Source organism: Nylanderia fulva, unplaced genomic scaffold (genome assembly GCF_048542155.1).
Source record: "Nylanderia fulva isolate GAGA-0341 unplaced genomic scaffold, ASM4854215v1 Scaffold1, whole genome shotgun sequence".
Lineage (NCBI taxonomy): Eukaryota > Metazoa > Arthropoda > Insecta > Hymenoptera > Formicidae > Nylanderia > Nylanderia fulva.
Genome location: NW_028189192.1, coordinates 3149297 through 4302729, shown reverse-complemented (window position 1 = coordinate 4302729; position 1153433 = coordinate 3149297). Strand labels below are relative to the sequence as shown.

General features: G+C 34.7%; 76 protein-coding genes, 6 long non-coding RNA genes, 3 other non-coding genes and 1 pseudogene across 161 annotated transcripts in view; 48 read left to right on the top strand and 38 right to left on the bottom strand.

The window, feature by feature from the left end:
- Fas1 (fasciclin 1 Fas1 domain-containing) overlaps nt 1–206987 on the bottom strand; it is a 224566-nt gene extending 17579 nt beyond the window's left edge. For 3 of the 4 annotated variants that reach the window (XM_029299477.2, XM_085480093.1, XM_085480086.1), the window contains exons 1-8: nt 206513–206987; nt 71472–71607; nt 40477–40667; nt 30752–30882; nt 30074–30170; nt 25910–26075; nt 25479–25639; nt 10863–10871 (exon numbers count right to left, since the gene is read on the bottom strand). In XM_029299477.2, the coding sequence (XP_029155310.1) occupies nt 10863–10871; nt 25479–25639; nt 25910–26075; nt 30074–30170; nt 30752–30882; nt 40477–40667; nt 71472–71607; nt 206513–206620 (999 nt within the window). In that variant the 5' untranslated portion in view covers nt 206621–206987. The remainder of the gene's footprint in view (nt 1–10862; nt 10872–25478; nt 25640–25909; nt 26076–30073; nt 30171–30751; nt 30883–40476; nt 40668–71471; nt 71608–206512) is intronic. The other variant, XM_029299478.2, reaches the window with a different exon arrangement.
- Nucleotides 27962–268574, top strand: LOC114928490 (PHD finger protein 14). Of its 4 annotated transcripts, XM_085480074.1 has the most exons (17): nt 27962–29162; nt 87997–88223; nt 176539–176619; nt 260694–261032; nt 262689–262853; nt 263114–263359; nt 263453–263664; nt 263724–263878; nt 263967–264241; nt 264366–264821; nt 264881–265175; nt 265261–265480; nt 265562–265737; nt 265816–265954; nt 266038–266297; nt 266419–266527; nt 268164–268574. In XM_085480074.1, the coding sequence occupies exons 4-17, from the start codon at nt 260990–260992 to the stop codon at nt 268167–268169; spliced, it is 2757 nt and encodes a 918-aa protein (XP_085336200.1). In that variant the 5' UTR covers nt 27962–29162; nt 87997–88223; nt 176539–176619; nt 260694–260989; the 3' UTR covers nt 268170–268574. The 4 variants fall into 4 exon arrangements, with proteins under 4 accessions (XP_085336200.1, XP_029155548.1, XP_029155547.1 ...); XM_029299715.2 differs by lacking the exons at nt 27962–29162; nt 87997–88223; nt 176539–176619; nt 268164–268574 and adding an exon at nt 267177–267879 and having other exon boundaries at nt 263117–263359; XM_029299714.2 differs by lacking the exons at nt 27962–29162; nt 87997–88223; nt 176539–176619; nt 268164–268574 and adding an exon at nt 267177–267879.
- On the top strand, nt 44685–52572 carry Orc3 (origin recognition complex subunit 3). Its single transcript, XM_029299482.2, has 14 exons — nt 44685–44874; nt 47568–47699; nt 47784–47904; nt 48262–48419; nt 48493–48653; nt 48825–48933; nt 49010–49174; nt 49254–49448; nt 49807–49923; nt 50018–50305; nt 50656–50889; nt 51440–51559; nt 52020–52087; nt 52341–52572. Exons 1-14 carry the CDS (start codon nt 44851–44853, stop codon nt 52432–52434), a joined length of 1986 nt encoding a protein of 661 aa, XP_029155315.2. The 5' UTR covers nt 44685–44850; the 3' UTR covers nt 52435–52572.
- Nucleotides 267148–269901, bottom strand: LOC114928491 (methionyl-tRNA formyltransferase, mitochondrial-like). Of its 4 annotated transcripts, XM_029299720.2 has the most exons (8): nt 269838–269901; nt 269544–269684; nt 269246–269443; nt 269034–269156; nt 268571–268749; nt 268252–268446; nt 267868–268035; nt 267148–267489 (listed from the first exon to the last, which is right to left on the bottom strand). In XM_029299720.2, exons 1-8 carry the CDS (start codon nt 269873–269875, stop codon nt 267404–267406), a joined length of 1128 nt encoding a protein of 375 aa, XP_029155553.1. In that variant the 5' UTR covers nt 269876–269901; the 3' UTR covers nt 267148–267403. The 4 variants fall into 4 exon arrangements, with proteins under 4 accessions (XP_029155553.1, XP_029155551.1, XP_029155552.1 ...); XM_029299718.2 differs by having other exon boundaries at nt 269544–269883; XM_029299719.2 differs by having other exon boundaries at nt 267439–267489; nt 267820–268035; nt 269544–269882.
- Nucleotides 269902–269912: 11 nt separating this feature from the next.
- Nucleotides 269913–281217, top strand: LOC114928493 (uncharacterized). 11 transcript variants are annotated; one of them, XM_085480122.1, is made up of 11 exons: nt 270030–270140; nt 270656–270839; nt 270988–271058; nt 271177–271310; nt 271440–271551; nt 271758–271837; nt 271914–272212; nt 272299–272424; nt 279928–279952; nt 280065–280184; nt 280376–280469. In XM_085480122.1, the coding sequence occupies exons 2-11, from the start codon at nt 270774–270776 to the stop codon at nt 280396–280398; spliced, it is 1056 nt and encodes a 351-aa protein (XP_085336248.1). In that variant the 5' UTR covers nt 270030–270140; nt 270656–270773; the 3' UTR covers nt 280399–280469. The 11 variants fall into 11 exon arrangements, with proteins under 11 accessions (XP_085336254.1, XP_085336248.1, XP_085336247.1 ...); XM_085480121.1 differs by lacking the exons at nt 279928–279952; nt 280065–280184; nt 280376–280469 and adding exons at nt 272567–272591; nt 272704–272823; nt 273015–273097; XM_029299721.2 differs by lacking the exons at nt 279928–279952; nt 280065–280184; nt 280376–280469 and adding exons at nt 272704–272823; nt 273015–273856 and having other exon boundaries at nt 272299–272591.
- On the bottom strand, nt 275350–277321 carry LOC114928496 (methionyl-tRNA formyltransferase, mitochondrial-like; annotated as a pseudogene). The gene is made up of 5 exons (XR_014924138.1): nt 277275–277321; nt 276981–277121; nt 276685–276880; nt 276473–276595; nt 275350–276192 (listed from the first exon to the last, which is right to left on the bottom strand). The product of XR_014924138.1 is annotated as a methionyl-tRNA formyltransferase, mitochondrial-like (transcript).
- A 481-nt stretch (nt 281218–281698) lies between the features above and the next one.
- Nucleotides 281699–288490, bottom strand: egl (Egl_like_exo domain-containing protein). Of its 2 annotated transcripts, none has more exons than XM_029299698.2 (8): nt 288419–288490; nt 287834–287941; nt 287574–287757; nt 285983–287495; nt 285813–285893; nt 285481–285725; nt 284994–285379; nt 281699–284830 (listed from the first exon to the last, which is right to left on the bottom strand). In XM_029299698.2, the coding sequence occupies exons 4-8, from the start codon at nt 287393–287395 to the stop codon at nt 284472–284474; spliced, it is 2484 nt and encodes an 827-aa protein (XP_029155531.1). In that variant the 5' UTR covers nt 287396–287495; nt 287574–287757; nt 287834–287941; nt 288419–288490; the 3' UTR covers nt 281699–284471. The 2 variants fall into 2 exon arrangements, with proteins under 2 accessions (XP_029155531.1, XP_085336163.1); XM_085480037.1 differs by lacking the exon at nt 288419–288490 and adding an exon at nt 288147–288412.
- Nucleotides 288241–297647, top strand: TrpRS-m (Tryptophanyl-tRNA synthetase, mitochondrial). Its single transcript, XM_029299704.2, has 11 exons — nt 288241–288881; nt 289888–289971; nt 290206–290442; nt 290704–290892; nt 291109–291517; nt 291657–291927; nt 296162–296329; nt 296403–296665; nt 296737–296858; nt 296946–297216; nt 297373–297647. The coding sequence occupies exons 2-11, from the start codon at nt 289893–289895 to the stop codon at nt 297599–297601; spliced, it is 2238 nt and encodes a 745-aa protein (XP_029155537.1). The 5' UTR covers nt 288241–288881; nt 289888–289892; the 3' UTR covers nt 297602–297647.
- On the bottom strand, nt 292448–295310 carry LOC114928477 (uncharacterized protein C18orf63-like). Its single transcript, XM_029299701.2, is given in 9 exon segments — nt 292448–292669; nt 292753–293151; nt 293509–293736; nt 293885–293975; nt 294094–294208; nt 294343–294520; nt 294621–294706; nt 294709–294773; nt 294916–295310. Coding segments are annotated over 9 exon segments (1365 nt in total). The 5' UTR covers nt 295050–295310; the 3' UTR covers nt 292448–292600.
- On the bottom strand, nt 297588–299617 carry LOC114928479 (NAD(P)H oxidoreductase RTN4IP1, mitochondrial). The gene is made up of 6 exons (XM_029299702.2): nt 299263–299617; nt 298720–298952; nt 298418–298627; nt 298243–298355; nt 297889–298156; nt 297588–297806 (listed from the first exon to the last, which is right to left on the bottom strand). The coding sequence occupies exons 1-6, from the start codon at nt 299507–299509 to the stop codon at nt 297699–297701; spliced, it is 1179 nt and encodes a 392-aa protein (XP_029155535.2). The 5' UTR covers nt 299510–299617; the 3' UTR covers nt 297588–297698.
- A 76-nt stretch (nt 299618–299693) lies between these two features.
- LOC114928476 (BRCA1-associated RING domain protein 1) lies at nt 299694–302552 on the bottom strand. Of its 2 annotated transcripts, none has more exons than XM_085480042.1 (8): nt 302353–302552; nt 301825–302010; nt 301462–301633; nt 301245–301325; nt 300956–301152; nt 300659–300871; nt 300477–300586; nt 299694–300403 (listed from the first exon to the last, which is right to left on the bottom strand). In XM_085480042.1, the coding sequence occupies exons 1-8, from the start codon at nt 302421–302423 to the stop codon at nt 299913–299915; spliced, it is 1521 nt and encodes a 506-aa protein (XP_085336168.1). In that variant the 5' UTR covers nt 302424–302552; the 3' UTR covers nt 299694–299912. The 2 variants fall into 2 exon arrangements, with proteins under 2 accessions (XP_085336168.1, XP_029155532.2); XM_029299699.2 differs by having other exon boundaries at nt 301477–301633.
- A 434-nt stretch (nt 302553–302986) lies between these two features.
- Nucleotides 302987–304813, top strand: LOC114928474 (uncharacterized). Its single transcript, XR_003819068.2, has 7 exons — nt 302987–303047; nt 303127–303193; nt 303797–303869; nt 303959–304107; nt 304197–304344; nt 304432–304572; nt 304672–304813. It is a non-coding gene; the product is annotated as an uncharacterized LOC114928474 (long non-coding RNA).
- A 656-nt stretch (nt 304814–305469) lies between these two features.
- On the top strand, nt 305470–306159 carry LOC114928395 (uncharacterized). The gene is made up of 3 exons (XR_003819060.2): nt 305470–305527; nt 305619–305766; nt 305912–306159. It is a non-coding gene; the product is annotated as an uncharacterized LOC114928395 (long non-coding RNA).
- Nucleotides 306160–306929: 770 nt separating this feature from the next.
- sif (guanine nucleotide exchange factor still life) lies at nt 306930–350375 on the top strand. Of its 10 annotated transcripts, XM_085480026.1 has the most exons (31): nt 307899–308184; nt 311920–312626; nt 314392–314576; nt 314804–314922; nt 315159–315366; nt 315782–316029; nt 316527–317085; nt 318195–318548; nt 319082–319138; nt 319225–319399; nt 321509–321730; nt 322285–322512; nt 323732–323861; nt 332195–332340; nt 332792–333059; nt 333625–333768; nt 334092–334274; nt 335128–335403; nt 335496–335666; nt 336064–336250; nt 337404–337670; nt 338186–338463; nt 338583–338777; nt 339140–339248; nt 339844–340023; nt 340125–340243; nt 340587–340763; nt 340855–341042; nt 341659–342041; nt 342254–342475; nt 342774–350375. In XM_085480026.1, exons 2-31 carry the CDS (start codon nt 312487–312489, stop codon nt 342950–342952), a joined length of 6297 nt encoding a protein of 2098 aa, XP_085336152.1. In that variant the 5' UTR covers nt 307899–308184; nt 311920–312486; the 3' UTR covers nt 342953–350375. The 10 variants fall into 10 exon arrangements, with proteins under 10 accessions (XP_029155377.1, XP_029155379.1, XP_029155378.1 ...); XM_029299544.2 differs by lacking the exons at nt 307899–308184; nt 321509–321730 and adding an exon at nt 306930–307186; XM_029299546.2 differs by lacking the exons at nt 307899–308184; nt 321509–321730 and adding an exon at nt 306930–307186 and having other exon boundaries at nt 311920–312653; nt 315210–315366.
- Nucleotides 350376–351915: 1540 nt separating this feature from the next.
- Nucleotides 351916–360360, top strand: LOC114928482 (NPC intracellular cholesterol transporter 1 homolog 1b). The gene is made up of 23 exons (XM_085479980.1): nt 351916–352730; nt 352863–353077; nt 353494–353624; nt 353713–353842; nt 353940–354132; nt 354256–354339; nt 354609–354826; nt 354997–355095; nt 355162–355364; nt 355675–355875; nt 355990–356194; nt 356277–356393; nt 356676–356856; nt 356936–357063; nt 357310–357564; nt 357767–357930; nt 358159–358274; nt 358452–358594; nt 358770–358969; nt 359149–359377; nt 359604–359717; nt 359835–359997; nt 360094–360360. Exons 1-23 carry the CDS (start codon nt 352514–352516, stop codon nt 360102–360104), a joined length of 3717 nt encoding a protein of 1238 aa, XP_085336106.1. The 5' UTR covers nt 351916–352513; the 3' UTR covers nt 360105–360360.
- Nucleotides 360361–360814: 454 nt separating this feature from the next.
- Nucleotides 360815–363749, bottom strand: LOC114928484 (polyubiquitin-C). The gene is made up of 2 exons (XM_029299708.2): nt 363601–363749; nt 360815–362882 (listed from the first exon to the last, which is right to left on the bottom strand). The coding sequence occupies exon 2, from the start codon at nt 362873–362875 to the stop codon at nt 361040–361042; it is 1836 nt and encodes a 611-aa protein (XP_029155541.1). The 5' UTR covers nt 362876–362882; nt 363601–363749; the 3' UTR covers nt 360815–361039.
- A 228-nt stretch (nt 363750–363977) lies between these two features.
- On the top strand, nt 363978–371660 carry hop (tyrosine-protein kinase hopscotch). The gene is made up of 15 exons (XM_029299707.2): nt 363978–364246; nt 364359–364526; nt 364615–364729; nt 365300–365598; nt 365757–366122; nt 366288–366497; nt 366590–366861; nt 366973–367276; nt 367382–367538; nt 367621–367742; nt 367813–367963; nt 368200–368521; nt 368694–369046; nt 369359–369699; nt 369877–371660. The coding sequence occupies exons 3-15, from the start codon at nt 364628–364630 to the stop codon at nt 370223–370225; spliced, it is 3348 nt and encodes a 1115-aa protein (XP_029155540.1). The 5' UTR covers nt 363978–364246; nt 364359–364526; nt 364615–364627; the 3' UTR covers nt 370226–371660.
- Nucleotides 371661–373050: 1390 nt separating this feature from the next.
- On the top strand, nt 373051–377605 carry LOC114928486 (uncharacterized). Its single transcript, XM_029299710.2, has 10 exons — nt 373051–373208; nt 373877–374017; nt 374286–374405; nt 374925–375042; nt 375450–375711; nt 376020–376136; nt 376571–376661; nt 376753–376889; nt 377321–377453; nt 377526–377605. Exons 1-10 carry the CDS (start codon nt 373083–373085, stop codon nt 377571–377573), a joined length of 1293 nt encoding a protein of 430 aa, XP_029155543.2. The 5' UTR covers nt 373051–373082; the 3' UTR covers nt 377574–377605.
- Nucleotides 377606–379135: 1530 nt separating this feature from the next.
- On the top strand, nt 379136–383305 carry LOC114928487 (uncharacterized). Its single transcript, XM_029299711.2, has 9 exons — nt 379136–379398; nt 379716–379838; nt 380115–380232; nt 380982–381240; nt 381411–381533; nt 382037–382127; nt 382200–382348; nt 382723–382855; nt 382929–383305. The coding sequence occupies exons 1-9, from the start codon at nt 379255–379257 to the stop codon at nt 382974–382976; spliced, it is 1188 nt and encodes a 395-aa protein (XP_029155544.2). The 5' UTR covers nt 379136–379254; the 3' UTR covers nt 382977–383305.
- Nucleotides 382753–387985, top strand: LOC114928488 (uncharacterized). The gene is made up of 10 exons (XM_029299713.2): nt 382753–382817; nt 383846–384016; nt 384323–384442; nt 384727–384844; nt 385882–386140; nt 386374–386496; nt 386941–387031; nt 387104–387246; nt 387683–387815; nt 387889–387985. The coding sequence occupies exons 2-10, from the start codon at nt 383873–383875 to the stop codon at nt 387934–387936; spliced, it is 1179 nt and encodes a 392-aa protein (XP_029155546.1). The 5' UTR covers nt 382753–382817; nt 383846–383872; the 3' UTR covers nt 387937–387985.
- Nucleotides 387986–424138: 36153 nt separating this feature from the next.
- HGTX (HGTX homeodomain transcription factor) lies at nt 424139–465605 on the top strand. The gene is made up of 4 exons (XM_029299709.2): nt 424139–425864; nt 434765–434875; nt 444996–445207; nt 463017–465605. Exons 1-4 carry the CDS (start codon nt 425081–425083, stop codon nt 463245–463247), a joined length of 1338 nt encoding a protein of 445 aa, XP_029155542.1. The 5' UTR covers nt 424139–425080; the 3' UTR covers nt 463248–465605.
- Nucleotides 465606–472783: 7178 nt separating this feature from the next.
- LOC114928326 (ubiquitin carboxyl-terminal hydrolase 8) lies at nt 472784–481410 on the bottom strand. Of its 3 annotated transcripts, none has more exons than XM_085479964.1 (12): nt 481122–481410; nt 480706–481011; nt 480250–480599; nt 479267–480161; nt 478973–479142; nt 478669–478807; nt 478397–478552; nt 475485–475721; nt 475215–475319; nt 474929–475135; nt 474409–474755; nt 472784–474171 (listed from the first exon to the last, which is right to left on the bottom strand). In XM_085479964.1, the coding sequence occupies exons 2-12, from the start codon at nt 480970–480972 to the stop codon at nt 474057–474059; spliced, it is 2988 nt and encodes a 995-aa protein (XP_085336090.1). In that variant the 5' UTR covers nt 480973–481011; nt 481122–481410; the 3' UTR covers nt 472784–474056. The 3 variants fall into 3 exon arrangements, with proteins under 3 accessions (XP_085336090.1, XP_029155270.2, XP_085336095.1); XM_029299437.2 differs by having other exon boundaries at nt 481103–481408; XM_085479969.1 differs by lacking the exon at nt 478397–478552 and having other exon boundaries at nt 481103–481409.
- A 186-nt stretch (nt 481411–481596) lies between these two features.
- On the top strand, nt 481597–486593 carry LOC114928327 (SCY1-like protein 2). 2 transcript variants are annotated; one of them, XM_029299439.2, is made up of 8 exons: nt 481597–481772; nt 481961–482408; nt 482519–482757; nt 482964–483302; nt 483452–483754; nt 483922–484303; nt 484449–484824; nt 484942–486593. In XM_029299439.2, exons 2-8 carry the CDS (start codon nt 481985–481987, stop codon nt 485498–485500), a joined length of 2622 nt encoding a protein of 873 aa, XP_029155272.1. In that variant the 5' UTR covers nt 481597–481772; nt 481961–481984; the 3' UTR covers nt 485501–486593. The 2 variants fall into 2 exon arrangements, with proteins under 2 accessions (XP_029155272.1, XP_029155271.1); XM_029299438.2 differs by having other exon boundaries at nt 481956–482408.
- A 1983-nt stretch (nt 486594–488576) lies between these two features.
- Nucleotides 488577–497913, bottom strand: LOC146725301 (uncharacterized). The gene is made up of 4 exons (XR_014924090.1): nt 495298–497913; nt 492798–495137; nt 489465–489888; nt 488577–489367 (listed from the first exon to the last, which is right to left on the bottom strand). It is a non-coding gene; the product is annotated as an uncharacterized LOC146725301 (long non-coding RNA).
- gogo (thrombospondin-1 like protein golden goal) lies at nt 488760–500243 on the top strand. 2 transcript variants are annotated; one of them, XM_085479958.1, is made up of 16 exons: nt 488760–489875; nt 492373–492519; nt 492828–493071; nt 493416–493620; nt 493903–494124; nt 494272–494421; nt 494603–494951; nt 495415–495545; nt 495613–495858; nt 496052–496307; nt 496507–496722; nt 496889–497057; nt 497285–497458; nt 497774–497915; nt 498069–498267; nt 498361–500243. In XM_085479958.1, exons 2-16 carry the CDS (start codon nt 492459–492461, stop codon nt 499428–499430), a joined length of 3834 nt encoding a protein of 1277 aa, XP_085336084.1. In that variant the 5' UTR covers nt 488760–489875; nt 492373–492458; the 3' UTR covers nt 499431–500243. The 2 variants fall into 2 exon arrangements, with proteins under 2 accessions (XP_085336084.1, XP_085336083.1); XM_085479957.1 differs by having other exon boundaries at nt 498069–500243.
- Nucleotides 500244–500805: 562 nt separating this feature from the next.
- Nucleotides 500806–503720, top strand: LOC146725300 (neuronal acetylcholine receptor subunit alpha-9-like). Its single transcript, XM_085490357.1, has 8 exons — nt 500806–500897; nt 501177–501370; nt 501683–501727; nt 501805–501914; nt 502072–502285; nt 502634–502811; nt 502883–503035; nt 503337–503720. The coding sequence occupies exons 1-8, from the start codon at nt 500849–500851 to the stop codon at nt 503687–503689; spliced, it is 1296 nt and encodes a 431-aa protein (XP_085346483.1). The 5' UTR covers nt 500806–500848; the 3' UTR covers nt 503690–503720.
- Nucleotides 503721–504281: 561 nt separating this feature from the next.
- LOC146725299 (neuronal acetylcholine receptor subunit alpha-3-like) lies at nt 504282–507154 on the top strand. The gene is made up of 8 exons (XM_085490307.1): nt 504282–504379; nt 504638–504813; nt 505149–505193; nt 505256–505365; nt 505547–505760; nt 506009–506186; nt 506263–506415; nt 506712–507154. Exons 1-8 carry the CDS (start codon nt 504325–504327, stop codon nt 507047–507049), a joined length of 1269 nt encoding a protein of 422 aa, XP_085346433.1. The 5' UTR covers nt 504282–504324; the 3' UTR covers nt 507050–507154.
- Nucleotides 507155–508074: 920 nt separating this feature from the next.
- On the top strand, nt 508075–511229 carry LOC114928412 (neuronal acetylcholine receptor subunit alpha-2-like). Its single transcript, XM_029299582.2, has 8 exons — nt 508075–508228; nt 508496–508668; nt 509017–509061; nt 509130–509239; nt 509425–509638; nt 509847–510024; nt 510101–510253; nt 510551–511229. The coding sequence occupies exons 1-8, from the start codon at nt 508174–508176 to the stop codon at nt 510886–510888; spliced, it is 1266 nt and encodes a 421-aa protein (XP_029155415.1). The 5' UTR covers nt 508075–508173; the 3' UTR covers nt 510889–511229.
- A 599-nt stretch (nt 511230–511828) lies between these two features.
- Nucleotides 511829–515159, top strand: LOC114928411 (neuronal acetylcholine receptor subunit alpha-2-like). Of its 3 annotated transcripts, none has more exons than XM_029299580.2 (8): nt 511829–512027; nt 512295–512497; nt 512851–512895; nt 512964–513073; nt 513261–513471; nt 513716–513893; nt 513970–514122; nt 514485–515159. In XM_029299580.2, exons 1-8 carry the CDS (start codon nt 511973–511975, stop codon nt 514820–514822), a joined length of 1293 nt encoding a protein of 430 aa, XP_029155413.1. In that variant the 5' UTR covers nt 511829–511972; the 3' UTR covers nt 514823–515159. The 3 variants fall into 3 exon arrangements, with proteins under 3 accessions (XP_029155413.1, XP_029155412.1, XP_029155414.1); XM_029299579.2 differs by having other exon boundaries at nt 511922–512027; nt 513258–513471; nt 514485–515158; XM_029299581.2 differs by having other exon boundaries at nt 511923–512027; nt 512322–512497; nt 513258–513471; nt 514485–515157.
- A 464-nt stretch (nt 515160–515623) lies between these two features.
- Nucleotides 515624–519511, top strand: LOC146725298 (5-hydroxytryptamine receptor 3A-like). The gene is made up of 7 exons (XM_085479929.1): nt 515624–515917; nt 516421–516465; nt 516669–516778; nt 517160–517370; nt 517549–517723; nt 517925–518077; nt 518372–519511. The coding sequence occupies exons 1-7, from the start codon at nt 515696–515698 to the stop codon at nt 518728–518730; spliced, it is 1275 nt and encodes a 424-aa protein (XP_085336055.1). The 5' UTR covers nt 515624–515695; the 3' UTR covers nt 518731–519511.
- Nucleotides 517982–523887, bottom strand: LOC114928413 (neuralized-like protein 2). Of its 3 annotated transcripts, XR_014924084.1 has the most exons (4): nt 522945–523887; nt 522477–522809; nt 521926–522400; nt 517982–518545 (listed from the first exon to the last, which is right to left on the bottom strand). XR_014924084.1 is itself a non-coding variant. In XM_029299583.2 (3 exons), the coding sequence occupies exons 1-3, from the start codon at nt 523315–523317 to the stop codon at nt 522279–522281; spliced, it is 828 nt and encodes a 275-aa protein (XP_029155416.1). In that variant the 5' UTR covers nt 523318–523887; the 3' UTR covers nt 521861–522278. The 3 variants fall into 3 exon arrangements, 2 of the variants coding, with proteins under 2 accessions (XP_029155416.1, XP_029155417.1); XM_029299583.2 differs by lacking the exon at nt 517982–518545 and having other exon boundaries at nt 521861–522400; XM_029299584.2 differs by lacking the exon at nt 517982–518545 and having other exon boundaries at nt 521861–522397.
- A 423-nt stretch (nt 523888–524310) lies between these two features.
- LOC114928410 (axonemal central pair apparatus protein HYDIN-like) lies at nt 524311–547679 on the bottom strand. Its single transcript, XM_085479918.1, is given in 50 exon segments — nt 524311–524566; nt 524818–525001; nt 525100–525245; nt 525304–525531; nt 525709–525942; nt 526090–526200; nt 526276–526488; nt 526644–526934; nt 527502–527637; nt 527958–528529; nt 528602–528806; nt 528869–529038; nt 529130–529363; nt 529438–529633; nt 529710–529869; nt 529938–530242; nt 530327–530554; nt 530878–531106; nt 531192–531459; nt 536219–536512; nt 536805–537049; nt 537362–537649; nt 538061–538382; nt 538558–538815; nt 538893–539196; nt 539378–539632; nt 539794–539930; nt 540162–540288; nt 540407–540627; nt 540937–541179; nt 541344–541454; nt 541566–541692; nt 541762–541862; nt 541990–542414; nt 542509–542601; nt 542677–542865; nt 542922–543036; nt 543141–543251; nt 543565–543752; nt 543821–544014; nt 544394–544801; nt 544931–545102; nt 545169–545339; nt 545443–545730; nt 545914–546110; nt 546317–546534; nt 546593–546740; nt 546816–546955; nt 547136–547386; nt 547556–547679. Coding segments are annotated over 50 exon segments (10737 nt in total). The 3' UTR covers nt 524311–524404.
- On the top strand, nt 532936–534215 carry LOC114928414 (uncharacterized). The gene is made up of 3 exons (XR_003819062.2): nt 532936–533033; nt 533347–533812; nt 534187–534215. It is a non-coding gene; the product is annotated as an uncharacterized LOC114928414 (long non-coding RNA).
- Nucleotides 547680–552520: 4841 nt separating the features above from the next.
- On the bottom strand, nt 552521–558112 carry LOC114928459 (axonemal central pair apparatus protein HYDIN-like). The gene is made up of 16 exons (XM_085490231.1): nt 558002–558112; nt 557693–557911; nt 557374–557572; nt 557116–557254; nt 556719–556846; nt 556414–556615; nt 556149–556335; nt 555663–555787; nt 555484–555577; nt 555024–555247; nt 554614–554681; nt 554168–554382; nt 553487–553726; nt 553243–553370; nt 552867–553053; nt 552521–552763 (listed from the first exon to the last, which is right to left on the bottom strand). Exons 1-16 carry the CDS (start codon nt 558110–558112, stop codon nt 552521–552523), a joined length of 2709 nt encoding a protein of 902 aa, XP_085346357.1.
- A 1969-nt stretch (nt 558113–560081) lies between these two features.
- On the bottom strand, nt 560082–563609 carry LOC146725297 (uncharacterized). Its single transcript, XM_085480908.1, has 3 exons — nt 563599–563609; nt 563074–563528; nt 560082–562759 (listed from the first exon to the last, which is right to left on the bottom strand). The coding sequence occupies exons 1-3, from the start codon at nt 563607–563609 to the stop codon at nt 560082–560084; spliced, it is 3144 nt and encodes a 1047-aa protein (XP_085337034.1).
- A 4159-nt stretch (nt 563610–567768) lies between these two features.
- LOC114928460 (beta-hexosaminidase subunit beta) lies at nt 567769–572373 on the bottom strand. Its single transcript, XM_029299679.2, has 7 exons — nt 572078–572373; nt 571300–571525; nt 570022–570143; nt 569376–569748; nt 568889–569181; nt 568502–568764; nt 567769–568102 (listed from the first exon to the last, which is right to left on the bottom strand). The coding sequence occupies exons 1-7, from the start codon at nt 572255–572257 to the stop codon at nt 567925–567927; spliced, it is 1635 nt and encodes a 544-aa protein (XP_029155512.2). The 5' UTR covers nt 572258–572373; the 3' UTR covers nt 567769–567924.
- A 3954-nt stretch (nt 572374–576327) lies between these two features.
- brp (ELKS/RAB6-interacting/CAST family member bruchpilot) lies at nt 576328–651228 on the top strand. 6 transcript variants are annotated; one of them, XM_085479894.1, is made up of 23 exons: nt 576356–579028; nt 596351–596500; nt 600497–600593; nt 602135–602190; nt 621867–621878; nt 624855–625022; nt 626893–627060; nt 630232–630495; nt 631480–631866; nt 633069–633371; nt 633530–633682; nt 633781–633969; nt 634188–634327; nt 634569–636792; nt 638712–638966; nt 639335–639522; nt 639792–639846; nt 641167–642085; nt 642148–642773; nt 642993–643153; nt 643277–643424; nt 643510–643694; nt 643945–651228. In XM_085479894.1, the coding sequence occupies exons 1-23, from the start codon at nt 578234–578236 to the stop codon at nt 644021–644023; spliced, it is 7722 nt and encodes a 2573-aa protein (XP_085336020.1). In that variant the 5' UTR covers nt 576356–578233; the 3' UTR covers nt 644024–651228. The 6 variants fall into 6 exon arrangements, with proteins under 6 accessions (XP_085336032.1, XP_085336020.1, XP_085336016.1 ...); XM_085479890.1 differs by lacking the exon at nt 621867–621878 and adding an exon at nt 618775–618849; XM_085479898.1 differs by lacking the exon at nt 621867–621878.
- Nucleotides 651229–652866: 1638 nt separating this feature from the next.
- On the top strand, nt 652867–662441 carry LOC114928462 (adenylate cyclase type 10). The gene is made up of 29 exons (XM_085479875.1): nt 652867–652966; nt 653074–653349; nt 653553–653676; nt 653878–654038; nt 654115–654252; nt 654466–654685; nt 654781–655084; nt 655342–655469; nt 655541–655699; nt 655801–655906; nt 656111–656527; nt 656655–656746; nt 656859–657011; nt 657311–657398; nt 657471–657609; nt 657815–657955; nt 658148–658297; nt 658388–658469; nt 658652–658926; nt 659105–659242; nt 659379–659494; nt 659573–659893; nt 660088–660227; nt 660820–661109; nt 661273–661471; nt 661592–661731; nt 661809–661920; nt 662091–662229; nt 662298–662441. The coding sequence occupies exons 1-29, from the start codon at nt 652882–652884 to the stop codon at nt 662439–662441; spliced, it is 4977 nt and encodes a 1658-aa protein (XP_085336001.1). The 5' UTR covers nt 652867–652881.
- A 799-nt stretch (nt 662442–663240) lies between these two features.
- On the top strand, nt 663241–671307 carry LOC114928506 (aminopeptidase N-like). Its single transcript, XM_029299746.1, has 12 exons — nt 663241–663350; nt 664477–664989; nt 665550–666116; nt 667006–667189; nt 667601–667754; nt 668022–668100; nt 668240–668640; nt 669456–669736; nt 669998–670194; nt 670362–670676; nt 670771–670840; nt 671063–671307. The coding sequence occupies exons 1-12, from the start codon at nt 663340–663342 to the stop codon at nt 671174–671176; spliced, it is 2886 nt and encodes a 961-aa protein (XP_029155579.1). The 5' UTR covers nt 663241–663339; the 3' UTR covers nt 671177–671307.
- A 269-nt stretch (nt 671308–671576) lies between these two features.
- On the top strand, nt 671577–680782 carry LOC114928507 (aminopeptidase N-like). Its single transcript, XM_029299747.2, has 12 exons — nt 671577–671908; nt 673034–673530; nt 674103–674591; nt 675477–675660; nt 676143–676308; nt 676566–676647; nt 677570–677928; nt 678448–678722; nt 679289–679479; nt 679622–679936; nt 680032–680101; nt 680338–680782. Exons 1-12 carry the CDS (start codon nt 671906–671908, stop codon nt 680455–680457), a joined length of 2751 nt encoding a protein of 916 aa, XP_029155580.1. The 5' UTR covers nt 671577–671905; the 3' UTR covers nt 680458–680782.
- A 435-nt stretch (nt 680783–681217) lies between these two features.
- On the top strand, nt 681218–689887 carry LOC114928508 (aminopeptidase N-like). Its single transcript, XM_029299748.2, has 12 exons — nt 681218–681306; nt 682429–682922; nt 683502–683981; nt 684892–685075; nt 685565–685724; nt 685978–686059; nt 687062–687417; nt 687979–688253; nt 688488–688678; nt 688821–689117; nt 689210–689279; nt 689510–689887. Exons 1-12 carry the CDS (start codon nt 681304–681306, stop codon nt 689609–689611), a joined length of 2694 nt encoding a protein of 897 aa, XP_029155581.2. The 5' UTR covers nt 681218–681303; the 3' UTR covers nt 689612–689887.
- Nucleotides 689888–690257: 370 nt separating this feature from the next.
- Nucleotides 690258–698493, top strand: LOC114928510 (aminopeptidase N-like). Its single transcript, XM_029299750.2, has 12 exons — nt 690258–690375; nt 691444–691937; nt 692740–693204; nt 693764–693947; nt 694358–694517; nt 694767–694848; nt 695564–695922; nt 696602–696876; nt 697093–697283; nt 697426–697740; nt 697836–697905; nt 698182–698493. Exons 2-12 carry the CDS (start codon nt 691465–691467, stop codon nt 698299–698301), a joined length of 2694 nt encoding a protein of 897 aa, XP_029155583.2. The 5' UTR covers nt 690258–690375; nt 691444–691464; the 3' UTR covers nt 698302–698493.
- Nucleotides 698494–698783: 290 nt separating this feature from the next.
- Nucleotides 698784–707834, top strand: LOC114928509 (aminopeptidase N-like). The gene is given in 12 exon segments (XM_029299749.2): nt 698784–699058; nt 700253–700746; nt 701527–701985; nt 702696–702879; nt 703340–703499; nt 704251–704332; nt 705167–705525; nt 706083–706372; nt 706602–706792; nt 706937–707245; nt 707334–707403; nt 707506–707834. Coding segments are annotated over 12 exon segments (2715 nt in total). The 5' UTR covers nt 698784–699055; the 3' UTR covers nt 707620–707834.
- Nucleotides 707835–709715: 1881 nt separating this feature from the next.
- On the top strand, nt 709716–711517 carry LOC114928511 (PEST proteolytic signal-containing nuclear protein). Its single transcript, XM_029299751.2, has 3 exons — nt 709716–709897; nt 710494–710693; nt 710806–711517. Exons 1-3 carry the CDS (start codon nt 709861–709863, stop codon nt 711046–711048), a joined length of 480 nt encoding a protein of 159 aa, XP_029155584.1. The 5' UTR covers nt 709716–709860; the 3' UTR covers nt 711049–711517.
- Nucleotides 711513–712645, bottom strand: RpS26 (ribosomal protein S26). Its single transcript, XM_029299753.2, has 3 exons — nt 712517–712645; nt 711862–712170; nt 711513–711594 (listed from the first exon to the last, which is right to left on the bottom strand). The coding sequence occupies exons 1-3, from the start codon at nt 712517–712519 to the stop codon at nt 711562–711564; spliced, it is 345 nt and encodes a 114-aa protein (XP_029155586.1). The 5' UTR covers nt 712520–712645; the 3' UTR covers nt 711513–711561.
- Nucleotides 712646–713837: 1192 nt separating this feature from the next.
- ave (sterile alpha motif domain-containing protein aveugle) lies at nt 713838–714772 on the bottom strand. Its single transcript, XM_029299737.2, has 3 exons — nt 714552–714772; nt 714347–714460; nt 713838–714164 (listed from the first exon to the last, which is right to left on the bottom strand). The coding sequence occupies exons 1-3, from the start codon at nt 714588–714590 to the stop codon at nt 713988–713990; spliced, it is 330 nt and encodes a 109-aa protein (XP_029155570.1). The 5' UTR covers nt 714591–714772; the 3' UTR covers nt 713838–713987.
- A 174-nt stretch (nt 714773–714946) lies between these two features.
- LOC114928497 (E3 SUMO-protein ligase RanBP2) lies at nt 714947–727663 on the top strand. Its single transcript, XM_029299735.2, has 13 exons — nt 714947–715163; nt 716110–716335; nt 716434–716610; nt 716688–717000; nt 717183–717487; nt 717567–717664; nt 717771–717891; nt 718194–724412; nt 724591–724839; nt 725125–725481; nt 725675–725991; nt 726394–726519; nt 726629–727663. Exons 1-13 carry the CDS (start codon nt 715092–715094, stop codon nt 726689–726691), a joined length of 8643 nt encoding a protein of 2880 aa, XP_029155568.2. The 5' UTR covers nt 714947–715091; the 3' UTR covers nt 726692–727663.
- Nucleotides 727664–728612: 949 nt separating this feature from the next.
- yip2 (yippee interacting protein 2) lies at nt 728613–731806 on the top strand. The gene is made up of 8 exons (XM_085479852.1): nt 728613–728851; nt 729261–729427; nt 729523–729654; nt 729976–730240; nt 730420–730595; nt 730886–731086; nt 731231–731385; nt 731458–731806. Exons 1-8 carry the CDS (start codon nt 728833–728835, stop codon nt 731540–731542), a joined length of 1200 nt encoding a protein of 399 aa, XP_085335978.1. The 5' UTR covers nt 728613–728832; the 3' UTR covers nt 731543–731806.
- Nucleotides 731582–734675, bottom strand: LOC114928498 (4-vinylanisole receptor). The gene is made up of 6 exons (XM_029299736.2): nt 734247–734675; nt 732660–733183; nt 732481–732580; nt 732305–732412; nt 732091–732246; nt 731582–731933 (listed from the first exon to the last, which is right to left on the bottom strand). Exons 1-6 carry the CDS (start codon nt 734505–734507, stop codon nt 731880–731882), a joined length of 1203 nt encoding a protein of 400 aa, XP_029155569.2. The 5' UTR covers nt 734508–734675; the 3' UTR covers nt 731582–731879.
- Nucleotides 733564–733635, bottom strand: TRNAG-UCC (transfer RNA glycine (anticodon UCC)). Its single transcript has one exon. It is a non-coding gene; the product is annotated as a tRNA-Gly (tRNA).
- Nucleotides 734676–736278: 1603 nt separating the features above from the next.
- On the top strand, nt 736279–745223 carry su(r) (dihydropyrimidine dehydrogenase su(r)). The gene is given in 19 exon segments (XM_029299399.2): nt 736279–736344; nt 736415–736496; nt 736690–736753; nt 737120–737230; nt 738157–738489; nt 739301–739609; nt 740189–740515; nt 740665–740875; nt 741055–741239; nt 741541–741756; nt 741833–741890; nt 741893–741996; nt 742176–742328; nt 742400–742520; nt 742840–743102; nt 743500–743676; nt 743909–744136; nt 744233–744390; nt 744497–745223. Coding segments are annotated over 18 exon segments (3093 nt in total). The 5' UTR covers nt 736279–736344; nt 736415–736494; the 3' UTR covers nt 744570–745223.
- Nucleotides 742117–746161, bottom strand: LOC114928307 (uncharacterized). 4 transcript variants are annotated; one of them, XR_003819049.2, is made up of 4 exons: nt 745550–746161; nt 745152–745285; nt 744830–744953; nt 742117–744739 (listed from the first exon to the last, which is right to left on the bottom strand). It is a non-coding gene; the product is annotated as an uncharacterized LOC114928307 (long non-coding RNA). The 4 variants fall into 4 exon arrangements; XR_003819050.2 differs by having other exon boundaries at nt 745152–745623; nt 745805–746161; XR_003819051.2 differs by having other exon boundaries at nt 742118–744739; nt 745805–746161.
- A 2053-nt stretch (nt 746162–748214) lies between these two features.
- LOC114928306 (phospholipase A2-like) lies at nt 748215–753473 on the bottom strand. Its single transcript, XM_029299406.2, has 5 exons — nt 752434–753473; nt 751462–751746; nt 749356–749515; nt 748801–748941; nt 748215–748603 (listed from the first exon to the last, which is right to left on the bottom strand). The coding sequence occupies exons 2-5, from the start codon at nt 751727–751729 to the stop codon at nt 748534–748536; spliced, it is 639 nt and encodes a 212-aa protein (XP_029155239.1). The 5' UTR covers nt 751730–751746; nt 752434–753473; the 3' UTR covers nt 748215–748533.
- Nucleotides 753474–753521: 48 nt separating this feature from the next.
- Nucleotides 753522–756748, bottom strand: LOC114928305 (phospholipase A2-like). 2 transcript variants are annotated; one of them, XM_029299404.2, is made up of 5 exons: nt 756573–756748; nt 756055–756192; nt 754811–754970; nt 754352–754492; nt 753522–754149 (listed from the first exon to the last, which is right to left on the bottom strand). In XM_029299404.2, the coding sequence occupies exons 1-5, from the start codon at nt 756712–756714 to the stop codon at nt 753921–753923; spliced, it is 810 nt and encodes a 269-aa protein (XP_029155237.1). In that variant the 5' UTR covers nt 756715–756748; the 3' UTR covers nt 753522–753920. The 2 variants fall into 2 exon arrangements, with proteins under 2 accessions (XP_029155237.1, XP_085335942.1); XM_085479816.1 differs by lacking the exon at nt 756055–756192.
- Nucleotides 756749–757650: 902 nt separating this feature from the next.
- DEF8 (differentially expressed in FDCP 8 homolog) lies at nt 757651–761929 on the bottom strand. Of its 2 annotated transcripts, XM_029299459.2 has the most exons (8): nt 761711–761929; nt 760994–761208; nt 760489–760780; nt 760127–760297; nt 759894–759947; nt 759368–759609; nt 758775–759010; nt 757651–758457 (listed from the first exon to the last, which is right to left on the bottom strand). In XM_029299459.2, exons 2-8 carry the CDS (start codon nt 761201–761203, stop codon nt 758235–758237), a joined length of 1428 nt encoding a protein of 475 aa, XP_029155292.2. In that variant the 5' UTR covers nt 761204–761208; nt 761711–761929; the 3' UTR covers nt 757651–758234. The 2 variants fall into 2 exon arrangements, with proteins under 2 accessions (XP_029155292.2, XP_029155293.2); XM_029299460.2 differs by lacking the exon at nt 759894–759947.
- A 1032-nt stretch (nt 761930–762961) lies between these two features.
- On the bottom strand, nt 762962–773805 carry LOC114928299 (P2R1A-PPP2R2A-interacting phosphatase regulator 1). 2 transcript variants are annotated; one of them, XM_029299384.2, is made up of 6 exons: nt 773159–773805; nt 767736–768388; nt 766395–766458; nt 765718–766106; nt 765385–765528; nt 762962–765074 (listed from the first exon to the last, which is right to left on the bottom strand). In XM_029299384.2, the coding sequence occupies exons 2-6, from the start codon at nt 767846–767848 to the stop codon at nt 764849–764851; spliced, it is 936 nt and encodes a 311-aa protein (XP_029155217.2). In that variant the 5' UTR covers nt 767849–768388; nt 773159–773805; the 3' UTR covers nt 762962–764848. The 2 variants fall into 2 exon arrangements, with proteins under 2 accessions (XP_029155217.2, XP_085335936.1); XM_085479810.1 differs by lacking the exon at nt 773159–773805 and adding an exon at nt 769167–770615.
- Nucleotides 769351–772465, top strand: LOC114928297 (uncharacterized). 3 transcript variants are annotated; one of them, XM_085479798.1, is made up of 6 exons: nt 769351–769442; nt 770010–770297; nt 770392–770500; nt 770729–771070; nt 771155–771473; nt 771555–772465. In XM_085479798.1, the coding sequence occupies exons 2-6, from the start codon at nt 770029–770031 to the stop codon at nt 772088–772090; spliced, it is 1575 nt and encodes a 524-aa protein (XP_085335924.1). In that variant the 5' UTR covers nt 769351–769442; nt 770010–770028; the 3' UTR covers nt 772091–772465. The 3 variants fall into 3 exon arrangements, with proteins under 3 accessions (XP_085335924.1, XP_029155214.1, XP_085335927.1); XM_029299381.2 differs by lacking the exon at nt 769351–769442 and adding an exon at nt 769459–769919; XM_085479801.1 differs by lacking the exon at nt 769351–769442 and adding an exon at nt 769459–769925.
- On the top strand, nt 773207–777440 carry Lamp1 (lysosome-associated membrane glycoprotein 1). Of its 2 annotated transcripts, none has more exons than XM_029299383.2 (5): nt 773207–773376; nt 774549–774928; nt 775104–775323; nt 775395–775586; nt 775692–777440. In XM_029299383.2, the coding sequence occupies exons 1-5, from the start codon at nt 773322–773324 to the stop codon at nt 775829–775831; spliced, it is 987 nt and encodes a 328-aa protein (XP_029155216.1). In that variant the 5' UTR covers nt 773207–773321; the 3' UTR covers nt 775832–777440. The 2 variants fall into 2 exon arrangements, with proteins under 2 accessions (XP_029155216.1, XP_029155215.1); XM_029299382.2 differs by having other exon boundaries at nt 773208–773376; nt 774546–774928.
- A 700-nt stretch (nt 777441–778140) lies between these two features.
- On the top strand, nt 778141–779686 carry Arfrp1 (ADP-ribosylation factor related protein 1). The gene is made up of 5 exons (XM_029299536.2): nt 778141–778357; nt 778430–778600; nt 778772–778853; nt 779123–779294; nt 779477–779686. The coding sequence occupies exons 1-5, from the start codon at nt 778265–778267 to the stop codon at nt 779574–779576; spliced, it is 618 nt and encodes a 205-aa protein (XP_029155369.1). The 5' UTR covers nt 778141–778264; the 3' UTR covers nt 779577–779686.
- Nucleotides 779687–779751: 65 nt separating this feature from the next.
- Nucleotides 779752–791605, top strand: AP-1gamma (adaptor protein complex 1, gamma subunit). The gene is given in 16 exon segments (XM_029299607.2): nt 779752–780130; nt 783246–783307; nt 783671–783863; nt 783959–784105; nt 784191–784506; nt 785271–785288; nt 786055–786465; nt 786555–786785; nt 786875–787096; nt 787267–787394; nt 787484–787727; nt 788138–788414; nt 788491–788651; nt 788738–788771; nt 788774–788829; nt 788903–791605. Coding segments are annotated over 16 exon segments (2661 nt in total). The 5' UTR covers nt 779752–780071; the 3' UTR covers nt 789005–791605.
- Nucleotides 791606–791819: 214 nt separating this feature from the next.
- CSN5 (COP9 signalosome subunit 5) lies at nt 791820–793795 on the bottom strand. 3 transcript variants are annotated; one of them, XM_029299619.2, is made up of 5 exons: nt 793605–793795; nt 793082–793244; nt 792780–793014; nt 792512–792706; nt 791820–792355 (listed from the first exon to the last, which is right to left on the bottom strand). In XM_029299619.2, the coding sequence occupies exons 2-5, from the start codon at nt 793228–793230 to the stop codon at nt 791900–791902; spliced, it is 1035 nt and encodes a 344-aa protein (XP_029155452.1). In that variant the 5' UTR covers nt 793231–793244; nt 793605–793795; the 3' UTR covers nt 791820–791899. The 3 variants fall into 3 exon arrangements, with proteins under 3 accessions (XP_029155452.1, XP_029155453.1, XP_029155454.1); XM_029299620.1 differs by having other exon boundaries at nt 793547–793612; XM_029299621.2 differs by lacking the exon at nt 793605–793795 and adding an exon at nt 793400–793441.
- Nucleotides 793796–794522: 727 nt separating this feature from the next.
- LOC114928431 (leukocyte surface antigen CD53) lies at nt 794523–800315 on the top strand. Of its 2 annotated transcripts, XM_029299622.2 has the most exons (6): nt 794523–794742; nt 796479–796667; nt 796772–796936; nt 797555–797773; nt 797844–797977; nt 800166–800315. In XM_029299622.2, the coding sequence occupies exons 1-6, from the start codon at nt 794680–794682 to the stop codon at nt 800200–800202; spliced, it is 807 nt and encodes a 268-aa protein (XP_029155455.1). In that variant the 5' UTR covers nt 794523–794679; the 3' UTR covers nt 800203–800315. The 2 variants fall into 2 exon arrangements, with proteins under 2 accessions (XP_029155455.1, XP_085335903.1); XM_085479777.1 differs by lacking the exon at nt 800166–800315 and having other exon boundaries at nt 794525–794742; nt 797844–798144.
- An 88-nt stretch (nt 800316–800403) lies between these two features.
- On the top strand, nt 800404–812927 carry Tspan6 (tetraspanin 6). Its single transcript, XM_029299623.2, has 5 exons — nt 800404–800592; nt 810074–810274; nt 810883–811056; nt 811266–811475; nt 811714–812927. The coding sequence occupies exons 1-5, from the start codon at nt 800533–800535 to the stop codon at nt 811786–811788; spliced, it is 720 nt and encodes a 239-aa protein (XP_029155456.2). The 5' UTR covers nt 800404–800532; the 3' UTR covers nt 811789–812927.
- Nucleotides 812928–815086: 2159 nt separating this feature from the next.
- Nucleotides 815087–1038471, bottom strand: LOC114928309 (uncharacterized). Of its 6 annotated transcripts, none has more exons than XM_029299409.2 (16): nt 1038095–1038471; nt 1033546–1033981; nt 945294–945374; nt 942723–942945; nt 879389–879499; nt 838974–839107; nt 831807–831897; nt 826730–826978; nt 825269–825533; nt 824048–824504; nt 823410–823677; nt 822608–822977; nt 822035–822327; nt 821465–821698; nt 821188–821338; nt 815087–818762 (listed from the first exon to the last, which is right to left on the bottom strand). In XM_029299409.2, the coding sequence occupies exons 2-16, from the start codon at nt 1033584–1033586 to the stop codon at nt 818491–818493; spliced, it is 3240 nt and encodes a 1079-aa protein (XP_029155242.1). In that variant the 5' UTR covers nt 1033587–1033981; nt 1038095–1038471; the 3' UTR covers nt 815087–818490. The 6 variants fall into 6 exon arrangements, with proteins under 6 accessions (XP_029155242.1, XP_085335881.1, XP_029155243.1 ...); XM_085479755.1 differs by having other exon boundaries at nt 826757–826978; XM_029299410.2 differs by lacking the exon at nt 1038095–1038471 and adding an exon at nt 1037743–1038000.
- On the top strand, nt 973920–976491 carry LOC114928311 (juvenile hormone epoxide hydrolase-like). Its single transcript, XM_029299414.1, has 6 exons — nt 973920–974241; nt 974351–974543; nt 975251–975590; nt 975679–975914; nt 976054–976294; nt 976394–976491. Exons 1-5 carry the CDS (start codon nt 974050–974052, stop codon nt 976290–976292), a joined length of 1200 nt encoding a protein of 399 aa, XP_029155247.1. The 5' UTR covers nt 973920–974049; the 3' UTR covers nt 976293–976294; nt 976394–976491.
- A 108-nt stretch (nt 1038472–1038579) lies between the features above and the next one.
- On the top strand, nt 1038580–1070865 carry LOC114928450 (uncharacterized). Of its 4 annotated transcripts, none has more exons than XR_014924049.1 (5): nt 1038580–1038814; nt 1039476–1039604; nt 1060670–1060787; nt 1067767–1067936; nt 1068299–1070865. It is a non-coding gene; the product is annotated as an uncharacterized LOC114928450 (long non-coding RNA). The 4 variants fall into 4 exon arrangements; XR_014924048.1 differs by having other exon boundaries at nt 1068268–1070865; XR_014924045.1 differs by lacking the exon at nt 1068299–1070865 and adding an exon at nt 1068067–1068109.
- On the bottom strand, nt 1045571–1045643 carry TRNAV-UAC (transfer RNA valine (anticodon UAC)). Its single transcript has one exon. It is a non-coding gene; the product is annotated as a tRNA-Val (tRNA).
- On the top strand, nt 1047511–1047582 carry TRNAD-GUC (transfer RNA aspartic acid (anticodon GUC)). The gene has a single exon. It is a non-coding gene; the product is annotated as a tRNA-Asp (tRNA).
- On the bottom strand, nt 1049179–1053143 carry LOC114928449 (CD63 antigen-like). Its single transcript, XM_029299662.2, has 5 exons — nt 1052605–1053143; nt 1051903–1052091; nt 1050822–1050986; nt 1050088–1050306; nt 1049179–1049777 (listed from the first exon to the last, which is right to left on the bottom strand). The coding sequence occupies exons 1-5, from the start codon at nt 1052665–1052667 to the stop codon at nt 1049712–1049714; spliced, it is 702 nt and encodes a 233-aa protein (XP_029155495.1). The 5' UTR covers nt 1052668–1053143; the 3' UTR covers nt 1049179–1049711.
- On the bottom strand, nt 1054396–1068349 carry LOC114928451 (uncharacterized). Of its 5 annotated transcripts, XM_029299667.2 has the most exons (7): nt 1068332–1068349; nt 1067790–1067917; nt 1067454–1067586; nt 1058674–1058738; nt 1057893–1058102; nt 1057398–1057648; nt 1054396–1055399 (listed from the first exon to the last, which is right to left on the bottom strand). In XM_029299667.2, the coding sequence occupies exons 4-7, from the start codon at nt 1058728–1058730 to the stop codon at nt 1055297–1055299; spliced, it is 621 nt and encodes a 206-aa protein (XP_029155500.1). In that variant the 5' UTR covers nt 1058731–1058738; nt 1067454–1067586; nt 1067790–1067917; nt 1068332–1068349; the 3' UTR covers nt 1054396–1055296. The 5 variants fall into 5 exon arrangements, with proteins under 5 accessions (XP_029155500.1, XP_029155499.1, XP_085335847.1 ...); XM_029299666.2 differs by having other exon boundaries at nt 1067454–1067917; XM_085479721.1 differs by lacking the exons at nt 1067454–1067586; nt 1067790–1067917; nt 1068332–1068349 and adding an exon at nt 1062312–1062393.
- Nucleotides 1070866–1070871: 6 nt separating the features above from the next.
- On the top strand, nt 1070872–1075787 carry LOC146725296 (superoxide dismutase [Cu-Zn]-like). Its single transcript, XM_029299664.2, has 3 exons — nt 1070872–1072062; nt 1074273–1074497; nt 1075119–1075787. Exons 1-3 carry the CDS (start codon nt 1071895–1071897, stop codon nt 1075371–1075373), a joined length of 648 nt encoding a protein of 215 aa, XP_029155497.1. The 5' UTR covers nt 1070872–1071894; the 3' UTR covers nt 1075374–1075787.
- Nucleotides 1075788–1076112: 325 nt separating this feature from the next.
- Nucleotides 1076113–1077731, bottom strand: LOC146725295 (uncharacterized). The gene is made up of 2 exons (XM_085479738.1): nt 1077557–1077731; nt 1076113–1076781 (listed from the first exon to the last, which is right to left on the bottom strand). Exons 1-2 carry the CDS (start codon nt 1077678–1077680, stop codon nt 1076576–1076578), a joined length of 330 nt encoding a protein of 109 aa, XP_085335864.1. The 5' UTR covers nt 1077681–1077731; the 3' UTR covers nt 1076113–1076575.
- A 151-nt stretch (nt 1077732–1077882) lies between these two features.
- SmD1 (small ribonucleoprotein particle protein SmD1) lies at nt 1077883–1079465 on the bottom strand. The gene is made up of 4 exons (XM_029299555.2): nt 1079368–1079465; nt 1079113–1079189; nt 1078759–1078956; nt 1077883–1078610 (listed from the first exon to the last, which is right to left on the bottom strand). The coding sequence occupies exons 1-4, from the start codon at nt 1079379–1079381 to the stop codon at nt 1078528–1078530; spliced, it is 372 nt and encodes a 123-aa protein (XP_029155388.1). The 5' UTR covers nt 1079382–1079465; the 3' UTR covers nt 1077883–1078527.
- A 192-nt stretch (nt 1079466–1079657) lies between these two features.
- On the bottom strand, nt 1079658–1081402 carry beg (malonyl-CoA-acyl carrier protein transacylase beg). Of its 2 annotated transcripts, XM_085479705.1 has the most exons (3): nt 1080425–1081402; nt 1079785–1080240; nt 1079658–1079719 (listed from the first exon to the last, which is right to left on the bottom strand). In XM_085479705.1, exons 1-2 carry the CDS (start codon nt 1081255–1081257, stop codon nt 1079799–1079801), a joined length of 1275 nt encoding a protein of 424 aa, XP_085335831.1. In that variant the 5' UTR covers nt 1081258–1081402; the 3' UTR covers nt 1079658–1079719; nt 1079785–1079798. The 2 variants fall into 2 exon arrangements, with proteins under 2 accessions (XP_085335831.1, XP_029155387.2); XM_029299554.2 differs by having other exon boundaries at nt 1079658–1080240.
- A 1456-nt stretch (nt 1081403–1082858) lies between these two features.
- On the top strand, nt 1082859–1085035 carry fln (flightin). 2 transcript variants are annotated; one of them, XM_029299671.2, is made up of 3 exons: nt 1082859–1083022; nt 1083887–1084126; nt 1084424–1085035. In XM_029299671.2, the coding sequence occupies exons 2-3, from the start codon at nt 1083924–1083926 to the stop codon at nt 1084665–1084667; spliced, it is 447 nt and encodes a 148-aa protein (XP_029155504.1). In that variant the 5' UTR covers nt 1082859–1083022; nt 1083887–1083923; the 3' UTR covers nt 1084668–1085035. The 2 variants fall into 2 exon arrangements, with proteins under 2 accessions (XP_029155504.1, XP_029155503.1); XM_029299670.2 differs by having other exon boundaries at nt 1082859–1083072; nt 1084424–1085034.
- Nucleotides 1085012–1096376, bottom strand: LOC114928456 (uncharacterized). 2 transcript variants are annotated; one of them, XM_029299675.2, is made up of 4 exons: nt 1096255–1096376; nt 1091244–1091451; nt 1085907–1086103; nt 1085012–1085767 (listed from the first exon to the last, which is right to left on the bottom strand). In XM_029299675.2, exons 2-4 carry the CDS (start codon nt 1091422–1091424, stop codon nt 1085375–1085377), a joined length of 771 nt encoding a protein of 256 aa, XP_029155508.1. In that variant the 5' UTR covers nt 1091425–1091451; nt 1096255–1096376; the 3' UTR covers nt 1085012–1085374. The 2 variants fall into 2 exon arrangements, with proteins under 2 accessions (XP_029155508.1, XP_029155507.1); XM_029299674.2 differs by lacking the exons at nt 1085012–1085767; nt 1085907–1086103 and adding an exon at nt 1086511–1088518 and having other exon boundaries at nt 1096255–1096362.
- Nucleotides 1096377–1096403: 27 nt separating this feature from the next.
- On the top strand, nt 1096404–1101314 carry LOC114928457 (meckelin). Of its 2 annotated transcripts, none has more exons than XM_029299676.2 (13): nt 1096404–1096707; nt 1096779–1096940; nt 1097127–1097428; nt 1097574–1097768; nt 1097851–1098102; nt 1098174–1098328; nt 1098388–1098553; nt 1098661–1098945; nt 1099267–1099734; nt 1099817–1100085; nt 1100166–1100346; nt 1100473–1100683; nt 1100754–1101314. In XM_029299676.2, exons 1-13 carry the CDS (start codon nt 1096476–1096478, stop codon nt 1100975–1100977), a joined length of 3102 nt encoding a protein of 1033 aa, XP_029155509.2. In that variant the 5' UTR covers nt 1096404–1096475; the 3' UTR covers nt 1100978–1101314. The 2 variants fall into 2 exon arrangements, with proteins under 2 accessions (XP_029155509.2, XP_085335823.1); XM_085479697.1 differs by having other exon boundaries at nt 1098150–1098328.
- ND-B12 (NADH dehydrogenase [ubiquinone] 1 beta subcomplex subunit 3) lies at nt 1100724–1101898 on the bottom strand. Its single transcript, XM_085479691.1, has 2 exons — nt 1101813–1101898; nt 1100724–1101427 (listed from the first exon to the last, which is right to left on the bottom strand). The coding sequence occupies exon 2, from the start codon at nt 1101425–1101427 to the stop codon at nt 1101128–1101130; it is 300 nt and encodes a 99-aa protein (XP_085335817.1). The 5' UTR covers nt 1101813–1101898; the 3' UTR covers nt 1100724–1101127.
- Nucleotides 1101899–1102081: 183 nt separating this feature from the next.
- nop5 (nop5 ribonucleoprotein) lies at nt 1102082–1104944 on the top strand. Its single transcript, XM_029299672.2, has 3 exons — nt 1102082–1102293; nt 1102754–1102830; nt 1102921–1104944. Exons 1-3 carry the CDS (start codon nt 1102249–1102251, stop codon nt 1104884–1104886), a joined length of 2088 nt encoding a protein of 695 aa, XP_029155505.1. The 5' UTR covers nt 1102082–1102248; the 3' UTR covers nt 1104887–1104944.
- fzr (fizzy and cell division cycle 20 related) lies at nt 1104492–1109713 on the bottom strand. The gene has a single exon (XM_029299458.2). The coding sequence runs from the start codon at nt 1109438–1109440 to the stop codon at nt 1107959–1107961; it is 1482 nt and encodes a 493-aa protein (XP_029155291.1). The 5' UTR covers nt 1109441–1109713; the 3' UTR covers nt 1104492–1107958.
- Nucleotides 1109714–1110314: 601 nt separating this feature from the next.
- Nucleotides 1110315–1112324, top strand: LOC114928387 (protein FAM177A1). The gene is made up of 3 exons (XM_029299533.2): nt 1110315–1110700; nt 1111235–1111360; nt 1111445–1112324. The coding sequence occupies exons 1-3, from the start codon at nt 1110326–1110328 to the stop codon at nt 1111715–1111717; spliced, it is 774 nt and encodes a 257-aa protein (XP_029155366.1). The 5' UTR covers nt 1110315–1110325; the 3' UTR covers nt 1111718–1112324.
- LOC114928380 (uncharacterized) lies at nt 1112319–1117176 on the bottom strand. 2 transcript variants are annotated; one of them, XM_029299527.2, is made up of 12 exons: nt 1116730–1117176; nt 1116486–1116580; nt 1116259–1116413; nt 1115995–1116125; nt 1115790–1115925; nt 1115336–1115717; nt 1114680–1115215; nt 1113965–1114337; nt 1113529–1113857; nt 1113201–1113435; nt 1112753–1113111; nt 1112319–1112664 (listed from the first exon to the last, which is right to left on the bottom strand). In XM_029299527.2, the coding sequence occupies exons 1-12, from the start codon at nt 1116806–1116808 to the stop codon at nt 1112634–1112636; spliced, it is 2841 nt and encodes a 946-aa protein (XP_029155360.1). In that variant the 5' UTR covers nt 1116809–1117176; the 3' UTR covers nt 1112319–1112633. The 2 variants fall into 2 exon arrangements, with proteins under 2 accessions (XP_029155360.1, XP_085335759.1); XM_085479633.1 differs by lacking the exon at nt 1112319–1112664 and having other exon boundaries at nt 1112749–1113111.
- Nucleotides 1117177–1117380: 204 nt separating this feature from the next.
- Nucleotides 1117381–1120504, top strand: LOC114928381 (ubiquitin-like protein 7). Its single transcript, XM_029299529.2, has 4 exons — nt 1117381–1117762; nt 1118030–1118235; nt 1118370–1118506; nt 1118654–1120504. The coding sequence occupies exons 1-4, from the start codon at nt 1117615–1117617 to the stop codon at nt 1119273–1119275; spliced, it is 1113 nt and encodes a 370-aa protein (XP_029155362.1). The 5' UTR covers nt 1117381–1117614; the 3' UTR covers nt 1119276–1120504.
- A 406-nt stretch (nt 1120505–1120910) lies between these two features.
- Ncc69 (sodium chloride cotransporter 69) lies at nt 1120911–1144198 on the top strand. 2 transcript variants are annotated; one of them, XM_085479625.1, is made up of 18 exons: nt 1120911–1121277; nt 1129372–1129858; nt 1137401–1137560; nt 1137636–1137731; nt 1138533–1138724; nt 1138839–1139015; nt 1139143–1139282; nt 1139553–1139849; nt 1140062–1140287; nt 1140366–1140487; nt 1140588–1140723; nt 1140834–1141045; nt 1141144–1141385; nt 1141533–1141678; nt 1141758–1142082; nt 1142156–1142310; nt 1142391–1142499; nt 1142577–1144198. In XM_085479625.1, exons 2-18 carry the CDS (start codon nt 1129589–1129591, stop codon nt 1142710–1142712), a joined length of 3141 nt encoding a protein of 1046 aa, XP_085335751.1. In that variant the 5' UTR covers nt 1120911–1121277; nt 1129372–1129588; the 3' UTR covers nt 1142713–1144198. The 2 variants fall into 2 exon arrangements, with proteins under 2 accessions (XP_085335751.1, XP_029155525.1); XM_029299692.2 differs by having other exon boundaries at nt 1120911–1121407.
- Nucleotides 1143519–1147737, bottom strand: LOC114928473 (N(G),N(G)-dimethylarginine dimethylaminohydrolase 1). Of its 2 annotated transcripts, XM_085479654.1 has the most exons (6): nt 1147369–1147737; nt 1147024–1147126; nt 1146832–1146929; nt 1145996–1146052; nt 1145113–1145208; nt 1143519–1144929 (listed from the first exon to the last, which is right to left on the bottom strand). In XM_085479654.1, the coding sequence occupies exons 1-6, from the start codon at nt 1147624–1147626 to the stop codon at nt 1144675–1144677; spliced, it is 867 nt and encodes a 288-aa protein (XP_085335780.1). In that variant the 5' UTR covers nt 1147627–1147737; the 3' UTR covers nt 1143519–1144674. The 2 variants fall into 2 exon arrangements, with proteins under 2 accessions (XP_085335780.1, XP_029155530.1); XM_029299697.2 differs by lacking the exon at nt 1145996–1146052.
- Nucleotides 1147738–1148144: 407 nt separating this feature from the next.
- Nucleotides 1148145–1152938, bottom strand: unc-45 (unc-45 myosin chaperone). Of its 2 annotated transcripts, none has more exons than XM_029299695.2 (6): nt 1152780–1152938; nt 1152472–1152698; nt 1151706–1152137; nt 1151095–1151424; nt 1150448–1150888; nt 1148145–1150153 (listed from the first exon to the last, which is right to left on the bottom strand). In XM_029299695.2, the coding sequence occupies exons 3-6, from the start codon at nt 1152123–1152125 to the stop codon at nt 1148525–1148527; spliced, it is 2820 nt and encodes a 939-aa protein (XP_029155528.1). In that variant the 5' UTR covers nt 1152126–1152137; nt 1152472–1152698; nt 1152780–1152938; the 3' UTR covers nt 1148145–1148524. The 2 variants fall into 2 exon arrangements, with proteins under 2 accessions (XP_029155528.1, XP_029155529.1); XM_029299696.2 differs by having other exon boundaries at nt 1152472–1152695.
- Between the last annotated feature and the right edge of the window lie 495 nt (nt 1152939–1153433).

Sequence of the window (1153433 nt, the reverse complement as noted above, 5' to 3'; positions counted from 1 at the left end):
CTTTTGACAAGCCTCGACTGGAAACTAACTTTTCCATTATATGGCAAACGAGAGATATTTTAAAAATCTTGTAAATTTAAACATGCGTATAATTTTCGGGGAAAATAGTTAAAAGATAAAAAAAATACCGTCTATTTAAAGATCTCGTTGAGAACAAGCATGAAAAATCCAATGTTTTTCTCATAAAAAAACATATAGTTTACGAGATATCATAGAAAAGAACACATAAAGATCTAAAAAACTTTGAGAGATGGATGAAAACAATACGAAAGAATGAACAGTTTTCCGTTTCCTCGTACAACTCCCAGTCGGATCGAATTATACCACGGGAAAAAACGAAAAGATAATTAACGGGACGTCAGTTAGCCATTCACAACGTAGCTTCGATGTGGCTCTCGGTGTTCATAGACGGGCTTAATGCGAGAGAATGATCAGAAGAGCAGAAAAGAGAAGGACTTTCGACGCAAAATAGAGATGGAATCGTTCGAGAAACCAATAGAATACTCGAAATCCGATTATCCGGGAAATTACTTTTGGATATTTTTGATCTACATATATAGAAATGGTGGAAGAGAGGAGTAATCTTGTCGGATTTTTCTGTACCACCTTGTGAGACAGCAGATATAAAATTCTAATTTGACGTAAAAGCACAAAAATGCTTATTGTAATATATTTTGACATTAAGGAAGCAAGAATACAGCAAAAAGAAAATTTAAGATTGCCACGAAAAAATGGTCGCCTTTCTTTGTCTCGACGTGTTTTGTAATAACCGCAAAATTACACGATTCTCGACGCGCTGGTCAGGTAATATCAGTAAAGGAACGGGGAGTTTATATATTTCCGGAATCAACATCGGCCTTCGTGCGAGGAAAAATCCGCGGAAGTCATTTCTCCTCCTTCCCGCCGAATGCCATCGGGCATTTCCCTCGTGGCACAAATCCCTCTCTTTTCCGTCTCTCCTACCTCCACCCATTTATTTCGCTTTCCTCCCCATTCTCCCTTTCGCGTTCTTTTTTGCTCCTCTTCCTCGTTAATCTCTCTTTTGCAGGTTCGTGAGGCCGATGGGAAGGCCGAGACGTAACGAAAAGGGGGATCAAGTAGACATCTGAAGGTGTTGCGGGAAAGAAATATTGACACGGGAGTAGAAAAGAAAGATGAAGAAAATACGAGGGAGAAGACGGACAGAGTCGGAAGACAGTGGCGGAAGTCGATCGGCGATCGTTAGCCGAGCTATCTGTCCAAACGAACGAAAAAAAAAAAGGACGAAGAGTTTTATAACGATACATCGCTACTGCTAGGGTTTCCTCTATATCGGGATAAATGAATAAAAATATAAGAGGGCGAGAGACGCGCAGCGTCACGAGGCTCGCCCTGCGCGACGGAAGATTAAGAGGGAAGGAAGAGAAGTTCTCTTCCGCAACTTGAAATCGTATCGATCGGCGAAGGTTCGTTCCTCTGTTTTTCTCAACCTCTCGCCCGGCTACGTTCTTTTGTATTCAGAGCATCGAGCCGTGAAGTTGTATACGTGTCGGCAAAGTTTCCGTTTCTGCAGCAGAAATACATCTTGAAACACGAAACTGTCTCGAGAACCACGTAGTCGAGATTTTCGGTGATCCTTTAAGATATCTTGGTGGATCTTTAATTATTCTAAGGATTTTATTTAGTTAATTGAGGTTTCGCGGATCAACAGATTAAGAATAGAGATTCCGAGTCTTTTGGGATTTTATTATCGGGATCTTACATTTCTTATTTACCTATTTCTCTTTTTATGCCTTTGTCCTACCGGTATACTTTCTTCACTTTGATTAGACTAGATGCTCTATCTTGTTCTCTCATTATCGTTTCTTTTCCCTTTTATTTTTCACCCTCCTGCTTTTAACGCGGCAATATTAAATTTATTTTACAGAAACTTATATGACGTACTAGAGCAGAATTCAGCGGAACGAGATTCCTCGATCGTATTTTCATGTAAATGGCCAGACGTCGTCGTGGAGACGATCCTGGATTTTACTACTTGTGTACAAAAATCTAAATATTCAAGGATCAGACGATCCGCGCGAGCATCCCCGAATGTTATAGAATCCAAGGCATCTTCGATCTCGATCGTCTAAAACCACGGATCGGGAGATTCGGCGATCCCAGGATCCGAGGATTCGAGATTTCGAGGATCTTTGCCTTAGTAGAGTCTGAACATCCAGGGATTTTAAACGACCCGCGAGTCCAAAGATCCACAAGGAGTTGTTTCAAGATTCCAAGTAGGAATCCCAGCATCCGTGGATCCATGGATTCGCGGATACACGTGGCTCTCCGGCGACGAGATTGGCGTCTGAAAAGTGTCGTGTGTATTTTTTTTTCGTAGTCTTATGACGAGTTCATTTAATAAGTACTTACGATGCCCTATACGACATGCAGAGTCCAATAGAGACATGCAAAGCACCACAGAATAACATCATTGAATCAATATAAGAATAGTAAACACATGTACACAATTGATCAAGAAAAAAATAGGAATTAAAAGAAAACGAAAAAGAAGGCGATCGCGCTCTCGACTTTAACAATATACAGACAGACAGACAGACAGACAGACAGAGAGAGAGAGAAAGAGATCAGGCGCGAGACTCCTTTTTTATTCCGGAGCTCCGCGTGTCCTCTCTGAAAGAAAAATCGATTCCCCGTCTTTTGCTCGTTTCTCCCGAGGACGTGAAACAGTTCGAGGCGCACGTTCTCCGTCAGCAAGAAAGATTGATCGCGCCATCGCGATTTTTTACCGCTATCACGTCGATATATATCCGATGGCGAATTAATATCGCTTGTAAATTGATCGAGTAAGACCGAGTTATATTTTTCTCGTTGACCCGCTACGCAGAGTTAATTAGTCACCGATTACAAGGGTTAATCAGTCATTTGCAACCGCGATTAATTAAGCCGGTCGTACGGTTGAATCGATGGCGACGCGCGATTTTTCGATGGAGGGTCCTCCGGCGTATTGTAAATTACAGACCGAGATTATCAGGAGGTAATTAATAGAGAACCGTGGAAATTTACTGCGCTCAATGCACCGGGACGGGTAATTACGATAAACGTCATTTCGCATGAAAACGACGATATCGCCGACTATGCCGCCGCAAGCCCGCGATACTCATCGTGAATAATGGCAAGACGACGACGACGACGACGACGACGACGATGTCGTTCGCCGAGATTCGCGCCCGCGGAAAATTTCGATGGCGCCCGCTTAATTACGATCTACGAGTCCCCGAGGATTTCTATCAAGAAACGTTCTCTCTCGAATGATTCGCGGTTGCGTTATTCCCCTCGGGTTGGACGCGCGAGAGGAACAAAAGAGCTCGGATTAAAACAAATATTTTCGCAAACCGCGATCCCCCAAATCCGGACGAGATATCCGGGAAATCCGCGAGTTCAAATATATACTGGATTGAAAAAAATTCCACACGTGTTCGTGTGTGAGGGAAAGTCTGTATTTTTAATTTTATAAAAGTTAAACTATGCATTAATTATAATCGTGGGCTCGTCCCAAGAGAGACGTGTATATCAGCGGCGGGAGTTATTTTCCCGAGGAATTTTCACACGGCAACGTCTAGACCTTTCTTTAGCAAGAATTTAATTTGAAAAAAAGCGCTTAAATACCGCGAGGCTCTTTAATTTTCATTCTTTTCGAATGGCTCGCAGCAATTAAGGTCTCGATTATGTGTTTGCTGAAGAAACAAATTAACTAGAGATTATTTAATACATTATTTGACATATTGTATTATTCTCCCACGACTGATACGTGTCTTTCCCGGAGCGTCCCGGGAACGACTATATAGATTAGGCGAGATGATGAGATGATTCAGAAAAGAGTGATGAATGGTAACAGCGTTCATGATATCGAATGCACTGATATAGAGATATGTCACGTGAGATCGCGGTTATGCCGTTATGTGAATGTCGCGAGGTCCGTATCATGATCTGTGAGAATCATGGGAGAAACGCGGTGCTTCTCCAGCTTATACATATATACCTTTATACACATGTTGAAGAAAGTTTTGCCCCACTTCACTTATAAATCTTCGGTATCGCATACGACGAAGTAACCGCGCGACGTTGTCTATAAATATAACGACGTGAGATTCTTCGTTTTTTTTTACCCTAAGCTCTATATCTTCGGCTTTCGAGAGCTCTCTTTTCTTCTCCTCTATGATCTTCTTCGCGACAAAGGTCGCTTAAAAATCATTTTCCAAAAATCTTGGACTTGTATCAATCATCTACCGTCACGGATCTGAATGCGTAATCTTTCTCGTTATATTCTTCGCTTCTCGGGATAATAAATCCTTCGTAACGACGTAGGAAGGTGGTGCAAAACTTGGTTGACATGTGTATACAAGTCGTGTATATATATCGGTGCTCTCTCGATTATTCGACAGCATATCATGCGACATTCATAGGACTAATCAATTCTAGCAGTGCAACGTGCAGTGCAACGTACTCTGTCGCTAAATACTGATTCGATCCTTTTTTACAAGGAAGATTTCAGCCGCGGCGGCTGGGTCCGTAATCAAAAACGTTCCGTCGTAAAGAGAGAGCGCGCGCGTTGCAGTCGTCGTAATCGTAAAATGGTCCTTACATGAGCGTCTATCGCGTAATCGCGCGCGCGCCGCATAATACACTTCGGAAATGAAATTTTTACAGCGCATCCGTAGCACTAAGTTCCCTCGAGCGAGCAAGAGTGTTGCGCGAAAAGTGCTCTCGGCGAAAAACAACGAGATCATCTTCGTCGCGGAGGAAAGTTTCTGCACTTTGCCGCGACTGAAAGTCGACGCTATTTACAAAGCGTGGCGATACCGAAGAAAAAAAAGTGAATGAAAATCTCTTACAGCGAGAAGATGGAACGATTGTATTAAAAAGCGTGGATATTCAGCTTTAATCGTATACACGCCAATAGTTACACAATTATGTACATTAATATACAGGATGTCCGGTAACTAACGGACCAACGATTACAAGTGGATTCTTTGGTCAATTTGGGAACGATTTTTCCTCAGCAAAAATATCGAAAAAGGTCATCATTTTTTACAACTTTCCAATATTTGTCATTATGTATCTTTATAACTAAGCCTCAAATTAAAATTTTATTATAGTAAACTCTACCTGAAATTAACTGAAGAATGTAATTACGTTAGACTTTTAACTCCAAAACGTTTAGTTTTCAAAAAAACCCATTTTTTTTCAATCGCTTATAACTCGAAAATTATTGACTTCTCAACATTTTTGCTAAGAAAAAATAGTCTCCAAATTGGCCAGAGAATCCATCCTTAATCATTGGTCCGTTAGTTACCGGACACCCTGTATACATCAATTGAATTCGCGTGTTATTAATCTTCCTTGCAAAATGAGAGAAAACGGTGCATTCTCTTATTCATAGGCGGCAGCTAACGTAATTCGTATACGAGCGCTGTTCCCAAGTCATCAATCAGTCGGAACACGGAAGAATGACGAGACGTACATGTCATACGTCTTGTCTCGCTTCCAAACGTTCATCCCCTTTAAACTTCCCTCTAACTAAATTCCCGATAAATCGAAAGGGGCCCATAATAAATGATTACCGTACAAATCTCAAAATTATGTCGAATGCAAAAAAAGGGAAATAAATGAAGGCAACGGAATGTATCCGGCGAAAGAGGCCCCCGAATTCAATCTTCATCAGGAAAAGCCATTACAACGACGGGGGAACAAAATTCCGCTCGTAAATCCTTTATCGTCGCCGCAACGCCGAACGGGGAGAGAGCAGATCCTCCCTAAATCCCACTCGATCTCGCGCGTTAGAAATCTAAACTCGATATATCACGGTAGCCTTCCTCCCTCCTTCCAACCCCCTGTACATTATTAGACCCACGTTGGGGGTCAGCGCGGCTTGTGGCAGGGTTACATCGATTTACGAGATCCAATCGCACGCGTGCGCGCCCATCGATCGACGGTCTGATAAGAACGTAAGGAGTAAGTTCGTCGTATAACGCCGAGCGTTGAAAATTTACAGTCGAGAGCGACGTAGAAGAGAAGAGAGACGCGAACGTCCCCTTAAGTTTATAAGAATCTCGTAAAAGTTACACCCCCGCGGTATCTTTTACTACTTTCGTCCAAATGATTGCCTTACGATTTGACAGTCGATTATATTTGCGATGAGATGTTCTCTCTCTCTCTTTCTCGAGCACGGATTTCTTCTCGAGATTTTCCATCGCGTCGAAGATACGTCGAAAAATGCGAGATAATTTCTGTTTTCACCAGAACAAACCTGGAATTGTATTCTTCGATTAAGAGTTAAGCAATTCTGCATAGGACTCTTTTATCGTTAAGAGGGACAACGACTGAAGATTAGTTTTTCTCGCGTTCATATAAAATCTGGATGATTAAACGACAAAAGTGTAAAGTCATGTTCCAGGATAATAGCATGAGGTTAAATAAAAAGAGATTCAACGACTTAAGCGTCATTTAATATTAAAAGTGACTAATGTGTCACGAGTGTTTTTCCTAGGAGAAAAATAGCTTTTCGAAGCCCGCGAGTATATTTACATCAGCGTTTTCGTTTTCCGGATTATTAACACGTCATTAGTATCGATGTTCATTATTCCGAGCGCGACATGCAGCTACGGTAAAAACGAGAACGAGCTCTAGATTGACTATGTGATTGATCGTGAATAAAGTTATTAATGATGCGGCCGATTTCCGAGCGTTTATGTCACCGAAATGCGATACGTTATTCTATTTAACAAGCATCTCGATTTAATGGCGCGTGTTTACACCACCATTCATATAAATTTCAATTTCGGTCGAAATCTCAAAATTAGAATAAAAATAACGCGTAAAATTCATTTTGCAACCAATAAATTAGATATTGATCGAATAAACTCAATTGTCTAAAATAATAATAATAAATCTGACTTTTTCGACTGCGTGATCTTCAGTTGTGTCATCTTTGTGCGAACAAGCAGTATCGAAAATGCGAGTATAATTTCGCGAGTTAATGTCCGCGACTTTTAAAAAAGTCCAAGCAGATATCACCGCGATTCCGCTTCCGTCACGAAGATACTACGAAGAACGTTCCGGAACTTCTCGCGAACTTTCTTACATTTGACCGGACGCCTTTCTTCCGAGATAAAGCCACTGTCGACACGCGGCTGCAAGAAGGCACCTCGCTCTTGCATTCCCTCTCTCGATGAGGTACGATTCTCTCGAGGAGAGACCTGAAATTTACGACGCTTGTTTGGCGCGCGCCTTGTCTTCGCCATGGAAAACTCGCGAGAAGAAAAAGAGAGAGAGAGAGAGAGAGAGAGAGCTTTTCGCGGACTTTTTTTCGCAACGGCATATTTCATTTCCCCAAGACTTTCCGCTTCTTTCGCGCGGCGCGTCGGAAACCCGAGCTTCCTTTCCTTAGGATTGTAAATGGCGAACGACCGCGTGTTGAGTAATGAATCTGGAAGGATCCTTGTTTCGGGTGGCAGACAATCACTCAACTCCCCGGGAACGGAGAAACTCAGAAATCTCGAAATACGAGAATACGAATGCCGAAGCTTTCAAGAAGATCCGAGAATCTTGGATTCTGCGAATTCTTTTAGTCTGTGAGCATTTGACACAAAGCAAAGTTTGCGTGAGTCGAAAATCAAGAGTTCCTTTCGCAATGTCCACTTGATATCATTTCTCGACTATATATATGCGCGACAGTGAACTAGGATTCTATCGACAGAAATTGCTGACATGCAAAAATGTCATATATATATCTGTGTATATATCTGTGTACATGTGTATATCTCCGTGCGTGCGTAAATATATGTGTGTATCTATGTATGTGTGTGTGTTTATGTGTCCCGACTATGTCCTCATTAACATCCGTTATACATATCAGTCTATCAGGCATGCGTTTCTATGAGGAAATTAAACCAGAACTTCTCTCTGTGATGCTCGTAGCGTGCGTGCATTTCGAGTGCGATCGAGTGCAGGGCGCGATTTGCTCCCTTTGGATCTTCGGTTAGGAAACGGTTAGAGGTGGCTTGGTATATTCCGAAATGATTATCCGCGAGAATATGACGATCGATAATACACGGTATTCGTTAAAAAAGAGGCTGCTTTCGGTTAACTTGATACGTATCGAGTAAATACATTTTTCTAAGGGAAATAAAATATTTACTTTATACAAGATATATATATTACATAAGTTGTGCGCTTTTTTGCTGAATAAATTGAAGACTGAACGTGCAATCGATATCTCGTGATAAAAATTTAATTTCTTCAATATCATATATAATAAATAATTAATAATATAGATATGAGAAAATCGTGTTAAAACAATTGCAATTAATTAGAGTTTAAAATTTTATTGCTGCATTCTTTATTTTCAATTAAATTGTCGCACATTTCATTAATAATGCCTTAATGTTGCAGCGATGTCATTATTTTTAGATTGGTTTTCGGTATTTCTGGTTTTGGTAAAGCGCACAATTATGGAATATACTGTGTAACAAACTCAAATATAAATGTGTTTTGCCGCAATTACAAGTTGAGATACGCGCATCAAAATTGCTGCCATTCCTCCAGCTCCTCCTCGTTAGCCTTATATTTTATTGTTTTTAATTGTAAAACTTACGATGACCCGCATTTGAACGTTAACCAAAATTATTGGCCCATCAAATTATATATAAAAAGCGATTGAGCAATATCTTCGCGTAATTTCAGCTTGGCAAGCTGCAAAGTTGGCAAAATTCAATTTTTGGCTAGGCAACAAGATTGGATATTCGTTTCCGTTAAAAACGAACATAAGAAATATAAGAAAAACTTACAATAATAAATTATATTTATAAAGACAAATTGTATTTCTAAGAAATTCTTGAACTTTATCGTGGCAAGATACAATAAAGATATTTCTTGCTTTATTATCGACTATTTTTTAAAAATCTTTATAATTTTATTGCTTTTTATTCTGAATGAACGAAAGGAAAAACATTTCGAAGAACTCAATAAAAATATATAGAAAATATATAAACATATTGGAATTGGAATTGTGAATATTGTAATTGGAATAATTGGATAATAAATAGAGTTGTGTAAATACTTACTCAAGAACATCAAATTTTCCATTAGCTATTTAATTAATGTTATCTCTATAAATCATTTCAAGAATTTTAATTGTAATAAAATTCTTGTTTTTCTGCAAATATTTCAATATTTTTATCAAGTTTAAATTTTTAAAGAATCCAATAAAAAAAATTGAAAGGCTCACAGATATCGATCTACATCTATAATCGACATCTCAATATTACCAAAGATGTGAAAATCTCCGCCAAAGCTGTCAGGCATCCGCCCTGTGAGTAAATTCACCTATACAAGTGCTTACGCTTCTAAGCGCTCATCAGATGGACGCATAGAAGTCGAGGGTTCAACGACCCGATTTTCAGATAGGATTCGTCAATCGGCCGGTGCAAAGCTGCACCACAAAAAAAGAGGAGGAAGAAGGAAGGGGTTTGCTTCGATTTGCATCATAAATAGCGGCGGGGGTGGTACAGTCCCGGGGAAAAGGCTTCAAAAATCGCGCTGAGCGGCATAGTGTGTGCAAAAAAAAAGAGAAAAAAAGCACGTTTTTCACTGAGCGCGTCAAGCGTGAGGAGGACGAGGATAAGCGGGTTGGGGAGAAAGAGAGATAGGAGAGCTTGTGGAAGAGTGCTGAAAAAGAGAGGCAATAGGACGCATAAAAAACACCAAGTACAAAATGCAAAGTCAGCGGCCGCTCTACGCTCGCGAATGCGCACGAGTGCGTGCGCGCGCGTATATATATATGCGTACTGCTCTTCATTATTTTTTCATTTTTTTTTTGTTTCTTCCTTTCGTCGCTCCTTGCAGCATGCGCGCGCGCACGCTACTCTCGCTCTTTGCTCGCTCGTGCTGCTTCTCTACCGTGTGTGCATGGACGGATGCGGAAAAGGCGCACGTTAAGCTCTCACGGTGGTTCATAGTTTGCATAGCTCGGCGACGTCGTGTAATGCGCGCCGGTGTCCGCATTTATGGGCGACGTTGCTCGCAAACCCGGGATCGATGGAACGTGAAGGTGCGCTCTTCCTCTTTAGGATGTGCGCGCGCGCGCGCACAGACGGCAAAAAATTTGACCGGCTTCATCTTCCACCGGGAAGATGAGTAAGGGCTTTCGTACGGAACGATCCGAGATAACAGGCAGCCAAGGATCCGAGAGAGGAAGAGCAACGTTCTCCGCTTTTTCGAGGCGATTCTACCTATTTCGTTACATCGATCCCGGAAATGTCTTCGCCAATAAGATTGCACATCGGCACGCAGTGAAAGGTAACGACGATGAGCGAGGAGATATGGCGGCGCACGAGAAGAGGCACATGAAGAAACAAAACTATTAAAAAGACTGTGAATGTGCTTATGAAGAAAGATAGAGAAATGTTGAAAGAAACAAACAACACAAAAAGTGATAGAAAAAGAGCCAAAAATAAGAATTCGAAATGTTTGTGTGAATGATGTATGTATGATGTATATATGTATATATGTCACCATAAAAAGATAATTTTTTAATTTATTGTTTACAATGCAGAACTCGAAACATTTATTTTTTTCTTCTATCGTTATATTTTTATCAAAAATATCATGGCATTTTTTTCCGAGTCAACTGTTGACCAAAGAGAACTTTCAAAATTAAATATAAAAAATGTAGATAAAGTCTATAATAATAGACCAAATCTGTCGTCTAATTATTAATTATGATGACATAGTGAAGTAACGATGATCTGAATGATGTATCAGAATGTAGTAGAGAGATAGAGATTAAGGCGAAAGTAGAGAAAAAGCTGGTGGCGAATTACCTTGAAGGACTGCACAGAGAAACCGGAAACCAGGGTCGATCCATAACATAAGAAGCGAACAGAAAACAGAGAAAGGTAAACTTGTCATTAGGTCGTTCGCTGTAAGAGACACGGTAAGCGTTTCGCATGTAATTCCCTGCCAAGAGGGTGGGCTGGGTGGTGAGTTGACAGGGGTGGATAGAGTCTTATCTGTGTCTTTCTGTAGATCGATGGATCCAACGTGTGCTATCGAGTGCTGGAAGAACTTTTGCTACAGGATGACACAAACGTCGCAAAAATCAACTCGAAGAAAAGTAACGAGCTGTAACGAATTGTTGAATAAAATGTTGCAATTAAATAACTAATGTTCTAGATGTAAAATTTTCTGACTTTTAATGATCATCCTGTAAATTAGGGCATGGAAGTTCTATATACAAAAGTATTTGGTTTTATAACCGAGAGAAACTTTCGCGGAGCAAAGTGCGTTTAATCTTTCGACGCTGCTAAAAAAAGAAAAAAAGAGGTACTAAATTTTACATGTATATGTATAGCACACAGATTAGAAACTTACTCAAAGTTATACTTCAACTATCGTAATACAATTATAAAGTATTTACGAATCGAGTGCAACGTCCGTTCTCGATTTGAACAATCGAATTTTATTATTAACGTTCTGGCAATATAACTTATTATTGAACGCCGTAGCCAATTAACTCCCGACGCACGTCGTTGTTTGCATGCAAATATTTATTGCACAATTTCCCTCGGTTATACTCAGCCGCAAGTATTGGCGTAATTTCGAGTAGACGTGCCGAAATCGTCAGACGTTATCGTATTGTCCGATGATGATTATATATCATAGTCGAATACGATAAACACGCGATAAACTCATCGCTAATTAGCGATTGTCCGGGCTTAATTACGTCAATACGATATGTTGTCGCATATTTTCACAGGCTTTGCGATTTGATTTCTGGCTCGATAAAAGCGCGCAATGCAGAAAATGTGCTCGTAATCCCAAGGATTATTGTCCTTCAGAGGATACTGATAGATATTTAGATAGATTTATTTATTTAATTAATTAATTCACGCAATTTAATTATCTATATATCGCGCATAATGTACATATGCGTGAAATTAATTAAATTAATGTGTGAATTAATTAATTAAATAAATACATCTATCAATATCATCTGAGGAATATAATCCTTGAGATTATCTAAATCGTAGATATAGGTATTTTATATACAATACTATATATAAGTCTATCTAATCGCGATTCTAGCTCGAGTATCACATAGTGACAGACGTAATCGCGTAGCCGGTGAAATGTGAGATATGAGTATAAGGTGCAGTATTGATGGTAATATACTGTAAAAATGCGATCTCCGTGGATGAGTACCCATCGTAAGGCATATCTTCAGATGTTTTACGATCCCCCCATAAAATCGTACCTCATATACGCAATTTGTACAGTCTGTTGCAGTGTTAATATAAAAATATAGACGAATTTTATATGCATATTTATCGACTGCAAGAACGTGATCTTGGTTTTCGATTGGAGTTAAGCGCATACATGATTGCTCCGAAACTCCTCGATTAAAAATTCTTTTTCCTAATAAACTCCACAATAACCATCACGCTTAATGAATTTATTTTCGTTGATATGTAAAACGCATTCGGGGAAAACGAGTCGGAGTCAGCTGACGTCGACGCGCGTGAAATTGCACGTCGATTTCTAATTTCTGGCGAAGACAGAATTCACGCCGACCGTCAACGTATGCGCGCAAAATTCCGCTCGAGTGTGCGCGCGGCTGTCTATTTTCGTCGCGGTGAACCGATAATTAATTACGACACGAGGACCGGGGAAAACGCGAAAATGTCAACCGGGGCCGCGCCTCGATTGTCACAGCCGCGCGTAGACGCGTTCTCGGCGGCGCGCATCTCGTGTGTCAGATGCACCGTACACTGCATATAATATGCACACACGGGACGTTCCGATTTAACTTTTCAGGGGAATTACGCGCGAAACGCGCCACACAGCGAGACGGTGTTATTCCGTTTGAAATGCTACTCAGCTCCCCGGATGCATCCCCGATCCCTGCACACGTGGTTTCAAATCCATAGCTCTAATAATGCGGCCCGGAGTAAGATTTTCGAGTGCACGCTCTCCGATATTAAAACGTTCGAAATATCTGACGGTTCGCGAAATATACGAATCGAGAGAGAGATTTATTGTTTATTATTTTAATTAAATTATTTCTTCTTGATAAATCATTTTTTTAAATATATTTTAATATGCAAATTTTGATACCTGCAATAATTGAGGATTTTTTTAGCGGAGTAACTTTGCCGGATAAAATTCTCGCCTCGTCAAGTTTTTCATCTTGCATCATTTGCATATTTGGGACGCCTATTTTCTATGCCAACCAGCGGCCAATTAGCGCGTACATTACGCAAACATCGATTTTACCCCTGCCCGTATCGATCGTTCGACATCGTTTGGCTTTTAATCCTCTCGTCGTGAAATGGCGTGGAACACACATAGGTACGATACATTCAGTAGATGTAATTCGATTTCATGCGCGGTCGGATTAAACAATAATACGCTAAAGGATCGCCCTCTCTGTATCGGCGCGTGTTGTGTCGAACGCACGACAACTTTTATGTTATATATTTTTAACCGATCTCTCGTCGACGACGGTCACGTCAAAAGTAAAATCGATGGTCCTTGTTGATCGCGTCAAAATACCATTCTGAATTTTCCGACAAATATTTTGCCATTTTTTCGAAAAAAAAAAAAATGTAAAACATTTTGACGCCAAATCAATATTTTCTTTGTTCACGCGTTGTAACATGATTTTTGTTCACTTTGTGTCAAGAGATTTTTTTTGTTGCTTTTTTACGATATATATTTAGTTATCTAAAAGTTTGCATAGCACGATAAAATTTCTATCGTATCAGTTATTTGATTATGCATTATATTTGCAAGCATTAGTTGATATTAACGTGTGGAATGCAATCAAATTCCGGCAATCTTCGTTGTCGAGTGAGCAGGTATGACGAATGAACGAGTAATAGTTATTGCACAAAAAAAAAATACGCGGTACTTAATCGTGCGCGATTGGCATGTGCGTTTTAAACTTCGATCTAGTCGAATCAAATAATAACTGTGCGGCTCCGGAATCGTTTATGTTCACACCTGGCTGTCATCAAACCCAATCAATTTTCCATTACTTTCTCTTTCATCAATAACGCTTTGTGGTCCATTTCGGCGATCACCGCTCCAGTCGCGAAAATCTGCCCCATCACGCGCCGAGATGTATCGTCCGAATTTTTTAACATTTCCGCGATCAGAATGTGTGTCGCACCGCATTTTAGAAATGCATTAACTTCTTTCCATCGTATTTTAACAGGATATATGATTCATGATGTTTTAATTTTGTTTTAATGTTTATTCGCGAAAAAAAGGTATTATAGCTACTATATATCTGCGGTTTTGCCACAAAAAATTACCTTCATTTCACGAAGATGTATAAAAAACGATTCTGCGACATAAAAATGAAATGACGCGTACATTCGCGTGCGTTTTATGATCTCGAATATATTATATATGTTGCGGATAATTAATTTGAATTGTATTGGCAGAATTCGTTGCTTTCATATTTTCGTTTTATTTCTACTCGCAAGAGGAAAAAATAAGTAAGTACTCGCAATCTTTCGCCACGGAAAATTATGTACGCTTCGCGGAGATTAGGAAAACAATTCCGTCATTTCCCGGAAGAATCGTTTTGCCGAGCGGAATAATTTTCGCGACGTTATCGCGCGTGCGTTATTCGATCCCGGATGGAGGATACGAAATTGCACGGGGGATTACACTAAGGCGAGTACACGTTCGTTCAGCGAATTTTCCGCACGATCGTGCTGAGGCTGCGACTCTACCCTGGCGAATTTCGTACGCGACAAGTGACTCGGAGCTGCCGTGCGTTTTCCCGACTATGTTATGTACATCCTCCGTATCTTCCTCCGCATGTCGAATCGTTATTATTCACGGTCCAGACGTCGCGTCGGAACCGTTTTCTTGGCGAATTTTGCGGACCGAGAGACCCGACAGCTGTGCGACCCACTTTCGGCAGCGGTCGCTGACAGCTCGGCGAGTTGGCAGGTCGGTGAAAAGAGAAGGGGTTGGGGGTGCGTCGCCAGAATGGAACACTTAACGGAATGTAATGCCGCAGGCATTACAAATCGATAACGCCACCGCTTATAGTCCCGATATAGACTTCGATTGCCTCAACGGAATATTACGCGGATGCAATTTGCATAGGCAATTATATTTCTGGGGTAACAATAATGATTCTATTTCGATGGTCGTCGAGAAGCGAGAGAGAGATTCGGAAACTTTGTGAATTTGTGGGGAACGCGACGAGACTCTCTGATATGTACCTACATTTCTCGAATTCTCATCGTTTTTTAACATTCTTCGAGATGACGATTTTTCAACCCTTAAAAGTTCGCGACTTTACAATATTACTGATCCCTCTCGTGACATTTGCGAATCGTTACATCGGCTTTAACGCAATTATATTTCCGCGGTAACGTTTTACGCGGGAAAGAGGGATAACCACTTTCGCTTTTACAAAACTTTTTTTGCCGTGCCAACTCCGCGCGAATTCGATGTAATTGTGTCCTTAAATCTGATTCTCTCTCGTCAGCGTTCGAGCTATATACGATAATCCGTCGCGTAGCTTTTGCTCGACGTTTACGCTCGTTCGCTACAAACTAAACTGATCTCATGCACTAACCGTGCGCGCAACCATGGGAGCGCAATAATTCAATGAGCAAGTACGGTACCTGAGCCCTGCCGTGAGCGAGCAAGTAGGCCGTTTTGAAGTGAATCGCTGTACCGGAAGCCCATACTGAAACCGCCCGCACACGCTTCGCCGCGATGGTGAAATCTTTAACCGCCGAATTAACGCTGCGAGGGACGTGCGATCGCACGTGGAAATTTCCACAACTTATGCTGAGGAGGCGAACTGAGGAAGCGGACGAGGAAAAAATCAGGGAACGCTGACATCTTGAATATTCAAGCTTGACAAGATTATCCACACGTCTCGGATGAGGTTTCAATTTCGGAAGTTTTATTGAACGATCTACGTCATTCAGGCTTTGAAAATTCAATATTTAACAAAGTTCGATTTTATAAGTTTCTTGCAAATCCTCCGCAACTTTATTTGTGCAAATTTTTATAGAGTTTCTTCAAGTTCTACGAAGAGAGAAAGAGAGAGAGAAAGAGAGAGAGAGGGAGAATTCTTTCCATTCATTTGATCATTTTACCATCTGTAAAATATTGGATGGAGTCTCGATTGATGCTCGACGGATTCTCACGCTACGGTGTATAACATTTTCTGGATATTCGGATATCCTGGATGCGGCGAAGATGCAGCCTGCGACACGATAGATACCGATGTATAGTATACATTGAATATGGCACTTTCGCGAGGGAGATCGATATCCATCAGCGGTCTCGTTCTATTTCAATTTTTCGATGAGAAAATTCTTGGTTCGCGAATAGATATCGCGAATGGAAGATTTGCGGCGCGGAAGTGACGCAAAAGGCGATCAGGAGGAGAGAGACTGGGCCGCCAGTCTCGAAGCCTCGGGAATCGAAGTCCGGGATTCGAATGCCCGGATTCGACGAATTGTTCTGCATAATTTCCGATCAGCGTTTCCCTCCTCTCCGAGAATTACGGTTACTAAGCTCTTACACTCTCCGTGGAATTTCGCCGACTGCCTCTCCCGCGAAAACGCCACGGCGTCGCATTCTCTTAAAGGAGAATTCCGTTCCACGCGAATCCTTAAAGACCCATCTCCCCCGAGCGACAGCGCCGCTTCGCGCTGGTAATCTCAAAGTGCATAGCGAGCTTTTCGCCAGCGTTTACAACGCGATTCCCTTTGTTCAGCTGCACAAGAGAAATGAAATTATTTGCGACGTCGAAGTTGCGATCTTAACATCCCGAAGAACGCTTCGACGCGTCGAGAAGAGTATCTTTCGCGAATAAAATCGTTTTCGCGTGCAATTATTGCGAGTATTCAAAATCTACGACAACATCGACACGACAAGCGAACGATAACGACAGTCGTTGATTTAACGAAATTTAATAATTTCATGACAATTGAAACGTGACAGTATCGTGCATCTATTATTTTGTTCTGCAAAGAATTCGACAGGTACAGCGAGATTGTAATTCTTAAAAATAAAAGATTATTTTTTTAAGAGAGTTTAGATAGTCATAAGCGAAACAAATATGAAGATTTAGTGGCCGTACTTTTTTCCCACGTATTTCATAAGCCAGGAAAAGAGAGAGAGAGTTACTTGCTTAGCTGAAATGGTTAAAGTTGAATCTTCGCGTTATAGCAAACGCTCGTGGGAAGGTTTGCGGTGACCGCAAACGCGTCCGGCAACGTAAAACTTTCCGACACCTAGGAAGCGCGTTTTTCTCCTTTCGAGTGCAGTTCCTTTTTCGGGAAAACGCGAGGGAGAGCTTAAAGATTTAATGCCGCGCCGGGGAAAAGTTGTCGGTCGTGTAGCACGCGCTCATAAACGATCAACTTCGCTATGGTACTGCTTCTCGCGTTGTTTTTTTTTCCCTGAGATTTCCGCTGATTTTCTTCTTCCGCGGAACGCGAGGGAAACTTTGCGAGGCACAACAGATCGACGGCTCTCTTACTTTCGTATTTTCACGGTACATCGTGAACGATCGGCGGAGACATTTCTGTTATTACGGTAGTTAGACGTTCGGCGAAAATAACATTAGAGAAACATGTGTGTCTTGTTTACGAATTAAAAAAATATTAGAGTTGTAAATGTTGTGAAAAATACACGTTTGTTTTCGATAAATATGCATTTTTTCGTACACTGAAAAAAATGATTACATTAATACATATTTAGTTCAATACTGCCAAATGAATTATTTATTTGAAATAAATAAATATTTATTTGTTCTGAAAAGGATTTTCTTATATCACAAATAAATGTTTTTCATATCAAATCAATATTATTAGTTTCAAATAAATGATTTATTTGGCAGTATTGAAATTAAATGTATCTTAATATTTTTCTGATTCCTCTCTGATTATTTTTTAATGTTAAATATTTTATTGTCGCATTTAATTTATCTTAATTTTCTTGAAAGTTGAATTTTATTATATTTAATGATAAATTTAAGCGTCACTGCATTGCAAAATAATTAATAAATTTATAAAACGTGTCTTAAAAATGCCTTACGATTGGTATACTGCGGTTGGTTAATTGTTTTTATCATTGCTCGATCTCGGTAATTCGACATACAAGGTGATCGATATACTTCATTGTGCCATAATTACTGATATTAAATTAGTTTCATTACTTCCAGACTGTAAGTTCCGAACAATTCCTTTTACGCTCTTCGGGCAACTCAGTGAACTCTTCTCACGAGGTTTATTATTTAGAGGAAATACTAAAAGGTAAAATTCATAAAAACAAGCTAAAAATAATCTCTTAATTAAAGGTTATCGAGCACGCGCACCTCTTCTTTGATTTTCCGCTCGAAAAAATCTCGAGATTTTCTTCGCGCGCACAGTAAAAGAAAAGACAGACCTGTCGGTCACACACACATGTATATTTATAACACTTTTATGCCATATTTATAACACTTATAAATAATCTTCTCGCGTGAGGAAAAATAAAATGATCTCTTCTTATATCACAGCACACAGACTTCTCGATCACCTCGTATCGTGTATTTACAAATCATACGCCCGAAAGGACGCACAAGTTCGAGGGCGAACAATGCAAGAAGAGGGTTTGTTGTGGCTTGTAGAACGAGAGTTGAAAGGGGAGAGGAAGGACTACTCGCAACATTCGGCAAAGTACGAGGAGCGAATAGACTCAGAGGTTCTATATGAGCATAAGATGCTTGCCGAAGTAGCAAGGTGAGCAAGTTCGCTGTGTAGATACAGGCGAGAGAAGGGGTCGCAACGAGATTCAAAGCGCGAGATAATGCCAGAGTGGAGTAACTCGAATTCTCAATGTGTATATATATATATATATATATATATATATGTTTGTATGTATCTATTATATACAGATGTACTGTTGTACGTGACAACCGGTGTGTCATTATTATTATGAGCGGAAGCGCGGAACGGAAGGACGAACGATTGGCTCCGTTTCGTGCGAGCAAAACACGAAATGGATGGAGATAAACGAGATAAACGAGATAACAGCGTGTATTTCGTTATTTGTATATCTGTTAAAGTTTTGTAAATCAAACGTGCGCGATAACATCCGCGCACTTATCGTAAAACTAATATAACAATAAAAGAAATGATTTATGCTCGATTATCCCCGCTTTCTTCGTTATCAAAATTGTATCGATGAAATTTCATCGACTATAAAATGTCATCGATTATATTTTGAATTAACGACAATTCAAAGCCTCGATCGTCGTTCGTTCCTACTTCCGGCGATGGATGATGTAATGGCGAGGACATCGAATCGAAAGATCCGCATCGAGTTCTGATTCCATTCAATTCCAGAACAGATCGGAATCGCGTCAAAGAAAGTTTCGGAAAGAAGCTGTTCTGGATCGCTTCCAGCGGCCGGAAAACTCAAAAAACCGAATAGGTTCTTTCCGAAACGCCTTTTTAAGAAGACGTATGCACACGGAGCTTTGATTCGGTGTCCCAGTAACGAGCGCAATTATGTTTAATTATGGTCTGGTGTGAGACGTGTTGTCCCTCTGTCACAGAGAAAGGTCAAATCAAAAGGCAAGAGAGCACAGTCAAAGATCAAAGACATAAAGGACGGGTTCCCGGAAATGGGGAAAAAGGGGCAAGAATCTGCGAGAGGAGACGGCAAGAGATCTGCGGTGTGAGACACACGAGGCGCGTGGTGCAGTGATGGCAGAACATGAAATTCTGTGCTCTCCTACACACCGATCTCGGGTACTTTGTCTTTGCTGTCTTTCATTTATCGAGTTTTCCCGCCTGTCTCGCTCTCAGTGTCTATGCGAGTGAACCTGGAAGTAAGTGATTAGTAGCTCGCGTAACTATCGCCGATCGTCGATGACAATCCGAGTCCTTTAATTACTCCGCGATCGTCTAATTTCATCGACAAACAAACGGTGTTTGCGATCCGTGAAATCTCCAAGATTCGAAGAATCTTTGAAAGATGTTTTTTAAAAAAAAAGTACGTTTCATTTTATCCGTGTTTAAAAAGCATTGCAATATCTAAAAAATGTTGTTTTTCGATCACGTTTCATATATCTCGATCACGTCGGCGATTATCGACGATTGGGATGTTTCTCGAGCACAAATACACAACATACATAGGCTCGTTGAATCAAAGGTCGAGCACGACTAATATGATTTGACGTAATCTGTCGGGACACATTTCCTGCTAGGAAAAGTTCCATCGCCTTTGATCCAAATTACAAGCCGAGAGGGTCTGGTGCAGACAGTAGGCGAGACGTGCCGAGGATCATTGCTGAAAAACAGTCGATATCGCATGTGACGACAGCTGTCACGTGAACATTCCATTCCTCTGTCCTGTGTAAAACGTTCGTATATATATATACGAGTATATATATAAATATATATATATATTATACATATGTGACACACATACAGAGCGTATATAGGGTGATGTGCACGACCATGCCGGTTGTCAGGCAATTGCCGTTATCGATAAGAATAAGAGATAAAAAAAAATCAAAAAAAATTTCAAACTAATTATGCATACAGCGATGCGACATAAAAGTATATGTTTACAACGTTCAACCGCGTACTTTTTAATTATATATCGCTGCGCAAACAGGCGCGTTAACTGTGACGTAACACAGACCGTACGGCAGGCAGTATAATCTGAATTTTTAAATTTCTCCATTATCCGACGTGCATCAACAAAGCCGTAATTATGCCGTGAATGCGCGCTCAGTCGCGCGCATCACCCTATACACGCGCACATAGATAATGTGGCACGTATTGCAAGAGGCGAGGCCGCGGGACGGATGCGCTTATCGTACGTAGAACGGGAGCCGTGTGTTCCGATCGTTCATGTAGGCATTCGTGTGTGACAGTATATATCGTGGAGTGAAATAATGTTTCAGCGACATTTTTCTCGAATTTCCGCCGAGAAGTGGAACAGCTGTCCGATGGTGAATGAGAAGCGTCTCGAGGGAGAATCGACAGACGAGTCCATGCGTTTCAATTCATAGAAACTACATCGAGAGTCTTTGGGGCGATGTTGTCTAAAAATATGTTTGACAGTCGCGCAGGCCATTATCGAAAATTGCACAAATATTAAACTTGAATTTTGCTCACAATTATATATATGTCGTTAACCAATATTTATATCTCTAGAATTTTTATGACTCAACATCTTTAAGAAGTCGAATGTTTAAGAGATTAAGTCAATATTAAAAAATTAAAATTTAAAAAGGAAATTGACATTTCAATTAGACTAATTAATTAAATTATAATTAAAAATAATATAATAAATTAAAATTGAAAACCTAAATAGATTATTTAAGAATTCAAAGAAATGCAATAATAGAAATGTGAATATAAATGGCCAATTTTTAATTAACATCGCTCCATAATATCGCGATCGATATCGAGACGCATAGTTAATGAATAAAAATGAAATAAATATAGATCCTCGTTTTGACGAGGAAAGACAGTCTTGTGAAGAGTAATTTTGTGACCTAGTTGTAGTTGTAGTACTTGTGCTTGACGGGTGCCACCTGCACGAGTAATGAAATTGTTATTGACTTAAATAAAGTAGTTTGAACTAAAGTGGCTCGTTGTTCCTGTTATCCGAGCGATGATGCTGTTATTGAACTAGAGAGTAACTGCACTTAAGTATATCAAGTATAAATTATTTGCTACACGTGTGATGCAAGAATACAGGCGAATGTATTTCCTGTGAATGGCGGTGTTTTGGCTCGTGTTGCTGTTCAATGTAAAAAATTATTAGCAGAATACACGACGGAATTGGAGAAATCATCTCTCCGTCGAGAAATAGCTGAGTACATCGGCCTCGTCAAAAGACGCATCATCACGCGCGTCAAACAAGTAGTAATCTGTTTCATTGGTCATCCTTCGCGCTTCTGGTTGCATTTCGTGAGTACATTAAATATTCCATCTTCGTACAAACGATAACAACAAATTTGTTTAATTTTTAAAATACGAAGACAAATTCATTAGAATCTTGTGTCTACCAAGCACATCAAACAAGTAGTAATCTGTCTCATTGGTCAGCCTTCGCACTTCTGGCTGCATTTCGTGCATACATTAAATATTCCATCATCATGCAAACATAATAATAAAAAATTTGTTTAATTATTAAAGTATAAAGACGAATTATTAGACTCTTGTGTCTAACAATCCAGTTTTTGAATTGAAAAAAATCTTTGAGATTTTAATCTATCAGTGAGAAGCTAAGACTCGCCTTTTAAGCTCTAAGGTTTAATAAAAATTCAGTTAAGCGCGTTTCATTGCGTAAAGTTTCTCGGGGTTGCCGAACGCGCGCATGTACCTATACCCGAAGGTGTTACATTATCGCGAGTTATTTCGAGTACGCGCACGTGCTCCGCGTGCAACCCCTGACGCTAAAACGGCTTGCGAACTCGCCGAGATTAGAATCATTACGATACACGGGATCGGCGCTGCAGCCCCCGGCCGGATAGAATCTTTACGATTGCCGTAAAGCCCGTTCTCTTTCTCATTTCCGCCGGCTTCGCGAGTGCACACACACGTACACGCAACGCAACGAAATGCAACGCTTATCTCGGCGCGACGTTCTTCCTAACGGTACAAATTGTTAGTCGCGAAAGCTTTTCCACACGTTCTTAAATGGTTGGTATCGCGGTGATCGTTCAATAACGTTCCCGCGAAGTTCTCCCCCGACTATCATAACGTTAACAATAATAAGCATTCTCATTTGCCAGAACGATAAGCGAAGCAGAACGTATGGAAGATTCAAAGTGAATCCTTCGCGACTCTATCTCGGTTGAATTTGATAGGATTTCTAATTTTAGCCACAATTATAAAATAAATTATTATATAGAAATTTGGAATATATCGTCTCTCGACAAATTCGCGTATCTCCCTAAGCTTCATTATATATGTCGCGCATGCTAAATACGTGAAGGGTCCTCGCGAATTTACCACGAAGCGCGCCCTTGACGGCTGCAATTGCCTCATTTAGTCTGACTCTCAGTTTGCACAGCGGTCAAAACGTACGCGTCTGCATTCGACGATGCAAGCAGCAGCGATTACCTATCCGCGCGACGACGACGACGACGACGTGTCACCATCTTCCCCAAGTTATACACAATGCCAAGGGTTCCTTTGAGGTCGACGTGTTACAGGGGGTTCCGCGAAACACGTCACGTCGAGATATACGTATCGGGACACTGCGAATACTAATGCCTCTCTAATGCATCGCGCGGTCTGAATTCATAATAGACGCCAGGCGTCGCGTCGCGTCGACGAGATGAAGCACCCGCGCGCGTCAAGTTTCCGCGATTTATCGCGAACGTGTGTACACCGCGAAAACGCATCGAGCTCTTTGTTTTTGAAGGATAGAGAGAAATGAAGGATTGTTATTTCGATTCCGATTCATCCGTGGAATATCAAAACCAGAAAATACGCGATAAAAACAATTATTCTCTCCATTTAGTCTTAGATTACATAACGGATTCGAACGGTATCCTTTTGCGCGTGTGTCGAGAAAATAAATCTTTCCTCTACCAACGTACGCTATGTTTTCTCACGGTTCGAGTTTGAACATAGTCATACAATCTGACAGTCAAAGTTTTGGGTTGGATAAATTTCTGAAATAACAATTCTCTCTTCATCGTAATACTCGCGTTTGGTGAATTTCGCGTGTTCCATTATGCTTCGTACCTCTCATTATTATAGCGATGCTTTCTCTACGCGTTGATACGTCGCGAGTTGCTCAAAGGGTTAAGCAAGGCACAGACGAGAGAAAGAGAGAGAGAGAGAGAGAGAGAGAGAGAGAGAGAGAGAGAGAGAGAGAGAGGAAAATTCATCTTCGCGAGCATGAAATCGAGACGGAAGATCACTCAACTCGACCCAACTGTGAAAGGGCTTTTCGTACGTACATAGATATCAAACGCGAGACTCGCGGAAAAACCTGGATCCGATGAATGGCGAGCTGTCGTCGCGCCTTTACAGTCGGCGACTGAATGAAACTACGAGAGGAGCGGGTAGGAAACAAAGGTTCGCATTCAATTTCGTAGAGAGCCCCGGTAAGGAGGTTTAAACGAAGTTATAAATTTCGACTTTTTCTTGCGCGTTCGGCTCGTATAAACCGGACCGGTCACAATGCTTTTATACGCGAGAGTAGACGACTTTCCAGGTCGATTGCCGTCGCTTTTTCACCGCACGTACGTGTCGTTTGCATTAGCCGGGGTTATACGGGATGATTGAAGACTCGTGGAAGGCTCAATGAATTTTAGCAAGCGGATTTTACAGGTTTAACGTATTACAGCGTTTTTCAATTTCATTCAATAATATCTCTCTTTAGATCTCTCTCCAATCTCTCTCTCTTTCTTTTTCTTTCAACACATCCGTAAATCTCCTAGTAATTTTTTTTCAATCACGTATACATCCGTTTATTCGGATTTTTAGAATTTATAACAATCCGAATTTTTTATCTTTTTTCATCGAGAAACATGAAGATAACACATCGTATAAAAATTTCGGTTGAATAATGCGCTTACGCATTTCGAAAAAATAAATATCCTGCTGTTCGAAATGCAAATATACGTGTGTTTGCATCGCAAAATATGAAGATAGCATTGCGTTTTTTTTCTAAATGCAAATCTGTTTACATCTGCATCGCAAAAGTGCTAAAATAATATTTTTACCTGTTTATCAGATTATGTTTGAAAATAGAACATGTTAATATTTGATATAGTTACACGACAACATTATTAATTTTAAACGAGAATAAATTTATAAGTATGTATAAGATGGATTATTTCATGATTTCAATTTTAAACGTTATAAAGAAAGTAATACCACAACACCACACTATCTCATGATTTTTTCAAACTACATGTATATAAAAATTTAAATTGTATTACAGTTCCTCGTAACATTTAACAATTTGTCCTAACGAAATGCAACCATATTTCCAAGGTAATCATTTTAATGAATGCGGACAAAATGACGTCGATGACGAGGTTGTGCCGGTCTAAAACAATGCGTTGTGACGCATTGTGCATATTATAAATCATTATATTTGCTCTTTATTAAACATGACCAACTGATTATTTTCATTATTCTCAACATGCAATAATTGAGTTCCGAATAATATTATCGTTTAGCGCGCGCTGATCACCGCAAAATTGATCTTATCGCAAAATAATTCCGCAAACAAATCGACGGGATTTAATGCGATTTAATTTCCAATTGAAGAACGCTAGTCTCGAGCTTGTGAAAGTTGAGCGAACCGAAATGTATTTCGGAAAACTGTATCGGTGCAACCGACCGTACCGATGCGGTTTTCAAACAACGTACGTTCGTAAATCCGATTAATGATCCGATAATGATCGGGGCACTGACCTCGAGGAAATCCTTTACGGTGGTGTCGACCACCATAAGCGGTCGTTGTATCAGATGAACGACACCGTTGCGCACCGGGATGTTCGCCTTCACTATCTCTGCCAGCACCACTCCGGACGGATGACTTGAATCGCCGATTACCGTGTCTGATCGAACGTAGACTGAAAATTGGACTATCAATTAGACATCGAAACACGTATGAACTATCGTTCGACGTTAAAACGCAGATACATCCCTTTAGCGGTATGTTTTATTATACATGAAACCATCTTATGCGCGACGACGCTCTTAGTATAAATAATAAATCTATCTTTTAACGATAACATCGCCAATTCGAATAAATTATGTAGTTGCATATATAAATAGCTCCTTAAACTGCTAATGAATCAAAATTATTTGAAATAATTGACTATTCGAGCGAACTATATTACCTTTATTGTTCGCCTTCAGGAAGCTGACGGTGACTCTCAGATTGTCGGAAAACACGAGAGTTTTATACTCAATAGTTTCAGACGTCGGTGAAGTAAACAGGACTTCGTTGGGTAAAACGTGCCCGTCGATCACCACCTTATCAATCTTCTGCGGCCTCGGTTCCGGCTGTAAGAGAAAAGCGCAGATTGTCTCTGAGAGAGAATCAATATAGAATAAAAAAATATATATATATATATATAAATTTTATAAAGAATATATAAATTGTAAAATTATCATTTGTATCATCTTGACAATTGTGCCAGTTTTTTATTTGTACTTTTTATTATACATTTTATTATCTCACATACGTTAAATTATTTTGATACGTAAAGAGAATTTTCTCTTAGAATTTATCTTGAAAATCATAGTAATCGTGGGTCAGTACGGAATTGGAAGAATTTTATAAGAATTTCTGATTAATATTTACTACAATAAAAAATATTGATATCTTATTATGGTAGATATTCATATTTTTCATAATAGAGATTTATATTTTATAATTGTGAAATATAAATATTAATTAAAGAAACTCATAAAAATTCTTCCATGCCATATTGTTCAACGATTACTATAATTTTCAGGATAAATTCTAAGAGAAAATTCTTGCGTTTCAAAATAATTTAAACGTATATGAGATAGTAGAAATTAAAAAAAAAAGAACTTTTCTCTCTCTTTCTTTTTGCGGATCTCTGTATCGTACACACCTCCTTGTTACCGGATACACGGCATCCTTTCATCTGACATTTCGACCGGCGAGCGCGTTGTCAAGGCAACTCGATTCTTGCGCGGACCAACTTTAAATGCCGACTTCGAAGGAAAAGTCGTCGGAAGAAAGGTGTGATGAAACGCGGAAGGTGTTTGGGAGGGGATTTCGATATCGGCCGCGGAATTCTTGGCGGAAAAGCGACAACCTCGTTGAAAAAGGAACTTTTCGAGATCGAGTCGTATACAACGTTGTTACATATACTTTTTCGCACACCCTTTCGACTCTATTTTCCTTGCTCCCTGTTTTCCTTTTTCCTCTACCTTTGTTTTTTCTTCTTCTCTTTTTCGACCCCGAGGTCCGACATATCGTATGTATAGGCGCGAAACTTTCGGTAATTTCTGACGGGATGGCTCGTTTAACTCTGCCTCGTTTTTACGCTCCAAGTTGGATTACACGCGCGAACGTTCATTGTACGTGCGAGGTTGATGTTAAAAATTGGAGAGAAAGCGGAATTCCGCGCCAAAGTGTAGCGATGCGAGCATAATAAAATCCGGAAAGCGGAGGAAGGGCGATGGAAGAGAATGCGCGCGGATTTATACAACGAAATTCATAATTTTTAATTATTTTTTATTTCCACCAGGGATTAATGGACGTTTCTTGAAACTATGTGAAAAAAAGCAAATTAAAAATTTTAACGCGTAAAATTTGCAACACGATGCAAATAGTGATGCACCGGAGATACATCGTCGGAAAACAAATATTCTTCATGGCGATAATTTAATGATCAAATAATTATTTCAATCGATATTTAGTAATAAAAATGTAAAAATGATAAAAGTATGTCTATAGCATTTTTGACGCGGGTTGTTATGTAAATTTTACAGCAAAAATGCAGTTAAAAGTTCTTCATATATATCTAATATACATAGATTAAACAATAGCAAAACGATTGAAATAGATACGATATGAAAATATATCGTATCGATTAAACGATAGATCTGTGCAGATGGAAAATATTTGCTTAGAAAACACTTACCCGCCTCGAGAGAGTTACGCGCCTTATAGACTTATGTACATAAATAAATTGATGTAGATAGAGAGTCGATAAGAATTAAGATAAGAAAAAAGAGAAACAATCGCGACGCTCATGATTGACCAATCGGGATGAAAAATTTCCGCGTCCCGATTGGTCGATCTCGAACGGAGCACTTGCAACGCCAAATTTGGAACGCACTATGAGTAACAAGTGTGTATGTACACGCGAGTCTATGTACTCGCGGTCACGTGATTAGTTCGTGCTGGGCATCGTCGACGTACGGTCGCGAGTCGCGATCGCTCCGTGTTTTCGCGCTTTTTTTATCCGTGTCGACGAGTAGGATCGGAGAATCCGGAAGTAGATTCCGAGAATCTAACGCCGGGCGATCACTTCCGGTGCCGACAGTAATCGGCCGATCGCAATTAATACGTCTGTCGGCACCGGTCTAATAATCCTTCGTTCGCGTTTCGCCGGCTCCGGCGTTCGTCGAGATATCCGTCCGCATCGCCGATTATACGCTCGTCCGGATGCCATCGCGAGTGACATTCGGTTTTCGGGATGTCCGGGGCTCCGAGAGACTCGTCACGACCGATCAGCTCGCTTTTTCGATTATGATATTCGCATATCTCCGCTCAATCTCAAGTAGTCATTCTTCGCGTCGGCCATATTGCTGATTCTCCGCATCTTCGCGTCTCTCGCGCGGTGCATGTCGGGAGTGCTCGGGAGTGTCGAAGGATCGGCTGACAGTTCGCTTCCGCGTCTCTCCGTCACGAATATTATTCGAACACCGAGGAGCACCGTGACGAATTACTCGGACAAGGTGACTACGCTCTCGATTACGATACTCGCATAACTTCGTAATATCCAGAGCTCTTCGGAATTTCGTGTCGACCGAGCATGCGTCGTGCATCTCGACAATACCGAAGAATCTGACAGATTCAATCGATCGCGATCGAGGTGCTCTTGTGACAGTACGTAAACAAAGTCGCGTCTCGTTGGAGAAACAATCGTGCACGCGTCTTTTCGCGAGTGTGAGTGAGTGTGATCAAGAAACGTTCCGCTTTAATGTGCGACTTTAATCGGTCGCGAACGAACACGTTTCTTAAAGAGTGAGGACGATGTCATTGCGTAGCGCAAGAGAGGTTAGACGCGAATACGCGTGTCTCCTGTCAGATTTCCGCGAGTGTTATATAAGGACGATCGCGTTTTACTGTGTGTGATATTCAGTCAATTCCGTTTTCTCGATATCAATCACGTTCCATCGAATTCGTGACTGTCGGAAAAATTTTGTTTATGAATACGCACGTTTATCGCGAGTGCAATCGAAAAGCATGAACGCATCGCGAGTGAATTGAGAGGCGTCGATAAACATGGAGGGATTGTTTTAATGGATTAATCGAGAGCCCCGAATGGATTAATAATGGATTACATAATGGATTAAAAGCTGTTTCTTCGCAACGTTCCGGTGACGGTGAGCGTTTATATCTGTTTTAGAATCATTAAATTTTAAACTTTTTTATCTTGAGAAATTGCCCAGTGCGAAAAAAATCACGTAAGTGACGAATAAAATTTTTTTAATTGAATTTCAATTTAATTAAATTTTGTTTTGGCTTTAAAATAAACGAACATTCGATATACGGGGCAATTTTCAAGATCATTTTATCTGCGTAGAAAAACAATGCTAATTATACGTCGGCGTAATTTCGCAATAATTTTATGGATTTCTACGTAACGAGGGCATAAAAGATATTGCGTGCTCTGTACACTTCGTCAACGTTGAGATAAATTTACGCGTGACGTCAGACTGTCGTACTTGTAACGCGACGTTTGAAACGTCTGAAGTGCCACATCTGTACGTATCTGTACGGAATAATTTACAGTCCCTGGTAAAATGTCACGTCGCGTAACGCTACTGTAACACACGGATGTTCCGTGTGGGATGGCCTGAATATGCGCGTAAATCCCGCAATGTCTCGGATATAATATATAAGGATATATCGATATATACTACGCACAAGTTATTCAATCTTAAAGATATACTTATGTGTGTCGATCAAATTATAAATTAAATTTGTTCTCGTCTTTTACGTAAAAAAAAATCTCCAAGTTAGTCATGAATTATTCAATGTCAATATTCTTGCGAATCTTCTTTTTTTTTTTTTTAACATTATAAAAATCTTGTGTGGATGTACATATATTTTTTATATAATTTAAACACGCAACATAAACTTTAAATAAGTCTTTTCCGCGTCTTTTCCGCTTACTTTGAATGTAGGCGTAATGAATGCGGTTGCCCTCGAATCTTTTCAAAGTCGATCGCGGAGAAAGATATTGAAATCATCCCCCGAATGATCAATTTACGAAGGTCGCTAAGCCGCTTACCTTGAAACCTTCGTCAACGGGGATGAAAAAGGTAAAACGACCCTCGGCTTTGAAGATAGACTGCTTCTTTTCGATGTTGATCCGCTGTCGGAAGGTACTAGAAAATAAAAAAAAAGGTTAATTATAACGATAGTAGTGCACGAGACACGCCGATGCTATAATAAGACAAATGAGAAAAGTTCGCGTATTTATTTACGTTATTTAAATGATCCTCAGCGCCAAGTTTTTGTATTTATATTCAAATCAGGGACTGCGTTAATTGATGAACCGGAGTAATAATACTTTAAAGACGGCTCATGGAACTCTGTTTGAGAGGATAATAATAATTAACGTAAGATATTTAAATTAGAAGCAACGGATATTTTTTATGGCGTATCTTCATTAATCAAATGCAAAATCGAATATTCGCCTTAACCAAAAAGTTTGAAACGCTTCGATCTGAATAATTTAATAAGTCACGGATCTAAAAATCGATAAATCTATATAATAAAAAATATCTCTCCATGACATTTTTGGCACGCGATATATATTTAAAGATGAATGAAAGTTTTGAGATTCAAAAACGTTATTCTTTTACAACCATGGGTAGACACTTTCTCTCTCTCTCTCTCTCTCTCTCTCTCTCTCTCTCTCTCTCTCTTTCAAAAATGATCGTTCGCATTATATAAATCTACTCACCGTATGCGATGGTCGCCCAAATTAAGATTCTCGCTCTGGTTCAGGAATATAAACGCGTTCGGATTGTAGATAGGCGACTCCGCCGAATTGGATCGCACTGGCTCCAGCACTTCATTTATGATATGCAAAACCTGAAATATAAAAAAAGGAGATTATTAATAATAAAAATGTTATCATTTTTGGGAAATACAGTTCTTTTGGAAAACACACTGAACAAAATTGTTAACTTGACTATAAACCGTTCAACTAAATTACTATTTCGTTAATTGAACATATATTAGTATTTCAGTCAAATATATCTTTCATTAGAATTAATATGTTATGTTTAATTTAAATATTTCTGTATGTTCAGTTAACAAATAAATATTTAGTTGAATGATTTAGTTATGTTAACAAAATTTTTTCAGTGCGCGTATACGTATTGCAATATTTTAGAATTTATTTTTAATGATTCAAGTAATTAATACTAAATATTAAAATAATTTGATTACTTCATATTCTGGACTTATTTAAAATTAATATGTACTTTAGATAGTAATAGGAGAAATTTAATACTCGATTTTATGCTTAATAAATATTTAATACTCGATTTAATGCTTAATAAAATCAATAGTACGAGAATAACGAAAGAATACATTAATTTAAATGAAATTTACAGAATAATGATTTTTTGAATAATGAAAATTTTTAGAGATGCTAGATATTGTAAAAATATAATAAAATAATTTCACAGATATTCAAGATTTTATTAATGAAGATTTTTTAAATATAATTATAGCAGGTGTAGGAACATTGACTCGCAAAATCTCGGGATTAAGATTTCGAGTTTCCCTCAAATTTTGGGAGTCTCTAACTTGCGCGCAAGGACTACGTTAATCTTGCCAAGTCGAACGGATCCATAAATCCGGTCGCGACGGAGAAGACGAAGTGAGACAAACCGACGTCAAGCTCGTGACGCGAACTCTGTAGAAATGAGGACACGAAGAAAGACACGAAGATAAACCCTCCGAAGTGTAGAGGAAGCGGAAGCAGGCCAAAGAGAAAGAGAGAGAGAGAGAGAGAGGCAGAAAGAGAAAGACCGAGAGTGCACGTAGCGAGTATTTATCCTGCGGCGACGAGCGCGGGTTATATCGGGTCTGTCAGAAACATCTGACGCGCGCGCGCTTTAATAGTAAACTCATGAAAGAGAGAAAAACATATTTATATTTGTGTATATAGGTGCGCGTGTGCGAATGTATATGTGCCTAGAGAGGTAATGCGCCATGAAATACTCTTCAGCAAGACGGGCTTTTCTTTAGCTGCAATCTCGGACAGGAGCGTTTCTTCGGTTTCATTTATCGTGATAAATTCCATTGTTCAATTAGAAACTTATATAAAAGTCTCATCCGATTTTCTCTCTAAATTGCTTTTGTGGAATTAAAAAATAAAATATAAAATTTTTTTATAAAATGTCACGACCGGTCTCACATTGGAAACGTGAAATTGGGAGGGCAGTTCTTTTTCACGCATTTTGTATAAGCTATTTCACGGGTGTCGAGTCGTGGGGAAGATGTAGAAACTGTTACCCCCTTTGCGCATCTCCGTCGGGAACGTCGGGAAACGCCATCGTTTACTGTCCCGAAAGGGAAAAAGTTCGTGACTAAAACGTTGCCGCCGCTATTTATTCGCTCTCCCCCGCGATCTCGTCCTGACTCTCTTATCTCGCGAGGGATATCCCGTTTCTATAGCTGTTTGCCTTCCACCGTCCGAGAAAGAAAAGGAGAATGTAGGACGGAACAAGGGCGTTGGGAAACATAAGCGCCGAACTTGCAGCCCCCTCGAGAGATTTCTCCCGCGAAATATCGTTCAAGATATATATATATTTTGCGGTCTTTCGTATTAATAGAAACATGCATTCACATGATTCTATTTATTATATTCTATTTAATATAATATCCATATAATATCTCTCTCTTCTTCGTTTTGATATATTACAGCGTGCAGTATTCTACTACCTTTAATAAATATGATTAAGTTTGAGTTGCAGAGACGAAGTAATTTATTGAAATGTTGAGAAACTACGTTGATAAGCGACGTTAATAATAATAATTGAGTTAACGTAACAATTGCATTAGCAGCACCATTTTCTGTTTCCGTAACTCGTAATCGTTAAAATGTTACAGCAACTGCTCGACATTGTTAGAGTTGTGAAAAAAAAATTATATATTTCATAATCGTAAAAATGCTTTTAAAATAAATGTTTAATAATTTCCAAGGGAAAATGAAACATATAGATTTGATGCGATGAGCGTTTGTAGAGCGTATCTAATTAAATATCCGCGCGATCCATCGTGGCCGCGCCGACAGTTTTAATACGAAACATCCATCACAGTGTCTGTAAAGATGAGGGAGGGAAAAAAGCTGGTCGTACGGAAAAGTTGGCGCCTATGAGCTCTCTCTGTGAGGGGACAGAGAGAAAGAGAACGCGCGCGGGCAATGTGGAAGAGACCGTATGATAAAAGGAGAAAAAGAAAGACGGAACGTGTCCCATTTATCCAGCGTAGTCGCAGAAAAAGACAGCGACAACGACGACGGACGACAACGACGGGGTGAGGGAGAGGGAGGGAGGTGGTGATGGTGGTGGTTGGTTAGAAATGAATCGTTTTACTCACCGAGAATGAGAGAGAAAAGCGAAGTTTGTGTTCCTTACGGGATAAGACGAGCCAGGACGGCCATTTATCTTGCTCCTCTCGCGGTCGCGAGTCATCCAGGGAGAGGAGATCGAACGCGTTCGCGGCAGGACGAATCCTTAATTTTTCACGATTTCTAACGATTATTCTATATATACGTTGGATTTTCCACGTAAAGGTGCCTTTTCATACGCAGCATGCTGCAGCAGCGAATTATTAGAGCATATATTTCTTTGTTCTCTTATTATTTCAAAGTTAAAAGTACAATTTTTGCTTCTATATTTTCATACTAATCTATTTTATTCTTAAAATCCATTATTTAACTAATATAATAATAATAATAATAATTAGAATCAACTAGTTGCGTGTTCTGCTTTCCTGCCTTTGCTGTTCGTTCAATCGCACTTCACCAATAGCAACAAACTGCTGTGACAGTATGGTATGCTGTACATGAAATGGCACCTTGACAACTAAATAGATCTCGAAAATCGTGATAAAGTCTGTTCCGCGAAATAGGGATCGGAAAATAGAATTCCTCGCGACGCAACGTCGCGTCTCCACGAACCATCGTTCGATCATATTAATTTCATTTTCTCGAGCTTCTCGAGCCGAGCTTCGCTCTCTTTGTTGCCTCTCAATTTCGCTCGAGCGGCAAGACCACGGCGACGCGGTTGGCCTACCGCGAGTGTATCGTAAAGTTAACGCTAATTAAACTTTACCGATAGTTGCGTCGGACCGTTCGCGACCTCTCCGCGGAGAGAACGGGCTCCTTCTTAATCAGCCCGTATTCGCGGTCGGGTATGGTACACGAGGGTACGAGTTATCATCTCGATGCACAGCAGCCGCGTGCGCTCGCGTTTATTCCTCTCCCAGACGCTCCGCCGCAAGATAATCACGATTTGCGCGCGGTTAACGATGAATCCCACCGTATCCACCTTTACGATAAACTTAACTCGCGCGAATATGGTCTTTGAAGCGAAGCTTAAAATTGACACGACTCTCGACGTATCTATAATATAATGAAAAATATTGCCACATGACATATTATGATATTATGGAATATTTTGTTTTTATATTGTTATAATTTTTTTATCGTGGATGATTATATATCTCCCTTTGTTCCTTTCTTTCGAGTCGAGTATTAATTTAACATTCGACGTTCGTGTTTGAAATTTCGGATAAAAAATCCCTTAATGAAATACTTACGTTTTGTATAAATTTGGAAAATAATGGTAACGATGAATCCCACCGTACCCACTTTTACGATAAACTTAACTCGCGCGAATATGGTCTTTGAAGCGAAGCTTAAAATTGACACGACTCTCGACGTGTCTATAATATAATGAAAATATTGCCACATGACATATTATGATATTATGGAATATTTTGTTTTTATATTGTTATAATTTTTTTATCGTGGATGATTATATATCTCTCTTTGTTCCTTTCTTTCGAGTCGAGTATTAATTTAACATCCGACGTGTTTGAAATTTCGGATAAAAAATCCCTTAATGAAATACTTACGTTTTGTATAAATTTGGAAAATAATGGAGCCCTCGCCTCTCTAGTTAAAACGTTCCTGTGTGCTCTTCAATTAGTGCTCGGAAAGGTACAGGAGGAAAACGAAGAACGGCAGGAACAGCAGAGCAGTTAAGTTTGCAGTTGACGTACGTTAATAATTTTATACGCGCGGCGAGTCGCGGCTATTAAGTAATCAAATGCATTCTTTCCGCATGAATATTCAAGCCAAGGAGAGAGCGCGAAGGTAATTCCATGCAAAGTGGAGAATTCCAAATCCGAATTAGCTTCGTGCGATGCGAGTCATCGCCAGTATAGAAATCGCGCTAATTTTCATCCTCGGCCCCCGGTTTCTTGAGAAAGAGATAAAGTTTTGTACTTCTGTACGTTCAATTATCAACGAGATTTATGACAAGGAGACTGTTAAAAGATGAACGGGAAGAATCGCGACAATTTTCCGACTTGCAAATGTCATTCTTAACAGAAATTAGAAATTAAGACAATTGATATGTTTTTTGTATAGATTGAAGAGAGTATGAATATCGCAACGAATCAATGATGGAAAGAAATCGTGGACGAGAATTGGATTACTTTTTTATATATCACTCTGAGATTCATTGAATCGACTAGAAAGCGAATAAAGAGAGACATATAGTTGATTCTCGTACGATACTGGCACGGTTTTTATCTTATATCTTTTTTCCGTAATTTTTAGTTTATTTTTTCATCGATTTTCTCTTTACTTTTCACAAAAATGAATAACCGCATGAATGACCACTTTATTCATTTTGTGTCTTTATAATATATTTTTTAGTTCTTTCTTTTTTTAAATAGAATTTTTTTCCTTTATTCTATTCACTACAAAAGTTTTTATAACATTGTTAACAGTTATTAATTCTTATTTTTATTCTCACCGTGAATTATTTCAAATAGTTGCGTTTACATTAATATCTCGCATTTACTTCACTTTAATAGAATTATTTGAGAAGAACATTAAACTAGAAGCAAGAGATTTAAATTTTCCCGTAAAAGAAATTTTGCAGTTATACTCGTATCTTTTTGTTTCAAAGTAATTCACGATTTTTTTGTTCGTTATTTCGAAACAAATCTTTCATATATTTCAAAACATATATTCAAGGTCAATTACGTTCAAGGTTGCCTCCGTTATTTTAACACATTTTTTCTATCTCTGCTGGACTATACGAACGTTCGTTCTATCTTTCGACGGCAACATGAACTTTCCAGCCAAGTGACTACCATCTTTATTTCGCGTAAATTCCGATACGAAACGCGGCTTCGAAACCCAGCTCTCTCGCGCGCTTTACTCCGACCCGCCATTCGCGAAAAACTTCATCCCTTTCTCGCAACTATTCCTCCGAGCGCGCCTCTCGCGGTGGCTGATTTTCAATTCTCCTCTTCACGGACAAACCGCTTGCACCACCGACTTCCTGGTGCACTCAAGCATCACCGGCGTTCCCGCCCTCCTTTTCTCTCCCTCCTTCTCTCACCGGCAACCCTTCCCGTCATTCCACCCCGGCATTTTTCCCCTCCATTAACCGTAACTCTTTAGGCGATTCTGCCGGCGTCGGTGTAGTTATTCGGACTGGAATTTCTTTAGATTGTTAGAAAACAGGAGGCGGCTGCGTTCCAGGAACGTATAATGAAATCAAAATCCCCGCCGTCTTTTGAGATTAAAAACATCACCTCGCTCTCCATCCCTCTCTCTCTCTCTTTCTCTGTCTTACGCTTTCTCGCTCTTCGTATACGACGAACTTTGCTAAAATTCAAGTTAAACTCGTTGCAATCTGTGAGTCTTCTATTTTGTCAGATTGCGGACAGATTATCAAATAAGTTTACGAATTAAATAAGACGACGTTATAGGATGAAACAATTTTTCTCAGGGGGAAAGGATTTAATAACGAGATTTGGATGAGAGATTGTGGGATGAGTGATTTTTCTGTGCTTGTAGGTCAAATAAAATATCATTTGAGCGACAGGAAATAATATATATTGTATCTTCCGGAAACAAGGTCGGTGCAAGGGGGTGACAACAAATCTGCGAATATATTCTCAAATTGGATTGAAACCTCTTGAATTCCTCGTTCTTACGTAGTAGACTGATGTAATAAAACCGACCATAACTCTGGGGACGTAGAGCCTCCTCCTCGCGTTTTCCCCTTTTATTTCAACTTCCCTCACGATCTGCCAGGAAATCGAAACTCGGAAAAAGATCTCTAAGATGTCATAAAATTCATATCTTAGAAAAATTGCGCGATAGAGCAAAGAAATATCGTCAGTTAAATTTTATGAATATAGTTGCTATGAATTAAATTTTTCCAAGATCTTAATGTAAAAACCATAATAAATGGAGGAGGCTAATAATCGGATGAGAGATACGAAACAGAAATAAAAAAAAACGAAATAAATCGAGAATAATAATCCGAATTAAAAAGCGCCGATCACGTTCTAACGATGAAGTATTAAGTCCGATGCATAAGAGACGAAATGAACCATATATTATTTACGTGCGACTTAAAATGTGTGCATCGTCTCTCGTACTATATTTCTAATCCGGCTTCTCGTAAATACGATGCGTCCATAATCATAAAGTGTCGGAACGGACAGTTACGAGAGCGCCATTCGCTGAATTGCAACGCGATCGGTGAACTATCGGTTTCTCTCGGCAGGGAGGGATGGAATGTTTGCGTGAGAATACGCCGTGAGTTTGTCGAGCTCAAATTGGGAAGACACTCGACACACATACATACATACATGTACATACATATTATGTCAATATCGAACGACGACGCACGCCAGTGAAGAGCGCATCGCGATATGTAAGGGATAGAATTTCGCTATTGGGGCGGAATATTCTCTCTTTCTCTATCGAGCAAGACCCTTTATTCCCTATCTGAGACGCCGCGAATAATGGAATACGTATGTCTATTGGATGTACGTAAGAGGGACAATGCGCATAAATCCATTTTCAAGTTGATAGATATGCAATGTGCTCACGAGACGCGGCACCGACTGAAAACGGATCGCTGACCTGTTCTATTGTTGAGAGGCAGCTTCTATTATAGTTACATATGCGGGAAAATATATTTGCAACACTTTTGATTCAAGAATCCGATATACGGGATCAGAATAGCGCGCGCGGTACTTATTTGAAATGAGATATTAATTAGAAGTTTGGGATAAAGATATAATAATAACTGTGAAAATAACAAGTTATAATGATAATAGCAATTTTAAACTTTCATAAAATTGGATATTTTCTTATAACTGTGGAGAGGAGAAGGTACGATAATAATTATGAAAGATACAAATATCAATAATTAGCGATATATAACTCGGAGAGAATAAATTATTCTTAAATTATTAAGAAAAATTATGGAGAATTTAAATAAATGATTAATTATTTTTTTCAACGACGAATCTATAGATATTTTTATTTGTATTTTACGTATACTTTATAATTTTTGTAACAGAACTGTTACTTGTCACATTTTAATATTCTAATCTATTGGCAATATTTTACTTTCGTCTAGCTTTTCCTATCAATCATGCATTATTGAATCAATACTGTGGCAATTAATAATTACGGATGATTAATGTAAGTTATTCTAGCCGTGGGCCCCCATTCGGTAGCTAATTGGCGCACTCGTGATTATTAATGATAATGTTACAATCAATCATTATCACCAATTTTCGCGTAATGTACAACATGGAAATTTTAATTTTTGCGTTAAACTCGCGAGACAATAATTCGGTTGTGCTTCATAGGCACCCTTGCCATGATATTTGTGCGTAATAAATGCATTAACATATAAAATAATTTTAACTATATATCTACATTAAATCTAATATGACTATAATTATCTCTTCGAAAATAAAATGAATATTGCATATTTATTATTTATTGTATATATTTATTCTATCATATTTTTATTTCCTCAAAATAATAATAAATTGCAAATATATTTAATTTTTTAATTTAATTTAATGCGAACAACGGTTTCTGCGAAAATATGGAGAAAAATCTTAATTCAAACTCATTAAATATTAAAAAATGAAGCGAAAGACGCGATTTATGGGTCGATATTTTCATGCTCTGGTAACGAGCAGGAAGTAGCTGAGGCAATGGAACTTCCGGGTTAAGTGGATGAGAAAAGTTTCCCTAATATTACCGGGAAGTAAGAGAGAGAGAGATTGATCTGCAGGCGAGCTCATCGAAGGGATTAGTCGTAGCCCTGGCTAGTCCCGTGCGATTTTCATCAGGTGATGGTACTTTAACTATAGATTAAAGGATTCGTCTGGCAACCTGAAATGAGATCCACCTTCCCTATGAGACCGAAAATCCAAATCAGCTGAGAGGGGAACGCGCTGAAAGGGAGATACGCTATCGACGACGAATTTACGGGTATTTGGAAAAGATTCTATCTTGATAGAGTTCCCGTGAATGAAACTACTCGGGAGCATTTCCGCAAAATGCTACACGGTACAACAAATTGCTTCGAATGTCTTTTCAAGATACGAATTTACTTTGAAAAATTTTGTAAAAATCCGTGAAACATATAGCATACATAAATTTAGCATTTTTAATGAACCTACACTGATAAAAAATTTGTTAACTTGACCTTTCAACTAAATTACTATTTCATTAATTGAACATATATATTAGTATTTAAGTCAAATATACGTGTTTTATTAAATTTAATATGTTATATTTAATTTAAATATTTTTATATGTTTAATTAATGAAATATTTAGTTGAAAAATTTAGTTGAGTTAATAAAGTTGTTTTCAGTGTATATTTTTTTTAGAATAAATGATGCATTTATGTTTAATCGCATGCAATCATAATTCTCGGCTAGCTTGCAATTCGGTGCGCTATAATTATTACAAATCGCATACGTTAACATCGAATTCAATTTGCAAAGAGCCGTAGAAACTCCATCGATAACCGACGAGCTGATGACTCTCGCGAGAACGCGAATGCCAGGAAGCGCCGTTCGACATTATCGAAGCCCACGATATCCATCAACCTAATGGTCTCGCGGCTAAGGCGAACGTGTAAAGCTCATTAAAAGCTCGTTAGAAAGCCGGTGCACCGGCATGGTTCAAGTAACGTGGACGTTGCTGCCGGGAATCGGTCAGAAAAATGGTTGCTGAATACTGAGGGGAATAAAAGTTCGCAAAGATAAACTGGCGATTCATATACGACTAAAAATCTCTACTTTCTCTCGTCAAACAAGTATACGTTTGCATGTTTTATGCAACAGTGCTAAACTTCCTTAAACATTTTTGTCTCTAATTTTTTGTAAGATTTATTCCATCGCATAAAATGTTCGTGCATATGCTTTTGGGGGAACATTTATATTTTTTTTAATCTACATAAAAATAAAAATGGCGTGTTTAGGAATAATTATTATTTTTTTTTATAAATGCTAAACTATATGAGCGCGAATAATAGTAAAATATAAAAGATGAAAATAAAAATACAGTATAATTCTCTATTGTAAACTTTTTACTTACCTGAGTCATGGTGTCGCCGTTGACTTTCAGTTTAGATTGGAAGTTGCTCTGATTCAGGATAATCTTTGCGTTATTAATGTATACGTCTACGCCGTGCTTTCCTGGTGCCCTAGTGATCCATAGAGGTGGATTGCCCTCCAGTTCGGAGGATATCGAATCCCTTAGCTCTTCGATCGTTAAAGGCCGATTCGCTGCAACCGATAAAGAAAATATCTTGTTAATACTTTATAAAAAGAATATCTTGAATGTTAAAATGTTTCTTTTCATCGATACGAAGATGAATGCGATTCAAAAGAGCTATACTTTAATTCTCGTCAAACAGAAACGCGCAGATTGCGATTTAGTTCTTCGAGAACCGCCAAGTTTTTAAGTTTTCAGGAAGATTTTTATTCTCGGTAAAAAAGAATAATGTGCGGGAAAAGATAGAGAAAGGGAGGGAAAGAGAAAAGCTGAAAATAACGTAAATGGTGAATGGGACAGAAACTGGAGATAGAGCAAACTTCAAAAAGTCCACGATGCAGCTACAATGCTCGTCGCTTTATTATCCCGTTACTGAGAGAACGTCCTCGTAATCTTGCGTTTTTTCCTTTTATGCGAGCATATAGTAAGAAGTGGAGAACAGAAACGTCCTTGCTATTATTATTTGATACTGCGTGAAAGATGCAATTTTATGATAAAAATTTATAGAATTAAATATTATACTAAAATTTATAAACAGCAAAATATATATTTTTTAGATTGAATCCTTGAACTTTTAAATATTTAAAGTTTCGTATTCTTCCATTTATATTTTCACAATTTAATTTGTAAATCTTTTATTACACTAATTCTAAATACAATTTCCTTTAGACGTTGTCTCTAATATTGAAAAGTAGTTTCTCGAATATACATTAAGTTTCATAGAAGAGATAGGCTTTTCGAGATAAGTAAAACCGATAAAATTAGATATCTACAGTTAGATAATTTTATTTGGATTTTAATATAATTATAAGTGCCAGGTAGATAAATCATTTCTGTATTAAAATTTTTTTCTTCTCTGAATAACCAAATCAAAATTAAAATCTCGATGTAATTTCTAATTTTTTTTCTCTAATCTTGGCACGAAAATCAGAGCGTCTTCGCACGTCCCTTTGGAGTGCGATCTATCGAATACCGCGGCAAAAGCGGCATTGTAGTTTCTAAGAACAGCCCTGCTCACGACACAAGCGACTCTGTGAGTACCATGCAAGCTCGGAAATTCCAATCTCCGCGAGGAAGAAAGCGGGCTGTCCGTAGTACCGACAACAATGACGCTCATTACGAACCCTAGGAATTGAGTCGCGTTTCGTAAACCACCGGTCGTTTTACCCGTAAAAGTTTCCGGGACAAGAAGAAGCAGTTGGCGCCGTAGGATCTCGTTTTCTCGGAAGCGCGACGATGATTCGGGGATGTCCTTGCGGGAAATAATTTTCCTCGTCCGCGGCTTCCCCGTGGAATTGCATTGCGGCAGAATACATCGCGTTTATCCGCGAACTGGAAATATTTTTCGCGTCCATTCGAATCGGAAAAAGGCAATTGCGATTAAACTTTCTCTTTTATTCCTTTGAATTCTCATATCCGCTTAACTTTTACCATTTTTTCGATATTTTTTTATACTCGAACAAACAATCGCGCATTGTTCTCACGTATATACGGAAAGATAAAAAAAAAAAAACTTTTTTTTAACGCGCGCAAGTATACTTTGGCGGTGATTCGCACGCAGAGAACTTTGACAATTCGCTGACGCATGCGTACGCATGCAACGCTAAAGCTTACGGTAATTGTAAAATTTATGTGATTCGCCCCGCGATATACATATATATATATATATATAACGTACTCTTTCTAGACTCGATTACGATATCGGGAAAAGTCACAGTGCGGAGGATAACATTTATGATGGCAGTTCGGAACGTAAAACTTTAAAGCAGTTGTCTTTTATACGCCGCTCACCGAATATTCTCCGTGATATACACAACAATTGCGGGATATATATAGAGGCGTTGGGCCGATCGATTGAAAATGAAATTTTATTTCGCAAAAAAGTATAGTTCACGATAACACGTATACTACTACTTGGATAAAATTTAACACAATGATCATAAAAAAAATTTATATATACTTGAACGATTTTTTTCGCGCTACACCTTATTAAGATAAATTTCTTTCGATACGCTACTCTTTTGGCGTAAAGTGACTTCTGGCTTATCCTGTACGTACAAGCTTGGAGAAGCTTACCGCTCGAAGAACCCATCAAGCCACGCCATATACTACACGCTTTTATATTTCCGTGACGCGTCGTCAATCACCCCAGAATGGTTGCATGTATGATCTTTCTTCCGCTAGGTGAAAAGCTTCAGAATGGGATACGCGAAGAGCGTATATATAAAAAGTATCAGAGTTTCAATATATTACGAAATACCGCGCATATGAATTTGGATTTTTGGATCGTATAAATTGAATTCATTCTGTAATTACTTCAAATGTATCAACTTGTTTTGGAAGGAAATCCAATATTTTTAAAATATTTCAAAAGATAATTTTATTTTATTATTATAGATATTATATTGGAAAATATTTCTTCTATTTAATAATTAATTACAATTTTTGAAAATTTTTATTATTTTATATAAAATATTCAATCATTATTCATATATACTTGTCGAATAATTTGATTCCCTGCAATGGAAATTTTTAAAAAAATTATCTCGGATGCATGTATTCCATACGGAAGCAGAATTTTTTTCGGATCGTCGAAATATTCGGTTGTAAGTCGTCGTGGAAATGCGAAGCACGTTCGAAAGTTGGTTAGGCGGCGACGAGCAGCGATCGCATTATCGATCAAACCCGGTTTATCGCGAATCGACGAATGGAGCTTTACTCGCGCGCCGGCTGGATTTTTATAGCGCGTCTCTCTCTGCCGGAGCACATTTTTCTTGTTGCGCCCAGAGAGAGAGAGTGCTTTATGCGAGGTGATCGAGTCGCGGGAATGATCGTATGCCTCTCAGAGGGTAATATCTCCAAGCTCGGGGGCTCGTGAGCGTTTTGTCCCGAGCAGCCAAGCCTTTCCGCTCTTTCAACGAGGCGACTGAATGATTAAGCTGCCGATCGATTCGCATTTATTTTCTTCTCCGAAAGCCCCTACCCGTCTGTCGCGGCGATGCGGGACACAGGTGCTACGGCCGACCACAAAACGAGAACAACCCGCGCAAAGCTGCTTGCGCATCGATTTATATACCTCGTCTCTCCCTCGGTCCTCTTTTATCCGCAGCTTCCACCTCTCGAGAGGGCGACGTCTCTACTCGTCTCTTCTGTCCGTTCCACGACGTATCCGAAATCCGACTTTCAAACATGCACGACGATTTCGTCTGATGAGGACGAACTGCGGGTTGCTTTATTCGGACTGTGATAAATGGTTTCGTGCAATAGTTATATATTGTATAGCTAGATATAGTTTCGTTATACTCTTTCGTATACGCAGGACAAAAATTGGTCTTAAGTATAGACTGAAAAAAATTTGTTAACTCGCGACTAAACCTTTCAACTAAATTATTATTTTGTTTATTGAACGTATATTAGTATTTAAGTCAAATACACGTTATTATATTTAATTAACATTATTTTTATATGTTCAATTGACAGAATATTCTTTGATTGAAAGGTTTAGTCAAGTTAATAAATATAACAAAAATAAAAACTGAATATATATAACGCTGAGACAACGAACATCTATATATAAATAAGTAAGAGCATATGTTTACAAGAGATTTAAAAAAAAAGATTAATATTATTTATTTAAATTTGGTACAACCAAATTAATATTTGGTTATTGAGATCTTTATTTAACAAATTTAAAAAATTTTAAAATTATGAAATTTCTCAAATTTTTAATTTTGCAAGTTTAGTATTATTAAATATTGTGTGTGTGTGTGTGAGATATAAATTCTTCGAATTTTGAAATTTTTAAATTCCAAATGCATTTTTTATGCATTTCTATGCATTTATGATATTCTATTTATATCACGATATTGCTTTTTATACTATGATTTAATTCATTGCGAGTCACGTGATAAAAATTTACGAACAACTTGGCTCGTCATTATATGAGTCCAGCGTTGGATGCTGAATGCTCTACGTCAAAGCCTCTAGCAGATGCTATCATATGGCGCCAACTGGCGGCATAAGGCCTCTTTTAAAGCCAGTTGACGCATTCGGTATTCGGTTACAGTCGTTCACGCGTGGTCGTGCCGGGTTGTGCCGTGTGTTTCTTTGTGAAATAATTCGTTCCTCTTATCTGCGTCAGTCGAGACGTATATTTAAGACAGACACATATTCGGCACCAGCGTCGAACGCAAAATGGAGAACGTTTCCGTGTCCAAGGTAAATGATACGACGCATGCAACCTGTTGCTATTGCCTACTTAACCTCAAAAAGTTAAAGCGCGAAACTGATGCTATGAACGATGATGTATCAGTGAAAAATATTAATGTCTTTTGTATGTGTAACACTATTTTTATCTATATTTCAAAGATTATTTTTCTATCAACCTTTTTCAATTGGAATTGATTGTTCTAATAGACTTTAATTTTAACAAAAAATTATGTACATTAATACATGTAATATTTGTATGTGTTACATTGCAGTGATAATTTGTGGTCGATTTATATTAGCTGTATATGTTATATGCATATTAGCTTATACCTTCATATATAGTTTTATTTATTTCTGCAATTTGTGATCTTTATGTTAATCTATCATCTTCAAAACATATCTATATCCGAGATTAACTGTTAAAGTGAGTCAATACTGAAAAAAAATATTGTATAAATAATATATTTTACAAATAATAAATTTACAAAATTATTCATTTTTATGGCTGCTCCCTTTTCGGAATTTTTATCCTGTTTTTTTTTAATTCTTTTATTTATATGATATTCATTCGTGAAAACATGATTAATTACGTATGCACATGCACTAATCAAAATACAATTTTATAAAGTATTCCACATATTTTTCATGCATACGACATACATAACTTTATTGACTTTTTTGTGATAGAATGCGAGAATCACGATTATACAATTAAAAGTTTAATAAGCAATAAATATAATAAATAACTCATTTAAGAAAGTAGCATTATTAAGATTTTAGAGAAAACTTCATATTTCTATAAAATATTTATATGTAATTTAATATAAGTATAATTTTTTTGTTAAAGAGCGCACAATATACAATATAATGAAATTTACAATTTTATTATCTCTTATTGCAAAATTAAAATAATCACGGAAATTAATTAGTCGTATAAACTATCAATTTTTGTTAGCACGGAATAATCGTTTGACATCTCGTAGTACATACTTGTTATAATCGTGTCTCGAGTGATAATACGAAGTGATGACATACAAAGTATCTTGTGATGCTTCCTGTTTCTCCTTCGAGTCTCGTCACACGAATAATAATATTATCATATGTAAACAACAGAGCGCTATACGCCGAATTTTTAACGCGTTTAATGTGAATGAATTAATATGTACAGTCATTATATTAATTGCTAAATATGTTAATATTTATCAATGATGTTTACTATATAAATTCGGCGCTTGATTTGTGCAATGCATATTCGATTGAACTCAATCGCACGAATTGGCAAAATAACATATTTTTGATATCGTATTTTTTGCGAATATCTATTTTCAATTTTAATTTGTACATCTATTTACTTATGTTATAATTAGAAATGGTACACAATTGCCGTAAAATGCGTACATATTATTCGTTATACAGAAAATGTATTATATGAATTCGAACATAGGATTTTTCAATGTTGAGCAGATCGTAGCTTCGTATAATTGTGATTTTTACGTTCTTTCGTTGTAACATGAAATAAAATTGTATACAATTAACATCGGAGTGCTATATGTCGCATGATCATAATTAACCATGTTTTCGCGAATAAATATCGCATGAATGCCATGAAAGAGGATTAAACAAGAGAGAGGGAGAAACAGAAAGCTCGTGGAGGACATTGGACGGAATAACAATTGAAATATCATGGAATAAGCAATTTAAAATTTTGTTAATTTATTATTATAAATAAAATTATAAGTAGAATTTAATTGCTTATTTCGCGATAATGATTCACTTGAACAATTAATTTGCACGCGGAAAACATTTTAATATCAAAATTTTAATATCAGAAAAGAAATTATTTTTTAAATATATTTTATATATATATATATATATACAGCTAATTAGTATCGCGCTGTTTATTTTAATCTTAAACTATGATTAAATTTGAGTCACACAATAATATATCTTTTAAACAAATAATTCAAGAAACATTTTAATATCAAAAGAGAGTTAATTAATTGCATTGACATTTATGGAATGATAGATGCTAAAATATTTCTGAATATTATTTTAAACTTACTTTGCAAACAAATTCATAAATTCTATTTCAATAATTAATTATTTCGGAAATTTGATATCAAGTTGATATAACCTTTTGCTTTTGATTATTTAATATTGTATAATTATAATATTCTGTGTTACTGCAACTATAAAAATTTTTTGTATTTTTGAAATCCATTTGTAGTAATTTTGAATTAATTAACAATTAATTTTATATTTATTCTTTCTTTAAAATTCATTATATATAAGTTTTTTTTAATGAAGATGCTAACATAATGTTAAATTAGCAATCTTTAATATTAATTTCCTACTAATTGGTAGAAGCAATAAATTAGAGCAATAAATTATTAGCGACAAATAATTAGGAATAAATTAATATTTAATTATGCTATATATTCAAATTGATTTCTCTCTGTGTGAATGCGAGCTTAACAAAGGTCCATTTGCAAATTGCAAGAAAAAATTAATTATATTAAAATTTTTATCTTTTTAAATATATATACAATGTGATGTGTATAATAATAATTATAATTAATTTTTTAGTAAAATTTAATCACATGAAATTTGAAAATAACAAAGACAATAATATCGTTATTTCAATGCTAATGCAAAATAAATGTAGCATAGGTAATTAGAGTGCAGATATATTGTATTTTTAGGGCGTATTTGCATACAAAGGAAGTTATAAAATTGGCAAGAAGAAAAAAAAAGTCACATGTCCGGAATATCTTAACGAACCTTGGTATATTGCATATAGCAAAATTTGGAAATATATTGAACAGGCTGCAGAGGTATAGTATCATGCATTAAGCTCTATCCATAAATCTCAATTTAACAGAAGCCAGAGTACCTAACAGAATACGTTAATATTTCAGAATGTCAGATCCAAAATGTTTCAACAGGTTATGTCCAATTTGGAGACTTTTGTATCAAAAATAAAATCGAGCCCATTAAATACAACGTGCTATGAAATAGCTACAGCTATTTTGTTAACAGGTGAAAACAGATGTTCAACCTGCTGCAATTTTTATAAAAGATTATACTTTTATAAAAGATTATACTTTTATAAAAGATTATACTTTTATAAAAGATTATATTTTTATAAAAGATTATACTTTTATATAAAAGATTATACTTTTATATAAAAGATTATACTTTTATAAAAAATTGTACTTTTATAAAAGATTACTTACTTTTACTTTTTCTCTAACACAACATCTAGAAATCTAAATGCTTGACAATCTTTTGTCAAATAATTTTTTTTTTATTTTGAATTAATTTCGAATGATTGAGGGACTATATTTTTTAACGAATTAAGATAAATATTAACAAATAAAAATTATAACATTATAGGCGTTAATGTTCCCGATCACACGACACTTTTCGATACGACGGTATCTAAGCTTAGTAAGATAACACCACACATAGCAGTGTTATGGAGCAAAGACTGTAACAGTATGAAAAATATCATCGAAGATACTGTTTATCAATTTATTGAAAAATCTAAATCGGTTAGTTCGTGATAATATAGTCGAGTAAGAATTTTTTTTATTGCAATTTTTAAATCATAATTATCATTTATAGGATGATTCTCTTCAAATACGTAAAAGTCAATGCACTCTACGTGCCTTAAAAGAATGGTTTGCCGAATATCACAAGGATTCAGAAGATCCTTTGATTATAATTTTACCAGATTTTGAAAGTTTTTCCACTAATATTTTACACGATTTTATCTTGGTCTTAAGGTATTTTTTTTTTTTTACTAATAATGTTTTAATCAACTCATAAAACCATAAATGCAAATCTTGCATGATCAATAACTTATTTAAACTTATACATGATCAAGAATTAAGTATATTGAATTATGTATATTGTATATTATCGAAAAATATTATTTAACAAAAAAAATTTCGCAGTTCATACAGAAGTTCATTAAAGTTCGTACTTATATTTGGTGTTGCAACAACATTACATATTGTACATAGATCATTGACGTATGACGTCACGTCGAAATTAGTAGTGCAGGCAAGTTAAGCGAAAATGTTTGTACAAATCGCTAATAATATTTTCACACTTTAAATTATTTGCTACTCTCTTTTAGGTATTCCATACACAAACACAAAACAAAACGTTATCCGATGTATTAGAGAGCACTGTCTTCTCCTCAAAGATTCCATTTAAATTGATCGGTCGTGCATTTCAATTACTGACTGATATTTTTCTGTTCTATGATTTTTCGGTCGATAATTTTTTACAAAACTTTAAGGTAATAAAAACTGAAACAATCATGATTGACGAATCACGATGAACATCGACAATTGACTTATGAATTGTCATTTTTTTAGATATGTATGATACAGCACTTTTACGACAACAATATAAGCTCTCTTTGTTGTAAACCGAAATACATAAAAGAAAGAATATCTGAACTCACAGATGAAAATATCGCAGATATTAAAAATTTACCATCTATTGCAAAATATTTAAAGACATCTAGCAAAGTAACGAATGGCGATAAGCTCAGCAATAAAGAATTTAAGGTTCGTATTGTTAGAACGAGAGTTACGAAGAAGCTATCAAAAATTATAGATACATCAATAACACACGTAGATACACACAAAAAAGAATATTTTTCATGTAATACATTTTAAGTATATATACTTCCGAAATTTTAATTTAATATCTCATTGTTAAGTTGTTTAATATATATAATAATAGAAGATATAAAAATTTTTTTAATGAGGATAACTTTTTTAATGATATTTTTCGAAATCTGCGCCTGAATAGAATTGTTATTGGCATAATTGTTACTATAATATTTTTGTAGTAATATGTATTTTTGATTACTATGGTACATACGCTTTCGAGATATCGCACTTTAAACTCAGTTTTTTGTAGGAACTGTTGGAACAGTTGTTGAATGATTTTCACAATTTTATGAATCAATTTTTAATCATTTTGAGATGTTTGCACTGCTTAGTTGCTGCATTACCAGGTTCGCCAATGGGCAAACAGGTAATAAATCCCTTTTTAATTTAAGTTGAAATATATTCGAAAAAACGATCTCTGATGAAATCAGAGCCGTAAAACAATATAAAAATTGTTTTAGTTACGGGAAGTTTACACCAAAGCAGTTTACACGAGTAATCTCACAGAATTGTGCGAATATAAAGAATGTCTGAAATTATTGAGATTTTTGTCGAAGGAGGAACTCCTTTCGAAACTCGAATCTATTATAGAGATCATGGAAGATTCCAAAGATTCGATGATTAAGCAAATTAAAATCAATCTCGAGACTCACGTTAACACGATTCGAGAAGCTAGCTTAAACATCACGAAAACTTCTTCCGAAATGATCAGTGTGGAGGAAAAGCTTAGTCGTATGCAACTAAAGGAAGTATGTGCAAATTTTAGTAATTTAATTTAATTTTCGTGCTCGAAATGTTTTCAGCGTAAAAATCGTTATACTATTTTATATTACAAATTATTATAAAACATATATTCATACATATTTCATTTTTAAATAGCATTAAAAAGTAACTATATAAATACATTATTTGTATAATATTTTATACATAGATTTTTTACCATTTTATGTAAAGTGACGAAGTACATTCTTTCTCTTTTTGTGTCGCAATTGAATACAAATAATTGCGATTGCATATTTTAGAGCTGAAAATTATCGAGAAGAATGAAAGAAGAGAATACGGTGATTAGTGATTTCCATTAAATTCTACCTTTTTTTAGAAATTGCTGAAAATGAGTCAGCAGGAGTCGCGTTCTGCTTACAAACAGGCGCAATACGATCTAATCGATTATCTGGATCGGGAAGTCTTTGCCGTTCACCTGGTCGAGCCGAAGCGCGTGACGGCTCACGAGATATTCTGTTACAGCGACGGAAACCAGGCGAAGCGTCATATCCGCGGCTCTTTGAGGGCCGCCATACACACGGGATTGAACGATCCGCAGATGTACCTGGATGTGAGTGGACAAGTTTCGCACGAATGGTTCGCACACGCGATTTCGTTAGTTCAGGCTCCTCGCGTCATCGCACATGTCGGAAACGTTGTACTCGAAAAACGTCGTTTACGGCAAATTTGTACATAGTTGCGAAATTGAGTTTTTAAATAATATAAACGAACATGTATATGTATATATGCACAAAGCTTCGCGTTGTCTGTCCCATGCATTTAATGTTTACGCATTAATGTCAAATATATGAATTTATGTATTTTCAATTTTTGAATCTAGATTCGTGATTTTAAACGGTTAAAAAAGTGTTCTCTTTTATATTCCAATATTTCCGGCTTTTAGCTCTCTTTTTTTCGATTTTTTAAAATGAATATACCAAAATTTGTTATTATTATTATAATCCGTTTTTAAGTACGGTTGATCTTTAGACGAATCAATCTTGCTGCGCGCCTGTCGCGATATTTAATCTTCGCATGAGCGATTCATCGACGACCGTTGAAAAGAAATCGCGCTTATCCGATTTTCACGCGATGCAGTTAATTGGAAATGCATATTTCAGTGCGACTGCTGCAAATTGGAGAACGACGACGACATTCCGCGCACGCTCCCCGACTTGAGTATAATTTATAAGCTACACTTGGAGTCCAGGAAGCTGATCAATATGTACGACTGGCTACAGGTAACAATCCCGGCCCGTGCTCATGTTTACAGGTTAATCCCTGTTACACTTACGGTCACGAACCCGGCCGACCGTCTCGTGATTTTAATCGCTACCGCCGCCGCGAGTGATTCACGCAAGCACGTCATTGTAAGCAAGGCGCATACAAGGGGGTGCCGAGAGCTTTATCGCCGGCCGGTTGTTAGCCGGTAAAATGCTTCTCGTGAAAATTGCGCCGGCGAAAACGTGATCTAAGCTGAACGATTCAACAACGCCGATCGCGAGAGAATTACTGCGGACGTTTAACATACGAGAAATTAAGGCTTTTCTTCAATAAAATCTTTCTCAATATTTTATATTACATTTTTCTAGAAGACATTCTCGGAATTTTAAATTATTCCACATTTTGATCGCATGTTTTTAATTTTATAATATTATTAAGACAATGAAAGACACGTGCAATTGATACATTTCGTTATAGGCGTTCCTGACAATCGTGGATCCGCAAACCCAGGCTACGGAGCAGCGCGACGTGAATCCGCGACTGCAGTATCCTTTACAAAAAGTTTTCGCGCTAAGCAACCCTCCGCGTTTCAACGTGATCGGTTCTCGTTGAGATTCGTTGAGGTTTGAGATTATTACCTACGTTACCTTTGAAATTCATATCACGCCTCCTAACGCGCGGATCCGACTCCGTAGACGTAACTTTAGCGAAGTAGATGCCTCCTAGTTTGAATAATTCGCACGTATTATCTCGCATTTCATCACGTAGTAACTTATCCTTAACGGGGAGGATTCACAGAGCTCGGTTTACTCAAGCGGTTGCTGCCTTACAGTTCCTCGGTTTCATCAAGACTTCACGAAGGAAGACGGATCATGTAAAACGTCTTACGTAATAACAATATTGCGTGTTTGATTGTTTGCCTTGTTCGTTCACACAACTTTATATGTACGCGTGGTAACATGTATTTTTAAAAAGTTTTTATTTTGTATTATTTGTACGAGAATGAATAAAACAGTATTATTGAAATAAACTTTTTAATCATTTGTATCTCTCGCTTTAAATATTTATTCTATTAAATATTTTATACCTTATATTTTAAAATTCGAAGATGTTTATATTGAATGATTTTGAATGCCTGAGGATTAATTTTAATTATGAAAACATGAGGGGGAAATAAAAAAAACTGGACTCGATATATATATATATATATATATAATTTAATAATTATATTAATTATAATAATTATAAATGATTATATAATTGCATTTAATGTGCTTATAACTTTACAAATTAAGAAAACTAAGGACATACAGATTCATAGATCCGATCTAGCATTCCAGATTACACACATTTTTACAATGTAATATTTTTTTATCGTTTCCATGATATCTATACGTGTATCCTATGCGTATTTATCTCGATCTCTGTTTCTTCATAACGGAAATTATTATGCCGACTCCACAGTGGAATAATTTAATGACTTGTGCGTGCATTGACGATCGCGCGTTCTCTATATTTACATAAATTTTTACGACACTCGTCGTGATCCCCCCTGAAAATACTTAAAATCCCAAAGCAGACCGACATGCAATTCCTCTTGCGCTCCTTTCCCCCTGGCTCTCAAAAAATCCGCAATATCGATTGCGCCGTCTTTGTGGCGGTGCCGCGTGCCGCGCGTTCCACAGAGTTGCGAAAAAAATTCGACCGAGAGCGCGCGGCAATCATTTCCGCATTTTAACGTGGACGAATATCGATTAATTGGATTTTGTCGACGGTCTTTTTTCTTCTCGCCAAACGACACGGTTGAAAGTTAACATTCCAAGCGACGATTTTTAATCCTTTCGTTCGCGATGATGGATGAAATTTATTTCGTGCCAAAATTTAACGGCAAAGCCTTGTTAACGATTTTTCCAATAAGAAAAAGCGACCGGTATGTTGTGCGGAAATAATTAAACAAATTTTACGAATACTTTTGCAGTTTAAAAGCTTGCGCAGTTATGTAATATTATCGGTCTATCTCTCTAACCCGCATCAAAGTTTCCTATTTTCTATTATACTCGCGACGACATTATCGGCCCTCGTTATACGTCACGTCCTCGCGAACAATTCTCCTGTTACAATCTATTGTCACGAGTATCGTGACGTAGCACATTCGTGGCATAGATTCACCGAGATAACGTTCGGACAAAACCAGACGTAGATCGCCTCCACATATCTCTCTCTCTCTCTCTCGTGGCCAATCGTAGAACAATTCGGGACTCAAAGGAGAGTGACGATGTACGAGAAAGGATTCGGCAAAGGTTACCACCGTCTGTGCATCGATATAGGGGATGCTCTTGGCGCTTGGGTACGTTAACCCTCGGCTCGCCTTTGACTCTTGCCGAGGAAGGACAAGGGATGTGGGGAGGTGCGGAAAGGGGTGAGCTTGGATAGCATCCTTCGTTGTGCTGACAGGAGAGCTCAAGGATATAGGGTAACTTCGGTGTCAAAGGACTGCAAAATTTCCTGGAAGGATCTTTCGCGCCGCGCACACATGGTCCTGTCTATCATATTTAATTTTTTAAATGTAAAAATATCCAGTAATATAATATCAGGATTATTTAGTTTTTAAAAAATAATTTTTTTGAGTATTTAATTGTTCCAAATAGAAAATTTATGTGATTCGCGTATTACAAAGCCGCAGGATGCGACACTTGATTTTTAAAATATGAAAAATTCGAAAAACTGAAATATCTATTTATAATAAATATATATGAAATATTGTAATCTGTTTATATAATAAATCTATTATATATATATATTTATAATATATCTATATTTATAATAAATATATATATGAAATATTCTAAAATGTAAGAGCTCCAAGGAGTTGGAAAATTCTACTGTTAAAAGTTAAAGAGCTATAGAATTTTTGAAGATCTTATGATATGTACCTATTGAAAAGAGTTACAATAATTCCGATATCAAAGGAAACGAGAGTCCTGCCGCGAGTCGGAGTATTCCGAGGACGTCGTTCTATTGGCCTCCGCGGAGGACTTGGCTAGTATGCAGATGAATGGAGATACGACGCAGCTGGGCTTGCATATCCACTTTGCCTTTGCACGTAGGACGCGACGCGATCGGGTGGTGATATCGATTCGACGCGTTCCCGAAGGTCCCGGATTGACGGCTATCTTACTTCAAATGGACCGACGCGGCGGGACGGTATGACGGGATATAAGATGCATGAAGATCGTGCATTGATAAATAATATGGTTCTCTATACTCTATAAGATTATATACATAAAAGACAAAATCATTTTTTGCTTCTTTACTGCAAATATTTTTTTTTTTTTTCAAAATTTAGTCTTAAAATGAAAATGTTTCAAAACTTGCCAAAAAATGTTCTGCTTAAGAATGAAATTTATTAAAGCCATTCTGTATATTTACCACGTAATCTACGTACGAGAAGTGAATTACAAGTGTCTTACAACGAGATAAATTTTCCAAGAGAAAAGTTTGTTTCAATAACGCCGAATCTGTTTTCTCTTTATCTTTCTCGCGTCCTGTACTGATCCCCCTTATCCGCGTCCCTTTTCTTCCGACTTATCGATCCTCGCGCTTCCACATGCCCCGAAGAAAATCCATTTGCAAGAAAAATCTATGAGGGAGGTCCACTTCTCCAACTCGAGCAAAGTGCAGATACGCGGCGAGAATCAGTTTTCCGGGTCGGAGCTGCCTAACCTCTCGTAACCTTCGTGCTCAATCGACGGCGCGACCTCGATATCCTTTCGGCATCCTCTTTAACTTGTCGCTATCGTTATATCGGATCTGTTCGGTAACGACCGACGGAGAAACGAAGTCTATTTTTTATCCCGCGGTTGTGCGCGCACGCGCCCGCGAACCGACTTGTGTATATTTCTCGAATACGATTGCAGCGATTTCTCTCGCTGAAGCATACAACTCTTCCAACGGGACAAAACGAACAAAACTTTATTCTGTTTCGCGCTCCAAAAAGCCCTTTCTCCGTCATCCTTGAAAAATTGTTTAGCTTCCTCTTCGTCATTCTAAAGATAAATCAAAATAAGTTGACAACTATATTTACATTTATGTACAATTTAATTATCTTATCTTTGAGATAAAGCATGGACCTTAAATATTCCGCTAAACTTCATTATCTCTAATTTTTTATTCGATTTGGAAAATTAAAAAAATGTTTATTCTTGATTTTTTCTACCATTTTTTTTATAACTTTCTAAGAATTTATATTTATGTACAATTTAATTCCTTATCTTTGAGATGAAGAAGAGACATTAAATATTCTATTAAATTTCAGTATCTCTTTTTTACTCGACTTGAGAGAATTTAAAAAAAATATTTATTTTTATTTCTGACTTGTTTTAACAATTTTTTTCGTTTTATAATTTTCTAATGTCATCAAATTTTCGAGACTGATGAGATCGCATATACATATATGTACGCAACAGATACGCATGTGGATGCGAACGATGTTTCGACGTGATGTAATTTAAAATCAACGTGACATTCGGTATCGATAGATGATACGCATAGGGTGATGAGGAATTCGCGATGTCGCCATCGCGTCCGGCGCGGTTTTCACAAGTAGTTACAATTATCAATTATAATAGCGCGCCGACTAATTAGTAAACAGTAGTAATAACAACGCGCGTTTATCGATCAGCCTGGGGAACCGACTGCATCGGTCGCTAATAATCATCGGTTTTGGCCGTTCGCTCGTTTGCCAGATGACCGCGGATTCTCTTATTCGTAAGATACGTCAAATGTATTTTTAATTCGCTTTGGCTGCTATAAATGCAGAAATTATAAATATCAAACCATCTAAGATTTACCTGAGCAAGAATATATATATTTATATCAACTTAATGTAATATAAAGAGGTAGACTATATCAGGAACAGAATATATCATTAATATCTCGAGCTAAAAAAAGTATGACGATAAAAACATGTTTCGAGAAAAAAAATAGAATGTTAAGAAAGAATTTTGTTATCACGACATTTTTAAGTGCCCTATTTATTTGTGCACTCTCTATTTGCGGATTCGAATATTTTGACATACATCCGACTAGTATACGATATATGCTTTTTAATTAAACGGATAAAATCTTTTTTGCTATCCATTAATTTTCTCATATTCGCGTTTTCTGATATAATCTTTCCAAAGAATTATATAGAGTTGTATTCCGTTAAATTTTCTGAAAGATATGAGAATTAATATACGTCTCTTGCGGAGAGCAATCTGTGCGTCACAGTGCTTTTATCTCCAAATACGGCGACACACACGCACGACACATTCGAAGAATCTCCTGAGAGAGCCGCGAATACCGTAGAAAACTACCCTCGGGTATCTCGAAATTTCTCGGCGCAGATGACTACATTTCCCATGGGAGACGGGTCTTCCTTCTCGGACTTATTTTCGTGCAAGATGAAAGGAAGCGCTTGCAGTGGTCATAGAGCGTCGCGAGGAAAGGGAAAGAGAGTTCTTAGAGCTCTCCGCAAACCGTTCTCCGACACGGAAATCAATCTCGACAGCTTCTCGTATCAATCTCGCATCGCACCTGAAGCGCCCAATCACGACCGCGCGGGGTGTCCGTCGTTCGTCCATTTGGGAAAAAAGTTCACCTCGAGAATCCTCGTGAGGCACGAGAGAGAATAGTCGAAGACGGCGAGAAGTAAGAGGGACGATGTCTTCGTCGACGCGATCGCTCGTCCGGATGAGCGGTTGGATATATTGGTTCCCGATAGATCGAACAAATTTTTTACCTCGGGAGAACCGTCGTTTAGGAACACGTACATTTCACGAAATATCGATTTTATATAACATTTGTGAGATATTTGCACATCTAAAATACTAAATTCCTCTCTATGGAGAATGATAAAAAATCTATGAATACAAAGTAATGAATGCAAATTAGCATCTAAAGGGAGAGCTCAAGTCCAATGCGTTGAAGCAGCTTTGCTCGATAATTATCGATCACAGTCGTAGAGAGTAAAAGAGATTGGATGTGACTTCTGATAGAGCCTCATAACCGCTACGTGATAAGAGGATTGGAAGCTCATTTTGCACGAACTTCGATATTCTCATCGAGGCAATCACATGATAGAATTTATGAATAGCCCATCAAAGATAACCGCGAAATTCATTTGCAACGTACGCTCAACATTTGATAGCGTAATAGGAAATTTATTCAAATCTACGAATGTGTTAAATTGCATAAATAAATTATATCAGCTTGAGAAATATATGCAATTTATAAATATTATGAACATTTAATTAAAGTAACAAATTAATTTTTTAATTTAAAAAATAGTATTCATAAATGTGATAATAAAAAATTTAAGATTTTATTTTATATGTCATAATTGCATTATATAATATACTGCTTTATTAAAACCTCACATGTCATATATGCAATTAAATATAAAACTGTGGGGTAAAACAGGTCGATAATATTAATGGCAATATATTATGAATTTGTTCTACTTGGAAGTCAATTTACTCTCTTTCTTTTTTTCTCTCTTCTCTCTCTCTCTCTCTCTCTCTCTCTAATCCATCATATAAAATTAATAAGTTCCGATGCAGCAACACATATGCAAATGAATGGAGCAACGTAATTAAAAATCGATCCTGTCATCAGAACTCGCGGGTCCAAATAGATTCGTAACATTACTAACCACGCCAATTAATGTCAACCGCTCGTAAATTGTGTCGCGTTTTATCGCGACTCTTTGCAACGCTCAATTAAATTTTCGCGGACGTGCGAATAAATTGTTGGCAACGTAAAAATATATATCCGCCGAAATGTATGCCGTTATTTGCAACGTACATATATTTTTGCGCTCGTCTGTTCGTCCCTCACGCAATTCATATTTAAATATCAAAAATATCTGTGTTGAAACTTTCATATTGTGCGCGTATACGGAGATGTATGTATATATGTGTTGAATCCTTTATTTATACGCATTTTTGTTGGCAAAAATATAGTCGTAGTTTACGCGCGATAAGCGCGATATTTCTTTAATAATCGCAATTTATTTTGACATAGTACGCATATTTGCACAAAAGGGTTAAAATCCGCGGTACTCTTCGCGCGAGGAATAAACATATCAGTCACGACGATTACACGTTATCTCGAAAGGGTTGGAGGGGGACTGTTTTCACGGACGTAAATTCTGATAGAAACCCCTGTGCCTCTGAACCTGATCCGACACCCCTCGGCTTGTCGTCGCACCCTTCGCAAACGCGTTATTGCGATTGAGTGCAGCCAACTACACTCGCTCTGAACATCGATCCTCGAACGTGTCAGAAGCCTTGACATTAATGCACGTTGTCGCGCGTAATTATGAGTCGGAAACGAATAATTCTGCGACCGGGTAATGTAGCGCGAGTCGTGAGAAAAACGCAATTTGTAGGCTCATCCGTCGCAGAGGAGGATCGGACGAGCGAGCGAAAATTATCGGCGTGTTATCGGTTAAAACTAGGGAAACTGTATATTTCGGGATAATTATTTTTCGGCGGAATTTCAAAGCGATATAAATAGCGACGTTCCGAAACAATTTCGCATTATTGCGCAAGAGCTTGATGTTATCGTGCGAGTCGAATAATTTCCCATTTAATTTTGGACAGATTTGTGCACGTGTCAAGGCAAGAGCGTTTATCATAGTCGCGCTCTCGTACACGCTGATGTGATCCCGTGAATTCTGTCATACGATAACTCTCGCGAAGCAGTAATGTACAGAAATGTTTGAGCTTCAATATATGTAAAATACAGAGATAATCCTTACTATATATACATTATAATGCAGATATTATCATCGTCCATTTGCATCGTTATTTTCGCAGTGTCGCTGTGTTCGCGACGTATGGAATATTGCGGTATAAAACACGCTTGTTCGAATTCGCGTATAATAATCGTAAATGATAATCAGTGGACCGTATCCACGATAGAAATTATAACTGTCAATACTATAATTATGTAGCTAAACTCAATTAGATGCTTGTTTTTTCTAAATCTAAGTGATGCTGTATAAATAGCATTTTATATATATATATTGTGACGTGACATTTTGTACTGTCCGTCACAAGGGCCGAAGGCCCGGCCGGGAAGGCGGGAAATTCGGGAACCTTTGCTCTCTCGCCAATCTTTGAGAGAGAGAGCACCCGAACAATCATTTTGCGTTTTCTACCGCGTCGGAGGATGCGCTTCGCGCATCCGTTTCGCGAATTACTTTTTGTATGATTTTTGTTTGAGCGATTTTTGGCGTTTTCGGCGAGCAATTTTGCATAGGGTACGTGTCTCAACCGAGGAAACCAATAGAGAGAAAGAGTGAGAGGACGGAGAGGCTGAAGGGGACGATTGAGGACCGAGCAGGAGCCACCAAGTCCGGATCACGCCCGGTAAATATTATTTTCGCACCAAAATTCTGGCTTGCCCATCCCGTTAAGAACCTGGGTACCGCCGTAAAATGTTCCTTCTTCCGCAGAGATTCCGGCCCGAGACGGGGATGGCCACTCTCTCGCGAGAGGCGAGAGAGCCCCGGGAACGAAAGGCGCGGGAGACATCCTGCCTCGAGCCCCGCAGATCCGGATACACCAAAATCCCACCATCGATCAAACAATCGATCTGGCGGATTTTTGGGAGGAATCGCAAAGAGGTGCCCTCGTAGGAGTCTTCCCGACGGCCCATAAAGAGGAATACCGGAACCCAAAGCGGAAACATAGAGGAACGGCGAGGGAAAATTTACATCAAGAAAATTCGCAGGGCCCCGCGGGGTACCCGGCGGCCCTGCCAGGATAAGGAGCGCCACGGGTGGAAAATGCCAAATTTAGTATCGGCGTGATCCCGGCAGGCCTCTTGCTCGTGACTGTTCGGCGAGACGTGCGAGAGAGGAGAGGTTCCTGCGCGGATGCCGAAGCACTCGAGGACCCGGCGATACCGGTGAGACGAACGGCCCTATCTCATATTGTAAAGCCGCTAACTTCTTTCTTTTTGTGAGTACCGTATTCGGGAGAGAAGCGTGTCACGGCCGCGGCCGGTTATTAGAGTCACCGGTAATTTCGTGATTTTGAGAGTTTAATTTAGAGTCTCGTTCCGCGTAGAATTTATCCCGGCGCCCGGCCGACCGCGTGCTCTCTCCCGCGCGTATATTAAAAGAGGCTCTCTCTCGCCCGCGGATATGCCGACAGTCGCCGCGAATTTTGTCACGCTAGTGTAGAAATTAACGTATCGTCTTGTACGTACTGTATCGTTCTCGTCTGGTAGAGTTTCTAGATCGGAGAATAGAAAACTATTTAGAGTCACGCATCCGAAATAGCGTATTCTCTCTCGCGCATATTCTTATCCGTGCCGTCTTCGGATTATTTGTGAAATATTGCGAGGGACGACCGGCGGAACGATCTCGAAGAACGTCGCGCGGGACCTACTCGAGTTTACGGGAATTTTGTATTGCCTAAAACCATCGGAATTAATTACGCCGCACGGACCTTAGTAAGTCTCGTGCGTTAATAATTATTCGACACGTAGGCGTGCGAATGTATTTCCGGGTCCCGCGTGTCGTCCGATATCACCGCGTCGGGTCGTCTCAAAGGCGCGGAACAATAACAACGCGCCGCGTCTCGGCCGTGCATGCGCCGTATTGTATTTTTTCGAATAAAATTTCGGCCTCGTTTATCTGTATTGCGGCGTTATTCAAGCGGAGATCTCTCCGTAGTATATCGAACGAATCGTAAGTTTCTTTCGGAACCTATCATCGTACTCAAGTTTCTACTATTATTTTTTTGTCTATCTTTGTTCATCATTGTCTAAATATATTTAATGTTGGTTATATTTGAGCGATTTCAAATAGCCTCTCTCGAATTCCGTTCTCTCTCCCGTCCGAACTCCCCCCTCTACCCCCTGACGACCTGAGCGAGTCGATTGTCGCCGTCGCGGAAATTTTTGGGATGATCTACTAATTATAAAAGTCATTTGTCGAGTTGTAAAATTTTAGAGTGGCGCGGATCCCGCGCCTGGCGCCCAAACAAACATATTTTTGTGTTTACGCGAATTTCCCGCTTTCCGCGCCGAAGGTGTGCCGTCGGCCACTTACATCGGCCCTATTTCCCGGATCCTTTTCGATCCGACGGACAATGAAAAATATAACGGTTACAATATATATGTATATAATTTGCTAATTTTATTATTTATAGAGATTTAATTAAAAAATTTAATAAAAATTAAATATTAAAATAATAAAATTTAAGCATTATACTAATTTAAGCATTCAAATACTTGATGAATAATTACACACATTGTATAATCAGTAATAATATAGGAAAATTTTTTATATATAATATTATACACATTTAGATGATGTGTGTGCGATATAACAGTCTTTCTCTCTGTCTTCCTCTTTCTGAAAAATCGACCACATCTTGTCTCTAATCACGAGTGGAATATAAGTTCCTCCCGCTGCGCGCAAGTAATTCGCAATTGGCTCTGCTAATTCTCCGCGCGCGGGCCTTTTCGGCTAATTTCAATTAGGGATAATTGATTGCTTTACACCCGTCGTTCGTACTCGGTCCGTCCTCTTTGTGTGCGCTCGACAGAGGACCATTCCGCGACGGAGACAGTCGTCCAAATCGAAAGATGAAGCGAGAGATTCGCGTGAGGGAGAAAGAGAGAGGAGGCGATGGGTGGGTACGATATCTCCTTCAACAATTGAGGGTCCAAGCAGAACGTAGGAAGGCTGGAGAGAGAGAGGGAGAGGGATTTAATCGCATGCGGTCCATTCCTATTCAACCATTCGATCTAACTACCATCGCAGTCAGCCACCGTGAAGGATATCGCTCCTCTAATTGTTGGTCATCGATCACTCGATGATCGAGCAGGAGCGGAAATACGGAAGAATAAGATGTTGGGAATTAATTCACAGAACTCTTTTGTCACGATTTCTCGAAGATTTAACATCTTCAAGTATAAATACTAGTACTGTGTAAAGAGAGAATGTTTAAATACATATATATTGAAATACCGAACCCATAGTCGAATGTCATCGAGCGACGAGTTTCTATATCCGGCTGCGACACCCCTTCTCGTTAAAGCCCGCGGCGGTCTCTTGCGATTGCGATGAAGAAAATGTTTGCGCGAAACAAGGAATTAAGGGGGGCGTCGCAGCTTTATGCGAAAACTCCCTCTTCTCGCGCGTGCAGGTCGCCCTTAGGCAAGAAGAGGGAAGATTGCTTCGACTTGGCGCAGCTGAGCAAAATTTTATCCCAATAAGAGATGAATGTATAAAGAGAGATTTTATAATATCTTTATATATTTAAATTTCTCTTGTAATCTTGTCCTTTTTAAATCTTTTGAATATTTTTTCATTCTTGTGACAATCATAGATTTTTCTTTATAAGTCTCTGTTAACACTTTCTCCCTCATGAGAAATATTCGAATATATCTCATAATTAAGTATTAATTTATTGGTAATGTGTTGCTTTAATTTTGGATTTATTGTGCGTGAAATAAGCTTAAAGAATCAAATAGATTTAATCATATTAATGCTATGCACAATTCAAGAGTAGACAATGATTTAAACGTGATCTATTTGTGTAACCAGTTTATTATTTAATTTATCGAGAATTTTCGTATAAATATTAGGGCATCTTTTATTGTATAAACATCTTTTAAACGATTTATAAGATTAAATAATGTAGAAATTCAATTATTGCAAAATTCACATTTTTACTGCTATCTATGATATATTCGGAAATACATTATTTAAAGATTAAGCGTTTTATCAAGATAAAGTAATTATTATCGCAAAAATTAATGCAATTGAATTTTGTCTTTTAAATAAATATTTAATATAAGTAATTACGCAATTTCCGAAAAAAATGTTTTAGATTGAGCTTGGATAAAAAATATATATCTAATAATATAGTATAAATAAAAAAATTATAATTCTTATATAATAAAGTAACTTAAAGAGAAAAGGAAATACATAAATTTTAATGCGCTGAGAAACATTTTAATAAACATGTATATACATTAAAAACACATATTTATTAAATATTTTAAGTATTCTGACGCGATTAATCTCACATTTTATGTATATTGTACTGAAGAGACACTAAAAATCATCACACAGAGCTCTGATTCACTCAACATTAAAAAATCACGCGAACGTATAATGTTATCTTTGTTAATTATGAATAATACATGCACACATTTTACGACAATTTGCTAATTATACTTTTAGTCATGCGGTTGGTAATCGTTAATTGCAATCGCAAAGTTATCACGTTTCATATCTCCGAATACTTGCCACGATCGTGCTTCGAGAGATAATATGACACAGAAGAGACGCACGTCTTGCTCGTTCGAGTCTTGCGTGCAGAATGACAAGATCACTGTACGTCAACAGTAATAACGTTTTTAAATTATGTTATTTTAATCTTTCAAATTCATAAATATAACAATGAAAATATATCACAGATATCAATCTGATTTTCTAATGAGGTGCAGCAAAGCAATTTTCTGTATTATTTTTTCTTATAAATTGTTCTTGAAAGCCATATATGTATAATAAGGGATTTTCTAAACTTGCAAAATAAAAAATTATAGTAAAAAATTAAGTAATAAAAGCACTTGAATTTTTTTTATTTCAAGCAGCATCAACTTTTAAGACAAATCTAAAGCTGTGCAATCATAATAGATTAACAAGGAATTTAATTATGCAATATATACCCAAATATAAATTCTTGTAGCGAGAGAGAGAGAGAGAAAACAAAAGGATTTTTTCTACTTTATCTTATACGTATTATCTCGCTTTGGATATTTTCATTTTATTTATCCTTCACTTCTCGGTAATCCTCTTCTTCGTTCTATTCCACTTTTCTCGTTCGAAGTGCGGCAGTAGAGGTTTTATTTATACGGTGCCATTCGTTATTGCTGCTTCGCGCCATTGGGACACTCGGAAGAGGGTTGATGGCCTTCATTAGGTCTTCTTCGCATTTAATCCAACTTGAATGCCAACGTCGTGGAATGGGAGCGGGGCTGTATTTCATTCTCGCAGGATGCCCCTCGGGGTATTTTGTAGCCATCTAAGCCACGCGGACCAATTCGAGTCACTGACGAATAAGCGTCGTTCTCGTATGCGGTTTCGTTTCGTATACCTGATTAATTAAAGCCTGGGCGATGCCTCCGCGGCATTTCGACTGCTTTCGTATATATATATATATATATATATATAAGAGTCCAAGTACTTGAGCGCAAGCTTAAAAAGCGACGGCTATAAGTTATCAGCGTGAACGTCCGCGCCGTATCAGCGCCGGCGATAATAAATGCGCGGGCAGATTTCTCGCGAAAATGTAGCCAATTTATTCTCGTCGCGGCGTACGAATGCGACGCCGACCTCTGTACGCGGGCGCGATGGTATCGTCGTGGTGCGCGGGAAAAAAAGAAGTTTCAGCATAATTACGTCGTTCCGAGCGCGAGTCATCGCGGAGAAGGTGTAATGAGACGCCAACTGTTTCCTCCCGCGGTCACGAATGCACCGGACTCGTTACATAAATTATTCGTTTTTATTAAGATAATTGTTCGAGTTTTTAAAGCCTCGCTATTTCTACCCTCGGTCTCATGCGATGCGCAGCTCTCTTTTTCTCCTTCTCTATCGAAAAATAATATACTAAAGACGCGGACTTATTTCATGTCCGCGAAGAAACGTATCTGCGAAGGATCAAGGCGCACATTATCATCGAAATTATATTAAGTACAGTAGAAGAGATAATTACGTTTCTATATACAGATCGTATAAAGTTAATTGTACGTATCGCGATAAATTATTTAAAAAAAAAAAAAAAGATATTTTTCTTCGCGTGCAAGATCGCTGTGGAATTCGCGGTGCATATCGGAGTCGGTTAGTTTTTATTATAACATAAAATACGTGGCAGAGCCATGTCTGTAACAACCGACATTAGATACGAAAGCAATTAGAAAGGAGTTTATGAGTGGTGCGCAGAGAGTCCCCCGCCAGGCGCATTCCTTAAAAAGATTTTAATTACAACCTATAAACGCGACGAGCGGTCGCATTTAAGTCTCGTTTCATTATCGCGCCGAGTCTTGAATTCGCAATTCTTCAGCCATCTTGGCATTTATATGACATAATTAAGATTTTTTCTGACGTGGCGCGGTCGACAACCGGAAAGTGTTGAGAGCATAACTGTACTTATTTCTTCGTCCTTTTTTTTTTTCGCGCTTCGTTTTCCGTCATCTTTTCTCGCGACGTTGTGACGAATTCTCGTTTTCCTCGACGAGGAAAGCGCGTCCTCGTTTTACTTGGCGCGAAAACGCAAATGCTCGCATTTGAAAAATTATTACGCGAGATGATTCATCCGGTGGCCTTATCTTAATTGGTTTAAACTCAGCGGCGAGACCGCTGCCGCCGCCACGAAGAGCAGATTGGAATTTCTGGTGCCGCATGCACGATTATGCCGGTAGCGTACACGCGATAAAACGTTGCGGAATTAAACGAGATTAAAATCTGTAGGGATTACCGCCACATCAAAGCGGTCTTCTCTTTTTGCGACTCGTGTATATTCAAATCTGTCGGAATTTTAATCCTTCGCTTTCTTTAACGAGAATATGCGCAAAAAGCCATAATATACTGGTGAATGTGAATATTACAAAAAATCTAATAAAATAATTATGTATACGAGGAGTCTTTATCGCGTAAAAATATATCCCCGAGTCGTGCAACACGTTTCAGTCAGATAAAAAAAAAATGCAAGATTAGAAACGTCAAGTCCCATTATAAGTCTGAAAATAAATTTCGATCGGAGAAAAATATATTTCATCAATTTGCATGCTCGACGATCGTGTAATCCGCGAAGCGCGGATTTATATCAAATAAATCCTCTTCTCGGTCATAATAAACTCACCGTCTCGCCGCTAATTCTCAGAACCGACACTGCACCGTGATTCAATAACAGGTCAATAATAAACTCGATCAACCGAGAGGAAATGGGAGATCTCACCGTTCCCTCTCCCGTGCACTCGGGTGAGTTCTCCGACAAGACAAACGAAGTCGCCCCTTTCCTGTTGGCCTGTGGCTACGAGAAAGTGTCACAGACGCCCGAACGGCTTGGTCCCCGGCACGTAGAGAGCACAGTGTAACCAACTTCCGTTGGCTCGTAAGGCACGAACTCAAAGTCGTCGCATACCACACGTACGCACACATGCATATGTGCACACATATGTATATATCTATATCTATATATATATATATATACTCTGTTCAAGATCTCCCTCTTGTCCCGAACGTCTCCTATATACCTGGACTATACAGTGTCTTTAAGTTTCGCACAAAGACCGGAGGAGCAGTTAAGTTACGTAGAAGCCAGAGTTCGCACCATTCTCCTTTGTCATGCCCCTCTTTCCTCTCCCCTGACCACCAAGGTTGCAGTCACCCATCTTCCTCTCTTTGGGTGGGTCTTCTTTGCTCGCCCTTGGCGCGCCTTCTTCTTCATCCCCGAGGCGACCGGAGTCTTTAACTTTCAGCGACTAAATTTACCGGCAGTCGAAATACCAAGCTCTATTGTCCCTGTCGCACGTCACGAGCGAAATGAAAGAGCGTCTAGTCTAGCTCCAAATGTTTGGAATTGTCGTTTAGATTCGTCGTATATCCGCGATTGTTCGCGAAACCGTAGATTCTTAATGGTGAGCGTCGAGGATTTCCATTTGAAGATCTACAACGGGATTCGTATTCTATTCAGAAATATTTATTACGAGATACGCGAGCTTATTGCGAAACGCATGCGGAAATAGAGAAAGTCTTGTAGATATATGTATATCGTAAGATGATCGAAAAATTGTTACGCGTTTCTTATTTAGGATCAGATTTCAATTTATTTTTGCGGGGCATTGAAATTCTTTTGAAAAAATTATGTTGCGTAAATATAATCGCGTTTCGATTTACGTGGAAACGGGTTTTGTTGATCTCGTGCGATTTTAATTCGACCGATGCGTGTTTTGCAAAAGCATTATCTTGCCGCAAATGTGACTTTTCGAAATGAAAGGCGCGCGACCGGTTGACCCGCACTCCTTAAATCTTTACTCGACCATCTATGTATTTAAAGTAGGATAATACGCTGGCGCGCGACTGTCGTAAGCTTTCGCCCTACACCTGTGTCGCTACCCTCGTAAAAGTGTTCCTGCATCCAAATTTTATTGCGACTACAACTCGGATGCTTTCTTCGGTCGCTTTAGAAAATGGTAAAACGCGAATTTTATTCTTATTCTGTTCGCGCAACTCGAGACGTACGAGGCATTTGTGAGCGCATTTAAAAGTCGGATTTCAAACGCGACGAAAATGATTTTTCCTCGAGCAAAAAAAATTGCTTTCGCCTCGATCGAGTAATAAGATACCGATTAAAAATGTCTAGCATTCGAGGAAAAGTCGAGGGTAGTCGGGCGAGAGGTAAAATGATAAATTAAACTGACTGCAGTAACGCTCGGCCGCAAAACAAGGCGGGTTAAGCTGCGGAATTATGAAAGTTCCAAGACTAATTGTGAAACTTTTCACGATGTACAAAATTGCAGTAGATTCGCGCGCGTGCGTACGATAGAACGAGAGGGTCAGTCCTCTCGTTACCGCTCGAGGCGAAGTGCCGTCGAGATAGGCGCCGACTTGAGAAGATAAAGAGAGCTTTTCCTTATCGCGCGCGCGACAGAGGAGGAGAGAAAGGGGACCCGACATTCTCTCGAGGGATAAAAGGGGACGGAGTTTCGACCTCTTGTGAGTTCTCCATTCCGTTTGGATTCCGCGCGAACGAAAAAACTTGAATCGCCGCACGCTTGTTCAAAGTTACGGACGGTTAAATTGCGATTTGCTAGAATTCCGCCAAAGTTTATTATCCGCGAGTCTAAATATATACGGGAGTTTAAGGGGATGAGGTTTAAAACGTCGAGAACTCGAGAATGCAACCCTAAAGAATTACGGGCGTATAAATATTTCATGCACCGGGTCGGAGAAAGGGATAATCAGTCTTAATTCAAAGTAAAATATTATTTTTACTTAAAATGAGGCTTGTTATTACGAAAATGCCGGAGCGAGTAATATGTTACAAAGTAACTTATTTTCTACTCGTTATCTCGAGTAAATAATTTTCAGCTTACTCTTTGAGCTACGAATCGATGCAGTCAGCAGCGTCATGCGAGCATAACTATCCTCGCCAAGCCAGGCGTCTTTTATTTACCCCGCATCACGACGACGGAAGGGCGGGAAAAGGATGACGGGGCAAAGGGAAAGAGGATAATGTAATTCTTGACAATCTCTTTCACAAGACGCGTCTCGTAAAAAGTCTTTTGCACGCGGTAATTTCGTTCGAGCTGTTTGCTCTCCAATACGTCGCTCTGGAGTAGACAAAAAAAAAAGAAAGACAAGGCGAAGCGTTCGACGAGGAATAGAAGTAGCGGCCCGTCGACGAACGTCACCGACGACGACACTCCTTCCTTCGTTCTTCCTTTCGTCGTCGTCGTCGTCGTCGTCGTCATCGTCGTCGTCGTAGTTTCATGGGAAAAAATGCCTTGGGCCGAATAACATTGATCGCGTCAACGAAAAGTCGACGACCTTACGACCTTTGATTATTTAATCTGAACGTTTCCCGGGGTGGTCTCCAAGGTAATTCGTCCGGGTAACTCACGACATTATCCCCCGTGGAGGAAAAACGGACTTAAAGAATAAGTACGCGCGTAGAAGTGTATCGTTGACAGCCCGGGAGAGTTTGTTTGGATACTTTTATTGTAGCGAATGTGAGTTTCGAGAGAGAAAAATTTCTCTCGGATCAACCACACAATGGGTATAGGTATACACACACACACACACATATATATATATATAGGTATCTAAGTTTTTTCTTGAAAATAATTCAAAGAAAATTTTCCACACGCAGAGCATGAAATACAAAAATATATTATACGGTTAAATAATTTTTATATCCCTTTCGTATAATAAAAAAAAGTAGATTAACGCCCTTATTTTTGTCACTAACAATTTATATTTTACGCTTCTCCTACCGGGTGTCCCAAAATTATTGATGACAAGTTCGCGTTGCAAGATTCGCCTAAATAATATACTGACCCATCTCCTCCGAGAGGGTTACGCTTGCGCGCGGCTTAGCCGTTGAAATCGGATTAATTATTTCCCGGCGCGGCCGGTTGAGCGGCCAAAGGCGCGGCCCTTTCTTATCGTCGGGTTTAACGCAAGCACGGAAGGGCACGCGTTGGGGAGCGGAGACCGCTCTCTACGTGTTTGCCTACGAGTCTCCGTCGAGATCGATGGCGCCACGCCACGCCGATGCGGCTATATCCGTGTAAGCGTTTTCGCTAGGTTGTCCGCCCGCGCAGCAGTGCAAACATCGCGCGACGAAATTACACACCGCGCGCGACATCGCAAACACACGGACGACGGACGCGAAGACGAGACGAGACGTAGCGAAGCGAACGAGGGTGCGCCTAACGAGGCCCGTCGTCCCGTTTACCATAGCCCGCCAAGGATAATAAGGATTTTGATTGAGCGGCTTGTTTGTGTCGCGTGTTCCTTATTGATCAAAGACGATACGGCGACCTCTCGGGTGACCTAACGATGAATTTGTGACACGATCGAAAACGACTTGATGTATATATAACATTTCCTCTTTCGCTCGGATGAAATTTGTATTAAGCATTTTTGAACAACAAGATTGACATGATTTTTTCTTTTATTGATTTCTCATGTCGTCTTATATTACTTGGCGAAATTCGTACTTACTGAATACTTTTGAGAATCGACGGGATCACGCGCAAATATTAAAAAAAAACGAATTCTATTTGTTTGCCCGATCTTCGGAATGAGAACAATTTCGCGCGAATGCGATTGCCCTGTTGTTGCGTTCTCGCAAACTCGTTTCGATTTCCGCTCGACGCACAATAAAGTGCAACAGGATCCATTAACGCGGACGGATCGGCTGACACGTCGACTCGCTGACGCTGCGCGATATTAGTCAGCTCTACGCTCAATCGCAACAATGCTGTCCTCCCTCCCTCCTTTCCATCAGGATCTACATCGATGAATGCCGAAATGGACGGTCGAATGGCCGTAAACGCGAATACGTCCATAACGGACGTATATACCAGCCACCGGATCGCGTTGCTTCTCGTTATATACGTTGCCATCGAAGAAGCCCTGAATTACGAAAGCGCGTAAACGTCCGGGGGGCACATATACATACATCGAATGCATCTTCCGATCCGCCGCGGCTTTGCAGCTCGACGGATGCATTACGGATGCAAACGCTCGAGCGCACCGCTCGAGATCAAAGCGCGAAATACCGAAACTCGGCTCGGTGAGGCTAATGCACTTCGGCGCGGCCGAAACACGAAAGCCGGACGAAGAAAGGAAATAATGCAGATGCAGGGGTAGAGGCAGAGGCAGAGACGGCAAACCGAGGAAAATTGAGTTCCCGATCGTGTCGAGAATTTTTCTCGCGTTGTCGTGGTCTATTCCGGAAAATACGCCACGCAAGAGCGGAGACAACGAAATTTCCTTGATTGTTTGCGGGTTTTACGGACGCGTGAAGATATTTAAATATTGCATCGCACGCGCGAACAAATATGTTCCGTTCTTTGCTTTATCAATTTAGCTTTTTGTTTGGATTATAGAATTTATGAAATTCGCTAATATATATCTCCAACTTTTTTTTCACTGAAACATGTGCGGATTTTATTTTTTATATTTAATATATTATTATCTGTTAGTACAAAATCTGTTAGTACAAAAAATATTTATTTCTGTGATTCTGTAAATTATCTTTACCATTTAAACGATAGGTACATTATATACGGATTCACATTTTTCGGGGAGAAATTAATGAAAATTAAACATTACAATGTACTCACACATATGATACAGAACCAGATTCTTCAAGCTCCCGTTGTATTTCTGGAACGCTCGATTAGTCGGCGCAAATACAGTCACATGGCGATATGTGAGAGTCGTATTGGCCACTTGACTGGCTTCCAGAAGCTGATAAAACTGCAACAGAAAATTGCGGTACGGTTTTAAAACGAGTTTGACCCGGCCATCTCTTTGCTGATCGCGCCACTAATTAACGACGCGCGCAAAAAAAAAAAAAAAGAAAAAAAGAAATTACGCTTACGGCATTATGCGCTCTCGGAACAAAATCAAACACTCGCGTGCTCGGAAGAGGACCAGCTCATATAGGAGGTCGTTAAATTAATCATCGTTCTCGTGAAGTAGAAAACGAGGTCGAAGAACGAAGAAGCGATCGATTCCGAAACGTTTCTTCTTCGTCGGGACATAAAAAAAAAAAAGAATCTATCCATCCGTCCATTCGACCCCCTACGATGGAAGCAATGCCTCGAGCAATTCGCATCAACGGGGATTGAAGTTCTCGCAGTTTGCATCTCGAATTCGGGCAAACACGGGTTCGATGAAAGCGCGCTAGCACGCTAAAGCATTTAATCCGATGTGTCGGTTGAAATTTTCCGTGGACTTTCATCCTCCGGCGGCGGCGGCGACGGCACAAAGGAACCTCGTTAGTTATCAATGCTTAATTAGCCGGATACAAAGTCCGATCTACTGGCGGGTATTACCAGTCTACCACTCGCTACTGTGGAGAGAGAACCCCTTTTCCGTCGCGTCGCTTGGGATTTGGGGGAGAGGGCGAAAAAAACATATAACAGCGGAAACTGAAAGATATTTAGACCCTTTAGAACGCGTTGTATATATATATGTTTTCGGTACTCAATTTTAAGAATTTCGCGTTCTCGCCTTTTTAAACGTATAATTACGACTGATTGCTGTATAATCTCACTGCCTTCGCAATTTTTATCGTAATTATTATATATAATGATATTATATAGGTTTACTATATATATGTCGTAACGTTGTCCAATAATAAGAGAGCGTAAAATATTTTAATGAGAAACATTTTAATTCGACGCTCGCGACATTTGTGCATTCGAACTGTTGTTACGTTTATGCATTCGAACGGAGACTCTGAAACGCGGAAAAATTCATTCGGATTCTTTCGTAATAGAGACGCGGAAAGTATGTATACATACATACAGTATACATATCTGATAAAACCCGCGCCGAGCTGCTACTGCGGCTCGCTTTGTCGATTTTATGACGCGTGTGGCATACGAACAAGTTTTACCGCACAAAAGCGTCACCGAGGCTTCCGATTCTCGTAAAACTCGGCACGACTATCGTAAAAACGCGATTATTTCGTCTCATTGCTCGAAACTCCGCTACTGAGGGAGAACTATGTCGGCGTACTCGGCTATAATAAACTGCTAAAGTTTCCGTACGCAGGAGGTGTACCTTGCCGGTGATTTTTCCGCAGCGACAGAAGTACAAGCTCGCTCTAATACACACAGACAGTTTCTTCAACTTCTTCGACTTTGTCAAAGTTAATAGAGTAATTTCGCATTTTATATTTTCCCGTCTTCCTATGTTTTACATCTAGCTTTATAAATGCATTTTTTTTATCGTCATTAAATTCGTCTATATTTTTACAGATAACATATAATAAGGTTTTTTTTTTTAACGTTAACTCTGTTCTACAGATCGCAAATCACTCTTGACAAGGCACTCGGAATTACGTTTCGATATCGCAAAATCAAAACGTTCATTCACGAGTTATTAAAGCTCGTAAGTTTCGCGGACGACACTGTCGCGGAGGCGGGAAACTTTGTTACCGTGACCATATATGCTAATTAGTACACGGCGGGATAATTGGCAGGGAGATTCGGGAAGCAAGGTCTATTAGTTGCATTGGTCGGTCGGTGGTGCCGGCAGGAAATTTCTGATTAATTAGTGGAAACTGTATGCGCGAGGACGTGGTTCATTCAGGGCGCTTCTGTATTTCGCAGATAATCGATGTCGCGTCTTGTTGCGCGCGATATAAATTTCATTTTAAAATCGGAAACGCGATCAAAGCACGTAATATGCGATGCATTTGGGATTTGCTATTTAGGGAAGAGCGTCAGAATTATCTCGTAACAATAATACGGACGAAATTTCCGAAAAATCTTTTTTTTTTTTTTTTCCGTTTTTCGAATAATTTGGAGGGGCCCCATCGTTCTATTCTCGTTAAAGATAACGGCGCGACGACGCGGGCCCAATTTGTGAAAAATAATGGTGAAACAGCGTTGCGACCTTCTTTATCTTTCTCGTCCCTTATCCTCGGGGCGCTCTCTTATCCCCTTTGCCTCCCTTTAACGAAGCTCTTGAGTAATGGAGACGTGTCGTGACTCCCGGCAATTAATGCGAGTTGGTTCGTCGAGGCGAGCCCGAGAGAGCGACGGGATTGGTCGGGAGTAATAGACAAAAGGAGAGAGGAGCGTGGCAAAAAGGGTTCCGCGGATAGAAAAAGATTTCCAGCTCGGTAATCGAGACGTCGTGTTTTCGCGTGTCGATTGTCTTGGTAGACACAAGAGTTTTATCAAGCCTTGTATAATATCAGAGAGACCTCGGATCGCGAAAAACTCGACGGTTTTTAAACTCACTTTAGGTTTTTTAGACCCGGCACCTTGGAACCTGTCACAAGGAAATCGAAGGAGGATTGAAGAGAATAATCTGAACGCGATTTTAAGTCACGTCTTTTAAAACGTCACCAACTTACAGAAACTTTTTGACATTTATAATTTGGAATATTTTTTGATTTCTTCAAATAAAATGAAAGATTTTCGTATCAAGATGAGAAAACCATTTAAATTCGCACACCCGACTGCATCTGTCAAATTTGTTAATGCGAAAGGACCATTAGGACATAAAAACGTTTATCGAACGCGTCACACGCATAACGGTATATATGTATATATTACGTATTATTCATACAAATATTTGCATTGGTAAATCCGATATTTTTTATCCGTCAAATAAAAATAGCGATAGGTTAAACGGAGGAGAAACTATTCCGGAATTTTGTATGAAGTGCAGTCGCGACGAGTCGGAAATTAGATTAAATCATACGTCAGGATATATTTTCTATTTTCTCTCTCTCTCTCTCTCTCTCTTTCAGTAACGTTATTTTATCGCATTACGTGCTTTCAAAATATCGCGCGATCTGAGAAAATAATTTTGCAGCGAAATTTGTCGTCTCGAAATAAACCCGCTACATGTATTGTCCTTGTTTTATTTTACGAGATTGTTTGCATTTAATAGATTCAAGAATCATTTTTTGAGGAATAAAAAATCTTTCTTCGTACACTTGTTCGGACACTTCAAAACTAGAGACGATTTGTGAAAATTCAGCTATTGGCGAAGATTTATGTTCTCGTGTTAAAATTACGTGTACAATAAATAAATGCGACATGAATCTTAATTTTATGTTCCACGTCTTAATTCATGTTCACGTTTTAGTCCTCGAGGCATTTTATCTCACGGCATACATCAGCGTTGTTATGCTCCCGATTACATATTCCTTTAAAATCGTGCTTATGTTATTTTTGTTACAGAGAAATAATTAACAGAAAGTTAATTGTTTGTATTTTCATTATTACGCTGCATTTATCATCATGCGCACGCAAATATAATATACAAAGGGAAATAATTATTATTTCAATTTCATATATATACCTACAAATGTATATCTGATATCTTTGCGTACATTATAAAAAGTATTCGGAAATTTGATAGCCAATCGGTCCGATGAAATTAATTTACTACATAATATTATGGCTTTTGGATTATTTGCGCAATTTCCAGATTCCATAATATTTTTACGAGGCTCATTCTTATTTTTCACACTTCGTTATTTTTTACAGCCGCAATTCTCGTTTTGGAAATATTGCTTTTCCTATCCAAAAGTCTAAGTCGTAATTGCACTCTATATCTTCATGTCACAAAGTAGTTGTAATAATCACATTTAATTTTAATCATTACGTAAAATAAAAAGCAAGAAAAAGAGACGAAGAACGCGAGGATTTCACGTTTTTACAAGCCCGCGAGCTTGAATAGGAGATGAACTAAAGAGTAGTACGTCCACTGTAAAATGAAAGTAACGAAATTTAATTAAGGTGAGCTTGCGCGCATTAAAAAGTTTTTCCTGCGCTCCAAACTGCAACTTGAACTTTTCACGGTTGTGCTAATAAAGCGACATTTGATTCGTGTGCTTCTATCTTTCGTTTGCGAAGGCTTGACGGAAGATATCCTAAAAAAACATATGTGTTGGTTCCTTCACTTCGCGCGAGTAAAAATAGAAATTGTTGTCCAAAAATGATGCATAAGTCGTTAATCAAATACACTTGATGAACGAGGACCGTTGCATCACCGTTTGAAATCCATTACATTATGTATTAAGATGTATCGGACATCGGGGAGCGTCCTTAAACTTTTCGCATTTTTTACGATCGCGTGGGTTGTTTTGTTTTTGTCGCTCTTCCCTCCCTTGCTTTTATTCTCATATATATATATATATATATCGTCCCTCGACAAATACGAATATTTATGCGAATGGGTGAACTTTTGTTCAGAATCGGGGGAGGAGATGTGCCTCGTCGTTTATGAGTCAACGATATCGTCACTCAGGCGAGAGCTTTGCGAATTACATTCACGCGTCAAAGAGCTGCGATTAATCTGCATATTATTATGCCAGCTCATCCGTACGAGCGCGCTTTAGTGCTTTATATGAGTTCACCGAGTTAGAACACTTGGAATATATTCTCGTGTAAGTCAGTATAATCTAGGTACGATATAAAAGTAGATCCAAATTTTGCTCCTAAGCATAGGAGCGTGTGTATGAAATTTTATATTCTAAAATATTTTATTAAAATTTGCGGAATCTCTTAAGCATACACACTTCTGTGAAAATTTATATTCTAAAATATTTTAAATTTCGCGGAACCTCCTAAGTAAGCGTACACTTCTCTCTGTGTGAAATTTTATATTCTAAAATATATTTTAATTTTTGACACGAAATTTCTTACGGGATTAAAGAACGAAATATATTTAAATTTGCATCCGCGCATTTCCCCAAGAGTTTCAACAGAGCAGCAGTGATTCATCGATGTTGATGACGCGCGTTCGTTGTATTTTATATTTACTTGTTACGCGACAAAGTGATTCATCCAACGTGAATGGATTCGATCGGATGCGCACGACGATCACATGCAAATTAATATGTCGCGCGACATCTCTTTTTTCCCCCTTTAAAATATTCAATCTAAAACTATTCAACACGCGTAAATTCAATAACGAAGCAGACTTGTGTCGATATATACGTTATTCGGGGGATGATCGCGTTTGCCAACATCATTTCGATGCATCGACGCGACAAAGAGCAGCAATATCATCTCGATGTTCGAGAGAGCGTCATCTCGATGGCAATCAAGACTAACGTGGAGAAGCCAAGAACAACACCTTAGCAGCCATGTTGCAGTCTCCCTTTGACATAACTGGTGCTATTACTACGTGCAAATTACTTCTCGATTCGATTCGATATCGGAGCCATAAAGCGCTCCTGGCTTTCGCCCGATAACGTCTTTGCTATACATACATTGTACATGTGTATGCGCATGTTATACATTCCTAGATACATAATATCGGGTGTTTTGGATCATCGCTAATATTATATCGATGTATTATTAACGTTACATGTTCTTTAATTTAATTTCGACTCGATCTCTCTGACAAAATTCAAGATTCTCGACGAGTGAAATCCTTCTAGTAAATCTCTAATTTCTAGTAAATTATTAGCTCGTAATTTACTTATCATAAAATACTCGAGAGATTAAAAATTAAAGGGTCATGAATAAGAGACTCCGAGACTCTAAATCGATGAAACCGTATATGGACAAAAGCGTTGTCGCTGGTTTCGGGAACGCCCTGCGTATGTTATGTAATACGCTCTGCATATCGAAAACACATAGATGCATTATGGTTGACGCATTATGCAGCTTGGCTCGTTGAGGCAATTCTATTGTAAATTTACCGCGTGCGCATTGAGACGCGCGTCGGGAAGAAGTTGGGCGCCGCAGACGGCGAAAAGGATACCGCGAAGGATCGTAGGAGGGGCTTGTCGCTTGCTTCAGAAAAGCGTGAGTCGGTAAAAGCCCTTATATTGAATACGTGGGTCACATCTCAATATCTCGATGCACTTACTCGCGCCACCGATATTTCGCCTCCGGGAGTTGTCTGAGAAAGGGAGAGAAAGCGAGAGGGTGAGAGCGTGACGTGTTCTGCCAGAGATAAATAACGATGTTTAAAGATTCACGTGGCTCTTAAGATTAATCAGATCAATCATAGTCGTATTTGAAGCCACAATATTTATTCATTCAGCGAATTTAATTATTTGTTTTCTTACATAATTTGACGTAATTATAGTAGCCAGAGAGCCGATAATAAATAGAAGGTAATAACGCGTCGTAAAATGTTTGAATATTTGAATATATTTGCTCTGTTTAGAATATTCCGCTCGGCGGAGCTTTAAATACGGTATTAATTCGAGATACACACGTCCGAGCGGAGCGAGCAATTTCGATCGATTAAATTATTTCGGGTTCGCCGAAATTTCCGGTAATATATAACGGACTATCTGTCACACATTGTGCAGTCCCCGGTATGAAAGAATTTATGGATCTATGGTTTGCGATAACGCGAACGGCCGTTACGTTAAAATATTAAACGTCATCTATTAAACTTTCATAGTTCGCATGATTCTGCGATCGTCGTGTACTTTATCGGCCGTAATTTCTCGCGAACGGCCGGGAAATTTACTTTCACGTGCCACACGTGACTCATCGCCGTGGCATCGTGTCGTCCCCTTATAAACAATTCGGAGGAATGAATTTCGGGCACAACGAGAGTACGAGGGTGAGATTGCCGACTGGCGCCATCGAAACGACCCCTTAAATCCGACCCCATCGTGGGGGATAGCGACTTCCTTTGGATGTTCGTGCGATGGCCATACGCTGCCTGTAACGCCGGAATCGTTCTCGTTATCGATACTCGTCGCTTATCTTATCAGAGTCTGTCGTTTCGCTCATATAATATCTCTCGCCTCGATTCTTAAAAAGAGACAAAACGAGCGAATCTTATTAAAAGAATGAAGTAAAAAAATTAATTCGATTGAAAGAACAAACATTTGCCGACAAGAATAATCCCGGAGAATCGCATAGCCGCACGTGGATGTGATTGGAAGTGTGTAAAAAAATAGGTTTCATTTTTCGATTCATAAATATTTCATATCTCAATGATGAACATTCATCACGGGCCCATCCCCCTGCTGTTAATGTTATTTATGTTACATGAACGGAACGGATGGTTACTTAGCGATATGAAAATTCTCGGATTACCATCGTCGTTGAGTCATCCGAGCCCTACCGTCTCTCTTGCGACTCCGCCGTCTTTGACGATCGATCATCCGTCCCTCGCGCTCGCGAGACGTCTTTCGAGGATCGTAGAGTTGCTTAGAACACGAACGATGCATGAAGATGTCCGTCTATTCATTTTCTCATGACTCGGCAAATCGAATTTTCGATTACGAGCACTCGTTATTTAATATTTAAATTTTCTTGAGCAGCTAACGATGCGTGTCTCTTTGAATAAGGATTTTTATATACTGAAAAATGATTAGATATGACGGTATAAAATATATGAAAAATTCCGAAATTATAAAAAAAAAAGATTGAAAAATATATATTCAGTAATTCGGACAAAATAAGCAATGGGATAAGGATTACCTACTATTATTTCCGTAATTTAATTTCCGCGAGATTGACTAAATCCTTTAAGAAGATTAATTTTCCCATTTAATCGCGAGTATAAATTATCGAAAAATTTATTCGAAATCGTCGAATAACACGATAATTGCCTATGCACCCCCAATATTATACGGCAATATATATCCTCGATGTAGAATTATTGAATGGAACCTCTGGAGAATTTCAACGGATTCGCGAACTATGTCCTTAAGGGGTTTAATCCGGCAATGTGGTAATTAATGGCACGACCGCATCGGAACGGAAGCGCGTACGCAACTCACTGAATAATTGAACGCGCGTCCCGCGACGAATTAAAAATAAGGAAGTGGTTGTTAATCGAGCCGGACATTACCCAGTTGTGTGTTATGCGTTTCCTCGCCGCGCGCGCGTTCGCACGCCGCGGTCCCAGACCTCATTAACAATTAGAATCCGCGGTGATTATGCTCGCGCTAATTGGTAATCAATATTCAATATAACCATTAAAGGCCGGCCCGGCTGAACTGAATATCGATAGCTCCGACCGCCGAATCTGCAGTCGGTTAGTTGCGAGAGAGAGAGAGCGATACGACGGAAGAAGGGAACCGGAATCGTGGGAAGTAACGAAACCACATCCGGTGGCCGAATACTACTACTACGTGACTTGGCGAGGAATTCCATTGGCAAGTTTTCGTGCGGCTTCTCGAGTTAATTTATTGATGCGAACATGTTGAAACTTGTTGAGGGAAACCATTTTTATTTCGTAAAATATGTGTCGTGTATATACATATACATATATATATATATATGCGGATGCAATATATATTAAAATGAATGCCGCGTATAAATGTTCGAATCGTCAGCATTTTATACGACACGTGCAAGATTCTCGAGTTCGCGTAAAATTTCGCGACAGGATTTATGAACTTAATTACGAATTAAAACATTCGTTCGTCGCACTCGGGTCGCTCTTCATGCGGGCTTCTTCCCGGCAACTTTGATTGAGTGAGTTTCCTACAAAGTTGATCTATAACCCGTCTACTTTTTGGACGTTTACGGAACGAGCAGAAGAGGCTCTCGCGAGAGAGAAAGAGATGAGGGGAGAAAGAAAGGAGAGGAGCAGAATATCATCTACCTCGCCTCGTCTCGTGGTCAGGCCTCGATCAATTAAAACTTCAGCGAGTTTGATTTATCGAACGACTTTGATTGCGGCTCCGTTAAAAGAGGGTGTGTGCGCGCGCCACCATAGCAATTCCTTCTTCCGAACTTCTCTGAAACTTCTTAAAATGATCTAGTTGCTGTCTTCTCTCTTCGCTCAATTATATCACGCGCTACTTTTCGTTATTACATCGAAATGTATGCGCAGAAAATGTGTGCGAGTGTAATAATATTAAGTATAAAGTTATAAATGTACACGGAATTTTCTCTTAGGATTTATCCAGAAAATCATGGTAATCATGGAACAATTGGAAGAATTTTATAAGAGTTTCTCTGATTAATATTTACCCTAATAAAAATATTAATAATATCTACCACAATAAGATAAAACATGTTCGATTTATTACGTACATTAATATTAATATTTATAATACTATATTGTCCCACGATTCCATGAATTTTCAGAGTAAATTCTAAGAGAAAAGTTTTGAAAACTTGCGGAGCATCCAAATTGCTATTCGTCGCTTCTCGCGTCTTCCCGGATCGATGAGAGACGTCGATTCGCGCTCTCGAATCAACGAGAGGTCCTTGAATTCCATTCGAATCTCCGGCAAACTAGTTTTGGTCAAAGTAGGTGGTAATTTCACAGTAGCAGCGGCACCGCCACACATCCGATTTACTCTGGTCGAGCGAGCGGTATCCGGGCGCGATCTGCTATTCCCGCGAGGAACTTCGCTCCTCGTTTATCTTCATTATCGTCGTATCTGTCCTCGGTTACGGCAGAAACGCGAGAACCTCTCGCGTCCGCTAAACGCGCCTCCGTTCAACCGGTGTGCCGCACGCGTATATAAACATATGAATATTTATGGAACATTTATCGGTGAGAGAGAGAGAACCGCGAGACCGCGGACGGGTTATCGATTTCGTTTTTTTCGCGATCGCGTTTCGGTTTGATTTCGGTATCACCCGGGATCTCCTAGGCGATACCGAGCTGTACTATCGACGTCGGCGGCGGCTCGCCACATTTCGTACAACGTTTTTCCATTTATCCGCGACGCCGGTGTTTACCATAGCACGACATGCACTACGCACCGGAACTCTATTTTTCCGCCATTTCTCCTTTGACCGGCGATGAGGCGCGTAAACGAACCACCCTCTTCCTCTTCCGCCGCGAGTTTGCGCCTCGCTTTGTTTTTCGCCCGGTCTTTTTCTCTTTCCCTATATACCTACCCTCTCTTTTTTCTCTCTTCGCTTCGCTTTCACTTGCCGAGTTTGTTCTGCCTCTCTCGATACTTTTTTGGAGTACGAGATGTATTTGTTTTTAAATCGAATTATAAAATAAAATTGTTTTTTTTTTTTTACATTTATTCAAATGAAAGAAATTTGAGGACTCTACAATCCGTTATTTTATCTAAAAATTCATAAAGTTTCAACTGCAAAAAAGTATTCCTATGGAGCCTGTCACTTGGAGAATGTGAGACATTTTTAAAATTTTATTTTCTCAATATTTGTAGCGAAAAAAATGTTTCAATACGATTTTTTGAAAGAAAATTGGAAGATGCGTTTCAATTTACACCATTTTGCGTTTGATAGTCGTGATCGACGGGGTGGGGGATAATAAAAAGTGCGGAACTTGGAATTTTCGGCATATTTACGACGGAATTGATTTAGGGAGTCCCTTTTCGAGCTCGGCGCGGTCCATTTAAAAGCCGGACAAATAAACGGAGAAGTTGGTGCACGTAACGACGTCACGAATTCATGAACGGGTCGTGCAATGGGGGAACGCGTTATGGTTCGGAATCTCTCAACAGGATGAAACTCGATTTACTTCGAAACCGACAGGAAGGAATCCTTAGGAACGGTAAACAAGGGACCGAAGCTTGGCATGACAGTTTGCGCTGCGGACAATATTAATCTTCATCATTCTATGGTTTTTGTGATGAATTTATTTACCGCATCGATATATATAATTTTATATAATTTTATACTTATATTAAAATTGAAGATACGAAAATCTCCAAAGCTGGAGATATGAAATATTAAACGAGAATTACAGCAAAGCGTCAAAACGATCGATTTTCGACAATTTTATACAGCTATTATTTAGGTGGAAAAAAAAATTGAATTATTTGAGAGAATTTTTCGCTGTGACAATAGAATATAATACTATTGTAACTATTTAATCCTCTCTGTTATTATATAAACAACATGTAGAGGAAACAGCACATGAGGGGACAAGAGGATAACAAAATAAACTGCGATAAAGCGACGCGCAGAACGCGCAATTTGGCGGTATGTAATTAAACAAAAGCGTCGCTTCAAAAGGCACCCACCAGGGAGACGATTAGGATTTCAATACAACCGCATTTTGCGCAATTCGAGGCGCGTCTGCAAAAAGCGCATTTGCAATCCAAAGAGAGCGGTGTCCGGATTCACATGCGAAATAATTTCGTAAATTGGTACAAGATAATTAGATTAAACGATACGTTCGCGATCCATTAGCTAATTAAATCGCGGAATTACGTTTATGGTAATTAACAATCGCGTAATACAATGCACGGTCGTTTGTCCGCACGACAGAATCGCGCGGCGATAAGGATGACGGTATCGTCATCGATCGCGGAATAATAAACAATTAGCGCGACTCGCGCCGGGCTGATTAATCCCTCTCATCCGTTTCGAGTTTAGATGCGCGTCACCGAGCTGATTTATAGTCGCGTTTTCTGTACACGGAATGGAGAAATAATCCCTTCGCTCTGACCCAATCTTCCGTCTCTCTCCCGCGTTAGACTTTAACGGCGAAAGGGCAAGGGATCTTTCGCTGAAAGGTTTCGCTTTATCCTTTTCAGACGCGCCGTTGCGCAACACTGAGAGACTCTTGTAACAATGCTTTCGCCCTTCTTTCGCCGGAGGAAAACCCTTTTCGTCCGGTCGACACGCACGGACTATTTCCTGCTTCTCCAGAGATGACGCTCTCCGGATGATTTGATAATTCTGTGAAAAGAACAGCACGACGCGACGCGTATAAAAACATGTTTTTTTTTTAATCCGATGCGGAACAGTTATATCTCTTTGAAAGAAAAGCGACGCGATTATGGATTAGCGAAATTAATGGAAACGGAGAAATTTTATATATTTCTCTCTCGCAATTTTCATACGATAAAAATGTATTTTAAAAATACGATTATCAAATACAATCTCGACAGAAACAAAGAAATTCTTTTTTCGTTCGCTCTCTATCTGTTAAAAGTTCCAGTAGTAGTAACCAAAAGCGACATTGTTTTTCTTTTTTAAGGAAGAAGACTATATATTTGCCTTTTTAGAGCAGAATATTTGACTATTACAATGTCTCGATTCGGTCACAATAAGATAAAATCTGAACGAAAGCGTCTCTTTCCGTCGAATTTCGGACACGAAAGGATGATCATCGGCAACGTAGCGTATTACGAAATCTGCTTCCCTTCTCGCTCGCGCGCGAAAGTGCAACGCATCGGAACGGACAAAGCGCACTTTGCCCGATTCGTTTCGCGTCTTCTTTGTACGCGAGCTATCGGCAACGAAGCGTGTCGGAGTGGCTGTTTGTAGCGTCAAAACGTCGGGTGAAATCGACGTTCGGGGGATGTGTTTTTGGACGTCGAGCCGGATCTACTACAGCGGCTTCGCACGAAAATGGTAGTCGCTGGAAAACAACGTCTTCAAGTTCGACACGATTTCGAATTCGCCGTACAACGATTTAAACCTCGGACACGATGATTCTCGCCGTGTTTCACAGATCGACGTTAATGTCGAAATAATGTGTCAAAGTTCTGTGTAAAATTCTTTTACATTTCTCTTGATACCGTTAAGCTCAATTTGGAAACGCTGCACTTTCCATCAGATATAGGATACACATAAAATAACAGAATATTGTAATTTTTTTAAATAAATATATTAAGTGATTTAAGAGAGAAAAACTGTAATGGTGTGAAATGGTATACAAATTATATACTTATATCGGTACTAAATTAATTTAAAAATACATCAGTGTTAAAAAGAATTAGGATACTGATTTAAAAAATGTTTCTGTCACATATATGCAACTCGATTACTTTGTAATCGTGTATTTTTGAAGTGTAATATTCTCCCTTGCGCGATTTGCGTTTACTATATTTAATGGACGTTTCAGTCATTCATTCATCATATCGGTCATAACTTTATCTCGGAATCAACCGGCCCTTTGACATTGCATGACAGGCGGCTATGTAGCCCAGGGGTTGTCAGAGAGTGACCGTGAAGTCCTAAAATTATTAACGAGTTGACGCGAACCCCATTCCGTTCCGAGAATAAATCTGTTGATTTCTGGACGGTATTAGGGTCGGACAGTAAACAAATATAGCACTTATCGATAATTCGTAAAAATCTGCAGACCCCTTCTGGGCCCTCATCAGGGGGAGGTGGTAACTGATTTGAGCATCCCTTATACCCGGCGGCGATTAAACAACTGTCGAAATCCCCGAGCTTCGTTCGAGCCGCATCTGCGCGCCCTTTACATTTCTCGATCGACCTCGTTCGATAAAACCGAGGATAAAACTGTCCTCTCTCTCTTTGCGCCTTGCTGATCGTCGAAAAGAAAAGTCGACACGATAGATTATGATCCGATAACTGCGAGGAAACAGCTTCCGGCAACGGCTGACTCCTCATTTTAACGTCAGACTCAGTTGGTGACTTGAGGCTATTTTACCGATCTAACTTTCAAAGAGAGCGAAAAGATCTCTTTAAAAGTAAGAAAATCGTCAGCAAAATTTCGAAAAGTAATGTAATAATAGTAAAAGAGACGATGTACAAACGTATGATAATCCGATCTTATGAATTGCACACATCGATTTTTCTCGATAAATATTTTTTCTTATAATATTAATATTCGACAAATTGTCGGGATCCCAGGAATAATAAGTTGCAAGGAAAATTTTAACTCTCTGAGTGTTCTAAATATTTTTATATTTTTTAAAATAATAAAAGTCAAATAATTTTGTAAATATTCATCGTCAAAGATTTATTTGAAAAAACTATTGAGTTTTATTTGCATCCTAATAACACATATCAAACGTGGATCAAATAAAATTTTTTACATTTTTTGACAAAAATGCTTCAAAAAAATTATAACTCGGCGTGCAATGTTTTTTATTCATATATATTCAAAACATTTATTTATTATATATATTTTCCTCTTTTTATATACGTGCTTAATAGTATATGAACTAATTCGTATACAACACTGTAAAGTCGTATGAAAAATTTCACAGAAAAATTTATTTTAAAAACCTATTGAGTTTTATTTGCATCCTAATAACACATATCAAATCAAATTTTTCACATTTTGTACGTTATGTTGAGAAAAAAATGCTTCAAAAAAATTATAACTCGGCGCGCAGTATTTCTATACTCTCATATAGGTATATTCCAAATATATATTTTATTTTATGTTTTTTCTCTCTGTTTTTATACGTTAATATTAATTATATTTTTATACGTTAATATTAATTTGTAATAATATTGTTAAGTATGTAAAGAGTATGGAAAATATCACAAAAATAGATGCTTTGAGAAAAATGAACATAACCATCGGAATTAAGCATCGGATAACATATACGTACATACAATATGCATTTAAAATTAACTTGATCCGCGTCATGAAACCGCATGCGAAAAGCGTTCGCGATGCGCGTCGGCACGAAAAAATTTTCTCTCGGAAAAAATGTATAAAATATGTATCACGAGAGAAAGAGATAGAGGAATTTCCTATACACCGCGTTTCAGTGGACATTCATCTGGGCGCGTAACGGCGCTTTGTCGCGCGAAGCGGAATACCCCTTGATAAGGTACTTTGCCGGCGTGTGTTCTCCTTTCGGAAGCCGGCGGCAATTGCCGGCGGCAGGCGCCGGATTTCAAAGGCGAAAAAGCTCGCGCACGCTCGAGATCGAAACCCCCTTTTCCCGTGGAGCATCCGTGTGTGTGTGTCTCCAACTCCGCAAAAACAAACGACGAGACGCGAAAACGAACAACTGCGCCGTTGCATCGCCATCGGTGGTCCCTCCTTTGAAACGCGATATAAAACGCGGAACTACTCTCTCTCCCCCTATATACGTTCTCTTTTCTCGAATCCATATATTTAACTAACGGTCGACGGACTCGCGCCGTAAAGAATAAAAAAAAAAAAAAAAAAAGGGTAGACTTTGCAATCCTGTTCTTGGACGCCGGCAAGCGCAGCGGTATCTCTACCGTGTGTCCTTTCATAATTTTTCTCGGCGCGTGAATCTTCCATACGGGGCCTCCGTCGGCAGACTCTGTGAATTTTCGGTAGTATGCGGAAGAATAAAGAGAGAAAAAGGGAGAAAGATTTAAAGAAGCTCGTATATAAAATTAGCGAATGACGTGTCGCGCGAATATGCAGGAAAGCGAAAAAAATAATAGAATATTCTACTCGAGTAATAATACACAGTTATTTAAAAAGACGATAGCGTAGAATAATTATAATATTTTAATTACGAGAAAGCGCACAAAGCTGAAATAACTACGAATATATGGTGGGAAATATTTTACGGATATTTCATGTACCTAATCTAAAATGAGTAACAGAGAACGACCAGAGAGATAGTTTCCCACCGCATGTTTATGCACGCGAAACTATATTTTCTAATGATAGAGGGGATTAATGTCCTGTCTATTAATTAGTAACTAAGTGTTACGCGGCATATCCATTAGTGATGTAATCATGTTAACTAAAATCGGGGAATCAGGGACCGAGGCGCCGATAGCGTTTAACGTGCGCGGCCGAGATGAATTATCGGACGTCTCTGGTAATTATCAGATAAATATTACACGAGAATGTATCCATTAGCGGCGATCGCGCGCTCTCGCCGGTTAGATGAACCCAGATTTCATAAACCGAACGAACTGGTGCGTGCGCCGATAATACGCACTATAAATAGAGAGACGGAAATCCGTAGCGAATTATCGAATATCGCGAGAGCGATTTACATGTGTTACATATATCCCCGTTCCGTCAGCGCAGATCACGATCATCTGGTGCATTACATTACCTCGTGTGTTACACATCGCGCGCCCGGAAATTCGTAACACGCGAGATCTGTTTTGTTGCCGTCCCTTCTTGCAGGGTGCGTGCCACTACAGTTACCCCAATTACGGTTCTCCGCGATGCTCGTTACCGGACCGCCTGCCCTGCTTGTTTCCGCTGATAGATCCCTGTTGTATTTTCCACGTGATTTTGCCGCGTGTAGAGCGCCGAGGCACGAACCGGTCGCGACCGTCTGTGTCCGAGCTCTACTTTTCGCCGACACACTTGGAGAGAGAGCGAGAGAGAGAGAGAGAGAGAAAATTCGCGCAAACTCGACCCGCGAATCTTGTTTAGAACCGCACACGCGGTGCAATCTAGATTTCGCGCGGCCTGCACGATATCCAGCAATTCCCCTCGTTCTGCGGGCTTTACAACACAATAAGATGATTACGTGATCGACACATTCGGCCCTTTCATCGCATTCTCTCTGTGTCCCTTTCGCAGATTTTATTCTACGTTGAACAAGAAGACCGCGAGTGGATGCGCCGACATCGGCGGGAATGCTGGCGAAAGGACAGGAGACGCGGAAACGTAATAAAGCCGATATAGTCTAAGGACGGCGAGGACAGATTGGGAAGTAACTGAACGACCGAAAGCGAAGTCGAAAGAGAAATGGACAAGGGTGTGGACGACAGCGCGTGGGAGGACAGAGGCGGCAAATTGAAGCTCGGGTAAGTGGAAAGCCAATTTGAAGTTTCTTGTTGTGGAAATAAGATCATGGAAAATTATTGGGTGTCGTAACGGGGTCTCCGCGACACGTTCCCATAACACGTGAGGTTCTCTCGCGGACGGATAGAATCTTCCTCTCGCGGGGGAAAATTGGAAACCGCTTTGTCGGCGTATTACGGGAATCCGGTCGAGATGCAGGCGGAGAGAGAGAGAGAGAGAGAGAGAGATTTTCAGCATCGATGTGTCAACAGCAGCGCGACGCCGATACGTTTTCGACTTTCACGCGAGTCGACGAGGCGGAAAGTCCATAACGGATCGTCGCAAATTCGAAAGATAATTTATGCGCAAAGTCGCGTAAACGTGGATTTGTATATATCATTTCCCAAGTAGATTATCCCATTTTGCATCAGAGACATGCGGGTAATATTCGGTAGAAAGAGGATGAGATTTTTGAGTATCGCGTGTATAACGCGTATTATGGAATCTGACCGCGCAAAATGCAGCGCGATTCGGCTCTATCCGCACGTTTTTAATTAAAACGCCAGGTTTAATGAAGAATTTCGATAGATGCATGCGAACGATTATATTCCGTCCATTTTCCGTGTCCGCGGACAAATGATCGGCTTGCGCATTTACACAGCGCGGGATATGCGTTTTGCAATCGTCGTGTGGCGGGGCTTTTAATTTATTTCTCCCCCTCCTATTCACCCCTCAACCCACCCTTTCGCCACCCCGTTAGTGCGCCGCGACGAAATTAAATTTAGGCGTTTGTTTATACGCTCGCAGCGTACTGTGCGCGCGACGAGATTATCGGCTAGCAACGTTGGTCCTATCGAAAATGTCCGACCGCGAAAATGAAAGCGGACGTGTCGCGCTTTCAGACATTTTGCAAATTTGCGGCCGCGCGCGCGTTCAATTAAATTAACAAATTGCATTCGGCCGCGCCCGACGATTATCCACCCCTTCGTGTCGCAACGTTTGCGGAAGTGGCCCCCTACGAAAATAATAATCGAAGGGGGAATACCTTTTCTTCCTCTCTTTCGCGATCTCCTTCGACGATCAATTTGTGCCACCCCGGCGACATTAACAATGTCAACATCTTGATTCACACTCTCGAAGAATAATATTGTCCCGCAATTACTTTCCGTCCCGGACGGAAAATAGCTGAATCGTACAGCCGGTTTCTAAGTGTTTGTACACGCGGGGCAATAAATTTCTGTTCTCGCGAGGAGCAGGAAGGAATGCGAGGAACAGCAAAAATACTCTTAAAAATCATTTCAGTTATATTCTCGCGATAGACAAAAGCGATGTAACGATGTGCAAATATTATTACGAATATTCGTGTGTATTATTCTGAAAATCCGCAAACTTGCGCCTCGCTATCTGTCGGCGTTACGTAACATTGTTAGAGACCTCGAAGAGAAGAGAGAGTTATATATATCATCTTCCCGGAATTCGCCAAGAGGTCTGCCCTCTTAATCGTTCCGAAGACAAGAAGCCACTCGACGACGACGACGGTCCATCGACGATCGTATATATATATATCGAATTAGGTCATATCTTATATATGCGCGCCCTTGTGTTTGTACTTGGGCAAAAGCACACAACCCGCCCTGTATATACCTGTATGCCAACGTGAAAGTCCATCGTTTCGGTCCTACGTTCGTTACCGACCCGAGCGCCATAGTTGAACTTAACTTCGCTCACGGGATGTTTGCCGGTTAATTCTCCGAGTCGTATTACATGTACAGCGGAGCTAACGTGGAAAACTGGAACTGGGATCCTCGTATGTGCTTGTCTATTTCTTGTTGTGTACCGTTGGCTTGTTCTTTTCAACATTTTATTCTAATATTCTGTGAAATGATATTCGTATACGTTGGAATAATTTTCAATATATATGTATACACGTACAGGTAAAACTAAAAGGATTTTCGACAGATTCATTAACTATATAATAAGTTTGACAACTTTATACGTATATGTCGCAATTATCATAGTGAGCTCTCTCGGATCGCATGACGGGTTTTTAGTTAACGTCGTTGCAACAGTAGAATGGCTTCCGTGTAGACTGCCGGGAGGGCCATAATAGACTGTAATTGCCCCTAATGAAATATAATCATTGTTTCCACGCTGCTAGCAGCATTCTATATTAAAGCGATCCCGAAACTTTGTTTTTGAGTTATTTATGAGATTAACGTGTAATGAAATATAGTCTCGTTTATGGCAAATATGCCCGTCGACGCTAAGGGATATATACAGCGGAAGTTTATACTCGTATAAATTCCAGCCCCGACCGAATTAATTACTACTTCGAATCGAAAGTATCGCGAGGCCATTGAGTGCGGAAAATCGCGCGCGCGATAAATAACGCGCGGATCGATACGTGAGAATTTATCAGTTTTCCATCTTTTTTTCTTTCTTTTTTTTTTTTTTTCATTCGTTCGATTCCACACACGAACGGCGGCCTCTCATCGGGGAAAACGCCTGACAAATTTATCTGCCACTACTGCCGCTCTAAAGGACAGCCGTACGTGTACCACGTACAGCATCTATCGATCCTGCCGAGTACGCGAGGACACGTTTCTGCTTTCGGGTATAGTATCGAACGGAAGTAACGCGCTCGCGTAATCGCGAACCGTGAACGGCCCGGATTCGAAAAATCGACCGGCTATATATAAATGTTAATTCGCGGGAGTGAATAAGGTACGGATAAAATAGTGTAGGTAAAGTCGGAAACAAAAATTAAAATCTTAATCTTCCACATTTTTTTCTCGTCGTCTAACATATCGCCGGATATATCTCAAGATCGAGGCGGATAAGACTGGGAATGTAAGATCGGCTTAATCCCCGAATTATGCGATTCTTAATCGAATCATCCGTTCTACGAGCACGTATGATTAATCTTCTCGAAGATTCATATCTGTTTAATTATCCTTTACAACCGCACCGTCTACGTAATTATTACGGCAAGAGTTCGCGTTTATTTAATTATCAGTCAGCGTGTCAATCAATTTTGCTGCCCGACACGCGTTCGACACGATTTTCAACGATGCTGTGTCGTTCGTGTCTAGGATCGCGAATATGTCAAGGACGAGAGGAATTCCATTTATCTTGATAAATCTTGCACGAATTTACGTAGTATCGTTCTGTCAATTTTCGTTTCTTTCGAGAGAAAGAAAGAGAGAAGTCGAAAAGACACACGACTGGAGGGTACGAGTCTATTATTATTCACAATAACAGTCGCGAGTTGGCAGATCTCGGGGAGACTTTTCGGTTTTTATATAAGATGAGAGCTCTCTTCTCGCGAGAAACCGCGAGAAATCGAGAAACGTTGGATCGTGATTTTCGCGATTAATACGACCGGAATGTAAACGCAAGTGAGGAATTTCACTCGCCCGAGTGTCCTTTGATCATTTGGTAACTACGGTTAACTCGGAATAATGAAACCGGCGCTTTACGCTCACTTCGGTTCGCCTTAATTAGTGCTGTAATTAAATGGAAGTTTAAGCAGCGCGAATGGAGTTCGCCCCCGTGGAAATCTTCGACGTATACTCAACCCCGGATTGCTTCTTACACACGCGGCTTCAGTAGATATTCCCCGATTCTCTTGTATTAAATGCCGCGTAGTTTCGAATACCTACCGATTGCAATATCTTGCTTACACAATCACGTAGATATTTTTATTTTCATTCATTCTTTTCCGAATATCTTACTATTTGCTCGCGGTCTCTCGATTCCATCAATTTTGACACTTCTTCCTCTTGCAAAAATTTATCTAAATAAAAAATGTAATTCATTATTCTGTCGAGTTGCTTGTAAGATTTTAATAATCGTTTGAAATAATCACCTAGTGCAAAGTTGAGAACGGAGAGAGATTTAAATGTTAATTCGAGAGATCTCGCAAGTCGAAAGTTTAACTTTCCAAAATAGATTCTCGTCGATTCCTTCCAACGTTTCTACCTTGCATCGTGCTAAAATGTAGATAAGAGATCGTGAATATGTATATATATCACGCATGGGTAAATACGAATAATATCTGCGGGTATACATATAGGGATATATATACGATGAGCCCTGCAATGGGTGCGCATATCCAGCCTTTGTTATTCTCTCGTTTCTCTCGCTCATAAAGTCAACATTATATACGCGCTGTAATGTTGATTGCCCGCATATACACTCCTCGCATTGAAACATATACCACCCGGTGCACTTCTCTCGCCCACGCGTTGACGAGGAGAGATAGCCTCTGGAAACGAACAAATGCTCCCCCACGTTTCCTTGTGTTCACATCCTCGGTTTTGCTCGTGGTCCAAGTTCTTCCCAGATCGAACGCAGAGGCCAACGTGTCGGTTGGCGCGATAACTGGACAGTGTCGCGAATGGAAGTAGCTCGTTAATGGCGAAAGTTCCGACGAGCGGATCGATATCGTCCGAGAAAACAACCAGAACGTGACGGAGGTGAACGTGACGCGAGGGTGGAAGACGTCGAAGAGGGTCGCAACCCGAGCAGCGTCTCCCCGTAATGCCTTTTTGATATTCTACGAGTGGCTACGTGCGATCGTTGGTTCATCGATCGATAAACGTCATCGGATGCGCGAGAAAGCGTAGCGTCCCGGAAAAAACGCGCGGAAGTCGATCGAAAGTTTTACAGTATTATTTATAATTCGATGCGAGCATTCTCTTCTATAGAATTTGCAAATAAAGAGACGCGAGAAAATAAGAAAGTGAATAATATATTTATATTCCCGAATATCGTAGCGCTCCGTCTGCGAAACTAGATTTTGCGAAACACATATAATTATAATTATAGGATCCACCTTATTACATATAGAAATGATAAGAGAGTACTCATTTTAATATTTAATCCGACGGGGGCGAAATGATTTTCATTTTCCGCGTGCTCCATTTTTACGTCTCTCCCTCGGATAATTTCATTATCGGTCGCAGTAATGAAAGAGTCGAATGAGAAAACGTAGAAACGCGAGAGCTGGTCGGAGGTATAAATTTCAAGCTCGGGGTACTTTCCTCGTTGTGTTCTTATCCGACTCCCCGCGGAAGAGCCGTAACGGTAGAAAGAACGTGAAGAAAAGTTTTCTGATGCGCGTGTAGATTGCTCGCGTATTAGGTTGCCCATACGTCGCGGGTGAAAGGGAGAGAAAGAAGCATGCTCGGAGGAGCATCGTCGAGCGAGTGGAACATCGTGACGAGGAGAGCCTCGTGCACGTAACGCCCTTTTGATATTCTCCTTACGAGCGTCTACGTGATCGCTCGTGATCGAAGGCTGACGCGAAACTGCGCGCGCTACCATCCTCCGAGCCATTACATCTCTCACTACTCGTGAGGGAGAGAGGAAAAGATCTCCCGGGAGGCTCCGCTACTGTGTGCTGCTGCTCGATTTCCACCATCGTCTCGCGAAACGATCCTGGTCTCCGCCACCCGCGGTTCCCCACGACTCTCCGGAACGACGACGATCCTGAAACTATCCCCAATGTGCGTTCTCCTTCTCTCTCTCGCTCTCTTTCTCTTACCGAGCAAATGGCCCCGCCAAAGTACCCCCGGTCTTGCTGAGAATTACCGCCTCGGGAGAGAACAGTTACGGTCTCGGGCTTCGATCCGTTGATAATTCCACTAATCGTGAATGAGCGCGCGGACCCTGTGGAAACTGCCGCGTAAAATTGCAACGGAGAATCGCACCGCGAAGACGCGCGTATAACCCGGAGCCTCCGGATCTAGATCCCGTGATACGGATCCCTTCCTCTACCTCGTAAAATCCTTATATACTCGGATCTCGGGGATCCTTCAATCTTTATATGCTGGGATAACCGACGTTCCAGAGGTCTCAGCTCCTTGTCTCTCCTTCCTCGAAGAAGTCTCGAAATCCTAGGATTTCTCGCTCCTCGAAGCGCCTCTTTCATGTAAATCGGCGAGAGTAAACGACGCGCGTGCGTGGGATTTTCGAGGGGCCGGTTTTTTTATCTTGCGTAATTTTATTTTTCGATTAAAAAAAAGATGAAAAAAATTGATGCCACGTGCGTCAATCGCAACTCTCAAGAGGAGCGCTTTTCAGACGTGACTTCGCGCTGCAACATACAGCCTGCGTGCAACTGCTAATTGTAGCCCGGCCGAATACCTATTATTCCGGTAAGTGGTGCGCCAGGGAACTTTCAGCATTAACAATCCACCGATGCGAAGCGGCGGGATCGCAGTTACTGCATTTCAATGCATCGGTTTCGACGTCACGGTTTCCGCAATCGAAAAACTTTGCCATTAGCAAAATCGATCCGCAGCCGCTTCGACTGTAGCCAGGTTACCCCACAATTGTTAGAGGACCAATTGTAAGTAACAATACTACGGAGGAATCGTGAACTATAAACGCGTATATCCAGGGGGATTTAGCAAATACGAGAACTAATCCAGTAGTGCGGACGATATCTAATCTTTGTGAGAAGGTAGCTCCACATTTTTTTAATTTCTTCATAATTAATAGAACTTAATAAGAGTCTTTAAATAAAAATGTTTTTGTAATTTTTGTATCGCAAAGTCGGCATCTCACATCTTCGAATCTCTTTTTCTATAATATATATCAAACACTTTATGGGAGACCCAAAACTTCTATTATTTATATCGAAATTTTGAAAGTAAGATGCTTATCACAGAAATTGATATGTATAGAAAATGCAGAATATTAAAATTAAAAGACTAAAAAATTATATATACTTTCGAGGGAAATCAATATTTCTCGTTATGTAATTTAACATAAGTATCCGGGAAACTTTGTGTATTGAGAATAATATTTAAATAGGATGTAAATGGGGACGCTCTTAAATCAGCAAATACAAGTTTACAAATAGCCGTACGATCTTAAATAACGGCGGCAAATTTTCAATTTTCCGGGAAAAATGCGCGAAATGATCGCATTTCACGAGCGTTTGACTAGCCAGGCGCGTGGACGGCGGGTTATATTTCATCGGTGCGTACTGCAAACGTGATTGGAGATGAATAAAAAATGGCAGGCATTCGCGCGAGCGTGAATGACAGTGCTAGCTCGGCACTGTATATTTTTGCAAAAAAATGCGCGATGTTATGTATTCCGGATAATCGCTATCGTTTTTATCGAATTAGTTGCGCAAGTTCGTATTTCATGCAACGCGCGTCCAAGCGCGCTTTTTCCACCATTTTTTTACCGCCAATTTTTTTTACGGACTTTTAACATTTGTTTATTTGAAACTGCCGTGATACATTGCGTCCCGGCACGTGACAATATTGAGAGATTATCTACTACGTATTTATCATTCAATGAAGAACTCGACATCATTTTTGTAATTCAATTGTCTTATCGGTCAACTTTTTTAAGTTTAATTGAAAAAAAATTACGCGTCTTTTATCTTGCTATATTAATCAAGTTTTTAATCAAGTGTTTAAACTCCCACACATAATTTCTCGACGTTAACATATGAATGTATATTTTTCAGCTAATAAATTTAATATTGCGAGATTTATTAGAAGACAAAAATATATGTGCAATCATATATAATTCTGTGACAAAAATGTTAATTAAAATCTGGAGCAAACTCATCGTTTGAACATAGTGCATGCTCGGTGCACTTGCGTGGCAAACATTCCTCATATTTCGTCTAGGACACAGTCTTAAATAATGATGCGATGTTTCAGACATTCGCAACGTTGTATCTTAGACGTTGAAAAATCTTGCGAAATAATCTCGCAGCACGCTTGGAACTATCGGGAAGCATCAAGGAGTAGTAGATCGTATTTCATCACACGCAACAAACGTATTTAACGTGACAAATTGCCGCTATCGTATAACCCCCGTTGATCAATGTTTTTTCATGCGCGACGAACCATACGTAATGAATTAGGTGCACTACTCGTATTTTATTACCAAAGTGGTCGAATAAATCGAATAGGATAAATAAAAGATCACGCGAGAGTGAAAAAAACTGGACGATTAATGAAAAAAGGCGCTTTTATACAAATTTTTAAATTTACTCCGAAATATGTCGTTTTTTGACGAAGTGAATAAAAAAAGCGAACGTACATATTTACATTTACGTCGAAAGGGTATTGTACCGTGATCAATAAAAATATGCCAATTAATAAAGAGTACTGCGTTAACAGTTATGATATATTCTGCGATAAACAACCATTTAGCACGAGTATATAGACGAGTACAGTGGACACGATCAACAGAGTGTAATATGCAAATATATTTAACCTCGGTCAATGGACGGCCGCTTTGCAGAACGATCGGTTACCTCATAGTCACGCGTACGTAATAGTTGTAATAAACTCTATGCTCTTTGTCAGCAAATAATTTCTTACACTTATTAAAATGCATTTTTAAACATATACATATATATAGTTTTCTAATGTAGAAAAATTTTTTAAAAGTATCACCGTATATACCTTTAGAATTTTTAAAAAACTTTCTTAAGAGTCTAGATTCTGAAAAAAAGTTCCTGTGGATTTGAAAATCTCTGTATAAATTTTGAAGACAGAAAAATTCGAAGCATATGGTATCGTTTTCCAAGAACGAGAGATCGTTCGACTCACCCGCGCGATACGAAAATTGTATGTGCAACTTCCGCCTCTGGCGTCGTTCAGTAACATCGTTGGCAAGTGCACACCGGCGCCAAATGCGAGCTTCGATAAATCGCGCGACCCGTTTACCGCAAAAAAGACCGGGGCAAATTTCGCGAGGAAAGACGCGGCCGTTCCGCGTCGCCAGCTTGTAAACTCGTTTACGTATACGCACGCGAGCATTGTTGTTTTTATCGCGTGGCTCGTATCACGGATGAATTGCGACACGCTCGTAATCGTATATCGTGTCCAACAATAGCGTTTTCCCCTTCCGGGATTAGGAAAATTATAAAGTCCCATCGTCGTTGAACTAGCGCGGGATATCTGCCTCATTCCGAAGTGGCCAACGGAAACAATTATCTTTCGTCATATACTTTTGATTTTAACTTAACTTATTCGTTAACATTATTTACTGTAATCTTGTTTTCGATACTTTCATTTCGATGAAGCAATTTTATTGTTATATAGATTTTTACAATTATCGCAAATGCAATTCGTCGTGCATTCTTAAGAGGATATCCGCGGTGATCCGATTATTATTTATTCCGTTGCATAATTATCTTTTTTTTTTCGAAATTAAATTTGTAAAATCGCTCAGATATATTCTCGCACGGACGAATTATTTTTATTTCGACGTGAAACGTATCTCTTTTATGATACAGAGTCGCGCAAAATATTCAACGGCGCTCGATTCGCTGCTCTTTGTTTCTACGAAGCAGAGGAACCAAAATTTCCGACGTAATGATTAATTGTGCTCGAAGTCAGAGTGTAATCGCATTAATCTTGAATCTCGGCGAATTTCGGAATCGCGCAGATGGGCTGGATCGAACATTCGCCCACCTGTAGAGTCGTTTTTGCGCGATAGTCGCGAGTTTCTTACGCGTTTCATCGCGACTCACGTACGAATTTGCAGCGACGGTAACGGATGTTTTTACGATGACACTTTGCACCAACCGCTGTGATCAGACTCGCATTATGCGCCGGACTGCTTAAAATGGATCGTCACCGGTGAATCCACCGGCTTGCGAACTTTAAATGCATGACGTCGTTTGCATGATGAGCAGCGAAAGAAAGGTACGTTCTTTCGTCCTATAAAACGAAACTGTTCCGTATAATGTGTCAATTTGTTCCCGTAAATAAATGTCAAAGAGATCACAGAGAGGAGCGAATTATATTAAGAAGCGAGAGATTCAAAGAAATATCGCAAAAATAAATATTCGAAATTCAAGATCTTCTCATTGAAGAAACCGGCAAGAAAGTTTTCTCCCAAAGGTAGAGAATCGCAAAACACGCACATATATGCATATATATTCACATACTGCGCGTGCGCTCTTGGCAAACACACGCCGGGTTTTCGTAATCCGCTTCCGCGAGCGTTTATCACGGCGACACGGGGGTTTTCGTGGGGATTAATACGATTTCGTAGTAATTGGAAGCGCAAGCGTGCCGGACGGAATTACATTCCTGCCTCTGCCTAGAGAGAGAGAGAGAGAGAGACCGCGTTCGCGATATGAAAACACACGGGCCAACCCAAAGGCGCGAAACCGTGAGAGTTCACGGGATCTCGTATAAATAGTATCGCGAATGCAGCGCGTTAATTATCGGAGAGGATAAGCCACTGTGTTTCGCATGGAGAATGGAGTTTGCCGTCGTCGCCGAGTATAAATCGAGCGTCGGCGAATCCGAGAGGGAGAGAATCAAAGATCTTTACCCCCGATAGCTCGCGGATGGTGAACAATCGGCGAATAATTATACACTGTATGCATGTCGTCTGCACAAAAGATTTGCACACGCGAGTAATCTGAATCGAAGAAAATATTGTTAAAATCTTGACTTTTTTTTTAAAGGACAATATGTAACGACACCGTGAATGTAATCATATTTGGCAGTGATCTGTGAGGCAATTTTCTTCGATGTCTCGAGGGAGATTTTTATCGCCTTATCTGACAATTATCTAGATGTATATTGCACGATATAGCGCTTTATATTCTCCTTTATATCTTCCTGAAAGATTGACGTTCGTATTACGCAAAATACCATGTCGATGAATCTTCTTAAAAGTGTAAAGACGAGAGATGGTAAAAGCGGAGGGGGATGAAGGAGGGCAAAAATTGAATCACTTACCGTCCGCTATTAGTCACCGCTAACTCAACCATCGCGCGGCGGTTTAATATACCGGACGAAGGATGGGCGAGGTGATGGAAAAGAGGGAGGAGGTGGCAAACAAATTAATATCTCGTCCGCGACGCTATATACCTGTCTTGTCTTTTCCACAACGGTATGATCGCAATCTCCCGATATTCTCTCCACTTTTCGCCGTCTCCCTTCGTCCTGTATCGTCCTCGTTGCTTCGAATAATTTGCTTAAGACACCTGTCAACTTTCCTCGCCAATCCCGAAACACGTCTCCCTTTGACACATTTTATTTTTCGTGTTATCCAACGAACCGAGAAAACGAGCTTTTGACATAGAAACGCATAGAATATCTTAGACACAATTTTCTTAACTTGACGTTGTTTTCATCGATTCGAGGAATTACGCGTTTAAGGGTCAAACGTCGAAAGGGCATTTTTCCCCGCTTAAATTCATTCGTCGTAGCTTATAGTAGAAATCGTCGGGCCCATTAATACCAAAGGACGACAATCACGGTTCACTTCCTACCGTATGAAACGTCGTTCTACCCGTCCGAGCGCTCGATCGCTTGTCTCGCTCTCATCAATTATTCCGGCCGATGAATTTTACGCTCGTTAAACCGACACCCCACGGACGGTGTTCGAGCGCCATTAAAAAGTTCACACTGTCGACGGCGTCCCGTGGAGCGATCACTTATCGACACTTATGTCGACATCGTTCCCCACTCTGTTCGAGAAGCGCAGCTCGTTTCTCGGATTTAAGGCGACGCGACGTTTCGCAAACGCGAAACGAAGTTAACCGAAAGAGTAGTGTTGAACGATCGCGGAACTTTGTCGTAGAAATTAAAATTAAAAGACGAGTGTCCAAAAAGCTGAAATTCCTAAGGAACTGCGCAAGGACTCCCGAGAAGCGTGTTTGAAAGTTTCCCTCCAAAAGGGGAAGTAATGTTAAAGAGGACTCGACGATTCAAGCGTCCCGAAATTCGAGGCTTTCAAGCCTTCCAAGACTCGAAGCTTTCGACGCTGTATAAAGTTTGACGCAACTAACGGATTCGAGAACCTAAGGTAAGCATCGATGAGGGTAAAGAGAGAGAGGGAGAGAGAGAGAGAGAGAGAGGGAGAATCGATTTAAATATTTTTGTCGAGAATTTTTGGATTCTTGTATTAGTTGGAGAAGAGAGTGCAATTAAAACTTACGAAAACTGAGGGAGTCTTTACCGAGGAAGAACGACGATCGCTTAATAACTTCGCTAGCGAAGGGAAGTTGGTCTCGCGGACTATATGCAAGAACTAGCGCATTTTCTCTCGTAGAGCTCGTGCAACAAACGCCGACTTTTAATTCACTTCGCAATTTGTCTTTAATTAACTCTAAGTTTGTAATGCATATTAATCGGTCGGTTTTCAGCAGCTAGGTCACGTCGTCGCATCGCGAGCTTGCATCATATGTTCGATAAAATTCCGAAGAATAAATAATTTTCCTCATCACCTGATTCGAATATGCGTGTTTAGAGAAATTTTTAACGAAAAATTAATCGTTTATTAATCATTTCTATGACGCGCGTAGAATTCTGCATATGCAAATATTCTCTCAATACTAGTGTATCGTGTTGAGAGCATTTCAGAAGCCGAACTGATCGATTTTACTTTTTAACTTCCATCCTCCTTCGATTCGGCCAGCAAAGCTTTGTCGAATCTATGAATTCATAAAGAAACGCGCGAAATTATTGTTTCGCGATTTCACTCGGTTGACATCTGCCGTCCAATTGCGATGGACAACGCTGTCGAATCTCGTGATGCATTCGAGCGAGAATAAACTCGTCGCGTTCGGAAAAAGAGAATCTGTAACGGATTGTTTGCAAGAGCGAGACGATAAATTTGGTGAAGTTGGATCGACGGGGTCGTACAAGCGCGACAGATTCTCGTCCCGATTGCGCGATCAGGGATTCCGATGGGACTGTCCACGAAATCTATGACGCTTGGCGCCCTCAGAAAGCATCGTGAGGGACAGAGAGAGAGAGAGAGAAAAGGTTCGCGCCACCCTCGAGGACACGAATTACGATGGGAGAAGGGGGATGATTTCTCCGATGTGCGATTAAAGCGACGGACGAGCGACGCGTTCCGTGACGAGACTACGCCTCGTCTATTCTCGAGCGATCGATATTGCCATGGCATATCCACTTCGTGTGAATTAGTTACCGTCTTTTATTTACGGAATTGTCGCTGATGGAGCGAAACAATTACGATGACCGAGGGCCGTGTCTCTGTACCCTCTCGTGTTTCTTTATCGAGACGGGACGTTATTAGGAAATAACGACGTAAGAAATTTTACGCGCTACATCTTTCAGACTATAAATCATTTGCGACGGTCTCGGGATCATTAAGGAAGACAAGTTAGACGGCGCTCGATGCTTATGTTCAAATTCCATAGCAATTGTTCCTAACAATTCACGTCAAGCCAAGGCGAGAGAGAATCGAACAAAGAAGAAGGAGGAGAGAAAGGAGAGAGAGAGAGAGAGGAAGGATGTAAAAGAACACGACGCGAGGATGTGGGAAGGATAGAACTTAGAAAGAAAACGAGGGAGAGAGAGAGAGAGAGAGAGAAACGGATGTGCAAGGGCCGTCGAGGATAGTCTTCCTTGGAAAGCCGGGGTTTCCCGTAATTTCCCGAGGGTAAAGCTGTAGGAACGTGCTGGCCTCGTCCTCGACGAACGTCTTCGTCGCCGGAGACGACGAGGCCGCTAATCTCTCGGGTTGCAGCGCGAGAAATCCTGGCCGAGAAAGGGGAAATGGGGAAACCACATCACGATGGACAGCGGAAGCGGAAAGTTTCTCTCGAAATGCCGATAATTTCCGCATTTGAACTACAATATTGAATTCTTATTCCCGCAACTCTCGAAATGCTCACAGATCAATTTTTGAATTAATTTTCGACAGACTGACAGATAGATAAATGTTAATATATATATTATAAAGTCTTAATTAGTGTATGCATTTATCAATTATAAATTTTCTACAGATGTTCAGATAGTCTTAATTAATATGTACATATTATACATATTAATTAAGAGACCATCTGTCAATCTGTAGAAATGTCATATCTTTAGATTTGTATAAAAGATGAACTCTCTCTCTCTTCCTTTCTTATATTTCCAGATTCTTGTAAAATAAGAATTGCTTTTTTTTTCATTTGCATCAAGATGAAATATCGAACAACGGATCGAACGAAGGCATATATTTTCGATTGCTTCCTCGCGACGGGACTTTCATTCTGCGCGAATAATCGACGCTCGAATCTCCAAAACGCGGCTTCATTTCCCGCGCGCCTAATTTAACCCTCAACTGCGCGCTCCTCGACTTTCCGTCCGATTTCTCCCGAATGGCAGAGAGTCGGGGCTGCTCGCGACAGTTCGCCGGAGGAGAATAACCGCAGGCTGCGACCGTGTTAAGGCGGGATATGCCCGAGTCATCTGCCGCGAGTAAATTTCGCGACGTCTCTCACGCTTAGTCGGAGCCGACATGGATAGCCGAAAGGACGAAGGAGGATAGGGCACACGGCAAAGTCACGGATCCTGCCTTTTGCGGTTGATCGAGTTGTACGGCGAGACTGGGCGAGAGATATTGGACCGTGGCCAACGCAATTTTCGACTTCCTATTCTTTTCGCCGCTTTGACTCGGTGTAAACAGCGAAATACGATCGTGAAGAACATACGTGACGCCGTACAACATGATCGAGATTGTACACAGATGGCTGTCGTTCGCGCTATAGAGAAACGAGAACGCTGCTGGTGATCGTGGAATATATCGAGTTTCGAGAATTCGAAAGATTTAAGAGTCGCGCGGTTTAGGAAGCCCAGCGTCTAAGAATTCAAGAGCTAGAAAAGAGAGAATGACCAACGCGCGTATTTCGATATATATATATATGGAACGTGGGGTACATACATTATTATTAAAGGATAAAAGGGCGTCGAGAGATTTCTGGCGTTTAAAGACCAAAAATATGAAGATTCAAAAATTCCAAAGCTGAAACATTTTTTGGACGTCTCTTGCAGATTCTTTAGAGATCTTAAAATTCAAAGTGTCGAGTCGAGATTTTGCCGCACAAGCGTTTATAGATATAGAAGAATCCTATACGACGCTCGTTTACATTTACACGTACGTGAGGTTTATCCCGTCCGAATAAATCGGGCGATTTTGGTAGGTAATCTCGGGTCAGATTTTGAAATGGATTCCGTGATATCGGTTAACATCGTTTCTGGCTGTGTGAATTTAACGGGGAGATCGCAGGAATTGCCTGGTCGGCTAAGCCCGTCGAGATTGCTTCCTGTTTCCTCGCGCGACACGTACTTATTTCTGAAAAAAAAAAGAAGAAGCGTCGCGATAAACCTCGCCACGTGACCTCTCCGGAGTAAAAGCGAGACGGTAAAAAGGCAGCAATTCGCGAGCGAGCGAGCGAGAGCAGTTCTTCAGGAATGCTCGTATTCTGGAATATTTAAATCCCGAGATCCCTGTTCCTGGATCTTTACATTCTTGAATCATGGATTCCTCGTAGCTTCGCGGATCCTTGCGCAGTTTCGCTCGGCGAGTCACAGGTAATAAGACTCGTTTCTTGTCGAAGGAGAGAGCCGGAGAAACGACGACAAATGCGTGTCTTGTTATTAAATTAAATTTATCCGGCGCTATAAAGTTATTCCAGCAAATCCTGATACATCGGTTTGTCATAATGAAGACAATCGCGTTTCGCAAATGTCGTGCAAAATGGCGACATTGTGTCGGCGGGAAGCTCCCTCGTTGCCGCGATGGTCTTAAGTTCAATTGCGAGGGAATGGTCGTGCCGGCAAACTATATTAAAGGGATTACGAAGGAAAATGGGAAGAGTCACGAGCAATACTACCAGGACCGCGGCGTGCATGTACAAATCAAATATAAATATAGTTTTCTCAATGCGCGTTATTTTATCGTAACGTCATAATGGTCCAAGGATTCGTAGTAAGGAGCGAAAAAATTCTGCAATTTATAAAATTTAATAAAGTATTTAATTAAAATCGTATATCTGTCTTTCTGAAACCATTTTAAAAATTATTAGTATATTAAAAATGCTCGGCTTTAAATATAAAAAGATTGTAAGTTATAAATGTATATTAATTCTGTCTCGTTCGGTCGTGATTAAATATGTTAGACTGAAATTATTTTTATAATGCTTTAACATATATAAAGCACGTCATGCAATGACCATGCCGTCGCCGTCGCGGCGTATGAATTTCTATTCGTGCATTACCCATGCGAGTTTAAGTGCTGTTTGAATCGCGCCCGGTAAAAAGTTACCCGTTCACAGGAGGAAATCGAGCGACACGTCTGGAAAAGCGCCAAATGCAGGCATTGTTTTACGAGCGGGAATTCCCGGAGATATTTCGCTCTGTGACATCACCTCTGGAGTCTGGGATCGTTGGGAAAACTTTCGATCCATTATATCTTTCGAACCCTCTTTGGTTCTGCAACCATTTACGTTAAGCGCGCGAATACTGTTTAAATAGACCGAAAAAATCCGCAAAAAATTGCAGAATAATCTAAAAGTCGTAAAACGTCCGAAAAAGAAAAGAAACTTTATTATATCTTCATTACAATTACAATTGTAAATTATTAACGGTATGCGTGCACGATTTTTTCACCCTCTCCTCTTTTCTCTTTTTGCAATTTTTTTCATCGCAAAATATCTCAGATTTTCCCATTGTCGGATGTTTGAAATACACCGACCATGTTTTTCTATCGTTAGGAAACTGCAATTATTTTTGCGCGCTGCGCGCCTTTCCGCGGTCAAACGAGCGCACGGAATAAATTGAGCATATTGAGCGTGCTCTCGTATATCGCGCGCGCTTTGCGTCATTAACGGGCATATAAAGCGGAATCGCCGGAACCGTAAGTGTGCCACTATGCCAGAGATACGGTCGATATATCGCACCGTGACGGAGAGAGGAAGGAGATATGCGGCAGGGGAGTTTCATCGGGATCTCTCTCATCGTCGCGGCTTTATGGACGTCGTCGAACGACGACGCTGCGAGGATGCATCTCGGGTTTCGGATGATTCGACGGCGTCGCGAGACGCTCGCGAGGAAATTCGGAGGATTTTTCCGCGGCGTATCGATGCCAAATGGCATCGCGGAGGGTCGTTATATGGATGCATCGGATAGATTCCTTTTTTTTTTTTTTGTTTCGGTTCGTGGCAAATGGATACCGCGCGCATTCGCCATCCGCATCGTCATGCTCGTTATTTTTGCGAAACAACACTTCGTTATCGTGCTCGGATGCATGCATCCGCAACATGTATCCCCAGGCTGTGTATCTAGGGACCTATCAGACATCGATGTGCTCTATATTTGTAAATGTATTTTTTTTTTAGTCTCGCGATGTAGCTGTCCTGTTCGATTACTTCATTAAAATTTTTATTATTATTTCGCGTACAGCGTCCGAGTCGCAAAAAATCCAAAACTCGACAAATTTGATCGAAATTAAAAATCTGATTCCAGAATATATCGTTTCGCGGATCCAAGCAGTACGCACGAATTATATATTTCTCATCTCTTCCTTCCTCTCGTAAAAGCAAGCTTGAAAAGGAAGCAGCTAACGTAGGCACTTTCTTCCGACCGCGGCCATCACGTAAATATCCGTATCCATTTACATCGTACCATTCCGACGATTTACGTCGCCGTTTTCTCCCATCCGGCGCAACAATTATCGCCGGTCTAAATTACACGGCGAGCCAAGATCGATCGTACTATCCTCGAGGTCGGCGATCCGCCATTCCAAAACGTGCACGAAAAGCGAGGAGCATCGACTACCATCGTAATGTTACTTTATAAAGTATCCACGGATGCGGTTCGCGCTTAGATCTCGTTGACCTCGTTCGATCTTAGGCCACAGATTAATCTGAGGGGGAACGTCGGCGAGGCCGATATATACATACCGAGCTAACAAAACTAGGCCGACGTGTAGTCGAAACAGCAGAGCTTTGGCGCAACATCGCTTTGACTCGCAATTACGACGCCGCTTTCCGTTTCTATCATCGATATACGACCGAGTAATTGCCAGGTTACGTCGACCGCAACGAACACCCGTCGGAAACTGAAACATTGAGAGCCGTATCGCTGCCGCACGCGATCAGATGGGCTCGAGCGCGAGCTTTACTTTAGGGGAATAACTCGTTCGCGGTATAATCGCGTTAGCCTTGAATTTTTGGATATCTAGGTTTCGAGCACTTTTAAATTACACATCCTTGAACTTTTCATCCCGTTGCTCCAACTTTTCTCAAATCGTTATAATTGAAGATTTCAATGAGATAAATACAGGGGTCTACTTAATTTAGAGATTATTTATATTGTACGTGGAAACATTTTATGCAATGCCATTGTCGTGATTCTGATATGAACTACGCAAAGTTGTAAGAATATGAATATTCTACAATGACGAAATTATGTCCAATAAATTAATTTAATAAGATCTTCGAGAAACTTAGAAGCTAATAATCATATGTTGGAATTCCATCAAAATGTTACTCTCTTAAAAGGAGCGAAAAATTGTTCAATTAGTCTCGGGATTTCGTAGAGGTTGGTCGGCTAATTAACGCGAAGATGATTACGCTAATTGCACACAGCTGCAAAATCGGCTTGGCGTTTCGACGATTTCATGTGATCATGTGTGAGACCGAGTTGAACAACAGTTGACAGAAAAGCCCGGTGCTTTACCGCAGTGTTGACTATAGGCGAGCTCGGCGACGAAGAGGAGGCGGTAACTAGGTTGCCGCAGAGTGACGTCACAATTGCTCCAACCTAACCCACTTCGAGCACGATGCCGTGACCCATCTCGTATTACACAAATATCACCCCGAAATTATGTTTCTCTCTCTCCCTCTTTTATATATATATTTGACCCGTTTCTCGCTAGAAGTCTGATGCAGCTGACCTTGCAGTATCTCGTAACGCGCACGTCATAAAGAACAGCGCATTCCATTCCCGTGAAGGGTAGAACGAGTAACCAAGGACACCGAGTCCAGGGCTTCGCGAACACATGCACCCAAGCAGTCCTAGAATCCGAGAATTCGAGACTACAAGTACACTAAGATCATAAGTTTCGGGACTTTAAGTTGACCCGAAACTCTCTCTCTCTCTCTCTCTTGATACCCAAAGGGAAATGTAATTAAAGACTTCCGTAGAACGCGAAGCCATTATAGATATTGTAAATAGAAAGCACGTAAGAACCACGATAAGAGAGATAATTAAAATTCTCTTTTGTACAATCGAGAGATCGTATCAGAAGCGCGTTGAAGCCTGCGATACGCTTCCCGTAAATGACCAGGTGACATTTACGTGCTCGTTACGTAACAAAAAGGAAGAAACAAAAGATCAGTCGATACAGGGGACGTTATGTAAACTTTATCATTACCGACATCGCGACATCGCGCGGCTGTATTCAGTCGGTGAGGTAAACGCGCAATTACATCAGATAATACGACGTGTAACGAGATGACTTGCATCGGCGGCCTCGGGGCCGATCCATTGTTCCGGGCTCTTCTCCTCAATGTAGGTCGGCGCAAAAGCTCGCGTGCTAACTCGCAGTTCACGAGGCCGACCGGCCGCCGACCCTTCGCGCGCGACTACATATCCCTTAAGTTAACGACCGGCTTCCGCGAGCCTCGCCTATCGTCTCGGTGTCTTAACCAAACCGTTTTCGTCGCGCGGGCCGAGTTCTTCGCCGGGACGATGTACGGTGCGGATCGGCGAAATCACCGGCGTCGAGAAAATCCATATAAGGGCGCTTAGTAATTTCCGTGACACGCGATCGGCGCGGCTCGAATTAGTTGACCCTCTCGACGATGCAAGCGCGCGCTTTGCTGAACTTGTGTTTCCGAGGATCGTTGTTTATTGCCTAATTAATTATGTTTGCCAGAAAAAAAATCAGAAAAATGCGTAATGGAATATTAATATAAAATCTACAGAAAAATCATAATATACATAATATTGAAGATGTATACTTTTTTTCATAGAATTTTATCAAGCTATAAATAATAATGAATTTTCATATGTAAAATTTTACATATATATTTTTTGATATTCTTATGAAATTGAACTCGACCTTCTCTTACGATATATTTTTGAGAATAAAAATGTCAAAGCTACGAAAATAAGTGCATTTACCTCAAACGTGTATATTTATTGCAATTTTTATATCGAGGATTGTTACACCAAATTTGTCGCACGATCGGTAACACCCGGATAACACACACACACACAAGACATATATATCCGCAGCGAGCAGTAAAATAAATACGCGGAAATCCACCGGCACAGCGCTTCGCGGAGAAGCGAGAGGATTTGTCGCCGGGGATTAAGTGAAATTTATAAAGTTCTCGTTGCACTAAATACCGTTATTAAGTCGCCCTCCACGACCTCGCTTCGAGTTCAGACTCGCCTTTCATGTCAACCCCTGCGCACCGTTTCACCCTTTCAACGCGGCCGCCTTTCGAACGCCAGTAAACTGCGGATAAAGCGAAAGCAACTTGTTCTCCACCTCCTCTCTTCGCCTCTCATCCATTTGGCACTCGCTATCTTGATTCATCGGACCGCCGAAAGCGAGATATCCGTTCCAAAGTTGATTGGGACTCGTTCCAAGGTGGTAAGCGCGAACCTTTTCAGCGATCACGGAATTTATTTTGACAAGTAAAGTAACGTAAAGTTCCTTTTGCACTGTACAAGTTTCAAACGACTGATTAACGATAGAAATAGACAACGTTTAATTGCGATATACAGATGCGTATTTTATATCTTGATCTAAGTAATTGTCATCGTTGATACAAGTCAACAGACATTTGAAATAAATAGCATAGCGTTTTAATTAATTCGTCCACCTACATGATGTGTCACGTTGTTACTGATTCAGTGATAAGCGAACCGCTCGTCCCCGACTTGTATCAACTTTTTCCACTCATTGCTAATTATGCTTTTAAGTCTCGAAAAAAATTATCCCACACGCTCTCTAAGTCTAGACTAGAAAAAATTATACGAACTCGCAGCTTTTTAACGAGCGCCCTTATCGTACATCGGCAAAGGGCGCGTGCATCAGACACCATACGAACGACACCGAGAACGCGCGCGTTTCTCGTTGACCGTATTAATTACACGCGCGATACATATCGCGCGAGGTGTTGAGCCCCTGGTCGAACGACATTCCACCCTTCGCTCGCTGTTCCCGTCGTTTTAGGTCGCGTTAACACGCGAGATAACGGCGCGCGTCGCATTCGTCGGAGGAAGGAGGTAGTAGTAGAAGCTCGCTCGTAACGAAGTCACGCGCACGGCGTGTCAATTCGGCGCATTTGGCGCGGTCGATGGCGGAGAGTCTCGCCGGCCGCACCGAATAGCAGCGATGCATGTGGCGAACAGCGCGGCGCGCACGGGCCATTACATGTCCGTAATACAGTCGCAGGCCCGCGCGCTCGCCGTAATGCGAGATATCCTGCGAAATTGTACGCGACTATATTCCACGTCCGGTCGCGGCGTGTAGCCCGGCCATTAAGCCACCAGACACGCTCCGCGATCGTCCATAGATCATCGATCGCGACCCACCCTCGAGCCACTCCAATCGTGTCGTCCTCGCTCCTCGCGCAACGTAACAAAGATAGATATGGAACGTCTCTTCTCTATTCTGCTGCTTCATTTTTGCTGTACGTATTTTTTTTTCAACGCATGCAATTTATACGGTTTTCGTGATAGAGATGCGACAAGTACTTTTCGAAAGTTTGATATATTATAACTGAGAATTGTATATTTTATAAGGTAGAAATTATTAGGGAATTATTATTTTATGGACTAAGAATTATATTATTTGGAGAATCATAATTTATGCAGGATTTTATGACATTTAATTTGCAAAATTGAGGATTCGAAATAATTCGAAACTCTTAAGAAGTATTGAAATTTAAAATATCAAGCATTGAATAATTTAGCTAATTTAGTAAATGCAAATATATCTTGCATGTTCCATTTATTCTTAGCTTCTATTATTTTTGCCTTATATCTAAAGAGAAGAAATTTTCCCATAACAGGTATATACTAACAATAAAATATCTATCTAGCTATTCAATTATTTATTGTGTGATTCGGTTAATATCGCTACGTAGATATCGCATCGAGGAAAACCGAGTTCGAGTTCTAAAATCCGAGAACTCTTGAGAAATCAAGCGTCCGCGGATTTCGAATTTTTAAAGATGTTCGAGGTTAGACGGATCAGATGCGGAGATTCAAAAATCATAAAATACGAGAGTCGTTTGGAGAGTCAACGATCAATAAGATCAATGGTCTTTATAGTCGAGGATTCGAGAAGCCAGGAATCCATTGATATACAGCTATAGGTGTGTAATCCCTCCAAGGATTGGTGGAATCTGAGAAGCTTTGCCAAGTTATTGCAAAGCCTGTGTACAAGCGCGTAAGAGAAGACTATCTTTTAATATTCCAAACTAATTAAACATCGTTGAGAAAGACTTTGCGTATCCCTCATTCAAGGATCATAGATCGCGTAGATCATTTACATGTCGAGACATCCTGCTACGGAGTCGAAATCGAAAAAGAGAAGCACTTGAAGCGTCACGCGGTGACTCGGATTGTCGCCTCGCACTTCCTGTTTTCCGTTTGAACCGACGACAAGAGAGGGTAGCTCTACTTTCTACTTCGTTACTCGGTACAATCAAGCGCGAGAGCGAACGCTCGATGGTGCACCGTGGATAATCTACCCTTGCCGACCACATTTTCCCTTCCCTCCTGCCTGGACCCTCGCGCGTCTTCGCGTCCATTCCGCCGGCAAATTTCCGTTCCAATTTACCGCAACGTCGTCGTCTCTCCGGCGACGATGCCCCGTAAGAAAGCCACGGCAGAAATGGATACTTGAATCTTTTGAGCTTTCTCAGCGCCCCGAGACTTTTGCTCTCTAAGAACGATATTTGAATGGCCGCGTGAATAATTTCGTTTCCTATTATCGAAAAACCAAGTATTTTATTCATATACTTTTCAGCATTTAAAAATTTAACGAATCAATTCCGCTCGAGCGGAGCGCGAATACTGAGGATATTGGAATATATAATTTGATTTCATCTTTTAATCTCCCGATCAGAAATGATAGAGTAAGAGTGTAAACCGATTATCATCCAATCGTTAAGAATATATGTTCCAATAGTTTAATGTTTAATTAAAGAGTCATTATCTTTAATAATGAAATTAAAACATTATTATCTTTAATAGTTAAATTACAGAACTGTGAATCAAGCTTTATTAAATTCTCCAATTTGAAGAAAAGTAGCAAATTAAAATTCATGTGGAGAATAATTTAACTTTTTAGAATAAGATTCTGAACGAAATTTTTTTTTCTAAAATAAAAGATACAAACAATTATTACTTTTTAGTATAAGTTTAGTTATAAACTCCTCTAATATATATGTATTTAAATGTATATCTAAAATGATTTCATCTTCATCGTTTGTCGAGAAAACGAAATATTAGTACAAGGAATTGTTTCGGTCAGACACTTTTTTCTTCTTAATTATTTCATAATTTTTGTAATAAAACGAGTCGAAAGGAATAAAAACATTCATAAGTTAGTTTGACCGTTGGCTGCTGGCAATGCAATTTATTCGTAGTTGCATCATCTCATTCGTTTCGCTTTCAATTAGCTCGCTTCCTATCGCTCCGGCTCTCTTTTTTTTTACTTCGGTATCCCAAGGGATGACTAAATAATAAACGGATGGCAACGTTCGCGTCGCTGCAGAATGCTCTGAGAAGGAATTATAAATGGATGAGACGGTGCTTCCTAAGTCTATCTTTTCTGATGCTCACGAAGGTGTGGAGCGCTTTAAGCAGCGCTGTAAAATGAGATATTATAGCTTGCAACTTCGGATCTATCATCGCCGCTGTAATAATAATAATCTTTTATGCACGACCGCCCGCTCTCGAGAGATCTATTATTGATGAGAATCGCTGCTAAATGAATAACCATATATATAATGCATAATACAGGTTCCATAGAGAGTGTGTCGCATATAATTTCTATTAATAATATAATGTACTTTACTATAATGAAATTTGGTTTCATCATAGTCGATAAATATCGCGAAATCTAAATTTTATAAATATCTATTCGTAAATATATTTAAAGATTAAATATACTTTACTGTGTCGATATACTCTATTCACTAACTTGAAATCGAATAATTTTATTTTTATTTATCCATCGCGAAACGCGGCTACAAAGTTGTAATTAAACAAATACATACTCTAAATGAGAGAGTATTTGTATGCCGTTAATTAATTTAAAAGCGTATACAGCGTATTTGTAATGCATCGATATAATATTAGCTTTTGTAACGTAATATAATCAATATTTACATGTTTGGATTTCACATAGTTTATACATAGATTCGTGGTTCTGCGCGATTTTTCAACTATTTCCTACGTACATACATTCATTTCAGAATAAATGACACGTGCAATTTTAAAGTATTTATACTGATTTGACGCTATTAACTTTTTAAGATAGATCGAATTTTAATGCGAGCTGTGACGTTTCAATCTCATTATCGAGCATATCATTTCATGGTATTTTATTACAAGTATTATATTCTATGATATATATGATGTATTTTATAAAGAAAAATATTCAAGCGATCTTTTAAGAATGGCTATCTTTGCATAAGATTCGTGTTAATACGCCGATTTTCTATGCGTATATAAATAGACATATAATGCGGAGCAGATCATCTCGCGGTCCCGCGATGCGAAAACGCAGATCTGAGCTGATATGAGGAGGCATTAAATATATTCGTATGCCGCGAAGACTAAGGCAACAAATTCGTCGCGACATGCATTATTCATAGGCCCGACATTCCGTTGAATCCCATGGGATCTTTGCGTGGATCTTGCCCTATGAAATTTTCGCGCTGACGTGTGAGTCAAAGAGAATATCTCCTTAATGAAAAATAACGCTCCGCTATCGCACCAGGTGGTTAATATCATTCATACGCGGCAGTAATTATTTCACACGAGTCCCGTTAAATAAAATTTTTAAGAAAGCACTCTCTCTCTCTCTCTCTCTCTCCAGTAAAGTAAGTTTCTTTTTCTTGCGCGCTCGCCTTTTTCGCAGAATTTAAAAATTTACGTGCGTGTATAAAACGTAATATCTTGAAACGAGATATCGATATAACTCTTTCTCTCCCTCTCAGAGATAACATGGTGCACATAAATTACTTTCCAGACATATACTGAATCGTGTCTTTCCGCCATTTATAACATAGCGCTTAGATAAGATTTTGATAAGAGAATAATTTCATGTCGCTCAAGTAAGGAGCAGATATGATGAAACATGCGCGCGGGTAAATCAATCGATATATAATATGTATATATTTGTCCATTTTTATCTTTAGAATTTTAATCAGAATAATTATTATTCTTTCTCTCTCTCTCTTTTCTCAAACTATCTAACAACGTGAATTACATCTGCGTTCCGAGGAGAATCCACGGCCCCCATGACCCGCAGCTAGGCTCCTGACTCACTCCTCCAGGATGGGACAATTAACTCGACTGAATTGTCCGTTAAAAGGTCTCGACACTGACGGCTCAAGGCGATCTCCCTTTTAACGAACACAAAGCTCGTCTTTTCGTGTCGGCGCGAACGCGCGTCTTTACAGAGACGTCGCTGTCGTTTTAAAGCGTCGTCAGAATCGCTCGAATATCGAAATGGTGCGGAATAGTCGCGGAAAGTTAAATAACGGCGCCCCGATCGTGTCGAGTCTTTCCGAGCTTGATTTCGAACAGTGACGAGAGAAAATTGATGAAAATTTAACGCGCTTCACGCTCAATTGGATCGTTAAATAGATCCGATTAATAAGTCAACTCTCAACTTAGCTCCCGATGAAAAATGCAATTAAACAATTTTCTCGCGTTTTTCGAAACTTTACGCTAAATAAAACGATCGTATCGTAGCTCACTTTTTATGCAAGAAATCGATAATGCAATAGCTTTCATATCTCTGAGAAACTGATGATGATAAGGCTTGTAGTATATGGTAATGCTGCGAAACAAACGCGATAATTTGTATCAATCTTACAAATTATTCCGACGAGTAGTCTAGTCCATAGGGTGAGAAAATGCCATTATTTTTTGCCGGCGTCTGCTAACGAGGAAATATCCGAGTATTTCGAATTAAATGCAAAATTAATGCGACGACTTTGCTCTAATTGCGAGAAGCAGCGATTTCGAGCACGCCTCCCGGAAGGAGCGAGCATCTACTAATTATCTCCGCGACAGTTATCCGACAAGAAAATAAGCAAGCCGCGCTCGTTCTCTGTCTCTCTCTCTCGACCAGTTACGTTAATGCGTTTCTTCGCGGGGATTTTTGCCAGCCGCTCGCAACAAATACCCTCGAAGACGAGTAATTTCCGTCGCTGTCCCGAGAGCCCGGCGCCGCATCCGAGCAGACACGATGACGCGCATCCGCGCAGCGAGACTGCGAGAGAGAGCTCCGCAGACGTCGCAGAAGGACCGATCCGTTGGGGAAGCGACGGAGGCGCCGGATCCCCTCGAACTCCATATATCTTGTTGATGGATGTTGTTAGGGTCCGGCGATTGTGCAGCGTTTCTCCCTCTCTCTCTATCGCGCTCGCGCGCGCATGGCATCGCATGCCTTCCTTTCTCGTCTTAATCTCGTAACGTCGCCCTTAGTAGCTGAGTTTGCATTTCTGTCGCCCGTAATTGCTCCTGAGACGACCATCTCGAGACGGGACGGAGCTTTCGGGATGAAACGTCGATGTTAGATATCAAGGGCCGGATTAGAGCGGCATTCGCAGAAGCTCTCTCTATGTCCCTCTTAATCCATACATGCGGTATATTTGATTCATGTCGCGTCTACCGGGATCTTTAGATCTTGCGAGCTTAATAATTAACGGAATTTTGGATCCCAATATCCTCGGAACTTTGATGTTAAATATTAAAATATCCTACGCGGGGAACCAGATTCGTCTTCCACAAGCGAAAGTTTGCGATAAATAATAATGCGGTCAATAAAATATTTCATATTTAAGATACGCAATTTTATTTAGCTCCAATTTTGATATTCACGAAATTTCGTCGATTGCCGATTCCTTTTCCGATACTTGACGATTCCAAGAGCCTCTTGCCGCAATCCAAAGTTACGATTGTCTGTGTAATCCTAGCCTACTTTAGGAGCTTTTCGGACTGGAATATTCGTGGAAGTTGCTGGACAAGCAATCCTATATCTTCATTCCTCGTCCGCGCGATCAATCCGAAGATCGATGACCGCAAAGACCGAGCAAAGCTTCGTAGATAGAACCGGGAATTTCATGATTTTCGAGGGTATAGCGGCCCCCGTATCTCTATCCCTTACAGGCTTCGCCAAAAAGTAACATCGTAAAGATCGAGATAATCCGGAGCACTACGTTTCTTCGGGTAACCCGCGCGGCTCCCACGATATCCCGCCCACACAATCCCGGGACGTCCGCAACCGGTAAATATCCCGCGCTGTCGTTCGGTATAAGAGCGGGAAAAAAAAAGAGTCGGAGCTTATATACGTTGGTTCGCTCTTATACGCCGCCTTCGAGTTTTTCCTCGCTATCTCGCGCGCCAACGATCCATCTATATCAAACTCGCGAACGAGCATATCCCGGAAGAATCCGATGCAATACACATTCGCGGAAAGAAATTTAAACATTTTTTTAATTTTTTAATTTCAAAAACCGAGTGCACAAGTGCTTGCACTTTACGATCTAATTATTTGCTGCAATAGACTTTGCGAATATGAAAATTGAGACTGATATAAAAAGAGCAAATTAATATTTTGAAATATTAAGTAATATTTCTGACAGCTACCATAGATTTATCGATTTTCGGAAATATCATATTTGTTTAAATACTGAACCGAGACAATTGGGTTTGATGGAATTTTTAACTCAACAGCTGATTAAATCATCAGCTGCTACGACCTCTTTCGCTCCGTTTTTACTTTCGATCGATTGCCTTTCGCTGCTCGTTTTCATCTCATTCTTGGTAGCAACAATGATCCCGCGTCTCGGAAAGAGGCTTTCACGCCGGATATCGTCGAGAATGGCGGTGTGATTTACGAGGTCGGCGAGGTGCAATAAGTTCCCGCGTCGATAAATCGAGGCCGAAACGGAAGGCGATAACTTGTTTTGGCGCTTCTCTTTCGCCGAAATTCCGAGATTCAGCGAGCGTTGCGATTTCGCCCGGTAATATTGCGAACGGAAGAAAAATCGAGCCGACTCTCTCAAGTGTCGATTCGAATGACACGCAGCGTGATTTTCATCCTACGCTTCTAAATGCGATCAAAAGGATAGTTGAAGAAAAAAAAAGAAATCCATCTCGCTGAAAAAATACCCCTTTTTCTACATTGCGACTAATTTAATAAAAGTTGGCGGAGAGTTTGCGGGACCATTAAATTCCTTCGGACCGCCAAATTAATTCCCTAGACTCTCGTCTGACTCGCGTCGCGAATTAAGCTTCTCTTCAGCTCGCCGGGAACGTACGGGCTGAACAAACGGTCGGCCAATTATGAATTCTCTCTTTCGGCGCGACACGCCGCTCTACTCGCGGCACACTATTTTAGTGAAGCTCTCGACCCTTTTCCCGACCGCTATCCAGTTAACTTGACCCTGTGCGTGGCCGCCCTTCGCCGACAGAACAGCTAATTAGCATGGAAAATTTGCATCTGCGACAAGAAGCCATCTGGTCGCCCGAAGCTACGAGTACATTTCTTCCGATAGAGAGTTATTAGGCATATAGATTCGGATTACAAGGAAGATATGTTTCATTCCGATTGTAAGCGACGGAAGTAACTAACGTAATCGATCGTAGAGGCGAAGCGTAAAATCCAAACGAACAGTAAAGTCATCGGAACAACCGTACCGCACCATCCGTATAGAGTCTTATATAGATTTATAACTGGATATACCGATATATAAATCTCTCTCTCTCTTCACGGATCGGTTCTACGCGAACGCGTAGTGAGATCGGAAATTTTTTTCCTTCATACGATTGTAAATTTTACGCCGGCTCGTCAATGGATTTTATTCCCCCATAAATCCCCTGGATCCGCGAAATATATATCCACCATTTTCGAATTCACGACGTTTCCCGTTAGATGTACGATTCATCCCGCGAGGTCCGCGGACAATAAGATCGCCGTCGGAGGCTAGCGTTTCTCTCCGAAACGGTTCATTCGCGCTGGCTGTCGTCGCGAAACGACGTGACGCGACGCTTTTGCACGCTCGAATAATCCGGGACGGACGATCGGATGACGGCTGCGCGTGACGAGGATTTAATATTCATAATTCGCGAAACGTAAACCGCCGGCGGATAATTTTGTCGCCGCAGAGTCCGTGGACCCCTGCGTATTATGCCGCTCGTTCTGTAATCTTCTTCTTAGCGGGCGCTCGTGAACGCGCCCATATGCCGCGCTTCGCCTCGGGTAATGTTTAACAAAACGGTCCCATCGCCCGCGGGTGAAATGCAAATTTATCGCCACCTGGCGAAAAGGAAAATAAAAAAAAGTACCACGGGCGAACGAGAAAAAAAAAGAACGGTCCTCCCGCTGCGCGTTTGCCCGGAGGTCGACAGCCGGGGAGAATTGGGTGGGAAAAAAAGAGAGAGGAAGATGAGCGAGAATAGTGCGAAGGTGATGTGGAAGACTAAACTGGAAAACGGCGCGGAAAATGAAAATTTGGAAAGAATTAAAAGAGCTCGCGTCTGTTATGAATCTATCTTCTCACTTCACGTTTGAAATGAAAATCGCAAATATATAATGAAAAGTATAACAAGTACGGTGACTGTGGACATCGTCGCGTTGAATTCAAATTATCGCACGATTTCGCCGCTCTATCGAGAACTCGACACGGATTGAAAAAAAATCGATACCCTCGTGAATTTATGCGCCATTAAAAATTCGGTTCGCGCCGTCAATAGCAAGTTGCGAAGGGAAAATATTAGCCCAAGGCTTTCGGAACTCCCGCGCGCTGCCGCCCCGTTGAATGTTGGGGAAGTTAATGCCTGAATATTAATTATGGCGGTCCAGCTGGCTGCGCGTTGGCCAATGTTTTGTTTCCGTCTCGTTGTTTTGTTCGGTCGCGCGCGGCGCTTCGGAGCGCGCCGTATGGCCGTTTTCCCTACGTTCCAACCGGTAAAGCGTTAAACTCGTCCATTGTTCGGTTCACGAGAGGCACGTATATACATATATATATATATATATATACACACGCGGAAATGCGGCTTCTCCCAATCCACACGGGGCCGATCTTATGCTTTATCTCGCGTTCCTCCGATAGTAACGGCGGTTCAGCATGGCATCGACTTGTCGACCTTACCGGGAGAACAAGAACGCCCATCGAGATAATATTACACGCGTCTCATAATTTCTGCGTCCCCTTTTTCCCGAGGGAAGAGCAGAGCCGGCGATAATTTACGATGCGCTAGAGAAAACCCAGGCGCTTCGCGGAAGAAAGGAATGTTCACTTTCGAGACTTTGCGAAAGAGAGGGAAAAGGGATGTGTATACGCAAACTCACGTAGAGAGATCGAATCTCTGGAAAGAGGATCGCGTCATCAACGCGATGTAATCGTCCGGAGAAAATGATATATTGTTAAGAGATTCGTATGCATTCGTTAACCTTTGATCAGCCTTGGCCTTCTGTATCGCCGCGGCGCGCCAATTATTTATCCCCGGTTATCTTTATACGAGGCAACAACATAATCGCCACCGTAATATTACGGCCGACGAGAGTGCGTTCGGGACGTAAAGAAGAAACGGGGGAAAAAGGGTTTATTGGCCATTTGTGCGCGTCGTCGTCCGCGATCCCGTTTACGGCGACGATCGCGGATCTCATCTCGCGCTGTGCACGAGAAGACGAGAAATTTCCCCGGGATTTCCACGGGATAATGCGCCCGGCGGAAAAGATAATGCACCTGGGAATACGCGAGACCTGGAAGGGCATGATTACCCGTTTGCCTTTCCTTCCTACCGGGTGTCGCGGAGTTACTCCGGGACAGGATTTACGAGGCAGCTCGTAAAGCAACCGATGAAATTTGAATTTTTGGTCGGTCGTGTCGCATATAAGAGTGCCTCGGGGTTGTGTATTAATAACTTTCGCCGGACGAGCGTTGAAATTAATATTAATAATCGTGCGAGGTCAAATACCTGCGGAATGCTCTTTCGGAGAGACGAAGATAAGAGTCTATCTTCGCTTGCGATATTGCGAAGAGCCTCTGTAAACAACTCGTTAATTGATTTTAATTTTTCGCAAGTTGAGAGTTTTAATAATCTCTATTTAGTGTTGATTTATGTGAGAGATGCGAGAAAAGGGGGATAAAAGAAAAGCAACAACATTTTTCGCAAAGCCGCGTGTCCCGGTTTATTATACGCTTGGCAATTAAAAAGTCGCAAAGATTGAATCGCGAGTCAGAGAATCGCGCGTTATCGATGGCGAACGGAGATGACGAATTAAAAATTGGTGTTCGGCCGGTGATTAAGCGTACCGGCTGAGTGGTCGAAATATCCGGAGAAATCGAAGGGCAAACTTTATGCAAATGCTGGCACAATTTCGACGTAATCGGCGCTCAGCGCGGCTAAATTGACGCATTTGTCGAATCAACGCGAAGCGGAAGCGAACGCATTTCCGTTGCCCTGCGAAATCGTCGCCGCGCAAATGACCGCCTTTCGCGAAAGCTTTTTGCGCTCCAGTCCGTAAAAGTGGGTAGAAAATTGCGCTTTGTGTGCCCCGCGCTATTAGCACTGACTTCTCATTACTTCTTTTCGCGCGGAGAGACTCGCGACTGACGCTTCGCCGCGGGATGTTGCATTTTAAACCTTTCTAGTCATCGTCGCACATCGTCGAAATTACGTTAAAAGTTTATTGTCACCCTCGCTGTCCGATGTGCGATCGTGAGACTTATATCGTACGAGTGGCGCAAATAAGATGAATAATGGAATGAATAGAAATTTCAATAAATAAATAAATGTTGCAAATATTAATAAATAACTTTATACGTATACGTAATTTTGCATCGAACCTTTTTTTGTATATATTTGCTCAGTGCTGCGTGATTTGCAGACAAGTTCAATGAAATTGCTCATTAATGAAATTAAATAAAAATTAAAAACAATTAAATCAGAATTGAAACCAATTAAATGGAAATTACATTTATTCGACATCGTTTTCGAACTGCGCGCTTTTATATCTGTCCCTTCACTTATTCGTATGTACTTTTTATGCAAGCATGCAAAAATATAAAATAATTAATATCACATGCAAATTTGCGATATGTATGCGGGACGAGCGTAAAGTAATGTTATTGCAAATAAATTGATGACGTGATGCAGTTTAAAACGCAATAAAGTCAAACAGCGGACCGTTGACCGAATAGTGTGGAATCCGTTTCGATTCGTTTCCGATGTGTTCACGCGTTTGTTAACCCCGCCTGTTTATTCCAATTTATTAACGCGTTTATTAGCTCGTAGGGAGCAGTCGAGAAAAACCTGAAAGCGCGTTTCGCTGTTCGAAGATGGTCGCGTAAATGAAAAGTTATATGTAAAAGTAATTCCGTCGATCCTCTTACGAAGAAATAATTTTCTAATGGCAAAATTAACTCGTCGGAAAAATGTATTGATATTATAAATGATAAAATTTTATAAAAGGAAAATAGAAATTAAAAATCTGAAAATTAATTAACGATAATTAATTAACGAAATAAATTTTGACGTCGATGATTAATAATATATCAATTGAAAATCACGTTACTTAAATTTTTATATTCTCTGCCATCTCGTATTATCGAATGCATTGCATATTATTGAAATATCGCTTATTCGTTATTTCGAGGTGCAGAGAGATTGTTCGATTTTTCTCCCTTCCCTATTTTGCACCAGCGGGAGGGACTGTCGTCCAAAGAAACGCGATTGTTACACTCATTTGCATGACAGAAGGGTAAACAGGGGTAACGAGATTTGCGGGGTGGCGACGTCCGTATATACAAAACAACCGCGGTCGGGATGTCGACCAAACACCAAGCGCTAATATGACCTCGTGTGTATGTCGTCGCATACAAGGGATAGGGATAAGAGTTGACGAATGGGTTTCTTTTTGAGTGACAAGGAACGAAAAAATTATGCCGCGCCAGTTACTATATACTCACGGTTACCGATGTCATGTATGCGAGATGATTGGAATTTATTCGTCAAAATGTGATATTTAAATTTCTAAAATTGTCGAAGAGATTTTATAGGAAAATATCGGCATTTTTCGCTCATAAAATCATTTCATACTATCAAAAAATTACCTCATTCCCTCTGCCTTTTCAGATAATTTAATAAGGTAATAATGAAAAATTGAATATATGTATATACATATATATATATATCGTAGATTCCACCTGTTGTAACCTTCGAAAAGACTACTTTGAAAAAAGCAATCTTTCAAAGCAAAGATGAAAAGATATCCGCATGATCGAGCATCTACTACATGAATCGTGTTATTAACAAAGCGTTCAAGAGGGTTGGGGCATGAAAACATGTCGCTCCGATGACCCGCTGATGAATGAAGCCGATGGATTTCAATATTTATGCGCTGAATTCATTAAAGCAACGACGGTTGACGGGGTGTTGCCCAAACACAACTCGGTAGTGTATACTTACACGGGGAGATTAAGGGTTAAGGGACAGGAGGGGTTGTTCTTGATAGAAAAACTAGTTCCCGTTTCGACGACCCGCTATCGTCGTTCGTGTTTCCATCAGCTAATACCGGTGGTTACCAGACTACCATTTCGGCAAAACACTTAGGGAAAGAGCCGAGGGTCGAACATTTGGGTTAAAGCCTTCTCTATAATTTCAGAGCTACACTATTCCGATAACAAAATGTGACTCTCGAAAAAGAATTCGAATTAATCAAAATCATTCAAAATTTGTAAATTTTATAAATTCTAGAAAATTTCATAAGGTTTAAAAAGTAATATGGAAAAAATAGAGATAATAAAGTATAAGAGATAATAAAGAAGCGTAAGAGATAATAAAGCATAAAAAAAACTTGTAACAAAGTATTCAAAGATATTAAATCTCGTGAAACTCATGCAAAGTTTTTAACCCATAATTACTTGAAAAAAGCTTCTGAACAATTTCGAATAAATTATATATAAATTACATCCTCCTCTCTCTCTCTCCTTATTTCTATCTTATATTTATTTACATTACTGACCCACTGAAAGACTGAGATTTAGAAAAGCGTGCGCCTAGCACACACGAGATCGCTATCCTTCTACCCTGATTCCGGACGTGCCTATTGTGAGATCAGACAAAGCGGGGCAGGAAAGGGGTGTCGTGGATTAAATTTCATCCCTACGTACTTAAATGCGAGCCTTTGTGCACGCGGCGAACCGCAACGCGGAATCGAAATGTTGCGCTCACGTTCGATTGGCTGCGGTCCCGAGGGGTGACGGTGCGTCCCTTTTCTACCCTCGCGGGGTGTATATCCCGCAGCACCGCCTCTTTTTTGCAAAGATCGAGATAGGGGCGCGACAGCCACGAGATGAAATCGTCGCGATTACGCGCGCCGCATCCGGTTTCGGCGGCCATGTTTTGAATCGCGAACGCGGCGTATCGATCGATGAGACTTTTATACGTGTAACATTTGCCGGGACCATCCAATAACGCATTCAATCCGGACGCGCGAGATGTATGTTTTATACATACATATATATATATGTATACATAACGTAAAATTTATGATTTATATAGCATAAGAGTTATATAATACCGCATAGCCTTTATGTGGATTTCAAATAAATGCATATATTTTTTTCCTCATTTTCTGATTTTAAATTTAAATACTTCGCAGCTTCTATTTGCTCGACTCGAAACCTTTCGTCAAGTACTTCGATTGCGTTTCACTTGCCGAACACAGGTGCTTCTCGAGATAGAATAAAAACACGGCGAAACCACCCAATGGCAGTTAGTCAGCCAAGTTGTGTAGGAAAGCTCTTTTTTTTGTTGCAAACTTGCAATGTCTTAACGAAAGGAACATGAAGATCGAGAGGCCTGGCATCGAGAACGAAGAAGCGGTCGTCACGGTGAAAGCTGCTTTTCTTTTCTGAGGAAAATTTTTTCTTCCTTATATTTAAAGATATTTATTCGCGTCTCTGTGCATGCCTTGTATTCGTCGATTTTATGCAACATAGACGTGTTTTCGCATTTTTGATGACAAGAAATATTTCATTATAGTCTTAATGTAATAAAAATCTCATTCAATCTATTTATCTCGAAATTGAAGAGATAAAAGAGAAATATTCCTTTCTTCTATAACAATAAGATATTATATAATAATTTAATTTTCAGAAAATTTTTATCAAATATTTTATAATAATTTCAACTATTCAATATGATACAAAATGGGTATTTGCGCATTAAAATTTTATATTAACTGGTAGATGCAAAGTTAAATTAAATGTCATAATTTTCCGAGATAAAAATTTACGTGCACGGAATTAAAAAAAAAAAAAGGAGAGAGATAATTGTAATATTTTAAATTAAACTTTCATAGGATCGAATCGATTCTTACGAAAAAAAAAAGAAGAGGACGCTTTCAGGATGGAAATGACGAAGGGGTTAAAACGGAGTCGTTGACTGGAAAAGAGGGGTGAAAGTTTTCATGGGTGTAACGGAATTTAGCGAACGATGAGGTAAAAGCGAGACGCGTCCCGCTCGAATGCGTTATTATCATCGCACGCATATGCACGCTAATGCGTAATCACGCGTAAGAGCGTGCGTGACGTAGCGTAAAACGAGGGAGAGGGAGAGAGGATGAGCTCCTGTTTAAGCAATTCCCGAGCATAACGCGGCGACGTTCCCGGGCATTCGGCTAGCTATATGAACTTTATATTTTCCGTTTACTTTCGCCGAAGGGTGTGTCCCGAGTTCGCAGATTTTTCCCATTTTCCCTCGACGTCGAAATTGTTTACCGCTATACTTCGTTCGATAACGAATAACAACTCGTCGTTTCGCCATACCTTTCTCGATCGCGAGTAAATAGCTCTTTTAATGTTATTTCAATTACACTGTCTCGCCAAGGAAAGTTCGCATGACAATATTTTATATCAGGATATATTTATTATATCTGAATATCGACGTTTTATTTATTCGTCGTTACTTCGTTAGTAAATTTCCAGAGTTTCTCCATCGACCTGAAATGTTTAATAAGATGATTAACTTAGCACAATCTCCTATTGATCGTCTTTATTGTTTTTTTTTTTTTTTTTTTTATATATTGATGCAACAGGATATTAGATATATTATGAGAAAAAAATTAATTTTTAATTTACATATTTCCAATGTGTAAAGTATTGAGAGATACAGTCAATATTATACTCTCTGGCGCCTCTTTATTTTCTACACTCGCACGTCAGATATAGTAAGATCGTAACTTATCCTTCCATCAACGTCCGGCACTTGTCACAGTCCGCAAGAAAAATCTCGCTTTTCTCTTCTACTCGGCACGACAAATCAAAGACGTCGGTGCTTTATCGCTCCGAGACCATTTTTATTATCCTCCCTAAGACATCGTCGTTCGATAATTTCCGCGCAAGGACGGAATCTGGCTGTTACACGCCGTCCCCTTCGGATCGGGCTCATTGTTCGAAACAAAGAAAAGAATAATGGCGCCTGTCAGTTTTTTCCTTTTTATTTTTAATTCACCAGACAGTGTCGATTTTTGTTCGCTCCCGGGAAATAAAGGTAGAATGAACAGACATGTTTACATGTTACCGATGATGAAAATTCTTCCCGATATCACAAAGTTACTAATCTCGTGATATTAACGACTAGGAAATATGTTAGCGGTCATTTTATGCAGATTCTCGCGTCTTTTAAATTACGGAGTAATTATGAAAGACGAAGTCGTATGACGAAAAGCGAAAAACGCGATTCACGGAAACGACGTTCTTTTAATTCATCCATCGAGAAATGTATCGTGAATTGCTTCGATGGACAAGATGGACAAGAATGATTCATCGTCGTCCGATACGTTGGGCGCAAAAAAGCAGCTTCCGATGAAACGCAGTAGCTATTCGTCGGCTGTCACCGAACGTCACGTGAGATGCGAATTGATTGGGACGCGGAGCGATTCGTTGCAGCATTCGTTGCGGATATGATTCATTCGGGATTAAAAATTGCGGTGCCGTTTATCGCGAGGAAGTTGGCCGTTTCCCTTAGATTACGTCGGTGAGTCATTCGTTTGCGGTTTTAAATGCATTCACTATTTAGCCTCGCCGTTTCGCCGCATTCGATGCAATATGCATGCATCGAGATGCGAGCTTTAATTTTAAACGCATACGGAAGAATATATTCGAGCTATGTATATCGCGTCATTGACACAATGACTCCGAAATTGAATAATTCATATACCTCTAAAGCTTCCGAAAATATCCGAAATTCCGGTTGCAATTCGAAGCGTGAATTCGTATAGATAGGGAAATTTAACGATTCAAAGATCCAAGGATTTCCAAGTGTTTCACAAATTTGCGGTTTCAAGGACCTAACGACTTGGGAATTCAGAGGCCCCCGCAGTTGCAATTCGAAGATCTTTCCCTTTGTTCGATGGTGCTTCGCCTTCATTTACATTGCAATTATCATTTTCTCGCGGCAACGTGCTACGGCGACATCGACGTCGTTTGTCTGGATCTTGGAGGAAACTCCGAGAGATCGGCGCGTACATATAAGGAGAAAATTTATTAGCTATTACCGGAAGATCTTTGAACGGAAGGAGGGGTTGATCGATAGTGTGGGGTGCTTGACGACCTTGGAAATCCGGCACGTCGGATTGATGGATGCACCGATGGATATGCGCTCGCACGGTCTTGTGTTCTCTATTGCTGCCACTCGTGTCTGTAGAAATTTACGGGCGACTGTCGGCGAAAACGGAATATATTCGGACGTATATTCATAATCACCGAAAACTCTTTTTGTGCAAAACGAACGAGAATAAAATCCGAGAAATATCCGATTTGTCGTTGAACTTGTCAAATATAACACAAGAACGCTCTAATGTAGTTTAAATTTAATTCGTTTTTCTGTCTCTATTAATTTGAGATGCAAACTTCTACACTAAACTATAAATATCGTATAATTCTTTGAAACACTATTAGCACCTGTCGCTTAAAATTATTTATTTCGGTGTCGCCCAGTTTTTATTAGATTATTACGACTTTCAATCTGTGGTGCAATTATTCCAAATGTTTGTTACAATTAATATCATTTACTCGCGCGTGATCTGATTATCAACGTTATCGCTTCACGGTCGTAATTGAACGGACTCAAACGACGCTCGTCTCGCGAAGTCTTTCCGCGTCTTCCGCTCCTTCCGGGTCGTTCAATCGTCTCGTAATTTCATAATCGATATTTCAATTAGCGCGCGCGCGCGCGCGCGTCGAGGCGGCGCGTTAAAAGGAAGTAACGAGCCGCTGGTTGTAAATGCACATGATGCGTCCTAGACACGGAAGGTCTTTATATAGTCGGCGAGGACCGTCGTGTCGAGGCAAGGCAGGTACGCCGGTACCTGTACCTACTTTAGCCGATCTCCGCGTAATTAATGTCCTCGCTTGTCGGAGCTAATGACGTTTAACACGTGTCTGATGGGAGTAAATGTCGATCGGTTCGATATACGTCGGCGTAATAAGCATATGACGCGCCTACCGGCGACGCGCTCTGGATTAATTAAACCGGATCAAGAATGTTCGTTGATGCCATCACGCGCAAATAATTTGCGAAAATGTTGCGATATATGCATTTTAGCTCGTAATAATATTAATCAATTTTGATCAAACTAGTTTGGCTCCAAAAGCGTAGAAATACATTCGCGACGGAGATTTTCTAATTTTCTCTTACCAACAATACGTGCTTGCGCGCGTGCGCGTAAAATTTAATCAGTCTCCTGAGATTTTCTTTCCCCTATCACACGTATTTTACACATGTACATATATGTATTTCACGTGCTGGTAACGGAAGAGAAGGATGTTGGAACGGAGAATTAATTAAAGATCCGCGAGTAATCCCGTGGATTAAGTAGATACGCGCGGCTGTTCTCTTCCAGAAAAAAAGCGCTCATTAGTATTATTTTTTACACTCCTCCGGGCTGTTCGAAGAAAAAAGATTCACCGATTCGTCGCTTTTTGACGCAACAGACGATCGCGCATCTCTAAGATAAGAGATGAGAACCATCTTCCTCGTTATATATAGCGTAGCGTATTCAGCCTATATAAATTTTCTCTCGTTCTCTCAAGGTACCATTTCATGTGCAGCATGCTTCCCAGCAGTTTGTTGCTATTGGTGCAGTTCAATTGAACGAACAGCAAAGGGAGCAAAGCAGAAGATCACGCAACTAGTTTGATTCTAATTCTTATTATTTAGTTAAATAATGGATTTTAAGATAATAAAATAGATCGTAATTTTAATCACCGATTTGCTGCTGCAGCATGCTGCGTATGAAAGGGTACCTTTATATATACATAGACAGACGCTATCTGTGGTTAAACGTCACGGCAGGGACGATCGATAAATCATGGTCTGCCTCTCGAAAACTCGACGGCATCAGGACGTATCGATGAGACTATGGCGTCACGTTGCCGAGGTAATGCCCTTTGGCATTACATTGCGTTCCCGAGTTAATGAAGGCACGTATGCATACGTACGCATACAAAGGTAGACCTCGCGTTTGTGCCATCGGCGACCTTATGTGCGACATTGCTCCCACGATCGTCACACGGGTGCGTTTGATTCGTCCAATATCGCGTTAGCAGCGTGATAAGCGGCTTAAACCGCGGGGCTGAATCATCTATCGCTGCTATCGCGTACCGATCGGAACGAGAGGTCGTCGCTTATTATTGTTGCTAATCGAATCATCACGAGATCGGCTAAAGAGGGCCCGAAGGCCCTTTTGACAGCACGCGATCAATTAGCGAGCTTGAACGACGACGCGACGCGGTGGCATTTCACCGTATGGAAATTGCATCTGGGATATGCAAAGCAATCGATTGTTGCCGGCGCCTTTCGATGGAACAGAGATTCCATCGCGCTGTTAATTTGCCGTTCTCGCGACATCCTGAATTTCGAGTCCTCGATTACCTTCCTTCGAAAACACGCGCGTTCATCCATATAAATCGAGATCAGCTGACTCGCTTCTCGTGGATTATTATCAAAATATAATATCTTTGCAATCGAACTCCAATTTCTGCGAGAAATATTTGTCATTTTATTGCGAATATGGGTTTTTTTCATCATCAACCGCCGCGCGAGCGAGAGAATAATTTCCTTTCGCGTTTCTCGTAATCCGAGCGCGAAAGACAACCTATCCGCGGAGCTAATTTACAAGAGCCTCCACGCTAGCTAGCGGACACGGGCGTTATTAACATTCGTCCACGAATCCTTTATTCCGCGAAACACTGGTCCCCGCGATGATACCGAGGATCATGCAGGCGCATCTAATCGGCCAAGCAGAGCCATAGCGAGAACGAGACCAGGGGGAAAACGAGATAAAACGTGGGCTTTTGTGCTTCCTTTGAGTTAACAATTATCCGAGCATGAAGGGGGCGTCGTCCCATGCCAAAAAGACGGCTTCCACAGAGAGACAGAGTCGCGTGTCTCTCTGTGCTGGCCCGCAAGGAACAAGAGTGGACCCGGTTGAATAGACGGCTATGAGAGGAAGAGAGGGAAGGAGAGTACGAGAGATGGAAGGAGGAGGAGAGATCGTCCCTTTCATCAAATTCTACGTCGAGACCCTCTCTTCCTGCTTCTCTCCTTCTCTCGCGACGCAAACTTCTTCCTGTCCTCGTCTCCGCGCACAATGGAAGTCGTGAGTCTCGGATGGCAATATACGCTTCATTAGTTCCTCGATCATCGCTCTGCTACCGTCTTTCTCTCCCGCGTTCTCTGTCTCCTTCCCAAGGGGGTACGCCCAATTCTTTCGGTTAAATGGAACCAGATTCGTCGAATTTGATTAGCTCACTTATGTAATTATGGTAATTTCGATAGATTCAAACGGCTCGAATACAAAATTTCATGGTTATTATTTTTAATCACAATCAACCCCATTCACTCATAATCAATTTCAGTCTGCTCCATTTCCCGTTTGAAAATGTACTTTGTCACATACATGACATATGTATGTTCCACAAAATTGAAAGATTTTTATTAATTATAAATGTAACGAGGACAATTTTAATCACGTCGTGAATTCAACACGCTAAATATGAGACTCGAAAATGCGGGGATTGTCACACGTAATAAGTAAAAAAGATATGTACTTCTATATTTTTAAAATATTGTAAATTTAAGAGACGAAGAGAAAATTCACATATCGGCGAAAATATATATACCCTACGTTTGCGATTCAAATGTTACGCACGGATCTATTCAGTTTCCAGAAAATTGTGTAAAATTGTGCGAACGTGCACACATGTATAATACATCGATTGTCTTTAAGGATTTTGGGCGTCGTGAAGTTTCGATTTTTCCATCGCTATTTTTTCTACATTTCTCTCTCTCTCTCTCTCTTAGCCGTTTTTCGTTGCGATTTCCGCGCGCGTGTTCGCTATTTTTCAACAGCAGTTTAAACTAGCATCGCGAAAACGGCAATTCGATTTACCCAGGACACGCGCGTCTTAATGGCTTTACGAGGAGACGTTTTGCGCATCGGTTTGACAAATCGCCTGTTTATTTCTGCTTACTTATAATCACAAATGCGCAATTGACCGCGTTTCTGACATGAGAAAACCTCGATAAATTTCAAGAATGAAATATTTCAAAGCAGTCTCTTTTTGCCCTCGTCCTTTATTCGGCAACGGTACGATTTAAAGCAGCTTAAATTTAATTCTCGCGTCCGAGCGGAACGCTCCATATATACGCTTGTACACTCGCGGAAGCGGCGATAACAGAGCGAGACTACGGAGGATTCAGCTCCGTCGGATATATCTCACGCAAATAAATCCGAACTCTCATATCCAGACGTGGCGGCGGTCGCGTTCCGCGTGGGTCCGACCTTAAATTTTCTTAACGCGCCGCACGTATATTACAGAGTTCCGATAGCGGGTGCGAGAGCTCGATGGAGGGTGACTTTTGTGCACGCCATACGGAAAGATTCCCAGCGGTATGCTCCGACGGTGGCTGTAGATAGCGCATATCTACAATTTATCCTCGGGTATCCGCCAGCCCGAAATATTCCAAGCCGAAAATCGTCACGAATGTACATCGAAATCCCTTTCCGATTTCGGATATCTAAGAATTCGGAAAAGGGAGAATCTCCAAGTTTCACCCCGAAGATACGAGACAGAAATTCGAACGAAGCTAAATTCAGAGGATTTTGAATTATTTAATGTAAAATAATTATTGAAAAATATATATAATGAGATAGATTGAATATGTTCCCTTTGAAACCGCGGAGGTATTGTTGAATTGAAATGTACATTTGTGAAATCTCTTCAAGAATTTAAGACGCTTCAAATGTAAGAATGTAAGAGTCGAGAATGTGCAACCGCAAAACGCATCTCTTTCGCCGATTTTGCCGAAGATCGGCCAAGCTCTCCGAAACGGCGGCCAATCCTGGAAAAGAGAGATATTGAATCGATAAAAGCCATCCTCCGCGCGGAATTTTACGGTCCGATCTTCCTGTTGGAAGACACGATTTACGATCACCGCCTTTTTCCGTCGCTCACGCCGGCTTTTTCCCGAGTATTTTCTCCATTAAACGTCTATACATTCGGCACAATTTCTCGCCGCAAAATTAATACGTGCATTATTTAAGCGTCGAGCGTGCAATTTCGATACCGCGATTAAATGAATGCGTCTTCGATCACGCCGATCGGCTCAAGAACTCGAGACGCGACGCGAGCGAGTCGTTATTTGCCGAGCCGAGGTATATCTCGATGAACACGCAGCTCGCGTAATTTTAACGTAAGGGGATTAACGGCGATGCTGTGGACAAACTGATTATCCATACTTCCCGATAAGGGAGCTGGCTTAATGCACGGAGAACGTCGGATTACACCGGCGCGGCTCGTTGCCCCGGGAAAAGACAACGTTGATGCGCCGACGATAGCCATGTGAGAACCTAATTGAAGTGGGCGCGGACGATAACAACTCATCCGTACGAGGCTCAGCCACGCAAACTCCTCGTTCGTGCGGATCCGCTGGCCTTAAGAAGAGATTAATTTGATATACGGACGTTAACGTCCGACGATTTGCACACAGACCCCATAAACCGAGGAACTAAATAATCCCTATCTAAGAATGTAAGGAAACGTTTTTCTCGCGAAAAAACAAAATCATTCACGAAGCGAATCTAAGCAAATCAGCAAAATTAGAATACAGGCAAAAAGAACATTTAAAAATTTCGACAATTTCGAGTTTATGTAAGTTACAAATCGTAAATAGAAAATATCTAATATACAATTGTGCATAAATGGGGAGGGTTGTAAATATAATCACGTGTCATCAAGTTCGAAGGTATAGCGGAAGGATAGGATGTAGAAACGGAAGAGGCTTCGTCGGCAGATGTATTTCACACGATAACGACTTTAGTCACGGTGTCACTCTTGGTAACCCCCGTGACATCTGGTAGGCCGTTCGCATAATGGAACCCCCTGAAAATCCACGACGCGGTGTTGCAGGAAGAGGGACTTTGTGGGACGTCGTCGACGGGGAAATCGTCGTCGCGGCCGACCCGGGGCGGATCATGCGAAACCGAGATGAGCGTGTAATTTTTGTTGCACCCGGTATTGTCCGTTTTACGTGAATGGCGGAGGCCCCGGGGATATCGATGTCTTTCGAGTGAGGAGCTGCACGGTGGGTCCCCGGTCGCCCAAAGGGGCATTCATCAAACCGTAATTCCTTTTCGCTTTTGTCGCGTGGCAAGCGGTCCGTACGCGATGAAAAGTCGAATCGCGGATATTTTTTTCCATCCGTCCGTCCGTCAGGGAAGGCAGGCGAAAATAGTGTATTTTTCCGGCCACGCCCGTCGAGGGGAGATACGTTTTTAGAAATAAAAAAAAATGCGAATAGAAAATCACTCGTGATTGATTTATTGCGTATGATGATGTAAAAAAATTTTATCGCGAATTAATATATACTAAATGAGAACATATATAAATTTGAAAATATATAACTTAATTTAAACGCGCGCGACTATAATTGCAGCGACGTGCTATTTTGTTATTTTATATTCCCTTTGATCATTTTTTCTCGCGATTTTTTTTTTTTTTTTTTTTTTTTTTTTTTTTTAAGTTAAGCGCTAAAATGAAGAAGACGGAATAACTTCGTCGGTTTCTTCCGGCAAGAAAGTCCGAAGTCGTCCTTCCACAGGGAATCGTATCCCACTTCAATCTCGGTACTTATGGGAGTCGTTAAGAGGAGGATTCAATGGGAAAGTCCCTCGGTTCGCGCGTTCATTACGGCCACAAGAGGCCAGCCCTTGAGGATTACGTCGCCACTTTGGCTTTTTCGCGGAAGACGTTGCAGTCAAACGCGGGTCGAGGGAACCGAACGGGAACAATAAACATTTTCTAAAGTGACTGCAAAGCGAGCGACAGTTTCGCTAGAAAGTCCGCTTGTTTTTACAGTATCCGAGCATATTGCGAGATGCTTATTATTAAGTTAGAAATCAACTCAATTAGAGATTAACTGAGGAGATATTGTGTGAAATAAAAATAGATCGACATATCTTTTCGTTGGACATATTTTTAAGGAACAATTTATCGCGTTCTTAAAATTGAATATTAATTCGGAATGACATATCGCGTGTTAACATTACATAAATTACGTAATGTTGAGAAAAAACGTATAATGCATCGTTGTAGAAATACTTGTCATCCAACGAGTCTTGAGTATCTTTTTTCGATTCGTTTCAAATACCTTTATATGACGGAATGGCATGTCATTTGTCGCTCTTATGGGCGCGCATTATTAGGTCTATTTCTATAGAAGGAAGATGAGAAAGTCATTTTTCAGTGAGACACTGTCCTTATCGTTTTTTCCCTAAACGAGTGTCGCGCACATTTTTCATTATTTCATCGAATTAAGATCAAGAAAAGCGATTTTAAATTAGTTAGTTACTTAGCACAAAGAGATAGAAATTATACGATAGAAATCTGGAACTTGGCAAATTATTAGAATCTATTCTCAACGAAAATTCATGAAGATTTAAATACTTCAGGTAGCCGGTAATACTTTATGCACACGACAGCACTATTTCAGTTCCTCTGACATTTAATGTATAACGTAAATGTGTATTTGGGGAGAATATAGTTACCCTAAAATAAAACTTGAATTAAAATGGACATTGAATTGAATTTAAAAGCATTATTTCAAGAATGGCATAAGATCTCTCGCGCAGATCTCAACGACAGATCGAGAGATCAGTGAACAAATCGCCGGACCTCCGCGGAAGAGGTAGAGGAGGAAATGATCGAATGATAAACGATAATGATGCGTCTTTGAAAAATTGTCCTTTCCATTTCTTGCGGAAAAGCCAATGGTGCGTTCGCGAGGGTGACAGATGGCAAGTCGTTCGTCCACATGCACACACATACCATACATATACATATATGCGCATGCATACACACGAGCAGACCAGTCCGGAGGAGCGGCGAGTGCGAGCCAAGGAGCCAAAGAAACGGGTTGCGAGAACAGCTCTTTGACTTGGTTCGGTGCAAATATAAATCAGTTTCGTGCTCACTTCCCACCGTTATACGACGTCTCGTTCTTACATGATGCGACCGTAAGGTATCGAACGCGCGCCATCGACTTGTCGAAAGATACGTCGCATTTCTATCGTCGCATCACGTCGCGACGTCGATTTTCTATTTCCTTTATGTGTTCCTGCGACTCGGAAAATTATCATTTTACGAACGATGAAATATGATACGTACGTTTGGCTTGAATTCCACCTTTCTCGAGCGTTCTTTTTTCCACTTCTTCATTGCTTTAAATCTATAGTAGACGCAATGCAGATATATATGTATACATATATGTACATGTATCATCGTGAAAGATCATAATAATACACTTACGATTAGACAATTTTCATTAAAGGCTGCGTCGACTATATGGTGAAGTGTACTTTGCCGAAAGATATATAGCGTAGAAAACGGAATATTTTCGCCCGAAGTAGCTCGAAGAAACCGCGAACTCCCATTTGATTCGCTTTCACATATACTTGAAATAATTCATTCGTCATTCTGGCTTGATAACGGGACGGAAGTCAATGTATTCAAGAGAGGAGCTCTCTCTCTCTCTCTCTCTTTCCCACATCAACTCGAATCCAGCTTGTTTCCGGATTCTTCTGACAATGTCGCGCGCTCGGGGAAATAATATGGAGCTCGGAGAGAAGAGAAGACACACCTGCCTGCACGGCTCGAATTCAAAGCTCGCCCACATTGCGGCGGTTCTTCAGAATGCATGCACGTACCGCGGATGAGGACGTAGAGCTGCATCGGAAGAGTGCATCACGCGGAGAGATTCGGATCTCTCTCATCCTCTCGCGGCGCGCGACACTTTTACCGGGAACACACAATTAAATGCGGTTTCCTCTCATTTCTCTCTCTCTCTCTTTCTTCGTTGATTGGATTTCGCGAGGTTCCACTTTAGAGAATACATTCTCAACATTAATGGATATTTCTTAATTGAATCGCGATGTGAGAATTATACCTGGGCGGAAACGTAATTAGCATTGTCACCGTTCTCCTTCCGGAGTTCATTATTAGACAGAAAGCAGACTCGATTACTAAATGAACGACGAAGCGGACGGGTCTGACTAACTAATTCTATATTTTCCATGCGGATAAATTTGCCGATGCGCTTTGCAGCTTTCGCCCCGGGCGATATTTCGAGCGGCGCAAGAACGCGGCCGCGGTAAAGGGTTCATTTAGCATGCGGCTTTTCTCGATTAAGTGGCGGAGGAGATGCGTATCGAAGACGCGCGGAATGCGACGGTACATCTAACCGGCGCGGTGGCGACAAAACGAGCTCAAGCTGAAATTCGCAAGGATATTCGTACAACGTACTATGTGTAGCGTATAATGTTTGCGCCGGATATATTCGCGCGCGGGCATCTAGCCGCATACGTGAAATGCCTGGCGTGTCGAAAGCCTGGCACGAGAGAGTAGGAGGTAGAGAAGGGCTCTGCAAACGATCCATGTAAACGTTGCCGGTAAATGGAACTGATTGCTTCTCCCGGGGCCCGACGTGTACTGCGGCGGGACCACACGTATACACGCGTCACACACGGAACTTACGTATTCACGTGTACGTATGAGTGTAACGTGTGGTGGTGACACATGCGACACGTACTATGTCCGCGCGAGGGGATTTCGTGCAAGGAGATTAGTCAGAAGGACGGTCGGATTCTTCTTCGATTGGTCGAAGTGGGATTCGGTTCCCACTCTGCTCCTGCTCATTTCGCAACAGCTAAATATTTGCTACGCGAATCATTTCGGAGCTACGCTTCCTTCGTTCTCCGATATAATCGGGATATTTATTTCATCACAAATTGTCGAGTTTCCGAGTAATTTTATATTCCTCTTTTGTCATTCAGAAATTCGGATAATTATATCTCATTGATTATGCATGAATTATATTTCAGATTTCTTTAAATATTAAATATACTCTTTTGTCTCCTAAAAAAATGTATTCTGGCATTATTAATTTTGAAGATTTCTATCGAATTCTACGAGAGAATAAAGATTTTCAATAGTTTACCATTTCAATTGAATCAAGGTGAATCGTGACACATCTAAAGGCGCGTTTTTATTCTATTAAGACGACGGACACGAATTCTCCACCTATTTGGTAACCGGTAAGCCGATGTCAACGTACTCGACATGATGATAAATCGTTGCGCGACGCCACCGGCGGCAAATGTTTTTCCTCTGCGCGGCTGCATTATCGGGAAACAATTTAAGAGCAGCAACATTTACGTAGAGAGCAATAAGTGCATATAATGCGGTTTAATGGTTCAACGTGGAATGTGTCGTACATCCATTTTTCTCGTTTAATAAGATTTTTCTAGATAAAATGAAAGTATGAAGAACATTATTTTTTTTTAACAAACAACAGCGCACGACAGGTTTAATGTCAGTTTCCTCTAAATTAAATAACGGTAATTTTATTTAAAAAGTTTTTAAGTGCGATCAAAAATTACATTTGTTATTCAACTCTCTTTCTTCTCTTTATCTATTCGATATCGAAAGAATCCGTCGATTTTGACAATCAATTCTTTATAATCTGCATAAAATATCGAAAAATCCATATCATTAAATTGAAAATTCTAGGACAGTCTATGCATGGATGATGCGGCAGCAATCATTATACATAATGCGTAATTTGATATTCTGAAATATTATCGGTAGCTTTATCTAAGCAACTTCGTTTCGGCTGACAGGTCAGAGATGAAAGAAGAATGGGATATCGGCGAATAGTATACGATGCTTTGTAATACAAGACTATTGTCATCGTTGCCAGCGAACAAATCGACGATAATTGGGCCGCCGCGATCGAACCCAGTGATAAATTTCCTATTACCTGAGGTTTTCAATATTCCTGTAAGGAGGGAAACGCCGGCCTCACGATACGAGAACGCGATACAAAATAATCAACAGCGACAATGACGCGTTTGAAAAATTGCCCTGTCGTGCCGTTTTTCCGGAAATCCGGGACATCGCGAGATGACAGATGGCGAGTCGTGGACGCACGAGGGAAGGGATGAGTTCGCCAGGACTCTCGTTAAGCGAAAGGAAGTACTTTAGCCCGAGGTAAAGTAAACTTAACAATCCGTTATCAATCCCGAGATATTACGATCTTGATAATGGAGCTTGATATTCAAGGAGCCTGCTTCTCTCTCCCTTTCCTCCTTTTATCCGAGAATCTCTAGGTATAAGATACATATATCTCGTATAAAGGTACAAGAATGTCGGTCTGTTACGGCCGCGGGATTCGGAAATCATAATCCGCGCTGATCCAAAGAGATTCGAAGACCCAAGTTCCGCGCGCAATATTCACCGCAAGTTTCTCCCGTGAGCCTCATTCAATTTTCCGCAGAGAGTTTACGTAGCTGTTCCCATTATGCGGCTAGCATATTGATAGGCCGCGCGGACGGTACATGCGAGCCACGTACTGCCGTCGTACTATATCGGCGTCGATGTTAAATAACAACGTCGACGCCCCCGACTGTCTCGCGAGGCGTTTAATTACAGTAACGGCAAGTACGGTTAGTTTGCGAGCAAAAGCCATCGTCGAGTCGTGCATACGCGACGAGATGACGGCGCGACGAGCTGATCGTGTTCACGAGAGAATGACTACCCTCTCGTCCGATCTCCATATAATGATAATTGATTCCCTCGAAACCATCGAGCCGCGAAATTGCACCCAATACGCACGTCTACGTCGAATTCGGTGCTCTCTATTAATTAATTCATTTAAAGTTCATTTTTACACTTCATCAAAGATGCATTTTTTCTACTTTAACGTTTTCATAATTTCATTTATTTATTTATTTTTAGTTGGTTTTCGTGGAAACGAGTTGCACCGAAAATAGAGCTGACTTTGCTGCTCTCAATCTACCGACGTAAAATATAAACGTCATTTATTTCTTGAAATGACCGCACTTACCGCAACGCGACAGCGGTCGCGTTATACCTAAATTTAATCATAGCGGTTGAGGATATTAACAAAGTATATCTAGCGAATAATATTTATTAAATAATATATTCGTCCCCGTCAAATATTTTGGCGACTGCTGTACGACGCGTCTGCCTTGCCGCGATAAACAATGCATACGATTAAGTTTTCCATTTGCGCGGCGCCGCAATTCGAGTGGATAAAAAATTCAACGTCCGCGATTTTCAGGGTTCTTGCGCGCTTCAATTACCATGTCTATCTTTCTCCCGTATTAATCTATGCAAATGAAAGCACCATTTGTATTATCATTTTGTGCGTACGTGCGTACGTCGCTCGAGTAGTTTAACACTGTAAATTAGATAGAGATTTTCGCCAGACCTGAAACACAGGTATCTCGGTTTCTGCAATAATTTAAAAAAAAAAATGATACGATTCCCAATTCGCGAATAATATTATTCTATTATGCTTCCTATAAGATCGTTATTTAAAGAAAAATAAGTTAATTAGAGACTCGTGCATCAACCATTCTTGTTCGTTGGGCTGGCTGACACACGTCGAGAATCTCGTCTCTTAGGGTTCCTCGCGCGGTATCGATCGTGCCAGATGACGCGAAGGAACGATTTAATCGCATCAGCGACGCGTCGTCGGCTCAACATAGAAGCATCATATGTGGTCACGAGAGAGGGAGAGAGAGAGAGAGAGAGAGAGAGAGAAAGAGCGAGGGAGACGCGCATTCTCTCATTCGCGTTCCACGTCGCGCCGGCTTGCGGATGTGCATTCATCGCGTGCATTATTGCCTATATGCAGGATACGTACGTACGGGTAGGGCGACACGGCGTGACTATGAATAGGGAGCAAGTTTAAGGCTACGACGTGCGCACGCAATGGCGACGGCTGGCTGCGGGTCTCCTTGACAGATTTACGCGCGAGCGCGTCCGCGATATTTCGTCGAGAACGCGTTTCGCTCCCGTATTTCGGCTTCGCGAGGATGCGAGTGGAATTCGCTCGTTTTCGCGAGCCGACTTCAATCGGCGCAGTGACGTTGATCGAACCGCGGCATGCTTGAACGCGCACGTCGAGTTTCGTTAATAGCTCGGTAAGGGATAAGAAGGCGAGACTGTGAATGAAACTCGGAAAATGTTCTCTACATATATATATATATGGGAAAACCTTTGATTTGTGCTCACTTTGTGTGTTATTTTTGAAATTGTTTATTTTTTGTCGCGAGATGTTTTTTTATTACGAGCTGAAATGAAATGACAGCTTTGCCGATAAATTTAGCCCGTGCATCAACTTTCCCTTTAGCTTTTCCCATGTGTCTCCTCGCTATTAAAGTGCAAGCTTAGTACCGTGAAATGCATTTGACGTGTCAAAACAAACCGAGCGCTGTATATCCATGCAACACGTGTACGCACCCGATTCACCGTCGAATCTAGAGGAGTAAAAACCGCACGTAGTGCGGCAAAAAAGTGTGTGATGTAGCGCGTATCCCCTTTTCCCTACGCATTTATCGTAACACACCGAATAAACGAGCCGTGGTCTGTTCGTAATTTACAACAAACAAATGTATCTCGCTAGAGTGCATCTCGCGTCGCGTTGATCCTATTTGCGTATCGTTTTCCGTCGCGTCCACGCCGACGTGGTCGGCGTTTAGTAGCCCCTTTTTTTTGTTCCACCCTCTCTGTCTCTCCACCTCGCTTTCTCTCTCGCGCGCGTCTCTCGGCCGAGCGATATCGTTCGAGGCAAAAATTTTGCATCGAAAACGAAAGCCGGTCGCGCGACCAGATATATCTACCGCGAGATTGCGAGAACCAGCAGCGCATCGATGCGCTTCTGTGTGTGATTGCGCGACGAAACGTGATAAAAAAGAGCAGCCATCATTTTTGCACGAACAACTCTGTCCACCGCAGCTTCCATCTTCTTTCTCGTTTACGTTTCTTCTCCCCCAGATTGATCTTACTTACTAATATCGCAGAACGCCAGCTGCTTTATTTCCAACTCGATTGTAATCGGATAAAAATTTGAGAAAGAAAATATAAGCAGATAAGAACGACGATATATCACTGACAGAGATGATCTGCTTCGAGAAAGATGCATTATAAGTTTCCCGCTGCATAAAATCGATTTAGAATAAAAATCATCTATTAATGCATAATTCATACCTATATATTATAGCGTACCATATGTCTATGTGTGATATCATTTTAAGTGAGTTTTAGTTACCTAAAAATATTATAAATTTCACATCTCTGTTGCCTTCTAAATGATTAAAATCAAGTTTTCTAGTATTTTATATCGTAAAATAAAATACTAGAAAAATCGCCGATATATAAAAGATTATTAAAGAAATATCCTAAAATTCAAAAGTTTAAAAATCCCTGCACGATTGCAGCTTTTTTCTGAATGGTGTCATAAAAAGGACTGGACGAGAAACTTCGCGGAAAAAGAGGATAGGAGAGAAAGAGAATAAGGCAAAATTAAGCACTGCGGTTGAGGTCATTCCGAGGTTAAGAGCGTCCAGAATGTCGAGGGTGTTCTAAAGGTTTCAGAAATTCGAAAGTGTCGAAGTTGGTCCCTCCGCAGCGACTCGGTAATGGCGACCCCTCGAGGCTACTCTGAGGGTTGTTGGAAAGTTTAACCAGTTTCCGCGTGGGTCTCGTGGTCAAACTCGTAACCTTGTAAAGTGAGATTTAAATCTGCCGCGCCGGCATTTTTCCAAAAGTTAACGCCGTTCCGATATTTATCGCTATGGCGGAAACAAACTTTGACCGTATAGAATCAAACGCGCGTCTATATATCGATTTTACTCTTCGCTCTTTCAAAAAAAATTTTTTTTTATTTGCGTTTTTAGTTCCTTTTTTCCTTCATTTTATACGTTCCATACGCTTCAAAGATTCTCGACACGATTCACGCATATATGCGCTCTTTTTTCGAATTTTTTTCAAAATGTGGAGGATGATAACGCGTGCGTTATTTGAAAAACCATTGTGTAATCTCGCTTGTCCGAGCTCTTGTGTCTCTCTATTAGAGCGAATAATGGCGGTTTTATTGTACAAACCGAGGGCTTAAGTGCCGGGACTGATTTGGTCGCGGAGAAAAACCACGGTATTGTGCATCCAGAGCGATTTCTCCCTCGATCACGTGCGCGGTGGCGCGGAGACGATACAATGGTGTGCGGTTTAAAACATCGCGCGTTTTAACGACATGGCTCTCTGTCGGACACTTCGGACTATCTACGTCTATTTGCCGTTGCTCGGGTATTTTCTCTCTCGCGCGAAGCAATGAGTGGGCGCGTATAACCGACGAAGGGAAAATTTTATTCTCTCCTTCCCTCGGGATTTCATTAAGCGCCGAGAGTATGAGAGTTACATCGCCGTTGATTAGTCGAGCGCAATACGGGCGAGCGATTTTACATTATCCGACACTGGGAGGTTTGATTTAAATAAAAATTCGTGCGAGGGAAAAATCAGTGGTCTTTTTTCCCCTCTGTCTGATGGGACACATTTTTTTTCAGTATCAAAATTATAAAGTAACTAGATATTCTTTTCAAATCAAAACTTGATAAATAATTATACGAGAAATACCTGGAAAGATAAGTTCCATCCATTGCACGCAGATGTAACTGCAGTTTGTTCGCAATAGTATATAGCGCGATACAAATTTATCCTTCAAGATACATACCTGAAACAGAAAATAACGTATAATTGTATATAATTTATTTCTACGACAGTAAATACGTGTAATTTTGTTAAAAAGAAAAATAACACGTTTCAAGATAAGTTAAAAGCGAATAAATCATTCGCGAAGACTATTGTATCACGGTCGATAAAGCACTTTGCGACGTCGGAGCACTCATGCGATCTCAATTGCACGTATCCTAAACATAGTATAATACATTTTTGCGATGCACATCTCCGCCGCTATTGTGCGGCTGTCCGAATGACTTACACCACCCCGGTTTTGAACAGCCATGTGTTATCCTGTCAAAAGCAATGAACCGGCTGCGGAATTCCGTCGACTACTACTAGCGGCGCTCTCCTTCGCGAAACAATGACGTTTCGCTATAAATAGCAGCTTCGTACATGGCTCCGCGCAATTGCGAATCGGCGTTAACAGTGTCTACGCGTTTGCATTACCGCTGTAAAGTAAACGCGCGAAGTCTCCCTTTTACGGCAACGATACGTCCCGTTTTATTTTCTCGCTCGCCGGTTAAAGGTGGAATCCCCTCGGGCGCGCGAGCGGCTCGACTAAAAAGACTGTAAATTCTTAATGCACGCTCAAATTGGCTCAGGTGCAACCGCGCGACTACAAACACCACGATACGTCGTAACGATGTCTACAACATTTTCCTATTTTTTTACACGCGCGTTGTTTTTACACCCCCCAGCAGCAACGTGCGCGTTTTACCAAAGGGAGGAAAGAGAGGACGGAAATTTAAGGATGTAATATTCTCTCCGTAAATATTTCCGTGCCGGTTCGATTAGAACACCGTACGCAATATATGCAAATTACGCGGGAGAAGGAAAACAAAAATAGAATAAAAGAAAGCCTCGAGGAAATCGAGATCAAAGATTCAATAGGTTGTCCTTCTTATTTATGCGCGCTTATTTATTTTACTTATTTAAAGGTTAAATGTCTTTATGCTACATTTAAGCTCGCTACCCTCGATCGATACGCGTTCAATGTGCGTTTGTGTAACGAAGTTGCGTGACATTTCCAACGTCTTCGTAATTCCGTAAATCGATACGCAGCATTGTGCACGACACGCCGGGTGCACGTTCGATAAAAATAAGTTGACATTTCGCCGCTAGTCCGTCGATCTTCGACAAAAGCGGAAAGAAAGCAATTCCCAGGACGGAGCAAAGTTGCGACTCGTTTCCCGAGGCTGCTGCTGCCGGGTTCTTCCGACCAAATGCGCGGAAAACTTGGTATTCTTGCGGGACATCCCGAAACGAGATTTGCGGGCGCGTTTCTACGTCGGCGACGAGGTGAATTCGTCGAAGTCTGCGAATAAACGCGCGACATCCGCCGCAAAAATATTTTTAGTGGCCGCGTACGATGGCCGGATGGATACCCTCTTTTTACGCGCACGAGATCTCGAGGCACAACACGTGCGTGGCAGCGATGACGGCAGGAAAAGGATCCTTGAGAATGGTAATTCGCATGTGTACCGCATAGAATCTAATCGCTGCGCGTGATGAATGAATTTGCACATCGTACAAGTGTTCTTATCATTTTCTCGCGAGACGTTAATATATTTGTTTTACTTTGATCATTTTTTTCAAACTTTCTAACGTCATCAAGCGCGAGTCTGGCGTTTTAAGATCTCTGCAAATACTGTTCATTATTTAAAATTCGCGTTGCAAAGATAATTGAAAAGGGAATATAATGGAGAACAAAAGTACTTATTATTATAAGCATACTATATTTTTTTTAAAGGCGGACGTTGATCCATTCCTAAAAGCTTTTATAAGTTTTTATGAGTTTTTATTAGTGCGCGGCTCTATTCAAAAATGAACGGAATTTAATATTGTCATAAATTAATGGAATTTAATATTATTTGAAATAACACGAACTATATACACACATGAAATTCAATATTCGAGCTACTTGATAAAGAAAACGCTTAAATAAGCCGCTCCTATATGTCCACATACACGCATCCGCTCAATTTCTATTTAACATATAACTGAAAATAATTTCCGCTCTTAATCCACGTATATATCATGTTAATGAAATTAACTATTTATCTGTCAGTCTCCATTTAATTCTATGACGATATCATGTGGAATTATGCCATATCGTCGAGGCGAGTGCAACTTTTCCCCACATCAGGGCACACTCACTCTCTCGTTCCATTCGCTTTAACTGATACACCGCTCATTCGAAACTGGCGATGAGCCAGATGGACGATATTAATGTACATCGCGCACGTACTTCGCGTCGGCAAACACTATTTTAACGGCGATCACATTGCCTACACTGATATCAGCTTTCTGTTTGCCGGCGGTTGATGCTTTTTTTCGCTTCCTTTTACGCTCCCTTTCACCATCGAGGCGGCAGCGGCCTAATCCCGACGTGCGTTGTTATAACTCGACAACGATTAATGGAATTGAAAATGGAAGGGAACGAGCGAACTATAGTTTGAGGAATATCCGCGACTATTAAAGCCGCGTCGTCTACCGAAGATTGAATCTCGATCGAAAAAAAAATGTATGCCAGCGAATTTTCCGCTCCTATACGCGCGAAATTATTATATGGTCGCGAAGACATTTTTTGACTACCTTCTGCGTTATTTTCACGTAAATTATTACACAGCGTTTTCTCAAAAATCTTTATCGATGACTTTTGTCAAGCTCGTATATAATACGAGACAATTTCACGCGAAGCTGGAAAGTCTTTTCGACGATATAAATTTGTAAAAACCGGAAAGGGTAGAAAATGGCGCTGGTTACGTTGGCGATCTACGAACGAAACGTCATGACTATACACATTTAAGTCCACTGCGACTGTATTTCATTCGGTAGCCGAGGATAACAAATGGCACGGCGGAGACCGCTACAATAGCGGCTGAATATCGCAGCATTTTTCTCGATAATTTCGCAGCTCTCGTTCTCGTTCGTCAACGAACGGGGAACGTAGGGTGAATTTATTCGATAGTCGCGTCGATGGACATTCGCCTTCCTGGCCCTCGATATATCGCGCACACTTCTCCGCGCAATTCGCTTTAGATTTAAACGACAATGAGCTCAGCACAATAGCGATGATTGCCAAAATTAGCTGGTGCACGAGATACATCGCTTTCTCCCTTTCTCCCTCTCTTTCTCTCTCGCAGACGAAAGCGAGACTGCAAACTGTCAGAGATGAGACTAGCGTTCAGTTTAGCCGAAGAGAAAGAGACGAAAGCAGCAACGCGCGAGGGAGAGAGAAAGAGAGAGAGAGCAAATTGTAAGCTCGCACGGATCGCGAAGACAATTGCGACTTCCTCTCTGCGACATATAGGCGCTGCATCAGTAACGTCAACGTCGCGCTCGTTAATTCACTTTAATTCCCGATGCGTCTCCGACCCGTTCTCGTTAGCGCAAAACAAATCTTTCGCTTGGAAAATCGAGTGACCAGATTCATTCGTCTCTGTGTATATCGCCGCAGACCTGCGAAATGTTGAAATAAATTTTCTCGTGTGTGTGTGTGGGTGTCGTGATAAATTGCAGATCCAAAGAAACGGACGCGACGACGGAAACGGTAGTTGTAATTGAAGATGTGGGCGAGAGAGTATCAAAGGATTTCTACAAATTTTAATCCAATTTACGACGATACGAGATTTAAATACGGCTAAAATTCCGTAGATATAGCGAACCGAGCCGCCAAGGGAATAATACGAAAGTCCACTCTCTGCGCTGCTCGTCCCAAGCCCAGGTTAATACAATTAATTTAATCCAAGCGCAATGTTTCACGTTCGCGCCCTTTTGAATTCCAAGTAGCTTATTCCAACAGGTAGGAATTCAAGCAGGTATTCATTTACAAACCGGCGGTTTTATTTCAGCTGCGCTCTCGCGTTCCCTCCCAGAGGGAGGGGAAAACCCTGGAATATATTAAGGCTCGTCCTCTCTTAGCGTTACACGCAAAAGAAGCCCATATACCCGCGCAATTTCCAAGCGACTTCTTTCTAACGGCTCCGAGCGTAAAAAAAGAAACTTTTCTCCGCCGCTCGTGTTGCGTTGTTACGGAAGTTTGTCCTTACGTAATTGCATTCTACGCTGCCATCGTTCCGTCTCGCTTCGAAGTCGCGATCCATACGAAGACTAAAGACAACGGTAACAAGACGCCTTCTCTCGCGCGAATTTTTGTTGCAAATAATTGTGAGACATAATGTCGGAAATTCAGCGTATAAATTACACCATTTTGTAATTGCACTTCAAATTCATACTACAATTCACCGCAGCGAGTCGATTTAAAATTCTGAAATCTTTGATCTTGTTTATTTCCTTAGCCCTTTAATTTTCTGGATTCGATTTAAACTGAAAAATTGTGTGACCTCATTCGCTGTATGCGACGGCGCAGAGAGAGAGGGAGAGAGATCTTCTCGGTTAATAATTTCACCGCCACACCCTTATAAATATCCATAAAATGCTGCCGGAGCCTACCATTTTTATGGCACGGATGGAGTCGTATAACGACGGATATGGGTTACGGCCGTTTCTCTCTCGCGCTACATCGGATATTCCAAGCTTCGTACGCGACTGTATCATTTTTATTCGGCGCGTGGGATCTAAACCACGGCAAACACGCGCCACTACCCCGGAATGTTAAATCTTTCGCTCTCAGAAACGTGGCATAAACGAACCGCTCTTAAAACGACCGGTTGCATTAAAAGGCGACGAGAGACTCGATAAGCATGTGTTATATATATGCGTGGCCGATTAAGTGCGAGACATCTTAATTCTCTTGCTCGAGAATCCTTGGAAATAAAAAATTCTGATAGAAGTCTCTGCAAACGCGCGCGGAAGATTCTCTCCAGCATTTGAAAATTTACATAGCGATATATGCGCGGTTAATTAAACGAAAAAGGTAAATACAAAGAATTAAGGAAGGAAATTATAAAACGGAGCACGCGAGTAAACTAACACGCGTTTAACTACGTACATTGGAAAAGTTTTTTATTCTCGTTTCACTTCCATCTGAAAACTTGCTCGACGCGCGATTAATTTCGTCGTCGAGATACCGGTTGCTCGCTCGCCACGCGATAACGTGAGAAGGCGACATAAGAATCGTAGGCACGATGCACTCCCTCCGTATTGTTCCGCGAACATCGGCTATAAATATTCCGACTGTAGACACGCTAGAGCGTGTTGCCTTCGCGATCACGGGAGTCGCGTCGCGCAAAGTCTCATAAGAAATCGTGAAAAACGGGGACGCCGTATATTTTTCCAGCGATATCCAGCGATTAGGATCAAAAATTAAAAGTACTCGTACGTGTCGCGACGGCCTAATGGAAGGTAGAGGTTGTTAATTATTAACCCCCGGTCATTAATCAGTCCTCTCCGTTTATGAAAGCTCATTTGTCCGTTCCTTGTGTAACGCGCGCGAGCGCGGAAATAAAAACACAAAGGGTTTTTCTGATGGTCGCACGGAAGGAAGGAAGGAAGGAAGGAGGAGTGCAGGGACGATCAAAGGAAAAGATCAACGTGTACTTTTCATAACGAAGTGTACGTACAGATAGTAGTATATCTTTCGCGATGAGATACTGCATTGCGGTAGAAGGAATGGAAAAACGAGTTCGAGAAAAAAGTCTCCGGACCGCCGAGAGAGCTGGAGATACGATGATTATTGTTTCGCATAAATTGAAACCGTTTGAGACGACTCGCGGGAAAATTTGATTTTAAAGGGGAGATAATACCGCGTCTCTCTTGGCCTCGTTTCTCGCGCGAATACTTCTTGTCTGATCTTTGAGTATTAATCAGAAGGGGATGTTCAAAAGAAAGAAATAAGAAAACTGGCGATAACTTTTGACATCATCGTGCAATCTTATAATTAGACTCTTCAACCTTTAAAGTTTCTAAATTACAGAGTTTTTCACAGATACTCTCAATCTATAGATTTGTGAACCTATATATTTGTTTATAATTACTAAAAGTGTTAAATTATTTATTCGTAAAAAATTCTATATTTTAACTTATGAAAAAATCTCACGTCCTTCATCTTTTAATTCGAATTTCTAGACAGATGACCTTGTTTATCCGACGAGCGAGATAAACAAGTTCAATGCTAACGCAGGCTCTATCGTCTTTAAAAAAAAAACGATAGAACGGAATGTGTCTAAGAATGAACACATCACTGCTGGCGAAAGCAAATTTTCCTCGTAGCATACAAAGTAGCCCGTTGGATGTCAGTTAAGCGAAGGAAGTCGTAAGGAAGTGGTGGCTTCTTTTCCCTGTCTTTTCACCCCGCTCGAACAGCCAAGTCGTTCTTCTTGGCTGCAACCCCGGCAAGACGCGCCTGCAAAACTCTCCCGTTTTCCACCCGCAGCCATCAGCAACCGGGACGTTCGCCAAGGCGAGAAGGTCCACGCCGAATACGAATGACCCGGACAAATTAGGTCTCTCGCAAAGTAGTCTCGTCCACGTACGAACATGCTCGTTCTGCGACACGAACGCGTTCCGGATGTTCGTCTACGCTACGTCCGAGTTAATTAAAAAGCAACTGTGCGACGCAAAAGACGTGACATTTATAGATTTTCATTATAGACTTGCATTTATTTTTATTATAGAAAAATAAGCTATAAATAACAATGTAATCTATTATAAAATTTCATTATTAATGGATCTTATCCGAGTACAATTAACCCGCTAATATTTGACAAGTCAAGAGGGCATAGCTCCAAGTGCACACATCATCAATCGTATCGATGATCCGGAGAGGTTTCTGAAGCGCGTCTCGGCCGTTAAACGTCGGCACATTGTTGCGTAAATGTCAACGATGAGCGATCGATGAATCCGACATGCCCGATCAAGACGTGGCGCTGATGTACGGGCCGAGTGTTTTCCCCCGGAACATGTCGGTGAGTGGCTTTGGGATTTGACGTGAGAGACAACCTCGTTCCTCTAAGTAGGCGTGAGTGCACTCAGGGGGGTGAAAGTACGCGGAAGCGAGGAGAAACAGCGGCGCCGAGAGAGAAATAGGGAGGAAGGATAGCGCCGTGTCAGCGGCAAAGACAGTCACACGATGCAACCGGAAAAGATTCAGAGACGCTTCTTGTCGAACGAAACCTCGGTGGCAGCTGAGCAGCGAGCTCGAGGCGAATTTTTAAATAGCCATTTATTTATCTCGAACGTTTACGAAAACGTTCTGAAATGTTATGTTTCCGGATCGAATAAATTCGCCTTCGGTGCAATAATATTAGCAAATTATTATTTTCGAACGTAACATCTTTTTATGTTAATACGTAATTATATAATTATATAATTTAAATATGTTTAATTACATAATTTTATATGATTATATAATTAAAACAAAATATAATTGTATTTTTTTGTGTTAATTATATATATTTTGTCTGATACATAATTTATCTTTTTTCTCTAATTACGCCAATTTATATTACTACCATTGTTTAATTTCAAAGTATAATTGTTATACATAAAAATAGAATTTTTAAATATTTAGTTTTCTTTAAAATTCAGAGTATTTTATTTTTTGGACGTTGTGTTTTTTCATCGCGAGATACATAACCACTTCGACAAGATTCTCGGATACCAAAAATTATTTAAAATTCTTATTATCGTATGCTAAGCTAACATTTGCTAGACTTTAAGACGCCCTCGAAGTCATGAATATTCACGCGAGCACATTTCCAACGTTCATGGAAAAAAAAAGGCGAGAAAGATAGGAAGTATGAGAAAGTCAAAGAGCTCGTGTCAGCGAAATAAGTGAGTAGGACCCTACCGAGAGGAACGCCTCTTGGAAAAACACCCCTCGGAGCAGCGAGAAGACCGGACAGCTCAGCGTCACGAACTGGTATTATCTTGTTCCGATAAGTTCGCGAAGGCACGAGTTTTCCCCCGGCAAGTCGACGTACTTGATTAACAACGCTGCTCGAAAGTTAACAAGTATACTTTTGCTCGACGCGTGAACGAAAGGACTGGGCGCAATCTCGCCCAGTCCTTAAAGTCGATGTGTTTCAAGAGCTCTTATAAGAAAATCCGAGTGGTTTCCGAAATTTTAACAATCTATTATTTTGAAAACCAACATCGCGTACAAGATAAAAGATATTATGCGAAGCGGGAATATATCATTTTCAGGACAGTTGAATACTCGGATTTTTATAACCCGGGATTTCTAGCGAAACCCTAAACTTATATAAACGCGATACCCAAGATGCCTCCATTACATCAGAGACGCGCATTTTTCTGATTTACGAGTGCGAGCTGCACGAAGAGAGAAACGAGTTTTTAGACTTATACAGCTCACTATCTGGCTAACACGGGTCGCTTCGACTTCCCCGGTTTCTTACATTCTCCGCGAGTTCTCCCCTGCAGCCATCGTTCCCTTTTCTCCCCTTTGTACCAGCGTCGCGTGAATATCTCCGGGAACCATAGTCGCCGTTGAAATGCTTCTCGCCTCGGACATCGTCCTTCCATCGGCATGTCTGTATAATCTGGGGAATGCTATTTTCCCTCGCGCGGACATCTCGACGTCGCACACGTGCACACGAGGGAGGGAGGATCCCTCCTGCCGGTCGTTTCCGGAGCTTTATCGAAAAATCCGTCGAGAAAGGGAGAGCTCTCGTGGACATCGTTGGAGGGTCGGAAAAAGATCCGGCAAGATGGCGCATTCGAGGGGAGGAAAGGAGAGGCCGTCTACCGATTTCTTCGCCGGAAAAGAGAAGCTCCTCTATCTCGCCGAGCAAGATGACCATTAGACGAGGGTGGGCTTGGCAAGCGTCTTTTTATTGCAACACACATCCAGAGAAAGTTCGACGTTGTTATTTGATGTTACGTCTGTGGATGTTTTCGTACCGAATCCGGTGAAGCGAAGAACGCGATACAACTTGCGCGGAAACGAAAAAAGTTCTTTTATCAAAATTGTAACACCTATTTTTATGTTCCACGTTCTCTGAATTCCGGTTATTTACAGGACATTCGCGTCCTTGAGTATTCTCTCTCTCGAAGGGGATCTTTTCAACGATTTCGTAAACAATCGCCATTCGTTCGATAGAAAGAAGGGCCGTAGGGTCTTTGACCGCGAGGCACGTGCCTCGGAAATCCCATCCCTCGGTGCCCTTTGACACGCGAAATAAATCTTCCCAAGAGGGTGGATTTGTCGGGCTAGCGTATATCAATACAGAGCCGCGGAATACAAATAAGACGGGCGATGAGATGCGCGTATATCGAATCTCGAACAAGCCAGGAAGAACCGGGTAGGAGCATTGCAGGGTAAAGGGACACCTAAGGGTTCATTGTGCTTTCCGCTATCTCTCCTTCCCTTTCGATACTTTCTGATTCGATAGCGCAGAAAACGACGTCGTGGGGATAATAAATTAGACGATCTCTCGCGATGCGTCACCCGCCGTGTGATATCCGAAAAGCAGAATTGAAGAAGAAATTTATTGTTACCCGGGCGAAATTACACCGTAAAATTTTACATAAAGTCGCGTACGTGCGATGGCGCTATCGAATCCGCGGCGAACCGCACTTATCTGCTCCGCCGAATCGCTCGTTTCATCCGGGATACGACCGAAATTCGGAATTGTCCGGAAATATTCTCCGCAAAACGCGGAAACCGCGCGGCGATATCGAGCACTTCGAATGGGGTAAATGATTTTGTGATTGATCCCTCCGAGAATTTATACTCGTCACGAAAGTTTTCTCTCCCCATTGCGTAATAAAACGCTAATTATTCCCTTTGATTATCGAAGAACGGAGGCTGTAACGAGCACGGAATTCATTAGAAAGAGCGCAGAAATTTTAAAGAGAAGAAGGAATAAAATCTATTTCAAGTACCAGTTGAATCATAATTAATGCAATTTAAAAATTCAAAATTTGCAGCATTTTTATCTATTTAAAAATTTTAAAAGAATGTGATTAATCTTATCGAGAAATTTGTATCCGGATATTTGCGTTATGTATATTTAAAACATGCGAGAAACATTCTGTTGGTTTTCGCGGAGAAAATTGAAGAAGGTTGAAGCTGGAATTCGCCATTTGGAAAACTTTGAAATGCAAAGTTAGATCAAAGTGTCATTAAAAATCCATAGCAATATTTATGAAGTTTTCCAAACAGGAAAACGTGGACGGGATTTTCCATTTTACTTTTCTTTACGTATTAATATGCCAACAAAAGTGGTTTTGCAATAATATTTCTCAGGTGGATCGATTTTAAACACGGATAACTTAAAACTGACAGCCGTCATCGAATAGCAGGGATCAATCGTACTTTCATTTTTCACGTATTAGGTCACGGTTAATTGAAAAAAAATCTTTGGTCGATCGGTTGCGTGTACACGATCGTCCATGAACGTTGTCCAATTCGCGGATTTGACGTTATTTCAATTAAAACGATCGAGTGGCACGCAACAGGACGAAACGATCGCGCGTAATTGAAAACGAACTGCATCAATTTCAGCATCAATTGCTCCGGGATACAACGCCGCACATGAGTGTTCATCAACTCTCATCATATTAGTGACGAATGCATTGCTCCATCGAGACTCGATTGTGATCAATCGTTAGATATGTCTCTATTCAAATTAGTCGACATATTCAAATATGCATAACCTTCTTGAATGAAAAAATCTCCGATATTTTTGAATTCATCATTACGCTTATATTGATATAATTCAATTTATTCTTCGATTTTTAAAGCGCTTGAATATGTAATAAAAATTGAAAGTAAATAAATGTCAATATTATAGTTTTAATTAATCAAGAATATTATGACGATCGGAAATTGAAAGCTTTTTTTTTAACGAGAATTTTTTTTATTCTCTTTTTTCTTTTGTGATTAAAAAACGTATTTATTAAAAATATTTCAAATAATGTCATTCTATTCCCCAAACGATGCAACACTCGGTTTAGCACTCGATTAGCACCCAGATGCAATCGACATATCGATTTATAATATGTCGAGATATCCCCGGCCAAACTTCGACACGGCAAAGCAAATCCGAGATAACGAGGTCTCATCGTGGTATTTGTTCGGCGAGTGTCCAGCACCTGAGAACATTTTGGTTTCTGTAACTACATTCTAAGGTCGTGAGTGCTGTGACCTTTCTTGCCATCGGGTTACCCTACATGATATTGCACTCTAGGTGCGATCTCCTCCGGCGTCTCGACGTCCACTAGTATCGAAGATACCTTGGAAAACGATCGCACAACAACTTCTCGTCGAAAGTCCGCTGCACCTGCTCCGTAATCTATTTTGCAGCAGCGTTTTTCAAGGTTTTCATCGTTCTACAATTGCGGTCGCACAAATTACGAATTTATCTCGGTCTCTTGTCGTCAAAATTGTCAAACTATCTTATCAAGTATTTTATAATTAACGAACGTTTAAATTTTGTCTACGATCTTATATATGTATATATTGACGTTTCTTAATAAAATATCAACTTGCTTTTGCATGTTATTGAAATTTTTTTTCATTATTTATATATATTATATAGGATATTGTTCTCTTGTATAATTTTTCTTATTCTCGACCAATTTCTTAAAGTCTCTAATGTTCGATAAAATTGTAGTTATTATTGCAGTCGTCTCTGTGTTTGGTGCCAAAAATTATGAGTATGGTTACTTGCTTTTAGAGTATTTAACGCAGAAAAAAATTTATTTGTTAATAAACAAGGCCCGGAAGAGTTCCGTTTAACAATATATTTATATATATGCGCACAAATTTCTGCGTAGCCGCCTAAATACTCGTTTAACAATTTATTACAATCGTCCCTGTGTTTGGTGCCAAAAATTATGAGTATGGTTACTTACTTTTAGATTATTTACGACAGAAAAAAATTTATTTGTTAATAAACAAGGCCCGGAAGAGTTCCGTTTAACAATATATTTATATATATGCGCACACATTTCTGCGTAGACGTCTAAATATGACGTTTCTTAATAAAATATCAACTTGCTTTTGCACGTTATTGAAATTCTTTTTCACTGTTTATATATATCATGTATATACATATATCGAAATGCAAATTTAAAGATTAAAGTGCTAATTTAGGGACAATAAAAATTAATCGCGACATTGATCGAAACACCGACAGGCGACGAATTCGTTACACGTATTCTTTTCCGATCGTTTTGCAAAACGTTCGCGAGGCCATCGATCGACGTCCAATAAGGAAGCCCGTCGTTTATCGTGCACGGCCGGGTCCAATAGCTAGAGGAACAGGAGCTTCAACGGTTTCTAGATTATTCTACTACACGATCGATTCTCTCTGCGTCGCGAGCTGCGGCCATAATGGAAACGTTTGTCGCAACGTCGCTACTTGTTCTTTACTTCAGTCGTGCAAACCGTTTACCGGCATTTACCATAGCGAACGAGAGCGACCGCGTTTACGATCGTGTTTCCCGGAGCTTTTAGAAACTCGCCCGCGCACGTCGATCTCCTCATTGTTCGAGAACGGCTGACTCACCGAGATTCAATTTCACCAAGTAGTCAATCTACACGCAAATACACTTTCCGGAAATAAAATTCTACTGACGATATATCCGCGGCTACAGGAATATTAAAAAAAAAAAAATATATATATATATATATATGAAAAATTATGCGTTATATATCTTAATATTTTTTTACATCACCTTCAACATTTCGCTATTAATGAGTTAATAAATTGAGTTAAAACTGTTCTTGAAATCTCGACAAATTACATTAATCAGTCGAAATTGATTATTACGCTCATTAGTGTTGCTGAAAATGTATATATGCGTATAAAAAAAAAGATATATAATTGCCTCTCGTTTGGAAGACGGCACAGTTGCGAAACGGAAACGTCGCTCCTGAAGTTCCTGATATAGACAATCTCTATAGAGATGTGATTGTCGAGCGTAAAGAATGAGCGCCGATAAAACCAGATTGGATAACCGCATTTATCAGACACCGCGTAGCGACGACGTAAGGATCCCAGAGGCGGGGAGGCCAGAAAATACGGAGGAGATCAGCAGATTCCTACCGCGATCATCATTCTCCGTGCGGACGTTTTCTCGCTCCGGGGAAACTGTCCGCGGGAGATCGGGAAAGCTTTCGCCGCAAAAACAGGGGACGATCAATTATCCCTCCGAAGTTTTCCGGTCGCGGGTAACCTCGCGCTCGCGCGCTGAGTGGATTAAGCGATCGCCCGTTGGATCGCTGGCGGCTTAAGAGGGAAGAGAAGAAGTGGAAGAAGCTCGCGCGCGGCCAGGGTGGATCCATTCTCCCGCTTCCGGGATCGTCTCGCGAGAACGAGCACGGGCCCGAAACTTCGATTCGAGGGAAGCGTGGGGGCTTAATCGAGTGAAGTTAATTCTGAGAAAGTACGGCGTCTCCGTCCACAGGATCTTCATGAGCGAGAAAGACTGAAAGTGTAATAAACTGGAAGGATATTATACGCCCTCACCCGTCAAATCCCTTGTTTATGTCCATGATTCTGGGAATTTTCGAAAATTCCTGGCATACGCCAGGCTTCAGCTCTTTTTTTTATTTCCGCGAATAAGTACTTGCTAGATTCTGGAATCATATTCTTCAATCGTCGAATTCGTACAATTTTGACATTTTAAATACCTTTATAAATTAAAATGATTTTAAATGCTTCTTGTGAAAAGAGATGTATATTATTAAATTAATTAACAGTAATTTTTCATTGTTATTAACGCGCCGCAGCATTGAGAATTAATTTCTGCTTAAAACAATTGTTGCTGAAAAGGCATTCACGTCAGAAATGCCGAACGCGAGAGGACAGTCTACGAGAGAAGCGAGGAGAGCAAAGAAACGGGTTTTCACAATCGCGAGCATAAAAGAGCGTCCTCGAGCATTTATTCCCGGACAAGGTACGTTAGAGTAATACATTTTCCCTGTCCATAGAAATGGCTGTCAACTCAGCACATCCACCGTTTCATTGTTCGCGGATTGAGACCCTTTGCGAATACGGCGGGTGTCGATGTAGCCAAGATGAACGATCCGTTTTTCAAAAAAAGGATCCGCAACAGGGCGCCGCGTTTACAGAGAGGGCTAGCTACCCTCCTGCTCCAGAACGTGGTTGATCTATATGACCCGTAGTTAACAGAATGTATCGCCGTTGATCCCACTTGGCGACCCTAACCGCTGTCGCATAATAGAATAATATGTGCGACAAAAATTAATCTTTATAAAAATGTGCATATTGCGAGATGTGTGAATATTCTGTTACTTTATATTCTTTCGCTCCCACTTTTCATTTCTCACACGCATTAAAATAAAATAAAAAAACCATCAATATATCGATATCTATATACATTCAGTCTAACGAATTTTTATATACGCATACTGTTTTTACATCGAACCTCGGTTCGCAGATTTCAATTTTTACGAGAGAGATATTACCACCCACAGAACATACCATAGATGTAATTTGTTTACGCCATAAAGCCCGGGAGCAATATCGAATCGATCGAGGCGCAAAAATGCAGCGTCGTTAAAGTACCTGTCCCATCCTCGAACTCAGGGCGCGGCGCGACGTGACGCGAATTCGTATGCGGCAATGAGAAAAAGGCCTCGCTGTACAGTCCGATTTCCCGGCGGCGCGGCACAAAAGCCAGGGGGATGCCGCAGAACGGGTCGCTGCGCAACCCCATCCTTCCTACCCCGATATATCCCCGACCGCACCATGGTAAACCGAGCGCTCGTATCTGATCGGGCCGCTTGCGCACCGTCATCCCTCTCCGTCCGCGAAACACGCGTCAGTGGCTGACCATGTAACTCGCGCGCGGCATGGTTTTGCGGCGAGTTAGCGCGGCGCGCTCGGCGCGAGCGACCTCGCGAAATAACGCGTGATTTATTCGATCCGCCGTGATATATCGGCGCCGTCGTTTCGCGGCCCCTCGAGCTTCCTCGCGTGCGACGGACGGCATTGTGCTCGCTCGTAGATAAAAGAAGGGAGGGATGTGACGTGCCTCCATTATGATGTTCCACCGTGATATTTCCGCGGGCCTCTTTAAAATAGATATAATCCGCGATATATATCAAATATTTACAGATGGAGATTATTCTCTTTGAAATGTTCGACCAAAGTTCTACGTGATGTATATGTCACAATTTTAGGCAAAGATTCTTCCTTTACCATACAAAATTATTTGTATAAAATTTTGAATAAAATTTCTATTGTATATAGTGCAGGGTGATTTTTCATTCGGTAAACTTTTCCGATACGCATTGTACATCTCATCTCTGCGACAACACGGTGCCTTTCTCTCGTAAAACTATCCGCAGACGCGAATCTCAAGTACGCGATTCACACGGAACGGATTACAGGCGGACTACGCGCGTTTACGGACGAATCACCGCGTAGGCGTCGTTCGCACGGGTTCGTCTCTCGTGAATAAGACATTTATGATAATGTCGACGTCGTGCGGAGCTTGCGGAAAATTTAGCAACAGCCGTGAGGAGAGAGAATTCCTCGCGTGACTCACTCTCTCGTTCTCTACCGTCCCAGAATTTCTATTTCCCCGAAATTCTCAGTCTCTCTCTCTCTCTCTCTGTCTCTCCCTTTGCGATTCTCTCGCGTTTACAAGTTTCCTTCACGGAGAGAAGGGAGGAATAGGAAATGAGGTTTATTTAGGTCACCTCTATATACTCTCTGTCCTACGATCTCGGGAAATGACTTCCACACTCCTTTGTCCTAAACGTCCTAAACGTGTGCGGTCCTTTCCAACACTTTCCAACAGTTGTTTTCCTTTCGCACGATGCCGATCATAAGATTGCAAAATATCTAAAGCAACCACTCTAGAAAAATAGAGTACTCTATATACTCTAGACATATATACTTCAGCGTGCGGCAGAGATTGATTCCAGGACGTTAAAAAGATCCACAGATGTAAAAATGCAAATTGAATGTCGAGGTAAACGAAATCCGTCGTTTCCAGACTGCTCCTATTTTATCCCGCGTCGCCAGCTGATTTTCCGGTTACAGGTGGTTTACGAAAGTCCCCGGCAATTCGGGAACTTTAAAATCGAGTTGTACTCCGGAAGAATTCTCGCGGCAAGCAGCGCCCTGCTTATTTAAATTCCTCCCACTCGACCGCGGCACGCAATTATAGACGGTAACTTAATCTAATTCGAAATCACTTGCCTTTGCAAATTTACCCGTCGCAAACTTTCGCGGAATCGATATGCTTGCGCGAACTCGCGTGATCAGTCGCTTTCCCTCCCTTGCGGCTGTTACGAGGACGGAGATTAAATAAAGTCACGTAAAAAGTGTGTTGGCTCAAAACGTTTCACGTGTCGTCGCGTCGACAATACGTTGAAGTACCTCATTTGACGACGTTAAATTTTTGCGGCGCCGACGCGCCGCACATGTATGTATAGTGTAGACACATAACTTGGAGCGTCGACGGCGTGGTGGTATATAAATTTTAATGGGCAACAACAACGCGTATAGCCCACCGCGGAATGAAATCGTCACGAGAGATATGTATGTGCGTTTCGCGCGTTTAAAGCTCGTATTTTGGCCGGTTATACGGCCTGCGAAAATATTTTTATTTTCAAGTAGCGCGCACGAAACATTTCTAATGGGTAAAACGATAATTAATAGTCGAAGCGAAAATTATGAAATCACACGGCGGCAACGGCGGTCGATCGAAAATAATTAACCGCGATTAATTTCGCACCGGCGGCGCCGAGGCGCGCCGTTTCTCGCTCCGTTTGGAAAATAATGAAATTACGGGCGCGACAAGCGAGCGCGTCTCGTTCTCGGCAGCGATAAATCTTTCGGTCGCAGGAAAAGAAAGTAAAAGTTATATGGAAGACGAGGCGGAACGCGCGTCGGAGGGAGGCTTGATTTACGCGGCGTTTGAAAATGCTCGTTGGCCCTCCGCTTTTAAGACCTCGCGATAATTCCGCGGCGTGAAAGATCGATACGGACTGTCGTTTAGAGCTTGCAATTGTCTTCTCGTGAAATTCGTCTGATAAAAAAATTTCAAATAAATTTAAAGATTTTTCAATTCCTAGATATTTGCGCTTAGGATGTTAAAATTCTCAAATTGGGGTTTTAGAGAAATTATTTTTGTAACTAAGAATTTATTTTGATGTACGAATGAGATAATGACTAGTAGTTTAAAAAAAATCCAAAGAAAGAGATTACTAATATATTTTTTAAAGGATCCGCCTTACGTGCAAAACTAAATCTTACTACGTTTTCCATTTAGAGATGGTAGATATAAGGGAAATGTTTTCTCGCACGCGGATAAAAAGGAGATGCACTTGGGAAAATAAATTTTATCCGAGAAATCTATTGTTTCTTACGTACTTATTCATTTTGTCTTCTTTTATAATCTCATCTCTCTGATATTTTTATAATAGTCGATTGAAATAATTGTCAGAATTATTACACATGTTATTTTATATAACATGTGCACGTTTTACTTTAATATCTGCTAATTATATCTCAAATTAAAATTCTAGAACTCATTTAAAAAAAAGGGAAAAAGAGAGAAAATTAAAACGAAAACTAAGATTTTGTAATTTAATTGAATCCTATATCGCTATTTGCTTTTAATTGCTTATAATTGGAAATTATTTTTTTAACATTTTAATTAATAAAAGATCGATTTTAAGTTGATTAAAGAACGAGTCATTAGAATTAAAATAAAAGAAGTTAAGTAAAGAGTTTTTATGCATTATAAAAATTGCAAAGTTAGAAAAATAAATTGCATCTTGTGAAAAATATTTTAACCGTATAAAGTACTTTTTCATCTCTGTGTTATCACTCGAAAAAAACAAGCTAAATATTTTTAAATACGTAGAAAATATACGAAAGAAAAAACGATAATTTAGCAAATTTAATGATGCACATGAACATAAAATGCGCGCGAGATACTTTTGCAGAGACACGTTTTATCGGGTTCCTTTTTACGCTTGTGCACTTTGTTAATAAAGACGCGGATTAAGGGGATACGACATCGAGTGGTTCGGGGATTATATATCCCGTCGTGTGTCGCATCACGTAAGCGTATTTTTGCAACTAATCGGCTTGATGCACGGTTCGTAGAATGCAGTCGAGCGACTAATAAGGGCGACGCATAAAGACGACTTTTACGAGCGACCGCCATTATTTTGCCTCTCCTTGATACAAAAGCAAAGATCTGTGTACTCGCGACTCTGTCTTTCTATGCGTCCTCTGTCTCTCGGGAATCCTGTGAATTAAACATTTTCTTTCCTATATTAATAACTACATTCGCCATTTTGCAGTGTGATTTATACGTCGGTTATCAAGAATATGTAAAATTTAATGATAGATAAAATTCTACGAAATATTTAAACACTGCCGCGAACTTGGGCGCATTTATTTTACTCTATTCTAATATTTATTATTCCAAAGATATTTAATTTCGCAAATATAAGGATTTATATTCTGAAATCTGAAAGTTATATGTTTGTGAATTTTTATTATCCATCTACATAATAATGAAAAAAAACACGAAGAAAAAAGATATAGAAACACGCGGAGGATAATAAGAAAAGAGATTCTCGAGAAAGGGTTGAGGAGAGAGAAAAAAGTATACAAGTATATATTTATGAATACGCCGCGAATACTGCTCTTGACAGCCATTGAATTTCGCGACTTGCAGAGAACTCCATACGCAGAGACGCGAGTGCACATCATTATACGGTGATTACGAAATCCAATCCTTATAGAAAATTCATCTTTACAATCTTGGTGAATAACAGCGCGACAGGAAATTTCAATGTGAGAAAATAAAAAGCTTTCCATTTCCTAGACAAAGAGAATCTAAATTCGTGATATCTAAAAACACTTGTCTATACGCTAAAGTAAATACCGATCAACATTTCGCGGAGATGCCAATGCGCGTATCCGAACGTTTCCGAATTGAGTGACACTCGTCTCGCATTTGTTCCTATTTTCGCACGCACGTACATATCGAGAAGGTATGCGAGAAGAGGGTAAGAGGGATCTAGCAAGAGAGAGGTATTTCAGACGAGCCGGAAACTGCCATCGATTCCCTTCCCTCGCACGTCGACGATTTTCCGGTTTCTCGACGAGTTACCCCTTTGACACTTTGGACAAGCTGTGCGTACGTCTGGGTACAGTGGTCAGGATGATGTGAAATTTCCTTTATGGAGATCAACTTTCGTTTGACAGATTCAATGAAGTGTGCATTTGTGTGCCAACGTTGGGCACCCGAGCACTTTCGTTCACACGCTCCGAATGGAGACACAGTGTCAATATATGATTTATTAACAAAGATTATAAGATTGATACATAGGTCAAAAATACGCGTTTTCATATATTCGTTGGATACCCTAATATTAATCAATTGTCGTTATTAGACTGAATATCGATTTCTCCCGTTCGAAAAATAATTTTTAATAGACATACAAAATTATAAATGTCTCTTTAAAAGGACGCATGTGGAAATACCTTATATATGGCAGATTATTTTGAAGTAATTTACAAATGGTTTTTGTTCTCTCCAAATTCTCTAACGGATTGTTAATAAGTTCTATTAATAAATGGTTAATTGTTTAAATTATTAAGCAGATAAATATACGTATATGCAAACATGACTTTTAACACACACATATAGAATTAAATAATCTCCAAATTTTTCATGTTTTAAATTTATCTTTCGTGGCCGATTTTGAGTAAATTATACGAATCCTTTTGCCACTCTCTCGAAATTCTGTACTTTTAATGTATCGTTAATCTCTAGAATTATTAAACAAGTACATGCATCTATTCTCTCTCACTGATAAAAAGGTTCTTGCGCAAAATGGAGCTGCATGTAATTAAATAAAATCGTTTTTAAATTGCAGCTTATGCGAAAACCTGCTCTTCAAAATCCGCGCAGATTAATATTGATGATAGCTACGTGCCTCAGACAGAATGTAATTTCCACGTCTTTAACGCGAATCCTGTCACAAAAGTATTAAGGCTGCTAAAGAAATTAAAGTGCCGTGGAATCCGAATTGCGCCAAAAAAAAACGCTCGTCACAATTTCTTCCGAGATTGCGAAATCTGTAAATCGAGAAACTTTCGACGCGTCATTAAATCTTACACGAAGGCTTCGCTTCGGTATGCACTTAATAATTCGAACTTTGTAATGCTCTTGACAAGGTTCTTGATACAACGCCATGAAATAATAATTTATACCGCCGAATTGTTTGCTAATTCAATTACGCGAGAACACCCGCCATTTTAAAATTCTAGGTACTAAAAGATTTTAAAAAATATTCAAAATTGTAGGAGTACATTAATTACAATAGTTGCAATTAGAAACTAAGAACGTGGAAAAGTTTAAAGATCAAAAATCGAATAATTTCAGAGAATTAAAAATGATACCTATTAACAAGCCCAAACGTTTTGAATATATGTATATTATTTCGTAAGGATGTGCAGTTTAAGTGCCGCGAATTTCTTAAACGAATTTAAATGCCTAAAATAACTAAGTGTACATTCGGAGCGCACGTTAAACTTGAGTCTAGTGTCCGATTAATGTCACATCACATGTGTGAGACTATCTGCATATATCTACATCCGCACATACACGTATATATGTATATCTACATCGGCCTGCCTATATTCCGTGTGCACCAAGTATGCACAATCGAAAATCCGCTTAACGAAACGCATTAGTTTTGGACGTTTCTCGCCGAGGCTGATCGTAGCGTTCTAATTTGGAGCACACTCGGTTCCACTCGGTATTACCACGGGGAAGGAGAAAACGGCCACGCGGTGACTGTAACGGAGCCGGGTGTGTTCGCGTTATGTCTGCCAGCGGGTGCCAGCTGGCGCGCCGTGGAAAAGTAAATAAATGAACGCGTAAAATTTGACTAAATTTCGAAGTTTGCCGGCGCGAGCGCGCGACTGGTCCGGGTGTCGAAACGGCGAAGCCGGCTTAAATACGCGTTCCGTTGCGCTGCGCTGGCGGGAAACCTGCAACTGCAATAATCAGCTACGGACGTTGCATGAAATATGCGTCGTCGACTTTCTGCATAAAATATAATCCGTTATCCAAAAATTGTTAACCAACGCGACGCAGCGTAACATTAAGGGGATACGGTCTCTTTTTGATGTTGCGCAGGGTGCATCGCATAATTGAATCGCGTCCTCCTATACTCGCAGCGTACACAAAGCATTAACAATCGGAAGAAAGAACGAAAGACCTTCCGTATTCGCATTCGATTTCCGATGTGGCGTGCCGCTACGGCTTGTTCCGAAGCTTCGCCAAAGGCTTCGTGCACCCATGGGCTCCTTTGATACTCTCTTTGTGTACCCTTTAAAGGGTACACGCCAACATGGCGAGTCGGCGGAAAGCTCCAAGCGGAAGCCGCGACGAGCTTTTTCCGATCCCGTTCGTATAAAGGATCTCGTGTTTACGCGCACCTGGAGTTCAGAAACGACTGCAATGCACAATGCCCGCAACAATGGAGACTGACGCTAGCAACCCCTTCGCTGCACCCCCAACTCCTCCCTCCGGCCTCGTCGCGCCAACGGGATTCACCGCGAATGTACAGTTTTATGCAAATGATACAAACGCGCTCGGCGTTATGATGGCGAAATAATTTGCTCGAAGAAAAGCCGATGCTTTCTTTAGCAAGCACTGTGGAAATCTGATATACATGTGTATGTATTCGTACAAATATATATATGTATTATAATGCTGTGTGTGTATTGCGCGACTTTTTAAGTTTATCTGTTTTTCAAACTCCAGTCTTCTTTATAATAGTCTTAATCGCGTTGAATATTAACAATATTTTTTTCGAGGACGAAAAAAATGTCAGACTCCGAAGCACTTTTAGATTTTTTTCAGATATTAGATTTAAATATCCGCTCCATTCGAATTTTCTCGCAGTTCAGGATCCTTTAGAGTCCTTTGGTGCTGCACTACAGTCGAGCGACCACGAGGACGGAGATTTTTATTGAAACGAAATATACGATGCAAACGCGGACAAAGTAATAAAATGAAAATATCGTCTGCTCGGCGCGCGCAATTAAACGCGGAATTAGTCCGCGGGCGAGGTGAAAAAAATATACCGGGTGGCCGGTGTGAAAAAGAAAGAGAGAGAGGTGGGAAACACGCGCGCACGTAAAGTTCTCGCATCGTTGCAACGTTCGCGCTATCCGCGGGGACACTGCAAATCCGGTTAAGCTCGCTTCTGATTTCAGCGTGTGTATCCCGTGTGTTGCGCTCCCTTGTGATTTCTCTTTGCTGTCCCCGCGTCTCTTTGTTCGCTATGCATTTTTCTTCCTTCTTTCTTTCGATCTGTGCCTTCTCGTTTCCCTCTATTCACCATCGGTCGCAAAAATATACTCTCTCTCGTAAATGGGTCCGTATATACACGAATGATCTCGAAATCCAAAGAGAGAATGTTTCTATGATTACATTACAGCGTACGTTTTTTTTTTTTTTTACCGACTTTTACTAAATATTCAATCTAATATATGTACACGTGTGTATATCATGCGTATCTGTGGGTGTCTGTGTATGTCGCAAATTTTTTATAAATTCAATCTTTTCACAAAAATTTCATATACTTTACAAAAAGACCAAAACCTGTTTGTGCACAAGCTGACTTGATGAAAAACTTGCAATATTTATACAGCGAAATAAATATCAATTCATGCAACGCGCATATATATACGTGTAATTTTATTCCCCTTATACATTTGCTTTCTCTGACAAATAGATTCTCCCAAATAGACTCATAATAATAAAAGTGTCTATTACTTTTCGTTATTCTCACGAAGCAAGTATTCAGCAGAATTCCGCTGATCGAAGACAGTTCGAACAGTTTCGCTCCTTAACGACGGACGAGAGTGTTCCTCAATGTTGCAAGTTCTTTTTCATTGCTTACCAAGAAGCGCCACTCGCCGAGGGCGAAAAAGGCGAAAACGGACCGCGGAATGCCATTAGCGGGCGGTCGCAATACCGCCGCAAGTAATATTGGAAATATCGATAGACAGACTTTGTTCCGTGCTGTCCGGCGGCGCGATAACTCTCGCAGAAAATGCCGAGGTAACGGCGAAGACTTAATTAAAAAATACTTGCAGTCTCTGCCTGTAATTACGCAGCGCGGACTTGTCGCGCGCGCGCAAGGAAGAGAAGCGGAAGGAAAGACGCTCGCGAGAGATCTTGTCAAGTCTGCCGTCTCTCTTTGCCGACATCGAGTTTTCCCTCTTGCTCGTTTTCCTCCCTCTCGTCCCGGGTTTCTCCTCTTCCGGATTTTCCCATCGACCGGCAGCCCCTTGTCGTCCGAGCGCCGTAAACAGACACGGCGGAAAAGTAATTAACGTATGTGCGTTTGAAACACGAATGCGGGTGAAAATGAAAAACCGCACGTTACTCGACACCGGGATAGAAAAGGGACGTGGTAGGATGGTAGGTCGAGAACGGAGGGACTAGTAGCGCGGTCTCGTCAGCGGTGCACCAGTTTATGCATTTTTTAACTCCAGACCGCCCTGTTAATTCCCGAAGAGACTCGTGTCGGTTAAAATAGGTTTTCATATCATCGCGCGTTCTCTCTGATATTAATGCGGTTAAAAAAGGGCGTCGAGAGAGAGAGAGCTCAACAAAGCGGCGAAAATCCGAAGAGACTCTACGAGATTATCGTTGGATTCAAAATTACGTGGTAAAATTCCGCGCGAGAGCCAGCTTTCTTCGTATTTTCCGAGCGAACGTTCCTCGTAAGAGGATTCTGACATCTGTCAACGATCACAGTCATTAGACACTTGTAAAGTTGACGCCAAGCTGCAACTTCTCACAGACGATTACAATTGTTCCCGGCAGACAGCTACGACAACGACGACGACGACGACGACGACGAAGGAAGGACGATGAGAAAACAAGAGCACGACCATTCGTGGTAGACGAGCATCCGTCACGAGCAGCGTGTTCGCCCGCGAGGGTGCACTAGAGCGCCAAAGTTCACCGCCTCGAATCGTCGTCGAGGAAGTTATGATTAACGTTAATTCGCGAGAACGAGCGCACCCAAGTCCGATCCCGTGCGGGTCTCTTTCCCCTCCGGGCACTCGTTTGTTCCATAGATATTTCATGCGTCTCCTCTCGCCCCTCGTATATCATATCCCCGTAACACATGGCGTCGTCCCCAGAGAGAGGGTAGACCCCCAGTTATGCCTGCGGAGGTGAAGCGCCAGAAGCGGAAGAGGAGTATCTTCATTCCAAAAGCGAGGGCGACAGAAGGCAAGGTGGGCTTGTGCACGTTCTACACGGCTGGCTGGTTGGCTGGAAGAAGGAAGGGACAGGTTGATGCCTTAATTTATCACCGTGACCCTCTTCTAGAGACGTCGCCGCGAGGAGAGACGTCCATCCAGTCCGTTCCATCTCGCCGTTTGCTTGTCCGCCAGAATGGCTCTTAATCAGTCCCGATACTGCCGTCTGTGTCGGTAAACGGTGGTCTATTGTAAAGCGGATTCCGTGCTCTCCAAGTTGCGCCGGGACGAACATTCGCCCGTTGAAGGACATCGCGCAATGCGAGTCTCTCTTACCATCGAGGACGTTGAAGGATACTTTTATCCGTCGCCTGTTTCACTACGGTCTCGATTGCGCTTAATCAATTTTTTATCCAATTAAGTATATCGAATTAACGTTTTTAATCGAGGAGGAAGAGAGGGAGAGCGAGAGATGCATGAATATGAAATTTTCAGAAATAAAATAACACGAGGTTCGCTAAAGTTGATTCGCGAAGCGTTGAAACATTAAATATATTATGTATATAATATTGTTATTAAATATAATAGTTAATGTTTAATATTGTAATACCTGTGTGAATTTTTCATTATTTCGTGCACGCGTGAATACTCGAGAACCCGAACGTATAAATTAAATTACCGAATTTATTCGCGGCGCGGATCAAGTTTGCGTACATAAATTAAATATTCCCTCTCGGCGGAGATGCAATGGAAAACAAAAATGAACTGGACGCAGGAATAATGATGAGTAACTCGAGTTAGCCCGTAATAAGCGGTAAAGATAATGTTTGCTCGCCACGCCAGGTTTCCCTTTCCAAGGGAATAACATTTTCTAGGCGCAGTCTGTCGCTAATTGCCGATGCATCTGTCCTCGCTGGCTTTATACTCGCGGGAGGTAAAATTCGTTTTTACCCATCGCGCTCTCGTTGCAATTAAACAAACCAGCTGCGTTGCGTCAACATTGCGAATTTACGACTCCTCGTCGATCGATCCTAGATCCTCCGGCAGGAGATCCTATTTGATGCTGAAGCACACCGGGGGTCTTCCGTCGATCGAGAGCACTCGTTCGATTACGCCGGCCAATCGACCGTGAACAGTTCCTCGATTGCGTTTCAGGTAACGAGAAAAACAGTCGGCCGTTCCTTCCCCGAACACATGTTAAGCGATCGGTTCTGCTAGAACGAGGGAAGAAGAAACCGTACAATTACGAGTAACCCGGACGGACGAGCGGCTAACGAGATTCGACGACTAAGAACTAAGCATTGTTTCTCGGACCGCAAACCCCGTTTGCCTAACTACACGGGAAAGTTACGTTTTCGCGTTCGTATAACACGGTAGACTAGACCGAGGTCTCTCAAATTATATAGAAAGATTCCTAAAGGTACATAAAGGTTGGCCCTCCTCTAGAGAAAATCAGAGAAATTTCAAGAGCCGAGATCTCACGCACGAAGAAATCAATTTTCGAGAAATCGAAAAAGTTGCGATTTTAAAGCACGGTGATGCCAATAACGGGAATCGAATATCGGCGGTATTTCAGGCGCGACTCTGCGACGCGATAAATAAAGATCGAGCACAGAATTACGCATACAAGCGCGAGCGGCTTGCATGCCATATTACGCGTCGTCGCGTCGCTGCGCTTGCGGCAATTCCGATCACGGGGAAACTTTCGCCGTAAAACATCATCAAGGCCATACACACGCGCCGGGAAATCAACTGGAAGGCGCCGCCGCACCGGAAGTGCTCCAGGTATTTCCACATTCATCGCACGAGGCGGATAACGCGAACTTCGTAATCGGCGAAAGAGGTAATCCGCACGATTGGTAACAAATCCACGAGAACCCTTTCTCCGTTTCGCGCGTGAACTCCTTCAAAGTATCTAATCGTCTGAGGATCCGCAAATCCAAGGATAAGAATATAGATATAGATTTAAAAAAAAGGGAGAAAAAAATATTGGATAAATATTATATAAAGCGGAAAAAATTATTAGTTAGCATGCCTAATTTTTAGCTACGGTATTTTTAAGCTACAATTTAATAGGGAATTCCCCGTTATATTATAGTTGAAAATAATAATAAATAATTTTTATTGGAATATTACATAAACTTTCGAACACGGAAAATAATATTAGTTATCATGCCTATATAAATTTTATCTACGATAACTAATATTTTTAAACAATAATTTAATAGGAAATTCCTCGTTATATTATTATATAGTTAATATTTTGTTCTAAGAAATAAAATCAAAGAGCGGTTATTAAATTCTAAATAATTTTAAATCGCATAAAATTCAACGATGCAAAGACTCAATTATCCACTGCACCTATAATCTGTGAAAAATCCGAAAAGAACTAAAGAGAGAGAGAAGGATCCAGCATGCGAATTGAAGAATGCAAGGGCTTCGCGCAGTCTGCGGCGGAGATTCTGGTATTCTCGCCAGCCAATACACGACTACGAGAACCGCGGCCCCGAAATGCGGACGAAGTTGTTGGCGAACGAGGTAATCCGCGCGACTGGTAACAAATCCGCGCATCTCTCTCTTCTCCATCTTCTCGTTACGCTCGAGAACACACGACGAGTTTCCCCGTGTTACTTTACTTGTGCGATACGATAGTGTTTGCTCGGTTACATTTACATACCGAAATAACACACAGTAAACATAGCCAATTTTCGGCATTATTAACTCTTAATCCAAGAGAAACACGAAACTACTCCAGTTAAGTCTATCAAGTATTTCTATATATGTATATCAATGATTAATGCCGATAGTGAATCCACTATAAAATTATTAAGCTTGCCAATAGTTATAATCGCTCGGTATATTTTCAACGTAAACCGCATACGAATTAATTTTTCATCGATGTTTGAGTCTATTATACCATGGTGGATCGTCGCGGAATATATTATGCATTAAATGGAACAACAGTTGTGCATAACAAAGCGCAAAGTTATCGATCTGGAATAGCTATAGTTATGATCGATTATTAGTAGGATATTTCAACCGTTTTGTTTAATTACGCGTGTCGAGAGAGAATATAAAAAATTTCGCATTTTTACCTCTTCTACTCATATTCAAAATCCCGAGTGCTTTTTGCCGCATTAGAGGAATATTTTCGATACGCGAAACACATATTTAACAATCTACGTAGTTTGTAAATTTCACAGTAATTCCCAATGTAAATTAGCTGAATAATAATTAAGAGCTCTTGGGATGCAAAATTCTCCTCGGGGGAGAAAAGTGTAATGCAAATTGCTCGCGTCCTCTTTGAAACCGTCGTTTCGGACTTTCGGAGTCACTTCGCGAGGCAGCACTTCGCCAATCCGACAAGACGAACGTTCCGTCTTCCCGACAGAATTCCCCCGAGCACCATCGCCGACACCTATCCGGCGGACAAATTTCGCATAAAATTACCGGGGACGAAGATTCAGGGCCGTTTCAGTCACCGCGAGGTAATATTTTTAGCGTGCGCGAGCGGCAGACACGCCGTCGAAACCGCCGGAAAACCCCGTTCGTGGAAGGCGGTAACGTAATCCCGGGCAATTTGTCATTCCCCGTGTACGCTGCTTCTTATTTTTGCCCGGGTGGTGGACACGACGGCGTGCATCAGCCAGCAACCCTCGCGGGAGAGTAAATTATGCGTGAGGGTGGTTTTAGGAGAGGACGCGTTTCGTGACGGAGACCGCGTAAGACGAGACCACAACGACAAACAAATAAAAAGCCACCGAGAATTTTTCGACTAACGATCGATAGATATTCTCGCTAAATATATAGCGGAATTGTAATTATTCTTTCACCGAAAAAATTATTTTCAAATGCATATTTTATAGTCCTCTTAATAAGTAGATATTCTTAATGATCAATAAGGATATTTCCCTCTTTATATGATGATTTTTGGAATATCCTCTTGGATTAAGAATATATTCTTTAATTTTCGTTTTGCAACTTTAGTTCCGCAATAAATAAATATATAAAAACTTAAAATAAATTAATGAAATAATTAATATTAAAAATAGTCTAAGCAAAACCATGTATTTAACTATGTCGATATATAAAAAAGATTTAATTTTCTACTGGAATAACACGGTTTAAAATTTCTGTAATTTGTCTTATTAATATCATTTAATTTAATTCTCGATCCTTCTCAATCGCAAGTCAAACTAGATTCCAAGACAATTCTTTCAATATTCACACACTCCTGAAAGATTCTGAATTCTAAAAGTCTAGATATCTATCTCCTCTAGGAAAGAATATCCGGGAAATAGTTTCCTTCGCCTGTCTTTCCGCGTCTCTTTTACACGAGAAACGACTTGGCTACTTCTCGCCGTGTCATTCTTCGCGATTATCGTTCGGGAGGAGCTCCGAACATCTCGATGTCGATGTCGACGCGCCAATGTCTTCATTATAAAGACGCCGCCTCGCCTGGCAGTGATTCCCGTCGGCAGAGGAAATATCCGAGAAACTGAGGCACGATGTCGTTCGCGTGACATTGTCGTGCGCGACGATATGATAGATTGCATCTTCGAGATGCATAGATGGATAGATAATCAAGATGGAGAGAGAGAGAGAGGAGAGAATAGCGTATATACATTCATACCGTGTAATGATCCTGCCTCTGGCAGCGATTCGCTCTCGCAATGCGCCTGCGGGATCAACGGGATACGTTCATACAGGATCGTCGTACCATTCCAACTGGAAGCGATAAAGTTAGTCGCCTGGAGCGCGTGTAGCCCGATCGCTAAACTAATCCCTTACGATCTGCACGCCGGACGTGCGATCGATCCTCGTCACGTTGGATTCTGTATCGATCACGATGCGCTAAGCTGGCAACGCTCGGTCTGGCAGTCGCGATCGCCATGTGATGGACTGGCGTGCAGATAATGCGTACTTCTGGTCCTATACACATATCCGAGCCTGTACAGACATCTTCTCGTGGAGATCCCTGGCTGTGTCTACGAAATCTACACGACGGGCGACGATTACTCTAATCAAGATTTATTTCTCCAGTCTCAATTAGGAAAATTTAATCGCGACGGTGACTCTGGGTGAAACTTTTTCCTCGAGAAAAATCGACGTCTCAAGTTCATTAAAGAACACGACGTCGCGATCTCCTATAATCTCCGCGTAAAAACCGAGTGTATACACTGTTTTACTTTTATACGCGATATACCTCTCGTAAATTACATTTTGCAGATCGCGGCGCTTCCGTATGCATAGACTGACATTTTTACGCGCGTCATTTATTACGACTTTCAGATATGAAAAAAAAGAGGAGATTTCCGTCAAACTTGCGGTGCATCATCGAGTAAAGAGAGAAAGTCGAACGGGGAAGAAGGTAGCGCGGACATATTCGCGGGAGCAGGCAGATGGTAGATCGTAAACAACGTTCAGCGATCACCACCGAGCAGAGAGGACGGGAGAGAGAAGAACTCGTTTCAACCCTTCGTCACAACTCTAGGCGCGCGTGCATCCGCTCCTCCTACGGTCGGCATAAATCACCGTGCAAAGTTATATTAACGGTATTTCACGCCGCGCACGCTCTTCTATATCCACGGAGTCGGGAAAAGTAAGTGGGCATGTTGGGCTAGGTCGAAGATGCTTACCGCGGCATGAGATAGGGAGTTTGCCCTGGGTGGGTTTCGCACGAAGATTGCGTTCTCGCCTTACGGAATCACCCGCGATATAAAGCCGCCGCCAACAACCCCCGACGTATAATTCACTTTTCACAGGGTGAGAAGAAGAAAGAGAGCGAGATAAGAGAAGAAAAATAAGGTCCGCTCTGTCGCGGATGTAAATAAGGATCGATAATCCAAAGGGAATTCGAGAGGCTGCTGCGTGTTACGGCTCAGGTGATTAAAACGCTAAGAATCTTTAATCGTCTCAGCTGTTAAACGTCCCAGGTGACATCTCGGTGGAAGAAAAATGGGATGCAAGTTGCTCCAAGATAAAGTTGCCGCTACTTGTACGCGTCTTTCTCTAGGCACTTTGTAGAACGACACTTCCGTAACCGTTTTACGAGAGGGAATATTTTAAGTGACATCAAAGAGCTCATCCCCAGGAGATCAAAACTTTTCCATTGATCCGTTCAAGTTCCGCAAATTGTGCTATAAATGTAAAACGAATGTCGTGTAAAGTGAAAAATTCCGGCGATCGCGGGTCTCGGGACTAAATTTTCGGCTATTTTCGTGTAAAATGGATATCAAAATTCACCGGCTCATTGTCTGAATGATTCCGCGAAACAATTGAAATGAGTTGTATTTTTCTTTAGCACTTTTCATGAAAATTTCATATTTGCCATGTAAATTATATAATGTTTCATAATAAATTAAATGTCAAAATATCACATTTCGAATATAAATAAAGATCTGGAAGTATTTAATATTGCAAAGCGTATATACATACATATAAAATGTTTTAGTAATTTAATTCATGAAATATGTACACTGCAACTTCCACTGGTTAATCGGTTGGATTAATTTCGTTAAAATAATTTAATTAAAAGAGCTGGCGTAAATTGTTATCGATTACTTTCACGCTGAAATGACAATTTAAAACAAATCAGCCTAGTTGCGTCAGATAAACAGACAAAAATTCGTAATAGATCACCGCGATTAATCACTCGGCCGAATTTTCCGCCGACGAAAGAAACTTCCGATAACTTGGCGCGCAAAAGCCACATGATTTTCTGTCTGTCGCGGATACAGCAGGTGGCTAGTAACAACTTCATGAAATACAAAGTTGGTTGCAGTTTCGCGCGGTATTTGCATCGGACTATCTAACGTCGGGACAAAACATTTCTGCCCGGTTTGTTTTAGATGTTAAACCAACTTTCGTTCCCTCTCCGTCGTTTCGCTCCCTTCGAGCGAGAGAGTCCAACTTTGCGTGCTCCGTTACAATTTCAGGATCACAACGAATAATTTGGCGTCACACGGCGAATTATGCCGCGTACGTGGGCGCCAAAAGTAACTCACTTTAATCGTATAATCCGCGGGACTCGTCCCTCGTTCTAATTTCAAAGTTGCGTCCCGGTTTACGCGTACCGGGAATGACTCGAGTATATAGTTTGCCAGCCCGCGGCAAGATTATCCTGTTTACGATAAATTAATATTAATTGAGGGACCGTTATCCGGTCTGGTAGAGCGTACAATAATAAACACACCGGAACTGTAAGCGTCGTAGCGGGAATTTCGCATAAATCGATTACCACTACCGCTCGACTTACTCCTTAATCGACTCCTCGAGATCTCCCGGCGAGATCTTTGAAGAAAATTGCATAGCCGGGGCGCGGTTTCGTTTTAGATTGCACGCGCACCGCGGATTATCGTTTAATCGGATACACGACATTGGAGGAAAATCAAGAGTTATAAATTACGTGATCTACGTTACTTTATGGTTTTTTCAATCGCCCGCACGCGGAGCCACGCGATTATTATGATTATGACTCCCCCGCGAGACATTCTCGTACGACCTGCTGGCGTCACTTGTTATTTTTAGATAATATCAACGAGACACGCGTGCGTGCGTGCGTGCGTACAAGCTAGCTGCTAGGGTGCACACCTGCTAAGTACACAAGGGACAGAAAGGGAGGTAACGGTCCGACTGTGCACGCCCGTCGTGTAAAAGCATAAGCCAAAGCCACATAAATGTCTCGTCGGTCGAATGTAAACTAAGTCGTTAACTTGAGTCTACGAGCGTTATCCCCCAAATAGGGAGGAAACAAATAATAACTAGTCGTGAATCGCATGTTTTTCATTTTTCTGTCGATTATACACGGTGACAATTTTCTCTTAGAATTCACCCCTGAAAATCGTGAGAATCGTAGGACAATGATAGGGCAAAAATATTAATACGTACATAGTAAAATTAACCGTACGTTTTTTATATCTTATATCGTGGTAGATATTAATATTTTTATTGTGGTAAAAATCTGAATCACAGAGAAACTCTTATCAAATTTTTCCAATACCGTATTGTCCCACGATTACCATGATTGTTCAGGGAAAAATCAAAGAAAACAATTCTCTCTGTGTATACATTCGCAAACCTCTCGATTGTATCGATTATTTTTGAATCCGGCACTTTGTAAAAAAACTCGAGCTAACTTTGCTTAGTTTTCAAATAGTTCTCAGCGTTTCTGCGAATTTCGTTACGGACGAAGACCCGATAAACTTAATCCCCCTCTCTATTATGCGAATAAAGTTCGCGCTCGGAAAGTGGAAAGAATGGCGAGAGAGAATCTAACACGTTGATCCGGCTACGGGAATGGCAATTACAGGCTTCATTTCGCAGCAGCTCCAATTATCGTCACCATTCTTTGTTCGATGAACCGTCAACTCCGGACGATGGACACGCCGGGTTCGGACGAGCCGGAGTGGATGCTGCACATCTCGCCTCGCTCCCTCGATCGCTTAATTAAATTTGCCCGAAGACTTGCCGTTCTCGTTAGGATGAAAAATTCTGTCTCGCGTCTGCGGAGCGTCAGGTCCCGTTGTCTCGGCGCCGCGCTCGCTAATGTGATAATTAAAGTGATTTTATCGCCGTGTCTCACTCGCGAAGGACGAAGGTAACTTGGAATAGGGAGAACGAAAGTAGACGGACCGCGCGCCATCGTTGAAAGGGCAACATTCGATTAAGCCAATTATCTCCATTAACGTGTGCGCTTTGAGCAGGGTTGATCATTTCTCAACTAGGGATATAATATGTCTTTAATGCAGAATACGTGTTTAGCTTTTAAAAATTTTTAATCTTTGATATTATACTTGGATCTTTTGATTTTTTTTTAATTATAAAATTGGCAGAGATGCGGCATGTTTGAATTCTAGAATAATTGAAATCTATAAATTGAAATAAGTAAAATCGTTCTTTTCGTTATCTTAGAATTTTGCAATATAATTTGACGATTCTGATTGTATCTCTCGTTCTCTCATATTTTTTCCGCTATATTTTAATGAATTCTACCAGAAGTATTTTCTCGATAAAATCTATAATAAAGAACGTATATCGATCCACCCATCTCTCACTTTTTGTAAAATTTCCATCAAAGTTTCCCGTGCCACGCCGTCGACTCGAGGAGAGACAGCGACGGCTGTTATTGCGTTTGAACCGCGCCAGCTTGATTGATAGATTGATCGGTAAACGGAAACGACTCTACTGAATTTTATGCCGTATCCAGGACCAAAAAGACGGTCGTCCGTTCCACCGTTGAACTCGCAGCGGGAACGAACAATGCATTTATTGAGGCGTTCACTTATGAAAAATGAAGAATCGAAGATTAGACGGATCGAACAATTTTTTTCAATTATTCATTTTATTCAAAACTTGGAGAATGAGAATTCGACCGTGCACGCAATTTTAAATATCAAAATCTATTTACTTTTAATACACATCTTAAATATATATATATATATATTTGTTAAATATTTATTTTTCTCCCATTTCCGGATATTTTCTTTTGCGTGTACATAGAGTGCGAGGCGAGCTTAAGGAGCGCGAAAGGATGATGAAGTGGAACGGAAAAGCAATCAAGCTTCATCCGACGAATCATCCGGGCGCGCATATAGACGGAGAACAGTAATAATAATCACCGGTTGCATCGACGACGTCCGATAACAAATCCCGAAGAGGGAGTCGGGGCGATGGCGGAGAGACAATCGAGGATAATAAAAATAAAATTGACGCTGCCTCGGCGAGAATCGGGCGATTTTTCCCGCTTTTTCCCCGAATCCGTCGTTCACGGCATCCTCTCTAGTCGCGCGTTCTTTTTTCTCCCGTTCTATTTTTCCGACGCGTCGCGTCGGTTGCTCATCCGTCAACGGATCGAAGAGTAGGTGCGTTGACACGCTGACGGAAACGGTAAAGCTTCCGGCGTTATTTTTGACTTTTCACCCGTTCTCATCCCCGTTTTTCCTCGCCTCCTCCCTCCCTCGCGTCGTAAATCAGCGTCGCGCGCTGGTGCGCGCGATTCTTCCAAAATTCATTCGAATTCTCGCCGGCGCCGGGGCTGTAAAACTCCGAAGATAGAACGGAGGCATCGCGCCCCTCTATTTTTACGCGACGACAACATTTCTCTCGCGTCGCCGAATAACGAATTTCCGCGTGCGTTTATTCCGCGCGAGTTAATGAAATTTCCGATGCAAAAAGCATTCGCGGACGTTATATACGACCCCCGCGAAACAGTCGCGGTTATTTGATATGCGATTATTACAAGTTTCCGTCGGTCTGTTACACCCTCGATTGAATTAATTCGATCCTCTCATGCAATTACATGTCGCGGGTGTTCGATTAAACCGCGAGAGCCACGCACGAATAAACCGTAAACGCGTAATTAATCACCCCTCGTATTCGTTGCGATTCCACGGTCGAGTGATCTCTTACAAAGGGTGTCGCGAGTTAATCATTGTTATTCAAGAGGAAGCGTCGCCGATACCCTCGCCATCCGTCCCTCGCACCGATGAAGATCCACCCAAAACCTGCTCGCGATGCTTTGAATTTAAAACACGCAACACACTATGACACGTTTCTGTAATTCAATTTAGATGACCGCGAGACGAGAAAAATTGCACAAATGTATCTATAAATATCCAATATAATGAATTTCATATTTTACGATGCAGAAATCCTTGAATTTGAAAATTACTCTATTCACAATTATTTAAAGAAACGCAATAATAAATTCCTAATTACACTTGTTAACAATCAGGACTCGCTGATTTCTTATTTTTCCTCGTCAACCGCTCGCGCTCGTGTTTTCTCTCCAAAGAGCAAACCTTTCCGGCGCGATAAATATAAAAGAAGCCTCACGACGCGTTCTGCCAGACTTAATAATTCAAATGGAGGAACCGAGGCGTCTGGCAAAATCGCAACGATACAATGTTCCTTTTCATCCGGAACCTCTCCGATGATTCTCTCTCTCTCTCTTACTTCTCTCCTTTATGTTTTCAGGTACTTGCAAGATTTTTACGCGTATCTCATGGAAAGGAGTGAAGGATGAAAAGGGGGTTGCTGCGACTCACGGGCAAAGAGGTATGAAATTGAACCACCGCACTTGCAACTTGCGCTCTTTGAGTCGGAGCTAATTAGCTGGACTCTCTCCCTCCAACAAGGTCAACGGCAAGAACGATGTACCGGGGGGTTAGGTTGGGTACTTTTGAGGTTAATTCAAGTCTGCGCGCCGCTAAGCAGCGACTGTGACCCGCGCGGATGTAATTTCTGCTTTATTTTCTGGAGAATGGAAGCGACGCTCTGCATGTCGTCACGCAAGCTTCTGACGGCGAATAAGTGTTTTGTAGCCCGGACGTGTTTACTGTCGAGAAAATGCTTCGTTTAAATCCTTTTTCGCGAGGAATGCAGCGTCACAAAGAGATTCACAAATTGTCAAGCGTTTTTTTTTTTTTTTTTGTTTTTTTTATAGAAGAAATTGTTCCGTAAAACAAATCCAGAAAAATGTTTAGTGTGCAATTGGGTAACTAGATCATAACGTTAAGTAAGCTTATGACAAGATTGATATATAAGAAATTAAAAATAAATTGTTTCAATAAAACTATAACGTTCCTATTTTCCGAAAAGATCGTATATATTATACCAAAGAGAGAAAATATTTATCGCGGGAGATTCAATTGAAATATAAAACGGGTTTTAAATTTTTCTGGTATTGAAAAGTCTAAGAATAGGCAAGAATTAAAGAGTTCAGCTTCTTGTGAATTTTTCAACGCTAGAATCTTTAACCGCGCAATATCTGAATGGAGCACATTTGCGTCATCGCGTCGTCGGGATCTTTTAGATCCTCGGAATAGTCTGTCCGTAAATGAAGCTCGGCAGCGTCCTTGCTGGTATATTCCAGAGTGAAACCGCACGTGCCCGCGGCAGTGCCCCGTAACAAGCATTTCCCTAGGGTCTATCCGGAGCTTACCCTCCGCAGCATCCGCACGAGGGAAACCGATTGCTCACGGCGAATCCCAATATTTATGCGGGCAATGAGGCGCGCCGCCATAAATAATTTATGCCCCGCCACTTTTCGAATTCAGCGCGCGCGTCCGAGTGAGAAATATCGTAACGGCGGAGAAATAGAGAGAGAGAGAGAGAGAGAGAGAGAGAGAGAGAGAGAGAGAGAGAGAGAGAGAAATATATACAATGGAACACTATTTTAGAAAGCTCGTTCGTCTTCGTCCCGTCACGAACGTCTGCGTCTCCCTTCTCAGAATCGACAGCCTTTGGATCTTCAATAGACCTATAAAAGTATTACGAGCTTTGGACGGTTTAATCTCTTGATTGTACTATCTAAGCCATAAAATTTTCAGATTCCCAAATCTTCGATCGAGCGCTCCGACATTCTCGGATTATATTTGAATCATCTTATACATCCTTCAAACACGTACAACGCAGTAATTTTAAATAATTTTAATATATCTTGAAAATATATTTTACGTTTGACGAAATTCTGAAATGAATACCAAATTGCAAAAGTTATATTTAGTTTTCCGTAAAGAAAACCGCACGATCGTTTTAAGCGGTACGTGCGAAGCGTGGGACGTAAAACACGATACGGATCATTGCGAAAAGTACCAACTCCACTTTTGTCGGTGACATTGTTGGAGGGATCATTACCTCTAAATTGCTTGTATCAACTATGATCACTTGCGACCGCGCGTATAACGCACAGAACGTGTAACTGGGTTACAGAGCGCTGACAGCTGATTTGATTGGGCAATTACTCGAGTTTGCCCGTTACGAAGTAACAGCTCGGACCGGATGATTTACGGAAATGACGGTTGAAAGCGTTTTGAAAAAGAAACGTTACGAAATAATAACCCGTCTCGTTCATCTCCGCGCGTTCACGTTTAAACAGAAAAATTATTCTCCCGACATTGCTTTACTAATTACCGCATTTACGGTACGTTGTTTTCTTAATTGATCGCTTCAAAACGGAGAGAAGAAACAAATATCGCATTATATTTGTCTACGTTCGCATAAATCATAACTGAGGCTACGATAAAACTGCACAAAATTGTAGCTAATAATGATACATAAAAATTTATACGCGGAATTTACGTGAAATATTCTTCGAGATTGAGATTCGACGGCGGTTCTTTTTTTTAATCTTCAAACATGTTTTGAAGTTCAAAACATTGAGTAATAACGATAAAGAGTGAAGAGGTAGCTGTACGATCGATTTTAAGTGCGATAATAACAGTAACAACGTCAATAATACGATTTATCACTATTATCGCATGACAAACTAATCGCTTGCGTCAAGCAATACCGATGCGAACCACTTTATTTGCGATTCGCATATTACGCTCACATTATTGCAGGTTAACAGTGGAGAGGAACATTCAACATCTAGTAACCCTATTATACATGTATCTGATGAACAAGCAAATCAATAAAGCACGTGATTTGCATCGAGTGCCGATACTGTTGCTGTTCAATTTTTTCGAACTTTAAATATTCAATTAATATAAATAAAATATATAAAATATTTCATGAATATTCCATGAATACGAGGAAAACTGAATGTTTTTAACAATTTAAATTTCGGCTTTTGTATCTTTAATATAAAATTTAATTTTTAGAATCCTTATAAAACTCTCATATAAAATTCATGAGATTTATGAGGATTCTAAAAATCAAGTTTTATAAAGATACAAAATCTGAAAACATTCGATTATCTCTAAAGCGTGAATTGCGCGAAGGTACCTGAAAATTCGCGAGAGAACCGCGATTCCTAAAATTCCCCATTTCCGTATTTGTGTATTAAATTCGGAAAATCCGGGATATACGTACAGCCCTTATCCCTCGGGTCCCCGGATTACCGGTGCTTCTGTTTGAAGTTCCGCATCTTAAATATGCTTCGCACGTCGTGAGATACTCGCGCCGATATATCGTAGCGGTAAGACGACGGTGCTCGAGTTTGAGAGAGAGTCCATGATTCATCGAGCGGCGAGGCGGTCCATCGGTTATGCCAATGCTGCTGCAGTCCTTCATCCGCGGCTTACCCTTTCCACCCCTTGGTCGTCTAAACCGTTCTCCCTCGTCGTGCTCGGACAAAACGTGCCACCCTCCGCGACATATTGCGTATGATCCCGACCGAACGGCCGGCAAGACAAATGGCCGGGATGCTAAGACATCTTCGAGCCACTCCGGATTATTTCGAGATGAAGACAGCGCCCGGGGTTTCCTGAATCTAAGGAAGCAGTGCACCGCGCGGAGGAAGAGAAATATCAAGTTAACTCTGGGGGAAGAATCGCGAACTTGAAGTACTATTTGCCAGGTGAAACTTGTATTTTAAAGCTGCTACGCTGTGTGACAGCGGACAAACTTCACGCGGAAATGTCTTTCCGTGTAGAGTTGCTCAAGACATAATAATAAATATGAAAGACATCATATAACTTTGTATATTCACACGAAGAAATCGCGTCCTCTCTCCGCGCATTATACTTAAGCAAATTCTAAGACGGATACTTGATTTAATCTTTTTTTTTTTTTAATTCTAAAGTTTAAAAATTCTTAGATTTATACTGGTATATCTGAAATTTTTCTTAATTTTTCGCAATTCGTCGATAATCTTCAAATTTGTAGGTCGCGTTGGAGGGGAAAGAAGGAACTGCAACGGAATTGCCGCGAGCTCTGCCGCAGAGGATATAACGGGTGAGCTTAAAATGGCTCAAGGTCAGTCGGTATCGATTCCGAAGACCTCACAGGGTCGGTCGGTACCGACTTGCGTCATAGTACCGTCCTATAGAGGCACTCGGCCTCGACACGAAAACGAATGAAATCCTTAAAGGATAGCGCCGAGATGCGACTGCATCTCGTCCTTCTCCCTCTATTCAACTATGACCGACGATGCATAGCGCAGGTGCCGCACCGAGACGACCCACTTTTCGAAGCGAATCACGTCGGTGCACATGTAAGTTCTATTCTGTTACCCGCCAGAGACGAGGGTGAGGTGTATCGCTTATAAAGGAAAATGTGTACGAGTCTCCTTTACGCTAGACGGAGTTTCGAGTTTAATGACGATGGGAATTTGTTGGTCGACGACGGATCGAGAGTACCGTGAATAGGAATCGCATAACTATCGCGTCGATTCGCTCTCTGAATACATTCCGGCTTTATGTTTATATCGCGCACGCGTGCAAGTTAAATTTGTATTCGAGTTGAAATTCCCTCGGCTTCTTTGAGAACGCGCGAAATCTAAGGATCCTGCAATCGGCGAGAGAGAGAGAGAGAGAGAGCGAGAGACTTTCATTTAACTTTGAGAGAATCTCCTTTTCATAATAGGCACATAAATAACATCGTTATACTCAAATCTTATTTAAATGACAACGTCTTCGCAACTCGACCTTTCTTAATCCTTGCATTCTCGAGTCTTTTGAGATATCAAATGCAATCTTCTTTCCGATATTAGACAATTCTATAGATAATAGCTAACGACGTAGAAAAGTGACGTAATACTTTTCACGCGGGAGAACCGAAACGAATTTGAGTACGACGATCATACGCACGATCCCGAAGAGGGGAAGCACTTTAAGTTCTTTCCGTAGGGCGTAACTCGATATTGCATTAATGCGATATACGGAGGATTTTAATGGCGGACGAAGGCCAAGTCGGTTGCAATATTTCGTCGTTCCGGTGTCATATGGTGAGGCGCTCAGGGGTATTACGTTTCCGCCCAGGGTTAGTGGTGGATTAAAGGGGATACGTTATTAAGAAATGGCCGCGGTATCTCGTTTCAGAGAAGACTGTCTTTACGCGATAAAGTAGGTTCAAATCTGGCAATTTCTTTTCAAAACTTATATATTCTCGCGTCTTTGACGACTGTTTAGAAATCGTGGTCCTTTGAAGTCGCAGCTCTCTCTCTCTCTCTCCCTTTCTCGAATTTATAAGAAACTTTGAGATTAAAAGCGCGATTTATTTCTCAAAGCGTCGGAGAAAATAGTTTCGTAAATTTATCGGACAGCTCTCGCGAGCGGTAAACTTTTTCACTGAAAAATAGTTTCAAGGTCTCGGAAGATGTTTGCGAAAGATTTCGAAAGATAAGATTCCCGGAGTGCACAAATTCACGCGCGGGATAATCATCGCGCGTTATAAATCTTCTCCGCGTAGTCCAGGCATAAAAGCGAACGTCAACGCGGGCTGGACGCCACCAATCGAGCGCGCAAACTCAATAATTCATAGTGTGCGTCCCATACCTCGTATCAAAACGCGATGCATCGGCAAGTCAGCCGCATGACTACTTCATCAGGTAATAAGCATATAGCCGCAGTCCGGTCGATGCTCTACTAAACCAGAACCAGAAACAGTGAACTCGAATGGAGAAGTCGATACGAAGCGAACGAACGTTGAAAACGGAGCGCAGGATACCGCATAAAGGATGAAAGGACGATCCTCTCCTCTCCGAAACTCCGAGACACGTTGCTCGTATAAGCCTCGGCCGTATTGTGTCTTTGGCGCTAGCAATGTTATTGGCACCGGCATTAGAGTATCGAGCCAACTTTGACGACCTGTATCAGTGTCGGTCGCTTCTCTCTCTCTCTCTCTTTCTTGAGTCAGAGCCAGCTATTTACGCGACAAATTAATTTACTTGTTCGCGAAGCGCGAGACAGACATCGAGCTGTGTTCGTAGTTGCTTGTAATTTCCAGCCAATTAAGTCAGCTTTGAATTTACGAATATTAAACAGACGCTCATCTTCCGTTCTAAATAATCTTTCAGACATTTTTAATTACAATATTTTATTAAAATTAATTGTCTCGATGAATTTTACTCGATCGTATAAAATTGTATACGAGTATATCTATAAAAGTAACTCGCGTGCGAAAGTTGTATTTTTCTTCGAGATATACGCGTACATACATATACGGTTGATATTTAAATTTCTTATACGACCCGACGTGATAAATCGCAATGTAATTACCTCATTTGTACAGTCAAGTTCTTACGTGAAACGTGTCGCGCTGGAAAGGCTCCCATCCTTTTTGCGATTACAAAAGATACAAAGCCTCCTCTCTACTGCATAAATAAATAATAGCTAAAAAATGCAACGACACGCGAGGTCGACAGAATGAAAGAGAGAGAGAGAGAAAAAAAGAGAAAAAAGGGAAAAAAGAGAGAAAAGTGCAATGATTTCAAGATTCTATGTTTTCTTCATTCTTCAAAAAACAAGACGATACGTCTCGAGGCTAAATTTAAACGGATGAGTGAGATATAATTAGAGCAGAACGATTGATCGACGACGCCCATTCCGTGGAACCGGACAATGATATATCTCGAACAGGCGCGATCATTGATCTAATTAATGCCGTACGTGCAACGGCGCGATCGAACAGCAGGGCGAACTTAATCAGCGAATGTCTGCACGATGATGCGAATCCGACGCTAATTGAGACAACGATCGCCGACAATCGCACGTTGCTGAGAAAACGCGGGAGTCTTACGAGATAAATAATGAAGTGAAGGAGCGCGGAAAGGAGAGAACGAAAGAAAGTTTGTTACCACCTCCGAGATACACCCTCGTGCAAGGAACGCACAGTTAGTCCACGCGGAAGTTTTATTATACGCGGAAGAATAATGTCGACAGCTAACGCCGACGAGGCGGTAATAAGATATATTTTTCAACACGCGCGATCTTCGTGCAGGTTTCGGCGGCGCCGAGTGCTAGCGATTTTATTTATGTCCGTTAGCCCTAGCAGACACGTACACCCTGCGAGGGCAAGTCTTATATAGCGTAGTTACGTATGACCGTTCGTAAATCATAAATATAGGAATCGGTAGACGTAGAGTGTGTACGTACTTTTGCAATTCACGAACCCGCAGAGTGACAAATCTACGAATGTACGCCACTTTAACATCAGGAAAAATTTATATTTCCAAAAATTTATTCGTTCAAGTCTAAATATTTTTGATCATTTATCACTCTATTAAAACTGATAATAAAAATATTAGTTACTTATATAAAAATATATATTATAAATTTAAAGATTAAAGGACACGTTTGCTTAAATTTGGAAAGATTATTTATTATTCATCAAACGAGAAAAATTCGGAATTTTTCAAAATATTTTGACATCTTTCGAAAACAATTCATCGAGATTGATCTAAAAATTATTTCGCCGAAAGGCGCAATTATAGGTATTTTCAAATTAATCCGGAGATTTATTTGAAAGAGCTTTTAGTAGCAGAAGCACGTTTACATACCAGGCGAGTCTAGTAAATCTAGAGACCAGCTAGCTAGACAGGCGGCCGAAAGCAAAGCTGTTAGTAAAGCAAACTTCACCGGCTTGAATTAAATTAATGCGCGGCATGGCGTTGCACACGCTGGTAGTATACTACAGTAACGAGCGAGCCCAAAACGCCGCGATTATGTGTAAAACTTGGGATCAAGATGTAACACTACGCTAAGGGATCATACTCCTTCATTTTTTAAACATGAATAATTGCTTGAATAACTACGCTTGAATATACTGCTTACTCGCGAAACAACGCGAGTGTTTATAATATTCCTCACGGTATAATCTGCGAGATTGTAAATTTATCATCGACAGAAATAAACTCATCGTTAAGAATTAAGCTTCTAATTTATTTTATACAGAGTAATTAATCGACTCTTCTCGAATCTTTTAGTTTTTCTCGTCTTTTCACAATAGTGTCGCCATATATCGCCAATCGCTCGCTCGGTTCACCCCTTTAATATCTTCCGGATATTAAATACCCCTGTTCGAGCTGGATAATACATCGCCGAAATTCTTCGGCGAGGCGAAATTCCTTGCTCGCCCAGTCGGAGAGAAAGGACCGAAGCTGACGAAAGAATTATCCGAATTATTCCTCTTTTCGATCCTGTTTCCCAGCATGTTCGCGCTCCGTGATTATAATTGCACAATAATGGAAAGAAAATTTATTATTGACAGATTGGAGTAAAAATAATGATCGACAGACATCGGAGCAAAAATAATTATTTTTATGAAACTGTGGATTCAATGATTAATGATCTTTCTCATTGGATTTAGTAAAATAGCACTCTCTCGCTCTCTGTAATAGGATACACGATGTATCGTCTATACAAAGTTACGTCGAATGCTTTACGTTTAACGTTGCAGTTGCTTCCAAGAGTAGCTAACGCGACTTTTACAACTTTAGCACGGGACTGTAAGTGGCGTATGTCGACGATACACCGTTAGAGTGGATCACCTACTTAACCTCTTGCGCTATCACGAAAACATGATTCTCATATTTTTAGAATAGAATGCGAGAGAAGACGTTCAAAGACGTGTTTCGAATTTTATAATTGTGCAAACATTACGTAATGCATACATAAAACTTCTCACATATGTGATATAAGCCTTAAAAGAGATAAGAGAGAAGTCGTACAATTTCGCAACACGTTACGCAAAAAAATCGACTTCGCGAAGATGCACTTATCATGACGCAACTAATGCATAATAACATTGGCTTTGAAACTAAAACAAAATCATATATAAATTGTAAATTTTTAATATATTGAAAACAAAGAATTTTCAAAGTTACGTATCTGTATAAATTTTCGGTCCTTGTCTCTATGAAAATAATTTTTTTAACGAAGGGTCAACGCGCTCCGCATTGACGAGAGCAATTAATGAAAGTCGGAATGCGAATTTGATTCGTTGAAAGCTCACAGGGGATGGGATGTTACGGAGAAAAAAATTCCCGCTCACGGGGTCGTTCTATCCTTTTGCGCTCGGTTCCAGTAGGAACCCTCGAGTCACGTTCCCCGTTCCTGGGGGCGGAAATCTTCTAGAGCTACTAGACACGTACGACATATAACCAACGTTTCACCGGTCCCAACTTCGAGGACCGTATACGAGCGAACAGATCACGCGAGGGTTGGACCATAAGTCGGAGAAGGACCCTCGACGCGGTCGTCGAGAGAGGGAAGTCTCTCTCTCTCTTTTTCTCCTTTCTCCGGGTCGTAAAAACATTCAGAGACCCTTCCACTGTGACTTTGCGTGCCTCGTAACCTCGTAACCCTTCCGTCATTACGACACATCGGGGATGTCTAAACTCTTCCGGGCTCACGTTTGCGCCTTTGCAAGTTGCAGCAGGGCGTCCTTTTTTCTCCGCACGTTTCACGAAATTTGATAGTTGAGTGTCATTCGCGTTTGTTTAGCGTGCCCGTTTTCGATTCTTTTATTCATCAATGATATAATTGCGCAAAAGTTTTCTACGCTACAACGAGATCTCTTATAAAATGGAAGCGCAGAGTTTCCGATGTATATTCTCGATACAAACAATTTAAATTTCTCGAGGATGCAATACGTAGACTTTGAACTTATTTCTTCCGTTTTCTCCTCTGGTTGGATGCGCAATGCAATTTACGCGGAAAACGCATGGCATGCTGACATGTACATGACGAATGCACTGCTCTTTGCACCAAATAAGCGATCGTTGCTGCACGTTTCGTTACGCCGAGAATATTCATTCAGCGAAGCATTTCGCGGTAAAGTATTTTCAAAGTGTTTTCAAGAAAAACAATTACGTTCTAGACGCTCCACTACTTTTCTCTTGCAGACGCAAAAGCGTCTCGTAATCGTTCGCCCTCTCTCGAGAATCTTAAATTACCAATCGAGTGTTTACATCGAAAATGTCTTTCGAAAAATTGTATTGCACGGATTTATAGAGATATATTTTTACATTTTTTAAAAATTAATGTACAAGAGATTTCTGGAACGGAAAATTATGAGAAATTCATGAATTTCCGTATCCACGAAAGCATCGACCGATCCTAGGATATCATGAATCATTTTTTATGCAGTAGTTCGTTGCACGCCATGCACGGATCTTTGCACGCAGATTGTAGGCACGCAATGGGGGATGGATGCCGCATTTTTCTCACAAAATTATGGAACGCTTAATCTCGCATACGGAGGAGAAATGGAAGAGAGCACGTAAAATCCTATTAAACGATCTCGACCTTTGTCTTCATCCGGCGCGTTTGATGTGGCTGACGTTCCGAAATGGCCGAGAGATGTGGAACGAATGTATAGGAATAACAGCGACGCGATGCCGCGAAAACAGAAAAGGGATGATGGGCAAAAGCGAAAAATGAGAGGTGCAAGAGCAAAAGAAACTTGAAAATAGAACCAACTGAAACGCGCCGCCAGTCGGGGACTGAATTCCCTCTTGGAACATAGGATCTCATCATTACCGGAAGCCCTGGACCGGAAATCTCGCTAGCGGCTCGAAAGGGATTTCCAATCCTTCTATCTCGCTCGCTCTCGGTGCATTTCGGTCATTCAATTTACACTTTCCTCCGGTTTGCTCAGTTAAGGCTAGCGTAACCGTGTCATAGATCGTTTTTTAGGGAAAATGTAAATATGAGAATAATCAAATAAAAATGTTATGAGACAAAGATAGATTATAATTTTTACGAGTAAATTAAATAGGGACACATCGATGGTGATTCGAGAATTACTGAATTTTAATGTGCTTTTTCGAAATAGTAATTGCGTATAGATTCTTACATACTATTAAAGATATGCGATATAAAAATTCTCCATAAATATATTTTTAGGTATCATTTTCGACGCATCGATATTCTCACCACGAAAAGCAAAATAGGTTGAACGTCTCTCACAATCTAAACATCTCGAACATGGGACATTTTAAATCCGACTCTGAACATATACGACACACACACACACATGCACGCGTATCATAAACCTTCGGTGAGATTAACGCTTTTTCTGGCCGCTACTTCGACCGGTCGCGATTCGATTCGATAGCCGATAAGGAATATGTGTTTGCCCAGTACACATCACCGGTTTGCGGATGCTTTATGGTATTTGCATTGATTTCCATCGACGACAGAGCCACGGTAAATATTATCGGAGGCAGCTATACACCCAGGAGCGAACTGTGAATTTAGAGACGAGCGCGGTTTATTTTCGCGGTATACACGCAGACGTACGAGCTCGAGGACGGAATAATAAACCGCCTCCACCCCCGTCTGCTTCTGGAGCGACAGGCGGAATGTACACGCGGCGAGGAGATCTGCTATTTATGTATAAAAAGAAATATAATCATAGCGCGCTGTTATATTTCAACCATACGGTCTCTACTACCGCCGAGCACTTTTTTATCCTCCGGGCAATTAACGCTTTAACCGGCGCGCTGTTATATACAGTAAACCAGTAGCGAAGATTTGTACATCTCCATTTTTTTATTCTTTCTGTAAATTATATTATGTTTACTCGTGCGCAAACAAATTTTTGTTTCTCGATTTTAACACGGATAACTTAATTTTTCACGGGGCGAACCGTTGATCTGCAATTTATTACAGAAAGCTAACTAACAGTGAAGCAATTTCAACTTAACGAATTGTGTATATTATATGAGAATAATTTACGTAATTCTTTAATATCCATTTAAGAAAATCTAAACTAACGCTTGACTTTTATTCAATACTTTTAAAAATGTCGCAATTTTTAAAATTGTCGCGTACTCAACCACGAGAAAAAAAATTGAATCTTGATTAATATTTTGAATAAATGCAAAAGAAAACGCCGCGACACCTTCTCGAGATGATATTACACGAGGCTAGGCCCTCTCTCGAAGAAAGGAATCATGAGTATTCAATTTCTGCTTTATCTGGAATCAGCTGGCAGACGGCCACGGCGAGAACAAGCGGGGATTCTTTTGTACCAGATGATTCTACGGAAAGATATTTATCGGGCGTCTCGGTCTACATCTACCTGAACCCGAACCGCACTTGACTCTAACCATCGGGGAATTGACCCGCACCCGAACGCGCTTCCTCTTTCACTGTATTCGCTACCCAAAGCCAACTGTCACGGCGTAATATAACCCACATAAGGTCTGGAGCCTGAGGTGCATAGGCGTGTGCAGTACGAATACGAAGAAGGTAGTGCGTTTATAAAATGCGTAGCATGTAAATTAAAGAACGCGAGGGAGAAGATATATTTCGAAGATATATTAAAATTCCGACAGGTGTATACATAGATATATATATATATATATTTTACGTAAACATGCAATCAAATATTTCACGGGGAATTGAGATACGCACATAAAATCATATTTCTGCTCCACTGAGCGTCACATTACGTCGTATTACGATTGCGACGATGTAAGGCAAGCCCGAGAGGAAAGTCCCGATGGAACCCGAGGGAGACTGGGAAGTAAGCATGTCGAACGTGCGCTTTCTTTTAGAATGAGTGTAAATTTTGCCTTGCATCGTCCATATAGCTGTTCGTAATTTTCAAACCGATGCGACCGCAAGGACGATCAGTTTACCACGATAGTCGATTCAGAGAGGTTTCTATTCTCTAGGTAGATCTTTTGATAGAATTATGGAAATCGACCACGAGAATATTTAGATTTATTTTTACGAATCTTGAAAATTGAAATTTTTTTTATACAAATTGACGTCTTAATAAAGAAATTGTTGAAATTGCAATGTTTTTCATAACGATATTTATCCGAACGCGCAAGGTTTTAATTTAACAAAAATAAGTTTTTATTATTTGTATTAGATATACAATTATTATCGCATACAAATATACTTATTCGATTTAGAGAAATCATGAGACAGATTTACAAGAATGCATAATCAAAGTGTTCGCAATTTTAGAGATGGTGCAACCGAGAGAGCCACTTTATCTCTACTCACTTAAGTCCGTTTAACGGAATCAGCCACGTCGGCGATTGGCCAGTTTGGCTTGTTAAACGATCGGCGTAATGGACAATCGGGAATCCAGTCTAATCCCAGAATGTCGAAGCTCGTTCGGTTCTGCTTACGGAAGCTGGCTTACTTAATTGCTGGCTTTTCTCCCTCAGTGGACTCTTTGTATCGTCCCACTGATAATTTCCTTCGAATACAGTTTATCGTCGTAAACGCGCGTTTAATTGTCCCAGTATTGTATATATATATATATAAGTTAGAATAGAGAGAGTGATCGCGCCCCCGTTCGTTACAGCTCTCGATTCGCGATTAATCCGAATAGTCGCGCCTCTTTGTTTAGAATATAACGCGAGCTGTAAAATATTTCATTGTGGTATATGACACTCTCCGCGTGCGATATTTTCGTGCACGTTGGCCGTGACAAATAAAGCACTTTAGGCCGCTCTTAACGTGGTGGAAAAATGAAAAAGTCTCTCGATCGTGTCCGCGCAAGTACACTTAATAACTTCATCGCGCGGATCCGCGCGAGTTATCAATATTACTCCACCGCACGATCGGTCGTAATTACGCATACACATACGTGTGTATATATGTAAACGTGCGTGTTTCTACCGTTACACGCAATTACCGAAAAATAATATTGCAGTAAAGAGATCCGCGCTAATTTTTATTTGATCTCTTTATGACTACACATTCTGCAAAGAGAGCACGATAAATTTCACCCACGCCGCAGCTCGCACGCGTCGTTTTTCATTAAGCGCGGTCGTTGCCCTCCTCAGTTTTGGACTCGAGGTTAATGACTGGAGGGGTTAATGAGTTTACATTAATGAGTGCGATGCGCGCGAACCACACGTATGCTTCATTTGCTACGATGCGTGTTTCCACATCTCGCGTTCTCGATGCATTCTAACCATCATTATTGCTCGGTCTTGTTAATATTCCATTGAAAGTTCATAGTTATTTTTAAATGCGAGCATTAATTCACGTTGATTCAAATATCGGAAAAATATTTCCCCTTTCTATTTTTATCAAAATGTAAATTTCTCACCTCGTATACCATTCCTGCATTTTTAATCGAATATCGGTTAATTATACAAGTGGAACGATTTAAATTTTGATGGGTCTAAATATACATGCAAATACACATAAACTGTTTTATTTTGCGAATTTAAAATCCTAATTTTAAACCCCAAATTTAAATTTCTTTCTTTACTTGTTTCTCTACTTGATCCCTCGTGTAACTTCTCTGCTTCGAACTTCGTTTCGTGGATTCTCGGGATAGGGAAAACGGAACGCGAGTCGAATTAATTCAGTGGATCACGACAAGTCAATGTCGCGTATGCTAATATGATGCCGAGAAGGTACGTGAATTATAGATCGCATTTCTTTTTTTTTTTTTTTTTTCGAGGGCAAAACACGAGCCCCGCGGCACCGAAATCGAACCGTATGGCGCAAACGCACGCGAATTGTGCACGCACGGGTTTTTCTTTTACGGCAGGATGTTGCGTATCGATCAACCCCTATAGTCTCCATGGTGTCTCACATGACAATATGTCGCGTGACAGTGATCAAGGGTTACGGAGGAGGGCGCGGGAGGAGAAAAACAAATATATCGGATCCATAAATTGCGGCTCATTCCGGCGTCGGCCATTATTTACAATCCTCCATATCGAATTACTTTTCAGAACATTATTTATGGCGAGCCAAACTTATACGAGCTTTTTTCGAGCTTTGCTTTTGTTCGAGTGCACATCGAGCGCGGGACGCGTGATCGATGCCAAGTACGGCATTGTCGAGAAATTGTTGTATGAGAAAAATTTGCGAGAAAACTTCGCATTTCTCATCGTAACGACTAAACTACCCTAGATAACGTAAGTAGAATGTGTGCGTGGTGAATCGGAAATTCTCGAAATTTTACATCTTTTCTGTTCAAAATTTTGGGAAAAAAATGGTATATATCTTCTGTAAATTAAAATCTTCAGTTTATAAATAATCGAATGTTAAAAAATCAAAAATTGAATTTCAAATCGACTATTTATATTTCATTGTTAAAAGAACGCAAATCTTATCGGGTGCGTCCACTGAAATGATTAACGACGGTTATCGTCGCGATATTGGCATCGTTGAGACGAGACACGTCGCTGTGAATTAATATCCCGTATTGTAATACGTCGGAGAATTAATGTCGCGGCGCGACTCTCGGTGGAGAAAAAGAATACCGCGGAAACGAGCATCAGGAGCAGAAGCGTGCCACCATTTACTATGGAAATGTATTCCGCGGCTGTACAGAGTAGATTTGTCCAGTAATTTTACAAGAGTCGCGTTTCTCGATAAGCAAACAAAATTATTTTTGCCTTTAACATTAATCAAACGTGCATCCGCCCGCGAAGTCAACCGCAGTTACTCCTCGCCTCTTGTACATATTTATATTAAGAAGATACATATTTTGGAAGCTGCAAACATCATGCCAACTGCAGGTAAAATAAGCCACTTAAGAATAAACAGATAAAAGGAATATAGTTACAGTCACTGTGGAAATTAAATGAACTTGTTATATCGAGCTTTAGGATTAAATAATTTATGCCTTCCGCAATTAATTTCAAGAGGACTTCAGTTTTAATCGGAAAATCTCAGTTATTGCAAAAATATTTAATGTGAAAAAGAAACGGTGCGTATAAATTAAAAATAAAGAAATTACGCTCGGAAATAAAATTTTCACTAACGCAAGAGTAAAATCAAGAGAAGAAGCACAACAACTTATGCAACAGTAATAATAATCGTATATATAACTTCCATAGCACAGAAAGTGTTTCTCTAATAAAACTCAACAATTTTCTGCACATGAATGCAGTTACGTCTATTTCCTATCAACTTTGCTCATCGAAAACCCCTAACTGCGTCTGTTTATTCCGCCACCGCACTTTTACTGCCTCCAGCTTTGATTGTAACTAACTTTTTTTGTACACTTTAATATTCGATACTTTGTGGTTTTTTGTACGCAAAACCTGCACTATCGCTCATACTATCGCTATAAAGCGAGGCGTTTCTCATAAAAAAAGAGGAATGCGTAACTTTGGGCGTGATATCTGATACCGGACGGCACGAGATTGGATTTAATGTGTATTTTTTTTTTTTTTTCGCATTCCAGCAAGAAAAAATAGGACCTTCCGATATTCGAGATCCCGACATCGAACAGGTTTTTCCTCGACGTACAGCTGTTCCCCGTGTGCCATCAAAATTTTACCGTATCGATCATCAGTGAGGTTGCAAAATTTCCCCGAGGTCTCATTTTTTTTTATTCTATCTTTTTTTTTAATCACCGCCATACGCTTCGTGCTACGAAAAATTTGATATTGCACAACGGGTCGATGAACGGGTGCGCGTATTCGCCTTTGCTAGTTAGAGCATCCGATTGCCCGTCGAAATCGTCACTGCTTTAATTAAAACAATAACGCGCATTGTTCTCTCTCACACGAACTATAACAATAAGCTTTTCGCAATGCTTCGAATGAAACGAAAACGTCTTATTTCTCCTCGCGCATATCGTCGTAATTTGATATGTATGAATCTAGAATATATTTTATTTCAAGATTTTAATATCATCTTACAATAAAAATAATGCACAGGCATAATTAGACTTTGGATTAAAAAAATATTACCTATTTCAATTATTCGTTTATTTCACAGAACGTGTTTTGCTCAATGAACTAATGTCTTATTTAATCGTACTCAAGAATTTAAAGACGGATAAATTGAAAATTGTAGGTAAACGAGGTATAAATGAGGTGTAAATGTAATTCTTCGGCAATTAATGTGCATTAATGTACAAAATAGTTGAGAAGAGAGAAGGTTCATAAAGCCGCGGATTATCCTCTTCATTTCTCTACGTTACATGTACATAAGGAGAGAAAGACTTCGTGCTCTTCCTCATATAACCATTTTGAACAAGGTCTTTAATTAACTCCGCTGTGTCTGACTCAATTGCCTTCCGCAAAGAAGAAAGAAATGGCGTATGCTTCTGCGAGCGCACATATTTGACTCCAGTACAATGGATGATATAAAATTATTTAATACCAATTGCTATCAATGCGATTATTTATCGATCGCGCGAAAATACGAAGAGAAAAGAGAGAGAGAGAGAGAGAGGGAGGGCAAATTCATTGAATTGCTTGTTTTATATATTATGCGGTTATGTTATAATATTGTAATATAATAAACTGCATATGCATTATATTACATACATGATAATATTATAATATATATAATTTACCTCCTCTGATCTTTGTATCAATTTCATAAAGTCTCACATGTTTCTATATTGATTATGTATTTGTTTGATTAATGTTATAACCGCATGTAAAGCTCTGCGTCAATTTGAATATCAATGAAATTGAGAATTATATTACACTTTAAATAGTGTTTTAACTATATAAGACTCGCAAATCTATGCATATTATTAGATTAATTGCCAAACGCAATTTAAAAAATATCGCGTGACTTTTCAGTCACCTCGTAAAACTCCCCGGTTATACCGAAAGAATTATAGACGCTTTAATAGCGACGACTATACAAAGACTCTGCCATCCGTTTTTCTTATCCGCAGGGAGTTTAGGAGAGAAAGTCTCGTAACGAGTTCCGCAGCGGCGGCCGATGCGTTTAATTAACGCGAAACTCGCGTGAAATAGATTCAACTTCGCGGCTCGTTTGCAGCCCATTCTTCCTAGATTAATCGAATCTGACATCGATATTTCGTGGCGTTTTAAATTGATATATCATTTCATATTTTACAAGAAACGATTATTATATATATATACAAGAAATTTTTGCGGAAAATTGAATAAGTGTGTTATATGGAAATGTAATAATATAAAAGAGAGATGTGTGTGACCTTAAAAGCGCGCTCGATTTTTATAACACTCTATATATAGATAGATCTATCAATGCGGGTAAATGGACTTCAAACGAGACATGCGATAGCTTATTCATGGCATACTTTGTCTAGACTAAATAATTTAGAAATTATTGCTTCCTATATTGCACGTAGTACATCCTATTCTCGTCTTTCATCGCGTGCGATCCAACAAATGTCCTGATAGCGAAATAAGCTTGTAATTTAAACTGTATAAGCCATGCTTTTGATTATCGTAGTCGCAAACGTGGTTTTATTAATCCATAACCATAAATTCTTCTCCAATTTCTCTCGTGTTTGTGCTATACAATTTTCTTTATCCTTTTTTAAGTATTTCTTAAAATAATAAATTTATGTGCGACAAGTTATTTAATTATATAAAAATGATGCGTGTACAGTAAACAAAATATTTTTCCTTTATGTTTAGACGAATTTGTTTATTGTCTGTACCACTTTAAAGTTTTAATGCATAAATTCCCTGCGCGTCACTTTCTCGAAAATCACGTCGATATTTTTTGTTCGCGCGTAAATTTTTTCTCGCGAACGAAAAATTGCGCGTCGTAAGTTTAATTGGCGGGAACGAACTGTGAACTATACATAGGGGCATCGTTGTACACGACGTCGTGCAGAGAGTTACCGAGGTGTGGGTGAGGATGAGACATGATTACCTCCTCAATTACCGCTCAATGCTGTCCTATCCACATAATTCATAACGTTACATAGACCATGGGTGAAATTCACTCGTACTCGTACTCTCGACGACCGCAGAGTCGAAATTCCAGCGATGTCGAACTCGGAATTTATGCGATTCTGCGAAGGGAAATCAGCGGTGGACAACCATTCGCGTCGCGTAAATTATTTCTATTACGTGCTTCATCAGGATTTCCCCTTCCAACGCGCGTAAAAAAATTAATTCGATTTGTCTCTTGTTTTTCGCAGGCATGTTATTTAGTACAAAATTATTTAGTGCAGAATAATTGAAATTTAAAGTCGTTCAAAAATTTAAAGTGTTATTCAGGAATTCTCTGAAACGTTTAAATTTCAGAAACTTTGATGATTTTAATAGTAACAATTAGCTGCAATTTTAAAATTCGAGAATGCAAATATTAAGAAATAAAGCAATCCCATCCCTATAGGAGTTTTAAAAATACAAATTTAGTATTTTTAACTCAAAGTTTTGCATAAAGCATAATTTCTTCTGTGTACAGACTGTACGTTCTTATATATAACTCAAAGATAAATGCTAATTTGTAGTCACCTACAACCGCGAGTACACTTTTTTTCTTCGCACATTCGCATGCCGACCTTACGTTCTCTCAAGATGACTCCATTCCGGGACATTCGTCGTCGGAGGATTGCTTAAGTGCTGTAATTAGTCGAGCGTACGAAATGCACCATTAAGCAACGTGGCGCGAAAAGTCGACCGTAAAATCTTCTACCGCGACCAGCGATTTTCGCAAACCGTCTCGCAAACTGTCGCATCTTTAATAGCACCATCGTCGACGACCGCTTTCCGAATTTTCGCTGAAAAGTCCGAACAAGATGTTGCGACGCTTTAATTCTTGGTCATCACAAATCATTTCAGCTTTTATTAGCATAATAAACAGCGACGTAATAAAGACGAATAATTATCAAAGCACGGACATAATGGGCAATATTATTTCGGATAATGCGCTCTTCGCCAATAAATAGAAATTTCACGTAATTGACATGTTATGTTTCGCGTACATTATTTCACGAATATTATTTCAAACGTGATATGTTTACATCGATATTCAAATAGAAGCTAGGCTGTATCACTTGTTTCATTTTATATCGCGGTCATATATATATGTACATTAATTACGCGTATACACGCATTTGGAATAATCTCGGGAAAAATATGCAAATCACTGTAATTATGCTCGCTCTTAAATAAAGTCCTAGGGAAATTAGCGCGTTCAAAGGGATAATTAAAATTCAGCGCCGCGTGTAAGATCGGAACGCACAGCTGTTTGCGCGCAGCTGGCGTTTAAACGGTGACTTTTCCTACGCGAGTAATTGTGTAAAGCCCTAGAATTAGAATGATCACATCAGCGTGACCGCATCTCCGATGAAATCTACGTGGCGAGACCTTCGACGGGTGACGCGGAATTAGCACGTACATAACTTCTTCGTACAAAAGCGCGAATACATTTTCGAGAGAAAGAGCAACGAATGTTGGTTTTATCGATTACCCCATCTGACTCTCAGAATTGTAGCCGAAATTCCAAGTACGATGCTAAAATCTTGAAACTTATTCGAACTCTAATAGGATTGTTTTCAGAGATTTGCAAAATTATTTGGATTTTTAATAACATTAAATTTATATTTTTGCACACACTCATAGATACATATAGATGGTTTCTTTGGGATTCTTTAAATCTTTGAACATTTTTAATTTTAGAGCCTTTGGAATCATTGGAACCGCTAAATTGTCGGAGCTTCAATCGTAAAACGGATCCTTGAAGTTTTGGTCTTTGACCCTTTGCATTCCTCGATCTTAGATTATTCTCTATGCTCTCAAGATTCTCTCTTGGTGCCTTTCAAGCAACACTCTGTCAGATGGAACAGCATTCTTACGATATAACGAGAGGAATTCTCCGGGGACCTTAATTTAAAAAGAGACGAGACAGATTCTCCCTCTCTCTCTCTCTCTCTTTCTTCATACTTTCTAAGGTCAAATGCAGCTCTGCTCAAATCGCACGTTTCGTTTCTCCTGCCACCTCTTTTATTGTGTATACCCACGTAATTCATATACCGCTCTCGTCTCTCTCTTTCTCGGAATTGGTAACGAGAGGTCGAAAACTAAGGCAAATATTTTTTCGAGGAAGCAGGCTTCGTGATTCGCGGTCTCTAAATTCGCTCCTCACTCGCTTGTACGCCTTCCGGGCAAAGAAAGGAATCGGATACGATGACTCCGGTGCATCTCTCGCGAAGGTGAACGAACACTGTATGACTCGTTGCAGAGCGTGTGGTCTTTCTCCCTATCTTCTCCTCTCTCGTTCTTTTCGACGTTCTTTCTCTCTCTCTCTCTCTCTCTCTCGAACCCCGACCGGATATTTTTAACAAGCGGTTCGTGCCGAGACAAAACAATGCGCATTCTGTTCTGTGTACATACGCAGCACCTATAACATATTGCGGGGAAAACGCGCTTTCCCAGGGGGGATAGCCATGGCAGGGAGAAAACATTTTTGTTTTTCCGCAAAATACCACCGTGGTAGAATCATCTTATAACGCGTTCAAGTAATCCTGAATGCGTCAACAAATCGCGTTTCCTCGAACTGTCTTCAAAGGTTCATAACCGCGCGAAATTCCTCTCATATTCACTCCTCCGAGCAACCGGAAATTTTGTCGATTCCGAATCGCACGGGGAATATGAAAACGACGACGGCTACGTCGGTATTTCCGCGCGCGAAATAAAACAGTCGCGACGAAAGTCGCGTCGCGTCGTCCGGAGAGAGCCGGCATAAAAGCTAGGCACCCTGGAGCCGATCTATCGCTCCGCTGAGTCGGGATTCCGATGCATCCGGGATGCAGCTGCGAGAGAGACGCGGGATTTGGGAATGGTGGGAGAGGTAGAAGAAGAGAAGAGAACGAGAGGATAGAGAGAGAGAGAGAGAAAAGAAAAAGGGCCGTAAACGCGGCCGCGCTTCGAATAGGGATTGGAGCGATAGCAGGCGGGCCGCGCCGTTTCTCGAAAACCGGAACAATACGTCGTGTAGATGCCTCCGGGGCCGGCGAGGAGAAAAAGCTACGGGCGGTGTGTGTTACTCGTAAAATATGGAACCCCATAAAGATCGGAGCCGTGTGCCGCGTCGGCGAAAAGGCGCCGGGCGACGATCGTGACTCGGGGATTTCCCTTCGCTTTCCGCGCTTCTTTCTTTCTCCTTTTCTTTCTTACATCGGATTTCGCGTATTTTCTCCCTCTCGTTGTTATATATATTTTCCGCGAAGAGATCCTTGATCTTTGAGATAAATATTTTATTCATAAATCCGATTTAATACATATATGGTATAAGTGCAACCGGGGTTTAACACGCGATCCTCGAGAATTATGAATTTATTATTTATGATACACTATCGATAAGGGCGTATAAAGGTAGACACGACGAAGTGTTATCGCAAATCATTTGAAATATATATTACATTTGCAGTTGTGCTTTGAGTGCTAAACCGACACGACAAGCACGCGTGATATTTGAGAAATAGCGCGAAATCCGGTCGGAATTCGAGAATCGAAAGCATCGGTCGAATCTAAATCCTTTCGCAATTCTCGAAACCGATCGACTCTCATTTCGTCTCAATTTCCAGCGAGAATCGAGCTTAAGCCGCCGAAATTCCTGGGATATCCAGCCAATTTTCGCCGATTGCCGCGGGCTAAAGGACACGCCGAACGGAGAATCGCGCTCGGCGAAGCATAGAGAGCGGTCAGACGCATTGGCAGTTTAAGATAGTTAGGCTGCCACGTTGAAAGTAGCGGTAGTTTGAGATAGTTAGCGACCACGATGAATTTCCTCGCCGCGCCAATGACTATATAGACGTATATGGGAACGACAGTCCTCCAGGGAGGAACAATCGGACGTGCCTGACATAATCTGCGACTTATTACGCGGATCGCGAGATTTGCGCGCGAAACTAAAAAAGTAAGAAAAAATCAATGCACATTTAATTTTACAATCGGCAATTTCAGCGACACGATTAATCGCTGGGAAATGTGAAAATTTTGCAACGCGAAAGAAAATGCAAGGAAACGATCAACGGTACCGTGACTAACGGTCCTCTCGCATCTGCGATTGGGCTGAATGGCTTACTAAAGCCATCGATCTAATCGCACGAGCAGCTTTCAACATAATCCGTGCGCCAGCAGCGGGAACCTGCATAATTGAATGCGATACATCACACGGGACGACCAACGTGATGCGCGGGGCAGTGGTGCCGAAACATCGCTGCGGATATAGTTGGTTATAATCTATCGCCCGCATTGAGATCAGCGTGTCATGCGAGCTGTTTTCGCGATTATCTAGGGATACGCTTAGTTGCCTGGAAGGCGACAAGAAACCGTGCGCCGCGTGTAATTGAATTCGATACAACTCGGCCTACTGTATACCATTCCGGGTTTGTCTTCCTCGCGACGTACAGCAACCGCGGATTAATTTTGCTCGTTAATGAGAATTGATCGCTGCTCGCGTATACATTCGCCGCGGTTACCCATGGACTTTTCCGATATCAAAGAGAGAGAGAGAGACACGTACGGCCCGAAATTTCTACGTATGCCAGACCGTACAAGTGTACATGATTTATATACGTATTGAGAAATATAATACATTATTTATATGTCATATGTCATAACGTGTAATTAAATGTCATTGCATATCAATCATATTAATTCAATATTTTAATAATTAATGAATTGTTATATTACATGTCGAAAGTAATTCGCGTAGCCACAATATAAGCAGAATACGTACATATACGTATATGTGTGTATTATATATATATATATATATATTTTTTTTTTTTTTTTTTTTTTTAAACATAATCACATATAATTATAGAAATTTAAATTGAATTTTTCAGAATTCTTTACGTAATACTCTCGAGCGTCGTTTCGCGCATGTTTGTTCAATCTCACGACTGCGAGCCATACGTGCGGCAGTCTATCAGTATCTGTGTGTCATGCGAACTCTGTTTTCGAGGTTATCTGAAGTCATGCTAGTCGCGAGTACAGATTTGCATCAAGCGTAATTGGATCCTATACACCGCGGTCTGCTAAGGCTAACAATCTACCAGTGTTGGTATCCGCAAACACGATCCGACCGAGCTATCACCGCGACCTTCGGCGCATTTAGATCGATACGTATTACTGTCTTCCCCCTTTTACCCCGTCTATTCCGTCGTCCCGGAGACCTAGATACAACCATATTCGTGAGAAAGACCCGGTCTTGTCTTAATTGCTAGCAGAGGGAAATATTCAACTCCGAAAGATTTGATAATATTTCGTTCAGTGTATATATAGATTCGAAAAAATCTTTTATTGAAAAAAAATATATTCATCTTCAACTAGGTAATATCATTGATAATTAGAGGGAACATTGATTGTCCGGCAGCAATAATTTGCCCACAGACCTTGGCTAATAATAATTGAAATTCAGAGAACTCGTCTATCATTAAAAGAAGAATCGGAAACGCAAATTACGCGAAAAATGAGCTCTTGCCTCTATTACTCTAAAGCTTCGCGGCCTTCCTCGCGAGAGCAAGCAGCCGTAACCGTAGTATTTGTCAAGTAACAACCATCAGCGAAGATTACCCGTAAATATTTTCACTAGAGGAGGCAGCTCTGAAACGCAGCCGTTACCCGATTTCTATTAGCTCCCGGTTTTTCGGTTCATCGGTTCGTTCAAATTGGAAATGGTCGGTGATAACCAGCTCTCTTAATTCTCGGGTCTTCTCTGGTTAGGGGAGAAACGAAACCGATTATTTGTAACCTTCAATCGACCGTAGTTTAGGGTACACGTAGTCGATGATTTCTAGAACGACGTAGCGATCCGATTACGTAATTCGCGAAGATTCAGGTATTCATGAAAGAACGAGGGCAACCCATTATTTTCCTCCGTTCTTTCATCACCGCGGCGCGATACGTCTTTTTCCATTTTCTCTCAGCTTACATAACTCTCTCAAGGGATTTCTCTTCTATATTTGCGAACTTTTGACTGGGGAGATACTTTCCAGGCAATTTCATATCGCAAGACTTTGTAAATCCTTACATATTTCGACCGCGGCATGCTAATAGCGAGATTACAGAGAACTAAAGTTATATTATTGCCGCTATATTATATTATCGTTTTAACGGTGAAAAAACAAGACAAAACCGAATGCCGATGTTTCATATTATTCCTCTCGAATTTTACCATCAATCGTTCCTAGCCGCTACGACATACTTCCGTTTTCATAAAATTTTTTAAAAATTTGTTTTAACGTATATATACGAATGTTACGTGTTGAATTTCGTGGATACAGAGTGTTTTTGTATTACGAAGCCGCACTCGACTTGCGAATCGTAAATTTTTATTTCGACATCCACGGTGACCTACACATTTTGCTCGTAAAAACTTGCCCGCGGGACGATTGGCCCACTAAATAAAGTCCGCGAAAATGGGCTTCTATACCTTCATGTTTGGAAATAGTTTGCCGAATCGATCGGGGCTAAAACTAACCCCCGGCGCGAACCGTCCGGGCGATTTTTGTCGCAGCAACAAGTTGCCGGGCGGAATCGCTCGCCCCGTTGAGTCGGGGAGAGAGAGAGAGAGAAGCAAGAAACGCATTATTGTAATGTCGTCGACGGGACGAGCGCCAGCTTTCATTCGATACTGACATCGGAAAGTCTATATGCGTGAGCTAATGTCCCATGTGAACATTTTTTCGCAATGCTATATGCATAGCAAATCTAGTGATACATCATCGGTTAATTTGCAAATCACTAATAGTAATCACAAGTAGATTTCAAATATCCAAAATTTACTCTCTGAACAATTTATATATGTAGATAGGTATATATAATGTACATGGAATTATTGAATTAAAATTAATTTAATATTTAATTAAAATTAATTATTTTAAAATTAAAAAAAGGTAAATATTGTAGGCCAACTAAACGAGCAATTAAATAAGATCTAAAGATTTATTAATAATTAAATAATTAAATTTTCATTCTGTTAGAGAAACAATATACAGCGTAAACGTTTCGACTGCACTACAGTCTTTTTCAATACATAAAAATCAAATATTAAAATACAATACGTCTTACTCATCCATTGGTCATCAGCGAAGAATCGTTTAACTTTGTATTTTAATATTTAACTAACTTTGTATTTTAATATTTAACTTTGTATTTTAATATTTAATTTTTATGTATTGCTCGTTTAGTTGGCCTACAATATTTACCTTTTTTTAATTTTGTTAATTTATACGAGCTTTTCATTAATTAATTTTAATTATTTTAAATTATTAAAAATTAATTATAATTATTAATTATTTAATTTATTGCTAAAGATATAAGTACTGATGTGGAAATCTCTTATTGATCCATTTTGCCTTACTGTATAAAAAAGGCACAGTAGATTAGTAAAAGAAAATTTTTCTTGTAATCAATATATACAATTGTATATTACATATAATACTTAATGATAATTTAAGAAATTAAATTTTTCAGAGATAAAATCTCAAAGACACAACTCGGAAGAGTGATTTCAGATTTTGAATTGTTTATTGTAATATTAATTAAAGTATCTCACAATAAATGAAATTATCAAAATGGATAGTATATATTTGAAGTTTAACTTTCATGAAGGGGATTCCTTTGACAGATGTCAAATATGCGGGTATTACAGGCAATACAACGACGATAAATACGATTGACCAAACGGAATGCGAGCCGTGATCAGGATTATTGACAACGCTTACGCGCCGGTTCGATAGCAATCTCGGAGCCTTCGTAGACCTTTCGAGGCCATGTTATTCAATGTCAAAGACAAACGGGAGCGGACGTCGTTACCCGGCGCCACCGCGCCGGCACTCTCACGCTCGATTTCTTCCGCGTGGCAAACCGCGGCCTTGCTCGCGCGCCTTTCACTCTTTTTTTTCGTACGATATTTACGCTAAGTCCCGTTGAGCTCCATTCATGTCGACGAGACGCGATGACGGCGGCAGCAGGTGTTGCTGGCGCGGCAGATATAAATACGGATCGCTCGCTCTCTCTCGTAGGTAGATAGATATTACCACCCAGAGGCTCTTAACCTATGGATTATAACCCCGTGTGGGTCGACACGATCTTTTAATAGAGTGGAATTTCCTCCTACACACACCCGCGTAGTGATTCAGCACGTCGCGTCGATCGTTTGACGTAATGAAAAATGCTGATCCGAGCGACTCGCCTCGTGAAGTTAATCGTCCGCACTTCCGAGCTAATCTAGTGCTAATCAAAAAGGATCACCGATCGAAGATGTTTAATGAGATATAAAAAATATAAATAGATCCCAATACAAAATTTGCCCAATAATATATTAAAATGTCAGAAAGTCCAGAAAGTTCAGAAAGTCCAGCGATACATAAAAAATAACTTGTGCTTGAAATGTGCTAGAGTTTTCATATATTGGGGTTTAATTTCAAAAGTGTGAATGGCGATTCTTCTCTCGATCTCTCGAAATAAATGAGAATGTCTATCTCTCTGCGAGTCTCTCTGTCGCGTGACTTAATCGAGTAGAATATGCCAATGGGATTGAATCATGGTCACGTAGCTGATGTCTGAACTTTGTCTGCGACTCGACTCGGAAAAAAGAAGCTATAAGAGCTGGAGCTCTCTTTCTCTGTCTCTCTTTCTGTGTTGGTAGACAAAGGAGCAACTCGAGGTCTGTCTAACTGAAATCACGTCATTGACCGGAGAAAGAGAGAACTGCTGCGGGTGCACGCACGAGGTACGCACGCGTATGCGTATCTACATTGAACATCCCACGCGTGAGAGTGTCTTCATGACATCGCGCCATGGACCGCACGGTTTCCTTGCCTAAGCAAGGGGGCGAAATAATGAGAAAGAGCCGCCACATGTGGACGGAAGACGCGATATACCGCGTGCAACCTAATTCTTCTTTTGAGAGAGATCTTATAGGCTTGTTTTCTGTTCCTGCGCACTAACGAACTAATGCACACTGCAATAAGTTAGAATGAGACAAGTATTTATTATCTCATCTAATTTACTGCACCAATGTGCACTAGTTTATTAGTGCAGGAACAGAAAACAAACTCTATGTATTGTCAAACTTTTTCAATAGACTATACTTCATTGAATGAGTCACTTAATGAAAGAAGAGTAGTGTGTTATAAACCTAATTTTTTAATTTAAATTAATGTAATTTCGACGAAACTATGCATGTGACTCACCCTATAATAGACGTCCATATGAAAAATAATAGTTCGTTAAAGTGTGTCCTTAATGATTATCAACATGGTGATTCACAAAAATGTATCCCCCATTATTACGCGGAAGTCGTTTGATTGTATCTGAAGGTTCCTATTACTATCGAGTTACGAGTGACTGTAACGAGGATACTGAATCGTTTTTTATTTTGGCGCAAATTGTTAAATTTTAACAGCTCTTCGCACCATGACGTTTACGACTAAAATTACGCGAGAGTATTGGATTATAGTATTAATTAATGGTCCTGTAAAAAAAAAAGTATGCAGCAACGTTGCTCTGACATCTGTTTGCTCCGGAAAATTGAAAACTTCCCCCCTTTTACATCCCAGGTCCATTATCTGAGATCTATATTAAGTATCCGAACTTGACAGATTAGTTATATCGATTAATTGTTTTTACGACACGAATCGCGTCGTTAATTTTTACACGGCTTTATGATCGATAATGTGATAATTAAGATCCAAAAATATCGGTCGCGAGAGAAGCTTTGCGCATTCTCGTGGCCCCGTAAAACTTTATCAATTTATCAAGAAGAGGTTCGATGCGATGAAATGGTAATGTAACTTTGGAATCGCGAATAAGCGTAGAAAAAAATATAGACTAATGAGAGTTAGGCGGCGTTTCGTAACTTTCCGTTCGCGCAATTTAATTACGGCCACGTGGAAGAAGTTAATGAAGTAAATAACCGCCGGTTTCATACATTATTCAACCGAGTTAGAAACATCTCGCACACCCGATTTACGAACTTTTCTCTGCCCTTTCCCTCCCTCGTCCACCCTTTTCCCTATTCTGGAAAAGTTCCCACGACTGCATACATCATCGAGTCGGACGATCAGTTTACCACCTGGGTGAGATGCAACTCACCCTCTATGCATGCACGCAAACCGCTCCGAAATTTTTGAACCGTTCCTAGGATAAAAAAGACACCAAAAGCTTCCCCCGACATCCTTAAACTTTCCGTTGTCCGAGAGTTATTCCGTTTACGGAACTATCCAAGATGAGATCAAACTCGACTTCTTATCCGTCATATTTCTTCATCTTACTAGACTTTTCAACATTCTGAATTTCTCCGATAAATGATCTTTTGCTTCTTGGATCATTCGCGTTTGAATTTTATTTTCAACTTATCCGTCACGATTGCAATACTCGGCTATTCAAAAGTTTCCGAAATCCAAGATAAATAAAAGAGAGATTAACGCGATAAAATAATAGAATGAATAAAACAAGTTTATCTATCTACTTTGATATGGAAAAAAATTCAATTTATAGTCATCGCTGATCTCACATTGGATATGGAAGGATTAAACAACGTTGAAATGAACAAGTATCGTATGAACGGGTGTGGATTCACTGATTGTGAATGCCGAATCGTGGATTTCATGCAGAAAAAATTGGACGACATGACGTATGACAGAAGTGTCACTCCGAAACATAATCGATTTTCTGTGGCTCTTTAAAAAAAAACTGTGCAAGCGACAGTTTACTAATAACAAAATTGGTGTAAAATTGCAAAAATATTCAACGAAGTTGTATTTAAACGAAGCGGAAAGAGAAATATAATGAAGTAATCAAATCTTAATAAATTGATTTCTGCTTCTTCGTTTTAAAAATAAAATAATATATGAGAGAGACACATTATATATCTCTTTAAACTTTACTAATTATAGTTATTTGTATTTTTTTCATTATTAAATTGGAAGTTAATATACATAGAATATTGAGAAATTAGATCAACATCTGAAATTTCGACATTTCCTATGACTTTGACAGTGACATACAATAATTCATTCATACCACGCCTTTGATCTCGCTAAAAATGATCGATGTGAGTGTACTAACCGCGGTTGCATAGTTAGCATAATCCAATGACTCACACTAATTTTTCTCGCTTTTGTCACGTTTTTTTGTCCGCATTAGTTGGATAATATTTTTTGACATTTATTTTAAAAACGCAATTCTATGAAATTCAACAGTGAAATAGTATACAATACACGATTAAAAGGCGAAAAAAATTCGCAAAAGGAAAGAATGCTGAATGAAAAAAAAAATGACAAAAATGCTCAACAATAGAGAAGAATCTTTCAGTCCTCTCATGACGTCCGCCACGAAGCCACGTTGCACAATCATCGATGCAGCGACGAGCTGCATTGAAATTTCCCGTCGTACGATAGTAGCACGAATTGAATACACGTTCGTTCATTTAAATACAATTCTCGCGCGCGCGACCTTCCTACCTATGTGAAAGTCCAAGGACATTCTCGCGTGACGTCATCGCATATCGACTCGCAGCTCCAGCGAGATTCTACACATAATTCGGAGTATTTTTACGCGACACGAGACGCTTACCTGAGACAGATCGGAGTCGTCGCGTATCTTTGCATCCATGGTCATCTGGTTCGCATAGATTCTCGGCGTCGCGACGACGAGCGCCGCGGCGAACAGGAACGTCAGCATCGTCCTTGCGGCGATTATATCAGACACACGAGAGAAAATTCACCAATTCACTCGCGGAGTATAAACGTTCACCACGCGAACGATCTATCGCGTATTATCGATCACCGATGGATCATCGACGAGAGTCAACGCGACACTGACACCGCGTCCGCGAGAAACGTCAACGGAACCGGAAGTTCTCCAACGGACGGACACCGTAGTCGGACAAAAGGATAATTATATGCGCAATTAACGTGATTTGCCCGATCGACGAGCGAGCGCGAGACCGCGCGATTGTTTGTTTCTCTCTCTCTCTCTCTTTCTCTCCTCGATTTATTTCGATCTGTCGCTGCACTCTTTCCGCTCGACGTGTCAACGATACGAAGGATAGCGCGGTACTGCGCCCTCTCCATGCCTCAACCCCTCTTATCCCCCACCAGCCTCGTCGGAACGAGTCTTCGGCGTGGTAGCCGAGTTTCCCCCTCCAGTGACGTACCCCACCTACGCGTGCGACCGCCGTGAACACGTGACGTCACTTACCTTTTCTCTACGCAGCGATCACGCGTCGCGATACTTTAATTCCAATATCGATACATCTGCTCCGATTTTCGTGCGGCGATAAAGGTCTAAACGGAAATTGAATATCAGACAAGCTGTGCTTAATATAAGGGATGCGTTTGATGTGCGTGACGATATTACGTGTCGAAAACCGATATGGTTTTTCTTTAACGGGACATCCAAACACAGCGACTAGTTTATCAACACCGATTAAAAAACAAACAGATACATCGTTTATCAAACATGCAAATAACAGCAGACTGTAAACAAACAACAACCTTCTATTCTGCAGTCAATTACAAATTGAGTTTATTTTACCAAGACTTTAAGTTGAGATGTAAACAATTCAGAATTGAAGATGTTGAAATCTTTAAACTGCAGAGATAATTATAGCATCTAATTGAATTCCGATACAAGAAATTGCATTTCAGTTTTCAACATAAACTATCGTATCCGTATACTGATTATCGAATTTTAATTTTATACGTGTAGAGAATGATATTTTAAAATCGATGCTAAAATTGAGAAGCTATTGTGCAAAAGATAAAACTCTCGATTATTTTAAGGATTTAATTTATAATCTATTGCTTGAACCGCGATGATGGTGTAGTCGAATAAAAAATGTCTTGCAATCGTTGATGGGAATCAACAAAGATAATGTGGCTACATTCTTCAATCTAAACGAGTTAAGTAGGTGAATTAAATTATCTTTTTCAGAGTAAGCTGAGTTGTAAGCCCTATAACTTACCATTTAAACGGATACAAGATAGGATAGCTAGCTGGATTGTACTTTACGTTCTCGGTGCAAAATTCTCACTTTTCACACTTTCAGCTAAATTTTATATGCATAAATGATATAAATAAATTTTGTGCTAGAAATAACAAATCTGCTTAATGTAAAAAAAGGATCAAGAATTCGGGATTAAATTTTCCTATTTGCGTGCTCCCTTTTTGAAGATGGACTATCGCGGCGGAGGATTATTAATTTGCAATTTAACAGCCGTAGAACTATATATTAATCATTATATATCCTCTTATATTGCGAAAGGAGCAAGAGAAAGAGAGATAGAGATAGGAGAGAGAGAGAGAGGCAGCACGATCGAATTGGGAGCGATATAATTGCCAACTCCAACAGAAGTTCATGGGGTATTTACTAAGTGAAGTGGACTTGGACCAATTCTCGAAACCACTTGAGGCACGACGCGGATTAAGGAAAGATCCTGATCACGAATATAAACGCATAGGTCCGGGTGGAAGTTCCGTATTGTGTGTCCCGTTCTCTGCTTGTACAAACGTTAAGTTCGTCCCAATCCACCCTAGTAATTAGAGTACTCTAGATACGTCTCTTTCACTCCCTCCTCTTCCCTTTCCAGTTAGACTAACTTAGGAACACACGCAGCTCGACACGGTGTTACCCTCGTCGCGAAATAACACATTTTCGCGAGAGACGATGTCACTCACTGATAGAGTTCGACAAATTTCATCGACGCTGCAGAATTAATCGGCTGGAAATATGTTTTCCTGCCCGGAGTTTGGCAAATGTTTGACAACGAATAACAGTTTGTATGCACGAAAGGGGGATGAATATTTAGTTATTAATACGCAAACGCACGCCTCCGCGCACTCGACCCACGCGACAACAATATACACGTAACGAAAGTGTCGCGGAAAACAAATCGTATTACACTTTCGGTCAAACCCGATCCTATATATATCGGTTCTCCGCGACAAAATTTATTCTACAAAAATCCAAGGGACATGGAAATTTTCGAAATTTTCGAGCGCAAACCGGGAATTATACGACGTTGCGATTTATACCTATGCGGATTGTGTAATTCAAAGATCGCGCGATTTTGAAACACCGATCAAAGCACCGAGAAAGCTCGTGGTATACGAGATCTCGAGCCCCAAGGGCGTCGACCCTCAATTACGAATCTCACACCCTGGCGTTTCTCGTAGCCGGCTATCGTCGGGGAAAGCTCGCTCGTCTCTTAAAGATGAAACAAACTCGACCATGAAAAGAAAAGTTAAGTGCTCGTGACATTCCCCACGACGCGGCTCCTCACGTTCGCCATTTTTCTCGGCGAACCATAATCCTCCACGAGCGGCGTAATTTTTAATTACTTCCCGGCGACTCCCTCCTGCACACATTTTCTTGCCCGCCGATTTTCCTCCCCATCTCTTTTTGTCCTTCGTGATAATGGAATTAGTTGATTAATAAAAAACGGAGTTTATTTCTCTAGATTATTATTTTCCACTTTGCAGCGTCGATCGATTCGTGTAAATGCAAAAATTAATTTAGTATTCGAGAATTTTTAAGTTTATTAAATAAACTTTTTTTTCTCTACAATATAGAATATTGAAGACTTTCAGGGTGTCTAGCGGTCAGGGAAATCTAGAAAACCGGGCATTGTCACGCAGGGAATTTTATCAATCTGGAATTGTCAGGGAAAAGTGAGGAAATTTTACTATTTATCTGGATTTTTTCACATTATTCTACATTTGTCTCAATAATTGTGTTATTTTATTTCAATGTGTTTGATAGAGACAAAGCTAAAAAATTTTATATAAATAAAAAAGTGATCATTTAAATAGTTTATAGACATGTTTGTTTCGATTATCGTACATAATGCAGATTGTATAATTGATTGAAATTTTTGTTTAAACTACCAAACCTTTTCATTCTTGACAAAAATATCAACGAATTTCATGATTTAACATTTAATTGATTTATCATATAGATATACGTAAATTATATATTTAGAAAAATAATACTAAAGTCAGGAAATTTCTTTCATCGAGTCTGCTGGACACCCTGTAATTGTAAAAGACTTTTAAGACTTAAACAATCGAAAATTTTAAATTTATAAAAATCCATTTATATATCGGAGAATACATTGGAATAGCAAATTGTTATGCTTCAAGAGCCACATCCAGTCCAATTCATCTTTCTCCATAAAACGCATAATTATATCCGCGGTAATAAAATCATTGATGCGCGCGCGAATAATTCGGCTTTAAATCGCACCAAATCGTCTAATAGCCGCCCTCGTGTCATTCCCACGTCCGATCTCGGTCATGCGCTATATATTCGCGACCGTGTTCGCGAATACAGGACGCGCCGAGCGTTTTATCGCCGCGCTGCAACCGGCTGTTATTCTTTTTCCGAGTTGGACCCCGCCGCTTTTGTTTTCGCCAACTGGAGCGGTTCGCGCGATTAACTGACCGTCGTCCAACGATCCCAGTCTCGTTGAACGAAAAAAAATGGACGGATCTCTCGCGTTTGCTTCTCTTTCTGTACCTCTCTCTCTTCCCTTCTCTGGACACGAGCGAATTTACGGAGGCGCGTAACCGCAGCGCGTAAAACGCCATTCGATATAGCAGAAAATTGCGACGAATATTTTAACACGACGCTCGCGAGAGTATCACGAGATGCGATTTTACGACCCTCGGGAAAAATAGATGCGCGTACATAATGAGTGCTTTCCTCTCATTATAAATTTCATGGATAATAATGGTGCAGAATGTATCACAAGAATATAATGTTCTCTTTCTATCTCCACCTTTCCGGTTAGAAACAATGCATGTTTAAACGTGCGATTTTTTGATGTCCTATCGATAATTATATTTTCAAATCCTCGGATTTTTGGAATTTTTTGCCGATTTTGGTGATACAGATTCGCGGATTTAGATATTCAATTACGGGGTTATTTATCTTATCCACGCGATGATGCATAACGCGGGAGGTTTCAACTATATACTGCGACGTAGCCTAAAACCACCGTCGCATTCAGGAGAAGCTCGACGTGGCCGATGTGGCACAAAACTATCCCTGACACGCTCGTGTCTCTCTCCCCGCGACACATTAATGGCCAAAACCGTAAACCGCTTCTGGAGCGAGGGCGCGCCGGAAGACCCAGGATCCGCAAGACACGACTAGTCCAAGTTTGCCCGTTCACCACTTCCGCCGACGAGAGAGCCGCGTACGCGCGCGTTAGCAGAGAATACGAGCAGATGCGGCAGAGGATGGTGCGGCACATACGTTGAGGAACGTATTTGTAAACATACATCCCTATCCTACTGGGGGCTCGAGCAGCCGTGTCGCAGTAAATCCCGGTACATTAATATTAATGCGTCTTCGGCATGTACTGGGCCGCTGCTCGCCCTCCTCTTCTTCTCTTCCCTTCGACGTCGGTCCTGCACGTCGTAGAAAGCACGGGGAGTTTGGCTGAGTTTACAACGTGAAGTGCATACAGAAGCTAGAGCTCTTTACAATATCCAGGCACCCTCTCGCTTCCCTCCAGTTTCTCTCTTTCTTCCCTTTTTCTTTCGCTCTTCCGAAATTAGCGGACAGGATACATTTACTATGAGAGTAGATGCGTGCATTTTACAGAATTTCAGGCTCTCTGGATCCTCTGATCTTCGGTCCGACTGCTACGCGCGCTGCATAACGCGGATGAATATTTTAATAGAGGTCTACATTTGTGAGATCTTTGAATCCTAGCATCTTCTCGTGATACGTGGATTTTTAAATACGGAACACGGATGAAGTATACTTAAGTATACTTCAGTCTTTCGAAATAACCATTTTTCACTTATTAACACCACTACATGACGCGAGAGATCTGTATATTTCAGTTAAATAATAAATATTACAGTCTTATATAATATACGATCGCAATGTTATATGACGCGACCGCCGATTGATCATCGCAAGGGATAGATCGCCGCCTTTTCCACGGCTCTGCGGTTGGCCATAACGATCTCTCGTTAGCGCAGCTAATTACTTTGGTAGTGTGCAGTGGACTGTGAAAGGTCGTTAGTTAGTAGCGTGGGTTAGTAAAACGATGGGAATTTCTCTCTCTCTCTCTCTCTCTCTCTCTTTATATATTTGACAATGTCTTATAAAAGTCGCGCGATGATATTCCAAGATTTGAATGTTTCACACAATTATTCTTCATACTTGGATATTTAAAATTCCTCAATATTCGAATATGAAAATTGTAGCTTGAATATTATCAATAAAGTTTTATAGAGTCGAAATTTGTAGATTTGAAAAAAATTGAAATTTTAAAAATACTATATTATTGTTTTAAATTTGAACGTCAGAGAGCTCTTTAAAGATCTAATATCTAAATTTGTTAAATCTGTAAATCGTCTAATCTTACGTGAAACATTTCAGAATCCTTGTGAAGGCAGTACATAACTCTCCTTTGCGTAGTATATTTAACCTTCTTGCAGTTACTGAAAGGAGCACTGAATGCAAGCTGGATATCGGGGAAGGTTTTTGTGAAGTGGTAGGAGGGACGCGGAGAAGAGAGGAAAGAGAGCAAGCTAGTAGAGGGTTCTGCTCCGGATCCTGCATGCTCGTAAATAGTCCCGATAACGTGCCTCTTATGCGGGATACCCGATATTCAGCGGCGCTGTTTATTGAATTTGGTCGCGGTTGGCGTCGCGGTTTCCGCTTCCGATTTTTCTACGGGCAACGAAGAATTTTTTGCAAATTTTTTACTCGGATATATAGAGTTAGAGGATTCCGCCGAATCCTCGTATGTGTGTATCTTATTTATCCAACGAAAAAAAAATCATCCCTTTATACAATATTACTCCTTTCTCCATGGATTCACGGTTCACCGATCTCCGTTTAATTCTGTTCGGACGCAGGATCAAGGGATAAATTTCTAAAAGCGGAATACAAAATGATTCTGTAACTAAAGCGAATTTCTGCAATCAGAGCGTGAAATAAGATTACCGAACGCGATGCAGCGAATTAACGAGCATTTGTATCGCAGCATCACATCCGTGTTTCTGAATTTTATCTCGTGTTTGTTTGCACCGCGAACTGCCGTTATGCTATGGGGGTGAAAGAAGGAGATGCACGCGCGTGCGAGAGAGAAAGAGACATTACGTCGGAGATACAGAGCGAGAGAGAGAAAGACGATTAATAGCAGCTCTCGCGCAATTTGAATTTGATGGTTTCGTGTTTGTTTCAAAGCAAGAGGATCGAGTATCCTCGAGCGCCGGTAACACATTTCAACCGAATAAATTGCCCGTGGAAAGTGCTTTTGATTATACTAATATCATTCGCCGAAACGGGGTATCTTTAAACAAGATATTTGCACGATCCGCTTCAAGTGGAAAATTATTAGCTGCGGAACCCTCGGTAAAATTGAAACTTTATTCATTGCGCGATATCAAAAACAATGCGTGTGCATGAATATTCCGTGCACTTCGAATATATTACGTCTCGTTTTGCAACGCGTGTTTATATATACATATATTCTGATGGGAAACTACAATATATATATATATATATATATATATATATATATTCATTCTACATTTTCTTACCTCTAGATTTCGATGTGTCTTATATGTCTCGAGCGCACTTGCAACACCGCGTATATATTTCAGTAGAAACCGCATATACATAAAGGTCTTATCTTAATTAATTAGTGTATGCAAATATACACTATATGATAAATCTAACAAATTGTTAGCCACTTTACGACGTAACTTTTAGCGCTAAAAAAAAAGTACCGTACTTCCATTTTCATTTTCCGAGATAAAATGCAATACACATACTTTTTAGATGAAAGCTATTTCCACAGTCGGAATGGGTCTTTTGCACGTTTTTTAATTCTTGTACAAGTAGCATAACCAGTTACGGGAGGAGAAGAATATCCATGATTACTAAATCTTATACTATATACTGCGCGAGATAACTCAATTTAGCGTAATGTCAAGATACACCTGTGCTCTTTCGCGCGTGTCTTCCAATTACATTTATTCCAGTTGCGGTGTAATTTTGCGCTTCTCGTGCACGCGAACGTGCACACTCGCTAATTTGTACCGAGATAATGTCAGCATGTACTACTCTACGTTCCGCACCCTCCCGCCATTGATGGTGCGTGCATTCGCGGCGCTATTATTAATACAAAGTAGACAGCGATGCGTATACACAACGTGGCTCGCGCTCGTATATGCGCTTTGAAACGCAGGTAGGATCGTTTCGACGCGAAATAACGCGTCGCTGTGTCCCTGTCGTCGCGAAATTACGCGCGGCATTAACGAACAATTTCATCAGCGTCACTTTATTTCAATAATCGCATAATGCCGCGAGATAGCGGATGACAATTGCCGTGATTGTTACTAAAAACTGAGAGGAATTTATTGCTTAATATCACACGTTCGGCTTTGAAGAATTTTATGTTAAGCGATCGATAAGTCTTTGGAAGATTTACATTTTTAGGAAAATTAAATTTTGTTAAAATTTTTATGGAAAATGTGTTAAAATTCAAGGCTCGCATCGCTTCTCGAAATCTCCACTGCGATTTCAAATTCTGAATGACTAAAAACCAAGTATAAAAAGTTTAAATGCCTATCAAAATTAAGATAATTTTATTGAATCTTGCTTATTACTTATGAAACATTTTTTTAGAGACACTCGACGTAAAAAGACTTAATTATACTTTGATCCTCGGCATTTAGTATGACTCATTTAGATATCTTGTTCGAGCATTTGTCCCGTTCCCAATATCGCCGACCGGAAATATTGTCCCTCTTATTAAGATGACGTCAGGATTGGAAATGGGCTAGAACTCTTTCGGTTGACGGATGTGCAAATCGCGTGCGGCGCCTGCGTAAATCGCACTCTCGGGATGCAGGAGGGGCATAAGCGAGCGGAAATCGCGTGTCATGGCCAAACGCTCCGCTTTATTCGAGCGTGGTTGGCTCTTCGTGAATTTTGATTTTTTTTCTCGATACGTTAGCATTGCTTTATTAATCCCTTGATTATCGCGATGCCTGGCAAATGCGCTGCAAATTCACTCTCTGTGTGTTAGGAACAATTAACGCGAAATTGTATGAGAATCTGACATTTCACTCCGAATCTTTTAATTCTTTTTATAATTAAACACGTTTGCGCGCCCTTGTGTGTGTGTGTGTGTCGATAAACGGATAATAGAAATTTTTCGTGTTACTCTACGATTTGATTTAGGTCTAGTTTAAATGCGATAGACGTTACAAAAATCCACGTTTGCGCCCCGAATCTTCACAATATTTCAAATCGCTGGAAAATTACTATCACGTTCGAAAAATTAAAAGGGGTTGGTTGTCGCGGCAAATCAGTTTATCGAGAGCTTTTACTGGCGCTTTTATCGTAAGCGGCATATGAAAATTGAACTAGCCGTAAATTTTGTGCGCGAACAAATGGGCGCATCGTATAGTCAGAATATATATCATACATTTATAAATTATATGCATTCTATCATCTTTTGTAATAATCTTTATAATCATTTTAATATACTCGTCTGTTGAATCTTGCAGATCCGAAATTTCGCGCAAAAATTCGCTATATATTCAACCGCGATTTAATTTAAATAGCGAAATCCGATTATAAAATTTCAAATTTATTATTAAAGTCATTAATTTTCTATATTGAGAGACCTTTAACGCGTAATATTTTCAGATCAAACGAATATCGTTTTGTAATCATTTTCGGATTAAGCTTGAGAATTACATCCGTAAATAAATCCTTATTTCTATAACGTTTCCGCATGTATATCGAGTAATGTTATTCGTCGATAACCTAACGCTTTGTAAATAATCCCTGAACGGTGCTTCGATGCATCGGGTGATCCGCGAGTGATTGATGCAATGCTAAATGAACCTACTCTTAAATAATTGAGACGCTTCATTTGAATAATTGATTGATGGTAATTGCAAGAACATTGCCCGTGCTACAACGCCGGCGGCCGACACTGACGTGTCCGCCAGTTTAATAATTTATTGTCGTTAATAATTGGCGAATAATTAGCGTGCCGCGCTGACGTAATGTTTATTCATGGGGCATCGTGTCGGGGTAAAATTTAACGGGCAGAAACGAATGGGCACCTCTCTTTTTGATGGACGACTCGTTCGTGACGACGCGGAATATCGATGGCAATTCGCAGATATCGATTTCCTTGCGCACTTAGAAATAACCCCGTGACAAGATCTATTGCATTTATAACTCTCCTTTAAGATTGTTACGACAATCGAAAAGCTACAAGTAGCGGTTTAAAACGATTGAAAGTATCTATGTAAACATTTTTTACCATTTTATTTTCTTTTTCTTTAAAAAAAATCTGTAAGTCGATCCGATATGATTGTCACAAAAGGAATTGCTTTCTGTCGCGAGATATCTATGATAAAAAGCACAAAAATTGTTTACCATTTTATTTTCTAAACTCTTATTCTTAAGAAAAACCTGAAAATCGAACCGATACGATTATCACAAAAGGAATTGCTTTCTGTCGCGAGATATCTATGATAAAAAGCACGAAGCGTGTTTCGGGCTTCATGAGGATACCTTCTGTAGTTCGATCACACATCAAGGGATGGACGATCGTCTGTATTTCCCTCTCGCAATACCGTAACATTTCTCTCGCCGTCACGATATCCAGAACGAAGATGGACCGCGGCACGTGAAATATGGTAATTCGCCTGATATAATGCACTCCATCTCCCCGGCGTCCGTCTATGCGCGATGCATCGCGCCCGCGCTCGCAGCAATATGATCAAACCGGCACTGAAATTTGAAGAGGGTATCCGTGTTTCGAGAGACATTTCGTTGTGTCGTGCTGGTTTGTCGCCCGCGGCACACTACCTACTACCGTGTTTTTCACAGCTGTCAGTCATCTCTCAAGGGATATAAAGAAGAACCAAAAATATAAAATATTATATTTATAAGAGCCAAGAGGTAAAAGGTCCCAGAAGATAATTCCTAGAAATTCGCGGACTTGCTGATACAAAGCTTTAATAAATTAATTATTAAAATATTGCATTATTGTATATTAACGAAATTATATTTACAGTTATGAATGGTACACAGAGGAATCTTTAATTATGTATAATAGAAGCTGGAAATTCATGTAAGAATTCGTAGACTGAAAAATTTAATAACACGTGAAATATTTTGCAAATCCTTGCGTATATCATCAAATCCTGGTCCTTTTAAATTTTCCAGATCCATACCTTATTCATACGCTACCTTCGCGATCTTGTTTCACCTAATCATCGTTCACTCGATAAAATGATTTGAAAAATTTCCTGGTATGTGATTGCACATTCAAGCGGAAGGGTCGCGCGCGCTTGCAGTTTCATTATCGACACATCGGCGCGCCAAAGAGGATCTCGATCGGCCTGGTATCAGGGTAAGTCCCGGGTTCCGAGAGAGAGAAGGGCGCTAACGATAGCCGTCCGACGTGATTGGAATTGAGAAAGTTCCGGTCAACCGCGTCGTCTCGAAAGTCGAAATACCGTCTACGAACTCGGAAATCGATTCCTGCTTGGAATATATATCGTCGACGTGTCACCCCCGTAACGAGAAGCTTTCGACGGAATAATGAAGTTTTCTCCGGGAAAAAATTGGGTCGGTCGCGCGAGCGAGCCCTTCCTTTCCTTTTTTCCCGTCCGAAAAACCGTGTTCTCGATCGATATACTCTTATATCCGATTGCATCGAGGAAAATATCCCGCACACGTCGAAACAAATTCTCGCACCGACTCTCGTATCTAGATAGAGTGCCAGAGTGAACTCGTGGCTCCCTCCCATTCGCCGATAGTTGCTCCACTTCCGGTAACCGCGTGCGAATGAACGGAATTTCGCGACCGACTCCGTTTACGAGAGAAAGATATTTATTACACTAATAAAGGTATATCATAATGACGCGCGGGTGCGCGCGTGTAACGTTCACCGTTTATTTACGCCATGATATTATCGCACGCGCGAAAACTTTAGTTTAGCGTGGGCGCGGCTACGAGAACGTCAGGTGTTCCGTCGGGATTGTTTGAGATTGCCGCGCAGCTAGTTCAATTTGAATGGAAGAAGTTACGCGCTGATGTAATCAAAATTTATATGCTGTCCGCAGCATTGTGGGGCACCATGTTCTCACATATATTATATTTCCTACATTCAACTTCTGGACCTTTAGAATCTCGAACCCTTAACATCGTAAAGTTTCTCGAACTTTATGCGTCGAAAACTTACGCGCGGTTAAATTAAAAGTCAAATTGTTACACACACACACACATATATATATATATTATACACACATTTCATAGAGCATGCTCTGTTTGTTTGTTCCGTCTTCATTTGATGTTTTCATGCAAATATAAAGAAATGAAAAACAAAATAAAACACGCGTCCGATATTTTTTTCCAATTTAAACTGACTATGTCGTATTTGTCTTTCCCAACCCATGTTGCGGATCGAAAAAAGAAGTCGAGGTGGAGTTGACATATTCCGAGATAAATCCAGCAAATGCGTGTATACGCGGCGTAAAACGTGCGTCAGGTAGATAAGGCAGTCACCCTCGGTCAGCTTGTACTTTTTTAGCAACATCGTCGCCGTGTCCAAGAACGCGCACGCGACAGCGCTGCGTATTTTTCTCTCTGGTAAGCGAAAAGTTGCTCTCTCTCTCTCTCTCCTGCCTCCCTCTCCAGACAGATGAAATTGCATTCTCTTCGATAGAGTAACAGCCGCCGCAGTCAGCAGGAATGAGAAACGCGTTTCAACGACCGGCCAACACGCCGCGGAATAAATTCGAGCGGGCTCTGGTCGAGTCTGGCACGCTCGAATTTCGACCCCACGCCGATACCCGTTGCTCGCCACCGTAAGCATCTAGTTTAATTACAAAGCTATTTGGATATTGGTACGAGTGGCCGGAGAGAATTTTGGTACATGAGCCGGAAAATGGTTAAACACGTTTGGCAGCTGATACAGCCAGTTGACTGCATCTGTCATTTTTGCGAGAAACCTCACTTGAAGCGTCGTTTGCGTTTTATTTTCTTTTTTTTTTTTAATATACCACTGACAGTTTTCGCGATATTAAATTCTAGGGTTCGAGGGATCTTTCATATTTTTTCAATCTCAAAGATTTCTACAAATTCGGAACCGACTTTATACCGCACGTTCGGAAAAAAGGCGGTCAAAAGGACGTTCGAAAAACGCTGTCACACTTCTTTCTCGTTCGTTCTTTTCAAATTCCGGGAATTCCGGCAGAATTCTCGAGCGAATTCCCGTCTTTCGACGAGGCGAACGGCGCAGCTGGGGCTGATTATGTACTTTTCATAGGGATAATAAAACAGTATAACAGCATTTTTTTTCATGGTTAATTACAAGTGAATATACTCGAAAATATAAAGGCTGTCCTGCGCGACAGAATTACGATCACTCGCGTAATGAACCATAGTGTTGGCAATTTTGTAGGAACGATACTTGGATACCGAAGTGTTGGAATTAATGTCGTGTGAGAGGCATCGTCGTCATATGAGGAGAAACGACGCGCGAAATGAATTTTCGAGGAGGAACAACAGGCCGAGCTTGTTTTTTTACTCGTATCACTTTCTGCCGTCACGTTTTACGAAGATATTCAAAGAGAAATACATACTACATTATTTCCCCCAATTCGTTCGCCACCATTATCATCATTATCATTTCGAAATTTGCGTTCGTCCCTTATCGTTTCTCAAATAATCAGTCTACGCATTATTCATTATTTATTTATTTTCTATTTATTTTTATTTGCATTCGCAAATACATTTTCGAAATAATAACGAGATATATCATGGGAATATACATCATTTATAAATCCCTATTTAATTTTCATTGGAATTATCTCGCTTATTGCAATATGGATACAATATTTAATATTCATTATCGAGAGCGGTTATTATTTTATAATATAATAAAAGCGCTTTGGTTGAAAATAATCTCCCTGGCCCGGGTACGTGATGAGGGATTTGAATCAACGTAGGGCCGAACTTGTAGAGTATCATGACGTGCACAGTTCGCCACTTATGTGTCAAGCACGCCCATCAACGTTGCACATCGGCCGACAAAGCACTGTTGTACGCACAGTAACGTCGGTTGTAAAACAAATCCTCAACGGGACTAGGCAGGCTGAGGCAGATAGGGGGTGGTTTACGCATTATGCGTCTCGTGGCGCATTGTATGCGCCGCTGTGCAACAACAAATACGGTACAACGGACTCCAGGCATTCGCGTCGAAACCCGCCGCTTCCTCTTGGGAGCTCCAATTACGCGGCTATTACTTCGATAATTAATAACCGATATCCCTTGATATCCAACCCCGTCCAACCGACATCCGAATAGCCGGGATTTCCGTGAAACAGGATAGCGATTATATACCCCGCGAGCGATCGGTGTCGAATTGAACATGGAAAGACAACGTAGGAAGAAAAAAAAAGTACAAAATATTCTTTAAATATAAAGATAGGAGAGAAAATTTTCGAAGAGATTTTTTTTACGTCAAAATTTTTAAAATCTGAAATTTAGATTTTTTTAACCACGTGTTGCGATAAGAGATACGCCATTATTCAACAACTAAATTACGTTTAGATCTTCTAATTGAGATAAAATAACATTAATTAAAACACACGCGGACTGTTTGATCTTTATCGAAAATAAATGTCGATGTTCATCGGATTTCAATCAACCGGTTTAAGTCTTGCGGACTATTATACGACAAGGGTCGACAAGTGATGTCTGCGTTGCTACGTGGAGAGCAATAAGACACCGATTGTAAAATGAGCTGGGGAAAACGATTGTAGGAGAGATCCAATAGAAAGAGCACCGCGACATCGACGAGTCGCGAGAACCTAATAAAGCCAATATCGGCTTGGCGGATGCCAGATTGGAAAATAACCGTTTGGCGACACGCCGTAAAAGAACAATGGCTTGCTGCAGGCGGAAGGGTGATTTAACAAAAAAAGGAGCAGAATTGAAGGGATCTGTGGGGATATACCGTGGAGATCATCGCAAAACGCTCTCGAAGCTTTCGCTTCTGGATATCCGTATTGATCATCCGTGCGTATAGCGTAGTGAGATTTAAAAAAAGAGAATAATAGAACAACGTTAGCTTGCATGAATAAATAGGAATTCGTACGCGAGCTTTCCGTATTTTAAGCGCTGACTGCTTTCGTAATTGTACAGATACGCGTTGTCTAAAATCAAAATATGCAACAGCTATCGAAGGATAAGTGAAATTCGTTAATTTAATAGTCATTTAAATGAGATTAGTTAAACTAGAAAATATCTCAATTTACGCGAAACATATATACTATTTCTGTACACAGTCTTTATTAAAATTCGCGATAAAATTCAAGACAGAATTTTGTTTGCCGTATATCTGAATGTACATATTTTGATATGCATTTTTTTTAATATGTATATTTACATTTTTTTTAATTGTATTTTGTATATATTGCGCGATACAAAAAATAATAAATAGAATTCTGTCTTCAATTTTATTGCCAGTGATCGAACGTTTAAAAATGAGTTGGAAAAAATAACAAGTCGACAATTAGAGCATTATAGCAATTCCTAAATTCCTGCGAGCTCGAAGCACAAATAACGGCGGTAAATATTCCCAATTTCTTTTTGCACGACACGGGGAGTTCGTTTGATCCATTCGACCGACATCTGCGCGTGATTCCGCTTTTCACGAGAGAGAGAGAGAAGATTTCGCATTACCCGCAACACGTTCCGCGACCATGGACAACCGGATCAAAGAGGGCAGGGAAACATCAGCCGGCATTGCATTCAAAGTAAAGCCCCATAACTTCGTTACTGCGAACGGCGACATACGCGGACAGGATCGTGTGATATGCACGAGAGTGTGCTGAAAGTATACCGCTCGCGTTCACAAAGCCACCCCTGCGCAAAGTTCCGAGTCTTTGGTCCGGCTCGACGATTGCTCGCGCAGTAACAAGATTGCAATCGGTTTTAAATTCTTGCAAACTTTGCACACTATGGATTTCTACTCTTTCCGACTTGATATTTCAAGAAAGTTATATTGTTTCTCCGAATTTTTTTTTTGTTTTCAGACGTTTCATGATCGAGTATTAAAATCTCGATTGAAGTTTCAAATCCTTCAACTACCGAGTTCTATCGTCGGATTCTCAAGTCATTCGGCGCGAATTCTCTCGACTGCGAATGGAATGTGTTGTTGAGAAGCAATATTTTCCGCAATTAATCGGCAGCCACAAGTTAAGAGCGCTTGCATTCCGCCACGGTAAGTCAAGAAGAAGCGAGTGACTTTCATTTATACAATATGATGATATTTCGTTTGTGGTGGTATAGTTTCCATTCCGCGAATCGCAAAATACCGCTGACGTCACCGAGTATTGTTTGCCGAAATTCTCGCCACGGTGCATAATTTCCCGTGTTTGTTCAGGACAAACGTATCCTTTTGCTCGATAGTAGCGCGATGCCCTCCTTTTCAGATATTACGAAATGATATTATAGTTAGTCTCGAGCATTTGCACCGTCTATCTCGCGAGAGCTCAATTGGAATATTTTTAATCAACAATCGCCCACGCAAATGTACAAGTGAGAGATCTTTATTTAAATTCACCAAGTTATTAATGTAAGAATCGTAACGCTAAACATTCACGAGATTTCGTGAAAAAATCGAAGTAAAAAATGTTCTACTAATTATTTCTCATATATCGAAATATTTGCATATTAAAACTTTATTTTTGTTTCTTAAAGAATTTTAATTTAATATAACTTCAATAACAATAATGGCGCAACGCGTATATTATTAAAACATCGTAAGCTAACTATTTTAAATGGATTTTAATTAATCAATTAAATCGGTCAGAGAATACGTTTTCCTATTTTCAAGTAAAGGTATAAATGGTCTTACGAACTCGCAATAGTCGAGTAATTGCGGAAAGCCTTTCCGACATCGTGCTGATTCCGCTTCAAGAGCGCAACCGATTAATATTTTTAATAGCCCTGTCGGAGATTGGCGGTTTGTAAACCGTAATTGGTTTCAATTTCGCCGTCACTTGATTCTGTGGAATCGCGGCAGGTTATCGGATCCCCTCCGACAGGATACTATTAATCTTCCTTGTTAATAAAACGTGCTTTTATCCCTGCCGCACGTTGCTAGGAATGCATGACGCATGAAATTGTGATTTCACGAGGTCCTCTCAAAAAGTCAAAGGTATTGATAGTCGTGATTACATCAACAGATCAACAGATGTAACCATGGCTATCGATATACCTTTGACTTTTTGAGAGGACCTCGTGAAATAACGATTTTATTTCGTGCGGTGAAGATGAAAGCGCGTTTTATTAACCAGGAAAATTAATGATGCTCTTGAAACGGAAACGCGCGATACCGAAAAGCCACACTTTCCGCAATTACTCGATTATTGCGGGTTCGTAAGACCATTTAGATCTTTACTCGAAAATACCAAAGTTTCATGATGTTTTTATTATATTCTTGAAATACAATTATTAGATACCGAGTTACACCAATACTATGTTATTAAAATGTCTCAAACACCTAACGCAGGTTATGAATTTTATAAGTTTATCATGAAAATGTAAATGATGTTTTCCGAAGATCATTTACATTCAGAAAATAATAAAAATGGACTAAACTGAAGAGAGAGAATAATGAATATTTCGCGACTCAATAATTCTCGGATTTTATTCTATTGATTTCTCAGAAACTTCTTCGCTAATCAGAATTTTAGTAAATAGAAAGTGAAAACAACATTAATGATATATACAATGCAAGAGCAATAAATACTTCAATGAATTAGTAGTCTTTTTTTAATGATATCAATTTTCTAAATTCGAATCTTTGGTTAAGACATTTTTCTTAATCTATGGATTTTAAGCATTGCAATTCGAGATATTTTCTCGAGAATAATTATAAGCAAAAGCAAAAGACACAATAAATAGATATAATGGTCTAAATTGAATTTTAGAATAATCGAGCAACTATTCGACGTACTTACGCGATTATAGAAAATACACGATTAACAAAATGCGAAATGTCCAATTTTGCTCATCTATATTCTATATCTGCTTTTTAAACATATAAAATTTTGTAACTATTTTCCCTTTTTTTCTCGATATAATATACAATGTCAGTTCACATATATATAATCTATCTCTTTTTAATTACAAATTTCTTTTGCGGATTTTATATTTAATGAGTCTAATACAGTCTTGCTATTTAAAAAATTGATAAATATTTTAACTGTTTTAAATATATAAACATCTCTAGCTGTCTTAAATATATAAGCATCTCAGCATAATATATAGATTATATATCTATGTATATACTTAAATTCGCAAATCTTGAAACTAAATATCAATTAAAACAATTTATCACTCACCGATACGATGCGTAGTGGCAGAGTGTTGTACGCCAACATTAATCTGTAAAATATAGAGAAAAAATAATTATTATATATGTAATTAAAATTAAAATTAAAAAACAGTTACAGATATCTCTCGAAAAGGAACTTTTTTAGATAACCTTTTAAATAAAGTGTAATAAAAATATACATATATATATATATATATTTTTTATATAAATAATCTAAATAAATATAAATTTCGAACAAAAAAATATAGAAATATTCTATTGAATATTTTAGGGATTTCAAAATAAAACGTTTAAAATATTGTATATATTATATTACACATAACAAATGTAAATGTATTATTATCATGCAGAATATAAACGAGCAATTAATTTTCACAAGTAATAAATAAATTACATAAATTGCTTACCCCAGCGTTGCTCTGCCGACGCCTGATGCCTCCACAGGCCTCCTCCTCTCTGGTTTGCTTGCCGATCCTTCATGGCACTCACACGACACTCGCGAGAACACAGTTAATTACGATGGCGCGCACTAATCAACACGATACAACGATTACACGACACTTTATTCGCATTCCCGACGTACATATACCGATACGACGTGCACTTTATTGTTTTGCCGATCTTTCATGACACTCACACGACACTCGCGAGAACACAATTAATTACGATCGCATGCACTAATCAACACGATATAAAACGATTACGCGACACTTCCGACATACATATATCGATACAACGCGCACTTTATATTAATTATACACATAACAACATGTTTGGTCACATTCCAATCTGATTGCACGAATGACAGCAATGTGACCGGCATCGAAGTGTCACTGTAATGAACAAAATACATATAATTAGTAAAATTTAAGTTGTTCGCTTCTTTGCATTTAAGTAACTAGTATTTGTCGCAATTATATTACATGTGTCTCTTGAAAAATGCGATTGTACTGAAAAAAAATTGTTAAATTAACAAATATTTAGTTCAATACTGTCAAATGAATCATTTATTTAAAACAAATAAATATTTATTTTGTTTTGAAAAGGATTTTCTTATATCAAATAAATATTTTTTATATCAAATCAATATTATTAGTTTCAAATAAATGATTTATTTGACAGTATTGAAATAAATATTATAAGAATTAACTAAATTTTTGTTTCAGTGTGATCATTCTCTATGATTATTATAGCCATTATCGATCCATGTGATTAACTTTCACGATAAACGATGCTTTGTTTTTTTACAAGACTTAAGAAATGAAAAATAAATTAGAGATTCAAGAAATAGAATATTCTGCATGCATTTATATGTTGTAATGTGTTACAAACATCTATTTGATAAAATGAGACCGAATTAACAGCATATATAGCGCTCGTTTTGTGTCGAATATTATATGACGTTTAATTCGTTGCCATTAATTATTAAATGATAATGGATTTTTGTGACTTTAATACCTCGATTCTGTGATTATTTCACGTTCTGAATCCGAAAATGATTGTTCAATTACATTTAAATCGGCCAAAAAGTTAAAATGTAAAGCGAAATAAATTTAAATTCCACCAAATTTAAGATAATAATTATCCGGCAAATACCGCAATGAAATAATAATTTATAAATAATGAAACAATAATTTATAAAGTAATATTTTTCACTTTAATTCCTACTTCAAATGTGAATCTGTTGCGAGAAATATTTGCTTTGAAATCAATAATCATCAACCTACTTATGAGTTGATTGCACGAGATACAGAGATATATGTTAATAGCGACGTATTCTTATATCTTGTGTAACGATATGTAAATGCAACGTGAGAACGTCTAAACGCCCTACATGAAAGAGAGAGAGTGAGAAGACAGATTAGAAGGGGTAAACAGATCGATATAGCCAGACGACACAAAGTAGAAAAGATTATTATTATTCCGTCAACGAGAGTTCGTATATTAAAAAAGACATTTTAAGTTCATTATTAAATCTTTTATCTTGGCAGCTTTTGATAGCGATTCCATTCAATCCTCTCGTAAAACTAATTTTTCTTACATAATTAATCACGCAATTAATCACGTTGATAATTTGTAATTATTTGTAACATATGATTGCGCGTAATGTCTTTTAATATTATATGTATCTCTTAAAAATACAGTCGCGACAAATATTAAAATATACAAACGCGTAATCATTCTTTATGATTATTGCAATTAGTGATTATTATCGATTTGCGCGATTAATTTTCATGATAACAACGCATAAAAGTATTGCGATGGCAATATTCATCGAAGCAGATATTTTACACAACATATTTATTTGAAATAAAAATCGAAACAATTGAAGATGGAAATAATAAAATATTTTTATTGCTATATTTATATATGTATACAAAAGATAATTACTTTTTCAAATGCAATGGGATTTAAAATATATTTTGTTTTGTGTTGACTTAAACATAATTTGCCTATAATTTTTGGACTGATAGTCGTATAAATAGTCGAATCATAAAATGAGAATTCAAAATTATTTTTATATTTATATTTAAGTATTTAAAATAATTTCATAAAGAATATAAATATATATATGGATAAGACTGTAGAACATTTTTGTAGTATTTCATTAGAAGTAATTCGAATGAAAGGTCGATCGTATCAATTGTTTATTAATAATTTGAAAGGACCATAAAATATTTCGCATGTAAATTTATTTTGTAGTGTGTTAAATATTGTGTAACAGCAACGAGTTAACTACAGCGTTTGACGCTTGTCTTTTGCGGCATATAACGCTATTGTTGACACGCGGTCGGTTTGTTGTCACTCGCGTGGCGAGAGTCGAGTGAGCAGGCAGCAGCGCGAGCCGCTTCGTGTGTTATTGTTGAATGAAACGTGATTCCGACAAGATAGTGAGATACTAAATGCATGATTATTCTTATGATAAGCGATCATCAACTCGTACGAATAATTAATTACTACTGTTGTCGCGGATTAACTCGATTCGCGATAGTATTCTAATATTATGTATATTATTTTTGAACAGACTGAATTAGGTATGTAACTTTGTATAGACATTAATATTATATAATAATATACATATTGAAGAAAAACAAAATTTGATAACTTGACTAAACCTTTTAACTAAATATTATTTTGTTAATTAAACATGTAAAAATATTTAAATTAAATATAACATATAATAATAGAGATTTGTAATGAAATCTAACAAAACTATTATATTATATATTATTTGATTTAAATACTAATATGTTCAATTAATAAAATAGTAATTTAATTGAAAGATTTAGTCAAGTTAACAAATTTTTTCAGTGTATAATAAAATGCGCATTTTGTGTAACTGACATTGAAAGTGTTACGCAATCGTTGTATCCATTTAATTAATTCGTGCGTGATTAATTGCACTTTCGCGAGTGAGTATTCTATCATGAAGATGTAACGAAAGATAAAGAGAAGAGGAGGAAGAGAAAAAGACAAAAACATCAAACGGCAACAAACTTTGTTGAAAAAAGCAATCATTTATGAGTAATTTATAATTTATTAATTGTAAAATTATTAATTGTGAATTGCTTTGTCTCTGCGTAGTAAATTATTCTATAGATGATTATGTAATATATATTACGTATATACAAAATATTCTAGATATTATTATTTTAAAATATTTAATAAAGTACTGCTTATGCTTATAATTAATAATTTATATAAATACATATATGTGTGTATATTGTATATGATATATTTCAACATTGTTTACGATTTATAACTAGGTATAATCTATCTGTCCCATATAAGAATTCATATTATATTTTATTATATTTTATAAAGATATAAAGAAAATTCTCACGCAGAAATTATATAACTTTTCTAAATATCAGTTTTTAAAAGATAAGTAAAAAACTGTTGCATTACACTCAATAATTTTTTAAGATATTAATTATTAATTATTTTAAACATTGCTTTTTTTCATCTGGATATATGTATTTATACTTTATACATCGTTATGCAATGCTAAATATTTACTTTAAATTCGAGATTTGTAATAACATTAAATGCAGCAAAATATTTATATTATTTTATTTTTATATATTACTTGATTTTAAAAAGCAGTTGATATTGTGTGAAGAAATTATATAATGATAATTAAAAGTAGCATAACATAACGAATATCTTTAAGCAAAATCAACAGTAAAAGAAATACTACAAACAATATACGTAAACACATATTTCAAATTAAATAAATTCGGCAAAGAAATAAGCATAAAATATAAAAGTAAAGTTTATATAATGCTATAAAATGTTCTACAGTTTTTCTCGCAAATATATCAATATTTTCTACTAAATTATTTAAAACAAATATTTAAATAAGTATAAATACTAAAAATTTATTTGCGCTTAATTTAACGAATGTTGAATATGAATGCGGAATTTACTAGACCGAGACAAATAATTCCTTCTCGATAAGGGTTAACCTTCTATCGATTTAGCTTCAAGCATTGATCCGATAGCATCTGAGCTTGTAATGTTATGACCTACCAAGCTCGCAATTAATATCAGTCTTCTGACTGCTGGAATCCTTCGTAATGCACAACCAAAATGCATCTGCCTTCGAAGGGGCATATTGCAATATTAGTTGCGTCAAGTTCGCGGCGTCAGGAATCCTGATAGCATTCACGTGTGTGTAGATTGATTAAACGCATGCACGCACGCATTTAACGACGCGAATCGCACATATATATTCACAAGGGATCGCGTGTTACGCATATCTGAGAAACATGAATAGTTTATAGGTACGCGTTATGCACGCACGATCAGATCCGAAAATCGTGGCTAATATAGAGACGATAATATTAAACTCCAATAATGAGTCTCGTAATTTCGGTGAATGACGAAGTAAAAAGTAAATATAATATAACACTTTGCAAATTATTAGAATTTGGTATCTATAAAACTATTGAACCCCTTCAAATCTCTTTAAATCTCTTCAATTTCTATTTTTCTAATAATATAACAATTTTACGTATGAAGCGATAATGTAATAAAAAACCCATTTAAATCATTAAATATTTACGCATTGTACTTTAGATTGATACTTGATATTTTTTAGTCTTTAATTTTGTCTTGAGCCTCTACCGCTTTTTGTCGCCAAATTCTGAACATTTTTTCAAAGTCTTTTTAACGATTTGCCCAACGAAGTTTAGCCTTGACGTGACGGTATTTTAATGTGGCCCACCTCCTTCTTTCTCACGGCATTCCGGTGGATAGCGCGGAGAATATATACATATATATATGAAAAATGCTTTGACATACGCACACATATACACCCGCGCACGTATGCGCCAGATACATTCTTCGTCCTTCAGAAACAAGTTGCAGACACGCTTAAGCGAGCGCATGCTGTTCCAGCAGCCGGTACCCGAAACTATTTCCCACATTATGTTCGCGGTAGTCACGGAAGGATGACTAAGGAAGCGCAAGGCTGGTGCAAGTAACGAAGAGGGCGAGCGCGAGAGAAGGTGTGCAGGAAGTTGCCGCGAGCAAACAGACTTCCTTCCAAAATCCAGTCGTAATTCAGTTGCTCATTGCACGAGCGCTCGAGATGCGTTCCAAATTTTTTTTTTTTTTTTTTTTTTTTTTTTTTCCCGTGGAGAACGGAGAGATTCCGCGCGCGACGGTGTATAAAATAAAAATCTCCCTTTCGTTTATTTCCTCCCTTCTTTTTTCTGTTTGTTTGCGTAATAGCGCAGGCAAATTGAAACGGCGAACTTAAGTGTGCATCACCACGCGTTAATTCATGCGCGCGGTATAACGAGGAGGTAGGCGAAAAAAGTGAGCGTGTTGACAATAATGGAGCACGTTTAAATGGGGAAAAGGGAGCGATTACGGCAGCGCGGGACATACTTCCTCGTCCTGGGGCACTTTGTAACTGGAATGGATGCGGGCGGGCCGAGAACACGACGTCGCTTAAAGTTGAAACAAAGTTCCCCGACGGTGGAAGGAACTGACTCTCTCCGGAACGTACGGGGTGACCCATAATTCCCGGGCATTGTTCTAGGTATCTTACGGCAGCATTGCGTTCCGACTCTTCGTACCGTTTCTTGTCAAGTAATGTCAACAATAGGTACGTAACTTGGACGTGTTTACGAAACAAAATATCCACGCTTATGTTCCGCCGTGAAAAATTAAATATTCAACAGTCTAGGTGCGCGTGAAATCGAACGACGACAAAAGCGAAATGTTCAAGGATTTACGCGAATAAGCATTTACGAATCCAGTCTTATATATATATAATCCGAGTCACACGTACAAAGAGGTAGAAAGGCGTTGCAAAACCTTCGCGTGCGGCGAAAGCAAACCATATTCGGGATGCCGATAACTGCAGTTTTCCTGTGCAAAATCATTGAATACGCTGCGGCGAGAGCATACGGAATAGGGAATGCCGAATAATAAAACGAGGATGCGCAAGAAATTTTATATCTCGTAGCGCGATGGGGAAGCGATGGCGAACGTGGTGGAAAATTACAGGAAGCGTAACTCGACTAACTTTTCGGGATTTTCCACAGAGTTTGGCCGCCGAAATAAAATCGAGCGACAATCGCTTATTCCGCCGGGAACGACAGAAAATTTCGTTTTGAACTTTTGTTTAAGCAACGCCCAGCTCTCGAAACGATGGGAGGGGATTATAATAACTTCCGATTATGTTTGCACTCTGCTTTTCCAGTCTCGTTGCAAATTTTTTCTCTTTTGAGACATTAAGCTCTGAAATTTCCTTTAGTCGAAGGAAATTAAAATGCTCGCAGCGTCCTGATATTATCGTCTTTATATTATTTCAAATAATGTGGCAAAGTATGTGTGCGGATTTAAATATGCGCTGTAATAAAAGCTTTCTTGGGTTTATTAAAAATGATTTAGAGCTATCTCGAAGGAAGTGGAAAACGCGCCGAGAAACTTTCTATTGTAAGACAGATCGTTTAACTGTTCGCATGCTAACTCCGCTACTCTGCTATTATATGTCTGACATATATATATATATATATTTCGCGCCATATATATCTGTGATACTCGAGTAACGGAGTCGGGTAAAATTTTGGGGAAAGCGACGTAGCGTGCTTCGAAGGTGAAACAACAACATTTCTTCGGGATGTTTCGCGGCGCTTATTATAGGATACGTATACGTCGGGCAAGATGTGCAACACGTGCAATAACAATAAAAAAACACGCACGCAATGCGTTCTCACCGCATTCGTTTCGAATGCAGATCAGCGGAAAGTGATGCCGTGCACACCTTTATTTCCGCTGCGGCTCGTTCATCGTCCCTCTCGCTCGCCATTTCGGCGCCAAAACCAACACTACGGCAATACGCGCGTGGCATCGCCTTTAAAGGCGACATTTTAAATGGAAATGCAAGTGAGTGCGGCGCGAACGAGAGCGCGAGCGACGCGAGAGCTTCGAAAAAGCACGATCCGCGTCCCGGAAAGGTTCAACCTTTCTCTGAGTCTACAAGTCTCCGGCATTCGATTTATTCACGCTTAAGAGTATCTCTTTGAGAATATTCTCGGTGCACTGACAATTTAATCATATCTTCCAGAAATGTAATTCGAGAAACGAAGATCCCAAAAAGTATCAGCTTACATATGCCGACACGTTTTTTATCATTTATTATCGTGTAACGATTTTCTAGATCCGAAGATTAATGAAAAATTCAAGGAACTTGAATCCTCGAGGCTTGATATAAATTAATAATGATGCAAAAAGATTTTGAAATGAAAAAACTCGGAAAAGAAAATGGACGTCTCGTTTCTTTTTAATCGAATTAATCGCGATAATTAATTTGTCTGATTCTATTTTATTTTCGATGTAAGAAAAGAGCGTTCAGCGAAACGATGACGCTCTCGGTTGATGACCGCGACACGATAGAATAAAAATCGATGACGCAACTTCAAGCTACGCCTTGCAACCTGTATATTTATACACATGTATGTACACGTTTGTACATATATATGTATCGTGCATTTACGCCATTGGTAGCTTAGTCCGGCTGTCGGCATTACCTTGGCTGGCGCGACGTTTTCCAGTAAAGGGAAATCGCAGCTCCATTTGTGCAGTCCGCTTTCAGCGGCAAACTGGATCGGCAAAACCGCCGTGTGTTCGAACGAACGCCGCGGAATGGATTTCAGGTCACGCTCGGCATTCCGTTCGATAAGAATTCGCAGATGCGAATATTTAAAGACCGCGAACTTTCGCAGTGGTACTACACCAAGCGGCAAGGACGAAGAACTCCCACGAACCGGGGAATCTGGGGCAAAGTCGAGGCGGAATCGAAATCAGGTTTAGAGTTAACCCTTCTCCTTGCGGCATTCTGCGCTGCACGGAACCCGACTGCATTCGGTTACGAAATTGCACCCGATCTATTTTTCCGCGAGAGAATAACTCTCCTCTCGCAATGTAATTTCTACCCCAGATGTTTGCTCCCAATGTGTATACGCGAAATAACATTATTACAAATTGAAATAAAATTTATATCATACGCGGAAATATTATATCCCGAAAGAAAAAAATTAACGAACAAAGATTTGCAATTTTAGATAAAGTTAACAAACAATTGCGCGTAATACGAAACACGTGTATAGGTGATTAACGGCAATGGAATTAAAATTGTAGGTGTGTGGCCGGGAATTTCAATCAAAAATTTATCCGCTTTACCACCGACATTCTGTTACATCCGCGATGAGCGATATACTGTCATGGTATACATGACTATATCCGAATAAGAGAAACTGATAAAACACGACTATTAATAATCTCAAATCCGATCTCTCAATAAGGTTTTGCAATTTCCCGTACCGATGATCAAAGCAAAGGAAAGAACCTATTGTCGTGGTTGTCAGAATATCAAATAATATCCTGCGGGAGTGTCGACATAACACAAGTATATGCTCGAGATTTTTAAAAATATAAGCATAGTAAGGAATGCAAAGTAGCTAAAAATTACGAAATAAAATATTCACGGATATTCATGTGCAAAAAATTGAAAAGTCGTTGTAAAGTCTAATTTAAAATTTAGAAATGTCAAGATTAAAATTCCAAAGTTTCGTAAAACAGAATCTTAGTCGAATATTTTTAAATTTGTAACAACTCGAAATATCAATTACCAATTTTAATTTTGAAAAATTGTAAATTACAAAAAATTTCAAAAGACTTAAAATCCAAGAGAAACAAAATTCAAAAAATTGACGAATTAAAAATGTATATATACTAACAATAAGTGTAGAATTATTTACAAGAAGCGTGCGCGAGAAATATTCGATATTAACAAAAAAAAACGTTATAATGGCAAAACTTTTACATGACATGCAAGTTAGTCCATGTTGATTAAATATTTCTAAGGTCGACGAAAATTGCGATGAAGAAGGGTGTCACGGATCGTTGAAGAAATTATCTATAATTCAGCGAGCATTCCCATAAATAATGTATTCGAATTCTATGTCGTGGGAGTTAATAAATCCCCATAGTTCAAAACGAACACCAAAATCTCTTTAAGACTAACATAAATTTTTAGGACCGACATTAAAAGATATGGATTAATATCCATAATTTATGGTTGTATTTTTCATCACATAAATTTCATTTCGCAAAATTTATTCTTAAGAAGATTACTTGATATATACTTGATATAATCTATTCGTTAAAAAATTGTTGGTCTTTTTTTTAATCGAAAATCAGCTATTTATTTGACGAAAGAGAAAATCATTTTCGAGTAAGTTTATTACTAGGAGTACACGAAATCTGCGAATGCGGATAACGATGCAGATACGCTCGATGACGCAGCAATTGAAACGGATTTACGTGTCTCTAAACAGCTGTAACTCCTTCGCGAAGCGAGTTCGTAGCTCTTGAAAGGAAAAGCGTCCGGGTGAAAGTGGTTAATATCGGATCTTATGCGCGACTTTCGCGACTGCCATCTAGATCGATCGACTCGTCGAGACAAGGGTTATAAATAAAGCCAAAATCAGATGAAATCCCATTTCGGGGTCGTATCATATTGGCCACCTTCCAATAGCAGTAACGCACGTACAATCCAGCTCGACGAGGCAAATCCAATCCATTTGGCTTGACCCAGAATTCTCCGCTCACATCCATCCGCGAATTCATATTCTGTCTGCCTTGCATGTGCAAGTACGACGCGTACGAGAGCGAAACAAATTATTGGCAAACGCGAATTAACAATTTACATTGGGGAAATATGTCTAGACTCGCACGATAAAATTTATTAATCGTGTGAAATATGTCTTCGTATAAAGATATTAATATATTTATATGAATTAATAATTATTAAAATATTTTATTCATTTCCAGAGATATTGAAAAATGTTCTTCTCTTCTAATCGCAATTAAATTCAAAAAAGATTTATAAGTTTTCTTATTTAAAGCTGATCCTGTAATTTTTAATATTGTTACTATTTATTTTGGATTCTTATTTTTCATAAATTATTAATTTATTCTCATTTGTGTTTAATGAAGATATTAGATATATTAAAGAAAATGTACTATATAAAAACATAACGAAAGTTGCGACTATGCTTATCGATTGAAGTAGGTAAGCTAAGCAAGCGGATCCTATAATGTTGTGTCTAAATAATAAGTGTTCGGAGGGAAGACAAAGGCAGCGCATAATAAAACGAGAAGCTTGAACGGCGACTACTTTAAGTTTAAAAGCGGGATACTACGGGAGCTTTCAAGAGTCATTTTCAGCGCATAATTCGACGCTTTTACTCGATAAAATCTCAGACGGTAACAATCCGCCTGCCGCGTCGCGTCATGTACTTTCACGACGCCACAAAACTTGGACTGCAACGGCGCGATATCGCGAATGATTAAAATATCCTCGACAATCGACCCCGTGCTTTTGTACTTTAAGCATTAATATTAAGCGAATGAGAGAGGTATGCTTTATCGAACCGAGTGCATTACGATGATGGTGCTCGCTGTCGGGATAATTGATTTTATTCACGTTCTCGAGACGAGGAGTTTATCGGACGCTTTACGAGAGCACGCTTAACGATCTGATATAATTTGAGTGCGTGAAATTGTCATAAAATATATATATATATATATATACTGTTTATGCGACAAATCCTTAAGCCAGTTGCTCTCTCAACAATATTGAATCGCGGAGCACTGGCGGCACAGCGGATTAATTATACGACGTAATGCGATTAAAACATTGTTTTGTAAAACAAACATTAATCAAAGAGAGATAACAATAACAGGCGAGACGGAACGAAACAGTTTTAATTGCTCGTAGATCGTACTAAGTAACGTTATGCGCCAACTTTTCCCAGTAAACTCGTTTAAAAAGGGATTAAGCCGAAATGTTCGGGTATGTTTATGTCCACCAACGAAGTACGTTAACAGAGCGAGTGAGTCTAATCAGAATGACATTATACACTATAAAATTCCACTTTACAAATCTGAGTTTCGCGAATGTGACGAATGTACTTCTGAAATTTTTACACATACATATGCACGCGCGAAACTCGGTCAAATACTGTCCAACAAACGTTAATATAAATTTGGTCTATTTTCAAACACACAACAAACTGGAGCTCTAACCATGGCTAAAATTAAAGACTTTTAATAATTTAATATTTTAATTATGAGAAGTTGAAAGGATATTCAATTTATTGGCAAATTTCGCGAGAACGATAACAGGTCAACTCTTTTCTGCGGTCAATTTCGGGATAACGATCGACAGGCGATTGGTAAATATCGATAATGAACAAAATACTCGACTGCGCGGTTGACTTAGCATAATAATGAAATACCGGAAAGGAGGGCTGGCGCCGACGTTGAATTAATTCGTTCACAATGGAATCGCGACGATAGGCGGACCGACTGTTAGCATAGGCCCTGAAATAATAATTCTCGTCGGCTGTTTGCTAACGAGGTTACCGTGGCCGAGATTATTCCTCGAGGAGAGGTGCTTGGACCGGGCCTGAGAGAGCAAGGCTGAGGAGAGACAATAGGATGAATGGCACTACGGTGAAAGGAAGCGTAGGATCAAGTAGGATGCAAAGGCAACCGCTAGATAGGTCCTAGAACGCCGCAAATGAAATTGTGGGGAGCGCAAATTGCCGCGTTCGTAGCGTATGCAAAAGCGCGAAGATTCCCCCGGATATGTCTCCGAAAAATCCATAGGGACTTCGCTTCGAAATAATTCACAAGACCTTTCCACTGATTAGACATTCGAATTATAATATAAATCTCTATCTACTGTGTGTTACCGAATCTCCAATTATATATCCCCTTGTTACCCCGGTCCTACACCATAGCACCGGTAAAACGAGCGTGCTCGGAATCACAAAACACTCTCGGCGCCTGACTACCGAGAGATAAATAATTATTATTATAGCGCACACACGCGGTTGTAATACGAATCTCGCTATATCCTCCAACGCGATGGTGAGTTAGGGAGGCCGCAGTTCGTAGTCATGCGTTAGGTAATGTTACGTATGTACGTTCGTGTATATTCCGACTGTGAATTATTTCCGCCCGGCTGTTCCCCTTCGTGACGGCGCGCGAGCGAATGGTACAGATTTATCCGGGTCCGACTGGCACTACGTCGCCCAGTATAGTGTCGCCCAGACTCGAGTCGGACACTATACCTGCCTTATACCGTAACGCCAGGACGGAGGTAATAAAGAGTGTCATCGTTTAGCAAAGCCCCTGGAAAGGTCGGCGATAAAGCTGCGCTGACTCTGTAAATGTAACTCAAGGCAGACGGGCGTTAAACCGCGGTTAGAAGTGCCACGGCGATAAAAGCGCCCTGCTATATTCCGCTGCAGGATTATACCGGAATACAAAACGTGGCGGACGTATAGCGGGCATGCTACATCAAACGCAACGACGGATTATTCACGGCTCTTTGTCGATTTTTTTGCTTCTGTACTGCATACGCGCACGCGACAGTTTTCGATACGCGCGCGCGCGAGTCCGAATTGATATTGCGCTTTAAAATCAGGGAAAGAGAGATTTTTTTACTCGAAAATTATTTTTATGAGATCCTCTATATTGTGCCTGTGACGCACGGTAAATATAATATATTTTATTAAACTAAATGTACCTTTTTTTTATGCGCTAATAAACTTGGGAATTTAATTGAAGATTTATGTGGAGATTCGTGAATATATATAATATGGTTATGATTTTTATTAATTTGAGAAATTTTTTTATTATGTTCTCAAATACGAAAAATTAAGGTCATTTATAAATTTCCACTTCTGGCGAATAAAGCATGGCGAACATATAATAAAAGAAAAGAACGAACATATTAAAATATTACGAATGAGCGAAGACACAATCGAACTTCTCTTCGAGATGCATACATCACGATTGAATTATCAAAGACGTGTTAAATTACGTTTCATAAATTGACTCAATTCACACGATCGCACGCGCAACGGAATTTCCCTCTCTCGTTCTCGATTTTACATGGAATGATAACTCCCGATTACCACGCGGAAAGAATTTATTGCACTTCACTCGCGCCATCATTTTTGACACCTCGTTAATTTCAACGAGAGACAATCAAAGGATAGAACTAACAGCCGATCTTCTTCCACGCTTAAACAATTCTGTTTATTCATAACTGTAATGCTATCGATTGCAAAATTTTTTGTAAATGCATTAGGAATTTACGACGATTTCGGTCGTCAATTTATTCGAGAAGAAAGCTGCTTGCGGAAAACAAATAGATATCCTCTCACGGATATCTCTTGACAAGAATACTCATACTTCTTTGAATTGCTTCGCAAATTATCTGATATTCGCGACTATTTGCACGAACTTTTGTAATGAAAAGTTTGCGCATTAAGTATCACCGATGTATGCATGTAGATTCTCTAATGCGCACTTATGCTTATTTATGCTCGGGGCTAAATCACCTGAACTATTATAACGGGTTAGGCGTTCGTGTTCGCCAACACGGACCAAGTTTAAACTCGTCCCTATCACACGGTGGAAAATCCATCCCACCGATGGATAGAAATTTTAGATTATCTAAGTCTGGAATGATTGATGTCAAACTGTCTCGGACTCCATTGATACATTGTCAGACCGTTCATTGACGCGGAGCAGGTATATCTTGGCATTTTTCAATAATCGATGTCTGCTACCGCGGACACGTAGTTATTTTGAGACGTGAAATATGGATATACGCGGAATATATGGACATCTAGATTGACACGCGGGATAGATATAATCGGATAATTGAGAGAGTACATAGTCATACATAGATAATCAATGCGCATAGTTAGCGATGTAAATAACTAGACGCGCAGATTATTAGGGAGGAAACGTTAATGATTAAGCATAGAGGATCAGTACTTAAGCGTATATACGTAGATAATATTCGATTACAGGGTATACATATGTAATGTGTATGTGTAATGTCATATTTTTATATGGATTTTAATAATGCAATGCATAGTGATTGTCACAGAATTGAACCGTCGTTAGTATTTGAAACATTTAAATATTATATAAAAATATTCGATGTTACGTTGACCCGAGTCCAAATTTTGCTCCTATTTTCAATCTCTATTTTTTCATGTTTATGGATTCTGGAGAATTTTGATAGAGTTTATTTATTTAAGAATTGTATTGAATTGTTGCCTTGTATTTCAAATAGTAAACGAACAATTTTCCACGTAAAGATTTAAAGGAGAAGTTTTTTTCAGTAAAACTTTATTTTAAATAATTTAAAAATTAAGTAATCTGCTTAAAGTATCAAAATAGATATTAAATTGAACATTGAAATGGAAAATAGGAAAAAAAATTTTAACTTGCGGAGATAAACTACACACATTTGTGTGAAAATTAGAATTTGTACTTTACTAAATAAATTTGCATCTGCCATAATAATAAAAGTGTTTAGCAAACTATATTTATAATAAATTGAATCTAAAATTATATTACGTTGAATTTTTAAAAATAATAAATAAACAATATATAAAAGATAAATATAAAAAATATATAAAAAATCTTTAAAAAAACAATTAGAGGATAAATAATCTAAAGATATTTATCTCGTCGTCTATACATCAATATTAATAATAATCAATTCTCTCAGATAAATGCGAAAGTCAACAAGAATAAATTAAGAATAAATCAAAAATATGTATTTACAACAATTGTTTAAATATCATTCGTAAATTATTTAAGTAGAATGTTTATCATATTATGTGATAAAAACATGCGCGCTTCTTCAAAATTTGGACTGAAATTTAAATTTATGATTCTGAATTTAAAAGGCGATAAAAATATCAGACAACGTTCTAGCAGATAGTGATTTAGCAGTATTTTTATATTTTCATCACCTTACCAATGTTTTTGTTCCATTACGAATCCGACTATAAATTCTAGAATATGTTACTATCCTCTAATATGTGCGAGCGAAGTGAAAGAAAAAATTCAATATCTTTTAAACCGAATAAACATAATTTTTTCAACTAAAATTCGACTAAAATTAGATGATAAATTTAATATTAAAAATTAAAAAGTTTAGCGAAAGGAATCTCTTCTGTATAATATGACTTTAATTAAATAATATTTAATAATGAATTTTTTCATTAACAAATTATTACTGATAAAATTTTTACTGAGAAAAATTGCATTTGGATAAAATAATTATTCTATTATTATATTATGCTAACGTAATTTTTGTGTACTAATTTGCGAAGGAATCGCCGTCTCTTTAGTCTTCGAGAATTTGGTCACAAAAATTCAAAGACTGTGATCATCGGCTGTGGCCCATCGTAAAAGAAAAAAAAACAATACAAGCAACCTTTCATCTCACGAGCATCGATCAGACAGCACTAATTAAGGTAACCCTCGATAAAAAAATGCCTGAATGCCAGCGGCTAGAATAGTACAAAAAATGCAACTCTCTCTCTCTCTCTCTCTCTGGGTGTGCGATCGCTCCAACGAATCAAAAATAAAATAGGAAGAACAAAAAACACACTCTTGCTTTCTCTCTCTTTCTCTTGCGCAAAAAGTTCACCATAGGAAAAATAGGATAAACGCCCTCGCATTTTGGGCGTCGGTCTGCCTCGAGGCAAAGTAAAATCCTGTAAATCGGACATTTTTATTTGCTAAAATTTCAGTCAATTTGCAATTCAATTTCAGTATGTCTCTGTTGATGATTCGTCCTTTTCAGGTTTTATCCTAAAAGATTGTATTTTTCTCAGTAGTAAAGATTTATCTCTTAGTAGTAAAAATATCCAATAATCGTAAAATGAAATTTTCAATCTGTAAAATTTCGGATTTAAGAATGTTTAAGTATACATATTATAGATCTACTTATAGATAAAATAAAGTTGAAATTTTCATTGATAATTCTTAAAGAATAGATTTGTTATGAGCACATTTGTTTGATTCATTATGCGCAAATACATTCTTATATTCGAGAGTTTTGAATTGCAGTCGATGTTTCGATTGCATTAGAATTTGGATAGGCTAGTAAATTGGAGTTTTATTGGTCAAAGAGTAAGAGATGCAACGAGCACGTCAGGAAATGTGCCTGGAAGTCTCAACGGGATAATAGATGCAAATATAATCTGGCGGGCTTTCATGGTGCATTTAATGTTTCACAAGCATATAAAATGGATACTGTATGCCGGTGCAGTTACATCAGTGTTACTGCAAAGTTGTGTGCCGCATGCAAGCAAAGTATTGAAAATGGAAAGTGAAATTTGTATATAGATATCGAAAGTGTCGCAAAATTTTCTTTCTAATTTTTGTTTAGATTTTTCAATATTGCTTTGCAAAAATCTAAACCTCTTCAATCTTTATTCTTTAATATGTTAATAATTCTATAAACATTTCTAATTAAAATATCTATAAGCTCGATATAACGTTACGTTATCTAATTTAAATGATTAAAATTGCAATATAATTATTGATACAATTTATAATATTTGATTAATTGTTATCATGAAGAAATTCTCTCGCAGTTTTGCATGATAACACATAGATTCTCGAACATGTTCTCAGAATCTTTAAGAATATCTTCTAATTTTGAAATATACTCGTTCACAACGAATTCATTTAATATCTTTCAAAACGCAATAAATGCACATGTATGAAACAATTTTATTTCTTACAATTTCCTTCGTTGCAATACCACGACTTTTCACATTGCGTGCGTTCTTCTTCGCGAATATCAAACGTATACATGCACGAGTATATAAATATATACTGGTCCATTGCGTACCGAGATTAAATTTCCTGAAAGCGAGACGGACTGAGGAATAGTCGAGGTAAAATACAGCCGCAAGAAAACCGGATGCAAAGTTAATCCCACGACAGCGAATAGCACGACTCGAGCATTTCTTCGTGCAAATCAACAAGAGACGGGGAAACGACAAAAGTACTCGACACAAGTTATTTACAGTTGTTTCCAAACTGTCAAATACATTAATGCATCAGAACTTTCCGACGTATTATTTTGTACGCAATTAATTCAACAGACGCATAAACGACTCGAAATAATATACATTTTCAGATTTCTTTAAGAAATGCACATTTTGTATTTGAGATTAAAATTTTAATTCGTGATGTAATCGATAAAATTTTCTTTTAATCAATTAAAATTAGAATCATAAATTATCGGATATTTTCTTAAATTCTATCGCGCAGAATAATCGGATTTTTCAATTGAAATGGCTTTAAAACGGGCATTCAAACAAGATGCAATAAAGCAAATACTATACAAGTTACAACATCATATCGATGATTATCGATTCCGATCAGTTATTTTTATCCAGGGCAGTAAACGGTACAGCAAGAAAACTTCGGCATTCCGTTACTGTACAATATTACAGCGCCGAACAATAAAACGCATCATGTATTATTTGGTGGAAGCTACGACTATGAATCTTTCATGATATCGCCGAGAACGAGCGGAAAGAGTGCTTGGAGGTATACGGCAGCAAAGGATAAAAAGGAATTTCAGAACGCACCTTAACAAACATACATTTGCATATTGATTTATTCATTTAAAATGACTTTCTCGATGTTCTGATATAGCAACCAGAAGTCTTCTTGCAAGCGATCCTAAAACTTTGAAACTCGGGGCAATAATAAGTTAAATCGCACGAAAGAAAAATTGCGCGATGTTTTTACACTTTTTTTTTATTTTCGAATCTATTATATTTTAAATAAATTATTTATATAATTTTTTAAAGAAAGATTTAATAATCACAACAAAGAATATTACATGATCTCTATACTAAATTGTTCAAAACAATTCTATATATTAAATCGTTGGTTTTGTTAACTAAAGTACTTAAAAACGAATTTATAAGCAGATTCTATTAAGATTGCATCAAGATACAAGAAACTAAGAGAACAGAAACTAAGAGAATACGAGTATACGAGTATCGAAAAATCGGAAAAGAAAGGAAAGCAATCTCAATAAGGGAGGGACAGATTAAAGGATTTATTAGGCTATTAGAATCGTACGACGTCGAAACGAGAGCACGAGCAGGGGGAACGCTACAGCCAATCTACAAGGCGGACGAGAATTACATGAATATAAGATACGCCGAGTCCGACGCGCCTTGTCGAGAGGCGCGCAGTAGAGATAGCACGGCACTGGTCAGACACGAGAGAGGATTTCAGCGCGGAAATGGTGGAACGAGGGTCGACGTGCCACCGCCACCAAAAGTCAGAGCCGGGGATTAGTACGTACACACAAGCACAGCCCACATGGTCGGAAGATAATGGATTATCAGTCGGCGAAATTAGTAAGTGGCTTTGTCGTAATTGCGCGAAAGCCGTCTGCGTCGCTTGGTTCGCGTTCGTTTGTCAGCGAGTCGATATCTTTTAATACCGCAAGCAAGAACCCCCGTGGAAATGGGAGCGACAATCTCTCGGGCATTAGGACCAGACCAAGTAATATCAGGGCACATTTCGCGTCGAGATGAAAAATCACCCTTTTCCCGGTCGCGAGAGTATTACGTCGTATATAACGAGGATGAAACGGCACGAGACAACCCGCGTTGCGCTCTCGCGCGAGTTAACACGTGTTTGTACTAATCCCCCGCATAGTTATGATTATACTGCACCGCTCGAAACTACACGATGTCGGGGGCACACGAAGTAATTTCGAATTCGTGTATACGCGCGCTCTTAATTGAGCAAATATAACACCGCGATGTTTAACGAAGGGATCCGCGTGGGGACACGAAGGATACGTTGCGGATCCACCTACGAATTTCGTCTTTGTGTGCTCGTGCAAAATACGACCGCGTTTATTTTGTTCGCGTCAGTTCTGGGACCTGCGAACTGACAAAACTTGTCAAAAGTTTCGACAAATTCTGCCATTTGGTTATTTCTTTCTTCTTTTTTACTATATATGCATCTCGAGAACGCCAAGTTCCTTCAAGGCGATGATAAAGATATCGGAGATATCTACGAAATATTTAATACAGCCTCGAGTGCGGGCGGTGAATGACAAGGAACTGCGACAGTCTTTCCTCCCCATAATCCGGCATGCTATCGGAAAATCCAGTACTAACCTCCGACGAGCTTATCTCTCTCGTTAGCACGCGAAGCTGTTGGAATAATTTTTCTTCCTTCGAGGAGAGAAGATCCAGCGATGCAAATTCGTTATTCGCGCGATATCTGAGGCAATTAAAGTAAAAGCGATTCGAGTTAATGATGTTAACCCGATTATGTCAGCGCGAAGTTAGTACAGCACGCTACTCGTGCCGACTCCTTAACATTACGACGATCAGCTTTAATTCCCTCGAGACAAAAGCTGTTAATTGAATCTGAAAGTTTTTTCACAACCAGTTTTTTTGAATGCTTAAGCAGAGTGCTCTCGAGAGGATTTTCTCGTCTATTTATTCGCCTTTTCGTCACGTTCAGCTATATTGACATTTTATAGAGAGTGGCAAAGTTTAGAAAATCTGGAGGGAAAAAATTAAGCTCTCTTAAATTCCTGAAAATATATTATATTTAAAAAAATATTATTTGTACTGTACTTGTAATTAATTTTTCGAAAATGTATCTATTAAATAGTATTAAATTTATTTTGTCAACAGTCTGATTTTCTTCTCTAAAAATTATATCAAGCACTTATAATGGCGGCAAAGCCGGGAAAAACAAACACTTGGGATATGGTGGATAAATCTGCAATGTCCTCGAGGACACACATAAAGTTGCTCCCGCAGTATTGCATTGTTTTCCTTGCTTTCACTGTTCTCTTTTGCACTGTCCTTTTTCCCGAATATGTGCATACATAATACATACATATATATTTAGTGACTTCTTTGCGTTCTTTGTGTGCTAAACAAGTGTTTCATATAAAAAAAAATCAGCGAGATCGAACGGTGTCTCGATTCAATCTCATCTCGAGGATAATTCGCGAAAATAGAGAATATCGCCCCAACGGATAGCTTGCCATCAATAACGGGCTATACTTTACCGAACATTATCATTAAGATAAAAATGCTGACGATAAACGAGATGGGATGCCGGGAAGGCTGCCGAGCGATAACCTTTGACTCGTGTGTTAGTATAGCGGTAGCCTGAAGGTTACAAGAATGGTAGAGAGAGGCAAAATCAATAACGCAGCTAATAATAAGCACGGAATCCCTTAAAGTGATGACGTTACATCCAATTTGTACCCCATTCTCCTAGCGAAACATAGAGGCTTCGGCTTTGTGGATTTTAAAGGCGATCGTCCGAAAAGTCCTGAAGTAAGAGCTCGGGATGGTCGGCCAGCGAGACGAGTTGTTCTTTTTTTATTTTCAACCCAGCACTCTTTTTAGTTTTATTCTCGGCACTTTTGCTTTCTCCTCTGCGCGAAAATTTATTAGCACAATCGCGACGCGAAAAACTCTTTAAAAAATAACTCTCCGTGCGATCACAAGAATCCAGGTTACAGCGTGATCCTGCTGAAACCCGGGTCTTTAATCGACTACCGACGAGCGATCGCGCCAATATACGCTTAACAGCTTTCTGGCGCTTAACTGCCGCCCTAAACAAATGGCTGCAACCGCGAGCGAGCGATAGTTTTCGCCCTTCGCATAGTTCCACCTTCGCATACCGGTGGTGCACCGAAAATTTACGCTTCCCGAAATCCCTCAGAATTTCGTGATCGCCCGTCTTGACGCGCGCTCCGACACAAAAGTTCCGCTTCTCTCCCTCTTGACTACTTTTCACCGCGCGCGGAATATCCTTGGAGAGAAATTAGAGATTGCAATTCCTCGGGAATAAGGAATTCTCGAAACGGTGTATAGTGAGATTCGCGTCTGAGAAAAGACCGAGAAGCACAACCGTAAAAATTGACATTTCTGACGAAATTCACGATATTTTTTATATTATAACAGAGATTTCGTATTTTTCAAAATTATTTATATTATTTCAATATTGGCAACTTAATTCTTTTTCGAGCTTGAAATTTTTGAAGCTTTAAATGTTTTGATTGTAGAATTTTTGCGCAAAATGTAAATTATTTAAATTTTTGCATCTTTCATACAATGCAATTTTTTATGTTTTTTTTTAATTGATAAATTTTTTTTCTAGATACATTTTGAAAAATAAAAGAAACGTTTTTTCAGATCTCGTATAAAGAAATTTATATCGGTGCATAGAAAAATAAAAATAGATAGCCGAAAATACCGAGAGCTTTCGATAAAAGTTTTCCAACTGAGACAAAACTTCCAGTCATCGTGTAGATGTAAAAAATTTTAAAGCGAGGGGAAGAAGTGGCTTATTTGCTTCGTATTTTCCGGTAGATGAAAGAGAACTAAATTAGTAAGCGCGGCTACCAAGAAAATCTGACATGATTATCGAGACGAATATCGCGCGACGTAATTGTGAATCAATATTTGGATTAATTTGCGCTTGTACGAAATTCTACGCAGTGTCAAAGACACTGGAACTAGTTTATTTCGTCTCTCTAATGAACTAATCGTTCATATAAAATTGAAGGAGAAATTCGCGTTCGCACCGCCAGCAACAACTTTTCGCCGGCAATTCCTTAACCAATATTAAATCCCTTAATAAATCAAGTTATAAATTTCAATCAAGAATTTCTCGGAAACTTCCGTCTCCCTTGTCCGGAAGCTTCTTTCATCAGTCAAAGAATTTAACGTCGATTAACTACGCTACTACTAGTAATTAGCGTCAATATATCGACAGAGATGAATCCCGAGAGCACAAGGAAAATCTCAACACGAACTTTGACAGAGACCGAACGGAAACTTCGGATTTTTTGATCTCGGTTTAGATCTTAAAAATTGCAAGGAACTCTACAGAGGGGGAAATATCCCTGGAGTACTACGATTTCTTTCTTCTTTCTACCTTTCTCCTCGATCTTTTGCAGAAAAAAGAAATAACGAACACATGGATGAACGAACAGATAGAAGAACGAATGAACAGATAAAAATAGTTTCCTCCACTGCTGATGTATAATGTAGAAGAATCAAAAGAAAATATAAAACCGATCAGATAATCGTCAAAAAACGAAACAAAATAATTATGTGCCATTCCTTTGACACAAAGTAATTTCTCTTAATTAATTCATTATATGTTATATCTTACGCAGAGTATCATCTTTTGATTAATATTTTTAATACAAAGACAATTTATTATATCATTGAATATCTAAGATATTCATTTTATGAGGAAGTAAACATTAATATTACAAACCACAATTTAAAATAAAATCATCTTTTTAAAATTTATTATTTATTATTTATTATTTATCGAGTTCCTAACATTGAAATACTGTTTTTCACGCTTATCCGTATGATATTTGTCATTCTCACTTTAATAGATTGTCATCTAGAAGTATTCTTTTGCTAAAAAATTTAAACTGTCATAAGTTGAACTATAATATATATAAATTATTCTTACATAATTCAACTTAGAAATCTCTGTTTTTTTTCTTCTCTTTCTTCTGATTCGCGGAGTCGATGACGCGGCTATTCGAGAGCGCGTCGGCCCTTTAAATCAAAAGTTCTTCATCGACATTCCGATCGAGTGGACACGAAAGCGCGGAAAGAGCTGCTCGATTATTCTCATTTCGTTCTGCCGCCATCACTTTAATGGCGTTGTTTCGTATCGGACGTAGGCCTTTGTGTGGAATATCGAATAGCTTTGAGTCGGTTCGGGCTAAAAAGTTTCTCATCGACATAACGCTCCGAAATATCGATGATAGTTTTTTTTCAGTATCGTCGATAGGATATATTCTTGCAATAGGATATTATAAACGTTTTCTCTCTTTTAAAAGAGATTATTATTTCATTCATAGTATTACATATATAAATTTAATATTCTATTTTAAGGATTTTGAGATAATTCATAAAATTTTGCTCTTCTATAACGGATCGACACGAGTTCTAGAATTCCTATAATATGTTTTAAAAAGAATTCTATACCTAATATAAAAATAAAGTAAACAATAAAAGTTTGAACATACATATGTTAAAAAAATGTAAAATATGGTGAAAATGTAATACACATTTTTCCGATATATGAAAATTGGCATTTTTTATTTTAATTAGGTTTAAACTATAAAATTTTGCATAAAATATTTGAAATGTTATATATAAAATAATTAAAATAATTAATTAAAATAATTAATTAAAATAACTAATTAAAATAAATTAAAATAAAAAATGCCAATTTTCATATATCGAAAAAATGTGTATTTTAATTAGGTTTAAACTATAAAATTTTGCATAAAATATTTGAAATGTTATATATAAAATAATTAAAATAATTAATTAAAATAACTAATTAAAATAAAAAATGCCAATTTTCATATATCGGAAAAATGTGTATAACATTTTCATCATATTTTACATTTTTTTAACATATGTATGTTCAAACTTTTATTGTTTACTTTATTTTTATATTAGGTATAAAATTCTTTTATACATATATATATATATGTATATATAAAATACATTTTTATAAAATACTTGGGAACAGTTGAGAAATGTCAAATTTTTTAGCACAAATTTTTAACCCTCAGAGACTTGACAAATTTTCATCTAAGAACTGAATCATTAGAATGTTTTATTATTTTTATTTTTATCGAGTTGTGAGAGAATTCTTTTTAAAACAAGAATTTTAAAACTTTTTGTAGAAAAGCCAGACTTCTACCACAATTATATATATATATATATATATATATATATATATATTAAATCTTGAAAACGAGATATTTTAGATATTTTAGAAAGATCAATGTTATACGCTACGTGAATATATATTCTCAATAATTAATTTTCTCTTTTATTAAATTTATAAATATTATCTTTCTTTTCTTACAACATTTTTTTATTATCAACTAATTTATTAATTGTAATAAAAAACACATGTAAAAGTGTATAGAAAAGTACAGGAATATTTTTCTACTAATCACATCTCGTTCATTTTTATTGTGCAACAATTGTTTTTTTTTAAATATTAAGAAGAGAGCAATTGTATTTATTAAATATATTGTATTTATTGAATATATACACGTAGCGTTGGCTATGTAACGTGATTTCCGTTGAAAGTGCTACTCCTGTATTGGGCACGTTGAAAATTGCTCAAAAGCCTGTGTTTTGTGGTTTGAAAAGTTATCCATCACCTCGCACACTAAAAACTATAAATTCTGTTTCGATGGGCGGCCATTGAAACTGTAGCGCATTCGAGCGATGTCGCCCGTAGCGTCATGTTTGCATGCGCAACATCGCTTCTAACCGGCCAAAAAACACATTGCCTCTGTCTATTTGAAATATTTTAATCGGACGATGGCGAAGACAAAGGGCCTACGCGTCAAAAAATCATTTTTCAATTCGCTCATCTCAAAGCGAATGTTCGATCGTTGCGAGAAATACCGACCATCGTTTTTTTTCGTGGCATTGTATCAGCTTTTGTGAACTATTTGGAACAAACCGTGGATTCGTGAACAAATTTTAGGAAACACTATCAAATTCTCGTAACAGTATTGTTCAATAATTAAAGAGTTTTAATACCGAAGATAAAAAGCCTGCTATCCGTTTTACAGGATGTGGAATATAAATTAGTAATTAAATATTAATGTAGAGCATATATTATAAAGTATTTGATCAGATGGTCAGTATTTTTTAATCTGTGCATATTGAATAAATACATTTTAAACTCCGCGATTCTTAATTTTTTCTTCACATATACTTTTTTATCGATTGCAAATTTTTATCGTTTATTTGATAAAAATGCATAGTGAATCAACAAAAAATTTATAATTTGAAGAATTTTTAGAGAGAGAAAGAGAGAGAGAATTATTGATTATTATTAATATGATGAAATATGTGTGCGGAGAATGGAATCAGTGGAAGGAATCTGACGAAATTCTTAAGCTCGTAATAAACTCTTATAGTTTCCATGTAAAACTAATGAATATTCTCCGCCGAGAGATCCAAGGCATTGTGCTGCCTATAAACCATCCTCGAAAGTTATCAACGTTGTTTTCAACAAGAATGCACAATAACCAATATAAATTACCTCTCGAAAGTGAGAGCACGCAATAATAGTGATTTGTCGACATCAGTAGTACGACCGTACGATTTTGTCAGACATTTTTTGTGTGATCGATAACGTCACGTATATGAAATACAAACATGTTTTTTAAATAAATAAGTGAAATTTGTATTGAAATTCTTTGTATTTTTCTTTAATTTGTACTTTAATTTATGCTTGTATGTGTAATATGCTTTAATTATGTATATTAAAGGCATCTATCAAAAAGTCCAATCTAAGTAAATTTGATCTAATTCAACCTAGTATATTCAGTTTGAGGCAACGAATTTATCTACAATCTACAACTACGATCCATAAATTTGTTACCTCAACATTAAATGAAAATAAAATGCTTATTTTACTCACTGACACCGATGCATAACAGCTGAGTAGTTGATGTCAAGCTATACGTTGTCTGTAACATACAAATATAAAATTTAAATTAGCAGCATTCAAATGAATTACTTCAAAAAATTATTATTGAATGCACTGAATTTTATATTTAGAGCATGACAATAAATAAATTATGTATATATAATTTTATAATATTTTATTTAAAAAAATGTTTAATAAGTAAAAACTTTATAGGATTTATATAAATATTTATTTAATATATCTCTTAAAAATTTATATACATCCTCTAAGTTTCTCTTGTTTAATTGTCCAAATAAATGAACTAAATTAAATATGATTTATAATAATTAATATACAAATGACGATATTCACCTTAGGATTGTTCCGCCGGTGCCAGATGCCTTTCCTAGGCCTCCTTTTTTTCTCAGGATCGTCAAACGTTTACTAACAATAAGACGAGATACTTTTAACGACACTCCCGCACTCGTACGCGCAATATATTTTTAACGGCACTCTCGCACTCGTACGCGCGATACTTTTAACAGCACTCCCGCACTTGTGCGCGTGATACTTATTTTAATGGCACTCCCAAATTTTACGTTGTCTGAAACATACAAATATACAACATAAATTATAGCAGCATTCAAATTATTATTTCAAAAAATTATTATTGGATGCAAACTTTATAAGCTTTGGTACTCAGGAAGATCTAATAAGTAAGATATCTAGGTGAAAGATTTTTTTGTAGATATGAATATAAATTATAAATTCATACGATAATTCAAGGATATGAAGAAAGCTTTTAAAATGCATTACATACATTTAATTTAATACAAAAAAAATGCAATCGTGATATCTGCGTTGATAATACCGAAGTCTGATTTTCGCTTCCATCGGCCACAATCTGACACGTATGACCCCGCGGCGAGTCCACTTTGCAATTAACGAACTTATAATTAGCGCACGACGCTGACAACTTTCCTCAGTTCGGATTACGGTCCTTCCTGTCAGCGACAAACGCGTGTTAGCGTGTTACTTTGTTGGCAGTGTCAGATAATAATTGTGCTCCCGCGTGCATACTTATATAATATTGTACTTGGTCAAGCTTCTGGTTCCCATCGTCACGTTAACGAAAGCTGGACGGATCGATATTGCATATTTTCGTTTGTAAAGCGTGCCGTATTCTTTTATTAAAATGTAATAAACGTTGTAACTGGAAAGCGATGCGAGATTCATATTTATCGAATGACCAATATTTTGTGGCGACTGGCGTCATTTAGTAAAATGAAATATCAATGTAAGAATTACGAGCTATATATTCAGAATATCAAACGGAATAACGTAATTATTCGTTTAAAATAAAACATGAACGAGCAGAGAGAGAGTGAGAGAGAGAGAAAGAGAGAAAATTGAAATTGAATTTCAGCTTAATTCATTTCGTTTCATATTCGTTTTATGTATGTCGAGATACACGTGTCATTTAAAGCTTCAAATGAAATTTTTTTACTGAAGATTTTTCAATAAATAAAAAAATAATAGATGAAACACACTTTTATATATATATCTTATAATACGCATAGTAAATTATACATATAATATATATAAAAAAATCAACACATCGTAAATAACTATAAGTACTTTGAATAAAGTGCATGAATCTAAAAACGTGAATTATTTAAAAAGCAGTTAAATCTCAACAACTTATTTTTCATTTTTTTCATTTTCAAAGGAATCAATAAATAGTGACATGAATGCGGGTTACGGTAAATTAGGTGGACTTTCAAGAAAATATCGAGATGAAATTTGCTTGAAAAAATTCTCGAGAAGTTTATTTGCGGATTTTTTTTACAAGTGTTCTCTAGTGTACGAGAGTAATCCCAATAAAAGACGTTTGCCTCTTATAAAAATAAATAGAATATTGCATGCGATTTGACGAAGAAATTGACAATTATAGAAAATATATAATATCAATAGCAATATAGAAAGCAATTTTTTCAGAATAAAAAATTAAAAGCAATAATGCATGTATGTACAAGAGCTAAAAATTTAAGTCTAAAGAGAGAATAAATGTCCAATTAAATATTGGTTAAGTGTCCAGTTAAATATCAGCCGAGAAAATATAACGCTACGCGAAAAATATCAAAAATTTGTACGAGCTATAAAATTCTACAAGTATATACGTATTTTTCTGGTATATCCAATATTTTGTTACACAGTTACGACTATAACATTTTGTAATCGTTATCGTAACGCTGCACGCCGAAAATAGTCATTTTTTTTTCATTTTATGAGTTATACTCATAATCGTACATCGATTAGAAATATTGAAACAACTGTACTCGTACACACATATTCCATAGGTTGCCGTGTGAAATAATTTTTAACATTTTTAGAAAATAAAATAACTTTAGGATTATCATATTCTCTCGTTATTTCTTTGTTCCTAAAATCGAATATCAAGTATACAGAAATATAAAAACATTATATCTAAAATTCAATATAATGTATAAGACACTTCAAACAAATTAAAACGTATAAAAATCTAAACTGATCAAAAAAAATATATAGATAAATTTCTCTGAAATATTTTTGAGTGAAACCTGGAGGAATCTGATATATCTGATACATTTCAATTGATTTCAAAGTTAACGGAATCCGTAATTTTAGAATATATTTTCGGATTTTTCAATTATTTAAGAATCTAAGTATACAAACTTCTCCCTCGCCGAGTTCCTAGAAACACCCGCCGCCGTCGAAACAAATTACGAAATAATTTCGCTGCCGAAGTTCAGCTAGCGGATAGGTCCATTTGCTGCAGCGGCGCCGCGCGTTTCGATCTCGAACGATGGCGCAGCTTGGCCATTCTTTCTCGTTTCGTCGACGACGGCAAAGTCAGTGCGTTCGTTAAGACGGCCGGCAGGAATGCCGTCGCTGATTACGAAGTCTAATTATAATTTCCGGAGGTCTCGGGCAATTAGCATCCAGCAGCTGCAACGGGCAACGTAGCACGGTTGCGCATCTTATTACATCGCCTTTTGTTGTGAGAGCGAGCGACTCGAACGTAAAGAACGTCGAGGATGTCTGTGTTTTTCTATATGTTTCTAGGCCTTTGCGTTCGTGACAATTCATGATTGATAATTTATTAACGAAGTTGCGGCAAAAACGCGGGAAAGCGAGCAAATGGAGAAAATACGACTGTTCATTAAGCGTAATTATTCCGACAAAAATTGTATATACAATTATTGTCGCTTTTATGCGCGACAAAACATCGACTTTTCGTAGATAATGCTTTTATTATGGTTTTAGTCATGTTGTGTAATTTATGTCGACATAATTGATTGTTCATATTAATTTAAGATTTTATGAAGATATACAGAGTAAAACAAGTATTTAAATCATTTTCCAGTTTCGAGACAATAAGCGATTGCATAATATTATGAAAGCTTTGCATTCAAATTATTTTAATAATTTTTAATAAATAAGATTATTTATTCTTTTTCCATGTGAATATTTTTAGATCTTCAAAAATTTTTAATTTCTAAATTCTAATTTTTTATAATCAATAGATTTGTGAAAAAGTTTTTATTCTTAGATCTGTACTCACAGTTAGATCATTTATGTATTTTCGTAAATTTTTAAAATTAAAAATTTTTAGATTTTTACTTAATAGATTTTAAAAATTAAATTCTGCGAATAGCACTGAAAGTTTAAAAAGAATATAATCTTTTTAGCTCTTTGAAACTTTTTATCTTAATATTATCTCGAATCTTTGCATTTTAATAATTTTATGTAAATCAGCAGATATTTTTATGTCATAAAATCTAATTATATATGCAAACCGAATAGATTTAGAATTAGAGAGATAGATTTAGAGTTAAATAATAGAACGCTGTTTAAAATCGGTATCGATTTTTCTCTTGAACATTTATATGCACATTTTGACTATATTCCGAGCAAGCATTGATCTCGCAAAGGGTTCCATTAGCAGACCATTAAGCTCGCGTCATATGTTGTACGATCGCTGGCTGCTTTCGCGGAAATTACATCATGGGTACACAAACGTGAGGCGTCCCTATGGTTCCTGCAACGTTCGATGCTTCTAATCGAGCGTCGAAATGGTACGTGAAAACCGACAAAACTGCGGCCAACGCGCGGAAGGTGCTCCATGAAACATTCATAACTTCCGGCGCTGGTTGTGGTCACCATCCTGCGGCAAGACGCGCGCATGTATGCGTGATATGTTTGATCGTGTCGGTGAATGTTGTACGAGAAACTGTCACCGGTTCCGGGCTAACATCAATTTCAATCTAGAGCTTCACTCGACTCCCTCGCAATGAAATCGAATGTACGATTTTACGAGATCATTCGGACACGTCGAGATCGTAAGACCAAATTGAACTTAAAGATATGTCGCAATGTTATTTTATATATTATATATATATATATATATATATATATATATATATATATTATATATACACTGAAAAGAAATTTGTTAATTTGATCAATTTTTTTCAACTAAATATTTTGTTAATTGAACATATAAAAATATTTAAATTAAATATAGCATATTAAATATCTAACAAAATGTATATTTGATTTAAATATTAATATATGTTCAATTAACAAAATAGTAATTTAGTTGAAAGATTTAGTCAAATTAATATATTCTTTTACAGTGTATATATATATATATATATCACGTGCGTACATATTTTATCATAGATGACATGATTTACATAATTGTAAACTATTGAACTCGAAGACATGATATAAAATTGTCTGAGAAATCGAGATTCAATGCTCTGAGAGTAATTTTTACTATGAAAAATTAAATAATTTAAATGATGAAGTACGAAGAGATTAAATTAATTTGCATTTCGAAGATTGATAGTGATATTTTATAAATAAAAATGCAAGGATATAATAGAATTAATGAAATGAGATATTTGAGTATTTTGATTAGCTCTAATATCATTTTACCAGAAAGAATCAAATAATTTATTCTGAAATTGAAATATCAGTTTAATCGTTTATGTCTGAGATTTATCGCGAAAAACTACTTTCGGATCATTTTGACAATTGATTTCTGTTAGACCCGGTTATATCTCGCTTAAAATCCCCTGTTGCAGCGAAGTTCCCTTTTGCCTTCTTGGTAATTTAATGAAGGGTCGATTATTTCCAAACGATTCGTCGCCCCAACACTTCGGACAGATGGTGTAGCGATAAAATTACATTTCATCTTGTTGGAAATCTGATAAGGGAACGATCATACATATTTTTAAGCTGACTCTAAATCTGAATATATCCTTCCCTCTTCATATGCACTTCGCGATAACAAAATTACACTTCGCTTTCTCGCAAAAGCGGGGAAACTCTCAACGAAGGTTCAATTATTTCCAAACGATTCGTCAGTGGTTGCGAATATCGACGGAGTAGTTCGCAAACCGGTGAGATACCAACGAGATATCGGCGAGTCCGAGAAACTCGATAATCAATTTGCATTCAATAATCCACGATCGCGCGTTAAGACGGATGTATTCGACGGAGTCTGGCATCTCGGGGACTCAGAACTACCGGCCCGGAAATCGGCATGCGGATTAGATGCTTTGTCGTCGCCACGACGTTGGCCTCGATCTGTACCGGTTCAGGATTCCCGGTTTGCTTATGAATGGTTCATGCCGAGTTAACGTGCACCCACGTACATACGTATCTATACTCTCCGCGCATTCAACCGCGCATGAATGTTTTACCCGGCTGCGGAAATTACGGGGAACGCCCTATACGAACGATCGAGTATGAGGGAGAAGCTTGGGAGTCCTAATAATAAGGATCTTATAGTATTTAAAGACTTAATGAAAGAGGGAAAATGCGAGGATAAAATATTTTACCCAAAATTTCAATAATTCAATTAATTTGCTGATCTCGATTGATTAGAGGAGATAATGGACTCTAAATTTCTTGGAGTGAAAACTGAATAATCTCATTCCAAAAGAGTGCAATTTTACTCCAAAAGAGTGGAATCTCACTCTTTTGGAATAAAATTCCACTCTTTTGGAATGAGATTGTTCAGTTTTCACTCGAAGAAATTTAGAGAGGAAGTAATACCGAAATATATATATATATATATATATATATATATATATATATTATATTGACATTTTAATTACACGATACTACTATTAAAGATATTTTGCTTGTATAGACAAGATATACAGAAGTATATCAAAATATATTTATGTGTTTCGATATCTATATAAGCAAAATATATTTCACATAATAGCATTACACAATTAAGATTATTTTACGTACACATGCAAGAGATTAAATAAACATAGTAAATTTGAATATAAAAGACAAATAAATAAATAAGAATACCAAAACTAAATAAAAAAATTATTATCATTTATTATTATTATTATTATATATCTTTGTTGCACATTATATTATTGGATACATTATTGGATTTTTGTAGATGCTTTTTATTTAAATTTTCTTCCTTTAAATTATAGAATATTTTCATAAATAGTTAAATGATTAAGTAACATTGTGGAGTAGGAATAATCATGCAAATCTGAAATTATTAATATAATTATGTTAAAATGTAAATAATTTCAAAATTGATTTTTATTTTTAATAATTTCCAAAAACACTGTGATGTTTCATATATGTATATGTATACATACATATATTTACAATAATATATACATATAATCGTTAATGATCGTACTTTTATTTATTTATTTATATTTTATACTCAAATTATTATTATTAAGATAAATTTAGGTTTATTCAAATTATTATGTTTATTTTATCTGTTGAACATGTACGTGAAATAATTTTCATTGTATAATGCTATTATCAAAGATATTTGTTTTATATATATATATATATATATATATATATATATGTATTATAATTTGCAATTAATTGCAATATTTACAGAGAAGCACTTCAATGCATAAAATATTGATTAAAAAATTAGTAATAAAAAATATATATTTCAAAAAGTAATTTCAAAATGTTCATAATGTATAATTATCTTAATTTGGCATTTTAGATGTTTTATTTCTCTTTTCGCGCAACTTTAAAGATATATTATGTAACAGAAGAAAATGCTTTAAGAAAGTAAAGTTTTTAATTAAGTATTCGAGTTTTTTTTTTTAATATAAGAGTAATAATTAGTTCTTTTATAATAGTTTTTAGATAAAATTTTTTATAAAAAATATATTTAAAAAAATAAATAATTATAAATATATCATTTAAATTTGTCATAATATTATTTGCCATAATTATTGTCATAATAATAAGAATGTATAACAATAAGAATAAATCGTCTAATTAATTACCACATAATTGCACTTATTCAGTGCAAAAAATTAAATTCTTTACATCGATTATAGTTGAAACCTTCGAGATTATTCATCGAAGCGGAATTGAGTGGGAAAAATAACACTGCCTGAGGGAAAAAACGAGAGAAAGAAAGAGATGTATAAAAATTTCCAATATTCATATTTCCCATACATACCATTTTATACGATTATTTAATAATTTGTACATCTTATATATATATATGAAAAACTCATGATATTGCGAATACAATATGTAATATAGTCGATTAAATTCATAATATAAAGGGCTATCTTCCTTTTGCTGTAACATTACACATATTTAGACACTCGATTATTAATGAATATAATAATAAATGCAATAATAAAGATTATTCATGTTGCTCTTCGATATTTTTATATAATAATTCATATATAAACAAACATATCTTTCATAAGATATTTTTACATCTTTCCAACCCAATTCAACTTTGCATTATGCACGTGTACAAATATAAAAGAGCCATGCATGTTCACCTACCTGGAAAATGTAAGTCGTTGTAACTCGGCGTAAATGGGTGTCCCAGGACCATGTTGTCTCCATTTGGGCCGTCCTTGGCTACGGGAAATAAGACATTTGATCGTCGCCACACGTTCTTTCACACAATTCTCGTCGAGAAATTTTACACTAGTTTCATCTTTCGTAAACGCGTGAATGCAAATAGCACCTCGGCAGCTTTCAGCAATCTTCGATTTTTCCCGAATATGTTACACAACCGCCTGTTAGAAAAATTACAAATATCAATTAGTATCGTAATTAAAAATATCAATAGTATAGCAATGACATATACCTTTGCGTATATCTCTTAAAATAGAATATAAAAGAAGGGATATTTCTTTCTCTCTCCATCTCGAATACAAATCGAAACTATATGCACTGCTTTGCATATGCATGCAGGGAAAGATATGATGCATACTTGCCCGGTTTAATCGAGGGATGCAGTCTCGCGCTACGTGACATAAATCGACATTCGCGATCTCGCAGAGTCCCGTTTGCTCGTTCGTCTTTAATTTAACAACAAATAAAACGCAGCGGGAGGAAGTATACCTACACTTTTGTAATTTTAATCGCGATACTTTCCGCGCGTCCTGAATCCCTCCGCGATCGTTCGGATTCTAATATGGCAGCGCTTCGATGCGGCGAAAGTCAAACTTCAGGATGTTAGTTAACTTCGCGACGCACTCGCAATGTATTGTATCGCTGCTTGCGATATATCGATAATTGATCGTGAAAATGCTCTTTTATATATTATTACATATCCTTTTGCCTCTCTATATATTATATAGTATTTAGACTAAGAAATCTATATTTATTTATTGAATATTATAAAGGACATGGAAATATTTATGCATATGAAATATTAATATTCAATGTACATAGCTGCTCGCAATATATTGATAAAGTTGATTATATAAAAATGTGTATATATATATATATATATATACACACACACACATTTTTATATAATATATATATAGAAAAAAAAATAGAATAAGAAATCTATTTTTTTATCAATTATTATGTAAGAGACATAGAAATATTTACATGCATACAAATTTTCATCGAATATGTCGAATCGACTATACACAATATGCACTTGAATGTATTTATATAGGACAAGATACGTACCCGCGTATTTAGCCGAGGAATGCAATCTCTCGCTACGTGACATGAATCGCATTTGCAAGTCAATCGCGATCGCCTTCCCGTTCGTCTTCAATTTAACGGCGAATAAAACGCGGCGATAGGAAATGTACCTACAATTTTAATCGCGATACTTTTTGCACATCCTGAACCTCGCGCGATCGTTTGGATTTCTGATGGTGGCACTTCGATGATGTCATTCAAAACTTTAGGGTGCTAACTTGCACCGCTCGCACTCGCAATGTATCGTATCGATACATGCTCGCGATATATCGATAATCGATCGTAACAATGCTCTTATATTATTATATATTCTTTTGTCTCTCTATGTATACTATATAGTATGCTATTTAGAATAAAAAATCTATCTATTTCTTTCTTAAATATTATAAAGGACATAGAAATATTTATGCTTATGAAATATTAATATAGCCTATCGAATATATCGAATCGATTATGCACTTAAATTTTTATATTTTAATTCAGGATATTATTATATATTTGTCGGATGCGAATACATTTTGAGAACGAAATGTAATATCTTTATTGTTCTCGAGTAAGCAAATACGATGCTATTAATACAGATTTCGATCGGATTACATGTTTAAACGTATTATATATGTGTGATGCATCAGTAAAAAAATGCTAACCTGCTTACCTCTTACTTTTGCAAATCGTATATATCAACATTTCGAAGCCGAACCGCAATTATTTGCAAACAAGGCGTTTCTTGTTTCAATCTCAACTCATTGTCAGTGAAAAATACGAGAATTGACCGGCAAATGTTCTCGCATTTAATTACTTCAAAAAATTCTGTACCTTGCACTCCTCGCGATCGAACTTGAATATGGCACTTCACGACGCTCGGTTACCTTCGGTCGCCCTTCGACTAGCGAGAAAAATACCTTGCGCGCGCGATTTGAAAACGCCATTTTGACAATTGTCATATATTAATAATACAAAAGTTATTTTATTGAATATTTACGACAGAGAGGAATCTCTTAATTATCATGTTTAGACACATAATTATGTAGTATACTACTATCGAGTTATTTTGTTTTTCTAAATGTTTTTATTTCTTTATTTACATATTTAATTATAAAAAGGAATTGAAAAATTAATATTTCTGCCATTCAATTTGAACACGAAGTGCATGTAACCTCTAACGAATTAATTGATAAATTTTTGCAAAACAAAAATTAGACAAAACTATAAATTTTTAATAAAAATGATCTTCAGTTTAAATACATATCGAAAATTTAAATGTTTGCGTCGAGGAAACGATCTGTATTTCTGCAATGATAAATAAGACGTGTTATTGTTTTATAAAATACACTCGTATATATCATAATACATTGTTAACATAATATTTTACTATGCGTCAGTAGGTTAGAAGTTGAACTTCCCGCGGAAGGACATCGCGAATACTTCATGGTACATCAGCGCCGCATCGCAGATGTACGGACGCCGTGTAGACAGGACGACACCGGACGGTAAAATAATTCGCCTCTTCGTCGAAATCGTTCGAAATCCTCGCGACTTTTCGTCCGCTCGACGCGTTAAAAGCCTGCGGATTGCATTCCTGACGCGTTCGCCCGTAATTTCGTCCCAGGAGAAGCCACTACCGGACCTTTATTTCTCGACCGGATCCTACTTCGCGCGATAGGATTCGCGGCGACGAAGAATGTCGCAGGAGGACGATGTCGGATTTTTGTACAAAACAATGAGTGAGTTTTGACATAATCTATAAACGACTCGGTCTAATTAATTAATTAGCGATGAGAGAATTAACGAGGCGTTTGTTCGTTTCATGAAGGACTTGATGAGCCTACTAATTTATATTTTTTGAATACAAACAATGTTTGTCGATTGTAGATGATAGAACGACTCTCAACGAGAGAGATTTATTTCTATTTTTAGCGGCATTTAATTAAAGTGTCGATCGCAAATTGTTTTAACTAATTTGTCAAGTAACAAATGATATAATTTAATAATAGAAAAGTCATTTTATTCATATGAAATTTAGGCGTTTACATGGAATATTAAATATGTAAAAATACAATATTTTGTATAATTTTCTCTATATATATAAATACACAAAATGATATACAAGCATATAATAAATATTAATATAATTATAGAACAAGTAATTTACAATGCATTAATGCATGTATTAATTAAATAATAATATTGTTTATATATAATAATATCTCTAATTCAATAAACTTCTACAGTAATTTCATGATATCTAGATGACAATTATGATAGTAGCATTGAAAAATATACAATAATAATATATACATATAAATACAATATAATATAGTATTAAGAAAGTAGAAAATATATACATTAGATACATCAAATACATTAAAAATATATACATTAGATAATGATATTACATTGAATACAAAACTTTCACGTATAATTTTTTTGGAAAATTACATTTAAAAATGCAAAATACATTTATCTGTAAAAAAAATGGTGTGAATATTTTAGATTTAATGTAATATAATTATTTTTCTAGTATACATATCTTTTTCTACTTTTTTATATCATTATTTTGCTGTTATATTGTTAGAACTATCATACTATCATAACAATTACTACAGAAGTTAGTGCATCAGACATAAACAATATATTAATTGTCATTTGACTAATGCATGTATTAATGCAGTGTGAATTACTTATCCTAGAATTATAATAATAATGTGTCATATTTCTGTAGTTCATTGTTTATTGTGCTTGTAATTTTAGTGTCTGTCATTATCATTATTGTGTGTATGATCAAATCTATTATATTAATTGTATATCAGCAATTGCATATGATAACAATAATCTAGTTTGCTCCTTTTGTGAATACACGATAATAATTACAACCAACTATACTTTATTATTATTGCAGCATCGTTTACTGACACATAAAATTAACCTAACATATTACCGGTAACCGCCTGCGTACATACATACATACATACGTGTGTATATATATGTATGTGTGTTTGCAAGTGACGTGCTTGATGTGTACAATGGGTGGCTTTTAAAATTGTTTGTAATGTTCCAGTGCGGTAGAGATTTTGTACGGGGACAGTAATTAAATTCGTGCTGCGGAAAAAAATATTCGGATTTTAATCAGAGAGATATCGAAAGCATTATGACTAGCACATGTATGTTCAGAATTAAGTACAAACATAACCTATTATTGCTTGTACATTTTTTCCACAAAAATTTTAACGCAATATTTGTCAGCAATAAATACTATTGCATTCGCAAACATTGTTGTTTTCACGAAAATATATATAACAGTGACAAACGTATTTTTTCTCTATGGTAAAAATAATATCTGGATGATGTGTCTAAGAAAAATCAAATTGTGTTCTTTGCAGTTGAGAGAGATCCCAAAAAGAGGAGGGTAAAACCGGTAGAATCGGCGCAGCAGTCTTTGCTCGACTTTGATTTAGGTGAAAGCTCAGATGACAGCGATTTTAGAATTGAGGATCATTGTGAGGAGTCCGATGATGATTCGGTAGATTCCAATGATGTTGGCAAAGGTGAATTGTATTAGCATTTATATTGCATTTATATTGTGCAGTTGAAATTGTCTTATGGCAAGAAAAGAAGAAAAAATAAGATTAAAGAGTCTTACTATATATATATGTGTATATATTGTACGTTGCAAAATTTTTAAATTGTAAAATGCATACTTTGCGAGAGTAAGTTTTGTGAGAGATTTAAGAAATTTATTTGCATATTTTTATAAGTTTTACATATAGTTTTGTAAATAATAATTTTAAATACACGTTTTTCATAGTAGAAGAGGAAGATGCATCTGAGGAATCAGATGATTCATTAGATGATCCATTGTTGGAAGGAAAAGACAATGCTGGCTTGACTGTAGGAGATGTTATTGAACAAGCTCGCCAGCAAGCTCTAAAGGGTGCACCTCTTGATGAGAAGCTAAATAAAATGCTAATTTGTTGTGGTTGCTTAGGAGACAGAAGTGATGACATAAATGAGATCGTTGAATGTGATGGTTGCGGAGTTAGTGTTCATGAAGGTATCTATTTAAAATATATTTAAAATATATTTAAAAATTATGTTTAAAACTATTTCTGTACTATGTACATTACAAACGAATATTAAATTTCAGGTTGTTATGGTGTATCCGATGTAGAAAGTTTCTCAAGTACTGACTCGCTATGCCAATCAGCACCATGGTTCTGTGAAGCCTGCAGTGCGGGCATCGAAGATCCGTCATGTGAGCTTTGTCCTAACAAAGGTGGAATTTTTAAAGAGACAGATGTCGGGAAATGGGTTCATTTAGTGTGTGCTCTTTATGTACCTGGCGTTGCTTTTGGTGAAGTAAGTTAATCTCATACTATGTAATATTTTCGAATAATTTCGTGAATTATGTATCTTAGGTTGATCGTTTATCGAGTGTAACGCTGTTCGAGATGGCGTACAGCAAATGGGGTGCAAAGACATGCTCTTTGTGCGAGGATTCACGTTATGCACGCACGGGTGTATGCATCGAATGTGACGCCGGAATGTGTCATACGTATTTTCACGTAACATGGTAATATTTTGATCAAGAAACACACATTTCAATTTACATTTTCAAAGTTTATATTATAAATTTAAAATTCAAAATATTATTTTCGCAGCGCGCAGAGAGAAGGCTTATTATCCGAGGCACACAGTGAAGAAGTCGATCAAGCTGATCCATTCTATGCGCATTGCAAATTGCATTCTGATAAATCTCTCGTTCGTAGACGTAGACGTAATTGGTTAGCTTTGCAATTACGTGCGCAATATCGACAACAAGTGTTGAAGCAGCCCAATCATTTAGACACAGATGAACAACGTAGAATTCAGAGAAAATTGGCTAAACACAGACATAAATATCTAGCTCACAAGGCGTCGCGTCCACCACCATGGGGTAAATCAATTTTTTTATCCAAACATTACATTTAAAATATGTATATATATATATATATATATATATATATATATATATATATATATATATTTCTAATATATATTTTTAATAACATTAATTACAGTACCGACACAAAAGATGCCACGCTTATTAACTACGTCTGCTTCCGCTTGTCGTCAATTGGCAAAGAAAGCCGAATTGATGGGCGTAGATACAGCTGCATTGGAAGCACAGGAATCTCAACTAGTTGCATTAGTCGACGTTAGAAAGAAGTGGCATATCGCTCCCGCCTTCAGCGTAGAATTTATCGGCTATTATTTAGATCGCAACTTGCGGGTGACGTCTATGAAGAGGCGGTTACAGGAACTCCTTGACATTAACTCGCAATTATTGAACGAACAACAGAGACTGGACAGAAAATACGACGAAGTAATGAAGGATAATGAAGAGCAGATCAAAGTGAACTTGACATTGAAGGGAAAGATCGACTTGTATCATCAAGTACTTAAGAGCGCTGGTTACGCAAAACCCTTACCGTCGATCGCCGATTTAGCGAAGCCAAGGATAACACCTACGCTTGGTAAGTTGCATCGTTTAAATTTTTAAACGTAATAAATACATGATGCATATTGTTTACAGGTACAGGATTAGGCGTACCTACGGCAGCTGCTTTGAAAATGGGTGTCGGATTTCCTCTGCCCGTGGGTAAAGGTGCCGAAGGTGTACGCGAGGGTAGAGTGTTGAGCAGCCAGGCGGCTCAAGAACAAAATCACAAAAGCGAACATACGTCTTTTCGACATCAATGTGGTATCTGTAGACGAGCGAGCGATCAACATCTTCTCGCACACTGCGATACATGTCATTTACACTATCATTTGTCCTGTTTGAGCCCGCCTCTATCACGAATGCCTAAGAAAACAAGACAGATGGGATGGTACGCAATGAAAATATGAATAAATTTTGAAGTTTAACATTTCAATTATTACATTCAAATTTTTCGATGATATTGCAACCGGCAGGCAATGCTCGGAATGCGATAAAGAATCATCGGGATCGGAAGTGGAACGCGTAGACACGTCAGCGCCGCGCAAATTAAGACACTGTAAAGATGACGCCAATTCGACACCTACACCGCCGCAGGAAATCCAGGCAACCGCGACAGCAGGCGCACCTGTTACGCTTAAGAATTCTAGCAATATAACAAACATTATTACTCCTGATACACATGCCACACCAAAAGTACTTAGTTATAAATAGAAACATTTTAGTTTAGCTATTTAACCATTAGTATATAATACATGAATAAATCTATCTTTATAGCTAACTATTAAACCAATGGGGCCGCAACCTTCAACTATAGAACAGACGGCTGAATCAATGTACAATCAACAATCTATTAATAATATCACTATGAGAGAAGGTTCACCAGAATACATGGTAGCTTCAGCAGATGGTACGGAATCTGTCTCTCAAAAAAGTGGAAAAAAGAGGAGGAGGTATGCATAAAACAGCCTAAATAAACAATTTATTATTTACATTTTACAAATATGATATTTATATAAATATTTTATTAGAGAAAAGCATAAGAGATATTCTCCAGATCCAATAACTGGGGTTAAACAGAGAAAAAGGAAGCATAAAAGGAAAAGTTTAGATATAGAAAATCCAGAAGTTCAGAGTCAACCAGAATTTCACAGAAGAATTACGATAAAAGTATTCCTTTGTTTTTTTCGTTTTACTACATTAACTTTTATATCGATTTAAACATTAAACAACAAATATTGAATCAAACGCAGATAAAGTCAATTCCACGACCGGAAGGAGATGCAGCTTCAGAATCGAGTCCACAAATGTTCGTGGCCACTTCCACGAGTACCGAAATCACATTACCACCACCATCACCTGTGCCACCACCGGCTGTAAATGTCCCTCCCGTAAACGTGTCTGTGAATAGCAGTGGTCGATTGTCAACAGGAACGAAGAAAGGAAAAGATACGGATCTTATGACGCAATGTAACGTCTGTGATACTCCTGGCACCAACCAAAATCTCGTTATGTAAGGTTTGAAATTAACAACTATAATAGTTTAAATCTTTAAATGCATGGAGTTGTACTTCGGAATTACGAGATGTTATTGCAATGACTCTTTGCTACATGTTTAATCTTATTCGTTCTAGGTGTGACGAATGTAAAAAGTGCTATCACTTTACATGCTTAGATCCTCCTGTAAAGAAGTCTCCGAAGAGGAGAGGCTATTCTTGGCACTGTGCCGACTGCGACCCTAGTGTAAGTTCATAAATTTTTACTGTTCGTAAACAATATTTTTAAAAATACTAGAGATTGATGTACTTTTTATTTTGTCTTTCTCTCTCATATATATATATATATATATATATATATATATATATATATATATATGTATGTATGTAAATGTATACACATATGTATACACATTAAATCAATACATATAATACATAGAAGCCTTTAATAAATAGTTGTATAGCGTAAAAAATATTTTTTAGATAATTTTTTTTGACATATATTCTTTTTTATACATACAGTTTACAGAGACAATAAATATTAAATATGTAGATAAAATACAAAGTACTTTAATCTGAAATGTATACGAATAATTGATTGATTTGGCTTCAAGTGTGAATCAAATCTGAAATTATAGGCATCATCTCATGACAATGCAAAAATTAATATTACAAGGAAGTGGGAATAAATTTTTTTTGTCTGATGCAAACTAAATTATATTTATTTTATTTTTGACGTTATTTTGCAGCAGACTAAAAAATGATATATTGAAGTATTCTGAACTCTATTTTGTGTCTTCCGCTTAAAATATTGTCAATGGGGATATATATCATTCTGGCACATTAAATGTAATAAAAGAAAGAGACTTATAGTAAAAATATTTCTTTTATTTCAGGCCTCTGAAACTGAGACTTAATATCAACAATTTTCTATCTGCAACTACAATTCTACGTTTAAATAAATAAGGCATTCAATTGTTTTTTTTTCCTTTTTTTTCCTTTTTCCTTTTTTTATAAGATACATGAGAACAAAGAAGAAAAAATTTTGCCATAATTTAAAGAAAACGTAGATTTACAAAAAAATTATTATTACAAACTTATTTGAAAATGATTTATTTGAATCTTAGTGTAGTTCGCGCCACTTATTTCTCCTGTTGTTTCTTTCACCAATTTTTTCATAATGCTTTGTAGTTTTATATTGTAGCAATCCTGCGAGAAGAGATATTAAATAAATTTCTATAGCAAAATATAAAAGAAGTATACAAAAAATATTTTCGCATGGAAAGCATCATATTGTTTTACATTAAAAATTATAAAGTTCTTAAATGAACAAAAGTAGCAAGTTCATTAAACTATTCGGTGTTTAAGAAAACATTGAGATATAAACAACTTTATTCTCATGATAAAATCACTGCGTCAATATTACACTTTGTACATTCTAAGTTATATAAACCTTGCTATTGTAGTAAATAAAATTTTAATTATCATTATCTGTTTCCAATGAAATGAAATTATCGTAGAGTTACAAAAGAATCTTACAGTGTCTAACAAAAGACAAAAATGACGCTGTAAATTATATTACATTACTTTGGAAAAATATCTTTTCTTTCATTTTGCCCTGCATAAATCCATTTCTAAAGTCCATCGCATTCATAGGTGAATAACCTGTCATTGATACTTTTTTTATCGAGATCCAGCTCGGGCCTTTACACGTCACAATTAATGCACTGCTTTTCCGATCAAATCTTACCAAACCTGAAAAGATTGTTCACATTAATCACATGCCTTTCATTCGAAAATAGTATGCAACACAATGTGTGCGTGTGTGCGTGTATACATATATATATAATTATATTTTCAGATAAATAATTTTCTTTCCCTAGGAATAAACTGAAGGTTTAACGTTTCACAATTCTTGGAATTGATTTAGTACTGTACTGAATCATACAGGAATGACGATTGATTGATTACCTGGTACATCATTCTCCGCATTTATTACACTAATCGGTTTCGACGTCTGCTGAACATCGAATAATTTTATTGTCTTATCACCAAACTTTGTGGTTAATGGGTACAATCCTAGGAGACCGCGATGCAGATCATACACATTTTTCGCCGTCATCTCATCCCACTTCACCAAAGAAATTTTTGATGTAATTTTAGGTGCTACAATATGTAATCATTTTGTGTGAGAAATACTAATAGCAAAAACTTTAATTAATTAAAACACTGATTGTATTTTATTACTTAGCACAGCAGTAAAAAGACAAGTAAAAGACAGTAAAGTTACCATACGTTATGCCTATTTTTTCCTGTGGTCTCGAAGATGATAATATTTGTGGCAATTTTCCTATTACATCGACTAAAATATTTGCACCTATTTTTGCTAGTTTGATATGTAATTCTGGTAGAGTTTCATCTGCATGAATATCTAATTTTTCTTGTGCTACTATTTCCCCGACATCAAACCTGTAAGAACATGAAAATAATGTAGATATATCATATAATTGCAATTTGAGTTATATAAAAAAGTTAGACCCAAATATGTAATATTATTTTTTTTTTTTAACAATAAAACTTGATTGTAGATAGCTTTCTACATTTGTTTTATCAATTAAAATATAAAATATTTATGAAATTTTGATATTATAAAAAACATTAATATATAATTTCATATATTACATTCTTTTTGACACTCTTCTTTAAATGAAGAAAAGACATAAAAAAAAATAAATTTAAGAAAAAAGTTATACTTTTCTGGCATTATTTTCATGACTGTAATTCCTGTCTGTGTGTCTCCATTAATTAAGGAATAAATTATTGGAGCTGCTCCTCTCCAACGTGGTAGTAGACTAGCATGGATATTTAACATACCACTAAAATAAAAAATAGTTGTATTAAGGTATATATTGTGTTACAGTACAATCTGTCTGTGTATATGTTTAAGATTGATAAAATAACTTACAGTGGAAAGGAATTTATAATATTCAATGGTATTAAATGACCAAAGGAAACAACTATCCCAATATGGAAATCTTGTGGATTGTTTTCAAGAGGCCATCGTTTAATATTTATTCCTTTTTCCTCTGCGTATTGTATAACAGCATTCTTTTTTCCTTTATATGCGGATACAACTTCTAATCGGCTTAGTTTCTTGGTTCTGCTAAATAAAAATATTTATAATGTTTTAAATTCATTAATTTTTTTTTCTTTAAAATAATTGCTCATAAAATCCAGGAATAAATTATCGATAAAGTACTAACTATTCGTTATACAAACTTCGTAAGCTTTCCAGAGCGAAATTATCCGTCCCGAAAAATAATACATTCCACGGACCACTGGTTTGAATTGAATGCAACTTTCTCTTGCGATGCCAAGAGGTTATCTCACTCGATTTTCCATTACTTTTGAATATTGTGAGAAAATACGAATATTTCTTTATTATACATGATGAGAAATTTATATTTAACATATCGTTGTATTTATTTTTACATAGAAGATTCATAAATACTGACATTCATAATTATTGAAATATTTAATATAATATTCAACGATGCCTGCAAGATGCTGCAGGATCACCATCAGTCATAGACATAAAATATATATATATAAGGGATACCAACAATTTTGAAGTGTGTCGAGCAATTCGACTTGGAATTTTTCGACTTGTCCACCAATCATAAACCTAACCACCGAATTATTATTAAATTCTTTGCCGAAATTATAGTAGCTAATTTCGTCTACATATTTTATATGTCTATAGTCTATGCCATGGTCAATTTATTTGATTTACGTTTTTGCAGACACATATTTTCACCTAAAATGACATCTTGGCTAATATTACATTTGTAGAACACAAGGTAAAAGTTTTAAAATCTCACGATAGAAATTTCGAAAAATCCTATCTCCGATAAATAATTAGTACATTCGATTTTTATCGTACATTTTATTACAACTCTTCTCACATATATACAACTATAGAGAATTTTCATGATATCAGTTAAATGCAAAAATTCTTTTATAACAATAATGTTAAGCAAGTAAAATTTATTTCTCTGTAATAAATATTTCGTAATATTTTGCGAGACTTTTATGTGAAATGTTTAATAACACAATAAAGTAAAAAGAAAAAATTAGAATAATTTAAAAAGATTGTATATATAGAGCATATAGATGTTTCATGATGTGTAAATATAAATATATATGTTTACGTATCTCTTTCTCCTCAATTTTTTTCTATTATATTTATAATGGTATCAGGAAAATATTAACTCGAGTATCAAAAGTGTTTTGCACGTAATCAATAATCAGTTTGTTGCTCTAAAATAAGAAATGTCTCTGCATAAGTGCTAAGTTATTTTTTATTTGCTTCTAGTACATATTGTGTAAGAATTAGCAAGAATATATTGATTGTGTAATCACATATACTTTTAATTTTTTTTAAACATTGAAATTTAAAAGTTATAAGTAATAAGAAGTTATCTGATAAAGTCATGGCGGAACAAATAAAAAATATAGACAAATATTATACTGACCTTCAATATGATATCGATAAAACAGTAAGTATATGAATATACATAAAAATGTACTCATGAAGTAAATTATGTTTATATTAATTGATATTTTAAAAACACATATGATGAATAAATATATATATATATATATATATATATATATATATATATATATATATATATATATTTCTAGACAGCAAAAGAAATAATTAAAGCATGTGTAATAATGCTGCAACTCAAGAATATTGAGAATTTGTCAGAGAGGTAAATAAGTAAATATTTAATATTAGATGCAGATGTGATATGACAAAAATGTAAAATAATGTAAAATATAAAATATTTTTATAATTATTTTTAATATCTTCTTTTTGTATTTATATAGATTCTTTGAAACAGCATCTTTGATAAAAAAACATTTTAAAGCTTTTGTAGCTTTTTGTGAACATGTAGACGTAGTCACTGCTCTTATCGAATATCTAAATTATTATGGAGCCAAGATATTGTTTGAGTTAAATGGTGTGTGTAATATCATCTCTTTGTAATTGTAAAATATAATGTATATTGATTACATGGACAATTGTTTTATTGACATTTTTGTGTTATATTTCTCAATCTTTTTAAGTAGGTTTATTTTTTATCTTATAGAATTATCCACAGGATATAAGAGCAAATTTATACATATGACATTAACGAGTACAGTTTTTACTATGTGTAAGGGAGAAAAAGTTATTATTTCTTTTTTGGATTATGCAGTTTTGTAATTATTATAAAAGTTTAATTATATATTTAGTATAAGTTAATCAATTATATTTATTAAATTTGATAATTAAGATAATTTTATAATTAATTATATTTTATTTCTTATATTAAAATATTATGAATTACACACACACACACACACATATATATATATATATATATATATATATATATATATATATATATATAATGTTTATATTCTAGAAACGATTTAAAGAAGTCATTCGGAACAACATTCAAAGAAAGTGATAGATTTTATCATATGTCTACGCTTATGGATTGTTGTAAGAAAAATATAATGCTAATGTAAAAATGTATTTTTTTTTGACTTTATATAATCAAAATCTCTTAAATTCACAGATCATGTCAGTAAAATGATAATTTTAGAAGATTCAGATCTATATGCAGTTATTAATTGTTTGATGAGAATGGGTGACTCTTATTTAAATATAATTTGTATTCAAAATTCGATAATACAAGAGTTTTTAATATTTAGAAAAAAATATCTTAATTACTCTATAAAGGGTGTCCTTCATATTTTTGAATCACAACAAGAATTACTTACAATTATTAGTACATTTCCTAACTACGAAATGAGCATGATATCCATTTGGTCAGAGGATATTGTAGCTGCAAAGAATTTAGCCTCGAGCTTCAATGTATATTTTTTAAATTATGTAACACAGCATTGCCAAGTAAATTTATCTTAAAACATTAAAATGATATCCTTTTTTGTTATATTCAGGATGATATCGTATTCATAAATACATATATGGATTTTACTGGTGGCTTCCTCCTTGTCCCTTTTGCAAAACTTATGGATAATTTCACAATTCATACAACTATGAGGAATAGTATAAACAAAACAAATGTACATGAAAACAATATATTACTAAGTACTAATAATATATCAAGGTATTCGTCCGAATACAAAAATTATTCTAAAATTATTCATTTATTTTATGATGGCATGTGGCAAAACCCGGTACAAAACTCGTATTTTAAACATGAAGAACAACTATTTGCAAATGCAACAAAGTATGAATATGCTTATTTTTTTTCTTATTTTCGATTACAATAATTTCGTGATCTAAAAGTTTTAATAAAACTTATACATTAAATTTGTAATTGACTTTTTTTGTTAATGTAGTGAAGATATTAGGAGATGTATTAAGTCAGCAAAGAAAGGATTCAAAATTTGGGATGCTAATTCTATTGTTTTTAGAAAAAAAATATTATCTAATTTTGCTCTTGCACTATCGTACAATTGGTATGTTAAGTTATTATATATATATATATATATATAAATTTATTTACATATTTTTATTTAATGTGTTTCTTTTATATGTACATAGTATACATACATATATATATATATATATATATATATATATATATATATTTGCATTAGTTCAGTTTTGATAACTTTTCATTATAATTTTTTTCCTATTTGTTTTTTAGTGAACCTACTTTATCAAGTTTAATAGAAGGATGTACGAAATTCATAACTTTCTATGAAAATTCCAACGGATATTGCACTCAAAACTTAGAATTAATAAATTCTAGTAAAGCAATAGGCATTATTATTCTTAGAGAGAAAAATGAAACTATTTTGCTTCTTCGATTGACACAATGTTTGCTTGCTGGCAATTCTGTTATTGTGATATGTAATGAAAAGTTCAGTAACATAAAGTCATATTTGAATATATTCTCAATGTGTGATATACCTCCAGGTGTTCTTAATATGCTATCAAGTGAATGCATAGAAAATTTAGAATCAAGATTATGTGGAATAGAATATTCAGACTATGCAAAACGATATTTTTCAGAAGAATCTATATTCGAAAAATATAAAAATTATACAAATCTTTACCTTGAGAAGCAAATTGCACACGTTCTTAAATGATTTGATATATATAGCATAAATTATTTTTTATTAAAGCTTAAACGCATACATAACATCTTACCCAAGAGTGTATATAGATTCACATATTTTATTTATATATTATAATCTCAGAGAAACAATTTCTGTCATTTATTATTGAATTCTTTGAAATATAAAGCTAATGATTAGATAATTGTAATACAATATATTCTATAAAAACCAAAATATACTATAAAAATTTAATGTTTTATATTTTCAATCTTATGTATATAAAACAAGTAATGTTTAATTGCAATGTTATTATTAAAATATTTGATAGTGACTTACCGTTTATGTTCTAAAATAATATGTAATATTTTTATATGTATTTTTAATGTATATTTCAGCACATAAATTGAAAAAAAAATTATTAAATATATATCTTTTTAATTTTTTCACGAGTTGTATTTAGCAATTATGAATCATAAGATCCAAGCATAAATAGAACACAATTTAAGATTGAATATTGAAATAACAGTGAATCTCCATCAATATATGTATATATATACTATATACATATACACAGAACTTTTATTGTCCTAAAAAAATCGAAATATGTAAATCTTTAATTGTGCTATACAAATTTTCATTGATCAATATTGGGTATTAAATATCAATGTGTCAAAATTTAGATATTTTATCGTTTTTTCTTAAAGCGATATATATAATTGAAAATGTAAAAGTTGCCTTTCTTGATCCACATACGTATTTTTAAAATATTTCTTAAAAGTATTTTTTTCTATTTAGATTTCTTAAAATATAGCATCTAATATGATAAAAAAGAGACAAAGAGAACTTATCTCTTTTTCAATCTATTTGTAAATGTATAAATTAAAGTGTTATAAAATAAAAGTAATATATTTATTTTTTATAATATTCTTTATTACGTACATTTGTTTTAGATTTTACTTTGCATCAATATGCAACAAATTAATCATTGTTAATAATAATGTGAATCAGCATTTTTTCATATAAATATTTTTGTGATGTGTTCATTGCTTTTAATATATTATTATACAACTTGATATAAATGCGTTTATAAAATAATTTAGATGATATCCTTTCATCCTTAAAATTTAAAATATTGCCCATAACATTAAACCACCTAGATAATTAGAAAAGAAAATGTATAGTAATAAATATAGAATGGCATTAAAACATTTTCTTTTTTGAAAATCTCAGGCAATGAACAAAATGACAAATTAGTTAATAAACAAAATGACAAATTAGTTAATAAATTTGTGAACTATATTATCACCAAACAAATACTGCATAATTTTTCTGTCAATTCTTTGCACTCATCTGATTTAAATTGGATTGATGCACAAAAATATTCTTTTACAAATTGCTTAATTTTAACGAGCAACGCGAATAATAATTTAAGTTAACAATAATTAATTCAAAATTAATTTAATTCAATAATTCCATAAAATATGTGCATTATTTCAAAGTCGATATACGAATGCAAAGGACAAAAGTATGGATGATTGCCGATATACAGAGACTTTGTGTTTTAATATATAATAATTAATTTATAAATATTTTGTATCATATATTTATAGAAATTTGTTGTTATATATTTTGTATTATATTTAGATTACTAAAAATGATAAGTGAAAGATGAGTAAAATTAAATTTAAATATAAAAGTATTTTACATATATCATTTTTTACATCCTCATGTATAAAAAATTCTGTCGAGTTTTTCATTATAAATGTAATTTATATGTGTAGCACAATATTGTATATTTATATGCATTGTGTTATACCATTTTCATAAAGTTCTCATATATCGAATATCATTCACACTGTGAAAATTATCTATAAGTAATATAAAATAATATTATAACGCGTAAATAGAGCTGCCAGAATAATAATTTGAATACCACATATAATATTTTTATACATGCGCAATAAACTAAATTGCACTTTCTAGTAACAATGCATTTATGCATCCCATAAAAAGAAGTCCTTACATAATTATTATCTCCTCTTATTATTTTGCTTCTTCAATTATAAAAATATAACAATTAAAACATTTACGTCAAAGTATTAAAGAACGCCCAATGTACTTGTCTCACATTCTTAAAAATATTAAGTTTATGAAAGATATTGCTGAGATATATATAGTGTCAATGTTTTGATTATATAGAAAAAAATTTATATATAGATTGTCCAGATACATATTGTAACAATTTTAAACATATTTTATGAATAGCATACAAGACAGTTGAATAATTTGATACTAGTTGAGCCTCAGAGTTCCTCCGTTGTTAGTAAATACAATAAGAATGATTCATCAATGATTTAATTATGTACTGCCCTTTTTAGCTATATTTCCATAGTATATTTTTAATATTAAAAAAAGATTATATATGATGATATGTATATATTATATAAACATATATTATTTTTCCATGTGTAAAGTATTGCACTAAAAACACTTTCAATTTGCGATAATGAATTATATAGATCTTTTGTAATCGTCATTTTCTCAGATATTGGCAGTTCACGTATTAATTCTATATTACAAGAGTATGAACTTATGCCTATTTTTTCCTGTGGTCTCGCAAATGATAATATTTGTGGCAATTTTCCTATTACACCGACTAAAATATTTGCACCTATTTTTGCTAGTTTGGTATGTAATTCTGGTAGAGTTTCATCTGCATGAATATCTAATTTTTCTTATGCTACTATTTCCCCGACATCAAACCTGTAAGAACATGAAAATAATGTAGATATATCATATAATTGCAATTTGAGTTATATAAAAAAGTTAGTCCCAAATATGTAATATTATTTTTTTTTAACAATAAAACTTGATTGTAGATAGCTTTCTACATTTGTTTTATCAATTAAAATATAAAATATTTATGAAATTTTGATATTATTAAAAACATTAATATATAATTTCATATATTACATTCTTTCTGACACTCTTCTTTAAATGAAGAAAAGACATAAAAAAAATAAATTTAAGAAAAAAGTTATACTTTTCTGGCATTATTTTCATGACTGTAATTCCTGTCTGTGTGTCTCCATTAATTAAGGAATAAATTATTGGAGCTGCTCCTCTCCAACGTGGTAGTAGACTAGCATGGATATTTAACATACCACTAAAATAAAAAATAGTTGTATTAAGGTATATATTGTGTTACAGTACAATCTGTCTGTGTATATGTTTAAGATTGATAAAATAACTTACAGTGGAAAGGAATTTATAATATTCAATGGTATTAAATGACCAAAGGAAACAACTATCCCAATATGGAAATCTTGTGGATTGTTTTCAAGAGGCCATCGTTTAATATTTATTCCTTTTTCCTCTGCGTATTGTATAACAGCATTCTTTTTTCCTTTATATGCGGACAACTTCTAATCGGCTTAGTTTCTTGGTTCTGCTAAATAAAAATATTTATAATGTTTTAAATTCATTAATTTTTTTTTCTTTAAAATAATTGCTCATAAAATCCAGGAATAAATTATCGATAAAGTACTAACTATTCGTTATACAAACTTCGTAAGCTTTCCAGAGCGAAATTATCCGTCCCGAAAAATAATACATTCCACGGACCACTGGTTTGAATTGAATGCAACTTTCTCTTGCGATGCCAAGAGGTTATCTCACTCGATTTTCCATTACTTTTGAATATTGTGAGAAAATACGAATATTTCTTTATTATACATGATGAGAAATTTATATTTAACATATCGTTGTATTTATTTTTACATAGAAGATTCATAAATACTGACATTCATAATTATTGAAATATTTAATATAATATTCAACGATGCCTGCAAGATGCTGCAGGATCACCATCAGTCATAGACATAAAATATATATATATAAGGGATACCAACAATTTTGAAGTGTGTCGAGCAATTCGACTTGGAATTTTTCGACTTGTCCACCAATCATAAACCTAACCACCGAATTATTATTAAATTCTTTGCCGAAATTATAGTAGCTAATTTCGTCTACATATTTTATATGTCTATGCCATGGTCAATTTATTTGATTTACGTTTTTGCAGACACATATTTTCACCTAAAATGACATCTTGGCTAATATTACATTTGTAGAACACAAGGTAAAAGTTTTAAAATCTCACGATAGAAATTTCGAAAAATCCTATCTCCGATAAATAATTAGTACATTCGATTTTTATCGTACATTTTATTACAACTCTTCTCACATATATACAACTATAGAGAATTTTCATGATATCAGTTAAATGCAAAAATTCTTTTATAACAATAATGTTAAGCAAGTAAAATTTATTTCTCTGTAATAAATATTTCGTAATATTTTGCGAGACTTTTATGTGAAATGTTTAATAACACAATAAAGTAAAAAGAAAAAATTAGAATAATTTAAAAAGATTGTATATATAGAGCATATAGATGTTTCATGATGTGTAAATATAAATATATATGTTTACGTATCTCTTTCTCCTCAATTTTTTTCTATTATATTTATAATGGTATCAGGAAAATATTAACTCGAGTATCAAAAGTGTTTTGCACGTAATCAATAATCAGTTTGTTGCTCTAAAATAAGAAATGTCTCTGCATAAGTGCTAAGTTATTTTTTATTTGCTTCTAGTACATATTGTGTAAGAATTAGCAAGAATATATTGATTGTGTAATCACATATACTTTTAATTTTTTTTAAACATTGAAATTTAAAAGTTATAAGTGATAAGAAGTTATCTGATAAAGTCATGGCGGAACAAATAAAAAATATAGACAAATATTATACTGACCTTCAATATGATATCGATAAAACAGTAAGTATATGAATATACATAAAAATGTACTCATGAAGTAAATTATGTTTATATTAATTGATATTTTAAAAACACATATGATGAATAAATATATATATATATATATATATATATATATATATATATATATATATATATATATATATATATATATATTTCTAGACAGCAAAAGAAATAATTAAAGCATGTGTAATAATGCTGCAACTCAAGAATATTGAGAATTTGTCAGAGAGGTAAATAAGTAAATATTTAACATTAGATGCAGATGTGATATGACAAAAATGTAAAATAATGTAAAATATAAAATATTTTTATAATTATTTTTAATATCTTCTTTTTGTATTTATATAGATTCTTTGAAACGGCGTCTTTGATAAAAAAACATTTTAAAGCTTTTGTAGCTTTTTGTGAACATGTAGACGTAGTCACTGCTCTTATCGAATATTTAAATTATTATGGAGCCAAGATATTGTTTGAGTTAAATGGTGTGTGTAATATCATCTCTTTGTAATTGTAAAATATAATGTATATTGATTACATGGACAATTGTTTTATTGACATTTTTGTGTTATATTTCTCAATCTTTTTAAGTAGGTTTATTTTTTATTTTATAGAATTATCCACAGGATATAAGAGCAAATTTATACATATGACATTAACGAGTACATTTTTTACTATGTGTAAAGGAGAAAAAGATATTATTTCTTTTTTGGATTATGCAGTTTTGTAATTATTATAAAAGTTTAATTATATATTTAGTATAAGTTAATCAATTATATTTATTAAATTTGATAATTAAGATAAATTTATAATTAATTATATTTTATTTTTTATATTAAAATATTATGAATTACACACACACACACACACACACACAAACACACACATATATATATATATATATATATATATAATGTTTATATTCTAGAAACGATTTAAAGAATTCATTCGGAACAACATTCAAAGAAAGTGATAGATATTATTATATGGTTATGATTATGAATTTTTGTAATAAAAATATAATGATAATTTTAGAAGATTCAGATCTATATGCAGTTATTAATTGTTTGATGAGAATGGGTGACTCTTATTTAAATACAATTTATATTCAAAATTCGATAATACAAGAGTTTTTAATATTTAGAAAGAAATATCTTAATTACTCTATAAAGTATACCATTTATATTTTTCAATCACAACAAGAATTACTTACAATTAGTAGTACATTTGCTAACTACGCAATGAACACGATATCAATTTGGTCAGAGGATATTGTAACTGCAAAGAATTTAGCCTCGAGCTTCAATGTATATTTTTTAAATTATGTAACACAGCATTGCCAAGTAAATTTATCTTAAATCATTAAAATGATATCCTTTTTTGTTATATTCAGAATGCTATCGTATTCATAAATACATATATGGATTTTACTGGTGGCCTCCTCTTTGTCCCTATTGCAAAATTTTTGGATAATTTCACAATTCATACAACTGTGAATAGTATGGACAAAACAGATGTACATGAAAACAATATATTACTAAGTACTAATAATATATCAAGGTATTCGTCCGAATACAAAAATTATTCTAAAATTATTCATTTATTTTATGATGGCATGTGGCAAAACCCGGTACAAAACTCGTATTTTAAACATGAAGAACAACTATTTGCAAATGCAACAAAGTATGAATATGCTTATTTTTTTTCTTATTTTCGATTACAATAATTTCGTGATCTAAAAGTTTTAATAAAACTTATACATTAAATTTGTAATTGACTTTTTTTGTTAATGTAGTGAAGATATTAGGAGATGTATTAAGTCAGCAAGGAAAGGATTCAAAATTTGGGATGCTAATTCTATTGTTTTTAGAAAAAAAATATTATCTAATTTTGCTCTTGCACTATCATACAATTGGTATGTTAAGTTATTATATATATATATATATAAATTTATTTACATATTTTTATTTAATGTGTTTCTTTTATATGTACATAGTATACATACATATATATATATATATATATATATATATATATATATATATATTTGCATTAGTTCAGTTTTGATAACTTTTCATTATAATTTTTTTCCTATTTGTTTTTTAGTGAACCTACTTTATCAAGTTTAATAGAAGGATGTACGAAATTCATAACTTTCTATGAAAATTCCAACGGATATTGCACTCAAAACTTAGAATTAATAAATTCTAGTAAAGCAATAGGCATTATTATTCTTAGAGAGAAAAATGAAACTATTTTGCTTCTTCGATTGACACAATGTTTGCTTGCTGGCAATTCTGTTATTGTGATATGTAATGAAAAGTTCAGTAACATAAAGTCATATTTGAATATATTCTCAATGTGTGATATACCTCCAGGTGTTCTTAATATGCTATCAAGTGAATGCATAGAAAATTTAGAATCAAGATTATGTGGAATAGAATATTCAGACTATGCAAAACAATATTTTTCAGAAGAACCTATATTCGAAAAATATAAAAATTATACAAATCTTTACCTTGAGAAGCAAATTGCACACGTTCTTAAATGATTTGATATATATAGCATAAATTATTTTTTATTAAAGCGTAAACGCATACATAACATCTTACCCAAGAGTGTATATAGATTCACATATTTTATTTATATATTATAATCTCAGAGAAACAATTTCTGTCATTTATTATTGAATTCTTTGAAATATAAAGCTAATGATTAGATAATTGTAATACAATATATTCTATAAAAACCAAAATATACTATAAAAATTTAATGTTTTATATTTTCAATCTTATGTATATAAAACAAGTAATGTTTAATTGCAATGTTATTATTAAAATATTTGATAGTGACTTACCGTTTATGTTCTAAAATAATATGTAATATTTTTATATGTATTTTTAATGTATATTTCAGCACATAAATTGAAAAAAAAATTATTAAATATATATCTTTTTAATTTTTTCACGAGTTGTATTTAGCAATTATGAATCATAAGATCCAAGCATAAATAGAACACAATTTAAGATTGAATATTGAAATAACAGTGAATCTCCATCAATATATGTATATATATACTATATACATATACACAGAACTTTTATTGTCCTAAAAAAATCGAAATATGTAAATCTTTAATTGTGCTATACAAATTTTCATTGATCAATATTGGGTATTAAATATCAATGTGTCAAAATTTAGATATTTTATCGTTTTTTCTTAAAGCGATATATATAATTGAAAATGTAAAAGTTGCCTTTCTTGATCCACATACGTATTTTTAAAATGTTTCTTAAAAGTATTTTTTTCTATTTAGATTTCTTAAAATATAGCATCTAATATGATAAAAAAGAGACAAAGAGAACTTATCTCTTTTTCAATCTATTTATAAACGTATAAATTAAAGTGTTATAAAATAAAAGTAATATATTTATTTTTTATAATATTCTTTATTACGTACATTTGTTTTAGATTTTACTTTGCATCGATATGCAACAAATTAATCATTGTTAATAATTATGTGAATCAGCATTTTTTCATATAAATATTTTTGTGATGTGTTCATTGCTTTTAATATATTATTATACAACTTGATATAAATGCGTTTATAAAATAATTTAGATGATATCCTTTCATCCTTAAAATATTGCCCATAACATTAAACCACCTAGATAATTAGAAAAGAAAATGTATAGTAATAAATATAGAATGGCATTAAAACATTTTCTTTTCTGAAAATCTCAGGCAATGAACAAAATGACAAATTAGTTAATAAACAAAATGACAAATTAGTTAATAAATTTGTGAACTATATTATCACCAAACAAATACTGCATAATTTTTCTGTCAATTCTTTGCACTCATCTGATTTAAATTGGATTGATGCACAAAAATATTCTTTTACAAATTGCTTAATTTTAACGAGCAACGCGAATAATAATTTAAGTTAACAATAATTAATTCAAAATTAATTTAATTCAATAATTCCATAAAATATGTGCATTATTTCAAAGTCGATATACGAATGCAAAGGACAAAAGTATGGATGATTGCCGATATACAGAGACTTTGTGTTTTAATATATAATAATTAATTTATAAATATTTTGTATCATATATTTATAGAAATTTGTTGTTATATATTTTGTATTATATTTAGATTACTAAAAATGATAAGTGAAAGATGAGTAAAATTAAATTTAAATATAAAAGTATTTTACATATATCATTTTTTACATCCTCATGTATAAAAAATTCTGTCGAGTTTTTCATTATAAATGTAATTTATATGTGTAGCACAATATTGTATATTTATATGCATTGTGTTATACCATTTTCATAAAGTTCTCATATATCGAATATCATTCACACTGTGAAAATTATCTATAAGTAATATAAAATAATATTATAACGCGTAAATAGAGCTGCCAGAATAATAATTTGAATACCACATATAATATTTTTATACATGCGCAATAAACTAAATTGCACTTTCTAGTAACAATGCATTTATGCATCCCATAAAAAGAAGTCCTTACATAATTATTATCTCCTCTTATTATTTTGCTTCTTCAATTATAAAAATATAACAATTAAAACATTTACGTCAAAGTATTAAAGAACGCCCAATGTACTTGTCTCACATTCTTAAAAATATTAAGTTTATGAAAGATATTGCTGAGATATATATAGTGTCAATGTTTTGATTATATAGAAAAAAATTTATATATAGATTGTCCAGATACATATTGTAACAATTTTAAACATATTTTATGAATAGCATACAAGACAGTTGAATAATTTGATACTAGTTGAGCCTCAGAGTTCCTCCGTTGTTAGTAAATACAATAAGAATGATTCATCAATGATTTAATTATGTACTTCCCCTTTTGGCTATATTTCCATAGTATATTTTTAATATTAAAAAAAAGATTATATGATTGATATGTATATATTATATAAACATATATTATTTTTCCATGTGTAAAGTATTGCACTAAAAACACTTTCAATTTGCGATAATGAATTATATAGATCTTTTGTAATCGTCATTTTCTCAGATATTGGCAGTTCACGTATTAATTCTATATTACAAGAGTATGAAAGCAAATCTTTATGATACGCGCGCTATGAATGCATCGATTTTATTTAATATATATAATTATATATTATTTAATTTATAATGTTATTAAATTATAATCTCGGAAGTGCAAGCATAATTATTTACTAAGCACATAATTATATAGAAATATGAAATGCATCTATTTATTAATCAATTTATTGTATATGTTCTATATTAAATTGGCACTTGTGTATACAGCTATACATATATATATATATATATATATATATATATATATATATATATATATATATGAAAATAAATTGCATCCGTAATCGATGTAAGGAAGAAGAGATCTACATAAATTTATCTCGCGTACACAAGATTAAATTATGCGCGGAAAAAGCATTTATTTCTTAAATAAGTCGTTAATGCTCTATTACTGCCGGTAATTTGTCTCTTTTCACAAGTGACATAAAGTAGGCCGTATAAAATTTTTGAAAAATCAGCGATTTTAATGCAGTACTTCACATAAAAAATTTAAGCATGATATGCATCTCGTTAATTTCTCGCAACGCTGTTAAAAGCATCATCAATCACCTTTATATAAACAGTACGACAATTCTCCTGTCAAAATATACATTTTACCTTAAAAAAAAGCATTTTTTATTCATCTTTTAATCATTTAATTTAATTTTACATCAAACATAAAACGCCACAATTTGTAATTTTAAAAATTACATGCGGCTATTAAAGCCTTGTCTGTATTTATAATTTGTCATTAAACACGATTCGATCTTTCTTAAAGGCTTGTAAAAGAAAGATAAATCTTTAGGCGGATAATAAACGATATCCTCGTATAAAATTAATAACCCTTTTTTCAGAAATCTGATCATTCTATTATCAGATTTGAAAAAGCGTATATAACAAGGCTTATTTCGTTTAAGACACTTTTTTAAAGGAGCAGAGATGCCAGAAAGCATGTTTTATAAATTTTGCTATAATTCTGCCCTATATGAATCTTATTACATTACATAAAATAGATAAATTTTAACTATTTTTTTCTTGTGCAGTCATTTCTTTTCATAAAAAAAACCTATAAATGGCAACTTTTCTACTACTTTCATAGCAGCTGTAATATCTACTTTTTTGGCGAATTCTGTAACCTTAATCTCTCTTTTTCCTCCTCACTGACAAAAACTCTAGTAATTACTATATCACCTGTGCTAAGCGTTTGACAAGCCACAGTAATTCCAGCAGCTTGGCGATCTGTCCGCGGATTGTCACTTTGACACATGCAGCCGCACTTGCTACATGATGCATCAGCATTGTTGGGAGAAAGCTGATCTGTCGCACAGCTGGTAACAGCTGATAATATAGCTTCCAATTTTTCTATTTTTTCCAGCTTATCCATCCGCCCATCTGAGAGTATTTCGTCCATCATTTGCATCGACTCAGTTAAGCTTGGAGTATCGGCATTTCGTGGAGACAATATACCACCTAGAGAAATTCATTTCCAAACTCATTACACAAAATCAATACATCTCACTAATGAAGTAAATCCTTGTTGGAAATTAATTTAAATAATAATTTAATAATTAATATAAATAATTTTTATTTTAATTCAAAACGGAAAAATATAATTTTGATATAATAATTTTACCAGAATGAGAATTTTCCGATGTGCAACTTTCCAAACTCTGATATTCAGGATCGTCTGTCTTATCCTCATCATCGTCATCGCTACTGTCAACTTTATCCTGACCCATATTCTCTAATTTTTCCAGTTTTCTCGCAACTTTATAACTCCCTTTGAGCTTTTCTTTTTCATCTTCTGTAAGATCTAGATAGCGAAGAAGTCGAATCTCGCGGTTACTTAGTACGATATTTTTACTTGTCGCTTCTTCCATTCTCTTTTTCAAATCTGCCACCTCAGTCTCCACTTTTCGCTGCTTCTTACGAGCTTTTACATCTCCTGGTCTTATATGCATTTGAATTTGTTCTTCGCATAACTCTACAAAAAGACCTTGTACTTCCGGCCTTATAAGTCTGTCAATAATATACAGAAATTGTGATTAAAAACATGCATGAAATTTACTGTTATTAGCTCAAAATGTAATTATTCAGAATAGTAACAAATAAAACTATACCTAGACATGGCATTGTAAACTTGAGGTACAAGGCTTAAAACATCGCTGCTCGCATAAATCAGCATGTCTCGCGTCATAGGTCGCCGAGACCAATAGCGTTGATCTTTACGATAAATATTTTTCAATTGTTCCTTAAGCGGATTACACGGAGCACCATAATGATCGCACAAGGTGTTCAGATTAACATTTTTAACTTTGTACACAGGCTTTCCCGTTTCTTGGAACTGAAGCACTGCATGCGCTGCCTAATACAAGATATTACGATTTCATTTTTACAGTTGTAATATATTAATGTTATTTTGAAAAAAAAAACCATGAAATATTAACATTACCTGTGTATCAAAAACATTTGTCAATGTAATCTTAAACTGATTGTACAAATTGACACTATCATTTCTACAATCGTGGATGACCTGCAACAATAAGTATAATTTTATGTAATTGAATTAATTATAAAATATGTATATATATGTTTCTATTATTATTTTAATAATATCGCTACCTTAATAACATGAGGATGTTCTAACAATTTCTGGAGACCTCCAGCTTGAACGAGACTTGGACACGTGAATAAATCGAACACATATGCTTGACCGCTCATTGTACCAATTTGTACAAGTGTTAATTGTCCCTTAACACCCAAATTTATGCCTTCGCAATCAAAAGATACGACGACTTTACCATCGGGAGGAAGCTTCCGAGGATTTATTATATCCTCTATGATTTGAAGACTTTCCCGTGGTGTTGCTATTACCCTAGTCTGTTGTAACACTTTCAGTTTCCATGCATCACCCATCTGGGCGGTTTGTAAACTGCGATCCCGTTCCGTATTATCTGCCAGAGTTCTCATAACGATTGTATTAAACCTCTGCTTGAGACTCTGCTGTTGCAGGCTAACAGGCGGCGAGTTATTATTATTGCTTTCGACAGGTGATGTGCATGTATTTTGTGCATGCGAATTAGATTGAAGCATCGCATTATTACAGACATTCTCCGATTGATTCGAAGATGGTTGAGAGAATTGAATCTTGCTTGGTGAAACGATCGGCGCCGCGTTATTCGTATGAGTCACGTTGTTGCGTTGATTGCCACTCGTGATCTTCGCTTTCGCGGTCGCAGGCTCTGTCATGGAAGATTTTGGTCGACCTATCAATGTCACCAGATTGGTTTGTACGTGAAAAGCATCTGGGAACATTTTTATAAAAGTAAACAAGTCCTGTGGCGTTTTAAATATACTTGTCCAATTCTCGTGCGAAAAATTCTCATTCACCATATTAAACAGCTGATCTATAAGAATTGAGCCCTTCTGCTCAACGCATATACAGAAAAAGTCTAACAGCTTAGCTGTAACATCCGGATCTATTGGAATATCTGGTTCCAATTCATGAAAGGGTTCTGCTTTCATGCCTTCGTATTGTTTCAATATTACGTTATCTTCACTGATTACAAACGCATCGGGATACCTCAAAAGAAAATCGCGAAATTCCTTGTAATGTTGACCAGATATGTGCCTGACCTCTGGCGAAGCTTGCGATCGATGACCCAGCAAACTTTTGATAGGAACCTCAGTGCCCACTCCATATTGCAATAGCTTATTCGTAAAGTATTCTACGGCCTCACGGGCATAGTCACGTTTACCGGATTTACTTCCGCTCTCCTCCTCCACGACCGGTTGAAACGTATTAACGGTTACATAATCGCCGTCGATCAAAAATAGTGCCGGATATTGTGCTAGAAATTTCTTAAGGCCACTTTGCGATCCTCCTGCTATCTGACGCATTTCCTTCGTGAATCCTTTTGCTCCGAATTGACAACTTAGGTCATGTAATGTACGTGGACCACCCTTGTCCATTAGTCGTTCAAAGAAGAAGAGAAGAGTCATGTTTCTGACCATTTCGTACTCTGAGCTATCCATCTTTAAATATATATGTATATATATGTATGTATAGTCACACTTCTTTTGAAAAATTTCTATTTATCAGATGTAATTTTTCTTCAAAATGTCAAGATAATTTCTGTAATAGAATGTGGTAATATTAGATTTGTCAATATTTTATTGCTTATAAAGTTTAAATTTGTTGTATTGTACTCACCGTCATAGTAAAGTTGAAACACCGAATATAAAGGCACATCACTAAACTATCATTTTGTATTTATGCCTTTGTAAAAAATATATCCAAAATTTCTTGACTGTTGACAGATATATTTATTGAGCTTGGATCATTTCTAATTGAACTAAATTGCATGGCCAGCATAATTGGAAAGGAAAGAGTAAATCTGAAACAAATTAAACATTTTTCAAGATATTTACACAGGATATATAAAAAACAATTTTTTCAGATTAAATATATACCTTAGTCCACATGGATAAAATTGCATTAGAATAATTTGCTCTCAGTCATTGTTAATTGTTATCTGCATGTTTTTCAGAAACAACACATTATAAGATCTTCTCCTCCTCCTGTGGATTAAAATATTAATGCAATCAATCTAGTCTCAAGGATTTCTGATGCAATCTAACTCGTAAACATCCGATGCAAATTAATGTCAAAAGCTGCATCCGTACGAATTAATTTCGATATAAAACGCAAATAAGTGTCATAATCAATGTGTTATAATCAAGACATATGCTTTTGCACGTCTCTATATGAAACATAATTTTATACCAGAACGCAGCCTGCCGAGACAGATAATCTTAAGAATAAATCTCTCAATTTATTGGAAGAACGCGTGTGGTTGTCAAAAAAAAAGTGACTATCTCTCGACGATCTAATTTTTATAGGTCAAGCGATCCTAGCTACGAGCAAGACGAGGACGAGAAGCGAACAGCGAGCAATTCCCCGGAGGTTACTCGACATCTTCGTGGATTTCCACGATCGTCTTCCCGCAACCGCGTCCTCGTCGCCCTTCGCAGGTCGGATTCTCGTCGACGAGGTACCTTGGCAGCGGTGTACGACAGTTAACCCCAATGCGGTGCCAATACGTAACATTTATCTGAAGGATCACATATTCAGGGATGCGTTCGGAAGTCCTACTTGTAGGGCGGAGCAGCATTTAGTTGACCAATCGGAGCGAGGAGATTTTTGCTCCTTTTGTCCCGATTGGTCGCGCCACTTAGCCTGTCGACTATTTTCGAACGCACCCCAGCGTATCAGATGAATCTCTCTCGCTTGGGACAAACACCGTCAGAGGGTGCGACGACCTCCGACGTGACCGGATCCTGTCAGTATGGCTTCCAGCTATACACCATACATATATATTTACGTCCGTATATAGGAGCGGAAATCTTGGGTCATGCATTCTCCTTATTCGGATTTATTTTTTTCTACAATTCGCGAGAGACTGAAAAGATTATATGATTCAATGAGAATGTTGTATCTCTGATCATTTGTTATATAATCGTAAGTTATTTTTATAAATGAAAATAAGGAGCATTTCATTATACATGTAAATATATACATACCATATATATATCATGGTGTAGTATTACACCATGATATGTATATATATAATTTTCTCATCTAATTATCTGTCTGTATGTCTCTAATTAATGCATCTGCGAAAACGCTTCTTCCTGAAAATAAAAAATTATAGAAAATGTATATATAAATATCTAATATTTTTTATGAAATTTTATATTTTTATTATTAATAAAAATATAAAATTTCATAAAATATCAACTCTCTTAAATTAATTATTATATTTAATTATTAAAATTTCTATTGTTTATATATATGTTTGAAAGACAATTAATCATATGTTTTTCAGGAGAAATATAAAAAATATTTATTTTTCACCAACTTTATTAACAACATTTTATATGCACATAAGATGATCTCTATCTCTCTCAGAGATATCATTTTCGTATTTTATTTAATTATTACAAAATTTATTCAAACGTTGAGAATTTGTTGCACATGTTTAAAGATTTTAAATAATTAATTATTTTATAGTTTATATGTAAAACTCTATCTGTATAAAAAAAGGAAACATTTGCTAATGGGTCACATTTTGCAAAAGGAATAAATATACACATACATGTATAAATATATACAATATAATACATAAGTATTATATAATATATTTATTTTTATACACATTAAATTATGTATATATATATATATTTCTGTGTCTGTATTTGTTATGTATGTGTAATCTATATAAATATCTGGGATAATATATATTATTGTTTTGAAAGTCAAAGTTGTTTCCTTCAGATATAAGATTTATAATATAATCCGATTGATATGAGCAGATATAAACAGACAATTTTAGAAAGAGAGTGTGAATACAATATATGAAGTAATAATAAAATCGAATAACGTCAGAAAAATTATTAATTTATTTTATTTATTAATTTAGTTAATGTAAATAAATGTTATAAATTTTATGTTATATTCAAAATAGAGATAATGTGGATGATAAAATCGCACGTTAATAGTGTCAAAAAAGCTGTGGAAACACAAGTGATTGCGTCGATGCAGAGACAAGGTAATGATTTTTTTTATAAATATACATATATATGGGTTGATTAGTGATGTTTAATCATTAAGTCTAATGATCTACACAATATATATGAGTCTTTTATTTCGCAAAAGGATTATATATTTATTTTCGCATATATAAATGCACTGATATACACGCATTTTGTTAAAATTTATAAAACGCACACTATATGTATAAATGTTATTATAATAATAGGTAATATAAAATAATTTTTTAAAGGATACACCTTGAATGCTGTGAATAATTATGATGAGAATTTGTTACATACAAGCGCAGCGAATGATTGTTTTCGAATTGTGAAAGAAATTTTGAGTCAGAAGGAAAATTGTCGCGTTATAGACAGGAAGAATAAATTTGGTTGGACACCGCTGATGCAAGCAATCCGTAATAGAAATATCGATACTGTAACATTGCTTTTAGAGAAGGGCACCAAAATTGACCAAGTGACTTATCTCGGTAAACAAGCAAATCATAATCGTTCACAACAAATCGCAATTAAATTTTCAGTATTAAAAGAATTATTTTACAGAATACTTATATAAAAATTTTTAAACGTCATAAAATTTTATTATTTCGAAAAAAAATCATAAACCGCATAATTTTAATAATTTAAAAATTAGAAGCTGCATAATTTTACGTTTGAAAACAAATGGGACGAAATTTATTCTTTATTCATTTATTTTACTGTTAATTATTATATTTGTTTAATTATCGTAGGTATGTCGGTCCTCGGATTAGCTGCTGCGATCAACAAGAAGATGTTCGAAACAGTGTACAACGCTTGTCCGAACGCTTTGGCGAACGCGACTAATGATGACATTACTCCGTTATGTGTTGTTGCCATGAAAAACGACAAGGAACTCTTCTTCAGGCTATTGGAATTGGGCATGCCGCTTTCGACTGATAGTGAGACAATTTTTCTTCAAATTACAAAATAAATGCGCAATATATTATGATTTATATAATAAAAACTATAATATGAATAACGAAATATTGTTCACTTTTGTATTGCAAAAGTTGTAGCAAAAAAGACTTGTATTCTTCTTTTTCCTATTATTTATTTGTTTCAAGTATAAAAACGTGAAAATTGCAACTAAAAAAATAAATTTGTATTAAACACAGATGAATACACTCGCCTTATGATGAAACGTTCTACGATTCCGGAGATCGCCGCTTTGGTGAGCGAAGATTCTGTCACGAATGATTATTGGAACGATACATCAGATAATATTGAAGTTATAGAGCAGAATATCGACGGCACAACGAGAGATTGTAAACTAATGAAAAATAACGAAAATGAAAAACGGAAAACCAAGTTGCACTTACCTATCTTTACAGAATCCGACAAGCAAGATTTAATATCACCAAACTTAACGTACGACATATTCATGCTATCTCCAAATACTGTTTGCTTTGAGAAGGATGAGCTTACGAAATCGAATGTAATATTCAAGGATAAAGACGGAAGTAAAAATATAACAGAAACAGATTGTGTGACAATAAGGGAGTTTGAATCACCTTTTATTGAAAGGTAAATCAAGTGTAATGAATTAAGCAATTATTTATTAAATTAGAACTCTTTTTTAGAGAGAGCCATTATATTAAATTAGCTATTTTGTAAAATATTATAAATATATAAAAAATATTTTTTGAAAAACAAATTCTTGCAGATTTAAATCACGATCTACGGATGACACGAAGAATTTATCTTGCGATCTGAATGCTACTCTTGGATTCATACCCGAATTCAGCCCTCTCAAATCACCTAACGTTCCCTCTTATGTTAATGAGGAGAACGCGTTTGGAGAGAATACTCCGACACCACCACGCTGCAAAACACCACCAAAAGGAATGCTTTTGAATTGGTCGCAGACGAAAATGATCATACTATTGAGACGCTTCGGACTAAACCAACATATTCCTATATTTCTTGAACAAGAAGTAAGTATTATTTCTATCAAAATGCATCAAAGTTGTCAGAGAAAATGGATAAATAATATTTATTTATTATTCTTGATTTTTGCAAAAAATTAACTATAATAGTAATTAATTATTCAGTTGCATTTAATTCCTCGTTTAACTGTTAAATTAACTCTGATGTTACTGCTATAATTTCTAAATAGTGTACACAATTCGTTATGTTATTTTATTCTAGGTAGACATTGATCTATTTTTAACACTTACGGATAATGATTTGATAGAGATTGGTATCGAGTATGAAAGAGACAGACGTGCTTTGCTGGAGGCAATAGAAGAATGTAAAACTCGTAAAACATATTAAAATTTAATCATGTTTATTTATAAATTAATGTGAATACAGTTTGTAACTATTTGAACGAGGAAAATTTTAAGCATGTTTTTTCTTGTTTCTGAGTTCTAAGATAATTAATTTATAATTTGTAATTTGAATTTTTAATATTTATAACTAATTTATTATTTATTTATATTTTTTTAATGGAAGTTTATTCTTTTTTTCTACTAATTCTTCTATTATAGAAATATCTTTCTTTTATTTGCATATAATATTAACTATGTTTTAAATTTAAATAGAGAAAAGAATAATAAAAAAAGTAAATAATTATATATTATTTAAAAAAACAAATAAAAACTTTTTTTAAAAATTTCGTAACAGCTTTTCTTTTAAACTTAATTTTTCGGGTTTTTCTTCTTTATTTGTCAGCTCCTTGAACATAAAAAAATATTATCTTTATCAAAAATTGTTTCGTTATTATATGAAAAATTATTACATACAGATAATATATTTACCATGAAGAATTTGTTTTCAGATTTTTGTTCCTCAGTTTTAAAATAACACGATTCGTTCTCATCTTTCCGTACAATTGGTTTGCTGATATTATCTACGTCGCATAATATCGTTGAAATGCTGTCTTCAGTTTTTACCCGATTTAATTTATTTGATAAACATGTCTTGATACCCAAATCAAAATCATTAATTTCAGTCGCACACGTAAGTGAGTCATCAGTTTTTGATAATGATAATCGCGATCGTTTTGCAGGTATATCACAGGTATCAGGCACTCGAAGTGAAGGCATCACACTTCTAAGTCTTCTCGATTGTGTGCCATATCCTGTATCATAGGCTGGAAGTCTAACTCTTGGTAATACTGGTGAACAAGGTGTTAGAACCGCTGTTTGAAACGTATTCTGCGAAATACAAGTTATATTATTATATTATTATTAAGTGATTACAAATATGTTACTACACAATAACTAAATTTATTGATTCAATCTCTCTCATTTTAGAATAATAGATATATTTTAGAATTTTTTAGAAATATTTAAAAATTTTAATTTATTTATAATTAATATATTTTAGAAAAAATAAATACTTGGATATTTGTTATATGTATCACATATAAGCAATAACAGCAATTAAAATGTTATATATAAGAAAAAATATATTAATTAGAACTAGAAAAAATTAATGTGAGAGTTAAGTAAGAATTTAATTGAGAAAATTCGATAAAAATGGAAATATATATAGGTAGCTTGTTTCCTCACTTTCGGACATATGTTTAATTGTTGTTCGCATATTTTGGTCACTTTCCTTCTTAAATCTGCTATAAATTTGTAAATTCTGGATTGTGGATCCGTCATAGATGGCAGAATTTCTAAAGGTCCTGAGGTTAAACACATTTCAGGATATAGAAAAATGTTCGATTTAAAGTAAAAGAATTCGATATTATAAAATAATATTCCATCCTCGTAATCTGGTAATATGTAGCCATGCTAAAATAAGAAGATAAATTATTTCTTATAGCTTGCAAAGTTATTTGATTTAACTTAATAATATCTAAATATAATTTAACTTCTGAAGAATCGATTATTTTCGACACATTACTGAATCTTTGTTTTAAGCAGTGAGAAATTTAATTACCATATTTTTCCAATATGCGCGTAGGTCCTCATAATCCTTGAACAAAGACTTGATTGTCTTTGATACGCGTAGCACGTTTGCCACTTTCATGCTATTTAAAAAATTATTAAATATTAAATTATATTTGAACAATTAATTGACTGATATAAAATTTTGAGATTTTACAATAGTGATTTAATATTTATATATTATACTGCAATATCCTTTACCTTGGTAAAACGCGTACGGGTGGTTGGAAATTATTTTGTATAGAGTGTTTTCTATTTAGTTTTACAAACGGTATTCTTAAATTTACAGCTTCCATAAAAAGCTGAGCGTTGTTATCTACAAAATATTTTTATGCTATATTTTGGCTTATAAGTTTAACAAATCATTCCTTATATCGTATAGAAAATTCTATGTAGAATATTAGAATAATTTAAAAGTTCTTGATTATAAAATTAAAGAAAATTTTATACCGCGAATCTCCTTGATATTTAACATTATTGCATCGACATTTCCGGTCGAATTAAGAAAATCTTGCCCTTCGACAAGATATGACCCGACTTTATTCCATTGTGGTGCAATTTTGTATTCCAGGGTGTAAAGTAGACAAGTCTTATAAACGTAAGTCGGTATAGGCTCTAACAGATCTATCTGTATGTTGAACAAATAATATCAATTATTTCTTGTGAAAAAAATGTATATTTTTTAGAAAAATAGGGTGCTCTCTTCTGCAAATTGTGCGAATGCATACCATCTGTATATTCAATGTGTCGCAATGATTCTGGAAATCGCAACTTTCGAAAAATTCTCTTGTAACAATAACGTAGATAGAACCACAGATTCGAGTATTTTTCTATTATTTATCGGAGCAGCCATTGCTTGAGGAGTTTTTTGAAGAAATTCTCTAAAATCCAACACATCGCGCGAAAGACATAGAAAAAAATGATTTTGCTTTTAATTGAGAAAATGTAGTGGAAGAATTGCTAATTAATATTATTTTGTAATATTTTAAAGAACGATAATATATTTTAATAATCGATATTTACCGACACTTGAGTATCTTTGCGCAATGTTTAGAATAAATCAATTTCCTTTCGAAATTGATAATTTTGCAAATCGCACAGCATAGGCTGCTTTTTTCGGATATAGTAATGTTAAATATTTTCACGGTAGAAACCATGATTATATTTTAATAACACTTTTATATTTGATACAATTGTACGATAGAAAATGTGATCGTTCCACGATGGAATAATATGAAGTTTGTTTAAAATGAGTGCGGGGGAGGAACCCATATAATACTTGTATTTTTATTACACTTTTTCAAAATAAGTATAACCAATTTGATAAAATATCAAGAAGTTGATTAAATTTTTATTAATTACATATATAAATATTATTTTTAAATAGACAAAATTTAATTCTTTTGAAATAATTAGAGTTAATTTCAATTTGAAATATATATATATATATATATATATATAATATACAATTAAATTCTCACTTATTCTCGTTTTAATTGGCGGCTTTAACAAATTTAGATAATTCAAAAAAACATTTATACATTTCTTATTAAAATATATAATAACTTTTTTTATGTTAATCTGTTTTTATATTTTAATCTCGCACATTTCGTTGGTTAAAGAATGTAAAAATTTTATTGCTTTCTGTAATTGTAATAGTAGAATTAGCAAATAATTTTCTATTAATATATTTATTATATGTATATATATATATATATATAATTTATTATGCATTTCGATATATATGTTGGTGATACTGAAAATCATTCAAACATTTCCATACATCTTCATTCATTTGAGTAGTATTTATTTGACCAATCAGAACCAAGAAGTCTTGGTTTTTAAATGCGCACGTGGTCTCGTGTGTCAAAAAGTTGAACTATCGCGATTGAAATGATCTAACCGCACTTTCAAGATTGCTTGACACTTATTCAATATTACAGAAATATGTTGAAAATATTGAGAAATGTTGTTCGTTTGGAAACAACTCGAATGGCGAAGCCCGAAAGAATAAGAGAATATAGCCATCAGGTTCAATCATGTTTCATCTTAATTATGATTTTTCTTTCTGAAGGAGAATTGTTTTTAAGGGATTTATTAAATTTTCTGAGGATTTTAATGAATATTTGTAATTAATTATCATAGTTAAAGCATATTGCATGAATTATTATCACATTTTAGATAAAGTTTTATTTATTGTATTGTTATAAAATTATTTAAAGAAAAATTGATTATAGGTTATTTTTACTATGTATACTTTATTTTGTAGACAACACAGACTAAATACCCAAAAAGGATATTCTCTGGAATTCAGCCAACTGGAAACATACATTTAGGCAATTATTTTGGTGCTATTCAAAGATGGGTAGAATTGCAGAATGCAGGCGAAGAAGTTTTGTGCAGCATAGTGGATTTGCATTCTATAACTTTACCACAAGTAAAGAAAATTAACAAATTCAGCATGTTAATATTATTGTCGAGATTATTCATGGATAATATGTAATTTGTAGGATCCAAAAAAATTGAGGGAAAATACTCTGGTGATGACTGCGACATTAGTGGCTTGCGGTATAGACTTTGAGAAAAGCATCCTGTTTCAACAATCCAAAGTGCCTATGCACACAGAACTGTGTTGGGTTTTAAGTACTATCACGACTATGCCGCGATTAGCGCACTTACCACAATTCAAGGAGAAAAGTGAATCTTTAAAGAACGTCCCTTTAGGCTTATACATTTATCCTGTTCTACAGGCTGCTGATATATTATTATACAAGTAAACATCTCTATATTAAATATGTAATGGTTACACATGATGCAGGTTGTATATGAAGATCCTTTATTTAGAGCAACACACGTTCCAGTTGGACAGGACCAAGCTCAACATATACAGTTGGCACAAGATTTAGCACAGATATTTAATAGAAAATTTGGACAAACTTTCCCAATACCACATACCCTTATCAGTGGTAAGCCTCTAAGATAGTAAGTTTTGAAATTCAAGCAAGTTGTTTCTGATTTAGTGAAATTTTTCTAATGAATTTTTATATTTTTAGATGGTCCAAGCCAACGGATCAAATCTTTACGTGATCCTATGAAGAAAATGTCGAAGTCACATCCAGATTTTAAGTCCAGATTAGACATCTTGGATGAACCAGATGTTTTGTTGGAAAAAATAAAGAAAGCTATGACTGATTTCACATCTGAAGTGACTTATGAGCCAGAAAAACGACCAGGAGTGGCTAATTTGATTAATATACATTCTCTTTTTACTGGGAAAACACCAGATGAAATATGTAAGGAAGTCACAGAGTTAAATACAGGACAGTGAGTATATATAGATAAAACTATATTATATAATTTTTATAATTAAAAAAAAATTGTACTCACACGCGCGTGTGTAACAAACTTTCTGGAGTTCACTAGTTAATAAGCAAATTTTGAAGTTTCTTGTTGATGTAAATTCTTATCTCTATTTCATAGATATAAATTGGTGTTAGCGGATGTAGTAATTGAGAAATTATCTCCAATTCGTGAGGATATATTGAGATTAATCAAAGATCCTACTTATTTGGACGAAATTTTGAAGAAAGGTACAGAAAGGGCGACAGAACTCGCAACAAACTGTTGGGAGGAAGTTACGAACAAAGTTTTTGGTATTGATACAATACAAGAAGTGAAAAATATAACAAGTACTGTAAAGATTATGTAGGAAATAGCTATTTGTGATAAATAAACTATACAATTTTTACAAAATAGATATTTATGATATAAATATTGCATCTATTTAATTAAATGATAGTATGTTGCTATCTCATGTCAATGACGAGTTTACCTCTTAAATGGCCTTGCTTCATTTTTTCATATGCCAGTGGCAAATCTTGAAAAGGGTACACTTGTTGAACAACAGGAACAATCTGCAATATGTAAAATATAAAATATCAAAATTATGGAACATTATTAATAGAATACATTAAAAATTTTTTAGATAATACATACTTCTTTATTTTCTACAAGTTTTTGAAGAACATTAATTCCAGATTGGGAGGGTATAAAAAATCCCCATTTTACACAGCTTTTATTTTCTGCCTTTGGAATATTATATTTTAAAAAATCTTGCACATTCTTTGCCATTCCTATGACTAGCCCATGTTGATCAGTATTTTTTAACAGTGGCGAATTTAAACCTATGTAAGTACTGTGCGGATATCCTTTCATTCTGACGTGCTCCGGCCCTCGATTGGCGCAATCTAAGATTATGTCATACCTGCTTGCAAATGTAACATATGTATATATACAATAATTATATACATACGAATACAATACATTTCGGTTTAATATGAAATTACTTACGGTCCTTCCGAAATAATTTTTGAATCGGCATCATCTTGCTTATAATCAATAACGATATCAGCACCTAAATTTTGTAGCAAATCCATGGCATCACTGCTGCACGTGCTAATTACCTAAATAAATTAAAATTTATATATTACAAATTTTAATGCAATATGCATGATGAAATATTTACATGCATGTTCCAAGCTTTCAGCAATTGTACAGCCAAGGTTCCGACTCCACCCGAACCTCCCATAACTAGAACACGTCTATTTAACCTTGTGACCATCGCCGTTTTATAAGATAGCCCTCCTGTAATCCACAGTGCAGACCATGCAGTCAGTCCAGCAAATAAAATACTTGCAGCCTCTGTATGAGATAAATTTCGAGGACATGGATTTACCTTACAAGAAAAGAAATATATTATTCAATATGTAATTTTTTTGCGTGTGAAATGTATAATACTTATAATATTTTAAAAATAAAATATCTTACTAGATTACTGTTAACCACGACATAATTTGCATGACAGCCTTGTTGTTCCATTGGAACTACTCCCCAAACTTCTTCACCTAACTCGAGCCGGCTTCCCACATCATGTCCCTTTGATACTATTACCCCTGTAAAGTCTCTGCCTAATGTCAATGGCAAGTCTAATTCATTGTATGTTCCGCCAGTGCAATTCTTGGCTTTACGCATTAAATTTAAAAGAGTTGTACCATAACCACCTATAATAAAATATACATGCTTTTATTATAACGAATTTTTTTATTGTAGCTTTTAGTTATATAAGATTAAATAAGCCATTTATTGCAAAAAACCTTTTGAATTAAAAATACATTGGAAACTTTATTAAAGCATAATAGCATTAATTTTTGACTATTTTTATATAATATATTTATTTAGATATACTTTCAATAACAAATATAAAATGTGACAAATATAGAATGTGTTATTTCATAATTTGATATGTGTTGTGATTTAAATTTTTACATGTTATTTACAGAATAAAGAACACATACAGAATAGAATACTTACTTGTCATCGCAACATCAATGGGATTCACACTAGCAGCTTCAACCTTTACCAAAACATCTGTTGGTTGCATAATTACCGGTATTCTGACATTTGATAGTCTTAAATCTTCCAATCCATTATACGAATGTATCTGCCAAGCTTGCATCTTATTAGATTTTTCTTCCAGATCCATTGAGAGTTTCGTTAAAGAGCGAAACTGCATCGATTGTGTGATGCATTTTAATCTCAGAATTGTTTTCTGTAACATATTCTTATTAAATCACTCCTTAAATAATGAATATGTACATATTAGAAGATATTTGAGATTAAAGTGAAATGTAAACAAATTTCTTGGTTAGGATTGCATAGGTTATATTTATTCCTTTTTGGCGCAGTGTCAATGGCGCCTTCTAATTTAAATTAATGTAATATGGATATTAAAAAATAATAAAATCTTTAAATAAGAATTTTATTTTGTTCATTAAAATATTTTATGAATAATTTTGTACATTTTGTATTTTATACACTTATTCAATTTTGAATTATATAAGTATTTCCTCTATGTTATATAAAATAATTTTTTAAAATTAATATACTGTTACAATAATCAAACCCAATAGATATACAAAATGTAGAGAATATTGTAAAATAATATGTACATTATTAAATACTTAGGATAATCCCAAGTGAGTCGGATTAACCAGAGTAAATTTCTCTATGCATTCAATTAACCATATAAGTGGCAGACTCTTAATATGCGGCATGTTGTATTTAATACGCGGTTCACCTTTACCTGGCATATATATAATATAATGTGTACATTTGTACAAAGGATGAGAAGAATCACTCGCAGTGTGAAAAGGTATCATTTGCGTCATATCCTTCAGATCTTCTGGATTTGGTTCTCTAGAGAATATTGTTCCTTCTCCTGCTTTTACAAGCCGTATCAAATCATCTTTCTTTAATTTTAAATCACCAATCTGATAAGTTGTATCTGCTTGTAAAGCAAAATAAAAGGAACAGTTGTTGAATAAGCGTGGATTTTGATTTTCCGCGCATCTTCTTGCTTTTTTTGAAACATCAGGAATTGACACACCATTAACTTCAAACAATTCAAAATCCAAATTAGATATGTCGTCTATATCCTCTGCCAATTTAATCCCTTTAAATAAATTATACAAATTTTAAATTATGTTAAAGAATGACTACAAGCACATAATTATGTTTTATCTTACATTCACTATTAAGAAGCCAATTGCCATGGACAATTGTGAACAAGACATCAAGTGTCAATTTGGTAACATTCCGTTCATTTACCTCCACTATAACATGTGTGACAGATGATCTGAAATATAAAACTGAAATATAGATTTGCTTACACATGTTGATATTTTTCGGTTAATAAGAAAAATTGTACCTATATGTGGTTAAAATCTTGAGTTTATGTTTTGCAGCTATGAGACTAAGTAGTTTCTGATTTTCAGGTTTTAAGTTTGATGGATAAATCACCAATTTACCACATTTTGCATATAATGACGAATCTAGTGTTTGATTAATACTTGTGTCCAATATCTGTTCAGATTGTACATTTATCAAAAGCTGTCGCATCTGGTCTGATTTACAGTAGTCTCTATAATCAAATTAAAATCATGAAAGAAAAATAAAAACTGTTTCTCAATATTATCTTATAATACCATAATGTGCATATACATACATAGGTTTTTTGCCATATCGATCACATAGATTTTTGTCAGCATGATAATCCAATAACAACTTAGCTTCTTCAATTCTATCATTCTCAACAGCTTCATGTAATGGAGTTTTCTGGTCATAACCTGATATATTAGGCAATGCTCCACAGCTTAATAGTAATTTACTTATTTCAATACACCCATAATTGATCATTTCTTGCTAAAATATTTATACAGAAAGACCGAATAATTAAATCTTAAAAATAGCATAAAAATATAATTAAAAAAAATTAATGTAGATGTATTTTTTACCAGTGGTGTCCAACCTGCATTATCTTTTGTATTAGGATTTGCACCAGCTAGCAACAACTGTTTAACTTGTTCAGCATTTCCCTATAAGTAAATTGACTTGTAATTTATATAATATTTAATATAGTAATAATTTAATCCAGATAAAAAATAATCATAGTATTATTTCAAACTAGAGATAGAAAGGGAAAGGAAGAGATTATACTAGTGATACATATACCTTTGATGTATATACCTTTAAACATGTAGTATGCAATTGTGTTTCTCCTTTTGCATTTGGTTTATTTATATTTTTTTTATTCTTAATATAAAATTGTTTTCTTGGTGTGCTAAGTATTTCAGATACTGAAGGGGCCACTGATATATCTCCAATATTGTTCCATACATTTTCCCTGCGATACATTTATATTATTTATCATTAACAATTTTATATGTATACATAATTATGTAATAGTTAATACATATTGATACAATATGTATTAATACAATAATATGTATTAATATGTACATATTGATAAAATAATAATTATTTCATAGTAACATTTCATATATTCATATTTAAATAAAATCTAATCACACAAACCTTTTAATAATTTTTGCAATAGTATCGCAACCCTGAATGAGATTTGATATGAAGCAGTCAGGATTGATTTCTCGTGGTTGCACAGGTATTTCACATTTAACACATATTGTTGCAAACTTGACACAATTATGACAGAAAAAATGTCCACAATTTGTGAGTCTTACAGGAGATATTGGTTTGCATCCACTGTAAAGATATCGATATGTTAAATCAATATAAATCTTTTTATATATATACATATATATAGCAGTAAACATATATAAAATGTTTATAGAAGTAATACTTGCTGAATAAATCACGAATTTCTAAAAATAGTGTGCAAAAAAATTATGAATATAATGTGATTGTTACTTCAAAGTACTTTAACCAAACTCTGATTAATTGAATCAATCATTTTTAATTAATCATTAGTGACATCTTGAAATATTTTGTTAATTTAAATAAAATTATTGATTATTATTAAGCAATTATAATTGTAGATTGATCAAAATAATTCTTAATAAATAGAAATTTATAATGTATAATTACCATTTCCCACAAATTAAAATGCTTGCAAAATCCTGCAATGCTTTAATGGTATTTATCCATGAATAATCCATTTTCGTAAAATTATTTAATCAATTTTCCAAATTGTGTAAAATATAAATTATTATAGTTATGTATATAAACAATTCTTTATTACTCCGCCAATTCGAATGTGTTATATATAGAAATGTAAACGATTGCACTAAAGGTCTATTTTCAAATTTTCATCGCCTCAGAGAAATTGATCCACCAATCAATTCAACGTTACTAGACGTGTGATTGGTGGATTTTTTGTACATGTGTATAAACCCAAAGTTTTCAGCACAAGACTGGCGCGAGAGATACAGAGACCTCTATCAAAATAGTTGTGAACGAGGTATTTTTCAATTTGCAATTTTTGTTTTACGATCAAGGAAGAATTATATTATTAATTGCAATATTCGTAATTAATAATACATCGCCTACGAAGTATTATTAGTATATAAGCGATACTTTTCTTTTAAAAAAGCGAGTCAAAGTAAACTCTTTTTCTGTAATTTCGATTTGCCGCAAAACCATACAATATATCGTTTGAATATAATCGATCGATCAATCAGAACACAAACGGCAAAGATTTCAAACGCCAAGTTGGCGTGCACATTTTATTAACGCGTCTCTTCGTTTTGAGCCGTATATTTTTGCATCTTTTGCCAAATAAGGTAAGTGTACACGTTTAAGCTATAAAAAAAAGAGAGTGGAAAATACGAGAAATGTAATTAAATGTGGAACAATTTGCAGGTGTCGATTATGTTTACTATTTTCTTTCGCGGAATCGCGGAGTGATAAAAGAAGGTTGTGTTAAAAGGTACAGGTACAGTGTACGATTAATATATTTGCTTTTCAAGACTTTTTATTTATATATATTTACACAGCTCTGCACTAAGTAATATTCAGTTATTATAAAACGTCATGAATATGATGCATTTTCTTCAAATTTGCCGATTTTTTTATGAAATTACATTTCATAAATAAAACGACACACACTCACACAACACACACACATACACACACACACACACAGCGGTTCCTGAAACCAGTAATGGGGGAGAAGGGGAGCGAGAATTTCTACAAAATTATTTGATTAATCTTTTCACAAATAATCGCGTTACAATTATTTTTTTTAATTTAAAAAGGGGAGTTTAACCTCAATCCTCCTTCCTCAAGTTTGCCAACACACACATACATATATATATTATTATATATAAAATAAAATCTAAAGATTAGTAAATACAATTAAAATGTAGTTACGATAAAAATTACACTGTATAGAACTTAAATTTAAAATTCAAGAAATTGAAATTATTATTCTAGAAATTTTCCTCGATTATTTTTCTAAAATCTAAAATAATTATAAAGTTTTGGATTTTTTTACTTAGATAATTATAATAACGTATTTTATATTTTTCAGTGCGATTTTAAAACATTCTTAAATCTGCAAGTAGAAGAGGACTGATACAAAAGAACGAAGAAAATATAAATAAGTAAGAATATTTATTTTAGAGAGAGAATGATACGTCTTATTTTTTTTATCTTAAATAACTATAATAATTATTTATTTTATATTTTTTAGTGCGATTTTTTCACCTCAAATGGTGTAAAACATTCTTAAATCTGCAAGTAGAAGAGGACTGTTTTTAATCAGACATGACCACAAACGTAGTTTGATTGTTACGTTCGCTTCTTATGACTCATGTAAAAGAATGTAGAAAGTATAAATAAGTAAGTATATTTATTTTAGAGAGAATACTACGTTTCTTATTTTTTATATCTTACATAATTATAATAATTCTGTATTTTATATTTTTCAGCGCAATTTTTTGACTTTGGCTGGCGTAAAACATTCTGAAATCAGCAAGTAGAAGAGGACTGTTTTTAATCAGACATAGCCACATACGTAGTTCGATTGTTACGTTCGCTTATTATGACTGTATAAAAGAACGAAGAAAATAAAAATAAGTAAGTATATTTATTTTAGAGAATGCTACGTTTCTTATTTTTTATATTTCACATAATTATAATAATTCTATATTTTATATTTTTCAGCGCAATTTTTTGACTTTGGGTGGCGTAAAACAATCTGCAAGTAGAAGAAGACTGTTTTTAATCAGACATGACCACAAACGTAGTTTGATTGTTACGTCGCTTCTTATGACTGATGTAAAAGAATGAAGAAAATATAAATAAGTAAGTATATTTATTTTAGAGAGAGAGAGAGAGAATACTACGTTTCTTATTTTTTATATCTTACATATTTATAATAATTCTGTATTTTATATTTTTCAGCGCGATTTTTTGACTTCCGATGGCGTAAAACATTCTGAAATCAGCAAGTAGAAGAGAACCGTTTTTAATCAGACATGGCTACAAATGTAGTTTGATTGTTACGTTCGCTTATTATGACTGTATAAAAGAACGAAGAAAATATAAATAAGTAAGTATATTTATTTTAGAGAATACTACGTTTCTTATTTTTTATATCTTACATAATTATAATAATTTTGTATTTTATATTTTTTAGCGCGATTTTTTGACTTCCGATGGCGTAAAACATTCTGAAATCAGCAAGTAGAAGAGAACTGTTTTTAATCAGACATGGCTGCAAATGTAGTTTGATTGTTACGTTCGCTTCTTATGACTGATGTAAAAGAATGAAAAAAATATAAATAAGTAAGTATATTTATTTTAGAGAATGCTTCGTTTCTTATTTTTTATATCTTACATAATTATAATAATTTTGTATTTTATATTTTTCAGCGCGATTTTTTGACTTTCGATGGCGTAAAACATTCTGAAATCAGCAAGTAGAAGAGAACTGTTTTTAATCAGACATGGCTACAAATGTAGTTTAATTGTTACGTTCGCTTATTATGACTGATGTAAAAGAATGAAGAAAATAAATAAGTAAGTATATTTATTTTAGAGAGAGAATGCTACGTTTCTTATTTTTTATATCTTACATAATTATAATAATTTTGTATTTTATATATTTCAGCGCGATTTTTTGACTTCCGATGGCGTAAAACATTTTGAAATCAGCAAGTAGAAGAAGACTGTTTTTAATCAGACATGACTACAAATGTAGTTCGATTGTTACGTTCGCTTATTATGACTGATATAAAAGAATGAAGAAAATAAATAAGTAAGTATATTTATTTTAGAGAGAGAATGCTACGTTTCTTATTTTTTATATCTTACATAATTATAATAATTTTGTATTTTATATATTTCAGCGCGATTTTTTGACTTCCGATGGCGTAAAACATTTTGAAATCAGCAAGTAGAAGAAGACTGTTTTTAATCAGACATGACTACAAATGTAGTTCGATTGTTACGTTTGCTTATTATGACTGATATAAAAGACTGAAGAAAATTAAATAAGTAAGTATATTTATGTTAGGGAATGATATGTCTTGTTTTTATATAAATTTTTAGGTACAATTTTTATATAAGTTGTTTTTTTTTTGTATTAAGTTTCTACTTCTTTATATCTTTATTTATTGTATTTGTGAAAATGTACTTGCAGAATCATATTCATCGTGTATTATGGAGCACCGCAAATTGGATTATTGTATGAGACATCGAGACACGATAAAATTGCAAAGATTGAGAATTCTCTTCGGATAGAACGAGCACGGATTCTCTCTTAATAAACGCGCCTGCTCGACATCGATCACTGATCATTATACGGTTTCAATGCAACGGCGTTGGCAATGATGACGAGAACGTCGATCACTCTGCACGTGTTCACGGTAAGTAAAAAGCTGGATTAATCGGAAGGATTCTTATGCATTTGCGAGATAGGAGAATGTATCGAGTTTATAGAAAGAACGAGGAAAGAGATGGAAATAGAATAAGTCTTTAGACAAAAATCACCCTCTTATCAAAATTTACGATTGTTTCGGAGTAGAAAGAATAGAGACGGTTGCAAATTTGGAAGAAAAACAGAACAAGCTAGATTGACAGTACAAAAAATGTGAATAGAATTCTATTTAAGACAGGTTATTAGAATACGCATAGCAGGGTTGAGGCAAGAACTTTCGTAAAATAAATTCGCGCGATACAAAGTCTACGTCTAGCAATGAAACTCAATCCAATCAACGAAATATTTTCCCATCACGGGCCTAAACTCTTGTTGCCGATCAAAACCTTTAACATGCCGATAATATACCCAGGGCCTTCGAAGCTCGTAATTTCGCTCCTGAGTTGGGTAAGGGATGATGGCGCGAGCGAAAGGAGAAAAAAAAGTAAGAGAGAAAGCGACAAGAATCGCCACGGGGAAACGAAGAGAAAGGATCGTCGAAAGGGGTTAGCGGAGAACGAAGAGAACGGGAAAACGGGAGCGGTATACGGAAAGTCGCGTATATAAGGGGGCGCACCTGTACGACGAGGGTGGTTCGAGGGTTGGAGAGGACGCGTCGCGGGCGCAGCGCGCGAGAGAGGATATTGACATTTTCGGACGTGGGGCGCGCATCGCGGCGAAGACAGGAGGAAGGGGTGGTGGGGGAGGGGGCACGAGGTGCGCGCGCGACGGGGCAGTCGCCTCTCCCTGTCGGATCCTGCAGTATCCATGGCTACGTCGTCCGCGAGGATTTCCCGCGAAAGACCGGAAGCGTGATCGTCACGGCGAGGCGACGACTGTCGCCCAGCTACGCAGGGGCGGATAAAAAGAAAAAACGAAAGAGGGAGGATAGAAGGCGACGACGAAGCGGTGGCAATAGCAGCGACAACAGCGACGTCAATAAGCGACGAGGGTGCCGTCGAGAGCGGCACCCGGATAGCCTCTCGGCGTTTCACTCTGGTGGGTCTCTCGCGAGAATCTTCACCCTCTTCATTCTCCGTCCATCTCTCCTTCCGAGAACTAGGGTGGATATATCGGTGTCTCTCTCTCTCTCTCTCTCTTTCGTGTCTTCCCCTTCCCGCAAGTTAACTCGGAGGCCACGTAACTCCAGCCCTGCCACCCCCGTACTCCGTCGTCGTCGTCGCCGCCGCCGCCCACGACCTCCTCTCCGACTGTCGCGCGCGATGCTCTTCCAGCATCCCATCGTCTGTTCTCCGTCTATCTTTTTCCGTGGTGTCGTCGCGGTACCCGGGGCAAACTTACACGATCCGAGAGTGCGCGATCTCGCGAAAACCACCCGATATATATTTTACCCAAAGTGCCAGGAAGCTGGAGGAGAGAGCGTCGTCGTGTCGGTGAGGGTGAGTCATCATCACGCGGATGGTCGGAACAAAGATCCGATAAATAATTAGATAGACGAGAGACACGATTGAAGAGACCAGTGGAGACGAGGAAGGACCTGGACGAAAGGACGACAAGATCGGGGTGGCCAGAAAACACAGAAGAGACGTCTGTCTTCTCGTCGACGAGGAGGTGGTGGGTGGCGCGGGGCGTTGATCGTACACACACCGGTGTCGTTTAGTAATAGCGGTGGTAGTGGTGCCTCTGGTGGTAGTAGTAGTAGTGGTGGTGGTGGTGGTGGTGGTGGTGGTGGTGGTAGTAGTGGTGCATCCCGCAGTGTGTTTACCCAGGGTGAGGTGCCTCTCGCGCGCGCGACTAGGCGGAGTCGCACCTCTCCGTCCTCACTCCCGCTTCCGCTTTTCGCGTCTCCCCGTGACCGAGCGAAGGAGCGGCGATGAGGAACGACGTGTATCTCTAATCCGTGACCCGCTCTCATCTTCTCTATCCTTCTCTGCGTATATCTACGTTACTTCACTTCTCGTATCTAACGTTTGACGTTACGTTGTGAAGCAGAAGAGGCGTTGCCGCGGCGGCCCCGAGCAGCCGCCACCCTCAAGGTGGAGAACCGGATATTACTGGGATATATATCTATATATATCTATATATATATCTATATATATATCTTAATCTTTCCTCGCTGGCCTTTCTCTCGTTCCGGAAGAATCTTCACTTAAGAACCTGTCTCAGGTATCAACTCTGCGAGTCGATAATGATCACGAGACTTATAGGATAAGAGGCGTTGGCTCATCTCGGACGCGCTTCTACGTCCGAGTTTTTGGAGAAACAAGTGTCACGCGTCCTCCGGATGATCTTTCTGACTGGCTTGTGCGAAATTTGGTTCGATTCGGTGATGAAAACATTGTCGTTACTTTGCAAACATGGATGCGAAAGTAAACCATACGGATATGTACCACGTCTGACAGAAGATGCCTGATCTCTCGGTGTCTTCGATTCTCCGCTCAGTGTTTCAGATTCGTATTTTGTCTCTCGTCAAATTTTATCCGCAGAAGAGTCCTTAGATCGCGAATATGTTCGTGGATAAATTCGCGAGTCGATAAAACTCGCGAAGCGACATGAAGGCGTTGGCTCTCCTTTCGATACTCTTCGTGTGTTTTGGAGCAAGTGTATGAATTTTCCATGATTCTCTTGCGGTTCTGTGCGGAGTTTCGTCACCAGGTTTGGTGACAGAAATATTCAATTTAAAAAATGTTATTTTTTTATACAACGGAAAAATACGAGTGTACAATATTTGTGTATTTTACATGCAATGATTTTGGATGAATATATTTCGTTAAATTAATGAGAAATTTTCACAGGACGTAACAAAATATTACTAAAGTCGATTTATAGCATCTTACAGAAAATAAGGACTTCCATTTTTAAATTCGTATCGAGACTATTAACATAGATTGTGAAAAATATATTTTTTCTGAGAGAAAGGAAATTACGTAAATGCATTTATATATAGTGTTTTATTTTGTTTATTGTTGATATAGCTGTAATTAGTTGTGGTTCAGAGAAAAATTTTACTCTTTTTTTTTTACGTATATATATTACTTTGATAAATCGATAATGTATTGATACTTTTTTCATCAATTGAAAAAAGTGTATGCAATTTTTTGTAATCTCCAAGAAATTTCTGATTCAATTGACAACATTTTATATTAGTGAATTAGACGTTATATTCATTTGTTTATATTATTGATATTGAATTAAAGTATCAAAATTTTAACAAAGTAAAAGAGAAGGAAAAAGTTTATTCTAATTAATTGTGTTTGATTAATAAAAAATTTCAAAGACTAATCTTAAATTCACATAAAAAAATAATTAAATATTTTTACATAATATATTTATATAACATATGTTTTTTCTTCGTAGTATATTTCTGAAACTCTTAAAATTATCTTATATCCATTTATCTGTTTGACTACGTAATAAATATTTTTTCCTACAAACATATAAATAATTATAAATATTTAACGAATAGTTTAATTCATTGTTTCAAAATCCAAACGCTTTGAACCACAGCATTTGATTCATTCAATGAATTTAACTTACGAATTCTACTATCGCAAATAGAGCACATTTATCAGTGAAGCACGGCCAGGCAGAGTAAAAACGAGCAATCTTCGATTCACCTGGACATTTCCACATTCCACGATATTGTTCGACACTGCGAGAATTTAGTTTCACGCACAGGGCAACCTTGCACCCATCATTCATGTTTAGCCACGAACGACGAGTAAGCGTGTCGCCGCCGAAATCGATATAGTGTTTAGAAAGCTCTCTCTCTCTTCACACCCACGCCGGTCGTACGCCTACCTTTCGTGTCCCGGCTTTCGTGTCGGGATGACGAGCGGACCCCCGGGCACGACTAAGGCTTCCTACCTACGTCTCTTCATTCGACTCTACGCCCACGTCGGCCGTAATTATCGCGGGCTATCGGGCGAACCGACTGCTGGCGATTCACAAACTCCCGTTCTCCCGATATATATCGCCGTCTGCTCGTGCGTGTCGACTATATCGGTGACAACGACAACGTTGTTGGGATTTTCGCAGACGGCAGACCGCAATTTTCCGCCGTCTCCGTCGACCATAATTAATCCTTTGAGCCCCAGGTAGTCACGAGTGCACGCACCGTTTGACATTTATCCACTCGCGCGGACCCTTGTCCAATTAAGCATATATATATAGGCATATATACGTGAATCCGTGTCTTTTGCCCAGACGAAGGCCCGATGATGTAAAAAGCTTAGATAACAACGGCTGCCGCCGGTCTGAAAATAATTTTCCTCCTTTGACTCAGTTCCCGCGATCGAACTTAGAAATGACGTTAGAGAGTTTATCGAATCTCCTTGGTTCCAAAGGTGGATGACCAATTGATTAATTAATTAATTGGAAAATTATTCTTTTTTTAAAAAAGAAAGATTCCTACGTGTAGTTAATCATTTATTTTACAGTAAAATATTGATTTCTGGTGAATGTATACGCTACAGTTATTTAAAAAATTATTATATCGTAACAATGACGCACTCGTGATAATTTTAAAATTAAGATTAATGTTACAACGTGGCTGGACGTTTACGCTGAACATATTTTTAGAACCACCGGGAGTAATTGTTCGTGTGCCAATTTTATTATACATGCAACTATGGAGAACGAGTACAGGGTTGAAAATATAGAAGCCAACTGTGTGTTGGTGTTTCTCGCAGGAATAGTCCGAGCCAGAAAGCCCCCGGAACATCATCCTCTATCTTCTCGTGATGGATGTTGCGAGATGAACGTTACGAGGACCTAGGATAGTCGCGAGCATTGTCCAGAGCATCTTCGGGAGAAATGATGTATTACGCGGCTGACAGGGATGGTTCAGTAACCCTCCGGTGGCGCTACCCCTTTTATTATCCGCGACATATCTGTACAATATCTCACGCTATTGACCTCTTCTCCTGGCTTCAGCCAAACATTAGAATGAAGCACTCGCAACGACGATGCTCGCAGTAATCGATTGCACGTTGCGAAAGAGTCCATCGAGAGAAATGTGAATGAAGCCCTGACGTGCGAGAAAAGATCGTTGTTCAACGAGAGAGTTGCTAGATTTATTTTAACTGTTTAATTGGGAAATAAAGTTGCGACGAGGTTGCAAGAGCGATAGCTTATATCTTTCCGCTTGAAAGTTCGCTCGAGAGCATTGGATTTACTTTATCAGAATTTAATTGAACCCCTGGCCGCATCCCCGAAGCGTTTTAAGCTAATTGATATTCATAGGATTATAAATTAGTTTGCTGAAAAATTGATATTAATCAATACGTTGATAAACTCGTTGACTAAACCTGCAATTTATTTAAATCCCATTGATGAGTTTGTTTCTTCGAGTGATTGCGACGTTTATATGATCAGCCTCGTCGTAAATCTCCTTAGTTTTTTATATACATATTATATATTTATGTAATTTTATGTTAATTTAAAAATTAATTTAATATATTATTATTTCATGTTATAAAATACATACATATATATACACATATGTATATATATATATGTATGTATATGTTATTGATATATTGCATAACATTATGCACTCGTGTAAATTTTCTGATAATTCGCATCTCATTTTATGACATTGTTTTAATTAAAATATGCGTTTTAATTGCATTGAAGATAACTATGTTTACAAAAGATATATAATTCATATGTATACATATTCCTACGTGAAGTAAATAAGATTTGTATATTATGCGAATGTTTGAAATATATATGTTTCTCATAGCTAATCGACTCACGTATGTTCGCAGCGATCATGCTAGAGACAAGCTGATGACTTTCGCGACGTCTGCAATGATGTGACAATAAAGATACCTCCTCCTACTCTCTGCTAACTGGGGATCCTCCCTATTACACACAGTGCTTCCCAATAACACACACGATCCGAGGATCACGCGCAAAGAAAAAAAAAGCAACGCCAAATCGTCAGCCGTGGTCGGCGTCGTTGAAAATCGGTGCCAAAAGTCGACACAGACAAGCCATAAGAGCCAACCCCGCGAAAGTGTGTCAAAGAGGAATTGAAGAGGGTGGAACGGAGAGAGATATAAAGCGAACAGAAAAACAGAGAAAAAACGAGACAAAAAGAAAAAGATATATAGACGTAGTAGTACGGGGGATCAGACGGATATCCCGAGGACCTGAGGGGGAAAAAGAAAAGATACGTGAGGCCAGGAACGTGTTAAGGCGTGTCGTGCCAGAAACACAAACAAGCATCACGAGTACAGAGGGTGGTGTGGTGACGCAGAGTGGTGGTGGTGGTGGTGGCGGGGCAAGGCAAGGCAGGTGGCAGGATCTAAGCCGGAATAAGAGCAGTTAGAATGGGCAACAAGCTTTCCTGCAGTTGCGCACCCCTGATCAGATCAAAGACGTATCGTTACGAGGACAGCCCATGGCAGCAAGGTGCCAGGGGCGGGATGGGCGGCGGAGGACGCAGGGGTGACACTGGCCACTTGCTCAGGTGCGGAAGCTTAAGAGAGAGGAAGAGGTGCGCATACCATACCATTCAACCATTCAATCACTCTCCATTCAACCATGTTGCCACTCTTTCTCTTCGATGATTACCATTCGTACACACTTGACTGACATGCATTATGCTGACTCTCTCTTTCTCTCTCTCTCGCTCTCTCTCTCTTTTCCTTTTTCTTTCTCTTCCTTTATTTGCTTCTATTTTTCATGCGCCGCATGGATAACAGCAGCATTGCTCGGGAATCAGAATCTTTGCAGCAATTTTGCATGATAATTACGCATGAATTATATAATAGATGATAAATGCAATTTCATAATATAATAATTATATTATTGTAAGAAATTATTAGAGAGAAATCTCTTTTCTTTGCGCGTACATGTATAAGAAAAGTTCTTACGATTTAAATTATTCAAACGCTTTATTGATTTATGCAATCTTGAATTTTGACATGTTAAATATTCTGACAGGTTTATTACATATAATATTAAGAAGGAAAATAATAATGGATAAATTGACTTATTTTTACTTGGAAGTGAAATTTTTTATGAGATTTTTAATGTATCTTAATTTTCCACCTAAATGTAATCGTTACATATTTCATCGCGATCTTATTATTGATCTTATTTTAGCAAATACTCTGAAATGTTTACTACAAAATGCAGTACATCCAGATCCGGACTTATATATTATTTTGTAGCGTCTGACGGTGAGAGGCTACATACTTCTGCAGTTATATGCCGGTAGCTATATGTATATCGGGGATGTCGCTTTTTATTCACGTCTCCCAGACTGTCTTGCATTTCTCTTATTCATTCGTTTTCTTCACTTTTATCTCTCTCGCTGTCTCTTTTTCTCGCTATCTTATTTGCTCGCGCTTACTTCTTTAACCCTGACCGTCCTTTCGCTTTTCTCTTCCACTTTTTGTGTGGCTGATCAAACTAGTAGCTCGTACATCAACGGGCAATAGCTTCTCCTTGGTTAGATATGATACGCTTAGTTAATTTTGAGTAATAGTAGTTAGTGTAATTTTGATGTATATTTCTTTATTTAATTAAATAGAAATTAAGTGCTGCTTTCCATGTGTTTGACTATAATAGGAGTACTAATTTTTTTTATTATACGATTTGCGTTAATAAATTAAATTTCATTTAAATTAAGTGGAATGGAACATTTATTTTATTTTTCTGTAATCTCTACTACTCTACTTTACACTTCATCTATACATATTTATGCTTCGCATGATTAGTATTTTTAACACAGAGTGTCATTATTTTTTGTCCACATTTAATCTAGTTCAATGAATAAAATTCGATTATATATCGTCCAATTTTTTATCCATATTTTAAAGTTTTAAAATCAAAATAATAAATATCTATATGGATCATAATTTTAATGCAGAAAGATTTTACGCGATATTTATTCGGATATTGTAATCTAAATGTAGATATTGTATGCATATAACGTACATGCAATTGTGATTTTCCTCGCACGATTCCATTTCAAAATACAGTGCGATATTATGATCAATATAATGTAATGATATTTTTTATGTACTTTTAATATTATATCTATAACGAAAACAATAATAACCACAAATACTTTCAATGATAGATCTTTACTTTTTCTCTTCTCTCGTTTCGTGCCACAACTATTCTATTTTATCACACGTTCTTTCCTTAGAAATTTTCCTTAACGGTGTGTCGATGTTCAATAATCATGTTGTCGCAACACACGATGTAATGACGAGAGTTTTTAGGCTGTGGGCCGAAGTGTTCCATGTAAACTCGAGCGGAGCTGGCACTGTCAAGTGGCAGCAGGTGTCCGAAGATCTGGTCCCGGTGAACATCACTTGCATCCAGGATTCGCCGGAATGCGTCTTCCATATCACCGCATACAACAGCCAGGTCGATAAGATCCTAGATGTGCGGTTGGTCCAACCAGGTAAATCATGATTCAAGAAAATATTCAAATTAAACTAATTTTCAAATTAAGCTAATTTTTTGTAAGAGAACAAAGAACGATACTTCCATAATGATATAGAAAAAATATAATTTTTACAAATTAATTTTACTTTCGGGATAAAATGCGGCGATAAAAGTAGCGCGATTTCGGCGAGTTTAATGAAAGTTAAATTTTGCAACAATTAATATCGTGTAATTATGTTTCAGGTACGCGCATCGGCCAAGCATCAGAATGCTTCGTTTACTGGAAGGACACAGTCACAAATGATACATGGGGGCTGAACTTTACGTCTCCCATAGACGCAAAGCAATTCAGAGAATGCTGCGTAAGTTTAGTGATACTACACCCGCGACACGCATGTCGTTACATTATACGTACATCGTGCCACAACCCTGTTCGCTATCACTCTCACGAGGTCTCTCCGCCTATTTCCTTTCTCCCATTGGGTAGCACGCGAGAAAGTTGAGCGGAGATGGTTTAGGGGCAACACACAACAAGTCCGATACAAGTCCAATTCGACTTCTTAGGTCATTTGCAGTCACTAGTTAATTTTCCATACAGTCACCGTCGTTCAAGATTTCAAGGAAAGCGTCCTCTTCTTACTCGTTGAAGCTCGAGCCACCGAACAAGCAGAAGATCAAAACACGCCGAAAGCCACTGTCGACCCCGGCCTCACCCAGCCGATCCAGAGAACCTCAGTGTACCTGTATGACGCCGGAACAGTTTGCCAGGCTACGTAGCCAGGATCCCAGATATCGAAGCCCGTGCGGTATGTATGATTTCTAGAGAATATATCTTTATATATTCATATATACATATTTCTAGTCTATATTTTCTTTGTTATTTTTTAAATTTATATATACACATTTATTTTCCAATTTTTTCGTAATGTGTTTAATTTTGATAAGAGCAAAATAGAAGATCGAGAGAGTATACCTATATCTTCGAATTTTAATTTCTTCAGTCTTTTAATTATTGTAGAAACAATAATACATCAAATTTTTGAATCAATATATATATATATATATATATATATTTAATTTAGATAATCTCATTTCGTATAAATATGTAAATTTTTTTATATAGGTACACAAGATATACATATGTACAATATTTCGCGCAATTTGATTTAGACGCAAACTAATAAATATCTGTCTAAAATAAATCTGTCTACTTTATTTCAGGACCGTCTACGCTTCCACGGACCATGGCGCGATCTACGGAGATGGAAATGACGCCGGGACGAGATAAGATAACAGCGGCCACATCCAGCGCATCTCTCTACGACAACGTCAACAATCCTAGCGCGACACCCGGAAAAACACCAAAAGCTGGCGACTCGGCCAAACAGAAGGATAAACAGAATGAAACGTGTCAGACAACCCCGAAGACTGCCAATATTGGAATTGGAACTGTTACGGTTGGATCGCAGGCAAGTACAATTATAGCAATATAATAATGCATTTTTTTCTGAATCAATGCTTAAAATTATACAGATTTGTGATATTCATAGAATATCACAATAAACAATTATTGTTATTCTTTGTTTCAGATATAGTTCATTCATTCTTCATTTGCCAATTTAATTTAATGAGGCATAGATTCTTACTACACGAATATATTTTACGTTTTATTGCATTTTTTCAATGGTAAAATGTATTATTCTTTTTATTCCATATTTAGCATTTTAAGAAAGTATTAATTTTTTAGAAAAACAATTTTTGATTATTTATATATATATATATATATATATATATTTTTTTTTTTTAGTAATAATATATATTACTTTATATCACATACAATACATATATTAATATTATAAAAGATTAAATAACATTTCACAGAAACTATAATTTAGTGAATATCTATTACAAAAATTGAACAAAATATTATTTTGAATTTATTAATTTATTAATTCCATTTCAATAGATCGACAGTCCTGACGAGAAAAGTTCCACGATATCGCCGAAGAAGCAGAAGCAGAGTCAGGACTCGTCAACGCAACAGAACGGTACCGAGATGCTGAAGTCAGAGGGCACCCAGGCTGGTGGTACCCTACAGAGTAAATTGCATCTACGCAAAGAGCAACTGCACCATACCAAGTCGGCCGACTATACCGAGTTGGAGATGCAGAACGGTAATCTCTTCAATATCGTCAATAACAATCATGGTCACAGATCGAAGAGCAAGAGCACCGATGACATGCGGATCGAGAACGCGCAAAACGGCGGCATCAGTCTTGACTCGAACACCTTGAAGCGCATGCTGAAGCCAATGCCAAGCATTGACAGTCCGGTAACGTCGCCGGAAATGACGAGGAAACGTCACAGCAGCCATCACAGTTATCACTACCATCCGAGCAATAACAATCAGAAGTACATGATGCAGGAGGTTGACAACGAGAATTACGCGCACCCCTATCGCGCGCCCTACAACAATAAGTTTCAGGGATCCCGAAGCGTCCATGATATGAGCCGGCAATATACTGGTATGATTTTTTCCCATTTATTAATTCATTGTATACTAATTAATCTTTATTCACAATTTTTTAGACACAACATTTTTTTACTATTCCATAATATCGCCCTGCCATTTTAAATTCTCGCCACACATTTGCAATTGATAAATGCCTACTTTGCAATGTTATGTAATTATTTAAATTTATAAGAAATCTGCTAATCTAAATTAATATTTAAATATTAAAATTTGATGTATATATTACAATAATGTGTACATTATAATGATGTATATTATTAATATACATACAGTAGAATATATTTAATTCTTAATGGGATAATGTTATCATTGTTTATATAATTTATTGTTAATATATATATGTAGAATATTCAAATTGTTTAAAACAAAATTTTTTTTAAATCTAAAATTGAAGGTAAAATATGTATTCAAAATGCAAACATTTTAACAATGATAACATTAGAAAACGACTAGAGGATCGATCATATAATTTTCTTATAAAAAAGTAATTTTTCTGCGTTTTTTCTACACGATACATAATATCATAATGATTTTTATTTACCGCACAAAACAATTAGATTTAAATACAATTTAAAAAATTCTAAAAAAAATGACAAAGTTTATACTGGAAATGGCATGATCGATCCTATAGGATATTGCTCTTGTTTGTCCCTATTTAATTCCGGCGAACGCATAACATCATAAGAAGTTTCCTAAAATTAACCAGCGACTGATCTCTGACGTCTATTCGATGTATATCTCTAACCTTTAGCTACACCCTCGGCATAACTTAACATGCGCACAGAGCGACAACGTGGTTGTCGGTGAGCTCCACCCTGATGAAAGTCACGGGGTCATCCACCACCACTTGCGGCACCTCTAACATTTTGTTTTGCTTTTAACCTTCTTACATAACATGCGCACTAAGGGTCGACAACGTGGTCGTTCAGTTCTACGGCAGCCTCATTCAGGCTCATTCTCGGATGGACCACTTCTCGAGTTACGCGTTCGCCGAGTTTGACTAAACTAATAAACGTCTCCTTCGTCCGTTCATCAGCGGACCACCGCACGACTCATCACATATTCCATTCTGCACTCTCGGTTGCACCTCTCTGCTCGCAGGCGGCAGAGGCAGGACGTACTTAGATTCGGAACGTAATCGGTGCACAGGTGACATGTCGCCGCCCTCGGACAATGTCATCTTCGACAACCAGTGCTACGCGACCACGCCGAGCTCGTCGAACGGCAACTCCGACATGGAGCAGCCGAATCACTGCAACTCCCGTCGTTGCAACGGCGGCCAGACATATCAGCAGCAGAACATGCAGTCGGTGTCGACTCCGGGCAGCCCGACCAGCCGGCTGCTCCTCGAGTACGAGATGCATCTCAGGAACACTCTGGCCAAGGGTATGGACGCGGAGAGTTACAGCCTGCGTACGTTCGAAGCTCTGCTCACGCAGAGCATGGAGAACTTGGGTGAGACGCCGTTTAAATTTTGATTCGAAAAAGACTAGATTTTGATTATAAATCGTCTTTTAGCAGCTACATAAAATCTATAAATTAATTAGTATCTGTAAAAAAATTATATAAAGAATGTATAGATTTTTATATATTTTAATTGGAAATATTATCTTTGACTTTTTATTCATGAGATGAAATGTTATTCTATTCAATAGTTACATTGCTGGCTAATGGATAGAGTTTTACTTATAAGAGTTTTATTTGCAAAATTGAATAAATGAAAGAACCTTTGGTAAAATTTGTCGAATGTTTTGCTATCGTTGCATTAAATTTCACGTGAATAAATTATACGTTATTTCAGTATAATCGAGAAATACAGTTCTCTTTTTGTCGTATAATTTTTATCTCACTGACCCTTGTTCTTTTCAAGTGAACAGATTAATTGAACTTTAACTTTAACCTTTCCAATGTATTAAAGTAATAAAATCATTGAAAGTAATTAATTTTATATTAATTTTATTGAAAGGACAATTTTTTACATTTTCCAGAATTTGCGGAAAACATACCGTTGAACGTTCAGCGTACACCTCACGTTTCACGAAGACGTAAGTTGAACATACATATATTGAAAAAACTTTGATGGAATTTTCTATTTTCAATTTTCTATTCACAATCAAATTCGCAATTGCAGGTTCCAGTTCCAATAAGTCATCGACTTTGCCGCTATCGTATCGCTATTGCAATGAAAGACAGAACAGCAAGGATAGCCGAGATGGCTATTATAGCGACCGTAATGAGATAGTGAGAGAGAAGCGAGAACGAGATCCTGATCGAGATCGCGGCTATCTCAGCGACTACAATTCTAGGTAAATTACTGCTCAAATTTTCATTAACACTAGAATTTCGTAAAAGATTTTTCTAGGCATCAATTAAATTTATTGCGTTTTTTATATTTAAAAATGCATAAATGAATTATGCAAAACATATTACACACGTCTCATTCATACGAACATATTTTTATAATCAGACAAGAGAATAATATATAGGTTTTCTCAATTTTAAAAATACTTTACATAAAATTTTGAACATAAAAATTGTAGGTAATTTTTGAATTCTAAAGAATATAATAATTTAACCTAAATTTTTATAGTATAAAATTTTATAAAATCTTATTTTTTTACTCGATAATTCAATAATATTTTTTACAATAAATATGAGATGATGAATGAGATGATGAAATATTAGATTAAATACGATTCTATACATAAAATCATTTCTATACCAAATAAAAGAAAATAAAAAAATTTCAAAGACATATATTCAATTAGTCTAATGATATTTCTTGAATATCTTTTAAATTGTTATGCGCGTTAATTATGGAATTGATTCACCGACGCTTTTTATCTGCTCCATTGAAACACCTGCCGTGCAAATAGTGCAACGTTAATTAACGCGATCGCGCGCGCGATAATAGCCAGCGACCCTTCGCACCCCAAAGGGTGTTGCATCAAAAAAAGACACGAAACTCGTCGTTGGGAGACTTTGACATTTAAAGAGTCGTGCCCTACGATCATCGTACACATACGAGCAACCGCGGTCTCTGTGACGTACTCTCTCTTTCTCGTCGTCCATTAAGGGCGACCTGGATAATATCACCGGATGTGGTTATCGTCTATCGATAGCCTTCGCGCGGGCGGTATAAAAAAAAAAGAGAAAGGAAGAAAAAATATCACACCGTGCGCCGTGAAACTATATCGATAGGTGACGCGCGTCGACGGGCGTCGCGTGGTGTCTATCGAAGTCTATCTCGAAGGTACGCCTCTCGATACAGCGCTCGGCGCATGCATCATCATCCCCCGGCCGCCGGCGCGTTGTGCATTACGGGTCAGCGAAGGCGGCGACTGACAGCGGCGAGCCGCATCGTAGTAAATATAGAAATCTCGCGAGTGGGCTTCGACTCTCAGCTGGACGGAGAGAGCGAAGAGAAGAAGGGTGTCTTTCTCGTAGTCATGTAAATAAGAAAGAAACGACAAAAACGCACGACAAGATTTCGCGTGTGTTCCTGGAGGTGCATCCTGAAAGTGCAAAGCGCATCCCTGAAAGATCAGATACCTCGTGATAAAAACGAGGGTTGCACGGAGGATTGCGTATATTTTCTTCATTATACCTGCATCGTTTGAATATTATTCTCCTAGTGCGAGATGATGAATTATCGGTATCCGAACGATTACGATATAAAGTTGCGCTGTGTGCAGTTACTATGTGTCGCATAAACTTCTGATAAATGGTAAATGTGAAGTATAAAAAGACGTTAATAAATCATCGATCAACCTTTAATCGCTGCGATACTTGCGTGGTGATAGATGAATGTGAAAAGTGAAGAAAGCAAATTGAAAAAAATTATCAACATTGTAGAAATATCATTTAAATATTAAATTGCTCAGCTGTGTCCTTCGATAAATAATACCTATATCTCGTTGTCGATAATTATAGAATCAAATTCAAGGAGATATTAGCCTCGTTGTTGCTAATTATAGATACAAATAATTTTGTAAACGATAAAAAAAAACGATGATGAGATATTCATCTCGTCGTTAAAGGCTCGAATGGGGATAATTTTCAATCTGAATTAACGAGGATAATCAGCGCAGCTGTGGGTTGCGTGAAAACATAAATTAATAATTATTTCGCTTGGCACATGCAAGCGCATTGATATCTTTGAGTGCGATGAAAATAATTATTCAGTCGTGCCGCACGTGATTGTCCGTCGCGCGAAAATTGGAACGAGGAAATAATTATTTTGTCATTGCTGTGCGAGTGCAAACAGCGACCGTTTCCATGGACCGACGATAATCATCCCTTCGTTATCGAGTGCAAACGTCAAAGTGATTATCCAGCTGATCATCTCACCATTGTGATCGCAGTACAAATACTGATCTAACGCACGATCCGAAACTGATAATCGCAACAATGAGTTATCGATACAGTATTCAGCGCAGATACCGATCGCTCGAGAGGCGACGAGAACCGAAGAAAATGCCGAAGCTGCCGAAGCTGCCGGAAAAAATTTTCTATCGTGTTCTGGATGATGAATCCGGAACTCAGTCTCGGAATAAGAAACATGTAAAGTTCCAATCGTTCGGAGAGGAGGACGATGCGAAGAAAGTCTCCGCGGATCTTTCGCCTATACCTGCACGGTATTGCACATCCGTGTATACAGAATATGCATTTAAACTTCTTCAACTCGTATTTTTTACAAAATAACAATCTATTTTTTCGATAACTTATTGATTTTTTTCGAGAATATACTCTATTGAAATATATATATCTCGTACGACAAATATTAGTTCAACGTATTTTAAAAATTTCAATCTTGAATTATTATAATTAAAATTATTAATTATTAATTAAAATAATTATCTTAAGCAGAATTATTAATTAAATAAATTACTTGCAACATTTCTTTTATAATCCCGTAAAAAATATCTTGCTTTATTGACATTATTTAATTATACAATTTGATATACAAATAATTATTTTTATTTAAGGTTATTATTTTAATGATAATAATTTTATTTATATAATGGAAATTTTATTAGAATATAAGTATTTTAGTGAAATAATTTTATTGAAAATAATTATTTTATTTATTTTAAATGACTCATATTAATTATATAATTGTTCCTCAGACTATAAAAATTTGAAATTATAGTATATAACACTGATCTGTAAAAAACCCGTAATGTTGCAGATGCGCCAGCTGCATTGGGGAATCCGCACGTGCACAATGGTTTCGACATTCTGACGGATGGCAATCCGGTAGCTCAACTCTCGGCTCCGGCGCTTCGAGTTCGATAAATCCAGGGTATTCGGGATACAAGAGAGAATCACCCTGGGATTCTCTCCCATCTTTGAGACACGAGGGCAGCCTCAACGACAGTGGTTATAAATCCAACCGAACTGATTCTCTTGAACACAGGTAAAGAAAGTAGATTCCTCTTACATCGGGATCAAGTTATCAAATCAATGAGTCTTATGTTCGAAAAATTCCACAACATAAATCACTTAATAAACTACAGAATTTTTAATAAATTTGGAATTTTTGCTAGGTATATATCATTTAAAAAAGAGATAAAATGTTGTCACAAGTTTTCGTATTACAAATAAGTAAAAAGATATCTAGGAAGAGAGAGCATTAGCAAGTTTTGAAAAAGTAAATGTTAAAATAAATATATTTTTGCAATTTTTATGTTTAACATCGTAAATCTTTTTAATTATATGTATAATTTTATATAATCAGCGAGAAAATTAAAAGATCAAAATTAAGATTAATTTCGTTACAAAAGAAAAATTATCTTGAGACTGAATTTATATCCATTTTTTAATAAAAAAATTATTTTTTATACAATATTTTATTGTATAATATACATTTTTATTTTAAAGTAAAATACAAAAATACTTTGATATTTTTAAGACAGTAAAAATATAATTATTCAAAGCTAAAAAAAATACGAACTTCTTTTTCGGCACAATGCGTACTTATTCCTTTTTAATTTCCAGTTCACTAGGTTTTCTACAATCTATCTTTTGTCGCCCTATATATTGTTGGCATTGTCTTCCATATTTCTATTGTCTTGGCGCTCTCTTACTTTTACTGTACATCTCGACTATATATATACTCTCTGTATTATTATAATATATGCCCGAAAATAGTTTTAATATTACAAGATAGTTCTTTTTCCATTACTAATTGTTGTCTTTTTTAAGAAGAATACTGCCATAAAAAATAACTTTTATATTACATTGCAAATATTAATTTCTAACTAAAAGTTTTAATAAATAATTTTAGATTTATTTATTGTTACAATTAATTTTGATATAACTCCATCGTAACTATTATATACATACGTATATGTTTAGTATTATATAAATAGAAATGTGTTGTAAAATATCTTAAAAATAAATTCCATGCATAATATAAAGAATTAAAATTTCACTTTACTTTCTAATAAAATCGTACATATCTACGCAAAATAAAATTAACACTCGATACAAAAGTAATTTATTTAGAAATTAATTTTATAATAGTTTCTTTAATTAAAGGAGAGATCGTAAAAGAGATTCCAATTGAAAGATATCTACTTCGTACATTTGTGTACTATGCTGTGAGATTGAATTGAATGTGTTGCGTATTCCAGAGGTACTTTCGACAGACAGGACAGCGTCAGATCCGATTATATGTCCGACCGGGATGGCAGATACGGAATCGTTCAACAAGCCTCGTTGGAGAGCACCGACTCAAGGCTCTGCTACTTGACGTCTTCGGAGGTAAGTTATCCAAGCACTCGTTGACCTTATCAGTCTGATACATCCAAGTACCACTCAATGATGCCTTTGTGCCGCAGTTTGCATTCATACTATGTATATGCACGGCTATAATACACGCAAAGGCTTCGATTTCTTGCACCAATCTTGCATGCTATAGTATCAAATAATTCTGGGTCGGAAATAACTGCGAAACTATATCGCAGATTTTATCAATTCATTTGATATATGCTCGTTGCGAAATTAATGCTTCATTCTGCACTTAAGAATCACACACTGTGTTAAATATTAAATTTAATTACACGCGCACTCTAGTAATTAAACGCGAGACTATATATGTGTCGACTGTGGAATGCAATGGTGAATATTGATCTAATTGGAAAAGTAGATATTCATTTTCAATAAGTAGGACAATTATATGTGTACATACACGTGTACATATAGTATATACATACATAGTATGTATTACATGCATATATATTTTTTTTAAATAAAATTACATAACACAATTTTTAAACTTGAAGAAGAATAAAACAAGTTAAATAAAAGATAAAATAGGATAAAATAAAATAAAATATATAAAATTATAACAAATATATATGTTTTTCTCACTTTTCAAAATATTGACAAAATTTTTAAAAGTGCATTAATATTTTAGATATATTATAATTTCTTTTAAATTTTATTACAACTATTTTAGAATCATAAATTAAATATAAATGACAATATCAATTTTTTCTTATGATGAAAAAAGGCGCTTTTATTATTGTTTAATTTTTCTCCCTTTTTTTCTCTTTTTCTTCTGCACAACACAAAACATAAAAAGGCGCATTGGCGATGTGGCGCATTACTTTTAAAGCTCTTTGAAGAGATTCTTTTTTGCTTGCACTTACCATACATTTGTGATTTAAAACGGTAAGGTACCCAGCTGCTATATTCGCAAAAACTCGAATCGAGAGCGATAACGGTAATTGTTCTCTTGATGGTTTTGAAGTTTTTTCTATTCTACATTAAAAAGGATAGATAAAAATGCATTTTGCATAAAACAATTTACATCTCGTTTATTTTGCTTTGATTCATAACTCGCTATTGTATTGTACTTTGAGAAGAAACTTCTTGTGAAACGCTTTGCAAACATATTAAAAATGATATAATATTAATATAACTTTTTTAAATAAATTAATAATAATATTGTTTTTTTTTGTAACTTTTATATATCAATTTATTTTTTCAATTATTTTTTCATTATTTAAAAACAATTTATAATTATATTCACATAATTAAATCTGATTATAAAAGTAATCAGATGATCAATCATCTTTCGTTATAGTACTTTAATATATAAAATGAGAAACTTTATATATATACACCTATATATTTGTATATGTATATTAATTGCATAAAATTTCATAAAACTGATATTTTTAATTCATATGTATACCAACGTGACAATATACACAAGTGTTCTTATAATCTTATTTTTAATAATTATGAAAACTTGCGCAACTCTCGGACCTCTACCCTCGGTTGCACAAATCGCGCTCTCACCGGCCACGCCTATCATGTAACGACGATGTTACAAAAGAGGTCAGCGCGAATCGAGGAAACGGAAATGCACGTACGCCGTGTCGATAATCGCGGGTCAAACTTCGAACGTTTTAGCGAAAATAAGGTCGTTTCTGCACTTGTTTTTATTTTTCCCGCAATTGTGTCGAATCAATATAAAAATTCGAATTTTCGACGTATACAAGGGGATGTATATGATCCCCTATATATAATACAATATGTGTGTACGAAGGCCGCTTTACGTGCCCGACAAACATCGATAACCTACTGACCCTGTGTCTTGCGCTCGCTAGCCGCTCGAATCCTTCGCTATTCAACCCTATTCGTAGTGTAAGCACCCCGTTGTCTCTCGGTTATTTTGCACCGCAAATAGAAGTGTGTATAGGTGTAGATGCGGAGATAAAGGTGGGAAACGAGTCGAGGTCATGAGAATCTGAACGCATTCCATTGCGTACGTTATGTATATGTATGTACGAATCCACCCCTTCGCAAAGTCATATACATATGTACGCGTACGAGAACCAACCGCAGAGCAACGAAGATATTCTATTATCGCAAGCTTACGCAAGCGTTGGCTTTTATTCCCGCGTTCCGCGGTCGACCGATTGTCAAACAGCAGTTTTCATTATGCGCTTTTCATTTATCATTATCATTTTTCACATGTCAAACGCGAGAGAAAGTTGGAAATATAAAAGTTCCGTAATATATATTTGATATAATTATATCAATGTTTACAAAAAAAAGATGTATAATTAGATACATTTATAGACCGACTTCTAATTAAACTCGTTAAAATTATATAAAACTTGACGCTGTATCGAGATATTCTTTTTTTATCTATAGCCGTGCTATGCATATTTAAAAAAAATTTAATTTCGTGCATCTATTTGCGACGGGGATTCCTGAGCATTACATTTTCATGCGGGAAAGTTTTGAGAAATTCTTCGCTGCGAAATTATATATGCCTCTCCGTCTCGAAATATACATACGGTCTCGTATAAAGGTCGGAGTTTTTATGACGCGTCGTGAGCGAAGATACGCGCTTAAGGGTTAATAGGTCGCGCCGAGATTAGCGGGCCGAGCTCCTTGCTCGACATGCGAGAGTAAATAAGAGAATCGAACACCCCTGCACCTGTCGTTGCACAAGTCGAGCTGCGCCAACAGGTGCATATGCGCAGACGCACATCATCTTCCGCGACTTTCTTCCGCTTCCCTTGCTCCTTCGCTCTTCTGGCGATCACGGATGCAATCGGAAAGACGATTAATCGGTGCATATACGCGATAATATATATATATTTAATTCAACTGTCCGCGTGAGGGTAAGACGGACATATTATCCCGGTGCAGAAGGCATTTATTGTTCGCCGCGATATTATTTCATACAACGACCGATTGTTCTTATCGTCTCTTTCGTCGCGCAAGGAAACTATGCCATAAAATTCAATAAAACTTGGCGTCGCTCGCATGCGCGCCAACCCGTTATATATAATCTGGGATTATTTTTTTAATCCTCCCCTCTCCTCCCTTCACTCGAGTCCCTTTGCGGTAGCGAAAAAGAAAACGAAATATGTATGTACATACGTAACGCAAAGCGCAGAATAAAAGAGCTGCGGATAAAACAGCTGTAGATCGATTCATCGATAGAAGAGTAATATATGTTAAATCTGTTGGTCTCATTATAGTCATGAAAAAAGTTAAGAAAGTTCATTATTCCCTCAAAAAATCTTACACAATTCTAAACTACTTAGATTTTTTTTGCCGAAGAAAATTGCGAAGCGAAAAGAAAATACAAAACAGCAAGCGAGCGATGAAAATTTAAAAAGCTTCTTCCAACTTGAAAATTGTTCGCCGTCATCCCTGATGTCGGAAAAGCAAAGCAAAAAAAAAAAAAAACGGGGAAATAGGCGTTTTGCGAATAATAAGCAGTACTCGAACAGTCGGCGCAGAGATTTACGATTCGATTTTTCCGAAACTCAATTCCCTCGAAAATCGGATATTCATCTCCGCAGGACGGCGGGCGTAACAATCATCGCGAAACGCTCAGCTGTCAGCTGTTAGCTGCTACCAATTGACAATCATGCAGCGCGTCGTGTTCCCTCCCAGCAGCGGGTGCATACACACATACATACCAACCCCTTTCCCTACTACCCCACGTTGCGGGAATTACTACCGGCTATATCCCAGCGCCATCCACCCTCTCTCTTCGTGGCACATCCCTCCTTCTCTCGTTCCTGCAATCCCCCTTCGACCACCACAAGCACCGTGGTATTGATTCCCCTCGCGGTAGCAGCACCTCTTCCCTGTTCTCCAGCGGCAGTCCGGAGCGAAGCGCGTTCGCGGCTGCGGACTTGGTGACACACTCGCTCGTAAGAGAAGGAGAGAGAGAGAGAGAGAGAGAGGGAAAAAGGAGAAAGAAAAAAAACAATAAAGAAGAAGCATCTTATTCGCGACGTTCGTTTTCCGCGTCTTCAAGGAGAATATAGAGAAATTCCGCGAGGATGACGAGAACCCTCGGCGACCCCGACGAGTGCAGCCGGGACCATCGATCGACGGACGCTCGTTAGACGCTTGCTAGAGCCTCGACCTCGTGGAGAACCGACGGCACGACGCAGCTTCTTCTTCTCCCTGTCTCGCAGCATCCGAAACGCATCACCGAGCCGGGCGCGCTCGAAGGGTGAAAAAGAGGGAGAGAAAACGGCGCCGTCGACGCGCCGATGCGCGGGCGCCGGAAGTCGTCGGGCCGCGCGCGACACATCCCCGGACGACACGTCGCCAACGTCTGTCGGAGGACGACTCGCCGGAGGACGCGGTCTTGATAAACGATCCATCCGATTCTCGTCGACGCTCTTCGAGCAGCCTGGTGCAACCTGTCGCGCGCGAGACTAGAAATGTTGTTGAAGCAATACATGTTGATGTTGATGTATGCGTGAACCGGAAGTGCGGAGGTGTACCCGATAAATTCGACTGTCTCTCTCCCTCCGATTTCTTGAAATTGCGCAATAATTGCGCGTAGATATAGCGAAAGGGTTGTTCCCGCGGGATATGTCATCGGGATTGACGAGGAATTCTTGAGTCGCGACGCGGCTCGCAAATTAGATTACGAGGCATCGATCTCGCAGTTGACGAGATTCGATCTCGCACGTGCGTGCGGCGCGTGCATCTCGACGATGGCAACATCAGTCACTGAGTACCTGGACTCTCTCCTTTTCTTACGATCAGTCCGAGATTGATTTCCGCCGCGCGGGATGATTTCCGGAGACTCGGGAATAGGTCAGTCGCGATTGGCAAATGACTGACTCCAGTTTACTCCGGATACGTTAAAGGGGAGGACACTTTATTGAAATATCGCGCGAAGAATTAATATTGTATACTTGTGAACAAGAGAGAGGAAATAGAAAATCAAAAAGTGTGAATAAATATATCGAGAGGGAAGAAGCCGAAGAAGATCAGCTAGATATCCAAGTAATATATTCTGGATGGATGTTGGAGATTAGATAAGGAGCGGGGCAAAAGAGGGTAACGCTTTACAGCGCATTTTTCCACGAGAGAGGAGAAAATCGATGCTTTGAGAGGACATCTATAGCAATGTGTGGGAAAGAAGGAAAATCAGCTGGAGAGGAGCGAGAAATCAACGTGTAGAGAAGATATCTATATGTATATTTAAACAGAGCAAGAGAGTATTTTTCTATGGCGAGTTCGTTTCTATATTATACGATATAGAGAGAGATAACAAAAATATCTTATATATTATCAATTCCCCTCTTCTCCCTCTTCGCCAAAAAGGCGGGAGTTAAAGTGGCGTCGTCTACGATCATCCAGTATCGTCGAGTTCTGCCAGTTGTGCGCTTCTCGGATGAGCAAGAATTCTTGGCAAATTCTCTTAGAATATTCTATAGAATATTAATAGAAAATTCTTCTGCGTATAAGTACCTGCGGACACTTGCGGCGATTCCTCTCGTCGCTCTCATGCTTCTACGTGCGTCATAACTTTGGAGATTCTTGAGATAATTAGATTGTAGTCTCGTAAAGTTAACGTTAAGGAACTTGACGCATTTCCCTCTTAAGAAGGGGCTGCAGTTGATTTTAATAGTGCAAAAGACGTTTGCCTTAAAATAGAGGACTTTATTGATAACTCGAGGAAATCGATTTCCCTCGAGTTCGAAATAGGCTCGTCGTAAATTTGATGAACCCGAATACATACACGTGATGAAACAGCTGTTCTGTCGTCGTCCAATTTTTGCCCCTCATGGTAATTCGATGATGCGTCGTGTCGTGAGGCGCGTTCAACGTTTATAGGATCATTAATATTTCATCCTACGTATTCGTAATCGAGACGCGCTCGATAAATTGAGAACCGAACAGCTGGTTGTGTACATACAATCGTGACATCGAGGATTTCAATTTCGAGGATCTCGCGGTTAAGAACCGTAAGAAGTACAAAGCATTTCCGAAGCGATACCATCGAGCTTATTATATCGCGACAATCGATCGTAAAAAAAAAAATAAAAAAAAACATCTCACCAAGCCACGTGGGTGAGCCTTCTGCCGTCCGCGAGACAATAAAATAATGCCATCGGAAAAGGAAGGAAACACCGTGGTCAACACAATGGCAGTTTCGCCCCGTCATCGGGAAGCCGAGGATCCCGTCCAACAGTCCTCTCTTCCCTAGAAATCGTCCGATCTCGGGCGATTTCAAAGTCTCTTCCTCGACTCAAAAGTCACCGTTGGCGGACGAATAATGGTAGAGCCGAGATGGTCGATCAAGTGTACGAATAGTACCCTGGACCTGCTGGATCCGAGCGACGATAGTTACACGGACCTGAAGACGCAGCATCGGCGACGTTGCTGGAAGTACTTTTGCTGGTGTCGCAGACACACGATAAGCGTGATATGCATTAACGAGACGCGCAAATTGTATTGGTTCAACTGCCGGAACGTCCAGGAGAAGGTCACGTACGGCTCGGGCGAGGGCTATTATCACAAGCTACTGCGTTTGGTGAACGGCGCTTTGAGCACCTGGGCGCAACGTTACATCGACGGCCTAAGCGTGGCGCGTCGCGAAATTATGTTGAGGATCAACGGTAGCGCGGACAACAACATGAGGCTGCTCAAGGAGGGCTGTTACTGCCACTACCATCCGCACATGACGGCGGACGCGTGCAACGCCGATTTTCTCAGAAGAGTCGTAAGTTTCTGGGCCGGCGAGAGCCTCAGGGGAATACGCGAGAGGCTCCGCGGCATGACGAATATTACAAAAAAGGTAGAGGACATGAATCGCGAATCTTACATTTTTTCTCTATTTTCTTGTGAACGAATGTTTCTCTCTTGATATATTCGGATTTATATATATATATATATATATTATGTATTTTGTTCCCGATCATATATATTTCCCTGCCTATATATGAGACGATCGCACCTTGAGAGGATATATGCCACCCTCATGCGAGATTCCGCTCGTATTACTTGGCATGCGCTTCGGAGAGAAGGAAGAATCAAATCTCTGCGCCGAGTTCCGTTTCCGTTGGACTTTCGTTCGTCAATTCCCTAAATTACTCGCATTCATTCTCGTACTCAGAATTGCATCTCATTTTCTCATCGACATCATTATAAATCGATCGTATCGAGACTGAAAAATCACATTATGAATATCACATTTGTTTGCAAGAGAAAAATTTATAGCATCGCGTTTCAAATGAAAAATAAGAGCAAAATAACGAGGGGATAGACAACGAAAACAGTGGAATTGCTAGACAAAGCACTTTCGCATTTGTGACATGATTATCCTTTGTTGCGAAGATGTAGAGATTTTCAATTGCGATATAATACAATATTTTGGCATGTATGACCGCGTTGACATTAATTCTTGAAAGCAAAGTAATCTTCTTGTGCAATTAAAAGGGCTTCTAAGCTTAGCTAAGCTGGCCTTGCTAAAGTTGCATAGGAATTAGTTGCCATTTTTTAAGTAGCATGTGCCGAGTAAAGTCGTAACTAAAATTTCTTTGCATCTTTGTATCTTTACTGCCAATTATTAGTAATGCGAATGTCTCCCTTTTATTTAATATTTTTTTTATTTAATATATAATCAGTTTGCAATAATATTAATTAATTGTGTGATATTATAGTGTACCCACATTTGACAAATTATAGAAAAATTTAACATAATCATTACTATAAATTAAAATATTATATTATATTAAATATTAATCTCACAATTATTGCATTGTAAATTATTACATTATACATAAACTCTGCACTAATTACAATTCCCAATGCAATATATTCTTAATTATAGTATATTACATTTCCCAAATGCAGAACAGTACTTCTTTTGAAAATTAATTGGCGGAATATTTACAAATATATATATTGTAAATAGCAATAACGCAATAACCCATATATGCACTTTTAGATAGATGAGGCACCAAATCAATTAATTATGTACATATAAAGCATCTTGTCATTGTCAGTAATAGATTAGATTTATCGTTGCATTTATATCATTCTTCTTTATCAGCATCATTTTATTTTACGATATGATCGCACGATACATTTTCTTCTATGCACATTTTCTATACATGATACATTCTTTTCAGTTTACATATATGCGTGACTCCACGTACAATTATTGACAAATATAAAAAAAATCGTAAAGAACAAATATTAGATATACTGTCAAATCTTTAACGTGGGATCGCCCGTATCTGTCTTGTCGCAGTGACAAACGCTCGTTCGTCGCGGCTAAAGATAAAGCCTGATATATTTTTCAGATGTCAGACGATGATAGGATGTCACTCACCACCGCCGTCAGCGACGATGACGACGGCGAGAGTGTCATAAATTCGCCCTATCGTGGAAAGCAGACTGGCACAGCTGCGGCTTCGTTCAATTGCACCGGTGCAGTTCGAAAAGCAGGGTACGTCGTTTGTTCTACAAAGATAATGAGCCTTGAGGGCCTCTCTCTATATAAATATCTCTCGGATAATATTGAGATAAATCTGGAGGGTATGAGCAAAGAACAAGATTTTTTAAATAAAGAATATCTTTTTCTTATATTTTAGAAGATATTATAGTTTGTAAAATTTATTTACTTTACAAATTGACAAGAGAAGAATTTTATTTTTTAAATATTAATCATTATTATATACTTTGAAAGTGAAGAGATGCGAGATTCTTAAGATAAATATGATATATAGATAGATAAGATAAAAAACATGACATAGAATAAACACTATAAAATTATAGGAATAATACAATAATGACACATTTCTGATATATGAAAATTATTCATATATTTTATGCAGCAACGATATAATTTAAATATTAAGAGAAAAAGTGAAATAATAACGATGTATCGAATATTTTAGATTTCTCAGTGTGAAGAAATGGCTGCTGCGCAAAAAGCATCAGATCGAGCTAGCCAGGAAGAGAGGCTGGAAGGGTTATTGGGTCTGTCTGAAGGGCACCACGCTCCTCTTCTACCCCTGCGATTCTCAGGAAAGCAGGGCCATGGAAGCGGCACCTAAACATCTGATCATCGTCGATGGTGCGATTATGCAGCCGATTCCCGAACATCCGAAGAGGGATTATATATTTTGCCTCAGCACCGCTTTCGGGGATGCCTATCTATTCCAGGTAAAAAAATGTGGCAATTTTAATTTTGATCAAAATTAATATAAAAATGTATACAAAAAAAATTATATATTTAATGTGCGAGAAAAGATCTCTGTAAGATAAACCGCGCTTTATAACTGGCTAATGCTTTTTCGAATAAATAACTCCTTCATAAGTATTGCATATCCTTGCAAATAACACGCCAATTAAACTCGAAGAAAGTTATTAAAGTTATCGACAAGTGAAGGGAACAATTCGAGATAAAGTTGAATTCGAATAATTCCAGTTCAGTTTGATCTTCACACTTTGGTAGTTCGAGAATGCACGAACCATGCGAATCGCTAACTAGATGTATTTAATTAATTCCGTTTCACGGAACTCCCGCGTTTCGCGATCACACAACGACAAACTTTTAATAGCCTGCAGCCCCTACTTAAAAGCTTCGCCGCGACTTTAAAGAAGTGTGAGCGACATTATGTACATCGCTTCGCGGTGATATCGATTTGCTTTCAAAGTTTCCCGCTTAGATATCGAAGGTCTCAATTCTCGTTCATATTAGAAAGAAATGTCCGTTTTGTGTTTTTAGGCGCCGTGCCAAGTGGAGCTGGAAAATTGGGTGAATAGTATTCATTCGGCGTGCGCCGCCGCGTTCGCGCGTCATCGCGGCAAGACTGGCACGTTGCATCTTCTGCAGGAGGAGATCTTCCGTCTGGAGAAAGCGATCGAGTCGGTACGTAACGAGAATGTCATTGAATCGATCAATATATAACATTTCATTGAGCCTGATTTATTTTAAGTATCAAAGAGTAAAAGAGAGTGAAGATTTATTCTAAACATCATGTAGAAAGAAATAGCTAAGTGGAGCAAAGTTTATATTGGTTTCAACATTTATTAAGGTTTACTTCGCAAAGAGAAGGAATTCGTCAGAAAAAAGTTTTGCAATCAAATGTTAATTTTGCAAAAATTATTACAAAATTTTAATTACTATGAATTCTCATGTTAAAGAAGAAAGTAACGTTAATTGATATCGACATGTGTATTGACTGTTTGCAGGACCACAAGATGAAACATATGGCGGATCTCCAGCAATCAGTGGTTTCCGACGTCGACACCAAGCAGCAAATCAACAATCAAATAGTACAATGGGAAGAGAATCTGGAACGGCTCCATTGCGAGCAGTTCCGTTTGCGGTGCTATATGGCTAGTTTGCAGAGTGGCGAACTGCCTAATCCGAAGGTAAGTATCGTACGCGAGTACAATGTAGAATATTAACATGTTACATAGACTAAAGATTAACATTGTACAATAGAAAGACATTGCATAATTGTGCGAATATAATTGCTTCGACAGAAAAATTATTTCTCTAATGTATTTTATCAATATTTTTTATCGATAATATATTTTTTATCTTGTTGCGAGCGATATAAGTTGACTGATTCACGCGCGCAAGTATTGTTTTATCTGAAGAATAAATTCGAGAAGCCGTATTGCGCCTTTTTATCGTATTATGTCGATTACAATCGCGCAATTGAACAAAACATCGTGATTTGGTCGTAGCTTTCATAGGAGAGACTCGGATCCTTTCGATTTCTCGCGGATAAACAACATCAACGTGCTGTAATCTCGCTACATTGTCCACACCGTCGCTTCAATTGTCTGAAAAGCGAGGAGGTCGCAATCCGCGCGCAGTCAGGATTCGTTAACTATCCGTCTACATCGTGTCTAATTTGCGCCATTCGTCCTGTAATGGATGGTATCGATCGTTGCGCGAGAAACAAGACTATACCATAGTCAGTCAATATATACGATAAATTAACATTCTCGCTGCAATCAAACTGTTTGAACAACAGCAAATTTATTTTCGATCTGTTTTATAAATAAAACTATTTTTTTTTCGAGAGAGAATATTTCTGTAAATTTAAAAAGTCAACCAGGTCGATGAATTTGAACCATCCTGTATATATAATTATTTAGAAAGGCTTGTATAAGATTGAAGATTTGATTTCTCGAGAGAATACCTTGGGGACAAATGACCGAGCTCATCAGCTGACGATACTAAATAAGCCCTATGCCCTCATTTTTTCCTCAGAGTCTACTGACGCACGTATCTCGCGCCACGAAGCAGACGTTGAACAAGCTGGGCGTCTTCACAGTATCGTCCTTCCACGCGTTCATCTGCGCGCGTAGTCCATCCTTGCTGAATAATTTATTGGCGGGTCGCGGAGCGACAAAGAGAAGACCGCCGCTGCTGTCGAGGTCGAACAGCGGCTCCAGCAGACGCTCGCTGCAGATCTCGTCCAGGGACGAGGAGAAGAGTGTCAAGGTGTCCGTGCCGGAAAATCAGGTACGATCGTCAGGACATCGGGTGAGTTGATCGAAATTCTACCGTAACGAGACACTTAGAATGAGATAAGGGTAAGAAGAACGCGACCCGGTGTTTCCCGTTCGCTGTTTCAGCTCGTCTCGGTGTTCCTGCGCGACGCCATGACCGTGGAAGAGTTTCTGGCAAGCGCGTGCACCAGGAAAAACCTCAATCCGATGGAGCACTTTGTGCGCGTCAAGAAGCGCCGAGATATGGAGGACCACAACTATTTTGTGCCACATAGGACTGATTTGATAGAAACCTATGTAAGTCGAAAAGCGATAAATTTATATTTATTCATCTTTAATTTAAAAATATTGTATCTAAAAAATTGTACTTATAAAATGTAATGAAATATGAATGGTTTATGATGACGCCATTAATATAATTATCATTTTTCTCTAGTTTCTTTAATTGCGCAAATTTTTAAGGACACAATTTGATGCAATTGGATAAATAATTTATTTAAAAAAAAACTAGGGATTAACTCATTTCCTGAGTCTAATTATAGAATAAATTAATTAAAAAAAATGTTTATCTTAAACGAATAAAATTATCATTTTCTATTTCTTTATAATCAATTGCTTTATAAAGTAATTAAAATCGTTGAATACAGCAAAAATTAATATTGATAACGTAATCTTTTTTTTTTGCCACATACAGTTGCATACGCATGAAATCGTGGAAGTCTGTGCCAAGATTTTATATCAAGTGGAATTGCAAAGAAATACTTTAGAGCAAATGTGGGGCTTCTCCGTCGAGGCCGAGCTCATAGAAAACTCCGACAGACAGGATGAGCTCTGCTGCTACGTTAGTAGAGTGGAAGACAAGAGCGTCGCCATGCAAAATGGTAAGCACCCCTTATCTAGGACATGTATAACTAAAATAAACGTCCCTCAAGCGCAACAATTAAAAGTTTCGATCGTTACAAGGTTTTTTTTTATTTCTGGTCATTTACTAGCTATTCTATATACTTTTATCAATCTATTATTTAAACGCTATTGATTCTCTGTACGATTAATTGATCTTATAATTTCACAAAGTAACGTATTAAATTGATCGAAAAGTTCATTCAATTTTCTCTTTACTAGAACTACATCGGAAAGAAACAAATCAATTCCGCTGGCTAGTTCGATAGAACAAGTTTATTACATTTATCCCAAAATTTTGTCAAAGAAACGAAAAAGTACAGTATTGCGTCATACGCAAGTTCCACAAGCTACACAATATTCCCACTTGCTTTTCTATTCTCGGTTTCATCTCTTGCGAATCTTAGAGAACAACTCACTTAGAGAAGTCTGACTATATTAAATTTTTAGACCGTGTCGGCGCCAGGATGCGCAAGGACGCCATTGAAAAGTCATCGATTTTCCGCGCCTCGTCCCTTGTTCGTTGAGCAAAGTCTCATGCTTACGTGGTTAAATGAAGCGCGCATAAAGCGCGTAAAAAAAGAAATATGTATCTAAGTAAAAATATATATTATACGTGTACCGGGGGTGGGATGGTCTTAGGGCCGCAGGCGCAAACGAATCAGCATGACATTTAGCGCCGCCTTTCCGCATGTCTAAATTTACCTGACGGCTTACTGGTAAAGCACGGCCGAAGGGAGCGACTTATTATAGTTGCGAAAGATACCGAGCCGAGCGGATGATCGTCTTCGCAAGTGGATCGCAAAGCAAACGCGATGAATGTCAGTCCAAGTGATCGAAAATCACTCTTAAGAATCGTAAAACACTAGTCGCGGTCGTGTTAAATCCTTCATTAATCGCGATAAATTATAGTGATCAAAAATATATAAGCAGCATGTCTATATTGTATAATACCAAATTTTTCATATTCCGCTAAAATAATTGATAAATTTGACGACAAAAATCGTATCAATTTATGACGTCTTCTTCGTTGACAATAAACACCTAATTCTATGCACTTGAAAAAATTCCCTTTCAACGTAAATCTTTCTTCGAATCCTCATGCCATCCTTGGCGACGCCGCTCTGCTTTCAGGAATCATTAAGGGTGATGAGATTATGGTAATCAACGGCGCCATTGTGAGCGACCTGGATATGATGTACTTGGAGAGCGTCCTACAAGAGGAGGTGGGTCTTTGTATGATGATGCGATCCTCCAGGACGGAGCCACCAGATCTCACGGGTATTATGCGAGTCACTGATGATATAATCGAGAGTCTGGTCTGCCCGCCGCCACCTACTGATCCGCCAGTCATCAGCGAGGAAATGATTTCCGGTCTCATTGTGCCGGCACCCGGATGGAGTGAGTTTTTTTGCACTTTCGAAAACTCGTTACGTTAAGAACTGTAGTCTATTTATGGTGAACTTTTTAAATAAATGAGACGTGGATAGAGCGTGAAAGTAGATCGCAAGAAGACCGTGAAACGGGATCTTAATCAAGTCGAATTTACTTTCTAATTTATAACTAGCGCAATCTATATATCATGTCTTAATATAAATGTTTAATCCCATTACCTCTAATTGAGATTAAATATCATTAGATATTATTGTAAAATCGATCTTTCAATGCAGCTTAAATTAAGTTCGCTATTAAATTATATAGCAATTAAGTTTTTACGGAAATCTTCTCGCTAATATATTATTTTTTTATAATACAGACCATTTTTTATGTATTTCATTTATAAAATAATGAATTATTATATCTGTCGTAAATAGTAATACAACTTTTGTGCGAGATTATTATAATTAATATAAATAATAAATTGTAAATTTACAGTTGCAATTATAATGTAATGCATATCTTACTTTGCCACGTAGGCAAGGAAAATATTATGCAGGACTGCTCGGCCGCTCACATGGAGAACAGCAAACAGACCTCGCGTACCAATTCATTCGAGATTGAAAATCTTTTGAAGACTGCTGAACAGGTGACAGGGATCTGCCGTTCTCCGGGAGAGACTAGGAAATCGAGTCCCACCGGAAGCGTCGTCAGTTCCCATTCGCAAGCTCTTACACCCAGCCGGCAGCTTAGCGACGCTGAGAAGCTGAAGAAAGTGATTCTAGAACTGATTGAGACTGAACGGACTTACGTAAAGGTAATGAAAGTTAATTTTTCATACAATTATAATGTTATAGAGACAATTTTTGATAGACGCAAGAATAGATGTATATATAATAGATTTAATCGATTTTCTTCTGATTTTTGTGTTCGCAGAATTTAAATAATTTGCTGGAGAACTATTTGGAACCCCTTAAACGCGAGACCTTCCTGTCGAACGCGGAGATCAACGCGCTGTTTGGTAATATTCAGGAAATCGTCACGTTTCAACGACAGTTCCTGCAGAATCTCGATCACGCCATCGAGATGGAGGCCGATTTTAATAGCTTCGACCATCCGAGTCAATTTAAGGTACGCCTTTCGATCTAACTTGACCTCTTATTAATAACTAATCGGAATTAAATAAGCTATTAAGCAAAATGGTCTTGGATTAGAAAAAATAAAACTGACAATTCTCTTTCTTTATATTTTTGAAGCGATATAACATTTAGATATCATTATTCTTGTAGTACAATAAGTATACATATATGTTAGAAGAAAGTTATTTATTAAATACTGTCAGAATTCTTATATCTTTCAAAATATCGATTGTTGCTTTTTTAATAGCTCGAATATATCGCCAGTAATATCGAAAACTGATAATGTATATGCTCGAACAAGAAGGGACATTCCGGGCTGAATTTAAATACGTGAATTTTTTACGGCTGTTACAGGGAGTCCTGTTTTCCATTGGAAGTGCCTTCTTATATTACGTAAATCACTTCAAGCTATACAGCTCGTTTTGCGCCAGTCACTCAAAGGCTCAGAAAGTTTTACATCCAAGTAAGTTTTCACTTAAAGTACACATCTCTTTCTCGTAAGAGATGACCTTCGACGATGTCTTCCTCCACGTCAACACGCCTGATCCTTCGCGATCGATAATTCACACGCCAGGAATAACTGTGTCCAACCTCACTCTCGACACTGTCTATAAATATATGTCGTTCCCGGAAAGTTTTCGATTTATTATTCATGTCAACCTTCTGCGAATGAGTGACATTTTTGCGGTCATAAAGTAGAAGCTGCGTAAAAGATTACTGGATCAAATCCCACATTCGTATCTATTATTCATCGAAATTTTATTTCGTCGTTTGAATCTTTAATGCTGCTAATTAAATATTATATATGTTCGTTGATTTATTGGTTTTAAATATAGTCATTTAGTGTGACGCGGAGAAATAAATATTTTGAATTGGATATATTATTCACAATATTCGTTACGATGTGTATAATTCGTGTACAACACGTCCAGAAATGTAGATTCTAACTCGACGAGTAAATTTTTTCTTTAATTTAAATTACGTTTCATATAATTACGATAAAACTCGAAGCACGAAGCAATCTGCCGATAATTATCAGGGATAATTGACAATTTCAGACGAGGGAAATCAAGCTTTACAAGAGTTCCTGCAAGCGAGAAATCCTCGGCAGCAACACTCGTCGACTTTAGAATCGTACTTGATAAAACCTATACAAAGAATACTCAAATATCCGCTGCTGTTACAGCAGCTTAGAAATCTCACTGATGAACGAAGCGAAGAACACCAACATTTGATCGGTAATTATTGCGCTATGTAATGTGACTAATGTAAGAAACAAGTTTCAAGCGTTCATCAAGAGTTTAATCGCGAACGATTACAAATTGCATATAAATTGCAGAGGCGCTCAAAGGCATGGAAAAGGTGGCAGAGCACATAAACGAGATGCAGAGAATTCACGAAGAGTACGGAGCTATTTTCGACCATCTGTTCAGACAACACCAAAAATCCTGCAAACAGGTAAATTAATTTTTACGCCTCTCTAGAAACAAAATTTATATATCAATTGATATAACAAATATTATGTACAATAATTTATTTATCTAGACATAAAATTTAAATCACTTTATGTATGTACAAATAATTATAATGAATAATGTTTTACGTAAAAAAACTTGAGATTTTTTTATATATATTATAATATTTTTTTAATTATAATAATTATTTTCTCTAGATTCTTAATAAAATTATTTCCTACATTTTATGCCAAACTCTAACTTATATTTTTTTATTTATTTGTTAAATGATTTGATATCAGAACAGCGTTCGAATATTTCGAATTGACGCATTAAATTTTTGGCAGCCGATCGACTTAAGTCCAGGCGATCTTTTATACTACGGCGGCGTCGAGTGGCTCAATATTTCCGATTTTCTTGGCAAGATAAAGAAGGGTCTCGAATTACACGCAATGTGTTTCGTATTTAAATCAGCCGTCGTGTTCTTGTGCAAAGAAAGATTGAGACAAAAGAAGAAACTCATGGTGAGCGCGTTCATACGATTTAATTAATTATCCATATTAATTCTTGCAACTTGTTCGTAATATTGAAGACTCTGTGTCATGCGTTTTTCAGGGAGTTTCGACTAAAGCTAACTCCAGCGAGGTGGAAATCATTCGTTATCAGGTACTGATTCCGGTGACGGAAGTCCAGGTCAGGGCCAGTTCTGCCAAGGACATGGAGTCCCACTTCTTATGGGAATTGATTCATCTAAGAAGTCAATTACAGAGGAGATCAGAGAAAGTATACGTGCTCTCCAACAGGTATTTTTCGATTTTACTACTTAAATTAATTAATCGTAAATTATAAATTAAAATAGATATTTAAATAAATCAATAAATTCTTTGCACTACGTATATCATAGATTAAATTTCGATAACATATTTTTCTCATGCATTTATTTTTTGATAAAATATTTGTTTGAACTAGATATGTAATGAAATACGTTCACTTCCATATTTGATAGATAATTATTGATCGAACGTAATTGCAATTGATTATGTAGTGCACACAATTTTACTGATATTACTGATTAAACACAAATTGACAATATTGTCAGATTGAAAATAAATTGAAGACAAATGAGATTAAGATTCATCTAATGTGATTAAATTTTCTTCACTATTGCGAATCAATACTTTGCTATTTTTTCACAATTCCCAATAAAAAAATTCTTTACATCTCTATCTCTCTCTCTTTTTATTTAGAGTTAGCTTACAAGATCTTATCTTCTCTATCAAATATATGTATAACAACAATCTAAAATTCTGATTACTCATATACTTGTATATTTTTAATCAAGGTTATTTGTTCAAAACAACATCTTTCTTCAAATGATTAAATGATTAAATGCGACTATGCTTAAACGTGTGCTTGCAGTACGACGGAATTCCGAAACGCGTTCTTGAAGACAATCCGACAGATCATCCGAGAGTCGGTGAGGAATATGAGCATACCCTCGACGAAGGGCCACCATCCTCATCCGATATCGCTGACCCCGCGTATGTCGACCGGTCACGTGGAAAAATTTGACAAGCAGCAGGCTAGGGAACAAGCTCAAAACGGAAATGGCATACCCACGGGCACGCTCTCGAAGAAGGCGATGAAGCAGCAACTGCTGGCCAGTTCGCACAAGCGAAAGTACAGTCATTCCAAACAGCCGGTGGAGCATGAGAGCTCGGAGGATAAGGACCAGGAAGACGCGCCGGTCGTCCAGCAGCAGACCTTTCGTTCCAGGAGCAAAACCATAAGTGACACTTCCGGTAAGATGAAAAATCCCTTTTCTCTCTAATTTTAGTTTCGGAAAAATTTTCTTTTGATAATCTTATATATACGCATGCATAAGTTAATTTTTATAGATTTGTTACAAGTAAAATTAATATTAAGGAAACTGATAAAAATGCGAGATAATACGGGTCGAAGATGTGATTGTTGATAGAATGTTGAATACGGTGTTATCTTTTGTGATGCTTAGGCGAGATGAAAGTCGAAATGGATTCGGGTACAAAGTCGGAAGGCGAGGAAGATTCGCAAGCTTTTTTAGGCGAAAAGAAGACCAATCTCGGTCGCACACCTAATCATCTGACGCTCAGCACCACGTCGACTATCTCGGCGGGGAGCACTGGCAGCCAGGCTAGATTGATCCAGTCCTCCCATCAGCCCGAGAATTACCAGCCCATTACCGTCAAGGAACTTGGTGAGTGTATTGGTTATCGATATTTTTTTTTATCTCTCTAACGAGAGACAGACCTGTCCAGATAATCGTATCGCAAAGTTATTCGATTGTTCAATAATTAAGAATTGTTTGTGAACAGCTCTAGCGATCAAAGTAACAATAAGAAATAATGATGTTTGAATTGCACGTGTACGGGATAGTTTCTCGAATGATTTGTTCCAATAAGATTTTTATAATAAAATAAATTTCTCCATTTTCTTCCAAAGACACGTCGCGCGGAAATGAATTAATCTATAATTATCTATATTGGCGATGGCAGGTTCGCCGATCTGGAAACCACGGGAGCTACCCTCCCTGGGGGAGGCGACCACGTTGCCGCGCAAGGGTAAGTCGGCAGGCGAGTTCGCGGATATGAGCTCGAGCCATAGCGCCTCCCGAAAATCTCTGATAGAAATCAACAATTGTGCTCAACAACCTAACTTTAATAATCACGTTTAAGTTGATATAATATCGAGGCTGACTCGTTAACGAGGTAATATCGTTATAAGTTCTACCACATCATCATTAAACACAACCGACACCCAACCATCACCACCACCATTACCAAGCGTAATACACAGAGATAATTGTCCAATTATTACGATTGTCACGATATCGAGACGCGTCCGCCGTTCACGTGGAAATTCATGGAAAAGACTGCACTTTCTCCCTCCGCTCTCTTCCTCGTTTTGTCTTCCAGCAGGATTTCGTATGTGCTTGCTTGAGTGTGTGTGAACGTGTGTTTTTATGAGAGACAGCGAGATGCTCGATCGGACTTCTACTTTGTTCTGGGAAATCTAGATAGAAATTTTTTAATATTTTTCTTTTCGTGAACAATATTTTTTATATGCTCAATACATTCAAGCACAATTAATAAAAAATTAATATAACTGTATACAACTATATTATTAATTATAATAAGATAGAACATTATTAAAATGGTTTGTGATTTTGATTATAAAATTTATGAGCTCAAAGATATAGAAACCCGAGCAGATCGCTAATCTTAAGTAATTCGATGGCGAATATTTTATCACTAATGAATCGTTATATCGATCGTGAAAGATTTGTCAAAGTGATCTGAGTTTCGAAATACTCGATTAATAGATGGTACAAATTCGTTTGTTTTAAATGTAGGTTCCAATTTTTCCTTATTTAATTAATTTTAATATAGAAGAAAGTGCAGTCGGTACCTTTTAATTTTGATTATTAACTGTTTACTCTATTTGAGATATTTTAATATAACAGCTACATGTATAATATATTCTTTTCTATAAACTTACTATACTAGAATTATTGTTTAACTTATTGTTTGTTAGTTATTATAGTGTAATTTTTTCAATAGCTCTTATTCTTTAGAGTCTAGCTTGTTTTTTTAAATACATATTTATAATGCAGCAAATATTACAAAAAATGTCAGCTATAATATTCAGTTCCATAATCAACTTTTAAAATAAATATATTCATAAAATGAAATAAAACAAAGTTTTAATATATTCACACATTTACATTCTCAAAGCTTAATATAAAATATTAAGAATATTAAGAATATTCTAAAGAGAGCAACCACGCAAAATGAAACAATCAAGATTGTTGGTGCAGTGTGCTTGCAAGAATCTTGGAAGAGTGGGTCAGATTGTTGGCAAAGTGCATATATATATTTTTCTTTTGAAATACATCCTGCGATTTCTTTAACGCGATGTCACAATTTTCATCAGTTTACAAGACAATCTGGTCGCCTTTTCGAGTAATCGCCAGCGATCGAGGCTCCGTCCTTCGATCTTCTCGATCCCTTCCGCGTGGACGGCGACATGATAATCGGCGGGGAGATAATTATCGACTCTGTATATAATGTAATAATGATATTATATCGTCAACTATAATTACCGTCGATCGCGATCGAGCGCTCGCGCGTAGCGCGCTCGTTACGTTGTTTCTCATCGTTCTCTACCATGTGACCCCTCTTCCCCATTTTTTTATTATTATATAATACTGTCGTGATGCGCGTCACGCACCATGCATTGACGATCGCCGGATGACGTGAGGACAGCTGATAGGGCGAGAGAGAGATTTAAAATCCGTATTAAGAAAAAACAAGTAATCGAAGAAGCGATTCGTGCGCGTAGCGAGTAAGTCTTAGCGGTTAAAGAAAATCAATTAAGATGAAACACAGAAATTATATGTATACATATATTATACAAGCGAAATATTATGTGAGCGAGAGAGAGGGTGGGTTTGTGAATTGCATTGTAACGTCGTCCAAGGTTTCCCTTAAAAAAAAAAAAAAAGAAAAAACAAAACGAAAAAAAATGTTCCGCCGCGTGTTAACCTGTTTTCAGGGTCGAGCATCCTCGCCAATATAGCAGACTTTATTTTTAACGTTACTTAAGATACAAAAGAGAGCATTTGAACGAGAGAGAATGTCTGAAAGAGAGGGAGAGAGTGAAAAATGGTCAGAGTGCTCGAGACCGAAGCTGCGAGGTCAAGTGCGTCGGCGTAACAACGAGATGCATTTCAAGACCCAAGTAAGAGGGATGAATAACGCGAGCGGGAATGCGAGAGAGAGGGAGAGAGAGAGAGAGAGAAAGAGAGAGAGAGAGAGAGAGAGAGAGAGAGAGAGAGAGAAAAAAAGAGAGGCGCACACTCGACTTTAAACGTATATATTAACATTGATTAGGGACGGCGAACGATGCATCGACGGTGTCGGTGACTGGAACCCTTCACGATAAACCCGACACATGTATCGCGTTGTTAATGGGTATTAACGATAAATTAAGAATGGTATCGAGGGATTAATACGTGTAAATTAGACGACAGAAAGTATCCACATAGACGTATACCTACAACCAAAAATATATATAAATAAAAAAATATATATATACACATACACATGTACACGCGCGTAAGAAATATAGACACGCAACGACTGGTGATGCGAAAGTGACGAGACATTTATTCGAGAACGAAATATTCTAGGAATATACATTTTGGAGGACAATTTCCCGAGGGAAAGTGTCTGGGAAATATTCTCGGAGAATCGAAATATTTTTCCGAGGACGTATTTCAAACAGATACTCTTTCACTTCGCATCATCACGAAGGCATATTCGAGGAAAGTGGATGTTGCACGACATAACCGATCTCACGACTCGATCTTCTATCTCGAACGGGGAATGTTAATGAGTCTCTGTGACAAATATATATGTTTCCTAAATAGGACAATAAACAGATCTGACGATGCTTCGGGCATCACCTCGATACGTCGATCCTCTCGCGAAGGATACACTTCCGCTCGAGGAATCTCCAAACTTTGGTATCTTCCTTTTGATTCGTACGGTTCCAGTTAGAAAAAGTAAGCGTTAATCATTGCAAACCAACTGGCGGACCCGGAATCATCAATTACGAGCTTAGATCTTCCTCGAAGTTAGTCTCGTTAGGATCGAAGATGCCTCAAGCTACGTAGATCCTGTTTGAAGTGACAAAATTTCGTATCAATTCCTTTATTCGATGTTGCTCGCGATAATCATCGAAATGACATCTGAAACGACAAATTGTGGAAGCTCGATGAATAATAATAAGGAATAAATTAATATAGTACCGAAAGAGTCCTAGAATTATAGTCCGGAGATCGTTAACGTTTTCGTTCGACCCTTCGAGCCGATGATCGTCGTTCGATGATGGACAAATAAGGATTTAATTGCCGATTAATGGGATTTGATAGTGTACCGATATACCTGACACACGCACACATTCCACTTGTTGTCGTCCGAAACGTCGATCCGCGACTCGAACGGATGCGTTTAAAGCGAGAAAAAAAAACGTCTGATAGTATAATATTTTAATATGTATTATAATAGCGTAACATATACCTACAATATTATAGTATTATAATAATATAAAATATTATACGCGACGCGAGATTTATATAACATTAGAAAAGATTATAGACGAGTGAGATATATCGTGCTGCAAATGCGCGTAACATCTAAAAAAAAAAAAGGAAAGAAAGAGACCATTTTGATCATCTGAAATCGATCGACTCTTTCATATATTAACGTGTGTAATAACGTAAAGAGACGAAGAATTTTCCACGTTAATGCTCGACGAGAAACGTCGACGATCGCGTTGGCACAAAAGTGTCCTGTTGATCTGACATTCGTGAGAAGATCGCGTCAATTATTAATATATTTCCAAAGAAAATTTATACGCGTACTAATTATATAATGAAATGCTATGCCGAGATATTATTGTACAGTGTTTGTATAGGTGACGAATAAGAACGGGTAAGAGATTCGATCTTTTCTTTCTTCCTCGTGAGATGAATTGTACGAATCGCGTGAATTTTATCCATAACGAATTTACGAATGTTTTACGCTGTAATATTGCTTCCATCTCTCGATATACGCATTACACGTATTTAATCGCGCGTGCTTTAACACAAATTTCTTACGATCTTCGCGATGTATAAAATTGCGAAACTGCATTAAGTGGTAAAATTCATCGACACTTGACTCTTGTCTGCCAATCGATTTTTAATTTTATAACATTTAAAAAATTTTTTTACGTTTTACATTATTTGTAATGACATACATGTATGTACGTTTATCTCAATTGTATATGTTTTATAAACCGCATATTTTTTATAATACACATTTTATAATTATCTCCAAGTTATCAGTAAAATACAAAAAGTCAAAGCTATGTTACTAATTATAAGAGAAAGAACTACAGGCAGTCAAGAATATGAAAATCGATTTCGTCTTATTTTTTTATACTGAAAAGTCGATCGATCTTTCCAGATTTAACTTGAAACACGAGTTTGATGAATCGTCCAAGAATGATCTCTTCCTTTTTTTCCGCTTGAACTCGAATATGCGAAAGACCTGCCATCCTACGCAAGAATCTCTTTCAAAAGACGGAAATGTCAACGAGAATTGAACTGTAAATTTGCAACATTTAAAGACGTAAATTTATCTCAGATAAAAAAATTTCAAAAGCCAGAAAGAAATCTCCTTTTCTCTTATTTATTGAGAATACGTGTCGGAAATGCATGACAAACCTGGTGCCAAAATTGTCGTATAGCAATAATTAGTAGGATTAATATCAGACTGACTTTTAATTAAGGTGTTCAAGCGTGAGAGTTGGAAAGTCGAAAAATGAAATCTTAACGAAAGAATTATCGCTGAAATATCACGATTGATAATCATGTGAATTAAAAATAACCGATATATAATTGTTGATCAGAAAATGATGTCCAATACCAATAAAAGCACGATTGACGCACATAAAAATTTCCGAGTCCCTGCGCTGAAATACTAATGACTCATTGATGAATATATTTATAAGAATAAAAATTTAATGCGATTAAAAGAAAATACTAAAATTATTATTTTGAATAATTTGAGCAATTCAATACTACTTTTACACTTTGATTTTCATAAATTGCAAATTTCACAATTTTGTTTATTATATAGAACAAGTTCTTTAAAACCTGAACCTTTTATTTGAATGGAAAAAAATTGTAATTATATTTTTAATACGGTACAAAGTAAAATTATACCGCAAAATGTTTCTTACTATTACACAAAAATTACGTTTTGTACGATTTAATCATGAAGAAAAATTGAAGTAGGTGGTTTTTTTAACAATTTTAAATTTGGGCTTTATTTTAATTGTCACCGCTTGGAAACTCGTTGACATGAAGTTGAAATGAAAAAAGAGGATGGCGGGAACAAACAGATACATACACATAGATATACACATAGACACAGTCACGCGTACATATATACAAAGACACAAAATATATCTAATAAGACATCGGTTAAGATCTGACAGCGAAAAAAAAATAATAAGATACCTACTTACTAATTACTATAGGCGAGAACACACACGTGCAGATTTAAGAATTTACGGAGGACCTTCTGTTGCTCGAATTATTGCATTGTCTACTAAATATAAATTTTATTATATAAATTCTGTCGAGGCGCGCCTCCGAGCGAGAGTAGATGTTTCTTTTTCTCCTCGACCCCCGTACCTTCCTGGAAGGATTTACGAGGAAATTCGAGAGAGACAGACACAGACAGAGGAAAGTGCGTAATTGAGGAATGCGTTTTTGCGCGAATATCAGAGTGATCGAGTTGTTATCACAATATTAAATGAAACAAGTCGCTTCTCATGCATATATATATAATTCTATAAAGATATAATTCGATAAAGCTCTGTATTATATAAAGTGTTTTATAGAATCATCTCACATGCTCTCTCATTCACAGATTCTGCGATAAATGCGATGAATATATCGGTTTATCTCACCATCTCTGTTAAACTGCTGATAAATCGACGATCAGATAATATAAATGTTTGAAAAACAATGTAGGAAGTATTCTTGTCTCGTGTATTATTAACTATTGAAATGCAAGCGTATGCTTTTATCGCATATCTTTAATCCACGTATAAGTATATATCCATAAAAATGTCTTCGTCACTTTATCGGCCAGGTGTCAGCTGGAGTTTAATCTGGTTTAGCAGATAGTGCGTTTCGTATTTTTTTGTTATCTCTTTGCTTAAGAAATCTTAAAGAATTAAAAAAACATGATATATTAGAATCAAAGTTCATTTAACGAGTTATTTGTAGAAAAACACTTCAAATATTTAGCATGAAATAATTTTCAATATTTATTCAACGAATTACATTCAAAAAATCGAACAAAAAAATCACATTATATATTCATCGTATTCTTGATGCAATCTTCAAGCAATATAAGAAAAATAACAATGCCATGTTTCACAAGAAGTGATAAAATAATTATCAAAAAAATTACAAAGGACTCACATTTTAATTTAATATCAGATATCTATTGGAGCGAATTTGCGTTGTCAGAAATGATGTTGTCAGAAAATCGTGATTACACGAATACTATATTAATAAAAACGGATCTGAAAACGCTCATTAAACTGTCAAACTATTTCTAACGATGGACCTCCATTTACGCACCTTCCTCGACGATGAGTCGGATCAGAGAACAAAATATCGAACAGGGTCGAGACACTCTAGCTCGGAGACGTATCCCAATAGTTGGCCTAGAACCAAGTGTCATATTTTTCGCCCTTCCCCGGTTACGCAGTGGATCGTCGAACGATTGATCGTCTATTGTATGATTATTGACATTCTTCCAGAAATTTTATTGATAAATATATATATAAACTTTATCGCTACCGTTGAACATAATAATATTTGGGGATATATGATTAGGGCGATACATTCGGTATTTATTGGAGACATCGAGAATACTAGATCGAAAGAGAAAAAAAAAGGAAGAGTGAGTAAGGGGATGAAAGGGAGACTGAGAAAAAGAAATATGGGATTGATAGTTATATATATAAATATATATATATATATATATAAGAGAGGGGGGATTAGAGGGGTACACACACAAGTCGAGGGAAAAAACGGGGGCGGATAATAACGAAATGAAAAAAAAAAACGAAGATAGCGTATAACTATTGTAACGAGTCTTTCCAGGGGAAAAGAGAGAAAATAGGGCAGAGATATAAAATAAGAAAAGAGAGAGAATGAGAGAAGAATCTCTTCCTTGTATTGTAAAATCGTATAACGAATTGCGAGAACCAAGGATGAGATTAAATATTGTACGTATGCGAGCGGAAATATATGGTAAGCAAAGAGAGTATAAAAAAAAAGAAAAACCCTTTACGTTTTCTCACTTATTACGTAAACGGTATACGTTATTACGTAAATGGATATATTATGATTACGATGATTGCTATATTTGTTGTTATCGTTCCTCGGTTGTATGCGGAGACGTTTAAGAGTGATCCATTTGTACAATCATTGAGTCATTAAAATATGATTATTCATTATGGAAGCTGTCGTGTCTCGCTTTCTTTATTCTTTGCCCCATTGTTCCCTATCATCTGATTATCTTCGTTATCGATCACACATACACAGATTGACGTTTTGAAATTTTCTGCTTGTGTATAACATAGAATTATTACGCTGATATTATCTACTCAATTTATTATCGATGTACTTAATTGGTATAACTTAAATGCATGAGCGAATTATCGATTATTATTATAAGAAAATTTAATTCGTTTAGCGTTGCATGAAATTATATTGTTGAAGTTATTGTTGTTTATCCTATACGTATTTTCATTAAAAATTTACTTCACAGACGTTATCAAATTTTTATTGAGAATAATCGCGTTTTATACAATTAAAAATATGAAAAAATGTTCAGGAAACGATACAACTATTAGAGGTTTTTGACGTAAATTTTTAATATTTTGCGTCTTGTTTTCTCGAAGCAAACATTAATCGATACGTACAATAAAAATAGAAATAAAAAAAATGTATCATATTATTTTTAGTATTATGCTGTAACTGCTTGTTGGGAGCTTAACATTTTGTGCCTCCTTTCTCTTCTTCTAAATATCTATAATAAAAAAATGAATTTCTAAATTTTAAAAAATTTGCTACAACTAAATGTATTTTTTCTAGATTTTTTCTTTAATTTTTTATTTTATCGTTTTGATTGACAAGCTTTTATAAAGCTTGCGTCCAATATGCAGGCACAGCTCTAAAGTTGCAACACCGTAATATAAGTTACGAAATACCGATAGCTCGCAGGTGTTCGATAATCTCTGATTAAATAGTGATTAGTAAGAAGTGCATATGAGTAAACTAAATGATTTCAGCTGTGCAAATAAAAGATTTAACTCTTATTAAATAAATCTTGTGTACAGATATTTAAAAAATTCAATTTTTTTTTCTCTACGAGAAAGAAAAGATTAAATCTCACAGATCTCAATCTCAAATTTGAAACGTTATGTTAATTATTTTAATTAAAATCAAAATATATAAATAAAAAATGAACAAAAGTTTAAATGTCGCAAGTGTAATCATATTTTATATACAGAGTACTTCAGAATTAAACGTCTCTAAATAATGTCTCTATAAGTATGAATTTAAGAAATAAGAAATAATAAATCAAGAAAGATGTCAATATTTCTCTTAAACAAGGCATATCTCTAGAGGAATTTTCTGATTTATTTTAAGACCTCAATTTTCATATATTTTAAATACGAACATTTAATTCTGAAACATATTGTATATTCCTGTGAAATATGTAAAATAAAAAGAATGTTAGAAAAAGACGGTACAATGTGTTTCGCATTTTATTTCAATGAATTTTCTCAATGTCTACCTCTCCAATTCGATTTTGATTAAATGTGTGTGTGTGCTTAAAAGGGTTTTAATTTTTTATATCTATCATTTAAACTATGCTTCGCCATCGATAAGACAACTCTTTGAATTCTCATCTGTGCGATAAGCCACCGGACGTCAGGTGGCTTGATAAATACGATTTGATATGTCATTTGATTCGGTTTACCGATTATTTAAGACAGTCGTTTATTTGATCTGCGAAGCGAAATCATTTTATTTCGTCGCCGCATCGACGATCTATCAATACTTAACTTTAAGTATCTTGACATTAATATATATAACCGATACTTCGAGAGACTGATAAATAAATAAATTGACAAAGTGTGAAGCAGAACCTTTTTATAAAACAAAGTGAACAAGGGATATACTATTGCAGTGATTAATATAAAACTACATCATTTTGTAATGTGGCATACATTATTGTGATATATTTTTGCCGAAATGCGTTTGAGTGATGTTCGGATTAGAATCGAGCAAAATTACAATGAAGAAATTGCACTATTCGTACTGAAACGATTAATGTGATTAAGTTTAAAAGATTTACAGTGTGTAGATAAAAAAAAGAGAAACACGAGATGAAAATTCATTCAAAAAAGTGCATTGTCGAGAGATAGTATTTATTAAGTGTCTATCGTGTATGATAGACGTGTATGATACAATAAATAGTATTCCCTGAAAACTGCGAGTCCAATTCTCGTTGTTTTGTCACCGAATTTGTATCAAATATCCTTTTCAGACTTAATCTCTCGATTGATAAACTCGAATTATATCCGCAAAATGGAACGATCAGAAGTATTCAGTCTTCTGTTCGCGCTATGTTGCGTTTTGATCTCGGCGGAAAAGCAATATTATTGTTCCTGGTATGGTCAATGTGGAATATCAGGTATACATCCACGAAGTTGTGTGGCAAAAGACATCTTCCCCCAACCGATTAATGACACAAATGCCGAAGCTATTCTGCAAAGAAGGTGTCCGCATTTATTCGAGGACAATGGTTTGTATCTTAATTGATCGATTATGAAATTTGTTCGTTTGGAGACGATTGAAAATTGCTGCGACAATTTCGCGGTTCCTCGTGATGAAAAATTAATCCTCACGCGTAATTGAAATGTGGCAATTCCAACAGAATCGCCAGAAACATGTTGCACGGCCGCGCAAATCGTTACGATGGATGAAAGTACGACTATGGCCGAAGGTATTTACGGCAGGTGTGCGACCTGCATGAGAAATATATTACGATTGATCTGTGATTTCACCTGCGGTTCTGACCAGGGTCGATTTGTAAACGTTACCAAGAGCGCCACAAATGAGAATGGCGAGGAATATGTCGTCGAAAGTGAGGTAATTCTTAAAAGTGCATTTTGGCTCTGATAATAAGTCTTATAACTCCTACAAAAATTGAAATTTTAATGTTAAAAATTAATAAATAAATATTTATTTATAGACACGCACATATAATTGTAATTAACTGCTATGTATACTTGTTTAAATGCTTTTGCAAGAACAAAACGATTCCTTTTTAAAATATATATTATAAAAATCTTTTTTCACTTTGTTTGTGCTTTCTTTCTTTTTTCTTTCTCTTTTTGCTATATTAAAAAAATGTTGTAAAATTTGTTAGACCCATTTGATCAATTTTGAATGAGACTACACCTTCAACTATATTAGCTTAGATTTATATTTGCGATAAAAAATAAAAGTAAATTAATTAAAAATTATGGCAAAAGAAAATTCAAATTTCTTTAAACGTTTTGCAGATTCACGTGGCGGAAGAAGCTATTAATGGCACATATGATTCCTGTAAAAATGTTGTCAATCCTACCAGTGGATATTTGGCGATGGACGTGGGCTGTGGCTCACACGGGGCCAGCAAATGTACTCCAAAATTGTAAGTAAAGAGAATGCGCGTGTATAATTATATGAGAGATAGAGTGGATCGTGAATATAAGATAATTTGACGTACAATTTGTAAAAAGATGGTACGAGTACATGGGCAAAGGGAACCCTTTCACACCTTTTGATATTATCTATGTTTATGATAAAGTCGACGAATGGGGCGACGAGCCATGGAACGTGCAAGCAAAAAACTGCAACGAAACTTATGACGTAAGTTGGAGAGAGGATGAGCTCTTTAAATAACTGCCATTAAAATATAAGTGTTTTCCTTTTTTTATTCTTATTCACCATCTTTACGTTTTATCAGAACTCATCCGTAGCCTGCAGCTGCGTCGACTGTCCCATCGCGTGTCCTTTCAACAAATTGGAAATTAATCCGAATGATACTTTTATGATTTGGGAATTTAACGGCTATGGTATTATAGCCGCTATAGTTGTCGTTGTGCTTACAATTCTAGCGAGTATCACGTACGGTTTACTGAGTATATTTCGTAAAAAAGGTATAAACATTTTTTCTTTTTTGAAATTTTCTCAAGAAATTGATTTTTTATTAAAGTTATAAAAATTTTTACAAATTCTATTCAAGTTGTTCATTTATTGCAATATATTTACATTTTTTTCAGAGATGCCAGTGAGAAGGACTCATCGAAACTGTAGCCAGAAATATCAAAAATTCTTCGAAATCATCTTCGAAGCGTGGGGAAAAGGTAATTACATGTTTTTTATATTTCAAGAAATATTGTATAACTTACTAAATAAAACATTAAATAATCTTTTTTATAGTGCAATTTTTAAGAAAATTAGATTACATTGCACAATCGGATACCTACAATTGTATTCAAATCAGAATTATCATTTTTAATAACGCTAAGGATAAAAATAATTCTTTTTTGAGATACTATATTACATATAATTATGTTAAAATAATATGCAGAAAATATTTATAAATAAAGTATTTCAACAATTTTATCGATAGCATTTGCCAAGTATCCTATTACCACCTTATTGACGATCACGTGCGTGATTGTTGGTTTGAGTTTTGGAATCAACTATCTGTCAGTGACAGTAAATCCTATAGAAATATGGGCGGCACCAAACAGTAGATCAAGGATAGAAAAAGATTATTTTGACACTCGATTCCAACCATTTTATCGAACTGAGCAGATTTTTATAAAATCCGTCGGTCTCGACACGGTAAGATATTTATTATGACAATTAATGCAATATCAAGGTATATAAATATATACACAAAATAGTTCTAATCTTTGCATCTGAATAGATAGTACTAAAAATATTTAAAATATAAATATTCAATAGTGATCCTTACAATAATAAATTTCTAATATAAAAATTGTTTCCTTTAGATAAAGCGCGATACTCCAAGCGGAGTAATAGAATTCGGACCTGTGTTTAATAGAGAGTTCCTGCTGGCCGTATTTGATCTGCAGCAGCAAATTTTTCAGGTATGTTAATATAATTTTTTTTATCAAATAGTGATATATAATTCTTGTTAATTGATGTTCACACAGTTGGGCCAAAAAGATGATGAAGGACTGGAAAAGATTTGCTATGCTCCTGTGCAAAGTGAATTCACTGGACCAGTTACTCTTGATCTTTGCACGGTGCAAAACGTGTGGGGATACTTTCAAAACAGCATCGAAAATTTTAACAAGACGGAGATCAACGAAGGATATGAATCTAATTATCTAGATCACTTGTATAAATGTATGCAGTGAGTAATAATGAATATATGTATTATACATGTTTCCACTAGTTCAAAATTATTTAATAAATCATACAGCAATAATTTTTATAAATAATAATTTTATAAATAATAATAAATAATAATTTTAATAAAATGCTTTATAAAATCAAAATATATAGATAATAATTTAATAGTTAAAGAAACTTACGGTAAAAGTTTTAATTAGCAAATTATTGGATCTTTCTCCTAAAAAAATATTTTGCATAATAAAGACTTAAAAAATTTTTATTCTAGTTTCATTAATATAACTTTTTAATATATTAAATCAATTTTTCAGAAATCCTTTCAATCCAGATTGTTTAGCCCCGTATAAAGGACCTATAATACCTGCCATAGCAATCGGAGGTTTTCTGAGAGAGGGCGAATTTCAATATGATTCCGCGGATTATAGTAAAGCGACAGGATTAATTGTAACATTTCTGGTGAGAAATTCGCTCAAGGAGGAGGATCTTGCGCCAGTTATGAAATGGGAACAACGGTGCGTTAAATTCAAGAGAGTAGAAAAATTAAAATCGGATAGCATGAAAAATAATTATCAATGCTTTATAGATGCGCACAATTTATTTTAAGCAATTATTTATTAAAATTTTAGCTTACTTGATTTTATGGCAAAATGGGATCAAAATGATCGGCCAAACTTCATGGACGTCGCATGGTCGACCGAAAAATCGATACAAGATGAACTAGATAGAACTTCGAGAGCGGAAGTGATAACGATGGTCATCAGCTACTTGGTCATGTTCGTTTATGTCGCTCTCGCCTTAGGGAAGATCAAACTTTCAGTCGTCGGCTGCTTCGTAAGTTTCATTTCGTCGTCATCGATATCGCGAAATTATGAAAAACATCAATAAGCAACTCAATTATAATTTCCCACTTCAGAGAGAAAGCAGAATCCTGTTGAGCATCGGTGGAATCATTATAGTTATAGCATCGGTCGCTTGTTCCCTCGGGGTTTTCGGCTATGCTGGTGTACCAACCACTCTTCTCACTATCGAGGTAATTAATTTAGAACTCTATATACATTCACATTAAACATTTGGACCATTATATAAAGTCTGAATAATTTTGCAAATATGCTAAAATTAAACAAAATTATGATAACAAAAAACTTGAATAAATAAAGTAATTGCACACAATTAAAATAAAAAATAACTAATTGTAAGTGCAACAAATCGTCTTCAATATTTACATTAAAAAAATACAAATGTATAAGTTGATATGTAGAATGTTTCTTACATAAGAATAATAATAGCAATCTAATAGCCAATTATTATTCAGGTAATCCCTTTCTTAGTGTTGGCTGTCGGGGTTGATAACATTTTTATCTTGGTGCAAAACTATCAGAGAACTCTTCGATATGCCGATCAACCAATTGTAGAGCACATTGGTAAAGTTTTAGGTACGGTAGGACCGTCAATGTTGCTCACCAGCATATCCGAATGTTTCTGTTTTCTCATCGGTATGTACATTAGATATAGAAATGTATTTAACAATATCTAAAAAATGTATGTTTTTATAATTACAAACAAAAATTTCAGGAGCGTTTTCTTCGATGCCGGCTGTTAACACCTTCGCGATGTATGCCTCATTATCAATCTTAATTAATTTCCTCCTTCAGATAACGGCTTTCATAGCTTTATTAACTCTCGATTCGCGAAGAAATGAGGTAATTAATACAAATTTAATATGAATATTTAGATAAAGATTTCGAAATTCTCTGTAAAAGAATATAACGGTTAATATATGTATAGTGCATACAACTGCAAGTTATTATTTTAATTATCATAATTATAATTTATATCAATTTCATAATTTCTAACTATCTTATGTTACGATTTATATTGCAACTTCAATAAAATTTTAACTCTCTCGTGCTACTGTTAAAATAATTAATATAATGACTTGCATTCAGAACAATCGACTGGACGTTCTCTGCTGCATTGCTACTAAGGGAAATTCAAAAAGCGAGAATTACAAGGGTTTGGTCCACACGATCTTCGAGCGTGCTTACACGCCGCTTCTTATGAAGACGCCGGTGCGAATAATTATTATAGCGATTTTCACTGCCGCTCTCACTACTCATGTCGTAGTTATACCGCAAATCGAAATTGGATTAGATCAGAAGCTTTCGATGCCTGAAGACTCTTACGTTCTGAAATACTTTAAGGTAAAAAAAATGCATCTATATCTCATAATTATTGAAATAGAAGAATTTGCGCATTTAAAAATAAATAACAAGATGAAAGAATGAGGAAACTTTAAAGATTTTTTATAAAAGGATTATAAGTCACATTTGTTTTAATATAATAAAAAATAGCAACATTATATATTATATAGCTTCAAATGTAACTCATATTTTATTTGCATAGTACATGGACGATCTTTTATCGATGGGTCCACCAGTATATTTCGTATTGACAGAAGGTTTAAATTATAGCAAGAGAGAAGTGCAGGATATCATATGTGGCGGTCAAGGATGCAATACGGATTCTTTGTACACGCAGATATATTCGGCTGCCAAAGAGTCCTCGATGTTTGTATCTCTCAAAATTCATACAATTTTAAAAGTTTTATTATATGTAAATGCAATGCTCTTTTTATCTCTTTCTTTATATTTTAATGCGAAATATTAATTTCATCATTTTGCTTTTACATTTTTCTGTTAAATATTGCTAGTAGATTTTTGGAATTCGTAATATCTTTTTAAATTATTTCAAATGCAGGATTACAGAAAGAAAATCTTAACTATAAATAATTGCAGATCATATCTGTCTAAAGCAGCCTCATCTTGGATAGATGATTATCTCGATTGGTCGACGATTGATGGTTGTTGTAGATATTTCGCTAACAATCAATCATTTTGTCCACATAATAATAGTAAGTACAGTATCAATATAGGTAAAATTATTATTAGTATTATATTATGTAATAGATAAGTATTAATTTTTGAAAAACCTAAAAATCTCTTTTAAACTTTTATTTATCTATTATATTATATAATGTGAGATAAATATTAAAATAAATATTATTCTGAAAATAAAATTATTTATACAGAACAGTGCGAGACATGCAAGATTGATATTGACAAGAATACCTCTCGTCCAGATGAAATAAATTTCAGAAAATATATTCCTTATTTCATAGAGGATATTCCAGATGAAAACTGTGCTAAAGCCGGAAGAGCTGTGTATTTGGATGTGAGTAAATATAAAAAACGATTACATTTCAATGAAATATGGTTAATTTTTATTTTTATTGTATTTATTATAAAATAAATTCTTGTCAATTTCTTTACGAAAAATCGTGAAATTCAGCGCAAAAATTAAAAATTTCAAAAAAGAAATAAGGATTATTAAAAGACTCTTCACATAGGCAATAAATTTTTACTATGACGAATTTAATCTGACTGACGTGGGCGATTCGTATTTTATGGGTTATCATACGCCCTTAAAAAAATTATCCGATTGGTATGAAGCATTGCGTGCTGCAAGAATAATATCTGAAAAAATCACAAATATGATTAACGAATCCGATGTAGTGTCCGAGAAAAATATCCAGGTATTTCCATACAGGTGAGTAGTATTATTCCATAGATGAACTGTAGGAAGAAACTCGAGATTTTTAAAACAAATATCTATACTTTTGAGAGAAAAATATATATTAGTGAGTTATGATCGCACAAAATAACTTCTGTAATATTAAAAAAAATTTTTTTAAATTACATATTAATAAAACTTTTCGTGTGTTTTAGTGTTTTCTACGTGTTCTATGAACAATATTTAACTATTTGGCAGGAAACGCTGTCGTCAATAGGTTTGTCCCTTGCCGTGATTTTCGCAGCAACGCTCCTTCTTACAGGATCATTATTTTCTGCTGTCATTGTTCTTTTTACCGTGTTGATGACACTAATCAATTTAGGAGGTCTAATGTACTGGTGGGACATCACTTTGAACGCGGTTTCTCTCGTAAATTTAGTCATGGTTCGTATTAAATTGTAATTTGTTTATTTTTTCTTATTTGTTAATGAGAAAATCTTAAGTTATAATTATATAATTAATTATCATTATAAATATTTAATAATATAATTTAATATATATATATATATATATATATATGTATGTATAATATATAATTATATATTTTTTATTTATTAAATTAGATATTTTTTATATATTACTGTTAAATGTTTAAAAAATATGTTTACAGGCAGCTGGTATCTCTGTAGAATTTTGCAGCCATATAGTGCACTCCTACATCACTTCTACAGCCATGACAAAAATCGGTAAAGCATCGGAAGCACTTTCTGTCACAGGAAGTTCTGTAAGTGTCGTGAGAAATAAAAATTTGATATATTTTAATACCAAACTTAGAAGAAAATTCAAATTATTTTAGAGAAATAAAATATATCAAACTTATTTGCGTAATCTTATCTTATAGGTATTCTCAGGAATCACTTTGACCAAATTCGTGGGAATCGCGGTGTTGGCATTCGCGAAATCGCAGATTTTCCGAGTGTTTTATTTTAGAATGTATCTAGGAATCGTCTTATTTGGCGCAGCGCACGGTTTAATATTTTTACCAGTATTCTTAAGTTTTATAGGTCAGTGATATAAATTATATAAAATTAATTATTTGAAATTATTAATTTTTTTTTGCATGTGGCACTATAATATAATTATTATTATTATTATTATAGGACCCAGGTAGAACAAAGAGATGCATAAAAGTTCATCCCAAATAACTCATCACGTTTGTTTAAACATTCATCAATAGGATAAATTGCACGTTAATTATATCAATAATATAATGATTCTATGAAGAACTTATTTCCAAATAAATATTTTTGTATTTTTTAATAATACGATATTATTAGCTTCGATACACGGCTCTCTGCGTTAATTTGTGATAATCATACTGCATATAGTCGTGATCATTGCGAATTAAAATACAAATTTTCATCAAATATTATATACTTTTATTATTTTCCCATTATGTATGTGAAATATAGATTTCCATAAATTATTCTTGGCTAAGAAAAATTTATTACTTACACATTTATGTATGTATATTTTATAAATTATTTATTGCCAATCTTTTTTGGTATTCGAAACACTGAAAGATATTAATATTGATATTTATTGAAGAATTAGAACAATTTATAGTAATATTTGTAATTCAAAAATGACAGTGAAATATGTATCTACTTATTTTTCATTATATTATAAATATCAAGAAATGATATATAAAAGTAAAATATAAAATATATGTAGATATATATATATATATATATATATATATGTATATGAACTGCTTACCTTAAAACGTACTTAGCATTTTATTTTTAAAATTAAAATTATGATAATATCGCCTGAGAAATATATTTGTAAAGAGGTCAGCAAAAAATTATTCCAGATGGATCAATTCTGAATATAATTTAATGCTTAAATTGCATAAGAATGTATCTATTTTAATGGATTACAATTTAATTACATTCTTATCACATTTTCGAATAATTTTTGGAAGATATCATAAAAAGCATAGATATAGATTTGAAAACTTAGGTAAAAAAAAAATATATATATACTACTATGATACTACTACTATGCAATTTGCAACTACTAACGTTTCTCTGGATCTGCGACTCAAAAACGTGCCCCTCCGCGAAGTCGCAAAACTAAATGAAGTGTAGATTCCTTTTGAATATTATAGTCGGAAAGAGTTCTGCCATCTTCCAATTGCTTACCGGCAAAAATCAGACGTTGCTGATCAGGTGGAATGCCTTCTTTGTCCTGGATTTTTGCTTTTACATTCTCAATGGTGTCTGAAGCTTCGACTTCAAGAGTGATGGTTTTACCTGTAAGAGTTTTTACGAAGATCTGCATTCCTCCACGAAGACGCAGGACCAGATGAAGCGTGGATTCCTTCTGGATATTATAATCAGAAAGGGTTCTGCCATCTTCCAGCTGTTTTCCCGCAAAAATTAAACGTTGTTGATCGGGAGGAATACCCTCTTTATCCTGGATTTTGGCTTTCACGTTTTCTATTGTGTCAGAAGCCTCGACTTCGAGTGTGATAGTTTTGCCTGTGAGTGTCTTCACAAAAATCTGCATTCCTCCTCGAAGACGTAGAACCAGATGAAGCGTGGATTCTTTTTGAATGTTGTAATCAGAAAGAGTTCTACCATCTTCCAGTTGTTTTCCGGCAAAAATTAAACGTTGTTGATCGGGAGGAATACCCTCTTTATCCTGAATTTTGGCTTTCACGTTTTCTATTGTGTCAGAAGCCTCGACTTCGAGTGTGATAGTTTTGCCTGTGAGTGTCTTCACAAAAATCTGCATTCCTCCTCGAAGACGCAGAACCAGATGGAGCGTGGATTCCTTCTGAATATTGTAATCGGAAAGTGTCCGTCCGTCTTCTAATTGTTTTCCAGCAAAAATTAAACGCTGTTGATCCGGGGGAATTCCCTCTTTGTCTTGAATTTTGGCTTTCACATTTTCTATGGTATCTGAAGCTTCAACTTCAAGGGTGATGGTTTTGCCAGTGAGAGTCTTCACAAAAATCTGCATTCCTCCTCGAAGACGCAGAACCAGATGAAGCGTGGATTCTTTCTGAATATTGTAATCGGAAAGTGTCCGTCCGTCTTCTAATTGTTTTCCGGCAAAAATTAAACGTTGTTGATCGGGAGGAATACCCTCTTTATCTTGAATTTTGGCTTTCACGTTTTCTATTGTGTCAGAAGCCTCGACTTCGAGTGTGATAGTTTTGCCAGTGAGAGTCTTCACAAAAATCTGCATTCCTCCTCGAAGACGCAGAACCAAATGAAGCGTGGATTCTTTCTGAATGTTGTAATCGGAAAGAGTTCTGCCATCTTCAAGTTGTTTGCCAGCGAAAATCAGACGCTGTTGATCCGGTGGAATTCCTTCTTTGTCTTGGATTTTGGCCTTCACGTTTTCTATGGTATCTGAAGCTTCAACTTCAAGGGTGATGGTTTTGCCAGTGAGAGTCTTCACAAAGATTTGCATTCCTCCTCGAAGACGCAGAACCAAATGAAGCGTGGATTCTTTCTGAATGTTGTAATCGGAAAGAGTTCTGCCATCTTCAAGTTGTTTGCCAGCGAAAATCAGACGCTGCTGATCCGGTGGAATTCCTTCTTTGTCTTGGATTTTGGCCTTCACGTTTTCTATGGTATCTGAAGCTTCAACTTCAAGGGTGATGGTTTTGCCAGTGAGAGTCTTCACAAAGATTTGCATTCCTCCTCGAAGACGCAGCACTAAATGAAGTGTGGATTCTTTTTGAATATTATAATCAGAAAGAGTTCTGCCATCTTCTAATTGTTTTCCAGCAAAGATCAGCCGCTGCTGATCAGGAGGAATGCCTTCTTTATCTTGTATCTTCGCCTTGACATTCTCTATTGTATCAGAAGCTTCTACCTCAAGAGTGATGGTTTTCCCAGTGAGAGTTTTCACAAAGATTTGCATGATGAATCTAGATTAAAAGAAATTTAATTAATGACAAGTTAATATTTTTAGGTTTATTAATTTCAACAAACTTATTAATATTAATCTAAACTTAAGACGAGATTATATATATTGCTATTTAGTAAAAATTACAATTGCATATTAAAATAATTACTTATGTTAAAGCTATTTAAAAATATATTAGTTTAGAGAAATTTAATTATATTACTGCTAATTTATTAGGAATGTTATATTTTCTAATGTTGATATTGTTGAAAAAAAAGAAAAAATATATTTGCAAATCGTACAATTCGAAAATTATTGACTTCAGCAAGAATAATCGTTTTACGTTTTTTTGCTTAATATAATATTTGTTTGTTGTACCTCTCAAGAGTAATGACTTTTGTACAAACTACGTCTAATAACAAGATTCGATAACCGTTAAAAAAACAAAAAAATCTGGAATCTTCTAGAGCCTGTTCTGGACTTTCATGTATAATTTGCTATAAAATAAAATATAACGCTACAAATCGCGTTGCTCTACGATGTTTATAATAAAAAAATAATTCGTGGGCTCGCAATTACAAACCTATATATAATATATAAACTGGCAATCGATCGATGCGGTACAAAAGAAATCGTAATTCAAGAAAATGGAGGACGATGCCTTGACGAGAAATTCCAAATCGGTTCAACAGCGAGATTTTCGAGATTTTCGGCAAAAAAGATGTTCGCCGAGTTCTTACCTGATATCGAGATGATTAGCAGCTACGGATTCGTAATCAAGATCACTCCCTTTGTTGAAAGAAGCGCAGACAAACGATCGAGACAAACGACTTTCTCAAAGTTCACAGTACTGTTGCAGATGGATATAGAAGAATGATCTCTCCTGAGTTGCGTTCTAAAACCATATGATCGCAATAGAGGGACGCTATACTTTGGCCAATTACGACAAAAGGAGCGAAAGTTTCTTGATTCTGATTGGTCAATCAAAAGGTACCATACCCAATGAGTAAATTTTCGATCGCACCCTCGCGGACCACGTGCGCACGCGTCAATGACGTATGACGTAGCGTCATACGTCATTGGCCAATCGTGGAAGCTACAGCTGATTCTTTCTTCTTCATCAGCTCGAGCGAGTCGACACTCGGATAGGGAATTTCTCAGGTTTTAACAATTGTTTTGTACAAATAAAATGAATTCGATTAATTAATGCATTAATGCATCGAATGCTGAGATTATGACGGAAGATAGAAATTCATAAAAGAAATGTTAATGTAAATAAATTACTTCATTCGATTAACCTGTGCTGGACATACAAATAAAAATATTATTTCTAAACTCCATAAATTATGCATAATATTTACAATCGAAATCCTCCGATCTTAAGAGGTAAAATGTTGAAATCTCGTTATATTTTTTTTCCTTCTAAATATGATTACATGCAAAAGAATCTTGTGCGACATTATGAGACGAGATGAATAATTCAACTGGACATATTTAGTTGCAGCACAAAATTCCGATCATACTGGTCATTCTGGTCGATACAAATGATTGTGTCCAATTATATTGCGGCCAAGTGAACATTTTCTGTGGGTGAAACGTGATATCTTGTGTGGAAGCCCTGATGATTTCATTCATTCGCTTTGATTCGCTTGCAATTTACGTCGTGGTATGTGATATCGTCGTATATTAACAAAACAAAAGTCGGAACACGAGTTATCATGTATCCAAAAATGCATCTGTAATTCTTTCGACAGCATATTAATTAACATGAAGGACGAGCGATCAGCAGTGATTTATGTGGCCACTGATGACAAACAAATAAATATTACGTTTTTCGTCGGTGCGACCATTGAAGATTTATGTATCCAGGTATATATACATATATATATATATATATATAAGATAAAGCTAAATTTTATCTTTATTCTATTATCTATTCTTATGATAAAAAGGAATTTGTCTAATTTAACTGGTTTACATGTCCAAAAAACTTGATCGTTTTGTATTACATAAATTGTTTTGTAAACATGATATTTTTTTGTAAACAATATGTAGCAAATATAATCTTTAAATCATACAAAGCCAAATAATCTGAAGTAAAAATAGATATTTATCAGAAATCAAATTATTCTATGTGTTAAAGATATATTATTAAATATATGCAATATTGTGTTTTCATATTCTAATTTACATTATATCTACACTAATTTTTTAAAAATAAATTTAACTAATTGTATATTTTATCAGTTAGATAAATTTTAAATTCTCTTTTTTATCATTTTGCAAGATGCTGTTTAATTAATTTATTTATATGTAATTTATTTTATTTATTGATATCTGTAAAAATTAATTTTTTATTATACACTTTTCTTTCTTTCTCTCTCTCACAGAATACAAACCTAAGATTTCTTTATAAACAAAAAATTCTTTAATTTTTAGATATGCAAGCGCTTTAAAATAGGTCCAGTGGCAAGACATCTATTTGCATTGCGCAGTTATTCTTCTAAACTATGGTTTCCATATGGGCATAAACTCGAAGACAGAGATAAGAACAGATTCGATTTTCGCTTACGATTTAAACCATGCAGCATGCAGAAACTGAAACAGATAGACGAACATGCTTACAATTATTATTTTCAGCAAGTTCGTATAGATATAATGAATAATAAAGTACCTGATATAGTGTACGAGAAGCATAAAGATAAATTGATTGGCTTAGGAGTTAGTGATATGTACAGGTAAATACAAGTCATTTGATTAAAAAGAATACAATTAACTTTCATATTTCAAGCTTTAGTTCATAACTAATTTTTTGTAAATTTGTTTTAGCTTTTATTTTATATAGTTGTTGAGTTAAATATGAAATATGATACATGACCTTTTTTCTGTGTTGCAGAGTAATGCTTGAGAAACAACTACCACGGGAAATTATAGAATCAGAATATAAAAAATATATTCCCAAAGAATGCATTAAAAGGCATGCCTTTTTTGTTAAGAAACCTATATATAATGCACTGGCAGAAATATCTGGGGAGCACCTCGATGCTTCGTATGTTAAGGAGCAATATTTGCAGCAATTTGAAAGCATGGCGCCAAACTATTTGTATGAAGAATATAAAGCATTAATGGATAAAGGTGTTCCTAATCCACCAGCTAAAGTTTTACTTAGGATTAACAGAGAGGAAATAAAATACTGTGAGACTGACACTGATGATTGGAAAACACTTTGTACTATAGGAGATCTTTGTTTTATTTCTATAAGGTACAATAAAAGATTTTTAATGACTTTTCTTTTTTATATATAATCTTAAAACGAAAATCAATTCTATGTATTTAATAATATATTTTTTATAATTATTTATAGCCTGTATAGATTGAATATATCAGAAACAATAAATTTTTTATCCATTAAACTTTCATCTTTCAGAGAGGATAATACTGTGGAAATTTCAAGAAAGAATGGCATACCATCATACTTAAAATTCATGGGGCATACAAATGGAATGTTGATGTCATTTGTATCCGCGTTGGACGGATATTACCGATTGTCCATTAAGTGGACTTTCAATCTTTGTAGAGATGTTACCACGCCTACTCTGGATAGATTACACGATTTAAAGTGCCATGGACCAGTCGGGTAAGATAGTTTCCACAAAATAGTGTAGAGAGTTATAATTCTGCATATGATGTGTATTATATTACAAAAAAACCTTTCCAAAAATATTTCAGAAAACAATTCTCATATGCGAAACTCAAAGAAAAACGTACTAACAAACCGGGAACTTATATACTGCGGGAGAGCGAAACCGAGTTTGATGTTTACTACATTGATGTTTGCAACAGAGATGAGAAAGTAATATCGCAAAGAGTGGAACAGATTCCTTCGGGAGAATTTTCGATATTTTCACAGAAATATCCTTCTTTGATGGATTTAATTTCTTCATTCCAAGATCGCGACAATCCAATGTATCTCGAAGAATGTTTGCGACCTTCAGAATATGGTATACACAATAGACGTGAATGAACATTATAGAGTTATAGAGAGAAAAAGTTACAATTTTAATTATGTCTATATGCGATATATAAATTTGTATTTTATTTTTTTTATTTAGACATATCACCATTATTAATTTGCGCATCGGAAAACATTGCGAGCGAGCAAGCTGCGGATGAGGAGATTATCGCTCTATTGGAAGGTGGACCGCGATGCGTATCGCAGAATCAATTGTGCAAAAGCGGTAAAGATTTGAGTCGTATGTCGGTGATGAGTGTACAACGAGCGACATGGCGAATCGCTGAAGGCAAGAAACTTGAAATCATGATGAAGACACTCAAACCTGATTATACCAGTTATACCAAAGATTTTCTAGAACTAGCTGATAAGTGGGGCAAATTACGATCGGGAGCTTTGATCAGGTAACATAAAAAAAGAAACACACATATATTATATTATATAATATATATATATATATATATATATATAAAACAAGGATGAATGTAATATTCTTATTTCGTTTTCAGACTATATGGCATAACTGTGGCTCCGTCAATCGGGATGTTACTCGAATTGGTGAAGTTAGGTCCACTAGACTTGTATTTGCGCACCAATTCTTCAACTATAAAAATTGTCGATATGGTCGAAGCCACCGCCTGTTTGACAACAGCTCTATGGCATTTGGTAAGAGAGAGTATCTTTGAAACATATGTATATACTATTTAATATAATACTTTGAACAAGACTTAGAATAATTATGATATAGGAGGAGAATCACGTAGTTCATGGAAAGATAAGATGCTCAGGAGTATTCGTACATGCGCATACAAATAGTAATTTTAGTGTTAAATTAGGAGATCCTGGTCTTTTCACTTACACCGATAACGAGTAAGTTGAAAAATAAGTCTTGTTTGATCGAGTGATTTATTGTTTAATATAATTCTTTTATTTTATACAGCATACCTTGGATACCACCAGAATGTTACGCAGATTTAAGAAGTGCAAAATATAGCTTTCAAGCAGATATATGGGCATTGGCCACAACCATTTGGGAGATATTCTCCAGAGGGATTTCCATACCTATATATCATACTGATATTGTCAAGAAGGTATATTTATTATAAATAACAATTTAATTATTATAGTATTATTTTACACTAATAAAAATATGTAATCTATTTAAATAAAAAATTGCTTTTATAGATTACAGTTAAAATTTTTTTATATACTTTGATTTAGTACAAATTGTTTATATTAATTGCAAATTTGATTTATGCAGTTCATTTTTTGTACAAATAAATCATTGTAATATGAATATGTGACTAAACAGTGTTTTTTTTAACAGTTTTATGGAGGTTTTAATCATTTACCGCAACCTATGGACTGCCCATATGAAGTCTATCATCTGATGTGTCAATGTTGGAATGAAAAAAGTACCAGAAAACAACCTCAGGCCATTATGCGAGATATCAATCAGATTATGTATCAAGTATATAATTCCCGTCGGAATCATGCTTACGCTACAGCATTCCCTAAATTCTTTAACACTGATGAAAACGACAGCAACGACGATTTAGAGGAGAGAACATCGAATAGCGAATCACAAGTGCTAGATTCCTGCAGTTTGAACACCGATCACACTAACTTAACTTGGGATGATAACGACAGTGAGTTCTCATATTTAAATAATGACCAAAGTAGAATATTATCCTGTGTATTAAATATTTTCTCTATGTTATGTCTTCATATGTGTAACCATTGGGTTGTCATTCATAAATCACATTAAAATTTAATAATGTCGACTTTATAAAAACAAGAAATTAAATTTTGTTTTTACAGCCGTCATAAGCTCTCAGGAGAATTCCGTTGTTACCAATGACGAATGTTTTCGTTATCTAAATGCCGTGATCAGAGCCATGAACGACGCGCACATGTCGAGCATTAATGGCACTTCTCATCGCGGAGGTAACAACGAAATTTATTTAGGTCAGATGAAGGATATTTTCGAGAATGAAACGAATTCGACATGGACAATATACATGCAGGAACGCATAGGCCAAGGTTTCTATGGCGATGTGTACAGAGGAACCCGCATTAAAGGCAACGAAATAGAGCAGATAGCCATTAAAAAGCTGAAGATTGGAACGCAATCGGTACAGAATGATTTCGAAAGAGAAATTCAGATCATGAAGGTAAATCGTCTTCTTAAGAATCAATCATTTTTTCAAGAATTGCATTATGCAAATGCTCTGTCTTAGATTTTCAAAATTTCTTTATATACTATGTTGTAATACTAAAGTTGCAAAACTGCATTCTACATATATATTTCTTGTTAATAACAATGCATAGCGAATTTAAGAAAATAAATATTTGTACTAATATATAAATATTCCCTTAATATTGTGATTTTTAATATTAATACATATTGTATACATATTGTATAATATAATAATAGAATCAATTAGGAAAAATAACGAAATTGTTTTTTCTATTTTACTTTACAGACTCTCAAGCATCGAAATATTGTGAAAATTTTGGGCAATATATCAGAGCCAAAGTGCCTGATCATGGAATTTGTCGAGCACGGTTCATTGGCAACCTACTTGCAAAGTAATCGTAAGACTCTAAGATCTCCTAAGAAACTGCTACACTTCGCACTGGATATCGCCACTGGTATGGATTATCTTGGTTCCAAGAATGTCGTTCACAGGGATGTAGCAACGAGAAACGTCCTGGTAGTAAGCGAGACTCATGTAAAAATCAGTGATTTCGGTCTCGCGCAAATGACAAAAGGCAAGGGCGATTATTACATGCTTCAAACTGTCCGCGATCTTCCAATGAAGTGGTAAGTATAGTAAAACAGAAGACCTCAATCTTCACTACGTTAATACCTTTCCTTGATCGTCAAGTAAAGAAATAATTTTTCGTCGCTAATAAAACTTTTATTGACTCTAAAATCTAATTGTTCTTTCAAGCGTTAAATTCTGTAATAATTCTCATAGAAAATGGATGATTTTCTTAGGTATGCACCGGAGAGTTTAAAAGAGTTTAAATTCTCATCGCGCTCGGATGTATGGTCGTTCGGCGTGACGATGTACGAGATCTTCAGCCTCGGCGAGGATCCGAAACTGCCGGAGATTGAACTGAATTATAAGAACATCACGGAGAAATATAATATCCAGGAAAGAAATATGGTAACATTGGTGGCAGCGTTTGAAAAGGGCATTCGCCTTCCTTGTCCGGAATTGTGCCCGCCAGAAGTTTACCAGCGGCTGATGCATTCGTGTTGGAATATGAAGAGTCATGAAAGACCGACGTTTGCAACTCTGTGCAAAGATATTAATGAGTTGTTACAAAAATATATTAATTAAAACGTTTTCATTCACGCGGCTTCACGTGAATCGCGCTCGCTATTGTTTTAAAGATACGTAGATACGTCTCCTAATATCTATCCACAATTCTTATTTCAATGAGATATTCTTTGATGAGTCTAAAATTGATTTATCTGTTATATTTTTATTACTTTATAATTTATAGATGTATAAATAATTCTCCCACTTCTCATTCGAAGGTTTTTTAAAGGAAAATACTTTAAAGGAATCAAAGAATCTTTGCTATGAAAAAATTAAGAATATTTTCGATGCATTTCTATATAGGAATGCATCTAGTCGACGGTTTTATCATTATATTTCTTATGTATTTTCTGTGAAATATATATACAGCGGACTATTTTATTTTAATATGTAAAGTTTTTTTTACTATTTCTTTCTCACATTGTTCGTGCGTTTTATCTTTTTTTGTAATAATAGAAAAATAGTCATAGCAAAATAATAAAGCGAGAAAAGTTTTGTGTATAAGTGTATGATATGTTAAAATAATTGACTAAACAATTTTTGTAAAAAAAATTTATCTCGTATTATTAATTGAAGAGTATCAAATACTACCGTGATCTTCTCCACTCAATTCCTTTGATGCTAACGAAAATGCCTATTTCGTTAAATATTTTTCTTAATACATAATTTTTTCAATAATGTTACAAAAAAAATAATTGGATATAATCAAGTGTATTCTATAAATAAGAAAAGGGATAAGAAGATTAAAACAAAGATAAAGCTCTTTAACGATCAGTTTCCTTGTATCCTTCAAAGTAAGTAGAGCATCTTGAGAGACATTATTACAAGTTGAATATACATGTATTTCTTATAAGCTAATGATTTATGATTATAGAGAGAGAGAGGAGGGGGGGGGTAGATAATGATGATATACAAGGGAATTTAAAAACTAGTATAATTAAGTATATTTACTATTTCATGAAAATTGTAAATGAATAAATTCATAAGAAACAAACAGATCAAACAAAAAATGTCAAACACATGGCGATAATAATTGTGTTTATCTATTTGTTCCTTTTTATCATGGATTAATAATATTTTAATCTTTTTCTAACTATCGAGTATTGTTATGTCTGAAATTACTATGGAGTTTGTAATATTTGTGATACAGACGATTACACTCTTATTAGATATCATATATCATATGTACGCACGTATCCAATAATATATTGCATTTCTTATTTTTTACGTTAAATATTTTCAATTCAATATATATATATTTCATCTCAGTATATTAATATTAAGATTATAAAAAAATTTCATAAAAAATTATTTTTATATACGTGTGTACGTGTGTATGTGTGTATGTACATATATGTATATGAGGGGATATTATCCCAAAGCGCTTGATAAATAAAGCTTCTATTCTATATGTATGTACATAATAATTGTAATTAAATTTGATTAATAATTACATTATTATTTTGTCATTATTTTTTGCTATCATGCAACGTTATGACTAATTTTTGAGTCATAAAATAAAAAAAAATAAAAAAGTGATAAAATAAAAATAAAAGATTTTACACTCCTTAAATGAGTTAAAGTAATAAAAATATATTAATCAATAATATATCAAGTGCTTAATTAATAATTAATTTAAATAACCGAAAAAATATTTTATATATTTTATTCACCTAAAATATGTCGCGGCAGTAATAAATTTGCACGATATTTAGCGCTTATTTTTTATAGTATACTCATATGTAATAAGCACATTTCATACATTAAGAAGATTAATGTATTAATCGGTTTTAATGTGTCGTGAACAATTAGTCATCTTCGTGATTTTTCGATTTTGTTTCAATAAGCGGTTCGATTTCTAATTCCATAATCATTCACGGTACACTAGATTAATAAAATCGATCATAAATTATGAGGTCTAATTATGATGGTATTCATAAAACTCACTTTAATTAAATATATTAAAGTAGCGATTTGTGCCAGCCAAGACTACAAAACAGAGAGAAAATAAGAAAAACTTTTTTTAGTTTTTCCTAATTTGCCACGTACATTTTTTTATTCTTGGAGAAAACTATTCCCCTAAAAGGTACACATAAAACTGATATAGTAGTACCACAAAAATCCGATTTCTACCACAATATTCTGATATGGAATATTAAAATAATTCGCGGTTTTACCAAAGCATTTTATTGTCTCGGAAATATACAGACTGTCTTCAGGAAACATTAACTCTTACTTTAATGGAAGATTTGTTAAATCGAAATTCATAAGTTAACTTGTCTTATGTAAAAATTTCTCCGATGTGTCTCTTCATTTAATTGTTTAAAGAAAAGTACTTGTTAGGATATTTCTATTTTGAAGTATATTTGAGGAAGCTACTTCGAAAGAGTACCTATCTTCGAAAGAATCTACCGTTATAAGAATTTCGTTCCCCCAACGCACTTTTTATTATAAGAGGAATTTGTCTGGCGACTTCTTGTCGTCGTATATTGTATAAAATATATAACTTTACTATTTTCATTTATTTTCGATATTTTCACTTCTCCCCTTTGCTGATTGTTTCTCTTATTTTGTTATAGTCGAAGATTATTCGCGACAATAAGATAATCGCGCACGCAATAAAACTAACTATAGGCAATTTTCGTTTGTAGACTACCGATGCTTTATTTCTCATGTTATTAGCTGAATATTACACACGCACCCTCCAGATCGATATTCTAGACGCCTTTCGCTTTCATGTCAAACGCGTGCATTTTTCATAATTATAATACGCCCGATAATGCCGTGAAAATGGAGAGAAGAAATAAAAGATGAGAATAATCGCGTGCACTCTAAAAAAAATAGTAAAGTGTCTATAGCAACAAAATAACGATCGATGACAAATTCGTCCTCAACAGTCAGTTCTTCTGAGTCCTTCGAAGTAAATGGAACATCCTGTGAAGCCTCATTACAAGAACCGATTTTTTCTACCACACAGACTATGGCTTCATCAAAACAAATGGTACTCTTGCTTATTGTCACATAAAGACACTGTGTTATTACTGTCATTTTATGCTGTCATTTGTGTTCAGGTAGTCACGGATTTTAATATTTTTTTATGTTGAATGTTATAATTAAAGTAAAAGAAAGAATTAAGATTTATAAATAATAATACACATAGAATTGAAATTTTATAATTCAATATGAGTGTTTCATTGAAATAATATCAGACCATAAAAGAAATTTGATCACACATATCTCGACAATTATTTATGCTTATTTTTGCCCTTATAAAAAATTTAATAACATGTTTTCTCTCTATCATATATATGTGTGTGTATTTGCATATTTGTCAAAACAATACTCATTGTCAATCTAATCTTAATTACACTGTTACTCTTATTATCATGTAATACCATATACAATAATTTTTATAAACATATTATAAGTATCGATAAATTTTTAGGAAATTTTAATTTTATTTATATTAAATTAATTAAATGTATCGAAAAAACTATAGAATTTTTTTAAATTTATTGCATGAATGTTCTAAACAAATGTCGTCGAGAATGGAAAAAAGCAAAACTATATACATATAACTAACAATAAGTAAAATATTAAAAAAAAACAGTATTATTACAAAATAATGATTGAATACAAATTCTCATTCAATAATCCTTTCTTCAATAGATGGAATATGTTGAAAATTACTTCAAACTGAACCAATTGTTGTTATTGGTCAGCGGAATATGGCCTTATCAAAGCAAGTGGAGTGCTTATTTAATGAGAGTCATTTATATTGCCCTTATAATAATGGTTGTAATTTTTCAGGTATAATCGCACACATAGATATATTCTTTCTTATTAAATATTATAAATTATAATATATAATAAATTTTAAATAAAAAAATTTTAAATAACAGTATATAAAAGAATTAAAATTATATAACTAACAATAAGTATTGCTCTAATTTATTATAAAATAGAATTTGATTATGCAAAAAAAATTAGCCGTTAGAATACATTTCGATAAATATCTTTTGAGAAACAATTATATCTACTCCTTTGCTTTTATTAAAAATTAATGATATATTTCTAGTTAATTAACTTTTTCGTAACTGATGTCAGTAGAGATTTTCTAGTAATTACGGTACAAGCATTTATACTTACAATAGGAGTTTTGGGTCACGTATGGTCATATATCAAATACATGGACAAAGTAAGCTTGATCATTTTTATTTATATTCTTAATATTTTATATTCAATATGACGTAATAATGTTTATATCTTAATGCATAAAAATATAATTTCCGTAAAACATTTTTTAAAGAAAATAATTTTGAAAAATTTTAAATGTGCATGTATGCATTTGTGTATTTGCGGGCACGTGCATGTTTTATTGAAACAAAGAATTAAACTGATTCTAATTACGCTATTATCATATCACTATCTTTTTTAGCATCCAATATTATAAACAATATCCCTAAATGAGGTGAATAAAATGGAAAATAAAATACATGTGATAAAATAAAAAAAAATCTTATATATTTATTCATATTATCAATATATTTTAAAAAGTATCAACAATAAAATTTAAATTTTTTTAAATGTTTAATTTTTATTATTACATTAATGCTGAGGCTCACAATGTCTAAATAAATCAAATATATTTTTTTTATCCACCTTTCTTTATTATATATTATAAGATATTCATTTATTGCGCTTTAATGTCTTTTAGTTTAAAGAATTATTTGAGCATATGTGGAAAGATTGGGCTTTGCAAAAAACAGACGAAGAGATCAAGGTTATGCACGAACAAGCTAAAACCGTGAGAAAATTTACGTTCTATTACATATGTAAGAAAAATATTAAATTATTTTATTATTAAAAAAAGTTTCTATTTGTAAATTTAAGACTGTATATTACATGAGACTATGATAATAATTTTCTTTCTTTATATCTTATCAACACTGAATTATAATCTCATTAAACCGAACATTCTCAAGACATGTAATTACAAGATTACAATAAAAAAATGATGTTTATAACTACTAAAAATTAATGATATATTTTGGATATTACTTATGCTCCGCATTTTGCACTTATTTGAATCTTATATTACTTATATTATTTATTTTATTAAAAGTTCTCATGAAGAAATTAATGTAATCTCAAAAAAATCACTATTCAAAATTTATACTTTGTATGGCTGTTATACATATAATGATTATATTAAAAGATTTACAGTTATCGAATTTTTCAGTTCTGGCATATGGATTTCTGAGTATGTATATCATATATATAAGTATGCCAGAAATTCTCGATGTTATATCGCCCATAAATGAGTCTCGTCCGCGAAAGCAACCCTTTGATTACACTTATTTTATCGATGAGGAGAAATATTTTTATGTAATTCGGTTCTGCATGTTCAGCCTGTGTTATATCATACCGTCAATTTATCTTATTAGTTGTACTATGTTTATGGCTTTTACGCAGCACGTTTGTGCAATGTACAAGATATTAGGGTAAGAAATTAATCACTATCTCGAAAAAAAATAGATAATTTACATAATTTACATTGCTCATAAAGTGAAACTTACAATTTGTTTATTAATTTTTAATGGTACATGTACAATTTTAAAGGACATGTACATAATTTATCGTTTTTTTTATTTTCTATATAAATGTCAAAATATTTTTTATTTTATATTCTTATTATTTATTTTTGCTTCTTATTTGTGACTTTTTTCATAAATAGTAATTAATTTTTTTTCTTTTTCTTTGCTTAGTGTCAACAAATTTGGTTTTGATAAGAGTAATGTTATTTTGATAGGTATCACGCGGAGCATTTATTTTACGGAAGCCCATCAGAAAATGATTTAAAACATGGAGTAAGAATGAGATGTAAGGACATAGCAATTTTTGTACGACTACATTACAGCATCCTACAGTTCGTATTACTTAATGTACACTTTATTTGAGCCTTGCCTTAAAGTTATCTGATTTTTCATGAATGCAATACTAAAGAATATTGTGATTTGCAAATTAAATTAAAAAGTAAGAATGACTCTTTATTTTTTATCGACTTTTTATACAATCAAAAAAATTCGTTACTAGTATTAAATTAGATAATACAAATCATACTTTAAGAAATATTTTTTGATTAATTAATTAAATTTAGAAATAATTGTTTATAACTTATTATTCAATGTAATACAAAAATTATAATGATTCGTCTATTGATTTTATAATTACAAAAATGAAAAGTTAGCAATATTTTTACATATAAAAAGTATTTTTGTCATAATTTTAATATATTATAATGCAATTTTATATATATATATATATATATATATATATATATATATATAATTTTTTTACAAGATTTGTTGATACACTCGAAACTTGTTACACAATATCATTTCTACTGGACCTCGTAATATGTATATGTGGATTAAGCATTACGTTAACGCAGGTATGCTGATAACAAAAATGTATAGATAATAATATTTTTAACAATTATCTCGAAGTATGTTATCTCAAAGTGCTAAAATGAGATCTTTCAGATACCAAATATGATCGGCGATATGGAAGTAGCTATTAGATCTATGAGTTTAACTATTATTACGTTGGGTTATCTATATGTATATAATTACATGGGACAAAAAATCACGGACATGAGCTTAAGTATAAATGAGAAATTGTAGGTATAACTTATTTCTTTAATGATTATATATTTAATTATTTTTGAAAGTATTTTTGGCTATATTTTCGGTAATATTTAGTGTGTTGAAAATGAAATTTATCTGTTTAAGATAAAAAGAAAAAATTTATATTAATGTGAAATCTATTAAAAGAATGGGAAAATATATGTGTAAAGTGAATGTATTATTAAATACGATATTTGTACAAATACAAAAATATCTAATAAAAATATACACCTATATATATATATATATAATTGTAATACTTCTCTAATAAAATATTATAAAAAGAACTTTTTTAAATTTATTTGTAATTGGGATCCAATTTTTATTTAATTAATCTACCTTAAATTAAATGTCTTCGTTATTTCATTAATTGGTAATTTACTTAGTTTCTAATGATTTAAAAATAAAAAAATTGATATTGCAGATACAACTCTGCATGGTACACTGCAGTCATTTCGGAACAGAACTCATTATTGATAATAATGAAACGATGCCTTCATCCGTTTTTTCTGACTGCCTGCAAGTTTTATATAATGTCTGTACAGAGTTTTGGAATGGTAAGAAAATAATATATATTCGCTACATGCAAATCATAAAAATAAAGAATAAAAATGTGTTTTTATGTGAAGGTAATTCAAACGGCGGTCTCCTATTGCATGTTTCTCAAACAAATGTAAAAATATTTTTACTAATTACAAATAATGTAAAAAATACGCAAAAATGTCAAATGTCAAATATGTATTTATCGTTTTATTATATCAAAGATTCTTTTTAAAAAAATATATTATATAATATGTAAAGTGCTATTTCTTTCTAGATAAGTATGTGTACATTAAATGAATATAAAGTAAAATTTTGCAATATACTTTAATAAATAAAAAATATATTAATCTTTTTTAGAAAAATTTAAAATATTGGAATATAAAATGGCAAGAAAAAAATAAAGACAGTAAAAAGAATGCAATGCTCAGACAATTAAAATATATTATGTGGTCTCTATTGGCCTACTAATAATAAAAAATTTACACACACACGTAAAGTTAATGTAACTATAACATTAAAAACCAAATTTCTCTACACTGCTTATTGTTAGATATTCGAGAACTGATCATGATATAGAGGAGATACCATGGAATCTCTTTATAAATTTTGCTTGAACCATTTATTTTCTCAGAAATACAAAAAAAATTCATCGAGTTTTCACTTTTTTTATTTTATTGATTTTATCTATAAATAGAATCTATCTATAGATATCATAATATTTTTAGAGATATTATTTTAAAAAGGTCCAAATTAACAGTCATTCGAAATAAAACTTACAAAACACTTATACTATACCCTTATAGTCATCAATTTCGTTCTACATTGTGTAAATACACTGTTTTCAACTTCCTTCACCATCCCTCGTTCCCTATAACAGTCGAGACATAACTGCAACGCCACCATTGCAGCAAAATAATCGCGTGCGTGAAAAACTAACAGTGCGGAAAAAACTAACTGAAGATAATTTTCGGTTGCACACCAACACCAGATGTTTCCCTTTTCATGTTATTATCCGAATATTACACGCGATCTAACGAGCGATTTTTTTGGTGCCTCTTAAAAGTTCTCACTTTCGTGTTACAAAAATAATATAATATGTCTGATAATTCGAGAAATATAGAGAGAAAGAAAGAGACTTTGATTTCTTCATTTTTTCAATACTTGCACTATTCCTTACTTTTGAAAAAAATCTACATGTCTAGGAAATACACATATGTAAAATTCTATCTATTGATATAAACACATTTAAAATTACCAAAATCCGAATTTCGTTGTGTCCTATGAAATTCTATCTTTGCTGTTCAAAACCTGATCATGAAATGGATATACATGAAATAGTCGGCTATTCTATCGTCATTTTTTATGTACCCTTATGTGTGAAATATCTGCTATATTTCAAATATTTATCCTCCCTCACTATTTTATTTTTTGCTCTACAATAACTGCAAAATAATCGCGATATTACCCCAGTACAAATAATCGGGTGCGTGATAAACAAACAGTACGGAAAAAAACCAATTAAAGGTAATTTTCGGTCGCAGACTACACACCCCAGATGTTTCTTTTCCCATGTTATTATCCGAATATTGCACGCTACCGATCGATTTTTTCGACGCCTCTGCAGAGTCCTCACTTCCGCGTTAAACGCATGTATTTTTCTTAAACGTAATTCGCATCAATAATGTCACAAAGATAATAGACAAAATTGCATAATAGAGCTACTCGAAATTCTAAAAAAAGGGAGGGAGTTACTATAGGCAAAGAATAACATGTTCTCGCCTTCAACAGTCAGTTCGTCTACACCCTTCAAAGTAAATGGAACATCCCGAGGAGCGCTACTATAAGTTGAACCGATTTCTTTTATCGGCTACTGGATTATGGCCTTATCAGAGCGAGTGGAGTGCTCGTTTATTCAGGACGGTTATCACTATTTTGATGACATCATGTGTAGCTGCTCAGGTAATCGTAATATTGAAATATATATACAAACATACAAACACACAGACACATACATGTATTATTAATACTAATATTATATTAGTTATTATATATATATATATATATATATATATATATATATATATACACATGTATTCTTGTATACAATTAGCATTAGTATAAATAGAATTTAAAAAATAAGTATTTTATCATTTGTAAAAAAATTGTGTAATAAAGAATTTGATAAAGAATTTCTCATATGAGGAATTTAGTCAAATACATTACGATAAATAGCTCTAGATAATTGTGTTTAATTAGAATTAGTAATGTTTTTTTAGATATCGAGCTTATTTACGTATCCCCATATCGATTTAAACTTTATAAGCGAATTATTACCAATGATTGTGCCTACAGCAGGCAATCTGTTCCAGATATATACCCGTGTTATTTATATAGACAAAGTAAGTTTTGTCCGTCATTACATACTTAGTAAATTTTATAAGCAATAAAATATAAGCAAAATAAAGTAAATATAAAATAATACGTAGTAATAAGTACACAAATTCTGCCAATCTTTCAAAATTTAAATTTGATTGTTACGGTTATACTAATAGCGAGTAATGGAATAAAAGATCAGATATATATGCATTAATATTTATATATTATTTTTTTTCTTCTTATTATTTTATTCTTATAACATATGATTATTTATTTCTTAACGTTTTATGTCTCTTTAGTTTAAAGAATTATTTGAGCTTATGTGGAACGATTGGGCCCTTGAAAAAACAGACGATGAGATCAAAATCATGCATCAATATGCTGAAACTGCGAAATCAATCTCGATTTATTATTTTGGTAAACAACATACGAAACGTTTTATATATATAAGAAAAACGCAAACCTTTCTGACTGTGAGATTCAAATTGTATTTCTGAGATGATTATGCAACATCCATTTTATCAGCATCTTATTAATCATCGCATATATCATTTTCAATAACTGACTATTTCTCTTAGTAATACACAATCATAAATTTATTTATATATACAAAACATTCATATATAGTTTCATCATCAAATAAAATGAATATAAAGTTCTCTAGACACATAAGCATGATTATTTTATTGAGTAAATTTAAGTATCACTTTGCTCTCAATATTATTTGACTTTTTTTTTGATATTTATTTCATCATCAATGATATTCATCTTTTTTATATATTCTAAAAAAAGTTAAGACATTCGTACTATATTTCAAATCTCATATATATTTTTATATCTTTCATTTTCATATCTCATATATATTTTTAATCTTTCATCAAATTAAAGTCTTTTCAGATTTAATAAATATTGAATATAATAGAATTAAATGGAAAATAAAGTTTATATATATTTTCAAAATTAATATGTATTCAACATTTATGTTTATATCCACTTAAATCTTGTACATACTTTTTAAGCATAATAGAATCTTTGGATGGAGACCATACTGTGAAAAAAAATATGATCGCACATTCCTTACTGCGCTGTACTTATAATAAAATTTATATTTTCTCAAAATGGCTAATAACATAAAATTTACACTAAAAAACATTTACGATTTTCAGTTATATTTTACTCGATTGTGATCGGATACATTGTGTGGTTGTTCATGCCGGTAATTTCTGCCCATATACAACCTACGAACGAATCGCTCTTACAATCGGTTATTCATGTGGAATTTTATATTGATACAGAACAGCATATTTACTTCATTCTATTCTACCTATCTACCGTATTTATTCTTATGCCATTAATTTTTATTGCCAGTTCCACTTTATTCCTGGTTTTTGCGCAACATGTTTGCAGCATGTGCGAGTTGTTAGGGTAAGAAATTACTCTTCGCATTTAACTTTTAACCATTTACTTTATCTGCAAAATACATAAATATCATCAATATTTTCTTTCTTACACTTTCTCATTTATTATTTTGTTATTTTGTATTCTTTTCCCGAATAGTATATACAATAAAAGTAAAGTTGCTGATAATTTGACAGGAATCGCGCAGAGCGTTTATTTTATGTTATCGAGAATAAGGCGGAACGCGATTTAATTGATGGGACGAAAAAAAGTTGCAAAAATATAGTTCTTCTTATACAACAACATTACAACGTTATAAAGTTTGTACTTTTATTTGTTTTAATACGTTTTATATAGGTTATATATAATGTTATATCTAATGTATCAGCACAATCCGATTTTTTATAATCTGCATAATAAGGCAAAATTGCTATTTAAAAACAAAAAGTCATTATGAACTGAATGATGTAGCTTTTACTTACTCTCTTGTTGCTTTTATATTATTTTATATTATTTTTTTAATTTCTAAACTATTATTAATAATACAGAGAAAGATCCTGTTTTAAAGTTATAATTTCTAATCATTCCTTTATATACTCCAAAATTACATTTTGAAGCTTTGTATATGATAATATAGATACGAAAAATATTATTCTTTCGTCGATTGAAACAATTTTAAAATTAAGATGCTTATAAAATTAAGCATCTTCAGCAAATTTTAAATCATATAAATGTTTATATCTACATATATATTTATATCTATATACAAAAACACTATTTGCATCATTGTTTTAATATGTATATGACTTTTTCACATTACAAGATTCGTTGACATGATCGAAACAAGTCACACAATACCATTTCTAATAGATCTATCAGGAGTAGTGAGTTCGATAAGTCTTTGCTTACTTAAGGTATGTTGTTAGAGAGCGCGCAAATATGTAAAACTTTATGTGTTATCAAAGTGTTAAAATGTATTCTTTCAGATACTAAGTTATGATATAAATTTTGAGAGTATAGACAGTGAATTTGTCCTATCTTTTGCTTTCATAATTGTGGTTGCGATTTATCTGATTATACCTAATTATGGGGGTCAAAAAATCACAGATAAAAGCTCGATTTTATGTGAGAAAGTGTAAGTAACAATATAATTCACAATGATATATTCAAAAGGTATATGTAAAATGTACATATAAATTACATATAATGTAAACTACATTTAATGTACTTAACTATATATAATGTAAAAGAAATAGAAAAAAGATAAGAAAAATTGAAAAAAATAATTAAATATTATTAAAAAGAATAAATATTTAAGATAAATATGTAACTAATTGCAAATGTTTATTTTAAAAATTATGAGAGCTTTTAACAAAAAAATCCATAAAATTTATCATACTAATAATATTAATTTTATTTATGATGAAATAAGATATTTCCTTTAGTTTGTTATTCGATAACTTTTTTATTTGATTGTTTTCATATGATGCAAGAATTATGATCCTGCAGATACAATTCCGCCTGGTACAATGCAGATGTTTCACAGCAGAAATCATTAATGCTAATAATGGGTCGACGATTTCATCCGCTCGTCCTAACAGCCTGTAAGTTTTATCCGATGTCTTTGTCGAGTATCAAAATGGTAAGAAAATAATATATAGTCTATACGTGCAAAATGCAATAATAAAGAAATAATAAATATGTGTCTTCTAAAGATATTTCAAATGGCGATATCCTATTGCATGTTTATGAGAAAAGTTTGAAGTTATTCGCTAACTATACATAGATGTTGGAACATGGTGAGAAAACATGCGAAAGTAATGTGTCAAATATGCACTGTACTTTTAAAATCAAAAATATTTTTATAGAAAATTAGTGTTTTATGCTGATTTATAGATAAAAACGCATGTGTACACGTGTAAATTTAAATGTAGTATGTATAACTGTAGTAATAACTGAAATAAATCAGTAATACACCTTGCCCAAGCATTGTGAATTTTTATTTGATAAACAGAAGATTGGAATATATAAAGCAACATTAAAATTAAATATAAAAAGGCACAAAAAATTAATTACTGAATAATAACTAAATTGTTATGTATACTGTTTCGATTTTATAATAATAAATATTTTATATATATATATATATATATATATATATATATATATATATATATATAATTACACAATATTGTTGAATGTTAGAGAGAAAAAAAAGAAAAAGTGTATGTGTGAGAGAGAGCCCTTGTCTATTTTATTTTGTTTAAACACTTTCTACTATTTTTTATTTTTGAAAAATCCACATGCTAGGAGATACACATATATGTAATGTATCTAATGTGTCTGTAATATTAAACGCGTAGAATTACTAAAATCTGAATATTATTGTGCTCTACGCAACGCTATTCTAGATTCAAAAACTGATTACAGAATGGAAAAAATAGCCAACTATTCTATGCTTCTGAAAAGTTCTCACTTCCGCGTTAAACGCTCGCATTTTTCTTAAACATAATTCACATCAATAATGTCATGAAGATAAAAAAGTAGATAATAGAGATATTGGAGACGCTAAAAACAGGACGAGATAACTATAGGCGAACAATTAACAATCGAATAATATGTTTCTCTTCAGTCTATTCTTTTACATCCTTCGAAGTAAATGGAACATCCCGAAGAGCGCTACTACAAGTTGAACCGATTTTATCTGTCAGTTACTGGATTATGGCCTTATCAGAGCACATGGAGAGCTCGTTTCTCAAGAACCATTATCACTATTATCATGCTATCATGTTTATTTACTCAGGTAGTCGCAATGTTGATATATATATATATATATATATATATATATAATATATTGTATATAATATACATAAAATACTGTATAAGTATAAAACTATTATACATTATAAAAAATATGTATATATTTTTTATACAATAAACAGTATAAACAGAATTAAAACTTAATAAATAAGTATTTTATCATTTTATGTAAAAATTGTAAAAAAATTGTAATAAAGAATTTGATAAAGAATTTCTCATATGAGAATTGAAAACGTTTCGATAAATAACTTTCGAGAATTGTATCTTATTAAAAAATTATTTTTTCTAGATATCCAGTATATTTACATCCGATGTTGATTTGGATTTTTTAAGCGATTCATTAATAATGATTATGCCTACAGTAGGTAATCTGACGCATTTGTATTCACGTCTTGTTAACATAGACAAAGTAAGTTCCGTCAATCATTAGTAAATTTTATAATCAATAAAATAAAAGTAAAACAAGATACCTGTAAACATATTAAAAAAATCGTATATAATAAATAAATTTGTAAATCTTTCAATATTTAAGTTTAATTATTACGGTTATAGTAATATAGACTCTCTGATGGAATAAAAGATCAGATATATGTATTAATAACTAATTAATTTCTTTATTACTTTTATCCTTTAACATCTTTATTCGTATAACAAATATGATTATTTACTTCTTAATGTTTTATGTCTCTTAAGTTTAAAGAATTATATGAGCTTATGTGGGACGATTGGGCCCTTGAAAAAACAGACGATGAGATCAAGATCATGCATCAATACGCTGAAACTGCAAGAGTAGCAACAATTTATTGTTCGGGTAAGAAAAAAATATAAGACGCTTTATATATTAAAAAAGAGTGCCCGCGTTTCTAACTGTGAGATTCAGATTGGGTATTTTTGTGTATGAGATAAATGTGCAACCTCTTTCAGCATTGAACATTACATTAATTATCATATATATCACTTTCAACAAATGATCATTTCTTTTAGTAATTCGGAGTCATGAACGTATTTATATTATCCATTCATTTTATACATATATAGTTTTACTAAATAAATATAAAATTCTCTATACATAGACATGATTATTTTATTTCGTACGGTATCACTTTACTCCTAATTTTTTGGTTTTTATTTTGATATTTATTTTATTGTCAATAATATAGATTTACCTTTTTTATATACTGAAGAAATTGACACATTTGTACTATATTTTATGTTTTACATGCGTATTTATAATCTTATCAAACTCTTTTCAAATCTTATAAATCTTAAATATAAAATATATATATACAATATATATATATATATATATATGCGTGTGCGTGTGTGTATACATACACACACACAGGGTATTTAACATGAGGTGTCACATCGAAAATGTACGAGTAGATCTTGTTATTTGGAAACAATTTTTTCTTTACAATAATATTGAGGCATCAATAAATAATTTTCGAGTTATAAGCGATTAAAAATAAAATTTTTCGTAAACTAAGCCTTGTGGAAATAAAATATTAACAAAACCACACGCACATTTTACAATTAATTTCAAGTAGAGTTTACTTCGATAAAATTTTAATTTAAGGTTTAGTTATAAAGATGATGACATGATGACAAAAATTGGGAATATGCAAAAAATGATGACTTTCCATGACATTTTTGCTGAGGAAAAATTGTCTCCAAATAACAATATATGTATACTTGTATATTTTCGGTGTGACACTTTATGTCACGAGACCCTGCTCAAAATTAATTCACATTTTAAATTATATTGCATATTTAATTTAAGATTTTTCAAAAATAATAATTATTAACATAAAATTTAGATTAGAAAACATTTACGATTATTTTCAGTTACAATATATACGATTATAATAGGATATATTGTATGGTTGTTCATACCGGTAGTTTTTGGCATAATACGGCCTGTAAACGAATCTCTCTTACAATCAGCTATTCATGTGGAATTTTATATCGATGTAGAACAGTATATTTACATTGTTCTGTTCTACCTATCTATCGTAATTATTCTGATACCATTAGTTTTTCTTGCCAGTATGAGTTTATACCTGACCGTTACGCATCACGTTTGTGGTATGTGCGAGTTATTAGGGTAAGAATTACTCTTCTCGTAATTAACTTTTAATTATTATACAAAAATACTAGAAAATGGAACGTACAGTTGCTTGTTGTTTTATTAATTCTTAAATGCATGAATTTCATATGTGATGTATGAGACAGTATTTATTTTATCTGCAGATTAAATATCAGAACAATTTCCTTTGTTATATTTTTAATTACTTATTATTATGTTATTTTGTATTCGTTTTGCAAATAATTTGACAGGAATCGCGCTGAGCACTTATTTTATGTGATCAAAGATGAGACGGAACGTGATTTAATTCGCGGGACGAAAATAAGTTGCAAAAATATAGTCTTTTTTGTACAGCAACATTCCAACATTATTCGGTTCGTACTTTTTTGTTTTATATATATTTTCATATACATTTTTATATACATTTTATACACGTTATCTAAAATGCATTAGCATGACGACTTTTTATAAGTAATCTGCGTAATAAGGCAGAATTGTTATTTAAAAGTAAAAATTATTATAATAACTAAACAATGTTACGTTCACTTATTTCTGTTGCTTTCATATAATTTATCATTTCTTTATATATTTTCAAAAATTACATTACATTAAGCTTTGTATATAATAATGCATATATACCGAGAAAAACATTATTATTCTTCCGTCGTGTAGAACAACTTGAAATGCAAGATAATTATAAAAGCACTTCTAAACACACATATAAATGTTTATATCTACTTATATATTTATATCTATATACAAGAAGCACTGTTAGTATCGTTATTTTAATATGTATATGACTTTTTTCACATTACAAGATTCGTAAACTTAATCGAAACAAGTCACACATTACCATTTTTAATGGATCTAATAGGAATGGTGACGTCGATAAGTTTTTCATTACTGAAGGTATATTGTTAGAGAGAGCAGAAATATGTAAAGCTTTACGTGCTATTAAAATGCTAAAATGTATTCTTTCAGCTAAGTTTTGGTACGAGAATTGAGAATAGAAGTGCAATTTTTGTATCTATTACTTTAATAATTATAGATATGATTTATTTGATCCTACCAAATTATATGGGTCAAAAAATTACAGATATGAGCTCGATTTTATGTGAGAAAGTGTAAGTAACATCTTCAAAATGATATATTTAAAACTATATTTAAAATGTATATATGCACATATATATAACATATACAGACATATATACGTCTCATATAAAAGAAATAGAGCAAAAGAGAAAGAAATTAAAAAAATAACTAAAAAAAATATGTATATTAAATTTTCTCAGAAACATTTTACGTGATGTTTCAAATTTTCCGGAAGTATTTAAGATAATATATATTGTATATATAAACTAATGAAAAAAAAACTATATTTAAAGCTACAAGAATTTTTGACAAAAAACCGATATTATGTTCTATATATAAATTCCATATAATGGGTCATATTAAAATATTAATTTTATTTATGATTAAATACAATACTCCTTTACTTTGTTATTTAAGAATTTTTTAATTTGACTGTCTTTACACAATGCAAAAATTATGGTCCTACAGATACAATTCCGCCTGGTACAATGCAGATGTTTCACAGCAGAAATCATTATTGCTAATAATGTGTCGACGATTTTATCCGCTTGTCCTGACTGCCTGTAAGTTTTATCCGATGTCTTTGCCGAGTTTCAAAATGGTAAGAAAATGATATATCATAGTCGATACGCACAAAGTGCAATAATAAAGATACAAAAATGTGTCTTTTAAAGATATTTCAAATGGCGGTTACCTATTTCATGTTTATGAGAAAAATTTGAAGTTATAACTACAGATGTTGGAATAAGGCGAGAAAAGACGTAAGAATAATGTTTCAAATATGCACTAATCTTTTAATATCAAGTATATTTTTATAGAAACAATCATTATTGCTTTATAATGATTTATAGATAAAAACATGTGTATTTGTTCATATACACATGTAAATTTGAATGTAGTATGTATAATAATACAAATAAATCTATAATACACCTTGGCCAAGCATTGAATTTTTTTGATAAGAATCGTGAACTTCATTATCATTTCCTCAGGCAATCGCAATTATTAGTGTATGTATATTTGATTAATATTCATATAATTTATTTCTAAATATTAAAAAAAAAGGATTAAACAATAGTTAAAAATATTTGAATATAATTAAAACTTACAATTTGTAATTAAATATTTATAACATTTTATTATAATATTTATTATAACACTATTTCATCGAATTTATGTTAAAGAATTTGATCATGTTAGTAATTTAGTCAAACATGTCTTAATAATTATATTTCCGGATAAATAATATTTTATATTTTCTTTCTTGTTTTTATCAATAGCTAATAAAATGCTTAGATATTAAGTGTTTTTACATTTGAAATTATCAATATCAATAGCTAATAAAATGCTTAGATATTAAGTGTTTTTAGATCTAAAATTACTATGAAATTTGTAGCCGATATGATATCAATGACTTTACCTACATTAGGTGTCTTATCTTATGTTAGATGTATATATGTATCAAACTCATATAGACAAAGTAAGCTCGGTCGATCTATTATTAATTAAGTGCTTAATACTTAAAATTTAACAGGACTTATTTTCAATTCTAGTACATAAATGTTTATAAAAAGAATTTTTTACGATTATTAAGTTACTTATTTAATGGTATATTTTTATCACACACATATAGGAATACTTATGCATAATATTTATGTATATTATTATAATATATTATTAAAATAATAAAAATAATTAAAATATATAAATATATGTCATAATAAAATAAAGTTGCAAAATATTTTAGAATGCAAATCCGATGCGGATGTGATAACATATCGATTAGTAGCCCAATAAACGAAACACAGATTAATCTGGATTTTTTTCTAAATATATTTTTAAGAAAAAATTTCAAGACTTTTTGCTATCTTTGTGATAATATATAACATATTGCTTATACCGAAAGTTTTTGACATCATCTTGCTTTTAAACGAGTTCACCCCTTTCTAAATTATTCATTAATGAACGATACAATTATTTGATTACTGATGTGCATCGAATTTTTCGTCATATCGTTAATATATGCCTATTCTACTCTGTTTATGGTTTTTACATAATATGTTTGCCAAATGTGCAAATTATTGAAGTAAGAAGTTTTTCAAATTTGACTACTGTTTGCGAAAAAAAAATATATATATACATATATTAGTAATTTGTAAATTACTAATATAAATTATCAAAAGTAGAACGTACACCTAATTTAAAAATACCTGAATATACGTATAAATATCATCAAATGGTAATAAAGATATCACTTTCTTTTATATTTATAAGAAAATAATTTTCACAAAAATATAATTTTCATCTTGTATCTTATTAATTTTATTTTTCTTATTATTTACTCCTCGCTTAAAATAATTTCCTAATCAAAAAATTAAATATTGATAAATTATCTAATTATAATTAATACAATATGCATTTATTCTTAAAAAACACATTTCTTATCTTGCGTCATGATCACGCTTTTTCATATTTCATACAAGATTTATTGATGTAATCAATAGTTATTACATTATGCTTAATGAATTTCACAGGATTTACGTTCGTGGCAAGATTTACAAGTATGTTAATAAAGATATGTCGATAATGAAAGCAATGAGTATAATTTTCTTTAATTAAAGTATTGAAACAAGTCTTTCAAATATTAACCATTGTCAAAATCAAAAAAGCTAAGAAATATATTTTTCACTGTTATCCGTTTATGTTTGATTATATTGGATAAAAAGTTACGAATATATAAAAACTCAAATATATGTGAAAAAGTTATGTAATATATTATATTTTTAATAATAAATATATATATTCGATGTCTATAGAGTTCTGATAAAAACGTAGATTAAAAAATATAAAAGAACATATGTAGCGATCTTGTTTTCAATGCTATTTTAAAACTTCTTTGTGTAAAAAAAAAAAAATCATTAGTTGCAAGATATAAATAAGTATATGCAGATACGATATTATAAATAAATAAATTTGTAATAATATATTGATAGAGTATGTAACGTCATTTTTCGAGTAATAATAATTGAAGTATTTGAGACAGCATTAGTAAAATGTAAAAAAAAATCACGGAAATGCGTACTGCAAAAGTATTCGTGCTAGTAATATAATGACCAATTTGTTTATTATTAAAATAAATAATTTAAAAACTTGTGTATATAACATTATACAATACACCCAACAATGAAAATAATGATTTTCAACAGCCACGTATATATTTAAATAATATAACATGAATAATTAATTTTAATCGCTAGTCAATTAATAAATCAGGATATATACATATATTGTTCGACCAATACTAGCTATAATTATTTTATTGAAAAGGACCAAAACCTGATGGTCAAAAAATATACAGGGTGTCCGGTAACTAACGGACCAATGATTAAGGGCGGATTCTCTGGCCAATTTGGAGACGATTTTTTCTTAGCAAAAATGTTGAGAATTTTCGAGTTAAAAGCGATTGAAAAAAATGGGTTTTTTGAAAACTAAACGTTTTGGAGTTAAAAGTCTAACGTAATTACATTCTTCAGTTAATTTCAGGTAGAGTTTACTAAAATAAAATTTTAATTTGAAGCTTAGTTATAAAGATACATAATGACAAATATTGGAAAGTTGTAAAAAATGATGACCTCTTTCGACATTTTCGCTGAGGAAAAATCGTTCCCAAATTGACCAAAGAACCCACTTGTAATCGTTGGTCCGTTAGTTACCGGACACCCTGTATACATATATTGTTCGACCAATACTAGCTATAATTATTTTATTGAAAAGGACCAAAACCCGATGGTCGAAAAATATATACCATACCCTAATATAACATTGTAAGAGAAAAATATTTTGCCTGCGTTGCTAAAATTAAAAAAACTCTTAAGAATGCATCGTTTACAATTTATGTAAAGCTTCGATAGTTCACGATCCGCCAAAATTTCAGCGAAAGATCAATCGCGAGGTGGAGTCACGGCAAGGCGAGGCGACGTCTGCGGAGGCCGATTTAATAACATTAATGAAGGAATAGCTCGCGAAAAGGGATGAAGACGAAGGGTGAAAAGGGCAGAGGAGAAGCTCTCTCTCGTCTCCCCTCGATTTTCCTCGCCGCTCCTCCGCCATTCTTTATCCTTAGAGGAAATAAAACCAGAGTTGTAAGAGCCGGATGATTAATATCCAGCCGACAGTTTGTGAAGCGGGCAGCCAATAAACGGGATAAAAATACTCGTGAAAAATAGCGCGCTCATTAGGGGTACAGTGACATCTGCGACTGCCTGCTTCGCGCTCGGAGGAGCTCGAGAAGGCGGGTCGACAGAAGAGAACGGTAGGGTGAAAGGAAAAGAAAGGGAAAAGAAGACGAGGTATTCGAGAAGCGAGGGCACCACGGAGAGGGACAGATTTATTAAAGTAATGGCAGATTATTTTAATATTCCGATATGCCCTCTCGCGCAATTCAATAATCCGCGCGCCTAAGCAACCCTTCCCGTTGAGGGATCATTATTTCGAAGACTGGACTGTCACTTCCTTCCCTTGATGTGTATCAAGAACGAATAGATTCGTTAAGACGGTTTTTTCAACGGCAAAATCTCCCTTGTTCTCGATACGTATTCGTAGCATTAAGTGTGCGATGTGTGAATATGAGCCAATATGTATATATCGATTAGTTCTGCCAAGAAGCTCGGCAAAGAATGTGCACCGTTTATTTGAATTGGAAGTAGCTGGAGCTAAATTTTTGCCGAGAGTACAGCGGATATAACGCAGCTGTTGGCTTATGAAAGTTGTAAGTGTTGCTGCTAAAGCAGTGATATCTGAGTAATCGATTCGACCACACACACACATACAACATGGCTGTTATTTTACTTTTCCTTATTAACATGCTCCGTTATTAACATCTATATTTTTCTTTGTTGCGTGAGAAATAAAAACAGCGTGAGAAGATACATTTTATACGAGTGCCATAGGATAATAAAGACTGGACGATAAAAAATACATTAGAGAGCATAAGATAAATGGGGATAATTAACAGCGGGATAAATGAGTTGCAGTCTAATGATAAAATCGATAGTCATCGCGAAGTCGTTAAGAAATCACGACTATTAATCAAACATTCATCCTAGAATTATTAAAAAAGAATGACTGTGAAATATCATATCGAGAGACACGATGATACTGTATACTCATTCCATTACACAATTACACTGATTAATTCCCAGTGTATAAATTTCATCGCTACAGTTTAATTCTAATTTCGGCAATGGCGTAAAAATATATGACGGGAAAAATTTATCGCCGTGCACAATATATGATGTTTGAGAAGAAACGAATAGTAATTCTTCGGAATAAGTTAAGTCGCAGATGCACATCGGGATAATTTCCTTCTTGGCATTAGTCCGCGCACGGTATCGTTTTATTTCGGAGTATCATTGCGCGAATCGAGAAGAAAGGAGCTTATCTTTTCATTCTTCCTCCCTCGGATCGTTTCGGTTTATTTGGCAAAACTGAGAGTCTACTTTACCGAAGAAAAGACAAACCGTTGCCAAACAACATATATCCGCGGAAAACTGCATTTATTAATTATGAGATACCAATCGCGCGACTCGTTGCAAACAAAAATTACGTCACAAAAATTAGCTTTCGTATTACTTTTAAGAGAAACGATATGTTGCAATTACCCATCCCAGAGAAAAAGAGAGAGAGAGAGAGAGAGCTTAACGTATTCCACAACATATAACTACAGCTACCAGCTGCCATTATGGGCATCGAAACTCCGATCGCAGCCATCGGAGCACTGATATACGCCCGCCATCAAAATCACGTGCAACAAAGTGTGCGCGATTGTATTTTTCTCTCGCAGCTTTTTTGTCCCCCCTCTCTTTTTATTTTCAATCACGGCACGCCCGATCGATCGGTCGTTCGATCGCGACATTGGAATCGGGCGGCATAATCTTGACGTATATTTTTTTTTTCCGGACAGAGCGCGGCCGCCATGGCGGATGCTGCTGGCCCGGCTTGGCGAGATATTCGTTTTAGGTGAGGGCAATTTTTAAAAATTAAACGTCCCACTTTATCGTTACGCGCGGCGATTAATAATAACGGGGAGCGCGCGCGATCGGGCGCGAGCGAGCGAGCGAGCGTATCTTCTATAACCTTTCCGGGATATAAATCTGCGAAATTCTGGAATTATCAGGCGCGGCGGGGCATGAAAGGCTATTTCCGTCGCGCGGAATCGCGGGCAATATTTTACCGCCCGGGATTGGGGTTGAACGCGGGACACATCGACGTTTGATATTTTTATGCAGTGGCGCCACCGCGACGAGATTTACGAGGCAGATATGCGATCACAAAATGTCCGACACTAAATCAAACATGTTGCATCGGAAAACATCCGAAATTATTATTGGGACTTTTATTGGATCAACGGGAATGAAATAAACGTGTGACGCAACTTTATATTCCGTATCTCCTCTCTCTCTCTCTCGCGCGCTCTTTCACCCCCTAGCCACCCTCTATATCCAAACCGAGCGTGCCCCGTTCTATCCGCTCTCTTGCGGAATAAAAGGCTAACTTTATGATTGATTCGCCTTTTTTACGAGCCTTTTTTCGTCGTACATCAGTGCCGAAGGCGATGGATGGATTCTATGCCCGATCTCTGTCGATATCGTTCTGTCTCGGTTCTTCGAGTTAAATGCGCGATTTCGTGCGAGAGCTAGGAATTTCCTCTCGATTTACTCATTATTCCGTAATAAAAATTTAACGCCCAATGAAACGAGGATTACTTGAAATTAAAATAACAGGTATTTCGTACGAATTTTTACGTACGAGAAAAGAGCATAATTCCTCATCTTTTATTTCGCGAGAATAATTTGTATCTATTAAAAAAGATTATATATCTTGCAGTATCTTGAAGCAATCCGTTTATTTCAAGAAATATAAAAACGTAAGTTTCTTGTTCTCTCTTCACGTAAACCAATAAATATACGTGTCGTGGACAACTAAAAATTTCATATGCTACTTTAACTAAAATTACTTATTTACATAATTACATTTTTTTGTCGAAGAATGCGAGAGATCCGACGAAAGGGCTTTAGAAAGCTCGCATCCGGTTACGAAAAGATTGCAAAAAAAAAAAAAAAAAAATAATAATAATAAAAGAGAAAACGGGGCGCACATCCCCCAAGATCGCCGCAGCTTGCTGTTATTAATCGCGCTAATCGATTTGACGTTCGCTGATAATGCAGCGTCGGCGGGAGATGCAGTCTCGTATATGTCGTGTCTATCTTTTATTGATGCGGCCGGTCGGCGCTGGCGCCGGCGTCCGACGCCCCGTAATTGAAGGGACGCCCTTTAACTGAATTTCAAACGATCGCATTGTTAGCGTTGCGTTTGCGATTGCGCGAGAGCGTCGCGACGTCTTCCGCCGATGTTCGCGAAATCGCTGCGCGCATCCCCCCATTTCGACGCAATTTCATTCTTCTGAAGTAAAAAGCAAGAGACTTACTTCTGTATTATTGCATCCTGATATTAGACTATCTGCTAATAAAAAAAGGTGTATTAATAAAAAAATTATTATACAAAAATAATGATAATAAGAAAAAGCAAAGATTTCGTAACAAATCTTGAAAGTTGAACGAATAACTATGGCGCGTCGTTATATTCTGAACAACTTGATATAAAACTTCTCTATTATTGCATTCTAATATTAGATTGTCTGCTAATAAAAAAGGTGTATTAATAAAAAAATTATAAAAATAATGATAATAAGAAAAAGCAAAGATTTCGTAACAAATCTTGAAAGTTGAACGAATAACTATGGCGCGTCGTTATATTCGGAACAACTTGATATGAAAAATAATATAGAAAACTTCTCTATTATTGCATTCTGATATTAGATTGTCTGCTAATAAAAAAGGTGTATTAATAAAAAAATTATAAAAATAATGATAATAAGAAAAAGCAAAGATTTCGTAACAAATCTTGAAAGTTGAACGAATAACTATGGCGCGTTGTTATATTCGGAACAACTTGATATGAAAAATAATATAGAAAACTTCTCTATTGTTGCATTCTGATATTAGATTGTCTGCTAATAAAAAAGGTGTATTAATAAAAAAATTATAAAAATAATGATAATAAGAAAAAGCAAAGATTTCGTAACAAATCTTGAAAGTTGAACGAATAACTATGGCGCGTCGTTATATTCTGAACAACTCGATATAAAACTTCTCTATTATTGCATCCTGATATTAAATTATCTGCTAATAAAAAAGGTATATTAATAAAAAAATTACAAAAATAATGATAATAAGAAAAAGCAAAGATTTCGTAACAAATCTTGAAAATTGAACAAATAATTATGGCGCGTCGTTATATTCGGAACAACTTGATATGAAAAATAATATAGAAAACTTCTCTATTATTGCATTCTGATATAAGATTGTCTGCTAATAAAAAAGGTGTATTAATAAAAAAATTATAAAAATAATGACAATAAGAAAAAGCAAAGATTTTGTAACAAATCTTGAAAATTGAACGAATAATTATGGCGCGTCGTTATATTCTGAACAACTCGATATAAAACTTCTCTATTATTGCATCCTGATATTAAATTATCTGCTAATAAAAAAGGTGTATTAATAAAAAAATTATAAAAATAATGACAATAAGAAAAAGCAAAGATTTCGTAACAAATCTCGAAAATTGAACGAATAATTATGGCGCGTCGTTATATTCGGAACAACTTGATATGAAAAATAATATAGAAAACTTCTCTATTATTGCATTCTGATATTAGATTGTCTGCTAATAAAAAGGTGTATTAATAAAAAAATTATAAAAATAATGACAATAAGAAAAAGCAAAGATTTCGTAACAAATCTCGAAAATTGAACGAATAATTATGGCGCGTCGTTATATTCTGAACAACTCGATATAAAACTTCTCTATTATTATATCCTGATATTAGATTATCTGCTAATAAAAAGATGTATCGATAAAAAAAATAATAAAAAATACTAACAATAAGAAAAAGCGAATATTTCGTAACAAATTTCGAAAATTGAAAAATTGTAAAAAGTGTAGAACAATTTTTTTAATTAAAAAAAATAATCCCCGACTTTGAAAAGCAAAAATTTATAAATATATTCCAAACTTTGGATTTTCTCTTAATCCAGCGATTCTCTACAAAATAAAGCTCGACATCGAGTTGAACGATGACGCTAAAGTGGTGCACGACGCATAAAACTGTACAAATATATAACGGTATATTTATAGTTATGCTTAAAATCGCGCGATACAGAAACGAAAATAGCCACTCAGTTGCGCCGAAAGAATTGGGAGAGAGGAGGAGGAGGAAGGAGAATCCTGCGGGATGAGATGATATATCGCGTTTATTGTCCATTAGGAGAGCCCAAGGTGGCCATCCACGTCACGAACTTACTTTACGATATCACTCTCCTGCTTTCTCGGACCGCCGACTCGCTTTCCTTCTCTCCGCTCATTCTTGGCACTCACTCTTATTCCCCTTTGCTTCTTTATCTTTACTATCATGGCTTCCTGTATCTTTTTTCCCTGCGTCATCGCCGAGATGCGAAAGTGCGCGCGTGTGCTTTATCCCGCGCCTTATGGCAGCTACGAAGACATTCTTTGGCGATTAATCCGTCACTTTAGCTTCCCTTCCCAACCCCTGCCACCAAAGATCATTCTTAGCGTGTGAAATTGCCCTTTCCTACAATTGTGGTACAATCTTTAAAAGTTAGGGGCGAAGAAAATATTTCTTCTACAAGAATTTATAATTTTTAATTATATTATGAGACATCTCTCTCGCTTCGAATATTTCTGCTCAACAATAATCGATAATCTCTGGTGACGTGTTCTGAAATAATATTTATGTCCAATTTTTCTCAATTATTTATAATTTTAATTTATATTATGAGACATCACTCTCGCTTCGAATATTTCTGCTCAACAATAATCGATAATCTCTAGCGATGTGTTCTGAAATAATATTGACGTATAATTTTGTTCGATTGAAAAATGCAAATCTACATTTCCGCAGAGGAAACTTTTGAAAGCTAAAATATGCAGGCTAATTTTTCTCGCAGCAACCTATTTAACACACTTAGGCAATTGTATGACTCACTTTTCCATTTTAATGTAAGAGGCACTCTTATCCTCTTATCCGTTCTTCTCACTCCCAAGTTTTGCACCATTTTGAACGGATCTCGACGACTAATGCCTCTCATTAAAAGTTTCTCTCGCTGCACCTTGAGATGCGCTCCGTACTCGGAATATCATATAATCCATTGACCCGAGAAGTATCGTAATCGTGAAAAATATATCGCCCTGAAGGGTCGCATAAATCCTGGCCGATAGCTTTTCCCGAAGAGAGAGCAAGAGAGAGAGAGAGAGGGAGGCCCGTAAGAGACGACGGCTGGAGAGGAGGGCTGGTTAATTGGCATGACAGATAGAGGGTGCGAGAGAAGTTGTCGCTTAGTAACATTACGTCGCGATGAAAGTGATTTCCAACCCTCCCTCTCGTGCTGTCGCTACTTCTCTGCGCCACCCGCTGTTCCGCGTATTGGCGAAACGTTTCAGAGTGGATTGCACGAGCGCTCGATTCCTTGTATTATTAGAGGAGAACAGTTCCGGGGGGTGGGAAGGAAAGGGGGTGGCTTTTCATTCCATATACTATCGCGCCGTATACACGAAATATCCTGTCCACCTCGATAAGACAATACTTTCGTCATTCGAGCTTCATATAGACAGAGAAAAGTTCTCGAAAGAGACTAACTTTTGCTTTGTAACAATATGCCAGATTTTTTCGCGATAAAAGACAAATGTTCAGATTCAGATTGGTACGTATCATTATTGTGACGTATACTCTTGTATAATTAAACTCGTTATTATATTTTGGAAGAAAAATATTACGCAAGCTGCTATAAAGATGAAAAATGTTTTGCAGATTCTTCTTGAGAATCATGAAATTTTTTTTGATCAATTGAAAATTTCCAGACATAAAAATCAAACTAACTTCTGTATTTTCAAGTTAGCGTAAGACATTATTATAATGAAACGTTTAAAAAAAAATTCTTTCTCATTATTATATTAAACGACTCATTATATCTTCATATAATCCAAGTCCCTGTTCAAAATAACATATTCGACCGAACGCAATACTACGTTTAGAATTATGACACTAAATCACGGAACGTGAATAGAATAACGTCAAAAATCTCATTGAAGAAAGGAAGGGCGTGAAATCTCGCCATATGAGCATCCGCGCGTTATTCTCCTCTCTCTGTTCTCCATCGCATAAGACGCGTGTTTACATAGTATCAAGCACCCGGCATAAGTGGGCGGTACAAAGAACACTTCGTGGGTCCATATATCCCCCCTTGATCCACCCCCTCTCGAAACACGTCTCTTTCATCCCTCCTTCTATACATCATCCGACGACTCATCCGCTGACTTGTTATTAAATTAATCCTTCGTTTAGTCAAATTGATGCATCGATATCACAGAGCGCTCATAACTCACGACACCCTCTCTCGGGGGGTTGCGCGCGTACACGCGCATGTATACACGCGTGCGCGCGCGTGCGTGAGTGAGCGCGCGGTTCCGCAGCCCAGGATTCGCGGCTGCGAAGGGGTCGCAACTCCCTTCCTCGAGTTCCCATTTGCGCCGCGCGCGCTCACGCACCGACTCTACTATTTATTAATATCGTTACTTAACATTTCAACCGCTCGTGCATCACGTCGTGATGTCATTAAGATAAATGCCGCCCGCGGCCTGGCGTCACTCGATTGTTGTTCATTATAATTAATAATTCAGGGACCGACCGACGCGCTTTTATTATTAAACGCCACTTCGCGTCGTATACATCGATGGCATGGCGTAACGAGATGAGGGTGCAATTTCGCGAATCGAGATGAAGGCCAGATAATTCAAGACTCGATATAGAACAATTATATCATTTTACAAAGAAAATTTCGAGGTTCTTTATTTTTATTAATTTCATATTTTTTAAAAATACAAGTGTGTTAAGTGTCTCTCAATAATAGATTGAGAAGACGGCATCGTAACGAGATGAGGGTGCAATTTTGCGAATCGAGATAAAGGCTAGATAATTTAAGACTTGATATAGAACAATTATATCATTTTTATTAATTTCATATTTTTAAAAAATGCAAGTGTGTTAAGTGTCTCTCAATAATAGATTGAGAAGACGGCGTCGTAATGAGATGAGGGAGCAATTTCGCGAATCGAGATGAAGGCCAGATAATTCAAGACTCGATATAGAACAATTATATCATTTTACAAAGAAAATTTCGAGGTTCTTTACTTTCATTAATTTCATATTTAAAAAAAAAAAAAGTGTGTTAAATGTCTCTCAATAATAGATTGAGAAGACGGTATCGTAACGAGATGAGGGTGCAATTTCGCGAATCGAGATAATTCAAGACTTGATATAGAACAATTATATCATTTTACAAAGAAAATTTCGAGGTTTTTTACTTTCATTAATTTCATATTTTGTAAAAATGCAAGTGTGTTAAGTGTCTCTCAATAATAGAAGACGAGCTAATTTTACGCAATACAGAAGATTGGAATTATTTACTACATAGACTTCTATTATTTGTGAGATTTTCTTTATTTTCATATTATCTCTTTTGTTACAATGAAAGACCATTTTCATTTTTTTTTCTTCGAGGCACTCTTTTGTCATATTAAGAACGGGTTTACGGGTGGCATTTTGAGATTCAAATGATATTCGTACTTAAAGTAAGCCAGGATCTAAAATCAAATTTAAATCAGCGGCGAAGTCTGAATCTTAAACGACTCCAGGGGTAAAGGGAAGAGGGTTTGTGGCCGAACTAGGATCAAATGATTTGATTCGAAAACACAGGATTAAGGAGAGTACAAGTCAGCAGTAGGGTGAGTCAGGGGATAGAGCGACTGATCGTGTCGGTCATCATGGGACGGTGAATTAACACGCGCGTACATCAGTAGATATCAGTATTTATCAGCATACACTCTCGCGGGGATTCTCGAGAAATAAATCGCTCAAGCACAAGTAGAATAAAGAAGAAAATAATAATAGAGTAGCGCTGATTGCAATCTAATTCTTTCTCAAAATAATTATATTGTTATGATTTATATACAAAATTGAGATATCATTGATTAATTATTATTATCTTCAATAAGAGAAATAGCTAGAAATTTTTATCTTAATCACGTGTGATTAACAAAATTACAGGTAATTTTATAAAGTAAAATTGAAGTAATTTGACTCCTCGCTGATATATATTCTCTACTTACAAATTGATAAGTCTTATTATAATTTTATAACAGCCTGGCCTTTTTAGCCAAATTCTTTTCACTCTTTAAAAATTCGCGTTCGTTTAATACTTGAAAAAGGAGCGAAACGTGTTTTCGTTATAAAGAGATATCATTGTGATTAACTGTTATTATCATTTATAAAATCAATAAGAAAAGTAGCTAAAAATTACAGGTAATTTGACTCCTCACTGATATATATTCTCTGCTTCCAAATTGATAAGATGTCTTATAATTTTATAATAGCCTGCATCTTTCCGTCTCCATTTCCCAAGTTCTTTTCACTCTCTAAAAATCCGCGTTCGTTTAATACTTGAAAAAGGAGTGAAACGTGTTTTCGTTATAAAGAGATATCATTGTGATTAACTGTTATTATCATTTATAAAATCAATAAGAAAAGTAGCTAAAAATTACAGGTAATTTGACTCCTCACTGATATATATTCTCTGCTTCCAAATTGATAAGATGTCTTATAATTTTATAATAGCCTGCATCTTTCCGTCTCCATTTCCCAAGTTCTTTTCACTCTCTAAAAATCCGCGTTCGTTTAATACTTGAAAAAGAAGTGAAGCGTGTTTTCGCTATAAAGTGCAAAACTAGTGCATCGCGGTAGCGGGTGGCTCGCAAAAAAGGCCAAAAAAAAAAAGCAGGAAAAAGAACACAAGAGGGGGAGGAAAAGAGAGCAGGTTTAGACAATAGAAACGGCCGAACAGAATCGAGTGCGGAAAGCGAAGAGAGCGAGGCCGAGAGAAGCAAGGCGGGCCATAAACAAGTGCTTACCGCAATCTAATGCGTCTGTAATTGCTCGAGCACCGGTATCTCCCCCAGCGGCCTCACTTGCTCCCGCGATTTAATTACTATGTAAATGTCGCATTCCCTAACCTGTCCGTTTTCCTGCCTGCCTGCCTGCCTTGCCTTGTGCCTCCTCTCTTGGTCCCGGATCCTCTCCGGTGTCGTCCTCCGCCCGCTGTCGCCCGATGTCCTTAATTACTTTATACGTTATTATAGCCCACCAACTACTACGCCGACCGTACTCACTCCATCCGGCACCCAGGCAGGCATTCCACTCCATTTCGTTCAGCCATATTGCCGCAGGGTTAAAGCGGACTGCCGTTCTGTTCGCTGATTATCTCGAGCGAATCGCTCGGAGCTTTGGAAAATTATATCTGGGCCTGATTCCCGAAGTTACCGAAACTATTCGCTTTAACCAAACTTTTTCAATTTATAACACAATTGTTAAACATCTTGCCATAACAATTTTTTGCTATTATTACGTATATAAGCGGTATGGTTCCAGATAATTTTAAATGTCATTAACGAATAACACAATTGTTAATCGGACATCTTACCATAACAATTTTTTGCTATTATTACGTATATAAGCGGTATGGTTTCAGATAATTTTAAATGTCATTAACGAGTAAAAAAATGCATCTTCTCGCATCTAGTGTAATATAATGAAAAAAGATATTGCTGTGAAAAAAGTTGAATACCTATACGTATATAAAGAGCGTTGAAATGACTCGTAAGTTCTCAACAGATTGAAATAAAACGGATCGCCGCTAACACATGCGGATAGATAATATTGCTATTGGCGATTTGGAAGCCAGCCATTGCGCAAACGCGCAATAAACTGCGCTGGTATCGCTACCAAATGGAGAACGATTTCATCCCGTTTTAGCCTCTCTTTGTCTCTCGCGGTCTCTTTCGCCCCCGTTCTATCGTCGGACTTTTAACAGTATAAATGGTCCCGCTGTCCACAGGCTTCCGATAATGTGGCGGCCGAGAGGGTCGTGGGAGGATGGTTTTGGTCAGTTTGTCAGCCACCGATGTACCTAAGAGGGTCCTTTTCCTCCTGCGTCGATTTGTCTTCCACCGCAATGGATAAACTTCACGCAATCTGCCACCGGTATTTCTCAAAAGTAGACGCGATTTGACGCACGAGCACGTGTGCCCCGTCGGATTTTGCCCATTCGCCGTTTGACGAGATCATTTATTTCCGAAATTAATCGGACACCCCTTCGTGGACGAGCGATGTGTCTCGAAAATACCTCGCTATTTTCTCGCGAAGAGAGAGAGAGAGAGAGAGGCATAAATAAATACGTAATCAATAATATTGCTTAAAAAAAGAAGTATTTTTTTAATTTTTTGACGAAATTTGTCATAACGTATATAATATCGCACGCAACGTGATTTAAAAAAAAAAGGTATATATGTACTACTCTTGATTTTGAAAGAGATTGCGATAATATAATTAGGTATAATTACATCTTTTTATAGAAGAAACTTTAATCGCAATTTTATTAAAGGACACCACGTTTAAATCCTACATTAAGTTAGTTTAGCGGAAGAACATGATCCTACAATTAAATAAAGGTTTTGCTTATAAACTTTATAATTAAAAGATGAATAAATTGTATCTAGAATAAAATAAAATAATTGTTATATATTAGATCAAAATGTCGTGTTTCCATTTAATGGGGGGATAAAGAAAAATTTGATATAAATTGCAATATAATTTTATACAAGAATAAGAATCTCAGAAAAATAAAACTGTTTTTCTCCTCAACAAAATTTCCGATTATATATTTTCGACCCAAATCTTTTATTAAATTACATCAATTGCCATTATATATAATAACCTCTATTATCCTTTCCGCATATCTTTAACATTTTTTCTAAGATTACTTATAATGCAAGATTGACAGTACAAGAATAATCCAGGTTACTTTCTGTAAATCCACAGCAAATATATATGCGTGTAAGAAATTTAGGGGAGTCTCGCCCTCATCTCGGAAATGCATGCGTAAATCGGGGTTGAGAACGTGCGGTTTTCACCCGTAGTGTTCCCTTTATGAAACAAATATGACTTTTAAACGGAACGAACATCCAGACACTCGCAGAGTGTACTAACAACGGGGAAAGATTAAAGTTGCGGGTCGTCTCGATGTTTTCGAGCGGCTTCGAGTGCTTTTAGTAGACATTTCTTGGTGATTAAAAGGGGTGTCGCGTTAGGGCAACCGGCCAAGCGTTTCCCGGCCAAATGAATCGGATTTCTTTTCGCCTTTATCAGGAATTCTGATTGTATTCCAACTTCGTTTCGCGCGACAAAAACTAAATCTTAAATTTAAAGATATTGCTACTATTACAAGTACACTGTGCCGAATATGTGAATACACGAATATACATGTATCTAATGCACAGAAAATATAATAACACTAGGCTTTTATGAAATTAATTAACGATATCATTGTTTTACACAAAGTGCACATAAATCAAATTATGTAAAGTTCTTGATAATAATTCAAAAATTATTAAAATAATATTTTATATGCTCAAACGCGGAATTAATAAAAGAATCCATTATGTATTACAAAAAACTTCGATTACTAATCACTTCAAAATAATAAAACTAATAAAAATCGAATCAAGAGTCTTGATTAGATAACGTTTAAAATATTCTTTGAAATATGTTAAATAATAATACAGATTGTGCACTTAAATTTTAAAAAATGCAACATCTCATAGTATAACAATAATAATTTTTATAATTTGATATTCCAATAAGAAGAAATATTTAGCTCTAATTGCAAATTTTGATACACACACACATATGTATAAAATAAAAATCAGACTTTTTTTAGCTACTGATAAATTGAGATTCGATGATATTATTATACTCTTCCTATTTCTCACGCAATAAATGATACCGTACGCTATTTCTTCACCCTAATTATCCGAGCGATCGAACATCTCCAATAACATCCCGCAACATCCCTTGAAATTACGATCTTGACTGATGATACGAAAAGGTAGAATGAATTCAGCTGAGAAATCACGCTGATTGTCGCGACGAGACTCGCTAGAAACTTTGATAAGCACAAAGGATCCCACGGTCTTTTTCAGTTCGATATACAAAAAAAAATTAAACAATGTGATAATCAAGTTCGTGTCTAATGAAAATTAATACAATAGGAAAAGGCTTTTACGCGAGCAAATATGGATGACTAAGAAAAATTACTATATTTAAATATAAAATTTACAAATTTCGTGCAAGACGTTTCGTCACTTACTTGTGACTTCTCAATCGCAAAATTCAATACAATTACGTACAATAACGGTCTAAAGATTTCATCTTAAAGCTATAGTTGTCTTGTTAGCAATATAATAGTATATTATGTATCAAGTGCGGAAAGTTGACAATTGGTCACGAGTGCGGGGGATGGACGCACGAGTCGAAGGCGAACACGGTGCGGGAATAGCCGTGTTCAAAGTCATTGTCCACGGTTGAAGTCGTGGGCAATGACTTTGAATGCGGCTCAGCCGTAGGCAATGGCTTTGAATGCGGCTTATTCACTCACCGCCGCTAGATGCCGGCGTGGGAAATCGGCCGCTTTCCGCACAGAAAACACGCACACAAAGTGCCACTTTGCCTGCACGTGTAATACAAAATATACTAATATGTCCACGTTCTTCGTATTAATTTCGGTGCTCGGAAATAATTAATGTTCGATATATTTTTATTTTTCGCCTCGATCTCCATTATCGTGTGTTATTCTTTATCGACTTTTAGGCTGAATAAAAAAAAAAAAAAAAAAAAAAAAAAACCTCCCTCCTTTCCTTTATCCCTGCCTTTCGCCCCCGCGAAAGATTGAGCGATCGCGCTCCTATAACTGCCAATAATTCCTCCCCTCTTCCTTCCTCTCACCCTCTCATCCGCCTCTTGCCGGCCGACACGAAATCCCGGGTTTTACTTTGAATACCGCATTGATTAACTTATCTAATCTAATTTAAATGCGAACGAGGGGACGACGACGACAACGACAACGACGACGCCTCCGCTCGGTTCCACTCGAAGAGAAGGAGGAGAAACGCTCCCACGTTGGGGGATGAAAAACGCAGGTCGGATTCACGTAGTGCCGTTTGCGTCGGAGAGGGACAGTGGAAACGTCAGGAGCGTCGGCAAGTGTTTCCCTCTCGGGGACAACAAGAGAGGGCTGGAGACCGCTAAGGGAGAAAGACGGAGACGCCGTCGGGGGATAAAGACAGAAAGAAAGGGAGAATGAGAAATCGAGGACGGAGCGAGGGGTAGAAGGAGGGAGGAAGAGGGGAAAAAGAGGGTAGACGGCGTGTAGCGGTCTTCGCCTTCGCTCGCGAGAGAACGAACAGAGTAGAAACAAGAGGCGAGACGATCCGGGATATGGGCGGGTTGTGTATGTATGTATGATGTCTTCACGTACGTCTTCCTGTGTGTGCGAAGGGTAGGTAGGTAATACGCGCGGGAGGGACGCGTAGGAGAAGAGGGTGAGAGTATGTGTGTATGTTTGTGTGTAAGGCGAGCCGGGGCATACAAACCGCCGTGTAACGCACCAAATTGAGTGCTGAATCCCGGATTAAATCGGCGAGAGCGAAACAAGGGTACCGAGGGAGAGGGAGAAATTCCTGGCGAGGGATATGCGTCCGGAGCGAAGATGGGGGGAAAATCTGCAATCGGGAGCTCGGTAGTTTAAGTCCGCTCCCACACACACACACACACTCTCTCTCTCTTTCTCTCTCATTCGCGGGGATGCAACTTGTAGATCTCACTAATTCTCTCCGATAGATCTCTCTCTCTCTGCCTACCCCGTCTCCATCCGTCCGTCTGTCACGACGAAAGGGTAGGGGGTGCGTCTCTTGCGTAAGTGGATGCGTTTTGCGACGCGAAAGCTAATGTATCGCGGAAATTGGGGGTTTTGTGCCGTGAATTGTGCGATGAAAGATTGTTAGTGGAATGATCCGTCGTACATTTTTCACACAAGGAATGTAATTTCACATTATGAAATTAATATCGCAGTCATTATCATTCAATTAGTCGATAATAATTAATTTATATTATATAATACCGATTAAGATTTAATCGAATTTCAGTGATTCTCGAAACCAGGGTGTCCAGCAGACTCGATGAAAAAAATTCCCGGATTTTTTCAGATTTTCCAAGAACGGACATTCATTTTTTCCCTGACTTTTTTATATTATTTTTTCCAAATATATAATTTACATATATCTATATGATAAATCAATTAAATGTTGAATCATGAAATCCTTGAGATAATTTTGTCAACAATGAAAAGGTTCGGAAGTTAAAACAAAAATTTCAATCAATTATACGATCTGCATTATGTACGATAATCGAGAAACAAACATGTCACTATAAACTATTTAAATAATCACCTTTTTTATTTACATTATATCACATTTTTTAGTTTTGTCTCTATTAAACACATCGAAATAAAATGACACGACGATGAAAATATAAATTAACGAATCGATTTTTAACAACACAGAAAATTAGCGTGCTGGGAGTCAAGAAAAAGTTTATATTTATTTAATCAAAAATTTCAAATTATTGAGACAAATGTAGAATAATGTGAAAAAAATCCAGATAAATAGTCAAATTTCCTGACTTTTCCCTTACTATTCCAGATCTATAAAATTCCCTGACAATACCCGGTTTTTCAGATTTTCCTGACCGCTAGACACCCTGAAAACATTTCATTAATGCAAGATAAAGTTTCCGATTTAAAACTTATAATATTAAAATAAAATATATAAAAAAATATATATATAAAGATCCAAGTCCGATGATTTTTTCTAACAATAAATCTTGAAAAATCTGTGATTGAAAATTTGATTTGTATGGCGCGACCCTGAATCTAGGACATCCTTTGTATCCTACATCGCAAAAAGCGAGATTCTCCAGTTAACGCCATGTCACGTGTATATTTCAGGATATTAGAGAGATACAGGGGAGGAGCGAAGGCATATCGAAATATGAGGAGTTTTAAATAAGTTTCCGCCGGCATTACCGCGTTGAGCAGCCGCGGCTTGTAAAGTTTCTCGTTAAAAAAGGCGAAATGGGTAGGTAAATTCCATTATAAACTTTAAGGCATGAATTTTCATTTAATCCCATCCGCTCTCTCGCGCGCTCGCTCGATCGAGCCGAACAACCATTCGATTTCCGATCTTTACGAAACTTTACGACATGTTAATTATTTCCTACGACATCGTGTAAACATTATCGCGTTCTCCCGAATACGCAGTTGCGAAACTAGCAATCATAAATATTCAAGAACTATAATATTAGCTTGTAAAAATCAAGTTGTGATACAATTTACAAAAAAATGTTATTTTTATATGAAAATTTTGCTAAGGTCTTTAATTATTAATTATAAATTATAACTCTCTCATACAACATTTATAATTATTTAGATCTTATATATATATATATATATATATATTATCTAAGAGTAGCTTGTTAAATATGAATCTCTAAAAAACTGACAAATTTGGAGATTAAAAATATTTAGTAAAAAAACAGAAAATTAATCATCTCTAAGGAATATTCAAATCAGGGAAATCTTTCTTGGATCATTATTACAAAGAGCAACGTGAGAATCGGAGTGTTGAAGAAACAAACGGGGGTCTTTAAGCATGTCATAGTCCTGATCGCAATGCTCTCTCGAGCAGGGACATCAATGCGAAACCACCGACGATGATCCGAAAGCACAGCGAAGGAACTCTGCAGACTATTCAACATACAAATAGAATGTACTGCATGGGTGCGATTGCGCTCGTGTACGTGCATATACAGGGTGTTCCCTTCCTTAGATATTTATTAAATTTTTACAATTAGGTACTTTTTTTAAATTTCGAACAATTTCTAAACGACCAGCGATTTGGCTTGAATGACAAATAATTAATAAGAAAATTATATTAATTTTAAATAAATTTTGGTAGAATTTTTGAAATTTAAGATTCATGAAAATAACAATTCTTCCAAATCAAATTCTCCCCCGTAAAAAATATTAACAATTTACACATTCGTCATAGAAACAAATATTAAAATTTAAAAGCGAATTATACGGAACACCGTGTATATGTTCCCTTCCTTAGATATTTATTAAATTTTTACAATTACGTACTTTTTTAAAATTTCGAGCAATTTCTAAACGACCAGCGATTTGGACGACAAATAATTAATAAAAGAATTATATTAATTTTAAGTAAACTTTGGTAGAATTTTTTTAAATTTAAAATTCACGAAAATAACAATTCTTCCAAATCAAATTCTCCCTCGTAAAAAATATTAACAATTTGCACATTCGTCGAAGAAACAAGTCTTAAAATTTAAAAGCGAATTATACGGAACACCGTGTATATGTTCCCTTCCTTAGATATTTATTAAATTTTTACAATTAGGTACTTTTTTAAATTTCGAACAATTTCTAAACAACCAGCGATTTGGCTTGAATGACAAATAATTAATAAGAAAATTATATTAATTTTAAGTAAGCTTTGATAGAATTTTTTAAATTTAAGATTCATGAAAATAACAATTCTTCCAAATTAAATTCTCCCTCGTAAAAAATATTAACGATTTACAAATTCGTCGAAGAAACAAGTCTTAAAGTTTAAAAGCGAATTATACGAAACACCGTGTATATGTTCCCTTCCTTAGATATGTATTAAATTTTTACAATTACTTTTTTTTTAAATTTCGAGCAATTTCTAAACGACCAGCGATTTGACTTGAATGACAAATAATTAATAAGAAAATTATATTAATTTTAAGTAAGCTTTGATAGAATTTTTTAAATTTGAGATTCATGAAAATAACAATTCTTCCAAATCAAATTCTCCCTCGTAAAAAATATTAACAATTTGCACATTCGTCGAAGAAACAAGTCTTAAAATTTAAAAGCGAATTATACGGAACACCGTGTATATGTTTCCTTCCTTAGATATTTATTAAATTTTTACAATTAGGTACTTTTTTTAAATTTCGAACAATTTGTAAACGACCAGCAATTTGGACGACAAATAATTAATAAAAGAATTATATTAATTTTAAGTAAACTTTGATAGAATTTTTTAAATTTAAGATTCATGAAAATAACAATTCTTCCAAATAAAAAAATATTAACGATTAGCAAATTCGCCGAAGAAACAAATCCTAAAGTTTAAAAGCAAATTATACGGAACACCGTGTATATCCACCGTGTACATTTATACGAGGGATGAAAAGAGGCAGGGAGCGACTGTTACACCGTAGTAGTACAGCTCGCTGCGAGTGACTTTGCAACGCGATTCAGTAGAGAAGGGTAGTGGAGAGGAGAAAGAGGACGACGAAGAAAGAGACGGCAGAGCGCATAATGGCCGGAGAGAGATCAAGAACTATAATAGACCGACGAATAGCGATACGTGGCTGGGGCGCATAGCAGCGACTGACTCCGACCGAATAAGACTGCTTATTTGTATTATGGCATTATAGAGGGCAACCCTATATCCGGAGGACCCCCGGTTTTTGGGGCCCGCGGGCCCAGAAGATCGGCGATATATGCTCGCAGTGAGTTCCTCGACCGAAAGTCACGAACCAGACTAGGGGAGACCGAGAGACGCCCATGCAGTTGACCTGCGCCGCCTAATTTGACGCTTCTCTCTCGGCCATTGTGCGCCGCGCCGTGGCTGAAAACGTACAGCTCCGGAATCGTTTGTCCGGATGCCTCTCCCGAAAAAAGGCGCACGGACATAAATGCCAGTCAATGCGGGAGTCGTTTCCTCTTCTCTCTCGCTCGCCCTTTCTTTCTCTCTTTTCGCTCTCGTGGTGGATCCGCGCAAACCAGATTATTCGACACTTCGTTCTCTCCTTGGCCGAGAGCGCGCGCTATAAATCATACGGGGTATTCCCCGGCTTCTGGTATATATATACGATTTGTCGAGATCGTAATGAACCTGCGGCCGACTACGCTTTGTCCAGGGTCCCGCCCAGAGGGCCCTGTCGTTGGATCCCACGAGTGTACATCATATTTTCTAGTGGTTTCTATCGCGGAGGGTTACTTTTCCTTCATTTAGGGTTAACAAGAATATATATGAAATATAGAGATTGTTATAATTTATTCATATTTTAAATGTGATTTTAAAAATCTAGAAGATGTATTAAAAGTAGCATTGTTATTGGTAATTAAGATAGATTTCAAGTTAGTTAAATAAAGAGGAGAATGACTAAATCCAAAGTAGATGTTTCTAATTATTGTAAAAATAAATAATATACAGAATGTATCCACAAATAAGTGCGAAAAATTAACAAGAAAATATATGTGAAATATAGATATAGATTGTTATGATTTATCCATATTTTAAATGTGATTTTAAAAATCTAGAAGATGTATTAAAAATAGCATTGTTATTGGTAATTAAGATAGATTTCAAGTTAGTTAAATAAAGAGGAGAATGACTAAATCTAAAGTAGATGTTTCTAATTATTGTATAAATAAATAATATACAGGATGTATCCAAATAAGTGCGAAAAATTAACAAGAAAATATATGTGAAATATAGATATAGATTGTTATGATTTATCCATATTTTAAATGTAATTTTAAAATCTAGAAGATGTATTAAAATAGCATTGTTATTGGTAATTAAGATAGATTTCAAGTTAGTTAAATAAAGAGGAGAATGACTAAATCTAAAGTAGTTTCTAATTATTGTATAAATAAATAATATACAGGATGTATCCAAATAAGTGCGAAAAATTAACAAGAAAATATGTGAAATATAGATATAGATTGTTATGATTTATCCATATTTTAAATGTAATTTTAAGAAAACTAGATGTATTAAAAATAGCATTGTTATTGGTAATTAAGATAGATTCCAAGTTAATTAAATAAAGAAGAGAATGACTAAATCCAAAGTAGATGTTTCTAATTATTGTAAAAATAAATAATATACAGAATGTATCCACAAATAAGTGCGAAAAATTTTAGATGATTCTTTATAGAAAATTAAGAAGGGTTAGGAAGGTAATTAAATTAGGAAGGTAAAATTGTTTTTATTTTTTTTAAAAATATTAATAAATATCCTTTTTATAAGTGGAAAATAGTTTCACTTTTTAAATTTGTCCGAAATTTAAGATATATTTATATAAGAAACTCCCCTTAATTTTTGACAAAGAATCATCTCTTAAAATTTTTCGCACTTATTTAGATACACTCTGTAAATGCAAAAATACATCATTTCTCAGTTTCCTTTTTCTCTCACAAAATACAATTTTCACACACAATATACAGAGGAATATATAATATGCGAGCTATTGATCCCTCCACGTTTTTGTGAAGGCAAGAACGATTCCAGATTAATCAAATTAGTCCATATGTGAAAGGTGACTCGCTAGATCAGGAACACCCTGTGCAGGAGAGGAAATCGCACGAGCACCGATCGGAGGCGTGTCCTGCGGGCTACCAGAAGGACGAAGGACAGCGAGACCGGCGGGAGATCGACGTGATCGAGGTCTCGCTAATACGAAGAGATTAGTTGCATCTGTTAGCTGTGCGACGCATTGTATACTAGCTCGCGAGGAATCTACGGTAGAACTCTCAACATAGTCGGGGGTGAGTATTTTCTCTCTCTCTCTCTCTTTCGGTCCCTCCTTTTCTCTCTCTCTCTCTCTCCGATCACAATAATGATGTCGGTTTTCTACGCGGCCACCGCGCCGCACCGCACCGCGGCCATCCATCACCGACTGGTTATTATTTAAGCCGCAACGTGACGTCATAAATACGTCGTTAGGAGCGCGAGTCGCTGCGCCGGGAACAATGTTGCTCGCGATGACATTGATGCATTAGGGCCCCGTCTTTATTCCGCGGTGCGTACGACGCCGCATCCGCCGGGATGCCTGAGGAATTAAGGAATTAATAAACTGGATAAATAATATAATAACGGCGAGATGGCGCGCGTAACGAATCCACGTCCCTTAGCCAGGGGAATACCGATGAATGATTGCTCATCCATAATAATTGGATCTTCGTGGAAAAAAAAGTATGTATATTATTACATACATTATTCTTTTTATAAGCGATCAACCGCACATCGATGAGTTTGATACTTCAACAGCACGCAACCAAAGAGTATTCAGAAAAATCGAATACATTTTTTTCTAATTAATTTCGAATTAATTTAAAATTAAAAATATAATAGCATAAGATGATTCTTCATCACTTTCATTATCTTTAAATAATTATATATTTTACAATCGAGCAAGCAAATATTTCATATATATCCCTATATATAAATTGATGATAATCTTTTAACGACTAAGAAACTCCTTTTTCCATCGTAATGACGTATCGATACACAAACGAATGAAATTTGTGCGAGAAGGTAACAGGAGAATTTGTTTAGGATAATTTGGTCGAGGCGGATGTCCCCGGCACCCTTGTCAGAAATCCGCGATATAAACAGCAGCGTGAGAGAGAAGGGCGAAGGCAGAGTGGAGAATTCAAATGTTCTCCCATGTCGGAAGGGATGCCGCGGCGGGTGCGAGATTTGCTGCTGGATGGGTAGATAGCGATCGTACAGCTCGATTTAACGGCGTGAATTTTGTTTTTAAGTGTCGCAACCCCCGCGCAACCCCCTTTATTGTACGTCCCCTCGATCCGTAGACAACGCTCGGTAATAACAATAAAACATGGCGATACAATAGCGTCAGGATTATCAGTTAACTCCAATTACTACTTCTATCTAACTGTATTATTATTAATTTGTCATGCAGTATATTGTCCTACGTATATCAGCATGATGTTAAAACATAAAAATAATTTATGCGCAGTTTTATGTCGACACGTGGCATATATTTAGAATTTGCTTTCCTCAAATTATTATTTTTAATACTAATAATTTCTTTAAAAAATCTTTATTTTATAATAATTTTTTTAATTTTATCAATCCATATTAATTGTCTCATCTCCATGTAAAATAGTGAATATAATTCTAATAATTTTGTTTATATTTTACTTATACGTCTACTAAATCTGTTCTATCGCAATTAACTAAAAATAATCTATGCTCTCGTGTCTAATTTGATCGATAAAAGATAAAAAAAAAAAATAAAAATAATTTATACACAAATTTTTATTTTTATTTTTAATACTAATTCATTTTCATGCGATATTTTTTTCTCTCTTAAAGAAAATGATTTCTTTAAAAAATCTTTATTTTATAATAAATTTTTTAATTTTATAAATCCATATTAATTATCTCATCCATGTAAATAATAGTGAATATAATTCTGAAACAATTTTGAATATAATCTTACGTCTCTTAAATCTATTCTATCAAAACTAACTAAAAGTAATCTATGCTCTCATGTTTAATTTAATCGATGAAAGATTCAGTTGCGTAATTGATGCTTGTATTTTGTAACTCTTTCAAAATGTTCTTCCTGTAGATAATCGCGAAGGTAATTGTGGCTGTGAAAAAAGTGATTGATTCAAATAACCGAATAGAATAACGAGCTTTTAATTGTTTGAAGGCGAGACGCGCATCATGTTTCTTGAACGAACCAATTATTCTTGTGTTCATAGCAAGCCGGAAGTGTACAGTGCACGCATGATTAATTATCTCGCTTTCATCGGTCGCACATTGTATTATCTGTGCACTTGTGCTGCACTTTGCAGCAATAATCTGTGTAATTCTTTATACGTTTCTCTTCACAAAGAAATAAACTGTCGCTCCGAGACTTTTCCTTCGTATTTGTCTAGTTAGTATTAATGTAATGTTAATCGCATTTTCGAGTTAAAAGAGTCGCTACTGCGCTTCACTTTTCCATTATTATAGCACAATTGTGCCAATCACGTATCGGCGACGAGAAATTTTCTCGGATCAAAGGTAGATTCTCCCTACGGCATGGCACCATATTCTACGGCAGTCTCCTGTTAAACCATTTCATTGACCAAATTTAACGCTAATACTGTCCAAATACGACAGCCGCTTTTGTTGGGAGCCCCCTGAAAGGATCCGGTGCCCCGAACGAGAACGAGAGGGCGAGAGAGAGAGAGAAGGTGGGGATACAGCTGCTGCTCAGCGGAGCTGGTAAGGGCCGACAAACAGGCTTAAGTCAGTGTCCTTCCTCGGTCTATCAGTCATCGTGAGCGCACGGAGAAAGCATCCGAGCGTTATATAGGTCCATTCATAGGGTATCTGATGGCCGGTGGCGACACGCACGCTGCTGGAAGTCTCGCTTTTACACCTAACTTTTGGCTGCAGCATCGTGTGTGTTGCGCGAAGTCACGAAAACGGGTTGCGATCGCACGAAAATCGGAATGTTTTATAGATCGGATTAGAAATCTAAACTTATACGTGATAAATCTATCTCCAATTACGATTTTTCTGCTTAAATTGCAGTTGATATTTTATCTCACTTTCAATTCAATTAATTTTTTTTTCAATCCTTGTATGAGACTGACATTAATTCACACCTGACGCGGAATTAGCAATTTTATTTGTATTGGAAATTTTATTACAGTATTCTATATCATGGTAAGATTACGAATTAATTAAATAAAAGTCAAATAAAAATATATTGTTAATATATTATCCAAGTTTACGCGATAGCAAAAGAAAGAAGGAATAAAGTTCCCTTATTCGCGTCTTTTTATCATATTAAATATCTTGACATTAATTCACACCTGACGCGAATTATCAATTTTATTTGTATTGGAAATTTTATTATAGTATTCTATATCATGGTAAAATTACGAATTAAATAAAGAAAAGTCAAATTAAAATATATTGTTAATATATTATCCAAGTTTACGCGATAGCAAAAGAAAGAAGGAATAAAGTTCCCTTATTCGCGTCCTTTTACCATATTAAATATCTTGACATTAATTCATACCTGACGCGTAATTATCAATTTTATTTGTATTGGAAATTTTATTATAGTATTCTATATCATGGTAAAATTACGAATTAATTAAAGAAACGTCAAATTAAAATATATTGTTAATATATTATCCAAGTTTACGCGATAGCAAAAGAAAGAAGGAATAAAGTTCCCTTATTCGCGTCTTTTTATCATATTAAATATCTTGACATTAATTCACACCTGACGCGAATTATCAATTTTATTTGTATTGTAAATTTTATTACAGTATTCTATGTCATGGTAAAATTACGAATTAATTAAATAAAAGTCAAATGAAAATATATTGGTAATATATTATATATATCCAAGTTACGTGATAGCAAAAGAAAGAAGGAGTAAAGATCCTTTATTCGCGTTCTTTTACTATATCAAATACCTTGTATGAAAAAAGACGGAAAAGTGTGTTAATATAATTGATTCGCCTCGGTTATCTGTTAATGCCAAAATAATGCGAATATCGATGCATCGCCGATAAATCGATCCGCACACGGTGAATATGCGCGTTCAAGCTTCAACAGATTTGACGGGTACGTACGATTAATACACGAGACCGCATTATATCCCGATTTTAATATCTTGAAACGTGGGGAAATTTAAATAATTCTGACGAATGTAGTTATGGTTCGATCGTAAAAAGGACGTCCCGGTGATCCCGTTCGGTCTTTCAACGTCATATGTGTGTTTTGTGTGTGTCGCGATGTATACAATACGACCTGTTCGCGTAATATATGCGTTTCGATCTTTTATGGTTGGATCGTATAAGCGTTTTACAGCCGTGGATATATAAAGTGGCCTTAGAAAAGAAGCACTGATCAGCAAAAGGCCATTAATGGCGCTACGATGTTGTGGAGCGTCGATTACCCCGAGCTCGGAATCGAACGTTCGATTACCGGAATGCACTTTTTACAATTGCTGTTTTGCAATTTGATATTTTGTGCGCCATTATACGTTGCATCGGAGATTGCGCTTTTTGGCGTAGGTGATTTAAAATCAAATTTATGATTTAGAAAAAGATAATTGCTATCTGAGACACGCGTTTCTCGCTTAAAATGATAGAAAAATATGCATTTATCGTAAATTACATCTGCTGATAAGAAATTAAATACGGATAAAAAGAATATCTCATTCTTCTTTATATAAAATGTGAATTTCAGACTTTATGTCGTCAATAAAAAAGAATGCGTGTCACAATATTCTCGTGACATTTGTAATCATTTTCAATAGAGATGTTATACTAAAAGTATATATTTTATATAGTATCTTGGCGATAATTATATAAAGTTATTACAAATGGAACAAATATAGAATTTGTTTTTTAGTAATTATTTATAGAATTGACTCGATTCAACGACCGAATCAATATCAATAAATAGCGGATTGCACTTAAAATTCAACAGTGATTAGCCTGTATAATAATCTGTATGTTAATTGTATGCATTAATTGTTTACTCGTTGAAGCGAATATATAAATAGTTACAAATGCAAATAGTTATCTACATTAACTCTATCAATTAAACTAATTACATAGTATATTTGTGTATATTCGCGCGTTATATATCTGTATGCGAAATTTGCATATAGAGAAACTTTGAAACCTCTTTCTCGAATTTATATATCCGCGCTGGCCGATATACCTCTTTATTTTGCTAAATTTAATTAAATCCTAATGCAATATATAAAACGATCTTTGGTATATCGATGTTAGCTTATCTCGCGCGACCGACGTCCCGTTATTTATGAAATGAAAACATGATACCAACCATCTCAATTCGAATTTCATTAAAATATTATTCAGCGCGGATCATTCGCGCGCGATAATACGTTTTTAAAAGAGGATGTACGGTTGTTAGAGACCTTTGCGGAGGATACCACCGTATTCAAAGCGACGATGAGCCCCCGGCTCATTAATCGGCGAAATGACCGCGAATATTATCGCGAAATGATGAAGCGTCACTAATAAACGTTTCAGTATTCCTGAAGACGCATTGATTTCGCTGAATCACACTCGTCCCATCGCATTACGATTCACACTAGCGTCATCTCCGGTCTTCCCGTCATCAGAATCGGCCGCCGCTGGACCAGCATTTATAAATGTCGGCGCAACAATGTGACGAAATGTAAAACTACATGCGAGAGAGAGAGAGAGAGCAACCGAACGAGAAACATCTCGGCTTCCTGCTATCGCATCCTTCGCCTAATCCTTTGAAGTCGAGAGGGCTACCCGGCTAAATCCGGGATAGGACTTCGTTCTCTATCGCACCGTTGTGTCGGAGACTTTCACATGGAATAGCCGTTTCGAGACACGTTTTGTCCGCGTGTAAAATATGAACGGGGAGGGTAGTCGAATTATTTTCTGACGAATAGTGTATGTTGAGAAGACGGATCATTCGCTGTCTATTCTCGTAACACTATAACCGCGTTCGCTAGAAAAGTCTATGAATTTTAATATCGTAAAAGGATGACACATTTTATATATCAATACTTCTATTTAAAACTATGTAAAATATCTGTTAGGACTTTGACAAATATATATGTAGTGTATCTGAAATTGTATCTCAGAAATAAAATAATGTGAAATCACAATGTGATTTTCCTAAAACTATATAAAAAAGTTCATCTGTTAAAACTTTGAAAAAAATATATATAATTAATATATGAATAAGTAGTATACCTCAAGAAAAAATATATATGCAGTGTATCTGAAATTGTATCTCAGAAATAAAATAATGTGAAATCACATTTTATATATTCTATACTTCTGTCTAAACTATATAAAATAGTCGATCTGTTAGTAGGACTTTGAAAAAATATAATTGATATGAATAATTAGTATAGAGAGAAAGAAAACATATATATATGCAGTGTATATATGAAATTGTATCTCAGAAATAAAATAATGTTTAATTTCAATTGGTATAATGTTCGAGCTAAATACACGTATATGCATTTCCGGACCGTTGTGGTTCAAATTATGTGTCCGCCACACTTCGTACCAGCCGGTGCATATTAATTTCGCGAAATTTCTTGACGTTGGATGGATCTTCTCATTTTCGAATTAGCACAACTATCTCATACAATAATATATGTTTGTCCTTTCCGGCATTACCACATGTTTTCGTGAAGTTTGCCTTATTGTTTACCGTCTACACGGAGATGAATTATGAGGCTTACGCGGAATGATTCCCCTAAGGATTAAGATAGCTCATTAACAATATTGTAAATACGACTCGAGATTAAAATCATTGAACAAATGTCATTTGTATTATCTAAGAATATTTCTATTACCCAAATCATACATTTATAAATAGAAACGATAATTTCGTATTCATGTAATTAATTGCTTACATAGACCTATATAACAGAGTAAAAAATTTTAATTAAATTGAAAAAAAAGTGTCTCATAAAAGAGAAGCCAATATCGTGAAAAAACTCGCGCCCCTCGGTCCTCGAAAAATCATATTCGTCGCGAGATCGACGTCTTTACGACGCAGTCGATCGATATAATGTCGGGGTAGAAATAAAACAATATTGGCCATATGCAGCCAAACTGTAAAGGCGATCCCGGTCGGCGCAAAAAGCCCGGGCTATTACGAGGGAGAATGAATAAGGGAATAACTGCCACACGGGCCCGCCATGATATGGATTATCCACGGCCGAACGATCGACTCTACACGCCTAATATAATGCAATCATCGGCGTGTGACGAGTGTTGCAAAGCGCACAATGGCGCCCGGAGCCCGGTGTCCGCGCGAAATGACTTCTTCACTGACAGCCAGCTATATAGCCATCTTCACCTGCCCCTCGCTTCGTTGCGTCATTAATAAGAGCCGATGTTCCGTAAAATTAGGTCACACTTACCGAGATGTCGAGACGCCGCGTATCCTCGATGCTCCATTTTCCGCCCTCGAGGTTCCGCACGGAAGGAAGCGCCTGTCGAAGAATAAAACGTGTATTCTAGTGTATACATATACATATACGTCACATATTGTATGATATAAGTACATGTTGCGTGAAAGAATTTATGTATTATCTTATCGAGGGAACGGAAGTTCTGTCGCAAGGTAAATTAATACGTAGATATAAAGAAAGATATTTAGTATCGAACAGATCAATTTTACGAAAATAAATACTTACTTCAATATTTTACGTTTCAATTCTTTTGGAATTTAAAAAAACATTGAATCAAATATTTAACAAAACATCGAGATAATGTTTCTTTTAATCTAATTTACAATTAGATTATTTGTCGACTGTCTAATTTTATCATGCTTGCTCTATATCTGTTAAAGTGTTTATAATAATCTATCATTTATCTGAACTATAAATATAGATGACTGAAAAATAAAAATAAAATCAAAATAAAGACTCTCCCATATTCCTCGTGTACGTACACAGCCGCAATAATGAATGGAAAATCAACCGCCCTTTCGCGCCTCTCAAACTTCCATTCGAAAACAATTTGCGAGATAATAATCGCGAATCGATTGTCAGGAGAAAAAAATCACGTGTGACGGCGATCTCGCCGGTCTTCTCCGGTCGCCCTTTTTCCGGACACTTGTTTCGAAGTTCGAAGACGGAAACGTATTATCCGGCCGAGCCGGGCACACCGACCAAAGTTTCGTGTCCTCCGTGAGTTAGGCGGTAAAACGACATTCGCAAACTTCCGATGCGTCTCGGATTCGAATCCATACGGCGTGATCATGCGACGAGCGGTCGTGCCGTGAATACGAATTAGAGCCCCGACGACGGTGGAGTGTTCTCCACGTGTTCCTTTCGCGTGTGGATGAAGATTTTCAGTAGACGCTGGGCTCGGATGTGCGAACCGACTGCTAATTCCGCGTTTACGGCCTAACAAGGAAGAGCAAGGTACGTAAGAAGCGAGTACTATAATCCATCCGGCGAGATATTTTTCCGATCAGAGATGAGGAAAATTTCGCGCTTCAAGATACTCAACAAATAGATAATCGGATATATTTTAATATTTTTTTATAAGCGTTATTTTTTAATATTTTAAGTGTTTATTATTATATTGAGAAATAACAATAAAAATAAATACTCAACAAATAGATAATCGGATATATTTTAATATTTTATTATAAGCGTTATTTTAATATTTTAAGCGTTTATTATTATATTGAGAAATAACAATGAAAATAAATAAAATTGATATAGGAAAAAGAATATATATAATATTAATTAAACTCTCGCAATCTGTCGAGAAATTCGAATTTCGTATTTTTTGCGCAAATATTCGCTTCTCTTGTTGGCTTTTAATAGAAGTTAATCTTCCGACAAATTAACTCATCGTCACGCGATAAAGCAGCCACGACAGCTGATGCACGCGTAAAGCCCTAAACGATCGCAAAGAATCCTCTGCAAGCTGTAAATACACGATTAATCGGCGTCGCTGAATTACCGATTTTCAACGTTATTGTCAGTTAATCACTACGATGAAGCTCAGACACGCATCGGAGCGTGTAATTTGCGCGATTTTATGGGACACTTTGGTCTCTGCATAATAATTCCACCCTAAAACGTAGGGATAACGAAAGAGAGTGAGGAGGGGGGGTCCACTAGAAGGGAGGGAGGAGGGGGCATTTTAGGGAAGAGGCGGCCATCGACGGGGAGGATTAAGGGATGGGACTCCGAGAATACAAGCAGTCGAATTTGTATAGCGACTGTCAGGGAGAGGAAACCGAATAATGGCCGTAGTTTTTAACGACAAATTTATGTCCCGTGCACGCGTTGTATCTCGAAGCGATTACGCGAGGTGTCAAAGGTGTTCAAAGATTGTTTGGCCGAAACCGCCTTCAAAATTATTTGCGTGTATCTGCAAATACAAAGAGATGAAAAAAAAAGAAAAATTCAAGTATTATAATAATAATAATGCACAAGAATATATCTTCTAGTAATTCCAAAAATCTCAAAGAATTTTATTTGTATATTTATTTTGTCGCAAGTATAATAATTTTAATTTCCCGTATGCAGTTTCATATTTTCATTATTAAAGCAAAAAGTATATATTTTATAGATATAAGCTTCCCCCGTAGCGAACGTAATAATCTGCGGTACAACTGGAACTTAATACTTCACGAACGCAGGTGACATATGGTATGTTTTATTGCGCTTATCGGAGCTAACAAATTATTCGATGTAATTCCATGAAAATGCTGTTTAAATAAAAACACTTTTATTGCCACTCAATTCGCATTGGATATCGATACGAACATTTCGAAAGAAAGACTCTCAGCTTATAATAAAAATTACTCTACACACAGATATAATAATCGATAAGAAAAAAATCTCAGCGCAATATTTATTATCATTTGTCAAAATTAAATAAAAGAACTATAAGAGAATATATTCAAGGAAAATTGTAGTATCATAATTTATCACGAGTCAGTAAATTTTATTGAAATATAAGGAGGCAATTTGTGTAAAAGAAAAAAGAAAACAAAAAGATGAAATAAGTAAATGAAATAAAGTAAGATAAGAGATAATACAGAAATAAGAATATAGCGCAAGCACAATCCTCAATCCGGAGGAGAAGAAACATTCCATTTCAACGTCGAGGAATCTTTATTACGCGTCGTTACGCATCTGCTGAATGTAGGTGCATTCGTTGGGAAAATAATTTTCCTCGTCGTCAAAGCGATCCGTTATACGGCGCGTAACGAGAGATCGTCCCGATTGAAACCGAATTTCTCGCTGGCAACGAATTGGCGCAAACGGAATACGAACGGTTTCGCCGGACCGAATGATTGTTCCTCGCGAAAATAATACGCGCCGTAAAACATTCGGCGATGGGAATCAATACCTGCTGCTCTTCGAGTTTTACATAATTTTCGAGGAGAGCGTCCGAAGCGCGTCCGGAAGACGGAAAAAGGGGGACGATGAGAGAATTTCTCTTCCGTCTGCGTCCCTTTACGAAAAAGAGCCGCTTTTCTCCATGAAAAGGAGACTGATCCTTCGGGGTCAAATAAAATAGATTTAAATCCCGCTCGGTCGTCTCTCCCGTTTCGAGTCGTTGTCCCTTGCCAAGCGTAAGAATCGACATAATAATTAAGTAGAGAGAGTACGACCGAAATAGAAATTTCGCGAGAAAATTATCGCCTGGCTGCGTATAGTCTATTTTGGATAATTTTTTCATTGGGAGAATTCTATAAGAGTTTCTCCGATTAATATTTACATCGCAATAAATAAATATCAATATGTTTATAATAAAATTAATCGAACATATTTTATATCTCATTATGAATATTAATATTTTTTATCGTGGTGCAAATATATTAATCAGAGAGAAACTCTTATAAAACTCTTCCAATACCATTCTATGATTACCATGATTTTCAGAATAAATTCTAAGAAAAAATTCTCTCTGTGTAAAAAATGAGAAGTATAAAAGTCGTTATTAATAATAATAGCTTGTCAATTATGAATAAAAATTAGATTTAAGAAATATCTTTTCATGATTAATAGGCGACATAATAATTGCAGCAAGAAATGAATTGTAAGAGAGTTTTTAATGTGTATAAGTATTAATGCGCGTGGTATAACTGATGATTAATACGGTGCAACAAATATATTCGCAACTGCGCTGCTCGGCGGCTATTATTGCGTCATGCTGCTTTAATAATATCCATTATTGTTTCATTATTAATAATACGCACGTATTTGAACGTGGTAATGATGATACCCTGTAAGCTTATTTCGTGCCTTCATCATAATCGGGCCGTATTAGCATAATTACTCTTAAACGATCGATCTCGACACGTGCGCGTTTAATGATGCAGATATCGCGCTCGCACATATAAACCGTCAACATATAAAATGTCACGTCTAGAAAAGAGTTTCCAATTTCTCGCAAACCACGCTTCGTCGAGAGTGAAACTTGGTAGCAAAGTCATTATCATCTGATCTTAAGATATGTACGATAATATTCACAAATTATGTATTACAGCTATGTAACTTAAATGTTGAGTTTGATTTCATATCTGCAAAAATTGGTTCTTTCCAAGAACTTGCTGCGAGTTTAAAAATATTTAGCCAGCATATGCAGGGTGAAAGAAATTTGCGAGAATATGTTGAAGTATTAAACGATCGCACGTCGAATGAAGAAACTTTTTTTCGTTCAGCGATGAAGGGAACAGAAGCGAGTGCACAATCCGCCTACGCGGCGCTTAATGACCGAGGGCGCAAAGTGCAGTCGACCACTGTAAATTATCCGTCTGATCGAAGGCGAGTCTAAAACGCGGATCCAATAGACGAGGGTGAGTGCGAGCGACGAACATTACATTGGTCGGTTGCCAGAGACGGAGAGAGAGTTCATCCGACATTAGTTACGTCATCCGCGCGCCGCGGCGCGACGATGGTTCATCGGGATGAAGTAACCGAATTCTCGTTGACACGTGCATCGGCATATATACGTATAGCGAGTGAGGAGCAGGCCAAATGGACCATCGGTAGCAGCAAATAACTCGATTTGCTCGGGGTGTCTACGCGTACTTGACTGGCTGAAAGGCCGGGGCGATGGTAGGTAGTACTAGGTAGGAGTCAAGCGGGTGGGAAAGATAGAGCGAGATGGGGTAGGTAGTAGTGAGGAAGGAACGCGGCGCGACGGAAGGAAGGAAGGAAGGAAGGAAGCGAGTTATCGAGACAGTAGTGTCACCGTAGTCGTGCCAGAGGTGCCCAGTCGTCGAGCAAACTAGAGAGCCAGTCTCAGAGCCAAGAGGCTCAGTCAGCCAACCAGCCAGCCAGCCAGCCATCCAGCCATTCAACCAGGCGAGCAGCGAACATACGAGCGAGTGTGCGAGCGAGCGAGCGAGCGAACCAGCAAGTTCTTGTTTTATTCAGTCAGGATCATAAATTACGAATTTAAACACACAATGAAAGACGCTTAACAAGAAGCTAACGCGAGATTGAGAGGCCCCGCCCGAAACACCTCTCCTTCCGGTAAAACGCCAGCGGGTCGACCAATCCGATGTCGGTACCGCCTCCAAACACTTAAACGACCCATGGATAGCACGCCAATCCACTCGCATCGAGGGCCGACCAGCCTCTCCCCCTGACGGGATTTCCGGAACGCGCGCGCGAGAGGACGAGGGCAAGGACGAAGGCACAGCGCACGGGAGAGAGACTCCGATCTCCCGCCGGAGAGAGAAGAGTGCGCGCGCTCGATGCACCCTGGTCGCACACCATTTGGTCGACGTGGCGAGTCACTCGGCGAGGCTCACGGACGACGATTTCCGGATCGCGAGCCTGCTCGATCGTCCGAGAACGATCAATCCAGTTCGCGACTAATTGTCCCCAGTCCAAATAACCCGTCATCCGTTCTCCATGTCATCGCGCGCGGAACCGGCAAATCGGTGACCGCTCTCCCATACAGTGTGCTCGCGGTGTGACTACTTTTTCGCTCATCGATCGCGACAACTCGCGGACAACGTCGTGCATCGGCCATAGCCTGTCGCGCGCAGACGACGCGCCGTGCGCTCGCGGAGGATCATGGGGATCAGTGATTGACCCGAAGGGGAGAAAAGGAGCTTTTCCTTCAAGGAACCAAGTGACAATCGCGATCGCGGTAAGTGCCATCGGTATACGTGTCATCCGTTGTTCGAATCAAAAGTGAGTCAAATCGTCGAGAGAGTCTTCGGTGCAGCATCACTAAGGGGATACATATATACATATACCCCTTTAAGGGTATCCCTCTTCGCGGCTCGGAAAGACGGCCGCACGCCTCATCCGGCTCTTAAGCACCAGTTAAGATTTTTCGCTCACTCCCGAACTATGCGTGGTGCGAGATGGTATGTTCTCTGACCAGCGGCAAGGCCTGCGCCGACAGCGGAGACGCTTGCCCGGACCCGCCATCGCGCTCCACGCCGGAGGGTGGCGGACTCGAGATCACCGAGAACATGTCGTCGTCGCTTAGTGACGCGCACCGACGCAACAACAATCATCACCTGGACCAGGGTGATCGCAGCTCGTCCGCGGGCTCCTCGCTCGGCTCGTGCTCGCCGCCGCCCGCCTCGAGCCACTCGCCGCCACCGCCAAGGCCGCCCTGGCTCCACGACTTTCCCGCGGCCGCGCCCCACGTTCTGCAGTTCCTCAATCTGAGCGCCGCCGGCGGCGGCATGCTCGGTAGCCAACCCTTGGCAGCGCTGCACTCGATGGCGGAGAGGAGTCATCAGCAGCAGCAGCAGCAGCAACAGCAGCAGCAACAGCAGCAACAGCATCAGCAGCACCAGCAGCAGCAGCAACAGCAATCGCATCAGCAGCAACATCACACGTCGCATCAGCAACAGCAAGGAGGCATCCAGCTGTCGCGTATCACGGTACCGCCGCTCTCCACCATCACCCAGGGTCAATCGTCGCCCACCGGTAGCGGCAAACACAGCCCGGCGACCTCCATCACCTCCGTCGGCAGTAATCCTCACGGCATCGACACGATACTCTCGAGACCGACGGCGACGGTCCACCCCCAGGCATCGGTCCCGGCGTCGCACGTGACCCTGCCGCCGGCACCACATCCCCAGCACATGGCCGCGCCGCGGTACGCCATGCACGCCGGCTTCACGGCGTCCTCGGGTGCGTATATCTATTTATTTTACCCCGTCGTCTTCCCCGAGAGTTCGGTAAACTTTGGATAACGCGCGGTCCCGCGGTTAACCGACTTGAGTCGGATAAGATAAATACTCGATTATATTTGAGTAATGTTTCGATATGTATTTAAATGCGCTGTCGACAAATTGTTCGGGATTCTGTATGATGTTTCTGAGAAATATCGCTCTTCTGGGAACTATATAAATAATATTGAAAATTTAACTCGTCGGTGAGGAACAATGTGAGAGAAAAAGAAATATAGGTATATATTTAAGATTATTCGTATTTAATATTGTAGGTTTTTCTGGTTGTTTTATAATTAGATTTCGGGGAGAATAAGTCTTTACGTCAAGCTTTTTTACGGAATTATCGAAATAACATTGTTTGATATAAAACTCAATGTTATTCGAGAATCTCATAAAAATTGTGTAGCATTTATTGTAATAGTATCTAATAATTAATAATATTACTATTTATTCAAAGTACTATAGAACATATATTGGGAATCTTATGCGAGCGATTTTGATAACAAACACATTAATGATTTATAGCGCTTTTGTCGCGATAAACCTTGCGCGGTATCATATTTTTCTCTAAAAGACAAAAACTTAATTCAAACAATTTAAATTTTCTCGCGACAGCTTGATTTTGACAAACGGGAAGCGTATAAAAATAACTCACGAACACACAATTCTTGGATAAAATTTTTGTCGCGATAAACCTTGCGCGATATCATATTTTTCTAAAAGACAAAAACTTAATTCAAACAATTTAAATTTTCTCACGACAGCTTGATTTTGACAAACGGGGAGAGCGTGTAAAAATAACTAACGAACACACAATTCTTGGATAGAAATATTGTTTAAAATAACATTCGCAAACGGAAGATATAGCATCGGAAGATTAATGTCAAGCGTTATTGATGCTCGTAGATATTAGTAACATCTGTAACGGTAACGAATTCGCCATTCGCGCGTTTACGCAATAGAAAATCGGTGGGAAACCGATTGTGTTCTCCACGCAAATCGTCGCGTGCTGGCGATAGCGCGCGTGTATTAATGCGGGACGGATTGAACGCATTAATCGTAGAATTACCAAGGGATGGCCGATCGAACAACCGCGGGCCAGACGAAAGCGCGCGACTAGGAGTTACGAATCTATTACGAAACTATCTCTGCATTCGATACGATCGCGGTCGGCGTATAATTCACGGATTTACATAGTCGAAGTCTGATTTTCCGCTTCGATTCGCGCGAATCACTATCGCCTGTTTTAGCCCGTTTCAGTCTAACGAACACGAGATATATCATTCAGTCGCAATTCTCCGGATTCAATAATAAAGCGAGAGATTCAAAATACGAATTTTACGTATTTATACGAATTTTGTAAAAATATATAATAGTAACTGATTTGTAAAAGTAAAAGTCACAAAGATTAATGAAAATCTTGTTATACTAAAACTACTGCCATGCTAAAACGATCCAAACATTACATCAATTTCAAAGATACGATTTCTTAAAATTTGTCATAAAAGAGATAAAGATGCATCATTAAGTTTATATAATGAAGGATCTCATGTTTTGCGAAATATGTATTGCATTTGATGCATAAATGTACGCTTTCGATTCATACTTTTAGAATGTCATTTCCTCATATTTTATTGTTGGTAATCTGTGTCATCAAGGCTTCGTTTGTGATGTTGCAAATGATGCATAATAACTTTTCCATTGGATGACGTACCACAAAAGCAAAAGACATTTGTCATCCCCTTGAAATCTTGTGAAAAGATGTCACGTTCAAGAGTGTCTTCGCGTCTCTACACATATGCAGCAAACTAAATACATAAAAGTATGATGCAGAGTGCATTACCGATTCCCGACAGTAAATGATTTGTCATTAATAATAAGCGCTTGGATCGACAAAAATATATAATGAACATAATTCGAGTTTTTATATCAATCGGAATTGATTAAACATTGTAAAACACGATTATTTAGAATCAACGTCAGTTTAACAAGTTAATATAATTATCTTTCGCGATGAAAATTTAGATAAATATCTCTGTCGTAGAACAAAAAATTATGAATATTTTGGAAATCGTAATTCAAATCTTTTGATTAAACAAATTTTTTTACATGTTATTTTGTAGCTCTCGGCTATCGGAAGTATGTGCGTATTCATACATCAATTTTAGAATTATCAGAGGGTCGATGTTACAATGAAGGGAAGATAGGGTCGTATTATGAAGTTGCTCACAAATAACGTGTCGTACAATATCGCGGTAATATCGGCAGACGTGGGTTTAATTCATAAACGTTGGTATCATGGTCTATAATCTATGATCCGATAAAATAACTTTATCACTCCTTTAAACGAACCCGAATATTGCCAATCAAAAAATATATCGACATTAGAATGTAACAATTAATGCAATAAATACCAAAAAACTCTTGGAATATGATAATATAGATATAATATAATTTAAATAATTTTTCAAATATTCAAATATATAAAAATATCTTCTATCTATAAAATTTTATCTAATATAATTGTGACAAAACGAGTAGCAGCAGCAGCAATTTTCGCATTCTGAAGTAATTATCACAGAATTGTTGGTATATTTATATCATTTTGTTTAATATTAAATTTTATTAAATAGCGAGGCCTCTTTGAAACGAAAACAGCAATTAAAGACTAGTAAAAATGCGAATAAGAAGACGGCATGATTGAAATATTGACCGAAAGCGCGGTGGAATGGCGGCTCTAAAATTTATGCTTACCGAATTACCTGCTCCCCCCGGTACATTAACGAGCGACGCAAACGAGGGGCGTTACTTAACATTCATGACATTAAATTTCTAAATGATTCGCTCCCGACAGAGCGCGGTTATGCTTCGCAATAACGAATCGCTAAGCAGCGTGCGCTAATATATTCGCGATTTATTAGTTTCGCATGTCGAAATGTGTTAATCGTGGCATCGCGAATTCAATATTATCATGCGATAATATGATATCTGGTGTAATATAGTGACTATCGAAGATAACGTGACAAGTTCCGATACTTGAAAAATTTGAAGCAACTTGAGAGCAATAATTTGTAATAAATTTTATTTCACATATTATTGTTATATTGCATATAAAAATATTAACTTCCTAATTATACTAATAATTTGATTAAGTGTCATGGAATTTAGAAAGAACACATTGTTATTTATTTATCAAAGTTTATAATATTCCGAAATCTCTTGGCTAGTTGATCTTTATATTTTTTGACAATTTTTTTTTCACGTTTATCGAATAAAATAATTGTATAAATTTTGAATATACCAACAAACTATTTGTAGAGCATTATTTTCCATTGTTATCGTTCAATTTTCTTTATCCTTTTTTTAAAAGCAAGAATTATTATATATTTTAAATCAAATCGTACGCAAAGAGAAGAAAAATAAAAAACAAATAGATAAGTCAATGATATACGTGTAATAGTATACCACAGATGATTGTATTTACAATAGAACGCAAATTATGTGATGGCCAAATAGGGCGACCATATACGAGCACAAGTTAGGATATTGCGGGTTAACCAACTGACGACTATGCTCGTACGTGGCTTGCTGGCGAATTCGGATTTGTGCGAGAGAACGCATGAGAGACCTGGTCCACTTGCGGTTGGACGTTGTACAAAAAGATTGCATTACGATAAACTACGGCAGTGAACGTCGAGTGGAGCAATTCGACGATGATAAAAAAATAACGATAAATGATGCGTGTTCGTATTTTAATGTCGCGCACGAAAAGATGTCCGAAAAAAAATAAAGATAATAGTAAATCGACGCTATAGCGGCTTGCGACCGCACTAAAACAGCTCGTCGTAAATATCATTTATTTCTTCATTTTTGCAAAAAGTAAAAAAAAAACGATAAAAAATAAAAAAACACGTATCGGGATGCGACGCAACGTGTGCGCAAAGCAATTCAATTTTGAAAACGTCGCCGCAAAAATATCGCGGTTACGTTCTTGTACCGTTCTTCGTGACGAATTACATCTCGCGGATTTTTGCGACGTCGATGAAACCGCGTGGAGTTATTACCGTCGTTCCTTCGCGATCCACTTTTAAAATTGCTACTCTGCAAGTTATAGGGGGAAATTTATCCGACTTTCTTTTAAAAATAAATAATAGATTTAATCTCTCATAAATTAGAATCAAATATTTTATGTTAAAGTCAGATCGTTCTGTACAAATGCATGTTTTAATAAAGCAATGTTCACACATTCGAATCGAATATTATGAGGCGGTATGTTTATCCTGAAAGCAGATATTCACATCATCCTAAAAAAAACTACTCAACGCGCCCCTCATGTGCCTTCTCACGTGTGTCTTCCATTTTTTATCGCCTGTAATAGAAACCTCGGAAATATTGTACGACATCTGCTCTGGTTTCTATATCGTAAATTTCAGCGTTTTCATCCCCCTTTTTAAGCACAAATCTCGCGAAATTTTAGCGTCTTTCTTGCATTTTTTTTTATAAAATAATATATATAGGACAAGAAAATTTATGGAAGTCTAAAAATTTATGCACTTGATTGAATTGTCTTTGCTAATTACGTCTTAACGCAATTAGCAAAGCACCTCTTAAAGTCCCGTCGCTCGCAATAAATGTACTTATTTGGCGAATAAATTTGGAGCAAGAGAATCGATGGGGAAGAGAAAAGTTTCTCGAACACATTTATTTGTATAAAAAACCGCGTTCGATCAAATGAGCTCAAAATCTTGAAATATGGAAATTGCAGAAAAGATTATACGTTGAAAAATTGACACTGCTCCGATTTAATAATCGAATTGCATTTTACGCAGCTCTTTTCTACACGGTTCTACATATATATAATATATAAATACTAACATCTTTCAGAATATTTTATACAAGAGTATGTCGAAACGAATGTATTAAATATTTTGAAGTGATATAAATATATATATATATATATATTTGAATCGGAACAGAATTTTAGCATGGCGAAATAAAATAGTCATATATCGTTACTGTATGTAATCGTGTCAAATGCATTTGCGCGATATTTCCCTGTGTGTTTCCAATTGACGCGTTGCATATACGTGGGCGTTTTGGTATACGTATGTGTATATACATATGTGTATCTCTCTCGCAAATGGTGAACGTCGAAACTACCGCCGTAATTCGCGTAATCGTATACGGTTTCAATAACGGTTTAATGGGTAACCGACTTCATTGTCGTATTAGACAGATTACGTCGATTACAAATACGGCAGTAGTGCAGCTCGTATTTACGACGCGGCGATGTGGTGCGCGCGAATTTCGCTCTGTTAGAATTATAGATGGCCACCAAATACATACATATGCGTGTATTTCATGACTAAATATAGTGTATGTATATTCCCGTATAAATTTCCCTCGTTAAAACATCTCGTTGCGTTTTATTTACATCGATATGAAATGCAAGCGCAGCGACGTCACTTGCGTCCTTCTTCCATTAATTAGAATAAAGTGCTTAAAGAATCAGTTTTTTCATCCAAAAAATATTATTATTTTATCAAAATTATATTATAAATATATTCCATCATTATTTCTTTGTATGTTAATTCGGCCTAAAAATTTTTTATATCGTGCTTCTGGTTATGCTTTTTTCCTTTCTTATGTATATGGTAATTTATACATATATATATATATAAATAAAATAATTTAATAAAACTATTCGTCAAAAAGAAAGATATTATTCGTGTGCAGAAATCTAGTAGAAAAATAATATAGGTAGATTGTAATCAATCTCGTATCGCGAAACTCGCGCGAGGATATCTCTCTCTTCTTTTTTCACGTTATCACACTGTCGTCATCGCGATTATGCGATTCGCAACGCGCGCCGCTAATTGACATCTGATACCGATCGATCTCCCGCGTGCGCACACACTTTACACCGGTGGTCATTAATTAAATTCTCGCTGGACGCGCGCGAGACTGCCAGTCGTTGCTGTATAAATGACAAAAAGCCCATCAAAATGTGCGGTATTAAATGATAAATATTTTCGTCCATCGACCGTGAACGTCACGTGCCTTATTCATCGCGATAGTTCGTCAAATATTTATGACTTACGACACATCACATTCGCGCGCCGTGTTTTCCCGATTAGTAATAATCCAACGAATTACGCGACGTATCATATATTGTATACATACATGCAGCTTGCAATTTAGAGTTGATTTTTTCTTTTTGACAGAAGTGATGGATACTGATGGATTTTCTGAGCAAATGTATAAAGATCCCTATAAATTAAATTTCCGAGTTGTAAACAGATACAAAAGAGGCTTTCTTTGAATTTGCTTTCTCAAGCAGATCTTCCCTTTTTGGAAATTGTAATTTATAGTTTAATTAGGATATTTAATTCCCTGAAGCTCCAAAAGCTACGAGAAATAATGGTCGGTTTATCTGAAATAAATCTCGAGAAAATTGATTGCTCGCTTCATCAAAATGTCCGCAATTAAGATTAAAAGATTGAGGGTTCTGACATCATGTATACACATTTTTAAACGCTTTTAATCGCCCGATTCACACGGCGTTCTCGAGCGACGCGTTGTAAAAGCGCGTGCCGGGGGTCCGTTTAAGAATCGAGAGAGAAACTTACCTTTCCTCTACTTTCCCTCGCCACGTGGAACCGCGAACAAAGAGCACGATCGCGGGTATTTTGGTTGATGAGCGTGCGCGAGTTTAGTTGTTTATGATCCTATAAATTCCGTCTGATTTCGGCGTAAAGGGCAAAAGAAGCGGCGATCGTATCGGAGGTGTATTTATTCCGTTCTTTTCATCCTCGTCGATGGGATAAAATGGAAATGACGCTTTATTGTCCGGACAAGTAAGCATAGATAGGCGAGAGAAACACGCACCCGAAACGAATTAAGCGCCCACATAACCGGGAGTCAAATCAGCCTTTGCGATTATAACCAATTTCTAAATGTCGTTGATCGCTGAATGATTATTTTCTATGATAAACGACGTCGTATCGTGGATGTCTTAGGGGAAAGGAACGTTGCGAGAAAGACGTTGAGAATACATCGGCTGTTATTTGGTGATGATCAATTAAACGGAAGTGGGTACAGATAATCCTTCGAAATTGCAATATAAAGGTATCTCGTTAGGTTTTTAATAGGTACTCAAAATTATGGGAGTAATATTGTCCTAAATAAAAAATTTACTAAGAAATTCGTGAAGGAGCAATTCATTGTCCAATAACTCACAATTTCAGCAATTTCAATTGTCTTTTAGTATATAGTTGTGAATTAATTAATTTAAATAATTTCTTGAGAAAAAAATAATTGCCTTTTAAAAGCATATAATGTGAAAAATTCTCCATACACATTTATTATTTTTTTTATGAAAGATGATAAGTGAATAATAAATCTTGGAAACGCGAATAATAATAATTCCGACGTGTCTTTTCGTTTCACGTATTTCGATCGATCAGAGGATTGAACGCGCCACCGATCATCAATCTAATCTCCCTTAATCCACAAAAAGTTTGTCCGGATCTCGACGACCGATATTTACCGATTTGATTTCCTAGCCGCCTCACATAGAGCCCCGGCTTAAGTCGACTAATTTCTCGCGCTCGAGAGGTCGGATCATTAAGGTCTCCGTATAGCGAGAACTGCCGGGGAGAAACCTCTCTCGAGGCTGCGAATGGATTTGGCATCGTGTATGGGTGTGTACGAGTGTGTAGTCGCCGATAATCTGGACTAAAACATTAGATTCGATATAGATACCAATCTTGATCGACCTAAAATAGCGCGAGCTAAATTTCTCTTTCGTCTGATATTCCAATAATTTCTTCATCTAGATTTTATTTATGCGTGTAAGCCCCTCAGCACTTTTATCACGAATTATATTATTTAAATAATACAATATAAATGATCAGATTATTTTTATAATTAAACTATAAATAAAGATCAAAATCTTCTTTCTGTGCGGCTCTTATAATTAATAAGAACCAGAAGTAAAATTATAACTATTTATAATATTATAACGCGAGGTCATTTGTAATTTTTTCCAATTTAGCATATAATTATTTCGAAAAAAGAGTGAAATCTGTTGCGAGATGGCGTGGCTTATAAAATTGCGGCATTTAAATTCCGTTTGCACATTCGGGCGGATGCGAGTTGTATGAAAATTGCGAGTGATAAAAATGATATGAAATAAATCGCATAGATGTAGAGAAAAAACTAAAGCTTAATAAAGCGCTTTACGCGGAAAAATGGGTATACGGGCTTCGCCGGCGATCGATCCGAGAAAGCTGTTTTATTCCGTCAGTAAACGCATGCTCACATTCTACAACATCTCGCCGTTGCATTTTACGGCGTTGCTTCTTTTAGGTTATTGCTTCAATATATGTGTCGCTATCTAAATTATCATAAATCCAATATCATTATCTGTATTGACGACCGAACCAAAGCATATGTCTGCTGTACTCTTTTCTAATCCCGCAATATCAGTTATACATCAATCTCGTTATTAATATATCCCAATTATCTGCGTTATTGCACTCCTAAAAAGTCAAATTTAAAAATTGTATCTCTATATTTTTTCTTTGAAGATTAGAATTTAATATGTTAGCTATTATTAATTCAAATTTAATGTATTGTTAACATGCAATGTAGTATTTGTTTGCAACTTATATATTATTAAAAAAGATACTGTTATATATATATATATATATATATATATATAAATTTTTAATATCCATAATGTAAAAATGCAAGTTTGCTAGTTTGTGCAATCGGATTTTGGAATAATCGCAATCTTAAGCCAAACTCTCATGCGCATATACATATATCCAAGTATTTATTTATATATTTCCCTAGGTATTGGGCAATTTCAACAAAGAACGGAACCACGGCACCCCGCTGTCTATTGGCCGGGTCTTCAGGGACTAGTCAGCGACCCTCTTGCATGGCGAGCAAGATTACACACATGTAAGTTCAGTGTACCTCTTACATATTAATATTACATAGAATTTTCATTATTCATATATGTATATTTACGAGACTGAATATATAAATCCTACTCTGAGAAAATTGAATATTAAATGCAATTAACGTGAAAATAATGATCAATGTTAGTTAGTCGGTGTGATATGTTTGTTATTTCAAATAAAATGTCAAATTGTCAAAATTATCAATCTCCGTTTGCTCCATTTTCCACGCTACTTCGTCTTTAACTGTTTCTTTAATTCTCTTTTCGTCATCCTTATCCTATTATTCGAGTATTATTTCGGGGCAAAGAGATATGTTGTTATTACTTCTAAATACGCATATTATCCTACATCTCGATCGCCTGCGGATGTTTCGTTACCTTTCTCCGAGTATCGTTGCGGCGAGGTTGACAGCTGTGCGTGTTTGCTTTCGCGGCAGGAAAATCACAGGGCCGAAGCGAAGAAACACGTGCTGCCAAACGTGTCTCCGTTTGAAACGGCGTGTCCGGAAAGTCGTTTGAAGAGATTCCCCGGCTTAGATCGCCTACGGGGAGGAATTTAAAAAATGCGTAGAACCGTCGAAGAGAGCGCGGGAAAGGAAGTCGTGGGGCGAGCAGCGCTCACAAAGAATGGGGGACTCTCGATCTAAATGCGACACGTATGTGACATATGAACTAAGAACTTGACCGTTTCACAAAGTGCAATTCTATCAATGCCTTTTATCTATATTGATTCGAAAAAAATCAGATTTATCAGTTATATCCCCTTTCAATGTTTTATATAACTATTATACAGCAACAAATGTATTCAAAAAGGCCAACTTATCGAGCAATATTTAAGATGTTGTATCCAATTAAAATTTATTTTAAATAATATTTAATTGGATACAACATCTTAAATATTGCTCGATAAGTTGGCCTTTTTTGAATACATTTGTTGTTTTATACAATACACGAGCGAATAGAAATTTTAATTGATATTATATACAGGTCTCTTTATTATAAATATAAAACATGCTCGTAAATATCATAGAAAAATTATGTTGAAATTGTGGAAATATTTTATATAAATTTATAAAGTGGAAGTAAGTCCTCAGTGTAAAATCAATACATTTTTTTATTATTTTTCCGACCAAACTGACCATCAATTTGATTTCAAGTTGCACAACGTTTCGATAATCGGTTTCAGTCCTTATCAAGTGCTATATATAATTTCTATATCTTCTAACATAAGATGTTAACGGTTGTTATTTCAGTCAGTAAATCGTTAACATCTTATCTTGTAAACAATCGTTAACATCTTATCTTGTATATAGAAATCATAAGTAGTGACTATAAATAACTATATATCGTTACCATCTCATCTTATACATAGAAATCATAGCACTTAAATTGATAAGAACCAGAACCGATGGTCAACACGTTATACAACTTGTAATCAAATTGACGGTCAGTTTAATTGGAAAAATAATAAAAAATTAATTAATTAATTAATTAAATATTGAAATTTAAAATCGATTTGAATTAGATAGTGAGTCTCATTGATATAACGAAATATACATGCATATTTAATGAAATAAATATATAAAAAATAATAAATAAATAAGATAGATGAAGCTCGATACAAAATTTTTAATAATTGCTTAACTGATCCATACTCTCGTTTCGATTTTAAATTGATCTTATTCATAATTAAAATCATATAACATATATAAGATACATATTAACTTGATTTTGAACAAAATAAAATAATAATACACAACACATTAATATAAAATGATTGTGTTTTTCTCAATCAAAAATTGCAAAAAAAATATTAATATGCCGAATAATCAAGATTCCCATTCCTGTTCTGCGTGATCGTCTTACGCGAATCAAAATCTAAATACAAAAATTAAAAAAATTCTCATCAGCCACCTAACGCATTTGAATTATCATTAACGTGTAGACATCGGCGACGCCGATCCGTAGCAGGTCGATCCCGATCGTTATCAAGTGCCGACACGCACCCTTCGCGCTCCCTCGGGCACGTGGACGGTTCACGCTCAATTAGCCAGCGGAATCCAACCCCTACTCCGACATACATACCGGAGAACATCCCCGACGATGCTACGGCCGATCGCTCGCCGTGTATACACCCCCGCCCTTACGAGAAGACGATTAAGGGCACCACCGCGGAGAGAAAAAAAAAAAATCACAAAGTGAAGTCGAACACGTGACGTCCCGTCTCGGTTCCCTTCCAGCGACGGAGACGAATGACGGCGGAAAAGGACAGCGCGCGCATATACGTCAATTTTCCCTAAGCCTCCCTTTTTCTCGCGCGAGATGGCACATGTGCCGTACCGCGACGTAAGGAGGACGGCAAAACGCCGGCCTGTACAACGCGGGCGTGGACACACCATGTTGGGGCGCGCACGTGTGTGTTTCGGATGTTCACTGTTACACAGCGGTCACGAGAGATAGATAGAGAGAGTGTGTGTGTCGTATGTATCGTGAAGGGCGAATAAGAGGGTGGTAGTCCGCGCTGCGGCGTCGGGATATCATCATATTCAATATCAACCCTGCCTTCGCCCCTCTGCTACGTTCTCCACACTCGCGCGAATAACTCCGGCAATATTTTAACTGCGAGAGGGAGGCATTCGTGTCTGCCAGCCTGCCTTTTCTATCGTCCGGTACATGCGGTGGCGGATTCGAATCCTCCTGCCGTAGGGAGAGAGAGAGAGAGAGAGGTCCGACACCAGTCAACGCGCTCTGTACGTAAGAGTTACGTCGGCTACCCGGTATATTTTATATTCTGGGGCAAAACGTTGATCGGCTCATAGCCCTCACGAGGCATCGCCGAACGACCGCCACGGGAACCGTCGTCTATTTATGCCTCCACACCGTATGTACCGGGGTACAACTAGAGATAAACCAGCCTGGACTAACCTGAACCAGGTTCCACCCCCGTACTGGTTCCCTTATTTCCCTCTCGTACTCCGATGGCAGAGGATAGCGATGACAATAATCATGGTGTTCATTTTCGAGACTCGCGTCGATAACAATGTCTTTTGCGAGAGTTAAGGTATTAGAAAAGTCTAAAAACAATTTAAATTCTTGACTAGAAATCTCTTTGTTTAAAATCAAATTAAATTCACAAATTATATTTATATATATATATTCACATTCTTTATTAGATATGAAGAAAAAAATGTCTTTGAATCTGCTATATTTTCGTCTATAATTAGTCTTCTATAAAAAAAAGTATGCTCCTCTTTTTAATAACTTATAGTATTAATTAATAAATACACGAGTTATATGCATATTTAATAATTTGAATTAATATTATTCCATAATCCATATAAGAGATTCCGTATAAAAAAAGATTCTGTCATAACACTCTGATCTCGCTTCCATATAACATCCTATGCATAAAACACGAACTTCTCCGAAAAATGATGGGCATCTATCCATCCGCACGTTCTTCCCCTCATTCCTATTCTCATAACGAGAACGTCGGATATAACGTGCACCTTGTTTCTGTTTACACATCGACGACATACACTGTTATTTCTACCGCTCTCCTTCCTGTATTTTCCTTCTCACTTCGCTGCTTTTTTTCCGAGCCATCGCCGAGCCCGCTCTTTTCCGCGTTTCTCCTTTTCTCCCTCGTATTTATACCGACTCTCCTGTCTCTTCCCGTTTTCCTCATCGGGTTGGGCTTTATGGACACGAAACTCGCCTGGGTAAGCGTCACGTAAGCGAACTCGGTAATGAAAACGTCGCTGACGCGACGAGATTCCGGCGGTTTACGCCGGCCGATGTATATATTGTTATTACTCACAATGTACCCACACAGAGAGCAAATCACCCTAACAGGGAGGAAAAGACGACCGCGATCTACCGGCTTCACCAATAATATCTCGCGAGTGTGTTTCATGGGATATAGGCCTGGCACAAAAAATCAAGAATGACCCTTCGATGAGACGAAAATTTATACTAGAAATACCCTTACTAGAAATCGAGTTTTATACATACGTACATATATTAGATAATTTTATTCAGGCATGTCCAGCAAACTCGATGAAAAAAATTAGGTACCTGACTTTTTCAGATTTTCCGAGACCGCAGAAATTAATTTTTTCCCTGCTGACTTTTTAATATTATTTTTCCAGATATATAATTTGCATACATCTGTATGATAAATCAATTAAATGTTAAATCGTGAAATCCTTGAAATAATTTTGTCAACAATGAAAAGGTTCGGAAGTTAAAACAAAAATTTAAATCAATTATACAATCTGCATTATGTACGATAATCACCTTTTTAAATAATCATCTTTTTCATTTATATTATACCAAATTTTTTAGTTTTGTCTCTATCGAACACATTGAAATAAAATGACACGACGATGAAAATATAAATTAACGAACACGCTGTAGATAAATCGATTTTTAACAACACAGAAAATTAGCGTGCTGGCAGTCAAGGAAAAGTTTATATTTATTTAATAAAAAAAATTCCATTATTGAGACAAATGTAGAATAATGTGAAAAAAATAAGATAAATAATAAAATTTCCTAACTTTTCCCTGACAATTCCAGATTTATAAAATTCCCTGACAACGCCCGGTTTTCCAGATTTTCCTGATCGCTAGACACCTTGTTTATTTTATATACAAAATTGTATACACGTATTTTTGAAAAAGAATTGAATACATATTTGATTAACATTTTATTATTATATATTATTCCCTCAATATTTTTTGTTATTTACTTGAGTAAGGTTAATATAAAGATTTAATTATAAACTCTTGGTAATGATCTTCGGTTCGCATCGGTGCCCCTATAATGGATTTCGCGCTACTAATGCAGCGCAATGCCTTCATTAGTTCGAATTAACTAAGCATCCATTTACTTTTGGTGACAACATACTTTGTACACTCGATAAATTCTTCTCGGACGCCAGTCAACTCAATGCGCGACGTTATTACTCACGTAGTCGATGGACCGAGCAGCCCCTTCACGATCATGCTTTTTAGAAGTCGAGTGATATTCGATTCAATTACGTCAAAGTGACGAATCATCGCCCTGCGTCATATCCTTGACTTATTTTAACAAAAATACCCTTCTCAAAAAATATCATTGTTATTAATAAAATATAAAGATTGTATGTTTTTGTTACAAGTCATATATATATAAAATCAATTTGAGAGAATTTAATTTTTATTACAAGTGAATTCATTGATTCATAAATTAATTATTATATATTCATAAATTAAATCACACATTTTTAAAGCTAACATTAATATTATTATATTGCTAGTTTTTATTTGCTACTTTAAAACGCTCATACGCAAAAAAGAGAAGTCTAATAACGTAGAAAAAAATAATAAAAAGATTTTGTATCTCAAATCACCTCTCTCTCTCTCTCTCTCTCTCATTTACTCTATGTCCGAATCGCGACGCATCTTTACCACGAATGATTTGTTTCGCCCCGAACTCTCGGGTGGATAAAACGGTCCATGACACCGCGCGAGTGGGGGGTCGCTCACCCCGTATAAATCGAGCAATCGAACGCGTCGAGCCTCGCACCCGGACTTCCGTTCACCGATAACGAATATTACGAATGGCCGCGCGCGGTGTCTCGTTTTTGATCGTTCCTCTCTCTCTTTTTTTTTTTTTTTTTTCCCGAAACGTCCCGATACGGTCACCTGCCGCTGATTTACATCGACACGGTGCGGGCAAACGCATCAATTTGCCGTGCCGATACTTCGTCTAATCGGACATCGGAGCGTTATCCGCGGCGGTGGTGCCAGGAACGAGTGTGTGCGTGTATATAGATATAGAGATATCGATATATACGCATTATCCGGAACGATTTCGCTCGCATACACTGCTTGACACGCGCGTGTCACTTGTTCACTCTAAATCGGCTGATTAAATTATGGTCCTGGTCCTCCCTTCCGGTCTCTCCCGACACGCTATATAAAGATTAATCCGGAATCCGTTGTTCGTGCGGAGGTTGTAGCGGAGAATGATACGCCGACAAATATTGCCACGTGCGCAGGAAATAAATAGTTGTTTGATCGATTAATGTCTAAATGAATAGACGTGCGGACACCTCTCTAAACATTTTATTTTCGCGTTTGAGAGAAAATATAATATCTGGAAGAATTTTTATTTATTTTCGCTGCAAAGTAAAATCGCGATTTTCGAGATTGTGAAAACCCTAACGCTTTATTTTATTCATTCCATTTGCTCGCCGATTCTTTGCCGAAAAAGCTAGTCTGCGAAACATTGACGGAATTCAATTGGAATTGGTATATCAATGTGAATGTGTTAAAACTTTATACCACCAGGTCCAAATTCCCATGCGAAAAAAATATTTTGTGGAAAAAGTCAGGCAATAAATCGTCCGAACGACCGAACATAATTGGATATATCCGGCTTGTTTAAAAAAATTCAAGGAAGTATTTTAATTAAAAAGCTTTTGCATATGGAAAGGGGTGCAATATTTCCTTTACATATTGCTTGATTATTATTCTATATGCAAAACGTATTATAGCGAGCCGCATCCGTCTTTTTATACATATATCTCTTAAAAAAATTGGTACGCTGTAAAATATAAAAATCATATCAAAATATTGCAATTGCACGTTTATTTTATCTCGCAATATGTTCGTATATAAATCGTATTTCATCTTGCCTCTAATCAAACCCTTTTTATAGAAGCTAAAATCTGGATTTTACGTAACGATTAATCAAAGGAGTGTTCCGCGTGCGATTATTTTTCATAAGCTCCCTGACGAATTACGCGATCTCCGATGACACTGATAACGCTTCATCTCGAGAGACAAATCTCAAAGTGTCCAGCAGACTCAATGAAAAAAACTCCCTGACTTTTTCAGATTTTCCAAAACCAGAAATTAATTTTTTCCCTGATTTTTTTAGTATTATTTTTTCCAAATATATAATTTGCATATATTTATATGATAAATCAATTAAATGTTAAATCATGAAATTCTTGAGATATTTTTGTCAACAATGAAAAGGTTCGGAAGTTGAAACAAAAATTTCAATCAATTATACAATCTGCATTATGTACGATAATCGAAACAAACATGTCACTATAAACTATTTAAATAATCACCTTTTCTATTATATCAAATTTTTTAGTTTTATCTCTATTAAACACATTGAACTAAAATAACACGACGATGAAAATATAAATTAACGAATCGATTTTTAACAACACAGAAAATTAGCGTGCTAGGAGTCAAGGAAAAGTTTATATATTCATTTAATAAAAAATGTCAAATTATTGAGACAAATGTAGAGAATAATACGAAAAAATCCAGATAAATCGTAAAATTCCCTGACTTCTTCCCTGACAATTCGAGATTTATAAAATTCCCTGGCGATTTTTAACAACACAGAAAATTAGCGTGCTGGCAGTCAAGGAAAAGTTTATATTTATTTAATAAAAAAATTCCATTATTGAGACAAATGTAGAATAATGTGAAAAAATTAAGATAAATAATAAAATTTTCTAACTTTTCCCTGACAATTCGAGATTTATAAAATTCCCTGGCGATTTTTAACAACACAGAAAATTAGCGTGCTGGCAGTCAAGGAAAAATTTATATTTATTTAATAAAAAAATTCCATTATTGAGACAAATGTAGAATAATACGAAAAAATCCAGATAAATAGTAAAATTCCCTGACTTCTTCCCTGACAATTCGAGATTTATAAAATTCCCTGGCGATTTTTAACAACACAGAAAATTAGCGTGCTGGCAGTCAAGGAAAAGTTTATATTTATCTAATAAAAAATTTCCATTATTGAGACAAATGTAGAATAATGTGAAAAAATTAAGATAAATAATAAAATTTTCTAACTTTTCCCTGACAATTCGAGATTTATAAAATTCCCTGGCGATTTTTAACAACACAGAAAATTAGCGTGCTGGCAGTCAAGGAAAAGTTTATATTTATTTAATAAAAAAATTCCATTATTGAGACAAATGTAGAATAATGTGAAAAAATTAAGATAAATAATAAAATTTCCCAACTTTTCCCTGACAATTCCAGATTTATCAAATTCCCCGGCAATGCCCGGTTTTCCAGATTTCCCTGACCGTTAGACACCCTGAATCTGAAATTGCACCCCAAAAGAAATTCCGCGGCGCGTACAAATTTGGATAAAAACGCGGACTTATCGGGTTTTGCGGAAAGGTGGTCGCGGAAATATGCGCGACGGCTTAGTAGGACGAATAGGGGGATACCCAACGGCGGGAAATACGTTTACCCCCCTTTCTCCCTCGTCGTCGTCGAAGACCCCGGGGTTGGAGTGCGGTAAGCAGCTCATTAGAACCCTCCCCGCCGACCGGCCATTATTGCCTCGTTCCGTATTCCGTTACAAATTGCTTTATTAAATTAAAGTCCCACAACCCACACTGTACCGCGTCACGACGACCCTGCCGCGTCGACCCTTCGAGAGTCCCTTTCGCCCCCTTGTATATACGCGCCCACATGCCACATCGAACCGTGTGCGACCCCCTTCTTCTTGTTTCCGCAGAAGTCGTCCTCCCATCCGCCCTCTTTGATTGTTTCTCTCGAAAATTTTCTCGGACCTCTTTTTTCCGATCTAATTAAAAGACTCGAACCGCGCTACCGAGTGAGATTAAAAATCATCAGCCCGCGCGAATAGGATAAAGTTATTTAATTTGGAGCAGACTTTTATTGCTAGAAAAACTAGTGATTGATAATTATTAATTGAAGATTTTAAATTATGAGTTTCAGAGACGTAATTTTGAACTAGCTGGAGAGTAATGTAATCTAAGATATCTAGTCATAGATGTAAAAAAGAAATCCATGTTGCTGAAATATAAGCAAATGTGAAAAATCTCACTGGTATAATTGTAAATAATTGGAAAAACTATCAAGTTCGAGTTGAACGCCCAACAAGAGATATCGATATATATTATTAAATATAGAGTTTTAATAAGATTCGCAAAGAGTGATTTACGTCAGACAAATTATAAGTAACTGCAAGAAGATATTTTATAGAAAAATTAGTGTTATAATCGCACGTCCAGTGAAAGAGAGAAACATGAAATGGCTAGGGCAATAATTACCAGCGTTATAAAGACCGTAATTAATTTCAGAAACGGCGAATTAATTTCGAACTGCGGTTAAAATGAAATACTTCTTACAGTTATAACACGGAGAAGCTAATTATGCCTCAAGATATATCGCAGGCATATTTTTCCTACGTAGAACAAATAAAGGTGAACGTGTATATGGAACAAGTGCACGCGTTGCACTTGCCTGAATAAATTTTAGTATAAAATTAGCACACATTAATAATATAATAAAATAATATTTGTCGAGAAGAGAAAGAGAGAGAGAGAGATATTAATACCGATATACATTAGTTTTATACATATGCTCGTTTCATATACCTGTACCCTGACTTATAGAGATAATCCAGAGAAGAGATTGATATTAGTGTAACAAAGTATTAAAATGCGGCACTATTTCCCTATGACTTGTCACGACAGAAAGTCACAGATGGGGCTTGCAATTTCCCCTTTTCATTCTGCGAGTCAGAAAAGAGATCACGAGGGGGTCCTATAGAATGTATGTCCATACGATGGCACATGCGATCGGATGCACGCGGTTGCTGAAAATGCAATGAAAATTCGCAGTCGACTCGTCGCGAATGCAATATCGAAAATTCCGTTGTGAATTTTTTAAGCGAAGGCTAAATTTCAATATATCGAGTCACCGATTCTCTCGTTTTAACGGCCAACACGATCGGTAGCGTAAAAAAATTTGGCCTTTACCATTCTAATGTATATACATTCTAACATATGTACATTATATATAATACATTCTAATAATACCGAATATATTCGATATTCAAAAACTTGGATAAAAGATGGAATAAATTTAATTTGCATGTTTAAGGAACGCGCGGATACCAGATTATCTAATTCACTCTCTCGCTCTGCGTGCTGAACATCGAAGATTAAGTTAAAACGGCGTTTCAGCTAAGGCTAATTGCTCCATTCTAGCGAAGCGAAACGGATATATATATTCAGGAATCACTCATCGAGTGACGCAAATGTTGCAGTGTCGCAACAGCTGGGCTGTCAACAAGCGATGACGGGCGCGGGTGGCGGTGCCGGGGAACACGATGGCGGCAAGAAGAAGCACACGAGGCCTACGTTCAGTGGACAGCAGATCTTCGCTCTGGAGAAGACCTTCGAGCAGACCAAGTACCTAGCCGGCCCGGAGCGGGCTAAATTAGCGTACGCCCTCGGAATGTCGGAATCCCAAGTCAAGGTAATATTCTCATCTCGTTTATTCGATGTAATCTAAATAATATACAGGGTGTCCGGTAACGGATCAATGATTAAGGGCGGATTCTCTGGCCAATTTGGAGACGATTTTTCCTTAGCAAAAATGTTGAGAATTTTAGTTGAGAGTTATAAGCGATTGAAAAAAATGGGTTTTTTGAAAACTAAACGTTTTGGAGTTAAAAGTCTAACGTAATTACATTCTTCGGTTAATTTCAGGTAGAGTTTACTGGAATAAAATTTTAATTTGAGGCTTAGTTATAAAGATACATAATGACAAATATTGGAAAGTTGTAAAAAATGATGACCCTTTTCGACATTTTCGCCGAGGAAAAATCGTTCCCAAATTGACCAAAGAATCCATTTGTAATCGTTACTCCGTTAGTTACCGGACACCCTGTATATACTTCGATTGATAATAATCTGCATAATAATAATCAGTTTTTTTTTAATCTAAAAAAGAGATATTATACAGGGTGTCCAGCAGGATCAATGAAAAAAATTCCCTCACTTTTTCAGATTTTCCAAGACCAACAATTAATTTTTTTCCCTGATTTTTTAGTATTATTTTTTTCCAAATATATAATTTGCATATATCTATATGATAAGTCAAGTTGATGTTCAATCATGAAATTTTTGAGATATTTTTGTCGACGATGAGAAGGTTCGGAAGTTCAAACAAAAATTTTAATCAATTATACATACAATCTGCATTATGTATATATAAACTATTTAAATAATCGGGTTTTTCATTTACATTATATTAAATTTTTTAATTTCGTCTCTATTAAACACATTGAAATAAAATAATACAACGATGAAAATATAAATTAACGAATCGACTTTTAACAACACAGAAAACTGACAATTCCAGATTTCTAAAATTCCTCGATGATACCAGATTTTCCAGATTCCCCTGACCGCTAGACACCCTGATATTACGCGTTCTTCAAAAAGGGATGATAACTCCTAACATCTATCCTCGAAAATTGAGATGATGCCTCTCTTCAAGTTTAGAATTACGCGGGAAAAAGTTTAATACGGCGCTTTGCGTGATTTATATTTGAAATATTCCGACAATTCGAAGGAATATTCAAAACCATATCGCTTCGAGAGGAAAAAAGAAAGACGAAGAGACAATTTGTCTTCGGGTTGCCGACATCGAGAGATCGATCAAGGCATCGCCTCGCGGTGCGAAAACGCAAATCCGCGCGGCCGAAAAAATCTCCCTCCCGAAAAAAGAAATCCGCCATGAAATCGGCCGTCGACGGCCCCGGGAAAAGAGAAGGAGAGCCACCCCACGACGCGATACCCGCAAAAAGTGCTTCGCTCGCGTGGATACGCGATTTTAAAAAGCGTCCCGCCCGGCTTACTCCATCAACGCCCGCGAAGCGGAGAGGGTGAAAAAGGGAGGGCACCTCTAACGAGGTAGCCGGTAAAAAAGTTCGAAGGATAAAAGAAGGTGACAAAACAGCCGGAGACGTGTCAAGCTTTGCGGCACCTGCGTCATCCTCGGACGTCGTCGCGCGGCGGTGCACCCTCTTGTGGGTGAGGCCGCGGTGACGGTGAACGAAAGGATGGAGAGATTCCTCTCTCTCTCTCCTTCTTTCGCGCACCCCTCTTTTCCTCCTTCCAAACGTCCCCTTTCCCGCAAGCTCCTCCGCTTATTCTCCTCCGCCTGCCACCTTCGGCTTCGAAGTCTACCTCTCGCCATCTTCGACCCTCCGAGAGAGAGAGAGAGAGAGCTAGCTTCCCATTCCGAAACCCTCAACCCCTGCCGCAGGATTCTCCCATTCTCTCTCTCTCTCTCTTTCCATCTATCTATCCCTCACAGACTCCGGGCGTCGATGTAGCGCTGTCATTGGCTCGTTCTACGCCGCCATATTTACATTTTTATTGAAAGCTACAAGTCTGTGTCGGTGAGTGATGGCGAAGGGGGAGCGAGAGTGCGAGCATGGCGCCCCCTGAAGCCGAAGGGGGTGAGAGAGGGGAGGAAGTGGATGAGGGACGCGATAGGGAGGGGAGGAGGTTGCCGGGCGGGGGGGGAAAAGCGTCGCGGGGGTGAGGAGGGTTAGCATTCAATTACCTCGGATTTCCTCGGGAAGAGGCGATTCACCTCCGCGTATATGCCATCTTCGAGGGCGAGATTGCTCCCGGCGCGTTTTTCGAAATATTATACGACGATATATACTCTTTCGCGTGTGACCGGCCGATTCGGGAAAAAAAACTCGACGCACGCAGGGTGGGTTTGTTTATATCGGCACCCCCAATGAATCCCCCGTTATCTCGCGGTATGCGATTTGTTATCAACTTTCACGTGCGAGGGAACTGAAGTAGGTGTCGCTATAGGACAAAAATCCGAAAAATATATTGTATCTCAACTATACCGAAATAAATATACAAGGTTAAAATAAAATTCCCGGGAATATAAATTTGTGAAAAAAAAATTGATGCAAAAAAAAAGATGCGTTTCGAATAATCCTGTAACTGATTTGTAATCAAGGAAATTGTATAATTGTGTAACGCGGCTATGTATAATGCAGCATGCACAGAGCGATGTTTTATTCGCGAGTGATATCTTGTAATTGGATACACGAGAGGATGTACAGGAACGACGCGGTCGATGCGAGTTGAATAACAACGATAGATCGATATCGTTCCCTCGCGGTTTCGGGTAATACCGGATCATTACATACTGGACCTATCACTTTTTTCAATATTGGAAAGGGATTTGCGCGGTACGAAGGGATTTGGCAGCGCTGCCCCGATGAAGATTTATATCGGCCCGTCATATATTTCACAATTCCAGATTTATAACTTTTTCATTATCGAAACGTATATCTTATCGATGTGAGCGCGTAGGCTTCGTTCTCTCTTTTTTTTTTTTTTTTTTTTTTTTTGTTCGCCTAATAGCGACGCGACGGATTTCGGTAACTGTAATCTCCGGAATACATTCTGCCATCCGCCGATGGTGCTCGGTATACGGGGTTATATCCGTCAGGCTGTACAAATTGCCCGCACGTTAATATATTCGATCAACCGAACGTCGCTGCTCGAATGTGACTTCTATATCCTTTCGAGGATGGAGGAGCTTCTCTCTCTCTCTCTCTTTCCCTGATGTAATGCGCGCCGTTGCTTCGCATAAATTCTCGCAATGAGATATTTTCCGGCAATATATATCCGTAATCTAATAAGAGCTAATATAAATGACATAAATGTTTCATATGTAGAATTTTGTATGCAATTTTATTGCGTACAAGGTATATAACAAACATTTTTTATTCGCGTAAATTATATACGATTAGTCATCTATAGATAATCATTCTATCGTGTTGTGTAATATTATTTAAAACCTAAATCTTATCTCTCGGTTAATAAATCAATGAAAACAACTATTCGACAGAATAATTTGCATTCTCAAAATATATTTATTTTTTACTCAAATAAAATATATATTTTTATCGCGCTTAGTTCATAAAACATTGAAATGTTATCTCGATATTAATTTGCTTCAAGACATTTATGCGCTGAAATTAATCTTTCATAATCCCGCACGTTAAGTGCGTACTTCTCATATTTGTTACGCGTTTCATGAGTTTCATTCACAGAAAAAACAGTATCCTTGAAAGAATGCAAATATGCCTTGATTCAAGTATATTTTATCCTTATAATAGCGCCAAATATTCTTGGTTGAAGCTGAAATTTACTTATAAGTATTGCAAAGACAAGTGAGCATCGAATATAAGCGATACTTTCAAATATATAATTCTTAATTCAAATGTGACTAACAATAAGTTTGTTTTTACTATATAATGATTTTTAAAACAAGAATATATTTTAAGGATAAAATATACTTTACACAAACTTATTTATTATTAAGACAAATGAAAATTTGTGATTGCAAAGAGCATTCTGTGCTTAAATCAATCAAATAGCGTTCAAGAATAAAACTATACTTGAATCAAGGATTCCTTTTTTTCTGTGATCGTGTTGTGTAATATTATTTAAAACCTAAATCTTATCTCTCGGTTAATAAATCAACAAAAACAACGTTCGACAAAATAATTCGCTTTCTCAAAATATATTTATTTTTTACTCAAATAAAATATATATTTTTATCGCGCCTTAGTTCATAAAACATTGAAATGTTATCTCGATATTAATTTGCTTCAAGAAATTTATGCGCTAAAATTAATCTTTCATAATCCCGCACGTTAAGTGCGTACTTCTCATATTTGTTACGCGTTTCATGAGTTTCATTATTTGTACACGAGAGAAACAAGCCCGGCTACCATTAACTGCTGTCGCGCGACTTTGTTGTCAACGAAATTGGCAATGATATCTGTCGCGCGATTTAATCGGATACCACGTAAACATTCAGCGAAAGCAAGTCGAGTGCAATGCGACGAGACGAGGAGCTCTTAGCATGAATGACCCACTCAATTCGTGCGTGTGTCCCCCCCTATTAGAATCTAATACGGCAAAGTGAACGCGGAGCATTTGCGAGTTAAAGACCGTAGCGCCCCTGTTTCGCTCTATCTTACATCTCTCTTTTATATCGCAGCGTATATATCCCGGCGAGAAGAATGAGAGATAGATGGTGGGCTCCGAGGGTGGTAAAGAGCGCGAGAGCGAGCGATATCGTGAGGCTTTTCGAGAATGTTGAGAGAGAGAGAGGGTTGTGTGTAGTGATGGCATCGACCGTGAATCAAGGGGATTAGATACTTTCTTGTACAGATGATGCCGAGGGTGTGGCAGTCGCGATTCATTGCAGTGACAGAAAGTCAGCGACTGTTGTGGCTGCTGTCCGCAGTATCTTTCTTTATCGAGACGATTTACGGTGAATGGGAATGTTGAGATGCTGGAATTTTACCGAGCTGGTTAATACCTTTATCGTTGTGCAATTGTTTGGATCCTATCCACTATTATGAATTATGTTGCGGATTTGAATTTGAAGATTTCGTTGAAAGAAAAAGTCGATGTAAATCGCTAAAAAATATGCTCAAGCATTTATGTCGGCTTTATGTCATCAAATATACATGTATTCAAGTGTGTTTATGAACGATGAAAATATGAATGAAGCGTAATATCCTAGTTTAGAGCAAAACATCTATGAATCAAAAGAAACAAATTTAAATAAATCCTAAAAGATATGAAACTAAAATATCTTTGGAAATATCTATTTTTACAAAACTAATGTTCATATAAATCTCTATTTTGATTAAAAAATCATCCGCTCCGAAAAATTCCTGTAATCATTACATAATCATTATTACAAAACTATTAAAAGAGGAACAATCAATCTTATCATCGAAGAACATTTATATCGTCCCTACCAATTTCCCCTTCTCGTCGCTATATACTTTTAAGCAAAACATCGTACACCATTCCGAGTTAATTGAAAACAGCAGCATCCCCAACACATTAAACACGATATCAAACTACACGTCGCAAATGGGCCCTTCGCTTATGACAAGGGGGATTGCGCCTCCTTGAAAAAGGGGCGGCTAGGGTCACCATATATAGCGCACGCAGAACTGCAACGGCCTCACAACGTGCATCCCCGTATACGCCTCGCGCGAGAGGGTAGTTGTAGCGATGCTGATGGCAAAGTGGCGCGGTGGTTCCCCATCCAAACAGAACGCGCGGCTACCGAAGGGGACCGGCGAGGCGGGTTTGGACCGAGTTGTTTACGGCGGAGTAATCTGCTCGTCGACGGATACCAATATCGATGACGTCAATTAGTACGAGGCGGAAGACCTCTCTCTCTCTCTCTCTCTCGCTCTCGCTCCCTTCCGTCCCACATCTCCTCCGCAATGTATCATCATGGCGGTATATGTACGCGAAGCGGTGCGCGGCGTGGCGTGATAAATCACGGCAGCAGGCGGCGTTCCCTTCATTCACCTCCCACCTACCATCAGTGCGCCGTGCCGTACCCCGTACCATACCACATCTCGCGTACCCTCGAAATTGGCCCACATGTACTTGACTCCATAATGCCCGCGCGATTCCACCGGCTCGGCTCTTTCTCTCTCCTTCTCGATACCGACTTTATTTTTCGGCCAAACCTGCCAGCCACCTTCCTGTGGCTGCTGTTGCTCTCTCTCTCTCTCTCTCCTCTCTTATTTCTCTGTTCATCTCACCTTACTTCATCCATCTCCCTTTTCCTCTCGCTTCTTCTCCGTTCCTTCCGACCCTGCTCGGAGGAACGATCTCGTCGTGATCGCCGGCTCGGAATTATATCGGGGTGTATACACGGGCGCCCGAGACGCCATTATGTTTTATGGGCCGCGTAATTGTATGGGCCGACCTCGGGAAATTATTAAGAGCCTTTTTGCCGGGGGTCCAATATTTCGATACCGATGCCAGGAAAGTGGAATAACTCGCTCGCGAAACACCAAGTGTTCGCACTACGTTCGCTCGATTATCGCGAAATCGAGAAATCGTCTCGATGATCCGAATGATTTGATAAACCGGACGTGCGTCGCTGTTGCGATTATGCACGCGGTAATTGCTTTCCGATGGCGTCATATCGCTCGCATACGATGAAAGCTATTTTCGAAATGCACACTGTGTGTCTCGATGCTTTCGTACTTGTAGCTTTTCGAAATAAAATGCGGTGGTAAATGCGTCGCTCGTGATAAAAATATGAAATACCGGAAAAATGTAGGGGTTTTATTTTAATATATTTATATATATATATAAAACCAATTAAATTCAATTTATATGAGAAATAACAGATAGAAAAATAAGAATGTTTAAGACCAATTTCTAATTCTAATTTTTATTCCAAGAAAAAAAATTAATTAAAAAAGATATAATAAAATTGCAGCATTAACTCAATAACTCGATATTTTAATATCAAATAAATTACGGGATAGCTAAGCAGTAATAAGACTTTAATAATTAATACATTAAAAGACTTTCATTTAGATTTTAATAAATTAAAAAATATATTGAGTAGACGTATATTCATATCTGCATTTCAATGTGTTTTACAATTTTATGCGTAAAATGCATTACGCATAATTCACATTATGTATATCTCTTTATAATTTTAAAAGCAAAATTATTAACATACGTAAGAAACATATATGAAGTGTTTATTTACTATATGAGGAAGATCGTTTCGCTATATTCGGAGATTAACGTGTTCATCATCGAGTCAGTTGACTGCTCGTGTTCAAACGTCTAAAGATATTCCACATAATGCGTTTCTTGTCGAAATTAGCAACGCCGTGCGTTGACATATATCGCTCCTTTGCATACACGTGTCACGCACACACACACACACACACACACACATATATATATATATATATATATATATATATATATATATACGTTTCCGGAAATTCGGATTAGAGTTGTACATTCCGTATTTGCAAAAAGTTAATTCGAAGTCAGTCAAGAGTACAACTATTGAGAAGAGAAAGAGAGAGGAATCTCTCGTTTCTTGTGAAACAATTTTATATTTTATTAATAAAATATTTATTTATTAAAATATTTAATAAATAAATATTTTACTAATAAAATATTTCTTCGAGTTCGATGAATGGAAATTTTGCTCCTCGAAATCATCGAAAAAAGTCCCCCGACCAGACTTGATCAATGTATCATCATACATATATACTATATATTAATATTCCCCCGTTATATTTCTTTTCACGATGACGGTGAAGGAGGATTATTAGATTCTTTTAAACTGCTACAATTTTTCCCCCTGTAGGGCGCAGAAGCATTTTTTCGAGGATTTTATAAGAAGGATCGAGCAAGCGTTTACAACCGCAAACAGACGATAACGATAAATTTTCGAATCGCATTTACATCATCTCCGCAGATCGATGATGACGACCACTGAATACTTATAGCTTATTGTTAGAGAGGATTTTCAACGAAGCGAATCATAGCGACGATTTCAAATGATAAAATATGAATACTTTTTTTTTATCATTTTTCGACTCGTGAAACATGACTTTACAAATGAGACAAGTAAAGAAATAAAATGTAAGATTTTTTCATTCAAATTTATTTTTTGTATAGAAGAAAAATTTTGTTAACGATATATCTATCGCAATATGCAAACTAAATGACAATAAACAATGACGGTAAAATGATAGTAAGATCCTGGTAAAAAATCATCTCTTTTATACATTTGAACCGGCAGAGTTTTTTTAACCAAAAGATATTTCAAACGCGAAGACACGCCACGTGGAAATTAAATAGGGAGCATTTTAATAAACGCAGGAGCATCTCGATGGGGACGATAACATAAACGAGAGAAACAATTCTATGCGCTATTAAGACGTACAGCGAGCGGGAGAGTATATCTTGAAGAATTAAGAGCAGCTGTTCTAACGAGAAAATTCTTTTGCGAAAATCCATGAAAAAAAAGCATACGCGAGTAAATCTGATATCAAAAGTCAATTTTACAAACTAATTATAAATAATATTTATATATTTCTTTAGAGTTTTCAATGTAGCATAACAAGAATGAAATGCAAAAGTGCAAAAAGTTTGTTCGATGCGTCTGTTGAGACATAAATAATATCACGACCTGCTTATTTCATTTCAACGCGCCATTAGATCTCATAATGTTACTCCATAACCGCGTCGCGAATATCAAGATCAAATCGCCTCGACGAGAGTTTTCCGAGAGCAGAAGATTTCCATCAATGTTCTCTTTGCCGAGAAAGAGAGAGAGAGAGAGAGAGAAAGAAAGAGTCGTAAAAATTCGTCGGGATCGCGACGGCCGCCGTGAAATTTGATTCCGAAATAAAAATAGAATATTGGGGATAACGCGAATCGGTGAAGCCATTTGATCTCCGAGCGAGGCCAAATGGGTGGTCGGGGGTTGTAGGGGGTGTCGCGGGAGGAAGGGGGGTAGGGAGGGAAGGGAGGAACGAGAGGGAGAGGAAACATATCGATATGGGGAAGCGCTACGGCAACGGAATACAGAGGAGCGCATTATCGCCGGCAAGCCAACTACCCTTCGTCGTCCGAACATCCCCCACCCTTTCTCCTCCCCCCAACCCTCTCCTCTTGCGCGGCCATACCCGCGAAGAGATCGCATTACTTATTACTCGAAGAAACATTCTGCTCCCGGCACTCTGTAATATTGCGAACCGTGGATTACTCCGAACCGATTGACGACGCGAAATCGCGGCCGCGATTCGCGATTCGCGACACCCGTGTGGCTCAAATCACTCGGGGGGTGCGTGAGAGAATCCTTTCCGATCCTGTAGAATGCATGAATATATATATATATCATTACTTGTGTAATCTTGTTGAATTGTAGTAGAATATATAATATATAATAATTATATACTTGTAAATTTTTGTTGTTTAAATATTAAAACATATAATGTAGATAAATCAAGGATATTTCTAGTAATGCTAAAGAATGTGAATTATAAAGATATTATGAGAAAAGGATTATAGAGAGAGAGAGTAATATATATTATGATAAACTATTATAATGTTATATTTTATTTATAATATTAAATGAAAAATGGCAACGTAAAATATTATAAGCAAAGATAATATAATAAAAAAGATATAGTTCTTTTTTCGTGTCAATCGTAAATATACATGTATAATTTCATAATTATCATCCGTTTAATTAGTCACTCTACATTTTTGACAAATCGACAGAAACTCGTGCTTACTATCGTCGACCTGCTTTACGACAAAGCTAATGTAACATGTGACACAAATATCGAGCCTGCGGCGGTTAACACTCTCGGTTTGATGGCATTTAGGAGTTCTCGTTACTCCACCCCGGTCGGTGGGTTACAAATAGGCTGTCGCGTCACGCCATATGGCGTAAATGCAAATTTTATACTAAAAGAAGCCCGAGCAGTCAATGCGTTAAAGGGCATCGGTCGAGGCTCAATAGTTTTGTTTGCATCACGGATACTATCATACCACGTGCATCAACATGACAAAAGGCAAAAGCCACGTTTTTCCGTCGCGGGACCCAATGTCGTCGCAAAAAAAGTTATTAAAACTTCTGTTTCTCGTTATCTTATATATGAGATATTTAGTTAGTTTAGTAAACAAAATTAATAAATGTCATTGCGCACATTTCACGTGAAATGGTATCCTGCTAGCATAAAATGTCTTGATTGTAATCTGATTAATAAGTTTGTAAACACAAACAAATACTAAGACTATAGCGTATTCGTTTTATTAAATGTCATTTCTATCTGCAAATATATTTATGGTTCTTTTTCACAGCAACATGATTATATCAAATCAATAATAACGCATTGATTTCCCTAATTAATAAGACAGAATATCACATTTCATATATTACAATTATCGAAATATAAAATCAATCACAAAAATCACTCACATACGAAAAATGTGTGAGAAAGAGTTATAAGGATAAAATTCAGTTAAACGCGTCTGGGGCTGGTGATGCTTAACGATGCGTGCGGAGTCATGTGTGACATTTACTCGAAAGTTTTCCACGTCATTGGTCGGCTCGCTTATTATTCAAAAGAGCCGTCGATAAATTTTTAAGCTCCGGTGCACCTTTTTTACGCGCCAAATGCGAATATGAATTTTAGAAAAAAGTTTACGGGAATGACGTTTCCTCATCGACGTGAAAACGACAGGGACATTGGTCGATCTTGCGTATCTCTGGATGATACAATCGATCGCCCATTAATAAAGTATAAAATGAAGAGTTTAAGGTTTTCTTGGCTTTAATTAGGGTACGTGAAGCTGGTGTCTCATCTCAATATCTATAGATATAGTTATCCGTTGCCTTTAATTTAATCAATATTTTTTTGTTTTTAAAAGACAGAACTCTTTTTCAAACATGTAGAACTATAATTTTTTTTAAGTTCTGATAATTGAACTGATAAGAAAAATGACGTAGGATAAAGTGAGATGCTGTTTAAAGTATCAAGAACTTTAGAAACTATTGAAAATAAAGCTGGAACTTTTAATTATTTATAAGTATCCACGAAATGAGATACCATAATTTATACAACGCTATAGAAATATTATAAAATAAACAATTTCTAACTCACCGATACGTACGCAATATTGAAGTTGTAGCACACAGCTAGTACATTGATCTGAAAACAAAATATTAAAATTATGAATATATTTTATTATTTGTGTGTGTGTGTATACGAGTCTTTTGAAAGCTTGGAAACAATCGAATATCTTATAATGCAGTTCAGAAAAAATTTTTTATTTTGCATACCTCACAGTTGCCCCGCTGTTGCCCGATGCCTCCCCGGGCCTCCTCCTCCTCTTTTGGTCCTTCGTAGCACTCACGACATTCGCGAAAATACGAATAATTACGATCGCGCGACACTTTACACGGCACTCCCGATATGCGAAACTTTATACGGCACTCCCGATGGGCGACGCTTTACACGGCACTCCCGACGCGATGCGTGAATCGATGCGTGAATCGCATGCACATTTCGCGTACATTGCGTACAATGAGAAAAAACGATGCGGCATTTATAATCACACGAAGGGACGTCCGTTTAGTACTGGAGGATCTTGCAGTTAAACTCGCCCGCAGCTAATCAGTAAGACTTACCTGTAATAACAAATTAAATACACACATATATAGAGATATTTAAATATAACAAAAATTATTTGTTTCTTAAAAAATGTTATTATATATTTATTTTGCATACCTTGCAGTTGCTCCGTCGTCGCCCGATACCTCTCCAGGCCTCCTCCTCCTCTCTTGGTCCTTTGTATATAGCACTCGCGATATTCGCGAAAATACGAATAATTACGATCGCCCAACACTTTATACGGCACTCCCGATACGCGAAACTTTACACGGCACTCCCGACACGCGACACTTTATGCGGCACTCCCGACACGACGCGTGAATCCCACGCGTATTTCGCGTACATTACACAATGAGAGAAAATGATGCGACTAATCGCACGAAGTGACGTTCATTCGAGAATCTCGCAAGCTCGCGCGCAGCTTATCAGCAATGCTATCTGTAACAAATAAAATACATATATATTAGAGAAAACAGAGCAGGTCAGGTTGGATTATATTGATTATTGGCATAGATTTTGCATCGAATTTCTCGCAAAATATGCGTTTAGAATAATTACGACTACATATAAATGTTGGAATTATAATATGCGATCGATGAATATTAGAGTACAAAAGTTAGAAACGATTATGCTTACTAATTAATCTCAACGGGACGCAACTCAAATTACCTGGTACTCGCGGTGTTTCGATAATGGCTGAAGCTATTCGCTATTCTACAAACATCGGCAACTTCATTCTAATGGCGCGCGCGATACTATACTTGACTTAATATTAATAACTATTTAAAACTCAAAGAAAATTCGTTCGAAAAAATACAGCTTTAAAATAATTCTCGAAAATCGACTGGCGTCTCATCACAATATCTATAAATATCCTTTTGTTGTTTTTATTTCAACTTAATTAATATTAATATTTTTTTGCTTTTAGAAGGCAGAACAACTCTTTTTAGAATTCATGTAGAACTATAAATATTTTTAATCTTGGTAATTACTGATAAAAAAAATGCCGTAGGACAAAGTAAGATGCTGCGTAAAATCTCAGTTTATTCCAAGGCATTTTCGTTGCTTGGCCAGAACTATTTAAACTATCAATTCTAGAATTATTAAAAATAAAACCAAAATTCTTAATCAGTTTCTACGAGATCAGACGCCAGCTTTACACACACGTTTAATTAAGTTAAAGCCAAGATTGCACAAAAACTGCATGTAATTAACATAAATATTTTTAGACTGCCTATTAAATAAAAAATAATTAGCACAATTATATGTAGACTATATAATAAAATTATTGAAAACGTTACAAATACCTAAAAAAGATTAGTGCATTTATTTTTAGATCATTAGCAAAACTATTGTGATAACTAGTAAATAAGCGTGGCAAGCCATTAACAATATGCATTTATTCTGAATGTAGAAGAAATAGAGAATATACGTAATTTTTCTTCTCTTTTCTTCTCTCTCTTGATTTTTAACTGCTAAGATGCATTTCTCTTATTCGTTCGTTCGTTCCGCTCGTCGTTCTTTTAATACCGTAACTCAATCGATTGGAAGTATTTCTGGCAACGTTTCCGATTAATTGACTTTTTGGCAATCAGCGAGAATCCTCGAGAACGCGAAAGTGCTCCATTTAAGCACGATTCGCTTCCCGCGAAAAATCAATTAAATTTTCATTTATTGGTAATGTCGTTTTTCGTTCTGACACAATCTACTCAATTATAATTCACTAACTTTAATAATTGTTTGATATATAATTTAATATTAATTATATTATAATTATATATTTATAAAAATAAATAAATCTATATCATATTACTAAATAATTTTAACATTGACAAAACTTTGTAAATAGTTTTTAATTGTATAATTAGCTCTCAAGTATTTTAACAGCTTATTTAATATATAATTTTTTTTGTGAATTTATTAGAATTTGTTACTTTTGTTCAGAATCTTATTTGCATAATTAATATATAATTCATGTTTTATAAATAACGACGGAAGACAAATTTAATGTCTTTTTTGTTGATGATATTTCGCAATGAATATCCGCGAATGTGAATCGAGAAAAAGAGGCATTTTGTAACTGCAATTCGCAATTTTCTTTTCTTGCCACACATTTACATCAAAATCCGTTCCTAATCATAATTCTTTCCCAGCTCTACCTTTCTCTCTTTATCTCTCTCTCTCTCTCGCAACCTCCTAATTTATCTCTCGTTCCTCCCTCGTTTCCCTTTCCATATAATGTCCCAATTTTGCTCATTTCGGAGTCTCTCTTTCTCTCTGAGTTTTCCCTAATTTTTACCTACACCTATGTTTTGCACCATCTTACGCTCCTTGTTTCTTTTTCAATCCATTTTCTTTAAGCGTCTGCTTTAAATGTTCTATTTTTCTCCTGCTACATTTTATTCGCCAGTTTTTATCGATTATTTCTATTGTCATTCTTTATCATCATTATAAGACTAAATTTCCAAATTGATAAACGTATGAAAATTATGTTCCTTTGAAATTAAACATTTAAAGAATATTTTAATCGACAGATTAATTATGCTTATCGAAATACATTTATTACTAGAGAAATTCTCGATATAAGATATAAACTGTCTAATAAAATAATTTTAAGGAGATTGTTATAATATAAAATATAAAGAATGTCGAATAAATATCACATATCTCATTCTCCAAATTACCAGAAAATATAATATTAAGAAAAATTATTAGCGTAATTAAAATATAAAAATAACATAGGCTACAAATATGGTAAAATTCCTTAAATAATTGAATCAGATATACATGGTTTTCTATTTACGCTAATTATTTACACTTATCTAAACCATTCAGTTTTAAGATGATCTTGCCATAGAGTTTCGACTCGAACGAGAATTTTGGCCGCGCGAATTTCACCCCGCCGAGGGCGAGAAGTGAGTCACAGCACCGTAATCTTTCGCATAATAAATTGTCCCGGCGGCGATATCAACGACGAGATCAGATGCTATCGGTATTATCTGTTATAGACGGAGGGAGATGAGGTGGAGGGTAGGTGGACGACCGCGGAAATCAGTGCCGCCCTATAAGAGCTTTACGCGAGTTACAAATGCGGTTTTGTATCTAGCTCTACGCGGGACACAATGTAATGGGCTTAGATAATCCTGATTTAATAAATCGAACAGTTGTGAGAGGACGACGCGCAGCGTCGACGACGAGGGAACAAGGTGGGGGGTGGAAGGGGGATGAAAAAAGGGGAAAATCAGGCGACCACCGATTCTCCCCGTTTCGCAATGTGCGCGTGACTAATGCGTTCAAAAACAAGATGGATGAGTCCCGACCGAGACTTCCTTTGCATTTACATTTTCGCACTGTATCAGTCGTGACGATTTAAAGAATAATGATCGGAAAGGCTTTGCGGTTGCATCCCCAAATCGGTTTTTCATCGTTTTGTCGAGAAAGGTCGAATCGCGATTGCGAATCGCCGACTTCTCATCCTTTCAACGCTAAATCGCCCAGAAATCTTTATATCTTTATGTATGTCACTACTGTAATTTTTCAAACGATGCGATAATAGAAATGTTAGAGCATTGAGTTATCCAATTAAAATATATTTATATAATATGATATGTTTAAAAAACATTTTTTTAAATAACGATAAAATTAATGAAGTCGCCAGTGATGAGTAAAACCATACAAATTTATTGAAATTGCGACCTAACTGGCCAGTACAATTTAATTAGAAACGCTACGTTTCGACCCTTAGGTCCTTTTCAAGTGTAACTTTCAGTGAGTAATTTTACTGCTGTCGAATCAACATCTTGAAAGTTACACTTGAAAAGGACCCGTACCTAAGGGTCGAAACGTAGTGTTTCTAATTAAATTGTACTGGCCAGTTAGGTCGAAATTTCAATAAACTTGTATTTTTTTAAATATAATATGTATTTTGGGATGGAAACAAAATGAAATAGAAACTGACTACTACTATTTTTTCTATCATTTTATAAATATTGCGTAATTCTAATAAAATGTATATTTTACCAAGCAATTAATCACAGAAAAAGCAGTATTCTTGAAAAAATGCAAATATGCCTTGATTCAAGTATATTTTATCCTTATAATAGCGCCAAATATAAATAATTTTGGATAAAGAATAATTTATCCTTAAAACAAAGTGCAAAATATTCTTGGTTGAAGCTGAAATTTACTTATAAATATTGTAAGGACAAGTGACAAGTGAGTATCGGATATAAGCGGTACTTTCAAATATATATAATAATTGTTAGTTCAAATGTGACCAAGTTTGTTTTTACCATATGCGATTTTTAAAACAAGAATATATCTTAAGGATAAAATATACTTCACACAAACTTATTTTATTATTAAGGCAAATGAAAATTTGTGATTACAAAGAGCATTCTATGCTTAAATCAATCAAATAGCGTTCAAGAATAAAAATATACTTGAATCAAGGATTCCTTTTTTTCTATGTATTTCGAAAAAAAAAGGATATAATAGTATTCCTTATTTACAACATTCGCGCGTTTCTGGAAAAGCAAAATGTCGCATTTGAATTTAAGAAGGATGTAGTAACTATAAAAATGCTTTATCGTCTTTAAAGTTTGTTTAGTAAAGTAAACAGGGTCGATACTAATAGGGAGAAACTAGGTCGGTTCGCGCGCACGCGATCCCGAGGGAGAGTTCGATAAACTTAGCATCAATTTTGATTGTCCTCAGTTTCGCTCCGATCCATTGAACGATATCTCAGAAATTGGGAATCCTCGCGGACGGGAGGAGCTTGTTTATCACAATTGCATATAGCCACATCTATCCCCCCATCAAAAAAAAAAAAATATTTGTATATATATATTTTGAAGAATACAATACTTTATAAACATTATATGAATTAGTGCGTCTCAAAAATATTCTCTTCCTTCAATAATAATTAATATATATAAATCTATACTTATCGATGATATCTCTATATGTCACATCAAAAAGAAAAATCCTTTAAAAAATAATAGAAGAATTCGTTACGAACGAAGAAAGATTCTTTAGAATTTATAGGCTTCCATTTAGTTTGAATAAAATAATCGAAGTCTTTCGTTTATCAAGCGACTAAATTTAGCGCTGCCTAATTTTTTTCTCTCGCTTTCCTCTATCCTCTATCTCTTCCCTTTTTCTCCCTTTCTCTCTCTTCCTTCCTTGATGAAGACATGAAATACAAATTGGACTTTCGTTGCCGGGCCGAACTGCTTTTTTACGTCCAACGCTTGCCTGCAGTCAATCCCTGCAGATTGTCCATTCGCCTGCCTCTCCGTTATCTTAATTCCTCGAGTATTTTAATTTTCATCCGAACAGCCATTAACTTTTACGGCTGGCCGTTTACTTTTTAATTCGTTTACCGCTTCGCGCTCGCGCTCGCTCGCCGAGACGCTTATATCTTTAATTTAAGCTCTCGACTTGGCGGCCATTGAACAAGCCTGCGGATTGGGGTTGGATACGGAAAAGCGGCGGTGGCGGCGGCAACGAGGGGAGGAGGGTGACTGGGAGGGAGAAGGAGAAGGAGGAGTTTAGCGGGGCCACATGGGCTGGCATGGATCGGGGGTGGTTTGTGGGTGCAATCGCGCTACGGTGAAGCTCCCCCGTGCTCCCCTGACACCCGTTACGTTAATTAAATACATTGTTGTGGGGACACAGACTCCTACTATGTATCTCGAGCTTTATAGGTGCGGAGGGGCACCTTAAGTTAGCGCCGTTACCCCCTTTGAGTCCCCGTGGGAGGCTGGTCGCCGATGAATTTTCTCCGGGACCCGTTAATTCAAATGTTATAGACGCCCGCTAGAGTCGAGGCTCGCGTATTAATTGAGAGACCGCGAGCGAGCGATATTAGTTTCGATCATTCGCTGCTCAATCCGCGTGAAGATTTTTTATTTCGAAGGTTATTTCGGCTCGCTCCTCGGAAATCGAACTAATCGTATTTGCAAATTTAGCGCTTATTATTATTTTCGAATTATGAGAAAATCAACTAATTCTATCTTGTTACCTTACGTTCATAATTTCAGAAACATGGAATTTTTTATTGAAAAATCTTGCGCTCCGCTTCATTCCACTCTCATCGCTTTGCAAGCAATAAAGAAACAAGAATATTCAATTAATACAATACCACATTAAAAATCATAATTGAGTTAAATGTCAAACGCGATCTCTTAACCGTGCATCGAAGAATATAAAAATCCGCTGACGCTCCGTTCCGATTTTCAGGTGTGGTTCCAGAACCGGCGGACAAAGTGGCGGAAGAAGCACGCGGCGGAGATGGCGACGGCGAAACGGCGGCAGGAGGAGGTCGAGGGCGTCGTCGCCGAGGGTGAGGACGGCTGCAGCGACGCGGAAACCGATGGTGGTAGCGGCGGCGGCTCCGGCGGCGGCGGCTCCGGCGGCGAAACCGCCGCGAAGAGGCTGCGAAGGGAGCTGGAACAGCAGTACAGGCATTGAGAACCGCCGAGGGACGGCGGGGGTGACACGCGGGGATGCGAAAAAAGGGAAAAGAGGGATGCAGGAGGAGAAGGATAAGGCGTGGCCCAGAGGGCGGCGCGTACCGGAGGATTCCTCGCGGCTTGTTCGGAGAACAACGCGCGTGTGTCGGCTCGCGGATGATCGCGGAACGACTGAGAGAGAGAGAGAGAGAGGAAAAAAGAGGGAGAGACATATACGCGTGCGTGAATGTGTGCGTCCGCGTGTCCTTCTTCGTGATTTAGCCGGACGCTTAACGCGGCATCGCAAGTGATGTACGGGACATGTCCGGGAAGCACGCGAGAGACGATCTTAAAAAATTCAATAGACCAGCGGAGATCGCGGAGAGAATAATTGAGACGCCGCGTGGAGTCGATTCTTGTTGAATTATAAGCGCGGAAGATAATTAAAAAAGATTTATCAAGAAATAAAGAGAGAAGGGGTGTATATCTTCTCTCCGATTAAATTCGAGATCGGATTTTATACTTGGATTTTTCGATTAAAAGTTTTCAATTATCATCCCCCCTAGTCTTTCCTAAAGATTGATTTTTCGTAAAATTATTGAGGAGTTCGCGGCCGGGAGAAGCGCGCGAATTTTGCGGGATGCCTGATGTATCTAATCTTCGCGTTTCGCAATTCTGCCGTTGTAGTCCAGGATAGTCATGACTTCTCGAAGCGAATATTAGATCTTTATGGCGATACCGTCATCATTTCGACCGATTCGAACGGATACTTCGATCGGCTTCGAAATATTGCGAATGCGCGACCATTTTGTCAACGGCGAATTTTGCGAGTGCTCAAGAACTGGCGGCTCGATTTTGACTAAACGTTAACCAAAGAATAATTATTTATATTGGAATTGAGCGCTATATAAATTAATGTGTAAAGCAAAATATATTCCACATTTGTTTATTCTCTCTCGAATTAATTAAGAAAAGTCGTGAATGAATGAGGAAAGAAATTTCTCAAAAGGAGGCCGAATAAAAAAATTGATTATTTTGCCATCCGGTGATCATTTGAATCCGAAACTATACATATATATATCATTAAAATGGATTTGAGCGATTGATATGACAGTTTTTAAGTATCAATGATAAAGTCTATGAATTTGTCGCTGTTTCACAATCAAATATCGCTGGTCCCGAAATTCTGAAGAGTCGCTCGGTCTGAAACTAAAGTACGAATAAAGGACGATCGCGCGGTTGTCGACCCGAGAAACTCTAATTAATCGCGAGCAGTTACGACACCAATTTATTATCATAAACTGGGCTTGCTTTCGTGACTACGGTAATACTTCACGATTACCTTGCCCCGAGAGATAAATACGAATCTAGCGTGTATTAAATGAGTCTTTTAACATAATCGGAATTGATTCATTAGACAGATATATTGCATTTTAAATGCCGACATTTATGTATCTAAAATTATTTTTTCCGACGAGATTATCACGAGAAATAGCATACAATAACAAATTAACGTCATTTTTATAAGTTATCGATAAAAATCTGAGAGTCACGTTGAAATTAACTCGACATACGTGTATAACCGCGTGATAATTTCGTTGCTCTAATTACACGTCGTGTTTGACAGGAAAATAGCGACACGTCCAAATATATACCGTTAACACCCTACGGGGGAGGCAGACGCGTGTTATCGTTCCCAAAATCTCTCGATCGCGTGTACATATTTAGTCGCTGCGAGAGCATACGGAGGAATCGATAGGAAGGGTTTGCCGAGCTGCTTACGCGATGGCAGATTAGTCGCTGGGGCTTTGTTATCCATCCGACAAACAACGCACGGCAAATATGGCAAACAACGCACGGCGACGTAACGTCAGCCCCCGTCAAGGAGGTGTTTTAATGGATAACCATAAATCCAAGGACCCGGCAATCCGTGCGCCATTCTAACCAGTCGACTATCATTCGGGAAAATGGCGCGGGAAGACTGTTCTCTCGGTTAAATAAGTCATTTTATGTATAAATATGTGTTGGATTCAAAGAAATTATTTCCTGCGCTGCGTTTCATTGGTCCGTATATCGAGAAGCATCGTTTCAATATTAAGGATTCACGAAAATGACAAGACAGATCGGTGCCACTTAACATTCGATTTCTCACCCATATGTGCTACTTGAAATATGACATTATCTATTTGAGAAAATAAAGGAAAATATATTTCTTCCATTAATTTCTTGCAATTTTCTGATCGTGTGTTCAACAGTATTGAAAAATTATAATTCAGAAGTAATAATTTAATAAATGATGATTTTTTTCAATTAATTATGCGTGTAACTTATAAAATATTATAAAATAAGTCGACGCGATATGACTTTTGCTCTCTTTTTTGTTATCGATATATAAAGATATTGTAAATTGTTTCTGTTAAAAAAAATATTTTCTAGAGATATTCATTTTTCCATAAAAATTTAAAAATTATGCAAAGTCATTAAAGACATTTTCTCGCTTAAAAAATTGAAAATTGTTAGAAAATGATTTCAATAATTTTTTTATATAATTTTATTTCTTTTACGTACGGATATTTATTTATGTTATCAAAAATGTTGCAAGAAATAAAGGCAATTATAATTATTGTTTTATAGCTTTGTTTCTCTGCAGATTTTGATAAAGTCAGAAATCTACAACAAAGAGATATTCGAGAAATAATAAAAAAAAAAAAATTTATGAAATCGAACAGATCCCCGAATAAATACATGACGAGAAATTCTACAAAAAATGGACTTTGTATATTATGTAGATAAACGATAAACGTGAATGTGATATCTAACGTATTTAATACGGCGTTCGGTTTAGGCGCATAAGTGAAATAAGTAGATATCGTCTATTGTAGACTAAAATATAAAAAAACCGCTGAGAAAAATATAGAAGAATATAGCATATACACACAAATAAATCGCACGTGGCGTGCGTCTAAACTCATAACTCTGGCTCTGTTTTTCTAGCTGCACTTTCTTACATTTTCTGCATTTAAAATGAGATAGGTGTATATTCTGGCTTTAAAGAGAAAGAAAAAGAAAAAAAAACAAAATACAGAAAGTGCAACTAAAAAGGACAAACCTTTTGTATTCTTGCCGCAGATTAGTGCTAAATATGGTTGCCTGATCCCAAGTTTTATTTACCTAGTATAAAGAGATATTATTTTAACAGAATATTCTAAGCTTTACTTTACTTTAATGCGTGCTGTGAAGTCTTCATTATGTGATTTAATAACTTTATTTAAAAAGAAAGTATAAGGAGATATCTAGATAATATATCAATAAATATAAAGACATTTTAATTAATCGCGAATATATTTATCCAAGTGTAATATTTTTATCGATTTTTATTAAAGTAATTAAAATTACATGTCTGTATAATGTGATTATTAAATATTAAAAAATTCTACTTCATATAAACTTTTATATACGTGCAAACAAATTTTGTAAAATAATTTAAAAAGTTCCATATCCTAAAATATGTAAAAAATGATTGTGAAAAATATCATTACTAAAACGCAAAGTTATATACATTAGTCTGCCATCTTTAGCCAAACGTGCGACGAGAATACGAACCATAAAACTTGATAAGCGTTATCGCTATATTCAGAAAGATTTAGCAAACTGGCAGAACTCTGAATTCAAAAGGCTGATCAAGATATGTTTATAAATACAGAAAAAAGAACAATGAGAAACGCTAATTTACGCGCTGCGATCGAACGATCGTTTCTTAAAGCGCATCCTAAGTCTCTTGTAACGTCTATCGAGTATCCGAAAACACACATTGCTGTACAGTAAACCTAGGTAAATTGTTATTTGAAGAGGTAGAGACAATCTGTATAAAATATTGTATAAATTATACATACGTGTTATCTATCGCTTGTGTATTATATCTCCAATTTAATAAATGGAACACGTATTATGGTAATTGTAGAATTATATTGTATATCTCATAATGCATTCACTTCATTTACCCTCTCCCATCCGTTTTTCAATTATTGCATGTATAATTTCTAATTTTGCGTATTGAAACCATTTTAACTATTTTCACTATTTTAACATGATAAGTACGTTTGTATTTAATCAAAATTTTTTGTAGTTTTGAAGAAAAATAATTACTTAATGCATGCTCATTTCGTTTAATTTTAAGTAACAAAATTAGAGTAAAACATTATTGAAATATAAATATAGATTTTTTAACGCTAACGATAATAAATATAATGTTCATAATTAAGTGGTTTATGTGTTTTTATTTTACTATAAATTTTAGGATTAAATTTTAGGATTAAAATGTTTTCTTTTTAAGAGTTATAAATTCTAAAATATAGATAATAGAAATATATTCAGTATATTCATTTGTTGAATTAATGTCGTACGATAATGTAAATAAAGTAAAAAAACTTGGGAAGAGGCAAAAAATATGAAATCACTCACCAGTGATGATTCACTGAAATATGTAAATCACTCGCCAGTGATGTTTTCATGTTCTTAAGTAAACTGTCCAATCCGTGCATTTTTTTCTCATTCATCACATCTGTAAATGAAAAAATATATTAGTATTTATTTTAAATTATTATTTATATCAGTACATGATACAAATTAATTGCATTAACAGAAATTTGTCTTCAATATGATCATAATTGCGACAAAATTCTAGAATAATAATAATAGCAATAATAAATTTTTTTTAAATATATATGTTACATCAATTCTTTTTTTTATTATTCTTACATATAATTTTCACTTTTAAACGTGAAGTTAATTGGTACCTCTGCACTCTGATTAAAGCAGTTATTCTGCAATCTACATATATATACACACAATGTAATTTATGCTATATGAAGCCGCATACAATGTCTGGCGAAATTATTTGCGACTTAGCTCCGGCGATTGCTGTTCGTGAATATACGGAGGAAGAGCATTAATGCATAATTAATCGCTCATTATAAAGACGTAAACGATTTGAATAACAAAAATGTAATTTTCTAAAATTTAAAAAAAAATTTTTGCAGACAAAAAATTAATCACATATTCATGTTTTAATTTTGCCAGAAAATTAATTTTCTTTTTTCCGAAATAATCGGCTGGCTTGATGTAATTAATACATTTAGTAAAAAAGATAAATATTAAAATAAATTAATACTAAACATGTAGATATCGTCTCTTGTGAATTGTTGTATATAATTTTAATTTAAATAAACAAATATACGAGACTCGATGAAATGTATTAATTATTACTATATCTATTAAAGTACACACATATAGGCATGTACGTAGATACGAACACACACACACACACACACACATACATTAATCATACAGTACATACGATTAGAAATAAATCCCGCATGTTATTCTTTTTCGAATTATAATAATATATTCGCGTATCTGTTAAATGCAATATTTATTATTATACAATCAAGATAGCTGCTTTAGCCGTTCGGAATTTTCACTTTGATGTTCTCTTGCGAAAACTCGCAAAAAGTTCATATGCAGAGATTTCAAAATTTAAAAGAATAGTCTATTGTATGAAATAAGACCTAACATGAACGATATTAAGTATTTACCAAAAATACGACGTAAATCGTGATTAAGCGACGTAATTCGTAGTGAAACACGCATCGGAGCAGCAACAATCACACTAACACAACGGAACTTTCGATTTTGATCGCGACGAGGAGCGACTTGTGCGCCATCTGTAGGCAGCGGACGTTACTAATTATGGCGGACGAAACCTTGACCATAACTACTGGTCCTTTCCTAGTAGAGTAGCTCGATGATTTCTGCTCTAAATTACTACAATTCATATTCATAAGTTATTTTTATATATGCGTATAATTTAATAATTCAATAAATTATTCATTCTATGTGTATCATGATAAATATAATAGTCAAGCAAATTAAATGTCAAATTAATATATAAGAAAATTAAGAAAAAAAAGAAAACTAAACATGCACACACACATAAATCCTTACAATACATACTTTGTTTATTTATAAATATAACAAGTATTTCTCATAATGTTATAATTATATGTATAAAATATAAAACGTCATAAGCAAAAATGATATCAATTTTTTCGAAGTAAAAATGCAAAAAAATACGCACATATTAAAATCCAGTAATAGAAACGAATCTTGTGTGAAATAATATATACTGTATACCTATTAAATATGTAATATTTATTAGAGCAAAGAGGCTTGTGTGTTTAATTAAAAAAATTCAAAATTATAATGCTCAAGACCTAACCTTCGATACAAAAATTCGCAATGAGGGTAATGTCGAGCTGTCGACGTTCAAGAAAAATATAGGTATGTTTTATTATGTATGAAGTAAGTTTATATCATGAATATATATTTACCAAAAATGCGTATAATTCGGTGTGATTAACTGCAACAATATACACCGTCGAAACACCGACAACAGCACGAACTAATTGTAAATGTTTCGATTTGTTTAGTGTAGATCGTTCACACACACATGCACAATGCGCGTTTACAAGAGTCACTTTAAACGTCATCTGACGGCATGACGTCACGGTAAACAAAACTTTGACCATAACTACTGGTTCTTTCCTAGTAGAGTAGCTCGATGATTTCTGATCTAAATTGCTACAGTTCATATTCATAAAACATTTCTATGTATGCGTAATTTAATAATTCAATAAATTATTCATTCTATGTATAGCATGACAAATATAATAGTCGAGAAAAATGTTAAATTAATATATATGTTAATAAGAAAAGTAAGGAAAACTGAACATATATATATACACACGCTCACATAAATCCTTGCAATACATACTTTGTCTATTTATATAATGATTACTTCTCATAATTATATAAATCATTATGATATATATAAAGCGTCATAAAGTAAAAATGCAAGAAAGTACACACATATTAATACAGTAACAGAAATGAATCCTGTGTGAAATAATATATATATCGTATATCTATTAAATATGCAATATTCATTAGAGCAAAAAGGCTTGCATGTTTAATTCAAAAACTTCAAAATTATAATGCTCAAGACTTTCGATACAAAAACTTTGCGAGGTTAATGTCGAGCTTTGAAAGTTCAAGAGAAAAGTGAACGCTTTATTGCGTGTATGGAATATAAGTTTCTATCATGAATAGATTGTTAATAAATATTTACCATGCGTATAATTCGGTGTAAATTAACTGCAACAATACGCACACGTCGAAGCACCGACAACAGCACTGAATATTTCGATTTATTTAGCGTAGATCCTTCTCACACACATGACACATGCACAATACGCGCTCGCAAAAGTCACTTTCAGCGCCATCTGACGGCATGACGTCACGGCGGCCGAAACTTTGACCATAACTACTTGTCATTTTTCAGTAGAGTAGCTCAACCATTTTCATTCCGTATCAACTGTCCATATTCATAAAATATTTCTAATTATGTATATACATATATATGATTGAATAATGCAATAAACTATGTATGCATATTATTAATATTTATAATTATAATACAAATAAAAGAAGAATGGCCTAATTTAACAGGTTTTCGAAATATTTTAATTTATATTCCAGCATATGCATTTTCATTGTATGCAAATTTGAATTCTATAATTCACGCTTTTTATAATATTTATTCGGCATTTATAAAATATTATTCATCTTATCAAATACACATTCTTTTTTTCTTCTGAAATGTTTAAAACTATATATATTATTGCATTCCTTTAATGTAAATATATATACCCAGATAGCCACACTAATTATTATGACATCAAAATGCATCATTTAAATATATATTGCAATACATTTAAAATATATTGCATATTATATTTATATTAGAACCTTCAGACAACATATATATCATTTCATTAATTAAATCATTAATGAACTTTTCATTATAATTAAAATACAAAGACCTGGCAATTCTTTTTAATTGTAAAAAAAAAAAAAGAAAATCCTTACAAAGAGAGAGAGAACGCAAGATACTTACATTGTTTTCAATTTCTCTTAGAGATCTATGTACATATACATAATTTCCATATATCGTCGCGTGTAACCCGGGGACGAAATAACTTTTTCCTCTTTCGCGGGAAAGGGGACAAAAGAAAAACGAGCCGAAAGAAACACTCGTAAACAGACGGTGACACGCGCGACCAGCTCATACTTGCAGCCTCCGTACTATCGATTTCGGATAAGCAAGGTGATTAATGTTACGAGAGTTTTTGCGACTCGTAAAGTACTCGGCGTACGCGTAAAAGCGCGCGCGATCCTGACGTCGCTCTCCTCCGGGGAATTTTTTTTTTTTTTTTACCCCCTGTTCCTAGAATCGTCGAGAGGGAAGAGATATACCCGCGGCATATCGGCACTGTAAATTTATCGCGGTGTTAAGCCGTTAATATTCGCTCGCCTTCCGACGACCGGGGCCTTAAATCAATGGGAAATATCCCTAATTGGAATATGGAAAAAGTTGTGGGGAAGAAGAGGGGCTCACAAACGTGTGCGCGCGCGACGAGGGTGTGAGAGGGTGCAGTCGAGAGAGTCGCATTAAAGGATAAAAGAATATAAATTGTCTTAACGAGGGTGGCGGCCGAGAAAAATAGCGAGAAGTTTCCGATTAAGGCTCGAACGTGTATTGAGCTACAGATTGCGCGAGAATTATTAACGACGCGTTGAAGTTCGGCAGTTTTATGAGGGGTAGTGTTTTTGGCCTCCTCCCATCCCCGATGTTAATTCTAACGACCGGTTGTATTTCGCGCTCCTTCGCGCTGGCACGAATAAACGAATGTAATATGCGAACGTTTATATATAAAGTTTACAAATAAAATATACAATAATTATAACGACAGAATAAATTATATTGCACAATTAAACTTAAGAAATATTTTATCATCAATTCTTACGGTATATATTTAAATAAATAATCTATCAAGAACTTTGTATTATTAACAAGTTTTTAAAATTCGACTTTTGTTCTAAATGTATGCACAGATCTTAAGAAAAATATTAAAATAGTTAAATAAAAAAATAAAACACTATTCTTTTTCTTTATGCAAAAAACGTAAGTGTTTAGAAATATTATATAATCCAGAGTTCAAAATTAGACACAATGTTTATGTATAAATATAATACAAATGCACATAAGAGTCGTATATGATTATACATGCAAGAAAATATTAATCTAACAAAGTAATAAATTTTCTGTTAATATGTCAATAGAATAGTCCAGAAAAAACTGTTCAATATGGCAAAGATACTTGAAATACTATTTGTCATATTTATTAAAGTGTCGATTATTCATTAAATGTATATTTGCGAAATTAATTTTATTATATTATAGATATATATAAAAAAAATTGCACCAATTTTCATTTTATGTACATATTTGCAGAAATTCATTAAAAACTTCAATTTGCATGCGATATAAATTAACATTAACAAATTTTTTAAACGATCAAAGTATAAGCAAATGGATATAAGTTGTATATATTTCATTATAGTTGTTCAAAATGGGGAGCAAATGAAACAAAAATATATATTATACATAATTGTAATGATGTTATTGACATTGTCCGACAACATTATGGTCTTAAATGTATATTATGCATCGCATAGATAAAGTATAATTATATGGCAACGCGAATTGCGTGATGAACTAACGAGTTTGCGCTAAATTCTCTGAATAAAGCCTTTGCGAGTGCGCTATTTAACGGCTAGATTTATAGAATTTTGCGCGAAGCTCACAATATATATTCCATTGAATCAATGTTCCAAATATCCAAATGTTACGTTTGATTAATCATCAAACTTAATTTCTTTGGACTACTCTAAGCCATTCATAGATGAGTTTACAATGACTCGTACATAACGGGATATTATTTAATTATTTACTTTTTAAGTAAAATTCTTTCTCGCCCTTTCTGTTATGTATAAGCCATTAAGAAACTTGTAATCAAGTTTCTAAACTTAATCTCTAACTTTCAATAAAGCGTTTCAAGTACAAAATGGTTGCGTTGCAACAATACTGGCAGCGCAGCAAAGAAGGCAGTTAATGTTTGCTAATGCTGCTCGGTCTAAGCTGCATACAAAATATGCGTTTTATCAACGATTAACGTTGTTTGATGATCATAAAGATAATTCATATAAAATACAAGTAAATATATAATCAATTTTAAGTCAAAGAAATTTCTCGCGAAAATTTTGTCTACACCACTCGATAAGGCAAAAAACTATGTGGCCCCTTCGTTTCAACACAAAAGTAAAAAGAGAACAACTAGCAAATAAACAAAGTACACCCGGCTATAGTATATGAAATAATCTTACTAATGAATATAATCTATTTCAATGATATTTCAATTAAACATTCTGATTTATATATATAATTATATATACGAAGCTGTACACACACATACATACACACACGTATTAAAATATTCTCGAACGCAATTATATTTTACTTTTTTTCTAAGGCGACAGACTGCAATGGAAATACAGAAAGGAATTGCAACTGTTCTATGCATATATTTACATATTTTCAATGAATGCCAGCACCAATAAAGCTTTGAATACCATCACAGCCCCTATACGTTTTTCTTCTGTTTATGCACAGAATTTATCATACAAAATATACCGTATCTACAGAGTGTCGAAGACCACATTGCTGTGTGTTATCTTTCTCATAATAGTAAGACTTGAAAATTTAGCGCAATATTATAAGATTATATTAAGAGAAAGATTACACAGCACTATATTAAGACTTTCGTCATAACCGAATATTAATCGTGTCCACGGTCACATCTTCATTCTACTACATAATCGTGTTCGGAAACGAAGTGTAGAACAATAAATAGGCACTCGTGTTTTGAGACTTTACTTGGCTCGGTGACACTTCCGTGACAGTTTGATCATCATACTTATACCACCTGCAAATACATACATTAAATGCATAAATAAATTTATATATTGACAATTGTCGTTATAATTAATTATAGGATTAATGTTCAAAATGTCTAAAAATATAAAATATTATCGAAAAATATTTACTCTCTTTATAAGAAATAATCTCTCTAATAACAGTAGTTGTAAAAAGATAAAAAAAAATGATGTTAACGCTTTATTTTTAATAACTTTTATGAATTTTTCAAATTTGCTATACGTACTTATTCTGAGTAGCATTTTTGCAAAACGCTGTGTAATGACCGCCATCCATCGTTCCATAGTGATTAGACATCGCGTAGAGAGTATAATTGTAATTGCGAATATTATTCGCCTTCATATTCTCTGTAACAAGATAAGGCTTTAAGTTGAATCCCGTGAGGGGAAAATCAACGGCGGTGTTGCCCTTTTCCAACCATCCACCTCTCTCGGCGAAACGGTTCAAGTGAATTACAACGATGGGCGCGAGTTTGACCAAATCAAACTTCTTTGTCACGTCACGAAGTGTCTGGCACTTGGGACATTTCCATCCGCTCACCTTTTGCCCCGTTACAAACTTCTCCATGCAATCCTAAAGAAGAATGAAACGTTTTTATATACAAAATATATAATTCTCAATACAAAACGCAATATATCCTTTCGTTCTGATAAATAATTTAATGGATCGAATTATTTATATAAATACGAAGCAAAAAGATTATATACATATTTCATTCAAGTCATCGTATTTTATATAATACTCACATTTAATGTACACCGATTAGACTGAGATAGAAACATGGTTAAAGTAGTAAATGTCTCGTAGGTAGTACTTGCTTCCTTGCAAAATGAACATGTGATAGTCGATCTTAATTGTCCAAAAAATAAATCCGATATTATGGATCTTTGAGAATTCATCGCCTTATCCCATTCTTTCTCCGCGTTGGTCATTTCGATCGGCATTTTCGCATCCTATGAACGAAAAACAGATTCTGATAGCTTTCTGTGTAATTACTTTCCATTAAATCATTTTAAATCGCAAACTGCTTACCTTTTTAAGATCATTATGCATCCAGTCTAAAAGGAACATGAGAAACTCATGAGAATCTTGTTGTTCGTAACTTTCATACTGCAATTTGTATTGCCCGACTGCGACCTAGTAATGATATAATTGAAAAAAATTACATTGGCATATACAAAAGTCAACGTAGAAGACAAAAATTTGATTCGAATGCATAAATAAAAAATGAAGGATAGAATTGATGATTATTTAATGTTTAAAAGTAAGACAAAATTAGAATTCAATTTTTAAAATAAGTACCTTTAAATCATGAGGGGATATACTTTTGTACTGGCCTCTCCATAGTGCTTTAATAACTTGGGCCACTTCCTCCACGACTTGGCCTTGTGTCATATTATCATTACTTGTATTAAGATCGTCGGCATACGAGTTATCGGTGAAGTATTTCGCCAAATTCGTCGTGTTACTCAGACATTGAATGATACTGTTCATGTAACAAGAATTGCCCAAGTTCTTCAGACCGGTTATACCCGGATGCTGTAAATAGAAGACAGTCACTTTTTATGCTGATAAAACACATTATCAATCATATCACTGTATCATAAATACACACACGCACACCATACACCTTCCGTATTATAAAAAGAGATAATGTATTAAGAAAATGGAAAATTTTCCATTGGAAGATACATTTTAATTTGATCTTGTTCGTTTTTATACATTTATTTTAAATTTAAATGTCTATTCCAGACACATGCTTAAACTAAAACTTTGAAATAAACTTTGATCATCTTTTTACAACATTTAGGATTATTCGAAAATATTTTTAAAATTTTTACAAAATTTTCAAATACAATAAAAGAATAAATACCCGCAAATGACTAATCCTTCTCAAAGACAGAAATTCGCAGTTGTAGAACTGCACGATCTACTTTCGAGCGTAATGTAATAAAGCGAGTAGTTATTGATTTATTTACATCAACATGATGGATGGTCCATCACACCTCATAATGCAATTATTTTGACATATTTATAAATAGATGATTTGCCATTTATTACTTTTTAATATAAATAATACTACTTAATTATTTTTTAATAAATGACATTTAATACTTGTGTAAGTATAAGATTCTTATAAGTTCAAAATTCATTAAATTAATTAGTTTTACGATATAAATAATTGTATAATCAAATAACTATTCTACTAATTCATTCACAGATACAATAATTTAAAAAAAAAGCACAGATGTACACCTTAAATGTCACATTATATATGTATGATTATTTTTTTAATCACATATCTCTCTGTCAGATGAATTATTTTAATAATAATGTAAAAGCACAAAGTACAAAAATACATTTTGCATTTCCATTTATGGATTACCTTCTTAAAATAATAAAGCAATTGCAGTGGAGTAAATTTCCTTTGAAGATTCACCATTGTCTAACATTTCCTATCACATTCCAACGAAAGATTACTTGATCACGAGATAATAAGCACTATACCCATACATATGCTTGACTGTATTATCATGCATTAAATTATATTTAAACATTATATCGTTAAATTAAGAGTTAACGAACAATTAAATTAGCCAGTGCATTTATAAGATATTTTCATATATATTCATATATTCAATAATTTTTTTCGGATAATTTATTTTTATTATACTCAAATTTTATTTTAATAATTACAATAATTATAAAAAATGATTCTATAACATAAAAAGTATCACGAAAGACAACGCCTTTGACAGACGATCCCGAATCTGGCTAATGTTACTCAGATACTAGCACGTGCATACAGCACTAATCATCGAAAGTTCGTCTACAGATTAGATTGGGAAACCTCAGCAGTGTTGAAATATGTGCGCATACACGTGTCCATTCATCGTGTTATGAGGCACGTGATTGTGAACCACGTGTTCCACGAATCGGAAAGTTTCGATTTCGTTTTATCGCGAAATGTATATATACACAAGAGAATTTTCGAAAATTATGGCAGTCTGGGACAATATAGTATTGGAAGAATTTTACGAGAATTTCTCCGATTAATATTTATCACAATAAAAAATATTAATATCTACTACAATAAATTATTGATTAATGTTACTAAAATATATAGTAAAATTGCAATAATTTTAAAATATATTAAAATCTATGTTAAAAACTTATGATTCTATATAAGTGTTTTAAGTAGAATAGATGCCAAAAAATGATAAATTTATATAAAATATTTAATTATTCTGTATTCTAAAATTTATATAAAATATAAATCTGGTTTAATTGCTCATCATAATTTTAACATGCACCATTCTTGACTTATTACCAAACATGATAAAAGTAGTGAATTTTACGGTGAAATCTAACGAAAAATTCTCTCTATATGTAATTCTATATTGTAATTTTAATACCAATATGTGTATGTATCTGTGTGTATATTAAATACTATCGATCCTTCTCTTCTTCTCTTTTCCTCTACTCTTACTATTATTCATCTTATGATTTTGACTATTATTTATCATTTTTCTCTCGCACTATTTTACTACCTTACAGTTGTTTTTACATAAAATAACACTTGAAATAGAATATTATTTCATTAAACTATTATAAATCTGATATTTTATATTTTTGATGAAAGCAGCTTTTTGCAGTGTATATATTTCCAAAAATTATATATTTTAAACTATATTATCAATTTAATTTTCAATTGTTTAATTAAATTGATGGAGTAGTGATTAAAAGAATTTTGAAATCTTCGGACTACATTTTTATAACGACATTAATTATCATTATTTACAGAAGATTTAAAATTAAGAAAAAATTAAAACTAAATCTTACATTTCCAAATTAACGGTAAATGTAAAATTTTTTTTACATAAAAAATTCTGTATAATTATAATATAATTATGCACAAAAACTTAAAAAGATATTACTGTTACTGATTAATGGAAAATTGTATTCTTGGATCGTGTACTACTATTATGCCAATAAATTTCATTCAGTATCATACACGCAATATTATGCCAAGCACCATATGAAATGCAAAAGTGAAAACCCATCACCATGATCAGTTTTAATTCTTGAAAGTCAAATATTTATTCCCAATGTTTGCAATCAATGAAAGCAAAAGCTGCAATAGTGTCTGTAAGACCGTATTAGAGCAATTTTGCCGGAAAGCACCGTATATTCTTGTCCGGATAAGTACTTACAACACTGCCATGAATAGGAGTCATTCGTTCCTCCCGATTTCCCCAACTAAGAGGAGACACTTTGACGTTTTCATTCCCAATAGATCCATTCAGTTTGCGAGGCGATATATGTGGCTTAGAAGTTCTATCTACCTGAGGTGCTTTACGATCTCCCAACTAATGGAATTTAACGCAGAAATGTTCGTGTGTAGTTATGCGATTGCTATTTTAAATAAATAAACAAAAGAGAAACAAACTGAACTTTTAAGATTGTATCGCAAAATTTTTCGTACCTGCAGTAAATTTGGACTTGAATAAGATCGCTCCAAGCCGGTGTTAATGGACGAACCATCCGTTTTTAAAGGCTCCTTGTAAATTTCATTATCATTTTGCCTCATTGTTATCTCTCTGTGCTCCCTTTCCAAAAATTCTCTACAATCATGCAATACAACACAAATTTAATAAAATCAAAAACAAACTTGCTATTTGTAAAAAAATCTATGTTAATAAATTAAAGAAAGAAGAAATATATATTACTTATTAAAGATACCATATATATTACTTATTAAAGATAATGTTAATTTAATATACACTTACTCATGTAGTTTTTTTTGTTTGCTCTCAATTTCTTTCATTTTGTTTTTTGAAAGAGAGAGATTGAGTTCAAAATTCTTCTTTTCGTTGTCGTCAGTAGAATTAAATTTAATTGTATCTGCTTCCTTTGTATAATCATTATACTCATTTTCGATCTTGAGATACAATTTGTGCTGCAATATAAATATTAATAAAAATGTGATATATTTTTAAAAATTACAGTTTACTCAACATTTATGGCTCTTATATACTGTGCAAAAAAAACTGAAAATATTGAACTATTACATAAATAAGTACCATGTCCTCCACTTTAACTTTTAGAGATTTTATCTCGTTGCGTAAATATTTTTCATCACTTGCGCTGTGTTTGTCATCACGCTGCGAATAGAGCTCCCATTCCTGACTTAATAGCTCGTTAGCCAGCTTCAACTTTGATTTGGCCAATTCATTTAATTCTTTCAAGAATTTCAATACTTCTTTACATCTTGGATCGTACGTCTTCAAAGCGGCTGGTTTGCTACTGCGATCAATTACCGGCTTTGCATTTATTTCATTCTGCGACGTTGTGTTCGATAATATCTTGTGCTGAGGAACTATTATATCTGGACTCTGTAATCGTTGCGCGTTCGCATTATCACCCCGAGATGGCCGTTTGTCATCGATTGTTATCGTTACTTGACTAGTGAAACTCTTGGACTTTGTCGAAGGAGTGACATTGTTAGTGCTCGACCTGGCATGCTTGGATAGTGCCGACTTATTGTCACCTTTTTCCATTTCTTCATCGATGTCAATGTTGGAAGCTTTTGTATTATTTAATTTGCTCTTCGTGATTTCAACTTCGTTTTCGTTCACCCATTCCGGATATTCGATAGTCTCTAAAATCTCATTCTCGATGTTTTTAGATTCAATTATTTGATTATCTATATTGGGATTTGTTGTAAATGCTGGGTATGTTTGCAACCATTCTTGGTACCCTCCATTTAGAATTTTTATTTTCTTATACCTTGTACCAGGATCCCAATTTTTTAAAATATCCTTAAATACATTTAGATGAGTAGTGGATGTCAAAGACTCTTGCGTAGTATTCCAATCTAGCAAGATTACAATATCCACATGACTTGCTGATCGATGATTATATAAATCATACGAATGCTTATCTTGTAAGTATTTCAAAAAATGGTGAGCCAACATTCTGAAAACAAATTCATCGCAAGAAGTATTAGATATTAAATATCAAAGAAAACAAAATTCTAAAATATATAGAAGAAAGATTTATTTACCCTGGTTTAATTTCAGATTGTGGAATGTTAATGCAATTATCAGATAGTATTCTAGATTTATCATAATTGATCTTTTGTCTAATATCAATAATCAAATATCTATTTTTCTTTTGTATCAAATTATACAATTGATTGCATAATATGAATTCATCGCTATCACCAGGTACAGGATCGTCAGTCGGTGTTTCTGGTAATTCCAAGCCAATGTCATTGTTTGCATAAATTACTTCTACTCTATCTGTTTCTATTTCCATCTGTTCCACTGTATCATTATGCTTCTTAGAACTATGTTCATAACGTATTTCTAATTTTTGTCTCAAGTCTGCAAGTATGTTTTTGACTTCATTTATCTAGAATATAAACATTCATATAATCTTTTGCTGTCTATATGGCATATATAGTATACAACTCTGCAACACATAAATATACCCACACACATTATACACAGCTTCCTACCTGATCAACAGTCATGTTCGTGGAATAGATTGATTTGCCAGCTTTATAATCCCGAGTTTTTTTGATCCATTCGACCGAATTCAACCATCTTTTCAGTAAAATGTATGCAGTCTCATCATCTCCCTCATTCCTCGCTGTTTCGGATGTTTGTCGCATAGTGTGTAGCCTCGAATATACATGATGCGGCTCCTTTCCCGTAAAATTTATCTTTGTCCGTTTTACGAGCTCGTCCATACAACTGTATCTCAAATTCGCTGCGTCAGACATTTTCCTCGACAATCCTCGGCGCGAGATTTTTGATGCAAACTATATTGACAGACGAAGGAAAGATAGATGTTATAATTGCTTAATTTATTTAGGATCGCGTAAAGGTCATAGCAATAATTCATGGACGCACTGAAAGTGCTCGAGGATACCCGAAGACGCTGGACTGACGAAGTCAGCTGTCAAACTCCCGTGGTATATCGCCGTCACGTTACCGAGGAAACCGCGACGTCACGGCGTAACAGTCCGAATTTTCCTTCCTACCAAGTGCCATGTAAATTTACACTGTTCCAAATAAAAGCAACTTGCACGGGGTGCGATTCAAAATACATAATTCTCCGTGAATTGTAGATGTCAGTCAGCACCGAAACCGAGGTTAACTCGTCATCAGTCGCCGAGAACGGGCAACTGTTCTCCAAGAATGGCAACTCTTCTTCGTTTGACAGCTGTCAAACGAATGTTCGGTAACCAATAGAAGAGCTCGTTTTCCGGTAATTTTTCTAGAAATATTTTGGGAACTAGGCACGAACGTTTTCTATTGGATCAGATGCAGGGAGAATCTGCATTGGAGGGCTGACGATGTAAAGCGCCTTTAGAGATGATTTTCTGCAACGTCGAATTTTTCGGACATTCAAGTTTTCTTATCTCGTTTCTTCTTCTATGCCTTCTTCAGGCAGAAAATATTCTGAAACAAATAGATAATTTATATTAAATTTCCATTGTACAAATCTTGCATTTATCTTACAAACGTGCGCTTGACAGCATTGAAGTTTAATATTTTCTATCTGTTATGTTGTTGGCAGGTAAAATAAATTCCTCGAATTTCATGCTTCGTGTGATGATTCATTCATGGTGACAGCAGTTAAAAATTTGTTAAAATAAAACGATATTTATTTGCAAAAATCTGAAAAGCACACAGATAATTAACTTGATTTAAGCCCAAGAAGCTCATCATACTGATACTTATTGCATGTTTTTTCATGGAGATAAGTAACAAGTTGTGACAAGTGACAGGATGGATGTTCTCAACAAACTTCGAAACACAGTCAGCAATACTATCAGCAACACCGTCCAAAATACGGCATATGGCTTGTCACAGTTGTCCAGCGTTTTACCTGGCAATCCTGTCACCAGGGAATTTGAAGCAACAGCTCATGTGGCAAGCGCTGGACCAGGATTATTATGGAAGATTTACAGTGGCTACAAAAAGTCCACCAAGCAGGAAGCCGCGATTTTCGTCTTTGAGAAACGGATGCTGGAGAAATGGCCCGCCAAAGCGGATCGAGAACTTATATTGGAGACCCTGAAACGAGGTGTAACGCAGTTGACGAAACTTAGGCATCCGCAAGTTTTGACCGTACAACATCCTCTGGAAGAGTCTAGAGATAGTCTCGCATTTGCAACTGAACCAGTGTTTGCTAGTCTGGCTAATGTATTAGGTGGACAAATCTTTTTTTGTGTTATTATTAAATTAATTAAATTATATTGCACTGAAAATTGATATACTTTGTTTAATAGATATAATATTAATATATAAAATATATTTTAGGTAATTATGAGAATATACCTCAACCAACACCTGCAAATTTGAGAGACTACAAGTTGCATGATATAGAAATACGCTATGGATTGTTGCAATTGGGAGAAGGTCTGGCATTTTTACATGGGGATGTAAAACTGTTGCATAAGAATCTGTGTCCAGAATCAATTGTTATTAATAACCATGGAGCTTGGAAGATATTTGGTTTCGATTTCTGTGCCTTAAATCAAAATCCAGATAGCAAACAGGTATAAAAATCATCAATACGATAACTCCTATTTATATCAGTGTACCTTAATATAACTAAAAGCTAATTATGCTCAATAAGAAAAACATAGATGATTATTAAATTTTTATATTCTATAAACTAAAATTGCACAGGATGCAATTATTATTTATAAGTAATTGAATTTAATCATTTTGTGTTTACATGAATTGCACTTTTTTATTACAGCCATCATGGTTATATTCTGAATATGATCCGACACTCCCAGCTGTTGTGCAATCTCAGTTAAATTATCAGGCACCTGAATGCATATTAGCAAGCAGTAATGGACCTGCAAGCGATATTTTTGCCTTAGGCATGCTGATATATACGATACATTCCTCGCAACATCAGCCGCTTTATGAATCTAACAATGATCTGGGAAAATGTCGACGTGTCCTAGAAAATTTTAAAGGATCCAGTATTTCGGGAAAATTGCTTCCAATTCCCGAGACTCTGAGAGATACCGTAAAACTCATGTTGAGTCACAATCCAGAATTGAGATTAGATGCTCATCAGTTCATCAAGGTAACTTCTTAAAGTAATATTCTTTGAGAAAGTTTTTGTGATTTATTTTTTTGCAAAAATCGAAAATTTTTAATTTTTTTAAGTAATTGAGAAAAGAAATACTTTAAATATAATTTATGATATGCATGATATTATTTTTATTATTACAGATCGATTATTTTATGGACATTGGTGTTAAGACGTTAAATTACTTGGACAAATTATTCCAATGGGATAATCTTCAAAAATCGCAATTTTATAAAGGTCTTCCACAGCTGTTGAAACAATTACCACATAGAGTTGCTCTTCATAGAGTATTACCTGCGCTTTATAAAGAATTGGTTAATCCACCTATGATACCATTTGTATTACCAAGTATACTGCAGGTAATGGAAGTTTCTGAGGTAGAGGAGTTTCGAGAACATATTCTTCCTAATTTGAAACCTGTTCTTGCTTTGGAAGATCCACCACAAGTAAGTACATATTTTCACATTGTGCAAAAAGAAACGTGAAATAATAAAATTTAATAGATATAAATTTAATTTAGTAGATAAAAAAAATAAGACACTAAGGATAATATACCAGAAATATTTATATAATTTTTATATAATGATAACGTGTATTAATATATTTTTTATAGATCAGTTTAGTTCTCATGCAGCAAATAAATTTATTATTGAAACTGTGCCCCACGGACGTTATTAAAAGCGATATAGTGCCTCTGTTATTACGTGCATTGGAATCTGAATGGGAACAGCTCCAAGAACTCTGTTTGTCAGCATTACCGAACATAGTGACGATGATCGAGGGACCAGTTATTAAAAACGCTATACTGCCTCGAATGAAAAAGATTTGTTTATCGCCGGGGAAGAAGACTACTCTCGGAGTACGCGTTAATTGCTTGTTATGTGTTGCAAAAATGTTGCCAAACTTTGATCGCTGGCTGGTGTTCGATCAGATATTACCGTTCCTACAGGAAGTTCCTCATTCTGGCGAACCAGCCATTTTAATGGCTATTATAGGTAATATCTATATATGTATTTTATGCATATATAAAAGCAATTCTTTTTTTATCGTAAATAGAAATTTTTAAATTACATTTCTTTGTAGACATTTAGTTCAATTTTATTCTCAATTTATTAACAAAATATCTTCCTCTATTATCAGGTATTTACAGAATGCTACTTACTCATAGTAAGTTAGGCATGGGCAAAGAAATATTGGCAACAAAAGTACTACCGTTCCTGCTGCCTCTTTGCATAGAGCAAAATCTTAGCATGTCACAGTACGAGACACTTTCGTCTTTGGTCGTCGATATGATAAGTCGAGTAACTAGCGAACATCGAGATGCATTACGACAATTGGATGCAGTACGTCGCGAGACACAACAATTTGATCAGGCGCTTTCTCAAGTAACGTCGCCCACTTTCATGCAAAACAATAGCCTGAGCGACCTTAATTTGACGCCCGAAGTTCCAGCCACGAACACTAATCCTAAACCTGTAAATATTGAAAATGGATTAACCATGGAGGATAAGCTCAGGTTCGTCTCAGCAAGATTTCCAAAATTCTGTATATTTTACACATTTATTAATTATAATAAATAATAATTTATTAATTATAATATATTGCAATATTAAATATATTAATATCTTTCTAGATTAATTCAGCAACAAGAAGCACATCAAAGATTGCAATCTCAATCTATATTGACTCCTAAAACTGTGTCGCAACCTGCAAAACCACAACCAAAAGATTTAACCGCCACTTTGCTGAAAAATAATCTAGACGAATTAAATCTATCCATGTCGAGATCGACTATGTCGCAGCCGGATTATTCTAAAAATACTATGTACAAGTATAATGACATTAGTTTAACGCAATCGCAATTATTAACTACGCCTCCGACGCAAATATTTTTAACGTCTCCGACGCAAACAATGTCGAATAATGTTTTAACGAATAGGCCGATGAATTGGAATTCTAATGGCATGAACGTACCTATAAATTGGAACTCGCAACAATCCACGTCAATGTGGAACTCTATTACTCCTCAGAATAATATGAACTCTACTCTTCAGAATAATTTTACAACACAATCAGAAATTAGGCCGAACTTTCCCGGAACATTACAGCCATTTACGTCGCCAACTAATACGCAAACCAATACAAATGTATCTAATTCATCCGCACAAGATATCATGGATTTGCTCAGTTAATCAGTAATATAAATCCATTTACAATTAATAATGAAATTAAGAAAATAGTGACATTGTTAAAGAATAAGTATGATAATATTAAATTGCGATTGTAATATATTATATTCTTTTTATCTAGTGGAATTTTTGGCAACTCTATTGAAGATGAATGTTACCGTTATTTAATAAGGAATTGTGTAAAGAAATAGAGCATTCTTTTATGTCAGCACAAGCAATCAAGGATTGTAGTAGTATTATATATACATATATAGAAATAATACTACAATTTTTGATTGCTTGTGAGATATATATATATAAGGTGTTATAAAAGTACCGGAACAGCAGAGTAACTCAAAAATTATGAGTCCTAGAAAAAATGTTAAGTACTGGGTTTTTATGATTTTTTCCTGGCTATCTAAACGTCAGATAGCTAGGAAAAAATTATAAAAAGTACTTAGCATTTTTTCTAGGACTCATTTTTCGAGTTATTCTGCTGTTCCGTTACTTTTATAACACCCTGTATATATATATATAGAAGTGATGACATTTTTATTACATACTTACAATTAGAATGTAGAGAATGTTTTGTATGAAGTAATATTCAATTATATATAAATCTTAAGAAATGTTAAAAAAATTGATTATCGAAAAAACACGTTTATTTAGTAGTAAAATTATATTTGTGTAATTTTTTCGAAATTGATACTTGTCTTTTAATATTTTTTTCTAATATTTAAGATACATAATGAGAATTTAATGCAATGCACAGTTTTGTATAAAAGTTTATTTTATATATTTATTTCTTACATTCCAACAATATTATAAAAAAGTAAAAAGTTTATATATGAAAACCTCTTAACTTTTCCCTTGATCAGTTTTATTGTATATTTCACGTTTTAATATTTATAAATTATTGAAATAATGTTGTATTGTATTTCTAAAAACATTCTCGTACATATAGTCGATAATTGCTGCAATTGTATCTCAAAGAATAATCCATATATATTAATTCATACTCTATCAAACTAGTAGTTACAAATTACTACAAATGTAGAGTAGTAGTAATTTTGAATGTGATAATAAAATGGAAATCACGCAGTCTTTTATACAGAAATGCATAATATTTTTATCGTGATTTAATTCGCCATATTTCCTCACGCTTTGATGTATATATATAGCTTGATCGCAGAATAAGAAAAATTTTAATGCAAGAAATATTAATGTAGGTATTGCTAATTAAATGTAAATCAGGATCATAGATCGTAATTTCCGTTTCATATTTTGCAATTTGCAATGCCTTGGTTGTGCTTATATTAATTATAATCTGATTTCATTAACACAATTATTTGCTAGCATATATTTTATTTCTATAACATAGCGATATATATAAAAAATTATAAAGATACAAAGATTAGAATATATTTCTGTATTATTATATAAATTAATAAAATGTTATTTGATTAATATACAATATATACAAGAGTAAGTAATTGGAACAGTGCATTAATTTTATTTAAAATTTTGCACATAATATATATTTGAGTTTTAATATTAAATTTCTTTAAGTGTATTCATATATATGCAATTGTTATATATAAATAATATCTTGAAGCAAATGTGTAATATTACAACTTTATCGAGTTGTAATATTACACATTTGCTTCAAGATATTATTTATATATAACAATTGCATATATATGAATACACTTAAAGAAATTTAATATTAAAACTCAAATATATATTATGTGCAAAATTTTAAATAAAATTAATGCACTGTATATCATTTATATATATATATAAATGATACACATTTGCACAATATTATATTATCTAATCTGTTGTTTATTTTCGCTGTTGTACGATTGTTAACATTGCTGTTTGAATTTAATAAAACCGCTTCAAATGTTATACATGTTCTCAATCACATTTTATCTGCTATTAACAATTATATAAAGAATGCATTTCCGTTTCGCGCAATTTTACGATCTTTGTTCAAGTTTTGTATAAAAATTAGCTTTTTCAGATTTGCATATAATTTATATCATATATTTTTAATTGAAAACTATTTGTATTTTCATATACACATATATATACAACAAATCTTTGAGTTTTTCTTTCATCAGCTAATATTTTTTTTATTCACGCAATTGATTCAGACAAACAATCCAAAGAGCAAGATTTGCATCGAGAGGGGATATTCGCCCCATTGTTGTAGTTATCGTTTGTCATAAAAAGAACCACCAATTCCTTTGTTCTCGGAACACCGCGCAATTAGGTTTCGCAGACGCCGATAGCAGTCTGCGTGTGCAACGGCGGAGAAATGCTGGAAGTATCGATTATTCAAGCTGTACACTATCGTTGCCGTTGTGGCGCGAGACGAAAAGAATGCCACCCTTCGTTCCCTATCGAATAGACAGATAGTAAATAGAAAAAAATTCGACGTAAAAGACGAAAAGAAAAGAAAGCTTCGAATGAGGACTTCGCTCGTTAATTGGCTGAGTGCGTTTGCCTCTGCAGCAACCCTCCATTCTCTTTGGACTTGCATCACGAAGGGCTGCGCGAAAATAAGTGGCTCGCACCCCGGGAAGTTAAGTACTCAAACCCTCGCTTGTTTGAGAACACATTATTCGCGATAATTATCGCTGTGTCTCGTTATCTCACGATTTATCGGAGAATTAAAAAAATACATCCTGAACGCGAAAATCTTTTACGCGTTCTATAAATTCTTTTTTCTTATTTCTTCGCTATGTATTTATTTCATTTTTGCATATGTATTTAATGTAGTTATCTATCTTTTATGTAATTAAAATATTATCTACAAAAAAGGATAAAAATAAGTTAATGTCTTTGCAATACAAGTTTGTAGAACTCTAATTGCTTTTTGAAACTTGATGAATAAAAATGAAGATATGTGTAATATGTCGATCTGTATTATATAATACGAAATTTAATTAATTTAATATTATCAATAGTATAATTCAAAGAAAACACTATATAAATATATCAAATACATATATAAGATTAATAATCTAGAATTAAAAAAATTTTTAATATTTTTAATATTAATAAGAAATAAAAATCTATCAAAACATCTCTCATACATATTCAGCTTAAAAAAAAATTTCTTTCCTACTCTCAAACGTAAATATTACATCAGTCTCGTCCGACGAAGTCACCAACATCACATCCCTTCGCTTTCTACGCGCCAATATTGCTCCAAGTCACCCTCCCACCCCCGACTCTGGCGCCTTCGCAATCACGTCTTCATCCTTCGTTCCTACGAAAGCAAGATCATCATCCTGACAGAATTCAGCTCTCGCCTTTCCGACTCCGAGCACACGCGACGTGGCGCGCCTCGCATAGATCGGCCATTCATTCATAGAAGCCAACCTTCTGTCATAATGCTCACCCTCGAGGCGCACCCCGAACGATAAAAGGGGGTGCGGGCGGCGGTGGCGGCAATTCGACCCCGTCTCTCTGCGATAAAGGGAAAGAGAGGGGTGGCCGGCGACCCCGGCTTTAGTCGCGATGTGCGCGTCGCCCTGGCGCAGTTGCTCCCTGTTTCGCGTTTCCGCGGGATCGACGAGCGAGAATCTCATTGAATTCCCTTAATTTTTCTAAACAATCTGACTTGATGAAAGAGCGACGATGATACTCGAACGCTTCGGTTATGAAGAAAGTTGTGAGAAAATAAATATTACACATTGATCTGGTGTCTTAGATTTCGGGTGACACAATCTTCGCGGTGTTATCATCAGTGTATATTGTGTTGACAGCGATTCTCTCAAGGGAACGATTGAAGAATATGGCAAAGAATATATATTTTTCTCCTTGTTAAGTCGAAACGTCGCAGCTATGGATTTCTCAGGAGAGACCAAGAATCCAAATCTGTAACAAAATATAATACTGTTAGAAAAAGAAAAATTGAAACTATAATTATATTTTTTATTTATTAAAAAAAAAAGAAGAGAAGAAATAAAAGTACACTATCACAGTTTCTTGGAGTCTCGTAAACACCGTCGGCGTATCCCCCTCACGGCGGGAGGATAATTTCGTGTCCGTGGAGGGTTGACCCTCGGAACGCGCGAGGGATGCGCGCGAGGGTGCTTGTACGGCGTGGATAGGCGAATCGGTAATTTCGCGTGTGGCGGCCGAGCTCTCGATATCGATTCCAGAAGGTCGCCGCCGCCGAAGTAGTCGCGCACCCTCGGTCCGTCCTTCGACGGCAAGAAACGTTTGTCGACGCATCGGTTACCCGCGGAATCGATGAGAGGCAAGATCGATCGATCAGGTCGGAGCCGACGATCGAGCTCATCTACTGTGCTTTGACCCCATGCGACCAACTGCGCTGGGGAAGATGAGGAATGTATCCGGATAAAGCCACTACGTGAGCAAGGTATGTTGACACTCTGAAAACATAAATGTGTTAAAAGAATTATTTAAAGATGTTCTATTAAAAAAATTTATTATATATATGTTAAAGATGTTTAAAAGTATCTTTCACTTTTATGTTACTGAGAAGTATGTTAGATGTTTGATAATGATTAGATACTAATCGAATGGATAAGTTTGATATAATTTATTTAAAAATAATTAAGACTCAGATGATTGAATGAGATCTTTTAAATAAAAATTGTAAACATATTAATATAAATAACAATAGAGTATTCAAAAATAATTGTCACAATTATTTTCGAATACTCTTTCTCTTGTTAGTTGATTTTAAAATTTGTTTGAAAAAGAATTAATTCTTACTCAAGATATTTGATATAATTAATAAAAATAATTTGCATATAAATATCATTAAAATATTGATACACTTTATTGGAGCAAATTGTAGATATTTTGTGCATGTTTTGCGACTGTCATTTTTAAAGTACTCGATGTTACCCCCTACTTTTCACCCTTAGTAGAGGAAGATGTTTATCTTGATATATCAATGTTAATCACCACTACGCATGTCTGCAACGATAAGAAGTGCATGTCTGTCTGCGTGCAGTCTGTATTCCCTTTCGTAAGCGGCATCGAACTCATTACTCCAATTGCATAATCGTTCTAAATAACCCCTTTTACATCATTCTGACACGTACGTGGGCTGTTTACATTAAGCATCATTTATCATCTTAACATTAATCATTGTAAATTCTTAATATTAACATTAAACAAAATACTCTAAGACAAAGAACTTTTATTTTATACAAAATATATACCTTCTTTAATTAAGTAAATAATGAAATAAATAATTTGCGAATAATTAAATGTAAATAATGCATTTAATTTTGCAAATAATACAAAATTAATAAAGCTTTACAATATTATTTTGTAAAAAATTTTATGATATTAATTTTTTTAGTATATCTCTTATATATGTGTAAACGCTTTTTTTCTACTTCTTCAATTATCATATTTTAAGTGGTAAAAGATTTACTCACCGATCGCGGTTTTTCATAAATTAAGAGAAATGCAGGCAGAAATCCCAGAGATTTTAACGAGCACATTTATGGAAGGGTCCGCCATTCCATCCATTTTTATGTCACGGTGAAAAGAATCCTCAAGGGGTTCGAGACACCCCGCAGAGACCAGTCAGATCTTTCACAGATATGCGCAAATATTTTTTGGATACAGACATCGAACAATTTTTTAAACAAATATCAACATATAGTTTAAAATAAATAAAAAATTTTAAATAATTGTATGTGTGTGTTTGTGTTTGTACCGAATAAAATAAATATTTTTTAAATAAGAACAGAATAAATATAGGTTTCTATAAACAAGTATTTATATAAAATATTAAAAGCTACAAGAAAAATTATCATCTACATTTTTTTATAGTTATCTCATTTTATACATTAAAGAGTTGTGTAACAAAAATGCAAAATTCTATGTTAGATATATTATTCGTCAAATTTAATTGTAAATATTATTTGTATCATTGATCAGTTTCGTGAACATTTATTTTAGATATGAAAAATCGTATCCTTTAATCCAGCCAACACGCGATGTATGCGTACGTGCGTTTTCTGAAACCGTGCACAGTATAATAGGGACGTAGCCGATCGATACGAACGCGAAAGGACGATGCCCGATTTCGATTTCCCTCCGAGAAGCGACTACGGGGTTGCTGTAAGGGTGCAACACGTGCAATTATACAGGGCTGCAGATTTTCAGAAGCAAAGCGTGGGGGTGCAAAACGCACGCACGTAGGTCGACTTTGATCGTTCGCCCAAAGCGAAATTATCCTGCTACCAGCACTAACTTATTTGCATCTGAAAGACATTGCTAAATTAACGGTGTACACATCTTACATTAACATATTAATTGCTTGTAAAAATAAGATGTTTACCGCGATTAGAGTTAAATATTTATAAAATTATAACTTTCTTTAACTTTTTAACTTAATTAATTATTCAATTTTTATCCCTAGTATCTAAGAAAATTTATAAATATCTTTTTTAATCAAAAAATCTTTTTTCTATTTATTTTATTTATATAACAATGTATAGTGGATAGAAATAACAAAGCATATTAAAAATAAAATTGAAAATATCATTTAATTATAAAATGTTATTTTTTAATTTTAAGTATAAATTATAGCCAAAATGTGGCATTGTTTTTAGAACACGTAATGCTTCAATCGCATGTGTGCACGATATAGTAGATTATCGTTAGAGTTAAAAATATTTCAGGTTTTATAGAAACATCTATTATTCTGGCGTAATGTAATCTGGGTTGCGTTGGCTTATTTTCTTTGCATAATCCAACGTGTTCTACTTTACTTAAGATTAATTTTGTAACAAAATTATATTTCTTCAATTGAACTGTAATAATGATCTATATACCTATTCTGAATAGCTTTGGCGAAATTCTCAACGTCATTCTTTCATTATCCTTAGCAGGATAGGGACGCAAAATTATTATCTTGTCAGGGGCACCGAAATATCTCGGTTAAACCCTGGCAATCATCAATGAAGAGCCGGACATGAATTGGACATCCGAACGGACATCACTGGGATTATTAATCATTCTTCTTTTAAAATGCGGTAATAATCATTAAATTTACATTTTGACAGATTACATATATATATAAAATATAATGTCTGAAGATCTAATTAAGACTATTAGACAAAACAATTTTTAAAAAATAACATATGAGAATTATTTATTATAGTTAAAATGTCAATATTAATAAAAACACAATTTACTAATGTGTTTTTATTAAGCTAAATTTTAGACAGCGTACTGCGCCTACATTTTTTAAATTAAATTAATGTATTAATTATTGACTAATAACAGTTCTATTAATAAAAAAAGTACTCACGTCTTTAGACTCATTGTTTACTGGTTTCAGGTATCACAAGATCGATAGTAGACGCGAGGGAGCCGATATTGTTAAAAGTTGTCGCTCCTTCGTCCCACACAGCCTTGTCCGGCGATGTGACAGTCTTTATCCTAGATTCGGCGGAAGTGGAATCTTCTACGACATCCGTCAATACCGTGGCCACCAGCACAAATGGCACGAAGAAAGATGAGGAAGGTAAAATCGATCTGGAGAAGAACGAAGTTAATGAAAGTCACGAGCCGCTCGTGCTTAGGTATGTAAAAAAAGTCATAAAAGAATAAGTCGCACGAACATGTACAGGGTCCTGAAATATTCCATCAATTACATACACATTTAAATAAGTGCGATAACAAGCATTAAAATAAAAAAAGTGACGACGATAAAATAAAGTTGTCACATTTGCAATTACACGTCTGGAGTCGCGAAATAATTTTTACAGCTATTTTCTAACGTGTTTTCTTTTCAAGATATAAATAAATAATTAAACAGTTTTTGTGTCTATAAAATCTCACAAATATCACAATATTTAATTACAATTAAAACGATAATATTAAAGATTGCATTTACCCAAATTGTTTTCTTGCGTTTTGTTTCCAGAGTATTATATGTCGATGGCCTCACGTCGGAATTGATCGGTGATTTTTCTCTCGATACCTTGCCGCATAAGGGTGAGAATATTTCTGTGATAATACCTTGTGGTGTCTTCTCGCGCGGCGGAATTTATACACTACGACTTCAGTACAAGTTCTCAACCGTGGCTGCCAGACACAACACTGCCATTGCTGGGCTGCCCGAAATTGAGGTGAGCACTGATATCAAAGAGCTTAACATATATTTTAATTTGTTAAAAAGTAAAGTATATTTTTTTTTAATTTATATATAAAAATCAAAATCAAATTTTTACTCTTATACATTTTTTTTCTCGAAGACGATTGTTGGACATTACATCCAACACAGCATGCATTCGAAAGACGTTCAGAAGATATCTCAAAGATATCTTTAGGCTATAAGATATATGCATGCTGTATGAGATGCGTCACTTTAATGATGCCCGGAGAATTTATTTAATTGAAATGAAATCTAGATGAGCAGTGCCTTAGATGTAAAGTGGCCAATCCCTTCTCTGCTCCTGGAATCCCAACACTTCGGTACATATCCTAGTCAGCCGGTAATAGCAACGATAAAGTACAATGGAATCTCATGTGTGCCTGCCAACGGCATTCCCGTAGCTGCTTATAGTTTGCAACTCATATACTGTGGTACCACCGACGCCGCCTGCGATCCACAAAACAACAGTCGCACGCAAGTAAGTGCTACATATGTAAAACTGATAAACCATGTATGTAAATTATGTATGCGAGAAAAAATTCGTACGCAAAAATCGTGTGGTTAAACGATAAATATCCTTGTAATCTACTCTCTCACGTTCATTTCTTTTTTAAAATTTCTCTAGGTGCTCTATTACGAGGAGATAAACGGCTTCACTTCGCCAAAGGTCATCGAACTGAAGTGCGATTTTTTCGGCCTGGCTGGAAATTACGCGCTTAGATTAAAGGCTTCGGACGTTAACCCTTCCGCGCCGACGACCAGCGCTTACATCAAGGTAATTTGAGCTTCTCGCTCTAAGTAATTAAAACAGAATTCATATATTGCGGGACACTAATTAAAAAAGTAATTACTACAAGACATAACAAACGATTAATGTGTAATAAATCGCGCTTGTTGCCGTGTAAATAAATTAATTGGGAAAAACATCTACAAATTCTTTTCTCTTCTACTCGCAGGTTGAATGGTCCGACGAGTTCAGCTTCAACGTTCACGCAAGATCGATATACCCGTGCGAGGGATCGGCAGGCATATCGGTCCTCTTCCAATACCCGGCGTGTCGTCTTCAGGGTGATCGCGTGCGCGTTTATGGCCGCCTCAGGGCGGATGTAAGCTCCCTGGCGCCGCCGTCCGCGTTGCATTACATCGCGGAATTGAAGGCGGCGCCGGGCAAGCACTCGTTGAACTTCGACTGCGATATCTTCACCGAGAAATTCATCGAGTACTGCTTCGTTTACGTGAGCCAGGCGATCACCGGCGCGATGGCGGAAGTAAAGCTCGCGTGCATACCCACCTTCCCGCTTCTAGGTAAGCGACATGCAAATGCGCCCGTTTAAAAGCCTCCACCCACGACAGATTTATTGCCTCGCAGTTGCCGTCGAGATCGCGAGACACGTAAATTTGATTCCCTTAACGAGTCTTGCAATCGTTCGTCGTTTGATCTGGGTCACAAAAGACGATAGGATAAATACGATCATTTCCGGTGGAGTAAATCTGAAATTACAAATTAATTTAATTATATGTGATTATATATAAAATATCAAACTTATCAGGAATTTTTGAATTATGGATAACAGAAAGAATATTAAATTATTTAATGTAAAGTAATTATAAATTTCTCTCTAAAAAGCAATATTGAAGATTAAAAATTCACCCTATCTCAAAGTCAATCTTCATGTCAAGAGGACAAAAGCATCCGGTCTTTAGAGACATTATCCCTATATGTACATACATATGCTCTCCTTCCTTCTCATATTAATTATTAACGCAGAAAACGATGCGGCCGGTTGGGGTCCTTGGAGCGCCTGGAGTCCTTGCAGCAGCTCTTGTGTGGGTGGAACGCGTAATCGATATCGATTCTGCGATACTCCACCCCCGAAATACGGGGCGAAATTTTGTCAGGTAGATTTGATATAATCGACGAACGACAATCACAAGCAAGTTAATAACACGCTCGTTCTGGAAACAGGGAAAAGCGGTCGAGACAGAATCGTGCGGCGGCACCGGCAGGATCGATTTTCGAGAGGCGTGGAACACTGAGGGATGGGAGTGCCGACACGGAACGACATTAGCGGCCATGAGACCGGAAGTCACAGCTCAGATCGGCCTTCAGTGTCGATGCGGTTGCATTATAAATTTCCACGATCAAATCTTGAGCAAGATCCTTGCGGCGAATACACAAGCCTGTCCAGGTCGATCCTTCTGGCTGCTGCAGGTAAATTTTTTTTCTTCGAGCACATAATTATGACTGTATTATTAATGTATTATTTTTATATATATTTGGAACTTGACAGAATAATTTTTTATATACTTACTCTCGCAAAAGATGAAACAAATATACATATAAGATAATCTCTTTTTTTTATTTTTGAGACAAGATAGTTATCGGTCGATTTCAATTTGCGTAGGCAAAATCGGATTATGTGATTCGACTGCACTTGGACCAAACGCAGTTTCCCTGTCCAGGGCAATATTTTCGCGCCCGCGATGGTGATTCGCGAAGCGCGGAACTCTTGACGGATATCGCGTTTGACAAGAGCGCGCCCTCAACGGGGACGATATTTTCCTCAGGTCAAAACTTGCTGTTGGAGTTCTTCAGCGACGAGTCGGTCGCTTCGGGGGACTCCTGCGTGGGTGGTTTTCTGGGACACGCGAGCATGTTTCGTAAGCGTTACTTAACATAAATCACATAAAATAAAACCAACTTTTATAATAGTATATAATCTTGTTTCTAGAACAAATTATATCGAATCAATTAATAGAATCATTCATTATTTGTTAAATCATTTAATTTATATTATCATGAAATTGTAATTGTAATTATTCTATACGCTTATGATGAATTTATACAAATTATTTTCAGAAAAATTATATGAAAAGAATAAGACGTCGATCTCTTCGGAAACGAGTTCTACTCCTGCTGTTGAACGATGGATCTTTTGGGGACCTGCGCATTTGGCGACAGCATCCTTTTTGATACTCATATTCTTTATATCTATTTTTCTAGCATTGCAATTTGCGCTGAAATATAGAAAATATCATATCGCGGAAGATTTGGATACTCTGAGCGAGCACTCCGGTAAATATCTTTCGCAATAAGAAAGCAGATAGTTGATAAAGTATTGCATATTGAAAATTTTTAAATTAAAAACAAACGATTAAAATTAAATTGAATTAATTACAATGACAAATATGTTATACGCATAAATATTAAAATAACTAAACATATGCGAATTATTCGATAGGATGTAGCGATACGATGGGACGAACCAAATCGATGTCTTCTACGACATTAATCTCGGAAGTCGCATCTCTAGTGGGATTGCCAAGAAAATGTACACCAAGACTTTCAAAACGCAAGCTGGCTCCCTGTGCGGTGGAGGATGGTTACGATAGTTCAGAAACTTTGGCAGAGTAAGTAATAAGTTTGTGTGATTAATATCCCTAGAAACTTAACTATTTGAAAAGAAGTTAAAAAAAGTTCATCAAGTTTTTAATGCCTTTTAATACTTTTTATTATTAATCTGAGGCCAATTATAATAATTAATATTTTCTTATATACGTTATTTATTTTCTAAATTACCGATTCGTTGAATATGTATTGCGCGTTTTACGGTATGTTCACATCTTTCGTGTTATAGATACGAGGATGAAACTAGCTTGAGCTCTACTACTTTGAAATTTAAAGATAACGAAGAAAGCTCTATGGAGAGAAGCATAATACCAAATAAACTCCATGTTAATGAAACACCACCGACAGTATCAGCCATTATGGCAGTTGGTCAGCCAGAAGTAAAATATGCCCAACCAGTCAAGTAAATATAATTAATTTATCATATTTTTATGTATGTATATGTTATTCTACATATATTTTTACGAAACACACAGCTGGACAAAGAATCGTAAAATATTTAATTAAATTGACAAATCTTATAAGCTACAATTTATGTGCAATAAAGATAATTCTTATATAAAATAATATTATATACTAAATAATATATAAATGTAAATATGCAAATTTTTGATATAGATAAAATAAAATATTGTAAGTAATGTATCTCAGCTATGGTATTTTGGAATAACTAATTACAGAGATATAATTAATAGTTTACGTTACTCACACATTGCAGATTACGCACTCTGGGATCTAACAGCCCTACAGCGGAGAAGCTGATGTCGGACGAAACAAGATATCAAAGCACAGCGAGCATCATCGACAGTCCTCATATTGCAAGACTTCATCGTTATACGTCCAATTCTTTGCAATCTAAGGTAGAAAAAAATTCGATTATATACATATGTATTTTATCTAAACCGGCACAAATACAATTAAGAAAAAGATGTAAAGTTACATTTTTTATACAATTTTATAATTGTTATATTTCAATAATTAAAGAATTCTGTATTCTGCAAAATTGTCAAAAGGATTCGTCGACGAGCAGTCCACTGTCAAGCGTTTCTACGTTGCGCAGCGGTAAGGAGACAAAGAATCGTCGAAATCGTGAGCGACTACTCCAAGGACCGGGTTCGGAGTTCAGCCTGACTAATCCGGAGACGGATATGGAACTGGACTATTACGATTACAACGTAGCGAACGCCGGCGCTGCGCCGGGCTCGTACTTAGGTATGGATCCAGCTTTTCTCCTATGGATTCCCCCGTTGTCGATGTCTGAGGATTCTGAAGGTCCGTCTGCGGATCGACCGGATTGTTTTCAAGGCAGGACGACGAGTCCGGCATTGTTCCGACTGCCGGAGGAGATCATCGAGGGCGCGACCCTGACCCCGGCCGAGTATCGGCGTATGCGACAACAGCTCGCGTCTGGTGTCGAGGAGACAAGACTGAGCAGCTTCGAGCAGAAACGTCAAGACTCGACGTCCTCGTCATCGTCATCGAAGAACGATTCGTCGGTTGGTAGCGTCCTGTCCGAGGATAGCATCAGCAGCGAGGGCAGAGCCGCCAGGCTGAACGAACGCTTGCTGCCGATTCACCGGATCCTGGAGGACTCCAGGACCCGGGTGAGCGAGGAATCCTTGTGCGGTCAGCTCGCGACCGACAGGACGCAATGCGTCATTCCCAATCGCCTTCACGTCACTAAATTCGATCTTTCCCAGGAGCAGGATGCTCCATCGAGAAGTAGTCGGCGGGATAGTTGTGTAAATATCGCCGATAACGTGGCAAAGTCGGAAGATAAAGCGGAGAAATCAAAGCAAACCTTGAAGAGACATGCTGAAGATGCGATACCTCATCATCACGCTACTTCGAGGTCGTACGTAAATCAAAAGACGAAGGATGTTTCCCAAGAGGACAAGAGGAATCGTTATTTCAAGAACGAGAACACGTCCAGTAAGTCATCCGGTAAATCGAGTTCGAAGACACAAGGCTTCGTGGATGGCAGAGAGAAGGATCTTCAGGATGCCAAAGACGATTCCAGATCGGATGTCCTTTTGACGAATCTGAATGTAACCAGCGGCCAGTGCAAGTACCGAGATTTCATGCAATTCACGCAACCTCGAGAGGCCAATAAATTGTTGGATTCCACCAACATTCCGATGATCGAGTTCTCGGGGCCGCGATTAAATTCGCCGGCGGCAGCTCGAAAACTGACGACGGACAATCTCAACATCAGCCTGTCCAAGAAGGAGATTCAGAGTCCGGATTACGGGGTCGAGAGTGATATAAAGGTGGAATCGCGAGACTCCTTTTACGATCTGATACGGGAGAACGAGGACGGCATCAAGTTCGCTGACGACGATGACGAGTATATCGACAACCGAACGAACCTGTGAAATCTATGTTGTATTTATTACGTATGATTGCGCAATAAAGATTACTGCTATTTTACGGCTGAGAATATATTATATCGGCATGATGACGCGTTTCGGAAAATCTGACAAGACGTTTTGATACGTTAAATGCTATATTCGATTGTACGAAAATGTCTTTTAACTTTTCTATTAATGTGTTATAATAATGCCTACAAATGTTCTATGTACTTTTTATTCGTAAAATAATTCTAGACGATAATGATCTAATTTAGAATGATTAAATTTCCTTTAAAAATAAATGACGATTAACGTGTCAAATCGTCTCTCATGATTATATGTAATATTTCTTTAAAACGCGGAAGGACGGAAAAAAATGTAATTGCTCTAATCGCTATTTTTGTAAATGTGTAGATTATGTCTCGCACGAAATATGTAAATATATTTTCCGTCCATCGCATTAAAGTATAGTCATTTTGAATATTTATAACAATCTGCCTTGCGCGCGATTACTCTTGCCTCTATTACTTTGCTATTCTTGTTTATATGTATATTTTTCTTATAAAGTTAATTAAATGAACTTTCTATGTTCCCGATTAAAATATTGTACAAATCACTAAGAAATGTTATCAGTTAAAAATTAGATATCATATTTTTACAACCTGCTAATTTATATTTTACCCGGAATAATATTTCGAGATTTGCACAAAAATCGACGCACTAACAATAAGAATTAAACGCACCGTATATTCATTGTTAATTTCTGTGATATGTTAATGTTTTGTGAAATTACCGCGTGTACACGATATAGAAATAAATATTTCTCGTCTGTAACAATTCCACAGTCTTTTACTAAATTATTTAATTATAATGACGCGAAAAAAGATGTCTCGATATTAAAGGTAAGTAAAGTTGTCAATAGAGAGTATCATATATAAAAGTTAAACTTTTTTAATTTGTAACTTTACCTACTAGCTTGATATTTTATTCAGTAATAAATAAAAAGCAAAAATTTTTGGAGATATCCTATTTAAAATATTTTCGATTATTTTGTTTCAATGTGTATTTATATCGCGTTAATTCTATTTTTCCTTTATTTTATTTAATTTAATTTTAATCTTCTATTATTCTAATTTTATTCTCTCATTTTTATTTAATCGTCGAAAACATTAATTGTTATAAGTTTTCACAATTGTTATCAATTAAAAAAATTCTATAAAAGAATGACTCAAGATTAGTAAAAAATCTTAAAAGATTGATTTAATTAATATTTTGTAATTACGATTGTATTTACTGCGTTGGATAGAGTTTTCAAATCGGTCGATTATCTAGGGGGCGTCCATACGTAATCAATGACGTCAAATATCACAAATTGTCTGACATTCGGGTACAATAATGATGAGAATTAGTCGAATCAGAACCATTGATACATACCGTTCAAAATGAGAATACTGCAGGTGTTTGGATTTTTCGTCATTTTCTGGCAATCCAGTATGTAAAATAATTGATTATTTGTATTGAAATAAATATGAATTGTAATATCTATTTTTTTAAATTCAGTAATTCCAGATATGTCGTATATATCTGAAAACAATATTAACATTATAATTCTGCATAACAATACAATTATATATTATAATAAAAAATAATATGTAAATTAAAATAATTTAATATTAATCAAGCATCGTAATATATGTTTGATTTATCAATTAAATTCAATTAAATGTAATTAAATTTTAGTATAAATTTTTCTTAAAATTTTTTTTATAGACGCTCTGTTTGGAATTATTTATCCCAATTTTGATCTTATACGAAAATGCAAAAATGTATACAATACGAAACTACCCCTATTGCGTCTTAAGGAGCAGCTCTTTTGTGATTATGATACTTCGACCCATCCATATAGTTTTAAGAACAATGTTACCGTCGTCACTTTGAGGCTGATGCCAAAGCTAATGGAATTAGTAAGTATGCATATATAATTATATAAAAATTTCGAATTATATCACTTGGTTATAATTAATTGTGAAACAAAAAAGTTTGCATTATTTTCTTAAAATAATTCACAAAAGTAATAAATTAAATTTTCTAAGATTTATATTAATTTTTATATAAATTTATTTCTGGATATAATATGTGTTTTAATGAAATAAAAATTTCTTGTTGCTATTAATTTTTACATATACCCATCTTATTCTTTTTTTTCCGTTCTATATATACTTAATAAAAATAATATACCAGCGCGTTTAAAAAGAATTAAATTATTTTGTTTACAGCAAAATGACCACGCTATATTGTCACTCCATAGTTGGATAACACTTGTAAGTGAATTCTTATAGAAGGCATTATTATGTCTCATCCCCTTGCTTGAATTAAGCTTCAATTATTTTATTAATAGACTTGGTCTGACCCGCATCTTACTTGGACACCGAGCGATTATGATGGGATCAATTATATTCATGTAAAGAATTCGCAGATCTGGATGCCCGATTTATGTGTCTATAATTCGTAAGTTGACGGTTTTTTATAACTGACAAAAATTGATCTTATATTCTTTTCATTTTAAGATAAAGTGCTTCTTGTGTATTGTTATGATCCTATCAATTATCATTTCTTCACATAATTATGTAATATAAATGATAGTTATTTTTCTCGATTCTTTTAGTGGCGATATGTTAGATAATCAACTTGAGTTACCTACGACAGAATGTTTGCTCTTCAGCGAGGGATCCATCAGTTGCGTGCCAGCTGTGAAATTTGTGGTCAAATGCGATCCTGATTACACCTATTTTCCTTATGATAAATATCAATGTCGCATTACGTTCGGTTCATGGAAGCATACAGGGCTGGAAGTCGATTATCAGATAAGTAAAGATGGAGTATGTGTTTGCAAAGTCAAATTAATTAATGCTTCTGTAATTATTTGATCTACAAATATTTAAAAAACACATTAATCATCAATTTTCCTTAGTCTAATATATTCGCTCTGCACATAAATGACATTATTATCGATCAAATTTATCCACTATAGAATCAAGTTAATGCATCTAAAATTAGCAAGCATAAAATATTTCTCAACGTTTAATTAGCAATTATAATACATGATTGCTTATATGTATAATATAAAAAAAAATTATAATTTTATTTCGAGGTATTAGAATATTTATTAATGACATTTATTATGTTGATTAAATATTCTTGCTGTAAACTCAAAATTTTTTTGGTAGATTAATATGGACGACTATGAGAATAACACGATATGGGATCTCAAATTTATAAACGCAGTGAAAGAGAGAAAAACGCTTAAATGCTGTCCGAATGACACTTTTTCAAGTATCGATTACAACTTCTTATTGACACGGTACAAAGGCAGAAAACACATAACTGTTGTTGTACCTGCCATTGGTGAGCAATTATTAACGAGAGCAAAACTAAACAGGATCAACTTAAATATTGATGAAATATTGATCTTCTAGTTTTGATATTTCTTACTCTCACGGTGCTTTGCTTGGATCCAAAATCGATGGAGCGATTTGCGTTAGCAAGCGTAAATTTTACTTGTCACCTGCTCTGTCTTTACTTTATTCACTGGCAATTACAGTACAACGGTGTTAATACACCTAAAATATGTGAGTAATAAGATAAAGGATACCTATAAATATAAGAAAAATATAAAATATAATATTGTATGAAAAAAATGTTTTATAAGTTTCGAAATATTCTAATTTATATTGATAAAATAAAACTGCAAAACATTTTTGATTTTACAAAATAAAAAAGTATATAATTTAAAATCAAAATAATATTTAAGAGTTTATAACAATTGCAAATAAAAAAAATACTAATTAGTGTTTTTAACATCAAACTTATAAAATATACATTTAACATTTATATAAATATATGTATAATAAATTATTTTGTTACCTGTAGTTATATTCTATGGTCAGTCCGTCGCTTTGGCTACCTTTGCCATTATCCTAACAATTTTGTTACGCAAATTGGAAGACATGAACACGGAAATGCCAAATTGGATTTCATCTATTACAATGATCATCTTGAGCAACAGAATTGGTCGTTTTCTGATTTTGAAAGACAGCGAGATCAAGATTGCAGATGAAAATACAGAAGCTGAAGCAAACGTGAATGTTCCAAAATCTGAAACAAAACTGAAAGGATCATCTTGGAATCATTTTGCCACTATTATCGATTGGTTGTCTTTTATCTGCGTGATCCTTACTTACATCATCATGCTAATTATGTTTGTACCTGGTTCCGAAATCTGAAATAAAGCACCTCGGAAATATTTTACCGCTATTGTCGAATGGTTGTCATTTTTTTCCGTTATTATTACTTTTTCCGTTATTATTAGTCAAATTATACTGGAACAGAAATATTATCAGACAACACCACAAATCAGACATTACACTAACACAATAATAAAAAATAAACAGGACAAAATTATTATACTAAAAAATATAAAATTTAACTAACAAATTCTTGGAAATATTATCCAATTATTCCAAGTATTCAATTGGATATAGTTTTTAATAGATAGTAATTAGTTGTGGAAGTTTAGTTAATTTAATTTTATTTTATTAAGAGACTAACTTTTAAATATAATAGTTAATATTTTTAAAAAATATCAGAAATATATATTTCGATAAACATTTATGACATATCAATTTTAAGCATTTTATGAACAAAAATAATAAAAATTTACAAATTTAGTCGTACTTTGATCTCGATAAGGTTGCCTTAATATAGTATATTATTATAAAAATCTCAAATTAGCGTCGATACTTTAGGGGCGTCAAATATATCAACAGTATAGAATTTCATGAGGCGTCTGATAAAACTGTTCTGTTACTATAATAAAGAGAATTAGTCGAATAAGTGCCGTTGACTCATACAGATCAAGATGAGAATACTACAAATATTCGGATTTTTCATTATTCTATGGCAGGATCGAGCTGGTATGACAATCACATGTCTTCATTAAATAATAATAATTATATATTATTTCATATTTTTTCTATATTTAATAATATAGAAGAATTGTATATCAATCTTATTCTATCATATTAAATAACTTTAAATAATTATTATAACGTTTATAAAAATTATTCTAAATAAAAATAACATATAATTAAAATAATATAGTAATGATTAGATATTACATTAATTACAAATATTGAAATACTTAGATTGTATCTATATGAATACTTTTACAGCCATGAAATTGGCAGAGGACGTTGTGACACGAGGATGTAAAAATCTGGAAGATACAACTCCATTATTGCGTCTTAAAAAATATCTTTTTTGTACGTATGATAGTACTGTTCGTCCAAATCATCACAAAACGGTTACTAATGTCACTCTTAGATTGATGCCAAAGATGATGGAATACGTAAGTGTATTAACGCAAAAGAAAAAATTATAAGGACAATATTGCATATACAATAAACAGAAAGAGATATACAGTTGTATAAAAATATTTTGAAAAAAATGTGTTATTCTCTATACATATAAAATTTCAAGAAAATGACATTTTTGGGAACAATGTTTGTATTGTCGCATTTTAACTTAGCCCTATATATTTATTTTTCTATCATAACAAATTTAATTAGAAATGCAGTTATTATTCACATAAATTGCGTGCACACTTTTCTAAATATTTTTTACTATTATAAAATAATGGAAAGGTATGAAAATGGTAAAGAAAATAATTAATTTAACTTACAGACCGGGGACAGTGGAATACTAACACTCCATAGTTGGATGTCATTTGTGAGTTCTAGAATATATTGTTCTTTATGGCTTGCTATAATTAATAGATATTTAATTAACAGTCCTGGACAGATACGCATCTTACTTGGACACCAAGTAATTTTGACGGTATCACTTATATTCACGTGAAGTCCTATGAACTCTGGATGCCCGATCTATGTGTTTACAACTCGTAAGTTGGCGATTTATTAATATTATAGCACGTTATTTTAATATCAAGAAGACTTATAACATTTTTCCGATTTTAAAATAAATTGTTTATTATAAATAAATCTTCAACTTTTAACTTTATATTGCGTCATGCACTTTAATTGCATGAAGTATATTATAATTATCTTCATAATTTGTTTTAGTGGTGATATGTCGAATGATCTACTTGAGATGCCTACAACAGATTGTTTGGTATTTAATACGGGTTCCGTAATTTGCGTGCCGGCTGTGAAATACATATCCAAATGTGACGGCGATTACACTTATTGGCCTTACGATCAACAAAAGTGTCGTATTGTATTTGGCTCATGGTCATATGCGGGAGAAGAAGTCGATTTCCATTTGGACGGAAATGGAGTTTGTTAATTATCTTATTTATCAATTATTTATAATTCTCTTTTTCTCTTTATATTTTTCATTCTTTAATTTCTTAAACATAACTTTCGATAAAATTTTAAGTTTTAGAAATAATAGTTATTTTACCATTATATATTTTACTATTTGATTATCTTTTTTATAAAGCCTTTTTAATATATTTATATAAAATACATTTATATTTTTTTAGTTTATTTAATAATAATTGCGTTTGGGTAAATTTATTTTAGATTAACATGGACAGCTATGAAAATAATACATTGTACGATTTGAAGTTTGTGGATGCAGTGAAACACGTTAACAAGTATAGATGTTGTCCAAACGACACTTTCCCGAGGATTGATTATACATTTATGTTAATTCGACATTACGGTATAAATCATAAAACTGTCATCACACCGGCAATCGGTAGGCAATTTCTTGAAAAAGCATAAGTACAAAATAAAACCTAAACAATAATATAAACTACAACTGTTTTTTTCAGCTTTAATATTACTCACTTTAACGGTGCTTTGGTTGGACTCGAGATCAGTCGAACGAACCGCGGTTGCAAGTGTAAATTTGATTTGCCATCTACTCTGCCTGTACGATTTGCATTGGCAAATGCCATATAATGGTATTAATCCTCCTAATATAAGTAAGTATGAGAATTATGAAAAATTAATAATTATAGAACTAAAAAACATTTTTTTTATTTAAAATTAGTTTCAAAATATTTGAATTTTATAACTTTAACATTATGTTACTTTTTTATTTTAGTAGCTCTAGAGATATATTAAATATTGTTTAAATATATATGTAATATATGAGATTTTTTATAAGAAAGAATAAAAAATTAAAATACATCAAAACTTTAATTAGAATTAAAAATTAAATGTCTCAAACATGTATAGATTAAATCAAATAATTAATTATTCGTTTTACATTTGACAGTGCTGTTTTATCGCGATTCCTTGGCATTGGCTACCTTTGCATTAATTTTGACCACTTTGTTGCGCAAACTGCAAAATATGAGTACAGACATGCCAAATTGGATCTCATCCATGACAATGTTCGTCATAAACAATAGAGCTGGTCGTTTTCTAATACTAAATGACGAAGAGTCCAAGATAGCAGGCGATAGCATAGTAATTGAAGACAGCTCGGACTTACCAAAATCAGGAATTAAGGAATCCTGGAGATATTTTGCCGCTATTGTGGAATGGTTGTCATTCTTTTGCGTTATGCTCATTTATGTCATTATCTTAATTACTCTTGTACCTATAGGTTAATGAATGATCGATAAAATCTCTTTATAAAAGTTTTTAAAATAATGTTTCGCATGCTTTTGTGACTGATTCAAATAAATAATTTATGTGCGTTATTTTCAATTGAAACATATGATATTCATTGTTGTTTATTTATATATATAGAATCTTAGTAATATATATATATATATATATATATATATATATTAAATTCATATCGCAGAACATAATGAAGAACAACGTAATTGAATTATAGTGGATCAAAATATTATCACAGACAAAACATCACCACAGATAACAAATCAAACATTACACTAACACAATAATAAAAAATAAACAGGATCAAATCATTATACTAAAACATATAAAATATAAAAGTTCTTAGATATATTATTTAATTACTTTTCCTCTCTTAACAATTACTAATTTAAAAATAATTTATTATATTTTTTAATAAAAATGTTATATAAATAATAAAAAATATTAATAAATTAATTAAATTATTTAGATCTGTTATTTGTGTTTAATATTCTGCTAAATTTTATATCTTTTCCAAAATAACAAAGTTATACTTTCATATAGATTTTGAAAACTTGTGTATAACAATGAATATATTAATAAATAAATAAATAAATATATATATATATATATACATTTATTTATAGTTAAATCCATTGAATAACCATAAACTCGAAAAATAAGATGTGTTTAATCTAAAAATAAACGATACCTTTAGTACAGCAGCATAAAAACTGAAATTCTTATTTTATAATTAAATTTTTATAATTTAATCTTTAATTTTATTTTACTTACTTTATTAAGAAATTAACTTTTAAATATTTTCAAAAGAAGTTAATATTTTCAAAAAAATATCAAAATTATTCATTCCAATACAAATTTTATGACACATCAATTTTAAGTATTTTATCAACAAAGATAATAGAAGACATATTAAATCATACTATGATCTCTATACAGTTGATCTCTAATATAGTTCATTATGAAATGTTCAAATTAGAGTCGATACTTTAGGGGCGTCAAATATGTATATCAACAGTATAGAATTTCATGATGCGTCCAATGAAGTGTTCTGCTATTATAATGAAGGTAATTAGTCGAATAAGAGCCGTTGACTTATACCGATCAAGATGAGAATTCTACGGATATTCGGATTTTTTATTATTCTATGGCAAGATCGAGCCGGTATGTATGACATACACATGTCTTCATTAAATAATAATAATTGCATATTATTTTATATTGTTTCTAGATCTAATAATATAGGAGAACTATGCAATAATCTTATTCTCTCATATTATATAATTTTAAATTATATTTATAACGTTTGTAAAAATTATTATTTTAAATAAAAATAATATATATATAAAATAATTTGGCAATAATTAAATAGTATATTAATTAAAATATTGTATTAATACTTATATTGCCTCTATATGGATATTTTTACAGCCATGAAATTGGAAGATGTTGTGACACGGGGATGTAAAAATCTGGTAGATACAACTCCATTATTGCATCTTAAAAAATATCTTTTTTGTACGTATGATAGTACCGTTCGTCCAAATCATCACAAAACGGTTACTAACGTCACTTTTAAGCTGATGCCGAAGATGATGGAATACGTAAGTCGATTATCGTAAAAGAAATCATTATAAAAAATATTTTATATTTAAACAGAATTAAAGATATATAATTGTATAAAATTATTTTGAAAAATATTAAATGTGTTTAATGTATCATTCTCTATACATATAAAATTTCAGAAAAGTGCTTTTGGAAACAATGTTCGTATATAGTCATATTTTAACAATCTTGCCCCATACATTTATTTTTCTATTAAAACAAATTTAACTAAAAATACTGTTATTATTGATATAAATCTTGTGTACAATATTTTAAATATTTTTTATTATTATAAAATAATGGAAAGGAATAAAAATGGTAAAGAAAATAATCAATTTAACTTACAGACCGGGGACAGTGGAATACTAACACTCCACAGTTGGATGTCATTTGTGAGTTGTAGAATATATTTTTCTTTATGTCTTGTTCTTCTTTTAATTAATAGATATTTAATTAATAGTCCTGGACAGACACGCATCTCACTTGGACACCAAATAATTTTGACGGTGTCACTTATATTCACGTGAAGTCTGATGAACTCTGGGTGCCTGATCTATCTGTTTACAACTCGTAAGTTGACGGTATATTATTATTATAGCAATACCTAGCACGTTATTTTAATATTAAGAAGATATAACATTTTTCCGATTTTAAAATAAATTGTTTATTATAAATAAATCTTTAACATTTATATTTATATTAGTACTTTAATTGCATGATACCGATATAATAATTATCTTCATAATTTGTTTTAGAGGTGATATGTCGAATGGTCTATTTGAGATACCTACAACCGATTGTCTGGTATTTAATACGGGCTCCGTAATTTGCGTGCCGGCTGTAAAATACATATCCAAATGTGACGGCGATTACACTTACTGGCCTTACGATCAACAATTGTGTCGTATTCAACTTGGTTCATGGTCATATGCGGGAGAAGAAGTCGATTTCCATTTTGACGGAAACGGAGTTTGTTAATTATCTTATTTATTATCAATTTATAATTCTCTTTATCTCTTATGTATATTTTTCTTTCTTTAATTTCGTAAATATTATTTTCGATAAAATTTTAAGTTGTAGAAATAATAGTTATTTTACACTATTGATTATCTTTTTTATAAGTACATTTGTATTTCATTATTTTATTTGAAAAATAATTGCGTTTGGGTAATTTTAGATTAACATGGATAGCTATGAAAATAATACATTGTATGATTTGAAGTTTGTGTATGCGGTGAAAAGCGTTGAAAAATACGAATGTTGCCCAAACGAAACTTACCCGCAGATTTATTATACATTTTTGTTAATCCGACATTACGGTATAAATCATAAAACTGTCATCACACCGGCAATCGGTAGGCAATTTCTTGAAAAAGCATAAGTACAAAATACAACTTATACTATAATGTAAACTATAAATATTTTTTTCAGCTTTAATATTACTCACTTTAACGGTGCTTTGGTTGGACTCGAGATCAGTCGAACGAACCGCGGTTGCAAGTGTAAATTTGATTTGCCATCTACTCTGCCTGTACGATTTGCATTGGCAATTGCCGCATAATGGTATTAATCCTCCTAATATAAGTAAGTATGAGAATTATGAAAAATTAATAATTATAGAACTAAAAAACATTTTTTTTAATTTGAAATTAGTTTTAAAATATTTGAATTTTATAACTTTAACATTATGTTACTTTTTTATTTTAGTAGCTCTAGAGATATATTAAATATTGTTTAACTATATATGTAATATATAAGATTTTTTATAAGAAAGAATAAAAAATTAAAATACATCAAAACTTTAATTAGAGTTAAAAATTAAACGTCTCAAACATGTATAGATTAAATCAAATAATTAATTATTCGTTTTACATTTGACAGTGCTGTTTTATCGCGATTCCTTGGCATTGGCTACCTTTGCATTAATTTTGACCACTTTATTGCGCAAACTGCAAAATATGAGTACAGACATGCCAAATTGGATCTCATCCATGACAATGTTTGTCATAAACAATAGGGCTGGTCGTTTTCTAATACTAAATGACGAAGAGTCCAAGATAGCAGGCGATAGCATAGTAATTGAAGACAGCTCGGACTTACCAAAATCAGGAATTAAGGAATCCTGGAGATATTTTGCCGCTATTGTAGAATGGCTGTCGTTCTTTTGCGTTATTCTCATTTATGTCGTTATCTTAATTACTCTTGTACCTATAGGTTAATGAATGATCGATAAAATCTCTTTATAAAAATTTTTTAAATAATGTTTCGCATGCTTTTGTGACTGATTCAAATAAATAATATGTGCGTAATTTTCAAGTGAAATATAATATTTATTATTGTTTATATATATATATATATATATATATATATATGTATATAGAATCTTAATAATATTAAATTCGTACCTCAGAACATAATGGAGAACAACATAGTCGAACTATATTAGAACAGAAATATTATCACAGTCAAACAACATCACAGAACAAATCAGACATTACACTAACACAATAATGAAAAATAAACAGGATCAAATCATTAAACTAAAACATATAAAATATAACTAAAAAGTTCTTAGATATATTATTCAATTACTTTTCCTTTCTTAACATTTATTAATTTAAAAATAATTTATATTTTTTAATAAAAATGTTATATAAATAATAAAAAATATTAATAAGTAACAAAAATTATTTAGATTTGTTATTTGTACTTAATATTCTGCTAATTTTTATATTTTTTGCAAAATAACAAAGCTACTTTCATATAGATTTTAAAAACCTGTGTATAACAATAAATGCATTAATATATATATATATGTATATTTATAATTAAATCCATTGATTAACCATAAACCGGAAAAATAAGATGTGTTTGCTCTAAAAATAAACGATATCTTTAGTACAATAGCATAAAAACTGAAATTCTTATTTTATAATTAAATTTTTATAATTTAATCTTTAATTTTATTTTACTTACTTTATTAAAAAACTAACTTTTAAATATTTTCAAAAGTTAATATTTTCAAAAAAATATCAAAACTATACATTTTGATACAAATTTTCTGACATCAATTTTAAGGATTTTATCCACAAAGATAATAGAAAACATATTAAGTCATGCTTTGATCTCTATACGGTTGATCTTTAATATAGTTTATTATAAAATGTTCAAATTAGAGTCGATACTTTAGGGGCGTCAAATATATCAACAGTATAGAATTTCATGACGCGTCCAATAAAATTGTTCTGTTATTATAATGAAGATAATTAGTCGAATAAGAGCCGTTGACTTATACCGATCAAGATGAGAATACTACAGATATTCGGATTTTTCATTATTCTATGGCAGTATCGGGCCGGTATGTATTATGACAATCGTATGTCTTCATTAAATAATATAAATTGTATATTATTTTATCTTGTTTCCAGATCTAATAATATAAGAGAATTGTGTCATAATCTTATTTTCTCATATTAAATAATTTTAAACTATAATTATAATGTTTGTAAAAATTATTATTCTAAATAAAAATAATATATATATATATATATATATATATATATATATATAATAATTTGGTAATGCTTAGATATTATATTAGTTAAAAAATTGAATTAATATTTAGATTGCCTCTATATGGATACTTTTATAGCCACGAAATTGGAAGAGGATGTTATGACACGGGGATGTAAAAATCTGGAAGATACAACTCCATTACTGCGTCTAAAAAAATATCTTTTCTGTACGTATGATAATACCGTTCGTCCAAATCATCAGAAAGCTAGTATTAACGTCACTCTTAAGCTGATGCCGAAGATGATGGAATACGTAAGTCGATTATCGTAAAAGAAATCATTATAAAAAATATTTTGTATTTAAACAGAATTAAAGATATATAATTGTATAAATTTATTTTGAAAAATGTTAAATGTGTTTAATGTATCATTCTTTATACATATAAAATTTCAGGAAGTGTTTTTGGGAACAATGTTCGTATATTGTCATGCATATTTTAACAATCTTGCCCTATATATTTATTTTTTTATCATAACAAATATTTAATTAAAAATACTGTTATTATTGATATAAATTTTGTGTAAAATGTTTTAAATATTTTTTATTATTATAAAGCAATGGAAAGTTGTGGAAATAATAAAGAAAATAATCAATTAAACTTACAGATCGGGCACAAGGAAATACTAACACTCCACAGTTGGATGTCATTTGTGAGTTGTAGAATATATTTTTCTTTATGTCTTGTTCTTCTTTTAATTAATAGATATTTAATTAACAGTCCTGGACAGACACGCATCTCACTTGGACACCAAATAATTTTGACGGTGTCACTTATATTCACGTGAAGTCTGATGAACTCTGGGTGCCTGATCTATGTGTTCACAACTCGTAAGTTGGCAGTATATTATTATTATAGCAATACATAGCACGTTATTCTAATATTAAGAAGATCTAACATTTTACCAATTTAAAATAAATTGTCTATTATAAATAAATCTTCAACTTTTATATTTATATTAGTACTTTAATTGCATGACATTAATATAATAATTATCTTTATAATTTCTTTTAGTAGTGATATGTCGAATGATGTACTTAAGATGCCTACAACAGATTGTCTGGTATTTAATACGGGCTCCGTAATTTGCGTGCCGGCTGTGAAATACATGTCCAAATGTGACAGCGATTACACTTATTGGCCTTACGATCAACAAACGTGTCATGTTGTACTTGGCTCATGGTCATATTGGAAAGAAGAAGTCGATTTCCATTTTGACGGAAACGGAGTTTGTAAATTATCTTATTTATTATTAATTTATAATTCTTTTTTTTTATGTATATTTTTCTTTCTTTATAATTTCGTAAATATTATTTTCGATCAATTTTTAAGTTGTAAAAAGAACAATTATTTTACCATTATTTTAAAATTTGATTATCTTTTCTATAAAGACTTTTTATTGTATTTATAAGTACATTTGTATTTCATTATTTTATTCGAAAAATAATTGCGTTTGGGTAAATTTATTTTAGATTAACATGGACAGCTATAAAAATAATACATTGTACGATTTGAAGTTTGTGGATGCAGTGAAACACATTAAAAAGTACGAATGTTGTCCAAACAACACTTTTCCAAAGATGGATTATTCATTTATGTTAATTCGACATTACGGTATAAAGCACAAAACTATCATCACACCGGCAATCGGTAGGCAACTTCTTGAAAAAGCAAAAGTACAAAATAAAACTTAAACTGTAATATAAACTATAAATATTTTTTTCAGCTTTGATATTACTCACTTTGACTGTGCTTTGGTTGGATTCGAGATCAGTCGAACGGACCGCGGTTGCAAGCGTAAATTTGATTTGCCATCTATTCTGCCTGTACGATTTGCATTGGCAAATGCCATATAATGGTATTAATCCTCCTAATATAAGTAAGTATGAGAATTATAAAGAATGAATAATTATAGAACTAAAGAACATTTGAAATTAGTTTCAAAATATTTCAATTTTGTAACTTTAACATTATGTTTTATGTTATTTTTTATGTTGTTTTTTATTTTAATAGCTCTAGATATATATATATATATATATATATATATATATAAATATTGTTTAAGTATATATGTAGTATATGAAATTTTTATTAGAAGGAATAAATAATAATATTAGAATAAATACCAGAGAGTATAAAATAATTCAAATACATTAACCCTAATTAGAATTAAAACTCAAACGTGTCTCAAACATGTATAATTTAAATCAAATAATAAATTACTTATTTTACATTCAACAGTGCTGTTTTATCGCGATTCCTTGGCATTGGCTACCTTTGCATTAATCTTAACGACTTTGTTGCGCAAACTGCAAAATATGAGTACAGATATGCCAAATTGGATTTCATCCTCGACAATGTTTGTCATAAACAATAGGGCTGGTCGTTTTCTAATACTAAAGGACGAGAAGTCCAAGATAACAGGCGATAGCATAGTAATTGAAGACAGCTCGGATTTATCAAAATCTGGAAGAAAGGAATCTTGGAGATATTTTGCCGCTATTGTCGAATGGTTGTCGTTCTTCTGCGTTTTTCTCATTTATGTCATTATCTTAATTACTCTTTTACCTACAGGTTAACGAATAATAACATCTCTTTATAAAAGTTTTTAAAATAATCTTTCGCATGTTGTTGTGATTGATTCAAATAAATCATGTATTATTTTTGATTGAAGTATTCGACATTTATCACACACATTTCTTTTATATAAAATTATTAATAACACAATTTTATATGTGAACAACTTCTGTAACTTAAAAAAATGCAACATTTAACATTTTGCACCTGTAATAAAGAAAGCGTATCTGTGGAAAGATTTGCTAAATGTGTATAGTGAATAATATACATATATGTATATAAATATACATAAATGCTACATAATAAAAAAATCGATAAAATAAATAAATTTGTATAAAATAAACTATAAACCTCGTATTTCTGTTATTGTTTTCGACTTGCTTAAAAATTATCTACGATCCATATAAATATAATATATAATATTGTTACTTTGTTAGCTTTTAATTTAACCTAATTTAATTTAATCTAAAAATTTACTAATTATATATATATATATATATATATATATATATATGTGTGTGTGTGTGTGTGTGTGTATGTAATATATAAAGTTTTAGATTTAAATTAGAAAAATACAATCAAATATAATTTAAAGCATCGTAAAAAAAAAAATCATGAAAATTATTTTATATTTTATATTTTTTTATTTTCATCGATAAAATATATATTACTTATGGATGAGAACTGTTCTAATAATAAGTTATGAAAGCGATAAGAGTTTGATGTTGAAGGGGCGGTCTTCGAAATCTGTAGTTTTACATTTCGTTGGGCGTTATGGTTATCATCAAATTTATTATTCTCACATTCTATTCTCACATATTTCGTTAAACGATTCAGTCGTTTTAAATTCGTTCATCGATAGTCATATATCCAAGATGAGCAGAAGCGGTCTTTTTTTTATCTTATTATTTATCTTTGATGTCTTATATAATAATGTGACAGCAAGTATGAGTTGCAACGATGTCGAGAGCAAATCTACTATATTACGACTGAAAAGGAATCTCCTCTGCGAGTACGATTCCGATGTAAGACCGGTCCAGAACAACAATAACAAGACGCGAGTAACATTCAGTATGGTACCACATTTTCTTCGCTTTGTAAGTAATCGTGAAAATTGTTTTTTTATGGTAAATAACAAATTCTCTAAAAAAGCCAATATTTAATCAATCAAAATTAATCCTTTCTTTTCTTGTATACTTTTTATCTTATACTTTTAATTTGTTTGTGCAAAATATTTTGTAATTTAAATTATGACGATGGAGAAAAGGTTCTAATATATTCAAATAAAAGATTAAAAGGAATAGACTATAGACTAATAAGAGCCGGTAAGTCGGAAATAAGAACGCAAATTTTTTTAAATACTTATCTATATATAATAATAAATAAAATAAATAAGTATTAAACACCAAAAAATTTTTTTTACGTTTTTATTTCCGACGCATCGGTTCTTATTATTAGCCCATTCCTTTCAATCTTTTCTTTAAATTATAAAAGTTTTCTTTGCAACTTTAAGCTGTAGATTACAAATATGCAATCTACAAAACAAAAAAAAATCACATAAAAAATTACATTAATTAAAGCTATAAATTGTTTGTTGTAGAATAACGAAGAAGAACTTTTCGAACTACATACGTGGATATCTATGGTAAGTTTATTTAAATTATTTGTAAATATTATATCATATAAATAAGTTTAAATGATAGAAAAATTATGTATATATTGATTTAGTTGTTAGATTGACGAATTATATTTCTATAGATGCTTTCCATTTTTTTGAATATAATTTGGTAATATAAATTTCTAAAATATAAATACCTTCTATTTGTATATATTATCTTATTGAAATAGACATGGAATGATTCACATTTGACTTGGGATCCTGAACAATATGATAATATCAATTGGATTTCTGTACCAGGCCATCAAATTTGGGTGCCGGATATTTCAATATATAACGAGTAAGCAATATATTCTTGTATTTGAAAACGTGCTAATGTAAATTTATTAATTGTTATCGATATAATTCTTTACAACTTAAATTTTTTATCAACAAATTAGAAACTTTTATCAAGAAACATTGATTTGAAATTGTATTTATATAATTAAAACTCAAATTAAAAGTCATTTTTTCCCTTCATCTCGATTAAATATATGTTTTAATCAAAAGTGATAAGAACCATATATATTTGTGAAATTAAAATAATCTAGGATTAATATATACAAAATATTTTAATTCTTTCCTGATATTTTTTTTTTATCCCAGCAAAGCAATATTGTTTGATTTAGAGATATTTATTCAAGATATATCGAGATATTTATCGAGTTATTTGAATATTTAGACGAATTGAAGAGAGCTCTATGGGTTATAATCAGGCGAAAGCTTGGGTCACACATCAGGGAAAGATTCAATGGTTAACGGCAGCAAAATATGCTACATATTGTTTCGCGGATAATACATGGTGGCCATACAATACTATGAACTGTACCATACAAATTGGATCGTGGTCACATTCCGGTGACGAAATCGAACTCGTTTCTGCGCTGAATATGGTATACAAATTATTTATCTATTTATTTCCTATCAATACACCGATATACTTACATACCTCTCAATAAGTGATATATCTATGCCTGATATATATATATATATATAAAATAATCTTTGATTAATACTTTTTTATATTTTGTCTATTTTTTATAAATCTATGAATTAAATCGGTATTTATAGTTAATGGAAATACAATCCAAAGATGTTGAGTGGGATTTATTGAAAATGTACATAACAAAATGGGAAGGCCAATATAAGAGTAATGCGGGTTCCACAGCTGAAATGCTTTCTTATCATTTTATTCTAAGAAGACATTGGGGCATCATACGCATTGCATATATATCGCCTACTATAGGTAAGCATCACGTAAATTATGTTATCTTTTATTAATATTAATGTCAATGCCACTTTTATAATATAAATCAATATAAATCTGTGTAATTATCTTTTTTCAAATAATTTCAATTTTATGTTAATGAATAAATACAGTAAATAAAATTTTCAATATGCTCGTTTCATCGATCTCGATATACAAACTTTTTCATGATGTTTATAGTGTTAATGGTTATGACTCTGATGGTATTGTGGCTAGAACCGAAATCTTTTGAGCGGATGGTGATTGCTAATCTCAATTTCATTTGTCATTTATTATGTATACATGACATACATTGGGAAGTACCGAAGAGCGGTTTTAACGTTCCTAAACTAAGTAAGTGATGTAGACACAAAACAGTTATTTATATTTATAATATCGTTAATCTTCATTTTCAATAGTAAATAATGTTTTGACAATTAATCTCTTGAAATAAAATTCTGTTAACATAAACTATTCAAAATTAAGAGTCATTGTGTGGAGAATATTCCGATATTACTTTTAAATTAATTCGTAAAATTCCTCAAATTTCAATTGCATAGTTTTAATAATTAATTAATTTTAAATTTATTTGAGATTTTTTATTGTAAAAAAAATATATTTTCTATGATAAATATATTTTTATTTCAGTCGTCTTTTACGAAAGCTCTTTCGCGATAGCATCGTTTGCTTTAATACTTACTAGTATTCTGCGACACTTGCAAGAATTGACCACCGAGCCACCCACATGGATTTCAAGCAATACAACGTCCATATTGCGCAGTAGAATTGGACAGATTCTTCTGGTCAGCATCTTGGATCCAGCTGTAACAGCAAAGATAGAAATTGATGCGGATGATAATACCGATCTTGTACAGTCAAATAATAAAAAATCGCCATGGAGATACGTCATAATACTCATAGGCTGGTTTGCATTTTTAAGTGTACTTCTCGCCTATATTGTGTTGCTAAGCACGTGTTTTCCTTCATATTATACTGTAATATTATAAATCCTTAATGTAGATATTTAAATAGCATAAGTGTTTATTAAAGATATATTTTAACATTATAAAATAATTATCTCTCATAATAAACAAATATAATAAAAGTATACTGGATAAATTCATAGCTATGCAGTTCGAAAGACGATAAGATAAGAGAAACACTGACTAGTTTTCTCTTATAAATATATTTATATTGTAAAATCAAATTTGCTTTAAAAATTTGTTGTTTGTTTTCATACAATTATAAAATTAAAAAAATAAATTAACATTAAATGATTAAAATTCTTACAAAAAAGAATATGATTTAAATTATAGAAAAATTCCCATAAAATAGATCTTGTTTTTAAAATCGAGTACAATACAAACTCGAAAAAAAATACGTACAAAATAATGTTATATTTTCAATCAAGCGATCATAAAATTATGAAAAAATTAATTAACGCTACATATATACACTAAACTATATAAACTTTCTATTCTCCCACCTCTCTTTCTCTTACTTATATTTTGAAATTTTTGGTTTCGCCGATTCGTGACACTAATTTCATTGTCAGTTCGGTCCTATTTACCAGCAAATAAATAAAGAGAAAACGTTAGTCAGCTTGATATTTTCAAAATTTAAGATTATATTTATAAACATTATTTTGTAAGTATTATTTTATTATTATAAGCATTATTATATTATATTATAATATATGAAATATATTATGAAATATATTTTATAATTATTTAAGTTTTTAAAATAAGGAAAAATTGAAATACACTATGAGATTCTGTGCAACGTCAATGTGTTATTTCATTTTTCATTGTTGAAAAACTTAAAAAAAATATATATATATATATATCCTTAAATGTTGATATTAAGTACATTTAGACAAAACGTTTAAAACGTTCGATTTTTTGTTGTAATAAGGTGAAAATCGCGAAAATAATTTTGATTTTTATCTTATAATTGCACCCCTTCTTTCATCACACATATTACATAGAATATTTTAATTATTCGCTTTATTTCATCAGGTTCCAATAATGTCCGAGAGCATAGAGGAAAAGATTAAAAAGGATCTAGACTTTAGTCATAGACTCCACGAAGCAGTACAAAAAATTTTACTTAATTATGAACCTTATGAAAAAGTTGCAAAAGAATATAGTCTTGACAAAGAATCATTAAATTTTAAAATAAGTATATTTCTAAGGAAAAAGAAATATTTGGAAGAAAAACCTAGGTTTGAAAAAGCAATAGCTGATCTTGTCTCTAACAAAAAAATTCTACAGAATGCTGCAAAAGAGTATAAAATTAACGAGAAAGAACTATCAGTAGAATATACTAAATATAAAAGCTTAAAAGATAAGACTGAATACAAATATGACAAATTATCAGAAACGGGCGGAATTTTTACATTTACGGAGGAATTTTCGTTATTGGAACGATTACATTGCTTGAAAAAAGAATGGGAATGCTCTTGTCAGATTTGCGCATTAAAACAATTACAAAGTTTTATTTATGATTTAGCCCTACAACATCATAAACAATATATTTCAATATGGATTAAAAACAAAAATGCGGGCTCAAACTGGCTGTATAAATTTATAATCAAATACATCGAAGAAATTTCTGAGCTCGAGTCTTTTAATAACTGCAAAATACAATGCCAATCTTCGTCGATGATAAAACCAAGTACTTTGTACGATCATATGCAACGAGACACGTAACTATCGGATCTTTTCAATGTAAGTATCATTTTATGTTACTTATATTATATAAAAGAGTTTTTAGAATAAAGAGAAATTCAAATACATTTGTGAGATACTGAGCAATGTTAATATTTTTATATATAAACTTGTTTTTAAAACCTTTGTTTCAAGAAAGAAATTTTCCTTGAATGTCGATAAACGAAGATGTAAATAGAACGTTCGAAACATTGTTGATGAAAATCGCGAGAATAATAATCTTAGGATTTTTATTTTACAATGTCTCCTTTTCATATCATATAGCATTTTTTAATTATTTACTTTATTTTCTTTAGGTTCCTCTAAAATCTAAACTAACTAGAAGAAAACGTAATAAAAGAAAAAAGCATTGAGTGCGATTGGCTCGACAAGAAAGCAAAAGAAATTTTAGATGAAAACAAAAATTTAACTATCGTATAACAAACTTCATCTTTCAAATTTGGACTTACAATAGATAATTGTTTACTATGTATGATAAAAGTTTCAACGTGATAAAATTACGAAATTCCTGGGAAGAATCTTTTCAAACACATCAATTTTACACATTAAAACATATAATATAAACATTATAATCTAGCTAATAATACTATAGAACATGTTTAATAACTCTTAAAACTCGTAACCAAGTATATACAATTTATATTACGTGATTTATACAACGCGAGTTCAAAGATTTGACACTTTTAAATATATAAATTGTTGAGAATTTTTTAATCTCAATATTCATATCTCATTATGTTATTTAACATAATCAGTTCTTGTAAAAAATAACGAAAAATTGATACAATTATAAATTTTCATATCTGACTACTATTATCGCGTACCTCATTTAAGAACTCGCTTGCGTATTTAAATTTGCTATAAAAATTAATATAAATTATTTTAATTGATCATTATAAACTTCGATATATATATATATATATATATATTTTTTTTTTTTAAATAATCTCTTTAGTATGCACAATAATTTATCGAATACTACAGATATTTTATGATATTTCTAGGAAAAAATAACAAGTTTTGCTCATCATGTTAACTATCTTGCCATTTATATGTATAATAATTCATCTCTCGCGTCTTATGAGAATATACGGACTTGTATACATATATACATACTCGTATCAAAGTTATATTTGAAAAAATAGAAAGATACACGAATAACTCTTTGGAAATAGATATTTGTGGAAAGATGTAATTTGTGTTAAACGTCAACTATTAATATAAGAAATTGTTTACATCACACACAACTGAAAAAAAATTATTTAATTATTCAAATAAAGATTTACTTCAATACTATTTTATACATCATTTTTTTGAAACTAATATTGATTTTCTGTGAAAAATTATCGTTATTGTAAATCTATTCAAAACACGTTTAAGGAAAAGATAGGTGTGTCCAAAAAATATGTTTAAATTTTATGTATAGCATTATATTATACCCAATAAACATGGTTACGTCCAAATGATACTTACAATTAAACTTTCAATGCAATTTTGCTGATATCCTCGATGCAGCAATAAACATTTCATTACACATTATGTACACACAATAATTTAATATTACAATTTTAAAGAGAGAAAAATTTAGAAATTAAAAGAGTAATTTGCATTAAATGATAAATAAACGGCTACTTTCAATATAAACAAAACATGTACTTAAGATTTAGAACATGTATATATACACACACATATATATATATGTATAAACATATACATATTAAACATTAGAGATATGTTATGTGATATCATTGAGAAAAAGAATTTAACAGAAAATGTTTCGTAAATATGTATAAAAACGTATGTATAAATGGAATGTGAGCTGATTTTTACTGCGATTGATATAACAGATAGTCCTTTAATAGTCTGGGTAATGGAAGCAGATTAACCGCGTTCCTCTTGGTATATTGCAGTATAGCATCACGGCACGCGCTCTGTAACGTTGATACTACTAAAACAATATTATATTATAAAAACAATATAGAAAGTGTTAAAATAAAAAGATAAGACATAATATAAATACTCACCCCCATACAGTTGAACTATTCGTACTTGTTTCGTGGTGCCATAGACATCCACCACTGCACGCAAAGGTCCTGCTTTGTAGGGAATATCCTTTCCACATACACCTTGATCTTCACCATTAATGATGAAATGCATCTCTGCCTTATCAGGACAACCAGCTTGTGGTACGTACATGATACCAATTCGACTACCAACGTCTGTGGGCAAGATGCACTGTGAGGAACCATCTATGTTTGGTTTCAGAGCATTGAATGGAATAACGCCACGTGACGTTTGCACATTGACTCCATCTGTGACCAATTTCTTTTCTCTGGCTGGTATCCCTGGTGGTATACCTTTGATAATGAACAAAGACACAATATTTATTAATGTATATGCTATATACTCAATAATTCTAATAGAAAAAATAAATTAAATGCATGCTTGTACAACAAGAATAAATTAATAATTTTAAATTAAGAGATATTAACCAGTAAGGGTAGTATATGTAGATGAGAGACCACCATCAAAGTTATCCCAGATAGTCTGATTTCTAGTTATAGCAAGAATCCATGTGTTGCCTAATCTAACTAGATTAGGCATCGCATACTGTGGTAGATTGTTGTTGACTGAAGCAGGATCAATTAGTGTAAGTCCTAATCGCATATGTCCACTCCATCCTCTCTCTGTCTTTTCAATTTCCACGAGAAAGATTTCTCCTGGTTGCAATGGCTTCTCACTGAAAGCCACTGAATTGGCAAAACTCGTAGTACGTATTGCCACTGTGCTATCCTCACACAGGAGAATATTCTCACCGTGAATAGGATGGAATCTGGTTACTATTTTCCTGAACTCTTCACTCATGATGGCGCAATGCAAAGATTACGATATGCTTATCCGAAAAAAATTGCAAAAAGTGGCAGTGCAGGATGCATGAAGTGCATGCCTAATCTTATTCGGTCAATTAATACAGAGAGTTTCTTCGAATTTCATTTAACAAAACTCACAGGTTTTACTTTCATGATTGTGTTCAACAATTATTAATTCATTCGAAAAGAGTTTAATTTACATCTGAGAAACAAATATTTTTCATAAAGATGAGTGGAGGCTTGATAGTTGACAGTTGAGGGTGACAGATTATATGAAATCAGCGGCCGCTGTAAAAACCTTGTTAACGATCAAATTTTCAGAGTCATCGCCTTGCCTGATTCGAAAGGCGTAGTTTCGTAGAATTCACATGTTGATACAACAGCTCGTCACGAGAATAATTCTGGATTATAATCTTGGGTTTACGGAACAACAATTCGTTATCAAACAAAGATTGCAAATCACCATGACCAAAAGTTTTTTTTTGTGTGAATGTAGTCGTTCAGCGGAGCATCATATGTCGACGCATGCGCGATGTGTGACTGCTACAGCTGATTGTGACTGTCAACAATCATGATGCACGGATATCTAGATATGACGCTTCCGTCAGAGCGTCAACTATAAAAGCATATGATGGCTAAGTTGTAGTTTAGATTAGCGTTTGATTGATTTAATTAGTTAAATCAAAACAAAGCAATTTCTATTTTTACTTTAAGGAGTAAATTTTAGAACGCATTCCATATGTCGCATTATACATATATATTAATGAAATTCAAAAATATATATATGTATACGCGCAAATAATTTCTGTACTTTCTAAAGTCAATACTTCAATTAAAATTAAATTCATTCAGTTAGCATGCCTTTTTTTATAAAAAAAGGAAAGGATTGACGATCTATGTTGAAACATATATAGGATATCAAATGTATATCATTTGTTAAAATAATATATAATTAGAACATTTACAATCACTATAATCAATCATAAAATTTTATATTTCGAATGATTCGATGTACGTGTCAAGCTACAGTATTATTAATATCATTAAGTATTAGATACTAATATATGTTGCTTATTTATGTGTTAGTCATATACACTTTTTAAATAATAAGTCCAATTGATGTGAGAAATCTTGGGATCTGTACAGTATATCGAGAGTTTTCCAGTTATTGGATAGCTGTCATTTTCTACTTTTCTCTTATTTTCATTTGATACATCTTTCAGACGAACGACGATATTGATTGTCTTGAAATATTAATTTATAAAAATCCGATTATATATGTATTAATATCATAATAATTATTATCTTAAGAATGTTTCCAAATAATATAAATATATAATAAATAATATATAAATATTTTTTTCTCATCAATATATCTCAAATAAATAATAATTTTCTTATATACCCTCAAACGTCCATATTCGATGAACGATTTCCATTTTTAAAAATAGGTAAATTTAAAATATTTGAAAAATATATACATCTGTAGATTTACCTGTTTTTGTTTAATCTCTTCCAATGATGTTGTCGTCGCGAAAGCTTCAGGATTGTCCAAAATAAGCTCGAAAAATTTAGTTTCTCTAAATATATTTTTAAATGGTATAAGAATCGGTGCTTTGAGAGTAACTGCATACGGTCCTTGTGGTTTCGGCAATGAATATGTACCGACAAGAGGAAATCTGTGCATAATTAAAATAAAATTATAACTACAAGCACGCATTTGATAATAATATATCAATAAGATAAATTAAATAATTTTAACTGTAAATTATCATACATAAATTCCCCGGCGATTTCAGACGTGACTGTCAAAATAGCAGAAACGTTATCGATGTCATAAGGTTCGTAGACTACATCGAATGAGGCACTTTTTAACGCTGGCACTTCGATGTTCTTCGAAGTCGTGAAACATTCATTATTCACCTAGAATGAGAAAATTTTTATATTTTGATAGAAACGTTTTTTTATATTTTATATTTACCTTGATTGCAAATGTTGCACTCTTTTCGGCGTGATTGCGTACGGTCAAAGAGAAGGTGACAGAAGCACCGAGCATCGCAACAACACGCGTCGTTTTTTCCGCAGGAGCCGGTGTCGCTCGCAATCGCAATTCATAAGGAAACAATCCGAGTTCTTCGCTATTAACATCCAAGTTTATCGCAGACTCCTCGCTGGGATGTATAGGATAATATTCGATACCGATTGTTTCCTGTTGCATTTATATCGATTATTAGTAGTTACATTCTTTATTGATTATCTAAACTTCTTTTATTTAATTACAAATTGTATATATAATTTTTTTCATTAATATTGTTTAATGTAACATTAAAAAATGACAATTATTTTAATTAACAATCTTAATAAAATATAATAAAAAATAACTAACGCTGGATAAAGGTGCCACAAGTTTTGGTACATCATAAATAGTGATATAAGGATGCTGACACTTTGCCGTATACATTACATGTCGTTCTTTGAATGGATTATCGAGTCTTAAAGCGTGGCACACCGAAGATCGCACCGAAGTAATCAATTTAATCGATTCGATTCTTTCAGGTTTTGTAATATTGTATTGAAGTTCATAAAACTGATATTCGCCGTCTTCATTAATGAACGTTATCTGAATAAAATACATTTCAAAAAACTTAAAAAATTCTATTCTATATATTGAACATTTTTTTTATAATAAGATTTGTATTTCTTTTTTTTAATGATTTTTTTCTTTCTTTATTTAATGATTTAATTTTTTCTTTAATTAATGGTTTACCTTGAAATTACATTCCAATTCTTTGTAAGAGTGAAATTCTGCACGATAGTCTCGCTGAGTATTTGACGGCACGTCTATCTTATTGTTACCAACAAAACTGTATGCTTTATCCTAAAGAAGTAAAAAAAAGATATTAAAATTTGTATAATTATCACAATTTAAATCGCTCAAAATAAATTTTTAAACCTTGACGGAAGCTTTGTTCTCTAAATCTTCAATTTTACATTCGAATCGTTGCCATTTACTCATCCAGTTGTAGACAGATAATAATTCTGTAAACTTTGTCTTTGCAGGGAACTGACGTGTAATCCTTTGCAGAACCTGCGGAGCTAGGCTCAATCCTTGAAGAGAATACACCAAAGGTGCTTTGTCATTCGGCAGCTTCAAAAGCAACGTACCCTAAGACAGTATATGAATATGATATAGATGTATCGTTTGTTTGTTGACTTGTGTTGTTCACAGAATTATGTAAAATAATCTATATTTCTTCTATAAAATCATTCATTAAAATTATTCTACATACGAGAGAAATTCATCAAGTATCTTTTAATTACTTTGTGAGGATGGTTCTCGCTGTTCATAACCAGAGGGGCGTAGGTGATGGTACAGATTGCAATCTTTTTTGCAGGAACGTGTAAGATCTCGTCGACAAAGAAGTAGTCACCGAAAATTTCTGGCTTTAGTTTCCAAGAAGTCGTCGTGTCGTTCTCGACGTTTAGAGATTGCATTAGTTTTTCACGAACACGGCACGAAAAGAACAAAGTGTCAATTGGGTCAGGTAGCTTGCAGCAACCTCCGGTAATTTTTACGCTGAGAACTCCATATTTTTCAATTTCAAGCTTTGCCTGCAAACAATATAAAATGCTCTTTTTATTAATTATTATAAAAATATCTTGTACAAGAAAACTTTACTGGTTTTGGCATTTTTTACTATTGTATGTACAATATTTTGCATGTTTTTAATGTGTAAAAAAAATATATATATACATAGATATATAAAATACACATATATATATAATAAAAAAATATATGTACGTTTTCTAAAAAAGATATTTAAATAATATAAAATATAATATATCTCTGAAATAAATACAAGATTTTTTTTTAAACTAATAATCACATTTTTATATTTCTTAAAAAAAATATTAAAAAATACAAATTTTAAATTGATTTTGAAATATAATGAAATTTCGAGAATTATATGTCAAGTACATATAGAAAAAATGTTCGAAACCTGAAAGAAAAAATTGTTTTACAAAGTTATACAAAAAAAAACAAATATTGTGGTGTGTAAAATAAACTATATGGTTTTCTGATATCGTATATTATACGAAAAGTACAAGATTTGCTAATGAAATATTTTGTATGTACAAATACAAAAGGCTAGAAGTTATATGTATATATGCACTCACATTGCCCTCGATCAAACTGTCATGCTGAGTAGGTCGGAAACTGACAATGAAGTTGACGTTCATGCCGGGGGAGCAATAGCCAGTCGCAGGAGCAATGCTAAAATCTCGTGGCAATTTCGACGTGTTCCACTTGAATCTGAATTATTAGATTATAATATTATGAGACATTAATAAATTCAAATAATATTATGCGTTATATTAATTATAAATCTATGAAAATTACAATTATAATATATACGAATAAAAACTATATAAAAAGTAAAGATAATTAATTTGCTAAAATAAATATACAAAAACTTTAAAACATATTTAAAAAAAAAAAGAAAAGAATAACATTAAAAAATAGTCCCCTAATTTCTAAAAATGAATATAAAAGATCTTATATATATTAATAATATAATATTTAATTATTTTTGTTATTATTAATTAACAATAGTTTACTATAATAACACCAACCTAGCACCAATGTCTCCTGTATTCAATAGCACTACCTTTGCCTCACTGAAACAACCTTGAACGATTATACCGAAAGGAATACAAGTTCTATTCAGTCGGAATTCCGCTCCTATGCAACTTCCGCGCACGATAAATAATGGCTGAATTGTGGAATTGGTTTGAAAAGCTACTTTAGCGAAGAAAGGACGCATTCTTCGCATAGATTTATACTTCACAACAACATTTACGATCTTTGTCGATTGAAGTACGATCGATTCTGCTGGTTCGATCTCAAGAACTTCGGACAGATGGGGTTCGATCGTTTGAAGAGTCACGTCACACGTATCTGAACGTTTTGTTTCAGTAATTGATGCTCGAGTGTGATCCATTTTGTTCTCTTCATTGATCTTCTTTGGACACACTTGAATTCGTTCACAAAATTGCTCATATCCCGGTAAATTCTTTATGAGACCGAACTTCAATTCGAGCGGAGCACGACCATTGTTGATCACCGGCACCTTTCTGATGATCGCTTTATTGATCGATAAATTGCCAAGATCTATCAATTTGTCGCGCGGATTTACTAAATGAACCTATCACAATATAATAATAGAATTAAATTAATTTCTAATAGACATATGTTAATTATAAACATGACAATGTACTTTATATGTAATTCCTTCGCCAGTTATAATAATATTTTTCTCGACCGTCGAATTGATTATAAAATGTAAATTATCGCGATAATGCAGCTGTTGTAGAGGACGAAACTTTATTGGAATAATGATACTTGATCGAGAAGCTATTGACTCTGAAAGAGCGTCAAGATTCACGGAGATGTGTGGTTTCTCTTCAAATTTGCACTCTAATCTGTGTGAGAAATTGCTTTGTTCATTAATCTTAATTTTTTATATTCAATTACAATAACTTACATGTATGGAACATCGTCTGGATTTGTGATACGTAAATCGACGTAATACGCAGGTGCTGTGATGTCTCGTATGTAGCAAGATCCAAAGTCATAATGATTAAAACTGAATTCCAAAACTGTTTTATTTGCAGTCGCTCGTAAGATTAGCCGATATGTAGGTCCTCTAGAAATCTGAATATAAAAATAAATTTGTAACATCTCTTTTCACAAAAAAATACATTGTATTAAATATTTAAATGTATGTAATTTAAATGAATGATACCTTCAAGAAAATGGGGTAATTTTTTATCATCGTTTTTCGTAATGCCGTAATAATTAGGCAACAATTAGACGATGATTCGCTAACCACGCGACCCTGCTTATGTTGCATAGTAATTGTATACATATTTCTGCTGATTATTTCTGGTGTCATGCCGAGATCCCAAGAATAATGAAGTGCCATCTTGCTTGAATTTATTATTTCAAATGTAATAGTGAAGGGCACTTTTAACATTATCTAAATGTAAAAATATATATATCACTTTTAAAATTACTCTTTTTAAATTTTCAGTAAAATAATTTAATACATACTTTTCCGCAGTCGATGATATTTTCTTCGTCTTGATTTAATTGTACAATTTGGTCACTTTGATTTACATATGTAACCGAAACGATAATATCATATGTAATTGTTGTAACAAATACAGTCAACAGTGTCTTCAACTTTTTCACGATGCATTTTATGCAAAATTGAAATTCGCCTATAAATGTAGGCTGGTATTCGATCCTGTATTGTAAAAAGTACAATTTAAACATTATACGAAAAATTCTTATTATTCAAAATCATTGTTTTTCTTACTTACCAAAGAATCTGTTTGTCTTTTGAATTTAAAATGCCGTTCATTGGCATTATTTTCAAGCTCTGAACACGCCCTTCAGAATACAAAGAGTCCCGTACGATATGAAAGGAAAGCTGAAATTCCTCGTTGTTGATTATGCTCATCGATTCTCGTACATTAACACCTACATAAAAAAGACGCGCAAATATAAAATTATATATATTTCTAAATTTTTCTATTTTTATCTTTTACCTAATACGGTTGGTTTCATTTTCAGATAAACAACCGAGCAGCAAACTGATGGTTCTCTGACCATCGCGACGAACAGGAAGAGACATTCCAAGTTATATTTCTCGATGGAGAATAACCAGAAGGATTCGAAAATACCAATGTCCTCTGCGAGGAACGTAAAGGCGAAATCAACTTGCTTCCCTCGCTCAGCGATTCCTTCCGGAAGTACGCAATGGAATTTCGGTATCTCGTTTTCAACGTGACGAGTTCGATCTTTCCAGGCGAAGTGATAATCGTCCGATGTTGGATTTATCATCCGAAATTTTCTAAAATTCGTGTAATAACAAATGTAATATTTATGCGCGATATACAATTGATTTTATATATATTTGTTTAAATTTAATGCTCACTTTACATGAGTGTCACCGATTCCGACCACGTTCAGCTCGATTATTCTCGTACCTTGCGGAAGAGATCCATCGACGGAATAGTGATTGATTGGTCCTGGCAGTTTTGCGTCACGTCTATCACCAGATAGATAGTTGCTTTCCGGTATGTCGAAATGGCAATACGGTAACAAACTTCTTCCCGCAATAGGAATAATCAGTTCTGACAACTCCGGATCGAGATTCTCCATTCTATTCACACAAATAAACAGAAGTGCAAATAGTCAAGAATTTATACACACAATACAATAATTTTGATGACTAAACGAATATATTATGATTCACCAAACTATTTTCGGATTGATATTTTATAAAGAGGAATATACGAAAATCAATTATCTACTCTCTTTTTTTAAATTTACGTTAAATAAATTATTTATATTATAAATTAAATCATTAATTTCATATAAAATATTTAACATATTAGTATAATCTAGATAAAAACACGAAATAATTAAATTAAACAATGTATTAATCGAATGAATAGCGATTGTGTGAGTCTGTGATTCTCGTACTTGCAAGTAAGATGAGCTTTGTAATCAAACACATCTAGGGGAGAGAATCGCAAAGTACATTCCATAGATTCACCCGGTGGTAAAGTTCCCTTTTCAGGATAAATTCCAAATGGCAAGTCATCACTTTCTAACCAGCTGTCACTACTTCTCTCAGTCAACCCGGCGCTGCTGCTAAAAAGATCGGATGGACCGCAGTGACAAACACTTGATTTTACCTCGATAATATTCTCTAAAAATATTTTTATATCTGGATTAATATAATTTTTCTACTTGAAAATCTCAATAAATTAGAATCGATAGAATTAAATTAAAACCTTGAGATAATAAGGCCCGTTGATGATTTGATTTTACGTTTTCGATGATTTCTGTCCTCGCATAATTTGGATTATGTCGCTGACGATGTTCGTGAAATGGATATACAGATGAGTTAGCTCTAGATTGAATATTTCCTCGTGACCTTGGCGTAGATCGTGAATAATGTGTAGTCAATCTCACCGGATACTGCTCGTCCATGTTTATTTGCCAAATGTATTCCACATCGACAGTGCCAGTATTCGATAAAGTGAATACATATTCGCGCGTCTATTAATGGAAAATTATTAATTACATTTTGTTGTACATTATTAAATTTTGTAAAAATTGAGAAAATAATTAATCTATAAACAAGCGAGTAATTTTATACGTTAACATATAATATATAATATTATCTTATGCATATATAAATTAACTAATATAACTAAAGCAATCAACTTCTCCCCGACTCTCGAGAAGCCATATTTTCGCGGAATATTGCAAGAAAAGAACTTTGAATAATTATAATTATTCGACAGGCCCGTCCCATAATCATTGCTTAACCATATATTTAATGTTCCTAATGTCTATTTATATGCAAAACACTTACTTGCGACAAATAAATAACGTGAAAATTGTTCTCCAATACCTCCTCTCTTCGTTTGGCGCCAAACAAGCGTAACTTCGGGCACCTTGTCTCCGCATCTCGAAAAGCCGTAATGGTCTGATTGTGGATCGAATATTGCAGAGAATTATTTAATATACGCATTTAATAATCATTGTTTGACAGTTCAATCTATCCAATGTATATTTATATGCGAAACTTACTTGTGACAGGTATATAAATAATGTGAAAATTACGGAGCATTTTGGCACGTTTGAGTATCTTAGAATCGCAACGACATTATGTTTAAATGTCTCAATTATATATTGGTCATTGCTCATTAAAATTAAACAAAGATAGAGATGATATTTGTGAGCGTTGCGAACGGTAAGTAAAATGCAGTCTATATTATGCACAGTGACAAAAATATATATACATATACATATACATATACATACATATATACATACATACATATATACATACATGCATACATACATATATACATACATACATACATACATGCATATACATGCATACATATACATACATACATATGGTACATACAATAGACTGCATATTTTACTTACTATTCGCAAGTGTCATCTCTGTCTTTGTTTAATTTTTTAATGAGCAATGATAAACGATGCATGATTGGAATACTTAAGAACGCTGCTCGAAGCGATATAAAGGCGTAATCACATTAGGGGTTGCGAGCTCGGTTGCAGTTAGAATTGACCAATCAGTCGGCACAGTCGACAACCTGCTGTACTCTGATTGGTCTATTTCAACCGCAACCAAGCTGTAGTGTGATTACGCCTTAAGAGCGTCTCCGTAGACTCGCGGATAACCGAAGCAGGCCGAGCGGAGCCGAAGATACTCGAACGTGCCGAACGCTCCGTGTCGAAGGGCAGCCAGAGTTGCTCCGCAATTTTCACCTTATTTACCGGTCACAAGTAAGTTTCGCATATAAATACACATTCGATAGATTAAACGAACTGTCAAGCAGTGATTATTGAACGCGTATATTCAATAATGAGTGATTTCTCCGCAATATTCGACCCATAATCAGACCATTCGTTGCGGCTTTTCAGGTGCGGAGACAAAGTGCGCGAAGTTGCGCTTTGGCGCCAAAAGTGGAGGTATTGGGGGAAAGCCGAAGCGAGCCGAGCGAGACCGAGCGCAGTCGAAGGTGCCGAACTCCAACGTCGAAGCACGCTCGAGGACGCTCCGCGATTTTTACGTTATTTATCCGCCGCAAGTAAGTGTTTTGACATAAATAGACACTAGGAACATTAAATACACGGTCAAGCAATGATTCTAGGACGCGCCTGTCGGATAATTAGTTCTTTCCTTGCAATATTCGAGCCGCGAAAAGATAGCTTCTCGAGAGTCGGGGAGAAGTTGATTGCGCAGGCGCGTCGTTCATTTTCCCTCGCAAATATGCAATTAATATATATCGTCTCATTTATCGTTTTGATTACATTATAATAACGATACTTTTATGATATTCTATTCGTGGCGGATAAATGCATCTATAATATTATACTACATCATGCCTTTTGCTATTTCAGGGAGGACAAAGATGAGTCTCGCGTAAATTAGCATCGAAATAGTACAGCACGCAGAGTAATTTAAACGTGGTATCTCTCGTTGAATTTAATGCTTGTCGGGAGTGCGTATCGCGCATCGTGAATCTTGAATGTCAGGAATGCCGTTGGAATTTCATTAAACTGCGTGACGGCATTTATCTCGCGATATTCGCCAAACGCGTCGTAGAATGTCGTGAAAATGTCGCGATTGTGTAATGTCGAATTTTCTCTCGCGAAGGTGTAGTGCCGTATATAACGGGAAATCCGTTATCGGATTTGGATTGCCGAGTAAAGTATCGCGCGATAATCGTGTCGTGTTAATTGTTGTGCGCGGTAATTAGTTGTACTTTTATTCGAACATGTATGAAGGTTCATCGTGGATTCGAAACTGCACAGTCCCGACAAGATGACATCTACAAAGGGATATTAAGGCTGACAATCACGGTTGGTGAGTCAATTAATTTAATAGCAATTTATTTACTCTAATATATTAACTTTATATAAAATTAATTTATTATTCTTCAAAATGAAAAATTATTTAATTAATGAAAAGTGAATTATATGCGAATAAAATGGGATATATATTTATAAGAAAACTATTTAGCTATTTAAATTTATTTATCTATTTATCTATTTATCTATTTATAAAATCGCGTAAAGATTTAATTTAACTCAATCAATTATTTACAGAAATTCGATAATAAAATTAGAATCTATTTTCAAACTGCAAATATCTATAATATACATACATTAAATTTTTTGTATAAGGAGAATTATATAAATAAATTATTAAAATAATAATATTATATATAATTTTTACAGGAGCTGCTGTAAACCGATGGTCGTGATCGGTGAGTGATTTTATTTCGGAGGTTCAAACTAATGATAACTGATATTTTTTATATAAATAATAAATATTATATATAAAAATATATAAGCATTAAAATTATATAAGTAAAACAAAAATTAATTAAAAAATAATTAAATATATTTAACTATAATTATTAGTTTTTAATATAAATTATATATATATATACATATAAAATATTGAAAAATGTCAGTTATCAAGTGATATTTAAGTGATAGTTTGGTATTGTTGCATTATTATTTCTGTTTATCATTTCTTTTTTCTCAAATAATTTTTAAAAATATATCAATATGTATGATTATATTTTTTTACGTAATATAAATAATATATTACGATATATTATATTATACATATTATAAATAAATAATATACGTAATAAGACTAATGCTCTGGCAATAGATCTTTTTAAATATCTTTTCAAAATATATTTTATCGAAATAAATACACGAAAATATATATATATAATATATATATATGTATGTATGTATATATATATATATATATATATATATATATATATATGTATGTATGTATATATATATATATATATATATATATATATATAATTCAAAATATCAAAAAATGCTGAAAAAACTGAATTTTATTTACGTATATAAAAGATTTATATTTCAATCGAAAATTGGTAGACTAACTCGCTGTTGGCGAGTGGAGCTATTATTCTTATTTTTGCATATAAACAACAGCCAGAATTGAATTTGATAATAAAATCAACAGAGTCTGCATTTTATCGCTAGAGTTCCGTGATATTTACGTCTGTTCACGGACATGCCAATTCAGGAAATCCCCATGTTATTATGAATAAATATTTAAACTCAACATGAACGATCGATTGCAAAATTATTTATAATTTTTCTTCTGTACTTTTATTAAATAATTAGATCGAAGATTTATATAATTGTAGTGGATAAATTGATAATTTTTCTTAATTAATGAAAGGCTCGTATAATTTAACAAAATTAAACAAATCATATATAGTAGGCCAACTGAACGAGCAAATAAATAAGGTGTAAAAATTTTTTTAATAGTTAAATAATTGAATTAACATTCCGTTACAGAATCGATATAAATTGTAAACGTTTCGACTGCACTACAGTCTTTATCAATACATAAAAGTTAAATATTAAAATACAAAGTTAAATGTTAAAAATACAAAGTTAGTTAAATATTAAAATATAAAATTGAAACGATTCTTCGCTGTTGACCAATAGATATGCAAGGCGATTGGTCTGAGATGCCAAGTTATGCGACATTTGAGCATGATTATCGTTTTAACAAGTCCTTTTCCCCGATATTTCAAGTGTGTGTTGCGAAGTCTGAATACCAAATGTATTTTTAACATTTAACTTTGTATTTTAATATTTAACTTTTATGTATTGATAAAGACTGTAGTGCAGTCGAAACGTTTACAATTTATATCGATTCTGTAACGGAATGTTAATTTAATTATTTAACTATTAATAAAAATTTTTACACCTTATTTATTTGCTCGTTCAGTTGGCCTACTATATATGATTTGTTTAATTTTGATAATTTTTCCTTTAATCTTTAGTGGATAAACTAATAAATGGACTATATACAGAATATAAAGATTGGTATAAATTGAAAATGAAGAATTTAAAATATTGTTATACTTTTTAAAAACTTTTACAAGTATTGAAAGAAAAAAGTCAAAAGTTTCTATATGTTTTTATGTTTTATATGTCTGTATAAATAAAATTTTTATTATATATGGAGCAATTTTAATAAATACTTAAAAAATATATATATATATATATATATATATATATGAATTTAATTTATAATTTAATTCTTTTTTAAATGTTATTTGTGTTATTTTAAAATCAATCAAAAAAATACAAATTATACTATCAACATAGCTACGCAAAAATCTAATTATATTGACATAATCATAGTCTAATTTAAAGGCAAATTAAATAAATAATATAATTCATTATTGTAATTTACCTGAAACATTAACGAATCCTTAAAATTGATCTCCTTAACGGAACAAATGTACTTGGAGAATGCCACGATCGCGTTTAGTAATACTTGTATGCATTTCGTCGTACCAGATACAATTTCGTGGCTTGGCTCATTAACGGGCTCAACGACTTTTTTTACCAATGTTTCTACATTTATTTCTTGTTCATCGTCAATATTCATTGTCATCCATCGCACTTCTGTCTCCCGATCATCCCAAGACGATTCTTTCGAAGGATCAACGAGTTCGACTGCGCAGATCGTGCAATCAACACAGGTCTGTAAATTATTGTTAATTATCCATTTATATATGTGCAACAATACCAAATAAAGAAATCTGTAACTACCACTTGATATATTTAATATACAGATGTATGATACAGAAATATGACTTTTTAAATAAAATTTTGACATTTTATTTTCAATCAAAATCTATTTTTTAAAAAGAAGTCTCAAGGAATATATGTAAGTTAAAAAAATACATATTTATAATAAATATTTTTATCATAAATGCAAATTAAAAATATTGATTGGTGGTAGTTGACAGAATTATAAATTTGTTAATTTATACATCGATATAATTCGCTGGCTCTGAAGAAAGAAATGTCGCAATGATTTCCTTATGAGTCATGGGTTGGAGATGACCAATAGATGGAGTAAATACAATATTGGGATGTGTATTCCATTGAAATCGTAAATACCGATTGACTGATTTATTGACAATTTTGAAACTTTTTCTATATATTTTATTGACAAAGCAATATCCATAATCCAATTTATAAGCCAATGAAACCGGGAGCGTTGTCGGCGTTAAAGCTGTAAGATATAAATCACAAATATAAACAGCCAAGAAAAAATTGCACTTAAAAAAAAATTTATTAAAAGAGAAATTAATAAAAAATATTGTAAATTAATAAATAGTTATAATGCAATAAATTATAAAATTTTTACAAAATTGGAAATATTTCAAGGTTGATATTTTTGACAAAAATTCATTGAAAAAAATTAATGATATTAACTTATGATAAACACAAGGTAAAAGTTATAATAAAAATTAATAATATTTTAATAATTTTGTATCTAATTGTGTTTTCTCTTGTGTATATATTGTTTTCGCTATTTTATTACCTCCCACTGTACTATTTGGCTTCGACGATTTTCGCGATTTGATATTAGACTCCCGTTTTTCATTGGTAGAATTAAGCTTTATATTTGTGAGCTCTAGCCCCTCTAACACAATTGATTCTGCGTACGCTTCGCCCTTCAAATCTATTATGAGATTTTCGTAAGGATTATCGGTGATGAATAGTCGCACTTGACCCTCGTAGTTGCCGATTTCTTGCGGAATAAATTTTACTTTGAACGAGATTTTTTCTTCGGGCATTAAACGAACTACAATGCATCGATCATTTGACACTGTAATTTAATAATAATTTATACATATTACATAAAAGTAATCTATTTCTTTGTGGATTACTAAAATTATCTTGTCATGTTATAATATATTTATCTTTTTTCAGTTTCTTCTTAAAACTAAATTTTTTTGAAAAATAATAAAAGATTTTACACAAATTAAAGACATTAAAATAATTATATCATATTTTTAAAAAGTTATTTTTCCTATCGAAAAAGATTTATTAATAATTTTAAATAATCTTAGTTTATATAATTGGAAAAATTATATAAAAGATGGATATAAAAATATAATTTGTTTATATAGATATTTGGAAATTTTTTAAAGCTTTAATTTTTATAAAATTTATTCTGCAAAGAATTTACTTCTTTTTTAAATTACTATTAATTAATTTATGAGAAAATGAAACTAACTATCGACATCATAGTCCCAACTACTTGATAAATTTCTTATATCGCAAGTACTGAGAGTGAAAAGAAAATTTGAATTCTCATAAATCTCAACAATCACTTTAGCTGAAATTACACCGACATTTTTAAAAGTGAATTTCTTTTCATTAGAATCATTTACAAGAGTACGACCAAAGTTTAGAACAATTTGTTCTCGTTTTCCGCTGGGTGGTTCTATTATTGTCACTTGTGGTACACAAGTTTGTCCTATTAATTTCACGAAAAACTTTTCATTTCTTAAATGCGGGGGAAGCTCAACTGCAATCTCGAAGACTGCATAATATGTCTGTGATTATATAAAATATGAATATAACATTAAATATAAAACAGCTAAAATGCAAATATTAACAATATTAATTCAATTATATTTAATATTTAAATTTAAAATTTAAATATTATATACACATTGTTAATTATTAAAATTGCATTATACACATTACATATACGCATATAAATGTTACCTCTATAAATATCGGATTAAACAAAATTGCGAATTTTGTATGACTCATCGGCGGAATACATTCTCTTTTGGGTGTCAGTACAAAGATGGGCTTTACAGTTTTTGGTGCAAATGATTCTGTGAGTAAGATCAGTTCTACATCAACAGGTATTACGTTTCGATTATAAAGCACGAGATATGCCGTGTGAGTGTGTGACACGCTGACGTAACGAAAGTACAAACATTTCTCTTGACGCACAAATACAGTATGTGCACCGATCTAGTATAACAAAGAAAAAACATCTCTTTATTTGAACTTTGAATACAAGATAAGCTACTGGAAATATTTTAAGGTACCTCTTTTGGACAAATAAAATCCTCAATGTAGTTCACAATGTGATTTTCATGGAACATAGCGTCGAGATTTTGCAAATCGACGCTAGGTACACAGGAATTAACGAATAGTTTGATTAATTTGCCCTTTCTGTCTTCGGGAATAGTATCAGGCACGCGAATTATTATTTCTTCTTCTTGAGAACCCACACATTCCGGATAACATTCGACTGTTATAGTATCTATTTCTCCTGGCTGAATGTTTCCTTCCGTTTTCGTTATAGTAAAAGGACCAATTCTTAACATGGTCGTGGATTCCGATATTTTCCTAAGAATAATTAAATATTAGCATATAGAAACGAGTGTTTTTATTATTTTTATTTTTAGAATTATTATAATTAAATTTAATAAAATAACAAATACAAAATTATGTGCGATAAATAATCAACTTGTTTGTGCTTTTAATAAGCATATAATAAAATTATCAAATCAAAAGAGGAAAGATTCACTTGTCCAGCGATTTATCAATTCGCAATTTATCTTTTTTCGTTGGCGTATCCGCCGTTCTATCAATAGCATTTTTGATTGCATCTTCCGACATCAATTCTGTCATGTAGATAATAGATGGATACTTGGTAAATGCTATTTCAATAGAATAATGAAGCAAAAATTGTCCAGTATTTTCTATATTAAGATACATCTTTTTTTTGGTACATATGCCGAGTGAAGCAAAATTTATCTCGGGATAAGGATAAATGCGAAATCTATATTTAAAAAAAATTAGTATTTAGTTTCATGTATTACAATTTGTCTTATAATAAAAATTATAATTAGATCTGCTAAGAAAAAAAGGATTTTTAGGAAAAAATTGCCTTTAAATGTTTAAATTAAATGTTAAAAAATTAGATTCGATAAAATATTTTACCTAGTATAATATGCAACTAAGGAAACTTTTAAAGGAAATTCCGCAATCACAGCAGTTTCTTTATTCATATCGAGAATATGACATCGAAGTATTGGGCATTCTTTTAAAGTAATTTCCTTCTTTGGTAGAAAAGTTATCTGCAACAGAATAAAGCTATATTTTATTTTTATTAAAAAATTTTATTTCACATTTAAACTTCTTATGTTTAAGTAAAATTGACAAAATTACGCTAAATTCGTCTATGATTATAATTTATCATTATAGTTTAATAATTCTATTTTAAATATATAATATAATAGATATATCTACAATAATTTTTTCTTTATTACATGTAAGAAATTAAAAGAGAATTATATTGAAAAATATACTTGTACTGTAACTTCATTTTTTGGTTGAATGGAACCAAAAGTAGGACTAATTTCAATGTCTTCTTTCAATTTTAAAGATAAATTCGATATGGTCGTGTCTAATTTATTTTGCTCTTGCAAAAGAACGCTATAATTGATCACTTAATTAGCAGTATATACATTAATAATATATTCTAAATTTAATGTTGAAAAAGTATATGCATATGGTATGTATACGAGCTCGATAAATATATTTTTCTACTTACACATATTTAACTTCGTAATGCCCTCGATTAGTTATTGTAAAATTTGCACTCGTAGCAAAGCCAACCTTTACGCACTTTAAGTCAATTGGATTTGCATCGTTAAAGTCGATAGCAACATCATATGTTTCGCCAGATAAAGTAAGGCTTTCCACAAAAATAGATTCCACATCATTTTCGTGAAAGAAAACGTTGAAAATTAAGGTTCCCTCGATTACTCCAATCTAAATCAAAATTTATATTTTGAAAATTTCATGTACGTTCTTAAATTAAAAATATTCGAGAGAGAGAAAATAAATCATTTTTTAAAGATTTTTTAAGATTAATTTTTTTATATTAAAATAATTTGTAAAAATTATATTTAAATATAATATGTAAAAATTATATTTAAATACAATTTGTAAAAATTATTTAAATATAATAGTAAAAATTATATTTAAAAAATAAATGAAATTCAAGTATTACAATTTTAAATAATAAACACTGATGTAAATTAACTAATGTAACTTATAAAAAATTTAATTGAATTTTACCTTGCTTGCGTGATAACAAAATTCGATCTTTTGATCACTCTGGGCTTTAATAACTCCTTTGATTGGTGTAAATGATATTTGAGGATCTAAGAATCCATCAGGATTTAAATGCCAGAAAATTTCAACCGGAGATTTATTCCGAATGAAATAATCCAGATAATTTTTTCTATACAGAAGCACTTGATTAAAGGATAATTGTTTGCCATCAAGTTCAATGTCCATTTTTGAGCCATTACATCGAAGCTAAAATATTACAGGTTTCTTGATAATTCTGCATATATTAAGCAACTTTTTTTATTTAAAAATAATTTTTAATTGATTTAAATGTAAAAATAATTTTTAGAAGAATTATTCTTTTAAATATTTTAAATAGAAAGAAGCGTATGATGTATTTTTTTAATAATTACTTCGATTGTGTCAATATGCGGATTATTCGCAATACATATATGCAACTTATCAGTAAATGAATCGAACTTCGTAACACCTGCAGATATTTTTAACAATCCACACTGTCCAGCCTAACAAATTGAATAGCAAAGAATAATTTAATATACTGTGTGCATTAAATTATATTAAAATATTAAATATATTATAAAATAAAATAAAAATAAGAATAAAAAATAGCTCACCTGAATATAAAGTTTCTCTGCTTCTATAATAAAAATATCTGGATTATTTTCCTGCAGAAAGAAGGATACTTCTACATTGACTTTTGATATATTGCAGAACTTTAATTCTGCTCCACGACGATGGGCACTATTTACAAATAATTTATTTTGTTAATAATTTAATATATCATTAGATACATTAATAGTTAGAGTGAACCTCTTATCCTTTCGGAACACCAGTAAGGATCCAAGATCATAGGTACCAGTGTCAGAAAAATATGTGGGATCAATGATATCATTTATTTTTGTTTCTTCGACCTAAAATATCTTTCATTACTTTTATATGCTTGTAACTTTTTTTAAAATCTAATTATTTGCTATATTTGAATAAAGATTAATACCAAGCTTGTTTTCATTTATCCGTATAAAAAAAACATTATCATACTTTTGAAAAAATACTGTTAGGATTCATATCTAGTCGAGGAATATCCGCAACACCATGGATATTGATATCATAAGTGATATCATTGCCATTGATGATAGATAACGCGTATGTTTGTCGATGAGTGCCTATTTCTTCAGGTTGATATCGGATTTTAAATGTTTGACTTTCGTTAGGTTGCAAAATCCATCGCGATTTTAGCATCACTTCGAAGATTGCATTTGTAGTAGATGTATCTTTATTTTCTATTATCGATGTATTTAATGATGTCGATAATGACTCTTCAGTTTTGTCAACGATACGCTTCTTGCGTTTTACATTTTCTGCGTGATTTTCTTGTTTATTAATCAAGTTAACACTTGAAGAATTGTTTGTCGTTATTATTATGGAGTCAGACATTGTGGATAACGAGACGATTTGATAAGCTCCTACTTAATAACATAAAATTATGATTAATATATCTTTGTGATAAACGCATCATATGTGGGCAATTTTCACAAATTACGTTGACAATATACTTGCCATTACTTTTAAGATCTCGTTTTCTTATGTTTCGTGACTTGAGAATATAGTATTTTTTCGGCTCCAAATCCGGTTTTGATATAATTTCAAGAGCTAACATTAAATATTATTACTTAATTTTTATATAATAAATACTTATTTAAAAAATAATTCCAATATATCACTTACGAAAAGCTTTCTGAGCCAAGCTATTTTTGCTCATTTGATTAACTATCACATCATACATCACTCGATCCCATGGATCTGTAGCATTTACATACCAGATATGAATGTATTCATTTGTATACTCATTTGCATAAGTCTGTAAAAATAATTAAATTGTACAAATATACAAGGGTACATCATTTTTATATTAAGGTATAGCAATTAAGGTTTTGTAGAATATTTGTTGATATTTGCTTTTTTAATAGGATTCCAATTTTTGATGACGTTTTCTATGGCCAAAAGACTGCTATAGTAATCTTTCATGGCATTAGCAATGTTCTCCAATTCTTTCGATAGTTCTTCCTGTTCTAAGTGACATATAATAATATTACAAATATAATTAATTTGCATAATTTTCTTTATTTAAAAGATAAATTTGTCACATTTTGTTTAATTTTATTATTACTTGGTTTAGAGTTGTCTCTACTTTTTGGCTCTTTGAGATCTCGAATTTCTTTTTCGCTGATGGATACTTTAGAAGTTTGAGATTTTTCTTCTTGATTGTTAAATTTGCTATCTCTTATTTTCTTATTTAATTTCTTATTTTTAATATTGTGTATGTTAGATACTTGCTGAGATAATATCTATAGAATATTCGAAACTTAAATATTAATAAATATAATTGAATTTTATTAATATAATTATCTAATAAAATTTTGATATAATTGTACATATAATTAAATATTACACATTACATTAATATTGAATATAGAATTACATTTTTTAAATTAATAATAAGAAAAAACTATATATATTATTTTAATATTTATATATGTTCTACACTAATTTTCAAATAAAATAGAGAAATGCGAAAATGTAAGTCTTTTTAAAGTTAAATTACAAAATCGATACTTTTCGTTTTTTCAATTCCGTCATTTGCTGTACAAATTGCATTCGCCTTTGTAACGCTTCTTGTTTCTTTTTTGGTAAAATCGATTCTAAATAGAGTTTCTTTTCATCTTCCGCAAGTAGTTCATATTCAGATAATGACATTTCATCAATTTCTTGAATTTTCTTAGCAATTTCTTCCGCTAATTTTTGTTTTATTTAGAGAATTAATGTAAAAATTTAATAACTTTTATAATTTTATTTAATATATATTGCAATTTACCTTTTAATTCTTGTAATTTCTTTATTCTTCGAGTATAATTATCCATCGAGTTCAGAAAAGTTACAAACAATAAATATTCTATGTGTCCAACTATATTCAGTAATGTAATTAATGTAGTAACATAATTTTTGTAGAAGATATTGTTTAAAGTTTGTAGTACAAAACCTCTCTTGAAATCTAATGATGATAACCTGTTTGTTAACATATAATAACAATAGGAAATTATGAAAAAGATTTAAAAAATATAAAATATGCAAAAAGTTATAGTCAAAGCAAATAATATTTAAAGAATTAATATCTATAATTAATAAGAAATATTGTGTATTATAATTAATTAAATGTAATATGTATTATAAAAATTGTTTGTATACATATATATATATATATATATATATATATATATATATATATAATATTTATATAAATATATAATATAATATATTTTGTGTGTGAGAGACTTTACTCTTATATTTAATTAATTATAATATATAAATATACTTAAATTATGATATATACATTGAAAAGCAATAATTTTATATTATTTAAAAATATGCATATATCAAATGCTACCTTTCTCGAAGAATTTCAGTCAATAAACTAATTTCAATTCCGAGGAAAGTATTATTCTTATCTTTCTCATTAACTTTCGATCCAACTGTCACCGTGTAATGTGAAAGAATTTTCTGCAGTAGCAAAATAGTTTGGATTTTACATTCGTAAAAGCTCACAGGATCTAAAAATTTCAAATCTTCTTCTTTTGGAATCTTTGCAAATTCGATCTCAAATGGCATAATTAATTTCCGAGCTTCACTTTCAATATATTTATCGCTTTTTGTCGTCGCTTCTGATTCAAGTTTAATTACTTTCGATGACTTTATTGATTTAGGTGATTTTTCTTTTGTGATGATTTCTTGCTCAGGTTTCGTGACTTCAACGCCAATTTTCTTTATTGTTGACAATCCAGTTTCCAAAATATCTCTTATATGAAAAACAAATTTTAAATCTCTCATTTCCACTTTTTGAAAAAATTAAAATCTTTTTCTAAACAAAGAATTTTTAATTTATCTATTAAAAATTGTAATTTTTTAAATAAATTTTTATAGTTACTTATGTTTTTGGAACGCTAATAAATATTCCTGATAAGCTTCATCGATAATCTGTCGTAGTTTAATGGAATACGAATTATCACCAAGTGCGATCCCTTCGATGATGACTTTATCTAAATGTAATAGTGGTACTTGCAATACTCTAGCACTTCTGCACGCAGTTTCTTGATATTCTAAATAATAGAACAATTGGATAAATATTGTTTGTGCATATTTTCACCAACTTTATACAGAATTACCAGTGAACGGTGCTCCGTGAAAAATAATGCAGATTTTTTTAATTGGTTGTGAAGGATCGACTAAATCGAGTTCTGGAATTGTCTTTGTTTCGAGACTATCGAATAAATCTTTTATAGGATCTTTCCTTTTCTCGTAAAAGCGGGGATCTTTGCGTAAAGTTTCTATGTAGCCTTAAGAAAAACATAAAATCTATAATAATTATTTTGTCAAACAAATAAAAATTATAATGTAATAATTTTTGTTTACATACAATAATATAATAAAATAACTCACAGAGGAGTAAATTTTGAAGCTCTTCGAGATCGTTTGTTGGCAATATAGGCGGTTCGCGAGGAAAATTTAGTTTGTTGAGAACTGACATAGGTGGACAATTTTTTTTTAGATAATCTGTAGAAGTAGATGAACTGGTAGATTTTTTCTGTTTCCACTTATCGACTTTAGATTCCTTTTGCAAATCTATTTTCAATTTTCTTCGCATTGGAGAGTGCTGAACAGGTAATCTTGACGTACTATGTGACTTCTTTTTTACATCTATATTGTGTTCTGACAGTTTGTCGTCGTCTATTTAAATATCATATTATACATTGTGTCATAATTTAAATTTAAAATTTTTTTTAAAACAAATATTGCTCGTTAAAAACAATAAAACAATTATTTTTTACGATCTTTTTCATTTCGTAATTACAGTTAAAGGTGATAATCTCTAGTAAAGAAAGTTGGTTTGCAAGAACTCTTAATATATACCATTTGACGCAATGACACTTTTTTCCTCAATTGTTTCCGCTGACAAAGCGTACGCCATCTCACTCATGAGACTATTATAGAATTCCATTAAAAACAATGGCATACTCTCTCCGAGTTTTCGAGGCGGTAATAGGATTTCTTTAACTCCGTAGTAGCGAGTCAGTGCCTCGGCGAGTCGTTCCTCTTCTAGAAAAAGACTGCGAAACGAAGTCGATTTTATTCTTTTTAAAGTACATTCCACGCCATTTCATCTATTAGCTCTCATATTAATTGCAAAATGATAAAATAGGATCTCTATTTATGACATTTTAATCATTTTCTTTTTATTTCGCTTTTGCTTATAATCTATAAATATCTAATTTGACCAATACATCGATTCGATGTTACTTTATGACAATTATACCTATCGAGATGATGCCAAAAAAATTCCACGGGATAATCGCAAGTATTTTCGATTGTAAATATTTTCTCCTGCACTTCAGTAAAAAGTGCCATGGGTGAAAAATTAATGTCGAGATCGCTTATTCGCAGTTTATGCTCGATTCCGCGGCCAACTAATGTTACCGTTTGCGTTTCCAATCCCATTTTGACAATGATTTTTAGACTCGCTTCTACGCGACACTGTAAATGAGGAATGATTTGTTTTTGCCTATATCATACTAATACGTGCATGTAGTACCGTTTTACGTGGTTTAAAATAAATATTGATGATTTCTGAATGACCAGATAGAAGAAAATTCGATTTGCAATTTAGTTGAAACGGGCAGTCTTCTTGTTTCTTACGAGTAGTCAATATTTTTGCTTCCCAGTAACAATCGACGAAGCCTCTAAAAAATTAATTAATTAAATATGTAACTGTCTTTTTTATCAAGTTTTAAATATGTTTAAAAATGTTATATTACTCGTTTTTCACTAAAATGCTCATCATCAAACATTCTCCTACAATGACATTTTGAAAATCTAATAATTTCGTGTCAACAGTCACGAATGGATAAGTAATAATGCCTTTTATAATTACGGGAATTATAGAACCACGAGATACCTGCAGAAAAATCAATGTTTTAAATTATTATAATATTTAAATATTTAAATCGTATTTTTTTATGTAATATATTAAGTTTAATATTATTTTTATTATTAAATTGTTGTTAAAGTACATCGCGCTGTAGAGAAAATATCATAATTCATTCGTATTTTATTTAAACAATGAAATTAATTTTACTTCTAAATAAATTGAATGCTGTTCTTTCGTGCTTCTTTCAGTATATTTTGCCGATGTTGGTTGCCATGTAATAGTCAAAGATGTAGTTTTTCCAACAGTTAACATAGCTTTATCAAATTGCATGAAAATACCGGAACATTCAAGTTGCTTTCTTTCTAATTTTTTTATTGCAACCTCCACATTCCAAGGCCCGTAATTGATAATCATTGTCGAATAACATGTTTTAAGATCGATTGTAACGTAACCCATGTCTAAAAATGTTTATTATATTATTAATTACTTCATTTTGAGCGTTGCCAATTTTATTTCGTAATAACCTAATAATTTATAAATTAAATTGTAGTTAACTTTGGAAATAATTAATTATAGTTAATTAATTTTGAAATAATTAATTAAAATCGATATTCTTTATAAATATACCTATGATATATTCAGGAGTATAGAGAAAAGGAATAACATCCTTCTTATGTGAAATAGGATGTTTTATCAAGACGGAAATATTCTCTTTGATAAATCGAGATGCCAGAAATCTGTCAATTGCCATCTCGATATCGATAATACTAGGAAATATTTCATCATATGAAATCAAGTCCCATCCATCATCTTTAAAACAATTAATAATAATTAAGATATTTTTATTAATTGAACGGATTTTATATTCAATTATTCGTTTTGTTACTATCTCAAAAACTTAATCATTGTTCGGACTTACTTAATAAAATTCTCTCATCCCATTTAGGCACTTGATTTTTTGACATGTTATTATTCGTATCATTACATTGTGTTCTTATTTCTTGTTTTTTCTGCAACGCAAAGTATTAAAAGAATTTCATTTTTTATATATGACCAAAATTTCGTACCATTACAATGTAATCAGGAGTTTGTAATTGGATCGCCCAATATCCAAACTTTACAGAGTGTTGTTTAAAAACTTCGCGTGAAGTGCAGAGGTAAATTTGAGAATAACTTGTAACACCTTTCGCAGTAATTATCAGTGGATCCAAATGAGCCACCTAAATAATAATGATGACGTGCAATGATATAAACTTAAACTATGTAGTATGCAATTAAAGTATGTGATATAATAACACACGTGCAATTCAAATTCTATTTCGAAAACACCAAGCAGCATGGGTTGAAACTCTATTGTAATTTCTATTGACAATAAAGGATCTATAGATCCTTTATTTGGCTTGATTGTCAATGCAACGATCTTTCCTGCGTCAGATATTAAATTCCTCTTATTTATCTTATATTTCAGGAATATTCTACTGCGATTTTCCAAAGTAAAGTTTGACCGACACAGTTCACCGAATAACTGTAAATCAATCAATTAAATATTATTAAATTTTATAATTTGAATATTAAATTATAACTAAATAATGAATTAAAATATTGATATAATATATATAATATATTATAAATATTTTACGCTGTTTCTCGTAATCAAAATTCCAATAAAGATACAAATTAATAATAAAATACAGATATTATTTGAAAGAAGTTCAATGATAATATTCAAAGTGAGAGACAATTCACCTGTTGACCGAAGTCGATGACCTGTCTATCAACAGAATATTGAACGGTATCGGCACTAGCAAACACATTAACTATCTCGGTGGGTCCTCGAAAAATTTCACAAAGCGCGATAACTTTGATCTGCATAGGCTGGCTACCGTGAAAGATAAAGCGCACATATTGCGAAGAATATGGAACGAGAGTGCCTTCGTGCGGGACGATATCAAGTATCTGGATAACATATTTTACGAAATTAACTTTAATATAAATTAATGATTTATCAGGAATGTTTAATATTTGTAAAATGAAAATTAATCGGAAAAGAAATTTTACTGAGAAAAACGGAACTAACATCATCGAGTAATTCTTTTGAAGAAAGTTTGATATTGGGATCTATTAGAGCAAGAATCTTTGGATCATCTAAGTACGATGAACAAGACACCTCTGTTGTCGAAAAAATACTTCTTAATTTTTCAAGCATTTCATCTAATGTTTCTGAGTGAACATCCATTTGCGAACTTTCCGATTCTAATTTTTGCAGTTCTGACATAAAAATATATACAGATAATATATTTAATACTTGTATAAATAATATGACAAATATAAAAATATGTATACAGATGATATATTTAATTATATGACAAAAATATAAAAATTTACAACAGCTTTTATAAATCGCGTCATATATAAATAAAGTATAGTAGAGATTTAATAAAAATTTATGCAATGGACCATATATTAAATATATAAATTATTATTAATATTAAAATAATTATTTTTAGAATAGAAAATATTAAATAACATATATATATCCTAATTTTTTAAACAGATTATTTCGAAACAATAATAAGAAAGCTACAGCATAATATAATTATATAACAAAAATATCTGCAAAAGCATTAGTTTTTGAGATATAAAAATTTAAAGATAGCTTATGATTAATCAACTTCAAACTTATATTTTAAAAATGATTTTTTGAAATGTAAAATTACAATAGTTACTAATTCGATTGTTAATTACAAGAATTGATTAATTACGCGAGTTATAATTGCTTGTAATATTTGTAGGAACTGATCGCGTTTGACAGTTGTTATCAAGATTGTATTTCGAGAAATGTAATTGATATTTACTCGCTTTCTCACTACGAGTATAGAAATAAGGTAAATAAACATTGTTGATACGTCGCGATGTATATCGTTTTGTTGACTTTCGCGCGGTGACACTCTAGCATACAAACAATAATGCAAGTTGCTTCATATATCGTCGCATAATTTTTTATACATTTATATAATTCATATAATTATTAGAATTACTATAATTAATAATTATCAGTTCGTCGCTATATAATGAAATATAGTGCAATAATAGTTTAATAATATATAATTCATGTTGCGTGTGAATAATATTGAGAACCTCATGCAAAGTATCGCCATCGTCATATTCTGTTGATTGTATTCTATGTAATTAACCATGTTTTCGCTGCGTGTCATAAAGTGTCATAAAAGAGTAGCAAAAAATGAAGAAAAAAGAAAAGGAAAATTTAGAGAGGTTGATGGAACAATCATTAATAAATTAGTTATTACTTATTACTTATAAAATTAATTGCCCGTTGCTTTACGGTAGTGATTTATTTCTAATTATCTCGTATAATATCACTTATAAAGTTTTTGATTTTATTTTGAAATAAAATATGTATATAATAAAATATTTGTACCAATTAATATTTTTATACATATGCGTATACAATATTTAAAAATAAATAAAAAAATTGGAATTGCGCATATAATAATTAATTATATTAATTATTTTAAGCACTACTTTTTATATTTAAAGTATACCTGATCGAATTGTTTGTGTGATATTCGACAAAGATTCGTATACAGGCCAAGTGTGATTATGTGTAATTTTATTTCCGTGTAATGATAAATTAGATATTAGATAATGCGAAAATATAGATGTGTTCTAGCAGTTATTATAGCTTTTGATATATGCATACCGTATGACGTTGATAAATTCAGCGTTTCTGTAGATTCGCTTTCATTTTGCTGAGTTTCTAAATTCCTTTTGACCTGACAAAAGTGATGACTAAACTTGTATTTTGCATTAGTTCCTAGTTTTGGAACATCTGTATAGTCCTGTTAAAAAGACATACATATACACATATGTATATATACATATATAAATATGCTGTCAAATTTATTTAAAAGTATAGAATTAAATTATTGAAAGCAGCAAATAATTAGCAAATATTAATTCTTTCTCTATATAATTATGTATTAATAATTATAATTTGACAAAAATTTACTTCAATGTCACATATACCTTTCGTTGAATTTCAATACTTTCTCCAGCCCAAAGAAACTTGTATATTACAGGGACTGGTCCATTGTTAGTTATTCTCAAATTTTTCTGAACACTTAAACCCGAAACGCAATTGATAATCAAATCTTTGCAGTGTAATTTAATATTTGGGAAATTTACGGCACCTTTGCATTGGATTTTATCCTAAAATAAGTAAACAGTTTCCGTGCATAAAATTGACTTATAAATTAGCAATAAGAAAAAACGTACCTTATTAGGATGTTCGTCATATTCGAACCAAAGCGTACCGCTATAATTTCGCGAATAAAGATTATCGTGATTTATATTTGGCAAAAATTTCACTGGAATTGATATAGTACTTCCGTCCATTAGAATGATTTTTCTTTTATGTATTAATTTTTTCTTATCGATTATTAAATAAAAAGGAGTGTCAATGTATAATAGAATATTCAAATTTAATCGCGATTGATTTGTAATGACTAGTTCGTCTAAAAACAACAAATTAAAAATTATTATTATTATATTTTATTTAGCATAATATTTTATACGTATAAAATTACATCTAAATTTAAATATGTAATATAAAAGTTTTTAATTATATTACATAAAATAAACTTTAACATCAAAGTACGTCGTAGATGTTCTACGAATGTGATGAGTACTAAATTGCATAATTCTCTCGTATAATTTATCTTGTTAAAACAGTTTTGAGCACACAGTACTACATTACGATTTTCTCTACCTGTCTGTTGCAATTCTTCTCCCTCGGGACATATATCAATGCGGAACGTTAACTCTTTTTTGTTGAACGCGATTCGTGGCTCCGTAAAAGTGGCTTTAAATATAGAAGTTCCAATCAATTCTCGTTTCCCTTGTCCAGAAATCTGTCCGAATACGTACCAATCTTCTGTCAAAATCTCATTGCTTTAATATAAAAAACGTACTTATAAAATTAATATTAAAAGTTGTAATTATAAAATTGCAAAAATATTATACTGAAAAAATTTTTTGATAAAAAAAATTGTAAATTTAAGATTACAATTTTAAGAAAATTGAGAAAATTTAATGACTATTAATTTTTTAATTTTAATTAAAATTATTTTTATTATCTATATACGTATATTAATAATTAAGAAATAAAGTCTAATCGGAACTTACACGTCCCAACATATTTTACATTGAACTACATTAGAACCATTAGCTGGAATTTCTACAGTGAGTGGTTCAATCTGAAACTTCTTCCTATAATATACAATTTTTAGCATGTTATGATAAAATTTAAATTATTGCAATAAAGCTTATATGATTACGTTGGCCATCCTTGGCTTCTTTGAATGCGTACTTCTGGATCGTTTGACCATATTATTTGGCAATGACGCGAGCCAAAGTTTTTCATTATTATTGACAGATTATGAGTTTGGTGGCTGTTAAAATGATTGAATATTAAAAAAAATAACAGTTTTTATATTAAAACAATGTATATTAAAAAATTAATTTTTACTAATGCTTGATCATTGAAATTAATTAACATTCTCTCAATATTCTTTACCTAAAGAGAAAACCCAAGTCAAATACTGGAAACAGCTGTGGCTCAAAAACGATACTACAACCAATTCCAGTCGCAACTACATTAACGGGAATTGATCGACTGTTGATGATATGCACGATTATATTGTCAATGTATTTACCAGTGTCGCATAAAAATATTTTAACTTCAATTTCCATAGATCCGTTCGGTTCAATTTCACCAGAGGCTGGCTCGACAAGCCATGCTGATTTCTTTTTACGCTGAGCAATAATAATAAGATAATTTTATAATGTAACTTTTCTTCCATTTTTTGTATATTCTGTAAACGCATTTTTTTAAAGCATTTATTCGAAAAATATTTACTGATATTAATTTGAATTGCGCTGGTATCGGCGAGTCGTTAATTATGCGAAAGTTCATGACTTGATTTTGAAGCACTTGTATTTCTCCGAAATTGAGAGACGTAGGTTGCACGGATACTACTGGTCCTTGACCAATACATATAATCGTACAAGATATAATTGGAGCCTCCTTACCCATTGTTAGCATACTGAAATGAAAAAAGTATAATAAAGTTTTTAAATAAGAATATATATATTATAAATATTGTTAATATATATTTCTACATCTAAAAAATATCTAAAAAAAATTAGAATTTTTTTCTTATTTTTCATTAGAAGATAAATAATTATTTTTTATCACTTTTATATTTCAAAGATTATTATATTGATTATTGTACTTTAACGTAGTTGTTTGTTTTCCCAGAACTTTGGTGATAATAGCAGCATCGATCGTTTTTGATTGTCGTGCTTTTAATAAACCTTGATAAGATGACAGTGAATATACTATGGGTATATTCTCGGATATCTAAAGAACAAAATACATTTAGTTTACATAGTTAAATTATTTAATAACATGTATACTGAACAGAGCGATGTGCTGTTGCTATGCTTAACTTTCGAAATTAGTTTAACAATAATTACTGCCTGCGGTATTATATAGAAGTATCCATCCAAGTCAGAATTGTTCTCCACGTTAATAGAACGAGCATAAGGGAAGTTGATGAAAGCAAATCTAATAGAAATTTCTGCAGGCTTAATCGATAGAGAGGGAATCGCACCACAAAATGATATCGGTAGTATTACTGGATCCGAGTCAGAATCCCACATGTCGACTCGAATATTCGAGCGTGTACTTCGAACTATGTTTGCTGTATATGTCACCTATATTTTAATGTAGAGTCATAAAACGCTCTATATTGATTATTTAATTTCACAAGAATTGCAAAATAATTAAGGAAGATAATATTAATTTTATTAGTAATTCTCGTTTTTTAGAATAAATTGAAGAGATAATAATATGATAGACAAATACGAATCTTCGGGTATTAATATATATTAGAAAATATAATACATTGCTCTTATGTTAATTTATTCTTCTAGTAGTAAACTATGAAGACAAAAAAGAATATTAAGAGAAGTGTATTGTATTACCTAATATGTGCATCAGTATCCAAAAATCAGTATATTTGTTTATTGTATTATTATTACTTGGATATATTAATTTTATGTAAATGTAAAATGTAATTCTAAAAATGGGCAAATTAGCCTTTTCCGTGCAAATCTTGTTATAAACTAGATGTTTGAAGACGTTATTCATTTTACTCTCAGTTTAAGTGAACTATGCGCTTGCACCACTCCTTTCTGTGGAGTAATTGTAAACTCGCGAGGATTAGTCGGGAAACTTGGTTTCGCTTCAGATATAGCAAACTCTTCGTAAGTCAGAGGTGTTTGATCTCCATCTTCCATCACAGTTACGCTAAACGAAACCGGAACCAACGATAAATTACGAAGATTTACTTCTTGTTTTTTGCTAAATCCTGCAAATATATGCAAAAAGCTCCTGATTTTTATTCAACTCAATACATCAATTGGATGCAGTTATGCAATATGGAACCTACACCACCAATTTTTTTATTTCAAAATTTTTATTGCAAATTAAGTTTGATACATTCTGAATGTATCAGGCACAATTTGCAATTAAAATCTTGAAATAAAAATTGATGATTGGGTCTATATTGCATAACTGCATTCAATTATAACAAGCATACCTAAGGCAACTGCGCCGAAATCAAGACTATTCTTGTCAAAATGTAATGTTGGGCATATGATGCATCCTCTATAAATAAAAAAATTTCTATATTTACATTTATATAAATTTATATTAAAACTTATAATAAATTAAATAGAAATTTCTGTGTGTAGTGTGTATACAATATTAAAATTAAAATAAATTGTAGATATCGGAAAAATAATATTTTATAATGCTTCTTATAAGCAAAGAAGAAATAATTTTATATATGTTTAATAAATTAAGAAAATATGACACACATATACATACACACACACACACACACATATATAATTATACATTGTAATATTCACAATTATAATTTATAATTATTCAAAAAATTACAAAATAAGAATTTTTAGTAACATTTGTCAAATTTGAATATCATACTTGATATGTAAGGATAATATTTCCAAACTTTCTTTAACGACAAAGTCGATTCGCTCTATAAAGTCTCCTTTTCGATTTGAAGTAAATGATAAATTAAATGACTTATACTCGTCTGGTTTTAATATTAGAGTGCATGGAGTAATATTAATAGTGCCACCAAAATCTGTTGGTCTTGCTTTATAAATTAACGTACCACAAATATGCCCTTTATTCGCCGCTACAATCTAAAACAGATTGCAAATAATTTAAATTCTCATAATTTACTGTGCAACTTAACTTTATATATACATATAAGAAAAATAATTTCTAATAGTATCAATTTTCAATAAATATATTTTATTACAGATGGTTCTAATAATGTTGCATAACATTCTGAAAAATAAGAATAGATTTTTTATAAAGTTTCTATTACGTTTTACATTATAAATTTTTTATATTGCAAATAAATTTATTGGACTACCTCGTAATTATGCACAGAACACAGGAAAATATTCTTAACGTCGATAGTGATTACATTGAGATGGAAAACTGGTCCTTTGCCTGTTCCGTAAAGACTACCATTGAAACGAAAAATTAGAGGGAAAATTCTAAGACGAGAAAAAGTTTCTGAAAATAATGTTATGCCAGTTCTTTTGTAACCTCAGGGGTATTCTGTCCTCGCGACCTGTGACTTCAAGATAAGCGACGCTCGATATCTCGCCTACTTCTATGGCTCGAAAAAACACTGTAATATCTGCGGAAGATTGAGGCCAAATTTCGCCTTTCTGAAAAAAGTACATTAGGAACATCGAAAAGAATACTAAAATTAGACGGGATACTCAATATTAATGAAAATTTTATAATATTCTATATAGAATCTTAATATTTATTTAAATAGTATCTTTTTATTTGAATATTTTCTAAAAAAATATTTTTAAAAAATATTTTACATTATTTTTGCAACTAAAGATAATTTAAATTATGTTTACAAATAAAAAAAACATTCAAAGAAATTAGAATTTTCAAAAATCTAATATATTTTTAAATAAGAAACGAAAAAATAAGCAAGATAATTATCATATAATTAAGGTATACATATAACATTTTCAAATTGTAAGAACTGTGAAATTTATGACAAAAGCTCACCTCAGGCATTAGAAGAAAGGACATATGATTGTAGTGGAAATTCTCATTCATTAAGGAAGCAATCTCGTCCGTGTAAATCCGCTGGCAGACAAGCTCGTGAATATCTGGCAGGCAAATATTGTAATGAACAAGATTGACACAACGTACCATCTCCACATTGTGCACTAATTCAAATAATGTTTTATATCTGCCACAAAAAGAACGAGAAATTATAACAGTGGAAAATATGAAAAGTTTCTTGCAAGAAATAATTCTTTACGCTTACTCTTCCTTTCGTTGTAGATCAGCATTTTTGTCCCTGAAACGCATCCATTGAAATCTCACGACATAGTCGCTTCTATTGTGAATCGTTAAGAGCTTGCTTCTAGACAAACCTAAATAAGTATCTTCCATTCTTACACTACCTCTATTAATTCGAATCGTGCAGTTTATCGCTGAGCTTCGTAATGTTAAGCAAAGCTTTTCTCCTATTAATAATTTATATTGCGTTACGATAAATGCATGTTTTTTCATATACTTTCAATTTTTAAATACTCTCTCTTTTTTATATTATTAATCGCTTGTAAATACCTGATTCATAATTAAGAAAAAGCTTTGCTTTGAATTCGCCAGATTTCTCGGATAAAAAGTTCGCAGTAAGTTGCATAGTTTCTTCTTCTTTTAATATGCCTTTTGACGGTTCGACGGAGAAATACGGACTAAAACATAGTATATAAATTGTATATATACATATATACATATAGATAAAATTTTATGCATATATCTAGATTCAAATATAGCTTATCATCAAACATAGATCGTTTATATTTAAAAAAATCATTCTTTCGTCTAATAATTAATTTTATTTAAGGTATTTTAAGAAAAGTGTGAAATATTATTTAAGAGTCTTTTAATTTTATACATTATAATTTATACTTTTACATATATTAAATTTAGTTGTAAAATTATTTAAACAAATATAACATACTTATCTGAGCAAAAATTGAAGATTGCCGGCATATCTCCTACGTTGCGCATCAAAATAGTCTTCGAGGAGAGAATTTTTACCGCGGTGGCTGGTATTTCGATTCGATCGGGGATATCTAGAATAGGTCTCGGGCCGATAGCTAGAACAATATTAACTTGACCTATATTATTCCGTCTTACGTGCTCTTTTACATATGTACAACAATTACATTGTATACATGTATAATAATTGCATAATAAAAGTAATTTGCTTTCTCACCGATAACCGGCACCGCGAAGATTTCGATATCGTTGACAAACTCGATACGATATTCGTAATCTCGTTTCTCCGTCGGATTGAACCTGACGTTATAAACGTGGACGAGTCCTGGCGCTACTATGGTACTATAATTCGACCCGTGATATTCTACGGAAAAGAAGGGATCGGGATTGCGCGAGATCTTCAGGTGTCGTGACGTCTGTGATGTGACATTTAAAAAGGAGGGTTTCAATTTATGAATATTGTATAACTTGAGGCATCACATGATTCGAATTGTGTATATAATGCATTAAAATTGTAGAATGGAGGAGATTTTTACTTTTGTCATGTTTCGAATTGTGAGCATCGCATTGTATATGTTACCAGGAACGAATTGTTGAAAGAGAATAATGCGGGGTGTAGCTTTAAAGCATTGGCTTTCGCAATTGTCGTACAAAGACCGTACGTTTATACTGCGACCTGGTTTAAGTAAATACTCGATCCTTTCTTGAGTGCTCATCAGCATCTGTTTGATGTATTCCGAGGGAATCATATCATTCTGCAAGAACATTAATGAAATTGATAAACGTTGCATAGATATCAGAAATTCTCTATACTATACACAGACAATTCTATATTTCAAACTAACTTCTTGTTCTCTTTGATCTGATGATTTTATACTGCTTAAAACCATTAATATTTCCACAGAATTATGCATAATTGGATAACATGTAGTTAGATTTCTTTCCTCCTCATTCATTCTTTGACATTAATATTCTATGAAGATGTTTTACAAATTCTCTCTCTCTCCTTTCTCTGAATATAAAGATTCTATCGATTGTTAATTGTAATTAAAATAATCGACTATTATTAATCAAAATATCATCGAAAATAGTACGCACTGAAAATAGTAGAATATGTTACTGCATTGCATATTGCATTTGATGTCTAAAATCGATTTATCGATTGTACATTGAAGCATTTTTCAATAATTATATTAATCTATATGAGAAAAGTAAAAAATGCATAAATGTGTATATATATATATATATATATATAAATATATATATATATATATATATATATATATAGTTATAAAAATAAAATAAATGTAAGAAAATAAATTTTAAAATTATACGAAAGCATTATAATAGGTATATAATTTTCTTAGGCAATCTGGATTCTTTGATTTAATTTATTGATATATAATTGAAATAAGAATTATATTATTCTCCATATTTTATAATTCATAGATTGTATTTTCATTTCGAAATTCTCTCTCTACACATTCCAAATTATTGATTCCAAGGCGATACAATCGATACACGATTATAAGAGGGAGGACAAGAGTTCTGTTGCAATTCTGGTTGACAGCGATGAACGGGATTCGAATAAGTGCCACTTCGGGCAGTCTGAGTTTCTCGATTTATGTCTATCGATGAAGAACCGCAGGGATACGCCAAGCGATTCACATTACGCGCATAGTTCTTTAAACAACATGGCACGTAGCAACGAGGCGAAGGTTCGCGTGGCATCTTCGACACGCAGCAGGGATCACAGATTCCTTTTGAACAGCACATCCCCGGACAGGGTCCTAGGGGACATCCTAAAGGGGGGCAGCTCAAGTTGCACACTTCAGGCTCGGGTTTTCTGCCGAACAGACAGGAGGGAACATTCTGTGAATATCTATCTATTTCATGAATATATTCGAAAACTTTATTTCATCAGACATACATATTCTGTATTTAATAAATAATTAATTTCAGTAAAATATATAATCAAAATTGCAAATATATACTTACAAACTTTCTATTTCGCGTATAATATTGTACATTTCGTCCATAAAATTTCGCCTTTGCTTGTTCATGTTAAATATACTTGTTCAATTTTATATAAATTTTAATACCAGTATATCAAAAATATCTTGTGCACTAAAATTTGAAAGATGGATATTGACAAATTTTTCCCTGTCACATGTGATAATCGATTTCGTATTGTATCGCTTACTTCGCACTACTATTAAATCCTATTTATCGATTCTTTATTACATTATATTGATTATATGATATAAAAAGAAAGGAAGAGAAACTAATAAATTTATTATTGCAACAGAGCGTACGTATAAGTTTTGACACAGTTTTTTATATTTATTTATTACATTCTCAAAAATTGTGAACATTTTTTGATAGTATTTTATGTTTGAAATATACACAACATAATATATCGAGAAATAGAATGCCCACACATATAAAAACACATACTCGTATATAATATAAATAAAATCAGAAATTGTAAATTTGCAAGGCATATTAACATAAAAAAACATGACATCAAAATACATATAAAGAGCATATTATACTTAATTATGAATATTTTATCGTATAATTAATTTGCTATATAATTCACATAAATAATTTAAATATAAAAAAAATATAATCATATATGTATATACAAACATATAAATTACAAACTCATATATTTTAACTCTCTTGCGTTAGAATGTGATGATTAATTTAAAATTTTTAATATTTATCGAATTCACTTATTAAATGTAAAAGCCTAATAAAATATGCATAAAATATTATATTTGTTATATAAAATAAAAAAAAATAGAAAAAATAATTTTAAAAACACATTCGAGATACAGAATGATCTTTTGTAATTCTAACGCACGTAGAGTTAAAAAATTCATCTCAATTTCGGCAAGACGAGACTTGTTACTAATGAAATTAAAATATCTTTGGGGGTTGCAAGTGTCTGCTCGCAATTAATTTATCGGGCGAAATGACGAGATTGTTGGGGGCACATTCAGGCTTCCTGGCGAGGAGGTACGTGATACCTCCAATGGTCCTTGTCTCGCGGATTTCCGGTTGTCCGTAAACGTTCGTCCCCTGCATCGCTTGCACATCCACGCGTTTCGCTCCTTCGGCGTTCGGTTTCTCACCAGTGTCACCGCCGGGACGATCGATCCTTATCGCACCCGGTGCATCCGGTCGTCGCATACTCGCAACATCGCCCTGGCCGCCATTGTGACCGGCCAAATTCTTACCGTTTAGATAGTATTGCTGCGTCTGGTGATAATGTTGAAGTGGAACATTCGCGTATTGGAAGGTCATGATGTTGTCATCGTTATGTCCTTGCGCTGCAGGTACATTCTGTCGATCGTAAGGAATAATCGATCTCGCGTCTTGCGTGCAGGAAACTGCGTGATCTCGCGGATTCCATTGCTGTTGATCGCCATTGATTGCTACCGCGCCGTTTTCCTTTTCGGCTTGCATGCTGTAAATTCTCGCGTTCTGTCTCTGTCGCGGATATTCCATCATCGCGGGCTCGTTTATTGTCTTAGGTCGCAGGATACATGGTACAGGATTATTAGGATTTCTTTTGTTCTCCAAACCGTTTGCCGAGATCTCTTTCTGAGGCTGCGGGGACGTTTCTACAGGTGGTCGCGAGCGCATATCTTCCGGGATTTCATTAGAATTTTGAACACCATTTAGTCTGATGGTGGGTTTCTTCTTGGTTATATTAGCTAGATATTCGAGGCCTTTTCTACTCGACGGATTTTTCAATGTTTCCAGCACTTTCTGTATATTGTTTGGATCCTGCAAGCCATTATTGAGCTTCTGAGGACGAATCACTTCTTTGTACATCCGCATTTTTAACAAACTAGAAGGTTCGATGGATCTTTTATTCTGCTCGAAACGTGCAGTATTCATTGACATTATCTGATTGTCACTCAAATTCGATGAATTTGAATTATGTTCGTTGTGCCAAATTTTCTGTTGCTCAGGATGCAAATAATATGGATTATAACGAATGTTATATGGCATGCATTTGTTAAAAGTTGAGTTTACCTGATAATATGTATTATTTAACATATTTTGCTGATGACTATAAGGATTACATGCTGCATAACCACATGGAATTTGGTGATTTTTATTATTATATGGCCAGTTAATCATCTGTTGCTGCCATAATTGGTGAGGGTTCATCTGAACGTACATCTGTTGAGGCAAAATAGCTTGATCATTTATTTCTTGTTTTTTCTGTCGATAATAATCGTGTTGTCGAGCAGACATTGTTCTATTAACTTCTTCCGGCAATTGATTGTTTGTTAAATATTGTTTCTTCTGATCTCTCTGTTGTGCCTTTAGTCTTTCAATTTCGTTATAGGATATTCGCGGCGGCGTAATATGCATCATCCATTCCGGCTTTTCTTCTTTTTCTATTCTTCTTTGCGTAAGTCGAATTTTTTTAACATCTGGAATATCTTCTTGCTGTTGAAATTGTGTGAGATAAATCAAATGCTTTTGCTGCTCATTTAGCAATGCTGCAAATTGACGGCGCATGACCTCTTCAGGTATACCTTGTTGTCTCATGGTGGAAACTAATAATTCCTGATCGCGTATCATGTCAGGTGTGAATTGCAGTTTCCTTTTTCCATCATTTTGTTGATTGCAAATTTCCGATTGCCGATGATTAGATTTATGATTTTGTGATGGATTAAATTGACCTTGGCTTCTAGAATCTTTCTGATTAAAATTAGTATCTTGATGATAATATTGCCACTGTTGCGGAAATTGTTGATGCAGATGTTGCTGATTTGCCGATTGGATCCATCGATTATTTTGCGACCATGTCGGTTGAAAATTGACAGGATATCCAAGATTCTGATTGTGGATAGGCAAATTATGTTGTAGCAATCTCATTTGACTCATTGTCATGTCTTGCGGTGAAGTCATTCCATGTCCAGAAACTTGCGTTGCAGATAATTGTTGATTGTAATGACCATAAAATGGTTCTGAATTATTACGTAGATGTTGTCGCTGATCGAGCATTAGTGGTTGCATTTGATTGAACGCTTGCGGCAATATTTGGTGGTACGCGTTGTGCTGCGTTTGTTCATTGATCTGTTGAGGATTTTGCTGAAATGTATTATGCAACTGAGCATGATAGACATTTCGACAGTTATTGGCACATCGATCACTGAATCGTGCATTTGCGTCCTGTACGATCGCTGCCTGCTTCGGTTGTATGAAAATTTGTTTATCATTAATCGCGTTTCGGCCACCGATCGATTGCCTTTCATATCCATTAACCAGAGAAGTTTCATTGCGATTTTGATCGATAATTGCACGCGAATTGTTCGAAGATTGTTGCGCTTGCGACATTGCGACTTGCGTCGAAGGAGTTTGAATGATTACTGGTTGATTAATCATCGCGGATGGGTTTCGAAGTGATCGATCACAGGCGATTGTTTCTTGGAGCATGTTTAATACGAAAGGATGTTTTTTGGGAGATGTAATGGGTTGAATGAGCATGTTTTCAGAGTGTGGATTTGTTTGACAGATCTGATGTTGGCTAGCTATAACCTGTTGCTGCTCCGTGTCGGATGTATCCTGTGATTACATGACGTAGATCGAATTAATAAAAGAATTGTTTTATCCTTTTGTATAAAAGAATCATATATAACAATGATCGAAAATGCAGTTTTATCGTTATGTATATATAAACATATGTTACAATATGTTTAAATATTTATTATATTTAACATATGTAAATTTCTTTCACATTCTTTTTCATATATTAATTAATTTGAAATATTTAAATTGTTTTGTTTTACTAAATTAAATTATAATTTAAATTTAAATAACAATTAATTAAAAATATTGTATAAATTAATTTAAAATGAAGAAAGAAGCAATTTTTTAAGATTTACTTTTGATTGTTGATGTGACGATAATTTAGCAGGTAATGCATCGCCCTGACCATTATTACTTCTGCTGGAAGAGTTCGCGAAATAAGTTTCCCGAGGCTCTTGTGCAATTAAAGCATCGTTTGTTTCAAACGAGAACATTGGCTGGTTGTCCAGTTTTTTTATTTTTTCGGCGGGAAAACTTTTGAGTCGTGGTGAGGAAGTGGAATATGCTTTTTTCGATCTGTCTCGAGAATTGAATCTGGTTTTTGGTTGCATCTCATTCGGCAGCATTCTTTTTTGATCGTTTTCTGACTTCGGCAAATTATTTAACGAATGCGATTTGTCCAAGTTCTGTGTAGACGGCGATTTTGTAGATTGCGAATGTTCCTGATGGTTCGTATTGGTCTCTGGCAAATTTGCCACACTCGGATGTGCAGGTGACTCTTTGTACTCAGAATCTTTCTCGGCAGAGACTTTCCTGAAGAAGAATTTACTGAATGGGGAAATCTTCTAAATGTATTAATTTGTATTCTCTGAACCATTCTTACCTCTTTTTCATTATCGTTAATTTTGCTTAAATGCTAATTTGGGTAACGCGATACTTGCTGTCAAAAAGTCATCGTTTTGATAAGGGAAATTCTCAAATCGGATTTTGCGTTACCGAAAAGAAATCGCGAGTTTTGACGTTAAAAGTTAAAAAAGGGACAAGTGCGTGACTAGTTACCATGGATACATATATGTTGTATGTATATTATAAATATGTATATATAGTAAATAGTATATGATATATAGTGTATATACATACACATATATGCGTTTACAAATTATAAATTTATATATATATATATATATATTACCAAAAAAGATTTTGTTTTTAATTAAAATAAAGATATTAATATGTAAAATTAATTTTTTATATTTAATTTTATATTTATAAAATTGATACAATAAAATAGCTCACTAGCAGATATACTTGTCGAAAAAGATTGAAAGATACAGAAGATATTTATTCTATATTTAGGGTTTAAATGTATATAATGAAACACAACAAAATTTGTATAATTGCAATATGAGAGTATATTTTATACTTTAGTAATAATTATGTGTTAGCTTTTTTAATTTATAAAACATATTGTAAAACAACATTATATTATATTATGACTCATAATTATGTGTGTACGTGCGTAAAAATTATAATTTTTTATAATGCACCAGAAACATGACAATACAATTAGTTTGAGATATTTAGAAATCATAGAACAAGAATAACATAAAATTTTTTGCTTAAGTAATATTACGAATCTTTCTCGTCAAGAATCCAGTTAAGAAAATTATATTTCTTTTGATTTCATTATATTGAAACTACACATGTAGATAAATTTTATTTATTTTAATGATATTTTATCTTCTTCTTTGATAAAACTTTTTAAAATAGTAGATATCTTTCTCTTCTAGGAAAAATAGACATAGTCTATTTTATTATCTTAATTCATGACCAATTCTATTATCAGAATAGAATACGGATAATCGACTTCACTATTTATTCACGTTTTCAATATTCCTTGCAAATGAAAAAAAATTTCTATTATAAATTTTTACACAAATAATAAAATGCATTAATTGCATGAAAATAGCTAAGAGAAATATGTTAAAATAATGTTATTTAAATATCTGTTTAGAAATGTTAAGATATATTTTTTACAAAATCTTAACAATACTTACTTTAATATAAGTTATATCATGACAGTATTCTATAATTTTAAATCGTACAACTGAAGCGTGTTGTTTAACAAGCTCGCACTTTTTACTCTTTACATAAACTCATGACGTAACTTCACTGCATGCAGTTGCATAATTATCAGTCACTCGCCAATTAGAACACTTTCTAACAGGGGGACAAGGTGCTGCGAAATGAGAAACTTACATTAATCTTAACAACAAATTCTCCTAAAGAGAAATATGGTAATAAACTTACGGCAAAGCATCCTGCCAGATAAAGGGCGCATCTCTGTCTGCTTTGAACAAGGTGGCATGCAGGGGACGCAATCTGTCTTGCAAACGTAAAAGCAAGGTGGCAAAGGGGGTGGTGGGGGTGGCAAATATGTCACTTCCATTTTCGGTGGATAGGACATGGGGCAGGTTGAACAGGGTGGCAGATAAACCTTTCATACAAGTTTTTCTTAGCTATCTTTTACTTTAAGAAAGTAATTATATTAGCCGAAAATAATCGCGTACATCTCAATCTCAAATAATTTGAAACATTTGCACGTGTCTCATATATATATATTTTATATATGAGATAAAATATATCATCTGCGTCTGTGTTTTATATCTCAATATGTACGAGAGAACAACAAATTTACTCGAAATTAAAATACAATGGAAAAATTGCTTTAAAGTTTAAAATAATACTATGAGATATTTTGATATCGTGATATCTGCTACAAATAAACTTTATCTTATCACAATTCATTGTCAGTACGATATAAACACGTCCATTATAAACATGTTGATACATTTTTCACATTACCACAATGTATAGCATTTCTGCTCAGAAAAAATTAGAAAGAAAACAGGAATTTATATTATTTCGCATAACAAACATACCACCGCTTTAGTGGGTTTCGGTGTAGACTGAAGCCGACAAGCTATCCTACATTGGACACGGGGCACGTGAGGCATGCAAGGATAGCTCACAGGTGGAGTACAACAAATTACAGGGCACGGGATTGAACATGCCGGTAAACAGCAAGATGGAGAAAGATTCAAATTACTACAATTTCTGAAATTTAATATATGCACATTATTGAATAATCCAAGATAATTATTACAACCAATAACAACGTACACATTATTTGATTAATATTGCGTATATTTTTAAATATATTTTATATTTATTCAATTTAGAAAAAAATTGGTTTAATTTTATGTGCATAAAATTCTTTTTAATTCTCACATTAATAAATAATTTTTAAAATTTATTTCGTTTCCGTCTAAAAAAATTAATTAATTGCAAATGGAGTTATTTACACAAAATTTAATGCAATAATAATGGTAGAAAAATGTTTGAAATCGCGTTAGCGCGGTAATCTTTCTGATAAAATCATATTAGAATATAATAATTTTTTAATTAAAATTTACCTCGACATGGTGTGCTAAAAGTATATTCTGGATGTTAATGTTAATAATTGATAATCTATTTGTTCAGAATTCCAAAATGTGTAAATTGATAAAGTTAATGACAGTTAATTTTCTTATCGTCGTAAAAATTATTCAGATTACTTAAAATTTTGTCAGTTGCTTGCCTAGTCACACTTAAAAATTTTTTTAAGTTAATCTCTCATGATCATGAATTGGCTAAAGATTATTTAACAGTAACCTTGGTGACGTAAAACGATAAATCGATTTTCGCGGAATGAATCACATTCGGTGATTCCCGTTTCTTTCTCATTTCAATGTATACAAGGCGTGACGAACATGAATTGCTATTTTTGTAGTAGATGTAAGTGTTAAGTAATATTTATCACAGATAAATACACAAAAGACCTTGGATTAGTGTCTACATACGCTAATCAAATATTCATAAGATTTCGTAAAAATTACAAGCATTTATGATCTCGGTGCGAATAAATTACAAGATTTTATAATTTATATCAGTATAATTAAAAATTTAATTATAACAAAAGATATTTAATTCAGATAAGAAATATTGTTATCAGCTTTCAGTATTAATAATAATATAAATATAAAATTTTTATATTTATATTAAAATAAACTTTATATTTTATATTTATATTTATATTAAAATAACAGAAAAGATATTTAATATTCAATGCTTCAAATTGATAAATGGATTCTTTCTAAAGAGAAAATTAATTCAAAATTCGTGAAAAAAATATTGTAATAGAAATTAATGTGAAAGATAACTGAGAATTTTTTAAGAAAAACGGATACGTCAAAATATAAACACTCTCTAATTAGTTAATTTTCGTAATTTGTATACGCGTTATGTTAATTTGCCAGTTGTGAGTAAAAATGTTAGCTACATTCGAATTTGAATACTTGATAAACAACATTTGCATACTATTGATAAAAAGTATTCAGTCTAAATGGACTTTAACCGCCAGCGGAAATCAATTTCGTCACAACTGTTGGACTTTAGACAAAAGGATTTCTTTTATAGGAAATGCAACTGCCACCGCATGTCCATGTTCGACAATGCCCTCGATACACATTCAACTGATACATTCCAGTAATGGTTCGCGAGCTCGACTAAAAGGCTTGTAACAAAGCAGTGCCGTATCTTTGTCGCAATATCTGCATTCAACAATAGATAATGATTTTAACATTCTGTGTCGGAATAATAAATAAATGTAATATAAGCGATAAAATACGCAGACATGATTTAAATATTTCAAAATTTACACCGAGAATTAAATAATCAAAGTAAATTTTATTTTATATTTAAAAATAATATGCAAAATAACTTTACATCAAATACAGCTATATGTATCAAATTTATATAGTTTATCATAATTATGTAATAATATATATGTATAAATATACAATTATATGTTTTAAAGTTTCAGCGTTTATATTTATTTGTTAGCATTTTTTAAAATTATTATTAATACATTATTATTGCATTTGTGATTGTTATTGCTGAATTCATGTAATTATACGTGATGTAAGAAAGAGTACAAACTCACATATACATATATTATTCAATCTATATTTATTATGAAATATATGTATTATAATACCGGTGAATGAGTGAACGTAGAATGACAGTTCGTATATCTCGCTATGCAAGCACAATATATAATAATACATATAGATTAAACGGGATTAGCATTAGACTGATGGGGAACTGACTACGTCACACAGAATCCTGGTCCATTCGGCGGCTGGGCAGGAATACCGCGTCTATTCATACGACAGGCGTGCTCTTCCAGACGTTTAGCAGCAACGCTGTTTTCTTGCTTGTTAAAACTCCACAAACGTTCGGCTGCCGCGCTCGCACGTGGCCAGATCCTCGAGTGCAAGTTATTTCTAAAAATAAACAGCAGTTAGACGAAGAAGTTCGACGTACATTCACTCGAGTCTCAGAAATAAAATAAACAACCGTCTGTCTGTGCTATTTTATTGCTTACGTACTCATTGTTGTAAATTATTAGAAATCATTTTCACATAAAAAAATGACAGAGAATTATTATAGAGAATTATTTGCGGCAAATTTATCATAAAATTCTGCTTTAATTTTTAACAATTATATTTTTATTCTCGTCAATTTAATTCTTATCAGTTTAAGTCAAAATCTTGATTTGAATCGTGCGCGTTATAATTGAAAGAAAAATCGCCATTGTTTAATTAATTATAAGACTATCTATTTATAAGACTTAGATTTTTCCATACAAACACCGTTAAAAAAGAGAGATTGAGTACACTCACTTGTCGACAAACTCTGCCCACATGCAGGCTTCACCGCCGAGCATTAGATGAGTGGCATTGGCCGCATTGGCGAAGTCGAAGGGATTGCAATTGTAATATTTCTCCCAATCACCGCCGCTGGCGAGATGGTCCAGATACCAGCAAGACGATAGCAAGACCGGATGTCCTGCCAACGTCGCTCTCTCGAGCTCCTTTTGCCAACTCGGTAGTTTCCAAACATGCACTACGGTAGTTGTAGGTAGGACGACGCCATTATCGAAAACCTATAAGTTGCAGTTTGCACATATAATAAAATTATTTTAAAATAAAAATACGATTATATAATAATTATATGACACAAAGAATTGTGTCAACTATTAGTTTAAAAAACGTAAGAAAAGCACTTACTTCTTGCCACACAATAGTGTTGGCGTCGAGGCCTCTACTGATCGCAAGTACGTTGGCTATGTATTGGTTTTCGAGCAGCTCGTATCTCTTGGACATATTGTGTCGCTTCATGTACTCGCCAATTTCCGGATTGCTGCCCCAGCAATCGAAGGGTACTTCGTCGCCACCCAGGTGGAGATATTGATCCGGGAACACTTGCACGATCTCGGAGAACAAATCTTGTACAAAGTTGTACAGCGCCGAATTAGTTGGGTTCATTGGACCTAATTTACCGTTTGGCTTCCCAGAAGAATCTGATATGGGCATAAAAATAGATTGACATGATTTTTCAAAGATGATATTAATATATTTAACAGCTGATTCTTCAATCTGTCTTATTCAACAACGAATTCAGTTTGATAAAATAATAATTCGAGAAGATTACAAAGTGAAAAATGTACAAGAATATCACATATTATTAGAACAAATGTTGCTTTGTTTAATTTACCGTAACACACGGTTAGTAATTCCGGATGGGCCAAACCCCACGACCTAGTGTGTCCAGGTGTATCGAACTCGGGCATCACTCGAATCCCCCGTAATCTCGCGTAATCGACGACCTTTTGCACGTCATTAGGTGTATAGACCATCGAATGATGGTAAGCGCCTTTAGCAGACAGATCGGGATACCTGGTGCTTTGATATGGGAAGCTATTATCATCGACGATGTGCCAATGAAGAACGTTCAGCTTGTTGTACGACATTGCATCCAGTGTTAGCAGGATGTCAGACAGGGGTTGATAATGGCGAGAGGTATCCAGCATGAGACCGCGATGCGGCAGTTTCGGTTCATCCACGATGGTCTGGCATTTTACTTTCAACTGTGACACATTAAATTCACGACTTTTATTTATATCGGTTTGTTCGTGCGAACGAGAATTATAATATCTGTGCAAAAAAGGAAAAAGAAAGAAAGAAAATGATTATAAAAAAACTTATAAGCGTTGCAGCCCTAAAAATTATTTTTCTTTTAACAAATGAATTTACAGGAATATGCATATTTAAATAAACTAAAATTTCGAATATTTTACAGCATTTTATATTTTGCATTTTGCAGATAAAAAATATAAATATTGAAATATAAATATATTTACGCTCGGGCCGTCGCCGGATGGTGCCAATATCTGAGAGAAGGTCTCGAGGCCTCGAAGGATTCCCCAGACGGCTTCGGCCCGGAGAACGGCGATTGATGATGTTTCATTTATCTCGAGTTTATCTGTGAAAAAATATGTTAAACAGTATGAAGAAAAATATGGATAAAATCATAGAATTCTCGCTCGCTAATCACTAGTCACGACTTTATACCATTTAATTTTACGCGATAAGAAACTAGGAAGTTGTCTTATTGTCCGTCTTCGTCTCAATTATTTTGCTGATTGCGCTATTATTGCACAATTTTCTGGAAGTTCTTACACGTGTTCGGCACGCGCATGTTCCCGTCACACGCATGCAATCATTTTGATTTAATGATCTAACTATGTAAATTAAATGTGATTCTCTCTACAGTAATTTTGACAAGATTTAGTCATAGCGAAAGAGAATTAATTTTAAAAATAAATTACTAATTTTATTATTATTCGCATGAATTGTTACAAACCTTATGTAGATTAAAAAACAAATTTGTTTATTTTATAATTTTAAAATATGAATGATATTATAATTCTCTCTCTCTCTCTCAACATACAGTAATATTTTTATAATTCTTTAAAATGCAAATAATTAAGAATACTAAAATATGTAAAACAAATAATAAATAAGCAATTATAGTTAATTATAATTATAATTATAATTTCTATCTTTGTTAAACATGGACGGAGTTAAACATGGACATTTTAATGAGTTTTTACCGCGTTTACTTGTTACAATTTATTGTTTATTTATCAACATATTGTTTAATACGCATAGACTTTCAGGAAATCCATCAAATCAATGTTAAACATAACGTTGATAAGAGAAGACGTTATTAAAAGCCGGAAAAATTTAATTTGCGCACACGCAAGCCCGTTATCGACGTAAGTCGACGAATGTTAGGTCGGAGCTACGAGTGAGCTGCTCACTGGCATCATTCAATTAATTTGTTGGTGCACTATTACTTTGTAATGCACGCTGCACATGCAAAGCGAGCAACCTCACTGGTCGCTGCACACGGAACATTCATCCGAATCGTGAATTAATATACATAGTACAAAAGATGCAGATTTTTTTCTATTTATTCAAGAATTGAGTAATCAATTTTATCTGCTGTTTCGCACATAAATTATTAAACAGCTTTCTAATTTAACAAATATAATTATTTGTCAAATTAACGAAATTAAAAGACGATGTTTAAGCATCTGTATTAGATAATATAATTTTATATAGTTACGACTTACAAGATTCATTCATATACAAGTGTGGCCAATGATCGCCATTCTGTTCGCAAGGTTGCAAAAGGCGGATGTTTAGGGCTTCAAGAGTGCCTTTAAAGTGGGGATCATCCCGAACGGATGTTCTTGGCTGCCCTTCCGTGACTAACCTCGCTATCCTTGCTTCCGTCAAAATGATTCTCATGTACCGTTCTATCGCCTCGCTTACTATATCGCATGTCTCGCCATTTACCTTTGAATAATAATATTATTTAAAACGAGACAAAGTCAGAATAACATATTTCAAAATTCCAAAAAGTATAAAAGTAATTAAAAGAAACTTTATAGGAAATAATGTTTTAATTTACATTAGTATAAAAATAATTAAAAGAAACTTTATAGGAAATAATATTTTAATTTACATTATTTAGAAATATAATATTTAGTAAAGAAGATATATCATATTGAAAAAATAAAATGAACAGAAGGGAGAAGTAAATCATAGAAGCCAAAGTTGGATTGCCAAAAGCTAAAGATTTAGCTTTTGGCAATCCAACAAAACAGTTTTATTAAAGTGATTACACTTCATAGATATATGCAAATGTTACGTTATTTTATCACGAAAATACGATAAAACTGGAAATAACAAAATCATGTACTTATAATAAGATATTGTTCACTCTTCCAATTTTTTATTTCACGAGTAGAAAGATTGTCGAAAGATTTGAACTGATTATATGAGTTCATTCTCCGCAGTTTGACGAGAGATAAAGTGTATTAAAAATCAAAATAAAATAAGACTCACTCGAATATCGAAGTTGGACGGTCGCAATAGATAGAAGTCTTCTTTCACCACACGCGAATTTGGCAATGGCCAAACTTCGCCCTTTGTGGCTTCAAACCATGGACCCGCGTCCGCATGCCAGTCGCAGGTCGCCCAGGGCGCGGCGATCACCAGGATCAGAATGATCCCGCGGCTCCACATGTTCGTCTAGCGTTAGGGAGAGCGATTTAGGTATACGATCGAGGAACGATGCGTCGTCGCCGAGTGGTCATCGTCTACTGACGATCGCAGGATGCCGCAGAACCGTATGCACCACGTATGTGTGATAGTGGTAACGACCTTAGCCTGCGCCACTTAAGTTTTATCACTTTGGTCCCCGAGAGAGCTTCACGGTCAAGTGGGAATAACCAATCCTCGTGCAATCGGCGTAATCTCCGTTTATCATTAAATCTGTGGTTGCACATTTTCAAAAGGGCCATTCCAAAAAGTCTTCTCGTATTGTGACATAGACGTTTGTGCGTCAATTAATCTTGATGATCCTGTAATTTCTTGATTTTTGAAGGAACTGACGAAGAAACTAAAATATTCTCAAATTCTTCTTCTCTTTTTTATATATATATCTTTTTATTTTGCAGTACTTTTGATATTCATATTATTAATCTATAATGATGACATGATATGCCTCATTAGTTAGATAAAAGCAGACTCCATTTATTTCTGTTGCATTTATTAATCATTTTTGAATCATTAATAGATAAATAGATGATATATGTATTTATCTATTAATGAGAGGTTAAAATAGCATAATAAAAAGCTGTCAAATGAGATTATTTCTGGAGTTGATATTTTGTTTTTATTTACGAGGCCTATTGTTACACTATATACGTTTTTATACATCTATAAAATTACTTTTTGTTTACGTCAAGTTATAAAGTTACATAAAATTTTAAGAAATATTACTAAATATGTTAAATTAATTTTTTATTGAATTTTTTTAAAGATTTTTTAAGAAGACAATAACACGATTAGATTACATAATGGAATAACAAACACTCTAAAGTAATTGCGACATACAATATTTAATCTCATTTAAAGCTTAATCTTTAAAAATCTTTAATCTTGAATTCTATATTTGTTCAATCTTTTTTTATGACATTTATTATTATTTAGATATAATATCAATTAATTATTTTTTACAAAATGTTGACAAGATGTTTTATAATACCTTTATCAATGATAAAAAACGTATTTTTTAAATTAATTTATTTTGTAAAACATATAACAAACATACAACATATGTAATAAATTATTTATCAGCTATTATATCTTTAAATGTTTACATGCGATAAAATTTATTTTGCCTGTTAAACGTATCATTTGTAAAAATATTTGATAGTGCATCGATCGTATAAGGTATTATTTATAAATAATATTGTGTATCTTGTGGGTAAAGAGATCGCTTTTTATCACAACTGTGTTATTATCGAAAGATTTAACAGAAAGCTATAAACAGTCGAGTCCAAAGGTCAATGGTCTCTCGATTGCTCTGGCATCAACGTCGACGAATTTATTATTATGGTACAGCGATCGATTATTCGATAATATTCATGATAATTGGTCTGATTTTTCTAATTTTTTTACTAACTTTATCTTATTTTTTTACTATCTTTAAGATACTAATTTTATCTTCATCTTTAAGATTTAACTATATCGGATAGATAAAACTATCTCGAGTTATTTCAGAACTTTTCAATATATTTTCGAGCAAGTGTTATACAAAAATATTTGATTAGTCACCCTTTGCGTAATTTTCCGTGCCTAAAAAATGTGGATCAATTCAATGAGTTAGTCGCTATTAGATCTGATAATTAAAATAAAATAAGAGTCGTACAAAATATTAAAACAATAAAATATAAAAATTAATCTTTAACTTTATATTTATTCAATGTACATGTATACTTTATCGATCGATTTGATTGATTTTCTTCGTTGAAGTGTAACGAAAAGATTCTATACATGATTATAATGACATACAATTACGCAAAAACAATCACATTCAAGGCAAAATGCACACAAGATAAAACTGCATTTATTAAATACTTAAAAATATCTAGAACACTTTGATATGATATCATATTAATAACATCACGATCTTTGATTATGCATGTTTGCTGTTTATCTGATTTTTCCAATAAATTCATTTACAAGCTAATTCTTTAAATTCAACAATTTGTGTCAGAAATTTACTGATTTTGCTTTTCAAACAAATATACAAACAAAATAAAATAAAATAAAATACATACTTTTAAAAATATTGTATATAATTATATTAATTGATATCTAGTATTATAATTAATTAGAAATTACTACACGAAAATAGATCAACTTTTCCGAATATATATATTGTATTAAATTTCTTTAAATTTCTCTCTCCTTCTTTTTTTATCTTTAAATCTATAAAGAGAATATATATTTAATATTTTATAAGTTCTATATCTTTCTTAATGTTACATATATTTTAAAATAAATCGCAAAATTTATTTGCTAAGTTTATAAATGCAATTAAAACACAAGATAAAAGATTATAAATTTTAACAGCACGTTACACGCTAATCAGAAACAAATGTTAATTAATCGCGCTATGCGTTGTAAATGTTTTTCCACGTAGTAACGACTCGTGTCATAATGTTACGCTCGGTACTACTTTTATTGCGTCAGAGAGATCGCCTTAATTTAATTCTGTGATGATACGCTACTGCTCGGTGAATCGTAGCTTCATTGATTGCGCCTCTCGTACGCCGGGTCGACGGTTGTCAGGGGGCGAAGAGGGAAGAAAATCCAAATAGAACGTGTGCATTCAGGGTTGGAGCACGAGGTTAAAGTGCCACAGGAAAGCTCGGGAAATAGGTGCTTCTGTCATTTTTTCTACATAAAATCATATTCACTATAAACTACTGCAGCAACAAGTGATAACACAAGTCTGGCTAAACTTTAATGGATGTAAACTTGCATTAATTTTCTGGAACATGTCTGATAAACACTTCGTGAATATTAAATTAGAAATTTTATTTTAAATATTATATAGTAGTAACAATAATAGCGCAGCGACATTTAAGGGAAATTGAATTAAGTAAAACCGTATTAAAAACGTGTTGGAATGTATCTGTAACGTATATTTAAAGTACGTGTATGTGCAAAGAATCTTGATTATATTTACAATTAAAAGTCTTCGATTGTGCTTAGAGTTAAAAATAATTATCTTTAAAGAAAAAAATCTAAGACGTAGCATTATATATTGATTAGTGGATCATTTTTGCGTAATTTCTCGTAAAAGAAAATACAGCATATGTTCTCTAAAAATTAATACTAATTTAAAAAAAGCACTTTTTATTTTTACATCTCTTATTGCAACGTATATATTTTTTAAAAAAGATTCTTACGTACGCAAAGCAAAATAATGATTGTATAGTAAAATAATATTTAATAATTAATGGCAACCCACTGTTTTAAAAATTATATTAAAAAATAAATAACTAATTGTATTTTTTGAAAATAATTCATGCAAATACATATATATATATTATACGATAAATTCCCTCAATTCTATTTTACGGATCCACGCATTGTTAATGTTATATTTAATTTATTGATTAATTTATCTGAGATTAGAATTTTTTTAGATTGCAATTTTTTCGCTGACGCTCGAAAATTCTTAAATTTCTTCGCAAAGTTTACCAGCCAGTGGCATCGTGTAGTTGCATGGTACCCTGCATTCTCGAGCACACACACACAGATCCGCGCGTGCATCTGCGCATTAGGAAACCACCCCGAAGGTGGGGCGGCCACCAGGTAGGGTAGTCAGGGATGATGAACGGGATGAGGGGTACAATTGGAGAAGAGAGAGGGGAGAATATAAAAAAAATTCAACGGGTGATACTCTTCGGCGTGTTAGCTGTCGCGATGACGTCGATGACGTTGATCAGTGGCGCTGCCAACGCTTTTACCTTGGTTCCCTAATGTACATATACGTGTGTACAATATCTCTCTCTCTATATATATATAACACATATACACACTTCTGCATATATATATATCTGGTACCACGAGATAGTGACGTAGAGCGTACTCGAGGGGTAAGAAATGTGACTCGCGGTGACGTTTCTAGGAAGATGGCGCCAATGTTAGCGAAGCCGGCAGTCGTGGCTGGTGGTGGTGGTTGGCGATGGTGATGATGCTGATGGTGGTGGTAGGTAAAGGGTGGCCTCTCTCGCACGATCGCCGGCTGGTATTAGAGTACTTTCTCAGTGCGCGCGTATATCCGTCGCGCGTCGTGTCGAAGCTCCTCCTCGTCTGTTCCGAGGGACTTTCGGTGGTGACACATACATATATACGTAAACGGGTCGCTGCGCCGGGGTAGTAATCGCGCAATCGCGAGGAGTAAACGTGTGTGTGTGTGTATACATACATATATACGTGTGGGGTGGCTGGCCCGTGTTCGACTGCGCGAACGATAGAGACAGAGAGGGTGGAGTGAGAGCGCGAGGGTGGCGAACGCCGGTGTCGGTGGTGGCGTCAGTGCACGGAAGTGGCTGTGCTCCGGTAGTGGACGGTGGATAGTGTAGTGCGGTTGGCCGGTTGGATCGGTGGGTCGGTGGGTTGATGAGCCGTTCGTCTCGCGTCGCCGTCGCGTCTCACTGAGAATCGTGCGAAGAGCCACGGGCATCGTCCACGAGCGGCGAGACGACGACGACGACGACGACGGAACCGGAAAAAGGAGAGCGAGGGAGAAAGAATGAAATCGATAAGAAGGGACCTTAGGCGCTGGTTTCGCAAAACGGGAACGCCGGTGCGCGACGTATAAAGGGAGAAAGAGAAGAAAAGAGAGGACAGAGGGTGATATATATCTTAAGCCCTGTAAAAAGAGAGTGTGTGAGTGTGTATCCGTGCGCCGACGACAAACGCACGCGACGTGAACGGAAGCGACATAGTACGCACGCAGGCGCGGAAGCTCGCACACACGAGGGTGGAAACGCGAGAAAGGGAACGTAATCGGCTCGGTTCGTCGACTTGGCTCGCTCGCGGAAGGGCGGTTCTTGGAATTCGGAACGTCGTGACCGGAGGCCAGAGGGAGAGAGCGAGAGAGACCGGGAGAGACGTTCGTTCGTTCGCATCGCGTGAAGAGAAACAGGAAGACGGAGGAAGAGGGAGTCGACTGCCCTCTCTTTCTCTCTCTCTCCCCCTCGATCTCTATTCGCTCTCGCTCGATGGGCTACGCCACCGAAAGAAGGTCAAAGATCGATCCTCGGGCCGACGAGGGTCGTGACCTCGCCGTATGCCGCCGCCGAGTACGAAGTGACCCACGCGCGTAGTAGTACTATCCGCTAGTAGTAGTACGCCGGCTCGAAACGCGGAAGTTGTACTCGGCGACGAGAGGAGGCGAAGCTGGTGGTGGTGGTGGTGGTGGTGGTGGTGGCTGTGGTGTGGGTGAAGAGAGAGGATCGATCGGGCGGAGGATCATCGTCGCGACGCGAAGATGAGGTCCATCGACCGGCAAAGAAGAGACCGAACCGACGGTCTTCGTTGACCGCGAGGATATATATTCGCGCGGTTGATACTCGAGACGAGGTTAACGGAAGAAGAAAAACGGAAAATCTCGTCAATGCTCGTCGTTCGCGAACGCACCATCGTATGTAGAATAGAAACATCCTCTTGGCGGCGAAGATCCCGAAGACGTCGAAAGACCGGAAGCACTTGGTCGACGTCGTCATCGGCCATAACCGGATGCTGCGGCACCAAGTTGGAAAGATCGAAAGGAGGCGAGCGTCGAAATTGGAGCCAAGCACCTCCATCCTCGGATAGAAACGTGACGGACGTTGACGTTGGATCACCCATCGCGGGCTGATATGAGCGTGAAAACGCACGAGGGAGACAAGGGGAACGGCCGCGAGGCGTGACGAAACGAGTATGAGATATTGGAGTAATCCGAGCACTGCCTAGAAGGAAAAGAAAGAAGACAGAGAGAGAGAGAAAGAGAGCGTAATAGATAATTGAATCGCACAAAGCGAAGAAAGAAAGAGGGAGAAAAGGAACGGAAGAAGCAAACGGTACAACTTGACCCTAACTCGACGACGCTGACAGCAACCAAGCGAGAAGGAGGTGGACTTGGTACGGGTTCCTATGATGTCACGGGACCCATACTCGAGCAGTGGCGTGGTAGGACCCGGTGGTGGCACCCGCTCGCCACGCAGCGGTCGTCGCGTAGGCGAACTGCCGACCGTCGACCGTAGCCCGTCACGAAGTTATGCTAGTGGTCGAGGCAGCCCATTGGGGGGACGCAAGCAACGGGGCACACGTAGCGGCAACAACTCGCCCGAGCACCTCGGCTTCGGTAGCTACCATCACCATCAGCTGGGCAGCCCGTACTACTCCCGCGACGAGGACCTCGGCAGTCCCGTGATGCTCGAGGAGAGGGGTAGGAGTATGTCGACCGGGGGCGGTGGGGGCGGACATCACCGATCCAGAAGCGCCTCGAGACCCGCCATGTCCAGCTCGGCGGGCATGGTAGCGCGTTACACCAGCCTCGACCGTGCCTCAGCCGGCGTACTCGATCATGATCGCGAATTTGTGCCGATACGCGAGCCTAGTCGCGAACGGAGCCGCGACCGCGGCCTTTACCTCGAGGATGAGCTCTACGGCTCCAGGTCGGCCCGCCAGAGCCCGAATCCGCACATGCTGCGCGACGGCGGCGGATACATCGGCGAGCTTCAACATCAGAACAACGATCTGCAGCGGGAGCTTGGCAACCTGAAGAAGGAACTCGAGCTGACGAACCAGAAACTCGGCAGCTCGATGCACAGCATCAAGACTTTTTGGAGCCCGGAGTTGAAGAAGGAACGAGCGCTGCGCAAAGAGGAGAGCACCAAGTACAGCCTCATCAATGAACAACTCAAGATGCTCAACTCGGAGAATCAGGTCAGTCAGGGAAACTGCGAGTGCGGGTGTCTCTCCCTCTTTCTCTCTCTCTCTCTCTCTCTCTCTCTCTCTCTCTCTCTCTCTCTGTCGTATCGTACAATTCGATTATCGGATTCCGTTGGTCTCGCACGGATACGACATATATATATATATATATTAGCCCTTGCGGTTGAAACGTCGCGAAGTGTCCATCTCGGAAAACCGCGGTAATGCGCGGAACGTCGTCCTGACCGAGATTTGTCGCGGCTGTCACGTCACGCGTGTCCTTGCTCCGAGGCCGTCCTCTCGGAATCAGGTCGCGGGATGCGACCCACTGTGCTCCGCGCTAATCCCTTTTCGCAAACCGCGAGCCGTTGCATACTTTTAACACCTTTATTTGACCTAATTATCCGCACCCAATTCGGGGAGAAATCGTTATCCTCCGGAAATTCTGTTGCGCATTTCATGTAGCTTAATTAGGTGGTGTATGTACCATATATATTTGCGAAAAAGGTTGCGCATAAAATATGGAACGAAATTCACATAATATCGATTGAAAAATGAACCAAGCTGGGGATGAAAGAAGTAAATTTTCACGAAAGAGTGATGGATTATTATTCGCCCTTCCTCTCTAGAAATTATTGAAATATACGACATCTTTTTTGAAACAGTACTTATAGTTGGAGAAACTAAAGAGATTACGTATATAAAAAGATATGTTATTCGTACAGCGTCAGTCGCGCGAAAGTGGGTTAAACCTTCTTTGAGGAGAAACCCTTTGAGGCGAAAGAGTACGATATTTTTACGAGAGCATTGAATTTTCTCCGTAGGAATATGTGTTTTACAGTCATTTTACAAACAGAATACATAGATATCTTCCTTTTTTCTTTTGCGAAGAACTTAATCTCAAACATTGATACACACACAACCGCGTTCTTTTATATTTTCATGACGTCCCTAAGAATTCGCGATATTAAGACGCTTAAAATTTCAATGTATTACCGAACAACGGCAGTTTATTCTGAGGTAATGCACTGTTGCAGAGTCTTATTATCGATTGGCTAAAAATGCAACACGAAGGGGGAGCCACCTTTATGCCGATTTCGCTAGAGTCGCATAATAATCACAAGGGAGACCATCAAAGCTTTTGCAGTAATTAAACCATTACGGTGATGCGCGAATTTACTAAATTCCATATCAGTTAATGTTGCGATAGTATTGAACGTATGTTGAATTAATCATTTATAATCGACACTGCAACAAGTTTTACACACACACACACACACATATATATTCTCGCGCTATAATTTGTTTCGAATCTATCCATTTGAGATACAATGATTTACAGATGAATTATTTGACACATTGACTAATTTGATCACATTGAATAATTTTTTAATACACTGATTTAAGTTTTTCTATTATTTTTATCCAATTCTCTTGAAAATAAATATTATTCAAAAATAAAAATTTATAACCGAAAAAATCTCATTTCAAACGCAATTTTTGTGACGTGACTAAAATCTAAGTTGAACCATTTAAAATAAATGTCCGTCAACGATACATGTATATAATAATAGCTCTCTTCACACGAAAAAAAAAAACTACGTAAAAACACATTCCATAATTTATAATATATAATACACTTGTAAAGAATGAAAAAATTTATTTAAAATTCCTTATCATCAAAATTTAACATGTATATTAACTTTGCTTAAATTATTATTTCGTCGTTTTATTGCCATATCGCGGACGTAGATCACACATTTGATATTTCTCGAAATGTTATAAGACAATCTTGGGGAAAAATTATGTCGACTCTTTCTTCCCTTCTCACCTGACATGTCCTTTCTTGACGAGAGAGCAATGAAATTTATCCCCGAAGTTTAAGCACTTTTTCGTCAAACATTTCGTGCGCATGATGGCGTCGAATAAGTCATTGCCCCCACGAGTGAAAGAATCTCACAGAGTTAGATTTCTCTGGCCGGATGCCCACGGTTCATGCCACTACCTCCGTTTATCCCCTGTATCGAAGTAAATGCGCGCGCAGTTAGGCATCTCTCTTGTGACGTATGCATTCGGATGCTTGCCGGATTTACATCAATCCGTTGTTCCCGACCCGCCTCGTACGAAATTCGCAATCACGGGCGAGTCAGGAATGTCGTAAATTACGCTGATAATGTTTTTTTTTTTTTTTTTACACGATCCGGAACGCTTCTCTTGCTAAGGAGAAACACTGATTTAAACCAAATAATTATTATGTCAAAATATATATACATATATATATAAAGACTAATGGTCTTTCATGAAAAATAATTAAAAATAATGATGACGCTAAATTATAAGAGATGTGCAAATATAATTTAAAAATTAACGTTTGTATGAAACATCTATTTTTTGTTCGAATACATTATCCATCATTTTTGCATATAACCAGAGTGCCCACGTTTATCCTATTTTGCATTTAAACTCTCGCGCAATTAAAAGTACTTTTAAATGCGGAATTTCGTAAAATATTCCCCGTAATATCCATGTTAATAATTTTATACGACGGCATTTGACTTTTTACCAGGGAATATCATTAAAGAGTTTCATTTTAATTTCTACTTTGCAAACATTAACAACATTAATCGTGCAAGTTTACTTCCTTCGATATTCTTTTTGAATCTCTCTCCGATCTGTCATCGCGAAGAACTCTACGAGAAATCGCGTATAATTTTCCGGAAAAGTCGGCGGAATCTGTTGAGCAAGCTAATATCGCTTTGTCGCGTTGCGAGAAGAAGAAAAGTAACACGGACGGGAAAGAAACGTCGAAAGAAATCATCTTCATTCGTTTCTCTCGTAATGAGTGAGCGGAAGCCTTCGATCGATCCACAGCCTCCGGCGGCGGATCGCCCTTCCTCTTTCTTCCATTAACATCAGGAATCTGAGAACGGAACGCGCAAAAAATGCATTAAACTCTCGGTGATGGGGCTCGAAAGAATGCGCGAAATTAGTTCTCTCATTTCAACCGAGCGGATCGAAATTGACGCGTAATATGCATGGCTCGCAAGAAAGTATCGCTTGACTTTTATCAATCTTATGACACTTTGAATACTATATTGCGTTTCGATTAATATATTTGGCGATATAACACGAAAATTACGTTCTATCGAGAATTACTGCAATAGCAACACATAGCATCGATGAATCAAACAATATATGTGTATAAATTAAACATGTTGAAAATATTGGCAGTAATTGGGCGTCACGATATAATTGATTCAATATTTGATTAATTATTGTGATAAATATTTTTTACATGCAAATTTGTAAATATTATGAAGAAATAACGATCAATATATTTTATAAATTTTATAGATTAATTATATTGCAGTTATGAATATTCTATTATTCACTTTCAAATTATTTGGCCAATAAAAATGTGCAAAATATTATTTTCTAATTTTATAAAATAATTTTAATATCATTAATTCATACAATAATATCAATAGTTATATTCAAAAAAATTATGAATCCATTTATTTAGCACCACAATCACGAATGTTGTCAAAATTATCAGAATGTTACATATGAATTTAGTACTTATTCTCTCTAGATTATATAGGATGTTGTAAGTTATAATCCTCATGAAATTATCTAACTACAGAAATGCCATCTAAATTAATGCGAAGCCACATTTGGCTCTTGCAAAATGTATTCATCTTGTGTCATGAAATGGAGACCAAATTGTATTGCTATTAAATGAAAATGAGATCCTATCTCGTTAGCAGGCTAAATCTATAATCTAATTACTTTCTTTGAAGATTTAATCTTCTGATAAACTCTTGGTTAATGAATTATGATATCTTTGATCTCAATAAAGATTTTTTCTTTTTAATATTACATATCATTTTATCTCTTTCTCTTTTCTCTTTCCATCTTAATTTTTTCTAATATTATATTAAAGTACTTTTTTTATTCAATAATTTACTTAAGTGACTAATTTGGATTTATTAATATTTATTCAAAAATGTATATTTTATCTTCTATATATATATATATAAAACTTCATAAATGTTTTATTTTTATATACTTTTATTGTTATTATAAAATTACTACATTTAAACGTCACACTGAATAATAATATAAATAATAAATGAAATTATCATCATTTTATTACGAAATTAACAAATATATACATAAATTTAATAGACAATCTAAAATTGATTACTCCATTTAACTCGTTGAAATAAAAACAATAAAATAGTAGATTTGAACCAGATGAATAGCTAATAATGAGCGAGAACTGTATCTGTTATCTTATGTCATTTCTTTGGACGTGGATCGATCTTGTGCGGTACGTATATAAACGCTGTAGTCTCGGGATGTGAATCTGTTCGTATCTAAGTGCCGACAATACCGTCCCTCATCTCATGAATGTTCACACGCCACTGTAATTCATTTGGAGTTGCAGCTGTCATCCAGAGCCGCGTCTACATAAAGACGACCGACTTAGGGAAGAACGCTATTGTCTTGTCACCAATAGAAAAATGCAGCATAATGCAGCACTTGTACTTGGTATTTTTAATTATTCTTTTATTGTCCACATCCTGTTCTCTGCATAATAGTGTAGCGCTCATAATGTAGGAGAACCAACGAAGATATTTAATATAAAACTCATTGAATATTCAGATGCTATATTGAAAGAAAAATCGAAGGTAAAATAGGTTGATTTTTTCATGAATATTTCATGTTTTAATTGCTTTTAACTTTTAAAAAGAAGAAATTTTTCAAACAAATACCAACTGATAAAATTCTGATAATTCGCGATAAATAGTTGCAATAAATCGATTGTTTTCTTTAATTGAAGAACGCCGCCATTAATTTAGGCGAATGCAAATCTCACGTGTTGCACCTCTTCCAGACGACAAAATAAAATTCTCGTTTCGCTTAATTGCTACCGGGGCACCCAGTGACCTCTTCTATTTTCGTATATCCGTTGTCGAATTCCATCTCTTCTCCCACATCTGCTCGTTCGCAACCAGGTCGGGATTTTCGTCGTCTGGTTACAGAATCCGTTCCTTTTTCTTCTATTTCCGGTATTTCCTTCCCTCTCTCTCTCTCTCTCTATTTCTTTATACCGTCTACCGGCGTCACATTGCGAAAAAGACGAGAGCGATGTATGCACTAAGAGAATTATTCTATCTCTTTGAAGTTTATCCGAGGAAAAAAGTTCCCAAGCTGTCATTGTCTTTCTGTACTTTGGATTATCCATGTGAAATGTTTAATAACGATATCTGACATTTGTTTCATTATTCTTCCCTCTGGCCGCTAATGTTAACGTGCATATATATATCCGTATTTACACCCGTCGTACCTATTGATCGGGTCGCTGTTTATTCTAGGCGTCGATGAATGATTAATAAATGTCGGAATGTCGAAGGACGCGACGATCAACGGCGGGAAACATATCCTTGAGACGTTGGAAACGTTTCCTCGCAAGGCAAGGGCGAATCGCGACTTGGTCGCTGCGTAAACTCGGAACAATGCGGTCGCGCCGTACTTATGCTACATGACATAGGGTCTCGTTAATCCTCCGTTATATTTAGGCCGATCGATATATAGGGATATACTGTGTTTTCTCTCTCCTTCTCTCGACACGACAATCTGTATTATGTGTGATCAATAAGAAAATCAGCTCGCCATCAATTGATAACGGCTAACATAATAGAGCGACTAAATCTGAACCGATTATCTTGAATCGTTAAGAGAAAGTGCGTATAGAATTAGAAATATATATAATAATACAGAAATATACATAATCGCATGGCAGCGATCTGTACAGATTTGTTGCGTATGATTAAATCGTGAGATATTTAAATGACATTTTTATATCGTCATTTAAATAGCTTATTATATATTCATATAAAAATTCTGCACAGATCGCTGCCATGCGATTGTTTAACTGTAAGTATAATAAAATATAAAAAAATAGTACATAAATTATATATATAATTTATATAATATATAAATATTAAATAATAATAGTATTACGATATTAAAATTATTTGATATAATGTATATATATTTTAAATAAAAATAACATTCAATCAGACGCAGATATACAAGTGATAATTTTAGCAGAGAAATTTAATTTATCACATTATTTCTGACAATGAGTCATTTAAATACAGTACGCTTTTTATTTTGATTCATAGAACATATTGGCACAGTTTGGCTGAGAGAAAATAATAGAGAGATCTCTATTATTTAACATTACCTCTATGCCATTTGAACTATATTAATCTTTAACTATGGAAACGCTATATCAAATTTTATTCAATTAATGTCATATCAACTTTAATGTACGACGTATCCGCATTTTAATGTAATACTCTCTATTTTATGCATGTTCCACATAATATATTCATTATGTCTAAAATTCATGAATTCGCAGCTTAAAGTAAATTACAGTAAATTGAAAAGAGTGAAGGATTTTTTAATATTTTATAAATATTTTTTGTTACCAAAAGCTATTTATGTAGAATGTATTACGTCATGCAAATGCAAATTACATGACATATTAGTACTGTGTAAGCAATGTATATAATATAATAAAATCGTTATTGGTAAATCTATATAAGTATATACATATATACTTCTCTTGCTGCGTCTATCTAATAAGAAAATAATTTTCAATATGTCAATAGGCGGCATTTGCACAAGCTTGGCTTTTTCTCTCGCAAATTGTATCTTCTCTCGAAAAATAACTTTCATTTCTTTACAGCTCTATTTAATTAAAGGGAAAATTTCGTTTAAGAAATTTAAGAAAGAACCTTTTTGTCAAAATTTATAAAAATTCTTAGACGAACTATAGTCGATTATGCAACAACCTTGAGGCATGGAAAATATATAACTAACTAAGCCCAGCCTCGGATACAATCGATATCGAGCGAATTTGTGAGAAAAAACTTCGCTGACTTCATTGATAATAGGTTGAGCTCTAGATAAACGCGAATACCAAAGAGAGAATAGAATGTTACATGAATTTTATAAAAAGTTCAAATGACCACCGAGGCCAATAAACCGTATTTAATTTATGCCAAGTATAAAAATTTAATTTAGTAAAATCGATTTCAGAGAGCCGTTAATATGTTTCTAATTCAAAGTATAATGTCTTATTATATTTTCTTCTACTAGAAAAAGAAAATAATTTTCAATAACTTAAAAATTATTGGTAAAATTTTAAGTTATACTTCTTTAAAAAATATTTAAAAAAGTAAATCTAAATTATTCGAATTGATAAATAATTATTTCACTCACTCTCTCATTTGGAGAAATTTTTTTAATTATTTTGATAAATGTGTGAAATAATAAGTAGTACAAATAATATGAGAAATATTTTATTGCTATATATGAGCTTGGTAGAATATATTCTCTTTAGATAGAGTTACTAACCCTTGCCTTGACACAGAATATAAAACACTATAATTCTCATACACATCACACCACACACATACACGCCATTGTCAAATAAAACTTTTTTCATCAGAAAAATTACTAAATTTACAAGATTTAGGTTCGTGATTTTTCCATTTAAGAGATATTAAAGTGTATTGTATATATTATATATTATAATACATTTTAACAAAAAAATCTGGGAAGAATTATGCATAAAAATTTTGCAAAAACATACGATATTTTTAGTGCTTATAATATTACCTTTCATAAAAAATAGATTACTTCCAGTAAATATTACTGCAAACTTGCATTCATTTTTGCATTTTTATGTTTGTTTTAAGATAGCTCTCGTAAACCGGAAACATTATCTCGTGCAACAACATAAAGAGAGAAACATTGGTTCCGATAATTCGAGCTTTTATCTCAAAATTCTTGTTTACACGCGATGTACAAACATTAATTAATAACATTTTAATCTTGTATCATATTCATTTGATGTCAAATAATGTGAAAATTTAAACACTCAAAATATACATGAAACTCATTAGTTTCAATTATGAACAATGAGAGATTATTTTATAAACCCAAGTAAATTTTAATCTAGATTTAGAACAAATTATATCGAGTAATAATAATAATAAATATTGTAATAAACGATTAAGAAACAAAATTGTAAAAGTGATATTATTCTCTTTTAACATAAATCGCAAAAGTTAAGAGCTAAACTCGATTTTTGTGTGTTGATTCAATATACAACTTGTACACACATTATTTCTCAATTAGATAAACGATGTTATCAATAAATCAGAGATATGTTGAAATATCGAGAAATATATTTTATTAGAAAGCTTGCCTTTCTATCTGGGTCGCATGCTAGAACATCTGGCTTATATTGGGGACATCCGATAAACTCTACTTTTATTCGACATTTACGATCGATAGTTCTACTCGCACGTTATCAAAGAAAACGCTTACTCTTCCGCATATGTGCGATCCGTATTCGTCAGTCGAAACAAAAATCCGTATGCGTGTTTAATTAAACGTTCAGTTTAATCGAGAGCAAACATGCCGATCTAAATGACAAGTTTATCTCATACTTTCAGTTTTTATTCATTAAAATAAGTTTATATTGCGAGCGTGTTTAATTCGATACTCCCATCTTATTGAAAATTGTTATTGTTATAATTTAATTTACTTGATATTGAAAATTAAGCTTTAATAATTAAAGATAATTATTCAAGTCGTATCTTTTCTTTTAAAAGGCTATTTTTATCTATTAAAAAATATTCTTTGCAGTTGTAAAAATACGTTTCAACCAATCTTCAGCGTATTTGTATAACGGCAAAATTTTACAAGACAAAAAAATTATTTGCAACGATGTAAAACAAGCTACATGATTAATATGGTTCCTTTTTCAAAATTACATTATGCATTTAATTCGTTTTTTCTTATTCGCGTCTAGAATATAGAAAAGAAGTAAACTGAATAAAACACGTGACAGATGTAGCTGCATTGGCTACGCCTAGGTTTCGATGATATCTCATATACACCTTATTATAAATTATTGCTCATAATGGAGACGAGCACGACACGTTCGATAATAAAAGTAGCGAAGAAACGACCGGCGAAATTGTCGGCGACATCACACCGCGCCTATACGCGGCCGTTAGGTGAACTGCATAGCAATTGATGCACCCGGCTCACGGAGGGGAGAGAAATCAATTGTCTCTTGACATTCGCCCGCGAGTGGATGCGCGCGCGAATCGATGCGAACGATCCCTTTTCAGTTTGCAACACAGATTGAAATATATTTGCGGAGACACGGAGAAAAAGAAAGAAAAAGAACGGAGCTGTCAATAGACATCGAGAATCGCGAGACCGTTCTTGCGCGAGAGACAAAAATAGGTTTAACTGCGATTTAATCAATATGTTGTGATTTTTTTTTACAGAGAAACAAAGTTCTCTAGACAAAAATTCTCTGAAAGAAATAAAAATTCTTGAATATGTGCGTTAATTTCGCAAACTTATCTATCAAGGTGGAAATAAATTTTTTATTTTGTAATATTTATATGTGTATACAAAGTATTTTGTAATTAATTAATATTGATTTTGTATTTTTAATGTTTTGTAATATTAAAATTGCCAATATCTTTCTCGACTTGTTAAGCGAACGTGTTCTTTATCTCTTCAATTAAATATTAAATAACTTAATAAATATTTTTAGCTAACATTTTGTTACAAGAATGAAGAATCTCATAATAAAAAATGTCGACTTTTTCGTATCGCGAGCGTTTATTGATCCGCATGAACGTGGTTTTTTCCCAGTTTTTGATTCGTCGCAACGATATCGCTCCCGGCTTATTTTCCATGTACCGACGTAATTAGCGTACGGGTGGACATATGTATATCGTTGTAATTTCATCACGATGTGACGCGAGATTAACGTTGTCGGTTAAAAATTTGAAACCGTGCATTAAACGCGCAGAAAATAGGCGAGATAATAATCGAGCTTTTGTTTGATGTAAAATTTAACCGAAACTATTTTGAGCTCTATGACGTAATCGCTTGAATACCAAGCGTTCCTTTACAAAAGATAATAATTTATACCTTCTGCGGAAGAAAGGAATGAAATACGTAGAGAATATAAACAAAAATTGACCAAACAGATATCTGCTGTATATTGCATACCTGTTGGGAATATTTATTTCAAAGTATTGCAGAGATAGTTCGTTAAAAGAATTTTATTCTGTGTTATACTTTGCAAGATCTTTAATCAGTTACTCTTGAGAAAACGAAACTCTTTATCACAAAACCTAGAATATTTACAAATAATTGCATTTCCAGCATTCCTATTTTATTATTTTTATTTATTTTTTATATAATGTTTTTAAAGATTTCCCATTGATAATGTTTTTATTTATTTATTCAATTTTTTAAAATTATTTTTAAATTTATTTAATCTTTAATTTAATGTTACTCTTATTTATACATATATTCACTTATTTTTTTTTTATTTTATTCTTTTAAATAAATTTATTTCAAATTTTTTTAGATTTTCATTAATCCTGTATTACTTATAATTATTTTAAAATAAAATAATTTAACAATAAATAATTATTATATTATAAAACTTATGTATATGAAAATTATTTACAAAATTAGTGTAGCATATATGATATCAAAAAATAAGTTAAAATGTTTACACTAAAAGCGTGCAAATATATTTGTGTATTAGACTTTTCACCTTTTCCCAAAGGAAAACGATGTCAAATCGCAGGGAACAAAAGAACGACAAAGAGTAAGAGATCTTGGCAAAATATTTGGAAGTTTTATGAGCTACTCCACTTGTCCCAGTCGGAAGCCAAATTTCAATGTAACTCGCTTCTTAAAAGTATTAGTATCGATTTGTGGCGTCATTTTTCCCAACACAATGCAGTATGCAATTTTACAGCGCTCGTGTAATTTATCGTTTCACGATAATTATTTCCAAGCTTTCGTGCATGTGTGACGTGCAAAACTTTTTTAATAATATTTATTATATGAACAATGAGTTTCGGCAATAAATTCAAATTTAATTTATAAACTCAAGCTGTATAAATCGAATAATTAATAATCGTTTAAATAAAAGAAAAACTAGTATCGATCTTTTTGCATTCCTCATTTTAGAATATGTAAAAATCTGGAATATACAATATATAATTCTCAAATATTTTCAAAACCGCGAACAATTTGTGCATGTTAAAAATATAAACGGATCATAAATTTAATAGTAAAAAATAGATTATTCACCTCTCTTCGAACATAAAAATGCTATTTTGGGAGAGATTTCGGAGCAGGATGCTGACACAGTTCGCACGCTTGCGGAAGTTCGATCCTCTCGGGGCGATCGAACCGTCGTCTCGTGCAAACGTTACTCATGTTTAGGACGCTTCGTTCCATTTAGCTGTCGATGATACACGAGCGATGATGAGGGCGGTCATATAGGATATGATCGGTCGGGAAAATCGGCTTGAAAGGCTCTGGGTATTTCGGTTTCTTTTTCGCTGGTGTAATATTCGAAGCCAAGAGTGGGCGGAAAACGTGGGCGAGACAAAGAGAGAGCGATAAAGGGCACACCACCCCTGACACATAACGAAAGAGAAGGAGAGAGAGAACGAAAGCTCAAGAGAGGGATGGAGAAGGTGGGTCGGTACCGCTCAATAACGCTTCTGCCTCCGCCATCATCCGCCGTCTCGTCCCCATTCTCTCGTGCGACGTGCTTTTTCGGAATTTAATACGTGATTTTTTCATTTCAAGCCTCGAATGTGCAAGAGAGAAGCGATACCATTTTTTTCCCAATAAATGAGTGTAATATGTCATAAGTGGAATTCCTGAGACTGCCTGTAAACAGATCCCTTCCATGAATTCCCAGTAATAAAAATAAAATTCTCCATTAATTAAGAAAGACCATCGCTTTATGAAATGAAAATATTGTTTTGATGAAAATAATTTTGTTGTTGTTGCATATAATCTTATTCGATTCAACTGAAGCAATTCTACGATTTAACATTAAACGCGAGTCGTGTTGCTCGTTTAAATATTACATTGACACTTAAATTAGTAGCGCAGAATTTCCGCGACAGTTCTCGCCGCATTTTACGCGTTTGCATCTGACAAATTTAGAAATTAATTCCACGATTCAACTGTCAGGGTCGATTCGAAACAACAAGCGACAAGGACGCACTTAACGCGTTGCGTTATTAATCGCGACGCGCGATTACATCCACGGCTTTGCTACATTTACGCCAAGACGGATTTTACAGGATACGCGAACGACAAAGGACCGCACGGTCGATCGATAACAACCTCGTTGAGAAGCTCGCCCGGAAAGCATTCAGGCAAGAGAGAAGAAGATCGAGACGGTGAGCTGAGCTCCCCCTTCGATGAAAGACTTTCCATGCCGGAGTTGCGCAAGTTGCAAACGATTCGTCTGGTTGCATCGTCGAAAGCGCGCGGAAAATCTCGTTGAGAATCCGAGCCAGCCATATTCTCGCGAATAAATATAAGCATTTATTGTTCTTTGTGTATCTGTTTCTCCTTGATTCGCTGAATGCTCTCGCAAAGATCTTAACTTGTACTCGTATTTCATCATACAAATACAGCGGAAATTGTATTATGTTGCTCCCGTACAAAAAAAAAAGCATTTCGATTTATACCTCATCTCTGACAGTTGGAAAAGCAGTATTTTTCCGCGAGCGATAAAAATATCAAGATTGTTCACCCTAATGCAAACATTTTAAACGTCGGATTATTCGTTATATTCCTACTGTCAGAAATTGAGGGATCATTTCCCCATCCTTCGGAACTACGACTATCTCCGGATTTAACACATTGCTTCCCAGGATAGCAGCATCTTCGAGTTTCCGTTCTATCGAGCAAGATCGATCCGGGTTTCTCATATGCATGTGTGTGTGTGTGTGTGTGTGTGCGCCTGTTTTTTCTTCTATACACGCATAAATCAATGTATATATTCTGTATATATGTACGTGTATGTAGTCTATTTTTTTCGCTAAAGAGGAACGAAGATTGCTAGGTAATAATCTGAATATTAATTATTGTCTCGAAGAATATATAAGATACATAAGTGATCGTTATTTATTTCTCCAAGAAAAACAAATCGCGTGCCTCCACCCTCGCCCTGTTTCTTGGTCGAGATCGATCTGGAGTACAATGACCCCAAGAGAACCAAGACCGATATACTACATAATTATATGGTTCTTATACAACCGGACCTTTTACACCATCGTATACTTGAAAATTGATGGCAGATTTTTTTTCTTGCGATTTCTATCACTCGCTGTATAAATACGCAATCGCGAAATTATGTGATGATGCAAAAATATGCAAAATCTTGATTATAACATATTAATATATATATATATATATATATATATATATATATCTACATTTTATAAAACATTGATTATGTATAAAAGATAAAGTTTAGCTCGCTCTTTAATAGAAAAATCGAAATAATAATATCAAGACCTTTTTAAAAACGTTCGCCGAGTAAAATATTTTTTATTATCACAAATGAAACATGATTAAAAACTATAGAAACGTAAACATACATATAATAATGAATCGGTTCGAGGTTGCCGACCACTAGAGAATGAGAACTTGACGCTAAATAAACACGCATAATGCCATTTACATAGTCAGTTACCAAACTTTGTCTGAAGAGGATTTAAAAGATTAAATATTTCGCGCATTACGGAGACTTACATAAGTACTTTGATAAAGAGAGAGAGAGTACTTTATAATCACATACTAATATATTAATTGCTCACATTGAACTTTATTATTTATAACAAATACACACACATACACATAATTGTTTTGCAAAGCTTTATTATAAAATTTTACTTTTCAAGATTGTAATAAGTCCAAAATTCTTAGTCTTTATTTGTAAAAAAACATTATATTATTTTTACGAACCTTGAATACAAGGATTAAAATGAATATTTTCATGAAAAATATAAATAGTTCGATATTTTTCAACTACTTATTTTGGCCTTGCTAGAATTATATATTTTAAATTTTTAATTTAAAGTGTTCATATATATACAATATGAAATAAAACAATATTAGAAGTTGTGTAATTGAAAAATAATAACAAAGGAACCGCAAACATTTAGCGACTTTTACGATAAAATGACCATGCATGTACTTGCTTATTTTCAGATTTCTCGATTTGTACAGTGTGAGTAAATACTGTAATTAACTGTATGAATCTGCATTTACCTCTTAAATGCTTGAAAAATCGATATCGAACATCGAGTAATTCTCTGTTAGCGTTGCTGATTAAAATCAAATCATGAAAATCGCGTTTCTTTGACCAAAGCATTGTTCGTCAGAAATTACTGCCTACTAGTTGTGGTTTCAGCCCCTGATAAAATCTACTAATGCTATTTTCAGATTTGCTTAAGTCAACGATAATCGTATCGTTTTACTCAACTAGTTGAACTTGTAAAAAATACGCTCAATCATATAATAGAAATTTCGGAAATTCTTGTTCTCTAACATCACTTTATATATTTTTCAAAACTAATCAATAATACATTTTTGTAGGATCTTTTAAACATTTTTTAACATTCAATTTTTACAGATTAAGAAATTTTTGTCAAATCAATTGTTTAAATTAAAATTTATTATTGTTATTATTATTATTATTATTATTAATAGCATAAAAATTAAGTCATTTATTATACATATAAAAAATGATTATAATCTTCTTTTTTAGTTAAACTTATATATACACCTACAACGAAAATTCCAAGTTATATAAGATGTTATCGTTTCTCTCAATTAATGTTCGCAAGTTTCCTGATTGATATTGCAATTGTAGTTGAATTGTAGTGGTTATCAGTATCTATCAGGTACAAGATAGACCAATGATTTCATGTCGGAAATACGTGTTGCAGGGGACAGGGTTGACTCGATCGTTAATAGGATCTCGTCTTAAGAGGGGCTTCGGTTAAACTTCAAACTCTCATTTTCCTTTTCCCTTCCTCGATATGTTCAGTCTTCTATGCCTGCGCGCGTCATATCTTGATCAAATATTTACATAATATTTATAGCAGTCTCCGATTGAACAGTTATTGTCGCGTATCTCTAATATTTATTGCCGCACATTTCTTGAATATCTTGCAATAGTAATCTCTCTCTCTCTTTTCTTATTCGTCTGCTAACAAAATTGATGGAAAAATTCTTAAGCACCTTGGTTGTAAATTTTATTTATATCTTCACTAAACGACGTGCTAAATTTTAAACGACACTTGTTCTTGACGAAGTTACGAGCGCTTAACTGACTTTGTTCGATTTTTACACCCGTGAATATGTATCGAACCTATACACGCACTCGACAATATTGCCAATTCTTTGATCGCATTTTACTCACGATATTTCATGTCATATAAATATCTTGTAAATTCTACTAAAAAATATATGTGACATGTCCAAAACATTTCTGCAAAATTTTTAGTATTTAATCGCTCTGATAAGAATTTTATTGAAGTTGTAGTCGACCAGTATTTTTAAATAACAAAAAAGGATTTTAATAAATAAAATTTTAACCGTTTAAAAATATATACATATAAACAATTTAATTTGCAATTATCAACTTATGATGTCGAAAATAATTAAATGCAATACAGAAATAAAATCAAATTTCTACTAATAAAAGAAATTACGTTAATGAATCTCAAAATAAAATGTTAAAACAACTATAACACGTGACATACTTTTGCGTCTACTATTTAAAGATTTATAAAACAAGAATTCGCCACAGGGCAAACAGGCCATATAGAGACCATGGATGATTAAGGGGGAAATGACGTCGCGCATGCTAGAATGCAATTCCCTGCCTCCGCATCTCATCCTCCATAACGTCGCATAGCACTGATGCCACGCACGCCAAATCAGGTCAATCGGTAATATTGAACATATTGGCTTTCGTAGGAATATTCGTTCGCAGATGTTTATTATAGCGCACGATTTTTCCCTACAATTATTTGACAAATGAAACTTTTATAAACACTTTTCGTAACAAAGCAATTGTCTTTCTTTATACCAAAAAATGATTTTTATATCGTTGTATTTTCTTTTTTTGTAAACCCGTCATACGCTATACATTGCGATAGAATGTAATGTATAATTAAAATTTACTGCACTTTAATTTATATTTTTCACTATGTGTATATTTCAATATACTGTCACAAAACGAAAAGGACACAATTGAGAATCTTTAGAAATTCTAGATCCGAAAATTAATTAATTTTTCCCTGATTTAAACATATTCCACAAAACAAAAAGAAAAAAAAACATAATTGAAGATCTTTATAAATGCTGGAACGTTAATTAAATTTTTTATTATTTAAAAATATATTGTCACTCATCAACTAAACTTTTTCTACTGTTCTCATGTTTCGAAGATAATCTGTGTAATCACTAAAGAAATGTTTTATAATAAAACGCATAAAGAAGCATCCGTGCATATTTTTACACACACACATACACATTCTTTTTATAATATATGAAAATGAAAAATACAATAAATTACTTTTTCGCCAGGAACACAAGGCCTTTCTGAATGAAAGTAAAATTAAAACACTCGTCGTTAAATCAGTGTGATTAGAAGACGTGCGTTGCATGCGTAAAGCATTTAATCTGTGAGACATGTCAGTGTGCAACACAGACGTTTGTTAATCGCACTACACCAGAAGCACAGTCGGAAATCATTTTTTTTCGCGACGCGACTTTTGTCCACCCACGCGCTTCTGTCGCCGGCGTCATTAACGATGTCTAACGAGCCGAGACCAGAGAGTCTTGGTGGAACAATACCGGCTCGAGAGTCTGCCACACATTTATACGAGAGTAAAAGATTCATGCGATAGCGATGTTTCCGCCGTGTAACGCGATTGTCGACGTAACGACGCGTGCACAAGGAAACTTTTGCTTTTGCTAATATTTCGAATGCATCGTGCAAACAGCGCATAGCCAAACTACTCTAAAAATACTTTATGGCTTTTCGACATTTTGAAATTTTTAACATTTTATTTATAGTCTCTTTGATATTGGAGTGGAGTGGTTTTAAATCTGAAAATAACAATTGTAACATTTTGTTGTTACATATGATATATAATAATTATTCTTTAATATTTGTATTATTAATATCTCTATTGATACTTCTGTCAATTCTTTTTTATTTTTATTAATATATATTCAATCTCAATAAAATTTCAGAATTCAAGAAATAAAGGTATAAAAAATGCGATAAAATGTTTGATATTTAATTTCTTTTTATAATATGCAGTAAAGTAATACAAATCGTACTTATAAGTTAATTACTTTCTGTTACAGAAACAAAGCATAATGGTTCGTCAACTGGAAGAGGAGCTTAGAATGAGAATGCGCGGGCCAAATGTTGAGATACAGCAGCAAATGGAAGTTTTGTACAATGAGAACGAGCATCTAACTCGCGAAATCGCCATACTTCGTGACTCGATAAAGGTAAGTCGCGAACATTAACCTTTAGATTATTACGGGATTACTTTTCTCTGAGTCATAAACTGAATTTTTAACTGATTTTTTTTACTGCGACGTAAAATTATCTTTGTAAAATGACGAAGCTATAATCCTATATTTTCTGCTTCTCTGGTCGAATTTTTCCGAGGAAAAACTAATTTCCGGCCGCGCGTTTGCGGGATTAATTTTAACCGCCGCGACGTGATCGTAGGTCGGTTTTCCGCGTTCAAAATAATACAGTCACGGGCTCAAAATAGAATAGCACGCGCCATCGCCAATGTTTTGCATGAGAAAGAGGGATTCCCTCAAAATAATAGACACAAGTCCGCAAAATGGGAGTAAAACGAGTGGAGACTCCCAGGTCAGTGCGCAAATTTTACAACTTCGCGGATTGTCTCTCGAATCTTTCCCTTTTTTTCTTCTTGTTTTTCCTTTCTCGTCGACTGCTCCGAAAATTTTCTCGGCGTTTGCGAATATTTTTGTGCAGCTACCAGATATATATTTTTGCGTTTTTCTTCGATCTTCTGATATCGCTGCAGACATCTGTCATATATACCTCAGCATCCGTATTCAGAAAAATATGTATTCATACAAGAGAGATTCTTTGGATTTAACTGATATCTTTTTCGTGAATATTTCCAACGTTTTTATTACATACTTTATTTTATTTATTTTACAAATTTTAATGCATTTTTTATATACAACAATGGATTATTCATCTCATTTTCTTTAAATCGTTGATCGTGCACTGTTGTTTGTCAGAAGAATAATTGTAACAGGGCAATATTAATTCTCATGTTTTGACCGATTTTTTCTCTTGATATGATTTTTTATTAACGATAAATATTAAAATTTTATTGTTGGATACAATAATATTCTATTAAATTAAATTAATGAAAATATCACTATAATTTTATTAAAGCAGTAATAAGATTTCACTGAAGATTAGTGAGTATTTCATTAGCCTTCAATAAAAACACTCACACTTTACTTCTCCGTTTTATGATTCATTAAGATGACAGTAAGATTCCAAATAGCAGTAATTACCTTGGGAAATCAACCCCATTACCACTAACTGATTTTTCTCAGTAAGACTCTTTCACTGTTTGCAGTGCTATAACTTATAACTGAAACCACTGCATGTCAATGACAATACACTGATTTAAGAGAGAGTATATGATTGATTTATTTAAAGCCCATCTCTTAATAAACACGCGTGAAATGGAATCCTTCGCGAAATAATCCGTCTAGAGATATGCCCGTGGTTTATTGACGTCTCGTACACCATCCGGGCTTGTGCAAACCGAAATAGACGAAGGATTTTTAGATCGTGTGCGAGGTAAACGACCGATTGTCTGACCGAACAAAATTATCCGATCACAAATCAGATGCTTCTGAAAATCTTGGCAACGATGCAAATATTATCTCGACGTGATAATTTCATTAAGTCATCGCTGATGACAGCAGCAATATCGAACACTACGTTAAATATACGTCGAATCGCAGCATGCATGGGCATTTAATTAGAGCGTCACATTTTATATTTATTAAAGAAAACATTTTATTAAACATTTTCAATATTTTAAAAATCGTTAAAGAAGATATAAACAATATTAATTTTTTTTTAGGAAAATTTAACAAGAAATAAAAAGATATTAAAATCAATATGAGTTATTTAGCATAATTTTTTGTCTTAATATAATATATTACAACATTAAATCAGTTGGCATCAAGTAAAATATTTTAATTTTATTGCGAGATGAAAATTTATAGTAAATGCGTTTGTGTGTTTAATGTGATAATTTAAAAGTAGATTGAATTGACTGGCATTCTTCCAGGAAGTAGTTTAGTTTGATAATGAATTAAGAAAGACTCTAAATATGAAAAATATTAAAGAAATATTTACAAAGAATACTTACTCGCGTACCAATTACTATGTCAGATTTAATTAGCCACTCTTAGTTAGCCCATTTTTATTTAATTCCTGGTTTATTTTAGTAAGAAACGGAATGATATATATTTGTCCACAAGCATGTTTCGACCAAAATGTGTCGCAGACAGGTCAAATATACAACGTACGGGAAGCAACTGGTCGCCTTTGGCCATCCGCCAGTTTATGCACTCGATTTCTCATCTTTCCGTAAATTCTCATCATTATCAAAACCAACAACCGAGTCTATCGTTATTATAAAGTCTTTAGAAATGAAAATATTTGAAATATTCCTCTTTTTTACGATAATGCAATGTATGCACGTTTTTATTTCGCCGCTTTCTAACTTCGATTTATGAACTACATCTAAATTATTTAAAACATAATAATTCTTTAATAATATAATATTTATAATTATTTGTAAAAATTACAAAGAAAAAATATCTAATATTTTTTCCAATCCAATTAATTTTCCATGAGTTTGCGCGCGTATTTAATTACCACGACTATATGTAATTCTCTATTAATAATATTGTTAATAATAATAATAATCTCGCGAGATTAAAGATTAAACAAACTGACAGTAGATAATATTCATTTTTCTGGAATACTATTTAAACAATTATTTAAGACAATGAGACGTGTCTACAATTCTACAAAGATTTCTAAAGGTTTTCGTTAGAGAAATTTAATTGAATTATTTTTATCAGGTTCTGCGCTTGATGTCTCGGCCGTAGAATTTTCGTATTTTCACAGCGCGTACTATCGTCCAAGCTCTTAGATAATATCGTACATACGTGAATGTTCCTCTCGCACAGCGGGAAAAGACCGGCAGAAGGCCAGCAACGAGCGTCTAATTCCAGACTAATTACTTCCCTGCTGTCAAAGAGACGCGCTAAATTTGTTACGCGGGCGCCAAGCGGGTAGCACTATTTGCTGTTGACATATATACGGGAAGTCAAATGTTTTAACACGTGAATATGTCGGAACATATATGGAAAACGAATATACCTGCTTCGTTATGTATGTAAATTTCTGCGTTAAGATTTTTTCTGTCTCCATGTGTATGTACGCGCTAATCGGACGTATTAGAAAGTTACAGAGAATTATCGGCTTTTACAGAAATAACCCCGTACAAAGTGCATGGACACGAAATTTTATCAAAATAGCACTTTTCATCCTTCCCCGTAAAACAAATTCCTATTACGGTTCGAAATGTTTATCTTTTTCTAGAGAGCTAACGATAACAATAGTAAATTGTCTTATTTTACTCGACCTGTCACAATTTGTATTTGGTATATCTTTGAAAGATATATGATAATATATATTATTTTTGCAAAGCTTCTCTGCAAGAACAATCGAAAGATTTTAAAGAGAAATCTTTCAAGAATAATCGAATTCTCACATTTATCAAAGAATCTGTTTTTAAATTATTTTTTTTATAGATTTTTGGGTCATTCTCCATACTAAAATAAAAAACCTGAAAAATATTATTGACATTTTCCTTACGTGTGCGCGCACATACGTATGTGGTCGAATTTCGTTTTATAATCCAATTTAATTCTAGTTCCCAGAGGTACCGTCCGCACATGCTAAGATAATTTTAGTCTTAATACAGTCTACTAACATTTTCAGTGTAACCGAGTTGCCTATTATTTTTAATGAAACTCTAATTACGACATTTCACAACTGGTTAAATTCCATGGTGACTTTTATGCTTGGCTCGTCCATATGTATTTTGTGAATTTAAAATAATGGATTATTTATCAAACATTTTTTTGTAAAAGCATTGAGGTCACATGTGGTTTCGTTGTTGAATGTATTATGAGTTATATAACAGCAAAATAAACTGATGGACGTAAAAATTTTCATGCAATATATAATCAACGAAAAATTACAATATATGTATATAAAAATATAACAATTTTTAATAACAAAAATTGTTTTAAATTAATGTAAATATTAATAAAACAACGGCAAATTGTGAGAAAATAATTATTTTAATTATTATAATTTTCTTACAATTAATTATTGATTTTTCTCTGTTGCAGGAATTGGAATTAAGAATAGAAACACAAAAGCAAACGCTGCAGGCTCGCGATGAGAGTATTAAGAAGCTCCTCGAGATGCTCCAGAACAAGGGGATGGGTGAGACATTGCTTGCAATTTCTTTAAACTACTTTAATTAATCATTTTTTTCGATATCGCATTTTATCGAAATATTCATATGTGATCATAAGACCATAAAAGAAATCGAAAAATTAGGAATCGAGTCGAAAATGGACAGATTTAGATTAGCTTATAATATCAAAAAATCGATTCATCATAATATGCATGATTTTAATCAACGGTTTACATGTTGGGACAAAAGAATAAGCTATGATAATGATTATCCTTACAGCACTATTCAGTTTTCTTAAGGAGAATAATTGTGAATTGGAAAATCATAATAGATTATATATTAAAATAAATTAATTTTCTCAATTTATAATAAAATATGTTTATTTTAATATAACACATCTAATATTTCGGAAAAACAATATTTGCAGTAATTTCAAAATCAAATTGGCTTAAATAGGAGGAGCGACAATAAAAGTAATAAAAAAGTTGCAAAAATTAAATTTTTATTCTAGATTTTTAAAACAATTTGGAATTTTTCGCTTGATTTGCCACTTCACATTTTTTTAAAAGAGAAATATATTTCCCACTGACACATTATTATATCTAATAAGTTTTTGCAAAATCAAATAATTTTGCCAAATATGTATATACATACTCGTAAGTGAGTATGAAGCAACTAATCTGAATGAACTTTGCGAAGCTGGTTCGCAAATGAGAAACATTTAATATTTTACCGAACATTCTTCTCGAACGAAGAGAAAACCCAATTTTCTGTAACGAACTTTTCGTAAATACTGTTCATCTCGTCGAGGTATCATAAAGGTGGATCGAATTATCTCGTTAAATTCGGACCACAACTCGTTTAAGCGAACAAATATGTTCTCTTTGAGAACATCATCTCGTAATCCATATAAACTATAAAAATAACAGCGCGCAAATGAGAAGAAACGTTATACGAGAGAAACTAATCTCGCAAAATAATTCCACAGAGAGATACAAGAAAACTTTAAAAAGTTTGAAAGATTAGGAAAAATCGCGTCATAAACAAAACTTTCAGTTCATGACAATTATTATTAAGATAATACTTATATCATGTTTGCATTTGGCACATTCCAAATGCGCTGCACTGACATATAAAAAATACTTTTTTTTCTACTTTATAAAATGTTTATATATTTTTATAAACGAATAGAAACCATTAATATTATGAAAGAGAGAAAGTTTATTTTTTATTACAATATTCTGTTATATATATATATATATATATATATATATATATATATTATATCATGCAATTTATTCTATTATAGCTACAAGAAAACTACAATTAATTATACATCCTATTAATTAAACTGTATAACTCTATTAATTATTATATATATAATTATAATGTGTAGAGATAGAATGAAATTGAACAAGATTGAGCAAATTATGTTACTGCGATAATTAATAGATCTCTATTCATACATACAAATACACACATACACATCCATGATTACATCAACGATCCGTAAACCTGGAACCAAACAGTTCCCCCAAAAGTTCCTCGTTACTTTCTGCTGTTTTAGGAAAAGAGGAGGAAAGGATCATGTTCCAGCAAATGCAGTCGATGGCCCAGAAGCAGGTCCTTAAGCTATTTCTATCCATGTCGCCATTACATACATATTATTCATAATTATAAATTTAAATGTATATATATGTATACATGTATTATGCATCGCATACATATATGTGTATACATATATATCTGTGTGTATCATTCACATTTCGATCGACGCTCATTACGCATTTTCAACGCATACCTGTATATATACATATATATCATTATTTATTTATTTATTTATACAATATTTATCTGTATTAAATGTTTCTCAAAAGTTGTCTGTACATATACATACACGCGTGTATATATCTATATATACGTATGCGTTAACATTAATCGCTATTCATTATTCTGTATAAGTAGTTTGCTTGCAAGTAGTTTGCAGTTTGCACTGCCAGTGGCTTTACTTTTCGCCCCGTGTTATCGTGCTCACGCTTAAACTTCTATGTCACCTGATCTGAGAAAATAAAAAAAAAAGAGAAAGGAACATGAAAAAAAAAAAAAAAAAAAAAACGGAACAAAAGCGAAAACGAACAAGCGAGCGCCAGGGGGTGAGTGGAGTAGCCCTTATCCTTAATACAGACGGCCTACTCTCGATTCAGGGACCACAACAGGGGTTTTGCGAGCTTCTCCGTCTCGTGTGACTCGACTCGACTCGATCGTTGCCCCCGAAATCGATCGGGTTTCTCGCGAACGACGGAAGGGTTCTCCGTTCTGTGTTTCGCAATAGGGGTGAGATTAAGGTACGGTATACATGCGAGATCGGGGGCCGGTGATAGGCAGAGACGGTCGAACTTACTAACGCAACGTCTCGGTCAAGAGGGATGGGAAATCCGCAGATTGAAAATCTGATTCAGAATGCGACGACGCGCAAAGATCTGATTATCAGACGAGAGTGCGAAGATTCGAGAATCCCGAAGATTCGTGAGCGCAAACGTTCGTGGATCTTAGAATTCGGGGGTGCAAATATTGAACAATTTTCAACTTCTAAAATAGGTAAAAACTAGAATTTTAGCATCAATATTAAAAGAAGTTCAAGAGTTTAAAATATGTGGAATTAAATGGAAGTAAGCATCAAATTTCCTCAAACATCTCTGAGAATTTAATAATAATTTTCATAGTTTCAAAAATCCACGCATTTAAAGATTTTAGATCACTCTTCTTCATGACAACAAAACTTTGACATCATGTAATAGTTACATAGCTGGTGTAAACCAACTGTCACAAATTGTCTTCAAATCTTGAGAAAAGTATCTCGATTGCATTATATTTAATTACTTACAATTTATTTATTCAGCAGTTTTTTTTATAAATTGTTTAAAAATGTATTCCAAGAGATACAGGATATTTGAAATTGAAATAAAATGAAAGGGAAAGTTGATTTTATAATACATTATATATATATATATATATATATATATATATATATATATATCTTCGTTAGGATATCATTTTTCGTGGACGTAACTTTAATTCAATAATGCACATCGTTATTCGCAATCAAAATATTTCGATGCATTACGAGCCAGTTCGCAATGTTCTGTTTATGTCGGATTTTTCTCCCTGAGGGAGGAAAAAAATCGAATCAAAGGGCAGCTGGAAAATCGACGGGTTTTACGCCGCTACTCGGCAATCTTACACATGTACATACGCGCGCGTATATATGTATACAAACACATGCAACACATATACATACATACATACATACATCCCTCGTCTTCCAACACGCACGCATATATTCGCACCCTCGTTCGCGTTCAGTGTGCACGTAATACGCAGGTTTACGTTCTCACGAGTGTTTCGAACATGCACTTTTCTCTTCATGTGTCATCGTCGCAAGAGTTTTCAAAAATTCACGCCTGTAAATGCAGTGATGTACTATTCCTATTTTCATTGCGAATGCAGATCTTGCGGAAATCTCGGAAAAATAAGTCGGGAAAAAGTTTACATCGTTCCTCGGAGACGCTTGTCAAGTCCTCGCTTTATCGTCTCGTTTGCTTTTATGGGATTGTCGATATCTTATAACGCCGCATGCGTGTCCTGACATCCCATAAACTTATATGGTAGAAATAAAATACGTGAGACAATATAGAGAAAGAATCTCTGCTACTGTGAGTTCACTGATGATGTCATAAATAGCAGTTGTAAAATATTTAATCACGATCAGAATTGTCGCAAAAAAAGAAAAAAAGAAAGAAAGTCGCAGTTTGACAAAAATTATATATACGAGGTCGTATTATAAAATCTCGATTATTGATATTCGATACTTCGAACGAGAGTACTCTTTGCTTGACTTGAAAATTTTATACGCATCTCGGCATAACATTTGTCGATTCTTCATCGACAAGCGCGCAGGGGAAGATTCTCGCGTTAAATCCGACACTTCTCCAGGAATGGTACAGAAAATCCGTCGACGTGAATTTTTGAAGCGTCGATATATAAATTCCCCATATCGCTTGCTCTCACTCAGCAACTGTCGCTGCTCTGCTGTATCGTCACATAGCGAAAAACGAGCTCATTTGTACTGATTGTTAACGTCGTAAAAAAAAAAAAAACCAAAAACCAAAAGAAAGTTTCTCCGAGCACTGCCATCGTCATCACCAGCATCACCGTCATATGTTTTGCTCCGCTCTTCACGCAATCCGTGTCTTTAGATGGTCTTTAGAGCAGACTTGTAGTTCGTATACGTTCCCGAGATACGTTTCTCACGTTTATAGCGCCCTACCTTCATTTATAGTACGTTCTTGGTACACGGATGCGAGGTCGTTCGAAAAACCTCCATTTCGCCTACAGGCTCGCTTCTTCCACGCATTTTGACCCACTTTCGTGGCGTGCTATGCTCGCGTTTAGTGTGATTTTTTTACACTCGCGTTGCTTTCGATCCTTTCATACTTCTTTGCGAAATTTATATTCTTTTTGCAGTTCTTCCAAAATATTTATGGAACAAAATTCGGATTTGTGAAAAATACTTGCATTACATTCGATTGAACGATCCAATTTTGTACTCGTATATATCAAATTTTATTTTCGTGAATCTCTTCTTCTGAAATTGCTTAGGTAATTTTGAACGAATCTGTAACCTTTTATTTGAATATGAAACAAAGAGAAAATTAAAAAGCTTGATTGGTACAAATGAATCTATCGAGGTCAGTTGCTATATAATCAATGTTTTTTACGAACAACATCGCATTCGATCGGTCTCCTTGCACTCTCGTGTGTTCATGCCTGCTAGACTTAAGACTTAGACGGAATCTATATATCTAGCTTGAGTGGCACTCGGGAGCGATTCGACAAAAACGAAAAATTGACAGTTTCCGTTTCCTTTCTATCCGGGTGCAATTTCGAGCACGAATTGGACGCAGCAAGCACGTCAACATTATATTAGAGCCATAAATAGCACGAGAAAAATCTTCACTCCCTCCTCTCTTTCTCTCGTTCCTTTTTTTATCTCATTCTATCACTGAAATTATTACCGCGCACACAATGTTAACCCTGGCTCGTCCTCTCTTTTCTCCCCCTGAAAAAGTATACTTTGCGACCTTCGTGCGAACTCTCTTTCTCTTTCTCTCTCTCTCTCTCTCTCTCGCGCGCGCGAACAATTGCACCAGCATCAAGGCCTGTCTCGTTGTTCATTGTGTCGACAACTTAGCAGCACGAGCGTTGTATCATGTTATCATCACTTGTACCTCAGTCCAATTCGTCTCGACCGATCCCTCGAAATCCTTCGACACGTCCTTCGTGTTCTACGCGGAGATTAAAACCGGTATAATCTCGGCGGTTTCAAGAGTTGGAAACACAATGCTAGAGACGACGGAAACACGACAATATTACTGGATATCACTCTTCCCTCGTTTGTAGCATTGATGTTTGAAATGACAGCAAAATTTGAATTGTTGATTTTAGTCGTCTCGTAATGAACTGCCATGCTTGCGCAGTTATTATCCGCGCGAGCGCGAACAGCGCGCTCTATTGTCTAAAAATGGTAAATCTAAATTCTCGTTGAGAGAGAGAAATGACGTGGCGCGTGTATGCCTCGAACGTGCAGAAGACGTTCCGATTAGCTCGAGGAAGCGGGACATATTCGATGCCAAGAGGAAACTACTCGGGCCAATTTCCTCTCTTTTCACTGCGAATTTCTCCGGGCATAACCCGATCTCTCGACGCGGTAAACGCGCGCGCGCAATTAATAGCTGCAATCTCGTTGCACGTAATTAATTGCCGTAATTCAAGCAAAGTCTTCAAAATAATGTAGACCTTAGATATCTTTCTGAGAAATTAATTTCTCGAATTGAAAGGGAAGAAAGTTATTAGAATATAAGTCTATGGCAAATTATTTTCTTCATTTCTCGAAAAATCTATTCAAGTTACTATAGGTATGTTAATTAATTTTTATTTTTGCCCCTTTATATTGTGTACGTATCTCAATTTATTTCAGATTTCTTTTCTGCACATACTCCATATACATTTTTATGTCATTATTATAACTATGTAAAAAATAATATGATTCATTAATTTATCAATCTTATATAATTTCATATAATTACATATTTTATTATTATCTAAATTTGTTCATTTTAAAACAGATAAAACAATATAAAAAAAAGGAACTTATTAGTTTCGAAACACTCGTTAAAATGAGTTTTTGAAAAGCATGCATTAAAGAAAAAATAGAACACGTAATCCTGAATATTTCATATAAATCACCAATCCCATGTTCGAAGCCAAATATTCTCCTATGCCTTTTTCTTTTTGCACCATACATGTCGAACAATTCAAGAACGATTCGTCCACGATTCGTCTCTTTATTCGATGACCTCGACAAACGAGATAATTTATCTAACACACAATCAGCTCCGTAAATAATACCAGACTCTATGACATATATATCCTATGGAAAGGGAGAACTTGGACTCGCACACGATGCGATACATAACGAAGTTAAATTACACGATTTGTCCTATTAACCTAATTCGATGGATCAGATGTTAGATGAATCATCCAGTTATACGATACGTCACCGAATCAACGAGTCATCGGACGAATCGTCGCCGCTACCGCTATCGAATCGAACACGATCGACAGGAAGAGAACAAGACGATAGAACGGGACGGTCGATCGTAGGGAACGAACGAACGAGCGGCATGATTAAATTCGAGATTTAATTACGAGATTCGAAAATGACAACAGCTGCGATTGGAATGCGTGGAATGAGCTGCTTTGGATGTGTAGGCGATAAGAATAACGTTAGAGAGCCACTCTAAAAGCCCCGTTCGGGGAAAATATATATCACGCCCGCATATATCCGCCCATCACGTCACTCACCCTCCCCCTTTTAATCACAAATACAATTACTACCACCACCACATGATCAGCCATCACCATCATCGTCACGGTCACTGCGAGTCTCACCCCATCATCGACTACAACAACAATTACTACTACTACTACTACATGCACAACACCACTACGTAGCACGAAATTAGGAACCGGCGACACGCACGTGATCTCTTCCCTCGCCAGGCCCCGCCATGGAAGACTTAACAGGTACACTAATCACACACGTTAATGCTAACTTGGACGCGAGCTAGATACAGGAGATAGTCCACGTCAATTTTGCGAAACTTATTTTTACTCTGTTCAAGAGAATGAAATTTTCACTTCGAATCTTTCCTTTTTTTTTTTTTTTTTTTTAGCAAGACATTTATTTTTAGTAATTTTATTAATACTTTTTAATAAAATATTTTATATAAATATAAATAGCATTCGAATAATCAGTCACGCGTCTAATAGGATACGTTGCACGTGTACATGTGAATATATACGTATAATTTACGCTTTGTATGTAAGTAATTTGCCTTCGTGAGAGCCACCGTATGCAAAAATGGCCTTCGCAAAACTTTACTCGCGAAAAGATTGGAATTAATTGTAATGTGGAAATTTTACAACGAATGTGTGCATGAGAGAGAGAGAGAGAGAGACAGAGACATAAAAAAAATAAAGATTGCATATATAAATATTATTTTAATTTATATATATTCTATAACTCTATTTTATATATTTTGCAATTTACAACTACATCAGAATTTGTCGCTCAACATTACAATTAATAATAATAATAAAAGGAAGATTAATATTTAAAATATTAAAAGTTAAAATTAAAAGACAAAATCGCGTATATAAATTAGAAGAATACTCCATCTCTTTTTACGTGCAAATTTAATTGACGTAAATGATGTAAAATATTCTTTCTTATTGCATCTATTATTTATGTGAAATTACGAGATGGAGGCGCGTATCCAACTGAGAGATGAGCGCGCGCGCATTTTTATTACGCGATACTGTCGAAATAAAGCTGCATAACCATAACGAATGCATGAATTGAAAACCAAATTAAATTCTACCGCGAGAATAGTCCGACTCAATTTTTTTTCTCCTTATCATATTTAATGCATATCAAATTTAATGCACACTTCATCACGTCTTCATTATTATTTCTTCGCATCGTTGTCTAAAATCCTCGCCAAGAGGAAACTTCATTCATTGTCGGGCATTACGTTTTCTGCGTGTGTCTGTGTAGATATAAATGTGCATATCGTACAGTGGCTCTCGACCAGTGGCACATTCACATATATAAGTCATCGTATGTCGAACGCGCACGCGAATGCAGCGACACAAGTGTGTTAGGAATGATGCGTAAGGAAGGAATCGGATTTAATTGGTCACATGTTTAAATTGATACGCTCCAAAAAAAAAGTTTCACCGTATAATATTTATGAATTTGTATAAATTATTCACAATCTATAATGAAAAAAGAAATATGCGAAATATAAAACATATAATGCAATTTTGAGATGTAACTTATATATATTCAAATATTATTGCAATTAATTAATGTTTATCGACAAATATGCTCTTATTAATTATAAATATGCTACCATGTTATAAGCTTTGAAAGTAAAACCAGTATTATTTGGTTGTTATTGTTGCAGCGCAGCATTAATTTCAAATTATTAGTTCTCGATCTAATTAATTTGATAATTATACAAATAATTTAATAATAATTCAGTTATCTGTTTAACAACTTTACAATGAAAAATTAGTTTTGTAAAAACTAAATCAAAAATATTTTAATCCAATATTATTGATCCAAATATCTTTTTCCAACTCAATAATATGCCATCAATTTACCGATGTAACCAAATCAGATCGGATCCTTCCTACGCTTGAAATTTTCGAAAAATAAAATTCTCGAGTCCGACGTTCACTGACAGTGAGCGATCGTTCGCAGTTGCATGTCCAGAGAATTTTCACATTGCCAATCGATTCCGGACAGCGAAACTCTCGAGAATGTACGTCACACCGATAAAACTTACCTCTCATGGCATCGAATCGCGGACGAATCCGGAAAGTATTCCGGAGAGTAGCAGAGACAAAAAAAAAAGAGATTGACATTCTTCTCGCGTGTGCACACGTGACAGAAAGAAAAAGTGTGGTAATCAACGACATTCGTATTCTAAACGACGTATTCGGCCGAGTTTTGACGATCAGGAAGATGGACGGGATACGCCACGCGAAAGAAATCGACGTCAGGCTGTACGAGACTTTTGGTTCATCCTCTGTAAGAGAATCACTTTTTTCATATTTATCTACATATATATATATATATATATATATATATATATATATATTACACTTTATAATCTTCCTCCTTCTTCGATATATATTTACATACACACTATAATAAGCCACACATTGATATGATATACCGCTCTCTCTCTATATATATATATATACCCTCTCATTCTACCGAGTGTATATCTCTATACATATGGAATGTCTCGACTCTTGATATGTATATATATATGCACCGTCTCTCACCCATTCTAATATACGTACGTACACACACATACACGAGCGCATTTTTCGCGTATATGTATGTACATATGTATAAACATATATCCGCATATATATATATTACAGATTTACATTCTCATACACATTTTATATTTATGTTTCTGCCATCATCTCGGCTGTGATTCACTGTGAATGTAACGCCCAGTTATATATATACTCTCTCTTCTCGTTCTTGTACGCCTCAGACACGTTCTTGCCCATCACGACTTACCGCTATCATCGCCAATCGTCGTTATCGATGCACAAGCAGCGGGACGGTCCGAAAGTCGTCAAGTCGCGTCAAGCCGTGCCGATCCCAGGCCCAAGGAAGGACTTTGCGACTGTTTGGCACCGACCTGATGCGAGACGCGATAATACGACGTCGTTCTCCTCGCGTAATCTTACTGTCTTATCCTCTCTACCATAACACCATTCGCCGAGTTTCGGAAGTGTCGGTAGATCGATGTAATTTTAATGTTAATATCGACAATTTTCATAACACATATGTATATTTAAGAGAGATTGGAGAAACCTCTGTCTTGAAAGAAATTTCGATTACACAATTTTTTATTTTTTATTTTTTTTATTATTTTTACTTTTTACATCATATCGATCGCGATTAATTCTGAAAAATTACATCGATCTGCTCGCACTCCCGTGACTCATCACACACGAACTCAAGGTGCGTATCCGCGTGCGACTGCTCAGCTCGATGAACAGCGAACCCTTCCCTCATTTGGCTCCGGTTGATCTCGGATGATTATTGATTAATTAATTTTTTTTTCGTTCCGTCGAATCGGATAAAACTCAAAGCCCCTTTACGCAGGATCGCGGAACGCCGATACGCATCCGCACATGCATCCGAAAGAGATCTTGTCCATGCGACGTGGCCGCGTTTCGAATTAGCGATTACTTGATATGAAATCGCCGTCTTGTGCGTCGATACAATGATGGATCCGCGCGAATATTTCCCTCGGCAATCGATCGCAGTCGATCGGGTTCTTCGGAAAAATAATTAAAAAAAAAAAAAAAAAAAAAACAAAGGAATGTGTTAACGATGTATGCGATGAGAAATCGTCGAAACGCCGCGCGCAGAAAAATGGACAACGATGTCGGCCGTACGTCGCGGTGGGCGAAAGAACTGCGGCGGCGCCCGGCGTCCGGAAGAGGATCACCGTGAAAAAAATATATATAGAAAAAAAAAAAAAAAAGATTTGAAGCACACACAAGTACAATTGGAATTGTTAGAGCGTGCGACCTTGCGACCGTGAGATCGTCAAAAAGACTTAACGTGGCGCTGCCGATCGACGGATTCCGTCGATCGTCGCTAGTGATCAGTGTGGTGTCAATCGAATCTTATTATCGAACGAACAAAAATTCGAAGAGACAAAAAACGAATTCGAAATTGGATAGAGATCCGATTTCGAGAAAAAAAAAAAAAATAGAGAAAGGGAAAAAATTAATGAGACGCGTGAATGAGGAGATTCTGGTCATTTTGATTATCGACGAAGAGAATCGATTGACTTTTTTTTTTTCTTATTTGGAGCGACGAGAAACGCCTTTATATTAGAGAAGAGAACGAGGAAGATCATTTTGGAAGAAGGAAGCTCGGCGGTACGTCGCTTTTCTTTCGTCAACCGGGACGCTGCCGGTGCCACTTCCGCTTCCTCGAGACTGTCCCTTGAATGGAGAGATTGGAAGATCAAAATTGTGCCATACGCTGTCGGCATGTTCGATTTTATTTATTTAAGAGATGGAAAATTGTCACAAAAATTATTACGGAACAATATTTTATCGCGATTATTCTAGTATTTTATAAATGCTCCTATAAGACGAGATAAAATAGATATTTTTATTTCTCTCATTATTCATCATTTTATTTTATTTTCTCTAGTGAAATAAAAAAATATAACAAACCGGGGAAAGAACGATCAAAATTTTTCTTTACATTCGATGTTAACAGATTTTCCAATAACTGAATTTTATTCAATAAATTTAAAATACGCGACGGAAAGAAAGAAAAAGAAAAAGAGAAAGACATAGAAAAAGCATTAGATAGTCTCGCTGACAGCGCAAAAAAAAAATACTCGAAAAGAAACGGAACAAACACACAGGGGCAGTCTCATGCGTTAGCGAAGCTGCACTCGACCACAACCACCGTAGTCACATCTCTGAACCGTACCACCGCATACTTCACATTCAAGAAAATAAAAATCGCAGAAATCAGACAACATCTCTCAACTACATCATCAAACAGACATAAAAAAAAAAAAAAAAAAAAAAAAAAATAAGAAAGAAACACGACAGAGCAAAAGTGAGCGGCGCTCAAAAGAATCGACGATGTGTAACCGTCTTCCCCGTTTGTTGCTTCTGTTGTATCAGGAGCTCAAAGCGACGAACGAGAGCCTGAAGAGCCTGCAGACGCAGCTGGAGCTCGCGTATGCCTCAACTGCGTCCTCGGGACAGCCGGTGGCCGGCGGCGGCGGCATCGGCGGATTCGCAGGGTCCGGCATCATCGGACTAGGTAGCGTATCGGGGGGTGCAGGTGCAGGGGGTACCGTCCTCGGAGGTAGCGTGGCGGTTCCAGGCGGCGTGCCCGGTAGCACCACCCTGACCGCTATCATGGAGACGAAAGACGCTCGGATATCTACCCTGGAGAAGGAGGTAGCGTTGCTGGAGGCCGAGATGCAACGTATTAAGGAGTGCGGCGGTAGACTGCGGGAACAATTGCTCAAAGCTACCGCCGTGCCGAGCGGCAGCGTGCAACAGCAACAACATCAGCTGTCAACCGGCCTGGGTGGTCAGCAACAGCCCGGCACGTTGGCCCTGATCAGGGGACCGTCCATGATGACCTCGCTGGTACCACCGTACGGTGGCCAAGCGTCGTCCGCGGCACTAACCAGTTCGTTACTTGCCGGTTCGACAGGTGGGACCACCGGAAGCGGCGGCGGGCTGGGCATCGGTGGTGTCGGGATCGGTTCCTCGTGCCTGGCCGGTATCTCCTCGGGCGCGAGCACAGGCGTGGTGAATCCGTATACCGATCGCTACGCCACCGATCAGCATCATCCCCAACAGCTGCATCATCATCAGCATCACCATCATCATCATTTGCACCAGCAGCAGCAGCATCAGCTGCAGCTGCAACAGCAGCAGCAGCAAATGCAACAACACTTGAAACAAATTGAGCCGGCGGCGGCGGGCGCCCTCGCGCTGCACGCTCACACCTTCAACAAGCACGACCTGAACTTCAAACGGCAAGTAAGTTTCTTCATCAACAACGTGCGCATCGAAAAGAACGACGCCGTCTAGGGCGACATCTGGGACGGCGCGGGAGGTCGGGAGTTTCTTCCTCAGAGGTCACAGGTACACGAGGATCACGATTGCGTCGTCGTCGTCGTCGTCGTCTTCGTCTTCGTCTTCGTCTTCGCCTTCGTCTTCGTCTTGTCGTCGTCGTCGTTGTCTTCGTCATCGTCGTCATCGTCGTCAAAGTCGTCGTCGTCATCGTCGTCAAAGTCGTCATCGTCGTCAAAGTCGTCGTCGTCGTCTTCGTCGTTGTCGTCATCGTTGTTGTCGTCATCGTAATCCTCGTCGGCTAGTTTCGAGAGCCATCGAAATCCGAGGACTGGGTTGAGATGAGGTCGATTCGGAAAAAAAAAAAAAAAAAAAAGATAAGAGAGAGGATGTGTCGTTTTATCCGAAATGAAGGAAAATGAGCGTCTTCGATGAAGAGGCTGCTAGATCGAAGAACAAAAATCTCGGCGACAGAAGGTCGAAGAGAAGGGCGTGCGTATATAAAATACGTAGGACGACTTTTCCTTTGAGGAAGCCGAAGAGACCTGGCGCGAAGACGCAAGAACGGATCGCCGAGATGGCGACTTCCGCGAGAATCGATCTTTCGATTTCCCTCGTCTTCTTCTCTATAGAACGTATATATTAAACGCGCGTGCGAAGTCTCTAGGAGTCCGTGAGAATTAAAACGACGACGCGGTCGACGAGAATCTGATCGATCTCGAGCTGCGCGACATCCCTGACATCTCCTCGAGTCAGAGCTGCGTTTCGTAAAATTAGACTTCTGACTTTGAGAGACGATTTTAAGATATGTGTCTGTGGGTACCATCACGCGAGTTTCTACTTCGTATCGTTTCTAATTAAGTGCTAACTGTGAACTCTGACATTTAGCAATTATTTAATCAGTAAGACAATAAGGTAATCAAATTTTTGATAAAAGCCTATTCGATCTTCTGTACATTAACGTGTTTTTTAAGAACTGAAATTCATCACTTTAATCGATATTATTAGCATATTCGAAAGCGCTGTCTATAATTAACCATTTTTGATTAGTTACATTTTCAATGAAATTTCAGAAACAACTTGTTAATGACATTGTAGATCTCTCCATCTGTAGCATTACAAATATTGCAATTTTACGAAACAGAGCCCTGTTAATAATTCATCAGGAAACTGACTAGTTTGAGGAAAATCTTCGGAAAGAGATACTTGATACCAATACTCGGTTTTTTGATCAATTACTTCCTATTTTGTATAAAATTATTAAAGGCGAAAAGAAAAGGAAAAAATAAATTCTACCCAGAAGAAGAGAGTCGATAAGCGAGAAAAAGAAATTATATGTGTATTGTGATAATATATGTTAAGTCATATAATTTCATATAATTTCGAAATTTAATCGAAGACCGAATATTCAGTATCAAGCCGAACATTTGCATACCTATATTATCCAAATTGTAGAATATGAGCGCGAACGTTTAATCGCAAATAGAATCATGAACTATAAATAGCGAGATCGTTAAGTAGAGTCTATCGCACGGAAACAATTTTCCTGGAACACCGTAATGTGCTGTTATAATCCCAAAATATATATGTACGTCGACTCTTGAGTATGAATATATACGCAAACTCGAAAAACACATCGAGCATTGCACGTTGATTTAAACGAACAGACTTGCAAACTTTGCAAATTGCATTTCGCTCGACTCGACAAGCGCTATTCGGCGCGAACTACCTATTATATCCAGGTGAGCGAAAATGTATGTATATTTCGTCGCGAACGATTGGCCTAGCGTTCATTCCCGACGTCGCGTTATTTCCGCGCGTTGCGTCGCTAATTTTCCCGTCTTCCTTCCTAGAAGAGCTTTAGGAGAGCCACATCTTAGCGTTGGGATTAGATCAACGTAAATAGTATCGCCATAAGTGTATTCATGTAGTGTCGACTCGCAGAACAGACGTCGTTTTACTTCTCACCGACTCTCATCGACACGCGTTCACCATATACACACACATATATATATATATATACACACACAGATATATATATATTTTAACGCGTACCTGTTTTCTTTACCTCTCGATATATCCTTTTTCTCGTCACGCGAATTCATCCCGAAACGCAGAGTTCTCTATTTTTTGACTCAAATTGTACGTAGACGTCGTAGGTTTTACAGGGTGAGATCCTAACCGATAGGATAAGTGGAGTGCAGGATGTTTAGGTGAAATATCTCGCGATGGAAAAGAAAAACGCTATCGCGGACGAAACACAAGATCTTGACGGGAGCGAAATTGTTCACAATAATTATAAAGCTACCATATAACATATTATATCACACCCAAAATCGCGAACTATAATAAAATATAAATCTAATAACATAAACTTAAATAGAGAATCTTAAACAAACTCGAATTTATATAAAAATATGTTACGATAAATAAATTTTGTAAAAACTTTTGTACCTTGCAAATGGGATCTTTAAGTCGCAAATTGAGAAGAATTTTCAAGAAGTAACGGCTCAATTCAACATATCGCTCGATATTAAATTCGTTTGTACTACGCACAATATTGACGTAGATATTTTACGACGGCGGGCATCACAAGTCATAGAATAACGCCATAAAGTACGTCAGAGAAATTTGCTCGAAGATTGAAATAACTTTGCCGAAGAAACAACGACGGTCTGACGGACTCGCACGTCAGATCTGAAGCTTTTACTTCCTCGGCAACGAGCTTTGTTGCGCCCGCGTGACACGTGATCATTTCCAACGCGAGAAATTTCCAGATTGTACTCCGCAAGTACGTTCGAATCTCTTTATTTATGTGTAACGCGACGAGTCTTCGGATCTTTGATCTTCCGTTAACATCTTCTGGTAATGCTCCTTCAGAGGACACGAGAGGAAGGCTGACCGCTTCCGCGATAAGTGGAATTGGGACCGATATAGTCAGACGTCGAAAGGATGTTTCTTGAATAACGAGAAATCGGTTGATATAATGTAGGTTTCTCGCCTTTTGTTAATATATCTTCTTCTTATATCTCTTTCGAAATTATGAAATTGTTATTAAGAAATTAAGTCATTGTTATTAATAAATTTAAATAGCATTTAATATCTATTTTAGTAGAATTTTATTACACAAACAATGTGTTCGTGATGTTATATGAATTATCGAAAATCTATTTTGTATAAATACATTTTTTCACGTGCAAATTAATAACAGTCGAATTATAATAAACTTTTAGAAATTTAGATACCAATGACATTTTATATCCAAAGTATCTGATAAATTCGATACAGAGATATCTTGGATATACATGTCCAGAAAAAAAAATTGAATATTCTGAATATCAGAAAACATACTGAATATCGATATTGTATATGAGGAAGCGTCGTCGAAGAGGCGCGAGACAAGAGGGAGATTTATTGGTACGCGAGGATTCCGAATGCGGATCCCGCTGTGAGAAAGTCAACGAGAAAGTCATATATACCTATACATAATTCGATATAGTTTCTATATATATATATATATATTGCAACGCGGTTAGGAAAACCATGCGTATCTAAAATTTTTAGGCTTTAGATCGCGAATTTACGAGAACAATTGTTGAAGAGGTGTCTATTATACGAATGTTGATATTGTTTGCGAATGCGCGGCGAGAAACCGAAGGTGATGAAAATGGAGATTACCAGAGAGGAAGAGAGAAATTCATTGAATGAAACGCGCACCAGAAAGTTACATTTATTATATAAATATATAATATATATATATATATATAATAATAACACTTGACACATAAACACACACACATACTTCTACAAGAAAAAAAAATATATATACGATATGTGAAGAGATGCGTGTGCGTGTACGATGCGTGTGTAGGTAGGTAGGTAAGCAAAAAAAAAATCTATATCTGAAGCTTCCGCCGGTATATTTTCGTAGCTCACAGCGATTTATATAACTCTGCATCCAGCCTCCTTCCTGAACCCTCTCAAACACATCCAAATAGTATATATACGTGTATGTTACGGGCTGGGCTATATCCGGCTTAATTACAGATGAATAATATATTAATCGAGTCGAGTTTTTATCATCAATGATTCTCGAGATGACGCACGTTCTGTTTCAAACATATCACACTCAGAATGTTTCCACTCGTTGAGTCGGGACAGCCGAGGCCGATCCGAGGTTGTGACAATCCTTATTTTTCTACGATGTATAAGATCGTAAGGCGTCGTATCGGCAAACATTCGATTATATAATTCGCGATTAATCGCCGGGTATGCCCTGACCGATCCATTTCCTTCAGCCCGAAACCCCATAAAACACCCTTCCCACATCGTCTCGAGGATGGAAACGCGACGACCGGGATCCGAAAGGACTCGTTCTCTCGGGAGAGGGAAAAAGATCGACTTTTCCCTCTCTTCTCGACAACAGACATTTCTCGCTCCGGCGACGTTCCGCGATCTCGCTCTCGTGCGAAGGACGAAACGCCGTCCTGGGGACGACTGCTTCACACGCTCGCAAGGTCAGCCTCGTCTTTAAAGCTTTAAACGAAACGGTCCTCTTCGGACTTTGCGCCTTCTCCCGGACGGGAGACGAGCGAATATATGCGCTCTCGCGATATAACCGAAAAAAAAAAACCGGCACTATAATTATGAAAACTTGTTATGTCACCGTACATGATGATGATAATGCTGATGATGATGATAATAATAATGTGATGAAGAAAAAAAGGCAAGGAAGCGAGTTTGTGTTTTCGCGCGCTGTTAAACCTTTTTTGTTTCCGCTAACTTTCTTTTTCGCGACTTTCTGCGGAAACTGATCCTTCTTAAGATCCTCAGCAGGTTCAAGACCCTGGCGGATGCTACGGAGGAACCACCGTGATGGATCACGCGTAAAGGAGAAGAGAGATCATTTATTTCGTTTTATTTATTTACTTCGTTTTTTTTTTCTTTTTTGCTGTAGATCGCAGCGACACATCCATTGCAGCTCGTTTCATTCTGAACCGCGATTTTTCAGTCAAAATTTATTACGAATAATATATCATAATTAATGTCGTAAAACTCTCTTTCGGAGAAACGACATTTTGTTTCTTAAAAAAAGTTCTAATGTAATATACATATCTCTATATATATTACATATACATATATATATATATTTGTATTTCTAAATAATTAAATATTTTATTGATATTTTATTTCAGAAAATAATTTTAATTGGGAAATTAATATAATTCTTATTTTGCCTAAGGCTTAATATTGCTAATAATATCATAATTCCAAAGTTACAGTTTAAAGATGGAATTATGACACAAAGGCTTTGCGCGCTGACTAGAGAATTTTTCTTTCCTTATATATTCGTCTCGGACAAAAAGTATTAAAATAAATTCATAAAAAAGTTAAATAGTGGATGTAAATTTGTTTGCGCAGGTCGAGTACTCGCGGATGAGACAACTGCATTTTGCATTCCAAACGCAAAAATCCCAACATGCGAGTCGAGTATTGGTAAACCACTTTCGTCGAAAATTTATGTTTTAATTTTAATCATCCAGCCGATTGAATCATATCAACGAAGTTATCAGACATTCAGATTTTTTTTTTCTAATCGATCAAGAATACAACATCAACAATAACGAAGATAATTTACAATCTTTCACACCATATTATCATGACAATCATGACAAAAGAAAAAGAAAAAAGGGAGAAAAAAAGACAGGAAATGACATTCCCATTCATGAATACTCTTCACATTTTTTCCTTCAGCCTTTCCTTGCTCACTAATTTCCTGCCTCGTTTAAGAGAAGGACGCATCCAATTTCATTCAACATCGACTCACAATCATCTATATAATATATTCGCCATGCGACACGAAAAAAAAAATGATCGATCATGAAGGATGAAGGATTCATTAAGTATTCATTACACATTTCTTTGTCTCATCTCGTCATCTTACGCTACAAAATTCAGCAATCATCAATTTTCGATTCAATGATAATCAACGTCATAACGTACGAAAGCATTTATAATCATCGATATATCGTCATCAATTTCGCATCATTAAATCTGGATCGCTGGATTCAGATTCGATGCAAATCGTTGCGTCGTCATACGGAATCATTCTCTCGGACTCGTGCTCTCACATCTCTTCATAATCATCGAGTCACAAATTAGTTAAGGGATACACGTGGAAAATAAATACGAGCGAGAATTATCGCACGATACATAGATCGATCGATAGCTCTCATGATGATCATTATCGTCTCTCTTCGAAATCGTGCAACTCGCATGGGAACTTAGGTCCAGCATGTTGCATGTGTCGTTAGGAGTTTACATGGATGTAGTGTACGTCATCGCGCAGCAGTCACTCATCATCGTTCACGTCGTAATCGTCGTCATCTTTTATATTATCGATAGTCGCCGAGATACTCGAGCCTCCTCGCGATGTCGTCCTTTCGTTGATCAAATTGAAGATCTGCACAAATTATAATATATTATTTTATTTTATTTATAAACAAAATTATACCTGCATAAAAATATTTGATAGTCCACAGAATCTATATTATAGTATAAAGAATAATAATAAAATAAAATAAATAATTTAAAAGAGAAATCGAAAAGATTGATACATTTTTATAGCGCGAAAGGACGAATCGCGGAGGAATCGGCGCAAGCTCATTCGTCCAGCATCGCTTTTATCTCGAACGATCGTCGAAACTCTCCCGGTTTCGATTCGCGATTCATCAAAGCGAATCGATATTCCCATCCGTTCGGTGTCATCATTCTTTCGATCATCGAGGATCATCGTTCTAAAGCGTTCGCGCGACTCGCTCTCAGCGATTCATCGGCAAGTATACGAAGCTAAGCCCCGCCGTCATCGTTTTCGTCAAGCCCTTCCATTCAGTTGTGTATATCTCCCCCTATATTTCTTTATCGCTCCGTTCTTTCCGTAGAAGACCTTGGTGTCGTAATTAGCGAGACGCATGCCTCGTTTACCCCCGACTTTCCCTCGATATTTACACCCTCGCCGACCTCGCTCTCGAGGCGCTGTATGCATGCTGCACGCGCAAGCAGAGAGTGCATCCGCCTGTAGCTCTGTCGTCCCGTTCGGCGAATAAGACGCACGTGGACGTGCGCATAGACATATACATATACGTCGGGACGACCGTCATCATCGTCCACGAACGTCGGATTACCTGTCGGGAGAGCCCGTTAATTCGGCACCATCATTCGGTTTATTTACGGGTCATTTCTGCGGAAAACTAGTCAATTCGAAGTAATCAATATTTCTTTCAATACTGCCTAATCAATCATTTATTTGAAACTAGTAATATCAATATCGATTTGACATGAATAATATTTATTTAATATAAGAAAATTCTTTTCAGATAAATATTTAACTGTTTTATATAAATGATTTATGAGACAGTATTGAAATAAATATTTATTAATTTATTGATTTAATTTTTTTTTCAGTGTACGATATCTTAGTTTATATCGGACATTTCTCGGAGCCTATCTTTAAAGCGTGCGCGAGAACTTGAAATATATAATTATAATAATAGAATTTAATTAAAATTTTTTTCATTGGTTTTAAAGAAATGCAAATATTTATTCTCTGTTAAACATAAGATAGGCCCTACAAAAATTGTTTGGTAAGTACCATTTTTTCTCATTTCGCGATTAAATTATTAATTGGAGGAGAACAAAATTGATATCGAAAAATATATTTTCATGATACAAATCTGTTTTCGTTATTCTTGAATGACGAAAAAAAAATTAGATGACAAGTTTAACAATACGACTCGTAGATGAACCAAATGCTACCTTTTGCCGATAGACCTTAAGGTATAACTAGAATTTAAGATAAAGCTAAGTTAGCGATAAGTCAGCAATGGCAGTCTTCAATTCCGCAGAATTCTTCTTTCTTCTTATTTCTTAATCGGAAGAATTGATAAAGAATTATATATTTTATTAACGTTTCGAAAATAATTAGTGGAAATATAACAATATCCGATTAAATGGAAATTTGTGAAACAATTAATAATAACTTTTAATTAAACCGTGCTTAAATTATACCAGCGTGTTCCAAATTCTCTAATCTTAATTTTAACGATTAGATTTGTTGATTAATTTGGAATTGATTTGTTCCTTAATTAAAATAAAAGGTATTGATAAAAAGAAGAGTTTCTTGTAAAAAAAACTTATGTAATCCAATCTGAAGTGAATTTAACTCTTTTGCAATTTTATACATTTAAAGATTTGATTATCGAGATAAATAAAATGGCTTAATAAAAGTCTGCGATATATTAAAAAATACAAAGCTGAAAAATGTCTCGCGTGGAAAATCAAGTCCGAATTTACTGAGGAATCTATCATAATAATTAAGATCGGAAAAAATTGTGGAACACCTAAAATAACGTAACATATAACGAGCGGACGTTTCACCTAAAAGAGGGATAGCGGAGTTGGACGGCCTTCGTGGTGAGCGAAGCATTATTAAACGTGGTGCCCCAATATTCTAGCTTTCTGAGGAGGTAAGAAAATTCTTCACCCGCCCAAGAAGCTCTTCCGAGCCACCCTTGTTTCCCCTCCGTTTCCATCTACATGATTACCGTATTACGTAACGGAGTGTCTCGATGTATACCGTAGTCATTGTACTTGTTACTCTGTATATCTTTTTCTCTGTCTCTGTCTCAAACTCTCTCTCTCTCTATCTCTCTGTCTGTCTTTCTATTGGCGTGAATCGTTGACCGACTGTGTCGCAATCATCATATTTCACGCATCTCACGTAAAAACTACACACCGGTCTCTAGACGAAACCTCGATGTGGTTCCTTAGAGAAAGACCGTCACTCTCGCCAGACTCACTCGTCAAACTCATTAAGATCAATCGTCAACCCCTTTTTGTCGGAAGAGCGAAAGGAACGAAGAACTTTCGTTCACCTCCGCTTTATCATTATCAATATTATCATGTGCGTATGCGTGCGTGTGCGTGCGAGTGTACGTGTGTGGCTTAGTGACACCGTAGATGATCACCGTAGATGTCATTGTCGTTGTGGTGACGAAGTGACCGATCTTCGCCGATGAATTTCAAGATCGACGCGGGGCGATAATTGCCGCCGTAATAAATGCCGTGACAGTCGCTGTCGATTAATCGATAGCTGGATGATGGACGGGAACGAGCTGATTTTTCCGAATGTCTCTTCTCAAATGAAGAAATGTAGATTTATGCAGAAATGTAGATTTCTCCGATATTCTCGCGTTTGAGAAAAGAATAAAGAATATCGATCGCTCGTTTCTCTTCTGGGGTCTTGATTAAATGTAATACGAAACGCATGACAGAGATCCTCTATTTCTATCGTCTTCGTATGAGTAATTCTCGCATTTAATTTAATTATTGTCTCTTGCATCCAAGTCGTATTTTTTTATTTCACGAAAGCAAATATTTTGTCATGCAATGGAAGAAAACAGTTGGAAAAATTCTAACAGCAATAGAAACAATGTCTAAAAACACAAACTATATTGAAAGATGAGAAAAATATATCGGAATAACATTATTTATTAAGAAAATAAAAATTGGAAAAATACTGTTGAAAAATTAAATTTATTTACTCATATTGAAAGATCTATCAAAAACTATCGTTGCATTCTATTTAGAATCAGTTGCCTTAGAAAAAGCAAACATATTTATTAACTTTATTATTAATTAACTTTACTAATATCAATTATTATTTTTCCAATGACGTTCTCTCTCTCTCTCTAATATTCCCATTCAATTTCCAAATTAAAATTATGAATTTTCGCGGCACTCAGAGGATCTCTTTATTTAGATTTGGTGATTAGCTTAGCTTAGTAGTAGCTGTTACGTATGTTACGACTCTGCTTCGAGATCGTCGCGAGATCTCGCGAACGGCGAAATGTCGCGACGAGCTCCGTTCACACGACCTGCCGACAACATCAGTGTAGATGAGACGAGCGTAGGTACGTACACGAAAATAAGAGAGACACATTGACATTGACAGATCCCTGAATATCTGTACCTCCGAGAGATTATCTCCCCTGTTCCCATTCTGTGTCATTTTGTCTCCATCACACTTCGCTCTATACACATGTGCATATATACAATATACTTATATATGAATATATATATATATATATATATATATATATATCAAATTTTACGTATATATATATAAAAATATATATGTATATTTTTTACACTCTCAAAGAACACTATTCGTGATTTTGTATTGTTTGCATCGATTACGCTGCATGCTTCGTACAAATCCTATCCGAGTACGACGACGATGCCTTTTTCCCCTTTTTTATTACTTCTTTTTTCTCCTCTCTATATTATATACCCGGAAAATTTGTATAATATAATCGGGACTGCCAGTTCGGTCAATTAAGTCGACCAACATCGACAGGTTAACTAATTGATGGTTTTCCCTTTTTAGATTATAGTTTTAGCCATTGTAGATAAAAGTTAGTTAACCATGATAAGCGCGATTATAAATGCAAGAGAGAAGGAGAGAAAAGAAATAGTTAAGTTCAAAGTTCAAAAATTTATTAATAAATTGCTCTTTGTGTGTGTGTCTGACAAGTTTGAAATTCGAGGAATCGCGAACAATTGTTGAATTTAGATCTGACCGAAACTGGGGTACCCGCTTACGTAGCTTCTTGTTTGACTTTATAATTAGGTCACGATTGTAATAGTTCGTACATACATCAACCTTCATACGATCGAGAATCGAGAAAGGCGCATGAAAAGCGAACGAAAATAGCTGTGGGATCAAAACAGGATGCAACAATGCGATTCGATTTTCAATCTACGACATGGAAACTTCTCGCCGGTTCGATCTTCTCGCGCCACGTCGACGTAATTTTAATTAAAGTAATCTCCATCTTTCTCTCAAGAACAGCTCGTGTCAAAGTCCAACGGCAATTAAGTAACTTCGTGGTTATATCCCGCAAGGTTGTTCGCTCGGAAACCAATTTCGCGCGCAATTTGGATCAGGAATATTTTAAGATATGCACCGCGCGATGAAACAGGCGCAAGGAAGTAATTGTAATGTTGAAAATATACCAGAAAATTATTTTCTATCGCGCGATCATTATTTATTAAGCTAAAAAAAAAAACATTTAAACAATCTCGAGAGAGTGCTAAAATTTGTCCAATTAGTAAGAGAACTTATGACAGTTTGTTTCTAATATCTCGGACTTTTTTTCATTTTTCCGTCATCGATTGCTCGACTTGAAGCTTAAGCGAACCCACCGCTACGGTTTTACGCGAACAAAAGTATCGCCGTCAATAAAGTGCGCTCTCGCACCGGGTCCTTATGAGACCGTCGTCGTACTCGGTCGCATGGCGGAGAGCCGGAAGGCAGTTTTCGACGCCTCCGTCGCTCGTCGCCGTCGTCGTTACACCGTCTGTTGTCGTCGTCATCGTCGTCGCCAAGACGGTCGGGGCACAGGGACTGATCCTCTCCTGGACGACGAATCTTTTCGCAGCTGGACGAGCTCCGGACGGAGGTGCAGCGGCGGGACCAAGAGCTGTTGGCGATGTCGGCCAAGATGAAGACCCTGGAGGAGCAACATCAGGATTACCAGAGGCACATCGCCGTGCTCAAGGAATCCCTCTGCGCTAAGGAAGAGCATTATAATATGCTGCAGGCCGATGTAAGTATAAGTTTCATTGTTTGCTTTTATTTTATTACTTATTTGAAAGATAAGATTGTAAAATTATAGAATTATTTCTGGTCTCTTACTGAAGAAATATAATTGTTTTTTTTAATGTTAAAAAGAAATATTTTTTGTATTATAATTATTTGTGAATTTTTTATATTTGAGGAGTTTAAGATTAAAAGTTAAAGCCGTTGTGTGCTTCGTTTCTCATAGAAGATCTATTTTTCTGTCTTCACAAAGGGAACGATTTTTCAAAAGTACAAAAGTTTTTGAATGCATGAGAATTCACAAGGATGGGATTTTTGCCAAATATGTTTTCGGTAAACAAGTTTACCACTGATTTTATTGTTTTCTGTCACACCGATTCGGAACTGGAACGCGACCGCAATCGATACCAAATTTCTAACCGCACCTCCGAAATTCAGATGTTCGTCGAATACATTCTCCATGTGGTGAAACAGTGAAGTACTGTATTTATATTCTATAATGCCATTATCCGCAAACATGCATACGAGATGCATTGTGGTCCTGAATAAAGAAGTCGGAATTTTTTCATTTTTCGCAAGCCCTTACGAACCTTTACGAGTTCTTTTAGAAAAGCCCATAAAAGCCGGAACGAAAGGAGGAGGCTTGAAAATTTCTGTCGATAGTACTAGCAAAACGTGAAAACTAGGACAAAACTGCGAAATCGAATTTGAACGAGGTGATAAAAAAATGTTGACTCAACTCTCCCGTAAATCTTATGAATTTAAGAACGATTATTATCGATGCGAAAAGAATTTTCAATGCAAATTTACCTTTGTTTTCAATTCAGAAAGAGGTCTCGTTTTTCAGTATTCTGTAAGATGTAATTGTAAAATGCTTTGAATCACGAAATTTAATAAAAGCTAAAATATCCTTAAATTACGAATAAAAAAATAATAACTTCTACCTTTTATTTTACTTTGAAATTATATTCATCGAACATCAAAAAGACCAAGACATCAAAAAATCGTTTTCGATTAATCTCGCGAGACAAAATCGAAGAGGAGAAGAGCAAAACATCCTAAGCAAATTTACCTTTGTTTTCAATTCAGAAAGAGGTCTCGTCTTTCAGTATTCCGCAAGATGTAATTATAAAGTGCTTTGAATCACAAAATTTAATGAGGACTAAAAAAATCCTTAAATTATACGAATAACAAAAATAATAACTTCTACCTTAAATTATTTTATTTATTTATTTATTTATTTCCGTAGGAGGGTTCGAGGGTTTTTGAAATTGAATCTCAAGTATGAGATTATTTCAAATTTTAAGTCTTGGTATAGTACATCAAGAATGATACGTGCCTTGTGCACGGTTTATTTCCAACGAAAACTTAGTTGGAAATATACACAGCAACATCCGCGTATGGCTTTTTAGGCCTTTCTTATTTGTAACTTCTACCTTGTTACTTTGAAATTATTCATAAAACATCAATCTCGCGAGAAGAAAATCAAAGAGGGCGAAGAGAGAGATTCATAAAACATCCTAAGCTTTCGGAAGGGCCTTTCTAAGCCGCGAGGGAACTTTCAAAAGGGCTTAAGTATAATCGACACGTGAGATTTCGATCAGCTGTTTGACAAATCGGTCCGACGCGACGGGTCGAGTTTAAGCTGCAGCAAATTGCGTGTACGGGAGAGACCACTGACGACGAGAGGAAGGCCAAGGAAGGCCGTCGCGGAAAACTGGGTCGAGCTGCTCTCTTCGCGTGTTCGTGCGTCGTACGTATTGCGCGTTGAATATGCCGAATTGGACTCGCCTAAAGGCTTTTCTTCCCGTATCGGATCCTGGAAACCGAACGTACTCCGCACATCCTGGAGATTGAAAAATGTGCGCGTTCCGCAGGTCGAGGAGATGCGGCAGCGGCTCGAGGAGAAGAACCGGATGATCGAGAAGAAGACGCAGGCGGCGATGCAGGCGCAACAGGAGCGCAATCGCATGAATACCGAGCTGACCGAGATCAAGGATCACATGGACATCAAGGACCGCAAGATCAACGTTCTGCAACGCAAGGTAAAGCTTTCGCCTTATTTTTTACTTTCGTCCACTTTTTTGTCCGCTTTCCACAATACCGACCATTCTCGCACGCGCGGACTCGTCCGTATTTTTATATTCATCGAGAAATCCTACCGCTCTTTGTCGCGATTCATAACTCGTGGGTGAGCATTATGCGAGAAGATTTGCTTGCCGGCACGAAGCAGACAATTTTCGCGAAATGGATTTCCTTATCGCGTCCACGGCAGCGTTTGGTCTTACGTCTAAGGAGAGACGCAAACGTAAAAGCGAACGAGTCCAGCGAAGTGTGTTTTCTTATCACGTGAGAGTCAATTAGCGCTTAGGGAAACATTTACCTTGAGTACGAAGCGGATTGTGCGAGCCGATGGAATTAATTGTTCGTTATTTTAACAGGGTATACTCTGATTTTTATTATCCCTTTCCTCATTATCTTTCCTGAAACAATAGAAATCGTATCATGCTTGCAACGTACCCTCGCATAACAGATAGTGCTATCTTTACCTTACTTTTTGCATGTGAAAGAAAAAGTCAGCGCAAAAAACATTTATTCATTTTAAAAAGAGGTTGGTTGATTAAATTACTACCATTTTTTCATTTTAAAAAGATTATTTGTCAAAAAAAGTTTACATAATCTATATATAACAGGAAATATAATTCACATGATATTGATGAACTCTTTCGACTCTATGATATAAGATATCAAGAGAAGATAATAAATTCTTATTAATTACGCATAATAAATAATAAATAATTGTTATTGGCAAAAAGAAGTAGAAAATCTATTGTACTTCAATATGAAAATAATTCGGGACGAAAGGGTTGGAATCGACGAAAGTACACTCCTACGCATCCTACACACTGTCTCCCACACAGTGATGATGCGGAATGCGCATGAGTACGAGTACGAATTCAATCAATTGCCTCGTGAATTGCAATCGGCTCTTTGAGGAAATTCCAGGAGTTGATCCCACGAGGGATGACGTACGTGTGCTGACACTAGGTAACGTAATTCAGTATCGGTATCGATCGCATGTGCGACGACCAGGATGCGCTAAGACGAGAGAACCCCTCGTATGTTCCATCCCGTGAAAAGAATTTATTTTACGTGACGTCTCTGACGTCAAATTCTAAGCGAAATTGACCTAACTATTACAGAGAGAATTTGCTCTTAGAATTTATCATAAAATTGGTAAAGAATTTTAGAGTCTCTCTGATTAAATATTTACCACAATAAAAATGTTAATATCCATCACAATAAGATATAAAATTGTATGTTAATATTTTTTATTGTGGTAAATATTAATCGGAAAAATGCTTACCGCGAATTCTTTCAGTACCGCACTGTTCCATATGATTACCATAATTTTGAGAGGGTAAATACTAAGAGAAAATTCTTTCTGTATATCTATATAAAAGAAAATAGCAGAGAATGAAAACGAGGGATGTATTAAAATAATACATTATAGTTAATTTTGCAATCATTCAAATCTAATTATTTTAACAAGTTCTATATAAAATTCTGTTTTAATTGTCCGTGTGGAAAAACGCTATAAGAGAAATGTACTGCAGTTATTTGCGCCCTTTGTCCGTAGGAAAGTGATTTTCAAGCTGCTTTGACAGAGTCTTCGCTTTTGATTATCGCTTCATCAGCTTTATGAAACGCGGGACAAAGGTCTCGCCTGCTTGCTCTCACGTTTTCACGGAACAAACGTAAAATTAGGGACGCACACCCCTGTGTACTCGCGTAAAGTACCGAGCACTAATTGACTGAGAAAGAGCGAAGCGTGTACTCGATGTGTTAATACAACCCCTCCGCGGGATGTTGCAACGCGATGGTGAGAAAGAGAGAGAATGCGCATGAGTGTCGGAAATTCGGCCGTCGATTCGGACGGCATGTGATGTGCGCGCGCGCGCGTTCATATGACGTTTCTTGTAATGTTTTTGCTAGTCGTTGTACAGTAGTCGCGGGCGCAAATGCAGTTTACGAGAACGTTACGTTGCGTTTGCACTGTGTTTGCGCCCGCAGCGTTTTTCCCGTCGCACCTCGTTTCTGTATTAATTCGCACCACCTCTTTTCGCTGAGTTTTCATAAACGATAAAGTATTGTTTGCATAATTATGTTTGTTTCTCATTTTTTTATCCTACCCCTTTTACCATTTTTTTCCTTTGGCGACAGCGAGAAAATTAGGCTCATAAAGGGACGACAATAGATTCATAAGAGGGCGGACAGTAAAGTTGTCCTTAGTATAAATTTGCATTATGTTCTAGTATTATTAACTACTGGTGAACGTAATTATTTTGTACGTGAATACAGAATTTATGTTAATTTATTGTTAATTGCGAGCACTTGCGATTATTTTGTGATGTTATGTACAAGAGAGAAGACAATTAATTGATAAAATATTAAATATCCTTGATCCTTTCCTTTCACTCTTAATTATTTTATTATTTAATTAATAGATGATATAATTAATTAATTTATTTGACATTATCGTATAATTATATTACATCTGCTTGTATGTGTATATAAGTTGCATTGTAATTTATATATTTGTTCAATCGCGTCACTTGTTATGTCATTATTATTTATCACAATTATATAATCATATTTATTTTACGTATGCTATTTATAGAATCTATTTGCTTTGACACGAGCACCGTATTTATTTTCACATAAGCGTGCCTGTCGTTACGATGATGTCTGAGTATGATTATGTGAATGAAAGAAGACCGACGAAAATACGTTGGCAGGTAGGTGATGACGTGAATTTATGTTAATTAACAATCCCATTGATGTCTCATAGGACTTCATTAGCTACGCAGCGATTAACCGATAACGCGTCGAATTCACATGAAAATTGTCCCTTTAATTTTCTAAATGCAGTATAATCGCGCGATGTACCAATTTATCTTTCCACGTCATTTTATATGTAATAATTATCTATACTAACGTAAAAGAAACGTAACATTTAATATAAAATTTTGTATAACGTTGACATTTGACTTGATCATAGATTAATCTTGTAGAAAAATCAAATTATCAGACGAAAGATTAATATCATTTCTTTACACAAAAGTTAAATTACATTTTTACTCATACTAACAAACCGATTGATAAGAAAAAATAGCATTCCTTGTCTTAAGTACTAAGTCCGTTGTTGACTTTAGATTGAGAATCTGGAGGACCTGCTGAAGGAGAAGGACAATCAAGTCGACATGGCCAGGGCCAGGCTGACGGCAATGCAGGCGCATCATTGCAGTAGCGAGGGTGCACTTAGCAGTCTTGAGGAGGCGATCGGAGATAAAGAGAAGCAAATGGCACAATTACGAGAGCAAAGAGATCGAGCCGAGCAGGAGAAGCAGGAGGAGAGGGAATTGCACGAGAGAGAGCTCGCCGAGTATAAAATGAAGATACATACTTTGGAGTCTGAGGTGAGATTAAGCGGGAAGTTAAACGGGAACGATTTGCAATATATTTTTTGCGAGTTAAATCGTTTGCTCGGAAAAATATAGGTTAAATTAAGATAACGAGAGAAATTGCCGTCATAAATAAATAAAGCCGACGAGAATATTTACAAGATGCGATAAAGATGTAAAATTGTTCTCTAGATTTAGTCAGCTTAATTTTATTTATATAGTATAACTATATAAATACAGTAAATTTTATATCTCTGTTTCACGTTCATATTTAACGTGCTTCATAAATTTTGCAAATTTACAAAATAAGAAAAATATCTAAGAAAGTGATTTACAAAACAATGACTTTTTTCAAATACCGGAACGAGACTAGTCGTTTCTTATCATTTTTTGGATGAATATGAATTCAGTTTCTAAATTGCTCCATCACGTCACAACTTTGAGAAATTTTTAATTAAATTTTTAATTATAGAGCTATTTCCACTAACTTCGTCATATCATACCTACAATATGTGACGTGCTGGAAAAGCTTTATTGCAATTAAAATAAAGTATGTGTTGTTAGGACTTTTAATTCTCAAAAGAAATTAGTAAATCGTCAGTGACCTAATTTTGTAACACAGCTAACTTTCGCAACGCAGCTCATATTTAACCCTGGATATCTTATTAATCATATAGCCGACACCAAAAATTCCTCTTGAGAGTTGAAAGCCCTAATAATATATTTTATTTTGATTGCAATAAAACTTCTCTAGCACATCACATATTGTAGCTATAATATAACAAATTTCGTGAAGAAGCCCTTTTTTGCAACTTTAATAAAAAAATTGTTGAAAAATGCGACGCGATGGAATAATTTGAAAACCAGATTCGTATATTCAGCATCCAAAAACCTATAAAAAACAACGAATCTTGTTGCGATTAATTTTGGTTGTTCACAGTGTTATTACTAACTATAACTATGCAATTGTCATAAACATGTCTACGCGTTTAACGCCAGGTCGAGAAATTGGGCGCCCGATTGGAACGAGCGCAGGCGGAAAAGGACCGGCTGGAGGCGAAGCTCGAAAGCTCGCAATCCGAGCTCGGCAAGAGCAAGGCCGAGCTGGACAAGGCCGCGTCCGAGGTCGGACGCAGCGGCGCGGACTGGGAGGCGGCGAAGCAGCGACTAGCCAGGCTGGAGCTCGAGAACGAGAGGCTGCGACACGATATGGAACGATCGCAGGGATACAGCAGGGGCACGCTGAATTCGTCCCAGGAAATGGATCGTATTCAGGAACGAGCCGACAAATCGGCCACCGAATTAAGAAGAGCCCAGGCGGAGCTGAGGGTCACCCAAGCTGACAGCGAAAGGGCGCGTGCCGAGGCCGCGACCCTGCAAGAGAAGGTAATTATATATTTTTTTTTCTCATTTTATGATCGCGCAATACATTATCTCTTCTTATAACACGCTATATTAATTTTTATATTAAATAAAGATTCGAAATGCGCTGCTAGCAAATGTATTAGATATTGAGAGATATTTTGAACATTTTGCAGCTTTTTCACGAAGGTTGCTAAAGTTTAATCTGTCAAGGTAATGTCTTATACACTAATAGGAATCGTTATTTACGGGAATATGGAAATAACTCTTGTGTCCTAAATCACGAAAGAGACGAAGATGTCTTTCGATCTCGCGACAACCTGAAATATCTCGATTTCTGGCGTCTCTCTAGCGGGAAACGCGCTATTTATACGCCAATTACAGCGCTTATCGATTGATCAGCACAGAAGTAACCTGAACTACTTTGCTGGAGCACTCGTCGCCACACGGCGATCTATTAATGGACGACTAAAGGTCCGCTTTTGGACGACGACTCGGCAGTTCCATTTCGACGAGCACTTTCCTCGAGGATCTGGTCCGTATCGGTAGTCGTGTATTTACAGTCGCTTTTAATCGCGGATCGATTCAAACACGTTCCGTAACATTTATCTCAAAATTCTCCCCCGCTTCGTCTTAGTCTCGATTCTTCGTCCTTTTCCCCGTCGAGCTATCTATATCCTTCAATAGGATCCAATTTCCAATCACGCCTCCGTCCTGCAACCGGCAGCGGAGTAACAATTCCGCCGCTTAAGTGACTGGAAAATTGGTCGCGCGCATTACCATATCAGTCGTTCGGAACATGGAAGGAACACGGCTGAACGGTGTGCTTAAATTCGCATTTGCTTGGCTCGCTGTTGAGCTTCGTCGTGCAATTCTCGCCCGCGAAGACGTCAATAATGACGGGGAATAAAGAGTGTCACAAGAATGTATAACATAAATCTTTGTGACGTGGAAAGTCGGTCTCGTGTTACAAGTAATTTCCTCGTAATTCAGGAAAACCCTCTACCGCCATATAAGCGCATAAAAAAGATATTTCTCAACAATGTTACAAATACGCGTTAATTTTTTCATTAAAACATTTTTCGTAATTTTTTTTACTTATTAAAGATTATTGAAAAAATTTTTAAATTAATTTCTTTTACAGAATGTAAAGCATTTGCTTTCCTGATCGGATTAAATTGATTAGATGTGCGAGGCGAAATTTTCCTTTTCACTTTTTTTTCCAGGTCGAGAAAAGTCAAGGCGAGGTGTACAGGCTCAAGGCCAGGCTGGAGAATGCTCAAGGAGAACAGGAGAGTCTGCGGGAGGAATACGATCGAGCACAGGCGTCCGTGGCTCGTCTTCACGCCGAGAGGGACAAGGCGATCGGCGAGCTCGAAAAATCACAGGAAGAACTCGAACGTACACAGGCTACTCTCGGCAAGGCGCAACTTCAGCAGGATAAGTTACAGAATCTTTTGGATAAAACGCAGAGCGAGGTTGACAAGCTGCAGGAGAAGCTCGACAAGACGCAGACGGAAGTTCGTAGAGTGAGTAATTCCGAGCGAGCGTCTTATTCAAAAATAATGCATTACTTCATGTCAGTTTTCATCCTCTGTATATCAAGAAACTGTTGATACTTTGATTAAATTATGTATATATTTTTTATTTATCGATTTAATTACATAAGACGCAACAATTATTGCAGATGCAAGTGGAGAGAGAGAAACAGAACTACGACTTCGAGAATCTGCAAAGCCAGCTTGATAAGGCATTAGGACAGTCGACAAGAATGCAGAAAGAGCGAGAGGCGATTCAACTCGAGGTCGATCGACTACAGGACAAATACGAGAAGGCTCAAGTGCGTATAATAAGTCAAAAATATCATTAATCATAAGAATGATATATTTGATAAATAGATCGTCAATAATTTAACTCGTGTCACGGTTGTTTTTTCAGATCATAATGCAACGACTACAGAAGGAGAGGGACAGCTTCCAGGAAGAAATGGAGAAAATGCATGAGAGGCTAGAACTGCAAATGAATCAGATTGGCAAAATGCAACGTGAGAAAGAGAATGTGTTGTCGGAACTCGACTTGGTTAAGGAGAGATGGGAGAAGGCGCACAACACTCATCAGAAATTGACGGTGAGAATAATAATGAACTCCTTGTTTTAGAATTCATCATTTTTTATATAATCTCTCAGTCTTTTTATCTATAATATCTTTAAAAAAAATGTATGTATATATGTACATTACATAATAAAGCATGCTTCGCTTAATGGACTAATGTGGGTATTATTTTGTAAAAGTTATGGCGAAAGAGAAAAATAAAATGTCTCTTTTCTTTCTCGGAATTGAAACAGTTGGAACGAGATGACGCTTTGACTGAAATCCAGATCTTGAAAGAGAAACTGGAGAAGGCTCAATATTCCCTGAACAAAGTTCACGAGGAACGGGAGAACACCACGAAGGAATTCGAGAAGATGCTGGAGAAATACGATAGGTAATACATCTAACAAACATCTACATCGGAAGAACTCAATCGTTTTGAGCGTATCCCAACAAGGATGTTACGTTTAGTAAACCTTGGAATAATATTTTAATTAATAATATTATCGTATAAAAAAAAAAAAGAAATAATATATTTCAATAAACTTTACGCATCATTGATTTCGCAAATGTAAAAAAAATCAGATAGATCGTGGAAAAATGCGGAGGCTAAATATCTGACGTCAATGTCGCAGGGGGCAGAGCGAGGTGTACCGTCTGCAGAATCGCATCGACGTGATGGAGGCGGACAAGGACCGACTCGAGCTGGAAACGGAGAAACAACAAATGCTGGCGGCCAAGTCGCGCGAGGAGTCGCGCAAAGCCCAGGAAGAGCTCGCCCGGGTCCAGGAGATGTACGACCGCGCGGCGCTGCAGCTCGGCCGTACCAAGGAGCACGAGGAGAAGTCGAAGGAGAGCATCGATCGGCTTAGCGTCGATCTGGAGATGGTGCGCGAGCGTTACGAGAAGTCGCAGATCGAGCTGCGACGTTTGCAGAACGAGCGGGAGAAGGTGGTGGCCGACAACGAGCGCATCAGCTTCGAGCTGGAGCGCGCGCACTCGCAGCTCAACAAGGCCCAGGCGGCGACGGAGAAGACCCAGGAGGAGCTCGCGCGGATGCAGCTCGAGCTCGAGAAGATGTACGAGAAGCACGATCGTCAACAGGCCGAGGTGAGGAAGGCGCAGGGCGAGGCGGAACGGCTGCGCACCGAGGCGGAGAGCGCTCGGGAGGAGTGCGAGAGGTACGCGACCCGTTTCGGCAAGTACCAGCAGAGCCAGGAGCAGCAGAAGGAAGAGCACGAGTGGGCGAAGCTGGAGGTGGAGCGGCTGCGTGACCGTCTGGAGAAGGCCCTGGCGGAGCTCGAGCGCGCGCGGAAGGCCGAGCAGGACGCCTCGAGGCTGCGCGCCGATCTGGAGCGTGCGGAGGGCGTGCGAGGTAAATACCAGTACGAGCAGGAGAAGTGGCAGAGCGAGGGTAGTAGGCTACAACAGGAGGTGGACAAGCTGCGCGAGCGGCTGGAGGGCCGCGAGGCCGACCTGAAGAGAACGCAGTCGAGCAACGCCGAGCTCGAGGCGAAGCTGCACGAGTCGCAGCTTCAGCTCGAGCGGGCGCGCGACGAAACCGGCAAGGCTTCGGCGCAGCAGGAGCGTAATCGCTCGGAGATCGAGCGGGCGAGGATCGAAGCCGAGAAGATCCGCGACCGGCACGATAAGATCAAAACGCGAGCGGAGGCACTCGAGGCGGACAACGAGAAGCTACGGGTTGAGATCATACGGCTGGAGCGGCTGATGCAGACCGAGGGTAAGACGAGGTCGGAGAGCGCGAGCATCGAGGTGGAACGTCTACGTGCCAGCCTGGACAAGGCTATCGTGGCGCGCGATCAAGTCGAGTTAGAGGCCGGTAGACTCGCGAAGGAACTTGAGAAGGCGCATCTGCAGACTACCAAGTATCAGGAAGCCGCCGAAGCTGCGAAGAAGGAGCTCGAGCGTCTCGCCGCGGACGTTCAGCTGTTGCGGGATGAACGCGAGGCGTTGCGTCAAGAATTGCGTCGGGTGCAGCAGCAACAGCAGCAGCAACAGCAGCAACAGCAGATCGCCGGAGGCGAAGAGGTTGCCCGAATGCAGTACGAGTTGCAGCTGGCGCAGCGCGAACGCGACAAGATGGCGGCGATTCTGGAGAACCGGGAAAAGCACGCGGAGAAGATGAAGGAGAAGCTAGAGGCGGACTCGAAGCAGCTGCAGGTTGAGCGCGATCAGTTGGTGATACAGCTGGAGAAGTCGCAGGAGATGTTGCTGAACTTCCAGCAGGAGTTGAGCGCGAACGAGGCCGAGCTCGAGCGTCAGCGCGAGGAGGTCCGTCGTCTTCAGCAACGGGCCCACGCGCAGACGCCCGATCGCGCCGCCAAGGATGCGCTCGACGCACAGATGCGCGAGGTACAGCGGCTGCAGCAACAAGTGCAGAACGTTCAGCAGGCGCAGCAGAAGGAACGACAGCGTGCCGAACAGGCGGAGAAGCGGGTCCAGGAGCTGCAGAAGCAGTTGACGTCTCGCGGACCTGAAACGGCCCAGACCGACGTCGCTCAGCTGGAACAGTGGAGAAAACTCTGCGAGACGGAACGTCAACGAGCTGACACGGCTGAGCGCGAGGCTGGCGACCTGCAGAAGCGGATACAGACGACGGAGCGGCAGCTGCACGCGCATCAGCAGCAGATCCAACAGATGCAGGTCACCATGCAGCAGCAGCAACAGCAGCTCCAGCAACAGCAACAGCTGCCGCCTTCGCAGCAGAACGGCCAGGAGGTTGCCAGGATGAAGAGGGAGCTAGAACGCGCGCACGAGGAGGTTAAGCAGGCGACAGTGGAACGCGATCGGTTCCAGGAGCAGCTCGAGGTGCTCTGTAGGGAACTGGAGAAGAACCAGGTTAGCGGCCGCGGTGCCGATCTCACGCCGCGCTCGCTCGCGCTGCTGACGACAGTCCGCATCTCACTCGCCATTCACACCATCACCATAAGCACCATCATCATCTCCATCAGTACCTCAACCACTATCCCGCGCATTCTGTAAAAAAAAAAAAAAAAAAAAAAAAGATCACTCCGATGCACTTCGAGTCGAAAAAGAGCGGAGAGAAAAAAAAATACACGTCTCGCCTCTTCTCTCTTTTCTTCCTTCTCTTCTTCTCCGAAGACAGACGCGGCCGATGGACTCTCACACACGACGGAAAAGATATATTTATATATATATAAAACAAAGAAATATATATGTGTGTAAATATATGAGTAATTCGTGTGTATGTATGAGAAGCAACCGGATGTATGCTGCATTATTCGCGCGCACATCTCTCTTATCTTACGTCTTACGTTATTGACGACGACGTCGCAGCACAGCGCAACGTCCCTTAGCTAAGGAGTTCGTCAATCCTTATTCCGATATAATAATTTTTCCCTTCTTTGATTTCCCTCTCTTCTCGGCGAGAACCTTCCTTTCTTCCAAGCACCGCTATTTGTCGCTCATTGCTATCGAAATATGTTCGAAATTTTCATTGTTATGATTATATTATCCTCTTTGTTGTTACATTGTTATTGTTATTGTCATTATATTCTCTTGGCATTAATACATTATTATTATTATTATTATTATTATTATTATTATTATTATTATCGTTATGGTTGTATTTTTGATTGCCTACATCGGCACCGTAATTATTATTATTATACGTTAAGAGAGCGAGCGCATAAGAAAATAAAAAATAGATGATGAAAATTTTATAAGAAAAAATTGATAAGATTGAATGAAAAAAATTTAAGTAATCAATAACTTATCCGCTCGCTTTTTCAATTATTATTGTTACTAAGTATATCTAATCGTATTATTATTACTGCTGCGTTTATGTCGCGTATTAAATATGACAGCAAAAAGTAATCGTGAATACTTTTTTGTTGGATAGCATGCGCTGCATCGATGAGATGAGGAAATACAGCTTCACTCTCGAGATTTTTTTCGTCAAATTCTTAAATTTTCGTATATACATATTTTTTATGTAAGAATAAACGTCTCGAGGTCAACTATATTTATGGTATTTTAAAATGAACTAATTTTATAAATAAACGATATCCTCTTCTCATTCTGATTGGTGCACACCTTGGGCAATTTTGCTCTCTCTTATGTACATATATTTCTCATCGTAGATATATACGTTGTTTTGTATTCGCCACGTTCTTTATCACGATATATCTCTCTTTGTATGTATATACATCTTGCCGTAATCATTAGACATGGAAGAGTGTTTGTGTGATGTCGCGTTTGATTCGTTTTATTATTATTATTATTATTATCATTGTTGTTGTCGTTATTATTATTATTATTATTATAATTCACGTATTATGCATTCATAATTTTGTCACATGGATCAGTTGGTCGGTAAAGCGCAACACTTTCGATTTTCCCCCAAAATTTACTCTCTTTTCTCACATCTTTACCATAAAATCTGATATTCAAATCACTTGAGAGGATTGAAGCACCGATCAATTTTCAATCTGCGAAAGTGGGAAGATCGGGGGTTGGCGTATAGTATTTTGCGATCTAATTGCACTTTGGAAATTGAAATTTACACGTAAAGGAGATAAGGAAAGCACGTTGAACCAAAGCGCAAGTAGATGGTCGTCGATTTTGCATTTTGGAATGGTCATTATCATAGCTCTTACAACGCACTTATCAGCTTCTCTTTTTCTCTTTGTCTCGCAGTTGATTTTTAATTAATTAAAAGAAAAAAAAGAAAAATAAAACGTGCATGCGACAAAAGTGCGAGGAGTCCGCTACAGTCAATCTCTTCCTAAATGCAGGTGGACTTGCACGAGGCGAACAAGAAACTCCAAGCTGGCGCCGCGAAAGCTGGCGTCGATACTATGCAACTGAAACAACTGGAGGATCAAAGACGACAAGTGGAAGAGCAGAGAAGACAGATAGAGGACCGGGCGAAGTCTATAGATCAGAAAGCTAGAGCAACGGAGGAGAAGGAAAGGACGCTCCAAAGTCTCGATCAGGATCTGAAGAAGAGAAAGGCGAGAATGGACCAACTGGAACAACAACTTCAGAAGGTGATTGCATTCTGGTTGTTGTTACCGCGTTCTAATTCCAGTTGTAGTTATATAGTTATCTTAACAATATATCATCTCGAATAAAATTTTGGAAAATTTGCAAAAGCTAATGACAATAAAAGAGCACAAAGACATAATTTAATAATTTAAATTTTATATAATTACAGGATGTTTTATATTTCAGATTTGAGAAAATATGGTATTCAAGTGTTAATAAGTGTTCAAATGCATTGTTATTAAAATATATAAAATTATTACTATATATATAATAATGTAGATTTTTCGTAAAATCTAATGAGAAATTTCTTCTTAATTCTTATTGTTAGACAATTTCTCTCTAACAAATAAGTGTGCTTTAACGTACACAGAGTGGTGGAGCGCCGGACAAGAGATTAGCGGAAATGCAAAAAGCTCTCGAAATTGCCGAGAAGGAGATGGAAAAGGCGAAGGAAGAATCGAGCAGGAGCTCTGCCGAAACCGAAAGGTTACTGCAGCTCGTGCAGATGACTCAGGAGGAACAAAACTCCAAGGAGAAACAGATCAGAGATCTTCAAGAGTGAGTACCATCTAAAATATAATAATAAACGATAATTATTTTTTTATGATTTAGTCATATTTTACTTTTATACATATATTGCAAATAAATAAATAAATAAATACATATATTGCAAACATAAAATAATTGTATTTTAAATATGTACAATTTTATAATTTTTTCATTCAAATATATTTATCGATTTAAATGATATATATCTCGAGAGATAAAAAATAATGTAATGTTATTAATGATCCACGTTATTAATGATCTCGATTTTTTTATCGCAGTGCACTCAAAACCGCACAAGCCAAGTTAAAACAAGCTACAGCTGCACAGCAAGAGGTCAGTATTGCTTCACATTTATTTTTTCCATAATATACGATCAGAAATGATATAAAAATTAATTAACTTATGTATTAACATATTCTCTTCTTCCATCTACTAATCTACTAATTATTTGTCTTTCCTCATTTTTCATGCTGCTTTCGGATACATACACGACAATCGCACACGCTTTTTGTATGCTCATCGCTGCTTATTTCTTATGCGTATCTCTATTCGGCTTTCCTTCGATATTAACAATACACAATAAACAAAACAAAATAAAAATGTACTGCGTCTTTGAAAAAATGGTGAACGCAGGCGGGACCCGCCGGTTTCCTAAAAAGCTTGTTCTAAGGTCGATTTTTGTTGGAGACGCCTTCTCCTCCGTTCTTTTTAGTACAATTTGCATATTATTAAGCAAGACTATACGAGTATAGATATACGAGAGACTTAAACGAAGGATCGACGTAGATCCGCCGATGGACAAAATCCACGTCGAGACATAATAATTATTTTACGTAAAATGCTGCGACCATTGTTAACGTATTTAATAATTATAGCGAAAGGATAATAACGATAATAACACAACAATAACTTGACATATAAATATATAAATATAAATATTGAAAATATAAATATTAAAGATATAAATATAAATACAAATATAAATATATATACGCAGAGGATAAATTATAAATATAAATATTAAAACGAGATGACGCGAGAGAGAAGACGACAACGGCAACAATAACGTTAATTAATTATTATTATTATATCGAAGAAAGACCGAAGTATATAAATACACATATGCGTACACACAAGAAATACGGATACACGCGCATCTACCTGTATATACAAATATTATTATCTACACGGCCGCGAAAAAATATACGTATGTAGATGTATATATGTATGCACACACGTAAATATAAATATATAAATACGAGTTTAAATTAATATTCGAGAGAGAAAGAGAAAGAGAGGAAAAATAATCAGGTGGCAAACGGCAGACGCGAAGAAAAAGAAGAAACCAACGAAAAAAAAAGATAATGAATAATAATTAAAATATATCGAGACGCGCAAGATAAACAGATTGATGACAAGGATCGAGGATTTATCTTGAAATTATTTGAAGACGCAGACTTCTGCATCCTTCGATGCATAGACACACACCACATATATAATATACACAAAAGCCTGAATTCAAATACTACGCATTCACCTTTCTCTATTACCTCCTGTGTGTGTCCTTATTCTTTATTTTCGTTATCTCCATCCCGTATATTTCGTCATTTTGCCAACAAACGTTCGCTTCGGCACACATATACCGCACGCTAGTCCCAGGATAACAAGGATGAGTCCTCCTCTTGGAGAGAAGCACTAGAGACGAAGGATCATACCATATCCAAATTAGAAAGGAGAATAGAGAGCCTCCAAATGGATTACGACAGATGCAAGGATCTGTTGAACGACGCGAGCAATCATGATTCCTGGAAGAAAGAGGTGGAGGAGAAGAATCAACGTATCGTCCAGCTGGAACAGCAGCTAAAATGCTGCGAGAACCTGAAGGATAATAGAATGAGCAAAAACGTCGAAACGCAGACGAAAGCGTACAAGAATTTTTGCAATCCGGATATGAAGAATCGGCGAATCGTCGCGCTGAAGCGGCAGGTGATAGCCTTGAGCAATTCCTTGAAAAATCACGCCAAGAAACCGACAGAATCCTCCGAGAAGGATAACGATGACAGAACGAATGAGAAAGCTGAGGAAACCTGGAAGCAGGAAATGGAGATGAAGAATCGACGTATCGTCGAGCTCGAGCAGGAAATGACGTTGCTGGAAAATCTACTGCGAGAGAACGTGGATGTGCAGGTGCTACGCGATCTCGAGAAGATGATGGACGGAAAGTCCAGACGGATCGAAGAGTTGGAGGACGCCGTAAAGGAGCTCGAGGGCTTTCTCAAGGAGGACATGAAGGAGATACGTGATCTGCGTTATCAGATGTCGCTCGATAAAGAGCGCACTGTGGCGCTGGAAAGGTGCGTTCAGAAGTACGGTCTCACAAACTCGGGGATCGACAAAACGAGGATCATAGAGCTGGAGGAGATGGTGACGAGTCTGGAAGAGTACGTCAGAGAACACGACGTCGACGGTCTTAAACGGAAGCTGCAGGATCGGGAATGCAGGATCGATCAGTTGGAGAATCAGATCGTCGACCTGAATAAAAAGCTGTCGAGATTCGAGGAAACTCAATCGAGTAAGTATACAAATTTTTGCATTTTTTTTCAATTTTGAACTACGTTATTTTTTATTCCTTAGTCGGAGATGTATTGAAAGAAAGTAACGATAGAGCGACCTGGGAGCTGGAAGAAAAAGAACAAAGGATGAAGAATACGGCGCACAGTATTTCTAAAGAAAATAAAATAATCCGAGAATGCGAGCTGCAGATTGTCGAGCAGCAGGATGAGAATCTAAAAATGGAGCTGCGAGAGAAAGAACGAAAGATGAAGGAAATGGGATACGATATTTCGGAGAAGGATAACAGGATACAGAGATACGAGCAGCAGATCGTCGAGCAACAAAACAAGCTTTTGAAAATGGAGAAAGAAATGGCCGAGTTGGAAAAGGAATTGTACACGGTAGAAGACATCGATGTATTAAAGGAAGCGATCAGGATAAAAAACGAGAGAGTGGAAGAGCTGGAGATGGAGGTCAATTCTTTGGAGACTTCGCTCGGCGAGAGGATCGACGTCGCGATCGAAGAACTGATTGCCGTTCTGAAAGAGAAGGAGGAGATAGAAGTTCGACTGAAGGACGATCTCGAGGACAAAGAGCGCAAGACAGAGGAGTTGGACGCGGCTCTTCGCCAGAGCATCGCAATTACGGACGAGACTGAGAGGAAATTCAAACACGAGAAGAAGCTTAGGAAAGAGGCAGATCAAAGAGTGAGTTGAAAACTTTTATACAATACATTCAGTTTCTTTACATTTTTTAGACACACGAGTTTGAAAACAAAGTATAATAAAACATCATTTCAAATCAAATGTATTTATCTCTTAGAAGATATTAATAATATAAATAATAATTTATTTTTTAATTTCTAATTAATTTCTTAGAGTGTGACGCAATCGTAGAATGTTTCCCAAAAATTGTTTGTCGTTTAGGTCGACGATTTGGAGAAGAAGATTGCTGTTATGCATGCTGCCTCGGCCATGAAATGCATCACGTGTAAACCGCTCCTTTATAAAATATTCACAACCGAAGAGAAACTTCTACAGTCGAATCAAGAAAAGACCGGTCAACTGCAAGAGCTACATCACACAAAGTACGTTTTCTTTTTTTTTAATTAATTTAGGCCAACAGTTTGGTCTCGAATGCACTTTGTATTAGTTAAATATAATAATACATTTTTAATTATTTGTTTTATTATTGTCTGTTTATATTGCAGGCGCGAAGCTTTAAAACTTGCCCTTTCTGAGAAGGACGCTCATTTAGCTCTGCTGGAACATTCAGGTATTAAGACTCCGTCGCAAGCGAATCAGGCGGAGAAACTAAAAGCTGATAAGAAGATACTACTCGATAGATTAAGGAAAGAGGTGATTTGGAAAATCTAATTCTTCATGTTCATAATATTGTTTATATTAATCGTGGATAATATTAATCATTAATTAATATTTTTAGGATGAAAAAAGTATCAATTTGGAAACAATACCGCAATTAATTGAGAAAATACCTGACAACAATGATAACAATAATAATAGTAATTCCTTTGACGATCATCCTAGCAAAATCAATTCACCCAGATCAGCTATTATGAATGGCCACAGCTCACCGATATCAGTACCTACTACAAGTTGCGAGCAATCGTAAGTTGACAGTAATTTTCTTTTTAATTGAAAGATTCCTGATAAGATATAATTAAATATAAAATCAATAAGTAAGTTTTAATGAAAGTTTCTTGAAAGGAAAAGCGTATGAGGATAATATTTTGAATTTTATTCTAATATTTATGATACGAGATTATTATTTTTATATCATTTACAAAAATTGTTATATATAGTTTTTCAAATATTTATATTGATATTTAGTTGATGAAAGAACCGCGACATTTTGCAGAACGAAGGCGTCGATGGTGCTTGACATGACAGACGGGAAAGATCAGTCGCCTACTCAGGATCAACAGGATGCCAGATAAGTACTCGAGGCCTCTTCTACGGTATTTCCAAGTATCGGTCTCTTCGTTACCTCGATGTTGTCATACGCACACGCATTCGCGAAAGTAGAGACAGTCTATAGAGCATCTTTAGAAAACATAGCGGAAAAGAAACCGAAACGAACAACAACTACACACCCTTCAACAGCAAAACTACAATATACCATCTAAATAACAACTACAGCAACAGTCAACACGCCTGCCTGTATATTGCATCATTACTCATCATGAATCTATTCTTATCATCATCATCGTCTCATCATCGTCATCTTCTTTGTCATAATTCATCATTAATCGACATATCATCATCCATGTGGCACATCGTCCTTGAAGGAGTTGGCAAGATCAAGAAGTCAGAAGCTTCTTCACAAACTGTTGGTAATTAAAATTAATAACATTCAATGATTTACAATGGATAAAATACGATAATAACAGATGACGTACGATGATTTTGGATGGATTTGCTCGAAGATGTGTTATAAGCGTTTATCTTCTCCCTCTTCAACAGCTTCAGCGATGTCTAGATCGTCGTAGACGTCATAATTTATTATTGTTGCAATAATGTATTAAAACATACGTATTTGTGCGACTTGTTGTTTATTATATAATTCTTTGCAGCGTAACGTATAATATCGTTAAAAAATTGACGATTTGTTAGAAGAGTTTGTTTCATATTTATTTCTCCGCTATTCTTTTATAATTCTAAGTAGATATATAATTGAATTAGGACGCTGCAAAGAAATAGATTAGATTGACGATTGAAAGAAACAATAAAAAATTCGCATAAATTACGATTCAATTTTTTTGATTTTGATATTTAAAGTATTCAAATATTTATTAGATACATAAGAAGGTTAAAAATTGTGAAACAGATATATGAGTTTATATATCTATCGGCATTTGTTGGTAAATAAAATTACATTTTTTCTTTAATTACTTTGATCCTAGAAAAACATTAAAAGAAAGTTAATAAGAATTTATATCATATTGTGCATTCCTAATTAGAAATTAGCATTCATTATAATTATTTTATATATATTCTTTCCATTTTTATTTATTTCTCTTAATTTTTTTGTGAATTAATTAGAAAATAATTAATTTTAGAACCTTACCTTTTCATTCTTAATACTTTTAATATTCATAATTTTAAAAGTTTTCAATTTAAAAGATCAAACATTTTTTAAAATATATTTTTCAATACATTATCTAGAATGTTGCATTATAAATATTGCAACTGGTTCGTTAATCGCAAAAAAGTGAAAATATAGAAAAAGATATGCCGCTGTAAATATTACTGCGATCTACAGAATCGAAATGCGTTTCGCAAATGATCGTGAGGAGCCAAGAGAACGTGGCCGAGGCACTAAAAAAGTCTGTTGTAAATACTATTTACGTTTCTTCTTTCACCTGTGCGATTGTTCCGGTCGTCGAGAATTCCTCTTTGAACCTTCACTTTTAAAGATCTATATCCGTTTCCAGGATGCACCGCTGTAGCATATATAAATATATCTCGTGTACATGCATATCTGACTGAACGAAATTTGCATGTACTTGAGACTGTTTCAGAGAGTGTACGATTATTATATATGTATATATGTATCGTACGAGGACAGCAGATCGTAATAAGATATCGCAGAAAATGATTCATATTCTAAATCTCGATTTTGGATAATCCGTCAAAAGAATTGACAGAAATTTACAATAATAAAAATGTAAATTATCTAATAACGAAAGCTACTCCTCTATATTACATTAAATTACAACAGGATATATGTATGTTTTCGTAAATTGTAATAAATTTGCGACAAGTACATTTAAGGAGTAATGTATCTGTAACGACGACATAATTGAATATGAACGATGCGATATTTTATAACGTATTCTTTCTTCTCCTTATACGAGTAATCGATTGATTACCGTCGAAACTTGACACGCAAGATGTTTAAGGAAATGTTTAAGGACAAACTGGCGAGCGATCTGAAATGATGCAACGTCCGAAATGCAATTAAGGTACCACGGCAAGCGCGTTGCAACATTTTCGAGTATCGAATAAATAGTTGTCCTTTTTGTGGAAACTCTAAAGCGATAATGTAATCGCATAATAGAGATGACTGATGAACGAAGAGAAATTTCGCCGGATGACACGTTCCACGTTCGATCTCGCTCGTCGATTAGTATCGTCGCGTCTGCCATTGCGGTGAGTTAATTGCGAAATGTTGAAAGTGTAAAATTTTATCGTTAATACTTGAGGATACCTCTTGTGTGAATTCCGCGGGTATACGATAGCACTTCTCTCGTTGCTATTTTACCCATTTCCCGTTTCATTCGTTTAACTCCGACGCCTCTTCGCATCTCGACGAAATGTCTACGAACCACTATAGATCCAAAAAAAAAAAAAAGAAAAAGACTTATTAACTCGACTCTAATATATTTAAACGTTAGGACAACTATAAGCTGGAATCAAAGTGCGTGTTGTGCGCGGCGTGGATATTTATTGGAGCGAAGTGTCACGAGCTGTAAAATATCCCAAAAAATTTATTTTATCAATAATTCAAATCAATAATTATGAAAAGATGTATCGATTTCTCATCATATTTTATTAATAATGATATTTAATTTTTAAATGCCTAATTTTTTTAAATTAATTTAATTTATATTTTCTAAAAATATATAATTACTATAATAATATATAAATAATAATATTTATTGTGACACTTGGCTGCAATTTATATCCGATGGCATACGTCGCCGCGAATGAAACTACTTCCTCTCTTACTTCCGACCTCTAATCTCAAATAGATACACGTACAGATGAAATAATCTCAATATCATTAGAGCAATGAGGAAAATAAAGTAAGAATCACGTGAAAGAAATATATTTACGTTAAATTTGTGAATATTCTACAAGAGAATCAAAGATACAGACAATCTAATAATTGACATATTATTAATAATATATTGCTTGGACCATCTAAATATTATTTATCTGGAATTTTTTATATTTTTATATAAAAATGTTAGACACATATAGTAAAATTTTATTAGTGGCATATGCGAGGCATTATTGAAGAGTTAATTTTTACAAATAAGGTAGCGCTGTCGTTGTTTAATTTTTGCTACCTCCAACTGTTCACGTTTTGTAATTTTCGAATTGAATTGCGGTTATTGCTGACGTAAAAAATGAAGAGCATAATACGATTGTTAATATCTTTTTCGCAACAAACGAAACAAGAGATCGAAGGTGAGGTGGAGAGGAAGGAAGACGGGAGAGTAATAAAAAGAAACAATTAGTTAATGTGTGCCACCGTCATATCAAGCCTATATCATCGTGTTACATCATATATAGCTAAGCAAAAAATTAATATTATCGTTAATTGACACAATTGTTAACACGGAATGACTGTTTAATGCATGAATGTGTTACGTGCGCGTGATGAATCTCCATTTTTTTTTAAACTAAAGACACTTTATTTTTTTTTAAAGCAAAATTGTCTCTTAACAAATTACAATATAATTCCAAATATTTATCTCACTTTTACGATTGTGTATATCGAATATTTTTCAAATTTTTCAGTTTTATTTAATTTCGACCAGTCTAGTAATCGTCTAGTTTTAATCGTTAATTCTGTATGATTTAATTTGATGGTAATTTGAAAGAATTTTGCAATTTACGTTTCGCAAAAAACCGCGGTGAATGCGTGAATGATTGTATATGCATACGAACGAATGAATGACAGACACAGACAAAGTATCAGATCGAATTTCTTGTTGACTTATTAGATTCTATACTAACGTAATATAATATAATAGCAATCTATTATCCGGTCACACACGCTCCACGTTTCTTTCGATACAGTCGATGTCGTAGAACTTTTGTCGTCCGCATCCAAAGGATGAAAAGAGCAGAGGGTGAGAGAAAGAACGAGAGGGAGGATGCGATTGAATTTTCGCAACAGATCGCGCCTAAAATCGTTAGAAGCGTAATAAGCGGTAGCGTAATAAGCACTCGTTAAACTTTAGGCCCGATTTTACTTAGCAACAATCGTCGTCGCTTGATTCTCTCGTCCACAATCTAGAGACATCGCGCTGTCATTTCCGTCAACGAATTATATACCTGTAAATAAAATGTGATTTGTTCGGAGAAACGCGTTTATGTTAAATATTAATAATAATTGATAACTTACTTTTCTCTAGAATATGCTCTCTCACGCCTAAAATCGTTTTCCAAAAAACAATCACTCGAGAAGATATACTGAACCGCGTAAATCACGATAGATCTTTCGCTGTGTGACTCATCTCCATCGACAATTATCGAGATCCTCCTCCCCTCGAGCCTCACCGTTTTTACGGCACTCAAGGTGATCCTAAAGCGAGACTGCAAAGTGAGACGAGAGTGAGAGGTCGAGTGAAAGAGAGCGAAAGAAAAGCGGTCTTGACATTATTTTTTGACTCGTGATTGTTAAGTGTCCACGATAAGAAAATACTTAAAAAAAAAAAATACGATTTTTATGTGAATATTGTAAAGAAAACCGTACCGGCGTTATCGCAATCCTTATTGGATGCTGCTTCGAGATGAAACAAAATTTCGGAACACAGCATAAATAAAGAGAAATTGAGATTCTACGTGATAAATCAAAAGAAAATTATCAAAATGTTTAATTTTTTTTTTTTTAATTATATTTATAACTATTGTCGAAGCTTTTTTCAGTTTTATATTTTTTTATTATTTCCATGATGCCTCTGGAATTAACATCGTTTTACATTGAAAGTAGATTTTCCTCACTGACCGAGAGTAATCAGCATCAGCATCCAACGCATCCGATAAGGCTCGACATCGGTACGACATGGTTCCAAGCCACTCCTTTTCTATTCTCCAATTTCTACGTGTTTAATCGCTAAGTGAACAATTAATAAGAAATTTAACGAAGAAGAAACGCGCGAGGGAGAACGCTTCGATTATATAAATTATTGTGTAACGTTTATCGTTAATAATCTCGAAGAAAAGTCGACGCAATACAACTTTCGATCGCGTGTATATATCTAAGCGAATGATAATAATGTGTAACAAGTGCGCGTTAAGCAGAGAGTGAGAGAGAGGGAGAGAAAGAGATCAAGAATACGAGTGAGATAGATCCTGTTTCGCCTAGTCCTTGCGACGCTTTAATTAATTAAGCGTCGCGTATATCTGGAGCGAGTGTTTTGCGCTTAATCCGCCGAAAATCGCCGAAAATCGCCCTAAGAAGTTACTCTCGCGTTCATTTTTTTCATGTTTTCTTTCTTCGCAATTCGGTGATTTCCGGCCACGGGCAGAAGAGTTGATGATTATAAACAAGAGAGAGAGAGAGAGAGAGAGAGAGAAAGGAATTATGGTAAAGAGTGCGACGAAGTTAAAAATAAGATTTATCGAAGTAAGTTAAGAAATAAGCTAATTAAAGTAACAGTTTATTAAAGTACATTGTTGCAACTGCCATGCTGTGTGCCATTATATAACGAGTCACGTTTGTCGTAAAAAGCAAAAAGAACAAAAAAAAAAAGATGAGAAAGATGAAGCGAAATACTTGTGTGCGCGTTCTCGTCTGAAACTCTTTTTTTAGTTACACCGCTTCGAAAATCCTGGATTTACATCGTCGTCCTCGCGCTAAATTTCTCTTGATGTCACACATTTATCATACAATTTCTCGAAATTAATTACAATTTTAATAAATAATAATATATAAGTACCAAAAGAAGTAATAGAGTTTAAGTAACGAGGAAAAACGGAGCTTTTGTAATACATATATCAATTTAGCTTTGCAGATATAATTTTACAAAATATAAAAAATACAGGAAAGACTAAAAGACATATATTGAAGGACGAGGGTGTAAAATCCCGGCAGCAGATATCGCGAACGAATTCGCTCGAACTCGCGATATTTGCGTGCATCTACTTGCGCGAATTGACGTGCATTAGATAACATTTAATTAATAAGTATCGTAATTAAATGTACGTCAATACGTACGCAGGCACGTGCACGATACGCTTCGCACTTTTGCGTTCTTCTTCACGGTCCATGAACGAAAGAAGTCCTGAAATGACATTTAAGACGGAAGTTGCTGCGACGATCCGTTTCTACGATGGCGGAAAAACGATCGCCGACGAAAGCAAGAATTTTGCTTTAAAAAATGCATCCTGCGAACATCCCTCCTCGGGATACAAATATTTTGATTGACGTGACGATTACGATAAATCGTTGAATCGCATATTTTCTCTTGTATAGATATAAATAAATATTATATATACGTACATATATATAACATACATATAATATCTGTTAATAAATAATAATTTATTGCGCGCGCTATAGAAAGTCGTTTCGTTATTGCATCGTGTTGTGTAGAAAATTTATCGATGTTGTTATTATATAATAGTTATCTTCTTTTGATAATCGATAGTTTTATGTAATTGTCTCGTCCGTCGTTCTTAATATAAATTCGCAGGATACTGATATCTTATAGTGCAAGTAAGTATCCAATGAGATGCTGTTTTATCATTTTTACAGTTCGTTTATTTTGTTTGTTAAATTATCTCATGTTTTGAAAAAATTTAATATAAATTGTTGGTATACATATTTGATAAGATATATTTAAGATATATATATTTTTTTAAATGTAAATTTTGAAATTTGCATCTTGATATACATATGAAATGTTTTATTTTTAAATAAATTTAAATTTATATATATAAATTAGAGAAAATGTATATATTTTACAGATTATAGAGAATATTAATTTTATTGTTACAATGCACAAATGCAGATGATTAAAAATATAAAGATATTTTGTGTCTCGCAAATTTTCATGAATTAATGTGGCAATTCGTGAATGACCACGTAGCAACGGATCATCATAACAACACGAGCCGATTTCGTGTAACGCGATGTCTTACAATAGCGAGTATAATCCACTCTCGCTCTTAGTTGACGATCGTTGGTTTGAGGAAAAAAAGAAAGGATTACTAGTAAACCATGCGAGTAAACCAAATGAGATGACGTCGACCCATCATAGATTCAAGCACAATAAGGACTAGTAGGGCCAGGCACAATAAAATTCGGCCGTCACGTTGTAGGCAGCGATCTGTTAGAGCGGACAAGTCGTATAAGTATCTATATATAGCGAGACTATTAAATAAACACATATTGTCTATTGTCCGACGAGTGTATTTATTGTTGACGCTGATCGTTCCCTTCTGCAAGCCTCTGAGCAATCCGATACTGAATTAAATAAATATCTCACAGAGGAAAGACAAATCTTTACTTTATTAATGTTCCTCAGTGTTTTTTATTCCTGAAAAAATCTATTTAGGTTTTATACCATGTATTATATACTATATATACAATATATAATATGCATTATTATACACATATATAATCCATAAAATTTATATAAACTATAGAACAACATAAGCGCACGCTATTTCTCAATTTTATATTAAAAATATTGATAGGTACTTAAACAAAATAATAAAAAGTTTATTGACACTTCGTTAATCTTATATGACAGAAATAAGCTGATTAAAACATTAATAAACTAATTAAATTTTAAAATAATAATACCTGTTAAATTAAAATAATATGTTTTAAACAAAATATAATTATTGAAACTCGGATAATATTTTTTGACAGAAATCAGCACTGATAAATTGTAATTTTTTTAAATTAAAAACTCGTTTATTTATTAAAAAAAATTTCCTAATTAATATTATTTCAATACATGCATATAAATACATTAATTAATTATGCAATGCATAAAAATTCAATATTTAAATCTTTAATAGAAAATGCTAAAAAAAAATGTATACTCCCCACGTCCATCACGGTGCGCGTCTCACGCGATACTGATTTTCATTGCGAGCTATCGCGAGTGCGAGACTGATGATCACGTGATTAGTTTCGCGCGTGCGCGAGCTGTGCACCGTGGCGGACCCGTACAGATACGCGAATCTAATGCTAATAAAAGCGCAGATATTTTAATCGAGATTCTTGTAAATAATTTTATTTTTTTTTTTTGTTAAAAATTTATATATTGAATTTTTATGAATCACGTAATTAATAAATATTTTTTTACATATGCATTGCAATAATGATTTTATACATGCGTTGCAATTTTTAAGGTTTTATTTATTAAAGAATAACATAACTTTGCTTGGCACATGTAATTATATTTGATTAAATTAAACAAAATGAGAAAAAATATATAAAAAGATACATATATATAAATAAACTAGTATCAATATAAAATTAATAAGAGTTATAATAATTGAAGATATCTCGCTTTTTTAAAAATGAAGGATCTGAAGTTTTCTCTTCTAACTTGCATCTAAATAGAGCTTCCTTTATTTTAATTGTGAATAGATAGATAAGACTTACTATAAGGATTTATATAAGAGATTAACTTATTGATTTAATAATTTAAAGATTTTAAATTATATGATATAATAGAAAAAAAGGAATGACAAGAAAAACATGAATTCTTTAGTAATAGAAGGTAAGTTGTTTAACAGGTTGAAAAAATATTACATCTGAGTTAACGTAACCTAATTTACATTTTACAAAGAAACATAGTTTATCAATTTTATAACTTGATTACTATAGTTTCGATATTATATTATAAAGATCGCGTGAAATATTATAACGCAAAGTAAAATAAAAATATGTACATATTAGTACGCTAATAACAAGGTATAATAAGATATAATTTTTAAAAATTTATAAATATTGAGATGTGTTATTTAATCGACAGTCTATAATACAGAGCGATCTTCGCGTATGCGATTGGAGCACCATACTAAAATATTCGCGTCTATGTGTCCCGACGAGATTCTTGATCATTATGACGATTACGAAACCAGAGAATATTATGCAACGTTATTGCTCGGTGACGTTTCAGGTTGGGAACCATCCAGCTATTCGATCATTATTTTATATACTAATTGTGCATAAATAAATTCTCATTGTCACATATTATTACGTGTAATTTTAATTCTATGCGTGCAGGCTTTACAGATCTTACGGAAAAATATACGAAAACCGGTGTCGGCGGTCCGTCGAAATTGTCGGAAACCTTAAACAGCTACATCGGTGCGATGGTGCAGGAAATTCTTTCGCATAACGGTGACGTAGTGAAATTTTCCGGCGACGCGTTTATAGTAATGTGGAAGCTCCAAGACGGAATGCTTATGCGCGATATCGCGACGGAAGCGATGCAAACCGCGTGTGTCATACAGAAACATTTCGGAACTTACGACACGGACGTCGGCGTAACGCTCAAAGGTTCAAATGCGTTAAAAGTTCGGCAAAAGTGCCGAATTTTAGCGTTTTAAAAAGTCGATTGTTATAAAAATTACGAATAAAAAATTATATTTAATTATCATACAATTAAAGAATTTATTTTTTGTTATATAAAAACATTTAATGATAAAATACATATATATAACAAAGCCGAATATTTCCAAAGTATGTTATATTTATGATAGTAAAACTTGCCATTGCTTCTGGAAAGACGTACTTCACATCTATTGGTGATCCAGAAACGATATCGTATTACGTTATCACTGGGAAACCTGTCTGGGATGTAAAACACGCCGAAGGATTATGTCGGTAAGATTATAAAGTTTAAATTTTTTATACATTGTGAAAATAAATCAAAATTATTTTATTTATTTCAATCTTTATTTTTAAAATACGATCAATAAATATCAAGAATATATAAAGCGCTTTTTTAATTTATCTATTTAATTGTTTTTATGGAAATAATAATAAGAAAAGAATGTCAAATTAATAATTAAAACTTGTATTCAGAGGTGGCGATATTCTCGTGGCACCCAGTAGCTGGCAATGGGCAAATCCTAATGAGTATATTCACGAAAAATTAGCAGATGGCATACATACCTTAATTATAGCCTGTTCGGCAATGTGGTATCAATCTAAAACTCATGACGTGCATAATGACGTTGAAGATGGCACGTTATTTTATATTTTAAACATGGGAACGTATTAAATCTTTTAAGTGATAACGCGCACAATTTCAATCATTAGATGAGAGAGATATCGAAGAATTTCGTCGCAGAGGCTTTTTAACATCATTAGAGTCCGATGCCAGTAGCATAATATCCTTAACGGATCGAATAGAAGATAGTTGGAAGGAACATAATTTTGAACAAATCGATTACAGTCGTGAGTTTATAATAAAAACTTGTACTTTTTTCCGTATGTCGTGCAAATAAATAAAAATTATTTATTTATTTTTATTTCTATCTTTAAATTTTCTTTTAATTTATCTACACTTTATTATTTTTATGGAAATGAATGGAAACATCCGTGTCGCCTTACTTTTTTCTTCTTTCTTTATTTCAATAAATTATAAAAACGTCTGGTAATTACGAACAGTGAGGCCGAAGGTTATCAAGGCAGCTAAAGCGCAATTGAAGAATTCGTTAAGAAGTTACATACCCAGACCAGTGATACGATCCGTGGAATTGGACGAGCCGTTGGAGCATCTTACAGAGATGAGACAAGTAGTCATACTCTTCATCAATGTCATCACAGCGGATGTATACAAGGGAAGATTAATCACGCTCGTTAACACAGCTTATAAATTAATTTGCGGGTAAGCGCAATTAAAAAATGAATCTTCTTGATTATTTGCTAGAAGCAGCCGTTTATAGCCGTTATAGTTTTGTTCATATGTAAATGCGACAAAAGGCTAATTAATGAAATGAACGGATGCGTAAACAAGACGTCCCTCTTCGACAAGGACTTGATATTTCTCTGCATATTCGGTTTGCGAGGCGACAAACACGAGTTGGAATCGCAGATTGGATTGAGATGCGCCAGCAAACTGCGGCAGGATCTTCTAGCAATGAAGAATATCAAATCCGTGACAATTGCTGTTACTACAGGGATGACGTACTGCGGTGTAATCGGTCACGTTTTACGGAGAGAATATACTGTGATCGGAATGTCGGTGAATAAAGCGGCGCGTTTGATGGTCGCGTATAACAACAAAGTAATTAGGAACTATAATAGGAACATAATTAGATAATTATTCCTAATGTGAATGTGTGTGCATTCTATTAATTTTATTTACGCTAAATAGATAAATATTTAGTTTATGATTAAAAGTTAAATTAAAAATTGGAAAACTGAGATGATGAGTTAAGATATATTTTTTTAGCAGAGTACATAAATTTTAACATTGCGATTAAAAATGACAAAAATATTTGATTTAATTTTTATATACTAATGTAATCTTTATTTTTTTAGGTGGTGTGCGATCGTGAGAGTTTCTTACACTCTCGTCTCGAAGCGAGACATTTTATATTGCAAGAACCGAGGCATTTGAAAGGGATCACGAACATCGGTCCTGTTTACGAATTTCAGGAACAAATGAAGTGATTTTCTAGTAATTATTATTTATTTTTATTATTTCTCATTAATGCGATAAGTCGACGGATCGTTGTAGATTCAGTACGCCTGAATTAACATGGAGCAATTATCCTTTGCTCGGCCGAGAAGCAGAGATCGAAATTTTCCAACAAATACTGACGAATCTGTTAGAATATTCCACCAGGGACAAAACAATACAGCATTTAAAACCCGAATACAACACGCTAGTTATAAAGTAAGTCTCTTTCTTAATTTAATCTTTTTAAACATCTTTAATTTTTATAAATATTAATTTCCAATAGTGCTAAGAATCTTTAATTTATTCTTAATTATCAGAGGCGAGCCGAGAATCGGCAAGACAAGATTATTGGATGAAATCGCGCAGAATATTCCCATAGATGTACCATATCATTATATTTCTCTGGTGATGAGCGACGCTAAGGTTGAAACGATTATTCTGCTTTGATTAGACTTAATTTAATATTTTAAGAACACATAAAAATATTCCTGTTTTATATTCCCTTTAAAAATCGCTAGTATATCGCTCTTTATTTATATAATATTTAATTTTCATTAATTCTTTCCATCAAACTTTGAAGATCGGTGTTGAACTAGATGGAAATTAATGGTTTCTCTCTAAACACAGGCTCCTTACAATTTGATCCACATGATTTTTTCCAAGCCTCTGAATTTTGACATCGCCACGACGTCGAGAGAACGCGAAGACAGATTGACATCACAACTAGGTCCGGTACGCGAACCCGACTTTCTCTGCTCCCTCAATCAGCTGTTCAACGTTCATTTCACGATAAGTCCGCGTTACAAGGAGCTATCCGTGGAACAGAAGCGCAAGGTGTTGAACAAGTTTCTGCTTAAGCTGCTGAGACGCTGCTTCAAGGAACTATGGGTGATGATTATCGATGATGCTCAGTACGGGGACAATGAATCTATGCTATTGTTTCGCACGTTGACCAAGCGGAACATGATCTTTTTTGTTCTCACAATTGGGCACAAGCTCAGCGGCGAATACGAAGTCCATCCCGCTATTTTGGAAAGAGCACGAGTATGATAAATATCAATTAAAAATGTTTGAAAAAAGACTGTATTTAGAAATCATATACTCTACAATCCTGTGAAAAAAACATATACATAAAATATATAAATGTAAATTGTCTTTTTGTTATTAACAGATTATCGAATTGAGTCATATAGATAAGTGGTATCACGCAGCACTCGCGTGTCAGATTCTTCATGTGTACGGAATTCCTCCTGAACTCGAAAAGTTAGTCATTTTAAACATACAAATAATATTTATCAAAAAATGAAAGCTATATGGATTTTTGCATTTATGATTTGTGCATCCACATATGTATATCTCATCGTGTTCCATCCAGAGTGATCCAAGAAAAAAGTTTTGGCAATCCAGGATGGATAGAAAGTTACTTGGTAAGCCTTACCCAATCTGGTAGCCTTTTAACAGTGTATGTCCGCAAAACAATAGCCGAAGAAATGGGTTATGTGCTCCCTTCCATTATTTCACTGAAAAGGTCTAATTTTAATTTTAGATTCTTATTATTTTATCTAAAAATATATTTTTTTAATATAAAATTAAACTTTTTTATTGCAATGTAAAATAAAATCACATAAAAAAAAATTTTTTAATTTAATAATGCGAAATACGGGAACTATAAATATAATATTTTTTATAAAATCCTTTTATTGTAGATGACACTTTAACAAATATTTTCATTTTAATAATATATTTATAAATGTAATTGATATATTAAATTAACAGTAATTATAATAATAGAAAATTACTACAAAGACACAATTAATAATTATTTAGATTTGTCTCAGAGGATATTGTGAGAAAAAACGATAAAAACGAAAAAGATCGTTCAGATAAATGGAAGATGTATCAGACAAGTTATCGAGTAAGAAAGAAGAGATTTTCCTTTTGTATTCTGAAAATAATTAACAAATGATAATGTAAGTTTTAATTTCAGAACGGTCTAATATCTCCGCTGCATTTGAAAACTGCAATCCATAAAGCAGAAACAATTAATGATGAAGAAAAGATCGCCGTTTGCAAGTTTGCGAAAGGTTTTGTACCGGAAGAGGGAAATGCTGAGATGACAATGGATGGTAAAACAAAATTAATAATTTTATTTATACGCATTTATATATTTATTTCAATATAACATTTTTGTCTTATTTTCTTGTAAATAGAATATATTTAATGTTTTATTATATGTATAATTTTTTAGACATATTGTTTACAATTGTGTGATTTTTCCATATAAAGCAATTAAATTTGATTATAATATATTTATATGTTATGTGATATCAGTAATGATCTTGAAGCTCTTCGACTCATTAACACCATTGGATCAATTACTACTAAAATGCGCGTCAGTGTTGGGAGAAATTATTAATAGAGACATGTTACGATACCTAATGGAAGATAAATCTGCGAGAGAAATTGGACTCGGTAAACAGCATCAAGAAAATGCAACTATTACATAATGATTTTTTAAATTACAGTATATTTAAAAAATATGTGTATGTCATCTTTTATAGTAATAATTACGCAATTTCGCTGTGTGTGTGCGTATTCAATTAAATGGAAACAACAAAAATCTTTTAAAGTAACTATTTGAGGTAATATTTATTTTTGTCACAGCCGCTCAGAAACTCTTCGAAATTCGAATTTTTGGATGCGCACGAGGTGATTTCACTACGAGTGGTAGACCGCTTGTATTTTACAGAAATGTAAAAAGAATTAGCGTCGAAGCAGAAATTGCGTGCGATTGTATAGGTCTCATAATACCAGGTATATATATATATATATTAAAAAGTTTATATAAAAGGATCATATGTTTCGTTAAAATTATTTATGATAATGAAAATAAAATTTATCCAGATGAACTAGCTGATTTGCCGCGATATGCATCTTGCGGTTTGATGCGTTTTAAAATGTCAATGTTTCGCGAAACTACTTACAGGTATAGTTTTATTATTGTTGTATAACAATCAATTCTTTATCGACTAAAATAATGGTGTAATATTGAAACATTTTATAAATTACTGTTTTTAAATTTTATTGAATCTAATATACCTTAAATATTATATATATAATATTAAAAACTATATATATTAATAACATTGTATTATTTTATGTACGAAGATCACTCACAGAAAATCATAAGATAGAATTACATAACAAAGCATTAAAATTTCTTCAACGACATACCAGACGATGTATGGCATGTGGCGAGTTACAATTTGCAAAATTATTAGGCAAAGTAACCGCACAAGATATTAAAAGGAGGAGACCAACTATTGAGCTTCCCGAAACATATCAACTTGAAGAAGTACCTTACACTCTCAAAGAAGAAGCAGACGACGGTACTATATTATATTATATATTATATAAAATATATTATATACTATATAAAATCAGTCTAACTAGCTGGATCTATATATATGTATATATTTTGATTCATAATAAGATAATCTTAAAATTAATAAAAATTATTTATCATATTGTAATATATCAACTGTGTGTGAATTGATATAAAACTATCTTCTAATAACATATAAACCTATTGTCTGCAAGATATTCGACAAGAGAAGAAAGCAGCGATTTGTCTCAATATTTTCCGAAAAATCAGAAAACCACTCAAAACTTTTTCTAATGTTGATTTCGCCAATTGTCAATGCCATCTTATATTAATAACCGTCTACTCACAAATGTTGGATCATTGTCAAGGAATTGGTGAGATATGACAATGTAACAAAAAAAAAAAGAAAAAAATATCTCTTTTTTCTTATTTTGTTAATTATTATAATTAATTATATATTTTTTATTTGTTTAAAAAATTACACAAATTTAACTGTTTTATCCTCATTAGGAAAGCCAGACATGATCTTGATGGCAATTCTGGAGTTCGTAGAGGTTTGTTTGGCAGAAAACAATATACCTCAAGCTCGCAGACTTTTGAATGATGCTGAAGTTGTGCTTCAGCAAGTAAGGCAGAATAAAAAATATCATAGAATAAAGATAAAAAAGTTAAACAAGTAAGCTCTACTGATGATTTAATGACAGATGTTTGAAGCTCACGAAGAAGAATCAATATTCTTGTCTTATCTCACTGCAAAAATCCGAACGCTTCAAGGTAGGTGTCATTTGGAAAGTGGTTTACTTTCCGAAGCGAAGAAAAAATTAAACGAAGCAATGAATAGTTTGGGTTATCATTTTCCACGACACAAATTCTCGATTAACTTGAAGTCGACGATGCAACTCGAGTCATTAAGATGGAAACTGATTTGTCCCAAGCCTTGGAAAATCGACGTCGCCGATGAACTGACCATGAATTATATCGAACAATTGGCTATTTGTTTAGCACTAATGTTTGAAGTTTTTAGAGTAAAGATTGTTTTGCTCCGCAATAATATTTAATAAATTAATAAAATTTTAATAGATTATTTTTGATAACAAAAATCAAATTATAATCACTTCTCGTATTTATCGCTTCTACTGCTTGCAATATTAAAACTTCTTTTTTTACAACGTCAAATTTGTGGAATTTGATAAAATTATTTAGCAATAAATATTTACAGGGAACAATGGACATGAAGACGCATGCACGATTAGCAGCCTTATGGAGCTTGAATGCTGCGCTAAATTCGTCGAGAGATTTTATCACACTCTGCACTTCGCTCACGAACATGATGCTTACCGCACATGTCTATCAAAAAAGGTTCCACAACATATAGCATAATCAGAGCAAATCCATTTAATTTCATATAAAATTAGTGGAGTGATAATCCGCCGCAGATAACAGAAAATCATTATGTGTGATTCACATTTCCAACTTTATTAAATCTAATCTAATTTTTTTCTATAAAAATAATAGTATAAATTGTCTTAATTAATTTAGTATAAAAAATCAATTCGCCAGTATAAAATTAAAACCAAAAATAAAAATATGTAATATTAAAGAAGCGACCAATACTGGACTAAAAAGGCTTTATTTTAATTAAAATATGATGACGTTTCGATCTGTGATTAAAATTTGCGCACTGCTGTACTTATGTGGTCATCTCCAATATTATGTAAGAATTCTGTGTAATTTTTTATTGCTGCTTTTTATCTTAATTTATTGTAATAATACATAACTACATATAATTTTTCAGCTCATTTGAAAAGGACCTAAATCACAGGTTGAAACGTCATGACATTTTAATTAAAATAAAGCCTTTTTAGTCCAGTATCGGTCGTTTCTTTAATATTACATACTTTTATTTTTGGTAAAAATAATAGTGTTAAATTAGTTTAATATTTTTGAACAGGTCAGTTATTTCTCATTTGGAAAAACAGGCTATCAATGTATGTGCAAGAAAAGGGGACTTCCTCGAATTCCAAGAGCTCAAGAGCGTCGCTGAACTTTACGCGGGAATATTTTTCTCGCGATGGTTGAGAGGAGAGATTAGCAAAGCGATCAGAATCGGCTTTATCGTGACGAGGATGGCGCAAACCATGAATTCCATATTTCTCAAATTGCTCGTACTACCAAGATTAGCGCATTTGCTCATGATTTCACGTCGTCATTCGGAAGTCGTAGTTTTGCTGAGAGAACTGGGTAGGCGTCAAATCATCACAAAAAAATACAAAGGTTAAAAATGAACAATTATAAACAAAAAATCTCGTACAAATACGATAAACTATAGAACAGATGAAGTAAAAATGCATAAAGTTTATTAAATGCAGAAACTATCCAAATTATCCATAAAAATTTAATATAGAATTCGCGTCGCAAAACGACTTGGAAAAATCGGGTCGCACATGGTACTATGCTATTTGCGCCGATGTACAACTCGATACTGGCATCACGATCCTCTCATTTCGAAATTGCGAGCAATATTATCTTACAGAAGGGGAGTCCATAATCAGCCTGCACGATCCCGAAGCGGAGAGACGATATTTCACCTCCATGTGGCTGTGGTAAATGCGAAAATCTTTATTTTGCGAATTATAATTGATAAATATTAATCGCACAAGTAAATTATATATTATTATTTTTATTAAACTCTTTAAAAGCTTTTTCAATTTATGTTATAAAAGGTGTATCAGAACGCAGCAGTGGGAAGCTGTCAAAGTTTGGAACAGCAGAAACGTAACAGCCGAAAGCGTGGTGGATGAGCACAAGGTGGCAGCAACAATTACTGCGTTGAAAAAACTCGAGGGACTGCTACTTTTGTACGGTAATAAAAAAAAATATAGGAATACTCAATCGTTAGACAATATTCGTTTTTATCAAGATAAAATCACAAATTTGCAGTGCGGGAAATTTCTAATAGAAACATCAACGCGCTAAGCACAATGGCAGAAATTAAAGATAAATTTAAACATATCGAGAAAATGATAAAGGTTGTAAAAATCGCAATTCCCAGGTATTGAAAAAAATTAATTTTATCTATTTGTCTTTATTGAGAATATTATAAAACTTTATCTTTCAAATAATTTTTAAAAATACATTATTTGAAATTATGTGTTTTAGAACATTATAATATTTCAAATCATTTTTTTAATTAAAATAACTGTGCTGCCAAAATGTTCGTAGATATATGTTAATGAAAGCCTATTATTATATGGTTCAATCTCGAAAAAATGCTGCGGTAAATATGCTACGACAAACGAAGAAGTTATCTATGAAGGTAGATAACAGAATGATTTATACATGGGCGAATCATTGTCAACAGGTATGACATAATTTTTAATGTAATTTACGCGATTTCGATAGTTCAATTTTATTATATTATTTACTCAGGATTGGTTGGGTGCCATGTCTTCCCTACATGAAGATTTGTGGAAAGAAAAAACTATTGAGTTAGATTATGAGCGGGATGAAGTTAATGCAAATGATTCGACAATGATACCTTTTACATTTCCATTGCCAAAATATGTTTTGTAAATATTAATAATCGTATTGTGTTATGTATGTGAATATCTTCATGTTAATGTGGATTATATATATACACATATAATGTAATATATGTAATTGTGAAGTAAATTTTTAATTAATACACTTTGAAAAACATATATATTGTCTTTCTTTATATGATATCGCGTATTTAGCTCCACAATTATATTCATTATTAAAAAAGGCATGTAAAGTCGATTAATATTAAATGACACGGCTAAACGAGAATATCGAAAAAAATCATCATTTATTATAATTTTTCAATTTTAAATATATATTTTTTGTATAAGCAATAAACTTTAAATTAAAATATTATTAAATTCCATTTGTGCAATTATTAAAAAATATATGATTTTATTAGCTATTTGTTTCTCTAAAATTTAATTCACAAAAAACCTTTTTTATTTAATTATTTATATTAATAGTGTTGCAGTAATTTTCAAAGAAAATATATGGATTTTACAAAGAAACCTACATACTGCGTACATATATTAGTGCTACATCGAAGCAAAATTGCAAAATCAATTTTAAGAAATCCATATTTAACTATTCAGAAATAATCATTAAGTTTTATTTTAAATTAAAGAAAAACTTTTGAGATAATGGAAAGAAATTTATTCTGAACACTCTATATGTGTGTATCATAAATAAACACACAAAGGAAAAGAGTGAAAGTTTCAAATTAATTTTACAAAAAATATTCGTATATCGACAAAATATTATTACCTACCTATACTTATATCCACGACCTATATAAGAAAGTTGTTATGTTTTTGCCACACTCATGGTCAATTTCGTTGTCAGTTCTCGGCGATCCTTTTAAGTGAGAAGAACGAGTGAGCAGTGAGAATTAAATATATTTCTAACAGTAATAACGTGCGGCGATAATATGATACTTAGGTAATTATTATAAAAATCTATATCTTTGATACACAATTTAATTATATCGCGTATAATTTGATTTGCATCAAACCGCAGAATATTTATATACCTATACATTTTTGTTTGCAAGTAAAAGACATATATAGAATATAATTTAAATAATTTTAAAGCACAATTAGATATATTTTTTTAAACATATTTTACTCAAAATTGAGATCAATAATAGACAACATTATACATAATATACAAATATGCCAATATAATATATTAAACTATCTATCATTAAATTACCCATTTTAAATTAAAAAGAAACATAATCTAAAAAAGAGATTTACGTTTAAAGTTATATCACATTTACTTTATATTAAATATTATATATAATATGTATTAAAAGTAATGTTATATATATGCCATATATTTTATTTTATAATATTTAGTTAACAAATCATGAATAAATGTTAATCTTCGTTGTTATAGACAATATGCATGTCATAATAGTCATAGAACAGAAGATTAGTTAGTTCAATTAAATCAGTTCACCGATCAGTTTTTGCTCATATATATATGTATTTGCATACATACGACGATACATTAAAAAAGACTTAAATTTTAATTTTGTATTTGTTGTTTTTTCCGTTTAGTATAAATACATTTTAAGAAAAGACATCTAAAAATCTTGAGAAAATAAGAAACTGAACAGACGTTGAGAAAATACATTTGTTTAAATTCTGAAACTTTCTGTAAAAAATTATATACATATTTCAATTAAACTTGATATCCGTTTAGATATACCAATTTTACAAGACATAGAATGACATATATGGTTTTTCAAAAACTATTTAAATGTTATTCTCTACGCATTTTATTTTCGAAAAAATATTTAAGTATTTTTTTTTTATAAAATTCTTTTTGTGATTTTGTCTATATTCAAACAAACGCTATTTTTTAATAAAAATTTACTTTGTTAAAATGCTCTAAAAAAATTAATTCATTTTTATGCGAAATTAGTAAAAATTAATAAAAATTATTGTAATTTTTTGTACCCGTTTCTTTCTCTCTTATAAAACATATATGACAGATATAATTTTTCGCTCTCTTGTATCTTATTATTTATTCTTTTCTTAATGAAGAATATATTTTACAGATATTGGAGATCTGACATAACATTCTTAATACTATTATTAAATAGCTGCCTAATATCGATAGCTAATTTTTACCAACTTACTCCGTCTTACTCCAAGGTTTTGATTGATCATAATTGTATAATACCGAAGCATTATGACATCCAATTAGATCCGATTGTCGTTCCAAATATAATGAAATTTGAAGGCAACATCAGTATTGAAATCGAGATTATTCAACCAATACAAATGATAAAGTTGCATGCATTACAACCTTATATTATAAACACAAAAAATTTTGAATTGCTAATAAATGTAACAAACGAGATAGAAAACAATAATGAATCAAAAACGTTTTATCCGATATTACGTGAATATCAACATACAACGCAAATTATGAGTCTTTATTTTATGGAAATAATACCAATAGGAATTCACACATTGAAAATGAGATTTGAAAGTATGATAGATAATAACGTAGAAAAAGGCTCTTTTTTACATAAACTGTTGCACATAAACAAGAGCGGGAACAACATGTAAGTAATTGAAAGCGCAATATTGTTTAAAGTATAAAAAATATTTTTATTGATATTTATATGTTACTATTTCTCTCACAAATTATTTCCAATCATTTTTATCAACTTAAATATGATAGTAGAATGTAGCTGTATCATAATATGCAAAAAATTTTTCAATATTTAAATATTATTACACAGTTAAAATATATTAATATTTCAAAGAAAAAAACCTGCTTTTATCGTATTTATTTTGCGTTGCAAATGTACTTTTAATATTTTAAAGAGAATTTAAATGAGTTAGTTAAAAGTTTTTTAAATATTATAAAAAATATTAATAAATATAATATATAATAAAAAATTTTACAATTTTGCAAATTGATGGTATATATAGTAATAAATTACGCTATATGTTTTTCTGCAATAATATACTTATAAATTACATGTATATATATTTTATATTTTTGATATTTTTGATATTTTTGATATTTTTGATATTTTTGATATTTTTGATATTTTTACGCGAATAATAGTTGAAAATTTATCATAATCTCAGGCATGTGTTGTTTAAATTCTAACAGGTTGATCGCAACGCGTTTCGAGGCAATGAATGCTCGACGAGTAATACCATGTTGGGACAAACCACACTTAAGAGCTACCTTTCAAATTTCTATAAAGCATCATAAAAACTACACAGTTCTTTCGAATATGCAGATACAAATGCAGAAACCTCTAAATGAAATTGACATGATACTGACGACATTCAACGTTACTCCTGCAATGCCCACTTATCTCGTGGCATTTATGGTGTCTACAGATCATCTTATTTGCAATCATCCGGTATTTAATGAGGAAAATACATATATAGAATGGCAACGGATGTATTGGAAGTTTATCATGGGATACCATGTGAAACCTGATTTTTTTGACAAAAATCCGATTACCAACGATTGGTACACAGAGGATTTGTATTCGGCAGACACGGAACTAAAATTTGCACAGATAATTGCTGAGTATGTCTCACAGCTTTTTGGAATTGAATGGTCGGCCACGCAATTTAATATCACGAAAATCACAAAACTTGATCATATTGTAGTTCCGGATCTACAAGTCGATAGCATACAAAATTGGGGCATCATTTTGTATAGGTAATACATATAATTCGATAGCATACTAGAATTGAGACCTCATTTTTTATAGGAAATACATGTAATTTGAAAGAGAAATTAATCCATTAAAAATTTTTTTAATAATGTTTAAATTATTTAGCACACATTTATAAAGTTAGAAAATTTAAAAATACATATACATATATTTATATAATTAGAGATTGAGATTTTAATAGATCACTATAACCATGTATGATGCATACATTAATAACTTATAAGATAAACATTTAAAAAAGTAACACTCTTCTCTCGACCGTACTACCAAATATTATTTATTAAATCACGACGTTTCGACCCTTCTTTGAATCCTTATCAAGTGATCTAGAGAAGAAATACAGTACAGAGATTAATACAATAAAAAAATTAGTTCACTTAACAATATTATAAAATAATAAAAAACGAAACATACTTGTGAAAATATAAACATTTAAATTTTATATTCCATTACTTACATATAAGACATTAAAACTATATTTCTATTTTTACATTGATGCAAGAATAAAAATTTTTTTATACGAGTTTATATTTTAATTTTAAAGACGTGCAAACATTTTTTTATTCTTTATTTTGTTTATTGTATAACTGATACGATTGCTGTAAAGTGTATTTTATCAAATTGAGAAAAGAGAGATTAACTCAAATAGTGTCGTCAAAATTATACCAATTTAAATCTTTATGTCAAATTATTGTGAAAAACACTTTCTTTTTAAATAAGCATATATAGAACATAATTAATTTTATCTACATAATAAAAATATTGATATGCATACAGTTTCAATATATGTAATTTTTAATACAGCAGAAATATAAGAAGTAAGCGATTATTTCCGTTAACAAAATTTATGAATTATTTACAAATGATTTTTAGGAAACAAGATGTTATCTATAGAATTGACAAAGATCCTGTAATTCACAAAATTAACGTGGCGCGCTTAGTGGCAAGTGGAATAGTACATCAATGGTTTGGTAATATAGTTAGTCCATCTTTGTGGTCTTACATTTGGCTGAATGATGGTATTGCTACATTATTTGGAATGGACGCCGTTGACAAGGTTTCTTAAAATAACACTTTTATAATAATATTTTAATAATTTATTTACACAATTAAAGATATATAAATGTTCATTAATGTCATAAAATATAAAATATTCTTATTAAATGTGTATAAATATATATTATTTCTTTTGATCAAAATGCTCAATTTTTCTTTTCAATTCTTAAAAATTATATAAAAGATTTATGAGATTTGAGATTTAAAATAATAAAAAAATAAGATAGACATTTAAAAATAATTTTATTAATTTTGAAGTTTTGCCAATATCTCTAAATTTAATAATACATGTGGAAAATAGCATGCAATTATTTTCAATAGTCATTACGAACAAAAGCACTGATACATATTTAATATTAACATTCATTTATATTGAGTATTCACTTAATTACATCAAAATTTTTATTCCCAGATTTTTCCAAATGTTCGAATAATGGATTTGTTTGTTGTTCAAACTCAACATGAATCTCTTCATTTGGATACTAACTCCTTTATGAAACCGCTTATATCAGAGATAAATGATCCTTCGGAAATTGATTCATGGTCCTTTTCTCGTTATATTAAAGGTAAGACAAAGTAAATATAATTATACAAGTTTATAAATTCGTAAACGTGAGTGCCATAAAAAGTAGAAAAGACTAGTCTTAAACAATCTTATCTATACAGTTTATTGGTACTTTAAGCTTAACTCTATAAAGAAGTAAGAAAAAAATATAATTATAGAATTTTTATCAAATTTTTTTACCAAATTAATTATATTCACAAACTTTGGACTGAAATAAATTAATTTTAAACATAATTTATTATATAAATATTTTATATGTAACTTATAGCACCTGCAATATTACGCATGATGCATATGTTTTATGATGATGCATTTCGGAGGGGTCTCCAGAGATATGTTAATAAGCAGTGAGTATTAATTATAATATAAAATAATTATGCATTATTGTAATAATAAAAGAAGATAACACATATGTAATAATTATATATATATTCTTTGATACAATTCATTTTTTACTGTCAACGATGTAAAATTTTATAAATTTAGTGCTCTTAAATCGGCTACTCTCGACGATTTGTGGACTGCTATACAAATTGAACTACCTGATTCGCCGCATGTTAGCAAATCACCTGTTAACATACCACATATTCGCATATCGCAAATAATGGGTGCCTGGACAAAGCAAATGCATTATCCTATACTGAATGTAAAACGAAATTATCACAATGCATCATGTGTGACAATATCAGCAGAAAATAATCTATCGGCTGAAGATAATTGGTTTATATTAGTGACCGTTACTACTGAAACTGAACTCAATTTTGTCAATATTTATAATAATTATACTAGTTATTGGCTAATACTTACACCTCAACTTTATCCATATTACGAAATTTTCTTGCCACGTATGACAGAAGGTTGGATAATAGCCAATTTACAACAAATGGGTAAATATTAATCAATAAAATTATATATGACATTATCTATATTATATAATCAAAATTATTTTACATTAATTTATATTTGTGTTCATATTATATAATATATATGATATATATATATATATATATATATATATAAATTAAATTAATTTTTGTTACATAAATAATATGCTAATAAATAATTCGATCAAATTACATGCAAAGAAAAAATTAATTGCAGATAGCAATATAGAGTTTAAAACACACTTTCTCTATATATTTTTATTGACAATGAATATTATGTAATGTGTGATATATTAATATTATTATAAAATATACATATAATATGATATATATATATATATATATATATATATATATGTATATATATATATATATATATAATATTATATTATATGTATATTTTATAATAATATTAATATATCACACATTACATAATATTCATTGTCAATAAAAATATATAGAGAAAGTGTGTTTTAAACTCTATATTGCTATCTGCAATTAATTTTTTCTTTGCATGTAATTTGATCGAATTATTTATTAGCATATTATTTATGTAACAAAAATTAATTTAATTTTATACAAAATTTTCTACGTAGCTTCTTTTAAATAATAGTTTATTATCTAAATAAAATAATTTTAAAATTAATAATTCGCAAGTCATACAATTCTTTTTATAATGTGCGCAATGTGCATTAAACTTTATGCATTCCTAATATGAACAAAAAACAAAAGTAAAATTTTTTTATATCTAAAAATATTTTTTAATAAATCAAAGAATGACCTCATGTAATCAGTAAAATTTATTTATTTTACAACAGGATATTATCGCGTAAATTATGATATTAAAAATTGGCAAAGGATCGCAAGTTATTTAAATTCTGATCAATATTTGAACATACATGTCCTCAATCGTGCTCAAATTATCGATGACGCATTTCATCTTACAATAGCAGGAAAACTTGATTCCTCTATATTCTGGGATCTCACGAGCTATTTAAAACAAGAAAAAGATTACATAGCATGGTATCCTATGATCAAAATTTTCGAATATATGTCGAGTATCTTTAAACTTCCACTACAAAAAGTTACAGAAATTAAGGTAAATAGTAAATGGATCTCTCGTTAATATAAAAAATATGTTATGGATAAAATCATATAAAGTATAACTTTCGTATTAATTGTTGTTAGAACTTGAAAGAAAATATAATATATATGTATAGCTATATATAAAGTAATTTAATTTTAATTATTTTATAATCACTTATTTAAATTACAATTAAATTAATAAGGATAGAAACGATAATTTTTTTTATAAATAACAAAACTCTAAAACTAAAAATATTATTTATTGATTTTGTAGGTATACTTTAGCAATATATTAAGTAAACTTCTTGCTACAATAGGATATTACGACATTTCTGCAAACATTAATGACACTACTAAATATTTAATACAAGAAGCCACAAGATGGGCTTGTACATTCGAGCTTCCGGAGTGCCTAAATATAGCAAATAATGAATTGAAAAAACAACTCAAATATGCTTATGGAGCGTCTATGTAATTTTTTTGTTAAAATTATGATTTATTTTATCAGTCATTCATTTTTCTTGTATATTGCATAATAATTAATATTTTATGAATTATTTTTAATTAAGAGAGAACTATAAACTTTTGTGTAATTATAAAATGAATGTTTTTTCTATGTATCTTAAATTATATATTAGACTTTATCCATGGTGGAAAGAATGGACATATTGTAAGGGTATGGTGACAGCGGACAATAAGACTTGGTCAGCAACGTTAAATTTATTGAAGAAAAATGCTGATGATAATAAAATTTTCGAATATTTGACTTGTGCTAAAGATTTTGATATAATCGTTCAATATTTGTCGCAAATAAAGAATGAAAATGACTTTAAAAAGAAAACATTTCCAACTATTGAACGTATTAATATCTTTTATTCTATTATAACAAAGCATGTAAAGAACAACAAAATACTTGAACACATATTATTTAATTTTGAAGTATTAAAACCTAGGTAATGATATTTTTTATTATAAATATATTTTAACTTGTAATCACAAAAGTTTGTTATATGCATTAATTATGAAACTGCTGTTTTATTTATCTAGAGAAATTAGTACAATTGCAGCATTAACTCATATCATTAATCATGTGTATTCTAAGAACCAACTTAAGAAGGTAAATTATATAATATAAAACTCGGTAACTTATATATTTATTAGATTTTGATAATCAAATTGAATTATCTTTATATAAATTATAAGTACTTTTGTCTTAGATATATTACAATTATAAAAAGTATAAAAATTTATGCCGCGGAAAAATGTTACAATACATGTTATATTTTAATGCGATGATGAATTACTTATTAATGATGAATATCCAATTAATTTGTTTCAGATAAGCAAATTTGTTAAAGAGTACCTAAACCGACAAAATTCAAACATTCACCATAAGCTAGACCTACGCTGGTCTCAAATCAGGAATCTGACAAATTATCTTTTAATATTTTAAAATTTGACGATATTCACAAAAGTAAATGATCAATCAAGCAAAGATAATAACTATAATTAAATCTTTTGAATAAAATCCATAATGCTCTTATATTTGTATTTACCTATATAATTATATATTAAATTTCTCTATTCTCTTCTCTCTTATTAATTATATGTATTATATATCTATTTAATGAATACAGTTTTAATGATTTTGTAATTATATTTAATATTTTTTTAATATTATTTGGTCATTATATATTAATATAATATATATTACTAATTATATGCTATCATTATTAATTTGTTGAAGTTAAATAAAGTTTATATTAAGATTATTATAAAAATTATTACTTAAAAATAAAAATTGTAATAAAAATGTTAATATAAATTTAAAATTTTAAATAAATTTTAAATATTATTATTAACATGTTAATATTTTTAATAAATATTAATTTCAATATGTCTACACCCAGCTAGTGGAAGACATATTCATATAAAATGATCATAGAACATCTCTCTAAAGGATGTAATTATATATACAATTACATATACACAATATGCTTTTAAAAAAAAGCATTTTAAATTTAACGGTAATGTTATTTGTTTTATTACTTATTATTGATTTGTCAAAACATTATGTGTAAGACCTTGTCAAAATTGCTTACATACAATTGTGAGGATTATAAGTTATTTATTACGACTAAAGCAACGAGACAGCATAGTCAGTTTTCGGTGTTCTCTGAGAATGGTAAGAAGTTATATATATATACATATTATTGATGTAATAGTTGGTAATAATATAAAAATGTCTACTGTAATTATAATTGTTACAAAGAGAAATACATTTTAATCGTCACATAATTTCAAATACGCAGATACAGGATACATTACAGATGCATTCAAAAAATTTAACCTTCTCAAAAATTATTAAAATGATTCTTATTTATTCTTATTTTGTTAATTTCTTTTAATTATATAATCCTGTCGCTTGTATACTATTACTACTATATTACTTTTTTTTATTTCTTGAGTTGCCATTGCAGTGTTTAAATTATATTTTTTACGCTTACTGAAAAAAAATGTGTTTATCTAATATAACTTATTGTTGCTTATAATGTGCGAAACAGAAATTTATTATAAATTTTGTTTAAATTGTTTAAAATAGCAATAAATGCAATTCAAATTAAATATTAATCGCTTTTACATAAAACATTAGTTTTAAATATTATAAATAAAATAGAATATTTTATTTTATTTTATAAATACAGATACACCCCATACACGCACATAACATATTCTCTTTCTCCCTCTCATTACAGTAGTAATATAAGTAGTAATATATATTTATGTTAGAGTAAATAAGTGATTCTCTATTTTATTTTATTTTATCTTATTTCATTTTAAGTTTTAGTATATGTGCAAAGAGCAAACGTAGAGAGATTAAAAATAATAAATAATTAGCATGTAATTCTTAATGTATTAATATTATATTATATTTTGATCGTTTCTCTCTAATAGCATAATTACAGAAGACTAGTAAAATTTTATCGATAAAGCATTTGATATTATTCTTGAAAATAGACGCTATTATATATATATATATATATATATATATATATATATATATATATATATTATCAGATTAAATTAAATATAAAAACCATTAATAACCATATATTGTATCACATATATAATAAATTGTCAAATTATTGTTTAGTAGATCTTATATCCTTTATATAAAATAATTGCTGTAATTTTTTTTCTTATGTTTATTCCTCCTTTTTCTTGTATAAAAACGATAGGAAAAACACAAAATATTTTGTTCTACGATTTGTATTTATAATTTTTTCTAACAAAAGAACTGTTCTTATAGGTGTCTGGAATAGAAACAAGAACGTTATTTTTATTACTATTATTGAACAGCGGCTTATTATTTATTGGCGCTTCTACTGTCAACGAAAATTTGAGAAATGATTGCAGCATTGGACTTAATTATCGTTTGCCGAACCATGTAATACCGAAGCTTTATTACGTTAAATTATGGAGACCTAACGAAATAGGCAATCGAATCCGTTCTTTCTCCAACGAGATTAAGATTAAGATAAATATTCTTGAGCCAACGCAAAATATAAGTTTACATGCGCATCACTACTTAAAAATTCATCAATCCATGCTGACGAAGAAAAGTGATATGAACGTTTACAAACCATTAAAATATAAATATTGCAATAAAACGGAAATTATGACTTTATATTTTGAATCTACATTGTCAAGAGGGAATTATACTTTGGATATAAATTTTAATAATGATTTAATGATGGATGCTTTCTATTTCTCGACTGATATAAAGGAAGGAGAAATAAATGAGGGGTGAGTAAATATTAAAATATTTAAACAAAGAACGGTATCTTTATATAATACTGTATAAACATCGATTATTTTTTACAAATTATTAACGAATGACATATCCCTATCTCATAAATTTCTTAACAAAGAAAAAATTTTGATCGTATTTCTTTCGCAATGTACTTTAAATTTTATTAAACTTAAATTAGTTATATGTTTCAGCTGTTAATATAAATATTAAACAATAGCGTTCAATTTTCATATTCGAAAATTAACACCATAAACGCATTATGCAGATTGTATTACGAATGTTATTCTTAAGAAATGGGAATATTTATCTTATAAGATAAATAGATTTATTTAATGTACACACATAATATATCTTTTTCTGTAAAGTTTAATAATATTAGAATTATATTTTTTTCGGTCTGAATAAGCTGAATCGGAATTTAAAAAATTTGAACCTTGTTCATATAAATCACATATTATATATGATAGCTTCTAGTACTTTTAAATTTCTTAATCTAGTACTTTTGTACAAAAGAAATTATTGAAAACTTATCGCATTAAAAGCATTTTATTACATGTGTTGATAGGCCGTTGTTTGTCTCATCTTTCAACGCAGTTGGAGCACGACGAATGTTTCCATGTTGGGACGAGCCAAAATTTACGGCCGCATTTCACATTTCAGTATGCCATGGTAGCAATTATATGGTTGCATCGAATACGCTGCTACACAAACGATATCCAGATAAAAATAATACAGAATGGTTATGGTCAGTCTTCGAAACTACTCCTAAAATGCCCACTTATCTCCTAGCAGTTATGTATTATCCCGACAATGGCGAAAGGGATATAAGGAAGAGTCCCTATATATGGGGTAGAGAACATCTAGACCCATACGTACAATTTGCGGTAGATGTTAAGTCGAAGGTCAATGAACATTTTACAGGTTACAGTTTGAATGTTTTTTACCCACCTGGCAATTTGGAGATGATATTATACGCATTAGACACACTGAATGTTCTAATCCCGGGTTATCTATACGATGACATAGACAATAATTGGTGGCTCGTTTTTTATAGGTAATATATGTAACTAACAAGAATATATTAATTTATTCATTGATAAAATTACTTTATTAAGTAAAATTACGTTATTAAGTCCTTATAAAAATTTATCACTAGTAAGTCTAAATACATAATCACTTATTTCGAGTACTTAAATTACTGCATATCAGTAATTTAAATACAACCCAGCCAGAAATAATAGTTAAATCGACGTCGATTTGACATTGAATCGATGTCAAATTGGTCGAATTGATATCGATTTGATGTCTTTTCTACCGATAATTTCAGACTGGGTAAAAATAAGTGATTATTTGGACTTACTAGTGACTTTGTGAAAATAAATATAAAAGATGCACGTTAATTTAGTTATATAAAATACAATAATAAAAATATAGAAATTTATATATATATATATATATATATATATATATATATATATATATGCATAATTTGTCCACATATCTTTTTTTAAATAGCTGATAGCTAATAAAAATAATGAGAAAATTGTTTTAACATTTAATATATCAAATCTACGTTTCGAAATTACGAGCATAATATATTTTGAAAATTTTACATTTCTGGTTCAATAAAGAAATCTTGTTTGCTAAAAATCAAAATTATTAAACTTTGTGTTTTCATTTACTGAAGAAAAAAGTATAAAAATATATATACATACATATATATACATATATATATATATATATATATATGCATGTATATATATTTATATGTATGTATGTATGTATGTATATATATACATATTTGTTTGACTAATATTTCTGAACTAATATATACATATATATATATAATGTAATAAACATATTAAATTATATATGCATGCGTTTAAAAAATACTTTGCAGAAAAATTATATTATTATTAACTATATAAATAATTTTTAGAGAAATAGATTTCATATATGATGAAGAAATAGATCCTGTTGCTCACAAAACAAAAGTAGCGTATTTAATAGCACGTAAATTGGCGCACCAATGGTTTTGTAATCTGGTCAGTCCATCTTGGTGGTCTGACCTCTGGCTGAATGAAGGTGTTGCTATATTATTCGCAATAGATGCTGTCGATAAGGTTGTTTTTTAATATCTTCTATTATCTTTTAGCAATAATTTGCTTATGTACTTAAAAATATGCACGTATCATTGCATCGAGTATTATATGCAAATTAATAAATATGTTTTATTTGTTAAAGTTAAAATGCTAATTAAAGATATATATATCAAAATAATACTTTACAATTTTTATAAACCCTTATTACATTATATCAAAATTGAAAAATTCTCCATTTTTTTTATTAAATCTAAATTTAATCTCTATTATCTGTAATTTTAATCTTAACTAATTTTTAATTAAATTTATAAATCCTATTAATCATACAATGATATACATGTATATAAAATAGTAAAATTATATTTTTTAGCAGTAAGATGCAATATCGCACGTTATACTCACAACTCACGATAATTGGCTATCATAATGTGCAATATTGCAAATGCGATCATTTCTTCTAAATGAGCATTTAATTGATTATAAATCAACATTTTCATTTCTAGATTCTCATAAATTCCCAGATGTTGGATTTATTCGTGGTGCAAGTCCAACATGATTCTCTTTATTTGGATAGTTCTCAATTTAGCTATCAATTTATGCTGCCTCTTATATCACGAATTAATAATATGTCAGAAATTAATTCACTTTCTTTTTCCCGTTACATTAAAGGTAAGGCTAAGTAAATATAATTACAAGAGTTTATAATTCGTGAATGTGCTTGTCATAAAGGAACAAAGCTTTAAATAAATGTATCTACAATTTATTGGTACATTAAGTATGTTTCATAAAAAAGTGAGAAAAAAATAATTAAAAAACTTCTATCAAATTAATTTTTGTGCATCAAATCATGATATATACACTCACAAACTTTGGTCTCTAAAATTAATTTTAAACATGATTACATTTTATAATGTAAATTATTATAGCACCTGCAATAATGCGCATGTTACAACTTATAATAACAAAAGAAGTATTTCAACATGGTATCAGCATATATCTACGTAGAAAGTAAGTAATAATTGTAATATATAATATATATGTACACATTATTAAAGAATTAAGCACGATAAAATGTAATAGATTATACTTGAAATGAATAATTAATTTAAATTGCTTTTTGAAAAAGAATCTCTCGATGAAAATATAGCTACACTTTCATGAGACTCGCGCGAGACTCCATACCCTATACATCCTTCACTCTGCGCGGCTCGCGCGAGACTGATTGACGTGGGAGATATCGTGAGCGGGAGACCGTGGTCACATGATCAGTGGATCCTCTGGCCATGTGACCACTGATCATGTGACCACCGGTGCCGCGGCCGCGGTCGCGATATCTCGCACGAGAATCAGTCTCGCGCGAACCGCGCAGCGTGATGGATGCATGGGTTATGGAGTCTCGCGCGAGTCTAATGAAAGCGTAAATATATTTTGATCGAAAAATTCTATTTCAAAAAAAGATTTAAAATATTTTTTTATTTTAAGTACACATATAATTTATTACTTATAGTGCTTAATTCACTAATGATATGTACATATCATCAAGCAACTGTGATCGTGCAAATATTAATAACTTGACAGTTGTAAAATTAATAATATAAATAATAATAGAGGCGCGCGCAAAGAGCGCTCTTATCTCTTACAGAAATTTAGCACTAGTAAGTCCAATTAATCACTTATTTCAAATACATAAATTACTGTATATCAGTAATTTTAGTACTCGAAATAAGTGATTAATTGGACTTACTAGTGATAAATTTTATTAAGAGATGTAATCTAGTTTTAAATTAAATTTTAAATTATTATATAAAAGTTACGTCATCAATTAATACACTGATAAATTGCAAATTATAATGGTAATATTATATTTTCTAATATGATCTTTATTATGATGTTTACACTGTCAACAACATTATTTTTTATAAATTTACAGCATGCTTAAATCGGCAACTCTGGACGATTTCTGGACCGCCATGCAAACTGCATTAGATGAATCATTAGTAAAAGATTATTCATTTAATGTATCAGAAAAAATGGATGCTTGGTTAAAATATCGACATTATCCTGTTATAAATGTAAAACAAGATAATTCTACACATGTAACAGTATCGCTAACAAAATCCTCTATGAATTCTTGGTGGATACCTGTAACCATTACCACTGAGACTATACCCTATTTTGAAGACGCTTTTATTCTTGACGGAAAGTGGATAAATCCACACAATTTTAATTGCACATTTTCCTTGCTGTATGAAGAATATGGTTGGATCATAGCCAATATAAAACAATTTGGTAAATATATTATTAACTGATAAATACATTATACTTACTACTCATCAGACATTATATCTCAAACGAACGCACGTAATTTTGACGTTAAATAATATCATTTCGATGACAAATAATATGTTTATTAGCGTTAGTTTTTATAAAAGCATAAAATGTGACATAAATATATTCGATAAAATTATTACATAAAGTTACATAATATATATATTGCTATTTAATCTAAATTATTCTTAAATATAATTCATTATTTTTAGAGGAAAAAAAATAATTTCGTACAAAATTCTCAGTGCAGCTCTATATTCCGGAGCAGCATTATATAATTATAAAAATAATATTTTTTTAAATATTGTACAAATAATAATCTTTTTTATGTTAGCAGCAATTTGTACTTTTGTATTGTTTGAATATAAAACAAAAAGAATATGCAATTATATATCCAGAAATAATATATTTTAATCCATCAGAATTTAAATCTAATCAGAAGAATCTTATATTGAAAGAAATTTATTTATTTTACAACAGGATATTATCGCGTCAATTATGATTATGAGAATTGGCAAAAAATTGCGAATTATCTAAGTTCTCCAAAATATTCAGAGATACATGTTCTAAATCGTGCTCAAATTATCGATGATGCATTTTATTTTGTCACAATAAAAAAGCTTAGACCCGCTATGTTTTGGAAACTCGCGTACTATCTATCGCAAGAAAAAGAATACATAGCATGGTATCCTATGATAAAAGCGATTGAACGTATGTCGTGTATCTTCCCACTTGCAGATATACATAACATCAAGGTAAATAGGGACAGATCTCTTTATCAATAAAAAATAATACATAAATTGTTACATACAAAATATAAAATTTTATATTAACAGTTTTATATTAATTTCAATAAAAATTGTAATTATACAATATATATATATTGTATAATTATACAATATATTGTATAATTACAATTTTTATGCATATGTATTATAAATATATACATCCCAAAAATGATATTGAATCAACGTCAAATCGTCGTTGAATCGACGTCAATCAGGTAAATCGCCGTCGAATTGATGTTGATTCGACGTCGATTTGATCATTTATTTTGAGCTGGGATTTATGTATATACATATATATATATATATATATATATATATATATATTTGATTGACGTCGAATCAACATCAATTGGACGGCGATTTACCCGATTGACATCGATTCAACGACGATTTGACGTTGATTCAATATCATTTTTGGAATGTATATATTGTATTTATGATACATGTGCATGCATATATTTTGCCAACTATTTCTAAGCAACAACACAAACTATAAATATAAATATAAATTTCATATTATTTTATGATTTTAGAGAAAAATAATGTATATATTGGATGCTCTTCTTAAAGAAATAACTTACGTGGAAGATTCTAACGATAGTGATAATATAAAAACTTTAAGACAAGAAAGTGTCAAATGGGCATGCATTCTCGGTCTTAATGATTGTATCTCTATGGCCAAACAGACATTTTATCGGCATCTGTTAAATCCTAAAGAGCATAAGTAATTTTTCTCATAAAAGATATTACAGCTTTTTATAATCCGATATTTTATAACTCGCGCAGTACTTCGTATTATTTGATAAAGATATATCAGACTATAAATTTTTGTAACACTACTTTCTGATTTTGTTTCTAAATATTAGAATTTTGCCATCATGGAAAGAATGGACATACTGTAATGGTCTTAAAGGGGCAAAAAGTCATGTATTTTGGTCAAAAGTAATTAATTTATGGAAAACTACACATGATAATAATATTTTGAAATCCTTAACTTGCATTAAACAGAAAGAAGTGTCTAATATGCTTATCTACTTGGCATTACATAAAAAACATGAAATTTTCGCATTAAGTGTTAAAGACCGTATTAATCTTTATTTTATTATTATTGCAAAACATATAAAGAATAATAAAATGTTATTAGAGAACATATTAAAGAAGTTTGAAATTTTGAAACCGAGGTAATAACATTTTTCTATAAAAAGAAATATTATATTCATAATTATATGAGTTTGTTAAATATACTATTTACAATTCTGCTATTCTATTTATATAGGGAAGTCAGTACAACTACAGCATTAACTCACATAATTAATCATGTGTATTCTAAGGATCAACTTGAGAAGGTAAATTATGTAAAACTCGATACCTTATATATATTTACTAGCTTTTAGTAACCAAACTGTATTATATATTTACATATATCATAACTACATACACATACACACACACTTTTATCTCACTTACATTAAAATTATAAAGCGTTAGAACATTTTTGTCGCGGAGAAATATTACATGTTATAGGTTTTAATGCAATGAGCAATTATTTATTAACGATGAACATAAAAATAATCTATTTCAGATAAAAAAATTTGTGGACAAGATCATAAAACAACAAAGTTCAGACTTTCACCATAAGCTAGAACTACGCAGGTCTCAAATCAAGCAGCTGAAAAACTATTTTTCGTATTTTAAAATTTGACAATATTCACAAAAATGAATGATCAATCAAGCAAAGATAATAACTACAATGCTCTTATGTTTGTATTTATCTATATAATTATATAGAAGATTTATATATAGAAGATTTATATAGATTTATATAATTATATAATTTATATAATTATTTATATAATTTTATTCCCTTATTAATTGTATATTATATATCTATTTAATGTGAATATTGTTTTAATATTTTTGTAATTATTTTTAATATCTCTCTAATATTATTTATATATATATATATATATATATATATATTAATGTAATAATATGTTACTAATTATATATTATCACTATTAATTTGTATGGAGTTATATAAAGTTAATATCAAGATTGTAATGTAATAATATGTTACTATTTATATATTATCACTATTAATTTGTATGGAGTTATATAAAGTTAATATCAAGATTTATTATAAATTTTTTTAACAATAAAAATTGTAATAAAGATGTTAATATAAACTTTAAATTTTAAATAAATTTTAAATATTATTATAATTTGTTAGTATTTATATATATAATAAATATTAATTTCAATATGTTTATATCCTGCTAGTGGAATACATATATATATAAGATGTTCATAAAAAATCTCTCTAGAGGATGTAATTATATACAATTACACACACACAATATGTCCTTTTAAAAAAAAATATTTTAAATTCAACGGGAATGTTATTTGTCGTATTTTTTATTGACTTGCCAGCAAAACATTATATATAAGATCTTGTCAAAATTGTTTACATAAAATTGTGGGGATTATAAGTTATTTATTACGACTGAAGTATCGAGACAGCATAGTCAGTTTTCGGTGTTCTCTGAGAATGGTAAGAAGTTATACATATATACATATTATTGATGTAATAGTTGGTAATAATATAAAAATGTCAACTGTAATTATAATTGTACAAAGAGGAATATATTCTAATCGGCACGTAATTTCAATTACGCAGATATAAGATACATTACAAATGTATTCAAAAAATTTAACCCTTCTCAAAAATCATAAAAATGATTCTTATTTATTCTCATTGTGTTAATTTCTTTTAATTATATATTCCTGTCGCTTGTGTACTATTACTACTATATTACTTTTCTTTATTTCTTGTGTTGCCATTGCAGGGTTTAAATTATATTTTTTGCGCTTACTGAAAAAAATGTGTTTATCTACTAATATAACTTATTGTTGCTTCTCTAATGTGCTAAACATTAATTAATCATAAATTTTGTTTAAATTGTTTGAAATGGCAATAAATGCAATTCAATTTAAATATTAATCGGTTTTATATAAAACATTAGTTTTAAATTCCATAAGTAAAATAAAATAATTCTATTTTATAAATACAAATACACCCCATACACGCACATAACATATTCTCTCTCTCCCTCTCAATACATTAGTAACATAACATTTATGTTAGAGTAAAGTGGTTCTCTATCTTATTCTATTTCGTCTGATTTTATTTTAAATTTAAGTATAGGTGCAAAGAGCAAATGTAAAAAGATTAGAAATAATAAATAATAAGCATGTAATTCTTAACGTATTAATATTTCTATTAATATTATATTGTATTTTAATCGTTTCTCTCTAATAGCATAATTACACGAGACTAGTAAAATTGTATCGATAAAGCATTTGATATTATTCTTGAACATAGACGAGTGCCATTATATATATATATATATATATATATATATATATATATATATATATTATCAGATTAAATTAAACATAAAAACCATTAATAACCATATATTGTATCACATATATAATAAATTGTCAAATTATTGTTTAGTAGATCTTATATCCTTTATATAAAATAATTGCTGTAATTTTTCTTATGTTTATTCCCTTTTTTTCATGTACAAAAACGATTGGAAAGACATGATGTATTTTGTTGTACAATTTCTATTTATTTTCTTTTTTAACAAAAGAATTATTCTTATAGGTATCTGAAATAGAAACAGGAATGTTTTTCTTAACACTATTGTTGAACAGCGGCTTATTATTTATTGACGCTTCTGCTGCCAACAAAAATTTGAGAAATGATTGCGGCATTGAACCTAATTATCGTTTGCCAAACCATGTAATACCGGAGATGTATTACGTTAAATTATGGAGACCTAACGAAATAGGCAATCGAATCTTTTTTTACTCCAACGAAATTAAGATTAAGATAAATATCCTTGAGCCAACGCAAAATATAAGTTTACATGCGCATCACTACTTAAAAATTCGTTATTTCGCACTGACGAAAAAAAGTAATAGGAACGTTTACAAACTATTAAAATATGAATATTGCAATAAAACGGAAATTATGACTTTTTATTTGGAAATTACATTGAGAGAAGGGAAATATTTTTTGGATTTAAATTTCAATAATAATTTAATGATGGATGATGTCTTCTTCTCGTCTTATATAAAAGAAGGAGGAAAAAATGGGTGAGTAAATATTAAAATATTTGAAAAAAAAGCAGTAGCTTTATATAATACTCTATAAACATCAATAACTATAATTTTATAAAAATTATTAACAAAAACATATCCCTGTCTCGTAAATTTCTTAACGAAGAAAAAATTTTAATCGTATTTCTTTCGTAAAGTACTTTAAATTTTATTAGATTTAATTAGTTATATGTTTCAGCTGTTAATATATATAAATATTAAACAATAGCGTTCGATTTTTATATTCGAGAGTTAACACCATAAACATTATATAGAATGTATTACGAATGTTATTCTTAAGAAATGGGAATATTTACTTATTAAGATAAATAGTTTATTTATTGTACACACATACTATATATATTTTTCTGTAAAGTTTAATAGTATTAGAATTAAATTTCTTTCGGTCTGAATGAGCTGAATTGGAATTAAAATAATTTGAACCTTGTTCACATAAATCACATATTATATATGATAGCTTCTAGTACTTTTAAATTTCTTAATCTAGTACTTTTGTATAAAAGCAATAATTGAAAACTTATCGCATTAAAAGCATTTTATTAATTGTGTTGTTAGGACGTTGCTTGTCTCATATTTCAAGACAATTGGAGCTCGACGAATATTTCCATGTTGGGACGAGCCAAAATTTACGGCCGCCTTTCGCATTTCAGTATGCCATGATAAAAATTATTTGGTTGAATCGAATATAATGCTACGCAGACAGTATTCAGAGGATAATAACACAAGATGGTTATGGTCAGTCTTCGAAACTACTCCTAAAATACCCACTTATCTCCTAGCAGTTATGTATTCCGATCTTGGCGAAACGTATATAAGGAATACTCCCTATGTATGGCGTAGAAAACTTTTAGACCAATACATACAATTTGGACGAGATGTTATTACGAAGGTCACAGAACATTTTTTTTCCCATATGATGTTTTTTTGCCAACAATTCGATATAAATTGCGATATGGAACCAACCGTACGGCATATTCTAATCCCGGGTTATCAATACGATGACATAGACAGTAATAGGAGGCTCGTTTTTTATAGGTAATATATATAACTAACAAGAATATATTAATTTATTCATTGATAAAATTACTTTATTAAGTAAAATTACTTTATTAAGTTCTTATTGAAATTTATCACTAGTAAGTCTAAATACATAATCACTTGTTTCGAGTACTTAAATTACGAATCGATGTCGATTTGATGTCTTTTCTACCGATTGTTTCTGACTGGGTAGAAATAAGTGATTATTTGGCCTTACTAGTGACAAATTTCCATAACGGAGTGCAAAATTGAGGAAATCAAAAATATTTTCATAACTACGATATGACTATTTCAGCAAACAGGTTTAATGTGCGCATAATATTTTAATGGATCAATCTATCGAACACAACGAACATTTATATTAATATATATTACACATTTATTTATATAATACAATTTAAATGTATCATGTTATTTACAAGAAATTTTTAAAAAATAAATATAAAAAGCAATTTAATTTAGGTACATAAAATACAATAATAGAAAAATAGAAATTTATATATATATATATATATATATATATATATATATGTTATATATATATGCATAATTTGTTCACATATCTTTTTTAAATAGCTGATATATAACTAATAAAGATAATGAGAAAATTGTTTTAATATTTAATATATCAAATGTTCGTTTAGAAGTTATGAGCATAATATATTTTTAAAATTTTACATTTCTGGTTCAATGAAGAAATCTTGTTTGCTGAAAATCAAAATTATCAAACTTTGTGTTTTTATTTATTGAAGAAAAAAGTGTATATATATTTGTTTGACTTAATATTTCTGAACTAATATATATGTATGTATAATAACAATGTAATAAAAATATTAAAATATGCATTTAATAAGAACTTTGCAGAAAATTATATTATTATTAACTATGATATATAAATAATTTTTAGAGAAATAGATTTCATATATGATGAAGAAATAGATCCTGTTGCTCATAAAACAAAAGTAGCGTATTTAATAGCACGTAAATTGGCGCACCAATGGTTTTGTAATCTGGTCAGTCCATCTTGGTGGTCTGACCTCTGGCTGAATGAAGGTGTTGCTACAATATTCGCAATAGATGCTGTCGACAAGGTTGTTTTTTAATATCTTTTATTATCTTTTAGCAGTAATTTGCTTCTGCAGTTAAAAATATGCATGTATCATTGCATTCCGTATTATATGCAAATTAATAAACATGTTTTATTTGTTAAAGTTAAAATATTAATTAAATATATATATATATATATATATATATATCAAAATAATTCTTTTCCACTTTTATAAACCTTTATTACATTATATTAAAATTAAAAAATTCTCCATTTTTTGATTACATCTATTTAATCTCAATTATCTGTCATCTTAATCTTATCTAATTTTTAATTAAATTTATAAATCTTATTAATTATACAATGATATATACAAAATAGTAAAATTATATTTTTCAGCAGTAAGGTGCAATATCGCACGTTATATTCACAACTTACAATAATTTTCTATCATAATGTGCAATATTGCAAATAAAATCATTTTTTCTAAATGAGCATTTATTTAATTATAAATCAACATTTTCATTTCTAGATTCTCATAAATTCCCAGATGTTGGATTTATTCGTGGTACAAATCCAACATGATTCTCTTTATTTGGATAGTTCTCACTATCAGTTTATGCTGCCTCTTATATCACGGATTAATAATATGTCAGAAATTAAATCACTTTCTTTTTCCCGTTACATTAAAGGTAAGGCTAAATAAATGTAACTACAAGCGTTTATAATTCGTGAATGTAAATGCCATAAAGACATAAAGCTTTAAATAAGTGCATCTACAATTTATTGGTACATTAAGTTTGTCTTATAAAAAAGTGAGAAAATGATAATTAAATAACTTTTATGAAAATAATTTGCATCAAATCATGATATATACAGTTACAAACTTTAATCGCTGAAATTAATTTTAAACATGATTGCATTTTATAATGTAAATTATTATAGCACCTGCAATAATGCGCATGTTACAACATATACTAACAACGGAGGTATTTCAAAAAGGTTTCAACATATATCTACGTAGAAAGTAAGTAATAATTGCAATATATAATAAATATGTACACAATATTAGAGAATTAAGCATGATAAAATGTAATAGATTATACTTGAAATAAATAATTAATTTAAATTGCTTTTTGAAAAAGAATCTTTCGATGAAAATATACTTACACTTTCATAAGACTCGCGCGAGACTCCATACCCCATCCATTCTTCACACTGCGCGGCTCCCGCGAGACTGATTGTCGTGTGAGGTATCGTGACTATCATGAGCAGGAGACCGTACTCTCGTGATTAGTGGATCCTCTGGCCATGTGACCACTGGTCATGTGACCATCGGTACCGCGCTCCCGATATCTCGCACGAGAGTCAGTCTCGCACGAACCGCACAGCGTGGTAGATGTGTCGGTTATAGAGTCTCGCGCGAGTCTAATGAAAGCGCAAATATATTTTGATTGAAAGATTCTATTTTAGAAAGGGATTTAAATTAATTTTTCATTTTAAGCATTATTTATTACACTTATAGTACTTAATTCTCTAATGATATGTACATATATCATTAAACAACTGTCATCGCGCGAATCCCAGTGAGAAATGATTCGACATCGATTCGACAACGAATTGACGTCGACTCGACCATCATTTCTCACTGGGATATTAACAACTTGGCAGTCGTAAAATGATTAATAGGAGTAGAAATAATATCAAAGACACGCGCAAAAAGCGCGCGTATCCCTTACAGAAATATAGCGCTAGTAGGTCCAATTAATCACTTATTTCAATTACATAAATTACTGTATATCAGTAATTTTAGTACTTGAAATAAGTGATTAATTGGACTTACTAGTGATAAATTTTTATAAGAGATGTAGTATAGTTTTAAATTAAATTTTAAATTATTATATAAAAATTATGTCATCAATTAATACACTGATAAATTGTTAATTATAATGGTAATGTTATATTTTCTAATATGATCTCTATTATGATGTTTACACTGTCAACAACATTATTTTTTATAAATTTACAGCATGCATAAATCGGCAACTCTCGACGATTTCTGGACCGCCATGCAAACTGCATTAAATGCATCATCATTTAAAAGACATGTTTCATTTAATGTATCAGAAAGAATGGATGCTTGGTTAAAATGTCGACATTATCCTGTTATAAATGTAACACAAGAAAGTCCTACAAATATAACAGTATCGCTAACAGAATCTTCTATGAGTTCTTGGTGGATACCTGTAAGCATTACTACTGAGACTAAATCCAATTTTGACGAAGCTCTTGGCGAACAGTGGATACCTCCGCACAATTTTAATTGCACATTTTCCTTGCCATATGAGGAAAATGGTTGGATCATAGCCAATTTAAAACAAGCTGGTAAATATATTAGTAACTGATAAATACATTATATTGCTATCTCAAGCAAGCGCACGTGAAACGATGTCATTTCAATGTAAAATAACGTACGTTTGTTAGCACTTTTATACTATATTATATACTTATTAACGTTAGTAGTTTTTATAAACGTATAAAATGTGTCATAAACATATTCGATAAAATTATAACATGAAGAAATCTACGCCATATATATATATATATATATATATATATATATATATTAAATTATATACATATATTGCTGTTTAATCTAAATTATTCTTAAATATAATTTATTACTATTAGAGGAAAAATAAATAATTTTCTGCAAAATTTTCTATGTGTGCAGCTCTATATTTCGGAACAGCATTATATAATTTTAACAATAATAATTTTACAAATAATGTACAAATTATAATCTTTTTTATGATAGGACCAATCTCTATTTTTGTGTTCTTTGAATATAAAACAAAAAAAATATGCAACTATATCTAGAAATAATATATTTTAATCTAATCAGAAGAATTTTATAATGAAGGAAATTTATTTATTTTACAACAGGATATTATCGCGTCTATTATGATTATGAGAATTGGCAAAAAATTGCGAATTATCTGAATTCTTCAAACTATTCAAATATACATGTTCTAAATCGTGCTCAAATTATCGATGATGCATTTTATTTTATCACAATAAACAAGCTTAGACCCGCTATATTTTGGGAACTCGCGAACTATCTATCGCGAGAAAAAGAATACATAGCATGGTATCCTATGATCAAAGCGATTGAACGTATGTCGAGTATCTTCCCATTTCCAAGATTACGTAACATCAAGGTAAATAGGAACAGATTTCTTTATCAATAAAAAGTAGTACATACATAAGTAGTAGTACATAAGTTGTTACGTACAAAACATAAAATTTTATATCAAAGATTTTGTGTTAATTTTAATAAAAACTGTAATTATTTATATCATATATATATGCATACATATATTGTGCCTTTTGTCATAAGCAACAACACAAACTATAAATACAAATATAAATTTCATATTGTTTTACTATTTTAGATGAAATTGAGGAATATACTGAGTAAGCTTCTTACGGAAATAATATACGTCGAAAGTTCTGATGATAGTGATAATATGAAATCTTTAAGGCAAGAAAGTGTCAAATGGGCATGCATTCTCGATCTTGACGAATGTATCTCTATGGCCGAACAGACATTTGATCGGCATCTGTTAAATCCTAAAGAGCATAAGTAATTTTTCTCATAAACAATATTACAGCTTTTGATAACCCGATATTTTATAACTCGCGCAATACTCCGTATTATTTGATCAAGATATTTCAGACTATAAACTTTTGTAACACTACTTTTTGATTTTGTTTCTAAATATTAGAATTTTGCCATCATGGAAAGAATGGACATACTGTAATTGTCTTAAGGGGGCAAAAAGTAATGTACTTTGGCCAAAAGTATTTCATTTATGGCAAACTACACATGATAATAATATTTTGAAATTCTTAACTTGCACTGAAATGAAAACAGTGATTGAACTGCTTCTTTCGACAATCAAGGAAGAACATATAATTCTCAAATTTAGTGTTAAAGACCGTATTAATCTTTATTTTATTTTTATTGCAAAACATATAAAGAATAATGAAATATTAGAGACGTTTGAAACTTTCAAACCGAGGTAATGATACTTTTCTGCAAAAAATATTATATTCATAATTATATAAGTTTGTTAAATATACTATTTATAATTCTGCTATTTTATTTATATAGGGAAATCAGTACGACTGCAGCATTAACTCACATCATTAATCATGTGTATTTTAAGGGTCAACTTGAGAAGGTAAATTATATAAAACTCAGTACCTTATTTATATTTATTAGCTTTTGATAACCAAACTGAATTATATCTTTACGTATATCATATAACTACACACACACAATTTTATCTCACTTACATTAAAATTATAAAACGTTAGAACATTTATGTCGCAAAAAATTGTTATATGTTATAGTTTTTAATGCGATGAGTAATTATTTATTAACAATGAGCATAAAAATAATTTATTTCAGATAAGGACATTTGTGAACAAGAACATAAAACAAAATTCAAATTTTCAACATAAGTTAGAACTACGCTTGTCTCAAATCAAGCATCTGAAAAAACTATTTTAAAATTTCAAAATTTGACGATATTCACAAAAGTGAATAATCAATCAAGCAAAAATAATATTCTACAATGCTCTTATGGTTAGATTTACCTATATAATTATATTTAAGATTTCTATATTTGTTCCCCTTATTAAATATATATATTATATATTTATTTAATGAATATTGTTTCAATATTTTTGTAATTATTTTTCATATCTCTCTAATATTATTTTTATTACTATATATATATTAATATAATAATATGTTACTAATTATAAATTATCACTATTAATTTGTATGGAGTTATATAAAGTATATATATTAAGATTTATTATCAATTTTATAACAATAAAAAAATTGTAATATAAACTTTAAATAAATAAATTTTAAATATTATTATATGTTAGTACTTATATATATATGATAAATATTAGTTTCAATAAGTTTATATCCTGCTAATGAAATACATATTCAAATAAGATGTTTATAGAACATCTCTCTCTCTCTCTTTCTCTCTCTCTCTCTCTCTATATATATATATATATATATATATATAGAGAGAATATAATTTTATATAATTACACATACATAATATGTTCCCTTTGAAAAATATTTTAAATTTAACGGGAATGTTATTTGTCTTATTTTTTATTGACTTGCCAGCAAAACATTATATATGCTATGTTGACTTAGTCAACATTGCTTACCTGGAATTGTGGGGATTATAGGTTTATTACAACTAAAGTATCGACAGCGGCGTCAGTTTCCGGTGTTCGCTGAGAGTGGTAAGAAATTATGTAAACATATATGTATTATTGATTTAATAGTTTGTGATAATACAAATGTGTCAATTGTAATTGTAATTGTTATAAAGAGAAATGTATTTTAATTCGCACGTAATTACAATTACAGACACAGGATGTATTACCGATACATTTAAAAAATTTTACCTTCTCAAAAATTATTAAAATAATTCTTATTTATTCTCATTTTGTTAATTTTATTTAATTATATTCCTGTCGCTTGTGTACTATTACTACTATATTACTTTATTTTATTTCTTAGTTTTTATTTCTTGAGCTGCCATTGCAATGTTTAAATTATATTTTTTGCTTATTGAAAAAAGAATATATTTATGTTATATAACTTGAGCTTCTAATGTGCAAAGCATAAATTAATCATGAATTTTGTTTAAATCGTTTGAAATAGCAAAAAATGCTATCAAACTATATATTTTTGTTTTTGTATAAGACATTAGTTTTAAATACCATAAATAAAATAAAATAATTCTATTTTATAAATACAAATACACCCCATACACGCACATAACATATTCTCTCTCTCCCTCTCAATACATTAGTAATATAACATTTATGTTAGAGTAAAGTGGTTCTCTATCTTATTTTATTTCGTCTGATTTTATTTTAAATTTAAGTGTACGTGCAAAGCGCAAACGTAAAAAAATTAGAAATAAAAAATAGTTAGCACGTAATTCTTAACGTATTAATATTTCTATTAATATTATAATGTATTGACAGTTTCTCTTTAATAGCATAATTAGGAGACCGGTAAAATTTTATCGCTACAACATTTAACATTATTTTCACAAATAAACGAGTGGCATTATATTTAAATATATTATCAGTTTAAATTAACCATTGTATCATATACATATAATAAATGGTCAAATTTTTGTTAAATACATCTTATATCCTTTATATAAAATAATTGCTGTAATTTTTCTTATGTTTATTCCTTTTTTTTCATGTATAAAAACGATTTGAAAGACATGATGTATTTTGATGTACAATTTGTATTTATATTCTTTACTAACAAAAGAATTGTTCTTATAGGTACCTGAAATAGAAACAGAAATGTTATTCTTAGCACTATTGTTGAACAGCGGCTTATTATTTATTGACGCTTCTGCTGTCAACGAAAATTTGAGAAATGATTGCAGCATTGGACTTAATTATCGTTTGCCGAACCATGTAATACCGAAGCTTTATTACGTTAAATTATGGAGACCTAACAAAATAGGCAATATAATCCTTTCTTCCTCCAACGAGATTAAGATTAAGATAAATATCCTTCAGCCAACGCAAAATATAAGTTTACATGCGCATCACGACATAAAAATACTTCAATCCACGCTGATGAAAGAAAATGATATGAACGTTTACAAACCATTAAAATATAAATATTGCAATAAAATGGAAATTATGACTTTTTATTTTGAATCTACATTGTCAACAGGGAATTATACTTTAGCCATAAATTTCAATAATGATTTAAAGAAGGATGTTACCTACTTATCATCTTATATAAACGAAGGAGGAAAGAATGGGTGAGTAAATATTAAAATATTTAAAAAATAACAGCATTTTTATATAATACTGTAAACACCCACCACACACACACCACATCGATCATTATAATTTTTTTTAGAAATTATTGACAAATAACATATTCTTCTATATCATAAATTTTTTAACGAAAAAGAAATTGTGATCGTATTTCTTTCGTAATGTACTTTAAATTTTATTAGACTTATATTAGTTATATTTCTTTCGTAATGTACTTTAAATTTTATTAGACTTAAATTAGTTAAATTTTTTAAGCTGTTAATATAGATATTAAACAATTGCGTTCAATTTTTACATTCGAGAGTTAACACCATAAAAACTACACAGAACGTACACATTATGAAAGTTATTCTTAAGAAATGGATATATTTACCTATTGAGATAAATAGATTTATATTTATCATACATACATAATATATATGTATATATATATATTTTTTTTCTGTAAAGTTTAGTAATATTGAAATGTTACGAAATATATTTTTTCGCTGTGAATAAGCTGAATAGGAATTAAAATAATTTGAACCTTGTCTATAAATCAAATTTTATATGGCAGCTTTTACCTTTATGGAAATTTATCACTAGTAAGTCTGAATAATCACTTATTTCAAGTACTATATATACAGTAATTTTAGTACTCGAAATAAATGATTATTTGGACTAACTAGTATGATAAATTTCCATAAGAGTAGTACTTTTAAATTTCTTAATCTACTACTTTTGTATAAAAGCAATAATTGAAAACTTATCGCATCTAAAACATTTTATTAAATGTGTTGTTAGGATGTTGCTTGTCTCATATTTCAAGGCAATTGGGGCTCGACGAATATTTCCATGCTGGGACGAGCCGAAATTTACGGCTGTCTTCCGCATTTCAATATGTTTCGATAAAAATTACACGATTGAATCGAATATGCCGCTACGCAAACAGTATCTAGATAAAAATAACACGAGGTGGTCATGGTCAATCTACCAAAAGACTCCTAAAATACCTACTTATCTCATAGCTTTTATGTTTTCCGAATACCATGGCGGATCGTATGCAAGAAAGATTCCTTATGTATGGTGTAGAAAACCTTCAGAACAATATGTACAATTTGCACGAGATGTTGCTACAAATGTCAGAGATCATTTTCACCATCAAATCAATATGAAGAGCGAAATATACGAACCAAGCGTACTGCACGTTTTAATCCCGGGTTATCAATACGATGCCATAGACAATAATTGGTGGCTCGTTTTTTACAGGTAATATATATAACTAACTAGAATATATTAATTTATTAACTGATAAAATTACTTTATTTAGTAAAATTACTTTATTAAAAAAAGTGTAAAATTGAGGAAATCAAAAATATTTTCATAACTACGTTATGACTATTTCAATAAACTTTAATGAGCATATATAGAACGTAACGTACATTTATATATAATACACATTTATTTATATAATACAATATAATTTTATCATGTAGTTTTATTTAACAAAAAATGATTTTAAGAATAAATATAAGATACTATTTAATTTAGTTATATAAAATACTCCAGATAGCCACAGTAATTATTATGACATCATTTTAATCAAAATGATGTTATAATAATTACTGTGGCTATCTGGGACAATAATAAAAATATAGAAATTTATATATATACATATATGCATAATTTGTCAACATATCTTTTTTTAAATAGCTAATAAAGATAATAAGAAGATTATTTTAATATTTAATATATCAGATGTTTGTCTCAAAATTACGAACATTATATTATATATATTTAAAATTTAAATTTCTTGTTTAATTTTTAGAGAAATAGACTTCATATATGATGAAAAAATAGATCCTGTTGCTCACAAAATAAAAATAGCGTATTTAATAGCACGTAAATTGGCGCACCAATGGTTTTGTAATCTGGTCAGTCCATTGTGGTGGTCTGACCTCTGGCTGAATGAAGGTGTTGCTACAATATTCGCAATAGATGTTGTCGATAAGGTTGTTTCTTAAAAATGCACATTAATAAATGCGAATTAATAAATAGTTTTTCTTCGTTAAAGTTAAAATGTTAATTAAATATATATAGTATCAAAATAATTCTTTTCAATTTTTATAAACCCTTATTACATTATATTAAAATCAAAAAAGTCTCTATTTTCTGATTAAATCTATTTAAACTCTATTATCTTTAATCTTAATCTTATCTAATTTTATATTAAATTTAAAAATCTTATTTTGATATATATAAAATAGTAAAATTATATTTTTCAGCATTAACGTGCAATATTGCACGTTATACTCACATCTCACAATAATTTCCTGTCATAACGTGCAATATTGCAAATGCGATCATTTTTTTCTAATTGAGCATTTATATTTGATTATAAAATCAACATTTTTATTTCTAGATTCTCATAAATTCTCAGATGTTGGATTTATTCGTGGTGCAAGTCCAACATGATTCTCTTTATTTTGATAGTTCTCGGTATCAATTTATGCTGCCTCTTATATCACGGATTAATAATCTATCAGAAATTAATTCACTTTCTTTTTCCCGTTACATTAAAGGTAAAACTAAGTAAATATAATTACAAGAGTTTATAATTCGTGAATGTCATAAAGGAACAAAGCTTTAAATAAATGTATCTACAATTTATTGGTACATTAAGTATGTTTCATAAAAAAGTAAGAAAAAGATAATTAAATAACTTTTATAAAATTAATTTTTGTGCATCAAATCATGATATATAGTCATAAACTTTGGACGCTAACATTAATTTTAAACATGATTACATTTTATAATGTAAATTATTATAGCACCTGCAATAATGCGCATGTTACAACATATACTAACCACGGAAGTATTTCAAAAAGGTTTCAACATATATCTACGTAAACAGTAAGTAATAATTGTAATATATAATAAATATGTAACACATCATTAGACAATTAAACACGATAAAATGTAATAGATTATACTTGAAATGAATCGGTCCCGCGCTCACACACATAATATCTCGCACGAGAATCAGTTTCGCGCGAACCGCGCAGCGTGATGGATGCATGGGTTATGGAGACTCGCACGAGTCTAATGAAAGCGTAAATATATTTTGATCGAAAGATTCTATTTCAAAAGAGAATTTAAATTATTTTTTTATTTTAAGTATAATTTATTACTTATAGTGCTTAATTCACTAATGATATGTACATATCATCAAGCAACTGTAATCGTGCGAATATTAATAACTTGACAGTTGTAAAATTAATAATAAAAATAATAATAGAGGCATGCGCAAAGAGCGCGCTTATCTCTTATAGAAATTTAGCACTAGTATGTCCAATTAATCATATATTTCAAATACATAAATTACTATATATCAGTAGTTTAAGTACTCGAAATAAGTTATTAGTTGGGCTTACAAGTGATAAATTTCTGTAAAAGATGTAGTCTAGTTTTAAATTAAATTTTAAATTATTATAAGTATATAAAAGTTATGTCATCAATTAATACACTGATAAATTGTAAATCATATGATAGTAATGTTATATTTTCTAATATAATCTCTATTTTAATGTTTATACTGTCAACAACATTAATTTTTATAAATTTATAGCATGTTTCAATCGGCAACTCTGGACGATTTCTGGACCGCCATGCAAACTGCATTAGATAAATCATCATTTATAAAATATTCATTTAATGTATCAGAAAGAATGGATGCTTGGTTAAAATATCGACATTATCCTATTATAAGTGTAACACAAAATAGTCCTACTTATATAACAGTATCGCTAGCAAAATCCTCTACGAGTTATTGGTGGATACCTGTAAGCATTACTACTGAGACTAAATCCAATTTTGACGAAACATTTTTACTTGGCGGACAGTGGATAAATCCACACAATTTTAATTGCACATTTTCCTTGCCGTATGAAGAATATGGTTGGATCATAGCCAATTTAAAACAATTTGGTAAATATAATATTAACTGATAAATACATTATACTTACTGCTTATTAGACATTATATCATACAAGCGCACGTAATTTTGACGTTAAATAATACCATTTTGTTGACAAAGAACGTGCATTTCTTAGGACGTTTGTACTATTAATATGTTTATTAGCGTTGGTTTTTATAAAAGCATAAAATATGTCATAAATATATTCGATAGAATTATTACATTAAGTAATTTACGAGATATATATGTATATATATATATATATATATATATATATATATATATATCGTAATAATTTAGATTAAATAGCAATATATATATATATATATATATATATATATATATATATATATATATATATATATATATATATATATATATATATATATATATTGCTATTTAATCTAAATTATTCTTCAATATAATTTATTACATATAGAGAAAAAATAAATAATTTTCTACAAAACTCTCAGCGCAGCTCTATATTCCGAAACAGCATTATATAATTATAAGAATAATAATTTTACAAATAATGTACAAGATATAATCTTTTTTATGATATGAGCAATCTCTATTTTTGTGTTCTTTGAATATAAAACAAAAAAAATATGCAACTATATCTAGAAATAATATATTTTAATCTAATCAGAAGAATTTTATAATGAAGGAAATTTACTTATTTTACAACAGGATATTATCGCGTTAATTATGATTATGAGAATTGGCAAAAAATTGCGAATTATCTGAATTCTCCAAACTATTCAAATATACATGTTCTAAATCGTGCTCAAATTATCGATGATGCATTTTATTTTATTACAATAAAAAAGCTTAGACCCGCTATGTTTTGGGAACTCGCGAACTATCTATCGCGAGAAAAAGAATACATAGCATGGTATCCTATGATCAAAGCGATTGAACGTATGTCGAGTATCTTCCCACATCCAATATTACGTAACATCAAGGTAAATAGGGACAGATTTCTTTATCAATAAAAAGTAGTACATAAGTTGTTACGTACAAAACATAAAATTTTATATTAACGATTTTGTGTTAACTTCAATAAAAATTGTAATTATATATATCATATACATATGCATACATATATTGTGCCTTTTTTCATAAGCAACAACACAAACTATAAATATAGATATAAATTTCATATTATTTTACGATTTTAGGAAAAAATAATGTATATATTGGATGCTCTTCTTAAGGAAATAACATACGTGGAAAATTCTGACGATAGTGATAATATGAAATCTTTAAGACAAGAAAGTGTCAAATGGGCATGCATTCTCGATCTTGACGAATGTATCTCTATGGCCGAACAGACATTTGATCGGCATCTGTTAAATCCTAAAGAGCATAAGTAATTTTTCTCATAAAAGATATTACAGCTTTTTATAATCCGATATTTTATAACTCGCGCAATACTTCGTATTATTCGATCAAGATACCTCAGACTATAAACTTTTGTAACACTACTTTCTGATTTTGTTTCTAAATATTAGAATTTTGCCATCATGGAAAGAATGGATATACTGTAATGGTATTAAGGGGAAAAAGGCTTATAAAATTTGGACAAAAGCATTTGATTTATGGCAAACTACACATGATAATAGTATTTTGAAATTTTTAACTTGCATTGCAAAGAAAGATGTGCCTCACATACTTCTTTTCGCATTAAATAAGAAAGAACGTGATATTTTCAAATTAAGTGTTAAAGACAGTATTAATTTTTATTTTATTATTATTGAAAAACATATAAAGAATAATAAAAGGTTATTAGAGAATATAATAAAGAATTTTGAAAATTTAAAACCGAGGTAATAATACTTTTCTATAAAAATAAATATTATATTTATAATTATATGAGTTTGTTAAATATACTAATTATAATTCTGCTATTTAATTTATATAGGAAAATCAGTACGATAGCAGCATTAACTCACATCATTAATCATATATGTCATAACAACCATCTTGAGAAGGTAAATATTATATAAAACTCGATACCTTATATATATATATTTATTTATTTATTAGATTTTGGTAAAAAAACTGAATTATATCTTTACATATATCATGATTACACACACACACACACACACACACACACACATACACACATACACATTCTCTTTTACCTTACTTACATTAAAATTATAAAGCGTTAGATTATGTATGCCGCGGAAAAATATTACATGTTATAGTTTTTAATGCGATGAGCAAATATAAACAATGAACATAAAAATAATTTATTTCAGATAAGAACATTTGTGAACAAGAACATAAAACAACAAAGTTTAGACTTTCACCGTAAGCTAGAACTACGCAGGTCTCAAATCAAGCAGCTGAGAAACTATTTTTCGTATTTTGAAATTTGACAATATTCACAAAAATGAATGATCAATCAAGCAAAAATAATAACTATAATGCTCTTATATTTGTATTTATCTATATAATTATATAGAAAGTTTCTATATTCTCTTCCCTTATTAATTGTATATTATATATCTATTTAATGTGAATATTGTTTTAATATTTTTATAGATATTTCTAATATTTCTCTAATATTATTTTTATCACTATATATATATATATATATATATATATATATTAATGTAATAATATGTTACTTATTATATATTATCACTATTAATTTGTATGGAGTTATATAAAGTTTATATCAATATTTATTATAAATTTTTTTAACAATAAAAATTGTAATAAAGATGTTAATATAAACTTTAAATTTTAAATAAATTTTAAATATTATTATAATTTGTTAGTATTTATATATATATATATATATATATATATATATATATATGATAAATATTAGTTTCAATGTGTTTAAATCCTGCAAGTGGTATACATATTCGTATAAGATGTTCATAGAGTATCTCTCTAGAGGATGTAATTATATACAATTACATATACACAATATGTGCTTTTTAAACATATTTTAAATTTAACGGGAATGTTATTTGTTTTATTTTTTATTGATTTGCCAGCAAAACATTATATGTAAGACCTTATCAAAATTGTTTACATACAATTGTGGGGATTATAAGTTATTTATTATATATACGACTGAAGCACCGAGACAGTATAGTCAGGTTTCGGTGTTCTCTGAGAATGGTAAGAAGTTATATACACATATTAATTTAATAGTTTGTGATAATATAAAAATGTCAACTGTAATGTAATTGTTACAAAGAGAAATATATTTTAATCGGCACATAATTTCAATTACAGATACATGATACATTACCGTTACATTCAAAAAATTTAATCTTCTCAAAAATTATTAAAATAATTCTTATTTAGTCTCATTTTGTTAATTTCTTTTAATTACGTTCCCGTCGCTTGTGTACTTCCCAGCCAGAAATAATAGTTAAATCGACGTCAAATCGACATGGAATCGACCGATTATTTCTGACTGGGTATTACTATTATATTACTTCTTTTTATTTCTTATTTTTTATTTCTTACTTTTTATTTCTTGTGCTGCCATTGCAGTGTTTAAATTATATTTTAAGTTATATTTTTTACGCTTATTAAAAAAGGAATGTGTTTACCTAGTATAACTTATTGTTGCTTCAAATGTGCGAAACATAAATTAATCATGAACTTTGCTTAAATCGTTTGAAATTGCAATAAATGCAATTCAAACTAAATATTAATCGTTATTATATAAGACATTAATTTTCAATATCATAAAAAAAATAGAATAACTTTATTTTATAAATACAGATACACCCCATACATGGACATATACATATTCTCTCTCTTTCTCTCTTATTATAGTAGTAAAATAATATTTATGTTAGAGTAAAAAAAAGTGATTCTCTATTTTATTTTATTTCGTATAATTTTATATTTTAAGTTTAAGTATTTGTGCAAAGTGTAAATATAGAAAGATTAGAAATAATAAATAATTAACATATAATTCTTAACGTATTAATGTTTCTATTAATATTATGTAATGATAGCTTCTCTCTATATAATAGCATAGTTACAGGAGTAATAAAAAGAGAGAGATTTTTATGCATATATAAAATATTTTTCGCTAAAGCATTTAATATTATTCTCAAAAATAGTTAAGAATGTTATTATAATTAAATACATTATCAGGTTAAATTAAGCATTAATATATTGTACCATATATAATAAATAGATCTTGTATCCTTTAGATAAAAGAATTGCTGTAATTTTTCTTATGTTTATTTCTTCTTTTTTTTGTATAAAAACGATAGGAAAAACACGATGTATTTTGTTGGACGATTAATTTGTATTTATAGTTTTTTTCTAACGAAAGTATTGTTCTTATAGGTGTCTGAAATAGAAACAAGAATGTTATTTTTAGCACTGTTGTTGAACAGCGGCTTATTATTTATTGACGCTTCTGCTGTCAACGAAAATTTGAGAAATGATTGCAGCATTGGACTTAATTATCGTTTGCCGAACCATGTAATACCGAAGCTTTATAACATTAAATTATGGAGACCTAACAAAATAGGCAATATAATCCTTTCTTCCTCCAACGAGATTAAGATTAAGATAAATATCCTTCAGCCAACGCAAAATATAAGTTTACATGCGCATCACGACATAAAAATACTTCAATCCACGCTGATGAAAGAAAATGATATGAACGTTTACAAACCATTAAAATATAAATATTGCAATAAAATGGAAATTATGACTTTTTATTTTGAATCTACATTGTCAAGAGGGAATTATACTTTAGCCATAAATTTCAATAATGATTTAAAGAAGGATGTTACCTACTTATCATCTTATATAAACGAAGGAGGAAAGAATGGGTGAGTAAATATTAAAATATTTAAAAAATAACAGCATTTTTATATAATACTGTAAACATCGATCATTATAATTTTTTTTAGAAATTATTGACAAATAACATATTCTTCTATCATAAATTTTTTAACGAAAAAGAAATTGTGATCGTATTTCTTTCGTAATGTACTTTAAATTTTATTAGACTTATATTAGTTATATTTCTTTCGTAATGTACTTTAAATTTTATTAGACTTAAATTAGTTAAATTTTTTAAGCTGTTAATATAGATATTAAACAATTGCGTTCAATTTTTACATTCGAGAGTTAACACCATAAAAACTACACAGAACGTACACATTATGAAAGTTATTCTTAAGAAATGGATATATTTACCTATTGAGATAAATAGATTTATATTTATCATACATACATAATATATATGTATATATATATATTTTTTTTCTGTAAAGTTTAGTAATATTGAAATGTTACGAAATATATTTTTTCGCTGTGAATAAGCTGAATAGGAATTAAAATAATTTGAACCTTGTCTATAAATCAAATTTTATATGGCAGCTTTTACCTTTATGGAAATTTATCACTAGTAAGTCTGAATAATCACTTATTTCAAGTACTATATATACAGTAATTTTAGTACTCGAAATAAATGATTATTTGGACTAACTAGTATGATAAATTTCCATAAGAGTAGTACTTTTAAATTTCTTAATCTACTACTTTTGTATAAAAGCAATAATTGAAAACTTATCGCATCTAAAACATTTTATTAAATGTGTTGTTAGGATGTTGCTTGTCTCATATTTCAAGGCAATTGGGGCTCGACGAATATTTCCATGCTGGGACGAGCCGAAATTTACGGCTGTCTTCCGCATTTCAATATGTTTCGATAAAAATTACACGATTGAATCGAATATGCCGCTACGCAAACAGTATCTAGATAAAAATAACACGAGGTGGTCATGGTCAATCTACCAAAAGACTCCTAAAATACCTACTTATCTCATAGCTTTTATGTTTTCCGAATACCATGGCGGATCGTATGCAAGAAAGATTCCTTATGTATGGTGTAGAAAACCTTCAGAACAATATGTACAATTTGCACGAGATGTTGCTACAAATGTCAGAGATCATTTTCAAATCAATATGAAGGACGAAATATACAAACCAAGCATACTGCATGTTTTAATACCGGGTTATCAATACGATGCCATAGACAATAATTGGTGGCTCGTTTTTTACAGGTAATATATACAACTAACTAGAATATATTAATTTATTCACTGATAAAATTACTTTATTTAGTAAAATTACTTTATTAAAAAAGTGTAAAATTGAGGAAATCAAAAATATTTTCATAACTACGTTATGACTATTTCAATAAACTTTAATGAGCATATATATAGAACGCAACGTACATTTATATATATTACACATTTATTTATATAATACAATATAATTTTATCATGTTGTTCCAATTAACAAAAATGTTTTTAAAAATAAATATGCTATTTAATTTAGTTATATAAAATACAATAATAAAAGTATAGAAATTTATATATATACCATACATATATGCATAATTTGTCAACATATCTTTCTTTAAATAGCTAATAAAGATAATGAGAAGATTATTTTAACATTTAATATATCAGATGTTCGTCTCAAAATTACTAGCATAATATAATTTTAAAATTTACATTTCTTGTTTAATAAAGAAATTTTGTTTGCTGAAAATCATAATTATCAAATTTCTTGTTTTTATTTATTGAAGAAAAGAAAGTATATATTGTATATATATATATAAATATATACATATGTGTTTGACTTAATATTTTTGAACTAATATATATGTGTATATAATAACAATGTAATAAAAATATTAAATTGCATACCTTTAATAAGAACTTTGCAAAAAAATTATATTATTATTAACTATATAAATAATTTTTAGAGAAATAGATTTCATATATGATGAAGAAATAGATCCTGTTGCTCACAAAACAAAAGTAGCGTATTTAATAGCACGTAAATTGGCGCACCAATGGTTTTGTAATCTGGTCAGTCCATCTTGGTGGTCTGACCTCTGGCTGAATGAAGGTGTTGCTACAATATTCGCAATAGATGCTGTCGACAAGGTTGTTTTTTAATATCTTTTATTATCTTTTAGCAGTAATTTGCAGTTTAAAAAGTGCATGTATCATTGCATCGAGTATTATATGCAAATTAATAAGTATTTTTTATTTGTTAAAGCTAAAATTCTAATTAAATAGTATCAAAATAATTCTTTTCAATTTTTATAAACCCTTATTACATTATATTAAAATAAAAAAATTCTCCATTTTCTGATTAAATCTATTTAATCTCAATTATATTTAATCTTAATCTTATCTAATTTTTAATTAAATGTATAAATCTTATTAATTATACAATGATATATAAAATAGTAAAATTATATTTTTCAGCATTAACGTGCAATATCGCACGTTATACTCACAACTCACAATAATTTGCTATCATAACGTGCAATATTGCAAATGCGATCATCTTTTTTAATTGAGCATTTATTTGATTATAAATCAACATTTTCATTTCTAGATTCTCATAAATTCCCAGATGTTGGATTTATTTGTAGTGCAGGTCCAACATGACTCTCTTTATTTAGATAGTTCTCGCCATCAATTTATGCTGCCTCTTATATCACGGATTAATAATCTATCAGAAATTAATTCACTGTCTTTTTCCCGTTACATTAAAGGTAAGGCTAACAATAAGTAAATATAATTACATGAGTTCATAATTCGTGATTGTGAATGTCATAAAGAAGTATAACTTTAAATAAATTTATCTACAATTTATTGATACATTAATTTTGTCTTATAAAGACGTGAGAAAAAGATGTAATTATAGAACTATTATGAAATTAATTCTTGTTCATCAAATCATGACATATACAGTCAGTTCGTGTTTATTTTCCACGTATATCCTTTAACTAATTTGTGACTCGATGATTATGAAGAGATATGAGAGCACGAGTCCGAGAGAATGATCCTGTGACGCAACGATTTGCATCGAATCTGAATCCAGCGATCCAGATTTAATGATGCGAAATTGATGACATTATATCGATGATTATAAATGCTTTCGTACATTATGACATTGATTTATCATTGAGTCGAAAACTGATGATTTTGCTGAATTTTGTAGCATTCTAACGTAAGATGACGAGATGAGACAAAGAAATATGTAATGAATACTTAATGAATCCTTCATCCTTCATGATCGATTATTTTTTTTGTCGCATGGCGAATATTATATCGATAATTATGAATCAATGTTAAATGAAATTGGATGCGTCGTTCTTTTAAACGAGGCAGGAAATAGTGAGTAAAGAAATGCTGAAGGAAAAAATGTAAAGAGTATTACACGTGGAAAATGTACACGAAAGTAATCACGAACTTTGGACGCTGAAATTAATTTTAAACATATTGATTATATTTTATGAATAGCACCTGCAATAATGCGCATGTTGCAACATATACTTACCAAGGAAGTATTTCGAAAAGGTTTGGACATATATCGACATGATCAGTAAGTAATGATTGTAATATAATAATTATGTACACACATTATTAAAAAATTAAGCACGATAAGTATAATAGATTTTCAACTTGAAATGAATAATTAATTTAAATCCCTTTTTGAAAAAGAATCCTTCGATGAAAATATAGCTACACTTTCATGAGACTCACGCGAGACTCTATACCCCATATATCCTTTACCCTGCGCGGCTCGCGCGAGACTGATTGTCGTGCGAGGTATCGTGAGCGGGAAACCGTGGTCACGTGATCAGTGTATCCACTGCCCATGTGACCACTGGTCATGTGACCAACGGTGCCGCGCTCACGATACCTCCTACGAGAATCAGTCTCGCGCGAACCGCGCAACGTGATAGGTGTGTGGGTTATAGAGTCTCGCGCGAGTCTAATGAAAGCGTAAATATATTTTCATCGAAAGATTCTATTTTAAAAAGGCATTTAAATTAATTTTTTATTTTAAGTATAATTTATTACACTTATCGTGCTTAATTCTCTAATGATGTATACATACATAATCATCAAGCAACTATCATCGCGCGAAGATTAACAATTTGACAATTGTAAAATAAATAATAGAAATAATATCAAAAGCGCGCACTTAAGCGAGACAGTCTATATTAAATTAAATATTCAATATAGACTATATTAAATTAAACAGTCTATATTTAATTAAATATTTATATTAAATTATATATTATTATAGATATATACAAATTATGTAATCAATTAATACACTCTGTTAAATTACAAATTATAATAATATGTTATATTTTCTATGATCTCTATTATGTTTACACTATCAACAATAATTTTTATAAATTTATAGTATGTTTCAATCGGCAACTCTCGACGATTTCTGGACCGCCATGCAAACTGCATTAGATAAATCATTATTTAAAGAATATTCATTTAATGTATCAGAAAGAATGGATGCTTGGTTAAAATATCGACGTTATCCTGTTATAAATGTAACACACGATAGTCTTACACATGTAACAGTATCGCTAGCAAAATCCTCTATGAATTCTTGGTGGATACCTGTAAGCATTACTACTGAGACTAAATCCAATTTTGAAGACACTTTTATTCTTGACGGAAAGTAGATAAATCCACACAATTTTAATTGCACATTTTCCTTGCCGTTTGAAGAATATGGTTGGATTATAGCCAATTTAAAACAATTTGGTAAATATATTAGTAACTGATAAATACATTATGTTGCTATCTCAAGCAAGCGCACGTAATTTTGACATTAAATGATGTCATTTCAATGTAAAATAACGTACATTTGTTAGCACGTTTATACTATATTGTATAATATGCTTATTAGCGTTAGTAGTTTTTATAAACGTGTAAAATGTTTCACACACACACACATAAACAAATTCGATAAAATTAATAATATTCGATAAAATTATAACATGAAGTAATCTAAGCTATATATATTGCTATTTAATCTAAATTATTCTTAAAATATAATTTATTACTTTAAAAAAAAAATAAATTATTTTGTACAAAATTCTCTGTGCAGCTCTATATTCCGGAGCAACATTATATACTTATAAGAATAATAATTTTACAAATAATGTACACGTTATAATCTTTTTTATGATATGAGCAATTTCTACTTTTGTGTTCTTTCAATATAAAACAAAAGAATATGCAATTATATCCAGAAATAATATATTTTAATCTAATCAAAAGAATTTTATAATGAAGGAAATTTACTTATTTTACAACAGGATATTATCGCGTCTATTATGATTATGAGAATTGGCAAAAAATTGCGAATTATCTGAATTCTCCAAACTATTCAAATATACATGTTCTAAATCGTGCTCAAATTATCGATGATGCATTTTATTTTATGATAAGAAAAGAGCCTCCCAAACTTAGCCCCGCTATATTTTGGAACCTCACAAACTATTTATCGCAAGAAAAAGAATATATAGCATGGTATCCTATGATCAAAGCCATTGAACGTATGTCGAGTACCTTCTTACTTCTAGAAACAGAGAACATCCTAATCAGGGTAAATATAGGGACATATTTCTTCATCAATAAAAAGTATTACATAGATTGTTACATACAAAACATAAAATTTTATATCAATGATTTTGTGTTAATTTCAATAAATATTATAATTATATATGTATATCATATACATACAGGTATGCATACATATATTGTGCCTTTTTTTATAAGCATCAATATCAAACTATAAATATAAATATAAATTTCATATTGTTTTACTATTTTAGATGAAATTGAGGAATATACTGAGTAAGCTTCTTACGGAAATAAAATACGTCGAAAGTTCTGACGATAGTGATAATATGAAATCTTTAAGGCAAGAAAGTGTCAAATGGGCATGCATTCTCGGTCTTGACGAATGTATCTCTATGGCCGAACAGACATTGGAACGGCATCTATTAAATCCTAAAGAGCATAAGTAATTTTTCTGAAAGATATTACAGCTTCTTATAATCTGAAATTTTATAACTCGCGCAATACTTTGTTTTATTTGATCAAGATACCTCAGACTATAAACTTTGTAACTCTACTTTCTCTTTTTGATTTTGTTTCTAAATATTAGAATTTTACCATCATGGAAAGAATGGGTATATTGTAATGGTATAAAGAGGGCAACTAGTGAAATTTGGATAAAAGCATTTAGTTTGTGGCAAACTACACATGATAACAATATTTTAAAATCCTTAACTTGCATTGAAAGTTATGATAAACTTTACATACTTTTAACGCTTTCGGGATTAAAAGTACAAACTGAAGATCTCGTATTAAGTATTAAAGACCGTATTCATCTTTATTTTAATATTATTGCAATGCATATAAGGAATAATGAAATATTACCATTAGAAGACATGATAAAGAAGTTAAAACCGAGGTAATGATACTTTTTTGTAAAAAAATATTCATAATTATATGAGTTTGTTAAATATACTAATTATACTTCTGCTATTTTATTTATACAGTGGAGTCAGTACGATTGCAGCATTAACTCACGTAATTAATCATATAAATTGTGAAAAACACCTTGACATGGTAAATTATATATAAATTATAAAATAAATATATAATTTATATTCATTTATTATTTTCGAATTTATTATTTTGTATCAGTAAATATCAAATAATTTGTTCTAGCTAAGAAAAAAAGTGAGCGGCTATGAAAAACTATACTATATTCAACGCAAGATTGATATACGTCTGTTTCAAATCAACAAGCAGATAAACAATCTTCGGAAAATGACCTTTTAAGTTGAATTAACAGAATTTATTTAATTCGTAGGACAACATATGTACTTATCTACGTTGTGAATGCTTCTACTTTTATTTATCTACTACTTATATATTTTTCATTAACTCAGTATTAATTTAATTTACTCTTTCGCTTTTTAAATTTTTATTAAATATTGTTTTTAATATTTTAATAAAATTATAATATTACAATATATAAGAATATAATATAATAACGTGTAAAGATTTTAAAAATATTAATTTAAATGTTTTTAAGATTTGAGATATATATATATATATGTATTGTATATATATATTATATTATATTTTTACTTTATAAATATCATTGTTTACAAATACTATAAACGTTAATAATGTGTGAACATCCTAAATTTTAGACTTTATTATTTTATACGTATATTGCATAATTATACTTTATAAATTATTTTTAATTAAGAGAAAATTATAAACTCTAATGTAATTGTAAAATAAATTTTTATTTTTTTTCTATGTATCTTAATTATATATTATCCAGACTTTAGACTTTATCCATGGCAAAGAGAATAGACATATTATAAGGACATATTGTATGGTTAGTGGTCAATACGACTTATTGTTAGTCATTTTTATGGGAGACAAATGTTAATAATAAAATTATCGAATATTTAACTAGTGCTAAAAATGTTGATATAAACGTTCAATATTTGTTGCAAACAAATAATGAAAATGACTAAAAATACAACATTTCAAACCATTAAACATTCAAATAAGATGCAAGGTACAAATACGTTAATTGTATAGATTTGATACAAATATATTATAATTTGCTTTTTATCAGTCCTATCATTAAATAATAGTAACAAAATAACTCTATTAAAGTATAATTATTTTATATTATCTCGAAAATTATGAAATTATAGTGACAGAAATATTGATAAAAGTAATTTTTATTATACAAATTAATTTCATATCCATAAGTAGTGAGAAAAAATTTGAATTGGTAATATTATTATTTTAGGCAAATATTCATACATTACATACTTGGAAATATTAATATTTTATTTGTTCTGTACACATTGATATTTAATTTCAAAATTTCAAGACTGTTATTTTATTTCAATCTATATATCTATCACTACCAGCCTCTTCTTGGGCTTTGCGAAGCTGATGTTAGAATCCATGTTTTGTAATCCCTCTTTTTAATCTTTACTTGTTTGTGCCTCGGATGTGTCTTACACATTACATACCATCTCTCTTCTCTACATACAAAATAACAGTCTTTGCAACGAAGTTGCAAACGACCTTTCGCTTTTAAGCCACATACAGAATTATACATAGGTAATCCTGGTTGCAGAAGAGAAGGTGTATTGCGATTAAAACCACTGTTTGGTGAATAATTTAACTTCTGCTTGTCACATATGTAATGAATTCTATGAACCAATACATTTTGAACAGTTCCAATTGTTAGAATTTTTGGAACAATAGATTCTATCGCTTGATGTGCTGATCTAAGAATTAAGCCAATGTTCATTTTTGCTGTAAAAAAAAAAATTATTAACACAGTTGTACAAATTTTTCAATTGCATATTTTTAGTAAGCAAAAATAATACAAATGTGTAAGAGAAAAATCATCTTTTTACAGAGGAATAAAAACTCAATTAGCAAAGATTTACTAACCCAATTTCAACAATCCAAAATTTTAAATACAGTTCAAATTAATTCTTCAATATTAGTGTAAAACTTGAAATACTAAGAATTTAATTACTTATAGCGAAATATGCACGTTTATTTATGCAAAACAGTACAAGAATGTGCATTAGGAAGTCGAGGTTAATGTTTACATTAATTGATTCAACTTACTTGCTGGAAAATAGCAGTTGTTGATATCAATTTATCACTTCAGCAAATTTTATATATACAAAAATAAACAATTTTGCTGCATAATACATTAAATCATTTTTTAATTATATATTTTACGAAAAAACAAGGTTATATAAATTCTTAATTTTTAGAAGCGATGTAAACGATAATAGGGTGATGACATATTCTGATTGGCCGACAGAAAAATACCTATCATGGCGATTCTATATCTTTGCGCAACGTCTATGGCTTAACAAACGTTGTAAGTTGGCAGCAATGACAGACGGATAATCGGAAGGACAGCTTAAGTAACGATTTTTAGAGGTTATTTAGCGTACTCCGAAAGATAGTGTTGGTCGGGAAAAGCCTTCTTCGAGCTGCGTCCAGAGGAATATCGACAGGATGTCCAGGAGAAACCCCGGGGACGATTATAGAAAAGGTTTTGTTCATTTTATCTATTACGCGTTACACTCGATCTAAATGACGCTCGTTAAGCGCAAATTATCTCGATGAAGATATTTAGGCCAATTATTTATTAATATAATTGTGTTAGATTAATGTACAATCCTAAAATATTAATTGCAGAATTGCTCTTGAAAAGTAATCTTTAATTTAATATTTTTAAGGAAGATCATTAACAACATTAATTATACTCAAAATGTATTATCATCTGATAATGCGTTTACCTTATTTAATCAACAATATTCCCTTATGCGGGCTGCCTTTTGCACTTGAAAAATGCGATGATTATTACTTTTCCTTGAACGATAAATTCAAGTACTTAATTTCTAATTTACACATTTTCATTAAAAAAGTATGTCGCAACACAGTAACTTTATAAGAATACTTAATGATTTTAACATCTTCTATGAATAATAATTATTACTTTACAGTAATGATTTTGTAAAACTAATTTTTTTATTGAATTTATAGGAGATGAATATTGTACTAAGCATAACCCGCTTAAAGATTTCCGGTTAAAAAGTCAACTTTGTTTAACTTGATCTGAACTTTGCCAGTGTTTGACGTTGTCAGGGTCAAGTGTCTACAGAGCCGAGGACAGGAGAGGGGATGATAGGGATAGGGACCGTTCGCCACTCAGATCCGAGGAGCACTGCGACTCAGATGACAGCAATCAGTCCGACTCCAAGAAACAAAAGTTAGCATTCGGTTTTGGGAAGAAGGCTGGCAACGAACAGAAGAAAGGAATTCAGATTAAATTAGGTTCTGCTTCCGTAAGTAAAACATTTATACAGATTGATACTCTACACATCTTTTTATATATCTTCTTTTTTCTTCAAATTCGTTTGTTTTATTTTGTACAAAATTGTCTTTCTTCTCAATCAGAAACCAACTCCAAAAGCAACGACAGTACAAAAACCGACAGTGGCCGCGGTGTTTAATACGGATGAAGATGATGAGCCAGAGGAGATGCCGGCGGAAGCGAGGATGAGGATGCGAAATATCGGTCGCGAAACACCGACATCAGCTGGGCCGAATTCATTCGGCAAAACGAAGCAAGGATTTTGCGATTCAAAAAAAATATTTGAAAAAACGCTGAAAAAAGCAATGGAAGATGCAAACAAATGATTTTTTTCCATTGCCGCATATCTAAATATGTATATATATATATGTATATATACATATATATATAGGTATATATATACATACATATATGTATATTCGAGAATTATTACTTGTACATTAATTTTACATAATAACTAGAAGTTTGTTCTTGCTAAAGTAAAAAATGCACGTATTTTTATGAAATTAATTCATTGGCAGAACTCAAATTAAAAATTGTGCTTTAAAACTTATAATTAGAAAGATATTAGCATAGTACAGTTCATAGATTATCTCTACGCATATAATAAATATATACCTAAAATTTTCATGTTCTGAAGAATTCGACTACTACTTTCCCATATAATAGATTGACAGATACTATATTAATTTCTGATAAAGCAATGCATGTAATTTATCTCTTTCTTGAAATAATAAAAGTAATATCATGTTCTGTAATTTATATTATATGAAATAAATAAAGTCTTAAATAATAGTTTTTTGAATTTTTATTTATAATGTTAATTTTACATAATAAAATTATTTCCTGTTCTGCTGGCCTTGACGCAAATCCTGAAAACAAAAAAGTATCATATATAAATGTACGTAACATATTGTGGATTTTATAATTGTATATAATAGCTTAAATTCTTAAATTTTAATTTTCTCTCGTGTATTCTTGACATTAAATTATTTTGTTATACATATATAAACAAAATCTTTAAAAATTTGTATAAAAAAATTACTTTCATCAATATTCTTATATCTTACTCTCCATTGTTAATTTAAAATATCAAATTTATTTGTATTAATATATTAATTAATTAAAGTTTTAATTACTCTGGGGAAATTGCGGACAGGAGGTGTTCTGATACGACGATCAGCCTTTGACCTGTTGCGCACTACTTTGGAGTGAATAGCGCAGGAAACACAATAGTGGAGCTTAGCATACAACTTCGGCAGCTGATAAGACTGATAAAAGCTGGCCTCCGTTATGTCTCTAACAGCAGCCGCCTCGACGATGTTTCTTATAACAAATTTTTTAATTGCTTTGTCCTTGGGGACACAGCGAGCACAGTTGGTGCAGCGAACTGGATTTACATGACCACGGCCATGCTTGGCACGTCCACCATTCCTACGTTTGCAAGTCTATGAAAAATATACAGAATTAAATCAAGTATATTAATGGACTTGTAAAATATATTACAAGTATATACAATAATATTGAACATCAATATATTCATTACATATATAAAGTTAGGTTATAGGATATACTAGATTATAATTCGTTCTCGAGATTTCGTTTAGCAATAAATAAACGCAATTTTGACAAGAAATATTACTACTTTTTCGTAAAATTTATACATTTGCAAAATACGTGCTGCGTTTGGTTTCATTCCATACTGAGAATATTTTGAGAACGCGAAATACGCGATGTACCAAATTAAGTGAACTAATTACAATAATTAACTATTAATGATAAATAATAAATTACCATTTTATATATATCGAGATTTTCTCCTTCTTTCCTTGTTGATTTAGGTCCGCTAATAGGTAAAAACCACGTTGTGTATCGAGAATTACACAGAAAAGAGGTTCAAAACGGAAACGGCCTATAATCACACAGTAATATAGAAGGGCAACTCTTTAAATCTGATGGCATCAGATCGCACAGCGAACCACTGCACTTCCGGTTTGCGTTAAATTGGAATTTCGTCTTTATTTTTTACATTTACAACAAATGAGATAATTTTTTTTGTCAACTAAATCTCGAAAAATAAAAAACTTTAATTTATTGATATTCTCATCTTTCAATTTAAAATACAATTACTGCTTTACAGAAATGTTTACATAATATTATTATTAAAATAATTTTATGTCAAAAATATACAAAAAAATAAAAATTTATATAAGATTATTTAACATATATATTATTATTGTAATTATAATTATATTATATGTAATTACAAAATCTAAATATATTATATATATATAAATAATATTTTCTGGCTTGTAACTTGTAAGATTTAAAAAAATAGAAGTAATTTTGTTATTAAATAATTTAAAAATAATAAAAATTCATAAAATTAATATATTATTAAAATTAAAAACTTTATTTACTTTTATATATGATACATTAAAAAAAACTTATTATTTTTGATAATCATGAATAAGAAGGCCTATTATTATTATTTTTAAAAAATAATTGAACTCTCTTATAAATCTTAAATCACATATTTAAAAAAAATTAATTATTATAATTATAAATTAATATATAATTGAATCAGTATATATATAGTGATCATCCTCTTTATGTCTCTAAAAGTATAGGAAAACTTTATAGAATGCGAGCATTTTCGAATAATAATTTATAATACTATACTTATAATCAAGTGATATGTTAATTTGTCATGCATTGGAAATGTAATTTTGCAATATTTGCAATACTTGTTGATCATTTCACACTAATCTTTATGTCTTACTCAATACCAAACATCTTATATGTTATCAACTCGCTAGATTGATAAAAGTTGCTATCACAAAGCACTTTCTGCATTTTCCACTTAGAAAAATAGGATTATTCCATATATTTTTCTGGAATAGAATTCTTTTCTCAAAAATTCAAACATGTCTACTGATTTTTTCACACAGACTACATATATTGTTTTTCCTCATCTTCAATTTCATTAGATTTTAATCTTTTGTCTCCATAATCAATCTTTAGCCAAGGACCGTAAATTCTCTTTGTTGATAAGACAAACTGCATTGTATTAGAAAATAAAAATGCATACATACGTATGTAAATACATACAATGTTGAGTTTCATTTTTTTATTCTTATAAGTCATGTTAAATAGACTGCACATTTTTACATAAAAAATACATTACAAAATGCATTTATTAAAAATAAACATTACATATAAAAATATAACTGTAAGATATAATATAAAAATTTTGCATGCAAGTTTAATCAAAGTTCATATTATTGCGTCGTTCAATATCTCTAATCTCTAGCATATCTGTTTTGAGATGCAATTTCATAATTTCTCTCCATATGTCCATCCTGTGCTGTTCATTTTCAACACCAAGTCGTAGCAAAATATGTTCGTTTATTCTTAACAATACTCTTCCTGTAATGTCATGCTAAAAAAAAAAAAAAAAAACAGAAATGCTATCATTAAATGTTTCATTAATTTTGTTCTAAAATGGGTTATCGCCAATTCAGTGGATCTTGCAAAAATAAATTTAAAGAAGAAAGTAATGTAAAGAATTTGGAAAAGATATAGAGATTGAATAAACAAATTTTACAAAAAAAAAATGCTCACGTGCAAAAACTTCTCGTGATACAGCTGATAATAATCACTGCAATGTCGTCTCAACCACTTTTGCACGTCTAATACATTCCACAAATATACCGGACGTGGTCGAGCCGTTTTAGTCTGTAATATAAATAATTAGTGTTAAAGAAGAAAAAATTGTATTTCGCAGATTTAGGAACAGGTATTTCATTGTCATCAAAGATATTCTTACTTTCGGCTTGTTGCTAGAATTAATGATCTCCTCTACCATCGTATTTCTAATCTCTCGACATTGAAAATTATTGCAACAAGAAGCAATAATAAATAATCACACAATCAATAATCACAATTCATGAATTATAGAGGTTGTGTGAAAGAGAGACGCAAAAATGCTCGATCAAAATAAAACAAATAAAAATTTCTTCGAGTCATTTCACAATAGATCGCCCATCGACCAATCAGCTGACAAGTGTCAATCCTTAACTGTCAACTAGGAGCAGAGCATTTGCGACCAATCGCGAAACAATCTCTCGTCTCCTGATTGGTTGATGCAGAAACATTTTTTCACCCGATACGTCCTAGGGAAAATTCGTGTTATCCGTCATTTTCGTTGGCGGTACTGAACGAGAGAGACCGTTTGAAAGAGACGTGCGTTGCGAGCGAATTCGCGCTGTGATAAACCGAATAGCCGAACGAACGAGAATAGTGCCAAGTTAGCGAGTGTCGTAGGAAGAGGAGCGAAGCCGGCCGGGTGTCGAGCCAGCTGTACAGCATGTTTCGTTCCAAGAAGGACGTTGATCGTCATGTGCAGAGTATCTTCAGCAAACTGCGAAGCGAGAGCGAGGTGAGTGAGGTTACTTTCGTCGGTTGCGCGAAACCTGTTTTTTTTCTTCTCTCTTTCTCTTTTCCACGCGCGTGTTTTACGTCCGAACGGATTATTTCTCGTCAATTTTTGGCTACAACGAGGCCGATCCCGAACAAAGGCGTATTCGGCATCTTGTCCTGGTGATATATTCGTCCACCACGGCAGGTACGGTGCACCGGAGACCTTGAATCTCGTCTCAAAGCCAGACGAGGGTAGACACGCGAGCGAGACGTCGTAACGTAACGATGATGGCGAATTTTCGCGGGAAACTGTCGTCCCGAAACTATCACCGCGAAACGATAGCTAATTCTGAACTAGATTTATTCACCGTCTTAATAAAGTCCAGAGGCTTCAATTTTATTTCGTATGGCTCGAGTGACAAGCACCGTTGTACATAATTATATTTCACGCAGTCATTTTTATACATCTTATGACACAAAAACAACATATGTCGTTAAGGCAATGTGTTTACTATTTTTTTTTATGTTAAACCAGATTCTCAATTTCATAATGAAAAATAGAATGTAATTTTTAGAAAATCTCAGAAATTAATTAATAAACGAATTTATTTTATTCAAAATTCTTACATTATTAATTTAGTTAATAAAATACAAATTTTTTGAAGATAAAAATATATAAAGAAGTAAAATATATATATATTTTTTTTTCTATATGCATATTAAATAAATAAAGTATTAAATGAAATAATGTAATTATTTAATATTATGATAATATATCTGAATTTTTTAAATATACATTTTAATAAATTTTAATGTAAAAAATTCCTTTGATTATTTCAATTATATTATAACCTATTATAAAAAATATTTTTGAATTTCTAACTTATTTCTAGATTTTAATAATATTAATAATAAATTTTTAATAATATTTATAAGATTTTAATAATATTTAATTTTCTTTACAGAAAAACCTTCGCTGTTACAATGTTGCCAAACTGTATTATCAAGTAGGTGATTATGAATCTACTAAAAGATATGTATCCAGTTATTTAGAAATACGAGATGGTTCTGCCAGTGCACACAAATTGTTGGGTCAGGCATATGAAGCTCTTGGCCAAAAAGAAGCAGCTTTTAACGAGTACAAAATTTCTCTTGAACTTGAAGGAAGACAAGATGATCTTGTCTTAAAAGGTAACAAATAAGCATCAGTGTGTATTATCTCACATACTTAAATATTTTTGCAACAGTGTAATGGATTTATTATATAATTGTTTATTTTTATTTTACAGTATGTGAATTATTGGTTGACATGAATCTAGGAATGGATATCAATAAAATAAAATATTGGATAGAAAGAGCTGACAAACAATTTCCACATCATCCAGTAGTTTTTCAGTTGAAAGAAAAAATGTTGACTGTAGAAAAACCAAACAATAGCAGTGATGATCTCGAAGCACTTATCAAATGTAAATAAATATAATCTATTTGCATAATGAAGAGTGATTACAGTCAAAAACTAATATTTATATAAATATTTTTTTAGCTGAATTGACTGCAAGACCAAATGATGTCCAGCTTCGCATCAAATTGTTAAATCATTATATGTTGGAAAACAAATTGGATAAAGCTTATGAATATGCTGCTTGTGTGGAAGCTACTGTTTGTCACAGAAGTAGCATTGTGTGGTATCAGCTACTATACGAATTACAAACAAAGTGTAAAGAAACTAAATCCTTTGATTGGTCCTTCTGGTTTTTTTATATATCTGTATCGGATAGATATACAGCACTGTGTCTCAAGGAACAAGGCAGTGATATAAAGAAAAGCATTTCAGAGGCCACACAAGCAGTATTCAAGTATGTACATTGAATGATACACATCTTTCATTTAAATTGTGCATTATACAACTTGAGAAGTTGTAGAATAATAATAAAATTTAAGCTTATATAAATAATTATTATATAAATATGTTCTCTTTTTATATATATATATATATTTTTTTTTTAAGGTTTTTAAAAAGTTATAAATTATGTTTTAGTTTTGATCAAAATCTGCGCGAAATGGAGCTAAAAAACTTTTCTAAGCAGCACGCTTTTACGGAGCACTTGTTTACACACATGTGGGGTCAGTTACACTTCCATTTAGCATGCTTATTATTGCGCAAAACGAAACGCGAACAAGGTAGCTGGAGCGAAACAGGAAGACTATGCGCACCTTTGTTGTTAGTTGCTTTACATATGGCTCCACTGGAAACCCGTACAGGCATGCATCTAGAGGATGACGCATTTAAGAATCAATTAAATATATGGATCAAAGAAGCTGCGTATCGGTGCTGTCAAGCTGGTAAGAATAAAATTTATAGACGTTAAATATTCATTGCTATTAATAATATATTCTAAATATTCTATATTTTTTTCCCTAGGTTACATTCTTCAAAACTATGCTAAAGATGATGCAAAGAAATTATTGGATAGAATTGATAAATTTTGCACAGGACTTTGGAGGGAGCGTATCTATCAGGTGCAAATCTAATTAATTTTATGCGAATTTTCTAGATGTATATTATCCTAAATTTACATTTAGTACTATATATTATATTACCTTAAATGTACATTTGCTTTTTTAGAGAATTTTTGTAATCAGAGTGCATCTTGATCATGTGCAAAGTTCATTTTTTTGCCATCATTCTGCTTCTGATCCACCTCTACGTTTCTGTACTTCAAGTCAACTGAAACATTACAGTCAAAGTATGTATAAGAACTTTTCTTTAACATTAAAAATATAATAAATATTTCATAATTGGATGTGTACTAAATAATTATATTTTATATTATTTTACACAACATATACTATATCTGCATTATATATTTATTGTAAGACTTCTATCGATAATAATGAATTATATATAAAGTTATAATTTTAAATTAATAATTAAAAAATATCGCAATAAATAATCATATAAATCATTAAAATACATCATATAAATTATTAAAATAATAACTTAAAAACAATCTTCAAATTCAATAAGCTTACAATTGTTTATTTGCAGCTGCACAAGAAGTGTGGCCCGCTTCTTTGCATCATCAAATCTGGCTCGGAATGGAGAATCGACCTCAACAGAAAGACGCTCCATATCCAGATCAATATTCACGTGTATTTCCATCGTTGCAGTTTTCGGTATTCAATACAAGCCAGGCAGCACCCGACAGTTTATGTCTCCTCGACATTGACGCGTTTCTTAACGCGGCTATACTCTGCTCATCTGCCGTTCTGGAGGAACAACAACTCGGTAGTTTCATCAATCCCGAAAGACTGCCAACACTACCGATCGATTTAACTGCGACGTTGTCTACCAGCAATCAGGAAAAATGGTGGTCTGCGGCGTACAAGATGTGTTCTAAGCGACAGGACGTAGAAGGCGATATCGGCGAATTGCGACAGGAATTGCAACAAGGTTTGGAAGTCGTTCGTTGCATCGGCAACCACGGTATGCATCCGGTGTTGTTGGTGCATCTGGCACGCATGTTTCACTATCGCGCAAAGACGACGAAAGAGAAGGATGCGAAGAACGGCTACATTCCCAGATGGGAGACACGTTCCGAGCTGTATTGGACCGCCGCTATACCGCTGTTGGAAAGACTGCAGAATAATCAAACTTTACGTATGTCATCGTCAAAACTGTTCAACTATCAGGGCAAGGAGATGAATAACTTCGAGTTGACAACCGCTCTCGAAGAAGGCAAGTTGTTGCTGGCGCAGCGGCTCGTGCGCGACAAGCAATACGAGCAAGCGATCGACGCTCTTCAGGCACTCAAATGTCCGGAGGCGTCGTTCCAACAAGCGCAGATCTACAAGATGTTCGCGGACGAAATAGTAAACTCCACGCCCCGCGAGAGCCTGACATCAGAGATGCGATCTCAACACGTCATAATGTTGTCGAAGGCAAGAAACTGTTTCTACCTTACGTTGGACCGACTTCGTAGTCCCGGCACGAATCCCAAACACCCGCTGAATGCCGAGCTCGGCACTCATATCACCGATATCGAGAACGAGTTGAAAAGAATAGATCCGGATCTGGGTAGAGGCGATTTGAGTAGGAACGATCTCGACAATATATCCGACGAGAGTTACTCGCCCACTCACAGCGCCGCGGATCAAACAGTCGCGAATCCGGCATTGCTGACAGCACTGACCGGCAATAACTCGAACATGCTGAGCACTCCTCAAAGGAACGCTCATCGCACGCCGCGTCACGCCAGCACACCATGCAGACTGCAATATCAGGATTATTTGAATCTGTCGAAGAATCGTACAGAAGCGCGTCCGAGTCCGGAGCGTCTCGACGCCCAGATACGTCAAATCATGCAATCTTGGGACAACGAGATGCAGGAACTGATGGAACAGATGAAAAGCATGACAACACAGATGAAGACGTTAAATGACAAAGTGGACACTCTGACGAAGGAGGTGATGGAGTCACGTAAAGAGAATCAGAAGCAGCAACAGCAGCAGCAGCAGCAGCGAATCCAGCAGAATGTCGTCAATCCCCCTGTCGATCCCGACGATTTCTACGTCTTCGACGACGACGAGTACGCCGATTTGGGCTACCAGAATCAACCAACCGGACCGGCGTCTTCGATCTCCGGTAACATATTCGCGTCCCAGCACGCTCGACATCCTTATTCGTCATTGGTGTATCCTTCCGCGGCGGCCGCCTTCCAAGGATATTATCAGGGCGGAATACCATTTACTGATCCAAATACTCAAGCGGCTATATCATCCTTGTATCCGCACACTGTCTATCCGATGCCAGTACTGTATCCCAATCAGTCAAAGGTACCGGATAATCCATTGCAGCAGGGTCTTTTCGCATCGACGCTTTCCTCGCAGTTACCCGATCTTATGCCGGCAGCAGCTGCAGCGAATGCAACGTCGTTGCAGATACCACTGAAACAAAAAATCGAAACACCACGGACGAAACCTGAGACGACTATGACATTGACAACTACTACAACGACGACGATTATCAAAGACGCGCCAGTGAACAAGGCGCCGCCCGTGAACGTTGTTATCACGACGTCTGATATACTACCGACCACGACGCCGTCGATTCAACCTACCTTGAGCGTCACCATACCACCGCAGTATCGCCTGGGAGGAGGAGCAGTTGTCACATTTTCCACACCTATGACGACAGCAGCGACGGCGACGACGGCTGTAGCGCCAACGACGATGACAACGAAACCGTCGAACGCACCACATTGTTATCAAATTGCCATGCCTTCGCAGGCTACTATACCAACGACTGTCAATTTACCGCCAACTACCATCTACGTAACACCACCTAGCATCAACGCACCACCAATCTATGCGAATCTAACAACAACCAATACGTCGTCTACGATTACTCACACGACTCCTAGCAGTACTCTGTTAAACACTCAGATTAATGCTACCAAGGGACTCGATAAAACTGTTAATATTACCAAGACTATCTACGAACCAATTGACTCGCCGAACACGTCTACTGAAATATGCGAACAGGAGCACGATCCGATACCGGACTTCGTGCCGGTCATACCTTTGCCCGCAAAGGTGAAGGTTACTACTGGTGAAGAGGACGAGGATATTCTGTATTGCGGCCGGGCTAAGCTATTCCGCTTTGTCGATAAGGAATGGAAGGAACGTGGTGTCGGTTATGTGAAACTGCTACGTAACATCGAAGGTAAGGTACGCCTACTGATGCGTCGCGATCAAATTCTAAAGATCTGCGCGAATCATATGCTAAGACCAGATATGGAATTGACCCCTATGACGAACAACAACAAGGCTTTATTCTGGGTCGCTAACGACTTCGCCGATGAAGAAATGAAACTGGAGAAACTCTGCATCAGGTTTAAAACTGCTGAAGACGCAATGGCGTTCAAAGAGGCTTTTGATCAAGCGAAACTCAGCCTAAATGCAACATCTCCGGAAAAGACCACTGATAAAACTTCTTTTTTCTGCGATACGTCTAAGAGTCAGAAAGCACAACCGACGCAACAAGCTAAGATAAGTTCGACGACGGAAACAGTTTTGTCGGAAAAATCGAAATCGGGCACGACGACGCTAGGAGGATTTTCCTTCAGCTCGAAACCTATCATTCAGGAAGTTAAAGATGTCGAGGCGAGTGATTCCAAGAAGTCCGAAGAAACGCCGAAAGTCAGTCCGTTCAGCGGATTTACGTTCAAGTCGCAAAGTAAGCTCGAAGCTGCGAAAAACACTATGACCACCGCAACAAGCGCCACGACGCAATCTGCAAAGTTTCTTTTCTCCTCGACTTCGGTAACAATTCCGTCTGATTCGAATGCGACGTCCAACACATCGTCGATATTCACCTCACCCGCACAATTATCCAGCCAAAATTCTACGGGACTGAGAAGACCTCGTTTGCCGCCACCTTCTGCTATGAAATCAGGATCTAAGGATGAGGAAGTGCAGTTGCAGACTGAAAGCGAGTACAAGTTATTCGACGGAACAGCAAGTCTCCAATATACCAGCGGTGTAAACACTAAGTCGAAAAACAAAGGAACAGGACCAGTAGTGCTATTATTGGACGTGAAATCCGGCAAAATTCGTTTGCTACTGACAGACAACAAGAACTCCAAGGTTTACAGTCACGAAATATCCCCGAATACAACGTTTGCTTATAAGAACGGCGCTACAGTCGTCACTTTGACCGGGAATAAAGAATCCAATAAGATGGGATTGTTACACAACGTGAGCTTCAACACCTCGGAATTAGCCTCGCAGTTCTATGGTGTCGTGACGAGCTGCCAACAGAAGTTAATCAGGGGCTGCAGCCCAAGTGAAGTCGCAAAGGAGCTCGAAAAGAAGGTGTCGTCTAGTGACAACAAGAGCCAAAACGCACAGACAAAATCTCAACCCCTACCATCGTTGTCGGAACTGTACAAGCCGCCGCCCGGTTCCTGGGAATGCAGTGAATGTTACACTAGAAACAACGCTACGGATCTGAAGTGCATGGCCTGCGAGGCTCCATCACCATCTTTGACGGCAAATAACAAGAGCAGCTCCGTTAACAACAAGCCTGTCGACAAACCACCATTGTCGGAGTTATATAAACCGCCTGCCGGCTCCTGGTCCTGTCCAGACTGTTACCTCGTCAATTCTGGCACAAACATCTACTGCGTCGCTTGTGACAAACCTAAGGATCCGTCACAACCGCCCAAGCCGCCGCAGGTTAACATATTCCAGCTGCCATCTTCCTTAACGACGCCAATTACTACGTTTTCCTTTGGCATTCCTAAGGACGCCGGTACCGGTTTCAGTTTCCGGATGCCAAAGGCAGAAGATAAAAATGTGATTGATAGTACGAAGACTATTCCGCCTAAATCCGAGGAGGGTCCAAGGAGCTTTGTGTTTGGTATGCCGGTGAAATCCACCACTAATTCGGATGATACACCGTTTACCTTCGATTCTCCCGCCAAGTCGTTCGGTTTTAATTTCGCAGCAAAGTCGCCGGCTAAATCACCTGGTGGTGGCGGTGGTGGCGAGACCAGCGAGGATGAGGTGGTGGAAAGTGAAGACGTTCAATTCTCGCCGGTTATACCATTGCCGGACAAGATCGAAGTGAAAACCGGCGAGGAGGACGAGGAGGTGTTGTATAGTCATCGAGCGAAGCTTTACAGGTTTGACACCGCCGTGAAGGAGTGGAAGGAACGTGGATTAGGTGATATCAAGTTGCTACGCCACAAAGAGACCGGCAAGCTGCGTCTGATCATGCGACGAGATCATGTGCTGAAACTGTGTCTGAATCATCATTTATCCAGCGAGCTAGAGTTTACGTCTAAGGACGAGAAAACGTGGTTGTGGACCACAGGAGATTATAGCGACGGCGAGCTCGAGTATATGCAGTTTGCCTGTCGCTTCAAGACGTCCGACATCGCGACAGATTTCAAGAAAGCAATCGACGACGCGAGAAAGAATATTGGATCGTTTCCTAGCAGCAGCAGCGAGAAAGTGAACAAGTCCGCGACAATAAAAACACCGACACAGACGGTCGAGGAAATCGAGATCGTCTACGAGGCGAAGGTCACTCCGGAGGAGAAGGCGGCTGCCTTAAAACTGCAGTTACCAGAGAACTTCTACGCCTATAAACAAAAGGAAGATTGTCCCGGCTGTAGGGGATGTAGAAAACCGAGCGTAGTCCTATATCCGGATAATTCTACTCAAGACTCAACACAATGGAAATCGTTCGTAGCGGAAGAGAAGCCGCTAAATCTATCAAAACTCGTTTCTAATGTGACTACGTCGAGCGACCCCAAAAGTACTGATCCTGTTCAGAACATAACGCAATCCTCGTCTGTGAAAAATGGATTCTCCTTCACTACACTTCCTCCAACGACGTTTATGTCATCCTCGGATACATCGAACATTTTTGACAGTTCCACGATGAGCTTTGGCACCGGCGATCTAAAGCTGTTCAACGACAAGAAGACTACAACCTTCTCATTCGGCATGAACTCGCCGCAGTTCAGCAGCAACGAAACGACGAACACCACGCTTGAAAATGTCAAGATCTGCAGTCCTTCCAATGCTGAAACCGCGCAAACCACTGCTTCCAATCTAATAAGCACAGCCATGCAATCGACGTTGTTTAGTCAGGGGACGTCGCCCGTGTCTATATTCAAAGCTCCTACCTTCACGATTGATTCTAGTAAGAATATTTTCGGCGGTGCCACTAAAACCACAAACGCGACTTTGCCGAAGACGTCTATGTTTGGGGGTAGCCTCGATGGAGGTAACAACTCCTTCAACACCATGAAGACGACCTCCACTGCCGTCCCTGCGACGAGTTCCATTCCGAAGATACCCACGTCGACTATAACTTCCACCATGGGATCTAGTTCGTCGTTCCTGTTCGGTTCGACGATCGCGCAGTCGACTTCCAAGGCCAACGACAACGCCGCTGTCGCGTCAACGATTTCTAATCAGTCAACTAACTCGGTGTTCAACACCAGTTCTACGCCCTTTTCTAAATTGACGTTTGGTGCTCCGACGTTCGGTAATTCTACAACGACGACGATGACGACGACGACGGGCATCTTTAGCGCAACGCCGGCAACGATGACGACGAACATCTTCGACGCGGAACCGTCTGAGAGTATCCAGAAGAATGAAGGGGACAATCCCAATTTTTTCATCACGAATAATATATCGTTCTCGGCACTTGCTGCAGCGGCGGCGCAACCGGAAGCCTTCAAAGTTGGTACGTTCATCGAAATCGCACAAACGAAACTGTATAACTATTGCTAGAGATCAATAGAATCGTTTAAAAAAAAATCGCTTATTAATGAAAACTTGTCGCTTCAACTTCATTAAAAATGTTATTCGGTTTGTATAAATATTTTTATTATAATAAAATTGTTAAATAATACTTCTTTCAGATCCCAACTTTTCATTCGCTGGTGCGGGATCGTCAGTATTTGGTTCGAAACCTACCACATCCTCTTCATCTCTGAACAGCTTAGCAGCTGTCCAGAACAAATCGCATGACGATTCCGTACAAAAGGAGGATAATGAAGAGGATGATGGTGAAGTGGATAATGAACAGGAGCACGATCCTCACTTTGAACCCATTATACCTTTACCAGATGCCATCGAAGTTCGAACCGGCGAAGAAGATGAAGAAAAAGGTGTGTTGCTTTATAAACATTCTTGAATATTATATAATTTTTAAATATATATATACATATTCTATATTACAATATATTATACATGTTTTTACATCATTACTTTTTCTCTTACTTAACATGGAAAATTATTTAGCTGATTAAAAAATTAAATATGTTAATCATAGGATCAAACTTGTCAATCAGCTGATAATAATATAACTATAATAATAATAAAATCATAGTTAAGAGCGCAATTCGCAATGACAAGATCATCGAGATATTAATTGAATTTCGTTTGGTTCGTAGTGTTCTGCCACAGAGCCAAGTTATACAGATACGACAACACCACGAAGGAATGGAAAGAACGCGGAATCGGCGAGATGAAGATTCTTTATCACGCGGATCACGGCAGTTATCGGTTACTGCTGCGCCGCGAGCAAGTTTACAAGGTCGTTTGCAACTTTCTTCTCACCCCCGACGTGGAGTTCCATCCGCTCGCCACATCGGATCAAGCTTGGATGTGGGCTGGTATGAATTATGCCGAGCAGGAACCCTGCGCCGAGCAATTAGCGATTAAATTTAAATCACCCGATCTGGCTCGACAGTTTAAAGCGCACATAGATAGGATTCAGCAAGAATTGCACGAAAAGAGAAATATTCAAGGTAATAATAACAATAATCTATTATCTTTCCATTTCACGTTAATAATTACTTCTTTAAGAGTGTTCTTTTATATATCATTTACTTTCCAATGTATACATATATGCTTCTTATGTAAATCTAATGTGTATGTTTTGAAAATTATTCAAGAGCATTTATATAAACCTATGTTTTTACGCTGATGTATATCTTCTAGGTGAGAGATGCATTGGCGAAGTGGAGGAGAGCGAAGAACATGATCGAAACGACGTAGATGAAGAAGAGGATGATGAAGAAAATGATGAAGATGTAGAAGAGGACGACGAGGACGATCAGGAATTAGTTCCGATAATTGAGAAACGTGCCACTGTATTCGCGAGATGGCCGAACGAAGCTAAGTGGGAGATTGTAGGTTTGGGAAATCTGGCAATCATTTACGATTCTGATATCTACGCAGAAAGAATCGCGCTAAAGCTTGATGACTCGGATGAATATGCGAGTAATACTATTATTGCCATGGATGCAGTGATGGAGGTAAAAATATTTATGAATATATGTGATATATTGTGATATCTGCTTTTTTCTTCTACTAATCTTATACAGTGAAGTCATAATATGCAGCAATCGATTTAAATGTCATGTTCCTAAACTATAATGCGAATAAAATCCATTCTTTTCCTCTGATGATAGTGTAGAGAAAAAGAAACTTTAAAATATTTTTATATTGAAAATACATAGACGCGATTTTTTATAAGTAACTTTTTCGAAAAGATATGTGAGATCTTAAGCTATATTTAACTTAATTTATATATTCAAAAATGTATACCTTGAATTTTTCTAAATTGAAATGCATTGTCTTGATATAAATCAATTATTAAAAAATTATATAATTTTTGCTTATTTGGTTTTTTTACTTATTCTTAAATTATTGCAAAGGTGGAAGGCAAAGAATGTATTTGGAGTGGGATCGATTACGCTTTAGAGCCTCCAATGAAGAGAATTTTAAAAGCAATCTTCTCATCAGTACAAGCAGCGCAAGAGATACATACGTTTTTCGAAGATGTAAGTATGGCTCGACACAAAAATATTTACATATATACATTATGTTATATTAAGTGTATACACGGTAAGATTGAAAATGTAAGATGAAAAATGCTATATTATTTTGCAGGGAGTGGACAGCGCGAAACAATCCGGTGTCGTCGAGTACCAAGAAGAAGATTTAGGATCTTGAGCTAATATAAGTAGTTGATTTACACGTTATTATTATTATAATTCACTCTCAACCTTCCTATTTTTAGTTTATATTAAATTTTAAAAAGAAAAAAGAAGTTATACATAAGAATTTTATATGTTTTCTTTTCTTTTAATTTTGTTGATACAATAATTTTGCAATCTAATTAAATATAAGTTTTGAGATTTTTGCGACTTAACGTGATTATTATGAATATTAAAAATAATTAGTATGTTATCTTACTGTGAGCATTCAAACATATATTTGTTGTCGATGTAATTTTTATATAGTTTTGAGTTATACCGATATTATAACAGTAGTTTTAATATAGTTTGATATAATTAAATGCTTTCAATAAAATGTTTTGTTTGGGCACATTTTATTAAAAAGAAAATAATGACTCAAAGATTTATATAGATTAGAACAAAGTAAAAACAATTGTTTTAAATGAAATGTTTGGTATCATATACAAGTAATTATTATTGCATTTGTTAAATCTGTGTTTTATATTCTAAAAAGAAAAAAAGAAGCTATATGTAAAACTCAGCATGTATGTTTTCCCTTACTTATTATTGTTATAACTTAAGTTATAAACGATAAGTAAAGGAAAACACATGTTAGAGTTTTATGTATAGTTTCTTTTCTTTCTTTTTAGAATGACACAGATTTTACAAATAGTATGTAAGGTTTTAATTGTTATGTAGAGTTTTACATATAGCTTTTTAAAATGAAAGATAGAATAAGAAATAGAAAAGATTAAACATCACATTTAATTTCTTTTTAAGGAAATGTGCCAAAATAAAACGCTTTATTAAAAGCACTTAATTATATCAAACTATATTAAAATTATTGAATAACTATCTTAAGAATATTTTTAAATCTTTATTGCATTGGCTACAAATACCTATTGAATGCTCACAGTAAAATATAACAGCATTATTTTTTAATAATTATTATAATCACGTTAATCACAAAAAGCTCAAAATTTATATTTTATTTAATTGCAAAGTTATTGTATCATCAAAATTATTGTAAATATTGAAATCTTACGGTTATATCTAGTAATATAAGATGTGTATTATTTTTTTGGACTGAAATAGAAATTGACAAATGAAGGACATTATTAATATAGTATACAATATATAAGCATACAATGTAAAATATTTGATTAAAGTATTTCTTCTAGAAACTCTGTATTTTTTGTTCATCAGATAAAGATAAGTGTATTATTTTCACAATTACAAACTTGTTAAGCATATATATTGAAGAGAAAAAAAAATTGCTGTAAGATTTTGATTAAATAAATCCACATATCTGTCACTAAAAAATTTGTAATTGTATCAAAAACTATGTAATAAAAAGTCTTATAGTGAAATATATGTTTCAAAGTCAACAAAATTGCATAATTTAATAAAACGTAATATTGAAAGAGAAATGTAATATATAACTGCACTTTTATAATTTGATTCTAAGCTTCAATAATCTATAAAATTAGTATAATTCAATATTTATAAAATAAAATAAATTTAGAAATTGTTGAGAAAAAATCTTATATATTAACTGTTAGCAGAATATAAACGTAAAAAAACCTTGAAAACATTCCAAACCAGCAAAACACTTAATCACTTGTTATATACAGCGTTCAATAAATCGTAATATAATAGAAAAAAGCGATATTTTATACGTAAAGAAAAAAAATTAATTTAATATTTTTGTTAAATTGAAAAAGATTTTGAAAGAGAATAATTTTCAATATAAAAAGTAACATATATATTTGACTATGCATTTGATTATTGTATCATGATTTATTAAACACCTCGTCTATTACACGCATACAAAACATGTATAAACATGTTTATAAGATTGTATATGATAAAGAAGCGATATGAAGAAAAGGAGCAAGAGAGAGAACGTCAGAGTTAAAGTAACGTGGCAATATATCTGCCCCCTCCCGACACACTCATGATGCAGCATATATATTTCGATAAACAGCATTATTAATACTCGAGTGTACTTTGATCCTCCTCAAGTTAATATATCACCATTTTCATCAGATTCCAGCTAAAATAGTTCCAAGAGTGTCTCACTAACCTGGTGATACTACATCTTATTGTTAGAGATTTGTAAAAAAGAAGTCCACAATGTCCATCGTAACGAAAGGTATATGCATATTATTTTATAATATATATATATATATAAATTATTTTAATATATATCATTAAAAGTATTTTTTCATAGAAAATCGTGAGATTTAAACATATGCAATTTAGAAATAGAACTGTCTTTTAGTTAATATTTTATATGTTGATCGCATTTTGTTAACACTTTATGTGTTATTTAAAAAAACAAGTAAATTCATATAAGTATTTTAGATAAGAGAAAATTCTAGATATATTACAAATATATATATATATATATATATATATATATATATATATATATATATAATGCAAGCAGTTTTTTCAATAGTCAAATAATTCATAATTCTTTTTATAAAAGAAGAAAGAAAAATATATATAGACTCTTCTGCTGTCATTTTTAATTAATAGAATATTGAAATTTTTCATAGGTGTTTTTATTGTTGCTGCGAAGCGTACCCCATTTGGTACAATGGGTGGCATGTTTGTGAATAAAAGTGCCACTGATTTGTCAGTTGTTGCATCAACCGCTGCAATTCAAGCAGGAGGTCTAAAGCCAGAGCAAATAGATAGTGTTGTATTTGGACATGTCTTAGTAGTAAGTGTTGCAGTTTACAACGATTGACGATTATGAATTCTTTGGCAATTCTTGTGATTTAATATACTTTTCTTTCAACAATTTTTCTTTCACAGTCATCATCTTTCGATGGAGCTTTTCTAGCAAGGCATGTTTTATTGAAAGCAGGAATTCCATTGCAAAAGCCAGCATTTGCTGTAAATAGATTATGCGGTTCTGGTTTTCAAGCAATTGTTAGCGGAGCTCAGGTTGGTTCAAAATTTTATAAGAACTTTTTTAAAAATATTAAAACTGTAAAAGTTGAATAATAAAATTTTACAGAGAAGTTAATATATAATTTTTCCGAAAATATATGAAATAAAGATTACAATTATAAGTATTAATAAATAAATCTACATAAATATAGGAAAATAATGCAGAAATTAAATGAATTTAAATTAAAAGTTTTGGCTCGTATGAATTCAATAAATTGATAAATCTCGTTTAGGCTCGTTTAAGTTGGCCTTTCGTTTATCTTTTATCAATTTGCAGAAATTAAAGTTGTTACAGCAGTATATAACTTTTTACAGAACATTTTAACAGGAGAATCAAAGATTGTCTTAACGGGTGGTGCAGAAAACATGAGCCAAGCGCCTTTTGTTGTGAGAAACGTTCGTTATGGAACTGCTTTAGGACAGAAATATGATTTTGAAGACTCACTCTGGGTTGGGTTAGCAGATAGCTATTGTAATTTGCCCATGGGTATGACTGCGGAGAAACTCGGTGCCCAATACAAGATAAAGAGAGAGGAGGTTGATCAGTTTGCCCTGAGCAGTCAACAACGCTGGAAAGCTGGTGAATATCAATAATACTCTATTTAATATAGAGAGTTTTATTTATTATACCTGCTAAGGAAATAAGTGGAATGAAATTTAATTCATTATCAAACCAGTCTTTTTACTAAATTAAAAATTCTAGAGTTTCTTTTAACTTAACTCAAGGATGTTTAATAAAAAGATAAATAAACGTTACAGCACAGGATGCTGGACGTTTTAATGAAGAAATAACGCCTGTGCAAGTAAAAATTAAAAAGCAGGATACAAATGTCAGTGTGGACGAGCATCCACGACCGCAAACAACAATAGAAACCCTGAGTAAATTAAAACCTGTTTTCCAAAAAGATGGACTAGTTACAGCTGGTTCCGCATCGGTATGATATATTTTCTTTTAATTTATAGATGCAAAGCAATATTAATAAATAAATAAATGTATATATATATATATATTTATTTATTTATTACATAATAGATTATATATATAAATATATATATATATATATATATATATTTATATATATAAAATATTATGTAATAAATAATATATATATATATATATATATATATATAATATATATATAATATATATATAATATTTATATATATAATATATTATGTTCTTTCAAATTTTAATTAATTTAATTATACTCTCATTTTTTCTTAGGGTATCTGCGACGGGGCTGGTGTTGTTATTTTAGCAAGCGAAGAAGCTGTGAAGACAGAAGGCTTAAAACCATTGGCGCGTTTAGTTGGATACAGCATTGTTGGTGTAGAGCCGAGTATTATGGGAATTGGTCCTGCACCAGCAATCAAGAACTTACTCAAACTCACAGGCAAAACACTTGATGACATGGAACTGATTGAGGTAATATTTTTAATTTCAATTTTGTCTCAATAAATTATATCCTTTAACATGAAAGTGCAAAGATAAATATAACGCAAGAAATAATAAACAATATAGTATTAAGATTTCTATTTATCTTTGCATTATTTATGTCATTTTTCTTAGATCAATGAGGCGTTTGGAGCACAGACGTTGGCATGTGCAAAGGATCTTAATCTCGATTTGAATAAATTGAACGTGAATGGTGGTGCTATCGCTCTGGGCCATCCATTGGCGGCTTCCGGTAGTAGGATCACCGCTCATTTAGTGCACGAACTCAGGTACATTTATTTAATTTAATACATACATTTTTGATAATATGAGTATTTCTTTATATGACTATTTGTTTGTAGGAGACGGAAAGCTGGAAAGTTTGCTATCGGTTCCGCTTGTATTGGCGGTGGCCAAGGCATTGCTGTGATGATCGAAGCTCTATAATCAACCGAGAAGACTGATCTACTAAATTTTTTCGAGACGTTTAACGGTGAACAAAATAAATACTACAAAATAATAAAAAAATAATAGGTATACGCAGTAAATTTATCAATACTAAACTAACAAGATTAATAATTTTTTATTGTTTACTGTGGTGATAGTGATTTATAATATACAAACAGATCATGAAACGTATTTTTATATACAACGTTTTTACATATTTTGTACATAGTGATATAATGTTGAATAAAACTAAAATATTAATAATTCTTTTGAAGTCATGTAAACTCGAGGAAATATAATATAGCTACAAAATTCAATCTTAACGATAAGTTCATAGTTAGATAGTAGAACCTTGAAGTACTGTAAAAATTGAATAGGACATCCGTAATATCTAAAATACATAAAAATTATTAACTTTGTTACAAACATTTCAAAATTTAGGGCAATCTCGAAATTATTGATATAGGTTTATTTAAAATCAGTCTAATAAAAATTTCAATCAATATTGCTTCAAATATTTTACTAAAGATCTTTAACAAATCGCGAACCTGTACAAAAGTATCTAACGATAGTATCATAATATTGCCGGCAATCAAAGTGAAGGGCCGATGAGATCTTATCATCATGATTTGTAGACTGTGGGTGAATCCTTTAGTAGCGGAGAACCAATTGCACGAATATGCGGCTGTCACTATACGTAAACTCTAAAAATAATATATGCTTCTTTTGCACTTAATCAAGAAAATTGATTTAAATACTTACGTGGAGATGTAGCTCATTACCATGCCAGCAAAAAATGAATATCTGATACGTCATGCAACACATGTATGTCACCAAGCCAATTAGCACTGCTGGGATATAAACTTTCATCTGCAGCACAACGGATCATGTTGAAATCAAAGCACATATACAGGCCGATCGAAACAAATCAGATCTACCTGCGTTACATTGAAAGCAATCAGGCAAATGATCATACAATTCGAGAGCAATTGGAAAAAGATGATAGTACTAAAAATGTTTTGAATCTCCATCGTGAAACTACAAATCAATGTAATTCATTACTTGGAACAAGTTAAATTGTGCTATTTTCTTATAATTTTTTTATATCTTAACTTACAGAAATATCATATTACTGTGCATAGCACATCGTTTGAGTTGCAGATAAGACAAGATCTTCTCTTCGGCTAGAAACGATAAGCTGTTATCATTCTGTAGGTTTTTTTCATTATCTATCGACATGATATTTCGCTCCAAGATTGCTAATTGGCAACAGGCAACCGTGATTAAACCTGTCATCAGGGTGTCTAATGCCACATTGTGGAAGCAAGCAATTATGATTGCGATACCCTGATGCGCTGCGGTAATCTCGAACACCGGTGTCCTCGTTACGTTGTAAGGGTACCATCCTTCCATAGGCAATTGCCGTGAACGACCAGCAATCAGATCAGTGATTGGAGTGATACCCCAGCAAAATACCGCTATCGCGCCAAAGCTCTGATATGTCGCGTGGTGAAAGAGGCCTTTCCACGTATATTTTATAAGGAGATCCTGATGCTTCTTGTCATAACGACTGAATGCGGAACTATTGGCTAAATCCAGGAGAGCCTGTATTCGCTTTTGACGACTAAGAAGAATAAACACCTGGAGATATCAATATTTTATTTATCTTCTTTTATGCTGAGTACACATACATAAATAAATATGTATAATAGTAATTTATGATATAAAATACATATATATTTATGAAAAATAATAGTTTATTAATATAAATCAATAGAAATTAATAATTTTAAAATATTTATAAACATATTTTTACAAATTTAATATTATCAAAATGCGTAGTAGATTATAATTACAATAATAAAATTGTATGTTATAAGTAATCACAAGAATCTCTGTAATAATGGAAGAGAATGTTGAGAGTTTATACAAATTATGAAGAAAAAATGAATATATGATAGATTAATTGTTATCACTTAAAAATTGTATAAAATATTAGAAAGTATTTAAAAAAAAAGGTGTGCGATGGCCGGGAATCGAACCCGGATCAACTGCTTGGAAGGCAACTATGCTAACCATTACACCACCATCGCACCTTGATTCCATTCTAAATTTAGTGTCAGATATTATATTTAAAATCAATTTAAATAATTTGTTTTTAAATATTAAAATATTGAAAAACTATAATTCACAATTATTATTATTTAATAACGAGAACATATAATAAAGCTATAAAAAAATATTTTATACATATAATTAAGATAAAATTAATAAAAGATATATTTATTATATATTATTATTTCTTAGATAAATTAATGTCTTCTAATTTAATTGCAAGTTTCACTTTTTCTGAAATTAAAAATACAATGCAAAAATTATTTTTCTACTTATTTTTTTCTTTTATAAACAAAGCTAAAAGAAAAAAGAGCATATATGTATATGGGCTACCGCATCTTCATAATTTAAAAGAAAATCAATCAAAATGTATGAATAATTTATATTAATTTTTAGATTGTTATTTTTTAAATTCATTGATAATGAGTCCATATATATATATATATATATATATATATATATATTGATAATGAGTCCATATATATATTATATATATATATATATATATATATATATATATATGTGATTGAGTTCTTTATAATTCTATGCATTCTACTAGGCATAATATCCTAATTAAAGATTGCGTTACCTTGGAAGCGTGAATAAAATTCGTCATTAGTATGGTCGCAAATGCAAGGATTTTTGACATATCTCCCCAGTTGGCGAATACATTTGCTATCTCGGCGGTGAGCAAGATTCCCAAAAGAAAAATGAAACTACAGACAGTATAGAGCAAATATAAAATTCGGTATTTGCTCGCACGTGGTGGCCAGGTGCCCAAAAAATAAATGATCGATAGGCTCACTTTTAAGTGAAAATTTGGTTCAATTGTTCCTTGATCTTTTGCCATTTTCTACTTGAATAACAAAGAGTCATGAATACCTGTATAATTTAATTTGTATATCATTCTCGATGACAATGTTTTATTTGCTCATGCTTACGAACATAAAGTTAAATTCTCTAAATATATCGACAATTTTGTTTTATTGTTTCAATCTTTAATTTAATTTAATCTTAATTAATTTATGTTTCTATATATTAAATAAGTTCAGACAAAACTTAACATTTCGACAGGAATTTCGCGTTCGAATAGTTTTGCTTTTAAATTAAAAATATATAATTTATAAATTAATTAAAAGTAACATAAAATTAGTAAAAAATATATAGTGCATGTGTTTTATATTTGTGTAACGTTAAATACATTTTCAAAAAAATGTATTTAATTAAGAGAAGTAATAAAGTTACCTATATATAAGACCAGGACTATCTCTTATATCGCTTCGTAGCAGTTTACAGAGACAAAGAGATAATATAACACATGATGGTCAATCGAAAATACCATTGTACCTTCCATTATACCTTCGAATTAATTAAATTGGAAAGTTCTTGTAATAGTTGGACAGAATCCTCTAATTTGACAGAGACAATCCTTTAATTTGAAATTCTACAGACTATTCGTAACAAAATTATTCATGACAAATTATAGTGTGTGATGTAACACTGGCTTTGTAATCAATCGGAGGCTCTGTTTTCATCATACACACATTTGTAAATTGTACCTATATCTTGTCAGGGTTACTATTATGCATAATTACGAAAGCAATCTATCTATAGGTATATATATACAGCAATAAGTTTCCCTTTGTAATTTAATGGAATGAGATAACGTGAAGCAACGTGAAACAATAACATTTCCTCTTGTATGGTGATCTATTGTGTGATGTGACAGTTGTGATATTGACAGTTCAACAGTAGTATATGTGTAATATAGTGTATTTAAATTATAGAAAAACTAAAAAAAAATTTATTTGATTTTAGTAATTTTAATTTAATTATACTTTTTAAATTATTTTATTGTGATTATATACATAAAAAATAAATTGATAATCGAAGCAACTGAAATTTATATCTGTTAATAATATATAAATTATGTATTGTGCGTGTAATTTATATTAAAAATTTAAATTATATATTTATATATTTATAGAAATATTATAAACACTTTATTATACTTTATAATATCTATTAATTTTTGTGTGATATATTTTTTAAATATTATTTATTATATACTATATATATATATCAACGTAGATGATTTTGTTTTACAGATTTATTTATAAAAAAAATTAATAAATTTTTACATTTTGTTTTATAAAAAAGTACCATAAATTAAATTTTTGAGCAAAATAAATTTCTTATAACTACATAATACTAATTACTATGGTTTTGATTAAAATTTCGAAAATTTAATCAGCATTGTTTTTAAAATAAATTGTTTTGACAAATATGAGTGAAATAATATATTTATGTGTAAATGTATTCCTACAAGAAAAATCAGTTTTATATTTTAGAAACACGGACATAAAAATGTTTAATAATAAATAATAAATAACATAAAAAATATTATATTATAAGATAAAATAAAAGGTTTATAAAAGTGTATATAATACTTTACGATGTGAAACGTTATAGGCGCATTTCTTTTAAAGAGATTCTCGAGTTATCTCGAGTTATCATTTATGCAGCAGTGCAGTGAGAGAATGTGAACTACTTCAACCATGGGCGTCCGCAGGAATTTTTCAAGGAGAGGGGGCTTATCACTCAGTTTGATAGAAAATAATGTATGCTTTGATATTTTCACATCTTTTATTAGTATTAAAGCTTTCTCACCGCGACAAGCTATAGATGTAAATTCAGAAAGATTTTTGTTTTCTTTCTTTAATATTCAATAAATTCTTTTAATTTTCCATTTTCCAGGGAGGCGGGACAAGTGCTCGATTTGCCCCTTCCTGCGGACGCCTATGACTCCAACTTATTAACTTAGCTCGTCAGTATAAATGTAAATGCCGAAAGGAACTGTCACGTAACTAAGTATCTCGATATTTGTAGCAGGTAAACTCGAAGTGAGTTACTTCAGTTACCTGTCATTTTGCAATTCTTGTTCCAAATCAGCTCTTTACCGGTTTTTCTGCTATTGATTCGCTTCATAAAGCTTATAATACTGTGTAAATTCATTCATATAATAATTATAGGCTCCTAAATATGGCATCGTTATCATCATCGATCATGTTGAGTAAAGATGTTCCTGATATCGAAGTAAGTACATATTTTTGACGTGAATAATAATGATTGTAAGTCATTTCTAATTATATAATAATTGATAATTACTTCTAAAGCCTAAAATAAAAAAAAAAGATTGATCGAAAAGATATTCGAATCTCTGAATGATCAAGATATTATAAAACCAATGTTGGAATAATTTGTTTTAAGAAATTTAGTTTAAAAAATTTTTTTTCTTTCTTCACAAATAAATTATATATAATTTCTTATTCTTATTTTTATTTATTATACATACCTGATAGAATAAACTTATTATGATAATAACAAAATATGATTATATAATAAATACATTGTTGGTATTTTATTTCTATTGATTATAATATAGCGACTTACATCTTTTAGAATATACTAAGCCTCAATCCAAAGTCCAAATACCATGCGAATCTTATGCCATCAACGTTGACCAAACAGAACAAACAGCACTGGAAAAGAAACATCCACGAGAAATGTGATGTAAGTCGTTTAAATTGGGCCAATTACTTGAATAAAATTCATTCTCGCTTCAGAGAAAACGATGAATTCTATATTATATATCAAGTATTACATAATATATTTTGAAGATCTATCCGAAACAATAATTGATAAGATTACAATCTCACGTACATTTCCTTATACATATATATATCTTTAACAATTATATTATTGTATAAATTTATCAGATTCTCATTGTATTATTTAATTATCGAATAATTTTTGCGTAATAAAATTAAATATATATAAAAAATAAATCATAAAAATTGATTTAATACAATAGCTGAATAGATATAAATCAATAAGTGCATTTTTTGTTATTTTGAGCAAGAATAAAAAAGTGTTTATTGCAGATATTTTATAAAGAATTATAGTTAAAAAACTAATATATTGATCGATTCTCATATACATGAGAATATTATATATATTTATTACATAATAAATATATACATATAATAAATAAATATAACATAAATTTGTATAACAAAGAGAAAATCTTAATATTCAAGTATATAAGAAAATGTTAATTTTTTTTCTTACAAATTCTCAATTAAAATTCTTAATAATATTCTATAAGATAACATAATTATCTCATCTATTGTTATGAGCCATTTTTAATGTAAAATATGTTGTAAAGAATATTTTATTGTTTCTAAATTTCTCTTTTTCCTTGATTTATTTACCTTATATTTTTTATAACAAAATAATATAGGTCATGTAGCTTGTTTTATATAGTCAGTTATCGACGAAGTTTTATACCGTTCTATCTCTTTTTAATTTCAGTTTGTATTTAATAAGAACCACAACCATATGGTCAAAACGTCGTAATTTTAAATAAACAAATTGTGGCTAGTTTGGTCGATTATTTTAAAATTGATCTTGTTATATTTTTTTCTTTCTTTCTTCAGAGTTGCATGCCTTTGACAAAGAATTTCGACGATATCAAGCATACTACTTTGAGCGAACGTGGTGCATTAAGGGAAGCTGCGCGTTGTTTGAAGTGCGCTGACGCACCTTGTCAAAAATCCTGTCCTACACAATTGGACATTAAGTCTTTTATCACTTCTATCTCCAACAAGAATTACTATGGTGCCGCCAAAGCGATTTTATCAGATAATCCTCTTGGTCTCACCTGCGGCATGGTTTGTCCGACCAGTGACCTTTGCGTGGGTGGATGCAATCTGTATGCGACCGAGGAGGGACCCATCAACATCGGTGGGCTGCAACACTTCGCAATGGATGTATGTAATATTATTTAGTATTTAGCAATTAATATTTAATTCGGTAACTTATGTAAAGTAACGATAAAACGTGAAAATAATTTATTAATGCTTATAATATTTATTAAAATATCTATACATTAATTAAAATATAGAACAAATAGATATCTTATATATATATTCTGCATATAAAATTTATAAATTTTAGCATTATCAAATTTATCAAGCGACTTTAAATACATAAAATCAATTGTTGCCTATGTACAGGGATGTCGCCTCCCTATCAAGTAATTCTATATTTTATGGAAATTTGATTTAATATCTTTTTAATCTTTGACTTAAGATATACATATAGTAATAAAATAATATATACTATATATATTATTTAATTTTTTACATATGTGTATTTCAAATATAACACAGTAAAAAAATTTATGTTAAATTTAACACATTTCACATGTCTCAATTTATCTACTCTAATTTTAATGTCATTTTAACAGAAGACAAATATGTAAATAAATAACACACGTAATATGTGAAAAAATAACACAAAAATATAAAAATAAAAATATAATATAAGCAAAAATTCGTACATTTTCATTTAATTGTGTTGTTTTAACACTTAAAAATAGTGAATATTAACTCAACAGACAAATGTCAAAATAACATAACGACAATATGTTATATTAACATAAGAGTATGTTAAAAATTTAACACAAAAATTTCTACACAAGATAATTTCAACAGAAATACGAAATGTTTTTTACCGTGAATATAATATTCAGCTTTAAATGCGATGAATGTACTTTATATGTTACATTTCTTCTTTCAGGTTTTCAAACAGATGAATATTCCTCAAATCAGAATATCTAATCAAACAGTACCTTATGCAAACACGAAGATCGCTTTACTCGGTTGTGGACCAGCCTCTCTTTCATGTGCGACATTTCTTGCCCGACTCGGTTACGATGATATTACGATCTTCGAGAAAGAGAATTATATAGGCGGATTAAGTTCCTCCGAAATACCACAATATAGACTTCCATATGACGTTGTTAATTTCGAAGTTGATCTTATTAGAGATCTAGGAGTGAAGATCGAATTAGGAAGATCGCTATCCGAAGATGATTTGACGATACGGGTAAAATTAATTTAAAAATCTAGATTTGTCATCTATCTATTATATTTTTTAAAATCTTTTTATCAATATAATTATCTAACTTAAAATTTTGAAAAATATTTATTCTGTAATTAATTTTAACAAATTATAAATAAATTTAAAAATTAAAAAATAATAACTGTGAGACGACCCAACTGGCTTAAATTTATTATTATTATTAATTCGATGTCATATACAATAAAAGACGACGTTTCGACCTTAAGTTTAGGTCCTTATCAAGTCTTACGAAATCTTTAATACAAAATATAATTGAGTTCGGGTCGACCTTTACCATCCATACGGAACGTTTTACTTGACACAGTACTTATATAGAAATGTGTATAATGTAAAAACTCAATTATATTTTGTATTAAAGATTTCGTAAGACTTGATAAGGACCTAAACTTAAGGTCGAAACGTCGTCTTTTATTGTATATGACATCGAATTAATAATAATAATAAATTTAAGCCAGTTGGGTCGTCTTACAGTTATTATTTTTTAATTTTATTCATCACTGGCGATACAAGATTACCTGCTATATAAATTTAAAAATGTTTCAGACCCTTCAAGGTGCTGGATATAAAGCAATCTTTTTAGGAATCGGATTACCTGAGCCGAAGAATATACCGATCTTCGAAAATCTCACGTCGGAAATGGGCTTTTTCACTTCGAAGAGCTTCCTGCCCATGGTCGCAAAAGGTAGCAAGCCGGGAATGTGCGCTTGCAAGAACAACCAGGAACTTCCATCTCTTCACGGCAACGTAATCGTCCTCGGTGCGGGAGATACCGCTTTCGATTGCGCAACTTCCGCTCTCCGGTGTGGAGCCAGAAAGGTCTTCGTCGTCTTTCGGAAAGGCTTCACCAACGTACGAGCTGTCCCAGAAGAGGTAATCCCTCTACCGTCTACATCTTTGCATTTAAATTCTAATCTGAAAATATAAAAATTATAATTAAATTTTTTTTATTTAAAGTTTAGATATTTAGAACGCACAAATATTTGATAAAGGAAAATTTAAGACTTTAAAATTGTTTTCAGATGGATCTGGCGAAGGAAGAAAAGTGCGAATTTATACCTTTCCAATCGCCGAAACGTGTCATTGTTCGCAACGGAAGAATTTTCGCAATCGAGTTTTACAGAACTGAACAAAACGAGAAAAATGAATGGATAGAAGATGAAGAACAAAAGTTTGTTTTAAAAGCGGACTTCGTGATTTCGGCTTTTGGGTCAGAATTGTATAATCCTGCTGGTGAGTATAATAATATTATGCCTACTAGAACAAACATCAATTTAATATATCATAAAATTTAAAGTAGTATATATAATAATAAAAATATATATCATATAAGTCAATATATCACAAATTAAATAAATAATGAAACAAAGAAAATTGTAACAAATAAAAAATTATCTTGATGGTGAGAACAGTGAAGAATGCCATAGCGCCAATTAAGATGAACAAATGGAATTTACCGGAAGTTGACCAGAATACGATGATGACTTCGGTGCCAGGTGTGTTTTGCGGAGGAGACCTTGCTGGTGTCGCTCAAACGACTGTGGAATCTGTGAATGATGGAAAAACAGCTGCATGGTATATTCACAAATACATACAGGTACGTCATCTGATGTCTCTTTTTATGAATTATAAGTCTAAATTTTTCAGGAAATATCTACAGCAATGTTTTTCGATAAACTCTCAATAAATGTAGCTTTATTATTATTAATGTAATAATATAACAATAATTTAAAATAATAAAAAAATTCATTTATAATGATTTTATCTTATAATAAATTTTATAAGAAATAAAATTAGCTAAATAAAATTTTATTTGCCTACATTTTTTGAAATTTAAATTGACGATGTAATTTGTGTTCTGGACTTGATTGCATTTTTGTATTTTGATTATCGTGTAGGAATCTTACGGTTTGACTGTACCAGAAACTCCGCAATTGCCGAAGTTTTACACAGCTATCGATGACGTTGATTTAAGCATCGAAATATGTGGATTAAAATTCGAGAATCCTTTTGGTCTGGCTTCCGCACCACCTTGCACCACCAGCGCGATGATCCGACGTGCTTTCGAAGCCGGGTGGGCCTTCGCTATCACGAAAACCTTCTCCTTAGATAAAGTATCTCATTAAAGAGTATTAATTAAATTACAAATGACATGTATATATTTGTGTTTTCAATATTTTTTTTTCCCAGGATCTCGTCACCAACGTGTCACCGCGCATCATCAAAGGCACAACGTCCCGTCACCATTATGACCCGAACAAGGTAGCTTCTTGAATATCGAATTGATATCTGAGAAAACTGCCGATTATTGGTGTGGCAGTATTACAGAATTGAAACAAGACTTTCCTTCAAAGGTATAACTTTCAGTTATTTTTACTGGATTCACAATTCTAATTTAATGTTATTATAATTATATTAATAAAATAAAAATAATCCTAATTAAAATATTTTACAAACCTTTTAATTATCAGAATTTAATATATATATATATATATATATATATATATATATATATATATATATTTTTACATAGATTGTCATCGCAAGCATTATGTGCACGTATAATAAATCCGATTGGACAGAACTAGCGAGAAAAGCGGAAGCAGCTGGTTCTGACGGCTTGGAATTAAATCTATCGTGTCCTCATGGTATGGGCGAGTCCGGAATGGGTCTGGCCTGTGGACAGGTTTGTGTGTCCTTTCTTATGTTGAGATTTGAAGCATAAAAAAGAATAAAAAAAAGAACTAAATTTTTTAGGATCCCGAATTAGTTAGAAACATCTCCAGATGGGTTCGCGAAGCTGTCAAGATACCGATCTTCGTAAAATTGACACCCAACATCACCGATATTCTTTCCATCGCCAAAGCAGCTTACGAAGGTAATAAAAATTATTCTAAAATTTATACAAAATTATATCGATGTGTGCGCACTGTGCAGAAAAATAAAATAAATCATAGCAATAATTATGTTATAAAATTATTTAAATATTTTATCTTCTCACAATAAGCAATTTATATATATGACTAAGAAGCTTTTATAAAAATTTGATATTTATAGAAAATTAATTATTATTAATAATTAATTTCGTTAATAATTAATATTTAATTTAATTTTTGTTGGAGATGTACGCAAGAAACATCCGCGTATATGGCTCTTAGCCTTTCTTATTTGAATTAATTAATTAATATTTAATATAGGCAAAGCCGACGGCGTTACCGCTATTAATACGGTGTCAGGATTAATGGGACTTCACGCTGATGCGATTCCATGGCCAGCGGTAGGTCTTAACAAATCCACGACATACGGCGGGATGTCAGGAAACGCTACCAGACCTCAAGCTCTGAGGGCCATTTCAACGATCGCGAAACATCTTCCGGGATTTCCAATATTTGGTACCGGCGGCGTCGACTCGGCCGACGTCGCTCTGCAATTCTTGCATTGCGGTGCATCCGCCATCCAGGTATAAACAAGAATCTCCATGTTTCTCATTCTTTTTCTCTTATGCTATTCTTCACTGTATCTTCCACTACTTTCTAATCAATTCAAAATAATTAGCAACGCAAGAACAAACAAATCTAGATGGTAAAAAAATACAATAGAAAATTCAATGATAATAAAATTTTGTTCTTCTCAATTAATAATAATTTGTTAAAAATCGAGAGAATATACATTTCTGGGTGTAAAAAATACTTGAAGAAATCCGATAAAAATTTCAAACTAGATTGAAATTGTAAATTGAAATTTCGAGAGAGCACTCGATAATTAAGCATTAATCTCTAGAAATAAACAGCATTAAAATATAATTTTTTCGCTTTACATTATGTGATTTTGTAATTAAATATTTATTTAATACATAGATTTGCAGTGCCATTCAAAACCAAGACTTTACCTTGATAGATGACTACATAACCGGTTTAAAAGCGTTGTTATACTTGAAGAGTCTAGCACAGGTGAAAGATTGGGATGGTCAGAGCCCACCGACATTCAAACATCAGAAAGGCAAACCTGTTTCCCTGCAATATGCTCTTGGCAAAGTAAGTTTTAATTATTAATCCTTCGTTAATGTTTCGATAAATTTCTACATAAGCACAAAAATTAACTACAAGTTTGATTTAAGTTACAGATTATTAAATTTTAAACGTAAAGTGTTGATGAAGAACTTATAACTATATCTCTCTTTCCTTCACTTCATTATTACATATTTTTAAAACTTGTACTTTTAAACAATACTTATATATTCTAAGCCAAGACTAAAATTTTCTATAGATTGCACCGGCGCAGTTTGGCGAATATCAAAAACTGCGCGAACGAAAGATAGCCGAATTGAAAGCTAATTCGAATCCCTTGGATGAAGACGTGACGATAACTCGACCTGCTCCAAGGCCGATCGCGCCGATACCTACTGTCAAGGACATAATTGGCAAAGCATTAGTACACATTGGTAGTTACAAAGAATTGGATAACAAGAAGCAAGTAATTGCTTTAATCGACGATGTACGTGAAAAATAAATTGTATAGAGTAATTTGCCTAATATTAAGACCTATTCCATATGTATCAAATTGCTCTCTCTCTCTCTCTCTTTCTTTCAGGATATGTGCATAAATTGTGGCAAATGCTACATGGCTTGCTCGGATTCCGGATATCAAGCAATCACCTTCCATCCTGACACCCACCTCCCCAAGGTAACGGACGATTGCACCGGATGTACACTTTGTCTGTCTGTGTGTCCAATTATCGACTGCATCACGTAAGTTTCAAATATAATAAAATATATTAATAATTTGTGTTTATTTTCTATTTGAATTTTATTTTTCAACTTATTTTATCATTTTTGTATATCTGTTCTTTTTCAGTATGGTTCCAAAAACGATTCCCCATGTAATTAAAAGAGGCGTACCGCCGAAAAATACAATTGAAATTTATTAAACGATAGTTTATCCGAAATTATTATCCAAAAATTTTTATGTTTTACACAATTTTTTTACGTATACAAGCTCTTAATTATTGAATAACTATTAACAAATTACAAAAATATATATTATATGTACAATAGAATCACTATCGGATCCTGACACCGATAATGGGAAAGGAGGGTTCTGCAAAAAGAATAATTGTTATATGACTTATACATCAAAAGTAACGAACTGCAAAATTGCGAGAATTATGTACATTTTCAAAAATCTTACCTACGATTAAATAGGAGATCTTCCTTTTGCCAAAATTGAATCTGCTGTTATTAATTAAAATTTGGCATTGTTTTTCCAACTCCACCTTTCGCAATTTTCATTCCAATCCGTTTTATTGTTAAGGCTGAAAAATTTGTAATTTTATATAAAACTTATTGTTAGTCTAAATTTATATTATATTTTAAGATATCTGATGTGGTCATTAAAAAATTGAAAGTATCTCCATAATATATTCTACATAGATTATAATATTTCTATTATTATTGTATAGAGATTATTTCTAATATTATTATTATTATATTATCTGTCCAATTTGTTTTACTCGTAACTATCTGTTAGGCATAAACAATTGAAGCACTGCGGATCCAATATATTGAAATACGTTTTTCCGATACTTTGAACTTTGAGCTATATAATTCATGGTCCCATATCCCTTCAGACCGCACCATTTTGTTTCTACAAGTATCAGCATTGCAAGATAAAGAAACACAAAATTTAAATCAATAATAATAACATAATTGATCCTTCTCCTTCTTTGGATTTAATGTGTGCATCTTATATTATATATTTTATACGTTTTCAACGATTAGTACATTTATGATTAAGGAAAAGAACTATATCTCTTATATTAAGTAAAAAGCAATTAAATTATATTAATATATTACAAGAAGTAGGTATATGCAACAAATAAAATAAAATAAGTATTTTTATAACTTATACCTCGTATAATTATATGACTGTGTTATATAAATTGTGGTTACAGCAACTTTTAAGAATTCACTCAAATACAGCTTCTACAAGTAAAAGCAAATATATGTAGAATTCTCTGCGATAAAATCGAATATTATTATATAACTCTTGAGCAAATGTCAAAAATAATCTCAAAAAGAATTTTATTAACATGCAAATATACGCCGCACTATGTAAGCAAGTATGAAAAGTAGGAAAAGTATAAACGCTCGAGTAGATAATTACCAATAATACTGTTAAGATATAATAGCAAGTATGCGATGTATTAGTAAATCAAAAGCTCGCGAGAAGAATAAATCACAGATTAAAATAAGGGCTAGGAGCTGAAGGCGGTTGTTGTGGCTAAACATATTATTTAATAAAATAACGTTGTACGACGAAAGCAACTCTCTCTTTCTATCTTTTCCATTAGATTAATGCATCCCATACATCGTCACGCTGCGCGACTCGCGCGAAACTGATACTCGTGCGTCGTGCCGCACGAAGAAATAAAATTTTCTACAAGAATCTTTATTTGTGATTAAATATCTACACTTTCATTAGACTCGCACAAGACTATACCCCACACTTCCGTCACGCTGCGCGACTCGCGCGAAACTGATACTCGTGCGTCGTGCCGCACGAGTCGTGCGAGGTATCGCGAGCGCGGGCCTGATAGTCACATGACCAGTGGTCACGTGATTACTGGTCCGCGCTCGCGATATCTCGCACGACGCACGAGTATCAGTTTCGCGCAAGTCGCGCAGCGTGACGGAAGTATGGGGTATAGTCTCGCGCGAGTCTAATGAAAGTGTAGATATTTAATCACAAATAAAGATTCTTGTAGAAAAAATTGTATTTCTTCGTTCATATTTCCTGTAAAAGATTTAAATATTGAATTTTTATACGTTACATAATTAATTAATATATTTTTTATGCATTGATTGCAATAATAATTTTAGTATGCATGCGTTGTAATTTTTGACATTTTATTATTAAAAAATAATATAATTTTGCTTTGCGTGCCTAATTATATTCGGTTATATTAAACGAAATGAGGAATATATGCTACATAAATTCAGCATTTAAATAAGAAAATTGTACTCCGACGAAAAATGTATCCCGATAAACGTACCCTTGTTGAGAGATATATATATTTATCAAAAACATATAAATTTACAAAAAATATAAATTGACAAGATGTTTTGGTGATGTTTCGAAGCTATAAACTAATTATAATATTCGAATTTTTAGAATTGGTTTTCGGATTAGAACTGCTTAAACGTTTTGTTTGATTCCAGCGTTTCGTGAATTTCAGCTCATTTCATCAGGGAGGAACAACTGATATACAGTATATATCAAAGTATCAAGTTGTTTTATTTTGATGAAAATTAGTCTTGAATAAACTCTTCGAGACTCAAGTCTTGAAAAGTCTTAAAGTTTTTTTGATATTTATTAATCTATTATATTTACAAAAATTTGTATGTTGTAACAGTATACATATAGCATTCGCTTACTCTTAATTACTGCTATATGTAATGAATTGGTTCCAGCAACTTTTGACACTTTACTTAAATACATCTTTTTATCAGCAAAAGCAGATGACATATGTAGAATTCACTGCTGATAATGGAATATTTGTTATTTAACACTATAGTGCAAATGTAAAAAAATTATTCCAAGGAGAATTTACTAATATACATATATCATGTCTCATTATGTAAGCGCAAGTATATAAACAAGTAACAAAAATGTGAACGTAGATAATTGTGGATATTACTCGAAATACGAATATTAATAATTGATGAATTTAACGTGTACTCTGCTCGTATCTTTCTTTTTCTTTGTTTATTCTTTAGATAATTATGCGATAAAATAGTATGCATTATATACATTTATACAATGCGTCTGATTTATTATCAGCATTCTGCTCTGCGCAGAAACTAGAAATGTAATTAACCATTATTCGCAGTGTTTAATGAACGATTTTATTTATGATTTGTGTACATAAAATACATTTTTCACACTTTGCACATTGCACATTTAAAGAATGAAAAAATAAACAATCTGTCCATTTTATGAACTTTATTTTTTCAGTATGGTTTAAAAAGCGATTCCATATTTAATTAAAGGAGGCATCCCTAATAGCAAAACATATCCGAAAGATATATTCAGAGGATATCGAGAGAACATTCGAACATCCTCAGGATGTTCTCTAAACATATGTCTTCGGGATATGTGTGCTGTTAGGAATATCATCAAAAAATGCAATCGAAATTTGTTAACCAATAGTTCATCCTAAACTATTATCCAAAGATTTTTACGTTTAACATAATTTTTTATGTATAAGCTATTGATTATTAAATAAAATTATTACCATAAACATGTAATAAAAATATACTATATATAATAGAATAAATTATATTTAGCAATTGTAAGCGAAGTATGTCATGCAATTATTACTAATAAATAATATAATCTTTTTAAATTAAATATATAATTAGTGTTAAAATAAAAGATTTAATTAAAATAGTAGAATAAAGAATTTATATAGCGCTAATAAAATTCTATTTTATTTACAATACATATGTATCTACATTAAGCACTTATGTGTATTATGATAAATATACACTATTGCGTACAAAACATAGTTTTAGAATAAAGCATATGTACAGTATAATATATATAACTTCTCAAAAAAAATTAGTCAAATCTCTCTTATCAATTTTAATCGTTATTTAAAATGGTCCAAATTGATAAAATTGATATTTATTTAAAAAATTATAAATTTTTTAAAATATAATAATGTACTTGAAAAGTCTCTTAAGAGGGAAGCTGTTAAAAAAAACCATATTATACATCAAAAGTAACGAACTGCAAAATTGCGAGGATTACGTACATTTTCAAAAATCTTACCTACAATTAAAATTAATAGAAGATCTTCCTTTTGCCAAAATCGAATCCGCTGTTATTAATTAAAATTTATTATTTTTTCTCCATCGATACTTATCGCAATGACCCTCGCAATCCGTTTTATCGTTAAGGCTGAAAAATTTATATTTTTATATAAAAATTAGTCAGTATTTTTATATCATATTTTAAGATATCTGATGCAGACATAAAATATTGAGAGTATCTTGTAATATATTATATACATAGTTTATATTATTATTATTTCTATTATTATTGTATAGAGATTATTTCTAATATTATTATTATATTATCTGTCTAATTTGTCTTACTTGCAATCGTTTGTTGGGCATATACATTCAAAGCACTGCGGTCCCAATGTATTGAAATACATTTTTCCGACAGTTTTAGAAGGTATGCTGGAGGTCGTTTTCAAACAGTGAAAGAATTCATCGTCGCAAGCGCAAGATGACCTGTAACAATAAAATTGTAAAATCTTAATATAAACAATAAGAAATAAACGAAAATTGATCAATAAAGCTAACAAAAATAGATCTATTATTTCGCAGAAAAGAATGTAAAATTTGATAACAAGATTTACATATTAGAAGATATCATACATCAATATACATACATATCATAAGATTTACATATTAGAAGATATCATACATCAATATACATATATATCATAAGATTTACATATTAGAAGATATCATACATCAATATACATATATATCATAAGATTTACATATTAGAAGATATCATACATCAATATACATATATATCATAAATCAAATCATATAAAACTTCTTTCAGAATGATAAATATAAATTTTCAATATAAGTGTTAAAAGCGCGATGTTTCAATTATCTTGTTTGTTCAATTACCTTGTGAAAAGACCATTATTTATGAGATTGAGCTTTATTTCACCGGCTATAATATTGTTTCGGCAATTATCATGCGCCCTGCAACAGGCATCCGTATCGTTGTAACGGCCGAGATCATCCTCGCTTTTGGCGTTATCTCCATTGCCGCACCATCGTGTTCCTACAGACATCAGCATTGCAAGATAAAGAAAAACAAATTTTAAATCAACAATAATAAACATAATTGATTTTTCTTCTCTTTCTTCGGATTCAAAATGTGCATATTACTATATATTTTCAACGTGATAAGTGATAAATCTTTGATGAAGCAAGAGAACTATTTAAATTATCGATATATTACGCTGGAAATATATCCAACACATAAAAAAACAAGGTTTATATAGTTTATTATTATCACAAAGTTTCTAAAAGGTATCTATAAATTAATGCGATAGTAAGAAAAAAGATTTAACATTATTTTTTTTTAATATTCTTTTTTTAATTTTTTAATATTTTAATTTTAAACCAATTTTAATCATTTAATTTTGCCTTTAACCGAAATAATTCTTTGTATAAAAAATATATTGCGAAAAAGTTATACAGTTTGGAAAATTATATATATACGTTTGATTGTGTTTACAATAATATTTGATCGCAATAAAGAAATAAGATTTTTTATAGAATAAAATCTTTGAATATGTATATACATCATGCATATCAACTGCGACCGATATTATTCTATTTGTTTTCTTATTATTATCATGTAATTTTCCAACAAGTCTCTGCAATAACTTGCAGTGCAATAACTCATCCTTTTCAATGTTAGCGACGATCAAAACATATCTTTCAAATTTAAACTAAAATAAAAAATTTAACACTTATTTGTGAATTATGAAATACGAGCATTTGTCTCACCCCTCCTCTTTCTTTATCTCTCTTTTTATCTCTGTTTTTCATAATTTATTTTAGCAAGCTAATTATATACGAATAATTAAATACATGAATATATTTTTTCATTTGTTAAATTTTCCTAGAAATCAGAGATTAAGCCAGTAATTGCAATAAATAAAGTTAATAATTCTGTCTTTCGAAATTATTCGAATAAAATTCTTAAGTCGTCAATAAAGCATATGTTGTAGTTTTTTATCGCAATGATGATGATGTTTATTGTACTTACAATATGTTGCGCAAGATAATACATGCACCTGTGAAAATAGCAATACGACTTTGAATTGAACAAATTCAAGGTAATCTCATGCGTGATCGAATCGATTCGATCGATTAACGTCAATCCATAATCTTCAGGTAAATTTAGTTAATTATATGAATTATAAAATAATTATAAAATATATATTTTATCGAATACAATTAATCTAAATTTAATCAATGTAAATAATGAAAGCAGATCTTCGTAATGCGTAATTTACAATTAAATATTTTGTTTTATTTTTATATTTCAATATCGTTATTTTAATTGTAAAATTATTAATTATAGTAAAAAAAAGCATACGAGGAATTTATTTTTAAAAGAATTTTAATATTAATTTTTTGTAAATATTGAAAACATTACATATTTTTGTTCCTGATTGTCTCATTTACTTTAACTATCTGCTTCAATAGTGTTTTTCTTTCTCTCAATGCGATATTTAACAAAAACGCTCATATTTACATATTTCAAATTAAATTTTATAAGATCGTCAAAGTAAAGGTTTTGTAATATTTTGTAATTAAATCTTGTAAAATAATTTTTGTGTTATTTATTATAGCTGTAGCAATTTGCTCTGTCGAATTTATATTGCATTCTACATATATTGCATAATTATATATCTATCTTTTCTGCTTAAATATGTATCACATTTTTACTTGTTTTACTAATTTTAATAATTAGTGAATTAGATTTTTTAGAAACGTAAACTTATAAAATATATGTAATAAAAATGTATTTAAATATTATAGATGTATTAGTTTTAATAAATTAATAAATATTTTAATAAGTTTTTTATTTTTAACATTATAAATAAATGTGTTCCACATGACAAAAAAATAAATTTTTTCCCCTAAAATGTTTGGTTTTAGCATTTGTGTTTTTTTTGTAAATCTTTTATATTAATGAAATGATTGAATTACCTGGGAAAATACCAAGATAATTTTCAACTTCTTCGAGGACGTCGCTGAAGGTTGCTCTTTCCAATGAATAGTTTTTCTTTTTCTTGAAAGGATTGAGAGAGTTTATTCCTTCCAGTAACGTTTCGGTGTATGTTAGACGAGTTTTCTCGGAACCAGGTGCACTCGGTGTGTTGCAATCTACGTCATTTCCATAAATGTTGTAATTTTGACAATCACTAAATCGAACAGCAATGCCAAGGAAGAGTATGAGCAGGCAGAGACGTGACATCGTGCTGTCTATTATACCTAAGATAAATAGCGAGAAGATATTGAGCTATATCCTCTAATGAACACAATGCACACGTTGCTACATTGCATATGAATAATAAAGAGGAAAGATAAATTTAAAAACAAAGTAAAAAATTATCAGCATTTCCTGTTATCATTAATATATCACATGTCTATAATCATAATATTATCAATAATCATAAATCAGAATTTTAATCACAAATAGAAGTATACGATATATAAAAAAATTTGAGGCCAAGTTCGTTTTTACAATATAACATATGTATACTTACTTTAATGTATCTTACTTTAATTTTTAATGAGATATGTATATATATATTAAAAACATATATAAATTTACAAGAAATATATAATTAAAGAAATATAAATTGACAAAATGTTTTGACAATGTTTCGAAGCTAAATAATTATAATATTCGAATTGATTTTCGGATTTGAACCGCGTAGACTTTAGTTTGATTCCAACATTTCGTGAACATTTCAGCTCATTTTATCAGGGAGAAACAACTGATGTAATACAGTATCAAAGTATAAGGTTATTCTTCCTTGATGAAGATATTAGTTTTGAAAAAACTCTTCGAGATTCAAGTTTTGAAAAGTCTTAAAAAGTTTTTCCGATATTTATTAATCTACTATATTTCCAAAATTTATACATTGTGGCAGTGTACATGTAGCATTCTCTTACCTTCTTAATTACCGCTATGTATAATGAACTGGTTCCAGCAACTTTTGACACTTAAATATACGCATCTTCTTATCAGTCAAAGCGCAAATGACGTATATAGAATTCACTGATGATAATTGAATATTTGTCATTTAACACTTGTGCAAATGTCAAAAATAATTCCAAATGAAGAGAATTTTACTAAAATATATTTACATATATACATATTATGTCGCATTATGTAAGCATAAGTGTACAAGTAGCAAAAATTTAAACGTAGATAATTGTCAATACGTATTAATATAATCAATGACTTTAGCGTGGACTTCGCTCGTTCTTTCTTTTCCTTTGTTTATCCTTTAGTTCATTATGCGATAAAATATAGTATGCATTACACATTCGTACAATGTGCCAGGTGGTTCATTATCAGGCATTCTGCTCTACAAAAAATTGAAATGTAATATCATAATTAACCATTCATTATTCGCAGTGTTTAATGAATGATATTTTATATATTGTATTATTTATGTACACATAAAATATATTTTTCACACTTGCACATTTAAAGAATGAAAGAATAAACATATATGTATCCATTTTATCTAGCAAAATTGATGTAGTTCTCTTGTATATATTAAATAATTTGTCCAAAATCAGGAAAATATGTTTCATTGTAACAAATACCGGCAAAAACCAATATATCGATTGCATCATAAGTTTCAAATATAATAAAATGTTATAATCTATCTTTATTTTCTATTTTAATTTTTAGCTTATTTTCATTATTTTTGTAGGTATATATATTTTGTTCTTGATTTTTTCAGTATGGTTTTAAAAACGATTTCGCGTATAATTAAAAGAGGCATATCGCCGAAAAATGCAATCAAAATTTGTTAATCGATATAGTTCATCTAAAACTATTATCCAAAGATTTTTATGTTTAACATAATTTTTTTTCATACAAGCTCTTGATTATCGAATAATGTGTTATTATGCAATTATTATACTTAGTAAACTATATATATAGTCATCCTAAATTACATATATAATTAGCGTCGTTAATAAAAGATTTAATTATAGAATAGTTATAAATATAAAGAATGCAATAATTCATCATGCTGATATTTTATTCATATTACATGTGCATTTTTAAACAAATATATTGCGATAAATATATATTAATACGATGCGTACAACATAATTGAGTAAATAAGCATATTTATTATAGTATAATATATATATAGCTTCTTAAACAAATTAGATTAGTCAATTCTCTCTTGTTAATTTTAAAAAAATTGTCATTTCGTCAAATCGTCATTTAAAACTGATTCAAATTGATTTTAAAACCGGTATTCATTTAAAGAATTATAAATTTTCAAAAATATAATATACAAGTCTTTTCAGAATAGAAATTTATAATTGCTATGTTAAGAAAAACATATCAAAATAAATAACAAACTATATGTAAAAGTGCGAAGATTACACAATTTTAAAAATCTTACGTGCGATTAAAACATAATATGATTACTCGGATTACTCATCGATATAGGGAACGAGTTCTGCAATTGTTTTATCTTTTCTTCTATTTCGTTCTTCAATTGTTTCCTCTTTTCTTCTATTTCGTTCTTCAATTGTTTCCTCTTTTCTTTCATTATTTTGAATATTGGAAACTTGGAATTATCAAACCATTGATACTTTGTGCAATTACCTTCGCAACTCGTGGGATCAGTCTTGGGACTGAAAAAATTGTATTTTCATGTAAAACTTAGTTTGAATTTATATTAGAATTTAAGATATCTGATATAAAAAAGTTGAAATCTTCATAATGTTATTCTACAAAATTCTATATTATATTTCTACTATTATTTCTATTATTATTATTATTATTATTATTATTATTATTATTATTATTATTATTTATCTGCCTAATTCGTCTTACTCGCAATTGTTTTCCGGGCATATACACTCGTAGCATTGCGGTCCCAATATATTGAAATATGTGTTTCCGATAATTTCACTAGATATGCTGCCAACCTTCGCGAGACAGTCGTAGAATGCATGATCACAAATGCAAGCTGATCTGTTGTGAAAAAAATTACAAAATCTTCACGATCAAAAAAATTAATGAAAATTTATTAATAAAGCTAACGTGAACAAAACGCATTATTTCACGGGAAAAAATATAAAATATATAATTTGATAATAAGACTTATTACATTTTATAGAAGATTATATATATATATATATATATATATATATATATATATATACATATATACACATTAGACATAAATAAAACTATATATAATATTTCTTTCAAATTATAAATAAATATAAATGAATGTTCAAGAGAGATAAATATATTGAAGGTGATGGTTCAGTTATCTCATTCATTCACCTCGTAAAATGACCATTATTTATGAGATTCTCCAGTGTACAACCGGCTAAGATATCACTCTTGCAATTATCATGCGCCCTGCAACAGGCGTCCGTCTCATTTGAACGGCCGAGGTCAGATTCGTTTTTGGCAATATTTCCAGCGCCGCACCATTTTGTTCCTACAAGTATCAGTATTGCAAGATAAAGAAACACAAAATTTAAATCAATAATAGTAACATAATTAATCCTTCTTCTCCTTCTTCGGATTCATGTGTGCAGAATTATATTTGTATTGTATTTGTATTTTACATATTATATATTATATTTGTATTTTACATATTATATATTTCTTTTCTTTTTAAATATATGTATCTTATTTTTACTTACAATTAAATATGCAACTAATTTTCACTTACAATAGAATAAAAGCTCTAATGTATTTAATAAAGGATTAAAGAATCATCGATTCTTATTATTAGCTCATTTCCTTTAATCATTTTTACTTTATCATCATTTATAATCATTTTATTTATTGTTTTACTAATCTTCATAATTATAGAATTGTATCTTTTTGAAATGTATAAACTTAAAAACCGTGTAATAAAAATGTGTATTATAGATGCGTATATTCACTTTAATAACTATATATCATTATAATCATTATAATAACTGCAACAAATAGTTGAAATTATTTTCCGTTTTATTTCTAATATTCTAATAAAAATAAAATTTGAAAATTGAAGACCACATTTTAAATAAAATTGTGAAATCATTATATATATTTTCCGATAACGTATTCTTTCATTAAAAAAAGACTCACAATCGATATAATATCATAACAATTTTCATTGCGGCAATGAGTATATATATATATATATATATATATATATATATATATATATATATCATTTTATTTATTGTTTTACTAATCTTCATAATTATAGAATTGTATCTTTTATATATATATATATATATATGTATATATTATAAGAATATTTTTAATACATAAAATAAATTCAAAGATTAATTTATTTGTAGAAAAAGATCTTGGCAAAATATTGAAAACAAATTCAATAATCCTAAATATTTAACAAAATATTTTATATATATTTATATATTTACAATTTTTAATATTTTTTTATTTTGAACATTTATAATATATATGCTATACATGTAAAAAATGTTTTTGCCCCTAAAATTTTTGCTTTTAACATTTGCAATCTTTTCTGTAATTTTTTTTGTATTATGAAATAATTGAATTACCTGGAAAAATCGCTAATCCTGTATATGCTTTTTGGATGCTTGCTTTTATTCTGTCATGGTGGACATTGCTGCTAATGCTAGTGGTAGTTTCTTCCAAGTTTTTGTTATTGTTATTCGTACAATTAGACTTGTGAGACCCTTTACCCGATCAAAAATTTTTTATATATAACAATATAAAATTATATAGAAATATATAAAATTATACATATAATCACAAAATTATATTTAAAAGATGTCCATACATATAATTATAAATAAAAGTGCTTTTTATATATAATTACATAAATACATATAAATATATATATAATTTGACATGATTATATATATATATATATATATATATATATATATATATATATATATATAAACCCTTATAATTTATATATACATTTATATATATAATTATATATGTATAAAAATGGACATATTTCACATATAATTTTACGATTATATGCGTATAACTATATAATTATTCAATTATCAATCATTATAACTATATAATTATTTAAATTTTTTACCGGGTAAGAATAAATCGCCAACTGTCATACTAGTTTTATCGGAACCAGGTGCGCTCGGTGTACTGCAGTCTACGTCATTTCCACAATCACCAAATCGAACAATGCCAAGGAAGAGTATGAGTAGACAGAGACGTGACATCATGTTGTCTATTCACCTATAATAGAAGATAGAATGTTGAGAATATTCTGCTCTTAATAAATATATGATATGCTACATATTGCATATGAATAATAAATAAATAAATAAATAAATAAATAAATAAATAAATAAATAAATAGATATAGACAAATTTAAAAACAAAATGTAAAAAACTTTATTATTTATAACCATAAAATTATCAATAATCATAAATCGGAATTTTAATCGCAGCTGGAAGATATGATATATGTAAAAGTATATATATTTATAGGACCAAGATTTTTTACAAATATGTATATAACATATTTCTTTAATTTTTTATTAGAGACATATTTATTGAAAACAGAAATTAATAAGAAACATATAAATAAAAAAATATATATTAATAAAATGTGAAGATGTTTTAACGTTTTCGAATCTAAGCAATTATAATTATATTCAACGTAGCGTTTGAGCTTATTGCGCGAGGGAAGAAAAACAAAATATTTTTTCATACACAAAATATAAATGTTTTTTTATAATTGAGATATTATTATAATTATTAATAAATTAATATAATTATTAAAAATAAATTTAATAAAGAAACTATATTATTGCGAGAAAATATAAAATATAATAAAAAATAAATATGAAACAAACAATATTAATAAAATAATATGAAATTTATCTAAATACACTGAATTCTTTAATAGATTGGTCTTAAAAACTTTTTCGAGACTCTTGCAGTCTTGAAAAATATCTTCTCGATATTTATTAATTCTATTTAATTTAATCTATTTACGAAAATTTGTAGTATTGCATTCGCTTACCTTATTGTTACTGTGTGATAATAAGATCCAGTAACTTTTCTTCATTTATATACATCTTCTACTAATGAAAATGGAGACATATAGAATTCGCTGACAATCGAATATTTGTCATTTAACACTTGCACAAATGTCAAGAATGAGAAGAATTTTATTAACATACATATACGTCATGCCACATTATGTGACCATACAATTAGCAAAAGTGTAAACGAGTACGTAATTGCTAATAGCTATTAATCGATGAATTAAACGTGGACTTAGCACATACTTTATCTTTTCTTTGTTTATCCTTTAGATCGTTGATGCGATAAAATGGTATGCATTACACATTTGTACAATGCATCAGGTAATTTATTATCAACATTCTGCTCTGCAGAAGATAGAAATGTAACATCACAATTAACCGCAGAATTTGATGAACAATTATTTATATACATAATATACATTTTATGTATTTAGCTATTGACAGATGAAATAAAAATAAATAGACATTTACTTAATAATCATAATTAGATTGTGCATTATAAATTCATTAGCGCAAATAGATTTTATACAACCCTTAATATATGCAGTGATAGACAAGTATAAAAATGATAGTCTAAAATTCTTTTAAACTGCTTTAAAAAAATAACAGGTACAACAAAGTATAAATCATTACACGATTATATACAAATAATATTTCACGATGCCAGCAGTATTTCATGACGCTCTTATTCAAGAGTCCTTCGTAGTTTCGTCTGTATCACAGTCTTCAGCAGTATCATCTTCTCCCTGTAAAACGCGACGTTTTTGCAAACGCGCACATCGTGGACAGCAGTGGTTGCGTTTGGCCCAGCAAACACGATGATGCACCGCTGAACATTGCGGACAGATAATCGAGCTCGCGTCCCACGGATAAATGATCTCATCATTGCCGCATATCTCACATAAATGTCCCCTGAGAAACATCATAGCAGCTTTTAAAAGAAATAGCTCTTACATCAATTTTAATTAAATTAAATTATACATAGTTTATATTTTTTCTGACACAAACAATAATTAAAATTACAATTTTACCAAAAAACATCAAATTTTTAAAAAATATCTACAATAAGAGAAAGAAAAAAATTCCACAAGATCTCACACATTCCATATATATTAATTTCAAAGACAATAGGAGAAGGTAAAGACTTTAACATATAAATTCGACATAAAAACACAACCGAGTTGTAGTCGATATGAAAAGAATGCATCCTTTTTTTCTTAAATGCTCACCTTGCTTTACAGAGTTCGCATTGCTGCGTAATATGCGCATGCATCGTATCATATGCGGCCCGAAGCTCGTCCAGGAGAATGCCACTCTGAAGATCGATAAGATCCTTGATGGAATAGTTACCTGAATTCTCGATCATGTGCGTGCGCAATCCGATTTTCCACGGTAATCCTTGAGTACAAGCTTCTAAGCATAGAACCAAGTATTTCTTCATCATCTGCATTTCCTCTCGCATTCGCTACAATTTAACCACAAAATTATAATTAAATTTTAATTTAAATCTTCGAAATGCGAACGTTCTGAAATTAAAGTTATCATATTTGTTGCAGAGAAATAAAATTAATATATTTAATATTATATCAGAGAGAATTATAAGTCTAAGAATAATATATCTCAATCATGAAATATGCAAGTATCACTCAAATTCTTCAAAGTTTTATTTTAATGAAAAGATATTTTATTTAGAATTGATAAAATCAATTTATGTGTGTATATATGTGTGCGTGTGTATATACATATATATTAATATAGATTTTATTAATCTAAATATATACCTATTTTAGATATCTACACATAATGATATAACTGGGCTCACCTTCACCAGCGACAGATCCGGGACCAGAGTGAAAAGTTTCGGGTTTAATTCTTCCAAAGGCAATACAGAACGATCTTCTAAGAGCATAAGAAGCTGCGCCGCGGCGCGGGACACCAGACGTGGTTCCATATCCCAGTTTCTGATTACTCTCGCAGGAATAACCATGGCTGTGTTCCAATGACATCTTTGACAGTAATATAGACCGCTGTAGTCACAAAGTCGCGGCTCTACCCATGCCGACTCTATAATCGTTATTCCTTTATTAATAGATTAATCATAAATATTGTACAGTTGAACAGAAATATGTATTTTCGAATAATGTAAATATGTATCGTTGATTTTAGAGAAAAATTGTTGTTACTGTACATACATAAATTTTCCAGAAATTTTCCTAATACAGTCGTATGTGATAAGAGATTAAAGCAAAACATGAAAACGAAGTTATAAAGAACTTGCATCAAAGTGATAATGCGTATGCACATATGTGACAACACATTGTTAATATAGATATTTATATCTCAAATACCTGTATGCTTAAAGGAACTGCCGAAGCAAGATAGCGATAATCCTTTCGAGAAAGCTTGCAAGAAGACAACAATGTACTTACAATGTACTATTATTATCTCATGCGGGATACCCCCGTGCGCAATTATCAATAAACGAAATAATAAGCGGACGTATAAAACAAATCATCTGTCCATTTTATCTAGCGAAATGTTCATCCGGTTTTCTTGTAATCTAAGGCCGTTGAATACTTACTGAATGTTATTCTCACTTTGCATTCTGCGCAACGATAACTCTGTTTCGAAAGGCCTTGTTCAGGACAAATATCTTTTGTATGGGTATAACCACCAGCCTCGCTGGCAACCACGTGCACGCAAACACGGCATACATTGTTGAGACATTTCCAGTGGCAACTAAATTTGCAATCTAAAATTTAAAAAATATTGTATCTTTATAATCATGTCATATAACAAAATTCACAGCTTTGTATGAATTCTCTGACTTAATATCTATTGAGTAAATATCTATATTAAATAAATACATACATACAATATATATATATATATATATATTAGTATACATTAATCAACATGATGAAAACAGGCTAAATTGTTTACCGCTGCACATATACCACGATTGCAACATCGCCCAGATTGCTCCACTGCAATGATCGCAATAAACCGGACCAGACGTGATGATGTGATATTTCTGCGGCATAAAATGATGCCCAAGGATCACGCAAGTTTCGAAGAGATTCTCATCCGAGGTCTCACGCAATTCCTGCGCGCGTAAACGTAATTCGATCAATCGTCGAACAAGCCATTTACGCTCGTCTGAACACTCGGCACTCTCTAGCACCATCGACTTGCATTTGCGTACCATTTCTTGAAGATCCTCCTCAGAGGAATCCTAAATAAGAAGAAAATTCATATTAAATTTTTTTATTTTTTGTTTATAACAAAATAATGCTAATCAAATAAGTTTAATTAGTCTTTAGTCAAAAAACATATATATTAATAATAATAACAGATATTTATACATATATATGTAATAAATTGCATTTTGTATACATTAACTTTATCAATTATAGATTGAATATTATTTAAATATTATTTTATATACTTTGGATAATGACAGCATAGTTTCTACTGATTTTAAGCTGAACGGAATAGTTCCCTTGCTGTCAGAACTATCATCTGCTTCTCCTGTCATGTAATCAGAAGAGGATGATGGCGTAGACGTTCCTGTGCCAGAACTATTTGCTCGTATTCTTGACTCATAATGTGAGTCGCTCTCTCCAATGATGGAAGAATTACTTTTTATATCTACCATGTTTTCTGCAAAACATATCAAGAAGGAATAGATAAAGATGTGTCATATTTCATTATTCAAAAATAAGCTCTTTCCATATCACAATGTTTATTGGTGTGATAAGCGTTTTATAATTTTTATTGCTCTTAACCCCTTAAATCAAGTTTAAACATTTTAACTTTTGAAAGAAAGGACATTATATCAAGTTATTATCGCAATTAAGTAAAGCTCATCCTAATAGTCTTTAGTTCAAAACTGAGGACCTTATATATTTAAAAGAAAGATATTATACACTATATAAATATATAGAAATATAATCTGAAGAGATAAATTATAGAAATATAATCTGAAGAAATTAAATATAATTTAAATTTAATATACTTAATAAATTAAATTAAAAAAAAAACAAAATTGGAGATAAAAATAGAATATTTGTATATAATTATACATTAAGGATATCTAATTTCCTTCTCTTTGCAGTTTTAAATTATTTTATCAATATAAACAATCCGAAGAAAAAATACGTACCACTCGTTTAATTGTTCGATAAAACCTGAAATTGCATGAGTCACCGCCTCGATAAGTATAAATATATTTAATACATTTAATTGCGACGTGCGCACAATTCAATAAATTAAAAATTTAATAACAAATTAGTGAACGAGATGCAAAATTTTAAATCTCGTCTCTCGATTAACAATTCAGGTTACGTTCGACAAGTTGTTTTTTCTTGGGATGCCGATACGTTCTGAAATCAGCTGATCTGTACAAAGTGAGTTTTCACAGCGCGAAATTGAAGTTTGACAGATCGTACGACAAATTTGATTTGATTCTCCAAATATTTTTGTCCTGAAATTGTTCAGCACTATTCCTAGAACAAAAACTAGTTAAATTAATCGATATCAATTTTAGTTGAAAAATAAATCTTTAGCACAAAACAAAAAAAAATAGACTTTATATTTTAAACAATTTATTTCTTTTCTACAAAAGATTTTCATTTGCGAAAACCTGTGAAATTAGAAAACATAACGATGAGATTTTACATAAAAATGACAATGCCTGTACAATTAATAAATATTATTCATAATTTTTCATTTTCACAATTAAATATACAAATAATTTTTAAATATATTTCCAATTTTGTAGCATGTTCTAAAAAAATATTTAAACAATAAAAGATCATTGCTGTACATAAAATGTTAATATTATGTTAGGATGCTTTAAAACTTTTCTTTTGCATAAATATTACTGAAGATAGAAGTATAATCATGTGAATTTAAAATATGTATCAGAGAAAGATTTTTATATGTATGTGTGTATGTATATATATATATATATATATATTATATGTGTGTGTGTATGTGTGTGTGTGTGTGCGCGTTTTGTGTAAATTATTAGTTTCAGTCTTAGATGTATAGGAAGCATATGTGTTTTGGAAAATTCACTTTTTTGTTAGAGGTTTACACTACACAACTATCCTACATTGAATTATATACTAATCTTATGAAAAATCTATAAAAAAATCAGTATATGCACAAAGACGTTTTACATTCACACATTTCCCGATCATCTTCTATTAAAAATATGCATCCTACATAATGATCGTCTTATTTTGATATCCTTATCCTAAATAAGGATTCACGAAAATCTGAAAACCTGGTGTGTTAAAATCTTCAAAAGTTGACTGAAATATTTTATATTATATTAAAGCGTAAATCCAAATGCAGACTTTGAATAAAAATCTTGAACGCTATACTGCTTAAAATTATAAATAACATATAATCTATTATCAGTTTATTAACAGGCGGGAGGAAGTTCGAAATATACATCCTAAAACGCATACAAGATCTAAACAATACTTCCTGCGCATATTACTAATGTTTTCTGGCACAGTCAGATTCTCGTAGCATCATCAGTCAAGCTAACTCCTGAAATCTAACTTTATATAAATATATATAAACATAATCTCAAATTTTTATCTCTTTTTTCTCTCTATTTATATATATTTATACAAATATATATTCCAAAAGTAATGCCCCCGATCGAAATAGTATGGAATGCTCCGTTCGATCTAAAGATCATGCAATATATGTTGCCTTATAATTTCTGAGATTATTTGTATATATTTATATTTTGTCAGATATATATATATATATATATATATATATATATATATATATATGTATATAAAGACAAGAATTTGATTGATTTCATAAATCGATGTGAAATCACATATCTTGAAAACGAAAAAAGAAGAGCAATGGCTAAAGGGGGAGAGTACTAACTATAATATATAGTAAACTTAATACTTATGCTTTGGTTTTTAAGTAAAAAAAAAAAAACATTCTGCAAATCTATGTGGCATCATTATTTGTAAACAAAGCATGAAAGAGAAAAAGAGAAAGAGAATTATTCGTATATTATTCCGAGAAATCTAGAACACAAACGCCGCATTTATATTATTGTTATTATTTATAGTAGGATAAGATCATTATCTCATGAAATACAAGGATATTGCGTGTGTATGGGACTTGAATTTCACGTTTGATAGATCTTCAGATAAAGTGACAGACGGAAGCTAAGAAAAACGAGCGACATTCGCAGATTCTCTCTTGCATTTAAAATCAGATATTTATAACTTTAAAAAGATGTATCCTTGCAAGGTACATCTCTCTAAAAGGTTTAAAGAAATGATATAAAGAGATAAAGATATTCAAAAATCTTTCAAACTTGTTTCTCTTTATATTTTTACGTCATACGATCTTCATCGCCTTCAACGTATTACTTCAAAAGTTCCAAAACTTTCAAACTATATCGCAGTTTTTAACACAAAATGTATTTTTTTCAGAAAAATTGAAAATCAAGTCCCCGATATCAATAAAAATAATATAATAAGAAAAAGATTAAAAGCATCAACACCTGTAAACGATTAAATCATGTCTGTACAATATTATTAAATCGTGATTAAACGCGAGATGCAATTTTGATAGTCTATATAACAAATACAGTTTCAATTACAAAAATTACACTCATTGGACGTGTATCCAATAAGCTCATTGGATAGAAAATTATCCAATGTTTAAAACATGATTTATCAAACATTAAAAATAAATAACAAAAGATTAAAATAAGATTAAGTAGGATGGATAGAATAAAGAGTGGAAGAAAGAATGATAAAAGGGAGAAAGGAATTATCGCTACATACAGAATCATTGTATATCGATACTTAAGAAAAAAAGTGGGGAAAAAGAAACAAAGAATGAACCATTTTATAGTACGGACATGCTTCACTCCGGAATAAATCTAACAGAACGATACGATTACGATACGGGACACATAAAGTGTCTTCCCGTGGATATGTATAATTAGCATAATGAAGGGAGAACACTCTTGGCGTTTACGCTTACTCATACATCAAAGAAGAACGTATTAGAGGTGTCTATCCTCTAAAATACATCACACTTGCACTATAGTTCCAAGCGATCCATATCCCATTATGAGAACGCTGTCTTTTGTCATTTTCCTCAACGAAGATCGGAGAAGGATACACCGAGTTTTGGATTCAATATGCAGGACACAGATACCAAATTTCCTACATCAAAATGCCGAAAATAAGTGACACGTCGAATCTTAAGCTCTCACACGTCCGACGATGATATCTCGTGTTCATCTGTGATTGTCCTGATTGATTTGATCGACACGAATGTGATCAGTCGGTTTACTTTGATTACTCGCATCTAAGGAATCGCTGTCACTGTTTGGAGCAGCGCGAACCGGTGACGGACTGTCCACTGGCCGGAAGGAGAAACTAGGTGAATCCGCGCTCGATAATGATTCGGGTGTACCGACGGAACTGATAGTTCCTGGAAGTGGGCTAGACAGTGCATCTAACCTGCGAAAGATATTTAGTAAAGTTATTAATATTATAAAATTAATTAAATTAAAACCTTGCTAAATTAAATTCTTTTTTTCTTATATAACTTGTAATTCTTCAAAAGTTTAAAATATGTATAATATATAAAAATTTTTATATACATAATGTATAAAAATATTTTATATATACAAATTTTTATATCTATAATGTATATAAAAATATTTTATATATATAAATTTTATATACAATATATAAAAAAGTATAATTTACTAATCTTGTTATCATTTACATTAGGAAAAATATATAAAGGATTGATATAAAAGCGTACCTGGATGCAACCGATGTCAATAAACCGGAAGTACGTTTTGCAGGTGGTTGCAAATTATGATCCATCCCAGTCTCATCTAATTCAAACTTCCTTTTAACTGGCCCCAAGCAGCTTGGCCTTATTGCGATAGGACTTAAGCTGCGTCTATTATTTCATAAAATATTCATCAAAAATAATTCAAACATGAATAAAATGTACAAATTATAATAACTAACTTTTGTAATCATATAATTTATAAACTATAGATGAACTGTCTATAAATGAATGTGATATATGTATATAATCCTCTAATAATTTTAAATGATAATTTACAGTATAAAAAATATGATCTACCTTGTGGCAAAAGCTTTTCTCGTAGGACTAGGAGACAAATTGCTCTTCCAAATATGAATGCCAGGGGAGTAACACTGTCTTTGATTAAATCCTGATCTTGTGGGTGAAGGTGAAGAACACAACGGTGAGCCAGTAATGGACAGATTTAAACTTAGGGGATCTAACGGCCTCTTCGGTCGTTCCATTTTGTTAAGCTGCTGTGTAGGAGACTCTGAGTCTTTGAACGACAATCCTTCTGCTTCCAAAGTGAGATCCTCCCATGATTGCGATATTTGCATGGCACTATGAATTTCTTTCTCGTGTGCAGCTTCCCGGCCAGCAACGTCCACGCATTCTTCCTGTCTTAATTGACTCACACGTGGTGTCAATCTAGGAACATTACCAGGACTCTAAAAATAGAAAACAAAAGGATATAGAGATAAAAAGCCATATCAATTATTTATTGGAAAACTGAGGATTAACATTGTGAAATAAAGATTGTATATTTTATTATGGAACAGATTTTTCTCATTAATTAAAATGTCCATTTAATTAATTTTGTTTTATAAAATAGGACAAATAATTATACATTTATTGCAGTAACAAGAGAAATATAGATAATATCAGATAATTTTATTATTAAGATTATGTTAGAGACTAATAAAAAATAAGGGAGTATACAAGTAACATAATCTTACACTGGTGCTGAAGCGTCGTGAACGAGTAGAATTAGAAAATATATTGTAGCCCGACACAGCATCCCTGTAAATAGTAATATAAGAAATATTTAAAGATTATTTAGAGAATGCATATTTGCACAGAATTGTTGACATGATATATTATAAAAGATCTCACAGAATTATATGCAGACAAATGTTTGCAAATAAATAGAATTGAAATGTATTAATTTATCTCTCAAACATTGTATAAATTGTATATTTTAGTATAGAATATTTTTTAATATTTAAAATAATTACAAAATATTACCATTATAATAAAAAATATGTATATGATCAATCAAAATTAATATTGGACGCTAGTGATGAAAATAAACTTGGCAAAATTGATTTCGACGTAACTAGCAATTTTATTCAATACTTTCACGACGTTTCGACCATTTGGTTGTGGTCCTTATCAAGTGAGAATTCCATCAATTAAAATGAGATTAACACAACATAAAACCGATCTTATTTAAAATTAATAGTTAAAAGAGGAACACGTCCCATCGCTATGATGTTTCGTCAACGACTGAAACTCTTTTAACTATTAATTTTAAATAAGATCGGTTTTATGTTGCGTTAATCTCATTTTAATTGATGGAATTTTAACTTGATAAGGACCACAATCAAATGGTCGAAACGTCATGAAAGTATTAAATAAAATTGCTAGTTACATCAAAATCAATTTTGCCAAATATGCATATATTTTTCATTTTATAATTTCTCACATTTCTATTTCTAAAAACAGCTTTTAATATATTTAATTTTTAATAAAAGTGAATATAATGCGTGCTTATATATATTCTTATATCTTTATACAGTTCATATTTCTGTCTTTCAACTTTCCAATGGGTGGTATAATCTAATATTTTATATATATATATATATATGTATTAATATACATACATACACATATATATATATATATATATGTGTGTGTGTGTGTGTGTATGTATGTATATTAATACATATATGACACTACCTTATTACATGAACATGTATACAAAAAATTGCTCTCTCCTTTAACATTTTATGCAATGCTGTTACTTTTATAGATCGTTAAGCAGTTTGAGCGAGCAATATTTCAATTATTCACTCATAAAACCACAAGTAACTATCTCTACAGTAAAAATCATTATTGCAACTACAATTACACAGCACGTACTAGACTTTAAGACTGAATCTTAAAGAGTCAGCTGATTCTTGCTCGTTTATCATCCTGAATCAGGAGCAGCAATAAACTATGCTACGCTCAGGAGTGCAATCAGAATTTCTCCTCTTGGAAAACGAACAAGAGAGAACATTCGCAGGAGTACATACCTCGACGATGATGTAGACGGCGTGGTGACGGACATGGTCGCGCTGCTGATCTCGTTAATCATCGGCGCACTGCTAGATCGCTTCAGACTTATGATCGGACAGTCAACATCCATGATTGATGGGGCGGCGCGTCCCAAAAAACCTTTCGAAACGACGTGGTGCAACGTCCACGTGATGGAGGCACATAGAAGTGATCCCACGACGATATTCCGAGAGTATCCGACAGCTTCGTCTTCCTCTTCGTGGTCTTCGACTCCCGAAAGTCTTCGGGGATCACTCGTGGCTTCCTCGATTGCGGAAATACGCGATCCCCCGTTGAACACCGTACGTCGTCTTCGTCGGCTATCGTCGCTGGCATCGAAGTGTATCTTGTCTACTGGATCGAGGAATGCTGCCGAGTCTTCTTCAGGGTTTCTCTGCCACTCATTTTCCAGAAGACGATATGCGACAGTCGCGTATCCTGGGTAAGTTTGACGAGTGGGCTGAAAAAGTTGAAGGTTGAAGGAACTCGGAATCGGTTTGGGGGCGAGTCTCAAGTCTCGTCGCTGCTGTTGCTGCTGTCGATACTGTTGTAGGCTGGATGCTGGTGTATTTGTGCGAGGCACGTTCGGTGATCAGACATATTTTATCGATCACTCCTTCCCTTGTGGTTCCTACGCAAATATGCAAGGCAAGAGATCAAAAAGTACGAGGAATAATTAGAAGAGAGAATTAGCAGAATCAAATTTTTTCTCGAGGAAGAAGCCGAGAATGAAAATGAAGAAACGAGTGAATTTAGCGCGACTATACAATGTGCAGCTGTTTGTGATTGGTCTGTACTTTTACGTGTACAACTATAAAGTCTGAGAGGATATCCTAATCACGAACAACCGCTCGCTGAGCAATTTTTTGGATGTATCTATACATATATTGAAATTGAAAGGACGTGTTATTTATATGTGGTTTTTCCAAATGTATATTATATATATATATGTATGTTTGTCATTTTTCTTCTATTATTGGTTTCCTTTTGTTAGCTTTTATTCCGTGGACAAAACGCGAATATAGTATCGATACAGCCATATCTGATGTGAATACAGCACGAAAAGTTTCTAGAGAAATTTGCAAAATTGCATATAATAATATTTGAAAATATACGAGAGATGCAACGATTTTATATTTATTTTATATAAATATAATTGGTATATATATATATATATATTAAGTAAAAGTTTCTTTATCCTCATTGATCTTATATTAAAACCTTTAATGAATAATTATTAATAAATATTTTACAAATTCCCATGTTTGATTCCATATTTTTTATTCTTCTTATTTTGTCTGAACTTTTTTTTATATAATTATCAACTCTGCTACGACGCATTACAATGTATAAATTGCAATAATTTAATACATGTTTATTAATGCGTTACTAACTTTACATATACTTACGAACAATGACAAACCAAATATTAGGCACATAATTAATATTTTTATATCACTCTGTAGTAGTGTTCCAAAATAATCTTCCGGTGATTCTCATTAATTCAAAACCGAAGGAGTTCCGAAGAAAGTAAACAAACAAAATTCCTCCCCGTTCCGTTTCGAGAGCGCGATGATTTTTCTTTTCGAAAAATTGCCGTCCCGCGAGCGGAAGCCGTGCGGGAAAATCCGGATGTCGTCACACACTCGGCCTCACGAGCGTCAGAATGTCCCAACGTGATTGCGGTACGTAGCTTTCATTTTTTTTCGCTGCAATCTATCGCGTGATCGAGCGCGCCACAATAGATTCAATCTCGGAATCATTTCCGGGGCCGCCGAGGAAAGGAGAGACCTCCCGGTCGCCTGCTCGCCCGGGGCTCTCCTGTCGAGACTCGGTCTGTCTGTGTTCACGACGCGGCTTCTGTCACGCCAAACGTCAAAGAGACAGCGCGCGACCTAACCTTGTCTCCTCGTCTCGGACTCCCGGTGTACGATGCTATCGCTATTCGCGTCCGATTCGAATCCCGATCGAACGATGACAGATGTTGACAAGAACGACGATGACGTCGAGGATGTTACTTCTGCGATTCGCGCGTCAAATATCATGTTCACTCGTGTTAACCTCCTTTCTGGTTATGTGAATTTGAGCTTCAAATTTCACTCGTTAAAGAAATCCGCGATTTGAGTTGCAGTTTCTCTGGAAGAAACTGCGCGATGATGATGGTAAAGGTTGACGGAAGAGAGTCGTGAATTTTTGTTTCTTTAAAGGTCGACGTTTAGCTAATTTTCTTCTTTCATTTTTTTGTTACGCAGATTGATTGCTGGCCGTACAATGGATGTGAGTACTGGCAATAATGACGATGTGTCCTTCCGTTTGGGAGAAATGTTTGACAGTTACGAGGAGCTGGAACAAAAGCTGGATAGATTCTCAAAGCACAGTCTGGTACATTATTGGAGACGTGATAGTAGAACTGTGAGCGGAGCTCATATGAAGACTGCACGACCCATCAGCGAGAGATTAAAGTATTATTCTGTTAAATATGCTTGCATTTATGGTGGCCAGAAATTCCTTCCACGTGGTGCTGGCAGAAGACAATCTCAGTTAGTCTACAATCTCTTGAACACTATATATACAAGTATTAATATTTATCTATATAGTTTCAATATTTTGTTCTTATTGATACCTATTTTACAGGTCTATACGAACAAATTGTCCTGCTCATATTATGCTCAGGGCATCTAAAGATGGCACAAAGTTAGAAGTAACCAGTGTCAATAATGAACATAATCATGAAATCTCAGAGGTACATAGATTTTAACAATTTATTTCATTATCCTATGTGTATGGGAAACTGTAATATTTAAAGTAAAGTCGTTTTATGCAAAAATAAAACCAAAAATCTAAATTATATTTTTATACAAGATTTTATTTTTGATAAAAAATATTTAGGGAGACATGTGATTTTTGATGCTATTCAATGTTATATATATGTGTGTTAAATTTTTACATAAGAGTATTTTATTCAATATAGGAACTGTTTAAGAATCTTCCACAAGAAAGAAAGCTCTGTGGTGAAATCAGACAAGAAGTTCAAGACCTTCTACAATTGCATATTGATCGTAAGAGATTAAGGGAATATGTGCGATTGCGTACTAATAAGGTACTGCGATCCAAAGATCTATTCAACATAGCAGCAGCTAATAAACAGAAGAGAGACATCACACCAGAGCGAGCATATCAATTATATAAGAAGATTCATGACATTGAAAAGATGCAGAACAGAAATAGAAAGATATATCCTGAATCTGAGGATGAAATAGCACAAACTATAAAAAGAATGAAAAATGAACAGGAATCTGCCTGGGGTCAAGATGTAAGACATAACTATATTCACTTTACATTCATCTTTTTTGTATAAATAAAAATGTATAACTAAAAAAATGTGTTACTTCTTCAGGGATTATCAACAGAGTTAGAAGTGAGTGAAGGCAATGACGGTGAAGACTCTTATAGTGGTCAGTTGACGCAAGAAGAGGTAGTCGATGAAATCGATACAAAGAGCGAACTAATGAGAGTCGACAATGAAGGTGATATAATAGCGACTGACGGAGAAATAGTAGGCGAGTTGGTGATGGAGAATAGTGACCCATCAGTGATAGTCGAGTCTATCGTTAACGCGGATGGTTCCGTTTTCGTTGACGAAAGAGAATTCAATAGCTATTGCAACAATAATTTGTCGCACACGGTGGACGATAGCCAATCGCCGGAACCGCGTGGTAAATTGATATTTCCTTTATAATAATTCATTACACACGTAGAATGAAAATATGTATAAATCGTTAAACCTCGCATATTAGTTTTAGATATAGAAACCATTGCTTCGACTACCACTATCGAAAAAATCACAAAGGAAACGTCTGCTTCGCCTAATCACAAGTCGCAAGCTAGTTCTTTGACTCTGCAACAGTCGCCGAAGTCACCCAGCAGCTTCCATGAAGCTGACTCGAGAATTTGGATTATGAAGGAAGACGACCCTCCCATAGAAACGGAGCCAGAAAGCGGACCTGAGAGCGAGACGAATACAATGATCAAACCGATCTCTATGATGAAACCGGATATGGAGACACCTGAAGTAGGATTGTCCGATGAAGCAAGTCACCAGTTGCTTCAGGAACAACTGGCAGTATTGCGTGCTGAAAAGGGAAAGCTGTATCTTGAAACTGAAGTGTTGAAACTGAAGAAGGACAAGCTCAAGTTGCAAATCAATTGTTACTCAAACGAAATAAGGAAACAAGAAATGGAGAAGGAGAAGCTTAGACTTGAAATCAAGCTACTTCAGTCTAAAGTTATGGAAGACACTAACGATGTATCGCATTACATCTTTGTGCCTTAACTTCTCTGATTTTATCATAAAGTGATTGTAAATAATATTTTGCATTGCTTAAGAAGATATATACTTGCATGTGGGTATTACAGATCGCATGCTAATATATCTAGATATATGTTTATTGCTATAACAGAGTTTTATCTGTGAAATTATCAAAATGAATATTGCCATATTGGAAGCAATAAACGGATTTTGCTACTAAGTCTGATAATATTCTTCTTTATTGGATGTGTGATAATAATAGATATAACTACATACAAAATATATTACGAATTTTTATATGATATTTATGAATTAATTATAACTAAAACATATATTGATTTCTCACACATATAATTTTATTGTCTTGTAAATAAATGTTGATATTTTTATTTATCTTAATTTTAATGTGTGTACTATTCTTTAGAAATTTTGTTCATTATTGACATTGTGAATGATATGTGCAAAATATTATGCATATATTAAAGAATTGTCTTTAATTATTTTTGTAAAAAATCTAGATATATGTATGATCTTATTTTACGCATTTATATATATTCACAAAATAGTTTAATTTTAAATAATCAATTCTTTTAAAATGAGATAAAAAATAACTAATTATAGAAATAAATTATAAACGAACTATACACATTTCATAAAAAATTTCATCACAGTGAATCAGAAATTGTCGCATTGTCATTTACCTAACTATATTATAGCACAGAAATTTCAATCCATCTCATAAAGCTTATAGCTTACTACAAAATTATATTAAGGTAAGTTGAAGTTGACCGGCGTCTATATTTCAATGTGTATTTAAATCACGCGCGCATTTAAATTTTGATAAAAGCTTCTTTCTGTTTTGGCTGCGTGGGTTTCCTCAGAAAATAGTCCCATACACCATTAATTTAATTCGATAAAGGCGAATTGGAAACAGAAACTCGCAGAAAGAGATGTGTGTGTGCAAAGTGTTCGTATACATATTTATAAATTGAAGGAAAACTCATGCGAGACTGAGCAGTGATTTTATCGATAGTCGAAAAATCAGAGGGCTCTCATCTTCGAATTGAAAAAACCGCCATTATCCCCACTCACCGTATCAAGAGCTACAGCCGGGGCAGATGGCAGCAAGAACGTTTTTCTCGAGATCCTTGCGGCTCTCCTAGATGGACTTTTCATTTTCCTGGACCGCGCCGATTGTGTCTAACGTAAACGTGTCGTGGTAGTTTCTGACTCTGACTTCTCCGAACGTTTGACAATGATGCTGAGACAGTCCCTGCTGCTTTTGTTCTGGGCCGCGACGATTGTGTCAGGTAAACGAATCCGCGGTTTGCGACTTCAACGACGACGATCAATGACAGCTGGTGCTCGCAGAAAACGTTTACTACGTATACTTATTTATCAGCGAGTTATCATTAACGTTGTCATTGTCATCGTCGTCGTCATCGATCTTCCCAGGAGTCTTGATAATAAAAAAAGAGAAAGAGAAATGTCACTCTGCTCCAAAAATATTATTTCTATGTCGCAATAGCTGTATGACGGAGCGCGAAATTAATAATTACGCCTCCAAGTCCCGAGACGCCATGATGAGGCAGACGTATGTGTGTATTTATTCGGCTTTCTTGAACAAGGATATATATTTATATATTGTTACGAGGAATTTTTCTCGAGTGCAGCAGCACTCATTGTCGCGTCGCTGATTCAACACACGATGATTAATGCCTGTAACAAAAAGATCACTCGGCGTACGCGTGAGATGACATTGGAACTGCTTTTTCCGGGGGGGGGGGAGGGGGAGGGGGGAATTCTGGGGAGGAGGAAGCCAGATCGCGCCTGTATTATGTTACGAGATAAGGACTATCGCGTTTTTTACTATGAACAGAATTTATACTGCAGATTTAATCGACTACGGATGACGCCTCTCTTCTCATTAAAACTATCGTCGTGAATTCGAAATTATTTTAATTTGATAAATGTATACAATGATGTTTCCTGGACCGTAATATCCAAGTTTATCTTTCTTTTTTTTTCTTTTTTTTTTTTTAAGTTGAACTTTGCTCATCTTTATTTAGCACAGTTTTTTTTGTGTAGTTCATTTTCTTTTTATTCATCAACGAATATGCAATATGAATAACTTAAATGTAAAAAAGAAATTATGAAATATTTAAAATAACATAATATATATTTTGTGTATACACAGAATTTTAAATATTATCTACATTGTATTTTAATTTTGTATTGCCTTTGAAATTAAAAATAGAAAAAATTGAGAAATATCTTAATCTGAAAAATAGATTATTAATTATAAAACTGTTTTTAAGAATTACTTTCCTTATATTATTTTCTATTTTGAAAATTTTTACTTATATATGACCTTTAAAGCAGAGAATAGCTTGACGATACAGAAATGTAATTGTTATGTATGATTTTACAGCTGGCGATTTGAAGAATGTCAATAATATAAATGTTTTTATCAACTCAGCAGGCGACAATGTAGCTACAAATCTTTCATTGCCATTGGAAAGTCCTATACCTGCGACCAACAAAGATGCACTTGTGCCATTTGTTCCCTCTGAGTCAACAGCTAGCAATTCGACAACTATACCACCTACAAAAAAGGAATTTACACCACCTACAACACCTACATCTAAACCAACCACATCTAAACCAACTACATCTAAACCAACTACATCTAAACCAACAACACCTAGTACAACTGCTGTACCCACAACTCCAGTTGTGCCGACAACACCACTTCCACCCCCAAGTACTGGAAAATGGATAGTTCAGGAGAACAATACATATTGCATTATAGTCCAAATGGTTGCACAACTCAGTGTTTCTTATGTCGATGCCAAGAATAAGGTAAGCATAATAAATTTATACAATACATATGTATATAAAATAATTTTTATCAAAATTTGATGTAGATATGAGTGAAATTTTAATATCAATACTTATTAATCTCTTTAATAATGTATATTTAATGATAATGTAATCTATAAATATAATCAATATTATTTCTATATTATTTTTGCAGACAATCCACGAAATAGTGGATATACCCAATAACAGTAATTCGACAGGAAAATGTGGTAAATCTGAACAAACTCTGACATTATTATGGGGAACAAATAATTCTACACAAACTGCTTCAAATAATTTCACATTACATTTCGTGAAGAACGAGACAGAAAAACATTATTCTCTTCATCACTTGGAAATCTCTTTGATGGAAAAATCCTCTACTGATAAGTCAAGTACGTGCTCATCTAATGTAAATAATGTTGCACTTTGATCTCCTTTTCTAAGATTTTTTACGCTACTTCAGATAAAACAGTGATGACACTGATACACATGGCACCACAATTCGACACCGGATTGAGCAATTCTTACAGATGTGTAAAGGAACAGTCACTGAACTTAACTTTACAAGGTAAAAACGAAACTGTAGGGCAACTGAAAGTATCCAAATTGCAGTTCCAAGCTTTTAGAAATGACAACACCACTGTTTTTGGTTTAGGTGGGTATTATGGTTTTTTATCTCAATTTTCTGTTATATTTTCATAGTACTGGTCTACTAATTTGTGTATTTATTTATTTATTTTTTTTTTGTTTTGTTTTTCAGCCAAGGACTGTTCGTTCGACACACCTGACATCGTTCCTATAACAGTGGGTTGTGCATTAGCGGGTTTAGTAGTAGTCGTATTAATCGCATACCTTGTCGGCCGCAGACGAAGTCAATCTCGCGGTTATCTTAGTATGTAAGCCGAGTTCGTCAAATTTCTTTTTTTTTTCTTTTTTCTTTTTTTAAATGGTTAAACTCATTTTTTATGCGATTTTCCGTTAATGGAATTGATTGTCTTATTGAGAATTTATGTAGTTGTACTTTTGTGTTCTATAGCCAAGAGGGCTGTGACACAATTAAGAAAAGAAAAATTATAGTTTATACGTTTATAAAGTTATCTCGTCCACGTGCAGGGTTAAGGAGGCAATATAAAAAAAGTAAATAAAAATACGTTATCGATACGTATCGCAAAGCGATATTCGAGGATGGGTGATAATTTTGAAGTAACGTGCTCCGTTCCGATAAAAGGACGATATACTTCTATGATAAGAATGAATTATAATATAGATAAATCGTATGAGATCTGCATTATTATGCGCTGCTATTATACTTTTCACTAGCTGCGACAATTGTTTGATTTTCCATAAACATTTTATAACATGGAATGAGAATAAGAAGGAAGATTCGTTTTGATCGACACATATGACATTAAAACGTTCTGAATATTTGTGGATCTATAGCATCGCATAAAATTGTAACACTAAGTTTTTGTTTTTTTTTTTTCTTTAGGAATAATTATTTTCCTGATTCTTAATTTTATCATGATACGATATGCCTTTATACGTCGCCCTTTATACATCGATATTTCCGTGTTCCCGTTACGTTCGTACCCGAATTCTTTTTATTAAATGTATTGTAAAGTAATAGCAGTTGTTTATATAGCCCTAAGTATGTGTGTGTGAACGTATCAAGAATAGAATATGAAGGAGCACGAGCTTCACCAGTCGATGTTCAATGTTAAAGTTTGTGCTTCACTTAATTTGAAATAAACATAAATTGGACACTACAATTAATACAATCTTTTAAATGTAAAAAAGTCAGTAAGAATTTAAGGCTCTCACTGTGTCAAATACAAATTCAAATTAGAAAGAACCAGACGAATAGTAATGTGTCAATTTGGAAAAAAATAATTAGCTAACAGTTTAAATAGTATAAACTGTAATGTCAAAACGATAATTGAACTCATATATATATATATACATATTAAAATTTGTCTATACATATATATATATATATGTATAGACAAATTTTACAGAATTTTGATTTCTCAAATGAATATATATTCTATTTAACATAAATGATAGCCTTGAAAAGAAAATAATGTGCTACACTGCTTTATATCATACAGAAGCACTGATTTTAATGACAGATTTGATAGAAAATACTGTATTTTTACAGCTGTTGTTGCTTTTGAAAATTTTTAGCTAAAAAGATAATGGATATAAAGTCCAAAGGGAAGAGAAATTTGAGATGTATAAAAAGAAAAAAAAATATAATTTCAGAAATTTGGCGTGTGAAATGCACCGTGCTGCTTCATAAATGCTATATTATGACAAGACTGAATGATGATACTAAAGTGAAAGTAGAAAAAGAGGGCAAAAAGAGTTAAGTAAAATAAATAAACATGAAGCACTGTACATATAAAACAAAGTAGTAGTACTACTTTTGAATTATATAAGTACATATATTATATTGCGACTAGGCAAGATCGAAATTATCAATAAAATAAAATAGAATATTTCAAAAATACATTTTTATATATATTTTTGTGCATCCTCGAAATTCTTTTTTAATCGTCTCCATATTTTTCTTTTATCGAAATTGCATCTGAATAAACACAAGGGATTGACAATTTATTTGAAACAATTTTAGCAATATATGTATAAACTAATTGATTTATCCTATATATATATATATATATATATATATATATATATATATATATATATATATATATATATATATATATACGACTCTAATGACAAGAGTAAATGTATGTATATGTTATTTTCGAATAGAATTCCTCAAATGAAACATGATTGATGATTGCCTTAATCTGTCATATATAATAGAGCACTTGTTCAAAAATTTAATTTAATTGCAGTAAAATAACGTTTGCTAGATCAATAAAAAAACAAATTTTCTCTCGATTGGTCAATCAAAAACATTATTTTACTAAAATGAATAAAAAATAAATAAATAAAATTTTAGATAATATAAATAATAAATAAATATAAATTATAGATATACACATATAATAATAACTAATAATAAACTAATATCAATGATACATATTCATATGCATGTAATTGTGCACCATATATATATATATATATATATAATATATATATATATATATATGTATGTTATATATGTATATATAAAACACGTGCTTTAATGATGGCGGCTACTGACCTAACTTTGCAGGCACTCTATTCTCTGGATATGCCGTTCTTTATCAATACAGCGACTCTAGGTTGGACAACATGGCATGAGCATGACAAGTGTAGATACAAAATGTAAACAATACGACATGTAAATCGTATCAACAAGAATATCGACGGGTAATTGAGATGTACACGTTGCTGCACGGTTTGTACAAGTATCTGGTGCAAAAAGACGAGTACTTCATATTAATTTTGGGCCTCGATAATGCAGGAAAGACGGTACTTGCTCTAGGATACCGCGACTTTAAAGGTTATGACGCGAGAAATTGCCTTTGCATACGTTTCTTTTAGACTTACCTGGAAGCGGCGAAGACGAAATTCACGAAGAATTACAAGGGGATGAATCCGAGCAAGATCACCACCACCGTAGGCCTGAATATCGGCAAGATCGACATCGCCGGCGTTTCCTTCAACTTCTGGGATCTTGGTGGCCAAGAGGAGCTGCAATCTTTATGGGATAAAGTGATTAATATTGTGAAATTAGTATAGTTTATATTGCATATTTTTTATCTTTCTATTTTCTCTTTGCGTGCATTATTATTTATATAGCTTATTTTTATTTACGTAATCATAAGAATAATATTTTACACTGTATCGATAATATTTGAGAATAAAATATTGTTTTGTTTGCAGTATTACGCAGAATCTCATGCTGTGATTTATATTGTCGACTCGTCCGATCGTGACAGAATACCAGATTCCAAAGAAACTTTTGGTAAAGCACATTCTTTAATAATGTTTCACAAATTAAACCAGTTTTGTACAAAGCAATAGTAAAAAGATAGTTCTTAACAGTAATATATTTCTTAGCAAGATTCTTAAAAATTTTAAATATTTTAATTTAAAATGAGATTTAAAATTTCTTATAATTTTTTATATACTTTAATAAAACTTTAATGTGATGAAAAATTAATAGTGATAAAATTATTGTATATTAATTTATAATGATAAATTAATAGTGTTTGAATGAAAACTTGATTTTAGATAAAGTGATATCGTCCGAGCATCTAACAGGTGTACCATTACTGGTGCTAGCAAATAAACAGGACGTACCTGATTGTATGGGTGTCAGAGAAGTAAAACCAATATTCAATCAAAGCGCGCATTTAATTGGTAGAAGAGATTGCATGGTAATGCCTGTATCGGCACTTAATGGGTAAGTGGCTTTTAGTTTTATTGTTAGTAAATAACTACCGTTTTATATATATATCTAATACATGTCGATTTGCGTATAGAATTTTGAGAAATAAATATCTTTATTTTTGTATTGTATAAAATTTCACAAATCATACCTTCTGCATATATTATGTGAGATAATGGCTCTTATTTTGGAAAAAGGGATGGTGTAGACGAAGGTATACACTGGCTAGTGGATTGTGTCAAGAGAAACAGTGATGTACGACCGCCTCGTAATCAAGATGACAATTCCTTGTCGTAGTTGTGTAACATTCCTGTTCTATAATTTATATAATATTATTGATGCACATCGTACATATTCATGCCACGTGTGTACAGTGTTTCTACAAGTAAAAAATTTTTTTTAACATCTTTCATCTCTCTCTTTATTTAAACAAATAAATATTAAATTTGCTTATCAGGACCACATGTGTATATAGAAAATTATATTTTATAATATTATCTACATAAATATAATAGCTAGATGATTCTGAACTTATTAAGTCTTACTAAATCGCCAATAGTGTGAATAAGAATGATAATATAAGATGAATGATAATATGCGTGATATCGAGGTAATCGAAAGATAAGAGATAATGCCCACACCTTGTGCCGTTGCTCTATTATGTTAGTGATAAAGAGCGTACAAGACTGATCGTACAGCTGTAAGCTGTGTGATATATAGATTGTGATTTTTGTGCTACATACGTTCTCTTTGGATTGTAAGCTCTTTATTTGTTTAACATTATCATACACCATGTGGCCTTATTACGATACCGAGGATTGGAGCGTTTTACCACCGGAACTCAATCGAAGGTGATTTAATCAACTTATAATTTAACAGATGGAAGGCTTTCATCGCTTCAAAATATATTGTATTATTATTCTTCGACCTCTCTCTTCTCCAAGATTAATTAATAATTTGTGCAGAGCAATATTTCATAAGAGGCATTGAGGGGATAGAAGGAAAAATCAAGCTAATTAGATAATTTCAGTATATGTTCATATATATCACACATGAGAAGTATCAAAGATGGCTGCTGAAAATTTAGTTGTCATATAAAGATCACCTTTTTTATTCTTCATATAATATATGAAAATAGATATGCAAATTCTAATATAAACATCCCTCGTGCTTTATTAAGAACAATACCTTGCATATTATTCTAATCACATATTTTACGCGCTTTATACCTGTACAAAAACAAATGTTGGCATCTTATCAATGCATATGTATGTGTGCGTTATATCTGTGTGCAATGACATTCGTTGAAAAAGATTTTTATGGCTTACGATGTCGTCCCGACGAATACAACAACACTCTTATCACGCTATCTTATCACGAGACGGAGAAAGGAAAAGTTGTTCCTATTTTTTTTTCCATGAATTTCTAATCAAAAACAATTCTAGCAAGTTTTCAAGATTTTCATATGCGTGAAACTCTGTAGCAAAGATTGCGATGTATTCTTTTTATCTACTTGTTTATTATTTATAAATTATTTGTAAATCCAATTATTTATTATTTACCTTGCCTACTTTGCGGCATTCAAATTTCGCGCCCGCAATAAGACCCTAGTCCACCGCTCACCGCAAAATTCCCTATACGTCAAAGTGGAGTTTGTATGACGCGCGCTTCCCGCGCGTTTCTCTCCTCGACGTCATCGTCGTCGTCGCCTCCTCGCGCGAGTCGGAGACGAGCGGAGTGACGCGAGGTTATAATAATCTGTACGCGACGAGAGATCCACGCATATCGTTCTTCCCTCGCGTCGCGCTTCCCCATGAAAAGTCCCTGACGACGTCAAATGACAACGTCGACGACAGGAGACGGCCATCTTTGAGTCCTCCCGTCTTCGCCTCACGCACGGACACGCGAAATTCCGACCTGTCGTCGACAGGACAGGGTAGAGAAAGAGAAAGAGAGAGAGAGAGTGCGCGAAGAAAGAGCGAGAAAGGAGAAGAAACGTCAGGGTGTGCAACGTCATTCGTAGACAGCTCGCCAGTGCGTGCGTTCGCGCGTGTATGCGTGTGTGTATATATATATGATCCGTGTGGTCGACAACCGTGCTAGGTAGGGACTTCGGAGCTCAGCTATGCTCACGGGGCTTTGCTGACTAAGGGACTAGCCTCCGCCTTCACTCAGACTCGACGGCGCAGCACGGTACGTATCCACGTTGTCATCGTGCTCCCCGAAGACTCTCTTCCTCGGGGTAGAGGGGATGGGACGGGACACCGGTGGTGTACACGCACATCGGGTACCTCGAGAGTACATCGCGAAGGCAGGAGCGTGAGGGCGCCCCGGCTCGCGTCTATCCGGAGGTTTTCACGGTGGAGATTCATCGACGATCTCGTTTATTCGGATTCGGTTCTCCCTGGAACTTTTATTTTCGTCATGTAAACACCTGGAGATGGTGTTCTGATCCTGTGACAGGTACTCCGTTTCCGTGTATTCCCGCGCGTGATGACACATCACGCGTCAGGGAGTCACAGAAGCTGGTTTCTTCTCTTCGAGAAGATGCTCTCGTCAGCTGCTTCCCTTTTATGTCAAGTTCCCCTATCGTGTATGCTGTCGTGGCCGAGTCGAGCGCCGCGGGATTCTGGCACGTGAAATCGCACGAGCCAGTGACATCATTCGTAGCTGATTGATATTATTATTATTATTGTGCCAACTTTTTTCTATCCGTCTGTCGCGATACATTCCGAGTATGTCCTTCACGCTCCTACCGCGACAGACGTATCGTATATCGACGTATGCAACATATCTGTATGTCCACTGCCCTATTTCAGAAAGCACTTCGAGGCTTCTCTTTCTTGCTATTTTGTCTTCTGTGTCAAGTTGTACTCGATGAAGCGTATAATAACCACTATCGGTCTCTTGAATTTATGAGCTTCCAATTAAGGTAATCTCTCAAGGTGCTTGTGTCACTTTTCCTCTCTCTTTCTCTCTCTCAACGTGACAGATTAGTTTAGATTTTTAACAGTGGCCAATAACTGTATATTTAGATTATTTTTAATATTTAAAAGTTAGATTCTTTTTTATGTAACTATTTTTCTCTCATGACAAAGAAACCTATAACAAAATATAATTACAATTATACACTTGTACGTTAATTTTGACAGTGTACTTGATAATTGTTCTGCAGTGAAGAGAAATCTTTTAAATGGCCGATATAACATTATTCTGTAAGCAAAATGTGCAACAGTTGAAAACTGCATAGTCACTTTGTGGACAAGGACATAGTATTGGATACATTTATGGAAAATTTATATATAAAATCTAAGCTAATTTTGTCACATTATTGACACAGAAGACTGAATTGTTTTTCTCTTGAGTATTTTGATTAGAGTTTTCATTAATATAATTTATATGGTATAATATAATTGATATAATACTAACATGCTTTATAATGTTGTCGTCCTGTGTCCACTAGGAGGATAGCAGAGTTCGTGTTTTGTACTCGTCTGCGCTTGGTTTTTTTTGTGAAGCTTGTGGCATAGATTCAAAACTCAAGTTGAGAAACAATGAATGCCTCAGAACATGGGTAATACATACTTTTACAATCTTACACACTCTATTTAAACTTGAATTGTGACAATGAAATATAAGAAGCGATGAATGACAGAGAAATGACAAGTGAAAAAAAGTAAATTGTAGTATTTTTGTTTACATTGTTATATGTATTATATACTAAAATCGAATGGTTTATTACTTTTAATTGTAATGTGTGAAATATTTTTAATATGAATGAAAGAAATTTGTTGCAAAGATACAGTTGTCGTATCTTATTTTTATATTTTGCAAGAATATGAAATGTCAGCAGTTGCAATAAAATTAGATTGTTACTTTAATAAACAGGTGTCATTGCACGATAAATAGATCTGACAAGTAGGAGTGTTGATGTTCATAAAACAGCATGGGTGTGTATTTTTTCAGGTTTAACCCAGCCTTTAACATGGCCTCCATAAAGCAGGCTTTCAATGAGGCTGTGGAGAGAGGTAGGTGTATTGTTGATGTAATTGACTTACAATGACTGTAATAGCTAATCATTGGAACATCTGATTCTGCCTGTGCCTTGCTACTTGTAATCTTCTCTGTAATATTCTTTTATTTTAAAAGTTAATTAGATTACATTGCTTTAAAAGTTGTAAATTTTTTTATCTATTATAATGTATTTAAGTGATGACATTAATTTCAATAGAAAATTCCTCTTTGCCCAAATTCCTCTCATAAATTTTTCTCATAATTTTTAGTTGCACTTTTATTTTACTTGATTAATTTACAAAATTATTTGCAAGCGGAATCGGCGGTTGCCAAAGCTAGTGATAATTTATACTGATGACTTTTTCACACTTTGAAAGTCTCAACAGTTAGAATGCCTGCGCCGACACGGTTGAGGGATCTGATTAGACAAATTCGAGCCGCACGAACGGCAGCGGAAGAGAGGACAGTCGTGAACAAGGAGTGCGCGTATATCCGTTCGACATTTAGAGAAGAGGACAGCGTCTGGAGATGTCGTAACATCGCAAAGTTGCTGTACATTCACATGCTGGGGTTAATATCGAGATATAAATTTATAATACAAAATATTGTCACCTGTTATATTATCACAAAATCATTATTTTTTAAATATTTATATAATATTTTAGATACCCGGCGCATTTCGGTCAATTGGAATGTCTAAAGCTTATCGCTTCTCCGAGATTCACAGATAAACGAATCGGTTATCTGGGGGCCATGCTGTTGCTGGACGAACGACAGGACGTTCATCTCTTGATCACAAATTGCTTGAAAAAGTAACGAAAAGTTTTTTTTTCATCAAACGATAACATTTACAACATGTGTTTTTGAAAGAAGATTAATCTTTGTTCTTCTTTTCAGTGACTTGAACAGTTCCACACAATTCGTCATCGGTCTGGCGTTGTGCACCCTCGGTGCGATTGCGTCGCCGGAAATGGCGAGGGATCTGGCGTCCGAGGTCGAGAGACTGATGAAGTCACCGAACGCGTACATCCGGAAGAAAGCGGCGCTCTGCGCCTTTCGGATCATCAGACGTGTTCCGGAGCTGATGGAGATGTTTTTGCCGGCCACCCGTAGCTTGATTACCGAGAAGAATCACGGGGTGCTCATCACTGGCGTCACCCTTATTACGGAGATGTGCGAGAACAGCGTCGACACGTTGAATCACTTCAAAAAGGTATATCCAAAAGAATATTCGCCTTCAGACACGCAACGTTCATTAGTCTTAGGACAGGTTTTCGTAGACAGACGCAGTTCGATATCGTAAATGCGATCTCGCTCGTCGAGTCATAGTTTTATTGCATCATCTAATTGATCAACTCGTATGCGACCACATAATTTCCTTATAATCCAGCGTGGTCGATATCGAAGATTAATAGTAGTAGAGACCTGCTGAAAGTGTGTCTAGTATTGCATATATAGTAGTCTATTATTTATTAGACAATTTAGGAAATGGAATATTGTTTGTTAAATAATTATAGTTCGCGCGACAGTGATGGAAAAGAATGCAGTCTTAATTTTTATGGGAGCACAGATACGTCGCGAAATAATTGTCCGGAAGAATATTTTATTGGCGCTGGTCATAAATATTAATGTACCACAAATTATATTCTCTTGGCGAGTTTACAAGCAGCAGGAAGAAAAAGAAATTGTTATCACTTTATGCTAAGATAACATCAAAAGTTTGAACACGTTTTCTTTTATTTTGCATTCATAATACATGGCTCCTTGTGCTCTGATAGATTTTATTGTAGCTTTATTAATATGCGCAAAGATCTGCGAGTTTTCTTTTTATTCTTTTTTGACCGAGAGAAAGAAATGTCATCTAATTATAGGATAATTATACAGTAATATTCTTTATGAAAATTAATGCAAAATTTGATTTTTTTTAATTTATCATTTGAGTATACGTAATATAAGCATTGGTTTTGTCTTTCTTAGGAATGCGGCCACCGTGAGGTAATATGCATATAAAGGTTCTCTGTATTTTTGCATGTATGCTTCTTACTCAGACTTCATTCTTTTCTTTTACTTCATCTGACATAAATATTGTAAATGTGAACTATACCAAAAATCGCGAAATCAATATTTTGTCTCTGCTTTTTTTACTATATTATTTTTTAAATTATTAAATACATATTAAACTACATCTCTCTCTCTCTCTCTCTATATATATATATATATATATTCTACTCTCGTATATAGGACTAATTATATAAAATTTGTTATATCTTATTATCTTATTGTATGAATTTTTTATTTGGGAAAGTAGTTATACATTCAAAGATATTATAGTCATAATTTTAATACTTGTAATTGGCATGATGATATTTCGTATAATTGCATGTTTTTATTAGCTTATTTATGAGTCAAATTCTCTATTTCTCTTATGGTATTTTTGACTATACAGCTTATAACAATATGACATGGATTTAATGAATTTAATGTATATATTGTGTATAAATTTGTATCCATAAGACAAATTAATCTTAAGTAGTACTTTAAAATCAAATGTTTCGAATATTATTTAAGTTGATTGTGCTTACATTATTTGTATTTTCGTATTATACGTTACATGACAGTATATATATGTATGTATATTATTCCACAATGGTTTGTTCTGTCGATCTTATTTCTCATGTTTGATATTTGATGTAATCGCGTCAAGTGAAAATTTGTAGTATTTTTGGAAATGAACAGAGATTAAATAGAAGTTTTATTGCAGATTGTGCCAAATCTGGTAAGAATCCTGAAGAATTTGATCTTAGCCGGATACTCGCCGGAGCATGATGTGTCCGGAGTGTCAGATCCCTTCTTGCAAGTGAAAATACTGCGTCTCCTTCGTATTCTGGGACGCAACGATGTCGATGCGTCTGAAGCCATGAACGACATCCTTGCTCAAGTTGCCACCAATACGGAAACTAGCAAAAACGTTGGTAACACTATACTGTATGAGACGGTTCTGTCCATCATGGATATCAAATCGGAGAGCGGACTTCGAGTTTTAGCAGTTAATATACTGGGCAGATTTTTATTGAATAACGACAAGAATATCAGATACGTGGCCTTGAACACGTTGCTGAAGACTGTTTACGTGGACACGAGCGCAGTGCAGAGGCATCGATCGACAATTCTAGTAAAATATTTATAAATCTTTTTAATCTTTCTTTTTATAATCGAAATAAAATAACATATCGTAATTCATATCCTTGATATTTATTTCAGGAATGTCTAAAAGATCCGGATGTGTCAATTAGAAGGCGCGCAATGGAATTGAGTTTTGCACTCGTAAATTCTAATAATATCAGAAACATGATGAAGGAATTGCTCTTGTTCTTGGAACGAGCGGATCCGGAATTCAAAGCTCAATGTAGCAGCAATATCGTGATGTCCGCGGAGAGATTCGCTCCGAACAAACGTTGGCATCTAGAAACTCTGTTTAAAGTGCTTGTCGCGGTATGTATTTTTTTTACGATATCGTAAAGTGGAATTCTCGGAACGTGTAAAACAGTGTCATGGTTATTGAATCTTCTTCTAATCTATAGGCCGGTAATTATGTGCGTGATGATGTAGTGGCATGTACGATACAATTAATATCGGAAACGCAGCCTCAACAGAATTACGCTGTTAGCGCGCTGTGGCATGCGCTAGAAAAAGATACGTCCGACAAGCAGCCTTTGGCGCAAGTTGCCACATGGTGTATCGGCGAATATGGTGATCTATTGTTGTACAGTCCGCCGTCAGAGGATGTCGAAACCCCAATCAATGTAAGCCTAATAACAATGTTGCATATAAAAATATTTGGTTAATTATTGCTTACGAAATTTTAACCATTTTTTTCTTGCTACATTGAACAAATTTTTCTTAGAAATTTTATTTATGTGTTTATGTATGATTGTGTCATTCTTCATAATAATTTCTCTAATTTTTTAATTAGTTGACAGAGGATGAAGTTATCGATGTGTATCAGAGGTTACTCTGGAATCCTCAGAACACTGTGGTTACGAAACAATACACCTTATTGTCTCTTACTAAATTGAGCACGAGGTTCCAGAAAGGTCACGAGTGAGTATCGAGCTATCGAAGGTCTGCGCTATATAAAGATTCATTTTCAAAATGTATAATATTTATATAACATATTTTATTATTTATAGGAAAATTCGTCAGATCATAGATACGTTTGGTAGCAATTTGCATATCGAATTACAGCAGAGAGGTATCGAATTCTCGCAATTGTTTCGAAAATACGATCATCTACGGCCTGCATTGCTCGAAAGAATGCCGCCGATGGAGACTGCTCGACCACAGGCTAATGGTATCATAGGCATGGTGAACGGTGAGCCGGAACCGGAAGACGAGAAGTCTACTGTAGAACCAACCACAACTACATCCGATTCAGTAAGCATTGATATCTTATGTAATTAATATCTTAATATTTTATGTAATTTTTGTTTTTGATTGATTATTCATTTTTAGTATCAAGAAAAAGATCTTACATAAATTATAAATTTCATAAAAAATTGTTCAAATTTTTAATAGATAATATTTAAATAAATTATAGTATCCTGAGACGTTTATAATAAATTATTTATTGTTTTATATTTTATCAGGAAATTCTCAGGGAATTTTTTACAAAATTTGAGTAAACGCTTTAATAATAAAAAAATTTCTAATAATATTAAAAATAAATCTATTTGATAAACCTTTAAAAAATAAAAAATAAATCGAGATTTATATTATCGATATTTTTTTCTTTTCTACAATATGTATATTAAATTGTGTCATTAATTTTTTTGACGATTTTGCAGAGTGCACTTCTAGATTTACTTGGAACTGCAGATGTAGGAGTGACGATGCCGGCGACAACGACCACCAATAAAAATGTTTTACCGAGTTCGACTCCACCAGCGCATAATAACGATCTGTTAGACTTACTCGGAAGTTTGGATTTGAATACGCCTACGTCTCCCGTCACCCCTACACTACCGTTACAACCGCAAGCATCATCCGCACCGATGTTCAGTCCCACCAATACCAGTAATTTCTTAGTAGATGGATTGCTCAGTACTTCCTCAGTTCAAAATGGTTTGTCGTGGAATTTTTAAAAATATTGTAATTTTTTTTGCATTGTAAATCATTATAATCGTGATTCTTATTGCAGAACTACCTAATATGACTGTTTTGGACAAATCGGGACTCAAGATAACGTTCAAATTAGAGAGACCGCCCGATATTCCTGATCTGTTAATTATAAATATGTTGGCACAGAACTCCGGAAGCACCGTTTTAACCGATTTTCTGTTTCAAGCAGCAGTTCCTAGGGTTAGATATGATACATATGAATTTATATATATTGTATACGATTGTATATATTTAAAAAAAATTTAATGTGGTCTTGACAATTTTAGACATTCCAACTACAAATGCTATCGCCATCGGGTACTGTATTCCACCATGTGGTCAAGTAACTCAAGTGTTGAGAGTCACAAATATGAATAGGGTCAGTTACCAATACTTTGGTAAAAAAATTGTTTTCAACTTTTAATCTTTAATTGATAATTCTTCTGTTTTAGGCAACACTTAGAATGAGACTACGTATATCATATACAGGTCCAGCTGGGCCAGTTTTGGAACAGACAGAAGTCAATAACTTTCCCGCCGCGGCATTACAGTGACAAGATATAATACAAACAACATTTGTACATATGCCTGCCTAAAAGTAATTAATCGATTCTTGAAGACAAACTGGAAAGAAAAAAAAGGAACAAATTTCATCCTTATCAGAGACAATGAAACATACAAGTTTGCAAATAGGTGTCAAATGGATGAACAACTAATTCAGTAACAAAATTTTCGCTATGCGGCACGAAGATATGACCTAAACTTTGTAAGGAGATCTTAAATTTGTTAAAATCACATTTTTTAACTCCGTATACAATTTTACAATGTGTTCTAAAAGCTTTTTCGCAACGAAGAATTTTTCAAAAAAGTATTAATCGTCTTGCCGCATATATATATATATATATTTTAAAGTTGTCACGAATTTGTGTGTGGGCAAGTTCCGATAAATTTCCAGTCGCAAACAATGTGATGTTAACATTTAAAGTCTTTCAAAATTACGTTATATATCATTATCGTTTCCGCTTCGTTACAACGAGCGAACGTAAAAGTATACTTTGCTCTCGCAACCTGTCGCAAAAGTATATGAAAAAAAAGATGTAAATATTTTTTCTAACCGAAGAACAGATGCGGAGAGAGTTGAGGAAACTATTGTGCTTGTGGTTGGTTGCATTCCCGCTGTTTTACGGCTACTAATTTAGCGCGTAATTTCATACGTAGGCTAAACGAGTTAGAAAACAGATACCTATACAGAAAGTGAGTCAGAAAAAACATACAATCTCGACACATACATCAAATGCATCACACGCCAGAAAACAAAATGTAAAACGGAGAATGGGAAGGGAGGAAGTTCCGTCACCGAAAGTGCTGTCGTTGTTCCAAAAAGAAACAAGGAGAAACTAAACTCTCACTGTAACAAATCAATCTTTTCTACTGCTACATTTGTAAGTAAGACATCGCGAATAAAACTCGCGCAATCGTCTTGTAAATATATAATCGCGGTGACATATAGAGAAGCAAAGAAATTCTTTTATGTGATGGGGGAAAAATAGCGCGAAACGGGATTCTTTCTAATCTGTGTACATGATAGAGCTGTTAATTCAGTAACGAATACGATAATATTAACGTTTTCGTTTTCGAGAGATATCATTTGGGGAGAGGGTGCATATAAAACACATACATGTACACAACATGCTACTGAACACACACATACATATGACGCACGAGTGTGTTACGTGTGTAGCGCGATTATACAATTTCAAATTCATATTCAGAATACAGAGTACACATTGGAGGGCTGAATTCTGACTGTCATATTATCTGTCTCGCGTATGTATGTATGTTGAACGTTGTATCCAATTATGGAAGATTGAGGATTCATTATCGACCAATTAATCCTCTTTATCATGTTCGAATGATATTAATTCTCGCCAAGTATCTCTATCAGTGTTTCATTGCATTATATGTACAATTCTACTAAGTTAATTCTAATGAAAATTTTGATATAAATACGAGAAAAGTCATAAAATGTTGGGAAGCATAATATCTTAACTAAACAATTATTACAAAATAGAAAATAAAAGCTGATACTACGAGATTAATTTCGTTCATCCAGTTCTATGCGTTTTTAAAAAAGGTAGAATGTAAAGTCGATAAATAATTATACATGTATATCTTGACAATAGTCTATTTTTTAAGTTGCAGTATAAACACTAACATAAAATTAATAACCAAGTATAAGAATGTATATGTCTCTATTGGTTTTTAATTTAATTTTGCGAATTCTAATTTTACTCAACTGGAATTATTTACAGCATCGCAGATATCGCTTGTACATATAATATATATGTCGAAGAGGAAAGAGAGAAGTGTAAGGATAAAACTCGCTCATTTAATATAACGTTCATACGATTTTATACTTACTTTATCAAATTTTGACGTGTATGATGAGCGACAAATATATATGTGAGTTCTCTATTATAGGTAATACAATTTAAAAAGAATATATAGCACGCCGGGAGCAATAGAGTTGGCAGGCCAGATTTCCAGATATCTATTTTCTCTAGACTTTCCTACAAATTAGGTTAAAACATGCTGTTGTACTTAATTATTTAATTCGCTCTGAGATGTGACATAACATTATAGCGCGTAATACTATGTAAATGTAGATGTGTATGTGTATATATCACAAAGAATTCATCTCTCATTAAGAGCGTCGTATTGGCATTTTTTTGATCGCGTATATCTTTTGGTTTTTGATCAGGATCTTTTTATACAACTTCTCGATTAAGTTTACGATTGATTGATTGACACAACTACGCATTTTAGCTCCGTCCCTTATATGTTATGTGAGTGCGCGAAAGGTATAGGACTATATAAAATAGAACAGGTGGGTGTGTTTTTTGAGTGGCCTTGTCCTTAAAGTCTGTGACACAGTGCGTCAGCCCTCCAGTGGGGGTTTTGCTCTGCCTACTTGTTCTGAATATATTATATATTAGTTTTATATATGTATAATATAAAAATATATATAATATATATATTTATATTACATATATATAATATATATACATACACGAGGATATTGATTAATGATAAAAATGCTGTATATATACTTTTTAGCGAATCAAGGTGTGAAAATAAAATGTATTTTTATTCCATTATGTTTTTCAACTCTAATTCATTACTCTAATTCGTACTTTAAGCATATTTCTGTAAAGAGAAATATTCAGTGCTAATATCGTAATCGTTTGACTTTGTAATAATTGTGATATATTAATATATTTTAAATAGCTTAATTTTTTAATTTCTCAAGAAGAGATGATCTAATAAGTTTCTCATTTAAATATCTTATTAAATAATTACTCCAAGATCTTGATTTTAAAGGAGATTATATACTTTATTACAAATACATATCCTGTAGCAGATTATCATTATCACACACAGAATACACATTATTTCTGCTGAGTATCACAAGTTGCATTACTGCCAACGTGATTAAATAGTCGGTCCTTAATTATTTGTGCCATTAAACCGTGAATAACTTCAATGGTAGTTTTACAACTGTCTCTGGTTGCCTTTATGAGTTTTTCTACCGTACTGCGATCATGGGGATCCGTACCACCCAGTACAAAGCCTCTACCTAAGGCAGATTCCGACTGTTCCAATTTATCGGACAAGTCGAATATCTGTCCAGTGGTGTAATCCGCGTTCGTCAATAGACTGGAAGAACTCAGAGTGTTGACCCAGTATTTATTCCATAACGAATCGAGCAATCGTCTATCCAACGAGGACTTGAAATAGGATACTTCCAAAGAATAGTATTGCTTGCAATGAACACCAAAATCCTCAATCTTATTCAATGGTATTGTCTGATATTCTGATGGCTCTTCATTAGCTGGTTTATATCCCTGCAAAAATACATGCAAAATATAATTTATACTACTTTTTCACGACAAAGAATAAACTCAAATAATTCTAGAAATAAGATAGAATCTTTAATCTTCTCCTTTTAGGAAGAATTGCTTATTCTAATGTTGAAATATTATAGTTCAAGCAGTATGTACCTTTGGGTAAGTTCTGAATGCACCCAAGCAAACTTTGCCAGCGGAGATGGTTCTCACGGGATCAATGACAATGGCAACGAATGGTTCTTGAAAATTTTGATTGAGCATCTGAGTGGATACATCAATACCAGACAACCAACATCCATATCCAGGATGACTGTGATACCAACCAATCGCATTTTCTTGTCTACCGACCTGAATGATAAATTATAGGCTATAAATTTATTTTTTAAAAGTAGTTTTACTATAAAAATAGTTTTATATATACTTGTTTAGCTGCTTCTATGTAAGCTGTCATGTACTCATAAGCTTGAGCTTGAGCATTCACTCTAGTTTCTGTACCCTCCACTGGCAATGCAAAGGAATCCATCACAATCATCGTGTTGGCTGCTACTTTACCAAGTAAAAGACCCATTACCTCCAGTGTTCCGCCAGATCGTGCATGCATAACCATTTTTAATAGAGCTAATGCAGATATTTTGATGTCTTTGAAAAAATGGGGACTGTAAACAAGAAAATGGGGCACAAATAGTCGATGCTTTTCCACAGTTAAATCATCAATATGCTTACTCTTTCTCCCATGGTTTGGCAGTTAATATATCATGTTGCTCTTTCCTGTCGTATCTATAAATCTCGTCCATGGTACTGATGGTCTCGACATTATTCGATAATTCCCATGTCTTCTGAGCAATACCACTCTGTTCGGAAGAGCTAGCCATTTCTCCAAAGATATCTGATAACGATAATGACAATATTAATGAAAATTATAATAAGGAAAATGTCAAACAACATTTTATATTTCTTAATTATAATAAAATATTATTATGCTCTTAACACAATAAATGTGAGCAATATTATTTATATGTGAAATACAACAAAAGATTTGACCTTAAAGATGTAACTTTATAAAAGATCGGTAAATATTATATTTTAGTTTATAAGAGACGTGTTATATGACAAATGTTTTACACAAACAAATAAGATTTTTTGTTTAGATTATTTTAAGCTCTGTGAAATATTATCCAGTATATTTACGTCTAAATTTTCAAAACGTTGGTGAGGTTAAAGATGGTAAAGAGTTTTGAATTTTTACCTATCAATATTATTGCAAATTATGTATATAGGACTAATTGGACGTCGATTAATTATTTTTTTTTTTTCTAAAGTACGATCGCTCTAATTGACCCAAGATCACTTGGCATAGCTAAAATAATAGTGATTATTATTATATTCGCTATACTTTATGTCAGATGTCGGTTTACTATATTGTCGATTGTATCGATAAACACTTATCGATATATCGATACTGCGAGATAGTATGATGATATCGATAGTTTTTCTGCGACAACTTCTTTCCATATGTGATACCCAAGATGTGCCTGCTTTTTAAACAGAATCTTCGTAATAAGATACAAAGGTAAGAGTATCAAATGCAATCACGAGAAATTAAAAGTTAAATTTTACTTGAGAATGCATAATATATATAGCATAATATATATCATAGTGTGATTATAATATATATCACTCTTTTTTGCATTTTTGTACTCAGCCATTAACATAACCATCTTTTTACACATTCATATACTTGATATATCGTCAAAAAATTATTTTAATCACAACATAAAAAAGGCGTCTTGATGGAAACTTCGATGAAATCATTATACTTTTATATTCTTCTCTTTCTCCCTCCTATCTTTATTCACAGAAATATGTAATCGTACATGCATGTGTATATATATATATATATATATATATATACACACACAAAAATAGTAGATTTTAATTTGAGAATAATTCTGGGAAATAAAATAGGAGAAAAAAAATGAAAAAGCAGAGAACAATAATACAATATTTCAAGAGTGAAAGAGAAAGTGAATGATTTCTTTTGATGGGGGAAACCGAGTTCCCTTAAGGTACCGTTAAAACATCTTGCAATCAATTTTCCCGCTTTTCCGGAAGCGGTGGTACACCTGCTTCCGGAAAAGCGGGCGGTCGATTGGTCGAGGCGCGTCGCTCGTTAGCGCGCGTTCGTTACCGCCGTGCGAACGAGGGCCATTTAGCGTCCGATCACCGTGGCGACGACGAACACGCAACAACGTCGAGAGGTGCTTGCCTCGCGTGCAGGGATTGTGTAGCAGCAGCCGTATCGCACTATTTATAAACACGCGATGGGTGAACGGGCGTTCGTTTGTTTCCGCTACTGCCTCATCGCCGGTGCGATCCTCCTCGGCGTAAGTTGCTGTCATCTTTATTCATCCTTATTGCTTTTTGTGTGCGTAGTTATTATTTCGCGTCCTCTCACGCGATCTCATTGTCAGAGTGACGAGGATCGCGAGGAGGAATTATCATCTCGAGCCCCAGGAATCTCGGAGCCCACGAAACGGTCTCGTAGTTTGTGTTTCATCGTGTGTTTATTGCGATCAGCTGATCGGGATCTATTATTACGATCGATCGCGCAGCTGCAGCTTCTTCCGAGGTCGCGTAATTGGTGACTTTTTGTGCTCGGCGCCAATCTGGCTCGCAATTTGCTTACTGTGTTGATATTGGTGTATGCATGTGTATGTATATCTGTATATATGAATGCGTATGTGTTGGAAGGTAAACGAGTATAAGCATGTATTATTTGTTGGGATGAATTAAAAGAGAGGATTGTGATAGAAATTGTATTGTATAAAAGCGAGTATTTTATTTGCAAATAATGCAAGCTCTCTGTTGAAACGAAGAGAATCATGTTTTATATTTTTATTAAAATAAAATTTTATTTTTTGAACACTCTCCTAATCGTCGTTTTCGAAATACAGAATGATAATTATAATGATTACAAAGAAAAATACATATATTTTTTCGGATGATGTCACCCGAAATTATAATTTTTATATATTTGAGATTCTCGAATGATTAATTTTCAAGTCAATTTCGTCTTTTAAAATTTATTGTTTGATATTTTTCAATTATAAAAATGAATATATAAAATCGTGCATGATTATATAGTTAATTCTACATATACACGTATGTGCTGATTAATGAAAGACAATAAGAGTTGAAGGAGACACTGTAACAATTGCGGACCGACCTTAATTAACACTTTATTTCGTTGTGATTATAAAAATATCGCTGAAACAAAGCAACAATTTTTGTGGTAATAATAATAATATAATCTTGAATAAAAATGTAATAGTAATAATATAACAATAATGTAATTTATTTTCTTTTACATTTTAATTTACATTACATATAGTTTTATTTTAATTCTAATGTATGCATTTAATGAAAGTCGTTTAGATTAAATACCTGTTCTTCGAATTAAAATTTATTTCATCGTAAATTTCCCGTTTAATCGGCACATATTAATTGTAATTGTATTTATTTTTCAAGACATTCAAGACACGCGGCGTGATATTTAACACGACAATGTCGCATATATATGTAGTATATAACGCAGTTTGCTTTGATTAAACACTATACCTCGCCTTCCTAGATAAGACATTGTCTTTTCTCTTTATCAGAGATAACTCCTATCATAGAGTTTATATCATCCACGTAAATTTTTTTTAAACACGATTTCGGGGAAACGACGCATTTCTACTTTTGATCTTGATATGGCTATTTTTGTACAGGCACGCGAGATAAATAACATCTATTAATGATTAAAGCATATTATTTTGAGAAATATTTTTCCGAGTTTTTTATTATTTTAATAAAAGACGCGGTCTAAAATAATGAATATCCAAAAATCCATTTTATCTTTTATTTTATTTATTATATTTATTTAATTTATTTATATAATAATAGATATTATTATATATTAAATAAAATATATAAATTATATATAATATTATTTTTATAATAATTATATAAATATCAATTTATATACTAATATATTTAGATTAGTATATAATTATAAAATTGTGCGAAATATTCAACGAAATAGAGCACGAAAAAGAGGTCTTATACGTTTTTTTTGCAGATTTCCGGCGTGATCGTCAGCATATTCGCCAGTTACTTCATTTATCAGCTGCACGAATATGGGTCACTCACCCCTAATAACGTGTGTGGTTCACCTGCTACCTTGTTGGCAATGGGCATTGTTACTTGCGGGATCGGCTGGATTATCTGGCAATTCCTCAATTTTTCCAACAGAAGTCAAGTTATCATTGTAAGTTAATTTCTGCTTCTCTCCTCTCTTTAAAATTCATTCAAAAACAGAGAAAATTAAATTCTAGATGAAGATATGAATATACTAATTTTTTCCATGTTTAGTTTGCCATAGTATTATCGATTATCGCTCTGGTCGAAATCGTTGTTGGAATTTGGGCCTTGGTACGACATGAACAAGTGGAGATTTTACCATCTTCACGACATGATGAGATCTTTGCCCTCGCAATCACGGATGAGAAGTCTACCTGGGATCATATGCAGTCCACAGTAAAAACATTTTTTCATATATTTGACTTAGTTCATATAGATTTGATTAAATAGATAGATTTGATTAGAGTTTTATTATAAGTATATTTTATATATTATAAGTAATATTTAATTTATCAAAACACATATACAAAATCTTATAACATTTTGTGGCTAATCGAAGTTTCTGCGTTTCTATTTAAATACTTGTTTTTAGACTTGATATTATGCTCACTATATGTTACTAAAGGAATTTGATATTTCCTAAAGAAAATCATCCAATATTCGCAATAGAGAAACATTGATAAATAAAATAAAAAATTAAAAAAGTCGATATAATTAAAATATAATGCCATTAAACTATAGCAGCAAATGATAGTAGTAAGCAATAACTTGATAAATATATAATAAAGTTAAGATAAGTTTGATAAATATATAATAAAGTAATTATATATAATATAAAATATACATATATAAAAGTTATATATATATATATATATATATATATATATAATATAAAATAATTATATAATTTTAATGATATTAAAATGTATAATAGTAAAATGATAATAAAATACAAATGAGAACAATTTAAAAAAAGATGTAACAAATTTAATTTTATTAAATTGAATTTTTCAGTTACAATGCTGCGGAATAGACGGACCTTCCGATTATCGTGGCACAGAGGCGATTCCTTGGTCGTGTTGCAACACGACCAACCTGGCGAACGATAATAGTATCGAGGGTGGTGTTTGTACTACTATCTATAAACGAGGGTGTCAGCATGTGGTGTTAAATCGGACAAAATCGATCCTCCTTCACATTTTTTTACTCGCTTTGTGTTCTATGCTGTTACAAGTACGTAATCTTGTTCTCTGGGATTCGTTTCATGAATCGATATATCATGCAATTAATGTGTCTATTCCAGGTTTCTTTCATAGCGTGCGCGACTTGCTACGTCAGGATTTACAAAGATAAAATGGATAGAAGAAGGGCATCGGAAGTACCCAGGAATATGTCTCCGCAAGAAAATAAGGACGTTCTTTTAACACATCGATCAAGGTATTTGCATAATTCTGACAATTCCTAGCCAACGCCGCGAACCGCGAAGGACGAAGCAGGTGTGTGTCATTTACGGATGTTACGTCACTGTGATATGCGAAATATATTTTGCGTGGTGACAATATCTACAGTGTATAAATACACAAATGATATTGATATTCCTATCATACAGAGTGTTCCAGATTTGTCAAGAAATATTTTAGCGTTTTTTATTCTTTGAAGAATTTAGAGTTGATTTTTCTTCAGATATAATGTTGCAACTTTTTATTCGTTGCAACTTTTGGCATTCATTTTCTTAACAAGTAAATCTCAATTGAAATTTTTGTTAAGATTAAATAGAAAAAGAAATTTTTTAATTTACTTAGAAAGATTCATCTTTAAAGTATCTTTCACATTTTTGACTCCTTGTATGAAGGAAAAAATAATATTTCGAGAGAGAGAGAGAAAGAGAGAAAGAGAGAGAGAGAGAGAGAATGGTGCTAAACCTTTTCCATTTTATTCTTACTGCCGTTTCTTGAGTAAATACCTCATTGAGATTTATAAGATATAGAACGCTGAAATATTTGCAGAAAAAAACTGCGTCAAGTTATTGCTTACTACTATCATTTGCTGCTATAGTTTAATGACATTATATTTTAATTATATCGACTTTTTTAATTTTTTATTTTATTTATCAATGTCTCTCTATTGCGAATATTGGATGATTTTCTTTAGGAAATATAAAATTCCTTTAGTAACATATAGTGAGCATAATATCAAAGTCTATATAATCTTGACATTAGTTGTACTTAAGATATCTTTCAATGCAGTAGTCATTACATAGGTAATCAAGTGTATAGTGCAATGTTTTGTATAATCAACGACAAGTAAAAATATAGTAAAAATATAGATATATCCGATATATATATCCGATATCATTGTATATTTTGCACTATCTGTTTGCATTATGTTTTGTAATCAACGACAAGTAAAAACATAGATATATACGATATATATATCCGATATTATTGTTATATATTTTCTACTATCCGAGAATACTTGATATTTTCAATCATCGCAATCAGAAGAGACAAGTTTTTTTTTCGGAATAACCGGAAAATTAGTTCTATATTGTATGAGTGTGCAACTTTTATTTATATTTATATATTATAGCTTTTTATTTATGTGTTTTTTTGCTGATTTTTTTCTTTATTTATTCTCAATACTAAATGCAAATATTTTATCATTTGTATGAAATGTATGCGCGTATGAAAATGGAAACTTTTTTATATAAATTACGCGTGATTGTACAATTTTTTTTAAGAAACACGTGTTTGAGTAAGATTTTTTAATATCATTAGGCAATTTTGTATCCATTGATACTTATCTTTCCTTATCCTTACAGCCAAAGTATATGATTTTTTAACTAAACATAATTAAAAAAAAATTAAAACACGATAAAATAATTTCACTAACAATAAGATAATTTTTTCAGTGTTGCATTTAAAAAAATTTCTTATATATTTCACTTAAAGAAATATCTCGAACGAGGAAAATAAAGTTTAGTAGCATATTTTTAAAGCTACGTCATATAGTACGTCATTTTGATGACTAAATTCCTATTAATCGCGTCATATCTGTATCTTTTGATTCATATGTCTTTAAAAAGATATTATTTCTTCTATGCATTTTACTTAAAACTTTCACAAGACCTGTAAATAATGCTAGTTTATTTAGCGCTAGTTATTTTTTGTATTTAATTGCAAACATAATTGAATTTACGTGTTTTATATTAAATTAATTCGAACTTTCGATAATCAATAAACTCTTGATTATATAAAATTTAGATTGGCATCTACATATCTTTGATATAAATAAGATTGACAGATTAGATTGAGACAGTATTGTGCTATCCAAAATTAATTTGAGAAAATTTCTAATATCAAGCGATATTTCTTTGACTCTTAATTTTTCAAAATACAATTACAATAATGAAAAATAATATTTCGCATTTCGTCAAATATACTTCTATTAAATTTCTTCCGCGTATTTCATATATTTGCGCTAATAAAATATTTCCTAATTATTTAAAATAACACATTAACTTACAATTTTATTTATACTACTAAATTCTAATCATTCTTGTGTACATACGTGCGATATTATTTAATTCATATTTTATGTCAACGTTCTTCAATTTTATTTTTAGTCTCGTTAATGAAGAGATATGGAGATGTATTATATAGAAATATATATAAATAGAAATAATAATCGCCATTTCGCAAGAAGAAGATAATAAGAATCGCACGCATCATTGCAATATCTGGCGTAATCTGTTGAATCTGACGCGCCCGTCCTTTTCCTTCGAACCGCTTTCGGGCAACTTCGGCCGGACTCGTGCGCCATCGCGGCAGTGTCGCGCCAAGCGCCGCTTGAGTAAAGTTCAGTTAAATTCGAACCGCCGATCGCGGTGCGTTGCGAACGAGTCCGTCCTGCCGATCGGAATCCCGGATTCATCCATCGTCCTCGCACGGAACGGTTTCTCTTCTACGTGGCTACAGAATTGGAAGGTCAAGATGGGGTGCGGAATGGGAGTGATCAAGTACCTGCTCTTCATATTTAACTTTATTTTTGTGGTAAGTTATACCAGGAGAGAGAGAGAAAGAGAGATTATTTATGCGTGCGATAACGGTGCCGTATCTATGTTACATGTCCCGTTTTTAGCGATAAAACTGTCGACGTAAAAACGTCCAGCTCGAGGATTATCGCGCGGAAGTGAAGCGGTTGTTTTTTTTTTTCCTTTCTCCTCGACGACTTCAAAGTCGCCATTCAAGTTTGCGAGAGTCCGGCCGAAGAATCCGTCGTGTTTCGCGAGTCGCCGGGTACTACTTTTAGCCCTGTAAACACAGGCACACACAAATAGGCGTGTCTGCGGCTCGGCTATTGCGCGCATATGTTCGCTTATTCGCACCGCTTTTCATCTCTCCGTTTTCTCGGGGATGAGGATCACGCTCAAATACGACGATCGAAGCTCGGACGACGACGTATATATCGCCGACTATAAATGCGCACGTGAAAATGTAGCACGCGGCACTCCTATATATTTATGTATATGTGTACACGCATACGGAGACGCGAATTCCTCATAGAATTTGTTTACCGGTGCAGTTCCGCGAATTCTCGCGACGATGTTGCTGTTGCTCAATTGCGCGTGTCTACGTCCTTGAAATGCGTGAATCGCGTGACCGCTGTCTGTAATTGTACGTCCGGCATATTAGGATCATTCTAAGGTTTTATATACGTTTCCTCCCGCGTGTTGTGAAATAGATAAGATCGCAGGATTGCTCGGTGGAGTATTAACGAGATTATTATTACGTTGGCCATTTGAGAATTTTTGCAGGAAGCAAAAAGGTAGACAAATCTGTGAAATAATCCCGCAAAAAAGTGTTGATTGTTATTTAGATATTTGATATCAAATTAAATATCTCACAAGCGTACAAAAGCAATCTGTATATAGCCAAAAATAGATTTATAATTTATCTAACCTCATTTTATCGATAAAAAAGAAAAAAAAAGACTTCTCAAAGCATCTGTCAAAGTTCGGCCAAACATTTAGGATCCCCTTAAATAAAGAATACGTGTGAACACGTATAAGCACTTGGTCCTTTTATCTCTTGTGCTTATTGACGATATAGAAGCGAGACTTGTTAGCATAAGTATATGAGATCATATGGTTCTGCATTCTCGCACGTATTATTTTTAGCTTCCTTTTAAATATGAATAATGTATCTAATGATTTAAAGGTTTTTCTAATGAAAAACAAACATTTTATTTTACATATAAATATTTAGAACAAAATGCGTTGTTCAAATTTATTTAGCAAAAAAAGCCAAAAAAGAGATAAAGAGATAGAGATAGATATATGAGTCAGCTTTTAATATATATATATATATATATATATATAATACTGTCTTCGCGTAAATGCGACTGACTCATGTATAGAGATAAGAAAAACCCAAGGTTGACAACAGCATGTAAACGCAATTTAACGTGTTAACGTCTTTCCGTATGCATCTGTCATATCAATTCTCGATCGCGAATATCGAACTTTGCACGTCAATAATATTTATCCGGTTGATCATTACTATCACAAAAAATTCACGCAGAGAAGTTATTTTATATTTTTTTGCTATAAAATCGTCAAATTTTTGTTGTTCGCTTATCGATCGATAAACTCATCCAATCATTATCGCAATTAATCCTTGTTATCGTTAGCAGTAGCTTTGTGTTTCTGATTTTTAAAATTCGAAACAACTACTAAAATTATATCTATAACAAAACGCGAATGAAAATGGACTTTCATTATATGTTCAGAAGAAAAAAAATATAATATGTCTATGTATCTATTAATTTATCTTGAAAATCATGGTAATCGTGGAACAATTGTATAGTATATTGGAAGAATTTTATAAGAGTTTCTATGATTAATATTTACCACAATAAAAATATTAATATCTACCACAATAAGATATAAAATATATTCAATTAATTTTACTATGTATATAATAAAATTTACTATGTATTTAATTAATCTTTTTTAGAGCCTTTAAATTATTCTTATTGTTAATCTTTTTTGTTGCGATAAATCTTAATCAGAGAAACTGTTATAGAAATTCTTTCAATATCATATATTATCCCACGATTGCCTTTTGATTTTCAAGCTATTATAAATATTCTAAGAGAAAATTCTCTCCGCAGTTAATAAAACAATAAGATAGTTGCTTGGAAAAACTCATACAGTTGCGCAACATTTCCTCCGAAACGCGAGAAACTGATCTCCAGGAAAAGAAGAGCTATATATATGGATGTGTATTATTTTTTCTTTGTGGACATAGTATTCGATTAACTGATGATGTAATTTCTAGAAGACGGAGAGAATTTTCATTCGATACATTTCCGAGGACGACCCGACAGTCAGGCGCTATCCCTTTACGATCTCCTTTTCTTCCTCTTCGGTTTTCTTATCCATGCCCTGGTTACAATGGTCGTTTCTTACTCCGTTCCCAAGGTCTCTCCCCTCTCGTTTTCCCTTCTCTCACAGTCGTAATCTCTTCGTGTCGTACATGGAATTTCGTCAATGTCCGCGAAACTCGTCCTTGTCGCCACAGAACACAAAGGATCATGTAACAAGGATTGCGTAACAACTGTCACGTCTCTCTCGTCTCACTTTTTTTTTCATACGAAAGTCAATACATAGAGCGAGCTTTTTAATTATCAATTAAAATTAATTCTACGATGCGCAAATATGGCAAATTGCTGCATTTCCATTAATCAATTCACTGAAAAAAATTACTAAGATAATAAATATTTATTTGAATACTCCTAAATGAATGATTTATTTGAAATAAACATTTTGATTGGTTTTGAAAAAATTTTCTTATATAAATAAATATTTTTCATATTAAATCGATATTATTAGGATCAATTAAAATTAATATTAATCAAAATTAATATTGGTCGCTAGTGGTGAAAATAAGCTTAAAAAACTTGACTTTGACGTAACTAGCAAATTTATTATTTAATTATTTCACGACGTTTCGACCATTTGGTTGTGGTCCTTTTCAAGTGAAATTTCCATCAATTAAACCGAGGTTTAATTGATGAAAATTTCACTTGAAAAGGACCACAACCAAATGGTCGAAACGTCGTGAAATAATTAAATAAAATTTGCTAGTTACGTCGAAATTATTAGTTTCAAATAAATAATTTATTTTGCAATATTGAAATAAATATTTATTTGAAAAATTTTTTTCAGTGATAAATTAAAACCTCGCCCATAATAGCAAAAGTCAGCATTTTTTTCTAAAAGTGCTCAAATTTTACCATAATGCATTATCGTGAAAGTGCGATTCTCGACGGAAGGAGAATATACATCCTCATCCCGAGAGAAATAATCTAGGAATGGCTGTACGATTTTAGAACGTCGTAAAAATCCTGCATTTTATATATTCTCGACAGTGCTACTTTTTCCTTTTCAATCTGTTATCTGTGTCGTAAATGTAACATACACATCGAAGAAGAAAATACCACTATCTTAAAAGCTGACATTTATAACTCGTTCAATTAAGATATACACTTAATGTAAATATAATTTCATGTTTTATTGTAATATTGGCATGGCATAATTATTTGCATCTTACACTTAAAGCAAATTCTTATAATTCTAATAGATATATATAATATAATATATATATATATACATACACATAAAATAAGAAAACATCTATTAGATTAATTGATTTCACTAATTGATTTGCGATATCTTATGACACTTTATTTGCTTATCATCGATATTTTTGCTCGAAGTTTATAGACAATTTTTATTTGCTTATTGTCGCAATATTTTTTTGCTGATGTTTATAGGCAATTCAATTTCGCTTTGTTTGCATCATTTATCTATCTGCGTATTAACGATATTTGTTTCGTAGACGTAAATCAGACACCTATAAACAGTGTGTACTAAAATTAGCAAACACGATCTTGTTGCTCGGCTATGCATGACACTCGAACTTTAACAGCAGCGATAGACCGAAGAAAAACATCTTTTTTTTTGCCACGAGATATTCTTTTATCGCGATTAAAAAAAAGAGTATATCGATCGCGTAAGAAATTTTCCACGGATTAACGAGGAGTGAAACTGATCAAGAAGCATGTCAAGGGTAATCTATCGTCATTAATTGCCGGTAATATTCGATGATATTATCTATATATTGTGGAAATAACTTTGAAATTTTAATCGATTTTTAATTTCCTTATAATAAAATTCAATTTAAAAAAATATCGAATTTTGTATATTCGTTTAGAAATCAGACATTTTTCAATTTTTGTTTTTCTGTAATTTTATCTTTGGACTCAAAATTTTGAAAATATTTTACATGTTTTTATTTTCCTACATTTATTATTGTTCATATTTGAAGAACTGATCCTTCGATTATTTCGGGAAGATCTGAAACTCTAGTACTGTGTTTTCATTTTCTCTTTTTGAACAAATCACAATTAATTATGTTTCATATTCAGTAACACGATGTTTATGTGACATTCATGAACTCGCTTGTGAGAGAATCTGTCACGAAAAGGTCAGATAATTGTAAGGGGAAGATAATTGCTTTCTTCCGAACGATTTCGCTCCTCTCTTATAATATACTGATTCGTCCTCGCAAATTAATTTTCTGAAGTGCACGATTTATTTCCTTTACAAAACATAATCGTTTAGTCTCGTTAATTATAGTTACTCACGGAGAGATAAACGACCATATATTATTGCAAAGAAAATGTTGAAAAATACTGCATATATTTTTTATAATAATTTAATGATACATTTTCTGTTAATAGCTCGAGACACGATTATCTTAAAATACGCTCAGTCTCGATAAAGCAAAGATAATATTCTGATGCTTGCAGATTAATTGAGTATCTTACTCATCACTTATTCACTGCATTTATTATTATAAATGGAATCATACGATAAATATTTATGGATTCAATCGTAAGTGTAAATTATGGAGCTCCGTTAGAGTCTTGTTATCATTTAATGAGCGTATAAATGTTATTTTTATCTTATATTTCCTTTACTTATTGCTTTATTATTAGAATTTTTTCCACACAATTTTTTGTTTCTTATTTTATATTTTAGATTTTTAATAAATAGTGGTGCTTTAAAAATTGTTCAAATGATAAAACAACTAGGAGATATTTTTTATTTATGCGCAAAAAAGCGCATAAAAATCACATTGTGCTAAATCATTATTATTAATTTTATTAAGTAACTATTAATTTAGATAAGTAGTTGTCACATTTAGATAAAATTTTATTACTTATACATGTAAAAACATAATGTGTTCGCTGTTTTACAGTTAGCATAAAACAAACGTATTCATGTTAATGAATTAGTTTTGCTATATATAAGAATGTTCTCATTTCTCCTCTCTTTTTACTTGATAAAAGTTACATGCACAAATACATAATAAATAACAATACTCGATTGTACGAGCTTCTTGATGTTCTCTCTATATAAACTTATCCATAAAAAAATATTCGATATTACTCATTCGTTGGAGTGCTGTTATGTATTTCTTGTCATGCGCATAATTACGACGTTACTTTTTCTTGTATTCCTTTATCAAAAGCTATGACAACCAAGATATTTTGTTATCATTATTATTTATATTTTGTTATCATTGTTATTTATCTTGCGATTTTCTTATTCCGATTGGTTATGTAATTTCGTGACCGTGACCGCATATTAGGTGTATCCAGGAAAACTAATGCGTTTGATAATCTTGTTTTCCAAAAAAAATTCGTGAAGATAGTACTTATTAGGGAATAGATAAAACTGAAAAACTATTTAACATGGAAGACAGATTACATAATAGTCTGATATAAAATCAACCTCTTTCCGCTCAGAAAATTTATGAAATTGTCCGAATGAGTAAGATTTTATTTTTTAATTATTTGCAACACAGAATTGCTTCGAATAATAAATAATTTTTATATGTGAAGATATTATACACTGTAAATTAAATATGATTATTAAACGATGCGAATATATAACTTGCATTAAAAAAAATAATTCTAAATTTGATGCAAAATAATTTCTGGCATTCTAATCATCAATTTTTTTAAATATTTTTTAACAGATATAAATGTCACATGACGTTTTATCGATTATTTTTGTGACAGGTGGATTTCTGATTATTAACGATATTTGCAGTGAAATGTTATCTAAGCGATATGTCATGAACGTAATTATATCGTTCTAAGAAAAGTTTATAAGAAAAGTTCTAAGAAAATATAGGATTAAGATTTTCCAGGGTTTGATCAATATCTTATTTATAAATTAATCTAATTTTTCGATTTCTTTATTTCTCGACAATTAATATAGGTTACTTATTAAATTTTAAATAATCAATATTGGGCCTGAATAAAAATAATTAGAAGAATTACTATATTCTTCTTATTATCATATTAGAAAGAATATATTTAATTTTCTCTATTATTAAAAAGGAAATTTTTTCAAAAATATTTCTAATATTGAAAAACTATTCAAGCTCGTCGCCCCCGCTCAATAATTAATTATGTCGAGTATTTTTATTATAATAAAAGATATTTTTTTTCACATGTCATCTTTCTTTTTGATATCGGCGAAGACAGGCCACTTATCACTAATCATCGTTTATCTTTTTACCATTTTGACGATAAAAATGAAATAATTTCGATAATGATTGAATGATTGAAATGACAATGGGAAGCTACCATTTTTTTGCTACTTTGTGTCCGAAACATGTTATGCATATATGTATATGATGACCAAATTTTCTGAAAGAAAATAAAAGATAATACCTGAAAATTTTAGGTCTTTGTTTCAACATATTTTCGAATCGGTTTACGATCAAAGTAGAGATCGACAAAAAATAATTCTACGACTATCAGAAGTCTACGTTCTTATAGCTTGAAACTGATTTGACTGTTGAAATAAATTCTTGATTTTAAATAGCTTCCGGATAAGGTTTATAAATATAAATTCTCATGTTAATACTACATTAGACATTAAAACGCTAAATAAAAAATAAAAATATATATAGTATATATATAATAAAAAATAAAGGACAAAATTGAGTTTTGGCAAAATGAATAAATCTAAAGGAAAGCTACTTGAAATAAAGAACTGTTCTCTAATATAAAGGATGATCACCGTAATTATGCATCATTTCCGTACAGCTCAAGTTTCCTCCACATCGCGTCTATTTCATAACATTGTAATTTGTAATTTTCGTTCTTCATTAGGTTTCCTGATACTAATGCTGACGGGCATTCCCCGGTGTCTCATTTTCCGTAATTATCGCGTCACGTGCCTTGCACGTTGCACGTGTCTATATACTATATACGCTATACGATTACATCTCGACACGCAAATTTTCTACATTGTTTTGATAGTTAATCTAAATTTAGTACTAAATTTGTTATGAAATTCCGCTCTCTGTTCTTGTAATGAAATTTTACAAAAGAAAAAATGGATACAGTATGAATACAAAAAGAAATAAAACAACTGTATAGATGCGCATAATTACTGTCATATATGTATACCTACTTTTTGAAAGAATTGTATTGTAAAGTCATGAAACGCCTTTGTCTCTCGATTTTGTCAAAGATTTAATGCAAAAATTTATTCTGCATACGAAGTATAATCCAGAAAATAAATTTACCGATTTGTTATCGGCGATGATTAATTGTTATTCATGTTCGTTATCCGAAATTATCTGCGGCGCTACAGAGAATTTGATGATTACGTGTATTTTAGATATTATTAATCATTCTTCTTAATTTAAAAATGACATAAGGTCTATATTTAATGGATTACTTATCATATTATCTATTATGATACTTCAATATATTATCGATATTAATTTTATCAAAGAAGAGTATGAAATTTTTGTATTATATATTGATACTAATATATCTTTTGAGTATTAGAAATATTTCTATCATTGTTGTATCAAATTTATCTATGCATTGCACTCGCGCATATTGTGCAAAGAAGTGAATCACTTTTTCTGAACGCGAGTAAATATTTAATTTGGACTTTGGATAGTTATTCCGACCGTTCGATCGATACTTATCTTATCGATCTTCATATAGTAACCATGAGGAAAAATCCGTCTCTTCTCGAAACTCTGATATTCTCGCGTACATGCAATGTTAAAAGCGGTGAACAAGAGAATTTAGTTGAAAATATTATTTTTAATCAAATATTTTACGTTTATGTCGAACGATTGCGTCGAAATTGGGGCAGTTGTAATGAAAATGCGAAGTGTTTCGAGTCGTAGAAGCCCTTTCTGGAAACTTAAGTATGCGTAATCTTGCAATTAGAGGAAGTTGATTCCTCAAGACGACTACGCGATGATGTCATCTAGGCGTATATACACACATTGCCATATATGTATATACACACACACACACACACACTGATTCGATGTACATAATTTCGGTACCCTGCGGCAATAAAGACTGTGTTCTTCGCAGTTTCTTAACCAGGTATACAATCTTCGTGTTCAGCCAAGTCTTGGAATGAAATCGAGAAATGTAATGAAAAATTGACTAATTATCGATCTTTATTACTCGTTTTATTGTTGCTTTCTTATAAAACTAGCTGACATCATCTCTATTTTGAGAATTGTTCTCTTTCCTCTGTGCTTTTTCATGCGTCATTTTTATACACGATGTACTTTACAGTACGTAGTTCTGCTCATTCTTAAACTAGGGCGGAAACTTTAAAGAGGTTGAATCGATCGATCGAACGAACGCACTTATGCATTTGCGTTTCACTTACAATGAATAAGTGTATCAATCCTGCGATGATTTCAAGATCAACCATGTATCATATATAACATAGTAACAAAGGAAAAATAATGTGTAGGCGTGCAATATTTCAAGGATGATTTCCAAGTATCTCGGAATGTTTAATATATAAATATTAGTGTAAATATATGTTGATTTATGCATTTGATCTATTTATATCCTATACCTATTATTAGGTTAACAATGTGACCGCGTACTTGGCAACAGCAGTTTATGCAATGAGCCAAACTCGCTCTAAAATATATATTGCACTTATTTTGACTGATTTATTGATTTTCTACCGATTATTTAAATAGCAATATGAAAAATACTACACAAATGCATGCAAATATATATTAAAAATTGCTTAGAAAAAAATTTATATTTGCGAATATACATATATATTTAATCTCTAGTTTTGTATTTATAATATATTGCAATTTATAATCCTTCTGATATATATCATTGTAATTATGTCATGTTATATATTTTTAACACAATATCATCTGCCATCTTTTATCGTAATTATACGCTGCGATTATTATCATTTATTTAAAATAAAATTCTCGTCTAGCATGGCGAGTTATATTATAAATTTTATTAACAAAATATAGATATATGATAGTAATATTGGTAATAATAAAATAGAGTTAAATTGTGAAAAATAGAAAATGATTAGAGATATATGACAATGATATGTGAATACGAAACTTCTTATTGCAGTTATGCGGTCTGGCCATCTTAGTCCTGGGCGTTTTAGTGCATTTAGGAGACAAGAACTATTACAATGCAAATTTTCAAGAAATCACTGGTAATGTTACGTTCCCAGCGATAACACTGATCGTCCTCGGCACCATCATCTTTATTATCGCCTTCTTCGGATGCTGTGGAGCGATTCGCGAGAGTCACTGCATGGTCATCACGGTAAGCAAAATTCCGACCTTGACTTGTATATATTTGCGTACGTCTCGAGTATTTTAAATCAAATCTTAAAAATAGTAGAGATCAAAGACAGAAAATTTATTTATAAATTTGAAATATTGTATATATTGACTGAAACAAACTTATTTATATGAAATTAAAGAAGAATTGAAATTACATGTACATTCTAGTTTTGAGACTTTCGCGGCTATTAAAATCATCAATACAAAGGGCTTCCGGATGGATGCCCCGTGGTTGAACAGCATTCCGATACTAGAGTATCGGAACTTTCCTGAAGATGCAAACTGCAACGTTTGCGAAACGTCGGCATTATGCTGTTTAACCAGGCAGCATCTATCCAGAAGCCCTTTGCATTGATAATTACATGTACATGTTTGAAGACATTTATTACATTTGATTTGTGTCTTATATTTACATTAGTTTCTGTTATCCAAGATGTTCGAACTTGTTTGCATTGTCAACAATATATATTTCTTAAACAATTGCAATACACATTTAAAATTATTATGCTTGAATCAAACAGCACAGTCATTTAACAATACACGTAACAATTTTATCTTATGATATACTTATATGTTTCTTTCGTACAGTTTGCGTCTTTACTTTTGACGATCCTGATCATACAAGTGGCTGTCGCAATCTACGCGTTTGTTGTACTGAAGGATACCGAGGACATCAAGTTTAAGGAAGTATATGGAAAAATCTTCATTAAATACAGCGACAGTACTGAGGACAAACACTTTGTGGATTTCATACAGCAGGAAGTAAGATGATTGCCTTTTGAAATAATCTTGCGCATGTAAAACAATATATCGCGTTATTTGAATCTTGGCTCTAAACCGCCAGGTTCAGTAAAATACCATTAGATCTTGAATATAATAACACATAATATTAAAAATAGTTTAAATCGATGATATCTTTGGATTTATTAATTTGTCAATATTTCTATGTATAATAAAATTAATTTTTGCAGTTTGAATGTTGTGGTATTAATGAGCCCGGAGATTACAGCAGAATTCTTAAAATACCTATTCCGGGAAGTTGCTGCCATAAAAATGCAGACAACGAGACATGTGGACAATCTGAGGCTTACAAGAAAGGTTGCGCAGGGGAATTACAAGATCTCTTTAAATATGTATGCGCGGGATTAGGAGGCGCCGCTCTGGGTATCGCTGCAATTGAGGTAAATAATAAACGAGCTTATAAAGAGATTAAATAAAACTGAAAAATTACCTTACACATATGTATATATCGAGACAACTGGTAGAACAAAACATAATTTTATCTTATTTAAGTTGGAATATTCTAATCTCTCTCATTAAATTTTTTAAACATATGTGTAAATTTTTTGCTCTTTAGTTTTCAATTTGCTCTCGTGTGTGAATCTTTTGCAGTAATTACATTATTCAATTTTTTCTCAGTTGGTCGGCATCATCTTTGCGCTATGTCTGGCAAATTCCATAAAGAACGCCGAACGCAGAGGCTACAGCGTGTAAAAGTGGAACATCGCGAAGGATACAGCTTTAAGCGGGAAGCTTCTTAATACGCAACAACGTTCTTACCCATCTACTATCGTCAACGTATATTCGCCTATAAGATGTGATAAAGTATTTACGTTTTACATTCAGAACAGGTAAAATTAAATTACTTTTTTTTTCCAAACGGAAAGGAAGTGAGGAGCAAAGTGCCTCTTTATGTTTCCTTTTCGAGTCTCTTCGCGTGTCGCCAGTCGTGACTAAAGCATAAAGATAATATATTTTCAATAAATATATTTTATTTTTTTAACTTTAGGAATTCTATATTAGGAATCTAATGTGGAATTCGACACACGATTTGGCAAATGTTACCGTAAAGGCTCTGAAATCAGTTTTTTTTGCGAAAACAGTTTTTTTTATACTATTATATATATTTTGATACGATATCGCTTTGACTCACATTTATACTTGTTCTCGATAAAAATTTAAAAAATACAAAAAAAGTCTGATGAGTAATTGTGTGGAGATCGTTCTGCATAATGATTAGTTTGAGTTGAAATAATAATACTTTGTATATCCAGTACTGAGGAGCGATACTATTTTACAAAGTTAACATTACAGAGAGATTTTCTTATATGGTAAAAAATTTATTAATAAACTACAAGATCGTACCTGCAGAAAAGATCATTTAAATATCGTTAAAAAACACGAAGTTGTCGTCTTTACATAAAATCCACTTTGTTTGTACAGCACACAGTATATACGGATATTGTCTATATACATCTATATGTACTTTTTTCTTATAATAAAAGCTACTTTATCTATAAGAGATCCCATCGCCGTGTCTGTGCGCGACAAACAAACGAAAAAGGACGTTTATACAACAGTATTTTAGCGATAGACGCGGCGATAAAGTGTATATAAAAGCTGGGCATACTATATACAAAAATTATTCTCAAATAAAGTTGTTAAATTCTCATAGATTACATAGTCAAACTTATTACATTATGCGTGTCATATATTTAATTATATATTTCACGTTTTCGATATAATGTATAAACGTATCCGCGATTAGCGGATTACTTTCGTTGTAAGACAAAACTACGTGCCCAGTTTTGTACATCAGTTAAATAAACATCACAACAAAAGATAAAGATTCACACGATCGATTTTTCTTTTCTTTTTACACCGATTCAAACCGACGAGAAGTTCGATTTAACATTCTTTCACGTATTCAAGATTTTTAATCTTGTTTTCTCGCTTTCTCCTTCTCTCACGTTCTTTATACATTACTCACTTTTCTTCGTAAATTTTTAATTTTTAATTTTATTTATAACTTAAGCATGTAAAAGTAATGAGAAAATAAATTCGTGCGAATTTTTAATAACTGTAAGAATAATACATCTTATTATGGATATTTATTTGCATTGTTTGTATTTTACAAAAGCATACATTTAAAAGCAGCATAATATATATAAAATGTATATAATATATACAATTTACATATACGTAATATAAATAATATATATATAATTTATATAATATGTACAATTTACATATACGTAATATAAATAATATATATATATATATATATATATATATATATAAAATTATATATGTATATAAAATTTATGTAATTTATGTAATATGTACAATTTACATATATGTACAATAATATATTAACACATATATTAAAATGTGTATTTTATAAAAATGCTTAATACGCTGCTTTTGGATGTAATGCTTTTGTAAAATACAAACATTACAAGGAAAAAATCCGTGGGAAAATATATATACACAAATATATATATATATATATATAAATAAATTAAAATGTTTTATAAAATATTTAATATGCTGTTTATATATTTTGCTTGCGTGACTTCAAATTGAAATATCATACTTTGGCTGTATTCCGAAATTATTCATAAACATTTTATAAACAAGAATGAAAACGTGTAGATTGGGCGATAATTTCGAAACACCGCCTTTATTCGAAAAAATAGTAACAACATGGCGCAGCCAATCATGCTATCTCATCTTTTTGATTTAGGAACATTTTCCTCACTTAACATGGCATCCTTCCATCATTTTCCTCACTTCTATGTTGCCTGCCTGCTCCTACGACTACCTTCAACGACGCGCGCAAACCGCCATTTGAATTTCGCCATTCCAAGTGGAACCGCGCCGTGTAACGTTGTGAACAAAGTGGGTGAGTGAATTTTTAAATTCAATTGTTTATTGTTTATATCTTCGCGCAGCAGTTTCTTCTCGTGGCCGCTGAACTACGGGATCAGGATGAGAAATGGTAATAGTATACTCTCCTCATTTATATTTATCCAAGTAAGTACCACTTTTTATGCGGCTGCGATAACGGTGCCATATTTATTTTCTGTGCTTTCTGCGATAAATGCTGCAATATATATCGCTACAAAATTAACATATCGAACGTAATTTCTTATATTTATGATTTATGAAATCAATATATCTGATATTTTTTCTGATTTATATATACATATATTTCAAGATAAATTTCCTTAAAAAATCGGCACTTGCAAAAATGCCCAAAATTATACTATATCTAATTTAATTCGTAATCAAATACAAGATTTTTCGAATTTTCTTATACTATTTTATGATGCTTTATAAAAATTTGCCACGTCAAAATTTATGACAAAAATTACATCGCGAATTCAATGTTTCGAGATTAAATTTTACAATCAATATTATATAGAAAAAATGATTGTGTTGCATTTAATCGCACACTCATTTGTCAATTCAACTTTTTGAATTTTAAACAATTATCTCAATTCCAAGATGTTGAAAAAAATTTGACTGATTATTATTTTTATTCATATTCATTATCTTTAACATTATCGTATAGGAAGAATCTTTTTCCTGAGAATATATTATTTTCTCGAAGCTTAAATCTATTCTTAAAAATTCTTAAGAAATATCAAGTAATTATTTATTATCTCATTTCCTTGATGATTTATTATCTTATTGCATTGGTGATTTATTCTTTTCCCTTGCATTATCTTATTCAATTTTGATGATAATTAAAATAAATAAATTTGCTATATTGAAATGAAATTAAAATATACAATAAATTAAACTGTTATATATTGCGCTTGTTATATATTCGCGCAATTCATGTTTTTTAATGTCGTTTTCGACATATAATATGTATATGCGATTACTATTTCTGCGTTGTTTTTTTGCTGTAAAATAAAGCTGCAAACTCCAGCTCTGCAAATCAACAAATAAACAGGAATACAAGCACAACAATTCAGGTGAGAAATGCTTTTTTCTTTTTACGTTCATATATTGTCGTTATTTATTACGTTCAAGAGAGGATAGCTTACATCTGCATTTTTGAACTATAATACATACTATGTACACCTTGTAGTTCAGCAAAAGTCTCTCTCCATTTTCGCGATTATCGTTTGACTTTGCTGCTACTTTGATCGGGAATAAAGGTGGGGTCGTATTGTCCCCGGGTAAAACTTACAAACATCTTAAAGCTATGTCATTAGTCTATTACTTTTAGGCTGCACGACGAAAGTTGGTTCCTTGGAAAAAGAATTTTTTTCTTGACTTACTACGATTTAATTTTTCTCCTCTACCGGTTTTGCATTTTATTAGTATTAAAATATAATGAGACTAAAATAAATTATATTTTTTTTCGATTTAAACTAACATAGCAACAACATACTCTATTGGAAGTATCAACGTATTCTATCTAATCATGCGCATTAAGATAGCTGCTAATTATAGCACTCATTTAATCGATATAAATTAAAAAATACATACTTTTTCACATAATTGTTAATGAGATTTTCTCACCATTTACTAAAACTACATTTTATTTAATAAATAATAACAGTAATGAAAAATGTATATATATGATCATGATCGTAAAAAGTATTATTAAATACATATCACAAGGATAATTTAAATATAGTAATTTCTAAAGAGAATTATTTTTTTATTCAAAGATTTACAAAATATTATCTGAAAGAAGATGAAATGTATGTAAAAAAATTCACGAGATTCTCTGTAAGCTAAATTTTGCAAATTATTCAAATATCTTTTTAATATTTCAATGATTGATGAAAACGAGGAGATACGTACTTTTATCAATACATTTGATCAATATACAATGTAGTGTATTGATAAAAGTGACAAGATTGTAAAGATTAGTGGTGGTCTCACTTGCTTGACTAGAATAGCAGCAACGCGAGGACAAATGCAGAACAACTTTTAACGTCCGTGCAGCCTTTCCACCTTGAATATTGATCCTCGTACTCTTTTATAGGTATACAGCTACGTGTAAAATAATCTTGATCTCTATATCGACTCGTTATCTTAAACTTACGTATACACTAATGATATTATGCCTATAATACGACCAAACTCAGAAGTCGTCTCGGAGCGACGAATTTCGTACAAATTATACCAAAGTGCCTCCCTCTTTGTCTTCGTTCACCCGACAAAGTAATTGTTATTTTATCAATTTTGTTCTCTACGCAAGATTATCTTTTCTCTTCTTTCTCGCTCATTCTCGTTCTCTCTCGCTCTTTCTCACACAATACATCTACTATATTACAAAGTTCGGAAGCGAAATTTACAGGCTCGTTTACGTTCTTATCTCTAAGGACAGAAGAAAATAGTTCGTCGCGCGTAGACCGAGTTATCAATTAACGATCTTCGCAATTTTGTTGACACTCGTTGACGATTGACGACGAGATCGGAGGGTAGGAGTAAAGGAGTATAAAATATCTAGCGGTTCATAGAAAATCGACAAGTACCTCTTAATCTATGCTTTCTAAGCTCACTTTGGAAGGTGACCGCACTGTGACATATATTTCTCCGGAAGTCATCACAATGATTCAATGAAAGTCACTGTCGTTTAAAAAATGCACCATCCTCGATGGAAAGGACATTTTTCTTAACTATATTCAAGATCTCTGACAATTTAGCGTCAATTAAATAATTTTCAGTTTTTTAAATAAATATTAAATTCGCGAATTTCTCAATTCTTAGTTTAACAAAACATCTTGATTATCAGACATTGGATTTATAATTTCTTAAACATTGAATCTTTGTTTTATTACGATCTTATACAGGTCTCTTGTTTTATTACGATATTATATGCAAAAAGAAATTAAAAGAAATTTTGTTACACATATTTCTGACAAGTTCAATATTTATAAAAGAATGTTGTTACTAAATCTTTTTTTTCAAGAAAGATCCTATCCTTTGTAACAACCGTGATATACAATATTCGTAAAAAGATTACAGCTATATCTATGATGCTAGATGTGCGTTCATTTCTTTGAGGACCTTCCAATCGTGGCAATTCGTGCCCGCTATTTTAATGTCACAGGTCGACTACAACTTACATATTCTTATCCCTAATTCTTTGACTAATATTTATCCGCACATACTCATTAATAGATCCTTTTTGTTTAACACACCAAAGCACAGTGCGAATGTAACACAAAATTTATGCATTTGGACTTAATCCTGAAAACGGATATTGGAAATAGATATTGTATCTTATTTAACTCGATCCGCTGAATTCTAATTGATCATTCCTTTTTGTTTTACATTCGACTGTACCATAGTGAGTTATTTGTATCTCGAGTAAGAGGAAGCTCGCAGAAAAAAAGACAAGATAAACGCTTGTCTTAAACCATAAATTTCTCTCGACACGCAACGCTTTGAGTTTTTCGATTATTTTTCGATTATGCGATGTGAAAGAAATACACAACTATACGAAATATTTCAAGACTCGAAAGGCGGCGTCGGGAAACATTGTATTGATTGTAATGTACAAATTGTTCTTGTCATTCGTCGTAAACGAATGATATTCACGTGGTGAACGATATTGGCTTTATGTAAAATAATCGATCTTCATCGATGACGAAACAATTGTGGGTAATATCGGTGGCAAATAGTTACTTATCGCTTTAGCTTTTACTGCATTAAATAGGATCAGACCACCAGGTGGTTTGTCATTTTGATTCACTTTAATTGGCGTGATCAGGAAGCAAATTTACGTTTTGATGTCGCGTTCAGTGGACTCGCGAGCCTCTACCCAGCGATCACATACATTAGAACTCTCGTTAGGCGTGTAACGTGAAACTATGCAACTTGAGAACTTGATGCTAAGCGCATAACAACTACTAGGAAATCAAGTTGCACGTATACGTATGTAACCTCAATACACAAGAAAGAGACGCGAAAATATAATTATTGCAACATTTTCGAACAGCATAAATTAATTGCTTATGAGTTGTAAAATGTCATATCTTTGTATATACATATATTTAGTATTCAAATTAAGAAAAGCTTAATCCTTTAGTCACCAAAAATCGTTAAAATTAATTTAGAAGCATAAAACAATAAATAAATATTTATGTATATTAAAATATATATTTATAAAAAAAACATTCAGAAATAATTGTTCTTTGTCAAACTTTGAAGAAATATAATTTAAAATTACAATTATCTTGTGCTTCTATATATACATTAAAAATAGAAATAGAAAATTCAACATATTTAAAATAAGAAATATTTTCTCTCGTCAAGGAAAAGAATTGAAACAAAGTTAGATTTACTAAAGATATCCAAAGGATTAAGAGACAATCGGCTCGATTTATTTAGCGGGAAAGGCTCGCGCGCGCGCATCTAGAAAATCGGGCCGCTATTTAATTCCTAAAGTGGCGAAAGCTTCATGATGTTTTCGAGATCGGCAGACGGCGCCAGGTCGTCATCCAGGTCGAGGGGGCTGCCGTCCGAGCCGAGCGAGGAGGGGGCCGTTAGCGTTGTCGCAACGAACTCGTCAAGGAAGTCGAAGGAGGCCACCGCCTCACGCTCCTTGTCCCCGTAGCGTACAAAGAAGTCGTCACCGCGGCCGATGATCGATGGCCGGGACGAGCCCCAGGTGGACGGCAGCCGGAGGACGCGATGGGCCTGGGCCGCCGAGGCTGAAGAAACCAAGGGCACACAGCAGCGGGTCAACAGATGCTGCTCTCAGACTTCACTCGATCGACTCGATTTTGCGCTCTTTCTCTTTCTCTCTTCTCTCTATACCGGCTCTAGCAGACACAGAGTAGCTCGGCTTAGCACTCTCTTTCACGTATTCACGTCTCCCTCTCTCTCTTTCTCTCTCTCACCCTCTCTCCCTTCCTTTCTTTTTTTTTTCTTTTCCTCCTTTCTCTTTTTCACGTCTCCTCTATCCGTTTGTATATATATCGCCTATCATCTCTCCGCTTTCCACCGTCGTTTCACCGCACCGGTTACACCTCTTTCTTTCGTGGACTTTTTTAAATTCGGAATTTAGGCATTTGGCGGGTGCACGACCGAATGGATGATGCATATAATGTAAATCGGACAAATTGTGCGTGCAAAAAATTTCTTTTTTATTTTAATTTAAAATTGTCACAAATTTTCTAAAATAAGTTGAAACATGGTAATTTAAGTAGTTTTGCTAAATAATCAAACTAAAGCTAAAATATAATTATATATATTTTTTATATCTATATGTAATATTAATTTGGAGGATTAACAAATTCTAAAATTTGTTGCATATAATTAATTTCTGACAAAATTATTTGTTAAATATAATCGCACGCTATTTATCTGATTTACTTTATAATATGATTCGCTCGAAAATAATAATAAATTAATTAGACTCGCACATATGTAATTAAACATGATCGACAGTGCGGCGAGATTAATGATGAAATATAGGCAGATGTATGATGAAATGATAAAGCAGTCAGAAAGGAAGATGAAAAATGTTGAAACGGTCTTGCACATGCCAATAAGATTTAGAAATTGTCGATTCGCTCGCAGTACAATGAGAGAGAAAGTAATTATTCTCGATCTACCCTGACGCAATTCCATGCGCGATAATTTATTCCATTTTATAGTACACATGACGTTTGTATTTGTTTTATATATTGTACCGTTACTATACGCACTTTTTTCATTTTGGAAAGACATTAAATACATTTGCACACCAACTTGCATTCTCGTCTAAAAGTCTTTGGATATTTTAAATTGTATATATGTATGTTTACACTTCTCTAGAAAGATAATTATACATCTTTGATTATCATCCATAAAACTAGATAATATATTTAAATAATTGCATTATATTTGATTATACACAATCTTCTTTTTTGCCATTTGATTTATACATCTTTCTATTTGATTTTTCTCTCTCTCTCTCTCTCTCTCTCTCTCTATATATATATATATATATATATATATATATATATGATCAAGCTTTTATACTTAATACACTCTTGTAACTTGTCCAAGACTTTCGGACGGTAATGTATGTGCCAAATAGGTTACGCAAATATACGTAAGCGAGACGAAGAGAGATGGAATTGCGTGAAGGCACTACGCCAGGAACGTTTTCTTTAATAATTCTTTAGTTAGTATAAACCAATAGTATAAGTCCGTTGTGGGCGTACACTGGTTCAGTTCAGGCCGAAATAGGCTCCCCGGCGCGGCAATGTATTCCTCCCAATTGGTCATGTCGCTTTTATAGAAATTGATCGTCACTAAGCCGAACTACGTAGCTTTTCTTGTGACAATCAAAGCACACCGCGTAGGAGCTACCATCTGAACAGAAAATATGGAAAAGGCTATGTACAGCGAGAGGGCTACTAGGCGCGAGCGTGAATTGTACTGTGAATTGTACCGTGTTGAGTATCGAGTAGACAAGAATAAAGCAGCTCGAATGAGTGCATAACGCGTTGTGCGACGTTGGTTTCGAATGTGTGTCAGTTGTGACGAGAAATGGTGTAACAGTGTAGACGTGTTGCCATCTTAAAGCTTAGGAGAGCAAGCGTTGTTCACACACCACCCATAAAATTATCTAAACAGATTCTCGTATAGCATTCTCTGAGCTTGTTTAATTCAGCAATATTTGACTATACATGTCAGAATATCTAATTATTATCTCATGGCTTATCATCTCATGAGTGAAGCATTTAACGTGTATTATTAAGAATTAAAATATAAGTGATTCTAGTATAAAGTAAAATCTGTCTGATATAAAATCAGAATAATAATTTTTATTCTATCTATCAAATTGTCAAATTAAATTGCAGGTAAAATGACGGTTTAGATATTCTGTATATAGGCAATATATACATTAGATCTTTGTTAATCGAGTACTTTAGCTTCAAGCTTTCACACTTAGTAAATTTCATGAAAATTTCAAGAGAAAAGCATAATGAGAAATGGTTATCGATAAAAAAGTGATAGATATTGAGAATGATAGAGATCGTAAAATGAAAAATTATGAGTTTTGCGAAAAGATGGTGAATGGTGATGCGCGAAAACGGCACGATAAACGTATTTACGGAATAGATACCACCCGAGGACAAATACCTTTCTTTTGTCGACGGTATCGATGTAATCTATGCAAGTGGCGGTAGTCAGGTGGTTCATCCCCCGAGTCGCTGCCCGCCGAACCGCTGCTCGATGTCGCCGAGGAACTTTCGCTGCTTGCTAACATCACATCTAAGAGATTGGCTCTGGCCTAAATGGGAATATAATGTTTATATAATTGCGTTTTCGTGCGAATATAAAAATATAGCCACAATGAAGTGAAGCAATTTTATCAAATTAAAATTAATATATCATTGTGTTTCGACGAGTAACTTACTTTAGGGTCGGTGAAGTCAATGTCGCGTTCAACGTGAACCCATCCTGTCGGACAGCAGCAAGCGAGATCCAGTTTCTCCAGTACTACCTGCGAGTCATTAGTGATAGCGTGATCCTCGCCTTTCCGAATCATACGATTCAGTTCGTCTATAACATCTTTGGACGTGGCGCGTTCGTGAAAACTTAATGTTCGATCCCTACCCTCCACGAGAAGAGTCGCTCGCGCCGGGCTGACCTGTCCGAATATCACATAATCGTTGTTAGCAAGGCATTTTTTAACGTAACTCAAATTACAAATTTAATTAAAAAATAAATTATCAATCAAGCAAGATGAAATAGTAGCAAAGATTTAAGCAAACAATTCTATACTATTAAAAATTGCTTACTGATTTTACATCAGACAGATTTTACTTTATACTAGAGTTAGTATTTTAATTCTTAATAAATCTCGAATTATCTTTATAATATTTATATGTTAGATGCTTCATTTGTAAAACTATTTTATCATTATTAGGAGAGAAAGATAGAAAAAATAAAAATAATAAAAAATATTCCTTGAAGAAAAACTTACAACCGTACTGGGCGTAGAGGAAGTCGCAACTTCTTCATCTTCCTCGGGAACAGCTCCCAATTCCGATGGTGCTACCGTCGTATAAGAGATACCGCCATTACACGAGACGGCACTTACGATCCTCTCCTCAGGTGCCAACGGTGGTACCTGTATCTGATCAAGTAGCTCGTCGTTGCTGCTCGTTTCGATCGCGTTTCCGGAATTGCTGCTGCTCTCTTGAGCGCACAATCCTTCCACTTCCGTGACCATGGCTTCTCCCGCAGAATCACTTTTACTAGTGCCCACTTCTATAACTGTATCATTTAGAATATTTTTAAATATTGTTTATTCCATTTTGCAATTTTATATATCGCTATGTAAAAATATATTTTCATTGTTTTTATTTTTTCTCATAATTACGTCAACCATAATTTGGGTGGGAAATAAATAGTGCAAGGTTTTTAAAATTAAAAATAATATATAATATACATTATATATATAATATATATAATAATATATTAAAATATATATATTAAATTACATATTATAAACTTGATAAGACGATTGATATATGTATATACGACTGATATATACCTTCGGCCGAATGAGACACGTTGTGCGGTTCCACGGGATTGTTCGGTAATTCCGCGAGGTACATTTGTTGTTCGGCGATAAAAGACAGGACGCTTTGAAGCGCTTGTTCTCTATCCGGCGGCGGTCTGCCGCTCCTGGACGACGTGCTAGCCAAGCTTTTGGTGCTCTCGAACTTTACTAGCCGATAAAAGTCCCTGGTAAAGTCGGTGCCGATTGACGGAGTATCAGGATCGTCGCTGCAGCCGGACAGCGCCGCCGATGAACGCTTGCTCGAATTTTCCAAGGCTCCCTCCTCGCTGCTCCAGGACGCACCAGGACTCGAGGCGTATGGCCAGGGTCCGGTCGCTCTCGCGTCCATTAAAAGCGCGACCTAGGGTGGGAAAAAATTATAATTATTTGAAAGTTTGTGCAGAGCATATTTTAAGAATGCATAAATAAATTTGGTTTAAGTAGTTTATTATTTATTCTCATATTTTCAAATTTTTTTATATTCTATCCGATAAATATAAAAATTTGAAAATTTGAACAAGTAATAAACTAACAAATCAATTTTTATTATTTGAACAATTATTCGATTGAAAATTGAAGAAATATCTTCACAAATGAAATATTAAATACTTATAAAAACTACAATAATATAAATATTTAATTCGAAGCAATAGCGCGCATTTACATTCATTGGAATTAATCAAACTTCGATTAGAGAATTCGAATTTCTTCGCGTAAGTGACATTATCATTTCGATATATAATTAAGCGTACACATCACATAGCTCTCGATCAGATGCAATCGATAAACGTACCAGCTCTCCCCCGGTTCTATCGGCGAGATAGCTCGCGCCGTTCCACAGACACTCGTTCGCGTCCTCCTCCAATTCCAGGAGATTATGCTCCTTGATTGCCGGCAGAGCGGGCGTGTTTGTAGCGGTCGGTTGCTCCTTCCACATTGCGGATTCATTTTGTACGAGGTCCTCCGTGGACAGGGAGAAGCTCCAATCCTCCAGCTCCGCTCTGTCGTACTCCAATTCAAGCAGGTCCCGATGCTGTTGCGCGCTTCTACTGTCATCGAGCCTGAAATCCGCGCAGGGATCTAATCAGTTTTATTACGTTCAATCGCCGGGAGTCTGTAATCCACCGGCTCCAGAGGAGAGAATACGATTTCTTCCTCAGTTTCGCAAGATAGGTAGCTATATATTCGCGAATTGTGAATAAATAAAATACGCGTATCGTCTTCGAAATATTTTTGCATCCCAATATAATTGAATTTTTCATTAATATACGCTAAACTGATTAATGACACACGAAGCACAATAATTGCACAACTGTAAAAGGAATCCAAGATTCCTATTAAAAAGGACTTGTATTCTCTCCATTTATTCCGCTCTTGTTTCCTTAATCAAGCCTGCCCCTCATAATCCAGCAATTATACGCGAATACAAACCTGAGCCATTGTTGAACGTACTCGGCGTCCCAGCCCTCCTCCTCGACCAGCAGAAGGGAGGACGAGCCCATGGGACTGGGCAGCTTATACGGCGTGAAATTGGCGGTGGTGGTGAGTTTGAGGCAGAGGTGACTGTCGGAGAAGCTGCGCATCACGTGCTGATACGGCAGCAGATCCTTGGTAGGCGGGTAGCTGTGGCGCGGATTGATGCCCACCGTGAGATTCAGAGGTAGGAAGAGAACGTCCGGATCACCGGCGTCGAGAGCGACGAGACGCGCGTCCGGCGAGACGTCGGCCTCGGTCTCGTCGGTCGCCTCCTTCAGGTCCTCGAGGCCGCGCGCGGACGGCTCCTGACGGGTTCCCTCGCCCTGAACGTCGCTCGACATCGTCGAGTAGCCCTCGTCGCGATTACCGCTCTCCGGGCTCTCGCTGCCCTCCTCCTCCGAGGGTTTTTGCGCTGCGAACGTGTTTTTCGGTCAAGTAGTCCGAAATCAAGCGGCAGTCCCGAAAATATTTTGGGACTCCCGAATAGGCATGTCGCGGTTTTATCTTATCGCGTGTTGCATTGCATTTCATTATTGATGTTCAATATCATCTAGAGCATAGTAGAATAGCGATATTTCAGGAGCGAGAAACTTATTGAGAAGAGATTGGTGAAAACATCCATGAGATCAAGAATCTTTGTTCCGTGGATAGCTCGTATTTTGATTTTAATCACACCGCAAATTATATTTATTTCATTACGAATTTGAAAATATTCAATTTTAGTCTTTGATACATTTGTAATTATCAAATTGAATACTTAAAACGTCGCTAGTGGTATTTAAAATAGGAACGATATATTTAATTCTCGACCCAAACTAGCCAAGAAATTTTTATTTTATTTCCACAACGTTTCGACCATCTGTTTTTGGTCCTTTTCAAGTGAAAAACTAGAATGGTACAATTAATTAAAATTAATAAACATTTTTGATGTACCATTCTAGTTTTTCTTCACTTGAAAAGGATTAAAAACAGATGGTCGAAACGTTGTGGAAATAAAATAAAAATTTCTTGGCTAGTTTGGGTCGAATTAAATATATCGTTCCTATTTGTAATTATATTCAATCTCTTGGGCACTCCATTTAATCATTTCATATTCCAAACAATCTAAAATTTCATTTAATTGATTTTAAGCACACTTAACGAGACAAAATCTAAATAATAACGAAAGATTAATACCAAGAGGTCTGTTGCGTCGGCACTTGGTGGCCGCCATTACGGGTATCTGCAAGTTAAGGGAACGGGGCCTCGACAGAGGAACCCAAGAGGGGTCCAAGCCCAAAGCGGCGACCAGGGCGGCTGGACCGGCTTCAAGAATTCCTTGAATGAGTTCGGTGGGACTTCCGGGACTGGCAGCCTGCGCCAAGAGTCCCGATAACGCTCGGTTTTGAGCCTCGAGCTCTCGTATACGTCTTTGCAATGCGCCTATTTCTTCTCTGAGCCCCTGAAAACATAATCAGCCGATCGTTAGCATTCTTACTTAATGCATTTCTCGGTGATATCGTTCACGAAGCACATTAGCGGCCAGGGAGAAGCGTTAGCGGCGGATTAATCCTTTTAAGATGGTATTTTTGTTTCAAGTAAAACTGATATGAAAATAATTATATTTGCGTGTTCAACTCTAATAAAACGAAATAGCATAGTAAACTCTGCAGAGTTAATCTCTGTACATATATGTATATCACAGCAAAATTTAAATATTTTATTTTATTTATATATTTTTCTAATTTAATAAATTATTTTCGTGTCAAAAATATTGAGTATATTTCTAAAGATTGTATATATCAATTATTATGTATATTTCTCTCCTAATTTTTTCTTAATTATGTATGTTTTTTCCTATTTATTTCTTGAAAAACAACAAAAACATATTTTTTGGCACCCCCGTTTTCAAAGTCTTCAAAGGATTAATATTCCCGCACGAACAACTAGCGCGTTTTTCTAAATAAATAAGAGATTAAATATTACATTATAGGATAGCTAAAAAATTACACGTATGAAGCTGCAATTTTCAATTTTATGTCAATTTATTCAAAAAATTAATTAGATGTCATGATTCGTTTAAATAAAGTATGAAATTAAAGTATAGAATTTAGAATTTATCCTGAAAATCATAGTAATCGTGAAACAATATGGTGTGGAAAGAATTTTATAAGAATTTCTCTGATTAATATTTACCACAATAAAAAATATTAAAATATCTGATAAAAAAATGTTAATATCTCATGATAGACATTAGTATTTTTTATTATGGTAAATATTAATAAGAGAATCTTGAAAAATGCTCCCAATTTATAGTTTCCCGATTACCATGATTTTCAGGATAAATTCTAACAGGAAATTCTCTGTACGAACAAAAGAAAAGAATCTTTTCTCTCTTCAATGAAAATTCAGAAAAACTATTTTTGAAATAATTTATTACTCAAAAGAAATATTCAAATCCATATTTCCAAGAATTTTATTCCAATCTTCCTAGATTTAGTGTAATTTTTTCTTCAGCATCCTATACAACAATGCGTTCATGAAGCGCGTCTCATTCGTCGTAGCGGATGCGGATTGTTCGGGGAGGACAAAAGATACCGAAAAAGAGAGAGAGAGACAGAGAAAGGATGTGTGGTAACGAGAGCTATAGCGATGAACCTTTTGGGATAGGAGAGCGCGGACCACCTGGTTGGCGACGTCGTCCAGGCACCGCTCGTATTGCCGACGCTGGGCGTCGGCGTCTCGCGCCAGGGCCGCGTGCTCCGTCTCCAGGGTCGCGAGACGTGCCACGAGCGCGGCATGCACTTCACCGGCGCACGCTGCCTCGAGACCGCGTAGCTGACCTCGCATCGACTCGTTCTCCAGCTGCAGCTTCGATATCTGCGCCTGGTACTGGTGCACGCGTGCCTGTAAAACGCGAGCGTGCAACACGCGAAAATTATATCGTGCTCGTATTCGATCCGTGTCTCCACTTACACGAAATGTCACATATAACGAAGTAGGATAATTATACCTAATAATATTTTACTAACGCAACGTAATAACGTTGTACAATGATTTGTATAACGTGGAATTCATTATAACGACGAGGGAATTATATGAGTTCTCGTCTGAAAGCTATATATAACGGTGATATTCCCCAGTTAACATTTTATGGACGCAATGTAACGGTATTAGTGTATAATCCGGATTTTATTATAAATATTGTTATTATCTATTTCATCAGTTCATTAATGGGATTCATTTAATGATTATTGTCTAATTAATTAATATGGAATATATAATAATTATTATTCTTGTTGGTAGTTTTGGGATATGAAATATACATAAGGTTTCAGGTTTGAAATATTAATTATTTTAACAATGAAGCTGAATATTTTGTTAAAGTAAAATTCAGTTAAAAGTCCAGAAAAAATATAAAGTTACATTCTCGAGATTAGCTTATAACAATATAATTATCGTATTTCGTTATAAATATCAAAATTACATAATATAAGGTGATTTTCATCCGGATGTTTTAATTTCTGAAACACGCAATTATAGATTTCCTGATCTATAAACGTAAAATATTACATTACTCGGCGAACACTTTCAGAGTACATTCGACAAATCTAATCCTATTTAAAGAACATTCGCGATCATAATCTCGGCGTGAAAGTAAAAAATTGCGAGCGACGAAGGCCAGAAGTGCTCCATAAATATCCCATACGCGTTATAGCACGCGTTTAGAGCTCAATTCTCGGCGATCGTTAAAATTAAGCGCTAATGGATTGTTTCGATCCTATCAAGCCGGAGTGACTCACTTGTCGCGATAGCTCCTTGGTTTCTGGGTGTTAAAAATCATGTTGCGTTTTTAACTCGGTCACACCGTAAGCAAGAAAAATCGATCGGTCGGATTGCGGACATTTAAAACGAGTGCTTCCGCAATTATGTCGACAAATAGTCTTACTACAGAACGCGGAATCCGTTCTTAAATTATCCATTCTTAAAATATCGTGAACATATCGTGAGTGTATCTTCTTACTTCTATTCTTAAATAAGAATAATTACGTCGTGGCATTTGTGACGATTGCCACTTGGTTCTTAAATTATCCGTTCGCGAAAGTACACGTGTAAAATAACTTTAGATGCATCAGGCGCGTTTAGAAATTCATAAAACTCAATTCTTTATTTTTTTCTCTTTAATTTAATAACAAATTAAATTGATTAAAAATTGTATTTTAAAAGATTTCTTTATATTCTTATATTTATAATTTTTTTCCTACAAAAGGAGAAGTAGAAGAAATATATCAAAAATATATTATAATTATATGAATATATTTTCTATTTATTCAGCTTTATATTCTTAAAATATTTAAATATTTTGGAATACTTTTTAAGAACTTTTTTTTGAAACGCCACTTGTTCATGTACTCTTTTTAAGATGAAGATGTCTTTAATATTTAACAATTTTTAGTATCATTGGGCATACAAAGGGAGTTTCAGTTTACACCTGGGACTTGTAAAAACTTTAACTCGTCACTACTTCTACGCACAAGGTCTCCTTATTTCCATTTTTGAACAGTAATTATTACTGTAGGTGCGGCTCGTGCTTGTTCGCTTCTCTTATTCTGTTTGCCACGAATCAGGACTCGAGTTTTTAAATGGCGCAAAACGGAATCACGGAGGAGAGAAATCAGGAAAGTCTCGACGAACGATGGAGTATATACATACACACATATATATATATATATATATATATATATATATATATATATTGTTTACCGATGATGACAACGACGACCTGTTCGCGATTCGCGGTCTCGCGGTAATAATAACCGGCCGTTATTAGCAGAAAGGCGTTTAACGTTGAATTAGGGCTGCGGAGACCTCTGTCGGAGACAGGGGTGCTAATAGAGGGTGCGTGTGTCTGATTTATAACAGTCGGCCCTCGCGAACACACCCCGTGCGTCGCACCAAGCGAGGAAACCAACGATTTTCTGTCGTTCTCCGGTCTAAGGGAGGGTAAAAATGCGTCTACTACCTTCTGCGAATTCTCGACGTGCGTTACTTCTCGATACAGAGTGTCTTGAAATTCATATACACGCTCTATACTTGGTGAAATAACCGAAGATCTGGAGGACGTATTAATTTTGCATCTGTTTCCTCTTGCAATGAAAAATCGGCTGATTTTAGAGTTCATTATTAATATCGAGATCGAATGTCAATTTTTATCAGCAATAGATTTTTATAAATTTATATAGAGATAAGAAAATCTGTTTCTTATTGTAATATTTTATATTTGTTTGATACTACAAGTTCAATATTGTTTGCCTAATTTCTCTCGCAATGAAAAATCAGCTGATTTTAGAGTTCATTAATATGGAGATCGAATGTCAATTTTCCTCATCAATAAATTTAAAAAAAAATTTGTTTCTTATTGTAATATTTTATATTTGTTTGATGCTACTAGTTCAATATTGTTTGCCCAATTTCTCTTGCAATGAAATATCAGCTGATTTCAGAGTTCATTAATATGAAGATAGAATGTCAAATTTCCTCATCAATAAATTAAAAAAAAAATCTATTTCTTATTGTAATATTTTATATTTGTTTAAGGCTACTAGTTCAATATTGTTTGCCCAATTTCTCTTGCAATGAAAAATCAGCTGATTTCAGAGTTCATTAATATGGAGGTCGAATATCAATTTTCCTCATCAATAGATTTTTATAAATTTATAGAGATAAGAAAATCTGTTTCTTATTGTAATATTCTACATTTGTTTGTGTGATAGTTCAATATTGTTTGCCCAATTTCTCTCTTCATTCAAAAATTAGTTCCACAATTTCCAGCGTCTCTCTTATTGGATCTCACCACCTGTCATTCGATTCGACTCGGCTATTTTTTTTGCAGATTGTCACCGATCCGCGTGCAACGATAGAAGTACACTTGTGCATTCAGACATAACGTTATACACCGTTTCCCGTAGGGATTGCGCGGCTTGTCATTGACAGGCGACGGCGGGTCGACATTGAACCCGGGGATCGAGTGACGATCGATATTAAACGTTATTTCGTAGGGAACGGCGATATAGTCTCTCTCTCTCTCTCTCTGGCTCGCTCCCTCTGCTGCTACTGCTGTTATCAGGGAGAAAGGGAGAGAGAGAGGCGTTGAGAGAGAATACCCCCGGTACGGTACGACTCTTTTAGGGGCAAACCGCCCGTGAACGAGATAGCGCGCGTGCCGTAAGGATCGGCAGTATAAACGTCCGCGTTTACTGTTCCCTCCCTTTATTGCCCGAGCCCTCGCATACGCGTTTTACGCCGAAAATCATTGTCCGCGAGAGCTTTACGAGACTCGCGAATTGCGGGAACGAGAAGCGAGAGCGCGCGGAAAGTTCGCATTCGTTTTATCGATGCTATTTTTTTTTATTTTTTAGATAAAGTATAGTGGCAACGATGCTAGAATATTTTACGAATTTCGCTTCGCGAATCGTGGAGCGATTACCATATTAATTCGAAACTTTAGTGAGTCTAGGAAGGTTGATAAAAAAAGATACCTATTGGAAAAAAATTGTATGTGTCCCTTTTTTTTGCGGAAGATTCACATTCTTTATAAAATAGAAGAGATATATGGTATATATATAATTTAAGTAAAATTTATGCGCAAATTTTAAATATATATTTTAATTTTAATATATCACTATATAAATCTGCACGGAGAGAATTCTCTTAGAATTTATCCTCAAAATCGCGATAGTCGAATAAATATTTACCACAATAAAAAATATTAACATGCACATAGTAAAATTAATCAAACATATTTTATATCTTATTGCGTGTAGATATTAATATTTTTATTGTGGTAAATATAATCAGAAAAAAATGCTCTATGCGTAGATCCTGAAGAGGCGCATATTCATAATAATTTACTTTACAATTATTTTTTATTTTGCTTGAATTGTTCTTCAAGGTTCCGCACATTTTTGAAATATAATTCTTATGGAAAAGAAAAAAAAACATAATGAAATAAATTTATTCGATAAAAGAAAAAAAACATTATATAAATCTTGAACAAAAGCGGCTGAAATTAGACCATTCGACCCTGATAATATGAATTGCGATGTGCGCGAAATGAGACAAAAGCTGCCGCGCGACAGCGGTATACTACTTGACGTTTAATAATGAGAACCGAGCTAAATTCGCGTTTGTAACAATGCTCCGGACAATCCAGACCGAGTGCTCACGCGGTGAAATACAATAAGGGCACATTGCCGTGAAGGAGGAACGGTATTATTGGATAAGGGGAAACCTTTTACGGAACTGTCATCGCGCGCGACGTACCCGGCTTCCACCAAACTCCCACGACGAGACACACGCGCACGGTTCCCTAAATACACGATTGTCGTCTGATCGAGTATCAACATCGATTATCTCATTCGTGTAATGTCATGCTGTATTAAATTTGATTGACAAAGACTCCGAAACGAAGCCTGGAAATAAATTCATTGCAATATTTTATATTTTATATCATCGTTAAAAAAAGTCTGAATCATATGTTTCGTAGATTGTGTCCATTTAAATCAATATTCATCAATTAAAAGTGTTACACAATTCTTGTATTGAAAATTTTTCTTATAATTTCGATACTGAAATATTATATATGATAGATATTGCAAAAATAGTGCGACAATTTAAGAGATAGCAAGTACGTGTTTAACTTCCACGCGAGAGAAAACCAGACAATTTTACTTACCTCGTAGGAAAGCGTGAGTGCCGTTTTCTCTTGCTTCAGCTGTTCGGCCCGGTGCTTTTGTTGCAGCAGACTCCGCGCCGACTCCTCCATCCTGCAACAACAAATCAGAAGCGTCTACATGAGGAAGTTCCCGGATTTTAATCCCTGTTGAAAAGATCCTAATTGAATGAGCCATTGAGACCATTCTGGTAGCTTCCTCGGTAGCTTTCTATTGTGTTGCTGGAAAATTTATTTGCTCTCTCTCTCTCTCGTCTCGACCTCGCCTTGGTCCTAAAGAGCCTCACTTTCGACGAAAAGGATTTTTCTCTCGCGAGATAAACTTGCGCGAAAGAAGTATCTCTTCTTTTTCTTCCGGACTCCATCTATTTTTATCTTGTTCTTGCTACATATCAATTAAATTAGAACTATAAACGCTAAACCGCACATTTTTCGAACAAATAAGATATTTAACAAATTTTAGAGATTCAATATTCTTTCATCTCTTTTTCTCTTTTTCTAAACAAGATTTTTCTCACAATTGTATACGTGAAGTAAACGTTCGAAACTTCAAGTTTACTCTCCTCATTTCCGAATACATTTGTATATATATTTTTTATTCAATATTATCGCTTTCTTAGTGTCGAATCCCCTTTTCTGGCATTATTCACGAAGAAGCAAGTCGGAAGATCAAAATTTTTGTGTGGCAAAGCTTGCGTACGCACCGCGAGGTTAATGATCTGATTAGGGATGCGAGGGCGCGGCTGAGATATGAAGCCGATTTAAGCTTTTCGGGGAGGCCGAGCGAGAGGTTGACGCAGCGCCTGGCAACACCCTCCGTCTTCCCATCGGGGACCCTCGCAGGACAGATATCCTTGCTTATGTCCTTGGCGAAGTAACTTTCGAGCCAGTTATGCAAGAGAGTTTCAATTCGATTGTACTCCGCGTTGACGTTTAATAAGGATAAATTCACAAGTAGCGTAGGAGAATTGTCTTTCGCTCGCTAATTGGATGGCTAGATGTAACAAATTTGTTAGGATTGCTCTATCATTTTTTTATACTTATTTAAAATCTTCGATATATATTCTAACGTGAATATTGTCTTCGCACTAGAATTTAGATACTTGTGTTTGCTATATATAATTTTGACTTGTTTAAAATCTTCAATATATGTTCCAACGCGAATATTATCTTGACAGCTTAGATATCTTTTTAAATTTTGACGGTGATAGAAAATATTTAATAATCATTTTCATTTCATAAGTATTTATATGTGTGAATGTGTATGAGCACATTTAAGTTTATTATTAATTTAGTTAGTTCAATTAACTATTAGACACAAACTTTTATAAAGTAAAAATTATCGTATTTTTCTATCATCATCAGAATTGAAAAAAGAATTAGAAAACTAAGTATAAAACAAATCTCTAATTATTATAAAAATTACCCATTCTTCTTACCTAAAAATTTCTTTCTGATCACCACAGTCATTTTAATCCTCATTAATAATATTGTTACCATTATATTATACATTATTACGCATGAAATTTTTAAAACACACTCGGAAAGTTTTACAAAACACCGTCGAATTTATTTCGTCATTTTGTCTTTTTACATTTTTAGTTGGGCGAAGTAGAAGAGAGAGCGCGATCGATCGTCGAAGTAGCGCTCGCAATTGCTGCACCCTTAAAGCAGAGGGTGTAGCCTCCCCTCGAAGCAGCGCTGCTCCCTCGATCTCCCACCCTTGTCCGCATTTCTACTTCTCTCTGTTTTCACTCGGAACACATGGCACGAGCAAGCCGGTCCTCATGATTTACAACTGTTGCTCGGCAAATTCGATTACGATGATTCCGCGCGGCATCGAATTGCATATACGGAAAGACGCCGGTTAATTTCGCAGATACAACCATTCAAGATCTAAGCGGATCAATTTGTCCAAAGACACTTTGCTACAAAATCTGTTAAATTTTTCATTTTGTTATAATTTTATTTAATTATATATATGTATTTTTTGTTACTCTCTTTCTATATACATTTTCACAATTCCAGGGTGTCTAGCGGTCAGGAAAATCTGGAATTGTCAGGGAGAAGTCAGGAAACTTAACTATTTATCTGGATTTTTTCTATATTTGTCTCAATAATTTGAAATTTTTTATCAAATAAATATAAACTTTTCCTTGACTCCCAGCACGCTAATTTTCTATGTTGTTAAAAATCGATTCATCTACAGCGTGTTCGTTCATTTATATTTTCATCGTCGTGTTGTTTTATTTAAATATGTTTAATAGAGATAAAACTAAAAAATTTGATATAATATAAATAAAACAAGTGATTATTTAAACAGTTTATAGTGACATGTTTGTTTGAATTATCGTACATAATGCAGACTGTATAATTGATTTAAATTTTTGTTTCAACTTTCGAACTTTTTTATTGTTCAGAAAAATATCTCAAGGATTTCATAATTTAACATTTAATCGATTTATCATATAAATATATGCAAATTATATATTTGGAAAAAATAATACTAAAAAGTCAGAGAATTGTTTTCATTGAGTCTGCTGGACACCCTGACTTCTCAATTGATTACAAAGTTAGAATACATATCTCCGTTGAAAAGAGCCAAGGTCTCGCATAAAGCTTATTCACCGTTTCCGAGAACGAATCTGTGTTGGGGTGACGGTTTCCGGTCGCGCTCATTGTAATTACTGTTTACACATGTCGATAGTCGCGCGTGAGTGATAGGCACGCACGTCTCGACGTACGCACACGCACGCGCGAGCTTTAGCAAGCTCCGACTCGCCAGAACAAATAGACGTATTGGCGCGAATCGCGCGCGGCGCGTTAAACGCGTCGTCATTATCATATGGAAATTGTTACGCCCGCTGGCTTTACACACGCCGCGGATCCTGCTGGGATCCCGATTTCGCGTCGATTCCGCGTCGACACGCGAGGGACCCGTCCGTCCGTTCGTCTCTGTTTATAATGGGTACACGTCGCCGTCACACGTCGAGACTTCATCGGTCACGAATTAACGTTCGTTTCTATCGCGCGTTCTCTCTGTGTGTATTCGCGCCCCCAAAATTACCCTCCAACGATCTCATCGACGCGACGAGTGAGAATGGCTTTCGGCGACCCGATTTGCGCGAGATTAATTTCCGGTAGGACGTTTCGAATTAAAATGCGCGGAATTCGCTTTCGCATATTCGCGAAATAATTAACGCGCATATAGCTAGTCGCAGCTTTGAATTTCGCTTGCTTTAATTTTTATATTTAACCCTTTTATTATCATGTTTTTTTTTATTTTGTTCTATTCTTCTACTGCATATATATTTGATGATTATTACGCATCAACATAAAATTTATTTCTGAGTTCAATTAATATTTTCAGTAAATATTGCTTTAGAATTCTTGACGTACAATCAAGATAGATTTGACATAAAATTTTTGCTGAATATTTATCATTTATTTAATAACAAAATTATTTTATTGCATACATGAATATGAGACATTTTATCGAAAAGAATGAATGGCGACTACGAATGAATGTATTTTTGAAACGTCTCTATATGCGAGAGGAATTCCGAGAAGCGAAGGTCCCCTCGAACCTTTCCACATTCTCTTTTCTCCACGTATGCATGCTCGTACAGCTATTTAGGTTGCATTGTTTCTACGTGTGGTTAATAGTGGCCACTCTCTACGGTGGCGCGCCGACGAAAGGGCTCGGAAAATTCAATTTCGTGTCCGGCCGGGTAAAAATAATGCCGCGGCACTTTCTCTCTCACGCGGGAACCCTGGGGCGCGTAAAAAGCCGTCTTCAGGACGAGGGCCGCATTTTTAATTCGTCCCGCGATCGCGCTACTAGATTCCACCGTGTGCGTGTGTGTTCGTGCGACCGCCGTGGGAACAAAAGATCACGTTTAATTGAGCGGTCCTTGCGCAGTCCGAGATCTCGAAGCTTGGAATTTTAAGTATCGTCCGAAGGGCCGGCCCTTTGTAAAACCGCGCTGTTATCGTGAAATACTTTCGGCGAACTACTTTAGAATTTAGAGCGACACACTTGAGTCCCGATTTATGTCGATGATGGAAAGAAAGGGTAAAGGACAGTAAAGGTAGTACGTACAGATTTATCGCTTCGCGAGGTTCGCGTTTGTTATTCGTCACTAGCGATCATTCTTAATGAAATCTCTTGTTAACGTTATGAGGCGAATTTAGGATAATTTTAACAGTCATATTTATTTAAAATGAATAGCTGCGCCAATTGCACGATACGTGCTCAGAGTTTATATGCAATTATACTAGATTATATTAGACTGAATGTATGTTAATTCTGTTCCCCAAAATAGTTCATAACGACTATTAACAAACATCCTAAAATTATTTTGAAGAGAATGGATGAATAATAATTATTTTTTCACAACTTACAAATTATTTATGAACGGGTTCTCTCTGTAAATTTTTGAAGTACTTACATTCATTTTTTATAATACGGAACATTTCATACATTTACAGCAAGAATCACATATTGGTACACAAAGAGAATTTTCTCTTAGAATTTATCCTGAAAATCACGATGTAATGGTGAGACAATATGGTATTGGAAATATTTTAGAAAAGTTTCTCTCTAATTAATATTCATTACAATAAGAAATAAAATATGTTCGATTAATTTAGGTACATATTAATATTTGTGGTAAATATTAATTAGAGAAACTTTCATAAAATTTTTCCAATACATATATTGTCTTATACAATTACCATGATTGTCATAAATTATGGGTAAATTCTAAGAGAAAATTCTCCGTGTATCGTGAGTTTAAATCCGCGGGATAACGCGGTTTGACATCTTCGAAAGATGAAGTTTGACGGCGTCGTAAGTTTTAATTTGTCGTCGAGATTAAAAATCGCGAACAGATATAAGAGGACATGAGGATTGATGTAAGGGACACAAGGGATAAGGGCGAGATGAGCACACGCGTCATTATTCATTCACAGCGGCGGAAAGAACCGTCACGACGACGTATCCGGCTGGTTGTAATGCATCATGTCACGTTGCACGTTGTAAAACAGAGATATCAATTTGCCGTACACGCATCGTTCATACGTGTTACGTGGTGCATGACGTTGGACGAACCATTCTTTCTGGGAACCACGTTTACAAAACGAATAAAAATCCGTACAGATCACGCGAAGACCTCTGAAAATTCCATTGTCGCAATAATTCTATATTTACTCCATTTATTTACTCCATTTAACCCTGAGTGTCTGAGAGAAAGAAATAGACAACTAATAGAAATTTTCGAAATTTCATACAAAAATCTGTCGAAATTGAAGCTTTTTGAATGTTTTTTTTTAACGAAAGTTTTGTACGAAAAAGCACTATCGATATTTTCGTTCAATCGTTTCGTATATGACTTCAAACTATCGCGTATGTTATTTTACTATATCCTACATTGGAATAGTGCATTGTCTGCGATCTCTATTGCCAGTCGAGAGCCGATAAGTCCGGTCGTTGGTCCGCCAGTTTAATTTCTACGGCATGTTATTGATCCCTGGGAAAAATTGTCGAAAGATTTTTCCTTTTTTTCTGTCTACTCGATGGTGCCGAATCAAAGGACCGCGTTTGAAAAGCTCTCCGCATCGTGGACTTGGCAAAACGTATCGTTGGTTTTGACAGAAATATATACGAGGGCTCTCCTTCGTGATCAACTGCGCTAATCTATCGAATAATTCGACGAATAAGCCGCGTATACAGTCTCGATAAAGAAATCCATTTATGTTCGCGAATAACATTTCTCCGGAAGGATACCGCGGAATCGATTCAGATATCACAGGGATATAATAAAAGTATATATTTGGAAAAAAATTGAACACACATACACAAAAACGATTAAATAAAACGATACCAGAGAGAAGATTTTAATATAAATTACTTTTATATTATAAATATGAATAAAACATTTCATATAGGTCCATGTATGTACAAATTTTAATATAATTACCTTTAAAAAATTTGTAATATTTATTATTATTTTATATTTAAACTTATCAACTTCTAGCATTTACACATTTCTTAAACAATCAATAAAATGACGCTGACTAACAGGAATGTTTCTCTGAAAATCTAAAATTATCTCCAAAATAGGGTATGACATGATAGAAATATATTTTCATATCATTAACGCAACTTTTAGTATTGAAAAAAAAAATTTTTTTCTCTTAGGATATATACGAAGGGAATTTAATTAACCAATTTTATCGAATTTTTCATCGCGAACGTGTGGTATCTCGCGACGGTGTTTCGATATGCGTACTAATAAATCGGGGGAAAAAGGGACGGAAAGGGAGGTTTTATCATTTAGGGTGGGTTACAGTATGTTGTTGGACCAGAGCCAATATCGAAGATTTAGCATCGGATCTGGCTGGTTATTGCGTGGGAAACGCGCGCGGTCTCATTATTTATACGTTACACTGATACTTTTATATTTATGTATCTCGCGCGTGGTCTGCACACAGGAAATAAAGTGCCGTTTCTGCGACATCCGATGAAATAAGCGATTTTCGCGATACTACGATTATGGAGAGGTCGCGAAGGAACGGGAAGAAATCGATTTCATGTGTTACACGATGGTCTCGTATTGTTGGTCGAGGCTTCGTAATCGTCGTCGATTTGTAATGCAGTTCCTTTACGCTTCCTGCTTGCTTTTACTCACATAAAAGACTTGAAAATGACCAAATAAAACTCCAAATAAAATTTCCGTGAAAACTATAGGTATCGCTTTAAGAGTGATTAATATTGAAAAATTTAAGAAATTACAAAAATATTTAAATTTCTCATTTAATTTAATATATTATTATTTATCATATATATTATTCTTTTAGATTTGAAATTGATATTAAGGAACGCGAGACAGAGAGAGAGAGAGAGATATACAATGTAAAATATTATCGAATGAACGCAAGACTTAAAAAAAATATAGAAATATAAAAATTATTAGTCTAGATTAGATAATTTGTTAGATAGAATAATTTTCTAAAATCGCAGTGAAATATATTAGATGAAAAACTTACAAAAACCATAAATCTTATTGTTAATAGATGAAAGTGAAATTTGTTGCCTTAACTACATATGTTCGCACTTCTGTCGGTTTTTTTTCGGGTGGAAAGGCGCTAAACTTTGCAATTTCTCACCTGGCCAGCTCTCTCTGAAGATGATGGACCCTCGAGCGTGCTCTTTCAGCTTCAGCCGTAGCTTCGCGTACCCGAGCTTCGGCCTCCATTCGTTGCCGGCGTTCTCGTTCCACATCTCGTTGCGTAGCCTCCCTCTGCGACAATCCAAACGTTTGACATTTATTAATGGCGGCTAGGTAGACGAGAAAAATAAAATAAAGGGAAAAGGGCAAAATGGTAAAAGGGAGGGGGAGATTGGTAATTAACGCGACGGTGGAACGCGACGGGGATGCAAAATTCAGCGTCGTGCGTCGGGCACGAGAAAAAAAACGGCGTCGTTTGCGACAGTCGTGAATAATGAATCGGCAATAATGACGTCGATATACGAGCAATCGCGCATCGCGAAAAGGTATCGTCGGTATATATGAGTGTGATTAATTAATGGCGGATTTAATAAAGTGTTCGTAGTGTCGCGCGGTGGACATGTCGTGTTATTCGTTTCGCCGATGCGGCGGAAGAGGGATGGACGTTAATTGACTTGTAATTAATCAGCGCGCACTCGTCATAATTTATTCGCGGTAACGTGCGACGAGCGGTGAGATTAATAAATCACTGTCGGATCGCCGGTATGCTTTTCATTCTCCCCTCGATCGTATAGAGGGAAAAACGATCGAAATTGTTCGGCTGACAATCGACGGAATTTTTCGCGGCAGATTGAAATCGCGGTGTAATTTTGGCGAGCGAAATTTTGTCCCAGTGAGGGAGATATATTCCAACAAATAGAAAAAAATAATCATTTATATATATATATATATATAAATGATTATTTTTTCGATTTGTTGGAGTATATCTCCCTCACTCGGACAAAATTTCGCTCGCCAAAAAAAAAAAAAATATATATATATGGTATCGTTTCGTATAGAGATGACAAGCGTATGAAATATTTTGCTCGGAAATATTGAAATGAATAATTGACGCCGAATTATTCGAATGCTTTAGCGTCCGTTTATTCTATATACATAATGAATTAGAGCGATATCAACTTGCGTACATAATTCTACATCACACATTATCTATTTATAAATAATTAATCGAATGGATTGCGGTAAATAACGAGTGACGGTGGGAATAAATTATTCAAATGGGAAACAGCGCGAGAGAGTTCGCGCAATTCTTTCTAAGATAACGCCCGAATCTGGTCGCCCGTAATCTGAACTCGGCGAAATTTACCGACCCGAGGCTGATCCTCGCGAAATCCGATGGATCGATGGCCGCGAGTGGACCGAGAGAAAACGCGCGAGACGACGACGGCGAGGTAGGCGGTTTGCAGGAATTATTCATGAATTTAAATCGAAGCATCGCACGCTACATTGATTGCGCCCTTCCGGATCGCATGGCGGAGTCTGTGCGAGGTCGTCCGAATCGTTCTCTCTCTCTGTCTTTCTCTTTCGCCAAGTGCCATCAATAATTGTGCCGGACCAATGTGCCGAAAGCGGTATTTCACGCGATTTAACCCGCCGGTAACCGCGGCTATCTCGGGTCCGGCCGTAAATTGTCGTTTGTCCCTGAACGGAGGAGGAAGCTAGGAAGGAGGACCAAGTTTCGGATGCGGCGCGAGATAATAATGCTCTCAGATTTGCAACGGCAGCGAACGGCTTTGGGAAAAAGACGAATGGGCAGATTTATGTGGATTCGGTGGGACACGAGTCTCCTAAGACTTATTAAAGGGTAAACGTATTGACGAGTTCGGGATAATTGTATGCGTAAGTTAAGAAGAGCAAGTAGAATCAAACAAAGTAATGATTTTGACGAGATCAGTAATATGTTGTGATTTCTTAAATTATATCCTTCAACAAAATAAACAGCATTATTTTTAGTCTAATATTTTTTTGAATAAAAAAAGCTCTCAGAGAAGAAAAAATCGATAGATTATCACGTATTGGATACTGCGTACTAAAAAATTCGTGGAGCACCATTTTGTTCAATATATTCGTAATCAATGTTGGATAGTCTCTAGATACATTTTGTGTATCTAAGACATAATATTCGAATTGAAGTATCTATATATCTATATCTGTATCTAAATACAAAACATGGTATCTGAATTGCTTTTTTCAGATTATTAAGCATTGGTCAAATTTTAGTACCATGGCGAAATATTTTGAATGACGATATCTTTGAGGCATTTTTCACGTGTTAAGACTAACGAATAAAGTCGTATAATATAAAGAAAAATATGAATAAAGATAAAAGAATTATTCAGTACGTTTTAATTTGTGTCTCTGTATCTAGATATATTTTTTTACACGTATCTGTATCTTACCCAACACTGTTCGTAATTATATGATCTTGGCGTAGGAAACCTCTTCGTATTTACGGGATGCGCAGAAAGTCGATTCGTCACGGCTCGCCGTTTGCAATCGGATTCGTAAAAATTCTGCCGACGTTGGCGGATACCGTCGCAATCGGGCAAAAGTCCGTCCGAGGAAGGAGGGGGTTAAATTCGAGGACCAAAGGGGAGATATCGAGGAATACAATCTGGTAAAAGCCAGGCTGACCGCCGTTCGCGCGCGAAGGGTTTAAGAAATGGCCAGAGTGGATTTATGGCAACCTTAAATCCTAACGAACGCTCTCTCTTCCTCCGTCCAACTCACCCCCGGGGGTTTTCCCCGACGAATTTCTCTCCCTCTCCTCGCGACTGGGCCTTCTATCGAGAGAATGTCGTATTTGTGAGAGGTTACTTCCACTCGGAGCGCGATTTCGCTCGTCTCGGAGAGAGATCGCGAAAGATTTTACGGCACGAATCGCGAAGACTTGGCGACTTTTTTTGTCGAATTCTATGAGAAAAGAGAATCGTGATTTTATGAGAAATGTTCCTTCCTTCCACTATCCGAAATCGTGACAAGGGGAACAACTTTTTTACGTGAAAATGTTGGAAAAGAATCGAAATGCGATTTCGTCGAATAAATATAACGATCGTAAAAATAAGAATTAAAAGATTTATTTTTTTATAAGAGTACGTAAAATATTGTATATCCATTTTATCATCGTTTCATGATAATAACGATTTAATAAATTTCACTAATTAAAATGTAAATGAAATTAAAGAAAATAATTCGTCGAATAAATATAACGATCGTAAAAATAAGAATTAAAAGATTTATTTTTTTATAAGAGTACGTAAAATATTGTATATCTATTTTATCATCGTTCCATGATAATAACGATTTAATAAATTTCACTAATTAAAATGTAAATGAAATTAAAGAAAATAAAGTAATAGCACCCAATTGTACTTCCCGCGCATAACATCACTAGATAACAAGCTCTCGGTTTCATCGGATATACCGAATCGAGTTTCGCGGGAGAAAACTGATCTAATCCTCAAAGACACCCCACGGAGAAGTCTACACGCGTCCGAATAATCCCCCTCACACCCACTCTTCCTTCCTCTCCATCACGAACGATGCGCACGTGTGCTCGCAGTTTCATTCGAGGCACGTGCGGAAGGTTGCAGAAAGATGCGCGAGGAAGTCGCCTAATCAACGCGCCGGAGAAGGGAGACTGCATCATCGAAGACCGGGAAATTATTAATGAGCGGCAAAATTCTCCATGGGAGAGATCGACCGATCGCGGAAAGCGCTCGTTAATAATTCATCGCGAAATCATTCTCCCGGCTCGATCTTCGTCGCTTCTCGACGACCACGCGATGAGTAAAAGAGAGAGAGTGACAACTTGGAATAAAGACGGAAGGACGAGGGTGGTTTTCTGGAGAGGAGAGCACCACCTTTCGCTTCTCCGGCGGATTGATAGCTAGGTCACGTGTCTGCGATCCTCGATGCTCTCCGCGAGTAGGGCGATAAATCTTTCAGGCCGGTTCGCTTTCGCACCTTCCCGTAGCTTCGTCGAGAATCGCACGGCTTTTCTTCGTTCGCGAGAAGTTTACGAGGGAATAACGCAGAAGGATTGTGAGAAAAAAAAGGAGAGAGGGAAAGGCACAACACAATAAGACGCGAGAGAGCAGGCAATCTTATTATTCACCCGGTTTTACCGCAGCGAGTCCGTTTACGAGTGCGTTAGAAATTTTCCTTCCAATAAGATCCCGGGCGTTTTACTATTGATTTTCCCGTCGGCCCGAAAGCAACAACGTATTAAGACTAAACAATAGAGTAATTTCTTTCGAGATTAAAAATAGACGTCAAGTGTCTCGCGTGCGCCTTATAAATTCTGCTTTATAGTTCAAAGATTGCGGTTTCTACGATAATAACGCGGATTATTTTATCGCGCGAGAAATAAAAATAAAAATGATAAAAATAACCGTTCATTCGCGAAACAATTCTCCTCTTCGCGTTAGAATTTTCCCCGCGCGATGTATAATTTGAATCATTCGAAAAAAAAAATTCTCGCGTTTCAGCATCAAGAGTCCGGAGCTTTTGACGTATAATAAAAAATTGAGTTAACGCGATATTTTTTAGCGCCGCTATCGTTGTGATTTAATGCTCGCAATTTCGTTGATAACGAGCACGTTTCGGGAGCAACGACATCAAATACCGACCCCTCACGTGGAGAGAACCTGGTCGTTATCAATGCTCACAGTCGATGTATTATATCGCCGCGATATGTAATGTTCGCTGCACATTCGTTACGTATCAATAAAGCGCTCGAATAAAAGTCTCACGTTCGAATATATATTGGACTCTGGCTGTACGGGTATATGAGTATTTGTTGTCCGACATGTGCTGGGGAATTTCGACATTCACCTGATATGCTAAATAACCTGATGTGCACGTGTATGTACATCGCATTTGCAATAATGTGCCCAGCCATAGATATATCGTGGAGCGCATTCGCGCAGATAATTGCGTTTCTATCCTCTTTTCTTGCATTTAACCGAAATCCACTTTACATTCGTATGGCGCATTTGCAAATACTATTGTAGTCAATTTGCTGCGTATAACGTTCGTTTTATCTCGTATAGCGAAATTGCTACGCGATATTATGCAAACCAATTTAAAGAGTAGCCAGGTTTATCGGTGATAGATCATAATTAGATTTTGTAACAATTACATTGTCATCCATGGAAATTATTAAATTTCTAAAACGATAAGATTTTTAGATTCTTTCATTTTTCTCTAAAACATTTTGCATCTGTTTATTATGTTTGTGAAAAACATAGAACAAATGCACCCATATGAATATTTTTATTCTATATCGAATAATTGCCACGAAAAAAAATTAGCTATTATAGCAAAATTCAGCTATAATAATTAATATTTTTTAGCTATAGCATTCTCCGTTAAATTACAGCTAAAAAATATTAGTTATCATAGCTAAAATTTGGCTACGGTAATTAATTTTTTGTTCGTGTATTTGCGAATTCGAGACAAGGATTTTATTAGAGGAGATTTGTGTCTACCAATCGAGACAAAATTCTAAAGGTCACGAACGCGGACGAAAGTGCGCTTCCAGGGCGAGTGAGAGTGCGTGAATGCTTCATTCATCGGCACCGAAAGATGTGAATGGCTGTCTCTCAGAGAGCGTAGATATCTACGAGCAGATACCTGCGAGCGCTTTAATGGCTCGAGAACTTTCTCATTTCATTTTTTCACAATCATATGTTTATTACAATATCGTTCATTCAGCCTATCGACACGTATCGTTTCTACAGATTATAATTTTTAATTGTTTCTGCATAAAATACCATCTCTTAATTATTTATTATCTTCGCATTGAAGATTACAAATTATACATTTTATTTTCTTAGAACAATTATATTAAAATTTAATATAAAATATTTAAATCGCATATATATGGATATACAATCATATTTATCATTTAATAAATTTTTCAATTTTTAAATCACTTTTGTGTTTTTTATCATTCAGATAATTTCATTAAAATTTAATATTTATTTGTTGGACATAGATATAATTTTAAACAAATAGCACATAATTACTAACATCATATACATATATTTACATTTAAAGACGTTTAAAAAGATTAATAAAAAATTCAATTTTTTAAATAAAATATCTTTCGCAAGCGTATATTTTCAAAAAATGTCAATTACCTTAAAGAGAATATAAAAAAAAAAAATACTCCCTATACACATATACGCGATAGGAATAACCCAGAAATAAAGAACCAACAAAGGATTGATCTCGAGAGATACTCATTCAAAGACTACATGTCATACCCCGAAAACCTTCGGACGCATCTCTTCCGGAAGACAGCGTCGATCTATCTCCCCTCGTAGATCTCGCGATGCACACGCGTCGCCGAAAGGAACTCATTTCGAGTGCCGCGCGCGCGTGCCGACCCCCGAGGAGAAAGAAAAAAAAAAACTCACCCTGCTCTGCTTAGTGAGATTGGCGCCCATCGGCGAACGATTCGTGGCGCCGACGGCGACGTTGCGGCCGTCGGCCGCGGGACATCCCCTCCGTCCTGAGGCTGCAGAGGGGCCTAACCCTCTTGCGCCCGTTTGCCAACTCGGGTGCACTCGCGCGGCCACCCTGCTGCTGCTGCTACTCACCGGGCCCTCCACCGGTCCCTTTATTATAAGTCGCAACGAACCACCCCTGCACGACAGTCCTTCACCAGCAACACCACTACTACCACCACCACCACCACTACTTTCACCTACAGCACCTATGTCGACGACACTACCACCAACACCACTGGAGCCGCTGTTAGTGTTACGATTATTGCCGTCGCAGCTGTTCTCTCTACTATCGACTATGACAACCGCACTACCACCACCACTAGCGCCCACCCTCGTCTCCGCGTCTTCCTTCGTCGACTCCGACACGTCGGACGACAACGCGAACGATCTATCAGCCACCTCTTACTTAGAGCGATATTGTAACAGCTGTTTAGTGGAATCGTCGCAGCTGTGTTGTAGTTGTACGCCGAGAGCTCTCGCGGGTAGATTAAAAAGCTTGTCACCCCAAAATGAAACGGTCTGTGATTAAAAATATTCCGAGGTTTCCTATGCTTAAGCTTGCCTTCGTTTCGTTGCACGTTACCAAGCTTGCTCTCGATCCTCTCAAGCTTGACAAAAGCTAGGCTCCAATGAATCGCGTTTACACGTAGGTCTCTCGAGAGAAGCAAAACCCTTAGAAGATACGTACAAAAGATATATCACGAATTTTCGAGGTAGAGGATCCCGCGTCCCCGCAGGACTAAGGCAACGCTTCCCGTCGATCCGGATCTCTCATATAAGAGACAAAGGGATGTTCCAGATTGTACACCGTCACGCACTCTTCAGCGTCGACGTCGAGCCGGGCGATCGGTCATCTCTCGTCAACGTCGAGGTACATTCTCGGTCGTCGTTCTCAAAGCTGCCTGTCATTCTCATCTCTCGTCAACTACCGCTTCGCACTTCGCCGCCAGACATGTCCCTCCCGTCTTCTTGGACCACCTTCGTCATCCGCAAGACGCGGCACCGATTTGCAGCATCCTCGTGTTCGTCGCCGAGTGTGCCGAGCGATAATACAAGCTATCCACGTCGTTGTCGTCGTCGTCGTCGTCGAGAGGAGCACGAAGAGCTACGTCGCGCCACGACGCTTTCCGACCGACTGACGAACCCGTCGCCGTCGCCGTTGTCGATTAACTGGCCGACGTAGCGGGGGTGACGGCGGATCTTCCTTCCTCCCCCTCCTCGATCCCTTCGCCGACTCTCTGACTCACTACCTCGCAACCCTCGTGAGCATGATTTTCGCGCATGCGCGCGATACCCTATGGTATACCCCGGTTAACAACGCTCGCGTACGTGTGACCGCGTGCGGTCGACGAGAACTTCCGGTTGCACGTTTGCACGCTGAGTCGCATCGTCGTCGTCGTCGTGCCGAGTCGGACGTGTCCGGTTTGCAAAATTCTCTCGCAACGCGAGAGCGAACACCCGCTTGACAAAGATGTTGAACGTGCACGGAGCAGTCCGGAAATGAGATTTTTAAGGATTTTAAAAACTGTGAAAATCTTCAAAAATTATATTTACTTCCGTGAGAAAAAATAGCATGTGTATTTTATTTTATTGTAATAATTTTCATATTTAATATATTTTTTTTATTTATAATATTTTATATATATATATATATATATTTCAATAATTATACTATCATTATATACAGTGAATATATAATATTTAATGATATTAAAATATATATATATATATATCATTAAATATTATATATTTACTGTATATAATGATAGTATAATTATTGAAATATATATATATATATATATAAAATATTATAAATAAAAAAAATATATTAAATATGAAAATTATTATATATATATATTAAAATAATTATATAAAAAGATAGATATTAATATATTAAAATTATTACATTAAATGATATGTGTTATAGAGATTAACGTAACAACTACGTGCCGCTACTTTTAATAGTCATTCCTTTCGCATCGCAGAGTCTCGTAAATCTGGCATCCGTTCTATTCCCTTTTACATTTTTTTCGGGCGAGTTTCCTCAATTATTCAACTCGTCGAGACATCCTCGTTCGGAGCGATCGCTCAAAACGGAATGTCATGCAAATTCCAAGACTTCTCCCAAATTGCCCCGGGAAGCATCAACATTCAGACGACATAGCGGTAGTTCTGTCGGGGCGACGGTATCGATAATACCGCGAGAGAGCTCGCGGGGTTCTCCTTTTATCCTCCTCGTGCACGCCTAAGGTTAGTCAATGGCAGAGCTTTCCAATAAACGGGAGAGATCTCGGCTTTGTGACTGCCAGAAGACAGATAAGGTATGCCGACTGGAGGGTCCTCGTCTAAGGAGGATCTGCCTATGCGTATACCGGAGAAGATTTCGTCCCGGCATATTAAATTGTTCGCCTCACAATGTCGACCGTCAACCACGTCGACCCCTTTTATCGATTGCGACCCCTCGCGATATTGGCAACCTGTTAATACACTTTGCAGTGTGACTCGCGTAAAGTCAAGACGAATGGACGGAAATGTGAAGTCTCACGATAGCTATTACTTTTCGGACGTTTTATACATCAATACTGCGGAGATTGAACGATCTAACATGCTACTCTGCTTTAGAAACTTATTGTGTAAACAGGGGATGTTCACTTTTCTTCCTCAAAATCTGTCAAGTTCCATAAAGTTATTTTTCTTCGATTTATAAGAATAATTTCTTCAAATCTATTATAAACAGATTTGTTTAATACAAATATTATACATTCTCTTGAACATGTTCGTGTAAAAATATTCTCTCAAGTACAAAAGATAATCTAGAATATATTACAATATATAATTTCGCATAAATATTACTTTTCCAAAAAACAGACGAATGTAATTTTTGGAAACATGTTTTTTTTTTTTTCACAACCGGTTTGAAACCAGCAGGTGCACGAAAGTATTAAGGAAAAAATCGATAGCGCGACACAGACTATTCCGACGAAGACTAACCCTTTTGTCGTCGAGCAACTGTCGTTTCCCTAATTAATTAAATCGCGCCCTGTTCCATACGAGCTAAGGTTACGGTCGGGTCCAAAGCAAGCATCGATTTAAGTTTGATCGGCTCTATAATTATGACAAAACCAGCCGTGCCAAGCAGTAGGTAATTACAATACATCAAGTATGTTAATAACGGCGTTGACTTCATTATTCTCGCTTGACGTTTCATTACGATCCTATTTAATTTTGACATTTCGAGAATTATAGAAGAATAAAGGCATATTATAATTTCTTTTTACATTCTTTTAGAAGCGTTTCAAATTGCTTTCATATTGTATAAAATAATGTTTGGATATCGAACTCGCGTTTCAACGAGACAATCTTACGCAAATTTCAAGTATCAATTATATCAGAGACACTAAGAATCGTGATTAGAACGACACTAAAAGGACGTAATCTCATTTTACCTCTATATACGCCCTCGCCTAATGACAACGCATAACTTCGATTGGCCCGTAATATCCTATCCTTACGACTAATCCGCTTTACGGCGTTTTAAAAGTGATTAGGAAGAGGCAGGCTTCTCTTTCGGAATTTTCTCGCGTCGCGGGAAAAATTCGACGTCTGAAAATTCCCTTAAGCTGATTTTACGCGAGACGCCCTGTCTGCTGTTTCCGCCGCCTTTTCCACGACCGAGGAGAGCCGACCCCCACGTGGTGATTTATCCGCGGCGAGGTCCGCCTTCGAGGACCGTACTTTCATTTTTAACGTAATGCGAAAAATATTCGACCGCCGTCGCCCACCGCCTGGCGCGCTTTGAAAAAAAATTCATAGCGCGCATTAAAAGGATGCGAGAGAGCCCCCACATACATAAACATGAGGGATTATTTCCTTAATGCGTGGAAGTGGTACGATACACAAAGGGGTTTATCCGTGGATACCGCGAGCGGAGTAATCGATGCATTTTTCTCGTCGACTCTCGTTCAATCGTTCGCGAAGATAGTTTTAATTAAAAGAGCAATTTTTCTCCGTACGCACAATGTCGTTCGTTTAATTCTCAAACTTTTTTTTTTTATTATTTCTAACGAATATATCTGTCGCGCGAAAAACGCGAAATAAAAAATTTTAGTTCTCTATAAAATTATTTTCATGGGATATTTTTCGAGAGATATTTTTACTGAAATGGAAGAAACTGAAATTGGAAAAACTTGTTCCGTTAGAGTGTGATATCCGCAAGATTAATCCTGCCCGTGATCCTTTGCCCCGTATCGCCGTTCCTTGTTGCGTGTCTGTTTATGGAGTACGCTATTTTCGTGCTGCTCTCGAAAGGATGTCTATAGGGGTGGATTTCGCCATCCCCTATTAACCGCCCTTTCCTTTTTAAACACACACACCTACATATACATTCATGTATACCGACCATGTCATCTTCGTACATAGATACACAGAGTATATGTATATACATGTATACACGGTGTTCCTAAACCAACATACTTAATTTTAAAGAACATTTAATTAAGTTTGTGTATGAGAAATTCCGTGCCAAATTAAAATCAGTTTATCTTTGGGAAAATTTTGAAGCAGCTCGCCATTTATTAAAATTCTTTTAAATATTCAATCTAAATCTGTCTCGACATAAACTCTGGAAATAAAGCTTCGAGCAAGTGAAACACCCACTTGAATTTAAATTAAAACTAGTATTTCATTATATATACAAATGCGCGCGCATTTGAAGAATTTCGTTCAAACAAACTGCGCAAACAAGCCGTTTGTAAGTATAAGCTTTATTAATCGATTCTAAAAGACACCTTTATTCAAATTATCATTGAAATTACAGTCGAATCGGGACACCCCGTAGACGCACATGGATGTGTGCCTTCGTGGCAATTAGCATGCATCCAACAGAGCTTAGGGATCGCCGAGGGTGTCCGAATAATCCTGCGTGATCTACGCGCATTTCCGATACCCATATGCAGTAGTGTGCTTATAGGACCCTGACGCAAACCTCCCTTTCTCCTGCATACAACCCCCTCGTATACAAGCGGCTGGCATTCGCATTATGGCGCTCGCGGGAGAGGAAAGCGGCAGGCCCTTTGAATAATTTGCCTATCCGGGGTAGGACTGGACACGAGTGGCTTTATTTTGTTTTCCCGGAGTAAAAAAAAAATCGATGGACCGTATCGGCTGTAACCACCGTTTAATAACGATTCGAGAGCACCGAGTTGGATAACGGATTTATCGTCGATCCGGGAAATCCCGACGAAGGCCGCAACCGTCGGCGTCACGGCCATTTTTGATAATTAAATGGCATTCACCCTATACGCAGAGTAAATCATATATTTTGTGAATAGGGTTTAATTAGAGAGAAAGAGAGAGAGATGCTACCAAGATGCGCGCGTTATTTATTAAAAAGATATTATCGTCCGAATAATGTGTCATTAGAAACTTTTGGTAAGCTATGTATAATTACAAGGAAATTAATAATCGAAAAGTTGACGTAACGATAGATAAATATTACGAATATTATTTTTTTTAGATACAATATTCGTATTTCTTAAATCATACGCGTTCTTTCGAGTTGTACTTCTTAATTTAGAGACACATATAAATGTAATTTTTTTATGTATAAAATATAGTATTGATTTTCACGATGAATGCTACAATTTATCATCGAACTAAACAATAAAATAGGAACGATATATTTAATTCTCGACCCAAACTAGCCAAGAAATTTTTATTTTATTTCCACAACGTTCTTTCAAAAGTTCTTTCAAATGTTTTTTAAAAAATTCCGATAATCATGTTGTTTAATAATCATGACAATAGTGTCAACTAACTGCGTTTTTATCAAGGAAGTATGTAAAAAATTTTTAATTCTTGCGTTTAACATCAAAAATGTTTATTAATTTTAATTAATTGTACCATTCTAGTTTTTCACTTGAAAAGGACCAAAAACAGATGGTCGAAACGTTGTGGAAATAGAATAAAAATTTCTTGGCTAGTTTGGGTCGAGAATTAAACATATCGTTCCTATTTTAAATACCACTAGCGACGTTTTAAGTATTCCAATTTGATTTAAACAATAAAATATTTTAATCCAGTTTTCAACGATATTCGAGTCGCCCAATTTGTCAAAGACAGAGAGGAGGTTCCAATTTACTTTTGAAAATTAATACTCGGGGTTGTAATATCATCCTCTGTTGATTTTTGGCAAAGCCGCGCGAGGCTTAGCAAGCACTTATGCTTGCGATACGCGAGTTTGCGTGTCAAATATCAAGCACATCGCGGTACGTATTTCGATGTCAAAGCGAGACACGTCGCGCTTTCACGTCTCTCGCGGAGACGGAACTCGGTTCGCAGGGATACGGAATCTAGCGGGAGAGAAACGGTATAGGGTGGCAAAGAAGGAGGAAAAGAGAGAGAGAGAAGAAAGAGGGCGGAATCTTGATTTGATATTCCGCATGAAGGACTCTTCGTCGAGAGCTTTTACACGCTCGACGCGAGCTTTTCAGCGTCTACCGGAATATGAACAAGAATGGCACGTGATGATAACGTTCAAGAGCTTTCCGTTACTTTTCTCTCGCATTATACTTAAGCGAACAGCAGGAGAAGTCGCGACGAATAATTAGCAAACTTGTAATCAAGCTAACTACAACGACCAACTCGAAAGAAGCCATCGAATCAAGATGGTGTTACAAAGGAATTTTTAGTATCCAATATTCATTTTTTTTCACGCTTATATTGAGACACAATTTTTATTCGTCATTATTTTAATCCTTAAAAAAAAATTTTAATTTTAAATAGCGCGCTTCTTTTATTAAACATCGATTTGCTTTTACAACCAGACCTAAATATATACACATACATATAATTTGCATCAAGATCTTTTTCCTCGCTTTTTTCCCTAGAATAATAATGTTCACGTCACGTTTCGCGTCAGCCACTAACACGTAAAGCATAATCGCGCCTAATCTCTCAGTTCCGATTTTATCGAGCTGGTTGACACCTACTGCGGAAGAGTAATGGTCAATCGTTGGATACGGGATTCGTGTCCTTCGGTGGGTCAGTGAGGCCAGAGCGACCCCTTTGTCCTTTGTTCCACGCGAGAATTTCACCCTCTCTCTTTCGCCGACTAATTCGCCGGGCGGAAACGGCGCGCATTTTTGCGCGCGTGCGTTTCGCCATTAATTAAAGGGACCGAGAGGCGCGGAGTGCGGCCCTCCGATAAAAACCTCTCCATCGCGTAATATAAAGCCCCCGGGGAGGGTGACCCGAGAGATAGCCGCAGGAATATCGTGGGGCCGAGTGTGGCGGAGATATCGCGGCGCGAGCTTTGCTTGAAATCTCGAGGTATATAACGCGCGTCATTATATGGCAATCCGGACATTAGAGGGAGAGACAGAACAGCGGAATTCCCCCGAATTCGACGGCGCATCAGGATTGTTTAAATCGTAATCAGTTAGCCCGCGAATCAGCTGATATATGAGCGGAGACCGTTCGTCAAGGTACATTCAATTATTATGAATTTTTTGCATTTTTTGCGATTTAAAAAATAATTATATATAAATCTCTCTCTCTCTCTCTATATATATATATATATATATATATCACAATTAATTGTTGATCGCCAGTGATAAAATTTTCACAAATAATAAGATGCAATTTAATTTGCTATTTAATATATATACCTATATTGTATCTGTTATCTTTTATTAAAATTTGATAGAAATTAAAAAAAAAAAAAAAAAGAACATTTTTTGATATATACTTTTCGAACAATATTGGATATATATATATATAGATAGAGGGAATAAAATATAACTAAAAAATTATCAGAATCATTCTTATTGTTATATATATGCGAGATTATGCCGTCTTACATTATTGAAATGCAAATTCAAGCGATTCTTTTATATATTCCTGTCTTCCTCTTAAAGAGAAATAATAGTTTAATTCTGCGACTTTTCCCCGTAACTTCTCATCCCCTTAATGACTTTTGCAAAGAGTATATAATGCTAGAGGGGACAAGAGATTATCACGCAAATAGTCATTTCATTATGCAAGATGGTCCATTGTCGAAATGACGGCCGCAAGTTGGAGTGCAAAGTTGTGTACCGATCAGACGGCCTTGTCGTAAACCGCAAACATATCGCGCGACCTTGCCCTAAGCGAAGTTCGTTCAGTCGTTTGTCATTGCTTAAGGTCTCTAGGTCTCATTGGACATTTGTTTGCCGCGAGGTAACTTAATGCCCTGGTTATCGCGAAAATCACCGGATGTTTCGCCGTTAATTCTCATTTGCCGCAATTAGCCGAGCATCAAGAATACGTAGACTCTCTCGCGTATACATGTATTAATCAAATTAAAATTCCGACAATTCCACTCGAAATTAAATGCGGAAAATATTCGGGGAAATTATCGCGTCTCGAAAGAAATTTTTCCCACGTGCCTCCGAGAATTTCACAGGATGTCTAGCGGTCGGGAAATCGGGAAAACCAGGCATGTCAGGGAGCTTTAGAAATCTAGAATTGTCAGGAAATTTTACTGTTCGTCTGAATTTTTTCACATTGTTCTACATTTGTCTCGATAATTTGACATTGTTTATTAAATAAATATAAACTGTTCCTTAACTCCCAGTTAATTTTCGATGTTGTTAAAAATCGATTCATCTACAGCGTGTTCGTTCATTTATATTTTCATCGTCGTGTTATTTTATTTCAATGTGTTTGACAGAGACAAAAAGGATGATTATTTAAATAGTTTATAGCAACATGTTTGTTTCGATTATCGTATACATAATGCAGATTGTATAATTGATTAAAATTTTTGTTTTAACTTTCCCAGTTAATTTTCTATGTTGTTAAAAATCGATTCATCTACAGCGTGTTCGTTCATTTATATTTTCATCGTCGTGTTATTTTATTTCAATGTGTTTGACAGAGACAAAAATGATGATTATTTAAATAGTTTATAGCGACATGTTTGTTTCGATTATCGTATACATAATGCAGATTGTATAATTGATTAAAATTTTTGTTTTAACTTTCGAACCTTTTCATTGTTGACAAAAATATCTCGAGGATTTCACGATTTAACATTCAATTGATTTATCATATGCAATTATATATTTGGCAAAAATAATACTAAAAAATGAGGGAAAAAATTAATTTCTGGTCTTGGAAAATCTGAAAAAGTCGGGGAATTTTTGAGTTTGCTAGACACCCTGTACGTGGATTCCAGATCGGCACGTGAAGTTCGGGCAAATTGCGTGCGCGCTCCACCGCGCGTCGGCTCTGTTACGGACAAGCGCGTTACTCGTGCGTACGGGACGGGATCTCCGGTAATGAACGCATGACGATCCGCGGCTAATCGTCGCCCGGAGGAGTCGCCGAGACGTGAAGCGCTCACGTATCGCCCGCCGAGCGTCCTTTGATCTGGGGGACCGGCCGCTATCGATGGCCAATAACCGATTCGCCCTTGCAAGCTGCAACCGTGATTAATAGATCGCCAGCGCACTCGGCTCGAGCGTAAGAATGACGGCCTCGGACGATACAATAGCGCAATTGCAACTGCAACTCGGGAGCAAAATTGCGGGGACTAATATGAGGGAGGGTAGTGTTGCATTTTTAAATTGTCGCCGGTTTTCTCTTTTACGTCGTGTCAGCGTGATTTCGCAACTTTCATGGGGGTCCACAGGATTTTTTCCACGAGGGGGCATAATTAATTTTTTATTTCTTCATTTTCTTGTTATTTTGTTATATTCATTTTTCTTATATTAAATATGAAAATAATTTCCAGTGTTTATTCAATAAGAAGGAGAGGATGGCAACTTTCGTGAATGATATGATAAATTGTTGTAGTTGCAAAATGAACAAATAAAATATCTATGTTTATTTATAGAAAAATTTGTTGCAAAAAATTTAATTAATGGCTTTATTATAATGTCTAATAAAAAAATGAAAAAGTTGACTTACAATATATTTTGTAATCAACAATAAGTAAAAAATATTATATGTATATATATTATTTTGCCTGTTATTTTTATATGAAATAAATGTTGACGTTTTCAATGATAAAATAACATACTTGTTAAGTATCTTGAAAAATGTACTTCTTAATGCGTGGAGGAATGCAATGAAATTATAATCGGGATTATTCGTGAAACGAAATATCACAAGTGCCGAACAAAGATAATTAATTGCATGTATCGTGGTACGATGAGCTGAAATATAGAAAACAGATATATACGTTAAACGCTTAAGCTCCGCACCGATGAAAATTTATGAGCACCCTTTGCGTTTTATAAAAGACGCGAGTCGTGCGGAATAAAATTCGCGCAGCTGGCAAGTTTCTCGCGGTATTTGAAAGTAGAATGGCGAGGGATGTTGCGTACTCTATCTCTACCTCTCTCTTTTTTCACCCTTCCCTTTTCTCCTCGCCCTATCTCGACTCTTCACCGTTATGAGCTGACGACCGCGCTTCGTAACGAGGAATTATAGCTGAAACCGACACCGGAGTCTGTACAGTATTCAACGAGCATGAATTTCACCCGATTATCGGATACGCGTGGCCCATGCTAAATACCAGTCCAAATCGCTACAAGTGAAATAGTAGAAATCCATTAAAGGGCTTTGTGTGGACACTGTCGAGTATACCGGGTAACACGTTATTCCTCGACCCATTGACGCGAGAGAGTCCCGGATCGGCGTCGAAAAACCTCGAGCAAAGTCTACAATTTTTTTATCTCGATCAAAAAATATTTTTTAGTCAATTTTTAAATAAATAAATTTTTATCCATTGATATTCGCGTACTTAAATAATATAAAAACTTTATATCAAAATATACCCGTTAGTTACCACAATATTGTAACGCATTCTCATGCTTTTTTTAAAAATTTAATAATAAACTTCGTGTATTTAATGCAAATATTTTGTGTCTAACTATACGTGTTAGATATTACGACATAATATTTTAGATTTTAAATTTTACAATTAAAATTCCAAACTCATATGGGGTACACGCTTTCTCGTCTGTATATAATTAAATCATTATTTTAATGAAGTATCAAATGTCGAAAATTCTTTCACCAAGAATCCATCGTCAAATTTCCACGGTAGAATAATAATACACTTTCGTTATTGTGAGGAATCGGGGAGCGTAACCGGTTGGTTTCCCTCGCACGAGCCGCAATTTATGAAACACGGCGTGTGTGCGGTGGCTGCCGTCGAGCCTATCCATATTCTCCGTCCCATGGTTCAACCCTTCTGCAAAATACCGCGGCCACTGTGTTTTTCCACCCTTCCGATCGTATTCTATCTCGCGGCCGCAACCGCGTGTCGGGCATCCCGTGTGCACAAACATACACAAAAACGTGCGCGCGCGCGCGCGCGTGTCGTGTCACTGCAATAAATATGCGTGAGCGATAGGAGATTAATCGCGCACCGTAAACAGAGATTACCTTCCGACGTGAATTAGCCTTAGCGAGTGATTCGGAAGGATAGCCCCCGCGGGAACAATGAAACCGTGCGCGCGGCACAAAGCCGGGGATTTAAAAACGAAAATATAACAACTGTTTTCGTTTTTTTAAACACGCCATTTCTCTCTCGCGGAAAAAAATACACGCGCTATAAAAATAAGAGAATTTTGCTAGAAAAATTGCACCGGTGCAAAAAAAGAAAAAAAAAACGGCACGGTCAAAAACATTTCCTCCGCCAAACGGTAAACCCTGATCCCGGATTAAATAAATTCAGAGCTTTGTACATTAATTTACATAGAACACGAAACATGGATTAAAAAGACAAACGTCAGTTTGTTCAATCAAAAGTTATTGATGCTTAAATTTATTTTATGCTTCGGACTCTTTGACATATCAATCTTTTTACAAAAATTTCTGCAAGATATTATTATAAGACATTTATTGACAGATATTGTCATATTTTTACAAGACATTTTTATAAGAGCCTGCAACATATATAATTAATAAATGTTTCAATCAAAAGTTATTGATGCTTAAATTTATTTTATACTTCGGACTCTGACATATCAATCTTTTTACAAAAATTTCTGCAAAATATTATTATAAGACATTTATTGACAGACATTGTCATATTTTTACAAGACATTTTTATAAGAGCCTGCAACATATATAATTAATAAATGTTTCAATCAAAAGTTATTGATGCTTAATTTATTTTATGCTTCGGACATTTTGACATATCAATCTTTTTACAAAAATTTCTGCAAAATATTATTATAAGACATTTATTGGCAGATATTGTCATATTTTTACAAGACATTTTTATAAGAGCCTGCAATATATATAATTAATAAATATTTCAATCAAAAGTTATTGAATCTTAATTTATTTTATATATTTCAGACTCTTTGACATATCAATCTTTTTACCAAAATTTCTGCAAGATATTATTATAAGACATTTATTGGCAGATATTGTCATATTTTTACAAGACATTTTTATAAGAGCCTGCAATATATATTATTAATAAATGTTTCCATCGAAAGTTATTGAATCTTAATTTATTTTATATATTTCAGACTCTTTGACATATCAATCTTTTTACCAAAATTTCTGCAAGATATTATTATAAGACATTTATTGACAGATATTGTTATATTTTTATAAGAGCTTGCAACATATATATAATTAATAAATGTCTCAGTGCTAGTGATTTTTGATAACAATGCAACTTTCGAGCTATGTTACAAGTCAGTTCCCTGTACGGTAAATTTCTCCGAAATAAAATTCTTCGCGATCGGAGGGAGATTACGGCAGTCTCGTTCGCGATTGTTTTTTTCCTGGCATTAATGATCGATGTCACCAGGAGCGACGACAATGTACCGCCCAGGTTGTTTGCGACGTCGCGTCGCGTCGCGGCGCCGTAAGATCCGAGAGGGTAGAGAGAAAGAGAGAGGGAGAATTTTCCCTCACACCCTCTTTTTCGCTCCTCGGTCCTTCGCGCACCCTCCGGCACCCTTCAGCCTCTATCATTCATCCCTGACGCCTTCGAATTTACTTCGGGTCGCCCCCGAAGGGCTCTCTCTCTCTCTCTGTTTTTTTTTGCTCTCGGCGTATTGATGTATCGTCGCGCTCGGATTCGCGTTACACCTCGGAATCGCGTTGATCAATGTTTCGCGACTCCGGATTTGGAAGAGTGCGGAAGAGTAAGCTCGCGAGAAGGATATAGTTTCGAGTCGTATCGGGATATCGGGTTTCTACTCTCGAGACGGATTATCGATTGTCGCGGTAGTTCTCTCTCCAGTGGATTTCGCGAGATAGAGCCGTTACATCGTGTCCCGTAACTCGAGATTACTTTCTTTTATATTCGACGAAATACAAGTAGACGGAGGATGATCTTATCAATTATTAAAATTATATATAGAAAAAAATTTATATTCTTACACTTTTAATGAGAGAAAATTTTCAACTTGAAACCTAATATTACATTAATTTAAAGAGTCTCTCTCACGAGACAGACTTTAAAGGAAAATCCTTATGGTACAGAGTAATGCTATTAAAAGTTTGAAATTTGTCGAAATAAGGAATAATGAGATACATCTACCTCAAGATCTCATTAATTATTATCAAGACAAAATCTTATCGAAAATAAATTTCACAATTAAATTAATAATTTTCCCAATGTCGTGATGTTATATCATACTATTATTTTCCGCTTAATTTTCCACATCTGTATACATATTAAATTAATTATTAATCATTACATTAATATGTAATAATCAATTTCAAATCACTATTATCGCGACTACGATACATCTACCTCAAGATCTCATTAATTGTTATCAAGACAATATCTTATCAAAAATACATTTCACAATTAAATTAATAATTTTCCCAATGTCGTGATGCTATATCATACTATTATTTTCCGCTTAATTTTCCATCTGTATACATATTAAATTAATTATTAATCATTACATTAATATGTAATAATCAATTTCAAATCACTATTATCGCGACTACGATACATCTACCTCAAGATCTCATTAATTGTTATCAAGACAATATCTTATCGAAAATAAATTTCACAATTAAATTAATAATTTTCTCAATGTCGTGATGTTATATCATACTATTATTTTCCGCTTAATTTTCCATCTGTATACATATTAAATTAATTATTAATCATTACATTAATATGTAATAATCAATTTCAAATCACTATTATCGCGACTACGATACATCTACCTCAAGATCTCATTAATTGTTATCAAGACAATATCTTATCGAAAATAAATTTCACAATTAAATTAATAATTTTCCCAATGTCGTGACATTATATCATACTATTATTTTGCGCTTAATTTTCCATCTGTATATATGTATAATAAATTAATCATTACATTAATGTGTAATAATCAATTTCAAATCACTATTATCGCGACTACGATACATCTACCTCAAGATCTCATTAATTGTTATCAAGACAATATCTTATCGAAAATAAATTTCACAATTAAATTAATAATTTTCCCAATGTCGTGATGCTATATCATACTATTATTTTCCGCTTAATTTTCCATCTGCATATATATTAAATTAATTATTAATAATTACATTAATATGTAATAATTAATTTTAAATCACTATTATCGCGACTACGATACATCTACCTCAAGATCTCATTAATTGTTATCAAGACAATATCTTATCAAAAATAAATTTCACAATTAAATTAATAATTTTCCCAATGTCGTGATGCTATATCATACTATTATTTTCCGCTTAATTTTCCACATCTGTATATATATTAAATTAATTATTAATAATTACATTAATATGTAATAATTAATTTTAAATCACTATTATCGCGACTAGGGTATAATTTATGAGAGGCATTAGAATATAAACAGCGCACGAAGACCGTGGAACTCGCATGTGCGAGCACTCGATTAGAATGTAAATCGCGTGCGAGAAACCACCCTTGCACCGCGTTTTGATAGCGTTACACGAGAGAGAGGGCAAGGAGGTTCTTTGTTGTCTCAGTGGTTACTCTATAACGGTTCCGTCGATGAATCGATGCTAACGGCGCGTGTGATACGAATCTGCATAACTAATCGCCGGCTTTTAGGCGTTTTTCGGGCCCCGCGGTAACGTCGTTAGGCTTCCTTTGAGACACAAATTCGCCACGGGAACTCGATTAACTCGGGGAGACGCAAAGATATTCGAGCCGGAGAGATATTGCGAACCGCATGTCGACGTCGTTTGCACTTTTGTTCGCGAGACACACAATGCAGCTAAAAGTGACCGCGAACGCGGTGATGTGCACAAACCGCGCGAAATAAAGCCTCGGGGAACGTTTCAGAGCGACACACTATGCATGTGCATACAATGTCATATCTGCATGCAGGCGTGCGATGAAAAGCGAGAATAACTTTTTGTTTTATTACAATGACATCGATATATGAAATGAAAGTCACGTAATTATTTTTAATGTACTGAATATAAAATTTATTGAATTCGATTAAATATTTATTTCAATACTGCCTAATAAATCATTTATTTGATATAAGAAAATCCTTTTCAAAACAAATCAATATTTATGTGTTTCAAATAAATTATTTATTAGGCAGTATTGAAATAAATATTTATTAATTTCATCATTTTTTTTTTCAGTGTATAATAAAATACATTGATTACGTTACTTGTGTTATATAGGTTTCGTAAACTGTTTTACGCGCACAATATAATTTTGAAAAAAATCTCGTCACGCTCTAAGAATATCTAACTTATTATCTTGTCAAACTATATTAATGTTAATATAGGATAAATTATTTCCTTGTTATCTCTAATAATTTCGCCCGCGAGGAAAACAAAAGTTGATATTTATTTTTAAATTTCTGATATGTATTATTTCTCCGTGTTATCAGTGCCAGCAAATATATTCCGTGCAATTATTTATTTGTGCAAATATAAATAAATAGCTGTAAATTTATTCCTCGTGTTACCGCCAATTTCGGTCGGGCAGTCATGAGAATCAAACACGGTAGTTTTTTGCGGCGCGAGGTTTTACAGCGTACTAGCAAAAGCGGCCAGAGTAAAAAAGAACCCGGTAACGACCTAATCCCGCGAAAGTCGTCTCGGTCATCCGTGTATATTTCCGTGCCGGTTGTCGGCCGCGGAAATATTCCCACATGATAAAAACAGAAGCAATTTGGCAAAACGTCGGCTTGATGGTTGCTTTCCCGCAGACAGTCTCGACATGAGGGTTACCGTCGTCGTCGTCGTCGTCGTCGTCGTCGTTCGGTACTTGGAAGTTCGGGCTTTCGAGAAGGACGGAAGGAAGGTCGACGAGAACTTACGGGACGAAGGAGAATCGCCTTGAAACGGGCGGGTCCAGGATATACCCTCGGAGGATATCTCGCGTAGGAGGAAAGTGGGATGTAAATTGCTCGCACGTACATTAGTCATCATCACTCGCAGCCCTCACCTCAACTTAGTTCGAGAGAAGCGCAGGTCGATCTCCCTTTTCCCACCCTCGTCCTTTCTTTAGCCTTTTCCGCCTCGCTCGCCGTCATCGTCGTCTCCTCGACGTCAAACTTGCTTTCGTCGACCCATCTTCCCTCATCTCTCTTTTATACTCGCGCTTTCCTGATCATTTTTCCGGCCGCATTCTTCTCTCCTCGACGCGATACTTTTTATGGGAGTTCTTTATTAATAAAAGCTCTCGATTTGATCCTGTCAATTTACTTGAGAAGTTTGCGTGCCGATTGGAATTTACAATACTCTGCAATCGATTTTTATATTTATATACATATTTCAATTTATTCCCTCTGAATTTTCTTTTCTTCGCTCTCGCTCGGGTTTTTTATTGCTATTTACAAACTTTGTAAATTTGTCTAAAAATTTAAAAGTTTGGAAAGAGTCGTAAAGCCAAATCTGATCACGTTTACAGCTGCATGTTATACGTCACGAATATCTTTCGGCGAAACTGTAACGGCGTTAATTTATTCAGCGTCTACGTTCTATGTTACGTGGCTTTTCTCCTCGGAAACGGAATTTCCCGTCTGTCTCACCATCATCCCTGCGCCGACGGGTAAACGACGCTTGTCTAACTTCTATAGAAATACATTTCACCGGAGAAGGGAATTGCTAACAAGTTGCGCGCCAGGTTCCCGCTTAAGTTTTGTTTCGCCTCGATCGTCTTCGAAACACGTGGCGTTTCCTCTGATCCAAGATACGAAGCTTTACCCGCTCTTCGAAATATTAATTTACAAAGTTTGCAATCTGATCGTAATATAAGAACCGCTGAGCATAAATAGATATATCGATAAATAAGAAAAACAAAATGTTATAAAAGTTCAGATTCTTTTTATTTTATATTTCTTTTTATCTCTATCAAAAAAGACATTCGCACAAAAATAATTATAAGTATTAGCTATTTATCGGCATTGAACAAATATTTTTTATTTTGAATTTTATATATAATATATAGATTTGAAGCTTTTCCCGCTCTTCGAAATATTAATTTACAAAGTTTGCAATCTGATCGTAATATAAGAAACCGCTGAGCATAAATATTTATATCTAGAAATAACAAAAACAAAATGTTATAAAAGTTCAGATTCTTTTTATTTTATATTTCTTTTTATCTCTATCAAAGCATTCGCACAAAAATAATTATAAGTATTAGCTATTATTTATCGGCATTGAAAAAATATTTTTTCTTTTGAATTTTATATATAATATATATAGATTTGCGTTGAAAGATATTCGATGTATCCATAATTTTCACATATCGCTGCAATTAATTTTCAATATAATTTCAAAAGCTAAAAGCGATTTGTTGCGATCAATCGGAACGGATCGGCGGTTTTGATCGAGATTGACATTAATAATTACCGCAGGTAAATGCGCGCACTCGGCTTTTCAGGTGCAAACACGATGTTAATTAAACGCTCGGGGCGCCGGTAACGCTTGACGCAAAAATCTCTTCATTATAACTTTCGCGAGATTTTGAAGCGACGAAGGAGGCGATGAAGTAGCTCCCGGGAAGCTAGCCGGGCGAGATCACTTTCTTCCTTCGGGACCTTTAGTTATATTCTGGCGCGTCCCGGCGAGTAAAGCGGCGGCACTCCGAGTAGTTTCGAAAGCAATTACGATTTCCAGAAGACCGACAGCGTAATTGAATATTATGCAAGCGGAAATCGCCTCTCTGCTTCTCTTTCTTCGCCGAAGAAAATGGAGGAAAGTATTCGACTATAAATTTTAAGTTTTCCGCGAAAGATGCGGCCAAATCGGCGTATCTTCCTTTGAGGTCTCTCTTTTATTAAAAAGTATCTTACCGAAATTGCGCGATGGCAGCCGCAGCGATTTGCATTCTGCAAAGACTCGCCCGTATCTCTCTATAACTTGTCTAACTAAGATCTCTCGCGTCTGCGAAATGCGCAAAGTTTATAATATGCCTCTCGGATATCGCGATTTTATGGAATACACAATTTACTTGGTGAATTTTACTTTATATGAACTCGTTGATAAAAATCTATCGTTCTTCTTCGACTTTTCAAATAAAAAAGAATGAATAGAAAATACCTATACCTTTCTACTTAAAGAAGCTTGTACAGGATTTATATCATCTCTTTTATCCCGCGAATTTTCGTAGTTCCCGTTGGTTGTCATCTGCGTCGGCCAATATGAAGATATTTAAGGGTTGAATGTGCAAAGGTAAAAGAAAAGGAGGGGTTGAAGAGAGAGTTTTGGCTTCGAGACTGTTTGCGAGGATATAAGCTAGGGTGAAAGTTCCGCGAGAATTATCGTAGCGCGAAATTTTAATCCACCCTTTGCATCCATCCCCTTCCATCCCCTGCTCGCAGCAGCACTTTTCCCTTCGTTCACGGGTCGGTGTGCTCTTCCGCGGCAAAGGAGGCGGATAAGAAGTTGCGAAATGGGAAACAAAGAATATTAGCGCGATTAAGCGGGAGTCCTGCGGCGTGTACGCTCGGAATTGTCCTTTCGTTTATTCCGGTCCGAGGGGGTTGCGACCTTCATCCCCTGTCGTGCCCTATTCCGGGGAAAGTAACGACCCGAATAGAGAGAGAGAAAGCGGTTGTTCGGGGCTTTTTCGACCCTCGCTTCGATGGAAATTTCCGAGAAACTTGGACGAGACCAAGGGTTTTCATCGAAAAGGGAAAATATAACGAAGCCATCCTATAGATGTCGAATTAAAAGCGCGGTTCGATCCCCTTTGAGGAGATCCGTCGATGGAAATACCTCTTCGGATTCGTTTTCTTTAGGAGGAATTTCTGCGTCTTCGAGAATTCTGTCTCTCGGGTCAAAGAAACGAATATGTTGCTTGGTTGTTATCTTCCTTCCGGTTGTTCGCACTTCGTTTCAGTCACTGATTCTTTGAGCAATTTGTAGCGTAGTTTCTCTTCAGAAGAAAGGTATTAATCATCGAAAACTTGACAATTTTTTTGTGCAAAGATGCATAAATTTTAAGCAGGAGTCAAAATTGAAAACCAAGTAATTAAAAGAAATTGGAGAGCAATGGCAAAAATATTGAAATTTTTGAAAATTTGCCATATGCATTTAAAAATCTCCAAAATAATATATAATACTTTTTTATTAATTTTTATTGCTTGGTTGTTATCTTCCTTCCGGTTGTTCGCACTTCGTTTCAGTCACTGATTCTTTGAGCAATTTGTAGCGTAGTTTCTCTTCAGAAGAAAGGTATTAATCATCGAAAACTTGACAATTTTTTTGTGCAAAGATGCATAAATTTTAAGCAGGAGTCAAAATTGAAAACCAAATAATTAAAAGAAATTGGAGAGCAATGGCAAAAATATTAAAATCTTTTTAAATTTGCCATATGCATTTAAAAATCTCCAAAATAATATATAATACTTTTTTATTAATTTTTATAATTTTTTTTATATTTTTAAAATTTGTCAAAATTTTTCAAGCTTGAAGCGCCATTATGGTATAGGATTACAACATATATATCATCGTCATTGTCATCGCTACATCTTTCGGATAATTTTCCTCGCTCGCCGGATCTCTAACGATCCGACAAAGTTCTCCCAAACGACAGGCTGCTGGCAGACTCGTTCGCGTAAGATGCTTAATCGATAATCGCACCCGCGTCTCTCTCGCGAGAGAAGAGGAGGCTTTCCCGTGGAAAGCTCCGTCTCCTCCGGCTGAATGGGAGGCGGCTCCCACGGGAATGAATGACTGATGAGGATCTGTCCCTTTCTCTTCTCGCCGCGTGGAAAAGCGGTATGGCAATTCTAAGATTCACTTTACGGCGACGTGCGAGATAAATTGCGGCCGTATGCAAATGTCAACGATACGTCAAGCGGCGCGCTCGTTGCTCATTATTGTCCGCTCGCGTCATTATGCAGCCGGATAATTGACGGCTGTCATGGTAACGCGTAAATGTACCACGAAATTATTCCTCTAACTTATGGGGGGAAAAACGCTACAGAAATTGCCGAATCATAACGGCAGAAATAGCGACACATATTTATTTTATTACCGCGCACGGGTGGACTTTCAGAGATTTAAAAAATATAATTTTTTAATTTTCTAATAATTGTCATTATTATATATTATAGCACTTGATAAGGGCCGAAACGTCGTGAATATTGAATAAAGATCACTTAATTTGCCAGAGTTGGTTGATTAAATTACTACCATTTGAGAAAAGAAATATTTATAGTATATATTTTGATTTGAGACGTGTACAAAAATAAGCAAAGTGCACGAGAAGCTTCTACTATTTTGTAGTGAATATAAAAGAACTATCTAAGACAGCTATACCGAACAAAAGTAAAGTAAATGTATACTTTCCGATGCGTTCGACTCCCTTTCCACACATTCCTATATTATTCTTTCTCTTCTATTCGACAAAAAGCTACATAGATGGAGGCTGATATTGGACGTGATACGCAGTGTTAAGATCCTCCCCGACTATTGTGTCGATAAACACGTGTTTCGCTTTTTCGTTTTATCGAGACGCGTTCGCGGCTTTAAACGCCTCGTTTTTAGCCGCTACGCCGAAGGCTACGGGTTAATATCGACGTGTCGTCTCTCCCCAGTCTGCTCTCGCGGGATGAAAATGCCCGTCGCGACGGCGCCACGCGGCCATATACACGCGCATCGACAATCTTCGCGCCCTCGATACATTTTCGCGCACTTATTGTTACGACTCGACAGTTACGTCTCGCCCTCCTCCTACTGATTCGCCATTGAACGCGTATACTCTCTTCTATCCAGCATCCCGCTTCTCCCTATAGCTTTTTCCGATCAGTATCTGCCAATATCAATTCGATGGTACGAATAACACCGTGAGTAATGTGTACAAAAGAACGAAAGCAAACCAAAGATTTCAAGTGACTTGATCAGAGATACAATTGTTGTTTTAACATTATTTTTCGTGGATATTCAATCGTGTCTCTAATTATTAAAAAAATGATTCATTACTTAAATGTATTGTAATTTAATTTGTATTTTTTATTAATGTGTATTCCAAAGGGACTTATAAATAATTGCGTGTCAGAAAATTTTAAATATAATTAACATTTCTTTAATGCGCGTTGTACCAATTTATATATCACGCAGATTTTTATAGAGCATATAATTTATTTAAAAATAAAATAAAATTTAAAAAATGGTATTTTTTTTATCATTTATACTGTTGCATCATGATTTCTTGCGTATTTCGTAAGAGTTAAGTTAAAGCAACAAATTTCCGGTGTATTATTCTCTGTCGAACTTTATCGAGAATCGACTAAGTAAAAGTACTGCGTTTTTCTGCAGCACATTTCACGCTTCCTTGAATTTTTGGCCATTTTTCCGCCATTCATCTTTCTAACTTTTCTCGTGCTTTCTTTTGCAATCGTCGACGTGGCGCCGCATTTATGGCGAATGCATAGACGGGTTCTTTCGTCGCATCGCAAGGATGAGACTTGAAATTCTCCATATTTTTTAATGAACCAAAGATGTCTTTTATAACAAATTTATTCTTCAAATTTCAATATTCGTATAATTTTTCTCATTTTAAATTACCAACTATAAATACATTTAACAGTTTTACCTTTAATTACTAAAAGTGCATACCTATATGCAATTCTTTTAATCGTACATTTAATATATTACTCATGTTACAATTATGCCACTTTATTTACTATTCATTAGAGAATTATATTTAAGAAAAGATTTATTACTCGACCTATTCATATGCTAAAAAATATGATTATTTGAATAAGACAATTTAATTTGACAAATGTATACGAAGGAAATAAAAATTAATCAAAGTTCCGCGTTTATTTCTCGAATCATAGAATCTACGCACGAATCACTGCTAATTTGAAAAATTCCGTGAGAAAATGTATTCCCTCGCGTACATCGCAATCTTAAATTCCGCGATTAAACATTCCTCCCTCCGTCAAAATGCAAATATAATCCTTTCGTTCATTAGCACGTCTAATGAAAATTCGCAGTCTCGTTATTAGACCCGGCGGCTGTTTCCCTACGCCGCCTTCGCGTAATGACATACGTGATCCGAGGTATTTAGTGGCCTTGATCGCCGGACGGTATGTCACGCAGGCTAACGCGAAAGGGAAAACGGCGCTATTTCTACGAAAGAGAGAAACGCGAACGAGCGAAAGGACGAGGAAAGGACGAGCAGTTCGTGTCGGCGACCGCGCGCGCCGTTCAATTAAGTTTATCTCCGGCTCTTTCGCTCGACGCCCGTCTAACTCTTCATATATATATATATATATATATATATATATATATGAAGAGTTAGACGGGCCCCGCCATCAGGCCCTCTTTGTTGTGTCGCATCGCGTCGAGCGATACTCGTCGCCGAGAGAGCGTAACGACGTGTCGTAATAAACGCGCTTATTCCGCGAGCCTTATAGTTATCCTCTCGTCCTCGCCGTAACGAGAGACATAAGGTCGGGGATTAATTAGATTTATATCTAGCTGCGAGAGAGAAGACGGTCCTGAATCGCGTAACCTCGAGAATTAATTTCCCGTTTATTAACCCCTAACATGATAACCGACGAAGGTATACATACGTATACAGGGTGTCCCAGAACTGGAGGAAAAGTTTTTAATGGCAGGGTCCTGGTATCATTTAGAGACGATTTTTCCCGAGTGAAAATGTTGAGGGAGGCCAGCATTTTTAACACGTTCCCAATTTATGTTTTATTATGTATCTTTATAACCAAGCCTTATATTAAAATTCTGTTAAAGCAAACTTTACCTAAAATTAACTGAAGAATGTAGTTCTGTTAATATTTGATTTTCACAAGGCTTAAGTTTTCAAAAAAAGTCTCTATTTTCAACTGCTTATAATTCGAAAATTATTGGTGTCTCGATATTTTCGTTGAGGAAAAGTCGTCTCCAAATGATATCAGGGATCTGCCATTCAAACTTTTCTAGGACACTCTGTATACGAAGAGTAAAAGAGAAGGGTAACAGGAGGAGTCATGTCTCGCTGAAATCTCGTAAAAATCTCGTTACCGGAATAAAAATTAGGAGAAAAATATCTGGCGCGCTATTGAGTTAATAAAATTGCGAGCGAGAGCGAGATTTCATCCCGGGTGCATTTTTGCCTCCCAAGTTTGGGAAAAAGATCGCGATCTAAAATTCGATTAAAGTAAGTAACTCCACTATGCCTGTCTATTTATCCGACTATCTATCTATCCCCGCTGTATTTTCTCGTGTATCCAGCGGCGGAATTCTCGCTCCCCGAGATTAAATAAATGCCTCAAAGTTTGAGAAACACGTATATCTACCTCGGCTGAGCGAGAAGCCTTCGCGACGAAGCAGTTTTACTTCCAAGAAAGATACTTCTCTCGCCGCGTGAAAAATGTTGCCTTCAGTTTTCGTTCTCGATTCTTCACGCAAAGTTAAGAAAGTTCTTTTTTTTCTTCTTCTTTTAACAAACCAGACTTTAACGTCTAATGCTCTAGGCGACTCATGAAACGAGAAAGGAAGTAAATATCGTTGAAGATAAAAGAAGAGATAAAAGCATTCGAGGGAAAAAAAGGAGATTCCACTTCGTCCTGAAAAATTTAGTGACTAAGAAAACTCGGCTTATTATAGAGCGATATTCATACAGAGAAATAAGACACCATAAAGTTAAATTTCATATAAAGTAGATAGCAAACTCTTTTTAAACGATGCGTTCTAATTTTGCCTAAGGAAAAATTCGAGTTAAAGAGAACGAACGAGAGAAAACATATACGAGAGGAGATCTTACAACGCATAAACGTTTATATATGCGGCTTATCTCTTATGCGAGAATTCTCTCTATCTCCCTCTGTATCGTCCGAGAGTTCATCCCGCCAGGATATCGTCCCGTAAAAGGACCATCGAGAGCCGAATTTCCAGCGCGGCCGTAAAATCGCTTTAAAAGCGATCCGGCCTTCCCCGGATAACGCGACTGCGTTCGTTCGACCCACTTTTGTACGATATTTACGTCGCGGATCTTCGACAAGCCGGAGCCGCGATAGTGATTTCGCACTTAAATAAAGGAGCCATGCGTCCACCTTTAGATAGGCGTTTTACGCCTCGGAGCGTCGCAACGATCTCGATCGAGATATGAGATGCAAGTTATTTCACGAGTATGTGGAAAGTCAATTTAGAAAATTACTTCTATGGGACACAGCAAAGTTTCGATATCTCCGATGTATCGCAAAGATTTTTAACACATATTTCATAATGCATCAAGAAGTTAATTTACTTCTCTAAAATTATATACCATAATTAGATTATTGATTGTTAATATATATTGAAAAATAAATATAATTCGTACACAGGAATTACAATTTAGAAAAATGTGACGTGCAAGAATATTTTTCACGTAAAAAATATTCTCTTGAGAGAGCAAACTCTGCCAAGTTTCATCTATCAAAAATTTTCTTTGGCAACTATAAAAAAAAATGATTGTTGCGTCATTCCGCTCAATTGCATCGGAGCTTAAAATTGAGTCAGTCCTGTCAAAACTTTGTTGCGTCGAGTTGTCGTGTAGTGGCACAGACACCGCGAGTATTCAATGAAATTACACCGCAATGGAAACTTTGTTTCACCGATATCCACTATATCAAAGTTTGATGGGGAGAGAAAAAAAGAGGTAGCTTTCGCACTGCCTACACGCCGCTTCAATCAATATCAGTTTCAATAATGTTCGAAAAAGTTTCAGCAATTTCCAACAATGCGGTTTCAATTTTACCGATTTCGAGGAATTACAGCGATCTCGAAACCTTCACTTCCAAAACTTTAGTAATTTAAACAAAGAATTTCTCAATACTGTATTACAAAATTATCCGTAATACCAAGAAAATATTTATGTACGATGTTACAAGTTTCTTCCTCACAATATTGGCAATTTTATTATAGTTGCATTTGATATCAAAATGAGTATCAATTTTTCTTTTACTCGTCCTGATATCGCGAGATTGGCATAGCAACGAAAGCCAGCGATATTTTGCGTAATACGGCTCTCGCATTGTTTGTTAATGCCGAAACGCACACGTTCCGGATCCGGTCGGACGCAGACCTGTCCAAACAAGGGCGTCGTAAACGGAAACGTAATATTCTTGCCCGACCCTCCTGCGGACTCTGGCCGGCCAGGAAAGGAAGGCAGCCAGCCAGCGTTCGTTTGCTCGGGCGCCAGATATCGAGCAAGTAGTAGAGCCGACGCATAAGTCGGCCGGGCGACGCCGGTCTCTTAAAACTCACCCTTCCCTACTGAAGCCTCGTCCGTCCGTGGACTGGTTCTGGCTGGTTAGGTTAACAGAACGCGCATCCCATCCCTCCCGCAAATGGCAGGAAGTTTCGGGGCCGTTTTCCGATTGCGGAACTCGATGCTTCGTCGAGCATATCGATATTTAAGAGGTATCGAGGGGTGGCCCAGAGAGAGAGAGAGAAGAGTTCATTCAGCCGCGAATAAATCCAAACTTACGATGAATTTTTCTCGAAAAGAAGAATTTAACATTTAATTCGCGCGATCGTTGGATTTGCGTAATTTATTCGGCGAGATGGAGAATTATATATGAAATCGGATTTATCGGGAGGAATTTAAATTTTTCTCTATTTAAATATCCCTCTATTATTTATTCTCTCGATTTGGACGTCGTTAGCCGGTAATAAAAAATATTATAATCGCGTGATCAAATTTTTTTTAAAGACGCGTATCTTTTTCTTTTGAGTTTATACGTAGAATACATGTTGTCGTGCAAGATAACGCACTGCAACTTCAGGAAGTAAAGTTGGAATGCGTTCGCGTATATGCAAAATAACTTTTAAACTCCTCTCTCTCTCTCTCGCGTTTCTCCTTTCGAGTTTCTCCTCTTGGAACAACGTGAAGGAGGACACGCGTTGTCATGCCGGAATAAAAGGTCCTCGGTTATTGCCTGCTTATTGTGCTGTTTTGCATGCCGCGGCGTCCAGGAATCGGATTTTCTATGCGAAAAGTGCACCAAGTTTCTTTCCCACCGTTGCTTGTCGGCGACGACGTCGAGACAGAATCGTTTACAAGCATTCCTTTCATTGCGCTCCTGAATCCGTGGATACACGCGCGGCTTTTTTCACAATATTTGTACGATGCTCGCGATATAAAAGGGCGTTTAACATCCTGAACAATGCGCGGAGAAAGAAATAGGATCCATAATAATAAGTAGTAAGAGTAAATTTTTTTTAGAAAAATCTCGCAAACTGTCTTCCACATTCTTCTATCTCCTTAATTTACATTACAATTATTACTATACATACACGGAATTTTCTCTCAGAATTTACCCTGAAAATCATGATACTCGTGGGACAATATGGTACTGAAAGAATTTTATAAGAGTTTTGTAAGGGTTTCTCTTAATTAATATTTTTACTACAATAAAAAATATTAATATGTAAAATTAATCGAACCTATTTTATATCTTATTGTGATAGATATTAATATTTTCTATTGTGGTAAATACACTGAAACAAATTTTATGAATTCGAATAAATATTTATTTCAATATACTGCCTAATAAATCATTTATTTGAAACTAATAATATTGATTTGATTAGACATAGTATTGAAATAAATATTTATTAATTTAATAATTTGTATATTAATCAGAAAAACCAAATTCTTACCAAATTTTTCCAATACCATATTCTCCTACGAGTACTATAATTTTCAATCAATTCTAAGAGAAAATTCTCTCTTCTCTCTCTGTTTATAACTATAATTTACAAGATCGTTAATACGTTATAAATGAAATTCCAATGTTTATCGCGAGCAAATCACGCTTCGAGGATATGACTGTACTTAATCCAAGTTGATGCTCCAAAAATGAAGCTAACGTTTCTCCGGTTTAACGCTGAAATTAATTAAATTCGGGTTCTACGTTTGCTCGTTAATCGAGGCAATAATTTGCGATCTCCACGTGAAGCGCATAAACGGCACCGGTGCGGTGGTTCGAGGAGGAAAGCAGTGATTAGGCTTCTCGCCATCAAGTAAACGGTTGTTGCCGAGATAAGCATAAACCTCTATAAGTCTCCCGTTATGATGCGAAGAGCGCGAGGCGCGCGCATCATTAATTCGCCTAATGGCGCAGTTAAATAATACTGATTAGTGAACGTACTTCATACGAACGTTATTTATGCAGAGAGATCAAATGCACGCGCGCGTGAAGATTGCGACGTGTACCAACTCCTTAGCGTTTGATTAAATCTTTGCGAAGGATCTTTTAGAAATATTAGATTCCCGCTCAAGATTTTCAGAAAATATTAATTAATTCTCTCATTATTATATATTCTCCACGCGTTGCAATTTCATTTAAATAACATGTTAAAATAAATATGATGTTTTTTAAATCGGCCAACAGAGCCAAAGCACGAAAAATTAATTATTCGGAACTGTATCTCTTGATTTGAGATCACTAAGTTCCATATATAAATTAATCTCGAAACTTACATATGGAGAAATAGGCGCGAAAAAGAGATACAGTTCCGAATAATTAATTTTTCGTGCTTTGGCTCTGTTGGCCGATTTAAAAAACATCATATTTATATTCTTAATATTGAGAGCCGATAAAAATATTTCTTTCTGATGTTAAAATAATTTTCGATTACAAAGATATATTATACAATTTTTTATTAACTTTACAATAATCAAACAGACTTTAAATAATGATAATTGTTATTTGATGAGAGAATCGTTTTCTCGAATAAAGAGATAAATATTTTATTTAATAACGCGCATATATTTGCCAACAATTTTTCTCTCTTCGATATCGCGACGTGGTTTCCCTTATCCTTATAATAATCGAAAAATCACGGAAATCTCTCCACGAGATATATATATATATATATAAATGCATCGTAGAGCTCGGCGGAATGTGCGAATACGAATGAAAATGCAGTTGGGAAATCATCTCGAGTGCGATAACGAGCGAGCGAGATATTTCCGCGGAACGATTATTATTATGGGCGAAGAAAAGAAGCGTACTCTCGACGATGCGTTGCATCGTTGCACTTTTCGCTCGCGAGATTTGCGTTTACTCGTATTATGAATTATCGCCTCGTTCTCTCGTTTAAATTCGCTTTCGCGCGTCATTGATCCACCCCAAAATACCCTTTGTTCCTCCTCGTTCCGAGTGATGAGTCGGCGAGAAAAACTCGTCGAAAGCACGCGGGATCGCAGTTTCATCTTACTTTTGAATAATGAAAAACGAGCCGCACTAAAAGTATGTAATTCCGTCCGGTTTCGGGACGGAAAACGACGCTTATTACATCGCAATAAGTGCGGCCTTAACGACGGACGGCCTCCTCTCGAGGGAGAACTACTAATTCCTGCTTTTTGTCACGGCAGAACCCGCGAATTATCGCCCTTTAGCGAGCCAACGTGATGATTCGTCGTCGACGAATGAGCAAAAAATTTTGCACACTCTGCCAAAAATGTGGAAAATGCGCGAAAAGTGCTTCTCCCTACTTATACCTTACATCTGCAATATCTGTGAATAATAAATTATTCGACTACATATTCACGCTAGTTTTCGATGTATTCATTGAGGAAGTCAATTGTAATTTACATTAGCAATTTTTGGAAAAATTTATAATGTTAAGAGTATACGAAGAAAACTGACAGATCACTGACAGCTAAATGTCACTCGCAAAAATCAATTTCAAGGAGGAAGATATTCAAATGTGCATAACTTTCTTTTCACGTTCGAGTTGCGGCATCATCCGTCGCCTTCGATCGATAAAGACTCCGGTAAAGTCATGTGTGTGCAAAAAAAAAAAAAAAAAAAAAAAAAAATTCCGTCTACCGCGTGTCGCGACTAGCTGCAATTCTATCGGTTCTACCAAGAATGGTCGTACGATTGGCACGAGAATAACTCACTCCCGGTATAATCCGACGGTGAAATGCGCCAAACCTAACCGGGGAACTCTTTCGTCCTTCTTCCTTCCTCTCTCGGCCGGAGAGATTTTAAACTTTCGTATCCTCGCGCGCGCGTGCGATATGGCGAAGTTCCTACGGACGAATCCTCGCCTCGGCGCGAGGATAATCCGATACGGCTTGCCGGGAATGTAATTTACTCGAGGGGAGGTTTGGGGGTCTCACCGTCGAACCACGAGGAACCTCTTTATCCTCCTCTCCCTCCCCCAGCTTTCTCCCAATTCACCAGACTCCTCCAACGTTCTCTCGTGTCTATCGCGGGCACATTTTCCGGAGTATATTAGATTTTCCTCCCGGGACTTTTGTAAATACAATATCTCGTTCGCGGCAAAATGACAGATGATCCAATAATTTCGCAGACGTATATCGAGACGTATAACAGGTGCCTTTTAATAAATTGTATTATTACTTTAGCGTAGATTGTTTTATGCGCGCGTATATTTTATCATTTTTCGATAATGATAGATGTACTTGTCTTGTACGATTTTTTTTAATACGAAAAATCGAAGATTACATTTTTATTTTTTTTTCTTAGAAAACTTCCTTTTTATTATTGTATATATTATTAATATTATTATATATATTATTAATATTAATATATTATTAATATTATTGTATATATTATTAATATTAATATATTATTAATATTAATATATTATTAATATTATTGTATTATATTATTATTATTAATATTAATATTCTTATACAGATAGATTTGATTATTAAAGCATCTGATTAATTTTTAATTTTATCAAATGAAATATTACTTGAATGTTTCATCTATACATTATTAAATATCTATTATACGCATGTTTTTACGCTACGTATAAAGTATAATTATTTCCTACGCATAGTCTTACTAATAATGACGTGAATAATTATCTTTGGTAAATATGAACTGGCGTTTATAAGATTAATGAGATCGGCAGTTATTCGAAACTGCACGTTCTAAATTACATGTGTCTGGAAAAACGCCAAGATAAATTTTATCAACAAAAATATAAGTGATAAAAAGTTGGCAAATAGCTCGACCAGTCTTTGAATGCATTCTTGCATCTTGCAAGATCAACTAGTTTTCGTTATTTTTGGCTTGTTTCGACAGAATTTGGGGATAGATCCAATCCACGTATCGTGGCTGAAAATTGCCTTGACTTACATATATATATATATAACAACAACATTCGTGACTAGAAAATTATTCAGTGGAGTTGTAGATGCGTTCTGTTAGGATTATTTATACATTTGTCCGGTGAATAATTAGCTGTTGCATTCCGAGAAAAAAAAGACATCCGCTCTTCCACGCAACACAATTAATTTTATCTTCCCTCCGACATCTTATCCGGTTCCCACAATTCTAATCGTCTCGTATTGCAAAAACATTTTACGTAGTATGAAAGAAAAAGGATTGAAAAAATAATTGTTAACTATTTAGTTAATTATTTATTTTTCTTAGTTAGTGTCAAGTTTTTCTTCAATATTGTAACACATTGTTGGTATAAATTTATATTCATGTAATTTAAATGCATTTTATAATAGTACCCATTTCACCATGATTGCGTTTCACAATTAAAAGGGTCTTGTAATTAAACATTGTAAAAAATACAAAATTGGGTCTATCAAAAAGAGATATATCACATATAACATATATTATTATATGCGCGATATTTTATCACCTGTTATGTATCAAAGTGACACACAAAGGAATACAAAGGGCCACATAAAGAAGCAAAAACATTTTACGTAGTATAAAAGAAAAAGGATTGAAAAAATAATTGTTAACTATTTAGTTAATTATTTATTTTTCTTAGTTAGTATCAAGTTTTTCTTCAATATTGTAACACATTGTTGGTATAAATTTATATTCATGTAATTTAAATGCATTTTATAATAGTACCCATTTCACCATAATTGCGTTTCACAATTAAAAGGGTCTTGTAATTAAACATTGTAAAAAATACAAAATTGGGTCTATCAAAAAGAGATATATCACATATAACATATATTATTATATGCGCGATATTTTATCACCTGTTATGTATCAAAGTGACACACAAAGGAATACAAAGGGCCACATAAAGAAGCACTAGCAGTCTGATCAGCAGTGTTATACATACATATATATATGCGCGTTACAAGAAGCGTTCGTGATCCCGCAAAAGCGGCCGGGATGATTTGGGGAAAATCGCAAAATCAGGCAGAGAGTCCCTCAAGCTCGACTTACGATCGCGGAACGCGCGATAAATAATTCGGACGCTCGCGGAAATCCGTTGGCGAAAAACGCGTAAATCACGCGAGATTACGTCGACCTAAAAGGGATCGCCACCCTTCGTCCGCGTTTGTTTTTGTCGTGATATTTTATAGACTTGCAAAAGGGGCACTTGGAAAAAGGGTATGTCAAAAGCACGCCGCGTCATCCAGCATCCTATCAGGGAGATCCGTCTTACGACAATGAGCGTTCGTTTCTGGATGCTCTCTATCTCGCCCTTTTTTCTCTCTCTGTCGTCGCTTCAACGGGAGAAGCGGAATGGATTAAAACGTGGAACGAGTTCGGAATTATTACGCCCAGCTCTCGGTGTGCATGCGTGCGCGATCTTTTCATCTCGATGGAAACGTCGAGGTAATCGCGAATATGCTTTACGTTGGAAATTGCACGACGGGAAATGAAATGCGGTATAAGTACATACGTCTCTACGTTTCGTATGCAATAATGAAATATTGCGTATGTAATGCGAAATGTAGCATGAAAACGCACATCTTTTTTTCTTTTTAACGAATTGCAAGTGTATAAATTTTATTATTCGTATTACAACATTCTACGTTATACGCGTTACATATATGTATAGTGACCCTTTCATCATCAAATTTTATCTGACTCTATTTGAGAAGAGTTGCATTATTTAGTGTTTTAAAACATTCTCTCAGAAAGTTTTTTATACAACATTATTTATATTATATGATAAAGCAAATTTTGTTTTAAGCATAAAGTGAAAAATTAATATTTTTTTAAGTTAAGTCACTTTATAAAAATGTATTATATATTATAATAGATTTCAAATGATTAATTTATAATTACCATGATGCCATTATGATAAGTTAATCACGCAACACTTCCGGATGATATAATTCCGCATTATTTAGTATTTTAAAAAATTCTGTCAGAAAGTTTTTCTTATACAACATTATTTATGACAAAGCAAATTTTGTTTTGCATATACAATAAAAAATTAATATTTTTTTTAAGTTAAGTCACTTGCATGATAAAAATATAGAATAATCACACAACTGCTTTCAATAAAATTGATGCTAATACATATAGAATTTCAACGATCAATTGATAAGTTATAATCACGCACCACTTCCGAATGATATAATTCCGCGTTATAATAATCGGTTATAAACCGATCGGCAATAACGTATGACCCGGCACGGTCCGGGTGTCGTGGGATTATCAACGACAATGGAATAAATCAGTCGGCAGCGATTACCGGAGGACGTTCTCCCTGGAAGTGACATAACGCGAATAAACTGCGCGAAAGGAGAGAAACGTGATTACGGCGGGAACGCTCTCCCTCTCCCTATCTCGGCGGGACCAGGGACCATTTCTGCAGTCTGCGGGATCTGGTTTACGAGGGTCGCCGTTATCTGATACGAACGCGGCGCCGAATGCCACCGCACCGCAAGAGTCAGCCGCGCGTGCAAGTCTGGAGTCTGGACCGGATCGAGACTAACCTACCACTTGAACCGTCCTCGCAATTGCAATCTCCGTTCCGGGGAGAGCGAGCCAAGTTAACGGATCGACGACTCCACGGCAAGACGGAGACCATAGTTTTCAGATGCTTCGACCCATCGAACGGATAGAACCTAGCTCCCGAAGTTTGATCGAGTTGGCTACTACTACTCGGTTACGCGTAGTTTGGCTGAGACACTAACGTGTCTTACCGCCACTTTTGGTTCCTCTCAATACAGAGAGTTTAAGATACAAAGGTGGGAGAAAATGAAAATTTCCACGAGTATTTTAAGAAAATTGTATATCATTTTTCGGGGGATATCTGCATATTTTTATTTTTTTATTCCATGAAAAAATCATAATAGTTATCGCATATTCTCATCACTGCATGAATAAAATTCTCGTGTCAACTTCCTTTTAATTACGCGGTTACGCGTGACTTTGGCTGACAATGAGACACTAACGTGTCTTCCGCTACTTTTGGTTCCTCTCAATACAGAGAGTTTAAGATACAAAGATGGGAGAAAATGAAAATTTCCACGAGTATATACGCAAATCTTTTTAAGAAAATTGTATACCATTTTTGGGAGATATCTGTTTGCATATTTTTATTTTTTTATTCCATAAAAAAATCATAACAGTTATCGCATATTCTTATCACTGCATGTGAATAAATTTCTCATGTCATTAACTTCCTTTTAATCGTATTAGACGATAACTTTTATCTTTCCAGACCCTGAGGAGTGATGAATATTAATATTTAAACTTTGAATGAAGTCTCTCATTTTTATCCCGACTTTTCGCTTTCACTCCGCGAGACGAGTTTATCGTCTTGAAAAGAAAGAACAACATACCTTGTTAATCTGCCGCTGCAATTTTGTGATCGTCGCTCGGTCTCGTTGAGCCGCGATACGTTCCGCCAGCAACGCTTGCTCCAACTCTTGCACTCGCTCTTCCAAGCTCTCCTGCAATAACAAAGGGCAAAGAATTATGCAAAATGTGAAATATGCGAAACGGCAAGGTAACGCATACGCATTTTTCATTCGTTGTGCGCGGACAAAAGCTTTCTATGCGTCGCGCGCATAAATAGCCCGCCAAGATTAATTGAGAACGGGATATGAAATTGAAATTGTACTCGCACGAAAAAAAATAGCAAAATTTCGTACGCGATCTACTCATCGATGGAAAACGCCATTACACTGATTTCCAATTAACTTCTCGTCTCTCGAGCGATGCAATTCCGAAATCCATCCGTAACTTTCGGCTGGCTATTCCCGACGTAATTCCCGTTACCTGAGTTTTAAGCTGCCTTAACAGGAGCTTAAACTTTAAGGAGAGATCACACTCTCCTCTCGTATACTTGGAGATTACCGCGCCAATGCACGTCGGAGAATCAGATTCCCTGAAAGCGAGAAACCTTGTCGGTCCGGTCGATTCTCGTCTGCTTGCGGTTAGCCAAGAAAAATATCAATATTCTTAAATAATCCCGGAACAGCCGCAAAATAAAACCGTCGACAAGTTTCACTTTAATTTTAATAATTTTAGAAATGATGTAACAAAAATCTCTTTCGACTGTAAAAAAAAAAACGCATTTAAGATTTTAGTGTGATTTGCAGGTAAAGTTAATAATTCTCAAATATTATTTATCCGTCAAGAAATAATACTTGACAAAACTTGAAAAAATATTCAAAATATACATTTGTGCTTTAAAGACTTTAATTAATGAGAAATTATTTTTTATGCCGAATCTCGAATTAGGATTCACTCAAACGCTTACGGAATCGATCATTTCGAGTCCGCTGCAATTTTCACGCGGACGTTCTTCGAATTGATTTACATTCTTCGTAAGGCATTTCTGATTATCAATAACGATTATTGGGGGGTTGAAAGTGCCGGGACGGAATGGTAATGAGCGGACCCTTACCTAGTCCCCGGGGGTTGTTGGTCGCGATTTGACCATAAGTATTGGGCGCGATCTATTAGATTCAAGGAGACGCCGACGCGGCTTCGAGGGCACCCACCCATTCCGTTCCGTACATCTGTAGACGGATTCGTATGCGAGGGCACGTAGTCGCAATTCACCCTTCTCGAACCCTTGGCCACCGCACAACGCGCGTCCATTGTTTGCCGCCAACGACTCCCGTGTCCCGCACAGGAGCAGAATTCGATAATCGGCATAAAAAATCATTTCTCATTAATTAAAGTGTTTCAAGCATTAATCTAAATTTTGAATTTTTTTTTTCAAGTTTTATCCAGCATTATTTGTTGACGGATAAATCATATTTGAGATTCATTAACTTTACTTATTTTGTGATACGAGAGAAAGAGAGTTCGCGAATCGAAAATTATTCTCGTCGTTTATGAAAATGGTTACGCTTGTATCTCGTGTGCACCAATTATTATTATTTTTTAAAAGATCTTTCTTAGGCGACAACAATTTTTTTATGCTGTAACAGGACAAATTATAATTTTTGAAAATATTTTTGTAGGATAAAACAGACATGTATGTTACATTTTAAGCATTTTATATATTATATAAAATAAATGATACCTCTTAAATTTAAAAAGTAATACTCCATAATTTAAAAAAAAATTAAATAACATATATATTACATAATTACGAATTTTATCTAATGCTTTAAAAAAAAAAGGAATAATTAGGAGTAAAAAAAAACTCATTAAGTCAGTTATACTCTATTATAGAATATATCACGTCCCGAATAATTACGAAGCCGCGTGGTGGAAGAGCGTAAAGACTTTCGTGACGCGCAGTCGTTCTTTGTATCGAAGGGAAATGTTGCAGGTTGCTAGATCGATATGCGAGATCTCTTTCTATACATGAGGTACGGATGTTTGGTTACTTTGTTTTCTGAGCCAACAGTACGGATGATAAGCAAATTTATGAAACGTGTTTTGATATTGATTAAACGATAAGCATATTTCAACTCTGGTAGCAACGATGAAGTAAATTGATGAGAATCCGGAATGAAAAATTATACACACGAGACTATCAATTACAAACTACTACTATACGAGAGCCGATCTCTCTCGTGTAACGTAACATTGTTAGCATTGTCGATGCAAGTTTTATCTCAACATTTTCAACAGATTTACAGCCACAGCAAAATAGAATTTATATTCAATCACCTTTGAGTCGCTCGTGAGAAACATGAAAAATGTTTACGGTGATAAATCATCCTTAGACGTAACAGTGTAAAAAAAAAAAAAACTGACGTCCTGTCGTGCTAAGCAAACGTATCTTGTATGCTTTTATTTTCAACAAATCGAGCGGCTCTTGTAACAGCCACCTGTCGATGAAACGAAAATGGAACGTTTTATCTGCTCGCGATAAATTAAATAGCCGCACTTTCGTATTCGTGCTGGTCAATTTTCAGAGTAGATATGATGTAATAAACGAGAGAGTCATAATTTTCTCTCGTCTGTACGCATCGAAAGGAAAAAAACGAAACGAACGGTCGAAAAGAATCGTAATGATAATGCAAATAAATTCAATAAATGATTCCTCCATAAAGCCAATCTCTCGCAAACCATAAACATTACTCGCATTCATAAACTTTGCACGTCGAGTAAAACAATTTAAATGTCAAATGATCTATTATTTAAATGATATTATTATGCGCGCCGGAAATAAATATCGTCGAATATTACATATCTATCGCGTACAAACATCCGTTATTCGTTTATATTCGGCAAAAATGATTTAATTATATTAAATTATTTGTATACGAACAGAACACAAAAGCCATGATAAAATATCGACAGCAAAATAAGCTGTAACTGATATCGCGGTATCGTTGCAAATATTATACTCACCCTCTCTCTCTCTCTCTCTCTCTCCCTCTCGGGGAGAATTAATGAATATATTGAATTCGCGACACATATATTACACATATGACGGGGATAAATATCAATGGCTTGACAAACGACGTCCCACGCAAGAGTGTTCCACGACCGTTTAGTAAAACGCCCTTATCTCTCTCCCTGGCGTCGTGGGTTCGCAATTATAACGAGCTCCGACATTGCATAACCAGTTCTGGCCTGCGTGGGGGAATTTAGGGGTCGAGAGGGCACATACACAGACCGGGGCGGAATACACGTCCGAGGACCCGTAGAATTAGCACGGGGACTTCCGGGACGTCATTTAAAGTGCGGACCCGCGATGAACCCACTCTATATGCAGAGATTCCGTTAAATTGCAAACGCCCGTGTTTCTCCTTCCACCGAGCAGGAAGGGTGGACTCTCTCTCTTTCTCTCTCTCTCTCTCTTCTCACGGGAGGGTTAAGGTATCGCGCCGACGTGTAATCAGACCCGACTGACTCCTGTGAACGCCATCAGCCAGCGCGGTGTTGTCCTATACATCTATGCTGGCCTCCTTGCTCCAGCAATGAGCGAAAGCGTGACGGAAAATTCTCGGTTTTCCTCCCCAAAACGTTAATTTCCACCCGTTAATTGCGACTCGATTTTAACCGTCGAAAGTAAATCAAGCGTTATTCAATTGTAAATCGAGTTAAACTCTCGAGTGTTAATCGACTCGAATTTAATCACCGGAACGTGATTACGAATGAAAAAATAAATTCGAGGAACTTGAACAACAAAATGCTAAATATGTATCGACGAAAAATAATAAGCGTGTTACGGAAATTCGATTAAATATTAAATATCTCCTCGAGACGACGCATTTGAAAAGAAGATGTGTATCGCGAAAAGGACGAATCGATATCTGATTACGAATAAAAAATTCAATTGTAAATCGTGTTAAACTCTCGAGTGTTAATCGACTCGAATTTAATCACCGGAACGTGATTACGAATGAAAAAATAAATTCGAGGAACTTGAACAACAAGATGCTAAATATGTATCGACGAAAAATAATAAGCGTGTTACGGAAATTCGATTAAATATTAAATATCTCCTCGAGACGACGCATTTGAAAAGAAGACGTGTATCGCGAAAAGGACGAATCGATATCTGATTACGAATAAAAAATTCAATTGTAAATCGTGTTAAACTCTCGAGTGTTAATCGACTCGAATTTAATCACCGGAACGTGATTACGAATGAAAAAATAAATTCGAGGAACTTGAACAACAAAATGCTAAATATGTATCGACGAAAAATAATAAACGCAAATTCAATTAAATATTAAATATCTCCTCGAGACGACGCATTTGAAAAGAAGACGTGTATCACGAAAAGGACGAATCGATATCTGATTACGAATAAAAAATAAATTCGAGGAACTTGAGCAACAAAACGCTAAATATTTATCAAGGAAAAACAATAAACGTGTTTCGTAAATTAAATAAAATATTCAATATCTCCTCGAGGCGACATTTGAAAAGAAGTGTATCGCGAAGAGGACGAATCGATATCTGCGAAAACACGTCTTTATGTAAATTCCGCAAGACGGACTTTCCCTCGAGTTTTCACGATACAGAGTCTGTCTCTTTCTCTCTCCCTCTTTCGCGGTGGACACTGAATTATGGTCGTGATTTCCGGCGAGATGGACCTTCCGGCCTGGCAAAAGTCCAGTACTTCGCGAAAGTGCGCGGATAAATCAAACGCGTTTTTCGATGGCCGTACCAAGGCGTTAGTTTATTGCCATGTAAATCATCGGAGCCGCGGCGGCGACAATCGGCGTCGATAGAAAAATACACCAAGCCGTTTGTCGGCTTCTATAAGCCGCGGCAAAATCGCAAATTTTGAGACATATATGCAACTCACCCCAGAAATAATTAAATCAAAAATTAACGAGCATTTCGTCGAGTAGTATCTTCAAATATATAAATATTTATTATTATAAAACATAATATATTGTACACATAATATATCATATAATATATCCTAAAAAATATATTATATATTATATATTAATAAAAAATAATTTTTTTAAGACATATATACAACTCACCTCAGAAATAATTAAATCAAAGATTAACGAGCATTTCGTCGAGTAGTATCTTCAAATATATAAATATTTATTATTATAAAAACAACATATCATACAATACATTCTAAAAAATATATTATATATTATATAATTAATATACTATATTAATAAAAAATAAATTTCAACAGCCATTCGAGGAAAACTCTTATGAATCAACACAAGAATATGAGTTCTTGAATTGATAACAATATTATATTAGTTAGTTAAAAATGAAAATCGTAATGAAAGTAAATGTATTATATATATATATAGATTTCTACAGAAACCTGCTAGCCTCTACACACTTTTATGGTCTATATCACATCGTTGCGAGTACTTTGCAGCTTTATCTCTCAGACGTTATGTTGTTCGAAATTCACTCGGTCCCTAATTCACTCGGGCAATTGTCGTTCCTTCTCGCATCTTATGGGACAACCTGCAGTGGGCGAGCAGTATCGACTGCGAACTCACCGGAGGAGTCGCTTCGAGGGCGCGTTATATCGCGCTTTATTGCCGTGGCGTGCGGATGGCACATACTCTGTATACAGGAGTAATAGTAACGGAATTTATAGGCGAAAGTCTTATGACGTTTCCCTTCCGTGCGCGGTATAAGCTTTATCGACACATTGTTATCTTTATTTACTCGCGCGCGTCCAGATTTCATTTCAGATATTTACGAACTTGTCCCACGAAGCCGCTAGCTCGCCGATGTCGTGCATCGTCGTCGTTTTAACAGCCACTCCGCACGATTGCACGCCGCATTTTACTCGTCTACATTGTTATCGGACGACAATAACGCCGCCGCAAGAGAGAGAGAGAGAGAGAGAGAGCGAGTGCCGATCGAGAAATCGCTGCGTTCGGATTTAATCTGGGTCGCGGGGAAAATAGATTAATCGGCTTTAACGACCAGCTATTTGGATCAAGCTCTTTTCTCTCCGTCCGTCAAGGATTCGCATTTTTCCATTTTGTCCAAACACATCTCACCATAGACATATTTTCTCCCTCTCTCTCTATACACATGTGTAGATTTATTTATTTTTTTTCTCTCCGTGCACAGAGAAAATTTTCTCTTAAAATTTACCCTGAAAATCACGATAATCCTGGGACAATATATATCGGAAGAATTTTATAAGAGCTTCTCTGATTAATCTGTCACGATAAAAAATTTAAATATGTACGTAGTAAAATTAATCGAACATTTTATATTTCATTGCGGTAGATATCACGATTTTCAGGATAAATTCTACGAGAAAATTCTCTCCTTCGTCCTCCGTTTAACGCGATATAAAATTAGAATGGTTTGAAACAAAGGAATAAATGGAGCATATATTTGATAGTCGAAATATTCAGTGAATTTGCGTGGTGGTTCACTTTATATACGTTCGTGAAATTATCGCACCGCAAATGGGTCAGACGGAATTTTCGGCGACGCTAAATTCCCTCGGGATTGAATCTCCTCTAGTCGTCGCTCTATCACGCCATTTCCGAAACCCCACGTGTATAAGCTCACCCGTTTGTGCCCGTTTTCGACCCCTTTCCGGGAAGCTTTATAAAGAAGTTGCGGGAGTGTTTCGAAAGCGCGCCCGAGAGAATTGATTCCCTCCGAAAGATGGGATCGAAAAGAGATGATGGGGGGACGAGGGAAGGACCAAAAGAAGAGCTCAAGATTAGAACATCGAGAGGAGGAAGCCTTCTTCCCTTTCGATATGCTTATATCTTCGTCGAACTGAGACATTTTAATTTACGGTCCCCGTTGATGCGATATCGCGCAGCCGAATTCCTTTTCCACGTGGGTGGAGCCGTATTTCTCTCGCACTCGAAGAAGCCTGACAATGAGAAGCGAAGACGCGGCGGTATCTTTTATGAAGAGGAGGATGAAAGAAAGCGCGTCCGGTTCGATGAGTCGCGAATCATTTCTTGCCCGACTGAAATCGCGACCCGGTCCATTCGTGTCGGGGAACGCAATTAAAACGAAACGCGTGCCATTCGCGAGTGAAAGAGAGAAACCGCCTTCTCTCCAGAGTGAAACCCGATGAATTAATCAAATAACGTCGTCCGATCGACGTGCGAGAACGACGTCGCGTCTGAATTTATGTTTTTTTTTTTTTTTTCTTACGTCGTCCGTCCGAGATTAATACACCTGCATAAAATGATCAATCACTTTTAATTAAAGACGAGCAAAAAATTATTCAAATTGGTAGAAGTCAACCATCTCGCTTATCCGAAACGAGATATCAACACGGTTATCATATCTCGCATACACGATGAAAGTCGATAATTATAATCGTCGTATATTTTTTTAAATACTTTTCCATTAATCATTTTCTCCTTTATCCCAATTAATTATAATTTTTTATTATATTTTATAGATAAAAAATATCGATATCGTTATGACGTATTTAATAACAAGGATTCTGTACGTTAGAATGAAATCCGGAGAAAGAATTAAGGCGAAATTCAAATTGATAGAAGTCAACTATCTCGCTTATCCGAAACGAGATATCAACACGATTATCATATCTCGCATACACGATGAAAGTCGATAATTATAATCGTCGTATATTTTTTTAAATACTTTTCCATTAATCATTTTCTCCCTTTATCCTAATTAATTATAATTTTTTATTATATTTTATAGATAAAAAATATCGATATCGTTATGACGTATTTAATAACAAGGATTCTGTACGTTAGAATGAAATCCGGAGAAAGAATTAAGGCGAAATTCAAATTGGTAGAAGTCAACCATCTCGCTTATCCGAAACGAGATATCAACACGGTTATCATATCTCGCATACACGATGAAAGTCGATAATTATAATCGTCGTATATTTTTTTAAATACTTTTCCATTAATTATTTTCTCCTTTAATCTCAATTAAATATAATTTTTCTCATACTTTTTTTAGATAAAAAATATATCGATATCATTATGACGTATTTAAGAACAAGGATTCTGCACGTCGAAATGAAAGTCCGGAGAAAGAATTAACGCGAAATTCGCGGACGCAATTTCCGTTTTCCTCGTAAAGAGCGACAACGAAGAGTTCGCAGCGACGCTTTATCGAGGACATTGATCTCTCCCTTCGAGCCCTCGAGATATCTCGTGTCCTGCAGAGTCCGGCAGTCGTTGCGCGTCGCATAAAAAGGGAGCTGGACGTTCGCGAAATTCGATGGATGGTGCACCTTTAAGGTGCAACTGCTGCCGCGGAGAACGAAGAACAATGGGGGGCTGGATAAAGGGGTGCGAGGTCGCTTCAGGGAAGAGGGATGGGTGCTCGAGCTTACTCGTGAAGAGAAAGGGTGGCTTCGAGAGAGAGAGAGAGCTCGAAGGGTGGCTAATAGAAACGAAGGACTCGTCTGTCGTCGAGGAACAAAGCCGTACAGGTGCCTATTGACGAAAGATCTCAGTGTAAAAAAAGAAAGAGGGAGGACCCGCGATCGATACGCAATATCGAATCGCAATGTGTGACTTTGTTCTTTCTTTCGAACAAAAATTGTAGACGTCGAAATGTAAAAAAATTTCATTCTTAATTCTGCGATGTAAATCGAAAAGATGAATAAATGCTAGTCGTGATAACTGTGAAACGTGTATAATAATTATGTAAATAATTTCTTTTATAAAAAAATTTGATTATTAGGAGAAATTGCAGACATCGAAATGTAATAAAATTTTATTCTTTTAATGCGATATAAATCACAAAAATAAATAAATTCTAGTCGTAATAATTGTAAAACGTGTATAATATAATTATGTAAATAATTATTACATAATTTCTTTGATAAAAAATCTTATTATTAAGAGATAAATTTTATTTGTCGATATTTTTCCTACGAATGTACATAATATAGTGGCGCGAAATATCGAATCGCAATGTGTCACTTGGTTTCTTTATTCCCGATCTGTCGAAAAAATTGCAGACATCGAAATGTAATAAAATTTAATTCTTTTAATGCGATATAAATCACAAAAATAAATAAATGCTAGTCGTAATAATTGTAAAACGTGTACAAAAATTATGTAAATAATTATTACATAATTTCTTTGATAAAAAATCATATTATTAAGAGATACATTTTATTTGTCAATATTTTTCCTACGAATATACATAATATAACTCAGTGGCGCGAAATAAATCGATTCTTATGAGCGATTCCTGTGAACGAGGGTGGAAGATGATAATTCAACTACGTTCCAATAATCTGTATACGGCTTTGAGGAATCTTACGAGGCTGTAAAATGCGAGAGATCGTCGATGAACGAAGGAAATCCCAACGATGGTATGCGCGGTATTTGAAATAAGAAATACCCTCAAATCCCGGAAAGCCCGACGCGACGAAGGGATGAAAAACAGGAGATAGGAACGAATAAGAAATGAGAGTGTGCATTCCTCAATCAGTCGATATAAGTATTTACCCAAGACAGGATCAACGAGATTTTGCTCACAAGGATTCCGCGATTATTGCTCGAAAGCGGAAAAGAATCTCAAGAGCGCGGCGATTATCTTTCTAATTTGTGAAATTAAAGATTTATTAGCCGTTTAATCCGACGGCTTTCGCCGGCTTAACGATATATTGCCCATATTCTTGGAGGGATATTAAAGTCATACAAAAATGCTGCAATATAAAATCGTGAAATTAATGTTTATGAATTTATGTCTATAAATAAAATTAACCGATTATTATTGAATAAAAAAAAATAATAATTCTCAGCTTGACAGTCATCGTAAAATAAGGGGAAAAAACAACTACTAGTTTGCTTAAAAATGACAACAGTTATCTAAGCGAGGAGCATGTCTCTTCGCACTTGACTGCATCCAGAATTTGGCAAGTCGCGTTATCGTTCTCGAGAAGGAACTCTTTAATCCTTCTTAAGTGGGCACATATATTTCGTGTCGCGGGAGAGATAAGTCGGCCACCGGAGTTGTTTATACGCAGATTAGGTGCCGAAAATATAGTGGTGAGCGGCAATATTTTTTTACGGATGTATATATACGCGAATGAAGCGAAAATAAAACCCAAACAACCGGAAAGCTTTGATAAGAGCACAAATCCACAAGTCTACTTTATTCCCGGAGATTAAAGTTTGAAAAAAATTATAATTATTTCATCCGTGAAAGCAGAAAATGTAGGGATGTAATATTGACGCGAGCAATCGTAGTTCAATACAATGTCTCCATTTTAGCAAAATAATTACTAATATAATGGATGAGTAGGGAAGAAAAAAATGTATGTTCGTTATTGCGTGCGAATTGTATGCGCCATCTCGCTCTTCCGTTTAATAACAAATTGCATCTTGTTTTACCTTTACGGAGATATATTTAAATGAATCGTTCTGTACTCTGGACGATAGAACAGGAGGGAAATAATCACGCGACACATGGAAAATTGCGTTTTTATTTAAATCCCATTCGCGACGCCATTTGCCCTCGTAATAATGGAGAGCGAAAAAAAAATATTCGAGGCGAGAAATTAATCCCGCGAATAAAATTAAATATTCCCGCGACGCGTGTTGTGCGTGTATCTGTGTGTGTGTCGGTTTGTTCCTCTCGTGATGCTGCCGCGTGAATGATAAAGCGGTTTCTCTCGGCTGAACAGAACGAGCATGTATATCCGCTGTAATCGATCTTGCGGCGAGATTCTCACACGTCCTCCCCGACACTCGGATCTTATTCCAGATAAGCCAATGGCATTGATCGCAATATCGCGTATCCGTGTTGGATATTGCATCGCGTGGGACGAATAAGCAAAGCGCGACTGCGTATCCGATTGTCGCGAAATGCACCGTCACTAAAGATCGCAATCTTCAGACAAGATGAAAATTGAACGGTTTAACTTTCCGATTTTTCTCCATATTTTCAAGTCGCCAATTACGTTGATGCAAGAAAATTATCAAGTGCGGTTATTAATATATTCATGAATTTTATCTCATTTAAAATCTCAATCATTTGCATCCGTGGGCGTCCACAAAAAAAGGGCAAGAGGATCGAGGCATCTGCTGCCCCTTTTGGAATTAGTAAAAAAAAATTAAGCATTTGCTGTCCTTTCGAAAACAGGAATTTTTTTGTATTTAAAAAATTAAGAAAGAACAAAAAAAAATAAAAAACAGAAAATTTAATTTATGCCCCTTTCTAGAAAAAATCTTGCAGACACCCATGCAAGAAAGAGGGAGAGGCTAATAAAATAAAAAAATTTGATGATTTTCGATCTCTTTTCTATACAATTGGCTGATAGTTTCGCGATTCTTCTCGACATGACAAAATGCAAACTATTATATATACGAAGTTTCGCGGGTTTGACAGATGGTACTTTAATACGCGCGACACACCAATATTCTGTTCAATTCTAAGGCGATTTATCGGCGCATAAATCAGCGTCGTCATCCGTCGTCCGCTACCGCATCGCAGGGCGACATTCGTATAGCGAAAGAGAGAGAGAGAGAGAGCGAATTGAATTCGCAAATTACATCTCGCGTAAATTGTCGGAGCCGTCTTTAATCCCTCGCTCCACTACTCCGCCCAAGCTCCCGATCCCGATAGTCGTAAAGGGAAATTCGTGAATGTCCATCCAATGCGAGCACGTCGCACCGGAATCTGTTACGGTACATTAATTTTAAACATCGCTATTCGGCAAAATCACGACCGGACACGGCGGACATCGTAACATGGCTCTCTCTCTCTTGGCCCTAATCGATAATCTCTAAAGGATCATGGCGCAATTTATGCGGCTCCCTTGCGGCGAGCAGCTTTGAATAACTTGTTGACAATGTCGTCGAGTAACTTATTTATCGTGTGTGACGGAAATTTTCAGATAAAACAAAATTCAGAGCTCCGATAAAATGCGGTAAGATATTTAAATTCGATAAATTATTCTCCGATTTTCTGTGAAAAAATATTAAATGCAGAGAGCTTTATAAATTGTCCACTATGACTGTACTATATGAATAACTTGTTGACAATAGCGTCGGGTAACTTATTTATCATGTGTGACGGAAATTTTCAGATAACACAAAATTCAGAGCTCCAATAAAATGCGATAAGATATTTAAATTGGATAAATTATTCTGTGACTTTCTGTTAAAAAAATATTAAATGCAGAGAGCTTTATAAATTGAAATCGAATAATAAAATAATTTTACTCGTAGATGTGTTTGTGAATTAGAAAGATAATTTCTAGATTGATACTTTGCTTTATTTCAAAGATTTTGCTCGCAGAAGCTCCGTAATGGCGGCGATTTAAACTTAATACGCGCTTGATTGAATATCGTGCCCTTTCAAGCCTTAAGGGGGCCGTCAAAGGTATATCCTCAGCATAACAGCATGTCACACGGACATTTTGCTGCCCATTAAAAGGGAGAACCCCCGCTTTGAATTCGAGTATCTTAAATAATTACCAAAGATAATTCGATGAAAGTCTAAAGCCGATGTGAAGAGGCCAGCAGCCAGGAGTACCAAGTCGAGATGATGTCAAGAGGTTAGATGTCAGAGGTCGTCTTGAAAGAAGCGGTGATAAAGAGAACAAGAGATTGGGAGAGGCATTTAATCAAGGATAAAATCAAGGATAAAATAGGATAGGAAACTTGGTACTTCGCGCTTCCTCCGAAAACAATGATTTCAAAGACGATCTAAAAGAAACTGCAGAAATTTGTAAAATCTATGAACCCTCATCAAAAATGTTAAATTCGATTTAACCCTTTGATGCGGTCTCAAACCGAGATATTCCTGGCAAAGCTCTTTGTCCCAGACTCGAGAGAGGGATCGCAAAGGGTTAAAATAAATTTTTCCTTTATATTTTTTTTTTTCAACCCTTATATACGCTTTTGATAAATTTTGTAGTATATTCTGTATAAAAAAATATCTCTTAATAATTCAAAAGCACGTGACATACGTCTCTCGTTCGCAATAGAATATAGAGGCAGGACAAGATAATTTTAACCGTCGAACCCACAAGTCCTTTGTCTTTTCACGAAACAAAGAGACGAGGATGCGGGCGGCATCGACACACATCACGATGAAAAGTTTACCTTGATTAAAATTGTTTTAATAACATACCGAGATATTTTTCGCGCATTCAAATAGTTTCGCGATATATGAATTACATACATATCATATAAATAATATACAGAATAACTGCGACATGATTTTTTATGGCCAATAAATTTTGTAATATTTGCCCTTTATCTCGCGTTTAACAGGAATTTAATATCCCCGTAAAATGCTTGCAGAAGTTTCTATTTTATATTGTCAATTTTCATTGTTATTCGTTATTTATAACAATTCTAGTGAGAAAAATATGTGGCCATTCGATTTTTTACTCCATAAAAAATACTTTCAATAATTTAAAAAATATTGCTTTAGTATCGTCTAATAATAAAATTAGCATAATTATGTCAAAGTGTATGTATAACAATATCACATATATTTTTTTAGACATTTAATGTTTTATAAAAATATGAGATAAAACTACGGATATTTCAAAACGTCAAAAAAATAGTATCAATAAATTTAAAAAAAAAAAATCCGGATGTCATCCACAGAATTACTGCTTTTAAATATTAAAGATATAAAAAAATGTTATAAATTTTCTACGTTAATACAACAAAAAATCGAATATAACACTCATCTCTAGTCAATCATAAATCACAAGCATAGAGGTTGCCATTCCGCTTTCTCGATCTTTGACTCCAAGAAATCTCGAGCGTTTTTCGCTCGAGGTATCGCATCTTCCATAGATAGCACTCGCGACATCACTCTCACGTGGGAGTCATGAGATTACGGCCTCTCGATCCCGAGGCTCGTAAATTAATCCGCAAAGCGTAGAGCCGCCACGTTCTCTTCAGGATCGCCGCTCGCGATACTAATCGATTACGTCCCGCACGCAATTAAATTATATCGTAATTATTTTGATACAATCAACGTCAGCAAGGCGGTATTAATAATTAGAAACCTAAACATCACAAAACCGCAAATAATTAACGGTCACAGTCCTGATTGCGTTAATTGTGTTAATTATTTCTCATAATAATTACCGTGTCAATTATCGTACTAATTATTTAACGAGCATCAAAATATGTAATTACTTCGCTCATGATATTTCCTCAGTTAGAGCACAAATATTGATTTCAAATTGATCGTGAAATTCAAATTAAAGTCCATTTCTTCCAGAGTATATTATGTTTTACGGACCTGTCTAATATATTTCAAAAATATTTATAATTATAATAATTATATTAAATTATAATTATAAATTATTATTATTATTATTATTCTATTGAATTATATATAATATTTAATTATTTTTATTTGCTCTAAAAATGAAAATTTTCTGTTCTCAAAATTTCTCGGAAACCAAGATCTCGGATACGATCTCTCGAATTAATCCAAATTTCATCGAGCTATCTGTTTCCTTTTTTAAATCTTGTCGTCTCATTCTCGCGTTTTTGAAGCGATCGTAATAATACGGTCACGCTTATGTAATCCGCGTTCGCTCTGCTCTTTCTCGAGGTGGTCTCCTCCTTAAAAACCGTCTCCCTGCGTATTCGATGACAACTCGACTCAGGTACGGATCTCGAAAAGAGAGAAGAGGAAAGAAAGAAGTCATTCCGCGCGATTTTTCCTCGTCATGGATTAATATACACGTTGACATCGAACACGATGACCGCTTCGCGGGATTATGGCAATTTCTTCGGGAATTATGCAACTCGCTTTATCTCGCACAATCTATTCCGGTTGAAACAACCAGTTGCTAAATAAAAAAAAAAAAACGATGTGTTCCATAATTTTGATTTCAACGTGTACGTTTAGATAATTATTATATATTTTCTTTCCTCCTGTCAAAAGATATTCTTCTGTCGAAACTGTTGCTAACGTAAAGAAAAATTAAAATCGGGCACCAAAAAATGTATTTGTACGCATTATTAATTAATTTAAAAGAATAGAAATATTTATCATATTTTTTTATGACAGCGAACAAGATATTTTTCCAACTAATCACTGCGCTTTTCTTACGTCATTCGACACAAAAAATTATGAGAAATATTTTATATTAAAATAAAGGTGATAAAAAATTAAAAAATATATGAGCCTCACAGTGAGTTACAAAGAGCCGGATTCGTTTTCCATGCGGCCCTGTCGGAAGGGCTCGAAAGGTTTTATGGACCTGTCGCGAGCCATAAGGTGATGCCGACACCGTGCGTTCTCCAGTAAAAAGAACTCTTGAGAATGCGGCGTATCAGGACGCCATTTGCGCTCCTACATTTACGGCATTCTCTCTCTCTTCCTCTTTATCTCGTTCGTTTTTTCGCGCATCGCGAAACGAGAAGCGTCTCGTATGCCTTTCGATGCGCTACACGCCGTCAAAAGTCGCTGCGACTTTTCTCCGCGGGTAGTCTTGCTGCTCTCTCTTCACGGACATCATTCGCCTTTGTGCCTTTATACACGGTGATCACGTCACCTATCCATCCGTCTTTTCCTGCGGAACCGTTCGCTTCCTTCAGGACGAAATTAAACCTTAAACGCGTGGATTCTTGCGAACAATTTCAAATTACGTAATAAACGATCAAGAGAAGTTAATTGCTTCTCGTTAGTCGACTGGTTTTGTCAGTTCCTTCGTCTACAGTGATCTTACTCCTCATCCGACATAATTATAACTAAATAAGAGTGCGAGTATATTGTATATGTATATAAGAAACGCGAGGGAGTCTCAAAGTCATTTCCTCCGAAAATCGTTCTGAAGAAAGAGAGAAGCTTTACCTGTAAATTCCCGAGTTAAGACGCGAGATACTTGCCGACTACTATCTTGCGACCCTACACATTCGGTGGCCCTCGTCATCTGTCGCCAGGGTTACGGAAACAAAATAATTAGAGGGAGTCCACGGTAAAGTAACCCTTTCCACCTGTTTCGCCGAACGAGAGGGAGATGGAACGATTCGGGGTGGCCCCAGGCAGTCGCATAATCGCGTGAACCCGCGCCTCGGGACGACAACTTCGTTTAAGAGCGTTGTTCTCAATTATCCTCGTGTTAATCGTCGTCGTCGTCGTCGTTTTGCTGTGCGCAGCGGCCTCGCTGATTTTATTAGCCCGCGCGAATCAGAAGCGCGAAACGAAGCCTCCAAGAAGTCATTACGAAGTCGTTTCGCGAAAGGGCTCTATACATATATTCGCCTTTTCGTCGGACACGCAATCTAATTTTTGCGGGACGACAGCTGCGACGGTGTTTCGCGTATGTTCCATCAATGTCATAGCTCGTTTATCGTTCTATTAAAAGGAAGGGTAATAATTAGGTTTAGGTAATAAGCAAAACTGCTGACAATTTGGATTTCAAAAAATGAATTTCCATTTCTGCATGATTTACTATGATGTATATATTTAATGAAAAATATTTAATATACATCATACAATGTAAAGCGAAAAATATATCTGGAAGAAAAGAAATCATTCATAGCTCGTATCAACTCAAGTTATTCGACATAGTTGACTGTTGGAATTAATATCACGGAGCGTGATAAAATAAAAGTACGAGTTTATGAGATTCGGGAAAATAAAACAGTAGCATTTCACATATATGGTAGAATGTTGGAAGAGAATTTCTGTGTTTCACGCGACTGAGGTTGCCAAGTTTACGAGAGGGAGATAAAATAGTATTTTATACATACATCATGCATGCATACATACATGTCTGTATAAATGTATATATGTACATAAAATATATATAAATACATATATTTAAATGTTGGAAGCGAATGGAATTCTGTGTTTCGCGATTCTACCATTTGGACATACGCGACGCAATCCGTAGCGAAAAATATTTGCGGATAAGCACATGGTGTATTTACGAGCGAAAAGTATTTTCGGGAAATAAATTACGGCGAGTCTTTCGAGCGCGAGAAATTTCTCTCTCCGGCTGACTCATTATTACCCGGTAAAGATATCCGGCGCAACGCCCGTGACAACCACCTGCAGCGGGAAAAACAAACTAATAATATTAACCGCCTCTACAACCTCGCGGACTAAACAGCGACTCGTAAATTCACCGCTAGTTCAGAAACCGCGCGATGTTTTGCGCCGCTTACCTTCAAGCGGCGCACGTTTTCTCACGCCATTTTTTTTTCATCGGTCATTACGATAATTGGATTTTCCCAAGAGTAATTTGGATGATTAAGAAGAAAATAAAAATGTGCAAGTCGAGAGTTTCCGATTCTCTTCCCGAATAAGAGAGCTAGACTTTCAATTGTGATTTTTCTTCAATTGTGATTGAAAGTGTTCCCATTCTTCAAGTACTTTCCTGATTTACTGCATTTCAATTTTTTTGTTATACAGATAATGCTTTTTAATAATAATATATATAATATGACATAAAATTTATAATATATAACTCTTCGTCGGCAATACTTTTTTTTTTTACTAATGCCGTCAGCAAACTGGGTTCTTTAAGTTTTATATTCTAATAGACTTTCAAAAAAATTCAGGATTATTCATTAATATCTCTATTCATCAATATCCAACAGATTTTAAAGCCAGATATTAAACCCACAAGCAATTTGGAAAAAATGGAAATCGAAGAGACAATATTATATTATATATAAAATAAAATGTACATATATGTATAAGCTCTCTAAAAATATTAATCAATCACTATTTGAACTAGCTATGCATATGTATATTTTTCTATATCGATTTACTACCTATTTATCGCAGTACAGCGATACAATGAAAAACGCAATTATCTCTACTTAGCGCAGCGTTATATACTTCTACAAGACGAACACCAGATTTGCCGGCGGTCGCAAGGGTTAACGGCGCGCACGATTCGGTGTTCTGGCTTATGTTAAAACAGAAGGCCCGGATAATGGTTCCTGCGCTTCTCGTGAAAGTACTCGAGCGGCTGCGAAAGGGTCGTCGATGCCTCTTCAAGGTGGCGGGTGCAAAGTGAATTACCGTCGTCGTTGAGCCGTGAAAGCGAGAGAAAGAGAGACGTCCGGGAGATAAGTAGATAACGCGATTAATGCACGGGCACCTCGGATCCTTCCTGCTTTCCGGGAAGACATCCGTACTTTAACAGGCGCGAATAGATCACCAGCGATCCTGAACGAACGAAGAACATGCGGCGCTATTTTGGAATGTATGGTATATATGTATGTATCAGGATGTCCAGCATAGACTCGATGAAAATTCCCTGACCTTTTCAGATTTTCCAAGACCAGAAACTCATTTTTTCCCTGACTATTATTTTTTCCAAATATATAATTTGTACACTGAAAAGAGTTTGGTTGTTTTTCGATAAAACAGAGAATTACTAGTTAAATCGACCAGAATTCCTGTTGTGCACCAAGATTCGTGTTGCATTATAAGGAATTCTGATCGATTTAATCAGTAATTCTCTGGTGTTTCGTCGAAAAACAACCAAACCCTTTTTTCAGTGTATATATGTATATCTATATGATAAGTCAATTAAATGTAAATCATGATATTCTTGAGATATTTTTGTCAACGATGAAAAGGTTCGTAAGTTAAAACAAAAATTTGAATCAATTATACAATCTGCATTATGTACGATAATCGAAACAAACATGTCACTATAAACTATTTAAATAATCACATTTTTTATTTATATTATATCACATTTTTTAGTTTTGTCTCTATCAAACACATTGAAATAAAATAACACGACGATGAAAATATAAATGAACAAACACGCTGTAGATGAATCGATTTTTAACAACACAGAAAATCAACGTGCTGGGAGTCAAGGAAAAGTTAATATTTATTTAATAAAAAAATTTCAAATTATTGAGACAAATGTAGAATAATGTGAAAAAATCCATATAAGTAGTATTTCCTAACATTTCCCTGACAATTCTCGGTTTTCCAGATTTCCTGACCGCTAGACACCCTGGTATTATATAATACATGACTTCCATAACTTGTACGATAAACTTGGAAATGCAACGATTTATCTTCGGCAAGATTGCGTAAGAATATGTATTTTTTCGCGGAATTATACGTTTCTACAATAATGATTATTACGACGGTGTAGGGATCCTCCGAGCGTTTCGTGCTCGGCGAGGGAAGAGCGCACGTGGTGAATAATCAGATGCGTTTGTAAACCCCGTCGAATTACATTTGCATCTGTAAGGGCGCGATTTGCGCGTTTCGCGAGGCGTAAACACTCTCGAGTTGGTTTTGGACATGGGAAGAGAGAGGAGAATTTATGCGACTGTTCGTTAGCACGATGATATAGCGGCCGTATCGTATTACGCCGGTACGCGTGTGCGGTTTTAGCCGGAAGTGCGTAAGTAGAATCCGGTCTTTAACCCGAGTATTCATCGTGTCGGCATGAAGCATGCTCGCTTTAAATTAAAATGACGTAATTAATATACCTGTAAGTTAGATGCGCATTAAATTTTAAGAGGGATTAAGACCATTTCAATTATATAAAATATTAAATTATATGAAATACAAGAAGAAAAAATTCTCTTATAATTTAATATAAATTTATAATTCATAATTATAAAATGAAATTAAATTTTATAATAAATTTATAATCAAATTAAATTAAAGACGAAAATCTAGAGGACGCTAATATCATTAATCCCCACTTAATTAATATTTAATTGTGGTAAATTTTATAATAAGGCAGGATCTATCCTCTCTTCGAGATTCTTAATCCGTTATTAAAGAATAAAATTAAAAATTAAACTATCATTCTGCCTTTACATCCGAAGCCGTACGTAAACGCCGCGGCGTTAAATTTTTTTTAATCAAGAGGCCGGTAATGAATTTCCGGCGAGGTAATTTTCTCTCTCGAAGCTTCTAATTTGCTTCGAGCGCGGGATAAAAGAGCAACAAGGAAACCGGGATTAAGCCGCATCGAGAAATTAGCGCGATTACGTGAGGTAACTGCGCCGGCTCCTTCCAATTCTCGAACGCGACGATGCGACGATATGCAGCGCGATAACGAGTCGCGGACGGTGAACCGCGAGAGCCCGATGGTAATCGCGGTCTCGCAATCAGGCTCGATTAACTGCAACGACATGATAACCGCGAATGCAACGAGCCGCGGCGCGCCGCGGGTGGTATGAACCCTCGGCTATGCAGGTGAGTGATGCACCCCGACTTGCATGCACGCATGCACGCGTGTCGCGTTATTTATACAGCTGCCGTCGATTATTCGATCGATGAACATCGATCGTTTCGAGCTTTGTTCGCGTGTCTGTCAAAATGATGAATCGGACGCAGCGGGACTCGAAGATTAACATCGCATAGAAAAAATCCGCATGCTATTTTCATGCATTAAAAATGTAGATTTGTGTTGTTGCCAAAAATAATTTGTTTCTTTGGTTTATTAAAGTTTGTAAAAAAATTCATCTTTGACGTAAGCGATCGTCCAATCGTACTTCCCGAAAATTCCTAGAAAAAATCCGCAAGTTATTTTGATGCATAAAAAATGTATATTTGTTCTTACCAAAAACAATTAGATTCTTTGGTTTGTGCAAAATTGTTAACAAAAATTTTGTAAAAAAAATTGATTTCTGACATAAGCGATCGTGCAATCGTATTTCCCGAAAATTCGTATACCGCAAATGTCCAATTACGTTCCATTAAAATTGATCAAAGTATAAAAAGGATTATTGCTGTCTCTCGCAGATAAAATTAGATAAGTCAGAGAGAGAGAAAATGAAATTTCGCAGCGCACGCACGATTCATTGGTGCGCGAACCGTATATAGTTGTTCTAATCTATTACCCGCCAAGACGAGGATATACCATCGTGAACCATTTAATCAGATTAATCCGTTCACAATTACAGATAATTGCAGTCTGGCATCATTCTACGAACTCTATTACCTCTTCTAGTTTGTTCCTCCATTTGTTATCATTCCTTCTCTCGATCTGGCGCTATTAACGTTCTTCTCGGAAATAAACGAGAAGGAATAAAGAGACATTTACTGCTTAAATATATAAAGTCTTTCTCCCACTCTTTCTTTCGCGACTTCGATCTTCCTCGTCCACCAGAGATGTTCGATGCACCCGGTTATATCCACGGATCGTATGCAGGTCGATGTACGTCTAAAGATATACTCACGCCAAGTCGAATGTCGATGCACGGCAGGGGGAAGGTAGACAAAGGATTGATTACACGGTGATGTTAGGCTAGTAAGGGCAGCGACCTTGCGCCGTCAGCTTATCGATGCGATTTAGCCTCGATGCGGGGCGCGCACAAAGGGCATCCAACCCCGGATGGAAAATGAAAGCCCGCGCAAGGAGAATTTCAATTATCGGCTAACAGATCGATTCGGTTTGCTGCTCGCTGCTCCTATATGGCTTCGCTGCGGCAGCTCTCGATGATGAATCCCTTCGTGGCCTCCGGCGCCGCTCGGGACTCCAGCGCGCGTTTTTCGTCCTTATCGAAACGTTGTTCGCGAAATTTACGGCGGACCGCGCGAATACGAGAAATTTCGTTTCACGCTGCGGTTCCGATCTTTTTGCAACTTTTCGTTCGGATGATAACATCTGCCCGCGACTGGATCAAATAATATTTTGCTTTCTCTTAATCTCCGGCGTATATTTCATTTTCAACAATTGCAAATTTTTAATTAACATTTTCTGCGCAAATAAAAAAAAGAGCTTCATTACAGAATCAGGTTTATTTTAATATGGAGAGAATTTTCTCTTACAATTTATATAGAATTAATTTGGAAAAATATATTAATATGTACATAGTAAAATTAATCGAGCATATTTCATATTTTATCGTGGTAGATATTATTAATATTAATCAGAGAAACGAATAAAATTCTTTCAATATTACATTGTTCCGCGATTACCATGACTTTCGAAGTAAATTCCAAGAGAAAATTCTCTCTGCGAATAATTATGAATTTTTTTTCTAAAGTCAGAAGAAAAAACTTGTTAATTTTTAAAAATATAAAATATATTCAGATAAGAAATATATGTCGGCTCTCAATATTATTAATAATAATAATACATGAATTTTAAATCGGCTAATAGAAATTAATCTCGAACTTACATATACTTAAATATTAATTTATATATAGAACTTAGTAATCTCAAACCAATAAGAGATACAGTTCCGAAGAATTAATTTTTCGCGCTTGGGCTCTATTGGCCGATTTAAAATTCATGTATTATTATTATTAATAAAATATATTGTATCATCTCTTGTGATAAATTTTTGAATAAACTAGACTTTATGAAATTCTGGGCGCAGAGAAGCCTCACGTTGATAGCGAGCGAGTCTGGCCGGAGGGCGACATTAGATAGTACTTTTGGGTATTTGACGTAAGGATTTACTGTACGGACACAAGTCCACTTGCGGCAAAACCACATCTGTTTTTCTTGCGTGTTTGTCTTGCAACTTACAGTTCGGCTTGGTAAAATTGGTAAAGCCGGTAATCCCGCGGGCTCGGTAAAGCCTATGTTTATAAAGTATCCGAGGCTCCATTCCACTCCTCTAGACAAAGAACCTCGTTTTAAGGTCCCTCTTCTCCCGATCGAGCCTGTCTGCGAAGCAAATTTCCTACCTCGCTATCCGTATCTCCTTCCTTTGTGCGTCCGCGATCCTCGACGTTATTTTTCGCATCGGCTGATGCACGCGACCAAAGCAGTCGATTTCTAGTCGAACTGCATTTATTATAGCTGAATTCTTACGTCCGCGGAATATTGGATGGTCTCTGACTTGCGCGCGCGTTCAGAATTTTCCGCTCTGGTGAAAATGTTTGCTCCCGAAATCTTTAGCTGCCTTACATTTTCAATTTTCCGATTTTTCGATTTAATAAAAACATTTATCGATTATATATTTTACATTCTCTTCTCTTATATAAGAATTTAATATAAAAATGGTCTATCGTACTATCTAACGTACCAAAAAAGCAAAAATATTGAAAATTATAGTTTACTGTTTCTACAAGAAAATCGATACTAGTATAAGTATATATCCCCGTGTGTATGAAAATAACGAAAATGATTATTATATCCCGCTCAAGAACCGAGAAAGTTCCGGAAAGTTGAGCTGGAAGACTAACGTTAAGACGCGCGAAAATGCCCTCTGGACGATGATTTATAAATAATAAAGAGGCGCATTCAGAGGAACGTATGCACTCGAATCGATGGCTATTTGTGCTCTTAAGAGAGCGACGTAATGTCGGCGAAACGATATAATCGACCCTCGGCGGCTCGAGAAATCTCACGTGCCGATGACCCTATGGGTTCGCTACCAAGCGCGATGAATCACAGCAGGCCGCCGCGATAGGATTGTTTGTTGATAATCGAATGTGCGCGGCCACACGAGAGGATGGTAAATCATACGTCGCTCTCGCGCGAGAGAGGAACGTGAGAGTCTCTCATTAATCGCTCCATTCCCGCGCGAACGTCACGCTTTTTTATCTCGAGGGCACAAGTCATACTTGTTACTTTATTTTATAACGAGCGTCACAACTTTTTCAGCTTGCTCCGAATTCTAACGAAATTCCTCATTTTTCTAATATTTTAATATCTACATAGAGAAAATTATGAGTCTCTTAGAATTTAGAACCCTGAAAAAGAACATGGTAATTGTGGGACAATATGGTATTGCAAGAATTAAGATGTAAAATATCGTGGTAAATATTAATCGAGCATATATGTTCTATTAATTTTACTCAGTACATATTAATATTTTTGATTGGTAAATATTTTATTTTCAGAACAATTCTCTCCGTGTATTTTAATAAGTTTTTCCGATTATGATATTTATGTAAATTTGTAAGAGTATATATTGACTAACTGATTTATACGAGTAATAAAATACTCAGCTATAAATTTCTTGGATCTCTTCCAGTCTTCTTCCATCTTCGATCTCAAATTCCACGAATTTCCAGCATTTTTAAATTCGAGCGTGCAAACTTCGGATAAGTGTCTTATCACGCGGGATGTATATTTTTCCGTTTCGACGAGAATCGAATAATAAAAGAGGCAGAGCGTTTGCTCCTCTCGAAATGCCCAACAGCCGTTTTCTCTCCCGCTTTGCTTTCTCGTCGGAGCGAAGAGGTAGGAAAACGATTCGCGTGTTAAGCCATTCCGCCAATGAGTGTTTCGCCCTATCATCCCTGCTTTTCCTCGAGGAAAACTTGGAAAGAAGGAAGCGTGTTCCACGATCTACGCGTGTCCGTCTCGTTGTTCCCTTTTTGTCCTCGAGGGCCGATCGAACGTGAAATTACGCTACGGTGGTCTCTATCACGTGGAAAAGGATAAAGAAAGATTGGATGGAGACGAAAAGAAGCAAGGGGAACGAGAAAAGAGGTAAAGGAGCAAAAGAACCGAGCGGGAGCATAACGGTCGACAACGATAATGTCCGGCTGTGAGCGTTATTCCGGTGGGTGGATATGTGTTTCTATCCTGCGCCAGGACGACTATTTGTTCCACGCGACGCGTAAATTACCGGTAATCGAGCCGCGAGGGGAGAAAGCAAAGGAACATAGTCCAAACCATACCATCGTGTGTTACGAACCTGTAAGTATCTAGGAGTAAACTGGGTAAGCTATTCTTTCGCATGTAAATCTAGGCGGGAAAAGACACGGAGACACGGATAAAAAAGTGTCCTCTCTCTTATTTCCGCATCGAGTTAGCGGCAAGTGATAGCTTCGCGGAGATATACTGTTAGTCTTTTGAAATCTTCATCTACGTTCGATGTAAGAACCGCTTATTCGCTTCTTATGCGGTTTATGTTACTTGTCTACGCGATAGCAGCTTCATTTAAATATCATACAAGACAAACGTAACGCGGACGTAATTTCCTAGTTTACATAAAACACGAACCCTCTCGAGCTTAAGTCTCCTCGGCGCCAAACAGGAACACGCTATTCTCTATTATCCCTCCATCTCTTGAATGTCGACTGTCCAGTCGATTCCATCCTCTCGTATTTTCTTCTTCTTCTTCTTCTTCTCCTTTTCCTTTCCTGCTTTTCTCCTCGTCTCTTTTTTCCCTTCCACTCCAAGCTTCACGTTTCAGTTTCACGAGACAGGTTACGGCTCGAAGCATTCCTGCCAACCCATCCGAGGCTTCCCCGAGGATTCGATCTGTTCCTGACCTCGGTGCAGGATCCCTCGACGCGGTCTTCGATGATCTCTTCATCCCGAACGTAACGAAGCCTCGCTTCGTAATTGCCGACAGTCTCTCCTCGCTTAACCGGCTCGCGGCGATCCGGATATCTCAACTCGAAGAGATGCGAAACTTGGACTCGGCCTAACGAGCGGATAATAGACCGTCGAGTACCACGATCGGTTATTAAGAGATTACCGGAGGCAACCTGGGAATATACCCTCTAGACGCCAAAAGATGCGGCTTCGTCGCGAGTTCGTGTTTCGAGTACTATACTTTCACGCGTTTCAATAATTTGGCGATTTTCTCTTGAACGATATTATATTTATCAATAATAATATTGATTATTCATTATTAATTTTATTATTATTTATTATTAATATTGATTTCTTATCATACATTAATATAATATATTATTAGCACTAGATTTTATCTCGCTACTTCACATGATTTTGCTCCGGATGAAATTTCCGCATCAAACTGCATTTATTTGTATCAAGAGACTCTCTTCTTTGTTGCAAAGTTTATCGCGGAATATTTCGCGAGGGTCGATTCTCGACGCACTGCATAAGTGCACCGGAGAAGACGTTCCGCGAACCGCTCGTGAATATGCATGACGCGGTACTCGAAGACGAAGAGAGAGAGAGAGACTTCTTTCTCTCTCCTCCCTCTTGAAAATTATTCTCGACCTCGGTCCTCTCGACGATTCCCTCTCGACCGATCGGTCAAGTCGAAGGTACCTACATACGTCGCGGTTTGTAATTGGCAACGCAAGTGCAACCGCGTCGCGCAAATTGACGCCACCGGCAAATGCGGCAAACACCAGCAACCGAAAGCGAAATCAGCCGGAGGCTGTTTGCGCTCGCGCCGCTTTTTCTCGCCGCTCGATTGATTCGAGTGCCAGCGGTATTTTGACGTACGCCGCCGACTCTCTCGAGATGACGACGCGGCCAGGTATTCGAGACACGAGTGCAACCGCAACAGCAACGCAAATTAAGGAGAGACCGAATGCAACGCGAGAGATATCAAGCATCCGACTAGTTTCTCTCTTAATAAGTTCCTCCGTCGTTTGCATACCACGCTCAAGATCGAGCTGTGTTTATGTGTGTGATCGCGGACAAAGGAATTCAACTTCCCGAGAATGCTTACACGTTGAGATGAGGAAGATGAGAAGTTGCTTCTAAAATTAAATTATTTTAATAATAATATATGAATTTTAAATCGGCCAATAGAGCCCAAGCGCGAAAAATTCTTCGGAACTGTATCTCTTGGTTTGAGATTACTAAGTTCCATATATAAATTAATCTCGAACTTACATATGGAGAAAAATGGGTGAGAAAAATATAGGTCAGAAAAGTCGCTGAAGCGGGACCTATATTTTTCTCCATATGTAAGTTCGAGATTAATTTATATATGGAACTTAGTAATCTCAAACCAAGAGATACAGTTCCGAAGAATTAATTTTTCGCGCTTGGGCTCTATTGGCCGATTTGAAATTCATATATTATTATTACTATTAATATTGAGAGCCGACATATATTTCTTATCTGATTTTAAATTATTTTATTTATCGGAGTGCATACGGTTTTTTTTTATAATTTTGCGTCGTGAAGATTGAGAAGTGCAATTGAAAATATTTCGAGGAAGTTGCACGGGATAAATGATCCACTCCTACGATTTCCGAACAAGCCCCTTCGCCGACAAAGATTTCCTGGACGTGCCCAACCAAGCGACCGGTCGCATCCTGAAGCTTTTTGCAATCAGTTGATCAATCAATGGTCAATTGCATGGAGGCGGTACGGTTTGTCGGTGACCGATTAAGTTAACCGGAAGGACGGCTCGTGGAGATTTCGTCGATAAAACTTCGCGGAATCGTCAAATGAAAATGATAATTAAACGTCTTGTCAATTACAAACCGATATACTTTAAATTCAATCAATCGATCGAGAGAAATCAAAGTCGAAAATAAGGTCGACCGAGAAAAAAGAACTCTTCGATACGTCAATTTTCAATCCTTTTATCGAAAAATTTATTTATCTCTATATTATATGATACATCTCAAGACTGTATTTTTATATATGCGCTACATATAAATATTTCAAGTTTTTATTCTTATGCTTTCTCGAAATGAAAAGAGCTGATCCAAGTGCATTGTTTTGAATTATTCATCGGGAATATTCTGAGAAAATTTACTGTCTGAGAAAAAAAATTACTTCTCGCAAAATTTTGTTGTTATGGCAAAAATGATATAAAGCTTGAACTTTTCCAATGCTAAAAACAATGTTTTCGAAAGGTTCGCAACGTAGTCGGAATAGCTATACTCACGTTGATTCATTCAATCTCATCGTGCACTCGATGGAATATAGTATATCGGTGCTAGCTCGTTTTCTGAATTCGCTGGACAAACGCAAAACACAACTTCTGATTCAACCGTGCAGTCAAGGAAGTAAAAAAAAGCTGCAAACGAGGCATTTTCACGGTCTTTCGCGTAATGTCCTTGCTTGAACTGATTTCATCCAATGGTTCAGAAAACGCAGGGACAATCCGACTCTATAAGCTGAAGAAATGTCGACAAAGGGAAAAATTTCGCCTTTGCAATTTATACGGTATATTTCTTTAAGATATTCTCTACCTTCTCTAAAATAAAACAAAAGAGAATGCGAATAAATCGCTAGTTTTTCTTACGATTTATCCAAAATTGAGACTATTGAAAATTTGATAATTTTATGTTGAATTGCATTAGATTGCATTATGTATACTATTTATACACTTGTCGAAAAAAATATTTTTGACTAAACTTTGTCACACATATATTTAATCCTGTCTTTTTATAATTTTTTATAAAAAAAATTCTGCTTATCTATTCTAGTAATTTATTACGCGATCTCTCTAATTGCTTAAATCATAATTAAATAAAATGGTACACGTGTGTAAATTTTTTTTAAACACAATAATATTTGCACTACCCCTCATTGAAGAAACGATTGCCTGAATTTAATGAAATTGTTATTTCAACGAATATAAGAGAGCTTGGTAAACGATTTCATCTATAATTAAATCGCAAAAGCAAATTATTAAAAGGGCGGTACACCATTTATATTCGCGCCGCAAAATTTCACCGTTCTGTACGAAACAATTTTACAATCTAAATAATACATAATTCCTATCTCCGCAAATATTATAAATAAATGAAACACGGCGGGAAAGGGCGCGTTCGCCAGACGATATTATGCGCGGACAAAATCTAAAGTTCCACGTTTATGCCGGACATTATCGTTCGCGTGGCAGACGGAGAATGGGCCATGCAAACACAGAGAAATGCATACATACACACCCCATGCATGCACAAACGCGGAGCACGCTTTCGCCGAGGATTTAGCGAGACGAAGTTAATTCGGCGGCGGCTTGATCGCCGGCCATTCGGCTCGCTTTACATTCAAATCTCGGGTCTCCCGGGCTGGACCACGCGCGAGAACTTCCGCTCGTCTCTGAATTACGATTCTCTTTCTATCCCCTCATCGTTCCTCTTCTCGCCCCATTTCTCTGGTCCCGTCGAGGCGGCGGCGACGGCAATCCTTATAAGCGGTCCCTGTGGAAATGATTGCTCCTCTCACGTGAGATGTCTGGCTCATTAGGCATTCCTTCAGTCTGCGGTTATATCCGCGTACTCGTGCATACCCGACAAGATGAGACGCGGATAGACAGATAGATGAATAGATATAGCGCGAGTATAGGGTTCTTGCAATTGGGTGTCATAGTTGGCGATCAATTATTTATGAATGTATGCGTAAGTCGCAAAGTGCGAGATACTCTGTACGTAAACGCGGCGAATTTCATAATTCGAAATTGAATTATTTTCTCTTCCGCGTGAATTGCATTTCGATGTTCGAACGCTGGAATTTTACGCGCATTTTCACACAGGGGACCGCGCTCGAATGTTTTACAAGCGCAAATATCAGGCATAAAAGGGGGAGAAAAAAAAACAGATAAATATTATTTTAACACCGAAACATTCGATTTTACATTTCGCATTTCATATTCCTCCCCGCGATATCAATACATTTAATATTGAACGATTTTATCTTCAAGGGTTGTTTGTTTTTCCATCTTGCGTTCGCCAAGTTTCCTCTTTCCGACGAACTTCCGCAGGATTACAAAGGTCGACCTTGGGCATTCAAACGGATCTTGCGCGTCTCGGGGATTAAATGTCGTCGCGAGCAGAAAGTTTAGATATACGGCGAGAAGAAAGACGAGGGATGAAAGAAACGAGAGAGACGAAAGACCTCCGTTCACAGGACCTTGCAAGGTTCGGCGGCGGCGACCTTGGCTTTGGCGGCGCCCATAACGCGATTAATGACTCCGCTCGTTCAGAATCTCGCGGATGCACATGCGCACGTGTACTGTATGCACATATATACAGGGTGTCTCAGAGAAATTGTCACACCGAAAATATACAAGTAAATCTCATTATTTGGAAATGATGTTGAATTAAAATTTTATTTAAGTATACTCTACTTGAAAATTAATTGGAGAATAGATTTTAGTTATATTTTATTTCCACAAGACTTAGTTTGCGAAAAACCCTTTTCTTTCCATCGCTTATATATTATTTTATCGCTTATTTTTACCGAGGAAAAATTGTCTCCGCGAATAACAAGATTTACTTGTATATTTTCGGTGTGACATCTTATGTCAGACACCCTGTATATACGATATTTAATCGAGACGAGCGTATGCAAGTCGGCGTCTCGCGAGATATATCGCGCTTAATTGTTTCCCGTAAAAGGCAACGGCGTTAAATAGCTCGCGGTTATTTCGCGAGTTATAAGAGGCGATAGAAGCAGAAGCTGAGCGAGAAAAGTATCTTCCCTCGCGAGAGAAGAACCAGAAACGACCGGTAGTTATGGTGCTTGAAGCCGGAGATTTATGCTCGTTCTTGCCGGCAGTGAACGTCGCCATCGATAATCTTCTAATCGCTTCGCAGCAGCGATACAATGTTAATGAGATGCTCTTTCTCTCTGTCTTCCTATTCTACGATAGCTCTCGTAATAATTAGAATAATTGGAATAGAATTTTTATTTCATTTTTGGATCGTGCAATTTTTTAAATTTAATATTGATTAATAAATCTACAACTTGATAAAATTATTAATTCACTTCAACATGTAATTTCATGTCACTTTAAGAGACATCTAAATTTATATGTATTATTTTCATAATTATAAATATATAGTTTTTTGTATAAAAATGTATAAGTAATTTCCAAATTTTGGCTACATTGAAATATTCTAAATGAGACCAAAATTTTAGATAACGTTTTGTACAGAAATTTCACGCGGACTAAACGAAAATCAAAATTAATTAAATTATGGGAAATAAATTCACTCGGCTAAGTCCAGCCGCAACGAGTTCCTACTAAATATCGCAAAAAGTAAACGTTTCACTTTGCTTGTTTCGCCTTCTCTCAATTAGTTCGGGGAAGCACGCATTTCGCCATCTTAGTTAATCAGCAAAACCTTTCAAGATGAACTGTGTATCTCAATTTTTCTTATGCAAATTTGCGTTCGCGATAAAAGAGCTAATATACAAGGAAATTTATAAGAGAATTCCGCACAAGACGTTGTTAGAGATAACATTAAAGCAACTGTATCTATATAAATATGAATGGTTACGAACACAGAAAATGATATATAAAAAAATACTAAAAATGCTGAAATTTGTGCACACAAAATTTTGCGTCTAAATGCAATATGTTACAGATGCAAATGTAAAAATATTAATTTAATTATAGATATATATGGCAATATATCAATAAATAATTAATTATTTATTGATTATATAAAATATAACAATTTAATGTAAAACAATTTAGAATTCTCATCTCTTTGATGCAATCGTCGTTGCATCTCCCAAGAGACATTCTTTTCCTTTTTAGTATATCCTGATTATCGAGTAAATGGAGTAATCCGGTAAGAAACAGACGTAGTATAATCCGCAAGAAGTAGAGATCGCGAATTAACAATTCCCAATCATATTTCTTTCCCGAAAAAGTGGATTTTTTTGAAAAATCGCTAACTTTGCTAATTTCATCAACGAGGATCAAGAAAATGATCGGCTTAAAATAGAAATATTCACGAACATCCAATTCAGATATCTTCTTGAATAAGCTTGAGTATAGGCTTTCATTAAACGTAGAACGCGATTGAATAAAACGATGCACAGAATGATAAAGAAATATATGAATAATACTATAGATTATTTCAAAATTAATTTTTAAATATTTATAAAATAATGAAACCTACAAAATTTCTCGCCATAATTTTATTGCAATTTATTATAAGTTTGTGTGTGATTTGTATCTGTTGATTTATTTTAATTATAACTAATAAAAAGGGATTTAAAGCCAACGCTATTTAATTAATTATTAAATTCGCGATGTTACTCGCTATTAATTCAAAAACCTTTGCGCGAGCAAAATTATTAATTATATTAATATTAAAATTATTAATATTATTGATGAAATTATTATCAAAATTGTCAAAAATCGCGGCATATAACTTTCGAGAAGTCCCGAAACCATTCATGCACATAAAATTCATTCTTTAAAAAATGTTTACGCGACTATCTGACACGAGATAAAAAAGTTGTAAAGAAAAAAGCACATATCTCTATACATAATTGAAAAATACATTTTAAAAAGAGAGAAAAATTCAGAAATTGGTATCGAATAAAAAAAAATTAAATTATGATTTTCGGGATTCCATTTTCCGAATTATAAAACATTGGACTAGCATCATTCCTATAATGCTGTATTTTAGGATGATAATTTAAAGGGATGTAAAAAACACTCATTGCGCTTTTCGCATTTTCTTCGACTTGTCAATTGAGAAAAAACTCGAAAAAAATCCGCTGCTGGGAACACCCACGAACCAGATAGCTCGCGCGTCTTATTTACGGTAATCGTCCTTCGTCTAAGTAAGAGGCGGTTCTCGCTTTTCCGGGTCTCTACGAGATCGTTCTCCTTCCTGAATATCCGAGGAGTCACACACTGCTCTCTGCTGCCGCTTTTGCTCGCCAATATTAACCCGTCCTACCGGCGTCCGCATACTTGTACCTGCCTGACAAGGCGGCCGATTTATGGTTATCAGAGAGAAATTTCTCAAGAGCTTAGCACGGAATTCCGACGTCCCGGTTATATTTAGTTAGTTGAAACGAGACGGGACGGCGATAAAGACTCCCGGATGTTATTAGCGAATTATCGATACATCGCGTAGAATCTGTCCGTCGAGCATTTACGCGAAATGATGGACATTGCATGATGTTCAAGATCGGATCAACGGATGGATACATGTCAGTTTCCTGAGCGCTAAAAGTGCGTCCCTTCGCGATGAAGTATGTGTTTACGTGAGCAGTTAATGAATTGAAATTGTAGTCATACTCAGTAGAGATAGTGCAGAAAATGGTGGTATAATGAAAGATGTCTCTCTCGCTCTCTCTTTCTCTTTAATGAATTTAGATAAGAAAGAACCCGTTTAATGCTAGAGTTTTAATTAAGATTGTGGCACTTTAAACTGCTGTATGCGTGTATGTGTGTTCTGGTATTATATATAATATCTACTATAAATAAGATTCTCCTGTGTCTAATAATAATAATAATCAATATATTTTGGTTCATCTACTGTTCAATACAATATCTTCAATTTTGGATTTTATAATTTATTGAATTTAAAGTTCATTAATTTATTGTTAATTTTATAATTAATTTTCATTAATAGGAAACAGTAAATCTCTTAAAATGTCGTGCTTAAACATTGATTTGTGTTAATAAATATTTGAAATCACGCATTAATGACCAGATATATTGAGAAGATGACGCACTTTATTTATCTCCGTGTCATATTACGAGCTCATCGTTAATCTCCTTATTTTCCTTCGAGAAAGGGGCAAACAAATAAAGGATGTTTCACGTGATCGGAAGGAATTATATCGCACGAACGGGAATCATCGTCGCTTATCGCGTCGTTTATAGCATCTCATTCCGGCGACGAGACGGAATTCTCTCTCTCTCTCGCACTTTTTCCTACTCTACAGTGACAGAAAGCGAAATCAATGAGACGGAGAACAAAAGTTCCTCGACCTAAGAACGGCGCAGAAATAATGGCACCATTTACCGGTGCGCGTCCTAATGGCCGGAGTTAAATCTCGGCGGTCGCTCGATGAAAGATCGTTCAGGATTTGCGAAAATGCGGGCGAATCATTGGACGAATTCGCTCTCCGAACTTGTCGCGAGTTAGTAATCGCCGACGCGGGTCGATCCCGAGGGAGAAAAAGTGCTTCTCCAGGAGGGTGTAAGAAAATTCTGTTCGCTTCACGAACTGCGAGCGCGGAAAGAAAAAGAAGAGTCAAACTTGAATGTACATTTATAATTCGAGAAATTTTTCAACATTTCTTTTCGTATTGAAACAATTTTCGACTTTATACTTCATCGTCAAATTTTTTATCGATCGCGAAACTTTCATTTCTTCAATTATACGAAATGTTGAAATATCTTTCTAAAAATGTTATAATATTCGCATTTATTATCTCAATTATTATTCAAAACTATTATAAAAATTATTTATTAAAAACTTCATAATTCAAAAACGAATTTTCGTATTATCACACGTGTATAAGTGGACGAAAAAGTTTATGCGATGATGACTTTTCCGTAATTTATTACTATTAATTATTTCTTGAACGAAAATTCGAATGATTGAAGCATCCGATCGCGAAAAAGTCGATCACCGATTACCACGACAGATCAAATCTTAGGAGACGAATGAGTCGATTAATCGAGGGAGAAACCGAGATTTCCTCTATCGTCGATAGTTCTGTTTGATGACCTTGCAGTGTCAATCGCACAATCATTAGGTGATCGATTGCACCACGTGACATCTTAATGTGAGCTTTCATGCTCGAATAGAGTATTGAGCAGGGTGGACTCGAACCTATGTTCTGTTATCATAATGTCTATCATAATGGGTGAGTGTGTGTGTTTTCAGACGTATATTCAATCCTGGAGTACATAAAGACACAATCTTCCCACTAATTACCGCAAACTAAATGTAATCGTGATTTCCGAAATAATCAAAATCATTCAATCGTCATTTTTTCTCATACAATTCTTTAAAAACGTATACACGGAGAGAATTTTCTCTTATAGATTTTTATTCATTTTATCAGAATTTCTCTGATTAATATTTACCGCAATAAAAAATATTAATATGCACATAGTAAATTTTAGTATGCACATAGTAAAATCCATCGAACGTATTTTATATTTTCTTGTGGTAGATATTTTTATTGTGGTAAATATTAATCAGAGAAATTCTAAGAGAAAATTCTCTCTGTGTATCATGCATTAAAAGTAAAAATTAAAAACAAGACAATTTATACAATTGAAAATTAATTAAATTAAGAAATGCAATAAAAAAATATATGTCGCGTGTGTATTTATAAAAATATAATTTCTACATCAAAGTCTTATCACCGGACGATTTTATCCTTTTCACAGATTACGCGAGTGCAGAAAAATGTTTCGTCCTTCCTTCTTATAATCCATCATAAAACAGAGTATCGGGCGGGTATCGCGAAAGATATAAGAATCCCGCTTGATCGATACGGTATCGGAGATATTGAAGACCTCGAGAGCCCGTTCCGTAATTATACGAAACCGGCTTCAATCAAAGCTTCGTCCCAGCGTCATTACGCGCACAATAGATCGCCTCGATTTATGTCGGGCGATCCTGAAGTGGCTATTCGAGCCGAGGGTCGCAAGTCGCACGCAACGCCGTGTTATCTGTCAAGCGATTATGAAGTATAAGGATACTTTACATCCTTCCAATTCAAGATTAGCCCTGCATCAAAGAAGGAAATTTTTATACTTCAACGCAAATTCGCGAAAAAATAATATTCAATAACGAAATTAAAAGAAATAAATCTTGTAGGCCGACTAAACGAGCAAAATTACATAAGATATAAAGATTTATTAATAATTAAATTCAATAATTTGGAATCACGCGAGATTTAAATCTCTCTTCATTCTTTTCCAATTCTTTTAAATGCCGCGCCGAGTTTTATTTAATATCAAATAATGATATTCTGAAAATTCTATTTCGGCAACAAATTGAATCGAAGTTCAGTGGTTCCTTTAACGACGATGCGATCATTATTGGAGAAAAAAAAAAAAGATCGAAGATCGTGGCGCCGTTACGCTCGTCTCGAAGAATCCGGGAGAGAAGAGGGATAAACAGGGTGCCCGGCGGGCATAATTAAACTTGTCGTTGAAAAAATGAGCAGCCACGAAGGCGCCGTAAATAGAGGAGAGAGAAAGGAGGATTTTTGAGAGGAGTTGAACCGCGAGAGAACGAGAGTCATGCAAGCGGTAATTAACATTCTGTCGACAAAGAGACAAAGAGAGAGAGAAAAAGAGAGATCGCTTCTCTCTTCTCTCCAATTTGATCTTCCTCTTGTTCTCTCACTCTCTCCTCGAGAGGATAATTCTCTCGACATCGGCAAAGATAAAGAGGACGACCGAAAGGCTGGCGGCCAAACGGAACGATCTCCGTCGATAGGATCTAAATTAAACAGCTAATTAATTGCTCGGTCGAGCACGTCGCGATACAACCGCGCGATTAATCGCCTCGTTCTCGAATCAGCCGCTCCGCGATTTGTTGTCCGCGTATGCGAATTATTACGTCATTAATATGTGTAGTACGTGCCGAGGCAATCCCTGGTGGAAATATTTGGCCGATTATGGAGGCTGATTTCGAGTGAAAAGTGTCATATCGATAACATCATATATTTATATATAATTTTGAATTATTGATTAGGTATATATAAATATCTAAACGCTCGTCCGATAACATAAATACATAATGATTGATTTATATACGTTGATTAATTAATTATTGAAACGGAGATTATAATTCAACCTTTCCGCATACATATAATATAACATAACAATATTGTGACACGATATTATCGAAAATTATGGCCGAAATACGAGCGATCGTATGAAAGGAAGCTTACGATGGGACCGCCCGCGGTTTTAATTGACGCTTGAAATCGAGGTTCTACAAAAATCAACGAGTAAGAAAGTTTCGCGCGCGACGAGAAAGAGGATGCGGAATGTACCGAAAAATTCCTCGCAGTGCTTTCTTTTTTCTTTATAATTATGTAGTATTAAATTATAAATTATATTATACTTTTTTCTTCAAATTAAACGTTCTTTATATTCGCACAGAATATCTGTAAAATATAGCTTTCTATTTTTTTATTATACCTTTCATCATCGTTTCAGATTCTTATTTTTTATCCTAATTATTGTTATTCAATTAATTCCCATTTTTTTTCTCGTCGAAATAAATATATATTTTAGAGAAGAAATGTACGCGCGGTTGACCCCATTTTCCGGCCCACTAAAACTACTACCTCCCTTTCTTCTATTCGACATGCTTTTGCGATTCTCTGATATAATCGCAGATTAACTTTCTTCTTCGCGAAGAAGGCAGAGAGACGCGAAGAAGCTCTCTCGGAAGAAGCACGTGGCGAAATTGCCTCCACGCTGAGCCCGACTGAAAGAATAAAGTCCGGAGTGAAAAGGATAGCGGACCTATCTCGTGCGCAAAGGACTTAACGAAATCCTCTCATCTTCGCCGCCATTCCGACGAGCTTTCCGTAAAACGGCGTATTATAACCGCGCGTAACGAGGACCTCTTGGGATCCTGATCGCGTACGAGCTTAATCGCGAGGAGCATCTACTTGCGGGATAACGCGACGGTCCTTTTAAGCGAAATTCGAGCACCGTTCATTCTTTTCTTCCTGGTTGACACACGGTGAAATATGTAGATCAAACTGACAACGTAGAAAATATTGCACTTATCTCAACTCGATTTATTATCCTCTTATTATTTTTTTTTTGTTTCATTAAGATGAATAGAAAATACGGATATACTTATTTTTTTTTTCATGTACATATGCATATTAATAGGTAGAAATTAGTATAATTAATAAAACATAAAAAATACAGTAAGACTACTTTTAAAAAATTTTTGTTTCAAAAAATATCAACGAAACTCATTATTAAACAAAACTAAAATTTCTAGACAAAAATACAGTTAGAAATATAATTTAAATAAAAGAAAAATAAAAAAATAGAGCAATTTTCTTCTTCTGACATATATTCCTGACATATATTTTTGTTTCAAAAAATATCAACGAAGCTCATTATTAAACAAAACTAAAATTTCTAGACAAAAATACAGTTAGAAATATAATTTAAATAGAAGAAAAATAAAAAAATAGAGCAATTTTCTTCTTCTGACATATATTCCAGAAAATATATGAATCCTCGATTTATCTTGAAACTATACTTGTATGTGACGTTGCTAATAAGGGAAATGTTTCGATTTAGAGGTCCGACGAAATATCAAGAGGTACCTACGCTATTTTTTACGACTCAATAAATCATGACGCAAGGATGTGCTCCTGTGCGGTACGCCGGTCATTATTTACGCATCCTGCCACGAGCAGAACGAAGGGCCGGTCGGCCATTACACTTCTAAACCCCCGTAATGTTGTCCGCCCCAAAATGCGGGCGGAGGAAAGTATCTTCTTCCGCCCTTTTCCACGTTGTTGAAAAACCGTCCGTTGCCCGTGGCAGAATCGAAAATATGACGAATGTGTATAATCACGCGCAAATTTCTTTCTTTTCCTTCGATCGCTAGTTGCAAATATATGCTTTCTTAATGTAACAATGCATATCTTACAATAAATTAATAATAATAATAATATACAAAAATTCTGATATACTTTTTACGAATTTTTAGCCACATAAATTATATCCTGCTATCCTTTATATTAGTATTATTTATTATTATATGTATTATTTAGCGATTCACGAGACAGATTGCCGAAATAAATTGCAGAGTTTTATCAGCGAATTATGTAATATTTTACACGAAACTCTGTTTGGGACTCGCGCGATGCTTCTTGTTTTTTCTTCCTTGTTCGCGTGGAGGGTTCGTGAACTCCGTCGCCGATTTCGCAATTGCACGTAGCGTCATAAAGCATCCACTATCGCGGACAATCGGTGTTCCTCGTCGCGTGAGAAGAGATCGCTTATTTTCGCGTTACGAACGAGGCGCTCTGAAGAGGCCGGCGTTCATTTCCGCCTCTTCGCAAACCGCGTTAATCGCGTATCGTATCAGCCGAGTCACTTTTCCGTCTCGATAAATCCACGCGAGAGCGTTGTTCGGCGCGAGATCGGAAAAAGAGTCGAGAGTGCAAACGAGGCGCAACGACGTCGTTTCTCGCAATTTATGGGATTGCTAAGGGAAATACGTAACTCGTCCGCAAAAGTCCTATTTAACGGCTCCACGTCCCTATTTCCTCGACATAAAATTGAATAGCTGAATAAAATCAAGATAATAAAACGATGCAATTTTTTCTTTAATATCGAAAGAACGGAAATTCGGAAACTCTTTGCCGTCATCTTAATAATCGCGAAATTAAACACCCGGAGCGATGTGACAGGTCTGTATGTCGATTACGAAATCGTTTAAAATCATTAACGTCAAGGAGGGAAAAAAAAGAGATAAATCTTCTGATATCGCAATCAGCGCTCGCGTAATCGCGATTGGCCGATCACGGAATTCCGCGATATTCGCGCGCGCGCGGACATATAACATATATACATACATCATCCAGCTGTCACCGGCGTCATTAAGGGTCCCCGCAGAAAGAAAAAAAAAAAAAACCTAATCCGAGTGCATCGGCGACACGTCGTGTCGCGACGAGCGCGCAGCTGGTTTTTGGCATACCTACCCTTTCGGGTACCAGGTGCTGGTGTGTCGCCGGTGGAATAAACCAGTTTAAATTGGCCGAGTGAAATACTGCAAGGTACACACGAATGATATGAGAGAGGGAAAGAGAGAACGAGGGTGGATACGATAGACAGGAGGGCGAAACGGTGGGACCATCTGACAAGGGGAAAAACCAACCCCCGCGAATTGGGAGCTCTCTGGGTCCGATGGAATTCATCGGCGAATATAATGTCCTTTGTGCGTCGCGACCGAAGCCTCGTTAGTTACTTTAACGCGTTTCCTCGCTGCCGATTCTCATTAACGCGCACGGGATCGGCGTAAATAAAAGTGACGAGGAAGCCGAAACTTTCTCGTGAGAGAAAACGACAATGACCGACCCAATCAACGACTGGGTGATTAAATGATGACCCCGTTTCGTCAAACGTGCGAAACGAGGTTTCACGCGAAGATCACGGATTTTAAACGCGTGAAGCTGATTGTTGGGTTGGGGAAAAAAGATGTATATATCAGGACTTCTAACAGGGATTTTTCCGATTGGGCGCGATTAATTAATATAATTGTTACATTGACTAAACCGTAATAAAGTAAATGTTTATTTGTTGATCATTAAATGAGAAATATTGGCCACTTTTTTCTCATCTCGAAATTATCGAATATGAATCCAAGATTGAAGAGATATAATAATGATAAAAGTAAAATATTGAATCACGACTGAGTTATGCAAATAGACTACTAATAATGTATCAAGTCCTCGAGCAAATAATGAAATAATTAATCCGCCAGTTTCCTAAGGGACTACAAAGGAAACCCTCCTAAATCCTTCGAGAAGATGAAGCTAAGGGTTAGGTCGCAGACAAACAAACCTGGTTCGATAACCACGGCAGGAATATTATCCGCTTGTATGTAAAATTTGATGAATTATGTAAACGAGATGTTACGCTTGAAGACAAAGTATTTACTTATTAATGGTGCAACGCGTGTGTATAAAAGTTACTTAGGAAGAGATTTGTGTTTATAGAAAATAGAATAAAGAGCTCTTTTATATCGCAAAAGTAGATCTCCCAATTTTTTTTTACCGCAGAAACTCTCGCAGAGTCTTTATAAGGAATATTTACACGAATATCTAAAAATATTTCAGAGACTATTTCTAGAATACCAAGAAACCCTATATTTTAATTTAAACAATTTTATAGCAAAATTATAGTTATAATCATAATAATATAAAATAATATTTTAATAAATGAGGAATAATAAAATACATGAAAGGAATGAATTAAGATATATGCAAAGATACGAAGAAATCTTATCCTTGAAAAACACTGCAATATTTCCGAAGAGTAGCATTTATAAACTGATACAGATATGAGTGAAAAGATAAAAAAATTCCACGATTATATATTTCGATGCAGATTTTTTTAATATTATAGAGTACGCGTCTGTTTCGAGGAGGGCGGCCAGGCAAATAAGCGTTACCCATTCGGAAAAGGTCAGTTGGCGAGTATCTGGGACTTTACGGCGTCGTAAAGTCCCTTAATGATCACCCAGAAGGATCGACATTACGAGCGTATCGCGAGCAAGAGAGATCGGGGAAGAAAAGAGGTAGAGAGAGAAAGGTAGAGAAAGGGAACAGGAGACGGGGATGCGATCTTGGAAACTGCGGGCAATCTCGCAGCCTTCGAAATGTCGCTTTAATGTTGCCTTAACGGCTCTTCCGCGAGTTTCACACAAAGTACCACGCGCGGTTCTCTTCGGAAAAGGTATTGTCACACCAGAGTTGGCAAAATGTCAATTAAATTTTTTTAAATTGAACAAATGGTATGAACGGATTTAATTAAAATATTTTGAACTGAATTGATTAATTTTAGAAAGAAGTCAATGGAAGGTTATTTAATTGACAATTGATATAAACAATATCAATTGTCGATATATGTTTAATATATTAAATTCAGTCATATTATAATATCATCGATCAAACATCTTTGATTAAATTTATTTAAATTTTATTCATCGTTACACATAGTTAATTAATGGAAATAGAGAAATTATATCGATTTTCTTAAGTCAATCATTAATGGAAGAGATTCGCATTAAATTTGCTATATTTAATCGTCAATTATATACTTTTTAATTGTTTCTGCTTAAATCAATTGTCAATTAAATTGTCTTCGATTGAATCTGTTTTTTTCAATCGTCCATTAAAGTACTTCTAATTAAAATTAACTCATATTAATCGTTTAATTAAAAAACTTTCAATTAAATTAGCTTGTATTAATCGTTTAATCGATCGCTCTCCGATTAATTTCGTTTATATCAATTGTCAATTAAATAATCTTCAATTGACCTCGATCATATTTATCGTTAATTAAGCGATCTTCGATTAATCTAGCTTATATCAATCGTCATTGTAACGATCTCTAATCTTTCTAAAATTAATCGTCAATTCAAAATATTTTAATTACATTTAATTACATCTGTTTGTAATTAAATGTCATAATTAATTTAAAAAGTAATTAATTAATCAGCATCTCTGATAACTGTAGTATAAACTGTGTATATAAGTCGCGATGGTCAAGTTTATTGATTTATTAGAAATACTACCGTACAGCGAGATAGAATTATTGACGTTTAAAAAATTGAGAATAGGGATGCAAAGTTCTCTCAGTTGTAATATTTTACAAAGATGAGATTGCAGCTCTCTCAATAATAGTCAATAAAAAACATCAATTTTTTTCCATTCATGCATATCAAAAAATAAATGCAACTTTAATTTGATACTTTTTAAAATTATATACTTTAATATTAAGCATACAGTATATAGTCAGAAAATTTAAAAAATAATTGTATTTAAAAGCATTTATAAGTGTATTTAAATACAATTAGTATTTAAATATATTTGAAAACCAAAGTATTTCAATAGTATTGAAATATATGTCAAACAGTATCTTGTATCTAAATATTTTGTTTTCAAATATCTGCCCAACCCTGTATATACATATACTTATCGTTTTAATTGTCAGTATAAGAAAAGAAAATGTCTGAATAGGAATATATATTCCACGGCGATAGAAATGTGTTAGCTTCGCTTTTTCTTCCGTCTAAACTCGTTCGCAACGCTGACGGAAGTTACTTTCATTATTCTGACGAAATGAGCGTTTCAATGTATACGAGATCGTTGAGCCATCGCGCGCGATCACGGAATCCGCTCGTTTGCGAGGGTGAGTACTGTATTTCAGACGTCGCTCCGTCTTGCTGTCAGTTCCGGGCAAACCAGCTCCGCGACGCGATGATCCTTCATTCCGACCGTCCGAGATTCGACGGGGCAAATTTAGCGAGATAATGAAGCGGGCAGCGAGCTAACAGTGACAAATGGCACGCGGCGCCCGATATGGGCAAACGAATCGCTAGATATGGATCCGCAAATTTGCTCGACGAATACGCGAATTCCCTTAATTCGCTTTCGATGAATTAAATGAATATATGCATGAGAGGAGACGGAGAGCAGATCAAAATCGTGAACTCGCATACACATCGCGGTATCTCTCTCTCTCTCTGGGATTTCTTTTTTCGAACAACAAAACAATTTCATATTCTAAATTAATTGGTATAGGAACTATTAATTAATAGGAACACACATAAGTGAAACACGTGAGAATAAAATACTGCGCGCATCATCAATTATTTTAGATCGCTGTTATTAAGTATCGGAATATTTAAAGAGCTCTCTCTCTCTCGTAAAAACGTTCTCTGCGTTTCACAGCGTGAGAGATTGCATTCATAAAAATTACTTCGATACATTTCCGTCGTTCGTTAAAAAACGACTGAAAAATTCCGTTGAAGTTATCCTGTCGGAAGTTCGCGCGTCCATCGAGACGATCATTAATCTCTCGACTGTTTCAATCGAACTGATTATTGCACGACACGCCAGCGGCGCATTTTCGTGCCGAGATTAACAGGACGAGCGTTGCCTAATCGAAGAATAATTTGTGATTAATCTCCTAGACACGATTAATCTTCCATAATGGTCTAACGCGCTCGCTCGTCAGCGATGCAAATTCGAGATCGAGATCGAATCGGAAATGATTTTCGTAAACTCTTTAAATCATCTTTACGCTTTCTCAAAAATTAGGATTTCGGGTCATGTTATATACCAATCAACATTTTTACACAGCTTGTATGAACAAAAATTCTCCCAATTAACTTCATTTAATTTCTGATTAATGCACGACCCAAAAACTTTAACCGTAAAACTCCAGCAGAAAAATCGTTATATATATAGTGGTTCCAGAAACTGTAAGGATAGAAATTTAATAATTTCCTCTCCCTCTTCGATCAGAACGTGTGAAATGAAAATAGTCGGTCGCACATCTTTTCTTATATCAAAAAGTGATGTCGACACTTTTACAAACTACATAGACGCGCGCGATTATTACATCCTTTAATTAACGAGTCGCACCTGCGCGCAGTTACGATAAAGAATCGCGGCCGCGAATTAAAACGCCGCTGCATAGATTGTTCGACACCCCCTCTCAGGGGGTTGGAGACGACCGGAGCTAATTTCGCGTTGGTGATTTTTTTCCTCTCATCCTGCGGTATATCGACGCATGCCATCTGCCGCACGGCGCGGACTGCCAATCGTCGCCAGGAAATTCATTAGGAAAATACCCGGAGTGGCGGTGGGCGTTATGGCGAACGCGGTTTCGATGATGTGGAGGAACGAGACATCGGTGGGGGAGCTTTATAAGGGGGAGGTTGTATTATACAATCGAGAGCGAAATCGATAACTCATCCGCGCGCGCCCCAGCCGCCATCCGGTATGTCAATCACGCCCTGGCGTTATCGGCGATGCCGAGTGCGCAAACTGTCGACGATCGACGACGCGAATTTATCGCGTCGGCCGACGACGCGCGCTGGATGGTCTCCGTCACGTCGTCCGAATAGAGGACCCCTTTGGACGCAACGATTGTTAATGCGGTACCGATTGCGAGGACGATTCTCGTGATAAACCCCCTTTTTATTACTGATTTGTATATTGCTAGCACGGACGTCCGCAGGATTTTTTTTGCAGAAGGTGGGGCATGATTACAATTTTTTTATATATTCTTTTTTGTTCTTTGTTAATTCTTTAAATTTCAGTGTTTTTTTATTAAATATTTGCAAATAAATTTCAGTGTTTATTCAAGTGGAGAGCAAATGTTTAATGGGGGCCAAAAGTATTGTTATAAAAATGTTGAAGAACTCTATATAAAATGCTGATATTAATTGTATTATAGGTTCGATAAACCCCCTTTTTATACTGATTTGTATATTGCTAGCACGGACGTCCGCAGGATTTTTTTTGCAGAAGGTGGGGCATGATTACAATTTGTTTATCTTCTTTTTTGTTCTTTGTTAATTCTTTAAATTTCAGTGTTTTTTATTAAATATTTGCAAATAAATTTCAGTGTTTATTCAAGTGGAGAGCAAATGTTTAATGAGGGCCAAAAGTATTGTTATAAAAATGTTGAAGAACTCTATATAAAATGCTGATATTAATTGTATTATAGGTTCGAGAGAGCGATAAGATTAAATTTATACACTAGATATTAAAATATATTATTCTATAAAATTGTAGTTCCTGTAACGATACTTTTTAATCGAACTTTTTTTTAATCTAGGAACCGATAAAGATGCAAATGCGTCAAGTGCCTCAAGCCGTCTCTCTATGTACTGGGACGATCGGTATTAACGAAAATCGATAGTTCAGTCTAGACATTGTAAACTGCAGTACTTTGCTTGTCAAAATTTGCAACAGTGAGAAATTCTGCTATTCAGAATTTCCTGGTTGCTGGTTCATCAGAAATGTAAATTACTGTTGACATTCTTGCATTCGAGCATAATGGGTCAACTAAATTTTTAACTAATACACATTGTGCGTATCTCATGCATGAATAAAATATAATCTCGATTATACAGAACAGCAACCTATTATTGACTTAGTCAAATTTTTTTCTCGAAATTTCGTATTACAATTTGTAACTTTTATAGTTTGTAAAGATATTTATAAGAGAAAGAAAATATTCACGTATATTTTTTTGCTCACATATTGCAGCCAGCATTCATAAGCGAGTACACCCATTTGAGATAATGTTACATACCTGAAACATAAAAAGAAATACTTACATTAATATCATATTAAAAAGACATACTAATATCAATAATAATTCAAACAAAAATTTATCTAGCAAGTCTAGCTAAATGGAAAAAGTGTGCAAAAAATGATTTCACATACATAATAAATATCACCCGAATCAAATTAAACGATGGCAATATTATTGCATTAATAATATTAGAAAAAATTATTCGGCGCATAGGAAAATCTATATTTCAAAATTACTCTTAAATGAATAATGGAACTTTCGAGACACCAAGCGTTGAATTATTGGAACGATTTGGCGGGTATGCAAGGTTCCGGAAAGAGTCCCGGAGGACTCGAAGGACAAAAGCTGAGCGACGTTGAAAGCCTCCGGAAAAAAAGAGTTACCGTCGCCCTGACAAATCGTGCTATATTTCGATACCGTCCCGACGTGAGTGCGGTACCCTTAATGGAATCGGAGGGATTACAACGTCGAAAGCACGGATTTCCTTCCGCTACTCGGGTGCTCCTTTTTGTCGCTCGTAATCCCCGCCTCGTGAACCCTTGGATATTTCATAATTTTTCGTCTACACTTGCGTCATCTACGTATGGGCCAAGAGAGTCCAGCCTTCGCCTTCTACGAACTCTCGCCGGGATTCCGAGGACCCGACGAAAGACTCAGGGATCCAGAAAATCGAATAAATTTTCTCAGCTCCTATAAGGTAGAAACTGTCGAGTGTTCAAATGTTACGGACGATAGGGTTTACAACCTTTACATCTTAAGTTGGACCTTGTAAGAGGATTTGTCGGTTTTGAATTCTTCATATATTTTTGGAATTCTAAAATCTTTGACTTTTATTATGGTATATACACGCTCTTCAAATCTTTCATGTAAAGAAGAATCTCTTTTAAAATACTCAAGTCCTAATATTCACGAGATCTACAAATTCCAAATTTATCAAATTAATAAATCGCATCCACAAATTAAAAGATCCGATGCAACTGGAATTTCGCCTTTAGTATTAATTTGATCGAGTTGTTGGAAAAATGAGATTGCACTGACAATAATGAATATAAAATCTCCACAATTAATTGTTGATCGCCAGTGATGAATTTTCATAAATAATAAGATGCAATTTAATTCGACCAAAAACTGGCTATTCATTTATTGAAAATAAGTACACACTACGTTTCGACCCAGATTGTGGTCCTTTTCAAGTGTTGTTCTTATTCAGCAATTACATTAATTAAAAATAGAAACATGAAAGTTGTCCTCCTTTTTTCCGAAGGCTTTCAACGTCGCTCAGCTTTTGCTGATGCTTAAATTGCAATTTAAAATTAGATCAAAAACTGGCTATTCATTTATTGAAAATAAGTACACACTACGTTTCGACCCACATTGTAATCCTTTTCAAGTATTGTTCTTATTCAGCAATTACATTAATTAAAAATAGAAACATGACAGTTGTCCTGTCATATCGACAATCTGTTAGCTACTGTGACTTATTTTCAATAAATCTCATTATTTGTTAATAATGAATATACTTTCTCGATGGAAGGCAAACGTCTGAATCAGCGGAACGAACCGAGGTGGAAATCATGCTCTAATCGCGAGAGAAGACGGGGAAGCTCGAAATGCACTATTAGCACGACGCATCACGTGGCAACCTTATCCCGAGATGGAATCTTCTTCCCCTTCGCCTCTGTTCTCTCTCGGTTTTCGCGACGTGGGGCGTGCGGCATTGTTCGACCTTGTCGTCGACGATGACGGCGAGCCTTATCTCGGTGGTCGCGCGTGACTGGGCTCTGACGGAAGACTGGGGATGGCTGCGGTCGAAAGTCCAGAGAGAGGGTGACGAGAATGACGGGAATAAGGATGAGAGAGGAGACGACGTCTGATAACGTTCCTCTCTCTTTCTCGCGACGCACAAAATGCTTCGACGACGACGACGACGTGTTGCAAAATGTCAACCGCTTGCTGCGACTGCACTTTCCGTCTCTTCCCGCCCTCCGTTCGATACTTTGACGTTTAACGTCGCTGTGATCGTAACACGAGCGTCATGGAACAGAGCGTATCTCTCGCCATTTTTGCAGGAAATTTAATGCCGTACATTTAATTTTTGCCCGTGTATTTTCGAGTAAATTAAAGGCGATGGTGTCAACGCGAATTTCGATGCAAAATAAAATTATGGAGGATTCTCTCTGCACGAGAGAAATCATCCCTTTACCAGATATATCATTTTTCCAACAACGGAATAAATATAATAATTTTGTTAAAAATATTTAAATTTTTTTCTAGGCAACCTCCAGACTAATTAGTACGTATTGATTATGTTTGTATAATAAATGCATGTTTGAATAAAATTTTGCGCAAAGCCACTTTCTCCTTTTTACATACAAGAATCGAATCATTACCGAGCGCGAAAGCATTGTCTTCAGCGGAGTTGCAGAAAATAATGCAAATGTAATAGCAAAAGCCGCCGATTTTTCGCAAAATACGCCTACAACGCATTCGCCCAATTAAAATCTCTTTGGCGTCTTTTTTAGGAGAATACGCCACGCAGGGAGGAGGACGGGCTAATGAATTCTGGCAAAGGGCGTCGGGACGTAAATCCCCCGGTTTGCAGCGCAAACGACGAGACGTCGAAGAGAAACGCGAGCGAACGAGCGAGCAAAGTGGAGCGAGGGAAGAACGAAACGACGCCGGGTCGACGAGAAAGTCGAGGCATCGGGATTCCTGGTGCACCCGGCAGACGGGATCGATGCCTTCCTGTCTGCTCGGCCCTTTACAAGATATCGCTAACGCCACTGCCGTTTCAGCGAAACGAAATTTCGAAAAGCATCGATCGCAGATCAAAGGCGAATCATAATATCGGCATTTGATTGCTTGTCATGTAGCACAAGGTGATCAACGCGATTTCACGGTGATTGCCTCTTCCTATCTATGATAATTGCGACGTCAAATTGGGAGATGAACATTTTTTGAAAAATCTGTGCGACATGATATATTAATAAAACATTTTTTAATTAAAGACGTGTATATATAACCATCAATTGTAAAAAGTAGAAATTTAAAAGTAAAATATATATATTTATATATTTTATTAAATAGAAAATATGTATACATATATCTCTCCTTTAAATTTGCGATAAAATTTCTTTTCTCCCCTTTTTTAAAACGAAGAAGCGAATGATAAATTAAACCAAATTCTTCCTAACAAGATTAATTCAAAAAGACAGCTTTGACTACTCCTGCTCAATCGATTAGATTAGCTATTAAATGTCGGTCCGACAGCTTAAACAACTGTGAAAAGAACATCCAGATGTGTCAGACAGGATCGATGTCTTCCTTTTCGCGCAAGGAGGGAAGGATCCACGTCTAGAGCGTGGATCGCGTCGTCGCGTATTAACTTAAACCTTTCTTCGCCAATTCGAGCCTCCTCCATCACGGGAACAACGAGGATTGGAAACGGGGCGTTAAAGGGGCCGAGGGTAGATTTATGGAAATTCGGTGGCCCGTTTAAAAGAGGGCTCTCTTGTCAGTGGAAAAGCCCTCTCTCTCTGCCCCTTGTCGTCCTATATATCCTTCGGTAAAAAAAAACATCCGCGGTATGAGAGCTGATGCGATCTTTGATCTCGCTGCAAGGAAGAATGAGGGTCGTCACCGCGCGAACAAGCCGGGACTATTGTTCTCCGTCGACTACACACCTCGATTGCGATTATCTCCGTTCAGTTTTAAGCAAAATGACGCTGGGAAAAGAAACAGAGAAAGATCAAAGGCGCGCTGGTTGTTTCCCAGAAGAAGAGCTTGTTTTCCAACAAAATCCTCGTGCTACGGAGGTAATAGCAGCCGCGAGATAACGGACGATCGTGATAAAGCGAGAGGCTGGTAATTAAGATCGCTTTCCCCGAGGCGTATACTTGTCGACGCTTATACTTCACTTTGGTATATACCGTGATTTTTGCAGCCGCCGCGAAGCTGCTTCGGACGTTTCGTTTCGCCGTGTTTATCTTCGGCCCGCTAATATTATCCGATGCTTATTATTTCCAGGCAGATAATGCTAATAATTAGCGCCGTCTCGATACACATTATTAACCCTCAGTTACCACTCATGGGTTAGAGCAACCCGGAGTCTTCTTTTGTTTATATTTCTGGATCTAATAAAGCTATTTTGAAGTATTCTTTTTTTTCAATCGATACGCCAGACAGTGAGAAAAAAGAATATATCGGTACAAATGTCACCAGATTTCTAGGACTCGAGATATTTGAGAAAAAATGAAAAGTGATCTTCTAAAATTTCGAAACAATCATTTTTGATATGGGTTAACGTAACCCAGAGAGGTAACTGAGGATTAAACATGTATATTTTCATTAATCAGAGAATTTGAAAAAAATAATATATATATATATATAAATTTATTAAAAAGGCCTAAACGAGCAAACTGTCAGAATTAATATATTCATTACATTATACAAAAATTATTTCGGTCGGTAGAATAAAAGTATAAAATCTATTGAAATATATATAACACAATTTCTTAAACATAATATTGGTTGAACGATAAACGGATTACGATAATAAAAAAAAAAAAATATATATATATATATATATATATATGTATATAAACGCGAAATAGCAACATTCGGAATTTTTGCATCATTAATAGCTGCTTTTTATCGTTAAGAGATAGAGAGCCGACAGAATTCGCGGATGGATCGTGATGGCGGGCTTCGTCCGTCTATCACCGAGAGATACTAAAAAGCCTGTACGTGTCTCCATAAATGTTAATTAACAATAATTACGCCGCATGCCCTCGCGCCCTGCTAAACATCCTAAAGGATTGCAGGACGTCCCGTAGTATAACCAGCGGATATCTGCTGCTTTTTACACGTCACCGGGGAGACGCCTAACGAGGAAATATCGTCCAGCAGATGCGGACGATTCAGCGGGAACCTAAACACAGCGAGGCTCCCCATACATATCTCGTTCTGTCGTCCGTCTCTTCCGCCTCCTGTCTCGTTTTACATGTTTCAATTACATCGCGCGAAATGAGATGTCGCGCTTTTGTTCGGTTCACCATTTCGAATTTTGTGATATTACTTCATTAATTTTAATATACATTTTACGATGTTGCGGACAAATAAATGAACAAAGCGCGTTAAAATTTTAACGTGATTTAATTTTCAAGTTTCGCCTTGTCGTCAATTTACATTTGGCTCTTTTCGTTCGACATTTATATGTGCCTGAATAAGCTATTAACAAAGCATGGTTTGATTGGATATATGCCGCATATATAATTTCGACGACTGCGACCAAGTAATCGGTCCAACTTCTATGCGACTGTGACTAATCGCGAATAGTCATTTCGTAACGCGAGATCGTTCGTTTCGCAAATCGATCGATTGATCGGCCGCGAATCGAGCGCACAATCGATTACGATCGGCATGCGGTAACTCGAGAACTCCGTTGAAAATAGGTGTTAAGTGCGGCCTGCAACAGGTTCCCGACTTCCTGCACTTTACGGCGAGTGTCGCCGAGACACTTGACGACATTGCTTTCACTCGCGGAGATTTCTTTGACTCTGCGATTAATCCAAACACCAGTTGTTTTCCTAACAAAAATGTTAAGAATTTCTAAAGTTACCAAAAAAAAATTATATGAATTAAATTTCCCATCTATTACATATGTATAAATAACGCGAAAGCTTGTTCTCGTTGTTCACTTTTAAGTCTTTATTTCATTTCGATGCGACCTCGTAAATTAATGAAAAGGCAAAAAGTGTTAAAAATTCGCAATCGATTTTTCGCAATTTTTCTCGAAAGTAGAATAAAATTTGATGAAATTGAGAGACTAATAGAGCCACGTTTACTCTTGGACACTCTGTACACATATGTCGCGCGCCTGAAAACCAGTCTTCCACTGATTGCCCGTGAAAAAGGAGAACTTATGTTACTTTCCTGCATCACCTGTCTCGCCATTTGAGAAGACGACTTTCAAGTTGGCGAAGCTCTCGCCATTTTCGCGTTCCACGAAAGCGTTTGTGATTAACTGAATGGACGCTCCGAAAGGCAACTAATGAACTGGATTAGCTGGATTAGTTGGCTTTACGTCGTATACTTCGATAAATCGCACGTTTTATAAAATTTCACGATTTTTACTTAATAGGAAACCAACAGATAAAATAATTTAAAAAAGTATAAAAAATAGAGATATAATCCATATAAATTAATCTTTACAGAAAGAGGAGAAGAAAGAAAATCAAGTCTCTCGATAAAATATTGAAAATATCATAAAGCGTGTCGGAAGAGCTCCTGTATAAAATTAAACTTTCTATTTATTTTGCATCAATTAAATTATTTATATTCTTCACAAATTTACATTTTCACCGCATGTAAAACATCCAAAGAGTAATAATGCTCTCGTCTATTTATACATTGAGAAACTTCCTGCAAATTATCCCCGTACGCTTTATTTCTGCCGACGCGGTTACGCCGAGCACTTGTTTCCGTAATTATGCAGTTTGGGGTCGACGACTAACAATACAAACCGCTGTAATAATCCCGCAATTATCGTGTAATATACGCTGATAGGTCGTGTCACGAGCGACCGGCGCTTTCCGTGAATCTCACGCTTGAAAATTTTGCAACGACACGCGATTTAGAACCCCCTTTTTCCCGTTCGTTAATAGCGGTTTCGCGAAAGGAAATTTTTAATAAACAGTCGAAAACGCAGTTTTCTCATCAGTTCGGTTCATCGATTATATACGAGTAACATACAGGGGCCGAAGAGCGAGGGGCTTCAATTCGGGTTTACGATCCTACTAATATCGGCCTCTTCGGCAAGGGGTCCGAAACCTCAAAGGGTCGAGTAATTACGTCTGTTGCTGCCAAACTATATACCGGTCGTTATATTCGAGGTGGGCGCCAAAATGCTCGAAACGCATTCCGTTCGGTAATTGCAAAAAGGGCGGACACCAAAATTTGCCAGGGAAACGCTCTTCGTGTTCGCGCATTTTGTTACTTCGCTTTCCGAAACGAGAAATTCATTAATAATTCACTAATAAACTCTAATCTTCCCTTATTCTCTCGAATTACTAAATAATCATGGAGAAAAGAGGAAATGTCAAATTGAAATAGAACTAATGAAGCAAATTCAGTAAAATTTAATAAATATCACTTATCTATTTAATTGTCAAAGCGACAACAACAAATACCGTCGAGCATTTATATATCTATTTCCGTCTGTTGAGAGACGATAAGCGTAAAAAAAAAAAAAAAAGCGTTTATTTTATTCCGTTTGTGAATTATATCCCTATTCCGCTCAGCTACTCCTCTAATAGGCACGATAGCACTTTCCGGACTGATTGACTAATGACGCCATTAATAGATAATGAAAATTTCTACGTGCTGTTCGCGTTAACTGCGCGCATTAACATTTGCCGAGCGAAATCTTGCTAAGGCGCGTTCCTTAGAGATACCACGTCAAGCTAGCTAGATACCACAGCTAGTTCGCTGATATACGTATGTATATACATATGTATATATATATATATGGGCTATTATTAGCCGACCACCTGTACGACCCGAGGCAGTTGCTCTCTCACAATCGGCTACATACGTCTTGGTTCTCCCCCAGGGCTGTATCGATCCCGAGTTGGTACCCTCTCTTCATCCGCGATCGGCTATCTACCTGATACCGGTTTCCAGGAAACGAGATGGTGCCTAATTAACAGCCGCCATCCGCACGTATGCTGCCACTTACGCCGTAAAATGGATCGGTGTACTTAACGAAATTGTTAATATCCTGGTTAACGCGTGAAATGTATTTAAAGTAACTCCGTGTCAAATTAGAGAGGAGAGGGACAAAGAGACGCATATTTTTATAGATATATGATATATAATATAATAGGATGAAATCTTTTTCTTTCGCCAAAGATAGAGCTGGTTTAAAACCAGACGTAAGTCGATATATAACGCATAAAGTATGTTAAATAATAATTCTTGTAATTCTCTTAAAAAGTAACCACTGATGAGTGAGATACATTTAAAATATACTCGATATAGGTATGTGTAAAAAAATATATCTAGATACGCAGAGATACAAATTAAAATTAACGCGTGAAAAATGCCTCAAGATATCGTCATTCAAACTATTTCGCCATGGTACTAAAATTTGATCAATGCTTAATAATCGCTCAACCGGTGTTGATGACTATATGTTGATAACTTGCAGTCTAGATCTTTTAAAAATTTAAAGAATTGGGCTATTCAAAAATATGTGAAATGTATCTGAAAAAAGCAATTCAGATACCATGTATTGTATCTAGATACAGAGATACTTCAAATCAAATATATCTCAGATACACAAAATGTATCTAGATACTACCCAACACTGAAAGAAACGAGGTGTCAAGTTTCACATCATTTTACGAAATATATCTGAATGATGTAGAAGATATTTTTTCTTTTCCACGAGGCATTTATATTTATAGGGATTGAACAAGCAACAAAACAATTACATCGTTTCGACATTTTCACCTAATCCATTAAGCCGACTTCCGTATAAAGCTCGTCCTTTCAACCGCGATTAATTTCCGAACTTTCATTCGAGCGGTTGCTTTTCATGGGATATTAGCCCGGATCGCAAGCCGTTGCGTTAAGTATGATAAATGGCATTTCGTCGGACGGACATTCATGCACCCCCGAGGCCGCAAGTTTCGTCAATAATAATCGCTGCATCCGGCTTTTAGTCATTAGGTCCTTTTGTACTCGCTATTTAATAATTAGGAATACGACCGGAAGAGAAAAAAAAATTTAAAAGAATATATATATATATATATATATATATAATATGTATGCATTAATTATGTAACACATAGATTCTTATCGAGACACCGTTGCAGCGACCTTCTGTATTCTTAATTAAGAATACCGATTATGACGAACCATCATTATTTCCGGTGTATAATATCGACATTTGTTACTCTGTATAGAATGAGTATAAAAGCACCGAGATTATTAATTAGTGTATTAAGCCAAACGGTAAATCCTAGACAGGAAATGCATTGAAATCGGAGACGCTCGAATGTGCAACGGTGAATGCATGTGCACACGCAGTTGCACCGATGCGGTGCCGCGCGATGCAATTCCGCTTATAAAATTCGACGCGACGCGTAACGCTGTTATTTTGGTCGGGCCGAAATAATTGGAGATAATTCTCTGCGCTGTTGTTTTTAATCGATCCCACGACCGTCCGTCGCCGATTACGTCTGCGTCCGCGATTTAATTGCAAAATACCCCGCTTTCGGCTACGTTTGCGTGTGTGACGCGCTGTTTACTAAATCTGATAATAACATTGTGCTCGCACACTGGGATATATCATTAACGTTAAAATAGAAATAATCAAATCGAACGGATAATGTGTACCCCGTTTCTATCAAATACATAATATATATCTACATATATACGTATCTTCTGTCCTGGTCGTGAAAACAGATTAGATTAAAAAGCTATTTTGGGGCTGTGAATTACCGAATAGATAACACTGTGTATTTAATTTAACTGCGAAATATTTGCGATACATAAATGTAATGAAATCTACACGCGATACACAAAAGAGTATCATCGTGTAATAAATCTTGCGAAGCATTTATATGTACGTGCAACTCTATTTTTAGCTTTCCCGTTATACAATGGATAATTAGATTCGCGTTCTTCGGAATCATATATTTTCCACGCTTTCATAAACGGTCTGATTATCTCGTACGGTTCTACTCGTTACTTCTGATCTCGCAATGGAAATTCAAGCAATGATCTTCTTCGCATCGCATTATATCATCATAATTAAAACGCAATCCGAAAAAGATTACATAACACGAGCCGATTCTATTCACTCGAGAAGGTCAACTAGTCTCAATTTACACTAAATTTCTCACATTTTATCTCTCAACACAATAGTAACAATAATATAATTATCCATTAAAAGACAGGAAGCGAGCTGCAATAAATTTGCAATCAAATCTGTTTACTTTAATAAATTAATACGATTATAATGTATATAGTAGATACTTCTTTTCAAATACCTAATTAACATATATGATTTGAAAAATAATTTCCTTCGAGAAATTGATTGCGAACAAAAAACAGAAAGATGCTAATTCTGATATAGGTCCGCTAATAATATCCCGATAACGATCTTTCCGGATCGGTAAAGTTGTCCACTTCTAAAACCTGACGCTCTACCACCTAGGTTAATTATAGCTTCGCGTCGTAAGGGCCGGCTGCTCGACTGAACTAGCTCTTGCCGTCGGACATCGTTAACTCTTTTCCCCATCTAGTAGTCGAGAGGGAGCCGCGCAGCGATACGAAATCGCTAACTGCATCGCTAATTAGCTAAGCGCGCGTCGACGCCTAGGCGGAGTTTAATGAACATTTACGCGCGAGAGTAACGACGCGAGAGAGCGGCGCGCAAATGATCCTATACCCCGTTTCGAGAGGAATTTTCGGATTCATCGACGCGGAACACTTTGACGTTTCTCCCGTTTACGACGGGTCGCGCGGATCCGCCAGGTGGTTAAGGGGTTATAAATGTAGGCATAACTATAACTATGCATTTACGCGACGACGACGATGATGATGCGGCGAGAGTTCGCGCGCACCACGTATACGAGTGTCGAGTAAATGTCCACTTTAAAGCTGATATTTCAGCGCCCGTCGTCCTTCAGCGTCCGGATGACACTCTCTCTCTCTCTCTCTCTCTCTCTCTCTCTCTCTCTCTCTCTCTCTCTCTCTATTTCCTCGACTCATTGCAAATTGACTGGATTCTAGAACGTCTATCAAGCTGACACACTTGCATTTCTATGCCTGACGTTCCGCTTCGTGGAAATTCATAGATATAAAAGATGTAAAAATCTCTGAAGTCACCAGATGATAATTAAAAATGGTAGTAATTTAATCAACCAACTCTGGCTATTTAATAATCTTTATTTAATATTCACGACGTTTCGGTTAATGAGTATATAAAGAGCTTGAAACCAACACAATAATATAGTTAATTGTTTCACATTATATCATGTCACATTTTAAGATCAGAAATTAAGTTTCTATATAGAAAGTTGTGTTTTAGGTAGGATACATATTAATGTGTGGAAATATTTATTGTTACTCAGTTACTTTTTAATTAATTTTTTAATTTTCTAATAATTGTCATTATTATAATTTGTAGCACTTGATAAGGGCCGAAACCCATGGCCGAAACGTCGTGAATATTAAATAAAGATTATTAAATAGCCAGAGTTGGTTGATTAAATTACTACCATTCATAGATATAATTAAGAATTTTATTTCGAACAGTATTTCTATAGTTCTTCGTGAAGTTTAAAAATGAATAATTGTGAATAAAGAAAAAAATGTGTTTTTAATTAAAAAATGCCTCTCAGAATAAACAGCGAATTTTCAGACACTAAAATTACTTAAATATAATAAATATTATATACATATATAAAAAGGTAAAAAAAAAATAAATTAAAATAAATTCTAAACAATTAATTCTATTCTGAAACACGACATTAAATTCGATGTCGTAAATTGATTTCTGTGTTGCCAGTGTTCTTGAAAGAAACATCCTTGAACGAATTTCTATGTGGTACGCAATATTCGTGCCTTTCGAATCTTTATCGTTAAATTTGGGGGAAAGACGAAATCTCGCCTTTGATGTTATCGCTGTATCGTAACCGATGTTAACACCGGGGAATCGTCTCGCGGCAGGCTAATTAAGGGTTTATAATTAGTCGTGAATAAACTCCCGGCAATTATGCACATACGTTGCGCACTAATTAACGAGGACAATAACCTTAACGAGCGAGCGCGAAAAAAAGCGCTTTGATTAATCGAAGATTTTTCGCGCGCTAATTGGAAAGCGAGCCGATAAGATTTACCTCTCATCGCCAAGTCTCTATATCCCACCCACTCCGCTAATTTCTATAATAATTAATTCGTTCTCCCTCGTGTGAAATACTGATCCACGACGGTGGAAGCAAATGTCGATTCGTCGCGAATAATGTGTGGGATGTCTGGAAACTTTCACGGTTCCTTTCCGACTCTCTATAGATATGAAAATCGAGCCTCTTTCGCGAGATGTCAATAATAATCTTCAACGTTTGCAAATGATTAGAAATTTACTAAGAAGTGGGTTACGCAGTTGCGATTAGAGGATTGAAATTTTTCTTTCCGAACAAATTATCAAGATAGTTAATAAATTCTAGAAAAGAAGACGTTGCGAGCTGCAAATTGTAGCTTTTCATTATGAAAGTCGCTCTTCAACTTGTCAAGATATAAATGGAAATTGTTTCAAGATATCTATAAGCGAAGGAAACGGGATGATATCTTGCATAATTACTTGGAAGCACATAGATTATATATTACCTCAATGCGGTATCATTCATCACAACGCAGTGACAGTGATATATCTTGGATGCTTAGTAAAAGGGATTTAAGATTTTATCTAATCTATAATAAAACGATTTTACAGCATATAGAGAGTAGCTTTTTATTCTCCGAATCGTTCCAGCATTCGCTTCATCATAAAAATGACATATGCACCTATTAGTGTCACCAAGTCTGATAGTCATCAATATTTCGAATTTCAATGAAACCTCTCTCTATCTCTTTAAGCCTTTTCGTTTTGTATACTATTAACTCGACTCGTGCTTTTTGCAAATAATTACGTGAATCAATTCAATAGTTCCATATGGCAAGCATATACATATGTATGCAACTTGTTCAACTACGCGATGCTACAGGGCGCCAGTTAAATGCCCACTTAAAATATTAATTATGCATAAATCCTCGCGGTACATGGCAAATCGCATGATTTGCAGAGATTTCTAATTGCATTCGTGCACCGTAATTGCGTAAGACCGCGATTTCCGCGGTGAGATATTAATGATGCATTACACGGTCGAGCGTGCTTCCGTTTTTTGAAGACGTCACGTGTGAGACCACTATCATGAATAATGCGCCATACGATTGTGCGATATTTATGATCCATGAAAGCACGATGTGGAATTGCCACGAGTTGTGCCGGTCCGGAAATGTATTAATACGATGATGTGTTCAGTGAAAATTTGAGATTCGAAATCACGTTCATTTCGATATAACAAATTACGATTATTTTTATTCGAACCTAATTCTGATCTAATATACAGGGTGTCTGATATAAAGTGTGACATCGAAAAACATAAGTAGATCTCGTTATTTGGAGACGATTTTTCCTCAGCAAAAATATCGAGAAAGGCCATCATTTTTTGCATGTTCTCAATTTTTGCCATCACATGTATCTTTATAACTAAACCTTAAATTAAAATTTTATTAAAATAAATTCTACTTGAAATTAATTGGAGAATGTAGTTTTGTTAATATTTTTCTCACAAGACTTAGTTTGCGAAAAATTCTTGATTCTTAATCGCTTATAATTCGAAAATTATTGATGCCTCAATTTTTGCGGAGGAAAAATTGTCTCCGAATAACAAGATCTACTTGTATATTTTCAGTGTGACAGCTTATGTCAGACACCCTGTACATCCAAATGCTATATTTTCCAAAAATTGATTCGATTACTATCGCACATACACCGACACAGAGAAGACCTCTAAAAATTGTTGCGCGATATTAGCAGACTGGAAACGCGGTTCCCCCGATGTTAACTCGACGCGTTATGAAACCCCGAGTGTGCCGAAGGACTAATCCATCCCCCTCGGCACGTCATGCGCGACCATATAGCGACAAAACGGCGGCGTCATATTTTTCCAGCGATGATCGGACGACGCGGTAAACGAAACAATAGCGACCCGCCCGCAGTGCGATAAAGCCGATACGACGCGCATATATTCGCGCGAACGCGCAGAGTTGCAGCAGCGAGACGAATATTGCAACTGCAATTTTCAACGAAATCACCTCTTACACAAAGCCCGCCGATGCGCGAGCTTTATCTTCGTTAACATCGAATTACGATCTGTGATTTCGTGTTACTCGAATATGTGTTGCCTCGTTGGAGAACGAGGGAAAATTTTAATCGGAAACCTCCGCGTGAAACGATAGACACTTTATGACAGAGTTTTTATTTTCATTCTTTAACAGAAAATAAAAATCTCATATTTACACGATAATTATAATTAGAAATAAAATTAAATAAAATTATTATAACAGCACACATATCCCGAGGATATGTTCGTATGTTCTTTGAATGTCCTCTGGATATCCTCAGAATGTCTTTCGGATATGGTGTGCTATTTTTATTTGTAATTATAATTACAAATAAATTTTTAAAAACTTGGGAAGCTCTCCTCCGAAAAAAAGCGACAATTCTAGCTCTCACAGTTTATTGCCCCGTATCGGCAGCAGTCGAAATTCCGGCCTTTATTCGACTCGAAACGAGCCGGCTCGTCGGCGACGCCTACTATCGCCGCTTGTCGTTCAAAGCGCCGCGGACGCAAAATATATAGGAGACTGTCCGTCACGACGGAAAATCGTGCGCGTATTCGAGGGAGAGAAACGCGTGTAACGATACGACACGACACGACGCACTAGCGTCGGTGTCCCTCTCGTTTCACGGGACGCCGCGTCGCGTCGAGTCGATCCGACCTGCCAATCCCGCCGTCATCCTTGCCGAGGGAACCGAATACGGGCGCGTCTCTATGGCAGCTTTTTTCCACGCGTATTTGTATTGTGCGCCGAAATAATGTACGAGGAGAGAAAGGAGGATTTATCCGTATTTCTCGTTTATTCTCCGTCTTATTCCGCGTGGCGCTTGTCATATTTAGCCGTATATCGGCGAGACGTCGTCGAATCCCGACAGATTCTCAAGTATATTCAACGAGGGAAAGAAAGCGTGAAGGAGAGATGGGGTATATATATATATATATATTTATAACATTTGAATTTTAAGAGACCATCTCCAAAAGAACCGTTCGTATGTCAGAATAAGCAGCTCTTCACACTTCATATCTCGGAAATTAATTCTTCGAGAATGGTTTCGATCCAAAATTCTTTATTCCGTTTTCTTTATTCCGAGTAAAAAAAACCTTGATATCCGCGGAGGATATAAAAAGCGAAGAAATATCTACTGTTATTGTTATGTATGAAGGAAGGTAATTATTTTTAAACGGTGAAATAACTTCCGAGAGCGATTCTGAATGGCTGTCCACCGTAAGATAAGAGGCCAGCGCGGCTTCTCTAATTCATGCTAATTTCGAAAACTTTTTGCATCGCTTAATTCAATTAGTTCCGCTCTTTCAATGTGGCAATTAGCATATTAACTTGACTATGCGAACCTTCCGATGCTGAAGCAGAGTCCGGAGAGTCGCGACTTTTCCACTTCCATATCCCTTTACCGGATGATGCCTCGCCTCATTATCCGAACCTGTTTCGAACGTTATTATGATGCAAATTGAAAGCTAACATTTTTGCTCGCGACGAAAATATGGCAAAAGTAACGAGACCCTCCCTCGCGCAAATCCGTATTCAAAATTCAATTTGAAAACCGCGTTCGCATAAAATTTGAATAATTTAATTGTCGGATTTCAAGGGTGGACACGTCAACGTTAATCTAATTAATCTTTCTCCATCTCTCACGAAAAGGTCAATGCGTCGATTTAGGCCAAACGAGATTGTACAAGCGATTAGGAATTGATCGGTCCTTTAATAGGTAACGATAAGACGAGCGAGTCGCAAATTAAAATGTAAATTTTAATTACGATTATAAATTGTATGCTTCAAAGCGCCTTTATGTACTCGCTGATGAAAATGAGAAACCACTTGTCGATATAATTTGGCAAAGCCCCAAAGGTCAAAACCATTTACGAAAGATCGATGTTGACCGTATCTCAACAAGTTAGCGAACCGAAACTCTTTCCGATTGCATTCATTGTCGAAAACACGGCACGGACATATAATAACCGATCACTTCTACTCGTTTCAAGACCGTCGGCATTGTCGGAAATCTTCTTCACGGTCATCCGAATGAATAACGCGCCTGCCTTTGTACGCCTGTCGGAAAACATTACGAGTCGTCCCGTTAATAAGTCGCGCGATGTCAAATTGACGCAACGAGTTCTGCGGACGTTTAAAGCCATAATTAATGTGGGACGAGCGAAATGAGAGCGGAGATATCGCGAGGCCATCTCGGGACATTAATCGGACGTTGATACTCCGCATTGCTCCGAGGTAACGCAATCTAGTACAAATTTATCGAAAAGAGAGAGATTTCTAAAAAGATATCTTTATAAATGTATTCGAAATTTCGTACAAAAAAATATGTGAATTAGTTAGTTCGAAATTGAGCTAAATTATACCCGATACGGTGGTTAGCCACTCTTAATGAAGATATAAATTCTAATTATGATGGAAATAAATATTAATTAAGATATTTAGAAATTGAAATTCAGGGAATATTAAATTAAGGGTAAAATTTAATTTTCGAAGCATGATTAAGATAAAAATTGTGGCTAAACTAAATCAAGAGGTATCTAGATTTGAAGTAACTGCGTGTATTGATTAATGTTTTTTATCTTAAAGAAGGATGTAATATTTCAAGATAAAAGTTGTTAGAATTATATGTCGCTGACCCAACTTAGGTTATCCGAAAAGATCATTAATCGAAGCGAGTTTTCTAAGGCTTATCCGAGATTTATCGCGAGACACTTTCTTCTTGGCGAAAAAGACATAAAATATTTTCTAGCAACTACTCAGCTTTAAATTTCACCCGTTAATGAGAAATACATACCGGGCAATTTTTAAACATTTAATTTAAACACCAAACTCAATCAAAACGAGTCTGATCATGTCCGATGAGTTTGCGAAGCAACGATTTTCATTCGATCAAAATTTTGTTGAAAAGTTATCAAAGTCGAACAAATTGAATCGCGAATAAAATTGTTAAATGTAGTGACTTTTTAGAGATGCATTCATTTCGGACGCAAAATTGCATTTCATAGCGATTGAACCGAAACGAAAGCTTTATATGCAATAAAATATGGTATAAGTTAACTTTGCATGAAGTTGGTTTAGCGAGTCCGCAAATAAAAATTCGTTTCAATGATTCGAGATTCATTTAAAATTCACCATCTACCTTATTCCTCGTTATTATATCATTTACAACAAAAAAATGTTTAATGCGAGCAAAGTGGTGAAAAAAAATCCGGCAACGTTTTTTTGTGCAGCCGATCGAAATTTATTCCGTATAAAAATTCTGTCGATCGCTTCAGTTCGAATTAAATTCCCGTGAAAAAAAGCTCTCGTAGTTTGCGCAAACGTTCCTGATTGGAAAGAAGCTCGATTAAATGCCTGCAAATGCGCGCTCGGCGACGTCGCAAAAGAGTTTAATATCTGACGTGCCTTATAAAATCGCCTTTCGCGCGCGAGAGAAGGGTCGAATAAATTTCATTAACTCATTAGATTTACCGTCGTCATCGTCCTCGTCGTTGTCGACGTTACGCAGCACACGAAACATCGTTAATTTCGGAGTAATCGCCGTATTTCGCGCGTGCGACGAATAACGCTCCCTCCTCTTTTTCGCTCTAACGACGAGAGAAAGCGCGATCCAATTTACTATGGAAATCCTACGGTCGCTTCTCCTTCCCCTATCGAGAAAATCAATTACGTCGAATGAATACAACATGAAGGGTGTAAAGGGTTAGCCGCGAGAGTCTCTCCGCGAACCTGTATAAGCGGAGCGCGTTTGAATGACATGAGATCGGATGCGAGGAAGGAATTTCGAGAGTCGCAGAGGCCGGACAGATCTGATTTGTCAGGACGCGGGAATCATCGCTGACAAATCTCGTTACGACTCGGCGCTCGTGATTAGGGTCCGCGAAAACTTTTCGTCTCGTTCTCTTCGCATTCGAGGGCGCCATAGAATTCACGCCTCTGATATTCATTCGACAGAGAGAAAAGTCTTATCAAAGGATCGCAGATGTAATTAATCGGAAAATTTTGAAGTTACAAAGTTATGCTCTATATAATTTAGACCGTGATAATTATATATTATTATGAATTATTCATTGGATTTTATATCGCGATCGATTATTCTATCCTCTTTCCCTCTATATCAAAGTCGTCGTTATTAGAACGATAATAAAAAGCGAAAGTATTTTCAATCGTCGTTTCTTACCTTGGCGGGATCCGACTTCTCCGGCTGCTCGATGAAGGTCTGCGACGCTCTGGACATGGTGTTTCTTCGGGGTGTCGTTGTGCCATCTTGCGAAGGGCGCACAAACTCGATTCTACCACCCTCGACTACGATATTGGGGGCTGGTGGAAAATTCTCCGTGTTACCGACCGTATCGCAATAACCCAAAAGCCCGGCCTTTTCCCCGTACAGAGGGTGGATTTGTCTGCAACAGAGGGTAAAAGCTCGATTGAAGAGTACTTCGCAGCAGATGGTGCTTTGCATCGAATCATTATTGATCTTCTAAATATATATGCCAATCTTTCTTATTTTTATTTTTGTAAAATATCGTATAATGCATTTAAAAGATGTCAAACATTATTATTATTATTATTATTATTCAGTCTCTGTCAATTGTAATAGTTTTTTCTTCGAAATTTTAACTTGAGATTGAAATTTTCTCTAACATGCGTTTTAAAATTAAATTAAAAATAATGTAATAATTATTGTAAATTTCATTGTAATATTTAATAGATTGACTCATGACATTCGCGATTTTTAAATACAGTAGTCTAACAAAAGAGCCATTATTTTGTTCAATTGGCACAATAAGAAATGTTATACAATAGACACTTAACTCTTTCTACGTTAATAAGGATGCTTGATATAATTACATTTCGTAATTAATGGCACACAAGTAGGTGTGGGTAACAGCTTCGACACGCGTGCATTCTAGCACGACCGAGTTTTATTTTGCAAGCGGAAGAGAGTGACCGACTTTAAGAGCGCACTGACAAAGGCTAATCCCTCCCTCGATTCTCTTCGTAGTGCAGTAACGTATGTCGTTCGAGTGTGCAGACGCGATGACCGATATTGCACGGACAGATGCATTTGCGTATCAATGTCAATAATCTTGAAGCGGCGTCGCGCGATGGGATTACAGAGGAGGAACCGCTCCACTTTCGCGACGATTATTCTCTCAAACCTTTTAAATCCACCTAGCCTTAAGTCTCTTTGCGCGACACGTATGCAAATGCGTACGTATGCAAATGACCGTCTCTTTCTCTTCGTCGCGCGACGACAAAAAATGCAGAATCGATAAAAAGCACAAGAAATGTATCGGCATTCGAAAGTGAAACTGTACAAAGTTTCAGGGGAAAAAACGAAAGAACTTTCAATGTCATATCAGATTTTAAATATCGTATCTCTGATAGTTCAATCGCAATTTTTGGAAGAAATAATATTTAAAACAATGTAATCGATCAAAATGAAATAGAAGAACAGTCTGTTTTATACAGATGACACTAATTGTTTTGCAAATAAAAATGTGTTTGTGTAAGTGGGCACAGCAAGAATACCAATCCGCATGCCATCTATATCATACTTATAGAATTCAACAATTTGTAAAACATTACTGTAATATGATTGAAAAGACACAAGTTAGAAACGTCTCATGCAATTCGTCCAATGTGAATAAATACACAATTAAAAAATTGTTTACATCCTATATTTGCTCGTTCAAAAAGGCCTCAATTTATTATTATTATTATTATATATTAATTCGTACGAACTATAAACTATTAAATTATTTTATAAATAGAAGAATGTTAAAAGAAGATATGTTAACGATAAATATGTTTACAGCAATTCTCACTGTTGTAGCAAAATCGTAATTTTAGAATTCACCTACAATTTTGATATCAATTAGCCTATTACATTAATTGTCAAGGTATCAATAGACTTATTATTATTATTATTATATATTAATTTGTACGAGCTATAAACTATTAAATTATTTTATAAATAGAAGAATGTTAAAAGAAGATAAGTTAACGATAAATATGTTTACAATTCTTATTGTTGTAGCAATATCATAATTTTAGAATTCGCCTACAATTTTGATATCAATTAGCCTATTACATTAATTGTCAAGGTATCAATAGACTTATTATTATTATTATTATATATTAATTCGTACGAGCTATAAACTATTAAATTATTTTATAAATAGAAGAATGTTAAAAGAAGATATGTTAACGATAAATATGTTTACAACAATTTCATTGTTGTAGCAAAATCGTAATTTTAGAATTCACCTACAATTTTGATATCAATTAGCCTATTACATTAATTGTCAAGCTATCAATAGACTTATTATTATTATTATTATTATTATATATTAATTCATACGAGCTATAAACTATTAAATTATTTTATAAATAGAAGAATGTTAAAAGAAGATATGTTAACGATAAATATGTTTACAACAATTTCATTGTTGTAGCAAAATCGTAATTTTAGAATTCACCTACAATTTTGATATCAATTAGCCTATTACATTAATTGTCAAGGTATCAATAGACTTATTATTATTATTATTATATATTAATTCGTACGAGCTATAAACTATTAAATTATTTTATAAATAGAAGAATGTTAAAAGAAGATATGTTAACGATAAATATGTTTACAACAATTTCATTGTTGTAGCAAAATCGTAATTTTAGAATTCACCTACAATTTTGATATCAATTAGCCTATTACATTAATTGTCAAGGTATCAAATAGACTTACCGAGGAGATGGTATGGGGCGAGGCTTGTCGAGCGCCAGATCCGAGCTGAGGGGTGAGTCGGGTCCGCGGCCGCTGGAAGCCCTGAAGAGCAAACGGAATTATCATTAGTTAAGTTAACATTCGTGTCGAAGGCAATAATTTATCTAAGACTATCTTATAATGCCCTCTAGAGATTAGTCGATCGACGTGCGAAAGACTTTCCAAATTTATTCTCTCACTGATCTTCCCGGAGTTCGTTAAATGTAATTATGTAAATAGTGATCAAATCAAATTTTTGGAGAACTCCAAAATAATTGAATTTACAGGTATTTCGATTATAAAAATGTAATAATGTAAAGAATAATCAAATAAAATTTTTTGAGAACTCCAAGATACTTAAATCCACACTTCCACTTTATTTTCCAAATTTATTCTCTCACTGATCTTCCCGGAGTTCGTTAAATGTAATTATGTAAATAGTGATCAAATCAAATTTTTGGAGAACTCCAAAATAATTGAATTTACAGGTATTTCGATTATAAAAATGTAATAATGTAAAGAATAATCAAATAAAATTTTTTGAGAACTCCAAGATACTTAAATCCACACTTCCACTTTATTTTCCAAATTTATTCTCTCACTGATCTTTCCAGAGTTCGTTAAATATAATTATGTAAATAGTAATGAAATCAAATTTTTGGAGAACTCCAAAATAATTGAATTTGCAGGTATTTCGATTATAAAAATGTAATAATGTAAAGAATAATCAAATAAAATTTTTTGAGAACTCCAAGATACTTAAATCCACACTTCCACTTTATTTTCCAAATTTATTCTCTCACTGATCTTCCCGGAGTTCGTTAAATGTAATTATGTAAATAGTAATGAAATCAAATTTTTGGAGAACTCCAAAATAATTGAATTTACAGGTATTTCGATTATAAAAATGTAATAATGTAAAGAATAATCAAATAAAATTTTTTGAGAACTCCAAGATACTTAAATCCACACTTCCACTTTATTTTCCAAATTTATTCTCTCACTGATCTTCCCGGAGTTCGTTAAATATAATTATGTAAATAGTAATAAAATCAAATTTTTGGAGAACTCCAAAATAATTGAATTTACATGTATTTCGATTATAAAAATGTAATAATGTAAAGAATAATCAAATAAAATTTTTTGAGAACTCCAAGATACTTAAATCCACACTTCCACTTTATTTTCCAAATTTATTCTCTCACTGATCTTCCCGGAGTTCGTTAAATGTAATTATGTAAATAGTAATGAAATCAAATTTTTGTAGAACTCCAAAATAATTGAATTTGCAGGTATTTCGATTATAAAAATGTAATAATGTAAAGAATAATCAAATAAAAATTGTTTGCGAACTCCAAGATACTTAAGTCCACATGTAACTTGAGTATGATGCAATATAATTACTAAATATTATAATTTAAAAATGCAAAAAAAATCAAACGCACGATTTTTAGAATAAAAAAAAATAATAAGCCACTTAATAATCAATCAATGTTTACAGATTAGAGATCTCGAGAATCCCTTTACGATCATTTGAAGAAACGCCATCCGTATTCCTTGCACTTTCCATTTCTACAACGTAATCACCGCTTTCTGATTGAAATCGAACGAGTCTCGATTGAGCATTCTCGCGCGTATAAATTTACGGCGGCCACGATAAACGATTAGAGAGAGAAAGAGAGAATCATTAGAGAGACAGGCGCATAAATTCTCATCCGAGGATGCGGGAGTCGCGATCGAGATGCGCTTTCGCCCGCGAATCCGAGAAACTGGCGGGGAAATGCTCGCGATGAAAAGCGGCACGAGGCTTCCTTGGGGGGGAGAAGAGAGGTGAGGAAAGGGAAAATGTCGCTCCGCGCGTTGCGTAAGAGCCGCGATTCCGTTTGTGCACATTACGACTTTCAATATTCATATTTCATTCGGCCGCTTGATATCGACCAGGTAATTCTGGCCGCGCGACAAACTAGCGAGAGTCAGACGAATAATTCATCATCGCGAAATTCGAATGGAATAATAATAATATAACTCCGATATGTCCGCTAAATATATAGGTATATGTACGTAAATCGAGCTAAATTTACCGCGACTGCGACGAATTTAAATGAATTAGATATCGAATGCGAGAGTGAAATACGCAGACAGTATATTGCTCTGCCCGGAAATAAACCCTTTTATATGGAACAATTAAAACAAAAATATGAGAGCGCGGAATTCCCGTATTCTCCAACTTTTGTCTCCAATATAAAGTTCAAAGTGCCGAGTGCGTCACTCTATTTTCCGCAGTTAACTTTGTCGTAAAAAAAAAAAAAAAAAAAAAAAAAAAATCGCAATGTGCAAGAGACGACTGACGAGTGCAACATTAGATCTGGGATGCGTCGCGTCGTCGTCACCATCGCAACCTCGATCCGACGATGTCTCTCACTTCCGCTCGGCGAATCCTCTCGGACCCGCCGCATTTGGAGCTCTTGGCAGCCGCTCAGAGACGTCCGCGATGAAATATCTAGCACGAGTGACTTTGATCTTCCACGGCGCGCGCGCGCGCGCGCTCGAAACACGACGTGGATGCGCGAATAGCGCGCGTACACGCAAATATATGCGTATATATATGCGTGTTTACGCCCGTCCGCGAATGCACATATAACGCTCTGGGAACCAGGAAGTCCCGATGCGTGAAATTTCTCGATACCGGGTGTCGAGCATCGTGGCGCGAATTGTTCGAATAAATAAGACGTTTCAATGATACACAGAGAGAATCTTCCCTTCGAATCTATTCTGAAAATTATGGTAATCTCGTGGGACAATCGAAAATATTATTTTAGATATTATTTCTCTGACTAATATTTATCTGTTTCAAGTTGATAAAATGGATCTAGAAAATACTCGATCTTACGATATACCGAAACCGTGTAGAGACAGAAAGAGAAAGAGCGATGGAAAATCTAAAAATAAGACTAGATGATTTAAGTAAAATTAATCGAATATATTTTATATCATCTTATTGTGTAAGTAGATATAATACTTACACAATAAGACGATATAAAATATATTCGATTAATTTTACTGTGTACATATTTTTATTGCGGTAAATATTAGTTGATTTTTGGGGTAAATTCTAAGAGAAAATTCTCACCGTGTATAAGAAGCAAAAATAGATTCTCATGTGTCAATCTTTCAGATATGTATATCAAGTTCATTAGCATCGAATATATCCTACATAATAAATTGAAAAAAATTATACTCGAGATATAGATTTTCATAGCTTAACGGAGGAGAGTCGATCGATTCGTTGAAATCGTACACTCTATATGTAAGCATCGAAACACAGGCGACAGCTGCGTCCATATGGAAGCGCGGCAAAATCTCGCTGACCCTCTTCTTCCTCGCATTCTCACGCGGAATGACGGGAGGAAGAAGAAGAGAGCCGAGTGAATCACCCTCGCTGAAATTCTAAAAGCGCCTGTTTCCCAAAAGTCTATTACGGAGCACTTAGAATCATGCGCGCGCCACGGTATTTCTGTGTCCAACACCACCAAAGATCCCTCTTTATCTCTCTCTCTCTCTCTTTCGAGTCGGCGCTTCTTCGCGGTGATCGTTGCACCCGGTACACGGTTGGCAAGCTACCTAAAAGTGCGTCGCCCGTGATTTACCGATCTGTTGATGTTCGACGGAATCCTCTCCTCTCTTTCAAGAAGGCCGAGCAAAAGGGAATAATGCAAACAGTTCGGCAATTAATTTTCTTTTCCGCCACGCTTCGGGCGATAAGTAATAGCTCCTTGCAGTTCAATATCTAAATCATCTAGTCTTATTTTTAGATTTTCCATCGCTCTTTCTCTTTCTGTCTCTACACGGTTTCGGTATATCGTAAGATCGAGTATTTTCTAGATCCATTTTATCAACTTGAAACAGATTTTTTTTTTATATTGTTTTTTTTTTTAAGAAAAAGAAGGGAAAGAGTAGTACTGGTTGTTTTTGCGAAATTTAACATCTGAAATTTCGTTTCAGATATATCTTCGCATATAAAAGATGTATAGCTACATATGTAATACGGTATACACGATAGCGAAAAAAATGCTGTTTTTATACTAGAGTTACATCGCGTTAATGCGTGAGGCATTGTAAGGAAAAAAAAAATAGAGAAAATTTCGACATTTTTAAATCTCTTTGCAAATGTTTCCCGACTTTTCCTCTGAGATATAAAAGCCACGCGAATGCATCTCAGAGGCAACTCCGCGCGAAACGTGCAGCGGCACTTAGCCATGCCGTTTATCCTCTTTTTCAGCGACGTACCTCGCTCTTTTATAACTTTGCACAATTGTTGGATTGTTAAGTCGTAACTAAACTATTAAAAAAAAAAAAAAAAAAAGAAATGAACAACGAAAGGCTCGATTCAATCTCCGATTCCCGCGTTATGAATTAAAATACAACTCGACGTTTGGTCCACGTCGTCGTCGTCATCGAGCGAACGAAAAACGTTCCCGAGAAACCTAATTTGTCCGGGAACCACTTTTACGTGCGTGTCGTAAAAATTGCAACGTCTCCCCGACGTCGGGAAAACGCGACGACCGAGAGCGAGTTATTTCGCGCTCGCCGTGCCTGACATTCTGCAACCGGAGTAAAAACGACGGAAGAAGCGGACGCCTTTGAAGAGTTGGCGGAAAAATAAGATTGCCGCCGGCGCAAAAATGCTGGGCTGCGTAACAACGGTATAGTCCTTGCGTTTTCATTCGCGAAAAACCTGCAGATCCACGTGACGACTCGAGGGAGCAATCTTTTAATTACATCGAGAGTTGCTCATTTACTGTATACATATATTATATAAAAAATAATATATCAAATAAACTGCACATTTTCTAAATCTTATTTCAACTCGAGTCGAGATTTAATAAGTATATAAAAATGTTTAATTAATTTTTAAATAGAAGAGATTTATAAAAAAGAGAAAGAGGCTTTGAAGAAAACAAAATAAAATCTTTTTTAAATGAAGAATCCGTCTTTTTTCTCTCTCTCGCAAGTAAGATGTAATGAAATACATTTCCTACAAAGAAAGAGAAGTTAAATAGAGTTTCCTTCAAGCAATAATTACTGCCGAGAAATGAAGATCGAGAACGAGAGTCTTGATCAGCTTTAAGGGATGTAAGGGTCAGATTCGGATGACAAGGTAGTCGCGATTTATCGAAGGAATCGTAGCGCAACGTGATTCAAACGATAGCCGAGATACGGCGGAGTGTCCGCAGCATATATATATATATATATATATATATATATATACCGGTAACGGTACACTCGGTCGCGCGAATATTCCACGAACGATGCCGGTGTCGGATGCGCTCGTGCATTAGCGGGCGTCGAGTCCTCTTCGTCTTCGCGAGATGCAACACTATATCCCTTTTCGCGCGCGTCAGAGAGAGAAAGAGGAATACTGCACGTTGCTGCAGCTCGTGCAACTCGCTCGTGCGCTAACGAGAACGCCGGAAGAACCCGCAATTCTTCTCAACACGTGAATTACGTTATCCGTGTTATATGTGTTTCCAATGCCTTTGCGAGGGAAGTATATATCGTTAACGTGAAAGCGAGAAAATGCTATTAAAACCGTTTCTCCCTTACTCTTAATCTTTCAAGGGGTAATTTCATTGATATTACAATTGTGGGGAAAAAAGTATTTTTTATAAAATATTATCGTATTAAATTTGCTCGTTACGTATATCGTACAGGGTGTCTGACATAAGATGTCACATCGTAAATATACAAGTATATAGATCTTATTTGGAGACCATTTTTTCTCAACAAAAATATTGAGGCATCAATAATTTTCGAGAGATTGAAAATAAAGGGTTTTTCGCAAACTAAGCTTTGGAGAAATATTAATAAAATCACACACATATGCTCCAATTAATTTCAAGAAGAGTTTACTCTTTAATAAAATTTCAATTCAAGGTTTCGTTATAAAGATACACGATGGCAAAAATTCATCGTCTCCAAATAACGAGATCTGCTTATATATTTTTGACGTGACACTTCAAGACAAAAAGTCGCGACAGTTGTCGCAGTTCGTGATTTTTTTTTTCAGAGCCCGGAAATCCTCGAACATCGGTATCCCTCTGCGAGAAGGAAAATTACTCTCTGTAAAACTATGTAAATTAAAATTGTTTGTTACGACGAGAGAAAACAGTCGCCGTAGTAGAGACATCGGCGCAATTTGCCACCCCGTGCAAAACCTCGGGAATTATTAAATTCCCGCGCTCGCGGAAATCGGATTTTGTCCTTTCGCCGTCCATTTATACGCGATAACTTATGAACGAGCCGTAAGCCGGAATGTCGAATGGCCGTCGAACGGGGTTTCGCATTCAGAGAGCGTGTGCGCCCCATGAAATCCCATACAACACCCCCATCAGTCGCGTCTCCCGTGAGACGCGATCTTAACGGCTTCGAAATATTTCATAGAAGGCTGACTGAATATCCGTCGCCGACGACGACGACGAGGTATCATCCGGCGAGTCGCGAAAAAATGAAATGATCGGCTTATACGAGCGAGAACTTTTGACCTCTGGCGCAGACGACGAATGTGAAAAAAAAAGTGCGCTTCCCCCTTTTTAATCCTCGAATGTACGCACATATATATATGACTCGACACGAGGCGAACCGACATAAAAAAGTATCACTTCTCTCCGTGAGTGCTTCGTTAAAAATGTAAAATTTAATTTTAATATTGAAGTAAAAAATATATAAATTCCCGTCTCGCGTGTGTAATGCGTGAACCATTGTAATGTGGAAAAGTTATCGAGTGAACTTTGTTCGTCGTATTAATTTTGTTTTTCAATTATACTTATTATTGCACACATAATTTTGCATTTCATGCAAAATACAAGAGGGATGAATTTGTTGTTCCCCATTAAATATTACTTATTCTCGATCGAAATCCTGAAATTTAGTGTATGTTACAATCCCTCGATTATTGTATCAAAATCCGCCTCTCAAGTCTATATTCGAGTCTTTAATCGAAAGAAATATCAAAGTGCAAATTCAAGGGACGATCTCTGGCGAGGACTTCCATTCCGTTTATTAAAATCCTCCTCGCTCGGTGCATGTGACATTCGTGGTTTTACCAACCCGGGGGAACCGGGACAGACGACACAGGACTACAGGACAGAAGTGCAGGAGGCAGGCAAAGGGAGACAACGCCCTTAATGCACATTTTGTGCGAATCCGCGTTTTGAGGGAAGAGAGACGCATTGTGAGCGCGGATCGCGCGATAAAACGCGAAATGTTAAAAAACACCCTACGGTTTTCACTCTTCGCTATAAAAAGAACGATATTCATGTTCCCTCCCTTTTTTCCTGCTTCCACCCTTTATCCGCGCAACGAGGCTCCCTTTTTCATCGCCGCCCGTCGCCACGATAAAATCGACAAGCGAGGCGAGACGGACACCTGCGATCGCGCGTTTCAGGAAAACGCGCGAATTATGGAAATTATAGTGCGCGAAGTTATACAGATGAGCTCGGAGAAGCTTTTTTTTCGAAAGGTAAAATATAGCCCGAAAGAGATTGGGGTGGAAGGCAACTACTTTATGTTTAGCGAGAATGGGAGGAAAGAGTGCTTTCAAATATTTCGATTAAAATTGAATTTAAATTGAGTCAAATTATGGAAGAAACAACATTTTAAACTCTCCTCTAATTGTAATCTAACTTATAATAAATTATGTGTGTATATTATTTGTATAATTAATTATATGTACTTTGTCAAGCAAAGAGAGGCGATAGGAAAAAAAGTATTAAATTATATTATACAATATTTAATATAACTGTACAACGCGTTTATATAATGATATAATTTATATAACGGATAACTTAATAGAGAAAAGTTTTTATTTGAATACATAATACTCATTATATTATAAAGACTTCTATATGTGCATTCAACTTGTTCGCGCAACTTAATTACTGTAACTTTTCCAAGACCTTTTGTTATAAAAACAATTACCCTCTTTCTTTCGATTATATTAATTATGAGTATTTAAAAATAAAAAAATAACTGTGGCTCGTACATCGTTCATGAGTTATAATAACTCATAATAATACGTCTCTCGTCGTGCGAAAATTCGCAACGCGCCGATAATTCGAAGCAACGAGATGAGCCTCGCGAGTTTGATGCGTAAACATCTCGGCTCGTAGAATTATGCACCTGCAATGCACACAGCTCTGTCACTATTTCTGTTCGCGTACGAACGACGACGCCCGCATCGCAGACACTTCACGCGTCGCTGAAACGACCGACTTATATTTACCGCTTCCTCGTGCTCGGGACGTTCCTGCTCCTTCTCGTTCTGGGTCAAAAGTCTCGCCACACCAAGACGACTAAACGAGAGGAAGCCAAGGGGAACGGGCTGTCGCGTGAGAACGAAATTCTCTGTCGGTGGGAACAAGCAACGCAGGTGCATAATTCCCGATTTGCGCGGTTAACTCGAAGTTAATCACCTATAGATAAATAAATGAACAAATATTTTGGAGGAGATTCATCGTAAAAATGTAGACATTTAATAAGAAACTTATGACAATTTTAATTATAAAAATTAAGATGATAAAATTATGGAAAAAAAAAGAAAAAGATTTGAAAATAATCCCCTATAGATAAATACTTTGGAGAAAAGATTTATAATAAAAATGTAGACAAAGAAATTTAAGTATAAAAATTAAGACTATAAAACTATGAAAAAAAAAAAAGATTTGAAAAAATTGTTGAAAGCTAAGAAAAGCTTTTAAATATAATATTTTTTCAAGTATTTGTAATGCATGTATACGCAACGCTTATTTTAATAACCCACTTATCTTAACTTGTTGCACTCAAATTCCTACGTTCCTTGCACATTCTGGATAATCAAGTCGGCAGACAGGATTCCAAAAAACGAAGACACGTCAGTCTCCGGATCTTAACGAGCTTCGAAAGGGGAGAAGCGAAAAAAAAAAAAAAAAGAGCTGCAACGACGAGTCACATAATCGCGAAGGGAAGAAGCGGTACGTTTGGAAAAACACTTTATCCGATCTCCGAAGGATAACTACTTCCGGCCGGATGTGCCGCTCACGAAATAACGCTTTTCGCCCGATGCGTATGAGGTGGCACGAAATAAAGGCGAGCGAATCATCTTGCTGTACTTAACTCGCCCCGAGTCTTTCTTTCTTTCTCTCTCGTGACTTTCAACTTCACCTTGATAACCTCCGATCAAATCGGATGAATCGACAGTTTTAGAACGCGCTCTGATGGATGACGTGACTAATCGAGATACTCGAGGGCGGAATGTTTGAATAAAATATTGAAACTGCACCATGGATACTCTCTTGAATCCTATATCACGCTAATTCCAAGCACCGGTTCGAGATTGAAAAATTGTGATTCTCAATCGTATATAATTTCTCCATTTCATTGTAACAGTTTTATAATTACAATTACTCGAAACACTTATGAAAATGAATATAATAAAAATAATTAAATATTCTGTTATCGTGTGATTAATAAAAAAAATTACTGATACGATAATTCTTCAAATGTTCGTTATAGTGATATTATAAATAATTTTTGTTAGCTTCATTGTTATAGTATATGATCATATTTAATATATATAATTAAGTTGCTGATAAAATTAATATATGTTAGTTTCCACGCATTACTCAACGCTCTTATCAATTGATCGCTGCTATATTTTAATGCAGAGTTTACACGACGTGTTGGACAACGTGAATGGATTTAGTTCGCATCGTCGTCTTCCGCGTCGTACGGAAATTGCGCAACCGGCTTCGCCGTGAATGAACTATGGGAGGTCAAACGGGTCTCGAGAAGTCGTAGACATCCGTTAGAACAGCACCAGCGGCCGGTTCGGAGAATCGTACATCAGCGAATGATTATATTATCGACGATCGTCGGCGTTCTCGCGATGCTAATTTATATGTCAGTAATGACAATGGCGAGGTTGACGTAACGCGAGATGCAAGCGCATTGCATTATGCAAATGAATTAAAGCCGCGAGCGTTAACGTATTGATAGATTATAAATTAATTTTAGAAATGTGCTTTTTTAAATATATAAATTTAATAAAATATCGATACTTCTTCTGTCTCGTTCAACGTGGACGTAAAATTTTTCGAAGACACTATATATGTGCGCTCGAGATGATGCACCGTCAGCAGATGCACGGGAGCGCAGCGCGTTCCTCCGCGTTCCGGAAAATCTATTTCGGAGCAAGGGACGCGCATGGCGAAACGTAATTACCGGCTGAATCATATGCAAGTGTGCTCGGTATAACCAGCTATAACTCTAAGCGAAGCCGATAGGATTGCGAGTCGAGTCGGCTCAAGTCGTGAGTCATTGCGCCGTTGACAGAGTCCGCCTCTCACGACGGCTCCTCTTATCCAGGCCAGTTATAAATTCACCCTCTCTTCGAGAACACACTCTCTCTCTCTCTCCGTTTCTCTTTCTTTGTCTTTGTTTTCTCCGCGAGATCTAACGAAACCGCGTGTACCGGATTAAACTAGCGAATTCCATAGCGTTACGTCGGATGGCAGGAACCAACGTTAGCAATCGGATTAATCGTCTCCTTGAGCCAGTAATTAAGTGCGAGTGTGCAATTAAGCGCAAAAGTGCAACGCATGACAGGTGGACTGTAATTGCCACTATTGCTCTCGTGATGAAATACACGTGTGCCGCTTAGAAAATAAACCCCATTCGACGAACAACATAATTGTCAAATATTTATGTAACGTAAATATATATACATTTATTTTTATTTTTTATATTCAACCATTTCCAGCTTTAAGTTTTGCATTTTATAAAAAGTGCTTCGCGAAGATATTTCAATCAATCCTATAGAGAGAGCCATTTTATGACTTTAATTCCATTAACAAGTCCTACGCTAAGACATTTATTGCCGCCATTATTCTGTCAAATTTCAGGGTCGAAGTAAAACAAATATTTCCTCTGTGCGTTCCATAATGGGATAAATAATTGCATAAACGCATGCTGTTTACGAGAGGAGAAATGCGTAGGCTCTCGCGGCTATTCATAGTTTCGCGGCCGATTACGACGCTAAGATTTATGCGCGCCGAGCTTCTCATCTCGCGTCGGTAATGAAAATCATCAGATTTGTAACTACGGACTGCAGCTTCCGTGTGTGACGAGGCAATATTGGAATACCTAGCACAATTGTCGCGGTCGTTTGATAATGTTAAACCGCCGGCCTCTCATCACTCGCGGAGAATGCGTGTATATGTATGTAATACTATCCGGAAAGCTGTACATAGTAAACGAAGAGATATTATCGCATATGTTATGCACGCGACCTCTCTTTTCATCCCTCCTCTGATGATGCACGAAATGCATAACGGGCTGAATTTTTTTTCGCCAATCGCCGGAGATAATTATAACTTTTCGAGCAGCCGCATCTCTCCTCAAAAAGCACCGTGACGTGCGAAATGAGATTAAATTCGCGCACCGATCGGCCTTCATTACGTTTTCGAACTTTCGTTGCTTCGTTTTCATTCTCTCGCTTGCCGAGCGTAAAATAACTAAAAACCGAGACTCTCACGCGCTCATTTCTGTAAGCTTTTTTTTTATTTTCAGAATAGTCTTTTTTGCCGATCTCTTTCGATATCAAAGAAAAGAATTAATTCCCTCCTTTTTTATAAGAAACTGTAATTACGATTCATTCACATTTACACATATAGAAAATAAAGAATTGCTCAATTTTGTTAACGAATTTGTTGATTTCTCATTTATTATTCATAAATTATATCAAAATTCATAATCATCGATTTAATACTTAACACTAATGTCGAGAGAAAGCTCTAATATCCTCTTTTAAAGAAATCATTCCAACGAAAAACTCAAGAGTCCAGGAAGAACCGCCTTAAGACCGCTCTATTCTCCGGATAGCAATAAATTCCGCCGATAGAGGATTTATATGATGCCTCGAGTCCCAATTCGCGGGATACGCGCGTCCGGAGAGAGAGAGAGCAAAAAAAAGGAGGAAAATTGGCGGAACAGTGCGCCACGGATTTATCGCACGTGGGTGGTCGCGATTCGGATTTTTACGCGCGCCGTCGAATTTCCCGAGCGCGAGGAACATCATATCCTATAGCGTGTTCCGGATCTTCTCTTCGCTCGCGGAAAAAACCATCCGTCGCGAACAACGCGATCGTCCAGGCCGGAGGCGAATTTATCGAGGTACAATTTTCCACGCTCGCTCTCGCTTATGCTCGCGTATAGATACCGGGTATATATACCTACGTACGTACACGGCCAGGTACTAAACATTACGGATGCGTGAGAGCCGCGTGGGTGATCTCCCACGCAAGCAACCGGGCCAACTGCTCCGTTTGAATATTTATCGGAGACGCGCCGCGACGAAGAAGAGTATCCGAACCGAGGTGGAAAAAAAGGAGGGAAAAAAGCGCGCATATACGTGCCTCGAAAAACTGGTCGCGTTCGTCGTACGCGACTCGATGAGCCTTTTAAACGCGGTTGAAAAGGTGCCCTTGGCGATCATGCTTGTCGGACGTACCGTGTGGTCTTCGACGGTGACACTTTGGCTGACCAAGCGAACTAGTTTTAGTATGAGCGTGTCCTCGATGGAGACCATGTGGTCAATGATGTTCAGGTTGAAAATAGACTGGATATTCCGGGACAGTGGAGAGATGGGAATATGTCCCGAGTCGTATTTTTCACAGACTTTCAGACATTTCTCTCTCATCCCGTAAAAATTTGGTGTTGCTCGAGATATGTATATATTTTCGCATACCTTTATACGACGCATGTATAGATATATTTTTTAATATACAGTTGATGTACTTTCTTATATAAATGTTATATAAAAATATATAATAATAAATCGTTATTATATTTGATATGTCGAAAAATAGAAGGAAGAAAGATATTTTAATGGCACGAGAGTATACATTAACAGAAGATTAAAAATACTTTGAATCGTAATTTGAGCGATGACGCGATGCGAGGGGAGAATACAGTTTAGCGCCGTTAATGCTAACTGATTATGGTACATTAGGGAGGAGAGCAGGATGATTAATTGAATTTTCTCTCTGTATATTATAAATCTGATTATAGATGATCTTCTCTCTAGAGAGAAGGAGAAAGGGAGAGGGCACATCGCTTAAGTCGGGATTGGTTAACGTAACTGCAGCTGAGCCTAAACGCGATTGGATTACGCAATCCAAGCGCATCTCATTATCTCTATTAAGTGTTACGATCGCAATACAATAGTGCGCCAATCGCATACTATATATAACACCCGTCTCTGTTATGAGATATTATTATACAGGGAAAACGCAGAGGCACACACAATCGCGCACAGATGGAAATAACGCAACGCGGTAATGTAAGCTTATGTAACGTGAATTCGAGCACTCTGCCACGCGAATGGATTCGGTTACATTAACGCTAACCGAACATCAAACATCCCCCGATTTTACTTTCTCGCTAATGGCTCGATTCGCGCTCTTTCGCGTTGAATTTAATTTTTTATTCAACGTCGCGCCTGCAAAATTTTGCAACCGTGAAAGCGCTGCTGCCTCATAACCATCGATCGAATTAAAGAAGATGGAAGGAATCATCATCGTTATTGCTATTTTATATACATTTCATATAATTTAATAATTACACATCCGTTATACAGGATATCCCAAAATTATCGGACACTCTGTTAATAGGAAGATTCCTCGAGAGAGGTCATCATTTTTGACATGTTCTCAATTTTCGCCATCATGTATATCTTTGTAATTAAACCTTAAATTAAAATTCTACTAAAGTATTGTATAATATTTATTTCCACAAGGCTTAGTTTGCGAAGAACCTTTTACTTTCCACCGCTTCTAACTCGAAAATGATTGATGCCTCGATATTTATGCCGAGGAAAAATCGTTCCCAAATAACCCGAGGAGTTTCCCTATTAACAGAATGTCAATTTTGGGACACCCTGTGAATATCATGTTCTTGTCCAGGATATTTTCCCGATTACTCGCCGGGGGATTTAATAGCGCCGGAGAATAAGTTTCCCCATCGAGAGCCATCCGTCTAGCTACGGTTTCAGAGAGGCCGCGACGTCAGATTCCTTTCCCGGGAATAATCCTCTCGGATAGTCGGGACGAAGGCGAGGGCTTGTCTTCCCTCATACCTGAATCGCCCTGAGGTAACCAAAGGCTGAGGTATACACAGGCCGGACCTAGCCTGACGCGCTTCGTGCAGCTGCGGCCACGCAATCGAGCGCGCACTCGCGCACTCGCGCACTCGCTCGGTCGTTACTCGTCATTACAGAGTTACATGCTCGAATGGCCGACGTTACAAATTACAGAGACGCGGCCAACCTGTTCTCCTTCTCCCTCCCCATTCTTTCTTTCCCCCTTGCTAACTACCGCCTCGCGGATAAGCGATGATGATGATGACGACGACGATGATGATGACGACCACCGTCGTTTCTCTTACGCTCTCTTACGTCCGTCGAAATCGCGCAAGTATTGTTATCAAGATTATCCGCGGACTCGCCAAATTAAGCGAGGCCCCTCGAGCCCTCTCTCTCTCTCTCAAGCTGCGAGAGAGGATAATCCTCGGCGTTGCTTGTAAGGGAGGGCAATATATACGTCAGATTGACGCAGTTCCGCAAATACTGTTAGTAGCTCTCTCTCTCTCTCTCTCGAGCTCTTTGTAGAAGAACGTGGAATAGAGATAATTGCGATAACAATTCAGCGAATACGTGTAAAGCGCGACGTTGTATATCCCGTATATAATGTGTTTGCGGCGCGATATTAATTTCATATATCGGACACACAATTGTTTACAGATTCATTACGACTGTTAATTGTAACCGCGCAATGTTTATGTTTAGCCGAGCGCATTATACGCGATTAAGCCCCTATTTCGTCGCGTTTATTGACTCAAAATGTTGAATTTTAACTTTAATAGCGGATTTCGAAGCGTATATATTATATAGCGAAACTGTATAGCTTTATCTATATCGCGAGATTACTTGAACGAAACTTACTTCTCGCGTGCCATTAACGCCCCCGATAACGATCTATCCACTCTCGCGGGACATTATAAACCTCGATTACGCGTATCTTCCCGAAATTTCTCAGGAGTGTATTAAACTATTTTCTTACACGTGCAAAACGTGAATTAATGGGGTTGCGTATAATACAACGAAATATAGTAACACGATTATTTCTGGGAATAATATATTAGGAACATTAAAAAAATTATTAACTAAATATTATTTTGTTAATTGAGCATATAAAATATTTAAATTAAATATAAAACGTATTAAATCTAACAAAACGTATACCTGACGTAAGTACCTACTAATATATGTATGTTCAATTAACAATTAAATAATAATTTAGTTGAAAGGTTGTTGAAAAGTTAACAAATTATTTTTTCTGTGTACATAAAACGTAGTTTTTCATTTTTGTTCATTTAAAACAATATATTTAACGCGGTGAAATATCATATAATTTTGATATTTTTGCATTTATATTTAATTATTACGAGACGTATAATTTAAAACATTAAAAATGTGCGAAAAAAATTATGGCCTCCTTTAAAATATTTCCACTACTAACGGAATATGGAAATTTATTTTAAAAAGATCTCGCAATCAAAGTTTTAAAGACATTCAAGTTTTTTAAATTCATTACCATTTTCATTTTCTGTGAAAAATTGTGCGATCTTTCCGCTACACGAATGAATATTTTACGTCATTTTACATCTGGATGTTATCCGAAGCATACAACTACTCTCAATTTACGCCACAATTACAGGATTGCACGCAGTTAGCACTCTCGCAGTTTGCATTTAACACGAATGTCGGGTCCATCATCATTTCCGAGGAAGACTCCGAGAAACGCGAGATACAGGTGACAAATGGAAATGTATACTCTCTCTTTCCCTCTCTCGGTCTTGATTCTAAACACAGGATGAAATTTCCACGGAGATGCTTTCGCGCAACTTCATTCGACGAGCAAGATATCCCAATGGATTTGCCGCTTGCGCCGGCGTCGCCGCAAGCTCGCCGGTCCGTGTCTAATTAGTAATTACGATTCATGAGAGCAGGGGATGAGAGAGAGAGAGAGAGAGACGAATGCGATGGCGAGCTCCGTTAATCCTGCAGTTCTCCTTGTTGCCCGAAATCGCTCGCGAGAGCAATTCTACGCGCGCTTTAACGAAACGAGCTATTAGCTCAACGCGAATGTTCATTCGCGGGATTAATATAACGTTACATTGAACGTAAACTCGCGACTCGCGGATAATAATAACAACGCGAGTAATAATTGTGCCCTTTTCCATATAGTCGCCGATCATTGTTCGGCTTTAATAACGAGCACAAGAGCGAGTATATGTAAGGGAACGCGTTAGTAACATTCTCTCCCCTGCGGCAGATTACTTTGGCCCAGTTATTATTATTTCGCGAGTTTCATCTCGCTTCGCCATATTAGAGGAAAAAACTTTTCATTCTCTCCGAAAGCGCAGAAAGAGAGACAGAGAGAGAAAGAGACAGGGAGCGCCATTTTAATCTTTCCCGAAGATTAAAATGCGATTTTTAATTCCACGTTTAACGAGCAAGGATTTGATATCTCTGTTACTCTGTAATATGTAAATGTATTTATCCTGCGACTAGTGTACTATGCAAATAAAAAGCCGGGATGTTGGTTTTGCATATGTTTGCTCTCCGTTACGCGGTAGCAGTTTCCAAACAGTGCGGGAACACGACGTTTCCCTCTTTAGGGGTTGAAAAGCAAGAGTATGCGCGAACAAAACCGCGATAGGGGAAGAGGCTGGGTCCTTTCCCACGGGCAAAAGAGAAATAGCTACTGGAATCAACAAAATTCTCAGCCTCCGCGAGCTTACACTCGCCACGTTATATTTCAGATTCAAAATGAATAAATGAGTCAAATCAAACTTGGAAATTATTTGGACGACCGCAAATGTTGGCGAAAATTCTGCTCGAATTCAAGATAAACGCGCGATATTCAAATGCGTGATCCCTCCCGATAATCACGATGTAGAAAATCGAGTGGAGCTTTTTTTTCAACCATGCTGCACAAAATGCGCGGGTCATGTAAAGCAATAATCGCGAATGTAAACACACACACGGCGATTTACACACCAGTCACGCGCCACCCACTAAACGTTTAGGACTTAGCGGTTATCCGCGTTGCTACTCTAGCTAACGCTTTTGCCTCTGCACACAGAAAGCTTCTTACTTTATTATCCTGCATTCGCAAGTTTATTCGCCGCCCCGTCGTAACTTCATATAAGCGCTTTACGAATTTACGTAAACGTGCAATACCGCAGTGTTTCTTAAGTTTTTCCCTCGCTAAGCACAAATTTATTTCCGATACTCCGCATTTCCTATTGCTTTTAAATAAACTCTCATTAAAATTACTCTCCAACAAAAAAACATCTTAAGCAACTATTATGTACATTGAAAAAAATTTGTAAACCGGATTAAACCTTTCAATTAAATATTATTTTGTTAATTGAATATATAAAAAAATATTTAAATTCATTATAATATATTAAATTTAACAAAATGTATATTTGACTTAAATACTAATATACACATATGTTTAGTTAACACAATAGAAATTTGGTTGAAAAATTTAATAAGTTAATAAATCTTTTTTTCAGTGTATTTATTCGGAAACATTTCCGATCGAAAAAATTGCATTTTCCCTCAATTTCTTATTATATTATCTAGGGAAAAACAAAATTATTCCGATCGGAAACCTTTCCGAATAGTTTCACAATAAGGAGATACCCGGATATATTGAATAATGAAAAACCGCTGACACATCAATATGGAAAACATCGATATGAAAAAAAAATATTACAAAAAATAAGATAGAAACGCTTCAATTTCGATTTTGAAAATTAAAGGAATTCTCTCGAGTTTAAATAAATATGAAAATTGATAATTGAGTGAAATAAAAAGACATCAAAGGCCTAAGATTGCACGTGGGACATGCATGCGATGCGTCCAGAGATCGATTTCTCGTGCCGTGACATTCCTTGGACGCGCGAATGGTCCTCCCTTTGACAGGTCCTGATCAAAGGGCCGCCGCAACATCGCGTGTCTCGTATGGTCCATACGCGACATATGTCGGCGCAAATTCGATATCTCGACAGACTGCACAGCTGCGAGCCGGGTCTTCGAAAAGAAAAGTCGTTCCGTGGAATTGTAATACGGTCGATTAACGTTCGTTACACACGCTCGACAAGGAAAACATCGGGCATGCACGGTCGATCGCGGTCGAAAATTCGTCGACCGTGTGGAAAGAACGTTTTCATTAACGAGCAATTAAGAGCTTAATTACGGTTTTAGATTCGTTTGATCCGTTCGCTTCATTCCCTCTCATGCCTCTTGCAGAATCTCTCCACGTTGTGGAGAAAAAAGATTATTACATTGAGTATAAAAATTCACTTATCATTCTGCGTTAAGATTATGCAATTATACTGTCTATATTCAACAAATGTAGTAATTTCTCTCAATGGCAAGAAAAATCATAAAAAATATGTAATGACATGAAATAAAAATATAATATAAGCAAATTGACATTTTTAGAAATGATTGAAAGTTAACTAAAAAAAAATCTAATTGCGAAAGAGAGTGCATAGGTGAAAGTTAATTATACTAAATTTAAAAATACCGATAATGTGCAAGAATTTCGTCATGACTTAATGGCACCGGATATTTATGTGAAATGTCGACGATAAAAATTGCGCGTGTAACATTATCCGTATATCATATCTTTCGTATAAAAACGTAGGAGGATAAACAAATTGCCTCTCGATATTGTACATGGAAATCGTTCGAAGTGCGATATTCAACCGGTATATATATAGGAGGAGTATTTTTTTTTCCGGTTATAGAAGCGCGATACTTTATTTATATACACGACTTGCCACTTTGGCACGACGAAAATTTTTCCAGACGGATTGATCGTAAATTAAACTCGACGACAGATTACGAGATACATGTAGCGAAACTGGTTCGATAAAAGCGCATTTCATTTTAATTAAGGTCGGCCGCGCTCTCTGTCGCCGGACGCTTTCAGACGTCAATCTGAGTCAGCGTCGCGTTATCAACAGTTATGTCAATGCTCGCTTGCGCAACCGCGTACTTAGCTCGTGAAATACTACTACGGTAGATCGTCTCGGGGATTAATGGTGCCCGTTCCTGGAGGACTGGCGCCGCGTTATGACGGTATGAGACCGGCAGGATATACTAGAGTACAATATCGGCACTTCGATCGGACGAGATTGAGCACGCCGGTGTGTGTTTTTACGACGGTTCTTGAGTAGATTATTTTTATCTCGGCCGATTCTCCGCGCGCGAGGGTATCGTAAACACGCTGTAAAGCGTGTAGAAGCGTATAGCGCCCATAAACGCGGCCCATCAAATTTCAGATGCAATATTTAAAAAATGCGTCGTCGCGGTGCCATCGGGTCGCGATTGGATCGCGATATCCCCCAGCGGTTATTCCGCGGGATATAATCGCAATGAACGATATAAAAATGATAACTCATTATTATTTCAAAGCCTGAGTGCAAAGTTAAGATCTGTATCGTTCGCAGACTAAAGTATGTTAGCATGAGCGTCCGCACCATTTTTTCCGGAGGGAGATCCGTGATTAAAATTCGTTTCGCTCCTTTTTTTCAATTTAATTTTTGTTATTTTATTTTTTTGACATTAAATATGGAAATAAATTCCAGTGTTGATTCAATAGAAAGAGCAATAATAAATGCTTCATTTTTTTACCGATGCTTAAAATATAGCGATACTCCGTTATGAAAAAATAATTCCACGCAACGGAAAATAAAAAAAAAAAAATCCTAATCCAAAGTAAATCTCAAGAGAAAGTATACATATAAATTATCCCAATTATATATTAAGGAGAGACTTTTCTATTTATAAAATCTGCTTTCTCCTAATATATCTAATTAGCCACGGTCTCAAATGCGAAACTTGCGCACGCACGCCTTTACGTGCACAGACGATGTGCATCTGCCCGCAAAGTCGACGACATAACCGGCCGGCATTAAGAGGAGGAAAGCGGGACGAGAATTTATATCGCGTTCGCGGTCGGGCGATATGAACGCCGCGGCTCGTTAAAACGCCCGCGGAATCCTCGCCGCGCGGTTCGATCGTACGTCTCTTCGAGAGAGAAACCCCGGGAAAACGGCTCGGCTCGATTTACGCGAACCACCGCGAAATTGCAGTCGCGACTGTTCCCTGTAACTTCGACTCGCGAAAAAGCGTTAATCGCGCGCCCCGACTCGCGCAAAAAACGCCGACCGCACCGCGTAATATGCAGAATTTGTGGCGACCCGGCAAGAAACTAATAACTGCGATGCGGTTTATATATGCACGGTGCTACATCATGTAGAACCAAATAGCTCGCGAGCAAATCATCTCTTTAGTCCGATATCTTTTTTTACATTCATATACGCCATTCATCGCGATAGAATCTATGGATATCGATTCAATTCGAGGGGGTAACCACTTAATGTAATCGTGGGACAGTGTCCCCGAAATCATTATGAAATCCTTATGAAATCCTGTGTAATCGTTTGCAATCAGATGTAATTGATAAAGTCAAATGAAATCATGCGGAATCATTAGAAATCATAATGAAATCATATGTAGTCAGCAGAAATCATTTTGAATTTTCGTGTAATCATTGGAATCATGTGTAATCATTATGAAATCTGTGATGAAATTATGTGTGGCACGAGCAATTTCCGTAGTAAATTGCGATCAAATTCAAGATAAAATGCTATTTATAATTTTATGTGTCACATAAAATCCTAAATGATTACATGTGCAATCACGAAAATGCATTGTGTAATCAGATGAAATCATTACTTTTATGAAATGATTTCATATGTAATGAAAAAAATCCATTTGCAATCAGATGAAATCATTTGTAATCAGATGAAATCATTTATAATCAGATGAAATCGTTTGTAATTAGATGAAATCATGAAATCAAATGAAATCATGAAATCAAATGAAATCATGTAATCTGTGGGACAACATTTTAGCTAGTGGTTACCCCCTCGATTCAATTATTCGCTAGTTCTGAGATGGTGATCGAATTTAAGTAACATGCTTGGCAAATTTTATCATTTTCACAAGCAAAATTATGTAATTATTCTATTACTTTGTACTAAAATTAATAAATTTGAAATTTTCAATGTACACGAAGAAAGAGAATGATTAACATGAGAATAGACTGCCACTTCTGATTTTTCCACTTGCAAATTTTCAACGAGCGGAGTTCACGACGAGCAGCAAAACAAACATCATCCGAGATGCGACCAATCAATGATATTATTAGTCATAATTCACTGTGAAGATATAAGGTCGTTCGATTTGTTTGGATGACGATAAATGGAATTTTACTCGCGCAAGAAACACTCGTTAATGCAAAGTCTCGTTTCAAGAATTACATTTGCCGATAAAATTATCGCAACTAATGGCTCTCGATAAAATACCGATCACATGTAATAGATTGCGTGCTAATTTTTTGCCACACATATACACGTGATCTATTTTTCGCATATATATAGCATTATACGTTTGAAGATGCAATTATTATTGCGGGCCGTAAATCAGTTTTATCAGATCTACCGAGGCCCGAATTCAATAGCGATCTCAAACTGCGCACGGCTCATTAAACAATAATATAGCGCTCCATCACACGTCAAGCAATCGTCCGAGCTTTCGCACTCGACGTGTCGCTTTATGAGCCGTAGATACCGGATCGACGTGGAGTAAATAAAAGAACAATCGAATCGTTCAACACAATTTCACGCACGCAACAAAGCAGATATCGGGGCAGTTTATCGCACTCAAACTTTTAATGAGAGAATTTAAGGTCGACTCTTTGTTTGACACGAAAATATCGTGGCATTAATCATTTTCAGATTATGAATAAATTAAGAATTAAATAGGGTGTTTCATTAACTCTTAATTATATAAATTTATTGCTAGCTTATATATTATCAAATTGAAAAGTATAAAAAAAAGATTAATTCTTGCGCTTGTTCTTATTGACTGTAATTATCGTACAGTCAAAGTTGAATGACATTATATCAAAGAATCCTCGTTATAGTTTGAGACAAAATTGATATAAAATAAAATTTGAGACCAGATCACGCGAGATTTGACACGAAATAATAGATAAGTAATTGGAATCTTCAGTTAATAAAGAAAATGCCGATATCGTTGAGCTCGATATTAAAGACAAGTTAGTGACAGGTAACGATGATCGTTCGGCTTTAACCGACTCCGATCAAGCGAGAGAACGGAAAAGAAGAGCCCCGATATCGGCACTCCTTTCGACTTGAGCACGGAGAAAGGAGACCGAAACTCGTTTCGGGAGTGCCTTTAGGGCCTCATTCGGAATAATTGACCGGAGAAGGAAGACTACCTCTCTTCCCTCCTGTTACCTTCGTCGTCAATGGATAATTTACTCTTTACTCCTCCGCTCATATCGGCTTATCCGCGTCCATTTCGATGCAAAGGACAAGACCCTGCCACGCCATGCCGGTTCAATATATCGCTCGATCGTGACGACAGAAAGAGAGAACGATGACAGATAGGCTGCCATGATCGCGCGTTTTGATGGGAGATTGCGAATAAATAACGAGTATCATATCGCGTAAACTGTGCTCCTTCACGTCAAGTTTGCACGATAAAATTTTAAGACTTCCGAGATCTCATTTTTCAATATTTTCTGGAAGAAATTCATTTCGAACGAAATATAATTCTTCATTTAATTTCTTTCTCGAAACACGGAATAATATTTTTTTATGGAAACGTAAATTTAGCATTATCAACCGAGCAAAAAGATATTTGAGAATCTCTTGATAATTTGTCCCTTCACTTAATTTGTTCATTATAAGTTATCAGAAAATCTTCACGATTTTCGATAAACACACAGAAATACATAGAATAAAACTATAATGGAATGCTGCATTAAAGTGCTTCTTTATACCGCAGATTTTTATTTAAATCGAATCACGTTTAACCCGAACTTTATGGCGACTGTAGATATCTCGACGGATCATCCTCGCTATTTCGATGCAGAAAGGGGGCACTCGGTTTTTAGGGTGCGGCCGCTATTCCGAAAAAGAGCACACCGTTGTCGCCCTCCGGCACCATTTGACCGAAATGGTCGTAGGAATGAGATTATTCAGTAATGGTGCGGACGCAAAAGGAAGTTACGTAGACGAAAGTAGATCTTGAATCTTAGATTTACCAGGTGCATTCAAGTGACGGACATTCGAAGCTTAACTAATATTTTTATCATGCAGCATTCTTTACATTAATATTAATCGTATTGATATTATATAACATAAATATTCTAAATATCATTCAAAAAAATCCATGAGTCTCACAATTTTATATTTCTCATGTATGATTTTAATTTAATTAAAATTTCAAATAATGCTGTCCAAAATAATTAGATCGTATCTAATAATATTTGCTTAAAATTAATAAAAAAAAAATATAAGTAATTTAATTATAAGTATAATACAAATTATTTAGATTATTCGCAAAAACTAATTATGCAAATAATCTAAATAATTTGCATTATACTAATTATAGCAATAAAATCAAGATATCGCTGTGTAAAAATGTTCTCGCCCACAAGTATTCGAGTGAAATGCAAATATGTTTTTCGAGCGAATATATGGTTGATGCGTTCGAGAACAACGAATCGAACTATCGTGTTCGCTCATTTGTTCCGTATTCAAGGTGAAACTTGGCCGAGACGATCGCGTTAGGTCGACAATTTCGAGCGAAATCGCCGGTCAAACGAGCCACTCGAAGCATGAATGAGCCGATCCTTCTCTCTCTTTCTCCGAGACGACAAATACGAAAAGCATCGCGTGGGTGTCGCGTCCTGTGCGCGCCTTCTCGCACAACGTCACGACTCACTTTTATTGATGCGACCTCCCATTGCATTTAAACCCTCGTCGAACGATGACCGCATGCGCGCGTTTATGCGATCGCATGTACCATCATCCTATCTCCGGGTGCATCTAGCGATGCATCCTGGATGTACGAAGCGTCTCACATTTACGATTAGTTCATCTATTTCCCACGAGAATAATGTTAATCGAAAAATAATGGCCTCTTTCTCAATTAATTTTTTTTATATTTAAATGAAGATATCGTCGAGTCGAAAATCTATCTTCGATCTTAAACTGTCAAAGCAAATTGCTTGTAACGGCATAAATAATTTTTTAAATAGAGTATATATATTTATATATTTCCGATAGCGGAAGCAATTCCCATTCTATTTGTGTTGTAAGAGTTCAATACCGGAAACGCTTCGACTACAACGAGATTCAAATTGATCGTAAAATATCACGCGCGTTCAGCAAACTGTGTAAAGACGATAGGAAACAGAAGTAATGAAATAGTCGCGGAATCGGATCGCGCATCCGAATTCGCGCGTTCGATCAACGACGCGACACTAAAAACGAACAAATGCGAGATGTCGTCGTCTGAATCGTACGAGCTTTCGAGCTTTTGTGCGAGAGCATTTTACGACTGTGCCTTTACGAGATCAAATGAATGAGCAGTGCGCGAATTTATAGTTGTGCACTTACTTATGCATTGGATGGTGCAGTCGCTTGTTACAGAGCACGTCGTAACAGAATCCTCTCCTTTTTATTATTTTTTTTAAAGAAGGGGTTGCTGTCATTCGAATAGATGATAATTTAAATATTAATTTTAGGGGATTTCAATTCCGAGAGTAATTAAAGATTTATTTGAGTATTTAAAGTTGAACGTTAAAAACAGAGACAAAAGCTTATATATCAAATGTGATATATACGTTTGTCAGAGAAATTTTAAGTAATTATACATTGAAAGAATCATACTTGTGGCACAGAGAAAGCAGCGAGACATCATTGAAAAGAATTATGCACGTGCTATATATGGCGGTATAGCATCGAAAAAAAAACTTTAAAGGTACCTCTCTTAAGGCAGTTAAGCAACTTTCGATTCGATCGTTATCTTCGATTTCATATATTGATTCGCGCACTCGATAACTCGATTCGACACGTTCAGTAAACTCATCCGAATTTTGATTACCATGAATAAAGAACAATTATCTCTTTCTCGACGTACCTTATAAGGTATCATTATACAATTTCTAGAATAATAAAAGCGATCGTTAAACGCACAAGTAAAGCACGCGATTGTTAAAACGCGCAGCCATCTATAGCCAATTTATTTATTTCAGAATAAAATGCATCTCTTTAAAAGACAAATAACATATAATTTAATAAATACGAGTTTATGAACAGAAGAGATATATTTTGATTATTATTTCTATAAAAGAGATAAGAGAATAAAAAGGTAATATTCTTTTCAAATTATATTTAAAAATTTTTGAAGAAAAATTATACTGAAATATACAAAATTATATGTGCACTTTTCGTGAAAATAATTAATCAATCCCAAGAGATTTTAATTTAAATAATATTTCAGGAAGATGGTATGAATTGAGAAAATAGAAATGATGAAATATGAAAGCTCGCACATAAATAAAAAATTACATAAATTAAATACAAAATTTCCAAATCTCCATCACAAATTTGATAAAATAATTTGATAATCTTTTTTCATCCAATTGTCCACATTTATTCTCCTATATTTATTCCCCTAGGTATATTATATATTATTATAAGAAGAAAAAAGATGAAATATTTGGAGTATCGCAAAATTGATGATGTCTCAAAGTCTCACGGTGCAAGCAAACAGGATGCACATTTCACTCTCGATAATTCTCGATAGTTCCGCGAAGGCGGAAGACATCGCGTGACGCGTCTCCGGGTCGCGATCGGCATGAATTAACGGCGATTTCGTTACGACCGCGTCGACACCTTCCTTCATGAGCGACGCGTACGTGTGTCGTATTATTTATAGAATGCCGGAGACTAAGAGCTCTGATAGGCAATCAAGGCAGGGCGCGCGTGCAGCATTCCACGGCTGAGTCACCGCAGTGCGTACAAACCGCTGTAGAGACACTCGACGTCTGGACCGCGAGTCGCCATGTTCAGTTCAAGAATATGTATATGCGTGTAAATACAAATCCGAGATATGTGGGAGAGATATATATTTACCTCACATACAGAAAATATGAATATATATATATATATATATATATATATATATATATTATATTATATATATTATTATATATAATATTATTAATTTTATATATATTATATATTATAATATTATATAATGGTATCACATAATATTATAATATATTATTATATATATAGTATATTCCGATATTAATTTATCAGAATTTTTCTCTCAAATATCTTCCTCTCTTTTATATTATTAATATTAATTTTAAATTTTGTTGAGAGAAAAACTTGATGCGTTTTTATTAATGCAAGAACGATAATATTAACTGCATTATTTGCGCTGATCGATTGAATTTGACAGCGCGTTCATCGGATTCTCTGACTTTGCCTTTGCCTGCACATCGTATTAATGTCAAACGTTTCTTTCTTTGTTTACGCGAGCAAACGCTATGAATATCCGGCATCGTATGGTGCACAATGCATTATGCGTGTCACGATTCCAGATAATAACAGACAAATCAATGACATACTGGGCAAATATGTCGAATAATTAAAAGTAATTATAAAATACAGAATCATAATTTATCAATGATCATTACATATGATTATTAAAAAAATGTTACTTCAAGGTTCATAATATTATCATGAGATTTTTAATTGCATTAAACTTAATTAAAATCCAATTAGCATAAGTAATTATGAAAAAATATTAATGTTCGTGACAAATCTCCTCTTTTCGCGCGAATGTCTAAAGTTTTATATAAAATTTAATTTTATATAAAAAAAATAACCTTTTTTATTTAATATTTTAAATCTTAAGTAATATGTAAAAGAGAGCTTTTGTCCGGTCGCAGTTTTATATTTCTTTTATGTACAATATCATGCGATATTATTAAAATTAGTATAGGATCAATTTTATAATATTATCAGAACAACGAATTATACTGGAGTGAGGTTCATTGTACGTCCTCGACCCCAGATGAAAGGAATTGTCACCCTAATTCGAGTAAGAGAACCCTTCACGAACTAGAATACGTGCTCGGCATTGTGGCCATTGTTAGTTTTGTTACGGCACTATTGTGAAACCGGTCATTCACGGTGGTATTCTCCGCTTTATTCCAAGAAATCCTTTGAGATTTTTCGTCATCACGAAAGAACGGTCTCTATTAGACGATGACTTTATCCGACAAAAAATTAATACGTTTAAGTAAAATCAATTTCCGCGTGCTGCTGTAATTATTTAAAGAAGAATTATCGGAATATTCAAACCAACAAAAATTAAATTCAAAATGCGTACTCTAAATATTGTATAATTTATATGCCTTACATACATATCACAGAGAAACTTTTCTTATTTTTCTTCTTTCTATATGTTTTAAAATAAATTCAATATAGGAACAAATATTTAAGATTTATGAAAAAATTTCAACATTAGAGAGAGAGTTATTTTTTTAGTTGAACACACTTTTTGTATTTTTCATTTTTCCTCTCTTCTCTCAAACATCGAAATATATATATATTCTATGTCTACTTTATTTTATTCCGTTCTAGTTCAATTAAAAAAAACAAATCTATTGCGCGCAAAACACGTACGTTACGCAATTATTTCTACCATCTTTTCAATTATCGAATATTTTAATTGTCTATTATTTTCTCAATGTTTTTTTTCTGAAAGTTGCGTTGATGAACACACGGCAATTTAATATTCGTGAATAAATTATCATCCAATAATCACTTATAAATTATTCACCCGACGATTATTTCATCGTTGACAGATGCCTTTTCCATGTCTCTTCCTTCCTTGCATACATTCTTTGCTGCTCCTTTGCACAACCCTCATACGACTCTCTTTCGCGGAGACACGTTAATTATGATCGCACGCGCACTATCATTATCAGAACATGACGATAGCGCGACATTTTGCACTTCCGATGATAATAATTGTACGCAACGCGCATTTGATTATATTGTGATGAAAGAACAACGATCGCACTTTATTCCGCGCTTGCTAACTTATATTATAATATATATGCAAATAAGTATACAAACTGAAAAATTAAAGATAAATATTCGCAGAATATAATATCCAAAAATACTTATTTATTGTCTTTATAAGACAAAATATTTAACATACATATGTATAAAATAATTATATGCACAGAATTTTCCATTCCTTGCAATTTCAAATTAATGCTGAGTTTGATCATTTCTCATGGATAATATAAGTGGATCAATATTTGTCGAATTAATAATGTGGAAATATAATGGCGATAAATAATATAGTAAGAATTTTCGATCCTCTATCTTTCTATACACACAGCTCCTAATTTTTTTTCTTGACAACAGAAGATTCAATATAGGTATATTCGATCGGCATATTAGGTGACTTTTATTATTTATTGTTATTTAGCAAGTCTAGTCCGCACGCGCGTCCCGAATTCTATTTGCCCCGAAATTATTATTGTGGTAACAAGTAGGTGCGAAACAAGAGTCAAACATTTCAAACTAAAAGCATATCAAACGTTATTAAATTACTTGCATTAAAAATTCATTAAAGTGAAAGAAAATGTTTGCTGGAAATATGGGCTATCTGCTAGCTGTAACTAATGCGATTACTTTAAATCGCTTTTCGACGTTCAACCCTTTAATAAGGTATTTTTCTTCTCAAATAATTAAGCCCAATAAATGGTGGAGACCCGGTACTGAAGATTCTGCCATCAATGAGATTAGACCATATAATATTAGTTTTTCTGAAGAGGTAATTCTTTAAAAAATATGTAAATTGAATTTATTTAAAATCTATCTTACACAAATAAAAAGTCCAGATTAATTAAGCAGTATTAATAATATAAATAAACTATTTTCAGCTCGTGAAAGATCTAAAATATAAAGTAAGAAATAGTGAAATTTTTGTGAAACCAAAATTGGAAAAAGATCGTAAAAAAGAGATGAACATGTACACTTTGTGCACCCTTTTACGTCAGTGGGGATATAATTATAATTTTCAGGAACGCGAGAAATATATAAATAGTAATCCACATTTTATAACTAATGTCCAAGGTAAAATAATAATTTGAAAAAGTACAATAAATAAATTTAAAAATTATGTAAATAATTTTAATATGAGCAATACTTTTATAGCTTATTAATTTGAAATTCAATTCAATTAAGATAAAAATAGTAGTTATACCATTAAACTGAATTAAAATACAATATAAATATTGAAAATATGTATAAATATTATAATGTATAGTTGATAAAAATTTTTAATTTATTTAACTTTTGTTATTATTGATTTTTTCTATTATATTGTAAAAACCATACTTGTGTTATAGCACAAAAATTTATTGTAAATAGCCATACAATAATATTGCAATATTACTTTGTTGATACTTTATATTATTAGCCGTAAAAAAATAACATATAACAAAAATGGACATTGTTTAACATTCTTCAAAGTCACAAATACTTTGATCGGTAATGATCGTTAATAACGACTATAAGAATTCTAATAGCTCAAACTCATAATAATGTAAAATATCAGTAACAATATTTGAAATTTTCACTTTTTAGAAATTAAAATAAAATATAAAAAAACATGTGATGATAAATATTTAAAAAATCTGATGAAAAAAAGAAAACATAATACTGTATTTTAAAAAGATATTTACACAAAGAAAAGAAAAAATTTAAAAAAGAGAGAATTATCAATCTTAACATAGTTATTAAGTTAAATAAATAATTGTAGGTATATTTTGCATTCTCAGGATTAGACATTCACTTTATTCATATAAAGCCACATGTGAAGAAATGTAATGTCAAAAAGAGATATATGCCATTGCCATTGCTACTTTTACACGGATGGCCAAGTTCAGTAATAGAATTTTATAAAGATATATCATTAGAAAAGTCGCGTGAAATAATAATACCTTCCTTGCCTGGATTTGGTTTCTCTAGCGCACCAACAATATCTGGTTTTTCATGTATTGACATGAGTGTGGTTTTAAAAAATCTTATGTTGAAACTTGGTCATGATAAATTTTACGTTATAGATGACCGTCACGATGCTATTAACAGCTATATTATGTCGATGTTATTTCCGCAACAGTAAGTTTATTTTTTTAATAAGAAGTTTATGAAGGTTCTAATTCTAAAGAAAAAAATATATAAAAATTGTTTATTATTTAAATTGTAGCGCGTATAAAGATTATAGCATATTTGGATATAACAACGCATATCGAGAAAGAGATTACTTTTTTTCGGAATTTACTAAAAAAATAGTACCAGTTGAAAAACTCTTAAAAAAATTCGGATACCTTGAGGATCAAGCTTCAGAAATAAACAAAACTGATAATGTTTCAGAAATAAACACAATTAATAAAGCTGCAGAAATGAACACAATTGATAATGCCTCAGAAATAGACACAATTAGTATGTAATGTATTCGTATTTTATAATTCTATAAAAATATTTATAGATTTTATTATTAATTGAATGCAGGAGATTAATGTAGAATATAAGCAAGAGATTAAAAATCTAGCATTTTCAAAGTTTATACTATTTGTTTTAGAGATTGATTTAAAGGATTCACCAGATGCTTTGGCAGCGTATTTTATGGAAATAATTTTGAATCGACCATCTTCTAAAGCCTACCTCACAGATGAACAAAAAATGCATTTTTACATGGAAACAATTGATAATTTAATGATGTATTGGGCACCACAGTGCATAAATACAGCGATACAAGTATATGACGAACAGTTTAAAAATCTGCCAAATGAATTTTTTAAGCTATTAAACAATTTTTAATCGTAAGTTGCTATTGTATTATAATAAAATAATAAAATTTATGAAAAATTACAAATGTAACATTTTTATAGAGAGCCATTGATAATCTCCGATTTTTTCAGTATTTCTGCAAAGGTCTTCCACTTTTAATGGCATTGAAAAAAACAGTTCCTGAATTCCTTGGATGTTATATCAACATAATTAATTTTCACTATTTGAAAAGTTCGATTATTTTACAAATAATATTATATATAAATTAATTTTAATAATATTATATATAAATTATAATATTATATATAATATTATAATATAATATTATATACAATATTATATATATATATAATATTATATATAAATTAATTTTAATAAAAGTGTATAAATAATGAGAATAAAAAGAATTTAAGCATGTATTCGGATTATTTCAAATGCAAAAAAATAAAAGGAATTTTTAGCGTAAATATATACGTACATATGTATGTGAGATAATAATTGTAATTGTGAGAATATATAATTGTAATTGTTAGACAACTTAATTCAAGGATTACATATGCATGTATATAAATGTAAATTATTAATGCATGTCAGAAAAAGAGAAGCATTAAGAAAATAATATATAACTATTTTCAAAAATTCATTATCAAAGATCGATAATTAAAGAGAAGATAAAAATAATCGTATAACACAATTTTATATTAAATTTATAAAAATTATAGAGGAAGCAGAATATAGAAAAAATTTCTCGATGTGATATGTACTATATAAATATATGTATATTTAAAAATCGCGTAAAAATCTATATTTCAATCAAATATTATAATTAATATTAGTTAAAAATTCTAATATTTAAAAATTAGCTCAAAGTCATAATAATTAATTAGTAGATATCATATACATATATATACGTATATAATAATTACTTGGTTAAGACTATAATAGAATATATTGAAACAAATGGGAGAAAAATATAAAGATTAATATTTCATGTCATTATTATTCTTATGTTTCACTACCCGATTATTAAAAAATAAAATTCTGCATTTTGGTGCAGCTGAAATTTACGCGCCTTAAATTTATCTTCTTGGCACGCAAACTGAATTTTACGCAGCTGCGTGGCGTCTTGATTCGCGATGCAATGCGTCGCGTCGTCTCGACTGTTGGATCTCCTTATTTATCGCGAAGTGATTCGAGCTTTCGTTGAAATCCTTCCCACTTTGAATTTCCGAGTTAATTCACAAATGCAATTGCGACACTCATATTTTGCGACACCAAGGCATCCACGCGTATATATACATGATATAATAAAATTTGACAATTTATCCTAGAACACGTATGTCCATTTTTTATCGTCTCCTTTTCCAATTTCACATTAACAGAAAACACATCAATACATATATCTTTATCTCAAAAAAAAAAGAAGTAACTTATATTGAAAAGCTGCTTAAATTTTCAAAGTTATTTTCCTTCATTGAATATTTTAAACACAACATGCGGATGTGATCGTTTCTTGAGAATCTCATGAAATTTAATAGTCAAGCATAATTAGAGGCAAACGCGGAGCGACAGCTTCGAACACCGGGCGTGTCTTCCGCGAAAACGCGCGAGCGCATTTCGATTGCGTGAGCGCAATCGCCAGCGCGCTGCACCTGCCGAGAAGTTGCATACCGCGCGTGTACGAGGGATGCGAGTTATTTCGGGAGATCGTCGAAGCTCGACATCGCAGGCGGCAGCAGCAGCAACAGCAAAGCGTCATACTGTCTGTGAGAGAGGCGCACGTGCCTCGGCGCTAATGGCTCATTCAGGATGCGACCGCGCGAACGAATTCAAATCAAAGAAGACTGACGCGACGGTCAAACTCATTTTCGCCGAACTTGGCTGTTTCGCGGTCCAAACATTATTTATGGTCATTTTATTAGTATGTACTTGGTGGCATTCGTCAATAATACATCTTTTTTTTAGATATACATATGCAATTTTCAGATTTTTTCAATATTACACAGAGAAAATTGTCTCTTAGAATTTATCCGAAAAATCATGATATTGGAAGAATTTTATAAGGGTTTTTTTGATTAATATTTACCGCAATATAAATATTAATATCTACCATAATAAGATATAAAATATACTCGATTAATTTTACTATGTATTATACATATTAATATTTTTATCGTAAGAGAAAATTCTCTCCGTGTATGTATTTTCTTTTTTAATTTCGAAACACATATATATTCTCAATAAAACCGTTATTATGTAGCAAGCTGGAGCAAATCGGGAAAGTTAAATTGAATATCGATTTTAGATTAACTTATCGTATTTAAACAAGTTTATATAGGAATTAAGATAAGTATCCCCCTTTTAGCGAATTAAAAAAATGTTATTTCCAAGTTAATCAAAGTTCCTCAATTATGTAGTAAATGTTGGTCAAAAAATACCGCCCTATAGTTATCGCGTTCGAGAGAACGCGACCTCGGGGATTTCGTAAAGCGAAAATCGAGTAGGCGATAGGTACATCGAGAGAAGCGCTCCTCGCGGAATAGAGCGGTCCAGGAGGCACGCGATGCATCCATCCCGACGCGGAACGTGACGTGACACCGGATCCGCCTCCGGTTGCCTGCGCTCGCTCGGTCCGAGGCAATTCAGCCGGCACATCGCTCGGTTATTACCCCCGAAGTAACTTCTCTCGGGTGTGTATGTTCCTCCCTTTTCGAGAGACGCGAGCGCGGCGTGTTTCCTCTCGCTTGACAGGCGGACAAATCGCCGCTCTCTCTCTCTTGCAGTCCGGAAACTCTCCCACGATTGCACTCGGGAATAATGCAGCGTGAGCCAAGTGCACGAGAGCCTCGACCTCGACGATGATTGCCGTTCCGAAGGGGATCGAAGTGTAACTATCGACGGCCGAAACGTAGCTTGTTTGTCAAGCAACAACATCGCGTCGAAGGACGAAACGTCGCACGTATAGCCTTCGCAGTCGAGTTGCAATCGAGTGAAAAATTGCCGCGGATATATACCGTAATTTCAAATCGAATTTGCGACATCGATCTCTATCCTTAAGGGATATTCCTTTCAAATTGGTCGAAAGGCGTGTCGGAGAAATTTCAGCTCGGTGGCTTTCTGAAGCGTCTATTTACGTCGAGTATATAAAAATACGATATATTCATATCGTTCGGAATATATAGCATTGAGTTGCGAAATTCTTATTATTGCGCGGTGATTTTTTCAATCTTGGAAATAGGAATTTTCTATAGAAAATAAACGCGTATGAATCAGCCATTGTCCTCTCTCTCTCTCTCTCTTCGAACGACAGTTTCATGTTTGATTCGCGACTACGGAAGCATCGCGAGTCCCGTCATGCGAATATTGCGATCGTAATTCTGGGAAATCGGATACGATTTCCTAAATCACGCGATTTTCACGGCCGAGCCGATCTCTCCCGATTGCCCGGATTCCCACACGGGCGATATTAATCTGACGATTTATAGAGGACGACAGAGCACCGAAAGGACCGAAATTCATGATTCTATATCCCCGCATACTCTTTCGCCACGCCATACGCGTCTCCTAATAAAGTTTCGTCCCACTTTATTGCGAGGTTATTGAATATGTCGTCCATTCCTCATCGTGATTTATACTTCCTGCCTCTACCTGCCGTCGCGACCGGAGAGAGAAAGATCCTCTCTCTATACGGCTGTCGTGTAAATAATTACGGCGGTATAAAAGTTTCCAGACGAGAGAACACCGTTCCCGCTAAGCCGCGTAACCCACAGTCGAAAAAATGATGAAACTCACCGGTAGCTGCTAATGCTAGATACGTCTCCAGGGGACGCAAGACCGATAACTGTGAAAATGAATTATGGGAAAGTCATAACCCACGTCGGGTATCGCGACGTGATTTATTGAGAAAGAAAAAAATCGAAATTTCCGGTGATTTCTACTCGTCCCTGCAGGACATCACGTTTTATAGAACGCTAAGAATTTCTTTTTAAATTTTTATATGGACCAGTTTTTTTTTTTTTTTTTTTTTCCATATACGTACCTATAAGGTAGGTATATGAGAAATTTAAATTTGTCAAAGTAATCGACGAAAGCGGGATTTTTCTCTTTCACAATATTTAATTACGACATAAATTTCGGATTATAGACGCTCGCGTATGTATCGAAGAATTAATCACGCTTTAGAATTATTCATATAGATGGAGCGAGATTTTGAAATAAACTTGACCTAACATGACATGCGTTTTCTTCTTTCTTATTAAATATATTCCTTATCCGACGAGAAAATCATGCTCGCGCAAACCGGCTTCGTTAAACTTTTTAATAAGAGGCAAACGTTAATCGTGGGACCAATTTATACCTAATGACCGACGACGCACCACTAAATTAGCTTTCTACCGCTGGAAGGCCTACGAAAATAGACGACGAATAAAATTGTTTCCTGTTACGAACCATATTAATTAATCTCGTGCCGTTCGTAATATTTTTCAATCAAGAAAAGAGAATGTCGATTGTATTCTCAGAATGACATGAATATGTACTAATGCTTTTTTATAACACTTCTCGAGTTTAATAATCTTCAATTCTTAAGTATAAAAAATTTTAGCGCATGATATCATAAATCTTTTTTTTTTCCCAAGTAATTTCTCGTAGAATTGCTCGTTGTGTGCGGAAATAAAGCGCAGCGTATATAATTAATAACGCCATAAATAAATTTTTACAAGTTCCGTATATCAAGCACATCTCTCTCCTGCGTATAAATCGTATAAATTCTTTAAATACTCATCTTTGAATGCACACGCGCGATTGAGTAAGAAACGAGAGGGAAAGGTTTATGGTCGATATTTTTGACATTCCATTACCCTGCTAAATCGTATGCATTTCTGCCTTATGTACCGCGTACCGTTCGATTAATTAGCTAAGCTCGTAAATGTTGACTATCATCGCGTTCGTCATTGTTCTCTCTCTCTCTCTCTTATCGGACTTTAGCCCCGAGCAAGAAGCCGTACTCTCGTCTAGACGTTAAGGCTCGACTGCGTGTGATGCTCGCTGGATGTGCTGGAATTACGACTACCGGTTTTCCTTTGGTAGCGCACGGAGAGAGAACTCGAGAGACTCTGGAATTTCTTCCAGGGAACTTATTACGAAACATTCGCGGAAAATCCTGATCCGTTACCGCATCGGGCGGGCGTTCACCTCTTCGCTATATATATTGCATATGCGAGACTCGCCTGTGGGGAATCGCGCATGCGTATAACATCATAAATGATTTATTTGTTTCGTTATTACATATGCCACGATTCATTTTTCGCGCCCGATGAAAGTCCAAGGTACGTATATGTATATGTATACATCGTACAACTGGTGTTACGCGATTGCGATTGCACACTGTAGCGAAATACATGCGTTATATATAACCTGAGTATTTTCTATGCACAACAGAGAATGACGTGTAAAAATATTATTTATTTTTTTTTCACGCTTATTCGATTTATCAAACGTGCTTAAATGCAGTTTAAAATAGAATAGTATGCAAATATATTAGATTTCATCAAGCGTTAGAAAGTGTGAATTTTTACAAATGAAAATATATCTGCGGAAGAAATATAAAAAGGCAAGAGAGATTTCGAAGATAAATTCGTCGTTTTAAAATTACTCTGTGAATGACAAATGTATATGATTGATGATGATTAATCTTGATATTCTACAGATTATACCTTAGAAGTCATACCAGAGTCGTCTACGTTTTCTATCCATCTAAACTTTCGCTTTTACATTACCTCTTGCATTATGCTAATGTTAGCAAATAAATGAACCGCATCTTATAAATAGTGAGAAAATTGTATATAGTCAATGAAGATAATAATAAAGCGAATATTGTGAAAGTGATGTCGAAGACACTTTAAAGAGAGAGAGAAAGATCATTGGACATTTCAAGTTGAAAGATAAAGTTTGAAACTACAACTTGATAAAATAATCTATTTGATTAAGTGCTTCTGCTAGTATTTAGTGAACTTTTTTCAAAACTTTCTAATTGCAGCAGGCGATTTCGCAATTCGATTTCGTCGCGCGCGATAATTGCGCTGTCGCGAGTCTTGGCACAGTTTTTACGGTAGTTTATCGGTCGAATAAATTTACGGTTTCGGGAACAGCCCGAATGTGTGCGACCTAGGCTTTCCCAGAGTGCTACGGCCTCTGCTATCTCAATTCCTCATCTACGACAAACCGGGCGGACGCGCTGAGAAATATCTCTCCACCGCTGTCTACAGCTTTTCGACCTGTCCCTCTTTCAGTAAACTGGTTTCGGACTTTGTTCCCTAATGGGATTAGCGGGATTAGCATCTGATCTCACCTTGCCACGTGTATACGTGCGTACGTGCGTGTGTTTGCTCGTTAGTGCAATACGCGCAGCTACGGTCCATGCCGATTCAAATGCCGGATTAGTTCGGGCCGGCAATTTATTTTGTACTCACGTAGACACACACTCTCTCTCTCGAATTTGAACCTTTCGTTACGAAATACGCGTTTGTAAAAGAAAAAAAATCCTCGCGACTGTCCGATACGCGTGTTCTTGGAATATCTGTTGCAGGGATTTTTTTAAATGTGTTTAAGTCTCATAAAAAAAATGTCTCCCGTGAGATTATGCGCGGTTTCGTTTCTATAATCTTCCTCTCTGAAGAAATATTAACTTAAATCTCTTCTGTGCGTCGTAACATGAAATTAAAATTTCAGTTAAAATTTAAATGAAACTTTTGCTAAAATTTAGAAGTTTCTTGAAGAGATAATCGTTAATTATTAGCATTTTTATATTTTTAAAATTTATTTTATTTCTGTGTAGAGATGATGTATTATTCCCTCATCATTCAAAAATTTCTTTCATCCGTAAAAGTATCTGTTTCTTCTTTGCGTTTTATATGATATTTTTATCCACTTATCGCGCGATCAATGAATAAGTGGAATGTGAGAAACGCGCGATTATTGTCCCTTTTTTCTGTAAGTAGATGAAACGAGAGATGCAACGAGAGCAGATTAACATGGGAACGGAGATCGTCCTCGACGAGGCGTAAGGAAATTGGAATAAATTCGTCCGATACGATCGCGTCTTCCTCTTGCTCGACTTTTGACGGCTTTGTCCGCGCAACCGCAGAAAAAGAGAAAGAAAGAAGAACTCTCATATTTTTTTACTCGAGAAAAAAAAGAAGGAATTTACCCTTTTGGACTAAGCGCGAGATAAAAATCGCGCTGGGATCTGTACACAAGATTGTCCCTTGTCATAGATCTCTTGACAGATCACGCGAGTCTGCGACCTCTGTTCTTAGAAAGCAACTCTCAATAGCAAAATAGGTGTCTCAACGATTAATTAATCACCCTATTCTTATTTCATACGAATAACAAAAATGTATACTATAGGTATAGTCTCGCATATACAATTATGTAATATATTGCGTGATAAATAATTATATAATATGTAATGTTATATACACATGTACACAATATTTTAATACAATTATATATGTATATAAGACCTTCATATCGTATACATAGTTTTTTAATCGTTTTATAGTCGAGATTAAGATTTGAAGTGTTTATACAACTATTTGATCCATGTCCGCACACACTTGAGTTTTACCCAGATTTTTTCATCGATAACAAAATTCTCAAATATATACCTAATCTTGAGGTAGCAGAAGATAAGAGATCAACGATGACGCTCGAGATAAAATCTAGAATCGATTTTGTTGGATCTAATTTCGTGACTCTCTGCTTTGTAACGGGATCTTTTTTATGTTAATAACGTCGCGACAAGAGTTTCTCCTCAGATTTCAGACATTCCTCCTCCTTCATCGATCAATTACGTACGCTCTTCTTACGTTGCCCCATTATGCGCATAAGCCGAGCGATAAATGCACGATAGATTACCTGTGTGATGTGGCGATGCAAGGCGAATTAAGGACACGATTTTTCCGCACATTAGTCATTTCCGTGGATGAAAGTAACGTATACGAGCAACGATATAGTAAAGAAAAAGGCATTCAATTTCCGTCATCCTCTACTTTGTCCCTTTTTCGCAAAAAACTTGAAAAAATATCTTTCTAAACTTGTACATAATCTGCGAAAAAATATAAAGTTACACGCACTTTTTTATATATATATTACATTATATTTAGATTTATATCTACTGCTTAATATTTTTATAGTGTCTTTAAAATTAAATTTAATAATTCTAATTTCTTAAAAATTTTTATTGAAAAATATAATCTTGATCTATAAACTTTTATTTATATATATGTATAACTTGAGCTTTGAATCCCAGAATTATCGCCAGATGAATAAATATGCAACTGCGTGTATATAAATTTCGTAGCAATATCAAATTATATACGTGTTCATGAGATAACTTGAATTTTCTCGCAAGGAAAACGACTCTTCGAATTAGCCAAGAAACATTTCTGATCTCTTCTCCGCGACGTAAATCCTACGAGACATCCTATACGTCGAGTGAAATATCGAGTATTACGCGATTACGAAAGCGCGCGAGCGTTTAACATCTCGCGTGCAACCGCTTCTCGATCGGTCATAAATGATATTTGCATTAACGACGTGCGCGATTGAATCTGCGAGGGCCGAAGGTCCGCCAACACTTGGTTAAACCTTCGCGAGGACACTGTAAATCCTTTCTCCCTTCCTCCCTCGAGAGCGAATGTACTCGGCGATCCGACAGATTTATCACACGCCATTTAAAACGACGCGTCGCACATTCTCCTACCGAGTATATATACGTGTGTATGCACGTGGATATATCCCATGAGATATCCACCGCGGAAATCGATTCGTCGCGTTTTATTGCGATATGGAAATATCGGAATGTGTCGCGTAACGCGGGAATTTCATGCAAATTTCAGTAAACAAATAAACAACCGTTTAAATCGAATTGATTGCGCCTCCTTAATAAATATATTCCGCGAGCAGGTCGTTTAATTCCGTAAAATATGAAAAAATAAGGCTCGCGATAAAGTTCCTAAGAAAAATTGTGACAAAGAACGAGATATTCAATCGAACGTGTAACATCGATCGTATATCGTGTACGTACACGAGAATCTTTTCCCGAGGCTGTAAAAAGAAAGCGCACGATCCCTGACATCTCTACTTAATTAAGGAAGCAATAAAGGCACGAGTGTGACGCCGCACCTACATGAAACAACTTTCGAAATGATCGCGCGACCTCCCTCACTCACGAAACTTCTGTGCGTCCCACACTGCCGCAATAAAAACCCGCTCGTGTGTTAAGCATCCTCGCCGAGATATATGCTTTATGACCCCGTTATGACAATGGACGGATATTATCTCTCGATATCGACCTGACGTAAGAAAAAGAATCAAAGATTTCATAAGAAGCGCATAATACATAAACCTTATTCACTGACACTTTCGCGAATGGGGGGATGGATTTTTTTTCCTTTTTCAGGGTGTCCAGCAGACTCAATGAAAAAAATTCCCTGACTTTTATAGATTTTCCAAGACCAGACATTCATTTTTTCCCTGACTTTTTAGTATTATTTTTTTCATATATATAATTTGCATATTAATTATATGATAAATTAATTAAATATTAAATCATAAAATCCTTTTGTCAACAATAAAAAAGTTCGGAAGTTAAAACAAAAATGTCACTATAAACTATTTAAATAATCGCCTTTCTTATATTATATATCAAATTTTTTAGTTTTGTCCCTATCAAATACATTGAAATAAAATAACACGACGATGAAAATATAAATGAACGAACACGCTGTAGATGAATCGATTTTTAATTAGCGTGCTGGGAGTCAAGGAAAAGTTTATATTTATTTAATAAAAAATTTCCAATTATTGAGACAAATGTAGAATAATATGAAAAAATCCAGATAAATAGTAAAATTTCCTGACTTTTTTCACCGACAATTCCAGATTTATAAAATTCTCTGACAATGCTCGGTTTTCCAGATTTCCCTGACCGCTACACGGAGAGGAATTTTCTCTTAGAATTGAAATCATTAATTAAATATTAATATGCACATAGTAAAATTAATCGAGTATATTTTATTGCAGTAGATATTAATATTTTTATTGTGGTAAATATTAATCAGAAAAATTCATAAAATACAGACACCCTGTTTTTTTTAAGAAACGCGTGTGGTCCCAAAGTTGACCCCGGTGCTGAAAAGGTCGTAATACGCGAATTTGAATGCACCCTCTGCACCGCACGTGTCCTTGACTCGCAGTCATATGCTTTACGGAAGAAGCCAGACAGTCAGGATGACCCGGGCACCCGAAAATATTTACGTCTTCGGCCGCTCGGAGAGAGCAAAAGGACGAGAGAAGGCGAATGAGAAACGACGACGTGTCCATCGACGTTCGCGCGAGCGCCGGGACAGGAAAGAATTTATAAGAGTCGCTCGTAAGATTTACAAACGGGATCTCGCCGGTCGTAAAACGTGATCCGAAGAAATATACGCCTTGTTTAACGGGGCGAGACGGCTGACAGGAACGACGAAATTGAAGCGGAAGCGAGAGCACGCGCGCGCGATCGAGAGTCGGATCCTGCGAAAAGGGAGACGTGCGCCTATTTATTTCTCTTCTTTCTCGGAAAACCTGGCGACCCGTCGCGTGCTACCGCGCTATCGCGTGCAAAGAGAACGATGACACACTTCCTGTCGTCACGCTCAATTTTACTCGATTTTAAATGTTAGAAAAAGCCCACTTTAAAGAGAGAGCCGGTCACGTAATCTAATTCTTATTCTTAGCCTTTGACTTTAATGTCAGCCTCTCGAAAGTGTCGCATTTAATAGTCGTCGCTCCGGATATCCTATACACGGAGAGAATTTTTTCATGGAATTTATCCTGAAAATCATGGTAATCGTAAAACAATTATGGTACTGCAAGAATTTTATAAGAGTTCCTCTGATTAATATTTACCACAATAAAAAATATTGATATGTATGTAATAAAATTAATCGAACATTTTTGATATCTTATTATAATAGGTATTAATGTTGTTCATTCTAATAAATTTAATTTATAATATTGTCTCGTGATTTAATAATTGTCGCTTCGGATATCTATATCCTATGTACACGCGGGGAGAATTTGTTCTTAGAATTTACCCTGAAAATCATGGTAATCGTAGGACAATATAGTATTGAAAGAATTTTATAAGTTTCTCTGATCAATATTTAGCACAATAAAAAATATGAATATGTACATAGTAAAATTAATCGAACATATTTTTATATTTTTCGCGACGATGCAAAGGGCACTTCCGGTGCAGTTTATTCGCAGCGTGACCTATCGAGCTAATTATGCGTCCGGTGTTTTTGCTTTCGCTCGTTCGCAATCAAAGCTATCGCGTATCAGATGATGTGACGTAGCCGAGAAAGCGTTTCTGACAATGAGAGTCAGGTTCACGTGGCAGATGCGGGATTCGAGGAAGTGCATCACGGTTCGTCTTATCAGTAGAGTGACCAACCATCCTGAATTTTCCGGGATGTCCCGATTTTCAATTCTCATTAAAAGCGTCTCGAAAGAACTTTATGCGAGACGTTATTTATCTCGACTTTTCACGTAACATTAAATAATACAAAACAATAATAAACCATATTAAAATTTCATATACAATATACAAGTATAAAATAAAATCTTTGCTTATTTTTTCATTAATTTTACCTTGAAAATTTATCCAGGTTAGTTTTCAAACTAAACTAATGATTATTAATATTAAAAAATAGATGTTCCAAAATTGATTAAGAGTTGGTCCCATCACCCTACATATCGGTCGGTGGATGAAATTCAGCAGGTAGCGCACGCACATGTGCATACATACACGTGACAATTTCCTTGACCATGATTACTACCACCCGAGCAGGACCAACCACTCGCCGCAGACTCGTTTTCTCCGATCGGCGAGATAGCGTTACGCCATCTCGTAACACGGTCGTTTGATATCTGATGGTTGGTTGGCGGTGTCCCGTGGTGAATTCTTACTGTGCTTTCGTTGCCGCCGTTTGTTAACTCCGCCGCACCGGCGCTTGATCGTTAGCTGATGCTAATTTGACAAGTCGCCCGATCATAAAGGTAATTTCCGATCTCATTCGCGTACCGCGCTTGATGTATGGGCTCGCTGATCCGGGAATTGATTCTGTTTGTATAAATATGACGATATAGGAGATTATGTTCTGCAGCGATTGAATCACCCGTCCGGTCGCCGATTAAATTTGATACACAGGATGTGCTTTAATCTTCGATATTAATTTCGATGGCGGGAAAAATATCTTTTATTGCTTCTCAATATGTTCAGCATAAATACGTATTAAAATGATGAATTTTGTTCGATAATTTGGATTTTTATCGAGATTTCAGTATTAAAACGATGTTTATTATAGAATACTGAAATCTCGATTAAGATCAAAGTATATTTGCATGTAAATAAAAATGAAATTTCTCTCGCTTACAGACCCATTATAAAGAATCGAAATATAATATATTATTAATTATTAATAGAATCGATGTGATTACTTTGACCGAAAAGACCTGTAGAAAATTTCTGGGACGCGATCTTTTAGAAATTAGAATATTTCCTCGCTTTTCAAAGTGTGTTGCGAAAGTCCGCATTACTCGCAACATATAAAGTGTCGCACGCCCGGTGACAATTAACTCGCGAGACACGTAACGGGGACGTGCCCCGAATCGGGAAATTCCCAGATGTATCAAAAGTTACGGCGCGTAAATGACAGGCGTCATCGCGAGTTAGTACACCGTCGCTATTAACCGCGCCAACTTGCGCAAGAGACAGAGATGGTTATATCGCAAAGACACGTTTTCATCCGCGCCGAGTATCGAGCGTTTGGCATCGAGCCGGTTCCCTGTCGCTCTCGATCGCAGAGATGATAGGAATCTGCGAACCTCGTTGTATTCTGCCTAATCGCTAAATCCTACGACCTAGTATATAGCGTTTGTGCCCGGCCTATGTCACGTGGTAACCGAACAACGATGCGAGACGAACTCGGAAGTCGATGTCAGAGGCCAAATTACCGTTCCTCTACAGCTTTTTTTAGAGACACGAACGGGAGAGATAGCACACAAGAAAATTTGTGTTTTCTTGTTCAAAACGGTCCCCGTGAGAAAATTTTTGTGTTAATATTTCACACATTCATGTGTTAATTGGACTTAAATGTTAAATGAAAACAAGTGAAAAAAGACGTAAAAATAACGCAATGTGCATCTATTTGTAATTTTACACAATAAATATGTTCTGTTTTATTTTGGTGGCAAGATTTATCTGTTAAATATTACAGGAAATAAGGTTGATTTTATAATATAAGTGGGGATGATAAAGTCTAAAATTAACATATTTTTAGTTCATTAATGTTACATTAAAATTATGTTAATTTTATACAAAATTTATTTTAATTACTTGGAGTTTTGCATTTATTTTATGTTAAAATATTAACACAGTATCTCCATTTATCATATTCATATTATGTTAAATTAACACAAAAATTTCTGTGGGCCGTTTGGGAGATGTGAGAGACATCTGTTAAATTAAACGCAAATTTTTGAATTGTGCAGCTATTGCATTCATTATTTCTCTTTAAAGAGCACGAATTTTGTACCCTTATAAAGTTACGTAACGGGAAAACAGCTTGAAAGCAAGCTTTAAAAGATAGAGAAAAAGAAAGTAAAATATGGGGAAAAAAAGGGAAAAGCCGCGACACTCATTTTTCAGCTCGAACTGCCTGTCACGATTTATAACTATATCTCTTTATATAAACCGCAACACGCGCAAACTCGTTAGCTGCTGCGAAACGCAACGCGCGATTGCGACCGCAGGTTAACATTGTGCATTAAAAATACATAAATCCTCGCGGTTGACATTCGCATTCGAGATTGTTAATTAAATATCCTTAATCATCATTTCTCTATTTCTCTCTCTCTCTCTCCTGCCGCGCATAAGAGTCTCTCGGCAGGAACAAGGATCAAGAAGCGAGTAATCGTCCGTTCGGCGCGACGCGACGCCTCGGCTCCGCTCGTTAGTTGCATTAAAACTATAGAGTACACGACCGCGTCGTAATCCCGAAGTACCGTTCTCTCTCCGCGGACGGGTCCGCGAATAATTTAGCCGTAAGTCGTAGCTGTGGGCTCGCAAATGTGTGTTACACACAGCTAGATTATATCGCACGACGCATCCGCCGCGCCGCGAACAACATGTAGTTAATATGCATGCGCGGCTTAATTTGCATTAGCCCAGGCGCATCCACGGGGTTGCATTATGTGCGCGGAAGACAGGACCTCGCGTTGCGCGAGCGAGATAATGGGGGAAGGAAGGAGAAGATCGTTCCGCGAATCTCTCTCCAAAGGGCTCGCGCACGACTTGCGCCGAAACCGTTTCGCGTGCTCGCTTCCTACTGCGTATACTGATTTATGCAGATGTTTCCTACGGAGCTGCTGCGTATAATTAGGATAAAGCTATATAATTTAAGTGACAATATGAATATATGATATCATCGGAGTACGCGCGCGAAATACTCAAGAGGCAAAATATACGTGGTATAGCGAAAAAATAAAACGGAATTGATCAAATGCTCCCGAAATAAACGAGGTACAAGCGGCAAATTAGATTCCTAGACTGAATTTCTCATGTACTTGTCTAATAAAGAATTTAATAGTATATTGTGTATCAAGTGCGGAAAGTTGACAATTGGTCACGAGTGCGGGGGATGGACGCACGAGTCGAAGACGAGTGAACAATTGTCAATCCGCACGTGATACACATACTATTTTGTATTACAAGTGCAGGCAAAGTGGCTTTGTGCGCGTTTTCTGTGCGCGAGGTGGCCGATCGCACGCCGCCATCTTGCGGCGGCACAGTGCGGGAATAGCCGTGTTCAAAGTTATTGTCCACGGCTGAAGCCGTGGGCAATGACTTTGAACGCGGCTCAGCCGTAGGCAATGGTTTTGAACGCGGCTTATTTACTTATCGCGTCGCCGCTAGATGGCGGCGTGGGAAATCGGCCGCTTTCCGCACAGAAAACACGCACACAAAGTGCCACTTTGCCTGCACGTGTAATACAAAAAAAAATATATAATAATTTTATTTAATTGTCCATAGCTTTGATTATCAAATTTCATAATTAGCATAATCGAAATATAATCCCAGCTTATATTACCGCAATTATTGTATCGATTTCTGGGCTGATTGGATTATATAATATATACTTTCGTTCATTGAAATCTCGCGGAGAAGAATAGTTGGCGCGTGTAATAGCAACCCGCCTATTAGATCGGGGCCTTGTTCAGGTGCGTCGTGTCGCGCCGCGGTTGGAAGAGACAGAGGGATAATATAAAGGGTAGACGAGAGTCTAATGAACGTAAACAGGAAGAGTGGGAGGGAAGAAAGGGCGGACAAGTTTATCTCGAGAATCGCTTTGCGCGCCGCAAAGGGAAATTAGCGCGCTAATGTTATCTCTGCGAAAAGCAATTAAGCCCCGCGGTATAATAACGTATACGTCGCATCCATAAAGCACTGTGACTCCCTCATCCTCTCCTTTGTCTCTCCCGTGGTTCGCGGGGCGAAAATTGAATACTTATTATCGCGCAACCGCGGAAAATCCGACGAACCGACGCGACGATTGAACCGTTCCATTTCGCGCTCTGTTCGTTCGACAGGAGAGCCAAGCCCGGGAGACAAGCCGAAGGGATGAAACCGCAGACTTAATGAAAAATGCGCGATTTCGAGCGAGCTCTCCGCCGCGCCGCACAAAGGGCAATCGCGAGAGCGCGTAGACGTGGAAGTCAATTATCGGAGATGAGAACTCGGATGAATTAACAGAACGCGTATCGCGCGAGCTGGAAAGAATATGTCTTCCGATTGTATTACGATGTAACCGTGATACGCCGTGCATTCGGAGAAGCGACTCTCTCATTAGTGCAGCTAGCTGCATAAAAACTTACGTAATTTCTATATGTACCAAGAGAGAGAGAGAGAGGTAACGCGATCTCCATAATAACCGTATCGCAGCACGGTCTACCTCGAGATTTTCAAGTGTACGCGCTTCAGACACAAAAGAGAAAATATGCCACGTAGAAAAATAGAGCTCTATCGAGTCGCGTCTCGCTATTCGCGAAAGAGAGGAAGGATATCCATCCGTCTGAGGGAAGCAAGCATATTGTGCGGACATGAAAGACGAGAGAAAAGATCGTTGCACCGTTGCAACGTTGCGCAACGCTGATTGTACATTACGACGTCGTAAAAAAATTCACCGATCACTTTTACGATAAGATGCGCCGCGATCGCCAGACGACGAATTACTTCCCTTTCGCGATCCTCCCTACCTGCTCGATATTCCTCGTGCTTTAAGATCGTTAACGAGCACGTACGCTCGCTCATTAGACACCACATAACCGGCGTTTATAATAAACGTCGATTTAATCGCCGCTATAAGTGCACACGAGCTGCGCCATGCGGCTGATACATCTATGTCCTCTTAATGCGAATTATATGCAAATTCTTACAAATTCGCAACGTTCCCTCTTATATTATATATGCGATCGAAGCAAAACGAGCAAGATTCTCCCTGTGACATGTAATCAAAATCAGTTCCTTCATTGCTATAAAGGTGTTTCATCATTTTGTGTGTTTAATATAATTATTTGTCGAAGATATACACGATATATGTAGGTGTATCAAAATATAATTAAAAAATAATATAATAAAATACAATTAAAAAAATAATATTAAAAAATATAATAAAATAAATAATATAAAAAAAATTATTGAGGAAAATTACGGCAATTAGAATTGTATACATTCCCTAGAACACATCGACGGAGACTGAATTAAAAATCTTATCTTGTAAGACAAAGAGATAGGTATATTCGAGATATCGTGCTGAAGATCAGCCGGTATACAAGTATAAGTATAATTCGCATCTGCAAATGCAATCGCGCTCTTGCTATCGCAAAGAGACATCGGCGGCTCGAGAGATGCGAATTTTCTTTCTAGTTAAGTATAATGCTCAGGTAGAAATCACACGGGAATTTACTTCTATCCTTATAAGTCCGCAATTATACTTTCTCTTCATTTACGTTTTTCTCATTTTTATTTTATTTTCAATGTAACTGCCTTTTGTGTACGGATAATAAAATCGTAAAAAAATCTATTCTACTTCCTTCCATAACAATACTACAAGATTATGATTTTATCTTTATCCGTGATAAAGTAGAAATTCAATTTAGACTTCTTCAGATATAAATCATCCGATATCTATGACAGAATTTTATCAGATATCCTGCAATAGAGAGAAGCTCGACCTTATATATAGCGTACGATCAATCTTAATATGATAAAGTGCAAAATACAAGAATTTCCAAATATAACAAAATAGAGGTATCTCGCTCCTTTCGAGGTGTGCATTTAGAAGACCGATAAGCTTTAGAGGTTGATTAGTTCGTCCAACGGGGCTAATCCCACACGATTAGGATATCAGCTTGAGCGGTTCGGACAGTCGCAGGCAGGAAGTACGGTCATGCGCAAGTCCTGCGTACTTCCTGATAAAATGCTAATTCACTTGGTCGACAATGCTCCCGGGGGAATTAACGGGGAGGGTTTAGAAACGGCTCGAGGAGCAAAAGCGGAAGGGTCGATATAATACAATGCCAAATCCCGGAAACCAGGTCAGATCTTTGTCTCGCAGTGTAGTATCGATCCACTCGAATCTCTCGAGATATCTTTTATATTGCGCAAGAAGCCAAAGCGCAAATAAGACACGCGGCTTAAACGCGAATGTACATGTGTATGATGTTTTTTTTTTTTATCCGGATCCCTATCTCGTTATATTTCACGATACGTCGCGTCGGCTCCGATAATCGATATCCTGACGGAAGCGATTAACGCCACGTGGAGAAAAAACCTAATCAACTGTGAACGCGATCGGCGGAAATATCGCTTATTATCCATCAACATTATGTTAAAATCCTGGAAAGTGTTGGATTGTGATATAAATTTCTCGCATTTATATTTCCGGATAAGGTCTACTGCGAAGTAATCAACTCTCGGGAAGTACCGCGTCTTCCGGTTATTTAATTACAGCGAGAGAGAGAGAGAGAGAGGCATTTTCTCGAATTAAAATCATGTTAATATTTCACCGCTCATTTCTGTCCCGATAGAATGCCGGGATTTCGCGTCCGCGGACTCTTGCACGTCGTTATAAAGGGATTTTACTTTGTCATTATTCAATATGACGGTGTAAAATGTACCCGCTTGAAGACTATAAATATCTTCGCGCGCATCGCGCCGACATTTCTCGGAGCCGCTCCTGGATCGAGTCGGAGAATTACTGCTTATTTGCGTGCGATTACGCAGGCAACACGCACTCACGCACGCATGCGCACACAAAAGTGCTGCGCGCGTAGCATGAAATCCAGTCGAGAGCCCACGCACAGCCTAAGCGACAAAAAAAACATATCTCTCGTTTAGTGCCGCCGCCCGAGATGCAGGACTAAATGAAGACTTTAATACGGTCCCCTATGATTAATGTCATTCCGTTTCACTAGCATAAATTGCGCCGCCTTTGTCCGCGACAAGACTAACTCGAGAGCTCTTTACGTCACATACCTCGATATCTCGCGGATATCTCTGTGGAAATAACGCGATATTATCTCTCGCTATTTATTATTCCATCTATTCATTATCCTAGAGAATTTACGTGACATATGTATATTTCCAGCTCGTATTTTTATTGTAGTAATCCACGTATTAAAAAAATGTAATAAGAAAGAAGTGAAAATATAAGGAAAAATGTGTTTTATTCCTGCTTTTTTTTTTATTAAAATCGAAACGTACGAATTTATTCATCGCACGGATAAGATCGAGAACGTAGAGCAGTCTCCTCAAGAAAGATCCAACGAGCTGCGCGAGTTTCTCGTCAGGAAATTCTGCAGCAGCAAGAAACCCGCGCGTCGAAAAATGTCCAGATGGAAATAACGTCGGAGAGAACCGAAAGAGATTCCTCGTCGCTTTTAACCGTATAAACCGAGAGCATCGCTCTAGAGTGAATCCTACCTCCTGCCTAGTTTTAAAAATAATCATACATTCCCTCTCTTAAGTGACAACAGCGACGCTCCATTGATAACATAACGCCAGCATTTATGAGCCTCCGGTCTTTATCTTTACTACAGTCTCGAGAAACACAATCATGTGTAATTAAAGCAAAAATATTTATGTAAAAATAGATGATGTCATGGCATATTAACATGGGCGTTCACAGAGGGGAAAAATTTATTTGCATATTTAATGTAAAAAAAAAAAAATTTTTTTAATGAAGAAAGAACAAAAATTAAAAAATAAATTATGCTCTTTTCTGAAAAAAATCATGCATGTTAATATTCTTTTTTATATGTATAATATTAATAAAAAAATGTTTGTTTTTAGAATTATGACAAGAGAATGCTACAATAACTATGTATAATAATTTGAGAGAAGATAAACATCATAAAGAATTTTTTCTCATATCTTGGATAATATATTATTCGAATTTTGTTTGGACTTTTCGTCAGAGAAATCTCGCGTTACATTTGCAACTAAAACCTCGCTCAATTGAGGTCGTCGGGGAGGTATAGGCCTCGTAATAACACCCGGTGGCGTTTGAACTCGTGACACGCGCGATAACTTCAAGGGAATTCAAAAGAGAAAGATGAAGATGTGCATTACGGCAGGAAGAAGCGGACAGGTCGGTATATTAAAACCGACGAAGCTCGCGAGATGACGATAGGTGGAAAACGCCTCCTTTGAAATATTATATATTATATCTTTCTCTCTTCCTTGCAAACTGCGCCTTCGTTAGTGATTTCAGTGATTTCTCTAATCATTATACGACTCGAGAGAGTTATATTACTATTTTTCGGAAGTATATTTCAGTTGCGAAACACGTCCTCGTTAATCTGTAAGCCTGCATTCTTTTTCAGTACCTTTCAAGATGAATAATAATTAATGCAAAGGCTTCTAGCAGTCAAAGGATTAAGAACAGACTTTTGTAGAAAGCTCATATATATTTAAAGCTTCACAAATAACGAGGTCATGCTTTACCCTCGTATTAAAATTTTGAATTCAGCAAAATACTGAAATTAATTTTCTCACGATATTTATTTGCATGATACAAATTAATGACAAAAAATTATTCTTGATAAAAATGTGTGAATGACGATTCGAAACGAAAATAAACATAAGATTTTTCCCTTTTGCAGTCTTTCTCACAGAGCGCGAATTCCCATCGGACTCATAATCAATGACGCGAATCATTCTTCCACACAAACGTAGATCCAAATGATCCAATTTTACCCTCCGCTGCATTCTCAGTGACGCGTCGCGTCTTTTGTCCGAACCTTCGCTCAAACTTTGTGACTAGCAAAGCGAAAACTCAATCTTGAGCCAGAACATATAAGAAAACTCAGAGTCGAGATATAATGATCAGATAAAATACGATATTTCCGGGATATAAAAAAAATATATTCGAAATGCATGTGATCAATAAAATTATACAGAGTGTCCCAGACTTACTGTACCACTCGTTAATAGGAGATTCTTGAAGCGATTTGGAGACGACTTTCCTCAGCAAAAATGTCCAGGCACCAATAATTTTCGAGTTAAAAACGATTGAAAATAAAAGCTTATTTGAAAACTAAGCCTTGTAAAAATAAATTATTAATAAAACCACATCTTTTCGTCCATTTCAGGTAATGTTCACTTTAATAGAATTTTGATTTAAGACTTATAGTTCCAAAGATACATATGATTAAAAAAATTGGGAACATTAAAAAATGATAACCTTCCTCGACATTTTCGCTGAGGAAAAATCGTCTCCAAATAACCTTAGGAGTTTCCCATAAATGGATGATACGGTAAGATTGGGACACCCTGTATAAATACTATACACCTGCGATAAAAAATAAAAGGAATGCTATAATTAATTAACGAAAGACAACTGATATATCAATAAAAAATGAACACTGATTCGGCACAACATAAAAACTTGAATTTCTTCTAGGCTCGTCAAAAGTTTGGAGTCAAGGCGAACGGGAGAGAGCCTCCTCGTTCCCGAAGAGGAACGAGAGGCAGTGCGGCCTGCTGCCAGCCGGTTACACGTCGCTGAGTATCGGCAGCAATCGCGGCAGCGAGTGACTCATCCGTTCGGTAACTACTCTTTACTCCTCTCCACGCGATCCCGAGACGCGCGTTCTCTGGGTCCGTTCATTCCGCTCGGTTCCACTCGGCTCGCCGCCACGCTCTCTCTATCATTCAACGTTCTCGCGCCGTCCTTCTTAACTCTCTTATCCGGCCGCCCGAAAGAGAGAGAGAGAGAGAGAGAGAGAGAGAGAGAGAGAGGGAGAAATGCAGCTATTCTTGCAAATGGAAAAAAGAAACGGCTAGATTTATTCCGTCCGTAGAATGAAATGTAGAATGTTTCAAGTTTCACGTTGTCGAAAAACCAGTGGGTTCAATTATTTCAACGAAAATAAATCTTTCGTTAAAGATCGGAGTAAAAAACAGTTTGACAAATGTTGACTCGGTCCTAAATAGATTTTTCAACCGGGAATATAAACATATCTATATGACGATGTTTATCTCGTGATATCAGTTGAATTGCTGTGACACAATTAATTTTTCACCCGATTTTCAGCAATACGAAATAATATATGATGAAAAGTGAGACGTGGTCTCAATATTACATTAGCAACACACTATTATAACTGAACATACATATAATATTTCAATCATAAAAGAGTAATTAACTTGTAACATTTCATCACAAAATTTGTCTTCATTTCTTTGTTATGTGTATCAATATAATTAATTGTTGAGGAAAGAGATTGGTTTCTCGACAACTAACGATTCTTCGATTCGGGCAAAAAATCTTGGCTCGAGCTCTCCGTGTTTTTCACATACGAGGGAGTATACTACGTTTTCCTGCAGTTTATTGATCCGCGGATGGTATATGTGTCTCTCTCCTGGGCTAAGCCAGCGTGGAAAACAAAGTAACGTTCTTGCCCGGTATGTCCTTTGTAATCGGAGAAAATCGGACCTTACGACCGCGGCGATGTGTCGAGATACCGTCCAGTAATTAGTTAATTGCTACCGCAATTACAAAAAATAGAACGGTCTCTCGTTTGGATTTCACGCGAGGGAATTGTACCGAGTTGAACTTTGCGTCGCGAGCAATTGGAATTTTTACACGAAAAGTCTATAGGAATAAAAGAAAGTTTGGTTGACCTCACAAGTCTTTTCGGCCTGATTTAAAGAAAATACTTCCAAATGTATATTTCAAAAATTACAAAACATAGTTGATTCTTTCGTCAGTAATTATTAAATTTCAATGTTTATAATAATCTGCTGTGCGTAATGCGAGATTGAAAATAAGCGCACCCGCGTTAAATTGTACACTGAATACACGAATGAAAATCGTAACGAGTACATATAATTTTGCCGATAATAATACGAGAATTATTATTATCGAAGTATCGAACACAAATGCGATAAATAAATTAGTTCCTGCTCGTGTAGTTTTTATTACTTTGTATAAGCCTCTCTTTTTCTCTCTCTCTCTGTGTGTGTGTGTGTTTATACGCATATTGTCGGGGAAATTTATTGATATGTAAAACCGTTTGATATGGAGCAACGAAACGCCATTACGTCCGCAATTAAATTTGCACAGAGAAGCTTACCGGTGCAATTAAGTAATCGGATTACCTTCTGTGCGCTAACTTTGCAAGCAAATAATGCACGCGCCAGATTGCAGTATATGATGCGATACGCGTGCAGATAAGATAATTATTCGTGCGCGAAGCTTCTCTCCCGCGATTCAGTTTCTGTGGGAATTGGATATTTAGCTCTTTTTCTCGAGCTCTTTTCTTTCGACTCTTTCGAGCGGAAAAACCATCTCCGTTGAAATGCGTTACTATTATTCGTGTTATTTTATACAGAAAAGATATAGGAGCATCTGTCAATATAATTTATTTAAATTAACAATTTAATTTTACATACCAAGATTGCTTTGCTAAATACGTTAAAGTTCATATTATTATTTTATATAAATTACTCCGATCAAAAAAAATATATTTGATTTTATTTAGAGAACTTTAGGAAGCGATTCTTCACAATTTAAGAAAAGCTTTGACACAAGAACCATTTAATTACTAGGCCATATTATTATTTTATATAAATTACTCCGATCAAAAAATATATATTTAATTATTTAGAGAACTTTAGGAAGCGATTCTTCACAATTTAAGAAAAGCTTTGACACAAGAACCATTTAATTACTAGACCATATTATTATTTTATATAAATTACTCCGATCAAAAAATATATATTTGATTATTTAGAGAACTTTAGGAAGCGATTCTTCACAATTTAAGAAAAGCTTTGACACAAGAACCATTTAATTACTAGGCCATATTATTATTTATATAAATTACTCCGATCAAAAAATATATATTTGATTATTTAGAGAACTTTAGGAAGCGATTCTTCACAATTTAAGAAAAGCTTTGACACAAGAACCGTTTAATTACTCGGCCATATTATTTATATAAATTACTCCGATCAAAAAATATATATTTGATTATTTAGAGAACTTTAGGAAGCGATTCTTCACAATTTAAGAAAAGCTTTGACACAAGAACCAGTTTAATTACTCGGCCATATTATTTATATAAATTACTCCGATCAAAAAATATATATTTGATTATTTAGAAAACTTTAGGAAGCGATTCTTCACAATTTAAGAAAAGCTTTGACACAAGAACCATTTAATTACTAGGCCATATTATTATTTTATATAAATTACTCCGATCAAAAAATATATATTTGATTATTTAGAAAACTTAGGAAGCGATTCTTCACAATTTAAGAAAAGCTTTGACACAAGAACCGTTTAATACTCGGCCATAATTTCGGCGGGTCAGAGAACCGCACAAAGTTCGATCCAGAGGAGAGAAGTTTGACTTCGGACGTCGCCAAAGGGGGAATTGGTATTTAGAATCATTTGGACAAAGTTTCCGCGAACAAGTTCGTAACCCACAACAAACGTAGAGAGAATAAACGACAATCGTCGTTAAAGGGACTGTCGGCAATTTCTATCGTAACTTTTCCCGGAACGCCGATATAGGCACAGGTGCTTGCACGTTTGGCGCGAGCGAAGGAAAACAAATTGTAATTAACAATGCGGTCGTAAGAGGTCGAAGGGCCTCGGAAACCTCTTTCTCTCTTCTGTGCATCTATTCCGGGTCTACTAGGAAAAGCGCCTGTCTCCCGCAGCCGCGAGGATATATAAATACTTAAGAGAACGACCTCTCTCTTTCTCTTCCTCTTTTGCCGCCCTTTTTTCTTACCATTCTCGAGTCTCCTCGTCACAAGCACCATCCTGTGGCGCAAAAAATCACGCCCAATCCCTCGCGTATAATAAACTATCCGGTTTAAAAACAGCGTCGCATTTACACTAGCTTGTGTCTCAAATTTCCATTAATGCTGAAGACTTGTATACATACATATACACATATATAAATTTGTGCCACATATTTCCTTGAAGAGTAAAAGCCAAATTAAAGACCGCTAATATCATCAAAATAATAGCGATTTGATATATTAACTCGAACTTTTTCCCGAGTGAAAAATATTTTCGTGAAGGTATACGTCCTTCCCTGAAGATTTCACGGTCCTATAACGAAGGATGGTTCGCGTCATCGGTCGAGTGCTAAGAGGGATGGTTTCGCGCCACCCGTTACGCTTTCGGCGCTAATTGCCAATACGAAAACGCAGACCGCGGAACGCGAGAAAGAGAGAAAAAAGGCGAGGACCAGAAGACGTCGTTTACTCGGAAGTCGCGCTCCATTTTCTCACACATTTTCGCTCGTGAGTCAGAGAGAACGCTATGCACTCTCCGAATCGCAAGTGCAGCCGGCCGATTAACCGAAAGGCGCGTGAAACGATTAATCTCGATCCATTCGCCGCTCGCGTGCCACCGCTTTTCGCGAACCGTTTTTTAACACATTAAAGCTGTTCTGGGTTCTGCGCGCATGAATATTTATGTGCGTGACGTAAATAGATAGTGGCAGCAATGATAACGATAAAACTGAAAATGCGTATATTTCTATCGTCAAATGTATAGCCACCAGTTCAGTTTGATCAACTGATAATTTAGATTCCTTGTATGTTGTAAATATCAATAAATGGAATCTAATTAAAATTTAAATTTGACGAAATCTAATTCTTTTTATTAATAAATTATTAAAATTGACACGCATATATTTTACGGCGCCAATATTATAATAAATCAATGTTGATCGCATAAAATTATTACGTTTTTTATTACTCACCGACCGCAAATTCTGATGATGGACATAAGATAGCATTGAATTGTGTAGAATCACATCAGTTTCAATCACTTACCTGAAAACAAAATAAATAAATACATTAATATAATCTTATGTAATAGATTAGTTAGTATGCAAGATCATTATAATACTATGCATCATAATATACTAATATATAGCACTTAAGATTTAAAAAATGCAAAAGAGAGAGAGAGAGAGAGTGAAAGAGAAAAATTGATTAGACTTTCTATATTTTACTTTAAGTTTTTTAAATATTACATAATTTATAATATTTTTATTATCAATTCTAAAATTATATATTTTGTGTATTTCAATTTACTTGCAAAAATAATGCAAATAAATAAAAAGAGTCACACACAAAAATCACCTATATTTTTATAAAACTTTATAATTACAAATGTGTGTAATAATTTAATATATTATATATATGTCATATAATCAATTGTTTAACATCCCATATATATATAATATAATACAGCCGGATATGCGAACCGAATCTCAGAATCAATCGAGTCGTGATTGCGGATTCAAATATGATTGAATGCAAAATCAATTTGATTGAATGCAAAATCAATTTGACAGGATATACGAAATATTTCACTCGTTGTTATTTCAACATTCATGAGGCTCACACAGGAAGAACCTTGTCGAGCGGAGAATGCATTGACCTTGGAAACGTGCAGAATCGACTCGAAGCAATTTCGCAAAAAGCAAAGGTGAAGGAGCGGGCCTGTCGAAGGTCTACAACGGCCCACACACCACGGAAGAACAGGCCGTGCTGTAATGTGGTTCAATTAGTGTTAACTGGACCCGCAATGATTCAAGCAAAGATCGCTCGTTTCTCGCCAGAAATGCCACGTTAATTCACGCAAAGAATTCTCGCTTTATTACGACAAATTAGCTGCCGTAAGATTGCCGTGATTTTCGACAAAGTTTTGCGTGTGCTTCAAATAAAACCAAATATTATATGTCAAACTATTTAATTTAATTGCAATTTAATTCAATCTCATTTTTTCGTTTTTATATGATTTATTTATTATATCTATACATATATTTTTCACATGTTTTATATATATATATATAATCATATGAAAAAATACATATATATAATTAATAAAACACAAAAAAACGAATAAAATTAAAAAGTTCTTATGAAGCATTTTATATTAAGAGAAAGAATAAAAAAAATAATTCAAATTGCACGAAAAGTTGAGAATTATTTAACAATTAATCTACGTTGTCCATAGTCTGTTTCAGTGAAAAATGCATCGTATATTGCATCGTTTCGCAATTGCGACGAGCCGAGCACGTGTCAGGAAACCGGCGCGGCGCAACTGCGGAATGCGAATGCGCGCACCTGCTTCTGTACCGAACAAGAGCATACGGAGACATGCATATTAACGTATGCACTCGCGAAGGGTCCCCGATGGTAATATGATCCTTATCTGCATGCCACGCGGCAACGATGAAACACGTCGTTTGACGATGCTTGAAAATTCACGTTGTAAAAATTGCACGCCTGTCTCGTCCGCCAGCTTTTTCCCCCACGAGAAGCAAAAATTTGCCAAAATCGTCCACCTGTTGCGAAATAATATCCGCACTCGAGATACGATTCATCGCGCGATTGTCTAAGTAAATTTCTATTCGCGTTGTATGCAAACGCGAGATATAACGTATTTCTATATAACTTGGTCGAAAAGTATGCCACGAGTTTTAACGGTAGTTTATTACTTTCGTAACATTTGTACATTTTTTCTGTGCAACTAAAACACCTGCAGCACCTGCTTTCACATAATTCTATACTTGGATTATATCATATTTCAGATAACACGAAAAATTAAACAATATCTTTAAATATACCTATATCGTTATATTTATGTTACAGATTTGTAATAACGTGCTTTTGTAACAAATACAATAGACATGTAAAGTATAATTAAAAATGCTTTTTCCATCCGTCATATTATTTCGCTTGATGATGCATTTATGCTAAATTATGTTACCATCTATGGGGAGAAATGCTATCTATGGAGAAAATGACACTTCAAAAGATATAAGATTGTTAATACAGAATTATTATTTTATTGCTTCTGAAAGTAGTTTTAAGGTGGCGCGTATAATAGCTTTCTCTATAATCTTTAAATCACTTCAGGAAAGCGACATACTTTATGTCGGGCGCACAATCGAAGAAACAATCACGTTCGAAACTTACTAGGAAATTTACGGGCACTCGCGAATTGATTACGCATGAAGAAAAGGTTGCGCGGCGACGATAAATTATTCTCGTTTCCAAATTTTTATCACGGCTTTACCATTTTCATCGGCAGATATATGTATATATATATATATATATTGAACTTCGCGCTCGCACCCCATGAATCATCCCGGCGACGACATTTACTTATGAATTTTGCGTAATATCCGTTAATTATCGCGGCATTAGCAGCGCAGCCGATTCCCTGACCCAATTAATCTTGCTCTGCCCTGGCATAAACTGCGGAGAAAGGAGACAGGTTATACCGTGCGAACTTCTGAGAGCAATTATCGAGTAGTTACGCGCTACTCCAGCCGCGTATTAATAAACGGCTGCCCGGCATTAAATCGCGTTTAGCATTTTATTCCCACATTAATCGGCGGCTAATAAATTTTCACCGGTAAAAATATGCCGCTCTAATAATATACCTCCGAAAGAAATTTTTTTGATGATGTTACTATTCTTGTTTATCTGCAATTAACGAGACTTTAACAATATTGAATAAAAAATGATAAAATAAAAAAAATAATATGCAAAAATGATAAAATTAAAAAATAATATAAAGAAATGATAAAATAAAAAAATGATATAAAAAATTGATGAACTAATTATTTGCGTAACCGATTATCATTAGTTCATTTCCAGAAAGTTTTTCCTTCGATTGTAACGAGCATGTTATAATTATCGCTGCAATAATTATCACGGGGATGTAATTAAAATAATTATGCGCACACGACTGTGACGATCAGTAATTCATTTCGTCATTCTTCCATCGCGTGTGTGCACGCAGGTGCTTCGCTGTCACGTTATGTCGGAAAAAGCAGTGCGTTGACTCCAGGATGACGTAAAAGAACACGTCCTGCCCGTTCTTACTCGACTCGAAGCTTCGGCTTTCAATAGGACTCGCCATCGATTCACATTTACGCGACTTCCTTTTGCATCGCATCCTTTTACAGTGGCGTAACAAACATATAAATCTTTCTCCAACGCATTCTCTCACAGATTTATTTATATACAATAATTGAAAAAATATGCCACGATAAGTTCTTACTCGAATTCTGATATTGAAATATTTTTTTCAAAATTGTAACACCCAACTTCTTACTAATATTTCGATAAAGATAAAGGTATGTAACAAAAAATTAAAAATAAAGGTTTAAACATTTTTAAGCTATTAAATGATTTAAATATTAAATCAATTATTGCTGAGTTTACAATATTTCGTCACGTATTGTGTTAATATACAATTAAGTTAATAATTTGTGATGTGAATGAGTTATATATAATAAATGTTCAAATTGAGTGTTTCGTATTGTTTCTATTTTCACCCCCTGATTACGGCATTGCATGCACCGATCTATCGTTGCATCGGCGAAGGTCAAAGAATGTATACGCGCGGGTTGCTTTAATACAAGGTCCGATTGAAATGCGGTTCACGAAGGGGACGAGGACGCCAACCAGTCTGCGCTCAAACAGCTCGTTCAGTTTCTCTCTTCTTCGCCTTCCTCTTCAGCATCTTTCGCTTCATCTCCTCGTTCAACCTCGCCCACTTCGCTTTTAGTAGTCGGCTATATGTTCGACCGCGACCGACCAGGAAACCGCGAGACGTCATTGTGCAGATATGTTGACGAAGCCCGGACGATATACTTCGCGATTAGAAACGTTTGCGTCATCGGACGAGCGTAAGATAGAATTTCTTTTCTCGGAAAATATTGTCCTCTCGACAGAATTATTATGCAAGATATGCAAATGCAAAGGATGCGAGTATGATAAGACTCGCAAACAGAGACATTTAATTTCGAATTAAAATGTATAATAATTTTAATTTGAAATATTCAATATCTCGATAAATTAAATTTTTGTAACACACAAACTTTTATTAATTTTATTATTTTCGTCATTATAATTTTTTATTGTTTTTTTTTTATTTTTATAATGTAGAGATTTTTTCTCTATTTTAAATTTTGAACTCTATTATTATTTAAAATATCTCTCACCAAGAGGTCTTTCCACGCTAATTTTCTACCGCATAGCTATCTAATGCTAACTCTTGTGACCAATTTGCCGAAAGCTGTTAAAGTTAAATGCTAAATAGCCGCATAAATCATCGATCTCCCGCTTCCTTGGGAACGGCATTTTCAAAAATAAGTTAAACAGGAAGACAATCGATCACGGGGAAAATTATGCCGGTGCACACGGTTCCGCCACTTAGGCAATAGTGATTTATGTAACCTTAATATTGCGCGAAGGTGCACCACCGCCGTTGCGCGGCCATTTATCCGGATCGCCAATATTGTTTCAGAAATTCCGATACATCAGATAGGCGCAGGATTAATGGCGACGGTTTTGAAAGTACATCCGCGATTATAAATGCGTGGCTGTGGCAAGGAAACACAAAAGGTCGCCCCACACCATCCTCCCTTTACAGCTTCGCCAACTTTATCGAAGTCTTAATCAAAGCGATTGTAAATTGACGAGCAGTTTCCAGCTGGCGCAGGAAGAGATCGACCATCCGACTACGGCGACTGTCATTGATTCATCGCTTCCGATTTCTCGACAACGGTGGCGGCTGCTTTTCGATCGGCTCTCGTCTCGCGCGAGGATGCTCATTTTTCATCGGCGAAACGTCGTCATCGCGAAAACCGATTTCGTCCGTGCGAAATAAATGAGGCTATCGCGTCGCGAAACAATAACGGTCAACAGATGCGGTGCTTGTCTGTCTGAAATTCATTTTTTTTTATTTCTGTCAACTGCCTTTGTACTCGGTTCTTTGTATATATTCATCCCAGATGCCGTTATCATATGCGAAACAATTCTTCATCGCGTGTAAATTTGGAGAAATTAATAGAGCTCTCCGAGTCGAGTGAATTTTTGAAGAGGAGATTTTTGTCAACAAACGTCGAACGATAACCGCGCGAGTAAACGTCGAAAAATTGAATGATCGACAATAACATATCTCTCTCTTTCTCTCGCGAGTAGATTGAAAAATTTATTGATAGCTAAACGAAAGCGAGTGAGGCACTTTGAAAAATTCATGAGCGCGCGACGACATTTCCCATTCATCGTGATTTTCAGCGAATATCGCGGCACATGCTGCGCAAGAACGACACTGCGTTTCAATTCCGCTCCGAGTGCAATCGGCGAGATTGTCGATACCGATCGCTGCATTTCGCCAATTTGCTCGTCGGTCTCGTTACCGCGTGCACGACTGTGCAGTTATTCCAGGTCGGATGCGATACGCGCGATCATTATTCACCGGAAAATCCGCTGACATTTGTTCGGTTTCGAAAAAAATGAAAATTAGCTGTCCGACACAACAAAAAATTAATACATCCAAGAAAAAACATTGCTCCTAAATTCTTCGGAAAAAATGCATTATTTTTTTTCAAGCATTGATCGATCTCTTGCGCAGTAAAAAATTACGAGAATGTCTCGAAAAATCTTTTATTCGTTAATATACATATATTGAAAAGCATAGATTGTATTTCCAGTCGCATTTAGGGTTTAAACGTGCTCTACATGATAGATTCTTTTCCGTCCGCATTTTTCTTATACGTAATGTCAGAAGATCGAGATGTATCTCGGTTCGTCAGCCGCGAAACGTTACGCAAGTCGAGACACTTCTCCCGTTTCCTATTTTATAACAGTGATTGGCGTATCGCATCAGGAAATCCAATAAAACCCGGAGACGTGATTGGAAAGTCAGTCGAACTTTCCGTCCCTTCGACAGTGCGCGTTCAAATATCGGTATCGCGTTTCATTGTACACGTTGTGGTCTGATGACGGATGTCCCCCTGGCACATGTATCGGGTCGGCAAATTGCATCGATTTTCAACCACGAAAATCCCGCCATCGTGAAATTTTTTCCAAATTTTTAGGTGTTTGCAGAAGAGACATTTATATCATCTTTTTACGTAAAGTATCCCTCGCACTTTAAACTTATTTTATTCTCAATAAATAAATAAAAAAATTTATGTAACTTTACTATTGTATATTATTCTCATTGCATTATCATTTTTATCAATTGTATTTTTATGTAAATATTTTGAAAAACTGATTTGGGTGTAATTTCGACGATTTCCTCTTTCCTATTTTAGCATTTGATTAATTACAAGTATCGACGTGACAATTATCGGGGATAGTCAATAATTTCTCCCGTGATTATCGGCCATAAAGAGAAAATAATTGACATTACGGTTATGTTGCACCACCGTGCAACAAGGACGACGGCGATAATGATGATTATTCGGATTGCACAATGAGAGAGTGGATGATATTTATCAACCCACGTGCGGAATCGCCTTCGTTTCTTCGAATGTGCAATTGGCGAGATTGCCGAGTTCGATCGACGCCTCCGAGCTTAAGGCCAATTTATACAGTCGGCCGTCAATGAATCATCCGAAGTGAATGCATCGAATGCATGAGCTTTCATTCTACTGCCACAAGCAAGTACAGGTAATCAAAGTAGATATATAAATCATTTCTCTATGCAAACAAGAATCTCCTGCCTGTATAAAAAGTCCTTCAAGAAAATCTGTACCTAAGGATCTATTCAAGCGCGGCAGAAAACCTTCTTTTGTCAGTCAATCAAAACGAAATACCTGCATTTCATTCCGAATGATTCATCCTAGATGACCAACCAACCATCGTGAATGAAAGTAGAAAAGTAATATATCTTTTTCTCGATAAAAACGATGTGTTTACATATTCACTTTTCTTTGCATGATTCATCCAGAATAATCATTACAAATTACAAATGAACCGTGCAAATTCGTTTTTAGTCGTACGATTGAGATTCTTCCCTTTTCTCTCTTTATCGAGCTGCAATCATTCGCGAATCGCGCCATACTTTTTCAGCCTGAAATCGTGATTTTAGAACCGCGCGGAGCTTAATGGAGCTTTCGGAGAAAGCCGGATTTGTACGTACGTGCGACTAGATGAGCCAACTTTATCGTAGAAGGCGCTCGTTGAATTATCCGTCCGCGCCAATATTAACGAGCAGTGGTGCATTACTCGGATAAACCTTGGGTAAACCTTGATTAATCGCGAGAATTATCAAGCAAACGCTTCCACGCTCTTTTTTCACCATTAATCACGCACGATTGATGAACGTCTTTGTTCGTGAAAAATGCAAACGCCCAATAATTTGCATTGATCAATCGTAAATACGTAACAAATGTTGAATTGTATATTCAGTTTTCTTTCTTTATATTAATTTGGGTAATATTAAAATTAATTATAGTAATAGTAGTATATATGAGAGTAACCTTCATTTTTTATTTTAGTCTAGCGTGACGTCACAACTGAAGTATCGAAGGTTTTGTATAGATAATGTTGTCTACATCTCTCATATATATATCATTAATTAACGATATAAAACTTTGCAAAATAATTTTATAAAATGTAATGATATATAATCATATATATAACAATCATAACTTATTTTCCATAATATTAATATATTATATTAAATTCATTTTAAATAGAATTATAGTTCAAATGTGATCTAAAAAATTATTAAGCTTTTACAATAGAATTCTATTGTAAAAGCTTAATAATTTTTGTAAAACACAATATTGTAATAAGTTTACATATTATAAATCGTAATAAGACATTAAAAAAAAATTAAAGGATTTTTTTAGTGTTGCTGGTTAAGTATTTGACAGAAAAAAAGAATAAAGTGTATCAAATAACGCGTTATACGGACATGACAAGGTGACAAAATATATGATACGTTCGCACGAAATCAACGACCAATATGACACGGGAACGTTAAGTGGACTCTCCTGCTGTTATCATCAATTTTTTTTTAGGTCGCTCGAGCCCCTGAACCGTTCACTTTTAAACACAGCTTTAAAAGTGGTCAGACAGCCATGCGGTTTAATCGATTTCACTGTATCATGAACGACGAGAACGCGTGGGAATGACGGAAGTGGTCTCCAGGGTAGTGTGAATTATGTAATGTTATGTCGTGTAAACGTCAACCGCGTTGAAAGTATTGCTATGAAGGACCGCCGAGGACTCGTGAGATTGCGAGCTTATCTTCGTCACGACGTTTATTTAACTCTTTGAGTGAACTAATGTCAGTTTCTCAACGTATGTACGAGATGTCCTGGTTATGTATATCAATATTTCAACAGATCTACAAAAGGTGAATTCGATTTTAGAACGTACGTCATCAAGAGTAATTTTTTATCGTTTCAATTCAATATTTACTGTTCAATACACTTTATATCCGATTTTATAATTTTATTATTTCGCATTAATAAGAGGATGAGTAATTTATTACATGCACGCGCGGAATTGCATTTAGTATTATATATCGATTATGTATGACGTATACATCAACGTTTCAAGATTAATTTACAATGATCTTCAATAAGAAATAAGTGACATTAATTTTAATCTGGAATATGAGCTTAACTACTAATACACAACTTTGAAAACACCTTTTGTCGACATTTTAATGGCAAGTACGCTAATTTAATTAAACAACACGCCACTAAAACAAGACTTTGCTTGCAGTTTACCGAGAGTGCATTAGCGTAATTAATTAATTTGTTTAAGAGTCTCGGAAAATCTCTCATCCGTTACTGGAGATAGCTACATCGAATGATGTACATAACATTTTCTGTTATTATGTTCCAATATGATACCAGTTTTATAAACACAACTCTCTGTTATTATACTACACCACTATGCTTGCATTTTTAATATCTTGTAGTTTTGCAAACATATTAATCCGCGTTCTTAAGACGCAAGAATTTAAGCGATGACTCTAATTGTACCGTAAAGTCGAACGCGCAGAGGAATTCTAGTCAATTATTCTCCGTCCGGAGATGCTTTTACGAGCGTAATGAAATTATCGAATAATTATTTCAAAAGACTGGAACACATACAGCTATATCGTGTCGTCGGGAGAAAGCATTTAAAAACTTATAGCGAGAATAAGAACGTTAAGAAATCGGATAAAGTGTCTATACGACTTGCTGGTTTGCAAGAAAATTTATATGCAGTTTTGAATGCGTCTTATAATTCCCGAGAAATGTTACCGCTAGAGAAATTCACGCTAGACGCAACTTCTAAGATTCGAGTGCTGAGAGATTGCCACAAGGTAAATGTATGTGCATATATAAACTCATTAAGGCAATAAGAGACACGAGCGGCGTCATGCTTTTATTATAGAAGAGCGCTTTTATAATACTGGCGCTTCGTCCAAGGTCTCTCTCGCTCGATACGATTGCAAGGATGTTCTTACTAAACGCGGTTACAAGAATGTGAAATCATGCGTGAACATTAATAATTGGGAGTAAATTAATATAAGAAATAATCAATCAATTATCACATTAAATAGTAACGTTGAATTAAATTCAATATGAGGAAGGTATGGCAGGTTATCCGCATATAATGGAAATTGTACGATACAGTTTCTCTCAATTATCTGGTAGATTGGATGAATTAATTTGATTAGATATTCTGTAATCAAATTAAATAGTAATTCTATACTATTCCCGAGTGTACAGTGTCTAATTTCACGAGAAACATTCCGAATTAATTGATTTGATCATTATTATTTCCGAAAATATTGTATATCAAAATATATCAAGAATATTGAATAGAGAAATATATATGTTTGGCTTTTATGGTGAAGAAGTTCATATTTTTAAATTTACTTAATTGGCACAAGAAAGCAATTTGCGTTCGTTCATCATTAATTATTTCTAGCGCGAGAGTAAAATAAATGAACGAATATTCTCTAACTGCATTTTTCGCCGAATCAATTTGTTTGCGCGCTTTGCAGCAGTCAATTTAAATTACACCAAATGACGCAAGTCGGAGTTGCTATCTAGCATTTGCGGATACATTGGCGAATGTAATTGCTCTCTGTAAAATGCATCGGTTCCGCTCACCAGCCCTTCGATTCGCCCTTTCATAAAACAAACTCACATACGGCGCTGGATTTTCAACGATCCTTTCGTAAAGGCGTAGGACGAGGATCGCTCCAGGCAACCCTTGAAACTTTCAACATATTGCGGAGTAGAAAATATCAGCCAACAACCCGAAAGTAGCCTTCCAGCATTTTTTGGCAGCTCGATTATTTCGCAGAAAAGAGCGCGTATATCTCCGACAGCTCGAATATTTCATCGGTTCGATGCGTACTTATCAAATATTTGCGCGCCATTAAGTCGAAATTCCTACGTCGATGTTGATAGGTATATGAATAATCGATCTAGGACGCTTGATTTAACTAACAAGCAAAGTATGCCGAGAAATTTAAAGCTACAGGCTATCGGAATTTAATCGAAAAAAAGTTGGAGAAAAAAGACTTATATAAGAGTAACATTTCAAGAGCGATAAGACTTCAAAACTTATACACTTTCAAAAAGAGACATTGTAAAATCTATAAAAATTTCTATAAAATTTCGATTCTCCCATTAAAAAAAGACACAAATTAATTAATCAACAAATGATATAATTTTATCAAACAGTTTTAGAATACAATAATCGTATCTGCGTGCATAGCAGAGCTAATTAAATGCAACATGTAAGTCTTCCTAATTTATCAAGAGAACAGCTAATCAAATTAAATTTTTCCTCTAAAGACAGAAAATCCCTCCGGGTCCACGCGCAACCAGCAACATCAAGGAAGGTCAACGTACTCGAAAAGGATTAATGTAATTAACGACGAGTGTTGCCCGAGTGACCCATTGCAGTGCGGACAATTAAGCGGCCAATGAAATAATGCGTCGTCAAACGAGCGCGGTGTGATTACGAGCACGTAATTGTTGTTGCCGCGAGATCGAGATTATCGAACAACGAGTTGAAGAGGAGATCGTCGCGTGCACAAGAAACGAACAAAGGGTCCTCTGTTGCATTGCCCCGAGATCCTCTCGAGGTCTTGAAATCGAGTCATCTCGCCCCGTGTCGACTGAAAAACTAACGCGAAGGAGAAAAGATATGCTTATTTTATCCCATATGTAAAAATTCAACCGATATAGACAGAGATTTGAAAGAGTAATGAATAGGTAGAATTTCTTTTTTATTTGACAAGCATTACGACGCCTCATCCGCATATATCGAGTTCTATTCAAGATTATCCGTATTTCTTTATGCAGAACATTCATGTATAAAATTGTGTATGAGATAAATTTATACTCTAACATTCTATACAAATTTAAAACAATCTGTGAAACAAACGCTTTAATTTTTCAAGGTAAACATAAAAGAGAAAGATGGGATATAATAAAACAAAAATGCGATAATGTAACTATCTAACACAATGTTTCCTAGATATTTACGATATTGTACCTGCGTATAATTAAACTAGGTGGAAACATTAGAAGTTCACGCACGAATTTTGGATATTATTATTGGACTCTCCATTACGTGCTACACAAAGTTTCCTGTTTCCTCGCGTGAGGGCAATACACGTGTATTTATTAATATAATAAACGCAGTTGTGCAGCCGCAAGGAGAGAAGAATCTGGCAGGGATATAAATAATTGTAGCACATTGGCTATTTAAAGCGTAATAAACGACCGTTACGTTATGCGCAAATAGTTTTGCATAAAATACGGCGAGAATGACAGATAAACGCGCGAGTCTTGCACGGAAGCCCTGTCTCGTAATACTGAATTATTTTATTATGACCTGAATGTGCTCGCGCACCTGGCGAAACTCGCACGTCTACACGTTTCGGTCTTCATTATCATTAATTTACGATACGAACGTGTATTATAAGCACCTGATAAGCCTAAGAGTGTGGATTAAGGCAGACGTACCTATATCGCTTACCGTGTATTCTAGTCTCTTTCGTAATCTATAGTTAAGCTTCATTATTTTGCGGACCGAGTAATTAATTAAGAGAAATTATGGGCGAGCATAATCCGTTCTCACAATTCAAGAAACGTATGTGTAGACAATTACCTAATTATACGTGTATATTACACCGACAATGTATTCTATTATACCGTAATTTTCGTATGATTGAGTTGTAAAGATTTATATCAATTGTATTTTTTATAATGTACTGATAAAGTGAGCTGATATCATTATTCTTTGAAGATATTATTGAAGATATCTGTCTGTCTCGTTATAATTGATTTCATCTTTATTAAAAAGCTTTCGTTAATTCTCTCTCTCATAAATAAAAAACAAATATATTATCATAAAACGTAATTTTCGTGTGATTGAGAATATTATAGATTTATATCTTATTTTTTTAATAAGCTTTGATAAAATAAAATAATTTCGACATCATTGCTCTTCACAAATATTATCTACGTATCTAATTATAATTAATTTTTTATATTAAAAAGCTATTTACTTTATCTTCTGAGTAAGAAATAAAAATAATCAGTAGCAAATATATCAACATTTACAGAGTTCAAATTTTCTGCTCCAGAAATGTCCACACTAGCACTACCGCTACATAATTCCGCCCTGTAATTTTCCTCGCTTTGTCTGAAAATAATTCATTTCGTTAAGGAAGGAACTGAAATGAATCAACCGGGGTTGGGTTACTAATTAGCTCCCGCGCGCGGAGAATTCGAATTTAAAGTTAATTCCGAGCTGCCGCTCGACAAAAGATTCGACAGCGGCGATGACTCTCAATTTTCCCGAGCGGAATTTCCGCTTTGAGAGCGACACCGTAAGCTCTTCGGTAAGGGTCGCTACGTGGTAGTAGGTCAGTAATGCCGAGGGCGAGCAGCTGAACTATATTCGCGGACGACGGGTGGGGCACCCGAGAGTTAGCCCAATCAATAAACCTCCACCCGGCGACATTCAGACTCGGTCACGGGTGGTCCCGCGAACGTGCGCGGGCTCTGGAAAATTCCAAGCACCGAGAACATGTGCACCAGTTTTCTTAAGAGATCGTATGCAAGTTTCAAAAACAAGTTTGAACGTAAAACTAAAAGAAAAAGGATTATTTTTCAGAATATGTCACAGAAACGTTAACTTCTATTTTTCCTCGACATTCTCTCTTTAATCGTTATTTATTTTAATTTGAAAAATCCTTAAAATTTTTTTAAATTATTTGATATTTTTAAATGAATAAAATTTGCGTAAAAATTTGCAGACAATTGCTTCAATTTTCCGTCTCTCTCATATAGAATATTATGAAATTTCTATTTAATTCTATTTTAATAATTGCTAAATATTTATATTATTTCATGAGATAAATCAACAAAAAATTAGTACTAAAAAAAAAAGAAATTTTTTTCCCCTCATAAAATATAAAAACATGAAAGGATAAAGCATCCCTTTGTATGCTCCAATGGAATTCATAGAACTAATTAACTCATGGAACCAATTACCAAGTAACGCTTGTTTTAACGAACACTCAATTATAAAGCTACAAAAAATTGATTTGAAAGATTCAACAAATTTAAAAATTGCATTTTCTTTAGTATGTTAGGTAATTGCAAATAAATTTTATCATAACAAGATTCTATTGTAGTATTTTTAGTGTTATTACACAAATATATACATAATTGAAAAGAATAATTAAAAAGACAAAATGCACGGGTTAAAATATATATGTATATATGTGCACAATCTTTTAAATACTAGAACAATGAAAGTTTTTACACTATTGAAATAGCCGCGAAGCAAACTTCGACACAACCAATCAGCATCGCAAAAAAGACCTCGATACTTCGATTAAAATTAAATTCACTCAGTTAACATGCCCTTTCTGAAAGAAAGGATAGAAACGCGGATTAGTTCACTAATGTTTAAACAAATACATCTAATAATATTGCATCTCTTTTAATAAATGCAATCTCTCTAAAAAAACGTGAAAAAGATGATATCGCGATCTAAAATAATCTCATTTATATTGTAAATTCTGCTTCAATTATATATGAAATATATTTAAAAAAAGATTATGTCCTATAAATTGTCTTCCGAAATTTATTTAGCTATTACCGTTAAATCCGAATAAATTTTTTATAAAAAAAATCTATTTTTTGCATTTATGTAGAATATTCTGCTTTTATGTTTACATGGATTTTAATAAAGAGAAGTATAGAATTTCATTGAAAGCTCAAATTCGCTTCAACACATTTATATATTAACATTAACAGACTACTATAATGCTGAAGGTTTTGCATATTGCATGTAATTTTCGAATAACATGCAGCTGTGAAACGCGTAAATATTTATTCTTTTATTAATTTATTAAACTAAAAGGATTTTAAACCCAAAAGGAGATAAAAATATAAAATACCTTAAATCGAATTAAATGTTGTTCAATGCGAATAAAGTACGAGTTTTTACAAATTCAGAGTTTCGCAACATTTGCCTCGCAGTGCTTATTATTGTGTCGATTTTTCACAACTCAATGATGTTACATCGAGAATAATGAACCGCTTAGAAAACTCATCGAAGAGACACGAGGGAAAATCATTTATTCGATATACAGTGGTCAAGAAGCAGCGTACTTTCTTCCAATTGTAATTCTCCAGCTTTAATTTTTTCACATAGTTAAATTATTATTGAATGACACTTTCTCTATCGATTTTTTTATTTTAGTATTTGTTCACGTAAATATCATATTATGAAAAATCTGAAAAAAGTACTAATTTACTCACTCTAAATACAAGTATAAGTCGTTATAGATTTTATTATATTATATAGAATTCTCTTCTCTTTATGAACAATCATATCTATTATAAACCACAATTTATTTTTACCTTAGAAAAGATATATATAAAAATGTATTCGTTGTTACATTTGAAAATACGTACACAGCACTATTGAATTCTTAATATAAAGCAAAGCAATTCGTTATTATTGACAGTCCGAATTCTTTAGCACTTCTATTATGAAAGAATTATATTGGTCGCGTCGCGCGTGTGTGAATGGAAGAAAGTGCGTGACTACCGGGACACCCTGTACAAGCGGCAGCCCGACAGGTACAAGAGTGTTTATCCAGCGTGTCGAGGCGAGAACACGGTTTGCACGCTCATCGCGTATGGCGGGTGAGTTCGGCGACCTCTCGCTCGCTCCTTGCTCGGAAAATGGCAAATACGCGAGAACGACAAACTATTTCGCTTCCCTTCTTGTCGAGAGACAGCGAGAGGAAAAGAGAGAAGAAAAGAGGAAAAAAGAGAGAGAATTCGCCATCCGAATCAATCCGCTTTCGCATCTTTCTCGAGTGGAGGACCATTGACGCACGACAATGCTGTCCCGACAAAAGAGTTCAATCTCCACTTGTGATATTATACCCCACGCTCGAATAATTCAGAGCATAGATTTGAGTACCTAAACCAAATCGAACTTGCGCGAGTAACCGAATTTATCAGATAGAGATTTATTGATTCGGTTCGGAGTACCAGATATTCTCCGAGGTGATAATAACGATAACACATATAATGGTAATATCGATGTCGAGAGTTCGCAAGAGAGTTTTCAAGAGATCGCAATTTTTAGGTTTATAAAAATGAAGGAAATATATAATATTGAATTTTAATTAGTTCAGAGTGAGTGAGACACGAGATCGCAAATATATGTATCGTAAAGATTAAAATTCTACAAATATATTTTCAAGCCACAAACACATAACGTGACATGATAGGGCACAGGATTTTAATATAAATTACTGTATAATTAATATAAATTACTGCAATCTCTCGTTTCGATTTTAATTTTTAAGTCTTTCACACAGCGTGACATAATTACATGCGAATTACGTAATAACAAATTTTAATATAAATGATCAAATAACATGCCAAATTACTGTCAAATAAATAAAATTTAATCCACTTTGCTTGCAGCACAAATTAAACAAATGTTAAATATAAAATATTTTAGCTTTTAGTATTTCAAAAATTTTGTTTTTATATATTTAATAAATTATATATATATATATGTATATAAATGCGAAAAATTTTAATTTATAATTAATAATATATTTACATGATAAACTATAAAAAGTATTTTACGATAGAAACGATCAACGCTACTGCGCGCAATCAAAAGATTAAAGATAAAAAAATTGTCTATGCTATGCAGTTCTTTCCAAGATAGAAAATTTTATATGACACGCAATTTTCTACTTGTACGAACAAACTCCCTAAAAATCAATAATGCAGCAGCCATATTTCACAGAACAAAACTGGCGAGGAACGTGTTCTTTCTTACAAGCTCTGATCTCGGAGCTTCTTCACTTTAACGCGATCCATCAAATTGAAAAATTTCGCGATGCTTGGGCATAAAAAAAATTACGGGTCGAATAACTGCTTCCTTCCTCTATCTTCTTCGCTTTGCGGCGCATCTCTGAAAATGGCAAGCGAGTTTTCATCTCACGACGCACACAATGCACGATGCATTGTGCGTAATAAGAGAGAGCGGGTTAACGGTCTCCGAGATCGTCAAACTGTCAGAGATGCGAGCGGGACCGGTTGATAGATAGCTGAGCATTTAAAGATAATCGAATGTGCCAAATCTAAGACGAGAGTTCTTCCATTCTGTTTAAAACATTTATAAAAACGTCTGTCAATTAAATGTCAGAATTAAGGATCAATATCGGTACGATGAGATTCAATGAAAATCTCATTCGTGATATTACATAATAGAACGTTTGACGTCGGCGAAAAGTATCGATCCAGTCATTAACAGACGCGATCGAGATTTACGACCTTTCATTTTATCTGACGGGATTCATGGATTAATTAACTACAAAATGAATTAATCACGTAACAAATGGTTGAATTGCATTGATTCTCGTTACGTTGTGCACATATACTGCTTTCACCGCTGCAATTGCGAAAAATTATCCAAGAGGAAATGTTATAAAATTATCCTCTTGTTCGTTTGTTTGAAATTTCATTTAACTACACATATATACATATTTGATTTAACTCTTTTGATATTAAATACTGGTATTAAAAACTACAAACGAAAATAAAATTACAAAAAGATCAATATCTTTTTCTTCAATATTGTCAATAGTTTTTCAATAATATTACGAACAACATTTAATTTCGTTGTCGGATAATATAAACTTGCATGTCGATACTTAAGAAATCCAGATCATAGGTATACAAAATTCTGCATATTTGTATTAAACAATCACACATAATTTAATTAATTTATAGTACATATAGATGCTAAAAAAGTTAATCTATTATTTCTTACATTCGACGCTTTTATTACTTTCGAGAGTGTAAGATTAAAAAAAAAATGAGGAAGAGAATATCTTCTCTTCCATCATTCTGCGAAATGCCAAGGTTATATTTTCACGAAAAAAAAAAACTCTTTTGCCTCTTCTCGTGAAAAGGTCTGATATAAATTATTCGCCCAGCGAATCGTGACAGTTTCTGTTTATTATTACGCTGTGTTACTTTTTATTTCTTTCCCTTAATCCAAAAAACGCGGAATATATCCTTCAAATGATACAGATTATTAAATCTCTTGAAATCTCTTTATACTTAATTAAAGCTTCCAAACACATAAAGAAGTTTATAAGTGTCTCAAGTAAAACTTTCGAGAAAAATTGTTCTTTCAGAAGCTTTATAGAAAGGAGACAAATAATACAAATCTTTATACATTTGTTTGCGTAATATCTTATAAGAATCCGTTTCTCTCCCGACAAGTTGTCAATTGTATACCAACTTACATGAAATCTGATTGTAAAATCGTTATCCTCCGTAACAAATATTCCGCAAATCCGAGTGGAATCACCGGAGGCTCTCCGAGGAACATCCGCGAGATAACAATCTTGAGAAAGTTCCTTCTCCTCGAAGAGGGAAAGCACACCGCCGCCGGTCGATTGTTTTTCCCCTTCTATGAAACGGTTATTGTACCACGGTGAGAGGAACGGGTCAATGCGGCATAATAACCTCGTAATAAATCGCTTTGAGCATTAAGCGTGTATTTAATGCCGGCACACGTACGCCCCGCTATAACACACGAGATTTATCGCGTCATTCATAAAGTAGGTATCGTCCTGTAACCCCTCAGGATGTGTTGCATGGTGGTTCTACGGGTAATAGTGATGTACCAGACCGCGGGCATCGGAAAGTTTACACACGCGGCGCCAACCGGCGTTTAAGAAGATCTGAGAGTTAGTGGTTCCCGACTACGTGAGATCTCCCGATTCGCATAACCGGATCAAACCTCAGGAGGCACAAAATATAACTGACGGCTGAATCGGTACGGCAATTGCGACGGGTAATATTCGCGAAAGTAGACCGCATTAATATCGTTCAAATATATCGCCAAGGGAAAGAGAAACGGTCGTGTTAATTCCGAAATATTTATTAATTGGGAACAGTTAAGATGAGAGATTCTTATTTTGCAATTTTTGTAATTAAAGATAATTCTGATAAATAGTCTACAGATAAACAAGATAAATTCGTATATGATATATTTCATGTTTAAATTTCTAGTATTATATTAATTTTTATAATATTAATAACTTTATGTTTTTACAGATTCCCTTTTATTAATCCATTAATTTTAATGATTTAATTAATTTAAAATAGTTTCCCCAAATACAAAAAAAAAACATAAATACAACTATAAATTACTGTGTAAACCTGCTAAAAGCGCAAAGTTTTCCGCAGATTAAAATAAACTTAGATGAGCTCAATAAGAAGAAATCGATATCGTGTCCCTACAGCTTCCCGTTCAATTTTCATCGGTAGACTGCTCTTAAAATGCAAGGGAGACTGCGTTCTCAGAGAGGCGATTGTCACCGGTACTCGGAAGTGGTTTCGGTATCCGACCACTTCCGGCAGAATGGGCTTTAAAATACCACTCGAGTTCGATGGGAGGACAACCTGAGAACCAGACGTATCTTTGAGCGGAAATACGACTCTCGCTGTTTCACGAGAGACACATTGCATCCGTGTAATCCTAAACGACACGAAACTTTAAATACCGCTGCAATATAATGTGCTATGTTCCTATCAAGTCACACAAGTAAAAAAAATAAATACAAAGCAAGTTCTAATAAAAAATATATTTATATTCATAATTCAGATAGATTTATATGAATCTTTTACGTTCTCATCTCAAATAACAAATCTTTTTTCCACATAATATTTTCCTATCGTGTGTGTTTGTCCAATTTTCGTTTCAAAGACGATATCGCTCTATTATCACAACGTTCTGTTATGCATGTATCATGTTCATCCAATTAAAGTGCGTTGTTTAAAAAACATAGGGGACTCAATCCCTATAAAAGACCATCGCGCCATTCTCAAAAACTGCCCCGGGATATTTATTGCGCAAACAATCGTCTCGCATGAACGGGTTACTTTATATTGCAAATGAGCGCAGTTACACGAACGGGTTGAATTCTCTCTCGCATCGCGAAGCACGCCAAAGAACAGATCGCAGATATTGTGCGATTATAAAAGTCGCGATCACATCATCAAGCGTTATAACAAAACCGAGGATAGTCTATCGGCCTAAGTCGTCGTCTCCCTGCGTTCGGCTCAATTTTCTGGCGCAACATGTAATTTCGCAGCACCCTCGGGCGAGGGAGTTTTGTACAATACTGTAGAGCAGTGTTTCTCAAATATATTTTTCATCAAGTATTTTATTATGTATTTTTCATTCAGAGACAAGAAAGTTATGAATACGAATATGGATATTAATATTATATACTATTGCAATTTAATTTTTATTACGTAACGTCATTTTATTTGATTTAAATTTAATTAAAATAAAAATACTTTCGTATTAAATTATATAATAAACAAAATATATACGCATTTTATTTAAATAAAATCAGATCTAAATTGGGTGATAAGCAGAAGATAGAGATCAGATATTGCAGAATCAAATAAATAAAACATTGCGAGTAAATATATCCTTTCTTCTTTCTTGCGAGATTCGCGAGAAAAAAGCGCAGGAAGTATACAATTAAAATAAAATTGGATAATTGGATAAAATTGGATATAAAAATTTTAGATCTTTTCTCGCATGCTTTAGGTCGAGAAACACTGCTGTAGAGGGCTCGAACGAGTCATTTAGGGGTTGTTAGTTCCGCCGCGGGAAAAACACGGACAGTGGAAATGAGTGGGCATGCAGATGCAGCCAGGCGTGCATATACTGTGTTCTACCATGCGTTTTCCGGGGAACATCCCCCGGCGCGTTCACGCTATAGAAAGAAATGATCACGACGTCCGGATGTCTGCTGGATACTTTAGCGAGACGTGCAATTACTCCGACGAGCGAAAGAAAACATGTTTATGGACTTATGCAGGAAAACGGAAGAGATGTCTGCTGACCTGGAAAGTAACCGGAAAATATGAAGAAACGCGTAACAATTTTCCGCACTCATCATTTTCCGAGAATTTCACTTTTCGATAATAGCTTTTCGTTAGTTCAGGTTGTAAAATAATTATTTAACTAGCACTTTTAATATAAATGTCATAAAATATTATTTTACAGACTGTATTTACTCATCCTTAATGTTAAAATTTAAACTCAATTTACAGAATTATTTTCAAGACCAATAATTACTTTGAAAAATATCTTAACGTGAATTTGTGACAACGAAATACAGTGTGATGACATTTGAAAATTTTGATGGCTTAAATCCAAGACAAATATAACTCAATACATTTAGAATACTTCAACATAATCAATCAACAATATTGTATTATGCAATAAACTAAATTAAAAAAAATCCAATCTAGAAATGTATAAATAAATTAAGACACTATTTTAAATAGAACACTAATAATAGAGAAAAGTATGTAAAATAATATTTTAATAATCTCCGATAATATAAACAAAATTTAACTAGATATGTAAAAATATATATAAAATGGAATAATCGAATTCTAAACTAAAATCTGAGATAAAATCGTTTTAATTAGAGATTCAATAAATTTCAGTATATGTATATATCTATTTTTTATCTTTTTTGATATCAAATATCGCATATAAATAATAAATAATGACATTCTTCGATTCCGATCAAATGACTTTCCCCTCGTTATATTCCTGAATATTCAAATACGCGAAAATTTAAATACTTATCTCGCGCATATGCACATTCGCACGTAAAAGTCGAACAACGTGTCGTGCTAAAATCGTCCGCAGAATTTGCATTTTTGCGCACGAATGCAAACAGAATGTAGATTCAAATATTCGCGACAATGCGACAATGCGATTGTGCATATTATCTTTAGACGCGGATGAACTTATGCCTGGTCTTTTCACCTTTTCCTCGTTGTTGGCACGAATCGCGGATCAAATCGAAAGGTCAATGGGAAAACAGGCGCCTTTGTTTAGTCGATAATGCGCGTGAACCGTAAATAGAATCATCCGCGAAATTTCGCACAAGCTGCTCGCATTCCGAGACATACCAAATTCTCGTACTCTCGTACAAACACCATATTTTCTCATATAAAACTTTATTTCATTTTATAGCCGGCCAAATAAATCATTATTAAATACGAAAGCTAACTCTGTTTGCCTATATGAAATGTATCACTGACATTTTCTAATTTTTGATTCTATGAATCAAAAGTTCAAAAATTAATTAATAAGAACTTGACTGATTGTGTATTTCATTCTCAAAAGAAATTAATATCGGCAACATAATGTTTAAATTAGTTAAGAAAATGTAACATGTAAATAAAAATCTTTCCCAACAAAATCCGAGTTCTCGTATCAATTTCTTCGGAATCATTTCCATTTATGTCGCTGTAAAAAATGGTCGAAAACACAGAAGGTGCGCCGGCCACATTTTCATGAATGAATCGCGCGTAATGGATTGCGACATTTCTTGCGGTCTGAATGGCGAGAGTTTGAGAATGAGCAGCGTGTCGCAGAGCCTTCTCTTTCCCTCTCCGGCGTGTCGCAATCGTCGATCTCTGCTCGAAACAAGTCATTACCTTTTTCAACGCGCGTGCGAGAAAAGCTTCGACCTTTCATCTACCCGACGCGACGAAAGAACACTCGATTTTACCTGAGTTGTTGAATCAGACGCTAATTTTGTATGGAGCGCGAGGGAAGGTGATTATATAGCTCTTATACGTCGGAGTCAAATATATGGCTTCGTGTACGTATTTAACTATTTCACCACGCCAGTTATTTCTAATATATCTCATATATCCAACTGTGTCCTCCATTTATCTTGTCATGCAGACATAATTAATTATCCTATAATCTTAATTTATCAAGCTATTACATTTACGATACAATTTGAAAAAACACATTTTTTTTAAATGAGAAAAGTTGCCTTTATGTAACAAATTAAAAGTGATTAATTTAATTTAAAAAATTGAAGGTAAACGCATATTTATGATTCTACGTCAGTAGAACTGTAAAGACATTAGTAATTAATTAATGTAGAAAATAATTTCATTTCGACGATCTACTTATATAAAAAACGGCGGCTGTTAAAAAATTAGTTATTAAGCTATTACATTTACGATACAATTTGAAAAAACACATTTTTCTAAATGAGAAAAGTTGCCCTTACGTATATAATTATGTAACAAATTAAAAGTAATTAATTTAATTTAAAAAATTGAAGATAAACGCATATTTATGATTCTACGTATAGAACTGTAAAGATATTAGTAATTAATTAATGTAAAAAATAATTTTATTTCGGCGATCTACTTATATAAAAAACGGTGGCTGTTAAAAAATTAGTTATTAAGCTATTATATTTACGATACAATTTGAAAAAACACATTTTTCTAAATGAGAAAAGTTGCCCTTACGTATATAATTATGTAACAAATTAAAAGTAATTAATTTAATTTTAAAAATTAAAGATAAACGCATATTTATGATTCTACGTATAAAACTGTAAAGACATTAGTAATTAATTAATGTAGAAAATAATTTCATTTCGGCGATCTACTTATATAAAAAACGGCGGCTGTTAAAAAATTAGTTATTAAGCTATTACATTTACGATACAATTTGAAAAAACACATTTTTCTAAATGAGAAAAGTTGCCCTTACGTATGTAATTATGTAACAAATTAAAAGTAATTAATTTAATTTTAAAAATTAAAGATAAACGCATATTTATAATTCTACGTATAAAACTGTAAAGACATTAGTAATTAATTAATGTAAAAAATAATTTCATTTCGGCGATCTACTTATATAAAAAACGGTGGCTGTTAAAAAAATAGTTATTAAGCTATTACATTTACGATACAATTTGAAAAAACACATTTTTCTAAATGAGAAAAGTTGCCCTTACGTATATAATTATGTAACAAATTAAAAGTAATTAATTTAATTTTAAAAATTGAAGATAAACGTATATTTATGATTCTACGTATAAAACTGTAAAGACATTAGTAATTAATTAATGTAGAAAATAATTTAATTTCGGCGATCTACTTATATGAAAAACGGCGGCTGTTAAAAAATTAGTTATTGCCTATTAAAGAACACTCTGCTGGCGGGCCGAGCCGCCTTTGTCGCAGTTCGACGCGACGAAACGCGTAACGCCGATCTAATGGATGCTCTTGTCGCACGATGACGGTGGCGACGAGGCACCGAATGCATTTAGAAAGGTCGTTAAAAACTTTTTATAGGAGCGCGCCCGCGTGCGCGCCACCCGGTATTATCTCGAGGGTGAGTATGTACATAGCGGGTTCCTGTGTCTTCCCCCACCCCCCACCCCCCTCGAACCGTTATATACACGGTGGCACGTTCAAACATATCGCCCCCGTTAATCTCCGAGCCTTCGAGCGGGAACACGGAAACGTTTCCGAGCGAACACAATTCGCGCGCCTTTTCCGCTGGAAAGAATGTGCTTTCATTTTTTCAGCCCTCAAACAGATTCGAATAACGATTACGAAATATTAGTCATCGGTTCTTAACAGTGCAAAAATTATTATCATCTGCGACGAGAATTTGCGATAAAAACATCGCGTGTTACCAGCGTCCAACTACCTATATGATTCATCATCGTTGCCCCAGTCACGCGACGAGTAACATTGAAGATTTACTCACGTATACATAAGTTGTATAATATTTACAACTTACAAAGATAATCACGAAGTACATATGAGAACGTATTAAATTCCAAACGTGTATAGTCAAATATTTTTTTTTTTTCTAGAAAATAAAACATTCGACCGAGATAATCATCTACCTGATACTACCGGATCGAACCGGCGTTAACAAATTGATGGGATAGAGTGCATCTCGTACAGAGACGACGAACTCGTAAATCTGCCGGCGTGCTCACGGATTCATGGTTCAATCAAAAAGTTCTAAACGCGCCCGCCGCTCGTGTATTCATTAGCCGTCGGTGTAATCGGCGCTATAAATTCCGGAACACCACATACATAAACGCGGAGAACGCGAGCTCGGCGCGGCCCCCGGAAAGCCGTCGAAGATGGTGCGCGATGCCGGTATTTATAGTCGTCGTTTGCTCTGTATTAGTCCAATTTGCTGCGCGTTCCTGCGCCCTCCAATTAGCGGATTAGTCGGTGCATAACGCCCACGCTTTATTCGCGCGAGTCGCGAATTCCAACCCGTGCGGTGACGCTCCATTTAATCCCGATCCCGGCAAAATTCAACATTGTCCTTCCATCCCGTCTGTTTTTAGAAAGAAATCCTACAAAAGTAATACTACCAAGTGGCGAGAACGTGTTTGAGAGAATGAAGAGAAAATATTTCTCGTGTTAAAGTTTGCGCTACGCGTGCGAATAAATAATTTAATAAAATAGTAATTCATTTCTGGCAGATAAAATTCATAGTCGATTTCATCGAATAGATTTTCGTTTAATTGTAGGAATTAAAAGGTTTTACTCGCACCTATTATAAAATTGAAATAAATAGTTTACTATCGTCCACGACTATAATTACGACGAGAAAATTAATTTGAGGAAAATATAATCATGGTTCGAGATGTGTCCGCTGAAAGAGCGATTATGAAAATGAGTGTTCTACAAGACTAATTTTCTGTTTTACTCGTGACGCGACATTCATTTTAACAACCGGGCGTGTTTCGCAGATGTAAAGAGCATTTACGCCGCCAAATTCGTTTACTATGACCGTGTCATCGCGAGCACACTACATGCCTCGAGAGACTTCCGACGAGAAGGAGCGACGCGACGATGCGATGGAGAGAATCGTGAGCGTCTCGTTGAGACATCGCACGCTGCATCTCCTGCATGTCCCGCATGATTTACATTTTCCGCAACCTATATATCCACCCTCTATCGTACGCCAAAAACTATTCTCGTAGTCGGTCAGCTCTGCGATTTTCGCTGTTCTCGTGCTGTTGGTTCGTGCCGCAATCGTCGTTTAATTTTCGTTCGAAATACTAATTGAGAAACTCGCCGTCAACAAATATTGCGAGCCCGAAAAAATTTAAGTGATGCAATAAATATTTAAAAATACTATGTGTGTGATATTTTTTTCTTATAAAATAGATTAAAATTGCATTAGTGAAAATGTTCCTTTTCGTAATAATATCTATAAATATTATAAAAATCAGAAAGACATTTTTTAGACTGAGTCATACTATTTGAAAATAATAGAACATTCTATACGAAAATTTATTTTCACGTAATTACACACGCACACATATTTGTTTTCTATCTCCTTTTCATATCTCCTTTCATTACTTTCTATAGAAGAACGAGACAGATTTAATAGTTTTTGACGTTGAACTTATTACAGAGCACGAATAACGATAGCGATCCGAGCATAAATACTATACGGAACGAGATATCTCATAAAGTTCACATAAGACCTTTGATCGCGCGATGATCAATTACGACGTAAAGTTAGCGTGCGCTTGATGATTCTAAAATATGTACTTATACATCATTCATCCTCGAGAACGTAATTACTAATTTCGTGCCGCTCGAAAAACGTAAATCAATGCATACATTCGGAATATTGATAGAAATTTAATTACAGAACCACTGATTTAAGTGTATTAATTGTTGATTTGATTAATGTTGCTTGTGAACTGATTGCCATAGCCATAGTATGCGGTTTAATTGAAACAATTTATGGTACAATTTCTATTAAGCTTGAAATCCCCAGATGGATTAAACAAATTCTGATAGCTCGTATATCGATCAAGATTATTATTAGAATGAATAGAGTTAATTAATTCTCTCAAATTTAAGATATTTTGTAATGCTTACATTTTTTAAATGTGTATAGTTAATCATTAATCAAAATAACTCGACTTCTTTTATTTATCATTTTGTCATTTTGTATATAAGAATATAATATATCAAAGATATTTCATTGTGAAAACGTTGCACTTTGACTAAATGCAATTCGTCTTTTAGTAGACGCATTTTTAAAAATTTCACCATCATCCTTTGAAAAAATGCCACTCCACCTGTTTCCAGCATCAGAAAGCGCATTGACCTTACTGGTCGCCCACTGGTCCTGTCATTGCCCTCTTCAAAAAATGCTAATATAGCATCTCTCTGATGACATAACTTGTCATTCCCAAGTATAATTTATGGAAATAATTATTTTATACGAAACTATGTGTATATTGCATAATGAATCTATAATATATTATTCTATATGCTCGTGAACATATATTAAGAAAAATACAAACAACGTAATATTGTCATCGATATAGTTTTGAAAATAAATATGTAATTTAAAAAAAAGACAATATAAAAAGCTTTATAAATGTCAAACTATCCTGAATTGTAAAAGAAAAATATTTTTGTAATATTTTTACAATGTACAAATGTTTTTTTTTTAAATCTATGTTGTCGACTACTGTATCAAGAAAACTTTGATGTTAAAATAACCAAAATTTATTCGTAACAGCATAACTATTTATGTAGAATGCGTAAAAATTTTTAATAAACCCGGACAGTTCAGTTAACATACGTGCTTGATAAATTGCGATGCATTGGGATGCATGCGTGGTTCGAAAACAAAAAACGTAGCTCGAAACACATGCATAGCGCGACTTTCACGAGCGCGATGGCCCGAACGAACATCGGACTCATTGTATAAACACGTGTCAAACTCGGGACGCGTGGAACGCTGGTTTCAAAACTCGAATAGAAGAAGGGCAAAGCTTTTCAATTCTTTACGGTCGAAGGACATTTCAGAAAATCAGAGTCGATATTAAGTGTTCTGTTTTTAATCTGACCTGTCATCTGCTTTACAAAAGATTAAAAGTTATATATTGCAAAAAGGTTCAACAGAGATTAAAAGAATAATCAAATAATTGATTGAACTCTTTCGATGTGTGCTACACAGATCTACTTTATATCAATTTTTAAATCGTTATTGCCAGCATATATAAATGTAGAAATCATTCTTGTCCGTTTGTAGCATTAAAATCCAAACTCTCGAAAGTTATATCAATTATGAATCTCTAGTTTCAAATGTGTGTTTGAAAAAATATCGATGCGAATGAACCAGTATATATCAAGCGCACCTCGACATGGAACTGCAAAGGGTTAAATCACTCGAAAACGCGCAGTTTTCCACTTCGTTTGCTGCCTACTCGAGCATCGATTTCGTGTCTAAACCGGTCTCGATTTAACCCGTGACTACTCCGGCAAAATCTTAAGTGCTAATGGCCCCCCCGAGCATCCGACAAACGTATGTAATTTCATTAGTACTCGGGACTTTCTATGACTTGCCTTCTATTTTCCATACATTCCCCACAATTCGACGGTAGAAAGCCTGTTTGTGGAAATTGCATTTAACTCTGGCTCACTAACCGGTGTTATCAGTAAACCCAATGCAATTTACAGTGCCAATTTTTAGTCTGCCCCGCGATACGTTTACATAGTAAACGTAAATAAAAGATATACAGAATGTTTCGTAAAAAGTTCTCTAAAACTTCAGAGTTGTATTTTTTAGAAACCTATAGTATAGTAAGAAAACATTTCTATACAAATATACAACTCTACAAAAATATTACAAAAAGTTTAGTATTTACACACACAAAAAAGAACAAGACTTTGAATTTTTTACAAATATGAAAAGATAACAAACGTGGACTTTTCAATTAGAAATTTAAAAACACACACACACATATATATATATATATATATATATATATATATATATATATATATAAATATGCGGCTTAACTGTTTAACATAAAAAATTATTAGCATTGAAATTAAATATTAATTTAAAAATAATGTCGAATAATATGTTGCAATTAGAGTTTCACCAGGAAAAAAATGATTCCAGATAAGGTATGTTAAAAATGTTGACAAAATGCTGATAAAAACTCAATAGAAATATTTGTCAGAAATATAAAACGTATGTCTCACATATATCACTTGATTATACATAATCGTTTATCGTTTTGCACAGTATGTAACGTTAATTAGCGACTATTCCTCGTCAGACATCTCAACTCGATTGCATCGATTATTTTCGAAACATCCTAATATACGTGGTAATACATACCGATGTTCAAGCGATACCGTAATAAAATGTAATATGCATTTCTCCGCGATTCTCTTTACGCGGAATAGGGAAGGACAAGATCACAAGCGACTGCTACATTCTAGTGGTTAAGCGGTTATGCGCTCTCGCGAAGAAAAGATCGGTCGCGGTGATACTTCTAAAATTAGCTCGCCGCCGCCGTCGCGTATAACTTCCTCTCTCTGTGCGCGAATGTCGTGCGCGTAAATTCCTGCGTGCCGACGTGGACTCGAAACCGCGCGCGAATTAATTGCCGTCGAGCTTCAGAAAAGCTGCCTTGAAAAGCGCACTTCGTGTAACTAATCCCGGTCGGTGCCATAAATTTCCGGCTACCCGCTGCTTTCCCGGCGTGTTTCCACTCTATCTCGGCCCCGGAGGATGGCGGCTCGATAATGATTTTGCATATATATGCTGGCAATATTTACGCGAAGTGAGAGTATTAGCTTGGATTAGAAATATAAACTGTCGTTATTAGAATGCGAAACTTCGATATTCAACTTTACATAAATTCTTGATAAAAATATATATCTATAATGAGACAGATAGAATAAACGTCGTTTTCAGAAAAATTTTCTAAAAATATTTCTTGTCTAGTTTTTCTTTTTCTGTATATGTCGTTATATTTATAAAAAAAACTAAAATTTTCTATCATATTTGTAAATCCTATTACATTTTATATCATATTTATTATTAAAATATAATTTTTAAATAATATTATCAGTTCTCTTCGACGATACCTTTTTCACAGTTTTTAATAACTAAAATAAAGAGATAGGATTATTTGAATTTTAATTCGATATATTATATTTAGACGAAGGATACTAAAAATGCGTTATATCGCGCGGTGCAAAAGAAAGTAAAACATCGACGGACACTATCGATTCATCGGGCAAAGTATGTATATAGCTCCCGCGGAGATTGCAACGCCGTTTAATAAAGCCGTGATGTATCTGCTCCGAGTTATCAATTAGCGGCGGACGCGCTTATAATCCACGGAAGCATCATCGATAACTCGCGAGCGAGAGATGGAAGTCTTAATCGGGCGCCGGGCTGTTCATGAGAAAATTTATATCCACCGTGTCGCACGTAGAGTTTCTCGTGTTGGTTCTCCGCGCGTTTATCGCGGTGCCCCTGGTATTACCGCTTTTTCCACGTCTTTTTTGACGTCTCATCGTTCCGACGGAGACCTGAGACGAGCATTAATTAAGGGCCCGACTCGCAGCAGGTGTTGTAATAATTCCTTCGAATTGGCCTCGACGAGGCTCATTATGCTAAGCTATGCAACATGCGGCAATACGTAATCACATGTGTCGCGGCGTGCGTCGCGTCGCGTCATCCGTCCCTCGCACGGAATTATTTATCGAACTGTCAATAATGTTATTCGAGCATGCATATGCGCGGTGACATCAACTGTTAGCATAATTTATCACGTATATAAATAAGGATGCTCGTTGATTGCGGTTATATTGGCTTTTTTTATTTAAGACGCTACATGACGTATTAATCTCCGGAGAGAGGCGATTTAACCCCCGGCAGTTTGCGGAATTGCAACGTCAATTGCGATATTGACGCGTTGTCGATATGGCTTGCGACAGCCGTTTGATTCGCTCGTCTCGCAGCGATGCCGACAAGCAATTGTACGCGCGTCAGAGTTATGTATATAGAATTGTTTCGACAAGTATCATATACTAAGAGAATGGGGTTCTAATAAATTGTCTAGTTTAAATGTCAAGGCATATTAATATTATATTCTGGTCACACTTAAATACCGCAGAATAAATAACATTATGCTTTTATGAGCTTCTCAGAAGTAATCAACAGCACTTTTTGTAAAGTTCTTCATTTTTAATACCAGAGCACATGATTAGAGCCTCCTACAATTCGTATTAAAATTAAGAAATATACAAATAATGGAGTTGATCAATTCAACTTTTAGAGATGCTCTATATCAGTTATATAAAAATATAATAATCGGTTATATAAAAATATAATATTGCATGCTTAAAAGCACCAATTATAGCATACATATAAATTAAATAATAAATAATATTGCAAAAAATATTCGCATAAATATCAAACGAAAATAAAATTGATTCGCCGCATGTGGAGATATTTTTAATTGCGATAAAATGGGGAACGATTAATGGTTGTGCATTGACATTTCGAATCATCGCCAAAGGGATGTCATAAATAGGCGGTTGAAAAATAATTTCAAGCACGCTTTACGCTTTAAAAAACGAACAAAATTGCGCAAGTGTGCAAATCATTGCTATGAAATATGATCACAGTTCATTTTCATAGCGATATATGAAGAGCAGAAAAACGGCGATCTAAAATTAATAGAACTAAAATGAATTCCCATCTCCGAAAAATAAATTATTTAGAGTAGAAACGAGAGGTGTGTCGTGCACCAGCTTAGTCAATGTAATTTTTGGGATCATCATTTTTTAATGTATTACTTTTCTGATTAACTTCCACCAGAGATTACATAAAAAAAGACAAAGAGCTTGCAAAGCGGTGAGCAAGAGTATAGCAATTTGTTTTTTAAATAAATTAATTATATATCATCGCGACTATATAAAAAATAAATCCACTAAAAGATGTTTTTATGAAAGAATGTTGTTGAATTTTACATTCCTTCATTTTCTAATGTATTAATTAAGAAAAACTCCAAGAGAGAGGTTAAATATTGAATTAACTTCGCGTTTCTTTGGAAAGAATTTCTGATTATGAGAGAAAAATTATTAATTTTTCTCTGTAAAAGTCTACTGTTTTTTACTTTCCACTCTCTCTTCTTACGCGTCAAAAATTAGCTTATTATTTAATAATAGTACAAAAAATGTAATTCCATTATCAATATTACTATATAATTCCCAACAGTTAAAGAGTTAAAGCAAGAGAATATAAAACAGATTTATCAAACTTTTCATTTAAATCAGATAATCAAATATATAAAAAGTCATCACTTACTATACGAATATTTGAAAAGCTTGTATATTAATTATGTACATCTAAATTGAATATATACCTTCTCGATACACATATTATATAATCAACGAATCACTACTATCACACATACAATATTTCATATAAATATATTTCTGCCAAAATCCTTATCTTTTTTGATTATCCATGTAAATAAAAGATCTGTTCACAAATCTGATCGATGCAACGTGACATAATAGATCGACAATAGTGATTACGTTCACTTACCTTTTCGATGGCTTCCAGCGCCGCTTCAGCACTCCCAGCATGAGTAAACGACGAGGATGAGGCCTAAGCGCCGACGGATCTCCGACTTGCAGCTACGTTTCAAGCACCAGCACCACAATCGATCACTACCGGAATCACACAATCACCGGATAATCTCGTCGATCTCCCGGGAGATCTCTGCGTTGATCGCACACGAGTCACACCATGATCTCTCCCGGACGGAGAGAGTTCTTTCTTTCACGCGCGGATTCTGCTTTCTTACGTTACGAGATTTCGGTCGATTTCGCGACAATCGGTTCACCGGTTTAAACAGATACTCGTCGTCGTTTAATCCCTTCGCGGAATCACTTTCGATCGCGGTACGAATCGTGCTTTACGGTTTTCAAGCAGCTTTTTAGCATTCTCGTTATTACGCGTCCTTTATTTACCGGAACACCTGGAATCAGAACAATAGCAATGGCACTTCAAATTAATGCAGAATTAATGAAAAATAAATATAGAGGTACAAAATATATTATTAATATATTATTAACAGTGACATTTGTTCACTGAAAAAAGAGCAATAAGTATTACGATATTAATTAAATTTTTTTATTTTCAATGGTTGAATATTTTGAATAACTAAATTAAATATCTTCCTATCTTTTTAAATAAAATTAACTATATAAATTTGTTACAGAAAAAGTTTATATATATGTGAAAAATTATACTACGATATTACTTTATTTATACAAATATTCTTTTTAAGAAATTAGCAAGAAACATTTTCTTCTAAAGTACTTAATATAAGTGAGATGTTGTAAATACATTCTTGCAAAATAGAATAAAATTTAAATATTAAAAAAAATAATATTACAGTCAATAGTCATTGTTTTATTTATATATAAAGAAAGCTATAAAAATCCATTAATTAGATTCTTATCAAATTTATCATGCATACACTCATCGAAATTTAAAAAAAACATTATGCAACTCAAACTTATATCGTGTATTATATGTAAATAAGGAACAATATTGTTTCTCGCGGACGGAAAATAAATTTCGATATTTTATCGGTGTATTATTCCGTTGGGCGGAAGTTTGCTAACAAGCAACGACGATTCCGCGTGCAACCGTTAAATATACAGTTTACATCAAACGTTACACGAGCGACAATCCATTTTTTTTCGGCGTTGCACAGCGTTGTGTTGCACCATTTTATGCGACACGACTGTAAATTCATGTAGCACGTAACGCAACACGGTCGTGAAGATTCTATTTGCCATTCACAAAGGTTCGCATAAATAATAAAGCGCCGCCGCTCGACAAATGTTTATCCTGCTTCCGGGGTCGCGGAATAATTTATCGCTCTTCGAGAGAGCGTCACGTCGTCATCGTCGTCGGGAGGGACGAACGTGGTCGATATCTCGAATGTTTGCTCAAAATCACACGTCCAAAGCTTTTTGTCAAAAGTCGTTTTTACATCGTTGCTTTAATTGGACGTCGAGAAATAAGACCGAAAGTTCTTTCTCCGCGAGGAATGCGTTGATTAAAGAATGAATAATAAATCACGTCCCTCTAATTAAGATGATAATTAATCGACAGTGTCTCAAGAGAACGTGCGCTTTTTGTGTTGACTACCGAGGAAAATTGCTCTTGCTTACGATAAAAATTACACATTGTGTTTTTCTCTTAACGGAGAATAATAGCAGAGCTTGTTTTAAGACAACTTATTAGTTCTATTCGTTTATTTACTTTATAAATTGTAAAAAACGCTGTTTTATTACGCATAAACAGATATTATTAATAAATGTTTAAAAAACCGTTTTAATGAAGTGCCTTAATTGCGTACTATATTCTTCAAAAGAATTTAATTGAAATTTTAATAAAACAGTTTCTTAATTACCTTAAAATTTGTATCGTTGGATCTTCGAAAAAATACTCAAATTGAATTTTAAAGAAAATCATTGTTTACAATGATATGATGTTATATTTCTATAGAATATAATCAATATATTATTTGCGTTCGTTTATCATCCAAATTTTACATTGCGATATGTCCATTGTTAAATACAGTGATATTTGATCGGTCAATATCGATTGTAAATATAGGAAATAAAATTTTGTTTTTATTCACGACGAAAATTAAATGAATGTGATTGTGTTTTGCAAATACGAAAGCAATGCAATCATTGATTTTCAATTCTCGGGATTGGCAGGATAGGAAATGACGTTTAGACCCGTATTAGAATGACCTTAATCTGCTTTCTGAGATTATTGGTTTGCAAGTAATCACGATCAATGCGGCTGAACATCCAATTGCCGCAAAATTGCATAATCCATGCTCAAAGGTTATTTCGGGTCTAACTATCGCAGAGGCGTAATGTAACAAGTGGATAAATCGGTCAATATTTTATTTGTTGTGCATTTAAATTATGTTGACAATAAGTATTACAGCGCACCAGCGTGATACACAAACACAAATAATACGATTGCAATCATTTTGCCGAGAGACGAGAAATTAAAAGAGAATCGTAGCAAATATTAATAGCAGCTATCGCTGAATATTATTGGTACTTTTAATCGCCTTTGTGGCAAAATACATCCGTATGCGAACAATGTATCGTAAATATTCCTATTTAATTGTAGAAATCGATTAAATATAACATTATTTAAAAAACTTAAAATTATTTATAAAATAACATAACTTGTTAACAATAAAAATAAAATATATTTTGTATCAATATTTAATAGATGCAATACAAATCATGTTCTATCATTAAAATATTTAAAATATTTCTAACTCGATAAATTAATTTATTATAATAATAATTATTGATCAAATTAGTGTTTTTTTAATGATTTCCTTTCATGATTTCATGAGAAAATATTTTTTTAATATCTGTATGTTTTTTAACCAAAAGAAAATCTATAAAAATATCCATTATTTAAATGTGCTATATGTATTCTATTTGAAAAATTACTGCATTAATTAATTCTATTTTTTTATTAATATTAGAAATGTAATTATTAGATTTATTAAATTATATACGTATAATAATGTTTAAATATTTCATTTAAATTATATATAAAATATATAAGTTTATTAATATTAAGAATTACGAAATATATGTGCAATACATATAATTACTAATTTATTAAAATATTTTATTTTTTTAAGAATTGCATATTGTGTAAAAATTACATTATTATATACTAGACTCTGCTAATGTACTCCAATTTAAATAAATCATTATTTAAATAACTACCAATTAACTATAAAAATATTTCAATGCACCTGCTTATATATATCGAAAGAGATATACTTTCGCAATTAAAGTGTTCCACTTATTTATTTATTTCATTGTTTGAAAATTCGAACAATTTATTGAATATTCGCGAATATTGTATACTTTCAAGCACTGACGATGCGCGCATTCGTATTTCACGACCGCTCTGTTGTTCGTAAAATACATTAACAGCGCGACTGTAATGATATTCAAGTAATTCGAGATATACTTCAAAGTAGTAACAGTCATGAAAACATAGACATGCCGCGAGAACGCAGCTCGACGTCTCACTTCATTTTTCGGAAAAAATTAATATCGCATGTTAATTAACAGAATCTAAAATAACATTATATATTTTGACGCTCGCACTTCGCGTTTGTCGATCGTCGAGTTTTCGTAGCGAACACTGAAAAAAATATTTATGTAAAATTACATGATTAAGCTAGGTTTTTTTCCGACCCAGCATAATCATGCAATATTGATACTTACATGGAAGATTACAGATTGTATGTAATTTTATATGAAATATATTCTTAAATATTTTCAAGATTAAAAATATTTCACTAAACATGTAATTACACATAGGAAATGTTAGAAATGTATAAATGCTATAAAATAATGTTATAAATAAAATAGATAAATCATTATAAAATAAAATTCTAATAAAGTAAAAATGGTAAATTTAAAATTACATATGATTTTTGCATAAAAATAGTAATTTTACCTATATTTTTACATTAATATGTATTTTCACTTTAAAACAAATGGAAAAAAAATTACAATGATAAGCAAGTAACTTTTCCAGTTCTGAGCTAGTAATTTCCATGTAAAAGTACATGGATTTTTTTTCAGTGAAGTTCGTTGAGAAGTAAAATGATGCCGGAAAAAACGACGCCATGAAAAAAATGTCGAATATACGATAACTCACCGGTGTCGTTTGCCTTTGGAAAAAATCATCGAACCGGCTATACAAAAGTCGCGCTCGCATCTCGGAGAACGACGTACGGCTCTCCCAGGATCACAGAACGATCAATAATCGCGTGCGAATTCGAAACTGGAACATCCAGGAGTCCTCTCCTCGCACTGATATTCGCGCAATTCACGCGCTCCGAATCGCTTGAAATCCGACGCAATTCGCCCTTACCGTCCCCTCGATCGCGTCACGGTCACGTGATTCCTTTTCGAATAACTTCACGATGAAAATGAAGCGCGGAATTGGCGCGTGCGACAATTAGAAATGGCGGACGGGGCCGAAGGGATATATCGATCGGTTTACTCACCTCATTTCGCCGGTTCCGGTTCCAAGGACAGCTTCCGGTACCACCGGCCTCACGACGACGATCCCGCTACAGCTGCTCGCGGCTTCCTACGCATCTCCGCGACACTCGGACTCGGGTGAGGAAGGACACGGGATCTCTCGAGACGAGACGAGACGAGAGACCCGGTTCTCGAAATTCGACCCGGTGACCGCGATTCCGCGCGACGCGACAAAACGAGGCGGAGCGGTGCAACGCCGATGCGTTGACGATTATATCGACGCGAACGGGGAACGCACTGTGACGGAGAGAGTGAGAGAGAGAGAAAACTGTGTGTTGAAAACTCGCGCGCGCACACACGTACAGAACGCGCGACGTACCGCGTTGCGCGCCGAACACGAACTGAGCTGCTCGGAACGAGAGACAGAGACGACACGCGACCCCCACTCTTCGTCGCGCGCGCCGAGCGCCCCCCCACCATTCGGCGGCTAACTTCTCTCGGCGCGAGCGTCGCCGCATGCAGGTGCGCCGAGAAGCCGGGCTTCGTGAGCCGAGCGAATTCCGAGAAATACTTTGGTAAATGATACTCGGTTACGCGTTTTTGTTGATGTTTTCGAGCCGTACTGTCTTGCTCGATATTTGTTTTGGCTAGCACGTGCGCGAGTTCAACGATGCGGAAATTTACGAGCCATTGAAGAACGACGAGTATAGAATAACCTCTTACGCTACTCCTCAACTATAATGGTAAATAAATTATCGGATTCGATTGTAGAATAATCACTGGGTTATTATAGTCCTAGAACGCTCGTGTATGAAGCATTTGAAAAACAAAGATATAATAGACACATATACATTTTTCTTCTTTATTGAATATTATCGAGTATGCGTCGCGAAGTTAATTCGCAAGACTCAATTTTGAAATCAGTTAATAGAAAATTATACACGATATTTTAACTCTAAATTCTTCGTTTTTATTACATATGTAGTTAGAATTAATTAATAATATAATTATTGTTCATTTTTTTCACGCATAGAATATCGGATATATGACATGTATTAAAAATTCGTCGTTGATTCTGGAGTAAAAGCAAAGTATGTCAAACTCTGTTTATAACAAAAGCATAAAATGCTAAATATACAAAAAAGGAACTTATATACATATATCAGCACAAGATTTAGAGATAAAATAATTCATTCAACATATCAATTATGTATAAAATTATAATTTTTTTAATATTATTATTTAACGAACAGTCATGAAGTACAAAATATATCTAGATATAAAACCAAGATTTAAATCTAATCGACAATGCCTAGTGATATAAAAATACTAGACGCACCGATAAACCCTAGTATACAAACTTTATAGGGAACTCTATCTAATGTATTATTTATGCATTTATAGGAAACTCTGTGTTAATCTATCCAATGCACGACGATGCAACGGACGACTCTGAACATGGATCCAGGTTAAAGCATCGACACCGAATGACTTCCGTAATACAACGGCACATTTTTTTTCGAGCGTTGCAAGGTAAGATGCTTCGGCAACGTTATCTTATCACAAATGATTTTCGTTAATGCATTCAAATATCGCGATCTTAAAATGTCGCGAAGATAGTGACTTCGTTGTCAATGATTTTATGTTATTAATAGAAAAATATTTTTTAAAGGAGTTTGCATTCAAATCGTATAAAATATAAATTTCTAACGCGAATAATCACTCGACGAAAATAATTATTTACTAAAAAATTATTATTTATTTTATGCACACAGTCATTATTTTAAACGATTATATATATATATATATATATATATATATATATATATATATATACATATATATGTATATATTATATATCATATAGATACATCATAGTCAAACAAAATCGAATATTTCAATCGTAAGCATTCTGTATGCCTGCAGTTATCATAATAAAGCATTTAATTTCATTACTGATAAAATTTCATACAGTTATCATAATAAAGCATTTATTTTATTACTGATAAAATTTCATGCAGTTATCATAATAAAACATTTAATTTCATTACTGATAAAATTTCATAACAACATATATAATATATATATTATATATATTATATATTGTTATGAAATATATATATATTATATATATTATATATTGTTATGAAATTTTATCAGTAATGAAATTAAATGCTTTATTATGCATTTAATTTCATTACTGATAAAATTTCATAATATTTCAATCGTAAGCATTCTGTATGCATGCAGTTATCATAATAAAGTATTTAATTTCATTACTGATAAAATTAAATGCTTTATTATGATAACTGCATGCATACAATATATCATATATATATATATATATTATATATATATTGTTATGAAATTTTATCAGTAATGAAATTAAATACTTTATTATGATAACTGCATGCATACAGAATGCTTACGATTGAAATATTCGATTTTGTTTGATTATGATGTATCTATATGATTTGACTGTGCATGGACATTAAAGTGTGTAAAGATTCTCTCCGATGGTTTATATAGTGTAATTGAACAACATCGCTAAAAACGACTTGCGATAAGATAAGATAGCTAATATCGTGTTTGCATTAATCTAGTCAAAGCTCTTTATGAAACCGCATATAAAAGCCACTGAATTGATCATTGAATTAATCTTGGAAAAGACGAGGCAGAGTACAATGTCAAGTGATAAATATTTCTCTTTTGTTATAAAGTTTGATTTACACAGTTGATATCATCATATTATCATTAATTATGTATGAATAGCGGAAACTCGCGCGTGCACGTGCAATTACGATATATGTTGAACGGACTATAAAATTCTTTGTTAATATCTCTACGAGATTGACGTGGCTCAATGAGAGTGCGCGTATAATTATGAGTTGCCGCTTCTTCGAGTACGATTCTGTACGTGCAATTTGTCGGATACTTATAGCAACCATTTATCACGGGGAGTAAAATTAATTTAGATGCGTACCGCGTTGCATTGGCGGCATTCGCTCTTGGACATTTAACATCTGTCTACGCCATGCATATGCACATGCTTACATACGTGCCTATGCAAATCCATGTATTTCACCTCTTCGCAGCATTCATTCGAAACAGAGCAGTGAAATCGTGCGCAAACGCCGCGCCGGCTAAAGTAAATATATATTTCATGTATACATAGTTCAATTTACCGTGCAATAAACAGAGAGAAAATTCCTACAGTAGTTGCGCATTTAATCTTAAATATCTATATTCGCGTCTAAGTTTTTAGAGATTATTAATCAGTATTATCGTGAAAGACGTGTCATAGACAATATTATAGAGTGATATATTCATCTAACACGCAAGCAAGAATCTCATTATTCTTTTTCTCCTTTCAAGCATATTTAAAATAATTGCAATGAAAAGCATACGATTTAAAGAATGAATATAAAAAGTTTTGCTTTGATATGCTAAAATATCTGGTCCAATTTCAAGACGGCGCAGTAAGAGAGAATACAGTCGTTCCTTAATGCAAATGTGTATGCATGAAGGTACGCGTCAAGTTTTCGCGAGATATCTCGCCGCGAACGTTTGTCTTCGCGCACGAAAGGGTAGTATTTTTAAATTTCAATGAGATTTAGTCCGTCTAAATTCGCACGCGGAAACGGGGCGGCTAATCGCGTGTGCCAATTGTCTCAAGCCGTGTTTCAGTCACCGTTTCGGAGTCGCGTTCTCGTCGCCGCGCACAGCTGAGCCGACTCTCGGCGCGGATGAATCGATTTTTCTCTCGTTCGGCCGCGCCGCTGAGAGAGATGCAGCTTCGCCCGCGGATGTGCATCTCTCTTCTCTTATTCTTGCGCACGGCTTGCCAACATCTTCTCCTCTTCCACTTCTTCACCGCGTCGCTCCGGTTCCGCATCCTCCGTCAAGCGGAAGAGTTTAAATGCTCTCCGAAAAATGTTGGCAACAAGAAATATTGCCTTTTTTGACTACCGTCTCTGACATAAAAGAGACATTGTCTGAGAAAAAAGGAATTAAAAGTGAAAAAAACTTTTATTATTTATTACTTTACTTTTGCTTGCCGGTTAGTCGCTAAGGTTTGTGACCTGGAAAGTTGCCCGAAAAAAGTAAATTTTTTATTGAAAAATATTGAACGTGTATAGTTTTTAAAATCATTAATTATAACTGGAAATTTATAAATAACCTTTTGTGGGATATTTTAGTACACAATATAAATTAAAAACGACTATGTATAATTTTTTACAGAAAAAAGTTTAATAATTAAAGTAATTTTATAAGAACTTAATGTGAGATAAAGGATGAATTTTTGTGCACAAGACGTGAACGTAATTTATTACTGCATTATCGTAATACTAAATATACATTATATGGAACAAATTTCTTTCGATAACCCGCGTTATGAAAAATCATGGGAAAAGGGGGAAGAAATTATTTCTCATCGAGAGGATATGAGATCAAAGAATTCGGGGTCAAGTTCAGCCGTCATGAATGATGGACCGGACGAAAGAAGTCGCAGGTGAACGTCGCCGGCAAACGTTAACGTTGTAGCAGGACTGGTTTCTCAAGATTTCACAGTTCTTCGAACAGGTAGTCCCCGCAGGACATACGCGAGTAGCAAGGGTGGAAGAAATCGAAGGGATCGAGTGCTCGGTTGTGAACCCGTCATTGAAACTGACTGATCGCTCGACGCGGGTGGTACATAACTAATTGCGTCTTATTCATGATTATCTACTTCTGAATGATCATGCCGCGTCTCAGAACAGCACACCTGTGGCCTCGAAATAATACCGTGAAATCATAACTATGAATCGTTTTCAAGATATATCGCGTGCGTTTCTTAGTTTTTATATAAATATACAAAACATCATGTTTGATAATGGAGTTGAATAGTGATTTTTCAAGAAATTAATAATCTTTAGAAGAAAAAATTAACTAACTTGACCGTGTATTTTTTCCACTTGGAAAAATTAATATATAGTATGTATATTTCTAGACAAAAAATGATATTTTATTGTGTATATAAATTGATTTTTCTAAATAAAAAATGCTAAAAACTTTGTTCTTCACTTTTTTTTATTTCTTTAAATAAAATTTTTATTTTTTATTTTATTAAAGAAATAAAAAAAGATAAAGAAAGATAAAGAAATGTTTGCATTTTTATTTGGAATCTGAGAAAAGTTAATATGTATCACACATGTGCGTACATAGAATATATTAATAAATCTTAATTTTATATATAATGAAATATTTTATATTTTTTGTCCAAAAATATATATTAATTTTTTCCAAGTTGAAAAAATAGCTGCATGCTGCATATTTTCTCTTCTAAAGATTATTAATTTCTCGAATACATATAATGTCACTGCAATAGAATTGTACTTATTAAGGAATAACTGATCTTATCTCTTGTCTATAAGACGATGTCTCGATAGCTTTATTATCGAAAAGGACTTTTGGAGAGCAAAACTTTCAAGTGAACAGCTATTGAAAGTTTCATGCCCCATTCCGTACTCATCAGAGAGTTCTACGAGTCTCAGATAATAAAATTCTTAAGTTAAACACATAGTGCAATCTCTTACGTAGATCGCAAATAGATTCGATCCAAATTAAAGTAAATTTTTGTCTCCTGAGATTGTCGTTCCTAATATTATAAATTCTTATTGAATATAATATAACAATCTCATCGAGAAATAATTTGATAGAAATTTGGTATTTCTGAGAACTTTTTTTGCATAAAGATTTTTGTTCTATCTCTTCTCAATAAACAATATAATTTTATTTGACATAAAAACAAACAATTTTATCTATGATATTTAAATATTTTAACATGGGTTTCGAAAAAGAGAATGCTATTTTAGTATTATGATTCCACACTGAAATACAATTTAGAATCAGATTATACTGAATGAGTCTCAATTCAACTTATGTCTCGAAAGCGATCGATTATGTTAGCATAGTTTGATGTCACGGGAAAAGGGTCAGTCAGTGGCATTGTAAGCCGTGACAGGAAATCGAAATTGATATTCAGCTCATGCGCTTGCATTTATCTTGTCGCATTCTTTATATTCGATTTCGAGAGAGAAGGCAAAAGAGAAAAAAACATTCTGGTCTTTCATTCACTGTCTCCCTGGACCTGTACCATCTGGTCTTCCACCTGCGTTCAGCCAACTGTTTCTTTCTGCCATTACAATCAGAGCAGATCCGGTTTTTTCCTTCCAAACGTCTTTTAGTATCTTATTTCTCGACGAAACATATAGCAAACGAGGTAATATTGATGCATGTTTAAAGTCCCGCGAAGTGCTTTTCTCGTCTTATCATACGGTCCAAATTTCACACTTCAGTGTTGAAACAATCGAAAACTTAAGCAGGTGAAGTTCGTTCTTCTCATCGTCAGTAAGATTTTACGAGAATATTAAGAAACAAATATACAATGTACAATATAAAATAATTACGAACTTGTATAAATGTTTCACGCGGTGAAATTATTTTGCAAGAGATTTAAAAAACAAACAGAAATTGTCGAAACTTGTAAGTACCATTTAAAACAGAAAATCGTGACATAATAATTATTATTGGACTTTTCGTTCACTTGTAAAGACATAAAAATTACAACTTTGTAATGAATTCTTTTTTCGCAAATTATAGAGCACTCTATAATTTTGAAATTTACGTAATGCTTAATATATATACGTACTTACTGATGAAATAATAATTAACCATTAGCTACATTGCTCTCATTTTTGCGTGTACATAAGTATCACGTTGATACAATCTCATGCGAGATTGTTAAATATAGGGGTCATAATAATCTTCCAGGTCTTTGTCGGAGACGACCAATACCGCAATATTACGACACGATTCTTATCTTGTATAAGCTTTAAAACATTTTTTTATCTCTCTTTCCTTAGATTTCAAACAAAAGAAAATAAGATAAAAAGCAAAAAATTAAGATCTTTACTTATAGCTCTATTTTACAAAGATTTTTAATTTATAATTTTTATATTTTATTAATAAAGTAATTTATCTTAGATAAATAATTATTATTAAGATTAATATTAGTTGAGCAAAATTAAAAAAAAAACGAATTGCATATATTGAAAGAATATAGTATCTCATTGTCAGCTTCTTATGTTTTATATTTTAAGAAATAAACACATTCATTATTTAAGTTTCTCTTTTTACTATCTTTTCCTAACTTTTTTATTTGTTAATCAATATTCTTTAGTCTCTCTTTAGTCATAAAAGCAAAGAATATAAAACCCTCGCAATTAAAAGACCTTATAAAATATTGAAAGATTACATTAATTAAAATAAAATAATTATCGTGTTCTTTATCATGTTCTCTATCATAAAAATAGATAAATAAGAAAAAGTTGAGTTTAATCAAATAAACAAATTCTTTAGTCTCTTTTTTACTGGGTTTTTTTAACTTTTTTATTTGTTAATTAGCATCCATTAAATCTTTATGATGCAAAGTATATATTAATTACAAAAAAAGTAAGTGGTTCCGGCCGGGATCGAACTGGCGACCTTCTGCGTGTAAAGCAGACGTGATAACCGCTACACCACGGAACCTTGATGACTTACATTCATCATTACGCCTCTGACCAGCTCACGTTTTGTATATATAGCTTCTTTTTAAATAATCGCTTTATTTAATATAAAAAAATGAAAAAATTATCATTTATAAGTTTATAATCATAATTATATATATCAGTTATAAAATCATTTTGGACATGTGTATTACATGTATTTACATATTATTTGTACTCGGTCGATATATTACAAGACTTTGTTTTATGTTATACAGATGGCAACTGTGATCCATACGTATATATTAAGACAAACTGCAAATTTATTTTACAAATTTTACATTGCATATGTGTTAAATTTTTTATATATCTTTTATTTTCTGTATTTTGAGTTTAGATATTTTGCTAACAATAAGTAAATAATATTTTTAATATTATCTCTTATTTTATGCTTATTTTACATGTTAATATGACTTTTTATATAATATTTATTGCTTTTTTATTTATTATATCTGATATAATATAGGAATATAAATTAAATTTTATAAACTAAATTAAAAATTTTTTTTATATCTATTTTCTTCGTCTGTGCAATAATTTAATATTTTGTAAATTTAATTTAATTTAATAATATAATACTAAAAGAAAAATTATTAGAATAATCTTAAATAATTTATAATCTTAATTACATTACAAATAATATCATTGCTCTTGTTTGTCTATTTTTATTAACATGACAGTTATTTTATTTCAATTAATGTAATTTTTCAATGATTTATAAGGACTTTTAATTGCAAGGTTTCTAATATTTTTTACTTTGTGATTAATTTTTTGTTCTTTTTGATATTGTTTAAAAATTTATTTATATAAAACTGCAAATTCTGCTCTTTCTTTTAATTATACATATAGTGATTTTATGAAAGCTAAAATATTAATTTTTAATTGTTAGGAAAAGAATTATGAATAAAATAATTTTGAAAACTCGCCAAATTCGGTTATTTCAATGATTTGAATGTTGAATTATTATTAAAAAATAATTGTCATAGTTTTCTTACATATTGCATTTATTATAATTGCGAATGCATTCTATCGCTCTTTACCAGCGATTTACAACTGCTTAAATTGGCAATGTTAAAATTGCTTATTAACAAAAGTAATTTATCGAAACATTTGCGTATTCACGAGACGCTTTAATTTTATTTGAACGAATCACATTCGTATGTATACAATATGAAAGAGTTTACATTCAAAAATTTGTTCCAAAATATCGAAAAATAATTAATATATTTTTTATTAAAATATTACTATTACAAAATATCAATATATACAATAATAATATTTTTATGGTATATATAATATTAATGTTTGCGATTATTTTGTAACATTGTTATGGGAAACTGTTTCAATTTGTATCATAATGTTTGTATTGTAGAGCACATCATCATATACTTGATAAAAGATGATGTACTAAAGATATAAAATTTGCAAGACTTTTAATTTTTTTATATAATTAACTGTTATTAAGGAGATTTGTACTGTGGTTTATATCCCTACAGACATAATTATATTCGGATTATACTGATCATAATCCAATTATTTATTTTAAAAAATAAATTTATAAATATTAATATTTTACGATTCCTCTCTTCCTAATAAAATTAAATTAGTAATATAATTATATATATATGAATAGTAGTAAATTAGTGATTGGTATTAATAATTTCAACTTTATCGATAATACGAAAATGTATTAGAGATATTTTACATATATGACACATTGTAGATATCCTTATACAAATATAGCGTAATTAATATATATATAAAGGCCATATTTATTATATTTTATAATTAAAGATTTTTAAATTTTATGAGCATTTATAATGCTTGAAAAGTTACATCTATGTCAAGAGTCCTCGGTAGTATAGTGGTTAGTATCCCCGCCTGTCACGCGGGAGACCGGGGTTCGATTCCCCGCCGGGGAGGCCTCTTTTTTTTTTATTTCGTATCATAATTATGTATTAAGTATTTGATTTTAATCTATACGTACTTTAATAAAAAAATAAAATTCTTAAAATTTAAACATTATTTTAATTGAATTATTGCTGCTACTATACACACCACACACACACACACACACACACACACACACACACACATTTAAAATAATCAATTTTCTTAAATTGTTTCATCAATTTATATTTCTTTTAATGAAAAGTTTATTGTATCATCTGTGTACACGATTTTTTTTTATATTAAATATCTCTCTAAATATGTATCATATATAAAAAACTTAATTTTTTTCTGTTTGTTTAATAGAAAATACTTTGATACGTTTTAATACCTTTTTTTTGACCATCAATTTATTTTTTTTGAAAAAAAGGTATTAAAACGTATCAAAGTATTTTCTATTAAACAAACAGAAAAAAATTAAGTTTTTTACATATGATACATATTTAGAGAGATATTTAATATAAAAAAAATCGTGTACACAGATGATACAATAAACTTTTCATTAAAAGAAATATAAATTGATGAAACAATTTAAGAAAATTGATTTTTTTAAATGTGTGTGTGTGTGTGTGTGTGTGTGGGGTGTGTATAGTAGCAGCAATAATTCAATTAAAATAATGTTTAAATTTTAAGAATTTTATTTTTTTATTAAAGTACGTATAGATTAAAATCAAATACTTAATACAAAATTATGATACAAAATAAAAAAAAGACATATATATATATATATATATATATATATATATACATATACATATATACTTGTAATTTAAAAAACTTAATTTGTTATCTTTTATCAAGTTCGTAATTAAAAATTGTTAATTTTAAATCTAGAAAAGATTTATTTTTTAAATAGGTGAAACTCAGAGTAGATATTTTTAATACTCTAATATTTCATTCCGAATACTTTTTTTATTAAATATTACTTTTTAAAATAATTAATTTCTCATTTAAAAAATTATTTTAGGGGTCATTATTTTAATGATTGTGAGAGTTTAGCATTTTAGGAATTTCTTTTAATTAAATTTTATTCTCAGGTATGTCAGAATTTCTATAAATATAAAGATTTATATAATTTAAATACATAACACACACACATACACACACAAGAGATAACTTATTTTAGCAGAAGATTACTACTTTGTAATTTATATACTTATATAAAACAACATAATTGACAAATTAAACAAAAATATGTCAAATACTAAATAAATATGCCAAAAATATTTGTATAGGAGATAAATAACAAAAATAATTTTTTTTTAATATACTGAAAACAAAATAATTGTTGTAGGAATATATAGATATATGTATATATGTATGTATAAATAGCACATGGGAGAGAAAGCATACTTTTATACAATTTACATTTGCATTGTAAATACATATACAATCATAATCACGCAAAAGAGTTGAGTTAAATTTTGATAAATAAAATATCAATATGTAATATATGTATAATGATTATAATATGTATAATGATATAATATAATATATAATGATATAATATAATAATATGATATATAATATATAATAATATTAAATATACGTATGTATATAATACGTGACAAATATCAATAACACACCAATTATATCCATAACTATATTGTGGTATTTGTTGTATAATATACATTATAATTATAAACTAATATAATTAACGATATAATTTTTAATGAAAAACAATTATTTTGATGTATACATATTTAAAAGTGGAAATTTCTATAATGCTGCCCTCTTTCTCATCTATTCTAGAAATATATTTTTCTAGTATTTTCAGGAATAAATATTTATTGTATATAAAAGCAGAAGCACGATATAATTCCAAAATATGATAAATGTATCGAGTTATTAACCAAGTCTGAGATTTAGATTTACTATTGTGCTATTAAGAGACGAACGCGAAGAATGAGCGAAAATCCCATGTTCGATATTATATTATAAATAAAATTTATAATAATTAGTTTTTAAAGAATGTATTGATCTTTTGATTTTTTGATACGATGAAAAATAAGTTTTTTAATCGAAATTTTTAACTCGACGAGACAGCGGATTTTGCGGTTAAAAATTGACGTAATAAAAAATGAATTTAATACATCTCATTTTATTTAGCATCAGTTTCCCTTTTTACAGCTGTAGCGAGACAACAAGCAAGAATGATACCAGCAATCTAAAAAAGATAATATATATTATATCAAGATATAGAATATTGCTAATTTAAAATATATTTTCTATTTTAATTATAATAAATATCAGCACATAATTCTTTAATTGAACAATCTTTTTTTAGAAACTACTTTTAGATATATTACTTCTGCGTCAGCAGATTCACAATATTTTTTTTTCTTACTTTAAGCTGTTGCTTAAAACTTGTTTTGCTTGATTTCAATGAGAGCAAGAAGCAAATTCCGGCACGGCATTGACTCGATATAGTTAATTAAAATATCTTGTGAAATAAATGAAACAAAAAATGTACTCACCTCCACAAAAGCTATCCCGATACCCACGCCGATCAAAACCGTAGCGCCCTTATGGACTCGCATTGACAACTTCTCGAAGCAACCGTCGCGATACACCTTCGAACTACCCTGCTGACAAATCACCTGCATATCTTCCGCGCAACAAGAGGCTGGAAAACTTGATGTGAATCCATTAGACGAGCTCCAATCATTGGGACCATCCACGCCGCAACATTGCAACTATCGTACAAACGGAAAAGATTAATGGGACGAATTAATGGGATTAATTAATTCAACAATTATTTAGGAATTTAATTTTCATTTACAACAATTAAATATTTAAGCCACGATTAAATTAATTGACAATTAATTATTTCTTTTTGTATAAGCGTATACGTTGTTATTTTGATTTATCAAATAAGGAAAAGATATTTAAGATGTTAGGAGTATGTTTGTTCAAAAAGTATAGTTTAAGAAAAAAGCAGTTTAAAATATATTGTTAAAATATGGCAGCACCACAAAGTTAGAACCGAGATTAGAGTAGTCAATGCATTCGCAATAACGAATAATTTGACTTTAATTGCTCGGCTATTCTTGCACGCAATGATCGTTTTACATAACTTGCGACCTATCATTATTACAGGAGTTGTCGGTTTACATTATTTTTTTCATGAAACGGAACTTATATCGATTTTCTCACCTCACTTTATTGACAAACCAATTAACGTACTACGTTCCAGATTCAGTATACTGACCTTTTTCTGTACGTTATCCCAGGCCATCCTGTCAGCTTCCGTATAATTCTTTATTGATTCCTTCAGGGTGTCTTTCATAACCATGCTGAAATCGTTTTTAAACACCGCCGCCGCTATGCCCACCGCGAGCTCGATCACGAATATTATTAACAGCGCGGCCGCAAACTATAAATTATGTTTGTCATCAATTTTATTTATCTAATTTTTTTACCACTTTCAAATTATTATTCAAATAAATTATTTATTTTGCTTTCTCACTAAAAAAAATCTATATGAAGATTATACAAGATATAAATGAAAATACATTAAACACATGTGTTTCAATCTTAGAAATCGAATAGAAAAAATTAATTCAAGATTTTGATTAAAATTAATTAAAGTCTATTTACACATATCTGTGTCCGTACCGTATCAGTGACATCCGTGACCTATCAGTGATGATTATTTACACATATCCACAGTTTAGTCAGTTTGATTTCAGTGTTTTTCGAGATGGCTCAGTTTCTTTCATCTTTACGCTAATTTTATTCCAAATACTGAGTTTGAAAAAAGTGTTCATTATTTTGGATGCGATAAATCATATAATACAGAATATTGCCGCAATTTAATTAATTGTCCATCATACATATTTAAAAAGTTAAAAATGTTTGTATGAATATAGATGATAAACTTACGGGACGTCTTTTCTTAGCAACTACATCATTTTTTTTTAATTAAGTCGTGGATTTGGATGCAAATAAAATATTATATTAACCGTAAAATTTTACTATAAAATAACGTAATGAACATATTTTATTTCGATTCAAAAAGGAATGATATTTATTATTTATTATCACTGACACCAATCTCGTCGGTGTCACTCATACTCAAGAAAAATCACAGAAGTGAACAGATAGGGCACTGATAAGTCACATATATGTATGAATAACGGTCTCTTGAATATTTCTATGACAATATTTCAATGATAAATAATTTACATTTTTTAATTTATTTTTTTATTATTTTAATAATTATTAAATGTAAATATAAAATTGTATTACTTTGAGCTTTTTTAATTTATGCGGTATATTTTTTAACTTACGGCGATCAACATGTTGTAGTGCTCCTTGATCGCTCCGTAACATCCTAGAAAAGCTATAACGAAAACGATAGCTCCCGCAATTATGAGTATTATAGGCGGTGCCAATATTCTGCCTTCTACAAAATGAGTGAAGTCGCCGACATCTGCTAACACACACGCACCAGCCGCGATGATACCTATACCGGATATCTAGAAAAAATGATTTTAACATTTACACGCAATTTTCTTTGTCTCCGAAAGTCTCTGCTTTACACCTTCTTGATTTTTTCCAAAAATTAAAAAAATGACAAATATACATATTTTTATATCGTATATAAAAAATATTTTATTGAATTTTCGAAAAATGATCTCTGTTAATAGTTAACAAAAGAATGAACGAAATTACATTCTCAATATTATGTACTCAATATATTTTATATTTTATATACTCAATATATTATTGAAGTATAATCCTCGAAAACGCTACTATGGAAAAAACTTAAGAAATGTATCTCAAATCATGGAATTCTTTTACGTGTAAGATAGATATTTAAAAGTGATCTTGTGCATTCCCAGAAAAATCAATAAAAATTGAATAAAAAAACCCCGGAAACTCACAGGAAAATTACCAAAGAAATAAAAAAAAATACTTTTTATTTAAGTAATTTTAAATGGACATTTGCTATTCAGATTATTCTCAAGAAGATTGCTCTTGTCACTCACCGCAAAGATCAAATTGAAGATGAAGAGAATGTACTTGATGACATTCATCCCACAGGACTCCATGATGATAATTTGTCTCACAAATGAATCTTATTATCTTAAACTTTATTCCTCTAATTTGCAATCTACCTCAGGGCACTTCGCGAGGTTCAAAAAGCCAAACGCATAATCGACCGACTTGTGTTCCGCGCGACGGCCGTACAGTCAGTGGGACCGATCTAGGTGGTGACTCTTAGTCTGAGTCTAAGCGCAAAGGGTTTCGATCGAAATCCTCAGCCTCGAAGCGGCCGGTACGACAGACAGGTAGACACGGCCTCATTGGTTGTTCAAAGTGATACACCGGGTCCTGCCGCGGGTGTCGCATTAGCGATCTATCATTGGTCGACGATCCCGGGAAAATGGTATAATAATGTGGTCGTTGATGGTAACCATGGTCACCTGCTCCCTGCAAACCCGGGCCAACCTGGCTCTTTCTAAAGAAAAATAGAAAATGGAACACGCTCTCGGTATTTGTGTGTAAAGGAATCGGCTTTGGGTTCGGTGTCCTCTTCGACTCTCACCTAGCCCGGCCATCGATCCGAAGGCCGTCGACTGACAACGCGCGAAATCACGAAGATCTTTCTTCAATTACACTTCGCATGTCGGTGAGACGTTAACTATTGATCTCCGTCTTTGTTAATTCTCCGTACATTTAAAATGTTGAAATATATGACGCTTTTTAGATAAGTTTCCTCTTAGGTACTGACATGACATGATAAACGAATTCGCCTGTTGAGACATTTAGATTAATAATGATTACGTATTTTCACAGATAAAGTGATAAAAATATTGATCAATTCGCGTGCGAGGAAATAGCTTAATCGATATCTCGCTATGATTGCTCGGAGGCACTACGTTAAAACAGAGATAATGCTTAAAAATAGATTTACTAATATATTTTATTTATTTTCATAACTTTTTATTTATTAATTTATGATTAAATTTATATTTTTTCACATTTATTTAAAAAATGTTTTAATAATTGTCTTATGATATAATTTTTTGACAATATTATTTTTAACATAGGGTACGAGGGACACGCGATATATAGCAATCCTATTTTACCAATTTGTAAAATGATAGAACGTTGTTTCAGCGCACGCTTAATTAATTCTAAACGCATTAAGTACTTCGCATTGCGGCGAAGGCCGATGTATGAATGCGAACATTGCAAACGCAAACTACAATTTTATCGGAGATCAGACAGACTGAACACATCGTGTTGAACGATCATCCCTCTCGGCGGTTCAATAACGTCACATTATTTACATGTCTACACAAAGTGGGTCACAATCGACTTGCGAGCACGTTTTCATTTTCGTGATTCAACGGCCGCGATAGGCGCCTATATAATACGCAATAGTTTTCTTTCGAGCAACTTCTAGAAAAGTTTTTGCGGTTCGCGTTCTCGCATGCACATGGGATTTGCAGGTAAATCTGCCGTTTCGCGTGCCGCGCCATGGGCGCGGATATGGGTTAATGGGGGCCGATAAATATAGTTGCCGTGCCCATTCTTCAGGTAGTTGTACGTATACTATACGTAATAGTACATGCATAACATGCCATGACTTAAAGTTCATCGCGACAAATATTTTTTCCAGTTTGCCCTTTATGAAGTGCATACGTATAGATATGTAATATTAATAAGGCTCTCAACTATGTATATATACTAATTCATTAATGAATAATTTTATGCTTAAGCTCGTGCATATGTGTTAGACCGAAATTCTAATAATAGAGATCAAGATAACGTTTACATTAATGAAGAATTTTATTTTAACAAATTCCTTATTACAAATGATATTAACAATAAAGAGACTGAGCTAAAAGAGACGTACACAGAAGAAAGTTTGCAATATAATAATCAATAAATATGTTTGCATTTAAAGTATCGAACGATAATGTACTTCCCATTTCTAAGATTTGTCCTGCAAAAGTGTACATTACGAATACAAATAGAATATAATAGAATACAAATAGAATATAATAATATCGTACTATATTTAAGTACCTATATGACTAATGCCTCTAACGAAATTAACATTCCTATGATAAGTGGACACTTATATGTATATATTGTTCAATATGTAAATTATATCTTTCGAAATTAATTAAGCAGATACAATATTGTAAATTAAAACACAATAATATATTTTACACATTATTTCAAGCAAAAATCATTTCTCGCTCAGATTTAAGATTCGCGCACGCGCGAATATCGAATAATATAAATTAAAAAATGCATTAATTTTGCATTATTTTTATTATTTAAAAGCTCAAGATATTAATTTTTCGATGTATTAATTTGAGCAAGTAGTTTGACATTCGCAGATACATAATAAATGTAATTACTATGTCTTGTCATTTTTCGTCGATTTATCACAATAAGATTTATAGTGAATAAGCTGCTAGTATTTTTTTTAAGTCACGTTTACATCAAGCCAACAATCGCTAACATCTCGTTCCTCCATAATATTCCAGTTGTCGCTAAAAATTTTTGTTATTCTTTACTGTTGATATACGTCGACAAATAATCGATGGGGGTTGTAGAATTCTCGTTGTTCCCTGCTTTAGGTTGCGCGCAAACGCAAATTTAGCTAATTTATTTATCCTCGTACAAGATGCGAAATTACTTCGAGCCCCCTCGGGATCGTTAGAACTTGAAATGTTGATAAGCGACGACGAGTAAGAATATCACGAGGGTCGATAAGTTTGGCGTGGTAAACGAACCGGAATTCCAACTGTCTGTCGGCGACCTGGAAGCAGTAATATTACAAGGATCGATAATTACATTCTTAACTGAATTGCGCATCTCATTACGTGCTTGTAAACATGGGGATTTCCGCAAATCGACGGAGAAATAACATTTTGCGCCGCGAGTTGCGTTATATCATTTTCCGCGAGTCTAATTACTTAGAAATTAGACGTAATAATGCATATAGTGGGACGTAAGATATCTATTTACATTCTAATGCGTTCTATATTTTAACGCACTATAAATCTGAATTGCAAATAAATTGTAGCCCGATTATATGTTGAATTAATTGCAAGTGGACAAACATCGTAAATATTCTCGAAAGCATTAAGTATATATTTTGTACTACTTGAATAATAAATACACATAACATAATACACATATAATACATACACATATATAAGAGGACCAATTGTGTGATAAATATTATTGACGTAAATAAAGACACTGTGCTTCTCTAACGTAAGCGATGTGCAAGGAAGTTTGTTAAACAATTTTTATTTATTATATCTCTTGAAAATCTTTATTTATTATATCTCTTAAGAGTATATTTTTCAAGAGATATAATAAATACAAATTGTTTTGTTAAACAATTTTTATTTATTATATCTCTTGAAAAATATACTCTTTTTTATATAACGATTTTATCACATTGATAACACATTAATAGCTTTTATAATTGATGCAATGTGATATAAGTTTTTGACGTTATTTTTGAATAATTATTGGAGAAATAATAGCGGAGATATATATTAATCTTTTAAACTTTATTTATGTTTATATTATCTCACATGGAATAAAGCTCGTAAATTATCGAAGTATTATCATTATACTGTTTTATTAGCGTGAAAATACAATCTAAGCAAAAAAAAGAGAACGGATTAACTGGTTTCTCTCTTAATTCATAATAATGCATAATGCACGTATCATTTCGATCTAATCGTGCGTGACCATGAAATAATTTATAGAGGTAGTATTTTCACATTACAACATATTTTTTATTGTTGTAATCTACACTTTTTTACTTTATCTTTAGCATTCTCGATAAAAAGATAATCAGAGACATAGATATGAAACAAATAGAGGGAGAATATACACAAGGGAATAGAGAAAGACAAAACAATGTACACTTATTAAAATATCATCAAATTTACATATAAAAAACGGACAAACATTGCAGAGTAATGATCGGAGGAGAGAATTACATTGGAATTCCATTGCGCAATGTCGCCTCCTATACTAATTTTACGATTCAATTTATTAAACAAACGATAAATCTTCTTAGTATAAATCAAGTCATACATAAGACGTGATATTTTATAGAAGAAGCGTCTTGAAAAAAGCGAACAACGTTTCAACAAATGTTGATTCAATCATATAGGGGTTTTATTCAAATCTATCAGGATGATGGGTTTCTTTTTCTCTCGTCCCATTGTTGACATTTCCTTCCGAAGCATTTCAGATCTTTCTGTAATGTGCAGAACACAATGAGGTGCGGAAATCCAATTTCGTTTTCGTACAACAATGCGAGGAACATTTAAGTTACACAAATAATATTAATGTCATAATTTGATGATAATATATATTAAATATTATTCATTACTATATATTATAACATTAATATAATACGTAAAGTATAATGGACGATACTATATAGACAATATTATATAGAAAAGCATTTACTACATTAAACAGTGATATTTAATTGCTACTTATAATTATTTTATCCATCTATTATATTTACATAACAATGATTTAGCAACAAATAATAAATCGACTATAAATAAACGTAATAAAGTAATGAAAATAAAGAACTCAATTCTATTATTTCTCTGAAAATGTAAAAATTATTACGTATGTGTAATTATTAATTATAAATGACATACAGAAATGCTACAAAGAAAGATATAAATTGTATACTCTGAAAATGTAAATACGAAGAATTGTTTGAAAAAAAGAGAGTGATTACAAGAGAATATAAAATGAAGGGATGACTTACTCGACACCAATAACACCACAAGCCCAACGGCTCCCGGCATTTCCGGTTGTCAAAGAGAGGCTGCTATTGCCTTTGCCAAGATCATCCTGATCGGAATGGACGACCATAGATCGTCCCAGGATACTATGTGGTCCGGTCAGTGAAATGATGTTGTCAGTGATATTTACTGTCGCTTCTCCATCAGAATTAGCTTGGATATTTCCCAGATCGCCGACATGTCTGACAGTATCTTCCGGTGCACCGTGAGTCACCTAACGAATTAATAATGTGAGCAGATCTCAAAATATAGTCGATGAGATTATTAAAGCAGAAACACGGAAATATATTGGATCATTGTATTTTGCTGTAAGATAGAAACAGTCGTGACAAAAATTAAAATTTTACATCTAGAAGAGAAAATGGTTCACATGCAGTAATAAAATAAATAATTAATTAAATTAATAATTATAGCATAACGAGAGATTGAAAGGCAGATTGATCGTTGCGAGAGCTCACGTTCTCAGGATTGAAGTGCGCTCCGGTGGATGTGCAACCGTCGCTCAAATCTCCCTTCTCGTGTACGTGAAAACCATGAAGCCCCTCTGTAAGTCCGTGGACTGTGCCGGTGATGGTGACGGGTCCATTCGGGACGGACTGAACGATCTTCAAGTTACCCGTGACGTTCCTCACGTCGTGCGGCTTTAGGGTAACGATCGCCACCAACTCCTAATCGAGCCGATTCGACGCGATCAGTATGATTATCAACGGCAATCCCTAACGTGTTTTTCAGAAGAACAGCAAAAAGCTTCATCCAAATCGTGAGCGAAATTTCTCTCAATGGAAAGTTAATTGGATGTCAACCTCTCTCTCAGATTCTTAATTTCCGACATTGAATACCTATTTTTTGAGGCTCAAGAATCGAAAACACATAAAAAGTGCTATCGATGCGAAAAAGACAAAGTTACGTATTTTCTTGTTCTTCCAAAAAATTAATTAACTACATTCTGACATTTGCGTATTATCGTGAATGAAATTTTTTATGTTAAAAAATACTTCATATATTCTTCCATTTATCATATTAGGTACATACATATATTTATCATCGTATAAATACATTACTATATATTCACAGATATCGTTTGATGACTATTTCAATTTGTGTAATGTCATGCATTACTATCAATGATCGTCGCAATAATAATTTGTCATGAACTATTGTACTGAAAAATCGACTGATCATTTATTCATTATCGCGAAAACGGATTAGTGTGCGCAATATTCGGATTGTTGTACGTACCTCAGCTGTAACGACAGTTGAAACTGCCAATAATAATAATGCGACCATTCGACTCATTGTGTGAACTGTAAATAGAAAAACAGAAGAGTACACGTGTAAAATTATATCAATAATAATTTTTTTCTTCCTTTTTCCGTCCAAAGTTATTATTTATTGCTTTAAATTATTTTTTCTTCGTTTTTGTCACGATGTATAAAAGTATATGCTGTGAAAGATACTTTTACAATATTTTAATATAGTTTTTTCATGAGATATGCAATTGTTATAAATATAATTTTGATGACAGGTACAATAGGTATTGTGTCATATAATTTTAGATTTGTGAGAGAAGATGCGTAAAACTCGAACAATCTTTTGCTCGAAAATTACAGAGTTACAAAAGCAGTTGATTCTAAATTAAGTCTACTTCGGAAGAGATCTCACCGTGTTTGTCTATTAAAAAGCGATTAGTAGTAATTTCTAGATCGGGGTCTGGATTAATTTATGCGTGCCTCACGTGCATAAGAGCAATTTAATCGGTGCGCATCTAGATCAAACGAATCTATTAACGTTTAGCCAACGATTTTGCGTTAGACGCTGCTCGTGGGATGGTAGATTTGCACGGAAAAAACTAATCGATATATTCTTGTGACGCAGTTTTTCGTGTGATTCACGAACAGCTATTTATTTAATTCGTACAAAAGAAAATACACGTGGATAAAAACATTCTAGGTCAGCAGAGAAGTCACTTTATGTTATCGAGTGATATTACAATCAGTCAATCATATATCATTTCGTTTATTTTCGTTAATTAATCCTTGTTAGATGTATGAAATGTACAATATATATATATATATATATATATATATATATATATGTACAATCTCTTATTGTTAGTCATTCCTAAACCGTCAGATGACCTTCAAGATATATAACAAGTTATATGATAGTCACGCACGTGAAATTTTTATTCATGATTAATTAGTGGGATTATGTAATTTCAATAAAACAATAACAATAATGATATCATCGATTCATTCTACGAATAGAATCGATAATTAACATTTCGAATTCATATTTTTAATTTTTATAAGCCTCATGAAAGATTGACAAAATTATGTAATTTTATGTATAAAGTGTATCAAGGGTAATGTAATCGAACGTAATGTAATCGAATAATTGGAATAATTATATAGAATCGCATTGCAGAATCTTACAATTAATTTTTATTTAGCTTTATTTGGCTTTATTAAGCACAACTTATCAATTATTTAAATTTATATTTGTGTAAGTTGTTATACGTAAATTTATATAAAACTAATTTATATATAACAATAAAAATATTATTTTATGTGTGAAAGAAAAATTTGTGCAGAATGTTAGACTCATCAAATTCGATATTTCAAATTTTTATCTGTGCATCTCTTTACAAATATAAAATGTTTTTTATTTCTGTTATTATTTTGTCAATATTTCAAAAAACATATTTAACATTTTTTAACTTGTTTCAATATAATTTTAGTTAGCGCATTCTATAAAATTCTAGACGTTCCAAGTTGCGCGTTCTTTTCTCATCTCGTGTTTATAAAATGCGAGCGTATATTTATTGGAAAAATTCTTATCAGTATTCATATAATTAGTGCTAATACAGATATTCCTGTTACCATCATCTCTCTCTCATCTAAAGTATGTATATAAGTATAGCCAATCTAGATTCTCTTCTTGTCAAACTTGTCCTGTTTTCTTATTACCTCACTTTGTTACAAGTACATTTATTGTGAAGAGAGCAATTTTTTGATATTATTAAGATATGACATTGTGTAATATTTCTTCCTAAGCATTTTATTATTGAATTATATATAGATATTACAGTGTTTATTATATTAATTTTTTCGATATATTGTACTTTTGAGTTATCTCTTCAAAAATATTGTTAGAAAAATAATTAATTATCATACCGTTAAATTTTAAAATTTATATTATTTATTAATATATATGTTAATTGTTATTGTTTCAGTTTATACATGCGAACGATTGTTGGGAAGTTTATGGTCCAAGAATTAGCGGCAAACGGACTCACGAGTCATTTCGAGAGTGGCTGAATTTTTCGAAGGATCAGATATATTGCAAAATAGGTAAGTGAAAGCATCGACTCGAGCTCGGCAAACACACGAGCAAATAGTTCACGAGTGAAATAGCTTCCAGAAAATATCGATCCACGTCAAAGCATTCATCCACAACACCTGCGCGACTTCATCGATCAGTTTTATTCGCACGTTTTAACGTATAAGCACGGCGCGAACGCCTAACAAGCACATAGCACAGCAATATATTTTCATTCCCACCTTGGGAACGACTTTACATATTACATGCTGAAACCTATTCATTGGCTCTACATTACCTCTAGATTAATCAGGATTCATGAATTATGCGTTCCTATATTTCCCAACTATGATTTGCAACCAATTTACGAAGCATGTATTTAAATGATGTTGAAATCAACTTGGAGATTTGTTTTAACATCTGTATTTAAGTAAAGGTTCGAACGGTAATTCAATAACTACTTTGAAAAAATTTTTTTTTATAAACAAAGCACGATTTAATTCTTCTCCATGATAATTTTTACGTCATTGAATAATATTTCGCAAGAAATAATATAGATGTCCAATTGTATTCTTCTTCCGTAATTAATTGCACGATTTACGGTAATTGAAATTATTACCGTGAAAAGCCCATGAAACTTCAATTTGAGATCAGTTATCTGCAACGTTAAACCCCGATAAACTGCGCAATTGGCCACGTAATTACTGAATTTAACATTAGTGTATCTACGCCATATGTATAGGTATATCGACATTATGGATTAATATGCCATGCTCGTGGACTATTCCAGTCTAATGTACGAGCCGGCTTTGCAATGTAGTTTTCCATTGAATTTCCGACAACAACGCTTTATATATATATAGTAGCTAGATTCTCTACAGCAAGATAAAATCGTAATTTTCAGAAAAAATTCTCTCTACACCGGTATCATGAATATTTATTCATTGTCTATATTTTATTTATACACGTGCAAAATATATACCGGATTTACTTTACGCAATAGAAATATCGCGCATTATCGGTTTTAGATATATAATAACTACTGGTTGAATTTTTTTCTCTCTTGAAAAATGAAACATATGTCTACATTAATTTTCAACTTTATACGGATTTGTTTCGGATTTGTTTTGTAAAAAATCGAGTCGTGTTCTACATAATTTATTCATATACAGTTGTAAAAGTTGGAAGAAATGTCGCGATAAGAGATAAACCCAGAAACGAGACAAGGAAAGGTAAAGATATAAAAATAATAAAAAATAAAGAAAGATATCTTACGTGACGATGCGCTCGCGACCAGATAAATCGCATTGCGCAACGAAACGTCTTATCGCGACGGACGCGGAATTCGATCACGTAAGATATGGATCGACGACCGATCGGCGAGAGAGGAGCATGCACACGAAAAGTGAAAGGAGACCTACCGCGGGCACGATTTTACTGAACACTGAATGACCGATTGACTGACTGGCTAACTGACTGACTAAGTGACTACAGCTGCTGGACCCACTTATATCCATGCACGGGATTCTAATGTTGATCCCCCACCCGCGACTCACAGGCAAATCAGCCGCGAAGTATCTCGTAAACGATTATGCTCCAACGCCGCTCGGTGACCGGACGATCATCGAAGATGACGGAAGATTCCGGGCCTTTCGACTAACACAGGTCTGTTTCTCTTAGCGCGATCGTATGTTTAACTCACGTAATAATTTTAAGTATGCCATCATTTAAAAAGCATATTATTATAATAGCTTTTAAAAATGTATTGTATTATCAGCGATAATTGTTTTTTTTAAATGTCTTTTTAGATGTCTTTTCAAGGTTTTCTAATGGTTTTCTACTATTATAAGGTAATTAAAATAATTAGATAAAAAAATTATAATAAGCTTTATAACATATAATATTTTTTTATTGTGTAATATATTTTGAAGAAATTGAAAATTAAAAGAAATTCTTAAATGTAGTACACTACATTTAATTTATTTTGATAACATTGCGTATTACGGTAACAAGTTGTTAAAATTGAAAAATATGTAGATATAAAATAATCGATAGTATTTTGCATTTAGATTCAATGCAATGAAATTCGAAATATGTGTCGTAAAAATTTTATTGTTGCATAAAATTTAAAAATATTTTTAAAATTTGCTGTCGCGATAGCTTTATATTTTATTATAAAAAATATAAATAGAAACTTTATGTATGTACATTCATAAACGTGCAAAAAACATGATTGCTTTAATTAACGATCGCGCAAAATCGCACGACGTATAAAGAGAGAGATTTGAATGTATTTATTGACTTGAGGGTTGGAAACTTCCTTTTGATTGAAGCTATTACAAAGAACGCAGCAACGCGCCACACGACATATACGTGTCATTTAAATTAATAGGATAATAGTGAAGGATACTAGATATTCGCGAACGACTGCTCAACGAATCCGTTGAGAAGTAATCACCTGCAATAAGTATGTCATCAACGAATGTACACGAGCTCATTGACGTCGTGAGCACGAAATTAGCGTTGTTAGCAACATATTAACACTCGCGAGAAAACCGCTAACTTTTAATCTTTTTGCATGTCAAGTCGATCGATGGACTGGGGAACTCAACAATATATCAACGCTTTAATTATAAGACGAAGAAAATATTTTTGCGAATTATTAATCGACAGCAATACTATAAAAATGTTTCAGAATTCGAGGCTTCAATTTTGATGTCTGATTTGCTCAATTTTTATTAATTAGAAAGATCGATTATTTTTTAAGATATGAAAATAATGATAATTTTCTAAGTATAAATGTGTTGACAGTTCAAATTTTTTTACATAGAAAATTGTGGATGAAAAATGATATACATAAAAATTATATACAATATGTTTTTTTATATTTTTGGGAAGATAAAATGAGAATAAAAAAATGTGTGCCGTAGCGATCGAAAAAGTAATCATTTTAAGGGAAAACTTTTATGCATACAAGAAATGCCGGATGTCACCTCAAATGGCTTCAAATATATTGCATCTGATTGACAACGGATAATTAATAATAATGTATGACTTACATAAGTTTATCATAATTATAAACACATCAGATATATTTATCATAATCCGTTGAATTGATATTCCATTTCCGGATATATAATTTTGTGAAATAGCAAAAATGTACATATACATATGTACAATGTTTTACATACGCAGTATTTTGTTATTGCATAGGTGAAGTTGAGGTGAATTCAAAATCGACACGTAAGCGATAGCATAAACGTAATGATAGTTATCGCATAATTATCATGTTAAAAACGTACGTGTGACTCACGAGGTTATTATCAGAAATAATTCGCTGTCCCGTGCCTCTTCCTCCTTATCGAAACCTATTATAACTGATATAACTCTCTCTGGCGTAATATCTTTTCCGTCGCGATTAATCGCGCGATATGTTATATCGTCATATAATCGAGCTGCTTCAGAAATTATTTTTATCCACGTGTTATTATTTTTCAACATTTTCCCGTCTCACGTTCTATAACGTACAATAATATCTTATATCACATGGAACTTATAAGTGAGATTTCTTGTCTCATACAATTTTAAAAATACACGAATAAATATAATCACACAAATACATTTTACATATTTGCATAGAATTTACATACCTTGTTACGAGAAATATGATATTTATTTTGTCATAAAATATTTAATTTAAAATAATTGTATATGATCAAAAAAGGACACAACTTTGAATTTTATAAAATAATTGACACTGCAAAAAATGGAAAAGTGCAATAAGGTCTGATAAAAATTCTAATTATAATTGTTTAATTTTGTAATGCTTCATACACGGTGAACAGTCCTATCGTCGTTTTTAAAAGCGATTTATCACAGTCTGAATTTCATCACAATCAAATTTCAAATTATATTTTTAGATAAAAGAATTATTAAAGCTAGATTGATCAGAGAAAAAATTGCCGTGATTCGGTGATCGTCACGGATTTTGCTGTTGTCGCCCATTGACGAAAATCCGAGCGATCGTGATGTATTTTCGAGTGAATCGAACGAGATTGATGGACGTTTATGGCGCATCCTGGCAAAGTGGGGATAATTATACTACGGATTGAAGTCTCCTTTGTGTGCTTGGATTCTCTTTATAAAGGAAACCGGATATTGCATTTGCAGAGCTCTGATTGGCAGCTCGACTACGCAGTAACGTTTCGCACAATTGGGACTTTGTAATTATTGTTTCCGGCTAAATACGTATACAGATGGAAAATTTAATTAACGTTTCCTGTAAAATAAAAATCGAGAAATATCGCTTTATCACCCAGATTCGAACATAAAATTGAATTGCAAAAGAACGAAACTAATACGATACATACGTGCATCATAGGAACTGTCGCGATTCTAAATTTTAACGAAAATATGTAATATTCGATTAATTCGAAAAAAAAATTTTTTTTTAAATTTATATTAAATTATAAACATTAAAACTGCGATTAATAAGTTAGTCGTTACAATGTAACATTGTTATGGTATAAAAATATATATCTGATATTATACATCCGAATCATATATCCGGTAATTTTTCACGTAGTGAGAAATATAATACGCCTGTCAATTTATAAGTGTTGTAAGAAAACTTTGAAAAATCTGCTCCAATTTTCGCGCTATTATGGGAAACTTATCTCCGGGACATTATAATTGATGTATTATAATGCATGTCTGCGAAATTGATCGGAAATTGCGCACGCGCATATTCACACGCAATCGTTCAACAATTACAACCAGTTTGATCTCGGAAATAGCGGAGCGCGAGCGTAAGGATATGCGCTCCTGTTGCGCGCGACGTGATACGCTGCAAAATAAAAAGGCACGCGACTTCGTAAAATGACGTCGACGTCGACGTCAAATATTAATGTAGCTGTCGCTCACATACGCGGTGCTAGACAAGCTGCAGATCAAAAAATAAGAAGAAAAGAGAAAAAGCGAATCACGACACGAAAAAATGATTATATTTTTTTTTATTCCACGGGTGACGAGAAGAGATCTTTGCCGAAATATTTTGCGACCCCGCATTTACAATTTCACGAGATGCCCGAGGAATTCCGAACAGCTTTAACTTTCAGCGCGTATACAGAATCGTGAAGATACTTATAAAACGATTTTAGAGAAAAAATTGCGATGCCATTTTTATTTTATTTTTGGAATGAATAATTTCTTGTCAAACAAATTCCAGATTTTATTTAAGTCATTGGGCAGTTTCTGAAATTGTTGAAAACGCATAAAAATTGCAAGCAAAAGACACGTCATGATAGTGCATTTACATCACAACTCGACAAAAAATTCGATTATGAAGCTGTGAGTCATCGTAAAATATTTCTAAAAAAAAAACCGATTAACACGTTTCGATAAATATTAAATCGAACGCAATTTTTTAATTAAAATACACGAAATGTCTTTTATCATTTCGAATGATCATACGATTGTGTTTTATATAATGCGGAATATTCAATGCCGCTTAACAATGTGAGTGTTTCACATAATAAATAAGTCACCAAGATAATCGTTGAGTCTTTGCACATGCGCTTAATTCTCTGACGCGGGACTTACTTCTTGTAAATTCAATATTCATAGATAATTGAATAAGAAATATACTGAGAAATGTCATAAGACACTAAATATGCAGTTTAAACGTTACAAAGAAATGTTAGCCACTATTTTGCGCAAGACAATATTATTTAACTGAATACATTAAGCTATTTGACAAAATTAATTAATCATTAAATAAAATAGCGTAAATTTGGATAAATAGATAAATGACTAAATTTACTGTTGGAAAAAAACGTAATAATACTGGTATTAATAGAAGAACGGAAATTTTCGTTTATTTAATTGCCAGTTATGACCATAGTAATTTTACTCGATACTTTGTCTTATCTGCGTATTTAGTCTTATCTGACGTAATAATTCTAATTGGCATATAGGAAAATTAAAGACAGTCAGTTAGTTATTTAAATGGTATTTATATGCAACTGTTTCGATAAAATGCAAATTTTAAAAAAATGTATGCAAAGAATAAAAACATGCAATCGAAATATTTAATTCTGTTGTAATAAATTGAACATATTTATGAAGGTATGCATTTAAATGTGTGACTGTAATAGGAATAATTGCATAATTAATTATTGCTAATTCCTCTGGTCTCAACATAATTCCGTAACATTCGCAAAAAAGAAAAAAATAAGTAAGCGTTCATAAAAATTATATAGACGCTTTTTATATCCTCTAAAAATAATCGATCTTGCTTAATCGTTGTGAAAAATTCCAAAAACGCTAAGCAATAAAACGTTTCTCTAATTAGCTTAAGTATACGATCATTACACAGAAAAAGTATAAATTACTTTCTGCGAATGAGCCAAATGTTTATATCCATTTAAAAAAATAGATTTTTCATATTCAAATACTGAACAGTTTTAGGTACATAAAATATTTGAAAATTGAAAGAAGAATTAAAATGGATTAATAGTCATAACTCGTAACTCATTTAGCAATATTATTTTTTTCTCCTGATATATTTATCGAAGAAGTCAATCATTTTTCTCATTTTAAATTCACACATACATACATATACCATATATGCAGTTCATTGATTCAATAATTCGACATAAATTTTTTTGGCGAATTTAGAAAAACTATTTTTTTCTTACCTTATGAAGATTCTGCAGTATTTTTCACGTGATCAAGACTCGTCTGCTGACAGCTGTGAGGATGACACTTCCTTTCCTCAGTATTACCTCACTCTGTGACACACGTTATTGATGCACACTCGCGTGGCTCAAACTGTCGAGCATTGACTGCGTTTTACGACGAAGAAACTTGAAGAATCGAATTAAAAAGAAAAGGCGCGAAAAAGAGAGAAAGAAAAAAAAAGAGAGAAATGAGAGGAAAAAACGCGCTCTCTCACTGCTGCAACCGATTTATCGCGATTACGCGGCTTTAATGTCGATTCTCTCTTTTCAGAGATGTGTCGACCTTGCGTATACCTGATCGGTCGTCGACCCTGAGGATCCCCTCTTAGGATTCTGGTGGGTCCACAATCTTCTCTCCGGCAACGACACCACTCGCGAAAAATTTCTGCGGATATCTTCAGTCTCACGGTCTGATGAACTGCCTGGAAAAATGACGGCGCAGTAAGTAAACGTTGCACGTTATCTTTTTGACGATACGCGACCACAAATGCAAATATTCCGTTTCCCTCGATAATAATATTCAAGGCTCTTATTCTTATCTACCTATGTGTTACTTTTCTTGCGTGCAAAGAATGAAGAAATAACAGGAAATATAAGAAAGGCCAAATATAAAAGTTACGTTATAATCACGTGAGAGAAATATATGATTAAATTGTCTCTTTTTTTCAAAGTAAAATATTTTACAAAAAATATCGAATTTTTTTATCATTGCTGAATGAACAAGTTATATTATAATGCTCCATGAATACACCGATAAACGTTTTTATATTAGATGTAATGATGATAAATGATTAATGAGCTAGAAGCGGCACGAATAGGGAAAAACATAAACGTACACGTCGACGCTGGCACTGGTTAGAAGAAACTGAAACCTATGGAAAGCACTTGTCTTCCTTGGACGATTACGAACCTCTTGTATTGCACATACCTACGCGTATACCGTGTGTCTCTTATCTCCCCTCTTCTGAAACATTGTTACGTGCATCAAGGTTTTATAAGTCTTTATGCATAACCCAGCTATAATTCGATCGACATCGTTCTATAATACTTCGTCCAGATTCTACTTAAAAACTTGAATAGACAGAAAGTAATTTTACTGCAAAAATAAATTTTATATAAATTGATGAAAAGACAATATTTTATATTTATTCGGATATAACAATTGATTAATTTTATCACGAAAAACTGTCTGCAAATTTTTTGAATGTATATTTCTATGATATTTGAATCAGATATTATTTCTTTAATAATTTTCTTATTGAATGCGAATGTTAAATAATCATTTATAAAAAAATCAGATTTTTTTAAGCGTATATACTAATTTAGTGCTCCAAAAGAATTAAATTGGACTGATAAAAAATTTCGATTGATCCAACAACAATAATAATTAAACATCGTCAATGAGGAACGCGATGATTGACAAGGTTCTCTTACGTAAAAATTCCCGTCGATCAATGTGAAATGTAAACCACTGCCGACTCCTTTCATTGACACACTCGATGCTGCGCTACAACGATGTGCGGTAAAGTGGCAATGGCGTAGACGATTCTCATTGTCGTGAAACGGTGAAATTACGACGCACCTCGGCGATTCGTCGCCTTGACCCTGTATGAGCAAAAGAACAATTCCTTTTGCTGCAAGATAAACCTTACCTTGAATGTTTCGAGATGCGAGCCTCCGGCTTCAAAACGCATGTTAGGATTGCTAATATCTCCGAAAATAAATTTCAGCAATCGATGATTACGCTATGTTGATCAAACAGAGATAAATATCACCTCTCATCGCAGAGAGACTCTTTCATATCTTCTGTAGAGATAATAAAAAAATTATAATGACGTATTATTATATCATTAAATGCGATATGTAGACAATATCTATATATTTGTGATGCAATCGTGATGCAATTATGAGCGTCACGATTTGCCTCCTAGAATCCACTTATAGGCAAAATCTATATCTCGGGATTTATCATCAAAGGTGCAAATGTAAAGTTAATCTAAAGGTTTGTTAAAATATTAATTTTCTAAAAATTTTTTAAAATATTAATTTTCTAATATATTAATTTCTTAATTCTGAATTATAATCAATTCTGAAGTATAACATTAAAGTCACATTTCATCAAGTTTATTCGATATTATTTTCAGATAAAGCGCACTTTGCATATTAACGCGATATATTGCCATTAGCTGAGTATCTAATTGCTTTACTAATTGTAAGATTAATTACAGCAAATGTCTCAAACTGGAAATATTCGAATAACCTTGCAAGCGCATTTTTTTTTCATTCCACTAGCATTAAGGTAAGGCAAAGTAAATTCCATTAGTATTATCATCGGTTAAATATCTAGCTTCGTCTCCTTCCTTCGCGAATTAATGATTTCACGATATTCGCAGTTCGTCGACAAGTACTAAGGTCGTTTGTTTATAAACTCCGAATTTCGTCAGGTGACAGGTACATTCGAAACTGTTCTCGTTCCCGAGTTCTCTAGACTCCCGCGAGACTGTCAAACTAGTACAACCACCTTGAAGTGCTACTATCCAGCTGTGCTTGACCTACCTACCTAGACTCGGATGTATACCGGGAGATTCTACAGCCTCCGCCACGTGTTTTCTCTCTTCTCTTTCTCTCTCTCGTCGCAATCCCTCGTTGTTTTCCACGAGAGAGAATTTTATCGTCACGTATAATCGTAAATCGTCGCTTTAATGCGATGAAAAAATCAACGCATTGCGTCGCGCATTCCCGGGAATGATATCGAATTATGGCATCGTCAGAATTAAAGGACACTTCACGCGAATCGTTAGCGCGCGTAATAAATAACGCAGCGTTGCTGCGATCTTCAGCGTCCGGTTTTCATTCGCGTATGCGAATTATCGTAATTATGCGGATAAAATTCATGTACCGCGCTTGGAATGCTCGGAGAAAACGAGAATTCGAACGTATCATTTATTATGCACAAGTAATCCACCAAACGATTCGATAAAGATATACAAAAATAAAGGTATCAACCGATATTAATAGTAACAAAAAGGAACTGTTGAATATTAATGATGATGTCGCGAATTTTAATGACGTTAATTTATTTTTGATATTCAAATTGATCATTAGCCTCGAGATACTGGCGCGTATTTTTTTCGCGATTACATATTCCCATCGAACACAGAGTTCAACAACATTTTCTCACAAAGTTGATATCGTAAAACGTCTGTGTAAATGGATTTTTACTTTACATAAATATTTAATTTTTATTTAATCCTTCGCGCGTTATCCAAAGTCGAAGGTATATTCTCCTATAATTAAAAGGAATCTACCATCAATTAATGATCACGCGATATACATTTATATTTGTAGTGTATAAATTAAGCTTTTTTCTTTTTAGACGTTGAAAGACTTAGTATATAAAAGGCGCGTGAAATATCAATAGTTGAATAGAATTAGCGATCATTTATTCTCCGACGCAGCTACTGATAATATTCCTGAGTTCCTTTTGACAAAAATCCCGTATCATTCGGGTCAATTGCCATCCTCCACGACGCGACGGCAGGTAATTCGCGCAACAGCCATCACCATTCCGGTTGGATAGGCGCGAAAATTGCGCGTCCTGGTTTTCGCAGTTTTTTCGCGCTCGCCCAGATGACGGGCCAGATTAACCTGCGGTCCGTCTAAGCGATCCGTCAGCTCGTATAGCGAGAGGAATCGGCCGCGGGGCACATCTCGCTTTCACTCGACTGATCCCTCGCCACGTGCACATGGAAATGCACGCACGTCGAGTCAAGTCGACGCACCGATCTGACAGGACGCGAGAGGAAGGCGAACACGGGCCGATCTGCGTTTCGCGGATCGGGTTCCAATAGAAGGCTGATAATCCGCGAGATTGCGTCTCGTTAAATCGATCGATCGGGACCCCCTGATGTGTTTCGGCCTGTCTTTCTCTCTCCGTGCTTGGGTACCCAAGAGCCAATCTACCTCGTCCTCGTCGTGACTCGTCGATGACGTAACGCATAAATACACGCCATAGTGGAGGAATCGAACCTAACCGGGGGCTTGTACCACTTCTTCTTCTTCTTCTTCTTCTTCTGCGAGGAGGGCAGTCTTCGAAGAGCGCTGGTCTCGAAGGCAACTCCCTGATCGGTACCGCGCGAAGATCGTTATCGCGGGAAGTGGATGAATCTCGAGCTGCCAGATCTTGTTGCGATCGAGTCGACAAGGATAAAGGAGAAGGAGGAGGCAGTGCAGCAAGAAGGAGAAAGAAGAGAGGTGGAGAAACAGCGGCAGGTCTTCAAAGACGCCATCGGGTTTTATCGTCAGACTCGCTTTATCCTCCGATCGACTTGGAGAACTCCTCGTTAGGAGGACCAGATCGCTAGCTAATTCGTCCGGCACGCTTTCCTAAACTCGCGAGATGTGGCGGCTGTCGATAGTGATCGGTATGATCGCGATTGCGAGGGCCGGACCGTACGACAGGATGATGGTCTCGATGAACGACAGAACATTATTCATCAGGAGCCTGCCCGGTTATCCTGGGACCAGAAGCGATCTCTACGAGGTCTACATGGAACCGTATTATTTCGTATGTATTTATGACCTTTTTTTCTTGTTATTCGGTGCGTTGATATTTCCCAATATTAATTACTGAAAATCGATATTTCCGATGATGTATTTTATTATCTAATTATATGTGATTTTATAGACACAATTAAAAATATTTTTACCGTTTTTATGGTATATAATTGTTTAAAATTTATAGAAATTTCGATATATGAATCGCTATTTCATGATGATTTGGTTTCTGTAAGTATAGAATTACATGAAAAAAATATTGTTATAAGTCACTGGATAATGTCATTATAGAGCTACGTGAAGTTACAAAACAAAGAAATAATCGCAGTTTTTTTTACTTTTGAAAAAAAGCTTTTAAAAACCATTAAACTCTAGAGTCTTAATCATACGCTTTACTTCAAAGTTTCTTGATTTCGATCGGATAATTGCATTGAATCTTGTAGCTTTACATTTCGAGTCTCACGCGAATTTTCTCGCGACCTGAAACGAATTATGTAATCTCGTCAGATTTATACAAAAATATTCAGTTCCCATCCTTTCACTTCTCCCTTTTGAAACTTTAGCAAAGTTACAATCGCTTCTTTTATTTCGCTGTTATATCGCTGTTTTATCGATATTAATAAATTATCGATCTCAAACTCGATATATGTAATTTCTGGTTAATGTACAGTTACATTTATTACCGTTTCAATGTTTTCAGTAATCGATACTTTATAGCCTTGCGTGCTAACGATAATAACCGTTACAAGCATCATCTCTTCCAACATTATTGAAGTAGCAATCATTTAACATTACTTGCAACCGAACAAAAATAATATAATTGTTTCATTATTAATATCTATACTACGTATCTATCACAGCTGCATGAACTTTTGACTTCAATATAAATGTTCTACACTACTATATATGCTATCATATGTATATATTTTTTTTTTATTTTAATCAAAAACTAATTTCAGAAAATGTGAATTCGAGAGCAAACAAAAATCTGCACCCTGTATCATCGTTATTTATATTTATTAACGCTTGTATACATATCAAAAAATGCACGGTTGTCTTCAATCTTGTCAAGTCGATGCATCATTTTAAACTCTACTCTACGAGTTATTCTGTCTCTCCTCGTAAACCTCCTTTTTAGTGTAAACATTTGTACGTGCGTGACTTCTCCTTCGCGAGACCAAGAACGTGGCGATACAATTCGTCGGTCCGTACACATCCATCTCGCGCGCATCTTCTATTATTAGTCATTAACCACATAGCGCATTAATACGCGGAAATTTGCATAATTAGCCGTCAAGTCGTTTAAACATCGGGACGAGCCGAGGACGTCAGGTCTGAAACGCGGGTCGCCCAGTCGACGCTTTCACCGCGAGCGCTCGTGCAGTTCTAACGAGTCGCGATTCCCTTCGTCCGACCTTGCGCGGAGTTTCTACTAGCCGCTTCATCGTAGATTACAGCCCCGTAGCCGCGCACGGTAATTGCGGATTTCACCCGTGAACTGCGCAACTTGGTCTAAAAAAAAAAGAAGAAAAAGGAAAAAAGACTCGTCCGCGCGAGGCAAAGCGTGGCGCGACTAATGCGATTCAGTAGATTAAATTAGACGGGAAGTACCGTTCACGCGAGTACTTTATAGTGTATCACTCGATACGCGGACGTGTCATTATCAATTTCCTCTTTACGTGTGTTCCCGCGGGAACACTTCGCTCGCTGCATTATCATGGATTAATCGAGCTGTAACAAATTGCTTCCGTAGATCCTGTTGCGTGGAATTTTCGTTCCGCGAAGTCTATGGATCCTCGATCGATCACGGGAAATCGATTACAAAATCGTATAAGATCTACGAAAAAAATATTTAAAAACGTTTATATTTCTTATGTGCAGTTTCCTTCACAAATTTGGAAACATCTTGCATTTTACAGTTAAACAATCGCTTGGCAGCGATCTGTGCAGATTTTTTGTATGAATATATCGTAAGATATTTAAATGACATTTTTATATCGTCATCTTATAACTTATTATATCTATATTTATACAAAAAATCTGCACAGATCGCTGCCATGCAATTGTTTAACTGTGAAATATAAGATGTTTCCAAACTTGTGAAGGGTACTGTATCTTTGATGTTGCTAAGTTCCAGCAAATAAAATCTAATTTCATTTATAGTGGCTTTACTTATCGAAATGACGTGTAAAGTAAGTGCGATAATTTTTCGAAACGCAGGCAATCGGTTTGAAGGCCGTGGCGGAGATGAAAGCTCTCAGTGAGGATGGTTCACCGGTAAATGGAGCCCGAGGGATCCTAACGTTAGAACAGCATCCCGAAGGGGTGAAGGTCACGGGTACAATCACGGGATTAAGCCCGGGCTTGCATGGATTCCACGTGCACGAGAAAGGGGATCTCACGAAAGGCTGCAATTCGGCCGGACCGCATTTCAATCCGTACATGGTAACAACAATTTTCACAATTTGCAATTTTAATTGATGCTTCACGATGCTTAAAAAAAAATATTAATAAATTATCTTTTTCCATTTCTCGAAAAATACACGAGATGCAAGTTTCATATTAAAAAGCAATACCTAGATCTCGGTGCACTTGTTGTTTTATCAAATTAAAAATTTACAAGAACAATGAAAAATTTAGCAAACTGTGTGAGATATTTCTAGCACCTCAGAATCACGAAAAATGTATTCGCATTTTTTTCCCGCAATTATCGATTGATTCGATACGTGATAGCAGGACGAGATTTGTATTCATAAATGAATAATTGCACGAAAGTGATTGACCTACTTTTTTAAGTCCTTGAAGAGAAATTAATTGGAGAAGGTCGAGGATGAAAGAGAATTTGCAAGAGAATTTGCAATTAGAATTTTCTCAAGTTCTGGAAAAAAAGAAGCTGTATTATCATATCGTGGCATTAGAATCCATCAAAATGCAAATACAACGTGATTAGCAAAATTGATAGCTCGCACGATGCTGATTAAGCGATCGCGATCTTCTGCCGCGATAACGTATTATAAACTCTCTCCTCTGTTCTATTACGGTAAACGAAGAGCGATTACGTTTCAGGTGAATCACGGAGCACCGAGCGATCCGTTGCGTCACGTCGGCGATCTCGGCAATATCGAGGTCGGGCAGGACGGAGTCGCGCACATCGACGGTATAGATCACTACTTGAGCCTGGTAGGTGTTCGCGGAGCGATCGGCAGGGCCCTGGTGATCCACGAGAAAGCCGACGATCTCGGTCGCGGCGGTACCCAGGAGAGTCTGAAGACCGGGTCGGCGGGTGCCCGAGTTGCCTGTGGTATCATCGGATTTCTATAAAGAAACTCTTTTTCATTACTTTTGAATGCGACTATCGGATATGCATCGTTCACTAAAGACTGTCGTACTTGAATTCACGTAAAATTATGCTACGTACTGCAGCATCTTCTTAATAACGTACTTATATAATCAGCGAGATCTTCTTCATAATTCTGTTTTCAATATTTTTTCAGAAAATTCTCCCTTTTTATATTTTAAATCTCGAAGTTCTGTTTTTAATTAAATTATGTACTTTGTTTTTTTCGATATTTTTTTTAGCTAAATTTGTGTACAATTTAATACTCGTACATTCAATTCAATTCACTAAAAGAAATAGGTATTGTCTACCGCAACTTCGTTCGCTATTAATTTAATTGCATCCATTTGTACCAATCAATAAATTACAAATGTAATTAAATATATATCGAACGCATATATTACGTTCTTATTTAATCTTTCGTTTTCCAATTGCAGAAATAAAGTAAATAATTACAGAAAAGAGAAAGCAGAGATTAATCAAAAATATAGAAAATAAAAAATAGTCAAATGTCAAAAAATGGCGAAAGAACATTAAAAAATGATACTATTTTACACAACTAGAGAAATATTTAAAAAAATTTTAAATTCTCTACATAAATTACATAATCTGAATTTTGCACTAGAATTAAATTTGAGAAATACGAAAATTGAAGCTAGCGGCAGCGTACATCAATGTAATCAATCAAGAATTCAAACAAAAAATTTAACTCGGAAATCGGACCGAGTTTTGTCGCAGAACGAGATTTTATTGTAATAGCTTTTATCGCCAATACACATTTTTCGATAAAGTAAAAATTCGACAATATGATATAACCACGCACAATACGCGAGTATATTGAAAATCTAATCAATGATTCTTGATAAGAATTCGAAATCTCTTTCAAACATATACGCGTCAGTTTATTTCTATATACGTACACAATTATTACACAACTAGGACGCAGCTTAAATAATCTCAATAAGGAAAAAGAAGAAAAAACTTAACTAAAAAAAATATAAAACGAAACGTCGAATATTGTACATAGATGAATCGTTCATTTTTATCAAGAATTCACAAATACGAGAGTCCAAGAAGTCTACAAGTATTAATAAATTCTGGAGAAGAATCTCCAGATTCAAAAGAAGTCGCCGAAGCTGCCCGACTCAAGGACTCGTCCTCATTGTTTTCTGAGAGTAGAAGTGGTTTATTCCGGGGACTTGGACGGACCTCCGCGCATCTTCTCGACTGCCATCGGTGCCACTGGTTCGCCCATTTCCTCTAGGGCTCGCAGCATCTTAGTAACCACTTCCGGTGGGGAAGTCCTCCTCGTGCCCGGCGCATCCGGTCGATGCTGGAGATCGTTCTGCCACGGTTGCCACGGAAGCCCGAACGTTCGTGGCTGAAAATGAACTGCGAAGGACGTTGAACCCTCGGTTTCAATGTTCTATATATCTCATCGCAATGTTAAGCTACGCCAGGGGGTTGCGATATCGATCGATTCCGCCCCGGATTGCACCGCGAGAACGTGCAAAGTCGGTCAGCGATGTTTCGTATAGTTTCGAGGGGTAGTCGACCGCGAAATCTCATTTCGTACATTTATCACGAAACGTCTTACAACGTTGCGAACTACGATAAGTATATCTTGACAATATACCTCGATAAATCATTTATCTCTTCAGATATATTCTAGGATGACTGAAATTGTCTTATTTTCGGTTTTTTTTTCTTTAATCAATTTATAATGTAAAATTTTATCTTGCTGTTATCTGATATTACATATGTATATACATATATCTATGTTTTATATTATCTGTTTCATTATTATATTATCATTATATTTTGTAGAATATAGTAAAACTTGTATGAATGATCAATAAGATGGTTTGGTTTGTTACATGTTAAAGATAAGTTGTTATAATAGCAATTGTATAATTTAAACTTGCACAATTTAATGAATATTAATATTTTTTAATATGCTTATATGAATCAGATGATAAGAATTTTTACAAATATCTTGTTATATTTACTTTCTAAATTACATTTAAAAAAATAATGAAATGATCACTTTGCATCGCTCTCCTTTTGCTATGCGGCATAATTACTCTGTTTTTCATTAATATTAAATTGTAATTTAAACGCATTTCTCGAAACCGCGGCGCAGAAATGACTAATATCGCTACATTACTAGAAACATCCTGGACATCGTAATGCGGTATATCATCCAAGTCTTCGAAATCGTGGTTACTACGACCGCATCTAATGACAAACTGTACGCAACTGATGATCAGCTTTTTTGATGACCTCCACATAATCACACGCAAACATTTTGTCGGATGGATCGTCACGAGGTATGGGTTACATTGTCACGAGTTGTCGTCATTTCGCGTCACGTAAATATTGACAGAAGTGGTCAGACACAAGTTTACGTTGAAGTTCGTTACGCGGATAACAAAAACGAGCTAAAGCAGTTTACTATACATACAATCGCTTTTAAATACAATGGAACATTGATTGCTTTTATCAGTATATTTTTTTATTTAGAAAGTCCTCGTAATACTTAATTCATACAGAAAAATTCTTATTGAACTAATTTAATCAGTTTGTTAATGATATCGTCACAATCTCAATATGAAAAAATAAGTGTAATTTGTACTGCGATTTTGTATCACGGCACAATCATGACTATATTTGTTCAATCATTGACTTTGCATTTTTTAATGACAAACTTACATAATTAATATGTTGTCAGATTCACAAAAATTGACATAAATTGAACACTATGCATAAATTGAAATAATATTAAATAAATCACGACATTTAAATTCGATATTATTGTTTGAAAGGAAAACCAATTTTATAAAATTTTTTTATATTGCTCTGCATATACACTTTCTAACATCAAATAATTTAAATATCGGAATGCCTGTTAATGTTATACACTTAAACACTCTGAGTAAATAAACATTGATATTACATTCTGAAATTTAGCATCAATTCAGCTACATCAATGAAACAATTTTCCATGATTTTATAAAATTAGTTAAATAATAATCGTGATACCTTAGAGTAGAAAAATTTGGTTTTCTCTTAAGATAGAAAAATTGATAAATGTGAAAGGAGAGCGTACAAGAAGAGTGCAGAATGTACTTAATGTTATTATCGCCTGCCTCTTCCTCTACCTCGACCTCCTCTGCCACCTCTTCCACCTCTAGCGCCACGTCCTCTGCCACGTGCAGCACCTGGAAATACAAGTAATATAATAACTAAAAATTATAGAAAATGTTAATGATTATAAAAAATCTCGAAAGGAGTATGGTAGGTCAGATATAAGATCATAATTATTAAATTAATATTTTATGTTTAGTATGTATTATATATTTTGTGTACCTCTTGCAGCTTCTTTCTTTTTAGCCTTAGCTTTTGGTGTGTCATCTATTAGCAACGTTTCCAAAGGAAGAGAATCCGGTAGAATGTAATATCTAATATTGTTTCCTCGCAGACTTAGAGTTTCTAATTGTATCGGATCACGATTCTTTATTGTCATTTTCACTGTTTTCAAGTGTGTATTCATTGCCACGTCTACACCTGAGTGTAAAATTTAATTTATCAGTAACACAATTCTTTATTAATCCTTCTTCATATGTAAAGATTATAATTACAGATTGAGTTATTACACATTAATGTTATATGAGTCTTTACCTAACTTAATACTCAAATCAATAACAAAATTTCTTTATTTACCTGTGATTGTGCCAGTGACTTGAGTGCCATTTTTCAATTCTATTGTCACAGTCTCATGACTGAGTTTCATCAAAAATCTGAAAGAAGCATCAATTTCCTTGATAAATAATGATTTGAGACACAAAAACGTGGGGGGTTTAGGTTAGGTTGTACAAACGTATATATTTTTCACAGATAATTCATTACGCGCCTAGATGATTTAATTTTCTTATACAGTCTTGTTTAATTTTGCACTTTTCGATGTATCTTACGTACCTTACTAGCTTCATGATTCGGCTAGTGTAATAATAACAATTCAAACACTTGGTCTTGGCACCCGGCTTGGATTGTCGAGTTTGAACAAATATGTATAAACTCCTCTGTGTTCATAGATGGCAGCAGAAGTTACGCGGGATCCAGAAAAGAAATCAGGAAAATAAGCTGTTATTTATCAACTTTATTTTTATAAATTTATAAAAATTGAAATTTGTATGAACAAATATTGGGAAAACAGTTAATGAGATTTTCGTCAAAAATTTAATTGTTAAATAATACAAAACTTCATATCTGTATAAAATTCTGATCACTCCTTTATTTCTTGCATGTAAGAGGCACAATTGAAACGAAGCTATAACAAAAGTTTGTTAACTATGTACACAATAATAATGTATATTGATTGTTTCTTATGCTTACAGTTAGAAATTAATTTAAACAGATATGCAATGACTGTGCGCCTTTGCATTAATTAGCTTCAAGATCGTTCCCATTCTTCCTCCTGATCCTACGTCAAATGTTCGTGGAAATGCTGATCCTGGGGATCTGTTATACAACGATTGTATACATTGTTCCCATTTCACAGGCGATACAATTTGTTTCATTAAAAATTTCCTAATCATTTTTGGATCGCTATAAGGATGCGCATTGTAATTTGAATAAACTTGACACCTAGGTCTATTTATTTCCATTGTGTAAAGCACTTTGCTGAAAGACTTGAGTGCAGGTTCCATCAGTTTTGTGTGAAATGCTCCTGATACAGGTAGTCTTGTTAACTTCAAAAGTTTATATTTTTCTGCATTTTTTTTTATATATTCGAGAGCCTGAGCATTTCCAGCCAATATCTTTGTTTGTGTATACACATATATTGCCACCCTGTAAAATGCAATCTTGAATATAATATCTGAATACAATAATGCTATATTTATCAATTGTTTATAAATTCCTACAAATTTTAATTAAAGTACTATAAATTAAAATTTAATCGTAACTCAAGTATTTATATTAGATTCCTAATGTAATAATAGCATAATTTACAAATGCATGAAATAATTCTTACTGGCAAACTGGATCCTCTACACCATTATCCATTGCCCACTGCTTAGCATCCTTGCATGCCTCCGTTAATTTAGCTTCTGGCGAGCAATAGACTGACAACATTCCTTGCGGTGATTTTTCAGATGCGTACTGCATAGCGTTGCCCCTGACAGAGACCAGTCTAACGCCATCTTCAAAGCTTATAGCTCCTGAGAAAATCAGAGCAGTCAGTTCCCCCAAGCTGTAACCTGCGGTGGCTATGCAAGTCTCAAACACTCTGGGTCTCTCCTCGCGAAGCCGCTCCAACGCAGCCAACGAAGTCAACACTGTGGCTGGTTGATTGAAGCGGGTCTGATTCAGCTTCTCCTGGGGACCGTTCAGACACAACTTCAGTAGATTATAGTCCAGAACCTCGTTGGCTATTTCGAACAACTCTCTCGCCTGCGGGAAACGTAAGTACTTTTGCACCTCGCCGACTTTAAGGGTGCCCTGTCCTGGAAAGAGCACAATGCTGGTCTCCAGCGGTTCGAGCTTCGGTTTCGCCACCTCCTCGACGGAGGTCGGAACGTTGGCGGGATAAGGACTCGTCGCCCAACTCGTGTCCTTGGCATCGCTGTAAGTAGCAGCTTCCTTTACAAGACGAGCAACATTTTCCTCACCCGTAGGAGTCTCAATGTCGCTCGTGGGAGACTTATTTTGCGATTCTTCCGTATTTGACAAGCTGTCATTGTCAATCTCTTTCGAGGAAACGGATTCGGAAAATTTCCTTACCCGGCTTAAAGATAATAAACGAGATAAATTGTGCGGTGTTTTACCGAACACAGCTCGCTGAAGCATTATTACTGATGAAAACATGCTGGCATATTGTTTTTTAATATGTATTTCAAACTACGCTTCATGTGTCATATATAAATTATTACATACGAATTAATTGATGTTTTATCACACGTGTTTTCGGAGATGCTTGCGAGCGGCCATCATTAAATCCCCGCGTCCAACAGTTCCATCTACCGTTGAGAATTGAAACTATTTAGCTGAATCTACTTTTCTCTACAGTCAGTAAAATTATGGTTTTTCGGTGCATGTCCGTACTAAATTCTGAATTGCGTCGTCTGCTTTAAACAGGCGCACGCGCGCTCGATAAGGACATGTCTCCTTTAAGCAGGCGTGATGTCCGCGCTTGTGCGACACATTCAAGCGCATCTGCTTTAAGAACGCGCGGCTCTACGCGATTCCACGTGCGTTCCATCAAGTCAGACACATCTGCTTTAAGAGTCGCACGATTCTGCGCGTTCTTTTTTTACGCATCCCTCGTCTCTTTCTGACGCTGTACTCTTCGGAGTATGTATATTTATATATGTACAATCAATTATATTACTATTATTTTTTTCGTATGCAACTATTACAAAATTCTTGATTTACATTTTTATAATTTTATTTTTTTTTTTAAATAAAAAATTTAGTATTTAAAATTAAAATTAAAATTAATCACTAATAATAAATTTTCAATTTTATACAGACAAATTTATATTTAACGAGAATTTGGAATTTGGATCGATTAATCATTCAACTTAATAGAATTAATATAGATCTAAATAAATGTGCATTTGACAAATAAAATTTACCTTTATATTTATTACAAGTAATCATTATTTTTATATGTATAAATACTACATGTATGTATAATAATCGACTATAATATATTATGCCAAATTAAGAGCAAATTTCAATTATTACAAGCCAATTATGTGTACTTTATTATCCTGTGTATTATACGTACATATAATGTACGTAAGTAAACCAGGGTACGATGTCAATGATATTCTTGCGAAATCATGCAAATCTTTAAAGTTAGGCCACAGTAATTGATCTATAAATAGTAATAATTGAGCGTCAAGCAATAAAGTCTCTTACGTATTAAGTGCATCAAAATTTTATAATGTTACACAAGATATTAAAAAGAGTAAAAACGAAAATAAGAAATTATTAGTTATGAGAAATATTAATCAAATTATGTGTAATCTATTATGACGTCTATTTTACTTCATTATATTAATAACTTGTAATATTTATTTTTTTATATATTAGACATATTTGACATAACATGTTTTATATATTTTCTATTACATAAAAGTCTGCTAATGGGAAAAAATAATATAAAATATAATGTATCAAGAAGTAATTATTAATTACTTAGTACTGAAACATCGAAAATGAGTTTGACTCGTCGAAGAAAATTAGAACCATATTTTATTCTTTGATTCTCTAACGTCTATTTAGCTTTTCCATTAGCTTTTTCAACCAAAGGAATAATAATCGTTGACTTTTCAATGTCAACGCGCTCATGAAGTTGCGTAAAGACGGGTTAATTGTTGATGCAAATGTGTGTGCACACGTGAAGAAAAAGGAGCTTCACGCCAATGATCATCGCGGATCGTGTGCCAAATTATCCCCTCTCTGATGAATAGGGGTACGCACTTTCGAAGGTACGAAAGGGGGCGCAAAAGGTTTCGAGATGCTAAAATAAAAGCGAAACAACAGAAGGTCCGCGAGAGTGGCGAGTCTGTGCACGCAAAAGGGTGGCTTTTTTTGCAGTACGTGGGAGTGCGTCGAAAAGAAGGTATCGCAAGTATCCAGCATCCCATCTTCGGTTGCAGAAAAAAACACAAAGTGAATAATAGTTTTCATACAGTGAAATTGTCTTTCGTCGTTATACCTTTATTAAGGAATTTTCCGTGCGAGCTTTTAAATCGCTTATTGTAGAAATTTTTCTGAACTTTCGGCACTTTGAAAATATTAAGAAACCTTCTATGCAGAAAAAATTACTCTGATCTTCTCTGATCTGTCTCTCTTCTAAAAAAATATGATTTAGATTTACACAAAAGATATTATATAAAATATCTAAACGATTATTCATGCAGATAGATATTCATATTTTTTATATAGAATTCGTATTTTGAAAATCATCACCATAATTTTGATTTATTTGACTTATTTAAATAAGAATTATAATTGAGAAAGAGAGAGAGAATTTATTGCACATTTTGCGTGTACTCAAGATGCAATTCGGAGATTGATATGACATTTAGAATTTCGCCATAAATACCAATTGACTTTATAAATACTTTAGCCAAATGGTTTGTTGTATCTTACGATGACCTCTTTTTTCACACGATATATGTACATATACTGACACTTGGCTATAAATATAGTCTTTAAAAATTAAATCGGTTTGTTTTTGATCAGATTCTTTATACTCAAATGACAATAAAAAAGGAAACAGAAAGTATTTTAAATATTTAATAAATTTCTATAATAAAATTTATAATTAATATTATAAAAATCCAGAAAATTTAAAGAAGAAACAATTTTTAATTTTTAATTTTGTTCATTAAATTAATTCAAGAATTGTGATAATTTGAAGATAATTAAATTTATTATTTATTTTACACGTTTATTCGTTTACTCTTACTGATATTTGCAGGTGCTGAATATCGAAGTAAATTTGTGTCGAAACTATCATGTGGGACGACGAACCTGCAGCATGGGATGTACAGGAAGAAGCACCTCCTGAAGCAGCTGCCGAGGGTGCAGAAGGTGCGCCGGCTGAAGGAGCTGCTCCTGAGAAGCCACGTCTGACATTATTAAAACTCGAACCACCCCATTACAATCATCATTGGGTTCGACCATTATTTCTCAACTACGACTATCTTTACGATTATAGGTGAGCCGATCGTACATTAATAAATTAAATCAGAACATTCAAATATACAGATTGAATCAAATTAGAAACGATGCAATTGCTTGATAAAATTAAGTAGTTTAAAAGTTAAACTGTGCCTTAAAAAAGAGATGTTTAATTTTAAATATTTTAAGAAGAATATTTATATATATACATATAATTGTCTCATTTAGTGTCATATATACTTACTAAAGTTTAAAATTGTTAAATTTTAAAGTCCCGACGATCGATTAATTACCTCTCAGACCCAATTTTAGTACATTCTTCTTTATTTGATAGGAAGAATTATTACGACGACGTGATCGATTATCTCAATCATAGGCAGAAGGGCCTATTTCGCGAACCTCCTAGGGCCCAGGAATGGGCAGAAAGAGCCATGAGAACTTACGATCAGAAAAATACGGATAAGAGCTTTAAACGTTCATCCGATATGAAGTACATCACCAATATGGATCTCAAGTCCAGACATTATAGTTATCATACTCGCGCCTATTACAGCCTCAAATATCAGAAGATCTTGTGAGAAAATTAATTTTTTGCTCTATTAAACGTTGTTAAGAAAGTCAAAAGGTAACTTAAATTTTACATATTCATATATACGTCTATATACGTCATATATACGTTCTATCAAGAGATCGAAGCATCTCTATATTAATATTTTTGTTTTAATATATATTTTTTAATCGAATCAGATACATACATTAATATAATATACAATTGTTTTTGTTATATATTTTTGCAATTCCGCAATTTTTATTAGATACTTTCTATAAAATAACACTGACAGTAATATTGTAATTTAAACGTAATTGACATTGATAACGTTGAAAATGCAATTATTGTTACATATCGTAGCAAAATGCATAATTATAATGATATATTGTATATTTGTATATTAATTTGGTACATGTACATTGACCATTAGAAATTGCCATTGTAAAATATACGGCATTATAAACATTTCAAACATCAAAATCTTTCTTTTCAGTTAATACTTGACAATCAATTTTAATTCTTCTAGGAGAAGCTTTTTTTCGTCACGTGGAAAAGAAAATGTATATATTATTTTCTCTATCAAAAAATATCTTAGTTTTTTATTAACCTTGAGAATATCTATTATATATTGAAAAAGATCCTTTAAATTCCAAGAAAAGTTCTCTCTAAAATATCTCTTGATAAATTTCAGACATTCCATATATAATATTCGATAAAGAGCAGATTCGGTTCTTATTAAAACGAAACCCTCTTCTTCCTCTTTGACAATTTCCGTTTCATCGGCTGCATCAGGAGAGAATCCAGCGGATCGTCAATTTCGCGGGTATCAATCAGAGAGTTGATCCTGCGCTGTCTACCTGTTTGGTCAGCTTTCGGTTCCTCGACCGGCACTCTGGACCACTTCATCAGGAACGTCTTGGGCTTCTTCGGCTTCTCCGGCATCAGCTCCATATTGGCGATCTTACGCGATCTATCAAGTTTCTGTGCCAACGACATCGATTCTTCATCTTCGTTGCTTTGATTATCGAACTTTGTCGCGTGCCGCTGGAACACTACATCAGCTGCCTCCAGGGTGTTCTTGGCCTTTTCAATTTCAGCATTCAGATCGATCACGTCAAACATGCGATCCTGCAACAAAATAAGTCCTCTGGATATAGTAAACATTTAAAAAAATATATATATTCTTAAATTGATCTTTCACGCGAATATGCTTCATTCTTTTAAATCCAATTGCAAATTGTTGATCTATTTTTTCGTTTAATTCAACCTGCATATCTCGTCTCTTGCGTCTCAATTCTGCCATATCTTCCTCGAACGCGGCAGCAGCACGTTCTTTTATGCGTCGATGATTTAGCACAAAATCATCCTCGTAAGGATCTTCTTGAACGGGTCGACCACGTCCGTCGACCAGGAAGTCCAGCTCGTCGTAGAAATCGTCACGATTTCCCGATAGATTACGGGAACCTAAAATGTTAGTAAACTTGTGTTAGAATTATTATATTGTTAAGATAATATTGAACTTGATTTTTTATGCAACTTAAATTTCAAGTTAAAAATAAGTAATAAATATATGATTTACTTATAATAATTTCTGTGCAATTACTAATTGTGTTATACATAAGTATATACATTTTAAAGTTAGATTATTTTATATAGATATAAATAATTATTTGTTATATAATTTTCAAGAATTATATTTATCAATCTTACTTTATAAAATAAATTTCTTACCTGTAGTTTTTCTATACAGCTAGTGAGAGGTCTGCATGCGGAAAAAAGGGGAAACAACAAGATATACAATGAGTAAAGGAGACATGGCAAAATTTGTGATACATACATATCTTTCGGTTATATATCTGTGCTTCTCGAAAAAGATTTTCAAACGAGATTTATTCATAAATAAGAAAGATGAGGTATACATATACATGTATGTTGAATCCGGTTTTGTAGATTATGTTTTCTTTCGAAAATTGTGTTTTTAAAAGTTTGCATTACAGAAAATTTGTGTCCCGAAAAATCATTTTCGGAGCAGTTATAACAGAATATGATTCTTGCGTCTATCGTAATATATTTAATATGAGAATATAGATTTTCTAAAATGTGTCTCTCTTTCATTATAGGAACAATCAACAGCTTAAATCCTCGAATCACAGATCGAGGAGCAGAGAAGCGAAAAAGTATCACGATACGAGGGATATCGTCCAAAAATATATAATATTAAATTTTGAATAATATAATTAGTACAACGTCATTTTAGAATTAAACTCGTTCATCGAATTTTATATAATCACAATTTATAGACTAAAAATAATTTAAATAAAAATAGAACTCGTAAATGTCAATTAAAATCGAAAAAATAATTTCCAGCGAATAAAAAATAATTGAACTTGTGACGATTAGTAAAGCTGCAAATAATTTTTATTTTAAACCATTTAATTGTTATAGAGGAATAAGAAATGATGAAATTAAATATATTTTCGAAAGATGTACCTCGCATATTAACGTATAATACAGTTATATTATAATTATAGAACTGCGCGAAACGAACGTACGTGTTGTATCATGAAAATATAAGATACTCTAAATTGTCAATTAAATTTTATTATATTAATGCAGCTAATGTACGTTCCTTTCACGAACAAATCAACGACATTGTAATTGCACGGCCGCCAAAAACGCAAACGCGATCATTATTTAATGGTGTATATATAATACATATTGGAAAAATTTTATATTCGTATATTATGAAGTATAACAATGTCTTATAGCAAATCGAATTACAATTGTAATACATTGCAATTGAGATAGCCAAAAATATTATAATTATAATTAAATAATTTAAACTTTATTTGACACATCTAATTTAATTATTTGAGGAAGAATTTAACAAACGATAAAATTCTCCTTTCGGTATATATTTTAGATTAAACTAAAAACTTTAACATTTAAATTGAAAAAAGTTGCTTCTATTTCAGCTGCAATTTTCAAAAAATTCTCAATCTCTCTATACGGATAATCATGACAAATATAACGAACAAATATATTAAAATCGGATCTCTCTCTTCCAGCACACGGATCACAAAAACAGAAGTCTTCAGGGTACAATATATCTGTACGACCGTAAAAGACCGTCGTGCGAAAATAATAAAAGTAGATCGCAAGATTTACATATCTAGAAATTGACGCGCTTCTCCGCCCGTTCGGCACTGCGTACCGACACCTTCTTACTGACGGATGACGACTGTTGAACGACCTCATCCGCGGTTTCGTTGACCAGCGCCTTGAGAGCCGCCGCTCTGCGTTCCCTCTTGGCCTGTCTCTCGGCGATCTCCTCCATCTCGGACTCGAGATCATGAAGACGCGCCTTCGTCTGCTTGGCTCGGCTGGCGGCCGCGCTGCTCGGTACCAGATCGTCGTCCTCGTTGATCAGCTTGGTCCACCTGGCGAACAGGGGCTTATTCTCGTCACCGCGTTCGATCTCGTCGAAGAGCTTCGAACGCCTCTTAAAACTGCTCTCGGCTTCCTCGATCGCCGTCTTGGCGGCGCTCTTCCTCGTGGTTATCGCGTTCTCCAAAAGATCGGCCGCGCTTCTTCTCGCCTGATTCGCGGCGGTCGAGGCCTCGAGCTCGTCCTCGATGTTCATGGCCGCCACTCGAGCTCGCAAACGCCGGGTCGACGCCGTCACGTCGTCCGCGAACTCGTCGCCCATCCTGCGACGCGCCGAAATGCGCTGCCCACGGCTGTCGTAGACGGTGTCCTCGTCATCGGGGGCTACCAGGAGGTCGGTCAAGGGCGGAAGTTGGGAAGCGCGGTTACGGGAGTCAAGGTCGAGGTCAGGGTCGCAGGAACCGGCTCGGGGACTGGAGAGGTCGCGCGTGCCTGCAAAAACCGATATCAGAAAAGAGCGTTGACTTGTGTGACTGGTGTGTGAGTGGAGACGGATAATGAGCGATGATGAACGGTGAGTGACGATGGGCATGTCGCCGAGAAGCAATGTCAAACGATCGAAGTTGCGTCAACGATTTCAGATGAAAAATTCATGAGAGATGGAATGGATCGGAGGAAAAGATGGAGAATCTCGCAAGGCCGCGATTCGATCAAACCAGCTATAAATATTGCGCAATCTAAAAATATATTCGTTATTATATTAATAAATATGTCTCTATGCATCAAGATATATCATAAATATGGAGTATTTTTTTACTTTATTCTTAGGATATAATCAATTATAACCAGTGAGGTACTGAGGGAGGGTGCAGGTAAAACAATATTTCATTTGAAATGCTTTTATTTAAAATATCATATGGTTCACATTATATGCGACAGGTAATATCGAGATATAAATCATTCGACTTAATTCAATTTTCTTCTGCAAAATTTTATTTCCAACACTGGTTATAATTTAGCTTAGAATTCTAATAAATCTTGACGTTAGGTGCAACAGTAACGGAAATATTGTACATTAATCATAATAACAATTTACAGTGGCATAAAAATTATTAAAAATGTTGACAAGTTTTTAAATTATATAAAATATATAAAAGACATATATTAGAAGAAATCTACACACATGTCATCATATATATGTGATTGAAAAAATTATAAAAATAATTTTAACTTTTTATTTAATTTTGCAAAGTACGGAAATATGATGTATAAAATTGAAATTGCCATTGCCATTGTCTGTGAAATTATTGCTTGTATATTATTTATAAAAGATCAGCACACTGATTACATTACATAGTTCTCTACTTACAACGATTCGTCTTCGGCCAAGTAAATTTTATACCGCGAGTTGCACGTATTTTTAGCGTCGTTTGAACAAAAATAAATTCAGATGCGCATCGCATTAACAATCTGGCACATCTACAAAATACCATTAATATGACTATGCTAATAAACTAGTAGCACCTAACGTCAAGTACAACACTCATCTTCATCCTCCGCGTTACACCATCTGCGATCATTAAGAACGTACAAGGTGTCCCAGATAAGTACATAGTTGTACATGTACATTACATTCGCGTTTTCTCTCAGCAAAAAAATTAGACATATAGTTTAACTACTTAGATTTTGTAAGATTCTCAAATACTTAATATCTTTTATCTTGCTACTTTAAATGTTTCCAATTTATAGGCCTATACAGAAGATTATTTTTCGATTCTTAATCTTTAAATAATTCTCAACAATATAAAATAAAAAGTTACAAGTCAATCATATTTGACTGACGAAAACAAAATTTTTCTCCGATGACAAAGTGCTGATAGACTCTTTCTTTTTTTTTCTAGGACATCCTGTAAAGATCGAGAACTCTGCTATTCCTCGAAATCCCGATTTAATTTTATCATGCTGATTCGTGTGCAGCTATGTAGAGACGTAAATTTAATCTTCAGCAATTGAACGATGACTGCCAATTTTATTGCAGATGTATTACTCGAGAGGACACGTAAAATATCTTAATCATAAATCATAAATCGCCTCACTGTGTCTGTGTCGATGTGAGACGCGAATATATGTGGCTATGTACATGGGTGTGTGAATCTGTATAAATGTCCGGAAATCAACGGCAAAGGTAAAATTTCAACGTCAGAATCTGAATCACGAATCGGTTCTCGAGAAGCTGGCGCGTTGCAGCCAGTTGATCTTATAGATTATGTAGATGATCGTCGCAGCAAGCAGCAACGTATGTACAGTAATCACACCAAAAGTTTTCGCGTAAAGACACGTGGAAACTTAGGAAACAAAACGTTTATTCAAACAAAATGATACATCAAGATCAAAAGACTAACTATAGACGACAAGCAAGACAATAAAGATCGATGCACGCAAAAGGATGACATCAACATCTAGTCAAACTATTAGAATGTGAAGACCTCGTTCGTTGATTACCAGGACAACTAGCTTTAATCTTAACTCAAAAAGAAAACTATGAAATGTCTCACTATTTACATTATATCTCTAGCTATAATTCTTCATCGCAATCTATTTTAATTCGTTAGCTATTATCTACAATTTTCTTCTCTAATCTCTAACAGATTAGTTATTAATGCAGAAATGATGCTCAAGCCATTTTGAATCCAGTATTAAATTTATTTCTAATGTATGTTGTATCGAATATATATATATATATATGTTACATATTTAGAATTTCAGCAGGAAAATCTTGCTGGAATTGAATGATAGTTTTTGTCCATATCATATATCTATCTCTTTTTGTTAATATATAGATCTCACTTAACGGCGAGACAAATCCTGGGCAACGATTCTTCATTCACATCCTAATCTCAAGCTCTGCATCATGATTCCTCCGATCACGAAATTGATCGAGGATGATCGAGGCGATGTCAAATCGAGTAATCACAATTGACAATATCTTGCCGCGAAGTAGATCGATCATGCGAGTTGTGGAAGTTGGACCGAGAAGGGGCAGGATTGGGTTGGAAGGAGGGAAGAAAGGGATAAGAGTTTCTCTCTCAAGTATTTGATTTGCATAGCGAATATCTATTTAGCGCGAGCCTCATCGACAATCTCTCGAAGAGGATCTGGCAAGTCTTTTTTGCAACACTCCTTCAAAACCACTTCGGAAAACGACTGAACAGGTTACCGATGTCGCTACGGCGCGCCGCGATCTCGTCGGCTAGAGAGTTTCTCGGCTCCGGGAACAACGGCCGCGAGCTATACTTCCGGTCTAGGTGGTCGACCATGGGCTTGTAATAGGACTCGCCCTTGTCGTAGTTGCTGCCGTAGATGAACGTGCGCGGCCTGCTAAGGATTGGCCTCGACATCTCGATTAGGCGCTGTCTTTCTGTTATCTGCAAATTAGACACACGCCGCACTGTGATCTTCCGTATATGAAATTGCGAGGAGAAGATGAGACTTAGAGAAGAAGAAATATATATGATAGCTTCAAAACGATTCTGGTTAGTAGAACTCTTTAAAGCTACAAACATGAGAAAGATTAAATGAAATAATTGACCCAGATGCAGAATGAATATGATAATCGCCGACAAAAAAATTGATAAAAAGTTGTTACATAAGAACAAGAAAAAATGTTATTATTTTTAATTACTGATCTATTATATTTTATCAAGTATTTTTTTGTAAAATATTTTTACAATTAAACCGAATATTTTCAAAATACTCCAATTAATTAATTATGTATCGGTTGATTGTTACATTTCGTCTGAAAGGAACTTTATACGATACATTAATTTAATATCAGTATTATTATTAAAATATAAAGTTCTAATTCTGCATATGAACGAATGCTTCAATTATGTCCCCCACCCACGTGGAAATAAATAATACTAAAAATGAAAGTCCGCTATAGAGTAGGACACGTGCCGATTCGAGACCCTCTCTTGCCTCTCTCGTTCTCCACGTGGCTCCCAAGAAACGCGGGCTATACCGCGTGTAACAAAAGTCCGACGAATTCTCTCTTGATCGTTTAGCTAGTCATCGTCGACAAACTGGAGCGAGCGACTGTACCGCCGATCGAAAATAGCCCGTGTCTAATTTGGTGCCCGTGAACTGAACTGGCACGGCGCACACGAGGCCCGGGCTAACACAGCCTCCCTGAATACGAGGCGTGAATCTCTCCCCTTCTTCAGGGCCGACTTTTGCGTCTGTGTTCGCAGTAAGAGTCACAGATGTGATGATATAAACGAGTGATTTTAATTATCGGCTGTTTTCGGCCTCTAGCTCTAGAAATTAGAGCTCAGAGCGACAAAATCCACGGAGCTATTTGCATGGCACCGCTTGATTCTTTATTAAAGCAATTTTTAATTAAAACGCACACGTACAGAATAACATGATTTTATTGTCGTAAATTCTCAACTTCAGAATGAAGATTAATGTTCCTCGACCGTCCCCGCCCAAGTCTTTTGTTTCGAAATTATTTTTAAGTCGTGGGCCTGCATATTGGAATAAGAGGTATATTATTGCGAATGTAGGCTAATGAGAGAGCGCTATACGTCGGCCAATTTATTTTTGTTGACTATTAAATTATTGAGGAGCTATACTAGGTAGAGAATTTCTTAGATATATAGCTGTGAATAAATTAATAGTGCTCATTTTTTATGTTTGAGCGAATGATAAAATTTGTTACAAAAGTCAGGCTAAACAAAGAGATTTCATGACAATTATCGTTCGTAATTATAATTAATTAAGACTCTTGCAGATTTTTTCAGAAACAAGATCTAATAAAAGCTTAACGAATAAAAAGGAAAAAGGTAAACGTTTTGTCATTTTACTTTTTGTTTAAAAATCTGAACACATGAAAATCAATTATATAAACTTGTTCAAGTTTATTTCTTCTTATTTAATTTGATCTAAAACGATAAGTATAAAACTTATGACTTTCAATTTTGAATGTCATCAAGTTTGAGAATTTATCCGTGAAAATTTTCAACGTTTTACTTTAGCATCTTCGTGACATAACGAAAACGCGATGATGGAACTCTTTTGACAAATGATGATTCTTAGACACCGGTAGATTCATTTATCAATTACACGTACAATACACAAGAAAATGCACATTTTTGCTGGCTCGAGGGCATCACGGATCATCGACACAAATATATCCAATAATAAACGGTCGTTCAAAATAAGCATTACGTCTTTCGCGACGCGTCGGAAATAAATTCACAGCTCGGAATAAACAGTGAAAATGATATCGGATACATCCTTCCTCGATAGAATAAGCTTTTCCGTCAAATTGCAATTGTGCCAAAAGACGATAAGCTATAGCCGGCTTCTTTCAATTAGATTATTTGGTCGACTTAATTGGCGTGTACATGCATGTCTGGCGTACGTTCGCTAGGATAGTAACTATGATTTAGAACGTATCGGCTCATTACTCAATCATTCGTTCATGCATCCTTAATATCTTACTATGTGTGATGTATAGCTGTCATGTTTATACATTGCAAGTCGCACGATCATTCAGAAAAGTCACGTAGTATGTGAGAGTAACATCTATATATTTAAGAAAAAACAATTCATAAGATTGATTTAAAGTTAAGGTTCTAAATAATAATAAATATAATATCACAATAAACATATCATATAATAAAATTAAGGAAATTGATATTACCAAAAATTAAATTTAATAAGTCCTTGTCGAATGACAAACAAACATATAAAAACACTAAAAATAAAATATGGCATAACATAAGCAATTGTAAACAACAATATATAGGTATAGAAATAAGAATAAATTGACTAAACTGCATTTAGAAATTGAAAAATTAATAAATTCTCGAATTTTATTATTAAATATAATTAAATATAATTTAATTACAGTATTTAGGTGTATATAACTTAATATAAAAAATTTGCAACAAATGTTTATATTAAATTATAATAAATATATCGAAATATTGTGTTTATTATATATATTTCACTGAACAACTAAGTTTGTTGAAGACTCTCCGCACTTTCGACTGAAAATTACGATCACACAAATAATAACGAAATTACAACGCTACTAAGTGACAACCAAGACGATACATGAAAGATTTTGGCCCGTGCTATTAGTGGAACGATAGCGGAGTAATGAATTATCCCGGGATCTTCACTAAAACTCACTTTATATACGCGACACCGTATAGAAAGCGTCGGCGGCAGTGAAACAGATCAACGACAGCCCCGACGCGCACAAATGCGATTATGAGTTACTCACAGCGGATATAATGTCAACTGTTTTAGAGTCTGACTCAGCAACTAGATCCCCGCTAGATCCCCATATAAATTATTCAATCTCCGAATTTTCGCTTAGACTGGCGAACTTAAATATATCGCCACCAGTTGCGCCGTCTTCTTGTATCAATTTGCTCGAGATATATCGGATATTCATACGTATCGCATAGAGAAAGACTGTTAATGCAATGAAAATTTAATAATTAATTTCGTAAATATATTTTCAATTAAAAAAATATTAAATCCCTCTTATTATTAATTTTTAACTAAATAATACTGTAAATATGTAATGTATAATGTAACGTTATTTTTATAATTTTGAAAGCACAAGCTTGAGATAATATTTAATTTTTATTTAATAACGCTATCATTATTTTATGATATTAATTTAATCACGCTAAAAATTTCTTGCATCTAAATGCGTCGATTAATTATCAATTTAGCATAACCGAAATTTAGCACAAAGTAATAATATTAAAGTAAATGTATACTTTTATAAAAATGTGTGTGTCTTATTTAATAATCTGTAAATTATCAAGTAACAATCACAATTGATTAATAAATAATTATTAACGTAAAAAAATATATATACACAATATTATGTAAAAAATATTCATTATATCGCATTAATTATTACTTGACAATGTATGTAGATGTGTAGATGTTAATTTAAAGAATTTACATATTTTTTATATTAATTTTAAAGAATTGATATATATTTTGTTGCGAAGAATTGTACGAAATCAAATTTTTAGTCAGTGAAAACGGCAGTCATGGTGTTAGACCGCGTTATAATTCTCTCTCGTTGCGTAAGCCCGCCAAATTTAGCGTCTGGTACAGACGGCACTTAAAAATGGCGATATCGATTACCAAATAATGCCCGCGCATATAATCAACGCTATAGTTTCACGATAATTAGTTACTACATTTTTAAATCATTATTTTTTATTTAATTATGAAATCTTTTATATTACTAGTGTTAATACTAGTAATGCACATAATATTGTCATGTTTTGAAGTAATTAATGTCATTTTGATTTATTATATTTAATTATTGATTTAATTTGATTTATTAGATTTATTATTAGAATTAGATTGAATTATTAGATTTAATTGCACTTCGTGATATTACATAAATGTCATTTATGCACTAGAAAACACATGAGCGTTTTAAGATTATTAAAAAAATGCATTTTAAAAAAGTATGTATAATATGTTAATTAGATTTGTGCAAAATAATTAATTATTGCTTGGTCAACTTAATTACATTCGCACGAGAATGATATATATTTTGCTTGATCAAGTGTTAAAAGGAGCACATTTCGTATACATAGATAAGATTAAGTATACATAATTGCAGAGCATTCTAATCGTATGATTATAATCTAGTGATTTAATTATGATAAATGATGCCTTGTGATGTAGTACTCTATTAACAATGCCAACCGATTAGGGATGCAAATGGCATAGAATGAATGCTGTTAATTTCGTTCGCAATGCAAACGATACATCATTCCATTGCATCACAATTGTGAGAGCCAGAGATAAAACTTCGTTATATATGCACACAATAGAATATATGTTCAATAGATTAAGCCACGAAAAAAATTTCTTTCAGAGAAAATTATATTTTAATTTCAGGAATTTACACTAATTTTTAAAATAATTTAATTTTTAATAATGAGACAAAAATATATGTAAAAAGGAAAAAAACTCATGTAGAAAAATCCTGATGCCGATGTTTCTTCGACAATTTTTTTAATACACTATAATATAAATATTTGCGACAGATCTTCGAAACGAGAAGATCGCGCACTGTTAATGACAATCTGTACACGTGGTCCAAATAATTGATTGACGCGATCGATTTTTTCCTCGAGTCGAAAATCGCGGCGCGAAAATCGGGACGCCCTTACCTAAAACGATCGTCACGAGGTGTTATCCCTCAGGATGCTGTTTCCTCGAAAGTAGCGGCGCGACTCCCACATCGTCGTCTCGACGTCCGAATTATTTCCCACTCTCTCCCACGGCTCTCCCTCTATCTTCTCCTGGTAGTAATTCGGATTTGCGGCCATGTAGCTGAAGAGTTCCCCGATAGGGAACCGACGCATAACGGGTGACCGATACTTACGTCGGCATGGTGACCGTATGGCAAACAAATATGAATTACACCCGAAGCAGCAGCCGGAATCGTCATCTGACGTTGATCGCGATCCTTTTCTCGACGTCCGCGAACGCGTTCAACGTGAATAATGAGGTACTCGAGTACTGGGAATCAAGTTCGTGTAAATACGACGAGTACTTCGATACCGTTTCCTTATCTTGCTCGCGATGCAACGGCAGCAAAAATCTCGAACCAGCCGCGAATCGTAAGTTTATCTCGTGATTATTATATTTGTTTAATTTTTTATTTATTTTCATGTGTGTTTTATTCTGTTAGGCTTGCGATGTGTGTGCGACAAATTCAGCAGGACGATCGGTTTCGAGAACGGAAATCCCCTTTGCGCCACCTGCGGTCCTAACATGACTGTGACCGCCGATGGAGGAGACTGCATCCTGCACGCAAATGCAACGTGCAAATGTTCTACGAACCAAATAAAATGTAATCTTAATAATTCCTCTTTTTTTTAATCTTTCATTATTTTTAATTAACTTAATTTTTTAAAATCAAGATCGACATAATTCTAATTAAAAAAGATAGTTATAACAGCATTTCTGTCATTATGATTTTATTTTTTATTAGTATGTTAGCAAATAAATTTTACTATTTTTATCTTATTATTTACAGTGGACAGAAATATTAATGGAGTGCTGCTGGATACTGTACTTTGTGTAACATGCGTCCAAGGTACATATCCATCTCCCGACTGTTCCAAATGTTTGCCCTGTGACAGCCGCGAATATAGCGGCCACGTTAATTGCGTATGTCCAAGCACAACACATATAAGATTACAAAATTATTGTTTACATAAGGATGATGTAGCTGATTGGCCGGATATCAGAAGCACATATTTGATGAAATTTCGAAGCGAAAGCGTAGATAGTTATTATTTGAGAGGCGAATTGCAAATAGCAGTACATCTCTGTAAGGTATGCGATATATGTATATAAGCTTCAAACTTTTTTAAAAAATTATTAAAGTGATACTAATGATTATATTGTGCACAATTTATTAAAGTATTATATTTATATTAATAATAATTTTATAACAATCTTAATAATTTTTTTTTTTTAGAAAAAAGATAGAATGGCATGTGAACATTTGTCAAATATATGCGCCTTGACTCTTTACAGTGACGGTATAGCCTGCATGTTTTTTATGCATACATCTATGGCGCCTGTATGGTTGTTTTACAGTAAACAAAACACTATAGCAATAATGAACAACACGAAAATATCCGAGAGATACAGTCTCAAAAAAGGAGATAATGTACAGTATATAAATGTGCACATATTTTATGCGATTATATAAAAAAATATTTTCTTTAAAATTATTTATTGTATATTTTTAGAGCAGCATTTTGGATTTCACAATCGCAAGATTTGCGTTGAATGGTGAATTTTTATCAATAGGCAGACCGACTCTGCCTTGTCAATTTTCGAGAAACGTAAGATTTGGTATAAATTTCAATAAGAAATGCAGGACCACCGCTGCTGAATTATTGAACGCACAAATAGAATTACTGTCTCCTTACTTAGTTTTTAAAGAGGACAATAAATCTTTTATACATGCATTGCCTGTCATTGTTAAATCGGCGGATCAGGTAAAATTTACATTATATTTTAATAATAATTATAAGAATAACCAAAGATATTTAAATATGTTTCTTTCCAGAATATTAAGGAAGTTTTACGACAGCAGTTGGTTCGAAAGTTCTTTTTGGTCGATAATGTAAGCGGTTTCAAAGCGTTACCAATATTTATGAACAGTAGATTCACAAAAGCACCAGAGCTTTCCGTGCTTCGATACATGAAATCTCTGACTATTTTGTAAGTAATTTTTATAGAAAACGCTTTTTATAAACAAAAAATAATGCAAATTTTTTCAGAGTAAACGTTCAGAGTGGAAAAGATTATGGCAAAATTTTCGCGCCCTTTGTGATTGTGGAATATGATGAATTGACATATCAAGATTTTCTCAACAACTCCGATGTTGTAATAGATTACAAAGTTACATTTATATTAAAGGATAACGATATAGATTATAATGTCGAGGTAAAAAAAATCATAGCGATTAAAAAAATATGATTTCATCCATTCTAAATCTTTCTCTCCCTTTTACATTAAAAAAAAATATATATATATATATATTTTTTTTTTAGATAACTATTGGAGTATTGACAGGAGTAGCTTTGATATTTTCCAGCATTAGAGCATGGAATTACTACAAATGGAATTACAATGGCAATCTTAGTATAGCAGTTTTATTATGGTTTTTTATTTATGCTATGGGCGCGATTGGAAATATGATTACTTTCGTGTGTATCAGCGTATGTGTATATCTATTCATTTTTTACAAAGGCCAAACTGTACCGTATATTCTACTTCCCGATGAAGATAGTGAGAAAAGGATCCAAACATATATAACTATAGCATTCAGTTTTAAAGTAAGTACTTAACGCGATACTTTTATGTACACGAAATTGATAAAGAAAATACGATTTCACTATTTTATACACAGAGAGAATTTTCTCTTATTGTTAGAAAAATATTAATATTTTTATTGTGATAAATATTAATTAGAGAAATTCTTACAAAATTCTTCCAATACCATATTGTCCTACGATTACTATGATTTTCAAAATAAATTCTAAAAGAAAATTCTCTCCATGTATATGTAAAAGAGACACAAAAAAATCAAAACAGTTTAAAATAAAATATATAATATTAAAAAAAAAAAATATTCTGATATTCTCTTTTAATCTTAGATTATAGAGATGATAGGATTCATCTATCAACATTGGGGTTTAAGTATATTTTTCATCGACTGGGAACAACCGAGGACGATACACAAAGAATCGAAATACGATTCTCCACATACCTCTCTGCGGAAATTATACTCCAACAGATTTCCGAGGGGTGAAGGCAAGTCCTCGAAAATCACGTCGGATATAATCGCGTCCAAACGAAGGAGAAGATCGCGGAAAACGGACAGAAACGCAAGTCCGAGCGAGACATCCAAGTCTTCCTCGATCGAGAAATATACTCCGGATTACTCTTCCGTCTGTTCGCTCGCGAGATCTCCCTCGCGAGAAATGAACGAGCACAGCTACGTGCATAATTTTCCAATCAGCGTTTGGAGAACCTACTTCGTCGCGAACGAGTGGTGCAAATTGCAAACCAGAAGAAAAATAAACGCGGCTCTGCAATCGATTTATACCCTGTGTATTTTACAGGTCTTAAACATGACGGTTTAAACGACATTTTCGCATTTGTCGCACGAGAGGTGAAATGATACGTTCACGTGTCTTATTTTAGATATTCGACTTGGAATCGTGGATGCTGGCTGTACCGGAATCGACCGCCGTGGATAAATCTTCCGAAGCGAACGATAATTTTACTTTACGATATGCGATCTGCACGTTCGTGTATACATTCGTATATTTCGCACAATGGTTAATCCGCGTTACGTTTTACGAAAGATACATTAGAAACAGACTGCAAAAGTTTGTAGATCTATGTTCAGTCGCGAACATCAGCGTGTTCATCCTGGCGCACAATTATTACGGTTTTTACATCCATGGAAGGTAATTAATTGTTTTTACATGTCAATTGCAAAATAAAATTGATGAAAGAAATATAATCAATATTTGTTACTTTTTGATAGATCGGTACATGGATTCGCGGACACTGATCTTCCTACTCTGATAAGCGATCTGAAAAAGGAGGAAGATAATTTATGCGCACACAGAGGTCTGGTACCCGGCACAACCAATCAGACTTTTATAGTATCGTTGACCCAGTCATTTAAATCTTTGTATGATCAATTCGTGAGACAAAAGGATAATGTATGTTCCAGATTGTTACAAAAAAATTAAAGATAACAATTTTTCTATTATTTTTTGCACAAAAATGTTATGCATTTTGTAGGTAATTATTGTGCATTTAATATCTATTATATATTTTTTTCACAGGAAAGCATAGGAATTTTAAAAGGGAATAATTCACCTTCTAAAAATTGGAAACAATTATCAGAAACCAGATCAAAAGTGAGATTGTTCCTAATGCAATTTCTTGATCATTATTCGGAAAATGAAGATTATATAATCAAAGAACAACATATATTAGAGAAAATATGTGATATTCTTTTCGTAAATGCCAAAGATAAATCCGTCTTCTATATTGGTAATGCAAATTATCAATCCCTGATAATTACAAAAATGAATTATCATTTTTAATAGCAATTTTATTGCAGATAACAATTATTCCTTCAACAAAGTGATACTTTACGGAAACGAATGGCTGTTGGCGACATTCGAGATCACTGTATTTGCCTTCTTTTTGGCAATGTATAATTCTTACATTTTTGCTTGCATAACAACAGTTCTTATATCACAACTATTCTTAATAATTATCAAATGTAATATTAAAAGAAATCTGTGCAACAAATCATTACTGGATAAAAGATTTCTAATGTAACCATAACGATTATATAAATAATATTAAAAATTTAAACAAATATCAACTAGCAAATGTTAAATATCACTTTCACGATTTATTTTCATAGCTCTGATACCCCTTTACAGTGATATTTCTACTATTCTGTATCACTAATATAGAAACTGGATATCAATGATGACCCTCATCATGATGCCCATGACCTGAGTAGTCAATCCCGAAATATTGTTCAACAGCTATAGTTATCAGAAATGCTGGTACACCAATTTTCCAACCTCTAGTTAAACATACAAGTCCACGCATAAACGGTGATTGGGTGCTTTGGTAGCGCCACACATAATTTCTCAACCAGGGATCCTTCAGTCCTTTCTTGGCTAACTCTTCTTGAACACGTTTCAATTTCGGCACATCCTCCACCTTATAAATCTCAGGGTTGGGTATTTTATATGGTGGAGCCTTATGACCTCCCATCTACAGAAAACATATCATGTCAAATTCTATGTTGTTATATGTATATAAGTTTTACATGTACTGAGTACTTATATATTTCTTTCTTTCATTGTCAGATCAACAACCATGATAAACATCAATTTCATATTGTATATTAATAGAACATTCTTACAATACTATGATGTAACACTTCATAATATATATCATATGATTTTCAATCATTTTATTTGACTGTGTTATACATGTTCTTTTATAATATAAAGGTTAATTTTTGCAACTGTTGACTTTGCAAATGACAGAGATACCTCAACAGGATAAAATATATCGTTACATTGCTATGAAGAAATACTCATTACTATGAACATACATCTGATAAATAAATTTTTAATTAAATTACATAATTTACCTTTCACAGCAATTTGCTTTAAATCCTACTAATCTAGGATTTACCTAGGATGCCTCTTACGCCATGTTCACTAAAGTTGACTTAGATAGGCAAGTGCATTTCTTGAAGAGTATTTCGTTAGTGAAAGTTTGTGAAGCATTTGACCAATCAAAGCAAAGCTTCCTTCGATACTGATTGGCCAATCGATCGATTAGATTTGGACAAATATAAGATGCGCCAATCATAGGTAACCACATGAATAGCGTATGCAGAGAATATAAAATACTTAGATGAAACCAAAGGAGAGAACTATAAATTCCAAGATTTTATATCTCGTGTTCCCTCTCGCCGGAAAAGAAGCCGATCGAAAGGGGAGTTGAAATTGCTTCGTTGAACTTATTGCGATTATTAAATGAAGATAACGAGTAGCAAATAACAAATACAACAAACAGCGATCATGTTGGTGCTGTTCGAGACTGCGGCTGGATACGCGATCTTCAAGGTAAATCGCATTTATTAAATCTAACCTGAACAATGCACGTGGTAGTTTGTCGCTTTTTGCTTTTTTATCATGAATGGGATAGAAAAGTTATTTTATAAAAAAAGAAGTAACTTGTTACAGATTTTTAAAAATTCTTGTTAATTAAAAATACTAGAACAAGTATAGCACATAAAGTACGAATCTCCAATTTATTATAACAATACATGGAATCTTTATAATCTTGCTTTAAATCATTTTGATTTGTATTTGTAAACATATTTGGAGAAGATAAAGCAAGAGCGAGATGTTTCCTTTTATATATGTATACACATTTTTTGCAATAAGTAAATATTTAACTTTGATTGTAATATATTAGTATATGATTTATTTTAGGATGTCTTTATTTTAATTACATGTATTTTCTACCAAGATTATCTAATATGTCCAAATTTTCACTGAATCATACATTTTTTGTTCTCAGCTGCTAGATGAAAACAGACTCGCTCAGTCGGAAGACCTTTACAAGGACTTTGAAACTCCCGAAGCTGCCAGTAGAGTGTAATTTATTTTCTACAATTTTTTTCACATAATTATTTTGCTGATTGTATCACAATTTATTAAGCAATGTTTATTTTTTACATTTTACAGAGTTCAATTGAGATACTTTCACCAGTTTGAGGACACCACTGAAGCACTAGCTGCTACAACAGCTCTTGTAGAAAGTAAATTATCCAAGTCTTTGAAACGAACGCTAAGGAATGGCTGCACTGAGATACATGAACAGTTAGCAGTTGCGGATGCAAAACTGGGCTGCGCTATTAGGGACAAACTGCAATTGTCCTGTGTCAGTAATACAGCGGTACAAGAGTTGATGAGATGTATCAGGAGTCAGGTGAACAATCTTGTGACCGGAGTGAGCCAGAGGGAAATGTCTGCCATGCAGTTGGGTTTAGCACACAGTCTTTCCAGATATAAACTCAAGTTCTCGCCTGACAAAATCGATACCATGGTAATACAAGGAGTATGCTTGTTAGATGATCTGGATAAGGAGGTCAACAACTACATAATGCGAGCACGGGAATGGTACGGCTGGCACTTTCCCGAGCTGGGCAGAATCGTGAATGACAACATTCAGTACATCAAAACGATGCGGATAATCGGCCAACGAGAGACAGCCCGCTCGTGCGATCTGTCGGATATTCTGACGGAGGAGATTGAAGAGCAAGTGAAGGAGGCCGCGGAAACCTCAATGGGCTCGGAGATTTCGGAATTTGATGCCGAGCACATGCAATACTTGTGCAAGGAGATAATCGAGCTCCACCGGTATCGAGCCAATTTGAACAACTACTTGAGTGCTAGGATGATTGCGCTGGCTCCAAATCTGTCCATTCTCGTCGGCGATCTAGTCGGCGCGCGTCTAATATCGAAGGCCGGCTCTTTGACGAATCTCGCCAAACATCCGGCGTCCACTTTGCAGATCCTCGGCGCAGAAAAAGCGCTATTTCGCGCACTAAAGTCGAGAAAGAAGACACCCAAATACGGTTTGATTTATCATTCACAACTCGTCGGACTATCGTCAAATAAGAACAAGGGTAAAATATCTAGGATGTTGGCGGCGAAAGCTTCTCTAGCGACCAGAGTCGATGCATTAGGAAACAGTACAAGCTACGATCTCGGCGAACAACATAGAGCAAAGCTCGAGGCGCGACTAAAGCAACTCGAGGAAGGTAATATACGCCGGATCAGTGGAACGGCTAAAGCAAAGGCAAAATTCGAAAAGTATCATAGTAAGAACGAATACAAGCAGTACTCAGTATCCGTCGACTCAACTCTACCGAATAAGAAACCATTGATTGAAGAGATTGATATTGAGGAGAGCAAAGAAACGCAAAAGAAAAAGAGGCCATTGATTGAGGTGATTGAGTCTAAGGAGAGCGAAGAAGTTCCCAAGAAGAAGAAGAAAAAGAAGCATAGCCTAGAACCTGTGCAAGAAGGAGAAGCATCTGGCGTGCAACAAGAGGTACAAATAACAGAGACGGATAGTACACAGAAAAAGAAGAAGAAACGTAGCGCAAAGTTGCAATCGGAAGAAGTAGGAGAAGCTTCTGGTGTGCAAGAAGTACAAGCAAAAACGAAAGCAGAAGAAATGGAGACGGAAAGTACATCGAAAAAGAAGAAAAAACGTAGCATGCAGATTGAATCGAAAGACAAAGGAGCAGAAGCTTCTGGCGCGCAAGAGGAGATACAAGTAAAAACGAAAGCACAAGTAGAAACAGAGGTACAAGTAAAAACGGAAAGTACATCGAAAAAGAAGAAAAAACGTAGCATGCAGATTGAATCGGAAGACAAAGGAGCAGGAGCATCTGGCGCGCAAGAGGAGATACAAGTAACAACGGAAATGGTTACTCCATCGAAGAAAAAGAAAAGACATACCGTAGAAGTTGAATTGGAAAATAAAGAAGAGTTGCAGGCTTCAACGAAAAAGAAAAAGAAACATAGCACAGGTCATAAAACGGAAGATACAGGTGAATCTTCCGGTGTGCAAGAAGCACAAACTGAAGCGGATTTAAATGTATCAAAGAAAAAAAAGAAGAAAAAGACGCAAGATCATTAAAATAATTTCCTCTATAATTGTTTTGTAAAGTAATGAATAAAGAAATAAAATAAAAATATATATCGATATCCTCTACTTTTCCCGCTTCCTACATTGAAGAATTAATTTCTAGAAAATATTGTATAATGTTCATAAATATGTTGATGCATATAACATTTCTCTATTGAAGGATTGATTTATGTAAAATATTGTATAATGTTCATAAATAAATTAATGCATATATAAATATAACTAAAATATATTAAAAATATAATCTTAAAATTAAATTAGTTTCCAAAGTTGATGAGATTAGCTGACTTTTTTATCTGTTGATAATATAAATTATATTTCTATTTATATGTAATTGTATATTTTGAACACACCATATATATATATATATATATATATATATATATATGTGGTATGCATTAATTATACATATATACTTCTCAAACTTATTTTTACAGTGCCATTGATTCGACATTATCTTTCTCGAATTACTTTAGTCGCGTCTTTTGCTTTATCTTGAGTTATTGTTTATAATAGGATTATTTTAATTATCGCACAAGATTCAAATATATCTGTCAAAATCTACCAATTTTTTTATTCTAATATTTATTTGACTTGCAGGCAGTTACATAATAGTTATGCAATAGCTTTAAAAGTATAATTATATTTTGTATATATATATATATATTAATATATACTTTGTTTTGCGCTTTCATATTTTTCTGAAAACAAACTATAATTAGATTGTACAAATATGATTATTATATATACGATTGTGTCATTAAGAAAAAGAAATGATAGAGTTACAAAACTAACCGACTAAATATCTTGCATTACAATATACTCCTATTCGTTAAAAACCAGATATTTTGATCGTGATTAGCATGATTGCATTTCGGTGTGACTCGCAAAAATAACACAGAGTAAGAAATAATCAAGTGTCTTCTACGAGAACACATTGCACGCAATTTGGAAACTAATATTATATGATACTATTAGTGCATATAATTTGCAGAAAACAATAATATATATTCCACGGTATTTATTTTTTCTATATGCATATAAATATCTGGTATTTCATTTTTATTTATTAGATCTTGATGCATGCGTAACGACAGATATTAAATTTACAAAATACATCATAGATTTAATAAATTTTCATTGTCTGGGTATCCAATACACACACTAGACTTCACACATTTTGCACAAAAAGAAAATATATCTTTTTGTAACGCAAGATGCTGCCCTTATCGAACATTTAAATAATTCGCACATTTGCTAATTGTAAGACCACAAACAGTATCATTTCTATCAGATATATCAGTAATCACAATAAAAAATATAGTATATATTCATCGATAATAGATAAAATATCTGAAAATATATGTAATTGAATAGCTTTACTTTTGTATATTTAAACATGTATGTTTTGATTTTGGGAAAAGAGATCTTATTATAATTAGAAAATGATGTAACATTGTATGTGTGTAAAAGGGAAATAATTATTTTAAAAAAATATATCAATAAATTTATAGTCCGAAAAAAATTTGACTAGTGGACTTTAATTTGCATCATATTAATACCATGTATATTAATTTTCTCTCTATTACTACTTTTTATCTTATTTTAATATTATATTATATTATAAATTTCGAAATATTATGTCCCTTATACACATTCGGATACATTTCAAATGATGATAAATTATATATTTTTTCTACATATAATCTATTTCTCGTTCACAATATCAATTATTATCTAATAGAATTGATATCATCTACGGTCTTCATATATATCTTATCTCATTTTCATTGGTAAGTAAAATAATTCATTATTCAAATTTTCAATTACACGTCCAAATCGTGCGAAAAAACAGCACACATTTCTATTTGTAATTTATTGTAAGAAGTTTGGATGTATCTTTTTTTAAAATAGAATGAAGTACTCATAAAATCGCAATAACATTTTCTCTTTACTTCCGGTATGCCTTCCTGTTTATAATCGTTGCGTGAATCATGAATTAGATACGAAATGTATGCGTACCCACATACATATACACACATATATACGCGCCTATCATTCACGCTCGGCGATTAACCAGGAAGTCGCATCGAAAATAAAGAGGAAATCGCAGCGTCATTATAATCCTATATACTGAATGTAGGGCTGCGTTCGAAAACGTCCTCTGAGTATATTCCCTCTTTCTATATCACAGACAAGAAGTGATATAGAAAGAAAAGGAATGCACTCTAAGGACGTTTCCGAACGCAGCCCTGCAATCTTATGCGATAAAAAAGGTGCATCCAAACTTAAACAGAATGTCCTAGAACGACTTGATTAGATTTAATAACGAATCTGAAGTCGAGTTATTATATAATGAAAATTTTGTCTCATTAAATAAAAAAATAAAATCTATATTTGAGTCTCTCTCTTTTTCTCTATAAACAAAATAATATAATAATAAAACTTAATAATAAAAAACAATAAAAACTGATTTAATTGTATTAAATTTTAAGAGAGCTCAGTTAATCTTCTTACAATTTTAGGATATTAACAATCTGGTTAAGAAAAAAAATCGACATCAGATTTGTCATGATTAAGATTGGGCTTTCCAGGACGCTCTGCTCAAATGTATTCACAATTCTATAGTGTAACTATATAGTAGTATAAAAATAAGTGTATATAAAGTGCATAAAAAATATGAAGCGTCTCGCAGCGATAGCCTCCGGAATGGATAAAGTTCTCTTTTCCTTTGTAAGGGCATACAATTGATGTATCCTCTACCGGAGAATAACGACTCGAGTATTGCACACAAGTACTCAACGCATATTGCAAGCTGTACGAAGAATCCGTAAACTTATCCTATACGTTGGGAACGCCGCGTAATCCTTACTTCTATATTTCTTTCCCTAAATATTCTCTGTCTACTTATTAACGTTGTTTTATATATAATATATAAAGTTCTTTGATAGAGAATACTACATATTCATTTATATATATGTAAATATATATGTACAAAATACATAATAAAAGATGACGTCGATTCGCGATGCTCTATTAGGATGATCGTCGTCCGATCGCAGTTTACCGGATACTCGTAAACAGATTCAGCACGGACTTGTTCTCCTTCTGACTGCGCGCCTTGCTGAAGACGTTCCAGAAGCGTAAAGTCTCGTCGCCCGCGCCGGTGACGATCGCTTCACCGTCCGGCGACATCGCCAGGTAGAGCACCCGGTATGAGTGACCGGTGAGCTTGGCCACTTGAGTGAGACTCGGGTACTTCCACACGAGGATCTGATTTTGCGAGTAGCCGTGCGTGCTGACCAGCTCGGAGCTGTGCTTGCTCCAGGCCAGGTTGCAGACCTGCGAGCCAGTGTCGACGCACTGCATCGGCTGGCCGGTCAGCGTGTTCCAGAAGCGGATGCAACGATCCGCAGTGCCGCCACCGGACGCCAATAGGCCGTGATGATGAGGCGACCAGGCGATCGCCTTGACTGCCGCCAGGTGTTCGGTGTACGTCTGAATCGGCGAGAGGGAGTGTAGATTCCACACGTAGAGCCGATTGTCATTGCCGCCAGATGCCAGGTACTGATTGTCCGGTGACCACTTGAGTCCGCAGACCTCCTGACGGTGAGCACCGAGTCGTCGTTCCCCAACAACGCACGGAGTCCTGACGTCCCTCTGCAGTATCAATCGGTCCCTGCTGCCAGACGAGAGAACCTCTCCGTTCCACGCCAGAGCCCCGACTCGCGCGCTGTGACCCTGCAGTTTGCTGACCTGCTTGTTCACCGCCACGTCCCACACTTGTATGTAGCCCATGTGTGTGCCTACTGCCACCAGATTACCACGCTCGTTCCAGGCAACGGAGGTGACACTGTTGCCATCGCTGGAGAGATCGCACAGTCTGGTCACCTGGCTGGTGCATGCTGACCATAGGTACACGCAGCTTCCCAGCCCAACGCTGAGAACATTTTGGGAAGACCAATCGACCAGATTGAGATAAAAGTCATCCTGCAGCTCTGGCGCGTCCAACACCTTGAAAGGTATTCTCGAAATCTTTCTGGTCGCTTTCCTGGGTGATCTCAGTAGTTTCTGGCTTTTGGCACTGAGAGGTGACAGAGAATAAGGCGAGCTTTGATCCAAAAGTGTTCGATCCTTGGTGGGTGTGACGTACTTGAAGAGATTCTTGGTCACCAACGGCGACAGCACTCTACGCTCCTCGCACTGACCCTTGACGTCCTCTATGCTGGCTCCTAATAGTTCATTCTTGAGTAGACAGGAATACGCGATCGCGTCGCGGTTGCCCTCGCCGTTCTCCCTCGTTTTCTTCGCCACCAAGCCACCTCGAGCGTTCTCGCTGATCATGGAAAACGTGGTCTGCCAGTTGTTACCCGAGCGAGTGGGTATGAAACGGTCGTAGCTGTTGTTGTAGGCCGACGTCTTCGTGGGGGAGAAGTAGATGGGTGAGGTGGCACCGGGTAACAGCGTCGTCGTCCCCGTCGTCGTCGACGAGCCGTCTCCCGTCAACGGCTTCACCAGCCGTTTCTCGTACTCGTGATGGAACATGACGCGACAAAAGATGCTCCCGTACACCTCGTCGCTCAGGAGAAGCGTCGAAGACTCACCGGACTCGCATCATTCGCGTTCTCCTTCTCCGCAGACGACCCCGGCTGTGCTGGATTCCAAGATCCACTCCCGGAAAGTCACCGTGCCTCACGATCCACCGAGGCTCATTCTCTGTCCGGAGTACTTTTCCGTTTGGACTTTCGGAAGGACGGTCAGAAGTTCAAGCTTCTGTCCGTCAGGTCGCCATTCAACGTCGCGAGTTCGACTTATCGATCTTCGATTAATCGAGAGTTCGCTCTCGAATCTTCACCCTGGTGTCCACCAATCAAAATGCTCGGTGACTTTGTGCGAGATATAAATATGGAGTTGCTCTTGACTGGAGTAAAAGAGAACGAGAAAGGGATATTATAATAATATATTGAATAAAAAATCAAAATGGAAAATTAATGGAATTTTCTGTAATTCTCCTTTTTCATGAAAACTATATATGTTTACAATAGAATTTTAACACATTTTTGATACAATTATCATGCATATATCTTGTAAATTGTAAGAAATATATATATATATATATATATATATATATATATATATATTAATTTATGCAATAAATATATTAATTTATATAACAATTAATTATTTAATTTTTTAATTTTAAATAAATTGAATAAATTGACGATAAAAATAAAAGTGATTAATAAATATGAACAATATTTCTCTATGCTAAAAAATAAATGGCAATAATATTGAAGTTCTTTTCTATTAACAAACATATATGATTATTATAAAATAAATATTATATATATAGATATATTTTTTAATCGATTTTTAACCTTATGCCAATGCGGCAATTATGCAGCTGCGCATGCACGGATGCAGTTATCGATGAATGAGAAAGAGAGGAAAAGTTTTGCAAAACTCGTTTGCAGAATTGCAATTTTTGAATGTGAAACAATAAAGTGCATTGCGAAATACATTGTTATTATGAGCGTATCGTCGAGCGACGTAGCGAAAAAACCACCAATGAAATCACGATCGCGAGCGTTCACTGTATTCCGACGTCGTTCGTTGCAGATGAATCATAGTAAACAAAGGGAGAGAGAAAATTTATTTGATGTGCTGTCGAGGATTGTCAAGGCGCGACGCAGGTCAAATAGTTTTGTTTATTGTAAAATACGGCCGACGATGACGTCAGATAGGGACGACGCTTGTGATTTGAGTGACGTTAATCTGCAGGAAAATTCAGATATCGAGACGCAGGTATATATATAATTCGTCGATGAAATATATCGAAATCCGTTTAATGTTTTGGTTAACCTTTCATTTCTTTTTAAGCTTTTTAATATCAGGAAAAATTTAAATAATCAGCTGACATTTTGTGAAAAAAACTTTAGATACTGTGGAAATAAAATTTTATCATAATTTGATTATGTAAACTATATATTGATTATATTTTATTATATGAAAATAGGTCTGTTTTCTTTTTTTATCTTTGGAAGGAAATATATAAACTCTGGATTAGTGCAGCAATTCACCTGAAAAAACAGACCTATACCAATATTGATTTTGTACGAAAAGAATCATAAAGATAATAGTAAATCATCTTTAATGACATTAAATATTTTCATGTTTTTTTTTGTATAAAACGCAAAATAATTAATTTGAAATATATATTATGATTTCTTAGAATTGAGTCTAAAAATTAATCTTTTTTATAAATATAATAGTTATATAAAGTATAATTTAATAGACTTAAATGTAATAAACTTTAAATTTTAATAAATATTAATATAGTGCACACATAAACTAAGCAAGAAACCAAAGAGAGTACTGCAATTTTCGGATGGTGTAATGGAGGAATATTCTTCGGAAGATGAAGTTGATGTACCAAATAATCAAACCGTGTCACAGATAGATACTGTAATTATACAATTTTTACATGAAGCAAAATTAGTTTTACAATGAAAATATAAAATGATACATGATTATACATATTTTTTGTAGAAAAATATGAATTGGTTACCATGGGCGTGGCATCAAACTACATGGATCAGTTCAAAAATGTTAGATGGTTGCGATTATGTTGGCGAATGTCTGGCCAACTTTTTTGGCATAACAGCACCCAAATATCAATTTGAGATCAATGAATTTTATAGACTACAAGCCCTTGAAAGAGAAATGTGTAACAAGCAAGACTTAGAGATGGGTGGATGGAACGAAAAAAAGAGAAATAATCTTATAAGCAACGATATTATATTGTCAAATGAACATAATTAATGATATTAAGAATAGATTCTAAGAAAATTTTTGTTAATAAGATATGTATTATAAACATCCTATTTTAAAAGCATTTAAAATATGTATAATTTTGATAGAGAAAGATGAAAAAATATGAAATATATTTATTGTTCCATTACATTCAAGATTCACTGACAAATATGTAAATGGAAGTAAATTGATCTGCTATTTTTCTATATAATATTAAATAAACTTTTAAATAATGTAAAATAACAGTTATATAAAGAAAGGATTTGATAAAAAAAATTAAATAAGGTTACAATATATGCAATACATGAAAGAAGAGAAAGTGGTTTAAATTAAAATTGACTATTCAATATTGTTATAATATATATACATATGTATAACTTTACAATATGAAATGTTTTATCTTTCATAAAAATAATTAAATAATTAATTGTAAATTAATATTTTATATATATATTTATTGCATGAATTATATATATTTCTTATAAGATATATGATAATTGTATCAAATATGTTGGTATTATAAAAAATATATTATGCCGTTGTAAAATAATTTCGAGCTTTGCATTTGCACATATGTCCATATGGGAATAAATAATATAACCATCAAATATATAAATTATTTTGTTTTAATTATATCAATCATGGATCTCACATTATTATTATTAAATTAATATATGTGCATTAAAATAAACATTTAAAAAAATTTTTTTTTACATAAAATAGCTTTCTCGACAGAAAACTATTCTTCTTCAGAAAACTAAGTTCTTCAGAAAACTAGTTTCATAAATCATAGTAAAGCAAATTAGATATCAATAAACATATCACATAATGTACAATAGTAATCAATATAACATATAGATTCAAGTACATATTGCTCTCAATATATGTATCACCTTAGAATTCTACATATATGTTACTTAGCGTATCATTTTGCACAATAGTAATTTTCCAAATCGCTGTAAAAATATTTAAAAAATTCATGTTCTTTAAAATGTTCTCAGTGTAAATAAAAAATATATTTGAAAAAAAAAAGAAAAAAATTACGTTTCTGGCACGAATCTATGCAGTGCACTAGTTAAAACTAGCAAAGAGCTTTGAAGGCCCTGCGGCAAATGCCTTTGCAGCCAAGAGCCTTTATATTGCTCTATGTGAGCCAACATCTTGTTCGCTATATCGGTTCGGAAAGTAGGCGGTAAGTTACATACTCCTAGATTGATGACTGCGAGCCCCATATTACTATTCGGATTTACACCGACTCCGATCAACGTTCTGCCAATTTTGCAGGCCGTTAGCATAAGATCGGAGGTCAATTGTAATTCTTGTATCTCCATTGATGCGAACTTGGAGGTCAAGTTTGCCTCATACAAGGAATGGGATATTCGTTTAATCTGCTTTGTCATCTTCTGCAAAAAATAATTTGTTTGCAATGGAATAATTTATCGTCGTTCATTCTTAAGATCTGAGGATTTATTACTTAAACGAATGTACTTACAGCGAATAGATCAGCTGATAGATACTCTAGATTCACATTATCTGGATCGGTTAATAATCTATACAATGTGGAACCGCGATTATCCGGTATTTGTTGCAGATCTTTGACTGCCTGATTTTTGCTTAATGTTAATACTAATGTATCTAAACGTCCTAATTCCAATATCGCGCTACCGATTTTAAACTCCGAATCTTGAAATACGTGTACGTCTAATAATTTCGTGATACATTTTTCCCTGTAAAGTGACACAACTATTTTATTAAGCTCAGCAAGCAATAAATGTGATTCAATAATAATGCATGATTACAAATTTTACAATGATTGTTACCTAATTGATGCAGATAATTCAGGTATATCGTAATTGTCATCAGGACCCAAGTCTATTTCCGTCATTGGGTTCCAAGCTAAACCAGCCGCCACTAAATATCCGATCCATGCAAAAGGATGTGGTGTAAGGTGATGACTACCCGACCAATGTGCGACAACGATACCAATCGAGTTCTGCTCTAAAGAGGTCTTTATCGCATTCCTCGTGTTAGCATACGTTGATGCCGGACATCCTGCTAAGCTATTGTAACTAGCTGTGCCAGAGCTTGGTAAAACGTTACCACCTGCCACTCTGAATGCTTCTGTCCACTCGGAGAAATCATAGTCAGCCTGTAAGATATTTAGTAAATGTTAGTAAATGTCGTACACGTTTTTTTTACAAACGTTTCTACAAATCTATCACTAACAATAAGAATCGTGAAAAAAATTAGCATTACCTGAAATCCGTATTCAACGAGTATAATATTCGTGGGAACATTGTGAAACTCGGGTTTAGAATGTAAGCCATTGGAGCATAATAATAGAGTCGTATTCGCGCTTAAATTGAGAATATGCCAGAGTTCTTGAAGGCACGAATAGGATTTAAACACTTCCGACATGTCCGTTTCGATCGTATCGTTAATAGACACGTTCAAGTCAAAATTGTCAGCTTGCACTAATAAACTGGCCAGTCGCGGTCCGACATGAACGTAACTCAAGCTGGGAAATACCGCAAGTAATTCTTGGAAGATAGGCCACATTTGTGTCAGGTGATGCTGACCGACATTAGAATCGACATCCAATGTGGGCACTATATCTAAATGTCGATCCCTGAAAAATTGATGTAAATTCTCAATTATTGTATTAAACAAAAATTTTTAATTTTTAATTTAATCATTGAGAATTAGAATAAACATTAAAAAATAATAGCACAATAAATAAATATGTATACGTACATAAATATGTATGTAGAACACAATTATGAATATATATATATATATATATATATATATATATATATATATAGAGAGAGAGAGAGAGAGAGAGAGGAGTTATTATATATATAAATATAGATCGATATACTTAAAAGTAAAAATAATAATTCGAATAATTAAGATTAAAATATTAGAATTGAACTTAAACTTTGATTTTTCTACAAAAATATAATCGCACCTGCAATATCTATCTAGAGTTACCATCTCAGACTTGGAATAGCAGAGTTGCCAGTCACAATTCGGTATAAGTCTGGAATAGAGATGTAAATGCGAGATTTTGAATGACGAAAGTAGATCAATAGTGTGCAGAAGATATTCTAGTGTTGGTATACGTCCTCTGGGCGAGATATCCAACAGTATACCACGATGTGTGAATCTTGGCTCGTCTTTTATAAATACTGGGTCTATTTCGCACAGATCCGATCTATTCCGATTCTTATTCAAACGTAGAATCTGCACAAATGTACAGACCGCGTAATGCAGCCCCGCCAAACTTCCGGCGCTCACTTTGATGCAATTTTGCGTAATATGCAGCTGATAACCGTCCGTAATGTTAAATAGATTCTTATTCACAATGCATTCTATCGTATTTTCGTTAAGCAGTTTGCCGCAACTAGGTTGCACCTCGCCAATCTTTACATCGTGACCCAGTTCGAGCAAATGCGTTCTACTGATCTCCCAAACATCCAATATTTTATGTACAGATTCACTGCCCTAGTAAATAAATTGTACACACAATAAGAAATTAAATATAAAATTGTAGAGAATTCTAATAAGATACAGAAGTTTTTTTATAATTTTTTAAAAAAGGCACAAATAAATATATTTCCTTACTTGTATTATGGATATAAAAAGCTCCTTTCCAGCAATAAATGGAGCCGTATAGTTTTTCAGTTCGATCACAGCCTTTGGCTGTGGCCACAGCAAATTATATACGCTTCCTTTATCAGGAATAGATTTGCTAGGACTCTCTGTGCCAGTATCACGCAAAGGCACATCGTACACCGGATCCAATGATTTGTTAGATTCGACTGATAGTTGACTCATATTGCTCGAGAGACTCTTTTGACAAAAGTTTGTCTCCGTAAATGGCATCGGGGGACTGTGCATCGTTTCGTTTTCATTCAATAAGAAATTTGATATAAATCTCTGAAAGAAACAATGCAAAGATTGCTTCTTTCTAGAAAGATCGTACGGCGTTTTTCCCGCAAACGTTCTGAAAAAAATTACCTTTGCATTTTATATTCAAAAAAAATACATTCATACGATTAATTTACTCTGCACACACCCTTTAGTAGCTCGTATGTGAGGATTTGCACCAGCCTGCAACAGTTCCTGACAGATAGCGACATCACCACGATTTACGGCATCGTGCAACGGCGTCGCGCCGCATCCATTTACAGCATTTACCTCGCCTCCTTTATCTATATAAAGATTCTAGTATAATAAAGCATTATTGAACCAACCATTGTGTCTAGTTATCTATACATTACCGAGTAAACACGCAATAATTTCTTTGTTTCCATAACATGCTGCCCAATGTAATGGCGTGTTCTTACTACCTTGCGAGTCCCATGAATTGACATCTAATCCAGCATCCAGCAATTGCACCACTCTATCTATCCTATAAAAAAAAACACATGCTTAAAACATTTGATACTGTAATTAATATAGATAATTATTATACCTTTTATTATAAGGAAATATATTATATAAGGAAAAAAGAAACTTTCAAATTGTGATAAGTATTTACATACTCGGAAGCGGCTGTTGCCCTCAACAATTCCTCTATATAAATACGTCGTATTGCATCACTAGAGGCAACATCTACTGCATTGTGTCCGTTTGCATTTTGTACAGCTGGATCAGCTCCGCAATTTAAGAGAGTTCGTACAATATCTGCTCGATTGGTCTAAAAACATGCACAATTAAATTAGAAAATTTAAAGAAAAAAAAGAAAAGAACAAACGATGAAATATTATACCTTTGAGGCATATGATAAGAAAGTTCCTCCTTCCAAGAACGGGTGATTTAATATTTTATCTCTCGTAATCCCTTCTGTCGCATTACCATTCTCACCTATGGGCAGAAAGGTCGACGAAATAAAGAAGACGGCAAATAATATAAATGAAAAGATAATTCCAACAACATGGAATTTCGTGCTACAGAGCTGTTAATACGAAAACGTCATAAATACTCGGTCGCATCGACACGTTTGCAATACATACACGCGTCCAAGAGTGATCTGACAATATCGGTTCGTCCGTGTTCGATCGCCGTGCGAATATTCTCGCAAATCTCTTGCATCTCTGCTCGAAGTTCGGCCTACAGCTAGCGAGGGTCAGGGCAGCGCGTCGCCTGGCATTATCGGGACGTTATTCCGCTGTCAGCTGTCAGAAATCACGCCGGTCATCGTCGAGCTCGCGCAAATTAAATAGCGGCAAGACGCGCTATTGGATGTTGTGTACGTATATAGATAACTTGACAACCCACCAGTCCTGCCACGTATACTTCTCTTATCAACAAAAAAGATGTACGTTTGTTATTTACGAGTTCTACATCACCTCAAAAGCATTTTTGTATTTGTATATAAATAACGGAAAATTCAAATGCGCGAGAAAAAAAGTAAACTTGTATATCTGATTTTTTTTTCCTCATGTATTTACGTCCAATGTTTTTCTAACCATTTAAGAAATTCCCTAGCTAGAATAGAAAAGGCGGGAAACTCAACATTGCATTTTTGACGTTGATCGACCAATCACAAACGAAAGAAGCAGAGATTTCTGATTGGTCGGTCAAATACTTCGAAACTTTCACAGCATCAAAAGGAACATACTTTTAGAAAAATAAAAAATTTGAAGTAGCATGCACATCTTGGTTTGCTATTAGATCTATGACTCATCGTGGCTGTCACTTTGCGGGTGAATTTGTATTTGTTGTGATGTTTACGCATTGATTTGTATCATAAAAAACGTGTGATAAAACGTGAAATGAGAAGAAAATCCAATGATTATGTAATTTGATTAAAAAATTTACCAAATATATAAGTACGTAATCGAATATTAAAGACATAATCGAACGGTCACAGATTGTGAATTATAACCTATTTAATTATGATGACCATGGAATTATTATTTGGAATACAAATAAATTCTGAGATGGTTATGCCGATCACGTTGAGTGGCATAAATCTAAAAACGAAAGTGGAAGAGCTGAAACGGGAAGCCGCGGGAAAATGGAACCTGTCCAAGGATTCGTTGGGTAAAATGAGTTTGCACTATTTGAAGCTTGGTCAGGGTGTTTGTGTTCTTTGTTAGCCAAATTGACTATACTACTAACTTAGATCTATTTAAATTTAAGATATATCAATATATAAAGTAATTAAAAGATTTTAGAAAAAAAATAATATTCTTATTATTTAATATTTTTTAAAATTATTAACTTTTATAAGATAAATCTGAAAATTAGAATGTTTAATGTAAAAATATTTGAATAAATTAATATGAAATGATATTTATCCTCTTTCAGAATTCATTTATTGTGGACTTATACTTGAGGATGATGCAACAGTAGAATCCATTGGATTAAAAAATGGATCAATGGTGCATGCACTGAGAAAGAAGGAACCAGAATCACCAGTACCAAAGAGATTTATATCAGAAGATTGCATTTTACAGCTGTCATCAGCATTTAAAGCTTTTAATGAGACACCTGCATATAGAAGCGCTCTACATGTAATTTATTATTATTGAAATAATTTTTCTACTTTAATCTGTTTAATCAACTTCTGCTTCTCTTTTCTTTATAAATCATACAATTGTCAAATATTAATAAAGAAACTATACATAAATATTGTTATATATTTCAGCGTTTAAGTAAAAGACCAGAGGTGATAGACAATATTATATCTTCCTCTCCTGGATTGCATGAAGATTCTGTCGCCATTGCTATGTTACAGGATCCAGATTTAATGGCACATTTCACAGATGTTAACACTGTGAAAAGGTGATGCATATGATTGTATATACGATTTTAACTTTCATCAGTTGATATATTCGATGATTTTATACAAAAACTTACTAGAAAAATATATATAACTTCATACTTTGCTGGTATGAAATTCGTGCAACTCAAATTTTTTTATATATTTAGAATAGCAGAGTTGCATCCGGTACTAATCGAGGCAGCGCAAAATATCGCGGCGGCTGTGCACGAGGAAGCGCAAAACGCAGCCTCCAGCGGCTCCTCCAGCAGTTCGATGGCTAGTTCGCAACCTACTACCGCACGCTCCTATAGCGTGGATAACATGAGCCTGGAGGAGGAGATGGCGCGTGACATCGCACACTTTTTCGCCACGCATCCTGTAAACGATAACAACTTGCGTTTTCCCAACATGCCGGCCGCCGCGAATTCGCAGGCGTCTCAACGATCGGACAATCCACCGTCCTCCACATCCGGTGGTGCCAATCAACCTGTGACTGGCAACCAGAGTACCGGAGGTGTGATTACATCTCAAATGTTTATGGAAGCAATGAGACAAGCCGCACTCGCGACCAATCCAAACTCGCAACAAGCAACCGCATCCCCGATGGCTTCCCTGCCACCGATGTTACCGTCATTTTCACCTCCGGTCACCGATTTGCAGCGGCAATTGGCACAGATGCATGAAATGGGTCTCCAAGATGATACGGTGAACATTCAAGCACTGCAATTCACCAATGGTGACGTGCAGGCGGCGATCGAACTCGTATTTAGCGGTTTTAATGATAATTAATGGACAGCAAGAACAATGGGACAAGAGTTGTAAGTGATTACATTTTGTATAAATAATGTCTTCAAATTTTTAGATATCTTAATTTAGATATCTGTGACACTATTCTTGATCTATAGTGTGAATCAATGAACTATATATGTATATAAAACTCGTATACAAGTATAAAAATTATTGTTTGAGGAAAGTTTTATCTTTTATATATATATATATATATATATATATATATATATATATATTTAATTTTTTATAAAATTATTTATATTGTTCATTATTTTTTCTATCTTCATTAATGATATATAATTGCAAAATCTATGAAATTTCTCGATCTTTCAGAAGTTAGTTTAAAAATTATATTAATTTTAAAATTATAAATTCTGTATTAATATCATGTATCAATTATATCTTCGATAATTTTTATATCTTGTTTCGCTTAAAAAATATCGACTTTTACAAATAATTTTTTTTGTACTATATGCTAATTCGCCGTTTTAAGTGACCCATATATGTCACAATTATCTCTAAATTCTAATCACTATTGATACTGTATCTCTTCCAATTTTATTAACGCGCCTGTGTACAGACAACCAATATTAGCATAACAAAGGCGCGTGTAATCAGGAATTTAGTAAAAGTTTGATAATGATTTAAATACAAATTGACACATAAATATACAATACATATAAACTTTACTAAGATCTTTCACATTGCTTTCATGACCATTTCTTCAGAAATGTATGCAATATGAGACAAAAATTGTAGTAGAAACTTCTGTTTAACACATGTGAGCCATGTAGAATGACGCTTCAATATGTGGATGTGCCAAAAATGCTCGGAATAAATGCGTCATGCATGTCAGCAGTGACGTATGCATTAATGCGAAATCGAATGAGTCGCGAAAATCAACACAATAGTGCATAGATGACATATGCAAGTATCAGTCATGTGTCATCGTTTTAAGTGTTGTTCTTAAAATCTTAAGTGTCTTATAAGTGGTGATAACTAAGATTTATCTGATTATTTACACAGAGAATGATTAAATCGGAAAACACAATTCTGATTATTATAGGAGTTATTAACAATAATTATGTGTAAATAATGTAAAGATAATCTCATTTATCTCTATAGAATTTATATAGATTGATTATGTAAGAATTATAAACATTAGCAATTTTTATCGGCGGTTGAAGCAAACTTTACGCAAATATATAAACAGAGATTTATTAGAGAAATTATTCGTAAGTGTAGATATTTTTGAAAAAAAAATGTATATATGTATATTTTTATATACATGTATATTTATAAATTAAAAAGTCCTAATAAACATTGAGTTCGCAAAGGAGCCATTTTTGAGATATTTGCAATATCTCATAATTTAATTTAATTTACCTATAATCACAATGAATAAATAAAAAATAAAAAAGTATATAAAAATATCTCAAAAATGATTTATTTGCGCACCGAAAAATATTTATTAAGACTTTTCGACTTGTTTTTGGACATGCTAAGTCTCTTTAAACTATTTTACCCTTTTTTTCAATCTTCTGTCTGGCGCGCCATTTTTGAATTTAAAAAAAGGAAGAAAGGTTTTTGCGATTCGATTGCAGAGGGTGCGACGTGCACGCGGCACAATACTGCGTCGTGTTGGTGTGCGTATGCCGGTTTGCCGGTCCACGCGCGCCAACGCTTCGAGCGCACGCGAGAGACGCGTAAAGGGGATTTGTGGTGCTACGGTCGAATGGTCCGTCAGTAGGAATCGGGATTTCGTGTGGTTTGGATGTATCGTTCCGAAACGTGCTGTTGCATCCCGCAGTCGTAGTGCACGACACGTGTAGCACGTGCTCACAACGTTTGACATAACTTATACATTCGACGCACACGTGTCTCTTACCAGCTGGAGGACAGGAGAATTATCGCGAAAAAAAGGATCTATCAGCGCGATGATCAGCCCTTTCAAAAAGCTCGTTGCCAGGATAAAGCGCAAAACGGGACAACAGCGGCATCGGTAAGAGACAGATACATCTATTCTTGGTGCGAGAGGTTATGGAAAAATCAAGACTGTAATCTCGTTTGGATATCCTGCGCGCTCGCAGGACGCGAGTTCAACGAACGAAGAAGGTGGACGAGCAAAAAGCGTGAGTTTTTCTGCCCCCGAAAATGTTCGACCTTTGAATTTTATTTCGTAAACAAAGCGACAGATTTTTTTTTTCATTTTTCTATCTCTTCGCGAAGTTTACGCTCGATTAACGTCAAGGGTCGTGGACGACGACGGGAACGACCGGTCTCCGCGTTTAGCGTAGGACACGCGGCTCTGAGAATGCGGTCCCCCCGACTTCGCCGAGGCGGGCGCGCGCTGTCTGCGACCAAACGAGCCGGTCGCGTGCGAGAGCGAACGCGCGGAAGCAGGGTCGGGTTCAAAAACATCTACGGAGGTCTTTCACACACGACGAGCGTGTCTCGTGATTCTCCATTCTCTACATTTTATATAAAAAAAAATTTCATTTTTTTTTTTTCGAATAAATTATGATACAGGATTATCTTGTCAGAATCCAGAATTCGTTATATTACGTTTTTTTAACATCTTAATTTATTCTAAATAAAAATTAGACATTTTACACGCGACGAGATTCTCGTGATTCTTCACTCTCTACATTTTATATCAAAAAAATTTTATTGATTTTTCTCTCAAATTATGATATAGAATTATCTTGTTAGATGTCAGAATTCGTTGCATTACTTATATTTTCTAGATCTCTCCTCAATTTATTTTAAATAAGAATTAGGTATTTCACACACGACAAGTTTCTCGTGATTCTCCACTCTATATTTTATATAAAAATTGAATTTTTTATTTTTCTTTCAAATAAATTATAATATAGGATTATAATATAGGATTAGTTTGTGATGTCACATAGAAAGAATTTTCTCTTAGAATTTCTAGTAGAATCCAGAATTCGTAAAAATAAAAAAATTATAGTAAATCGTGGGATAATATGATATTAGAAGAATTTTATAAGAGTTTCATTAAATATTTACTACAATAAATAATATTTGTATGCACATATAATAAAATTAATCGAACATTTTTTTATATCTTATTGCGGTATAGATATTAATATTTTTTATTATGATAAATATTAATCAGAGAAACTCTTATAAAATTCTTCCAGTACTATTGTCTCATGATTATCATGATTTTCAGGATAAATACTAACAATAAGAGAAAATTCTCTCTATGTGCACAATTCAGAATTTTTTCGTAAAGATAAAAAAAATTACTGCCTGCACACACACATTTTTCCATCCTTTTTTTATTTAATATTTAAATCGGAACATATATATTGTGTATTTTTGTACCTCGTACTTCTCCGCTCTATATTTTGCACAAAAAAATGTTTTTTTCTCTTAAATAATTTATAATATAGATAATTTGCCTTTCAAACGACTAGGATTATCTTATCGCAGAATCCAGAATTCGTAAAGATAAAAAGATCTCTACCTGCACACAATTTTCCCATCCTTTTTTATTTAATTGCAACATATATTCTATACTTTTTTACATCTCAATTTATTCTTAAAAAAATTAATGACGTAAGATGAAATATGCATGCAATGCAAAAAGGCTCTCCTCGTCGAAAGAAAACATTTTTTTTTTAAATCGTGTCAAATAAAACATGAAAGAAAGAGATGTGTGAGAAATCTGTGCTAAATTGCCTCACGAAATAGAAGCTGCAGAAAGTGAGACGAATGAACCTCTAAAACGATGCTATAATTAATATTCTCTCGATACGAGGAAGTACCTTGTATCGAACTCTCTCTCTCTCTCTCGGATACATATATTATTTTTTAAATTATTACTCGCGCATTGTCTGGAGCAAAAAGAAGAAACAGCTCGGGATTTAGCCTTGCACCGGCCCTGCATGGAAATGTGCACATTCGCAATAAAGGCCGCGGCACCGTTCGCGATCGGTCGACGTTGCTAAGCGCGCCGACAGTTTTTAAAGGTTCATTCGTCTCACTTTCTGCATCCTCTATTCCGCGATTTAGCACAGTGATTCTTCGTCCCTTTTTACGTCTTGCTTAGCCTTTCAATTTTTTATACTGCACGATTTTAAGAAAGATATCAATTTTTTCCTGCCTCTGCACCAGGAGGGTTTTTTTTGCACTGTGTATCTCATTTTATTTGTCATTAATTTTTATTTAAAATAAATTGAGAGATGTAAAAGAATATAGAATGTAAGATGTTGCGAGATAATATATGAAACAAAATACTTGACGCAGTCGACATGCTAATTCTCTCTTTTCAAGCATGCAGTTTCAGCAATTTCGAGGAACGATAATCTCTCTGATTTCTCGAAGATTATTTTGAGAGATGTTACAGAGAAGAGATCTACCGTTTTCGTTCCCCGAAACTATACTTCGTAAATTTTATTCTTTGTATTTTATTGTCTTCAGGACAAAATAAAAATTGAAGAAAAAAGTATAAAGAAAATCACTTCGAATGCGACCTTCGAGAGGCCAAATCTGGAGGAGAGCGAAAGTTTGTAAATCGTTTCTCGAAATAAAATTCAGCCTTCTTTTCTGAAAAAAATTTTTAAAACGATGTGAGAAAATCGTAAAATCACTACCTGTAGAATAGAATCGATCTTTTATTGTAGAAGCAACATCCGAGGTACCTGCGCCTATATTGTTGAAAGAACAAACTCGGATCGATGAGTCGTTATATTTCATTTTTCACGACAGGTCATTTTTCATGTTCGTACATATGCCTATCCTCGGAACAACGCGTTTAAAACTAACAAAAACGGCTTCTCTAAGTTACACCTACCTCTGGCAAAGTTATGTTTCTTTACAACGTTTTATTAACACCTTCCACGTATTCATATATTCGATGTAAATTTCCTTCATTATATTTTTTTATGAAAATATACGACGCGTTATTACTAATCGGTTAGTCATGGTTTTAATATTAATATAAGATTCGTCGTAACACTTTTTTTTACTCTTATGTTAGGATAAATTTAAGATTGAAGAATCAGAGGAAAGATAAATTTTACATTTACAACTTTTTAATAAAAATATATGATTTACGTGTGTACCAAGTTAATTTCAATTATGAAAGGATTTTTTAATTATTAGAATTTTTCCAAATTTTATTTGGAACATATGTATATTTTATATGGATATTTCACGACGAGGATTCGATTGGCGTTTAGAGCCATCGCTAATATGAATTTCGCGATCAAATGATTTAGAAAAGCGCGATCCTTATTTCGCAGGAAATGATGCGGAGGAAGGAAGCGCAAAAAGTGACCGCGAATAGAACGGATGATTCCGACGAGTTCCCTGAACGTTCATATACTTTTTTCTTTCTCTTTTCTTTCAGAAAATAATCTTAATATTTCCTCCGAGTCTTTCTAATCTCCAAAAGCCGATTATACTTTACCGACTAAAATTCCTCTCTTATCGTTAATATTAGAACCGCATGTTGATTTTCGATTTCGCATTGCTCGATTTAGTGACTCGATCATATATTAAATTATAATAAAAAAATAATGTTTATACTCGAAATTTTAAAAAATTACATTATTTTCTTCCGTCAAATTATTTTGCAACTTTTATAATGTAAATAATTTTTATATAGTGTTAAAGTATTCTGCGTCTCGTCTTAAATTTCAAGGTCTTGCAACGTTATTAATAAATCGCAATATTGTCGAACGTATTTTATGGCAGATCATATAATAGACAATTAAAATAAAAATAAATAAAATAAATAAATAAAAATTAGTCAATAAAAATGTCTCGCCCAGATTTTGGCGATAGCCAAGCCTCGCGGATGATGCTTGCAACGGTTCGCTGATCGCAATAAGTACTTCCGCAAACGGACGTGCATTCAGAGCACCAGTAACTGTTTGTTATCAAAAGGTCGCATTCGCACGAAAGTTTATAATTTTAATTGCACCACAAATGATTATTTTATTTGCAGATCGCGGCTAAGAATAGATTAGTGTTCGTCACTTTATCATCTTTCTCGAGAAAGATATGCATATAGAAAGAGAACAGTTTCATCGCAAGATGTACTAGGAATTCGTATAAATTGTTTGAATGTTATTGTGATTGAGATAAAATTATCGAATTGTAGATTGCAAATTAATGCGCTTTATTTTATAAAATTGTGTAAACTTTTGAGAGTTGCTTTTTACGATTTAGGCTCTGATAATATTGACTTAAAAATCCGGTTATTTCGGAGAAGCGGATATATTTTATATGGTTTAACATTGAATAATATGCGTTCGCTACCAGTTCGAGCTCGCCTCAAACTGGTTTATTCAAATTCGAATCGGGTGCGATGGCCAATTCAGAATAAGAGCGCGTGATTCCAAACGGATTTAATAAAGATACCCATCAATTAAGTATGAATTTGAATCCGAATGTAAACCGGTTTAAACTACTCTTCAGCGGATTCGTGCATTTAAACCCTTCGCATATCTACGGGATAGAAATCGACCATCAACGTATATTACTAAATAATATTTTTCGATTAAAAAAGTGTAGTAAAATTTAAATTAATGAAATAATATCAGAAGCAACATAATTATATGTTATTAGTTAATTAAATTCTCTTATAAAAATTAACGACATAATATGTTCATTCGTGACTCGATCTTTCTCAGGATATTACCAAATTACCTGTAATATTGCACTGAAGCTTTATATTACGCTGAACATCTCCCTGATTAATTCATTACTCAGAAATCTGAGGACATTAGATATTCTTCGCGCATTACCAATTCTAAGACAACGAAGCTATTTGAAACGTCGCTATTTGAAAATTACGGATGCAATTCATAATGTATTCGGATATTAAGACGACATATTTTATTGGTGATGATTGTTCGCGATTGTGAGAATACGCTGCTATATGATTTCGTCAAATCGTTTCGCGAGATTTTTTTTTTAATTTGACAATTTTTTTCGGATGATTGTTTCTGAAATCTGTTACAAGATGTAATTTTTTTCACATTATGTTTATTTTGGATCTGTCTCATAAAAACTAAAATAAATTAATTACGAATTCTACACAGACACATTTTTTTTAGAATTTATTCTGAAAATCATGGAACAATATGATATTGGAAAAATGTTATAAAAGTTTCTCTGATTAATATTTACCACAATACAAAATATTAATATGTACATTTAATAAATTTTAGTATGCACATATAGTAAAATTAATCGAACATATTTTATATTTTATTGTGGTAGATAATAATATTTTGTATTGTGGTAAATTAATCAGAGAGAAACTCTTATAAAATTTTTCCAATACCATATACGTATACTATTTCACGATTGCAATGATTTTCAGGGTATATTCTCTCCGCGCGTATATTTTGAAATATATACTCAATATCATAAAAAGATTGGGGTATTTTATTTTTTCAGTAATTTTCCGCATCAATATCCGTAATAGAATTTATTTTTCGAAAAGAGAAAATTTATTTCTTAGAAATTCTTTAATAGAGAAAACAAATTCATTTAATGGATATCGCTGTGGAGTTTATAAATACTTTCAGTCATGAAATTAATTAATATTTTTTAATAATTATTATTAATTAAAATTTTTAATATTTTCGTATTGATCAGATAATAGATATAAATTAGATATAAGTTCTAGCGTGTTCGGATTTTTTTCGCCCCGATCGAAATCTTCCATGTTTGCACGCATCGGTGCATCGCAATTACTCCGATGCAATACATCGAATAAATTGCCTAACTGTCAACGATTTATCTCGTCTGCGTCTTACGGGCGCCGCGATGGTCTTAAAAAAGCCTCTCCCAGCAATATTTTGCATTCGCTTGTGGCGGCCGTCAATAAAAGAGGCGCCATCGAAGGCAAACACTTCGATCTCGCGTGCGTATATGTTCTAGAGATCGTACCGTTTGCTTAGCTGTTAATTAACATATCAGCATTCACGGCTAACGCGACGCGAATAATTGTGCGATTATCATGACGAAAGAGATTACATTGACATCAGTTTTTTGAAATATATGCGATTTAAAGTGAGATGTCACACAGACAGTTTGTCGAATTAATTAGACATACTTGCTGATTGATACACATAATATATCATCGTTTATATATTATGTATCAATTGCGGTATCTTCAATCGATTTGGTGAAAATTTTTAGTGAAATTTATAGCAAATGATAAGAAATTATGAATATAATACATCTTTTTTATATAAAGATATACAGAGATAATTTTTCTTAGAATTTATCTTGAAAATCATGCGGTAATTGTTGGACAATATGGTATTAGAAGAATTTTATAAGAGTTTCTCTGATTAATATTTACCACAATAAAAATATTAATATCTATCACAATAAGATATAAAATGTTCGATTAATTTTACTATGTACATATTAATATTTTTTATTGTGGTAAATATTAATCAGAGAAACTCTTATAAAATTCTTCCAATATTATATTGTCTCATGATTTTCAGGGTAAATTCTAAGAGAAAATTCTCTCTGTATATAAAAGTTATTAAAAATAGTGACACAATTTATTTGTTGTACAATATATATATATATATATATATAAGTGTTATGAATAAAGATATGCTTCATAAATATAATAATTAAATATGTATTTAGTTATTAATCATTAATATTGTACTTATTTATCGGATTTAATTTAAACATGAAAATGTTAATTTCTATTACTTTCTGATTTATAAAATTCTTACAAATACAGAGAGATTTATACTTTTAATTACATATAATTGTGCATTTAATATTATCTATATTTTTATTTTATTTTTTATTTTTCATAATTATATCGCCAAGAATGAAGATCTATCAGGATTCGCTCAAACTAACTTTTATTATTCAGAATTATGCATCGTGTGTTTATGCAGAGAGTGCATAGACCGTAGATCCTTTTGTCGTAAGGACGACAAATTATTGACTTCGTAAACACACTTCAGAAACAATGATTCGATAAAAGTCCGCCTGTTGGGGCCGCAAATCCCTATCACACGTGTATTTCCACGTGGGAATACGAAGTGACGTGTCACAGATACGGAAAAAAATAGTGCGTCAAAAGGCGCGGTTTCTTCGGCAATTAGATAAACTCGTACATTAACCCACCCGGGACTGGAGATAATTGTGTAGATTTTACGATGTTAAGTGGCAAGAGTAATTTTATAATTGGCACACCCACACGTACTTGTTACTTAATTATCATGAAGTAGACAAGGTCAATCAAGAGGTCTCAGCTTTATGGCTTTTTACCTTGAACCCTCTGAGCCATTAATCTCAGGATTAATGCAAATATCAATTTTCATTAAATATATTAATAATTTAATTCCTATTAATAATGTTGCTTTTATTAATGGGACCATGTCTAGTTAAAATCAGCAATTTAGTGTTCATTATTTAGTTCATTATCGCGTCGAAATTTGCATGTTTTTATTATTTTCCATTTTGAGATATTTTAATCGCAAATATAAATAGATATAAATAATAAAGACATAAACATTCCACGAATTCACAAAGCATATTAAGTCTAATCAAGCATCACATCAAATTAAATAAACTGTCTGCTCTAATCTTTAGCAGATGCGGTTTAATATTCTATTTTTAATTTTTAATCGTCGTAATCACGTATGGAAGCAAATAAGAATTCGAATATTATAAGTATATAAATATTAATTTGCAACAAACTCTATATGAGCATTGCTCATTTGCACAACTATATGCTATTTTATAATCAATATAGATAGAATATTATAAAATATAATAAAATAATATTTCATTAATATTTAAAATACATTAATAAAATAATATAATTTCAAAATGATAAGAATACACATAAAAACAATAATTTAGAATATATTTTATGTAACATAAAAATGCTTAAATTAAAATGCTAAAGTGACACTGTATATACGATACATTTTTATAGTAAAATAAAATGTATTTTAAATATTTTTATAGATTATTTAGTTAAATTTAAAAATATTCAGATTTTTCTAAAAAAAAAGAAAAAGAAAAAAAAAGAAATGTAACATTGGATAACGATTGTCGACAGGTGACCGCAACCGGCGTTATCGGACAACCGCCTTGACGAATCAATAAATTCCCGAAGAGGAAACCGCAGAGAGAAATTAGATTGCTGTTTGATCGGCCATTGTACGCGCGATCATTCGAGTCGTCGAGTTGCAGAGTGTGTTTTTTAACTACATCGGGAACCACAAAAGGAAAGGAAGAAGTTGACAAGAGCACAGAGAGAAAAAATTAACAGAAAAATGGCACACGAAAATGGGATAAACGGTGGGGACACCGACTCGGAATCGATGGAGCTAAATCCTGTGAGGAGAACCAGATTTCACGTGAACCGGGTCGACAGTCTCGAAGGTCGGGCCAGTCTCCTTGGCGAGCAAGAAACCAAGAAATCCCTCAGGCACATGACCAGGGAGGCCTTGCCCAGACTAGACAATTACAGGAACATCATGAGCATCCAGGCGGCTCACAGACCTTCGTTGGACGAGTTGCACAATCCCACTCTTCTCAACAAGGTAAGGCTTTAATGATTTCTCTTGAAGGCAATATCGTCTGCGAGTTAAACAGCTTTCCATCATGGTAATAACATATATGTTTCAACCACTTGACGAAAGTGGTACTAAAGATACCTCTTTGGTATAATATAAAATTTGAAATCAAAATTAACACGATATTTTTTTTCATAAATCATAAATGTCATTTCTCATTTTTTTATCCAAATAATTCTACATTTGTGGAAATTTAAAACTAAACTTATAATTATCTCTGAATTTGGGGAAAGAGCTATATGCAGTTTTATATGCACGAAGAAGATTTGCGAATGTCATATACAAGACGCCACAACATAAAATGATTACGATATCGGAGAATTTTATTTATATCTTGCAATTCTCTGATAAACATTTTTGCGATGATCCGAGCATAATGAAGCTTATACATATATATACACGAAATGTTAATATTTCATGTCATTACATTATAACAAAGTGATAGCTCAAACTCTGTAATGATAAAGAATGACATATCGCGAAGAAAATCCGGACAATGTACCGCATCTTATTCGTTAATTAATTCATATAAAAAATATAAAATATTTTCGATATTTTTTTTATATGAATATTAGAAAAATAAAATTCACCATATCAATAGAGATGTGAATGTCGAATTGCATAGTATTGAATTGCATAATGAATTTCTCGGAAGGATCATTCGCGATTACGAAACAAGAAGTAGATAATATATATAAGAAAACCATAAATAACCGTAGAAAAACGTATATTGTAAAAAACAAATATACATATATAGGGGTATCAGATAAATGTGAATTTATCAATGTACAGCGGATGTATCTTCGATGATACTACATGACACGCATTCTTGCATGGCAGACACACTGCATATTGCTGACATTCACCCGTTTTACGAATTTTTCATTCGTTATCTGTCTGTGGTCTCCTTCTCTTTCTCTCTCTATCTTTCTTTGGTAGAATTAGTATCTAAAATTAACCGGTCCCGTATATGTGCGGGCTGTAATCTAGTACATGTTCCGAAAGTTTCTGGATTACACATGTGTTCTAAAAATATGATTCAGAAAAGTGTAGCAATATCAGTAGCACAACAATGAATTTTTTTCACACAATTCGTTTCATGTGATTTCTTTCTGAAAAATTTAATCCGAAGCTTTACTGCGTAGAATTATTTAAATTTAAAAGAAATAAAGATTAAATATAAAATAAATATATATTTTTCATTTTTTAAATTTCTTAATTGCTCGAATAATTTCTCCGAGTAAAATAAAATGTTTCTTTATTTATGATCGTGATTAAAATTATATCAGAAATTTTTTTTCATAAATTGTGGATATACATATGTATGTTTTTTTTTTAAGTTATCATAGCGTCATATAACGTAAAAAATATAATGATAGCACAGTATGTGCGTGTCTCTTCTTTTTCCAACTTAATCGTGACATGCGGTATTAATTACGCTCTCGCGAACGACTTGTAAATCATTGCGCGATTATACAGAGATTATTAATTGTGCAATTAACCCGCGGTTAAATGCTACAGCTTGGCGCCAAGGATTTACGCCATTTCGTCTCGCGGTGACGTCGACCTCGTGATTAAACTCGTGACGAAAAACATTTCGGTTTACTATCTCTTCGTTCACAAAGTAGGTGAAAACGCGATGCCGTGCGTAAATACGGTACCACTGGGAATCTTTATTGCTTTACGTGACAATCCGTTCACGACGACGCAACTTTACGACATAATGTGGTACCGTTATCAAACGGCGTAACACTGGTGCAATGTGGTGTTAAATATTTGCAATGATTAATTTCGCGTACTTTGTATTTTTAAAGAGCTAGGTACTAGATATTAGATACTAGATGAGACAGTACAAATACACCGATGTTGCACTAATTGCAGCGTTGCACAATGATAATAAAATTCAAATCTATTTTGATATTAATTACGTATAAATTTTTTTGTCAATCGTTATTACACTTTATATTGTTTTCATAGTATTTTTATATATGCAGTGATTTTATGGTTTATTAAAATTTTTGGTTTTTGTTAATGATTCACATATTAATATTTCTGGATATTAAAATTATGTAAATTTTTTCTACGAATCATTTTTATTCTAAACGAGTTGGTTCCTTTTAAATGTCTAACTGCGACCATATGCGAACTGTATATTTTCAAGTATCATAAATCAAATAATGCGCACTCACGATTCATCATTCGATTCATTACTTTTCAAAGCGTGTACTTCTTTTCACTCGCGAATCGGTCAAAGTCGCCATAAAAGCGTTTTCTAGGCGTGAAAAGAATGTCCTTGATACTTTAGATAGGAACTCGTCGAATTTTTCGGTAATACTCGATTTCATTTCCACTCGGCAATGTCCAGTAATAATTTTTGTTTGCTCGATAAAAATTTTTGTTTGCTCAGCAACTAGTCTCTTCTTTGCAAACATTAGCAAAGAATAATGAGAATTTGCTCAACGTTTATAAATATTTATATTTTCCTACGAGCGATAGTTAGGCTGCACTGCACATTATACATACTATTTTTAAATTTAAAGAATCTAGATATTTTATTTTTTTTGTAAAATAATTATAATACATTTTATTTACAAGAGTGCAATTTTGCATTATTTCTACACAGAGAATTTTCTCTTAGAATTTACTCTAATTATGAAAATCGCGAGACAATGCGGTATTGAAAGAATTTTATAAGTGTTTCTCTGATTAATATTTATCATAATAAAAATATTAATATCTAACAATAAGATATAAAATTGTACATATTAATATATTTTATTGTGATAAATATTAATTAGAACTCTTATAAAATTCTTGCAATACCATATTTTCCGATGATTACTATGATTTTCAGGGTAAGAGAAAATTGTCTCCAATTTAAAATAAAATGAGGAATTATTTGCTGTCAATTTTATCGAAATTTTATAAGACAATTTAGATAGCTCGTATGAAAGGAGATCTCTCATGGCTAAAGAGAAAGGGGCTAAAATTGTACAACCAGGGCGGTGGCCGCTTACACGTGAAGGAATGACATGGTTGCATACCGGGTCACGAAGAATTAATATGTATTTAAACAAATTTTAAAAAAATGTCACGTATAGACCATTCGCGCGCATTCTGTATAGAATAAATCATGACTTGACGTTTCGTGCAATACGAAATAATTGATCATATTGAATATATTAGCATATACAAAACTGACATATTGCAAAATATTTCAAACTCTATGGAAGATCAAACATTTTTTTCTTAATAAAAAATATATTTTAATTTTTTTTTTAATTATATTTTAATTATTGTATATTTAAAGGATACTCGAGCAGGATATACGGTAAAAATGATATCACGATAAAAGTCACGAATAAAATTGCGTATATTAACGTAACTAGAAAATAGCGAGGAAATTTTAATTTTGAATACATTGCAACGTAAACAATAGATAAGTTGCACATATCACGATATACACGTGCGACATAATGCAAGAAGCACGAAAGTTTTACGTTCGACGCGTAAAGTCGAATTATCTATGCAACAGATGTTGCGCCGTTAGTCATACTTCATTAATGCGAGCGAGGAAGTTTTTCAGAGAAGGATTACACGGTATACATACATATATATATATATATATATATATATATATATATATATATATATACGCATATGAAATCACGCGACTTGCCACGATAACTGTTAGGTCAAAGTGAAGACCGTCACGTGCGCTCGGACAATTAAAGTCTGTTGTTTGAAGTGATGACAAATACCCCCAGAAAGATCTCATCAGCTCGTACACACGTTGATATGACATAAAAGGCGTAATTCCCCTCCGAGAAATCGATTCTTTTCTAGAAACGCAACGTGTTCTTGGGAGATCAAATTCGGGTTCATTTATCCCGCGCTACGTCGACAAATATCGTGATAATTAGACAAAATGTACACGTCGCGACTTCTACCGTAACTAAATTGCTGATACTTGACTTTTCTCGTACATGTGACATCGTCATGTGACGTAATCTTTTGGCTCAAGATGATGCTGTTAATTGACTCTAATTAGCGACTCTCTTTTTTTAGATTGCAAACTCTATATAAATAAAAAGGTTAATTAATCACGTTAAGACTTTACCTATATTGATGATCTCAAGTACTGATTGCTTTCAGAAGTAATGGGATGAATTTAACACATTCGAAAAAGAGTTTATTTCGCGAAACATGAGTCAGATCGATAACAATCTGACGTAAATTAATGAATGAAGAGTTCTTTCAGTACAAATTATGATTTTTCATCATTTCTCTCATTTATCCATTGACCAGCTTCCGATATCGATCATTTATATTTCGCATTTAACATCAAAAACGAAATACGCAAATGGTTTTGTCTTTGTTTGAATATTGTTCATCGCTATTTGTACACGAGATTGATTTTTGATCAAATTTATTTAAAACGATATCGATATGTAATATTGATTTTGCGTGTCGCCAAAAAAAGATATCTAATCAAATTCCGCGACACACGTCATAAAGTTTCCGGAATTGCGCGTTGGCGAACGAGCAAATAACAGAAAATCTCAATGACTACGTTTCGCACTCGTGATCGCGATCGATTGATCCGAATCGAACCAATCGCATACGAAGGACATGGAGATAAAACTCTCATTCCAATCTTTTTCATTATCGTATATAAAATCCTTACACCTTCATAAAAGCGTGCAGAAAATCTAGGTCTTCTTTCAACGAAAAAATTTAAAAAATAGAAGAAAGGGCACATGTGTCATATCACACAAAATTATGTATAAAAAAATAATTATATTACATTCTTCTTTTGAGTATTTTGTTACACATGCAGGAAATATTGCAGCTGCAAATGTAGAATTAAAATAAGAATTTAAATATATATAAGAATTAAGTTAGCGTGCGTCGATAAAAAATACAATTCCTAGTAGACTTTTCTTTGAAATTAATTCTCTATGACCTACATGATTTTACGAACGACCGATTCAATTGCACGATATGGCGGTATCAATGGGGTCAGTAAAACGTGCGCCCCGAATAAATCACGAGTCCCTGAAGGACTAAGCATGTTACACGTGTATTATTTGCTTTTGCTCGTGTGTGGTGGAAAATATGTACAAACACGCACGAGAGAATACGTGAAAGGAGATTTATTTATATAGAAGGTCTTTGTTCTTTCCTATGTTACTATACTGCCATAACCCACTTACGCTTCTTGTGTGCAATATGCATTTGTGCATATGTGTGTAAAGTTTGATTGCGCGTAATGTGAATAAAAAAAATTTTTTTTTCAGTATATCGAAATCTCTCTACGAATTAATCTTGAAAATGAATAACTAATTTTGTATAACTCCATAAAAAAATACGGAATTAGAACTTTTCATCGTCATTCATTTCCACATGACTGCATTTGATATTTTAAAAGCTTCGATTTAATTATTCGATTATTCATTTCTCTTAAAGACTTCCGTAAATATTTCAGGAAATTTTTTTAACTAAATTATTATATTTTAAATAATTCAAATAATAGAAATTATATGTGGAAAAATATAATAACGTAATGATTTATTGTGTGTAGAGAGATACATAGATTCTACTTTTATATCTGTTTAATTTTTCAGTTTTTTAATAGAAAAAATTTTATATTATAGATTATTTGGCTTTATTACGTAATAGATAACCTTTTTTTGGATGTCTCAAATAAAAGGAAGAACTGATTACATTCATTTATAACAAAAAATTATAAGATTTGGTGCACCAAAGATAAAATCGCGAGATTGTATTTGTGAAATTGTGCAAGAATGATTTCGCAAGTACACTAGAATTTATATGCACATGAAGCAAAATATTCGATATTATATGTAATGGAAAATCACAGGATTAAATAATCATCAGCCTAACAGAGACTTATAAAGAAGAATTTGCAATCCAATCAAAATCAAATTGAAAGCAATTGATTTAACATTTAACTCTCGTTATTAATTACTCATGTTCTGATACATAAATTTTTTTTCGTCATTCATTTCCACATGACTGCATTTGATATTTTAAAAGCTTCGATCTAATTATTCGATTATTCATTTCTCTTAAAGACTTCCGTAAATATTTCAAGGAAGCCGTCCGGAAATCATTAATCATCGCGTCAATATTGTTCAAGCATTATCGAAAGACAATATTTTTCAAGAAAACATAGAGACTTAAAAATTCATATTTTTCGTCGTACAAGGACGTTTCCAAATTAAAAAATTTTTTTATTTTATCAAATAATTGTCATTCATATATATTCGCAAAAAATTCTTCGACATCGTTACGTAGAGATGAGACTTGATTATGTAAATTGTTAAGACTTTATTAACCAAATGGCGACCCTTTGAAGACCTTCAGAATCACCTTCAATGCCTCCGATAATCGATTCTAAATTTCAATCTAATTATATTAATCTGGTGATTAGCGAGAATCGCGTAAACGCGACGCATTTGATGAGATTTAAACATCGCCGTCTCATCATCTACGAGAAATCATTCGGAATCGTTCAAAGCACCGACCTTGAAGTCTCTCTGTCAATTATCTCTGTCGATTATCGGGTTGATGAAGACATTCCGACGGTACAGCATAATTTCTCGCGTAATTACGAGCAGACCGCGTCCGGAATCATTACGTGATTTGCATGAAGGAACGGTCGATTCTCGATTGCGGCATTTCGAGAAAGTCTCGACTCAAGAGACTTCCTGAAGAGACTTCGTCAATCTTTCTTTCTTTCTTTTTATTTTCTCCTTAAGTTAAAATCTCGCATAGTTACACGTCCTCGTAAACATGTGTGCACATGTGTGACATTCTGTAAGCTGCTGACGATGCAGCGGAATACGAGAGAATGTAACTAATTGCACATACGGTGTTAGACTGCATAGTAAATGTAATTTGCTTTAAATGAGAATTATACGAAAATAAAATTAAATTGAAAGAAAGATAATTAAATAAAAATGTAATTGAGATTTAAATATGAAAATTGAAATATATTTAAGTGGAAGTTAAACTGAAATTGAATGAAGAATGATATGTATGTTACATAATACTGTACATGAATTAATTTTATAAATATAGTTTTCTGACAGAGAAGCCGTAGAGATATATAAATGGCATAAAATTGTATATTTCGGTCGACTTTTTCAAACAATTAAATTTTTTATTAGAAATTGCACCGTACATTCTCTGCGATATTATGAACTTCAAACCCCTGAATCGGATATGTTTATTGACGAACAAATTCTCTGATCGTATAGATTTCTTTCATTATTTTATTGCCTCCATTCAATTTTTTTGCATTCCAATGTTGGAATGTGAAACATACATATGTTCTTTATTGTAATTTGAAACATTGTTATTTTCATATTTTTTAACATCTTGTTTTCTGCGTATTTTGCTGATGTCAGTAATTGCAATCATATTATTTACGAAGAAGGATTTTTTTTCCTATTCTGTCTATAAATAAATAAATTTATTTAGGGTCCAGGATCGCACACGTTAACTGTTCCGCAAGTAAAATCCATGACGCCCGGAGTGAAGTTTGGATGGATTCAAGGAGTGCTTATGCGATGTCTCCTCAACATCTGGGGAGTAATGCTCTTCCTACGACTCTCCTGGGTCGTGGCGCAAACTGGAGTGGGTGGGTATTCCGTTGTTGAATTATTCTTCGAGTAATTAAATTCCTGAGATTTTAACGTCATTGATGTCATTCCAGGTCAAAGTATTTTATTGATTCTCACGACGACAGTAGTCACGACGATCACAGCCTTGTCGATGTCAGCAATCAGCACCAACGGTCTCATTAAAGGAGGTATGCAATATATTGTACAATATAAATATCAAGGATATCGAAAATTTAAAAATTAATAAAATGCTGTTCTCATAATTTGACTCCAAAAATTAACGCGAAAAATATGTTTTAAGAATTATATATATATTAAATTATGGATTGTGAGACAACCCAGAATATATTACATTATCGATCGCATAAAGAAATTGATAAGAAATTGATGCAGGAGAACAATATCGGCTTTAACTATCTTTCATGATTCTTGCATGTTGGAGAACTTATACTCAAGAATCTAATTTTATTAGAATTAGTAATGACATTTTTCGGTATAATAGTTTTTTCGTGCGTAATTATATGAAATAAAATAAAATTTGTTCATCTTATTGAATAATAAAAAAAAAAGATATCGCAATAATTAAATTTAATTAATTATTTATTTAATTAAATAAATAATTAAATTTAATTATTGCGATATCTTTTTTTTATCATTCAATAAGATGAAGAAATTTTATTTTATTTTATTTCATATAATTACGCACGAAAAAACTATTATACCGAAAAATGTCATTACTAGTTCTAATAAAATTAGATTCTTGAGTATAAGTTCTCCAACATGCAAGAATCATGAAAGATAGTTAAGGCCGATATTGTTCTCCTTCATCAATTTCTTTATGCGATCGATAATGTAATATATTCTGGGCTAATATAATACTTTCATAATTGTTTGCACATATGTATGTGAATTATTTTAATAAATTATTGTGTCGATGCAGCAACCATCATGATCGATCAAAGTTTGCACATTTCGTTGTTTCTTTTCAGGTGGAACGTATTACATGATTTCCAGGTCATTAGGACCCGAGTTTGGAGGTTCTATAGGTCTCATATTTTCTTTGGCGAATGCAGTCGCCTGTGCCATGTACATAGTCGGATTTTGTGAGAGTTTGGTGGATTGTCTTCGTTCCGGAGGCTTTTGTATAGTTGATTGTGCAATCACAGATATTAGGATCATAGGTTTGTAAGCACCCTTTAAAAATTTGATGGAGGATTTAATTATGATATCGTTTTTTCATTCACGCTCTAAAATTATGTCGAACGATACATATAATATTTGTGTTACATTTTCAGGTTGCATAACAATAGTTGTGCTTCTAATAATCGTAATAATCGGCCTGGAATGGGAAGCGAAAGCACAAGTAATCTTGCTAATAATCCTCCTCTTGGCTATCGGTGATTTCATGATCGGCACCTTTATCGGTCCCAAGAACGAACAAGAGAGAGCTAAAGGGTTCATCGGATATAACGGTAATAGTCCCTTTAATATTCCTTACTACATACTTTTTCTCGATATTTTTATATACGTCTCACTATCATAATTATTTACAAGAGAGAGTATAGAATTATGAGAATATTTGATATTTATGATTTGCAGGCGACCTGTTCAAGGAGAATTTTTATCCAGACTATAGATATAGCGAAGGCGTGAAACATAATTTCTTTTCAGTCTTAGCTATTTTCTTCCCAGCGGCAACAGGTATCCTGGCAGGTGCGAATATATCCGGTGACTTGAAGGTGACTTAATCCTTTTATATACGAGAGATATTCAAATATTCATTCAATGTCAATTCTCAATGTGATTATCGTCTATTTGATTATTCATCAATCTGCATCAAGGATATCGTTCAAGGATATCAGATTTTATATAAGTTATTTTTACATTAAATAAATGAACGATGAAGAAACTCGCGCCGTGTTTCTTTATCACGATTAATCGCAGAAACCAGCGAATCTTACGTGACACTCAAGTTTCGCAGCTTCAACATTTTATCTTGCATTCAATAGGATCCGCAATCAGCGATACCGAAAGGCACTCTATTAGCGATTGTGCTGACGTCAATGTCATATCTGATGATGGCGATCATGGTCGGGGCTACCGTTATGCGAGATGCATCTGGCGACATTAATGATTTAAGGACGACGTACAATTTTTTTGCGAGTACGCTGTCGGTATTTGGCGCAGACAATAGCACCGTAATCAAAAATAGTACAGCTATCATCGAGACCAATCGCACTTGGATATATCAAACTGCTTTTAACTGCACCGGAGGATGCGAATACGGCAGCCAAAATAGCTTCGAGGTATATTTGCATAAAAATTATAATGCAATTCGAATAAAATTAATTCCCGAAAAGTTTAATTAGATCAAAAGTTATTTGTTAAAATAGCTAGATTAATATTTAAAATTAATTAATATTTAAATTTAATTGATATTTAAAAACTTGTAACAATGAATCAAAAAATAAAATCGAATGTAAAAATTGAAATAAGTGAACGACATTGTATTTTACAGGTGATTCAACTAGTTTCCGGTTTTGGTCCTATCATCTATGCCGGTTGCTTCGCGGCTACAATTTCAAGTGCCTTAGCATCGCTAGTCTCAGCGCCGAAAGTATTCCAAGCGCTTTGCCTCGACAAGTTATATCCGGGAATTGAGTGGTTTAGTGGTGACAAAGACAAAGAGCCGATTCGCGGTTATTTGCTCACTTTTGTCATTGCTGTCGCTTTTATCTTGATCGGTAAGCGATAAAAAAATTGTATAATTTAACTAGAAGATTTGTTTCTTTCAAAAATATGTGTAAATCTTTTTTTTTTAGGTGAATTAAACGCGATTGCACCACTCATCTCGAATTTCTTTTTGGCTGCCTATACTCTCATTAATTTCAGTACCTTTCACGCTTCCCTTGCTAAGCCGATCGGATGGCGGCCAACTTTCAAGGTATAATACCATAAAAATGTACATCCGCGACATTAGTTTATTTTTATTGCTGTATCTTTTCGTGTTATTTCTATCTGATAAAAATCGTTATTTTTTTTAGTATTACAACATGTGGCTTAGCCTTGCTGGCGCTATTCTTTGTGTTTCTGTGATGTTCCTGATCTCATGGTGGACGGCTCTAATAACGTTATGCGTAGTTTTAGCTCTATATTTAATAGTCTCATACAGAAAGCCTGGTAATTCCACTAGAAATTTATTTTTATTTAAGCGTTAGTTAAAAGCGAAAAAATTATGTAACGCATTTTGTTTTGCGACGTACGTGTTTCTCAACGAAAATATATTACAGATGTAAATTGGGGCTCAACTACACAAGCCCAGACGTACAATAATGCGTTGACCGCTGTGCAACAATTGGACCGAGTGGAGGAGCACGTGAAAAATTATAGACCGCAACTCTTGGTTCTCACCGGTGCGCCGAACACGAGATCCTCGCTTGTCGATTTCGCTCATCATATCGCCAAGCATCAGAGTTTATTTATTTGTGGCCATATTATCGAGGTATCTATTCATTGATTTCTATTTAAGTTGTCCACGATTAAATTATACATGAGAGAATGTGTATCAATCATAACACATTTATGTTTGTGTGTTTCAAGCCACCCATATCGTATAAGACGCGCAATAGTATGCTGCAAAACTGTTCTTCCTGGCTCAGAGCTAACAAAATTAAGGCGTTTTACTCCTTAGTGGACGGCGCAAGCTTCCAAGATGGTGCTACTTCTCTTTTACAAGCCGCCGGCCTCGGAAAAATGAGGCCTAATATTCTGTTAATGGGTTATAAACAAGACTGGGCCACCTGTCCTCAAGAGAATCTGAATATGTACTTCAATCTTATGCAGTAAGTCGCTGTGTTTTCGTGTACAGCCTTATAGTTTCACAGAATAATTTTGTATGTGTATGATAATCTCTTTTTTGGTTCATTAATCCTTCATCCATTAATAGGAACAAAGTATATATTACGTTGTATTTTTTCTGTGTCTCACAGCAAAGCTCTAGATATGCATATAGCAGTAGCGCTTCTTCGGCTTCAGGAAGGTTTAGATTGCAGCACAGTCGGAGATGCCGAAGAACAAAAGAAACTCGCGCCTACATCGATACCAGGCAATCAAAGTTTCTCGCAGCTTAGCCAAGGTTTTTAAAATAACATATTTTTAATAATCATTTTTATCTTTTTCTCTAAAAAATGATAATTCAATGATAATTATTGCAGCTAGTAGTGTATCTGATATATCGATTCCTGGCAGTCCTGCGCCGAGACGTTCGAAAGCAATTAACGAGTATCCTAATCCGCCCACCGAAGAGCAGCGCGAAAATCGATCAAATATAGCGCCAATCACGAATATACTTAATGTAGTGACCAAATTTCAGCGAAAGCACAAGAAAGGTACTATTGATGTGTGGTGGCTATACGATGATGGTGGCTTGACGCTTCTTTTGCCCTACATTATTAGCACAAGACGTAATTGGTCCAATAGCAAATTAAGGGTATTCGCGCTCGCTAATAAAAACTCTGAATTGGAATATGAGCAAAGAAGGTAAGTTTTTTCTAGCGATAATTTTAGCGGAAAATAATTGTCTTCTCGATAATAACATTCATTTTTTTCGCAGTATGGCGAGTCTGTTATCGAAATTCCGGATAGATTATTCCGCACTGAAGGTCATACCGGATATTTCGAAACCAGCACAAACCAGTACAAAGACATTCTTCGATTCGTTAATAGCTGGCTTCCAGGAATCAACGGATTCGAAGAATTCGGACGACGGTATTGAGTCTTTTTTGATGAGTTTATTCTATAAATAACAGAATTCTATAAATATACTAACCACAATCTTTTCGCTTCAGATGTTATTAAAGATTCGGAACTTATGGCGATGAAAGAAAAAACTAATAGACATCTCCGTTTGCGTGAATTATTACTTGAAAATTCTATGGAAGCTAACTTAGTCGTTATGTGAGTATTTACTTCGCATACTTTGTTATATAACTTGCGAATGGGTTTTAATTAATGTTTTTGCTGAATTTGTATAGGACTCTTCCAATGCCTAGGAAAGGTGCTGTGTCAGCGCCTCTTTACATGGCGTGGCTAGAGACGCTTACACGCGATATGCCACCGTTCTTACTAGTGCGGGGTAATCACACGTCAGTTTTAACGTTTTATTCATAATGGTTGACGAAAGATTTAAATGCAAAAATACGGTTGTCGCAGTTATTGACAACCGCAGTATTAAAAGCGAAAAGAAAGACTTTTATCATCTGTATATGCAGAGAAAATTGATTTGATTATTGCAGAAATCGAAAGTGATAAACATATATAACGCTAATGACAAATATCATGCTTTATTTTATTATTGCTTTTATGAGTAAAATGGGTGAATTACTATTGAAGACTATATGTGCCTATTATAAGTAATCTCAAAGATATTTATGTCATACATCTTTTTAAATGACTAGGATATTTTTCTACTTCTAAAAAACTCGACAAATTCGTATTGTAAAAAAAAAAAAAAAAAAAAAAGAATTATGCTTCGTAAAGTAAATGATAAAAAGTGATAAATATAATTTGTAACATGAAATTGTTCATACAACCTTTCTGCGTCATATTTTAAATTAAATTTTTTAAATATGGGAATATATTTAAAAAAATACGAAGGAGAATATTTTTGTAATTTGATAATTTATTAGTAATTTTAAAAAATTGCACTTTATTATAATCTATATAATTAAGAAATTCAAATAATTTCTGTCAAATTTTATATATTCCTATATACATCTGTATATGTAAACTTATAGGTCTTTGACAATCTTTATATATAATACAGAACAGAATTATATATAATAAATTTTTGTAAATACCATATAACTGACTAAATTAGAACATTTTCTAATCTTGATATAATGTTATAAAAACACTATATTTTATCATGAAAAATAATATAAAAAATAAATACCAATATTTTTTTTAAACACGGAGTTAATGCGTACACAAATTGTAAAAGTATTACATACAAGATTACCTAATCTCATTATTGTTGTACAAAATGCTATAACTTGTCGTAGTAAACGTATAATGTTAAATTATGTGAGATTCTATTCCATATTTTTTAACTATTACGATACGACGATATCGCAATCTAAGAATAATTCAAGTATGTCATGTAATGTTTCAAATGTGTATTAAATTTTAAACAGAAATTTTATATATCGATTTCTGTGCTTAAACTTTTAATTATGTAACTTTAATATATAACGTAATTCCACCATAACAACTATCATGCTTTTATATTATTAGATGATATATATATTTATTTAAATGGTTTTAATGTGAACACGTTTCAGACTAGTTGTGGATGTGCAGGAGTCAGAATACTGATAATTTACGATTTAATTACAATGTATCTTTCCTAATTGTGTAAATTTTTTCATATTACAAATAATCTCTCAGTAATTTCAATTCAATCTTGTACTGTAATAGAAATCAATATTCCAACCCCTCATCTTTATATATAAAATTGGATTTGTGCCATATTATGGTATGTGTGTGCCATATTTGTATTCATATCGAGGACTATAAGATGTAAATGTATTATAGTATATCTTTTAGAATACCATAGAAGAAAAAACTATATGAAATAAATAATTAATAGAACAAATCAACTTATAAAATTATATAGTAAAGATCTATAGCTGCAGTCAGAAATAAAAATTATATATATAAAAAACAAAAAGTGTAAATAAATGGCAAGTATAGAAAGCTGTGCAAAAAGTATAGATATAAAATATAACTTATATAAAATCTGAATATATATATATTACCATTTTTCTACTCTCTAAAAATATAATTATAAAAATTATATATGTGTATGTATATAATATAAGATTAATATATATATATATATATATATTAATCTTTTCAAATACTAAAGCTTTCTCTTGTAAGAAATACTAAAAATGATAATAACTCTTTAAATTAATTTAAAAAATACTAATCAGAATGTTGTATGTCATGCATTGTATCGTATTTCTCCGCAGATTCGATAAGGAGAGAGCATTTGGTTTGGTTACGTTTCGTATTCGCGGATAGCTTGCGATTAGGAATCGCGGAATAAATCTTTTTTTCTCTTTTTGTTTAAATGCTACGAATATGTCGCGGTCTGCGCACCAATAAGCAACAGGAGGACAATCCGGAACTAACCTTTGCCAATTCGGACAAACGTAGTGATCTAGTCGGGAACTCTACCTTCTCGGCGAAGACCTTACTCGATTGCGGAATTTCGTCTTCCGATCGATGAATGAGCGTACCATTCACATAAAGCACATTGGCAGCTACATCCTCTGGCACGGTCAATGTTTGGTAACTGTACGTTGCTTCACGTTCGATTCTCTGCATTTTGTATCAGAGAGATAAGAATTATTTTTTTTATAAATTGAAATCCACTAAATTTAGAAAGAACTTTGTTCCAAATTTATAGGAATGTAGAAATATTTGTTACATGAATTTAAAAGTTAAAGTTTTGGAACAATTTTCCTTTGCAAAATGATTTTATATTTTATATATAGAGACTACCTTGAGAACTTCTTGAGATTCCTTTCCAGCTCCTACACATATAACATCTGGACCAGCCATTGTAACCAGTGATTTCAAGCGTTTGGATTCAGCCACCTAAATAGAAAATTACCATAAGTTACTAACTCAAAAATTATAATGGAAAATAATCATTCAACAAGTAATGCACTGCATAATCAATGTATAATCATTTTATCATATTTCACATATCACATATTCTTAATCATTGTCAATATCATTTGTAAATAAACTTAAAATCATTATTGTATTCAATTTTATAAACTAATAACTACAAATTATTTCATAAATTAAATTTTTTTAAATTTTTATACCATTTTTTATGTCATTTTTTATTAAACTTATTCTGTTTTATATGTATATAAAATATATATTTATATATTATGTGATTTATATATAATATGATTTTCTTAATACATTATATTGTAATATAATTCTTAATGTGTTAGCAAATTATGCATAGTGTTTTGTGTAAAAAAAATGCAAGTATATAAAAATTGCATACACTAGACTTATACTCCATTACATGACATTTATACAATGATTGAAATAAAATGAAAAATGCCCTTAAATATTTCATTTAAAGTTAAATTGTATATAATGAAATTGTATGCATGCTAAGGTGAGTGAATAAGTTTGCGATATCGTTCAAGTGCACAGCTCAAGTGCTAAGCTAGAACCTGTGTAACCTGTTTTATTTCCAAAGCAATTTATAAAATTCTGAAATAATTATATACAAAAAGAATATTCTTCAAAATAAGTGCAAGTTTGCGTTTCTAGCTTGTGAAATTATTTACTTTCTTTTACTTTTCTTTTTTATAATTAATGAAATATTAAGAGAGTTCACAGTTTAGTGCACCCAAACCTGAAGAGGGGCTGAGGTAAGACTCTCCACTATCACCTCTTCACCACCATCACCCACCTTAAATGAACATTAGAAAAGTAGATGAGTGAATATGATATTCTCTATCGAAATTCAAAGCAAATCTAAAAGGCAGATATTGTTATATACGTTCTATAAACAAAACATGGAATATAGACACATAAAATTGTTATTACTAATAGATTGAAACATGCGTCTACATATTGTTGATATATACAGGATGTTTCAGTCCCAGTGGAATCTACTTCAAGAATAAATCTAGTACTGATTACGAGAGATAATAAGGAAAAAAGTTGATAATGATAATAAATACTTCATTTTAATACTGATTCAATGTCTGAAACAGTTTATAATCACATGAAATACTTCATATACATATATGTAATTAAAATGTAAGATGTAAATGTTTTCAAAAATGGACAGGAATTATATTATGAAGTAGTAAACTGTAGATTTGATGAATATTGTAAATTAATACTGAAAAAGTATAAAAGATTTACAGATAAAATCTTTTGTTTCAATTTTTTATGCACATCTAAAGTAACCATTTTTATGCACAAAGAGATATATACACTGAATATATGTCATGACTCTAACATTGACTGTTCAAGACAATCTAATGATAATGATATATTGATACATGCAGTTTAGTAAATTATGGGAAAAATTTGTGATTGTTTTATGTTATTCTAATCAATTTGTGATTGTTTTATGTAATTATAAATAAAACAAAATATTAATAGTTCCTGAGAATATCACAGAAATTTAATAGTAAATATGTATTAATTTGTAAGATATATGAAATAATACACACTGACCTTGATGGGTACACATGGATATTCTGGAAATGCTGCGGCAACTGCTCGTGCTCCCGCTTCATTTGTAAAATGAGAAAGTCCAACAAAAAATTCTCTACCTGCAATAAGATATTTTTTCAAAAACATTTTACATTATTTACAAGTTAGATATAAATATTAATATATTTTTTAAATATAAAATGTAGAATTTACCAGTGAAAAGGACATCTCCTCCATCTAAGCGAGCATTCTTATCACTTATCTCTATGAGTGGTATCTCTAATTCTTTCTTCAAAACAGCTCTAATTGTGTCAAGCTAAAGGATAAAAATAGTTATCTATTTAGATAAGCATAAACAATAATTAAATCAACTTTATCTAATTATTATTATCAACAACCAAATACAATTTTATATACAGTCATAATTATCATTTATAACTCCTTAAATTTATATTTTATGAAATTTTCGCGACACTCGTAGTCGCGTACATTATTAATCCTCCAATCAGCGGAGTTCCAATTAGCATCTCAATAGAGGATATGAATAATCAAGTATACCTCTTTGAGACGTGACGGCTCGCTCGGCCGGGCGATCAGGGCAATGCCGTTGCAGACGACGGCGATGTCTTCGACGAAGACGCAGAGCGGCGAGTTCTCGTCAGGCGGCATCTCGACGACGTCGATGTCGAGCTCGCGTAGGAGTTGCGCCAAGGCTAGGTGCTGCGTCCTAGCCTCGTCCAGTGTCACCTCGCCCCGCGTGCGCAGCGACAACGGGATTCTGCACAGGATCGCGTGCGTATATCGGTGCAGCGGCATGCTCGTGCAGGTATATTATTCTCGGCGACGAGCAAACGCGCGGAAAAACGACGCACGGCCCAAAGTTTGACGTTTCACGCGAAATGACGGCGGCAATCAAGCCCGCCAATCGCGATCTGTTGGGAATTTTTCGCTAGAAACATTCCTAGGAATTTATAGACGAAACTACACGAAGATTGGTATTTTTGTAATTTTAAATTTTTTATCTGTGAAATATTAGATTACACACAACAAATAAATAAAATTGATAAATTCATGAAAGCACACCTAAATATATAATTTATTATAATTCTCTACAATAAATTATATATACATGTATACCCTAAAAATTATCAATTGCATTATAAATTAATCGAAGTATATATAATAAACCTAGAAAATAAAATTAGATTATTATTTATTTTTTTAATGAAATAAAATACTCAATTATATAGAGTATTTTCTTTTTATAGAAAAGTCTTTTGCAATAATTTCTCAAATTTATGATGAAATTAGAATTGATTTAAATGTACAATATGTGATACATAATTATTTTTTTATTCAACACACATATATTATTATATATTTTAGATATATTCTTTTCTTCGTGAAAAATCTCGTATTTTACAAACTTTGATACACAGTTTTTAATATGTATTTTATATATATACAGTAATTCTCTTTCATATTGTATAACTCACATAATTAATTTTTTATTAGGCACCAGTTTTATTTTGATGTTAAATTTGTTAACATCTTCTTTTAATACTCTTTATCCTATGAGCAAATAAAAATTTGTAAAATCTTTACATATATTATAAATCATCTTCAACAATAAACACAAATCTTCACTTGACTTGACTAAGCATATACGACATTTAGATTCGAATTAATGTCAACACGTTCATATATGATTTGTTCAATCAATATGTTCAATATTACTAGTACTTTCTGACGGTTCATTCTCTTCAACATTTTTCTTGATCAATTTCCATTCAGCAGCAGCATCCAAAGCAGTGGATGCCAATGTTCTAATTTTGTCATTTTGCACGTTATCATTTTTACTTAGTGCCATCAGTATTTCCATTACATCTGTTTCGATAAGTTTCGCAGCAACGTCTTTCGTGCTTTGTATCATGTTGAGCACAATTATGACACCCCTATGTTGTATATCGCAATTTGGATTAGCGAGTAAGAAGCGTAGAGAGTCCAGCCAACTTTGCGAATCAAAGATCTTCTCGCAAACCTTTTTGCTAGATGATGTCAGCATTGCCAGGGCTCCAGCTGCTGCAATACTGGTATCTTGATCTTCCTCTTCACACAGAATCACGAGATATTTGACTCTATCGTTTTCCTGTTCGTAATATTGGATTGTGTCTTCGCACATCACCAAATTATTTATAACTTGCGTGGAAGCGCGTCTCAGCATGTCGTGATCCTCGTACATATAGGACTCGATCTTCTGGAATCCTCCCTCCTTCAGTATACGTTTCCGCACACTGTCATTGATACCAGCTAAATTGCACAGAGCCATTAGACTTTCGAAGTTCTCGAGAGCGGAACACTCTGGATTCAGGAGATTTATGAATGGTCGTACGACCTCCATTATTCTCTGACCGGGAAACGCGACCTCAGGATTTATCGTGATTCCCAAACGAGCCAGAGCTTGCGAAGCTTGCTTCTTTCCTTTGTCTGTATTATCCAATGCTAAAGGTAATAATGCCTTTGCAGCACCCTGTTGAACGATTATTCCTCTCACTTCCTGTTGACTGCATATTGCATTAAAAACACGCGCTATCAACTCCCTGCAATTCTGGCTGTCCGTTTTAGCAAGGCTGACTAGAGCGCTGGTTACACCAGCCTTGGTTAACAAACACAATCTCTTATTCACAAAGTCGACGTCATCTAATTCGTGTTCCTCGGGAATATGTTGTTTTGCGAATTTTGCTAACTCGATCATTTCGGGTATGAGCTCTTGTTTGTCGTAAGCATTGCACAAGTTCACCAATGTTGTGATCACGCCATAGAGAACCGACTGATCACCTGTATTAGCAACTTCGATCATAGCTTGAATGGCTTGTTGATCTTCTATTAATATCTCCTTGACTTCGGCGTCGAAAGTAAGATACGATAGACCTTCTATAGCCCATTTCCTCATATCCTTCTGCTTCTTGGGATTGATCAAGAATCGTCTGCAGGCTTCGGCTAATTTTTTCGTTGATCCCTCCGCAAATGGCCTAATAGTCGCATCTGTGCCTCCCGAACTTCCCAACTTGCACAATCCCACTAATGCTCGAACGCGGATTGAGTCATCCTTAGACTGATACAGCTTCTTCAATATATTTACACCTTGATTTATGATCGCGGTGGCTTTGTCTTTTTTGGATGCGACGGCAACGATACATTCGCAAGCGACTTTCTGTTGCAATATATCATCTGTCCCTGCCATAACGAGGATCATTTCCAGAATTCCTTCTTTAGCCACAATTGCATTTCCAACATCTAATGGACCCAGTAATAAAGTCGTTATTGAAACTACTACGCGAACCTGTAAAAAAATCGGTAAATAATCCATGAATGTTTGCACAAGATGTTACGCAAGAATACACATTTTTTTTAGAAATATCGAGATAGCTATCATTTTTGAGTACTTAACGATTAAAGACAGAAAATCTCTTTGATAATCTAATTGTAAGTTTTAGTACATGTGACAGTGATATGTATCAATAAAATTAAAATATAATTTGTTAAGAGTAATAACAAATGTTTCATGAGTCTACATACATTCTAATTTAAATTTCAAAAAATTTACAGAATACATAAAATGTCACAAAATGCATACCTTGGATTCTATATCAGGTGTAAGTAATTTATCTTTAATAAATTCTTCAATAGCATTTCTAAATCGATCTTTAGCAGCGTCATAATACATGTTCTCGTATATTCTAGCCAAGCATACACTGGTTATAGTTCGTGTGGAAGATGTAACGTCCATCGAGGATTCATATTTGTATTCCTCCATTTCACTAGCCACTTCCATCAATCTTTGCAAACCACGAAGTTCGACTAATCGTTCGGCCCAGTCTAATGCAGTATAATGAATATTACGCATAATAAGTTCTATTATTGCATCTCTCGCAAGACCTGTTAGACTTCTATTTGTTATGCTGTATAATAGGCATGATAGAATTGTATCTATTTCTTTCTTATGCGCTTCGCACAAAGTCTTGTCAGGTCTTGAATCAGGTTTATTGTCCATACCACTATAAGTGTTCAATATAGTCTGAAAAGAATATAAGATAAATTTTCATTCATATACACATAGGAATGCCTTAACACATGAAATCATATATGAAAAATACTTCAATACATGCATAAATTCATATGTTAAGACATTCCTGTCTCTGTATATGTAATAATAAATATTTAATTAGTATAAACACCTGTAAACAGTACTGAGACACATAAATGTTTAATTAGTATAATCACCTGTAAACAGTATTGAGACACATTAACTCTCTCTGCAAGTTTACTGTTCGTCATTTCCAATAACCAAGGCAAACCGATATCTTTTACAATAGACTCAGTTCGACTAGTATTATTTTTACATAATTCGGCTATAATCCGGATCGCATTGCAAATTACTTCCTCGTTCTTTTCAACTTTTATATATTTCATTATTTTAGATATAACTTCTTGTTTAAAAATTTCTTCTGCACCAGCCCTCTCACGTGCAAGCACAAGTAGATTATTCATAGCAGTTTCACGTTTCTCTTTATCCATGCTCATGTCAAAAGCTAGATCCAGCATTTGTGTTACCTAATAAAATAAAATATAGACAAATTATATTTATATATAACATAATTTTTTCCCCATACAATATATATATATATATTATATTATATTACATATATGAGTTAAGCTTTCTATTAATTTTATTGCTTTTTAGAACTAATAGAAAACTTAAATTATCTATATAACTAAATTAAAATTCTTACTAATTCAATAAAACATGTTACAATTCTATTCTAATTAATATTAATTGAATAAAATTAAGTAAGTCAAAATATAATAATTTCTTAATAATCATATATATTTACTTTAGAGGTAACACGTGACATTTTCTTAAGTCGTTCTTGTACAACTTCATGTAAACGTGCTGCTATAGGCTGAATAGCTTTATTATTAGGGTCAGATAAAATAATATTTTTCGCATCTCGATATGCTTCCTCAAATCTCTCCAATGCTTCAAGTGCCTGACATCTACGAAATAAGGCCTTGGGATCATTAGCACATATTTTCAATGCGTTATCACAGTCCTTGATTACGTTTTGATAATCATGTAATTTTAAATAAGCAGCAGCTCGATTTTTATAGTATATCGCTTTCTCAGCATTATCTTCTTTTACTAATTTCAGTGCATTTGTATAGCAATCTAAAGCCTCTGACCAGTTGCCTTTGTTAAACTCCTCATTACCTTTCTCCTTGCACTCTTGTGCTGTTAAATCTGATTTTGTCATGATGTAATATCTCTATAATATAAAACATATATTGCATTAAGTATTTGAATATAAAAAGATTTTCTTATATATCTATAATAAGATAGTATATAATTATGTATTGTTTTGATTTTGAAAAATATATATAAAAGAGATGTATACGAAATGTTAGTAGAGCAAAATATAATTAAATAATAATAGCAAATATAAAAATAACAATAACATTTCTAGAGTAACAGTGAAAAATCTGTACACATAAATTATCACATCAAATACTGCAATAATCTTTGTTATAAGAAGTTCATATTTTTTTGTTAAGAAGCAACAAATACACAAAACTGAAATCATGGAAATTAAAATATTTTACCTTTCGTAAAACAGAATTTAGGAAGAACGAATTTCTAAGTGTAAAGCAGTGTGTGATTCACTTTTCTCCAAATTTTATCACTGAGATGATTGAAGTATAACTTCGCAATTCGGCTCACAAGCTCAGAATGACAGATTAGGGTTTACGCTGATATTATATATAGGCGTTGTAGAACTATCCAGACGCCGTGACACATTCGAGAAAGTTTATTTTCGGCGAAATGTCTTCTATATATAAGTGGGAGAGTATTAGGTTAAAGATAGACAGAATGACGCTTCCAATCTGCTGGCGTAATTTAATTATATTACCGATCGAAAATTCGAGATCGACGTCAACTTATAGCGATACATATTTCTATATTTTTCGTAATATTTTATATCTGTCGTCTCTCTAATATGTTTACATGATGTTTACAAAAATATTTATAACCAATCTAAAATAATACTACTTGTTGCACCTTTAAATCAAGTGCAACAAGTGCAGGTAAAACGAGCAGAATCCAATTGCGCGCCGCGATTGGCTGTCTCGATGTTATCGATATATCGATATATCGATAGTGTGCAAATTGCGATTCTCGAACGGATCTGTAAACGGATCGTAAATGAAACACGGAACGCGCGCGAGTCGGTCGTGTTTCTCGTCGTTCGCGTAAAAAAATTCATTTTAAAGAATAATTCGCGACAAAATTTAGTACAGAATCTCAGGTTTTCTAACTTTTCGTATCGTGTAATACAGAAAATGCATCGAAAGAAGTAAATTCGCTCTCGATGCATGCACAAAGTCGATCGCAGATACGTATTATCAGGATGTACAGATATGTATATACATATATTAGAATATGTCGCATATAAAATTATAAATAGAATTCTGTCTCGAATTTTGTCGCGTATCGTCCGAGATGAGCTTTAAAAAGTGAATTCGCGAAAAAAGTGCGCGAAAAAAAATCGCGAATATTTCGTAAA

Coding starts and splice junctions, on each gene's coding strand:
- Orc3 (XM_029299482.2), top strand. CDS start 44,851: ATGGAGAACGTTTCCGTGTCCAAG. Junction 47,905..48,261: donor TACAGCTATTTTGTTAACAG/GTGAAAACAGAT, acceptor ATAACATTATAG/GCGTTAATGTTCCCGATCAC. Junction 48,934..49,009: donor CGTCGAAATTAGTAGTGCAG/GCAAGTTAAGCG, acceptor ACTCTCTTTTAG/GTATTCCATACACAAACACA.
- LOC114928490 (XM_029299714.2), top strand. CDS start 260,990: ATGTCGCAGGAGGACGATGTCGGATTTTTGTACAAAACAATGA. Junction 261,033..262,688: donor ATTTTTGTACAAAACAATGA/GTGAGTTTTGAC, acceptor TGTTCTTTGCAG/TTGAGAGAGATCCCAAAAAG. Junction 263,360..263,452: donor CGGAGTTAGTGTTCATGAAG/GTATCTATTTAA, acceptor ATTAAATTTCAG/GTTGTTATGGTGTATCCGAT.
- LOC114928491 (XM_029299718.2), bottom strand. CDS start 269,797: ATGTCAGTATTTATGAATCTTCTATGTAAAAATAAATACAACGATATG. Junction 268,447..268,570: donor AAAAATAGGCATAACGTATG/GTAACTTTACTG, acceptor TACATATTGTAG/CACCTAAAATTACATCAAAA. Junction 267,490..267,867: donor AGAAAAGATATTTTTCCAAA/GTAATGTAATAT, acceptor CTCTTCTCGCAG/GATTGCTACAATATAAAACT.
- LOC114928493 (XM_029299721.2), top strand. CDS start 270,774: ATGGCGGAACAAATAAAAAATATAGACAAATATTATACTGACCTTCAA. Junction 271,838..271,913: donor GTCTACGCTTATGGATTGTT/GTAAGAAAAATA, acceptor TTAAATTCACAG/ATCATGTCAGTAAAATGATA. Junction 272,592..272,703: donor CTATTTGCAAATGCAACAAA/GTATGAATATGC, acceptor TTGTTAATGTAG/TGAAGATATTAGGAGATGTA.
- egl (XM_029299698.2), bottom strand. CDS start 287,395: ATGGATAGCTCAGAGTACGAAATGGTCAGAAACATGACTCTTCTCTTC. Junction 285,380..285,480: donor GTTTACAATGCCATGTCTAG/GTATAGTTTTAT, acceptor TATTATTGACAG/ACTTATAAGGCCGGAAGTAC. Junction 284,831..284,993: donor ATCGGAAAATTCTCATTCTG/GTAAAATTATTA, acceptor GAATTTCTCTAG/GTGGTATATTGTCTCCACGA.
- TrpRS-m (XM_029299704.2), top strand. CDS start 289,893: ATGTGGATGATAAAATCGCACGTTAATAGTGTCAAAAAAGCTGTGGAA. Junction 290,443..290,703: donor TGACCAAGTGACTTATCTCG/GTAAACAAGCAA, acceptor TAATTATCGTAG/GTATGTCGGTCCTCGGATTA. Junction 296,330..296,402: donor ATTCTATAACTTTACCACAA/GTAAAGAAAATT, acceptor TGTAATTTGTAG/GATCCAAAAAAATTGAGGGA.
- LOC114928479 (XM_029299702.2), bottom strand. CDS start 299,509: ATGTTACAGAAAACAATTCTGAGATTAAAATGCATCACACAATCGATG. Junction 298,356..298,417: donor TGAAAGCTTGGAACATGCAT/GTAAATATTTCA, acceptor TAATTTATTTAG/GTAATTAGCACGTGCAGCAG. Junction 298,157..298,242: donor AAAATTATTTCGGAAGGACC/GTAAGTAATTTC, acceptor ATTTGCAAGCAG/GTATGACATAATCTTAGATT.
- LOC114928476 (XM_085480042.1), bottom strand. CDS start 302,423: ATGGATTATTCATGGATAAATACCATTAAAGCATTGCAGGATTTTGCA. Junction 301,634..301,824: donor ATTGCAAAAATTATTAAAAG/GTTTGTGTGATT, acceptor AATGTATCGCAG/GGAAAATGTATGGAACAATA. Junction 300,872..300,955: donor CGATATGGCAAAAAACCTAT/GTATGTATATGC, acceptor ATTTGATTATAG/AGACTACTGTAAATCAGACC.
- sif (XM_085480026.1), top strand. CDS start 312,487: ATGGGCAACAAGCTTTCCTGCAGTTGCGCACCCCTGATCAGATCAAAG. Junction 321,731..322,284: donor CTTTCGCCTATACCTGCACG/GTATTGCACATC, acceptor GTAATGTTGCAG/ATGCGCCAGCTGCATTGGGG. Junction 333,769..334,091: donor TGGAGAAAGCGATCGAGTCG/GTACGTAACGAG, acceptor GACTGTTTGCAG/GACCACAAGATGAAACATAT.
- LOC114928482 (XM_085479980.1), top strand. CDS start 352,514: ATGGAACGATCAGAAGTATTCAGTCTTCTGTTCGCGCTATGTTGCGTT. Junction 352,731..352,862: donor GCATTTATTCGAGGACAATG/GTTTGTATCTTA, acceptor CAATTCCAACAG/AATCGCCAGAAACATGTTGC. Junction 353,843..353,939: donor ACTGCAACGAAACTTATGAC/GTAAGTTGGAGA, acceptor ACGTTTTATCAG/AACTCATCCGTAGCCTGCAG.
- LOC114928484 (XM_029299708.2), bottom strand. CDS start 362,875: ATGCAAATCTTTGTGAAAACTCTCACTGGGAAAACCATCACTCTTGAG.
- hop (XM_029299707.2), top strand. CDS start 364,628: ATGAAGGACGAGCGATCAGCAGTGATTTATGTGGCCACTGATGACAAA. Junction 366,123..366,287: donor CTTTGTTTTATTTCTATAAG/GTACAATAAAAG, acceptor TTCATCTTTCAG/AGAGGATAATACTGTGGAAA. Junction 366,498..366,589: donor AAGTGCCATGGACCAGTCGG/GTAAGATAGTTT, acceptor AAAATATTTCAG/AAAACAATTCTCATATGCGA.
- LOC114928486 (XM_029299710.2), top strand. CDS start 373,083: ATGACAAATTCGTCCTCAACAGTCAGTTCTTCTGAGTCCTTCGAAGTA. Junction 373,209..373,876: donor TGGCTTCATCAAAACAAATG/GTACTCTTGCTT, acceptor TTTCTTCAATAG/ATGGAATATGTTGAAAATTA. Junction 375,712..376,019: donor GCAATGTACAAGATATTAGG/GTAAGAAATTAA, acceptor TTATTTTGATAG/GTATCACGCGGAGCATTTAT.
- LOC114928487 (XM_029299711.2), top strand. CDS start 379,255: ATGGAACATCCCGAGGAGCGCTACTATAAGTTGAACCGATTTCTTTTA. Junction 381,534..382,036: donor CAACATTACAACGTTATAAA/GTTTGTACTTTT, acceptor TCACATTACAAG/ATTCGTTGACATGATCGAAA. Junction 382,349..382,722: donor TCGATTTTATGTGAGAAAGT/GTAAGTAACAAT, acceptor ATGATCCTGCAG/ATACAATTCCGCCTGGTACA.
- LOC114928488 (XM_029299713.2), top strand. CDS start 383,873: ATGGAACATCCCGAAGAGCGCTACTACAAGTTGAACCGATTTTATCTG. Junction 386,497..386,940: donor CAACATTCCAACATTATTCG/GTTCGTACTTTT, acceptor TCACATTACAAG/ATTCGTAAACTTAATCGAAA. Junction 387,247..387,682: donor TCGATTTTATGTGAGAAAGT/GTAAGTAACATC, acceptor ATGGTCCTACAG/ATACAATTCCGCCTGGTACA.
- HGTX (XM_029299709.2), top strand. CDS start 425,081: ATGGTATGTTCTCTGACCAGCGGCAAGGCCTGCGCCGACAGCGGAGAC. Junction 425,865..434,764: donor CGGCTTCACGGCGTCCTCGG/GTGCGTATATCT, acceptor ATATTTCCCTAG/GTATTGGGCAATTTCAACAA. Junction 445,208..463,016: donor TGTCGGAATCCCAAGTCAAG/GTAATATTCTCA, acceptor TCCGATTTTCAG/GTGTGGTTCCAGAACCGGCG.
- LOC114928326 (XM_085479964.1), bottom strand. CDS start 480,972: ATGTCTGACGCAGCGAATTTGAGATACAGTTGTATGGACGAGCTCGTA. Junction 480,600..480,705: donor CGAACATGACTGTTGATCAG/GTAGGAAGCTGT, acceptor TTTATATTCTAG/ATAAATGAAGTCAAAAACAT. Junction 478,808..478,972: donor AAACAAAAAAAACTACATGA/GTAAGTGTATAT, acceptor GCATGATTGTAG/AGAATTTTTGGAAAGGGAGC.
- LOC114928327 (XM_029299439.2), top strand. CDS start 481,985: ATGGATGTTCTCAACAAACTTCGAAACACAGTCAGCAATACTATCAGC. Junction 482,758..482,963: donor AAAATCCAGATAGCAAACAG/GTATAAAAATCA, acceptor TTTTTATTACAG/CCATCATGGTTATATTCTGA. Junction 483,303..483,451: donor ATGCTCATCAGTTCATCAAG/GTAACTTCTTAA, acceptor TTATTATTACAG/ATCGATTATTTTATGGACAT.
- gogo (XM_085479957.1), top strand. CDS start 492,459: ATGAATTGGACATCCGAACGGACATCACTGGGATTATTAATCATTCTT. Junction 494,422..494,602: donor CGACCAGCGCTTACATCAAG/GTAATTTGAGCT, acceptor TTCTACTCGCAG/GTTGAATGGTCCGACGAGTT. Junction 496,723..496,888: donor TACTCTGAGCGAGCACTCCG/GTAAATATCTTT, acceptor ATTATTCGATAG/GATGTAGCGATACGATGGGA.
- LOC146725300 (XM_085490357.1), top strand. CDS start 500,849: ATGAGAATACTGCAGGTGTTTGGATTTTTCGTCATTTTCTGGCAATCC. Junction 501,728..501,804: donor TCCATAGTTGGATAACACTT/GTAAGTGAATTC, acceptor TTTTATTAATAG/ACTTGGTCTGACCCGCATCT. Junction 502,286..502,633: donor ATCAGATAAGTAAAGATGGA/GTATGTGTTTGC, acceptor TTTTTTTGGTAG/ATTAATATGGACGACTATGA.
- LOC146725299 (XM_085490307.1), top strand. CDS start 504,325: ATGAGAATACTACAAATATTCGGATTTTTCATTATTCTATGGCAGGAT. Junction 505,761..506,008: donor TCCATTTGGACGGAAATGGA/GTTTGTTAATTA, acceptor AATTTATTTTAG/ATTAACATGGACAGCTATGA. Junction 506,416..506,711: donor TATTAATCCTCCTAATATAA/GTAAGTATGAGA, acceptor TACATTTGACAG/TGCTGTTTTATCGCGATTCC.
- LOC114928412 (XM_029299582.2), top strand. CDS start 508,174: ATGAGAATTCTACGGATATTCGGATTTTTTATTATTCTATGGCAAGAT. Junction 508,669..509,016: donor TGCCGAAGATGATGGAATAC/GTAAGTCGATTA, acceptor TTTAACTTACAG/ACCGGGGACAGTGGAATACT. Junction 510,025..510,100: donor TGTCATCACACCGGCAATCG/GTAGGCAATTTC, acceptor TATTTTTTTCAG/CTTTAATATTACTCACTTTA.
- LOC114928411 (XM_029299579.2), top strand. CDS start 511,973: ATGAGAATACTACAGATATTCGGATTTTTCATTATTCTATGGCAGTAT. Junction 512,498..512,850: donor TGCCGAAGATGATGGAATAC/GTAAGTCGATTA, acceptor TTAAACTTACAG/ATCGGGCACAAGGAAATACT. Junction 513,074..513,257: donor GATCTATGTGTTCACAACTC/GTAAGTTGGCAG, acceptor AATTTCTTTTAG/TAGTGATATGTCGAATGATG.
- LOC146725298 (XM_085479929.1), top strand. CDS start 515,696: ATGAGCAGAAGCGGTCTTTTTTTTATCTTATTATTTATCTTTGATGTC. Junction 516,466..516,668: donor TACATACGTGGATATCTATG/GTAAGTTTATTT, acceptor TTATTGAAATAG/ACATGGAATGATTCACATTT. Junction 517,724..517,924: donor ATATATATCGCCTACTATAG/GTAAGCATCACG, acceptor TGATGTTTATAG/TGTTAATGGTTATGACTCTG.
- LOC114928413 (XM_029299583.2), bottom strand. CDS start 523,317: ATGAGTGAAGAGTTCAGGAAAATAGTAACCAGATTCCATCCTATTCAC. Junction 522,810..522,944: donor TACATATACTACCCTTACTG/GTTAATATCTCT, acceptor TCATTATCAAAG/GTATACCACCAGGGATACCA. Junction 522,401..522,476: donor AATAGTTCAACTGTATGGGG/GTGAGTATTTAT, acceptor ATATTGTTTTAG/TAGTATCAACGTTACAGAGC.
- LOC114928459 (XM_085490231.1), bottom strand. CDS start 558,112: ATGAATGAGGAGGAAAGAAATCTAACTACATGTTATCCAATTATGCAT. Junction 556,336..556,413: donor GATCTACAACGAAAGGAAGA/GTAAGCGTAAAG, acceptor TTTTTGTGGCAG/ATATAAAACATTATTTGAAT. Junction 554,383..554,613: donor TTTCGGCGCAGTTGCCTTAG/GTATGCTTGTTA, acceptor ATATATTTGCAG/GATTTAGCAAAAAACAAGAA.
- LOC146725297 (XM_085480908.1), bottom strand. Junction 562,760..563,073: donor ATCGTCACATCAACAATCAA/AAGTAAATCTTA, acceptor TCTACGTCATGT/AATCACAGGATACATCCGAC.
- LOC114928460 (XM_029299679.2), bottom strand. CDS start 572,257: ATGTGGAGCCGCGGGATCATTCTGATCCTGGTGATCGCCGCGCCCTGG. Junction 570,144..571,299: donor CTTGTATATGAATGAATCTT/GTAAGTCGTAAC, acceptor ATTTTTTCACAG/ATAAACTCGAGATAAATGAA. Junction 569,182..569,375: donor ATTACTAACCGTGTGTTACG/GTAAATTAAACA, acceptor TGCCCATATCAG/ATTCTTCTGGGAAGCCAAAC.
- brp (XM_085479890.1), top strand. CDS start 578,234: ATGATGTCACGGGACCCATACTCGAGCAGTGGCGTGGTAGGACCCGGT. Junction 639,523..639,791: donor CAGATCAGAGATCTTCAAGA/GTGAGTACCATC, acceptor TTTTTATCGCAG/TGCACTCAAAACCGCACAAG. Junction 639,847..641,166: donor CTACAGCTGCACAGCAAGAG/GTCAGTATTGCT, acceptor ACCGCACGCTAG/TCCCAGGATAACAAGGATGA.
- LOC114928462 (XM_085479875.1), top strand. CDS start 652,882: ATGTGTCCCGACGAGATTCTTGATCATTATGACGATTACGAAACCAGA. Junction 652,967..653,073: donor ATTGCTCGGTGACGTTTCAG/GTTGGGAACCAT, acceptor CTATGCGTGCAG/GCTTTACAGATCTTACGGAA. Junction 655,470..655,540: donor GAATTTCAGGAACAAATGAA/GTGATTTTCTAG, acceptor GGATCGTTGTAG/ATTCAGTACGCCTGAATTAA.
- LOC114928506 (XM_029299746.1), top strand. Junction 664,990..665,549: donor AACAAGAGCGGGAACAACAT/GTAAGTAATTGA, acceptor AAATTCTAACAG/GTTGATCGCAACGCGTTTCG. Junction 667,190..667,600: donor GAATGGACGCCGTTGACAAG/GTTTCTTAAAAT, acceptor TTTTATTCCCAG/ATTTTTCCAAATGTTCGAAT.
- LOC114928507 (XM_029299747.2), top strand. Junction 676,648..677,569: donor AGCATATATCTACGTAGAAA/GTAAGTAATAAT, acceptor ATAAATTTACAG/CATGCTTAAATCGGCAACTC. Junction 679,937..680,031: donor TTTGAAATTTTGAAACCGAG/GTAATAACATTT, acceptor CTATTTATATAG/GGAAGTCAGTACAACTACAG.
- LOC114928508 (XM_029299748.2), top strand. Junction 682,923..683,501: donor AAAGAAGGAGGAAAAAATGG/GTGAGTAAATAT, acceptor TTGTGTTGTTAG/GACGTTGCTTGTCTCATATT. Junction 685,725..685,977: donor TTTTTCCCGTTACATTAAAG/GTAAGGCTAAAT, acceptor AAATTATTATAG/CACCTGCAATAATGCGCATG.
- LOC114928510 (XM_029299750.2), top strand. CDS start 691,465: ATGTTATTCTTAGCACTATTGTTGAACAGCGGCTTATTATTTATTGAC. Junction 694,518..694,766: donor TTTTTCCCGTTACATTAAAG/GTAAAACTAAGT, acceptor AAATTATTATAG/CACCTGCAATAATGCGCATG. Junction 694,849..695,563: donor AACATATATCTACGTAAACA/GTAAGTAATAAT, acceptor ATAAATTTATAG/CATGTTTCAATCGGCAACTC.
- LOC114928511 (XM_029299751.2), top strand. CDS start 709,861: ATGTCCAGGAGAAACCCCGGGGACGATTATAGAAAAG. Junction 709,898..710,493: donor CGGGGACGATTATAGAAAAG/GTTTTGTTCATT, acceptor TGACGTTGTCAG/GGTCAAGTGTCTACAGAGCC. Junction 710,694..710,805: donor TTAAATTAGGTTCTGCTTCC/GTAAGTAAAACA, acceptor CTTCTCAATCAG/AAACCAACTCCAAAAGCAAC.
- RpS26 (XM_029299753.2), bottom strand. Junction 711,595..711,861: donor CTGTCCGCAATTTCCCCAGA/GTAATTAAAACT, acceptor TTTTGTTTTCAG/GATTTGCGTCAAGGCCAGCA.
- ave (XM_029299737.2), bottom strand. CDS start 714,590: ATGGTAGAGGAGATCATTAATTCTAGCAACAAGCCGAAA. Junction 714,461..714,551: donor ATTCTAGCAACAAGCCGAAA/GTAAGAATATCT, acceptor TTTATATTACAG/ACTAAAACGGCTCGACCACG. Junction 714,165..714,346: donor ATCACGAGAAGTTTTTGCAC/GTGAGCATTTTT, acceptor TTTTTTTTTTAG/CATGACATTACAGGAAGAGT.
- LOC114928497 (XM_029299735.2), top strand. CDS start 715,092: ATGTTTCGTTCCAAGAAGGACGTTGATCGTCATGTGCAGAGTATCTTC. Junction 715,164..716,109: donor AACTGCGAAGCGAGAGCGAG/GTGAGTGAGGTT, acceptor TTTTCTTTACAG/AAAAACCTTCGCTGTTACAA. Junction 726,520..726,628: donor TACATACGTTTTTCGAAGAT/GTAAGTATGGCT, acceptor ATTATTTTGCAG/GGAGTGGACAGCGCGAAACA.
- yip2 (XM_085479852.1), top strand. Junction 730,596..730,885: donor TTACAGCTGGTTCCGCATCG/GTATGATATATT, acceptor ATTTTTTCTTAG/GGTATCTGCGACGGGGCTGG. Junction 731,386..731,457: donor CATTTAGTGCACGAACTCAG/GTACATTTATTT, acceptor ATTTGTTTGTAG/GAGACGGAAAGCTGGAAAGT.
- LOC114928498 (XM_029299736.2), bottom strand. CDS start 734,507: ATGGCAAAAGATCAAGGAACAATTGAACCAAATTTTCACTTAAAAGTG. Junction 732,581..732,659: donor CACAGTAATATGATATTTCT/GTAAGTTAAGAT, acceptor ATTGATTTGTAG/TTTCACGATGGAGATTCAAA. Junction 732,413..732,480: donor TTGCTTTCAATGTAACGCAG/GTAGATCTGATT, acceptor GTTGTGCTGCAG/ATGAAAGTTTATATCCCAGC.
- LOC114928306 (XM_029299406.2), bottom strand. CDS start 751,729: ATGTCACGTCTCTGCCTGCTCATACTCTTCCTTGGCATTGCTGTTCGA. Junction 749,516..751,461: donor TTATCTTGGTATTTTCCCAG/GTAATTCAATCA, acceptor TGATGTCTGTAG/GAACACGATGGTGCGGCAAT. Junction 748,604..748,800: donor TGCCCAACAAACGATTGCAA/GTAAGACAAATT, acceptor TAAATTTTTCAG/CCTTAACGATAAAACGGATT.
- LOC114928305 (XM_029299404.2), bottom strand. CDS start 756,714: ATGATGTCACGTCTCTGTCTACTCATACTCTTCCTTGGCATTGTTCGA. Junction 754,493..754,810: donor AATAATGGTCATTTTACGAG/GTGAATGAATGA, acceptor TTTTCACAACAG/ATCAGCTTGCATTTGTGATC. Junction 754,150..754,351: donor TGCCCGGAAAACAATTGCGA/GTAAGACGAATT, acceptor CAATTTTTTCAG/TCCCAAGACTGATCCCACGA.
- DEF8 (XM_029299459.2), bottom strand. CDS start 761,203: ATGGTAGATATAAAAAGTAATTCTTCCATCATTGGAGAGAGCGACTCA. Junction 759,011..759,367: donor CGGATCTGTCGCTGGTGAAG/GTGAGCCCAGTT, acceptor GTTAAATTGTAG/CGAATGCGAGAGGAAATGCA. Junction 758,458..758,774: donor TGCGAACTCTGTAAAGCAAG/GTGAGCATTTAA, acceptor GATGTTTCTCAG/GGGACATTTATGTGAGATAT.
- LOC114928299 (XM_029299384.2), bottom strand. CDS start 767,848: ATGGATGTTGACTGTCCGATCATAAGTCTGAAGCGATCTAGCAGTGCG. Junction 765,529..765,717: donor AGAAAAGCTTTTGCCACAAG/GTAGATCATATT, acceptor ATGAAATAATAG/ACGCAGCTTAAGTCCTATCG. Junction 765,075..765,384: donor TTGACATCGGTTGCATCCAG/GTACGCTTTTAT, acceptor TATCTTTCGCAG/GTTAGATGCACTGTCTAGCC.
- LOC114928297 (XM_085479798.1), top strand. CDS start 770,029: ATGGATGTGAGTACTGGCAATAATGACGATGTGTCCTTCCGTTTGGGA. Junction 770,298..770,391: donor GCTGGCAGAAGACAATCTCA/GTTAGTCTACAA, acceptor CCTATTTTACAG/GTCTATACGAACAAATTGTC. Junction 771,071..771,154: donor AATCTGCCTGGGGTCAAGAT/GTAAGACATAAC, acceptor TTACTTCTTCAG/GGATTATCAACAGAGTTAGA.
- Lamp1 (XM_029299382.2), top strand. CDS start 773,322: ATGATGCTGAGACAGTCCCTGCTGCTTTTGTTCTGGGCCGCGACGATT. Junction 773,377..774,545: donor GGCCGCGACGATTGTGTCAG/GTAAACGAATCC, acceptor TTATCAACTCAG/CAGGCGACAATGTAGCTACA. Junction 774,929..775,103: donor ATGTCGATGCCAAGAATAAG/GTAAGCATAATA, acceptor TTATTTTTGCAG/ACAATCCACGAAATAGTGGA.
- Arfrp1 (XM_029299536.2), top strand. CDS start 778,265: ATGTACACGTTGCTGCACGGTTTGTACAAGTATCTGGTGCAAAAAGAC. Junction 778,358..778,429: donor TCGATAATGCAGGAAAGACG/GTACTTGCTCTA, acceptor CGTTTCTTTTAG/ACTTACCTGGAAGCGGCGAA. Junction 778,601..778,771: donor TGCAATCTTTATGGGATAAA/GTGATTAATATT, acceptor TTTTGTTTGCAG/TATTACGCAGAATCTCATGC.
- CSN5 (XM_029299619.2), bottom strand. CDS start 793,230: ATGGCTAGCTCTTCCGAACAGAGTGGTATTGCTCAGAAGACATGGGAA. Junction 793,015..793,081: donor GCCAAACCATGGGAGAAAGA/GTAAGCATATTG, acceptor TCTTGTTTACAG/TCCCCATTTTTTCAAAGACA. Junction 792,356..792,511: donor CATTCAGAACTTACCCAAAG/GTACATACTGCT, acceptor GTATTTTTGCAG/GGATATAAACCAGCTAATGA.
- LOC114928431 (XM_029299622.2), top strand. CDS start 794,680: ATGGGTGAACGGGCGTTCGTTTGTTTCCGCTACTGCCTCATCGCCGGT. Junction 796,668..796,771: donor ACAGAAGTCAAGTTATCATT/GTAAGTTAATTT, acceptor TTCCATGTTTAG/TTTGCCATAGTATTATCGAT. Junction 797,774..797,843: donor TGTGTTCTATGCTGTTACAA/GTACGTAATCTT, acceptor TGTCTATTCCAG/GTTTCTTTCATAGCGTGCGC.
- Tspan6 (XM_029299623.2), top strand. CDS start 800,533: ATGGGGTGCGGAATGGGAGTGATCAAGTACCTGCTCTTCATATTTAAC. Junction 800,593..810,073: donor TATTTAACTTTATTTTTGTG/GTAAGTTATACC, acceptor TTCTTATTGCAG/TTATGCGGTCTGGCCATCTT. Junction 810,275..810,882: donor GTCACTGCATGGTCATCACG/GTAAGCAAAATT, acceptor TCTTTCGTACAG/TTTGCGTCTTTACTTTTGAC.
- LOC114928311 (XM_029299414.1), top strand. CDS start 974,050: ATGTTTGCTGGAAATATGGGCTATCTGCTAGCTGTAACTAATGCGATT. Junction 974,242..974,350: donor ATATTAGTTTTTCTGAAGAG/GTAATTCTTTAA, acceptor AACTATTTTCAG/CTCGTGAAAGATCTAAAATA. Junction 974,544..975,250: donor TTTTATAACTAATGTCCAAG/GTAAAATAATAA, acceptor TTGCATTCTCAG/GATTAGACATTCACTTTATT.
- LOC114928309 (XM_029299409.2), bottom strand. CDS start 1,033,586: ATGCTGGGAGTGCTGAAGCGGCGCTGGAAGCCATCGAAAAG. Junction 839,108..879,388: donor TGCAGCGGCAGATTAACAAG/GTATGTTGTTCT, acceptor GGATTGTCGCAG/AGGGAGGCTACGCAACGAGA. Junction 826,979..831,806: donor CACTCACGCTTTCCTACGAG/GTAAGTAAAATT, acceptor CGCGTTTTACAG/GCACGCGTGCACCAGTACCA.
- LOC114928449 (XM_029299662.2), bottom strand. CDS start 1,052,667: ATGGAGTCCTGTGGGATGAATGTCATCAAGTACATTCTCTTCATCTTC. Junction 1,052,092..1,052,604: donor TCTTCAATTTGATCTTTGCG/GTGAGTGACAAG, acceptor CATTTTTTCTAG/ATATCCGGTATAGGTATCAT. Junction 1,050,307..1,050,821: donor GGGATAACGTACAGAAAAAG/GTCAGTATACTG, acceptor TTTGTACGATAG/TTGCAATGTTGCGGCGTGGA.
- LOC114928451 (XM_029299666.2), bottom strand. CDS start 1,058,730: ATGAGTCGAATGGTCGCATTATTATTATTGGCAGTTTCAACTGTCGTT. Junction 1,057,649..1,057,892: donor CGCACTTCAATCCTGAGAAC/GTGAGCTCTCGC, acceptor TTAATTCGTTAG/GTGACTCACGGTGCACCGGA. Junction 1,055,400..1,057,397: donor TGTGGTGTTATTGGTGTCGA/GTAAGTCATCCC, acceptor TACTGCTTCCAG/GTCGCCGACAGACAGTTGGA.
- LOC146725296 (XM_029299664.2), top strand. CDS start 1,071,895: ATGTGGCGGCTGTCGATAGTGATCGGTATGATCGCGATTGCGAGGGCC. Junction 1,072,063..1,074,272: donor ACATGGAACCGTATTATTTC/GTATGTATTTAT, acceptor TTCGAAACGCAG/GCAATCGGTTTGAAGGCCGT. Junction 1,074,498..1,075,118: donor CGCATTTCAATCCGTACATG/GTAACAACAATT, acceptor ATTACGTTTCAG/GTGAATCACGGAGCACCGAG.
- LOC146725295 (XM_085479738.1), bottom strand. CDS start 1,077,680: ATGTGGAGGTCATCAAAAAAGCTGATCATCAGTTGCGTACAGTTTGTC. Junction 1,076,782..1,077,556: donor CGATGTCCAGGATGTTTCTA/GTAATGTAGCGA, acceptor CGTCCTTCGCAG/TTCATTTTCAGCCACGAACG.
- SmD1 (XM_029299555.2), bottom strand. Junction 1,078,957..1,079,112: donor AGTCACTGGCACAATCACAG/GTAAATAAAGAA, acceptor TTTTACACTCAG/GTGTAGACGTGGCAATGAAT. Junction 1,078,611..1,078,758: donor AAAGAAAGAAGCTGCAAGAG/GTACACAAAATA, acceptor TTGTATTTCCAG/GTGCTGCACGTGGCAGAGGA.
- beg (XM_029299554.2), bottom strand. CDS start 1,081,257: ATGTTTTCATCAGTAATAATGCTTCAGCGAGCTGTGTTCGGTAAAACA. Junction 1,080,241..1,080,424: donor GTAGAGGATCCAGTTTGCCA/GTAAGAATTATT, acceptor TGCATTTTACAG/GGTGGCAATATATGTGTATA.
- fln (XM_029299671.2), top strand. CDS start 1,083,924: ATGTGGGACGACGAACCTGCAGCATGGGATGTACAGGAAGAAGCACCT. Junction 1,084,127..1,084,423: donor GACTATCTTTACGATTATAG/GTGAGCCGATCG, acceptor TTTATTTGATAG/GAAGAATTATTACGACGACG.
- LOC114928456 (XM_029299674.2), bottom strand. CDS start 1,091,424: ATGTCGAGGCCAATCCTTAGCAGGCCGCGCACGTTCATCTACGGCAGC. Junction 1,088,519..1,091,243: donor GGCGCGCCGTAGCGACATCG/GTAACCTGTTCA, acceptor CGGTTTTTGCAG/GCACGCGCGACCTCTCCAGT.
- LOC114928457 (XM_085479697.1), top strand. CDS start 1,096,476: ATGGTGACCGTATGGCAAACAAATATGAATTACACCCGAAGCAGCAGC. Junction 1,097,429..1,097,573: donor TAGCAGTACATCTCTGTAAG/GTATGCGATATA, acceptor TTTTTTTTTTAG/AAAAAAGATAGAATGGCATG. Junction 1,099,735..1,099,816: donor ATACCCTGTGTATTTTACAG/GTCTTAAACATG, acceptor GTCTTATTTTAG/ATATTCGACTTGGAATCGTG.
- ND-B12 (XM_085479691.1), bottom strand. CDS start 1,101,427: ATGGGAGGTCATAAGGCTCCACCATATAAAATACCCAACCCTGAGATT.
- nop5 (XM_029299672.2), top strand. CDS start 1,102,249: ATGTTGGTGCTGTTCGAGACTGCGGCTGGATACGCGATCTTCAAG. Junction 1,102,294..1,102,753: donor CTGGATACGCGATCTTCAAG/GTAAATCGCATT, acceptor TTTTGTTCTCAG/CTGCTAGATGAAAACAGACT. Junction 1,102,831..1,102,920: donor CCCGAAGCTGCCAGTAGAGT/GTAATTTATTTT, acceptor TACATTTTACAG/AGTTCAATTGAGATACTTTC.
- fzr (XM_029299458.2), bottom strand. CDS start 1,109,440: ATGTTCCATCACGAGTACGAGAAACGGCTGGTGAAGCCGTTGACGGGA.
- LOC114928387 (XM_029299533.2), top strand. CDS start 1,110,326: ATGAATGAGAAAGAGAGGAAAAGTTTTGCAAAACTCGTTTGCAGAATT. Junction 1,110,701..1,111,234: donor ATTCAGATATCGAGACGCAG/GTATATATATAA, acceptor ATATTAATATAG/TGCACACATAAACTAAGCAA. Junction 1,111,361..1,111,444: donor CCGTGTCACAGATAGATACT/GTAATTATACAA, acceptor TATTTTTTGTAG/AAAAATATGAATTGGTTACC.
- LOC114928380 (XM_029299527.2), bottom strand. CDS start 1,116,808: ATGCAAGAGATTTGCGAGAATATTCGCACGGCGATCGAACACGGACGA. Junction 1,116,581..1,116,729: donor CAGATCACTCTTGGACGCGT/GTATGTATTGCA, acceptor TTCTGCCCATAG/GTGAGAATGGTAATGCGACA. Junction 1,116,414..1,116,485: donor TCTTATCATATGCCTCAAAG/GTATAATATTTC, acceptor GCATGTTTTTAG/ACCAATCGAGCAGATATTGT.
- LOC114928381 (XM_029299529.2), top strand. CDS start 1,117,615: ATGATGACCATGGAATTATTATTTGGAATACAAATAAATTCTGAGATG. Junction 1,118,236..1,118,369: donor CATATAGAAGCGCTCTACAT/GTAATTTATTAT, acceptor TATATATTTCAG/CGTTTAAGTAAAAGACCAGA. Junction 1,118,507..1,118,653: donor GATGTTAACACTGTGAAAAG/GTGATGCATATG, acceptor TTATATATTTAG/AATAGCAGAGTTGCATCCGG.
- Ncc69 (XM_085479625.1), top strand. CDS start 1,129,589: ATGGCACACGAAAATGGGATAAACGGTGGGGACACCGACTCGGAATCG. Junction 1,139,850..1,140,061: donor GCAGCCAAAATAGCTTCGAG/GTATATTTGCAT, acceptor TGTATTTTACAG/GTGATTCAACTAGTTTCCGG. Junction 1,141,386..1,141,532: donor ATGTACTTCAATCTTATGCA/GTAAGTCGCTGT, acceptor TGTGTCTCACAG/CAAAGCTCTAGATATGCATA.
- LOC114928473 (XM_085479654.1), bottom strand. CDS start 1,147,626: ATGCCGCTGCACCGATATACGCACGCGATCCTGTGCAGAATCCCGTTG. Junction 1,146,930..1,147,023: donor AGGAGATGTCCTTTTCACTG/GTAAATTCTACA, acceptor ATCTTATTGCAG/GTAGAGAATTTTTTGTTGGA. Junction 1,144,930..1,145,112: donor AATCTCAAGAAGTTCTCAAG/GTAGTCTCTATA, acceptor TACAAAATGCAG/AGAATCGAACGTGAAGCAAC.
- unc-45 (XM_029299695.2), bottom strand. CDS start 1,152,125: ATGACAAAATCAGATTTAACAGCACAAGAGTGCAAGGAGAAAGGTAAT. Junction 1,151,425..1,151,705: donor TGTCACGTGTTACCTCTAAA/GTAAATATATAT, acceptor TTATTTTATTAG/GTAACACAAATGCTGGATCT. Junction 1,150,154..1,150,447: donor CACCTGATATAGAATCCAAG/GTATGCATTTTG, acceptor ATTTTTTTACAG/GTTCGCGTAGTAGTTTCAAT.